At 42.5% G+C, this 1153433-nt stretch overlaps 1 protein-coding gene across 6 annotated transcripts; it reads left to right on the top strand.

Moving 5' to 3' along the window:
• The first annotated feature begins 278664 nt into the window (after nt 1–278664).
• CHRM3 (cholinergic receptor muscarinic 3) lies at nt 278665–1097767 on the top strand. Of its 6 annotated transcripts, XM_030196387.1 has the most exons (10): nt 278665–279151; nt 399036–399097; nt 478497–478662; nt 573824–573929; nt 664831–665013; nt 755035–755140; nt 842484–842574; nt 920817–920890; nt 941253–941314; nt 1095707–1097767. In XM_030196387.1, the coding sequence occupies exons 9-10, from the start codon at nt 941292–941294 to the stop codon at nt 1097517–1097519; spliced, it is 1836 nt and encodes a 611-aa protein (XP_030052247.1). In that variant the 5' UTR covers nt 278665–279151; nt 399036–399097; nt 478497–478662; nt 573824–573929; nt 664831–665013; nt 755035–755140; nt 842484–842574; nt 920817–920890; nt 941253–941291; the 3' UTR covers nt 1097520–1097767. The 6 variants fall into 6 exon arrangements, with proteins under 6 accessions (XP_030052247.1, XP_030052248.1, XP_030052250.1 ...); XM_030196388.1 differs by lacking the exon at nt 478497–478662; XM_030196390.1 differs by lacking the exons at nt 278665–279151; nt 399036–399097; nt 478497–478662; ... (3 more) ...; nt 842484–842574; nt 920817–920890 and adding an exon at nt 1062458–1062772 and having other exon boundaries at nt 941249–941314.
• Nucleotides 1097768–1153433: the final 55666 nt, after the last annotated feature.

Here is a 1153433-nt window from a genome sequence, read left to right as displayed (position 1 = left end):
GTTCCTTTTACATACAAATTATCTACTGTTTTTGAAACTAAGCAGTATCACTACCAGCTGACTGCTGTCAAAGCCACCTAAGCACAAACAATTATGTCACTGAGGTAAGGATGTTGGTCCCTGACAGTAGTTAGAAAAATAGTATTCTCTAGCTCTAGATCAAAAAGTGTGGATCTGCTGAGTAAAATTAAATCAAGTTTCTATGGAAAGAAATAGCTGAGGGGGCCTGGGTCAGTAGATAAATTAGGTCTTGGATGGAGCAGAAAGAAATCAGAGGCTGGAACCATTAGCTCCTAGGAGTAGCTGACAGCTAAAGGGTAAAAGATCATGGATTTGATATACTGCCAAAGTGGTTTATATATATTATATACAGGTACTTATTTTATTCCTAGTGGGCTCACAATCTAAGTTTTGTACCTGGGGCAATGGAGGGTTAAGTGATTTGTCCAGGGTCATAAGGAGCTGTAGTGGGAATCCAAAAGGTTCACAGCCAACTGCAAAAACCATTAGGCTACTCCTCCACTAAACCTGTAACTGCATGTGTCTCATGGCTACTCAGACACACAATATTTATCCATAATAAAATGTATCCACAGAGCTTTAGAGATGTGGGGAAATACATATAGTGAAGGTAATTTTATTATGTTTTATATGTGTGAAAGAAAAAGGTACCTATGGAGGAAGGAAGGTGGGTACAGGAGAAAGAGCGAGAGAAAGAGAGACAGATACTGGCCCTGGATTTGAAGGTGCAGGAGGAGGGGATAAACTAGCAGGGACACAGAGAAAAAATGTCAGGCACGGAGGGGCAGGGACACAGAGAAATGAAGCAGGACACAGGGGAAAGGATAGGGACTTTGAAAGGGCAAATGCTGAACATGGGGGGGGGGGATAAAGAGAGGGACATACTAGGGGAGATGCTGAACAGATGAATAAGGGACACAGAGAGAAGATGGATAGTGGACATAGACAGAGAAGAAACATCAAATAGACAGGAGACTGTGGCAAGAAATTAAGGAAAAATAGAGAAAAGCAGAAAAAAAGACATTGGGACTAAAGCAAATGGAAAAATAAAATGCTCAGACAAGATAGGAAAAATATTTTATTCTGAATTTGTTAATTAGAATATGTCAGCTTTTGCAAATGTGCAGAAAGAGGAAGACAGTCAACAATATCTGGAAAAGCTAAGAGAAGTCAGGAAAGTAGTCAGGAAAGCAAAGTTACAAATGGAAGAAAAAAACTAGATAATATGATAAAATGGGGGAGGGGAAGACAATTTTTAGATATGTTAGTAATACGAGGAAGTACAAAAGTGGCAATGTGAGACACAAAGGTGAAAGAGAGGAATATGTAGAAGCTGATAAGGATAAAGTGAAATTGCTTAATAAATATTTCTGTTCTGTTCTGTGTTCACAGATGAAGGGCCAGAATTAAAACTACAGAAGACCAATACAAATAGGAATGGATGTGTGGTAGACTCTGAATGATTTGTGAGGAGTCATCTAATCTAAAGGTAGCCAAAGTGATGGGGCCAGATGTCATACATCCAAGGGTAATAAAGAAATTTAGAGAAGTTCTAGCAGCTCCACTGTCTAACCTTTTCAATGCAATAAAGGAAGTACTGCCAGGCTACCGCAGCAGCCCAACAGTGGTTCCCACCCCCAGCACACCATCATATCTGGCGTTACAAAAATATTTTGTAGCGCTAGTGTGTACCCAGGGGTAATTGGGCAATGCTGCGCGCTGCCCAGTTTCTGCTGAGATAGTGTGGGATCCCTTACCGCCACCTTAATGGGCGGCAGTAAGGGCTCCCCCCCTGAAATGGCTACGTGGCAAGTGCTTCACTTGCCAGACAGACAATTCCTGAAGAAAAAAAAGACCTATATTTTACATGCTGCGGTAAAGGGGGGCCTCAATACGCATCAAAAATATGTGCCAACGCCAGCACAGGCCCCATTTTGCTGTAGCTTGATAAAATGGTCCCTTAGTTTCTTATTAAGCTGGGTGCAGGCTGGAGCTGGGCTTGATCTTGGTAGTCTGTAGGTTTTAAGCCACAATTTATCTTTGAACCTGTGCATTGTCTTGCTTTGAACCTGTGCATTGTCTTGCTTTGAACCTGTGCATTGTTAAATCTGCTGATTCTGATATACTGATATAGGATTATTTACCTGTGCACTGCTTTCTACTGTTAAGCCTCTTGATAATTGAGGATTAGCACTAATCTTGATTAAAAAAATAGATATTATCTGTAGTTATTCCTGCTTAATTTTATCCCTTAAGTATTTGCAAGAGAGTAATCCAGGTACAGGCAAAGTCAATAGGCAGACAACAGGCAAGAGAGTAATCCAGGCACAGGTAAGGTCAATAGGCAGGCAGCAGGCAAGAGAGTAAACCAGGTACAGGCAATGTCAATTGGCAGGCAGCAAGCAAGAGAGTAATCCAGGTATAGGCAAAGTCAGCAATGAGGAACAAAGTAGAGAAGAAGCAAACTACAGAGCAAGTAACACCTACCACAGTAGAAGCCAAAGCATTGAGGCAGGGAAGGGTTCCACAGAAATAGTGCTGGCATCAGGCATTCACTGGGAACATCTGAGAAGGAAAGTAAGGGAAGCAACCAGGCATCCAATAGGGAAAGAGCAGAGGAGGCAAGGGAGAGACCATAGGTTAAGGGCTGAGAGATGGACATCTAAGAGAATGATATTAGTTTTCCCTCACCTTTTTTTTAAGAAAATCAGGTTCCTCTAGGCTTCGCTTTTACCCTCACTTTAAGAAGGGATAAGGGAACAAGTAATACTCTTTTGTTATTTAGTGAGGAGACTGTCCACTTTTTTATAGAAGTGTGGAGGAAAGAACATAGAGGACATATAAGGATATAATTTATCTTGGGAGGTAGTACCATTTTTATGGCTTTTGTTCTATTCCACCAATTAAGGAAGAAGGGCGACCATGTCTCAAGTTTTCCTTTGACCATAGTAAGGATATAATCTGAACTGAGTATAATGGTCTACTCTGTACCAAAGTTTTTCAGATTCTCATTGAAATGGGAAATTAGCGAAATGATGTTTCATGGTAAATTTGGAATGAGCAGATTTTGTCCAATTAATCTTGTATCCAGATATAGTAGAAAAGGAGTTTATGCATGTGAGAACTAATGGAAGGGATTGTACAAAGGTATACATTAAGATATCATCTGCGTATGTAGAGAGTTTAAAGGTGTCATCGCAGATTTTTATTCCTTCTGTCAATGGATTGGCTCTTATGGTCAGGGCTAGTCTGTAAAGGATTGGACACTCAACAAGATGTTCCAGAGTAGTCTGAAGTTGTCATTCGGTAGATGACCAGGTATACAGCTGTTTTTATCTTTGTGTATCAAGTTCAGCAAAATTTTATTGAAGCATGTAGCCAACATTTTAGCATATATTTTATTATCGATGTTGATCAATGGTCTCTACTTTGTTTTTAAAGGGCAGTGATTGTAGATTCTAGGAAGGAGCCTTTATTTTGTGGAGATGACAAGAACAAACTAAATGCAGCAAGAAATTTTGGCACTGGGATGTTAGAGGATCAGATAAAATTCAATACTAAGGCCATCATTTCCATGGGCCTTTCCCTTTCAGAGGAATTTCATAGCTAAGAGTATTTCTTTATCTGACAGTTCCTTTTCTAATTCAGAGTTTTGAGTAGGAGATACAGTTGAGTGAGAGAAATGGGCTGTAAATTCATCGAATTTAGACTCAGAGAAAACTATTTCAGAGCTGTATAATTATTTATAGTATACCATAAATAACCTCCACTGCACTGTAAAAAGCAATCTGTGTATTGGTCCAAAATCGTGCTCCCTCTTTTATCAATTGTGACAATCAAGGAGGAAAAAGCCTCAAAGTGCCTGGGTCTATTACGATCCCACTGGCCACTAGTCAATCCCATTGACCAATTTCTTAGTCTTTATCATAGGCAAAAAAACCTCCCTTGTGTCACAAGTGCATGCAGAACAGAACTGCTATTCTGGGCATCTTTCTCTTTGATCCTGCCTCTCCAAAGGTTGCTGCACTGCTTCAGCTAACTCATAGTCTGCATACACCACGTCATGACTGTTAATCAAGCAAAAAAGAACTTAGCTTGTGTTGGATTATCAGTTGAAATCCACTGTTGCCTCATTCCAGTTTTCCCCGACTGATGGTGTCCAGCGTTTCGCTGTGCTATTTGACAGCCTGTAGCTGCTTCAGGGTCCGCGTAGGGATCAGATTTAACAAAAGCTTCTCCAGCTTAGTCAACCGACAATAGTATAGTATCAGGTGCATTGCTGAGCAATGATGCTTTCAGCTTTAAATTGCTGATGATTTGAGTCAAAGATAAGGATAATTCTAGAATTTTGTTGGTTAGGTTTTAAGAACTGTGCAAGTAAATGACAGGCTTTATTGCTCTCAAAATAAAATTTAGATTTTTGCATGAAGGTGTGAATTATGGCTTCTTTTGACAATTTAGTGTTGTGTTTATATTTTAGGGTTTGCAGTTTTGAGAAAACAGAGGGGTCTTGTGAGGATATGTAGTCAGTCTCTAATTGTTTAATATTGGACTCCAAGTCAGATGCCTCTTTTTTACATTTTTTGTTGGCACCAGCAGTATAGTTAATTATCATGCCTCGGATGTTTGCTTTATAGGCATCTCACCAAGTATTTGTGGAATAATTTGCCATGGGATTATCGGTGAAGAATTCCTCCGATTGGGATCTTAACAATGCAATGAACTTCTCATCCTGCAATAGGGATAGGTTAAATCTCCAAGTATGTTGTGGGGGCGGAGTCCTTATATTGCTGAGAGATAAGGAGATGGCTGAAAAGAAACAGAAGGAGAAGCTCAGGAGAGAGGAAGTCCACATTACCAATGGATATCATGGCCATACTGCAATTGGATCATGGAGGCCGAATAGATGTATTTATTTATTTATTTGTTGCATTTGTATCCCACATTTTCCCACCTATTTGCAGGCTCAATGTGGCTTACATAGCACTGTGCTGGCAATCGCCAGTTCCGGTATGACAAGTACATAGTGATATTATGGTAGAGATCATGTGTGACAGACACTTTATGGAATAGGAAAGGAGAAGAGTTATGTTATGTCCATTTCGAGTGCTAGATTCGTTGTGTTGCAGGGTTTAGGCATTTAAGTTGGATCATTCGGATATGGACTTTTCCTCTAGGAATTTGACCAAACCTTTTTTTTTTTTTAAACACAGCTACATAAATAATAAAAATGAATTTATTAAAAAAAAAAATGTAGTCTTTGATAGCCTGTTCTAGGCAGGTAACAATAAAATATACATGATTTAAATATCAAAAACCAACAAACCAGTGGTGTAGCCAGACCTCTCATTTTGGGCAGGCCCATAGTTAAGATGAGTGGGCCTTCCAAAACACCCCCTTTTTTTGTCCTGCATCTATCTCCCTCTTCTCCGCTCCCGGTTCCAGCATTTGCCCCCTCCCCCACCCCTGTCCCAGCGACTCCTCCCTCAGTATATCTCAGCATTTTTGCCAGCGGTGGCAGCGACACACAAGATCTTGTCACAAGTAAAGGAAAAATCACATGAGTGCTTTTGTGGCGGAATCGCTATTCACCAGAGGAGAGGTGAGCAGATATGGAGAATTAGCTGAAGATTTGAGGTGTTGTAGGCATTTATTCAAAGTGAATCCAGGTTGCACATGGTATTACAGACTGTGACAAGCATAAGCGCCGGGTAGAGCAGGCCATACTGGGCACCCAAAGACTTCAATTTGCCACGAAGAGCCAAGAATCTTTTCCTCTTTTGTACGGTGGCTTTACTTAGGTCTGGGAAGATCATGATTTTCATTCCACCCATCAAGAGTGAAGATTTGAGCTTCACCTTTTGAAGAATTTACCATGTTTGTGAGCAATGGAGGAACTTAGCGACGAAGGGCCTCAGAAATTGCTGGTGCTACAGATGTGAGAAGGAGATGCGGTGTGCATACTCAGTCTCCAGGGGATGGTCAAATCTAATGTCTAATAGCTTCAGGAGTAGTTGGTCTAGGTATTTTATGGGGTCTGATCCTTCAAAGCCCTCTCTAATACCCAGGATAGGCAAATTGTTTCTTCTGGAATGGTTAGTCCTCCAGATCTGTTCGGAGAGATGTAAACTCCTTATTTCTGTGTTGTAAGATGACAATGGCCTCTGTATGAGCTGTACAAATGGATTCCAGTGAAGCAGTATGGGTTTGCATTTGCGTGAGTTGGTTGTTTATTTCTCCAATTTCATCTTTAAGTGTTCGTGGTTATCCTGCATAATTTCTTTGAGAGATACAATCTCATCCATGATCGACTGCATGATTGAATGCCAAGAGGGATCATAATTTTTCTACGATGGTAAGTTGTCAGAGACTCTCTCATGTTTGGTCCGTTTTGAGGCTGGTTGGGCCTCATTTTTTTGATTTTTAGAAGCCAAATTTATAAAGTTGTGTAGAAGCAGGAATGGAGACATATTTGATTCATGAAATATAAAACAAATTAATTTGTTTCTGCCCTTTACTGTCTGGTCATTTTATTTTTCAAATCAGGTTGGTCCCAGTCTCTGGTTTGTGCTTCCCTCTGTCTTCTCTTAACTCATTGCCAGGGTCTTCTATTCATTTGACGTTTCTTCTCTCTCCATGTCCACCATCCATCTCCCATCTCTGTGTCCCTATCTTCCCCCATGTTCAACAACTCCCTTCTCTGTGTCCCTATATTTCCTTGTCCAGTGTCTCTGCTGTGTTCATATCCCCATATCCATCATTACTCTTTTATCCTCTATCTCTGTGTCCAGCATCACCCCTTGTGTCTCTATGCCCGCTCATGTCCAGCATCTCCCTTCTGAGTTACTATTCTTCCCCATGCTGTTATGTTATGTTATACCGGGGATTTTATTCCACCTTTACCTCTACAGTTTGAGGACAGATTACATCCAAAAGAAACCAGTTCAGCATATCCAGGAATTACAGTGCAAATTAATAACTACAAAAACCCTTATCAATTAGAGTCTAAAGATGCAAGGCTAACATCATGGAACAAAAAAGCGTTCAGCTTTTTTTCTAAATAATAGATAATGGCAGCACGTTCTTAATGATACAGGTAGGGAATCCCACAGTGTGGCCATCTGATAATGTAATGAGGAAGAAATATATTTGGTTTTAATTGTATCTGGAAACCTCAGGAAGAATTGGTTTCGGGTATTATGCTTAGACCTAACCCTCTGTAAAGGTATGACCATATTTACCATATAAGAAGGTACTTCACTGGACAGAATCTTAAAACTGTGACATTCAATTTAAAATTAATATGAGCTATAATCGGTAACCAATGTAGCTTCGAGTAGTAACTCCGAACCGAGTCATATTTTGATAAACCATAGATCAGACTGATAGCTGTGTTCTGCATTTATTGTAACTGATTAATTAACATTTTAGAGCAACAAATGAGCACAAGATTACAATAATCCAGTTGAGATAATAAAAACGACTGGACCAGAACTCTAAAATGTATCCTAATTAAAAAAAACTTTCTTATAGTTCTCAACTTCCTAAGAATATGAAAAGACATCTTCATTATAGAGGACACATTTTGCTGCATTGATAGGAAATTGTATAGCTCCCGCTCCCCCCCCCCCCCCCCCCCCCCCCCCGTGTCCAGCATTGTCTCTCTATTCCCAAATCTGCACCCCCACACCCCCGTTGTCAGGCATTGCCGAGCTGTGTTCATATGCCTTCCCCTTATAGCACCTCAGCATCTCCACTTTGTTTCACTGCCCAATGCCTATCATCTCCTCTCTGTTTCTGTATGTCTCCCTGTGTCCAGCTTCTCCTCTATCCTCTATTACCCCACCCATTCAGCTTCTCTCCCTACCTCTCTCTCTTCTCTCCCTTCCAGCATCTGGCTCTTCTCCCACTGTGAGTTAAACATTTGTCTCCTTCTTCCTTCATCTCCTTGTCCAGCATATCTCTCCCTTCCTTCTAACCCCTCCCCTAAGTACAGTACCTCTCTACCTTCCCTCCAGCTCCCCCCCACTGGTCCAGCACCTCTCTCTCTTCCCTCCAGCCCCAGCCCCCCCCCCCTTGCAAGTCCAGCTCCTCTCTTCCTTCTCTCTGGCCTCCAACCCCCCCTGCAGGTACAGCCACTCTCTCCAAGTCCAGCATTTCTCTCCCTTCCTTCCAGCCCCCCCCCCCTTGAAGGTCCAGCACCGCTCTCCCTTTCCTCTATCCTCCAGGCCCCCTCAAGGTCCAGCATCTCTCTCCCTTACTTCCAGCCTCAGCCCCCTCTCTTGTAGGCTCAGTGCTCAGGCATCCTGTGGTAATTTTGGCATCTGCGCACACTACCTACATGGTAAAAATAGATATCTTTTACTGTGGAGGTATGTTTGAAGGCAGAAAATAGGTGTGCCCTGCACTAATTGGTTAGCATGTGGGCATTGGTAAGAATAAGGGTCCTGTGCTGATGGTCACACGCTAATTGGGGAATTAGTACATGGCCATTAATGGAAGAAAAGAAATTGCAGTCATTTTACAGCCACACTAAAAGTGGCCTCAGTGCAATGTACAAAACCACACCTTAGTGTCTAAAACAAAAGAAATCCTGGAGGATAATAAGGGATAGAAATGATCTCAGTTTGTTTGCTTATATCAGTGTCATTAAAAAACTCTTTACAAAGTCTAAATGGTGATCTGCATTCTGCTTGCTTCAGCTGCACAAATAACACTTCTAGAGAGCCTAATGGATTTTAAATATAATCTCTGAAGCAATTTCATCCATCTCTTTCTGCTATTAAATCTGGTGTCTCAGAATACTAGTTAACCATGTTACAATGGCATCTGTGTCCCATTCAAATAAAGCTGTGCAGTGTGTGTGTGTGTGCATGGCTTGATATTTCAAAAGCACAGCCCAGGAAGCCATAATACCAATGTTGCAATAATAAATCACTGATTTAAAATCAGTGATTTATTAGTGCCCTGGAACCAGTCATGTTCGAGCAGTATCACAAATTGACTCACATGGAATGGAGTTTTGATTGATTCGTGTTCTATAGCCACTATAGGCCATTCAGATTCAGTGAATCTGAAATAATTCATGACTCTTTTGCTAACATGAAAGTCCTCATGGTTTTAACATGAATTATTGGAGAGCAGTAAAAGAATTTAAGTAATCTTGGATTAGAAAATTTTACAAATGATATCAATTATTTTTTTTATTTCTGCTCCAAAGCAGCTGTTAAGTGTACATATGTGTATTTAGCAGCAATTGTGACAGACTTTATGAATATATTGCATAAAGACACATGGGGCTCCACAAAGAAAATCTACTGTAGCTACATTTAATTTTTGAAAGGGCGATTATAATAAAATGAGGACAATGGTTTAAAAAAAGCTAAAAGGATTGCCTGCTAAGGTTAGGACACTACGGGGGGTCTTTTACTAAAGCTTAGTTTTAGTTATCTGCAGCAGGGCCCATGGGAATAAAAAGGGCCCTGCTGCAGATAACTCAAGCCAAGCTTTAGTAAAAGACCCCCTAAATCAGCAGTGGACGTTATTCAAAAATACCATCTTGGAAGCCCAGACCAGATGCATTCCACATATTTGCAAAGGTGGAAAGAAGAGAAAATGACAGCCAGCATGGTTAAAAGGTGAAGTAAAAGAGGCTATTACAGCCAAAACATTGTCCTTCAAAGATGGAAAATGGACCCAAATGAAGAAAATAAGAAGCAACATAAGCACTGGCAAGTCAGATGCAAAGCATTAATAAGGCTAAAAGAGAATATGAAGAGAAACTTGCCACAGAGGCTAAAACTCATAGTGACAACTTTTTTAGGTACATCAGAAGCAGAAAGCATGTGAGGAAATCAGTGGAACCGTTAGATCATGAAGGAGCAAAAGGGGCACTCTGGGAGGAAAAGACCATAACGGAGAAATGGAATGAATTCTTTGCTTCACTCTTTACGGAAGAAGATGTAAGACATCTGCATGTACCAGAAATGGTTTTCAAGGCTGATGATGTGGAAAAACTGAAAGAAATCTTGGTGAACCTGGAAGATGTACTGGCCAAATTTACATATTAAAGAGTAGTAAATCACCCGGACTGGATGGTATACATCCAAAGGTACTCAAAGAGCTTAAGCATGAAATTGCTGATCTGCTGATAGTAATATGTGACCTATCATTAAAATTGTCCATAGTACCTGAAGATTGGAGGGTGACCAAAGGGTTCCAGGGGTGATCCAGGAAATTATAGACCGGTAAGCCTGACATCAGTGCAGGGCAAAATAGTGGAAACTATTATAAAGAATAAACTTACAGAACACATAGACAAACATTGTTTAATGGGACAGAGTCAGCATGGGTTCAGCCGAGGGAAGTCTTGCCTCACCAATTTGCTTCATTTCTTTGAAGGCATAAATTAATATGTGGATAAAGATGAGCTGGTTGATGCAGTATATCTAGATTTTCAGAAAGCTTTTGATAAAGTTCCTCATGAGAGACTCCAGAAAAAAATTAAATAGTCATGGGATAAGAGGCAAGGTTCTGGAGTGGATTAGGAATTGGTTAAATGCTCATTTCTCTCAATGGAGAAGGGTGAACAGTAGAGTGCCGCAGGGATCTGTATTGGGACCGATGTTATTTAACATATTTATAAATGAAATGTGAAGTGATTAAATTTGCAGATGACACAAAACTATTCAAGGCTGTTAAAACATATGCAGACTGTGAAATATTGCAGGAAGACCTTAGGAAATTGGAAGACTGGGCATCCAAATGGCAGATGAAATTTAATGTGGACAAATGCAAGGTGATGCACATTGGAAAGAATAATCCAAATCATATTTACCTAATGCTAGTGTCCACCTTGGGGTCAGCACTCAAGAAAAAGATATAGGTGTCGTTCTAGATACTACACTGAAATCTTGTGCTCTGTGTTTGGCGATGGCCAAAAAAAACCAAACAGGCTGCTAGAAATTATTAGGAAAGGGATGGTGGATAAGACCGAAAATACTATAATGCCTCTGTATTACTCCATGGAGTATTGTGCTCAGTTCTGGTTGTAATATCTCAAAAAAGATATAGCGGAATTAGAAAAGGTGCAAAGAAGAGCAACCAAAATGATAAAGAGGCTGGAACTCCTCTCATGTGAGGAAAAGCTTAAGAGGTTAGGCTCTTCGGTGTGGAAAAGAGACGGCTGAGAGGAGATATGCTTGAGGTCTACAAAATCCTGAGTGGTATAGAGCGAGTAGAAGTATATCTATTTTTTACTCATTTCAAAAGTACAAAGACTAGGGTAAACTCAAGGAAGTTACACGGAAATACTTTTAAAACAAATAGGAGGAAATATTTTTTCACTCAGGGGCCCTTTTACTAAGCCGGGCAGGCGCCTACGTGAACCCAACGCATGTCAATTTTGAGTTATTGCCTGGCTACCACATGGCCCTTGCGATAATTTCATTTTTGACGTGCATTCTCTGTGCGACCCAGAATATATTTTTATTTTCTGGCACGCGGACAATAATTGGATGGTAATTGGAATTTTACGCACTTAGACCATTACCGCCTGGTTACCGCATGAGACCTTACCGCTAGGTCAATGGCTGGCAGTAAGGTCTTTGACCCAAAATGGACGCGTGGCAATTTTCATTTTGCCGCACGTCCATTTTCAGCAAAAATTTAAAAAGGCATTTTTTACAGGCACGCTGAAAAATGCTTCTGGGTGCCCAAAATATGTGTCTACACTACCACAGGCCATTTTTCAGTGTGCCTTTGTAAAAGGACCCCTCAATGAATAGTTAATCGCTGGAACCTTTTGCTGGAGGATGTGGTAACGACAGTTAGCGTTTCTGGGTTTATAAAAGGTTTGGACCTGTGCCTGGAGGAAAAGTCCATAGTCTGCTATTGAGACAGACATGGGGAAGCAACTGCTTGCATTGGGATTTGTAGCTTGGAATGTTGCCACAATTTGGATTTCTGCCAGGTACTTGTGACCTGGCTTGGCCACTGTTGGAAACAGGATACTGGGCTAGATGGACCATTGGTCTGACCCAGTACGACTACAAGTTTACTAATAGATAGTGACACACCACACCTTAAGAGCAAAACTAAAGGTGCAGTAAGTGCAAAACTTGTGAGGTAAATGCAGGGATCATGGCCAGCATCTGTTGTACATCTAAAAGTCTTTTTACAATATCACTGTAGAGCTACAGCGGTGTTGTCATGCACCAAATCGGGACTACCACAGAAGCCTGGAGGTAGATCCCACCCCCAGCATGAGCTATTTCTGGTGCGACAAAAATATTTTTATAGCACCTGGGCTTACTCGGCAGTAATTGGGCAGTGCTGTGTGCTACCCAGTTACCACCAGGTTATTTCAGGAGCCCTTACTATCACCTAATTAGGTGGTGGTAAGGGCTCCCCGCAGAAATGGCCACGTGCCAGTCCCTGTGATAAGTGCAGGGCCATTTCTTTTTTTTTTTTGGCCCAAAACAACCTTTTACCCACTGTGCTAAAAGGGGGACTCGGCGCCCAGCAAATCCACACTCCGACACATCGCAGGCCCCCTTTTACCGCAGCTTAGTAAAAGGGGCCCTTAGTGCTCAGAACAGACACTTACCACATGAACTTGTATTATATGCCTCAGCATAAACCACGGGTATAACCATACTATCTGACAGGGCATTTAAAGCGGTCCCTTATACAAATAAATAAAAATAAATAAAATTATGCTGCTATGGTGACACAACCTAAACCCCTCCAAACAATACCTCCCCAACAACATCTTCAGGATATCTCTTCACATAGTATAGCCCCTGAAGAGATGACCTACAACCAAAACCAAACAGCCAAAGTAGAAACCTCTTCCCTCCCCCCCCCCCCCCCACCATCCCAGTCCCCAGAGGCTTACCTAAGAGTCTCCCTGGTAATCTAATGCAAAATGATAGCAATTGCCATTAGTAGTAGCCTCATATAACTAACTCTAGGGGGTCAACCTGCCATACAAGGGCATCTTTTGGTGAGCCCTTATTTAGCAGCTTGTCCCAAAGCAGTAGTAGTACTGTGGGGACTACTGCAAGGGGTCAACTGGTGCCATTTTGAATCTGGTGACAGAGAGGCATGAGTGACTGGGCATCACTCTTATCCCATAACCCTGGACCATCAGGAATTTACAAGGAAGACCTGGGGGAAGTCTGTGGGTGTTAGGCACTGCTGGGGAGAGCTAGGGTTGCTTTTGAGTGGAAACATGATGCTTTTGGGGAAGGGGTTAAGTGAGGCCTTTTAGAGGACGGTGGCTTGATGGAGGGATCCACGAAAAAATATCTTGACATTGGCCCCTTTAATATTGCTCTCCACCAATACTCTGAGGAGAAAAAAAATGCCAGTCCTAAGTTGGACGTTATTATTTTCAAGAATAACATATCTTGTGAAGTTCAATAGAAGCTACATTATCCAATTTCCATAATAAAGGCAAATTGCATGCATTTGTATACTTTTCATCCTATTATTATCCATCCCACATAGCTTTATTCTAACATGCATTACGATAAAATTATGCACAATTTTGCTATTTAATACATGTTGTGAGGCAAATATTGGGCTCCTTTACTAAGGTGCGCTAATAGATTTAGCATGTTCTAAAGGCTAAGAAGCCCATTTTATTCCTATGGGTTTCTTAGCATTCAGCGCATGCTAAATCTGCCCATTATGTGATATTCCTTTAACACATTTTAGTAACTACCTGATTGAGTCACATTTGTTTAAGCAGTATTTGAGTGAAATTTTGAAGGTTCTGGAACAATCTTTTCCTCCAGTCTCCAGGTCATATTATATTCCTTGTTTTAAAAAGGAGGATGACGTTTTATTTGAATTAAACTTCTTTAGACTTTTCTAATTTGACTCAGGTCCTGGAATCTTGGGAACAAAAACCTTTGTTAACAGCAGTGGTTGTAAATTTTGTATTGGAGCCAGATAGAGATGGGATTCTCAGACTGTTTTTAAAGAGACAGAAGAGAGGGTTCAGGCATACAGAAACACAAGGAGCAAAAGAAAAAAAAGCACAACTGGGCCTTCAAATGGGAGTCCTTTATTCTTCAAGACCCGACGGGCCGTGTTTCAGCGCAACAGCACCTGCCTCAGGGGTCCAAAAATAAAAGAAATTCTTGAAGATAAATACTAAACAGACAAAATATCCTTGCGCAGTATTGCAAAACTTTAACTGCACATCAAACCAGAGTGGTGAACACTGTTGGTTAGTATAAAACTGCCAAAAGAAAAGTACATGCACAATAGATAGCTTTTAAGATTAGAATCCATCTATTATGCATGCTCTCCTGTGCTTTTTTTCTTTTGCTCAGACTACTTTTTAAACATCATTTTAGTTATTATGATCTCTGGTATTGTACTTGTGTGGTCTTTTTTCAGCAACAAAGCCATCAGGCCTTTGGATTCCTCTTTGCCATCACAAGGGTCCTTTTACTAAGGTGTGCTGAAAAATGGACTGTGCTAGTGTAGGCATATGTTTTGGGCGTGCTCAGATAGATTTTTCAGCGTGCCTGTAAAAAAGACCTTTTTAAAAAATTTTGCTGAAAATGGACATGGGGCAAAATTAAAATTGACGTGCATCCATTTTGGGTCTGAGACCTTACCACCAGCCATTGACTTAGCAGTAAGGTCTTGCGCGGTAATTGTGCGGTAATCGTCTTAACACGTAGAATGACGATTGCCACCCTGCTTCTGCTGTGCGCCAGATAATAAACATTATTTTACAGCATGCATAGCGAACGCGCATCAAAAATGAAATTACCGCAAGGGCCACGCAGTAGCCGGGCAGTAACGCTAAATTGATGCATGTTGGGCATGCGTAGGCGCCTACTTGGCTTAGTAAAAGGGCCCCACAATGTTTGATTTTGTTCTCTGTTGTTATTGCACCAGTTCAGCACATATCTCTTGTTTTCCTTTGGTAACCATACTAGTCATATCCTGATTCTGCCATTCACACTCCCAAATTTTGATGAACTGATTTTGAGGTTGGAGTATCTTTTTATTTCCTGTATTGATACCAGAGATAGTAATTATTGTACATCACTAGTAATTGACCCATCTCTCAATTTCTGTACAAGAAGTTATCTTGGATATATTCTAAAAAGTTTAATAATGATGAAATTAAAAAATAAAACAAAAAAAAACTATGAGTGAAACATACAAGATAAGCCAGGGAAGAAGTGACAGAGTAATAAAAGAAATGGTGTCTTCCCAGAATTTATCCACCGGACACTTATTTTACTTCTTTATTTATTTATTTGTTGCATTGGAGTTGTTTTATAGATGTTTATATTTATTTAACAATTTGCTATATTGTTCTTCCAGTATCCAAATTACAGTGGTTTACATAGAAGAAAAAAAAAATCTAAGTTACTGAACTATTTTCCCAGACCATCCAATACATCCATCCACTTTTGAGGTTGAAACCTTAAATCAGAAACTCTACTTTTATAAATAACGCGACAGTCATAATTTCATAGCCAAAACATTTCCATACAGCTTAAAGAGTTACAGTAATTTAATATCCAACACACTTATGGTACGAACTGATGAATTTAAATAAAAGTGAACACTAGAATTTAAAAATCAGAATACAAAACATTCTGATAAAGGCTAGAAGATTCATTTTATTTTCACCTAACCTATTAATAAACTGATCAAGACACAACGCTGAAAAACTGCACTTGAAAAGAATGAGGTGATAAAAATGAAAATGACTCATATTTGCTTAATTGTTTCCTGCTAGAGGCCCGAACAATGACACGGGGTCAGTCAGTGACATTTTGGATTTTACTGCCAGCAGGTTGAAAGGGCTTATGACTTCCTTCTCCCCCTCTCCCTTCACCATGGATAACATGTCATACTAAGCAGAGTTGCTAAGAGGAGCAGGGAGTGAGGGTGGGAATGTGTTTATATGGGTGACCCAGTTTGGGGGTGGCCTCTGTCAGGGGCAGAATTACTTTGCTAAGGTCAAGACAAATTCTTGTCAGGGCTGGTGAAAGGGAGCTCCAAGAAAGCCATTAAAATCCTGGGTTTAATGACCTTTACTAATTCAGACATTTGGAAGGTAATTTCAGAAAGGGGTCCTTTTACCAAACTGCGGTAAAAGGGTCCTGCAAGAGCGACGGGGGCTCTTTTTGTTTCACGACAGGGCCCTTTTTGCCACATTGGGTAGAAAGCCCCTAAAAAAGACATGGCCATGCGATAAGATTATTCTTATCGTGTGGCCATGATAGGGGGAGCACTTACCGCACCCATTGAGATGGTGGTAAGGGCTCCTGGCGGTAACCTGGCAGCGCCTGGTTAGCACAATGGTAGAAATTACAGAATAAATTTCCATTGCACCACAAATGGTGTGCAATTGAGGTATAGCTACCGCTGGTGGCCACATTAGGCCGGCGGTGGTTCTGGGTTGCCAGACGGCAACCCTTTAGTGAAAGGGCCCCAAAGAGTTTTTCCACATGTAAAGCCCATTTTACATGCTGATAGAGCTTTTATAAAACTGTGCCATCTAATACGCATGTAAAAAGTATAAGCATGGAAATAAGCTAATTCTCTAAAGAGGATGCTGCCATTTTGGTGCCAAGTATGCGCATAAATGTTCACAATATCAGTATATATGCACATGTGTTGCAAACCAGTATTCTGGTTGCATGCTAATCTATGAAAAGGTACCTAAATTCAATGGTGCTTTGTTTCAAGGTGTGGGGAGGGATATGTGGGCAGAGTCTGGGTGGAGCTCTATAGCTGTTGTAAGTGGTTATTCCTAAATTATGTGCAAAAAGAGAGCAGATCCAAATCTAAATGCTGTTAGAGCAGAGACTAGTATGTGTACTGCTGCAGTTGTGGAAAAAAAAACAACAGCCTGTGCTTAGTTGTGCTTCAAGCTGGAACTGTGTGAGCAGTGGTAGAGCAGAAACTAGTAAGTGTACTGCTGCAGCTGTGAAGGAAATGGCTTGTGCTTTGTTTATTTGACTTATTTATTTATTTATTTATTTATTTATTTATTTATGCATCCCTGTATCCCACTGAGTACTAACACTTCTCTGAGGTAGGAAAATGAATAATTTACCAAGGGACCTGTTTACTAAGGTGTTAGTGTTTTTAACATGCCTATTATTTATTTATTTAGATTTTGCTCATACCTTTTTCAGTAGTAGCTCAAGGTGAGTTACATTCATGTACACTGGATATTTCTCTGTCCCAGGAGGGTGCACAATCTAAGTTTGTACCTGAGGCAATGGAGAGTTAAGTGACTTGCCCAAGATCACAAGGTGCAGCTTTGGGATTTAAACCAGCCACCGCTGCATTGCAAGACTGGTGCTCTAACCACTAGGCCACTCCTCCACTACAACTAGAGCCCATGCTAACCATGTAGGCATCTATAGGGGACATTGTAAGTGTGTACATGGTTAACATGTGTACTGGTTAATGCGCAATAAAAACACAAATGCGCCTATAATGCAGCTTAGTAAACAGGGCACCTGTTTTTTGGGGTTTTTTGCACTAAAAGAGAAATGAGGAAATGAAGAACTATGACGATTGAGTCCATGATTTTGACAGAATGACAGATTACATTGGTGTTACTGGAGAAAGTGAATGAAATGAATGAAAGACACTGGATATGATATGAAGAGGTTCAGTTAAGTTAAGTGCTTTTCATTCCCGGAACGTTTGCTCTGTTATATATAATTTTTTTTCACTTCTTATCTGTCTATTTTAATTGAAGAATTTTTGTTAGATTTTGGGTTTTTTTGCACTAAAAATAAAAGATTTTGTATTCCCTACCGACCTTTCACCACAGACTTTTCTCTCATCGTGTTATGAGAGTTTTTCTCTGTGGGTTGTTTGGCTGGTGGTGGGGCTAATGATGATAGCCGTTTAAGGGGTGTCCTATTATTGATTGGTACCCTTGGTTTATGAGGCCATTTATTAAATATTAAAAATTGATAATTTTTAATTTTATATATTGAATTTGGATCTGATCTTTTTTTTTTGCATCTGCTCTATTGTGGTTCCGTGTGGCCTCTTTGTGGATCCCCATACCTAAATTAGATGTACATATTTGTGCTGTTACACTAGTATTCTGTAAAGGAAAGTATGTGCCTACTTTCCTTTACAGAATAGATTTCAAATCGATGCCTTCTCAGAGTGTAAATATAGGTGCCTCTATATAGAATTACCCTCCAAATGACCATCTTTCAAGGGATGCATTGTTTTTATTAGGTCTATGCTCTTGAAAGCAAATAAAAAAGTTATAAAGTTAGTGCAAGAGAAAGGAATCAACTACAGCTTGAAAGTAGTTTTCATGCCAATCATTATGAACATGTTGAAAACATTCACATCTATTGTATGTTGTAGACAGCTATGGAAAGATAGAATTGGTGTACAGACATGGGTTCTTTCATTAATACTTGAGAACCATAGGTCAATTTTAGCAGGCAAAAGAAAATGTACTGGTATTTGGTAGCCCCGAGTACCCCCTGAAAAAGCACTGTCTTTCCTGATTGAAAATCACCTCAAGGCAAGGTACAAAAATAACATAAAACAAAATATGACATAGAATTTGTAAATGGACCATAAATAAAAGAGAAAATCTGTAAATTCTAAAAGCAATAAGGCGTAAAAACAAAAAGGATTCAACAAATGACTCCAGTGAAAGTTTCAGAATTCAGTTCATGTTCATTATTCAAACTGTATGCCAGCCTTGTTATGGAAAACAAAACTTCAGAGTATGATGTGTTACATGCTCAAGAGCATTTTCCTTGAAAATGTCATTCAAATTCAGAGTGAGAGGGAAATCAATATGTCTAAAAGAGCTATAGAACAAAAGCACTTTGTTAATATTTGCCCCAAATGTTCATTTAAAAAAAAAATGAAATCCAAAATATCATGCTTGCTACCAGTCTGGAAAACAACTTCTTTTCTCAGAGTATTATGAAAAATATTTAACCCATTAAAGACCTATTTCATAAAAGCTACAGAATTTGTAATGCTAACCAGAACAAAATATAGATATACCCGTATGATCATTTTCTTTGCCTTTTTTTCATTACTTCCTGTAACTAAGGTCTACATTACAATTTCTGCCTACACAAGCATTAATAATGCAATTGCACAGGAAAATATGTTAGACATGTAGCATGCTTATTGCCAGTTCTATGAGCACTTAGGAAGCATCAGATTCAAAGAGAATTAAATACTAAACCATTTCTGCTTCTGAAAAATGTGGTTAGTCAATGGAATCTATTTATTAAGAGCTTTATCCCATTTTTCTACATAAAAGAAAATATTTTAAAATACAATGGGGGGTCTTTCAGTAAAGCTTAGCTCGAGTTACCTGCAGCAGGGTCCATAGGAATAAAATGAGCCCTGCTGCAGATAACTCGAGCTAAGCTTTAGTAAAAGGCCCCCAATGACATTAAGCACACGCCGAGCAATATTCTACAATATAATTAAGTACATAAGTATATAAATACTTAAGTATTGCCATACTGGGACAGACCAAAGGTCCATCAAGCCCAGCATCCTGTTTCCAACAGTGGCCAATCCAGGTCACAAGTACCTGGCAAGATCCCAAAACAGTACAATACATTTTATGCTGCTTGTTCTAGAAATAAGCAGTGGATTTTCCCCAAGTCCATTTTAATAATGGTCTATGGACTTTTCCTTTAGGAAGCCATCCAAACCTTTTTTAAACCCTGCTATGCTAACCGTGTTTACTATATTCTCTGGCAACGAATTCCAGAGTTTAATTACACGTTGAGTGAAGAAATATTTTCTCCAATTCGTTTTAAATGTACTACTTTCTAGCTTCATTGCTATCTGGACTGTTAAAAGATACCCTATTATAAGAAAATAGTGTTTGAATATTAATTCACAGGTCAAAAAAAACTTACCCCCTGATATTCAAAACCATTTAACCGGCCAGGAATGGCACCTGGCCGGTTAAATGGCACTTAACCGGCTATCCAATGATATTCAGCTAGTTAGTCTCTCTCTCTCTCTCTCTCACACACACACACACACACACACACACACACACACACACACACACACGAGTGGCATCGGCTGCACATACCGTAGCAGGACATGCTTATCCACTCCTACCCTAGCTGAGCTGAATAAGCACCTTAACGACTTCATGTGCAACTTTCTTTAAATTAGTCCTCTTCTAACTCCTCTTACTCTCTTACATATCTATATGCTATTAAAATGTTTTATTGCATAATGTATTGACATTATAAGTAGTATACAATCCTGCTTATAATCAAAAGAGAAAAACGCCTATATTGTGACCCAAATCGGGAGATGGGCGTCTTTCTCCCGTGGGCGCCCAAATCGGTATAATCGAAAGCCGATTTTGGGCGTTTCCAACTGCAATCCATCGCGGAAACGGGTAAAGTTGATGGGGCGTGTCGGAGGCGTGGTGAAGGCGGAACTGGGGCGTGGTTATCGGCCGAGGAGAGATGGGCGTCTTTAGCTGATAATTGAAAAAAAAAAGGCGTTTTTACCGCAATTTTGGGTCACTTTTTTTGGACCTTGTTTTTTCACGTACAAGTCCCAAAAAAGTGCCCCAACTGCCCAGATGACCACTGGAGGGAATCGGGGATGACCTCCCCGGATTCCCCCAGTGGTCACTAACCCCCTCCCACCAAAAAAAACCACTTTACAAACTTTTTTTCCAGCCTCTATACCAGCCTCAAATGCCGTACCCACCTCCATGACAGCAGAATGTGTTCTATCCTGTGACAGCCTTTCCCTGGTTCTGATGTGGCTCTCGGGTGAGTGTGACACCTTTTCTGTTATGTGGGTGTAGGGTATTGGGCTCCGTGATTCCACTAGCTTGTGGCAAATGCTCACGATGTTGGTAGTTGGTAGGCTGTACTCCCATGGTGCTTTTCCCCCTGCTTACTGGGTCAGAGTGTGCCCTGTTTTGTTTCCGGTAGTCCATGAGGTAGTGGCCATTTTTGTAAGCCAGTTTTAGATCCCTTTCACGTGTTGGCCACATTACAGAACTTAGTTCTTCCCTTGAATGTGGCTGAAAGAGGGCATTGTACAGCATTCTGCCAGCTCTGACCTACTGCTAATCTCAGTACCAGGGCACAACCTCTGATCTGCAGTTAACTGTGAGTAAGCGTGCTTATTCCAATAAAGGACGTTTTCGGAGAGATTAGTCTTTAGGTGTCAACTGGTGTGCCAATGTTATATAGCAGCAACAAGTCCTAGAGGCCTGCATATATGCAGGTCCCTGGAGCACCTTTAGAGGGTACCGCAGTGCACTTCAGGCATGTGGACCCAGGCCCATCCCCCTCTACCTGTAACACTTGTACTGGTAAATGGGAGGTCTCCACAACCCACGTGTAGGTGCCCCCTTCACCCCTAAGAGCTATGGTAGTGCTGTACATTTGTGGGTAGTGGGTTTGGGGGAAGGGGGTTGGGTGCTCAGCACCCATGGTAAGGGAGCTATGCATGTGGGAGCTTTTTCTGAAGTCCACCGCACTGACCTCTAGGGTGCCCAGTTGGTGTCCTGGCATATCAGGGGGGCCAGTGTACTACGAATCCTGGCCCCTCCCATGACCAAATGGCTCGGATTAGGACGTTTTTGAGCTGGGCATTTTTAGTTTCCATTATCGCTAAAAACAACAAATGCCCAGCTGAAAAACGTCCATTTTTTTGAAAATACGGTCTGTCCCACCTCTTCATGTACCTGTTTTCGGACATAGATGCCCATGGAGATAGGCATTCGCGTTCAATTATGCCCCTCCACGCCATACTTTGTATTGTTATTTGAATATTATTACTGCTGTAATTGTCTATTGCTTATTTTTGAATTATTCTTGCTATACACCATTTTGAGTGAATTCCTTCAAAAAGGTGGTAAATAAATCCTAATAAATAAATAAATAAATATATATATATATATAGCTTTTCACATGGAGGAATGTCCATTACTATATAAGGGTATCTCTCAGGTGAGAGCCAAATTATTCCCCCGAGGAGACCCAGCTCCTGGCCCTCCTGTACCAAAGACACAGGTGGCATCTTTTCAAAAGACACCACCACCAGCCCCCTAGAAATGTCTCCATAAGAACATCAGAGACACCCTGGCAAGTAAGTGTCCAGCACTGCACCCCAGATTACAGCACTATTCATGTACAAGCATTACACATGGGCAGGATACAAACACTGAGGTCCCTTTCCTGTTGCAGTACATGTAATAGCTCCCTCACCGATCCAATGACCTACTATAGTTCCTCATTCAAGAGTAATCATGGTAGTAAGTGTGCACATCCATAAACATAGAATAGAAGAAAAATAAAGCATCTATTGCTGAAATCGGAATGTACACTATATTCAATGCCCAGAAAGTATAGGGGCCACCCCCCTCTACCACCCATGCAGAGTTATAATGAGGGATCACAAAGACCTTCCCTCCTTCCCTGGCCCTGCCTACATAGTGATGAGAACATCAGTAGCAGCTCACTAATGTACATGCAGATGCCCAATGGAACAACAGTTTTACCACTCTGCCCATCCCCCTGTCCCTGCAATACTGCACATGCTGCACAGAAAGGCCACCATGCCATTCTCTGTCCCCATGTCCACCTCAGCTCACAATTCTCTGTCCCCATGTCCACCTCAGTTCACAAATCACCTCTGCCTGTGTAAGGCATCCATCCCCCTCCCTTCTGCCTTTTGCCATCTGTCACAGCTTGGCTTCAAAAATAATGTACAATTAAAGCAAAAATGTGAAGGTAAATCCCTCCAAATACTTCTGTTCAAACAACAACATAAATTGATGGAAAGGAACAGTCAAAAATCAACTGACGTTTCAACTGACCGTATTTCAATTTATAAGTACAAGAGGTGACGCAGACCATGTGACCCTGAGGCAGGCAACGAAACGCTGGCCACCGTTGGTCATGGTCATATACAGCGTCCTGGGAATCCAGTTGGAATTAAAGCTAAGTGCTATGTATAATAAATTTTCTAAGTAGAGAAAAATAATAAGATAAGAATTTGTAGAGGTGGTTGCCGATGATGAAGCAGCCCAGCCCCTGTGAGCTTTCAAATTGTGTAGCCGGGGGCTTCGTGAGGCGTCACCTCTTGTACTTATAAATTGAAATACGGTCAGTTGAAACGTCAGTTGATTTTTGACTGTTCCTTTCCATCAATTTATGTTGTTGTTCAAAAATAATGTAACATCCCTGTACTGGGCGTTCCTGGATTCAGAGTCCGAGCTAGCTGGAGCCTCCTGAAGGCAGTCTCCATTGGTCCCTTACTCATTTGGTATTCAGGGCCTCTACTTGGGGAAAGAAGTGTTATTGGGTGGGATTCCCCTCTTCTCCCCCAGGAAACCCCCCCAAAAATACAAATCCAAAGGGAAATTGCTGTGAACAAGGCAGGCCATCGAATCCCACAGGTCGGGCTGAGAATAGTGTTCCAAAGGCTGTGCTCCTCTCAGTTTCACATATCCTGTCCCCCTGTGACCTGATCTCCCTCCAGCGCTGACCGCATTTTGGATCCACCATGATCTTGGGATGGGCACTCCCTGGTTCCTGGGCTGTGTCTCTCCTCTGCCCATCTATAGCCCCACTCCTCTTCAGTTGCCGCTATGCTGAGCCACAACTCACCTTTACAGCTAATGATCACACTTCTGCCAGTTGGTATTCCCCTTTCTCTGCTCCAGGTCAGTGGCAGGGGACCATCAGGCAACCAAATAATCCCTTAAAGGGCATAACCTTAGCTTTATTTCCATACAGACTCCTCCCCCTGTCACTCTTCAGTACCAGGGTACTATTTCTCTGCATTCTATTTCAAAACTACTCCTCTTGGGCTGGAAACTTAAATTTACTGAACTTTCTGCAAACGGCAGGCAAATAAGATTAAAACTCCATCTGTACAGTAGAACTCCTCCTGTCCATTCAAGATTGTAACCTCAAACCCTTTTTTCTAAACTTGATTTTCTTGATAATTTCACTATTTACACTTTTACAAAATCCCCTGTCCTATACCCATCCCAGAAGCTGGTAATAATCCAAAGGCTGTTCCTTAATCACAATCCACTTCCCTCAGGCACAGAACCTTTAGCTGACTTCCTTCCAGTGATGCATTTCTGGAACTGCACCCTGGCTTTAACAGGCTTCCCCTGTCCTGGTTCCTGCTTCGGTGTGGTTTCCCCTTACCCATCCTCAGCTCTCGTACCTTCACAGTTGCCGCTTAGTGGGGCAGCAGCTATTCCTTAATCAGCCTGAGGTTATATAGCGACTATGGAATCCCACTCTCCTTCAAGGGTCTTGGAGGAGGTACAGGCAACCACTTCTCCCCCCAAACAGAAGCCTTTATCACCTTTAGCTCCACCTCCCTCATCAATCAACTACTAAGCCCACTTTCTTTCTGCAGTTTATTTCACCACCATTCTCCTTCGGCTGGGCCTCCTCCCACCCAGGAACATCCCATCTCTTCTCCTAGTGACTCCAGAGAGCTGACACCACTCAATAATCTCCATATAATGGGGGATTACAGCAAGAAGGCCAATCACCTGAACCCTGGTCTACAAACTTGTATTTGCAGGTGGTATGGCATATACAGGGAGCTGGAGTCCCTGAGGCGCCAGTACTGGCGTGTCTGGAGGGACAACCCAGCGCTAATCCAGCGTGTGTGGCAGCGCCTCCAGGTCCCATGTATTACAACCCCCATATGTGTTGGCCCCAACTCCTAACCTATGAGATGACATGAAAAGGAACAGGGAAGGGGGGAACCCCTTTCTTACCCTCTACCAGCCACCATAACCAAATGGCTCTGTGTGGTACTCGTACCTACTTAGCTCCTTGCAGCCTCTAAACAGGCAAAATAAAAAAAAGTTACCAACAGCAGGTCATGAAGTAGCAGATGAGGGCACAGCGGCAGATCCTGCTCCTGCTGGTCGAGCTGCTCCAGCTGCTCACTGAGGAGCGGAGTCACCCTCAATCAGGGGAAACATCCTCCCCACCTCCAAATTTTGTACATAGTTTTTTTCATTGCAATATCTGATATAATAAAACGCACCCTCAACGTTCTGAGGACAACGTTCTGAAGCCATCTGACGTCACTCCCAGGCTGAAGGGTTCGTGGATTCATGGTGTGAAGCCTTCAAGCCAGCCAGCCGTCTCTGCCCCGCCCTCGCGTCAAACGTCATGACGTCGAGGGCGGAAAAAAACCCAAACAATTCCGGCAGCGCAGCATCAGGGAAGGAGGCGGCGCTCCCGACGTCTCTAGCCTTCCCTTCGCTGTGTTCCGCCTTCCTCTGACATCAAGGATGACGTCAGAAGAAGAAGGCGGAACACAGCGAAGGGAAGGCTAGACGTCGGGAGCGCCGCCTCCTTCCCTGACGCTTCGCTGCCGGAACCGCCACGGAGGTAAATTTAAAAAGAAGAAAAAAAAAAAAAAAGGATGTTGGGGGGAGAGAAGAGGGTGGCCAGTAAAGTTGAACAATGGGAGCGGGAGGGCAGGAGAGAAACGACAGCATGGATGCGAAGGGGGGGCATGGATGCGAAGGGGGGGGGGGGGGAGAAGAGGGTGGGCCAGGCTGGGACATGGGAGAGAGAGGAGCATGGATGTGAGGGGGGTCATGGAAGGGAGAGAGGGGACTTGCTGGAAAAGGATGAATGGAGGCGGCAGGGGACAGAGGAGCATGGATGGGCATGGATTGGGAGGGCAGGGCTCAGGGAGAGAGGGGAATTGCTGGAAAGGGATGAATGGAGGGGGCAGGGGACAGAGGTGCATGGATGGGCATGGATTGGGAGGGCAGGGCTCAGGGAGAGAGGGGAATTGCTGGATAGGGATGAATGGAGGGGACAGATGGGCATGGATGGATATGGATTGCAGGACAGGGCTCAGGGAGAGAGGGGAATTGCTGGATAGGGATGAATGGAGGGGGCAGGTGACAGAGGAGCATGGATGGGCATGGATTGGGAGGGCAGGGCTCAGGGAGAGGGGAATTGCTGGATAGGGATGAATGGAGGGGACAGATGGGCATGGATGGATATGGATTGCAGGGCAGGGCTCAGGGAGAGAGGGGAATTGCTGGATAGGGATGAATGGAGGGGACAGGTGACAGAGGAGCATGGATGGGCATGGATTGGGAGGGCAGGGCTCAGGGAGAGAGGGGAATTGCTGGAAAAGGATGAATGGAGGGGGCAGGGGACAGATGGGCATGGATTGGGAGGGCAGGGCTCACACTCTCTCTTTCATATACAATGTCTTTCTGACTCTCACTCTCACACACTCTGTCTCACACTGTATCACATTCACTCTCTATGTGCCACACAGTCACTCACACACTCGCTTGGTCTCATACACTCACTCTCACAGAGAATCTGTGTCTCACACACACTCTCTCTCTCGCCCACACACACACACTCTCTCTCACACTGTGTCTCACATACACACTTGCACACACTCTCATTCTCACACACACACTCTCTCTCTCACAAACACACTCACACCCAGACTCACTCTCTCTCACACACACACACACTCACACTTTCACTCTGACTCTCAAACAGTCACTCTCACATACACTCTCCCAAACATACACACTCCGAGGAAAACCTTGCTAGCGCCCGTTTCATTTGTGTCAGAAACGGGCCTTTTTTACTAGTATTTTATATGTTTCATACAAAGATCTGTGTCTCTACTTTGTGCACAACGTGTTGATATCTTGACATGGCAATACATGTTTTATATGTTTCTTAGAGGGGACACTGCAAAAGCGGAGGACTGTATGTCACTACATAGTAGAAACCAGCAAAAGGAGTAGTGAAATCAGCAAGACTCTCCCACAAAGGAACAGAAGGACTAGGAATGTAACCAATAAAACCTTTATTTTCGAGACCTGACACAGCACTGTGTTTCGGCATAAAGTCTACATCAGGGGTCTAAAACCAATGGATATACATTAAAAACTTAAATATGTATGTATATAAAGAAATATAAGATGGTTAGTTCGGAGATAGAAGGCTGTTAGGAAGAACATGTAATAGTTATAACTCACTAAACGCAAAATCTGAGAGGGGTGCGGAAAGGTGAACTGGAGTGGTAGCTGTGCTTCCTAGGTCAGCTGGCTGATCCTGGGGGAAGAGCATGTAAACAAAAAGAGTCAGGTATGGAAAGTTCAGAGCAGATGAAAAGCCACCTTGGAACCATTATAATATGGTGAAGATCATCATGTTACATCATTGAACCTCAATCACCTCCAAATGTCTAAACATGTGAGCCATAATCAAATCCCCCACATCTATATCACTATCTTCTGGAGAAATCTTTAGGTGTGGCTCATAACAAAAAAAAACAAACTTGTCTATCTCCCAAAGGTCTAGACTGCCGCAGCTGGGACATCTCCTGTGGCCTATATAAATATTCATCTAGGGATTTTCTAATTTCCTTATGCCATTGTGACCATGGCTCCTAAAACCTAAGACAGCTGTTCCATCTGGCCAACAGGCTCCTGGCTCACAATGTGCAGCTTGTGGACTATTAGCACCAGAAGCTGCAACTGCTCCATGAAGGGGTGGAGGCACAGCAGTAATGTGTTCAGCTGCTCTGGGGCTTGCAGGTAGCGGTGGCTGGGAAAGGCCACAAAATAGAAGGCCAGTGAAGAATTGCATGTGTGCCCAGCAGCCACCACATCCACTGAGAAAACACAGAAGGTACCTGTAGCTCCATCTGGCAGCACAGGTGACACCAGGCCTCCTCCACCACCATTGACCCGATCAGCAAGTGGAGTCTCTGATGGAGGCCAACAGCTAGCACCTAAGCGGTCAAGGGTGGGAACCACTAAACCCCAGGCCAGTGGGCCATCAAGGAATAAGGCTACAGGCAGGCAAGGCCAGACGTCCATCCTGGGTTCTGTGCCCAGGGCACTGCAGGATACTCAGCCCATTCATTGGCCGGATTTCCGGGGAGCAGCCAAGGCAGCAAGCATAAATATGGACACAGAGGGGACTGAGAGCACAACCAGAGAAAAATCTTTGGGTTTGCTACAGTGAGGCCCAGGCTGCCACCAGCTGCTCAGCCACAGGGTGGGAGGGATGCAGCCCCAAAGGAAAGGGGGAGGGGTAGAGGGTAGGGAAAGGGGAAGTAGGACTTGTCTGCACAGTGGTGCCTTACTGTGGTGTGTCTGTTGGGGGAGGGGGAGATATGTGATTGGGGGGGTGCTGGGGAGGGGGAGGGGTGTGTGATTGGAGGTGTGCTTGTGGGAGATAGTGGGGGGGATGTGGTGATGGTATGTTAACAGAAATAAATGCTCATTACCTTCACTCAAAAATTGGTCTGGATGAGTCCTTCCCTGGCTCAGACTCCCAACTGGTGTGCAGTCTGCTCTGTTGTGTGGGTGTGGGGTGGAGGGGGACTTTCATCATCTTGGTCTTGGACATACTGCTGTGGTTGCTGTGGCTCCTCTAAAAGGGCCTCTCTTCTGTGCTGGGCCAGGTTATGAAGCATGTAGCAGGCCATGAAGATCTTGGTGACTTTTTCTGGGCTATAGAGGAGCTCTCCTCTGGACCGATTGAGACATTGGAACCTATTCTTTAGCTGGCCAAAGGTGTGCTCTATAATACCACGTTTAGTCCAGTGTCTTTTGTTGTAGTCCTGCTCCACTGCCGTTTGGGGGGGGGGGTGCATGAGTGGGTCATGAGCCATGTATGCTGTGGGTATCCTCTGTCACTTGTTGGGGGAAGCAGAATGAGAGACATGGGTGTGTATTGGCTGGACTAAATACCTTGTGGAGGTGGGGTAGGGATTGTGGGTTGTGGAAACACCTGGAGGTAGGGAGTGCTGATGATTTGTGGAAGGAGGGGGTATGGGGGTTGGTGGATTCCTGTTGCGCTTCCTAGGAGCCAGCTGCCAATGATCTCCCCTCGGATGAACCTGTGATAGATTCCAGAATCCTGTACTATGTAGGCATCATGGGTGGAACCTGGTTATCGGGCACACACATCCAAAATCTCCCCCTGGGAGTCACACACAACCTGCATGTTCCTAGAGTAGAAGGCTTTTCTCTTCATATAGGTGCCCTCTTATGCCCGGGGGGGGGGGGGGGGGAGGTCTGAATGTGATGGGTGTGCAATCGATGATGCCTATGACTGACGGGAAGTGAGCTATGCCATAGAACTGAACCATGTTCTGCAGGGCCTGGGGGTAGTGGAGAAGGTGATGTAGTCTGCGGTGTGGGTAAGGAAGGCATCAAGGAACTAGGTGAGGCAGTTTTAAATGGTGGGCTGGGTCAGGCCCATGTTCACAGCTAGGTCAGACTGGAAGCTAACAGTAGCCAGAAAAGAGAGGGAGGTGGTGACCTTCAGGTAGATAGGGTTAGGATTGTTCCTACAAGTTCTAGGCTGCAGGAGGGGTTGGAGCTGATCACACAGGTGTTGAATAGCAGCCCTGTCAAAGTGGTACCTCTTGAGACATTGCTGGTCAGTAAGGTCCAGGAAATGGGCATGTGGCCATAAAACTCTGAGATGCGGGTATTTTCTGTGGGGCCTCCCCTCTAAACTCTCCTCCTCCTCTAATATGTGAGCCACCAGTGCATTCAGTGAATTCTGTGGATCCATATCCCACCACCACAGACACATCACTGTGCACACCTCTTCCTACTTACCTAGTGAGAACTATCACCACCAAACCCCACCTGGTACTCACTCTCCCACCACCAACACACAGTATCACCATAGCACACACAGCAGCAGAAATCACTCACTCTTCCACCACTGACACAATGTAGTCCACACAGCAGCAACATACAGCAATCACTCTCAGCAACAGCAAACACTCATACTACACCCTTTAACTACTCACTCTCCCAGCAGCAACAACCATTGGTCCTCACACACACACACATAGCAGCAGCACACAGGACAAACAGTGAGTGTTTTGGGGGGGAGGAAGGAGATATAGAGGAAGGGGTATTGTGGCTAGGGGGACTAGAAGGGATGAGGAAGGAGCTGAGGCGGTGAGACACAGTGGAGGCAAGTCAAGGAATGTAAGGGTGACAAACTTCAGACTACAGCAAACAGACAAATGGTAACATAGCACTCAACAGCTCTCAACTGTCCCTCAAACTAGCACTTCCTCCACTCTCTAACTCTATAAATTAGCAAATGGGTCTAAAGACAGCTTTCCTCTTACCCTAGATGCTTTTATATCAGGTCTAATTCTGTATGTTTTTCTTCCCGCCACTAGGAAATCAATTTGCTATCCATTATGGGCTGGAGATGCTCATTCGGTAACACCACCCATGTTACACCTCTAAAACATCCCCTCTGGAGATGCCCTGTTCTAAATGTATTAGTGAATTAAACCGTTCTTTTCTTTGATTATATGCTTTTATTGTTTTTCTGCGAGAAATACTTCCATCCACCTTTTGAGCCATTTGTTGGACATTTTTCTCTTTCAAAAATGATCCCCAAAGTACCATAGATTACTATAGTACTTTGTATGTCTAAGTCTTTGAAAATGTGTGATGCAGTTTCTGTACATTATCTATTACCTTAACACGGTAACCATACTCCATGTCACTTACAAGGCGTATTTTCTGCCCATTCTATGTCCCCTTCCACCTTAGCTGTTTAGTAGGGACTTACTGTATGCCAACTGTTAATGCACTATGAGAATTCTTAGCACAGTGGGAACTTATAGTGCATGCTCATGCTGTTAGACTGTGATAATTCAAGCATTAAACAGCTTGACACAGTTGATAAGCTGTATTAAGCTGTTTAAATAAGGATCTGATTGATTTACAACCATCTAAACAAAAGGCAAAATTATTATACTTAGAAACCTAGATTTATACAGCCAGAAAAGGAATAAAATTTTCTCAAGATATCTTATATAAGTGTCTAAAAAAGAAAGGTACAGCTAGGACATTATAATTAACAGCAATGGAAGGAGACTCCTTAAACTATGCAAAATTCTAGCATTATTCAGCTTAAATTGCTTGTTAGCTATAAAACTAAGAATAAAAGAAATGCTATACTGGGTCAGTCTAAGAGTCCATCGAGTCCATAATTTTGCCTATGAGTTCTTGGAAGCATCCCAAAGAATAGATCCAGTCTTCCTTGCTCATACCCAGGCAAAAGCAGCAGTTTTCTCAAGTCTACATGGAAATTTCATCTGCCCAGTCCAACAAAGTCCTGCAATTCCTCACAGCTGGCTTGTGATACAACTACTTTGAATAAGTATCTGATGTCAGCTAATATGATCTCTTCACTTGCTGCTCCCTTTTCTAGATCATTTAGGGGTCTATTGAAAGAAACTGCAGTAAGTTATATGGTTACTATATGGTAATTGCCAAAACTAACACAGAGTATCTATAAAACTTCTGTTTTCTGGTGTGGTCATTCCCAGCATTTTACTATATAGTAAACACAGAGAAAGGTTCTTTACTCTGCATTTACGTCACTCAAGGCAGTGTACAGTAAGAATAGATCAAACATGAACAATAGACAATTACAGCAGTAAAACTATTCAAAAATAATACAAAGTATGGCATGGTATACCATTTACAATGTCAACTCAATACATAATAGAACATTATAATTCATAGTGAAAGGTAAAGCAAAGATGTAACATATACATAGGTAAGAAAGTAGGAAGAGTTAGAAAGTAAGGTGATTGATTTAAAGAAAGTTGCACATGAGGTCAGAGAAATGGTTAAATATTATCTCAGCTAGGGTAGGAGTAGATAAACATGTCCTGCTGCAGTATATGCAGCCCGAGTCACTCCTTGTGTGTGTGAGTGAGACTAAGGAGTTAGTTACTTCTTCCATTAAAGGCCTGGTTGAAGAGCCAAGCTTTCACCTGCTTCCTGAAGTAGAGATAGTCTTGTGTTAAGCGGAGCCTTTCAGGCAGTGCATTACAAAGTTTGGGGATAACACTGTGTAATGTCAGATTTTAAATGACAATGAAGAAATTACTCCAATCTGCCCATCCCACAACAACTAATGTCCAAGGTAAATATTGGACCATTAGAGCTGTTAGCCTAAGCAAGTGTCTATGGGCAAACTGCACTTTAAATCTTCAGTTTTTTTATATATTTATTTTTATGTAAAAATGTTTTCATATAACTTTTTCATTAAACATTTCTTCAATAAACATAATTTATCTGTTCAAAGCCATAGCGAGTTAAACTCCTCAAAACAGGAGATGAACACTGACATGAATTCATATTTCTCTTGCTGTTTCAAGGCTCAGTCTCATGGAAAATAAAATTCAAAGTTACATATAAAATCATCTCCCCATTCTTCTAAATTACCTCTGATTGATATATCTTTTGTATAACACATTATTTCTTCCTTGCCTGATACACAATGGCTGTGGCATTTTTTCAACAAATTCTATTGAAGTCACATGTTAAACACACAGCCAATTGCAAAGGTGGGTCAAATCAACATCATCTACTCTTCTTCCTTGTTTAAGCCACTAGGCATAAGAGTGTTTAATAAATATATCCAATGTTGCTTCTTGTAATTCAAATAAGCATCATCATTGCCTCCCTCCCACCCATTTTCCACCATATCAATGATTTGACTTCGGATATCAGTTATTGCATGTTGCTGTAACTGCCAGTGTTGCAACAAAGAAGCTGATAAATTTCTGATCATTATCCTCGACTTATGTTTGTTCAAACAGGGTCATACAGGATGACTGCTCCTGCCTACATAAGTTAAATTGGACAGACAAAGAATGACATAAATCACCATAGATGAAAGACAGTTTGCATTCTTTCTAGAGCATATATGTCATCCTGTCTGAGGGTCCTTCCATTCAGGTTCTGTAAGAGAATATGGGCACCACTGACATTTACCACACTGTTCATAATGAAACACTTCATTGGCACACTTCAATCCAGATTTTTATATGAAAGATGCTCTTCTATTGTTTTGGACCTCTGAAAAGCTATTATCGGAGGTTCAATAAAAGTCTGATATAATTGTACAAAGAAAGAATTGATCGTGTTATAAAACTGAGAAGGTTGAATAGGAAAGGACCCATACTAATGACTTATCTTGTTCGGGTTCTCAATATCATAGCAATAGTTCTCACTGTGCAAATTGTGCTCTCAGATATGCTTTTCTAATAGCTGGATACCCTTGAAGCAAAAGGCACTGTGTCAAAATTGTTACTTGCCTCATAAATTTCATATCTGTAGAATATATATTGATGTGCCCTTAAAAATTGACTGATTGGAAAACTACATCAACGTCTATAAAGGTGAACACTGTGAAATTGTAGGTATTTATTGTGCTCCACCTTCTTTCTATACAAAGTAGTTGCCACTCAATTTCCAATTTTAAATACATGAAAATCTAAGAAATGTATTTCTCCATGATGATAGGACATCTCAAATTGCAAATTAGAATCCAGTGTATGCCCTATCATCATGGAGAAATACATTTCTTAGATTTTCATGTATTTAAAATTGGAAATTGAGTGGCAACTACTTTGTATAGAAAGAAGGTGGAGCACAATAAATACCTACAATTTCACAGTTTCACCTTTGTAGATTTTCATGTAGTTTACCAATTAAACAGTATTTAAGGGCACATTGTATATGTTCTACAGATATGAAATTTAGGAGGAAAGCAGACTTTTGACACAATGTTACTACTACTACTACTACTATTTATCATTTCTATAGCGCTACAAGGCATAAGCAGCGCTGTACACCAAACAGAAAAAGTCAGTCCCTGCTCAAAGAGCTTACAATCTAGATAAAACAGGTAAACAGACAGAACAATTAAGGGTAAAGGAATAATAGGTGAGGTTAAGGACAGGGCAAGTGAGAAGTGGTTAGGAGCCAAAAGCAGTGGTAAAGAGGTGGGCTTTAAGTTTGGACTTGAAAATGGCCAAAAGATGGGGCCAGACGCACAGACTCGGGAAGTCTATTCCAGGCGTGGGGTACAGCAAGACAAATGGAACAGAGTCTAGAATTAGCAGTAGAGGAGAAGGGGACAGATAAGAGAGATTTATCTACAGAACGGAGTACACGATGGGGGGCGTAGAGAGAGACGAGAGTGGAGAGGTACTGGGGAGCAACAAAGTGAATACACTTATAGGTCAATAAAAGAAGCTTGAACTGAATATGGAAACGGATAGGGAGCCAGCGAAGTGACTTAAGGAGGGGGCTAACGTGAGCATAGCGACTTTGGCGGAAAATGAGTTGCGCAGCAGAGTTTTGGACTGATTGAAGAGGAGAGAGATGGCTAAGAGGGAGGCCGGTGAGAAGCAGGTTACAATAATCAAGATGAGAGGTGATAAAAGTGTGGATAAGGGTTCTGGTAGAGTGCTCAGAGATGAAGGGATGGATTTTGCTAATGTTATAGAGAAAGAAATGACAGGTTTTGGCAATCTGTTGAGTATGAGCAGAAAAGGAGAGAGAGGAGTCAAAGATGACCCTAAGGTTACGAGCTGATGAGACAGGGAGAATGAGAGTGCCATCCACAGGAATAGAGAAAGGGGGAGAGGGGAGGTAGGCTTAGGGGGATAGATGAGAAGCTCAGATTTGGCCACTAATAAATTTACCATTTCATTTTTAAGTTCTTTTAGAACTCTAGGGTGTGCCATCCAGTCTGTGCTAATTGTGATCCACTCAAATTTTGAGGGCAATTCTATGACAGGGCACCTAGTGAAAGTGGGTGTCTACATACTTGACATTTAGGCATGGTCTCTTATGCCCACCATAGAGCTGGCAAAAGTGAAAGAGTCTAAGTATGGCAGCAATCCAAGTAACTTAAAGTATTCTGTAAGTTGCACACAGAAGTGGGAGCCCTGCCTTAGTCACGCCCATGCTGTACCCATGCGCCACCCCTGTTTATGCTAGGGAGGGCAGCCAAAAAAAATTTCATGTGATATTTTTTTATTTTTTTACTTTTTTTAAATTCCAGAAATACATAGAAATGGCAATTCTATAAAGTGCACCTAAAGTTAGGAGAACATATTTATGTGCATAATTGGTGCCAATAATTGGCAGTTATGCACTTAGATGGCAATTCTATAAATGGTGCTCAAAAGTCAGCATGGAAAAAAAAAATCAGCGCTGAATGGTAGTCTATAAAGGGCAATCTAGAATCAGCACCCTTTATAAAATAGCATGTAGTGTCAGGATTCCCGCTCAACTTTTGGGATGAGGACTTACACCAACTGAAACCGGTGCACAAGTTGGGCGTGGATCCCCTGAATTCTATAGCAATGCATGCAATTTAAGGAACTGCCCCTGGCCTAACCATGCCCCTTCCTTGACCACACCCACTTTGCAGATCCATGTGGAACACTTATACTGTTCTATAAATGGGCATGTAAGTGTGTTTTCAGACAGAAGTGCCATTGCTGCCCTGTTTTGGTGCCTTGCATCCATTAAAATGCTCTTTTGTGCTAAACAAAATTCAGCGCAGAAGTGGCACTTAATATTTGGTGCCATATGTAGAATTTCACTGTTAAGCAACTAGATACTATTCTATAAAATGTGTGCTTAAATTCCTTGGTACACAACTGCTTGAGTGTGTTAAAATGAGCAGAGCATGGACATGTCATGGGCATTTCACCAAGCAATCTGCTCAAATTATAGAATAATATAAATTGTGCAAGTGGCATGGCACACTTAGGTACAGGTTCACCCACTTACGCCTGCCATTGAGTTGACATAAATGACCATATGTAATGTTTTGGTGCATCAAAACAAAGCAGAGGGAGTCCAGAGAAGAAGAAGAAAGTTCAAGAGTAACCGCAAGTAGATTTATTGGAAATTGACCCGACTCAGCCATGTTTCAGCATGCAAACCTTCATCAGGGGTCAAAACTAAAAAACTTACTTTGCACCCAAATAAATGGCATGAATATGTCTACATCCAAAATCGATACAAAATAAAATACTCGCTGTGCTATCGGTGTATCAACTGTAGAAGTCTCTCCAGCACCAATGCCACCTTATGCCTGTATTTGATAAAAGCTTAGGTGTGCCTAAGCACCATTATTGAATAAGTGCTAAGCACTAGTGGTGCTTAATTTATGGTGCTAATTTATAAGAATTGTCACCATGGTGTGCATTCTTTAAAAAAAAATTGTGCCCTTTTTACACATATCCCTGGATTCTATATATGGTGCCCAAAATTGCATGCACAATTTAATTAATTGTGACTGGACAGATGCAGCATCAGTAAGTGGAGAACAAGGCCAATTCTAGGCAGACTTCTATGGTCTGTGCCATGATTGTGGCTGAATAGATTTGGATGGGCTGGAGTGTAGCTTTTCAGGAGCTTCAACATTAATTTCAGAAATTTTAGAACAAGGACAGTGCTGGGCAGACTTCTTCAGTCTGTGCCCTGAAAACAGCAAGGACAAATCAAGGTCAGGTATACATATGAAGTATCACATACCATGTGTAATTAATTTATCTTTTTGGGCAGACTGGATGGATTCTACAGGTCTTTTTCTGCCATCATCTACTATGTAACTATCGTTAATTGAGTAACGACCCAATAACTAGCTTTTAATTTGGTGCTAACAGCCAATTATGCCAGTTAATTGGCTCCAATTAGGATTTGCGTCTGCATCTTGCTAAGTATACATTTTTAGCACCAACTGAAAAGGGAGGTGTGGCCATGGAAGGGTTAGGGTAGGTAAAGGATGTTCACTAAAGATGTGTGCAGTACTATAGAATTTGGGGGATCCGCACCTAACTTACATACAAGGATTCATTCCAGGTTTCAGTTGGCGCAAATCCTCACGCCCAAAGTTTGGCGTTGATCCCAGAGCTAGATTCTATTCTATAAACAGCTCCCAACTCAGAGTACCATTTATAGAATAGCACTGAACAGGCATTTTTTTGGCACGCATATATGGCTATTTAGTGATTGACGCATATATGGGCGCCATTTACTGAATCTAGTCCATGGTGCTCATTCTTTATGAACAGAGTGCACTATTATTGGTAAATGACATTTCATCACAAAAAAACAGCCCACCCTAGTGAATGCCCACTGGCAAATATACACGATATAAGTTAAGTGTGTATCTGCACAAAAACACCAAGACAGCATGCTAGCATTTATGCCCATAGGTGCACATTTATGCATGTAAATACTAGAATTTTAAACATTTATGAGTATAACATGTGTGTAAATGTTAGTATCCAAGTTATAGAATTTCCCTGCATATGTCTAGATGGGTACTATGTAAATGGAATGAAAATCAAACCAATGTTACTTTTTAGTTTGTTAGAATGTTCAATTACATGTTCTCTATCATAATTGTTTTCAGTTCTTTCGAGTCATCAGTCTTGAAGGATGTTTTTGGTATAGATATGACCCTGACACCCTCCTTAGGAAAAGCCAAAGCAAATAATTAGTTTCGGTTTTCTGCTTTGGCTTTATCTTTCCTAAGCATACCTTTTACTCCTCAGGTACCTAGTGGTCCAACCAATTCCCTCACAGTCTTCTTGCTTTGAATATATTTGTAACAGTGCTTATTTTGAGTTCTTAACTATTCCACAAGATTCATTTCAAAATCTCTTTTGCACTGCCCTATTGAAGCTCTATACCTTACCTTTTCTGCTTTTACCTTGAAATTCAATATAATATGAGCTGCCAAACTAAGCTGCACCAAAGGTCCATCAAGCAAAATATTCTGTTTCCAACAACCAATTCAGGTCAAAAGTGCCTAGCAGAATCACAAAAAGTAGCCGGATCCCACGCTGTTTATCCCCAGGGATAAGTAGTGGCTTTCTTAAGTTCCTTTAATAAAGATTTTTGGACTTTTTCTCTAGGAATTTGTTCAAACTTTAGGCTGCATCATCCTGACTAGTGGGATGTAACCAGGAAGAAACTCAGCAAGTGTGGGAAGACAAGGCCCCCTTATAATATTTCTGCCAAATTCCAACTGGGCACTGGCTAGCACATCAAGTCTGTAATGCTTCACAAAAGAATGGAGCAACAACCAAGTCACCACCTTCCAGATACCCTAATGAGAAACCATTCTGGCCTCCACTTAAGATGTCACCTGAGAACAAGTTGAATGTGCTCTAAGACCAGAAGGCAGTTGTTCCTGTAAATATAAGTTATCTTGATAGCCTCTTTTATCCAGCACACATTGGAAACATTGTTGCTCCCTAACCCTTTTGGGATCCATAGAAAAGGACAGATGACCAGAGATCCAAAAGGTGTTCATCTCCTGCAAGTACCAAAGCAGGAGATGAACACCTTCTGGCTCTTGAGTCTGAACCTTTATGCACAAAGGAGGGCAAGTAGACCTTCTGGTTCATATGGAAGGGATAGATCACCTTAGGAAGGAAAGAAGGAGGGAACCATGCAGATAGACACAGAGTCCTCTCTGACACTCTCCTGGTAGAACACAATCACCATTAAACAGACCAAATTCAAAGTGAGATCTTTGATCAAGATTGACCTCAGAGCTCAAAAAGGGCTCCTAAGAGAATGTTCAGCACTAAATCCAAATTCCAGAAGGAAAGAGACAACCAAACCACTATAAGTGACCCCCCCCCTCAAAAACTGTGTAATATTCCCATGGGCCACCAGGGAAAACCCCAGAATCTTAACCCAGTAACAGGAGAGGACCACTAGTTGAGCCTTAAGAGATTTCAGTTCTAACCTCTGGTCAAATCCCTGCTGCACAATGCCGAGGATCTCAGGGTTCTCAGCCTTCCATGGAGAGAGGGAGCATGTTTGCACCATTCCTCAAAAACCTTCCAGACCCAGATATAAGCCAATGAGCTGAACTTGAAATTTTTTAAGTAAGGTGGGAGGAGAATCCAAGATGGGGTTAAGAGGACAGTTGTTGACTGAGACCCATGATTCAATCTTCAAGGATGGGGAAGAAAAGAAAGGGACAAGTGAAGGTGACCACCTACCCACCTGGGTCTAGCCTTACCCTGATGTTGGTCCAATCCTTGATTCTGAGCTTTGCCTCGGCAGGTGTTGGTTTGTTGCAATCTGGAAACTTTAGGATGGTGTTTGGATAAAATGCCCTGGAGATGCTGGAAACTTCGCTAAGTCCTGAATAACCCAAGACTCCTCCAAGAACGACTTCCAGGAGCCTTGGATGAGTGATTTTGCATTTGGATAAATCTGGGGAAGGTTTACTCTCCTTTCACAGGCAAGTGGGTCAGCATTGAGAACTCTTGGAAAAACATGCTGAGAGTGACAGCAGGAACTACTTAAAGATAAGAACTGGGTCCACCAAAGAATGAAATATATGGAGAACTTTAATAGGAGATTAAATGTAAGATTTTTGAATCTCCCTAATTCTCCTTTAATTTCACCTATGGACACGGAGAAGAAGTATTTTGGGAGAAATCCTAAAGACACCTAAAGATTTTTAGGTCCCCTCTTACAAGAACTTTCTATGTTACCGTGGGCAATGGTGGTAGAGAAGAAGGTGAAAGAAGGAATGACGCAGTGAGTTTAGATCTTACAGATTCCCTGGAAAACTCTCAGTCCTTTCTAATATCTGCTAAGGCAACATTGATTGTCACTTTCATCTTAGAATCTGATAGGAACTGAATTCTTTGTATTTTCACTATAAAGAGACTAACCACCTTATAATCGAAAAAGAAAAACGCCTAGATTTCGACCCAAATCGGGAGATAGACGTTTATCTCACAAAAACGAATAAATCGGTATAATCGAAAGCCGATTTTGGACGTTTTCAACTGCACTCCGTCGCGGATGCGGACAAAGTTGTTGGGGGGGGGTGTCAGAGGTGTGGCAAAGGTGGAACTGGGGCGTGGTTATCGGCCGAGGAGAGATGTACGCGTTAGGGCGATAATCGAAAAAATAAAGGCGTTTTTAGCGAACATTTAGGACACTTTTGTTGGACCCTTTTTTCACACAAACAGGTCCCAAAAAAGTGCTCTAAATGACCAGATGACCATCGGAGGGAATCGGAGATGACCTCCCCTGACTCCCCCAGTGGTCACTAACCCCCTCCCACCACAAAAAATGATGTTTCACAACTTTTTATTTTCACCATCAAATGTCATACCCACCTCCCTGGCAGCAGTATGCAGGTCCCTGGGGCAGTTGTTAGGGGGTGCAGTGGACTTCAGGCAGGTGGACCCAGGCCCATCCCCCCCTACCTGTTACAATTGTGCTGCTTAATGCTTATTAGTCGTCCAACCCCCCCAAACCCACTGTACCCACATGTAGGTGCCCCCCTTCACCCCTTAGGGCTATAATAATGGTGTAGACTTGTGGGCAGTGGGTTTGAGGGGGATTTGGGGGGCTCAACACACAAGGGAAGGGTGCTATGCACCTGGGAGCTCTTTTACCTTTTTTTTTTGTTTTTGTAAAAGTGCCCCCTAGGGTGCCCGGTTGGTGTCCTGGCATGTGAGGGGGACCAGTGCACTACGAATCCTGGCCCCTCCCACGAACAAATGCCTTGGATTTATTTGTTTTTGAGCTGGGCGCTTTCATTTTCCATTATCGCTGAAAAACAAAAACGCCCAGCTCACAAATTGTCGAATAAAACATGGACGTCTATTTTTTGCGAAAATACGGTTCGGTCCGCCCCTTCACGGACCCGTTCTTGGAGATAAACGCCCATGGAGATAGACGTTTTCGTTCGATTATGCCCCTCTAAGGGGTCTTTTACTAAGGTGCGCTCATCTTTTTGGCGTGTGCTAAAATTGGGTACACCCTAAATGTTAGAGACGCCCATAGGAATGCATTGGCATCACTAACGTTTAGCACGCACCCAATTTTAGCGCTTGCCAAAAACGTGAGCGCGCCTTAGTAAAAGGGGGTCTAAGCTTCATAGTTCAAGTGTGTTGGTTTTTCCCGATTTATGCAGAGCAAAACAGAGTAGACACAAAGCCTTTTTGGCAATGCATCAGCAAGTGTTAGCTTTGGAAGCACCTTATTTCCTTCAATTTCCCTGTAATGCCTATGTTTTTGTTGAACTGTAGCATTTGAAAACATTTTTAAAAACTAAGATGGTTCTAATTCCAATTGCTATTCCCTCTCCCTTAGTACCTGCTTAGTTTGATATGTAAATCTTGCTTTAGAATTAAAACACCATAATAATTCTCCCTTTTCCTTATATTTCTCCTGTACCAAGAAGAGTTATTCTCAATTATTCTTCTTTGTTTATTCCATTCTTGGGTTCTCCAATTGCGGTCTCAAACTTACATTGTGAATGTTTTCCTAATTATGGTTGAAATTTGAAATGCATTATATATGATAGTGTCAGTGTAATAGGTTTTTTTCTATTTCAGGCATTTAGCCTGTCTTTTTTTTCTTTTGGAAAATTTCAAAATTTAATTTAAAAAAAAAGCAAGCAAGTTGGCAACAACTGAAGGAGAAACACCCACCTTGTTAGGTGTTGCCTCTCATGTGCCAAACCATAAGCCAGAAGGGATCCAGATCCACCATCTTCACTGGAGCCCCTAGGAAGATAAAATGGGGTATTCACTAGCAGCTGAACCAGATACGCATACCACAGCCTTCAAGGCCAATCTATAGCACCACAAGGACCAAAAAGGGATTACTCTGTAAAGTACTTGGGTGATCAGGGGCCACGTGGAAAAATATAAGGGGCTTCTCCTTTACTGCTGTTGGACCGGAGCATCTAAGTCCATTGAGGCCCTCTCCTGAGCACACCAGAACCTGAGAGGATGTGCCTGAAACAACGGATTGACTTGCTGATGTGAATTTCCACACAGGTATGGTGGAGTTTTCTTCTGATCCTTTTTCTTTAGGAGACTTAGGAGACCACACTTGGGCCACTGGAATTCTAGCACAGCAGTACACACCCACTGGGGTTGTTATAGTGTGTCACAGATCATAGTTAGAACCAGAGAATGACATGGGAATGGGGAGCCACAGTAAACCATGGTAATCAATGGTAAATCTGTGGTAAAAGAAAACAAATTGGACCATTTACCATGGGTGTGAGAGCAAAATGTTTTATTGCCCCATAAGAACGGTAAAAAGCTTTGCTCCCGAGTAATAAAAAAAAAAGAAAAAAGAAAAGCTGTAGTTAATGCTTCTTTGGGTCCAGTATCTCCATGCCTGCCTTCTTCCCTCTCTGTCTCTCTTCTGCAGTAGCTCTACCTTATACAGCAGCTGGCTGAGCTGACAGTAGTCTCCACAGGCCTGCTCCAGTGCCTTTTTTCTGCCAGGTCCTGCTTTCTGATGCAACTTCCTGTTTAGCAAAAATAGGAAGTTCCATCAGAAGGCGGGATCCAGCACAGAGAAGGCCCTGGAGTAGGGCTTTGGGGATTTCTATCGGCTCAGCTGGCTGGCGTATAAGAGAACTACCACGGTGGGAAGGGGGGAGGAAAACAAAAATGCTAGACCCACGGAGGGAGGGGAAGCTCTGGATGTGTGGGAGGGGTCTTCTGAACCCACAAAGAGAGAAGGGGCAATGAAAATGCAGGAGGGGGCTGCTGGACCCACGCAGAGGGAGTGGGCCTGCTAGACCCGAAGGAGCATGGAGAGAAGGGAGGAAGGCCCTGGACCATTGGTAGGAGGGAGGGCTGGATGGAGGGAAGGGAGAGAGAGGAGCTATACCCAAAGGGGTCTGGGGGCAGGTAGAGAGGTACTGGACCCATGGGGGGGGGGGCAGGGAGAGAGGTACTGGACCCATGGGAGAGGGCTGCTGGAGAGAAGGAACAGAGGTGCTGGACCCTTGACTGCCTGCTGGAGGGAAAGGAGAGAGAGGTGCTGGACCTGCAAGGTGGAAGGAGAAGGGAGTGGGAGGGGCACAGAGGGGCAATGCAAGACATGGGAGGGGGTATAATGACACAGAGGGAAGATGCAAGACATGGGGGAGAATAGGAATGCAGACAGGAGATGCTGTACTTGGGGGGATAGGGATACAGAAGAGTGATGATGGACATAGGTTGAGGGGATAGGGACACAGAGTGGTGGTGATGAATGCAGGGGAGATGGCTACAGAGAAGATGCTGGACAGGGAAGTATAGGAGACACAGAGAAGAAGGATGCAAAACATGGGGAAAGATAGGTAAACAGAGATGGAAGATGGATGGTGAGCATGGACAAAGAAGAAATGTCAAATGGGCGGGAGACCTTGGTAAGTGAGTTGAGAAGACAGAGGGAAACAGAAACAAGAGCCTGGGACCAACATGATTTGAAAAATAAAATGACCGGACAACAAAAGGTAGGAAAAAATGTATTTTCTATTTTGTGATTAGAATATGTCAGATTTGAAATGTGTATCCCGCCAGAGCTGGTGTTAGACATAGCTAGGGCCCAGGGCAGAAATTTGGGAGGGGTCTCCAAAGTCCACTACCAGGCCATGCTTTCTTCAGCTTCCAGCAGGCTTGGGGCTCTCTCTGGCCAGGGGATAGTTATCTTAGTTGCACCCACCCTAATATCATCCCTGACATTTATATTTTGAACTGTATAGGAGAAAATGCATATCTTTCTATTTCTGTAGTGTGACTTGTTATGGTTTTAGGTTAATATATGTTTATCATTTTTGGTGTGCTATTATGTATTTGGCGTTTCTGTTGTGTGTGTGTGTGTTAGCATAAATTTTCTATGTAGCATTCTGTAGCAACTTGGCTTGTTCAGTTTTCCCAATAGTGGAGGGGATATTTATGAGGGGAGACTGAGATTTTGTTGATCCTTGTTCTGTATTTATTTATTTAAAATATTTATAGCCCACCTATTAACTAGGCAGGTTACAAAAAAACAAACACAGTAATATGACAAAATCGCATACAAAAAGCATAATCAGCATATAACTCTCATCTTCATAAAATACAAAAACACTGAGTTAAAATTCTAAATATGCCTGTGCAAACAAGAATGCCTTAAACTGTTTCTTAAAAATGTCAAACTTCTGCAGCAGATGAAGTCTGAGCACTAAATCATTCCACCCACTGGGGCCAGCATAAGATAAAGCTGTCTTAGCTACAACAGAGGAGCACAGACACTTAAATGATGAAACAATCAAGCACTGTGTATTTGCAGAGCATAATACTCGTGTAGGTTTGTAATACTGCAATACCATCCTAAAAGTCAGGAACTGAATCATGCAAAGTCTTAAAAACCAGTAATAACAATTTAAAACAAACTGTATAAGAAATTTGCGACCAGTGAAGAGCTTTCATTGCACCAGTAACTACTACTACTACTTGACATTTCTATAGCGCTACTAGGGTTACGCAGCGCTGTACAATTTAACAAAAAAGGGGGGCAGTCCCTGCTCAAAGGAGCTTACAATCTAAAGGACGAAATGACAAGTTGGGGTAGTCTAGATTTCTTGAATAGTGGTTAGGTGCCGAAGGCGACATTGAAGAGATGGGCTTTTAGCAAGGATTTGAAGATGGGCAGGGAAGGGGCCTGGCGTATGGGCTTAGGGAGATTATTCCAAGCATGGGGTGAGGCGAGGCAGAAAGGGCGGAGCCTGGAGTTGGCGGTAACAGACTCAAAACATCCTAAACCAAAAAATCACGCATACAGCAGCATGTTGAACCACCCAAAGTGCATGAATTCTGGCCCCTGTAACGTACTGTTTGCGATTTATAAAACAACAGTTGTACAGAATATTATTTCTATTTATACTTTAATAAAATGATTTAAATATAAAATCATAACTATTCAAGTCTTGTGCAAATGGGATCCAACAGAGCTCCAGGACGAGGACAGAGTTCGCAGGGACGGGATGGGGACAGAGCTTGCGGGGATGGGGACAAACTTTGTCCCCATGTCATTCTCTAGTTAGGACAGCTATTGGGGCAGTCCTACCTAGCTGGATATTCATCTGTGCTCTAGCACTGAATATTAGTGGTGACGAGATCATCATCATTTATTAGTTTGATATACCACAAGGGACCAAAAACAATGGAAGCTAAAAGCAGAAGCAAAAAAACTGAAGATGTATGGGAAAAAGTGGCAATAGGAAAACAAATTTGAATAAGAGGGTCTTGAGTGCTGTTTTATAGATAGTGAATGAGGATTCAGAGCGGATCTGAGAAGAGAGTGAGTTCCAGAACATAGGCCCAATATAACTGAGAGCAGAAGTCTTCTGCTTCTGGGTCTGCCTCGACTCCACCTCCAAAACATCCCTTAGCAGAGAACATGGTGGCTGTTTGTGCTGATATTCTGCAGCACTCTCCAGTTAAGTGCTGCTGAATATCAGTGACTGGGATGAGTGAAGCAATGTAACTGGGCAATAGTCTTTTCTGCCCAGTTAAATCACTATGAATACCAGCCTGTAAGATGCCCAAGCAGGTTTGAGTGAGGCTAGGTAACATAGGCGCCCGGTATAAGAGGCTTGGGGAGGCTAAGCCTCCCCAGCCACAAGTGCAGGAGAAGGGGAAAGAGAAGGCCGGGTTGCAGGTCTCTAGCGAGTGACGAGAGTCTCTGCTCTGCTGCAGACAGACGGGGTTATTCCTGGCAACCACTTCCCAGAACATGAGTTGCACGGCGCGCAGAGAGAGTGAGCCCGGCCCATGACGTCATCGGATCCCCCAGCGCGTCCTGGGAAGGGGGCAGGGCCGGCCCGCAGCGCCATTCCTAGGCACGGGAGATCTCGCATGAGCCCCTCCCCTTTCCCACGCCAGTCAGTCACTCTCTCCCAAGCACGCGGAGCAGCCCCAGGGAACTCCCAGGAGTGCCGGCCCGAGCCTGTCATGCAAGACTCATGCATGTCTCCCAGCTTGAGAATTTCCTTGAAGGATGTGGGATCCTCCTTCCTTCCTTCCTGTCTTTAATCTTTCACCTGCCCTGCAATGCTCCTCCTCCTCTCCTGTCTCTGTTTTTCTTTTTTTTTTTTTTTTACGTGTTTACGTTCGCTTACCGGCTTAGGGTCAGGTTACATGAAAAACAGAAAAATTACAGCTTTTCTTCGTGGTTTGTTTTGCTCCCCCCTCCCTCCCCCTGGTTTAAACATTGTGTGCTGTAGCTGAAGCGTTTTCTCTAAAAGTGAACTTGAAGTCTAGAAATTTATGTTGCTTTAATGCTTTTCATGACTTGGGGAACGCTTATGCTCTGTCAAGAGGTGTCAGCTGCTTTTTTTGCTTTTTTTTTAATTCACAAAATGTGCAAGCATTTCTGAAGAATTTGTGGGTGTAGTATTTTATAATAGGGTAAAGTTCCTTTTCACATTTGGGATGGGACACCCTCCGCTCCCGTAGATATTAACCCTGAGCAGATCATTGACACCTATAATGCGAAGTCTAGTCGCCAGATGTTACTACACTAATGTGACCATTTCATTTTGGGATTTTCCATGGATGGAAATAGCAGTGTTTAATAATTGATAACATTTTTGAATAGTATACATTGGTTAGTATATGCTTTGAGCAACCACTTTATTTTTTGACATATGATACATATCTAATATCTACATTTAATAAAAGGTATTAATTGTGACTATTTTATTTTTACTTATTTTTTTCTGTGTGTTGTCAGACAATTATGGATGTAAGCCCCACCCCTGGCCCCACCCCCTTTAGCCTCCCCAAACAGTTGGGCCACCGACCGCCTATGCTAGGTAAATAATACAGCCAGACAGAAGGTATAACTTCAACATAAAAGTATTTATTTACAATATCAAAGTTCCCGGTCCTGTTAACTCACAGGGCTCAGTCATGGCAAGGTTCTTCTCTGCACACATCCAAGTCCTCAATAGTTGAAGAACCTAATTATTAGTTTCATATTCAAGTTTTATATTCATGTCTCTCACTTCTACTCCACAGGTCGGGTCTCACCCAAGTGTGGCCTCCAGCACAGTTATGCAGTTCAGTAAACAGCCCAAGTCACAAACAACTGAAAGACACCACTGGCTTACCTCTGCCAGATTTCATCACTTCAGTCATCTAAATTCAGTCATTTCTTTCCCTCAGGTTGTCTCTCTCTCTCTCTCTCTTTCCAAAGTCTCTGTATCGGGACCCTGCTCCTCATCGGGCCTCTCTCTTCTGCTCTGTCTCAGAACTATTGACTTCTGGATCCTGCACTAAGTGCCGCACACAGCCAGTATTTATCAATGCTGATGATATCCAGCAACTCATACCCATTTAGCCAGATCTACTCACAGCTTTGAATAAACAGACTATGTATCTGACAGTAACTTGGGAATGGGCAAAAAAAAAGCAAACTTTGCCTGAACTGAAGTAAAACATAAATGTTGTGGGTTCAGGTGCCTGACTTCATAATCTTATTTGGGAAGTATAAATTCCCCCTAAAATCACAGGTCAGGAATCCTGGGATACTTCTAGGAATCTTAGGCATGCATATGTAAATTACAAAAGATCTTTTGGGAACCTATACTCTAACTATTCTTCAATATGTATACTATCTTCACCACAAAAGAATAGATTACTACAAACTTTTTTATTTCAGACTTACTTACTTCAGCATTACAAGTAATGCTATCCTAAATTAAAAACATATATATATTCAATATTCTCCAAAGATGTTATAAGTCCTCTCACTATACATATACTTCCTCAAATCTTATGTATTCAACTCAAATACTTATGTATAAATATCAATATTTCAAGAGGAAGATATTAAACACTTTAAATAAGCAACACGTGTGGAGAAAAATCACAATCCTCCTGTGTTAATGAGTCCATTTATCATCACAGGCAACACCATATTCATCACGGATCCTTAATAATAAATATCCACAAGGCAGTTGCAGCCCATAATGCAGCTATTAAAATGAGCTCCTTTCTTCAAAAGGTTTAAAAATTCAGTCACAGATGAAAGGAAACTTGGAGATAGCTCTACATAAGATTGTGTTTCACCATTAGGCGTCTTCAGGAACCATTGATATTGCCACTGCATAGCAATGGCTACTATTCATCCATGTACTAACATTTCTAGCGCATCCTGATTGGGCTAGAACAGGCAGTTCTCAACTGTTATGAGAATCAGGAGCTCAACATTCAGAGTTTTTATTTTAAACTACAAAGGTTTAAAAAAAAAAACCTTACTTAGCGTTAAACCTGGGAGCATTAAAAAAATGTTTCTGTGCCTGGATCAAAAGAGAAAGATGTTATGTTGGAACATGCTTCTTTTGGTTTGTGGAATGCAGTGGTATATTATAAAAATGCACTTGATATTTTTTATTACTACTATTTAAAAAAAGAGGTATTGAATAATGAGGGCAGAGCTACCTTTGTGCAGAAGTCCAGAGTCAGTCTAAATGTGCCAGTTATGTTGTATATATTTATTTCTACTTAAAGTCTGGATGTAAATGCAAGCATCACACTATTAGCCACCAAGTTCATACAAAGTTAATTATTTTCAGTGGAAAATAAATCTGTTGGCTGCCTGCTATGTGAATATTCCATCACTGTCTCATTATTGCTACCAAATATTACATATTTGGGGCATTTGCTTAAAACTTTGATGGTTTTAATTCATTCATTTATCCAGACCTTACATGCACATGGTAAACCCAAAGATGAAACCTAAGGATGGTTGAACAATTAGGTATTAACTGTGTTGTTTCTCACTTTATTTGGTTTGGACTGCTTTGGGTCCTACTGATCTATACATCAGCTGGCTGGAATTTTGGAAGATGAAAAAAAGGAAATAAAAAATAAATTTTGGATGTACTCTGTAGAAATTGTTGGTTACTTTTTGTTTGAATAACTGCCTATGCTTATGGCTATGATTTCTGAACATATGGCATCATTAAAGGACAGACTTTTAAATGTCCAGCTGGGTATAGTCTCAACTTTGCTAAATGTTTCAGACACATCCATCTACTTCCTCCCATGATATTATTGAATTCTATTATTCTGTTTCACTCCGTTTTCGAATGTAAGCCACACTGAACTCAGGTTTGCTTGGGATAATGTGGGGTATATATGTTTAAAAAAATGTACATGGATGAGAGGGGAGGGCAGGGGAGAGAGATTCTCTGGACAGGAATGGCAGGGGAGGACAGGTGGTAGAGGAGAATCGCTGGATATGGATGAGAGGGGAGGGCAGGGGAGAGAGGAGACATGCTGGACATGCTGGACATGGATGGAGGGGGAGGGCAGGGAAGAGAGAATTGCTGGACATGGAGGAGAGGGCAGGGGAGAAGAGAATTGCTGGACATGGATGGCATGGGAGGACAGGGAGCAGAGGAGAATCACTGGACATGGATGATAGGGGAGGGCAGGGGAGAGAGGGGACATGCTGGACATGGATGGGAAGGGAGGGGAGGGCAGGAAATAGAGAATTGCTGGACATGGATGGGATGGGAGGGCAGGGGAGAGGAGAATCACTGGACATGGATGGCAGGGGAGGACGGGGCAGAGGAGAATCACTGCACATGGATGAGGGGGAGGGCAGGGGAGAGAGGAGACATGCTGGATATGGATGTGAGGGTAGGTCAGCGAAGAGAGATTCGCTGGACATGGATGGAAGAGGAGGGCAGGGGAGAGAGGAGAATCGTTGGACATGGATGAGAGGGGAGGTAAGGGGAGAGAGGAGAATTGCTGGACATGGGAGGGGAGGGCAGGGGAGAGAAGAGACATGCTGGACATGGATGGAGGGGAGGGAAGACAGGAAGGAGATGCACATGGATGGGAGGGCAGGGGAGAGAGGAGAAATGCTGGAAATGGATGGAGAGGAGAGCAGGAGATAGAGAATTGCTGGACATGGATGGATGGAGGAGTTGGCGGGGAGAGAGGATAAATGTTGGTCTTGGATGGAGGAGAGGGGAGAGAGAATTATTGCTTTACTAGTAAAAAAATGCCCGTTTCAAAAGGGAAGGAAACAGGTGCTAGCAAGGCCATCCCCCACCCTCCCTCACTGTTCCAGACTCTGCTGTCCCTCCGTTTTCACCCCCCTTCCGCGATCCAGTCGACCCCCCTTCTAGGTGAAAAACATCCCCCGTGCTGACGGGGGACCCCAACCCCCATCAGCCGAAGTCCTGTGCTGGCCTTCGCGGCGTTGCTTCTTCAATGATTTTGTGTTCAAGTTCCTCTGCGTGCGTCTGACTTCTGACGTCTGCGTGTTTCCCTACTTCTCCCCTTGCTTTGGTGTCAGCTGTCACTGATGTCACTGAGGAGAAAAACTGTACATGGATGGAGAAAATAGGCAAAAGCTGGATCCACGTTATACCTCCTCCAGTCAATTCCATGGAGGAGGACACAGCTTTTACTTACAGATGTAGGGAAAGAAATGAAGAAGAAAGGAGGAAAGTAAAGAAATAAATGGAAAGGAAGCCCTGGAAACGGAGTTAAGAGAACAGATAGAGAGCAGCAGAATCAGAGACTCGGACCAATATGGAAAGAAAAACAAAGTCACCAGACAACAAAGGTAGAAAAATCATTTTATTTTCATGTTAGCGTTTGGAATATGTCCAATTTGAGAATTTACATCTGCTGTCTTATTTTGCACTGAGTATACTGGAGCTGTAACAGCTTACAGAAATTATTTATAATGAAAAAAAAATCACGTTATTTTTTTCTCCTATACTAGTATAATATTTTCAAGGATGTCTGTTTATATGCACCATGGCTGGTATAAGGGGTGTGGCTGATGTGGGTGTGGCTATAAAAGGGGTGGGGGCATATGTGGTGGCCCCACCCATAATGAGTACCGGCACCTTTTTTTCTAAAAAAAAAAGCACTGTTCCAAATTATCATACAGTGTGCATTCGGTTAGTTAACATTCACATTCACATTCTCTTCTTCTTTAGAAGGCAAAAACTCTTCTAATTGCTTAAGATCAAATAATTTAAACTGCTTGGTTTGAAATAACACTTGGCATATGCAAAGAAATTTAAGTAAGAAATTGGCCCCTAAAGCCAAAGTCCTCTGGCGCATAGCCAAAAAGGCCTTGCGCCTCTTCTGCGTTTCTCTAGATAAATCTGGATATATATTCTTATTTGGGATCCTAAGAACAGTCTAAGTGTCTAAAGGAAAGTCTTAGAACAGCATCTTGATCCATTTCCAAGGCAAAAAACACCACTGCTGTAGATCTTTGAGTAGCAACTTCCAATGATGATTCCAAAAATGATGTCAAGTTCATACCATCTCCGATATTTGGCTAAGAAATAGCGGCAGTGAGTCTCTCAGCATCCCCAAAACCTCTACCAAATATTTTTTCACCATATCCACAGGTGATATCAATGGAGACCTTGGAAAATTGGTTAGTATCAAATTAAGATTCCTAGTTTGGTTTTCCAAATATTCTAATCGACATAAGGTAAAATTCCTTTCCTTAATTGAGATTTGACCCAAATTCTCCAATTTTTGCAATTTTTCCCCTTGTTGTTTTACTTCAGACTTGTAACCACTCGCCTCCACCTACCCTCCTCTCTTCCTTCCCGTTCACATTAATTGATTTGATTTGCTTACTTTATTTTTATTTTTTGTCTATTAGATTGTAAGCTCTTTGAGCAGGGACTGTCTTTCTTCTATGTTTGTGCAGCGCTGCGTACGCCTTGTAGCGCTATAGAAATGCTAAATAGTAGTAGTAGTAGTAGTGTTGGGTATTAATTTGTGCTTGGATAAGGACTGCCTCAGCCAACACCTTAATTTCCACAGTATTTTTTGAAAATAAAGATTGCAAAGAGGAATGCAAAGTGTATGTCAAATCCCAGAGTGACTCCATTGTTACTACGGCTGGTTTAACTAATGTCCCCAATGATAAAATGGTAGGGGGGAGCATTGAGTATCTGATTCAGATTGGTAACTATCTGTAAAGGCAAAACATGCGTAGAAAACTGTTCTCCTACCAGACCACTCTCGACCACGACACTCAGCATGGGCAAGTTCCCTCCCTGCACGTTCCGCCCCTCTTCTCCTTGAGAAGGAGCTGTGGGACTTGCTTCCATACCTCCTCCTCCTCCTGGCTGTGGGAGAGCCGCACGCATGACGGGGCTCAAGGAAACCCCGTCTACACTGCTGGCTGACACGGACACGTCGGTACCAATAGCAGAGGAAGAAGATTGTCTAGGTCCCGTCATCACCCCGAAGCGCTCCAACATCGATTACTGGGAAGAGTGAGTCCCGGTAGGGGTTGAGGGACATTCCCATTCTTTCCCTCTCTTTTCCCCATCTTATGAAGGGCTTAAGGGTCCTTCTTTGCTCTAACTCGGAGCGTGTCTGGGAGTGTCTGGTGCTGCAACTTGCTACTCCGCCATCTTGGATCTCAACATCAGTCTTTAAGGGCATAGACATCGACTTATGTCACTTTTTGGACATTTTTCTCTTTTGAAAATGAGCCTAAATGGCTGGCCAGACAAGAGATAACAGCACCAAAGCTGTCAGGGCAATGGATGCATGTATGTAATAAAATGTCATCTGTATTGTATAAAAAGAATCATTTTCTGTTTGTCGGTCCATCTACGTGTACATCCATGTCCATCTGTCTGCAAAATAAATTTGCAACAAAGAGATAGAAGTCTACCAGTTTGTTTTCATGCAGTAAAAAATGTGAATACCTCAAGCAAGGATGAAAACTAAAAACATCAGTTTGCTTTCTCCAATTTGACCCATCTTCACACTATTTTGTAATGAGGAGAGTAACAATAACATGATTTAAGAAATCAATCATCTCTGAACACTAATATGGCACTAGCATTTTTTTTACAGGGTTTAGTTGCTATGTTTCCTACAAATGCATGTTCTTTTGCCCTGGAGTATTAGCACAGAGTGAAAACTGTAATAGCGTAGGACTCTGAAAACAGAATTCTAAATGTCAGAGTATATTTTTATTATCTGCAGAGCAAAATAACACAAAGGGTTCTATGCCCAATCTCCATGTCAGAAAGAATTATGATACCTGACACGGAATCATGACAGATGCATGAATAATTTCATAATATCTTTCTGGAAAGCCAATTGTTTTTCTAAGCCACAGTACTATGGAGATATGTGTGCTGAACCTTGTAAGGTTTAGACCTTTGCACCCACTGGGAACACATACATTTTCAATTGAGAACATGTCAAATTTAAACCTAAAAAGAGCAGGAAGCCAGAAGACAGCAAACTTGTATAAAAATAAATTGATATATGAAGATTGAACTGAAAGCAGTTGGATATATTGTAACCCCACTTAGAGATTAAATATTTTTTATTTTTATCTGGGGAAAGTTTTGAGGGTCTTCTGAGGCACTCCAGTGGTCCATGGCGGCCGTTTTTATTTTTCTGGCCATTACTGATCTTGTTCTTGGCCCTGGGTGGCCAGTGGTCACATTGGTGGCCAGAGATACTGTTTCTGGGGTCCAGAGGTGCTCCCAGGGTGCTTGTGACATCTGGGCATCTTATGGGCAATTTTGTGCCCAATTCCAGCTGGCATTGGTGGCCAGTGGCCAGTGGAATGCTTCTGAAGCATGCAAAAATGCGACCAGACGCGAAGGCACGCTGGTTGCGAAGGCAGCAGCCAGGCAGGAAAATGGTTGGCTTTGGTCCTGGTCTGCTGGTGGGAGATGACTGAGTGTATGCAAGAGTTTGCAAACACTCAGTGTGTCTTCAGAGCTCCGACTAGGCCCAAACCAAAGCCGCTGTCTCAGTTTTTGAGCTGCCTAGCCGGAGTTCCAGAGAGTTTTGTGGGGTTTTTTGCAGGTTTTTTTAAATTTAGGACTCCAAAATCACTAGGGGTACATTAGGACCCGAACCAATGGTGGTCACCAGGTGAAGGGACCCCAGGGACCAAGTTAAGGGGTCTGGTGACCCAAGGTTTTCTTTTCTTTAATTTGTTGATTTTGGTTAGAGAGGTTCTGGGAAGCTAGGGGTTAATTTAATTTTAATTATTTTTATTGTTATGGGTTTTTGAGAACAAGGACTACCAGGGGGGTTAAATTTCAGAGAAATTTGCTTAAATTGGAGAGCTCACATGGTGGTTTATATGGGAAATGTGTGGGTTATTATTTATTTTAATTTTGCTTACACTTTTTCTGTAGTAGCTATAGGTGAGTTATAGTCAAGTACACTGGGTATTTCTCTGTCCCTGGAAGGCTCACAATCTAAGTTTGTACCTGAGGCAATGGAGAGTTAAGTGACCTGCCCAAGATCACAAGGAGCAGCAGTGGGATTTGAACCGGGCACCTTTGTATGGCAAGACTAGTGCTCTAACCACTAGGTCATTCCTCCACTCCATTCTATGTGACAAAACTTCAATAGAGGAGACATAGGAGAGGTTAAATATATTATTTGGAGGTACGTCAAGTATTCTGAGTAGTTTTATTTTAGGAAAAGATGGGGCATCTTTTAAAAATGACTACTTTTGAAATGTAAAACCATTAAACTGTTGGTACAGTAGTGCTTATTTAATCTGGTGTTTTGGGTGAATATTAATCTGGTGTTTTGGGTGAAAATTGGTATTTATTTTCCCATGAAAATGTGTTAAAATGTAAATTTCTTATTATTTTCTATGGGAAAACTTTAAAACAAAATGGAGATTCAATTTGAGTAGAAAGGGTTCTAAGAGAAAGAGAGAGAGAAAAAAATAAATGTTCTAAATTGACATTTTGATTGGCTGGGAAACATCAGCTGATCAGGCTAAGTCTGTGTTTCCTTAGAAAACAGATCTTTTGACTGTTGCTCAGAAGAGCAGTGACAGCTGAAGTGTATGGATGTGTTGTGCTGGTTGAGTGTTGCTAATGATTAAATTTCAAGACTGAAAGCTGGTAAAACAAGTTTTTTTTTAACTTAGAGAGTGAGACTGAGGCAGAGTACTGAGTGTGTTTTAATGGTGTGACTGAATTTTGGGTGTCATTGGTGAGAAAAAAAGCACAATGCTGTTGTGGCTCAGAGGTACTAGCCTAATTTTAAAAAATGCAATTATGAGTGACTGAATAAAAAAAAACATTTTGTTAAAAAGTTATGAATGTTTGGTTAATGGACCTGAGAAAATTTTAGGTCCTGTTTCTTGAAGGTGTGTTTGGAATGAGAAGAAATGTGAGTGAAATAAATCTCTACTATAATAAAAAAGCACCTGCAACGTTGTGAAGCTGACTCCATGGCTTCACTGAAGTGAAGGGTTCGTAAGGGTCGTCAGATTCGTCAGTCTGTCACCATCTCTCTCGGCCCCGCCCTCGCGTCAAAATGTGATGACGTCGAGGGCGGCGCTGAGAGAGATGTTGACAGACTGATGAATCTGACGAACCTTACAAACCCTTCACTTCAGTGAAGCCACGGAGTCAGCGTCACAACATTGCAGGTGTGTTTTATTACACTACACAGCTCCCTAATTTTGCAGTTAAACATCACAGGGTGGCTGGAGGGGGGAGAGAGAGGGGGGCAACGACCCTGAAACTGGGAGGCAGAGAGAGAGGGGGGCAATGACCCTGGAACTGGGAGGGGGCGGACCCTGGAACTTGGAGGGCGGGCGGACCCACGAACTGGGAGGGAGAGATCCAGAAACTGGAAGGGAGAGGGCCGACCCTGTAACTGGGAGGGAGGGGGCAAAACCCTGGAACTGGGAGGGAGGGAGGGGCAGGGCCACCCTGAACTGGGAGGGAGGAGGGGCCCCTGGCATACACTCTCATTCTCACACACACACACTCTCGCACCCAGTCTCACTCTCTCTGTCACACACACTCACACATTCACTCTCTCTCTATCACACACTCACTCTCACACACACTCTGTAAAACACACACACTCCGAGGAAAACGTTGCTAGCGCCCATTTCATTTGTGTCAGAAACGGGCCTCTTTTCCTAGTTTATTATAATTGTTGTTTGTTTTAGAACCTGTTTTAAAGTGATTCTGTATGAAATTGTGAAGTTGCTGTGATTGACACCGAAGGCTCTTCTTAATATTAGGAAAGTAAAGTAAAGAGCAAGGCACATTGTCTTTGTTTATTTTTACAGTTAGCAAGGCCACAGTTTTTGACTAAATGCCACAGATTGTTGCAAAATAACTCTCCTCTCGTGTGTCTGGGCAAAAAAACTCTTTATTTGGGAGTCAATCCCCTTCTTATATACTCTATGAATATTCATGGATATTACATGTATTATCATTACTATTGGTTACATTTTGCTTACACAACCATGATCATGCATTGCTTACAAGAACAACTCTACATGAACAGCTCGTGAACCTGCTCAGGAATGTACAAACATCACCTGCTATTCTGCTACTTTCTCAGGAAAGAACAAAAACATCACATGCTAGATTCTCAGGAATATACAAAACATCATCTGCTGCCTGTATCCAAATACATTCTATCTACATCTCCACCTTTTTTTTTTTTTTTTTTTTTTTTAATGAAATCTCCGTGGTGTGCCAGCTGGAGATGGAGGTGGAGATGTTTGTAATAGCTTATAAACATATTGAGCAGAGTGACGTGTTGGAGCGAATGGACGAGGAAAACATAAAGAAAAAAGGTTAGGAATGCATTGTATACAACAGCAAAAAATAGTGAAAACAAAAATACCAATGACTAAATACTGGATAATAGGGCGGAGCCAGGTCCAAGGGATCCATTGCCACAATTGATCCCATACATCAGAGAGTAGGTTATTATGAATAGTAATATGAGTAGTTAAATTCCGTAGGAAAGCTAATTGTTTGTCAATGGCCTTTGAATTGTCAGATAAATTAAAACAGCACATGTCCTGAAACTCTTCGCAACCATGATGGTTAAGTAATAAAAGATAATCAATGGCTGCTCGATTTTGTAAAACTCCATGACGTAATTGCTGTTGCTCAGCATTAAGTAAACTAATAGCAGTGGAGGTTGCATTGATTGATTTAATTGCCCAACAGGCTAATTCACGAATATTTTTTGCATTTGCCGCTGCCAATGCAGGGACACCTATTAATGAAAATGCAAGTGCCAGATATTCAGTTTGACTCAGAAATTTAACATTATCATTGCAATTGGCAGCAAGGGTCATACGCTTGGATCGCATATGTGAGGAGTTAGAAAATAAAATATGTTTACTGGGAAGTACCATAGTGAGTCGACTTAGACAGCATGTAGTACCATCAGATATATTAGCTGGAATATAATTAAAGGTATACATTCCACATGACCAAAACCAGCCAGGGGGTAAATGAGTAAATTTATAAATATATGAAACATTTTCGTAGGAGCTACAATTTAACAAAGTTGGTCCAAAATTAACACAATTTGATCGGGTACAATTAACCATACGAGCACATGTCATATTGATACTAGCTATTTGATTGGTTCTCACATGCATTGCCAAAGTAGGCGGCAACAGGGTTTGTGTTCCCCAATTATGGTATTCATAAGAAGCATTTCGATAGGATGAATTAACAGGAAGCTGTGAATAAAACCAAGTATCATTTTGCATATCTTTAGGATCATGACATACTGGAATCAGGCAAGTTGCCAAAACTTCTCCAACTGCCTTTTGATGAGAAAGACAGAAATCAGTTTGGTTCAGTGAAATTGCAAACGCTTCCCAAATATTTTTTGTGGGAAGTAATTGTGACTGTCCACAAGGTATGTACAAACAACAACACAGTAGAAGCAATGTAATGGAATTAGCATTAAGCGCTGCAATAATAGCCACTACGAAGTTATCATCAGTCTTTTCAATATGAGCTTTTTCTAAAGTCTCTGTAGCTTGTTGACTCAAGGCTTTAATTTGTCCCCAAGTAACAGGAGCATTAGGTTGACGAGTCACTGACCGTTTGCGTGTTTGCATCTGCGGTCCTTGAAGGGTGAGTGTGAAATTGGGAATTGGGTTGTGAAGACCTTGATGCCACGACATGAGGTTTCACCCACTTTGCTGGAATCCACACCGGGCCAGAATCTGTTTGAACAGCAGCGTAACCACGACCCCAGGTAAGGAGAGGCACAGGGGAACTCCACTGATCAGAAGGTAGTTGTCGGTATATGACCAAAGGACGAGATAAAGGTGGGGCAGGAGTACGAAAATGTTGTTCAAATCTGGAAGAAAAAGTTTTTGTAGCAGGATTATTGATGAGATTGAGATGATTCAGTGTGTAAAGGATTTGTGCTAAGCATTCATCAATGCTTACTCTATGACGGAGAATACCGTCTTTTTTTGTAGTCAGATTACTTAAAGCAGTTTTCAGTGTGCGATTAGCACGTTCAACAATAGCTTGACCAGTGGAGTTATAGGGGATACCAAAAAGGTGCTCAATATGCCAGAGGGTCAGGAACTCCTGTAAGGAGGTGGAAGTATAAGCAGGGGCATTGTCTGTCTTGAGAGTTTTAGGAACACCCATGACCGCAAAAGCTTGGAGAAGATGAGAGCGGACATGAGATGTAGTTTCCCCTTTTTGTGCAGTGACCCACAAAAATCCAGAATGAGTATCAACAACCACATGAAGCTTAGACCATTGACCAAAAGGGGGAAAGTGAGTAACGTCCATTTGCCAGAGGCTATTAACTTCCAGACCACGAGGATTAACTCCAGGAAAAAAGGTAGTAGGAGCTGAAAAGGAACATTGTGGACAATTTTTGATAATAGCTCTAGCTTCTTCTAAAGAAATTTGAAACTGGCGAGCTAGGCTAGGTGCATTTTGATGATGAAGTTCATGACTGCAGTGTGCTGTGGAGAAAAAATGAAGATGGCGATCCGCTCGAGCATTCCCTTCAGACAGACCACCAGGAAAAGGTTGATGACTGCGGATATGACCTATAAAGAGAGAAGAAAGGCGATTCTCCAAGTAACCTTGGAGGGTTAACAGTAAAGCATAAAAAGAGGCATCCATTTTGAATGATACATAACTGTCGGGCATGCGACGGACAAGATTAGCACAATATTGACTGTCAACAATAAGATTCAGTGGTTGATCTGAAAATAAAGAAAGAGCCAGGATGATGGCAGCAAGCTCTGAACGTTGAGCAGAGGTTTGTGGAGAGGTAAATTTGACGTGCCATTTGTTCAGATTGTACCAAGTAACCACCCCACGAGTGGGACTACCATCTGTAAAGACGGTGAGAGCAGTAGGGAGTGGACGTAAAGAAATGGGATCATGAAGAGTGATTGGCAAAATGGATGTGCCCTGTATGCGAGGGTCTTTAGGATAGTGGCAATCTATAATACCAACATAAGTGGCTAAAATAAATTGCAAGTCGTCGGAGAACTGAATCATTTTTTCCCACTGCCACAAAGAATGAGGAATGATGAGTTTAAGAATGTCGAAACCAGTCATGAATGTTGCTCGCTCTCGAGCTTTAGTAATCAGCAAGGCTAGTTGCTGGGGCCATTGTGTAATAGTAGAATGGAGAGTATTCTGTAAATAGACCCATTCTATCAATTTCGGAGGAGTTGTATCTTGATATAAGACACCAAACGGTTGTCGGTGGGTGGGGTCTTTGAGAACGCAAAAACAAAAAAGGGCAAATGCATCTCGTCTATCTGTCCATTTTGTTTGTAAGATTTGATCCAATTGTGACAGAATTGTTTGTTGCGATGCAGTGAGTGTAATTAATTCAGCAGGTGTTTTATGACCTTTTAATGCGAGAAACAGGGGTTGTAAAAATTCTGTAGGAAGTTTCAAGTAGGGACGTAACCAATTGAGATTTCCTAAAATCTCTTGTAATTGATGTAATGTCGTGGGAGACTGTAAATTGAGATGAGGAGCGACAGGTTGGGCTGCAGCTTTAGTCATACGGAAACCTAGATATAAATAGGGTTCCTTTTCTTGAACCTTCTCTGAGGCAATTGTTAATCCTGAGGAGGCCAAGATAGAAATTAAAGTAGATTTCCAAGAAGGGGGAAGAGTTATCCCTGCAATTAGTATATCATCCATATAATGATATACCAAAAGTTGAGGGAAATAGGCACGAAATGGTTGCAAGGCTTGATGAACATAGTATTGACAAATAGTGGGTGAATTTAACATTCCCTGGGGCAAAACTTTCCAACAATACCTAGTAGTAGGGTGTGCATTATTGTAAACAGGTACAGTAAAAGCAAAGTATTTATAATCTTTTTCCTGGAGAGGAATTGAAAAAAAACAATCCTTCAGATCTATAATAGCTAATTGATAATCATAAGGAATCAAATTAGGATTTGGAATACCACATTGTAACGGGCCCATTGGTTCTAAAATCGCATTAATAGCTCGTAGGTCATGTAAAAATCTCCATTTTCCGGATTTTTTCTTGATCACAAATACCGGAGTATTATATGGAGAATTGGTAGGCTCAATGTGATTTAATTGTAATTGTTCTTCCACAATTGATGTAAAATCAACAGTTTTTCTCTGGTAATCGGCCACTGCTCTACCCAAACAGGTTTGTCAGTTTTCCATTCCAAAGGAAGAGAAAAAGACATATTTATGAACTGTTAATCAGGTAGGATCAATGATGCATCTAATTGTTCCAAAAGGTCACGACCCCATAAATTAAAGGGTACTTGTAAAATACAGGGCTTAATATGTCCTAGAACCTTGGTATCGTTAGGATATGTAATAGATAACCATTGAGAACTTTGGGAGGCTGACTGAGTTCCCCCTATTCCTGTCACATGTGAAGTATCTTCAATGGGCCATTCCACAGGCCATTGTTTATAAGCTATGACAGAAACATCCGCCCCGGTATCTAATATACCAACAAAGGGCTTTTGTTGCAATAAAAATTGAGCAGTGGGTCGTGCATTAGAAACCGGTTTTAAAACTGCACTTACCTGTCGCGTAGATCCAAAGCCCCCTGTACGAGAGACAGTAGAAGGAATAGGTGCTGTAAAATATGGTAAAATAATTAATTGTGCCCACGAGTCCCCGGGAGAAATTGTTAAAGGTGATGAGGACCATACTTGAATTTTAACAATGCCTGTGTAATCAGCATCAATAACTCCAGGGATAACATGAATACCTGCCTTCGATGCAGAGGAGCGAGGTAATACTAAACCTACAGTAGCCGCTGGAATGGGTCCTTTAAAGGTAGTATTATATACCAAAACTTCATGAGGTAAGATGGCAGTTTTACATTCCGCTGCAATAAGGTCAATTCCTGCACTACCTTGTGTAGCAGTAGTACTATGAGCAAAAGACCCTTGCACTCCCTTTGGACCGAGGTTAGGAGTTAACCCGGAGCAAAGTTTTTTGGGGGTGGCGGTGTGGAATTAATTGGATTAGAGCGACATTGATTGGCCCAATGATATCCTTTTTGACATCGAGGACATTTTCGAGAAGGTCGAGAAGGTCCTTTTGCAAAGTTGGCACCCCCTCCTGGGGCTCTACACTGAGCTCGAAAATGTCCTGGTTTCTTACAATTAAAACACGTCCCCTGTGGCTTATTACCTTTTTGTATAGCTCCTGCTAACAAATTCATAGAATAACCATGAGTCCCCACATCTGCACATGCGCTCAATAAATCTGCTAAAGTAATTCCTGGGCGATGAGCTACAGTCTGCAATGCCTTTTTGCAATCTGAATTTGCATTTTCTTGGGCTAATTTAATCAATAACTCTGTTTGCGCATCAAGATTATCAATTTGCCTAGTTACAGCTTCCTGCAATCGATTAACAAATTGAAGGTAAGATTCGGTTGCACCCTGTTTAATTGATGCAAAAGATTTTGTTGGTTTATTCCCTTCTGGTGTTCTTTTAAATGCTCGCAAGATACAAGTGCCTATGGCTTGAAAACAGGTATCGTTTTGTTGAATTTGCATATCAAGGGTTGAAAATGGTCCCGATCCATAAATTTGATCAGGCACCAAATTAGTCCCAGTGATAAGTTGTGCTGCTTGCTTATATTCATTATCCCACACTACATATTGCGCAGGAGTTAACAGCATACGGAAAAGGTCTTTCCAATCTTTTGGAGTCATTAAGTAACCGTTACTAATCCCTTCTATCATGCCTTGAACAAATGAACTTTTTAAACCTGATTCTACGATAGCTCTACGTAATTCTCTCAAAACTTGATAAGGTAGAGCAGTCCATTCTGCATGATGTGTTTCGTTCCCTGCCTCTATTGTTGTAGTTCTAGTAACTGGGTATAAATTAGGATTAGGTTCCGAATTATCCCATAGATCATCGTTCCAAATGAATTCACCATTTTTTCGTGCTTGCTGTATACCTAATTGAATTAAACTAGGTCGTTCTACGCTCTTTGGTGTTTTGGTAATAATAACGCTATCATTAGCGTTGTTGTTTTGGATATTTTCAATTGGTTTATTAGGGGTAGTAGTAGTAAAGTCAGGAGTTTTGTTTTGCTCTTCCCTTCCCATATCGGTGGCCAGCCGACAAGAAGGAGGAGAAGGTGTAGGTCCAAGAGTCGCGGGAGGTAAAAGAGACCAGGTCTTGCCTGGCAATTTGTTGGATATATTTTCGTTAGTAATGCCTGTCAATCCAGAAGAGAGAATTACTATAGTAGAATATATCTCTCTCCAAGTCAATAATATAGGAGTCGAAACTCTAGGCTCTAAACGAAACTGCTGCCCTATCTTTTCCCATGTTTGAGGATCGAATGATCCCTTCTCTGGATACCAGGGACATTGACAAACTATTTCCTCAATTAAACGCTCTATATCTTTAAGAGTTATTGGATTTCGGGAGGAACCATATCTTTGCGTTATAGTATATAGCTCCTGTGCATGTTGTTTATGTGATGATGTTAAATTTCCCCCCATACTTACAGTGTTCCGTAGAAGGAATGGCGCGCTGACTGTTCCAGTCGTAGTAAGTACGTCACGTTTTCACCGATCACGTCGGGGATCACCAGATGTTGCAAAATAACTCTCCTCTCGTGTGTCTGGGCAAAAAAAACTCTTTATTTGGGAGTCAATCCCCTTCTTATATACTCTATGAATATTCATGGATATTACATGTATTATCATTACTATTGGTTACATTTTGCTTACACAACCATGATCATGCATTGCTTACAAGAACAACTCTACATGAACAGCTCGTGAACCTGCTCAGGAATGTACAAACATCACCTGCTATTCTGCTACTTTCTCAGGAAAGAACAAAAACATCACATGCTAGATTCTCAGGAATATACAAAACATCATCTGCTGCCTGTATCCAAATACATTCTATCTACAACAGATTATAAATTAATTATATTTGTGTAAGGAGACAGGGTGTTGCCTCCCATTTTATTTAAGTTTAGCCAGGTTTAGGTGACAGAAAAAGAGAGAGAAAAGAAAATCAGCAGAAGACATCTCAGAAGATCACCTGGAAAAATCAAGGGCCCCCAGTGCCCCCATGCAAGACAGAATAAAGAGTTCCTGGCACAAGAGAGAAATCTACAGCTAAGTAATTTTGCATCTAAACACTGTATGAAAGGAGACTGTCAGGGAAAGTTAATAAATATACTTACCTGGGCTGGGTCTGAGCTGAATTTCATTGGGAAAATCCTGAAAATACAAAACAACAAGAATCAAATTCTTTATTGAATGTAAAGTGTTTAAGTCAATTTAAAGGAAAATTTACACTAAAAGTGTTATTAAACATCAATTCTTTTCTGATGGTTCCTGTGTTTCTTGATAATAGGAATATTTCTGTTAAAAATGGGAGATGGCTCATAAAATACTCAATGGTTTATATTGTATTTTATACCTGTTATTAAGTTAATTAAAAATGCATCTGATGTGAGTTTACACTGTGAAAAGCAGTGATTAAACTGAAATCCTAAAGTATGCTATGACTGGGCTAATACTTGAAGCAGCTGGAGACTGCAACCGAACATTCAATGTAGTTAAAGTTCCTTTGACTAGATTCAAATCATCCATTGGTACTTAATTAAAAGCCAGCCTTGATCCAGTGCAAATATGACAGATTTATTTTCATTATTAAGCAATTCTAAGTTGCATAAGGAGTGGGGAGATTGTTATATCAGAGATGAGTAGTAATATGTAACCTCAAAATAATTTTGATTCTTGCTCTTCTAAATCCCCAAGCAAAACTGAAATCCAGGTGTCATGACATGTAAACTCTCTTATAATCTGTGACAAGTGAACCTTATTATAGGAAGGAGCCTGTAATTAAGGTAGTAAAATGCTTCCTCTGCTCTGTGTATTCCTTCCTTTCTGATTTGTGTAAAGAGAACTCCGGGGGTTGAAAAACATTGGTTACTGCATCTTTTTTTGGAACCCTGTTACTGTAAGCTTCTGGCATTACCAATGGGTTCTTCTTAATTTTAAAATTCCTTTTAAATTCTTTTTGTCCTTTTAGGAACTAAAAGGACAAAAATGTGTATAAATGAATAATGTGCAGAGAGTGAAATCATACACTATCACCCCTCTAGTCTGACTTTTATAAAGCACATAGCATTTGAGAAAGAAAAAGGGCTACAACTGTGGCAGACTCATAGCTCTAGCTACAATATTTAAGCATCTAAATCAGAGCTGCTTCTGCATAGATTAAGGACAATAGATTTCATGACAATACACTGCCTCAGTTTAGAACATACAGGGCAGACAACAGCAAGGGGGATAGATGGGATAAGGTCAGGCCAAGGACACATAACCATAGGAGCTCCATAGGGATCTATTCTTGGTCCTCTACTCATTATTCTTTTTTTTTTATCAAACAGCAGCTCATCAATAGAGAGAATAAGTGCACTTATATGAGCAGGTGGTGAGGTAAATTTCAGAACAAGACCTGCCCTAGTTTCCTGGTCAATTTGCAATCTGAATTTAGTAAAACAGAATGCTAGTAAGCTGTAGCAGAACACCATGAAAATAGAAGTAACATTCTTTGGTAATAGAAACACACTGGATGAACTCTCAAAATGCTACCATCAAAATGAAAACTGAGGGGGGGGGGGGGGAGGAGTTATCAATGTGGGCTACTGTTAAGATGGGGTAGTTTATCACTAGTTTTGCTATTTTAGCACAGGGTCCCATTTTATGTAATGAATCCACAAAAGAATATTGCCTCCTATCCCTTGAGTTTTCAATTTTTTCAGGAGTCTCTCTTGAGGAATTTTGTCAAAAGCTTTCTGAAAATCTAGATACACTATTTTGATCGGCTCACCTTTATCGACACGTTTGTTCACATCTTCAAAGAAATGAAGCAAATCGGTGAGGCAAGACTTCCTTTGGTTGAATTCATGCTGACTTTGTCCCATTAAACCATGTTTATTTATGTGTTCTATAACTTTATTATTTATAATAATTTCCACTCTTTTGCCCAGCACTCATGTCAGACTTTATGGTCTATAATTTCTCAGATCACCCCTGCAACCCTTTTTAAAAAATCCAAGTTACATTTGTCACCCTCCAATCTTCAAGTATTACAGCAGATCAGCAATTTCATGTTTGAGTTCTTTCATTATCCTAGGGTGCATGCCTTGTCGCATTGTTTTGTCACTTTGAGATCCTCAGACACCATCACCCCAAGGTCCCTCTCTTGAGCTGTGCTTATCAATCTCTCTCCTCCTATTTTGTACATCTCCTTTGGATTTCTTCACCTCAAGCCATCACTCTGCAAATCTTCCCATTAAATTTTAACTGCCAGACCTTTGACCTTTGACCAATCTTTCAAAACTGAATTAAAAACCTGGCATTTTTCTGAAACCTACGGCAAAGGTATTTGATCAGGGTCCCCAGTGACTGTTAGTCTCTAAAAAAAAAAAAACATTGTCGATATTCCTCTGCCCTTCAGTCTGTCACAACTTATTTTTTGTATGAATGGTTTTCCTGTCCTATCAAAAATTGTAGTTCTTTTTCTTCCTCCTTTTTTTTTACTGTATTTTTAATTAGCTTGTACACCGCTCTGCTCTACTCACCAGTTAGAGTACAGTAAAGTTAATAAAAATATAAACTATAAACTATTCACTCTCCTTCACTGAGAAATGGCCATTTAACCCTACCCTCTGTTTTCTATTCATTAACCAGTTCCTAATCCTCAGCAGAACATTGACTCCTATCCCATGACTTTAATTTTCTCAGGCGTCTTTCATGAGGGACTTCATCAAAAGCTTTCTGAAAATTATTCACGTTTATTCATGCCTTCAAAGAAATGATGCAGATTGATGAAGCAAGACTTCCCTTGGCTGTCCCATTACACCATGTTTGTCTATGTGTTCAGTAATTTTATTCTTTTTAATAGTTTCCACTATTTTGTCCAGCACCATCAAGCTTACCAGTGGTAATTTCCTGGATCACCCCTGGAACTCTATTTAAAAATCGGTATTACAATGGCCACCTTCCAATCTTCAGGTTCTATGGATGATTTTTTTAATTATTTTATTTTTTATCAATTCACAAATTAAATCAAGAATATTCTTGATACAGAAAAGATAGGTAATATTAAAACTCATATTACACAAATATATGATAGGCAATATATGTTCTATCCGATCTCTAGTCCACAATTAGAGAGAACAAAGTACAATTCCATGAAATATTTATATCACTACTTAAAGTTAAACAATAGAAGAGAACTACTCGGACAATTATATTAATTACAGAGTAGACAAAGATATTACTATTGGCTGCAAAGTTGGAGTTACAACAGTCTTCAAGTCCAAAAAGGAAATTAAATGCGTAGGATCATAAAAAACATTATTTTACTCAATTTACTTTCAATACACATTTACTTTCAATACACATTTGTAGGGGAAATTCAACCAAAACAAACCACCAATTTGTATGACCCCAGGGACGAAGTTTAAGAAAAAGTTGGTGCCTCTTTTGGGTTACTCTAGCAATATCTGGAAATACTCTAATCTTATTGTTCATAAAGAATTCTTCTCTATGCCGAAAAAATTATCTTAGTATCCAGTCTTGATCAGGTGGTATTAAAGTTGCAGGTTTAGAGCCCAAATCGCATTTGTGTAAGATTCAAAGTGTCAAAAAGAAACATCAGCTCCTTCAGCAATAGGTTGATTAGTGTTCTTCTTTTTGTATGGTGATGAATAATATATCTTAGAGACCGGAGGGTAAGCTTGCTCAGGAATCTTCAATATCTCCGATAAGTATTTTTTAAAAGTTATAAGAGGAGGAGCAATAGAAGGCATTTTAGGAAAATGTATCAAACGCAATGATTTGGCCCTCTGTTGGTTCTCCAAATTTTCAATCTTATATTGTAACATCATGTTTTCTTTAATCAAATTTACATGAGTTTGTTGACGAGAATATATATTACTAGTATTAGATTCAATGTTTTTCTCCATTGATGAAGATTTTGTTTCCAACATAGAGATTTTTTCTGAAGGAATCTGAGTATACAGGATCACAGATATTAATTTTTTGGATTAGGTTTCCAAACCCAAAAGATCTTCCCATATAGTGTCTAAGGTGATAGTTAGTGGTTTTGCAGGCAGAAAAGACTTATTAAGAGAAGTAATTTCAGTCGGAATTTCACCCGAAGGCTGTCTCTCCTCTGCAGCTTCAGAGTCCAGTCCCGAGGAATGTCCGAGTGCAGTAAAACAGTCCATTGGTCCCAGCACAGGTATCGCTGGTGTAGCGCGGCCAACATGCTGCTTACCCCTCTTTATAGGCATGAAGGAGCAGGAAAATATGTCTCGATTCTAATGAGCGAAGGTAGGGAGCAGAACTGCTTGGCTGTGTTCTCTTTGCGCCACCATCTTGTTCCCCATGCTCCCTCTATGGATGATTTTAACCACAAGTTATAGATCACTAACAGCAGATCAGCAATTTCATGTTTGAGTTCTTTCAGTAATCTAGGGTGTATACCATCTTGTCCAAGTGATTTACTACTCTTTAATTTGTTGATTTAGCTCAGTACAACTTCCAGGTTCACAGAGATATCCTTCTACTCCTCCACTTCATCACCCTTGAAAACCATTTCTGGCATAGGTAAATGTCTTATATCTTCTTCAGTAACGACTGAAGCAAAGAATGTATTCAGTCTGTCTGCTATGGTATTGGCATTTCAATGGATACATTGCCACTGCTATTGAATACTGATCCTACTATCTGCTAATATTTGATATTTCTTAAAACTCAACATTATTGATACTAATGCATTATGAAACCCCTGAAACCATACCCCTTGATACTTAGCGCACAGCCGTCAGCATGTTTTTAAATGCTGACAGCCACATGCTGATTTATCATTGGATATTGAATGCTGGGCTATTTCCAGGTACTGACATTAAATGTCTGGGGATATGTGGGCATGCATCAGCTGCTGGCACTTATCCAAGTTCCTGCCAGTAGTCAGCTGATCTGTAGAGAAATACTAACAGACATAGATTATTTTGGCATTCATGTTCCTACTATTTTGCTAGACACACCGTAATGCTCACTGCATTATAATTTCATGAATCTTCCCAGAGACCTTTTTAAAATCATGGGGTTCATTTATATGCTAATTACATCATGGGGTACACTTATGTGCTAATTACATATGTAAATAATTAGAATAATAGCATATATGCACATATGTGTATATGGTAAACCAAAAATATAAACAAAAAAAATCCCCTTCCTCACTGGTAAACTGATATACAATGCCAAACCATAACCAGGAGAATGTACCCAAGTAAACCATAGAGGAGGAGCGTGCTCAGAAACTTAAGCACCCATGTGGTAGTCTTTCAAGACCACTAATGGGTGAAATATTGCACTTCATTCATTGGGTTGCTCACTCCTTATTGTGGTACTTTTGTGCTCAGTGTGCTGCTGCGGCTTGGAAAGCAAATAGAATTATTAGGAAAGGTATGGAAAACAGGTGTGAGGATGTTATAATGCCGTTATATCGCTCCATGGTGCGACCGCACCTTGAGTATTGTGTTCAATTCTGGTCGCCACATCTCAAGAAAGATATAGTGGAATTGGAAAAAGGTGCAGCGAAGGGGGACTAAAATGATAGCGGGGATGGGATGACTTCCCTATGAAGAAAGACTAAGGAGGCTAGGGCTTTTCAGCTTGGAGAATAGACGGCTGAGGGGAGACATGATAGAGGTATATAAAATAATGAGTGGAGTGGAACAGGTGAATGTGAAGCATCTGTTCACGCTTTCCAAAAATACTAGGACTAGGGGGCATGCGATGAAACTACAGTGTAGTAAATTTAAAACAAATCGGAGAAAATGTTTCTTCACCCAACGCGTAATTAAACTCTGGAATTCGTTGCCGGAGAACATGGTGAAGGTGGTTAGTTTGGCAGAGTTTAAAAAGGGGTTAGACGGTTTCCTAAAGGACAAGTCCATAAACAGCTACTAAATGGACTTGGGAAAAATCCACAATTCCAGGAACAACATGTATAGAATGTTTGTACGTTTGGGAAGCTTGCCAGGTGCCCTTGGTCTGGATTGGCCGCTGTCATGGATAGGATGCTGGGCTCGATGGACCCTTGGTCTTTTCGCAGTGTGGCATTACTTATGTACTTACTTTTTTTGTGTGCTTAGTGCAGTTCTGTGCCCCTTAAATACTAATCGAACAAATGCACTGCCATTAACTAACTCAGTCAGCATAAATCTCCAATCAAAGCAAAGGTATAATAATAATAATTAATATTTTCACTTCTCATGAGCCCTGCGCTGGTAAAGCCAAACGCTAAGAACTCCTATCTCCAGATCGCTTTCAAGTTATAAAGAAAAGACTGCTGTCCTCTGATACGCCCAACACTGTGAGTTTCAGATTAACTTACCTCAGGGACTTGGGTTAGGACTGTCCTCCCTTGACTTTGCCGCCAGCCTGGTTGACAATCCATGCCGTGGTACCGTTATAGGCTCCTGTGGAGGCGGAGTAACTCAGGATGCTGATGCATACGTGATGTACACATGCACACAAAAGGCCAGATTCAGTAAATGTCGCTCAAAGTTAGGCACTGGGAAAAAACCAGCGCTAAGCAATATTCTATAGATGGCACTCCGGGCTAATTCCCCTTTATAGAACAGCGGTTAGTGTGGAATCCTGTGCCCAAGCTTGGACACATAGACTTATGCCTGCTGAAATCTGGTATAAAACCTGATGCACAAGTTGGACTTGTAACCCTAGTATTCTATAACACTGCATCAAAATGTTTAGAATGTCCCTGATCTGCCCATACCCCTCCCATGGCCATGCCCCCTTTTGGGTTGCATGCAAGACACTTTGAGCATGCAGCGTTATAGAATAACAAGTAGGCAGATCTGAACGCAAGTCCAAATTAGTGCTAATTAACTTCAATAATTGATTGTTAACAACTCATTAACTAATTACTTTGCATGTGGATTACTTTGCTTGGATTTCTCCAAATCCAAGCAACCTTCAAGAGCTGCTTCTACTATTTGCGACAGCTACGCTGCCTCTCTCCTTACATCGAGAAGGTAAATCTTATCCCAGTTGTGCATGCCATAGTAACATCAAGACTGGATTACTGCAATACACTATACAATGGTCTGACTACAAAGGGCCTCCTGCACCAGTTCCAGGTGATTCAGAATGCAGCAGCAAGACTCATAGAAGGTTGCAAGTGACGTGACCACATCACACCATTTTTGCAACAACTTCATTGGCTACCAGTACAATACAGGGCTAAATTTAAAACTCCATGTCTGATCTTCAAGGCCCTGAAAGGAAATGGCCCAGAGTATCTGAAGAATAGGATGATCCTCCACACACCGCCAAGGACAATAAGGTCCTCCCAAGGACTTTCACTAACTACACCCTCTCCAAAAGACATTACATGATGTGATACCCGCAAGCAGGCCTTCTCCTGAGCACACTCTGGAATGCGTTGCCTGAAAGGCTCCACTTAACACAAGACTACCTCTACTTCAGGAAGCAGGTGAAAGCTTGGATCTTCAACCAAGCCTTTAATGGAAGAAGTAACTAACTTGTTAGTCTCACTCACACACACAACTCGGGCTGCACATACTGCAGCGGGACATGTTTGTCCACTCCTACCCTAGCTGAGATAATATTTAATCCTCTCTCTGACCTCACGTGCAGCTTTCTTCAAATCAATCACCTTACTTTCTAATTCTTCCTACTTTCTTACTCATCTATATGTTACAACTTTGCCTTACCCCTCACTACCAATTATAATGTTCTATTACATATTGTGTTGCCACTGCAAGTAGTATACCATGCCATACTTTGTATTCTTGTTTGGATATTTTTACTGCTCTAATTGCCTCCTGCTCATGTTTGATCTATTCTTACTGTACACCGCCTTGAGTGATTTCCTTCAAAAAGGCAGTAAATAAATTCTAATAAATAAAATGTGGATCTTGCATCCATTCCCAAATTTGGAAAACCTTTATAGAATCCAGTGAAAAATGCCCAAATTCCACTTAAGCTCTAGTCTATAAAAATGTGCCCATATCTTACATATAGGGACAAATTGTATAAATGGTGCCTAAAGAATTGGCACAAAACCTCCCCACTTAAGCAGTATTCTATAAGCCACGCATAAAGTTCATTGTGGTTTATAGAATAACTCTTAAGCAGAGAGGTGACACATAAATTTAGGCACCACTATTTGCATCAATGAAAATGTGGTTCAAATGCCCATGTCTAAATTTACATGCGGAGCACCCATATTCTATAATTACGCATGTAACTCAAAACCACACCACTGATCCTCCCCAAAATGCCCATGACCCTCGCCACCTTTTTCAGGTCCTGTGTACATTTTTAAGTGCAGATCCCACGCCTAAATTTACACGTGTAAGTCCCAATTAAATCTAATGAGTGCCAATAATTGCTTGTTAGAAAGCCAGTTATTGGCACTAATTGTCTCATTTTTCTATGAAATTGTGCATGCAAATCAGACACGCACCTACATTCGTGTGCACAATTTTTGGTGACTTTTATAGAATCAGGGGGATAGCAAATATTCTACAGAAAGGCCAGAGTCTGGGTGGAGCAGGTGCGGGACTCACACTTATGCACGTATCTTATAGAATACTATGAGTTACACACATCTCCAGCATTTAAGTGCTCAACACTTACACCAACTAGCATAAGCACTCATACCTAAAATATAGGCACACGTTTTACCTGCAATGCTAGTATTCTATAAATGAAAGTAGACACCTACTTTCCTTTGTAGAATAGGTGCTACATAGGAGCACTTTAAGCACCTAAATATAGGCACATTCTTATAGAATTACAACCCCTTCCCTGGGGGGGGGGGGGGGGGGGGGTGGAAGGGTGGTGGTAGTTTGCTCTTAAGGGAATGGCTGTGTATTGAAAAAGCTCCATGAACAGACAGTATTAATAAATAAAGGACCAAATTCTATAAATTGCACCTAGACAAACAATGCTTAGCGCTATTTTATAAACCTCGCTTAAAGTTAGGTGCAGTTTATAGAATACGGATAGTGCCTGTCCCCATGACTAAAATTTAGGTGCAACCATTTACAGCAATGAAAAGCTGGTGTAAATGCCCGTGTCTAATTTAGGCAAGGATCAGGAGTATTCCATAACAGCGTGTGTAATTTATAAGGAATGCCCATGACCCGCCCATGCCCCTTCCATGGTCACACCTCTTTTGTGATCTGCGCATTAGAATTTATGCACACCACTTTAAAGAATAGGCTTAGAAAGTTGAGAGCATAAATTCTAATTAGTACCGATATTTGCTTGTTACTGGGCAATTATCGATGCTGATTGGCTTGCTAAGCAATTAAGTTGTATGCGTAAATCGGTGACATGCACTGATTTACACACGTGACTTTAGTCACCATTTATAGAATCTGGGGGAAATGCACATTTCATATTGTTCTATTTTTAATGAGTCCCACTTTAGATGACTTCTGTAACACATATGGCAAGTAAATCCAAGAAAATAAACATAGCTTCAAGGCCTCAGCAAAATGATAAAGTCTCACCTGTCATCTCCAGTGAAAACAGCCACAGGTAAAACCAGGGATTCCTCTTTTGTTAACATTGTGAAGGAGATGAAAGAGACAAATAGTATGCTACTGGTTAACATCTCAGCAGTGAATGAAATCAAAATTGAGTGCAATATATGAAACAAACTGACAGAGGGTACAGTTTAAACACCTGGAAGCAAACATTAGCTGTGTGGAAGATGATATACTTGCAGCCCTAAGCAGACTTGAATGGTGGATATGTTGGAAAGAAAAAAAAAAGGAAATTGAAGAGAATAACAGATGTTGGTTGAAAAATGTGTGGATAATAGATTCACTGGAGGGACTGGAAGCAACAGATCCTGCAGGTTTGACGTTAGTAACAGTTTCCTTCTCACAACAATTTGAGATACAGGGTCATAGCAAGGTTATTGAATGTCTTAGGTTAACCTTCAGCTTTTTGTGCCCCCTCCAAACTCAATTAATTTTCAGGCCCCATATTCTGCCCGTCACCAAGTCATTATGCTTTAAGGGGGTCTTTTACTAAAGCTTAGCTTGAGTTAGCAGCAGCAGGGCCCACAGGAATAAAATGAGCTCTGCTGCAGATAACTTGAGCTAAGCTTTAATGAAAGACCCCTTAATATTAAACTTTGGTGTCTATATATGTTTTTATGTCACACACAGAAATAATGAGGGCAATTTCCAATGGGCTATTTGAAAATATAAATACCAGTAATAGGCTTTTGGCCAAATGATTTTGGCACTATTTTGGCAATATTCACATATAAAATAGGTGATTTTTAGTACCTGTACTACATAAGTACATATGAACATAGGTATTGCCAACCCAGGTCACAATATACCTGGCAAGATCCCAAAAAAGTACAAATCATTTTATACTTCTTATCCCAGGAATAGTGGATTTCCCCCAAGTCCATTCAATAACGGTCTATGGACTTTTCCTTTAGGAAGCCGTCCAAACCTTTTTTAAACTCTGCTAAGCTAACCACCTTTACCACATTCTCTGGCAATGAATTCAAGAGTTTAATTACACATTGAGTGAAGAAACATTTTCTCCAATTTGATTTAAATTTACTACATTGTAGTTTCTTCGCATGCCCCCTAGTCCTAGTATTTTTGGAAAGCATAAACAGACGCTTCACATCTACCCGTTCAACTTCACTCATTATTTTATAGACCTCTATCATATCTCCCTTCAGCTGCCTTTTCTCCAAGCTGAAGAGCCCTAGCCGCTTTAGCCTTTCCTCATAGAGAAGTCGTCCCATCCCTTTTATCATTTTCGTTGCCCTTCTCTGCACCTTTTCTAATTCCACTATATCTTTTTTCAGATGCGGAGACCAGAATTGAACACAATATTCGAGGTGCGGTCTCACCATAGAGCGATACAAAGGCATTATAACATCCTCATTTTTGTTTTCCATTCCTTTCCTAATAATACCTAACATTCTATTTGCTTTCTTAGCCGCAATAGCACACTGAGCAGAAGGTTTCAATGTATCATCAACGACGACACCTAGATCCCTTTCTTGGTCCGTGACTCCTAACGAGGTACCTTGCATGACATAGCTATAATTCGGGTTCCTCTTTCCCACATGCATCACTTTGCACTTGTTCGCATTAAACGTCATCTGCCATGTAGACTGCAGTCTCCCAGTCTCGTAAGGTCCTCTTGTAATTTTTCACAATCGTCCCATGATTTAACGACTTTGAATAACTTTGTGTCATCAGCAAATTTAATTACCTCACCAGTTACTCCCATTTCTAGGTCATTTATAAATATGTTAAAAATCAGCAGTCCCAGCACAGACCCCTGGGGAACCCCACTAATTACCCTTCTCCATCTTTTAAACAGTTTTTAATCCACTATAGAACACTACCTCCTATCCCATGACTCTCCAATTTCCTCTGGAGTATTTCATGAGGTACTTTGTCAAAAGCCTACTGAAAATCCAGATACACAATATCAACCGGCTCACCTTTATCCACATGTTTGTTCACCCCTTCAAAGAAATGTAGTAGATTGGTGAGGCAAGATTTGCCTTCACTAAATCCATGTTGACCAGCAGGCTTATTTTCGAAAGAGAAGGGTGCCCATCTTTCGACACAAATCGGGAGATGGGCGTCCTTCTCCCAGGGTCGCCCAAATCGGCATAATCAAAAGCCAATTTTGGGCGCCCTCAACTGCTTTCTGTCGCGGGGATGACCAAAGTTCATGGGGGCGTGTCGTCAGCGTAGTGAAGGCGGGACTGGGGCATGCTTTCGAGATGGGCGTCCTTGGCCGATAATGGAAAAAATAAGGGCGTCCCTGACAAGCACTTGACCAACTTTACTTGGTCCATTTTTTCTTGCAACCAATCCTCAAAAAGGTGCCCAAACTGACCAGATGACCACCGGAGGGAATCAAGGATGACCTCCCTTTACTTCCCCAGTGGTCACTAACCCCCTCCCACCCTAAAAAAAAACTTTAAAAATATTTTTTGCCAGCCTCTATACCAGCCTCAAATGTCATACCCAGCTCCCTGACAGCAGTATGCAGGTCCCTGGAGCAGTTTTAGAGGGTGCAGTGCACTTCAGGGAGGTAGACCCAGGCCGATCCCCCCCCCCCACCTGTTACACTTGTGGTGGTAAATGTGAGCCCTTCAAAACCCACCACAAACCCACTGTACCCACATGTAGGTGCCCCCCTTCACCCCCTAGGGCTATGGTAGTGTTGTACAGTTGTGGGGAGTGAGTTTTGGGGGGCTCAGCACCCAAGGTAAGGGAGTTATGCACATGGGAGCAATTTCTGAAGTTCACTGCAGTGCCCCCTAGGGTGTCCAGTTGGTGTCCTGGCATGTCAGGGGGACCAATGCACTACGAATGCTGGCTCCTCCCACAACCAAATGGCTATGATTTTGTCGTTTCTGAGATGGGCATCCTCGGTTTCCATTATCGCTGAAAACCGGGGACGACCATCTCTAAGGACGACCATCTCTAAGGTTGACCTAAATGTTGAGATTTGGGCGTCCCCGAACTAATTATCAAAACGAAAGATGGCCGCCCATCTTGTTTCGGTAATACTGGTTTCCCCACCCCTTCGCCAGGACTTCCTGCGAGGACGTCCTCATGAAACCTTCGGCGCCCCATTCGATTATGCCCCTCATAGTAACATAGTAAATGACGGCAGATAAAGACCTGTATGGTCCATCCAGTCTGCCCAACAAGATAAACTCATTTTACATGGTATGTGATACTTTATACCAGAGTTTGATTTATCCCTGTCAACTACATCTCAGGATTTTTTTGATAAAAATATTTTTATTGAATTAGAATCCATTTTTGATTATTGATTATTTGGAGGTGATATACCTATTTGAATATATCCCACCCTTGCTGAAGATAAAAAAAAATGATGATTTGTGTGGCTGTCAATACCTATTGTTTAGCTTTGACTGCAACTGGGTCTTTGCTGTTCTTCAGAAGCTACTGCCTTAGGCAACCTAATGGTTGGGCCAACTCTGTAGAGACAGAGTATACACACGGGGTTCCAGTCAGGAAAGGGACTGGGGAATCATTCTTCCATCACTACTGCACCTACTGAGTATTGCTGAGGTTTTCTAAGCTGCTGGATAGAGGAAAATAACCCCAGGAGAGCAGCAAGCTACATTTGTGACTGACCTCTCCAACCAATGGCGGACATTTGGAAGAAGATTTGAGAGTTCTGGCTGTGGAGGAAAGATACAGGTCATTGTACACTGCCATTTGAAAGGTGAAAATTGATAATAAAAGAAGATGCTTTAGGACCTGAAGGGTCCCACTATGGTTACTTGCTGAATCAAACTAACAACTCATAAAAACATAGAGATAAATATTCAGCTGGCATCAGTAAACAATTTTTTATCCACCACCTGCTTTATATGCCAATATTCAAGTTTATTAGATTTTTCTATCCTGCTTACCAGATGAACCATTTAGATGTTTCACAATCTAAAAGAGGGAGTAAGGAAGGTGCAACGTAACAGAACAAGATTATGTAGGGTAGAGGGTAGAACTTCAATATCAATAGGAAAGATTAGGGCGGAAAGCACGAAAGGTCAACATAGTGTGTCCAAGAATTTGCATCTGGGCAGCATGGTTAGCAACGATATAGTAAGAGAGAGAGAGAGAGAGAGAGAAAATGTATTTTAATTTGAATGGTAAGGCATCTTTTGAAAAGTCTTATGATCACTTTTGAATCAATCAAGAGAAGGTTGGGTCCTCAAGTGGAGAGATAATGAATGCCACAATTCTGGGCTTTGAACTAAGAAAATGGAATGTCACTAAGCTTGTGAACTATTTCTCTATAGTTAGGCACAACCAAACAGTTCTGTTAAACTGATCTAAGTAGGGTACCAGTAATGAATATCTAGGTATATGTGGATGGATGGCACTTATCCGGTTAAGGCCAATATTTATCTGTTAACCAGATAGGTGAAACTAGATAAAGATAGGACTGTGTTTTATGTGGTCCTGATTTGTTAGGTTTCCTAATCAGATTAAGTACTAAATTACAACACTTAACCACATATGTGCCAACTCCACCCTAGCTTTGCCCTTTGATTGCCCACAACAAGCTAGCTTTAGCTTAGGCGGTTAGAGGAGATATTCATCAGCACTATTTGGTTACGTGCCACTGATTATCACAGGATAGCCCCACAGAGGTGATTTAACCGAGCAGGAGCCTATTCTTCCCAGTTAAATCACTTTGAATATCAACCCCTTAGAAAATGAAAGTAGATAAAGATCATATGGCCTATCCAGTCTGCCTGTCTATACCATCTACTACCCTCTCCTCTTCCTTAGAAATCATATATACCTATCTCTAGCTTTCTTGAATTCAGATACAGTCTTTATCTCCTCCACCTCCTCTAAGAGGCCATTCACAAATTTATCACCCTTTCTCTGAATAAGTATTTCCTTACATTACTCCTGAATCTGTCCCCTTTCAACTTCAACCTATGACTCTTCATTCCAAAGCTTCTTTTCAATTGAAAGAGACTTGCCTTCCGTGCATTTATGTCACGGAGGTATTTAAATGCCTATCACATCTCCCCTTTCCCATCTTTCTTCCAAAGTATACATATTAAGATCTTCGTCTGTCCCCATATGCTTTATGATGAAGACTACTGACCATTTTAGTAGCTGCCCTCTGAATCGACTCCATCTTGTTCATATTTTTTTTGAAGGTGCAGGCTCCAGAATTGTACACAGTACTCCAGTGGTGTTCCTAGGCTGCCTGACACCCGGGGCGGATCGCCGATGCGACCCCCCCCCCCCCCCCCGGCGAAATTACACCCCCCCCCCCGGGGGCAAATTACCCCCCCCCCCCCCCCCCCCGGGTGCATTTTACCTGCTGGGGGGGGGGGTGCCATGCGCCTGTTGGCCGAGTCCACTTGTTCCCTCCCTGCTGCTCCCTCTGCCCCGGAACAGGAAGTAGCCTGTTCTGCGCAGAGGGAGCAGCAGGGAGGGAACGAGCGGACTCGGCCAACAGGCGCGCAGCACCCCCCCCCCAGCGGCATGCACCCGGGGTGGACCGCACCCCCCCCCCCCCCCTTGGTACGCCACTGCAGTACTCTAAATGAGGTCTCACCAGAGACTTATATAGAGACATTATCACCTCCTTTTTTCCTGCTGGCCATTCCTCTCCCTGTACAGCCCATATCCTTCTAGCTTTTGCTGTTTGCCTTTTATACCTATTTGATCACCTTATGATTATTACATACAGTCACTCCCAAATCCTGCTCCTCTTTAATGCACAGAAATACCTTGCTCTCGTACTGTACCACTCCCTTGGGATTCTGCATCCCAAATGCATGACCTTTCATTTTTTAGCATTAAATGGGGTGCCAAATACTGGAGCATTCTTCAAGCTTTGCTAGGTTTCTCCTTATGTTACCCATACTATCATGGGTGTCTACCCATAGGCGGTCGGTGGCCCAACTGTTTGGGGAGGCTAAAGGGGGCGGGGTTAGGGGTGGAGCCAGGGGTGGAGCTTAAATCCATAATTGTCTGATAACACACAGAAAAAATAAATAAAAATAAAAGTCACAATTAATACCTTTTATTAAATTTAGATATTAGATATGTATCATATGCCAAAGAATAAAGTGGTTGCTCAAAGCATATACTAACCACAATCGCTCAACTGTAAAACACTATGCACAAATTTGTGCAAAAACACACTCAGAACCTTACTGTACCATAACACTAGGCAGACCCTAATACACCAATATACCACCCATATGGAAAATGCAGACCGTCAACAATATGAAACAAGGGATCATAATATCACAATTCTCATGTAGAGCCACAAAACACCCTTTTAGGGTGGATAGTGTTCACAATGAGCTCCTTTTATTAACGACTATATGTAAATCCTTCAAGAGGTAGTGTGTCATGATTTAGGCTCTAAAACCCTTTCTGATGTTTTGGTGCTACCTCAGTAAGGCCAATACACAATCTCTCCACTGCAAAACACTATACACAAACTTGTGCAAAAACACACTCAAAACCTTAGCAAACCATAACAGCACTAATTCCAAGGACAGGATGAGCTACAACCTTATGCGTGGAAAGGCAGCACTGTAATTACACTGAGCTCTAAAACCTAGTGAAACAAAAAAAAACCCAAAAAGGGCTGTAAATACTACACACTAGTAGAATACTGCACCTTGATTACACATGAAAAACCACATGACACAACAGATATGAAGGCAAAACTGGAAAGTTACATCAAGAAGTCAGACTCAGCATGCAGCAATACTAGACAAATTGAAACTTAAATGCAAAATATCACAGATGCACATTTCCAAAAGCTGACATATTCCAGTTAATAAATTCTGAATAAAATACTTTTTTTTACCTTTGTTGTCTGATCATTTAGTTTTTCTATTCGCTTTGGTCCCAGTGTCTTCTTTCCATTTGATATTTTTTCTCTCACCATGTCCACCATCCTCCTGTGTCCTTATGCATCCTTGTGTGTCCTTATGCGTCCTCTCTATCATCTGTAGCCCTGTCCCTATCCTTTCTCCAGTTTCAGCATCTGCCCTCAAAGTGTTCCGATCCAGCCCTTAAATTCAGCAATTTTCCCTCCATCCTTGTCCAACATTTCTCCTCTGTTCCCTGCCCTCCACTCCATCCATGTCCAGATTTCTCCTCTCTTCCCTCCCCTCCATCCATCCATCCATGTCCAGCACCTTCCCTCTTTCTCTCCTACCCTTCCATCCAGTGTCATCCCTCTTTCTCTCTCCATCCTTCCACCCATTACCTTCTCCCAATCCTTCCGTCTATTGTCTCCCTCTCCTTCCATCCATTGTCTCCCTCTATATCTCCTTCCTTCTAAACAGTTCTCTCTCTTGACCCTTTTCCATTCAGCTTGTCCTCTCTATCCCCATCCTTCCAGTGTCTTTCCTCTTTCCCTCCCTACCCTTACGTCCAGTGTCTTCCCTCTTTCTGCCCCCTCCTTCCAGCTTTTCCCTCTTTCTCCCTCCTTTCATTCAGCATTTCTCCGTTTGACAGCTAGGGTCTCCCCCAGTTTCTCCCCAGCAGCTTCTCTCTCCTGCCCATGTCCCCTCTTTCTCCCGCCAACTTTCCACTAATCTCGCTCTCTCTCTGTACCCCTCTTCCATCCAGCATCTTCTCTCTGGCTCTCCCCTGCTCTTTTCCATGGTCCCTCTTTCTCTCCCCATCTCTCTCTGGCTCTTCCCTGCTCTTTTCCATGTCCCTGGCTTTCCCCTGCTCTCTTCCATGTCCTCTTTTTCTCTCCCCATCTCTCTCTGGCTCTCCCCTGCTCTCTTCCATGTCCCCTCTTTCTCTCCCCATCTCTCTCTGGCTCTCCCCTGCACTTTTCCACTTTCTCTCTCCTCCAGCGTCCTCATGCATCTCTCCTATCCCTCATGCATCCCGCCTTTCTCTTCCCTCCCCTTCTTGCTTCCATCACTCTTACTCCTTTCTTCATCCCCCCCCTTTTCCCATTCCCATGCCCTGCCATTGCTTTCCTTCATCCCTCTTCCCCTTACATGTGGCATCTCACATCCTCCTATCTCCACCCCCCTTTCCCTTTGGTCAGTCTGTCTGTCTGGCATCGCTTCCCCTCCCCCCCCCCGGACTAGTGCGGTACCGTATCGCTCTCCCCCTCCGCTCCTGTCACGTCGTCTTTCAACGAGGCTTCCTTCCTGTAGCATCAGCAATGATGTAAGCGCCATTGCTTTCAGCCTGCCCTGGAAGCACTCTCTGAACAGCTTCCCGCGTAGGAGGGACGCTGTTCAGAGAAAGCTTCCGGGGCAGGCTGAAAGCAGCGATGCTTACATCATTGCTGATGCTACAGGAAGGAAGCCTTGTTGAAAGACGACATAACAGGAGCGGAGGGGGAGAGCGGCACCGCACTAGTCGGGAGGACCGGGGGGGGGAGGGGGTAAAGATCGGGACCATCGCGCACCAGTTGGGGGGGGAGGGAGATATTCACGAGCTGCACCCGCCCCGCCCTGCCCTTGCTGCACTTCTGGCTGGGGAGGCTTAGCCTCCCCAAGGCTCTTATACCGGGCGCCTATGTGTCTACCCTATTGCAGATTTTGGTTTCATCTACAAAGAGGTAAACTGTACCAGGAAGGCCTTCCACAATATCATTTACAACGTTAAAAAGAAGTAGACTGAGAACTGATTCTTTTGACACACCACTTGTAACATCCCTTTCCTCATTGTGAGCTCCATTTACCTCTACCCTTTGTCACCTTCCATTTAACCAGTTCTTAACCCAGTCAGTCACCAAAAGAACTCATTTTATTTATAAGTTGTCTATGTGGAAATGTGTAAAAGGATTTTCTAAAATCGAGGTTCATCACTAGCGCTGTCCTCAATCCAACTCTTTGGTCACCCTTTTCCCTTTATAGAAATAGGATAGAATCAAATTAAAGACACAATTTAAATGCCCTCATAGCTGGAGTGAACTTTGATGGCAGCTCCAGAGGTTGTCAAGTCCAATGTCAGGCAGACATCTATGGTCTGGGTCATGTATCTGGAAAAGCTGGAGCAAGATCAAGGCTGGAGTGGTCTTTAACGGGAACTCCAATAGTTGGGAAATAGAACTGGTGCGGGGAAGACCTGCATGATCTGTGCCTCAAAATTGATAGGGAAAGCTAGGAATTAAGTATGTGCATATCATATGATATTCAAAGCATAGGCTATGGCTGCAGGTGCTGTGTATCTCTATGGGGGGAGGGTAGAATTATAAAGTTAATATTAGTGAATAAATTATGCTAGTCAGTTGTAGGGGAGGGAAAGACATTCTTAAGATTGAAAGCAACAGTACTGTTATGCTCCAAGACTGCATCATATAACTGTATATATGAGGTTGGTATGGCCAACTGCCAACTATGTTGTTTATGATGCCAGTGTTTAAACAGGAAGAAATGGAACCTGTGCAGAGTGCCAGATACAAATTTGGACACCTTGTCAGACGCTCTGGATGAACCGACCATAAAGGTCTTTATCTGCCAACATTTACAATTTTAATATGTTACCCAATCAGAGAAATTAATCAAATTGTCTAACAAAACCTGCCTCTGGTGTATGGGTGAGGGGGTCACCGGAGTATCATCACACAGCACTTCATCACTGACAGTTTATCACCATGTCACTTCATCACCAAGCCAGTTCATCATGTGACACTTCATCACATATTCAAGCTAAATATATTCAAATTATATATAGAGAAAACTTGTGAAAAATGGGTGGGGGGGGGGGGGCAGCTGTAGGGGTATAAGCCCCTGCCACAACATAACTAGTGTATTAAAGAGCTTGATTATAACAGACCTGCGGTACAGCTTATACAGGTCACAGAATATACAGTGCTCTATGCTATAATAGAGGAAATGCATTTGCTAAAATTTCCTAGCACACTTTTCTAAAGTAAGGAGCCTGTGACTCTGTCAGAATTGTTGAGATGGCAATCTGGCTCATGCAAAACAAATGAATGTAGCCAACCATGACAAGGACCCATGGTTATATTGACCCTATCTGCCTGGAGCCCAGAATTTGGGGGAAAACCTCCAGAATAATGTGAAAGGACATTCTTGTGGTTTCTTTAGTCACATAACATAATGGCACATGCCAATCACCTACCACAAAGAGGGACTTTGAAAAAAAGATTGCGTTGGAGGCAAAATACGTGGAGGGGCATAATCAAATCCAAACGCCCATGTGTAAGAACGTCCATCTCTGAGAATAGGTCATGAAGGAGTGGGCCGAATCGTATTTTCGAAAAAGATGGACGTTTATCTTTAGTCTCGAAAATACGGTTTATGCCAGGCAAATGCATTGGATGTGGGCGTTTTTGAGATGTGGGCGTTTGTTTGAGCTGAGCATTTTCGTTTTTCAGCGATAATCGAAACCGAAGCATCCCAGCTCAAAAACGACCAAATCCAAGGCTTTGGGTCATGGGAGGGGCCAAGATTCATAGTGCACTGGTCCCCCTCACATGCCAGGACACCAACTGGGCATCCTAGGGGGCACTTTTAAAAAAATAGGAAAAAACATTAAATTACCTCCCAGGTGCATAGCTCCTTTACCTTGAGTGCTGAGACCCCCAAATCCCCCCAAAACCCACTCCCCACAACTCAACACCATTACCATAGCACTTAATGGTGAAGGGGGGCACCTACATGTGGGTACAGTGGGTTTGGGGGGGTTAGAGGGCTCCCATTTACCACCACAAGTGGTACAGGTAGGGGGGGATGGGCCTGGGTCCACCTGCCTGAAGTGCACTGCATTACCCACTAAAACTGCTCCAGGGACATGACTTGTTGCTGCTGTATAACCTTGGCACAGCAGTTCACACCGTAAGACTAAACTCGCTGAAAACGTCCTTTATTTCAATAACCGCGTTTACTCACAGTTAACTGCAGAACAGAGGTTGTGCCCTACTGGCAACGAGTCTCCCTGGTACTAAGATTAGCAGTAGGTCAGAGCTGGCAGAATGGTGTACAATGCCTTCTTTCAGCAACATTAAAGGTAAGAACTAAGTTCTGTAACGTGGCTAACACATGAAAGGGATCTAAAACGGACTTACAAAAATGGCCACTACCTCGTGGACTACTGGAAACAAAACAGGGCACACTCTGACCCAGTAAGCAGAGGGAAAAGCACCATGGGAGAAAAGCCTACCAACTACCAAAATCGTGAGACTGTAACACAAGCTAGTGAAATCACGGAGCCCAATACCCTACACCCACCACAATGCAATGTTGATGTGACCCTGCAGTGCACCCGAGAGCCACATCTGACCCAGGGAAAGGCTGTGAGAGGATCGAACACATTCTGCTGTCATGGAGGTGGGTACGGAATTTGAGGGTGGCATAGAGGCTGGGAAATAAGGTTTTTGCAAGTGGGTTTTTTTGGTGGGAGGGGTTAGCAACCACTGGGGGAGTTAGGGGAGGTGATTCCTGATTCCCTCCGGTGGTCATCTGGTCATTTAGGGCACTTTTTTGGGACCTGTTCATGAGAAAAAAGGGTCCAAAAAAAGTGTAATAAATTCTCGCTAAAAACGCCTTTCGTTTTTCCAATATCGGCAAAGCGCGCCCATCTCTGCTCAGCCGATAACCACGCAACAGTCCTGCCTTCACCACACCTCCGACATGCCCCCATCAACTTTTTTCGTTCCCGCAACAGAGTGCAGTTAAAGATGACCAAAATCGGCTTTCGATTATACCGATTTGGCCGCCCATGGGAAACGGACGCCCATCTCCCGAACATGGGCGTTTTTCTCCTTTCGAAAATAAGCAGGATAGTAAAAAAAAATTTAGCTCCGCTCCCACTGCTCCCGACCCAAAGACCGCTGGCACCGCAGTCCCCAGTCCTCACCTGCATCCCCTAAACTCCCTCCTCTCTGCCACCTGCCCCTTGCATTTTAAAAACCTCAGAATCTGCGGTGCAATGCCTCGCATCTGCCTGCCTGTGAAAGAAGCAAATCACCTTGTCGTTGGGCCTTCCCTCACTGTGTCCCACCCTCCTCTGATGTAACTTCCTATTTCCACGAGGATGGGACACAGTGAGGGAAGGCCAGACGACAAGGCGATCTGCTTCTTTCACAGGCAGGCAGACACGAGGCGCTGCACCGCCGATTCCGAGGTTTTAAAAATGCAGGGGGTGGGTGGCAAAGAGGAGTCTTCAGGCAGCTTTTGAGTGGGGGTTTGGGGTCTTCAGGAGCATATTTATTTATTTAACACATTTATATCACACATTTTCCCACTTAGTTGCAGACTCAATGTGGCTTACACAATACCGTAGAGGTAGGCTCCGGTTCAATAATACAAATACATAGTACAAAGCATATAAGAAACATAAGTAAAAACAACAAAGAAATAAAGGGGGGTGGTGATAGAAGTCCAGTACAGTCCATATTTTGTTGTGTCGCAGGAAGTAGGAAGTTAATTTGAGTCAGGGGGGTAGGCCTTCTTAAACAAGTTGGTTTTCAGTAGTTTTCTGAAGTTAAGATGGTTATGAATAGATCTCCCAGTTTTGGGCAAAGCGTTCCACAGTTATGTACTTATGTAAGAAAAGCTGGATGCATACGTCGATTTGTATCTAAGTCCATTGCAGTCTGGATAATGCAGATGTAAATAAGTTCGGGATAGGCTGGTACTGTTTCTGGATGGTTGTTTTATGAGATCCAACATATATCCAGGAACTTCACCATAAATAATCCTGTGGACAAGAGTGTAAACCTTGAAGGCAGAGAGCTTATGATCAGGGGGTTGGGATCATCTAGAGAGACTTATGATCAGGGGTTTGAGGTCTTCTGTGAGGGGAGGGGGAGGTACAGGTGTGAACAATTAACTGCATGATAACTTCTCCCTTGAGTGTCATCACTATATGAACAGCAGCTCTGAATATCTGACTAATTTAAAGGCTGTAGGTACCACTTAAAACAAACACTGGCCTTGGTGTTTAAATATTGACTGGCAGGTACTTAGTACCTGTATTAACCTGCATTGGAAACAGAATGTGAGCTTTTTAGACCTTTGGTTTGACCCAGTACTGCAGTTCTTATGTTATGGTCTTAAAAAAAAAAATTGCAAGCATCTTGAAATGACTTGGCAATGCAACAGGGATAGAGAAAATAGAATCTTAAGGGTTATTGGATTTAAGGAATACAAACAAGAGGTCTTTCCTGCCAAGAAGGCACATTACATCAATTTGAGAACTAAGAGAAAAATAGCACTAGAGAGTTCTTTCTTATCTCCAACAGCCTTCTTAAAGGTTCCAGCGTGATGCCAGTTACTTTTTCTATAAATCCTGACTATGCAGAGTTTTAGCAGTTAACTCGTTGATCATCTGGTGTTACAGTCAGCTTGGAATGTTATTTGTAATGCAGGTAGTCAGTTTCATATTTCGGTCTGTTGTAAAGGTAAATATCTGTTAAAATAACATGTTCGCTTATGAATATGACTGTATTAAAGCATCCTTGTATTAGTTTGTTGTATGTTATCTATTGAAATAACTCTCACAAAACTAAAAAAAAAAAAACGACATTGTATCGACCACCCTCCAGTTATCAAGCACAGAGGCTGATTTAAATAATAGAGTAAAGCTTGCTTCTAAAATGTTTGCAGTTTCATATCTGTGCTCTCAGGGGCGGCCTGACCATTAGGCCACCTGAGGCAGGGGCCTCAGGCGGCATGCTTTAGGAGCGGCATCTCGGGGAGGGCGGCTTCACTGTGTTTTACCTGGTCACAGCGACTTTCCAAGCTTGGCAGTGGCAGTGATTCCCATATGCTGCCCTGCTGCTGCCGGTACCCGCCTCTTCCATTTACTGCGGCCGCCTGAAGTAACTTCCTGTTTCGCTCAGGCAGTCACAGTAAAGGGGAGAGAAGCAGGTGCCGGTAGCAACAGGGCAGCATATGGGAATCGCTGCTCATGCTGGGCTTGGAAATTTGCCGTGACCCGGTAAAACGCCAGGGGGGATGGCATCTCGGTCGGGGGGGGGGGGGGGCAGCATGCAAGCTCTGCTTCAGGTGACATCTTGCCTTGGGCTCACCCTTTGTGTTCTTATACACCTCAGTCCAGATAATTTGTTCATCTTTAGGGCCCTGTTTACTAAGGTGTGCCAGTGTTATTAGAGTGCACTAAATGCGAGCTAAAAATGCTAGCACACCTTTGTAAAAGGACCCCAGTTTGTTAAAGTTTTCAGTTACTTCTTCCATTTCATTTTCACATGTTTACCTGTTGAAGCACAGTTTGGGGTGGAAGGAGGTATATGTCCAACTTCTTTTCTTAGTAAACACCATAGAAAAGACCTCACATAGGGGTCCTTTTCCTAATCTGCATTAGGTACTAATGAATGCATAATGCAGCAAAAAAAGAAGCCAAATACGAGATGTGCAAATACATCCTGCATTAATTTTGGGGTGAGCACATGCTAACCATACAATAATTATATTTTAAAAATTTTTGAGGAAGATGTGTCAGAGGCAGAGCGTAGGCATTCCTACACTAACCAGTTAGCACATCTACATTACCCTGTGCTACCTGGTTAATGCACTGACAATGCTGGAGCCCTTACCACCTTCAAAATAAGTGGCGGTATGTGCTCCCAAGGTAATTTTTAAAAATGGCTGAATGCTAGTGGAAACATTAGTGCATGGTCATTAATTAAATACATAGAAAATTGAGGTTTGGATAATTTCCTAAAAGAAAAGTCCATAAGCCATTATTAAAATGGACTTGGGGAAAATCCACTGCATATTCTAGGATAAGCAGTATAAAATCTGATTCGCTGTTCTGGGATCTTGCCATCTACTTGTGACCTGGATTGGCCACGGTTAGAAACAGAATACTGGGCTTGATGGACTTTCGGTCAGTCCTAGTTTGGCAATGCTTATGTTCTTATGAGACATTTCAGAGTGCTTGTTTTGCAATTGCATAAAAATAGGGTTACCATATGGCTCCAGAAAAAGGAGGACGGATTGAGCCAGCCGGGTTTTACTTCCATTGCTTTCCATTGAAAGCAATGGAAGTAAAACCCGGCTGGCGCAATTGCTTTCCATTGAAAGCAATGGAAGTAAAACCCGGCTGGCTCAATCCGTCCTCCTTTTTCTGGAGCCATATGGTAACCCTACATAAAAAGAAAAGTGATTTCATAGTTAAATGAAAGAGAATTCTGAATGAAGATAGAGAATAGTATTTTGTAGAGGGGTGCAGGCAAAAATAAAATCAGTTTTGTGTCCTGTTCCATTTTCATTTTTCTTGTTATACTTTCATTTTGTTTTTACAAATGTTCATTTGTTTCCTTTTTGTTTTTATAAAATTTTATTTCAAGGAAATTTTGTCAAGAGATGGACGCAGCTCCAGCTACAACACCTACCCCCACCATCACGCCAGCCCCAGCATTAAGCAGTTTGTCATCCCTTTACCCATCAACAAATGGGCACTTACCAGGAATACTGGTGGCTTAGTGTCAGGGCAGGAACAATCCCCCTTCACGCCCAGCCCATTGCACTAAAGCAAATGTAACTGTAGCCCCTGGACAGGAATAAGAGGAATTGAAATCTTGGAAGCAGGAAACATAAAAGCAAAATCTGGTATAACCTTAGAAGCAGGTGGCTTTGAAATGCAGTTTAAAGCCATATATTTAGGAATCTTTAGTTCAGGTGAGGGCATCCCAAACCTGAGGGTTACAGCAGCTTTGTCTTTCAGATTGTACAGAAGAGTGTTGTTTTCATCCAACAGGGAAGTAACCTAAAAATACAATTTTTCATTTGAGGAGCAGGTGAAGTCTCCTATGGATGTGGTACTAACTCAGTGATTCCCAAACTTGTCCTGGGGGAACCCCAGCCAGTCAGGTTATCAGGATATTCATAATAAATTTGCATGAGATTGATTTGCATACCAAGGAGACAGTATATGCAAAACACACATGAATATTCATTGTGGATATCCTGAAAACCTGACTGGCTTGGGAATCACTGCATTACCCATTGGAAACACTTCATATGGACCTCTCTAATGCAGAGCTGCCAAATTATCCATTCCAGGAAGAGTCTATTAGGCCAATCTTGGTTTTGAATTTATACCCTAAATTAGTGTGGGATTTATTGCCCCTGATTCTTCCCACTGAAATCTTTGCTGCAGGTCCCATAATACACCTGATATGTTTGTCAGAAAGCCAGGAATGGTCTTAAAATCTGACTCTTTTAACTGGGTAACTTGGCAGCTCTGCTAATGCTTTTTTAGTTCCATCAATAAAATAAGTACCTGTATATAATATGTAAACTGCTTTGATTGATGATATATCAAGTCCCATCCCCTTTCCCTGTATTAAACTTTTCATGAAAAGGCTCAGAAGGTTCCTAGTGGTTTCCAGCCTTTAATTTAGAGATGGTAAAAGTCTCTGATAGAGTCATAGTAATGGTGAATTTCACACAAGGATTAAGGATTGCAAGTTCAAGAATTCAACAAGGAAAAAATATTAACAAGTGTTCCAGAATACTTTTCCTAGAACTTACAGTGCTAGGAACAAGGCACAAGAAAAGTATTTGGGGTAAGTCTCTAGAGCAGTTTCAGGATGGAGACTGTAGGCCAGTCCCAGATTTCTGACAACCTCATCTTAGTGCATTATGGGACCTGCAGCACTGATTTCAACTACAAATCCCACACTGCTTTAGAATGTAATTTTAAAATCAGGAGTGGCCAAAAAGTCACCCTCCAAGAAATAGGTAACTTGGCAGCTCAGTTTAAGCTGTTATGAATGCTAAAATTTAGCAACGTTTTTCAATCAGCTTTTTTATTTAGTGATTGAGCTAATCTATCAGTACCTTTACTTTGACTGGTTCATTCTGTCATAGCCTTCTTACCAAGGATGTGGGCAGCTACTAGACAGCAAAGAAAGAAACACTGATTTTATTTAAATATATTATATTCGTTTGAAGGCATTCTACTAAATGAATAAAGCATGCTAAATACTGTTGAATTTCTTGACTTACAAGTTTCCCCCATGTAGGTATGCCTCCCTGTAATTTGATATCCTTTATCCAATTAGGATAATCATATCTGATCTGAAATCTAATTGCAGAAGATTAGCTAATAAGACAATTATATAAGAATGTTATTTGCACATAATTTTTCTGTCATTCTACAGTTTATTTTATGTGTTCACAGTACAAAGTACTTTTTAGCAATCTGATTGCTTCTAATTTAAGAAAAAGTGTCAGATGAAATACTAATATACTTTCCATTGTGCTTGACTCAGAAAAACTAAGCTGTAGATATTCAACCTGCAGTAGTCAGTGGTTTTTAAGATACTTACAGTTGTGGGCTGAATTGTGGGTATTCAAAGTTGAGCCGTGTCTGGCCTGCAGCATTGAATATTTGAGTACGTACAATTACCTGGAAACTAAACTTGTGCTATTTTTGTCTTTGTACTTGATTGTTCTCCTGCTCTCTGTCTTCCAGGCTTGCCCAGCACAGAATTCACCATCTCAGCAGTCCAAGACCCACCCTTCTAGAGGTGACATAGTTGGTACCAGTCCTCTTAACCCAGAATGTTAGTGGCACACCTAACTATGCCCATGAAACCCTCAAAATTAATATTTCCTTAGCTAATAGCCCTGCTTCCTCCACTAATTTTCACCATGTGTTTCTCTTTTAATATTCCAGTTTGCTGAGGGCACCACCCTCCTCCCTCTCGCATAACTTCCTCCAGAGTGCAGGTGAGACAACTAATTTATTTATTTACTTATTGCATTTGTACCCCACATTTTCCCACCTATTTGCAGGCTCAATGTGGCTTACATAGTACCGTCAAAGGTGTTTGCCCAGTCGGTGGATAACAAATACAAAGTTGTATAGTGATCGTATGCGGTATAAGTTACTATTACTATTCTTATCTCCAACCCCTCTCACGCTCTATGCTTACACACCAGATCTTCCCCTATATCAATGGGCTTTCTTAATTGCCGCTCTCTTTGAGGAAAATATTTCCTTGGACATGATCTCTATTATATCACTGGAAAGTCCTCTGTTTAACTGAGACATGGCTATCAGACTCTGATGCCTCTTATCTGAACCAGGCTACCCCACCGGGGTACCGTTACCATTTTCATAACCATCCCCTTCACAGAGAGAGAGGTATAGCACTTATCTATGCAGATAAATTCTGTTTCTCACGTACCTCGGGTGATCCAATAACCAACATAGACTGTCTTTCCTTCCGCCTTCATACTTCCTCTCCTATAGATCTTCTCTTTCTATACCACCCTCCTCCTCCTCCTACTGTCACATCATATCATCACCTGCAAACTCTAATAAGTTACCACTGTCTATCCTTTCCAAACCCTATTGTCCTGGGCAATTTCAACATATAGTAACATAGTAAATGACGGTAGATAAAGACCTGCATGGTCCATCCAGTCTGCCCAACAAGATAAACTCAGTTTACATGGTATGTGATACTTTATATGTGTACCTGAGTTTGATTTGTCCTTGCCTTTCTCAGGGCACAGACCGTAGAACTCTGCCCAGTACTGTTCTTGTACTAAGTTCTGAAGCTAACATCGAAGCCCCTTAAATTTATACTCCAGCCCATCCCTTATCTATTCAGTCACGAACAGAGCGTAGACAATAGGTCTGCCCAGCTTCTGTTTTATTTCCAATTACCGGCGCCACCACCCAATCTCCGCTAAGATTCCACTGAACCATTCAAATATGCGTGGGATAAACACAAAGGAATCCTGTTTAGAAGGGTTTGTACACTGAAGCTCTGAATGGATTCCTCCCCCCCCCCCCCAGTCCCCCTACTTTGAGAGAAATGGTATTATAGGGCCCATTCAGTGCTGGCTACGCCACTGGCTGGGGAGGTGCTGTCCCCTGTCTATAAGATGTTTTTACCAAATCAAAGATCCAACCTAACATTATTACATCTGAACCATGTTTGAATAAACTGTAAGAATTGAATCTAACCCTGTGAAAGTAGGATTTAAGGATTGTACCAAACCTTTGATCTCTCTATAGTCACTTCTCAGCAATCATTTCTCAGCCTTCTTCTCCCCTTCAACATCCATCTTTCCTTACTGCTATCCTTGTTATCAGTCCCATTACCCATCACCATTTCCCTTCTTTTTTGTAGCCAGAGATGGGAAGTTTCAAAGTACTTGTACTTCATTACAGTACTTTTACTTAATTACAAATAAGCAGTACTTTTGTATTTTGTAACAAAGTACAATTCTAGGAAGTATTTTTTAAAGTATTTTTAATATCTCTTGCAGTGATTGGGCTCAAACCTCTGGTCCCAAAAAAACAGCTGAGCTGCGACTGGAAGTTAGGGCCTAATCATCTGTAAGCCTGCGACTGACATCACCATTCCCCTCCCTTCATCGAGGCAGGTTCTACCCCCTATCCCCCCCAAACTAGAAACTCCCACTCAAAAACTCCCTCTGTTTTAAAGAGGAAACCCTCCCTCCCTGAGCCATTCTAGGCCCCTCCCCGGGTCTACCTTACAGCTCTAGTGGTCCAGTGGTGAACTGGGGCAGGAGCGACCCTCCTACACTCCTGTCCATGCATCTCTATATTGAAAATGGCTGCCATGAGTTCCTGCAGCAATCTTGCAAAACTGCTGCGAGTTCCTACAGCAGTCTCGCAAGACTAGCACTGAAATTTGTAGCAGCCATTTTCAGTATGGAGATTGCAGCATAGAAGGATCCCTTCTGCCCCAGGTCACCACTGAACCACCAGAATTGGGTGTCCAGGTGGGTACCCTTTCCAGCATATCATTCCTAGCTAGGAGGAAAGTATCAGGTTTTCTCTATTATATTATGACACTTTTCCTTCTCATGCACACACACACACACACACACTTCTCTCTGTTTTTGTATTCACAGCACAGGTAAGCAAGTGATGCTGTTTGTTTTCATTTTGGTAGTCATTCTTCTGTGGTCTTCCTTTACAATTGAGTCTCATTAATTATTTATGCGAAGTAGTGTTGTCACTCATTTTGGTGCATTTTTTTTTATTTTAAAATGCCGGTTTGTGTCCATATCGATCTCTTTTATTTTGTGCCATGGAAGGTGCTCATTGTTGCTGATTCGACGTTAGAAGTACTCTCGTTCGCATTTATCATATTTAAAATTGTCTTTGCTGAATATTTTCACTTTACATAGCACTTTTTTTCACTTAGGGCCCTGTTTACTAAGCCGTGCTACAGGTGCGTCAGCGTTTTTAGCGGACACAAAGCATTAGCATACGCTAACCGTGCAGATGCCCATAATATTCCTATGGGCATCTACACAGTTAGCACATGGTAAAAACAATAGCACACCTTAGTAAACGGGGCCCTTAGTCTCAGACACTTTAAGCAGCACTGTTTTTTTGGACATACAATATTTTGTTGGCACACTCTATAGTGGCTCTTTTTCCACCTTGCTTGTGATGTTTTTTTTCAATATTTTAACTGTTCCTTTAATATTTTTACATATACACTAATTTGTGTCACTCCAAATATGACTTCTACTCTCAATTTGGAGATGACCAAAACCAAATTGAGAGTAAAAGTCTTATTTGGAGTGACACAAATTAGTGTATGTGTCACTCCATGCCTTCCCGTCTTCCTGCATTTTTGGTTTTTTTTTCTTTCCTGTGCATCCCATTCTTTCTAGCCCTTTGACATCCTGTTCCCTTTTCTATTTCACCTGTTTCCTGTACCGCTTTTTTCTCCCGTTCTTTTTTCCCCATTTCTATTTTTCTATTTCTTTTTCTTCCCTCCTCCTTCATTCCTTTCCCCTTTTGCCCTTAACCTTTCTCTTCGCCCCCTTTTTCACCTTCCTTTACATTCTTTTTTTTTTCCTTTTCTTCTTTTCTCTCTCTCTCTCTCTTTGTTTTTTGTAGTTTCTTTTTGTTCTGATGGGCTTTTTTTATTTTTAAGTTTGATTTATATTCATACTAATTTTCTAAAATGACAGACATCAGATCCCACAGTGGACTGAGGATTTTTGACCAGTGCTCACTCTTGCAAGCAACTTGCAGTAATTCTATTGTGAGATAGGCTGTAAGACCTATTATTGTACTCTCTACGTTTTGAGTACTGTGGCGGGGGTGGGGGGTTGTGCATAATCTTAGTTATAAGTTCAAGTGTTTAATTCTTAATAGTTTTATGCCTTTTATATGTTTAAGTTACTTTATTTTCTTTGGTACCAAATTTGATTACAGCAGGTTTATAAGTACATTATTATTTTAATATGACTCACATTTACAGTTCATTTAGTATTTTGTATATTCATGAATTTTATGTGTTTTGGTGGTTATTAAAATGTATTGGATTATTTATTAATTTACTTATTAATAATCCCTTTCTCTCTCTCTCTCTCTCTCTCTCTCTCTTAATATTCATTAAATAATTATGTGGTCAACAGTAGATTTCAAAGTCAGTTTGAAATGTAGATTCCTCTACCCTTTCCTCCTTCTTTCATCCAATACTAGAAGATTTCCCTTTTTATCCCTTAGAAGATCAGATCTGTCTTTGGAACACAGCTCTTCATTCTGCCTTAGATGCATTGGCATCCTTGAGGAAAATCTCTGGTCACCTTTGTCCAAGTGTGACTTGGTTTCATGGAAGTTTATTAGACTTTAAGTGGCAAATTCATCATTCTGAATGACAATGGCAGTGAGACAAATTCCCAAGCAAAGAACAAGAAGCTAGTTATAAATACTCCCCCCGGTATTCAGCTGGAAGTGACACTAAATATTGAGGACTAATTTCTGTGTGGCTAGCCACTGGAAATTATGCAGGTCCCGGCCAATATTCAGCCAGGGCATGCACTGAACAGTTATGCAGCCCCAGATAAATATCGGCTGGGACCTGCATAACTTTTGTTTTTAAATCCCCCCACCCCCGAACTACTTGTGAAGTGCTACAAGCAACAGCTTTGCCATTTGCAAAAGCCAGCCGTAAGGGGCAGGAGAAAATTGGCTTTGCTTCTGTAACCCATGAGGGGTTAAATTATTTTAGTACCTGAGGCTCTCCAAGGGTGTTCGCCATCGCGTTGGAGGGTTGTGGAGCTCGGGTTGTTTTTGGCGCGTCGGCGCTATAACAATTGTGGCGAAGTCGCGCCAGAGAGAGAGTGAGGCGCTCCGGCAGCGTGAGTCAGCTGTTCGGCGATGGGCGGGGCGAAGGCGAAGAAGGGGAAGCCCGGGGAAAGCTTGGGAAGTGTTCTGGGCTCTGATTGGCCCTGCGTCGGCGTCTGACGTCGACGTAATGACGTCAGACGCACGTTTTTGACGCAGGGCCCGGGATTCTTTAAGCTTAAAGGGAACCGGCTCTTTTAAAAGTGCAGAGCCGGTTCCGAAGAGAAGATAAGGTCGGCGTGGGACCGGAGGAAGAGTGAGGGAGTGCTCCGGTGCACTCTCCCAGCATTTATTTTTATTTTAATGAAGTGGCCGGTCGCGTGGTGGCACGCGCTGGGAAGGAGGAGGAGGAAGAGAACAGCTGATTGCACGAGCCAGATGCTGGCTCGTGACTGAGCTGCGGCAGGCTCGTGTTCGGGACGGAAAATGAAGATTTTTACGGACATTAAGGAAAAAGGTACTGAATTTATGCTATTGTAAAAAAAAAAAAAAAGCAAATGTGTGTTAATATTAAGAAATGTGTAATTTAGTTTAAAAAGTCTGTTTGGGGGGTTTTGTGGCATGGTGTTGGGGCTTGAGCTCGTGCTTAGAGCTCGAGCTCTGGCAGGGGTGTCATGGGATTCTAAACGGGGCAGTTGGCAGTTGGGAGGGTTGTTGGACAGCGAGCTGACCTGTGCTAATGTCCGGTGCTCAGCTGTCACAGAGAAAGATCCGTTTAGACGGATTTTGAGAGGTTTGAGAGGTATCAGAGTGTGTGTAGTGAGTGCTAAGTTTAATGACTTAGTTTGAACAGCCTTCCGCGTTTTTTTAAGGCTTTGGTAGGTGAGACAGGCGGCTGTTGAGTTTACTGTGAGTGTATGAGGCAAGTAGTATGTTGAACAGAATAAAAAAAAACTGATGTCTTATTAAAAAAAATTCTGTTAATTAATTTACACTTCCAGTGTTTTTAATGAAGACACTGGCAGGGGTGTCTCTAAAGTACTATTAAACAGCCTGGATATCTGAGTTCTAAAGAAAAAAAACAAGAGAACTGCTCTACAGAGTTATTAATCACAGAATTAATTATAACTATATTTAAACTGTTTGTTGGATCTCAACATAAGATTTATTACTGAGAGCTATTGTAATTCTTGAAGATGGTTACATTCTCAGTAGGTTAAAGTATAAATGAATTTTACACACTCTCTTTGGAAAATAATTAAAAGTGGGAGGGAAATAGAACAGGGTTCAAGAATTATCCGTTTTTTTATTGGGTGAGTTAGAACAGGCATTCATTAAATTGTACAGTTTTTTTACTCAAGTTATTTATTAGATAGATTCTAGGGTTATTGAGTTTATTTTAGCCCAGTGTAGTAGGGTTCCTGGTTCCAGAGGTTTGGTTTCCTGACTCCTGATTTCTGAGTTCAACTAATTGCCTAATGTTTAATGGTACCCAACGTTAAAGAAAGAAGAAGAGCAGAAGATATACAAGAAAGCAGGAAAACAAAAGCTAAGTTCATTGGCGTCCACATACAGAACAGCACAAAAACTGATTTACAAAAGACCAACAAAAGAGATAGAGAGAAAAAACACAAACTATACTTACCTGATTGATAAAGGAGGAATCTGAAAAAGAAATAATAGCAAAGAATCAATTCTTATAGAAGAGAGGAATGTTTAGTCAAAATCTTAAGATGAAATACATATTTAGTTAATAAGTTTTGCTAAAATTAAATTATACTTATCTGATAAAATGTTGAAGTTGATCTGTTGAGTTGATATTGTACTGAAAAAAAAATATATTGAATTTGTTAAACGGATAGGAACTTGACATATATCCATAACCTAAATAAAAAGTATAATTTATTGAATTATCTATGTAAAAGTCATTTGTTTTCCTGAGTTATAACAAAAATATAATAACAAATTTAGTTTTTATTCCTCTCCCCGTTTTAGAAACAGGGAGACGTGGCTAGTTTTAATGTCTGTACCTTAACCCTGTCCGATACACGATATTTTGCCCGAGGTATTCTAAGGGTATTGTAGGGTGAACCAACGTGCCCAGGGTGAGGTCACAGGTACATTTATGGCGTCACGGACAGGATTTATTGTTTATTAAAAATTTTGGTGCGGGGAATAGAATTGTTTAAGTGAGAGATAAGAATTTGAATACAATTTTTGAGGTGACTACTGTTTTGAAATTTTATCTGCAAAAATTTGAAGCCTTGTTTTTTAGCCACAACCCAGTCTCCAGTGAATATGGAGGATTTGAGAAGTGAGTTGGAGGAACTGAAACAGACGGTAAAAGCTCTGAGAGATGCACGCCAAGCGCCTGTAGTGACGAACACCATTGTTCTGAGGAAGGACAAAGAGATCCCGGATTTCTTTGGATTTCCTAGGAATGCTGGGGACCTGTCGGTGGAGGAATGGGTAGAAAGTACCAAGTCGGCGGTGAAGATTTTGAGAATTCCTCCAGAGGATCAATTGGAGACCATTAAGGATCACATCAAGGGTCAAGCAAGGGAGACGGTTAAATATTCCGCTCCAAGAAGACACTGCACTGTAGATATGATTTTTGAACTACTTCTGCATGTCTACGGAGATAAAGTTCCGTTAGGTATCCGTGTAAAAGAATTCTACGACCAAAGACAGAAGGTGGGAGAGACCATAAGGGAGTTCTCTTATAAACTGCAGGAGAAGTTGGAGGCAATCCGAATAAGAGATGCCTATCGAGTGGGTAACCCGGAAGTCGTCCTTAAGGAACAGCTGATTCTGGGATTGCGTGATGATGTGCTCAGGAGAGAAATGAGCCGAAGACTGGAATTGAATCCGGAGCTGACTTTCGAGGATTTGATGCAGGCAGCCATAAATTGGGCAGAAGAAGAACGTAGACCCATTCGGTATTCTGACATGCCGGTTAAAATACTGCAGCGAGAACCAGTGGAACTGCCTAGAGGTGGATCAGGAGCAGCAGTGTTAGGGTCTGGCCTGGAAAGGGATCCTATGTCGGATGTCATCAGGAGGCTTGAGAGAATGGAGAAGAGGCAAGAAGAGTTCATGTACCAACAAAGAAGGAAAGAATTATCTCTAGCCGCGCGAGGGGAGTCAGCACCCCGCCCAAGAGATTTCTCCAACATTACTTGCTACAACTGTGGAGAACCAGGACATCTGGCTAGGTATTGTCACAGTGAGAAAATAGTCAAGAGACCGCAGAGATGTGAGGAAGAACAACCGAGTACTAGCATGCAAGGAAAAGTAGCAGAAAAAGGTCAAGGTGATGTTACTGTACCCAGAGCAAAATTACAAAGTCTAGAGTCTGAAATACTTCAGCAAGATTGGGGTGTTCTTCAAGAAAAGGCTATGGGAACGAGCCCGGTCCTTGTTTTGCGGATTGGAGATGTGGAGACCAAGTGCACAGTGGACACAGGATCCAATGTATCCACCATCCTCGCTAGTTATTTCTACAAACATTTTAATCATTGTGAGGATCTCCAGGATGCAAGCTGGATAAATGTGTCCGTGGCTAATGGGACGGCTCTCCCGGTTATTGGCTGTATTGCGGCGGAGGTGCAATGCTTGGGTCAAAAGATCCCGGAACGGTGCATTTTTGTGGTTCGGGACACCAAAGCGATGTCAGAGGATGAAGAGAAAATTCCAGGCATAGTGGGAATGAACGTCCTAAAATACCTGGATGGCTTATTTAAGGATCTGACTATTTTGACTAAAGATCTGAATAACAAAGAATTGAGAATGATTTCGGCAGCCATAGAAAGGAAGAAAACGTTTGACAGAACGGATGTGGAACACCTGGGTTTTGTGAAAACGGTGGGGAGAGACCCGTTCGTGATTCCACCCAGATCGGAGAAGATTCTGCAGGGAAAGTGTCAAAAAGTTCAAGGGATGAGGGCATGTTCAATGATGGTGACTGCCACCAAGAATGGACACTCTCCGGGTAATCTCCTAGTAGCAAATACCTTAGTAACACCTGAGCAAGGTAATATTTTTGTGAGAGTTATGAACGTGGGCGATAAAGAACTGATGATTCCTCCAAGAGCCCGAGTTGCGGAAGTGGTGAAACCAGATGCCATCTTGTGTCCGGAAGAGGTTGCAAATTTTAATCAAACTGTTGAGGGAGATCTGGATAATAGTATGGAGGAGATTCCGAAGATAAAAGTTGATTGGGAATCACTTACGGAAGAGCAGGCCCTGAAATTGAAACAGCTTCTGCTTAAACACAAGAAAGTATTTTCAGTGAATAACCAGGATATCGGTTTTACTTCCCTGGTAACTCATGCAGTGGAAACCGGAGATACAAGTCCTATAAAGCAGCCTTATAGACGAGTGTCCCCCCACTTATACAATGATTTCAAGCAGCATGTGTTCGAGCTTGTCAACCAAGGGATTTTGAAAAGGAGCAATAGCCCTTGGTCCTCTCCGGCCGTAGTTATTAGAAAAAAAGATGGCTCGTTAAGATTTTGCTGCGACTACCGGAGATTAAACGCGGTGACCATTAAGGACGCATATCCATTACCCAGAATAGACGAGTCACTGGATGCACTGGGTAATGCGGTTTGGTTTTCGTCCTTGGATCTTACCTCGGGGTATTTTCAAATGGGAATGGAACCTAAATCTATACAGAAAACAGCAGTAACTACCCCATTTGGTCTATTTGAATGGACTAGAATGCCTTTTGGGTTGTGCAATGCTCCGGCGAGCTTTCAACGACTAATGGAGCTGGTGTTGCAAGATTATGTTTTTCAGATACTGTTACTGTATTTGGATGACATCCTGGTGTATGCATCCAGTTTCCAGGAGCACCTGCAAAGGCTAGATTTGGTGTTCACCCGATTACATCAATGTGGTCTAAAACTAAAGCCAGCAAAATGCAAGCTATTGTGCCGTAAAGTAAAGTTCTTAGGATATATTGTTTCAGAGAGAGGAGTAGCTACAGACTCCGAGAAGACCAGTGCATTGAAGAACTGGGTTCCACCAAGAACTAAAACCGAATTAAGAAGCTTCTTGGGGTTCGCCAGCTTCTATAGAAGATTTGTTGAGAATTTTGCACAAGTGGCGGCTCCATTACATCGATTAACGGGAAAAACAAAGAAACACCAGAAAGAAGTACCGTTTGTCTGGGATGAGGGGTGTCAGGTAGCGTTCGAAAACCTGAAAGAGAAGCTTGTCTCCGCTCCAATATTGACATTCCCAGTGTTCGATCTTCCTTTTATATTGACCACCGATGCCAGTTTTAAGGGACTAGGCGCTGTCCTGAGCCAAGTACAGAATGGAGTGGAGAGAGTAATCGCATACGCCAGTAGGGGACTTAGAAAGTCGGAGAGAAATGACAAAAACTACTCCGCTTTCAAACTTGAGTTGTTGGCATTGAAGTGGGCTGCCACAGATAAGTTTAGGGAATACCTGCTGTATAAGAAGTTCATTGTCAGATCAGATCATAACCCGTTAAAATACCTAAGTACAGCAAAAGTGCAAGCAGTGGAACAAAGGTGGCTAGCTCAACTGGCCGAGCTAGATTTCGAGGTGGAGTATAAACCGGGTAAAATTAATCAAAACGTGGATGCCTTGTCACGCTTACCTCAAGGTGAGGAAAAGGAAAATTTAGAAGAAGACCATGGAAAGGATTTTTGGGTTTTCCCAGTAAAGAGTTTGCTGACTATAGCAAAACAACAAAAAAATAAACGGGTCACGAAATTGGCAGCAGTGCGCATTATGTACACTGAATTGGAGATTATTGAAATACAACGAAGAGAAAAAGTTCTGAAAGATGTAATTGATGTTCTAGAACAGAGAACTACCCCTAATTTGTCTAAAAGATCGCCAGAGTTTAAGAAGTTGTGGGCTCAAAGGAAACGCTTAATTTTGAGAGAGAAAATTTTGTATAGACAGATAGAAGACCCTAGGACTAGGGAGCAGATTTTTCAATTAGTGGTCCCGGTTGAACACCAACAAGAATTATTGCAATTCCATCATGATCGCTCCGGACATTTCAGTACGGACAGTATGCTGAGAGCTTTAAGGAAAAAGTATTTTTGGGTAAAAATGGCATCAGATGTGGAAAACTGGGTCAAGAATTGTACCAAGTGCATCCTTGCCAGAGAAGTGTGTCCAAGAGAGAATGCGCCCATGACTTGTTTTACCATCACGCAACCTTTGGAAGTGGTAGCTGTGGATTACACTCTCCTAGATCGTGATTCAAAAGGGTTTGAAAACGTCCTGGTGATGTGTGATATGTTTTCACGTTTTACTATAGCGGTCCCCACCAGGAATCAATCCGCTAAAACCACAGCGAAGATGCTGATCAAATACTGGATCACAGTTTACGGAATACCCAAACGAATTCATTCAGACCAGGGAAGAAATTTCGAGGCATTGGTCATAAAAGAACTTTGTTCCTGGTACAACATAAAGAAATCTAGGACTACGCCGTATCACCCTAGAGGAAATGCTAGGTGCGAACGTTTCAATAGGACGTTGTGTCATCTAATCAAAACTTTGGCAGAAGAGAAGAGGAAGACTTGGTCTGATTATTTGTGTGAGGTAAATCAGATCTACAATAGTAGAATACACAGTTCTACCGGCTACAGTCCAGCATATTTATTTTTAGGAAGAGATTCTTTAATGCCTTTACATAGCTCTTCGACAGAAGTAAATGAAGGAAACCAATTGAGTGTGGATGAATGGATCCTTGAAAGGCAAGAAAAACTGGAAGAGGCTAGAAGAATAGCAAATTTTGTCTCAGAGAAATCTGGACTTAAAAATAAGGAACAATACGATCATAAATGTAGAGGAGAAACACTGGAAACAGGAGACTGGGTGGTGGTAAGAAATCAGGGATTCAAAAGAAGGCATAAATTGGAGAACATTTGGAACTCCACACCATTTCAAGTAGTCACTGTCTTGGGGCCTAATGTGTATAAAATACAAAATAGGGGGGGTATCGAGAGAGTTCTACATAGAGATCAACTTCGGAAAATTTCAGAGTCGCAAGTTAAAAATATTGATGAGTTTCAAGAACCGGAGATAATTCAGGAAACAAATGATCATTTGGAAAGTCCACTAAATGATGTACCAGTCAAAAACAATGAGTGGTACATTATCCAAACTGTTACGAATGTACAATCAGATATTGATTTATTAAATGATTTGGTAAATGATTCAGGTGATGATGTAACTGTTCCCCTTAGTTGCTCAGAGGGAGTCAGAACTTCCACTAGAGTAACTAAGGGAAAGAGACCTCCGTTCCTTACGGAACATTACTGTATTTAATGACATGATTTCAGTACAGATGAAAGTAAAATGTTAACGTGTGGAAAAAGGGGAAATGTTAACGTGTGAAAAAAAAAGGGGGGAAGGATGTGATGTTAAAATAGTAAATGGAAAATTTAATAGTAAATTTTACAGAAAAAAAATTTGTTATAGTTAACAATTTTTATTTTTGGTCCGCACGAATGTAACCCATGAGGGGTTAAATTATTTTAGTACCTGAGGCTCTCCAAGGGTGTTCGCCATCGCGTTGGAGGGTTGTGGAGCTCGGGTTGTTTTTGGCGCGTCGGCGCTATAACAATTGTGGCGAAGTCGCGCCAGAGAGAGAGTGAGGCGCTCCGGCAGCGTGAGTCAGCTGTTCGGCGATGGGCGGGGCGAAGGCGAAGAAGGGGAAGCCCGGGGAAAGCTTGGGAAGTGTTCTGGGCTCTGATTGGCCCTGCGTCGGCGTCTGACGTCGACGTAATGACGTCAGACGCACGTTTTTGACGCAGGGCCCGGGATTCTTTAAGCTTAAAGGGAACCGGCTCTTTTAAAAGTGCAGAGCCGGTTCCGAAGAGAAGATAAGGTCGGCGTGGGACCGGAGGAAGAGTGAGGGAGTGCTCCGGTGCACTCTCCCAGCATTTATTTTTATTTTAATGAAGTGGCCGGTCGCGTGGTGGCACGCGCTGGGAAGGAGGAGGAGGAAGAGAACAGCTGATTGCACGAGCCAGATGCTGGCTCGTGACTGAGCTGCGGCAGGCTCGTGTTCGGGACGGAAAATGAAGATTTTTACGGACATTAAGGAAAAAGGTACTGAATTTATGCTATTGTAAAAAAAAAAAAAAGCAAATGTGTGTTAAATATTAAGAAATGTGTAATTTAGTTTAAAAAGTCTGTTTGGGGGGTTTTGTGGCATGGTGTTGGGGCTTGAGCTCGTGCTTAGAGCTCGAGCTCTGGCAGGGGTGTCATGGGATTCTAAACGGGGCAGTTGGCAGTTGGGAGGGTTGTTGGACAGCGAGCTGACCTGTGCTAATGTCCGGTGCTCAGCTGTCACAGAGAAAGATCCGTTTAGACGGATTTTGAGAGGTTTGAGAGGTATCAGAGTGTGTGTAGTGAGTGCTAAGTTTAATGACTTAGTTTGAACAGCCTTCCGCGTTTTTTTAAGGCTTTGGTAGGTGAGACAGGCGGCTGTTGAGTTTACTGTGAGTGTATGAGGCAAGTAGTATGTTGAACAGAATAAAAAAAAACTGATGTCTTATTAAAAAAAATTCTGTTAATTAATTTACACTTCCAGTGTTTTTAATGAAGACACTGGCAGGGGTGTCTCTAAAGTACTATTAAACAGCCTGGATATCTGAGTTCTAAAGAAAAAAAAACAAGAGAACTGCTCTACAGAGTTATTAATCACAGAATTAATTATAACTATATTTAAACTGTTTGTTGGATCTCAACATAAGATTTATTACTGAGAGCTATTGTAATTCTTGAAGATGGTTACATTCTCAGTAGGTTAAAGTATAAATGAATTTTACACACTCTCTTTGGAAAATAATTAAAAGTGGGAGGGAAATAGAACAGGGTTCAAGAATTATCCGTTTTTTTATTGGGTGAGTTAGAACAGGCATTCATTAAATTGTACAGTTTTTTTACTCAAGTTATTTATTAGATAGATTCTAGGGTTATTGAGTTTATTTTAGCCCAGTGTAGTAGGGTTCCTGGTTCCAGAGGTTTGGTTTCCTGACTCCTGATTTCTGAGTTCAACTAATTGCCTAATGTTTAATGGTACCCAACGTTAAAGAAAGAAGAAGAGCAGAAGATATACAAGAAAGCAGGAAAACAAAAGCTAAGTTCATTGGCGTCCACATACAGAACAGCACAAAAACTGATTTACAAAAGACCAACAAAAGAGATAGAGAGAAAAAACACAAACTATACTTACCTGATTGATAAAGGAGGAATCTGAAAAAGAAATAATAGCAAAGAATCAATTCTTATAGAAGAGAGGAATGTTTAGTCAAAATCTTAAGATGAAATACATATTTAGTTAATAAGTTTTGCTAAAATTAAATTATACTTATCTGATAAAATGTTGAAGTTGATCTGTTGAGTTGATATTGTACTGAAAAAAAAATATATTGAATTTGTTAAACGGATAGGAACTTGACATATATCCATAACCTAAATAAAAAGTATAATTTATTGAATTATCTATGTAAAAGTCATTTGTTTTCCTGAGTTATAACAAAAATATAATAACAAATTTAGTTTTTATTCCTCTCCCCGTTTTAGAAACAGGGAGACGTGGCTAGTTTTAATGTCTGTACCTTAACCCTGTCCGATACACGATATTTTGCCCGAGGTATTCTAAGGGTATTGTAGGGTGAAGTATCGTGCCCAGGGTGAGGTCACAGTTACACTTCTACCCCCATCGCTTCCCCCACTGGACCACCAGGGATACCGGTAGGCCAGGGGCCTACCTAGACCTGAGGGGGTTGGGAATGGTGGTATGTTTGGGGGAGTTGGGGGCATCGTGGGCAGATTCAAGGGGTTTGGGGGGAATTAAAAAACAAAAGTTATGCTGGTCCTGGCTGATAGTTTGTACCAGGACCCGTTCAGCTATGCATGTTCCGGCACTGAATATTGCCATCACCCACATAACCCCCCCCCCCCCTAATGCTGCCCACACATACCGCCCCTGACCTGTCCATCATTTCTAGGGGCGGTCAAAGGCAATATTCAGTGGCACTGCCTGCTTTAGTGCAATTGAATATCAGGGATTATGTGATGGCAAGTCGGCAGGGGAGGCTCCTGACCACATAAATCACTTTGAAAATTGGCTGGTTTGTCTTTCTTATTTATTTATTAACTGCTATATCCACAGTTCTGGGTGAGTACATAAAAACAACACACAAAGGGCCCTGTTTACTAAGCTGTGTTATAAGCACGTTAGCGTCTTTAACATGCATTAAGCATGTACGTTCGTTAACCATGTAGGCACCTACAATATCCCTATAGGCGTCTACATGGTTAATGTGTGAACTAATTGTAGGTGCATTAAAAACGCTAACGCACCTTAGTAAACAGAGCCTAAAATCTTTAACAAACAGTAAAATCATATAAAATATAAATACAATTGGACAAGTAAGCCAGTCGTCAAATATTCTGTATATTCAGCAATATGCTCTCTAAAATATTGTGTTTTTCACCTGCAATAATCTGACACATTTATGAATTTATTTGTATTTACTTGCTAGATTGCTGTAGTCACCAAGATTGAACAGAGCAGTGTACAGGCTAAAATAACAGCAGGAAAAGGAACTACAAATCAATAACAGAAAAGTGATACAATCACACAAAGAGAGGAAAAAGAGGGAGAGTTTAATCAGACTATCCCCCAAAGGTTTGCCTAAAAATCCATGTTTTTAAGTTGGTTTTAAAGCCTTTAAAAGACAGATCACTTTGAAAAGTGAGGAGGAGATTATTCTAAACAAAAGGAATAAGATAGGAAAAAAGCACAGTGTTTGATAGATTCTAAAGATGCACACTTAGGACTGGGAAGAACTAATCGGTAGTCATTGAGAATATCCTAACTGGTAAGTAGGGAATAGTAAGACTGGCTAGAAAGTTAGGAGAACCTTTCCTGAATGCCTTGAAATTTAATAGTGCAATTTTGTAAGTAACGAGGGGCTTGATGGGAAGTCTGTGATGTATTAGCAACTGTATAGAGTGGTCAGTATGGTGGGACCTACACAGCAGTTTGACGGCTGCATTTTGAAGAGTTTGTAATCTTTTCAAAGTAGTGCATGGTAGACCTGCATAGATGATATTGCACTAATCTAGACAGGAAGTGAAAAAGGAGAGAATAAGTGAGTGGAAATTATTGTGATCAAAGAGGTGGTGAATGGCCCTCAACTAACGAAAAGCATCAAAAAGCAAAAAAAAGGAAAGTATAGATAAATGTTCAATCTGGGGTAGAAATGATAGGAAGGAGTCAAGGACAACTCCTAGACAACAAAATTTAGGGACGGGATGATAGGGAGATAGGAGAGGGGTGGGGAATAGAGGAACCAGAAAACCAATAGGCAACAGTTTTGTAAGCACTGAGCACAAGCTGGTGTTCACTTCAAACAACCACTTGGCAACTGAATCCAGACATATTTGAAGTCAGGAAATTGTGGGAGAGGAAGGATAAGTCAGATACATGAGAAGAATATCATCTGCATAGAAATAAGCAGAGATACCAAAAGACTGAATAAGAGTTGCCAGAGGACTTAGGAACAGATTAAATAGCAGCAGAGATAGAATGGATCGCTAGGGGACACCACAATAAAGTGTTATTTTTTGAGCAACAGAAGTGGGGGTGATAACCTGAAAAGAATGATTAGAAAGAAAGGAAATGAACCTGGAGAGAATGTCACCAGAGATGCCCAGGGTTGACAGCTGAGAAAGTAGAAAAGAGACTGCCAAAACAATTTTGTGCTGGTCAAAGTCAGAGTGAAGTTCACTAAGCAGCAATGCTAAGACAGTTTCTGTGCTAGAATGAGGGCTAAAGCCGAATTGACATAGATGAAGAGCTAGCACTTTCTCAGAGAAGTCAATCAAATAGAAATAAAACAAAATAAAACATGAAAAAGAAAATAAGATGATACCTTTTTTATTGGACATAACTTAGTACATTTCTTGATTAGCTTTCAAAGGTTGCCCTTCTTTGTCAGATTGGAAATAAGCAAATCTTGGTAGATGACAGTATATATAAGTGAGACATCAAAGCATTTCAGTGACAATCTAACAGGGTGGGGATGGAGGTGGATGGGTGAGACAGGGGGATACGCATGGAGACAGGAGAGTGACAAACAAAGCAGTACAATTTACAATTTTATGGCTTATAATGAGCTAGAAAGCCCAGATCTCTGTTAAGTCATGTCTGGTGGGTGTCAAAATATTTAATCATTCTGACTTGAAAGGTCTTACATTCCTGTATTGTTTTAAAGTTACCTTTCAGGATTCTTACTATGAAATCACTAGTACAGTGTTCTGTTTTTGTAAAGTGTTGCCCCACAGGCGTGGCATCCTGGCTGGCAATGGCACCCTGTTAGATTGTCACTGAAATGCTTTGATGTCTCACTTATATATACTGTCATCTACCAAGATTTGCTTATTTCCGATCTGATGAAAAAGGGCAACCTTCGAAAGCTAATCAAGAAATGTACTAAGTTATGTCCAATAAAAAAGGTATCATCTTATTTTCTTTTTCATGTTTTAATTTGTTTTATTTCTATTTGATTACCTTTAAAAGTGGACTAACACGGCTACCATACCTCTCTACTCAGAGAAGTCAGAGTGCTGGTAGAACACTAATTTTTCAAATATTTTTGACATATATGAGAGGTTAAAGACAGGGCGATAATGATTGGGTGAAGAAGGATCTAAGGGCCCTGTTTACTAAGCCACATTAGCATTTTTAGTGCACGCTAAAAATTAGGAATATATGGGTGTCCCTAGTGTTAGCACACACTAATTTTTAGTGCACGCTAAAAACGCTAGCGCACCTTAGTAAACAGGGCCCAAAGTTTCTTTTTTTCAGCAAGGGATGGACAATAGCAGACTTCCACGAATTCAAAAAGTGGCCAGTAGTTAAACTGAGATTTATTACTGCTAGGAGAGTGTGAAGCATACCCAACTCAGGTAGTTTTAATCAAAGATGTGGTATAGAATCACTCGGACAATAGGTGGACTTTATTGAGGATATGAACTTTCTCACTGAAGTGACTGGGTATGGAATGAAGGCCAATCAAATAAACCCAGGGAGGGTGAGGAGGAAACACTGTTCTAGAGGGGAACTGAAATAGGAAAAAGGATTGCCCAGTGAGAGAAGGAAATGGCTGTAATAGAGTGTCAATTTTATGTTTGAAATATTGGGATAATGCCTCAGCTGAGGGGGCATCAATGGTCAGGTTGATCTTTGATGGTTTGAGTGGCTGTTAATAAATTGAGTAAAGATTTTTAGAGGGATTAGGGGATTTAAGAGCATGTTTGTGATGTGTGCCTTTTTGGCCTTCTTCAAGTGGGAATTGTACTTGCAGTGGAGAGCTTTACATTTACGTAAATCGATTAAGGTTCATGATTTTTTCCAGAGTCTTTCTGCTCGATGGTATTGATGCCTAAGCAGGCAGAGATCTGAGGAAAACCAAGGGTTACTATTGGAAGAGTTAGATTAAATGAGCTTTTTAGCAGCAATTTTATCCAGACCACGAGTCAGAAAACTTAGTCATCAAAGGAGTTAGATGAAAAATCCAGGGGAAGAGCAAATAGAGTTGGGGAAATGTCATTGGTGTTTACATGAGAGAGACAGGTCTAATCCAGCATCCAGTAGTACCTGATAGCAATAGTGGGGTAGTGAAAATGGAGAATTCAAAAAGACTAAGGAAATGATTGGTCCAGGAAAGAGGGGTTGAAGTGATGCTGGAGGGAGAAAGAGACGAATCCTGCAGAGTGATAAGTCTAAAGTATGACCAGTGACATGGGTCAGGAAGGAAATCCATTGTCACGAAGAAAGATCAGCCAGAAGATCTAATAAATCATCAGTTGGTTCCATTCAATAGGCCCAGTGATACAGTATGATCTGTTGCGGGTCTCAATCAATCTGAAAGAATTTGAAGCAGGAGGTTGTCCAGAACGTAGTGACCCTGTCAGATGATAAAGTTTCAAAGTATTAGTGGCCTTTTTACCAAGCTGCGGTAATCACTAACACTTTCTCACCCCAGTTTAAAATGGCATACCGCAAGGCACACTAAAAGGTCCCATGGTAAGCTGCAAATGTGCATGCACTAAAAATTTATATTTTTAGCTGAGGGGGCATGTCTGGGGGCAGAAAGTGGGCATTTCTGCACTAATCAGTTAGCACAGCTACATTACTGCGCACTAACTGATTGGCACAGGTTTAGCATGTGAGCCTGAACTACCTGGTAAAGGACTCATGCAGTAATTTTTTTAATAGCTGCACACTAATGGTAACATTAGCTCATGGCCATTAAATCGGAAAATGGAAAATTGGCCATTTTCCTGTCACAGCAAAAAAAATGGCCTTAAAAATGGCCTTAGGACATGGGAAAGACCTGAGTAAGAGTGCTCTAAGGACACTTTTTACTGAAGCATTATAAAAGGGCCTCTTGGAAAATTAACAAAGGGCATCACCATTTTATGCTCTATAAAATTAAATATATCACCTTAAATTTCATATGCCAAAAGACTGGCAGCCAATGTAAACAGAGGCAAATCAAGCAGCATAGAATTACAATTATCTAACCAAACAAGTACTAGGGCCTGTAAAACAGTCTGAAAATCAGTAACTGACAAAAATCAATTGTCTCTATCAAAAATAAGAACTAGAGATGAACTGGCTGATATTTAGCTGGTGTGTTTTTTAAAATACCTACCATCACCAATTAGCCAGATTAGCCCCCAATATTCAGTGTTGGGCCATGTCCATATTTGGTGGGGATAGTCGCTGGAGCCTTTGTGGGTCCTGGACAATATTCAACTGGGGCCCGCTTATGACAGTTATGCAGGCCACAGCTGAATATCACCTGGGTCCCACGTAACTATGAATTTACCTTTACAGGAGCCCCAATCCCCCTCACAGCCTCCAAAAAAGCCCCCCTTCTTTCCTCCCCCTCCCCCAAACCTTGAGATTCAAAGTGCTCCCCCTGGAATGAGCACCCCCACCTTCAACCCACCCTGAGGTCTAGGTAGGCCCTCCAGACCTACCTATAGCCCTGGTGGTCCTAGGGGGATGTCAGGAGGTTGGGGTGAGGGGCTCGTTTTGAAGAAGAAGGCTTTGATTCTCATGGACTGGGGGGAGAGGGATAGGAAGGAGTAGGGACTTTGTTGGAAGCTGGTAAGGGAATTCTGGCTTCTTAAAAAGTAAAATACAGTTATGCAGGTGCTGGCCGACATTCATTGTCGGCACTCACTAAGAGGGGCATAATCAAACGCGAACACCTATGTGTAAGAACGTCCATCTCTGAGAACGGGTCTGTGAAGGGGCGGGCCGAACTGTATTTTCGAAAAAAATGGACATCCATCACAGCTTGTTTAGCTGACATCGGTGTCAGCTAAACAGCTGTGATTGGCTGACAGAAACTTGGAGGGACTTAATGGAAAGGGAAGGACGTCTAAACAACTGAATAATGTGGTGCATTGGCTAGAGCACTGAGCTTTTAATCAGAAGGGTGCTGGTTCAAATCCCCCTTTTACTATCGTGGTAATTTAGACGTCCCTGACTGCACTTGCTTGTTTTTTTTTTTTTCTTCCAATTTTTCCTCTCTGCATGGGTCCCACGCAGCACCAACTAAACTAAAATTACTTCAGGGACCTGCATACTGCTGTCACGGAGCTGGGGATGACATTTGAGGCTGGCTTACAAGTTGGAAAAAAAGTGTTTAACGTTTGTTTTTTTTGGTGGGAGGGGGTTAGTGACCACTGGGGGAGTCAGGGGAGGTCATCCCCGGTTCCCTCCGGTGGTCATCTGGTCATTTATGGCACTTTTTTGGGACCTGTTCGTGAAAAAAACGGGTACAATAAAAGTGACCTAAATTCTTTGTAAAAACGCCTTTCTTTTTTCCATTATCGGCCGAGCACGCACATCTCTGCTCAGCCGATAACCACGCCTCAGTCCCGCCTTCACCACGCCTCCGACATGCCCCCATCAACTTTATTCGTTCCCGCAACGGAGTGCAATTGGAAACGCACAAAATCGGCTTTCGATTATACCGATTTGGGCACACGCGTGAGAAAGACGTCCATGTCCCGATTTAGGTCGGAATATAGGCGTTTTTCTCTTTCGATTACAAGCAGGTAAGTGGACAGAATTAGGACAACTTTTTATATGTCCTAAATATGCCTGCTTAGCTATGCAAGTACCAGCATTGAATATCGCTGGCACCTGCATAACTGCTGGCTCCTTCCAAACGCTGTCCCCTGTACCACCCCTGACCTGCCCATTTTTTTAAATGTGTGGTCAGAGGCAATATTCAGTGGCACTGCCTGGTTGAGTGCCACTGAATATCAAAGGATAGGCAGCCAGGGGTGGATTAAGTGAATTAAGCTCCTACCCACTTAAATTATTTCAATATTGGCCAGTAAATATCTAAACTAAGGTTTCATAGGGAGAGCTGAATCTAGGATATAAAAACATAGTAACATAGTAGATAACGGCAGAAAAAGACCTGCACGGTCCATCCGGTCTGCCCAACAAGATAAACTCATATGTGCTACTTTTTGTGTATACCTTACCTTGATTTGTATCTGTCATTTTCAGGTCACAGACTGTATAAGTCTGCCCAGTACTATCCCTGCCTCCCAACCACCGGCTCTGGCACAGACCGTATAAGTCTGCCCAGCACTATCCTCGCCTCCGAACCACCAGCCCCGCCTCCCACCATCGGCTCTGCCACCCAATCTCAGCTAAGCTTCTGAGGATCCATTCCCTCAGAACAGGATTCCTTTATGTTTATCCCACGCATGTTTGAATTCCGTTACCGTTTTCCTCTCCACCACCTCCCGTGGGAGAGCATTCCAAGCATCCACCACTCTCTCTGTGAAAAAAATACTTCCTGACATTTTTCTTGAGTCTGGCCCCCTTCAATCTCATATCATGCCCTCTAGTTCTACTGCCTTCCCATCTCTGGAAAAGGTTTGTTTGCGGATTAATACCTTTCAGATATTTGAACATCTGTATCATATCACCCCTGTTTCTCCTTTCCTCCAGGGTATACATGTTCAGGTCAGCAAGTCTCTTCTCATACGTCTCGTAATGCAAATCCCATACCATTCTCATAGCTTTTCTTTGCACCGCTTCAATTCTGTTTACATCCTTAGCAAGATACGGCCTCCAGAACTGAACACAATACTCCAGGTGGGGCCTCACCAATGACTTATACAGGGGCATTAAAACCTCTTTTCTTCTGCTGGTCACTCCCCTCTCTATACAGCCTAGCAACCTTCTACTTACGGCCACTGCCTTGTCACACTGTTTCGTCGCCTTCAGATCCTCAGATACTATCACCCCAAGATCCCTCTCCCTGTCGGTACCTATCAGACTCTCACCGCCTAACACATAGGTCTCCCGTGGATTTCTACTCCCGAAGTGCATCACTTTGGATTTCTTTGCATTGAATTTTAATTGCCAAACCTTAGACCATTATTCTAGCTTCCGCAGATCCTTTTTCATGTTTTCCACTCCCTCCCGGGTGTCCACTCTGTTACAAATCTTAGTATCATCCGCAAAAAAGACAAACTTTACCTTCTAACCCTTCGGCAAAGTCACTCACAAATATATTGAACAGAATCGGTCCCATCACCGATCCCTGAGGCACTCCACATAGATGTAAATGCATGAAATTACATAAAACGTATGCGTACATAAATACAAAAGTATAAAATATAAGATGATATATATAAAATCAGTACAAACATAGATAAAGTAGCACAGAACCATCCAGAATAGCTTATTGAGCTGTGGCATGTTGAATACAAACATACTATTATAAGCAGATATCACATGATGCTGATGCTGACCTGTATGTGATGATCACTTGCAGGTGAAATTAAAGAGCGAGCAAACCAAATCAAGCCTAGAATGAGTAGGGATGCATCATTTATGTATAAAGAGATAAACTTGAACATATAAATAAATAAAAATAAGAAAATAATGATTAGAAAGTATAAAGAGGGGGAATGTAAAGAAATATGTTCTCAGTCAGAGGGAGTTGTAAGAATGATTTATTGAGAGAGAAAAAAATCCAAAAGGTGTACAAGATAGACTGCAAAAAGTACATACCTTTAAAAAGACTGATGATTGATTGGCAAGCATATAGGATTTGACTGCAAGAGCAGAAAGCTGCGAAGACAAGGATATGGAGGTCGGGGAAAGCTGAGAAAAGACATGTCATAATGATTATGAAAAACGGAAATGGAGTGAGGAAGATGGGTGCATGTGTATAAATAGTGCACTCGACTTTACACAGGTTTCCTATCACATAAACCAGGATGACCAGACTTCTAAGCTCAGAACAAAGAGGAATCAAAAACTGATCTAATTCCAGTATAGCAGGGCAGTCTGATAATGGTGTTCTAGAACAGACTAAAATCTCAGTTTCCACCCAATTGATTGCTAAATGATTGGCAGTCATCCATTCGCAAATCTGCAGGAGACACACCTTAGTTCTCAATAGCACAGCATGCAAATGGTTCCAAAATTTTCTTCCCAGTCTACTAGATGCCAGATTCAAGATGCATGATTCAAAGTATCAAGTGCTGCATTAATATCTAATGTCACCAAAATAAACTGATTACCTTTATCAAAACCAAGGTGAATAGCATCAATTGTAGACAATAAGGAAGTGGATTTTCTAAACCCATGTTGATGAGAACTCAACACATCGTTAAAAGTCCAACCATTGATGAAACACCACCTTTTCTAAGATTTTAGACAAGAATAGCATATAAAAAATTGGTTGATAATTTATAGAGTTACCTGGATTAACATTACCTTTTGGGGGGACTGGACAAACAAGAAAAACTAAAGTTAAAAAAAGTCTATTATTCTTGGCTATTACAAAGTCATTGAGATCAACCAAAGCAGCTGTTTGCACTGGTTAACTAGCTTTCTGCCACATGTGCAAAGCCAGAGGAAAGCAGTGACATTTCCTTAACAGCTGATTTGTTTAGCTCATATTTTAGACAAAAGTACAGGATATTCATAGCACCCCACTTAACCTTAATGATCCCATGTCCTTCCTTCCTCATGTTATAGCTGTAGCTGAGGAAACTTTGTCTATTCAATCTCTTTCTTATTAGGTGGTAACAGCATGTGCCCTATATTGTTTAATACCACCTCTGTATTTGACCATCCTATCCCAGTTTTTTTCTTTTCTTATTTTTCAAATAAAGGGCCCTGAAATGGGCTTATCTAATATATCTGGCCCATGAACAGTCCTAGCCTGTCTCAAGCCTATGTTCCTCTTTGTTGGAAAGAGGCCTAAATGAAACCTAACCTGAAAAAACTAGCCTGGATCTTTATGGTGTTTCAAACCATAGGCCAAGTAAAAAAAAATTACTTAGTAATATATAAATATAATGAATGATAAGGGCTCAGATATACTGTTGTCACTTACAAACTAGCATTGTTTAGATGACATACACATTCCTTACCAAACTGTTCACATTAATAATGCAGCTAATGGAATCAAAATTTGTTCAATATGCAATAACAAAAAAAGGTCTGAAATATATATCATTAGAAAGAGGCTCCATATAGACAACCCCCTTTGTCCACTCTCATATGTGCACTCCCAGCATATAAAATATTAGCATTTTTATATGTGGATTAAGAAGTGTGTGAATTTGACACATTTTTACTTGATGGACACTGGATCATCAAAGTCACTTGGGGCCCAGTTTACGAAGATGTGCTAGCGTTTTTAGCACACACTAAACGCTAGAGACACTGATATATTCCTATGGATGTCTCTAGCATTAGTGCAAGCTAATTTTTAGCGTGCGCTAAAAACGCTAGCGTGCCTATAGCACGGCTTAGTAAACAGGATCCTCAGTTTTTTCATCGCTCTTGATGGACAATTTCTTTGCCTATATGGAGCCTCTTTTCTAAAGATAAGTATTTCAGACCTCTTCTTGTTATTGCATGTTGAACAAACTTTGGTTCCATTAGCTGCATTATTAGGGGCATGTTTACTAAGACATACTAGTGTTTTTAGCACACTCTTAAAGTTAGCGTGCGCTAAACGCTAGAGACACCCATATATTCCTATGAGTGCCTTTAAAGTTTAGCAAATACTAACGTTTAGCACACACTAAAAATTCTAGCGTGCCCTTAGCGCTGCTTAGTAAACAGGGCCCTTAATGTGATAAGTGCGGTAAGGAATGTAAATGTCATCTAAACAATTCTAGTTTGCGAGTGATAACATTATATCTACTTACCAATCATTATATGTATACTAGTAAAAAAGGCCCGTTTCTTAACGCAATGAAACGGGCGCTAGCAATATAATGAGTTCCTGCCATTAATGTTTCCATGGTTGTATTATGAATATAATTGTTGTTTACATGTGTAAGATTTCTTTATATACAATATTTTTTGTGTAAACTGTGTTACAATGTGGTAAAAGTTTTCCTTGTTCAGGTAGTTTAACAATCACATCAGAAGAGCTCCTTACTCGTGAGAATGCAACATACAGTTGCCCATGTGAGAGACTGAGAGTGACAGTGTGTTTTACAGACAGTGTAAGAGAGAGATACACAGAGTGATTGAGTGTGTGTGTGTGTGTGTGTGTGATGTCTGTGTGTGTGTGATGTATGTGAGTGACAAAGTGATTAAATGTTTGTCTTCCCTTCCGTTCTGTGCACTTGCCTCCACTGATGTCCGTACCTCCCTGTATATGATTGTTTGTTAGAGATTCAATCCACGCCACTTCCCTCCTCTAAGTTCCGTTCTGTCTGATTGGTTCTTTGTTGACAGTGAGAGCCAATAAAACGCTGAACTACAGACTTACGAACCCTACACTGCCACAGTGCCACAGAGTCAGCTTCAGAATGTTGGAGGTGCTTTTTATTATATAAGATATTAATAAGTAAGCAACTAACTTTATTTTACTTGATTATAATTTTAGCTAGTTGTTTTTCAATAATAATTTTTTCTACTTTATATTTTTTGTATTTGATTCAAACTATAGACCGACATCCCACCTTCCAATGATTTCTATACTAACAGAAGTAATGCTAACACAATTAATAGACTACCTAGATAAAATTTATTCTTTACATACTTAGAAATCCAGATTCCATTCTGTTCTAGTGCAGAAACTGTTTTAGCAGAAATACTTAATGAAATTGCTGTTAAGATGGATGACAATGCTGCTATTCTTTTCACACTGGATATGTCGGCAACATTTGGCCTAGTAGACCATTTGTTACTATTATCCACAATGCAAGAACTAGGAATGGAGGGGGATAGCTCTTGCCTGGTTTAGCTCTTTTTTTAGTGATCATAATTTCACTATAGATAAAGGTATTCTCTGAGTCCAAAACTTAATTTGTAGTGTTCCTCAAGGATCACTGTTAAGCCCCATGCTTTTTAATCTTTTTTTTTTGTCCTTTTAGCTACTGTTGCAGAGACCTATGGACTTAGGGCTCCTTAGCCTCCTTTTACAAAGCTGTGGTACTAAGTTTTGTGCGGCAAATGCGATGAACCCATAGGAATTGAATGGGCTTCATCACATTTACTGCACCAGGACTTAGTACCGTGGCTTTTTAAAAGAAGCCCTTAACAGACCTACATCCTACCACTCTGATGGAAAGAACCCCAACTTTGGCAGGAATACATACATAGCATCTCACTCAATATTTAGCCATCATTTCATTTAAACGCCATCTGCCACAGGGTTTTTTATACCCAGACAGTGGCATATTTATTTAAGGCGTGTGTGTTGCGTACAGGCCCAGGGAAGGAACTAAAGCCCAAGTCTATGTCTTTACAGAATACATTTAGTTGCTGTAACCTGGCTGAGAGTTTACTGTTTGACCCCTGATGTAGACGCTTGCGTCGAAACACGGCCCATGTCGGGTCCTTTATTAATTACAATAAAGACTGTTGGATTCATATCTCCAGTGGTGATTCGTCTTTGGTCAGCCTCTACTTTTGCCTGCTGTGTACGCACCCCCTGTCAGACCTGGCCCCCGACCCCCCTCACCCATACCTTAAAATCATCTCTGTTCCAGTCTTGGCCTGGCCAGCAACAGCAGCACTGGCACTCATAGCCTGCCTGCAGCCTACATCCCTTCTGATGCAACTTCTTGTTTTGTGAAGGATGGGATGGTTCATAGAGGAAGTCCCAGTGCAGGCTGCAGGCAGCCTATGAGTGCCACTGCTGCTGCCTGGGCGAAGACTGGAACAGGGAGTATTTTAAGATACCAGGGGTGCGGGGGCACACAGGAGATGGGGGGCATGTGGAGACGCACCCCTTATAAAAATATTCCTGGCTATGCCACTGTACCCAGTGTCGGTATCCAGGTATCAGCCAGCATTGAATACCCCGGTAAAGCCTTTTTACCAAGCTGTGGGAAAAAGGGCCCTACACTAGTGGCAGGGGATGTTTTTCCTGCATGCCAGGGCTTCTTTACTGCAGCAGGTAAAAAATCCCCCAGCACACATGGCCATGCGGTAAAAAATCCCCCAGCACACATGGCCATGCGGTGATGCCCAATTAAGTTTCACTTAGCATAAATGCCCACGTCTAAATTTAGTTGCATGCATTACCGCTCGGCGTATTCTACAAACCGCACCAAAATGTAGGCATATTCTATAAAGTACATCTACATCTAGGTGTACTTTATAGAATACATCTAGGAATATGTTTTTGCTGTGCAAATGTTTTAGGCATAATATATAGAATCTAGCCCTATATGCCTGTATTTTTTAATGATAACAATAAAGATATTTCTACATAAAAACAATAGTAGACACTTATGACTGCCTATTTTGAAAGAGAAGGGCACCCATCTTTCGACACAAATCGGGAGATGGGCATCCTTCTCCCAGGGTCGCCCAAATCGGCATAATCAAAACACAATTTTGGGCGCCCTCAACTGCTTTCCATCGCAGGGACCACCAAAGTTCCCGGGGGCGTGTCAGAAGCATAGCAAAGGCGGGAAAGGGGTGTGTTTAACACATGGGCGTCCTCATCCGATAATGGAAAAAAGCAGGGCTTCTCTGAAGAACACAGCTGACTTTACTTGGTCCTTTTTTTTTTACGACCAAGCCACAGAAATGTGCCCTAAATGACCAAATGACCACCGGAGGGAATCGGGGATGATCTCCCCATACTCCCCCAATGGTCACTAACCCCCTCCCACCCTCAAAAAAAATGTTAAAATATTTTTTCCAGCCTCAAATATCATACCCAGCTCCATGACAGCAGTATGCAGGTCCCTGGAGCAGTTTTAGTGGGTACTGCAGTGCACTTCAGGCAGGTGGACCCAGACCCATCCCCCCTACCTGTTAAACCTGTGGTGGTAAATGTGAGCCCTCCAAAACCCACCATAAACCCACTGTACCCACATCTAGGTGCCCCCCTTCATCCCTATGGTCTATGGTAGTGGTGTACAGTTGTGGGGAGTGGGTTTTGGGAGAGGTTTTGGGGGCTTAGCACAAAATGTAAGGGAGCTATTTCTGAAGTGCCCCCTAGGGTGACCGGTTGGTGTCTTGGCATGTCAGGGGGACCAGTATACTACGAATGCTGGCTCCTCCCATGACCAAAGGGCTTGGATTTGGTCGTTTCTGAGATGGTTGTCCTCGGGTTCCATTATCGCCGAAAATGAGTGACGACTATCTCTAGTGCGACCATCTCTAAGGTCATCCTAAATGTGGAGATTTGGGCATCCCCGATTGTATTATCGAAACAAAAGATGGCCGCCCATCTTGTTTCGATAATAGGGGTTTCCCCGCCCCTACGCAGGGACATCCTGCAAGGACGCCCTCAGGAAAATTTGGGCGCTCCGTTTGATTTTGGCCCTCCATGTGTGTTTTTAATTTTTTTTTATTTAACAGTATTTATATTCATTTGCTAGCTTCCTATCCAGCTTATAATCGAAAGACAAAAACGCCTATATTGCGACCTAAATCGGGAGATAGGCGTTTATCTCCCAAAAACGAATAACGCAGTATAATCGAAAGCCGAACTTGGACGTTTTCAACTGCACTCCATCGCGGAAGCGTAAAAAAGTTGACGGGGCGTATCAGAGGCGTGGTGAAGGCGGGACTGGGGCATGGTTATCACCCGAACAGAGATGGGCGCCTTTCGCCGATAATGGAAAAAAAGTATGCGTTTGTAGCTAGAATTTAGGGCACTTTTCCTGGACCCTGTTTTTTCACGAATAAGGCCCCAAAAAGTGCCCTAAATGACCAGATTACCACCAGAGGGAATCAGGGATGACCTCCCCTGACTCCCCAGTGGTCACTAACCCCCTCCCACCACAAAAAATGATGTTTCACAACTTTTTATTTTCACCCTCAAATGTCATACCCACTTCCCTGGCAGCAGTATGCAGGTCCCTGGAGCAGTTGTTAGGGGTGCAGTGGACTTCAGGCAGGTGGACCCAGGCCCATCCCCCCTACCTGTTACAATTGTGCTGCTTAATGCTTAGTCATCCAACCCCCCCAAACCCACTGTACCCACATGTAGGTGCCCCCCTTCACCCCTTAGGGCTGTAGTAATGGTGTAGACTTATGGGCAGTGGGTTTTGAGGGGGATTTGGGGGGTTCAACACACAAGGGAAGGGTGCTATGCACCTGGGAGCTCTTTTACCTTTTTTTTGGTTTTTGTAAAAGTGCCCCCTAGGGTTGGTGTCCTGGCATGTGAGGAGGACCAGTGCACTATGACTCCTGGCCCCTCCCACGAACAAATGCCTTGGATTTATTCATTTTTGAGCTGGGCGCTTTCATTTTCCATTATCACTGAAAAACAAAAACGCCCAGCTCACAAATTGTCGAATAAAACATGGAAGTCTATTTTTTTCGAAAATACGGTTTGGTCCGCCCCTTCACGGACCCGTTCTCGGAGATAAACGCCCATGGAGATAGACGTTTTCATTCGATTATGCCCCTCCACATGTAGTTATATATCATGCAATAAAAAAATTTTAAATACTAAAACTGCTTACAAAGTTATTGTAGCTGGTAGAAACTGCAGTAATGTAGTCTCTGTATTTTGTGCTCATTTTTCTACACTGGTCTATAGAATACAGTAATGCATGGCCAAATCTCACTGAGGATATCCTGTTTCCTGATGGGTTCATCTTAACTGTTGTTGTAACCTGCCTTTGGAAGCCTGGTGTTATTAAGATGGAATATATTGAAATTAAATGGAAGTAAAATTAAACTCTCTTTCCATTAGGGCACATGGAATCACATCTTCACTTTCTCTTTTGTAGAAGTTTACAAGTTAGATACACAAAGGGATTATTCTGTTCTGAGCATGTGTCAGGGACAAATGATTTTATAAGTCAAAATAATAAAACAAATATTTGCCTTCATGCAGATCTCTAATTTGTTTAAACTTAACTAAGGGCCTCTTTTAAAAAACTGTGGTAGCAATTCCTGGTGTGGGGAGCAGTAGGTTTTGGGAGGGTTTCAGAGAGCTTCGGGGACAAAATAAGGGAGCAAAGGTAGGATGTGTACCTGGGAATATTTTTATGAAGGGCACAGAAGTGCCCTCTAGAGTGCCCCATTGATTTTCTGGGATGTCTGGGGGATCAGTCTGCTAAAAATGCAGGTGTTGATGCCCCCGTATAAGTCGTTGGTGAGGCCCCACCTAGAGTATTGTGTTCAGTTTTGGAGGCCGTACCTTGCGAAGGATGTAAAAGAATTGAAGCGGTGCAAAGAAAAGCTACAAGAATGGTAAGGGATTTGCGTTACAAGACGTATGAGCAGAGGCTTGATGACCTGAACATGTATACTCTGGAAGAAAGGAGAAACAGGGGTGATATGATACAGACATTCAAATATTTGAAAAGTATTAATCCGCAAACGAACCTTTTCCGGAGGTGCGAAGGTGGTAGAACGAGAGGACATGAAATGAGATTGAAGGGGGGCAGACTCAAGAAAAATGTCAGGAAGTATTTTTTCACGGAGAGAGTAGTGGATGCTTGGAATGCCCTCCCGCGAGAGGTGGTGGAAATGAAAACGGTAACAGAATTCAAACACGCGTGGGATAAACATAAAGGAATCCTGTTCAGAAGGAATGGATCCTAAGGAGCTTAGCCGAGATTGGGTGGCAGAGCCAGTGGCGGGAGGCGTGGATAGTGCTGGGCAGACTTATACGGTCTGTGCCAAAGCCGGTGGTGGGAGGCGGGGCTGGTGGTTGGGAGGTGGGGATAGTGCTGGGCAGACTTACACAGTCTGTGCCCTGAAAAGGACAGGAACAAATCAAGGTAAGGTATACACAAAAAGTAGCACATATGAGTTTATCTTGTAGGGCAGACTGAATGAACCATGCAGGTCTTTTTCTGCCGTCATTTACTATGCTACTATGTTACATCCCACTTATTCGTTTTTGTTTTTTTTTAATAGACCAAAAAACAAAACGTCCAAAACAAAAAACCTTCTTCAAAAACAGTATTTAAAAAAAAAAAAAAAATAGATGTTTTTCTTTTTTTGAAAATGTCCTTCTTTTCTATTCAGATTTTGGACATTTTTTTGCAAAACATCCAAAGTCGGACTGTGTCTATTAATAGAATTGTTAAGGACTGATGCTGAAGGTGTTACTTTGGCAATGTAATTGTTTGATACATTTAAAATGGGTACAGTTTCCAGAGGCAGACAATTACCTCAGAAAATATCTTGCAAATCATTATACACAAGCATTTTTCTATAAGCTACAACGAACTGCCTAGCTGATGGGTTGTTGTTACAGCCCCCGAGATGCTGAATTTTTGCCAAAAAATAACTCCAAATGATCTTGGCTTAATTTCAAGGCACACAGAAATCTCATTTGATATTCAGGTTTATCAATCAGGACGTCATAAAGCATCAGCAAACTGTCAATGCAAACTATAAATCCCTGAAATCCAGTTTTCCGAACTGAGTCTAGATAGACAAGCCGTGTCTGGACTCCTTCAAAGATGTTATATAAGACCATACAGTGTGTAAAATGGACATCCTATCAGATATGTTTACTGCTTGCAATGGGGTCCTTATAACCTTGACATATCAAATTTTGTGATGTCAGCACATCAAAAAGGCAATTAAAAATGCAAATAAAATTGACAGTCACTTCACAGCCCACAAAATCCAATAGCTTCTCATTATTACAAAACTGAAAAGAAGCAACAGATTCACTGGGGAGTTGTGCTGCCAATCTGACATTCATTTTATTTCTGTACCACAATATATGCCTAGCTCGCAATTTATTACCGAAGTTTAACCCTTTATTTTGTTGCAGTTTGTGAATCTTTTCAAAGTAATCCTACTTGACTAATCCATCTTCTCCATCAACCAATGATTTCTTGTTTCCTAGTGTATTCCTAGCAATCTTGAGTATATGACAGGGATCCAAAAATATGAAAACATTCTCATCTGTTACAGTGTGCTTAAAATATGACTTATAATCACAACTTTCTATATCTAAAGAAGCTCCTAGGCATTTTGCCATAGCACCATCGAAAGTTAAAGACACAACAGATACACCTGTGGTATGCAACTTCTGCAAACATTTATTCATCAAAATTGCCTGCTCTATTTCACCAGGGTTCATAAATGTCAAAGCTTCCTTAGCCAGTGATCTGCTACCATTGTCCAAATCTGGTCCCAAATCAATATGGCCAATATATTTCTCACCATCCCAATCCACTTGTTGTCTGATGGCAACTTTGTCCATCAAAATCGCACAGGCAACTTGTCTTCCACTGCTTGACACGGCATCAACTCTCGCCTTCAGTGCTAAAAAAACTTGTTCAGCAAATCCTGGTTTTCCATCCACTTCTCAATAGTCCTTGGATGAGGCAGGCAGGTGTCAAACAGTTTGCGGACATAAAGATAGGCATTTGGAGAGTAGAAATGTAATTCTGGGGCATAGGAGACAGGAAGTGCCTGGCATGATTTCTTGCCAATGTCTTTCTTCTATAACTGATGTTTGACTTGTAGCAGTAATTTAATTTTCTTCCGTGATGATGAAAGTTTACTTTGTGTGTTCATGTTCCTTTTTTAGAGCTTGCTTTCATGGTGTATCTGGAGTTTTTAATGGACCTGTCTCTGTAGTGGCATATTCAGGAAGTGCAAGTGTATTTTGTTATTAGGATTTTGTAGATGATCAGAGCTTTGGAGGTTTTTGGTTCTTTTTGACTGTTTGAAGATAAGATGGAAAAGCATTGGACGTGCTTGGCACAGCACTTTCTCACAAATGAACAACTGACAAGCTGGTTCTGTCAGAGTCCTCTTCCATGAAGTGCTTTGAGCACAAAACTGCAGGTTTTGAGGAACAAAATATTTACATTGAACTGCAGTAATCCAACGCTGTCGAAGAACGGGGTCTGATGGAAACCTAAGCAAAGAACATGTGACAATTACCAAATTGTAAACTGATATTATTGTATGAATGGGTTAGCTTAACAACCATCAGAGTTAGATATAATTAACATTATAATTGTGTTTTGATTTGCGTAATTACTGAGTAAATGCTGTAATTGCATGCATATTTATCTCATGCATATTCATTGTGCATATTCTAAAAACTCACTGATTTTGGGGTACTTGAAGGCAAGGTTGAGAACTGTTCAGCTAGCTGACCTCTTGAGGTCCCCCACACAGCCCTGTTATAAGTCAATGCTAACTTTGCATCTTTTCTTTGCAGGCTGAGCAGAAAAAAACAGAAGTAAATAAGCAGTTGTGTGCAGTGTATAAAATCATAACCCTGTCATCAGAATGTTTAATATAAACTGATTAGGGGATGATTCAATGCATAACACACAACTACATTTAGCTATATTTCTTGCCTTCCTGTTGCTTTTGTCCAGAAGTGGACAGATGTGTTCCAGGAAACCTCATTTCACTTTAACTACTTAATTTTATATGAAATAGATATGAAATGCAGATACTTTCTCTTAGTTATGTGTACAGCTGGGCAGCTAAAGTACAAATGAAGTTCCCTGCGGCATCTGCTCGTCTTGACATAAACAGACCAAGAGTTTGAAATGAGACCACAATTCAGCATCTGATTCTCATATCATGATCTCTGTTCGGTGGCCCTTTACTAGGTGGAAAAATCTCAGCACCCATACAACCCCTGTTAGGGTGCTAGGGTGTCTCTATAACCAGCCCATCCAAATGACACAATGTTTACGATATAACACTAATTACTTATATTTGTTTTAGTATAGCTAAAATCTAGAACAGGCTGTATGGTTTAACCTGCCAAAGTTCTCCCTGTGGGAAGAATCAGTTTATGCTTAGCAAATCTTCGTCACATTTATTGTACATATGTGTCTTTTTAATTTTTCTGTGAGGTGCTTTGGATAAAAGCACCATTCAAATAAAATATAATGATAACAATGATAAATTACTACTCTAACCGATGAAGGGTTTTTCCGTTCTGACAGTTCTTCTGTGTATATCTGTAGGCTGCACATGTCGGTGTGTTTCTATAACTGAGATTGAATAAAAATGTGGTGAAAACTGTGAGAGGATGCAAGAAAAGAGCAGGAAAGATGCAGCTGGTACTTTGTGTTGGGTCCACCAAAATGGCGGCTGTATGGGAGGAGTCGGCTTCACCCTTTTGACATCATGCCGAATCCTGTCATAAAACCTCCTTGATCTGGACACTGAGAATCAATATCTGTGGCATTTAACCAGATAATGGCAGCATTTATCTAGATAAATGCTGCTGAATATTAACCCAATTATTGCCACACATAACTAAAATAAACACGACATACAAACATCATATTATTAAAAAAAAAAAACCTATTCCCTCTGAAATCAACTTCCTGTTCCGGAACAAGGGACCAGCAGAGCCAACAGACGAACTCAGCATATTCCCATTGCTTGGAGGAGAAAGGGCAGGGGGAATGTGTCTGGAGGAGGGAGTGCTCCACCCCGGGTGGCAACCAAGGTAGGTACGCCACTGCTAGCCCTTAAACTCACCAAATTAACTTCATTAAAAGGAAGAATCAATAGCAAATTCTTGTCTGCTGACAGAAAAAAATGCCAGGGAACATACAATTACACAGAATCCATCAGACATACGGGACTAAATTCAATAAATGATGCCTGAATTTGGGTGCTGAAAAAATGCACATTAAGTTCTATTCTATAAATGGTGTTCCAAGTTGGACACTGGTTATAGAACAGCACATAGCACCAGGATCCACTTCAGGCTTTGGATGCAAGGATTTATACCAACTGAACCCTGGCCTAAATTTAAGTGCAGATTCTATAATAGTGCATGCATCTTTAGTGAATTCCCCTGACCCGCCTATGCCCCTCTCATGGCCATGCCCCTTTTCAGTTGTACACTAAGGGGCCCTTTTACTAAGGCACATAGGCATCTATGTGCATCCAAAGTGTGTCAATTTAGAACTACTGCCCTGCTACCACGTGCCCTGGGCAGTGATTCCATTTTCTATGCACTTCCGATGGTGCTAACCGGGTGGTAATTGGCAGTGTATGCACACTGATGATTACCACCTGGTTAACACGTGAGACCTTACCGCTAAGTCAATGGGTGGCGGTAAAGTCTCTGGCCCAAAAGAGATGCATGCCAATTTCTATTTTGCCGCACGTCCATTTTTGGCCAAAAAAAAAGGCCTTTTTTTGCAGACGCATTGAAAAACATAGGATTTGAAGCTCTGTCTTAGCACATGAATGATATATCAAACATGAATCAAACTCTAATATAGTGTCAAAATTGCATTACTTAAAAACTATATTATTGAATACCATAATATGTTTAAAATGAGTTGAAAACCAAAACCATGTTACATTAATCAAAGCTTTGAGCAAAACACTTTATAAAAACTGAGAGCAGACTCTATATAAGAAATGCATCATTTCTATTTCCTGATTCAATCCCAATGGACTTACAGTACATAATTCATAAATTAATCTATGTTCTAATCTCAAAAGTGCACTGTCCACATTACCACCTTCCAATTATTTTTTACTATCTGTAGAATGAACATTTAAAATCATCAATGGAATGTTTTTCAACCCAATGTTTAATCAAAGAAGCCGAGAACACCTGCCTATTAATACAGCTGTGGTGTTCCACTATTCGAGTGTGGATCATTCTTTTTGTTTTGCCTATGTGTAAGAGTCTAAAGGGACATTTGATGAAACAAACAATGTTAATTATGTTACAATTACTAGAAAATTTTAACATAGACTTTCCCTGGGTGGGGTAGTACTTATGTACAGGGATGCAGGCTCATTTTGGTTCTTACCATGTCCATGACCGATATAGTGGATTCCTTTGTATTTTTTTGTTTTTGGAGATTATTAGCATATGTCCCATTGACATTTTCAGGTTAATGTAGTTCTCCCTGTCAATCGTGGTCCTTCTCCAGGATTTTTTTCTGTGAACCCAGAGTAGAAGTATTTGTTTAACAAATTTGCTTTTTCCTCATCATTATCCACATAGCAGTTCACAGCATCTTTCAGTCTCACAATTCCATTTTTAGTCTTCCTCCTTTCACTAATATACCTGAAAAAATTATTGTCGCCCCTCCTTACATTTCTAGCCATTTGTTCTTCCACTTGTGTTTTTGCCAGACGTATATTTCTCTTGGCTTCTTTCAGTTACATCCTGTATCCTTCTCTGTGTTCCTCTTTTTGAGTTTTTCTGTATTTCATGAACGCCAAGTCTTTAGCCTTTCTTCTGTCAGCCACTTGCATGGAGAACCATATTGGTTTCTTTTTTCTCTTGCTTTTGTTTACTCTCCTTACATAAAAGTTAGTAGCCATATTTTTTATTTATTTATTTATATTTATAGCTCCTTTCAGCCTAGACCACTGCCTGTCCACCTCTCATATGTCTTTCCAGCCCATCAGCTCTTTCTTCAGGTAATCCCCCATTTTACTAAAGTCAGAATGTTTGAAATCCAGAACTTTGAGTTTTCAATGGCTGCCCTCCACTTTAGGTGTTATATCAAACCAAGCTGCTTGATGATCACTGCTGCCCAGGTGGGCATCCACTCGGACATTGGACACACTTTCCCCATTTGTGAGCACCAGATCCAGCATCGCTCCTTCCCTCATGCATTCTGTTGCCCTATGTCCAATCCACATTTGGAAGGTTGAAATCTCCCAGCAACAGCACCTCTCTTTTCTTTCCCAATTTTTGCATAGCTGTAACTAAATCTTTACCTAGCTCCTCTGATTGTGTCAGAGGTGTGTAGACAACACCCATGTGGACAAAGGTTCCATCATCTCTTTTCAAGTTGATCCATATCGCTTCTTCCTTTCCTCGGCCCCTGACATTTCATTCGCTGTGATATCATTTCTCACATACAGAGCTACTCCTCCACCTTTATGATCATCTCTATCCTTCCTAAATAGATTGTAGCCTGGTATGTTCGCATCCCATTCATGGGAATCATTGAACGAGGTCTCCATGATAGCAACAATGTCTAAGTCTGCCTCTAACATCAGGGCTTACAGATCATGAACTTTGTTGCTCAGACTGAGCATTTGTGGTCATCGCTTTCCAGCTACATTTCAGCAGCAGTCTCATCTTCTGTTTAGTTTTTTTGTTTAGTCTTACTTCCTGCTGTGTTGGTAAGAAGTGATTTGCTAAGATTGTTGTTTTCATTGTTTTCTTTACTACTGTCACATCTTGTCTTTAGCTGGGGGTGACCACTGGAAGTGACCTACCTCCATATGCCACCCCCGCCTTCTAGTTTAAATGCCTAGAACATATTGAGGCATATTTTCAAAGCACTTAGCCTTCCAAAGTTCCATAGGTTTCTATGGAACTTTGGAAGGCTTTGAAAATATGCCTCATTGTCTGAATTTCTCACCAATGATTTTTTTTCCTGCCACAGTGAGGTGCAGCCCATCGTTACAATATAGTCTTTTGTTTTTCCATGTATTGCCCCATTCTCCTACGTACCTAAAACCTGAAATTTGTGCGTGCAATTTAATTGAACAACAAACTAATTAGTGTCAATAATTGTTTTTTTAACAAGCAATTATTGGCAGTAATTAGATTAAATTGGAACTTATGTGCCTAAGTTTTACCCACGAGTAACAAAAAAGGGGATGGAAATGCAAGTCTCATGGGAGGAACGGGGGCATTCCTAGCATTTGTTTTCATTGTTATAGAATACAGAGGATATACACCCAATTTAGGTGCGTACATTTGCAGCACATTTCAGTTAGTGCAAATGGCCACACCTAAAGTTATGTGCGAGTCCTGTGCATAAGCGCTATTCTATAAACCACTTAAATTTAAGCACGGCTTATAGAATAGTGCTTTTTTCAGCACAGATTTTTTTTCGGTGCCATATATAGAATTAATCTCTTAGCACACATCATCTCAGCGTCTAAATTTTGGTGCTCTTTCTTAATTCTACCCCTGTATCTTTAAAGTTAACCCGCCCAATATTTAAAGGGAAATGACTGTTGAAACAACACCTTACCAGGTATCCGGCAATATTCAGCGCCGGATAGCCAGTTTTCCGGCACTGAGTATCACCAGTTAGCAGCTTAAAGTGTTAATAGTGTTAAAGTGTAATTCTATATACAAAAGATAGCTGATTATATCACTTGATATAACCGGCTGACCCGTGATTTTCATCGTGGAGAAGGCTAAGTTTGGTGGCATATTTATCTGCCACAACAGGTGGAATAACTTTGGCCGACTCCAGCTTAATCAGCCTGTGCTGAAAATCAGCTTGACCAGTCAAGGTGAAACCATCCAAAGTTAAATTGATTATTCAATGCCGGTCACCGGAAATGGCCTGGCATTGAACAGCCAGGTTCAGCATGGATCGCAGGAGACAGCCCGGTTATCAGTCACGGTCTGAATATTGGACCAACATGTATATTCAGCAAGCCAGTTTGTAGGTTAGGGCTTTCTGGATGTATGTAGAACTTACATATTTTAAATAATGGCTATCATGATGATTTCTCTTAACTACTTAATTAGCTGCTGCAAAAAACAAGTACTGTACTAATGGTGTTTGCAAAGTCTACCACCACCCCCCAAAAAATATCCCCTCCCAATATTCAGCCAGTGGCAGACAGTGCAATTAGCTGCCTCAGCTGGCACTGACCCTAGATAATCAATGCCAGGTCATTTCCGGTGACCAGATTGGAATATCCAGGGTTTTTTTTTTTTTTGGCCAGTTCTAACTTAAGGAACTATTTGAATATTCAGCACTGGCTGGTTAAGTTAATAGCGGGCAAAGAAAGGACTGCTATTTATGTGGTCCCAATCACCCAGTAAACTTACCCAGCCAACGCTTGAATATTCAGATAGCTGGCTATCAGGCTTATTTTTGAAAGAAAAGGACGCCCATCTTTCGACACAAATCGGGAGATGGGCGTCCTTCTCGCAAGGTCATCCAAATCGGCATAGTCGAAAGCCAATTTTTTGACACCCTCGACTGCTTTCCGTCGCAGGGATGACCAAAGTTCACAGGGGCGTGTCGGCAGGGTAGCGAAGACGGGACTGGGGCATGATTAAGAGATGGTCATCCTCGGATGATAATAGAAAAAAGAAGGGCGTCCCTGATGAGCACTTGGCCGACTTTACTTGGTCCATGTTTTTTCACGACCAAGCCTCAAAAAGGTGCCCGAACTGACCAGATGACCACCGGAGGGAATCGGGATGACCTTCCCTTACTCCCCCAGTGGTCACTAAACCCCTCCCACCATAAAAAAAACAAGTTTAAAAATACTTTGCCAGCCTCAAATGCCATACTCAGGTCCATCGCAGCAGTATACAGGTCCCTGGAGCAGTTGTAGTGGGTGCAGTGTACTTCAGGCAGGCGGACCTGGGGGGGGGGGGGTTGGGGGGCTCAGCACCCGATGTAAGGGAGCTATGCACCTGGGAGCAATTTGTGAAGTCCACTGCAGTACCCTCTAGGGTGCCCGGTTGGTGTCCTGGCATGTGAGGGGGACCAGTGCACTACAAATGCTGGCTTCTCCCACGACCAAAGGGCTTGGATTTGGACATTTTTAAGATAGACGTCTTTGGTTTCCATTATCGACGAAAACCAAGGACGACCATCTCTAAGGTCGACCTAAATGTCAAGATTTGGGCATCCCCCACCGTATTATCGAAACGAAAGATGGACGTCCATCTTGTTTCAAGTCGAGGAGTGGCCTAGTGGTTAGGGTGGTGGACTTTGGTCCTGGGGAACTGAGGAACTGATTCGATTCCCGGCACAGGCAGCTCCTTGTGACTCAGGGCAAGTCACTTAACCCTCCATTGCCCGCCGCATTGAGCCTGCCATGAGTGGGAAAGCGCGGGGTACAAATGTAACAAAAAAAAAATATATGCATTGCCCTGCCCCTTCGCGGCACCGTCCTTAGAGTTGGGCGCCCTTAGAGATGGTCATTGCCATTCGAAAATGCCCATCCACATCACACAATGTAACCCGTTAGCCACTATCCCACGGATTCTATATAGCATGTCTAAAGATCAGCGCCAAAATCATGTCTTCATGTCTCCATGAATTTAAGTCTGCCTCTAACATCAGGGCTTGCAGATTATGAACTTTGTTGCTGATAATAGCACTTAAAAAGCAATAATGAGCATTAATTGGCACGGATTAGAATTTAGGCACACAGCTCGCTAAGTGCGCCAAGCTTCTAATGCATGCAGGCAAAAAGGGGAGTGGTTATAGGTAGGGAAATGGGCATTTCATGGGTGTTCCAACATTTAGGTGCCTAGTTATAGAATATGGCAAGAATGGCCTAAATCTATGCACCAAGATTTACGCCATGTTTTCATTTATGTAAATGGATGCGCTTAGATTTAGGTGCTGAAATATCAACTAAGCATCTTCTATAATCAGCACCTAAACCTAGGCACCGATTATAGAATATGCTTACTTGGCACTGATTTCAGCGCCAAAGTTTTAGGCGCTGTATATACAATCTCCCCCAATGCGTTAAATGCTAATATTCGGCAGAGATAACCGGCTATCTCACACTGAATATTAGCACTAGGTCGACTAAGCGCTATTTAACTGGCCAGGAGCAATTCCTTGCCAGTTAAATAGCTCTGAATATCAGGGAGTTGCAGAAATATTTTGGGCTCATCATACACAGGCAACATTAACCAGTGAGTAGTATTTATGCTTTTTCCTCTGTCATCCTGCAAGCAAGTGCATATGTTAGCCCCCATTTAACCAATATTAAATCAGACAGCTTTTGAAAATCACCACATCCAACTAAGTACTTTGAAAACCTATCACTGTACTTCAAGAGAATGTGCTAATCAGTGCTGCCGAAAATCACATGCAGCTTTCCGGGGCACCATCTCAGAGAAATTAATTGGTAAAGTTATTTGAAAGATCTCAAATTAGTTTGACCTCTGGAAATGAAAGTCAAAATTAAGTGGCTCTCTTCCAGTTTCTCTGTGTTCCAGTAATAAAAGCCTTAAGATACAACAATAGGCCACTAAAATTTCTGAAGGTTATGCCCTGCTCACATAAGAAAATCAATCCGGTTGAAGATCATAATACATTCAGTGGAACTTCCTGTGAGTTCTCAGCAACCACAGAATGAATCATAACTGGAAGATGCTGTTTAAGAAAGTATTTATACTGTAATCTGATCCAACCCACAGGACTCTTCACAGCAGACTGTATACAGGGTTTAATATGTGCATGTTTACTGTAATAGTTAGTAAATAGTTGTTTTATTAGCTCATGCATGATACAGAAAAGAAATAATTATGGAAGTAATTTTATTACGTTGTACACAGGAGTCTTGGCCTTCCCTACCACGGTCTTATTTGTCCTGTTTGTCTGTCCTAATTAGATTGTAAGCTCTGTCGAGCAGGGACTGTCTCTTCATGTTCAAGTGTACAGCGCTGCGTACGTCTAGTAGCGCTATAGAAATGGTAAGTAGTAGTAGTAAAAGGTGTGTATGCATTTGTCTAATGTGTAGACTTTGCAACAGTAAGTGCATGCTACCACTTTGAAATCATCCCTGGAAAAGTATGCCTTTGCATTGACATCTGCTATGCAATTTTCCTAGGTTAAAGTATGCCTATACATTATGAGTTTTTAAAAATATGTATATATGTGCAAACCTGTCCATGTCTGCCAGAAAAAGTTCTTGAAACAGCAGGTGCATTTACACATATTCAGGCTGGCTGCTTTGTAACAGGTCATTTCCATGGGGAAAGCTTTGCCTGAGGCAAGGAAGCAATACCACCTACCACCTCGCCCCCCGCCCGGCCTGGCATCTCCCTCCTTCCCTCCTCAACCCTCATCCCCACACTTACCTTATTTTTTTCTTTTCCAAAAGGTGGCAGCGGAAGCGATTCTCATAGGCTGCAATGCCACAGCCTCTTCACGCTACTGGTTCCACCTCTGAGGAAACAGGAAGTTACGGCAAGAGGCATGCTGCAGTAGGGAGAAGAAGCCGGTGCCGGCAGCTGGGCAGTCTATGGGAATCACTGCCACTGCCACTTTTTGGAAATGAAAATGTGTGGAAGAGGATTGAGAAGGGAAGGGGAGAGTGCTGCTCCTGGAGAGTGCCACCTGAGGCCCCTGCCTCAGTTGGCCTAATGGTAGGGCCGCCACTGCTAATGTAGTGCCAGTTAGTGCTGATAATTGCTTGTTATTGGCCAATTATCAGCACTGATTGCCTTGTTAAAACAATTAAGTTGCACATGCAATTTGGCCGTGTGGCTAAATTACATGGACAACTTTGGTCTTCATCTGCATATGGCAGTCTATCATATACAGAATCCGGGGTTAGTGTCATTTCTATAACAGCTTAAGGGCGAGCTTAAGCAATTGTAGAATCTTAGCACAAACCTGTGTTGGTGCACAAAATGTTTGGCACACCTACTTACGGAAGGTCTTTGGCTGGCATAAGTGGGTGTGACTAAGCAAACCATGCAATGTGCGCAACTGATAGTAATCTGTAAGTTGTGTGTGTTGCTTGGTGACAATCCCATGATACGCTCATGCTCTGCCCATGTCTGTACCTTCCTGACAATAGAATATGCTAAATATGGGGTTTGCTAGTGTGATAGTGTGGAAGTTTGCACTCTTTGGAGATACTGAGTTGCTGTGGGCAGTGTGACTGCAGTGTGCAAAGAAGAATGCCCTTGTTTACTAGGGTATACAGTGAAAAGTATAGAATAACTATTTAGGGTTTCAAAATTAACATTTATTTTCTCAGCTAGAAAGCCCCAGTAATCCCTGTGCACTAGCTAGGGTGGTTCATGATTGTTAGGTGGGAAGAAAGTCTTTTTCTATTGATTTAGAACGTGTGAGACAGTAGGTTCCAAAGCTGGAAGAAAAGTACCTGAGCTCCAACGAGGTTTTTGACATTCTTATAGAAGTGACTTGGGTATATGGTAGAGACTGTAGGTCCCATATTCACTACACACGGTGGATCTACCCCATCAATCTTGACGTTTAGCTTAGGACTTTCTCCAATTGCTTGTTCTTGGAGTTGCGCCCAATTTTCCGCCTCCAGCTTTTTGCAAGGCCCAAGATTATGACCTCTAATCAGTGTTTTTGCCAATTTCACCACACCCAGAGGCACTAACCATATCAGACATACTTTTGCATGACACATTGGCATTTTTTGAGAGATTGCTTATGCCAGCAGAGGATTGAGAAAGTCAGAAAGGAATGATAACAATTGCATAAAGAAGGAGCATGTGGCCAAGAGATACATTTCATCAAAGTCTTGAAAAACTATCATGAGCAGAGTAGGTGATTAGTAGAGGCATATAGCCCAAGAAATGTTTATTTCATAATGTTTCCTGTGTTATTTATGGGAATTTTCTTTTTTTTTTTTTGGGGGGGTGGGGATACATTTTTGTTTCTGTTTTTGTTTTGTTATAGGAGCAATATTGTTGAATGGGCACTCTCAGAAAGAGACTGCACTCTTCCAAAGGAGCTCACAAAGATCATGAAATATTTGTGAATAGTAGAGTAGAGGTGTAAAGGGTCATGGATTTGATATACTGCCTTTCTGTGATACAACCAAAGTGGTTTACATTTATTTATATGCAGGTACTTTTCTCTGTTCTTAGTGAACTTCTAATCTAAAGTTTTGTACCTGGTGCAATGGAGGGTTAAGAGGTCCATTTTCTAATGCTTAGCATGTGCTAATGGAATTTGCACAGACTAACCCCCAAATTCTGTATATAGCACCTAAAGATATGTGTGCAAATCTGTGTGCTGTGCTGGGTGCACCATACAGCCTATTCACTTGCATTCTGCCCTTGCTCCTCCACCATACTCTCTTCTGGCTTCTTCCTGCCCCACCTGTGTCCAACATCCACCAGGAGGTTGTCCTGGTCCTGCTCAAGGTGGCCTGGATGTAACTGGAGCTTATCCTCCTCCCCCAAGCTCATCCTCCTCTTCCTTTTTCATGTGGCCACCCACATCCTCCTCAATCTCATCCCAGTCATCCTGTTAGCCTGCTCCAGGTCCTCCTCAACTTCCTCTGGTGCTGCAGCATTGTTGGAGGAGCTGCAGCAGATAGTTCTGCTTTTGCTCCTTACTGCTCTTCCTCCTCATCCTTATCCTCTTCTGCAGTGACTAGTCAAGCCCACCCTCGGGCAGCCGGCACACCTGCATGAAGGAACAACATGTGATATTAGCATGGGCAGACATGTCCACCCCATAGGTATGTGGGCATATAGCAGGAACCTGACCAAAAGAGGACTGTAATGGGCACATTTGACATATGCTGGATAAATATTACTGCATAAGTCACTGTCGGGTAAGGGATCTGCTGTAGTTGACATAGCTGCTTCCTGACAGGAAACCTGTTTTGTTTTTTTTATGATCTATTGATGTGCATGTTAGTCATGGATCACAGAACCTTCAATGCAAATATCGCTATTAGTCTCTGCATAAATCCCACCAAATGTCCATCTAGAAGAAAGTTAATGGTTATATGGGACATATGGTGACAAGTCTTACTTCTACGCTGGTGGGCCATGCCCCAACCTTCCACTCCAGTGAGTTTCAGGGCCAACTGTATTCAGTACCTCCCTCTCCAGGGCAGTCAAGAGTAATCATGCTGCAAGGTTCCTCTGTCCCTCTCTGGTGATATTTATCATGACTTGCTACTCATATGCCGCCATTGTTTCTTTAGATCCTCCACCTCAGCATTCTGGTGGATAGATGGCATTAAGCTTCTGGCAGATGCCCCACCAGACAGCAAGCTGAGCATTGGCACTCATTCTATCAGCTGCATCCCCATGCAGGACATTGTAATTGGCTTTCACCTCCCTAACTAGGAGCCTCTGCTCTCCAGGCAAAACGTTGACCTTTCTCCTACTAGCCATGGGGAGTTATTTCTTTCTGCACTTTTCCTTAAATGAACATGCAAGGATTTTCAGTGTAGAACTTGACAGCCAGAGCTCCACATATTCACCACATGCTGCACAATCAAGTTATATCCCTGCATATACCCGAACCAGAACAGGCCAGAGCAGAGAGTGAGGATGAAGATGAGGAACTCGAGGTCCCCCTAGAAGATCTGCCACCTCACTAGGCACGACAGAGAGGCCAGGAGGTCCGGGATCATATAATCCATTCATATTATTTGTGACAATGGTGAGATATTGGGACGACGTATGGAAAGAACTTGGCGAAAAGGCAAATCTGATCAGGCACGGGAGGCCTGGAAAAATAGTCACCGCAAATATAAATACGCCATCCGATGTGCAAAGCGCACCTACTTTTCAACTAAGATGCAGGTGGCTGGCCGGGACATCCGACAGATATATCAACTACTAAACACCTTTCTAGATACTCGCAAGCTAGAACGCTCCAGTGTTCATCCTCCCTCAGCTACACAACTTGGATCTTACTTCAAGGAGAAAATTCTTACCCTGCGGTCTTCAACAGTCAGCTGCCTCTCTGATGTGGATGACTTTCTGGCATCCTTGGACGTGCCTTCGGGTGCTTGCCCTGCTGACCGCTTTTGGATCAAATTCAATCGCCTGATACCCGACAAAGTAACTGCTGCTCTACGTAAATTCACAAATAAAAGTTGCAGATTAGATGTATGTCCGACTCATCTCCTAAAAGTCGCACCAAAATGTTACATTGAGGAACTGACTTGTTACCTTAACTATATGTTAAGCGCAGGATTTTTCCCGTCAGGTCATGGAAACATCCTTCTCACCCCAATCCCAAAAAATTTAAAGATCAAGCCAGATGTCATCTCTAACTATCGCCCAGTGGCTTCGATACCTCTAGTTATCAAGCTGATGGAGAGTCTGGTCAATGTTCAGCTCAATGACTTTTTGACTAATTTTGATATCCTCCATCATTCGCAATCAGGTTTTCGAGTTCATTACAGCACGGAGACTGTCCTGGTTACCCTCTTATCCAACTTTCGACAAGAATTATCTGTAGGACGGAAGATTCTCCTGCTACAATTTGACATGTCTAGTGCTTTTGACATGGTGGATCATGAACTCCTGCTCCATCTACTGGATTCTTTTGGTATAGGAGGGCCAGTTTTGCATTGGTTCAAGGGTTTCTTGACATCAAGGTCTTACCAGGTCATGGTGAATTCCCACACTTCTGAACCGTGGAATGCTTCCTGTGGGGTCCCTCAGGGCTCTCCCCTCTCACCTACCCTATTCAACATAATGATGATGCCTCTAGCCACAGCACTTGCAAATCTGGACCTCAACCCTTTCATCTACGCGGATGATATTACAGTCTACATCCCTTTTCAATCCACAGTATCAGAAGTTGCCAACCTCATAGATGCCTGTTTCTCCACTTTAGAACAATGGGCCAGGGTGTTCCGCTTCAGGCTGAACAGGGAAAAAACACATTGTCTCATCCTCTCGTCCACGCACGCTCACGTAACTGATACAATGCTTCCAGTCCTGGGCTCTGCCCTCCCAATTGCAAACAGCCTGAGACTTTTAGGAGTGCATCTGGATTCACATCTCCAGCTGGTTGATCATGTACACTTGGTCTCCAAAAAAATGTTCCAGGCCATGTGGAGGATTCGACGCATCAGATACCTCCTTCCCAGAGACTTGTTTCGTACCCTTGTCCATTGGCTCGTCCTATCCCACCTGGATTATTGTAGTGGTATTTATGTGGGCTGCCAGGCCTCCTTATTGAAAACTTTCCAAACGGCTCAGAACACTGCGGCGAGGCTCATCCTAAACGAAAGGAGATTCGCACACGCCGACCCCCTGCGATTTAAACTTCATTGGCTGCCTGTACAGGAGCGCATTGCTTTTAAGATCTGCTCCCTAACACATAAAATCGTCTATGGGGCTGCTCCGGAATACATGCTTCCCTTGATCGATCTTCCGCCTAGAAATGCCAACCCTGCTGCTCGGTCCTATCTCCACCTCCATTTTCCGAATTGTAAGGGAGTTAAGTATAAGAAAATCTTCGCCTCGTCTTTCCGTTATTGGAGTCCCAAATACTGGAACACGTTACCTCGTCACCTTAAAACTCAAGTGGACCATGCCCTTTTTAAGAAGTTGTTAAAGACATTCCTCTTTGCTAAGACTTACCCCTCAATTTACCATGTTGATTAAAGCATCCCTTGTTCCTTACCCTATCTAGTTCACTTTGTTAGTTTCTTCCCTCCTACTCACTTCTTTATGCTTGCCTAAACTGTTAAGTTTGTACTCTTATTTAATTCTCTGTAAGCCACATTGCGCCTGCATGTGTGGGAAAATGTGGGATATAAGTCACAAATAAATAAATAAATAAATAAATAAATATTTATTAGTGACGAGCGTATAACTGTCCTTCTCCACCACCATTCCCACCCTTCCCTCTCCCATCCCACCCCCATTGTGCAGTACAGTCAAATCAGTTATACTAATTAACATAAAGCATGACCCTATGTTTCCCCCTCCCCTCCCTCTCATGTCCTCCCTTACTGCTGCTATCTCCTGCCACACCCCAGCCTGCTCTTGACGGATGCTCCTAAGATCCTCCCGCATGCCAGTGACTTCTTCCCTGAGCAGGACCTGCTGTTCAATGATCCCTTTTCCCGATGTTCTAATATTCTCTCCCTCTTCTCCTTCTTGTTCCTGCTCAAGGTTGTCTCAAGAACTTCATTATTGATGTGCAGGGTCATCACTGTCACACAATTCTTCCTCCCCTGGTGGTGGCTCCTGCTCAAGATCATCTTCTTGCTCACATGGCTCCATGCCTGTGTCCCCAATATCTGCCTCTAGCAACAGAATGTTGGCATCCTCTGTTGGGCTGGGGTGGGGGACAGCTGCTGCCTGGGTTTCCTCCTCTCCCTCCTCTTCTTCTATTTCTTCCTCCTCTCCCCCTTCTTCCTCCTCCTCCTCCTCTCCTCCTTCTTCTTTCTCCTCCTCCTCCTCTCCTCCTCCTCACTCCCAGGCATCTTCTCCACCCTCTCCCCAGGGCCGGCTTGTGTCAGCCCTGTGGCAGCCAGTTCAAGAGGTGATATGGCTGATAGATGAACTACAAAGGCAGGGAATATGTACATAGGTTACAGTCATGCTGTTCCTCAGCTATATTCTGGACCATTATTACCACAAAGTGGAGAAGGAGTCAATAGAGTTTGCATGTAACACTGCAATATTGCTCATCTAGCTCCACCTGCATTTGGCATCATGGGGAATAAGGCTGTTGGTGTGGTTTCAGTGATCTCATACATGAACAGGCAGTCCTCCAATAGATTCAGTACAGATGACCAAGTCAGAGGGTTATGTAGAATATGATGTAGTCTAGTGATTAAAAAGATTGACATATCATTCTGAGCCATTCACATCATCTCCCATTGCTTAAGTTAGAGAAGTGACATGCAAAATAGTGCATTAGTGTACAGGGGTCACAGCTGACTAATGCTCTCATGAAACTCATGGGCCAGTGCACAAAGCTTACAGTACTTGCAACAGTTGCTTTAGACTGGCTAAAACAAATGTTATTTAGCATCTAATGCACAAAGGGATTCTGCATCTTTTTTACCATTCCCCATAGCAATTACTGATAACCCTATGCAAATCTATTACAACAAGCTGATCATTATTAAAATGAGCACTCTGGTCAATGCACAGTCATTTCCATGCACTAAGCACCTACCTTTAGCATGCAAAACTTATCAGCAGGTCTGGAGTTGTCGTGAAGTTTTGTACAGTATCCCTGGTGGTCCAGTGGACCCCCTCCACCTCCACTCCCTCTCCCCAGGACCACAAAAATCCCAGGTGGTCCAGCAGACCCCCTCTTGAGCCCCTTTTCCCACACACAGCTCAAGATCCATGGTGGTCTACTAACCATGACACCCTCCCCTTTCCTCCACATACCTTGTAAGTGTTGGAGGCAGGAGGGCAGCACTGGGATGCACTGGGAGGGACTAAGTACCATATAAGTAGCTTATATGCACCAGGAATGCTCAGACCATTTTACCAATCAATGCTCAAAACTTACAGCGTGCATATCATTTCCATGCTGTTAGTATTGAGCATTGGTTGGTAATTCTGACTCGTTAATGAGACAGTGTTTCTTCAGCGCTGTTCCTTATAGCGCCAGAGTTCCGTGCATCACGCCCTTAGTCTGATTGCTTGCACTTACCTCTGTGATGTAGGAGGCTTGCTCATTGTAGGTGTCAGTGAGATGTAGCCAGGCCCTCCTGTAGGAGTTGTAGCTCCTTTTTCTGTGGCCAGGTATAATAAAGAACCTGGACAGCTTTCTCAAGAAGAGCTTGGCCAACAGCAGTGTCTCATCTTTAGAAAGGTTTGTCTGTCTCCTCATGGAGGCCATTTTTCACACTGTATCCATATGGATGGCATCATCACATTTTGCACGCTGACATCGATGCTCAATTTCAGCACAGATCAAAAATTTCACACTAAAAGGAGTGCACCATATATAGAATCACACTTAGCATGAAAGTTGGTGAGATTACTTAGCTGCTCAAGTCATTAACCATGCCTGCTTTCGTGTTAAGTGCGATTATATATATGGTGCACTCCCTTTGTCGAATCACATGGATTTCTAGGTGCCACTTACAGAATTTATCCCTAAATGCTAGGAAAATGGGCTTCTTGGCATTTACCGCACACTAATTCCATTAGCGCATGCTAAGCATTGTAAAAGAGCCCCTAAATGACTTGCCCAAGATCACAAGGAGCCACAATGGGAATTGAACCCAATTCCCCAGGTTTGCAGTCCACTGCACAAACCATTAGTTATAGCCTAGTGGTTAGAGCAGTGGTCTGAGAATCAGGCTAACCTGGTTCAAATTCCACTGCAGTTCCTTGTGATTAAACATAGTAACATAGTAGATGACGGCAGATAAAGACCTGTATGATCCATCTAGTCTGCTCAACAAGATAAACTCAGGTATGATGTGATACTACATATGTATACCTGATCTTGGATTTGTCTGTGTCATTTTCAGGGCAAAGGCAAATCTTGGGAAAATCACTTAACTACCTTCTAGGACAAAGATATACCTACTGTACCTGACTGTGCAACACTTTACAAAGAGGGCACAATCATTTGGAAAGATTGCACACATGTGTATGTGCAATGGTTTGTGCATACACCAGAGCTTCCAATTTACCAATTCTAGGAGGAAGACTTTTTGGCTGGTCCTGGTTTTAAACTTACATCCCAAAGCAGTGTAGTATTTGTGGTCCATGATTCTATCCATTGAAATCAGTACTGCAGGTCCCATAATGCATCAAGATAAGGTTGGCAGAAATCCTGGACTGTCCAAAAAGTCTCTCTCCTGGAGTGGGTAACTTGACAGCTCTGATATACACTACTGGAAAAGAGTGCACCCTCTCCCAACCTAGGACACCTAATTAGCATAAGTGGTTGGTGGTGAGGGATTGGCTTGGGTCAAAAGACACCTTGCTCACCCATCCTATATTTTCCTGTCTGTCAAGCTGGGCAGATTCCGTTTGTCTCACACTAATGTACAAACTACCTGTATTACATTCTTAGCCACCTCTGTTAACCATCTGAGATGACTAAATTTGGATAAATCTGTCAGACTGGATGAAAAGGGAAAGGGAAATGGGATTTGATATACTGCCCTTCTGAGGTTTTTGCTACTACATTCAAAGTGGTTTACATATATTCAGGTACTTATTTTGTACCAGGAGGAATGGCGGGTTAAGTGACTTGCCCAGAGTCACAAGGAGTTGCAGTGGGAATTGAACTCAGTTTCTCACGTTCAAAGTCCACTGCACTAACCACTAGGCTAGCTCAGGAAATGCTCAGAAAAAATGTCAGTTTATCATACTTAACTCTAGCTACAGCCCAAAAAATCCCATTGGTCTTTCTAGAGAGAAGTGAAGAATTACTGCCTTATCCAATACCTCATCTGTCTTTTGTGTCAACTGTTCCAGCCTCATTTGATGGAAGAAGGGGGCAATTTCCAATTTCATTATAAATATGTTTCATTTTTATAGTGATAAAATGAACCAAGGCACAAAGACTCTTGGCTATGATTTGAGCATAATCCAAGCAATTGGATGCAATTATTATATGCTGCTCTTTGACCTTGAATGATCTTGGACACTAAGTAGACTTGGTTATTCATTTTTATGTGAGCCCTACAAAAGACAATCATATTACAGGAAGCGGTTATGCTGTTTCAGTGAAAGGACGGTCTTCCCTATAAATCAGCACCAGTCCTTTAGTCTTTCATTTTCTAATGGAGCATGGTGATGCTAGCAGCACATCTATCTTATGAACACCAAAGTATCTACTACATGTTTCATAGCAGGAATACTAATACTGTTGTCTCACAGAAATTTCTTTACTTTTCACCTATTATCATGTAGAACTGCTGCACAGTACCTACACCTGCTAATAGCTACATCTACACATATTTTGCAAACACCTGTTGTAATAATGATGAAGTGTTAAATATTAACTTTTTGTATTGTACGATCCTGATTTTGTTTTGCTGCTGATTGGCTTCTTATATATGCTACCTCGTTCTGGACCATTTTTGGGATACAGCTACTTCAGAATAAGAAAAAAATTGACCGTCACCTCTCTTTTTTCAATTTGAACCTTGGCTACCAGTAACTTTTCATATCATTTCTTAATTTTCTATTATCAAGTGTTGCACTCAGGAAATCCCTCATTCTTAGCTGATCTAATCATACCAAATACCCCCCTATGTGTACCTTATGGTCTTCTAACCAAAAACTTCTCACAATCCCATCACACTGTCATATCTGGCTTGATACTGTTTGTAAATCTTGCTTTAGTATTCTGGCTCCTTCCACTTGGAATAGCCTTTCTCTCTCCTTTCACATGGAATCATTTAAGAAGGCACTCAAAACATTTAATTTCAACCAAACCCTTAACCAGGACACAGTTAGGCATTTACCTGTTGTTTCTAACCTCTGCCCCTTTTCTCCTTAAACCGTTATCACTACGAAGGATTGTAAATTCGGCTCTGCACTTGTCTTGTCATCTCCTAATTAACCTGTGACATTTTATTATTATTATTATTATTATTATTTGTAGCATTTGTATCCCACATTTTCCCACCTATTTGCAGGCTCAATGTGGCTTACATTTGCCGTAATGGCGGTTGCCATTTCCGGGTAACAGAATTACAATTGGTATTGCATTAAGGAGCATACATATATGGTAACATTCATGGTGTATACATGCATGGTAACATATATGGGACATAGTATATATGGAGCAAATCGTGATATATATAATATATACATATATATATATATATATATACATATATGGTAAAGAATAGATTGTGGTAGTGCAAGAAGGTTCCTGAATAATACATAATTGGTAGAAATACATTATGGTAGTGCAAGAAGATTCCTGAGTAATAGGTTACATTATAACAGATGTTACTCCATCGTCTGTTGAGAAATTCTATTCAGCATAAGGATAAAGAGGTAGTGTTTGATCATTAACAGCAAAGAGATCGAACAGTCAAGTGATAGAAGTTCGCATTTGTATATATCATGTATCATGTTAATGTTTAGTATTTAAGCTGGATGTTTGTGGTAGGCCTTCTTGAAGAGATCTGTTTTCAGAAACCTTCGGAAGATGGTTAGGTCCGGCATTGTTTTTACTGCCTTCGGTAGTGCGTTCCATAGCTGCGTGCAGATGTATGAGAAGTTGGATGCGTATATAGATTTGTATTTCATCCCTTTACAGTTAGGGTAGAGGAGATTGAGGAATGCGCGTGATGATCTTTTTGCGTTCCTAGTAGGCAAGTCTATAAGGTCTGACATGTAGTTTGGGGCTTCTCCATAGATGATATTGTGTACCAGGGTACAGACTTTGAACGCAATTCGTTCTTTTAGTGGGAGCCAGTGTAGTTTTTCTCTTAGGGGTTTGGCGCTTTCATATTTCATTTTCCCGAATATGAGTCTGGCTGCTGTGTTTTGGGCAGTTTGCAGCTTCTTGATGATGTGTTCTTTGCATCTGGCATAAATGGCATTGCAGTAGTCTAGATGACTTAGTACCATTGATTGTACTAGGCTGCGGAATACTTCTCTAGGGAAGAAAGGTTTGATTCTTTTAAGTTTCCACATTGAGTAGAACATCTTCTTTACTGTGTTTTTCGCTTGATCTTCAAGTGTTAGATTTCGGTCAATAATGACTCCCAGAATTTTCAAGCTGTCTGTGATTGGGAGAGTGTAGTCTGGGGTGTTTATGGTCTTGGGTTTGTTTGTGTTGTATTGTGAGGACAGGATGAGACACTGTGTTTTTTCTGCGTTTAGCTTAAGTTGGAATGCGTCTGCCCATGAGTTCATTATTTGGAGGCTATGTGTAATTTCATTTGTGATTTCGGTTATGTCTTGTTTGAACGGGATGTATATCATAACATCATCAGCATAGATGTACGGGTTAAGACCTTCGGAGGGACAATAATTTTATGAAACCTTGTCTTAATTGTATTTTATTTGAAATTATTGTTATGTTATATGTAACTGTAAATCATCTAGATGTTATATTTATGATTCACGGTGTATCAAGAAATAAATAAACTGTAAAATTGTAAACTGCTGTAAAAGTCAAAGATAAGACATATAAATGGCATACAGATTTTACAGTTCTACAATTTACATATACAAATGCTGTGGGACATGTGGAGGGGCATTTTCAAACGGGACGAACATCTCTAAGGGAGTCCATCTCTGAGGATGTCCCCGCAAAGGGGCGGGGCATCCCATATTATCGAAACAAGATGGGCGTCCATTTTTCATTTCGATAATACGATCAGGTATGCCCAAATCTCAGCATTTAGGTTGACCTAAGAGATGGTCAACCTTAGAGATGGTCGTCCCAGGCTTTTGGCCATAATGGAAACCGAGGACGTCCATCTCAAAAACGACCAAATCCAAGCCCTTTGATCATGGGAGGAGCCAGCATTCATAGTGCACTGGTCCCCCTCACATGCCAGGACCAGTGCATTGGTCCCCCTCACATGCCCTAGGGGGCACTGCAGTGGACTTCATAAATTGCTCCCATGGTCCATAGCTCCCTTACCTTGGGTGCTGAGCCCCCCAACCCCCCCCAAAACCCACAACTGTACAACACTACCATAGCCCTTAAAGGGTAAAGGGGGGCACCTAGATGTGGGTACAGTGGGTTTCAGGTGGGTTTTGGAGGGCTCCTATTTACCAGCACAAGTGTAACAGGTAGGGGGATGGGCCTGGGTCCGCCTGCCTGAAGTGCACTGCAGTACCTACTAAAAACTGTTCCAGGGACCTGCATACTGCTGTCATGGAGCTGGGTATGACATTTGAAGCTAGCATAGAGGTTGGCAAAAAAATTTTTTTAATTTTTTTAGGGTGGGAGGGGGTTGGTGACCACTGGGGGAGTAAGGGGAGGTGATCCCTGATTCCCTCCGGTGGTCATCTGGTCAATTCGGGCACCTTTTTGAGGCTTGGTCGTGAAAAAAATTGGACCAAGTAAAGTCGGCCAAATGCTCATCAGGGACGCCCTTCTTTTTTCCATTATCGACCGAGGATGCCCATCTCTTAACCACGCCCCCGTCCCACCTTCGGTATACAGCCGACATGCCCCCGTGAACTTTGGTCGTCCCCACGACAGAAAGCAGTTGAGGATGCCCAAAATCGGCTTTCGATTATGCCGATTTGGGCAACCTTAAGAGAAGAACGCCCATCTCCCGATTTGTGTCGGAAGATGAACGTCCTTCTCTTTCGATTATGCTGCTGATAGGGGTGAATATTTAAAGCTAGTTATTCAGTTAGCAAAACCAAGCAATGATTTTCAGTGGCATTATACAAATAATGCCAAGGAATGTCAGGTATGACTACCTCAGCACTGTTCAGGTGGTGCCAGGGTCACTGTTCCCTCTAAGCTGAGCAGGAGGCCATATATTGCTAAGGATGTAAAAAGACTTGAAGCTGTTCAAAGAATAGTGATTAAAATTGTATGGGGTTTGTGTAGCAAGATGAATGAGGAGAGACTTGAGGACTTGAACATGTATACCCTGGAGGAAAAGAGAAACAGGGGTAATATGATCCAGACGTTCAAATATTTGAAAGGTATTAATCCACAAACAAACCTTTTCCAGAGACAAGAAGAAGTAGAGGGTATGAATTGAAGTTGAAGAGGGGCTGACTCAGGAATAATGTCAGGAAGTATTTTTCCACCGAGAGGGTGGTAGATACCTGGAATGCCCTCCCAGGGGAGGTGGTGGAGATGAAAACCGTAATGGAATTCAAAAATGCCTGAGATAAACACAAAGGAATCCTGTTTAGACAGTAAAATATATAGTTACAGTGGTTTAACACAGAAATACACTGTGTGGTAGCTACAAATTTTAAGTGGCACCCACTGGGGGTGGAAGCAGAATTTTCTAAAGCTGGTCCCACACTAAAATGGCAATTACCATGTGGAATCTGGCCACATTTAACACAGGAGCACTTACTGTTTCATATTTAGGAGTTGTTAAGTACACCCATGTTAACTCTGTGTTAGCCAGTCAGTAAATGTAATGCGCTAGCTGACTAATGCTTCCAAGCCCACTGTTTGCCCATGTCAGTTTAATGCACGGAAACAGGCAAACTACTATAAAAATTCTCAATGTGGTCACGTGGTAACTTGTTTCCACACATTTACCGCATATTTACTGTAGGTGGAATTCCATATATGGTGACTAAATTTGTATGTGCAAATTTGTCCATGTAGCCAAATTACATGCACCACTTAATTGATTAACAAGCCATTCGGTTCTGATAATTGGCTGATAACCAGCAATTATCAGCACTAATTGGCGCCAATTAGAATTTACACATGCAACATTCTAATTCTGTAAAAATGGTGTGCATACATTCTAAGGCGTGGATGTCAAAAGGAGGTGTGGCCATATGAGTGGCATGGACAGGACATGGACATTCCTAAAAATTATGCGTACTGTTATAAAATATACCCAATCTGCATCTAAGTTAGTGCGAGCATTTACACCAGGTTTTATCTGGCATAAATGGCTGCTCCTAAATTTTAGTCATGGGAATAGGAGCTACGCATATTCTATAAACTGCACCTAACTGTAGGCGAAGTTTATAGAATACTGCTAAGCACAGTTTTTTCGGTGCCGATTTTCCTGTGCCATATATAGAATTTCCCCCTTATCACTTAAAGTACTTTAGCAAAATAGGTTGAAATATCAAGAATATAGAATTTTACAATAGCAATACATTTATTTTGAAACATTGCCCCATCTGCATTTACACCTGTATTTCAGCTTTCTGCTCATTTAGACCTGAGTTCTTCACCAGTATTTGAGGGGGGAAATTGTGGTTACGAGTTATTTCTCTCAGCTCCTTAACTGGCTCCTTCTATACAATAATCTGGTATTGTGACTTTTATTTTTTTTTCTGTGTTATCAGACAATTGTGGATTTAAGCCCCACCCCTAACCCCGCCCCCTTTAGCCTCCCCAAACAGTTGGACCACCGACCGCCTATGCCTTACACCTTCCCTCAGGTCTCCATTTTCCCTATCCCTCCAGAATAAACTAGCCACCATGAGATTAACCACACATTATTCCCCTTCCACCATTCATTCCTACTATCCGGCAGCAGGAGACGTGTTTAATACAGCATCATCTCCTGCTGCTGCGAGACCAAATCTTACAGCTCGTGTTATGAGATTTGACCAAGGCAGTAGGAAATAATGTCAGATTAAACATGGCTCCTGCTGCTGACCTGTAGGGTTGCACAGTGGGAAGGAGGTTGAACATTGTGTGCAATTCTGGTCGCCATATCTCAAAAAAAGATATAGTGAAAATAGATTCAAAGAAGGGCTACCGAAATGATTAAGAGGATGGAACTCCTCTCATACAAGGAAAGGATTAAGAGGTTAGGACTTTTCAGCTTGGAAAAGAGACAGTTGAGGGGAGGATATGATGGAGGTCTACAAAATCCTGAGTGGTGTAGAACAGGTAAAAAAGTGAATTGATTGTTTATACTTTCAAAAAGTACTAAGGCTAAGAGACACTTAATGAAGTTACATGGTAATACTTTTAAAACAAATAGGAGGAAATATTTTTTCATTCAACAGATAGCTAAGCTCTGGAACTCCTTACCAGAGAATGTGGTAACAGTGGTTAAAATATCTGGGTTTAAAAAAGGTTTGGACAAGTTCCTGGAGGAAAAGTGCATAGTCTGTTATTGAGATGTTTATGTTCATTAAAACTTTTGATATACTGTGATTTCCAGCTAGAGGATCAAGTGGTTTACAATACATAAAATAGCAATCAAGCAAATAGAGGAAAGGAACACCATCATAAAAATAGGACAGAAGAAAAGGTAAAAATCCATTGCTGTCCCTGGGACTGGTAGCATGGAATCTTTCACGCTCTTCCTGTATATGTGCACACATATGCACGAATATGACAGTATTCAAATCATTTATGCAAGTAATCGGTGAATAATTTTAGCACCCACATCATAGAATTAACCCCAAATAGGGTCTGTTATTGAGATGGACATGGGGAAAGACACTTGTTGCCCTGGGATTGGTAGCATGGAATGCTGCTACTAATTGGGTTTCTGCCAGGTACTTATGACCTGCATTAGCCACTGCTTGAAGCAGGATACTGGGCTACATGGACCATTGACCTGTCCCAGTATGGTCATTCTTATGTTTTTATGAATATGGGTAACCTGTGGTGACCCATTCAGTCTGGGGGGATGAGAAGAAGTGAAAAAGGAAGGATTTAGGGAGAAGTGTTGCTGATGCCCCTTACTTCATTATACCTGGAGCAGCCACCCAGTTCACCAGCCTCTAGGCCTATATCTGCCTATTCCACCCTGTCACCTGCTCAGCTCATACCACTTATCCCTGGAGTCTAGTGGATGTAAGGGGGGACTTTGGTCGCTCTTGTCCTGGCAGTTTTCTCATCTAACATGGCACCACCACAGCCCCTAGTGGTAGTTTTGAGGTACAGCTGATAGAGGTCAAGCCATCAAATAAGGGACTATGGGGTCCTTTTACAAAGGCGCGTAAGGACCTATGTGCATGCAGCACACGTCAAATGGGCATTCCTCCTGGCTAGCACGTGTGCCTTGTGGTAATTCCGAGTTTGGCGCATGCAAAAAACCTGCGGTAAAAAATAATTTTCTATTTTCTACCACAGGGACGTTCCCAGCTGTAATCGGCAGTTGGTGTGCGCTGGACAATTATCGCTTGGGTAATGCGTGAGCCCTTACTGCTAAGTCAATGGGTGGTGTTAAGGGTTCAGGCCGTAAATAGATGCATGCTGGTTTTCATTTTGCCGCACATCCATTTCCCCCCCCCCCCCAAAAAAAAAACCAAAACCTTTTTTCCAGATGCGGTGGAGAAATGGTCCAACGTACGTCCAATACACGTGCCCACACTACCGCAATCCACATTTTGGTACACCTTTGTAAAACAGCCCCTTAATGACATTTGCCATCTTTATCTGAAATCATAATCTGTGTCTTGCATGCTTTGTGCCCGCTGTGTAATTTTATTAGTGTTCTCATAAACCGTACACCTAGATAAAGGTGCGAGAGAGTTCCTTTTTAACTTTCTCGCATGCTGTGCCTTTCTCTTCTCTAAATATAGTGTGTGGCTCATAAATTCATGCTTCAACCTTGACAGTTCAAAATCTCTGTTTCTCCTCATTTCCTTTTAGAGAGGTGACTAGTCTGTCCTAAAAGGAAAATCCTTGGCAGATTCAGTTTTGTGTTGTTCATTTAAAATAAATAAATAAACCTGTATCTCACTAACTAGCAGGTAGGTAATAGTGAGAATTACAGCTGAAATATACTCTCTCAATACTCCATGTCAGAGCAGGTCTTCAGTCTGCTTTGTCTCTTCTAATATAAATACAGTAAGCATGCCTAAACATTAGAGTACTGGCACAGGCATTAGCATTTGTATAGGAACAGCAAAGAGCCCCATATTTATAAACTAAAGCTTTCAGGCTGAGCAGAATAATGATGTGTAGAATCTGTAAAATAAAACATATCAAATGAGAAGCTCTTACATTCTCACTTGCTAAGCAGCCCAAAATTGGAGAAAAAAAGAATGGCACGTTTGAAGAATCTGAAATTGGATCACTCTAGTCCTTTAATGTACTTCCTATACAAAATAAGTTTGAATTATTCAGACTTGTTTTTCTATATTCTATTGTCCATAAGTAGAAACTGTTTGGAATAAGCTCCTCCTCCTGCCACCTTCACCCCAATAAAATAGAAAATCCACAGAAAAGGAAAAGGAAAAGTGCAGAGGGGCTGCCAGCCAGTGTCAGTGCTGAAAGAAATCCATTCACCTATCCAGAGTGGAAGAAGTGGTATCTTCTCTTCAGCCTCATTGCACAGAACATGTATTTATTTATTTATTTTCATATAGAATACCTGCTTGCTGATGGCCCAGTCATCCCTGATTTGAATTCCTGCTATAAACCTTATCATGTAGCAGCATACTATTTATGGGGTCCTTGAATAAAGGCAGAAACATCTTCAGTAATCACAGGAAAATATTCACTTTTGCTTAATATTATTTTCTCTAGCATTACTAGTTAGCTTTCCAGCTTTCTTTTTTCTAGCAAAATCTCTGCCAGTTATTGTAGATTATTTCTATCAGCTGCAACAGCAGTGGTACCAGCCAGAAAAATGATAGTCCTAAAGCTCATATATGATTGGATAATTATCTTTTTTCCAGTGTCCACAAATATAGTATTTCTGTCTTTCATTTCCAGATGCATGTATACCCTGCATTCTGAGGTGTGTATTCCTTCTGTGTTTTTTATTCTTTCCAATCAAACAAAATGTTGGAAAGAAATTGAATATAAGCAAAAATATTGTTAGGGGAAATTGCATGTTTCAGCCAGAGTATTAAATGGGATAAAGGTTTCCTCATCAAAAAATTGACCCCAGGTCTCCAATCCCACCGAAAACCAATTCTAGAAGGGCCGAGATTCAAGCCCAGGTGGGAAAAGAGGATTGTTTGTTAATGGAGTAAGCTTAGACAAAATCAAATCAGGCTTGGCAAATAAACTATCCCAATAGTAAAAAGTTGTCAAAATAGAAGGACAAACCTCCGGTCCCAACACACGATAACGCCTGGACAACCACACTAATGAACGCAATGGACATACGCCTACTGAGACCTGCTCCAACCCAATCCACCTCTTCTGTGGACTCGCATGAAACCATTCAATGGCAGCACGGGCCTGGGTGGCTTTGTAATACCAGTACACATTTGGAACACCCAGACCCCCCTTTTTCTGATCCCGATAAAACAATGTTCGAGAAAGACTCAGCCTTTTATTAGACCAGACAAAGCGAAGAAGGCGGTCTTGGAGACCTGAGAGAACGTTACGGGACAGACAAGAGGGAGCACCTGAAAGAGATACATCAAACGTGGCAACACATTCATTTTCAAAGTAGCAATCCGACCAAACCAGGATAACTCAATAGAGCCCCAGGCCTCCAGATCTTTGTATAATTCCCGCAAGAGGGGAGGGTAATTAACCGAAAATAAATCCAAAAGGTTAATGGTGAGAAGTGTTGGAATTTATTGTATTTTACATGCATTGCCTGTCACCTATTATTTCTCTGTGATTACTCTGTGACCTCTGATGTGAATTACTTAGAGAGGTCACACAGCTATGCAACTTCCTGTGGGGGATAGATGCAGCAGATGCAGCACATGGAGCACATGGAGCTCATGTTCTCTCCTAACCTGAGAGGATCTATGGTGGTGTGAGCATCCATTACCATCTAAGCACATGGAAGGAGCTGATAATACAAATGTATAGTAATATGTATATATAAGCCTGTCTGATTATAATCTAACTACAAACTGTGAGTAAACAGATGTTTTGTTACTTCAACTTTAAAGTGACTCAGCAGTGAATTATTCAGGGGTGTATGAGAGAGAGATGAAGAAAGAAATTAACATTTCTAAAGCTGAAGCTGTGTGTACTAAAATCTGCTAATTATTTACTACAAATAATCCAACAAAAGGGTTATGGGCCCAGGGTCCAGGAATTGAAAAAGAAGAGAAATATTACCAGGCAGAAAAAAAGGCCACATTTTTCTCTTAAGTTTTAAAGGAAAGATTCAGTCTGTCTCTCTCTCCCCCCACACAGCAGACAGAAGGCTAAGAAAATGGCTGAGGGAAGAAATTCACCATTGTTCTATTCTCTCAAGGTGCCTAAATTAAATGAGTTTAATTATCAGCAGTGGGAACTAAGATTCATATGTCTCCTTCGAGCAAAAAGATTAGATATATGCTTAGACCAAGACAGAACAGCTGAAAATATGGCTGAATGGGACAATGCAAACTATTATGTGAAGTGCATGCTTTTGGAAGCTCTCTCAGAGAAACAAGCCATATTAGTGGAGGGAAAAGATACACCAAAGGACATTTTATATAAACTGAGAACTATGTATGCAACTACATATGCAAAGCAGCAACCAATTTGGCTGGCAGAGTTGAATGAAACCAAATTAAGGGATAAAAGTAAATGTAATGATCACATTATGTATCTTATGTCTTCATTTCAAAAGTTAGAACTTTCAGGAATTCCCATGTGTGATGCATTGAAAAGAGCATTTCTTTTTACCTCACTATCAAAGAAGTTTGATGTTTTTAGGTCTGTAAATGAGGCCATTGAAGGGCAATCTTTTGAACAGGCAACATCAAAACTAAGGCAGGAATGCATAATAAATGATTCTGAGGAGATGTGTTCTCAAAGTCAGTCAGAGAGAAATGAAACAAATTTCTTGGCAAAGAACAGAGGAAGGCGGAGCTATGGGAAAACTCCACCCAAGGGCAAGCTGATTTGCTACTCATGTGGAAAGGAGGGACATGTATCTAAATGGTGTAAGGAAACACAAAACACTCCCTCTAGCTCACCTAAGCCAATGGAACTAAAGAATTTTCAAACCAGGAAATGTATGAAGGACAAAGATAAACACAAGGGCTTTCTAATGGCAGAAAAATCTTTGACTATGGTAAATAATAATTCAAATGAAAGTACTTGGATTTTGGATTCAGGGAGCACATGCCATTTAACCAATTGTAAGAATTTCTTTCAGGAAATGTGTCCAGAGGAAGGTATTCTTAAAACTGCAAACGCAGGGACTGCTAAGATCCAAGCAAAAGGTATTGGATTCTTAAAATGCAAAGTGTCTAATGAAGTTAAAGAAATTCCTGTAAGTGATGTCTTGTATATTCCCCAAGCAGTTTGCAATATGCTTAGTGTATCTACATTAGATAAGAAGGGATTTGTGATTCATTTTGAAAATAGTAAGTGCACAATCTCTAAAAATGATGAAGTGTATGCTGAAGCTTTTATGCATAATGATGTTTATAAGCTGAACATTTCAGGTGAAGCCTCACATATGGCGCAAGTAAGGAAGAATGATGGTAAATGTAGTCTGGAAATCTGGCATCGCCGCCTGGGACATCGTGATTCTAAGGTGATCCAGGATCTTTACAGTAAGCAACTGGCCACCGGCATTCAGATAAGTGCAGATGCTGGTAAAATGGAGAAATGCATAGACTGTGTTACTCAAAAAGGTGTGAGACCCTCATTTCCTGCATACACAGGAAATAGGAGTAATAAAGTGCTGGACTTAATACACAGTGACTTATGTGGACCGTTTAATATCCCATCATTGGGAAATAACAGATTTGTGCTAATATTCTTGGATGATTTCTCTAGATATTGTGTGGCCTATTTGCTGAAAGAGAAAAGTCAAGTCACAGACATGCTGAAGAAATACGTAGCCATGGTGAGCAATAATTTTGAAAGAAAACCAAAGGTTCTTCAGACCGACAATGGTGGTGAGTTCACTTCACAAAGCATGCGCACATTTCTAGAACAAGAAGGCATTCAACATATCACAACAGTAGCTTATACACCAGAACAAAATTCTGTTGCAGAGAGAAAATTTAGGTCACTTGTGGAAATGACCAGATGTATGCTGTCAGATAGCAATCTCCCTAAAAGAATATGGGGGGAAGCCATTCTCACAGCAGTGTACCTACAAAACAGAATGCCAACTAAAGGCGCTGAGCGCACACCACATGAGACATGGCATGGTAGGAAGCCAAACCTGTCACACATAAGAACATTTGGAAGTACAGCATATGCTCATATACCAAAGCAAAGAAGGCATAAGCTGGATTCCACAACAGAAAGGGGCATTTTAGTTGGCTATGCTCCAGGACACAAAGGATATAGAATTTTGAATCTGAAAACTGGCATTGTTGGCATAAGACATGTTACATATTTTGATGAAAACAAAAGGGTTGATAAAGGCTGGATTATCCCAGATGAGCCTTATCATCCAGAATATGAAACTAGAACCATAATAGACATGCCAGTGTATATAAATGCCATACCAAGGCAGATGTCTGAAAGCAACTCATCTGTATCTAACGAGGAACAGGCAGAGGAAACAGACACAGAAAGGATCATTGAAGAAGACAGTACAGTTGGAGAAGGGGAATCAATTGGAGAAGAACTCTCAGATTTTGAGGATGCGGAAAGGTCAGATCAACCTGTTGTCAGACGCTCATCCAGGGAAAACAAAGGTGTTCCACCCCCAAGACTGTCTTACCTAACAAAGTCAGCAGAAGCTCAAGAGCCCTTAACATGGGATGAGATTGAGAAAATGCCAGCAGAAGAAGCTGCTGAATGGCATAAAGCTGCACAAGAAGAAATTGATGCATTGGATAAAAATAATACTTGGATTCTTACAAAATTACCTCCTGGCAAGAAAGCTATAGGATGCAAATGGGTATTCAAGTTAAAAAGGAATGCACAAGGAAAAGTGGAAAGGTATAAAGCCAGACTAGTGGCAAACGGATATCTTCAAAAATATGGAGAAAATTTTGATGAAGTGTTTGCACCTGTAGTGAAACACACGACAATAAGAACACTTCTGAGCATTGCAGTCTCAAAAGGCATGCAAGTCAAACACATTGATGTGAAAACAGCGTTTCTTCACGGAGATATAACTGAAGACTTGTACATGGAACAACCAACAGGTTTCATAAATACAAAACAAAGAAAGCTAGTGTGTAAATTAAACAAAGGTCTTTATGGATTAAAGCAAAGTGCAAAATGTTGGAATGATAAATTGCATGAAATATTGACAAATTTAGGATTTAAGCAAGGTGAAGCAGATAAATGCTTGTACACTAGGTGCACAAATGGACAATATGCATACATTTTAGCTTTTGTTGATGATCTGCTCATTGCAAGCAAAAGTGAGCAAGAGTACAAGGACATTGTAAAGTGTTTAAACCACAATGTTGAGATAAAAGAACTTGGAAATGTGTCATACTATCTTGGTATAGAAATTGAGAAACAAAATGATGGTTCTTATCTTCTAAGCCAGAAGCAGAAAATAAATGAGCTTATTGAAAGTTTAGGTATGCAAGATGCCCAAGTTGTAAGCACTCCCATGATCACTGATTTTCTGAAGGATGAAACAGTAAGAGAACCTTTACCAGATAACATCCAATATAGATCAGCCATAGGTAAGCTTTTATATCTAGCTACCACATACAGGGCTGATATAGCAAATGCAGTAGGAATTTTGAGCAGAAGGGTCAGCTCACCTACCAAATCAGATTGGACTGCAGTTAAAAGGATGGTAAGGTATTTAAAGGGTACCATTGATTGTAAATTAAAGATTTCAGCCAATAGTAATCCAAAACTAATATGTTACTGTGATTCAGATTGGGCAGGGGATCATTCTGATTATAAATCCACAAGTGGATATGTGTTTATGTATGGAAATGTACAAATTTCATGGGCCAGTCATAAACAAAGTATTGTGAGTCTGTCTTCTACAGAAGCTGAATATGTGGCTGTATCGGAAGCGTGCAGAGAACTGATGTGGATTGAAAAACTTATGCTGGATTTTGGTATAGCTGAACAGAGACCAATCCAGATAATGGAAGATAATCAGAGCTGCATCCGACTGTCACAGAATGACAAGGTTCAGTCACGCACCAAGCACATCGCAACGAAATACCACAACGTGCGAGAGTTGGCAAAAGAAGGGGTCATCAGTCTACACTATTGTCACACCAGTGAGATGACAGCTGACATCATGACCAAACCGTTACCCAGAGAACATTTTGTGAATCTGCGTATAAAGCTTGGACTTTGTATGAATAAATAATTGCATGACAGTTATGCATGAGAAGGGGTTTGTTGGAATTTATTGTATTTTACATGCATTGCCTGTCACCTATTATTTCTCTGTGATTACTCTGTGACCTCTGATGTGAATTACTTAGAGAGGTCACACAGCTATGCAACTTCCTGTGGGGGATAGATGCAGCAGATGCAGCACATGGAGCACATGGAGCTCATGTTCTCTCCTAACCTGAGAGGATCTATGGTGGTGTGAGCATCCATTACCATCTAAGCACATGGAAGGAGCTGATAATACAAATGTATAGTAATATGTATATATAAGCCTGTCTGATTATAATCTAACTACAAACTGTGAGTAAACAGATGTTTTGTTACTTCAACTTTAAAGTGACTCAGCAGTGAATTATTCAGGGGTGTATGAGAGAGAGATGAAGAAAGAAATTAACATTTCTAAAGCTGAAGCTGTGTGTACTAAAATCTGCTAATTATTTACTACAAATAATCCAACAAGAAGAATCCCCAGGTACTTAATACCCCGGTTTACCCACCGAAAAGAGAAGGCTTGTTGTACAGATTGCAATGACGGACTAGAAATACCAATGGCCATAACCTCCGATTTGGTCATATTAAGCTTGAATCCTGAGATGGAGGAGTAATCCGCTAGACGCTTAAGTAAATTAGGCATGGAAAGTAACGGTTTAGTTAAGGAAAGCAAGATGTCATTAGCAAACATTGCCAAGTTAAATTCCTGACCACCTACTATAAGGCCTGAGATATTAGGATTAGAGCGAATAGCAATTGCAAGGGGTTCCATAACCAAGGCAAATAGCATTGACGAGAGAGGACATCCTTGACGTGTCCCCCTAGACAAAGGAAACAAGGGGGAATTACCCCCATTAATTCGCCTACACGTTCTGGGAGAATTATAAAGAGCTCGAGTCCAATCCCGAAATCCAGACCCAAATCCCAATTGCTCCATAACACTAATCATGAAAGGCCAAATGTACCCTATCAAATGCCTTTTCGGCATCCAATCCCAGGAGACACAAGGGGGTTTTTGACATTGTGGCGATATGCAGCAAATTAACCATTCGACGAACATTATCTTTTGCTTGTCTTTGGGGAACAAACCCAACCTGATCTGGATGGATCACAACAGGAAGAACTTTAGCTAGTCGATTCGCTAGGACCTTAGCTATGATTTTAACATCAGGATTAAGAATGGAAATTGGACGATAGGAGGCACATTCCGACTTGTCTTTACCAGGCTTCGGAATAACAGCTATCCAGGCTTCCATCATAGAGGGAGGCAAAGCCTCCCCCTCCCAAACTCCATTAAGAACCTCGACCAAGCGGAGAGCAAGCTCCCCCATAAAGGTCCTATAGAAATCATTTGGTAAGCCATCCAAGCCAGGTGCCTTCCCCGTAGGCAAATCCTTAATAACTTTAACAACTTCATCAACTTGAATAATGCCATCCAACATACATCTTTGTTGGTCTGTCAAGGAAGGAAGGTTCTGAGGTGATAGAAAGGCCTCAATCGCATCCTGATGAATCGAAGAATCGGCCGATTATAAAGACTGATAGAAGGACTGGAACTGCTGCCGAATTAAAGAAGATAATCAGGGACATTTTCGAAAGAGAAGGGCGCCCATCTTCCGACACAAATTGGGAGATGGGTGTCCTTCTCTCAGGGTCACCCAAATCAGCATAATCAAAAGTCGATTTTGGGCGCCCTCAACTGCAGTCTGTCGCGGGGGCAACCAAAGTCACGGGGGCGTGTTGGAAGTGTAGCAAAGGCGGGACTGGGGTGTGCTTAAGAGATGGGCATCCTCGGCCGATAATGGAAAAAAGAAGGGCATCCCTGACAAGTATTTGGTCGACTTTACTTGGTCCATTTCTTTTCACGACCAAACCTCAAAAAGGTGCCCAAACTGACCAGATGACCACCGGAGGGAATCAGAGACGACCTCCCCTTACTTTCCCAGTGGTCAGCAACCCCCTCCCACCCTAAAAAAAATAATAATTTTTTGCCAGCCTCTATGCCACCCTCAAATGTCATACCCAGCTCTATGACAGCAGTATGCAGGTCCCTGGAGCAGTTTTAATGGGTGCAGTGCACTTCAGGCAGGCGGACCCAGGCCCATCCCCCCCTACCTGTTACACTTGTGCTGGTAAATGTGAGCCCTTCAAAACCCACCCAAAACCCATTGTACCCACATGTAGGTGCCCCCCTTCACCCCTTAGGGCTATGGTAGTGGTGTAGGGTTGTGGGGAGTGGGTTTTGGGGGGGGTTAGGGGGCTCAGCACCCAAGGTAAGGGAGCTATGCACCTGGGAGCAATTTCTGAAGTCCACTGCAGTACCCCCTAGGGTGCCCAGTTGGGGTCCTGGCATGTGAGGAGGACCAGTGCCCTACGAATGCTGACTCTTCCCACGACCAAATGCTTTATATTCAGTCATTTTTGAGATGGGCGTCCTCAGTTTCCATTATCGCCGACAACCGGGAACGACCATCTCTAAGGTCGACCTAAATGTTAGGTGTCCCCGACTGTATTATTGAAACGAAAGATGGGCGCCCATCTTGTTTCGATAATAGCAGTTTCCCCGCCCCTTCACAGGACCGTCCTAAGGGGATGCCCTCAGGAAAACTTGGGTGCCCTGTTCAATTATGCCCCTCTCAGTTAACATCGTATTATTACCCCCTCCAATCCGAAGAATAGTACGCTCAAATCTACGTTGCCTCAATTTCAGGGCCAGTGAACGACCAGGTTTATTATTGTTAAAGTAATGAAACTGCTGTTGCTGACCGCGGATAAACTGCAATTGGTTCGAATAGATATTATCCAACCTTAACCGTAGAGCTTGGATCTGCCTCAAGACAGAAATCAAATGGGAAGACTTATGAAGATCCTCCAAATGAGACAATTGCGAAATACAATCTGCAACTTCCTTTCGCCTAGCCCGAGCCTGAATACTTGCCTTTTTTTTTAAGAAAACCCCCCTTGTGACAGCCTTTTAAGGCATTCCAAACAATTCCCAAGGAAGGGCCCAAATGCAAATTAATGTCAGGATACTCCATCAGATGTGTTCGATAGTTAGCCAAAAGCTTATCATCCTTCAGCAAGGAGACATTTAATGTCCAGCTACTATCCTTATCTTCCTCAGAAAAGGATGAAAGTTGCACCCACACCCGGGCATGATCCGATATAGTAATGGGGCCAATACCTGAATCAAAGAAATATCTAATAGTAAATTATCAATACGAGAGTATGAATCGTGAGAATGAGAGTAAAAGGAATAGTCCCTATCCCTAGGATGATGCAACCGCCACACATCGCACACAACTAAAGAGTGAGCTAATTCAACCAGAGTCTTGGAGTTTTTGACATCCATTCCCAACACCACCCCAGACTTATTCACAGCTGGGTCAAAAGACACATTATAGTCTCCCCCCAACACCAATTTACCATAGGGATCAGATTGAACAACCTTGCCAAGCCTGACAAAAAAAGTCCCCCTGAGATTCATTGGGCGCGTAAACCGCCACCAGAGAGAAAGGTAAGTTATTCAATAAAACATGGAGAAGCAGGAACATACCAGCAGGATTGCACCTAGATTTCAACACCTGAATCTGCAAGGAGGAATGTAGCAAAATTGCAACCCCCCTTTTTTTCGAAGCATCTGCAGCAGAGGCACAAAAGACATGTGGGTAATGATGATGAGTCAAATACTTTTCATGTTCCCTCTTTAAATGAGTCTCTTGGAGAAATATAACATGGGGTTTATGAAACAACAATTCTTTAAATAACTTTTGATGCTTTTGAGGAGAGTTCAGGCCTTTGACATTATATGACAAGAACTTTAGATCTGCACTCATTTAACCTTGAATATACAAGCTATGAACTCTAAAGGTCCCCCCTAAAGGTCCTATAGAAATCATTTGAGGAGTAGCCTAATGGTTAGAGTGGTGGACTTTGGTCCTGGGGAACTGGGTTTGATTCCCACTGCAGGCATAGGCAGCTCCTTGTGACTCTGGGCAAGTCACTTAACCCTCCATTGCCCCAAGTACAGATAAGTACCTGTATATAATATGTAAGCTGCATTGAACCTGCTATGAGTGGGAAAGCGCGGGGTAGAAATGTAATAAAATAAAGTAAATAATAGAACATAGAAGCCAACACCGACCAGAGCCTGGTGGAAAGGGAACCCCCACCCACAACAACACCCCCAACACCCCCTCCCCATCCGATCCACTTCACCCCCCACCACATATACCACCAGGCAGTAATAACCTAGTACCACTGACTGGGAACACTGGAAGAAGAATCCCACCGTAACCAGAACCCCACCCAACCCCCCCCCCCCCCGGACGCCCCACACACAAACCTACTCATCCCCTCCATCTCCCCTGCTCCTCCAATCATACACCCCATTGTTCTTAATCCCAACAACATTGCATTACAGGAACATAGCCTATAAGAATCAGGGTAACGCTAACAGATCCTAAGCAAAGAAAAAGAATACAGCCAGTCCAAACAAGTAAATCAGCATAGGTGTAGACTGGGGGGGGGGGCGAGGGGGGGCAATGCCCCCCCAAAGATGACGCCGCGCCGCCGCGCCATTAGTTTAAAAAAAAAACACATGCACGCACGCGCTCCTCTCCATCCGCTTGGCTTCCCTGCTCTCTCTGTCTGCATCCCGCCTTCCTCTGACGTCAGAGGAAGGCGGGACGCAGACAGAGAGGGCAGGGAAGCCAAGCGGAGTAGCGGACGGAGAGGAGCGTGTCCGTCTACCCCTCTCTCTTCCTCCCTCCTTCCCTCCGCCGCAGGCGGCAGTCTTTTCCAGCGTTCCTGGCAGCGGTAGCGTTGTACACGCTGCCTTCGGCTCTGCCCTGAAGCCTTCTCTTCAAGTTCCTGTTCCCGCATATGATATGCTAATATGCTCTGCCCAGTCTTTGCCCCCCCAAATGAAACAGTCAAACTACGCCTATGTAAATCGGATATCTTCCTGAGCGTTCTTATTCTGACAGGAAACTCGCTTCCATTTTTGAAGCTTGGCTCTAGCAGTGGAAACCACGTCAACCTGTGGAACATCCTTGATCATCAATCCAGCACCATGCAATATCTTCCAAACATCAGGTAGCAAACGAATCCGATGCAACTTACCCTCCACAGTAAAATAAAGTGCAAAGGGGAACGCCCAGCGATATGAGATTTTATTCTTTACCAGCACTTCCAGCGCAGGCTTCATGGCACGTCTCTGAGACAGAGTAAACTGAGACAAGTCCTGAAAGACCATAACTTTGGCTTCATTATATTCCACAAAAGGCACCTGGTGCGCCCGTTGCAACACTTGCTCTTTAACCAGAAAGGAGGCAAAGCAAACAATAATATCACGGGGACGGTTGTCCACTGGTCTCCCCAGGGCCCTATGCGCTCTTTTGATCACCATGTCCTCTGACCCCAGCAATTTTCCAACACACCACTCGCACAATGGTAGCTACATCCTCTTTGTCTCCTGATTCAGGAACCCCGCGGAGGCGGAGATTGTTCCGACGCCCATGATTTTCTAAGTCGTCTTTTTTATGTTGCAAATACTCATAAGAAGCCAGGAGCTTTGTTAAGTGAGCATCGGCCCCACTCAGCTGCTCGTCGTGGCCATCCACCCAAGCCTCCAGGTCCTCCAAGAGGCCCCCCAACTCCCGTAAGTCCACGTGTAGGACGTCCATTCACTCCAATATTTCCTCCTTGGAGGACTATATTTCATCCCGAATTTCTGTAAGGCACTTTGTTAATTCCTTAGATAGACCCCGGGCAGGAGGCATTGAACAAGCATCCGTTAAGGACATAGCCGAATCGGAGTCCGAGTGCAAGAGGCGCGCAGATGCCACGTGGCGCCTCGGGGTCTTACCAGCTGGCTTAGCAGACTGCTGCTCAACATCTTTCCGAGCCACCGACATAGCCACCTGCAGACAGGCTAAATCTACTCTCTACACTGGCTGCTTATACCTAAGGAGGAAAGAACATGGAATCAGGGCGGATGATCGTTGATGCAGCTTAATAGTTAGTGAGGATGTTCCGGAGTAATGAGATCAAGCAGCCATCGAGGTCCGTGACGTCACTTCCTCCCTATGTATCTCATGTTCTACTTTGAAACCATGCCACTGAACTATTTCTTAATGTTTCTTATGTACAATCACACTTAGGGGCCGATATTCATACTGCAGAAGTTAGGCCGGCTAACTCCCGCAGTTGGCGCTAAGCCCGGATATTCAATTCCAGGCCATTTCCAGTCACCAGCATTGAATATCTAGTTTATTTCTGGCCAAGTTAAAGATAACCGGCTAAACCAATATTAAGCACTAGCTGGTTACCTTTAAACCAGCCAAAAATATCCCACATTTTCACGCGGCCAAATATGGCTAATAAACCAGCTTTAAAAATTGGGTGATATAACTGGCTATATGTTAGCTGCTAACCAGCAATAATCAGTGGGAGATAGATGGTTATCCCCACTGAATATCGCCAGATAGCCGGCTATGTATCATTTAACCAGCCAGGTGTCGTTTCTGGCCATTTAAATGGTTTTGAATATCAGGAGGGGGCAAGTGCTTGCTAATGGACAGTGCATGCTAAATGCTGTGTATCCTATTTTATATATATGGGCCATGTGACACTTAATGCATGCTAAACTTTAGTAAATGGGCCTATTAGTTTGCTACTGGTTTCTATGTATACTGCCTCCTTGTGATAGAAAAGCACAACAATACCTTTTGCCATGGGGATGGTGGCACTCTGTGGTTAAACTGTAAAATTTATTATTTGTATCTGTACTGCTCCATGGTGCGACCTCTCCTTGAGTATTGCTTTCAGTTCTGGTTGCCGTATATCAAAAAAGATATAGCAGAATTAGAAAAGGTTCAAAGAAGTGTGACCAAAATGATAAAGGGGATGGAACTCCTCTCATATGAGGTTAGGGCTCTCCAGCTTGGAAAAGAGATGGCTGAGGGGAAATACGATTGAGGTCTATAAAATCCTGAGTGGTGTAGAACGAGTAGAAGTGAATTGATTTTTTACTTTTTCAAAAAGTACAAAGACTAGGGGACACTCAATGAAGTTACATGAAAATACTTTTATTTATTTATTTGTTACATTTGTATCCCACATTTTCCCACCTTTTGCAGGCTCAATGTGTCTTACATATAACTGTTAACGGTGTTAACCGATTACGGTTTGAACAAATACATAGTATGAATGAATACTAGGTGATATTGTGGTATAATGAGGTATATGTATGGTAGGAAACAGTTGGGGGGGACCTAGAGAGGGAAAAGGGGAAGAAGAGTCAGGTAATGTCCGTTGCAGTCTTTGGTTATGTTGTGTCACATGTTGTGTCAATATTCCCTCCTAAAACAAATAGGAGGGAATATTGTTTCACTCAACAAATAGTTAAGCTCTGGACTCATTGCCAGATGATGTGGTAATAGCAGTTAGTATATCTGGGTTTAAAAAAGGTTTGGACAAGTTTCTCGAGTAAAGTCTATAGTTTGTTATTGAGATAGGCATGGGGAAGCCTGTGCTTGCCCTGGGATTGGTAGCATAGAAAGTTCCTACTATTTGGATTTTTACCAGGTACTTGTGACCTGGATTGTCCACTACTGGAAACAGGATACCGGGCTAGGTGGACCTTTGATCTGACCTGGTATGACTATTCTAATGTTCTTATGTTAAATCTGTTGGCAGTGGCATGTAATGGTTAGATACATTGAGGGGCATAATGGAACAGAAACGCCTATCTCCATGGGCGTTTATCTCCGAGAACGGGTCCGTGAAGGGGCGGGGCGGATCGTATTTTTTAAAAGAAAAAGACGCCCATGTTTTATTCGTCAAGGTGTGAGCTGGGCGTTTTTGCTTTTCAGCGATAATGGAATATGAAATCGCCCAGCTCAAAAACGAATAAATCCAAGGCATTTGTTCGTGGGAGGGGCCAGGATTCATAGTGCACTGGTCCCCCTCACATGCCAGGACATCAACCGGGCACCCTAGGGGGCACTTTTACAAAAACCAAATAAAAGGTAAAAGCTCCCAGGTGCATAGCACCCTTCCCTTGGGTGTTGAGCCCCCCAAATCCCCCTCAAAACCCACTGCCCACAAGTCTACATCATTACTATAGCCCTAAGAGGTGAAGGGGGGCACCTACATGTGGGTACAGTGGGTTTGGGGGGGTTGGACGACTAGTAGCATTAAGCAGCACAATTGTAACAGGTAGGGGGGGGATGGGCCTGGGTCCACCTGCCTGACGTCCACTGCACCCCCTAACAACTGTTCCAGGGACCTGCATACTGCTGCTTGGGAGGAGGGTATGACATTTGAGGGTGAAAGTAAAAAGTTGTGAAACATCATTTGTTGTGGTGGGAGGGGGTTAGTGACCACTGGGGGAGTCAGGGGAGGTCATCCCCGACTCCCTCTGGGGGTCATCTGGTCATTTAGGGCACTTTTGGGGGCCTTATTCGTCAAAAAACAGGGTCCAGGAAAAGTGTCCTAAATTCTAGCTCAAAACTGTTCCATTATCGGCGAAGGGCGCCCATCTCTGTTCGCCCGATAACCACGCCCCAGTTCCGCCTTCGACACGCCTTCGATACGCCCCAGTCAACTTTGTCCGCATCCGCGACGGAGTGCAGTTGAAAGCGTCCAAAGTTCGGCTTTCGATTATACCGCTTTATTTGTTTTTGTGAGAAGAACGCCCATCTCCCGATTTAGGTCGGAACTTGGGCGTTATTCTCGTTCGATTATAAGCTGGATAATCATACTTGGCTTCATCTTACTATTGTATTTCAGATAGCCTAAAAATACTCGGAGTAACTATCGACCGCAACCTCACTCTCGAGAGCCAAGTAAAAACCATAATAAAGAAAATGTTTTACTCAATGTGGAAACTCAAATGAATAAAACCTTTCTTCCCGAGGGATACCTTTCGTAAACTAATACAATCAATGGTCCTAAGCCATGTAGATTACTGCAACGGAATCTATGTGGGATGCAAAGAACAACTCACAAAAAAACTCCAGACCGCCCAAAATACAGCAGCCAGACTGATATATGGTAAAACATGATTCGAAAGCGCCAAACCCCATCGAGAAAAGTTGCACTGGCTCCCAATCAAAGAACGGATCATCTTCAAAATCTGCACTTTAGTCCACAAAATTATTACGGCATAGTCCCAGGATATATGACAGACCTCATTGATCTACCAACTAGAAACAGACTCAGATCAGCACGATCATACCTAAACCTACATTACCCAAACTATAAAGGGCTAAAATACAAAATAACTCACACATCTAGCTTCTCCTACATAAGCGCACAACTATGGAATGTACTCCCGTTTGTAGTGAAAACAATACATGACTACCTAAACTTAAGGAAATCATTGAAAACCCACCTGTTCAAAAAAGCTTATCCTACTGATCCAACATAAATCCCCACACCCAGCAACACAATATAATCAAAGATCGTACTGGACAATTTACTTCCACTTCTCCCTCGACCCCATGATGCCTGATATACTTCTACCTCATGTGACCACAACATAATCTTGTATTTGTTACCAACCGTAATGGCAAACGCCTTTACGGTACTTTGTAAGCTACATTGAGCCTGCAAATAGGTGAGAAAATGTGGGGTATAAATGTAACAAATAAATAAATAAATAAATAAATAAATAAATATATTCTTTCTAAACCAACAGAATGTTAGGGTACCACTCCTTCAAACTGCTCCATTCCCTTCCAGTTCGAAGAAACACACAGAAAAAACAGATATATACATAGATACAAAGATCAGCAAAGTTATAAACATATACCTCCCCCCCCCCCCCATTGGAGCCGACTCTGTGGGTGCTTGAGCACCCCCAATATTGAGAAAATTCCTTGTATGTGTCCAGGGAGGGGTAATTTCCATTGGGTTTAGCACCCCCAATAATTTTGAAAAGTTGGCTCCTATGCCCCCCCCCCACACACACACATGCATACACACACACACACACACACATGTTGGAAAGAATTCCATAGGTATGCTGCACATACTTCCCCTGCTTGTAGCCTATGGAACTGGGTGTTTTCATGATCCTGATGCTATGCTGAATACTTTTTTTCAGATCTGCCAAGTTGCTCAATTCCAAGAGGGACATTTTGGGCTAATCCTGAAGTTGACTACCCCATCCTAATGCATTATGGAACATGTTCCACTTATATCAATAAATTGAACTAGGAATTACAAATACCTGACAAATACATTTGGGATATAAATTTAAACCAGGACTGGCCAGCTCTCTCCTGGAACTGTATAACTTGCCACTCTGTCTTTATCTTTTTACAGTGGTTCCAGCTAGACAGTTTTAATGTTCACTGTAATTTATGAAGTTTAGCAGATGATATGATTATCATATGACTCCAGCAGGCTTATTTTCGAAAGAGAAGGGTGCACATCTTTCGACACAAATCGGAAGATGGGCATCCTTCTCCCAGAGTCGCCCAAATCAGCATAATTGAAAACCGATTTTGGGCGTCCTCAACTGCTTTCTGTCGCGGGGACGACCAAAGTTCATGGGGGTGTGTCAGAAGCATAGCGAAGGCGGGACTGGGGTGTGCTTAATACTTGGGCGTCTTCGGCCGATAATGGAAAAAAGAAGGGCATCCCTGACGAGCACTTGTCTGACTTTACTTGGTCCATCTTTTCTTGCAGCCAAGCCTCGAAAAGGTGCCTGAACTGACCAGATGACCTCCTCTTACTCCCCCAGTGGTCACTAACCCCCTCCCACCCTAAAAAAAACTTTAAAAATATTTTTGCCAGCCTCAAATGTCATACCCAGCTCCCTGACAGCAGTATGCAGGTCCCTGGAGCAGTTTTAGTGGGTGCCGTGCACTTCAGGCAGGCGGACCCAGGCCCATCCCCCCCTACCTGTTACACTTGTGGTGGTTGGGGGGCTCAGCACCGAAGGTAAGGGAGCTATGCACCTGGGAGCAATTTGTGAAGTCCACTGCAGTGCCCCCTAGGGTGTCCGGTTGGTGTCCTGTCATTTCAGGGGGACCAGTGCACTACGAATGCTGGCTCCTCCCATGACCAAAGGGCTTGGATTTGGTTGTTTCCGAGATGGACGTCCTCGGTTTCCATTATCGCCGAAAATTAGGGACGACCATCTCTAAGGCTAAATTTCGCAATTTTGGCGTCCCCGACCGTATTATCGAAACGAAAGATGGATGCCCATCTTGTTTCAATAGTACGGGTTTCCCCTCCCCTTCGCGAGGACGTCCTGTGAGGACGCTCTCAGGAAAACTTGGGTGCCCCATTCAATTATGCCCCTCCAGGTCATCTAGCCAAATTTAGGCTCTTAGGTAGAAAGCTCAAATCCAGATCCTCTAGGGTAGCGTTTTCTGAAATGCTACCTGTTCCACGTGCAGGGCCCAAGAGACAGGCAGAGCTCCAGAGTCTCAATGCGTGGATGAGACGATGGTGCAGGGAGGAGGGTTTTAGATTTGTTAGGAACTGGGCAACATTCTGGGGAAGGGGGAGCCTATTCCGAAAGGATGGGCTCCACCTTAACCAGGGTGGGACCAGGCTGCTGGCGTCGGCATTTAAAAAGGAGATAGAGCAGCTTTTAAACTAGAAATGGGGGGAAGGCCGACAGTCGCTCAAAAGCGCATGGTTCGGGAAAAGGTATCTTGCAAAGATACCTCACAAACAGGGAAGATAGGGTTTCTGGATAGTGAAGTTGCACAACAGACCATGGTAGATCAGGTGCCCTTAAATACAACTAAAGATCAGACAAAAGATGTCAAATCAATAGTGTCAGGTACTAAGCATCATGCAAATAAGAACAACAAACATACTCTGAAATGTCTATCTGCAAATGCTAGGAGTCTAAGAAATAAGATGGGAGAGTTGGAATATATTGCACTAAATGAAAAATTGGATATAATAGGCATTACTGAGACCTGGTGGAAGGAGGATAACCAGTGGGACACTGTCATACCGGGGTACAAAGTATATCGTAGTGATAGGGTGGACCGGACTGGTGGAGGGGTAGCATTGTATATTAATGAGAGCCTTGACTCAGATAGATTACAAATTCAGCAGGACACAAATCACACCTTTGAATCATTGTGGGTTGAAATTCCATGTATAAAAGGGAAAAAAACGGTGATAGGAGTGTACTACCGTCCGCCTCGCCAGGATGAGCAGGTAGACACAGAAATGATAAAAGAAATCAGAGACGCGAACAAAATGGGCAATGTGATAATAATGGGTGACTTCAATTATCCAAATATAGACTGGGTAAATGTAACATCGGGACACGCTACAGAGATACAATTCCTTGATGAAATCAAGGACAGCTTTATGGAACAACTGGTGCAGGAGCCGACGAGAGAAGGAAAAATTCTAGACTTGGTCCTTAGTGGAGCGCATGATCTGGTGAGGGACGTTATGGTACTGGGACCGCTTGATAACAGTGACCATAATATGATCAGTTTTGATATCGACCTTGAAGTAACTGTACACAGAAAGTCAAATACGTTAGCGTTTAACTTTAAAAAAGGAGACTATGATAAAATGAGAAGAACGGTAAAAAAAAAACTTAGGGGGGCAACTGAGAGAGTAAAAACTGTACAACAGGCGTGGACGCTGTTCAAAAATACCATCCTGGAGGCCCAGGCCATACATATTCCGCGAATTAGAAAAGAAAGACGGAACTCCAAAAGACAGCCGGCCTGGTTGAAAAGTGAGGTGAAGGAAGCTATTAGGGCTAAAAGAAACGCCTTCACAAAATGGAAGAAGGAACCGTCTGAAAATAACAAGAAGCAGCATAAAGAGTGTCAAAGCAAATGCAAGGTGCAGATAAAGAAGGCCAAGAGGGATTATGAAAAAAAGATAGCATTAGAGGCAAAAAAACATAGTAAAAATTTTTTTCAGTATATTAAAAGCAGGAAGCCGATAAAAGAATCGGTTGGGCCGCTGGATGACCGAGGGGTAAAAGGGGCGATCAAGGAAGACAAAGGCGTAGCGGAGAGACTGAATGAATTCTTTGCTTCGGTCTTCACCGAGGAAGATTTGGGTGGGATACCGGTGTCGGAAATGGTATTTCAAGCGGACGAGTCAGAGAAACTTACTGACTTCACGGTAAACCTGGAGGACGTAATGGGGCAGTTCGGCAAACTTAAGAGTATCAAATCTCCTGGACCGGATGGTATTCATCCTAGAGTACTGATAGAACTGAAAAATAAGCTTGCGGAGCTACTGCTAGTGATATGCAACTTATCCTTAAAATCGAGCGTGGTACCGGAAGACTGGAGGGTGGCCAATGTAACGCCCATTTTTAAAAAAGGCTCCAGGGGAGATCCGGGAAATTATAGACCGGTGAGTCTGACATCGGTGCCGGGGAAAATGGTAGAGGCTATTATTAAAAACAAAATTACAGAGCACATCCGAGGACATGGATTAATGAGACCGAGTCAGCACGGCTTTTGTGTGGGGAAATCTTGCCTGACCAATTTACTTAAATTCTTTGAAGGAGTAAACAAACATGTGGACAAAGGGGAGCCGGTTGATATTGTGTATCTGGATGTTCAAAAGGCGTTTGACAAGGTACCTCATGAAAGGCTACAGAGGAAATTGGAGGGTCATGGGATAGGAGGAAATGTCCTATTGTGGATTAAAAACTGGTTGAAGGATAGGAAACAGAGAGTGGGGTTAAATGGGCAATATTCACAATGGAAAAGGGTAGTTAGTGGGGTTCCTCAGGGGTCTGTGCTAGGACCACTGCTTTTTAATATATTTATAAATGATTTAGAGATGGGAGTAACTAGCGAGGTAATTAAATTTGCTGATGACACAAAGTTATTCAAAGTCGTTAACTCGCGACAGGATTGTGAAAAATTACAAGAGGACCTTACGAGACTGGGAGACTGGGCAGCTAAATGGCAGATGACGTTTAATGTGAGCAAGTGCAAGGTGATGTATGTGGGAAAAAAGAACCCGAATTATAGCTACGTCATGCAAGGTTCCACGTTAGGAGTTACGGACCAAGAAAGGGATCTGGGTGTCGTCGTCGATAACACGCTGAAACCTTCTGCTCAGTGTGCTGCTGCGGCTAGGAAAACGAATAGAATGTTGGGTATTATTAGGAAAGGTATGGAAAACAGGTGTGAGGATGTTATAATGCCGTTGTATCGCTCCATGGTGCGACCGCACCTTGAGTATTGTGTTCAATTCTGGTCGCTGCATCTCAAGAAAGATATAGTAGAATTGGAAAAGGTGCAGCGAAGGGCGACTAAAATGATAGTGGGAATGGGACGACTTCCCTATGAAGAAAGACTAAGGAGGCTAGGGCTATTCAGCTTGGAGAAGAGACGGCTGAGGGGAGACATGATAGAGGTATATAAAATAATGAGTGGAGTGGAACAGGTGGATGTGAAGCGTCTGTTCACGCTTTCCAAAAATACTAGGACTAGGGGGCATGCGATTAAACTACAGTGTAGTAAATTTAAAACAAATCGGAGAAAATGTTTCTTCACCCAACGTGTAATTAAACTCTGGAATTCATTGCCGGAAAATGTGGTGAAGGCGGTTAGCTTAGCAGAGTTTAAAAAGGGGTTGGACGGTTTCCTAAAGGACAAGTCCATAAACCGCTACTAAACGGACTTGGAAAAATCCAAAATCCCAGGAATAACATGTATAGAATGTTTGTACGTTTGGGAAGCTTGCCAGGTGCCCTTGGCCTGGACTGGCCGCTGTCGTGGACAAGATGCTGGGCTCGATGGACCCTTGGTCTTTTCCCAGTATGGCATTACTTATGTACTTATGTACTTATCTAAGGCAGGCTGAGCAAGTCCTGCTTTTAGGCCTTGCATACATGGAAAAGTAGTCCTACTTTTCGTAGGAAAATCTGAGCTTCTTCTCCAGGAATGCATGGGGGCAAAATCAGGACTAGATCAACCAGTGGTGTAAATTCATATTAAAGGCTTCCATGTGGCAATTTTGCAAAGAGCCCTGAGAGTGAAGGGCCCACCTCAGAAGAGCAACCACAAGTAGGTCTTCTTTCTTGGGCCCCCTGCAGTGCCATTGGACTCGGCCTGTCCCAGATTACATATTTGAGTCAGATTATAAACTGTATCAGGAAACCAAAAAATACCTTAACTACTTCTATGAAATATTATTTTATTTTTACTAGAAAGAGAAAAGCATTTAACTTAATACCAAAGTAACAAGAAAATAAGGGGTAGTAGTTTTGCTACTGTTTTGTGAGTTCTGAGTTCTTAGGACTTCAAGGCCAAAATGTTTGCTCTCTGTTTGCAACCAATTAATCCTACTGTGTCCTGACACACGAACCTCTAATTAGTGCAGCACAGAATAGATGACAGTTATCACCTACACAATCCTAAAAATGATTGTACTTGTGTTTAAAAATCTTGCACAAGTTAAACCTATCAAAACTATTGCAAAGGTGCTTTAATCTTTCATCTATTCTAGAGTGGAGAAAGTTTGTATCCTCCCTCACTTCTGCTCTGGGGCTTTAGTAACAACAGTCACAGCATGTGCTGGCCAATATCTGTGTGCTTTTTAAAGGAATCATTCATGCATGATAGAAAGCCACTCAGGAGGTAAAACTGTTTACACTGCACAAGTACAAATCATACTAATGTCTAGAAGTAAGGAATAAGTGGTGTGTATGTGCATGTGCATTCGCTTTTGTGAAACTTCTATTGTATACAGTGTTTGATGACTTTTAATAAAAAGTCTGAAGCCATTGTGGTTAGCAAAACCAAAGTAAAAGCTTTTGAACTCTTGTAACCTACTGTAATTCCAGTAAGGAACACAGAGCTTGAATCTTCCTTTAATACAGTCCAGGCCATTTGACTACTCAATACATTTGTTTGGGTTTTGCAACTCTTGCTTAAGGCATGAGGTTTAAAAATGACTAAAAGTCATAAAGAAGCACTCCAAGTAAGTCTCGGTTGATAGCATAAGGATTTTTAAGTACGCTGTTCATTATTTACCTGGTTAATGGTTACTGCATTCAACAATATTCAGTTCTGCTTTGTTAGCCTGAGAGGAAAAAAAATGTCATGGAAGTGATAAGCCTACGTAGGTCATGTTTCAGGGAGATGGATTTAGTGATCGTTCATGCTACTGAATCATGATGAATCATAACACGGTTTTCAAGTTCACAATACAATCATGGCTAAAATGTCCCTGTTCAGGAGTTTAGCTTTTTGTTTGAAGACAGCAATGCTGTCCCGATGTGGTAACACTAACACACACTTCTTTCATGTTTCCATACTAGTACATAAAAATCTATCTCCACAGAATGAGATATACACTCCAATTTTGAATGATCTCCACAGGATGAAATATGCACCCTAATGAGTCTTCTAAGTTGGAAAAAGGATCTCAGATCAGAAAAGGGACATCCAAGTGGCTATTTATTTTATTTATTTATTTTCACTATTTATATACCGCCTAGACTTAAGCAGTTTACCATTTTTTTCTTTTTTTCTGTCCCTAATGAGCTCACAATCTAGTATTATATTGTACCTGAGGCAATGGAGGGCTAAGTGACATGCCTAGGGTCACACAGAGCTTCAGAGAAAATTGAACCTGGTTCCCCAGGATCTTTTATAATATAGGGGTCAATATTCAAAGCTATTTAAGTGGGCAGGAGAGACTCCTGAAGGTTTAAATCACATGGGGCTGGCAATCTGCGCAAACCTCTTTTTAGATTATGCCTAAAAAGAATCACGCATAAATTCTAATTATTTATTTATTTATTACATTTGTATCCCACATTTTCCCACCTATTTGTAGGCTCAATGTGGCTTACATAGTACCGGAGAGGTGTTTGCAGACTCTGGTGTAAACAAATACAAAGTGATGTTGTGGTAAGATAAAGTTCATGTGGCACAGTCATATTAGGGAATCGTACAACTGAAGAGTTGTGTTATGTCCATTGCGTACTTTAGTTTTGCTGTGTTGCAGAGATCAGGCATCTATGTTGGATCGGTAGGGTATCCAGCTTATTTTTGAAAGAGAAATACGCCCATATTTCGACCCAAATCGAGAGATGGGCGTCTTTCTCCTGTGGGCGAACAAATCGGTATAATCGAAAGCTGATTTTGGTCGTCTTCAACTGCACTCTGTCGCAGGAACGAACAAAGTGGATGGGGGCGTGTCGTAGGCTTGGTGAAGGCGGGACTGGGGTGTGGTTATCGGCTGAGGAGAGATGGGCATCTTTAGCTGATAAAACAAGAAGGGCATTTTTGACGACAATTTGGTCCGCTTTATTTGGACCCTTTTTTTTCCAGGTCCAAGTCCCAAAAAAGTGCCCAACTGACCAGATGACCACCAGAGGGAATCGGGGAGCACCTCCCCTGACTCCCCCAGTGGTCACTAACCCCCTCCCACCAAACAAAACCCACTTTACAAACTTTTTTTGCCAGCTTCTTTGCCAGCCTCAAATGCTGTACCCACCTCCACGACAGCAGAATGTGTTCTATCCTCTGACAGCCTTTCCCTGGTTCTGATGTGGCTCTCGGGTGAGTGTGACACCTTTTCTGTTATGCGCACTGCAGAGTCACATCAGCAATGCATTGTGGTGGGTGTAGGGTATTAGGCTCCGTGATTCCACTAGCTTGTGTTAAATCCTCAAGATGTTGGTAGTTGGTAGGCGTAGATCGTAGGCGTAGGCGTAGGCGTAGATCCCATGGTGCTTTTCCCTCTACTTACTGGGTCAGAGTGTGCCCTGTTTTGTTTCTGGTAGTCCATGAGGTAGTGGCCATTTCTGTAAGCCAGTTTTAGCTCCCTTTCATGTGTTACCCACGTTACTGAAAGTGGGCATTGTACAGCATTCTGCCAGCTCTGACCTACTGCTAATCTCAGTACCAGGGAGACTCTTTGCCAGTGGGGCACAACCTCTGATCTGCAGTTAACTGTGAGTAAATGTGCTTATTCCATTAAAGGACATTTTCGGAGACATTAGTCTTTCAGGTGTCAACTGGTGTGCCAAGGTTCTACAGCAGCAACAAGTCCTAGAGGCCTGGAGCACTTTTAGTGGGTACTGCAGTGCACTTCAGGCAGGCGGACCCAGACCCATCCCCCTACCTATAACACTTGTGCTGGTAAATGGGAGGCCTCCAAAACCCACTGTACCCACATGTAGGTGCCCCCTTCACCCCTAAGAGCTATTACTACTACTACTACTATTTAGCATTTCTATAGCGCTACAAGGCATACGCAGCGCTGCACAAACATAGAAGAAAGACAGTCCCTGCATTTGTGGGTAGTAGGTTTTGGGGGAGGGGGTTGGGGGCTCAGCAACCGTGGTAAGGGAGCTATGCATGTGGGAGCTGTTTCTGAAGTCCACCGCACTGACCTCTAGGGTGCCCATTTGGTGTCCTGGCATGTCAGGGGGGCCAGTGTGCTACAAATCCTGGCCCCTCCCACGACCAAATAGCTCGGATTAGGACATTTTTGAGCTGGCTGGTTTTAGTTTCCATTATCACAAAAAAAAAAAAAAAAAACGCCCAGCTCAGAAACGAACAAATCCATGGCATTTGGTCCGTACAAACCGTATTTTCGAAACAAAACAAAGACGTCCATTTTTTTTAAAAATGCGGTCTGTCCCTCCTCTTCACGTACCCGTTTTCGGACATAGACGCCCATGGAGATAGGCGTTCGCGTTCGATTATGCCCCTCTATGCCTTTTTAAACAGGTTAGTTTTTAGTGTTTTCCAGAAGTTTAGGTGGTCGTTCGTAGTTTTCAAGGCTTTTGGTAATGTGTTCCACAGTTGTGTGCATACCCCCCCTCTTATAAACAATATAATTACATGCCGACTGATCTAGGACTATAGCCTGATCTTGGAGGCTATAGTCCTAGATCAATCAGCATGCTATTATACTGTTTATAAGAGGGGGGTAAGCACACAACTGTGGAACACATTACCAAAAGCCTTGAAAACTACGAACGACCACCTAAACTTCCGGAAAACACTAAAAATACGAGTCTATCTCTTCTCTTTATTTAGCACTCCATTGGCTTCCGATTGAAACAAGAGTATAATTTAAGTCATGCATTTTAATTTATAATTATTTTTTCATGGGGATTTACTAATGATTCTGACTCGATTTTTCAACCTTTGAATAGCAATTGGTCATATATTACTAGAAACCAAATGTTACTTATCTTTCCTTAGTTTATCAGGCTGCTTCAGTATGGAATTCATTACGTACAACAATGAGGCTAACAAATGATTATCTCCTCTTTAGGAAATTATTGAAAACATTTTTATTTTGTAAGTATGTAGATTTCTAAGTCTTTACGATTTGTTGTTGTCCTATTTAGGGGCCCTTTTACTAAGCCACATAGGCGCCTATGCACGCCAAATGTGTGCCAATTTGGAACCAACGCTCGGCTACTGCATGGCCTGGGCAGTAATGTCAGTTCTTATGCTTGTCCACTACGCATGCCAGAAAATATATTTTATTTTCTGGCATGCGGCACTCACTGGGCGGTAATCGGCATTGTACGTGTGCTGACAATTACCACCCGGTTAACGTGTGAGACCTTACCACTAAGTGAATGGATGGCGGTAAGGTCTCGGGCCCAAAATGGATGCGGGCCAATTTTCATTTTGCCGCACGTCCATTTTCGGCCCCAAAAAAAGGCGTTTTTTGCGGGTGCTCTGAAAAATGGACCTGCGCGCATCCATTACACGCATCTACACCAGCACAGGTCGCTTTTTGGGGCACCTTAGTAAAATGACCCCTTAATGTATTTCCCAGAGTATACTCTAGTTTCATTTTGTATCCTGCATTGAACATTTGGTATATGCTGATAATAAGTCACAAAGTAATGTGTGGCATTGGGGTGCCAAAATGAAGGCACCAACTTATAGATCCAAATTCAGATATGTCCTTGAGTCAAACTGACAACTGGCAACCACACAAGGGACCCTACCTCATGATTTTCTTGGCAAGATACAGGAGTGGTTTGCCATTACCTTCTTCCAAGGCATGGAGAGATAAGTGACTTGCCCAAGGCCACAAGGAGCTTTTCCAGTTTCCAGCCTACTGTTCAGCCCACTTATAGAATTGCCCTTTTCATAACTTATACAGGTAAAAAAAATACTGTCTGGATCTTTGAGAATCTGAGGCAGGTCCTCTACAACTGTGTTCTTCTGCCCATCTTGAGAACACAAACCAGTCTATTGCATTTAAATGGGCACATTACATTCTTACATTAATCCCATAGTTTATGTATTAGCCATTTAGGTAGGACCAGTGGAGGTAGTATTAGTCACCTAGGTGAACCCCCAGCTTTGTACTCCCTTGAATGAACCTCCCCCACCAACCCCATCCCCCAATTCAAAAATAGAACGATCTAAATCACCCCAGTGCTATCCCTCCCATAATGAACTTGTACAATTGCTTAATTGAACATGAATACCAGCTTTTTTTTTTTTTTTTAGTTTTTTCACTCTTTTTTCTTTTAGAGCACAAAACATCCAAGTAGAAATGAGATAGTGGCAGAACAATTGGTCAGACTAGAGAGCAGCTACAGTGTTTGAACAGGGTAGCAGAACAGAACAGAAACAAGTGGCATGAATATCCCAAGACATGAATTCTAGAGAAATTTTACATTTTTTAAAATATATTTTATTCTTTTTTGTGGGGGAAGGGAGTGAATAAAACATCTCAGTGAAATCAAGTGCGTCACAGGGCAAAAGATCTGGCCAGGCAATGGAAGCTGGAATGGCATTAACAGGTCCAAGTCCCAAAAAAGTGCCCAACTGACTAGATGACCACCAGAGGGAATCGGGGAGCACCTCCCCTGACTCCCCCAGTGGTCACTAACCCCCTCCCACCAAACAAAACCCACTTTACAAACTTTTTTTGCCAGCTTCTTTGCCAGCCTCAAATGCTGTACCCACCTCCACGACAGCAGAATGTGTTCTATCCTCTGACAGCCTTTCCCTGGTTCTGATGTGGCTCTCGGGTGAGTGTGACACCTTTTCTGTTATGCGCACTGCAGAGTCACATCAGCAATGCATTGTGGTGGGTGTAGGGTATTAGGCTCCGTGATTCCACTAGCTTGTGTTAAATCCTCAAGATGTTGGTAGTTGGTAGGCGTAGATCGTAGGCGTAGGCTTAGGCGTAGATCCCATGGTGCTTTTCCCTCTACTTACTGGGTCAGAGTGTGCCCTGTTTTGTTTCTGGTAGTCCATGAGGTAGTGGCCATTTCTGTAAGCCAGTTTTAGCTCCCTTTCATGTGTTACCCACGTTACTGAAAGTGGGCATTGTACAGCATTCTGCCAGCTCTGACCTACTGCTAATCTCAGTACCAGGGAGACTCTTTGCCAGTGGGGCACAACCTCTGATCTGCAGTTAACTGTGAGTAAATGTGCTTATTCCATTAAAGGACATTTTCGGAGACATTAGTCTTTCAGGTGTCAACTGGTGTGCCAAGGTTCTACAGCAGCAACAAGTCCTAGAGGCCTGGAGCACTTTTAGTGGGTACTGCAGTGCACTTCAGGCAGGCGGACCCAGACCCATCCCCCTACCTATAACACTTGTGCTGGTAAATGGGAGGCCTCCAAAACCCACTGTATCCACATGTAGGTGCCCCCTTCACCCCTAAGAGCTATTACTACTACTACTACTATTTAGCATTTCTATAGCGCTACAAGGCATACGCAGTGCTGCACAAACATAGAAGAAAGACAGTCCCTGCATTTGTGGGTAGTAGGTTTTGGGGGAGGGGGTTGGGGGCTCAGCACCCGTGGTAAGGGAGCTATGCATGTGGGAGCTGTTTCTGAAGTCCACCGCACTGACCTCTAGGGTGCCCAGTTGGTGTCCTGGCATGTCAGGGGGGCCAGTGTGCTACAAATCCTGGCCCCTCCCACGACCAAATAGCTCGGATTAGGACATTTTTGAGCTGGCTGGTTTTAGTTTCCATTATCACAAAAAAAAAAAAAAAAAAAACGCCCAGCTCAGAAACGAACAAATCCATGGCATTTGGTCCGTACAAACCGTATTTTCGAAACAAAACAAAGACGTCCATTTTTTTTTTAAATGCGGTCTGTCCCTCCTCTTCACGTACCCGTTTTCGGACATAGACGCCCATGGAGATAGGCGTTCGCGTTCGATTATGCCCCTCTATGCCTTTTTAAACAGGTTAGTTTTTAGTGTTTTCCAGAAGTTTAGGTGGTCGTTCGTAGTTTTCAAGGCTTTTGGTAATGTGTTCCACAGTTGTGTGCATACCCCCCCTCTTATAAACAATATAATTACATGCCGACTGATCTAGGACTATAGCCTGATCTTGGAGGCTATAGTCCTAGATCAATCAGCATGCTATTATACTGTTTATAAGAGGGGGGTAAGCACACAACTGTGGAACACATTACCAAAAGCCTTGAAAACTACGAACGACCACCTAAACTTCCGGAAAACACTAAAAATACGAGTCTATCTCTTCTCTTTATTTAGCACTCCATTGGCTTCCGATTGAAACAAGAGTATAATTTAAGTCATGCATTTTAATTTATAATTATTTTTTCATGGGGATTTACTAATGATTCTGACTCGATTTTTCAACCTTTGAATAGCAATTGGTCATATATTACTAGAAACCAAATGTTACTTATCTTTCCTTAGTTTATCAGGCTGCTTCAGTATGGAATTCATTACGTACAACAATGAGGCTAACAAATGATTATCTCCTCTTTAGGAAATTATTGAAAACATTTTTATTTTGTAAGTATGTAGATTTCTAAGTCTTTACGATTTGTTGTTGTCCTATTTAGGGGCCCTTTTACTAAGCCACATAGGCGCCTATGCACGCCAAATGTGTGCCAATTTGGAACCAACGCTCGGCTACTGCATGGCCTGGGCAGTAATGTCAGTTCTTATGCTTGTCCACTACGCATGCCAGAAAATATATTTTATTTTCTGGCATGCGGCACTCACTGGGCGGTAATCGGCATTGTACGTGTGCTGACAATTACCACCCGGTTAACGTGTGAGACCTTACCACTAAGTGAATGGATGGCGGTAAGGTCTCGGGCCCAAAATGGATGCGGGCCAATTTTCATTTTGCCGCACGTCCATTTTCGGCCCCAAAAAAAGGCGTTTTTTGCGGGTGCTCTGAAAAATGGACCTGCGCGCATCCATTACACGCATCTACACCAGCACAGGTCGCTTTTGGGGCACCTTAGTAAAATGACCCCTTAATGTATTTCCCAGAGTATACTCTAGTTTCATTTTGTATCCTGCATTGAACATTGGTATATGCTGATAATAAGTCACAAAGTAATGTGTGGCATTGGGGTGCCAAAATGAAGGCACCAACTTATAGATCCAAATTCAGATATGTCCTTGAGTCAAACTGACAACTGGCAACCACACAAGGGACCCTACCTCATGATTTTCTTGGCAAGATACAGGAGTGGTTTGCCATTACCTTCTTCCAAGGCATGGAGAGATAAGTGACTTGCCCAAGGCCACAAGGAGCTTTTCCAGTTTCCAGCCTACTGTTCAGCCCACTTATAGAATTGCCCTTTTCATAACTTATACAGGTAAAAAAAATACTGTCTGGATCTTTGAGAATCTGAGGCAGGTCCTCTACAACTGTGTTCTTCTGCCCATCTTGAGAACACAAACCAGTCTATTGCATTTAAATGGGCACATTACATTCTTACATTAATCCCATAGTTTATGTATTAGCCATTTAGGTAGGACCAGTGGAGGTAGTATTAGTCACCTAGGTGAACCCCCAGCTTTGTACTCCCTTGAATGAACCTCCCCCACCAACCCCATCCCCCAATTCAAAAATAGAACGATCTAAATCACCCCAGTGCTATCCCTCCCATAATGAACTTGTACAATTGCTTAATTGAACATGAATACCAGCTTTTTTTTTTTTTTTTAGTTTTTTCACTCTTTTTTCTTTTAGAGCACAAAACATCCAAGTAGAAATGAGATAGTGGCAGAACAATTGGTCAGACTAGAGAGCAGCTACAGTGTTTGAACAGGGTAGCAGAACAGAACAGAAACAAGTGGCATGAATATCCCAAGACATGAATTCTAGAGAAATTTTACATTTTTTAAAATATATTTTATTCTTTTTTGTGGGGGAAGGGAGTGAATAAAACATCTCAGTGAAATCAAGTGCGTCACAGGGCAAAAGATCTGGCCAGGCAATGGAAGCTGGAATGGCATTAACAATACAGTAGCACAGGGAAGCAACAGAGCCTGAAACAAGCTGGGCTGGTAGAGGCACAGGCGGCAGCAGCAGAAACCAAGAGTGGCATAGAAGGAGGAAGATTCTCTTTTTATATTTTTGAATGTGGGGCTAAATAAACTGCAGCAATTAAGGAAATATTTCAGGCAGCAGCAGAGCCTGGGCAAGCATTGACTCAGGTGGATGCAATAGAAGCAGAGAAGGCAGGGGAGGAAGAAATTTCTTTTCATATGATTTTGTATGTGGGGGCTACGGACTGAAAATACCAGCATGTATTGCATTTTACCATTTGATTTGAATCAAATGCACAGCTTTAAGAAATAAGTGGACAGATTTTGGGATACAAAAGTGAGTGATGCCTGTTGCATTTTCTTCTGGAAGCAACCAGTAAACAGAAGAATGCACAGCTGTCATCCTTTCAGAGAGCCCAAATATCCATGTGACTTTTCATACAGCTGGAAGAGAAGTTATATTAAGCTACGTTTTGGAAAGACTGTATAAAAATATAAATAAATAAAAATACTCAAATCAGCCTACGTACATGCTAACATTTTTTCTTGGTTCCTCGTATATTGTTATTAGAACGGTTGAATCAGATAGGAATAACAGGAACTGTTTTTAAATGGTTCAGTGAATTCCTGTCAAATAGAAAGTTATTCTGTAAAACAAAATAAACAATTTTCTAACTACTGGCTTCCAAAATGTGGGGTCCCTCGGGGATCCCTGCTTTCCCCACTTTTGTTTCTTTATGTTTCCTCTTGGTTCAATTCAGTTGGGGTTACGTGAACTTACATTATCTTATACTGATGATATTATACTTCTACCAATATCTTCTCCGCATCAAGATCTGATTCAGCTTGTAACACCTGGGACGAACGCTGTTCAGAATTGGGCATTGATAAATAAATTAAAACAGAGGGGCCCTTTACTAAGGCATGACCATACCATGAGCTGGTGTAGGCTCATGTTTTGGTCCATTTCCTCATCGTGCCTGGAAAAAAGGCGCTTTTTTGTGCTGGAAAATGGACATGCAGCAAAATTAAAACCAGCGCACGCCCATTTTCAGCCTGAGACCTTACCACCACCCATTGACTTAATGGTAAGGTCTCACGCACTAACCAGGCAGTAAGCGGCCAGCACACGTCAACTGCTGATTACCGCCGGGTAAGCGCCACGCAGTAGAAATAGAAAATATTTTCTACCACGTGTTTTTGGCATGCGTCAAAAATGGAATTACTGCCCAGGGTATGCGGTAGCCAGGCGGTAGTGTCAATTTGACTCAAGTTGGACACACGTAGGCACCTACGCGCCTTTGTAAAAGGGTCCCTGAATATGCAAAAAAACAAAATTCTATGGTTTAGCAATCAGAGGGTTGAAGTTCCATCTTTTTTTAACTTTGTTTAATGATTTTAAAATAACCTCTATAGTAGAATCAGAATCCTGAGTACTTGAGATATTTCTTGATTCTTCCGTCACATTTTCCTCTCATATTTATCAATTATGGAAGAAAACCTTGTTTAAAATGAGTCAGTTACATTTAGTTAGACCAGTTTTTGACCAGAAAACATCTAGATTACTGTAATGTTTTACAATACCACAAAAAACTGCAGTTAATACAGAACACAGCAGCAAGATTAATTTTCAAATTGAAGACATATAGTAGTGTTTCATTAAGTCTTGTTAAATTGCATTGGCTTCCTATAGCCGAAAAAAATCAGGTTTAAAGCTGCTTGTTTAGATTTTCAAATTCTATATGGTTTCACATCTGATTTGTTGATTAATGTAGCCTCATTAACTATGGTTTGATCTGATAGACTGTGAGAGCAATTGATCTTATCCTCTTGGGAATTTGGTTTCAGAACTCTCTATTCCCTGTATGGAATTTTTTACCTCTTGCTATCAGGTCAGATAATAGTTATTTCAGTTTTAGGAAGAGGTTAAAAACTTTCTAAGGTGTGCTAGTATTTTTAGTGCACCTACCCTTAGCGCGTGCACTAACCATGTAGGCACCTATAGGGATATTGTAGGCATGTACATGGTTAACGCGCATATATGGTCAACATGCGTTAAAAACGTTAACGCGCCTATAACGTTGCTTAGTAAACAGGGCCCTTAAAGTCTATTACATGATGAATTATTTTTTTTTTAATGTTCTTCATTTCCTTAATTGTTTATTGATGTTTTGTTTTGTTTAATTACTTATGATGTAAACCACACTGAACCCTGAAGAGGGGAATTTAGCGGTATATAAGATTTGTTTTGATTTGATTTGATCTTAATCTGAGCTGGATGGAAAGATGTTGCCACTTGAGTTTATACCTCTTTTACAATACTTGTGGTACAGCAGGTACACTCTTAAAGATATAAAGATGCATTTCATAAATGAATTTAAGAAACCACGACCCTCTTCCCTGCCCCTTTTATAAAGATTAATAGTAACAATGAAGAAACAGAATAGATCATTCAACTCTGCCAGTGAGCAGGAACAGATACGGTCCATTTAACTGTTTCTGATGCACCATTCTTTCCATATTGTCACAGACTGGAAACTGCAGGCATTATGTGCCACTGCCCATTGCCTGACTGTGAGTAAAAATAACAACAGCTGGCCCTCTTAAACAAACAGCAGAATCTATCTGAGCACCTCTGAGAGGTTTACTTGCCAGCTTCAATATCAGTATTATTTTCTTATATCTCACAAATTGTGAATGGGTCCACTTGTATTAAGAAGGTGAAAGAAAGCAGTAATATTATATTTGTTTTCTGTGGCCTTATTTAGGCCATGAGTATTTTATTTTCTGTTTCTCGGAATGACCTGGATTTTGCTAACATCCTTTTGTTGATACATGGGCCAGAACAGGTTATCCCCTCCCCCTTCTAATTGCTAAGGGAGGAAATTTTATGCTAGTTGCTAATAGAAAGTCAAGAAGATATGAAGGACAAGAAGGCCTAGTGTGATGTATGTTGAATGGCAAAGCTATGAGTATTTTCTTTTCCTATGTGTGCAACATAGCAGCTGTATTTAGAAATAACACTTTCTGCAAAGTGTTGGAATTACAAAAAACATATACAAACTTGGATTGGGACCCATGATTATAATAAGGGAATGTGATTTTATGAGTCAGTTTCCTGCTTTTACATGATGTGCTCTGAGATTAAAAAAAACATAATTGTGTTCTTTCTGCAGGAAATATATTATGTGGCTACTTTCTTTGGTAACTCCAGACTTTTGCAGCTCACTACTTCTTTGAGCTCTATTTTTCTGTGTCTCTTATTTAAAACACAATTTTTGTATCGGTCTGCCCACTGGCTCATAAGCAATTCTGCACAGTGGCATGAAGATCAGCCAATGTCCGTAGCCAAAATTCAAGATTCAGTAATACAAAGCAAGTCAGGACCATGGTCAACAAGTAAATAATACAATAATACAAAAGAGGGATCTCATTTTGAGCTGAACATGCATTTATCATCATAATAGTAAGTGTCACCCAAGAGGGGACAGAGGGCCATTAGAGGGACTAACATAATCTAATCAGAGGACAGATGGCAAACACACTGGAAATTTATGAATAGGATTACAAAAGCTATAATGGCTATAACCTGTCGCAACTGAAATGCACATATACATGCATCAATGAAAACAAAATGTAGAAAAAACCCAGAGCCTTACAAGTCCAAGGGTTAATCATTGGCCAGGCTACAGAAAATGCTACGGACAGCATTACAGATCCCATGCAGATCCACACAAAGGGCCCTTTAATGTGGTCCTTCAGCAAGGACCTGCCAGCAGGAAAGCTCACCTAGGGTACGGTCCAGATGAAGAGAGCTTGTGCTGTCACTCAAAGATGATGTCACAAAATAGGTGTGGATTTGGAACACTGTAGCAATCTCAGTAGGGAAAGCAGGTTGCAGACAGGCACAGGACACTCAGGTAAGGCAGCCCACACAGGAACTATCAAATGCAGTAGAGCTCTCACCTTCAGCACACCTGAAATAGTCCAACAAATGCTATTCCACCTAGAGTCCAGAACAGATGGATGGATGAAGAGAGCTTGTGCTGTCACTCAAAGATGACATCATAGGCATGGCTTCAGAATACTGTAGTAGTCCCAGAGGAGAAAGCAGGATGCAGACAGGCATGGGACACACAGGTGAGGCAGCCCATACAGGAACTTGCAAGTGCATTAGAACTCTCACCTTCCAGCAGATATTGCCATACATTCTGATATGAACCCCATGGCTTTAGCAGTCTCTTAAAGATCCTCAAGTGACTTCTGCTATGGGTTTTTTTTATAGCAATATGGGGCCCATGAAAGTTTGAGTGGTGTTGTTGAAATTGACTTGTAGAATTGTAGGGCAGAAAATTCCATATCGGGCTTCCATGCTTCTAATTTAAATACCATTTGTTTCTTGTGCACTGCAGTGTCCTTAGCAAGATCTGGAAGAGTCAAGAGTACTTTTCCACATATGTGGGGCCATCATTCTTGCCTTCCTCAGTATCTATGTTAATTGAGAGTACTGTAGAGTTTTAAATGTAAATGTACTTGGCATCGTCTTGGTATTGCCCAGGCAACTCAATATTCTGTAAGTGCATTCTATTCATGGGGTTCATTGAAATTCAAGCCCTATGAATTTTTGTTTTTCAGGATATTTCCTGGGTATCCCAAGAGAGCTGTAAGTCTTTCTTGATTTGAGGCAATGTGTCATTTCCTGTGGAGCCTCCTTTGTGCTCTTCTTTCCATGTATATTTGTGGTTAACTATGCAAATGTTAAATGTATCTTTTATGACCCCATTCAATTGAAATATTTCCTGGATAATAAGCTTCCTCTTTGTTCTACTCCTGGGGTGGTGAGCGGAGGAAAAGGACAAATTGTTATAGTTTCCACCTGTTAGTCTCAGCCTGTGTTTTCGTTGATCAATTTTTTTTTTCTTTTGTTTGAAGATATTGCTCTATTTCTGTGGAATACCTCCCATTTATTGGTCTTTCTAGTAGATATTTTTCTCTTTGTTGTGCTTTACATTTGTTTATTTTATTTCCTTGGGGTTAGTGTTATAGAAAAGGTTTGTGTATTTCCTTAATCAAGAGCACTATTTTGAAATTTCCTATAAATAAAAAAGAAATTCAGGCCCAAAAACATGGAAATAAATTTGTCAATAAACTTTAGTGGTGATAAGTCTTCTATACCTTTAGACAATACAAAGATGAAAAAGATTATTTTCCGTAAGTTTTGTCATCTCAGAGAGACACCTGTATTTTCTTTCCATTTGTAGTGTACTGCACCATTTTCCAAGACTATGACCTGGTGCTCCAGCCTGAGCATCTGCTCTAATAAGTTGTCATTTCCTTAGCAATGTTAGCTCCAGACTTTTATAAGCAGGGACCAGCAGGGAGAAGGAGCACAGCCATAGGACAAGAGCAGGGGAAGGGGGAACCAGAAGACCAATAGGAGAGAAGCAAGGGAAGCCAGGCAGAGAGAGAGAGAGAGCAGAACCAGGTGCATGAAAGCAAATCAATCAAGGGGACTGCAGCCAGAGAAGAACTACACACACATGGCTCGGGACTGTGCCAGTCAAGTGTGTGTGTCACCGGGACCCCGCGTAGCCCGAGGACGCCACTTGTGTTGAGGTAAGGGACATGACACTTTTCCTCTCTTACTGAAAAGGCCAAGATCAGTGGCGTAGCCAAAAGACAATTTTTGGGTAGGCCAACAGCATGGATGGATGGGAACCATGCTCTGCTCTTCCCTTCCCTGCCTCTCTCTCTCCACCACCTCTGCCAAAAAAACAAAATGAAAAATGTGCATGGGGCTTTAACCCTGCATGCTACCTTCGGTCCCTGCAGCATTCTTTTCTTCACCTGTCGCCGGCAGCACTGCCATTCATTCACACAGGCAGCTCCGCTCCCCTTTGCCGCGTCCATCTGGCCCTTTCTGACGCACTTCCTGCTTACGTAGGGCCAGATGGTCACGGCAGAGGGGAGCGGAGCTGCCTGTGTGAATGAATGGCAGCGATGCCGGTGACGGGCAAAGAAAAGAATAATGCAGGGACCGAGGCAGCGCCGGCAGGGAGGACATGTGAGGGGGTGTTGGGTGGGCGGGCCTGGAGGGAAAGTGGCTGGGACTGGGCCCGTCCAGGCCCACCCGTGGCTACGCCCCTGGCCAAGATACAGAAATCCTGGAGAGACTCTCCACTTAGTTCTGAGAAATCTGTCAGAAACCTGGGAGGGTCCCCAAAATTCTCTCCTGGGATAGTTGAGGTGAGGTAGGGTTACCATACATCTTCTTTTAAGAGGGCATGTCCTCCTTTTGGAGTTCTTCAGATGTGTCCTCCAGTTTTTTTTTTTAAATTGAGGAAAATATCCTCTTTTTCTTTTATGTGCCTATGACCAACACACCTACCCACATAATGAGAGAAACCAATTATGGCCTATTAGTCAGTCTGGACACATGGGGGCGCTAAAGAGAGAGAAATGCATTGCTGATCTCTCTGTTTCCCTGCTGGTTGAATCTGTCAAAGGAATTTTGTTTGTGCAGCACAATTTTAAGCATATGTCATGCAAAGACTTTCATATGTATCTTTTAAACCAGCCAGCGTTGTTGAGGGATATCTACAAAGTACATTTAGGCTCAGACTTAGTTCATCTCAAATTCAGAAGTTTTGAAAAGTAGATTATTGTCTACTGCTGTACTGTAAGTACGATGTGTGTTGATTAACTAAAAGGTATCTCCTACCTTGGCAGTCTTCCTTACTTGTATAATTAACTCCTGGAGGCTGAGTTGAACACACAATTTCCCACCGCAGAGAAACATTCCTCTTCCCTGGCACTTCCCTCAGGTACTGTAGCCTTCTCTCTGCATATGCTAGGAGGTTCTTGCTCAAGACTACTCCCTTGAAGGCTTCTTGACTCAGGGCATCAAAATTTGAAAAGATGGGGGAAGGAAGGCAATAAATTCTGGCTACCACAGGCGAGGGGGGAAATACTGAAGAAGTGATAGGTGAGAAGAAGAAAGAGAGAAATGGTGAACATTGGGGGGGGGGGGGGGGGAAAGAAAGGCTGAAGAGGTGGGGGAAGGAAAGAAGACAAGATATGCTGGATACCATGGGGGGGGGGAAGAATTGCTAAAGAAGTGGTAGGGGAGGGGAGGTGAAGAGAGAAATGCTGGAACCACAAGAAGGGGGAAGAGAGAGATGCTGAAGAGCTTGAGGGAAAGGAGAGAAATGCTGAATACCATGGGAGGGAAGCTAAAAGATAGGGAAGGAGAGAAATGTTGGATAGCATGGGGTAGGGGGTTGAGAGGTAGGGAAGGAGAGACATGATGAATACTATGGGATTGGAAAGAGGTTTGAGAGGCAGGGAAGGTGATAAATGATGGACACTATGGTGGGTGGAGGGGGTTTGAAAGGCAGAGAAGGGGAGAAATGATGGACACTATGGCGGTGGAGGGGTTTTGAGAGGTAGAGAAGGAGAGAAATGATGGACACTATGGGGAGAGAGGGGTATTTGAGAGTGAGGGATAGAGATGCTGGATGCCAATGGAGGGAGTTGGGCTATGGGATAATAGATATGGGAAGGGGAGATGCTAGGGGTAGGGGCGGGATTGAGGACATAGCTTGGGCACCCCCAAACAAAAAAGCATTCCACTGCACCTGTAAAATCCATATGATGTGCCTACCTCCATGTCCTGCCCAATACACCCCATTGCCTCCCATAACATGCCCCTTCTGTAGTTATGTACTTTCTGTATGATGGACCTGTGTGCATCCATATTACTTCTTTAATAAAAGAGTGCTGAATGCACAACCCTCCACATACATATCATATGGTAGATAGCTTTTATTAAATTATGCACTTAAATTACATATTGTATTACAATGATAGTATTATGATAACTGTTTCTTCATATCCAGGAGTGCTAACATGACAACCACACTACTTTGGACAAGTTGAAAACCAACACATGAAAATCACTAAACACTGGAATTAATACAATAAAAAGCAGAAGAAAAGCTCAACAAACAAGCTGCAGGTGATCTCTTTTCACTGCACTATGTACAATGTAAAATAAATGCAGTTAATCCAATAGAAAGGTGTCACCAGCAATGAGTTTGTTGACTTTTATTTCTCTGTTTTGAAGTCAACTAGCTTAGCAACCACATTGATTATCTGATGTCAAAGAAGGTGTGTGTGTGTGTGTGTGTGTGTGTGTGTGTGTGTGTGTGTGTGTGTTAAAAGCCCAGATTATAGGAGAAGTAATATAAACTTCAATACTAATCTGAAATGCATTGATCACTGACAAACGACCCTATAATCAATTTGCTCCTAACACTATTGCAATCAATCAAAATGAAGCATGGGAGGATCATATTTATCCAAGGGGCAAAATTTCAAACTGTCCACACTGGGGGGAAAGTCTGTGGATACTTTTGAGCAGCAGAGCAGGCACTGGTTTTCAAAGAGTGCATACTTTCACTTTGAAATTTGCTGTGCATACAAAGGAGTCAGACATTTTCCATCATCTATCCAGCCACCTCCCAAAATGTCTTCACCATCAAAACTACCCTTGCCTCTGCCCTCATCCCACAATTTGTCCCACCCCTAAAACTAACCCTCCCAACTGCCCCATTCCCCAAAACTGTACTCCACAACCAACCCACCATCCCCCAAACTCACTCTCCAAACTACCCCTCAAAATTACCCTTCGTCCCACACAAACACACCTTCATACACACGGAAAACAAACACACACGCACAGGGAGTGTAAATAATTCCCTATCTCTGATGGACTGCAGTTTTAGCTGTTCTGGTATATTTTTAATTTTCTCTGTTGTGAATTCTGCTATGAAAATTACTGTTTCATACAGTGTCCTTATCGATTGCTATGAGGACATTTCTATAAATAGGTGCCTATTTTTTTGGTACCAAGTAGACATCTATCTGGAGACTATTTTATTAAGGAAAGTAGGTGCCTAATTTCCTGTATCATATACCAATGCAAACATGCATATAATTTAGGCACAACTACTTGTACCAGCAATAGAGCTAAAACAAAATTCACATAATATAGTATTCTATAATTTTCGTGCGTAACTGTGCACCCCACTACCCTCCACTCAGATTCCATTCATGTGTTAGCCCAACTTCAAACTATCCACTATTTAATTTCAGCACTATTTTATAGAATAATGTCTAGTCAGAATATTGGCAATTATATACAAATCTGCACAAATAAATGCATATATGCTGGTATTCTTATCCTATTTATGCATTTTTACATCCAAATGTTGGTACCCTTTTTATAGAATTACTCTGAATGTGTACTGCCAACTAATATCTGTTGATCTGTTGCTGATGGCAGGGCAAGTATAAGGCATTAGCAAACTATAATTTGGGTCAATATGTTTAGGGAGCCTTGTAAGATGCTCTCACAACTCAGGAGGCTAGGACTGATAACTGGCTTTTTCCAGAATTCATATTTTTCCACTAATATCCAGAAGCTATAAAGATGGCTAATGTGTGTGTCTGGACATTTTTCAGATGTTAAACCTTGCAGTTCTGTAATCTAGCCATTGACCTCCGTCCCCTCATCCCCCCACCCCCCATCCCCATCCCCCCATCCCCCCACTTCCAGTACAACTAGCAGCAGAGACTGTGTCCCAAATTCTATATATGACACCTTAAATTGTGTGCATTAATTTGGTCATGCGGTCAAATTGCGCACAGAACTTAATTGATTAACAAGCCAATCAGCACTGACAATTGGTACTTAATAACCAATTAGCGGCACTAATTAGCTTTAATTAGAATTTACACACACAACTTTCTAGAAGTATTCTATAATGCGGTGCACCTAAATTCTAATGCAGACAGCTGAAAAGGGGGCATGGCCATGGGCGTAGAATGCACGGGTCATGGGCGTTCTAGTAAACAATGTGCACTATTATGGAATACACCCGATGTGCGCCTAAGTTAGTTGTGGGTATTTAGGCCTGGATTTAGGTGGCCTAAATGTGAGCACCTACATTTTAGATGCAAGAACAGCACATGCACATATTCTATAAAGTATGCCTAACTTAGGCATAGTTTATAAAACAGTGCTAAGCGCGTGGTTTTTTGGCACTGATTTTTCAGGTGTCGTGTTTAGAATTTGTCCCAGTGTGTATGATTCAGCTAATGGCGAGGCACTGGGTATAGAGCACTGGAATGCACCTCTAGTCAGGGGAAGGTAGAAGGCAAGTTGGGGAAAATTCTTGTGGTGTACAAGTGAAATTTCTGTATGTAGTGGGGGGTGAAAGAAAAAATGCACAAATACATTTCAAAGGGATAAGCACTTCCACCATCTGTAGCATACATGCAATGATTTACTGTAGTGGTGAAGAAAATGCATCTTTTAAACTTTCCTCCCGTCTTCTCTCCTGATCAGACATATAGAAAGCTAACATAGATATAAATATCCACACACACATACACTGCATGCTTTTCCCACTTATCTGAGATGCAAAAAACATTTGCTTTGAGTAGAAATTCTCTGTACATAAGTACATAAGTACATAAGTAATGCCATACTGGGAAAAGACCAAGGGTCCATCGAGCCCAGCATCCTGTCCACGACAGCGGCCAATCCAGGCCAAGGGCACCTGGCAAGCTTCCCAAACGTACAAACATTCTATACATGTTATTCCTGGAATTTTGGATTTTTCCAAGTCCGTTTAGTAGCGGTTTATGGACTTGTCCTTTAGGAAACCGTCCAACCCCTTTTTAAACTCTGCTAAGCTAACCGCCTTCACCACTTTCTCCGGCAACGAATTCCAGAGTTTAATTACATGTTGAGTGAAGAAAAAGTTTCTCCGATTTGTTTTAAATTTACTACACTGTAGTTTCATCGCATGCCCCCTAGTCCTAGTATTTTTGGAAAGCATGAACAGACGCTTCACATCCACCTGTTCCACTCCACTCATTATTTTATATACCTCTATCATGTCTCCCCTCAGCCGTCTCTTCTCCAACCTGTATAGCCCTAGCCTCCTTAGTCTTTCTTCATAAGGAAGTCGTCCCATCCCCACTATCATTTTAGTCGCCCTTCGCTGCACCTTTTCCAATTCTACTATATCTTTCTTGAGATGCGGCGACCAGAATTGAACACAATACTCAAGGTGCGGTCGCAAACATGGAGCGATACAACGGCATTATAACATCCTCACACCTGTTTTCCATACCTTTCCTAATAATACCCAACATTCTATTCGCTTTCTTAGCCGCAGCAGCACACTGAGCAGAAGGTTTCAGTGTGTTATCGACGACGACAACCAGATCCCTTTCTTGGTCCATAACTCCTAACGTGGAACCTTGCATGACGTAGCTATAATTCGGGTTCTTTTTTCCCACATGCATCACCTTGCACTTGCTCACATTAAACATCATCTGCCATTTAGCCGCCCAGTCTCCCAGTCTCGTAAGGTCCTTTTGTACTTTTTCACAATCCTGTCGCGATTTAACGACTTTGAATAACTTTGTGTCATCAACAAATTTAATTACCTCGCTAGTTACTCCCATCTCTAAATCATTTATAAATATATTAAAAAGCAGCGGTCCTAGCACGGACCCCTGAGGAACCCCACTAACTACCCTTCTCCATTGTGAATACTGCCCATTTAACCCCACTCTCTGTTTCCTATCCTTCAACCAGTTTTTAATCCACAATAGGACATTTCCTCCTATTCCATAAACCTCCAATTTCCTCTGTAGCCTTTCATGAGGTACCTTGTCAAACGCCTTTTGAAAATCCAGATACACAATATCAACTGACTCCCCTTTGTCCACATGTTTGTTCACTCCTTCAAAGAATTGAAGTAAATTGGTCAGGCAAGATTTCCCCACACAAAAGCCATGCTGACTTGGTCTTAGTAATCCATGTCCTCGGATGTGCTCTGTAATTTTGTTTTTAATAATAGCTTCTACCATTTTCCCCGGCACCGACGTCAGATTCACCGGTCTATAATTTCCCGGATCTCCCCTGGAGCCTTTTTAAAAAATGGGCGTTACATTGGCCACCCTCCAATCTTCCGGTACCATGCTCGATTTTAAGGATAAGTTGCATATCACTAGCAGTAGCTCCGCAAGCTCATTTTTCAGTTCTATCAGTACTCTAGGATGAATACCATCCGGTCCAGGAGATTTGCTACTCTTCAGTTTACCGAACTGCCCCATTACGTCCTCCAGGTTTACCGTGAAGTCAGTAAGTTTCTCCGACTCGTCCGCTTGAAATACCATTTCCAACACCGGTATCCCACTTGGGTTCCATCTTCCTGCCCTTAAAGTATTCTCTATGTTTATCCCATCTTTACTATAGGTGCTGGGGCAGTTCAAGAGAAGAGCAAAGATGGAGCCAAAAGTTAAATTCAGCTGCAGCGCTCAGATAACTAGCTTATCCAGACAGTTATCCAGCTACTGGTGCTGAATATCTTTAGCACCTAGATAACTTCCAGCATCTGCTTTATATCCAGGTATACAGAACCAATATGCTGACCATGGAGAGGATAATATTGAACCCACAGCAGTCAGGGACTTTTTAAACACTGGCCACCGTAGATAAAAAGTATCCAGCTATTCAGTGACAGTATTCAGATAATGACTTCCCACCAGCTCAAAGGTTGATGTAAACACTTGCACCTAACTGCTGTCAGGCACGTAATAACGTGAACATAGTAGATGCCAGCAGAAAAAGACCTGCACGGTCCATCCAGTCTGCCCAACAAGATAAACTCATATGTGCTACTTTTTGTGTATACCTTACCTTGATTTGTATCTGTCATTTTCAGGTCACAGACCATAGAAGTCTGCCCAGCACTAGCCCCGCCTCCCACCACCGGCTCCGCCACCCAATCTTGGCTGAGCTTCTGAGGATCCCTTCCTTCTAAACAGGATTCCTTTATGTTTATCCACACATGTTTGAATTCCGTTACTGTTTTCATCTCCACCACCTCCCGCGGGAGGGCATTCCAAACATCCAACACTCTCTCCGTGAAAAAATACTTCCTGACATTTTTCTTGAGTCTGCCCCCCTTCAATCTCATTTCATGTCCTCTAGTTCTACCGCCTTCCCATCTTCGGAAAAGGTTCGTTTGCGGACTAATACCTTTCAAATATTTGAACGTCTGTATCATATTACCCCTGTTTCTCCTTTCCTCCAGGGTATACACGTTCAGGTCAGCAAGTCTCTCCTCATACGTCTTGTAACACAAATCCCATACCATTCTCGTAGCTTTTCTTTGCACCGCTTCAATTCTTTTTACATCCTTAGCAATTTAGTATTCTATATCGTGGGCACATAAGTGCTAGGCATGCCCCTCACCCACCCCTCGGTTGCAAACCATAGAGTTCTTTTACTAAGCAGCGGTAAGCCCACCACAGTCTTACCACACAACAATCCAGAACTACCACTGGCTCAACATGGGTGCTGGCAGTAGTTGCACCCCCAGCGCACGGCATTTCCAACACTAGCAGAAATATTTGAAAACTATTTCTGCAGGGAGATACCTGGCGGCAATCAGGCAGCACTGCGTGTTGGCCAGTTACCGCTGAGTTAGCGTGGGAGCCCTTACCACCACCTCAGTGGGTGATGGTAAGTGCTCCCCCCCATAACTATGTGGTAAGTGCAGTTTTATGCATGGCCATTTCTTTTTTTGCCCTTTTTACCTGCTGCAGTAAAAAAGGCCTCAGCGTGTGGCAAAATGGCTGCCGCCGCTAACGCACAGCCCCTTTTACCTCAGCTTAGTAAAAGGACCCCTATAGATTTTGTGCACTCAGTTTGTAGAATACCAGTGAAGAACACTTGCATGTGTAACTACAAATTAGTGCCAGTTAATACCAATTATCAGTTAACGCCAATTAGCAGCTACTGTAACAATTAAGTTATGCTTATAACTGGCATTATTTTATAACTTGCACACAGAATTGCATGCATTAAACCCCTGATTCTATAAGGTCGACAAATATAGGCATGCTCTCGATTTGCGCATGCAATTTAATAGAAAAATTATCCAATTAGTGCCAATAATTGGCTTTTTAACAAGCAATTATTGGCATTAATTAGATTTAATTGAGAATTATATGCCTAAAGTTAGGCGCGGGATCTGCATCTAAGAATTACGAGCAGCCTGAAAAAGGGGGTATGGAAATGGAAGGGTCATGGGTGTTTCAGGGCTGATCGAGGGCGTAGTTTTGAGTTACATATATAATTATAGAATAAGGGTGCCCTACGTGTAAATTTAGGTGTGGGCATTCGCACCACATTTTTGGCCTAAATTTACACATGCCCTCTCCGCTTAATTTTTATTCTATAAAACGCAGCGACCTTTAGGCATGGCTTATAGGCATCGTTTATAGAATCTAGCGCTATCCATCAAATTGTGCACACAAGTTTATAGAATTAGAGGATAGAACTGTAGTGGTCAGTGAAATATTCTACAGCACCATCCAGATCTGCCTTATTGTACATCAGCCCCAGAGTTTAAATATCAGGGGTATATTTTTTGGTTATGTAACACAGAAATGTAGGATTATTTTAGCTTTTTGTAAATATTCCAGGCACATTATGACGTCTTTTTCATTACATTAGGTTCTTTTCTGCTCTGGTGGACTTTTTATTTCTGGATGAAAGAACGTGGATTTTACCTGTAAACAAATGGCAAATTAGTTCATTCATTCTCTACATAAAAGAATAAAGATAAGTTTCAACATATAAAGCTTCGTATCATTTGCATTGATAATAATTCTTTCTGAACCATCACACATTAATCCCACTAAAGAAAAATAAGAGTGTGTACCATGCAATATTCAGTAATTGCTGACAAAAGCATGACAATTGCCTGATAAGAAATATGATTTTGCTGATAACAAGCCTATTCATTCTTTGAATAATTTTCATGGAAGGGTGGGTTTTTTTTTTTTAATTTTGATATGCACCATTGGCTAGGGATAACAATAACACTAAAGCATAAAGTAAACACTATTTTCACTATCCGCTTTCAAAATGCCTTAATCTAACAGGACACAGCTTAATTTAATCTTGTGTTGACTCTGCAAAAGAGAATACAGTCCATGTGACAATACAGTGGGTGTGCACTGCTAAGGAGGGTGGTAAAACTGAGCAACCTACGATCTTGAGGATAAGTTATTCATTGAGGAAACAAAGCTCAATGAATGGAAAGTGTGCTTAACAAAAATAATCTTTGCAAAAATTCTCAGTTCATAGATTAATTGGAAAAAGAATGCCACAAATGGAGAATGATATTCACATTTTGCCATGTTTTTAAAAATGAATTAAATATAATGCTTACTGTACCTGCATGACTATAGAAAGTAGACAGAGAGCTCAACATAGGAATATAATACATTTGTAACTGCTGTCATACATACAAAGTGATGCATGTGGGTAAGAGGAACCCGAATTATAGCTACGTCTTGCAAGGTTCCGCGTTAGGAGTTACGGATCAAGAAAGGGATCTGGGTGTCGTCGTCGATGATACGCTGAAACCTTCTGCTCAGTGTGCTGCTGCGGCTAGGAAAGCGAATAGAATGTTGGGTGTTATTAAGAAGGGTATGGAGTCCAGGTGTGCGGATGTTATAATGCCGTTGTATCGCTCCATGGTGCGACCGCACCTGGAGTATTGTGTTCAGTACTGGTCTCCGTATCTCAAAAAAGATATAGTAGAATTGGAAAAGGTACAGCGAAGGGCGACGAAAATGATAGTGGGGATGGGACGACTTTCCTATGAAGAGAGGCTGAGAAGGCTAGGGCTTTTCAGCTTGGAGAAGAGACGGCTGAGGGGAGATATGATAGAAGTGTATAAAATAATGAGTGGAATGGATCGGGTGGATGTGAAGCGACTGTTCACGCTATCCAAAAATACTAGGACTAGAGGGCATGAGTTGAAGCTACAGTGTGGTAAATTTAAAACGAATCGGAGAAAATTTTTCTTCACCCAACGTGTAATTAGACTCTGGAATTCATTGCCGGAGAACGTGGTACGGGCGGTTAGCTTGACGGAGTTTAAAAAGGGGTTAGATAGATTCCTAAAGGACAAGTCCATAGACCGCTATTAAATGGACTGGAAAAATTCCTCATTTTTAGGTATAACTTGTCTGGAATGTTTTTACGTTTGGGGAGCGTGCCAGGTGCCCTTGACCTGGATTGGCCACTGTCGGTGACAGGATGCTGGGCTAGATGGACCTTTGGTCTTTCCCAGTATGGCACTACTTATGTACTTATGTAGGTACAGCAGGTAAAGGAGATTAAAATCTAAGGAACCTTCTACTAAACTGCATTAAGCAGCTGATATGGGGTTCTCAGTGTGTAGAGAGTAGCACAGGCCCATGTCACTGTCAAATAAAAAGGCAGACACTATGATAAAAATCCCCATGTTAGCTGCCTATCACAGGAGTGGGTGGGATCTGGGTGTGACATAGGTGGGTAAAGGAGTGGGTGGCATGACAGCTAGTGCATGGTTCATTACCACTGCAGCTCCTTGTGACTCTGGGCAAGTCACTTAACCCTCCATTGCCCCTGGTACAAAATAAGTACCTGAATACTTCAATACTTATTTTATTATCTTCACTTTAATATTCCCTTATCTCTTGTTTGTCCTGTTTGTCTGTCCTAATTAGATTGTAAGCTCTGTCGAGCAGGGACTGTCTCTTCATGTTCATGTGTACAGTGCTGCATAGGTCTAGTAGCACTATAGAAATGATAAGTAGTAGTAGTAGTAGTAGTAATATATGTAAACCGATTTGAATGTAGTTGCAAAAACCTCAGAAAGGCGGTATATCAAGTTCCATTTCCCTTTCCCTTTCCCCATGTGCTAGCTGTCAGGAATGTAGACAGCACAGCCGAACTTAACTCCACCTCAAGAGGGGGCAGTAACTGCAGCTGTGTGCAGCATGCTGTCACAGCAGATCTTGCAGATCAGACCTCAATCCCCTCTTCCCTGATCACACCCAACACCCACTGTTACAACCCCAGCCTCCGATAACCCATCCAATCACATCCCACACCCATTGACACAACTCTGAGCCCCCCCCCCCTCCCAGTCAACAACCAAACCCAGGCTCCAACTCCCCCCAAATTAACAGCCCCGACCTCCAATGAAAAGCCCTGCCCCTGACAGCAAATCTATCCTACCAAACTCCCCTTCCCCCCACCCATCACCCCCCCCCCCCCCAGAAGGATTAGAGGCTGTGGATTGCCTCAGTGGGTACAGGGTATGATGGATGGGAGATCAGAGGCTGGGGGTCATCTTTGTCGCTGCAGGGTGTGATTAGGGGGATCAGAGGCTGGGGGTTGTTTTAGTAGTCATGGGGGTGTGACCACAGAAGGAATTGGAGGCTGGGGGGTCGCATCAGAGGGTGTGTGCAGGGGAGGGTGGACCGCAAACCAGTTGCACCACTCCAGCCAGATGTCAGTGTCAGAGCTAGCACTGGGGTTGCACTACATGCCTGGGCCAATAGTGTAGAGGGACCGCATTATCAGCCCTGCCATGAAACAATGTACCCCTGCGAAGTCTTCCTTGTGTGGCAAATGCGGGCACGCCCCTTTCAATTACCGTACAGGCTTTGCACTTACTGCACATTAATTATTGTGGTAAACATGCGGTAAGTGAAAATATTACTATGGTTTAGTAAGAAGGACATCTAAGTGACATGTAAGGCGTATAATAGAGGAAGCAGCATTAGGAATGTAAAGGTGATAGAACAACACAAAGGGGTCAATATCCAGCCAATGGTGATGAGCATTTTTTTATACACTGACCACCTCCAGCTAAATTAGACCTGGATATTCACTGGCCGGCACTGTATAGCTAGATCTCTGGAGGTGTTCGGAAGTTATGCGAATATGGCTGATATTCAGCGTCCACTTCATACATAAACTGTTGCACAGATACATAAGAATATTTCCAACTCAAAACTGTGCTCAATTATTTTCATACTCTTGTAGTGCATCCACAATGGACTTAATTTTTTTTTTTGAGAAAAAGACCTCAAAGCCCTCAGTGCTCAGTGTAAAAGCACAGACAATTCTAGCACTCAGTGAGCAGCTTCTTTAATCACAGGTCAGAAAAACCTCCATATTTCTATTATCTTGCTTGAATTTAACTGAAATTTTTCAATTTCTTAAATTAAATTTTGCAATTAATTTTTCTGGGGTTTATCATTTTAAATGCAAATTTAGTTGCAAAGGACTAAAATATAAATTAACATATGCATCCAGCTTCTCCTACATAAGCACACAGCTATGGAATGCATTACCACTCGCCGTGAAAAAAATGCGCGACCTAACTAACTTTCGGAGATCATTGAAAACCAACCTATTCAACAAGGCATACCAAAATCACCCCCCCCCCCCCTTACCTCTCATGCCTGAATTGATCTGTCTACCCAACGTACTTTATAATTCACTTCAACATTTATATGTTAAACTGTTTTGAGTTTCTCATGCCGGAAATGGTGATCATCATTACGGCACAATGTAAGCCACATTGAGCCTGCAAAGAGGTGGGAAAAATGTGGGATACAAATGTAATAAATAAAATGATCCATCCTAATACCAGACAACGAAACTCAAGCCAGAACTGGATAAGGCCTAACTCTGTATACTTGACTACCAAGATCTACTCTACCACGAATGAACTCTAACACAATACCACTTTATTCCTCATTCCGAATCTGAACTCTTTATACCCAACTGCTTAATCTACTATCCGCCTTATAATCTAAAGTGATGGGCACCCACATTTCGAACCAAATCGGGAGATGGGCGTCTTTCTCCCGTGGGCGCCCAAATCGGTATAATCAAAACCCGATTTTTGGCGTCTTCAACTGCACTCCGTCGCGGAAACGGACAAAGTTGACGGGGGCATCAGAGGCATGGTGAAGGCGGGACTGGGGCGTGGTTATCGGCTGAGGAGAGATGGGCATCCTTAGCTGATAATCGAAACAAGAAGGGCGTTTTTGACGAGAATTTGGTCCGCTTTATTTGGACCCTTTTTTTTCTGGTCCAAGTCCCAAAACAGTGCCCCAACTGACCAGATGACCACCGGAGGGAATCGGGGTTGACCTCCCCTGACTCCCCCAGTGGTCATTAACCCCCTCCCACCAAAAAAACCCACTTTACAAACTTTTTTTGCCAGCCTGTATGCCAACCTCAAATGCCGTACCCACCTCCATGACAGCAGAATGTGTTCTATACTCTGACAGCCTTTCCCTGGTTCTGATGTGGGTCTCGGGTGAGTATGACACCTTTTCTGTTAAGGGCACTGCAGAGTCACATCAGCAATGCATTGTGGTGGGTGTAGGGTATTGGGCTCCGTGATTCCACTAGCTTATGTTAAATGCTCACGATGTTGGTAGTTGGTAGGCTCTACTCCCATGGTGCTTTTCCCTCTGTTTACTGGGTCAGAGTGTGCCCTGTTTTGTTTCTGGTAGTCCATGAGGTAGTGGCCATTTGTGTAAGACACTTTTAGATCCCTTTCATGTGTTAGCCATGTTACAGCACTTAGTTCTTACCTTGAATGTTGCTGAAAGAGGGCATTGTACAGCATTCTGCCAGCTCGGACCTACTGCTAATCTCAGTACCAGCGAGACTCGTTGCCAGTGGGGCACAACCTCTGATCTGCAGTTAACTGTGAGTAAAGGTGCTTATTCAAATAAAGGACGTTTTCAGCGAGATTAGTCTTCAGGTGTGAACTGCTGTGCCAAGGTTATACACCAGCAACAAGTCCTGTCCCTGGAGCACTTTTAGTGGGTACTGCAGTGCACTTCAGGCAGGCAGACCCAGGCCCATCCCCCCCCCCCACCCGTAACACTTGTGGTGGTAAATGGGAGGCCTCTAAAACCCACTGTACCCACATGTAGTTGCCCCCTTCACCCCTAAGAGCTATGGTAGTGTTGTACATTTGTCCCTCCCACGACCAAATGGCTTGGATTGGGATGTTTCTGAGCTGGGCGTTTTTAATTTGGTCCGTCCAAACCGTATTTTTGAAACGAAAGATGGACGCCCATCTTTTTCGATAATACAGTCTGTCCCTCCTCTTCACATACCAGTTTTCGGACATAGACGCCCATGGAGATGGGCGTTCGCGTTCGATTATGCCCCTCCATGTCAATCATGGTCCTTAATGCAATACCACTTGTATCTCTCACTCCGGAAATGGCGATCACCATGATGGAACAATGTAAACCACATTGAGCCTGCAAATAGGTGGGAAAATGTGGGATACAAATGCAACAAATAAATAAATAAACTATGTACTCTGCCTAGGTATAGGCAGTATATAAATTAATACACTTAAACTAAACTCCCAGCAATGAATATCATTGGTGCCCACATAACTCCTGGTTCTGCACAGACTCTACCCAGAATGCTCCAGTATAAACTGGTAAGTTCCACAGTGCAGAGGTGAAGCAATAAGTCCAATTTTGAGGAGGCTGGACAGATTTGCTGGCCAAGCCCCCGCCTGTGCTGCCTGAGCAGTGACAAAGCTGGCGGGGTGATTCTTCCACAGAGGCAGGCGCTTCTGTGCGTGCTCAGAGCTGAGGTCAGTAGAATGACACAACAGAGGAAAGAGCATAAATGGGGTAGACCAGAGAAAGGCCAGTGCTGAGCTAACACGTAGAAGTGTATGGAATGAAAAATGAGATTGACAAGCTGAGGAGCAGAAATGTGAGGTGAACATAACTTGTGCCTTGTTTTTGTGGAATGGCTATACAACATGTGAGTGCAGCTGCACTGTAAGTATTACCATCACCACTTGGAAGTTTTTTTGTATTTTCTAAAATTGTGAGCAGAATATGAAATCAAATAAACTTATATGGAGATAAAGGGGCCCTTTTACTAGGCCGCATAAGCGTCTATTCACGCCCAACATGCACCAAAATGGGGTTACCACCCAGCTGCTGCTTACCACTTGCAGTAATTTAATTTTTGGCGTGCGGCCGAAAAATAATTTTTATTTTCGGACATGCGTATCAGACACACGCCAAGTGGCATTTGACACGCGTAGGTCATTACCGCCTGGTTACCGCACGAGACTTTATCGCTAGGTCAATGACTGGCGGTAAGGTTGCAGACGCAAAATGGACATGTGGCAAGTTTGATTTTGCCGCATGTCCATTTTTGGCAAAAAGTTTTAAAAAAGGCCTTTTTTTACAGGCGCGCTGAAAAATGGATCGGCGCGCCCAAAACCCCTGCCTACACTACCGCAAGCCATTTTTCAGCGCACCTTAATAAAAGGACCCCAAAGTGAGATGGAGCTATGTGGAGCTTGGATAGTACTGTAGGACTTGCTGGAAGCTAGCTGGGTTATACTTTGAATAAAACATATCTGTTGGAAGTACTGGCACCAAGTTTGTTTCTGCTGCTGGACCAATCAGATCTCGAACAAATAATGGCACCGCAGTGGTTGTTGAATGAGCGGTGATCCCAAATTTGCCTTCTGGCTTTCCTGTCTAATGCTGAGTAAGTGACAGATCTGCCAAGTTTCCTGGTTCTGAGAGGGAGATTTTAGGCCAGTCCTGGATTTCCAACAATCCCAGACTGATCAGCACCATTCATTGGATGTAAATTCAAAACCAGGAACAGTTAGAAAATTTCCCTCCTGAAATTATGTAAATCGGCAATAGATGTTACTTTATGTACTTTTTATTGGAAACTGCTTAGTTTCAGGTGGGGTATAAGTTTTAAAATAAAGAAAGTACATGATTAGGTTTTCAGGTCTGAACAATTTATGTTGGTCAGAAATATTTCAGGGCACTTCTGTTCTTGCTAGGCAGAGATTTCCTTGCTTTAGTGACACACCTGCAGGCTCCTGCATCGCTAGCAGATCTTTTCCCAGCAGGTTACCTTTTAGCATTCAAGGCCAGTTCAGTTCATACCAGAGTTTGACCATGGGGATCAAGGCCTGAACCTCTACATTGGGTCAAGGTATACAGCAGGAACTATTCCACTAGCCTGACAGGTATTAGCACCCTTCTTGGGATGGAGGGTATCTATTGAAGAAAATGTAATTCCAGCCGAAGGGGTCCTTTTACTAAACCACATAAGGCTCTACGCGCGCCCAACGTAAGTCAAAATGGAGTTACCACCCGCCTACCACGTGGCTCTTGTGGTAATTTCATTTTTGGCGTGCCTCCAATACGCACAGTCGAAAAATAATTTTTATTTTCAGACGCATGTATTGGACGTGCGCAAAGTGGCATTCACTGCCTGGTTACCACGTGAGACTTTACCACTAGGTCAATGGCTGGCAGTAAGGTCACAGACCCAAAATGGATGCACAGCAATTTTCATTTTGTTGCACGTCCATTTTCGGCAAAAATTTTAAAAAGACCTTTTTTACAGACACGCTGAACAATGGATCGGCGCGTACCCAAAACCCGCGCCTAAATTATCGCAAGCCATTTTTTAGCACGCCTTTGTAAATGGACCCCCAAGCGAGAAGCTGTTTGCCTCAAATTGTGGCTGCGGTAGGCATGGAAGGGTAACTGCATTAACATTTCCTCAGACCTCCAGTCTTGCAAGTCATAATGATGGGCTTAGGATGAGCAGGACACAGCACTGCAGGTGTACCACAGCTAGAACAGTCACCCTCAACTTTGGAACTAAAACTTTCAGGAGAGGTATGTGGCTTGTGAATCATCTTCTATGTTGCCATGTGACTATGAGATTGTAAACGAGTCTCCACAACAAGGAAGAGTTTTGCAATAGACTCAGAATAGGAGAAAAACAAAATAGAGCCTATGATGGGGGGGGGGGGGGGGGGGGGGGTTCAGCTCATACTTTATGCATGACAGTTTTCTTTTGACAGTTTCCAATTAGCTCTGAGACCTTTCATCTTTGCAGTGAAAAAAAAAATAAACAATGCCCTACCACAGAGGAAACGCTGAAGGTAAGCATGACATCAGCCAGAGCACATCAAGTTTGCTTATAAATGACCCCATGCACTAACTGCAATGCTTTTTTGGTTCTTGAGACAGCAGGGGCAGCAGTGTTAGAATCAAATGGTCACAGTCTGGTCAGCGGCAGTCCTTTATGCTTAATATTTAATTAGTATAAATCAGGGAATGACTAGTTCTAAAATGATGTAGCGCTCCAACATTTTCATCACAATGAGGAAATTGAAAATGCTTTGACTAGAAAATACTACTGGGTAGAAAACTTTAAGGCTGCACCCTGAACCAAACAATCTCAAAGGTGTTTTGACCCAGGGCTGCCAAGGGGGGGGGGGGGGAGGCAGAGGGGCAAGATTCCCCTGGACCTGGAGTCCAAGGGGGACCCGGCCATAAGCGATGCTAATGCAAACCAGCATTAAATTCTCCCCCCGCCCATGACCAGATCAGTATCACTCTCGTCTTTCCCTCCTCCCCTCGGCAGTGTTCCTGCAGGTTACTGTCAGCATCAAAATAAGAAAGCAATCTGCCTCCCACTGGCATCAGAAGTGTTCCTTCTGATTGTGTCCTGCCTCCTCTGACACAACTTCCTGTGTCCACACAGGCAGGACACACAGCAGAGGAAATGCTTTGGAGGCCAGCCAGGGGTAAGTTGCTTCTTTTTTTATGCTGCTGGCATCCCACAGAAACACTGCTTAGGGGAGGAGGGAAAGATGAGAGATATTGAACTGAGTGAGGGGGTGGCGCCAGTAGTGGACAGGTGGAGGTGATGTGGCAGCGGCAGTGAGCAGGTGGGGAGGCCGGTGGCAGCGGGTAGGCGCATCGTTTGCCCAAGGCCCAGCTTTGTCTCTCAGCAGCCCTGTTTTGACCATCTAAACATATTTGTCTCCAAGAGGAAAGAAACTGCTGGGCAAGCAACATGCTTTACTTCCAGCTGTTATAGTTAATAACATTTATCTTTTAATATTTTCATAGTACAGGTTTGCTTGGTTGTTGCATCAATGATTGGTAAACAGAAATATTTTATAACTAGTTCCAAGTATAGTGAGAAACAGTGAAACACAGACTTCGTTAAATTATAGTCATATTTTTCAGTTTTAATTTTACTATTGGTTTACTCCATTGATTTAATTCTTTCTGTTGTGTGTTGCTTTACTGAGGGGATAATATTATAAGAGCACACATGGGTAAAAAAATATTCAGGCCTCAGCAGTCATGGTTTTTTAAACACTACAGACTTTTTGCACCTGGATATTCACAGGGGGATGATCAGAAGCAAAAGCTGGCACTAGAGGCTGTTAGCGCCATACTAGCGCTGGTGTTTGCTACCGTCCCATGATCAGAGCCCTCGAGCGCGTGAAACAATGTGCTCGAGGGCTCTGAATGCAAGTAGCATGCAAATGCATGCTAAACAAGGCATTAGGTATTCCTCCCCAATGATCAGTGGCCAGCACCAAAGATTGTGTCGCTGGCTGCGGCAAACCCTACGCCAGCTCCGACCTGGCATTAGGGTTTGCAGATCATTGGGGAGGAATGGTGAGCCCTATCCAGCATGCATTTGCATGCTGGCAGGCCCCCATTCCCCCCAACAAGCAAACCTGCCACCGCCGATCCCCCCTCCCCCACCGATCCCTCCCCCAGGTTCAGGGAGGGCTAGAGATCCGGTGGGTCTCCAGCCCTCCAAATCCCCAGCAAATGGTCCCTGGTGATCCAGTGGGCGCCGACCAAACCCCTCCCCCCAGCGACAGGGGGATGGAGGCTGGAGGTCCGCTGGACCACCGGTCCCCCCCCCCCAACATTTCCCACCCCAGGTTCAGGGAGGGCTAGAGATCCCTTATATGGTGTGTTGCCCCACCCAGCACATCCCTGGATGCACTGGGCAGGGCTGGGTGCCGCCATTTTGCGGCGTCGAAGGAAGAGGAGGGAGGCAGGCTACCTCCCTCCTCCAACCCAAGGTAGGAAGGGGGGCGGATTGACACTGGACCACCAGGGACCCTAGCCAATGCCCTTGCGGAAACAGGAAATGAGGGCAGGACCACAGCTGACAGACAGAGACGGGCTGAGCCTGCATGCCATTTACCGCTGCTGCTGCTGCTGCCGCCGTCTGCTGTAACCCCAACTGGGTAAGTGAGATTTCTAAAATTTGGAAGGGGGGGCTGGCACTGGACAAGAGGGAGGGAGGAGGAGGGCGGAAGGAAGGGAGGGACCCCGATTGGGTAAGTGAGACTTCTAAAATTCAGAAGAAGGGGGGCTGGCACTGGACAGGAGGGAGGGAGGAAGGGAGGGACAATGACCCTGGAACTGGGAGCGAGGGGGGATCCTGGAACTGGGAGGGAGGGAGGGATCCTGGAACTGGCAGGGAGACCTTGAAACTCGGGAAACTGGGAGGAAGGGAGGGGGACCCTAACACTCGGAGGGAGGGGGACCCTGACACTCGGAGGGAGGGAGATACTGGGTTGTGTGAAATATGCACAAGGCAGTTGGGGGGGGGGCAGTGGATCAGCTGTGAGGTTTCCCCCCCCCCCCCTCCCCGGGTTCTGTGAAAGATGGCGTCAGCCTGGCTTCGGAGCCTAGCAGACCAACTCAGCCATGAACCCAGGCAGCAAGATTAGAACGTTGGAGGTGAGAATTATTATATAGGATAGCAGATGAGACACCATTCAATATCCAACTTATCCTTCTTCAATAACGGGTGAACTTCCGCCCAGTTCAGTACACCCAGCACCAATCTTTGAGATAAGGATGTGTTCAGCAATTCAGTCAGTTTACCAAGGAGTCTGCCCCTCTGCCTTTATTATCAAGGATCCAAGGGGCAAATAAGGAGCCTAACTGCCTGCAGAATCTGACCCATTTTCTCTTCCATTACTATGTCAAATATTTTCCAATTAGACACTCCCTCTTCTATCCTTCCCAGTGTCCAGGCCACATCTATCTCCGCTATGTCTCCTATTATATCTCCACAAACCTATTTTATTCTCAAACTATGTCATAAAGTCTTCAACCCCTACATCTACTATTCCCAACACTAATCATACAGAGAATTGGCAAAGCCCAGGCACTGTGTTCCATAGGTTCCACATCCCTATACTTTACCATTTGATCAATCTAGTTATCTGCAGCCTGCCAAAGATATAAGGCAAAGGCTGATTTTAACCAACCTAGGTATCTTCCCTTCCTTAATATCCACAATATATTATCCCTTTATGAAACATTCTCTGCTCAGCACTAAATGCTTCCCAAGATTTACCTTCTCCCGTTGACTTTCCTTTTGAAAATGCCCTTCAAAACCAACAGGTATCAAATACATGCAGACTTGCAAGCAATACAGGAATTTTAAAAACTTCTCCCTTCTGGTTATTACTGTGCTAGCAGCCAACTGAACACTGAGGAAGCGGCATGTCCTACCACTGTTAATGTGTGTTACTTTATACAGTGGTTAATGTTAGTACAAGCTATTAAAAATGACTATATTATTGCCTTATTACAACATTAATATATACATAGGGAGCATATATAGTACCTCTATGAATTGTAAGAAAAGGAAAAATAAAATTGTCGCTCAAAATACAAAGATCTAACTTTGATGCTGGCAATATAAATAATGTTGGTACTTGTCGCAGCCCTACAGATTAGAGATTAGAGGAAAAATAAATATTTTCCCACAGATGTCTAAAATGAAAGGACATTTACAAGTCTATCCCCAGTGAACAGTTTTATGTGGCATGAATTATAAAGCATGAAACCTGTTTTCAAAGCAGAAGACCTTTTGCTACTCCATTTACTTCTGAATGTCCCAAACAGTATTCTCAATGGAGAAGGTTAGTTAGTGGGGTTCCCCAGGGGTCTGTGCTGGGACCGCTGCTTTTTAAATATATTTATAAATGACCTAGTGATGGGAGTAACTAGTGAGGTAATTAAATTTGCTGATGACACAAAGTTATTCAAAGGCGTTAAATCGCGGAAGGATTGTGAAGAGACTGGGCATCTAAATGGCAGATGACATTTAATGTGTGCATGTGCAAAGTGATGCATGTGGGAAAGAGGACCCCGAATTGTAGCTACGTCATACAAGGTTCCACGTTAGGAGTTACGGACCAAGAAAGGGATCTAGGTGTCGTCGTTGATGATACGTTGAAACCTTCTGCTCAGTGTGCTGCTGCGGCTAAGAAAGCAAATAGAATGTTAGGTATTATTAGGAAAGGAATGGAAAACAAAAATGAAGATGTTATAATGCCTTTGTATCACTCCATGGTGCGACCGCACCTCGAATATTGTGTTCAATTCTGGTCGCCGCATCTCAAAAAAGATATGAAGGAATTGGAGAAGGTGCAGAGAAGGGCGACGAAAATGATGGGATGACTTCCCTATGAGGAAAGGCTAAAGAGGCAATGGCTCTTCAGCTTGGAGAAAAGGCGGCTGAGGGGAGATATGATAGAGGTCTATAAAATAATGAGTGGAGTGTGAAGCGTATGTTTATGCTTTCCAAAAATACTAAGACTAGGGGGCATGCGATGAAGCTACAATGTAGTAAATTTGAAATGAATTGAAGAAAATGTTTCTTCACTCAACGTGTAATTAAACTCTGGAATCCGTTGCCAGAGAATTTGGTAAAGGCGGTTAGTTTAGCGGAGTTTAAAAAAGGTTTGGCCGGCTTCCTAAAGAAAAAGTCCATAGACCATTATTAAATGGACTTGAGGAAAATCCACTATTTCTGGAATAAGCAGTATAGAATGTTTTTGTTCTTTTTGGGGATCTTGCCAGGTATTTGTGACCTGGATTGGCCACTGTTGGAAACAGGATGCTGAGCTTGATGGACCTTTGGTCTTTCCCAGTATGGCAGTTCTTATGCACTTATGTATAAAGAGGATTTGGCCAGTACAATTTTCTTACTAGGTCTTTGTGAGAGAAATAAAGTGAGAAAAAGAGGCAGGCAAGCCAAGAAGGAAGGAAGAGTACCAGGCTTTGGTGTGTTCAGGGGGCAGATGCCATGTATCACTCATTAGGGGGTGTGTCACACTCATCTGAAGGCTCATTCACTCTTACACTCTTTGAACACCTCTCTCTCATTAGATCAGGGGTTCTTAACCAATGGTGCCAGCACCCCCAAGGGGGTATGGACAGGGGTCAAATGGAGTGTAGACAATGGTCCTGAAATTTGAAGCAATTTCTAAACAGAGTGAAGGTAGTTATGAGGACAGTTATTGATAGTACAACTGTTGCCTCAGATTTTTGACAAACTAGGTGTTATGGGAAATGTATTGAAATGATTTTGGGGGTTTCCATCAAATAGATCATATTGAGTTCAATTTCAGGAATCAAAATCAGAATTATAGAAGCCAGAATGCAGTGTTCTGCAAGGATCCCTGCTGTCGTCTACTTTATGTGATGTACTTTGTAATTTGTTTGGTTATGTCTAAGGCTGGTTTTAATTGCTTCACCTATGCAGAGGATATCACTGTTTTTCTTCCAATCTTTTCTTTTGATGGTGATGTTTCTATTAGAATAATGAGTTGTATTAAACTTCTGAAGTATGGATTAAATCTTCTCTTTTAAATTAAGATCAAATTCCCTATAATTGGACAGACAACAGATACTTGGAATGACAACATACTTAGGTTAGGTAATCCTGATTTCAGATTTGAATCTAGTTTGTGACTATTGGGAGTTATATTAATAAGCACAGTAAGCCCTGTACAGCAGATAAATGCTTTAGTGAAAAAGACTTTCTTTATGATGAGAAAATTGAGAAGAATTGGAAATTATGTAGATCGAATGGCTTTCAAAATAGTTAGTGCAGAGTCTCATCTTTAACGAGAATTGAATTTCAAATGAAGAAAATTCAAAGTATACAGAATACAGCTGCTCGGTTAATTTTCAAGGCTCATAAGACTGAGAGAATAACACCTATTTTAAGAACATTACATTGACTTCCCAGAGAAGCACACATTCAATTCAAATTATGTACCATGATTATCAGTATATTATATGGAGATGTCCCATCTTATACGTCAGAGCTGATTGGTTTTTTTATCTTTAAATAGATCAGTTATGACTAGAAACCCACTATTGCTACAGTTTACAAGTCCAAAGGGTCTTGCTTCTAGGCTTACTTTTTCATCCAGTTTCGCTTACCTTGCTGCACATGTCTGGAATGCTTTTCCTATTCAAGTAAGAACATTTACAAAATAGGATTTATTCAGCTCAAGGCTTTCTTTTTCTAGAAAGTTTTTAATACAGACTTAATAGAAATATATTAACTTGTTCTTCTCCAGTGACTGGATCTCTCAGAGTGGAGGAGTAGCCTAGTGTTTAATACAGCCGCCTGTCAACCTGGGTTCAATTCCCAGTGCAGCTCCTTGTGACTGTGGGCAAGTCACTTAACTTCCCCTTTCCCTAATGTTATCTGCATATAGAAACATGATGGCAGATAAAGGCCATATGACCCATCCAATCTGCCCATCCTCTTTAACCCCTAATTCGTCCTGTTCCTAAGAGATCCCACATGCTTATCCCATGCCTTTTTAAATTCTGAAACAGTCCTTGACTCCACCACCTCCACCGGGAGGCCATTCCACGCCTCCACCACCCTTTCTGTGAAATAATCAGGGCTTTTTTTGAGGGGGTATTTGGGGGTACTGAGTACCGGCACCTTTTCCATTGTGTGCTGAAATTGACCCATGGTCCCCAAGTTTTAATGAAAGAGCTCAGGCTCTACACACGAATTCTGCCTTGTCATAGATTCTGTGACTGGTTGCAGGGGGCCTGGCTATTGTGGGGTGAGTCCCTCAGTGATTACCTCATCCCTGAAGGACAGCCTGACATTTGAGTACCGGCACCTTTTTTGCTAGAAGAAACACACTTGAAATAATACTACCTTAGGTTACTCCTAAGCCTATTCCCTCTTAACTTTGTCATATGCCCCCTCATTCCAGAGGTCTCCTTCATTTGAAAAGGCTCTCTTCCTGTACATAAATGCCCTTGAGATATTTAAACGTTTCTATCATGTCTCCTCTCTCCCTCCTCTCTTCCAGCGTATACATGTTGAGGTTCATAAGCCTGTCCCTATAATTTTTGCATTCAAGACTGCTTACTAATTTCATAGCCGGCCTCTGGACCAACTCCATCCTGTTTATATCTTTCCGTAGGTGCGGTCTCCAGAACTGCACGCACTACTCCAAATGAGGCCTCACCAGAGACTTATACAATGGCGCTATCACCTCCTTTTTCCTGCTGGTTATGCCTCTCTTTATGGACCCAAGCATCCTGGCTTTGGCCGTCACTTTAATTTAAATGATTTGCAGAATATAAGAGCAAATTGGTATTGGTATGTTAGCAATTAGCACTGTTAGATAACATAGGTATTGGAATCACTAGTGGACACGTGGTTTAGGAAGGGGGTGTGAGGGTTTCATTGATCAATTTAAAGGGTGAAGGAACCAAATAAGGTTAAGAACTTCTGAATTAGACCGTCAGTGCTAATTCACTGATCCCGGTCACTGCTTTCATGAGAGGAAAGCCTAAGAAAACCAACATGACCTAAGCAATAGGAAGAAATCTGAGCACATTTTCCTGTGCATTTTGCCTCCCTCTGTCATATCCCTTTTCCCTGTTCCTACAAGTACATATGTTCTGAAACCTATGGTGCCCTTTTATTAAGTCGTGCCGAAAATGGCCTGCACTGGTGTAGGCACATGTTTTAGATGCGTGCAGGTCCATTTTTCAGTGTGCCTGCAAAAAAGGCCTTTTTTGGGTGGGCCGAAAATGGATATGTGGCAAAATTAAACCAGTGCATGTCCATTTTGGGCCTGAGACCTTACCACCACCCATTGACTTAGCGGTAAGGTCTCATGTGTTAATCGTGTGGTAATTGTCAGCACGTGTACACTAACGATTACTGACAGGTAAGCGCCATGCAGTAGAAAATTTCTTCCGTGTGTTTTGAGCGTGCTTCAAAAATGGAATTACTGCCCGGTTCATGCTGTAGCTGGGCAGTAGTTTCAATTTTTAATAGTGGAGTGGAGAAGTGGCCTAGTGGTTAGAGCACTGGTCTTACAATCCAGAGGTGGCCAGTTCAAATCCCAATGCTGTGCCATGTGATCTTGGGCAAATCACTTAACTGTCTATTGCCTCAGATACAAACTTAGATTGTGAGCCCTTCTAGAACAGAAAAATATCCAGAGTACCTAAATGTAATTCACCTTGAGCTACTACTGAAAAAGGTGTGAACAAAGTCTAAATAAATAAATTTGATGTGCATTGGACATGCCTTAGTAAAAGGGCCCCTATGTCTGCTTTTAGCCACTTTTCAGTCTGCAAAATGTGTACAAGTAACTGCTTAGTTAGCTGAAAAAATCCCTTGAAAATTGTCTCATATTGCCTTCTCTCTGTCCATAGCCTTTCAGAGGCACCAAAGAAAAGCAAGTATCCTGTTAAGCTGTTTTTTGTTTCATGTGCAAAGCAATGTGACACTTAAAACTTTCTAGAATTATAACCTGAACACAGCATCTGCAAAACTCCCACTATTTGGCCTTCAATTTCACACTCTGGAGAGGTAAATCTCACTGGAGGGTCCACCCTTGACAGCTCTGAAGAGGCGAGGAGTGGTTGAGATATATGGGGTGAGGTGGGGGGGGGGGGGGGCAGACGAGAATGAAGACTCAAAGCTTGGGGGGGGGGGCAGTACTGTAGGTTTAATCTACTGGAAATCATGTACAAGCAAAACAAATAGCATGTTTTAACTCTCGCTATGATGAAGTTTACAAGATGCTGAAAAAGACATTGTCTGCTTCTGCTTTGACAGAGGATTAGTTTGAAGAATGCAATAAATTCAGCATGCAAGACAGCCTCTTTGTGTACTGGAAGGAGTAAAGGACCATCTGGTTAGTCTTACATATAACAGGTAGCTATCCACTACTTATGTTATCCACAGTAGTGTCTGTTCAGACCGAATATTGTTTACCGCTACCGGCCAACAATGTCAGTGAGTGCTTCAGGCACCCGCTAACCAACCAAGTGTAAAGGCTTCTGTCCAGTGTATCCGAAAGCAAGCTATGCCATGTTTACTGGTTGTTCTGAGACAGTTTGGAAAGCTTGCTCACAGTCTTGTTGGAGTGATGATGGCGTGAATAGCAGGAGCAGCAGTGAAGATCTCAATATTCACAGAACTAGTTAAGCTGTATTAATAACCAGGAAATGGCACTGTCTTCGTTCTTGGCTCGAATCTCCTTTCTGTGATGTTTGTGTCAATGACTGCCTTCAATTCTAAAATCACTCCTTTTCTATGAAGTGTATTTGGTTCCGATTTGTCAACGAGTTACTCATAATGAAAGAGAGAAAATTCTTGATAAATCAGGTCTATTGTTTAAGAAAAGGTGGACTTTTGGGGGGAGCTGAGTTGTGGAGAAACGCCAGCATCAACTTCTGCAAGGAAATCGTCAATTTTGCCATAATCAATTTGGACTTTTCTCAAAGTCTGGATGAAGGTTTTCCAATTTGCCTATTTTCATTCACCCCACTTGAACAAATTTTCTTAAACGCAAATATTCTGTTAGTTGTCTTTTTCTGGTAAAGAAGGGGGTTAGCTCATGTATTTTGATACAAGAATACTCCTCAATGTGATCTGTAAACCACCAGCAATAGTTTAGATAGAACAGCAATACAGTACAGTCTTGATTAACCGACCATAGTTAATCTGACCATATGGCATATCAGACAGACCCCCCCCCCCCCCCAGTGATGTCTTCACATTTATTTTTATTAAAAATCTTGGTTTTAAGAAAATTTTTGAAAATCAGGAATTCCGTATTATCTGACTTTTCACTTATCTAACAACTGGTCAGTCCCATTTACGTCAGATAGTCGAGACTGTACTGTAGTTGAAATTCATTGCACATCCTTTGGATGATGAATAATTTAAAAAGTCATTTGCCTAGGTGCATAAGATTTAACCAAGTTTATATGTCTATTTATGCCCTTCGGAGGGACAAAATAGAATGTGCACAGGTCACAATCCCCCTAATTCTATAAAAAGCATGCACTGTTGCGTACATAAATGCATGAGCATGTTATAAAATACCTCACATGCGCAAGTTAATTGTCTGATTGAACCTAAATTGACACTTAAGTGTCACTAATTGTCTATAATTGGCACTAAGTAGAACTAATTGCACTAATTAGCAGTTGCATGTGTTAGGGCTCTGTTTAGAAAGAAGCGTTAGAGTACTTAGCGCATGATAAAAATTAGCATACGCCAACCATGTAGATGCCCATAATATTCCTATGGGCATCTACATGGTTAGCGCATGCTAATTTTTAGCATGCGCTAAAAATGCTAGCGTGCCTTTGAAAACAGAGCTCTGAGGGGTCCAGTTTCAAAGCTGCGGGAAACAAATTCCCCTACGGTAGCAGTGGAACTGTTTTTCCCATGCACCAGGGCCCCTTTTTATCACAGTGGGTAAAAAGCCCCTAAAAAATGGCCACGCGATAAGATTACTCTTACCGCTTAGCCGTGCGGGGGGAGGGGGACACATGCCATCCATTGAGGTGGTGGTAAGGGCTCCCGTGGTAACCCAGCAGCAACCGGGCAGCCAGTGGTGATGCCCAATTACTGCTGGGTTTGCACCGCACTATTAAAAAAAACAGTTTTTTTTCTGGAGTGCTGGAATTGCACACACTCGACGCAGAACTTTGCACTAGTGGTAATTCCAGGTTAGAGTGCGATAAGCCCGCTTTGGGTTTACTGATGCTTTGTAAAAAGGGCCCTCAACTAGCACCAGAGGCCTTTATTCCCACGCACCAGGGCCCTTTTAACTGCAGCGGGTAAAAAAAGCCCCAGACAAACATGGCCATTGCAGTACGAGAACTTTTACCGTGTGGCCATGCAATGGGGAGCCTTTAGCATAATCCATTGAGGTGATGATAAAGGCTCCCATGGTAACCCGGCGGTAACTGGACAGTGCATGGCGACGCCTGATTACCACCGGGTTACTGCCGCGCAAGCCATTTCCAGGGGTTTTCTTTTTCCCCCAGAAATGGCGTGCGCTCAGGGCAGAACTACCGCTGACAGCCGCATTGGGCCAGCGGTAGTCCCAATTTAGCATTCAGTAAGCCCAAGTTGGGCTTATCGACGCTTTGTAAAAGACCCCTTTAGTAAGGTATGCCCCTTTTCTATAAAGTTGGCATTTAAATCCTGAGGCACATGACTGCAATGTGGTTTCTATGTGCCTGTTTTTATAGTGTTTGTTTCTACCGTGTAGAAATTAGTTACATTGGTGTCTGTTTAGGCAAAGTGCAATATTGTTCTATTAAGTATTGTGTTGTCCTTGCAAGTAGTATACCATAAAGTATAATAAATTCCACTATATAAGTTTAGAGTAGGGTAATATCATCGATCCCAGTGAGGAGAAAAAGAGAAAAAAAGAATCATGTATAAAAAAATCATAAATACATGAAAAAAACGGATGATTAAAAAAAAAAAAAAAAACTCAATTTCTCCAACACTAATATTAAAACTTAGATAAGTGAGGCACCTAACACCAAAACGACCTATACACGAATCAACCTATACAATCTATAACCTTTCTCTCCCTTCCCTTCTATATTCAACATGCAGACAAAGCCCTCCATTCAATCCCGGACTCTCTAACTCACAGCCGGACATTTAATCTATTGATGAATAAGTAAAGTGAAGTGATTAAGATGAATTCATTAAAAATGTAATAAATCTACTAGTCCAGCAATATTTTGCTTCAGTGTAGAAAAATGTAGTAAATCTATTAGTCCAGCAATATTGCTGGACTAATAGATTTACTACATTTTTCTACACAGTAGCAAAATATTGCTGGACTAGTAGATTTATTACATTTTTAATGAATTCATCTTAATCACTTCACTTTACTTATTCATCCATCCATAGATTAAGTGCCTGGCTATGAGTTAGAGAGTTCGGGATTGAACGGAAGGCTTTGTCTGCATGTTGAATATAGAAGGGAAGGGAGAGAAAGGTTATAGATTGTGTAGGTTGATTCGTGTATAGGTCGTTTTGGTGTTAGGTGCCTCACTTATCTAAGCTTTAATATTAGTGTTGGAGAAATTGAGGTTTTTTTTTTTTTTTTTAAATCATCCGTTTCTCTCATGTATTTATGAGGTTTTTTTTTACACATGATTCTTTTTTTCTCTTTTTCTCCTCACTGGGACCGATGATATTACCCTACTCCAAACTTATATAGTGGAGTTTATTATACTTTATGTATGTTCCCTATATGGAGCTTTGAGGTCCCCACTTGGTAATTTGAGTACAAGGATCTTTGTGTTTGATCTTCTGCTTGGATAAGACAGACACCTGCAAAACATTTGTTTCAAACTCTATAATATATATCATTTATATTGAATTAGTTTGAAATTCCGTTTAAATTTAGAGTTTCTCTAAGTAGTATACCATGCCATACTTTGTACTGTTACTTGAATATTTTTACTGCTGTAATTGCCTATTGCTCATGTTTGATCTATTTTTACTGTACATCGCCTTGAGAGAATTCCTTCAAAAAAGTGGTAAATAAATCCTAATAAATAAATAAATAAATGTTACATGCAATATTAATACTAATTGTCTATTTAAAAACTGTGATGAATATTTGTGTTAAAGTGAGACTAACTTGATCCTTGTAATGTTATGAATGCTATGGCATATTTTAGACCTTTATACTGATCCTCTGTAGGAATGCTCTAGGTTTGTTTGAAGACCTTAGAAGGCAACTATGTATAAATGTGAACTTTAACAGTATTGGTTTGTAGGTTCTTTAATTTATTATAGAATTACAAATTGCAATTTTTTTAAAAATAAGATGACAATATTTATAAATTATTATACTATTTTACTTTCTTAATATTCTTTGTATTATTGTTTTTTAATTACATTGCCCAATTTTGTTTATTTACAGGATGATGTATCTTTTTTTGAACCCTTTAGGATTTGTTTGAAGGAATCTGGTGTAATCTGTTTTTATGTTTGACATGTTTTTTTGTGTTTATATAATTTTGGGAATATTTGTTACATTTTTTTTACTATTGTGATTTCACTTTTAATTGTTTTTATTAATATATGTTTGTAGACACCTGACAAAGGCAAAGCTGAAACATGGCCAAGTTGGGTCCTTCTTCAATAAAAAAAACTTTTTTTAGTGAATCCTCATCTGTTCTTCATTCTCTGGATCACCTTTGGCTGTCTGTGCTGCTGGGGTATGGGTGGGTCAGGGGCATGCTGATTATTTTAGCATGTTCTTCATAGAATACTAGTAAAAAAAAGGCCCATTTCCGAAACCAATGAAACAGGCGCTAGCATGTGGCTTTTTTTTGTGTGTGTATGTGTCACAGAGTTATTGTGTGTGTGTGTGTGTGTGTGTGTTTGTGTGCGTGTGAGTGTGTGAGGGTGGGGTGTGTGTGCAGGTTGTTGATGTGTGTCTTTTTTTTTGTTTGTTTTTTTTGGGTGGGGGGTTGGGGATGTGCTGTGCTGTGCTGGCAAAGTGGGATGGATTGGTGTGTGGCTTTGAGGGTGTGTTTCTGTTGTATTGTGTGTGTGTGGTTTTGTCTGTCAAGTAGGTTTTTTGAGGGGGGTATTTCTGTTGGTGAAATGTGAATGTGGTTGTAGGGGGGTCAGCCTTTGCTGAGTGGTGGATTTTTTTTTTCCGGGGGGGGGGTTGTGTTTTGCTGAGGCAGCAGTGTTGTTTTAGATGGGCGGAAGGTAGAGGAGGACGTTCTTGGTCTGTCAGTATTTTTTGGCCGTTTCAGGGCTGGGGAACGCTGGAAGAGAAATGTGCTGTGGGAAGCAGCGCCGTCTTTTTCCATTGGGCTGGGGTTCTGGGCATCCTGGAGGTGGGAGACGGCTGGCCTGAGGACTGGGATGGTTGTTTTAAGCTGGCGGGAGAGGAGCACGGTCTTGGGCCGTCGGGGGGTGATCCGGTATGTTTGGTCCATTTCAGGCCGGCTGCAGGGGAATGCTGGTACATTTATGCGCTGCGGGGAGCAGCGCCGTCTTTTTCCGGGTGCTCTGGGAATCTCCGAGGTGGGAGACGGCTTGCCTGATGCTGCGGATGGTTGGGCACGTCCTTGGCCGCTTCGGCAAAGGGGGAAGAGGAAGGGGGTGGGGAGTTACCTGCAGCCATGTGATAAACCGGGTATTCTTTGTTTGTTTTTTATTATTAGTTTGCATTTCTGTTGAAGTAAGAGTGGATGCCTTTCGAATGATGGAGGTGGTGCGTCGGTGTGCGGTTGTTTTGTTAGTTTGGCAGCCAGTCTCCAGCGATTCCTAGGCAGGGAAGTAGTAGGGAAACACGCTTCCTTGGTTGCTGTTTGCTGCTGGCTGGGTCGCGGGTAATCCTTCCAGCTGGGCCGCAGCTTCTCCTGTTCGCCCATGTCCCAGATGGTGAGGGGCACGCTGTTCTCTGGCTCCACTGACTCCATGTCAAGCGATCCCAAATATAGTCTGTGCTATAGGCCCTCCGGCACTCTTCAGTACCGGCATTAGGCATTTAAATTTTTCTCCCCCCCCCCCCCGGTCTATTTTTGCACATACCCACAGCAGGAATTTTCTTCTCTCGTTCCAGCGGTGGTTCTGTGCTCTCTGTGCTGCACAGATAATGAGCCGTTCTGCTGGTGAATGCTCCTCCCTTATTGCCACGTAGTTTCCTCTGATAGGTCCGTCTTACATCGTCTAGCGTTGCCTGGGAACGGTTTTGTGATGGTCCTTTGTGTTTCAGAATGTTGAGGGTGTTTTTTCTGATTGGTCCGTCATGCGAGGGTGGGGCAGAGAGACATGGTCAGTGTTGTGGCTTCACCACCATGAACTGACGAACCCTTCAGGGAGTGACTGAGTGACTTCAGAATGTTGTCTTCAGAACGTTGAGGGTGAGTTTTATTATAGTAGATTGACAGTTATGTACATAATTGTGTCATTTACGCACAAGCAGTTATGCCTGCCGCAGGCGTAAATGGTCACAAATATACTTAGGCACATCTTTGTCAACTTCAGCTAGAATTCTAGGGTGTCACAGTTTGGCCGTTATAAAATACTTGGAGGGACATTTTTGATATGACATCTAAATCTGAATTTCCAAACAGAAAATAAGGTCATTTTCAAAAAAGAAAAACGTCTGTCTTTTTTTTCAAAACTACTATGGACGTTTTGTTTTTTGGACTTTTTGTGATTTGGACGGGTTTTTTGGGGGGCCATTTTTGAAAATGTCCAAGTGCAAAACACACAAACTCAAGCCATTGGGATAGAGGAGGAGCCAGCATTTTTAGTAGATTGGTCCCCCTGACATCCCAAGACAGCAATAGAGCACCCTAGGGGGCACTGCAATGGACTTTATAAACTGTTTCCAGATAAACATCTGTCATTGCTCTTTTACCTTGTGTGCTGAGCCCCCCGAAAACCTCCCCAAAACCCACTACCCCCAACTGCACACCACTACCATAGCCCTTAATGGTGAATGGGGCACCTATATGGGTACAGTGGGTTTCTGGTGAGTTTGGGAGGACTCACAGTTTCCTCCAAAAGTGTAACAGGTAGGGAGAGGTAAGTGCCTGGGTCCACCTGTCTGCAGTGCACTGCACCCAACACTAGACTACTCCAGGGACCTGCATGCTGTTCTAATGGACCTGGGTATAACATCTGAGGCTGGCAAGTAATGTTCTTAATCACAATTTTGGGGGGTGGGAGGGGGTTACTGACTACTGGGGGAGTAAGGGGGTCATCCCTGATTCCCTCCAGTGGTCATCTAGTCATTTGGGACACCTTTTTGTGCCTTATTCGTATTAAAAACAGGTTTAGCTCAAAACATCTAAGTTTTAGTCCTGGATGTTTTTGTTTGTTCCATTATGGCTGAAAAACATCTAAGTCTTTTGAAAATGGGCCTGTGAGTCACTTTTTGGGTGTCAGAATTATGGCCCCCTATGTAGAATTGCCCCCATGAGTGACTATACCAGACATAGGCATTTCTCTGAGCGTGTTTAAGTTGGGGGGGGGGGGGTGTTTAACAGCATGCATGCTTCTCATTTTCAAAAGTAATCATGCTATTTTACCACCAACCCCTAATTCCCACCACTCAGTATAGTGCTCACTACATTGCAAATAACATAGCTTGCTTAAATGTACCCCATATTGGTTTGCAGATCATGTATTTTTTTTATCTGTTCAAATCTAACAATGGTTGTGTTATTTTTAAGAAAGAAATCACAAGGTGGAGATTAAAGCAGCAGTCCAGAAAACTAAGCACAATAGTAGTCCGGTCTTGTAGAAATTGGAGCAGTTTCCACAGGAGTGGACTACTATTCTATTGAGCCACAATATCTATAATTTGAGCAACAACTCATGCACCTAGTGTTGCTTGAATTGAACCCCTGAAGCAGGCGTTAGTCATGCCGAAACACAGCCCATGTCGAGTCATTATTAAAACATACTTATTCTATTCTTGAGAGCCCCTTGTGCTTATTTTTCTGGATTGCTTGTGCAGTGTACTTTGACCTTCTCTGCTGCATGTTGCTGAGATTAAAGCGGCAGCATTCAGAACAATCAATGGTATATTTAGCTTTTTCCTCTTTGCTGCTCAGATGCTGTGCAGGAAAAGATAATATCATGATGCCAATTACAATTGTTTAAATCCCCCCCCCCCCCCCCCACAGGAAAAAATATTGCATTTCAATGTCATTATTTCATTCTGAATGATCAATTGCTTTCAGTCTTTTACAGTGCATTTTAGCCTAAGCAATATTTGTTATCCTTAATTCCAGGTATTGCAAGCACAGGAGTTCCACAGGTCTCTTTGTATTGTTGTACCTTCAAATCACAATAAAATTCTTTAGAACCTGACAATTCTTCTAGTGTTTGTCTGACTAAAGTAGTCTTTTCTTTTGTATAACAAAAAATAAAAATAAAAAAGAAGAACATCTATGTATCATTCTTTATTGTACTTTATTGACAACAGCGGACTTACAAAAAAGCAGTTTTGTTGGGTTGAAGCTATATTTTGCTGTGATACCTGGATAATTCCTATGCCTCTCGGTGAAGCTTGAATTCTCTAGTCATGCCAGACAAATCTTTGTGTTCTGCGCCATGTATAACAATAATAATTTAGTAATTTATCAAACACCCTTCAGGAAAACACCTACCAAGCCAATTGTACAATCAAATCTATAAAACAATAAAAATCCATGTGTTAATAAAATAATCTCACTTGATAAGAGCCATGTCAAAGCAAGTCCACCCCCCCCCCCCCCATACACACACACATTTGTTTTCCCATCCTAATTCAATATCACTCTGGTTTCAGAGGAGTGGCCTAGTGGTTAGGGTGGTGGACTCTGGTGCTGAGGAACTGAGTTCATTTCCCACTTCAGGCACAGCTCCTTGTGACTCTGGGCAAGTCACTTAACCCTCCATTGCCCCAGGTACAAATAAGTACCTGTATATGTAAGCCGCATTGAGCCTGCCATGAGTGGGAAAGCACGGGGTACAAATGTAACTTAAAAAAAATAATAGTACAAAAAATGTCTACCCATGATTCTAGTTTATTTGCAAACATACCTGGAAGAAGGTTTAGATTCTGGTTTTGATGGACTAGATCTAAGCACTGCTTTTGACGCTGTTAATCAATACTTATTGCATGCCTTTTGGATATCAGTATAGGGGGTGAGCATTGCATTAGCTTTGCTTTTTTTCTCTCTGAAAGCTATCAAAGGCTGAGCATCAATGGAAAGGTTTCATGCCTTTGCCTATTGATGTATGGCATACTGCAAGGCCCATTGATCTCTCCAATGTTGTTCAATATGTATTTGAGGCCACGGGCAGCTGTGATTATAGAATATGACATTACGTTCCAGTACTTTGTAGATGGTACCCAACTATATATATTTTTTAGCACTGGATAGGGAAAACGCTGTGAGGAAGTTGCTTTTATATCATGATAAGAACAATTGTGTCTATTAATATCTTAAAGCTTAATCCTACAAAGTGTGAAGCTTTGTGAGTGAGGAGAGGCAGCATGATAGAATGGAAACCTGTCCTTTCTTTAACTATTACTGTGCCAACAAAACATTAGACCTGTAGTCTCAGAGTAGCCATTTATTCAGGGTTGACATTATTCAGGGTTGACATTAGAGGTACAACAGATTTGGTGAAATGAGGCTACCATCTTAGGGGCCCTTTTACTAAGCTGTGTTGGCACCTACATGTGCCCAGTTCAGAACTACTGCCCAGCTAGCATATGACCCAGGCAGTAATTTTATGTTTTGCATGTGCCCACTATGCGCATGGCACTAACCGGGCGGTAATCGGCATTGTACGTGTGCTGATGATTACCGCCCGGTTAACGTGTGAGACCTTACCGCTAAGTCAATGGGTGGCAGTAAGGACTCAGGCCCAAAATGGATGCACGCCAATTTTCATTTTGCCGCACGTCCATTTTCAGCCAAAAAATGCCTTTTTTTTTGCAGGTGTGCTGAAAAATGAACCTGCACATGTCCAATACATGCGTCTACACCAGCACAGGCCACTTTTCAGCGCACCTTAGTAAAAGGACCCCTTAATTTTTTAAAGTCAACTTTGCTGCAGTTATCTATAGAGCTCTTACAGCAAATTTGTATTATTGTAACTTATTGTTCTGTTGTTCCTTAATAATAAGAGGCTGATATTCAATGGGTTTATGCTCCTAACTGAAGTTTTGAGCATACAATATTCAGAATTATTTAACTGGCCTAGCACTTTAGCTCCTAACTGCAGATAATCAACAGGAGATAATCGGTTATCTCCTGCTGAATATTCACAGTTCGTCACAACACACAGGAGTGGAAGAACGCCAGATCCAAAAAGACCAGGCCAGAAGACACGGAAGTAAGAGCACCAAAACAAAGTTTATTGGGTCCCAATAAACTTTGTTTTGGTGCTCTTACTTCTGTGTCTTCTGGACTGGTCTTTTTGAATCTGGCGTTCTTCCACTCTGTGTTTTGACGTTCTTGGTTTGTTTGTGGAAGTATTGGACCTCCTTCTTCTTTTTTTTCTGAATATTCGCAGTTAGCAGCTAACCGCTAACCAGCTGTATCATGTGACATAGCTGGTTAGGCACAGATATTCAGCACCAAACCGGTTATGTTTAATGGTTAAAATAGGCCACATAGATAGCAGGCCTATCTTTAACCACTAAGCATCTAACCGGTTAGTGTTGAATATCAGCTTAACCCGCTGAGTTGCCATGACATTGAATATCCAGGTTGAACGCCAGTGCCAGCTGAATATTGGGGATATTCTCCTAAACTGGGCCCTCTGAAAATTCACTAGGGCTGAGTGCCTAAATGTATGCTCAAAACTTCACGAAAGACCCAATTCTCAATGGATTTATACTCCTAACGTTGTGAGTTATGTTCTTAAATTGACCTCTTTGAACATTTACTAGGGCTGACTGCCTATATTAATGGTCAAAATTTCACTAACGTTTTAAATTTATAGAATAAAAAGTGGGCAAAAAGGGCAGATTTAGAGTATAAAAAAAGTTAGGAGCTAAACAATGATTGTCAGCACTTTGCTGATTGATTAATGTCATAAATCTAGTCAAATTAATGTAAGTTCTAAATTTATGAGCATAATTTTTCTCCAAAATTAAGATGAATTTTCAGATGAAAATTTAAGCTCCTAAATTGGACTAAAATAGGGCGCAGGGATTTTGTAGCCTAAATTTAGGTGCTCACCCCCCCCCCCCCCCCCCCCAATATTCAGCCAGTGGTGGGCAGCGCTTTTGCTGTCCGCTGTTGGCATTAAACCCAGATATTCAATGCCGGGCCATTTCCAGCAACTAGCATTGAATATCCGGTTGCATTTTTGACTGCTGCAACTTACTAGTTAAGTCGATATTCAGTGCTAACCAGTGCTTACTACTGGATTCTATATAGCCCGCCTAGAGATCCATGCTGAAATTCAAGCGTGTTCTGTAGCAACATGTGTAACTTGATTCGCTTAACAACCTAATCAGCGTGGTTAACAGCACTTAACAAGCAATAATGAGCACTAATTGACAATAATTAGAATTTATGCGCATAATTCCCTAAGCATATTCTGTAACCTTCTGTGTCAAAATCGGAAAATATGTAGGCAAAAAGGGGTGTGGTTATGGCCAGGGTTATGGATGTTTTGTGGACATTTCAATTTACATATGTTGTTATAGAATATGGCTCTGCGCCTAAATCTATGCGCTGGGATTTATGCCACATTTCATTGGTGTAAATGGAGGTGCATAATTTTAGATGCTAGGATATTGACTAAGCCTATTCTATATACCGTGCCTAAATCTAGGCATCGCTTATAGAATACACTTAGGCGGAGATGAACATTTGTATTTTGGTGACTTACACCTTTTGTTTGTCTCTTGACTTTTTGTGGAAGATTTTTGCTTTCCTTCCTTTTTTTTGTTTCAAAGGTGAGAAACATAGACATTGGTTACAATGATATTCTCCATCAGGTGCACATTTGACCAATGTGAGAGAGAGGTGGAGAGAGAGCCAATAATGTGCATTTGACGCTGCAGCAGCATTACTCACCTGATTCAGCCTCCAGTTGACATCTCACCCCCCAGGAGATAGTCAGGCTTGAGCTACCACAGGTTGCGGCCCCTCTTGTGCAGATCTTCAGTATCTATGGAGACAAGAGGTTGGAAGGGAGAGAGAGGTTGCGTGGCAGGTATACCTCCACCTCCACATACCGCAGTGTAGATTGCCATGCTGAGGTCTGTATATTTGTTTCATAGCATGGAGAAAGAGGCTGTTGTGGTGGCTTCAGTGATGTCATTTCTAGGTCAGGTCATATCTGCCCTGCAATGACAAAAGGAAGCAAGTAGCAAAAACACTTTTTTTTTTGAGAAAACCAAGGAAAACATATTTTGAACTGTTTCCACAGCAATGCAATTACTTTATGCTGTCATGGGATTTTCTAAATATTGGTCCTACCAACTTCAAGCAGGATTACATGCATGTTTAGCACTTGCTTCCGAAAAGTCAGATATGCTATTAACCCAATTTTGACACAAACAGGGTAGATGGCACGCCCCTTTCATCCTCACAACTCATCTGAAAAGAAAAGTGGATTTATTAAGGCTGCAGCATTCTGCTAATGGGTCATATCTTAATAAATTTTACAGTATCATGTAATTACATTCATGCATGCAACTTACAGGCAATTAAATACATGAATCCTTGTCGATCATCTATCTAGAGGATTTCAGGGCAGGTGGCCTAGCCTTTGATTCATACAACTCCAACTTTACTGACGAAGCATATTATCTGCTCCATGTGGGCATAGACCATAGAAGTGCCAGGGAACTACCATCACTTCCTTCATCAGGGGTTGCTTAAAAGCACATTCCCCTCCTTAATTGTTAACTTGATGCCTTCAATCCCCCCCCCCCCCAATTCCATCCAATCTGGGGTAAGCACCACCGTCCTTCTGTTATTTTGGCACTGGCTCCCCTCTATATAAGGGAGGCCTGCCCCTGGTCTTTGACATCATCCATGTCACTACTACCATGTGACAAAACAACTTCACATTTGACCACTGTTTAAGCTTGATTTGGTCTAAACATACTGCTGTGTGCTGTATCAGGCTAGGACCCATCACCATAGACCCAGTCAGTGGCCCCTTGCTTGTAGCGGTTTCCCCACCTGACTTAATATTAGCTGTGGCCAAATCCTTTTTAGCAATACGTAAGCCACATTGAACCTGCCATACAGTGGGAAAATATGGGCTACAAATGCAATAAATAAATAAAGCTTGTAGATAGGCAGATGTATTCTACATATAGAGCAGCTGTTCAGAATGTTAACCAATTTTTTTAACTCCGTCATGCAGCCATGATCAAGTCATCCATAGAATGTGATCAAACACTGCCTCCAGTGGCAGCAACCACAATTTATATCCCTTCTGTAGCTTAAGACTCCTTCTAGGAGCCAAGCATAGTTATCTTGTTTAACCCTATTTGAATGCTACTCATTATGTGGAATCCTTAGGGAAGTTTGGGTGCACGGTTGTTAGAAGTTGTTTCATGCAGACTCAATAAGAACATGACAGAGGAGAAATAAACTGCTATGCTCTCAAGAAAGAAATTAGCTCTTCTATATGGCCCGTCAAACCAAGTGTGGCCCTGAGCTAAACAAAGGCTTCAGTATCCTATAGGTCTGCAGCATCTCTAACTGCAGTCTGTAACCGGTCTTGAGGGCTGAATCCTCCCATTGTCAATGGATGTCACAGAAAATGGGCAGCTTCTCTATCATAAGTATCTCAGTCTTCTGGGCTGCATCATTACATTGTAGATATGAAAGGTTAAGCTAGCCCCTTGCTGGCCTCTTTGGATCATGCAGTTAGACCTGTTGGCGTAAAGCCCAGAAGAGTAGCCAGACCTCATTTATTGTATGGTCCAGGGAGTGAACCGAGTGGGCATGACCCAAATTTTCCCTCTGCCTGCTACTCCCCCTCACTCACCCTCGCAGCATTAAAAATAAATACCTTGGCTGGAGGGGATTCCCGGGCCCTGCCAGCTGAAGAATCCGAAGCAGTCTCATCCTCACAGCTGTTAGCAGCACATTTGCAGCCACCAACACCAGAAATGTCCCACTCCAGGTTCCCGCGCATGCTCAGTTCAACCAGCATGTCCCATACATGTGCAGGGATGCCAAATGAACTAAGCATGCATGAAGCGGGGGAGTGTAGGTGTTGGAAGCTGAAAATGCTCTGCTGACTGCTCTGGGGATTAGACTGACAGGGGAGGAAACTCTAGAAAGGACTCGTCAGCTGGCGGGGCTCATGGATCCCCGCCAGCTACATTAATGATGTGTGCTGCCAATGGGTGGACCTGAAGCAAAACTGGGTAGCCCCTGCCCACCTGAGCCCACCTATGGAAAGTCACCCTTTTCCTAACCTTTGGGCAAGCTGAGGAGTGGTTGGTAGACTATGCCTTCCTACATTCAAATCTATTTAGCCTATTGCACCAGATGGCCTGCTTAATAGTGGCACCAGCACTCCAGCAATGCTCTTTGAAAGTTGGCTACTATTCACAACTTTCCTGTGAGGACATGGGTGTGTGTGTGGGGGGGGGGGGGGGGGGCAATAGAATGGCAGCCTGTTGGAAGTATTAATACAGGCCTTAGAAGTGTAGTTTCTATGATCGTGCATATGACGTTGTGGAGAAGGCAACGCTGAGCATATCTATTATGTTTTACCAAGAATATATTTGTATATATTTATACTATAGTCTTACCCAACTGACAACTCATTATGCAGAATGTACCTGCTGTACACCAGCTTGGGTGAATGTCCTCATAAAGGTGGTTAATAAATTCCAATACATAAATAAAATGTAATCTATATGGTGTCATTTCACACAGGTTCTATAAGACTTCAGTAATGGAACATACCTAGCCTGGCAACGAACCAATGAATAGACACTATCAGGCATATTTTCAAAGCACTTTGGGAGGCTAAGTTCCATAGGTTTCTATGGAACTTTGGGAGGCTAAGTGCTTTGAAAATGAGCTTGATTGTCTTCATCTTCTCTGCAGTTCATCTGCTCTACCACCACCATTAACCGTGGCTCATCTACAGTTATGCAGGGCAACTAGGTTCCAGATGATCTGATTGCTCCCTTCAACAAAACATTTGCAACACTGTCAATCGAGGGCATGATGGGTGTGTAAGCTTGATAAAGACCCTTGTCACCCCTTTATTTATGTATTTATTCATTTATTACTTAACCATGATGTAAGGCCTATTGTTTTAACGCATAGGACGACTCCCAAACCATCAGGTCAGCCTTCTGCCTACTGAGGAATGGTTTGTATACCTTGATTATACTCTATCTTAATGGTAATGCAAGCCAGTTCAGCACTCACTCTTCATTTAGAGGAAGCCTAAGACTTGGCTACTATTTGCTGCTTGCAATTCAAGGACCTAAGGGGCATGAGCATGACAGCCTCATGGAAAGTGTGAATAAGGCTGATACATATGCAGTTTCAAACCAGCTTGGATGATCTTGCAGCTATGGCTGTGGAAACTCAATGCTGTGAGTACCCAATGAAAGAGCATAGAACAATGAAATTTGTTAACTGTACATCATCTACTTCCATTTATTTGCACTTGCCATAAAATCCACCTATGTCAAGAGTCATGTGCCATGTATCAGGTGCTCTCTGAAATATCCATGTTGAAAACCATTTACCATATAACTTCTTATGTGTAGAACCGCATGACATGTAACATCAAATTATGTGAAGAGCAAATCTCACAGCCAACTTAGCAGGCTCATGGTTAATATGGGTATAGCTGGACAATATTTTTCATGTTTATTCTACACTTGATAGATTACCTTTCTATAGATACAGTCTAGAATTTTATATATACTATTTTACCATAGGTTAATATCTAAAATACATTTTAGAGTGTAGAGGAGTAATAGGTTAATATCTAGCATAATGTTCTCATCATGGCCTAACCGTTTTTCCCTAGTTGTGAGCAGAATATCTACAATGTTCATGCCAAACTGAGAGACATATTTTGCCAATACCCTGACTAAGAACCTGAGTGAGTGCCATGGTAACTTCAATGTGCCCTCCTTCGTTACATATAATGTACTGAAACTGGGCACTGGTATGCTGATGGGAATGCACTACCCAATTCAGTGTATATAATATGGTGGTGGAGAACTCTGTCCTGATATAAATGCATTCACTCTTTTGAACACAGAAAGCAGCACATGGAAATGAAACCTGATGTACTGAAAGTGCCAGGGCTGGCTCAAGGGACCATGGCACCCTGAGTTGACTTTTACTTTGGTGCCCTCCCAATGACATGCCTTCCATTGGCATGCCATCCAAGGTCATCCCCCCCCCCCCCCCCCCGGCCTACCTTTTAAAGCAGTTTCTCCCTCCTGAATACCGACAGCATTTCACCTAATGCTATCTGCATTTGTCCCTGCATCTTCCCTCTCCTGAACCCCTGTGGAAACAGGAAGTTATGTGAAAGGAGGGGCCGGGATGCAGCAGAAGGAAGACACTGGGGCACTGATGTGGGTAGAGTTAGGTGAAATCTGAAACAATGTCCGTTTTTGAAGGGGGAAAACTGCCTTTAAAGGTAGATGTGGGGAGGTGGCCTGAGACAAAAAGAGGAAAAGGACTGTCGGCTCTTCATTGTTCCCTGCATACACAATGCCGCCAGGTAAGCTCTGAGCTAGCTTAACCTATAGGGCCAGTGACATCAGAGGTTCAGGCATTTGGCGCCCTTTATCTCCAGCGCCCTGGGCCAGAGCCTCACCTGGTCCATAGGTTAAGCCAGCCCTGGAAAGTGCAAAAATACATACATGTGTAGCTCACCACCAAATAAACACAACTGAAAGCTTGTCTGCAGAAATACCCTGATAGAGAAGTCCATCCTGACATGACCTCAGCCCACAATTAGATTTTCCAAGGCCTTAGTTGCCAAGTCTGCCATATCTTGTGGTAGCTACATGTGCGGTAGGACAGCCTCTAGCAGGGAATGAAAACAGACTAGTAGGAAATATGCTAGTCATGCAAATATGATCGGTATTTTTTGTAAATACGTATAAATATATATGTAAATATTTTTGCATATATGATTGGTATTTTTGTCGGCCTTGACACCATAACCACATATGCTAGTCATGCTGATTGACGCTGCATAAACCACAAGCTCTCAGCCATTAGGGATAGGGGATAATTAAAGCATTTCACTTAATAGATGGAGTATGTGGATCATGCACATCTGCATCTGCCAAGATGTACAGTGTAAACTGTTACTGTGGTGCCTGGGGGCATATAAGGTAAAAATATCATCAAATTAAACAGTTGCTATGAGTTCCTAAGACGCACACAAAGGCTTTAGACTATATAAGATAAATCTAAGAGAGATTCAAATCAATTCAGTAATAACCTAAACTATAGTTTTATGATTTTGTTTCTAATAGCCATGTCTGTCTATGGACTTGTAAGAAATTACAAAATGTGTAATATAACCACCTAAAAAACAACCTCATACAGTGGGGGAAATAAGTATTTGATCCCTTGCTGATTTTGTAAGTTTGCCCACTGACAAAGACATGAGCAGCCCATAATTGAAGGGTAGGTTATTGGTAACAGTGAGAGATAGCACATCACAAATTAAATCCGGAAAATCACATTGTGGAAAGTATATGAATTTATTTGCATTCTGCAGAGGGAAATAAGTATTTAATCCCTCTGGCAAACAAGACCTAATACTTGGTGGCAAAACCCTTGTTGGCAAGCACAGCGGTCAGACGTCTTCTGTAGTTGATGATGAGGTTTGCACACATGTCAGGAGGAATTTTGGTCCACTCCTCTTTGAAGATCATCTCTAAATCATTAAGAGTTCTGGGCTGTCGCTTGGCAACTCGCAGCTTCAGCTCCCTCCATAAGTTTTCAATGGGATTAAGGTCTGGTGACTGGCTAGGCCACTCCATGACCCTAATGTGCTTCTTCCTGAGCCACTCCTTTGTTGCCTTGGCTGTACGTTTTGGGTCATTGTCGTGCTGGAAGACCCAGCCACGACCCATTTTTAAGGCCCTGGCGGAGGGAAGGAGGTTGTCACTCAGAATTGTACGGTACATGGCCCCATCCATTCTCCCATTGATGCGGTGAAGTAGTCCTGTGCCCTTAGCAGAGAAACACCCCCAAAACATAACATTTCCACCTCCATGCTTGACAGTGGGGACGGTGTTCTTTGGGTCATAGGCAGCATTTCTCTTCCTCCAAACACGGCGAGTTGAGTTCATGCCAAAGAGCTCAATTTTTGTCTCATCTGACCACAGCACCTTCTCCCAATCACTCTCGGCATCATCCAGGTGTTCACTGGCAAACTTCAGACGGGCCGTCACATGTGCCTTCCGGAGCAGGGGGACCTTGCGGGCACTGCAGGATTGCAATCCGTTATGTCGTAATGTGTTACCAATGGTTTTCGTGGTGACAGTGGTCCCAGCTGCCTTGAGATCATTGACAAGTTCCCCCCTTGTAGTTGTAGGCTGATTTCTAACCTTCCTCATGATCAAGGATACCCCACGAGGTGAGATTTTGCGTGGAGCCCCAGATCTTTGTCGATTGACAGTCATTTTGTACTTCTTCCATTTTCTTACTATGGCACCAACAGTTGTCTCCTTCTCGCCCAGCGTCTTACTGATGGTTTTGTAGCCCATTCCAGCCTTGTGCAGGTGTATGATCTTGTCCCTGACATCCTTAGACAGCTCCTTGCTCTTGGCCATTTTGTAGAGGTTAGAGTCTGACTGATTCACTGAGTCTGTGGACAGGTGTCTTTCATACAGGTGACCATTGCCGACAGCTGTCTGTCATGCAGGTAACGAGTTGATTTGGAGCATCTACCTGGTCTGTAGGGGCCAGATCTCTTACTGGTTGGTGGGGGATCAAATACTTATTTCCCTCTGCAGAATGCAAATAAATTCATATACTTTCCACAATGTGATTTTCCGGATTTAATTTGTGATGTGCTATCTCTCACTGTTACCAATAACCTACCCTTCAATTATGGGCTGCTCATGTCTTTGTCAGTGGGCAAACTTACAAAATCAGCAAGGGATCAAATACTTATTTCCCCCACTGTATATCATTTTGTTTCCAAACAAAATGCCATTTCCCTCAACTACTGCCTCACTCTTTTGAAAAAATGATAAAGCAGTACCGTAGGTAGCCCAGGGCATTTCGTCCTTCTAATAGGATGACTGAGCCCAGTAATATTCCTCGGAATTACATTTATTCAGAGCCATTCTCGATCAAATTCAAATCTAAGTCACTGCCTTGCTGAATCATTAACATGCTTTTAAGAGAGCTGAAATAGCTACAGCAAATCGCAGGTCCAAGAGTGGAAGCAGCCACACAAACCAACCAGCGGTGAGGGATATATGTACCATTGTTAGAAGAGCCAGTCCGATGTCAGTGGTCAATCTACAATTATAGTGTGGATTAATGTTGGCCTACTTAGAACTTCACATCACTTTCAAAAATGAAGCAAAATGAAAAGCTGACTAAACTGTAGCATGGTATGTTAATGGAACTAAGTTCCACAATTGCCAATATTATGCACATGTCAGCTCTAAACCTGTGGCCTTAAGGTAGGATATAAGGTAGGATAATCATCACCTTCCAGAAGGAGCTATTCCTGCCTCTAAGCATCTGCTGAAAATCTATTTGAAGCTTATTAGCGTGCATTAAAATGCTGAGTGGCTTAAGCTTAGCATAGTGGATTCTCCTTCTGGCTAACAAACTAATGCAAGATGTGCCTGAGAGAGGTGTGTTAATGGCTTGCAGTAAAATAACTGAATAATCCCTTTCAGACATCTTTTCACTTTAAAATTAGTTCAGTTTCAAATCAGAAAGTGGCTTAGGGATTTCTAGAATGTCTAAATTGGTTAAATTGTCTAAAGCCAGCTAAGAAGAGTTTCATTGCCTTTAGTACCTTATAAGCTGGCATTCAGCAGAAATGCGAATCTATAGCAATGCTGCCAATCCCTGTAGCAAGATGCGGAATAATGCAATAGAGTACAAAATAATCCCCACCTCTATAGCCAAATGATATACAGCAATCACAAACACCTTTAAATATTCACACAAGTAACTGACTAGGCGAAGGCCAGTGCCCAAAACAAAGATGGCTGCTGTCATCAGAACCACATGGTTGCTCTTGGTACCATCACTGGATGTGAACCCTTCGGCCCTGAGGGGGCCTAATTTGATTTTTGTTGAAATGCAGCTCGCGTCGGACCATATGGCCCCTGAGGGGCCTTGATTTCCTTTGGCAGAAATGCAGCTCACCCCACACTTTTCAACCATGCCCCATTCAGTTGCCTTTGCACCATGACTCCCATGCACTTCCAACAGCTCCCCTTATGCTGCCAAAAATGCCATGCCTATTACTGCCAATGTGCATTGCCTACTGCCACCAAAGAGCATTGCCTTGAAGCCACCAGTAATAACTAGCCTGTCTGCATGGTGCTGAACCTACGTCTGCACTGCACACCTCTCCTTAAATACCACCCAAGTTCTGGTCCAACTACCGCCAAGGTGCTGTGCCTAGGACCACAAACTATGTACATATTGGGTCTTGAGGCCGCCCAGTAACCTCTGGCACGTGCAACTGGCCCTGAATCTGCCTCCACACTGCACTCCCCTCACAGCCTGCAACATAAGGCCTAGTGAGGATGCAACCTATTTACTATCAGGAGGATACCACTCCACTCAGATTACTATTCACTGCGGCTTCATCACTGTAGCTTCACTCTTGGCGTTACACTCAATCTCCAGAACAAAAACAAAAAAAAAACCACACTCACTGGATCTCCTCACCCCTGCCTAGACACATTGTTACTTCTGCTGTACCAATAGGCCGCCCCTCCTCAGGAAGTCTGGTGCACCCCCACCGAACTGCACTGCCTCCTCGTGGCTTCCTGACAGAAGCCCCTGATCGGTACTTACCCTGCCCCAGAAGAAGGGTAAGTGCACAGAACTGTTCTCTGTGCGCCTGTAAGCACCAGGGATTGTGCAGACATGCAGATGAGTTTTGGCCAGAGAACAAACTGCCAGCAAAGCAGTGCAGCAGCTGAGTCAGAGAGAAGGCCGAGGAGTGGGACCAGAGAATAAAAACACACTGCGAGCAAAACAGCATAGCAACCGAGTCAGACAGGACTGAATAATCTAGGAGGTAACCTAAACCCTGGTTTGTATGTACTATACTGCGGCTATGGAACCAGAGCACTACAGAGACGATAACAGCTGAAATAAAATTGAGAGGGGGGAACAGGAGCAAAACTGGAGAGGATAAAAAGAAGCAAAACCAGAGAAAATAAAAAGGGGGAATGAGTCATAAAAAGCAGCAAAACCAGAGAAGATAAAAAGGGGGCATAAGCCATTGAGCTGATGGAGCAGCAGGCAAAAAATGGTGATTGCGCTCTTGCAAATACCCCTTTTTATGCTACTGGTGGTCACCCTCTTTAACCTGCCTCTTTGACTTCCCTGTATCTACCCCTCCCCTTCTATGATCTCGCCTACCTCCTATTTTCCTATTCTCATTTCTGCTTACTTAGACCCTCTTATTTTTCCTTCCAAGCCTCCAGCCCTTCCTTTCTAACCTGCCTCCTTACTTATTGCCCTCCCCCCCCCCCCACAGACTCCTTTCCTTACCCATGCTGGGCCTGTTTGTGCGCCTAACACCCCCAAACTGGTTACATGAGCTCCTAAAATGTCACTTGCTTTCTTTTGCCATTGGAGGGCAGATACAGTATATGGCAGTGGCAATCATACATTCTGACATGAACATTGGTCCCTCCTAATGGATCAGTACAGATGTATGAGATGTTACACTGTGTAGCTGATGATGTAGCCAACACACTAGACTTATCATTGGAGGGTGGTAGGTTTGGATCCCAACAGTGCTACTTGTCAGCTTCACCTATTTACTTCATCTGGCATTGCCAAACATACAGAGTAGCATGCAAGCAGTGCTTTCTTGTACTACAGTCACAACAGACTGATGCTATCAAGACCCCTTACTGGACTTGCACTTACCTCTCTAACTATGGAGGCACCTGCATTGTAGCTGATGATGAGTCTGACCCAGGCCCTCTGGTTGCAACAACTCCTGTGTCCAGGCTCAAAGAAATATTTATGTGCTTTTCCCATGAAGAGCCTGGCTAGGAGAAGGGTTTCAGCATCCAAAACACTGGGCATTCTTCTAACTCTGGTAGCCATTTTTTTTGCGTGTGTGTGAAACAGTCCCTTATGCATAATGTCATCACACTATCCAGCTTATTTTCGAAAGAGAAAAAGGCCTATAGTGCGACCTAAATTGGGAGATAGACGTTTGTCTCGCAAAGGCGCCCAAATCGGTGTGTCGGAGGCGTGGTGGAGGCGGAACTGGGGCGTGGTTGTCAGCCGAGGAGAGATGGGCGTCTTTAGCTGATAATTTAAAAAAAAGGCGTTTTTACCGTGATTTTGGGTCACTTTTTTTGGACCCTTTTTTTTCACGAACAAGTCCCAAAAAAGTGCTCCAACTGCCCAAATGACCACTGGAGGGAATCGGGGATGACCTCCCCGGACTCCCCCAGTGGTCACTAACCCCCTCCCACCAAAAAAACCCCACTTTAAAAACTTTTTTCCAGCCTGTATGCCAGCCTCAAATGCCGTACCCACCTCCATGACAGCAGAATGTGCTTGATCCTGTCACAGCCTTTCCCTGGGTCAGATGTGGCTCTCGGGTGCAGTACAGGGTCACATCAGCATTGCATTGTGGTGGGTGTAGGGTATTGGGCTCCGTGATTTCATTAGCTTGTGTTACAGTCTCACGATGTTGGTAGTTGGTAGGCTCTTCTCCCATGGTGCTTTTCCCCCTTCCTACTGGATCAGAGTGTGCCCTGTTGTGTTTCCTGTTGTATTCCATGTGGTAGTGGCCATTTTTGTAAGCCAGTTTCAGTTCCCTTTCCTGTGTTAGCCACGTTAGACAACTTAGTTCTTACCTTGAATGTGGCTGAAAGAGGGCATTGCCAGCTCTGACCTACTGCTCATCTCAGCACCAGGAAGACTCGTTGCCAGTGGGGTACAACCTCTGATCTGCAGTTAACTGTGAGTAAACGCGGTTATTCCAATAAAGGACGTTTTCGGAGAGATTAGTCTTCAGGTGTCAAATGGTGTGCCAATGTTATATAGCAGCAACCAGTCCTAGAGGCCTGCGTGTATGCAAGTCCCTGGAGCACTTTTAGTGGGTACCGCAGTGCACTTCAGCCAGGTGGCCCCAGGCCCACCCCCCCCCCCCCCCACCTGTAATACTTGTGCTGGTAAATGGGAGGCCTCCAAAACCCACTGTACCCACATGCAGGTGCCCCCTTCACCCCTAAGAGCTATGGTAGTGTTGTACATTTGTGGGTGGTGGGTTTTGGGGGAGGGGGATTGAGAGCTCACCACCAGTGGTAAGGGAGCTATGCATGTGGGAGCTTTTTCTGAAGTCCACCGCACTGACCTAGGGTGCCCAATTGGTGTCCTGGCATATCAGGGGGGCCAGTGTACTACCAATCCTGGCCCCTCCCATGACCTAATGGCTCGGATTAGGACGTTTTTGAGCTGGGCGTTTTTAGTTTCCATTATCGCTAAAAAAAACAAACGCCCAGCTCAAAAACGTCCATTTTTTTTCGAAAATACGGTTCGGCCCGCCCCTTCACGGACCCGTTCTCGAAGATAAACGCCCATGGAGATAGGCGTTTCTGTTCGATTATGCCCCTCCACGTGTGCTGATGTCAATGCGCAAGAACCACATGGAACGGACAGCATGAAACTTCCACATGGAACTATGGAAAGATGTGGAAATTCAACATGATGTCCTATTTAGACGCGGATACATGCTGGGCACATGCTGAATTTTTTCACGTGATATATAGAATTCATACTTTAGTGTTTGTTTTAGTAGCACTGACAGCAAGCATATGGTTGGTTTTAGAGAGAGTAGCTGCAATTGCTAACAGGCCTCAGCACCATAGGCGGTCGGTGGCCCAACTGTTTGGGGAGGCTAAAGGGGGTGGGGTCAAGGGTGGTGCCAGGGGTGGGGCTTACATCCATAATTATCTGACAACACAGAAAAAAAATAAGTAAAAGTAAAATAGTAACAAGTAATACCTTTTATTAAATTTAGATATTAGATATGTATCATATGTCAAAGAATAAAGTGGTTGCTCAAACTGTCTGAGAGCTTGATGGCTGAACAGTATAGTTGGAAGGAAAGTGCATTTCTATAGAATAGGCAGTCAGAACTTTTGATGACACAAAAGCAACAGAGCTAAGGTTCAATTTCCAGAGTGCAGAGATACAAAAGGTGTCTTGTTTATGCCTGAATTTAACTATATTTTTGTATTTTCAATTATACTCAAAATAGTTAAAAAAAAAAAAAAAGAAAGAAAAACAACAAAGCAAGCAAACCTAAAAAAAAAAATGCTTAAAACAAGTTAAGATTTACATAAAATATATTGTATCAGTTTTACTTCTTGGTTTATTATTACAGCACAGAAATAAACAGGTTAGTCTATGTCTACTTTCCTACCATTATCCTATTTATTCTTAGCATTTTTTATTTCAATTTCTTGGCATCACATGTCAAGTTTCCATTAATGAAATTTATTTTGCCTTTACAAGGGAATTCACCCAAGACGAGATACAAGTATAGACGACAAAGTTATAAAAAAAAAAAAAACACTATAACTACAAAAAAAAGTTCTATAAAACTCTTGACAGTTGGGTGTAAACTTACTTGACTAGGAAACCCAGTTTCTAAACTGGCAACCCTACTACAACGTGCTACTCAAGGCTCAGGAGGCCGTGCACTGCACGCCACTTCCATGTTTACAATCCTCGCCTCTTCCCTCCAATTCCATCGCATTGTAATCCCCCGACATCAACCAATCACCAGTTAGCTCAACACTTCCTGCTTCCCAAGCAATGAGTAAAGCACAGAACACCCCTCAGCAGAGCAAAGCATGCGAGCCACGAACAGCCGCGAAAAACCGCAGCCGTCGGTGCCTCTCACACAAATGTAAAACAGGAAGATCTCTTCCAACACCGTGCAGGTTGCTAACCAAAGGTGATCACTTCCTGCTTTGCCCTCCATTACGAGCACCCCCAAAATCACAGCATGCATAGATGCCGCCAGTCAAGCTGGCAGTACGGCATGCACCCGCCTCCCCCGTGCACAACTTCCTGAGAATCTTTACCGGTTTGGATGAGCAGATCGAGCTTGTTGGTGGGCCCCTTGTGCAGCGACGTCGCATCCTCTCTGTTTCCTCCTATTTCCTGCTTCCAGCATTGTGTTCTCTCTCTTTTTCTTCCCCCTAGCCGCAAAAAGAGAAAGAAGCTGGAACTTCCCTTCCATGCTGCCCTGCCGCTAAACCCGCTGCCTCTCCGATTCAGTGGCCATCCATCGGCAAACAAACACTGTGCACGGAGCCATAGAGCTCCACATGGCAGTGCTGACAGCTCTTCCGGTCCCACAACATCTATGATGCATTGCATTGCATCTTAGAGGGTGGGACCGGAAGAGCTGTCAGCGCTGCCATGTGGAGCTCTATGGCTCCGTGCACAGTGTTTGTTTGCCGATGGATGGCCACTGAATCGGAGAGGCAGCGGGTTTAGCGGCAGGGCAGCATGGAAGGGAAGTTCCAGCTTCTTTTGGGCAGGAAACTGCAATCTGCCAGCGACGTTCGCTCCAAAAGAGGCTGCATTTGGGCTCGGGAGGCTTAGCCTCCCCAAGCCTCTTATACGGGGTGCCTATGCTCAGCACCCAACAAGGGCTAGATGTGTCATTTTGTGATATAGAAATCTATTTTGTAGTTCTGATTAACGTAAGCTCCTTGAGCAGGGACTGTCCTTCTTTGTTAAATTATACAGCGCTGCGTAACCCTAGTAGCACTCTAGAAATGTTAAGTAGTAATAGTAGTAGGATTCATCAAGTTTGTTCTAATCATCTCCATAGCTCCACATTGTCAAATATCAGAAAACCACTGAGCATATCCTGATCTGAGGGCTTCTCTGGCTATCCCTTCTGACAAGAGATTTATCACTGCCCTGTATCCAGTTAGAACTTCACCAGATTGTCTCCAAACTGTAAGCGTGTATATAACTTCTTCAGGTTTTTGTTTTTACCTCTTCTTTTAATTATTATTATTATTATTGTTGTTTATAATTTTGAAAATACAATTATAAGCATACACTTGTTAAAAGTAACACAAATTGTAACTGATCATTAAGAAATTGTGAAAAAAAATCACATAACAAAAGAAACATAATATTCTCCTTAGACCACAAAATCAATTCAGGGACAGTACTCATATCAAGGAAAAAGAAAGAAACTACACTATATATAAAGTAAAGCTTAACATGAAATTAAGGAACCTCTCATTCTTTAACACCTGAAGTCCCAGTACTGATCTTCTTTAGATCTAGGAAAGTCTGCATGTGCTACTGCAAAATGAAAACATATTTCCCAGCAGCAACACAAACTAAATATTTAAAGGGATAAGCTATGAGAGAAGTAGCCCCAAGGTCCTAGGTGTCTTTTCTCAATGTCAAAAAAAGCTTTCCTTCTCTCCTGCATACTCTTATGTACATCAGGATTGACCCAAATACATTGCACACAAAACAAAGCTGAATTTCTAAAATAAAGCCTAAGGACAGTGTTTAAGTCTTGTTTGATTACAAATGATGCCAGTAAGGTAGCTCTTTCAGATACATCAGACATGGAATATTCCAAAATAGCCGAGGTGTTGTTAAGATCAATCTTCTCCACTTCTGACTGAGCCCCCCTGTGGCTCGCCAGATGGTATTTTAGAAGCATAGAAAGTAAGCTATATTTAAAGGAGGAATAGATTCAGAGGACAATTTTAAAAGTCCTACAGTGTACTTTCAAAACACATCAATGAGGTTCATCCCTTTAGTTGGACTTAACATAAACTGTAAGATAAATAAACATAAGACTATCAGAAAAGATAATGGGGCCAAAATTCAGACCGTGGGAGTTAGACTGGCTAGCTCCTGTGGTCAGTGCTAAGCCTGGAAATTCAATTCTCAGGATGTTTCTGTGACCAGCATTGAATATTTGTTTTATTTTTGGGTGGTTTAAAGTTAACTTGCTAAGTCGATATTAAGACTTATTCAGTTATCTTTAAACCGGCCAAAGATATCCCACATTTTCATGTGGCCAAATATGGCTGCTGAAGAGGATTTAAAAATGAAGGGATAGACGGTTATATTGGGTGATATAACTGGCTATCTGCTAGCCGCTAACTGTGGATATTCAGCAGGGGATAGCCGGTTATCCTCTGCTGAATATAGGTAGATAGCCAGTTAAGTGCTATTAAACCGATCAGCAGCTGTTAAATAGCACTGAATATTGGGAGGAATATAACTGAAAGCAGTTTAAAACATATGGACCACAAAATAATAAACAACTACCTGATAAGCTGTTTAAAAAAAAAACTACAGCAGCTCTATATCTTCACATCAGCAATTAAATATAAAATGAACAGTGTTACATACCTAGGCAAGAGTTATTCAATGGTTTCCCTGTCTGGTGAAAATTAAAAACATAGGGGGAGATTCTATATATGGCACTTTAAAAATCAGCACTGAAATCAGTGCTAAGAGTATTCTATAATCAGTGCCTTGATTTAGGCGCCTATTGTAGAATACGCTTAATTGATATTTCAGGGCCAAATCTATGCGCATCCATTTACACTAACGAAAACATGGCATAAATCCCAGCCATGTTCTAAAACTAGGCACATAAATTTTGGAATGACCACATCATTATAGAATACGCTTCGCGAGTTGTGCAACTAGATTCTAATCTGTGCCAATGAGTGCTCATTATTGCTTTTTAAGTGCTGTTGTCAGTGCTCATTATCTTGTTAAGCTTGTTAAGTTACATACATTGTTATAGAAATTGGTGCAGATCTCTAGGCGCTCTATATAGAATATAGGGGATAATGAATAAATAATTAAATAAATCCTCTTCTATTACATGAAATGTTCATAAAAACTAAAAGAGTCACCAGAACCAAATAAGTAAATGAAAGATGATTACTCACCAAAACAGTATTCAGGTTAAAACTCAAAAGCAGTGATCTATTTCTCTCAAAACAGCTACAGCCTGTCATGCAGGCTGTACTCATATGCAAATATCTATGTATACATTAGGGGTCAGAGTTACCTTATATCACTACCTCTCCCCACTTTAAATGGTTTGAAAATATATTCTTCCATAAAAACTGTCACAGTTTGTGCCAGGACTCACTTTGTCTCCTATTGGTTGGGTTCTGAGGCTTCTTCATGTCATTGGCATCCACTCCTGTCATGTCAGGCTAATGGCATGGCGGTCTCCGCTTTTGAGGTCTGCTGCTCCTTCTTCCACGTAGCGCCAGCTACCTCCGGCTTTCCGCAAGTGTGCATGCATGCATGCACAGGACATTCTTTTAAAGGAGCATAAATCAGGAAGCCCGTGACACTGCACTGGTGCCTTTGCAACAGGTTGCGTAGCTGTATCCTGTGCTTGTTTTTAATCCTTGCTGTCTTGCCTTGCCTGTTTGCCTTGCCCTGCCTGTCTGCCTTGCCTTTGGTCCTGCCTTCCCTGACCTCCTGTCTTGCTTTCCAGTCCACACCTAGCATCTTGGCCCTGCTTTGCCTCCTAGCCATATCATGCTTTTTAGCCCTGCCGCCAGCTCCAGCCTTGCCTGCCTTGTCTCCAGTTCCAGCCTTGCCTCCAGCTCCAGCCTTGCCTGTCTTGTCTCCAGTTCCAGCCTTGCTTGCCTTGCCTCCAGCTTAGCCTTGCCTACCTTGCCTCCAGCCCCAGCCGTGCCTCCAGCTCCAGCCTTGCCTCCAGTTCCAGCCTTGCCTCCAGCTCCAGCTTTGCCTGCCTTGCCTATAGTTTCAGCCTTGCTTCCAGCCCCAGCCGTGCCTTCAGCTTCAGCCTTACCTCTAGTTCCAACCTTGCCTCCAGCTCCTGCCTTGACTGCCTTCTCTCCAGTTCCAGCTGTGCATGTCTTCCCTCCAGTTCCATCCTTGCCTGTCTTGTATCCAGTTCCAGCCTTGCCTGCCTTGCCTCCAGCCTCTGCAATGCCTCCAGCTCCAGCCTTGCCTCCGGTTCCAGCCTTGCATCAAGCTCCAACCATGAGTGCCTTGTCTCCAGCTCTAACCATACCTGCCTTGTCTCCAGCTCTACCCTTGCCTGCCTTGTCTCCAGATCCAGCTGTGCCTGTCTTCCCTCCAGGTCCAGTCTTGCCTGCCTTGCCTCCAGCTCCAGCCTTGCCTCCAGTTCTAGTCCTGCTTGTCTTGCCTCCAGCTCCAGCCTTGCCTGCCTTGTTTCCAGTTCCAGTCTTGCCTGTCTAATCTCCAGCCAGCCCTGTCTGTCTTGTGGCCTACTCCAGCCTGATCTTCAGCTCCTGCCGAGCCTGTACTTAGCCTGGGTGACTTTTCTGCCATCAGTCAGGGCCTGGTTAACCCTCAGGATGACTTGGAAGCTCCAACCCGGCTACGGTCCACAGGCTCACCTTCCTTGATTCGTGACAAAAACATAAAAGATAGACATCTTCCCCCAAATTCTTTTTTTATGTTCAAATATCTTTAAGATTTTTCAAGTTACAGTACAATAGAACAAAACTGTTGGCAATGATATTATACAGATAATGAAATAGTCTGATCTTAGCTAGTAAGATAAACAATGAAGATCATTACAGCTTATGCAAGCAAAATTGATCAATATGCTTCCAAACTTTAAGACAATTAGCAACATTATTGGATTTTTCAGCAATCTTAGCTTCATATTTATAGATGGTACTTACAGTATTCCTAATAATGAGCTGAAAAGTACTTAACTATTGCAGTCTTATTCAAAATATACGATATCAGGAAATAAACTACACTTTTTTCTTATTTAAAATGGAGAAAACAACCTCAGTAGTCAAGGCTTGGCAGCAGTGTAACATTGACTCCGTTCTTATCACCGGTCTGAAAACACTTGCGTGTAAGTAAGGGCTCTAAATGGGGGTTATATTTATCCCATTAGAGAATAATATATTTATTTATTACATTTGTACCCCCGCACTTTCCCACTCATGGCAGGCTCAATGTGGCTTACATATTATATACAGGCACTTATTTGTACCTGGGGCAATGGAGGGTTAAGTGACTTGCCCAGAGTCACAAGGAGCTGCCTGTGCCTATAGTGGGACTCAAACCCAGTTCCCCAGGACCAAAGTCCACCACTCTAACCACTAGGCCACTCCTCCATGTGATGTTAGGTAATTGCTTGAATGATAGTGTTACTTAGCTTTAACACTTTTGCCCAACGGGGCTCACCGTTTCACTATTTCGATTAGCTTCCTCAGGGGGCCAAGTAACTATCGGCAAGTCACACTGCCTTATACATTGACGTCCATGGCTTCCATAATACCGGAAATATATTGAAGTATATTGAATAGTTAGAATTTAATGCCAAGAAGTGCAGAGTGATGCACTTGGGGTGCAGAAACCCAAAAGAGAGATACCAGATTGGAGGGGAGAGATTAGTAAGCTCAACTCAGGAGAGAGACCTTACTGTAATGGTGTCTGAGGATCTGAACATGAATAAACAATGCGACAAGGCAGCGGCCGTAGCCAGAAGGATGCTAGGCTGCATAGAGAGGGATATAACCAGCAGAAGAAAGGAAGTGTTGATGCCCCTCTACAAGTCATTAGTGAGGCCCCACTTGGAGTATTGTGTTCAGTTTTGGAGGTCATATCTTGTTAAAGATGTAAAAAGACTGGAAGCGATGCAAACGAAAGCTACAAAAATGGTATGGGATTTGTGTTACAAACCGTATGAGGAGAGACTTGCTGACCTGAACATGTATACCTTGGAGGAAAGGAGAAACAGAGGTGGCATGATACAGACGTTCAAATATTTGAAAGGTATTAATCCGCAAACAAACCTTTTCCGGGGACAGGAAGGCAGTAGAACTAGAGGACATGAATTGAAGTTGAAGGGGAGCAGACTCAGGAGTAATGTCAGGAAGTATATTTTTCACAGAAATGGTGGTGGATACATGGAATGCCCTCCCATGGGAGCTGGTGGAGATAAAAACGGTAATGGAATTCAAACATACGTGGGATAAACACAAAGGAATCCTGTTTAGAAGGAATGGATCCACGAAATCTTACCGGAGATTGGGTGGCAACACCGGTAATTGGGAAGCAAAACCAGTACTGGGCAGACTTCTACGGTCTATGCCCCGATCATGACTGAATAGATGTGGATGGGCTAGAGTGTAACTTTTAAGGGGCTTTGACGTTAGCTTGAGAAATTTTAGTACAAGAACAGTGCTGGGCAGACTTCTACAGTCTGTGCCCTGTGAATGGCAAGGACAAATCAAACAGGTATACATATAAGGTATCGCATACCATGTATAATGAGTTTATCTTGTTGGGCAGACTGGATGGAACATACAGGGCAGTATACCAAAGCTGAAAGAAACATGGAAACTTGGAAAGTAACTTCTGTTAGATATATGTCAAAAGATTCATTTGTTTCCTAGAGCCCGTTATTCATGACATATCTTTCATAAGTCACATTTGTTTCTCTGATGCAGTAACTTATGAAAGTGTTAATACTTCTCAATAATGCAGACTACTGTCTCATGTGAAAGAAGACATTTTGAGAATCAGCTCATGGTTTCTGATAGATCCTTGTATGTCTGACGACTTGTGCTTGGCTGCTATTGTATACGGTGGTATCTGTTGACCCCTGATGCAGTCTGTTTAGGTGAAACATAACCACGTTGGGCATTCAGTACTTAAACTTCTGTTTTTATCCTAGACCTTTGTGTTTGGTGGTGCTAGTCCTTCATCTTTTTTTGAATTCTATAGTGCTGGCCTTTTTGCTTGTCTTTATCTCTTTCGCCCCTGTGTCCTACAGGGCCCCATCTCTCTCTGTCTCTTCCCCCTCCCCCCATCTAGAATAACCCTGTCTCTTTCCTGTCTCTCTCCCTCCCCCATCCAGCATGACCTCCCCTCTCTCTTCCCCCATTTGGCATCATCCTCTCTCTTTTTCTCCATTTCTATTCTCCCCCCATTCAGCATCTCTCTCTTTCTCTCTTCCCTCCCCATTACATTCAGCATTACACCATCTCTTTCTCTCCACCCTCACAACATTGGCCCATTTCTCTTTCTCTCTCTTCCCCCACCCCATCCAGTAGTACCATCTTTCTCTCTTTCCTCCCCTTGCATCTAACACATGGCACCATCTTTCTCCATCCCCCAACCAGCATGGCTTTGTCTCGCCCCCCACCACCACATCCCCCTTTCTCTCTCTTTCCATTTCTCTTCTCCCCCATTCACCATCTCTCTCTCTCTCTCTCTCTTCCTTCTCCATTTAGCATTACACCATCTCTCTCTCAACTCTCTCTCAACTCTCACAACATTGGCCCCTTTTTCTCTCTCTCTCTCTCTGCCCCCCCCCCCCCCCATCCAGTAGTGCCATCTTTCTCTCTCTTTCTTCCATCTAGCATGGCTCCATATTTCTCCATCCCCCAACCAGCATAGCTCTGTCTCTCTCCCCCAAAAACATTCCTCTCTCTCTCTTCCCCTCTTAGGTTGGCAATGGCAGCAGTGGAAGCGCCAAAAACAATAGGAATATGTGCAAAACCTTTTCCCTGCATGTGCTGCTGCTAGCTCTGCTGGTCCTGTCCCCTCTGATGTAAACTTCCTACATTGGAGTGGCAGGACCACAAAAGCTAGCAGCAGCATACACATGGAAATGGTCACATGTCTTCCTGTTTATACCATAGCCATCACTGCTGCAGACAAGTGAGTCCCACAGCATTGGCAGAGGGAGAGAGGGGGAACATTGGGGTTGGGAAGCCTTCCCAAACCACTTATATAGGGCACCAATGCTGTAGCTGCAGAGAGCAGTATGCCTTTAGACCACATAAGCAGTCCCTCTAATGTTTGGGGAGAGGCAGCAATGCTACCCTTGCCCTCGCAAATAATGCCCATAAGACTAAATCTGATGAATTGTACACAAGTTCTTGACATTTAGCTACATTTGTTCCAGGTTTCTTAGCAGCAATAAGAGGAAATGGCAACTCATCATCAAAATTAAGTGCCAACAATGGTGCACTTGTTTCTCTGCGCTCAGCTTTCCTCTTTGTTTGCCAATCTTCGCTATTTTAATGTTATCACCCCAGACCGCTCTCTGCATTCCCCTGGCTTTTTGCCCTGCATCCAGAGCAAGATTAACCCTTGGTATGGCCTTAGGCAAGTAAGTGTGTGTGCTGTCTCTTTCCCCCATAGTCATGGAAAAACATTGTACATCTCACACAAATGAGGCCACACGTGATCCTGACTGTTGAGGAAAACTGCTAGAGAATGAAAAGGTAAGAAGCACTGCTCATCAACTCCTACTGTATGGAAGGCAATGTACTAGGTATGTGGAAGGATATAAAGACCTCTGTGAGCAATAAAAGCTCTGGTTTCAACCTCCCCCCCCCCCCCAAACACACACACACCACCACCACATGCACACATATGGCACACTTTTCTTTCTGCCAATGGTTGCTTACTAGAGCAGAAATCTGTCATGGCAGCCATTGAATTAGCACATCTAAGAGGGTCCTTCCTAAACATTTGGGCCTGAGGCACATGCCTAGTTTGCCTGTGCCTTAAGCTTGCCCTTCTTGTCCAGGGTAGGATTAAGGCTTAGGCAAACTATGAGATCCTATACTACTACTATTACTACTTATCATTTCTATAGTGCTACTGGATGTACACAACACTGCACTTGAACATGAAGAAACAGTCCCTGCTTGAAAGAGCTTACAATCCATTCAGGACAGACAAACAGGACAATTAAGGGATAAAGGAATTGACGAGGTGGGAAAGATAAAACATACAAGGGTACTGTACAAGTGAATAGGGGTTAGGAGTTAAAAGTGGGTGTCAGATGTGGCAAGTCAGTGGCTGTCAAAGAAGATGCTTGCTATGCTAACATATGGCTTGAAGCTCCCAGATGAAATCTTCAAAGGGCTGTAGACATCCAGATGTGATGTGTGGACTCCCCTCCTCTATCCACCCTCCCTCATCAAAGTCCCACCCCAAACAGACCCCTCACCCCAAAGACACTGAGAAAAGGCATTCCAAACTCCTCCCCTGAAGACCCTCCACTTCCCTTAAACCTTCACACAATTTCCTGAAGTATGTAACATACTCATTTTAACAAAGAGAGTTGATTAATACGTGAACTATAATTTAATCTTCACAGGTGGTGACTATGATACTGGTGCCAGCATGAGCAGGAGGGAAACCACAGGAGCAAGGGGCCACCTGACCAAGGTGATTGATGAAAACCCAAATTATTCCTTTGATTACTAATGTGGCAAAACAAGCATATGCAATGGGCAGCACACAACCACCTTTAGTCAAATAAAAGACTCCATAAAAGAAAATCAATTCTATACTCAACAATTTCATTAAAAAAAAAAACAACTCTATACTTAACAACTTCATTTTTTTAAATATGCAAAGAACTAACATGCTCAATCCACAATGCAAATACATTACTGGTCCCATTAGATTTCTCCGGGACTTTATAACGTGGGGTCCTTTTACCAAGCTGTGGTAAAAAGAGCCCTGCGGTAGCAGCAGTGGCTGTTTTTCCCACACGCCAGGGCCCTTTATACTGCAGTGGGTAAAAAGCCTGAAAAAAACATGGCCATGCAGTAAACTTGCATTTACCATGTGGCCCTGCGGGGAGGGGGAGCACTTATCACCACCCATTCAGGTTGCAGTAAGGGCTCCTGCGCTGCGCCAGCAGTATTTTTTTTTAAATCCAACCGTACCGGAAATGGCGTGCGCTGGAGGTAGAATTACCACCGGAGGCCGCATTGGGCCAGCGGTAGTTCTGGGTTGCCACACAACAACCCTTTAGTAAAAGGGCCCCATAATCACTAGAAGAGTGATTTAATTATATTGCATCCAGAATGACACTATTTTTCAATCTAACACCTTACTAGAAATGTTTTGCTGTAAGAATTAAGAGAGAAGACCCACATAAATCTAATTATAAATCGTTATTAAGAAATAAATAAGCCTAAACTGCCCAGGAAAAGTCATTGACTTTTACTCTTAGAAACCCCAATAGGCAGTGGTGTGCTGGAGCAGGCTCTCACAGGCTCACAAGAGCCGGTTGTTACGTTTTTAAGAATTTTGGGAGCCGGTTGTTAAAGTAGGGCCCTCCATGTCTGCTTTAACAACTGGCTCCCAAAATGTGGGCTTGGGACCCCTGCTGAATTCTCTTTTACTTTACTGGTGGAGATGCTGAGCCCTGCCAGCCAAGTAAATAGACTGCTGCTGCTCCCCGCTCCTTGTTTCCAGCTCTGAGCAGCAGGCTGGGACTTCTCCAGCATGTGTGAGAAATTTCAGCATGCTGCTCAGAGCAAGATGTTGGGAGTGGTGGCAGTCCATTTATTGGCTGCCAGCAAAGGTATGCCTAGCGTGCCCACACAAAGGGAGGGAGGAGAGAGAGGCAAGTCTTGCTCCCCCCCCCCTCCGGCCACCTCTAGCCCTTCCAACTGCAGAGCTGGCTACGTCCTGAGAAAGATCCTGTTGTTAAAAATTTACCAGCACACCCCTGCCAATAGGGCTAACTCCTGTTGGCTCCCACTGGAAAACAACTCCTCCATAAGGAGAAAATACCACTACTGAATAAGCAGCCACACACAGTATACAAATGACTACCAATTTATGGTGTCTTCTCAACTCAGTTTTCTAGATGATAAAAAAATCAGTTCCAAGTTGTTCACTGCTGCACTCTGACTGTATATCAGAAACGCTGCACTCTGACTGTATATCAGAAACTAACAAAATATCAGCTAGATTATTGTTGCAAGGAAAAAATACCATACATTGGGATCGTTGAAAAACTTCATGCACTGATAACACTTCCCAATGTCGTTTTACTACATTGGCCACTTTAGGTGAAACGTCTGTGTATTTTAACATGCACACAATGTTGTTATCTTCAAAAGTGTGATTTCTCAGTTATTAAAAATTCTTTCTTATTAAAAAGCACTTATTTAAAGGCATTTTTCACAATTTTCTTAGGATACACTCTAGTAATAAATTTGTCCTTTAAATCTTCTACCTTCTGTTTGTAAGTGAACTCAGAATCACAAATGCATCGGTATTTCAAAAACTGAGAAATAGGTAAACTATTTTTGATGTGAATTGGATGCATACTATCAAATGTAAAGAGGGAATTCCAGTCCAGGGGTTTAGAGTAAAGTGCCAGACATAAAAACTAGAATAGAGAAATCCAAACCATTTATAAGTGTATCAACTGCAATAGACTTGTATATGCCAATTCCATGAAAAATGCAGCTTCTTCAGTTAACAAAACAAGACCAGCACCACAGACATCCCAGCACAGAAGAGGAGCACCCTATGGGATGCTCCAGTGGACTTCACATAAAAGGTCCATTTCACTGTTACCCCTTTATATTTATTTATTTGGATTTTGCTCTCACCTTTTTCAGTAGAAGCTCAAAGTGAGTTACATTCAGCTATACTGGGTATTTCTCTGTTCCTGGAAGCCTCACAATCTAATTTTGTACCTGAAGTAATAGAGGGTTATATGACTTGCCCAAGATCACAAAGAACAGCAGTGGGATTTGAACCAACCACCTCTGGATATCAAGAGTGGTGCTCTAACCATTAGGCTATTCCTCCACTCCAGTTTATATTGTATGGTGAGCCCTCCCAACCAACAAAAAACCTACTATACCCAACGGTACACCACTATAATAGCCCTTATGTCTGCAGGTGTCACCTATATGTGGGTATAGTAGATTTTTGGTGGGCTGTGGAGGGCTAAACATTTTCCACCACAACTCTAACAGATAAGTTGGATATGGGTCTGGGTCTGCTTCTCTACAGTGGACTGCATCGACCACTAGGCTACTCCAGGGACCTGCTTGCTGTTCTAATAGAACTGGCCATAATATCTGAAGCTGTCATAGAGGCTGGTATGTCCTGTTTCATTCACATTTTGGGGGGTGGAGTGGGAAGGGATCAGTGACCACTGGGTGAGTAAGGGGGTCATGCCTTAATCCCTCTAGTGGTCATATGGTTATTTAGGGTACCTTTTTATGACATGGAGGGACATTTTTGAAAGGGACATCCAAGTTGCGATTTGGATGTCCTTGCAAAATGGCAAAATCTAGGGACTGGGAATCCAGCATTTTCGAAACAAGATGGACGTCCATCTTTCCATTTCGAAAATACTGTCAGGGATCGTCCAAATCCTTAAATTTTGCTGTCCCTAGATTTGGACATCCCTAGACATGGTCATTTCTGATTTTCGGCGATTTTCAAAACCAAAGATGTCCATGTCAGAAACAACCAAATGCAAGCCATTTGGGCATGGGAGGAGCCAGTATTTGTAGTGCACTGGTCCCCCTGACATCCCAGGACACCAACCAGGCACCCTAGGGGGCACTGCAGTGGACTTCATAAATTAACATAGCTCCCTTACCTTGTGTGCTGAGCCCCCCCAAAACCCACTACCCACAACTGTACACCACTACCATAGCCCTTACGGGTAAAGGGGGCACCTATATATGTGTACAGTGGGTTTGTGTTGGGTTTTGGAGAGCTTGCTGTTTCCTCCACAAATGTAACAGGTAGGAGGGGTATGGGCCTGGGTCCGCATGTCTGAAGTGCACTGCAGTACCCACTAAAACTGCTCCAGGGACCTGCATGCGCTGTCATGAATCTGAGTATGACATCTGAGGCTGGCATAGAGGCTGGCACGACATATTTTTAAAGATGTTTTTTGAAGGTGGGAGGGGGTTAGTGACCACTGGGGGAGTAACGGGAGGTCATGCCTGATTCTCTCCGGTGGTCATCTGGTCATTTTGGGCACCTTTTTGTGCCTTAGTTGTAAAAAAAACCAGGTCCGGGTGAAAACGTCCGTTAGGGACATCCTTTTTTTTCGATTATGGGTCAAGGACGTCCAAGTGTTAGGCACGCCCAAGTCCTGCCTTTGCTATGCCTCCGATATGCCCCCTTGAACTTTGGCCGTCCTTGCGATGGAGTGCAGTTGGGGACATCCTAAATCGGGTTTCGATTATACCGATTTGGACGTCCCTGGGAGAAGGACGTCCATCTTCCGATTTATGTCGAAACATCAACGTCCTTCTCTTTCGAAAATAGCCCAATAGTAATGCTTGAAACAGGTCTAGACCAAAATGTATAACTTTTTGCCCTGGACGTTTTTGCTTTGTTTCATTTTAGCAGGAAAAAAAAATCAAGTTCTGGGAATGCCGAAATCCTACCCCCAACACACCCCTGACATTCCCCTTTGTGATTTGGATGCACCAGAGATGAACTGCGTAGAAAAACATATCTTTAAAATGGGTTTCAAAAATAGCAATTTGGACTTTTGGGCATAAAACACATCCATCTGCCACTTTGTGCTGCTTTTTGGATGTTTTTCTGTTTTGAAAATGAATCCCTACATACCTTTTTTAATCTGCTGCAACAAACACCACAAGTATCAGTGTCTTTACTGGCCTGAACTACCAAAAAATGCCATGAATGCACATTGCTCAATATAAAAATTATCAAGCCTAACACGTCATGATTCAGTTTTTGAGGAATGTTTTTTTAATCTTTTATTGACTCATTACTGATTGGATTGGATTGCAATTTATATATGCACATATAAGAGTAGCAACATTATGCGTGCCTAATACCTCATTATTTAAAAGTACCTTTTGGTGCGATTAAAATAAAAATAGCTTATGGCTATACAGAAAGAAGGTTTAAAAGGTTTAAAAAGAGGGTACACAAAAACACAAGCGAAAGTAAACCTCTCATAAAACTACTCCTTGAAAAGACAGACTTTAATCAAGTGTCCAAAAAGCAACAAAGAGGGATAAAAATAAATAAATAGTAAACAAACAGACGCTTCCATCTGCTGTTTGCATTCCTCTTATCTACAGTGACTGCCGCCGCAAACATAAATATTATTACAAAACAAAAACAATCAAAGTGCCACATAGGCCTCTTTCATCAGTTGCAGTCAATTTGAAATAAAAAGCTAAAAACAACCTATTTCTCTTTTTATGTTGTATGCATAATGAACTCTACTTTTATCAAAAAGATTTTTTATATGCATTTAATAAATAGCAGGATCATAAACATCTTAAACAACACAACAAGAAATACCCACATAAATCAAATTCAGAAAGAATCCTAGGGATCCTTTTACTAAGGTGTGCTGAAAATGGCTGTGTGTATTGGATGCAAGCAGGTCCATTTTTCAGTGCACCTGCAAAAAGGCCTAGGTTTGCCAAAAATGGATATGCGGCAAAATAAAAATCAGCGCGAGTCCATTTTGGGCTTGAGAGCTTACTGCCACCCACTGACTTAGCAGTAAGGTCTCACGCTGGGCGGTAATCATCACAGAAACAACTTTTTCAGGTACATCAGAAGCAGAAAGCCTGTAAAGGAATCCATGGGACCGTTAGAAATGAAGGAGCAAAAAGGGACACTCATGGGGGACAAGGCCATAGATTGAGACCGAATGAATTCTTTGCTTCAGTCTTTATGGAAAAAGATGTAAGAGATCTACCTGTACCAGAAGTGGTTTTCAAGGGTGATGATGTGGAGGAACTGAAAGAAATCTTAGTGAACCTGGAAGACATACTGAGTCAAAATGACAAATTAAAGAGTAGTAAATCACCTGGACTGGACGACATGAATCCAAGGATACTGAAAGAACTCAAACATGAAATTGCTGTTAGTAATCTGAAGCTTGTCATTAAAATCATCTGTTGTACCTGAAGATTGGAGGGTGGCCAATGTATCACCAATTTTTAAAAAGGGTTCCAGGGGTGATCCAGGAAATTAACCAGTAAGACTGACATCAGTGCCGGGTACAATTGATAGCACAGAATCTTGCTACTATTTGGGTTTCTGCCAAGTACTTGTGACCTGGATTGACCATTGTTGGAAACAGGATACTGGGTTAGATTAATCATTGGTCTGACCCAGTATGGCTATTCTTATGTTCTTATGATTACCATGTCAAAAAGACTTTTAACCTAGAGCATGGATTGTTATATACCATAAACCATGGATTGTTTTGTTATATACACCTCAATAATTATGCAGTTCACATTCGACAATACACTTCATTAAACAACATACTTGCTAATATAAAATATCAACATGAACACAAAATAAATTATTTTAAAAACCCTGTAGATCAAACTCACAAATTTAAACCTGCAAGAACAACTGTATTTGATTCATAAATGAAATGTTGCTCTTCCTTTATAAGTAAATCATCGGCAACCTTCCTCCTCCATGTACTGTTCACTGCTTTAATCACACAATATTTCAGCTCTTCGAATTTGTGGTCATATTAAACAAATTTTCCACCAAAGGAGCAGTTAAAATCTTTCTTTTTAAGTAACTGTTATGCTCCAGAAGTCTTGTTTTGAATTTTCTTTTACCTGTGAACAGCAACAACATTGCATTTATCATGGAGCTAGGTGAAATAGCACTGACACAAAACTATTTGGCTAATTTGTACATTGGTAATTTTGACATTGTCCATCTCAGTAGTCATCCTTTTGTCCATAATATTTAACTTTGTTATCAATATATAGACGGTGTGTTGTTGTTCTGGAAAGGTAGTAAGGAAGATCTCCTAGAATTTCATCAATGCCTAAATATGAGAGATAAAAATTCTTTGATTTAAAATGCAATTTGATTACCATCAAATCTCTTACTTGGATATCCTCATTCAGAAGATGAGATATGGTTTCTCAACCACTGTTTTCACTAAACATGCTGATAGAAATAAGTACCTTTTTAGCAATTTTCATAATAGAAGTCTAAAACAAAATTTGCCATAATGTCAATTTTTCAGACTACACAGATTATGTTCAGATTTCCAGGAATATGAAACAAAAGTTGAAAGATTTATAGTTTGGTTTAAAGAATGTGGTTATCCAAGTAAGAGTATACATGAAGGTTATTTAAAGTCTAACCCTCTAGTTCCATACTAGTCACCTAAAATTACACACACATATCTGGGCATGTACCCAATTTGCATGTGCAATTTAACTGAATGAGTCAATTAGTGCCAATAATTGTTTTTTTAACAAACAATTACTGGCACTATTTGAAATGAATTAACATGTGCGTGCATAAACGTAGGCACATGATCCACACCTAAATTTTACATGTGTCCTAGAAAAGGGGTTGTGGAAATGAGAGGGTCATGGGCATTTTGGGTCAGAGTATGGGTGTGGATTCCAGTTATGCATGCAATTATAACATAAGAGGGTTCCGTGCATAAATTTAGGTGGGGACAATTGTACCACATTTTCATCTAGATGTATGCATGACCCCTGTGCTTAAGTGCTATTCTAGAAACCATGCCTCTTTAGGCATGACTTATAGAATAGAGCTTAGGCATTTTTCCCCACACAGATATTTTAAGTGTGATTTACAGAATTCACCCCAAGTGTTAAATAGAGAGAAATTCAGTGTAAGAAAAAAAAAAGAGAGAGATCCTAGGATAGTTTGTATTTTGCATTTTTCATTCACAAACTACAAAGGATTAGTAGGAATAACTGGCATATATTGAAAAATTAAAGTTGTTTTAGAGATAAAAACCTATAGTAGCCTATTGAAGAGGAAGATACTTGGTACCCTTGGTTTTAGCTGAATGTCAACAGCAACAAGGGCAACAGGGACATTTTCCCTGCGGCTGTTGTTCAGTGTATCAGATGTCTCTAGCAATAACAGTTTTTGAGCATCTGAGAACTAAAGAAAAATATTGATAAATATTATTCAAATTGTAACACAGTGAATGTGATTTATATTATTCAATGTCCATGTTCACTACTTTATGTAGAAAAAAATAAAAGAAACATCAAAACAAGACTTCTAGAGCATGAGTTGCTTAAAAAGAAGGAGTTTAACTGTTCCTTTGAAAGAACATTTTACTGAATATGACCACAAATTTGAAGAGCTGAAATATTGTGTGATTAAAGCAGTGAACAGTGTGTGGAGGAGGAGGATTGTGGATGTACTTATAAAGGAAGAGTACAGTTTCATTTATGAATTGAATACAGCTGTTCCTGCAGGTTTAAATTGAGAGACTAATTTACGGGGGGGGGGGGGGGGGAGGTTTAAATTGGGGCGCTTCATTTACAGGGGGGTGTTAAATTATTTTGAATTCATGTTGATATTTAATTTTAGGAAGTATGTTGTTTAATGAAGTGTACTGTGGAATGTGAACTGCATAATTATTGAGGCGTATATAACAATCCATGGTTTTGCTGTAGGCTATAAGCCTTTGTGACATGGCAGTCTGTATTATATGGGTAGCAATTATATAATAATCTTGAAATAAATGAAATAGTGGATTGTAATTCCTATAAAGTGGAATGTGAATTGTATGGTTATTGAGGAGAGCATAACAACTTATGTTTATTTTAGGGTATAAGCCTTGTGATGTGGCAACTACTGTGACCTGGGCAGCATTCATTTAATATTTTTTAATATTGCATTATAATTTTGTAAGTTTGGATTATGTTTCTCTTTTTTATTAAAAGAAAAAAATTATTAGAGCTTTCTATTAATTTAAGTATATAAGGTAAATAGATGGTGAAAATGTTTTTATAGAGTAGGATATTTGAGATATATATTTTCTTGTGTGGAGAGATTAGTGAAATAGGTTTCTTACTGAAATTAATCAGAGCCCAAGAGAGATAAAAGAGGGATCGCTCAAATAGGGGAGGGCAACAGTAGAGGAGAGAAGGCTACGGGATAGGGCACAAAGGTAAAGGAGTGGGAGGGAAGTGGGGTCAAGGTAGGGGAGGCTGGGGAAAGGGCAGGGAGGGGAGCCAGGGGGCGTTAGAGAGAAGTTTTAAATAGTGAGGTATTAGGCATGCACGATGTTGCTACTCTTATATGTGCATATATTTATTTATTTATTTATTTATTTGTAGCATTTATACCCCGCTCGGTAGCAGGTTCAGTGTGGCTTACAATGTAGAGTACAAAGTATCACAGAGATAACACAATTGCATAGAGTAGGACAAGAGGAAGAGATGTGGGGGTAGGGTTGAGGTATATGTAGTGTTCATGGTGTGGATAAGGTTCGTAAATTATGTTGGTTCGTGCATATATGAATTACAATTCAATCCAATGAGTAATGAGTGATAAAAGATTTTTTTTAAAAACATGCCTCAAAATTTGAATCGAGTGTGTCTTGTATGTAGGAGCACGATATATTCATGATGTGGTAGGTTTGATATTTTTTATACTGAGCAATGCATATGTGTGGAATTTTTTGGCAATTTAGCCCGGCAAAGACACTGATACTTGTGGTGTTTGTTGCAGTGGATTTAAAAAAGTATCTAATGTTTTGTTGCCTTATGAAGGTTGGCAATTATTGTTTTGTTGATTGAAGAAGCTGCATTTTTCCTGAAATTGGCATATAGGAGTCTATTATACTTGGAGAACATATAAATGGTTTTTAAAGTGCTCCCCATGTGTTTGGATTTTTCTCTTCTAGTTTTTATGTCTTGCATTGAAAAATAGTGCAATTCTATAAGCAATATAATTAAATCACTGTTCTAGTGATTATTCTGTAAAGTCCTGGAGAAATCTAATAGTTCCAGTAATACATTTGCATCGTGGAATGAGCATGTAAACAGTTTTTATTGAACATATGAACAAACAGGCAACCATGAAACAGAGATGGAGTTCAATTTTACATAGGAAAATTCCCATCCCCTACACCCCTTCCCCCATCTATCCACCAAACAAAATCTTTTTTGCAGTACAATGTCAACACTAATAATAACAACCCTGCCCGCCAACTCCCATCCCCCCTACCTTCCCCTGCTCACCCACCACTTGACTACACCATTGTGAGGTTGTAATCTTATACCCAGTGCAGAATTATACCCCGATACTCACAACAGATGTAAGGTATTCAACACCAATCTTCATGGCTTGTGATGCAGCATTTGAATAGAATCATTCCAAACAGAGAGAAACAGTTTTCATCTTTTGATGGAGTGGTTAGCATTTCTTGACTCCAGTAACATCAAATGATGCAATTGAAGTCACCATTGCCAAAAGGATGGAGGGTCTTGACCAATCCATCATTGCAAAGTATTTTTCCCCAGAATACATGCCTTATGTGTAAATAAACATTGACCTTTCCCTTGAAGGAAGAATGCTGCTCCCTGATCTAAAATGACACCCAAAGGGAAACATGTGACAGGCCAGCCAGCCACTCTCATGAGATAACTGAAAAATCACTTCCAGAAAACCAATATAGGAGGACATTTCCAAACACATGAAAAAGGGTAACCTGGCTGCCCTGACATTTACGACAGGTAGAGGAAGACAACACTCCCTTATGGCAAGCATGTCTCTGAGTGATGTGAAGGGGCATTTTCGAAAGGAACTTTCATGTTGCGATTTGGATGTCCTTGCAAAACAGCGAAATCCAGGGGCGAGGAAACCCGTATTTTCAAAACAAGATGGACATCCATCTTTCGTTCAAAAATACCGTCAGAGACGTCCAAATCCTTAAATTTGGACGTCCCTAGACAAGGACATTTTTGACTTTCGGCGATTTTCGAAACTAAAGACGTCCATGTCAAAAACGTCCAAATGCAAGCCATTTGGGCATGGGAGGAGCCAGCATTTGTACTGCACTGGTCCCCCTGACATGCCAGGACACCAACCGGGCACCCTATGGGGCACTGCAGTGGACTTCATAAAATGCTCCCAGGAACATAGCTCCTTTACCTTGTGTGCTGAGCCCCCCAACCCCCCCCCCCCCCCCCAAAAAAAAACACTACCCACAACTGTACACCACTATCATAGCCCTTACGGGTGAAGGGGGATACCTATATATGGGTGCAGTGGGTTTGTGGTGGGTTTTGGAGAGCTCACTGTTTCCTCCACAAATGTAACAGGTAGGGGGGGGTGGGTCTGGGTCTGCCTGCCTGAATTGCACTGCACCCACTAAAACTGCTCTAGGTACCTGCATACTGCTGTGATGGAGCTGAATATGACATCTGAGGCTGGCACGACATATTTTTAAATATGTTTTTTGAGGGTGGAAGGGGGTTAGTGACCACTGGGGGAGTAATGGGAGGTCATGCCCGATTTTCTCTGGTGGTCATGTGGTCATTTTGGGCACCTTTTTGTGCCTTACTCGTAAGAAAAACACATCCAGGTGAAAGCATCCAAGTGTTCGTCGTGGACGTCCTTGTTTTTTTCAATTATGGGTCAAAGATGTCCAAGTGTTAGGCACGCCCAAGTCCTGCTTTTGCTATGCCTCCAACACGCCCCCTTGAACTTTCAATGTCCTTGCAATGGACTGCAGTTGGAGACGTCCAAAATTGGCTTTCGATTATACCGATTTGGACGTCCCTGGGAGAAGAATGTCCATCTTCCGATTTATGTCGAAGGATGGACATCCTTCTCTTTCAAAAATTAGCCCAATAGCCACAAAGAAGTGCCCAATATTTACATTCTCGCAAATCAGCTTTAAAGATAGTGGATGGAATGTGAGCGATCGCATATCTCAGATCTACTTTCACCTCAGTTCCCCAATCCTCGCTTCATTTACAAAAAACAGCCCAATAATCCACCTGCCACTCCCATTGAATCAGTCTACTATGAAGTTCCAAGACGGACAATCTGTCCCTCGAAGGGGATTCCAACCAAGTGCATAGGGTTTAGCTATAATGCAAAATAAGTCTACCTTTGGGAAGAGAGGTAATATAATGGAGTAATTGGTGATAAGCAAAAATATCCATGGGTCTGGCAAAGGTGGTCTGAAGTAGACAAGTAAATCTCAGTAAAGTGCCATTTGTCACCAGCCTATGAGCTAAACATTGTGCCCCACTTCTTCCCAAGAAAGAAAAACTGCTGAGTCCAATCCTAGAAGAAAATCCAAATTATCCCTAATAGGGAGAATGTCAGAAATATGAGGATCCTGGTTCCATATCTGTGCCACATCCCTCCAAACCTCATGGAGCAGGGCCAAGAGCAGACTCCATTTCATATGTTTGGGAAGAGGCTGAGTAGCGGCAAGTAAAAGAGTAGCGGCATGTTTTACTCATTATGTATTTTTATTTTGTAGGGGGGTTTTTTACCCCTGACGCAACCTGAGGGCGAAACGTGGCCACGTCGGGTAACTTGTAATAAACTATTTTTTTTTGTCTTTTTTGATCTGCTTTTTTTTGTTTCTATTTGATCTTCAATTGTGCCAGTTCTCTGAAGATGAGCGTCAAGCTGTAGACTTATGCTATCAATTCTGTCATGAGCCTTTTCAGCCCAGTTATACATGTGCTGAAGCTTTTTATCTAATGTGACCTCTACTGCAGCAGTCACGTCAGCAGTGACCTAAGAGAGCCATGTGGAGCACACCGATGGGCTGAATGGAGAATGAGCAGCTGCCATCTTTGCATCTGGCAGGTGCTGCTTGTCTCTGTTTGTAATTATTTGCAAGCCATTGCAGAGTCTCAGCCTCGGGAAACCTTCCCCCAGAGTCGCTAGAAGTGACCATGTGGGAAAACCAGACAACGATGAAGCAAATTGGTGAGCAAAATCCAGTATTTTTAGCAGGATGGAGAAAAGTACAGATGAGACATGCTAATCAGCGTCTAGTCCTGCCCATCACATCTTGTGATCTCCTGGAATGAGCATGTTAGTTCTTTGCATATTTTAAAAATGAAGTTGTTAACTATAGAATTGTTTCTTTTAAAAATGAAATGTTGAGTATAGAATTGATTTTCTTTTAAATAAGAGACTCATGGCAGTTTCTCTTTTAATTTGATTCATTATATAGTAGATACATGTTTGGAGGCTAATTTAATAATTTCTGTTTTATCCCTAGGAATTCCTGATCACTGTAAGACCATTGTGTCTCAAGAATTTATGAGAAGTTGATGGTAAATTCATTTATATGGGTTTTTAATATATTTGTTCAATTTTTGTAATTAATTTTATATCTATGTGTTTTGTATATGTAATATTTGATTGTGTTATTTATTTTCACAGACCCCTAATGCAAGCTTCAGCCGAAACATGGCCAAGTCCCGTCTTTTCACAATAAATTTGGGTTTTCATTAGTCACCTTGGTCTAGTGGCTCCTTGCTCATTTTGTTTCCCTCTTGCTCATGCTGACACTGGAAGATATTGTGGAGGAGTTCTTCTTCCTTTTGCTGACTGTGATATTATACAAATTATTTTTTCTACTGATTTCCTATATAACATCATATACAGTTATCCCTCTTATTTCACTACTGTCAATTCTAAAAATTCAGTACTTTCCTAATGACGCCATTTTTTAATTATGATTTTGAAATATATATTCAAGAATAAATGATCAAAAGAACATAATCAAATGAATCAATTTGCCATCCGTCCACATCATTGTGAGAGAGTGGAGAAAAGACAAGACTCCATCTAAACTGGCTTCACCACCCACCATTACTTCTTTTTCTGTGCAAGAAACTGCCAATTGAACAGGATCAACAAATAAATAATCATTACCCTCAAACGAGAACAGGCACTTGCATGGAATTTTTTTAAAGTATCTCCTAATACAAGTGTCCATGGCTTGAGGGCCAGAAAAGATTTTCACTACAACTGTGTTGCTCTCACAACACCTAAGGACATGCCATTTTAAATTCCAAATTCAGGTTTAAAGCATTGAGCCAATTGATGAATATTCCCAACTTCTAACTTGTGAAGGTCCAAATAAGAAAGATACTAAAAAAAACTTCTCCATAATTTTATTTTAGAAAACCAGTGTGAGATATATAAAAATACCTCCACTTACAATGTGGCCAATGAAGGTACCAAGGCAGTTGTCATCATAATTCCATGTATTTGGAGATATAAAGACCCTTCAAACCAGAAAACAAATGTTTATACTTTTTTTTACAAGTCCTGTTACTTAATCTATTTGATATGCAAACACTTGTTTGTGCCACCTCCACTGCTTCCCCTTGAGGGATGTTGATGTATAACAAAACTACATCCAATACTACCAACTACATTTGCAGAGTAATAGGTCTCTGAACTTTCAGTGTTGTTCAAAGTACTAGATCAAAGTACTTAAGTAAAAGTAAAAAATCAATGTATATTTTAATGTTTAAGTAAAAGTACAGTGAAGAACACATTAAAAAACGTACTTAAGTGAAAATAAAAAAGTAATTGCCTAATATTATACTTTTTGAGTAAAAAGCAAAAGTACCACAACTACAATGAATGCAACTACTGTTAACATTTTTATCCCAACAACTTTATTGCTCTACAATTCAATCCACTTTGCTTTTATTAAAATGATTGTCACTCATGTGAGTGTGAGTCATTAATCCGGCATAGCTAAAAAGATTCACAACTGCACTAGCAGAAAGTGGATTGTTCAGCTTGATAAAAAGTTCTTTCAAATCAGGTCAGGTTGCAATATTACTGATGTCTTCTGACTGGATCTGCAGATTATGATAAAGGGCATCTCTGAAACACTTGACTTCTACATAGCAAAGAGTATTTTATCACCATTATTGTCATTATTAGCGGCATTAGAAGTGGTGCTGTCTAATTCATCATTTGCATCTTCATCTCAAGCAAACTTCCTCTCTAAAGACTCTTAACAATCCAGTAGACAGTCACCCTAAAGTAAAATTCCTCATGGGATGACCAGCAGTCTGTTGTGGTAGAGACATATGTCTGTTCACCAAGAATTGCTACTAGCTTCAGCTTCATCTCCAGTTTAAAAGAACCCAGAACAGTAATGAGTTGGAGACCAGTAACCAGTTCAACAAACACAGGCACTGTTCTTATAGGCTGTATTCACTGAACAACAAAATTTAAGATGAGATGATCCACTGTTTGTGTGATGAGGTCTGCAATAACAAAATCCTGTTCCCAGTTTTGCTGTTTCATTTGGTTTACTGAGCAATTGTCATTTACATTGTCTTTCTGCGTTTAGTTTTAACTGTAAGCATTAGATGTAACTGAGCAAAAGTAGTAAAACTTGGTGAAATTAAGACTTCAGTAACTATAAATATGGCAACTGATCTTTATGCAAGGAAGGTAAACAAAAACAAGAGAAGCAGGAAGCCTATATGGTTCTCCAAACAAGTAACTGAAAAAATAAGAGCAAAAGAGGCTTTGTTCAAGAAATACAAAAGAATGCAATGAGAGGATCACAGAAAAGATTATCGGATTAAACTCAAAGAAGTGAAGAGGGAAATACAACTAGTGAAAGCACGAGAAGAAGAAAAAATGGCTAAAGAGAGGTGACAAGACCTTTTTCAGATTTATTGGAGAAAGGAGAAAAGATAGGAATGGAATTGCGAGACTGAAAGATGATGAGAATGGCTATGTGGAGAGTGATGAAGATAAAGGAAACATGCTAAACAATTACTTTCTCTTCAGTGTTCATGGAGGAAAATCCTTATGAAGGACCGTGGTCGGCTGCTGAGGGAACATCTGGGAATGGAGTGGATACTGCGCCGTTTACAGAAGAAAGAGTTTATAAACAGCTGGAGAATCTGAAAGTGGACAAGGCTATGGGGCAGGATGGGATACATCCCAGAATACTGAAGGAGCTCAAAGAGGTACTGGCGGGACCTCTTAAAGATTTATTTAATAGATCTTTAGAGACACGAGAGGTTCCACGGGATTGGAGATGAGCGGATGTGGTACCTCTTCACAAAAGTGGAGACGGGGAAGAAGTGGGAAACTACAGACCCGTAAGTCTCATGTCGGTTGTAAAAAAAATAATGGAGTCACTGCCGAAAGAAAGGATAGTTAACTTTCTAGAAACCAATGAGTTACAGGAACCGAGGCAACATGGCTTTACCAAAGGAAAATCCTGCCAAACGAATCTTATTGAGTTCTTTGACTGGGTGACCAAAGAACTGGATGAAGGACATGCGCTAGATGTAATCTACTTGGATTTTAGCAAAGCCTTTGATATGGTCCCCCACAGAAGACTCGTGAATAAGCTGAAAGACCTGAACTTAGGACCGAAAGTGGTGAACTGGATAGGATACTGGTTGACCGACAGGTGGCAGAGGGTGGCGACGCTGGTAATTGGGAAGCAAAACCGGTGTTGGGCAGACTTCTACAGACTACACCCTGATCATGACTGAATAGAAAGGGATGGGCTTGAGTGTAAATTTTAAGGGGCTTTGACTTTAGCTTCAGAACTTTTAGTACAAGAAGAGTGCTGGGCAGACTTATAAGGTCTGTGCCCTGAGAATGGCAAGGACAAATGAAACTCGGGTATATGTATAAAGTATCACATATAAAGTTCTCTATGTAATACCAATTGAAAGTTTTCTCTTTTTACCTGTTTAATTTTATTATGTCATCCATGCTCTCCATGTAATACCGATTGTATCTTTTTCTCTGTTATGGCGAAAGCCATGACCAAAATTGTAAGCCACATTGAGCTGCAAATAGGTGGGAAAATATGGGATACAAATGCAACAAATAAATAAATAAATATCAAGTAAAATAAGTTTATCTTGTTGGACAGACTGGATGGACCGTACAGGTCTTTATCTGCCATGACTTACTATGTTATGTTACTACTAGTAAAAAAGGCCCATTTCGGTATGAAATGAAACAGGCGCTAGCAAGGTTATCCCTCCCTCCCTCCCTCCCTCTGTCACCTCCAAGTCCCATGGCCCCCTTTCTTCCCTTCCGATTTCCAGGCCCTCCCTCTCTCTCCCTCCCTCTCTCTCCTTCCCTCTGTCCCTCCCCCGAGTTCCAGGCCCCCCTCCTCTCTGTATTACAGACTCGTCCTTGCAATGCCTCCACCTGCAGCCCTCCCCTCCCTGACACTGGCCCCGCCCATCCCCCTATGTGCACGTCGCCCCTCCTCCAAAATCACCAACCCCCCTCTGCTACCCTCCCCTCCCCCCTCTTACCAGGGTCTCGGCGGCAGCAGTGAAGAGCCTCACGAGTCTGCTGCCTTCCCTTCTCTTCGCTCTCAGCTCTGACTCTGATCCCGTCCTAATTTCCTGTTTCCGCAAGGGCGGGACCAGAGTCAGAGCTGAGAGCGAAGAGAAGGGAAGGCAGCAGACTCGCGAGGCTCTTCACTGCTGCCACCGGGACCCCAGTAAGAGGGGGGGAGGGGAGGGTAGCAGAGGGGGGTTGGCGATTTTGGAGGGGGTGACGTGCACATAGGGACGTCTCTGCCCGCTCTCACTGTTCTTCAACGCGCGTCTCTCAGTGGGATCGTAACCCCCTGCTGACATCAGTAAAGCAGGGTTCTACTGCTGGCCAGTGACGTCAGCAGGTGGTTACGATCCCAGTGAGAAACTTTAGAACGTTCACATAGCAAATTATTATATTAGATGTAATAGTAAAAGTAACAAATGTTTGCTGTACTTCTTTACAAGTAAAAGTAACAAAACTTTTACTTAAGTACAGTAACTAGTAGCATGTACTTAACCCCCCCCCACCCCCTTTTACAAAGCCATGCTAGCAGCTACTACATGGCAATGCCAACACTGTGTCAGCATTACCGCTTCGGCAGCTGATAGCGCAGCTTTGCAAAAAGGTGGTGGTGGTGGTGGGGGGGGGGGGGGTTCAATTACTATCCAATACTGCAAACTTCCTTCAACAAATTAATCATATGCATCATATCATGAGCAAAAGAAAGTGCTCCCATCATTGCTGTTTAAAAAAAAATCCAAAATCTAGATAACAGCTCCAAGAGTGACCCCTTTGCTGACCCTGTTGGTCTTCCTAGGGGATATTGCAGAGTCCTGTAAATTTGAGGGACCATAAAGGGCTTGTGGTGAAGATGGCTGCCTGAACTGGTCGCGAGCCTCCACGCTCTAATCTAGTGCCTGATATGCCTAAACGACGAGGAAAATCGGCAGCCGCGGCTCCCTTAGACCGACGTACCTCGTCGTTAGCAGGTTCGATAGATCCTTTTTTGCGGAGACTCGGAGATGTGCCTGGAGGGTCGGCGAGTGGTGGATTGGCGGCGTCAACGGCGAGTGGAGGGCCGGAAACGCTTCCCCTACTTGAAGTGACTCTTGGCCCCGACCAACGAGCTCCTCCCCAGCAGCCCCAGAGTGTTATCTCTCCTGTAATGGCGTCGTCCCCGAAACAGTTAGAAAATAGTGCTGTTAGTGGGGCGACGGGAGCTGAGGAAAACCTGTCAGAGAGAAGAGGAGTTGAGGGCGGTATTAACCCTCAAACTAACCTGGAAAATGTTACCCAAACTGCGGGAGGGCTGATGACGGCGACTGAAATTTCAACAATGGAGACTACACAGACCGCAGGACTACAAAAACAAGGTACTGTTTCTTTATCCTTTTTGGAAGAAAAACCAACAGAAATTACCCTGGAAAGTCTTTGGGCTTTAGTAGCTAACTTGGGGAAAGTTTTGTGCCCCCAAATCCAAGAACTAGAGTCTCGGGTTAAAAAACTGGAGCAAAGTGTCGATGCAGTGGAGTCTAATAGGAAAGAGACATTGGTAAAAATAAAATCCTTGACAGTTCAGGAAGAAAAAACACATGAACTACAGATGATAACAATGAAAGATGTTTCTATTATAAAAAGGAAGATTGAAAACCTGGAGAACGCCCAAAGATCAAATAATTTGAGATTTTTGAATTTCCCACGGGTGATTACTGTTACTCCAAGAGAGATGATAAATAGATATATGAAGGAAATTCTAGGATTCACCGACAAAATTTTACCTCCCTTGACTCAAATCTATTATTTACCTAAAATGAAGGCTGATGAACCAAGGGAACAATCCTTGGCTGTTTCCGCAATTTTAGAAACTTCTACAGAAGACTTAACGATACCGGCAACACTGCTAATAACTTTAGCTCTATCAATGGATAAAACATTAATCATGAAGAAATTCTTCAAAAATAGAGAAAAAGAATTCCTGGGACTTAAAGTTCGCATATTTCCTGACGTATCTAAAGATACTCAAAAAAAAACGAAGACAATTTCTTCTATTAAAACTAGGGGTGCTTCAGTTGGGAGAAACTTTTTATTTACGATATCCCTGTAAATGTATAATATACTATCAGGCGGTAAAATATGTTTTCTTTGACTCTATACAACTTTCTGAATTTATAACAGCCAGAACCCCTTAGAGGTGAAAGCTCTAAAAAGAAAATAGACACAGACAAATGACCAGTTTAATTTCTTTGAAATTTAATTTAATGTTATAAATCTCCAAATTGTTAATCTTGGATCTAAACTGTGGACTTGAGTGTACTTAATCAAATATTTATGTTTCTTTCTTACTTATTTTCTAAAAAAAATTGTATTGATGAATGTTTGTTTTAATATTTGAAATTAATAAATATATTTAAACTGTAAAAAAAAAAAAAAAAGGGCTTGTGGTATCAGATTTTCCATTTCATTGTTAACATGCACCTTGATAATTCATTTGAAAATATTACATGTTACAAAGAAAGAATGAGATGACATCTATAAAATAATGAGTGGAGTTGAACGGGTAGAACGGGTAGGTGTGAAGCATCTGTTTACGCTTTCCAAAAATACTAGGACTAGGGGGCATGCGATGAATCTACAATGTAGTAAATTTAAAACGAATCAGAGAAATTTTTCTTCACTCAATGTGTAATTAAACTCTGGAATTCGTTGCCAGAGAATGTGGTAAAGGCGGTTAGCTTAGAAGAGTTTAAAAAAGGTTTGGATGGCTTCCTAAAGGAAAAGTCCATAGACCATTATTAAATGGACTTGGGGAAAATCCACTATTTCTGGGGTAAGCAGTATAAAATGTTTTGTACTTTTTTTGGATCTTGCCAGGTATTTGTGACCTGGATTGGCCACTGTTGGAAACAGGATGCTGGGCTTGATGGACCTTTGGTCTTTCCCAGTATGGCAATACTTATGTACTTATGTACTTATATGTACTCTTTGGTGAACTATCATGTAGAGAAATTATATCTATTCTCTGACTTGTGATGGAATGTTATGTGAATAGGTGTTAAACTGAAGGAAACAATTTTGGATTTTTCATTTAAAAACTATAAGGATGTACTAGTAGCCTGATAGTTAGAGCAACAGACTAGAACTAAGGAAGACTAGTTCAAATTCCACTGTAGCTGTTTGTAATCTTGGGCAGGTCACTTAACAGTCCTTTTACTAAGCTGCAGGAAAAAGTGGCCTTAGTATACCCTTATGCAGGTCTTCCCCATGCACTGAGGCCATTTTTACCACAACCATAAAAATGTTTTTCTATTTCTTTTTTTTTTTTTTTTGCATTAATGGTCATGCGTTAATGTTGCCATTAGTGCTCAGCCATTTTTAAAAATTATTGCATGAGCAGTTACAGGCATCTATTTTGTAGCGGGTAAGGGCTCATATGGTATCCATTCGATAACCAGTTAATGCATAGTAATATAGATACGCTCACTGGTTAGCATAGAAATGCAGACTTGCTGCCCCAACAGGTCCTCTCAAAAAAAGTTTGAAAAAAATTTTGACCCAGCTAGCGTGTGCAGATTTCAAAGTTACTATAGGACACCTGAGCACATCCCATAGTACTCAAATTTTTTGCTGCATTAGGGCATGCATTAGTGTCTAATGCAGCATAGTACAAAGGTCCCTTAATACTCCAATGCCTCGGGTATAAACTTAGGAGTCCTTTTACTAAGGTGTGTTAACAGATTTAGCACACACTAATGATTAGTACATGCTAAATGCTAAGAAGCCATTTTTATTTCTGTAGTCTATATACAGAAATATATACTCAATAGCTAGCATAAATGTTTGGACCTAACCATAGGCTGCTAGGTGCGTACATGCTAATAGTCTATGACCCATGTGCGTAACTGCTTGACATGCCCCCGACTTGCACATGCCATTCCCAGGCTGCAAGTTTTGAGCTCTGGAATTTGAGCGTGCAACTAGAATATCGACCAAGGGTAGTCAGGCGCGTAACTGCTAACTGGTGCCAACTGCACCAATTATAGATAATTATAGTCTGTTTTTGCTCGTTAACACCAATTATCAGCTCATTATGACATTTATATATGCAACTGACCTTATTCTATAACTTGGGTGTGCAAATTTGTGCACTGGTTGCAGATTTGGGCAGAGAACTTTCTAGAATTAGGGGAGTGGTGCCAGAGTGGCTAAATGAATTTTTAAGTGATGAGAGCCCCTTTTTTTGTTCTACTGCTTGGTTCCCCTTAGATGCCAGAGTTCTCTACAAACTTTACTGTCTGATATTTAAGATCTTTTATGGCAAAGTGCCAAAGTATATGCTTCAACTTATCTGTAGGCCAGCAGCTAATGATATCACCTAATACACATTTCTATGATTTATCCTTTCCAAGCCCTAGAGGTATTTCATCTGTGAAAGTGATTTTCTCAATATTTTCTCATCAATTTGCTAGTGCTTGATCGGCTTTACCTAGTGAGAAGATTCTTATCTAGCTATGCTATTTTTAACAAAGCAAGCAAAACGTTTCTGTTTCAAAATATCTTCTACTAAGACATTAGGTTTATTAGTATATATATTTTATCTTGTATTAATCATATCTAAAATTATTTGTACCTTAAGTTGCTTTATGTAATTCTTTATGAGTGGAGTTATTTTTCTAATGGAGGAAAAAGGCGTCAGATGCTCGATTTGCTGCTGGATAGTTACTTGTAAAAGTAATCTATGTCGAGTGAACTTCCTCACTAGCCTTATGGAAACCTCCTACATAAAGTAACTTAAGGTACAAATAATTTTAGATACAATTCAATTTAAAGTTGCAGCCTTATGGAAACCTCCTACATAAAGCAACTTAAGGTACAAATAAGGAGTGGAGGAGTGGCCTAGTGGTTAGGGTGGTGGACTTTGGTCCTGGGGAACTGAGGAACTGAGTTCAATTTCCACTTCAGGCACAGGCAGCTCCTTGTGATTCTGGACAAGTCACTCAACCCTCCATTGCCCCATGTAAGCCGCATTGAGCCTGCCATGAGTGGGAAAGCGCGGGGTACAAATGTAACAAAAAAAAAAGTTGCAGCCATTCTTGTATTAATCAGTAAGTTCCAGGATATATAATCTAGTCTTCTTGTTTGTAGTCTGCCAAGAACCATTTACAAGTAGCGGAATATAAAAGACATAACTAGGCAATCCAAGATGGCTGCTGCAGGCAGGCATTAGGCTGGCTGCTCCCATGTTCTTGTTCTTCTGAGGTGTTTTGATACTGTTACTATGCCAAAGAGAAGGGGGGAAAGTGAGGGCTGCCTTACCTATTACCCTCTCTTTAATTCAGACCTCCATGCTTCGATATGAGGGTCATTCAGCAAAAGTCCCTGCTGCTACGATGGGACAGAGGGATCAGTTGTGGCTTGAGGAGAGTGTTTCACTCAGCCCACCAGCCTGCACATCTCCACAGCCACTAGATCTCCAACGAGGCAGACAGTTGCTCAGGGAAACGGAGGTGTAGCACAATTGGGCGTGGAAGTCTGTGCAGAGTTGGCTGGAGTTTGTTGTCTGGAGCAGTCCCTCCCTGTTTGGGGAACACTGAGAATGAAATAGGAGCAGCATGCTTAGAACCTCCACTAGCTTCAAGGATTTCCCCTGGAGGTTTGAACGTGCGAGAGCAAGAACTGAAAGATTTTTGTGGAGATGGAAGTTCTAGCAGAAATCACATTGACCTCTATCTGGCAAGCCATCACTAACCTTACTAAAACTGTAAGTAATTGAGTGACTGCAGTGGAGAGAACAGAGGATGGAGTTACCCAATGGGTAACACAGTGTTAGGGTCCTGGATGTCTGTCCCAATAGTGAGCCCTTGGGTCATTGTTGGGTCCGAACCCTGGAGGTAGGGGAGCTCCAAGAATGGCAGACAAGGTCACCTCCAGACTGGACTGGATACTGAATATCTGCCAGGAGAACCACAGAGATAAAGGCACTAGAATTCGGAATGGTGCTCTGGAACTCAGGAACGGAGCTGCGCACTGGAACTCAGGAACGGAGCTGAGGACTGGAACTCAGGAACAGAGCTGTGCACTGGAACTCAGGAACAGTTGAACTGCAACTCAGGAACAGAGCTGTGTACTGGAACTCATGAACAACTGAACTGGAATTCAGGAACAGCGCCGGAGCCAAGCAACTCACAGCAGAAGAGTGAGTGTTGCAAAGGGAATGCATGTGTGTCCCATGGTTCCTTATAAGGGCCCTCACTGATGATATCATGGTCTCTGGTGCCCGGGAATGAGGCTTGGACCACACTGAAGGAGGCAGCAAGGCACCAGGAAGAGGCTAGATGCTGAAACACCAGAGTGAGACTTGAATAGTCTCTGGAATGAGGCTAGAATGCTGGGGCACCAGAGTGAGGATTGGAACATAGTGGAACTGGCAGCAGAGGAATCAGTGCAGAGAGGAGGCAGTCCAGAGAGCCATGGAGCCTGATCACTGGAAGGAAAGCTGGGTCTGGACACAGGGACCCGGCCATGGCCCATGACAGTATCTTACCCTCAAGGCTCCTGTGCACCCTACGGGAGGTCTGGGCTTCCAAGCGTATCTTTGGTTGAAATGGCAAACCAGGACTGGTACGTGGACCTGGTCAGCTGGCTTCCACAAATTCTCTTCTGGTCCAAAGCCCTTCCAGACAATGAGATATTAAGTGCCCACATGCCTTCCAGGAATCCAGGATGTCCTGGACCTCATAATCCTCTCCCTGGTCTGCAGCAACTGGCACAGGTGTAGGAGGAGTCTTGGTGGTCTTCCGCAGGACCAACGTCTTCAGGAACGATACATGAAAAGTACTGTGGTCCCATAGAGAGGGTGGAAGTTTCAACTGGTATGTGACTGGCCCCACCTACAAGATCACCAGGTACGGTTCTATAAACTGGGAAGCAAATTGGACAGAAAGTGTCTTGAGGTGCATGTTCTGTGTAGATAGCCAAACCAGGTCTCAGACTCAGAGACGAGGGCCAGGGCACCTTAATTTGTCTGCTTGCTGCTTATATCTCTCGGTGGCTTGGATCAGGAGTCTCTGAGTGGTTTTCAAAATCTCAGAAAGGGAGTTGACTGTCTTTTCGACTGCAGGAACTTCAGGAGCTAGAGGCACAGGCATGGGTCGAGGGTGTTGACCATGCACAATCCAAAAGGGGGATGCCTTAGTGGATTCACTTACATGGTTATTATAGTGGAATTCTGCCCAGGGGAGTAGTCGAGCCTAGTCATCATGGAATACACCGTCTTCCACTCATCGCCTTCTTGGATACAAATTAAATTATAAGCCCCTCGGAGATCCAGTTTGGTAAAGATCCGGGCCCCTTGCAGGCTATCAAATAATTCCAACATGAAAGGAAGGGGATATTTGTTCTTGATGGTAATCACGTTCAAACTCCTGTAATCAATGCATGGACAGAGTCCCCCATCCTTCTTGCACACAAAGAAGAACCCCGCTCCAGCGGGAGGCGGGGCTGGTGGTTGGGAGGCGGGGATAGTGCTGGGCAGACTTATATGGTCTGTGCCAGAGCCGGTGGTGGGAAGCGGGACTGGTGGTTGGGAGGCGGGGATAGTGCTGGACAGACTTGAACGGTCTGTGCTAGAGCCGGTGGTTGGGAGGAGGGGCTGGTAGTTGGGAGGCGGGGATAGTGCTGGGCAGACTTATACGGTCTGTGCCCTGAAGAGCACAGGTACAAATCAAAGTAGGGTATACACAAAAAGCAGCAAATATGAGTTATCTTGTTGGGCAGACTGGATGGACCGTGCAGATCTTTTTCTGCCGTCATCTACTATGTTACTATGTAGATGTGGATGTACAAATGAACCCCCTCTCCAGATTATCATTAATGTAAACCAACATAGCTTCAGTCTCAGGGTGAGAGAGGATAGATCCTTCTGCACTTAGCTAAGTGCAGATGTATTTATATTTACACAGTTTGCCGCTGACAGGGTTTACCTTTAATGTAGAAGTTGATTTGAATATCTACTAAGAGTTAAAATCATTCTCAACCATACTTTGGAGTTTTTACGCCTGATGATAGAAATCCAGCGTTTGTTATGCATAATAAATACATAGCATAGCAACGCCCAAAACCTTAGGCTGACAGCCTCTGGTTTCTGAGGGCTTTTCTCCAAAGCGTGGGATAAGCACAATATGTTAAACTGATTTGCTAGAGTTTTTGCATGAGTTAGTACCAGTCTGCTTTAACAACTCTAGCATACACTGCAGTTTCAATTTTGTTGTTTCTTTGACGAGGGTAGATCCTTCCCCTATGGTGTGTTTTCCTGGGAAGGAGGGAGAGTTTCTGCCTGTTGTTTGGAGAATACGTTAGTGAATTCTTGGTAGGCCCGGGGAATGTTCTCCTTGGGTTCCAAAGTACTGGTGGCTATCGGCAAGACGGGAGTGATAGATCCCCCACAGTGGTGAAAACAAGATTGACCCCCAGGCCACAAACTCGCCCTGCTCCCAATTAATATGGGGGTTATGTTTTTGCAGACAAGAAAGACCCAGGATGATAGGATTCACTGATGAATGGAGAACAAAGAGAGAAACAGCCTCTGTATGGAGAACCCTGATTCATAGAGAAAGGGGAACTGTTTTGACCCTTATAGTCCCTTCAATGTTCCCATATGCAGAGGATACAGAACTGGGTTGTGGAAGCACCTGAGTGGGAATGCGATAATGGCGGACTAGGGCCTCATCGATGAAGCTGCCTTTGGCCCCTAAGTCAATGAATGCTTCCATAAAAAAAACTCTGGGTCCAGGTCAAGAGTAACGGGAACCAGCAATTGGGTGTGGGGAAGACATCTAGATGAGCCTAATTCTACTTCCCTGGCCAGGGCTAGGCTTGCAGTCTTTGGGCACTGGCAGGCATGATGACCCTTTCCCCTGCAGTATAAGCACAAGTCCAGGGTCCATCTCTGCTGTTCCTCTTGGTCCGATAGGCCCAGTCAGTCGATTTGCATGGACTCCTCCATCCTGGCCACCGCAGAGCTCTTCACAGAGGAAGGTGAGGCCCTGCACTGGAAAGTAGGGCCTGGGAGAGGGAAGCTCCAGCTGGTTTGGTGTTCCTGGGATCACTCTTGAAAACATATATCCACACAAGTTCACAAAGATATCAGGTCATCAAGATTCGCAGGGAGGTCCTGCCCTGCCAGCTCATCCTTAATCCGTGAGGCTAGCCTCTGCCAGAACATGGCAACCAGGCTCTCGTTATTTCACTGTACTTCAGATGCTAAAGTCCGAAAATGGATAGCATAATCACTCAAGGTTTGTAGTCCTTGTCGTAAGTTCAATAATTTTGTGGACGCAGAAGAGGCTTTCACAGGTTCTTCAAAAATTCCTTGGAATTGACCCAGAAACTCTGCCAGACTGTTCAACATAGGGTCATTCCACTTCCAGATAGATGAAGCCCAAGCGAGGGCCGGGCCCGTGATCAGCGAGATGAGATAGACCATAACAAAGTCTCTAGCTTGTAGTTTAAATGTGATTTGGCATTGATAAAAAAATTCCTGACAAGACTCAGGTTTGCCATCAAATCGAGAAGGTGGAGTGAGGCAAATTCCAGTGCCACTGGGGGTGGTGGCCGGGGCTCCAACGATTGGTGCTGTCGCTGCTTGAGAAGCTCCCAGATTCTAGATAATGACCACACACTGGGTCAGGGTTTGTACTGCCCCTGACAGCTGTTGGAGTTAGAGGGCAAGTTGCTGCATCAGCTGCAGGGCTGGTGATTCCGCAGAGCTCATGGCTTTCACAGTCTGTTAGGGTTCTGGGTGTCTGTCCCAATAGTGAGTCCTTGGTCCATCATTGGCTCCAAACCCTGGAGGTAGGGGAACTCCAAGGACAGCAGACAGACTAGGCTGGATACTGGATATCCGGCAGGAGAACCACAGAGATAAAGGCTGGAAATCAGGAACAGAGTGGCGCACTGGAACTCAAGGACAGAGCTGTGCACTGGAACTCAGGAACGGAGCAACAGACTGGAACTCAGAAACACAGCAGCAGACTGGAAGTTGGTAACATTTAAACTGAAACTCAGGAACAGAGCTGAGGACTGGAACTGAGGAACAGAACTACTGGAACTGAGGAACAGCTGAACTGGAACTCAGGAACAGAGCTGTGCACTGGAAAGAAAACACAGAGGTGTGTACTGGAACTCAGGAACAGAGAGCTGTGTACTGAAACTCAGGAACAGTGCAGAGTACTGGAACTCAGGAACTGCACCGGGGCAAAGCAACTCACAGCAGAAGACTGAACTTTGTGAAGGCAATGCATGAGTGTCCCATGGTTCCATGTAAGGGCCCTCACTGATGATATCACTGTCTCTGTTGCCTGGGAATGATGCTCGGACCCAAGGAGGTTTAATAGGAGATGAAGTGACGTCAGAATGATGAAATCAATTAGGTCAGTCTAAGTTTCCCTTTCCCAGCACAGCCATCATCCCTGTTCACTCAAAACAAAGAAAGCAAACCTATGAGCTGCTGCATCCAACTTGTCGTTCTTTATTGTTGGTAGCATTTTTATTTAATCTCACGTATATTTTCAAACATGCCAGCTTATGCAGCATACGGATGTACACAGAGGAAGTATAATAACGGAACAACTTTTCATAGGTAGAGTAGTAATTTGTTATAAATCTTAATCAGTGGTCAGTTGGAGGGGCTTGTTACAGGGTCATCCTAGCACGTTATATTCGTGCAGAGATTTTTTTTCTCCTGGTAATGGGCCACTAAAACAGACATCATGTTATTAGAATCAGGTGCTCAACATTCAGAGTTTCTATCTATTTATTTATGACATTCATATCCCACATTTAACATGTATTAGGTTGAAACCAGGGAGCATTTGAAAGCTTTTTTTTTTGTCCCCCTAGGCCTAGATCAAAAGAGAAAGATGGTTTGTGGGAACTTGCTCCTTCTGTTTTGAAGAATGCAGTGGTATATTATAAAAATGCACTTAATATTGTTTATTACTGTTATTTACTACTGGTTGATATACAGCAGAAGTTAAACATGCTTTGTAATATAATTTTTAATAGCATTTTCTCAGTTATTACCCAAATACAAATAATTATACAACTATGTCTGCCTCTTACGGTAGTTAAGATAACCTGGTCCTGGAGTTACCCGAGACAGTCAGGTTTGTCAGGATATTGACAATGAATATTCATGAGAGAGATTTGCATACAGTAGAGGCAGTGCTTGTTATGAAATGCTTTGAATTCGATCTGTACATCTGTTGTGTTATTTTGGCAGGTGGAAACAGTCAGATGGGCTTATAGGGAGAGAGGGGAGTATGGGAGGGGAAGGGTTCTTGGGGTATACTCTTTGTAAAAGTTTTTATTGTGCCATTTTGGATGTTTTACTGTTTTTTCTTGGTCTGTATGAAGCTTATCAACCATCATGTTTTGCTTTTAATAAAGATGATTAAAACATAAAAAATACATTTTGTATGTTACTGAATTCTATTATTCTGTCTCACTGTATTTCCAGTTTTGGCAAAGTATAAGCCATCACAAGAACAAAACATAAGAAAACCAATGGACTGCTTTACGGGGTTATAGCTCATTTAGTTATGTTTCAACAAATGAGAGATCTGTTTGACAGAACATATTTTTATTATTTTGACTTATAAACCACTTGTCCCTGAAACATGCTCAAACAACAGAATAATCCATTTGTGTATCTAAAAGGTAAACTTCTACAAAACAGATGGAGTGATTCCATGTGCCCCAATGAAAGGAGAGTTTAATTCTACTTCCATTCAATTTCAATATATTCCCATTATCTTTATAACACCAGGCTTCCCAATGTAGATTACAACAACATTTAAGATGAATCCATCAGGAAACAGGATATTCTCACTGAAACTTGGCCATCTGTATTGTATACAGTGTATTTATTTAGTTTTTAGTGTAGAAAAATGAGCACAAAATACAGAGTTTAAAATTGCTGTTTCTACCAGCTATAATAATTTTTAAGTTGTTTTAGTGATACTCAATTGTTATTTCATGATATTTATATCTACATATGGGAAGCTTTCAAATGAATTAAAAAGCTGTCCAATAAGTAAACAAAAAAAAAACTTTTGTCCTCCACCTTTTAAGGCACTGCCTATCCAATTGAAACAGCTTTAGACTTGTTACAGATGGGCCGACAATAAAAACGACAATATGGATGCAGTAGCTCATAGGTTTGCTTGCTTTGTTTTGAATGAACGGGGATGGTGGCTATGTTGGAAAAGGGAAACAGACTGTCCTAATTGGTTTCCTTGCTTACAGTGGACTAGATAGGCTCACTTCCACTCCTGTTTAATAAACCTGTAAAGCCCGGCTGGCTCAATCCGTCCTCCTTTTTCTGGAGCCATATGGTAACCCTACTCAGATCACACTGAAGAAGGCAGTAGGGCACCAGGAAGACGATTGACAGCTGAAACACTAGAGTGAAGCTTGAATAGTCCTGGAATGAGGCTAGAATGCTGGAGCCCCAGAGTGAGGATTAGAACACACAGAAACTGGCAGCAGAGGCATCAGTGCAGGGAGGAGGCAGTCCAGAGAAGCCACAGAACCTGACCACTGGAAAGAAAGGTGGGTCTGGACGTGGGGCCATGGCCACAGCCATGACACACAGCTGAAATCTGGTGCTGTGGAAAACTGTGGAACCTTGTCTGGTTTGAGAGCAGCAATTAAGGAATTAAGGGCTCCTTTTACAAAGAAGTGCTATCGATTAGCATGTGCTGAATGCGAAGAAGCCCATAGGAATTGGCAGCAGCATACCAAGGGCGGGGCGGTAGACCACCCCAGGTGCACGCTACAGGAGGGATGCAGGGAGCAGCTGCATGGCTGTCGACTCTGCCGGTTCCCTGATCCCTCTGTTGTTACTTCCTGTTCCGGGATAGAAGGAACAGGAAACGACCGCTCCCAGCACTCCAGCAGGTAAGAAAAATGCACCCGGGGGGGGGGGGGGGGGGGCTTGGAGGTGATGTGTCAGGGGGGACGCTGCACCCAGGGGGGGGGGGGTGTCATGCTGCACCCAGGCGGGGACAACAGTGCACCCAGTAGGGTGCGCAGCTGCAATCCGCCCTGGGTGCCTGGGTGGCAGGTGACCAAGGAACACCACTGAGAATTGGGCTTCTTAACATTCAGTGTGCTGTTAAGCAGTAGCGCTGCTTTGTAAAAGGAACTCAAAGAGAAGGGCAAGTGTGACTGTCATCTTGGACGTTTGGCCAGGATGGAAACAGCACTGAGGTCCCAGTCTCTCCGGATAGGTTGAATATCTCGGAGGTCTTGGAAACATTGCAAGATACTATGGGGCTCATTTCTAAAAGAGAAAAACATCTAAAAAATGGCATAAAGTGCCATTTGGATGTTTTTCTTGCCAAAAAATCCAAATCATAAGGGGGTGTGTTGTGTGGGATGTGGGCGTTCCTAACACTTGGACATTTTTCTGCCATAATGGAACAAAACAAAAACGCCTAGGGTTAAAAGTTGGACAGTTGGTCTAGACCTGCTTTAATAATGACGAAACCACAAAAAAGTGCCATAAAGGACCAAGTGACAACTGGGGGAATAAAAGGAATGACTCTCCCTTACTCCCGCAGTGGTTATTGCCCCCCTCCCACCTCCCAGAGTTGTGAATGAAACAGTGCATACCAGCCTCTATGACAGCTTCAGATGTTGTGGCCAGTCCTATTAGAGTAGCAAGCAGGTCCCTGGTGTAGCCCAGTTGTCAGTGCACTGCCCTGTGGAGAAGGGGACCCAGGCCCATAATACACTCTAATTGTTACACTTGTGGTGGAAAGTGTCAGCCCCCCAAACACCTACAGTACCCACATATAGGTGACACCTGCAGCCATAAGGGCTATTGCAGTGGTATATAGTTGGGTACAGTAGATTTTTGGTGGGTTTTTGGAGGGCTCACTGTACCATATTAGGGAGCAATGGTGAGATGCGTACCTGGGAGCTTTTATGTGAAGTCTACTGCAATGCATCCTAGGGTGCCCCACTGCTCTGCTGGGATGTCTGTGTGGCCAGTGTACTAAGAATGCTGGCTCCTCCTACATCCCAATGGCTTGATTGTGTGTGCTTTTCACTTGGATGTTTGTTTTTTTTTTTTTTCAAGAATGGTCCAAAACGATAGACACACTAAGCTCAAAACGTTTAGTAAACATTTAGGAAATGGCCATTTTCAAATCAAAAAGATAGATTTTTTTCAGGTTCAAAAATGGTCATGTTCACCACTTTATTTCTGGAGGTTTTCAGCATAACATGCAAAGTCTGATTTAGACGTCAAAAATGCCCCTCTTTGGGATTTATCTATAGCATTTTATTCTCAAAATAGAGAAAAGTATATGGAGGGGGGGGGGGGGGAGCAAGAAATTCAAAATCTGGCCGGATCTCTAAGGACCAGTACTAGAGAGGCATTGGCATTTCAATTATTTAGAGCTGATTTTTATAAAGTGAAGGCTCAGTTTGTTGTGTTCTATAAACAGTGAATCTCAAGGTTATGGGCCTGATTTATTAAGGCTTTCCTCCTATTCTAGGCTCATGGGAAAAGACCTAGATAAACCAGGATTTCTATGAAAAATATGCTGTTCCACTTGCCAACAAATCAAAAAGCCTCAACACTTCTATGGATGATACAAACGCACTCTTGAACTTTGTAGAAAAAGAAATTAAACACTTAGGCAGAAATTACTTTATAAGGTGAATAAATGGAAACTTTAGCGAAAGCTAAGGGCAATATGATGTGCTTTTCTAAAGCTTTCCTGGTGGTTTCACTTTAAATCTTAGCTAGAAGCGTACAGGAAGGCAATAATTTGCTCGGCATGACAACGAGAATGCTGAAATTGGCAGCAATAAGATACAAAATGTCCTCTCCAAGTTTCAAATCTTTGTGCTCTGACTGGATAGAATGTAATATTTCAATGATCAGCTATTTATTTATATGTCACTTTCATGCAAACCTCCCCAAGGGAACGTTATTAATGATGCATAAGGGCAGACCCGGCAGTTGCATAAAAATCACAGGATCAAAAGTGACAATTTTTTTTAAGTTAACAAATTGTTAAGTTTTTCTCTTTGCACAGTTACAGAAGGGAGCTTGCACACATCGCAAAACCAAAAGCAGAAAGGGAGGGGAGAATGTTTGGAACAATTAAGGCAGGATTTCTCAGCACGTAACCCCTGTGGAGCATATGCTGTGGGAGAGGGGGGGGGGGGGCAGGAGAAATCCTGATAGAAAAAAAAGCAGATCCGTATGAGGCGGCACAAGGAAGGAAAAAAAAAAGGAGTCGTGGATCACAGACAGTCAAGTGTCAAACTGATGCAAAGACTGCGATGAGGAAAAGGATTGCATGTCCTTGAAAAAATGACATAGATCCATGTCAGTTGAGGACACCTGAGACGAAACCAAAGAGCTGTGCGGAAGGCGTTTTTGATCAGGAGCTCGGTGAGATAAGAGTGTCAGATCGAAGAACGCATAGAAGCGGACCATTTAGGATTTGAAGTTGTTTTTAGCTACGAACCGACAGTAGAAATGTTTTTATTTTTCACAAGTTCGCAAACCCCGAGTCCCCAGGCCGTCCTCCTGAGTTCTGGATTTTAAGTGGGATCATTTGGGGTTGTGGGAGGAGCTAGAGAGCAGGGGAGTGCTGCTGGGATGGTTAAGGCGGGAAAGGCGGCACGAGCCACCCCAGCCTTTCGCCCTGTTGTGCAGGTGGCATTGTCAGAGCCGAAATTTCCCTGCAGCGCGAGGACAGTTGCCTGGCAGCAGCAGCTGGGCTCGTAAGTTTTGCTGGCTCTTGTGCCTTTCGGACACCTCTTGCCACTCGCTCGTTGCAACCTTTAAGTTCTACTCCAGTCCAACTCATCCCTCATCACCAAGGAACAATAATACAGGGGGGAAAAAACAGCAGTCCGTTGCCTGGCAAGCGCTGTGTGTATGTGTGAATTCGCAGTAGCCGGCAGCAGGCTCCACCTCCTCCTCCCCTAGGTGCACTCAACTCTCACACACAATCCCAGGCGAACGCTCCACCTGGAAGCCCGAGCCTCGCTTGTTGCCTAGCCGCGCGCGCGCACCTAGCAGTTTTGTTTCAGAATGAAAACCCCAAAGGCGAGTGGGCGGGGAGGAGGAGGGATCTCTAGGAACGGGCGTGGTCTCGCAGGCCCGAATGACCAATCAGGGGTCGTTGGCTGTCTCAGTGTGTATGCGTGCGGTGGCACCTAAAGAGTATTCCCGCCTGAGGGCGGGGAAAAGAGAGAGGTGGGCGGTCCCCGTGAGCGGCGCACTGCACCAGGGGGGAGTGCTCCGGCTACTGTGGAGCATTCCGGCACTTGGTAGACCTGGAGCGGGGGAAGCCGGTGAAGGATCGAGGGATCCTGGAGGGCTCCCATCTACTTGGCTACTGAGAATAACAAACGATCCAGTGGAGTGGAGGGAGGAGAACCCCCCCACCCCTCACACGCTCCCGAGGGAAGGAGCCTTGGAGAAAGTGAGTTGCAAGAGGGGAAACCGCAAGCATGGGTAAAAGAAGACAGTCCTTGGAATAAGCGATTCTCACCAAAGGGTAACAGCTTGGACAGCGCTTTGGCGGTACAACCTGGGACACCGTGAGGATATCTTTTGGGGTGGAGGAAGGGAAGCAGAGAAGGGGGAATTGTTGCCAGGGTTTTCATTTTGGTCCAGTAGTCGGTGGCCATCTGACAGCTCAGACCGATAAGGAAAAAGAAGAATCGGAGATAGGGAAGAAGCTGGCACTGGTGGTATAGGAGAGTTGGAGGAGTCTGGACTGGGATCGCCGAGGGAAAAGAAGTGTTCGATGCAGGTAAGAGAAGAGAAAAAGCTGAGGAGAGGCTGTGACCAACACACTAGGAGGCAGGGGTAAAACACAGTGACTTTAGAGTTTATCGACTGGTAAAACTAATAATATGTCCTCAACTTTTTTCTGTCTGAGGTCTGCTCAAAGTAACTATATTATCCTACCCTCATCAGAAAAATGTAACCACGCTGACTTCCCAACTGTTGACATTTCTTTCAGTTGCCACTTAATATAAACTCGGATTTTCAGTCTATAATGCTCTGAAGCTGGCGGATCCCTTTTTGCATTTGAACAACTAGGAAAACCGGCATTTAGGCTGTCCTGTCCTATCGTTGATTTTCATTCTTGATGCTTCATTTTGTGACCGTTCTTTAAGTCACTAGTGAAACATTTATCTGTCCTCCCTCCCCATAACAATACTTAAATATAAACGCAAAATCTACCTTCATGCATATGTGTCACTTGAAAAACTATTGTCCCCCCCCATGGAGGTTGCAATCTTTGACTGATTTTCCGATTTCCCTTTTGCTGAGTGTGTTGTGTCAGAGTTTGTGAGTAAAGACCTTAAAAACCATAACATGAGAGGTAGTAAGTTTGACTAGTATTGGATCTAAAATAATTGTTAATAAATGCATGTGGCGGGGATTTGAGGGGGGGAAAAGATCTACAAATTTGATTTCAAATAGTTAATTTTCCTTAATGCCCTGGTATGGTGTCCATTTGAATAATTGCAAAAGCCTCCATTGCTAATGTAAGTGATTAGTTCTAGAAAATGCAATAAGTCTTAGCCTGGAAATGATTTGTGTTATGCAAATACATTATCTTTTGCAAACACTAGCTGAACTGTATCCACATTCAGCCTAGCAGTTAACCTACACTAAAATCAACGGCGAAATGCATCGAAGCGAGTGGTTGTAGTTTATTTCGAGTATTACAAATTCCTGAAAATTCCGGGCTCTAACCTTGCTGTCTTTTGCACGATCTGGCTATCGCTTGAGCGTAGGATAAGGCAGAATCTTCAGTTTCCTTTAATGTCAATTTTCGGAAATGTCTTGCTCCTGAACTTGACTTGAATTGACCGAGTGTACGATTCTGGTTCTCGGATCTTAAAAATGAGATGACAGTTTGAGCTATTGACGTGATCAAGCTGTCATAGCTGCAGGAGGGCGATTGCATTTCAGTGCCATGTTTTCGGATTTTGCACCATGCCTTGTATTTCGGCGTATAAAAGCAATTCGGTTTCGTTTGTGTATTCTGAGAGCATGAAAACTTTTAAGCAGAACCTTTTCTCTCTCACGCACAAACACATATATCCTATGTGCCTGTCCATTTGTCTGTCTAGATGGACACACACATACTACTTGAGCTGTCTGGGGAATTTTCCACCTCTCTTCGTGTGCCAAGCCTATTGTTTGTGTGTGTGTGTATGTTTAATGAGAATTAAGCTTGGGAGGGTCCACAGAGGAGGATCGCCGCCTATCCTAAACCTACTGTAAGTGCTTTAAGTGAATCCAAGTAATTCCTTCAAATAATATGGCAAGAAATTTGTTGAGGCTATCCAGTTTAGGCGTGAAAAGCCAAGGGCACCGAAACTCAGATCCATTCTTGACCGTAGATTCATTGGGAGGGGGGGGGGGGGTGTTACTCTCCTTGAACTAGGGCTGGTGTACATTATAGTAAAATGGGCTCCGTGTCAGCCCCCCACCCCACCCCATGCCTCCTTTGCCCAGCCCAGCAGGTTGCGGGCACCGAGGACACAGGTAACCTGTTTTCCTCTTGAGCCCCTATGCTTGAGCAGTTGTTTGGTGATGACCTTTTATTGCCACGGGGCTGGAATTTAATTCAGACCATGCTGGCTCAGGCGATTGTTTTGAACATCGTTCTTACTGATTGCTTATAATCTAAGGCTTCCGGGGTCTGGTTTCTTTGGCTGGAATGGTTGCGTAGGAGCCAGCTGTGTGGGTGCTGGTGGGTGCTGAGCACCCATAAGAATGAGCAAGATTTTTCATTGTTTTATTGTGTCTAAGGGAGAGGTAATTTGTATTGTGCCACTCACAATCATTCTAAAATGTTGTACGTTTATGTATAGCCACGCTAGAAATGGGGTGTGTGTGTGTGTGTGTGTGGGGGGGGGGGGGAGGGGGTAGGCAAGAGGGTGCAATCAGAAGCGAATCGGGTTTTCAAGGGGGGGGGGGGTTCCTTGAATCATTAATTTTTCTTCACCAAGGGAGACGACTACGAGAAACTAATAAGGAATGTTACTATGCTTTATAACTACTAATTGTTATCTTGTTATCGGATTATCTGTTTTTGGTACTCTCCGTTGGAAGATTTATTTTAAACGGTTGCATGTACTGATAACACTGTGCGTTCAAAGTTCTTTCTTCGTATTCGGAGTTAAGTACTTCTTTTTTTCACCTGCTGTGGTCGACATCCGAGAAGCTTGGGTGTTTTGTGGTAGACCTCAGGCTTCCGTGAAACGACCTGGAAAACAACTCACTACAAAGTAGTTTAGACTTAAGAGAGTCGTTGGAGTACACAAAACCCTGCTTGAACTGTAGAAGGTCAAACCGCGTAATTTATTAGCGCGCTAATAAAGTGTCCGGTCGGCTTGTGGTCGACATTGGGGCATCTTGATGTTTACACTGTCCAAACTTTTCATATTTTTTGCTCAGCTTCTCAACTTTTGAAGAGTTTCCGGTACTTAAAGATAGGATCACCTGTTACATCTTTGTGATTGTACTTGTTATAACTTCTGAAGTGTTTGTTTGTTTTTTGTTTTTTTTTGCTCCTGTAAGTTTTAAGAAAAGTCTAGATCTGTTTGTAGCGCTGACCAGTTTATAAACCCCGCGAATGCTTTCTGGTGAGGAAGTGATCAGTTATGAGAGTGGCATAATCATTTATGTTGGCGGATAACTGAAGTACTACACTTTAGTGTTCTTGCAGAATATCACCAGTGTAATAAATAACATAAACGATACAAATTTACATGTGTGAGAGAATTGTCAATAAACCTTTGAGCAACATTTTTTTTTAAAATACAGATAAGGTTGCAATGTATTTTAGGTACCAAATTCAAGTGCCCCCAGATATAAAACTGAATACGAAATCCTTTGGGGGGTAGGGGAACTTTTTTCAATGTAAAAATTGTTATGTAATCGAAATATATTGTATATACCAATGTTTAATTCTCATACTCGCTCTCTCTTGGAGCTGTTGAAATGAGAACAGCTTTGATCCTCTTTTTTTTACTAAATACTTTTTGGAAGGAGACAGGTTTAGTATGTTGGAACTGTGCAGCTGAGCTCTAGGATAAAAAAAGGTCCAATTGGATTTATTACAACACTGATCTCTAGGTGAGTTACAATCAGGAATAAAAGTTATTCCCATCCCTGCCAAGTGTGTTTACAGAAATTTAAGGTAGGAGAGAAAACAGACTGTTCCATAACCTTTTCTGTTTTGGCTAGGTAGAGATGTAATTACCTATAGTGTTAAGATTGAAAAGCAGTGGATCCTTTCCCCATTGTTTCTCTGCTGCATATTTAAGGTTCTGGGTGATCTTGTTCAAAGGTTAACTCTCCCTCCTGCTGTTTCATGGTCTTGCAATCCAGAGGTGGCTGGTTCAAATCCCACTGCTGCTCCATGTGATCTTAAGCAAGTCACTTAACTCTCCATTGCCTCAGGTACAAAGTTAGATTATGAGCCCTCCTGGGACAGAAAAATATCCAGTGTACCTGAATGTAACTCACCTTGAGCTACTACAGAAAAAGGTGTGAGCAAAATCTAAATAAATATATGATTTTCTTGATATTTGTGTGTGTGTGTGTGTGCTCTGATCCTGTTGGTACTGTAAACCACTGTATTATCAAGTTCAAGTGGCAGTATATTAAATACCCAAATAAATAAATTATACCTGGAGCAGTGGAGGGTGAAATTACTTACCCAAGGTCACAAAGGATGTAAGTGGGTGAAGCAGGATTTAAGCTCTGGTTTCCCTGATGTTTAGCCTGCTGTGGTTAACTGCTAGGCTGTTCCTCCAGCTTTTAAACTGGCCCTATTGAATGTGCCAAATTTAAATGGTATAGAATAAAGATAGGTTAAAGCAAATGGACTAGGGGGAAAGGCAGAGAGAAGGAAAGGTAGCCTAAATCTTATATAATGAAGGCAGTTTAAGGAGTGATAGCAGGCACTGTGTGGAAAAAGCTTAATTGAGGTTTATTTTGAGAAAAAAAATCATTAATTACAAAGTTAACAAATAGTTCACTTCCTTTTGCCCCACCAGGGGAAAACCAGGACAAATAAGCAATGGCTGTCTTGGCTGGGTTAGACAATAGATTGACATTCCCTATACAGCAGTTAATTAACAGTGATGAAATTGATTGCCATTATCTACTGGGTAAATTGTTCCAGACAAAAAGCAATACCAAAGCTTAAATGTGATAATTAATATAATTACAGTTGGAGTAATCTGTAGTTGGATTTGTTCAGTGCAGTGTCTGTTTCAGTAGCACAAAGGTCACACGCGTTTTAAGTAACCGGGACTGGACAGATAATTCATCCCTACCAGGACTCTTATTATTGGCTTCTAACTCAGAGGCAGATGCAGCAACCAAACGTAAAAAAATCAAAATTGTTAAAGTCCCTAACGATTTTAAAAAAACGAAGAATGCACCAAAAAAAAAAGTCACACATGCTCAGATCGGTATTCAAACGTACAATGTATCAAAGAATCACAATACACATCGGTAATCGGCCCCTAAATCATGCGCAGAGCAGCCAAGCGTTTTGCTGGCTGCTCTGCGCATGCTGCAAACGTAAAAACAAACAAAAAAAAAAGCCACAACACATACACGTGGCTACCCGGTCAGCAAAATCCAAAAACAAAGGATCGGGAGGGGGCAAGGGCGCTCATCAGGAGCGTCCTGTATGGACGGCCTTGCCCCCCCCCCCACTTTCCACCGCTCCCCCCCCCCCCCGAAAAAGCAAAATGCTAGCTGGCTGCCCCGGTCCCCCCTCCCTTCCTGTTCCTGTGTTCTGCAGAGCTAACTCCGCCTCCCGTCATTCTTTCGCCCCTGCCCCGCCCCCGCTGCCCCCCTGAGGTCGACTACGCCGCTCCCCCCCTCCACCGAGACCCCCCTCCCTATTAACGACCCGAGCAGCGCCTCTCACCTCTTTCAGAAGCGCTGCATGGGCAGGAAGATCTATTGTGTTGGTTGTAGAGTCTCCATGACGTCTCTTCTTCCCTGGCCCAGGCCCCGCCTCCTTCTGACGTAGGGGAGCAGCGGGGGGGGGGGGGGCAAGGCCGTCCATACAGGATGCTCCTGATGAGCGCCCTTGCCCCCCTCCCGATCCTTTTTTAATTTTTTTTATTTGATGTGTTTTCTGACGTCCTTTGGACCAATCACAGCGCTTTTAGCTGTGCTAATGCGCTGGGATTGGCTCAAAGTTTGTTTATTTTTTCACTTAATGATTTTTCCTGGCACAGAGCTGTCCTAACGAGAGGTCCAGACCTCTCGTTAGATTTCCTGCCTTTTTCCTGCGTAAAGGCAATCGGAAAAGGTTAGTGCATGTCGTTTCAATGGAGTTTTCACACTAATTGCTCATCTCCATTCCGTTTTCGTTAGCTGCTGGCTTCCTCGGTAAAAGCCCTTTGATGCATGCAACGGATCAAATTTTCCTCGTTGGAGGGTCATTAAAGGCTCATTTAGCTTTAGTGCATCTGCCTCTCAGTCGGCTAATTTATTATTCATAATACCTAGTTACATAATTCCCAGCAGTACATAATTCTTTAAGTATAATATTCATGGTAAAAGGTAGATCAAGACATTTGACCACATTGCAGGTGCTTATTACATTTTATGGGATCTACAGAGTAATATGTAATTTTTAAAAAATCCCAGATCCAACCTTTGATTGCATTAGAAGTGATCCTGTGTTGTATAAAGCTGCGCTATGAGGTGTACAGCAAATATATAGTTATATTTATCATGTTTATGGTTGTTAGAGGCAATGCATTTCTTTCTCGCTGAAAGTGAATCACCTGCCCCTCCATTTTCTTGACGTGTGGTGCAGCATTGAGCGAAGTCTGCAGTTCATCCAGGACTCGTTCATTATGCTGTAAGTAAGGAGCAGAGCCATTGTTCATGTGTACTCTAGTTGTTACTGGCAAGACTGCTGATGGTTTATTTTATTTTTAAACGATGGCAGTAGACTGTAACAGGAGGCTTAGGTGCAGTTGTGTCTCTGATCAGGGAGAAACATGCTTATATTACATTGCTGTGTCACGTACTGGTTACCATCTTTTCCACAGGAAAAATATGCTCTTTTAATTCATTTGATTTGGTTTATCTTATTTGTTGAAAGTAGAGTTCTTTGTTGGACTAAAAGAGAGAATAAGGTTATGGAGGATATGGAAGTAAAAATTTAAGTCCAGTTTTCTACCCACTTTTGAAAGAGATCTTGGAAGTGCTGAACTAATACAAAACAGAACAGTACTTTTAGCTTTTGTTCAGTACAAACAGTCTTATCGGATCACATAGAAGTCTCTCTGTGTTTCAGAGTTTGTCTTTGTGTGTTTCTACCTCATAACTTTGGAGTGGTTCAGCTTAGCTCAACCAAATTTGGTGTGGCTCTGGATCATTGGGGGAGGGGAGAGGGAATAGAGAGGGGTATAAAATAAAGTTGGGAATTTTGCCATGAAAAATTCACTGCACACAAACCAAGGCTAGATAGAATTGTACTCATACTTATGTCTAATTGATGCATTGTCAGTTTTTGAAACTGGCTTTGATATCTCTTGGTGTGTGCATCTCGATATTCATGAGAGCCCTGTGTTATTTCATGAACATGAATAACATCTTACTAGGTGGAGCAGATCTGGTGAGGGCCCCATGATAGGAAAACCGGTAGCTTATCTCTGCTTAGAGGATTTATCTAGAAATGCCATGGCATAGTAGGAGCTATCAAGATCACCTATCTCTTCTGCTACAACCATATTTGAAGAAGGGTTCTTTGTGTTTTCTAAGTCTCATTTAGCTCTTGTTTTGTTTTACTGAGAAGTATCAAATCGTGCAAACAAGCCAGCCTTCTCCAGGATCAGTACAGCTGCTAAACTGTAACATAGGCATAATGTTCTCATAATCAGGCATGATTCTGCTGACTTTCAGCCATCTTCTTATTGCTCTGAGTGATCAGAATCCACTTTCTCCTTCCTTTTTGTCCTACCATCAGTGATTTGTATCAGTATGGCCTTGGTATGCTTATATTGCTTTGACCTAATGAAGGGAATTGGTCAAGAAATGATTTGTCAGTCCAGCAAAAAGGTGTCTTCTTATATTAATTGTGATAGTTATCCACTATTTCCATATGTTCATGTGCACTATTACTATAGCTAGACTAATTCAAACCTTCATAGAAAAAGGCACGTGATATATCGAAGAAAGTTACCAAACCAGTGGTTTCAGTACCGGTGGATCATGATCCCCAAATAGGGTTAGAATTATGTCTACAGGGGGGAAAAAATGGACCATGATGTCATTGGCCCATGTAGGCTGGCAGGATAATGTAACTCAGCCTGTACAGGCTCATTAGGAAACAATGACTGGAATGGAACAGAAGTATATGACAGTAAGGAAGCCCAGTGCCAAATCTGAGGTAGGGCCTGGGGTTGCATACATTTTTTTTAATGCTAAAATGACTTTAGGCTGGGGAAAAAAACTTTTGGAAGCACTGTGCAAAATTGTCACTTTTTTATTTTTAAATTGTATTCCACTGCATTTTAGAGGGAAAAAGTTTTTAATTATGATAGAAGTACCTATTTCTAGCTAACTAGAATTGTTACCTTCTGTTTTATCCACAATCCATGAATATAACCCCCCCAAGTCCAAACCTTTGCGACTGATCCTTTTAGCTCGTCTTTAATTCTCAGCGTTTTTGTGTTTCCCGCAGTCATCTTAAGAAGTGTCCATGGAACAAGGGCTCTGATTATTCCAGCATAGAACAATTAATTTTCATGTTTCAGTTTAGTGACTTTCTTGGTTTGTGGACCCTTTCCCCTGAAGCAGCTGATATAGCGAAACGGGGAACCCCTGTTGAGATTTTGATTGAAATTTAAAGATAAGTACTGTTTAGATTACACAGACTGGATATTCACGTTTGGTTACACAGGCTGGATATTTACATGTTTGATGTTTTTTCTTCTATAACACTTATATTCTGTATGGTTTGGACATTGGTTGTATAATTATGATTGCGGGACTTTGACCACACTATATGCATGTAGAATCTTTTTTTTTAATGACCAGTGATTAAATGTGAGCCATCTTGGTGTGTCTCCTATTTTCTAATGATTCTTTGTTTTCTGCACATTTCTAGGGGTACTAACAGGTCCAATGATAAAGATTATTAAGTAGAATATTATATACTAGTAAAAAAGGCCCGTTTCTGACACAAATGAAACGGGCGCTAGCAAGGTTTTCCACGGAGTGTGTATGTTTGAGAGAGTGTTGTGAGAGTGACTGTGTGTGAGAGAGTGAGTGTGTGTGTGTGTGTGTGTGTGTGTGACAGAGAGAGAGTGAGACTGGGTACGAGTATGTCTGAGAGAGAGAGAGTGTGTGATTCTCCTCTCTCCCCTGCCCCCTTCCAGCCACCCTGTGATTCTCCTCTCTCCCCTGCCCCCCTCTAGCCACCCAGCGATTCTCCTTTCTCCCCCTGCTCCCCCTCCAGCCACCCAGCGATTCTCCTGTCTTCCCTGCCCCTCCTCCAGCCACCCAGCGATTCTCCTCTCTCCTCTGCCCCACCCTCCAGCCACCCAGCGATTCTCCTCTCTACCCTGCCCCCTCCAGCCACCCAGTGATTCACCTCTGTTCCCTGCCCCCCTTCCAGCCACCCAGCGATTCTCCTCACTCCCCTGATTACCTCCGTCGAAGCGGCTGCGTTATTGAAAGCCCTGCCCATCTATAGCCTTCCCTTTGAGTTCATTCCCTCAGAGTCCTGCCCTCGCGGAAAGAGGAAATGACGTCAGAAGGTGGGACTCTGAGGGAACGAACTTGAAGGGAAGGCTGGAGACAGGCAGGGCTTTCAATGATGCGGCCACTTCGATGGAGGTAATCAAGAAAGTGAGATGAATCACTGGGTGGCTGGAGGGGGGCAGGCGAGCATGGAGAATCGCTGGGTGGCTTGAGGGTGGGGCAGGGGATCAGGGCTGTTCGGGACAGAGTAACGTTTGTTTGCGGGTTGCTATGCAGTCTTCCCTTCCTTCCGAGGGTGGGGCAGTGAGAGCGAGTGCGATTGCCTGCGGTTGGTCCCTTCTCCTTCTAACGTCGCGAGGGCAGGGCGATTACGAACCCCAGCAACACTACATGTCTTCACTGCCACCCTGCCACGGAGTCAGCTTCAGAACGTTGAAGGTGCAAATTATTATATTAGATAGGTTTTTGATTTCAGTTAACCAAATATTGACTGGATAAATGTTACATCAGGGAGTGCTAGGGAGGTAAAATTCCTAGATGTACTAAATGACTGCTTCTTGGAGCAACTGGTCCAAGATGTATTCCATGTGTTAATAAAGGTGGAAAGAAGAGCAAACGACAGCCAGCATGGTTAAAAGGTGAAGTGAAAGAAGCTATTAGAGCCAAAAGAACATCCTTCAAAGAATGGAAAAAGGATCTGAATGAAGAAAATAAGAAACAACAAAAGCACTGTTGAGCAAGATGCAAAACATTGATAAGGCTAAAAGAGAATATGAAGAAAAAATTGAGGCATAGACAAAAACTCATCGTAACATCTTTTTTAGGTATATCAGAAGCAGAAAGCTTGCGAGGGAATCCGTGGGATTGTTAGACTTTATAGAAGAAAATGTAAGAGATCTACCTGCACTGGAAATGGTTTTCAAGGGTGAAGATGCGGAAGATCTGAAAGAAATCTTGGTGAAACTGGAAGACATATTGAGCCAAATCGACAAGTTAAAAGTGATAAATCACCTGGACCAGATGGCATACACCCCAGGGTACTAAAAGAAATCAAACATAACATTGCTGATCTGCTTTTAGTGATCTGTAGTTAAAATTGTCTGTAGTACCTGAAGATTGGTGGGTGGCCAACGTGATCTAGGAAATTACAGACCAGTAAGCCTGCTGTCAGTGCTGGGCAAAATAGTGGAAACTATTATAAAGAATAAAATTATGGAACACATAGACAAATATGGTTTAATGGGAAGTCTTGCCTCACCAATTTGCTTCATTTCTTTGAAGGTATGTATAAACATGTGCTTAAAGGTGAGTCGGTTAATGTAGTCATGACAAGTTCCTCATGAGAGAAAATTTAAAAAGTCACTTGGATAGGAGGCACTGTCCTGTGGATTAGGACTTCGTTATTGGACAGAAATTAGAGAGTAGTGTTAAATGGCCATTTTTCTCAATGGAGGATGGTGAATAGTAAAGTTAAACAGGGATCTGTACTGGGACCTATTTAACATATTTATAAATGATCTGGAAATCAAAACATACATGGATTGTGGAAAATTGCAGGAAGACCATAGGAAACTGGAAGACTGGGCATCCAAATGGCAGATGAAATTTGATATGGATAAATGAAAAGTGATTCACATTGGGAAGAATAATCCAAATCATAGTTACTTGATGCTGGCTTTTGATATTCTTGGTTTGGTTGACACTGTGCAGCAGAATGTCTCTCTCTGACATCTTGTATTCTGTTTCCATGCTACTCTTTTGCTATTTTTCTTTTAATTATTATGGGGCCCTTTTACAATGGTGTTCTAGCGTTTTAGTGTGCGCTAAAAATAAGCACGCACTATACATTAGAGATGTCCATATATTTATATGGGTATCTTTAGCGTTTAGTGCGTGCTAATCATTAACGTTCACTAAAAACCCTAGTGCACCTGTGTAAAATGACTCTGTTTTAATCTTTCTATTTATGCAATTAATTTATTAGGTATATATGTTGCTCAGAATTGTAGATGATATAAGTTATAAACACTTTAAATAAATAAATGCACAAGGATGAAAGCATGGATACCTAAAAGTGTAGAAAAAAATTATGAGAAGTGGATTCTGGAGCACAAGCAGATTAGGTGCCGAACACAGTTGCTTTGCTTGAATATCCTGTGCTGACACATAATTGGGTGCAACTATTCCATTGCATTCCATTTCCATCTCTTATATCCCGCTTAAATCCAAAGTGGAATCAAAGCAGGTTACACAATTTGCAGATCTACTTTGTCATTGGCTTCCATGTGATGTTTCCCATTGAATATATGGCTTCTTCCTGACTGACCTCTCTTCCTTTCTTCTGGTTCTTGATTTGCTGATCCACATAACAAGTGTCTCCCAGGAGCACCAGGAGGAGGAGAGGAAAGGGCACTTTGCAGAGTTTTTTTCCTGAGCATGTTTTGGAGAGTCAAGGAGTATGTGCAAGGGTCATCTCACTTCATTCCTAGGCAGTCAGGTTTTCAGGGTGAATATGAATGAGAGATATTTGCAGCACTGCCTCCATTGTATGCAAATATGTTTCATGCATATTCATTGAGCATATCCTGAAAATCTGACTAGCTGGTTGTATCCTGAGGACTGGGTTGAGATTACTACTAGAAGTCATGGCTGCTGTTTTAAAACCCATGCAGGCACATACAGCAGTGAATGGGGATTGCTGCTGTCCACCCTACCCTAGAACTGTTGGGCATCCTTCAAGTGGGCCCGGGGGGTCTATGGGGCTTGGCAGGTCCTCAGAAGGGGATGGATGCACTTCAAGATAAGGGGGTCTTTGGGAGGGAGAGGGATGGGTGTCTTCTGGGGCAGCTTTGAGTGTAGATGTTCATCCGAGGTGGTGTTTAAAAAAAAATATGCTGACCTCTGTGGGCTTTGCACATTAATGTGTTAATTATTTTTCCACTAGCATTTTTGCATTAATCACACACATTAATGGTGATTAATCAACAACACTAATATCTATATGCATATTTACGTCTCTTTCTATACCTTTATTTATTTATATATGTGGGTAGAGATATCTGTGTATATCAGTGATTCCCAAACTTTTTTTTTTCTGTGGTAGAACTACTAAATATTTTTCATATGCCAAGGAACCCCCCTAGGATTACACATTAGACTCTAAACCCACTTTCCCACCAATTTCATCAGTCTTGATATCCGGCTTCATGGCTGGTCGCAAAATTCAATCAGTGCATAGTTAGTAGATGCGGATGCCTTACACACACTGACCCATGCATTTGTAGGATCTTGTTTGGATTATTGTAGTGCTATTTATGCTGGCATTTCAAAAACTGAACTCAAATAGATGCAAACATTGTAGAATACTGTGGCCAGGGGGAGGAGTAGCCTAGTGGTTAGTGCAGTGGACTTTTGAATTTCCACTGCAGCTCCTTGTGACCTTGGGCAAATCACCTAACTCTCAATTGCCCCAGGCACCAAAACTTAGATTGTGAGCCCTCTAGGGACAGAGAAAGTACCCGAATATAATTTGTACAGCTCTGTATACATCTAGTAGCACTATAGAAATGATTAGTAGTAGTAGTACTGTGCCATGCTGAACAAAGAGACCATGTGACCACCTTATTACTGAAATTTATACTGTACCTGTTGACTTACATTTTAAAAAAGGTGGTCTTAGCACATTTTAATAAATGATAAACTCATACTACTACTGCTTCTACTACTAGTTATCATTTCTATAGTGCTACTAGACATATACAGCTCTGTTCACTGAACATGTAAGAGACAGTCCCTGCTTGATAGAGCTTACAATCTAATCAAGACAGACAAACAGGACACATAAGGGGTAAGGGAATTACTTAAGGTCGGAATGATAAAACAGACATGGGTACTGAACAAGTGAATAGGAGTTATGAGTTAAAAGCATCCTCAAATAAGGTGGGTTCTTAGCCTTAGACTTGAATTTAGATTTGAAGACAACCAGAGCTGGAGCTTGATGTACTGATTCAGGAAGTCTATTCCAGGTGTGTGGTGCAGTATCTTATCTATCTGAAAAGCCATGCTAAGTCAGACCAAGAATCTATCAAGCCCAACATCCTGTCTCCAACAGTGGTCAGTCTGGCTCATAAGTACCTGGCACATCCCAAAAGGTAGATCTGTTTCCCATTGTTCATTTCAAAGGATGAGCAATGGCTCTCACAATTCTACCTGGCTAACAATTTTTTATTGATTTTTTTCCTCCAGGAACTTGTCCAATCCTCCTTTTAATCCTGCTATGTTGGTCGCCTTGATCCTCCGGCAACAGAGAGAGAGAGAGAGAGAGAGAGAGAGAGAGAGAGAGAGAAGTCTATTTATATATATGCAGATTAGGGCTGGCTTTAGGGGGTGCATCAGGGTAGGTGCCCTGGATCCCCATGTCACACAGGGCTGTAAGTCCACCAGAGTTTATGAAGGCAGAGCCAGTTTGATCTCTTCCACATTTCTGCCTGGGCCCCAGCGTGTCTAGTAATGGCCGTGAAAGAGAGAGAGAGAAACATATTTTAGCAATATTTCAATGTAAAGCTATATTGATCTACTGTAGTATAACAAACATAAACATGACTGTTAATGAGTGGCTCTGTAGATTGGTTATGCTTTTGTAGCCCATGTCAATACAGTCTCGGCGGTTCTAAGAGTAATACTCAGGTAGCTTGCTGCTGGTTGGATAGTGTGTTGATCCCCAGGAGACTGGTTGCTACAAGTGGTTTGCAGTTTCTTCAGCCTCATGAGATGTTCCATGCACCTGATCACTCTGCTGGAAATATACAGCTAGACTCAGCTTTTCTTTTACTGCTTAGCCCTAAGAGTGCATGCAGCAGGTTCCTCATCCCGTTCACTGTTAGAGATTAAATGATTATTGTTACTATACTGGCTCCTAGGCTTCTCCTTTTAGGATGTCCTGGCTAGTGTAGTCAGGTACCTTCTATAAGTGCTGGGCTTAGACAGAGATGTGGATTCTCTAATACCAGTCTCCTTACCTGCACAGGGGACATTACTACTTTCTAGAATCTGTTCAGGGCTCGGCTGGAAAATTCAACAGTGCAATGCCCAGTAAAGTCTAATTAATACTGCTTCTAGAAAGCCTTTGGAATTCTCCGCAGGCATCCACATTGCAGGATGTGATAATGTGAATGAGAGCGAAAATGGAGCCATACAGCGGGTTAATTAAGGTGAACAAAAATAATATTTATTAAAGGTGTCAGCTAGGGGGCCCTGTTCAGTTTAGAGATGAGGGAGAAAGTAAACAGAAAACTAATCTTTAGAAGTAAGACTGTCCTCCTGTGGCCCGCTCCTGCAGGGCTGTGGTGTGTACTACTGTCTCTCAGCAAGACAGCACACTCTGCTTGATTCTGGTCTGGGTGCCCAGAGTTACCAGTACAATCCTTAGCACTTAACATAGGCTGGCCTGCATCTGGTTGAGTCAAAACATACAAGTCTGCAAGGTTCCAAGTTGAACTTGGCCTACCTGACTGTTGCTGTTGCAGTTCACACATACGTGATGGAGGCATATGCAGTCAGGCATTGCTGCTTCCCTCTAGGCCTCCTTAACCTAGCTGTGCCCTGAGCTTTTATACTTTCTGGACCATGCCATCCTGGCTCTGCCTGTCCCATGTCACTTCCTCCCTGGGTGGCACTGTGAGTTTTAAAGTGATTCTGACACTGTGAGGGAATGTGACACTGTGAGGGAATGTTATTAAGGGGAAGTGGCAGAATCCTATAGGCTCCCTCACACAGAATTCTTAGGTCTGTACACTACTAAGAATCTGGCATATAACAAACTGTACATTGGGATGGAAGGTACTACTACTACTACTATTTAGCATTTTTATAGCGCTACAAGGCGTATGCAGCACTGCACAAACATAGAAGAAAGACAGTCCCTGCTCAAAGAGCTTAGAATCTAATAGAAAAAAAAATAAAGTAAGCAAATCAAATCAATTAATGTGTACAGGAAGGAGGAGAGGAGGGTAGGTGGAGGCGAGTGGTTACAAGTGGTTATCAGTCAAAAGCAATGCCAAAGAGGTGGGCTTTCAGTCTAGATTTAAAGGTGTCCAAGGATGGGGCAAGACATAGGGGCTCAGGAAGTTTATTCCAGGCATAGGGTGCAGCGAGACAGAAGGCGCGAAGTCTGGAGTTGGCAGTAGTGGAGAAGGGAACAGGTAAGAAGGATTTATCCATGGAGCGGAGTGAATGGGAAGGGGTGTAGGGAAAGACGAGTGTGGAGAGATACTGGGGAGCAGCAGAGTGAGTACATTTATAGGTTAGAAGAAGTTTGAACAGGATGTGAAAACGATAGGGAGCCAGTGAAGCGACTTGAGGAGAGGGGTAGTATGAGTAAAGCGACCCTGGCTGATTCCCTCTCCGGACTTTCCTCCACCCCTCCCTGGCCCGCCCTCACCCGACGCAAGTAACTTGCGTCAGACAAGGGCGGGCCAGGGAGGAAAGGAGGGAGTACGGAGAGGCGATCAGCTGTTGTTGCCGGTGCAGCGCCTTCACACAGAGGTGAGAGGCGCTGTGAGGGCCCGGTGGCAGAAGGAGGGGGCGGGTGGAGGGGGGAGTGGCGGCGTCGACGACCTCAGGGGGGCGGGGCCACGGGGGCGGAGGATGGCGGGGAAGCTGTCATTTCAAGGGAGGGAGGGGGGGCAATACTTATGCACTCTAATGCAGTTCCCAAACTGAGTTCTCAAAGCCTGAACCAGATCTGGGTTTTACAGAAATAAACACATTGAAATGAACTTTTGGCTCAGAGTTGATATCTTAGGTAAAGGTCTAAAGAGTTTCTCATGGGGGTTCATGTTGCACATAGCATGACAGCAGTGAACCCCACTCCTAAGCAAGGTTATATCAAGTGGAGGAGTGGCCTAGTGGTTAGGGTGATGGACTTTGGTCCTGAGGAACTGAGTTTGATTCCCACTTCAGACACAAGCAGCTCCTTGTGGTTCTGGGCAAGTCACTTAACCCTCCATTGCCACATTGAGCCTGCCATGAGTAGGAAAGCACAGGGTACAAATGTAACAACAACAAAAAAGTATGATCTCAGTCTCTCAAATTTACTGCAAACACTCATTATAGTAGTTGCATCTGCCAAAGGTAGCTTTTTTTTTTTCCTGGAGTTCATAAGATATAACATATATAGGCAACTTATCCAGGTGTTCTTGAAAATTTTTTAAATCAAATCTGTAGCTTTCGGTACAGTGGAAAATATTTCTCCTTATAAATGTGGGTTCAATGGTGACAGTAATATAGATTCAAGTTAGATACAGATTGCTTTTTTTTTACATGAAAATGTGCAGTTAAAATTCCAGATGAATATTAATTTCAGAGCAGAAGACCAGTATAAGTTAACGCTTATGACTCTGAGGTCATCAGGCAGGCCATGCAGCATTTAAATAAATTAATAAAGATAGGTGGACAGGCTGGAGTGTTCTTGTCCAATGCACTAATAAAATGTCTTAGTATGATGTGTCAATTTACTTAGGGTGAGGTTTAAACTAGTGTTTTTTTCCCCCTTTGAAATAACATATTCCTTATTTCTAATCAGATGTCTATTATAATGCAGATTGGGTCACTTTGTAATCATAATTACACATCTGTATTGGAGTTACAAAAATAATTGTTGTTATATTGTTGCAGCAGGATGTGAAAAAATGGCAACCCCCTGTGAGTATGGGTGTTGTTTGCTGATAGTAGTATTTCCAAGAAAATGTGTGAATTATATTCATTTAAAAAAATAAAACCATAGAAATTTCTGTGTATGTTTTATAAGTAGCTGACACCCAGTGAAATTTACTGGAGAATGGTGTCATTCCTTAATCCACTGCCACCTAACCCTAGGGACATTCCACACCTCTTTATACCCATGCCAACATGCTGTCTTGTGCCAGATCTGCCCAATCACCAGTCTCACTGATTGTGCCATTCTGCTACCCAGAGTGATGGAGCTGTCACAGATGCTGACTTCATTTGCAAGTGAATGTGTTTCTACTCTTGCCTATGATACAAAGCTGCAGCTGCCACAATTCCTAGAATTTCATGACTGGAAGTACATGCATGCACATTGCATTGACTGCCAGTACTTGCCACATTTTAAGCCAATTGCATTGTGGCCTGTATTTACTAAAATGCACTCTTTTACACCTTCCACATGCTAACTGCAAAAGCGCATTAAGTGCAAAACCTCTATGGTAACAGTTGAGAATATTCTTAGCAGTTTTGGGAAGACTGCTGTTCGGTTAACACACAGTAACATTTGCTATTTCCTGTTTACTCTATGGGAGATAATGCAGAATTCCTTATTGTCCAACCAGACCAGTCCAGACACTTGGGTTTATGCTGTCCTGCCAGCAGGTGGAGCCTGAGAACTACTGAATTATGATGTCATCACTTAAGTATCTTGTGCAGCCCCCCTGGTCAGTCAAATTTCTCAGTCTCCAGCAGGTGGTAGGCCTCCCATGCAACCTCTGGTGGTCTGCTAGGACTTTTATTCCATTTCCTTTACCACACACACACACACAACAAGCTGCGCTGGAAAGGATTTTGTTTTTGAGTCAGTGGTGTTGTTTTTTTTGTCAGACTGGTCTCCATGCAAGATTGTTGGTGTGTTTTCATTGTGGCAATACTGCAGGATAAAATCAAGGGCTGTTCCATTTTTGGGTGCAATTGTTGGTTAACAGGACAGTGGGAAAATGCTGATTGTGTGAGGAGAAAGCTGTGGTTTCCTTTATTCTCTGGGCTGAAAGACTGACAGATAAGTAATGCTCTGGTTCCTCCATCCGTGAACAGCCAGAAGTTTGGCAGGAACAGCTACCATTTTTGCACAGCCCATGGTGGTTGCTGCCAGAGACAAGCCTCTTGTGGGTAGATCTCAGGACTTAGGTTTTGCTCAAACCTTCTCACCTGAATTTATTCTTTTGTTGCACATAGCTTTTGTATGGACAGAGATTTCCTCTCTACTTCTTTTGCTTTACCCATGTCCTTGCTCCTCCTCTTAATGGGATCAGTTCAGCAGCCCAGGATAGAAAGAGCAGAAGTTCTGGATGATGGACTTTCTGTATTTTCTGCAGAAAAGAGGAGCTAGATTTCAGTTTAGCAGAGCAGCAGTTTGGGCTAAATGGATTGAAGTTCCACTGGGAAAGGATCCGTCTGGCTACTTTAATTTCCCAGGCTTTGTCCATATTGGCGGATGAGCCCAATTCTAGTCTTGGTTTCCAGAACCCTCTTTTGGTTGGTATCAGAAAGCCTTCTAAGGAATTCCCTATACATCAGATGATAGATGGTATTTGAGTAGAATGTTATGTAGAATGAATATGTTAGTGATAGGAGGACGTGCAAAAGGGACATTGTGAAACTCAAGGGTGAAGGGAAGGAATTTGTAGAAGTTGATAAGGATAAGGCAGGATTGTTTAACAATTATTTCTGTTCTGTGCTCACAGCTGAAGGATGAGAGTAGGACCACAGATGACTAACGCAAATAGGAATGGATGTGTAGTAGACCCTGAATGATTGTTTGTAAGGAGTTAGCTAAACTAAAGGTGGACAAAATGATGGGACTGGATGGCATACATCTGTGGGTCCTGAAGAAACTTAGGGAAATTCTGGCGGCTCTGCTGTCTGACTTTCTCAGTGTTACTCTAAAGTTGGAGGTGGTCTTGGAGGACTGTAGAAAGGCAGATTTGGTCACTTTCCACAAAAGTGTAAGTAAAAAGGAGGTTGAGAATTACAGCCAGCTTGTGGTGAGTAAATTAAATTAATTAAAATGCTTCTAAAATAGGAAATAGTGAGATTTCAGGAATTCAATGGATTGCAGGACCTGAGGCAGCATGGTTTCACTAGAGGCAAGTCTTGTCAGGCAAATAATTTCCTTGACTAGAGAGTTGGATTGAGGAAGAGCACTAGATATGGTGTATATAGATTTTAGGAAAGCCTTTGACACAGTTCCACATAGGTAACTTATAAATAACCGAGTGCCCTCAGTATGGAGCCTAACGTGACTAATTACGTTAGGAACTGGTTGAGGGAAAGGAGACAGAGGGTAGTGGTAAATGGAGCGCACACTGAGGAAAAGGATGTTGCTAGTGGTGTGCTGCAAGGTTCAGTTCTTGGACAGATTATAACATTTTTCTGAGTAATATTGCTGAAGGGTGTGTGGTAAGGTTTGCCTCTTTATGGAAGATATAAAAATCTGCAGTAGGGTAGGCAACCCTGATGATGTGGATAACATGAGGTGGGACCTAGAAAAGCTTGAAGAATGGTTCAGGTCATTCATTTGGGCTACATGATACAGTGTAGGGGTTGAAGTACTTTTGCGCATAGAAGAGGAGCGGGATTTGAGAGTGATCATATGTGATGGTTTTTAAGGTGGCCAAACAGGCGATGGTAAAAGCTAGAAGGATGCTTGGGTGCATAGGGAGAGGAATGGTCAGCAAAAAAAAGGAGGTGATAAGGCCTCTGTATAAGTCTCCGGTGAGATCACATTTAGAGTATTGTGTGCAATTCTGGAGACCACACCTTTAAAAAGATATAAACAGGATGGAGTCTGTCCATAGGGCAGCTACTAAAATGGTCAGTGGTCTTCATCATAAAGTGTATGAGGACAGACTTAAAGGTCTCAATACGTACACTTTGGGGAAAAAAAGGTGGGAGAGGTTAGACATGATAGAGAGGTTTAAATACTTCTTTGGCATAAATGTACAAGTCTATTTCAATTGAAAGGAAATTCTGGAATGAAAGGGCATAGGATAAAGATGAAAGGGGACAGACTCAGGAGTAACAGAAGGAAATACTTCTTCACAGAAAGGGTGGTGAATTAGTGGAATGGTCTCCTGATGGATGTGGTGGAGACAAAGACTGTATTGTATTTCAAGAAAGCTTGGCACAAGTACATAGGATTTCTAAGGGAGAAGAAGGGATAGAACTGCCCTTACAATATTTGCTTGCCAAACCACTATCATGTTTTTTTTTCACTATTACTAAATGCACATTTTCTATATAATTCTTATACAATTCTTAAATATTTCTTACTATGATTGCTTGCTAAAATACTATCATGTTTTACCATTATCATGTTACCCAAAATCCTTCTGTTATACTAAATGCATACTTTCTCATGTATTCTCACTATTCATGATGTATTGTAAGCCACATTGAGCCTGCAAAGAGGTGGGAAAATGTGGGATACAAATGCAACAAATAAATAAATAGTAGATGGCACAGATGGGCAGACTTGATAGGCCCCATGGTTTTTATCTGCCTTCATTTTTAAAAAATGTTTTATGGGAGTTCCAAATGCCAGATTTCGGCTAGGCTTTACCTGGCAGAATCTCAGCAATCTGAATCATTCAATCTGCTTAAGGTAGATGGAGTGATTTTGACTATGTTGAAGTTTAAGTTGTTCATTTATTTCTTAATATACCACAGATTGCATAACCTCCTCAGTGATTTACAATACCATTAAATCCTAGGCTAGAAAAAGCAAGAAAACTTAAGTTACAGTACATTGGTACCAATAGTGAGAAATACTAAAGAGATAAGTACAGTATCCAGCACTCACATTGATTCAGGGCCTCCTACTCTGTCTTCATGGTCAAAGCGGGCCTGTATTCTGGTAATATCTAAAATTGGTGATGAAAATTTAGTCAGGAAATAAACCACCCTAAATGCTCTAAACCCCATGTAATAAAAAATGTTTTTAAACTATCCTAAAGTTGGTCAAGGAGGGGCAGTTTGTCTAGTCTAAGATACAAAGGGAGGGTGTTCCACAGTTTTTGTCCAGCCATGCTGAAGATGGCATGTTGGATAGTGTCTAAGTTAATTATTCTGTAAGATGTAGTTACCAGTAAGTTCTATTGAAATATTGAAGAGTCCTAGAAGGAGTGTAGGGGATTATTAAACATGCTAGAAAACAGGGCAAGCCCGGAGTTTAGATCATATGAACTAAACTAAGAGTTTAAATTAGGGCTGCAAGTTAATTGCAGTTAACTCTGGGATTAATGCATTAATTATTAATTGTGAGTAAAAAAAAATAATCACGTTGCAGTATCTCCTGTCTCCTCTAAACATCTCTTCTCTCTTCCACTCCCAACCCCTGTCTCGGCACAATCCAGCATGTTTCCCCCCACAAGCCCCTGTTGGTCTACCTTAAAGATGGTCTTCTGTTGTTCCCCAGCAGTGGTAGCATTGCACATACGCTTCCTGTGGCCTGGTCCAAACCTTTCTCTCAGACCTTTCCTGCCTATGCAAAAACAGGAAGTGATGTCAGAGGAGGTGGGATGGACCAGAGGGAAAGCAGGTGCTGAGCCGTGCGGGGGGGAGGGAGTGGTATGAGTTGTCTGTCAGGGTATCAGTGTTCCTGTGGACTGAAAATTCCCTCCCTGTCCAGGCTGAACAAGACCCCTCTGGAGTGGCTAATTCACTTACCTCCCATCTTCTGGATGGAACATCAGGACCCCCCTGAGCTGTTCTAAGGTCCCACTTCATATTTCTCTTCCCTTCTGAATGAGACCCCCTGCTTACCCCTTCAGTAGAACTGAAGCACAGCTCTGTACTAACCTCTAGACTGACCTTGTACAATATATTTACTTAAATGAATCATTGTTATCCTGTACCTTCCTTCCCACACCCACATTGTGTCAAACACTTGGGATTTGTTTTCAAAATGTTTTGTTCATACCTGTGTCAATAGCAAAATATTTTTGAAAACAGGACTTTGAGTGTACACTACACTTAAAGCAGCGGTATTATCCAGAAATGTCAAAATGCCAGCTTGTCTGTTTCTTGGCTTTCTTTCCTGTTGTATTCTTTCCCCCAGTGTTCCTTTCCAATATTTACTAATAATTTAATTTGTTGTTCAAAGTGGAACCTTTGTACGTTGTGTCACCTTTTAAAGGAACAACTAAAATTTACTGTATACCGTCTTGCATGAATTCCTTCATAAAGGCAGTGCATAAATCCTAATAAATAAATAACAGATACCATTGTATATGAACTTTCAAGGCCTCTGAGGATTTTCTTTTTGGGGCAGCCTGTGAAGTCTCCACAACTCTTGTACTATAATATCTTTATTGCTAGTTCTTTAAATTGGATTGCAGCCTATAGAAAATCTAGTATCAATGGTTACTAGATCTTGAAGCTGTCTGTTGACCAAGAAAGTCACATTAGGTCAGATGTTTTGTTTCCGGTTGGAATCTTGATGCTGAAAGAAATAGACTTACCCAATGTTGCATGCATTCACACGGGTAGTTAGTAGCAAAGAATCATGGGCCTGATCTTCCAAGGATTTGTGCTCTTTACTTTGAGAGATATGTTCCTAAAATATCCTCTTTGAAAATGTACTATGGCTACATGCATATGCTAAGATTATTAGTTTGCAAAATCGTATTTATTTGAAACCAAAATAAAACTCCAGTGCCAAAGTAGCAGATAAAACATGAAACCAGAAGTAAAGAGTCAAAAAGACTAACAAGCACAGAAAGAAGTGAACATGTCAGTGTCAAAAAAACATTTTGTCAAATACCCCTTCACCCCCCTCACCCAACCCCCTTCCCTGATATAACAATAGTACTGTAGTATTATGCATTCAGAATACATTTGTGAGCCACAGGAGTCAAAGTGTCCCTGAAGAGTATCCAAATCCAAAGAAAAAGCTCTCCCTTTGAAGATGCAAGGTCAGGAATCCCCTTATGCTCCAAAGCACAGAGATGAATCATGGCTGACTGCCAATAAGAGACAGTGAGAGTGTCCGTGGATAGTCAAAATTTCAAAATCGCCTTTTTTGCCATCAAAACTGCATGCCTCAAAAAGGCATGCATGCCCAATGGTAGGCTCTCCCACAATCAGAAGATATCAAACAGCTGACAAGATGGAGACCAACGAAGCTTCCAAAACAGTGAAACGTGTGGTTAGCTGAGTCTAGAAGTGTTGTATGCCCAGACAGGTCCAAAACATATGGCCGAGGTGGGCCCCGCTCTGCACACACTTAGGACAGGTGTCATCTGCCCACATTGTAGCACGAAACATGTGATGCAGAGATATATGTAACTGCAAGACAGTGCAATTCCCACAAAGTGACATTGAGGAGCATTTTCGAAAGAAACGTCTCTCGGAATTTGGACGTTTTACAAAGACATCCAAATTTGGAGGCGGGGAGAAGGTCATTTTTGAAAAAAGATGGATGTCCATCTTTCGTTTCGAAAATACCAAAGACGTCCTTGGATTTGGTCATCCTTAGATTTGGACGTCTTTGATTTTTGGCGATTTTCGAAACCAAAGATGGCCAAGTCTAAAACGTCCAAATACAAGCCATTTGGACGTGGGAAGAGCCAGCATTTGTAGTACACTGGTCCCCCTGACATGCCAGGACAGCAATGGGGCACCCTAGGGGGCACTGCAGTAGACTTCATAAAATGCTCCCAGGTATATAGCTCCTTTACCTTGTGTGCTGAGCCCCCACAACCCCCCCCCCCCAAACCCCACTATCCTCCAACTGTACACCACTAGCATAGCCCTTACGGGTGAAGGGGGTCACCTACCTATATGCGGGTACAAAGGGTTTCTGGTGGGTTTTGGAGGGCTTGCTGTTTCCTCCACAAATGTAACAGGTGGGGGGGTATGGGTCTGGGTCTGGGTCCACCTGTCTGAAGTGCACTGCACCCACTAAAACTGCTCTAAGGACCTGCATGCACTGTCATGGACCTGTGTATGACATCTGAGGCTGGCATAGAGGCTGGCAATCAATATTTTTAATAATGTTTTTTGAGGATGGGAGGGGGTTAGGGACCACTGGGGGAGTAAGGGGAGGTCATCCCCGATTCCCTCCAGTGGTCATCTGGTCATTTCGTGCACCTTTTTGTGTCTTATTCGCAATAAAAACAGGTCCAGATGAAAACGTCCAAGTTTTAGTCTTGGTCGTCTCTGCTTTTTTCCATTATTGCTCAAAAACGTCCAAGTCTTAGGAACGCCCAAGTCCCGCCTTCACCATGCCTCCAATATGTCCCCCTCAGATTTGGATGTCCCTACGACGGACTCTCGCTAGAGACGTCCAAAATCTGGTTTCGATTATACCGATTTGGACATCTCTGAGAGATGGACGTCCAAGTGCCAATTTATGTCGGAAGATGGACGTCCATCTCTTTCGAAAATGAGCCTGATTGTCAGTACAATATACCTTCAAAAGACAAGTTTTTAGTTGATGGGAGCTTAGGTAAATTCCCCGCTCACTTTACAGTGAGATCAGCATAGTCATACTCGTGGATCTGCTCCCAGAGTTAACCATGATAATATTTCAGGGGGAAAGAAAACTGCATCCAAGCCGTACATAGTATTCAAATGCTCCCAGACAGTAGACATCAGGTGGATGGCAGGTAAGGAGTGCACATAATGTTGGAGTTAAAGGTAAGCAAACAGATCCCTGACGCCAAAGCCATGTTCGAGGCCAATATTGTTAAAAGAGCAGAGGTGACTCTCTTCATCTAGCACATGATAAAGGTACTTAATTTCCCGCCCCCCCCCCCCCCCCACACCACCCACTGAAAATGCTGCATTCTCCTCAAAAGACAAGAGAGGGGAAACTTTGGAGGATAAGCCATGAAATTTATAAAGCCAGCACCAGGCTCTTCAGAGCGGCCCAAAGATAAGGGCATAGCCCTGAGGAGCCTGAGCCCCCCCCCCCCCCCCCCCACACACACACACTGGGGCATGCAACTAGAGAATGACATGGGGACGGGGACCCGCAATAACCGAGGGGATGGAGATGGGAACAGAGCCCGCGGGGATGGGGCGAGGACAGATCCTATGGGGACAGGGCGGGGATGGGGACAGAGCCCATGAAGATGGGGACAAACTTTGTCCTCGTGTCACTTTCTATTTTGAAGCCTGTTAATGAATTGGACTGTTATTTATGTTTGATTGATGCAGACAACAGTATTTTTATTCTTTGGAAAAACAAGCAAACATGCTGGCCACAGCTAGCAAAATTTGTATGGGGGATCCTGTACATCCTGCTACTAGTACATCTTCTAAGAAGACATCTTCTATTGCAGGAGGGTCTGTGGAAGACAGGAGAGCTAGACTGAATTCTGAGATTGGTGATGATTTCTTATTCATCCACAGATTTAAAAATCATAATAGTTTTTAATAGGGCATATTTCTCCCCTCTAGGGCATACAGAATGGGTTGTATTTTGTACCCCTGGACAATTTAACAGGGTGGATTAGGATTCCTTGGGGTAGTAGAAGTCAGCTATTGTTGGGGTTTGAAGGGTAGAGGGTAATGCTGTCCGATTCAGTGAAAAACTGTTTTATTCGGTACGATTCGATTCTTTCAAAAAAAAATTTTTTCGATTCAATTTGATTCGATTTAGCTTGTTTGAAATAGTGAGCCCCACACACAAGGTAAAAAAAACAAACCAGGCAGCAGCAGTTGAACAAAGGCAATCTTTAGTGTGAGCACGCCATGCAGTGTTACATCATGTGAACAGTGAAGTTTGGTCAAGTCCTACATCTTCCAGTTTTTATTAAGAAAAATCATTTTGTCCACTTTGGCTGGCTTCAGACAACTGCGTCTTGCAGCTATAATTTGTCCAGAAGCAGAAAAAATTCTTTCTGAAGGCACAGAGGTGGCTGGCGTACAAAGAAACATACTGTTCTCCAGATGCAATTGTTGTGGCTTCCTTAAAAGCCTCAAAACATAAACAAGTTTTTGGGCAAGATCATAGTCACGTTCGGCAGGTGCACCTTTCTTTGTGATTTTATTGCTGCTGCTCAAAGCTAAACCAATGGGTTGCTTACCCTTGAAACATGTTCAAAACAGAATAATCCATTCGTGTATCTAAAAGGTAAACTTCTATAAAACAGGAAGATGTGATTCCATGTGCCCCAATGAAAGGAGAGTTTAATTCTACTTCTATTTAATTTAAATATATGTTTCCATCATCTTTATAACACCAGGCTTCCCAAGGCAGATTACAACAACAGTTAAGATGAACCCATCTGGAAACAGGATATCCTCACTGAAACCTGGCCATCTGTAATATATAGAAGAACAGTGAAGAAAAATGGGCACAAACTATAGAGTTTATAATTGCTGTTTCTACGAGCTACAATAATTTGTGAAGTTGTTTTAGTGATATTCAACTTCTCCTCCACCTTTTAAGGCACTGTCTATCCAACAGCTTTAGACTTGTTACAGATGTGGCCCAACAATAAAGAATGACAATGTGGAAGCAGCAGCAGCTTATAAGTTTGCTTGCTTTGTTTTGAGTGTATGGCAATGACGGCTGCATGGGGGAGTGGACACACAGATTAACCAAATTGGCTTACTTGCTTACAGTGGACTAGATAGGCTCACTTCCACTCCTGTCTATTAAACCTCCTTGCTTGACTCGGCTGCCAGTCCCACCCCCTGATATCAGTTCCTGTTCCGGCTGTGCGCCAATAGAGAGACTTTCTTGCCTGTGCCAACAATAGAGAGACCTTGGGCCCTGCTATGGTAAGTTTATCTTCTTGTCACTGATGCTGCTTCTTTCAGCAGCTGCAGTGGCTTAGGTGACAGCGTGAGGGAAAAAGGGAGGGAAGCAGCGACAGCGGCTTGGGTGAGAGCGGGAGGGAGGAAAGCAGCGGCTTGGGTGACAGCGGGTGGGAGGGAGGGAGGTGGGGAAATCCCGAATCAGGAATCTTGGTGTTTTTCCAAAACGAATCGACGAATCAATTCGAATCATGAATTGTACAGCACTAGTAGAGGGTGATGGTGGTGGTGGTGACGGAAGGGTTATTATAGCTGCTAGTTGATATTATTGTTTTCTGTTTGTAATTTATACACAACAGTTGCACAGCATATTGTTCCTTTTTATACTTTAATAAAAAGATTTAAATATAAAATCATGTGTTCAAGGCTTCTGCAGATGATAACAGAGGGGATGGGGTGGGGACGGAGACGGGAATGGAGACGGGGCCTGCGGGGACGAGGTGGGGATGGAGATAGAACCCACGGAGATAATGGGGAAGGGGGCAAATTTTGTCCCCGTGTCATTCTCTACATGCAACCAATGCCCAAAATGATATGGCAGAACAGTTCTATCTCAGTGGTGGTGCAAGTAAAATAATGGGTGCCTCTATACCAGTCTGTCAAGTGTCTTATGTAACTGGCCACTGAAAAAAGTTTGATGTTCAAAACGCCAAGTCTTTGTGGTGAGTCATGCACGTCGACCCTGCCAAAGATAGGAAGTTAAAGTCCTTAGCAAAAATTGCTCGTCTTTATAGAGTATGAATAAGGAGAGTGTTTGAAATACATATATCCATTTGGGAAGGAGAATCATGTAGAGAGCTATCTACCCCAATAAGGAAATGGTGAGAGTGTGCCAGCCCTGTAGGGTACGGGTCGTAGATGTGTGGAGGAAGCAAATATTTAGGGCATACAACTGAGTCAGATCTGTCGGGATATACACCCCTAGGTATTTTAAAGAGCCCAAAGCCCATTGTAAAGTAAAGTGCCCCACCAATCCTCCCTCGTTGATTGATGAATCAGTAAGGCCATGGATTTCTGAAGGTTAAGGCGAAACCCAGAGTGAAAACTAAACTCATCAATAATGCTAAGCAGATGAGAGAGAGCTCATTGAGGTTCAGTAAGTGTGAACATCAGATCATCCGCAAACACCAGAACTTAACGCCAGAAGTTTAACTTCAGTGGATGGGAAAGACATGCTTAGAACCTCAGGGTTGAGCTGAATCAAATGCAGCAAAGGTTCCAAATATTGCAAAAACAGAAGTGGAGATAAGGGACAGCCATGCCTGGTGCCTCTGTGGATAGCAAGGTATCATTGCGTATTCCATTCACAAGCAGGGACACCCTAGGATACGTGTACAAGGTCTTAACAGCACTGAAAACCTAATCATCTATACCTACATACTGAAGGACCTGAAGAAGGTAGTCCCACTTGAGGATCACCCACCAGAGAAGTAAGATGGTCAGCCAACTGGTCAGCCAGGATGTGTGCAGGGATCTTTATATCCACTTTTAACAAGAAGATACATCGAAAAGGTTCAGGCCTGTCATTGGACTTAACCAGTTTCAGCAGTAATGTGATCAACACTTCATTGGAGTTGTTAATTAGTTTATAGCAGGGGTGTGCATATCTGTCCCAGGGGTCCACAGGCCAATGGGGTTTTCAGAATGGCCCTAATAAATATGCATAATGCCTCACTGAGTTATCTATTTGTAACGGAATACAGCTATCTATACAGTACTCCAAGTAACAGTGTTCTTTTTCCAAACTTATTAATATACATTCACTTTATTATGTTTGCTTTATATTCCTTACATTCATATCATTATCATATTTTGTATATAAACACTTCCTGCATATCCTGTGTAATTCTTTTGATTCGCTATTAATCCTTAATCCATTCAATCATCCTTACATACTATCTTTCATGCCGCATTCAACAGAGCCCTAGTGTGCCCTTTCCGCTCATTTGTTTTCCCACATAATCTGGAATACAATCTTAAGCACAATATATACATCCATGTATACCAATATTGTCTATTCACAGTTGTTATAACTCAAAATTTGACTGTTTTTCACTCAGACTCTCACGAGCCTCTTGTTTAAACCACGCTACTCAGTCATATTTGTCCATGGTAATTGTTATAAGTGGTGCTTGAGCGGCACATAAGTTTCTCTGTCTTATACTTATATCTCTCAGAACCGGATCTTTACAAGCGTATTAAGTCCACGCTCTCCAGGACAGAGTAACTTACGTGCAGAGAGGTAGGCCAAGTGGGGCCTACATGGGGTGGGGTATGGGAGAATTGCCGTTGGAGGGCCTGATTCTTTTTTTTTGGGGGGGGGGATAGGGATGGAGGGGAGATGAGGTATGGGATGCTCACAATGTTCTTTCAGGAGGGGGTAGGAGAGGGTGGCCATGCTCTTTGGGGGGAGGGGTTCAGGTGAGAGGGAAGAGCACAGGACGAGAGGCTGATACCTGGAAGTTATCCAGGCGTCAACCAACCAACTGCATTTTATGTGGTCCTATCCAGCTAGCTGAGTCCCAGCACTGAATATCACTGCCATCCCAATAACTGCTGGCTCCTCCCCAACTCCGTCCCTATAACACCCCTCAACAGCCCGTTTAAGGGCCACTGAATATTGACAGATGGCCAGTTGAGCACGATTTAAGCAGACAGGATCCTCTCCTGCCTGCTTAGATCACTTTTAAAATTGCCCCCATAACTTTTAAACTCTTAAGATGAATTTTCAACAGAAAACTTAGGCACCTAAGTGTGGCTAAAAATAGAACACAAATGTGGGACCAAACTTAGGTGCATAAATGTAGGAACTTGGCTTTTTTGAATATCAGGCCCCTTGAATTCACGTGCCAGGAATTTGTTTGCAGTCCAGTGCTCTAAACCCACCAGATCATTCTTCTCTAGTGTCTCATTTCTTTTAGTTTAACAATAGTTTCTCTTATATAATGCAGAGCTTTTTATTAATGTTATACTTTTTTTTAAGGATTCTTTATCCAGGCTTTGCATGCACAATGTGTGATGTTGACGTAGGGCTCTGAGAAGGATATGCAGAGCAGTATCCTGATTCTTTTTAGTTTCATAATGGTGTGAGTAGGAGGAGTTTTTGCAAAATAACTTTGCATCAAAGACAAGGGGGAATCTTCATATATGTACTGCAACTGCAAACTGAATTGTTTAATTACAAATGTATTGCTGCTGCTGCTTGAACTTGAAAAAGTGCTTGCAATATAGTTTAAACCATTTCTAATGTTCCTTAGAAATATGCAGCGACTGGTAGAATTGAGGGCCTTGAAGAGTTATTCAGTTTTTGTTGTAATATATGGCTATGTCTGCTGTAGACATGTGAAACAAAGTGAACTTGAAAGCATCCACTTAGAAAAAGTATATCACATTTAGACAGTTGTATTAAAAACAAGTATAAAGCATATCAGCCTTCTAAAACAATTTATTTAAAACCAGCACAGGGTTACGTTAACTTTGAGTGAGCCCTCCTGGTATAATTTACCAGAGAGTAAAACTTGTGTGTGTGTTTTTTTTTTCTAAAGGGAAGCTGCCAACATTAGGTTTGGAGAGCAGTCAAAAATATTTTGAAATCGCTACTGCAGGAAGTACATGGAAGCTCAAAACTTTGCAATGTTATCAAAATGCAAAAAGAATAATAAAAAATAGATATTCTGTGCCAATCTCCACAGAACAAAAGCTAACTTTAAATATGGAGTTTCAGGATAAAGAAACAATTAAGACATGGTGAACAATGTAATGGAAGGCTCATCTTACTTTCATTCCTGGTTCAGTGCCGTAGACCCCAGTTGATTTCTGACTTGGATTTACTGGTCATTTGGAACCGTCCCCTACTAGGGTCATGACTCCAGGAGCTTTGATTAAGAATACTCAGGATATATTCAGTTTTTAATTCATGTCCATTGTAGATGTTATCCAAACATGGCAGCGTCAAGCTTGTTTTCCTAAAAGCCATCTATCTTTGCTCTCTCTGGATCAAGAGTCTGCAGTGTGTTGCAGAAGTCGCCACACCCTTGTAGATTTTTCATATTCTTCTATTTTAAAAATATAATTGATGGTGCATTAAAGGAAACATTTGTTCTACTGATATACATAACATATACCATACTTTCAATGTGAAGGAACAATCATTGAAATATTCAATACTTAGCAATAAGCAACCAAAAAAGTCTTAATTGCATGAATCATTGCACCCTTTGCCTACCTGTATCTTACAACAGCAATCAAGCTGAAGAGGAAGGATAGCCTATGTGGAGTAGCCTAATGATTAGTGCAGTAGGCTGAGGAACTGGGTTTGATTCCCACTGCTGCGCCTTGTGACTCTGGGCAAGTCACTTAGGGGCCCTTTTACTAAATGCACCTAAAAGTGGCCTGTGCTGGTGTAGGCAGGTGTTTTGGATGCGCGCTGGTCCGTTTCCTTAGCATGTACCAGAAAAAGGACGTGCGGGAAAATGAAAACCAGCGTGCATCCATTTTTGGCGTGAGACCTTATCCCCCACTCATTGACTTAGCGGTAAGGACTCACGCGCTAACCAGACGGTAAGCATCCAACGTGCATCAACTGCCAATTACCACCGGGTAAGCGCCACACGGTAGAAAATATTTTCTACCACGTGTTTTAGGCGCATGCTAAAAATTGAATTACTATTTCCTCTATTATTACTTTAAAAGGAGTGAAGCCTGTGAAAACTGGGATTACTTTAATCAGTGGGATTTGAATTAGAGACTTAAGTATATGTATTGTTAAATAACTTCTGGTTTTTAAAAGAGAAAGAATGTGATCAGATGTATTATTTCTTACTAATATTGGACAATAAGTATGTTTTCAATGAAATGATTTGACTATACACCGTATTGGCCTTGAAGAAGCCAACCAGATGATCAATGTGGAATAATGAATTAGACAAGTAATATCTGGGGATAATCAGGTTAATACCACGTTTTTTTTCTGTTTACTGTTTAATTGATCTTCTTGGCTTGTTTCACTCTCCCTATTTAGTGGTCTAAGAAAGAGAATAGAATTACCTGACTGAAATAATTCCTATATATTACTTTCTCTGTATTTCCAGCAAGTTGTTTTATCGCTTGTAAAAATTTAAATGGTTATAAATAAAAAATAAAAAAAATAAAAAATATATAAAAAAATTGAATTACTACCCGGGGCACATGGCAGCTGGGCAGTAGTACCAATTTGACGTGTGTTGGATGCACGTAGGCACCGACGCGCCTTTGTAAAAGGGTCTCTTAATTTTCCATTGTTCCATGTACTAAAAACAAAACTTAGATTGTGAGCTCACCAGGCCAGCGAAAGTATCTGCATATAATATGTAAACTGCTTTAGTTGTACCACTGAAAGGTGGTATTCTCTTACCATGATTCAGATATTCAAGCTGTTTCTTTTATATGACATAAATTTGAAGAAACGGTCTAACCATGCTGAACATGAAGCTGCCAAAAGAACTGTGGGTGGAAGCTATTCAAACATACAGATTTGAGTAAGGCTATAAAAATGTCAATATGTTTGAATATCCCTCAGAGCACTGTCAGATCCATCATTGCAAGATGGGAAAAGTTTATTACCAGGTTAAGGAAACTGCTGAGGAATGTCACTTTAAAAGATCTATTTAGGTCTATGATGGAGACTAGGAAAACCATTGACTGTTAATTGATTTCAAGATAATTCACAAACATGGGGAGTATGGCAGCGTGGCAAGAAGGAATTCACTGTTGAAGAAAAGTCACGTGATATGCCACATTGCATTTACAAGAAATGCTTAAAGGACACTACACATAGGAGACATTTTTGTGGTCTGATGAGACCAAACTAGAATCCTTTTGGTCTTAGATCTAAGTGATATATATGTTGTAAAAAGCAAATAATGCACATCACCATTCATATAGTAAAGCACGGTGGTAGTGTATACTTATATGTACACCAGGGGTGTAGCTACGTGGGGCCACGGGGACATGGCCTCCCCAGATTTGACCCTGGCCCCCCTGCCGCCGACCCTTTCAACCCGCCACCGCCAACCCTCCCCCGCCGCCATCAGGTACCTGTGCTGGCAGGGGTCCCCCAACCCCCGTCAGCCGAAGTCCTCTTCAGTGCCGGTCTCCGGGCCAATGCGTTGCTACAGCTGATCTGTAAGGATTCTGTTCTGAGTGAGTCAGGATGACTCACTCAGAACAGAATCCTTCCAGATCAGCTGCAGTAACGTGCCAACCCGGAGACCGGCGCTGAAGAGGACTTCGGCTGGCGGGAGTTGGGGACCCCCGCCAGCACTGGTACCTGATGGCGGTGGTGGGGAAGGGAGGTCGAATGGGGAGGATCGGCAGTGCCGGGGGAGGGTCAAAAGTGGCGGCGGCACCGGGGGGGGGGGGGGGTCAAAAGTGGCGGGGGGGGGGGGGTTAAAATGTGCCCCCTCACCTAGGGCTCTGGACCCCCCTCCCGCCGAAGTCTGGCTACGCCCCTGATGTACACTGAGAGGGGAATTCTATATACAGCACCTGTTTCTATCAGGCTTAAGTCCGGAGCCCAAAGTTAGGCACTACCTATGTGCAGGTAAGGTCAGGCACCCTTTATAGAATAGGGGCTCAGCAGTGCCTAACTTTTGGTGCTGTATATTCAATGCCACTCACCAGAAATGGCCTGGCATTGAATATCTGGGCTGAGCGCTGACCGCTGGGCTAACTCCTGTGGTCTGAATATCGGGCCCATTGTACTTCTGCTTTGTTTGTCTATCTGATCAATACCGTCACATAGTATTATTTACCTTCCTGTATGTTTAATGTTAGCAATTGCTTAGTAGGAAAAAGATTTTAAAATTTCACATAGTTTTCCTCAGGAATGTTGCACAGCATAATAATACTTGTATTTGTTCTAACTGCTAATTGAATTATGAACTATATTATAACTTATATTGTTGCATTTAGCCCCCTACCGTCCAGTCATATATCTCCCAGTCAAACAGAGGGATTATTTGTCAGGTCCTCTGAATGTGTAATTTGCTGGGCACCTCTACAATCCCTTTTTTTCATCTCCGCCCGCATTACAAATAGATGAATCAGCTCCTAAGTGATTATTAAGAGATGTGCATTCGTTAGTGTGTTCAGTTCATTAAGGTACCTTAAAAAAATTACTGTGAGGAAAATAGATTAAATGTGCATTAACTTATGAATTATTACACATATACCCCCAGATTCTAAATAGCATCCCTAGAAATCGGCACCAAAATCGGTGCTAATGCGTGTAATTTAACAAGCATAAGAAGCTAATGAATGCTGATAACAGCACTTAACAAGCAATAATGAGCATTAATTGGCACTGATTAGAATTTAGGCACACAACTTGTTAAGCATATTCTGTAACGATGTGCACAGAACTTATAATGCATGTAGGCAAAAAGGGGCATGGTTATGGATGGGAAAATGGGCATTTCGTGGGCATTCTGAAACTAGTTATAGAATATAGCCTAGTGTGCCTAAATCTGCGTGCAGGGATTTCCACCAAGTTTTCATTGGTGTAAATGGATGCGCGTAGATGTAGGCGCTGAAATATGAACTAATTGTATTTTATTATCGGTACCTAAATCTAGGCACCGATTATAGAATGTGCTTAGTCGGTACTGATTAAAGCGCCAATTTTTTTTTTTGCATCACGTAAAGAATCTCCCTCATGGCAAACAGAAAGGATGTCCCCTAGTGATAGTAATGTAAGACCACTGCTAGGGATCATTGATGCCATTTTGAAACTTGGAGCCAGAAGGGGTGGGAGCTAAGGGGGACTGTTTTTATCCTGCTCCACTAGGCTATCAGGAAACCCCCTGGTGAGTTCTGAAGGGGAAACAAGGGGGGAAGAGTCTGGTCCTGCTTGCATTGGCAGTTGGTCTGTTGGGGTGCTAGGGTTTGTTGGGGGTATTTAATGTTGGGTTGGAGAGGGTTTGACATGGGTGAGTAAAGAGGGGTGGATGATTGGATGGGGTGGTTGATGTGTTGAGGATTGGGAGGGGACACTTTGGGGCCCTTTTACAGAACACACTAATCTGGTGCTACCACTGGCCCAACACAGGCGCCATAGGTAGTTCCAGCCATGGCGCATGCCATTTGCCGTGCTAAAGAAAATACCTGGCTGTTTTCTAGCACAGTGCTAACCCAGTGGTAATCGGGCAGCGCCATGCACTTCCTGGTTACTGCCAAGTTAGTGCGGGAGCCCTTAACGCCACCTCAGTGGGTGGCGTTAAGTGCTCCTCCCGCTTGGCCACATGAAATCTTACCACATGGTGATAGCCATTTTTTGGCCTTTTTATCTACTGTGATAAAAAGGGCAAGAAAAAAATCCACCACAAGACGGAGAACTCAAGACACCCCACAGAAGACAATAATATAAAATAAAAGTGGGAGGACGACCAAGGATACCAAAGACTGAGAAGATGTATAATAATAGAAAAGTTTGTTGAAGTAAACTTTTCTATTATTATACATCTTCTCAGTCTTTGGTATCCTTGGTTGTCCTCCCACTTTTATTTTATAGTGATAAAAAGGGCCACAACATACAGCAAAAATTGCCCCCACTGCCTTTTTTTTACTGCAGTTTAGCAAAAGAACCCCTTTATGTGCCAAGGGGAGAGATTGGGAGGGAGAATCACTACCATTATGGCTTCCATTTTTTTAAAGAATTTATATACATCGGTAGGTAGTACAGGTTTGCTTGAACTATTTGCAGGTGAATGTAATGCAGTACCCATGTGGTAAGTATCTGCCCCCCTACATTTATCACAAGAGTTTTGCACTTACCACACTCCTTAACCTTTACTACTACTACAACTACTTATCATTTCTATAGCACTACTAGATGTACGCAGCGCTGTACATGTGAACATGAAGAGACAGTCCCTGCTCGACAGAGCTTACAATCTAATTAGGACAGACAAACAAGAGATAAGGGAATATTAAAGTGAGGATGATAAAATAAGGGTTCTGAACAAGTGAATAAGGGTTAGGAGTTAAGCAGCATCAAAAAGGTGAGCTTTTAGCTTAGATTTGTAGACGGCCAGAGATGGAGAATGATGTATCGGCTCAGGAAGTCTATTCCAGGCATATGGCGCAGCACGATAAAAGGAACGGAGTCTGGAGTTAGCGGTGGAGGAGAAGGGTGCAGATAAGAGAGATTTACCCAGTGAATGGAGTTCCCGGGGAGGAGTGTAGGGAGAGATGAGAGTGGAGAGGTACTGAGGAGCTGCAGAGTGAATGCACTTATAAGTCAAAAAGAGGAGTTTGAACTGTATGCGGAAATGGATAGGAAGCCAGTGAAGTGACTTGAGGAGAGGGCTAATATGAGCATAACGACACTGGCGGAATATTAGTCGTGCAGCAGAATTTTGAACAGATTGAAGAGGAGAGAGATGGCTAAGTGGGAGACCTGTGAGAAGCAAGTTGCAATAGTCCAAGCGAGAGGTGATAAGAGTGTGGATGAGGGTTCTGGTAGTGTGCTCAGAAAGGAAAGGGTGAATTTTGGTGATATTATAGAGAAAGAAATGACAGGTTTTAGCAGTCTGCTGTATATGCGCAGAGAAGGAGAGGGAGGAGTTGAAGATGACCCCAAGGTTACGAGATGATGAGACAGGAAGGATGAGAGTGTTATCCACAGAAATGGTAAGTTGTTACACTTACTGCACCTTAACTTTTGCAGTTAAAGTACAGTAAGTGCAACTTACCACACTTTTTTGAAATGCCCTGTTCTGTATGTACTTACATCTGTTGTTTGATGAAGTATTTTAAATAATTAAAAATACTAGGACTAGGGGGCATGCGATGAAGCTACAATGTAGTAAATTTAAAACGAATCGGAGAAAATGTTTCTTCACTCAACATGTAATTAAACTCTGGAATTTGTTGCCAGAGAATGTGGTAAAGGCAGTTAGCTTCGTGGAGTTTAAAAAAGATTTGGACGGCTTCCTAAAGGAAAAGTCCATAGACCGTTATTAAATGGACTTGGGGAAAATCCACTATTTCTGGGATAAGCAGTATAAAATGTTTTGTACATTTTGGGGATCTTGCCGGGTATTTGTGACCTGGATTGGCCACTATTGGAAACAGGATGCTGGGCTTGATGGAACTTTGGTCTTTCCCAGTATGGCAATACTTATGTACTTATATGTACTTAGAATTCAGAATAATTTAGTTTTTATACTCCACTTCCCTCTTAAGATTCAAGTGGGTCACAAAAAATTGATCTGTTCCATATTGGTTGCAGTCTAAGGAAGCACAAATCTTTCCTAAAATGGGTAACAATCTAAAAATAACTTACAGCTCAGAGTAAATACAGAGCTAATTAATTAATATGACTCTCATTTTGGATGTAAATATTCAGATTATTTTTGCTATCTCTACAGTTGTATGTGCATGTTCTCAATTGTTTTTATATTTCTAGTTCTAACCTGTTCAGTTCTGGTTTAACTTCCTGATTGTCCTTGTATTCTGCATTCTGATAGGTCAACCTCTGCATGTGACCCTTTCCCTCCAGTGACTGACGTTCTGGCAGATGCTTGCTTCAGTGAGTTTAGTAACAAAAACTGTGGCATAATCTCAGCATGCCCTCTAGCCTTGTGGGTTTTCTTCTTGATTTCTCTCCATGGGCGTAGTTTGACTGTTTCATTTGGGGGGGGCAAAGGATGGGGTGGAGCATATTAGCATATTCATTTGCATATGTATATATTCAAATGAATATGCTAATATGGAGGAAGGAAGGGAAAAACCTGGCTTTTTTGGGGGGGGAATAACCATAATGAATATGTATGAGATATCAAGCCAGCTCTTTCTCCCTTCCTTCCTTCTTTCCTCCTTACCCAGCACTCCCTCTTCCTCTCCAGTAGTATTTCCCCACCCCCTTTCCCATACCATGCCAGTGTTGACCTTAGAAATGCATAGGCTCTATATGTAGATCCTTCAAGAGGTAGTGTGTCATGATTTAAGCTCTACACCCTTTCTGATGTTTTGGTGCCACCTCAGTAAGGCCAACACACAATCTCTCCACTGCAAAACGCTATACACAAACTTGTGGAAAAACACACTCACATCTTTACTTATTTAAATTTTATTTTATTGAACTTTTTAACAAACATAAATCGCTACTATGCATGATAATACACAAATCTGAAATTATTACAATAAATGTAAATTTCTTAAATCAAGTTACAACTTAAATATCGACCACAAGTTAAGGAAATTAATCCAAGATGTAAGATTACATACTAATAATCTAATGGAAATATTTAAACAATAAACTTTTCATAACGATGCACCCTTCCCTGGTGTTTCCTCCTAGTTCGAAAAACAGTGAACATACATTTCAGATTGGCTTGATATCTCATACCTTACATTTACCTCCTCTCTACTTACTAAAAATCCCTCCAGTTGTTTGGGGTCAAAGAATTGAAACTTTTAGACTGAAATACAATTCGACATACACAAGGAAATTTCAACAGGAAGCTAGCTCCTATTGCCAAAGTTCTTGTACGCAAAGCTAAAAAAGCCTTGCGTCTCTTCTGGGTTTCTCTCGATAGGTCAGGATAAATTCTTATTTTAGACCCCAAAAAACTTGAATCCAAATGTCTCAGGGAAAGTCTCAATACTGCATCCCTATCTAATTCCAAAGCAAATGAGACCAGTAAAGTTGCCCGCTTGGTCACATCCTCCAGGGATGATTCCAAAAAGGTCGTCAAATTCATCTCCCTGCAAACCTGAGGAAATTCTCCTGATACTCTAGGTGTATCCGTTTGCAAATAAAAAGCTCGAGTTATAGGTGGCAGAGAGGTATCTGACATACCCAATGTTTCAACAAGGTATTTCTTTACCATTTGTATAGGTGTGACCAAGGGTGAACTGGGAAAATTTATCAGATTTAAATTTAACCTTCTAGACTGATTTTCAAGATGTTCCAACCTTCTAGAAGTAAAATTCTTATCTTTAACCATTGCCTGAACCACAAGTTCCATTTTAGAAGTTCTTTTGGTAAGAACTTTTACTTCCAAGGTTTCAGAATCAGTCTTTTCCAATATTGAGAGTGCAGTTTCAGATAAAGTCTTTATTGTTGCCGTATTCTTGACTACTAGAGACTGTAGGGACGAGTATGTTGTAAAAGTTAAGTCCCATAGTGACTCTAAAGTCACTACGGCTGGTTTTTCCATATTTCCCATTTGCAACTCAGGAAGCGGTGCTTTAGCAGCCTGCTCCAAAATACTCACTGTCTGTAACAACAGCACAGGAGATGATGTTACCTTTGTAGTTTCAAAGCTGACAGCTCCCTGGTCTTGACTTGTCTCCCACAGGCTCCCTCCCTGAGCTCTCCATTGTCCATTCCGGGCTGGAGGTCAAGGGCTCTGAAGAAGATTTTGACTTCCTGGTTGCGGGGGAGCCGCACGTTCGACGGGGCTCAAGGAAACCCCGTCTGCACTGTTGGAGAGCGCCGAAGCGCTAACTTCCTCGAGCAGAGGCACAACTCTCCCGGGACCCAGTGCGACTCCAAAGTCCTCCAATTTCGTCTGCCGAAGCTGGTTTATCCCGTCAGGGAGAGAGGGAATCTCCCTGACTTTGCCTCGCCATTTCCCCATACCGTGGAGCGGGTAAGGAACCTGCTTTTGCAGCGTTAAGAGGAAGAACTGAGACGCAACTGGCTGTGCGTCTCAGACCGTCGCCATCTTGGATGATCACATCCTTACTTAACCATAAACAGCACTAATTCCAAGGACAGGATGAGCTACAACCTTATGCTTGAAAAGGCAGAACTATAATTACACCAGGCTCTAAAACACCAACACACTACCTCGTGAAAAAAAGCAAATCAAAAAGGGCTGCAAATACTACACGCTAGCAGACTACTGCACCTTGATCACATATGAAAAACACATGACACAACAGACATGACACAAGGAACTAGAAATAAAAAAAATATGAAGGCAAAATACTGAACTGGAAAGTTACCTCAAGAAGTCAGACTCAGCATGCAGCAATACCAGAAAAATTGAAACTTACATGCAAAATATCACAGATGCACATTTCAAAAAGCTGACATATTCCAATTAATAAATTCTGAATAAAATACTTTTTTCTACCTTTGTTGTCTGATCATTTAGTTTTTCTATTCGCTTTGGTCCCAGTGTCTTCTTTTTTTTATGTAGTGTCTTCTTTCCCTTTGATATTTTTTCTCTCACCATGTCCACCATCCTCCTGTGTCCTTATGCGTCCTGTCTACCATCTGTAGACCTCATGCTGTAATACTGGTGAAGAGGATGATCTAGCTGGACAGTCCAGCTACATCATCCTCTTCACCAGTATTACAGCATGAGGTAATCTTTTATTCTGTAAGAAACAAGGACCCCATTTTAGTAGTAGGGCTGCATACAGTTTCATTCTTTCATGCACATGAGGTCTATAATAAGTAGCATGAAGACAACATATAGAGACCAACGTGTAAACCGGTGGTGGGAGGCGGGACTGGTGGTTGGAAGGCGGGGATAATGCTGGGCAGACTTATACAGTCTGTGCCAGAACCAGTGGTGGGAGGCGTGGATAGTGGTTGGGAGGCGGGGATAGTGCTGGGCAGACTTATACGGTCTGTGCCCTGAAAAGGACAGGTACAAATCAAGGTAAGGTATACACAAAAAGTAATACATATGAGTTTATCTTGTTGGGCAGACTGGATGGACCATGCAGGTCTTTTTCTGCTGTCATCTACTATGTTACAATGTTACTAATCAGCAAACATATTAGCAAAAAAATAAAAGTGTAAAGGTCCAGCAACTCTCTCCATTCTCTCCTGCCTTCAACTCCATCCATCCATCCAGAAAATTTCCTCTCTCCCCTGTCCCCTCCATCAATCCCTGTTGTCCAACAATTCTCCTCTCTCCTCTGCCCATCCTGTTTCTTTCCATCCCATTCTATCCAGCGTCTCCCTCCCCCTCTCTCCCCCTTCGCAGCATCTACCAAGAACGACAACGTGGATGCAGCAGCTCACAGGTTTGCTTGCTGTGTTTTGAGTGAACGGCGATGGCTGCGCGGGGGAGTGGAAATCGAGATTAACCAAATGGCTTCCTTACTTACAGTGGACTATATAGGCTGGCTCACTCCACTCCCGAAGTTGCAGCGGCGAACGGGCAGGCGTAAAAGCAGCAGCAAGCAGCCAGGCTCGACTCCGTCCTTCGCTTCCTGCCCTCTCTGCGTCCCGCCTTCCTCTGATGTCATTTCCTTTCGGGCAGGCAGGATGCTGAGAGAGGGCAGGAAGCGAAGGACGGAGTTGAGCCTGACTGCTTGCTGCTGCCTTTATGCCCGCCCGTTCGCCGCTGCGGGCAAGAAGATTAAGTCGTCATCATTGTCTTTTGGGGGGGCATTGCCCCCCCTCGCCCCTCAGTCTACGCCCATGTCTCTCTCCCTGCAAGACAGAATATCCATTTCGGCACAGCATGCAATTTTGCTCTTCCCTTCTCCTCCAGGAAAGTGGACTCTCCTTTTCCTTTTGCCAACTCCTTTACACCCAACTTCCCAGCTTCTTCACTTTTATTGCTGCATCATTCCACTTCTAAAATAAATTAACCATTCTCCAGATACTTCATATTCACATCTCTACAATATTATCACCCTGTCAGCAGCTGTTAATATTATACAACAATACAACACCCCTCAGTTCACTGAGGATTACATCAAGAAAACTAGTCAGCACTAGGAATTACAAAAATGTGAATCATTGATTTAAAATCAATATCATCAAGAAAGGTTGAAAGCTTTCCGAAATAAAAACATTTCTAACTGATGCCGAAAGGACATATAATTCTCACATAATTTTAAATGAGGCGGAAGAGCATTCAGTTCAAAGACACTTGCCCTGGGGGCAGAAAAGTATGCCGTAAGTAAATTGATTATACTTATTTTGTAATAAAGAGTTGAAATTCAAGAAATCAGAGTCTTCCTCATGGATGTTGAGCTGCTGGATAACTGGCTGAATAGTGAAGCATGTGCATGCATTTTGAGATTAGCAAACCATTTATATTCAAGCAGTTATAATTTCAAATACATCTAAACTAAGTACATACTGTAAGTACATAAGTAATGCCACACTGGGAAAAGACCAAGGGTCCATCGAGCCCAGCATCCTGTCCACGACAGCGACCAATCTAGGCCAAGGGCACCTGGTGAGCTTTCCAAACGTACAAACATTCTATACATGTTATTCCTGGAATTGTGGATTTTTCCCAAGTCCATTTAGTAGTGGTTTATGGACTTGTTCTTTAGGAAACCATCTAACCCCTTTTTAAACTCTGCTAAGCTAACCGCCTTCACCACGTTCGCCGGCAATGAATTCCAGAGTTTAATTATGCATCGGGTGAAGAAAAATTTTCTCCGATTTGTTTTAAATGTACTACACTGTAGTTTCATCGCATGCTTCCTAGTCCTAGTATTTTTGGAAAGCGTGAACAGACGCTTCACATCCACCTGTTCCACTCCACTCATTATTTTATATACCTCTATCATGTCTCCCCTCAGCCATCTCTTCTCCAAGCTGAAAAGCCCTAGCCTCCTTAGTCTTTCTTCATAGGGAAGTCGTCCCATCCCTACTATCATTTTAGTCACCCTTCGCTGCACCTTTTCCAATTCTACTATATCTTTCTTGAGATGCGGCGACCAGAATTGAACACAATACTCAAGGTGCGGTCGCACCATGGAGCGATACAACGGCATTATAACATTCTCATACCTGTTTTCCATACCTTTCCTAATAATACCCAACATTCTATTCGCTTTCCTAGCCGCAGCAGCACACTGAGCAGAAGATTTCAGTGTATTATCGACAACGACATCCAGATCCCTTTCTTGGTCCGTAACTTCTAACATGGAACCTTGCATGACATAGCTATAATTCGGGTTCTAATCAGAGTATAATGTGACAACAACAATTAGGGGTCCTTTTACTAAAGGGCGTTAGGGTTACAGCTGGCTTGGTGTGTGGCAAATCAGCCCTACTTCCAAGCTTGCCCAGGAGCCCAGCAGTAGTTCCAGTTTTCCCACAAGCCATTTCCTGCACTAAAAAACACCTTTGCATTTTCTAGTGCTGGGTGTGTGTGTGTGCTCTGTGGTAAATGCCCGATTAACACTAGGTTATCGCCGGAGCCCTCACCGCCTCCTAAATAGGAGGTGGTAAGGGCTCCAGCAGTGAAAGGCTACGCAGCAATTTTTTAATTACTGCATGGCCATTTACTGGCCCTTTTTAAAATAGGCCTTTTTACTGGCGGCGGTAAAAGGTAGCCTCAGTGCATGGGAATCCCACTCACTGACACTACTAGTGGGAAAGGGAAATGGGACTTGATATACAGCCTTTCTGAGGTTTTTGCAACTACATTCAAAGTGGTTTACATATATGCAGGTACTTATTTTTGTACCAAGGTCAATGGAGGATTAAGTGACTTGCCCAGAGTCACAAGGAGCTGTGGTGGGAATTGAACTCAGTTCCCCAGGATCAAAGTCTACTGCACTAACCACTAGGCTACTCTTCCACTTGGAGGTGGCTACTTTTCACCGCTGTTTAGTAAAAGGGCCCCTTAGATCTTAATAAAAACTTTAAAAGGGGTAGTTGCATTAGTCTAATGACACCTTGTAGACTAAATAATTTATTGAGGCACGTTAAGGTGTACTCCGCTTAGTTGAGGGAATTCAAACCAAGGAATCATATATATGAGCCTGGATTCTAACCATGTAAGAAGAGATTCATGTACCCCTACTGTAATTACAGGTTGTGTAAAGGTACCAATCGGTGTTAGAACACTAGGTTTTACTGGGGCAACCCTGAGCCATGTGTAGCATGTTTGCTGCTCCTCCTCCCAGGAAGATAAATGGTACAAACAAATGCACTGACCATGTTGTTGACTGGATAATAAAAAGATGCAGCTTTTAATTACATTCCAAACAAAGGAATCTAATCGGGATGCTTGAGCCCATATGTGGCTAGACCTGGCCTCCCCACTCACCTGGGCCTAAATGTGTCACTCTTACTCCTAAGGGTCATCTTTGATTGGCAGGACTTCACTACTGTCAAGGTCCTCAAAACTCCATGCTGGGAAGACCACCCCCACAGCAAGAATTTCAGCTCACATATTCTCTAATTAATCCTTTGGGCATCTCCTTACACTCTGTTTGGGAGGAGGAAAAGTCCCTCATGCAAGCATGAGCAGCAAACAACAAAGTGAGATGGACATAAAAAACTGCGTTTCGGTATAAAATGCCTGCCTCAGGGGTCAAATGGATCTTTATAATTGTTGACGACAAAAACTTAAAAAAAGAAGAAATGAAAGTCCAAGCTGTCGAACCTCTTTATAATCCTTAGTAGGAAAACATTTTGCATGTATGACGTTGCCAACGGTTGTCGATTTGATGGTGGTTGCATCACAGCGATTTCTTACTAAGGATTATAAAGAGTTTCGACAGCCTGGACCTTAAGTACATAAGTATTGCCACACTGGGACAGACCAAAAGTCCATCAAGCTCAGCATACTGTTTTTAACAGTGGCCAATCCAGGTCACAAATACCTGGCAAGATCCACAAAAAGTTTGATACATTTTATGCTACTTATCCCAGAAATAAGCAGTGGATTTTCCCCAAGTCAATTTAATAACGGTTTGTGGACTTTTCCTTTAGGAAGCCGTCCAGAACTTTTTAAAACCCCGCTAAACTAACTGCCTTTACCACATTCTCTGGCAACGAATTCCAGAGTTTAATTACACGTTGAGTGAAGAAACACTTTCTCCAATTCGTATTACATTTACTACTTTGTAGCTTCATCGAATGCCCCCTAGTCCTCATATTTTTTGAAAGAGTAAACATGTGATTCATGTTTACCCATTCCACTCTCTCTCATTATTTTATAGATCTCTATCATATCTTCCCTCAGTTGTCTTTTCTCCAAGCTGAAAAGCCCTAGCCGCTTCAGCCTTTCGTCATAGGGAATTCGTCCCGTTCCCTTTATCATTTTTGTCGCCCTTCTCTGTACCTTCTTTTTTATGTTTTTGTCATCAACAATTACAAATATCCATTTGACCCCCGAGGCAGGCATTTTGTGCCGAAACACGGCTGTGTTGGGTCATTTTTATGTTTCTTAGGATTAAACATTTTTTGACATCCTCCTTGAGTCCATCTCACTTTGTTGATACTCTGTTTGGGCCCATTTGCTGTTGTATAGCCAAGACTGGAACCCCAATCAAGCCTTTCTTATGTGATCCTTTCTGACCCTTATCCTTAACCCTCCTCCTCAACAGCTGTATGACGCAGCTAACATTTATAGCTCAAGTACGAAAGAGACATATGCAATGGATTCCTAACATTACACTGGCATACATTATGGCCCATGTTCTTTGCTAAAACTCCCTCCTCCCTCTTAGTAATTAACAGGACTGAGCAAGCAGATTGGGTTTAAATTGACATAACCCACAATAGTGCAGTGGCAAAAAAGGAGGGCAAATGCTTTCCTTCCACTTTTAAATTTCCATGTGGTTCTGGCTCTTTCCAGGCATGTCTGTCCTGTGACAAGCTAGTCAGGCTCATGCTGCTGTATGCAACCCTTCAAAATTGTGCACCATATTATCACAGTGCAAGCATGATAGACTGAGGGCCAACAGACCAGAAACACTGCCCCCTATGCGAAGTAGCTGGCCTCCATCTCTGCATCATGAGGTGGAGGGGGGAGAGGAGAGAGCAGCAGAGAATGACAGGAGCCTGTTAAATGTCTCCAGAAGGGAAAGGGAAATGGGACTTGACATATCGCTTTTCTGAGGTTTTTGCAACGACATTCAAAGCGGTTTACATATATTCAGGTACTTATTTTGTACCAGGAGCAACGGAGGGTTAAGTGACCCCAGAGTCACAAGGAGCTACAGTGGGAATTGAACTCAGTTCCCCAGGATCAAAGTCCACTGCACTAACCACTAGGCTACTCCTCCAAGAAAAAAGAACTCATACCATGGAGTACCAGTCCGGGCCGGGGACACAGATGCCCATTGCATGTGGCATAGGACCATCTATATACTCATGAGAGAAGCTGAAATTCTGTCTTCTGCTAAGTCTTTTTATTTTGCATATTTGACAGTATAGTTAATTACAGAATTAATAAATATGCAAGGGGAAAGGCAAAACATAAAAAATTGGACCAATAGGAGGGCGAGAAAGGAGGTGGGATTCACGGGATGATCATCCGGTGACCGGTGCCATTTTCCAGTGCTGCTGCCTGCTGGTCAGGTCTCTCTCTGTTCTCACCCAGCCCTGGACCGCAGCTCTGCTCCTCTATGTGGCCTGCCGGCTGGAGGAAACTAAGGACAGGGCAACAGACGGTGTTGGCTCTGGTGGCAGCTCCCTTCTTGATCTGCTCTCGGAGTCAGAGCAGATTATCAGGAAAAGGGGATTCGCAGCCACCGCCAGAGAGAAGGACAGAGCCAGAGGAGGCAGAAGAAAGCGCTTGAGTCACTCACTGAGTCCGGGATGGAGGAAGGCAAGGTGAGGGGGATGGAGCAGAGCCGGAGCAGAGCTATGAGCTGCTATAACCACTTTGTTGTGCTTTATTGTTGGTAGCATTTTTATTTAATTTCACTTGTATTTTCAAACATTCTGGCTTGTGCAGCATATGGATGTACACAGAGGAAGTATAACTTTTCATAGGTAGAATAGTAATTTGTTATAAATCGTAATAAGTGTGTCATTTGGAGGGGATGGTTATAGTGACACCCTAACATGTGTTGTATCTTGAAAAGATTTTTTTCTCCTGGTAACGGGCCACTAAAACTGACATTATGGTATGAGAATCAGGTGCTCAACGTTCAGAGTTTCTATTTATTTACTTATTTACAACATTTATATCCCACACTAAACATGATTTAGATTGAAACCTGGGAGAAATAAAAAAAAAATGTTCCTGTGCCTAGATCAAAAGAGGTAGATGGTTTGTGGTAGGAACTTGCTCCTTTTGTTTTGTGGGTGGATGGATTGATTATGAATTTGTGTTAATTATAATTATGATGATGCTGCAGATTGGTGCTGATTGTGCTAATTATGCTGATTAAGATTATGCTGCAACTGATTCTGTTTATGATTATTATGGTTGCATTATTAATATTGATATCGACCTCATTAATATTTATATTGACCTCATCAATATTCACATTGACATCATTAATATTTGTATTGGCTTTATTAATATTTGTATTGATATTGTGCTATATTTGGGCTACATTTGGACTGCTTTTGGGCTGGAAACATTTTCACCATCTGGTAACACTGCGAAAGTAGAGAGCAGGTTTGTGGATTAGCTTAGTGAACTGTAAACCAAGACACCTGCAAGCCTAAAGGCTATTGAAGTAGTGTACATTCAGGTAAAATATTTATCTTTCTGTTCCCGGAGGGTTCACATTTACAACATCAAAGAGCTAAGGATTTGAAGCTGGGTCCCTTGCTTTACAGGCCACTGCACTCATCACTAGGCTGACCTTCTGCTCTGCATGGATGTCTGTGTGGCCATTTTTCTAAGAATGCAGCTAAATCCACAGGAGGTTATTATCCTCCAGTCCCTTGTTTTGCCCCGTTCAAAACAGGATGTTTCGGTTTGTAAAATGGATATTCTTGCTGATCGTTTCCAGTGCATGGACATCCAATTCACATATTTTCAAATAGGCTGCATCCTGTTCAAAAATACATGTGAGATGGATGTCTGTTTGGGATGTTCTGACCTGGACGTCCTTTCAAAAATGCTCCTCCATGCTTCCAGCAACATTTTTCCAACATTGTTAAATTCTGGGTTCTTTTTTCAAGCTTAGGATAATTTATTCTGTAAGAAATCTTTTTACTTCATATTCTCATACATTCTCTCATTATCAATAAACTTTACTACTGTAACACCTTGCTGAATGGTTTGTGAATTAGTGATATTAGGCGATTACAAATGGTTCAATATATGACTGTTAAACTGATAACAGGGTCAAAAAATATGATCACATAACTCTATTACTACAGGCAGAACATTGGGTACCTTTAGCACATCAAACTGCATTTAAGGTTCTAACACTTGTACATAAGATTCAGTACTTTGGAGTACCTTTGTTTCTCTCATGTTAATTACTCCCTATGTTGTGTCCTGGACTCTTAGGTCCAGTAGCATAGCTAGGGTAGTTGACACCTGGGGCTGGTCATTTTTTAACACCCCCCTCCAAAATCCAGTACTAGGCATGCTGAGAATATAAAACACTCAGGACCTATAGAGCAATTCTACCATACCATAAGCAGTAATTTGTACGAGTTACACAAGGAAAAGGAAAGCATCTTAAACACTACAGTGAGCACTAGAACATCAATTCACCTGTTGTAAAACAAAACCAGTCAGAATAGTACAGATCATCGATCCTGCACAGTCAATGCCAACTGAAAGCCACTATAGAATAAGTAATAATACACTTTCTATTTAGACAAAAATTAAACTGAACCCCCAAGATGCCAGACTCTGCATACAATTCAACACCACAGAAACAGAAAATGTCCCCTAGTACTGTACAAAATATAAAGACAGCAAATATAAATTTGAAAACACTAACAAGTACCAATCACCACTTTAAAACTTAACAAATAGAAATAAAACAAATATAGAAAATAAAATAATACCATTTTATTGGACTAATACATTTAGCTTTCAGAGGCCAAAACATCCTTCCTCAGGTCAATACAGTATAGTGCTATTACAGTATCCTATCCTGACCTGAGGAAGGGGGTTTTGTTCTCCGAAAGTTAGTCAAAATGTATTAAAATTAGTCCAATAAAAGATTACCTTGTTTACATGTTCTATTATAAACATTTATTAGCACAGCTACAATACTACTTTATCCTAAAGAAAAACAATAAAAATATATATTTTATTTACAGTTTGTTGTCTCTGATTTCTGCTTTCCTCATCTTCTTTTCACCGTCTTCCTTCCATCCAGCATCTGTCTTCGTTCTCTCTCTGCCATCCAGTGTCTGCCCTCTCTGCTGTCCCCTCCATCCAATGTCTGCCCTCTCTCCCTGTCCCTTCCATCCACTGTGCCCTCTCTCTCCCTTCCATCCAAATCTGCCCTCTATCTCTGCCCCTTCCATCCACTGTCTGCCCTTTCTCTCTGCCTCTTCAATCCACCATTTGCCCTCCCTCTCGCTCTCCCATCCATCCAGGAACTGTCCCCTCTCTCTGCCCCTTTTTTTTAGCCCCCAGTTCCAGCCCCACTATCCCACCAGTCTCCAGTTTCAGCCCCAGCCCTTTTCTCCCACCAGTCCCGAGCTTCAGCTCCCTGCCACTTCTCCCTGTCCCCTTTTCAGCCCCCAGTTTCAACCCCAGCCCTTTTCTCTCACCAGTCCCAAGCTTCAGCCCCAGCCACTTCTCCCTGTCCCCTTTTCAGCCCCCAGTTTCAACCCCAGCCCTTTTCTCTCACCAGTCCCGAGCTTCAGCCTCAGCCACTTCTCCCTGTCTCCTTTTCAGCCCCCAGTCTCCACAGTTTCAGCCCCTATCCCTTTTCAGCCCCCAATCCCAATACTAGCCCCCTTATCCCACCTACCCTCCTTTTCAGCCCCCAGTTCCATCCCCCTTCATCCACATGCCTTGCATTAGGGCCCCCCTTTTCAGATCCATTCTCCCACCTGACCCAGGCATGCCCCATTTTCTCACCCCCCCCAGGCATGGCCCCCATTCTCCCTCATGACCCCTTCTCAGACCCCAGTTCCAGCCCCCTTCTCCCATCTGAGAACCCCCTCCCCACCCCCTTCTCCAATCTGAGAACCCCCTCCCCTCCCCACCCCTTTCTCCCATCTGAGAACCCCAACCCGACCTGACCTGCCTACCAGCTCCGTCAACAGATGACAGCACTCTTCTCCTGCCACCACCCTGCCTTTAAAAAAAAATCTGTGAAGCGGCGTGACAGGCAGCGCCTCGCGTCTGCCCTGCTTGTAAAAGAAGCAAATCTCCTCCTCATCGTCGTCGGGCCTTCCCTCACTGTGTCCTGCCCTCCTCTGAGGTAACTTCCTATTTCTGCGAGGGCAGAACACAGTGAGGGAAGGACTGATGAGGAGGAGGAGATTTGCTTCTTTTACAAGCAGGGCAGATGCAAGGCGCTGCCTGCCATGCCGCTTCACAGATTTTTATTTAAAGGAAGGTTGGTGGCAGGAGAAGAGGGCTGTCGTCTGTCAACGGAGCTGGTAGGCAGGTGGGGACTGCAACGCCAGAGGCCCTTTGGGTGGGAGCAGCGGGAGTGGAGCACCCCCCCCCCCACACCCGCTGACACCCGGTGTAGACCGCCTCCACCGCCCCGCCCTTGCTACGCCACTGCTTAGGGCTTCTCAACAGAAGCATCCTTAGTACTATCATTCAGAAATATTTACCTGAATACTATTAGGAGGAGTGGCCTAGTGGTTAGGGTGGTGGACTTTGGTTAGGAGGAGTGGCCTAGTGGTTAGGGTGGTGGACTTTGGTCCTGGGGAACTGAGGAACTGAGTTTAATTCCCACTTCAGGCACAGGTAGCTCCTTGTGACTCTGGGCAAGTCACTTAACCCTCCATTGCCCCAGGTACAAATAAGTACTTGTATACAATATGTAAGCCACATTGAGCCTGCCATGAGTTGGAAAGCATGGGGTACAAATGTAACAAAAAAATGTATTTAGAGGTCCTTTAACAAGCTGTGGTAAGCACTAACATGCTTTGATAGTTTCCTTTATCTATTGAGATTTTCATTGGCTCATGATAAGTAAATGGATTGACTTTAAGATTCTGTGTTTGATTTTTAAGTCGATCTTCAGTTCAAACACTGAGTTTCTACCTTTCCAATCTACAGAAATGACCTTGAGCTTTTTACATAAGTACGTAAGTATTGCCATACTGGGAAAGACCAGAGGTCCATCAAGCCCAGCATCCTGTTTCCAACAGTGGCCAATCCAGATCACAAATACCTGGCAAGATCCCAAAAAGTACAAAACATTTTATACTGCTTATCCCAGAAATAGTGGATTTTTCCCCAAGTCCACTTAATAATGGTCTATGGACTTTTCCTTTAGGAAGCCGTCCATACCTTTTTAAAATTCCGCTAAGCTAAACGCCTTTACCACATTCTCTGGCAACAAATTCCAGAGTTTAATTACACATTGAGTGAAGAAATATTTTCTCTGATCCATTGTAAATTTACTACATTGTAGCTTCATCGCATGCCCCCTAGTCCTAGTATTTTTGGAAAGCGTGAACAGACACTTCACATCTACCCGTTCAACTCCACTCATTATTTTATAGACCTCTATCATATTTCCCCTCAGCCGCCTTTTCTCCAAGCTGAAGAGCCCTAGCCGCTTTAGCCTTTCCTCATAGGGTAGTCGACCCATCCCATTTATCATTTTTGTCGCCCTTCACTGCACCTTTTCTAATTCCACTATATCTTTTTTGAGATATGGCAACCAGAATTGAACACAATATTCGAGGTGCGGTCGCACCATGGAGCGATACAAAGGCATTATAACATCCTCATTTTTGTTTTCCATTCCTTTCCTAATAATACCTAACATTCTATTTGCTTTCTTAGCCGCAGCAGCACACTGAGCAAAAGTTTTCAACGTATCATCAACGACAACACCTAGATCCCTTTCTTGGTACGTGACTCCTAACGTGGAACCTTGCATGACGTAGCTATAATTCGGATTTCTCTTTCCCACGTGCATCACTTTGCACTTGCTGACATTAAACGTCATCTGCCATTTAGACGCCCAGTCTCCCAGTCTCGTAAGGTCCTCTTGTAATTTTTCACAATCCTCCCACGCTTTAACGACTTTGAATAACTTTGTGTCATCAGCAAATTTAATTACCTCACTAGTTACTCCCATCTCTAGGTCATTTATAAATATGTTAAAAAGTAGTGGTCCCAGCACAGACCCCTGGAGAACCCCACTAACTACCCTTCTCCATTAAGAATATTGACCATTTAACCCTACTCTCTGTTTTCTATCTTTTAACCAGTTTTTAATCCACAATAGAACACTACCTCCTATCCCATGACTCTCCAATTTCCTCTGGAGTCTTTCATGAAGTACTTTGTCAAACGCCTTCTGAAAATCCAAATACACAATATCAACTGGCTCACCTTTATCCACATGTTTGTTCACCCCTTCAAAGAAATGTAGTAGATTGGTGAGGCAAGATTTCCCTTCACTAAATCCATGTTGACTTTGTCTCATTAATCCATGCTTTTGAATATGCTCTGTAATTTTGTTCTTAATAATAGTCTCTACCATTTTGCCCGGCACCGACGTCAGACTCACCGGTCTATAATTTCCCGGATCTCCTCTGGAACCTTTTTAAAAAATCGGTGTTACATTGGCCACCCTCCAGTCTTCCGGTACCGCACTCGATTTTATGGATAAATTACATATTTCTAACAATAGTTCTGCAAGCTCATTTTTGAGTTCTATCATTACTCTGGGATGAATACCATCCAGTCCAGGAGATTTGCTACTCTTCAGTTTGTAGAACTGCCCCATTACATCCTCCAGGTTTACAGAGAATTCATTAAGTTTCTCCGACTCGTCAGCTTCGAATGCCAATTCTGGCACCGGTATCAATCCCAAATCTTCCTCGGTGAAGACCAAAGCAATGAATACATTTAATCTCTCCGCTACGGCTTTGTCTTCCCTGATCGCCCCTTTTACTCCTCGGTCATCTAGCGGTCCAACTGATTCTTTTGCTGGCTTCCTGCTTTTAATTTGGGCCAATTTCGGCACTGAAACTGAAATTCATTTGTCCTCTAATTCAGTGACATTTAATTGGAAAGTTCTGCTAAATATGTGCTCTGATTGATATGGCACACTCTGGTTAATGAATGGGTCATCCAGGGACAGAGCTGGGAGTTATCCAGGCAACACCCCATATTCAGTGGCAGTACCCAGATATCTACCCAGTTAACTCAGTAAAAAGGCCGTCCTAAGTTAACTGGGTAGATATCTGGGTTAACTCTTGAATATCGACAGTACCCGGATAATTCCCGGCAGCTACCCCAGACTGGGGTATTCAGTGCCGATTCCTAGATGGGGGCTGACCTTGAATATTTGGGTTAATTTCAGCTGGTGGCGGCTAGTGTTAAAAAACAAACCCACTGACCACCACTGACTGAATATTGTTTCCCCCCCTCTCCCATATTCTTTATGTTAGTCAAGCAATATATACAGTAATAGTTGCTGGAATTCCAATTTCTATGATATAGTTGAAGGAATTAAGTACTTTTTGCTTGGGTTACTCTATGAGCAGAATCATGTCTGAGAAAAGCTGGAGGAGGCTGATAATATACATCATTTTTAAAGACAGGAATATAATTGTTTCATGTAGACAGAGACTAGTTCCATTTTCTTCCTACATATTATGTTCTATTCTGTTTTTTTTTTTTCTTAGTTCCATCATTTTATTGGTTTTGTATAGAAATAAACAAACTGAACAAAGCAAAGAGGCCTATAACAAGGCACAATGTATCAAGACATAAACCCAAATTACAGTATTGGGTACAAATTGTTATATTAAAGTTTCAACATTCATAGGGGTCTTTTTTTTTACCAAACTGTAGTAAAAGGTGGCCTTAACATGTCCTTTCGCAGGTCAATCCCAGAGCAGGGGTAAAATGGCCAATGTTTCTATTTTTTCTATTAATGGCCATGTGCCAATTTTCCCATTAGCATGTGAGCCCTTACTGCCACCTAATTTGTAGGCGGTAAGGGCTGACACGCTAACCACGCGCTAATCAGTTAGCACATGGCAATGTAGCTGCACTAATTGATTAGCACAGAGAACTCTCGCTGTCTACCCCCAGACTCGTCCTGAGCATGCTCCATGGTAAGGCAGTTTTAGCTGCAGTAAACACGCATTAGTGCTTCCGCAGTGTAGTAAAAGGACACCATTATTTTTTTTCTTTGATGCCACAGGTATTTTAGATTAGGTTTCGCTCACACCTTTCTCAGTAGTTCAAGGAAAGTTGGATTCTGGTACCAATGCATTAGGGCATTGTTTATTAAGGTGCACTAGCATTTTTAGCTGCAAGCTAAAAATGAATAGGCACTAATGCTTGAGACGCCCATATATAAGAACATAAGAGTAACCTTACTGGGTCAGACCAATTGTCCATCTAGCCCAGTATCCTGTTTTCTAAACAGTGGCCAAGCCAGGTCACAAGTACCTGGCAGAAATCCAATTATTAGCAACATTCCATGTTACCAATCCCGGGGCAAGCAGTTGCTTCCCCATGTCTGTCTCAATAGCAGACTATGGACTTTTCCTCCAGGAATTTGTCCAAACCTTTTTTAAAACCAGATATGCTAACCGCTGTTACTACATCCTCCGACAATGAGTTCCAGAGCTTAACTATACATTGAGTGAAAAAATATTTCCTCCAATTTGTTTTAAAAATATTTCCATGTAACTTCCTCAAGTGTCCCCTAGTCTTTGTAACGAGTAAAAATTTGATTTATTTCTACTTGTTCTGCACCACTCAGGATTTTGTAGACCTCAATCATATCTCCCCTCATCCGTCTTTTTTTTCAAGCTGAAGAGCCCTAACCTCTTTAGCCTCTCTTCATATGAGAGGAGTTCCATCCCCTTTATCATTTTGGTCACTCTTCTTTGAACCTTTTCTAATTCCACTTTATCTTTCTTAAGATACGGCAACTAGAAGTGAATGCAATTCTGAAGGTTCAGTCGCAGCATGGATCGATACAAAGACATTATAGTATTTTTGGTCTTATTCACCATCCCTTTCCTAATAATTCCTTGCAATCCTGTTTGCTTTTTTGGCCCATATTCCTATGGGTGTCTCTAGCATTAATCCGTCCTAAAATGCTAGCATGCCTATAGTGCGGCTTAGTATACAAGGCCCTAGGTATTTTCTTGTCCCCGGAGGGCTCTCAGTCTAAATTGATACTAGAGACAATGCAGTAAGGTTAAGTGACTTGCCCAGGATTACAAGGAGCCACGGTGAGATTCGAACCTTGCCTGCATGGTTCTCAGCCACTACTCTAACCATTAGGGCATCCTTGGAATATTTTTACAAGAGCAGTTGCTGTGCATCATCCAGCAGCAGTTTTGACACTTTCAGTATTTCAGCTTCTTGTGATCATTTATCGTTTATTCAAGCTTACTATTGGGCTCATTTTCAAAACAGTAAAACGTCTAAAAAGTGGCATAAAGCAGCATTTAGACGTTTTTACATAGTAACATAGTAAATGACGGCAGATAAAGACATGAACGGTCCATCCAGTCTGCCCAAGAAGATAAACTCATTTTACATGGTATGTAGTACTTTATATGTATATCTGAGTTTGATTTGTTCCTTCCTTTCTCAGGGCACAGACCGTAGAAGTCCGCCCTGTACCGGTTTTATTCGCCAAATACCGGCGTTGCCACCCAATGTCTGCTAAGATTCCATAGATCCATTCCTTGTAAACAGGATTTCTTTGTGTTTATCCCACGCATGTTTGAATTCCATTACCGTTTTTATCTCCACCGCCTCCCACGGGAGGGCATTCCACGTATCCACCACCCTCTCCGTGAAAAAATACTTCCTGACATTACTCCTGAGTCTGCCCTCCTGCAACCTCAATTCATGTCTTCTAGTTCTACCACCTTCCCGTCTCTGGAAAAGGTTTGTATGTGGATTAACACCTTTCAAATATTTGAACGTCTGTATCATGTCACCCCTGTTTCTCCTTTCCTCCAAGGTATACATGTTCAGGTCGGCAAGTCTCCCCTTGTACGGTATGCAACACAAATCCCATACCATTTTTGTTGGAACTTTTCTTTGCACCGCTTCAAGTCTTTTTACATCTTTAGCCAGATACAGCCTCCAAAACTGAACACAATACTTCAAGTGGGGCCTCACCAACAACTTGTAGAGGGGCATCAACACCTCCTTTCTTCTGCTGGTTATACTCCTCTCTATGCAGCCTAGCAACCTTCTAGCCATGGCCGTCGCTGTGTCACATTGTTTCTTCACCATCATATCATCCGACACCAACACCCCAAGGTCTCTCTCCTGAGTCGATCTTGCTAATCTCTCCTCTCCTATTTGGTATCTCTCTTTTGGGTTTCTACACCCCAAATGCCTCACTCTGCACTTCTTGGCATTAAATTTTTAACTCCATTCATTTAAAGTACTCCTTGAGACATTAATATGTTCATAACATTTATTTAACAACATGTGCCCATAGCATAATGAATTACTTGGAACTCACTTACACTCGCCCATCATCACTCATACCCTTTCATTCCCTATCCAATTATGTGATAACATCCACAATGCTTAATCTGTTCAAAAAAACAGTTCGCTTGCTTAATACAATTGGAGTTAAAATCTCCCACAGAAAGGTTTCAATCAGTTCTTTACTGCTACCGGTTGTACCGTACAGGTACTGTTTCTGTTTGATCAAATGTCACAAATACTGTTTTCCAGTCCAAGTTCATATATCAGCTGATTGCCCTTAAGTCATCCGATGACTTAAGGGCAATCAGCTGAATTGAACTAATATGAACAAGTTTCTTCGGTAGCCTTCCTCTGGCCGCACTGCTCCTTCCCACAGAAGTTCCCTATGACCCAAAAGAGAGGCATTTGTATGATATATGAACTTGGCTGGAAAACGGTATTTGTGACATTTGATCCAACAGAAACAGTACCTGTACGGTACAACCGGTAGCGGTAAAGAACTGATTGAAACCTTTCTGTGGAGATTTTGTCTCCAATTGTATTAAGCAAGCAAACTGTTTTTTGAACAGATTAAGCACTATGGATGTTATCACATGATTGGATGGGGAATGAAAGGGTATGAGTGATGATGGGCGAGTGAAAGTGAGTTCCGAGTAATTCATTATGTTATGGGCACATGTTGTTAAATAAATGTTATTTTGAACATATTAATGTCTCAAGTAGTACTTTAAATGAATGGAATTGCTGAGCCTGTACTCTGATTACAGACTTTAAGCTCTATATTTATATAATTAAATTTTAACTGCCAGACCCTCGACCATTCTTCTAACTTTCGGAGATCCCTTCTCATCGTTTCTACTCCCTCCAGGGTATCCACTCTATTGGATATCTTCGTGTCATCCGCAAAAAGGCAAACCTTTCCTACCAACCTTTCAGCAATATCTCTCACAAATATATTAAACAAAATGGGTCCCAGCACTGACCCCTAAGGAACCCCACTGCTCACCATCCTTTCCTCTGAGCGGATTCCATTTACCACCACCCTCTGCCACCTGTCGGTAAACCAGTTTTCTATCCAGTTCACCACTTTCGGTCCTAAGTTCAGCCCTTTCAGCTTATTCACGAGTCTTCTGTGGGGGACTGTATCAAAGGCTTTTCTGAAATCCAAGTAAATTACATCTAGCGCACAGCCTTTATCCATTTCTTTTGTCATTTCATAGGCATTATAAAATTCATGCACATAGTTATAGAATGTGGCCCAGTGTGCCTAAATCTATGTGTTGAGATTTACACCATGCTTTCGTTGGTGTAAATGGATGCGTGTAGTTTTAGGTGCTATGTTATCGACTAAGCGTATTCTATATACTGTGCCTAAATCTAGGTGCGGAAATATTTTCCATGCTGATTTTTTAAGCACCATATATAGAATCTAGCCCTATACACTGAATAGTTCCAACATTGTTGTTCCACACATCCAATAGAGACTCCTGATGGAGGTCTTTGGCCAAAACACAGGCCCATGTTGAGTCAGTGGATGCAATAAAGATTTGGACTTTACAGTGTCTTACTTTTGAAGGACATTTTTGGTCTTGCAGAATTATATTTTTCTATTTTTTCTAAAACTGAAGGAATGATTTTGCATTTGATGTAGGTAGTTGGGGGGGGGTGGTGTTACATGTAATTGCAACTTTTGGTGGCAGATCATGTGGCAAACTTGTAAATTATGTAGCAATTATGTGGTCCATTTGTCTATATTTACTGTACATCTTTGGCATACATGACAATTCAGTTCTTCTCTTTCAAGGTCAGAAAACATTGGGTGCTTTCCATGCAGGTTTCTGTGTTTCATAATTCAGTCCTCATTCAGCATGCTGTCTGAGATCCAGAAAAAGGGAATAATTGTTTTACCTAAGTCAAAAGTATTTTCTCAATGCTTCTGAAAGGCAAAATAACATATTATTTAGAAAATAAAAGTTTTTCAATAACCAGCCTCTTTTTTTTTTTTTTTGCTTTGATGTTGGTATGGAGCCTAGATTTACAGCTTTACATGGTTCTAAGCCAGAAGTATTTTTTTTATTTTATTATTAAGTATGAATAGAGCCCTTCATACATGTTAACTCACAGGTATCAGGAAGTGGAAAGTTACAAAACTGCAATAACACCTTTGACTCAGAAAGATACTTGTTTATCTAGACAAGACAAGATATGGATGACCAGAATGTGTGATGACAACAGTTGCACTAGAAATTTTAAAATGTGTCCAAAATGCAGATGGATAGGCAAATCTTGTGGTTCAAGGCATAGCTGTAACCGTGCTGTATGCATCATAAAAAAATTCAAATTCTCTGCCTATCAAGGATGGTGAAGGCTATAGTGAAGGCTAGGCATGACAACAAGATGGTGCGCTGAGGTCCAGAGAGGAAGGGAAGATTGCTGCTTTTGTGGTGACCCTTTTGCAGGTGCCTAGGTGGAGAAGATGCCCTTTCAGCTCTTAGGCCGATGAAAATCACATTGAGAAACACATCCATGCTGTTTGGGGTAAAGGAGCAGCAGAAATTCCTGAAGAGAAATCAAGAAAATAAAATGGAGATGGATGGGCTGTTTGGTGGGAGAACAATAAACTGAAAATCAAGGAAAGAGGAAGTTGGGAAAAGGAAGTCATGACCTTCATATATTACAATATTTATTATACTGCCTTTCATGAGAAATATCAACACAGTTTCCAAAAATCGAGCAATGTAATAAAACAAACAGAGGGGTGGATGCTTTAATTAGAGCCATGCAATAACACTTAGAGGGGCATTTTCGACAGAATGTCTAAATCAGAATTTGGACGTTTTACAAAAACATCCAAATTCTGAACAGGAAAGAAGGTCATTTTCAAAAAGATAGACGTCTATCTTTTGTGTTCGAAAATGCTATGGATGTCTTGTGATTTGGACGTCCAAAATCAGAACAGGAAAGGTAATTTTCTACAAAAAAAGTCTCTCTTTTCCTTTTGAAAATGCTGGTTGGAAAAATGTTTTGTGATTTGGGGGAGGAATGGGAGGTGATCCCCGATTCCCTTCAGTGGTCATCTGGTCATTTGGGGCCCTTCTTGTGTGGAGTAGGGGAATAGCCTAGTGGTTAGTGCAGCAGACTTTGATCCTGGGGAAGTGGGTTCAGTTCTCACTGCAGCTATGCATTATAAAAACAGGTCTAGCTCAAAACATCTAAGTTTTAGTCTTGGACATTTTTGTTTTGTTCCATTATGGCTGAAAGACGTCTAAGTCTTAGGAATGCCAAAGTCCCGCCTTGAACACGCCCCTGGCACGCCCTCTTGAGATTTACATGTCCTTCTGATGGACTTCAGAGAAAGATATCTAAAAACAGGTTTCAAAAATACTGATTTGGTGTCTTTGTGAGATAAACGTCCAAATGCAGACTTATGTCACTTTTTGGACTTTTTTCTCTTTTGAAAATGAGCCTGTTTGCGTGTGGCTTTCCAATGCACACAAAATTATAGCTTCCCAGTACAATAATCAAATATCTGGCTTTGTATATGAAAAAACTTTTTAAAATTGCCTCCTAACATATTAGCAAATGATGCCCTTAGATTGGCCCAGTGAGGGAAGCATTTCCGTTCTCTTGATTGTTTTAGAACTGTATTACATTATATTGTTTTGGCAAAGCTGGTCTTTTGTAACTCAGCATAGATAGATGCCCCAGTTTTTTAGTTCAAGTTCCAAATGGTTCAAACTGCTGCGTGAGCCCTGATTTATCTAAGTATATCACCCTTCTTTGAATGGCTTCACTAAGCTGACTATTTTGTGGCATATTCATTTTGATCTTTGAGGACCAAAGATGGCCCAATACTTTTCAGAGAAAATAGTATTTTGTGAATTGTGTAAGACTACTAAGATCTACTGGAACTGGTCTTTTATAATTTCTTTTTAGTAGTGGTCGACAGTTGTGGCTGGAGATCAGTCCTTTTCAGTAGGCGGTCCTCGACTGTGGAACTTGCTTTCTGTTGCTATTCAGATTAGATTGGATTCTGTGGAGATAATTTTCTGAAGTCATTGGGTCCGATATTCAGCCGGCGGTGGGTAATGCTTTTGCTGTCTGCTGCCGGCATTAAACCCAGACATTCAATGCTGGGCCATATGCAGCAGCCATCATTGAATAGGGTGTTTTTGGCTGCTAAAAAGTTAACTGTTTAAATCGATATTCAGTGCTAACCAGTTAAGTTGTTAGCAGTCAAAGATAGGACTGCTATTTATGCGGTCAGACTTAAGCACTAAACTTATCTGGTTAGGCGCTGAATATCCACCCCTAACCGAATAAGTTGCGCAACATAGCTGGTTTAACAGTAGACGCTAACTGGACATAGGGGCCCTTTTACTAAGCCATGTAAGCACCTACACGCGTCAATTCTGAGATACCGCCCGGCCACCGCATGGCCCGGGCAGTAATTTCATTTTTGACGTGCGGCTGATATGTGCATTAGAAAATATTTTTATTTTCTGGCGTGCAGGCGGTAATTGTCATTTGAACGCATGGCGACCATTACCACCCTTTTCACACGTGAGACCTTTCCACTAAGTCATTGGCTGGCGGTAAGGTCTCAGACCCAAAATGGATGAATGCCAATTTTCATTTTGCCGCATATCCATCCCCCCCCCCCTTTTTTTACAGGTATGCTGAAAAATGATTCTGCACGTGGCCAAAACACATGCCTACACTACTGCAGGCTATTTTTCAGTGCACCTTAATAAAAGGACCCCATAACTGATGATCTCCAGCTGAATATTCACGGTTAGTCACAAAAATGTTATTTAACCGATGACGGCCATTTGTTACTGGTTAAATAGTGCTGAATATGGGGGGAGGGGATAGTATTTATTTATTAGAATTTTTAAACTACTTTTATGAAGAGAATTACTCATGTATTGCATGTATAACTTGATATAAAACAACATAAGACCTGATATTCAAAATGATTTTGCTAGACAGGAGAAGCTTCTGTCTGGTTAAATCATGTTGAGAAGGTCAGGAAAGAATATTCAGTGACACGTAACCAGGCAGTGCCAATGAATATCTCCTTTGAGTTTTTGGGTAGTACTGGCATATTTCAGTAGCGGAGTCTGGGCAGAGGCTAGGAGTTACGCAGGTACCACTGAAATTCAGTGCCGGTGTCTGCTTAAAAAGCAGTCCTTATTTTGCCCGGTTAGCTATGTGTGTGGCAATGACTGTCAGCTGGACCCGCATAACTTCTGGGTTCCGCTCATGACCTGGATATGGCCTGGCACTGAATATCTGGGTTTAAATTAGCTGGTAATAGTATTTTTGAAAACAACACCACCAGCTCATTATTGACCCAATACCTTTTTTTAAGAGCTTAATAATAGTAAAGTGACCAAATGTCAGCATAAAATGCAATTAATGAGGTAAACGTGGAGATAGGCAAATTAATCCTAGTAATAGCAATAATATGATATACTCCCGAATTCTATAAAAGTCGCTAAAAACTGTATGCACAAATCTAAGCATGTTCCCAATTTGTGCGCACAAGTTAATTGAATAACAAGCCAATTAGTATCCTAACAATTGATTATCATTGCTAATTGACTTCAAGTAAAAATTATGCATGTAAATTTAGGTGCCAAAATCCACACGTAAAAAAATAAAAAAGGGGTGTGTGGTCCCGGGAGGGTCATGGGTGTTTCTTTAATTTAAGTGTATTGTTATAGAATAAAGGGATTAGGCGTGGGGATTTACACCAAGGTTTCATTGATGTAAATGGTTGCGCCTAAATATTGTTGCAGTTCCCTGCGCAAAGCGCTATTCTATAAATGGCACCTAACTTTAAGTGTCATTTATAGAATAGTGCTAAGCACTATTTTTTGGCGCCAATTTTGTAGGCACCGCTTATAGAATTTAGTCCATAATGTCATAAATATACACATTAAAACAGTACAGTAGAACATTCATATAAGAGAACTATGATAACTTTTTGCATTTATTTGGCCATATATGGGAACCCTATTACTAAGCCACACTAAAAAGTGGCCTATGCTATGAATACTGCATGGGTTTAACGCGTGCTAAGGCCAATTTAAGTGCGGCCGTGAAATGGCCGCATTTCCTATTTCCTCCATTAATGGCCATGTACTAATTTTCCTATTTTCTAGGCTGTAAGGGCTCCCACACTAACCACACCCTAATCGGTTAGCGTGCTACAATGTAGCTGTGCTGATTAGCACTGGGCACGCCTACTGTCTGCCCCTATACACACCCCCAGCACTAAAGGATAAAAAGTGTTTTTTAGCATGTGAGAAGCGCGTACCATGATAGTGGATTTTAACCTGTGGTAAGCACATAAGAACATAAGGCAAGCCATACTGGGTCATACCAATGGTCCATCTAGCCCAGTATCCAACAACGGCAAATCTAGGTTACAAGTACCTGACAGAAACCCAAATAGTGACAACATTCTAACATCTTTGCTGTTTTGTTTCTTGTTGATTTCCTTGCGAAGACTGGTTTCTTCTGTTTTTTGTACTCTGTACAATGTTTTTCATTGCTGACTATTATGTTTTCTGTGCATTTTTTTAGGGGATTACTATTGTTTTCAGTATTATCTGACTTTTCACTTATTCAATAATGTGTCAGTCCCGTTTACGTTGGATAATCAAGATTGTATTGTATATGAATCTATCTAAGCAGATGTTCTATGAAGTTGCAAATAAAGTAGGTAAAACTCTGACATGGCAATTGCAACAGGCTAAACTTAAACATTGTATTGAAGGTATTAAAATTAATCTAGAAATGTTAGTTAACACTTCAAAGGATAATGCACAAAGCTTTATGGATTATTTCCAGGCTTATTTCTCACCTTGCAGCCTCTGATCAATATATTAAGACCTGGTTGACTGCTTTTGTCATACCCAGACTGGAAGATGAAATCTGAGATTCAATTAAAAGACCATTTACAACTACTGAGGTTCTTGCATTCTTTGAAGAATAATAAGGCAGTGGGACCAAATAGATCATTTGCCTCCTAAATGATAAAACCATATGGCTGATTAACTCACACCAATGTTTGTAAGAAGTTTTAATGAAATCACTGCAGCAAAGCGTTCAACTCTGCTGTTGCCACTGTTATTCCTAAGGAGAGTAAAAATGTGACTTCTTGTGTGAATTATAGACCTATTTTACTTTTAAATACAAATTAAATTTTTTTTACTATGATTCTGTGTAAGTGAATCAATCTGGACGTATCTGATTTTATATATACTGTGGATAACAGCAGGCATTTAGGGGTCAATATTCAAAGTGATTTAACTGGCCAGAAATGGCTCCTGGCCAGTTAAATCACCTGTTCTGGGCTAACCATTAATTTTCAGAGACACTTAACTGGTTAGTGCTGCTGAAAATAGCTGGTTATGGCCGAACTGAAAATGGACTATTTGGGGGGTGCTCCAGGGATGGAGTCGGCACTTCATTAGTTAAATGCCGATATTCATCACTTAACCGGCCAGGTTAATTGCATAAATAGTACCGCATAAAAGTCAGTCCTATCATTCTGTGGTAACCCTTAGCCAGTTAAGTGGTAAATATCACACTTAAGCAGCTATGCATTAGCCAGCTCTGGAAACCTAGAAATTCAATACCAGTGCCCAGACATGGCCCGGCATTGAATTTTACAGGTTTAATTCTGGTGGCGGTCACCAAAACGCTGATCGCAGCCAGTTGACTATTGAACTAATTGACTTACCAATTGGAAACACAATTGAATCAGCCAAAATGTACTTAACTCTTCCCAAGTTGTAAAAACCTGAAGTATAAATCAACATACACGTCACGTTTCTCTTACATATGCACACAGTTCTGGAATTCTCTACCAAAACACCTGAAATCTACGAATAATCATCTAGAATTCCGAAAAAACCTAAAAACTCACCTGTTCAAGAAGGCATACCCCAATCTGACATAAACACCGAATAATGAAATAATTAACATGACTTACTATGTAAGCCGCATTGAACCTGCTAGTGAGTGGGAAAGTGCGGGGTATAAATGTTACAAACAAACAACATGGCATTTTAATCAGGAAACGGACAGTTTTCAACCCCGACACATGATCACACCCTAACATTTTGTCTGAATCACCCCAACCTATTTACCAATACTTCTTTACTGTACTTGTCACTGTAATAGTACCCCTATACTGTATTTGTTCACACTGGAATCTGTAACCACCTCTCTGGAACTATGTAAGCCACTTTGAGCCTACTAATAAGTGGGAAAAAGTGGGATACAAATGTAACAAATAAATAAATAAACCCTTAATTAATAATATTTATTAGGCCAGCAAGAGGCAGGATGGTTTGGGAGTAATTTCTTTAGATGCTGAAAAGGCCTTTGATAAAGTAGAAGGCCTTATCTATATTATGGATTAAATAATTTTTTACTTTGGGTCATATTTTATCAGGCAATTTACTTGGGAGTCCTTTTACCGTGCTAATGGATTTAACACACACCAGTGGCGTAGCTACGGGGGGGGGGGGGGGGGGCACAGGGGCTTGGGCCCACCAAAATTTGTTCTGAGCCCCTGGTTTGACTGGTAGGGGTCTCCAACCCCCACCAGCTGAAGCCTTTGTCCAGTGCTGGCCTCCGGCGCCACTGCATTGCCTGCCTTGCTGTCTCTTCCCTTCACGGTCCGGCGCGCTCGTTTAAGTGAAACTGAGTACGCAAGCATGTTCAATTTCATTAACAATGAGTGTGCCAGATGTGAGGGGAAGAGAGAGCAGGGCAGGCAATATGGTGGTGCTGGAGACCAGTGCTGGGTGAACACTTCAGCTGGTGGGGGTTGGGGACCCCTGCCAGCCAAGGTATGTACGGCGGTGTTGCTTCAGCTGGCAGGGGTTGGGGACCCCCACCAGCCAAGATGTACAGCGGCGGCAGTGCGTGTGGAGCGGCAGGGCGGTGGACCAAAATGTGCCCCTCATCTTGGGCTCTGGCCCCTCCCACCTCAAGGTCTGGCTAAGCCCTTGGCACACGCTAACTGCTAAGACACCCATCATATTCCTGTGGTTGTCATATAATTTAGTGCGCACTAATCATTAGCATGCACTAAATCCATTAGTGCACCTTAGTAAAAGGACCCCTGAGTTTCAGTGATAATGGTTAAAATCAGTGGTTGGCGTTCTTCACTTCATTTAGAGTATGGCACTCTGTAAGGCTGGTTGTTGGTGGGGGAGGGGGGTTCATTATATTTAGTGGCTTTTAATGTGGTGAACAGCCTCTCAGTTGAGGTTCAGGAGATGAGACAACATCAAGAAAGCCAGAATGAGTACGAAAGACCTCTAAGGGAAGAGGAATGGCATGTAAAGCTGAGCATAGTGAGGCTGGGCAGACTGGGTTGTCCTTATCTGCCTTCATGTTTCATGTTGCTATAGAGAAAAGATTAAAATATGCCTGTTCACCACATTAAACTAAAAACTAACTTGTTTAAAAAGGCATCCTCACCGATCTAACTTAAATGCCTGATCTCGGCAACACAACAAAACTAAAGTACGTAATGGACATAACACAACTCTTTTGCTGTTCGATTCCCTAATGTGGCTGTGCCACATGAACTTTATCTTACTACAACATCACTTTGTAAGCCACATTGAGACTACAAAAATGTGGGATACAAATCTAACAAATAAATAAATAAATTAATTAATTAAAAGCCACTGATGTTTTAATGGAAAAAAAAGTGACCCATGTGATATGTTAGCCTTGTTGTAAATCTTTAGCTGCACCAGAAGGGGTTCAGTACATCATCATCAAGTCGACTACCTTCAGTTTGGGCAGTAACCAGCTGTTTGGATTTACTCTGGACTTTTTGATACCCCTCCCCACATTTTCATCATAAACACAGTACTCTGTGCATAGGGAGATGAGGTAGAATAAAACATCCCCCACCCGTTTTACGTTATCTGAGAAGGATGCATTTTTGTCTTATACTCCCCATGAAAGAAGGAATAGCTGATGACTGTGCTGCTCAACGGAAAAAATGAGTGATGTCTCATTTCTTTAGGCAAACTGCCAGCTGCAATAAATATTCAAATGTACTGTTTGACAACATGCCATCTACAAATGCAGTAGAAATTAAATTTACTTAATAGTTTAAAATGTAAGCCATGATTTGGGAAATATACTGTGGGAGGTTATACTATTATTTTTTTTTCATGACCACCTAAATGGAAAAAAAATATGGTTATTTAAAGAGGTCTGTTTACTAACCCATAGTGAAACAGAGAATTGTGCACTGTTTTACTGCAGGAAAATTTACCACCGAATTCACTAAGCTGTAGCAACAGGCTAATGAATCCTATGATACATTTACATTTGCAGTCCTGTATCTGGGAATATTGTGTGTTCCTGGCTGCATCAGTGTAGGAATATTGAGCCCCGAGTCAGGCCCCCTATCTTAGAAGAGACCAGTACTGTGAAACTGCTGTTGGGGGGGGGGGGGGGCTGAGAGTGCTGTCAGGGACCTTCTCACAATAGACTACTTCCATTTCTTTGCCGTCAATGGCTCTTCAACTGTATAATGTGGAAAATAACCAAGCAGATCAATAGGAAATGCAAAGGAATCTGCATAGTAACATAGTAGATGACGGCAGATAAAGACCTGTACGGTCCATCCAGTCTGCCCAATAAGTTAAACTCATTACATATGGTATGATGTGATACTTCATATATATACCTGAGCTTGATTCGTCCTTGCCATTTTCAGGGCACAGATTGTAGGATTCTGTCCGACACTGTCCTTGTTCTAAATTTCTGAAGTGGTCAAAGCCCCTGAAAAGCTTTATTGCAGCACATCCAAATCTATTGAGCCACCAAGGGCACAGACCATAGACGTCTTGCTTAGCACTGGCTTTGCTTACCAATTAGAGGTGTTGCTACCTAATCTCCACTAAGATTCTTTGGATCCATTCCTTCCAAATGCATCTTTCAATTCCATTACTGTTTGCATCTCCACCACCTCCCGCAGAAGGGCATTCCAGGGACCTACCACCTTCTCAGTGAAAAAATACTTCCTGACATTCCTGAGACAGTCCCCTTTCAACCTCAATTCATGTCCTCTAGTTCTACCACCTTCCCGTCTCTGAAAAATGTCTGTGGATTTATACCTTTCAAATATTTGAACATCTGTATCATATCAGCCTGGTTTCTCCTTTTCTCCAGGGTATATATGTTGAGGTCAGCAAGTCTCTCCTCGTACATCTTGCTGTGCAAACCCCATATCATTTTTTTGTTGCTTTTATCTGAACCACTTCAAGTCTTTTTACATCCTTAGCAAGATACAGCCTCCAAAACTGAGCACAATACTCCAAGTGTGGCCTCAACAATGACTTGTATGGGGGCATCAACACCTCCTTTCTTCTGTTGTTTATACCCTTCTTTATGCAGTGTAGCATCCTTCTGGTCACAGCCCTCTAATCTTTTCATCTAATCTGTTACTAGAACAGAGGGAATTAACAACACAGCAATCAAAACACATCAAAGGAAGCACAATAGGCCACAAAAAGGGGTGTAGGAAGAAAACATTATTGATGATCTGACACAGGCTGTGTTTCGGCATTGTGCCTGCAACAGGGGTCATCAAGCACTAGAAACCAAGCCTTCTGGGAGTTGCAGGTACAGCCAGTTTGGATAAATTCTCAAAAAGCTGCTGAAATTTAAGCATTTGGATGATGCACGCTAAGCGTGAATTCTGTAGTATCAGTTGTACATGCAATTGCTCTTATAGAATACCAGCATGTCTGCATTTACACACTTAACTTTAGGCATAAGTACTTATGCCAGCTCAATGTCAGGCCTAACTGTAGTCAGGCATGTCAGGCCTAACTGTAGACTATTAAGTGCGTAAATGATAGTATTCTGTAACCCATGCATGTAATTGCCTGACACACCCTTAACCCACCCATGCCCCTCCCAGGTCACACACACCCCCTTCAAGTTACATGCTCTGGAATTTGAGCACACAACTTTTAGAATAGCGAATAAGTGCAGTTACGCACTCAACTGCCAATTAGCAGCAATTAAGGCTAATTATAGCCAATAAATTGGCTGTTAACTCCAATTAACAGGCAGTTATTGAATTAAATTATGTGCACAACGGACTTTATTTTATAACATGTTTGCACAAATTTGTACGCTTGTCGTGAATTTGAACATGCAAGCTTATACAATTAGGGGGTTTACATGCAGGAAGACAGTGAGGGGCATAATCGAACGGAAACGCCTATCTCCATGGGCGTTTATCTCTGAGAACGGGTTCGTGAAGGGGCGGGCTGAACCGTATTTTCGAAAAAGTGGACGTTTTTGAGCTGGGTGTTTGTTTTTTTTTAGCGATAATGGAAACTAAAAATGCTCAGCTCAAAAACGTCCTAATCCGAGCCATTTGGTCATGGGAGGGGCCAGGATTGGTAGTACACTGGCCCCCCTGATATGCCAGGACACCAACTGGGCACCCTAGGTCAGTGCGGTGGACTTCAGAAAAAGCTCCCACATGCATAGCTCCCTTACCACGGGTGCTGAGCACCCAACCCCCTCCCCCAAAACGCACTACCCACAAATGTACAACCCTACCATAGCTCTTAGGGGTGAAGGGGGCACCTACATGTGAGTACAGTGGGTTTTGGAGGCCTCCCATTTACCAGCACAAGTGTTACAGGTGGGGGGGATGGGCCTGGGGCCACCTGGCTGAAGTGCACTGCAGTACCCACTAAAAGTGCTCCAGGGACCTGCATACACGCAGGCCTCTAGGACTTGTTGCTGCTGTATAACATTGGCACACCAGTTGACAGCTGAAGACTAATCTCTCCGAAAACGTCCTTTATTGGAATAACCGTGTTTACTCACAGTTAACTGCAGATCAGAGGTTGTGACCCACTGGCAACGAGTCTCCCTGGTACTGAGATGAGCAGTAGATCAGAGCTGGCAGAATGCTGAACAGTGCTCTCTTTCAGCCACATTCAAGGTAAGAACTAAGTTCTGTAAAGTGGCTAACACAGGAAAGGGAACTAAAACTGGCTTACAAAAATGGCCACTACCGCATGGACTACAACAGGAAACACAACAGGGCACACTCTGACCCAGTAGGCAGGGGGAAAAGCACCATGGGAGAAGAGCCTACCAACTACCAACATCGTGAGACTGTAACACAAGCTAATGAAATCACGGAGCCCAATACCCTACACCCACCACAATGCAATGCTGATGTGACCCTGTACTGCACCCGAGAGCCACATCTGACCCAGGGAAAGGCTGTGAGAGGATCGAACACATTCTGCTGTCATGGAGGTGGGTATGGCATTTGAGGCTGGCATACAGGCTGGGAAAAAAAGTTTTTAAAGTGGGGTTTTTTTTTGGTGGGAGGGGGTTAGTGACCACTGGGGGAGTCCGGGGAGGTCATCTCCGATTCCCTCCAGTGGTCATCTGGGCAGTTGGAGCACTTTTTTGGGACTTGTTCGTGAAAAAAAAGGGTCCAAAAAAAGTGACCCAAAATCGCGGTTAAAATGCCTTTTTTTTCGATTATCAGCTAAAGATGCCCATCTCTGCTCGGCTGATAACCATGCCCCAGTTCCACCTCCACCACGCCTCTGACACGCTCCCTTCAACTTTATTCGTTTCCGCGATGGAGTGCAGTTGGAAACGCCCGGCTTTCGATTATACCGATTTGGGCGCCTTTGCAAGATAAATGTCTATCTCCCGATTTAGGTCGCACTATAGGTGTTTTTCTTTTTCGAAAATAAGCAGGAGTGTGTCCCATTAGCAACCCTTCCAAGCTGCAGAGAGGGGATGGAGCTGAAAGATCATATACTGTAGATAATAGAAAATAGGGGATGCAGATTACTTTATTGAACTGAGAGAATGAAAAAAAATCCAGTGTTTTATTTGACTACTTTAGTTCAATTTATGATATATTTTTGGCTCTATCAATTGCTTTCAAACATTGAGTATTACAAATTGATATAGTCCTAGGTAGAGTGGCTTCTCTTCTGACCCTCTGCTTGTCTTCTCCAGAATCCTTGTACTGTAGAGGTGCCTCTATTAAAAATAACATCTTAGTGTGCATGGGGAAGAGGAAAAGGCCTGCCCACAAATGTGATACCTCTCTATTTTCTCCTGAAATCATGATGACTTCAGTCCAGTTTCCCTCCAGCATCCAATGATACAACATATGACCTCTGGGTCATTATCTCCTGCTCTGATGTGACAGAACTGCACTAATATTCTTCCCCCTTGTAGAATTTGTACTACTAATCATTTCTATAGCACTACTAGATGTACACAGCACTGTACACATTATATGCAGGTACTTTTGCTGTCCATAGAGGGCTCGCAATCTAAGTTTTTGTACCTGCGGCAATGGAGAGTTAAGTGACTTGCCCAAGGTCACAAGGAGCTGCAGTGGGAATTGAACCCAGGTTGCCTTGATCAAAGCCTGCTGCACTAGCCATTAAGCTACTTCATTCTTTTAGGTTCTGGCTATATTTATTTGTTGCATTTATTTATTTGTTGCATTTGTATCCTACATTTTTCCACCTATTTGCAGACTCAATGTGGCTTAATATGGAGTGAAGGAGTAGCCTAATGGTTATCTCATTGGACTGAGAACCCGGGAAACCAAGTTCATTTCCTTCTGCAGCTTAATGTGAACCTGGGCATGTCACTTAACCCTCCATTGGCCCAGATACAAAACTTAGGAAGGCAGTATATCAAATGCATGACCCTTTATATATTTAATTTTCCTGTCTTTCCTTTCTGTTGTCTTCCTGCCTCCACAAAGTTTGTGTTTCTTCTATGTCCAGCTAAAGGTAACCAGCAAGGTTCTGAAAGCTTCCTTACAACAAGCCCCCTCCTAGTCTATCACTGCTATCGAGTACTCACCTCAGCCTCAGCTGATGAACTACTCTGTATTTCCAAAGAGGAGAAAATATTATTCTCACAAAATTTTGCCAAGTCCCTTCACATAGTGACCTTGCTTTGCACAACATCTAGACCAAATCTCAGTCAAAGTTTGTGATGCAAGTTTAGCTATTGAATCATGAATGTCTTTTCATTCTCTCTATTGAAGTATAAAGGGAAGGAGAGCGAGAGATTCATACTGACATAATGTTACCCAGGTTAAAAAGATGCCCACCCTTAGCCTCAGCAATAAAGATAGTATAAAAACTTCAGGTGAACATAATATCCCTGGTCCAGCTATAGGACATGGTACCCCTGTTTGTGGACCCACAGCCAAACTGTGGACTGAAAACTGGAAAGGAATAGCTTTATCATTTAGTGTTAGACTGTTTGATGGTACAGGATTTACCTTCCCACCTTGCCAAAGTAAAGCCGGATTTTAATGCCTAATAAAACTTGATATACCGCCTTATCTGATGAGTAGGCGGCCAAAGCAGCTTACAATCAAAATAAACAAGGCATTTAAATGAGTACAAAAGAATGCCAGAAAAGATAGGACAGTCACAAGCAACAAGAGATCTCTGCCCAGAAATCACCACCCCAAGAAACTATGTATAATAGGCAAAGTTTAAAAATATGAATCTTCAGCATAGATTTAAACCTCTTTAAGGGAAGGGAAAGGGACTTATATACTGCCTTTCTGTGGTTTTTCCAACTACATTCAAAGTGGTTTACATATTATATACATGTACTTACTTGTACCTGGGATAATGGAGGGTTAAGGCTCAGAGTCACAAGGAGCTGCAGTGGGAATTGAACCCAGTTCCCCAGGATCAGAGTCTGCAGCACTAACCACGAGGCTACTCAGATAATTCCTTATACAAAGGTGCAGGTAAAGAGTTCAACAAAAAAAGGGAAAGGTGATGGGATTTGCTACACTGCCTTTCTGTGGTTACATTCAAAGCGATTTACATATAAACTGTGCAATTAAATAATGAGCTAATTAGCACCAATAATTAGCTTTTTAACAATCAGTTATTGCCGCTAATTAGACTTAATTGGAATTGATTTGCGTAAATTTAGGAGTGGATTCCACACCTAAATTTTACACATGAGTAATAAAAGGGGGCACAAAAATGGGAGGGACATGGATGTTCCTACCATTTATGCGCATTGTTATAGAATAATGGGGGATATGTAACTAATTTAGGTGCATATATTTGTACCACATTTCAGTTGATACAAATGGCCATTCTTAAAGTTAGGCATGATTCCTGGACATAAGCGCTATTCTATAAACTGTACCTAATGTAACCCTAAGGGGTTAAAATAATCTTAACTGGGCTCCTCCAGAGGGAAAGAAATAAGGGTTCTATAGTGACATCACCATGGAACAACAGCTGAGCAAGCTGAGACCTGGTTGCCTTGGCGACAGCTTGCTGGTCAGTTGAAAAGTTGGGCAGAAACAGATGAAGAGGATATATGTATGTTTGAGTGTGAGAGTGGCCAGAAGGAGAAGAAAAAAAGCACTGAGAGTGAAAGGACATGCTGATGGTGAGCTGTGAGAAAGAGAAGGGAAAGTTAGAAATTGTATTTAGAGGAAGTGCAAATGCTGAGGAGGACAGCTGAGACAGGTTGTGAGTAACTGGTGAGAGTGGGAGAGACTGTGTTTTCTGCTAGTAATTATATTGAATGAGAAGAGCTTTAAGGATGACAGGAAAATAATGTGACAGGATTTAGAGTATGATTGAGGGGAGTCTGAAGGGGAGTTTGATATTTGAGGGGGGGAAATCTGGAAGTTGTGTCTGTGTGAGAAGGGTGATGTGTGTTAGGGAACTCATCATCTGATTATGGGATGTGTTACTGTGTGAGTCCCCTAGGTGCAGTGCTGGAGCCTGCTTTAGCATTATAGAATAGGGAATCTACAATGAGAAGTAGGCTTTGAAGAGAGTAATCCTCAAATTTATTTGGTCTTTATTAGAGAGTGTGGCCCAGTATTGAGAACCAATTAATGTCATTAGAGAGGAATCAGTTCCTGGTTGAGCACAGGGAGGTTAGGGTCTTGCCTCCATTTATTTTCTTTATAAGAAAGGTTTAGGAAGAAGAACCCTGTGAAACATCCTGCATCAAAAACTTCTTCAAGGCCCCCCCCCCCCCCCCCCCCCCCACGCAAGAGAGAATTTGCTCCAATTGGTTAAGGTTACAGCTAAGTGCTCAGATCTGAGAAAAGATTTACCTATTTGAAGTAGTACAGAGGGGAAAGGAAAATACTCACCTGTGGATTCAGCTGGGTAATTCAGATGACTGAAGGAGATGGTCCTGTAAAATAAAAATTGAAACCTAAAGAATCAAAATCTTTAAGCATTTGCATAAGAGAAACAATTACAGAGTTCCCAGGAAGTAAATGTAAAATGTTGTAAAAGGGAGAAACACTTATCTGATGTTTGGGTTTTCTGTCTGAGAAGTTCAATTGACCTGTTGACATACAGAACAAACAAAAGTTGAATGTGAAATGACATTTATAAGGAAACAGTTTGTTAAGTAAAGAAAAATTGTTCTATACGTTATATAGTTAAATACTTACCTCAATTTGAAAACACAAAAATAAAAAAAAACAGTTTATAACATGTTGTTCAGTTCTTTGGTTATTCAAAGTTTTGGGTTAAATTGGGAAAAATTGAGTTTAATTTCCTTCCTCGCCTTCTTAAGGTGAGCAAGGAGATAATTTTTTTTTAATCCCTCGCCCTGCTGCAGCGGAGGATTCAGAGCTACTGCAGGACTACTGATACAGAGTACTCTGATTCTTCTGATCCATACTGCCTGAGAGGGGGCGGGCTTACACTAACTTTAAGCGCAGCTTATAGAATAGAGCCTTTCCAGTGCCATATATAGAAAATCCACTTCATTATATACAGGTACTTATTTTGTATCTGGGGCAATGGAGGAAGAAAAATGCCAAGCTCCATGTTGATTTTCTGTATTTAACTTGAGAGAATGAGTAAGCATCCATGCTGAAATATATCTAAAGCAAATGATCATGAACTCAAGGGATAGTGTGAGAGAAAAGATACTGGAAAATCAATTTGAACATCGTCTTTGTAAATTTAATAGGACAAACCCATGGAAAAGAAGAAATATAACACATTCTCTTGAAAAGAGCATATGTCGGAAAAAATAAAATCACTGTGGCTGATATTCAGTCTGCGGCCGTCAGTGTTTTTTTAAACGCTTACCATTGCCGGCTGAATTACACACCAATATTCAGTGCCGGGCCATGTCCGGGCACCAGCACTGAATATTGGGGGCTAAATGTGGGTGGGCAGGCTGCCAGAGCTTATGCAGGCCCGGTCAATATTCAGCTGGAGCCCGCATAAGACAGTTATGCAGTCTCTGGCTGAATATCGGCCACTGGTGAAGTTTTTTTTTTTAGAGACCCTGATCCCCTTACAAAGCCCCCTCCTTCCCTCCCCCAGCCTGCCACAATGAGTACAACCTCTTTCCCTCCCTTCCACCCCCCTGTGAGGTCCAATCCTCACCCTACTTGCGCTATAGGCAGGTCCCCTAGGCCTACCTTATGTCTCTCGTGGTCTGTGGAGTCACTGGGGGCAGTAGTGAAGGCCACTCGCTTATGCCCCTTGCAGCTACTAAAAGAAAATGGCTGCTGTGATCTCTCACAGTTGCTGTGAGAGGTCGCAGCAGATAATTTCTTTTAGCGGCCTCAAGTGAGTAGCTTTTGCTGCTGCCCACAATGACCCCGTGGACTGCAAAGGACTTAAGGTACCTCCAGGGGGCTTAACTTTACGGTAGGGAGGGGGGTGGTAGAGAGGGAGAAAGGTTGTATTCATTGCTGCAGGCTGGGGGGAGGAAAGGATAGGGCTTTGTAAGGAGTCCAGGAGGCTTTAAAAAAAGTTATGCAGGTGCCAGCTGATATTCAGTGCCAGCCCCCCACATAGCTACGCGGCCTAATTTAGGACAACTGAAAACTTTTAGGACAGCGCATAACATTTTTTTTAATGTAGGTGCCGGCACTGAATATTGCTGGCATTCGCTTAACCCTGGGTTCCTCCCTAATGCTGCCCCTGACCTCCCATATTTTCTTGCGGCAGTCAGAGATGATATTCAGCGGCACTGCCCGGTTTAGAGCTGCTGAACATTGAGGGGTAGGCAGTCCCAGGGGATTTAAGCAGACAAGTGCCTGCTCTTCCCACTTAAATCCCTTTGAATATCGGGCACACTCTGCACATAAGTGTTGCTGATAGATGAGAATGTCAAACAGATTGAGGATTATAAAAATAATTAGAAAGATCCAAAATGTCAAGTATGAAGTACTAACAGAAAAAGGTGCAGCGGCGTACCAAGGGCAGGGCGGTCCGCTTCGAGTGCACGCCGCTGGAGGGGTACAGAGAGCAGCCGCGCATCTGTCGGCTCCACTGGTTCCCTGCTCTCTCTGCCCCGGAACAGGTTACTTCCTGTTCCGGGGCAGAGGGAACAGGGAGCCAGCGGAGCTGAAAGCTGCGCGGCTGCTCCCAGCAGCTAAGAATGCACCCGGGGGGGGGGGGGGATGTCATTGTGCCGGGGGGGTGTTGTGCTGCACCCGGGGGGGGGGGGGGGGGGGCATCGGTGATCCGCCTCGGGTGGCAGCCGACCCAGGATCGTCACTGAAAAGATGTTAAATTCATGTGTACCAATATCGAACTGAGGTGTCATTTTATCAAGCCGCGGCAAAAAGTGGCCTGTGGTAGTGTGGGTGCGTGTTTTTGGTGCGCACTGGTCCAGTTTTTACCGCATCTGGGGAAAAGGACTTGTTTTTTACGACCTGAGCCCTTAATGCCACCCATTGATCTAGCAGTAAGGGCTCGCATGCTACATTCATGGTGACCGATCAGCATGTGCCAACTGCTGATTAACGCCAGAAACTCTGCATGCAGTAGGAAATAAAAAAAAATAATTTGTCTCGGCAGTATGAGTGCGCCAAATCCAAAATTACCACTAGGGGGTGCGCTACCTGGTGGTAGTCTCATTTTGACGTGTGCTGTATGTGCATAGAGCCTACCATGCCTTTGTATAAGGGACCCTAAAAGTTTTAAAGGATTACCTAAAATTAGGAGGACCCTTCAAGGAAATACTTACAACTAGCCGGCCGATATTCATCCAGTGGTGGTCAGTATATTTTGGCAGCTGCCAGCTTTATTCCCGGATATTCAGTGCTGAGCCATGTCTGGGCATAAGTGGCCGGATAACACAGCTTTTTATGTGATAATCTTATGTGGTTAAGTGCTGAATATTGCACTTAACCACATAAGTGCCGACTCTGCCCACAAATTAGCCAGTTTGAGCTTAGGCGCAAACTGTGGGTATTCAACCACACAATCAATTAAGTGCCGCTGAATACTCATGGTTAGCCCCGGACAAGCGATTAAAACAACCTGGAGCCTCACCTGGCTATTTAAATCGCTTTGATTATCAGGCAGTAGATTTAAATCAAGAAAGCTTATGTAGTTAGTCTGTGTAAAACTGGAAAAAGAAGGAATATTATTTTTAAAAAGCCCTATTTTTGAGCCATGTTAGAAAAGGGCTTGGTACGTGAGAAAGTCCCATGTTAAAATGCGCTAAACCCACTTCTTAACATTTTTTAGCAAAAGGGCCCTTACGTTATATGTGGTGTGAACATGTAACTTAAGACAGTGTGTTAAATTTAAAATCCTGCTATGACTTTTAAAGTTTTGAACAATCTTGTTTCTGTGGTGGTCTCAATAAATCTCTGACTGTATCAATCTGCAAGAGTACTTAGATCTGCTATTAAAATGTTACTTGATGTACCAACTTTTCCTACTGTGATGTTGGAAGAGTATCGATCTTCAGTCGTTTATAATTGTGGTCCTAAACTGTAGAACTCTTTACCATATCAGATTAGATCAGTACAGAACTTAAGGCAGTTCAAAAAAGAATTAAAAACTGTTTCAACAAGCTTATGGAGGAAATTGAAGAGAGATAGGTTGAAGCTGATATATATAATTAGGCTTGATATACTTATGATGTACTGAAGGGTAAATAGTTTTAGGTTAACTTTATGATTAGAGCTATTAGTCTATTTGTTTTACATGTATATTGAGTGTTGCATTTTCATTGTGTATGTTTTATTCTTCTCCGCCAAGAATTCCAAGATTGTGCGAATTATAAGTAAGTAAATAAAAATATAAATAAAAAGTGTGCTAAACCAGTTTAGCTTGCATGCTGTTATTAACCTTTAGGAAGTTTTCCTTTAAATTTCAGATTGTTATTTTTATTTATGTCAGAATTTGATATTTACATATGATTTATATTTGCCTTGGTAATTATCCTTACAGCTGTCAAGGAAATTGTATCAAATAAATCTTCCTAGTGTGAAGAACTACCTGCTCTTAATTAGGTGTACCGGTACACAAATATACCCAATTTCCTATCTCCTGGCAATTCAATGCTTCCACACTGTGGATATTTTGAAAGCGAAGTGCTTCTTCACGTGGAACCAAGCCAGTCTACTCACCTACATACAGTAAAGCACTTTTCAAGAATAAGAGATATTCAAGCTGCACTGAATTTAAAATGTATCCTGGAAAAACAAAATTATTTTATAGCACTTTTATTTGTTTAAGGAGGGGATGATGTTTATTTTATAGAATTTTGTGGAGGAGTGAAAACTGAGGTCATCTCTATGTTTAACTTTTAAAAGCTATTAAAATACCACTGCTGCAGCCTTTCCTTACCCTGTTCCTTCCTATGCCATCTGAGGTATTTGTCTGAAACAGTGCAGAGAATGATAGAACTGAAAAATTTCCTTTGAAAATTATTTCATATAAATTTTAAAGCAGTGGCATAGCCAGACCTCAATGCTTGGAGGGGGGTCCAGAACCCAAAGTGTTGGGGGGCATAGTTTGGCCTGCCTGCTGCAATCCCTACCCCGCCGTAACCCCACATACCTTGGTACTAAAACCGAGCATGCAAGTGACGTGAGAGGAAGCAGGGCAGGCAATGTGCAGAGAACAGCGCTGGAGAAAGGCACTGGATCCAACTTGGGGGGGCCCAGGCCCCAAAGCCCCCCATAGCTACATCACTGCTTTAAAGAGAAGATTTCAATGTTAGCAGTGAGCAACTGAATATGTCTTTGAAATTGTATTAAATGTAGAATTTAAAGTGACAAAACTCCAAGAACCCCGCCCCCCCCAGCAGAGTACCAAATTGGAAGCCAGGACATAAATACCCCCTAATTCTATAAACTGGTGTGCTCAAAATTCTGACTAGTGTGCAAATTTGCACATGGAAGTTATAGAATAAAGTCAGTTGCACATGAAGCTTAATTCAATAACTGGCTGTTACTTGGAGTTAACAGCCAATTATTGGTTATAATTGGCTTAATTGGTACCAATTAGCAATTACACTTGTAACTGTCTTAGTCCGTATTCTATAAGGGGCCCTTTTACTAAGCGGCGGTAAGCCCACCACGGTAGTCCCCCCCCCCCCCCCCCATCATTCGGCATTTCTGGCAATAGTGCAAATATTCAAAAAATATTTCCACATGGGTTTACCTGGCGGTAATCAGTCAGTGCTGCGTGCTACCCAGTTACCATTGGGTTAGCGCGGGAGCTCTCACCGCCACCTCAGTGGGTGGCGGTAAGTGCTCCCCCCCTGCATGGCCACGTGGTAAGAGCAATCTTATGGCATGACCATGTCTTTTTTTTGGCCTTTTACCTGCTGTGGGAAAAAGGGCCTCAGTGCGCTGTAAAAACAGCCCCTTGCACTAGTGCAGGGCCCTTTTTACCGCAGCGTAGCAAAAGGACCCCCAAATTTGTGTGCTCAAATTCCAGACCATGCAAATTCAAGGGGGGGGCGTGGACCTGGGAGGAGCAGCCATTTATGTGCTTGGATTATAGAATACTATCATTTATGTGTCTAAAGTTAAGCACGTAAACGTGGACTTACACTAGTATTCTATATGGCAGTTGCATACACAATTGCCATTAAAGAATTTACACTTGGATTACATTCTATATATGGTGCCTAAAAAGTTGGCACTGAAAAAAAAGCACTATTCTATAAACCATGCTTATAGTTGGGAGCGGTTTACAGAATAGCACTCATGCCTGGGAATCGTGCCTAACTTTAGGCGCTGACATTTGCTCCAGCTGAAATGTGCAAATCCTCATGCTTAAATTATTCTATAATTATGCACATAAGTTCTAGGAATGCCCTTGATCTGCTCATGACCTTCCCATTTCCATGTCGCCCTTTTTGGACTCGCAGGTGAAACATTTTGGCATGGATCCGGCGCCTAAATTTATACACATACATTTCGATTAAATTGAATTTGTGCTAATAATTGTTAACAAGCTCTGAAAACACACCTCTTTAACAAAGCTTACAATAACCAACCTCAATGATACAATTCATCACCCAAATCACCCAAACACACCTAAAACATTTCTCATACAACCTACCCAACATCAGCCCATCACCTCTCTTACCTCAGCTTATGATCAACTGTATTTAAATCATGTACTGACTTTATCATAACCTTACTCTGTAAGCCACATTGAGCCTGCAAAAAGGTGGGATAATGTGGGGTACAAATGCAATAAATAAATAAATAAATAAACAAGCTAATTTTCAGAACTAATGAGCTCATTATTCAATTACATGTGCACATTGGGCCTGCTCCCAAATTTGCACGCACAAGTTGTAGTGCTTTTATTAGAAATTGGGGTTAGTGTTCATCATCCTGGTGCTTAAATTTTGGTGACCTTTTGAGAATTTACCCCATAGTGTGCAGTCCATTCCCCCCCCCCCCCCCCCCAAATTCTATATATCATGCAAAAAATTGTGTGCTGAAATTTGAGAGTGGATTCAAGATAGGTGCACAATGTAATTGATTAACAAGCCCTGAATTAGCATCAATTGGGTGCTAACAACCAATTATTGTAGTTAATTGGCTTTGATTGGAAGTTGTGTGCGCATCTTGCTGTGCGCTATTCTATAAAGATCAGTTCCCAACTTTTCTAGCACATAACTGAAATAGGGACATGGTCAAGGGTGTGTTGGGGCATTCCAAAAAGTTACTATGGAATTATAGAATTAGGCCTATATGCGCCTACATTGGATGCTGACATTTACACCTGCGCTCAGCCAGCGAAAGTCTGGCACCTAAAAGATTGTTCTAGTACGATTATATAAAGCACATGCATCCTTTATAGACTCCATTGTGCACTGATTTTTTTGGGTGTGGAATTTTGAGCGCTTATTACTGAAGTGAGCTCTAACCCTTGGATTCTATATAGTGTGCCTAAAGATCCTTGCTGAAATCTAAGCGTATTCTGCAATAATGCGCGTAAGTTAATTGGCTTAACATGGCAATTAGCATTGTTAATAGCACTCAATAAGCAATAATGAGCACTAATCGACAAGCATATTCTATAACGCACTATGCCTATATTTTAATGTGCATAAGCAAAAAGGGGCTTAGTTATGGGCGGGGAAATGGGTATATCATGGGTGTTTCAAAATTTATGCACGATGCTATAGAATATGACCCTCTGTGCCTAAATATACATGCTGAGATTTACGCTACGTTTTTGTTGGTGGAAATGGAGGTGCATAATTTTAGGCGCTGTGATATCAACTAAGCTTATTCTATATACTGCGCCTGAATCTAGGCGCTGCTTATAGAATACACTTAAGCGGAAATGTTTTCCGCGCCATATATAGAATCTGACCCCAAATATATAATTTCTATGGAAAGAGTTATCAAAATTGGTGTGTCTTGCCAATGCTGTCTTCACTGACTGATAAACCCCACACTCCACACTCGTCATAAGCTTCCCTCCTTCAAGTGTGAAAACTGCAGTGTGTTGTGCTCACAAATAAATCACGGAAAACAACTTGTAAAGATCACTTATCTTACAAAGCTTCACCACGACAAAAACTGAACAGCAACAAGTACATCAGCAGCATCAGAACTTACCATATCTTGAATCCAGAGCAACCCTCAGTGCTCAAGAACCCTGTGGCTTCTTTTAAGATTTATGCTCTTGTCTGACATAGACTTGTGGAGTAAATAATCACTGTCCTGTTCTTACAAACCACATTGCTCATTTTTGCCAAAAGGGTTTGTGCCAACAGCTTCGCTTTGATTAATACTCATCAAAAAATTACCCGCAGAGATCTGTACCTGCTTTCTCTGCAGGTAAGTTTTTGATTGAAAATAATGCATGTACGTTTGTTCCTCTCTCTGCCCTCCAGGTTTCGGGAATAAGGTTTTGAAATGTTGAGCACAACACAAGAAACCAACGTACAGTCTAAATTCTCAAATAATAGATGTTTGCAGGGGGTCTGCTACCACTGAAGAATATTTATATGATTTGTAAACATTTTCCATAGCTTCCATTTGTTCACTTTTATATTCCTTAATTGCCAGTCATCAGTTTGTAGTGGATAATTGTCTATAACGATGTTAAGCAGCTAGAAAGAAATCTGGGGCAATATATACAGTTGTTTTGATAGTAACCCAATTGATAACATGGGTTAAATGTCTGCATTACTTATTATTAATGCATGTCTGTAGCTTAATTAGGTTAACACAAAACCTCTGCTAATTTGATAATGAGATTTTAGTGCATATAAACATTCTGCACCTTAAAATCCTCAAAACTCCAAAGGCTATGAGAGAACTAAAATTTTTGTACTGCTCACCCATTAACATATGTATTTTCACATTCATAGTGTACCATTTGTGATAATGCATGCATAAGTTGCATTTCATCAATATCTTCTTTTAATGCATATGCAAAGCACCATGGGTTCAATATTCAAAGCGATTTAAGTGGGCAGGAGCCTCTTCTGCCCGCTTAAATCGCTTCCCACCACCTAAGTGGGAATATTCAGCATCACTTAACTGGAAAGTGCCGCTAAATATTCCCACAGACCACTTAACTAAAAAGTGGGCAGGACAGGGGCATCACTGGGGAGGAGCCTGAGGTTATGCAGGTGTCAGCGATATTCAATGCTGGTCGCCTACTACGGCCCTGGCATTGGAATTCCAGGTTCATCTCTGACTGCCGGATTTAGCTGGGCTCCCTCCCGCGGTCTGAATATCAGCTCCAGCATCTTTATATAGTTCATCTTAGCCGGTTAAGTGCTAAATATCACACTTAACTGGATAAGAGATAGCTGATTGCATAAACCCATATATGCACTGGCCCAGCGTTGAACATCCAGGGATAACACTGAATATCTACCCAGCTGAATATCTACCCCTGTGATTCTTCGGCAATTACCATGCAGTATGTGCAAATATTTATCTTATCTTAGTAAGAGATCCCCATAGTTCTGACTCTATCTGTCCCAATATGAAAGATCAGCACTCTTTGAAGACTCCCCCTCACAGACATAACCCTCCCCTGGGATGGCCCTGCCCTACAGCATAGTTGTCTCCCTAGGAAACTCCTCATCCCATGATTTCTCCCCCTTCCCAAACAAATAACCACACAGTTCTCTGCCTTTGAGTAAATTTCTCTCATAGGCTCCTCTTCTGGAGCCGACCTCTCAAAGTGGACCACCTCATGGAGAAGATCTTTAGAGTAGACATCTACCCCACATCCTCTCTATAATAGATCACTGTTGATCTTCTGAGAATATATTCCCCCCAAATTACCTCCCTCAAGTACCCCCCTGAAAGAGACTCTCCTCTTTGAGAAGATGTATCATAGAACCTTCTACATGCTTGTAAGGATAAGATATCCCAATCTTCCCAAACACTGTTAACTTAAATAATAAATTAATAGTGTCCCAGTGCTTCAACTCAACACAATTTTTTCATATATTTCATTATTTTCCAGAACGGGGGTCTTCAGATTAAAACTTTCCCGCCATTCGGAACAATTAGTTCCTTATATCGGCGTCACATACATCTTCATTAGTCCACCCGTGATGGAATTTTTCCTTTTATTTAGTGCTTTACTTATATTTGTATAGATATATATGCTTCCTAGCAGTTTTATATTCAAAATTTTAAAACTTAGCTTTCTAATCGCCATTCAACAGCATTTTTCTCCCGAAGCCAACCTCTGCTTCGGGAGAAAAATGCTGTTGAATGGCGATTAGAAAGCTAAGTTTTAAAATTTTGAATATAAAACTGCTAGGAAGCATATATATCTATACAAATATAAGTAAAGCACTAAATAAAAGGAAAAATTCCATCACGGGTGGACTAATGAAGATGTATGTGACGCCGATATAAGGAACTAATTGTTCCGAATGGCGGGAAAGTTTTAATCTGAAGACCCCCGTTCTGGAAAATAATGAAATATATGAAAAAATTGTGTTGAGTTGAAGCACTGGGACACTATTAATTTATTATTTAAGTTAACAGTGTTTGGGAAGATTGGGATATTTTTGAATTAAGTCCCCACACTTGGAATAGCATAGGTCTACTTAATTGTAAGGATAAGATGGCAGGAGGAGAGTTTCATACTTCCTAACTACTCTGATTTTTGTAGTGATACGGTGCTGCCTGGCTGTGCCTCAGACTTTGAATCTTGCATATTGGGTGAATACCCCAAGGGTGGCTGTGAGTGCTGTGGATGAGGGAGGAGATATCTATTCAAGAATGAGAAGATAGCTGAATTAGGGCCAAAATTATTAGAAGAAGGCCCAGGATATGTCCTACCCCCATTTTTTTAAAATGTTGGCATGCTGAATGAGAATCAGAGGAAGTGCACAGCAGAAAGGAGATCCTTGCAAAGTATATGAATTGAGCAGGATGTCACATAACATAAAACAGGAGAGCATATTCTTTGAAAGGAAAATATTCTCAAGCATACCATGAAGAGCAATATCAGATGTTGCCAAGAGGAATGAAGGATTATAGTAGAGCAAATGTAAGCAGGTTTAATTGAATTAAAAGAAACAAAAAGTAGAGTGGGATAGAAGATGCTTTCATTGACATGGTTTTGCCTGAAACACAGATTTAAATAGAACAAGAAGCAGAAAGAAACATAGGTAAGCTCAGATAAAACAGCACTTTAAAGCCAACAGCATAAGGGGTAGAATCAACATGGCAGCAACAGTTTGATAGTGTGCTCTCCCGTGCTGATTCCCTGTGACTAAGAAGGGAAAAGTGAGGGGTTTTCCTTCAGAGCTTTCATAGTCTTCCTCCTCATCACAAGCTGTAGGTCTGATGGATTAGTTTGTGTTGCGAGGCAGTACTGTATCTCCACTTTCCGAGGGTCAGCCAGCTGTTTCCGTGTTGACTCCAGGAGAGAGCTTCCCTGGAGTTTGGCTCTGTAATATCATTGACCCCAGATATGCGCTCACCTCCACCTCAGCCTAAACAAGATGCTGCCAGAGACCACCATCTGGTGTGGAAGGGGGGATTAGCCAGCCCCCACCAGAACATCTTAGCAGCTCGTCTGTTGAAGGATGGCGGATTTGACGAAAAAGAGCGACAAAGCTGAAAGACAAAGACAGTCTGAGTTGGTTCCAGTTTTGCTGTTTTTGGTAATTACTTTACAGAACCCCTTCCATTTCCACTTTAGAAACTTTGTGGACTGCAATTTCATAGTTGAGAAAAACCATATCATCGCAGTTGGTTGGCATGTCTGAGGCTCTTCAAGGTAATGCTTCAAAGACTACTCTTTGTCAACAACAATTATTACAGGTTAATTCAACCTTGATAGATCATACTATACAAATTAATAACTTACAAACATTGAGTTCTGCCTAACGAATGGATAAATAAATAAATAAAACCACCAAGCGTGAAAAGGAATCAGATATCAGCTTTTCAGGGTGTAGGTGAGAGGAAGGAGCTGAGGAAAAAGGAACAACAGACCAGGATATCCCCTTTATTAAATGCACGCAAATATTGTAAAAATATGAAACTAACCAGTGTACTAATCATTTGATGCAAATTTTACATAGACACCCTGTTTTGAAGTAATGCCCACAGATCAGAGTGCGTATTCTAATCGCTAAGAGATGCTCATTTGTAAAAGGGTTTGCCTGAATGTAGAAATTGTATTATCACAAAAATAAGTGCAAACTGGTGAGTTTTGACTCTTTATTGTATTATGATGACAGATCTTTTTTTAATTATAAACTGTCTTGATTGATATTTATCAGAAGAGACATAACCCTAGGAATTTGCAGCACCATCAGGCTTACTCATACTCGGGCAACAGCCACAAAATGAAATAACAATACAATACACATTTTGTTAAATTGGCCATAACTTGGTGACAGTTTTACTACATAACAAACAACAGAAACATTAACATTCCATTAAATTACAACCCACTTTCCAGAGTGTCCTTGTTATACAAAAGGTGCCATCAAGTCCTCGCCCCACTCATGGTGGTTTCACACATGAACCCATCATCCATCTCATGTCCTTTTCATTTAACCTTTCTCCCACAATATTGGCTGCCTGTAATGCCTCCCCACTTAACTGCCACTGTAACTGCCTCCCCCACCCCTGCAAATAATCAAAACCCACAAACGAACGGAGCAGGAGGGAGGGAGGGAGGGAAAAATGTCTCAAACCTACTCTTCATCAAAAATTCCTTCCCTCACCTGCTCCCACCACTTAACAACCAAAACAAAATCTCCACATACTTCACCTCGCCCCCTTTCCCTACCTACCTTCCCAGCTTCAAACAGTAAAAATACCCCTCAGTTAGGTGCACTGAGGCCATATTCTGTAACTACGTGCAACGTTTTGGAATGCTTCTGACATGCCCTGGCCATTCCCCTTTTGAGTTATGTGCTAGAAGACATAGGTGCTATGCCTTATAGAATACCATGCAGCAAGCTGTGCATTCAAATTTTAATGAGTGCCAATTAACTTCAATAATTGGTTGTTAGCACCCAATTATTGACAGTTAAGGGCTCATTACTCAGTTTGCACATGCATTTTGGGTGTGCACAAATTTGAGTGTGCAAATCTGGGAACCACATATAGAATTTGGGGATAAATGTTTATTTTCTAGATATCACCTTGGTGACTCACAGCTTATCTAGAAGCTACACAACTGGTTGAAAATGTGGAACTTGTTTGGTTTTACCTTTAAACCATCTTTTATTGACTATTTAACCTATAATTTTGGCATACTGTTTTGTGAGACACAATTACTTCTGTCATACATTCCACACTTTTTCAGAGTCCTGATGCAGGCCTAGTAGCCGAAACATGGTTTGTGTCAATTCTTATTTTATCGACAGAGTTTTGTTTGATTGAGAGTAAAGACTTTTCCCAGCACATAAAGTGCTGTCTAGTGTTTTTTGCATTACCTTCGCTGAGTGTTTGGTGTCTTTTGAGACTTGCAAAGGCTTGTTGTTCCCATCTTATCTTCTAGGATGACCCAGTCCCAACCAAAATATGTCCAGACCACACACTCTTGTCATGTGCATGTTCCATCATTTTGTAAAATGGGAACTTAGACAATTGTGCTGGGTTTTGAACATCTGAAATACAAATAGCCCTTTTAACGTGACCACCATGCCTATTTGAAATGTCTAGATGCTTCAAATTATTCTCCATGGGTTTTTCTCAAAATTGACCTAAAAATGTGTTTTCGATAAATATTCTAATCATCAATGAGGATTGATGTTTTTTTTTTTCAAAGGCAAGCACCTCCGTTTCTGGCTTGATAACAACTCTTCACAAATGTCTTATACAGGGGCAACAGCAGTCAGTTTAAAATAGAATAAATGAAAAAGGGTTGTTGCAGCTGACTTCCCTGTTTTTCCCCACCATTATATGACCATGATAAAATACAGGTTGCAGCACCATAACACTGTGTTTCCTTTCAATAGGAGCTATCTCATGAAATGTAAAAACTTGTAAAAATAGTTTGCAAGCAACTGGAATATTGACCATAATATTATGTCAATGCAACCTGTGTTTTGTGTTAAATACTTGGCAGTATAGCTTGCAGACCATAAAGTTGTGATTTACTGAAACGGAAAGAATTCATGTTGCTGAACCTCGTAACTTGCATCTTTGTTGTGGTTGAAAGGCTTAGCAAATTTTACTTATCTCATATGAATGTATATGGTTTTAGGGCAGCTTGACAGATGTCCAGAGATTTCCTTTGGTTGTCTTATCACATAGATCATAGGATTTATATTAAGCAGATCAAAAGGAGTGTGTTTTACTTTGGCAAAGAATTTGGTTCATTGGTGAGGTAAAGTGTACAGAGCTTTTCAGGTGTGTTTCACCCAAGCGATTAGCACCTAATGGGGAGGCTTCATCTGTTTGTCTGTACATGTAGGCACAATGACACATGAGCGTACATGCACACATACACACAGATACACAGACACACATATACATGCATATTTATTATTTATTTATTTATTACATTTGTACCCCGCGCTTTCCCACATACAGCAGGTTCAATGCGGCTTATATAGTAAATAGAATTATAAAGTGTTATATGGAGAATATTACAACCTGATATAAACATAGTAGTAGTAAGGTTTAAGAAAATGTGAACATGGAAAGGTAAATAAGACAAGATAGACAAAGGAAAGAGATTGGGAAGGGTATGGTGTGGGAAGAAGGAGGATCAGGATTCAGGAACAGACTTAACTAGGATTCAGGAACAGATTTGAATAAGCAGGAACAGGATTCAGGAACTGACTTGGCTTTACAACAGGAACAGAATTCCTCATTCATGCCTGTCACCCTAATGAGACACCCTAATGAGACACATTTACCATGTCTTTTCACACCCAGTCCCTGAACAGATTTACATCAGTTTGCATATGGAAGATGGGGATTTTATCATACCACAAGGGCACACTTTTCAACTTGATTCTGTTGTAAATCTCTTTGTTGTATACTATGAGAAGCAATATATCAAGCTGAAATTAAACATAAACAAATATAAACATATGTGGCTATCATTCCTGAATCTTAATCTTATGAGAATTTATGAAAAGTATGAATCCATGTTTTCACTAGCTAAGTTTCTTTTTAAAAAATGTATCATTTATCAAATGTTCAACAATTATACAAGACAAAAACTCTTGTACAGAAAATAATCGGATAGCTCCAGAACATAATTTACATACTCCAATACAATAAAATAAAATAAAGAGGGTCTTTTACTATGCTGGCTTTACTGTATAGTAGACAGTCACATGGGCCCATGATGTGGAGGGGTATAATCGAAAGGGGTGCCCACGTTTTCCTGAGGACGTCCTCACAGGACGTCCCAGCAAAGGGGCGGGGAAACCCGTATTATTGAAACAAGATGGACGTCAATCTTTCGTTTCAATAATACGGTTGGGGACGCCCAAATCTTGACATTTAGGTCGTCCCTAGAGATGGATGTCCTTAGACTTGGTCGTATCTGAATTTCGGCGATAATGGAAACTAAGGACGCCCATCTCAGAAACGCAGAAATGTAAGACCTTTGGTCATGGGAGGAGCCAACATTCCTAGTGCACTGGTCCCCCTGACATTCCAGGACACCAACCGGGCACCCTAGGGGGCACTGCAGTGGATGTCAGAAAAAGCACCCAGGTACATACTGTAGCTCCCTTACCTTGTGTGCTGAGCCTCCCAAAACCCACTACCCACAACTGTACACCAGTAACATAGCCCTTGCAGGTGAAGGGAGGCACCTAGATGTGGGTACAGTGGGTTTCGGGTGGGTTTTGGAGCGCTCACATTTACCACCACAAGTGTAACAAGTAGGGGGGATGGGCCTGGGTCCGCCTGCCTGAAGTGCGCTGCACCCACTAAAACTGCTCCAGGGACCTGCATACTGCTGCGATGGACCTGAGTATGACATTTGAGGCTGGCATAGAGGCTGGCACAAAATATTTTTAAACTTCTTTTTTGAGGGTGGGAGGGGGTTAGTGACCACTGGGGGAGTAAGGGGAGGTCATCCCCGATTCCCTCCGGTGGTCATCTGGTCAGTTCGGGCACTTTTTTGTGCCTTAGTCATAAGAAAAACTGGACCAGGTAAAGTTGTCCAAATGCTCGTCAGGGACGCCCTTTTTCCATTATGGTTCGAGGACGCCCATGTGTTAGGCACGCCCAAGTCCCGCCTTCGCTACGCCTCCGACACACCCCCGGGAAATTTGGTCGTTCCCGTGATGGAAAGCAGATGGGGACACCCAAAATCGGCTTTCGATTATGCCGATTTGGACGACCTTGTGAGAAGGACACCCATCTTACAGTTTGTGTCGAAAGATGGGCGTCCTTCCCTTTCGAAAATAAGCCTGAAAGTCTACCACATTAAAACAGCCCATTCAGTAAAAATCCAGCACTAGCTAGGGGTGGGAACTGGGCAGACTTGGGAAGGTAGGAGGCATTGTCAGCTGTGATAACTAGTGTGTGTGAGTCTATACTACACAAGAGCTGTTATAATTGGCAATAGCATGGTTGCACTTAACACTGCCTTAAGGCATACAAGGGAGGGATGTTACAATGCCTCATCCTCTTCTTAGCAACACTGTGTTCTGGGTGTACTGTAGGCTGCTAGATTAATTCAGTTGTAGCCACTTCTGGTTACTGAGTCCTCCCCATCCCCATTGATGCCTCCACTCGTTCTTGCTGAATCCATTCCATGATCAATCGGATGTCCTTGAACCATCTCCCAGATACTCCAGCTGTAACTCCATTGTTGAGGTTCAGTGGGGCTGCTGAATGCTGTTCCACTATATGGCTTTCCTGGTGGGTCCTCAGTCACCCCTAACACTCCACTAGAGTAGGGAGTTGATCCTTCCAGATCGATACCAAGATCTTAACTAACCATCCCTCTCTATTTGTGGAGCTTGTTGCGAGGGCAAGAGAAGAAGTTTGGGTGTCCAGGATTAGCAATACTTCATCCAAGGAGTAAGTTCTCAGAATTGTAAGAAATCTCTGCAGTCACTGTATACTGAATAATGGAGACTTAGACCTGAAGTAAGGGAGCCAAGGGATAAACCCAAACTTTGCTTTTCTATTAGCCCATACTATAGCAGAAAGAAAGCCCTAGGAAGAGCTTTAAGTTCAGAACATTTAAACTTAGTGACCTGGGAACAGCCTGATTACACATCTGTGCTCAGCGCCATCTTGGAATTTCAGCCAAGATTTTGTGCTTCCTGTTGTGATTCCTTAAGACATTTCATTACATTACCCGGATCATAAATTCTGCCATTACCTCAACAGTTCTGGGTGGATCACATAAACAAGAAACCAGGCCATAACATCCAGGAATTATATAAAAAAATTAAAACTAAAAATAGGATTTCAATTTAAACTGCCACAAACATATTTACTACAGTTTGTTCTTGTTCTTCACGCCTTTGACATTTGTTATTTTGCTTTTCTGTGGAGGTGCAAATGGAGGCAGCCATTCACCATTTGCAGTACTGTGTTCCTGTATTTGTGGATATGTGCCTTTCACTTTTGCTTTTTTGGCATTTGTTTGTTTGCTTCTTGAAACTTAACACCAAGCATTGTAGAGTAGCCCAGAGAGATAAAGTAAATGGCTTTTAACTTTTCCTCCAAAAACTGCTTGCAAAATGGAATAAATGTGATGACCAGATTCAGACAAGAACTGTTTCCATCTGAATGATACAGAGGCACAACAGTGGCGTAGCCAAGGGTGGGCTGGGGTGAGCCCAGGCCCACCCACTTTAGGTTCAGGCCCACCAAGTAGCAGCACACCTATAATGTGGCTGGCAGGGACCCCAAGCCAGTGAAAATCTGCTATTTAAAAGGTATACAGGGGAGAGGGGATGTTTCAAAGACCATATGGCATGCAGGCGAGAGAGGGAGAAACCAAATCACTTGTAGGACAAGGCAGAGTTCTGCCCACCCACCTTGGGTCCAGGCCCACCCAAACTTGGGTGTCTGGCTACGCCCCTGAGGCACAGTGAGAAAAAGAGACTTGTAAGCAGATCTGTAGTTTTCAAACACTGTTTTCATGATGTTGGTGGTTTAATGTTGACTAAACCAGTACAGTACAACACTTCATTACAGTACTGCTGTGTAAAACTGTTTTCTTTCCAAGCAATTTTTTCATATGGTACAGTACAGTACCACATCTGTAGCCTTCTGGTTATACAGCAATGTTTACCAAGCACTTTTTTCTTAAAGTGTTGCCAACTGCAAGGACTGTAAAATATGGTGGCAAACCCATGGTACAGGATTTATTTTCCAGCACTGTTCTGTGCAATTTCTTTAATTTAAGAATGTTACTAAAGTACTATAAGTGGTTCAGCAAATAACATATTTTTTGCAGCCACGTTTCTCTGGTTTCTGTTATGTGCTGTCCAATGGACGAACCAAATCTTGCATTTCCTAAAGGAATATGTATTTAGTTTTCACAGTTCTGAGGAAAAATTGGTATAACTGGAACCTAACCCTTATTTCCCATAAGTACATTTTTCAGTATTTGTGAATTCGCGGTCTGCAATGTTTTTGAGGAGCCATACCATCACAAATACCAAGAATGGACTGTAAATAGAAATGGTTTTAATCCTTTCCTAAACATAGGTATTGTCTACAGGCTAAAATGTAATAGGGTAGAGAGTTCCAGATAGCTGCAGCTTGATATGCAAAAGAAAGAGAGAACTGTTTCCTATATGTTGTCTTCTTTCGAACTGGAAAACTTAACAAGAAAACATTGCAAGTATTATGTATAGAATTATCCTGATGTAAAAGCGATACTTATTCATTCATATATGAAACAATATCGCCTGCCAAAAACTTGAAAACTGTAATACATAACTTAAATTTCACCCGAGCCGCCAGTGTAATTGCAGATAAAAATGTTTAACAGAATCCACCATATATAAGCCAAAGATCAAACAGGCTGCTGTATTTTGGATGATTTGTAGTTGTTTAAGCTAATTCACGAACAGCTGGAAAAGGCCATATTGCAATGGATAAAATCAGCATTTGCACAAAAAAGTCAAAAAAGTTTCTTTAGCAAATAAACTGATTTTCTCACTACTGACTGGACATTAACCTTAATCGAAAAAAATTATCAACGTCTAACCCTAATATTTTTGAGACACAGAGGCGTATTTTCAAAGCACTTACACTTACAAAATTACGTGGGGGGGGGGGGGGGGCATTTTTGATATGACATCTAAGTTGGACTTTGGACGTTTTGTCCTAAACATCCCAAATCCGAATAGCAAATATAACCATTTTTGAAAAAAGAGAATGTATATCTTTTTTTTCAAAAATTCCATTTCGAACAAAGTTTTGTGCTTTGTGTGTTTATCTTTTTTGGCCATTTTGGAAAAAAACCCGCACAAGTTAAAAAATGCAGAAAAACAAGCAATTGGGATGTAGGAGCTCTAGCATACCAAGGGTGGGGCAGTGAGGGCGATCCACCCCAAGTGCAGGCAGCATGGGGGTGCATGGCACAGTTGCATGGCTATCGACACCATCGGTTCCCTGCTCCATTATGGTGTTACTTCCTGTTCTAAGGCAGGGGACCAGCAGAGCTAGCAGTTGCGTGACTGCTCCATGCATCCCTAGGTGGTGAGAATGATGCACATTCGAGGGAGGTGGGTGATGCACTTTGTGAGGGAGTGAGCACAATGTGCTGGGGGAGTCATAGAAGCAACCCATCCTGGGTCTCAGTCAACCTAGGTATGCCACAGGGCAGCATTTTTAGAAGACTGGTCCCCCAGACATCCCAGGAAAGCAATGGGGCACCCTAGGGGCCACTGCTGTTGTCTTCATATAAATGCTCCCAGGTACATATCTCACTGTTGCTCCCTTATCTTGTCTGCTGAGCCATCCAAAACCCACCCAAAACCCACCCAAAACCCTCTACTTCCAACTGTACACCACTACAATAGCCCTTATGAGTAAAGAGGGCACCTATATGTGGGTACAGTGGGTTTCAGCTCAGTTTTGGAGGGCTCACAGCTTCCACCACAAGTGTAAAAGGTAGGGGTATGTATGGGCCTGAGACCATCTGTCTACAGTGCACTGCACCCACCACTAGACCACTCCGGGGACCTGCATGCTGCTCTAATTGAACTAGCTATAACATCTGAGGCTGTCATAGAGGCTGGTGAGTACTATTTTTATTCAAATTTTGGGGTGGTGGGAGGGGGTCAGTGACCACTGGGGGAAGTAGGGGGGTCATCCCTGAATCCCTACAGTGGAATCTGGTCATTTAGGGCATCCTTTGTGTCTTATTCGTTAGAAAAACAGGTCTAGCTCAAAACAGTAAAATTTTCGCCCTAGACATTTTGGTTTTCTTCCATTATGGCTGTAAAATGGCCAAGTGTTGGCCATTTTACAGCCATAATGGAACAAAACCAAAATGCCTAAGGCGAAAATTAGGTATGCCCTAATTCCACCTTCAAAATACTTCCGACATGCCCCCTTGTGATTTGGATGCACTGCAATAAATTGCATAGATAAATGTCTGCAAAGTAGGTTTAGAAAATACTGGACATTTTGAGAAGAAATTTGTCCAAATGGTGCTTATGACACTTTTGAATTTTTTTCTCTTTTGAAAATGAGCCTCATTGTAACCTATGGAATTTTGTAAGTCTAAGTGCTTTGAAAATGAGCCCCTATGTCAAGTGAGTTGCAATATATATGAAGAGAAAGGAAAAGGAGTTAAGAATCATTCATTCTTCCTAAGACTCTTGTGTTGCGCCTTTATTTGCATTACTTTCATGAAGCATTGAGATCAGTGTGTATTGAGTTTAAAATGGAATGCCAAATCTGATTTAACACAGCATATACAAAGTGAGCTAATGACTCTGGTAAAAACTTTACAGTTTAGATCTATGTCTAGCTGGTATGTGCATAAGGTTCAATAAACAAAATTCAGAAATACACGCATTCACCTGGTCAATACTAGATTGAACATATTGGGCCTGATATTCAAAGCCATTTATCCAGATAATTGAAGCCATTACCCATATAAATGGCTTATCCATAGATAGTCAGTGGCACTCTCCAGATATTGCCAGTAAATATCCTTATAGACTGCTTTAGCACTTTTTAGGATCTTGCCAGGGCTATGTGTGTGTGAAGCGAGAGCAGAGTGGGAATTTATTTGGAGAGTAGCAATATTTTGGCCTGCTCTCTGGATAACTCTCCTGAGAAAGTTAGGTCAGAAAAAAAAGCTACCCTAACTTTAGATGGATAGCTGTTCAAACAACCAGCTCTATATTTTCGAAGTCTGGACAATGATGGTGCTCGCTGCTCTATCTGGGTATTCAGCACTGGCTGTAGTCCAGATACTAGTGCTAAATCTTCATGTTTTTAACAACCATGGCCAGCATCTTAAAAAATCGCCAGCCACAGCGGATGAATATCAGGCTGATCGTCTTGATCTTTTAGTGATATTTTAATCATAATCAAGATAGAGCTCTAAAAATAGAGAGGCAGCTGTTCAGATGGCAGTGCTCAGTGTTTTGCTGACCTCCAATGGCTTTATGCCCAGATATTAAGTGCCGGGCCATGTCCGGGCTCCAGTGTTCAATATCTGGGGATATGCAACCAGACCAAATATAGGGGCCCTTTTACTAAGATGCATAGGCGTCTAGAACTACCGCCCGGCTACCGCGTGCCCCGGGTGGTAATTCTAAGGCAGAAAATAATTTCTGTTTTCTACCGCGTGGCGCTTACTGGGCGGTAATCGACAGTGTATGCACTCTGACGATTACCACCCGGTTAACGCATGAGACTTTACCACTAAGTCAATGCGTGGCGGTAAGGTCTTAGGCCCAAAATAGATGCACGCTGATTTTTATTTTGCCGCACATCCATTTTCGGCAAAAAAAAGGCTTTTTTAGCAGGCATGCTGAAAAATGGACCTGCACACATCCAATACACATGTTTATACCAGCACAGGTCCATTTTTCAGTGCACCTTAATAAAAGGGCCCCATAGTCGGTCAGTGCGATATTCAACACTTAAGCGGCTATGGTGAACCACTTAAAGATAGGACTGTGTTTTTCACAGCCCTATACATGCATTTACCTTAGCAGGTTGAGTGCTGAATATCGGCTCTTAACTGGCTAAGAGCTGACTCCACCCCAGGAACGCCCACAAAATAATTGGTTTCAGCTTAGTCGCTAACCGGACATTCTCAGTGGCACTATACAGTTAAGTGCCACTGATTGTGCCCGGTTAGCACTGAACAGGCGAGTTAAATGGTCAGAAGCTATTTCTGGCCATTTAAATCACTTTGAATATCTACCTCTGAGATTTCTGTTTTAGGCCTCCTCTTTTGGTTTCCATCTTAGTCAGTGCTGGGGCTGGGATCTGGCACCTGGCACCATGAACCTTCCTTGGCAAATAACTGAGCATGTGTCCTCTCCTTTATACTCGCTCTTACTTTACCAAACCCCAATTACTGCAACTACAATTCATTGACTGCAAGCCATGAGCATAAGAATATAAGAATAGCCATACTGGGTCAGACCAATGGTCCATCTAGCCTAGTATCCTGTTTCCAACAGTGGCCAATCTAGGTCACAAGTACCTGGCAGAAACCCAAATAGTGGCAACATTCCATGCTACCAACCCCAGGGCAAGCAGTAGCTTCCCCATGTCTGTCTCAATACTAGACAATGGACATCCTCCTGCAAAGAGTTCCAGAGCTTAACTACTGAGTAAAAAAATATTTCCCTCTATTTCTTTTAAAAGTATTTCAATGTAACTTCCTTGAGTGTCCCCTAGTCTTTGTACGTTTGGAATGAGTAAAAATTGATTCATTTCTACTCTTTCTACACCTCTCTGGATTTTGTAGACCTCAATCAAATTTCCCCTCATCTGTCTCTTGTCCACTAGGGGGGGGGGAGGGGGGGATTACTGTTCCATTTTGGTTGGGCATCATTCCCTTAGAGGGTATAAACAAGATTTTTTATATTGATAATAAAAATGAGTGTCTGAATATACTGTATCTTATTGATAATCTATATCTATCCATATGTGTCCTTGAGTCAAACTGTCTCCTGATGACTACACAATTAGGGATCCTATCTTGTGGCCAACTATTGACTTAGCAGTAACCATGCGGTAATTGTCTACACACGTAGAATGATGATTACCACCCAGTTTTTACTGCGCGCCAGAAAATAAAAATTATTTTCCGGCACACGTAGCGGACGCACATCAAAAACAATTACCGCAAGGGCCATGCGGTAGCCGGGCGGTAACTCCAAATTGATGTGTGTTGGGTGCGCGTTGGCGCCAACGCAGCTTAGTAAAATGGCCCCTAAGAGACTAAAGAGGAAGAAATGGATCCAAGACTCCAGCAAGTTAATTTGCTGAGGAATCTTGCTAGTCCATAAGGTTCCATATAAATCTGGATCAACTTCTTCAAAATATTTTGAATAAGATCAGCGTAGCTGGCTGGCATTGTTTTCAGATTTTCTTTTTCCTCCTGCAACTAAAATCACATTCTTCTGCCCTTTAATGAGACATTAATTTAAGATGCTAGCTACTGTCTAGTGTGCGTAATGGAGGCAATTCTATAAACTGGCATCTCCATTGAGGCGCATTAATGCTAAGCACTGAGTACCAATTCTATAACAGCATCTGTGCACCAAGATGCCATTATAGAATACTAGCATAAATTACTGTGGGCGCACCTAAGCGATCATTTACACCTGCCATGTTAATGGCAGGTGGAAATGGGCATGCCTACAAGCACCAAGTTACACGCATAACTGATAGTGTTCTATAAGTCGCGTGCCTAAGGCTTTCCCATGTTCTGTTCAAATCAATATTCAGACACTATTTCAGGAAAATCTAGATGTCAATGACAAAACAATAAGCTGAAAATTCCACCGTATTCATGTACCTCTTATTGTGAAATCCAATACAGTATTATATTCTCATACTTTTGAACTTTTAAATAGCATAACTAATTGAAGGAAAAAGACCTCAGACATCCGGGCTTGGCAGCAAGTATGATATCTTAGTACCAGCTTATACTGAACTCCAGTCTTATCATTGGTCTAAAAAATCTCCAAATGTTAAAATTTTTGTTATTTTGTATGTATATTGTGCACTATAACTTCTCCAAGTGACTTTAAATCCTTAAATCACATTACTTTTCCAATTCTTCATAGATTATTACCGCTTTAAACAAAAAAAAAAAAAAGCACTTAGCTACGTGTACCTTCTAATTACTGGATCTTATGACACTGATAATTAGCATGTACATCTTCACCGCAATTTATAGAATTACTTCCAATGTGGGCTACTGATTGCAGATTGTTGACATGATATTTTGAAACTCAGTTTGAGAGAGATTTATTGTAGTTGGTTTATCTTTCTTTATTTTGTCTGATTATGCGTTTCTGGTATGGTATGCTGCCAAGAAGGGCAGATTGTGTGGCCTACAAATTTTTATGTAAATACTTTTTTGAGTTTGTTAAATAAGGGGTCTCTTTACCACATTATATTAATGTGCCAGGACATTTGGAATAGTGAATTTGGTGCTTAACACACATAAAAAATGCATTAACGCATGTGTAATAATGCCCCTGAACTGGGCGCTCCTGGATTCAGGGTCCGAGCCGGTTGGAGCCTCCCGAAGTCAGTGTCTGTTGGACCCTCTTGCTTGGTGCTCTGTGCCTCCACCTGGGGAAAGAAGCGTTAACTGGTGGGATCACCCTCTTCTCCCCCAGGAAACCCAAAAAATGCAAACTCCAAATAAACTGTAGGAAATAAAACTGACTGTTAGCTTGGCAGACACTTATATTCTCTAAAGTCCAATGAACACACTGAAGTCAGCAGCTCATGCAAACTCAAAATAGTTTATTCTTCAACTCTTCAACAGCAGGAACATCAATCCATTTCAACTCTCCAGCATTGAATGCAAAGGTTTTAAAATTCCAATCCTTCTGATGTTCCACAAGGGAACTCCTGTATTCTCCTCCCCTGGATATATTTCAGGTGCTTTTCAGCAGGACTATATACACTTTTTACAGACTCCTGTCCATGCCTATCCCACAGAATAGTGTCTAAAAGAATGAGGTCCTCTCATATTCTCAGGTCCAGAACCCATGTGGTCTGACCTCCCTCCAAGGTGACCTTTGCTTTGAATCCACCCTGACTTTGGGATGGGCACTCTCTGGCTCCAATCTCACAATCTCCTCTGCTTACCTGTAGCTCTCCTCCTTCACAGCTGTCACTTTGCTGACCCACAACTCTCCTTTACAACCAGTGATTTTAATTCTCCTATTTGGGATTTACCTTTCCTCCTCCTGGTGAGTGGAAGGGGATTATCAAGCAAACACTAAAGGGCAAACACTTCCCTTTATCTCTTTCCGATCTCTTCCCCCCATGTCACTCTTTAGTCTCAGGGCACTATTTCTCCGCATTTTACTTCAAACTACTCCCCATGGGCCGGGCTTCTTCCCACCCAGGGACCTCCTAGTCACCCCCCCCCCCCCCCCCCAGTGACTCTCCACAGGGTTTACTCTCCTAGTAATCCATAACCTAACAGGGGATTACACGTGTTATCAGTAATGTTTGCTTGAGTATTATTTTGTTATTTTTTTAAATACTCTTTATTAGTGAACAGAATGCAACATTAACAGAAACAACAAAAATGTCAAAAGTATACCACTCTAACATGGGAGAACTCCAGAGTTCCATCCTATTCAGTTTCAATTTTTTACTCCCCCATTCCTGTGCCCTCGCGTCCCCAACCTCACCCATTTCATTGGCGTTCCAGAAGGCAAGTCCTTGAACCTCTGCCAGAGATTACAGTAGTTCTTATTCTTTTCTCTCTCTGATTTGTGATTCTCATGTTATTTTTGATTATTCTAAGCTTGTAAACCACCTAAACAGTTTCTGTTTTTATTTTATTGACACACCTTCTATTTCTTTTATGATTGTCATATTATTTGGTTTATTTGCTTTTATGATATACAAAGCAGTGACATTACATTTGATTAGCGGTAGATCAAATAAACTTAAAACTTGACATTTGAAACTTGAAAGGTTAATTACATCTCAGGTTTATTTATCTTTCCTCGAGCCAAGGTGGTTACCAGTGCTCTCAACCAACCTTGTGACCCATGTTCTTCAAAGGGCCGCATAAAAGTGGTGGTGCCAGCAAGAAAATAGCCACCCTCCTTCATAAGCAGATAATCTCCCCCCTCTCCACTGCAGTTTCAACATATCAGAAACCCTACTCCCTCTGTCATTAAACCATATCCTATTCAAGAACTCAAAATGCTCCTCCCCCATAATGGAAGAATAAGGATCCCCAAGGGCAGAAGGGATAACTTGTGCTCCACGAGTATCAAAATTCAAAATGGTGTCAATCATGGTACCTTATATGCAAAGCAAAGGAGGAGCTCAGGTCAACCATTCCCATTTGGAGTTTTGGTGTCAGCAGGGCAGAAGTGACTGGGCATCATGGCTACCATTGGGACATCCATTCTTTCATTTGTGGAAAGGGGAGACCACAGGGAGTGGGAAGAGAAGACCAGGGGGGGAGCTAAACTATTGAAGGGGCATATAAATTCTTAAGGAGGGGTTGAGTTTTTCTTTGCAAGGAGAGGACATTTTCTGGTTTCAGGAAGGGGAGAGTGACTATAAGGGGGGGGGGGGGGGTCATATACCCATTTTGGATTGTTGATTTTGGGGCTGGTAAGTTGGTAACCCATATTCTTGTGGGTAGTAATACATTTATGTTACTACTGCTGGATATGTATGCCTGTAGATGATAAGCTTCATACAGCAGGCAGTCTTTCTATTTATATGTTTATACAGCACTGTCAGTGAGAACATACAATACCTGCACAAACATGGGGCTTTCTAAGAGCTTGACACTCTATACAAATCACATGTTCATTGTGGAACATTAACACACTTTTGGGCTCATTTTCGAAAGAGAAGGACGCCCATCTTTCGACATAAATCGGAAGATGGACATCCTTCTCTCAGAAACATCCAAATTGATATAATCAAAAAGCCGATTTTGGATGTCCCCAACTGCACTCCGTCGCTGGGACAGCCAAAGTTCAAGGGGGCATGTTGGAGGCGTAGCAAAGGCGGGACTTGGGCTTGCCTAACACTTGAACGTCCTTGACCCATAATGGAAAAAAAGAAGGATGTCCCTGATGAACACTTGGACGTTTTCACCCGGACCTGTTTTTATTACGACTAAGGCACAAAAAGGTGCCCGAACTGACCAGATGACCACCGGAGAGAATCGGGGATGATCTCCCATTACTCCCCCAGTGGTCACTAACCCCCTCCCACCCTAAAAAAAAATCTTTAAAAATATGTCGTGCCAGCCTCTTTGCCAGCCTCAGATGTCATACTGAGGTCCATGACAGCAGTATGTAGGTCCCTGGAGCAGTTTTATTGGGTGAGTGCACTTCAGACAGGCGGACCCAGGCCCATCCCCCCCTACCTGTTACATTTGTGGAGGAAAAACCCACCAGAAACCCACTGTACCCATATCTGGGTGCCCCCTTCACCTGTAAGGGCTATGGTAGTGGTGTACAGTTGTGGATAGTGGGTTTGGGGGGGGGAGGTTGGGGGGCTCTGCACACAAGGTAAGGGAACTATGTACCTGGGAGCAATTTATGAAGTCCAGTGCAGTGCCCCCTAGGGTGCCCGGTTGGTGTCCTGGCATGTCAGGGGGACCAGTGCACTACAAATGCTGGCTCCTCCCACGACCAAATGGCTTGCATTTGGTTGTTTCTGACATGGATGTCTTTGGTTTCGAAAATTGCTGAAATTCAGAAACGTCCATCTCTAAGGATGACCAAATTTAAGGATTTGGACGTCCCTGACGGTATTTTCAAAAAGAAAGATGGACGTCCATCTTGTTTTGAAAATACAGGTTTCCCCGCCCCTGGATCGGAACGTTTTGCAAGGACGTCCAAATCAAAACGTGGACGTCCCTTTCGAAAATGCCCCTCATTGTCTTAATGTTTTCTTAAAAATAGACTTCCAATTATGGACCCTGTTTACAAAGCCATGCTGGAGGCACGTTAGCGCTTTTAGTGCATGCTAAGCATTAGCGTGAGCTAACCGTGTAGATGCCCATAATATTCCTATGGGCGTATATAGGGTTAACTCATGCTAATTCTTGCCACACGCTAAAAACACTACGCACCTTAGCAAACAGGGTGGAATGGAGGCGTAACCTAGTGGTTAGTGCAGTAGACTTTGATCCCGGGAAACTGGGTTCAAGTCCCACTGCAGCTCCTTGTGACTCTGGGCAAGACACTTAACCCTCCATTGCCCCAGGTACAAATAAGTACCTGTATATATTATGTAAGCCACTTTGAATGTAGTTGCAAAAACCACAGAACGGCGGTGTATCAAGTCCCTTTCCCTATGTGTTTTATAGCATTTATATTGTGGACCAATATGATAGCTCACTGATGTTCAGTATTCTGTAATGAGGGAGATCGGGGTTCAGGTCCCATACTTTACTTTTTTTCTTAAATCCCCTTTAGTAGGGAGTAGAGAATGACATGGGGGTAAAGTTTGTCCATATCCTCGTCCCGTCCCCATGGGTTCTGTGTCTGTCCTCATCCCATCCCTGAAGGTTCTGTCTCCATCTCATCCCTGTGGGCTCTGTCCTTATCTGTAGAAGCCTCACTTATTACCCCCCCCCCCCACCCACACACACATCACCACCCTCTACCCTTCGAACTCCAACAATAGCTGACTTCTACTACCCCAAGGAATCATAATCCATCCTGTTAAAATGTCCAGTGGTACAAAATACAACCCATTGTGTATGTCTCAGTAGGGGAGAAATATGCCCTATGAAGCACTGTTATGATTTTTTAAATCTGTGGATGAATAATTCCATCAGCAATCTCAGGATTCAGATTAGCTCTCCTGTCCTCCACAGTCCTTCCTGCAATAGAAAATATCTTCTTAGAAGATGTGCTGATAGCAGGATTGTACAGGATCCACCATGCAGATTTTGCTAGTTGTGGCCAGCAGGGGCGTAGCCCAAGCCCAGCCACTTTCCCTCCAGGCCCGCCTATCCAACATCCCTCACTTGCTATTGCTGCCTTTTCTCCCGCGGCTCCGAGTACAGCCGTCCGGGAGGCAGCGTTCAGCATTGCCTGCGTGCCTGCCTGCTCTGAAATTCTTCTTCTCCCCAGGCTCCACTGCCTCGGTCCCTGCATTCCTTTTTTCGCCCATCGCACAGCAGTGCCATTCACACAGGCAGCTCCGCTCCCCGCTGCTGTGTCCATCTGGCCCTACGTAAACAGGAAGTGCATTAGAGAGGGCCAGATGGACGCAGCAAAGGGGGAGCGGAGCTGCCTGTGTGAATGGCAGCGCTTTGCGGCGGGCGAAAAAAGAATGCAGGGACTGAGGCAGTGGAGCCTGAGGAGAAGAAGAATTTCAGGGCAGGCAGGCAGGCAATGCTGAATGCTGCCTCCCGGACGGCTGTACCTGGAGCTGCGGGAGAAAAGGCAGCGACAGCGAGAGAGAGGAATGTTGGGTTGGGGCAGTATCAGGAGAGCAGAACTAAAGTAAGTGCTGGACTTTGGGGGGGGGGGGGGCTGGAGGGAAGGGATAGTTTTGCCGGAGTCAGATTTGTGGGAGGAAGGGGAGTGGAGGGAAGGGGGAGAGCTACTGGATGTGGGAGGAAGAGGAGGAGGGGATCTGAATGGAAGGAACAGAGTTGCTGGAGGTGGAAGGAAAAGAAGGAGGGGATCTGGATGGAAGGAAGAGAGCTGCTGGACATGGGAGGGAGAGGAGGGAAGAGGCTGGAGAGCTGCTGGACAAGGGAGGAAGAGGAAGAAGGGACTGGAGGAAGGGAGAGGCTGGAGGTGGGAGGAAAAGGAGGAGGGGATCTGGATAGAAGGAAGAGAGCTGCTGGACATGGGAGGGAGAGGAGGAAGGGGCTGGAGAGCTGCTGGACAAGGGAGGAAGAGGAAGAAGGGACTGGAGGGAAGGGAGAGAGTTGCTGGAGGTGGGAGGAAAGGGAGGAGGGGATCTGCATGGAAGGGAGAGAGCTGCTGGACATGGGAGGAAGAGGAGGAAGGGGTTGGAGAGCAGCTGGACTGGGGAGGAAGAGGAAGAAGGGACTGGAGAGAAGGGAGAGAGTTGCTGGAGGTGGGAGGAAAAGGAGGAGGGGATCTGCATGGAAGGGAGAGAGCTGCTGGACATGGGAGGAAGAGGAGGAAGGGGCTGGAGAGCTGCTGGACAAGGGTGGAAGAGGAAGAAGGGGCTGGAGGGAAGGGAGAGAGCTGCTGGGCGTGGGAGGAAGAGGAGAAGGAGGAGACTGGATGGAAGGGAGAGAGCTGCTGGAGGAAGAGGAGGAGGGGATCTGAATGGGAGAGAGCTGCTGGATGTGGGAGGAGGGGGCTGGAGAGAAAGAGCTGCTGGATGTGGGAGGAAGAGGAGGAGGGATCTGGATGGAAGGGAGAGAGCTGCTGGACGTGGGAGGAAGAGGGGGAGGAGAACTGGAGGGAAGGGAGAGAACTGCTGGTACAGTACAAGGAGGGAGAGAAGGGAAACAGAGATACCAGACCCAGGAGATGAAGGAAAAGGGAACAAATACTAAACCTACAGCGTGAGGGAGGAAGGGAAGGTGGGGTGGGTGGGCAGGCAGGGAATCAAGCAACCAAACCAGATGCTGGAAAGTGGAAGGAGTGAGAGGGAGAGAAGTTGGATGGGGTAGGGTCAGAGAGGGTAGAGATATAATGGCACTGGGGACAAAGAGAGGGGAGAAGCTGGACAGAGAAATATAGGGACACAGAGAAAAGGAGATACAAAACATGGAGAAAGATAGAGGTACAGAGATGGAAGAAGATGGATAGTGGACATGGAGAGAGAGAGAGTAGAAATATCAAATGGACATGACAACTTGGTGAGTGAGTTAAGAGAAGACAAAAAGATATTGAAACCAGAGCATGGGACCAACATGACTTGGAAAAATAAAATGACCAGACAACAAAAGGTAGAAAAAAAGAATTGTATTTTTCTAGTTTGTGATTAGAATATGTCAGATTTAAAATGTACATCCTGCCAGAGCTGGTGTTAGAATATGGCTGGGGCCCAAGGCAGATATTTAGGAGGGGACCCCAAAGCTTACTAATAGACTCTACCTTCTTCAGCTTGCAGCTGGCCTGGGGTTCTCTCTTGCTAGGGGGCCAAATGCAGTTGCCCTAGTTGTACCTCCCCTAACACTGTCTCTTGCATGTGCTATCATATTTTGCACAGTATAGGAGAAATGCATATCTTTGTATTTCTCTGTGCTGTGCTAAATGCAAGGTCTGGCTTGGGATTTTGATTTAATTTGTTTATGGTTTGTGGTCACTTATTCTGTATTTGGCATTTGTGTTCTGTGTGTGTAACCAAAGTATTCTGCTCGCATCAATATTTTATGTAGTATTCTATAGTACTTTGGCTTGATCAGTTTTCTTGATGTATTGATATTTTAGGGCTCCACTGTAATATTTAGGGCATATTTGGGGGAAGCATATGTGTGTTGGCAGACCGTGGCTCAGTGGAGGATGAAGAGTGCACCCTCTTATATTTCCCCTAGCTCTCAATGTGGCCTGCAGCCACTGAGGCCAGCACTGCTACTCCCATTGAAGTTATTGGGAGTGGGGCAGGTGTGCAGTAGGAGTAGGGGTGTGGGCAGGGCATATCAGGTGGCAGGTGTTTCTGTAGTGCCTATCCATCCAACCTGTTGGCCCACCCAAAAATTGCCTTCTGGCTACGCCACTGGTGGCCAGCATGTTTGCTTGTTTTTCCAAAAAATCATCATCTGTATCACTGAAACATAAACAACAATGCAGCTCATTAACAGGCTTCAAAGTAGAAAATGGCATGGGAACAAAATTTGTTCCCTTCCCCATGGGATCTGTCCACATCCCCACCCTGTCCCCGTGGGATCTGTCCCCATCCCCTCAGTCTGTCCCCGCCCCATCCCCGTGGGCTCTGTCCCCGAACCCATCCCTGTGGGTCCCTGTTCCCTTGTCATTCTCTAGTAGGGAGGAGCAAGAATCCTAGTCTCTTACAATGGTGACATCTAGAGGCCATACAATGGAATAGTTGTGCACAGAGTTCCATAGAGAGCTGCAATCTTGGCCCTGGCTGATTCAAACTGAACTTAAAAGTAACAGGAGGACATTTCTAGTCCCCTAGAAAAAAAATAGACCCTAAAATCGCAGAAGGGAAGATAAGAAAATAAGGGACAAAAAGAAGTTAAAAACAAATCAACCCCCCCCCCCCCCAAAAAAAAAAAAAAGCAGAAAAAACTATGGACATGAATACAGCAAGCACTATAACATAATTGCACAAATTAGCCATTGTCATTTACATCAGGAGTTGCTGTGATTATAGTCGGCTTTTTAGCATCCAAGAAGAAACACAATTGTTCTAGTACATAGAAAATATATGGGTTAATATTCAGTGTGAGTTAACCAGATAGTAGCAGCTCCTACCTGGTTATCTCATGCTGACTGGAACCAGAGCAGATATTCAGTAGAACATGAGAAGAGTGTCACCTAATATCTGCACAGACCTCCCTCCCCCAGCACTATCTGCAGAATGTCAGGGTCATCTGGGGGCGGAGCACATGCAGAGTTAGAAGTTATCCAGGCTCTGCCCATATTCAATGCCAGTGACTGGATAACTATCCAGGCAAAATGGATCCCATAAATAGCACTCCTAGCCCATCCAGGTAACTCTGGGTGGGTTAGGAAAACCAGATAAATTTTGGTGGATGCTGAAGACCTGCATGTTCAACACAGATAACCAGATAGGGCCTAGTGCTAATATCTGGGTCTAAATCAGCCTGTGACTGCCAGTATTACAAAAAAAAAAAGAAGAAGAAGCTGATTGCCATGGGCTGACAGACAAGTTCCTGCCCAGCTGTTTCAACAAACATTTACAAAGGGATATCAGAGATGCCAAGGTACCCAGATCCAGGGGAGAGACATTCTGGCCAGTGTGGGATTTGTAGAGCCTGATCCTCTCCATTCAAATCAGTGCTGCAAGTCCCATAATGCATTGGGTAAGATGATCAGAAATCCAGAACTGTCCCAAAATCTCTAGCCTGGAGCTGGGCAGCTTGGCATCTTTGGCATATTAAGAAAAAAAGAGACCCTCAAATCACAGGCCTCTTGATGCACAGAAGAAAACAATTGGCATGTAACATTTTAATGTAAACATTAGGCAATGCGCTTTTGTTCGTGCTTTCATTCCCAGCTTACTGGTGTCTTGATAGGTATGGGATTAACCTCCTTGCCATTTTCAAGAGAGATTTTAGTATTGGCACTATCAACGTCAGCCCCTAGTCAGGGGATCAGAATCTGCTGATTTAGATTGGACCGCTCTCCTAGGGCACTGTTTATATTAACAGTCTGTAACCAAAGAAATATAAACTGAAAGGTAGCAATGATGGGTTAATGTAATATTTTACATTAAACTAAACTTGTCCTGTTAGCACTGCATGGAAGGCTCTGTTTACATTACAGTAAGCTGTTTTCTGCTGCATTTACACTTCTGCTGTACAAATAAATTAAGGGACCTTATGACAGCATCATTTATCGTCTCTCTGCAAACTAAAAGGCATTACTTTTTTGTTGCATGTTTGTCTGCAGTTAGGTGTTCCTAAAGGGTGTTAGATGGGCCACCATTGGCCAGATAATAAACAGGAAGAAAACCAGAAGGTATGCATTGTTTCCTGGTTCTTCTCTTGCTAGATGAAGGCAAATGTTAACAGCTAGAATCTAAACAAACAGAATGAGAAACACTAAATACACTGATTTATAATTGCTATTGCTATTATCAAGGCTAATCTCCCTCTCTTCATACACAGCAAAGTAAATATCCGCAGAATCAAAAGCCTCTATTCTTTGAAACTCCTCAACCATGGAAATGGCCAAATATTTGGAGACATTCAACCTCTGGCAGTTTTTTTTCCATGCTCTAAAAGAGATATTTCATCCAGCTCAGGGAAGGCACTTGGCTGGCTCATGAGGAAATGTAATCCTGTGAAGAAACAAAATGCACCCCTTCAATCTTTTTTTTGAAGTATAACGAAAGATATAGATGTTAGAAACAGGGTTTGAAGGCCTTGCTTCATAACACTACTGTATTTATTTGGTTTTGATTTTCTGCCTATGATTTTATTCACGCTCCGTGGTGAGTTACAATTAAGGGGCCCTTTTACTAAGCTGTGCTAGTAAATGGGCTTAGGGTCCCTTTTACTAAGGCACGTAGGTATTTATGTGTGTCCAACACGTGTCAAATTGGAACTACCGCCCAGCCCTGGGCAGTAATTCAATTTTTGACGCGCGTCTAAAACACGTGGTAGAAATTTTCTACTGTGTGGTGCTTACCTGGTGGTAATTGGCAGTGTATGTGCACTGATGATTACTGCCTGGTAAACATGGAAGACCTTACCACTAAGTCAATGGGTGGCGGTCCCAGGCCGAAAATGGACAAACGCTGGTTTTAATTTTGCCACATGTCCATTTTCAGCCACAAAAAATGCCTTTTTTGCAGGCGCACTGAAAAATGGACATGCGTGCGTCCAAAACACATGCCAATACCAGCGCAGGCCATTTTTCATCGCACCTTAGTACAAGGCGTGATAGACTGGGGAGGCATGATGAAGAGTAGGGGGAACAAATGAGGTGGTCAATCCAGCAAGACACTTCATAGGGATTTAGCTATAATTCATGCCTTTCTTAGTGGCTTGAGACAAGTAATGAGTACAGTAGGTATTTTTCCTTACCCCAGAGAGCTTAAGATGTAAGTTTGTACCTGAGGCAACAGAGGTCTAAGCGATATGCCCCAGATCACATGGAGTGGTAGTAGAATTTGAACCTGGCTGGCCTGGTTCTCAGCCCACTGCTCTAACCATTAGGCTGTTTTTCTGTTCGTAGAAAGTTGGTGGCTTAGCAATTCAGCTTTGCCTCCAAAGTGGGTGGGATGCTTCGGTATCTACCTCGGTACCTTAGAAGACAGGAGAAGTGTTGGGAACTTTATTGTTATGGATGGGTGGGGTGGGGAAATTCAGAGCAATCTATGGGGTGATTCTGGGGGTATTGACTGGGCGGAACAGATATGAAATTGTGAAGTATGCACATACTTTCTAAAATATGTTGGTGTAGACTACACACATACATTTATACCAACTTCAGAACACATTTGTGGGCTATTATATCTATGTTGCCTTTATTAAATAAATCCAAAAAGCCGCTAAGGGAAACTTGTAGCAACAAGTAAGGCAAAAAAGAAAGTAACCCAGTGAATTTTGCTGAGATTCAATGTGGCAACTAACTATACAATCACTAAAAATAATAAATTATAATAATAACTAGTGATTTTTGGAGGCCTCAGTGTCCCTTCCTCCACCCCCTAAACTAGAAAGGATAGGATAAATGGTCTAAACCTGCCAGTAAGTGGTTCTTATAAATGCGACCATTAACACAAAGCAGGTAAACCAATGTGTACATTCACACTATCACTAGTGCTCCCAAAGTGTGCAAAATGTACCCAAATAATAAGTGAAACCTTAGACCTAACTCACTTGCACGCTATAAATCTCATCAAAGTTCAAAAGATTTGGAAGTGGTGTCTCTGAAAGATTTTTTTGTAAATAGAATACAAATCTCAGTGTGCTTCTGTCTGCAAACAAATGACATTACAGTTCTCAGTCCACATGCTGCATCTTTTACAGAGCTCTACAAAGCTTTGTTTCGAAAATCCTTCCTCAAGAACTTCCCTTTGGCATTATGTGTTGTAGAAACTGTTCTTAAGTCCCATCACTCTGCTTTAAAAATGGCAAACGCTCATGGAGGGTGCTGTCCCCTGTTAAACTCCAGTTAATGACATCATCTACCTAACTTTATTAACAACCAAATCATACAATTGTGTTCCATTCAATGAAGTCATTTAATTCCCTAGGTTTAACAGCCATACACTGATATGCATCCCAAATTTGTTTAATGACTAGCCACTTGAGATCTGTAAATTGATGGTTGTAACTCACACAATGTGATACCATGGGAGATGTTAAAGAAACTGTGTTCAGTCTACTCTGATGTTCCTGAAATCATACTTTGATCTTGCATGTTTTGCGCCCCACGTAATTATCATCGCATGGCCACACTATGACATATACCACATAGGTAGATTCATAAGAAGTCCTAGAACAAAATCTATAAATCTTGCCTGTATTAGGGTTCGTCCATTGTTGACAACAAAATGACATATCACACATGCTGCACAATTCACATGGTCTATGAAACCCTTTTTTCTTATGCCCATTCAAAACTTCACTCACCACATCTGAGTGTACTACATGGTTAGCCAAATTCCTTGGGCATTTAAATGCTATACAAGGTCTTAAAAAAAAATATGACTGCCCAACATATTCCAGTGTTTTTGTATACTCACATTTAACATGTGGGCACAATTTGAATATGTGACCACACATAGTTGCTTTTCTAATGGCTCTGCTGGTTGTTCCTGTAATAACAGTTATGAATTAGCAAATTTTGCTCTTAAATAGGCCTTCTTCAAAACAGAATAAGGATAGCCCCTCCGTAGAAAGCACTGAAATAAAATATTAGCCTGACGTTTAAATTCCAAATCCAAGGAGCAGATGCATCTAGTCTGCAAAAAACTGACTGATTGGTAAAGATTGTGTTACAACTCGTATTCTGTAAATAAATGTTCTCTTCAACCATTTTACGGTACATCATAGTAAAGAGTTTGTCCCTGTTTTAATGAACCTAATGTCCAAAAAGACAATTTCACTGACATCTTGAATACTTGAAAATGTAAGGTGACAATCCAAAGAATTCAGCCATTTCAAAAATTCTTCCAACAGCACAGGTCCACCAGTCCATATCAAAAAGATATCATCTTAATATCAGGTCTTAATATGTCCATACCACTGAGAAGTGTACAAATGTCTGTTTTAAAAATCCATGACATACAAGTTGACAACACTAGAGGCCATAGTGATGCCCATAGCCATCCCATGAATTTCTTGGAAAATCTTTAAATTAAATTTGAAATAGTTCCTACCCAATACTAATTTATTTAATGTCATCAAAAATCGAGGTGGTACCCTATTGGATGAATAATGATTCTGAATCTTGCTACGTACTATATTCAAGCTTTCTCCTGCAGAATGTTAGAATAAAGGGCCTCCAAATCCGTCATGATCAACAAATCCCCAGGAGGTAAATCGTTTAAATGTGTATTGAGCGTGAACCAATGAGCTCTCCAGCTTTCAGCGCAATGAGCATGCAAATGCATGCTGAGGTCATTCCCTATTCCTTCCTGGTGCTAAGAGGTCAGCATGCCAGACAAAGGTGCTCTTTCTGCTCTAAATCCCATGCCAGCTCAGAGCTGGTGTTAGGGTGTCTGGGGTACGTGATCCTGTAATCCGGGGTGAAAACAGATTGGTCCCGCTTGCTAGTGGTTTCCCACAGAATACAGTCCCTGCACTCGCTGTGGGCTTCTTCCACCAGGTGAGCCAACTGATGGAGCAGCCAGCCCCCCACATTCTACAGCAGTCAAGTGGCTTCCTTTTCAATACAAATTTTTTTTTCAATGAGGATTTTTCTTATGCGGGAGCTGCTGCCAAAGTCTGGAGCTGGGTAACTGGCACCTCTTCCTCCTACTTCCCCCTTCACCCCTGTTAACGCACAACTCTTGAGCGCATGTGCCAGGCACTATCCTTCCACAAACTCCTAAATGCTCAACGCTATGACTGCACCTATATTTGCATCTCATTAGTGTTGAACATTAGGGAGTTGTGCTGACATGCCGTTCCTGCGCTGTTTCTCTGGCACTGTTCAGTACAGCAAGAGCAAAACACGTTGTTGCTACAGTGAAGGCTGAGCCAGTGAGTGTTGGTGCCAGTGCTTCTCCTGGCTCATACGTAGAGCCGACCCTGGGTATTTATTTGCTGGTCCCAGAACTGCCCATTTTCCGTGCAGGTAAAAGCATGTATGCTTTTGGAAGCACAATTGCCTTCTCCTGCATAGAGCGTGAGACAGTTTTCAAGGGGAATTTAGCTACTGAAATTGCTTTGGAAAATTGTTTTTTAATGATATTTATACTTCATATTCTGTCTTCTGTACAATTTAACATCAAAGCAGTTATAATCATCAATACCATAATAAAATGCATAAAAATAGCCTCAATTATAAAATAAGAAACTACAAAGCCTGTGCTTCCCGCTCCTGCACAAGATCAGCAGCAAGTCCCCACTGCTTAATCCCTCTTTCATCTCCCTTCTGACTCCCTGAAATAATTAACAAAAAGCCCTGTTTTTCAGCATTTACATAAAATGTGATAACTAGTCACACTTCTTATTTTCTGGGGTAATGAATTCCATAAATACAGTCCTCCTTGTCCAATTTATAGAATAAGATCATTTGCGCACAGAACTTAATTCAGTAATTGGAGTTAACAACCAATCATTGCCTATAATTGGCTTTAATTGGTGCTCATTGGCATCAGTTAGAAGTTACACACATAATTGCCCTTAGTCGCTATTGTATAAGTTATGTGCTCAGACTCTAGAGTGTGAGATTTTAAAGGGGCCGTGAACATAGGAAGGGCATGGGTGGATTAAGGGCACATCAGACAGGCATGCAGGTTATAGAATACCTACAGTTAGGCGTGTTCAATTACACCAGCCTTTGAGCTGGCCTAAGTACTCGCTCCTAATGATAGTTACCTAGATGTGGACTTAAGCTGCGTGGAAACTGCCTTTTTAGAAGTGCGCATCATCCCTGTGCTTAAATTTCAGCACCATTTCTTGAATTTCCCCTCTACGCTCAAATGCTCAATTTACTTATCCTTTACCCCATTATTATTGCATTTACAATAATTCGTATAATCTCCTTTAAGACTTTGTAATTCTATTTACTTTTTTTACTATGTAAGCCGCATTGAGCCTGCTATATGTGGGAAAGCGCGGGGTACAAATGTAATAAATAAATAAATTTACCCTTATGTCCTTACTTTGTAGACTGCTAACAAAATACAGGTTGTGTTTACTATAAAAGCAGAGATCAATCATAACTTTTCATGTGTTGTTGATAGGCTCCCTTCCGATCAGAGACTTTAGGCAGAGCTAACACTGACAAAACTATCAAACTAGGTGCTTTCTTTATGGAAAAGCAGAATATGGTTTAATACTTTTGAATGAGGTATTAATAAAGGTTTAGCTTACCTGCAGTAATGGTCTGTTACGAAATTGCACAGCTGATATGCGGCTACGCTTATGTGTATACAACCTGTGCATATGCAAATGTATCTGAGGAGGTGTTCCTGAGAGTAGAGTTGGAGAGGGGTTTGTATTTATATTTGAATTTTCACAAGTCTAAAAATGTGTATCTGCTTAAATTAACTCTGAAAATGTGTGTGTCCCTAAGGGGCTCTTTGTACGTGCAGCAAGTGCCAAAATGAGACTTCCACCAGGCTAGCATGCTCCCCTGGCAGTAATTTCAGATTTGGCGTGCGCCCATAATGCCAGGACATATTTTTTTATTTCCTAATGCACGTGGCGTTTCCAGCGTTAATCGGCAGTTGGTGCATGCCGACCGGTCACCGCACGTGTAGCAGGTGAGCCTTTACTGCTAGGTCAATGGGTGGCGGTAAGGTCTCATGCCGAAAATGGACACACAATGGTTTCAATTTTAGCTCACGTCCATTTTTCGGCCCCTTGAAAAAGGCCCTTTAACCTAGATACAGTAAAAAAAAAAAAAAAGGCCCAGTGTGTACCCAAAACACGCGTTCACACTACCACAGACCACTTTTTATCATGGCTTAGTAAAAGTACCCCTAGTAGCAGTACATGTCTATTTTCACTTTGAAAATCTGGCAAAATCGATACAGAACAAAATATGTTCCTACATTATTTCCATATATGCAGTTGTATAATTACCCACAGGCACAGCATTCAGAACCCTCCATCAATAAGTCTGTACTGAAGAAACAAAATCTTCATGTTGTAAGCACAGATAAATACAAAACTAAAAACTGATTATGGAATCTACTTATTAAGATGCATTCATGCACATCAACACATGCTAAATTGAGTTAGGTAAACAGTTAGTAAATAGACCCCCACTCAAGGTAATGTGATTTAACGCATGGCAAATAGCTGAAGCCCTATTAACACACATTAACAGAGCCTAGTAAATAGAATGCTATGTTTTTTTAGAATTGAGTGTGTCGAGCAACTAGAGCTTGTCATACCGAGATTCAAGTGTGTGGAGCTTTGTCCAAAAACATTTGTGTAAGCTAAATGAAGAGGCTTCTTCTCTGCTTCCTCGGAGTGCTAATCTCCTTGACTAATAGTCACTTGTTGTTAGTTTGAAGTCTGGTGTTTTGTCAAGAGTCATATTAAGTGACATTTTGCAGTGATTGAAGTCAACTGCTGCTTAGTCAAATTATTGTTATTCACTTTATGGACTTCCCTTCCTGAATGGCTTATTGCCACCTTACTGTGAATAATTTGCAAGCAGTTCTTGGTACAGTCGTTCTAGCTGTTCAATTATTGTTTTTTGCTCTGGACAGTAGTGTTGATAAAAAATGTTTTTACCAATGTCCAGCTTCAATCTACTTTGCAGACTAAAATATTCTTTACACTGGATACGTATAAAATAGATTTCATGATGCTTGTTTTGCAATTTTTCAGATTGTGCCAGAAGGTATAATTAGAGTACATTAGCAGAATATAAAAAACAAACATTGCATCCCAAAGAAATGTTCACTATAACTTCACTTTTGAACTTGATTAATAAGGTCAAGTTGTGTATTTATTCAAATTTAATAAAATGCAACCTCAACTCGCTAAGCCACATACGGACACCTAGTAAAAGGCAATAGAAACCTTTTTCTGGCAGGTAAACCCTGTTGTACCTGTGGGCAGTGGATTGTTTAAAATTAACCCAGTGGTTACATGCATACAATAGAGACAGAGGACAATGTTCATGCCTACGTTTACATGGCCTGAGTGTATGTCTAGGAGAGAGGTTGGGTGGAGCATGCATGGAGTTGCGAAGTAGGCACATGTGTAAATTTAGACCAACTCCTGAGCAGGTATAAATAAACACAGGCACATTCACCCATGATTGTTGCAGGTTCTGTGAGACTATTTTATAAAAACATATAAAATAACCCCAAATAGTCACCTACTGGACTTCCTACCTAGGTGACCTGTGTTAAAATTACCCTGTACATTTTCAAAATTAATGAAAATCAAAGAAAGAAAAACTTCTTAGGGGACAGTAGTGAGAAATGTTGGAACTATGGTAGTTCAATCTGAGATAGGAACAAAAAGTGATCCCTTGTAGTGGTTGCCTTTTTTTAAAAATCTGGCCACTGCTGGCAACAATCCAGATATTCAGCAGTAATATTCTGGATAGTAGATGCTGCTGAACATCTGGATAAAAAGCTGAGGTTCCGGCACTATCTGGAGAGCAGGAATATTCAGCTACTATTGGAAGGGCCGATGCTCATAACTCCTACATTATGGGGAACAGCTCCCGATCCATACTGTGGGAACATCGCCAAAACTTAGCTCCCCAATGCAAATGGTATACAAATAGTATGCATGCAGTGAGACTGAAAGTAAGTGGGAGGAATGTGCCTGGTGCATGTGCAGAAAGGTTTTGCTGTAAGCACAGTTCTTGTATGCATGCCCAAGCAAACCAGAAAGTGAAGCACACACTGGTCTCGTTCTTCTGTTCCTTTAAAGATAAGCTTTTCAAATACATAAAACAGGAGCCAATGTGTGCTTTCACTTTCGGGTTTGCTGAGACCCGCACACATTTTTTTTTTCACTCCCAGCACTTACAGGCTTGCACAGTCTTCCTACCGCTTCTGAAATAAATCAAAATGGGCAGATTTTAAACAGAAAAAAACTGAGAAATCCTATTTTCAAACACCCCAAGGCCAGCTCTGAGCTGGCATTAGGTTTCCAATGGTAAGGGTGACTTTGTTTTGAGCGCTGTTCTTTGATCATTGGGAGGGAATAGCAAATGACCTCATTTACATCTATTTGACTACATTTAAATCAGGGGCGTATCTGAGGTTCGGCAGTAGGGGGGACAGGGGCTAGAGTGAGGGGGCACATTATAACCCCCCCCGGCCGCCGCCCCCCTTCCCGCCGTCCCCCCCACCGCCGTCAATCCTCCCCCCTACCGCCGTTAACCCTCCCCTGCCTACCGCCAACCCTTTCCCTGCCTACCGCCATCACCTACTCCCAAGGTCCGCTCCTGCCGTTTTTTTTAAATATTACTTCAGCTGGAGGGGGACCCCAATCCCCGCCAGCCCAGCCGAGGTCTTCTTTAACTTCTTCATCCTCGTGCTGTTAAAGCTGCATGATGCATCCTTCCAGTTGGACGGAGTTTGACGTTGCAGCACGTTGACATCCTGCACGTACAACGTGCTGTGAGGTCAAACTCCGTCCAACTGGAAGGATGCATCATGCAGCTTTAACAGCACGAGGATGAAGAAGTTGAAGAAGACCTCGGCTGGGCTGGCGGGGGTTGGGGTCCCCCGCCAGCTGAAGTAATATTTTAAAAAACCGGCAGGAGCGGACCTCGGGGGTAGGGTGACAGCGGTAGGCGGGGAAAGGGTTGGCGGTAGGCGGGGGAGGGTTAACGGCGGTAGGGGGTCCAGGGCGAAATCTGCGGGGGCCCAGGCCCCTGTGGCCCCACGCAGATACGCCCCTGATTTAAATACAATTTGTGGTAATCTTTGGCTTGCACGTTGTTTCTTACACTGCAGCCCTCTGAACATTCTGTGTAGATTGATACTGGCGCTAGTCCAGTGCTAATCAGCTCTAGTGCTGGCGTTAGATTCTGAGCATCGGCCCACCAGATAGATTTAGGCTGTTACTTGAATAACTTTGGTCTCTGCTCTGGCTTTGCCCACAGTAGTCTGTAAAGATCTTCAGCAACATTGTCTGGATGGTGCTGCTGAATATCTGTCTCAGCATTACCTGGTGAAGTCCTTCTAAGTATGAACCCCTATCAATTAAGTAGCATATATTCTTTTTCTTTATATAGGTAACGTATATTGTTGAAATTCATGAAAGGTGGGCTACAGGGGTGCTGTTAAATTTATTGTGCTGTAGGAGACTTTGGGGCTCATTTTCGAAAGAGAAACACATCCAAAAAAATGTCATAAAGCACAATTTGGACAGATTTCTACTCAAAATATTGCGCAGACGTTTAGCTATGCATTTAATCTGCAGTACATCCAAATCACAAGGGGGCTTTTGGGGGGTGTTTCAAAGGTAGGATTAGGGTGTGCCGAACATTTGGACGTTTAACAGCCGTGATGGAACAAAACAAAAAAGTCTAGGGTGAAACTGCAACGTTTTGGTCTAGACCTGAATTTATAATGAATAAGGCATAAAAAGGTGCCCTACATGACCAGGAGACCACTGGAGGAATTCAGGGATGGACCACCCTCACTCCCCCAGTGGTTACTGACCACCTTCCATCACCAAAAAATGTAAATAAAAATAGTACTCACCAGTCTCTGTGACAGCCTCAGATGTTATACTCAGGTCCATTAGAGCAGCAATATAGGTCCCTGAAGTAATCAAGTGGTAGGTGCAGTGCACTGTAGACAGGTAGACCCAGGCCCATTCATCCCCCTACATGTTACACTTGTGGTGGAAACTGCAAGTCCTCAAAAACTCACCAGAAACTCACTGTGCCGTCATATAGGTGCCCCCTTCACCTATAAGGGCTATTGCATTGGTGTACAGTTGGGGGTAGTGGGTTTTGGGAGGGTTTTGAAGGGCTCAACAGACAAGATAAGGGAGCAAAGGTGAGATGTGTGCCTGGGATAATTTATATAAAGTCCACAGCAGTGTTCTCTAGTGTGCCCCGTTGCTCTCCTAGGATGCCTGGGGGACCAGTCTGCTAAAAATGCTGGCCACCCCTACATCCCCATTAGCTTGATTTTCTCTGTTTTTCACTTGTGCGTTTTGTTTTTCAAAAATGGCCTGAAAAGATAAATGCACAGAGCACAAAACCTTGTTACAAATGGTCAGCAGTGTACCTAGTTTGTTTGCCACCCAGAGTGGGTCACCGCTTTGTCCCCGGCACGTCACCCCCTGGCCTGCCACCCTCCCCGAAGTGTGTCATACCCCCCCCGAAGTGCATTACACCCCCCCCCCAAAAGTGCATCAACCACCTTTCCTCCTAGCAAGGGATGTATGAAGCAGGCGCTCAGCTATTGGCTCTGCTGGTCCCCTGCCCTGGAACAGGAAGTAAGGTCAGATGGGGCAGGAAACCAGCAGAGCCAACAGTTGCGTACCCCCTTGCTGCCTGCACCCAGGGCGGTCCGCCTCCACCATCCCGCCCTTGGTACACTACTGTAAATGTTATTTTTCAAATTGTCATATTCCTATTCGGATGTGAGACATTTAGTGCAAAACGTCCAAAGTCTGACTTAGACATCATATCAAAAATGCCCCTCCATGGGATCGTCTTCAAAGCACTGTGTAACTTTGTAAGTCTAATTGCTTTGAAAATACACCTCTTTATGTAATGGGACAATTTTAAAAAAATATGCTCAGTCTATAAATTAGGTACCTGAATTTTAGGGGGTCAATTTTCAAACTACTCAAATTGTTGCAAATTATGTGAGCCCCTTTTTGCCTGCACTCTTTGCTCAGTTTTCAAAGAGAGACCCTGCACATACTTTCATTTTGGACATTGCCTAGAATAAAAAAAAATAGCTTATAGTTTATTCAGATTTACTATACTTCTTACTTTGGCAAACAGCACATTATTTGCCTCCTTAACGCGCATTAAATGGCATTAATGTGCATTAGCTCACTGAAACACACATTAGGTTAGATTACAATGGGCTACCTAATATTGAAATCCAAAGCATGCAAATGCATGCAAAGTATCTCATTAATACGTAAAGATACAGGTTGAGATGAGTACCGCCATCTGTGTTAGTTCTGGGAAAACAACACCAGCTACAGCATCGTAGAAAAACTAGTTCACATTCAAAGGAGCGATCAAAGGAACCATAACTGAGCCATTTGCGGTTTCACTATACCGGCTGCATGTACTTGCATGTGCATGGCTTAATCTTTGAGACAAGCATATGCTACTGGCAGGATCAAGTAGGTGTCTTTGGCTGCCGCCCAGACTGGGTTGGTGATGCGAAGGGTGCGGGTGGGTGCGCCGGAAGCGAGAGGAGTCGGTGAGCCATGAGGACACTGAACAGAGCAGCTAAATACATGGCTTCCCTTGCTGGAACAGCGGGGAAAGATGGGGGGCCTGACTTCCGCTCTGCGGTGGAAGGAGATGGACTTGTCGCGGCTGGGGTGGGGAAGAAAACTATTGAGGTTCACCCCATGAGATGGAAGGCAGAAACCCTTTTCGCGGCCGCAAGCTCGGTCATCTGTGGACTGCAGGATACCTCGGCGTCACCGTGCCGATAACATAGTCCTGTCAGCGGGGCGCCTTGCCTCTACCAAATGCAGAAGACCTCGGGAAAGGACCCGAAGGAACCGCTTTGCCTGAAGGGCAAGGGCGCTCCCCGTTCAGGTCTGATGTGCCAAATCGATTGATCATTGAAAAAAGCTTTTTAGGTCTTTCATAAATTTAGAGAAAGAGGATTGCTGAGGTAGATAGAGTGGAAGGATATTCCATAGAGAAGAGGCTAAGGAAGTCAAAGCTTAATGACAAGTAATGTCTAGCCAGCAAAAAGCAGAAGAGGAATTATAAGTCTTGAAATCTGGCGCCTTCTAAGATGTCAGCTGAGATAATAAAAAAATGTGGCTACTCTGTATGCAACACTTGAAATGTTAAGGCCAAAATTTTAACCTTGATATGCCACCTGTAACTAGTGCTGTGCTGCCAATAAAGGTGACACAAGATCAAATTTGTGATCACCAGTGAGGAGCTTGACTGAAATACTATGAACAAGTTGCAGCTGATGGAATAAAATACCCGACAGCCCATTATATTAGGTGTTGAAATTATTTTTTTGTGATAACAAGTATCAAAATGAAGATTTTAAGATCCTCAATCAATAGAAAGGCTTTCAGTGTTCTAATCCTGTGCAAAGTAAAGAATGTTGATCCTGTTACTGCTAGAATTTGAGGCTTATATGAAATGTAGGAAGCAATCTCTCCGCAAAACAACCCTATTTCCTTAGTCGATGGACATACACACATCTACATTCACCAGTATGAAATAAATGGATAATTGTTTCTCTTAGTAGGAAACTCCAAAAATGAGGGGTGAGCTCTTGAAATCAACTTTAATTGCATTTCTTTAAGAGACATTGTACAGAGTAACAGATTATTTTCATTGTTAAGTATCCTGTAGGCCGATGCTCAGAACTCCCGTGGTAAATCCAGCAATGCAGAACCCATACTGCCAGAACAGTGCAGAAAAATAGCTCACCAATGTTCAAAAGAAATGGTATTCTCAGCTCTTTTGCACATGCACCAGGCAAACCTGAAAGCGAAGTACACATGAGCACCTATTTTCTGCACCTTTAAAAATGAGGTTTTCAATTTTTTTTTCTTCTTCTTTACTTGGAAGGCTTATGTTTAAGTGCAGGAAACAGGCACCAATGTGTGCTTTCACTTTTGGGTTTGCTCGGACTTGTGCACATTTATTTCTTAGCACCGGTGCTTACAGGCTTTCTACAACTTACAAAAGAAATCAAAACCGGCGGATTTTAAAGAAAGAATCATGAGAAATCCTCTGTTCAAATATCCTAATGCCTGTTCCGAGCTGACATTAGGTTTTCAGTTGTAAGGGCGGCTTTATTTTGTGCACTGTTCTCGGAGCATTGGGAGGAAATAGCAAATGACCTCATTAACATCCATTTGACTACATTTGCATGCTATTTGCACTAATCTTTGGTGCACACATTGTCTCCCATGCTAGAGCCTTTGAGCATTCTGCACTCACTAATGATGGCGCTAGTCTGGTGCTAATCGCTTTTAGCGCCAGCATTACATTTTGAGCATCGGCCCACTGGACATGTTTTGTAAAGTATACTGGTCCACTCACAAGTTTAAGGTTTGCTCTGAACTGGACAAAAAGCCATTGTAGATATTTTAAAATTGATGAAATTCTGTGATCTATTGATGTCTCAATACCCTTGTGTTGCAGAGTGTCTCACGGCTGGCTGCAGGACCTCACACAAATGTGGCAGACTCACACACAGATTGCAGGTAAAAGTCAAAAGTACTTTATTTATGTACACAAAAGGGGTTGTAGTTAGTTCTGTTGCTTCACAAGCTTAGTCCATACAGTCCCAGTTCAGGGGCGGACTGAGGTGGTCTGGCCCCCGGGCACTGGGGTTGGCCTGAAGGGTCCTGGTAGTCTTGTGGCCTCTCCCATTGTGCTGCCGCTATTCCCCTACCTGCTGACAACACCGTGATTTCAAAATGGTGGCCGAGACTTCCCGCGGTAGTCTCACGGATCTTGACAGTCTCACAAGACTTCTGCAGGGAGTCTCAGCCACCACTTTTAAAATAAAGTGGTGTCGGGTGGAGAGGAATAGTGGTAGCCCAGCGGGCCGGGCAGGATAGAACATGCCCCCCCCCCCCCTGCTGAGGCTACTAGATCTCCAGCAGCATGCCGGGCATCCAGGCAGAGCATCTGGGGCCCCCTAGAGCCTCTGGGCCCTCAGGCAATGTCCGGTTGCCTGAATGGCCAGTCTGCCCCTGTCCCAGTCAATACTGTTCAGAAAAGCAGTAATGGCTGCACCGGATTCTGAATCAGATTGTACCATAGAGGTCTGATTCTGTAGTTCTTAAATTTGCCTGCCCTCATCATTTTATCATTTAATGTTTGATCTGAACTGGACAAAAAGCCAGTGTAAATCTTTTAAATTGATCTATTGATGTTTCGTAATACCCTTGCTGCCACTTGGAGGATTTTGAGATATACTGTGAAGACTGATACTTAATGAGGCGGAAGTAACATTATAGGATTTACTGGTTTCTGCTAAGTAATCCATAGACGAGTGCATGTAAAAAATGTATGCATTGCAAGAATGCACCTACTTTTTTTATGTGATCTGTGCATATGTGTTCCAGGAATATAATTTGGGTGACGTTGTAGGTGGAGCTGCGATATACAGTTAAAAAAAAAGCTAAAGTGTATATGAATATTTACAGCTTCAGAGCAGGGGTAAATTTGCGTGGGAGTATTGTGCTTCTTGAAAGCAAAAGTGTCAGATGTGTGCTTGATGTGAAACAGAGAAAATGAGAAGAGAAGAATAAGGTACTTATTATAATAATATATCTAATTTTTATTTTTTAACAGTAACATAGTAAAATATCAAAACAACACAACTATTAAAGTGACGGCCATACAATATTCCTGGGTGCAATTTATCCAAATGAGTTCATTTTGCACGTGCAGGGGAGATACGCGCATGACCCCTAATTGGGTTCAATTAAGCGCCTTTTAACAGCACTAGTTGATTATTTTTTTTTCCAATTGTAAGTTTTATTCAACATTTCAAAAAATTTTACAATACAAATAATCTCGTAGCCTAATGGCTACCAAATCTCAAATGTAACAAAACATATCCACAACAAATAACCAGATTGATTTTATTATCCCCCCTCCCTCCAATCCCCCCTTCCCCCCACCCCTCCCCCGCCCTGCCCCTTTTGTCATGACTTTCTCCCCTGAGTATCATTAACATTGTTCCAGAGTCCTTCTAAATGAGTCCATTCTGTCGCATCGGCCTTATATCTCCCAATCCTCCGATCTGTCAGCTTTTCCAGTTCAGCTAAAACCCGGGTCCTTATTTGCCAGTCCTGGATAGTAGGCTCCACTCGTTGCTTCCAGTGTGCAGCAATCTCCAGCTTCGCTACGGCTAGGCAGATTCTATTCAGTCTCCTCTGCCATTTCTGGCCTCTTTTATTTCCCCAACCTAATAGGCACCATTTCGGTTCCATCGGTAACTGGGATTCTAAAAGTTGTGACAATTGCTCAACTACTGCTCTCCAGAATGGTTGCAAGAGTGGACAAGTCCACCATATATGTAAGAAACTGCCCATTTCCGTTGCGTATCTCCAACATCGATCAGATGCACTCGGAAACATGCGCTTCAATCTAACCGGTGTATAGTACCACCTACTTAAAACTTTATAGGCAATCTCTTTTACTAATACACACACTGAGGCTTTTTCACCTCTAAACATACCCGCTCCCTTTCCTTCTCACTTAGTTCACTGTTCAGATCACATTCCCATGCTTTCATGTATGGTGATTTGGTCAACTTATCACCTCTTATGTACCAATATATTTTAGAAATCCCTCTTTTCCCACCCTCCAAAGTTACCCATATGTTTTCCATCTTTTCCCACTCCCTCGGGTCAGTCTGTAGCCACCCTTCACTAGTTGATTATTATCGCCTATTGAACCAATTTACATGCAGATCTAGGATCCGTGTGCAGATTCCAATGCCCTCTCCTGCTCATACCATAATAAAAAAATGTATCCTGTAATACACTTGTCAAGGGTTACATGGTTAATCTGAATAGAAGAGGAAAGGCTAAAGTGGCTAGGGCTGTTCAGCTTGGAGAAAAGACGGCTGAGGTAAGATATGATAGAGGTCTATAAAATAATGAGTGGAGTGGAACGGGTAGATGTGAATCGCTTGCTTACTCTTTCCAAAAATACCAAGGCTAGGGTGCAGGCAATGAAGCTACAAAGTAGTAATTTTAAAACAAATCAGAGAAAATATTTCTTCACACAATGAGTAATTAAACTCTGAAATTTGTTGCCAAAGAATATTGTAAAAGTAGTTAGCTTAGTGAGGTTTAAAAAAGATTTGGATAGCTTCCTAAAAGAAAAGTCCATAAGCTATTATTAACATGATCTTGGGGAAAATCCACTGCTCATTTCTAGGATAAGCAGCATAAGATGTATTCTACTCATTTGGGATCTTGCCAGTTACTTGTGACCTGGATTGGCCACTGTTGGAAACAGGATACTGGGCTTGATGGACCTTCAGTCTTTCCCAGTATGGCAAATGCTTATGTTCTTATGTTGTTATAAAGGACAACATTAGACACACGCAAAGGAGTGGAAATGACTTGGAGAGGGACAAAAGACTCCAGAGTTCACTGTTTGTGCAAAGGTTTATTCCGGTGTCCAAAGGCAATGCAATGTAACTTTGAATACCAGAATAAACCTTTGCAACAATGGTACATTCTGGAGTCTTTTGTCTCTCTCCTGGTCATCACCACAACTCGGGCATTCGGCACACACTCAGACATTCCTTTCTGTGTGCCTGTTGCTGGCCAGTTCATTTGTCCCCAGGTGGATTACAGTATAGATGTTAGAATCCTTACTCTCTTCTCAGAATACAGTATTCCTTCTGGCAGAGGATCCTGGAAGGCATTTAACTTTGTTAGGATCTATGAACTGTGTCCACAAGTTAATGCCTCTGACAATGAATTCCCCTTATAAATTACAAATTTGCTCCAGACTGTTGAAATACAAAACTCTTTATTGAACACATGCGCTTCAAAACCTGCTCATGTGCATTTTAAAATCTGTAACTACACACACAACTCTCTTCTGTCTTTCATACCCATTCACTCCTGTAGCGTGTCTGCTTAGTGACTCTATAAGCGTTTAAAGTTTTATACAACTTGTTGTTTTGAATATTATTGCACTGCACATTATATTTCACATTTTACATTCCTCAAATAAATATCACAGTGTTACACAAAATTAAAGGCAAACATTCTTTGTAATTCTGCTGTCTTTGATCTTCCAGTTTCCCTTTCTTACAATGTCTATTTTGAGGGTTTGCAAAAAGTCTCCAGTGCTTTCCTCAATAAGTAAATGAGTCTGCTTTCAATACTCTTCAGGCACTACGTTGGAGGAATGAGTTACTCATGGTAAAATTTGCTGTGGTCCTTAACCAAACGTCGGTTCCTCTATGCAGGACCGCATTTCGTTTTCTTCCTCAGGAGGAACCACCATATCATCTACAATAATACAATTGCATTATCACTCTCTCAATTCTAGTTTCCAAATCTACTTATTATGCTTTAACTATTATATATTATACATAAATCTTCACTTACTTAAGCTGATCTGCTTGGCAGCCTGCCAGCATGAACCCTTCTCAGGTCAGAAATCAACTGCCGTGGCTCTGAATGTGTTGTGAGAAGTAAAAACGCCCTGACTTATATTCTCCCAGAATGCCTAGCCTCACCTCCTTAGCTTAAAGAGACAGGCCCTTATATCCACTCTACTTCCTGATTTAACCCCTTAGGAGTCACTGTTTGCCACATGTAAATATATCTCTGTTCTATAGTTAACAATCGGGAACTGATATTTCCTTCCCCCCTGAATCGGTCAGGGGGAATGTGTATCAGTATCACACATCTTAGTTGTTCAATAGTGTGATTATGATCATACCAATGGGCAACTAAAGGACACATTATTTTTTTCAATCGGATATATTACTTATGTGCTCTGCTAACCTATGTTTTAGAGGGCGTTTGGTGTGACCTATATAATATAATCCACAAGGGCACATGATACAGTATACAACTTGGGAGCTATTACAGTTAGTGTTGTGTTTTAATATGAAATCCTTATTACAGTGAGGTATAGCTATCTTTCCAGTATTTAAAGAATACCGGCAATACACACATCTTCCACACGGGGAATGTTTACCTTGCTCCTCTCTCTTTCTTGATCTTTTTAATAATTCTCCCACATTAGCTTGTCGCCTATAAGCTATTTTCGGGCGCTCCCTGAACTCTGGGTGTATTGACAGAACATGCCAATGTTTGTATATAATACTGCTGATTGTGGGTGCTTTCTGAGAAAACGGAATGACACATGCCAGCACTTTTGAAGGAGATTTTGATTTTAATTTTGGTAACATTAACCAGGGGCGGTGAGCATAAAGTGCTCTCTTATAAGCACTTTTAAGAATCTTCATAGGATAACCTCGAGTTCTAAATCTTTCTATCATTTCTCCCGCTTGTATTTTGAATTCTGAGGTGGTAGAACATAACCGTCTTAAGCGCAATAGTTGGCCCACCGGTATCCCTTTTTTTAAACCCTGATGATGAAAGCTCTGATAATGTAACAGAGCATTACAATCCGTGGGTTTGCGAAAGATAGTAGTCGCAAACCCTCCTTCCAAGGTTCTGCTTATTTTAATATCAAGAAATTCTATTTCATTCTGGGCTATGCGAGAAGTAAATTTTATATTGGGATCCACATTATTTAAGTATTCCAGAAATAGTTTCAAATCTGCCATGGGGCCATACCAAAGCATTATGACGTCGTCTATATATCGTTTCCAAGAAGCAATATTTCTAAACCATCTAGACTCATACACATATTTTTTCTCGAATTGAGTCATATAAAGACATGCCAATGAGGGAGCCACACTTGCCCCCATAGCGACCCCCTTCACTTGTTTATAAAATTGTCCTTCAAATCTGAAATAATTGCAACACACCACCCATTTTAATAGTTGTGTCAATACTTCAATTTTAGAACTCGGGATATGAAGAGCTTCAAAGTGCTCACAAGCTATCTGTATAGCCCTGTTTTGGGGAATATTTGTATAAAGTGCTATTACATCTAAACCTACCATATACAAATCTTGTTCTCTCAATGCAGGTTCCAGCTGTTCAAGTATTTGGATGTAATGCATAGAATCTTTTACATATGAATCTGTTTTAGAAACCATGGGGTTTAATATCATATCAATGTATTTAGATAATGGTTCTAATACTGAGTTCTTAGTAGATACTATTGGACGACCTGGGGGATCGGTGGTGGACTTATGGACTTTAGGGACAAAATAAATATACGGAATGTTAGGACTAGGATGACACAAAAATTGTTTTTCTTTTTTTGTAAGAATATCCTTCATAACCGCTTCATTTATATATGTTTCTATCTCAGATTGTAATTGTTTCGTGGGATCATTATCCAGTAATGTGTAATACTGGCTCTGACCCAACTGTCCATTTGCTTCCTGTTTGTACTTGTCCCTGTCCATAATCACCACGGATCCCCCTTTATCTGCCCTTTGAATTACGATATTATCATTATTAGCTAACTCTTGAATGCTTCGGCGTTGTAAGCCTGATATATTACTCCAATCTTTACCTCTACTTTCCTCTATTTTTGCTAGATCATATAAAACCAATTTCTGAAAAGCTTGGATCATAGGATCTATTGTTCCCGGGGGGACCCATCTAGAAATATGACCCGTGCGTGGAAGTATGGGGTCTTGGTTAGCATTTTCTGTGTTGCCAAAATGTAATCGTAATCTTAATTCTCTGAAAAATCGATATAAGCCCCGCCTGGTATCAAAAGCATCATATCTATTAGATGGAACAAAAGATAATCCCTTAGTCAAAACCTCCTTCTGTGTTGGAGACAATGTGTCATTCGAGATGTTAATAACTGTATTTATTTCTTGGGTGCCTTTTTGATTTTGGGTCCTTTGATACCTCCCTTTAATTCGCCTGTTGTATTGATCCCCTGATCTCCTATTCTTAAAAAAGATTCTGGTAAGTTATCAGATTGTTCTAAATTTTTACATACATTTATATCTTCTATTTTTCTACGTGTATAACCTCTTTCATCATCACCTGATGATTCACTAGAAGATAATTTAAATTGTACTTTTCTACCACCGAATTTATTTTTCCGAGTATGACGTTTTTTGTCCATCCAACTATAGACATAACCCTTTGTGTAGTCATGCTCATCTCTTCGAAATTTCGCAATCTTCATAGCTCTTTGGTTATCGGTGTATTCTTCTATTTTTAAGTTATGTTCTTTCAAATTTTTCTCAAATGTCCCCTTGTCTTGAACACCTCTGATAACATTTTGTTTTTGAAATAATTCATCTCTATGTCCCTGTATTTCTTCCTGTAACGCATCTATTGTAAGTAGCATGAGATCAAGGGAACACTGCGTAATTACGGTATTCCATCTGGCAACATATTTATCATTGCCTAAAAATCTAGGCTCTTTTGTAATTCTAAGTCCTCGATGAATTCCCCTAGCAGCAAGACATTTCTCTTTTGAACAGAGATTAAGTATACAAGTGTTTAACCATGAGGAAGTGAAACCTGTGCAGAATGTCAGACTCAACTCTGGCCAGCTTGTTGGGCAGACTGGATGGCAGGGGTGTAGCCAGACCTCGATGGGAGGGGGGACCTGATCCCAAGTTGAAGGGGCACATTTTGGCCCACCTCCCCACCGCCACTCTCTCGCCGCCGCTTCCCCTTCCCCCTACAGCCACTATGAAGGTCTTTTGGTTGGTGCGGGTCCCCAGCCCCCCGCCAGCTGAAGCATTTGTCCCATGCTGGTCTCACATTGCCTGTCACCCTGTTCTGTTTTCAGTTGCTCTCCACGCTCATTTTCATTAAAACGAGCATGCACAGCGACTGAAAACAGGACAGGGCGCTGGGCAATGTGAGACCAGTGCAGGACAAGCGCTTTAGCTGGTGGGGGTTGGGGACCCCCACCAGACAAACTAGGGGCCCCAGATCCAATTTGGGGGGCTCAGGCCCCCATGGCCCCACATAGCTATACAACTGCTGGATGAACCATGCAGGTCTTTAATTGCCCACATTTACTGTGTTACTATGGTGTTCATTTTCAAAGCAGATGGATGTCTTAAAATACCTAAAAAAAAAAAAAGTCCTGCTAAAAAAGTCCAAATTCTGATTCTGGAAAGTCAGAATTTGGACATTTCACACTGCAGTTTGTCCAAATAGCAAGGCGTTGTTTTGTGGGTGTGTTTTGGGTGGGACTAGGGAGGGCCCAAAAGTAGAATATTTTCACAGGGATTTTTGAATGTGAAGAAGCGTCCATGTCAAAAAAGGACGTTTTATTTAGACCTCTTTCAGTCATGACCGAGTTACAAAAAGTTGCTCTAATTGAGCAGCTGACTACTGGATGGATTTAGGCATGTCACCTCCTTAATCCCCCAGTGATTGCTGTCCCCTTTCCTCTCCCCTGAAAGTGAAACTAGAAGAAAAAACAGGCTCTATGTCAGCTGCAGATATGGACTTAAAGATATGGAAAGATCTTTACTTCGAATTAAATAGGTAACCTCAGGGACTGTATTTTAAGTTACTCCGCTTACTTAGGGGCCCTTTTACTAAGCCGCATAGGTGCGTCAATTTTGAGTTATCACCGGTTACCGTGTGGCCCTTGTGGTAATTTAATTTTTGACACGTGTCTGCTATGCACGCCGAAAAATAATTTTTATTTTCTGGCGCATGGCAAAACCCGGCGGTAATCGTCATTGTACGCGCGTAGACGATTACCGCATGGTTACCATGTGGGACCTTACCGCTAAGTCAATGGCTGGAGGTAAGGTCTCAAACCAAAAATGACACGTGACAATTTTTATTTTGCCGCACGTCCATTTTCGGCAAAAATAAAAAAAGGCCTTTTTTACAGACATGCTGAAAAATGGATCTGCACGCACCCAAAACACATGCCTACACTAGCGCAGCCCATTTTTCTGCGCACCTTAGTAAAAGGGCCCCTTAGCAAAAGAGTTTAAGGAATAGTTTTTCTTAGCATATAAAGTCTTTGTTACAGTTCCATAGGCTAGCATTTAAGAGGCTATTTTACAGTTAATATAGTATCAGTATAAAGCTCAGCTAATAGGCACAGGAAACCTCAGTTTAGACTTTAATTTCTACCTGCCCACCCCTGGTCTAATCTCTGATTTACTAGCCGTTGAGCCCGTAAAAACGGGCTAGTATAGGAAGGGGAGGGGTTGAAAGGCGTCCCCCCCGCCGCCGCTGAGTTCACCGCTTCCGCTCCCCCTCCAAGTTCGCCCCCTCACCCGGAGCTGTCGCCACCTACCTTCCACCCGGTCGGGCCCTCGCTCCGCTATTGAAACAGCGAGGGCACGCAGCACACAGCTCTACTGCTGAGCTGCCGTGGCCTTCCTTCTTCTTCTCTGACTGTGTCCCACCCTCGTGTGATGTAACGTCGTCGAGGGCGGGACACAGGCAGAGAAGAAGAAGGAAGGCTGACGGCAGCTCAGCAGAGCTGTGTGCTGCGTGCCCTCGCTGTTTCAATAGCGGAGCGAGGGCCCGACCGGGTGGAAGGTGGGTGGTGGCGGCGAGTCCGGGTGGGAGGAGCGTTAGCGACGGCGGTGTCCCTCGCAAATGCGCAGTAGAGACCCTCTCTGTTCCACCCCCGTCATCACGTATTGACGTGGGGGCGGGGCAGAGAGGGTCTCTACTGCGCATTTGCGAGTGAGTACGACACTCGCCATTTATATATATATTGATAGAACCTTAAACCGATTAGGAGGCTTCAAATTTAATTAGGGCATCTCTATCAGCCAATAATTAGCTCTTGGAAATACAGTCTACTTAGATCCATAGAGGGGAACCTACTAATACCATAATAACAAAAGGGGTTATGGTTAGTTTTGTTGCTTCACAGGCTTCAATACAGTCCCAGTCAGTATTGTTCACAACAGCAGCAGTTTAAAAGCAGTAGTCCCAGCTAGTAAAGTAATTAAATTTGCTGATACAAAATTCAAAGTTGTTACATCGCAAGAGGATTGTGATAGTTTGCAAGGGGACCTTATGAGACTTGGTATCCAAATGGCAGATGGCATTTAATGTGAGCAAGTGCAAAGTGATGCATGTGAAAAGAAGAACCTAAACTATAGCTACATGATGTAAGGTTCCATATTAGGGGTCACTGCCCAGGAAAGGGATCTAGTTATCGTCCTTGATGATACGTAGAAACCTTCTGCTCAGTGTGCAGCGTCAGCTAAGAAAGCAATAGAATGTTAGGAATTATTAGGAAAGGAATGGAAACAAAAATAAGAATGTCGTAATGCCTTTGTATCGCTCCATGGTGCAACTGCACCTTGAATACTGTGTGCAATTCTGGTCACTGGATCTCAAAAAGGATACAGCAGAATTAGAAAAGGTACATAGAAGGGTGACAAAAATGATAAAGGGGATGGGACAACTTCCTTATGAGGAAATGCTAAAGCATCTAGGGTTCTTCAGCTTGGAGAAGAGACAGCTGAGGGGAGATATGATAGAGATCTATAAAATACTGAGTGGATTGGAACGGGTAGATGCGAATCGCTTGTTTATTCTTTTCAAAAATACCAGGACTAGGGGGCACGCAATGAAGCTACTAAGTACTGAACTAAATTTAAAACAAACTGGAGAAAAGAAAGAGGCCGGCCCGTTTTAGGGAGAGGCCGATCACAACTGAGCTGATGGCTAGCGAGAGTTAAGTTAGAAGGGAAGGGGTTTTGAGGCTGGAGAGCAAGGAAAGGGTTAAGGTAAGGAAGGGTGGGAGGGGAAGCAGGGGGATATAAACTAGGGTTGCTGACGTAGGGATTCGTCAGCAGCTTGAAGGAGAGGTGGTGAAAGGAGCTGACCCGGCCCACCCTCCCACTAGAGGAGGTTGTCGCAGCTGGCGCGGGGCGTGGCAGTGATTATTCGGGGACTCTGGTGGTACACAGCAAGTGAGCGCAGAACACTGTTATGTTATTGGTGAATAATTGCCCAAATGTTAAGTGCAATACGAAGTACAATGTTATGCCTGAAGGTGGGGCAGGTTTACAGTTAATCCTGTGGGGATATGGCTTGTCTCCTGGCTTGGACGGCCAGGAGGCCAAGAACTTATCCGGGGCGTATCCTTAAACGGGATACACCATAGTCATCGGGTGCTATAAGAAAGCACAGGTCGGCGGTGGGTGTGCTCAGACGGCACCACCGGTAGCGGATTGGGGCGCATCATGAAGTAAAGCTGTGTACCCCAGGGCTTGAATTTGCCAAGTTATAAGAAGTTATGTATTATGGTAACATGTTAAGTTGCATTATGTGTAATAGACTTTTGAAGTGCCTGGCTGCGGCCTTAATAAATTCCAAATTTAGTCGAAAAGTGGCTTCTGAGTATTATTGGGGATTATTGGGGTGATGAGAGTGTATGCCGAATGCTTCAGTTGATATTTCTTCACTCAATGTGTAATTAAACTCTGGAATTCTTTGCAAGAGAATGAGGTAAAAGCAGTTAGCCTAGCAGGGTTTTTAAAAGGTTTGGATAATTTCCTAAAAGAAAAGTCCATAAGCCATTATTAAGATGGACTTGTGAAAATCCACTGCTTATTTCTAAGATAAGCAGTATAACATCTGTTTTACTGTTTTGAGATCTTGCTAGGCACTTGTGATCTGGATTTGTCACTGCTGGAAGCAGGATACTGGGCTTGATGGACCTTCGGTCTGTCCTAGTATGCAACGCTTATGTTCTTATGTTTTTATTATGGCCATTCTGATAGTAAGTGTGTCAGAGGAGTAGCCTACTGGTTAGTGCAGTAGCTTGTGGCCCAATGGCCGTAGGTTCAAGTCTCATTTCAACTCTTTTGGGTTCTTTTTTTTTAAACAATTCTGATCCTTCCAGAAACAGAAATATACCTCCTGTACCCAGTGGCGTTCCTAGGAGGGGCAGTGGGTGCGGTCCACCCCGGGTGCACGCCACTGGGAGGGTGCCGCGAGCGCCTGTCCTCCGTTCGTTCCATGCTTCTTCTCTGCCCCCGGAACAGGAAGTAACCTGTTCCGGGGCAGAGAAGAAGCATGGAACGAACGGAGGACAGGTGCACGCGGCACCCCCCCAGCGGCGTACACCCAGAGGGGGGGGTTCCTTCGCAGGGGGTGTCCTTTTGCCGGGGGGGTGTCACGCTGCATCCGGGGGGGGGGGCACTGCACCCGGGGGGCGGGACACATCGGCGATCCACCCCAGGTGTCAGCCCCCCTAAGAACACCACTGCCTGTACCTAAATATATAAGACACCTGCAAGCCTGAAGTCTATTTGAAATGGTGTAGATTCAGGTACAGGAGGTATTTTTCAGGCCCTAGAGGGATCACATTTATAAAAAAAGAGTTATAGTGGGGCTTGAGCCTATGTCCCTTGGTTACAGTTTACTGCACTAGCTACTAGACTACTAGACTCCTCTGTTTTATAGGAATACCTGTGTGACCGTAGTTTTAAAAATGATGCAAGACAGATGTTCATATCTTTGTTTATGTTGTTCAAAAGTTGGATGGTTCACCTTGGAAAGTGGTTTTTCATTTTGAACGTTTTAGTGCAAAAATGTCATCTCACAGCCATAATCGAACAGGAAATCTAGATGTTTTTTTCTGTTTGATTATAGTTGTGAAATGGCTGGGGTTTTTTTTAGAAAATTATGAGCAGGACGGGGTTTTTTTCTGGACAGACATTTTTTTTGAAAATGTCCCTCCACGTAACTATGTCAGTATGGAATAGACTCCCTGAGACAGTACGTCAGGCTCAGTCTCTGGCTGTCTTCAAGTCTAGGCTTAAAGCCCACCTCTTTGCTACTGCTTTCGACTCCTAACCATGACTCTCTTACTCAACACCCTCACTTATCACCCCTACCACTGCAATTTCCCCACCCCTAGCTGTCTGTTTGTCTGTCCAATTTAGATTGTAAGCTCTGTTGAGCAGGGACTGTCTTTTTCATGTTAATTTGTACAGCACTGCATAAGTCTAGTAGCGCTATAGAAATGTTTAATAGTAGTAGTAGCAGTTATGGTCACTATGCAGGTGAAAATTGGGTCTATTGTTTTCATAATATTTGCCACTCTGTGATCACCAACTTGTTACTCTGTTATCACCAAGTGATGACAGTCTACTTTAAAAATCAGTCTGCAGAAGAAGAGTTTTTATGAGTAGGGAGATTGGAAAAAGAAGTTTCTAGTGGGAGCCCTCAAGATAAAGGTGTGAAGTTGACCATTTGTACCAAGGTTTGTCATCTTGGAGTGATAATTGTTTCTGCTGTTTCAGTGGAGGATCAGGTCTCTCAGTTTCTTAAAGTGCTAGATTGTGCTTGCACAGGCAGAATCAAGTGTTTTGTACCCTTCCTTCCTACGTCAAGTCATGCAGGTGGTTATCCTTTCCCGGTCAAATACTGGAATGCTGAGTATTTAGGCTTGCAAAAAAAAAAAAATGTTCTGGCAAGTATGCAGTTAATATAAAACACAGCTGGCAGGATTATTGCAGGGTGAACAGAGGTGAAGGATTTACACTGCTGCTTGTAGTGGTCACTAGCTAAACTGAGGATTTTGTTTAAAATTCTTCACCATCATTGTTGAGGCTTTAAATGGGCCTGGATGATTTTATCCATTCCAATATTTTCAGCATTATGTTCCTACTTGGACATCGTGCTCTTAGCAGAATGCTCATTCGGCATTTCCCTCAGTTAACCATTGAGATTATCTTCAACACATAAATGAACTCTTTAGGGTAACACTCTTTTGGTATGGAATTCATTGCTGTTGGATTATATTGGAAACATACACATTATTTAACTTTTCACAAGTTGAAGACACAGTTAATCAAACAAATTTAGGGCTAGATTTACTAATGTTCATTACAAGTATTAATGTAATGTAGTACATGTTATTTTAATTAAAGTTCCATTGCCAATGGAACCTGTATACTAATTAAGCACATAGTTCATACTAATACATGTTAACGTATTAATGCAGGTTAGTAAATCAGGCTCCTTCAGAGTTTATTTGTATTGTCGCTTCTTGTATGTATGTTGATCTCTCTCTTTTAATTTATATTGTTAAGTTCAATTTCATATATAATTATTTGTATTGTAAAATTCTGGCAGATACTGATATTTGATTATATTAGACTGATTGTTTTATATTTCATTTATTTTTTTACAGTTATTTTATAACTGTATAAAATATATGAAATATAAAATAATCAAAATAATTATTGAAATATTTGAATAATACAAAATAATTCAAAATGATTTAACTGAACAGAAATGGCCGCTGACCGGTTAAATTGCTTGTTCTGGGCTATCCGCTAATTTTCAGCAGCAGTTAACCGGTTAATGCTGCTGAAAACATCTGGTTAGCACCAAACTGAAAAGTGGCTATTTTGGGGGCATTCTGGGGGTGGAGTCTATAACATCAGCAAAATCCGTCCCTTCATCTCTGAGCACTCTACCAGAACCCTTATCCACACCCTTATCACCTCTTGTCTAGATTACTGCAACCTGCTTCTCACTGGCCTCCCACTTAGCCATCTCTCTCCTCTTCAGTCAGTCCAAAACTCTGCTGCATGACTCATTTTCCGCCAAAGTCACTATGTCCACATTATCCCTCTCTTCAAGTCACTTCACTGGCTCCCTATCTGTTTCTGCATTCAGTTCAAACTTCTCTTACTGACCTATAAGTGCATTCACTCTGCCGCTCCCCAGTACCTCTCCACTCTTGTCTCTCCCTATGCCCCCCATCGGGTACTCCGTTCTGTTCATAAGTACATAAGTAATGCCATACTGGGAAAAGACCAAGGGTCCATCAAGCCCAGCATCTTGTCCACGACAGCGGCCAATCCAGGCCAAGGGCACCTGGCAAGCTTCCCAAACGTACAAACATTCTATACATGTTATTCCTGGAATTTTGGATTTTTCCAAGTCCGTTTAGTAGCGGTTTATGGACTTGTCCTTTAGGAAACCGTCCAACCCCTTTTTAAACTCTGCTAAGCTAACCGCCTTCACCACATTTTCCGGCAATGAATTCCAGAGTTTAATTACACGTTGGGTGAAGAAACATTTTCTCCGATTTGTTTTAAATTTACTACACTGTAGTTTAATCGCATGCCCCCTAGTCCTAGTATTTTTGGAAAGCATGAACAGACGCTTCACATCCACCTGTTCCACTCCACTCATTATTTTATATACCTCTATCATGTCTCCCCTCAGCCGTCTCTTCTCCAAGCTGAATAGCCCTAGCCTCCTTAGTCTTTCTTCATAGGGAAGTCGTCCCATCCCCGCTATCATTTTAGTAGCCCTTCGCTGCACCTTTTCCAATTCTACTATATCTTTCTTGAGATGCGGCGACCAGAATTGAACACAATACTCAAGGTGCGGTCGCACCATGGAGCGATACAACGGCATTATAACATCCTCACACCTGTTTTCCATACCTTTCCTAATAATACCCAACATTCTATTCGCTTTCCTAGCCGCAGCAGCACACTGAGCAGAAGGTTTCAGTGTGTTATCGACGACGACACCAAGATCCCTTTCTTGGTCCGTAACTCCTAACGTGGAACCTTGCATGACATAGCTATAATTCGGGTTCTTTTTTCCCACATGCATCACCTTGCACTTGCTCACATTAAATCTCTCTTATCTGTACCCTTCTCCTCTACTGCTAATTCCAGACTCCATTCCTTTTATCTTGCTGCACCTCACGCCTGGAATAGACTTCCCGAGCCTGTACGTCTAGCCCCCTCCTTGGCCGTTTTCAAGTCCAAACTTAAAGCCCACCTCTTTACCACTGTTTTTGATTCCTAATCACTGCTCACTTGCCCTGTCCTTTTATCCTCACCTTTTTATTCCCTGACCCTTAATTGTTCTGTCTGTCTGCCTGTCTTATCTGGATTGTAAGCTCTTTGAGCAGGGACTGTCTTTTTGTGTTTGATGTACAGCGCTGCGTATGCCTTGTAGCGCTATAGAAATGATAAGTAGTAGTAGTAGTAGGAGTCAGAACTTATCCGGATAAGTGCCGATATTCAGCACTTAACTGGCTAGGAGAATCACATAAGTGGGACTACATAATAGTCTTATCTTTATGTCCTAACACACAGCCGGTTAAGTGCTGAATATTGGACTTAACTGACTATCCAGCTTATTTTCAAAAGAGAAAAATGCCTATAGTGCCACCTAAATCGGGAGATAGACGTTTGTCTCGCAAAGGCGCCCAAATCGGTATAATCAAAAGCCAATTTTGGACGTTTCCAACTGCACTCCGTCGCGGAAACGAATAAAGTTGACGGGGGCATGTCGGAGGCGTGGTGGAGGCGGAACTGGGACGTGGTTATCAGCCGAGGAGAGATGGGCGTCTTTAGCTGATAATCGAAAAAAAAGGCGTTTTTACCACGATTTGGGGTCACTTTTTTTGGATCCTTGTTTTTCACGAACAAGTCCTAAAAAAGTGCCCCAACTGCCCAGATGACCACTGGAGGGAATCGGGGATGACCTCCCTGGACTCTCCCAGTGGTCACTAACCCCCTCCCACCAAAAAAAAAACCACTTTAAAAACTTTTTTCCCAGCCTGTATGCCAGCCTCAAATGCCGTACCCACCTCCATGACAGCAGAATGTGTTTGATCCTCTCACAGCCTTTCCCTGGGTCAGATGTGGCTCTCGGGTGCAGTACAGGGTCACATCAGCATTGCATTGTGGTGGGTGTAGGGTATTGGGCTTCGTGATTTCATTAGCTTGTGTTACAGTCTCACAATGTTGGTAGTTGGTAGGCTCTTGTTGATAGCATCACATATTTAAATATATCCATCTAGTTGACATTTTCTCAACACATAAAACATTTTTCCAGTCTATACATTGATCTAATTTTAGACGTCAAAAATGAAATTGTCATAGATCATATATATATATATATATATATATATATATATATATATATATAAAATCACTTTGTAATGTTACAAAGAGTCTTGCCTCTTTTACATATAGACAGTATTATAACAAACTGCAATAAACATATTTTTATGCAAACAATGTGACTTATTAAAACATCATCTCAATGAAACATCTTGTCATTGATTACGAATTTTAATTATGTTATTATCTATCTATCTATCTATCTATCTATCTATCTATCTATATATATATATATATATATATTGTATGCATTATGTCTTTATTTCTTATGGGTTTACCTTTCATAAGATAAATCTTAATTACACCATTTTAACAAAACGTAGTAGATGGTTTTCCTATTCAAATGAATTGTAATAGACGGTTTTCCTATGCAAGTATTTAAATATTTTCATCTCATTGAAATAATCTGTATTAAAAATTTTTTTTTGCTTTTACTTAATGTTCAATTAAATATTTTATATATTTTTGTAAAAAATAGTTTTATGTTACACAATGTTGATATATGAATTATGGCTTTTATTGAGACATTATTTGGTTTTGTACTCAATATTTTATATTTTTATGTTTTTGAACCCTCATATTAATATAATTTGTTACTTATTGTCTTTTTATGTTGTTTTTATATGTTGTTGTACAAATAGACTCCTGATGCAGGCCTTGTGGGCTGAAACATAGCTGTGTTGAGTCCTGTTCAACCATCAATAAACATTTTTATTTGGATTTTCATCTGAAGCGTCGTCATTATTATATATTTTGTCTTCTTCGTTGTTTTGTTTTTCACTATATCTTTTGCGAAGACTTGTTTCTTATGTTTTTTTGCATTGTTGATTCTGGAATAATCACAACATTTGGAACAGATTAAACTAACAAATTACTTTTCTATAGAATTTCATAGATGGAATATTAAAATGCAGACACCAGCAACTACACTAGTATTGCAGTGAATCCTAAAGCAAATATAATTTGATAGTCAATGATCTTAGTAGATCTATCAAATGCATAATATAAGACAAGGAATATATCAAGTTCCTGTCATACGCGCGTTTGCATGAAGTCTACAAGCAGAAATGCCAAAACAGTTAAGTACTGCATCTGTTTACTGAGGTGAAATATTTTTAATGTCATATGCAAATCTGGGTATTTAAGACAATGCAAGGACAGATTTAGAGACAACATCACAGGAGAAAAGCATGATCTGTTGCTTTACTCAACTCATACAGATAATGATACTTCATAAAAATAATCATCTTTTATCTTACAAAGGAAAATATGAGTGTTGATACTGGGTACACTGTAGCAGAAAGAAAAGGGTTGAATTAGCACCACTTTGACAGTGTTGTATCTGTTTCCTTGCAAGGAGTTTTCTGGTCATCAAACTTTGCAATGTGCTCTAATTTTGATGATATCTTTGTTGTCGATCTTCTCCACTCATTTCTCTGCCTTCTCTCAGTTCATTATCCTTGGATTGTTTTTCGTTTGTTTTATTGAGGATAATGGGTCTGGCCATAATCTGGCAATACTGAAAAACTATTTGTGCAGTCAATTGATTCTGATGGTGCACAAAGCCAATACTACACCAGCATATACACCATTTCCAACTCACTTGTTAAGATTATCTGCTTCATCAAGATTAGGTGAATTTGCAAGGTGCAAAAGCTCAAGGTGAAACAGTGGGTTAAGTACTTATGTGAATGAAAGAGGAGCAGGACTTGAGTGTGATCATATCTGATGGTCTTAAGGTGGTCAAACAGGTACAGTAGAAAAGGCAACAGTGAAAGCCAGAAGGATGCTTGAGTGTATAAGGAGAGGATTAACCAGTAGGGGAAAAAAGAAGTGGTATTGTTGCTCTATAAGTCTCTGATGAGACCCCATTTAGAGTACTGTGTACAATTCTGGAGACCACACCTTCCAAAGGATAGTAACAAGTTGGAGCTGGTCCAGAGAGTGACTACAAAAAATAGTCAGTGATCTTAAGAACATAAGCAGACATAACATAAGTGTTGCCATAGGTCCATCAAGCCTAATATCTTGTTTACAACAGTGGCCAATCCAGGTCACAAGTACCTGGCAAGATCCCAGAACAGTAAAACAGATTTTATGCTGATTATCCTAGAAATAAGCAGTGAATTTTCCCAAGTCCACCTTAATAATGGCTTATGGATATTTAGGAAATTATGCAAACTGTTTTTTTCTTTGTGAATGTCTTATTGATGACAAGTTGCATGTGAACAAAAAGTACAAAAAAGTACTAACAACAGATATCTATCTTTCTTCAGTACTATTAAAGAGAATATCAATTCAAAGAGCTGTAGTCTGTCATCTTACTTTTATAATTTTTCACCCCAACTCTCCCTCTTCTTCTTATAACATTGCCTTGCACATGAGTTAGATCTTCAAACAAACAACTTTTAACAATGTAAACAACTGTCATTCACCAAATGTAAATTCTGATCCTCTCCATGCTCCAATTTACAGCAAATCTCCTGTTTATGTTCCCTCCCCCCCAAACAACACCCCCCTCCTCCCCCCACCTCCCTTCTACTAACAAAAGTGCCTCATAAGGCTAGTTAGCCATTAAGTACCCTGCTACGAGCCAGTGGAGTCAAAGAGGGGCATAATCGAATGGGGCACCCAAGTTTTCCTGAGGGCGTCCTCACAGGACATCCCTGCGAAGGGACGGGGAAACCCGTATTATCGAAACAAGATGGGCGTCCATCTTTCGTTTCGATAATATGGTCGGGAATGCTCAAATCTCAACATTTAGGTCGACCTTAGAGATGGTCAACAAATGTTGAGATGGTTGACCTTAGAGATGGTCGTCCCAGGTTTTTGGCGATAATGGAAAGCGAGGACGCCCATCTCAAAAATGACCAAATCTAACTTATTTGGTTGTGGGAGGAGCCAGCATTCGTAGTGCACTGGTCCCCCTGACATGTCAGGACAACAACCGGGCACCATAGAGGCACTGCAGTGGACTAACTGATGCACTAACTGAACGGAAAAAGCCCTTCCCTTACCGATCCCTTAGCAATTCGGAAAGGAACAGGCATGCATGAAGGAAATTGCATGCAAATGAGCTGCTCGCTGTTAGCTCATTTGCACATGATTTCCTTCCTAAGGAGGGGAAGCCAGTGCCGAGCAACCAAGCGTTATGTGTGGCTGATCTGCGCATGCCAAAGACGGCTTCATACATGCAGACAAGCTGCGTGTTTAATAGCCGTCTACAACCTTAAATAAATTGCCATCTACAACCTTAGAAAAATACAAGTCCAGGTGAAAACGTCCAAGTGCTCTTCAGGGATGTCTTTTTTTTTTTTTAGAGTATGGGTGAAGGACGTCGGCGTCCAAAATGTGGATGTTTCTGTGAGAAGGATGTCTATGCCTAGATGCTTTTGGGAGAAGGACATCCATGCCTGCTATGCCTCCAACACCCATTTTATTTGGATTTTGGATCACCCGTAGCAGCAGTGGGATTTGAACCAGCCACCTCTGGATTGTAAGACCAGTGCTGTAACTACTAGGCCACAACTCCACTCTCTTGAAATTTGGCCATCCCTGTGGGTGGGGGCAGTTCAAGACATCCAAAATGTTTGAAAGAAGGATGTCCATGCCTTTGCTATGCTTCCGCTGACACACACATACCCCCCCCCCCCCTCCCAGGGACCTGCATACTGCTGCGATGGACCTGAGTATGACATTTCAGGCAGGCCAAAAAAAGTTTCTAAAGTTGTTTTTTTCAGGGCGGGAGGGGGTTAGTCACCACTGATGGAGTCAGGAGAGGTCATCCACAATTCCCTCCGGTGGTCATCTGGTCAGTTCATGCACCTTTTTGAGGCTTGGTCGTAAGAAAAAATGGACCAAGTAAAGTCACCCAAGTGCTCATCAGGGAAACCCTTCTTTTTTCCATTATCGCTCGAGGACTCCCATCTGTAGGCACGCCCAGTCCCACCTTCGCTACACCTCCGACATGCCCCCGGGAACTTTGGTCGTCCCCGTGACTGGAAGCAGTTGGGGACGCCCAAAATCGGCTTTCGATTATGCCGATTTGGGCGACCCTGAGAGAAGGACACCCATCTCTCAATTTGTGTCGAAAGATGGGCACCCTTCTCTTTCAAAAATAAGCCTGAAAGTGTCACAAAAGGGGGACCAGCACTGCAAAAATTTGTCTCCCTTACATGAGGCGAGATCTAGTACTGTCTTACTCTCTGAGGTGCTGAATGTGATCATGTATGACCTCCAGAGTTGGATAGAGGGACTGTCTGGTTGCATCCATGTCTTAAATATCATTTTTTCCCCATCATAACTGCACATTTTAGAAAATCTTTCAGACCTGCTCTAGTTGGCCCTTGAAGGATAAATACATCAAACAACAGTGTGGGGGTCCGTCTCCATGGGATGTTCCACATCCGGGAGACTTGTGAACATACCAGAGTCCAAAAGGTTAGTACTGTAGGGCAGTGCTGAAACATATGCCCCAGGTGAGCCCCCACCCCAGAACACTTTGGACAATTGTCACTGGGTGGCTCTAAATGCTCTATGCAGAGATATATAAAGACGCATAATGAATTTGTATTGAAGTTCCCACAAGTCTGCACTCCCAAAAGGTTTGTAGCATCTCAATAGACATGTTTGCAAGTGCGCGTCTCTAACCTGGCACCCCAGCTCTAAGGACCATCTCTGCGCCAGAGGCCCATATGCCACTGCTGGTGCGTCTTCTCTTAGTTTAGTATGATAATATTTTAGGGGCACTATTAACTGAGCCTCCAGATCGAAGACCTCCACAAGTCTTTCCCATATACATAAATTGATAGAGTCTCTCAGCAGAGACCTTACATAATGTCTTAACTGGAAGTAGGCCAGGAAATCCTTTGCGGAGGGGCCTTGACTGATCTGCAAATCCACAAGGGATTTCAAAGAGCCCTCCTCAGTCAATACTTGGAACAAGAAAACAGTCCTTCTATTTCTCAGCCTCTCAAAAGCGGCCGAAGAGCTCCCCACTGGAAAATCTGCATTACCAGAAAGTGGCAGTAGTGGAGTGGAGTGCTGATTAACCTTATAATATTTGCAGATCTAACTCCATGCCTTCCTCAAAGAAGAAAAGAGGAAAGTCAAGTGTGACGATGTTTGTGCTTGGCCTGGCTTCGCATGTAGCCAATAACTAAAGTGTGTTACTCCTAACATCAAACATTCTGTGTCAGGAAAAGAAAAATATGATGTGCCTCTGAACCAGTCTGACAAGTGCCTCATACATCCAGCCACCGATATTAATTTATTATTGAGAGCCCTCAACCCGCCCTTGTTTCTAGGGAGGTATGCCTGTGCCACCGATGTACGAGCCCTACGACCATTCCAAAGGAAATGCTTTAATAGGCGTTGGAGACACATTTCATCCTTATAGGTAAGAAAGAGGGACAATACCGAAACTACATAAATCCATTTGGGTACTATTATCATATTATATAAGGTGACTCTACCCCAAAGATATCTAGGGAGGTTTTGCCACATCAATAACGATGTCTTTGTGGAAGCCCATAGTGGCCTAAGATTGATTCTGTATATCTGACTCATCTTAACTGGAATATGGACTCCTAAATATTTAATTTGGTCTGTCCCCCACTAGATAGGGAACTCTCCCTCCCACTGATCGTGGATAGAGGACTGTGCAGGTAGTGCTACAGATGTTTGCAAGTTAAGACAAAATCCCGATCATTTCTAGCAGATTAGGAAGTGAGTGTTGTGGATTTGTAAGTGTGAGAAGAATTTCGTCAGCGTAGGCCAATATCTTGACCGAAAGCCCTGGCATGGCCACGCCCAAAATCTCAGGGTCTTTCGTTAAAGTGCATAGGAAGGGCTCGAGGTACAACAGAAGTAGTAATGGGGATAGCGGACAGTCCTGCCTAGTGCCCCTACCAATTGGGAAAGCTGCAGGCAATAGACCATTCACTGTTATTCGAGCTGATAAGTCTGCATATAGTGAGGAAACCGCTTGCAGAAACCATCCCTCCAGACCAATATATCTCAATACCTTAAAAAGCTAGTCCCATTGTACCCAATCAAAGGCTTTCTCTGCGTCCAGGCTTATCAACAGCAAGGGGGGTATGAGATGCTTGGCTCTGCACCATCACTAGAAGGGCTCTACGTACGTTCAGCCCCGGATGCCTACCCTTAACAAAACCTACCTGGTGATCCCTCACCACACTTGGCAGATGTTTAGCCAGCTTGTTTGCTAAGATCTTCGCTAGTATTTCTACATCTACATTAAGTAGTGATATTGGCCGGAATACCTCTGGAGAGTCTTGAGATTTGCCTGGCTTAGGTACAAGGGTGATAAGAGCCTCATTTGCTCGGGGTGGGAAGGCCTCCCTCTCTACTGCTTCCTCATAAAACATGGTTAGTGGAACACATACCTGTTGATTAAGCATCTTATAATATTCAGAGGAGAATCCATCGGGACCTCGGCTACTGCCCACGGGGCGGGAACAGATCACTTGTTGGACTTCCTGGGCCCGAAGAGGGGCACTAAGCTGGGCACGTGCCTCTAATGAGATCTGGAGAATCCCAGAATCTTCCAAATAGTCTACCACCGCTGGCCCTATCCATGTATGACCCGCCCTTAACATTTGGAAGAAATGATCATGAAAGAGTTGCAAAATGTCATTTGGACTAGTTCTCCGCTTCCCATCCGAATCTATTAAAGTTGGTATAAAAGTTCATGGAGACCATGTTCTTGCCACCCTAGCTAGTAACTTCCCCGCTCGATTACCAAACTTAAAATACTGGAAGTGTCGGTAAGAAAGATATTTTTTTGTACGCTCATAGATTAACGAGTTCAGGGCTACCAATGTTGTTATCATTTGTTCATAGGTGGTCTTAGATGGGTGGTTTTGATGTGCTTGCTTGGCTTGTTTATAACAACGTTCTAGCAGCATGATGCCTTGAGCTAGCCTTTTTGCCCGGGTGCTCATGTAGCTAATTATTTCTCCATGCATCACCACTTTAGACGTTTCCCAAAACAGATGTGTCTTGGTGATCGTGATTCGTTTCTAGGAAATTTGCCCATTTCTGAGCCACAAAACTTTTAAAGGCAGAGTTCTCTGTCATATAAGCAGGGAATGTCTAACGACCGGAATCACGAGCACCAGTCCCCAGTGCTAAGTCTATCCAAATTAGGGTGTGGTCCGAGACCACCATGGGGCCCACTTGTGCCGAGTTCACTCGTGAGAACAGGGAGGTGGTGGTGAGAATATAATCTATGCGGGACCATGACTGGTGGACTCTAGATAGATGACTGTAGTCTCGCTGTGTAGGGTGCAAGAGACACTAGGGGTCTACTAAGTCAAGCATTTTACATAGATATGAAGGGCTCTTCCCCCTCCCCAAAGCTCCACTAACCATAGATGATGACCTGTCTAGTGACGGGTCTAAGACTTGATTGAAGTCTCCCAACACTTTCCATGATGCTGTATCATATTTTAGACCCAGCATAACTAGGGAATGAAAAAAAATTGGCATTGTAGATATTGGGACCATAAATTTCACAGATGTAGCACTCCTGACCCATATAATTCAGATGGATTAATACATATCTACCTTCTGAGTCCCTCTCTACCAGGCGAGATGCACATGGGAGGCCACGCTTCAGAAGGATGGCCACTCCTCCTCTGCACCCTGGCAAGGACAAAAAGTAACATTCTCCCACCCATTGCTGTCTTAGTTTTTGATGTTCCGCGTCTGATAGGTTCGTCTCTTGCAAGTACGCAATTGATACCTTATGATGCTTAAGTATTGTGAGAATCTTAGTTCGGTTGATAGGGGAAGTTATTCCCGATACATTCCAAGATATTAATCTGAGTGCTGATTGATTAGCCATTGTTTCTAACAGAGCTTGAGAGGCTGTCTAGATCTGGAATATCAATTGCCCTGGGCCTCCCAGCCTCGACCCATGGGACTAAGGTTAACACATACATACTGACAGGGGCCATCCGCTGGTTTAAAAGCTGTGGTCTTTCCACCCTATCCAAACAGGTGTCATTGCATTCATTCACTCCACCTTTCGCTTCCATATAGACTCTCAATGGCTGTATGATAGGCTCAACAATTCCCTCCCACTGCCCCCCCCCCAATCACCCTACCTCTCCTCTTCCCACCCATTCATCCCCCTTCTTCTCCCTCCTCCCACCCTCTACTCCCCCCAACCTCCCCCCCATTCCCCTGTCCCTAACAAACATACTTTGTCGAGCCAGCCTACACCGGCCAACAAAGCAGGGCTCTATAATGCAGAGGAGCCCCATCTCCAACTTCCAAGCACTACTTAACAGTTCTTTACCTTCCTTATAGTATTACAATGTCCAATTTAGGATGTGTAGGCCCCTGGGATTTGCCCACTCTAAAAGGCCACTCTGACCAGGCTATCCAGTATCCTCTTCAGGAGCACCACAGGTCCAAATATCCACCAGTTGATTCTTATACCACAAAGTTATTAATTAATTCTGTAGTTGAGCTTCTGTTACCCAAAATGCAACAGAGAGTTGCCTGATAATGGCAGTTTCCTCTTCACCCATGTTTCTGAGATTTATTTGTCCATTCGATAGCTGCTTCTGGGGTGGAAAACGATTTCCAGCCAGTATTTGTGAGTAGCTGGATATTGCAGAATAAATCGCTGTTGCTTCTCCACTAATCGGGTGCATGCTGAAGAAAACGCCCGTCGACGAGCTGTTTGTACCGCTGAGTAGTCTTGAAATATTTTGATCAGTCCACCTTCAAATTTTATATCTTCCTTGCCACCCTTGTACAAACGTAGCACTGTCGCCTATGCAACTTTGCGATGACTACCCGCGGCCTTGTCTTCCGCGGTTGTTTTTACCGATGTGCTCTGTCCAAGCAGATCACTCCTCCTTCGCCTGCCTCTGAAAATCTCGCCAATAGCCAAGTTTCCAATGTTTGTTTGATCTGTCCCTCTGCAATAGACTCTGGAAATCCCACAAAACGCAAATTCTCACGGCGGAAACGATTTTCTAAATCATCCAATTTTTGTTGATATTCTACAATCAGTTGTCTCAATCTTTCAATATTGCCTGACTGCGCTTGCTGGGTATCTTACACTTCAGACACCCGAGCCTCCAGTTCTCCTGTACGGCGGGTAAGTTCCGAAGCTAATGCCGTAAGTCCTGCTAATTGATCAGAAAGTTGCGTGAAACGGGGGTCCAAAGCTCGTACCACCGAGTCTGTAAGTTCCACAATCATGGAATCGGCAGAGAGATGAGGCGAGGAAGCTGCTGGGGATGTGGGCGCCATTTTGTTTTCCATCGCTCTCAGACGGTCGTCCTTATGTTTTGAGGTTTTTGCTGTCATCGCCATCCCCAACTATGCAAGAAATTTGTCCATTAGGGTCTATGAGTCTCAAGAAGCAAAACTGCTCATTTATATCCACGGACGTTGGTAAACCACTCGAGGTTGGAGATGGGTTCTGAGCAGCAGGCAAGAATACGTCTACCACCGCTCACTGCATCACATGACCCCCTCATGCAAACTGTTTTTTAAACAGTTTTACCACATTCTCTGGCAACGAATTCCAGAGTTTAATTACATGTTTTTGTGAAGAAATATTTTCTCTGGTTTATTTAAATTACTACTTAGTAGCTTCATTGCATGCCCCATAGTCCTAGTATTTTTGGCAATGAAGAATATGGGGACAGACTTAAAGATCTCAATACGTGTACTTTGGAAGAAAATGGCAGAGGAGCGATATGGTAGAGATATTTAAATACCTCCATGGCATAAATGCACGGGAGGCAAGTCTCTTTTAACTGAAAGGGATCTTGGGAATGAAAGGGCATAGGACGAAGACAAAAGGGGATAGATACAGAACTAATCAAAGGAAATACTTCTTTATGGAAAGGGTGGTGGATGCATGAATGTCCTCCTGGTAGAGATGTTGGAAACCTAGACGGTATCTGAAATTCTTGATCTGAATTCAAGAAAGAATGGGACAAACACATGGGGTCTGAAAGGGTTTTAAGATAAGTGCTAACTCGATATTAACTGACTAGGAGCCATTTCTGGCCAGTTAAATCGCTTTGAATATTGACCCGAAGGTTTTGTTCACTTCTGTAACATTTTTGCCCAAGATTCTATTCCATCTGTTTTTTGGTTTTTGTTTTTATTTTTCTGTTGAAGCTAGGATTACACTCCTACCTATTCTTAGTTTAGTACAAAGTATATTCTCAAGGGCCTGGATGGAGACTTTAATAAGACCTGCTGTTAAGAAACAGAATCTGAACTCGGAAAAGGTAGTGAACTATCATATTATCTCAAATATCTCTCTCTTCAGTTCATATATTATTTAGAAAACAATGAATGTTTCCATCTATATCAGTCAGGGTTTTTAACTATATATGAATGCGGACAAATCATGGGAAGAATAGACTTTTCCTACTACTTGATATCTCTACCACATTTGACATTGATCATTCAGTTTTACTGCAGTGTCATTCTACACACAAAAGACCTATAAAATTACTCTCTAAATCAAGAAGGTATATTTGTTGTTGATGGTTTGGCACTGCAATGGTTCTGTTGTGTCTTGACAGATAGAACCTTTAGGGAAATCTCAGAGACAGGCATTAGCTTTGTTTCTAGGCTCCTCAGTGTGTATTTAAAGCCATTATTAGACTTGATAGAGAGTGTAAATATCCAGTGCTATTCATTTCACACATAGCAAGCAGAAAGTTAAATTGTGTTGGGTTTCATGGGTCAAAGCACTTTCATTCCTTTTTTAGCATTATTTCCTAACTGGACTCGCTCAGACTTATGCAAGCATGGAGTGTGATCAGATTCAAAATGATCTGAGATTTATAGGGTGATTTTGTATTGAAACCTAGAAATCACTTTGCTTACAAATGAAAATGGAGTGTTAGGCGGTATACTATGGGCCCCTTTTACTAAGCCGCGTTAGGCTCTACGCGCACTCAACGGGCGCCAAAAATGAACTTACCACCCGACTACCGCGTGCCTCTTACAGTAATTTCATTTTTGGCGCGTCTGTAAAATAGTTTTTATTTTTGGATGCGCGTAGGTCTTTACCGCGTTGATTCCTTATCACTAGGTCTATGGCTGGCAGTAAGGTCAGACACCCAAAATGGATGCATGTCAATTTTGATTTTGCCGTACATCCATTTTTGGCAAAAATTTTAAAAAGGCATTTTTGGCATGTGCGCTGAAAAAATATTTCTGTGCCCCCAAAACCCACACCTACACTATCACAAGCCACTTTTTACAGTGGCTTAGTAAAAAGGACCCCTATATTACTTTCTCTACAGTTAGACTATTCTTCTGAAAGTATACTTACCAAATGGAATAAGTAGGGAAAAATCAACTTCATCCATGTAAGTCTTCATTTTATCACCTTGCTACCCTGCAAGCATTAAACAAGGTAAATTCCCTTTCAAATATGCTTCCAGGAAGCTTATTAAAAGGGCCAGGCAGAAGTATTGGTGCCTCTAAATGCCCCTCCCCAATGGTCCCCAAATCAGACCTGCCCATGAATACCATCTCCATTCCCCCCAGGCCTACCTATCAGATCCTGGGGGTGTCTTGGGCTCAGGGCAGGAGTGATCCTTGGTCCTTCCTGCCTCTTCTGGCAGCAGGGTCAAAATGGCGCTGCCAGACCTCTAACAGTAGTCTTGCAGTATAACTGCTAGGGGTTAAGCTGCCATATTCCCATTTTCTTTGTGAGAGCATAATCTGGTGAATTTCTATTCCTTTTTTGAAGAGATATTTTGCTCTTAGATGAACAAAAAGAGATCCCTATTGCATAATTCTTCCCAATAAACTGTAAGACTTCAGGGAAACACAAAGATAGACATTGGGAATGCTTTTCAACCTTGATTTGTGGGAGGAGTTTATGAGGATTTTATATGACGTCCTGTTCTTTCACCTTCTTTGACTTTCACTTAAGAAATCCAATTTCTACTAGTTAATTTTCACAGTTACTCTGTTATTTGATGAAGAAATCTTGACTGCATCATACCATATAAAGAGATGGCAGTTCAGGAACGTATTTCCTAGATAGTGAGTTTGTACTATCTGTAATAAATGTGATTTTTTTAAGGACCACCTTGGCTTACTTTAAGATGCAGTAGGTGTCTTTACTTACGGTTTAATCTTACCCATGTTGTATAGTTGGCATGGACAGAAAATTATATAAATAATATTGGTTGATTGACAGTTAGGTAAATAAGTAGGGAGATTTTCTTTTAATTCCCATGTATGGAAGCAAATATGTGCCTTCTTACTAAACCATATTAAGGTTTTGCTATTGAAAATTCCTGTTCCTGTTTGATTGGGTACTGTTTATCCAAATGCTTTTCCAACTATTGTTCTCTGTGGTTTTATTCTGTAGGATCACTAGATAATTATTGATGGTATCTGGCATCAATTTTCTTTTAACCTCATTGATCTAATCAAATCTGGACACAATCGCAACATCATACCATGCCCTCCTTATATGTAGTTTTTACAAATATATGTCTAATCATGTCCCATTCTTGAAATGGTACATGTTGCCATTTCCATTTTTGGCTTTTTTTTCTAAGTTGTATACTTGCCAAAATATTAAATGTTGAAATGTTTGTATTGTGGAATCAGTAGGGCCAGACAGCAGCCAGTTTAACTTCTTCCAATAGCTTGGTCTATAATTTCCCAACCATATTTGGAAAAATGTATTTTTAAACAATGTTTTGTTTTTGATATGTATATTGCCAATTGAGTAATAAAGAGATTGTCTGCTCAATATTCAAAGGAAGTTTTCGAGTCAGTATTCAGCCACATAAAAGGCTGTCCTAACTTGGCCTGCGGGTGCTGGCACTGAATATTTGGTTGAACCCATATAATGTCTGGGTTGTGGCTGATATGTCCTGGGCCCTTCCCTCCCCTGAACATGAGTAGCTTCTCTCCTTCCAACTGAATAGGATTGCCCCTCCCCCCCCCAAGCGTACCTCATCCACATACCTCTCCCCTCCTGAATCAACCCCACTCATCTACAGGTCCCTGGGCCTATCTTCCTATTCCTGATGGATTAGAGTGGTTGTTGGGGCAGGAGCAATCCCCAGTCTATGCCAGCTCTGCTCTCAATATGGCTAGCATGACCTCTAGCAATAGAGAGTGGAGCTGGCATGGGCAGTAACAACTGGGAAATTCTCTTGCCCCCCAAAATCCCCCCTAGTCCAACAAACGTAGGAAGGTAGGCCAGGGGACCTATAGGTAGGTAGGGGGGAGGCATATATGGGGAGCATTCCAGGAGGGAGATTACTTATGTTTGGAGGGTTCCAGGAGGTTGCTTTTCATGTTTGGAGGATCCTGGAGGGACATCAGCTATTGGGCGAAGGAGCTACAGACCTTTGGGGGGAGGGGGTTGGGACCTGAAAGGAGAGGCCTGACACATAGAGACCTAACATGCTTTATGTGGGTCCCAACTGAATATTAACCAGTACCCGCATATGTGCCAGGAGCCAGAACATGTCCAGTCATACCTGGATATTTTGATGTCAGTGCCTGAATATGGCCCAGCTTGGAATATCTGTGTCCAATTTAGCTGCTGACGGTCAGTGCTTAAAAAGCGAGACTGCCACTAGAGGTCATAGCAGACATTTTGATAACAGAGCCGGCATAGGCAGGAGCAACTGGGGATTGCTCCTGCCTTGATGACACACCTACACAACCAGGGATAGGATGGTAGACCTGGGGGACCTGTGGGTGGGGGTGATTCGGAAGGGAGAAGGCACATGGAGGGGGTGATCCTGGAGGGGGGCTACTCATGTTTTGGGGGGGAGGGAAGGGAGGGCACAGGACATATCAGCTGTAACCTGGATATTATGCAGGTGCTGGCAAATATTCAATATCAGCACCTGCATAGCTAAGCAGCTAAGTTACGGCAACCTTTTGGGTGGACCTTCCTGCCTGCTTAGCTATGTGGACACCAGCACTGAATATTATTATTATTATTATTATTATTATTATTATATCACTGGTACCATGCTGGTTCTTCCCTGACTTTGCCCCGGACTGCTCTTGAACTACTCGGATTTAACATGGCTGGTTAGTGTTGATACTCAGAGGCACTGCTTGGTTAAGTGCCACTAAATATTGGTGCCCAATGCGCTGAGCATGATTTACGCAGGCAGGTTAACTGTATGAGGGGTTGTCAGCTTTTTAAGCTCTTTGAGCTGCTTCAGCTGAGACCACCACTGGACACTGAGCACCAAAATTTCATATTACTTTTTGATATTTGGAGTTTTATATGATATTTAGGTCATGTTTTATATTATATATTTTTCTTTTGATGATTTATTATACACACATTCTCTTCATAAGTTATAATCAGTATTTCTAACACGAAACATAAAAATGTCATCAGTACGCTTCATAGAGGATAGAAATGTGATCAGCTAGTCCATTTAGAGAGAGACTTGGAGGGGCATAATCGAACGCGAATGCCCATCTCCATGGGTGTCTATGTCCGAGAACGGGTACGAGAAGGGGTGGAACAGACCGTATTTTTGAAAAAAATGGGCGTCCATCTTCTGTTTCGAAAATATGGTTTGTATGGACCAAAATGCCATGGATTTAGTTGTTTCCGAGTTGGGCGTTTGTTTTTTTTTTTTAGCGATAATGGAAACTAAAAACGCCCAGCTCAAAAACATCCCAATCCAAGCCATTTGGTCATGGGAGGGGTCAGGATACCAACTGGACACCCTAGAGGTCAGTGCGGTGGATTTCAGACAATGCTCCCACATGCATAGGTCCATACCACGGGTGCTGAGCCCCCAAACCCCTCCCCCAAAACCACTACCCACAAATGTACAACACTACCATAGCTCTTAGGGGTGAAGGGGGCACCTACATGTGGGTACAGTGGGTTTTGGAGGCCTCCCATTTACCAGCCCAAGTGTTACAGGTAGGGGGGATGGGCCTGGGTCCGCCTGCCTGAAGTGCACTGCGGTACCCACTAAAAGTGCTCCAGGGACCTGCATACACACAGGCCTCTAGGACTTGTTGCTGCTGTATAATCTTGGCACAGCAGTTGACACCTGAATACTAATGTCTCCGAAAACGTCCTTTATTGGAATAAGCACGCTTATTCACAGTTAACTGCAGATCAGAGGTTGTGCCCCACTGGCAAAGAGTCTCCCTGGTACTGAGATGAGCAGTAGGTCAGAGCTGGCAGAATGGTGTATAATGCCCTCTTTCAGCAACATTCAAGGTAATAACTAAGTTCTGTAACGTGGCTAACACGTGAAAGGGATCTAAAACTGCCTTACAAAAATGGCCACTACCTCATGGACTACTGGAAACATAACAGGGCACACTCTGACCCAGTCAGCAGAGGGAAAAGCACCATGGGAGTAGAGCCTACCAACTACCAACATCGTGACCATGTAACACAAGCTAGTGGAATCATGGAGCCCAATAACCTACACCCACCACAATGCATTGCTGATGTGACTCTGCAGTGCCCTTAACAGAAAAGGTGTCACACTCACCCGAGACCCGCATCAGAACCAGGGAAAGGCTGTCAGAGGATAGAACACATTCTGCTGTCATGGAGGTGGGTACGGCATTTGAGGCTGGCATACAGGCTGGGGAAAAAAGTTTATAAAGTGTTTTTTTTTTTGGTGGGAGGGGGTTAGTGACCACTGGGGGAGTCATGGGAGGTGATCCCCGATTCCCTCTGGTGGTCATCTGGTCAGTTGGGGCACTTTTTTGGGACTTGGATCTGAAAAAAAAGGGTCCAAATAAAACGGACCAAATTCTCGTCCAAAACGCCCTTCTTGTTTCGATTATCAGCTAAAGACGGCCATCTCTCCTCTGCCGATAACCACACCCCAGTCCCGCCTTCGCCACACCTCCGACATGCCCCCATCAACTTTGTTCGTTCCTGCGACGGAGTGCAGTTGAAGATGACCAAAATCGGCTTTCGATTATACCGATTTGTTTGCCCATGGGAGAAAGATGCCCATCTCCCAATTTGGGTCAAAATATGGGCGTCTTTCTCTTTCGAAAATAAGCTGGATAGTACCATTATTATCAAGACCCAACAAGCTAACCTTCAAATTCCCAATGATGGAATTAAACATAGCAAAATGACAGGTGTTGATCCAAAAACATCAAAAGATAAAGCCCAGTATGTACAAAAGAATACAAATAATTGAGTTACTTTCGTATCAGCAGAGACCTGTATGTTTTATGGTTGTCAATTGCCTTTATAATTTCAGAAAAAAAAACCTCAACAGCTTCAGTTCAAACAAGTTAAATGTGTGTGAACAAGAAAAAGGGCCATATTTTCAGCAGTATGATAATTCAGACATTCTTTAGACCTCTGTTATTTACCATGTTTGAACCATACTCTCAGTCGTCAAAAGGGATTTGGCTGCAGTGTGATCAAGTGAAAAAAAATAATGTCATTCTAGTCTACAAAGTAACATCTGTCATAGCAAGGCTTGTAGCGAAGGTAGATTTATGTTTATATTACTTAACAGAAAAATTTAGATGGGTAAAGATGAATGGAACTATCAAGAATGTGAAAGTGCCCTAGTAGAAATTACAAAATGTCTTGCATTTTAGATTAGAAAAGCAGAAAAAACCATGTGATCAAGTACTTGGGATTCTTCCCTAAAACATAACAATAAATCTTGAGTATTGAGAAAACTTTAGTTTGTTCTGGTTATTTGAAAAGTACCATTCTGTGCTTTGGTTGGGAGTCAAGGAGATAACAGTAGAAATATAATTTTATATAGAAGCACTGCATTGAATTTTGAAACAATTTTTATTGACAAAATCTCTTTGTGTCTCCTCAGTAGAAGGTTTGTAAACTCAATTACTTTTCTGTTATAATTTATGCAAAGCATACTTAGAAAGTAGCATAATAAAGTTTCATAGGTATTTGTTGTCAATTTAATGGGTCCCATTTTGAATGAATTTACATATTCTGGCCGATATTCAAATTGATTTAAGGGGGCAGGAGAGACTCCTGACTTACATTGCCTAGGGCCGCCTAACAGCTGATATTCAGCAACATTTAGGGATCCTTTTACTAAGGTGCCTTAAAAATGGGCTGCGCTAGTGTAGGCGTGTGTTTTGGGTGATGCAGATTCATTTTTCAGTGCGCCTATAATAAAGGCCTTTTTAAAATTTTTGCCCAAAATGGACGGGCGGCAAAATAAAAATTGGCGCGCATCCATTTTGGGTCTGAGACCTTACCGCCAACCATTGACTTAGCGGTAAGGTCTCATGCGTTAACTGTGTGGTAATCTACACACGTAGAATGATGATTACCGCCCAATTTCTGCTGCGGAGCAGAAAACAGAAATGATTTTCCGGCGCACATAGTGGATGCACGTCAAAAATGAAATTACTGCAAGGGTCACGCGGTAGCCGGGCAGTAACTCTGAATTGACATGTGTTGGGTGTGCGTAGGCACCTACACGGCTTAGTAAAAGGGCCCCTTATCTGGTTAGCACCACTGAATATTCAAAGTTTGCGCCTGCACTGAAATCGGCTAGCTGGTGGGCGTTCAGGGGATGGAGTTGGTACTTATGCGGTTAAGTGCCAATATTCAGCCCTTGACCACATAAGATAACTGCTTAAATTGGGCCACATAAATTGCAGCCCTATCTTTAAGCGGTTCAGCTTATGCAGTCAGGGGCTGAATATTGCTCTTAACCGCATAAACTTTAGTGGACAACCTAGAACCAGATATTCAAAGCCAATGACTGAACATGATCCGGCATTAAAAAACCATGAATACAGCCTGTGGTGGATATAAAAATGCTGTACGTTACTGGCTGAATATTGGCTGGAAAGAATCTAATTACTGTCTGATCAATTAAAGTGGAGAGCTCCTGCCTGATGAAATTGCTTGTGCCTGCCTAACCACAGATATTCAGCAGCACTTAACCGAACAGTACCAGTATCAGCACTAATTTCCCCTGTACTGTCTGGATAGTGCTGGGATGGAGCTTGGGCAGAGCAAGTACTTACCTGGTTAATGGTGATATTTAGACCGCTAACTGGTTAAATAAGCAGCTACAATTAAGGGAGCCAAAGGCTGGCTTTACTTTAATCACCAAGCTAACTGGGCACAGGTCTAAATATTGGCCGGAGCTTGGTTGACTTCCGATTTAGCATCATGGTTTCTGATTCCCCTTCCTTCCCTCATGATCCAGGTTTCCCTTCCCTTCCACCAAAGACTACAGGAAGGCCCCGACTGAGCCACCCAAAGCTTCCCAACCCCTTAGGCCTCTTGAGCCTAACTTGTATATCTCTGGTGGTCTAGTACCACAAGGCTGATGCTAGAGGTTGTGGCGGCCATGTTGTGACTGGAACCATAATGGGCAGGGGCGACTGGGCATTGCTCTTGCCCGGGACCTTCCTAGACCACCAGGGATATACAAGGAAGGCCCAGGGAGGACTTTGGGGGTGAGGGAGGCTCAATTGGGGACTTTCTGCCTTCAGGGGTGGGAGGGAGGGGGTCTAAATCATAAGGGAGGAAAGGGGGAACTGAATGAGGTGAATGCACCTGCTTCTCTTTTGCAGGTCCTGGCCAATATTCAGCCGGGCCCCTTATAAGTGGTTGAATATCCATAACATAAGAACAAAAGTGTTGCCATATTGGGACAGACTGAAGGTCCGTCAAGTCTAGTATCCTGTTTCCAACAGTGACCAATCCAGGTCACAAGAACCTGGCAAGATCTCAAAACACTACAATACATTTTATGCTGTTCATCCTAGAAATAAGCAGTGAACTGCCCATTCTTCTTGGAAGAACAGCTCAAGCTTTTTCAAGTTGGCTGGAGATCATCTGTGGACTGCAGTCTTGAAGACTTGCCACAGATTTTCTATTGTATTGAGCTTTCGTCTTTGTCTGGGCCACTCAAGGACATTCACTTAGCTTTATTGTTAAATCGAAAGGTGAATCTATTCTTTAGTCCCAAGCCTGTGAGATCCTGGTATCTGTCCAGTATCTGTCGGTACTTTGCATCATGCTTCTTTAACCAAGTCTTCACAAGCCTCCCTGACACTACTGCTGCAAATCAGCTCCTCAACATAATGCTGCCATCACCATGCATTTCTATAGAGATGTTTATTAGCAGGATAATGTGCAGTCATAAGAAAATAAGAACATAAGTATTGCCATACTAGGACAGACCAACAGTCTATCAAGCCCAGTATCCCATTTCCAATAGTGGCCAATCCAGGTCACAAGTACCTGGCAAGATCCTAAATGAGTAAAAGAGATTTTATGCTGCATATCCCAGAAAAAAAAGAAAATGAATTTTCCCCAAGTCTGCCTTAATAATGGCTAATGGGCTTTTCTTTTAGGAACTTGTCTAAACCTTTTTTAAACCCTACTAATTTAACTGCTTTTACCTCAAATGCCAGAGTTTAATTATATGTTGAGTGAAGAAATATTTTTTACAATTATCTGAATGGAGGAATAGCTTAGCAGTTAGAGCGGCAGAACTGACTTTCAGGAGTGTCTGGTTCAAATCCTACTGCTGTTCCTTGTGATCTTGTGCAAGTCACTTAACCCTCTATTACCTCAGGTACAAAATTAGATTATAAACTCTCCAGGGGCAAATAAATATCTACTGCCCCTGAATGAAATTCACCTTGAGCTACTACTGAAAAATGTGGGAGCAAAATTCAAATAAAAATTTAAAAAATTGCTACTTGACTTCCGGTTTGAGATGGCTAAATGAGATTGCTGCCTGATCAGCGCCCCACTTAATCTCCACAATTCTCATCATATTTGCTCACCTAACCTGAGGCACTACTATTAAATACTCCTTATTTTAATATATAATTGCATTTCTCTTCATCTCTTATGAACAAATCTAAATCAGAGACGCGTTACAACATTTCTTTCAAGTTGAAGTGGCTGAAATCAGACAAATCCAGCGGGCCTGACTACGACCTTGTTGGTGATGAGCCCGACCTTGTCGAACTTCACAACCTTAAAGAGATGATGCAAAACCACGTGGCCATATTGAGAGAGATGCAACAAGAGCTGGAAACCATATATGTTCAAATTGCTTCTTCACAACATCCGATAGAGGATCTTTCCTCTCCCACCATGCAGCTAAAATTGGTGCTACCGCAAGTACAGTATAATTCATCTACTGTCAAAAAGCTTCAGAATGACCTTGAAGATCTAGCAAACCGGAGTCGGTGTAATAACATTTGCATTTTAGGCTTACCTGGGGGAGCAGAAGGCTCTGATGTCACCACTTTCCTGAAGAATTGGCTCCTGAAATTATATTGACTTCACTGTTCCATTGGAGTTTAAGGGGGGCCCACCACACTCCATCCAGGCCTCAATCTGGCACCAAACATCCTAGGCCTTTAGATGCAAAATTAATGTGCTGTCCACACACACTTCATATTTTACAAGCAGCTAAAAACAAAACTTCATTTCTGTATCAAGGGACATGAATTTTGATTGTTCCTGACCTGACTGCATCCACTGCTGCCAAATGGAAGGTTTTTCTGCTAAGATTTAAGAGATATTGGTGAACAGTTTGGCCTACTATACCCTGCTAAAATGAAGGTCACATACCATAACTGCACGGAATCCTTCACCAAGCTGGATCTTTTTGTGCTTGGGTGAATGCAATTAAAAAAGTCTGATTCTTCTTAAATTTGATTAATCCAGCTTTGTAGCATTGGTCTACACTATTTGCAATGTGTCATGGCCATGGCCGTGCCCCTGCGTCTTGATTCACCTTTCCTTCCAGTGGTTGGGCTCCGTGGCTTTTCCGGACTGCCTCACTGGAACTGCACCCCTCTTGCACTGATGTCTTTGCTGCCAGTTTCCCTGTTTGACTATGCTCCAAGCCTCATTCCATAGTTTATCCAAGCCTTATTCTGATGTTCCAGTATTCTAGCCTCATTCGGGTACTTCTACTGCCTCTTAGTGTGTTACAAGCCTCATTTCTGGGCACCAGAGACAACATTAGTGAGGGCCCTTATAAGAAACCATGGGACCCTCATGTTTTGTCTTTGAAATACAGGTAGTGGCATCTAACATGTATGTTGCACTCCAGTTTTGACTCAGCCTGTTTTTGCCTTGTGTCCAGTCCCACTCCTGCCCTGCTTCTTGTCTTCCAGTTCCAGCTCTGCCACCAAGTTCCAGCCCTGTCTTCTGTTTCTGTTACTCTAGACTCTGGTTGCCTACTATACCCTGTCTTGAGCCTTGTCTGGGTGACTTGTCTGCTGATAGTGGGGGCCTGGCTAACTTTTGGGTTGACCTGGTAGCGCCAACTCAGCTGTGGCCCAAGGGGCTCACCTTTCCTGAACTGTGACACAATCTCAGTTTATTCTGCTAATTATATAGAGAGTGTTTTGTTTTCACAATATCCTGAGCGATATGCTCTTTAGTATACATCCTGGTTCATTGTTTCATTTGAATATGCTCCTTTTGAGTTTTTTAAATTTATGTTTCTTATATTCTGATTCTAGGTCATTGTATTAATCCAAATTACTCCCTTCACTGTTTATTTTTATTCTCTCCTATTCCCCCTCCCCTTTCCAATCCCCCCTTTTTAAAAATCTTTCTCTTCTGTTTACCTGAGCACCGATTTTTGAGCACCAATTCTTTGGTTTCTCAAATTTTAAAATATATTTCATTGTGGTATAAAATTGCTTAACAACAAGCTTTAAGTGGATCCACTGTGTTTTGGGGCTGCTACATGTTTTGGTTACTGGTTAGTACCTTACGTTTCTCTGATGTCCAGTGGAAGAATGTTTTATGTTAATTGATATTTGCCTTTCACACTATTTTTTCATGCTTCGTAAGCTCTTTCTATTATGGACCCCTATTGCTCTATTTGCTTCAATAATATCTAGTTCCTCTTCCTAAGTGATTATTTACATGACTCCTCTGCAATTTGCTTCCTGGAACATAAATGGTATTAATCACTTTATAAAGTCAGCATGGATTTACATATAAAAAACTACAAAAAAACTTCAAAAAGCACAAAAATAATTGAAAGAAAAAAGAAATACATGAGTATTTTTCCACCTTCATAATCTTTACTCTATATCCTTCTCTCCATGAAGGGATTGCAATCATAGCACATCAGCCACATACTTTTCTTTACATACACCAAGCACTGCTGGCATGGTTTTTCAATCTTGCAACCTCTTTTCACAGGGCAGTAAGCTTTTGTATATTGGCCACTGAATCCTCATCTGCCAAATTCACGAGACATGTTATTGCATCACCTATCCTGTATTCTAAGCAATCATGTGATAAAAGGAAACTTTCTCTTGCTATCCATTCTGCACACACCCATGACTCAGAGCCTTCTAGGAAAGGATATCCTGAATATCTAATGTTACCACTGCTTAGAACAAGAATGCATGTCAGTGCTCTAGGAAGTAATCAGGTCTTGCACAGACATGGTTGTAGCCATGCCATCTTTTTGTACCTTCTCTGGCATGCTGAAATGTAGATTCAATAGAAAATAGAATGCTTATCAGAAGTACCTAGGCAGCACAGACATGAGTCCTTCAAATGCCAGTAGTGCAGAACCTAGAAGTGGCACTGGACACAGAATAAAAATACATACATCAAGTAATCAAGGTCACCACAGCTTTGACTGGGTTCTCCATCAGCCTCAGCCAATACCTGCCTGCCTTCTTGCAGATCGTCTACTAATAGTACCACAATGAAGAGCATTAGTGCCCTGGGTCATAGGGGCCAGCTCTGTGGACACATGAGCACCCTCAACATTGAGCAAACTCCTCAACTGTGTCCACAGAAGGGTAAATTCCTGTTAGGCTTAGCACCCACAATCATTTTGAAATGTTGGCTCCTATGCCCTTGGTTAGTCTTTTGCCCAATTCCAGTAAGTATGGTATGTCTTCTTGTCATCTATTACTGCGTGAGATTATGGTCTGCACACATTTTTGATGGGTCCAAGGTATGCTGCTGAAGTGTTTTGCATTTTGTCGAGACTAACACCTTGTTGAATGAAGATCAGGAATGAGTATCTCCTTTTTGTGGATCTTCTTCAAAGTATAGCATGCAGTCAGAGTACTTTTTCAGAGTATAGCATGCTGTCTTTGAGGTACTGGATAGCAGAAGCAGGGAGGGCAAAGGTGTCCTGATTGTACTGGTAATCAGACAGCTTGAGTTCGGGGGATAGAAAAAGTTTGGGTGCTATTAAGAAATGTACACCTATATTCAGAAACTGCAGGAGAAAGACTAAACTAGGTGTTAAAGAATGTTTCATTTTTTTTCTATTGCTTCTCATTTTCAAAGCTCAGGGCTCAATATTCAAATCGATTTAAGCAAGGAGCCTCTCCTGCCCGTTTAAATCACCTGTTGCTGCCGAACCGCTGTTATTCAGCAGCACTAAAACGGGGAGTGATGCTGAATATCACCTCTGTCCAGCCCAAAAAAAGTGGGCCGGTGAGGGGTGGGCCACGGGGTGGCACTGGGGCTTATGCAGGCACTGGCAATATTCAGCCAAAACCCACCTAAGTTAAGCAAGTGAATTTAGGATAGCTCAAAAGCTGTCCTAAATTCACCCACTTATCTTATACAGGTCCCAGCTGAATATCATGCAGAGACCCGCATAAAAAACAAATTTCTTGTCCCACTTGATTCCCCCTTCCCACCCCTCCCCTACGAGGTCTGTACGTCCACCGCATGGCCCCCCTCCAATGTGCAGCAGTACCCCCCAACAAACCCCCAGTCAGCATTCCCCTCCCGCCCGACTCCCACATCATGGTCAAGATAGAACCCCCCCCCCCCGGGGTCTACATGACCCACCCTGGTGGTCCAGCAAGGCGTTGGGGGCAGGAGTGAAGCCCCTCACTCCTGCCCCTAGTGTCAGCTTCCTCAAAATGGCTACCACAACCACTCACGGTACTTTCAGTACTGTGAGACTGCTGTGAGAGGTCACGACAGCCAATTTGAAGAAACTACTACTAGGGGCAGGAGCAAGGGGGATTTGCTCCTGCCCCTGACGCCTTAGACTACCAGGGAGGTCAGGGGGCCCGGGAGGGAGGTCCTATTCTGACCAGGATGTGAGGGGTGGGAATGGGAAGGGGATCCTGACCGGGGGAGGCTTTTGTTGGGGGGGGGGGGGGAGCTGTCGTACATTGAGGGGGGCTAGGAGGGGAGTGGGAAGAAAACTTATTTTTAATGCTGAATATCGACCAGGTCAGTAAGATCCAGCTTGCCCTCATTTTGCCCCTGATATTCAGTGCCGGTGCCGGTGCACTGAATACTGGGGCCTAAACTAGACAGCGATGGTAGGCATTTAAAAAAACAAATGTTCACTACTGCTGACTAAATATTTGGAGGTCAGACTTCAGATTTTTCTCTCTCTTTCTTTCTCTTTTTGACAGTTTGCAAAACAGCTGACAGACATGTCTTTGTAATCATAAGATGGTCTGTAGCTATCAGTGAAATTGACCTATTATTGAACCTTGAGTACAGTAATTTATTTTTATTACCCTGCACTTTCCCACTCATGGCAGACTCTTTGCGGTGGGCAATGGAGGGTGAAGTGACTTGCCCAGCGTCACAAGGAGCTGCCTGTGCCAGGAATTGAACTCAGTTCCTCACGACCAAAGTCCACCACCCTAACCACTAGGCCACTCCTCCACTTGGACAATCAACTTGGACAACATGGAAAGTCCCATACACCAAGACTTGCTGATCAGCTGAGAAGAGCAGCTCATCATTCTGGTCTGAGGAATACAAACTGCGCATGTGAGAGTGACATCACAAACACAGCATCTTCTTAAGTCAGTGCAACCAGACGTGTCCACCAATGAGTACTACCAATCAGCTTTAAGTGGAACTATCCTACCCTGAACTGTAAAAAGCAGATACCAGAAGCTGTGCATAGAATAGATTGCACCAGAACAACACAGAGAGCATGAGGAGTCCAAGAGTGACCTATGACTGACCACAGACCACATGGTCAGCACAGGATCAATAGCCAAATTTAGGAATATTTCACTAAAGTACATTAAACATTTATCCCCAGATTCTATACATGGCACCTAGATTTGTGCACCCAAATTGGTGCATGCACCCAAGATGCACATGCAAATTAAGTGAGTAACAAGCCCTTAACTATCAGTAGCTGGGTGTTAACAATCAATTATTGATGCAAATTAACACCATTAATTTTAGCGCATGCATCTGCCTGTGTGCTATTCTATAAGGCATGGCGCCTAACTCTACTAGCATGAAACTCAAAAGGAGGCATGACCATGGGCATGTCAGGGGCATTCTGAAAAGTTGCGCTTGTAATTTTATAATACAGCCTCAGCAGGTCTAACTTGGGTGTCAGCGTTTACACCAAGTTTCAGCAGATGTAAGTCTGGCACCCAAACTTAGGCGCAGGAACCAGCACCAAGTGAAATTCTATAGAGGGCATGCACCCTTTTTAGGATCGTACTTAGTGACAATTTTTTTCTAGCACCAAATTTTAAGTGCCATTTACTGAATCCAGCCCTACATGCACAGTTAGCAAGCGGTAACAGACTACACAAAAATGTGTTTAAGGGTTTTTGCGGTAGTTTACCCGTTATTGTACATTAAACTGAATGTTATTGTATTTATCTGAATATTACTCTGAGGAGGGGCGGGGTGTGGCATGGACAAAGAGTGGGCATGAAAACGTTAGGTAATTGTATAATTAGCATGTGCCAACTGGTTAATGCAGAGTTAACGCAGGAGCACTTAGCTAAGAGGTAGTAAGTAGTCTCACATTAATGTCCTGAAGGTACTGCATGCCAATAGTTACATTAACAAATGACCTGCAATAAAAAATAGAGGAATGGCCCCCAAAGGTGCCATATTAAATCTGGGCTTAGTGTGTGGTAAAATCCTGAGTTGCAACATGTTATGCCCAGATATTAACGCACTTTGGTAAAGGAACCTTTTAGTGAGATAACACATTAGGGAGGTAATTCTACAACTAGGCACCTGATAGAAGCCTATGCTATAAAGCAACAGGCCCCTAATTTCCTTTATAAAATAGTAGTGCAACAGCGAAAATATAAGCTTAAAAGTTAGGCACAAGCACAAGCATGCCTTATGGGAGCCAGGATATACAGTATTCTGTAAGTTATGCGCATAAGTAGAAGTCCCACTCCTACTACTTAACATTTCTAAAGCGCTACTAGGGTCATGCAGCGCTGTACAATTTAAAATAGAAGGACAGTCCCTGCTCAAAGAGCTTACAATCTAGAAGACAAGTGAACGGTCAGTCCGATAGGGGCAGTCAAATTGGGGCAGTCTGGATTTACTGAACGGTAAGAGTTAGGTGCCGAACGCAGCATTGAAGAGGTGGGCTTTAAGCAAAGACTTGAAGATGGGCAGGGAGAGGGCTTGGCGTAAGGGCTCGGGAAGGTTGTTCCAAGCATAGGGTGAGGCGAGGCAGAATGAGCGGAGCCTGGAGTTGGCGGTGGTGGAAAAGGGTAATGAGAGGAGGGATTTGTCCTGTGAACGGAGGTTTCGGGCGGGAACGTAAGGGGAGGTGAGGGTAGAGAGGTAGTGAGGGGCAGCAGACTGAGTGCATTTGTAGGTAAGGAGGAGAAGCTTGAACTGAATGCGGTATCTGATTGGAAGCCAGTGAAGTGACCTGAGGAGAGGGATAATATGAGTATATCGGTTCTGGTGGAATATAAGACGTGCAGCAGAGTTCTGAACAGAATGAAGGGGGGATAGGTGGCTAAGTGGGAGGCCGGTGAGGAGTAAGTTTCAGTAGTCAAGGCAAGAGGTAATTAGAGCATGGACGAGAGTTCGGATGGTGTGTTCAGAGAGGAAAGGGCGAATTTTGCTGATGTTATAGAGGAAGAAGCGACAGGTCTTGGCTATCTGCTGGATATGCGCAGAGAAGGAGAGGGAGGAGTCAAAGATGACTCCGAGGTTGCGGGCAGATGAGACGGTGCCTGTTTCACTCGACGTGGCATTCTCAAGGGAACAAACTGCACTTTGGTCCACTGAACAGCCTGCCCACATGAGGAACCAGTGGACCAGAGTGCAGTTTGTTCCCTTGAGAAATCCACGTCGAGTGAAACAGGCACCTGTTGGGGCAATATGAGCACCTGGAGATTTAAGCTAAATAAAGACTTAACACTGTACATAAGTGCGGCCTAGCCGTAAATGCTCAGCACAAGAGTTCACAATATGTACGCTGGGATGTTGAAATGATTAAGTTGACACCTCCAAAATAACACAGTATATAGATAATATAGAAAAAAAGAATAAAAGAAACGAAATATCTAAAACAAAATTGAGGTTGGAGGAAGGGACTGTCGCTGATTATAATTGTCATAAAAAAAGGGGGTTACCGAGAGAGGTGATACAAATAACCCTGGCGACTGTGTGAGACTTTCCCTACAACACAGCAGCGGTACGCATCGTTTGTCTATTAGGTGATATTTTGGCATTTACGTGAGTATGTTCAAACATATGCCCATATATGCCATTATTCAAATGATTTATAGACACAATCAATATGTAACTTTTAGTGTATACTTTATAGAATTACCCTCTAGATAGTTTGCTTTTGGGAGTAATGGAACCATCTTCATATGGGCAATATTAGCACAAGAGAACTGATAACTTTCTGTCTTAACACGTTCTCTTAACAATTCTATTTGTCTCTGTGCTACTGGGTAACACATGAGGGATGGGGACATTTCCGTAAGAGAGCTACTGTGTGTCAGGCATCCTAATGTGGCATCTACTCATCATGTCTTGTATGTGTCTACATCATGTTCTGTCCTTGCCTGTTGTGCCTGTCTGTGCTTGCACTGCTGCATTGTTTTCTTTATGTGCTTTGGCCTTGCTCCTCTGTTGAACCTAATGGAAGGGTATATACTGTTCTGTATTCCCTGTGTGGTTTTTGTCACATTGTTTGCCTTTGTCTTTCATGATCTGCTCTAGACAAATTATTCCATGGGGTGGGGCTATCAGGAGGCTCTTGGAGTTTCTATCACTGAGTCTTGAACTATGAAGAAACTGAGCATAAAGATTGGTTAATTTGTCATTGTGTTGCAAGAATTGAGAAACGATTTTGTTTGAAACACTTGAAAGAGGGAACTGCGTAACATTTTTCACCTGCTGGATGAAAGCCAGAAAGTAAGGAAATCAGGCTCTGTTCCCTGAACCCTTGATTTGCATATTTGAGACTGGCTGAACCTGTACTTTTGGATTGTGATTTTGTAATCCGGCTCCTAAAGACCCCAACCCAGAACAAAACCTTAACTTTGGACTTACCCATTAATGAAGAGTGGCTTTGTTGTTACTTAGTTTTCAACTTATTTTTACTTCATCCTGAATGTACTAGTAAATGACCTCTGCAAGCAATGATATATTTCCCTATGGATTCCTCCACATTTTCTTGTTAGTGATATCTTTTTCTCCCTTACTGCAGTAACCAGAGAATGCAGCAGACTCTATGAAGTGTTTGTGTCCTGTAGACTAGGTATGCTATTAGAGGAAGATTGGATCCAAGGCAGTTTTTTAAAAATCTGGACATTTAGTGCCAGTATATGGATTGCAGCCAGATAGTGCAGCAAGCAGTTGTACTATCCAGATAAAGTTAGGAGAGCAACTTTTTGTATCCTAACTTTATCTAATTAGTGTTCTGAATATCGCTGCTAACCAGTTAACTGCCAGGATCACCCATGCTCCACCCATCCACTGCACCAATGCTAACAGTGCTGAGGCAGTCATTAAGGATATTCAGCAGCTATCTAGGTATTTCCCTTTGACCATTGACTTGAAAATTTCTAAATTCAGTGAACAGACCCATTCATAAAAATTAGAAACTCAGGGGCCTTTTTACTAAAGAATTGAACACTAACACGGGCAAAATGCGCTAAAGGGTTTTGGGCTAGATTCTATAAATGGCGCCAAAAATGTTGGTGCTGAAAAAGTGCTATTCTATAAACTGTGCTTAAAGTTAGACGCAATTTATAGAATAGTGCTTATGCCCGGGGGTCGAGTGTAAATTTAGGTGCTGCCAATTACACCAACAAAAACATGGTACAAATACCTGCACCTAAATTTATATGTGGAGCCCCCATATTCTATAATTCCATGTGTAACTCAAACTCATGCCCATGACTCTTCCATTTCTGTGTTCCTTTTTATGGGCTTTGTGTAAAAGTTAGGCACATACGTTCTAATTAAATCTAATTAGTTCCAATAATTTCTTGTTAAAAAGCCAATTATTAGCATTAATTGGCTTGTTATGTAATTAAATTGTGTGCAAATTGGGCACATGTCCAAATTTGCACATGCAATTTTTATAGAATTTGGAGGTTTGTGGTAATTTGCTTGGTAATGCATGCTAATCATGCACAATTTATTTATTCATATTTGTAACTTTTTTCAGGATGGGGTGTATCATGAGTATTGAAGTGTTATGCAGCTAGTACATTTGCAAACAACATTCTTGCAGGTCTTGTGCACTAATGGAACACTTAGCACAGGACCTGCAAAAGAAAAAAAGCCCTATTTTTGGGCCATGTTAGAATTGGGCTTAGCGCGGAAAAGTTCTGCATTAAAATGTGCTAAGCCCATTTCTTAGCGTATCTTTGTAAAAGGGTCCCTCAGTTTCCCAAAGAAGCAGCATCAAAAAGGATGTCTGTGACAGTTTCAAGAGACTTTTTCTCTAATTCTGTTCCAGTGGAATCAGATAGCATAAAAGGAAAGAGCGCGACATGGAACAGTTCCTGTGATTTTTCTATGTGAGGTGAAAAATATAAGACATCACTTTTGTTCTGATAGGAAATATTTGGAGGTATGTGGACAAAAGGGAGGCCATCCAAATTTACTCCTTCTCTGAACTGAAATAAATCTACTCTGGGTAGATGCTGTTAGGAGCCAAATAACAACATATGACAGGGAGAACAATTTTAATTGGCATTTCTGTGAGACAGAACTGTGTTAACATGCAAAACTATGCTTTTATAAAATTGCTCTCTGAATAAGTTGATAAATTTATACACAGATAGCCTGTATGCACTCAGGGGGTAATTCTATAACCGGGTGTCACACGTCAGGTGTCACAATGGGGGGTACTGAGCGCCAGTTCTATAAAAACATCTCTACACACAGGTGCGGTTATACAGTACTGGCTAGAGACCCAAAGATGTGCAAACTTTGAATTGTCTGTATCAGCATTACTGTGCAGCTTAGGGGAGGGGGTTAATTTAGTAAAGATTGCACATGCTTTAGATACTAGTAGCTTAGGCTACTCTATTTTGATTTCACAGGGACTGACTAAAGTCAGTTTGAAGACACTTTAATTGGTACAAAATACTGTGACATGTCTGATAGCAGGGACAAATAAGTTCAACCACATTTCTCCCATTTTGGATGAATCTCATTGGCTACCCATTACCTATTATTTTCGAGCTACTGTGCCTGATCTATAAAGCTTTCTGCATGGTTATCCCCAAATATCTTTCTGACAATTTACATAGACAATTCTCTTAGTGTTCACTGCACTCTTCTCAGCATTTTCTGCTTTAAATTCCTCTTTTGAGTTTAGCCAAAATTGACCTCTACTAGAAAAGAGAGCTTTTTGCTGTATTAGATCCTTTTTATGGAACTTCTTACCAGCTTAAATCAGTAGTATTGCCACCTATATTGGATTTCACAAAGTTTTATAGACCTGGTTCATTGGAAGCTTCCTATTTAGGAAGCACTATCTGGTCCCAATTAGACTGTGTTATTTGCAGCCCACTATTCACAAAATGTCTTTCATACCCATTCTCCACCCATGATATGCCCCTAATACAAAAAGCATGTGGTATATGCAAAAATACCATAAAGCCTTTTAATCCAGTTTTATTTATGCTAGCAGTTATCACACAGTAAACTGTATGTTAAGTGCTTAATGTGGTTTAGAATAAGGGCCCCTATGTATTGCAGTTGGGCCAATCACTACCATAGAAGTGTAGCTCCGGTTCTGATTATAGTTGGGAGTCAAGATAAATACTTCTTAAAATCTGTTTAAAAGTTTCCTATGTTAAATGTATGTTCTTGGTCCTTGTTTTATACGTGTGGTATTTTATATTTATGAAACTTCCTATTTATTCAAAATGTTCATTTCAAAAACCAACATTACAACTAACAATTAACACACTGATCATCAATAGAGGAACTGTGCTCTACCTCCAGAATAGGAATTGCAATCCAGACAGGGAGCTATGCCCAGCACACAGAGATGGAGACTTGACTCACATTTTTCTCACTTGAGAGCTGGAGCTATGCGCAACACTCATAGATGGAACTGAGCTCAACAACCATAGAGGTTGCTGTTCCACATGAAGAATGGATCTGCATTCAACCCTCAGAGACAGAGCTGTGCTCAATATGTAGTGATGAATCTGCACTCAACACTTAGAGATGGGGCTGCTCTCAACATTCAGAGATAGAGCCGCTCTCACCCTTTAGAGATGGAGCTACACTCAGTGGCGTACCTAGCATATTTGACACCCGGGGCCAATCATTTTTAACACCCCCTCCTCTATATGAAAATATTATTTTTAGTAATAATCCACGAGTCACACAACAAGGGTGTACCTAGGAAAGGCAGCATCTTAAACACTGCAGTGAGCACTAGAACATCAATACACCCATTGTAAAACTAACCAAGACATTAGTAAAAATGATCCTGCCAACAGAAAACCATGTCTTTTTCACAAATATAGAACAGATACATCCTCATTAAGTATAGAATAAGTAACCACAAACTAAAATTAAACTGAACCCACAAGAGGCCAGAACCTGCATACAATGCAACACCATAGAAACAGAGATGCATGTCCCCTAGTACTGTGCAAAATATAAAGATAGCAGACATAAATTTGAAAAAAACTGACAAATAACAATCACCACTTTACAAATTAACAAATGGAAATAAAACAAAAAATAGAAAATAAGATAATACCATTTTATTGGACTAATACATTTTTGAATTAGCTTTCAGAGGCCAAAACCTCCTTCCTCAGGTCAGTACAGTATACTGCTGTTACGGTCCTGTCCTGACCTAAGGATGGAGGTTTTGGTCTCTGAAAGTTAGTCAAAAATGTATTAAAATTAGTCTAACAAAAAGATCACCTTCTTTTCATTTTCTGTTTATCACTACAGCCACAATACTACTTTATTCTAAAGCAAATACATCAATCAATCTTTTTTTCTACCTTTCTCATCTCTGGTTTCTGCCTTCCTAGTCTTCTCTTCACTCTCTCCCTTCCATCCAGCATCTGCTCTCTTTCTCTCTCCCTTTCATCCATTGTCTGCCAGCTTTCTCTGCCCCTTCTATCCAATGCCTGCCTTTTCTTTCCCTTCTATCCAGCATGTGCCTCCCTCTCTCCTTTTTATATGATGCATTCCAGCACTCCCCTTCTCGCCATCTTTCTCTCTCCACTCTCTGTTCCCCATCCATATCCATCTTCTGCTTATCTCCCGTCTATTTGACTTTTTTCTCTCCATGTTCACTGTCATTCCCTCTTACTCCTTCTCTCTCCTATCCTTAACCTCTCCTCTGTGTCTCTGTCCCTATTCCCTCATGTTCAGCATTTGCTCTGTGTCCCCATCCCTTCCCATGTTCTTCACTCTTCTTTCTCCCTCTCTCCTGTACTCCAAACCCAGGGCCAGTAGCTCTCTCTCCCCCCTGCTTCATAGTACTGCATCTTGTTCTCCCCCTCCCCTGATCCAGCTTTTTCCCAGTCTCCTCTCCCTCATGCATACCACCTTTCTCTTCCCTCTCCTTCTTGCTTCTCTAAGATCTAGACTAACATCATTCTTACGCCTTTCTCCAACCCCCCCCCCCTTTTTCCCATTCCCCTGCCATTGCTTTCCTTCCTCTCTCCACCACCCTTTCCCATTAGGTCTGGCATTGCAGTCTCCACCCCCTCTTCCCCTTAGATGTGGCATCACATCCTTCTCTCTCCACCCCCCTTTCCCTGGCTGGCTGGCTGACATCGCTTCCCCCCTCCCCCCAGACTAGTGTAGTATCACTCTCCCCCTCCTCACCTCATGCACGCTCCGTTCCTGCATGTCTTTAAACTTCAAGGCTTCTGGCAGCAGCATCAGCAGCAATATAAGCACTGCCTTCTGCCTGCCCCGGAAGCACCCTCTATACAGGTGGGTGGCTAGGCATTTTGTGACAGAAGGAAACTGTGATACTGCTACATAGTGTAACCCAGAAGGCTGCTTTCCCAAATAGCCCCAAAGAGAGTAAAGCAGTGTAATCTTGAGGCATACAGGGAGGAAAGATTTGCCCAAAAGGGCATGAGCGAAGATGCTGTGTATAATATAGAGCACAATGGTCTGCCCGGGTAGAACAGCCTGAGAGACAGGCACTACCCTGGGCCATAAGAAATTACAATAGTGCAGTATACAGGCACGAAGGAAGGAAAGAAGCTTCTCCAGGGCAGATGAGAAGCTGCCACTGAAGAATAGACTGAGAGGACACTAATGTCATGCCACCCACTCAGTGACCACAGAAGAAGAGAAACTCAAGGATGGTAACCTCAGGTGGTGAGAAGAGAGAGTGGAAACCAACAGGCACAAAAGGACTGCCTCAGCACAAGATCATGAGAGTCGACCTTCGCCACACAGCCAGAGAAAATGCCAGAACAAGCAGCTTAAGTGGCTATGACTGCAGCACCCATGAAAATGGCCAGTGGTCACACCATCACCCTAAAAGAACAGGGACAAATTAAGCACACCCACAGAACTGCAAGAGCAATGAGAGCGTTCAGTGCCAAATTGCACTCCAGTGAAGGAAAAGGTAGAATTACCTGAAGAGCAAAAAGAAAACCATTTCCTGTGATTTTTTAAACTAATGAGCTTCCAAAGAAAACAAAAGGCCGCTTACCTCAGAGACAGAAAGAAAGTAGCATATACTTGTCCAACAAGCAGCACCTAAGAAGCCTTGCTCCATGTAACTCCTTACTGTCACCATGCCTCAGAGGTATATAGGCAAGGGAGGGGAAAGGAAGGACCTTGCATCACCAGGTGTCACATAAGCTGGTGGATGAGGGACTCAGCACCACTGGTTGTCATCCTGGTTCAGATAATTGCGTTGGTAACCAGCAGAACCCCTTGCTCAACTGATAGCCAGAACTAGCTGACACAGGAGCTAGCAGAAGAACACAAAGAGGAGCTGCACGATCCATCCACAATCCGATAGTTGACAAACTACTGAACATTCCAGGCTGCATGATACCCTTAAGGGGCAAATTATTTTGAACTATTTTCTCTGTCTTCTTTTGCTGGTGGATGGACACAACCCATTAGTCTGCACTGGTCTCCAATAGATGACAAGGAATGTACACTTAATACGAGAAAAAAAGCTTACTGTGATACTTTGCCTGTCAGCACACGCTAATTGCTATTTATTTTTTTCAGGAGAGGGCATGTCATAGTCAGGGAACGGATAGAAGTGTTAACCAGCCAGCGCTATCACACTAGTGCACGCTGACTGGCCACTGAACTAATTTTTTTTGCTAATTCCATACACTAATGAAAAATTAGCAAGGGACCTCCAAAAAGAAAATAAAAGCTCTATTTTAGGGACACACAGAAATGAGCTTAGCATCCAAGAAAGTCCCATGTTAGGATGTGCTAAGCCCATTTGTTAACGTATCTTAGTACAAGGGCCCCTAAATTTGTTTTAAATCTGCCAATAGTTATTTCTCTGAGGTGTACCCCAGTTCTACTATTATTTGAAAGAATATCAGTGTCTTATTAGCTTTTTCTCTACATAGAATGTTAGGGACCGAATTGAGATGCTCAGTTCTGGTGATATTTTACAAAAGGGTTTGATGACACAGAGTCTTTTCAAAAATACTTGCTAGAATGCAAATGTATTTGGGGGGCACATGGAGCAGCAAACCCACAGTCAGAACTAGGGGGCACATGGAGCAGGTACAACCTTTTTACAAATGGCACAAATATGGTGGCTTCCATCTGGAGGTTCCAGTACTTATATTTAGAAGTGATATTTTTGCCATTTCCATGTGTTGCTGGCCCATTTTGTAAGCCTACAGTTATGCCAATTATGTAGTGAGGCCACAATTTTAATGTGGTTTCATTTTTGAGGTGGGATATATTACTTGGGATTAAGAAGGCCGACTCCCTTAATCCCGGGCTGAAATAAGCACTTTTTTTTTAAACCTATGCATATTGTTGAGTAGGAGTAAAAGCTGATGCAGATATGTTTGCCTATATATGTGTATTATCTTTGTGAAATGGGAAATACACCTGTAGCTTTTAATCCAGCCCACACTATACCAATACTTCTCTGTCTTGTGAATCTCCACATCTAAATAGCCTTCCAAAATCATTTTTTACACATGCGATACACATTTGTAAAATATCAGAATGCACACTAAAAATTCCCTATTAAAATGAATTTGTGAAACTAACCAAAAAATAAAATAAAAACAACTGAAAATTGTGAAAAAAAAATGAAAACTAACTGAATTTTTCTTGGCTGTGCACACCCATAGCTGAAGGTACAGACAAGAAAGCATCAAACAGTAGTATCTCAAATTTCAAGACTTCCAAAACAGCACAAATATTTATTCTATTTTTCTCTCAATTATTCATTATCTTCCCATAAAAAAGTGATTCACAGATCTCTTAGTCTAACTACCAGTGGACCTCATAAACAGTCAACTGCAAAACAACTCATTCAAAAAGAACACATGATTCTTGGCATCCAGTTACACAGCAATTAGAGAAAACTACAACTTTTTATGATAATGTAAGATTTATGCCCTTTATCTACTCTGATAACTCTTAACTAACTGCAACCCATCAATAACCTGTTGAGTCCGTCCTAGTTTTTCAATTCTCCATGCCAGCCATTCAGGTATTTGTAGTTTTCTTCCAAACCAAATACTACAAGCACACACAATTGACAAAAGAAGCAGTAGAATATGATCTTGCCCATAATAGGATTATGACGCAAACTTCAAGCATAACAGGACACTAGCATTGGACACTAATAATTAAATTCACTGCGACTGATTGATTCTGGCTTGATCTGAGTCACAATAAGTCACAAACAAGCAGTTTTTAATAGCAATATTGAATTTTAAAATGGTTTTTAAGAAAAGATCTCTATATATAAAAGGCACCGCCAACGTTCTATGAAGCCTCCAGCCGGAAGTGTGAAGGGGGAGAGATATCCGGTTTCCCCATGAGTGTCTGCCCCGCCCTCGCTCTCTCTGTAACACAAACAGTGAAGGAAAACACAGCAAAGCACGAAATCAAATCGCTCTCTCTGTAACAGTGAAGGACTCAGAGGGGGGAGGGGAGAGAGGGCAGGGACACACACACTCCCACATGCACACAGAAGAAAACCTTGCTAGCCCCCGTTTCATTTGCATCAGAAACGGGGCTTTTTTACTAGTTTGTAAGAAAATGCAAGCTCAGAATTTTTCTCTTAGGAACAGACTTCACTAGGCTAACTGGCAACGGGGTCCTCTGGACAGGTTTGGAAAGTCTTGACCTAGATACTGTATTCTTGAGGAGGTGCAACTTCTTAATGTTCCTTTGTGGAAGGCCCTGATGGAGAATTGATGGGTGATACCAGCTTGAACAATAGTTGCACAGTCTTTTATTTCCAAAAATGAGTTTAACTGTCTGTTCTAGTGCAGGCCCTTAAACGATTGTTTTAAAACTGCTACAGTCTGAATCTCTAGTGAAAATGAAGACTTCAACTTAATACCCAAATTGTGAACACACATGATTTGCCCCATAATCACTCTCATCTCTGTTCTTTTAATTTCTTCCTGTACTTGATCCAATACTTTTAACAACAGCATTATTTTAAAGCTATTTTAATCCATTGGTCTTAATTTACTGCCTGAGATTTGTAGTATCTTGTCAACAGGTTTCTTGTTGATCTTGTTTACAAAGAAAAAAAATCCTTCAGACTGCTTAAGTATCTGCATTTTTATGTATCAAATTATCAGTGCATTCTTTCTAGCAAAAAAGGTGAAGGTACTCAAATGCTAAGTCACTCTTCAGGGGTGGGGTAGAGCCTGAGCTCTTTCATTAAAACTTGAGGACAATGGGTCAATTTTAGCAGATAATGGAAAAGGTACCTGCAAATTATTATGTTCTATGATTCATAATCAGAGATATGAGAACATCTTTGCCTTTGTACATATACAGACCCATTTTAGACAGGCCGTAGAAGTAAGACTTGAGATGTGCAGATCTGTGCATCTCATGTTTCACAAGTATTTTAGAACAGATCCTGCCAAGGAAAAGCCTGTTCTAAAATACAGGAGTACAGTGTTATGGTAGCTGTGTTAGTCCACTTTTAAAAGTAATAAATAGAAATAAAACAAAACACAGAAGAGAAAAAAATAAGATGATACATTTTTTTATTGGACTGACACAATACATGTTTTGATTAGCTTTCGAAGGTAACCCTTCTTCTTCAGATCAGAAGATCTGATCAGAAGAAGAAGGGTTATCTTTGAAAGCTAATAAAAAATGTATTTTGTCAGTACAATAAAAAAGGTATCTTCTTTTCCATGTTTTGTTTTATTTCTATTTATTACCTTTAAAATACAGGAGAAATGGTGTTTATGTGCTGGATGCATGCAGCATAAACATCCATTTTTGAAAAATAAGTGTATATAAGATCAATGGGTTCAAAGTCAGCACATAAATTATTCTCGTGTACTGGGAAACATAACCAGTTGTTATCCCAACACTATTTTCTTGCCAGTTTGGCATTTGGAAGGGACAGAAACCACAGGAGGATTAACTGGGCAACCTCCCTTATCCCTCCAGTGAAGTGCTGCTCAACAGCAGCTATTTACCAAATCCTAAATGTACTTGGTGATAGGTGTAGCTCTAGATTTCAATCTCTAAGGACACATATGTTTAGTCCCCTTCTGAAATAGGGAATACACATCTATGAACTTGTCACATTACATTACATTTTATGCTTCTATACCACAGTATTCCCCGAAGAGTTCACTGCAGTGCACAAAGTAAAATACAGATCAGTTACCCTGGAAGTACAGTTATTTAAAATCAGTAGCCTAAAAACCATCCACTTTAAAACAGGTTATAAAAATATGTTTTAAGAGTTTTCTTAAAACAGGATATCAAATATTTGCCGGATATTTAAAGGTAATACATTTCACCAGTGTGAGGCCTGATAAGAGAGCATGTCATTAAATAAAGTTTTGTATATATATAGCACCCTTTAGGCTAGGAAACTGTCCCCCCAAAATATGCCCAGGCCAAGCCCCCTTACCATCTGCACACTCTTGGGTTTAATACCTACATTTACTAGCTTTATAAAATGGGGACTTAGGGGTCCTTTTACTAAGGTGCACTGAAAAATGGGCTGCATTAGTGTAGGCGCGTGTTTTGGGCGTGCACAGATCCATTTTCAGCGTGCCTATAAAAAAGGCCTTTTTAAAATTTTTGCCGAAAATGGACGTGCAGTAAAATAAAAATTGGTGCGTGTCCATTTTGGGTCTGAGACCTTACCACCAGCCATTGACCTGTGGTAAGGTCTCACGCAATGACCTGGCTGTAATGGTCTTTGCGTGTAAAATGCCGATTACTGCCTGCACGCCAGAAAATAAAAATATTTTCTGGTGCACGTAGTGGACGCACATCAAAAATGAAATTACTGCAAGCAGGGCCGCCGAGAGGGGGGGAAAGGGGGGGGGACAACATTCCTCGGGCCTGGGCCTCCGGGGGGGGGCCGCCGCCGCCGCCGCAGTCTGGCCCGCCCGCCCTCCGTTGCTCCCTGGCATTGAATTTAAGCGCCTCACCTTCGAAGGCGCAGCAAGCAGCGGCAGACCACTCATTCCTTCCGTGTCAGGGTGGGACACGGAAGGAAGGAGTGGTCTGCCACTGCTTGCTGCGCCTTTGAAGGTGAGGCGCTTAAGGTATGTGCAGAGGGCCCGGGGATGGAGAGAGGGCCCGGTGACCTCGGGTGGGGGCCCCGTGGGAGGACTTGTCCCGGGCCTGGCCCAGTCTCTCGGTGGCCCTGACTGCAAGGGTTGTGCATTAGCCAGGCAGTAGCTCAAATTGACGTGTGTAGGGTGCACGTAGGCACCTATGCGGCTTAGTAAAAGGGCCCCCAAGACTTTTATACAAGATTCATGTTTAAGTGCCAGTATATGCATATATCAAATGTAAGTGGATCTTGTAAATTAAGGGCCACTGAGTGACTGAGAGAAAGACCACCCATACTATAATTTGGATTAACAGAGAGTGTATAAAGATGTATACCTCCATTTTGTAATCTCTCCCATAGGTTGGTACTAGAAAGATCTAAAAATAGCTGCATATTTTGTATCACCTCCCATAAATTAGATGGTTTATGTTCTCCCATCAGTTCTTAAAAATAGCTGTTAGTTATTATCACTTCCTATGGTTGATCATGTCATAGCAACAAGCTCCAACTGAAGGCTATGTCCCAGAAATAGATCTTACAATTACTTTCAAAACAGTTAATAAAACTCCTTCTCAGAAAATGACCTATAGTATCATAAGAAAAATCATACTTTGAACTATTGATAACCTCTGTGTTCTCCCAAAAAAACTTCAACATTTCCTATCTGATTTAAAGGACTTCTATTACTCTGGAAATCTTCTGAGTTGTATTCATGATGTTGATTTCAACAGATTTTTTGCTAGTAATAATTACACACCAGTCAAAATTCTTCCAGCAATGGTCAGCATTTTCTAAAGTGCTGACCGGCATAGGCAGAACTAGGTTCAGATATTCAATGTTGGGCCATGTTTAGGCATTGCATTGACTATTCGGGGCCATGCCAACAAGTGCTACTCACCAGGTCATAAGCAGGTCCTAAAAGAAACTTCCATAAGCCATTATTAGAATGGACTTGGGAAAAACTGCAGTAAGTTGGTATACACTTATTCTAAATAACTCATGGCTGTTATTACTGCAGAAGGAGATTCTATCACGTACTGAGTGTAGAGACTTATACAATAAATACTTTTTGATTTCCTGTTATTAGTTACATTTTAAATATTTTTATAATTGGTTCCTCGCATTCACTTATAAAAAAATTACAAAGACCAGGGGACACTCAATGAAATTGCATGGAAATACTTTTAAAATAAAAAGGAGGAAATATTATCCATCAAATAGTTAAGCTCCGGAACTCATCGGAGGATGTTGTAATGGCGGTAATGGTGTTTAAAAAAGGTTTGGACATGTTCCTGGAGGAAAAGTCCATAGTCTGTTATTGAGATGAACACGGGGGAGGCCACTGCTTGTCCTGGGATTGGTAGCATGGAATGGTGCTTTTAATTGGGTTTCTGCCAGGTATTTGTGACCTAGATTTGCCACTGTTGGAAGCATTATACTGGGCTAGATGGACCATTGGTCTGACCCAGTATGTTGTGCAAATCAGTGAAAACCTCCTACTTTAATGCATTTTGAATTGTGTTTTTCAAGAGCAGAATGTGAAAAATGTACAAAGTTTTGAACATTTTAGAAGGCATTGGGTTTTCTCTAAGATCTGTTTAAACTAACTTTCTATATCCTTGTTTAAAGACAACATATGCTGTTGAAAGAAAATTTCTTTCCCAATATTCAGCATTTGACGGTTATCATTTTTTAAAACACTGGCTGCCACAGTTTTTTTTAATGGCCAGATATTCAGCACTAGGCCATACCCAGATACCTGTACTGAATATCTGGGTTAAACATAGTAGCATAGTAAATGACAGCAGATAAAGACCTGTACAGTCCATCCAGTCTGCCCAACAAGTTTGATTTGTCCTTGCCATCTTCAGGGCACAGACTGTAGAAGTCTGCTCAGCACTGTTCTTGTACTAAAAGTTCTGAAGCTAACGTCGAACCCTTTAAAATTTATACTCTAGCCCATCCATAGCTGTTTAGTCACGATCAGGGAGATTCTATATATGGTGCCTAAAAAAATCAGTGCTGAAATCAGTGCCAACTAAGAATATTCTATAATGGTTGCCTAGATTTAGGTGCCGATTAAAGAATATGTGTAGATGATATTTCAGCACCTGAATCTACGTGCATCCATTTACACCAACAAAAACCTGATGTAAATCCGTGCACATAGTTTTAGGCGTATTGGGCCATATTCTATAACTAGGCATATAAATTTTGGAACGCCCACAAAATACCCATTCCACCGCCCATAACCACTCCCCTTTCTACCTGTGCACATCATTACAGAATACGCTTAGCGAGTTGTGGAGCCCTTTACTAAGCCGTGTAAGGCTCTACCCATGCCCAACATGTGCCAGAAAGGAGTTACCGCCCGGCTACCACGTTGCTCTTGCAGTAATTTCATTTTTGGCGCACGTCTGATACGTGTGGCCGAAAAAATTATTTTAAATTTTGGACGCGCGTATCAGATGTGCGCCAAGTGGCATTTGGTGTGCGTAGGTCATTACTGCCCAGTTACCGTGTGAGACATTATCGCTAGGTCAATGACTGGCGGTAAGGTCACAGGCCCAAAATGAACGCACAGCAATTTTGATTTTGCCACATGTCCATTTTCAGCAAAAATTTTAAAAAGGCATTTTTTTACAGGTGCACTGAAAAATGATTCTGCTTGCGCCCAAAACCTGCGCCTAAACTACTGCAAGCCACTTTTCAGCGCAGCTTAGTAAAAGGACCTCTATGTGCCTGAATTCTATTCAGTGCCAAATAGTCCTCATTAGTGCTTGTTAAGTGCTGTTATTGCTGATTAACTTGCTAAGCTTCTTAAATTGTGCTCATTGTTATAGAATCAGAGCCGATTTCAGCACGGATCTCTAGGTGCGCTATATAGAATCCAGGGGAAAGTGGCTGCCTGCCTTTATCAGGCTTCTGGCAATGTTCAGACCATTGCCTGAATAACTACCTGGATAAAGTTAGTACATCCTGCATGCTCTCCTGACTTCTTACTTTTTTCTGTATAAATATTTTTATTAAGTTCAAATATTCAAGCTAAAATATTCAAACAAAAATATAGGCTATAGAAATGAGAAATTTTCATCGAACCTGCTCAGACTATTAATGGAAGAACCTCATAGCTTTTAGTGTTATCATTCACCTAAAGCAAGTAGCCTCAAGTGCTAAGTTTAATAGAATTGTGCATTAGTCTTTCTTTGATGTCACATTAAAATTCAGAAGCCGGTGAAAGTTGTGGATCATCCCTTGAACTGGAGCACTCAGCAGCTCAGCTTCCCTCAGAATTATGAAAGTTTTATAATATGCATTAAATATATCATAAATAATGTGTATACTTTGACCATCACGAGAAAACAGGGAATTGCCTAGATTTATTCATCGGTGTTGAGCAAATGCTAATATGATAGTTAAGTATAACAGCCTTGCCTTAAATGGCTTAAATCAGATCTAATGAACACAGCGTTTGTCAGGTAAAATGGTCTTTGAAACAGGCATTAGGTTTCAGTAGTATCTGAAGGTGAATTACATTCAGGAACAGTAGATAGGCAAGATACTTCTTTTGGTGCATAAAGCTTTCTATCACTGTTTACTCTATCTTTCTAGAATGCTTATTCTTTATCTCCCATGTACAACATTGCAATTGCAAAATCAAACTGATTAGTAATTCGCCCCTTAGCCCAAGCCAGGCTAGATTCTATTCTTTCTAGCCCTGTTATTATGGAATTTGTTATCTCAGAAATTAAGATCAGAACTTAGACTAGAGACTTTTAAAAAGGTTTGAAGATATTTATTTAAATTAGCATTTCAGGGATCGTAGGTTGGATCACTTGTACAATTTCATCTACAGACTTATGAAAATGTGATTGTGTGTTCAGTATTGTTTTGGATTATTCTCTTTTTGAAGGTCTTTTTTTTAGTTTATTATGTATGAGGTTTCATAGATGTTTATATTTAATTGATATATAAAGAGGGGCATTTTTGAAAGGGACGTCCAACTTTTGATGAGGACATCCTTGCAAAACGTCCCCATCCAGGGGTGGGGAAACCAGTATTTTTGAAACAAGATGGACGCCCATCTTTTGTTTCGATAATACGGTCAGGGACGTCCAAATCCTGAAATTTGGTCATCCCTAGATTTGATCGTCTCTAGACTTGGTCGTTTCTGATTTTCAGCGATAATCGAAACCAAGGACATCCATGTCAGAAACGACCAAATGCAAGCCATTTGGTCGTGGGAGGAGCCAGCATTTGTAGTGCACTGGTCCCCCTGACATGCCAGGACACCAACCGGACACCCTAGGGGGCATTGCAGTGAACTTCAGAAATTACTCCCAGGTACACAGCTCCCTTACCTTGTGTGCTGAGCCCCCCAAAACCCACTACCCCCAACTGTACACCACTGCCATAGCTCTTACGGGTGAAGGGGAGCACCTAGATGTGGGTACAGTGGGTTTGTGGTGGGTTTTGGAGAGCTCGCTGTTTCCTCCAAAAATGTAACAGGTAGGGGGGAGATGGGCCTGGGCCCGCCTGCCTGAAGTGCACTGCACCCACTAAAACTGCTCTAGGTACCTGCATACTGCTGTGATGGAGCTGAGTATGACATCTGAGGCTGGCAATCAATATTTTGAAATATATTTTTTGAGGGTGGGAGGGGGTTACTGACCATTGGGGGAGTAAGGGGAGGTCATCCCCGATTCTCTCCAGTATTCATCTGGTCATTTCGGGCACCTGTTTGTGCCTTGGTTGTAAGAAAAACACAATCAGGTAAATTTATTTTGGTTACATTTGTACCCCCCGCTTTCCCACTCATGGCAGGCTCAATGCTGCAGGCAATGGAGGGTTAAGTGACTTGCCCAGAGTCACAAGGAGCTGCCTGTGCTGGGAATTGAACTCAGTTCCTCAGGACCAAAGTCCACCACCCTAACCACTAGGCCACTCCTCCACTAAAGTTATCCAACTGTTCATCAGGGATGTCCTTGTTTCTTTTGATTATGGGTCGAGGATGTCCAAGTGTTAGGCATGCCCAAGTCCCACCTTCACTATGCCTCCAATACACCCCCTTGAACTTTGGCCATCCCTGCAACAGGAAGCAGTTGGGGATGTCCAAAATCGGCTTTCGATTATACGGATTTGGACAACCCTGGGAGAAGGACGCCCATCTTCCGATTTATGTCAAAAGATGGGCGTCCTTATCTTTCGAAAATAAGCCCAAAAGTGAACCATTATTGTATATCTCTTTGCTTTACTTTTTGATGTAGAAAAGTATTAAATAAATTTTTTTTATTACATTTGTACGCTGTGCTTTCCCACTCATGGCAGGCTCAATGTGGCTTACATATTGTATATAGGTATTTATTTATACCTGGGGCAATGGAGGGTTAAGTGACTTGCCCAGAGTCACAAGGAGCTGTCTGTGCCTGAAGTGGGAATTGAACTCAGTTCTCCAGGACCAAAGTCTACCACCCTAACCACTAGGCCACTCCTCCTAACAAGGTGGCTGTTCCAACAAATATGCATTGGTGCTAATTAAATGGATACTCCCATGGGTGGGGAACCAAAATGGCTGCCGGGTCATGATGTTTTGGCTGGCACTGATAGCTCTGTCTCACTCCAGTGATTTTCCTTGATAATTTTACCTGTTATCTTCCTGCTGGGGAAAAGGAGAGGGATAGTGAAGGGAACTTTGCCAGGCCCATTGCCGACTTCCCAGAAGGTGATTACACATGCATCCTGGAGTGAATTTGGAAGCTCCTTTGCTGGGGAGAAAGGAGGAGGTCTTTCTTCCATAGAGAAAGTGGTAGCCCACCAGCTCACATACCACTGCAGCTGCAGCAACAAGCTCACCAGTGAAGTTTGGTTCTTCCACGTATGGTCTGGGAGCTGATGAAAGTGCTATAAATCGTCCCCAATAGCAGTCAAGACCAGCAGACAGCCAATGTGGGTCAGAAGCTGAATGGGGTTCCTATTGAAGGAGGAGTGGAATTGACATCAAGTCAGGCACATGTGGGAGGAAATGCAGCCGCCAGCTTCTTGGACCTGAGCACAGCGCAAACCTTACCAACTATGTTGTGAGCGCAAAACAGAGTTACAACCAATTTTTTTTGCTCACAACTTAGGTCACACTATATAGAATTTGGGGGTATATGTACAAAATATCATTTATAAAATTACCCCCAAGAAGGGTAAGTAAGCACAGTTGTCCCTATATATATATATATATATATATATATATATATATATATATATATATATATATAATCCGGCAGATATTTTTTAAATTGTCCAAACCGTGCACAGAACATGACTTTGAAATCCATGCATTCTGCTTTTCTAATCTCATGACTTAAAATGCAATGCATAGATGAAATTCTAAGGGGGGGAACTTATCAATGTGGGCTACTGTTAAGTTGGGTTATTTTAGCACAGAGCCCCATGTTATGCAATGAAACCATGACTTAACGGTAGCCCACGTTGATAACTTTCCCCCTTATTGTCTCATGAGTTACATAGTTTTTTAGGCTTCAAGAAAACCAGCTGCAGCTCATTTCTGTGCTATGTCTGTATTGAGACTTTGCCACGTGTGTTCTGAAATGGATATTATCTTCTTGCAGTATTATTTTCTCTTTGTCCTTGAGATATAAATGAATCGTTTTCATAATCCTGGCACAATTATCAATTAAAGATATTCCTTTCCAAGTTTCTATGCTTTTCTCTAACTAGATTTATACATCTTGCAAAATCTGCCAGATGTAGTGTGCTTGATGGCGATAGGATAGCAGTGAGAGTGTTAGCACTTAACTATTGCTTTCTACATCACAGTGTTGGCTCACTAATTATGTTGATATTAAAATGAAGTAGCATGGTGACTGATTTGTGGAACTGCATTGTTTTCCGCTTCTTGATCTTTCTGGTGAACACCAACGTGCCTGTGCTGCTTGTGTGGCCTCTGCCCAGTTCTAGATGTTAGTGTTGACAGAAGAGTTATTTGGCATGTCAAGAAAAGGAAGTGGTCAGTTATTGTAATGAGGCCAATCATATACTAAGCATTTCCAAGTGGAACTGTCTAAAAATGCACATAACTAGTATTTGCACCACTCTTCAGACATACACAAGCCTGCTGTTCTGCATTTTTAACATACCGTTTGTACCAGCCACATTAATAACTAACTTCTGGCTGTAAATTCTAAAGCCATGACTATGGGTGAGCCAGGCCTCTGGTGATTTATGGGGCCCTGTGCTGTCTTTTCACAAGCAGGGTTGCATCCCAGAACACTAACAAATGTGGCTTTTAAAACCAAGTTACATTATGGTGTTCCTGATGGAGTAGAATCAGTTAAAAATTATTTTTTAAAAATGGGATCTCCAGAGACAAAACATTTTTAATTTGTTTTTTTTTTTTTTTCTGATTATTCCCTGATTTTCATGCATTTTTTCCTGTTTCTTTCACACATCAGTTTTAATATAAAAAAATACATATTAACTCACATTAGAACTTTCTGTGTATATAAATCAATCTTACGAGGTGAATTCATAGGTTAATACACATTAGCCCAGAACAAGAACAGATGGAGCAGAAGGACTGGTTGCCAGTGTGACTATGTTTTTTATAGCACACTTTGTGCTACTGTCATGTTACACCAATATAGGTGAAGGAGCATTTTTGTGCTCAGTGCATCTATCTTTTAGGTCAGTTTTTGAAAAAAAAATAAAATCCTCTGTCCAAAGGAAAAACAGACAAAAACAAGCCATTGGGATGTTTGAGGGTGATGGGGGGGGGGGGGGCACACAGATATCCCAGCAGAGCAATGGAGCACCCTAGTGCGCACTGCATTGCACTTCGCATAAAAGTTATGTACACATCTCACCAATACCCACTTATATCGTATAGTGAGCCTCCAAATCCCAGCAATAACTTGCGGCACCCAATTATACACCACTACAATAGCACTTATGGCTGCAAGTGTCACCTATATATAGGTACATTAGGTTTTTGGTGGGTTTTGGAAGACTCACAGTTTTTACTACAAGTGTATAGATAGAGTTGGACATGGGCTTTGGTCCCCTTCTCTACAGTACAATGCACCAACCACTAGGCTACTTCAAGACCTGCTTGCTCTTCTGACAAGACTGGCCTTAACATCTGACGCTGTCAAAGAGGCTGGTATGTACTGTTTTTTCAACATCTTTGAAGGGTGGGAGTGAGTCAGTGACAACTGAGGAATTAAGGGGGGGGGGGTCATGCCTTAATCCTTCCAGTGGTCATCTCTTCATTTTTTGTACTTTTTTTTAACTTAGTTGATATTGAGGGGCACTTTTACTAAGCTGCGTAGGTGCCTACGTGTGCCCAACACGTGCCAATTCAGAACTACTGCCTAGCTACCGTATGGCCTGGGTGGTAATTTCATTTTTTTTACACGCGCCCACTACACGGCCCGGAAAATTTCCAGCACACGGCGCTAACCGGGTGGTAATCGGCATTGTACACGTGCTGACAATTAATACCCGGTTAATGCGTGAGACCTTACTGCTAAGTCAGCGGGTGGCGGTAAGGTCTCAGGCCCAAAATGGACACGCACCAATTTTCATTTTGCCACACGTCCATTTTTGAGCCTAAAGAAAAGGACTTTTTTGCAGGCGCGCTGAAAAATGGATCTGCGTGCATCCAATATATGCGTTTACAACAGCACAGGCCATTTTTTCGATGCAGCTTAGTAAAAGGACCCCTGAAACATGTCAAGACCAAAATATCAAACTTTTAGTCCTGGACATTTTTACTTTGTCCCCTTACTGCAGAAAAACGTCCACATTTTGGGAATGCCCAAATACTACCCCCAACATGCCCCCTTTTGATTTGGATGCACTGTCGAGAAAAACATCTCAAATTGTGATTTTGATGTTTTTTCAGAGAAAAATGTCCAAATGCCGTTTTTGAGACATTTATCTTTTTTTGAAAATGAGCCCCTTAGTTCTTGAGCAGTGTTTGCTTAAGTTTTTCCTTTATTTTGCTCTGTACCATATATATTTCTGAATGAGTATGTTTTGCATGATATTGTAATTTTAAAAATCATAAGAAAAAAAACACGTTTCTGGTTTTTTCTTTTATAATCTGTTGGCATCTACTCCAAGCCCAGGGGAAGGCAGGAAGACAAGTATTAGCGGTGGTAGCAGAAAGGAAAGAAGTAGTTTGTGGCCATGTTCTGATGAAACCAAAAAGCACAGGGAGGCTTCAAGAGTGGGGTTCGTTAACTCAGTGCTTATTGAACAGACCTGACACGGTCCGTGTTTCGACAAGATCGCCTGCATTAGGGGTATAAATAAAAAGTATATATATATATAAGTCAATATATACTTTTTTTTTTAGATCCCTGACTCAGGCAGTTTCACTGAAACACGGATCATGTAGATCTGTTCAATAAGCACTGAGTATGTATGTGTATATATAAACCAACAGATAATGCATAAGACAATAAATAAAAATAAAAACATTAAAAACATGTTACAAATACATCACATAAATAGTCATAAAAGTACAAGTAATGAAAAACAAAACGTAGGACATAGAAAATAAATGGATACTGCATGCTCCTTATACCTATTAATGTTGTTGATATTCAAGTATGTCAAACAATCAAAAAGGAAGAAAAATCCTCTGCATTAGAGGAAGTGGTCTGAAAAAGACAATTGGAAATGTCAAGAAATGAATGTGTGAATACAATGAAAGATGAATGGCTGCAAATGTTCAATGGAATGATTCTAGCTAAGGTGCTCTACTGCTTAATATTGAAACCCAAGGGATAAAAATATTAGCGCAGGTGAAGTAGAATAATAGTGAACACGCTGACATTTAATTTATATTCTATGGCAGTGCTAAACATGTGAAAAAATGGAGATGACTGTGCTAATTGCATTGACAACTGCTAGTACATTGTGAATAGGAAAGTGTCTTTCAAACAAACAGATGAACTAGAACCAAGTGAAAAACAAGCGAGATAAATGGCAGCTGCAAACCTCAGTTCAATGGAAGGATGCCAGAAAAAGCGCTGGTGCTGAAAAAGTGACAAGATAAACACACTTTAGAAAACATATTCATAAAAAAAACTGGTAACAGTGGGCTAAAATGACCATGGGGCTCATTTTCAAAAGAGAAAAACATCTAAAAAAAGTGGCATAAAGCAGCATTTGGACGTTTTTCTCGCAAAAGCATCCAAATCAGTATTTTTGAAACCGATTTTTAGATATTTTTCTATGAAGTCCATCAGAAGTGCGCTCAAATCACAAGGTGGCGTGTTCTGGGTGTTTTGAAGGCGGGATTAGGGCATGCCTAACACTTGGACATTTTACAGCCATAATGGAACAAAACAAAAATGTCCAGGACTAAAATCAAGACTTTTTGGTCTAGACCTGTTTTCAGAATGAATGAGGCACAAAAGGTGCCCTAAATGACTAGATGACCACTGGAGGGAATCAGGGGTGACCCCCAATAACTCTCTAGTGATCATTGACCCCATCCCACCCCCCAAAAATGTGAATAAAAAATATGATGTACCACCCTCTATGACAGCTGCAGATGTTACAGTCAGGTCTATTAGAGCAGCATACAGATCCCTTGAGTAGTGTAGTCGTCGGTGCAGGTCCCTATCTCCCTCTTCCTGTCACACTTGTGGTGGAAACTGTGCCCCCTTGATCCATAAGGGCTATTGTAGTGGGGGGGGGGGGCAGTGGATTTTGGTGAGTTTCGGAGGGCTCAGGGGACAATATAAGGGAACAAAGGTGAGATGTGTACCTGGGAGCATTTTTATGAAGTGCACAGAAGTGCCCTCTAGGGTGGTGGCGTAGCTAGGTGGGGTGCAGGGGGAGCAGTCACTCCCCTAAACACTCTTTCAAATAAAACGGCGCCTATTCACCAAAGGCTCCTGCCGCCTCATGCTGGATTAACTTTTCCTCGCAGCCGCTGCATTTTGATCTGTGGCAGCCTGCCCCTCCCTGACCGACTTGGAACTTAACTAAGCTAGCTGTTCGTTGATAGCCCTATGCACGCCGACTGCGATCCTGTACCGCCTCTCTGCCAGTTTTTTTCCTCAACCCCCGCAAGATGTAACTTCCTGTTTGGGTTGGGAGGAGGGAGCGGAGGAAGGAAACCAGCAGAAGCAAGGCACCAGTGGCTTGCATAGGACTATGGTCCCGCATGTGGCTTCATTTTTGTTGCAGCGGCGCAGCCAAGTTGGGGAGGCAAGGCAACGACGCGAACAAGGAGGTCAACTGAAAACATTGAAACTTAAGGCAAGCCACTGCTGGATCTGTCTTTTATCTTTTGCTTCTGTAGTCTCTCTCCTTTTCCTCCACTCTGCGCAGCCGTTACACTCGAAGCAAGCAAATCTAGGAGGAGCTGCTCTATTCACGTTGTTGATTTTAATCATTGGCAGCAATTTTATTTGATCATTGTTTCATTATTGCTACTAAGTATTACATATTAAGGGCATTTGCTTTAAACTTTTGTTTGAATTCGTTTATTTAGTCCTTATATGCACGTGGTTTTGCTTTTTAAATCCAAAGGTGAATGAATCCTAATGGTGGTTGAACAATTAGGTATAAACTGTTGTTTCTGACTGCTTTGGGTCTGCTGATCTGTACATCTGCTGTCTAAAATTTTGGAAGATAGAAATAAGAAAATTAAAAGTTTGGGATATACTCTGTAGAAGTTGTTTTGCAGTGTGTGTGTGTGGATGCTTGTTCTGGTGTGTGCATGTGATATTTGAATAACTGGCTATACGTATGGCTATGATTTCTGAACAAGCAGCATCACTAAAGTACAGACTTTTAAATCCCAGTTGGTATATATGCTAATCTCAACTTTGTCAAATGTTTCAGACATGTCTATGTATTTGCTCCCATGATATAACTGAATTCTGTGGTGATGGACACAAGGAAAGCAAGTTTGGTTCAGTGAAGACTAACCTGTTCCTTAGTTGGGCTCTAGTATTACCATAGTGAAAATGCGACCATACCATGCCTCTGTGGTAAATGTTCCACTAATAAGTTAAACGATTAACTGACTTTCTTGAAAGGACTATGTAAACTTTGGATACATGACTAGGGATACAGTATACTTATTTATTCAATATCACAATTCCTCATGTACAGCAACAAAACAACCTTTTAAGGTTGATAGTGTTTGCAATGAGCTCCTTTTATTACTGACCAGACAGAGAGAAGGGTTTTCATTTTTGGCACGATGGAGTTTTTAGCGCGCACTAAGCATTAGCATGCACTAACTGTGTAAATGCCCATATTCCTATGGGCATCTACACGGTTAGTATACACTAACTTTTAGTACCTGCTAAAAACGCTAGCACACCTTAGTAAACAGGTCCCTTAGCACAGATTAACCTTGTAGATGCCCATAAGATTCCTATGGGCATCTACACTGTTAGCGCGTGCTAATTTTTAACACACGCTAAAAATGCTAGTGCACCTTAGTAAACAGGGCCCATAATTTCTATTGCCAAAGGATAAATGATAGATAATAAATAGTTAAATAATGGATTAAAAAAAAACTATCTGAATGTATGTAGGATATTGTATAAAAATTACTGAAACAGTGTTATGAATCTACACGTATCCAAATAAACAATAAATATGCATGAATGCATAAATCAAACATATAAATGACAAGTGACTGACTCACCCGCAAATGCGCAGTAGAGACTTCCCTCTCTGTCCAGCCCTTGCGTCAAGACATGATGACGTCAGAGGGTGGATCAGAGAGGGAAATGGACGCTGCCGCTGGAGCCTGGAGACGAAGGAACATCGCCGGCACACCAACCTTCACCCCCATCCCTGACGTCGTTGCTGCCGCTCCCACCCCCCTCCGTATCGGGCCCCCTGCACTGACATAACAGCGCCTCTCACCTCCGTGTGGAAGCGCTGCAGGCAGCAGCAGAGCGATCTGCTGCTGCCTGCAGCACTTTCACATGAAGGTGAGAGGCGCTCTCATGTCAGTGCAGGGGGCCCGGCACGGAGGAGGGAGCGGCGGCGAGGAGGGTTGCTGGACATGGGGAGAGAGCAGGGCAGAGAGGAGGGTTGCGGGATATGGGGGGAGGGCAGGGGAGAGAGCAGGGTTGGTAGATGAGGGGAGGCCAAGGAAAAGAGGAGGGTTGCTGGACATGGGCGGAGGGCATGGGAGAGAGCAGGGTTGGTGGACAGGGGGGGAGGCCAAGGGAAAGAGGAGGTTTGCTGGACATGGGCGGAGGGCAGGGGAGAGAGGATGATTGGTGGACGAGGGAGGCCAGGGGATACATGAGGGCTGCTGGACATGGGGGGAGGGCAGGGGAGAGAGGAGGTTTGCTGGACATGGATGGAGGTGAGAATTATTACATTTTGCAAAACACAAATCTTGCCCATTTTAATGGGCTTAACGGCTAGTATAAAAATAAATGAATAATAAACAGTGGTAAAAATATGCAGTTGAAAATACATGTCCTACGGAAATAAAATGGTGGGAAAAAAACACCTAAAACACATTTAGCAGTAAAAACTCCATACCTCTCCAAACACGTCCATAATATAGAATGCAAATATGCAATTGAATAATGAGAAAAAGAAAATGCTTAAAAGATTTAACAAAACGTCACCAATACTGAAATATTTTTACACTTTGGGTGTCAATATTAAGCAGTAGAGCACCTTAGCTAGAATCGTTGCTTTGCACATCTGCAGACATTGATCTTTCACTATATTCACACATTCACTTCATTTCTGATAGTTTGGCATACTTGAACACCAACAACATGCAAATGCAGCTTCCATTTATTATTTTCTATGTCCTATATTTTATTTTTCATTACTTGTACTTTTATGACTATTTATGTGATGGATTTATAACATGTTTTTAATGTTTTTATTTTTACTTATTTCCTTATGTATTATCTGTTGGTTTATGTATATTCATATATGTGCATATGTACTTTTTATTTAGACCCTGCCCTGACGCAGGCAGTTTAACTGAAACACGGACCATGTCGGGTCTGTTCAATGCGCATTGAGTTGACGCCCCCACTCTTGAAGGTTCCTTGTGCTTATTCGGTTCTGCTCTTTTTTGAGTATACTTTGGACTCCCTCTCTTGCTTTCCCTCTGAGGCCTGTTCTGTTGCCATACTTTTCAGATTTAAAATAGTAAGCTGTAACAGCTTTGATGGATATTATATACATGTTTTTCTGGAATGTACTGTGCCGATATTGGAGGATTTAACTATACATTGTCTGCTCTGACAGTGTTTTCCATTGTACTTTCCTTTTTATTATTTAAGGGTCCATTTTACCAAAGTGTGTTAGGCTGTTGACACATGATTTGGCATGTTAACAGCTTATGCAGAAATGTGTTAACAGCCAACAAGGTATACTTACAGTTATCATGTGGTAAGTTGTGCATTAAGGCCAATTTGTGGAAGGAGGTGGAACTGGGTGGAGCATTGGGTGTGGAAAGTGGTTGGCACCGAGAATACGCTACACTTAGCGCATGCTAACATGCAGTTAGCACAGGGCCACTTAGAGCCTCCTGTTTAGAAGTCTATAAGTGCTTCCATATGAATGCCAAGCACTAATGGGGATTTTTATATGATATCTGCAGATTTTATGATGGTCACGCCTCCCACTCAGTACCTCATTAGTTTTGCACTCGGTGCATGTTACATTAGGGCCCCTTTTACTAAGTGGCGGTAAACCCAACGTGGGTTTACTGTTTGCTATTCCGAAACTACTGCCGAGCTACTGCAGGAGCCTGGCGGTAGTTCCCACCTGCAGCATGTGCCATTTCCAGCGCTACAATTTTTAAAACATTTTTGTAGTGCCGTTTTTTACCCAGCAGTAATCAGGCAGTGCTGCATGCTGCCCGGTTACTGCTGGGTTAGCATGGGAACCCTTATTGCCACCTCAATGGGTGATGGTAAGTGCTCTCCCCTGAAAGGGCCGGGTGATAAGTAGTTTACGTGCCGCAAGGCCATTTCTTTTTTTTTTTTTTTTTTTTTATACGAGCTTTTTACCCGCTGTGCTAAAAGTGGGCCTCAGCACACATCAAAAACATGCGCTGATGCTAGCACAGGCCCCCCTTTTTTTTGCAGCTTAGGACAGTGACCCAGACTTGTAGGCGGTCACAAGCACAAACGGGCGGTGTCCCAGCACAGCCAGAGGAAGGGGATGGGGGAGGGGAAGGGGAGGTAGGTAAGGGCTGACAGGTTTAAGCAAGATAGGAAAGGGGAAGGTAGCAAGGGTAGAAGGACTGGGAGGCAATTAGCCAGAGAGGAAGTCCAGGAGGCGGAGAAAGGAGGTGGCAACTGGAAGCAGTAAGAGGCAGCGTTTCCAAAGGACAATTTGCCTGCTGGTCCGATGGCTCACCCACTTCACCTACTTCATTTGCAAGGAGGTAGGGCTATCATCACAGTATTCCACAGGCAGTGGGTCCTAGCCTGATTGAGGACACAGAAGTATGTTGCAGACCAAAGCAAGGTCAAAAGTCAAGTGGTGGTTGTCCCATTCTAGCAGTGGCATGGATGATGTCTAAAGCTAAGGGCGTTTCCCTTCTTAGATGGAGGGGTGCCAGTGCCAGAGTAAATGATGATCAGCAGTGCCTACCCCAGTCATGGACAGAATGGAGAGGCTGAAGGCTTCAAGAAAGAGAGTCAACAGTTGCGAGGGATTCTTTTATAGCGATCCCCTAAGTAAAGTTGGGATGTTGGTGCCTAGGCATGTCAGCGGTGGGTCTGCGTGACTCAAAAGGCTAGGCCACCCTGCCCCAAATGCTGTAGATAGAAATTGAATCATATATCTGATTGCTTATAATCACAACATGTATGCATGTATGAAATTGCTTAATAATGTGAATGTATTTACATATAGAAGTTGTAGAGTGCTGCGGCAATAATGAATTCCACTCTTTTGTCGGATAAATTGTCAAGTGTGGATATATGTGGTGTATGATGTGGCATGAAAGGAGAGTGCTGAAGTGCCGCCTGCCCAGTTTGAGTAAAAGGGGCCCTTACTGGATGCAAAATCTAGCACACTTTAGTAAAAGATCCACTAACTCTTTAATTTTATGTATTTATTTTTGCTTGCAAAATATCATATATGTTTCTTCACATTTTTGCCTTTAATGTTATTTATTGTGGTTTAATTCATTTTGATTTTAATTTATGTAATCCACTTTGCTTTGTTGAATAATCAAATAATGGAATGTAAATACCATCATTCCCTCTTGTGTAACAAGTTTTGTAGCATATAAATACTGGACATTGTTTATTCCCTGTTAATCTGCCAAGTTACCCCATTCTAGGATTGTGACTTTTTGGTCCGTTCTTGTTTTGAACTTTCTACCTAAAGTATTTGTGGTTCCTAATGCTAAATATTTAAATAAGTATGGCAGGTCACATAGGTGATTACTCAATAATCATTTACTCCAAACTTGCCAGATGAAAATCACCCAGTATAAACTAAAATGCAAGTTGTTATTCAGTTCCTAAGTCACAATTTTTAATAAAGATATTAAAAAGGAGGAAAAAGATGTCCTTAAAGGTTTTTTTTTTTTTACCAGACATGTAACTGAGCAGTTTCCTCACCAGTCTTCAAAAAACCCTCCTTGCGTTGCATATTTTTGTATAATTTTTGTTGTTGAGCGAATCCATTTTGAACATCAGATAAGTGCTCAGCTCCAGTAAAAATATTATAGAAGTTTTGAGATAATTGATATATCAATATGCGTAAGAAAGAAAACAAATTGTACAAAGATATGCAAAACAAGGAGGTTTTTTTTTTTGTAGACTAGTGAGGAAGCTGCTCAGCTGCATGTCTGGTAAAAAAAAACAAAGAAACTTTAAGGGCATTATCCTGAGCTTCTGAAGTCTTTTTCCTCCTTTTAATATCTTTATTAATAATTGTTTCTTAGGAGTTGAACAACAACTTGCATTGAGGTCACAAAGGTGGCAATTCTGTAAGACGGCACCTCAATAACACAGCATACATATTCAATAAGGACACTAGCGTGCCCAAGCATCCATATACAACACTAACATACCCGCATTGGCACACCTAAAACTAGCATTGGGCATTTACACTAGGTCTATGTTAGGCATAAATGGGAATGCCTGTGGTAAGCATTTTGCACAACTTATAATACTCTGTAAATTGTCTCCTATAGGTTCTCATTGTAGACCTTGTTGAAGAAGAATGTTTTCAGAGATTTTTGAAAGATAGTTGTTTCGTTGATTGCTTTCAAGTTTGTAGGTAATGCATTCCATAACTGCGTGCTCATGTAAGAGAAGGTAGTGGCACGCATCAGCTTGTATTTAAGTCCTTTGCAGCTGGGGTAGTGCAGGTTGAGAAATTTGCGGGATGATCTTGTGGTGTTTCTGGGAGGTAGGTCCACGAGGTTTAGCATGTAGATTGGGGCGTCTGCGTGAATGATTTTGTGTACAATTGTGCAGATCTTGAACGCAATGCGTTCCTTAAGTGGGAGCCAGTGAAGTTTCTCTCTTAGGGGTTTTGCGCTTTCATATTTAGTTTTTCCAAATATGAGTCTGGCGGCCGTATTCTGGGCAGTTTGGAGTTTTTTGATTGTCTGTTCTTTGCACCCGGCGTACAGTGCATTGCAGTAGTCCAGATGAATTACCATTGACTGTACCAGGGTACGGAAGATGTATCTTGGGAAGAAAGGTTTTACTCTTTTAAGTTTCCACATGGTGCAGAACATCTTTTTCGTCATGTTTTTCACGTATCAAGAGTGAGGTTTCGATCAATGGTGACTCCAAGAATTTTCAAGTTTTGTGAGACAGGAAGGGAACAGTATGGTGTGATTATGGTGGTGAAGTTTGTGTTATGTTGTGAGGTGAGTACAAGACATTGTGTTTTTTCTGCGTTAAGTTTTAAATTTTTAAATTGTTAAGGTTCCAGAGGAGATCCGGGAAATTATAGACCGGTGAGTCTGACATTGGTGCCGGGCAAAATGGTAGAGACTATTAAGAACAAAATTACAGAGCATATTCAAAAGCATGGATTAATGAGACAAACAGGCATTTTCAAAAGAGAAAGGCGCCCATCTTCCGACACAAATCGGGAGATGAGCGTCCTTCTCTCAGGGTCGCCCAAATCGGCATAATCGAAAGCCGATTTTGGTCGTCCTCAACTGCTTTCTGTCACGGGGACGACCAAAGATCCCGGGGGCGTGTCGGCAGCTTACTGAAGGCGGGACGAGGGCGTGTTTAAGAGATGGGCATTCTCAGCAGATAGTGGGAAAAAAGAAGGGCGTCCCTGATGAGCATTTGACCAACTTGGTCCATTTTTTTTCACGACCAAGCCTCAAAAAGGTGCACAATTTGACCAGATGACCACCGGAGGGAATTGGGGATGACCTCCCCTGACTCCCCCAGTGGTGACTAACCCCCTCCCACCCTGAAAAAAACAACTTTAAAAACTTTTTTTGCCAGCCTGAAATGTCATACTCAGGTCCATCGAAGCAGTATGCAGGTCCCTGGTCCCTGGGAGGGGAGGTATGTGTGTGTCAGCGGAGGCATAGCGAAGGCGTGGATGTCCTTCTTTCAAACATTTTAGAAGTCTTGAACTGCCCCCCCCCCTACATAAACCAAAAACATTTGGAAAACCTAAAACAACTTATATATTATTTAAACTTGGCATATATAGCTGTAGAATAGCTGTTAAACATAATCCAAAATTAACTAATATATTGTTCTTAGAAATATATTGTTCTTAGAAACAGAATTGCTTCTGCCAGATCCTCCTTCATAGAAGCCCTTAAATCTGATTTGATTATTTTCAGTGCTGAAAAAAGTCTTTCAACACTGACTTGGGTGGGTGGCATTGCTGTTACGGTTCTAGCTGTATTACTGACAATCTCTGGATAAACAATGATGGCTTCTTCTATAGTCAGTTTTGATGAGCGGTCAAACTTTTCCACTTCTTTTAATCCTTTAAAAAACTCTTGCATGAATTTCTTTCTATGGACATTGACAGGTTGCTTTTCCATGCTTAACCGACATCGCTTTGCTTTTGAAGCTTCCATTTTGTCCAAATAGGCTTGAAAATTCTCTTCTTCTTTTGAAGAGGATGAACCTGAGTTACCATTACCACCAGTATTTATAGCTTTAGCTTCATCCAGTGGTTTATGAGTTTCAGGTAGCAACCCTTTCATGCGAACTGCTATGTCATAGAGTGCCTGTTTTCCTGTAGCAATTTGGTCACTGCTCAACAAAATTCGGATCATTGGATCAACATAAATAGCAGCTAAGAGAATTTGATTATCCAGCAAGAGCTCCTCTCTTTTCCTCATTGAAGATACAATGCCATCAGCAATTAACCCCCCACTTTTGTTAAGGTTATATATCAAGCCCTTCCATTCCAAGAAGAATTTACCTGGTGTTAAATCTTCATAATGCAGCTTCTTGGTAACAGCAAAAGGGTAAGTAGCCTTTCTAATTCTGTAACTTGAGCCCACTGGTTTTCTTTTAATGAAACATTTACATTGTCCAGTTCTTCAAGAAAGTCTTTTAGTTCAAGTAAACTCTTTATCATCAAGTAAGTGCTTCCCCAGCGCGTTGCTTGATCCAAAATGGCTCCTTTTCCAGCACGTCTCTTTAGAATAGCATCTGTTTTAGGGATCCTGGCTGCAACAGCTACTTGCCTCAACTTGCTAATTAGTGTAGCCGCATGACGATCCTTCAATCCATCTCTTATTGCTAGTTGCAGAGTATGAACAGCATAACGCATATGTTGAATGGTAATAAGCTTAGATGCTTCTTCAGCAAACTTTCACAGCTTTCTTGAATTGCAGAACTGTCATCTTCTGATATTTGTATGCTGCTTTCTTCATCAACTTCCTTCATTTTTTCAATTGTGCTTAACATATTTGAAGCATTATCAGTTACAATACATAGGATGTGTTCCTTTTTAATTTCAAAATCTTCTAAAACACCTTCCACTAACTTCTGCAGATACTCACTGGTATGATGTGCCTGAGTGTCCTTTACTCCTAAAGTCCGGGTTATTGTTTTTTTGTTTTCATCAGCAAATCTAACATTAATTGCAAAATAATTGACTCTGTGACGTGTGCATGCATCCATTTTAATAAAGACAAAACGTCCCTTCAGACTTTCTTAGTTCTTCCTTCTTACATTTGGCCTCTTCAAGTATAAGTTTCCTTATACAGTGGGGGAAATAAGTATTTGATCCCTTGCTGATTTTGTAAGTTTGCCCACTGACAAAGACATGAGCAGCCCATAATTGAAGGGTAGGTTATTGGTAACAGTGAGAGATAGCACATCACAAATTAAATCCGGAAAATCACATTGTGGAAAGTATATGAATTTATTTGCATTCTGCAGAGGGAAATAAGTATTTAATCCCTCTGGCAAACAAGACCTAATACTTGGTGGCAAAACCCTTGTTGGCAAGCACAGCGGTCAGACGTCTTCTGTAGTTAATGATGAGGTTTGCACACATGTCAGGAGGAATTTTGGTCCACTCCTCTTTGCAGATCATCTCTAAATCATTAAGAGTTCTGGGCTGTCGCTTGGCAACTCGCAGCTTCAGCTCCCTCCATAAGTTTTCAATGGGATTAAGGTCTGGTGACTGGCTAGGCCACTCCATGACCCTAATGTGCTTCTTCCTGAGCCACTCCTTTGTTGCCTTGGCTGTATGTTTTGGGTCATTGTCGTGCTGGAAGACCCAGCCACGACCCATTTTTAAGGCCCTGGCGGAGGGAAGGAGGTTGTCACTCAGAATTGTACGGTACATGGCCCCATCCATTCTCCCATTGATGCGGTGAAGTAGTCCTGTGCCCTTAGCAGAGAAACACCCCCAAAACATAACATTTCCACCTCCATGCTTGACAGTGGGGACGGTGTTCTTTGGGTCATAGGCAGCATTTCTCTTCCTCCAAACACGGCGAGTTGAGTTCATGCCAAAGAGCTCAATTTTTGTCTCATCTGACCACAGCACCTTCTCCCAATCACTCTCGGCATCATCCAGGTGTTCACTGGCAAACTTCAGACGGGCCGTCACATGTGCCTTCCGGAGCAGGGGGACCTTGCGGGCACTGCAGGATTGCAATCCGTTATGTCGTAATGTGTTACCAATGGTTTTCGTGGTGACAGTGGTCCCAGCTGCCTTGAGATCATTGACAAGTTCCCCCCTTGTAGTTGTAGGCTGATTTCTAACCTTCCTCATGATCAAGGATACCCCACGAGGTGAGATTTTGCGTGGAGCCCCAGATCTTTGTCGATTGACAGTCATTTTGTACTTCTTCCATTTTCTTACTATGGCACCAACAGTTGTCTCCTTCTCGCCCAGCGTCTTACTGATGGTTTTGTAGCCCATTCCAGCCTTGTGCAGGTGTATGATCTTGTCCCTGACATCCTTAGACAGCTCCTTGCTCTTGGCCATTTTGTAGAGGTTAGAGTCTGACTGATTCACTGAGTCTGTGGACAGGTGTCTTTCATACAGGTGACCATTGCCGACAGCTGTCTGTCATGCAGGTAACGAGTTGATTTGGAGCATCTACCTGGTCTGTAGGGGCCAGATCTCTTACTGGTTGGTGGGGGATCAAATACTTATTTCCCTCTGCAGAATGCAAATAAATTCATATACTTTCCACAATGTGATTTTCCGGATTTAATTTGTGATGTGCTATCTCTCACTGTTACCAATAACCTACCCTTCAATTATGGGCTGCTCATGTCTTTGTCAGTGGGCAAACTTACAAAATCAGCAAGGGATCAAATACTTATTTCCCCCACTGTACTTTCTCGTTCCAGAGAAACTCCAAGCTTTTTAGCCATTTCTCCATTTAAGCCTAAAAAGGCTGGTTGTGAAAAAAAAGATAGTGGTATAATATTCTTTACTGCCATTTCAATGATGTGGTTTTTGAATTTTTCTGGTGTCATTGTTATAGTAACTTTGTCAGCTGTAAAAAATCTTGATAGTTGTGTCTGGCCTCCAGTAGATTTCTGATCTTTTATTGACCCTGAAGTAGATGGAATGTTTTCATTGCCATCTTTCTCATTCACAGCTTCTAACACTTTAGGATGGAAACGCTGCAAGTGTCTTTTTTAATTTGATGCTCTTGTAGGTGCATTTTTTTCATAACCACTGAAACTGCTAATTTTTGCATCACATGCTTTTTCACCATCATCATCTTCTATAATACATTGACATACATAATGTTTCCCATCTGTTGATATTGTAAAGTGTTCATAAACAGCAGACTTTGTCATGTTTCCTGACATTCTTTTTGCCATTGTGAATGGTGTGCCACTTCCACTAAAATATAAAGCTCTTCTTGCAGAGAGAGAGGAAGTTGGGTGGAGTCTCATTGCTGCCTTATCTGTGTGTGCTGAATGATCTTCTCTTGGAGCTTAAGTTCACTGTGGGGTCAGAGAGGAGGTGCTCTACAGCAGGTCAGTAAATGCAAAGGGAGACTGAGCAGAGGGAAGCTCTCCAGGAAAATAGTTCAGCTGGACTTCACACTAGTGAAACAACTAGGTACTAAGCTTTATTCACAGCAGAGAAGTACTTTATTCAAATGTATGAGGAGTCGGAGTCAGTACATTTTTGCCGACTCCAACTCCGACTCAATGTACCCAAAATTGCTGCCGACTCCGACTCCACGACTCAACTCCACAGACCTGGTTATAATGCCTTTGTATCGCTCCATGGTGCAACCGCACCTCAAATATTGTGTTCAATTCTGGTCGCCGCATCTGAAAAAAAGATATAGTGGAATTAGAAAAGGTACAGAGAAGGGTGACGAAAATGGTAAAGGGGATGGGACAATTTCCCTATAAGGAAAGGCTAAAGCACCTAGGGCTCTTCAGCTTGGAGAAAAGGCGGCTGAGGGGAGATATGATAGAGGTCTATAAAATAATGAGTGGAGTTGAACGGGTAGATGTGAAGCGTCTGTTTACGCTTTCCAAAAATACTAGGACTAGGGGGCATGCGATGAAGCTACAATGTAGTAAATTAAAAACGAATCAGAGAAAATGTTTCTTCACTCAACATGTAATTAAACTCTGGAATTTGTTGCCAAAGAATATGGTAAACGCGGTTAGCTTAGCGGAGTTTTAAAAAATGTTTGGACGGCTTTCTAAAGGAAAAGTCCATAAACTTATTAAATGGACTTGGGGAAAATCCACTATTTCTGGGATAAGCAGTATAAAATGTTTTGTACGTTTTGGGGATTTTGCCAGGTATTTGTGACCTGGATTGGCCACTGTTGGAAACAGGATGCTGGGCTTGATGGACCTTTGGTCTTTCCCAGTATGGCAATAGTTATGTACTTATGGTTGCAAGGCAAGTGCGAACTTACTGCACGGCCATTTTTTCCACCGTTTTACCCGCTGTGGTAAAAGGGGACTCTAAGCGGCACAAGCTTGCACTGCCACCAGCACAGGGCCTCTTTTACTGCAGCTTTGGCAATTTTGTGGGTATTTACATGCTCCTGGAGTGCATAAATGCAGGCACATATTTATAGAATTGCCCTTATAATGCATCAAGAGGTTGTGGTCTAATATCTCATTCCTAGAGCTGAAACATGACAGCACCTTCCTTTGTTATAAAGCAAAACCACAGTACAAACCATGATATAAGAGAATGCATTCTTTGCCTATGGAGGTTTTTTTTTTTTTTGCCTGGTGTGTTTCACAGTATGATGAGATAATTGCTCTAGTAACTAGACATTTGTCCTATTGAACAGCTGACTAATACACAGGTAAATTATTTCCCCCCCTTCCCTACATTTTTTTTCTTTTGTTTCATGAATAGAAACACCTGTAAATAATTGAACCAGCTCTCATTTTCTTGACAGCCCATTGCTTTCAGAGCTGTTCACCTCATTATCTCTTTATCATGTAAATAGAAGGCACAAGATTGAACTGTGAAGAAAGGTGGTTTCAAAATAATCCTAGACATGCAAAATTACTAGAAAACTGTTGCAGTGTTGGGGAGCAGATTTTACGGCTGAGACTGGCAAATATCGTGTTTGTTCAACAGACAATCAGTAGCAGTAGCTAATATATCAATGTTTATTTGTAGGTAAAACAAAAAGTGAGACTATCCATTGGAAAAATGTGACATCGGCTTATCCACTAAATGTGCAACCATAGCAACTTTTGATGTGAGGGACAATAGTTGGGAGAAAAGCTTCCTGAATTGCAAAACTTCTGCTGCTACAAGTGGAAATCAGTATTCCTCCTCAGTGGTGAGTACTTACTACTACTACTTATCACCTCTATAGCGATATAAGCAGGGCTTTTTTTGAGGGGGTACTGAGTACCGGCACCTTTTCCATTGTCTGCTAAAATTGACCCATGGACCCCAAGTTTTAAATGAAAGAGCTTAGGCCCTGCATGCCAATTCTGCCTTGTCATAGATTCTGTGACTGGTTGCAGAAGGCCTGGCTATTGTGGAGTGGGTCCTTCAGTGATCACCCCAGCCCTGAAGGATGACCTAGCATTTGAGTACCGGCACCTTTTTTGCTAGAAAAAACGCACTGGCTATAAGGCATACGCAGCACTGAACACCATACACGAAAAGACAGTCCCTGCTCAAAGAGCTCACAATCTAAATAAGACAGGTAAACAGACAGAACAACTATGGTAAGGGAATAAAGAGGTGGGGATAAAAGGACAGGGCAAGGGAGTAGTGGTTAGGAGTTAAAAGCAGCGTCAAAGAGGAGGGCTTTTAGTCTGGACTTGAAAATGGCCAAAGACGGGGCTAGACGTACAGGCTCGGGAAGTCCATTCCAGGCGTGAGGTGCAGCGAGATAAAAGGAACGGAGCCTGGAATTAGCAGTAGAGGAGAAGGGGACAGAAGAGAGATTTATGTACAGAACGGAGTACCCGAGGGGGGGCGTAGGGAGAAACAAGAGTGGAGAGGTACTGGGAAGTGGCAGAGTGAATGCACTTATAGGTCAATAAGAGAAGTTTGAATTGAATGCGGAAACGGATAGGGAGCTAGTGAAGTGACTTAAGGAGAAGGCTAATGTGAGTACTTCTAGATGTGTTTGTAATTGTGTTAGGCCAGATGTGTCAAGTATTATAGATCCAAAGTAGGAGAAATCCCAAAGTCCGTAGACCACTTTTGACAAGGTTGTATGCATTGAAAACATTGGGCCCCTTTTACAAAGAGGCAGTAAGCCCAATGAAGGCTTACTGCTTGCTAAAAAGGAAGCACCACTGGGCCACCGCAGCAGTCTGGTGGTAGTTCCCACCCCCAGTGAGCTTCATATCTTTGTAGCGCCAATGTGTACCCGGTGGTGATTGGTCAGTGCCGCACGCTGCGAGGTTACTGCCAGGTTAACATGGAAGCCCTTACCGCAACTTCAATGGGTGGCGGTAAATGCTCCCTCCCGAAATGGCTGCGTGGCAAGTGAGTCACTTGCCTCACGGCCATTTCCTGAAAATAAGAAAAACCTGCCTTTTACCCTGTGCAGTAAAGGGGGGCTTTGGCGCACATCAAAAACATGTGCGGAAACCAGCGCAGGCCCCCTTTTGTCTCAGATTTGTAAAAGGGGCCCATTATTTTTTATATAAATTCTGCAATGCATTGTTATTTTGTTTTCAGTTATGGAGTAGAAGAAGGATACAATGATTTCCATATCTGAAATTAATTTTGTGCTTGAGAAAGAACGGGGGGTTATTACCTGCTCCTTGTTCATATTCAGGTCTGCCTGTTAGAAAGGAGAGCACTGTCATTTATTTTAAACTTAATGTGATAAGAGGAATAATTAGTTCAAAATGTCCAGGAAATAATTTGAAATGTCTCTCTAGCATTTCAAATTATCCCTATATTATAGAATCCCTGTTTGTGATTTCCATGTGTAAATAGTGCTATTTTACATATATATATATACCATACACACGTGTAAGTACTGACTTCAGAAAGCTGCTATTTACATATGGTAATCTGTACCGCATATAGGGTTCCTTTTACAAAGCTGCACTACCATTAGTGGTGCACTGATTGTGAAGAAGCCCATGGGAATAGAATGGACTTCTTTGCATTTAGCATGCTGCTAATCAGTAGGACAGCTTTGTAAAAGGAGCTCATAGATTGCAATGAGGTGTGACTTGGTTGGGGTTTGAGCAGGATGGATATCTACAGCTTTATGCCCCTTTTCACAAAGAGTGCACATATATGGGGATAATATTACAACAGTTTTTCAGATGCTCAGTGACACCTTCAAAAGTGGCCATTTTGGCCAGGACTTTACACAAGAGATTAACAGAAACAATATCCCTTATCCCATGTAGTTTTTGACCACCACCAGAATGAATCCATGTTAGAATAGTAGCCTCACAACTTAATTGTCATCACTTACTCATGTAGATTTCTGAAATGGGGAACCTACACCTCATGTAAGTTGCAGAATTGCTAATTACATATGTAAGATACCAGGTTGATTCCATTTTTTTTCAATGTGCATTTATGTAAATCGAAAGACAGAACACAAAGGAGGGGGAGCTAAATACGCAAAATCACAAGCAAATAGCCAAAAAACCACAAGGAGCCTTCAAAAGTAGGGGCATCTCAACTTGGCTTTATTAATCAGACCCGACACGGTCCATGTTTTGGCTCTAAATGCCTGCGTTGGTGGTCTGATGATAGTATCTACATCCAAAAGGATCAATCATCCATTAATAGAAAATACCCTTGTCTTGAAAAAGACAAATCTGTTAGTGACTTAAATGGATGGCACCAAACAAACACAGCAAGAACAAGACCAATGCTATAGAGTTCTCCCGCACTCAATAAAACCACCATGTGCCTTCAAACAAATGCCCCTACTTTTGAGGGACCATTTTCGGAAATTGGCCATTCCTGCTGCATGCGCATATGCTGGCAAATGCACATGCACTCCCGCAGGTATAATAGAAAAGGCTCTATTTCAGCAGATCCTTTTCGAAAATACCATCGGAACTGCATATGTCCCGACCTCTACATTCTTTTAAAATGGATCAAAGCATATTTTGCTAGTGCCACTGAAAATACAAGTAATATACGTAATTACATGTTATTCTCCAAATTCTATAAATGTCACTAAAAATCACATGTGCAAATTTGGGTGCACACCCAATTTGTACATGCAATTTAATTAAATAGCGAGCTAAGTAGAGCCAATAATTGGCTTGTTAACCAATTAATGGTACTAATTAGATTTAATTGAAATATATGTGCGTGAAATCTTATGTGCAAGTTGAAAAAGGGGGTGCGGAAATCAGGGGTGGAACGGGGCATTTCTAATATTTATGCGTGTTATAGAATGAGGGGGATATGCACCTAATGTAGGCACATACATTTACATTGCACCATGTTTTGGTCAGTGCAAATGGCCGATTTCCAGGAGTAAGCGCTATTCTAGAAAGCATGCCTAAATTTAAGCACAGCTTATAGCTTTATTCAATATACAGTGGGGGAAATAAGTATTTGATCCCTTGCTGATTTTGTAAGTTTGCCCACTGACAAAGACATGAGCAGCCCATAATTGAAGGGTAGGTTATTGGTAACAGTGAGAGATAGCACATCACAAATTAAATCCGGAAAATCACATTGTGGAAAGTATATGAATTTATTTGCATTCTGCAGAGGGAAATAAGTATTTAATCCCTCTGGCAAACAAGACCTAATACTTGGTGGCAAAACCCTTGTTGGCAAGCACAGCGGTCAGACGTCTTCTGTAGTTGATGATGAGGTTTGCACACATGTCAGGAGGAATTTTGGTCCACTCCTCTTTGCAGATCATCTCTAAATCATTAAGAGTTCTGGGCTGTCGCTTGGCAACTCGCAGCTTCAGCTCCCTCCATAAGTTTTCAATGGGATTAAGGTCTGGTGACTGGCTAGGCCACTCCATGACCCTAATGTGCTTCTTCCTGAGCCACTCCTTTGTTGCCTTGGCTGTATGTTTTGGGTCATTGTCGTGCTGGAAGACCCAGCCACGACCCATTTTTAAGGCCCTGGCGGAGGGAAGGAGGTTGTCACTCAGAATTGTACGGTACATGGCCCCATCCATTCTCCCATTGATGCGGTGAAGTAGTCCTGTGCCCTTAGCAGAGAAACACCCCCAAAACATAACATTTCCACCTCCATGCTTGACAGTGGGGACGGTGTTCTTTGGGTCATAGGCAGCATTTCTCTTCCTCCAAACACGGCGAGTTGAGTTCATGCCAAAGAGCTCAATTTTTGTCTCATCTGACCACAGCACCTTCTCCCAATCACTCTCGGCATCATCCAGGTGTTCACTGGCAAACTTCAGACGGGCCGTCACATGTGCCTTCCGGAGCAGGGGGACCTTGCGGGCACTGCAGGATTGCAATCCGTTATGTCGTAATGTGTTACCAATGGTTTTCGTGGTGACAGTGGTCCCAGCTGCCTTGAGATCATTGACAAGTTCCCCCCTTGTAGTTGTAGGCTGATTTCTAACCTTCCTCATGATCAAGGATACCCCACGAGGTGAGATTTTGCGTGGAGCCCCAGATCTTTGTCGATTGACAGTCATTTTGTACTTCTTCCATTTTCTTACTATGGCACCAACAGTTGTCTCCTTCTCGCCCAGCGTCTTACTGATGGTTTTGTAGCCCATTCCAGCCTTGTGCAGGTGTATGATCTTGTCCCTGACATCCTTAGACAGCTCCTTGCTCTTGGCCATTTTGTAGAGGTTAGAGTCTGACTGATTCACTGAGTCTGTGGACAGGTGTCTTTCATACAGGTGACCATTGCCGACAGCTGTCTGTCATGCAGGTAACGAGTTGATTTGGAGCATCTACCTGGTCTGTAGGGGCCAGATCTCTTACTGGTTGGTGGGGGATCAAATACTTATTTCCCTCTGCAGAATGCAAATAAATTCATATACTTTCCACAATGTGATTTTCCGGATTTAATTTGTGATGTGCTATCTCTCACTGTTACCAATAACCTACCCTTCAATTATGGGCTGCTCATGTCTTTGTCAGTGGGCAAACTTACAAAATCAGCAAGGGATCAAATACTTATTTCCCCCACTGTATATAGAATTTACCCCATATGTATACATAGAAACATCAAATGCTGTATAAGCCATTCATAAATGCCTCCAAATATCAGTGCTATAGGTATAAGTTATATCTATGGCTCAGACGCCCCAGGTTATACCTGTTTTTTCCATGTCCAGATCAAACATATAATCCACAGATATTTGCCTTGCTCACAGATCACCCTAACCTTGTCTCTGTGCTAGAGAGTAACACGGTAATGGGGGAATTTTTTTAAAAAAATATGCGGTACTACAGCAGTAATGGTAAGATGTTATGGGGTATTGCCACGGGAGTGGGGACCGCTGTTACTTTATCCCCACAGTAATGGGGATAAATATCTGGCTGCCCAGCTCCGCCCCCGAACCTACCTTAACTTGCCCTGGTGGTCTAGTGGCTTATTTGGGGAAGTAAAGGAGCCCACTCTTTCCTGCCCACAGGTGCTGCTCTGCCTCATAAGGGCCACCTCTTCAAAATGGCCACCGAGACTTCAAGCAGAAGTCTTGCAAGGCCACCGTTTGAAGTCTTGGCAGCCATTTCAAAGGAATGGCAGTAACATGCAGGAAGGAGTGGACTTCTTTCCTGCCCTGAAGAAGCCACTAGACTACCAGGGTGAGTTAAGGTAGTCTCATGGGATGGGGCAGCCAGGCTACTCAAGGAGGTTAGATTGAGACGGTATATGGCATGAGCCTAAAGCTGTTCCAGTTGGATAGGCAGTGCCTTAAAAGGTGGAGGATAAAAGTTATTTTTTAAACTTATTTGACAGCATTTTTATTTATCTGAAAGCTTCCCATATCTAGATATGTATCCTAAATACAATTCAATATCACTAGAACAGCTTTAAAAATTATTGTAGCTAGTAGAAACAGCAGTAATAAACTCTCTATATTTTGTGCTAATTTTTCCACACTGTTCAGTAGAATACAGTAATACATGACCAAATTAAAGTGAGGATATCCTGTTTCCTGATAGGTTCATCTTAACTGTTCATTACAACTGTTGTAATCAGCCTTCGGAAACCTGGTGTTATAAAGATGGAATATATTGTAATTAAATGGAAATAAAATTAAGCTCTCCTTTCATTGGGGCACATGGAAATACATCTTGACCTCATCTGTTTTATAGAAATTTATATTTTAGATACACAAATAGATTATTCTGTTTTGAACCTGTTTCAGGAACAAGTGGTTTTAAAAGTCAAAATAATAAAAATATTTTGTTTCAGGCAGCTCTGTCATTTGTATTGTGTTTTGCACCCAACGCGCACCAAAATGGAGTTACTGCACAGCTACCACATGGCCCTTGCGGTAATTTCATTTTTGGTGCATGGGTCATTATTGCCTGGTTACCGCTGAGAATTTACCACTAGGTCAATGGCTGGCTGTAAGGTCTCAGACCCAAAATGGACATGCAGCAATTTTGATGTTGACGCACGTCCATCTTCGGCAAACGTTTTAAAGGGTTTTTTATAGGTGTGCTGAAAATGGATTGGCATGCGCCTAAAACCCATGCCTACAATACCGCAAGCCATTTTTCAGCGCACCTTGGTAAAAGGACCCCTCAGTGCTTGATGTTCCTCTACCCCTTTCCCCCCCAAACTGGCAAGGGATACTGGGCTCTGTTTCAGCCTCAGGAAAAATATACTTTTGTGTATGTAAAATAACACAAACTTTTATGTTCAGGCACATGTTGTGTGACCATTTTGATCTATTGATATTTTAGACGCTTATATTTCTAGAATGGATATTCATGCTGCAATGAATCAGTGCATAAATGTCCAGTTCTCCATGTATTTTAGAAGAAGCTGTACATGTGACAAATCCTGACTTCCCAGCTTGGACGTTTCAATTGTGGTCTGAATGTCCCTTTCTAATGCCACTTAACCCCTAAATCCTATAAAAACTGCCAAAAATTGTATGCACAAATTTGGACCCACATCCAGTTTGCATGTGCAATTTAATTGAGTAACAACCCAATTTGTGCCAATAATTGGCTTTTTAAAAGGAATTATTGGCACTAATTAAATTTAATTGGACTTTACGCACATAAATATAGGCACAGGATGCATGCCTAAATTTTATGTGTGATCGGAGAAAGGGGGCATGGAAATGGGAGGGGCACTGGCGGAACTGAGGTATTCCTAGCATTTATCATGTTTTTATAGAATAATGGGGATATGCAACTAATTTACCCTCTTGTTTACAAAGCCACACTAGCGGTTGCCACACGGCATTGCTGACACAGTCCATTCAAAGTGAATGGGCTGTATCGGCAGTACCGCACTGCCAGCTACTAGCGCAGCTTTATAAACAGGGGCTTAAGGCACATACATTTGCATCACATGTCAGTTGGTAAAAATGGCTGTGCCTATAGTTAGGTGTGAATCCTGGGCACAAGCTCTGTTCTGTAAACTGTGCCTAACTTTAAGCGTAGCTTATAGAATAGCGCTTTTATCGTCGCCAATTTGTTTTGGCACTATACATAAAAATCTAGCCCATAACATAATATATGTATAGTGCTGTTCCTATATTGCCACTGAACTGAATCCATTCAGGATCAGATTCAATAAATGGTGCCAACATTTGGGCGCTGAAAAAAATGAATGCTGAGCACTATTCTATTAACAGCGCTCTGATTTGGGTACTATTTATGGAATAGTGTGTAGGGTCAGAATCCGCGCCCAGCTTTGGGTGTGAGGATTTATACCAATTGAAACCTGATGTAAATCCTCAGGCGTATATTAGGCACAGATCCCCTAAATTCTATAATAGAATGCACATCTTTAGTGAATGCCCCTGACCTGCCCATGCCCTTCCCATATCCACACCCCTTTTCAGTTGCACGCTAAAAGATTTACGCATCTATATAAAATAGCGCCTAGCTAGATGCACATGTAAATCCAAATTGTTGCCAATTAGTGCCAACAATTCATAGCACCTAATTATTGGTGATAAATGACTCATTATTCAATTAAATTGCATGCGCAACTTGGGTGCACATTCAACTTTGAGTGCCATATACGGAATCCAGGGGTCAGGACCACTGTTCTCTCTAAGCTGAGCGGGAATCCTCCAACTGCATTCCTGCCTGTGGGGGGGGGGGGGGTGCTTCAATATTGTGTTTTCAGTCACCAAGGATAGGCAGGTTTCCTGGAGTCCTACAGAGCTTACCTGTCTCTCATTATTGAAAGTGTGCTATTAAAACAGCACCCCCTACTGGCAGGACTATACATGGACAACTCCCGCTCAGCTTAGAGGGAACAGTGGTCAGCACAGTATCAAATGTTAAAGTACTTTTTGATTATTAACCTAAATCTGTTTATGTTTAATGATGTGTAGTGAGAACATGATTTTCAAACTTTTTTTAATTTCTTCATCATTTATTTATTTGTCAAACTTTTATATTGCCAATCTGAGCTTGCAGCATGGGTTGGTGTAATGAAAATGTATATTTCATATCTCTTTGTAAGGAAATGTTATGACCTATATAAAAACAAGCTTTCAAGAGTGCAGGGAGGTTTCAGGCCTTTCATGCTGCATGTTGATTTTTGAAAGGGAAGTCTCCTTGGGTTTTCCTTTAAAGAATTGTGGCTGTCTGTGCAAGTGAGAAGTATTTACTCTGCACACTTTGCAAATGTGAGATAAAGCAGTTAAAAGCAGTTATGGAGGGTTTCAAATTAAATCCTTGCACGTACTTTCTCTGACCTGCGATGTTCCTGTCCCCAGCACTACCTCGTTGCCCAACAGGGAAAATTATGTACATTGTCAGTAATGCACAAACCTTTGCCCACCGAGGTTCAAAGGCAATTTTCAAAGGGGCCTTTTTACCTGGTAAATGCTCTTACCTGCACAGAAGCCATTTGAAAAATTCCCTCTAAAGAACATAAGCTTAAGGATTGTTTAATGATGCCAAAGTAAAAATACAAAATATACTGTAGACTATTTTATGTGAGCTATCATGGCAGGGTTAACAAGCTCAGGATTTATTGCATTTCTCTGTGAGAACTTTCCTAGTCAAGCAAAGTCTACATACTGTTCAAGTTTATGGGGGTCATTTTGTAAAGCATGTTGTTCTAACTTTAATGAAGAATCCAAGACCACATCTAGGACCCTGTTTACTAAGCTGCGCTGTAAGCACATTAACTTTTTAGTGCGTGCTAATGATAGAGAGACATTATATTCCTGTTGGTGTGTGCTAATTTATAGCATGCTCTAAAAAGTTTGCGTGCCTACAGTGCAGCTTAGTAAACAGGGCCCCTAGGCTTTTAACATGGGATTTAAAAAGGAAAACTCTTTAATCTGTAACTCTACAGTAGAATCCATCGTTAGAACAACATGTGGAACCTCTATCTTTGTGGGATTCAAATATAACTTATTAACCTTCAACCAATTCGTAATAACAGACAGATGCTCATCAATAGCTACTACTGATGCTCTAAGATATTTTCCAACATTTCAAGGCATTTCAAGTTGTCTGCATTGTAGACTGAATCCAGACCCAGAGATTGATATAGATGTTGAGAAACACTAACAATAGTATTGTTCATTGTGAATTGCCCCACTGCAAGCCCTCTGGAGCAGATATCCTTCCATTCTATGCAAAATATTTGGAGCTGCTTCCAGGAAGGAATGAAGCAGCTAGGCTAATCTGCTTCTGACACCAATGGTTTGTAATCTAGATAAGAAATTAATGGTTGATAGTGTTGAAAACAGCAGTCAAATCCCAGCAGAATTCTCACAACAGAAGTTTTTCCTTACGTTCTTAACTAGTCCACCAGAAACATTATGATAAAAACTGGTTGGTGGAAATTCAAGCAATTATTACTCATCAAAAATTCATGGTGTTATCTAAGCAACACCCACTATGTTTAGAGAGAAAGGGAAAATGTGAATGGGGTCTATATTTCTCACAGATTAGCTGTTAAATAGAACTTTGGTAATAATGGCTTGACCACTCCATGTATGAATGTGGATGGAAAAACAGATTCTTTTAGGGACATATTAATCAGAGCAGCTAAATGAATCACTAGCATAATGTCTGAAACCTTGTTTAAACTTGAAGAACAGAGGTCAGAGCTACAAGTCAGGAGTCAGGTCTGACCCAAGTAGTCTAATTGTCTCTTCTACCGCAAAAGGTTGAAACATCAATCTGAGGAGAGCAAGGTCTTTGAGCTACAGCAATGCCTGAACCAGATCAGCTCTGGTTTGAGTCTTAGCCTCTAAAGAAGAACAGAAAAGCCTTACTTTTACCAACAAAATACATACTAAAAATACATAGAAAAATCTGAGTCTATTGGCAGGTTTATCAGTCTGTTGACCAGTAAATAAATAAATACGTTTAATTGCTGATTTACACAGTTGTACTCAAGTCAGAAGATTAAATTCATATGTCTTATCTTTGTTTTTCTTCAGACTTTTTTTCCAGATATCTATTAAAGACATTTACATTTCCTTACTTCAGGAGTATACCAAGGGTAATATGTAGCTTTCCCAGAAAGCCTTTTTTTTTCTGCAACCAAGGTATTATAAAACTAGTTTAAATTACTGTTTCAATTATGATCCAATTCATGTAATGAATATCTTTAAATAGGGAGTCCCTCCAACTTCTTTTGCAAAAAAGAGTGGGTTTCGCTCTGTTTCTGAATTTAATAAGACAGTTGCCCCTTCAGCATAAAATGAATCTGGAAATGGTCTGACAAGCTGGTGGGGGAGCAGACACCTTGAGAATAGGCAAATTAACATCACTATCTGAAACCTTTAAGACTAAAGATATCTCTAGCTGAATGAGTAGAGTTGATAATGACCTGGACAAAGCCCAATGCAGTCAGACTTGAAAGAAAAAATACTTTCAAAAACATTTTTAGAACTCATATCTTCTATGTGGTTACAATGAAATTATGTTTATGTCCTATGATTTTCAGACCATTAACTCGAGGAAACAGCATCAAAGAGGGAAAAAGCCTCTGTATGTTAGCGGTCTGGATATTATTGTATTAACAGACTCATAACAGTCCTTCATTGGCTAAAAACCCTCTGTCACATTCTATTTTTCCTTTTAAATATTTTCATTTCAATAACATACATAGTTGGCATTTAAAATATTAGGTTTTGTCTTTAAACACATTGAGTATAGCATATATCATCAAAGTATTGATAACATTGAAAAAAAAGACACATCTTAAAAAATGTGTCTACTCATGACATTTAAGAGGAAAAAAGAATGTAAGAGGGGTTTTTAGCCAATGAAAGATTGTTATGCAAGTCTGTTAATGCAATAATATCCAAACCATTAACATACAGAGGCATTTTCCCTCTTTGATACTCAGTTTCCTTGAGTTAATGGTCTAAAAATCATATACTACTACTAAACATTTCTAGAGCGCTACTAGGGTTACACAGCGCTGTACAGTTTAAAGAAGGACAGTCCCTGCTCAAAGGAGCTTACAATCTAAAGGACAAAATGTCAAGTTGGGGCAGTCTAGATTTCCTGAACATTGTAACCACAATGTTGTACAACCACATAGAAGTTTTGAAGACTTGAAAGAAAAACAGGCTTTTCATAAGCTAGGATCATCTTTATAAACAGTTCAACAGCCAAACTGTGCTAACTTCCAAAACAATAAGGCATTATTACTTAGTTCTACTAGTTTTCTCTAGTTTAAGCAGCATAGCATTTACACCTTTGGCTGAAAAACAGGTCTTTTATAGACTGGCAATTTCTCACTAAAAACAGGACAACACCCCCACCTCATTTTCCAGTACATAATTGATGGCTGCAAGCATAGGCAGGGGAACTGGCTAGGGTCAGTGATCCTTCCTTAAACTCGTTTAAACAAGTTTCTGTCAGAATCAAAGAGGTCAATAGACTCCTCTTTAATCGTCACAAAATAAGAGAACTTTTTATGAATAGAACCAGTTTTATTCAGGGTTATTTGTAAATCAAGAACCAGACTCTTAAAATGAGCATCAGGAGTGAGGATACCAAGGCTGCTTTCTTTTTTGCCAGATGGTTGAAAGTATCCATTTCTTTGCCTAATAACTTTTATAGGAAATTAAGGGATCCTTTTACAAAAGTACATTAAGCACATAGGGCCAGGCTCTATAGATGGTGCTGAAAAAAAAACCTGTTTAGGTTTATTCTATAAACCTCACCTAAACTTACCTCAACCTACATTACCCCAATTGCAAAGGACTCAAGTACAAAACCTATTATGGATCCAACTTCTCCTTCTTAGGCAGCCAACTCTGGAATGCCCTCCCAGGTCTATCCGATCAATCAGTGACTATCTACACTTCCGGAAATCACTAAAAACCCATCTGTTCAAGCAAGCCTACCCTAATAACCAAGACTAATCCTATGAACCAATCTACCCATCACCTATCCAGGAGACAATGACAACGACCTAGACCACTTGTCCCACCTAATTTCCCTATGTTTATCCCATGTTCCATCCCCCTTCCACCTCCTCTACCCCTCCTCCAATGCTCACACCTCTCCTAATCCCTTCACTCTTGCCCATCTCTACCTACTTATTTCTTTTATTATTCTGATATACTTATTTTTTATCTTCATCAATACTCTGTAATCTCTGTTACTATGTACATCGCATTCTGAGTGGGAAAGTGCAGGATACAAATGCAATAAATAAATAAATAAAGTTAGGTGTGGTTTATCGAATATGAGTAGCACCCATCCCTGTGACTAAAATTTAGGCGTGACCATTTATGCCAGCTAAAACCTGCTATAAATGCCCATGCCTATCTTAAGCGCATATCAGGCATATTCTAGAACAGCACATGTAATTTTTAGGAATGCCTATGCCCCTCACTTGGCCACACCCCTTTTGAGATCTGCACATTAGAATTTACACACACCACTTTACAGAATATGATTAGAAAGTGGCATGCATAAATTCTAATTAGTGCTGATAATGGTTTGCTATTGGCCAATTATTGGCACTGATTGGCTTGTTAATTAAATTGCGTGCCCAATTCGGCCATAGTGTCAAATATGCATGCACAATTTTAGTTGCTGTATGTAGAATCTAGGACTTAATGGACAAATTAGTGGGTGCTTTTACTGTGGTAGTATGCCAGTACACACTACTAATTCACACATTAACTTCATGCTGTGAGAATTAGGTGGGTTATAGGCAGAGAATGAGCGTGGCATGGGCTGCACACTAACTGCACACATTATCCAGCTAGCGTGTTATGATTAGTGTGTGCTGACTGGATAATGCAGAATTAATATGAGAGCACTTAATGCCTCCTAAACAGGAGGATGTAAGTGATCCTGCATTAATTCTATTCAGACACCACAAGCTAATGACATTAGTGTATGACCTGTGATTATTTTTTTTAAGTGCTATATTAAATCTGGGCTTAGCATGTGGTAAAACCAATGTTACCATGCATTAAGCCCAAATTCTAGTGTATTTTAGTAAAAGAGCTCCTTCATTTGATATACTGCCTAATTTTCATCTCAGGATCATGGAATTTTATTTCCCTCTCTGATTTTATCGCTTTATCCCCACTAGAAAGCTGCATGGGAACAGAGTTAGTGGGAATCCTGTGGTTCCCATGGAGATCCTCGCTATGTCCACAGGACTCTCGCATGGATCCCCTTGAGTTCTGCGGGGATCCTGCGGGGATGAGTGCATGTCCTAGGGGATTCTCAGAAGTGTAATGCCATAGCTTGGTATTGTTGAACACATAAATTCTAATTCTCTAAGGACACTGTAGAACAGCAGTTCTCAACCTTTTTCAGTCAGCACACACTTGATGGCTGATGCATCTGTGACACATTGCATACATAATCCTCACAGACCTTTGGTCTGACATAGTATGTCAGTTCTTAGATATTAAATGTAAACATGCTCTGTATTCACTAAAAACCTATCTCCCCCTCCCTCCCAACAACAGGTGCAGATCATGAGTAGCACATTTTTTCTATGGAAGTTAACCATGAAAACATTTTTAAAATTTCTAATTCTCATGTTCTCAGTAATAGCTAAATACATCTCTACACTGCCAGGCACATTGTGAAATAACACAAAACCTGTAAAACTCCTAACTCAACATACATATAACAAATCTACCATAGAATAGTAGCCCTGATTCTTATGATTTATACAACAAGAACCCTACATGGAGCCTTAGAATACCATTACACCTACTACAGTGCTAGTAAAACAGAATAAGTGGGACTGCTACAGAGTTCTATGCAGAAACTACTTGCCAACAGAGTGGCACACCTTGGTCATATACCAAATATAGAAATATAAAGACAAAAACTGAACTGGGAAACCCAAGTCAAACTAGGCATGTACCACAACACAGGAGAAATAAAAACAAATGCATTCTCTCTTGTACTGAAAAAAAAAATATCAAAAGATATCCATGATGCACATTACCCAAAGCTAACATATTTCACCAAATAAGCTCAAAATAAAACACTTTTTTCTACCTTTGTTGTCTGGGTACTTAATTTTTCCAAGCATGTTGCTCCCAGTTTCTTCTTTTCTGTTTGCCTGTCTTCTGCTCTCTTTCTAGTGAGTGCAGTCCATTTGACCTGTCTCCTCTTTCCTCATATCTTTTTCTATTCCCTCATTATATCTGTCTTTGATATGTTTCCTCTTTTGCTCTTTTCTGTCTCTCCCCTCATATTTCACCTTCTCACTCTTCAATCCTCCACCTATATTTCACTTGCCATTACCTATCAATTTCCATCTCCTCCTCTCACCCCTACATCTCCTGTCTCACCCCTTCCCTGGCCTCCTAGCCCCTTCTCTTTCACCCACTCCGAATTGGTACAAATTTACCCTCTGTACTTACCATCCTCTTCTTATCTCCTTGAGAAGCCCCATACTCTCTCCCACATGGTTCCTCCAAGTATCTCCCCTCCCTCTCCCTTATACCATTGTAGCCCAGCATCTCAATGCCCCCCCCCCCCAACAACTCACTCCTTTCTCTTCTCCACCACTTTGGCCCAGCATTTCCCTGTCCCCTCTCCCTTCCCTTCCACCTCTATGATACAGCATTTCCCTGTCCCCTCTCCCTTCCACCCCTATGGTCCAACATTTCCCTATCCCCTTTCCCATTCCAGCAACTTCTTATCCCCTTTCTCCCCTTCACCTTTATGATCCAGCAACTCCCTGCCTCCTTTCTCTCTCCCCTTCCTTATAAAAATCCAGCAATTCCCTGTCCCCTCTTTCTCCCATTCCCCCTTATAGTCCAGCAGCTTACTGTCTGTCAAAAACATACAGCTTCAGTGTTCAGCAGTGCAGCAGCTCATAAAGTTTAGCCTTTTCAGGAAACCAGCCTGGTGCCAGGAGAAGTGGTTACACATATCCCAATGCCATGCGCCTTCCCAGGTTGTGTATGCAGCAAACTGCACACCATCTACACAACCTGAGAAGGATCATGGCATCTCTTATGGGTCCAACGTCCCTTCTCATCTCATCTCTTCTCTTACTCCCTCCCTCCCTCCCTATAAGGTCTGCCATCTCCCCCTTTGCTTAACACCCCAACAGCGCTCTGTCATCTTCCTCCTCTCTCCCTAGTTCCATTACCCATAGCCTGGCATCTCTCTTATCCCCCTATCCTTGCAGGTCCAGAGCCTGTCCCCTTCCCTCCCTCTTCCTGCCCCATGGGTTCAGCACATCTCCCTTATCCTCCACCAGTTCAGAACCTCTCCTTCTTTTCTCGCCCCCCCTCCCCATGAGTCCAACAATTCTCCCTCTTTATTCTTCAGCCACTCCCCCATGAGTCCAGTACCACTTTCGCTTTATCCCTTAACCACCTCCTGAACATAATGTTTATGCTAAAAAGTAGAGCTACGAGAACCTGCTCTTTCTTTACATTTTCATCTTTAAAAAATGTAAAGAGAACTAGGCTATTAGATAATCTCTTATCATATCGGGCAGCCCGTTTAGAGAGAGAAATTCAAACCATGTTAATATCAGTGACAAGTTATGCTCAATTCTGTAGGCAGATTAAAACTTATCTATTTAAAAAAATTATCGTGAATTATAGTGACTAAGACTGATAGATTAGTTTCTTTTTTCTTATTTTAAAGATTGTAATTCCAGGTAATATCCTGCTTCTTTAATCATGTAATCCATATTGAAATGCAAGGTATACGGCAGAATATAAATTTATTGTTAATGTAAATGTTAATGAATCTAGCACCACTCCCACTTTTCCCTCAGTCCCCACTGTGAGTCCAGTACCAATTTCTCTTTTTCCCTCAGCCCCTCTCCACGTGAATCCAGCACTACTTGTTTTTCCCAGCCCTCCGTTGAGTCCAGCACTGACCCCTCTTTTTCCCTCAGCCACTGTCATGAGTCCAGCTCCTCTTTCTTCCCTCAACCGCCTCCCCTCCACCTTACCCCACAGGCATCCTCAAGACCAGAATCACTTTCTCTTCTCCATCCCCCTCCTCTCGGTCATCAAACCTGCTTGCTTTATTGGCCCCTACAGCAATAACAGGCTGCCTGAGCTGGCACTAGATCCTTCCCTCTGCCATGTCCCATGTACACAGGAAGTTGTGTCAGAGAGGTGGGGCATAGCACAGAAAAGGATCACTGCAGGGGTCCCTGATGCAAGTAGGTTTGATGGACTAAGGAAAGGGGGAGGGAGAAAAGAAAGCAGTGCTGGACTTGGGGGGGGGGGGGGGTTAGGGGTTTTGAGGAATGAACAGGGAGCAGTGCTGGTTCCAAGGGAGGAGGGGAGAGATGATAGAGTCAGTCATGCTGCAGAGTTTTTAAAAAAATGCTCACTGCTGTGTGCCAGACCTGCGACACATGTCCTGGGTGCTCACGACATACCAGTTGATAACCATTGCTCTAGAATAGGGGTAGGCAACTCCGGTCCTCGAGAGCCGCAGGCAGGTCAGGTTTTCAGGATATCCATAATGAATATGCAGGAGATAGATTTGCATACCATGGAGTCAGTGCTTGCAAATCTATCTCCTGCATATTCATTGTGGATATCCTGAAAACCTGACCTGCGGCTCTCGAGGACCAGAGTTGCCTACCCCTGCTCTAGAAGGATATTTTCTCCAATCATGTTCCTTATGTCTAACTTATTTTTTAAGATTCTCTCAAATAATCATCAAATCAAATCTAGTGTGTTTTTCAGTAAAATATGCCAACTATCAACATCTTCAGAAACTGATAATGAAGGTAAATCAGATAATTTCAGACACCAAACTGACTGGTGTTTCTATGGTGTAATTATTATTTCTCCAGCATGTGCTTCTCTATACTTTCTGAAGTCTAATATGTTTACATGTCATGTAAAATGATATCAACTAGTGATCTGCCCAAGGAACTGGCACAATAGTAATGGTAGCATCACCAAAATCTCTCATGCAGTCACCCAGAAAGCTGCAGTAAAAACTGGCCTTAGCACACCTTTACTTGGTCTTTCCTGCACGCTAAGGCCATTTCTACTGCAGCTGGAAATGGCTGATTTTCCATTTTCCAAATTAATGGCCATACACAATCAGCCATTAAAGAACATTAATTCATGAGCCCTTACTGCTACCTATTTTTGTATGTGGTAAGAGCTCATGCAGTAATCCTGCACTACTCAAGTAGCACATGGCAATGCCAACACAGTATTGTGCAAGCCACATTGAGCCTGCAACTAAGTGGGATAATGTGGGATATAAAAGTGTTAAATAAATAAATAAATAAAACACACTAACTGATTAGTGCAGAAATGGCCACTCTCTGCCCTCAAACACACCCCTTTGGCTAAAAAATAAATTATTTTTTAGCATGTGGGTAGCACGCACATATTTGCAGGAGATTTAAACAACCATGAGCTTCTCCTGGTCATTTAGTTTCTTTTGTATATTGGACCCATGGTAAACAAAAACTAAAGGACAATAGCATGACTTCACCATAATGGCCTTGCTTCATGATTACATCAATACAATTTACAGCCATTAACACACTTGAAAAACAAAGGTTTCAAAACTGAAAGTGCAGCTAACTAACAAACCTCATGAAGTCCAGTCAAGATCCTCAGATTTACTCGAAGCCCTCCCGATGAGCACTCAAAGGGGTGCTCCTTTGTCACACTCCTTCATTGGCATGATGAGCAGGTGCTTGTTGCCTTGTAACAGGGAGGCAGGTTTAGCAATGGTCCTTGCCAGGTAGCAGCGTGATGGTCCTTGGAGGAAAGTGGTAGTGGAAAGTGCCTTATTCTGGCCCAGGCTAGGACTGGAACTGAAGAGGGAGTGGCTGATGGGTCTGCTGGTTTCCACAAGAATCCAGAAGAGGTTGTGCTTAAACGCATGGGTTCTGGGATACCGGAATAGAAGGAGAGGAGCCTCAGGATGGCCTGTGGCTGCTGAGGGCTTCCAAGGGCATGCAGCTGCAAGAGTGCAGTCTGCCAGATTGAGCATGCACAGGTGCATGCATATTGTCAATGTGCATGTGTGTTGTGGAATCAGTGCACATGCATATGTGTGCGACTAGTGCCTGCTTGTTATGATCTGGCGAATGTGAGCCCTTGTGCCCCGACTGAGCATGGAAGAGATGTAGTGACACTGCACTCGGTCAGGCAGCCAGACAACCCCTAGCTTCACCTGGGAAGCGACCACCATTCTCCGGGAGTTGAGCTCCCAGCTGCAGGTGGCCACCAGGACTTCTGGAACCAGCGGGGTTGCACAGCCGCTGACCAGGCTGGCCGGGAACAGACACAGTCCAGAACCAGTACTCCAGCAGGCAAAGAATAGTCAAAGACAGTCCAGGGTCAAGGCAGGCAGCAAACAAGCAAAATCCAAGAAACTAGCCAAAGTTCAGTACACAGGCAATCAGGAACCGCCGCTAGCTGGCGAACAGCACTCCAACAGCAATTCCTCAGAACAATTGAGGCCAAAGCAATGAAGGCCTGGAGGCAGTACTTTAAATAGTGAAGGAATCAGGCCAAAGCATGTGCAGCTGAAACAAGATGGCTGCCCCCATCAGCAGAGAAACCTAACACCCAAATATGGAGTTCTTTCCTATTCTCGTTATACAAGATGGCTGCCCCCTCCTGAGCTAGTCAAGATGGCTGCTGCCCTTGCTCCAAGCCGGATAACGGCTGCCGGACTAGGAAACCGAAACATGGCTGATTCCCCTGAGTCAACCAAGATGGCCGTGGTCTTGATCCAAGCTAGATGACAGCTGCCAGACTTAGGAAACTGAAACTGAATCAGATCTTCCGTCGGGAGGAGGGCCGAACAGGTGAGGAACGTGACACTGCTTATGCTATGAGCACCAGGACTGATGTTGAGGCTGTATTGGCATGAATTAAGTGGCAGATGTTTGGGTAAGGTGGGAAGAGCCTGGAGAGGCCTCCTGGAGTGCTGATGGGCTAGCTGAAAGCTCAGAACCTAGGAGCTCAGATGAGCCTTATTGAGTGAAAAAGAATCAATGCAGTGTTAGGAGGGCTCTTGAATGACTGATAAGGGTTAGAGAGCATTGACAGAAATAAGGGAAAAATACATTTAATATTGAAAATTGATGTTTCTCTGTGAGAGGGAATTGACTAGGTGTATATTCCTATCAAGGCATCTACCCTTAAACAATTGTGCATAAACTATAAAGACCAGAATAAAATGGTCGTCTGTTTTAAATAGAAGGCACATTTTCTTGACAGTTTTTTGGACTTGGGAGAGGCTGGCAGTGAAGCATATTCCAGTGGCCGATGGTGACTGGGACAGTAGGAAGACGCTGTCATTACATGCTTGTTAATATATTTTATGTTTAAAAACCTAAAACTTAGAAAGTTCTCACACAGTACTCATAAGCTGGTTTGAACGGACTAAAATGGTTTCCTAAAAGTTAAACTGCTAAAGGGTGGTGGGAAGTAAGGAAAAGGTGTTCCAGAAAACTGAAGTGTGTTATTTGTTTTGGTAAAATTCTTGGAGGGATCCTAGAAGGGAAATCAAATTATCCATTCTTTTCCATAGTTAGGGACAGTTTTACAGGGAAGAAGGCATTCCACACCCATACACACAACTTGCATGGGAGAACTAAAATTTAATCTTTTTTTTTTTTAAATTTTTTATTTATGAATTTTATTCATGTAATAACATAACATAAAGGAATTCAGAAAAATCAAAACTAATTCTATCATAAGAAAAACCTTGTTAATTTTTGTCCACAATTAGATCCAAGCTCTAAGTAAATTAATTTCAAATACATTTGAAGAAAGGAAAAAGAAAAAAGAAACGGAAGGATTTCCTCAAAGATGCAGCCGATACATAGTACTTCATAACAGAAAGTCTTATTCTACTCCTTAGACAAGATAAGTTCTAATAGTTTACTAGCTTCAAAAAACATATAATTAGAGGAATTTAACGAAACGACACATCTACAGGGATACATGAGAAGAAAGGTTCCACCTATATTTAGCAGTCTTAATTTCAATTGTAAAAATTCCTTCCTTCTCTTTTGTGTATCCCTAGAAAGGTCTGGAAACATTTGAATTCTTGCTCCTAGAAAGCTATCTTTGATATGGCTGAAAAACAATTTGAGTATATTATTTCGGTCCAGTTCAAGTGCAAACGTCACTATCATAGTGGTCCTTTCTGTAATAGTTTCCAGTGACGTCTCAAGGAATTCAGTTAAATTTAAATTTGGTAAAACTGAGTTTTCTACATTTCTTATGCCAGAAATATACTGAATCCTAGTAATAAGCGGAATATTCTCCAGAGGAATATGCAAAACATCCTTAAGATATCTTTTAAACATTTCTAACGCAGGTATCAATGGGGATTTGGGAAAGTTCAAAAGTCTTGTTTCTCCTTATCTGATTTTCAAGGTATTCAATCTTCCGGGTTTGAGTATTTTTATCTTTAGAGACAGAGGAAGAGAAATTTTTAAAGGTTTGGATATCATTTTCAAGTACCTCTATTTTAGTTGTATGAGTCTCGAGCTGGGCAGAAAAAGAATCCTGAATTTGCTTGATTTCAGCCATTTCTGCGCGAGTGGCGTTGGATATCTGCTGAAGAGTAGCATTCAGACCCTGTATTGCGTCCCATAAAATATCAAGGGTCACTACAGCCGGTCTTTGTCCACCGAGAACTCCAGAGAGATTCTCCTATGCCTGAGAGGAAAGGGGATGTACATCCTGTCCTCGCGCTGTTCCCATAGGTGAAGAAGTCGCTACGGGGCCTCCTCTTGCAGCAGCAGGGAGTCCTCCACTCTCGGGTGTACCAAACTGTTGCTCCACCGAAGCAAGCTCTTCTCTGGGTATCGGGGAGGCTGTAATCGAGGGTATCTGCTTCTAAAATTTAATCTTTAAAAGCAGATACCAATTTTTATATGCTGTGTTGGTATGGCCAGGATAGTAGGTCCCAGTAGACAGAGAGGAATAGGACAGAAGACCTGAAGAGCCGTGCTTACCAGTGAGATTACTGAGGATCATCAGGAATGTCTTCATTTTCTAATGTGTACGTCAGCAACCGCAGTAGCTGAAATAAATGATCACATACTTTTGTGTGCACACAAAAAAAGAACAGAAAAGACAAACATTTTAACAGCACTTAGGGCTCTGGTTTACTAAGGCGCACGAGTGATTTTAGCACACGCTAAATGCTAGAAGGGCTCATTTTCAAAGCGCTTAGACACATAAAGTACCATGGACTACAAAAGGCCCCTTTTACCAAATTGTAGCAAAAGGGGGCCTGTGCTGTCATCGGCGCATTTTTTTATACACGTCAAGGCCCTTTTTACTGCAGTGGGTAAAAGGGTAGGTCTTTCTTTTCTGCAGAAAATGGTCATGCAGCAAGTAAAGCACTTGTTGTGCTACCACTTCGGGGGGGGGGGGGGAGGGGAACCCTTACCGCCACCCATTGAGACGGTGGTAAGGGATCTCACGCTAACCCAGCAGTAACTGGGCAGCACGTAGCAATGCCTGATTACCGCCGGGTACACACTGCCGGCACGTTGGGGGTGGGAAGTACTGCCAGGCTGCTGCAGTAGCCCTAAGGTATTTGCTTTTTAGCTAGCAGTAAGCCCGCGTTGGGTTTACCGCTGCTTTGTAAAAGGGGCCCCAAGTGCTTTGATAATGAGTCCCAGAGACACTCATATGTTCCTATGGGTATCTTTAGTGTTTAGCGCACGCTAAAAATGCTAGCATGCCCTTAGCGCAGCTTAGTAAACAGGGCCCTTAATTTGTTTCATACTTACCTGAATGTGCCGAGAGAACTCTGTCAGGAGCTGCACTGGGTAGATTTCTAAAAAACATAATTAAAAAAAATTCCTCTAAAGAATCATATTTGCAAGAAAGAAAATCAAAGTAAAAGTATATTGTAAGAGAGCTTCAAAATTGCATGCCTACTTGTCTGATGGTCTTCACTTTAAGCTGAGCAACTGGTAGAGTACTTAGAAAGAAAACTCCTTTAACAAACGGAATTAAAGTTAAGCATTGTTGTTACCCAATGAAACTACAAGTTTACTGATCTCCTTTAAAAGTTGTTTTTTGTTGTTGTTGTTATTTTTTAATTGACCTGAGCATAATTGCAAACTCTGGAAAAATAAAATTCAAAACTCCTTTGCTATTAGGAAAGATTTTCCGTATATAATTGCATGTTTGGATAAAGCAATAGTTGAGTTTTAAACTGAGCATGCATATTCATATCCATCACTGCCAAGCTATCTCATCCACTTGACCAGACTGTGACGCATCAAGGTAGTTCAGAGGAGGTGCTTGGATACCGGTACTGATGTGTTACACAACACAAGATCTGTTGATCAAAAGAGCAGTTAACAGCCCAGATGGTAATATAGGCTACTAGTAAAAAAGGCCCGTTTCTGAAACCAATGAAACGGGCGCTAGCATGTGGGTTTTTTTTTGTGTGTATGTGTCACAGAGTTATTATGTGTGCGTGTGTGTGTGTGTGTGTGTGTGTGTGTGTGTGTGTGTGTGTGAGTGAGTGTGTGAGGGTGCGGTGTGTGTGCAGGTTGTTGATGTGTGTCTTTTTTTGTTTTGTTTTGTTTTTTGCTTGGGGGTTGGGGGGATGTGCTGTGCTGGCAAAGTGGGTTGGATTGGTGTGTGGCTTTGAGGGTGTGTTTCTGTTGTATTGTGTGTGTGTGGTTTTGTCTGTCAAGGAGGTTTGTGGAGGGGGGTCTTTCTGTTGGTGAAATGTAAATGTGGTTGTAGGGGGGGGGGTCAGCCTTTGTTGAGTGTTGTTTTTTTTTCCATGTTTTTTTTTTTTGTGTTGTGCTGAGGCAACAGTGTTGTTTTAGATGGGCGGAAGGTAGAGGAGCACGTTCTTTTTCTGTTGGTATTTTTTGGCCGTTTTAGGGCTGCTGTAGGGGAATGCTGGAAGAGAAATGTGCTGTTGGAAGCAGCGCCATCTTTTTCCATTGGGCTGGGGTTCTGGGAATCCTGGAGGTGGGTGACGGCTTGCCTGAGGACGGGGATGGTTGTTTTAAGTTGGCGGAAGGGAGAAGTGCACGGTCTCGGGCCGTCGGGGGGTGATCTGGTATGTTTGGTCCATTTCAGGCCAGCTGCAGGGGAATGCTGGAACATTTATGCGCTGCAGGAATCAGCGCCGTCTTTTTCTGGGTGCTCGGGGAATCCCCGAGGTGGGAGACAGCTTGCCTGAGGCTGGGGATGGTTGGGCACGTCCTTGGCCGCTTCGGCAAAAGGGGAAGAGGAAGGGGGTGGGGAGTTACCTGCAGCCGCCTGAGAAACCATGTATTCTTTGTTTGTTTTGTATTATTAGTTTGCATTTCTGTTGAAGAAAGAGTGGATGCCTTTCGAATGATGGAGGTGGTGCGTCGGTGTGCGGTTGTTTCGTTAGTTTGGCAGCCAGTCTCCAGCGATTCCTAGGCAGGGAAGGAGTACTCCTCCCCCTTCCTTGGTTGCTGTTTGCTGCTGGCTGGGTCGCGGGTAATCCTTCCAGCTGGGCCGCAGCTTGTCCTGTTCGCCCACGTCCCAGATGGTAATGGGCACGTTGTTTTCCGGCTCCTCTGACTCCATGTCAAGCGATCCCAAATACAGTCTGTGCTATAGGCCCTCTGGCACTCTTCAGTACTGGCATTAGGCATTTAAAAATTCCCCCCCCCCCCCCCCCCCCCCCCCGGTCTATTTTTGCACATACCCACTGCAGGAATATTCTTCTCTCCTTCCAGCGGTGTTTCTGTGCTCTCCGTGCTGCACAGATAAAGAGTAGTTACTTACCTGTAACAGGTGTTCTCCGAAGACAGCAGGCTGCATATTCTCACAAGTGGGTGACGCCACGTCGGCCCCGGAGGATTTTAAAGCAAAATCTCAAAATCTCTTCTACGGCGTTCCGTCGCGCGAGCGAACGCACTGCGCATGTGCGCACACCTCTTCCCGCTCGCCGTGCGGACACGCCCCTCAGTTAAATCCAAAAGATGGAGGAGACAACTCCAAAAGGGGAAGGTGGGAGGGTTTGTGAGAATATGCAGCCTGCTGTCTTCGGAGAACACCTGTTACAGGTAAGTAACTACTCTTTCTCCAAAGACAAGCAGGCTGATATTCTCACAAGTGGGGTATCCCTAGCTTCCAGGCTTACACAACACAACAAACAGTGGTCAATTGAGTCTCGCAACGGCGAGGCCAGAATAAAATTGACCTGAAAAGAAGAAATATCTAAATGAGTGTAGCCTGGAACAGAACAAAAATGGGCTTAGGAGGGTTGGAGTTGGATTCTAAACCCCAAAGAAGTTCTGCAGCCCCGACTGCCCAAACCGACTGACGAGTCGGCTATTGCTGAAGGCAGTAGTAAGATGAAAATGTGTGGACTGATGACCACGCCGCAGCTTTGCAGATCTCTTCAATAGTGACTGATCTTAGATGAGCCACCGACTCAGCCATGGCTCTAATTTTGTGAGCCGTGACATGGCCTTCTAGAGTCAGTCCAGCTTGGACAAAAATGAAGGAGATGCACTCTGCTAGCCAAGAAGAAATTATGCAGTTTCCGACAGCAACTGGCATTAAAAGAAATAAACAACTGGGCGGACCGTCCGAGGGAGCTCGTCTGCTCCACGCAAAAAGTGCGGAGCTTGCTTTCGCCAGGGCTTGTAAGATGAGGGAGAAAGAATGTTGGCAAGACAACTGACTGGATCAGCTGGTACTCTGATACCAGCTCCAGTAAGAACTTTGTCTGCATGCAGAGAACTACTCTGTTAAGATGAGAAGTAAGGTAAGGCGCTTGAGCTACTAGAGACCGAAGCTCACCGACCTTACGAGTTGAAGGAACAGCCACTAAGGAAAACGACCTTCCAGGTCCAATACTTCAGATGGCAGGAATCCAGTGGCCCGAATTGAGCTTGCAGCAGCTGGATGAAAACGACATTGGGACCCCAAGATACTGGATAAGGAGTGATAGGAACTCTGATCGAAGCATAAGAGCCAACTGTCACAATTATTGTGGGTGCTAAGCCCAACAGAAATAATCTCCCCTAGACACATACAAGGAATTCTCTCAATATTGGGGGAGAGATAAACCTCTCGTGAAGTGGACAGCTAAAGGCTGACGTTTCACACGTTGATGATAAGCTCTATTGCACAAAGATGAATACTGACAGAGTTGGTCTTGAGACCAGACTCAGACAGGTGTAGAAAGAACTCAAGCAAGGTCTGTATAAGACAAGATGCAGGATCTAGGGCCTTGCTGTCACACTAGACGGCAAACCTCTTCCATGAAAAAGAATAACACCTCTTTGTGAAATCTTTTCTGAAAGCAAGCAAGAGTCGGGAGACACTCTGGAAAACTCAACGAAACCCCACTCTCAACATCCAGACCGTGTGAGCCAGAGATTGGAGGTTGGGATGTAGATGTGCCCCCTCGTTCTGCGTAATGAGAGCTGGAAAACATTCCAACTCCAGAAGAAGAGGGAATCCTATCTGACGCAGCTAGAAAAGAGCAATCAGAATCATGGCTCCACAATCTTGCTTGAGAAACAGCAAAGTCTTTTCCACCAGATGTATGGGAGGATAAGCATACGGAAAACCTGTCTCCCAAAGAAGGAGAAAGGCATCCGATGGTAGCCTGCCGTGAACCTGCAGCCTGGAACAGAACTGAGGGACTTTGCGATTGGACTAAGTAGCAAAAGATCCACTGAGGGGTCTTTCGAACTATAGGCATGCTCAACTGTAGCATTATCCTGCTCAGCCTGTCGGCCAGACTGCTGTTTACGCCAATTAGATAAGTGGCTTGGAGAAAACATGCCGCATTGCGGGCCCACCGCTACATCTGCATGGCATCCTAACTCAGAGGGCAAGATCCAGTACTCCTTTGTTATCGAGTACATCACAACCCGATTGTTTGTTGAATTAAAATAATTTGGTTGGATAGCCAGGAGGGATGCAACCTTCGTCAGCAGCTTTTGACTGAGTAAGATGCCTCAGAATCAAAATAGAGAGAATTAACCACCTCTGAGGGGAATACCGAAGACTGGCGAACAGTCGGGTTACATCCTCTAGATACCCTAAACTTGATACCACTGGGAAGCTAGGATGCACTGAGCGGATGTCATGTGCAAAAGTGCCATGGGAGTTACATGAACTGCGGAAGCCATGTGTCTAGAAGTCTCAATATGTACTGTGCTGTAATCTGTTGAGACGGGCAATCATCGTGTTAAGGGAACACATGCACTCCCAGTCCATGAAGATACGCTGCAACAACAGCCAGGCACTAGGAAAAAAACATACTCTGGATGCAAAGAGAGTATAAGTATCCTGTAAATCCAGAGAGCATAACCAATCGTTTTCCTGAAGTATGGGAAGAAGGATGCCCAGGGAAAGCATCCTGAACCAAATCTGTTTAGGCCCCTTATGTCTATGATGGGACGCAACCCACAAAGAAAGACCTGGAATAGAATCTCAACCCTTCTTGCCCTGGTGGAATGGGCTCGACTGCATTGGCGCTGAGAAAAGCAGAGAGTTCCTCTGCAAGTACTCACTTTTGATGGAAGCTAAAGGATTAAGCTTCCAATGAACAATGTGGAGGGTTTGATTCCAGATTGAGAATGTATCCTAACCGGACTAGTTGAAAAACCCCACCGGTTGGAGGATAAAAGAAGTCACCTTTGGTGGAGAAAATGTAAACTTCCCCCCCGACAGGCAGAATGGCCGGTACGGACATTTTTTTTTTTTAGTGGCTATACTGAATTGGAGCCAGTCAAAAACCCCTCTGTTTCCTGGGGAATAGCTGCAGGGGCCTGATTAGGTGCACGCCGCTGACTAGAACGAGCGTGCTGAGGCATAGCCCGAACCGGCTGTCGAGAAGTAGGAGTATAGGTACGACCCCTTAAGGCACAAGGAGAACTACTCCTCTCTCTAAAGAACTTCCAAGATGAGGAAGTGTATGTACAGCATATCTACAGTTTTCTGCTGAGTCTCCTCCTCCAGGAGAGAGGCACACAGTCATGAGAGTCTGCGCATCACTGTACCTAGAGCAGAAATCTAGGTGTTACATTACAAGTGTCGAAAATGCCCTTGGACAGGAACCTGCGACACACCGTGTGCTACCTGACCACTTGGTGAAAAGGTCTAGCCTACTCCGGTGGGAATGCTCGTAAAGATCTGACAAGACTTGATTTGGGATGCGATCATGCCAGCCTGGTACGCCATTCTCCAAAAGAGGCTAAGGATGTATGCTCTGGCCCCGGGGGCGCCGAAGTAAGTTCTTAGAACTCCTATCTGTTCTGAGTGCAGAAGACTCAGGTGAAGATAGTAGTCCAGGACCTCTAGCATCTGGGCATTGGGATTCACAATCTCCACTGCAATGTCAGATGACCATCATTGAACTGAACTAACTACTCAAACAGAGCAGCTCAGATCCAAACACGTCCGATATGGAGGCTACTATGGGTCGAGAAGTTGCCCCAGTAGGGTGCGAACACCCATACCAGAGGCAGCATCGGTGAAGGAGACCAGGTGAAAAGCCAGATGCCGCAGGAGGCGGTAGCACCCATGGCATCCAATGGTACCTATGGTCCTGAAGCCAAGGACAAAGTCTGGAAATGCAAGGGAATCGAAACCAGACTGCTAGACCATGGCACCGACGGTACCGATGATACACATGGTACCGATGATACACATGGTACCGATGGTACCCATGGTACTTGGTACCGATGATAGTCATGGTATCTGGTATCGATGGTACCCATGATACCTGGTACCGATGGTAGCCATGACATGTGGTACCAATGGTACCCATGATATCCGGCACCAACAGCACCGACGGTACCGATGGTACACATGGCACCGACGGTGCTCATGACACCTGGTACCAATGGCACCCATGGCACCGATGGTACCTGGTCATGATATCTGGTATCGATGGTACTCATGTGCCGACGGCATCCATGATACCTGATACCCATGTATCCACGGTACCGACGATACCTGATACTATGGTACCGATGGCAGTCATGATACTCGGTACCGATGGGCGATGATACCTGGTACCGATAGTCGATGGTGCCCATGATACCTGGTGCCGATGGTGCCCATGATTCCCGGTACCGACAGCACCCATGGCACCGATGACACTCGGCATCAACGGCACCCATGGTACCGATGATACCCGGTGCCGACGGGACCCATGGTACCGATGATACCCGGTACCGACGGGACCCATGACACCGACCAGGGTACCAATGTAGTTGGTATCGATACTCCTAGGTACCGACGCACCGATGATATTCGGTACCGACAGTACCCATGGCACCGATGATACTCGGTACCGACGGCACTCATGGCACCGATGATACCCGGTACCGACAGCACCCATGGCACCGATGACACTCGGCATCGACGGCACCCATGGTACCGATGATACCCGGTGCCGACGGGACCCATGGTACCGATGATACCTGGTACCGACGTACCGGTGCATCGACGTCCAATGCCAGGATACCTCCATAACAGAGGGAGCAACGCTCTCGGCACCGACTGATGTCTGAAGCCCGGATACCTCCATAACCGAGGGAGCAAAGCTCTGGGCATCTCCTTTGGGCATCCCTGGCAGAGTAGAATACGTCTCGTTTCTTTGAGACACTACTTGCGCTTCACAGGGAGATGATCCGGCCCAAGACACATCCGCCGATGCGCCCGAATGACCTGCCAAGCAGGAGGCGCCGAGGCAGGTGGAGACCTATTCGATGCATAACTATACCCAGCGTGCATCGGTCTCTGTCGGACTCCAGAATGATCTCCTTTGGGCATCCCTGGCAGAGTAGAATACGTCTCGTTTCTTTGAGACACTACTTGCGCTTCACAGGGAGATGATCCGGCCCAAGACACATCCTCCGATGCGCCCGAATGACCTGCAGAGCAGGAGGCGCCGAGGCGGGTGGAGACTCACTTCAAAGGTTACACAACTGATATTGTGTCACCAGGTTGCCCATTCAGTGGCTGACCAGGGATGCACCTGCTTAGGTTCCTGGTTTCTCCTGTGACATACACCTTTACCACTTGTTGGGGCTTAAAGACAGTGGTGTGCTGGAGCAGGCTGTCACAGCTCTGGAGAGCCATTTGTAAAGTTTTAATAAATGGATCCTAAAAATGTGGGCTTGTTTAGTTTGCTGGCTAGAGAGAGCCCACAGATAACAATATACCAGCACTTTCAAGAAAAAAGAAAAGAGAAGCTTATATGCTTTGTTCAGGCACAGCCCCTTGTGACTCTGGCAATTACTTAAATTTTTTCTTGCCTCAGGTACAAAAAATACCTGTATGTATAAGCCACAATGAGCCTGCCATGAAAAGTACAAATGAAAAAATAAAAAAAGAGATTTAACTCCGAAGACCTGAAGAAAACACGAAGCCCTAACGAACTCCGTGTCTCCTCAGACGCGGAAAAAGAAAAACTGAGGGGCGTGTCCGCACGGCGAGCGGGAAGAGGTGTGCGCACATGCGCAGTGCGTTCGCTCGCGCGATGGAACGCCGTAGAAGAGATTTTGAGATTTTGCTTTAAAATCCTCCGGGGCCGACGTGGCGTCACCCACTTGTGAGAATATCAGCCTGCTTGTCTTTGGAGAATTAGCCATTCTGCTGGGGAATGCTCCTCCCTTATTGTCACGTAGTTTCCTCTGATTGGTCCGTCTTACGTTGCCTAGTGTTGCCTGGGAACGGTGTTGTGATGGTCCTTTGTGTTTCAGAATGTTGAGGGTGTTTTTTCTGATTGGTCCGTCATGCGAGGGCGGGGCAGAGAGACATGGTCAGTGTTGTGGCTTTATCACCATGAATCCATGAACCCTTCAGTGAGTGACTGAGTGACTTCAGAATGTTGTCTTCAGAACGTTGAGGGTGAGTTTTATTATAGTAGATACATGAAGGCTTCTTTTCATCTCTTGCTGAGCCTGAATTTTAAAAGGCATTGAGCACTCTCCTGATATCACAGGGAGGAGAGGTTAACAATGGTCCTTGCTGGGTAGCAGCATGATGGTCCTCTGAGACACACAAGCACTGATGGTCAAAAGAGTAATTAACAGCCCAGATAGTAACAGCCGAGATGGTATACTGGGATCAGGTAGTAGTGGTCCCATTCCTGCTTTATATGACTCCTGGTTCAAAATGGCAGCACTGATCTCTGGTAGAGGTCCTGTGGAACTACTGCTAGGGGGGTGGTCTTCCATATTTGGTGGAGGTATGGTGGATCAGAATCATGAGGGGGGGTTATGGGGAGGAATTAGAATCATTGGGTGATATGAGGGATCATACGTATGGGAGGAGAGCTATGGATGGGGGATTGGAACCATGCCGGGGGTTTGGGGAGGATATTTATTTATTTATTTATTTATTTGTATCCCACAAATGATTTGGATATGACTTGGATATGATTTGGGATTGACGATTGGAGACTTGATGATTGGAGCAGGGTACCCTGTTGGAATTTCTTGATATCACTGTCTATTTGCTGAAAGTCTTATTTTGTCTTTGCAATACATAGCACAGGCACGTTTTTGCATTTCCAGATAAGCACCATACACAGAGTATTGAAGATTTGGAGTGTTTTGTGACCCCAGAGGTAAGTAGGTTTGTCTGCCAAAACACAATCCCGCGTCAAGTCTCCTCTTGATGCTTCAATAAAAGAATATTTTATTTATTACTCCTCGTATGGAAGTCATTGGGTCATCCCCTATTCTGCTTGATATCCATGGGGTTGCTTCCTGTTTTGCTTTCTGTGTGTAGGTAGATGTCTAACATATACAACAGTTTTACTTAACTTTCTGTTTCTGTAGCAGTCCTGATGAGAATTTAGTTATCAGACTGCATTATTTCTGGATTTATCTGCACGTATCATACGGCACACTCTAGAAAATACCTGACACATGAATAAATAACAGAGCCAACTTTTTGTTAATAGGGAGTATATGTTCAGGCATGGTGCCAGTGATATGAGGGACTTCCGCAGTTCCCTAGATTAATGTGCTGGTAGAAGAAGATATTCTGAAGGTGAGAGTGGAAAATACACAGTTTATACAGAAATAATGTTTAATCTTCATGCAACATTAGACTGCAGTGCTTTCAATGTCAACAGTAGCTACTTTGAGTTCTCTAATGTAGTCAGAGGAGAACAGAGCAAGAGCTGGAGAATGAAATGTGATCTATTTATTTATTTTAATGTTATTTAGATTCCGTGAGTGAAACTGAAGTTGTTCAAGGCAGATTACAAAGTCAACACAGACAAGTGAAGACAAACTTGACAAGTAATGTATAGCATGTAAAGCATAAAACATTCAGTGAAAACAACTCAAAGAGCAACAATAAACAAATTAGTGTGATCTTTTTTTCTGGAAGGACACATAGTTTCTGTCAATCCAGATCTCCTCAGGGAGCTCCTTAATCTTGGAATAGCAGTGAAAAGCAGCCAAGTGAGCATAGTTTACGGCAGGCCCTTTTGAAAATGGTAAAGATAGATCAGGATCAAGTATGCATATTTTATATCACATTTATATCACCTGGTGTTGTTTCTCTATGGTCTTGGTGGTGTGATGTTGCAGTATCATATAGGCATGATCACAAATTGAAAACTGCCTGGTTGTGATGCCAGTGTTCAATCATGAAGGAGTGTAACCTGCATAGAGTGGTGGGTGTGGCTCTGGATGCTTTGTTGGGCAGACTGGATGGACCAGAACAGTCATTATCTGCTGTCATAGGACTAGGTTTACTAAGTGGCGCGTTAGTGTTTTTCACGCGCGTAAATGGTTTACGCACATTAAACACTAATGCGCCCATAGAAATGTATACTACTAACACGGGTAAAATATCTTAATTATCGGTCAAACCAATCATCTATCCCTCTACAATGACCTAATCTTCTTTTGTCAAAATCAATACAAGATTTTAATTCATTACAAACATATTACTTTATTCATTTTATACATAATTACTAAGAATTTTTTACCAGTCTACTTATATAAAGACTATATTCTGTATTAACGCCTATGATACTCTATATACTGTTTTTAAACTTTCATGCCACAGAAACATGTATCATCAATAAAGTCAGATGACTTATCTTGTCTTCATTTCAAGCGACGAAATGTTACATATAGTGTTCATGAAAGAGTATCCTTAATTAGTCCGTTGAAAAACAGAAATCCAAAATCCAAAGCAAAGTAAAATATATAATATCCACGGAGTGGGTCAGTATTCTCTGAAGTAAATGACTCCACTCAAACCCGATCCTTCTATCGGGTTTTTCTTCACAGCGATGTTTAATTTCATATTCATACATATACATCCACAGATGAATATGAAATTAAACATCGCTGTGAAGAAAAACCCGATAGAAGGATCGGGTTTGAGTGGAGTCATTTACTTCAGAGAATACTGACCCACTCCGTGGATATTATATATTTCACTTTGCTTTGGATTTTGGATTTCTGTTTTTCAACGGACTAATTAAGGATACTCTTTCATGAACACTATATGTAACATTTCGTCGCTTGAAATGAAGACAAGATAAGTCATCTGACTTTATTGATGATACATGTTTCTGTGGCATGAAAGTTTAAAAACAGTATATAGAGTATCATAGGCGTTAATACAGAATATAGTCTTTATATAAGTAGACTGGTAAAAAATTCTTAGTAATTATGTATAAACTGAATAAAGTAATATGTTTGTAATGAATTAAAATCTTGTATTGATTTTGACAAAAGAAGATTAGGTCATTGTAGAGGCATAGAAATGTATAGGCGCGTTAGCGTTTAACACACCTTAAATTTACAGGCATGTTAAAAACGCTAATGCACCTTAGTAAACATACCCCTAACTATGTTACTGTGTAAAAAGTTCACAATCTGAGGATTAAAGATAGTGGATCATAACTAGGGAGTTCAATAGAGCCTTCAAATATGAAGGGCCCTCTGTTTCAAAGGTTTAAAAGTCATTCTATGATAATAATAAAATAAATTTGGCAAATGATGGCTAACCAATCTATCTCCCACCTTACCTTCCTCTCTCTATCACCTGTCTCTACCTACCTAGCCATCATATTACTACCCATCCATCCTATTATTATGCTATACTTAATTTCCTACTTTACATAACAAAATTCTGTGTTAACTATTACTATGTAAGCCGCATTGAGCCTGCTTTTAGTGGGAAAGTGCGGGATACAAATATAATAAATAAATGCTTTTCGAATGTGGACTAATTTGATAAAAACAAGCACTAACAGTCTGGCAGCAGCATTTTGCATTAACTTTAAAGCATATAGTGGACATTGAGGCACACTAATGTAAACTGAATTATAGTATTCTAAATTCTGCAAAATAAGCCACTGAAACACTGCCCTAAAATCATCCAGTGGTAGAATGAATCTCATACTCATCCCTACTTAAGCTTATAAACGGATGATCTGGCCACCATCTTACTGAGGGGTTTTAATATCAGACCAGGAGAAACATTAATCCTTCTGTTGAAATTAAATATGGGGCTCTAAAGACATTAAGACAAATTCTACCTACTGGAGCAAGAAAACAGCTCATCCAGAGGACCTCTGCTTTTTTACAGACATCAAAATGGCAAACTTACATTAGAAGTTAACATGAGAACATAAGAATGGCCATACTGGGTCAGACAAATGGTCCATCTATCCCAGTATCCTGTTTCCAACAGTGGCGAATCCAGGTTATAAGTACCTGGCAGAAACCAAAATAGTAGCAACATTCTATGCTACCAATCCCAGGGCAAACAGTGGCTTCTCCATGTGCGTCTTAATAGCAGACTATGGACGTTTCCTCTAGGAACTTGTCCAAATCTTTTTTTAAACTGAGGTATGCTAATTGCTATTAATACATCTTCCAGCAAAGAGTTTGAGCTTAACTATTTGTTCAGTGAAAAACTGTTACCTCCTATTTGTTTTAAAAGTATTTCCATGTAACTTCATTGAGTGTCCCCTGGTCTTTGTATTTTTTGAAAGAGCATAAAATAGATTTACTTCTACTTGTTCTATACCACTCAGGATTTTGTAGACCCCAATCATATCTCCTCTTAGCCATCTCTTTTCAAAGCTGAAGAGCCCTAACCTCTTTAGCCTTTCCTCATGTCAGAGGAGTTTCTTCCCCTTTATCATTTTGGTCGCTCTTCTTTAAACCTTCTCTAATTCCATTATCTTTTTTGACATACGGTGACCAGAACTGAACGCAGTACTCAAGGTGAGGTTGCACCATAGACTGATACAGAGGCATTGGTCTTATATACCATCTCTTTCCTAATAATTCCATCACCCTGTTTGCTTTTTGTCCACCACCGCACACTGAGCAGAAGATTTCAGAGTATTGTCTACGACACCTAGATCTTTTTCTTGATTGCTGACCCCCAAGGTGGACCCTAGCATCAGGTAACTATGATTCGGATTATTCTTTCCAATGTGTATCATTTTCCATTTGTCCACATTAAGGAGTCATTTTACTAAGGTGTGCCGAAAAATGGCCTGTGATGATGTAGATATGTGTATTGGATGCGTGTAGGTCCATTTTTCGGTGCACCTGCAAAAAAGGCCTTTTTGGGGGGCCAAAAAGGGACATGCAGCAAAATAAAAATTGGCATGTGTCCATTTTGGGCCTGAGACCACCTATTTGCAGGCTCAATGTGGCTTACATAGTACCGTAAAGGCTTTCTCCAAGTCCAGTAGAGGAACAAATTCAATGTGATGTTAGGGTCGAATAAGGTAGGTATGTTTCAGGCACATTAGGGGTCGAAGATAGGAAAGGTTATGTGGTGTCCATACGATCTTTAGTTATGCTGTGTTGCAGAGTTGAGGCATTTATGTTGGGTTGGTAGGGTACACCTTTCTGAACAAGAAGGTTTTTAGGGATTTCCTGAAATTTAGATGGTCGTAGATTGTTTTCACAGCTTTTGGTAGAGTGTTCCATAGTTGTGTGCTTATATAGGAGAAGTTGGATGCATAGGTTGCTTTGTATTTGAGTCCTTTGCAGTTTGGGTAGTGGAGATTCAGGTATGTTCGTGGTGATCCAGTTCTGTTCCTAGTTATAGAATAGTACTTAGTGTGCTGTTTCCATTTACATGTGTAAGAGTGCAATTACGTGCATGGATGGCTGTATTCTATGTTGCTGATATTGAGACTGTAGGAGGCATCCCGGCTAACTCCCATGGTTGCCTGTGAACCCAGAAGTTCAATGCTGGGCTGTATGCAGCGACCGACATTGAATTTCCAGGGTTTGGTGGGGGGGGGGGGGGGGGGGGGAGTTTGGCCGCTATGCACATTGCCGGTTAAGCTAATGTTTTTCGTCTGACTGGCTAAGTTACAGCGGCCAAAGATAGACCTATTATTTATGTGGGTCAATCTGGCCGCTAAGCTTAGACAGTCAGCCGATGAATACTGGTGCTAACCAGCTATATCATGTGAAATAGCTGATGTCCAGGCAAGCCGCTAAGGGAGAGATTCTATTTATGGCGCCTAAAAAATCAGCGCTGAAATCAGTGCTGACTAAGCATATGCTATAATTGGTGCCTAGATTTAGGCGCCAATTATATAATACACTTAGTTGATATTTCAGCGCCTAGTTCTACGCGCATCCATTTATACCAACAAAAACATGGCATAAATCCAAGCATGTAGATTTAGGTGCACCGAGCCATATTCTATAACTAGGTACATAAATTTCTGAACACCCACAAAATGTCCTGTAACCACACCCCTTTTTTCCCTGCATGCATTAGTTTGGTGCACATCATCACAGAATATGCTGAGTGACTTGTGTGCCTAAATTCTAATCAGTGCCAACCAGTGCTCATCATTGCTTGTTAAGTGCTGTTATCAGCGCTCATTAGCTTGTTGAGTTTGGTAAGTTACCTGCATGATTATAGAATCTATGCTGATTTTGGTACGGATCTCTAGGTGCGTTATATAGACTCTAGGGTAAGCGCTAATATTCAGCTGATATAACTGACAATTTCATGCTGAATATTAGCGCTTAGTCGGCTTAAGGCTATTTATCCAGCCAGAAGCAGTTCCTGGTTGGTTAAATACTGCTGAATATCAGGCAGTATAAATTTAGGCAACCTGTTATATAATGAGGGTGATATCATATAAAAGTAGTTTTATATGAGAAGTAGTTCTCATTTTTTTCAGAATGATGACTCTTATGTATGTATGAAGGCACACGGGGCTCCTTGTGCTAAGTGGCAGTAAGCCCAACGCAGGCTTACCGCTCACTATACAGGAAGTACCACCGGGCTACCATAGCAGCCCGGCGGTACTTCCCACCTCTAGTGCGCCAACATTTCCGGTGCTACAAGTTTATTTATTTTTGTAGTGGCAGAGTGTATCTGGCAGTGTCGTGCTCTGCCCACTTACTACCAGGTTAATGCAGGAGCCCTTATCGCCACCTCAATGGGTGGCGGTAAGGGCTCCCTTCCGAAATGGCCACCCGGCAAGTGCTTTACTTGCCACGTAGCCATTTCCTGTAGGAAAGCGTGACTTCCCCTTTACCAGCTGTAGTAAAAGGGGACCTCGGCGTGCATGTAAAACACATGCCAACTCCATCGCCAGCCCCTTTTTGCCACAGCTTGGAAGAAAGGGGTCCACAGTTTTATAATCGCTTGCTTCACCATGTAAAACACAGTTCTGCTTGCTCAAGTCACTTATAAAATTATCCGCTTAAATGTGTCTAAAAGTCAACCTTAAAATTTCTTGAAATATAAGAAAGCATGAAATTCTTTCCACGTGAGCAGCAATCTTTTGTTTGATAGTATTCTCTAACTCGATACACTGAAAATTCATTTTCTAAACAGCAGGTATTAAATGGTGTTTAATGTTAGCAAAGATTTCATCTTATAGAGAGCGCGTCAGCAATGTGTTCAGCATAAAGAGAGTAAAGTTATCTGTTTTGATAGTTTTAAAGGCAACAAGATGGTGTCCAAAACTAGGTTTTTTAAAACAGGTCAGAAATGATTCTGTTTGTTTGAGTTTTAAAAAGTTCTTCAGTTTATGACTTAGAGGAAAGCATGAATTGTTTGGAGAAAACTGCAGAGCTCGTAATCCCAATTTCACTATAGTAAAATTTACCAGGTCCTTCTTACTATGCTGTACTAGATTAATTGCTACATAAAAGCTGGCTAATGTCTGAGCTTTGCATTTCAAGGGCCTAGAACATGCCCAATAAAGGGCAGAGGTTAAAACTTATTTATACAGCTTTGTAATATGTTTAGTAATGTGGCTATTTTTATGTTTAAAAAAAAGCTGTACTAGTGTGGATGCACCAATATTTCTGCTTTAAAAGGACAATTTTTAAAACTACTTACTCAGGTAAATAACTATTTACTCACACAAACTGCCAGTCTGAAAATTGCCCTTTTTTAAAACAAATAAAATTCAACATATTCTCTCTTGGATATGCTTACTGGTAGCTGCATTTAGGAAAGGGTATTATCAGGGATGTGTTTTAGGCAGTGTTAGAAAACAGTGCGTGTAGATTGTATTTTCAAGTCCATGGGAGTTATTTTAGGATCATCTCCATTTGTAAATAGAGGTGTACACATGTGAAGATTGGCTATATAAGAAAATAGTGAATTTTAGAAATCCATTATTTACACATGGACTTCCATATCACATACTGATTTCAAGGGGATATGGTTAGGGTATAGAGGGGGTATTAATTATATCCCGAGAGCCCTCCAAAAAAGCAGTTAAATCCACCTCAGCTATAGCTAATTGGTCAACCCCTTGTTGAACATTTTGAATCTTCTTTTTATCAGGTAAATAATAGCAGTTGGCAATATCTTTTGTATCAGCTGTAGATAATTCAAGGATTTCCTTGAGGTACTTCTTCAAGCGAATCTCAGGAGATGACAAGTAAATACAAGGGAATTTTTAAAAAACTGCAGGTTTCCAACCCTATTAGTATTATCCATCATTTCTAACTTCAAATGTATATTATAGGAATATTTAATTACAGAGACAGAAGAAGCTTGTGTAAAGGGGTTAAAAAATTAATACAATTTAAAATGTGGCCCTTTCCAAGGTTTGCCTGGGCTCCGGGGTGGTCCCGGTGGTCTTTTAGCCATTCTGGGGCTACTCCGGACTCCATTGGCTCTCTGAGGCTCTATTTGCTGTGCCCCATCTTTTTTGGTGACCCCTTTTGGGTCCTGATGGTCTTTGGGCCCTTTTTGGCCCATCCAGGGGCTTTTACATTGGTGGCCAGTGTTTTCCGGCTGGTCTGGGCTTGCTCCGTTGTTTTTGGGTCCCGTTTTGGGACTGGAGCAAGCCCTGGGGCTGAAGAGAGTTGCAGCAGCTGAAAAAGCAGCAGACATGAGTGATGCGCCGCCGCAAAACTGGAGGAGTAGGGCAGTGAGGAAAGCGGCCGGTTCCGGGCCTGGTCCGCACATGCGTGCTGGATCCGCCGGATCTGGCGTATGTGTGGATTAGGCCCAGGAGCTCCGGTAGGCCACAAAGTGAAGCCAAGGCCTCGATTTTTGAGGTTCCCCGGCAGGCTTCCATAGCCCACCACGCTGAAAAAAGTTGGTGGCGCTGGGGGTCTACCGAGACCCCGAAGATGTTAGTGGACCCCAGGGTGGATGTCAGTAGGACAAGGTAAGAGGTCCTTGGGCCTTACTTTGATTTAATTTAGTTTAATTTTTGAGCTTTTTGTAATGTTATTTTTCTGGCCTTCCCTAAATATTTTAAAATTTTGATTTTTATGGTTGGGGGGTCCAGAGGGTCCCTTAAGGTGGGCTAGACCCTTAACAAAATGTAATATGTATTATTAGTAGCTTTTATGGGAATTTTGGGTGCGGAGCGCCTTATGCTGCTCCAGTTGCATACTGTGATGTAGCAGGTTGTGTACTGTGGCAGCTGTGATGCTTGAGAGAGAGAATGGCTAAATTATTCTGAAATTTGGGTGAATAGGGACCATTAGTGAGTTGATATTAAAAAGTAAGTACATGTGAAAGCATCCGTTTTAATTTAATTTAGAATAAATTTGCTTTAATCGTCATGAAAGGATACTGAGTGGATGTTGAGAGTGTGAAGACTGATGTGGGATTGTGAATAAAGGAAATACATTTAGTTCACTCACAGCAGAGCCTGTACTGGAATGCTGGAAAAGTTAAGTTTGTGAGCAAGAGCTGAGTCCGGGTGTGTGTGCAGTGACTAAGGCCTAGTGCCTTTAAAACAGGATACAGTTAAAGAATAGGGGACCACCAGGGAATAATTAATTATTTATCTCTAGTTAATTGGCCACAGTGAAATCCCTGACCCAGATAAGAAATATTTGGTAAAATAGTCAAGGGAGATAGGGTATTTTTCCTATTTAGTTTTATTAAAGACAGGAAACCAGCCATAAAGACATGCTCTGAACTAAGTCCAGAAGGTTAACTTTGGGCCTCCACGCAAGCAAGCTTTGAAGAAATAGATGCAGATAAGTGACTATAGCATCATCTGCACACCAAAAAAAACTATACATATGATCAGAACTCTGATAGTATTGAAAGAATAAGTATGTACTTACCTGAATTGGTTAAAGACCTTGGAAATTAATTACCTGAAAGATATAAAAGTAAACAAAAAGGATCAATTCTTTTGAAAAGGGAGAAAAAGAATAATTAAAATTTGACAACTTAAAAAAGGTTGTTTAGAGAATAGACACTTATCTGATTAGCATACGTGTTTCTGAGTAAGTAGTGTTGAAGAGTCAGATTGTCTTGAAGAGAGAATTGTTTGGTTCTGTTAGATAAGTAAAAATAAACTTCAGTTATTATATTAGAAAGCATTATATTTCTAGTTCATTGCACTTCAACTATAGCACTGTTCACTATTTATTGAATTGATTGGTGCAATAAAGTTATTTACTGAAACTTTGTGTTTTGCATATTAATTGAAGATGTAAAGGGTCCAGGAAAATTGTTCACAACATTAAACATTTTTTTTCTATGTCACCCCTCAGTGGTTGGATAAACAGGGAACAAACAGTGATTTGAAAAAAAAAAATCATTTTTATTTATTTATTTATTTATTTATTGCATTTGTATCTCACATTTTCCCACCTTTTTGCAGGCTCAATGTGGCTTACAATGTATTGTTCTTGGTGGTAATAGATTAGAACATAATCACTTGTTGTTACATAGAGATTTTGAATAACATAGTAGAGGTTTAAAACAAGCAGATATTATAAAGAAAATCACTTATTGTTACATAGAGATTTTGAGTAACATAGTAGAAGTTTAAAACAGCAGATAATATAAAAATAGTTCTGAGTAAAGGTATAGGAGATGCATGCATTTATATTTGTTGTTCTATGTGGTGTGCCTTATTAAAAAAATGGGTCTTCAATGATATTCAAAAGTTTGTTAGTTCGTAGATCGTTCTCAGGTTGTGCGGCAGTGCTTTCCATAGCTTGGCACTCAAGTAGGTAAAGTTTGATGCACGCATGTTTGTATTTTAGACCTTTGCAGCTTGGGAGATGAAGATTAAGGAATGTGTGGGCTGATCTTTTGGCATTCCTAGTCGGTAAGTCTATCAGATCTGACATATAGGCTGGGGCATCTCCATGGATGATTTTATGAACTAGGGTACAAATTTTGAATGTGATGCGTTCTTTGAGTGGGAGCCAGTGTAACGTTTCTCGTAGTGGTTTAGCGCTTTCATATTTTGCTTTTCCAAATATAAGTCTGGCGCGGTGTTCTGGGCTATCTGAAGTTTCCTGATTATCTGATCCTTACATCCAGCGTAGAGTGCATTACAGTAGTCTAGGTGACTGAGTACCAGGTTACGGAAGACTGTCATTGGGAAGAAATGTCTTACTCTTTTTAATTTACACATTGAGTGGAACATCTTCTTGGTTGTGTTTTTCGTATGACTCTCAAGTGTTAGATGAGGATCGATAGTCACTCCAAGAATTTTTAGGGTGTCCAAGATAGGGAGTGTCAAATTTGGTGTGTTTATGGTGGTGAATTTGCTCTTATTGTGTTGAGAGGTGAGTATTAGGCATTGGGTTTTTCAGCATTGAGTTTCAACTTGAATGCATCCGCCCATGAGTGCATGATGTGAAGACTTAGGTTGATATCACTGGAGATTTCCTGTAGATCTTGTTTGAATGGGATGTAGATTGTTACATCGTCTGCATATATGTATGGGTTGAGGTGTTGGTTGGATAGTTGTTTAGCCAAGGGTATCATCATTAAGTTGAATAGAGTCGGCGAGAGGGGGGATTCCTGTGGAACTCCATGTGGCTGATGTAGTCGAGTTAGATGTCACTTGGTAAGATCTTGTGGTTAGGAATCCCTTGAACCAATTAAGAACGTTGCCTCCAATTCCAAAGTAGGAGGAGTGGCCTAGTGGTTAGAGTGGTGGACTTTGGTCCTGGGGAACTGGGTTCGATTTCCACTGCAGGAACAGGCAGCTCCTTGTGACTCTGGGCAAGTCACTTAACCCTCCATTGCCCCATGTAAGCCACATTGAGCCTGCCATGAGTGGTAACGCGCAGGGTACAAATGTAACAAAAAAAAAAGTATTCAAGGAGATGTAGTAGAATGCTGTGATCTACCATATCAAAAGCACTGGATAAGTCAAATTGTAGAAGTAGTATGTTTTTGCCAGTTGTGATCAGTTGTCTAAATTTGGACATGAGAGTGACTAGTACTGTTTCAGTGCTGTGATTAGAACGAAATCCTGATTGGGAGTCATGGAGTATTGAGAACTTATTTAAATATTCGGTAAGTTGTTTGGTTACTATTCCCTCCGTTAGTTTGGTTATTAGGGGAATAGATGCTACTGGTCTGTAGTTAGTTCACTAGCATTTTTCTTTGTGTCTTTGGGTATGGGGGTGAGTAGAATATTTCCTTTCTCCTTTGGGAAGAGACCATTTTGTAGCATATAGTTCAGATGTTCCGTGAGGTCTGTTATAAATTGTTGAGGGGTAAATGTTATAAGGTTGTTGGGACATATGTCTAATTTACAGTGAGATTTAGCAAATTTTTTAAGCGTTTGGGAGATGATGCCTTCTGATAGTGTCTCGAAGTTTGTCCAGGTTCTGTCCGCTGGCTATACACCAGGGTCTGAATCTAGACAGTCAAGGATTGTAGCGTAGTCGGGGGTGCTGCTAGGTATCTGAAGTCGTAGTTTTACGATTTTCTCATTGAAGTATTTCGCGAAGTTGTCTGCTGTTGGTGCCTCTGTACTGTTAGAAGTGATTGGTGTGGTGTCTAGTAATTTGTTCACTAGTTGGAAGAGTTTATGTGTGTCCTTGTAATTTGGTCCAATTATGGTTTTGTAATATGTTCTTTTAGTTTGTCTTATGGTGAATTTGTATTTTCATAGTAATTACATCTTACTGCCACTGGGGGCACTACACTTGTAGTGAAGAAACCTGAGTCTCTACAGCCAAAAATGTTTATCCAAAACCTGAATATTTGAGTCCATATTACATAATTTCTCCAACACCTCTTGAGAAAAAGTGACAATTTGAGTTATAAGCACCTTGAGCATTCCTTCCATATGATAATTAGTGTCCCACAAATCTCTGAAAGTTATATTCTGTTTGTCTCCCGATGGCTGGGACTGCTGGCTGACTTCCGCAGCTTAAAGAGGAGTAGATAATTTTGTATAGGAAGTTAATTTGAAAGTCTTGTCAGTCTGCCTAGTTCCAGCTGGAGCCGGAGTAACTACTTGAGATCCCCCCACCTTGCAGGAAGATAAAGGAGTGGGAGGAGGAGTAAGTTCAGGGGAACTTAAAGAAGCTCCTTGGAGGGGACAAGACCTGTGACGATAATTGTTCATTCAATACCGAAGAAACCACATTTATCTATCAGGCCCAACAATTTTGGTGTGGTGACCTTGAGTTTAACCTTCTGCTTTCCCATTTAACAACCAAGTATATCAAGAAATAATAATGACAAACATACAAAGTACTCCTCTTCATTCCTTGGTTCTCCAAAGGGCACGCCTCTTTGGCCACGCCATGCGACTTTACGTCACAGAGAGTGCCAGCTTCTTCTAGGAAAAACCTCAGAACCTCAGACATCAGCAGGTGTCTTGCTGGAGCCAGATCAAATCGTCACGGATGTTCCTCACCGGGAGCTTCCTCCAATCCTGCAGGCTGGAACCACAGGGAAGCAAGCACTCCTGCTCAGTAGCACCAACCAGGTAACACCTCCCCACAGGTCCGACCTTGTTCAATTTCCACTTGACAGATTCATATGAATAAGTTTGAATTGCCTAAATGTTGGTGCATAAATGCAGATTTATACTCTATTGTATAATGGAATCTGGATGCCCAGATGCTGTTACAGAATTTGTGCTCGGTGCACTGCATTTTGTCACTCAAATTTGGGTGACCTTTATAGAACTGCCCCTATGTGTGCTTTGCAGGAGATGCAAAAACACTGCCCCCCTCACAGTTACACAGACCAAGGTTTCCTTTATACACTGTCTCCTACACATGCTTTCTGTAACACGTTGAATAAAACACTAATTTATAGTATTTGCTCAATATGCAATTATTTTAAAGCTGTCTGTGGCTTGCTAGGCAATTTTTGTATTCAAAAACTGACACTTAAACAGCTCAATTGTCTCTGATACTACTTATTGCAAGGTTCTTCTGATGACTGATGATGGAAGGGACATTGCTGTTGAAATCAGATCCTTCAAGTTGAATAGGACACCTCAAATATTCTGTTTAAATGTTCAGAGCTCAAGCTCATGTGCTGTCATGTCTGAGGGCAGAAACCCCTTGTTCTCATGTGGCCTGACACCATCCTCTGCTATGGGTCCTCTTACTAAGCTCAGGCGGCTTGTGGAAATTTCCTGATCTGCGCATACAAACTGCACACTAAACAATGTTTTAATGGAAACAGGACCCAACTTGGCCAAGTCTCGGGAAAACCTTCATCAGGGGTCAAATAGGTTTCCACAATACATTCACAGATTCAAAGCAAATTGGACCAGAGCTTTTTCTATGCAGATGCTGTTGGCTGCATTCTTTTACTTTTGACATTGGACCTCATTTTCCTATTAAACACAGGAATTCAAATATATGCTTTGAATCTGTGAATGTATTGTGGAAATCTGTGTGACCCCTGATGAAGGTTTTTCCGAAACTTGGCCAGGTTGGGTCCTGTTTCCATTAAAGTTGACATTTGGATAAACTCTGTGATTGTTCTTCCTTGGATCGCTGCTGCTGTGTGGTTTTCCAAAAGGTTAATATGGCAGAAGTCAAAGCTACTGAAACCGATGTGTCCATAAGGAAAGGTAGTCTGTTCCAAAAAAGGTCTAAGTTCTAGGTGTTATGAATAGAATATGCTTAAAGGCTGGATGCACACCGTTCTGGGAGATGCAGCCATTTACGCTAAGGAGAACTTGGTGTAAATACCTGCATCCAAATTTCCCTCTTTCAGATGTGCACAGTCCGATATGCATGGTACGATTTACGCGGACTACGCTTTAGAATACACTTGGTGGGTACTGTGCATAAATGTCAATTAATGCCAATTAATCTCACTAATTGCTTATTAACCTCCAATTAGTGGTGCTAATTGGCTTGTAAATAAATTATGTTATGCACATTATATGGAGTTCTTCTGGATCTCCGCGTGAAATTTTTCGGCACGCTGTATAGAATCTGGGGATTGTGTTTGTTCAGAGGTTTGGAACCCCTGACATTCTAGAAAAAAGAAACTATTATTATTTTGTGACACTGTGAAGTAAACTGTCTGCCGTTGATTTTAGTGGCAACTTTCTGCAATTCACTGAATAACCTTACTGTGACACATAGCTGGTGTTGTATCTTCATAAAGTTTGCTAATTTGTGGCAAGCCACAAATTAGTGGAGTGTAGGAGAAGCCTAGTGGTTAGTGCAGTAGACTTTGATCCTGGGGAGCTGAGTTCAATTCCCACTGCAGCTCCTTGTGACTCTGGGCAAGTCACTTAACCCTCCATTGCCTCTGGTACAAAATAAGTACCTGAATATACATAAACCACTTTAAATGTAGTTGCAAAAACCTCAGAAAGGTGGTATATCAAGTCCCCTTTCCCACAAAGTATATTTTGGATGCGTAAAGTTTATAAAAAGGTTGAAAATCACCTGACAGAGCTGGAAAACTAAACAGGACATTCTAGTTGGAAAGAATATTGAATATCCTGCCTCTACATTTATTTATTTATTTGCTGCATTTATATCCCACATTTTCCCACATATTTGCAGGTTCAATGTGGCTCAATGCAAGCCATTTGGTCATGGGAGGAGCCAGCATTTCTAGTGCACTGGTCCCCCTGACATGCTAGGACACCAACCAGGCACCCTAGGGGGCACTGCAGTGGACTTCAGAAATCGTTCCCAGGTGCATAGCTCCCTTACCTTGTGTGCTGAGACCCCCAACCCCCCCCCCCCCCCCCCACAAAACCCACTACCCACAACTGTACGCCACTACCATAGCCCTTACAGGTGAAGGGGGCACCTAGATGTGGGTACAGTGGGTTTCTGGTGGGTTTTGAAGGGCTCACATTTACCACCACAAGTGTAACAGGTAGGAGGGGGGATGGGCCTGGGTCCGCCTGCCTGAAGTGCACTGCACCCACTAAAACTGCTCCAGGGACCTGCATACTGCTGTCATGGAGCTGGGTATGATATTTGACGGTGGCAAAAAAAAAAAAAAAAATTAGAGTGGGAGGGGGTTAGTGACCACTGGGGGAGTAAGGGGAGGCCATCCCCAATTCCCTCTGGTGGTCATCTGGTCAGTTCAGGCACCTTTTTGTGGCTTGGTCGTAAGAAAAACAGGACCAAGTAAAGTCGTTGAAGTGTTCATCAGGGACGCCCTCTTTTTTCCATTATGGGTCGAGGACGCCCATGTGTTAGGCACGCCCAAGTCCCGCCTTCGCTATGCCTCCAACATGCCCCTGGGAACTTTGGTTGTCCCCGCAACAGAAAGCAGTTGGGGATGCCCAAAATCGTCTTTCCATTATACCAATTTGGGCGACCCTGTGAGGACGTTCATCTTGCAATTTGTGTTGAAAGATGGGCATCCTTCTCTTTTGAAAATAAGCCTGATAGTCTGCTCTTAACCATATTTGCCTTTTTGTATTCTGGTGGCTAATTGGTATAACACCATTGATTCAGTGGCATTCAACATAGTCAACACCCAACTAGGGCTTGTTCAACCTGCCATATTGTCTATGGTTCTGTTGTCACTGGTGGGAGCGTTTTTTTTCTTTGAATGAATATTTCCTTATTTTTTTACAGTCATATCATAATTTATTGCTCTGATAAGGTCTCAGTGTTCCCATTGAAATGTAGAGTATATATCAAATAAGCAGGAGAACCATGTAAACAGTCACTTTATAACATTCTTATCCTTTACAGTGTGAATCTTGTTCTGCATATTCATTAACAATCAATATTCAATGCCATGTGGCTCAAAATAAATACCAGAACAAAATAATACTCTGCAGTGCTTATCATCAATCAAATAATTCTCTGTAGTGCCTATCAAGTTAAATAAAAGTCTGCTGTAAACGTCAGCAATGTGCATTGGGAGTTTTAGTTGATCTTCATGAGCATCTGTATGTATTCTGCTAGTACTCTCCAATGACCCACTAGCATATGAAATTAAAAAGTAATCAATGTGTAACCATCAGAAAAATAAGAGACAGGGAAACTGTGGATGACAATTTTTCTTAGGCAACCAGAACACAAAATATATAACCATAGATTAACATAGTAGAAATCCAATTTTGTACAGGCCGTCTAGATTAGAAAAGGAAAGTCCAAGTTGGGATGTATTTTACAAAAGGTTTACTAAATACAGAGCCTTTTGTAAAATATATATAAGGCTGTAGGGAAAATATGAGTGTTTTGGCAGCTCATAGAGAGGAAACAGTCATTTTACAAAGAAGCACATCCAAAAAGAGTATCTTCCCACAGCGCTTTCTGAGGGTAAGCAGCAGAGTTTCAAAAGGGAGCCAATTTAAGGCTGAAATCCAAAGCTTAGTATTTTTTTCTTTTTGAGGTAGTTTTTGAACACTTGAGAGAAAAGCATGATTCTCGGCCTCAATCACTCATCCAAATCCCAGAACCAAACTGAGTTACCTGCAAGCTAGGCATGCCACAAAGCAGGCATACATGCCAAAAAGGAAATGTTTTAAAGTATATGTGTTATTTGTACTGAAAAACAGGATACACATGTATAATTTTAAGGTCCCCCTCAAACTATGCCCAGAACGTGCCACCCCTTTACATCTTTGCATGTTAAATATACACATGTGTAAATAGCACCTCTTCTAAAATCACGGCTTATACGTATATATCAATTTACATATGCAAATGGAACTTTTACATATGTAAACTCAGATGATGTTTAATGTGAGCAAGTGCAAAGTGATGCATGTGGGAAAGAGGAACCCAAAACTATAGCTACATAATGTAAGGTTCCACCTTAGGAGTCACCGACCAAGAAAAGGATCTCGGCGTCATTGTTCATGATATGTTGAAATCTTCTGCTCAGTGTACTGCGGTTGCTAAGAAAGCAAATAGAATGTTAGATATTATTAGGAAAGGAATGGAAAACAAAAGTGAGGATGTTATAATGCCTTTGTATTGCTACATGGTGCAACCGCACCTCGAATATTGTGTTCAATTCTGGTCACTGCATCTCAAAAAAGTTATAGTGGAATTAAAAAAAGGTACAGAGAAGGGTGACAAAAATGATAAAGGGAATGGGTTGACTTCCCTATGAGGAAAGGCTGAAGCATCTAGGGCTCTTCAGCTTGGAGAAGATATGGCTGAGGGGATATATGATAGAGGTCTATAAAATAATGAGTGGAGTGAAGCGGGTAGATGTGAATCGTTTGTTTACTCTTTCGAAAAATACTAGGGCTAGGGGGCACATGATGAATCTACAAAGTAGTAAATTTAATACGAATCAGAGAAAATATTTCTTCACTCAACATGTAATTAAACTCTGGAATTCGTTGTCAGAGAATGTGGTAAAGGTGGTTAGCTTAGCGGGGTTTAAAAACGGTCTGGACAGCTTCCTAAAGGAAAAGTCCATAGACCATTATTAAATTGACTTGGGGAAAATCCACTGCTTATTTCTAGATCCCTTCAATAGATTATGGCACAACCTGAGTCTTTTCGCTGCTAAATAGGCAAATGAATGATGAAGAATAGACAATACTAGTCCACACGTGTCTCAAACTGGATTTGATAAGAGGGGGAGAAAAAGCCTCATAGTTTCACAAAAAGAAGCATGTGACAATCGCAGTCAGTGCTCAATGGCTGGGTAACTACCCTTTTGTGATTGTTGTAATCATGGGCAAAACCCCCTTCTCCAAATGCAATAATATTTTTTTCAATGGTATGTTTTGGTATTTTTTGTTATGATTCTTAACATTTTTTAAGTATCTTTAGTGAGTCATAAAGAGACACAGAATTCAAAACATGCCCCAATGTCTCCTCAATGACCGCCAGAGATTCCCTCCAGACCCCCGCCAATTGTGGGCATTCTAGAAACGAATGAATAAGTGTACCACCGTTGACTTGCACTTAACACAAACGTCGGACTCCCAGGGGCCCATCCTTTTCCCCATCTGTCTAGTAATATATACCCTATGTAGTATTTTATATTGTATTAGCTGAAGTGCTGATTCGTTGTGATCCTGAATATTGTCTCAAAGACTCTCTGTAACATGTCTCTAGAAACCAGCTCACCCAGATCCACACTCCAACACTCAGCAATCCCTCCAAATAATTTGCTTCCCTATACTCCCTCACCAAACACCCCCACTGAGAGATACTATTAGAGGAAGCTGGCACACCCTATTCTTAACGGTTTTTGTCCTCTCAATATACTCTATCCAAATTTAAAGGCAGTAAATAAACAGCAAAATATGATCACTTAGCTTTACGTTCTAATATTTCAGCTGATAACAAATAAGTTGCAGTGGAAGTTGAACCCAGTTCTCCATGTTCTCAGGTTGCTGTACTAACCATTATGCTACTGCTAAAGGCATCTCCCCTGCTATTCAGTGCTATTTAACTGGTCAGAAAGGTCTCTGGCTGGTTAATGTTTTTGTGACTAACTGCAAATATTCAGCAGGCAATAACTGTTATCTGCCGCTGAATATTCACGATTAGCGCCTAGCACTAAATCAGTTATGTCACGCAACTTATCCAGGGGCCCTTTTACTAAGATGCTTAGGCGCCTACTTGTGTCCAATGCACATCAAATTGGAACTGCCGCCCGGCTACCGCGTTCTCCAGGTGGTAATTCCATTTTTGATGCATGTCCAAAACACGCGGTAGAAATTTTCTACTGTGTGGCGCTTACCCGGCAGTAATCAGCGGTGTACACGTGCTGACAATTACCGCCCAGTTAATGCGTGAGACCTTACCACTAACTCAATAGGTGGCCGTAAGGTTTCAGGCTGAAAATGGACACACACTGGTTTTAATTGTGCCACACGTCCATTTTCGCCCCTCCCCCCAAAAAGGCCATTGTTGCAGACATGCTGAAAAATGGACCTACCTGCATGTGTCCAAAACACGCGCCTCCACCAGCACAGGCCATTTTTTGGTGTGCCTTAGTAAAAGTGCCCCTCAGGTGCAGATATTCAGCGCCTACCTGGCTACGTTTAAGTCTGTCCGCATAAATAGCATTCCAATCTTTAAACTTCTAACAACTTAACTGGTCAGCACTGAATATTGGCTTAACTAGTTAACTTTTCAGCAGCCAAAAAACTCCCAGATACTCAATGCTGGCAGCTGGATATGGCCCGGGCATTGAATATCTGGGTTTAATGCCAGTGCCGGACAGCAAAAGCGCTGCCTGCTGACAGCTGAATATTGGGGCCATAGTTTCTCGTAGGCTTGGAATTCGGGCACACACTAAAAATTGTGAAATGCAAATCACAAGGCAATTATTTAATTACTTTTTTGAAATCAGAGCAGAGTTCTAAATAGCCAAATGTGTTGTTACAGCCATCTGTGATCAATAGCAGAATCAGTCGCATAACATTGAGAACAAGATATAAAACTATACTTGTTGGTAGTATCATGCCACCAGAGTGAAGCCTGATTTTCCTGATTGCTGGTCCTATAAATGCTCCAACCTATGATGCAGCACCCCCTAAGGCTTTTACATTTGTCATTACAGGAATGAATTTGTGGTCATAAAATTAAGCCATCAGCGCCTTCTCTCGTAGGCTAAGGAGGGTGGTCACTTATGTTTATGTTCATGTTTATACAGCACGTTCTATACCACCTTTCACTAAAACATCAGAGCGGTTTACGATGATAACTAAAAATAGAAGCAGTCAGAACAAGAAATAGCAAGGAAAACAGAAGAAAGAGCTCAGAAATCAGAAGTGGTCTGCTGTGGTCTGTCTGGAAGGGCACTTATCCCTAAACAGCAAGGTAAAATATAAGACCATTAGACTTCATTTAAACCTAGCAATAAAATCTTCACTGTAAAAATATTTTGGAAACAAGTTCCAAAGTAGTACCAGGATATAAAAAAGCAGAATTTTGGGGGGCTTCATGATGGGTGAGGAGCAAACAAAAAGTGACCATTATTCTCCGATTTCTATATATGGTGTCCAAACCCCTCCATTAGATTGCACCTTTAGGGACAGAAAAAAGTACCTGCATATAACGTGTACAGTGCTGCGTACATCTAGTAGTGCAATAGAAATGATTAGTAGTAGTAGTATTTTATATGGCACAAGTAGAGGCAACTTCTGTGAAATAATTTGGGTACAGTTGTGAATTATATTCTTAATTTATAAAATATGCATCTACCCCCTAATTCTATAAAAGTTGCCAAAAATTGCGCACCAATTTGGGCATGTGCAATTTAATTGAATAATGAACTAATTAGTGACAATAATTTGCTTTTTAATACGTAATTATTGGCCCTAATTAGATCTGATTGGTACTTACATGAAATCTGAAAAAGGGGGCATGGAAAAGGGGGGGGGGGGGTCTTGGGCATAACAGGAACATTCCTAAAATTAACTCGCACTGTCATAGAATAACGGGGATACACGCTTAATGTAGATGCATACATTTGCACCATGTTTCAGTTGGTGCAAAAGGCCATTCCTAAAGTTAGGCGCGATTCCCGGGCATAAGTGCTATTCTGTAAACCACACCTATCTTTTAAGATCGGCTTATAGAATAGCACTTTTTTGGCGCTGTATATAGAAGATAGCTCCATATGCATACATTTACATCTGCTCCCGAGCAGGGGCAAATCTAAACTACCTGTATATGCAAGGGAGCAGGGATTTGATGGGACTACGGCAGCATAAGGAGTGTAATGGGGTGGGCCATTGATACCATAGCTCCAACAATATTTTTCCCCAATATATCATCAGCAACTAGAGGGCTTGGAGGTAGGGCCGGAGTTTGGTTTGTTTGGTCCTGCTATTATCCCTCAATATCCCCAGGGGCAACCTGACCATTAGGCCACCTGAGGCGGCGGCCTCAAGACGACACTCTTTCGGGAGCAGCATCTCCCCCCCCCCTTCCTTCCTCCACCACGTTTCCTGATTTTACCTTCTTTTTAATGTTTTTTAAAAGCCAGCAGCAGCAGCGATTTTCATGCTCTGCCCTGCCACATTTCCTCCTATTTGTTTTTAAAGTATTTTCTGGTAATTTCATTGAGTGTCCCCCTGGTCTTTGTACTTTTTGAAGGAGCCATGAAACGCTAGCAGCGTCAGAAGTGCAGAATGACTGCATGATTGAGTTGCTGGAATCATAAGTGTACACTCTCAAAATGGGTGGTGGTAAGAGCCCATGCGCTAATGGCCATGTACTAATAGCAACATTAGCGCATGATCATTAATGCCAAAAATAGAAACTCAGCCATTTTCTGGCTGTGGAAAAGGTGGCCTTAACCAGTGGGAAGGACCTACATAAGGGCGTTCAAACATGCTAATTCCAAACACTTAATAGTAAGCACAAACCATAAAGTGAAATGTGCTTAGTATTCAATGTAAATATACAACAAAAAAGAACTCTCTCATGTAATGGCAAAAATAGTAATTTCAAAAATAGACTATGGATTCTGTAGAGTGCATCTATTTTTAAAGGGAGTTAAGGGAAAAGCCTCTGAATTTAACCCAACCTCCAACCCAAGTAGTCATTACCTCTCTTCCTCGAGTTGTGAATACCCTCTCTTCCTCTAGTTGTCATATATAACTCTTAGTATTCAATGTTAGACCACCTTTGCAGTTTGTGGATCCAAATCGCCTTTCCTGTGTTGACACCTAAGATTACCCCAGCAATCTCCGTATACCCCCAGATTCTATATTTTTTGTGCACCAAAATCAGGGCACGCTCCTGATATGTGCATGCAAATTAATTGGCTAATGAGTCAATTAAAGCCAATAATTAGGTGCAAACAACCAATTATTGATGTTAATTGGCACCTATTAAAATTTGCTGTGCACCTGGCTACACACTATTCTATAAGGCGTGGTGCCTAATTCACTAGAGTGTAACTCAAAATGGTGCTTGACCATGGACGTGTCAGGGGTGTTCATGAAAGTTACGCACCTAGTTATAGAATTCTGCCTTGGTGCGCCTAACTTGGTTCAGCATTTATACCAGGATTTAGCTAACGTAAGTCTGGTGTCCAAAGTTATGTGCGGGAATTGGCACTAAGTACAATTCCATAAAAGGTGCACATGCTTTATAGAATTGCAAGTAGCGCTGATTATTTTTGAGTACCATTTATAGAATTCCCCCCACGATGAGTGATAGAAGGATTTCTATCTGGAGAGAGAGCTGATAAAAATCCACAGATAGGAATTGTATGATTAGCAGGAATTTGTATGTTTAGTGGATGTTGCCACCAAAAATGCTTTGATCCTGCCAACCTGGGTTTGATTCCCACTGCAGCTGCTTGTGACTTTGGGCAAGTCACTTAACCCTCCATTGCCCTAGGTACAATAACTTAGATTGTGAGCCTTCTAGGGACAGAGGAAGTACTTGCATGTAATGTGTACAGCACTGTGTATGTCTAGTAGCGCTAAATAAATGATTATTAGTAGGGTGGAGCCAGCAATGTATTCATTCCAGGTACGTGTGTGGCATTTGCACCCTCTGTCAGTCCCTCCCTTCTCCCTCCTGCCACATCTCTCCCTTCCCTTCCAAGCCCTGAAAGATCTCAAAATTCCCTTCCTCCCCCACTCCCCCTCAATACCTTAAAATCACCTCCAGCCTTTGCCAAATTTGGGCACGGATCCCAGATCAGAGCAAAAATAATTAGTGAATGGGTTCCAATGATTTAATTATTAAATCTAGCAGGCACTTCATTGGCATTAATTATTATTTGAGCACCAATTTGGCTATGTTCTATTCTGTAAGAGTGGATGCCTGAATTATTGTGCACAACTCAAAAGGGGGTGTGGCCATGGGAGGGGCATAGGCAGGTCAGGGACATTCACAAAAGATGTGTGCATTGTTACAGAATATCAGTAATTTGTGTCCAATTTGCATGCCAGGATTTATACCAGATTTCATTTGGCATAAGTCCTCATGCCCAAAAGTTGAATGCTAAATTCGGCACCCAAAGTTAAGAACATAAGTGTTGCCATACCGGGAAAGACCAAAGGTCCATCAATCCCAGTATCCTGTTTGCAACAGTGGCCGGTCCAGGTCACAAGTACCTGGCAAGATCCGAGAACAGTAAAACAGATTTTAGGCTGCTTATCCTAGGAATAAGCAGTGGATTTTCCCAAGTCCATTTTAATAATGGCTTATGGACTTTTCTTTTAAGGAAATTATCCATTTTTAAACCCTGCTAAGCTAACTGCTTTTTACCACGTTCTCTGGCAACGAATTCCAGAGTTTAATTACTTGTTGAGTGAAGAAATATGTTCTCCAATTTGTTTAAAATTTAATACTTAGTAGCTTCATTGTGTGCCCCCTAGTCCTAGTACTGTATTTTTGAAAGAGTAGACAAGCGATTCATATCTACGCGCTCCATTCCACTCAGTGTTTTGTAGACCTCTATCATATTTCCCCTCAGTTGTCTCTTCTCCAAGCTGAAGAGCCCTAGCTGCTTTTGCTTTTACTGTTGAGCACCATATTTTGTGCTCAACACTATTCTATAGAGTGCTCATCCCAAAGCACCCTTTATAGAATTTTATTAGTGCCAAATTCTCAGCGCCATTTATAGACTCTGGTCCTATGTGAACATGTGAAATTTTTTCCCAAGTCTACCGTCTTGGAACAGGTTATGGAAGGCATGTACACTCATGACCATTTCCAGCAGAAAGCATATGATTTCATAGTTGCAGTCAAGCACTTCTATACACTCAGTGCAACAAGTGATACAACAGAAAGACATGTAATTGCCACTATACTAAATATGATACACCAGTGTTGGTTCTCTAGAGTGATGTAGCCTCCTGGAGCAACCAGGTCAGTTTGCAGTCCTGGCAATCCTGGGCCCACTATCTGGAAGACCCAGACCTCTTATTGCTCCCTCAAACTGGCAATAGAAGCCTGGTCTCTCTAGCATCAGTGTAAAAAAACAAAACAAGAAAAACAGCACCAGCTTCAGAAAGACGGGAAACTTTGCCCCCTCTTTACATAATGATTATCTTCAATTTCTCATCTGTGTGTGTTAAGGGTGTGGCATGAGCTCCTCATGTATTATCACAGGAGCGGTACTAAACATTCATACACAATTCACACAGCTCATAGAAATTAAAGTACAAAGTATTTTCAGCAAGGGCCATCTCTGGAAGAAACCAGGAGATATGGAGATATGTAGGATTTTTTTTATTTGTTTTGTTGTCACATATGTGGTGTCTCATTCACCATGTAAGAGAAATGGAACTTTGTGTTGTATTTCCCATGGTAGAACAGTATGTTGTGTGGGGCTGCATAGTTTGCGGTCCCTTAAAGAGGGTGAGAGCGGAAATGGCCACCATCAGGGAATACTCATTGTCCAGATGTGTACATTCCTTTGTGATAAAAACAAAATGCACTGCCACTCTAGAGTGCTTTCTTCTGCCTTTACCATATGGCTTGCATATTTTTGTTTCCTTTTTTATGCCACGCCTGCTTATATTCCCACAGTATCTGCACTGTTTCTAACAAAGTAGGCAATTGTAGAATGTTTACACACACAGATCAGCATGCACATATACTGTGAGTAGTGATTTTAGAAGTGCTGCTTACATGGGTATGCAGGTGGCATGTACATAGTTAAAGGAATTGTGTTCTGGGAATAGGTGGCATCAGAAGCGTAGCCAGGTTTTGATGTCAGGAAGAGCAGACCTTTTGTAAAACAGTCATCAGTGTGAAGCCGAAAGGTTGATCTGCATAGGTGCTGATGTATTCGAAATTCGTTTGGGGGTGCAGCCGCTTCCCTTGCACCCCACCTAGCTATGCCTCTGGGTAGCAGCTTTATGGGTGCTGTAGATGCTGGACACCCCCAGCATTTAGCAAGTTCCTTCACTGTGCACAGGGAGGGGAATTTTATGTCTTGTTTTAGCACCTTCAAGCATTTTGAATAGTTGGCTTCTATAGTTCTGGACATAGTTTGGGCAGACACAATAGCAATTCTTTAAATGTCCATGTGTAGACAATGGCATGTGCATGTGTATATCGCATGCAAGTGTAAATACTGATTTCAGAAAGCTGCTGTTTATATGTGGAGATCCACAATATGCAGAGATTTCAAGGGGGCATGGTTTGGGCATAATTTGAATGTGGCTTGGGTGGAACTAAAATCTATATACATTTGGCTTTTCCCAGCTGCTATATTGGCCATCCTTGAACTTAGGTTCTATGCTTAACCTTTTTACCTTTTCTACTTTACTCATTCCAACTTCCATTGCCTTAACCTGCCTTAGCATCTGAAGGGCACTCTTCATTATACAACTTAACAGTGGTCCCAGACCAATTCATAAACCTCTTTCAAAAATACCTATCCTTCATGCTGAGAAATGATATCTTTCCTGAGGAAAAAGGCAATATCATGCTCACCCCCATTCCCAAGAATCCTATAGCTAAGAAATTTGATGTATCAAATTATAGACCTGATGCATCAATCCCTCTATTTGTAAAAGTTATGGAAGGTCTAGTATCCAAGCAACTAATAAAATACTCCTCTCACTTCTCTGTGTTACATAAATCACAGTCAGGTTTCAGGCCAAGTTATAGTACAGAAACAGTATTCACAACCCTTGTATCCAAGTTTAAAAGAGAAATAAGAGCAAGGAAAAAATTATTGTTCTCTAATTTGACATGTCCAGTGCCTTTGATTTCATTGATCATAGCATCTTATTAAAATTACTGGACAATATAGGAATCTGTGAAGAAGTTCTCACATGGTTCGAGAGGTTCTAAAAACTAGATTGTATTAGGTTAAAATGTCAAGCTCCACTTCTCCACCCTGGTCCTCCAAATGTTGAGTACCCCAAGGCTCACCTATCTCTCCAATCCTCTTCAGCATTAGGTAGATTTCTGGAAGCTAAGGGTTTCAGCTTATTCATCTATGCTGATGAAGTCACCATTTATATATAAGTTGAAAATCAGATTCAGGACATCTTAAATATTATCCAACAGGGCTTGGGTCTGATGGAAGAATGGGCATCCATGTTTCACCGTAAACTAAACAGAGACAAAACCAAATTCTTAATTATAACCAACCGTCATGACTCCTCAGTTTACAAAAGCCTCACGATCAATTAAATCGATTACCCTCTAGAATCCAAGTTAAAACTACCAGGAGCCATATCGATCAATCCCTAACCTTCGAAGATCAAGTCACCTCATAAATAAGGTATTTAAAACCCTTTGGAAATTAAAAAGAATCTAGTTCAAGTACTAGTCCTCTCACAAATAGACTATTGCAAAACCATCTAGTTTGATAATAAAGAGTGGCTACTAAAGAAATTACAAACAATGTTAAATATAGCGGCGAGATTGATCTAGAAAGTCTCCAGATTTGAGAGGGTGTCTCCACTCCTCATTAGACTACGCTGGCTTCCCATAGGTTAGTCTTCAAATTCTGTACCTTCATTTACAAAATACTATATGGGATGATATAATAGACCTCCTAACTCGTAATGCTATACCTGGTGCCAGGGACTATCTCATCCTCCACTTTCCAACTTGCAAAAATATAAGATATACATCAATACTGAACAAAGGATTTTCTAATCTTGGCTCTAAATGGTGGACCTCCATCCCAAAGGAAATAAAACTTATCAACAATTATCTGACTTTCCTCGTATTCCTGAAAATTTTCCTTTTTACAAAGTTTCTATTGCAAGATGTCTAATCCTATAACTTTTTCATTTGCCTGTCATACCTAATTACTCTTGTAATCCATGTTCATTAATACTCTTTTCATTGTAATACTTTAATTGTATGTTAGCCAAATTGAACTGATAATCTTATTTCAGATAATGTGGAATATGAATACCAATAAATAAATCAGACCAGTTTCTAAAAGCCCTACTCCCTTCTTGCAACTGTGCATTTTGTATTTCCAGCACATGCTGGACCTCACCTGTTTTAACTGAGTTTGGGTTACAGACCTCTTTTTTTCTTCCTCTCTTCCTTGACACATACTTTCTCATTCAATTTCTCCCCCTTTCTGCTTTGAAGTATCCCTTTCTCCGGCTTGCCACTGACAGCCTCTCTTATATCAAGGCTTTTAGGGTCTGGCACTTCTGAGATAATTCCTTCAGCAATACTGCCAATTCATGTTGCAAGTGGTCCTTGTATATTGAAGAATATTTGAACAAGTAGAGAATATGTATTAGAATCTGCAACAATAAACAACTGAATTTTCTACTGATATTATCATGTTAGTTGGAATTGAATTGAAATTAGTTTTGGAACCTAAAGAATAACAAAGAGCAAACAATTATCTATCTAGACTGTGGCACTGAGTGTACAGATTTAGTTAACCTCCAGGACTGACATTCAGGGGCCCTTTTACTAAGCTGTGTAAGTGTCTATCTGCCTTATTATCGAAAGAAAAAGATGCCCATATTTCGACCCAAATCGGGAGATGGGCGTCTTTCTCCCGTGGGTGCCCAAATTGGTATATTCGAAAGCCGATTTTGGGCATCTTCAACTGCACTCTGTTACGGAAACGGGCAAAGTTGACGGGGGGGGGGGGGGGTGTCGGAGGCATGGTGAAGGCGGGACTGGGGCGTGTTTATCGGCCGAGGAGAGATGGGCGTCCTCGGCTGATAATCGAAAAAAGAAAGGCGTTTTTTGCGCAAATTTGGGTCACTTTTTTTGGACCCTGTTTTTTCATGAACAAGTCCCAAAAAAGTGCCCTAAATGACCAGATGACCACCGGAGGGAATCGGGGATGACCACCCCTGACTCCCCCAGTGGTCACTAACCCCCTCCCACCCAAAAAAAAACAACTTTTTTTTCCAGCCTGTATGCCAGCCTCAAATGTCATACCCAGCTCCATCACAGCAGTATGCAGGTCCCTGGAGCAGTTGTTAGTGGGTGCAGTGGACTTCAGGCAGGTGGACCCAGGCCCATCCCCCCCTACCTGTTACACTTGTGGTGGTAAATGGGAGCCCTCAAAACCCACCAGAAACCCACTGTACCCACATCTAGGTGCCCCTCTTCAGCCATAAGTGCTATGGTAATGGTGTAGAGTTGTGGGGAGTGGGTTTTGGGGGGGGGGGATTTGGGGGACTCAGCACCCAAGGGAAGGGAGCTATGGACTTGGGAGGTAGTTAACTTTTTTTTTTTAATTGTTACAAGTGCCCCCTAGGGTGCCCGGTTGGTGTCCTGGCATGTGAGGGGGACCAGTGCACTACGAATCCTGGCCCCTCCCATTACCCAATGCCTTGGATTTGGTTGTTTTTGAGCTGGGCGCCTTTGGTTTCCATTATCGTTAAAAAACAATACCGCCCAGCTCAAATCCGCACAAATCCAATGCATTTGGCTGGCACAAACCGTATTATCGGAACAAAGATGGACGCCCATTGTTTTTGAAAATACGGTTTGTCCCGCCCCTTCACGTACCCATTCTTGGAGATAGATGCCCATAGAGATGGGCATTCACGTTCAATTATGCCCCTCTATGCGTGCCAAACGTGCGCCAAAATGGAGTTACCTCCCGACTACCGCATGGCTCTTTCATTTTTGGCATGCGTCCGATATGCACATCTGAAAAATAATTTTTATTTTCAGATAAGCATATCGGATGCGCGTCAAGTGGCATTTGAAGTGCTTAAGTCATTACTGCCTGGCCACTGCATGAGACTTTACCACTAGGTCAATGGCTGGCGGTAAGGTCTCAGACCCAAAATGGACTCGTGGCAATTTTCATTTTGCCACCCGTCCATTTTCAGCAAAAATTTTAAAAAGGCATTTTTTACAGGTGCGCTGAAAAATGATTCTGCTTGCACCCAAAACACGCATCTACACTACCGCAGACCATTTTTCAGAGCACCATTGTGAAAAGGCCCCTCAGTGTATGCCAGTGACCACACTAGATGAAAATTAACCTTATCATTTTAAAATTTGTACCATGTAGAATTTGTTTCAATACAGTTTGATTAGGGGTGTCTACGCTTTTGCACACAAATCGGTACTGTAGATATGATTGAACAGTTTTGACTTCTTGAATATACCAGCTAACAATGTCATTTGTGGATGTCTAGTAGTACTTAGACACTTGTGAAATTTAAATGTACAATATAGAATCCTTTCTCCTCCCGGTAATTGTTTTCGTAGGGAACCTTTGACCGTTCATACTTTATTAACTTTTATTGACACTCTAATATTACTTTTGGCTTTGCTCCTGCATTCTTCAGCCTTTTTTCTGATGCTAAGACTAGAATTCCCCCTCCCAGTTTATAAATAGTTTATTTTTTTATTGCTTAGGTTGCCTTAAACATTAATGAAAACCAATAGGAACACACCCAGGGATACAAGAACACTCTGGGGTCCTTTACTAAGCCATGGTAAAAAGTGACCTGCTGTAGTGTGGGTGCATGTTTTGGGTGTGTGCTGGGCCATTTTTTACTGCTGCTGGGAAAAAGGGCTTTTTAATGGGCCGGGAAATGAGCGTGCACTGAAATTAAAATTAGTGCGTGCCTATTTATGGCCTGAGCCTTTACTGCCACCCATTGACTTAGCGGTAAGGGCTCATGCGCTACTCACACAGTAACCATGCAGCACGTACCAAGGGCTGATTACCACTGGAAACAACCCTCATGTTAGAAAATAAAAAAATAATTTTTTAACGCTGGATTCAGTGAACGCCAAACTCAGAATTACCGCCGGGTGCATGCACTAGCCTGGCGGTAGTGCTGATTTGATGCGCGCTAACCGTGAGTTAGTCTTCCCGCACTTTAGTAAAAGGACCCCTCTAATAATACAACACTCAGGGGCCCTTTTGCAGAGCGGCGGTAAGCTCAATGTGGGCTTACCACTCACTATTCCAAGACTACCGCCGACCCAATGCGGCCGCCGGCAGTAGTTCCAGGTCGAGCACACGCCATTTCTGGGAGAAAAGAAAACACAGAAATGGTTATCATGGTTGAAACCCGGTGGTAATTGGGCATCGCCACTTCTCAGTGGGTAGCAGTAAGGGCTGTCCGCTGCATGGCCACACGGTAAGAGTTTTCTTACTGCATGGCCATTTCGTTTTGGGGGCGTTTTACCCACTGCAGTAAAAAGGGCCCTGGTTCAAGGGAAAAACAGCTTCCCACAGCTTGGTAAAACGACCCCTCAATAGGGAAAGGGGATGGGATTTGATATACTCCCTTTCGTTTACATGTTATATACAGGTACTTGTTTTGTACCTTGGGCAATGGAGGGTTAAGTGACTTGCCCAGAGTCACAAAGAGCTGCAGTGGGAATTGAATCTGGATCCCAGGCCACTACACAAACCATTAGACTACTCCTCCAGTCCACTCAACCAATAAAATGTTCTGTGTGTGTGAACACCATTAATGCTGTAACCACATAATAATGTGATACGAGGGACCATTAGAAATGTACAGTGGAAGCAAATCATCAAAGCTGTTTTCCAAATAGGAAGAGGGCGCGTTGGCGGCTTGTTTTGGGCAGACCGAGGAGGGCCTAAAATTAGGACATATTTCAGCGATAATGGAACGGGAAGAAATGTCCGAGGCAAAAAAGAAGGACATTTGTACCTAGACCTGTTTCAGTCATGTCCAGGGTACAAAAAGGTGCCCTGATTGAGCAGCTAACCACTGGTGGGATGAAGGCATGACCCCTCCTTAATCTCCCAGTAGTTACTGACCCCCTCCTACCCCCGTAAGAAGTGAAAGTGACAGTAGATACCAGGTTCTATGACAGCTTCAGGTATTGTGGCCATTCCTAATAGAGCAGCAAGCAAGTGTAAGCAATAGCCTAGTGGTCATTGCAGTGGACTTTGAACAACAGAACCCAGCTGTACAAATATGTGAGCCCTCCTGGAACACAGAAATACCTAATGTACCTGAATTTATAAGTTACCTGCAGGCGTGATAGCTATTGTAGTGGTGGACCTTTAGGTACAGTCAATTTTTATCTGTTCATGGAGGGATCACAATAACATAAAAATGAATGAAGGTGGGATTTGTACCTGGGTTCCAATGTTTAAAGTCCATTGCACTGACTACTGGGCTGCCCCTCTGATCTGCAGGGATGTCTGCAGGGCCATTTTTTGTACAAATGATGCCAAACAGATGTTTTGGTGCCTTTTTTTGTGTTCATATTTTCGATGTTTCATTTTGGGAAAATGGCTGTTCATTTTGGACATTTTCAACCAAGAGCACCCTTCTCACGTATTTTCAAACAGGAAATTTCAATGTTTTTCCTGTTTGAAAATGGCTGTGTGATTACTTTTTGGGGGGATGTTATGAGCAGAATGTCCAAATCCTGACTTGGAGGATAAAATCAAAAGGCAGACATAATAAAAAGATGAACAGTCTTTATTTAAAATCCAAAGCTCCCAGAGATTTACATATCTGTGCCCGGCATGGCCGTGTTTCATCTTGAAATGGCTGCATCAGGGGCAGTTACCAACTGGTAGAAAATTACAAACTTCACCACGTCTGGGTTTTCTCAATTATACAAATGCACCCAGAGGAAGGATTATTGCTTTTAACCTTGTTATCTGTTGGACCAGACGTGGTGAAGTTTGTAATTTTCCACCAGTTGGTAACTTAGCCCCTAATGAAGCCGTTGCAAGGCGAAACATGGATATGTTGGGCACAGATGTGTAAATCTCTGGGAGTCTTTGGATTTTAAAAATAAAGACTGTTTTTCTTCTTATTACATCTGCTTTTTTCTTTTATCCTCCACGTTGGATTTGTGGAATTCTTGCCCTGTTATTCTGACTTGGATGTTCTTTCAAAAATGCACCTCCACGAGCCAAAGAGGATAATTTTAGATTGGGACACCTATGTGAGAATTCCAGAAAGGTGCTTGTTTTATAAAGGGAATAAAGACACTTACGTGCCTTTATAAAATAGGATACCAGATCCTGCTCCAGTAAGGTGGAGATGCTGTTGCACAAATTTACTCCTGCTCCGAAGGTGCAGATTTGCACGTGTATTCTATCTGCAGACATGCCTATTTGATTAAAGTATCCACATACAGCTCAACTGTGCTTCTGCTGTGTCCAAACTATGCCCATGGGAATACCTGTATGCAGATTACTGTTGCTGCGACCTCCTCTTACATTGCTCCTAGTCACAGGCAGAGGCGTAGCTACATGGGCATGGGCCCCTGTATTTTTGGCCCTAGCCCCCCCCATCGCCAACCCCTTCGACCTTCCCCTCCCGTCACCAACCCTCCCCTGCCGCTGCCGTCGTCGGGTACCTTTGCTGGCAGGGGTCCCCAACCCCCGTCAGCTGAGGTCCTCTTCTCCAGCGTGTCCGCGTTGCTGATCTGAAAGGGCAGGCTTCTGTTTCTGTGTCCGACGTCCTACACGTACACATGCAGGACATGAGACTCACAGAAACAGAAGCCTGCCCTTGCAGATCAGCAACGCGGCTGTGCTGGAGAAGAGGACTCCGGCTGGCGGGGGTTGGGAACCCCCACCAGCAAAAGGTACCTGATGGCGGCGGCGGGGAAGGGTTGGCGGCAGCGGGAAGAGGGGGTCGAAAGGGTTGGCGCCGGGGGGGGGGGGTCAAAGGTGGTGGTGGCGGTGAAAGGGTTCAAAAATGGCGGGCAGGGGGGTTAAAAATGGCGGGGGAGTCTGTGGCACCGGGGGCAGGGGCTAAAATGTGCCCCCTCACCTCGGGCTCTGGACCCCCCTCCCGCCGAAGTCTGTCTACGCCCCTGGCACAGGATGCACTCTGGCTTGATTGGTTTTTAGGAATGCATTTTCTCTGATTGGCTCCCTACACATATTGAAACCCTTGAGTTCTCACTCCACCTCACCCTCAGATAGGTCTCACTTGCAGTCTCCTGAGTGCTATATTTCTTCTGCTGATCTTTGGTATCCGACCATTGCCTCCATATGAATTTGCTCTTTCTGCCTTAACCATAGTCTGTTTCCTGACCACTCTTCTGACTGCTGTTTTGGTGGTGTTTCCGTTTTGCAAGACTGACCTGTTGGGTTTGACTAAAATGTTCCTGTACTCTGGCCCATCTTCTTATTCCTTCCATCTGGCAAATAGAGTTTACTCTGCCTCTGCGGAAAACACCTCAGACTTTTGCTTCAAGTTCTTTCAGCTCAGCTTGAAAGAAAAGGGGACTAGTACAGGTGAAACAGGTGAAAATGTATGACTTAGGCCCAAGGTCCCTGGTGTTCCTTGTAATGGTTGACAGAGCGGTGGCAATCATGTAAATCTAGCACATACTTTCCATCTGTGTACTTTTTATGCTCTCATTTGGTTGCGAAATTTTATGAAAGCTATTTTCTGCATATAAAGCAGGCTTTACAAATGAAAAAAAGCTTTATAAAATTACCTTAAAGATGTGTTTGTGAAAGATAAAGAAGTAATTTTATACTTTACCCTCAATGATTTTCATTGATTTCACTGTTCAATATTTTAAACTTCCAATAATGAGAACTTTCCTGACTCCAGAATCTGAATGGAAGACTTTTATATTGTATATCACAACAAAGAGGATACTACATTCAGAGCTTTCCACCCACTATGGTACATTACAGTATGTTTATGCTTTATTTTGATATACCATCTCTCTCTCTCTCTCTCTCTCTCTCTTTCTCTCTCTCACTCTTTCTCTCTTTTTAGATAGATACATACATCTCTAGAGAGAAAATGCTAGAAAAACTAAGAGCCGTCAATATTATTTGCATATCTAAAATGTTTGTTAAATGGAACTCTATAGCCTTAATGAAAGAATAAGGGGCAAGTATCCCAGATTTTGTCATTAAAGATGATCGCTATTCTCCAGCTTTACTTGAAGGCAGAAGATGAAATCTATTGAAGTATATACTTCCTTTTTAATTTTACCAAGATGGAATTTTTCCTTCCTCCGAGACCCACAAAAAACCATATAACGTAATCATCAGCCCATTTAAATTGAGTTTCTTTTGCCATTTTATTTCTAGAATTAATATATATTATATTACTTTGCTAACTTTACCAATTTATGAAGATACAGCATCTGGTTGTAGGATAAAAGAAAAATCAATTTCTTTTGATTTTCTGTTCATCTTTGTTTAAAGGAGAGTGGAGAGAGAATAGTATGAATATAAATAGACTGTGTTATTTGATTTGTGATATGATGTCTGATTTTTCTAGGTAGGAACCATTTCCCATGTATTTTGTACAAGGCTCGTTAACTATTGAGCCCCTTGTAAAATACTTAACAGGACACAGGAAATGCACATGTAGTTTGCAGCATGTTCAGCAGGAACAGCCATTTTATAAAGGGACACATTCAAACAAAGAATGGCATCTCTCTTTGGGCCCTTTTTACAAAGATGTGGTAACATTTTTAGTGTGCGCTAACTGTATAGATAGCCATAGGAATATTATGGGTGTCTACATAGTTAGCATGTGCTAAAAATGCTAGCACACTTTTGTAAAAGACCTCCATAGTTTTGAACATGCAGGTACCAGTACCTACATGTGCAGGTGGTGATTTTCCAAACCATTCATATAAATGCTGCTATTTACACACACAAATGCTGAATTTTACAAAAACTGGGTATCCAAAATGATGCAATAATGGAGCCACAATTGAAAACTCTAAATGTTGATTTTTGAAGAGATTTTAAACATCATAGAAGTGGGCACAATTGACTCCTCAGTTGACTCCTGCAAACCCCAGGTACAGATGAGCAGTTAGGTGATACTTAGAGCAGATGTAGAATGCTAATGTCTAGATTTTGTAAAATATGCATGTATCGCCATGGCAAAATCAGAAATATATGCAAACAGCCACCCAGGGCAATTTTGAGATCATGTGACCATCTCTGGGAACAGGTGACTAAAGTCTCTCGCAGGAAAAAAGTACAGAGCTTAGCTGTGGGTGTGGTAGCAGTAATAGCAATTGATGAAAACTTTTTGCTTAGCTAATTGGGTAATCCCATGACCTTTTTCAAGGCAATAGGCTTACTTGAAAAAGGCCTTATGATTATTACAATTTTCGCAGAGTGAAAATTACTAGTATAGTGTTATTGGCGGTGTCACTGTTCCTATATTGGTTGTTCACTCTCTCATAGGCTAGAGATTCATGTGCAGGCATAACATAGCTTGAGCTCAGTCCTTTACTTTCTTTAAGAAAAATAAAATTGTTTGGGGAGAAAAAAAGATATAGCAGAATTAGAAAACGTTCAGAGAAGGACAACCAAAATGATTAAGAGGATGGAACTCCTCTCATATCAGGAAAGACTTAAGAGGTTAGGACTCTTCAGATTGGAAAAGAGATGGCTAAAGGGGGGGGGGGGGATTTGATAAGTGGTCTACTACATACTTGATGGTGTAGAACGGGTAAACGTAAATCGATTTTTTTACTTTTTCAAAATGTACAAAGACTGAGAGACACACAAGGAAGTTACATGGTACCACTTTTTAAAACGAACAGGAGGAAATATTTTTTCACTCAACAAATAGTTAAGCTCTGGAACTCATTACCAGAGGATGTGGTATCAGCGGTTAGTGTTTCTGGGTTTAAAAATGTGTGGAGGGAAAAGTCCATAGTCTGCTATTGAGATAGACATGGGGAAAGCCACTGCTTGTCCTTGGGATCAATAGTATGAATCTCGCTACTATTTGGGATTCTTTAAGGTACTTGTGACCTGAATTGGCCACTGCTGGAAGCAGGATACTGGGCTAGATGGACCATTTGGTCTGACCCAGTATGGTTATTCTTATGTTCTTAATAGGAAGTAGGTAAGCACATGCTTCAAATGGAGAGGCTTAATGGATAGAGCTGGAGAACTGCCAAGTTACCCAGTCCTAGGAAATTGATTTTAGGCCAGCCCTGGATTTCTGACAACCCTATCCTGGGGATTTTTAGCACTGCATTTAATGCATATTTTATTAAATATAAATGTGCTTCACAACTTGTCTTTCCCTCTGCCCAAATTGTGCCCTCAGGAATGCCAGTACGTAGATCGCATAAAAATGTGTATTCTCTTTCTATGCACCTTTTTTTCACATGGATGCAGCCATCCAGTTTTATAAAAGGCCTCTTTTATTCATTCCAATCCAGTGAAAGTTGGAATGAATTATACAAAAGGGGCTGAGGATGTCTGTCTGTCTGTCTGTCTGTCTGTCCATCTGCCTGACTGAGGGTAAAATAACTCTTCACAAATTTAATGGAATTGGAATGATAATTGGTATGAGGAAAAAACTGTAAAAAGACACAACCGGACCAAAGAATTGGGTGTTCCAGAAGTATAAACCCCCAAAGACCCAATGCATTTCTATGGGAAAAGGAGTTCCAGCTTCTGTAGCATAGAAAAATGAACGGAATGGGGATAAAAACAGTAAAAAGGCACACTGAGTTCAAAATGGGAAAAATTTAACCATGGGGTTCCAGAGAAATGAGCCCCCCAAGATAAAACCTAATGTATTTCACTGGGAAAAGGAGTTCCAGTTTCTGTAGCATAGAAACTTAGAGTGAAATGTATAAGTTAGAGAACAAGGCAAGGCAGTTTAAAAGATTTAAATTCCCTACTCTTCATAACCCCCAAACTTGCCCACCCTGCAAAAAACTTACTCCCGTACAAATGCCTTACCCCCAAGTTGTCTCCACAGCTCAAGAACTACCCCTTCACACATCCATCTCACCACCTTGCAAACTGTTCCATCTCCAAAAAAAATACCCTCTGGAAATGCCACAATATCCAACATACCACCCAAACCCCCAAAATGTCCCCTGTAATTGTCACAACACCTGCTAAATTACCTACTGTAAACTGCTTCACTCAAAAAAAAACTATCCCAACTGCTCTACTATTCTGTAAAATGCCTCACCCCAAAAACTATCTCCCTGCAACTACACTACCACCCTGCAATCTGCCCTCTTTCCCAAAATAACCCCCTACAAACTACCCCACACTCAAAACCTACTGAACCCAAAAATGGAAGGGCAGCTTCCAATGACACTAAAAAGGGCTATGGTGTGCCCCATTGACCAGGATAATCTCAAAAATTATAGACAAATTTCTAACAATCCTTCCCTGGCAAAAATTTATAGAAACAACTGTCTACATTGAACTCATTGACTGATTAAAAGAAAGAATCTGGCTAGACCTGTGTCAATTTGACTTCAGTTTTATCCCTGCTTGATCATCCTAACAGAAATTATGATGGGAATTGCCTTGATACTAGAGTTGCTGGATTTCTCAGCAGCCTTCAACACTGTGCATTGTAATATCATGCTTACATGCCTGGCAGAAACAAGTATTGGTGGTGCAGTTTACTTGGTTCAGATTCTCTTTGTTAAACAGAAAACAATCAGTTCTGTTTAGCAACAGCACACCAGCACCTTGGACACTGAAATGCAGATACCACAGAGATCCGTATTGTCATTTTAGTTAATATGAACCTCAAGCCTTTAGCTGAGCTGCTTCAGTTGATAAACACATGATTCCATATCTATGCCAATTATGTGCAGCTATTCATATCCATTGAACCAGATTTACCCACAGTTTAGTGAATTGACTGCAGTAGGGGTATTTTCCTCTGTCTCATCGTTGCTGGTGTGAGGCCTATACAAGCCAGAACCATCTTTTTTTTATAACTAACTAGTAAAAAAAGGCCCGTTTCCGAAACCAATGAAACGGGCGCTAGCATGTGGCTTTTTTTTGTGTGTGTGTGTGTGAGGGTGCGGTGTGTGTGCAGGTTGTTGATGTGTGTCTTTTTTTGTTTTGTTTTGTTTTTTGCTTGGGGTTGGGGGATGTGCTGTGCTGTCCTTGGTCGCTGTTTGCTGCTGGCTGGGTCACGGGTAATCCTTCCAGCTGGGCCGCAGCTTGTCCTGTTCGCCCACATCCCAGATGGTGACGGGCACGTTGTTTTCCGGCTCCTCTGACTCCATGTCAAGCGATCCCAAACATAGTCTGTGCTATAGGCCCTCTGGCACTCTTCAGTACTGGCATTAGGCAGTACTGGCATTAGGCATTTAAAAATTTCTCCCCCCCCCCCCCCCCCGGTCTATTTTTGCATATACCCACAGCAGGAATATTCTTTTCTTGTTCCAGCGGTGGTTCTGTGCTCTCCGTGCTGCACAGATAATGAGCCATTATGCTGGGGAATGCTCCTCCCTTATTGTCACGTAGTTTCCTCTGATTGGTCTGTCTTACGCTGCCTAGTGTTGCCTGGGAACGGTGTTGTGATGGTCCTTTGTGTTTCAGAATGTTGAGGGTGTTTTTTCTGATTGGTCCGTCATGCGAGGGCGGGGCAGAGAGACATGATCAGTGTTCTGGCTTCACCACCATGAATCCATGAACCCTTCAGGGAGTGACTGAGTGACTTCAGAACGTTGTCTTCAGAACGTTGAGGGTGAGTTTTATTATAGTAGATATGGATTCTATACTGCCTGTGCCCTGAATGCATCTGAAACTATCAGAAACCATCTTTTCACAAAGGAAATTACTGCTTGGCATACCCATGATGACTTCATCCAAGGGCACATTGTTTACTGCAGACTAGCCTCCAGTTATCTTCTGGGAAGAGCAGAGGAACTTACTTCACAGAAGACAGATGTCTCCAGGAGTATATGAATCAAGAGGGAGGTTGCTACCATCTGCCTTGACTGATAAGAGTTTCTCTGCTAATAACAAGGCCTCTCTTCATGACCATGAATTCTGCTGGACACAATTACACCATTTGAGTTTAGAGGTATCCCAAGATTCCTGACCTGTGATTTTAGGGGTGAGTCCATACTTCTCAAATGGAATTTTGACATCAATTACCTGTTCACCTGTAGCTCCAAACAACCTCATCCTTTTTCTACCACATCTAGGACTCGGAGCCCCACACGTCCCAAACCTACTCCAAGTGTAGAAGAACGGTGTAGAAAACGTATACGGAGTGAATCAGATGATTTCTTCATCTCACCTCCGAGCAGCCCACGGAGGGGACACGCGTCAAAAATGAAATTGTCACCTGGACCAGGCAGTAACTCAGAATTCACATGCACTGGACGCGCATAAGCGCTTACTTGGCTTAGTAAAAGGACCCCTAATTTTGTAATAAGCATTGAGGATAATGATTATATATTTATTGATGGAAAATATTCTTGAAGGGAAAAGGAAGTAAAGGATGGAATGTGAAGACAATATAGGAATGATGGGGGTCATTAGATAGAAAGGATTGCTTTCTTAATTAAAAATGGGTTGTATTTCTTTTCCTTCTTTCTTTACTCCACTCTCACCCATGATGTGAGCATGGTGGGAATCCACATGTTCTAGTGCTTTTGCCTGGTTAGCCCCTTTATTGTGGAGTAACTTGCCTCAATTTACTGAAGCTGAAATGTCTCTAAGAAAATTTAAAATTGTAATAAAAACTTAGAGGCCCTTTTACTAAGCTTTAGAAAAAATGACCTGCTCTATGATTAGTGCATGGGCTTCCCACACACTGAGGCCATTTTAAGCATGGCTGTAAAATGGCCACATTTTCTGTTTCCTCATTTACTGGCCACATGCTAATAGCAATAGCCATTACCAGTACCTATTTTCTAGGCAGTAAGGGCTCCCACGCTAACCGATTACCACTGGGCATGCCTACTCTCTGCCCCCAAACATGCCCCCAACACTAAAAATAAAAAGTATTTTTTAGTGTATGGGAAGTGCGTATATATGCCAAAACTACCATGTGCCACCTGAGCAGAGCTCACGGTTGCAGGAGCGGACTGAGAATGATCTGGGCTCCTGGGCACTAAGAGTCAAGGGCCTCTAACCACCTATCAAAAATGATTCATCTAGATGGAAACTAGGGGAGAGAGGGCCCCCTACTGTTAAGGGCCCCCGGCACTTCTCTATTGTCCCGGTGGTTAGACCACCCCTGTGCGGTAATGTTTTTTAACCTGCAGTAAAGCATGCATTAGTGCTTACTGCAGCTTAGTAAAAGGGGCCCTTTTTTACCTTGGCATTTGGGGTTCAGGCTGTTGAGGAATGGAAGATCTATTAGCACTTTAGGGAAACACATTCTCTTTTGAGTGAATGAGATAGGAATTCCATAAAATAGAAAGGACAGGCCTTTCTTAAATGTTTATAAACTGTTTAAAATGTTTATAATCCCAAATCAAAAACAATAAGCTATTTGCAATACCACCATTAGAGTCAAAACAAGATCATTTCTTGGCATAAAATCCAGAAGGCCTTGCCCATTCTGAAAGGAAATCTGCCACACATAATTATAACTCAACCTTGATCTGAACTATTGTCTTCTAAATTATAAACATCATTGACAATTTTTATATTAAGAAAATATTCTAATTTATATATTATTTAGAAAAAGGTAATATTTTTATCAGGTTTTGCAATCAGTAGTGTTAAAAGTATGTAAATTTAACATTCTTTCACACGTTTTCTTAAAATAAACTATTCAGTCAGAACAGAAGCTTCCACCTGTTCAGAAGTTGTTCTATTTACCCGTAAAACAAGATACTCAACAGGATCAGGAAGTTCAAATTCAAGCAAAAGAAAATATAGAAGGTTTGGATTTATCTGCTTTTCTAGAGTAATCTAGAGAAGAAATTAAAAAGAGATCAACACTTCTTGTGACTTTTGTTTTTCTTCAAGATAAAGAAGCATTGTTAAAAGTTTATTTTCAAAAACTCAAGGTGGACTTTTTAGGAGAAAATTTTTCTATTTTTCCAGATATATCTAAATGGACACAACAGCGGAGGAAAAAAATATTAGAACTAAAACAAGAAGTACTCTCTTTGCAGGCTCGTTTTCAATTACGATTTCCATATAAATGGTTAGTAATATTTAAAGATAGGAAATATATTTTTATGATGTTAAACAATTGAGTGATTTCCTTAAGACCAGGAAGGATATAGGGCAGGACTAAAACCTTAATAGAGCTAAAGTAAAATGAGTAAGGCTATGGTGGAGGAGTGGCCTAGTGGTTAGGGTGGTGGACTTTGGTTTTGAGGAACTGAGTTCAATTCCCACTTCAGGCACAGGCTGCTCCTTGTGACTCTCAGCAAGTCACTTAACTCTCCATTGCCCCATGTAAGCCGCATTGAGCCTGCCATGAGTGGGAAAGCACAGGGTACAAATGTAATAACAAAAAAATATTATGTGATATTGAACTATTTTCTTTGAGACACCAACTCCCATTGTTTTTTTTCTTTTTAGGACACCTTGGATATCTTTAATGTGGACTAATGAATAGAGTTTTGTAATTCTTCTTTAAAACTTTCCTTATTTGTAGTGTGTTATTTCCTCAAAGATTTATGTATCTTTGTTATATATAATAAAATATAAATAAATAAATAAATATACTATTCAGGATTTAGATTTAACGTTTGTTGTTGTTTTCAATTCTTCTCCATCTTTCAGAGCAGTCATCATAATCCTTGCATTCCTCTGAAAGCATTCTCTAGCAATATGTCATCACAAGTGGCAATATACAATTTTATTTTCAGAGCCTTTCATATTAGCCCTCATCTTTCCACTCTACAAAGGTGATAAAATATCCAGCTGGCCACTTACAGGCTTGGAAAGGAGACCAAGCCACTCAGTCTTTAATTCCTCTGTGATCCTGAAGCCAATATCATGACTGTTCCCTGGCCTGGTAGAGAAAACAGCCTCATACTTTACTTAGTCCAATTGGTGTCTTTCCCCTGATCAGCAAAGCATGATGCTTCTTTGGTGTCTGCAGCTCTTAATGACCCATGGCTTAAATCCTTCTATCCTGTTGGCAATACCATGCATTAAACAATTATCTTTCTTACCTTTGTTCTGTTTGGATAAGGATGTGAGTATATGTAATTGGATGATTATTACAGTTAAATGTATGAATTAACGAGAGTAATAGGACCAGATGTTGTATTGCTTTCTTAAAGATATTAACCAATATGAATAGAATAATGAGATCTATATTCAACAGTCTGGCATAAAATATGTGAATAATGAGTGTAATTTATTCAAATTTTGAGCCAATCTATCCATTTACATGTGGCCAGTGAATATGCCAGCATAATTATATGGTTAATTACCTGTATGAAATTAGGCCTTCTATTTCTGCAGTCACATTTAAATACATATGTTATCTGCAGAACGACTGTATAGCTTTAGGCCATAGCTCCAGGGCATAATGTTTGGCCATGTAGGGGCCTATTTACTAAAGTGAGAGGTCTGGCAATGGAGTCAATTCTATAACTGGGAGTCAAAGTTAGGTGTCTAGATGCAGCATGTTCAGTGTAAAATCTATAATGGCTTCTGATTGCCCAGATTCCTGGTCCTGGATGGTCCACTCTTAGAAACAATCTCTTCCAGTATAGCAATTCATATGTACTTGTTGTCAAGTGGCCCCAGAACTGTTACCTCTTGCATCAGATCGTGTGGTTGCTCCTCCTCTTGTTGGTTCCTGAACCAGATACTCCATAAAGCAGTCCTTGATGCCCTAGCATGCCCTGATGTTAAAGTTATCCAGTCAATATAGGGGTAATTGAAATCACCCATTATTATTGTGTTACTTCATTTTGTTAGCTTCCCTAATTTCTGCTAACATTTCTGCATCTGACTATTCATTCTGACCAGGTGGATGGTAGTATACTCTTATCACTCCTTTTTCTCTTTTATACATGGAATTTCTGCCCATAGAGATAACAAAAGTATATATTTGTGTCCTGCAGAACTTTTAGTCTAATTGATTCAAAGCCCTTTTTAACATATAACACTACCCCTCCACCAATTTGATCCACCCTATCACTGTCATATAATTTGAACCCTAGTATGACAGTGTTCCACTGGTTATCTTCCTTCCACCAGGACTCAGAGATGTCTATTATATCTACCTTTTCATTTAGTAATATATATATTCTAATTCTTCCATCTTATTTTTTTCAGGCTTCTAACATTTTTATACAGGCACTTATGTTTTTTGTTTCTGTTAACAACTTGCTCAGCAACTGACAGTGATAATTTCTATTAACAACTTGCTCAGCAACAGACAGTGATAATCTGCAGTCTGTCTGCTCTTTATTTATGACCTTTATTTCAATCTCACTATTGGGATGCCCTAATTCCCCTGTTTTGATGATATCCTTCAAAGATACATTGTTCCAAACCATGCACTTTTGATTGACTGTCGGCCTTCCCTCAGGTTTTAGTTTAAAAGCTATTCTATCTTCTTTTTAAATGTTGATGCCAGCGGCCCGATTTCACACTGGTTAAAGAGGAGCCCATCTTTCCATAATAGCCTCCCCCTTCCCCAGAATGTTGCCTAGTTCTTAACAAATATAAATCCCCCCTCCCTGTACCATCTTCTCATCCATGCATTAAAACTCCAGAGCTCTGCCTATCCCTTGTGTTCTGTATGTGGAATGGGCAGCATTTCTGAGAAAGCTGCTCTGGGGGTTCTAGATTTTAACTTTCTACATAAAAGCCTAAATTTGGCTTCCAGAAAATTTCTCCCACATTTTCCTATGTCATTGGTACTCCACAACAGTCGCTAAAATCTTATCTAGGTGACTTGCAACCAATGATCTTCACTTCCACCAGCCACCCTGCTATCTACATGCCTAGTGATCGAATCACCAACTATAACTGCTATCTTAACCCTTCCCTCCTGGGCACATGCCTTTGGAGACTCATCCTTAGTGTGAGAGGATATTATATCACTTGCAGGGCTGTCATGAGAGTATTACCTTTCAGCATCTCTTGCATGGCAGCACAATTGCTACCAAACTGGAGAGGGGACCTAAAGGTCTCCAGTATATACCTCTCTGTCTGCCTCTGTTCCTCCAAGTCTGCTACTCTAGCCTTCAGGGATCAGGCTCATTCCCTGAGTACTAGAACACATATGACCTCTTACCAACTGGGAGATAATCGTACATGTGACACTCAATGCATAAGTGGTAGTATTTTATAAATGTAGCGTGCAAATGTTACATCTAGGCACTAATCTTATAGAATGAGGTGGTATGGGAATAATTGTATAATGTGGGCACCAGCATTTAGACACCAGTTCTGCACAAAAGTGCAGATTTAACCACCTTCCTACTCTGTTAAATCCTTTCAAATATACATGTCCTCTTATTTTCAGCTTAACAAATCCACTACCTTTGATTTATTTCCATTTTGTTTATTTAAAAAATGTACAATCTGTATGGAAGACTGGCCCCTAGCGGTAATACTGTTACTGTGATATTACTGCTAGAAGTCTCAAAGCCAGATTTGATGGCTCGAGATACAAGATGAAACACTAGGGACCCCCCAATATGTCCGAGGAATGGGTCAGAATGTGTGTGTGTGGGGGGGGGGGGGGGAGACAGCACATTTCTGGAGGTTGTGGGTTGAGGGGAGAGAGTTTGAAACTTTTTGGAGGCTATCACAAATCAGGCTGTTGTCCACACATGGGGACCTTTGGTGCTTGGTGTGTGTGTGGGTGGGGGGGGGGGGGCGTTGTGTGTCATAGGGAGGAATGAAATAAAGGGACATTGTATATCATGGGGAACAAAGAACTCTGGTGGATTTTATGGGTGGTGTTGATCTGGGGGAGAGGGTTTTAGGGGATATAGATCGAGGTAAAGGTGTGCCATGGTGGGGGGGGGGGGACTTAAATGAGGGAGAGAAAAAGCTGGTATTGGGGAGGGGGCTCCAGATGATAAAATGGGCTTCTTAGCATTTAGCGTGTGATGATCATTAGCATGCACTAAATCCATTAGCGCACCTTAGTAAAAGGAGTCCTTATACATCCAAAACCGGTATTTAGATATCCATATTGCATGGACATCCAAATCCTGATTTTATAAAGCTGGGACACAGATATCTAAAACAGATGTACACCTGGGACCTTTTATGTGACGTCCACTGCAGTGCCCCCTAGGGTGCCCCACTGCTCTGCTGAGATGTCTGTGTGGCTGGCTCCTCCTACATCCCAATGGCTTTGTTTTGTGCATTTTTCACTTGAACTCCCCCCCCCCCCCCCCCGAAAATAGTCCAAAAGGATAGACACACTAAGCACAAAACGTGTAGAAAATGTCTAGGAAATGGCCATTTTTGAAACAAAAAGATGTTTTTCAGGTTCGAAAATGGCCATGTGCACCACTTGATTGTTGGACGTTTTCAGGAAAATGTCCAAATTCAGATTTAGACATATTGAAAATGTCCCTCCACATGTTTTAAAAATAAGCAGTTGGACCCCCAAACCTAGGTGACCTGTTATAAAAATACCCTCCCCATCAATAACTTTATTTGTTTAGTAGGTTCCACACAAATAGCAGTGCTAAATTAACCAAGAATAGTTATCCATTTATGTTTAGGATCATATATTCAGTGGTACTACTTAAATGGACAGGCCACTAAAAATATGGTATAAAGATAAATGCTCAAGCCATTTACTTATCTTTATGAAGTGGCAAGGCATTTGAATATTTCCTCTGAGGAATTTGGTTTCCAGTACAGAGGATTTCCACAGCAGAATGCTAACCAATATATGTTTCTAGTTTATACAGCATGTCAAAGGCTTAGACCAAGTCCCTCCCTCCTCACCCCAGTCTACAAGTCTATAACAAAAATAATAATTACAGAATTTGTTGATCACTAGTACCTATTCAGTTCTAAGCAGGTTACAGTAAAAGATAACCAGACCAAATCTGGGAATTACATAATTTGATAAAACAAATATAAAATACATTTTAAATTAGGTAATCATTATAATAAATGGCTGCATCCTAATTGTTTTACTCCCTATAGATCTTACCCAGGCCTACTTGATGCAATCACCAGTGGTCTAGTGGAACAGACATTTCTACCCTTTGCAGCTCCGGGTTCATAATAGTGTCTCTCGACCCCTAGTGCTCATGGTCAAAGTGCCATGTATTAGCATGATTACAACTCTATAAGCACTGAGGACGTTCTTTTCCATCGTTTATCTAAGAAAATAATCTTAGCTGCAGTATTCTGAATAAATAGGCTGAATTATAGTAGCCTCCATGTGAGATCACAGCTTGAGGTAGAGTCCGGAGATCTGATTTTCATAGATAAGGATGCAATTACCTAAATAAATGCATATCACAAAACATTTTCATAGACACTGCAGCTACTTGTTTACTCATTGTCTGCTTTAGGTAATGTTTGTAAATTATCAAAATATAAAGAAAAAGGTCAAGGGAAGGATTAATCTTTTCATCTCAGAGTAGATCTGTTGTTTTTCCAGGGTTAAGTCTCAGCTGCGAGGCTACCATCTAATTAATATTGTCACCAAAATGAATATCTTGACAAATGTTAAAGTATCTGTATGTGATATGTACACTGCTTTGGTTGTACCAGAGAAAGTCTGTATATCAAGAATATAACAATAACAATGATAATTAATAATAATAATAATAATAATAATAATAATAATAACAGCAATAATCAGCTTCTTTGAAGGCTCTTCAGGTTGTTCAAAATGCTGCTGCCCATCTAATTGTCTCCGGATCTAAGATGGATCATATCTTTCTCATTCTCTTGGAATTTCACTCATTGCCTGTTGGGTGGCTTGCTCAGTTTAAAGTTTTAGAGGCCATTTTACAATGCTGCGGTAAGTACCAACGCATGCTTACCGCAGCAAAAAATGGCTTACTGTGGGGATGTGTGCACACTATCCCTGTGCTAAAGAACAAAATGTATTATTTGGCACTGGAAACGGGTCTGGGGCAGAGAGTGGGCATCTGCGCTAATCGGCTAGCACAGCTACATTGCCGTGTATGAACCTTACTGTATACATAATAGGTGGTGATAGAGGTCATGCACTAATGGTCATGCACTAATGGCAAAAAATAGCATGTGACCCTTAATAAGGAAAATAGAAATTCTGCCATTTTACCCCACTTTTTACCATTTTGGTAAAAGGTCCCTTAGTCTTATTTTTTAAAGCATTACATAAGAACACCCTGGTGAGTCTAGTAATATCTTTACACAAGTACCGTCCTACTAGATCTTTGTGATCACAGATAAGTGTTTGCTTGAAGTCCCTTCATTTCACCAGGACTGTCTTAAAGAAAGTCATGCTTGTATATTTTCGGGGGTGGGGGGAGGGGGGTCCAGCTATGTGGAATGCCTTTCATCTAGAGTTAATGTGGATGGATTCCCTGTTGTCTTTTAGGAAACATCTTAAAGCTTTTTTTTTTTTAAACAAATCTAAGACCACTTGATACCACAGCTCAGTAAAAGAACCCCTAAATCTCAAATCATCCTACCCCAACGCCTCAAAAACAAATTAAACAAGATAGGGTATAATCTAGATAAGATGATCTTTCTGCAGAATTATTAAGGAGTCTACAAATATAGCACAGAATGCAGCAGTACAATTGATGGTGGACTTGAGGAAATGGAAGTGTTTAACAGATGGCCTTCCCGATGGGTGGAGTAGTAAATTATAAATAAACTTGAATCTTGAAACAGTATATGATGGACTTGCATTGGTTTCCCATTGAGCAACAATTGCACTTTAAGGTTTGGGTCCTGCTTATTAAGTTGCTTCAAGAAGGCCAGCCTTTCAATCTGAGAGAGAAAATCCGATGGTAGGAACAGCCTGGCCTTTGAAGTCTAGCCAAGGGAAACTAATAGAGGTCCCTTATGTGTTCTGTGGTTGGCAGCAACATGTTATTTCAGTGACTTTACTGCAGAGGTGAAATGAGTTGCCTCTTTTTCTGAAATCTGAACACAGCCTTTCTTTCTCTTTCAGAAAAAAATTGAAGTGTTATCTTTTTCCCAAAGATGTGAGTGAGCTGCTCAATTTACTGTGTCATTTGTGTCCTTGGTCTTTGTTGTATGTTTCTGTAGTTTTAAGCTGAAGTTGCTTAGCTGTATATGGAGTATGTTTACTAAGGTGTAGTAAGTAGTTATAATGGGTTCTCTAGTGAACACAAACCATTATCAGTAGCCTGCACTAACACTTAATATGTCTTAAAACATCCTGTACATTCAATGCCTGGCACTAACTGTTGCGGCGGGGACTGAGCAGAGTATGTGTAGAGATCAGGCGTGGATTGCATATTGCAGTCAGTGTATTGTTAACACAAATTCATCTAATAATACCTCAATAGGTGGTCTTGGGTGCAATTGCACTCATAATGCCTGAAATAGTGCATTAGAGAACATGTCTGGGTGGAAACTGCAGGGATATGCAGGACATGCCCTGAACAGTTACTGCAGGACCTTTGCCTTTAAAGCATGTTGCTTTTGGCTGTTAACATGTGTTAAATTCAAGAACCCAATGTTGTTTAGCAAACATGTCCCTATATTTTACAGTATTGCATATTTTATTGTTTTATTTGTAAATCATATATGTGTGTACGTGTGGGAGGTGGGAGTTATCAACTTGGGCTACCATTAAAATGACTCAATGGTTGCTGAAGACTACAACCTCATATTGTTCCCCCAGCCCTCAATGTGACCTTCAGGCATTGAATCCTGTATGCTATCCTAGATGCATTTAGTTTTTTATGGGGGAGGGGCAAGGGGGGGCAAGGGGCAGAGTTTGGGTGCAGCAGATGGTGGGTTTGTCTTTCAAAAAATTAGCAATCCAAAGCAACTCATCCCTCAGAAGCAACAGGAGGGAGCATTTCTTTTACAGCCTTCCTTCTACCCAGTTTCACCCTCTCTCCATACCCACAGCTGCAACATTTACACAGGTCATTGAGGAGAAGGGTCCTGCCTTTTTTTGACCTGGTCAGATCTAATGCATAGAGACGGGAGTTTAGGGAGCAAGAGGGGGAAGAGAAAAGGGGGCAGTGGGATACAAAGAGCTGAATGCAGGGTGGGGTTGGGTCTTGGAATAAAAAGAGAAAGAATGGGGGAAAACGGGGTATAAAGAGGAGTTTATGCTGATAAGAGGGGAAGAGAGATGGGGCCAGGGTCAGGGCAGGATGGGAAGAAAAAGGGGTGTGTGAGGTAAAGGAGGGAATAAGGTGTGTTTGGCAGAGTGAGGGAAATTCAAGGCACAAGGAGGGAAGAGTAAATGAATAAGGACAGGGAGGGGAGGGGAGGGGAGGGTGGGGTTAGGATAGGAAGAGAAAGGGTGTGGCAACAGGAGGGGAAGAAAAGTTGGTGAGGGTAAGAGGGTGGAGGAGAAGAGAGTGAAGGTAAGTAGACAGCACGATAAGGGACAGGGGAGTGTGAGTGAAGGGACAGGAGACAAGAGTGAGGGAAAGTGCAAGGGATAAGAGAGAGAGAGAGAGAGAGAGAGAGAGAGAGAGACTGTTGGGTATAGCTTAGATGGGGAAAGAGGATTGAGAAGTGGTGTTTTTTGGGGGTCACTATTTCCACTGGGGGTAGGGACTGTTGGAGCCAGCAAGCCCCTCTTGTTCTTGGTTGGATTGGGGGGTATCAAGTTGAGCTTACCAAGCATTCTTTGTGGGCGGTATGGTGAGATATGGAGTGGGAGGTATAGTGTTAGGGCTGCTGAGCTCCTGTTGTTTTTGTTGAGGGTGAGAGATGCTATGTTGGTGCCGTTTAACCCCTCTTGTTGTTTGGCACATTTACTAGATCCCCTGTGAGTGACTCAACGGAGAAATAGATGACTGATCTATATTAATGATTGCTTTAATGATTATTTGTCATTCCCTGATTAACTGATAGGAAACACTGAGTGGTATTAAAATTTCAGACAGCTTAAGCTATTGCTTATGGTTCATTAAAATCATGAAAATGCAAACCCTGCAGTTTTCCAGTCTATATTTACAAAACTCAGCTGTGCTTCTGTGGAATTAGTTACTAACAGATATAGCCTGGTGCCGCCTGGTGAAAATATAGTAAAAGGCACAATAAATGAATGACTTCAATTACATTAACAGCACATTTGATTGGAATTGCTCTGATCATATATATTACTTTAAAACATTGACAGAACTGCTGCTGTGCTCAAAAACACACTGGTCAATATTCTGAAGAACATAACAGTTGCCATACTAAGTCAGACCAAAGGCCGATCTAGCCCAGTATCCTGTTTTTAATAGTGGCCAATCCAGGTCATAAACATGTGGAAGAATCCTCAACAATAGCAATATTTCATGCTTCTTACACCCAGGGCCGTTTACTAAGCCATGCTATAGGCCCGCTAATGTTTTTAGCGCATGCTAATGCTAGAGACACTAATAGGAGTATTTGGGTGTCTCTAGCATTAGCATGCATTAAAAACGCTAGCACACCTTAGTAAAGAGGGTTCCCAGTGCTTTCAACCATTATAATGGTTTATAGACTTTACCTACAGGAATTTGTCCAAACCTTTTTTTTAATACAGCTACATTAACTGCTTTTACCATATCTCATCTCTATTATACATTGAGCAAAAAAAATATTTTTTTCCTATTTAAGGGGTTCCCTTTACTAACCTGCAGTAAGCACTAATGCATGCTTACCGCAGTATAAAATGTACTACCATGGGGCACGCTCACGAAACCTGTGGTAGATGTGGAATCAGAATTAAAAAATAGAATTCATTTTTTTTTAGCGCTGGGGGCGTGTTTTGGGGCAGACAGTGGATGCAGCTATGCTACTCAGTGAGCATGCGGACATTGCCACAATATAACTGATTAGTGCAGAATTAGCATCTGAGCCCTTACCACTTACACAACAGGTGGCAGAAAGGGCTCACGCACTAATGTCCACATGCTACTGGGAAAATTAGCACGTGGCCTTTATTGGGAAAATAGATCAATTTGCCTTTTACCGACAGCACTAAACGTGGCCTCACCATGCGGGAAAGACACGTGTTGGGGCTACCGCAGACCTCTTTTTAGCACTGCTTGGTAAAAAGGCCCCTAAGTGTATTACTATGCAGCTTCATGGAGTATCGCCTAGTCTTTGTACTTTTTGAAAAAGTAAACAATTTGCTGTTCCACTTTACACAGGATTTTGCAGACCTCTATCATATCTTCCTTCAGCTTTCTCTTCTCAAAGCTGAAGAGCCCTAACCCTGTAGCCATCCCTTAAAAAAGGAAAAACAAAATAAAGGTGGTCTTTATTGAACATCGGTAGACAATCAAATTGAACAAGAGTTAATAATGCCAAAAGAAAAGCAGATTAGTTGAACAAATCAAACAGTAAAAAGCTCAAGGGTCCTTTTACAAAGGCGCGCTGAAAAATGGTTTGCGGTAGTGTAGGCACGGGGTTTGGGCATGCGCCAATCCATCTTTCAGTGCGCCTGTGAAAAGGCCTTTTTTAAAAATTTTGACGAAAATGGACGTGCGACAACATGACAAGGTTAACAAAATAAACTGTGAATCCTCCACTAGGACACTGCCTCATCCCCCACTTCATTTGTAGGTGATTCTGTGCTAACCAGTTTGTGCATCTATATTACTGCGCACTAGTCGGTTAGTACAATGAATACTGGGTGAGCCCTTACCACCTACAAAATAGGTGGCGGTAAGTGCTCAAACGGTAATCTTAAAAAATGATTGAACCCTAATGACAACATTAGCACATGTAATGCTGCAAAAATTAGAGTACAGCAAGATGCACACAGGTGTCCTGTGGTAACTTCAAAATGTGTGCATGCTAACTACACCCTTTTTTTTTTGGTGGGCTGTGTTAAGGGTGGAGATTGGGTGATCCTATGCTAACTAGTTTAGCTGGTTAGTACAACAGATACTGGGTGAGCCCTTACCACCTACAAAATAGGTGACAGTGAATGTTCACACGGTAATCTTAAAAAATGATCAAGCCCTAATGGCAACATTAGCACATGTCTATCATCACCTTGAGACTCAATCAAACTTCATTATATTGTATCTTATATGAGCTCAACACCTCTTTTACAGACCTCAGCGGTGCCACTTAGCACTCAAACTTCTCATAGCCCTAAGATTTACGCCCCAACTTCTGATATCAGACCGATGAAAAAGTTGGGGTGTAAATCTTAGGGCTATGAGAAGCTTGAACCCTAAGTGGCACCGCTGAGGTCTGTAAAAGAGGTATGGAGCTGATATAAGATACAATAGAATAAAGTTTGATTAAGTCTCAAGGTGATGATAGATGTGATGAATCGGACATCTTGAGAGTGAGATTATCGCCATATTAGAGGATTGCAGAACATTAGCACATTGCCATTAATAAAAAAAAAGAAAATAGGTCATTTGGGCTTGATTCAGTAAATGGTGCCCAAAGTTAAGTGCCAAAGAGATCTAAAGTAGTATTCTGTGTGTGCCTTTTGCAGAATACCAGCTTAGCATGGATCTTGTGACTAACACGGGGTGCTGGATTTACACCTGCTGAAACCTGGTTTAATGTCGGTGCACAACTTAGGTGTAGAAATGACATTATTCTGTAGCATTGCACCTAACTTTTGGGAATGCCTCCTGATCTACCCATACTCCTCCCATAGCTACGCCCCTTTTGAACTGCATGCTATGAAATTTAGGCATGGATATTATAGAATATTGACTAGGGCAGACGCACACGCAAATCCTAATTGTTGCTAATTAACGCCAATTATTAATTGTTGATGCCTCATCAACTGATTCATTTGTGCCCATCTGCCCTGGGTACCCAAATGACAGAGGCTTATATAGAATCCGGGGGTTTCTGATAAAAAATACCCTTAGCATTCGAGAAAGACCCAAGTAAGTGCATTCTAATACCATTTTTTACTGCACCTTTGTAAAAGGACCCCTATGTAACCTTACTTAGTCACCTCTCCCCTTCGCAATCGGTTCAAAAATCTGCTGCCCGTCTAGTCTTCCGCCAGGGTCGCTTTACTCATACTACCCCTCTCCTCAAGTCACTTCACTGGCTCCCTATCTGTTTTCGCATCCTGTTCAAACATCTTCTACTAACCTATAAATGTACTCACTCTGCTGCTCCCCAGTATCTCTCCACACTCGTCCTTCCCTACACCCCTTCCCGTGCACTCCGCTCCATGGATAAATCCTTCTTATCTGTTCCTTTCTCCACTACTGCCAACTCCAGACTTTGCGCCTTCTGTCTCGCTGCACCCTACGCCTTGAATAAACTTCCTGAGCCCCTACGTCTTGCCCCATCCTTGGCCACCTTTAAATCTAGACTGAAAGCCCACCTCTTTAACATTGCTTTTGACTCGTAACCACTTGTAACCACTCGCCTCCACCTACCCTTCTCTCCTCCTTCCTGTACACATTAATTGATTTGATTTGCTTACTTTATTTTTTGTCTATTAGATTGTAAGCTCTTTGAGCAGGGACTGTCTTTCTTCTATGTTTGTGCAGCGCTGTGTACGCCTTGTAGCGCTATAGAAATGCAAAATAGTAGTAGTAGTAGTAACTTAAGAACTTTGTAAGGTCATGAAAACTATGCAGTTTTGAGATAAAATGGTGTCAGGCATCTTTTTGTTCCAGGAGTAAACAGCCACAAAAAAAGGGATCATTGAAATGTCATTCCATTTATCGATTTATATTCTGCCTCCTTAGTCAGAAAACTGATGGAAAACAATATGACTCGTCTACTGCAACCTACCATTTTGTCTCATTGTAAACCCAGAAAGAGATGGAACTGTAAGAGGATGAAATGAAAAACACAGGGCAAAGTGAATGGTACCTCAGGTTCTGTTTCCTTGGTGACAGATACTTGACAATATAAAAAAATACTTTACTCCAAATATTATACTTTATGACAGCATTTATCAAAAAACATGTATCCCAGAGTTTTATGCCTCCTTGCCTGTAGTTTCTGTGGATAAAATCATTTGAGGCCTGATATTCAAAGCAAGTTAGACATTCATCCCAGATTCTATATATGGGGGGGGGGGGGGGAATTCTATATACGGCACCTGAAAAATCCATACGGAACAAAAAATGCCTAGGGGTATTCAGTAAAATATGCCTACATTTTATAGAATATGCATTCTGTGTGGTATATAGAATAATGTCAAGTGCCTCTCCACGTGACCAATGTAGTCGTGCCATTTACGCCAAGTAAAACTTGGTGTAAATACTGGCGCCTAAATTATGCTCAGAGCATAACCATACACATAATTTTTGGAACGCCCATGACACGCCTATTTCCTCGCCCATATACACGTCCCTTTTTGGATGCACACATTACAATTTGGGCGCAGTACATTACAGAATACGCTTAGTGAATTATGCATGTAAATTCTAATTATTGCCAATTAGTGCTCATAATTGCTTGTTAAGCACTATTATCCACTCTGATTGACTTGTTAAACCAATTAAGTTGTGCACATTCTTATAGAATACGCTTGGATTTTGGCATGAAATGCTAGGCGCAATATCTAGGATGGTGTCAAAAATTGGGCGCCTGACCCAAGATGTGTGCCCAACTAAATTAGCTAAATAGTCAACTAGTGCCAATAAATTGGGTGCTAATTGGCACCATTTTGGAATTTGTGCGTACATGTTGCTACATGCTGTTCTACAACAATGTTCATGCAATAGAGGGCATGACCATGGGAGGTATATGGGCGGGTCAGGGGCATTCCTAAATTTTGTGAGCAGTGTAATAAAATGCTGGGGATGTATGCCTAATTTGGGTGCCAGGAATTACACTTGGCTTCAGCAGGCATAAGTCCTGGCAACCAAATTTGAGTGCCAAAATCAGCACTCAGTGCTATTCTATAATGGGTGCTCATCTTTGAGTGTCCTTTGTAGAATACCGTTGAGTACGGATTTTTTTTCAGCGCTGTTTTTTGAGCGCCATTTACTGAATCTCGCTTTCATTGGTAGGTGCTGAATGCATAACTCACTTAGGGCTTCTTGTACAAAGCCATAGGAACTGAATGGGCTTCGTAACATTTGCCATGCCGAAATTGCTAGTGCAGCTTTATAAAAGGATCCTTAGCCATTGATTCTTTGGCAAGTTATGTGGATAAAACCAGACCATTTAACTTGCTAAACAACCAAATGTTAAGAAAAGTAAAAGAGGCTGGCATTGAGGTGGGGTGAAGATAAAGCCACATTTATTTATTTAGCAGTGAGTTGTGACTGCAAAATGTAAAGTTATGCACTCAAAATTAGGTCACCACTTAGATATACAAAGGTTAAATGAAAACTAATGCCTCCAGATCCACAATTTTGTTTAAATGAAGATATTGTAATAAATATAATTCTTGAAACTTACTCTTTTATTTATCTACTTTATATTCTGCCTGAAAACTAAGGTGCTCTTTTACTAGATTGTAAGCTCTGTCGAGCAGGGACCATCTTTTCATGTTCAAGTGTACAGCACTGCATACATCTAGTAGCACTATAGAAATGATAAGTGGTAGTAGTAGCAAAGGGTGGTAGGGTTACTGCCACATTGGTGCACAGCAGATTGGTCCTGCCTCCGGGCTACCTCAAGAGCGCAACAGTAGTCCTAGCCTCTGCCATGTGCCAACTCCGGTGCTGAAAAATGCATTTTTATTTTCTAGTGCTGGCGGCGTGCCCGGCAGTAATCCGGCAGCAATGTGCGCTGCCCAATTACCAAAAAAGCCCTTACCAGGTAAGGACTCCCTTAGTAAATGGCCTCATGCCAATGCCTTGGCTTAGTGCATAGTCATTTGCTACCTTAAAAAAAAAACAACTTTACCGGGTGGTGGTAAAAGGGGGCCTCAAGCATGCAGCAAACCCACATGCTGATGCCAATGCATGTCCTTTTTTACCGTCGCTTCATAAAAAGGGCCCTAAGTAAATCACAGGAGAGAGACCTTGGGGTGTTGGTGTCGGAGGATATGAAGGTGAATAAACAATGTGACACATCAACGGCTGTGTCCAGAAGGGTGCTAGGCTGCATAGAGAAGGGTATAACCAGCAGAAGAAATGAAGTGTTGATGCCCCTCTACAAGTCGTTGGTGAGGCCCCACTTGCAGTATTGTATTCACTTTTGGAGGCTGTATCTTGCGAAAGATGTAAAAAGACTGGAAGCGGTGCAAAGAAAAGCTACAAAAATGGTATGGGAGAGACTTGCCGACTTGAACATGTATACCTTGGAGGAAAGGAAAAACAGGGGTGACATGATACAGATGTTCAAATATTTGAAAGTAATTAATCCGCAAACAAACCTTTTCCAGAGACGGGAAGGTGGTAGAACTAGAGGACATGAATTGAGGTTGAAGGGGGGCAGACTCAGGAGTAATGTCAGGAAGTATTTTTTCACGGAAAGGGTGGTAGATATGTGGAATGCCCTCCCGCGTTAGGTGGTGGAGATGAAAATGATAATGGAATTCAGATATGCGTGGGATAAACACAAAGGAATCCTGTTTAGAAGGAATGGATCTATGGAATCTTAGCGGAGATTGGGTGGCGACGCTGGTAATTGGGAACCAAACCAGTGCTGGGTAGACTTCTATGGTTTACGCCCTGATCGTAAATGAATAGATATGGAAATTTCAGGAACAGTGCTGGGCAGCCTTTTACGGTCTGTGCCCTGAGAAAGGCAGGGACATATCAAACTAGGGTATACATATAAAGTATCACATACCATGTAAAATCAGTTTATCTTATTGGGCAGACTAGATGGATCATAGAGGTCTTTATCTGCCATCATTTACTATGTTACTATCAGGCTCATTTTTGAAAGAGATGGACATCCAAAAAGTGACATAAATCAGATCTTGGACGTCCATCTCACAGAGACGTCCAAATCGGTATAATTAAAACCCAATTTTGGACGTCTTTGTCAGACGTCCGTCACAAGGACATCCAAATCTCAAGGGGGCATATCAGAGGTGTGTTCGAGGTGGGACTTGGCCGTTCCTAAGACTTGGACGTCTTTGAGCCATAATGGAACAAAGCAAAGTCGTCCAGCACTAAAACTTGGACGTTTTCTCGCAGACCTGTTTTTATCATGAATAAGACAGAAAAAGGTGCCCTAAATGACCAGATGACCACTGGAAGGAATCAGGGATGACCTCCCATTACTCTCCCAGTGGTCACTAACCCCCTCCCATCCCCCCAAAATCATGATTAAAAATATTACTTGCCAGCCTCAGATGTCATACTCAGGTCCATGACAGCGCATGCAGGTCCCTGGAGTAGTCTAGTAGTAGGTGCAGTGCACTTCAGACAGGTGGACCCAGGCCCATACCCCCCCACACACCTGTTACATTTGTGGAAGAAACAGCAAGCCCTCCAAAACCCACCAGAAACACTCTGTACCCACATATAGGTGCCCCCCTTCACCCGTAAGGGCTATGGTAGTGTGTACAGTTGAGGTTAGTGGGTTTTGGGGGGCTCAGCACACAAGGCAAGGGAGCTGTGTACCTGGGATCATTTTATGAAGTCCACTGCTGTGCCCCCTAGGGTGCCCGACTGCTGTCCTGACATGTCAGGGGGACCAGTGTACTACAAATGCTGACTCCTCCCACATCCAAATGGCTTGAATTTGGACGTTTTAGACTTGGACGTTTTTGGTTTCGAAAATGGCCGAAAATCAAAGACGTCCAAATCCAAGGACATCCATGATATTTTCGAACATAAAGATGTAAGTCCATCTTTTTTCGAAAATGACCTTTTCCCCACCTCCAAATTTGGACGTTTTACAAAGACATCCAAATTCCAACTTAGATGCTTCTTTCGAAAATGTCCCTCTATGTTACTATGTTAAATGCAAAACCACATATCAAAAACAATATACATGAAAACAAAGTGTCACATCACTGTGCCTACAGAGTACACAAAAAAAGGGTTTGTAAAAGTTCTTGAACTGTACTAAATTTATACATAAACTTACATATTTGGGCACATGGATCCACAAGAGTGGACGTGCAATGGAAAAAGCAGCCACCCTTGTCTTACAAGTATTTACTTTTCTACATAGTCACCACTATTCACCATACATTTATTGCCAACAATGCACAAGTTTCTGAAAGCCATCACAGTCCTTTGCAACTCTTCATTTAGGTCAACCAGACGTCCCCAAAGGTAGTCCTTCAATTTTGGAAAAAAGATGAAAATCGCATGATGCTAAGTCTAAGCTGTATGGCTGTTGAAATAAGACTGTGAGACTCACCTTGCAATTGTCTCTGTGGTGTGTCATGGGCAATTTCTTCAGATGGGTTACTTTTGTGCATGACATGACAGCAATGAACCTCACCCTTAAACCAGGTTATTTGGAATATGTTCTCAGTTTCTTGAATGTATGCTCTCCAGATATACAGCAACATTTTCTTCATGTGCTTCTGAACTCTTTTCAATCATTCTTTCAAGTTTTCAGGGTTGCAATATAATGCTTTGAGTGATTGACCAGTTGTCCTTTACAAGTTTGTCAACCTTTCTTGTGTGAGACTCATCTGTTGCTGTCACGGGTCATCCACTTCATTTTTGATCACAGAAATCAACCCTTCTCTGTCTGCAACCTGTATATTATTTTGGCCCAGTGAGGGAGACTCACATTACAGATCACCATAAACAACCTGCACGCAGAGGTGAATTTCAATTGGAGGGACACCTTCAATAGTCAGAAATTCTATCACTACACATTGCTTAAATTATCGATGCGTGTTCACTGCATGCTTCCATTTCAGAAGCAATAGCAAAACAGTCTCTCATACAGACACTTCTAACTAACTGAGGTGAAAGAAGAGATTTACAAATGCACTTGTTCTGCAGCCCCTCCTTACCTCTCTACCCTCATCTCCCCTTATGTTCCTACCCGCAACCTCCGCTCTCAAGACAAATCCCTCCTTTCAGTACCCTTCTCCACCACTGCCAACTCCAGGCTCCGCCCTTTCTGCCTCGCCTCACCCCATGCTTGGAATAAACTCCCTGAGCCCATACGCCAGGCCCCCTCCCTGCCCATCTTCAAATCCTTACTCAAAGCCCACCTCTTCAATGTCGCCTTCGGCACCTAACCACTATACCTCTACGCAGGAAATCTAGACTGCCCCAACTTGACATTTCGTCCTTTAGATTGTAAGCTCTTTTGAGCAGGGTCTGTCCTTCTTTGTTAAACTGTACAGCGCTGCGTAACCCTAGTAGCGCTCTAGAAATGTTAAGTAGTAGTAGTAGTAGTAGATTTCAAGGAAAAAGTGAACCCATGTAGCACATCAGTGCTGCCATCTATTGATGAATTATAGAGGTGGTGGCATTACTTTTTATTTAATCCTCAAATATTCAGTGATGCTAGTTAAATGGATAGCACATTTGAATATGTGATACACTGGTGCATAACTGTAGTGCTGACTGTCATCATTGAATAATCAGAGGTTGAAGAAACATCTAAAGCAATGAATGTATTTGCAATGTGCTGACGGATATGTTGAGAACAAGCTGCCAACAGAAGTAGCTGACAGCTTTTTGGCACAGAAAGCAACCACACCACTGCAGTGTTCACATTAAAGCTTGGGATAATCCAGCGCAAAATAAATCACACATTAATAATTCTGAGATTTGAAAAACTTATTCTCCATATCAAAAATTCTAGTTCACATTCTCTAATGTTGGATTAAAACAAAGAAAGTAAAAATATGTGCTATTTTTAACCCTCCCAGGCTCAGCCTTTTAGAAAGTCTACTTTAAATCAATACTAATGGTATTCCTTAAATTATCCATAGAACTCATAAACTGTGACCAAGTCAGGGCTGGAATTATGCATATTCCCTCAGATTCTATATAGTGCACCCAGCGTTCCGTGCCAAAATCCAAGCGTATTCTATAAGAATATGTGTAACTTAATTGGCTTAACAAGTCAATCAGCATTGATAAGTGCTTAATAAGCAATTATGAGCACCAATTGGCAATAATTAGAATTTACATGCATAATTCGCTAAGCATATTCTGTAACTCATTACACCTAAATTCTAACATGCACATCCAAAAAGGGGCATGGCCATAGGAGGGGAAATAGGTATATTGTGGGCATTCCCAAAAACTACATGCATGGTTATAGAATATACTACTACTACTTATCACTTCTAAAGCGCTACAAGGCATACACAGCGCTGTATACCATACACAAAAAAGACAGTCCCTGCTGAAAGAGCTCACAATCTAAATACAGGCACACACACACAGAACAACTTATAGGTAAGGGAATTAAAGAGGTGGGAATGTACCTGCTTGGTATGTAATTTACTTGGCATAAATGGCCATGACTAAGGGCCCTGTTTACTAAGGTGCGTTAGTGTTTATAGCGCATGCTAAAAATTAGCACGCACTAACGCTTATGTTTACTAAGCGGCGCTATGGGTGCGTTAGCATTTTTAATGCACGTATATGTGCGTTAAACACTAACACGTCCATAGAAATGTATAGGCATGTTAGCATTAACGTGCCTTAAATTTACAGGTGCGTTAAAAACACTAATGCACCTTAGTAAACCTACCGCTAACTCTGTAGACGCCCATAGGGATATTATGGGTATCTACATGGTTAGCACATGCTAATGCTTAGTGCGTGCTAAAAATGATAACATCTCTAGCATGTCTTAGTAAACAGGGCCCAAACCTTGGTCACGTGGAGAGGCGCACAGCATGTTCTATATACCATGTGGAAATTTAAGCCTATTCTATAAAATGTAGGCACACTTTAGAGAATATGTCTAGGTGTCATTTTATTCCACATGGATTTATTAGGCACCATATATAGAATCTTCCCCATTGTGGCCCCTAAAATAACATTTAAGAGGCTCCCCTCAAGTAGGAAGTACATTTTAGGTTTAATAGTCTTCCATGCTTCTGAAAGACTATGCATAAAATGCTACATTGCATAAAAACACAGTGATAAGGTCCCTTGTAATGCAAGGCCCTAAGCCCCTGATGGCGAACCTATGACACGCGTGTCAGTACTGACACGCGTAGCCATTTTCGATGACACGCGGCCGCATGTGGCCGCATACAGAGAAGCAGCGGCGTTCCTTGCTGACACCCGGGCGGATTGCCGATGCGCCCCCCCCCCCCCAAGGTGCAGCGCGACCTCCCCCCCCCCCCGGCGAAATCACCCCCCCCCCCCCGGTGCATGTTTACCCGTGTGCGCTCCTATTGGCTCCCTCCGAGTCCTCCGCTCATTCCCTCCCTGCTGCTCCCTCTGCCCCGGCTCCTGCACGGCCGTTTGACCTCACTTCCGGCCGGCGGAGCAGAGAGCAGTGGAATGCCGTGGGGGACGCATCTCTGAGGGCCCTGTGATCGCCATTACCAGCAACCACATAACCACAGCAACCATCATCCAATCTACTGTTCTGGGGTGTCGTGGATTTCTAATTGACCATCATTACTGAGATAGGTGAGGGGGAGGCTGGGAGAGGCAAGGGCATGTGCTATGGGTGCCGTTTCCCGCCATTAGAAATAGCGGCAGCCATCTTAATTTACATAAGGTGGTCAGTTAGGCTAGTTAACCCCTAATTGCCTGCAGGGCTAACAGGCTATCTATAATTCTATCTTCTGTCACTGCCCCCCTGATGGAGAACCCAAAAAATAAAAAACCAAGGTTAAGTAAAGGAAGTGGTAGTAGCAGTAGCCGACCCTTTCAAGAGACATGGACCGAGATGTATGGCATTATAGAAAAAAATGGCAGATCATTTTGCGTTCTATGTACTGAAACGGTAGTAAGCAGAACGTGGAATATAAATAGACATTTTGAAACTAATCTTTCCCAGCTCTTGAAAAAAAGTGAGGATGAAAGGAAGGAATAAATTTCCAGGCAGCTACACTTTTATAAGAGCCAATCTAATTCCATCCTTACATTTGTAAAAGGTTCTACAAATTTAACATCTGCAAGTTTGAGCATTGCTCACTTCATAGCTCAGCATGGAAAAGCACTCAGTGAGGGAGGATTTATTAAAGAAACTCTCCTAAGATGTGCACCAGTTCTATTTCACGATATGCAGAATAAAGATGCAATTATTAAGATAATATCTGAGTTACCAGGAAATTTGGAGTGCCTGGATCCGATTACCAGACACTTTTAGCACCCTGAAAAATATAGCAATGGCTTTACTCACAATTTTTCCCTCTACATACTTTTGTGAAACCTTATTCTCAGCGTTAAATAATATCAAAACCAACAAAAGAAACAGATTGAAAGATGAAGTTAGTAGCGCTTGCTTGGGCTTGAAGTGTACAAAATACCAACCTTCAATTGAAGATTTAGCCAATGAAATTCAGCAACAAAAAAGTCACTAATAGGCAGATTAGTTAAAGAATTCCCCCTCCCCCTCACTTATCTTAGTTCACGGCACCCCACACAAGTTAAATAATACCAAGACCAACAAAAGAAACCGATTGACAGATGAACAAAGAAGTCACTAAGCAGGTAAGTTAAATAATTAGTTTTTGGTTTATTAAATACAGTTATATATTACAATTATACATTTTTGTTATTTAAACTATAAGTATCGTGAAATTATGGTTTTTTTTCTCGAAGTGACACACCACCCGAGTTATGCTCGGTTTTTTGGCGAATTTTGACACACCAAGCTCAAAAGGTTGCCCATCACTGCCCTAAGCTGTAGCTTGCTTAGTGTATATGCAAATTCAGCTCAGGATCAAATAATTATAATTAGGACATCATTTTAGACTTCTTATGTGACTTATACATGTGCAAATGGTGGCATTTACCAGTGTAAATTTGGTAAATATGTAAATGACAATCTTTGAACGCCACCTTTCCCACAAGTGTATTGGGAATGCACAGATTGACGGTGGTGGTGGTGGGGGGGGGGGTATTATAGATGGTTTGGGAAGGTCAAAATATTATCTAGGGAATTCTCTATATGGTACCTAGTGTTATGTATTATGGACTAGATTCTATATATCACGACTAAAAAAATTGGTGCCGAAACGAAATATGACTAGGCGTATTCTATAAATTACACCTAAATTTAGTTGTACTTTATAGAACAAGCCTAAATTTCTGCACAGTTTATAGAACATGCTGAGTGCTTGTCTGTGCGACTAAATTTAGTCACAGGCAGTTATGCCAAGTAAAACTTGGTGTAATGCTCATATTATGAGCAGAATGGGTGTATTCTATAACCACACGCATATATTTTAGAAAAGCCCACAACCTGCCCGTTCCATGCCCATGGCCAGGCCCCCTTTTCAACTATGCCACTTCATGTTATAGAATACACTTATACAGTTGTAAATTCTAATTAATACCAATTAGTGTCAGTAATTGCTTGTTAAGTAGCATTTATCAGTGCTGATTGGCTTGTTAACTAATGAAGTTGTGCACGCAAATCCAGAATATGACTGGATTTGCGCACAGAACTTTAGTCGCTCTATATAGAATCCAAGGAGTAGTGCAGTGAATATCATAATTTTGGGTGAGGAGATTTTTGGTTTCAGCACATTCACTTTAATATTATTTTAAATAATTTAATGTGTAGAATTGTAAATTATATATAGGTGCTTTAATATTTTGTAATGAATTTGTTTACCATTGTATTTAAATATATGACTTCCTATTTTTGAGTAATTCCCAGTTATGCCTAAGCTCTGACCCTGACACTACTTAAATAGGGATGAGGTGGTATGATGTCATATTCAGCGACATTATCCGGATAATGCCAATGAAAACCCTGGTACGGAATACTGATCCCCAAATGTTTCACACACCTTTCATTCTTGCATCTTATAGTTTGCAGTTATTGCTCGTTAGTTGTATACATTAAGGCACAGTAACTAAAAGATCTGTGCAGTAACATAAGATAGAGTGATAAGTATACAGCTCAATTACCTGATCCCTGCCCATTCAGCATCCTTAAAAAACCCACAAACTGCAATTACCATCCATTAGCACTGTTCGTTCCAAATCCCCATCTTTGAGGTGCTTCCCTTCGCCACTCAATCAAGAGCACCACTCATTCCCTACCCTCTAACAATCTCCTTGGACACTTATCAGGAGTGTCAAATAAACACATCATGGAGGGAATTCTATAAATGGAGCTAAAAATCCGGCACAGAAAAAAATCGACCCTAAGCACATTTGTATAAAGGGCACACACCCTTTATAGAATCATACTTAGTGTCGATTCCTATGCCTAACTTTAGGTGCCAGACTTATGCCTGCTGAAACCTGGTGTACATGCTGGTGCCCAAGTTAGGCATGCTTACCTGGTATTCTATAACGATGCTTTTCGGAACACCTCTATCACGCCCATGCCTTTCCCATGGCCACACCCCCTTTTGAGATATATGCTTTGGGAGTTAAGTGCGCTGCCTTATAGATGCACGTACAAATTGTAATGAGTGCCAATTAATATCTATAATTGGTTGTTGGCACCCAGTTATTGATGGTTAAGAGTTCATTAACCAATTGATTTGCATGCACATATTGATCAGAAATATGTTTACATATGGCTCATGAGGTTTTTTTGTCATAATTGCTAAGTATTGTGAGCACTTTAATATATTGCTTTTATTTCTTTTATTTAGGGGTCGTGGTAATGGCATGCATTGTAGGTGTGACTGGTATAAGGAGCTACTGGTTAAATGAACTACAGTCAACTGCAATGTGATATACGAGTTTTCATTCTGAGTGGTAAGTTCCAATTTTTAATATCCGCTGTATTAGTAATGGTATTTTGCATGGAAATATACTCTAGGAACTTTGCAAAACTAATTGCTCTGTACTTACAGTATCATTTTGGGGGTAATTTTCTAAGCCAGTTTTGGACATAAATGGCTGATTTACTTGAGTAAATGGGTTCTTATAAAATTAAGTCATGTTTAAAGTGACGCACGGTGCAAGCTGGCACATACTTGTACAGTAGGCATGCTCTCAAGGGAGAGGTTTTGTCGAATGTGGACAAAGCTGCAATTTAGCACATACTGTTTCAAATGTGCCCAATGGCATGTTTTCCAGGTGCATACATTTACATCTGTTCTTGAGCAGACATAGGAGGTACATACATCGATGGCAATATTCTATTCGGCTGATATTCACTCCGCGGGAGGCAGGCCAGCTAAATGCTGTGATTTGCATTGAGCCCAGATATTCAATGTTAGGTAGTTTCCAGTGACCGGCATTGAATATTAATTTTTAACATTCAGCGCTGGCCAGTTAAGTTTATGGCAGCCAAAGATAGGACTGCTATTTAGGCGGTCCGATTTGGCCACTAAACTTAGCCGGCAAATTGCTGAATATTCTGGCTAGCCAGTTATATTATACAGTATAGCTGTTTAGCCAATATGAGGGAGATACTATATATGGCACCTAAAAATCCACGTGGAAAACATTTACGCCTAAGTGTATTCTATAAATGCCACCTAGATTTAGGCATAGTATATAAAATATGCTTAATTAATATCCCGTGCCTAAAAGTACGCATATCCATTTACGCCAACAAAAACTTGATGTAAATTCCGGCACATAAATTGAGGCATACTGAACCTTATTCTATAAGTACAAGTGTAAATTTTAGAATGACCATGAAATGCCCATTTCCCTGCCCATAATCACACCCCTTTTTGCCTGCATGCATTAAAATTTAGGCGATCTGCATTACAGAATACGCTTAGTGATTTGTCCACATAAATTCTAATTATTGTCAATTAGTGTCATTATTGCTTGTTAAGTGCTGTTAACAAGGCTGATTGGCTTGTTAAGTCAATTAAGTTATGCATGCTGTTATAGAATCCACTTGGATTTTGTCGTGGAACGCTAGGCGCACTATATAGAATACAGGGATATGGCCTAAGTGCTAATATTCAATGGAGATAACTGGCTATTTCTTGCTGAATATTAGCGCTTATCTGGCTAAGTGCTATTTAACCAGTCAGGAGCCATTCCTGGGCGGTTAAAATTTACTGAGTATCAGCTGGTATAAATTTAAGCACACAAATAGCGCTTAAACTTAGGCACTCTGTTATTGAATGAAGGGGGTAATGTCCATACTTTCAGTGTAGATTCAACTTCTGTAGGATTCGTGCTAGTATTTTATAAAGGTGAATAGGTACCTATGTCTCTTTGTAAAATAAACTAAAAATAGGTCCTTTTCTGTCCTATTAATCTAGACATCCAGTTTAAAAATTACCCCTTTCTTCCTAATTCTATAATCTTGTGTGCCCAGTTTTACGCTTAGTGAGCAAAGTTGCGTGGGCAAGTTATAGAATTGTTTCAGTTATACATGTGTAACTTAATTGTTTAATTAGCTACTAATTGGCATTAACTAATAGGATAAAATTGGTGTTAATTGGTGCAAATTTTCTGTTAAGCATGTAACTGCCCTTAGTGAGTATTCTACCAACTGTGCAGGAAAAATCTAAAATGCCCAATTGCAAAAATACATCCCCCCCCCCCCCCCGATATTCAAAGGTGTTTAATAGGCCAGGATCGCCACATAGCTAGCTGCTGATATTCAGTGGGATGTGGCCTGCCGTGTCCCACTGAATATTGACTGATATAACCAGCTATCTGCCGATTTTCAGAGCATCACCTCTTAGCTTTAGCAGCCATATTTGGCCGCGTACATGGCAGTCCCTTTGGCTGGTTTGACTTTGACTGGCCAGTGCCGAATATCAGTAAGTAAACCGGATATTCAAAGCTGGTCACCGGAAACAGTCAGGCATTCAATATCCAGTTTTAGTGCGGTAGTTAGGCCGGCTAGCTCCTGAAGTCTAAGTATCAGCCTCATTGATCTTGGAGGCGCATGTGCGGGTCAGGAGCATGCCTACCACTTACAAGTGCCCAAGATATAGAATACTAACAGTTAGGCATGAGCATTTACACCAGCTTTTCATCTGGTATTTGTGCTCGAAGCTAAAAATAATACCACAAAAATATTAGAGAGAACAATAAGAACTTTCCACCCTTAGAGGAAACAATGGCATCAGAAAAATCCAAAATCCCTTAGAAAAGTTCATCCTTCACACTTTCTAATCATTGCACACTGTTTTAAACCCTATTTTAAATACTAATGTCCACTCTTTCCATATCTATCTGTATAGATAGATAGATAGATAGATAGATAGATAGATAGATAGATAGATAGATAGATAGATAATTCTTCAAACTTTCAAGTGACTTATCTTTAAAGAGTTTTTCTGGGTTCCGACATGAACCATGTTTCGCATGCCAGCTGTTTCAAGGCACTCAATGCCTTCGTCTGTGACAGTCACTACAAACAAACCATAATGCAATTAGAAAATCTATCCAACTCCTTGCAAATCATTATTTGAGCTCTTTTAACTCGACTGGTTATAACGTCTTTCATAGACAACTGAGGACTGAAAAAGGAAGAAAGACCTATTGTAGGTTGGTGTTTGTCTCTCAAACTTTGAGCACACATAAAAATATATATTTTTATATTCAACTAAGACACACAGGGGCCGTTTTACAAAGATGCGTTAGGCTCTATGCTTGTGCAGCGCACGCCAAAATGAGACTACCACCAGTCTACCATGACTTCTGGTGGTAATTTCAGATTTGCTGCACACCCATAATGCTTGGATGATTTATTTCCTCCCACGCACGGCCTTTCCAGCAGTAATTAGCAGTTGGTGCACGCCGTCTGGTCACCGTGCTTGTAGTGCATGAGCCCTTTCCACTAGATCAATGGATGGTGTTATGGGCTCAGGCTGGTTTTAGGCTCAGTTTTACTGCGTGCTTGCTTTTCGTCCCATTAAAAAAACCTCTTTTTTGCAGATGCAGTAAAAACTGGTCCTGTGTGCACCCAAAACACGTACCTACACTACCGCAGGCCTCTTTTTACCTTGGCTTAGTAAAAGGACCCCACAGTGTGAAGGATTATCTTTCCTAGAGTATTTTTGTTTTTTCCGACCCTAAAGTTAGGCATATAACTACGGACGTTTCTACTATTCTATAATGTCAATTACATGTGTAATTGTCGATTTAGAATTCACTTAGGGGTTCTTTTACTAAGCCCCAGTACTGCACTGATTTAAAGTAAGAAGCATTGCAGTCTGGCTTGCCTCTTCTTCCTGATAAGGACAGTCAGTGCCCTATTGCACACCTCAAAAATGTTTTGCAACTTTCCCCACTCTAATGTTTACCAAGATAAAGTTGTTTTTAAAATGTTAGGCTTACTGTAATGGACTTTTACATATAGCTTTGATATACCTTAACAGTTACATTCTTATCTACAACGTGCACACATCTGTTCTTTTTCTAAATGTGCTTTTCCTTGCATCCATCTATCTGCTCCTCTGTCAGACACTTCATGGCTCACGCACTATCCAGTTCCTGGGCTCGGTCCTGGATGTACCTATCTAGCTAGCCTTTCAGGCTGAAATATAGAAACCAAGCAAGCAGAACAGCCTATGTTATTCTGGGACATAGAATAACATAGGCTCAAATGAAGAAATGGAACAAGCAGCAGAGCTTGGAGGTCAGAGTGCAGGAACAGCGTGAACTGAAGTACAGAAGCTTGGAAAAGCAAAAGTGCTACTTATGCAGGAATGGCATAAAACCAGATTGCAGGCAGTGCTGACTAAGCAGACTAATTAACCTTGGCCGGTTAAGCGCTGAATGTCGGCACTTAACTGACCAAGTGCCGACTCTGCCCACGGAATGCCCCCAAAGTAGACAGTTTTGCTTTAAGTACTATTGGGTCATTTTCAGTGACACTAAGCAGTTAAGTGCCCTTGAAAATGACTAGTTAGCCCCAAACAGGAGATTTAACCAGCCAGGAGCCATTTCTGGCTGGTTAAATTGCCTTGAATAATGACCCCTAAATTAAGAAATAGGTGAATAAACTCATAAAAAGACTCTGGGGATGATATTCAGCCAGCAGTGGGCAGCACAGTTAAAGCCCACTGAACCCAGAAATCAGAGGCGTAGCTACGGGTGGGCCTGGAGCAAAGCAGGGGCAGTGATGTAAGAGATGGGAGGAGCCTGCAGAGCCAGCAGCCAATGCTTCAAGGCTGCCTGCGGTGCCACGTTTTTTTAAAAAACATTTTTTCTCGTCGAGTCGTCGTTAGCGTTGGTGCTCAGCTCAGTCAGCTGAGCGCTTCTTCTTTTTGTAGCGCCGGCCCTGCTGCTCATCAGGAAAAGCAGCAGTGGCCGGCAATGGGAGCTGGGGCTGGTGGGCCTGAATCGGGAGAGGGAAAATGGATGGCAGGATGGGGAGAAAGAGGGAAAATGGAAGGATGGGGAGAGAAAGAGGGAAAACAGATGGGAGGATGGCAGAGAAAGAGGGAAAACGGAAGGATGGGGAGAAAAAGAGGGAAAACAGATGGGAGGATGGCAGAGAAAGAGGGAAAACGGAAGGATGGGGAGAGAAAGAGGGAAAACAGATAGGAGGATGGCAGAGAAAGAGGGAAAACGGAAGGATGGGGAGAGAAAGAGGGAAAACAGATGGGAGGATGGCAGAGAAAGAGGGAAAATGGAAGGATGGGGAGAGAAAGAGGGAAACAGATGGGAGGATGGCAGAGAAAGAGGGAAAACGGAAGGATGGGGAGAGAAAGAGGGAAAACAGATGGGAGGACGGCAAAGAAAGAGGGAACATGGAAGGATGGGGAGAGAAAGAGGGAAAACAGATGGGAGGATGGCAGAGAAAGAGGGAGATGGATGAAAGGATGCAGAGAAAAAGGGGAGAGACTGGAAGGATATGGAGAGAGAAGGGACACTGAACAGAAAAGGATAGAGAGATAGACACTGGTTAGAAGGAGGGAGAGAGGCATTAGATGGAAGGATCAGGAGAGAGGGTAGATGGGTGGAAGGATGGGGAGAGAAAGAGGGAAGACGCTGGATGGAAGGGTAGGAGAAAGAGGTGACACGATGGAAGGATGCAGAAAGAAATAGGGGAGACTATTGGAAGGATGGGGAGACAGAGGGGAGAGACTGGAAGGATGGGAAGAGAAAGAGGAGAGCTGCTGCATGGAAAGGGGGAGTAGTGAAAGATTGGAGAATAAGAGGAAGGGGCATGGGGAGAACAAGGGTGAGAAAAAGATGAAAAGCCATAAGTAGATGAAGGAAATTAAAGAATGGATAGTAAGAATGAATTAAATCTGGACACAGAGAGAGGCAGAAAAATATTGAAGAAAGCAAAGAAAAAGGAGAGAAAAATGACAAATGGCCAGGAAACCCTGGCAGAAGAGTTAAGCGAAAACGAAGGAAAGCAGAATCTAGAGACTGGGAGCAACACAATGAGAAAAAGTAAATGGCCATACAACAAAGGTAAAGAAAATAATTTTATTTTTAATTTAGGATAAAGTAATATGGTGTTAATAAAGTTTCAGAGACCAATACTTCCTTCCTTAGGTCAGGAGAGGATACCGTAACAGCATTATACTGACCTGAGGCAGGAGGTTTTGGCCTCTGAAAGCTCACTGAAAAGGATTAGGCTATTAAATAAATTGTCTGAAATCGGATGCACTGAAAAGCAGCACTTTACCCTGTGTGACAAATGCATCTGAGTGTGACTAAATTTTGCTGGGGGGGGGGGGGGGTAGAGAGAAAATTTTGTGCCCACCCACTTTGGGTTCAGGCCCACCCAAAATTGGCAGTCTGGCTACGCCACTGCCAGAAATTGAATGCTTCTCTCTATCGGGCGATTGGCACTGAATTTCTGGTTTCATTTTAGACTGCTGGAACTTAACCAGTTAAGCCGATATTCAGCGCTAACCGGTTTAGTTCTTAGCGGTTAAAGATAGAACTGCTATTTATGTGATCCTATTTAACCGTTAAACCCAGTGCTAACCGGCTATATAGTGTGATATAGCCGGTTTGCCATTATCCCCGGAATCTATATAACATGCCTACAGATGTACACCAAAATCCAATCATATTATGTAACATAGTAGATGACGGCAGAAAAAGACCTGCATGGTCCATCCAATCTGCCCAACAAGATAAACTCATATGTGTATAGCTTACCTTAATTTGTACCTGTATTTTTCAGGGTACAGACCGTATAAGTCTGCCCAGCACTATCCCCTCCTCCCACCCACCAGCCCCGCCTCCCACCACCGGCTCTGGCACAGGCCATATAAGTCTGCCCAGCACTATTCCCCGCCTCCCAACCACCACTCCCGCCTCCCACCACTGGCTCTGGCACAGACCGTATAAGTCTGCCCACCACTATCCTCGCCTCCCAACCACCAACCCCTCTTCCCCCCACCGGCTCCGCCACACAATTTCAGCTAAGCTCCTGAGGATCCATTCCTTCTGCACAGGATTCCTTTATGTATATCCCACGCATGTTTGAATTCCGTTACTGTTTTCATCTCCACCACCTCCTGCGGGAGGGCATTCCAAGCATCCACCATTCTCTCTGTGAAAAAATACTTCCTGACATCTTTTTTGAGTCTGCCCCCCTTCAATCTCATTTCATGTCCTCTCGTTGTACCGCCTTCCCATCTCTGGAAAAGATTTGTTTGCGGATTAATACCTTTCAAATATTTTAACGTCTGTATCATATCACCCCTGTTCCTCCTTTCCTCCAGGGTATACGTGTTCAGGTCAGCAAGTCTCTCCTCATACGTCTTGGAACGCAAATCCCATACCAATCGCTTTTCTTTGCACCACTTCAATTTTTTTTACATCCTTAGCAAGGTACGGCCTCCAAAACTGAACACAATACTCCAGGTGGGGCCTCACCAATGACTTGTACAAGGGCATCAACACTTCCTCTCTTCTGCTGATCACACCTCTCTCTATATAGCCTAGCAAACTTCTCGCTATGGCCACCGCCTTGTCACACTGTTTCGTCGCCTTCAGATCCTCAGATACTATCACCCCAAGATCCCTCTCCCCCTCAGTACATATCAGACTCTCACCGCCTAACACATAAGTCTCTCGTGGGTTTCTACTCCCTAAGTGCATCACTTTGCATTTCTTCGCATTGAATTTTAATTGCCAAACCTTAGACCATTCTTCTAGCTTCCGCAGATCCTTTTTCATGTTTTCCACTCCCTCCCGGGTGTCCACTCTGTTACAAATCTTAGTATCATCCGCAAATAGGCAAACTTTACCTTCTAACCCTTTGGCAATGTCACTTACAAATATATTGAACAGAATCGGCCCCAGCACCGATCCCTGAGGCACTCCACTACTCACCTTTCCCTCCTCCGAGCGAACTCCATTTACCACCACCCTCTGTCGTCTGTCCATCAACCAGTTCCTAATCTAGTTCACCACTTCAGGACCTATCTTCAGCCCATCCAGTTTATTTAAAAGCCTCCTGTGGGGAACAGCATGCATAAGTTAATTAGCTTAACAAGCTAATCAGCGTTGTTCACAGCACTTAACAAGCAATAATGAGCACTAATTGGCAGTAATTAGAATTTACACACACACACACACAACTCCCTAATCATATTCTATTTTGCACTGTGCCTAAATTGTAATGCACACAGGTAAAAAAAAAGGAGCATGGTGATAGGCAGGGAAATGGACATTCCAAAATTTACGCATATAGATATAGAATATGGCCCAGTGCGTCTAAAAAAAGTCTGAATCAAAGTGGCCAGAGGTGCCAAATAAATGTTAAATAGAGTAGGCGCCCAAAACAGCCCTGTGGGACCCTACACATCAATGTGTCGGAAAGACAGACCAATGTATCCCAGTGCACCCACCATGCTCTTGCTGATAAATGAGAGTGAAACCACTTTTATACTGCTTCTCTTATACCTATATCATACAAACAAGATAATAAAATGTGATCTACTGGTTCAAAAGCTGCATTTAAATCCTACATAACAATCTGTGCTAGTCTGCTATCAAAAAGATTCATTACCATCTCATTATTAACAGCAGGTAAAGCAAGGTCAGTACTATAATTTTTCCTAAAGTCTGACTGTCTAGCATAGAATTCATGTATTTGTTCATACCGGAATTGGCAAACGCCTTTACGGTACTATGTAAGCCACATTGAGCCTGCAAATAGGTGGGAAAATGTGGGATATAAATGAATAAATAAAATAAAAATAAAAATCTATGTGCCGGGATTTACAACACGTTTTCATTGATTTTAGGGGTTGGGATATCAACTAAGCATATTCTATATACCACACCTAAATCTAGGCACCGCTGATAGAATATGCTTAGTCAGACATGTTTTCTGTGTGGATTTTTTAGGTGCCATATATAGAATCTCCCCATGCGCTAAACGCAGATGTTCAGCAGAGATAACCATTTATTCCCTGCTGAATATTTGTGATTAGCTGGTTAAATGCTATTTTTCCTTTTCAATTAATGTCATTGGGATTTCAAACGTGCATTTATGCTGACAATGTGACTATTACCTTTCCATTTGCTAATGCTATTTTGTCTCTCTCGCAGCAAATAGAGGAGAGATTTGACATCCTCACTAACTGGGCAACAACTTTCAAATTGAAATTGAATAATGATAAAGCCAAATTCTTAAGTTTAGGAAATTCATATAAACCATGTTTGGAAACAACTTTGATGATAAAAGGAAGATTAGTTCAATTAGAAAAACAGTTGAAGATTCTTGGTGTCACATTTGGTGAACATCTCACATTTCAGCCTCACATTATATTATTGACAGCTAAGGTTTGCTACATCATGATGTAAATTGAGAAGGATTAGATCCTGCTTTAATTTCACAGTTTTTAGATTAGTAGCTTGGTCTCTCATTTTGGGGTCCTTTTACTAAGGCATGTAGGTGCCTATGGGCGTGCAACGTGCATCAAATTGGCACTACTGCCCAGCTACCGTATGCTCCGAGCGGTAATTCCGTTTTTGTCGTGGTAAAAAATATTTTTTTTATTTTCTACTGCAGGGCACTTACCTGGTGGTAATCGGCAGTTGGCACATGCTGGACACTTACCACCCAGTTAGCGCGTGAGACCTTACCGCTAAGTCAATGGGTAGCATTAAGGTCTAAGGCCAAAAATGGATGCACACCAGTTTTCATTTTGCTGCACGCCCATTTTCCAGCACAATAAAAAAATCCCTTTTTTCCAGGCATGCTCAGGAAATGGACCAGCGCGCATCCACAACATGTGCCTACACCAGCGCAGGCCACTTTTGGGCGTACCTTAGTAAAAGGACCCCTCTATCCCATATTGATTATTATAATGCTATTGATGTGGGGTTGAATGAAGGATTGATCAAATAAACTTCAAACGCTGCAGAATATGGCTGCACATTTGATTTATAGTTTATCTAGTTAAGAACCTGCCTCCTTACTACTGGTGAAACTTCACTGGCTCCCAGTCATGGCTCAAATCATTTTTAAATTGTGCACTATGACTTTTCTTATTCTTTCTGGCCTTTCATCATTGCATCTGACACAATTAATTTAACACATAGAAACTGGGCTTTAAACAACAGATTGCCACTGCTTTTACAGTTTCCAAACCCAAAGAGAAAGATTTATAAAACCATATTTAATGTATGTATTTTTATAAGTCTTCCCATTAGTGGAACTCGCTTCCTTTAAGCATTCGGCCGATTCCTCATTATTTTTTGTTTAGAAGGGCACTCAAAACTCAAAATTTGAACAAATACCAACATAAGGAAACAATCCTGCTTATAATCGAAAGAGAAAAACGCCTATATTGTGACCCAAATCGGGAGATAGACGTTTATCTCCCAAAACGAATAAAGCGGTATAATCAAAAGCCGAATTTGGACGTTTTCAACTGCACTCCGTCGCGGATGCGGACAACGTTGATGGGGGCGTGTCAAAGGCGTGGTGAAGGCGGAACTGGGGCGTGGTTATCTGCCGATCAGAGATGGGCGCCTTTCGCCGATAATGGAAAAAAAAATATGCGTTTTTAGCGAGAATTTAGGGCACTTTTCCTGGACCCTGTTTTTCCACGAATAAGGCCCCAAAAAGTGCCCTAAATGACCAGATGACCACTGGAGGGAATCGGGGATGACCTCCCCTGACTCCCCCAGTGGTCACGAACCCCCTCCCACCACAAAATATGCCGTTTCACAACTTTTTATTTTCACCCTCAAATGTCATACCCACCTCCCTGGCAGCAGTATGCAGGTCACTGGAGCAGTGGACTTCAGGCAGGTGGACCCAGGCTCATCCCCCCCCCCCCTACATGTTACACTTGTGCTGGTAAATGGGAGCCCTTCAAACCGCCCCCCAAACCCACTGTACCCACGTGTAGGTGCCCCCCTGCACCCCTTAGGGCTATAGTAATGGTGTAGACTTGTGGGCAGTGGGTTTTGAGGGGGATTTTGGGGGCTCAACACCCAAGGGAAGGGTGCTATGCACCTGGGAGCTGTTTTACCTTTTTTTTTTTTTTTTGTAAACGTGCCCCCTAGGGTGCCCGGTTGGTGTCCTGGCATGTGAGGTGGACTGGTGCAGTACGAATCCTGGCCCCTCCCACGAATAAATGTCTTGGAGTTATTCGTTTTTGAGCTGGGCGTTTTCGGTTTCCATTATCGCTGAAAAACAAAAACGCCCAGCTCAAAAAAAGATAAACGTCCATGTTTTTTCGAAAATACGATTCGGTCCGCCCCTTCACGGACCCGTTCTCGGAGATAAACGCCCATGGAGATAGGCGTTTCTGTTCGATTATGCCCCTCAATATAGCCCACATCATAGGAATAAAAGAGAGAAATAATATAACAACATAAAGGAAATCAAATTTAAACCCTTACACTATAAACCATAAATCAAAATTTCATGAGTTTTTTAAATAAATTGCTCTAATGCTTTTTAATTTTGTTATTATTTGTATTTATAACAGTTATAACATTATTATTATTGTTCTTTTCCTGGGGTTTGCGCAGCCTCTTGAAACCTGTAAAACGCATAGAACTCAAGTGGAGTAGAAGCACATGTTGCGTTGTATTGTATTGTATTTAAGAGATCATCAGCTGTTGCTGACTGGTTAAATAACACTGAATATCGAGGGGTCTGTCTATTAGAATCATTTCAAATACCTGAAAATAAATAATAATGAATATAAGCAAGGTTTGATTTAAAATTCCTCATAATAATGAATTTTATTTAAAAATTAAAAAATTAAGAGGACCTTTTACTAAAGAGCCTTAACATACAGGAAAATGCTTACCACAAAATGCATTAAAATGTTTTGCAATAATTTTGACTTTCCCATGTTTTAAGTGTAAGTCTATGAATTTTTTAAAATATTTTTTGGAACGGGATGTGTCATGAGTGTGTTTGCGTTAACCAGCTAGTCTGTTCCAATTACACACGTTAAGTGGTTAAAGCAGAGCTAACATGGAAGGGCGATCCTGAGATTCGTGCATGACTAAATTAGGTAATGAGCCAATTAACATCTATAATTTGGTGCTAACAATCAGTTACTGAGCTCTTTCTATTTGTTTACTTTATTAACGTTATTACTGTTGAATCTTCTACTTTTACCCTTGATCTTTAATGTCTGAATTGAACTGTAAATCTACTCCTTATACTTGTACTTTAAGTATAATAATATTCTGTATATCTCATTCTGGAATGGCGATTGCCATTACGGCATAATGTAAGCCATATTGAGCCTGCAAATAGGTGGGAAAATGTGGGATACAAGTGCTACAAATAAATAAATAAATTTGGATTTGCTCGTGCATCTTGCTATGTACTATTCTATACCACTATGTGCCTGAATCCCACAGTGCACAGCCCAAAAGGGGATGTGGCCATGGGAAAGGCCTGAGCGGGTCAGGGACGTGCCGGAAATTTTCACGCAGTGTTACAGAATAACATGGATGTGTGCCTAAATTGGATGCCAGGAATTATACCTAGTTTCAGTAGGTATAAGTCCTAGCACCCAAATTTGGGCATGAGAATCAGCACTACGCCTTATTCTCTGTGCCTTTATAAAATAATGCAGGGCACCATTTACTGTCTCTGGTACTTAGTGTGTCTTAAATAGGAGATGGTAAATGCTGCCACATTATTTTTTTCCTGCAGATCTTATGCACTAATGAAAAAATGATCCGAGGAGCTGTAAAAAGAAACAAGCCATATTTTAGGGCAGTGCTAAAAATGGGCTTAGCACGCAGGAAAGTCCTGTGTTAAAACACGCTATCCCCCTAATTCTATTAAAGTTGCCAAAAAATTGTGTGCACAAATTTGAGAGCGCACCCAATTTGCACTTGCAAAAATTAAATAACAATTTAATTAGTGCCGCTAATTGGCTTTTTAACAAGCAATTATTGGTTCTAATTAGATTAAATTGACATTTACGTGTGTAAATTTAGGAGCGAGATGCACACCTAAAAGTTATGTGTAATCAGAAAAAGGGGTTACAGAGATGGGAGGCTCATGGGCAGAATGGGAGCATTCCTAAAATTAATATATTTTGTTATAGAATAATGGGGATACTCACCAAACGTAGGTGCGTATATTTGCATCATGTTTCAGGTGGCATGATTCCCAGCATAAGCTCTATTCTATAAATTGTACCTCTTTAAGCATGGCTTATATAATAGCATTTTTTGTGTGCCAGGTTTTTTTTGTTGCATATATAAAATTAAGCCAATTTTCCAACGTATTTAGGGGTCCTTTTACTAACCTGCAGGGAAAAGGGCCCTGCAGTAGCAGCGAGGGCTGTTTTTCCCTTGTGTCAGGGTTCTTTTTACAGCAGCCAGTAAAATTACCCCCTACCCCCCAAAATGGTCACACAGTAAGATAACTCTTACTGCATAGCCATTCAGCGGAGAGCTCTTACCTACGGTAAGGGCTCCCACAGTAACCTGGCGGTAACCAGGCAGTGTGTGGTGATGTCTAATTACCGCTAGGTTAGCACTGCACTAGGGAAACAATTTCCTAGAGCGCCAGAAATGGCGCCCGCTCCAGCTGGAATTATCACCAGTGGCCGCATTAGGCTTGCAGTAGTTCCATTTTAGCATGTGGTAAGCCTATGTTGGGCCTTTGTAAAAGACTCCCTTAGTGAAAGGGCCTCTAAGTCTATAGACTCTCATTAACCACTTCATAAAATCATCAAATAGCTAAATTATAAAATCACAAATCAATACTAATATGGCATCATATCATTGCCTAATAGGTACACAAAGGGCATCACATTCATCCAATTATCAGGTACTCGTTATAATCATTAGAATACGTAGAAATCATTAGATCAAAACAAAAAAAAACCCATACATCTATTTCCTGATTCCATCTGTATAGAACTACAGTGTTGAAATAAAAAATGAACTGCTCTTCCATTCTGAATAATTTGTGATCCATATTATGACCTCTCCAGGAGCGGCATGGTATATAAAGAACAAAAAAGTAAAAATCATAAAAATTGTTACCATTTTGTAGGGAAAGAATCAGGAAGGGTTTATCTCATATATTTCTTTTAAAGTGACTTGTGATCACTGACTCATTTTTGATTTCCTTTATGTCTTCCAGAAGTTAAAGTAAATTATAGACAAACGGCTACATAAGCCACATTTTCAGTATACACTTCTAGAAATGTCTTAGAGTATTTTTTTGTCCGGTGTGTAAAGCCTTTTAATTTAACAAAACCTTACATGCCCCCTAATTCTATATATGGCACTAAAAATTGCACGTGGCACTTGAAAATTCCTCATGGAAAAAAAATTACACCTATGTGTGTTCTCTAAGGTACACCTAAATTATGTTGAATAGACTTAAATTTCCACGCAGTATATAGAATACGCCGATCGTCTCACCATATGACCAAATGTGGCCACATCCATTTAGGCAATGTTTTACTTGGTGTAAATCCTGATGTCTAAATTAGGCGCAGATTGGATGTATTGTATAATAATGTGTCTAGATTTTAGAAATGCCCATGCCCCGCCCATGGCCATGGCCCCTTTTCAACAATGTAACTTAGAATTTAGGCACATCTCGTTATAGAATACACTTAGCGAGTTGTATTCATAAAGCTCAATTAATGCCCATTAGTGCTGATAATTGCTTGTTAGCATCCAATTAACAGCTTGGATAGGTAATTAACCAATTAAGTTATGCACATTGTTATAGGATACACTTCGATATCCATGTAGATTTTCAGGTGCCATATATAGAATTTGAGGGTTAGTGCCTTTTTTTTGTCGCCCATTTATAGAGTTGAGTCCATACTGAATATACTCTGCATTTGAAATGTCTAACCAGTTTTCTCATTGTCTACAAAGAGCACCAGAATATATTTAATTTTCCTTCCTCTTTCATATGCTCTCAGAGAGACATTCAAGACCCTGTATGACATGCCATTTTCTCTTAAGGAGCTTAGTAATATCTTTTGAGCGATGTGTGAATTTAAAGGCAGAAACGAATTGATCTTCATTCTTCTTTTTATTATTCTGTAATAGGTCATCCCTTTCTGATTCCTTCACTCTGTTATCGCTTTTGACAATACATAATTTTGGATACCCTCTCTCAGTAAATTGTTTTCTCATAGCAATGGATTGCTTCTGAAAATCACCTTTCTCTGAACATAGTCTCCACAAATGAAGAAACTGGCTGAAAGGTAGATTTGCTTTTAGTGCGCAATTATAGAAAATCTCAAAAAGCAGTATTTTATTAGTCAGTTGGGGGATCTTTTACTAAGGTGCACTGAAATATGGCTTGCGGTAGTATAGGCGTGGGTTTTGGGTGCGCGCCAATCCTTTTTTATTTTTGTAAAAAATGGACGTGCGGTAAAATTGCCACGTGTCCATTTTGGGTCTGAGACCTTACCATCAACCATTGACCTATTGGTAAATTCTTACACGTTAATCATGCAGTAATGATCTACGCACACCAAATGCCACTTGGTGCGCGTAGCTGACGTGAGCCAGAAAATAAAAATATTTTTCAGGCATGTGTAGCAAACATGCACAAAAAATGAAATTACCACAAGGGTAACTCCATTTTGGCGCATGCAAATTGGATGTGTGCACAGTTTTTGGTGACTTTTATAGAATTAGGGGGTAACTGATTAGCACAGGATTAGCATGTGAGCCCTTATCACTTTATTACCTATACCTATGATTTGCTAGGTATAGTTTAAAAAGAATGAATCATCATTTTCCCCTGTACTGTCGGTAAGTGCTCACAGCATAAGAGCCCTGTTTACTAAGCTGCGCTAAAGGCATGCTAACTTTTTAGCATGTGTTAAAAATTAGCGTGCGTACACGCTAAAAAATTAGTGCACCTATGGTGCGGCTTAGTAAACAGGACCCTAATATTTTTAATGGCAACGCATGCTAATCACAACATTAGAGCATGACCATTAATAGGAAAAATGGAAGATTGACCATTTTCTGGCTGCAGTAAGAATGGTTTTAACATTCAGGAAAAATCCATGTAAGGGCGCTCTAAGGCCACTTTCTACCACAGCATTTGAAAAGGGCCCCTAAGACTTTCAATTGTAACTGCTTGCCTTGAATATATCCAACTTTGTTCCTTTTGTAATATGTATTGTATAATAGAATTTATCATAGTGTTCTGTGCCTTTGTGAGGAAGTGTGGAGGAAAACATGGTCATGTCAGGGGCCACAAACAGCGATTATTGAGTTAAGTACTAATGAAACTATTTGGGGGTTATTTTCAAATAATTTGGATATATCTTTTTGAAATGGTGTGGAGATTAGACATCAGACAGAAATTTGTCTATGTGATTCAACTTCTCAGACTACTCAGACAAATCCCAGTCTTTTATGAGAACTGTACATGGGAAGGGAAGGAAGTGTTTAGACTTATAATCTAAGCTCAGTCAGCACACTATCATAATGTTGGTGTATTTATTCCCAGCGCCAATGAAAATTAGAACTTACATATTAACAATTTTAGCATTTGCGCACCTTATAGAATTGTCCATCCCAAGGAGTGCTATAATTCTTCTACCAAGTCTAACTGGAAGCCTAGCACATAAACAGGAAATTGGTTCCTATTGGATATATACAAGGATTATGAATTGAATTTCAGTTCATCGTTAGTTATTTATATTTTGATAAATCTCTTTTTTTCATGTTCTACTTGTAATTTGTTTCTATAAACGAAAGATTTTAGAATGACAAACTAAAATTTGCTAGGTATAGTTTAAAAAGAATGAATCATCATTTTCCCCTGTACTGACTTTCATTTTGTTGAGTAATGACCCTGTCTCAGCACAGCTTTTGCAATGCTAGACAAAGTTCCAACTTTGTTAAGAACCTTGAACCCAAGAGGAAAAAAAGGGCTGGCGTTAAGAGCTATTCTGTCTAAAGAATGAAATAAACTCATTTTCAACTTTCTATCTTTTTCCTGCGTCTAGTTTAACAAAATGTTCTCCTAAACACAGAATGGAGAGAACCTGTAATAATCAAACCCATTATTGCTTCAAGAGAGGTATGAAATTGAAAACTTAAACAAGCTTCATTAGGAACAGTGAGAAAATACATGCACTGATCAATTACATTTCAAAATAAACAGAATAAAAGTATGTTAGTTGTGTGACTGATTATAGAAAATTGAATGCCAAAGATAAACACTGCATTTTATTCACTAGGCAAATATAAAATAAATTTGAATTGATGAAGTTTGTAGAAATGAGAAATAATTGAAATATGAATTTGTTGTTAAATGATTTTTTTAAGTGATATTGACTAGATTTGTTTTTTTTTAGTCTTAATATTTTATTGATTTTTTAATAAAGAGAAAGCATTAATAACAACAATTGTACTACAATATGATATTTTTAAAAAAAGACACCTTAAAGAATGTAAGCAGTATAAAATTCATGCATGTGACACAGATGGTAATAATATACATGAAGAAAAAAGAAAAAGTACAATATACACCTCTCATTTCACATCTTCAAAATAGGATATCAATGGAGCCCATTTTTCTTTATACAGAGCATATCGAGATTTTTTTTTAGCAAAATATTTCATATTTATATGTTTGAAACAGTAAATTCCACCATTCTTGATAAGTAGCTTGTTATAAAGCTTTCCAGTGTGTAAAGACTACTTTTAAAGCTAGATTCAACATGGTATTAACAAGCAAACATTCATTAGTCTTTAAAATTGTCCTAAAACATTGATCTTTAAGTATCACGTATTTATATACTACTGGACCAGAAAGATGGAATATATCTCCTAAATCAGACCATATACCCTTCCAAAACTTTTGAAGACATATACAATCAAATGTAATATGCTTAAGAGTACCTTGTTGGGATTGACAAGACCAACATAAGTTGGAAATAGAAAAGTTAATCATATGTGACTTGAGAGGTGTCCATAAGGATCTATGAGTGAAGAAATATAGAGATTGTGTTATTGAGGAGGATCTGGAGCATTTAAATAAAGAACTCCATACATGCTCCCAAGATTTGTCACTGATATATTGCTGAATATCCTCTTCCCAGCATTTGCATAAGCCCACACATTTAGTAGGAAAGTTGTTTAAGATGAATTTGTATATATGGGATGCAAAATGTCCAGAGAATTGAAATTGCTTGGAAATATTAATAATCTCAGGAGTATGGGACAACTTTTGTATTTGTAATTTACTCTTCCTCAACATTGTATTAAGCTGTAACCATTGATAAAAGTAAGTATCTAACAAAGAGAATTCAGCTTTCATAACTGAGAATGATTTGCAAGTGCGATTATTAACATCAATGAAATCATTGAGATCCCATATACCTATGCGTTGCCATTGTGACTAAGAGATTTGCTTTTTATTAATTACAAATTTGGGATTATTCCATATAGGTATACATGTGGTGCTGGCCCAGGATACAATCATCTGCATATCAAAAGAGGATATTAATTTATGAGTAATGTTAATGATGGGATTCAAGGCAATGCTTTTGAGATGGTGCATGCCAATTAAATAAGAATCTACCAGCGGATCTATAATACATTGTTCGAAAAGTAACCACCAAGGTAAAGAGGTAGCAGTGGAAGGAGAGATCTACTCAAGGCCCTGACGAATAATGAAGGCTTTATGATATGTTAAGAGATCAGGAAACCTTACCCCACCCTGCAATTTAGGAAGCTTTAGCTTACCTAAGGAGATTCTGGTGCCCTAAGATCCCATAAAAAACGAGAGAGCAGTTTTTCTAGGTTTTATAAAAAGAGCTAGGAAAGATGAGAGGAATCATGCTTAAAGTATATGTAATTTTAGGTACTATCATCATCTTAATAGTGTCAAGCCTACCCCACCATGATAAACTGAGCGGAGACCAAGCATTATATCATCAGCATATGCTGAAAGCTTAACCTCATCCTAACCCATATGGGCTCCAGTAATATCATTTGAGCTTCGAATAGCAGCCAAAAGATGTTCTAAAGCCAGATTAAACAGTATAGGAGATATAGGGCAACCTTGCCTGGTTCCTCTATGCACTAAGAATGGAGCGGAGAGTTCACCATTAGCTGCAATGCGAGCAGATGGTAGTGAATACAGTAAATGCAGCATATGTATGAAATAGTCAGGAAAACCAAAATGTCTAAGAACATTAAACAAATACTTCCACTCCACCCGGTCAAAGGATTTTATAGCATCTAGGGAGACAGATAATATAGGACAATCTTTAGACCGAGCAAAGTGGATGAGATGACAAAATAATCTAGTGTTATCAGCACCATATCTGAGCTTTACAAAACCAGCTTGATCTCTGTGTATAAGTGATTGAATATAAAATCTATACAAAGTTATTATGCAGTAGAATGGAAAACATTAATCAGTATTTAGTAATGAGATTGGCATGTAATTGTGTACAAGAATACTGTCTCTATTAGGTTTTGGCAGTACTACAATATTTGCATCCAAAAAATGACCTGTAGATGAGGAGTCCAATAAAGTTTGATAATAGGACAGCAAGTAAGTTGAAATTGAAGTGAAGAATGATTTATAAAATTCCACTGGAAGACCATCTGGACCTGGTGCTTTTGCAGAAGATAGCTTTTTGATTGCAGAAACTATCTCATCCTGGGAAATGGGTTGATTAAGCTGATCAAAATAACACGTACATGCATGAAGAGAGATTTTAGATATTTATTAGCTGTAAAAACCTCAAAAAATAAAGGCAATGAATGGAGCAAGAGGAAAATAGCAATCTTAACAAGAATAAAACATAAGTTCCATATGAAAAAGAGACAAAAATCGCTTATGGGGCACATACGCCCAGTATAGACAAAAAAAGAGTTTAAACCAGCATACGAAAATATGATACTGTATATAGCAACAAATACGTATATATCCATTGGAACAACAGCACATTAAAGTGATCCAAATATCACATACTAGTCAGAGAATCTTTATCAAGAAATTTTTGAAGGTCAGCAGGATCAGTATAATATTTAGTATTATTCTGAAAGGTTATCTTCATGGCTGCAGGATATAAAAGGCAATATTGAGCACCTATGGCTTTTAGCTTAGGGTGCATTTCTAAAAACAACTTCCTTGTTTTTGCAGTGGATTTAGAAAAATCTGGTACCAAAAGAACTCTGACTCCGGAATACATTAGAAATTTTGAACGAGTAGCATTAAGTATCAACATAAGCTGGTCATGTCGGAGGAATTTAACAATTACAGGACGTGGGTAATTTTTCCCCTGAGTAGGCCGTAGCGCAATACGGTGAGCACGTTCTATATCTATGAAAGTGCCAGTAGGCAGGTCAGCGATCTTTATGAAAAACGGATTTAAGAACTGAAACATACCCGTACCCTCAGTTTGCTCAGGTACTCCCAGTATGCTCATATTATTTCTTCTTAATCTATTAGATAGGTCCTCAATGTCACGCTGCATGGATTCAAATTTAGTCAGCCTCTGTTCCATTTTCAAGTGAAGTGCATCATGAGCTGACATACGGTCTTCAAGATACTCAATTCTGGCATTGAATGGAGTAAGTTGTGTAGAGATTGTAACTAATTCTGATTTTATTTCAGAAGTAATGCTGAGATTCTGCTGCATTAAGATATGTAAAGCCAGCGGCGTACCAAGGGCGGGGTGGTGGGAGCGGTCCGCCCCGGGTGCACGCCACTGGAGGGGTGCAGAGAGCAGCCGCGCCCCTGTTGGCTCCGCTGGTTCCCTGCTCCCTCTGCCCTGGAACAGGTTAATTCCTGTTCCGGGGCAGAGGGAGCATGGCGCCAGCGGAGCCGAGAGCCGTGCGGCTGCTCCCAGCAGCTAAGTATGCACCCGGGGGGGGGGGGGGGGAAGTTGATGCACCGGGGGGGGGGGGGGGTGTCATTGCGCCACGGGAGGTGTTGTGCTGCACCCCGGGGGGGTGCATCGGCAATATGCCCCGGGTGGCAGTCGACCTAGGATCGTCACTGTGTAGAGCCTTTATATCATCCGCAAGAGATTCAGCATTGTCACGTGATAACGGTAACGGTGACTGCAGGGCCTTGACAGTCATAGAGAGGTCCGTTTTATTATGTTTAGAGGCTGAATGAAAAGAGTGTGAACCTTCGTTCCGGTTGGATTTAGAAGACATCTTATTCATATAAGTTGAGAGCAGAACCCTGCACAGTAAAGTAAGATATTTAGCTGCTATATTGCAATGTTAGAGAAAAAGCTGGCGGGGGAGTAAACTCTAACCGTCCATACTGGATGACGTCACAGCTTCTCCCCCTGATTAGATTTGTTTAATTTCATGAGAAACTTTTTTCTCAACAGAAGAATACCCCCCCCCCCCCGTTTACTAAGCCATGCGCCAATGCCAACATAGACAATTCAAAGTGAATGGTATATGTTGGCATTAGCGCACAGCAGTGCTAGCACCGCTTAGTAAATGGGGAGGGGGGAATTGTTGCCACACAAATCCTCTCAGCAAGCATAAAATAATAGCACTGTATGGAAACATATAAAGAAAGAGATCTATATTCAGTGGTATCTTAGCAAGATGGATTTAAACAGATACATTATCTGGTAGTTATAAACGTAATAAGGGAATAACACACAATTTGTGCCACATAACATGGCATTAAATGAAAAAATCATGTGTTATTATTCCATAATCCACTTTAATTTACATTAATACATGTTAATAATTAGATCAGGAGTTCTCAACCCAGTCCTCGGGACACACCTAGCCAGTCATGTTTTCAGGATACCCACAGTGAGTATACATAATGTAGATTTGCATACCAATGAGGCAGTGTGTGCAGATTTATCTCATGCACATTCATTATGGATATCCTGAAAACTTAACTGGCTAGCTGTGCCCCGAGGACTGGGTCGAGAACCCCTGAATTAGATCCAAAGCATGCAAATGCATTCAAATTACCAGATGTCTCCCTGGTGTTTCGTGAATAGGGTGTGAGTAATCTCCTGCCGGCCCTGCCCTATTGGTTGCTTGGTTTCAGAATGTACTGATCAACCCTCTGCAGTAATCTTGCAGTGCAACTGCTATGGAGTCAAGCTGCCAAACACAACTATCCACTCTCTCTTCCTCCTCCAGCTATATGGACCTGCATTCCCTCCTTTTTCCCATCATTCCCAATCTTTTCACTAAGGTCCCTATTCTTTTTATACACTTGCCTCTTCTTCTGCCACCATTCCACAAAGAACTCTATCCCTTCCCCCCTCCATCCCCTCTGTCTTCCCTCATTCCTCCCATCTGAGATTTTCCTCCTAGCCTTTCCTCTAACCTACTTGGACCTTTCCACATTTTTTCCAACTCCAGTGCACATACAATTCTTCTCTTTCCCTTCCACTCCATGTGATATTCCCTTGGTTTTATTTCCCACTCCATCCTAACTGCATCTCCTCTCCTTCCTCCTCCCTTACTCATTCTTTGGCATCTCACACGAATGTCCTTCCTACTTCCCATCATGAGCGCTGTATTCACAGAGTGCCTGCTGCTGTGACCAACAGCTGAGTTTTCTTTCTTTCCCATTTTCAGCTTCCAAATGAAAGAAGAGCTAAAGTGGGCAAAGGAAGAAGATATGCTGTGGGGTCAACATATGAGCTCCCATATCTTCACACCTGACTTCCTTTCTTCTATCACCAGTGATATAGGACCATCTTTTTTGAGATATTGTAGTATGACAATAAAGCTTCAGGTTCTGTTGTGGTAAAATGTGTTCTATCAACTTAAAGAAGACCCTATCCTTAAGCTAGAAAGCCACAAGGAACTGGGTTCAAGGTTTTGTTTTACACATGAACAAGGAGTATATTCATGTGTAAACCACTGAACTATGTCAAAAATCCTGGCCTATCTGTTTTTCCTCAACATAACTATAATGTCCATTAATGAAATTTATAGAAATAAAAAAAAATTCATTTGATCCAATAAATATGGTGAATGATTTCTAAAAATATAAATATGATTTCAATAAATATGGTGAATGATTTCTATAACTTACAGAATTTAGCATAATAAGTGAACTGAATATATAGCAGTATACAGTAAACCGTGTGTAGAAAGCCAGATTTATGGGCACAAACCAGCAAACTCCGATGGGGGATATCAATCTAAAAGTACTCAAGATAATGTTAGAGGCATTTGTCTTTCTACACATACAGCTATATTTTTCAATAATGGGAAGTGGTTGTTTATCATGGTCTCCATTTTGAAAACATCCTGGCTGAAAAACTGGAGATATGTATTCCTTTAGCCGTATAATAATAATAATAATAATTATTATTATTATTATTATTATTATTACAGATAATGGGCCCTGTTTACTAAGCTGCGCTAGCATTTTTAGCACATGCTAAAATTAGTGCACACTAGACGCTAGAGTTGCTCATGTGTTCCTATGGGCGACATAGCGCTTAGCGCATGCTAATCATTAGTGTGCACTAAGAATGCTAGCGTGCTGTTAGCGTAGCTTAGTAAACAGGGCTCAATACATTGAAATAGTTGTAACCCCTAGCCATCTGTGGTACTTTATGGCAATTCCTCCCTTACCTGGAAAAACCCAGGTTCTTGGAACCTGTGATTGTGGAGCCTTAATGTCTGATATAATAAGAAACAGTGGGCACTCATCTGCTTATCAAAAAATTACCCAAAGAGGCAAGTGGATAACAACAGATAACTTTACGGGTGTAAAGGTTTTACCTCTATTGTACTAGATTGCATAGATAACTATGTACAAGACAATATGGCAATTGTACACATATAAGCAGATATTAAGTAAACAGAGGGATGGGATTTGATAAACTGGTTACAATCAAAATGGTTTTACATTTTATTTACAGGTACTTATTTTGTACCTTGGACAATGGAGGGTTAAGGGGGTCTTTTACTAAAGCTTAGCTCTAGTTATCTGCAGCAGGGCACTAAGAGTCACAAGGGGATGCAGTGGAAATCAAACCCAGTTCCCCAGGTTCTCAGGTTGCTATTTCTAGAAATGTGAGTTGTCAGTTAGTTGTTTGCCAAAGGGTGTGACAGAAACATCATCCCTATTTTTTTTCTTTTTGCTGGAACCTAAGTAAATGTTGGAGATCTTTAACCTATGTAGGTAGTCTCCCAAAGAGTAGATAACTCAGTTAGGGGTCCTTTTATAAAGTTACAATAAAATGGTAGCCAGCTGTAGTATGGGCACATCTTTTAGGCAGCTGGGAAAAGGCTATTTTTTTACGGGCCTGCGCTAATATTAAAACTATTGTGTGTCTATTTACCGCCACCCATTAACCTAGCTGTAAGGGCTCACATGCTACCCATGTGGTAACCATGCAGTGTGAGCCAATGTGGGTGGGCTGCTGGTTGCTGCTGGGAATGGCCCCCACGGTAGAAAATAGAAAATTGTTTTCTACTGCGGGATTCAGTGCACACCAAACTCAGAATTACTGCCGGATGCACTTGCTACCCCAGAGGTAGTGCTGACTGGTTGTGTGCTACCTGTACGTTAGCCCCCGTGCGCCTTTGTAGAAAGTGCCCCGTAAAGCTTTAATGTGTTGCAGGTTAAATGTTAAGATAGTGTATTGCTTTGGTACTGCAGCCTGCTCACTTGATCACCACAGACTGTTCACAGAATAAAATACTACAGATTCTTTTGGATTCGTATTGGGTAAATGAAACTCTTTATTTGTGCTTTAAATGGAGAATGTACTGCATTACAATGATTAAGAAACACACTAATCAAGTACATTACTAAAGGAAGGCTATAGAAAAGTAAAATAAGATATATATATTATTTATTTATTTTATTGCATTTGTAGCCCACATTTTCCCACCTATTTGCGGGCTCAGTGTGGCCTACAATACATACATATACATACAATATATACATATATCATCACTGGTCAGGAATTACATAATTCAGGGTCTTATCTCATCAGCTGGGGGGCCCGTTGCAGCGAAAGCCCGAAGTCTCCATATGACCAGGAACAAATCTTTTCTGCACAATGCGTCCATCCACAGAATAAGCCCCAAGGCTCTGCTGCAAAAGCCCCCTTTTTATTAAGCTAAAACTTATCCAGAAATGTACATGAGGTTTCAGTCATATGCTCTCAGTTCAGGTAAACAAACCACTGGCCAGATGGCTTATCTCCCGAACCTCAAGCATACCCTGCCTCTCTCCTGCACAAGCTGGCTTCAGAGGCATTCCAACCTGTTCTTGAGATGTGCCTTATCTCATATATTGCTCTTAAGATGTGCTTTATGTTATTCATTGTTCTTGAGTGTGCCTTATCTCATACATTGTTCTTGAGATGTGCCTTACATTCCAGCCTGTTCTTTGAGATATACCAGGAAAGTCACTTTTGGTCAAAGAAGGGGATTTTAAAAATGTATTATTGATAAAAGCAATACTGAAAAGCAATTTTTAATATTTTCCATCACAGACAGTTTGTCTCCAAGTAGTGTTTTCTTCTAGAGTGTGTCTCTGCATTTCTTGTATTTCTCCCCAATTTATCTTGGTCAGAAGTGGTAGTAAATACTTTTCCTTCAGGAAATGCCTCTGGTTGGTCCCAAAAGTCAGTCTCCCCTTCTCACTACATATAATCTGATTATATGTAGAGTGTTTTATTTTATTTATTAGTTAAACTTGATATACTGCCGTGGCCTATACAAGTAGGCATAACACGGTTTACAAAATAGAAAAAGAACAATGTACTACATACAATTTAAAAATATACATACATAAAATCTACACATTAAAAATCCTTAAATAAAAAAAAAAAGGTGAAAGAAAGTCATACAGTGAGAGAAAGGACCTAGACCTGGGTAAATAAAAAAGTTTTCAGTGCTTGTTTGAAAGTCTGGAGAGAAGGTTGGTTACGAATGGTAGCAGGCAGGTTATTCCATAATTTGGGGCCAAGATAGCTAAAGGCAGTTTCACGGGTGCTTGTTAGATGCAGTTGCATAGGGGAGGAGAGAGTGAGAAGGTATTGGTCAGCTGAACAAAGGAAAATGGCACCATTTTGTTTGAAGCACAGAAATTTGAAAACAGAATGGAATGCTAAATGAGCAACACTGGTCCCTGAGGAAGCCACACAGAGGTGAAACGGTGGCACCATCAGGCAAAAGCTAAGTGTTGCTTTATACATTATCAGCGCTTTCCTTTAAGCCTGTATGTTTGGATTTGGATATAAGCAGTGCTTTTTTTGTAGAAAAAAAGGTGCCGGTACTCATTATGAGCGGGGTCACCACATATGGCTCCACCCCTATGATAGCCACACCCACATTAACCACACACCCCTATACCAGCCATGGCGCATATAAACAGACATCATTGAAAATATTACAGTACTATAGGAGAAAAAAATAACGTGATTTGCTAAGTAGTAGTAGTAGTATACCCAGTGCAAAATAAGACAGCCAATGTAAATTCTCAAATTGGACATATTACAAACACTAAAATGAAAATAAAATGATTTTTTTCTACCTTTGTTGTCTGGTGACTGTTTTTCTTTCCATATTGGTCCCAGTCTGTGATTCTCCTTTCCTTTGTTTTCGCTTATCTCTTCTGTGCCATTTGTCATTTTTGTCTCCTTTTTCTTTGCTTTCTTCAATATTTTTCAGGCTCTCTCTCTGTCCAGATTTAATTCATTCTTACTATCCATTCTTTAATTTCCTTCATCTACCTGTGGCTTTTCATCTTTTCCTCACCCTTGTTCTCCCCATGCCCCTTCCTCTTATTCTCCAGTCTTTCTCTATTCCCCTTTTTCATCCAACAGCTCTGCTTTCTCTCCCCATCCTTCCAGTGTCTCCCCTATTTCTTTCTGCATTCTTCCATCCAGCGTCTTCCTCTTTCTTTCTGCATTCTTCCATCCAGCGTCTTCCCTCTTTCTCTCCCTATCCTTCCGTTTTCCCTCTCTCTCCCCATCCTTCCATCTGTTTTTCCCTCTCTCTCTCCCCATCCTTCCATCTGTTTTCCCTCTCTCGCCAATCCTTCCATCTGTGTTTTTCCCTCTCTCTCCCCATCCTTCCATCTGTTTTCCCTCTCTCTCCCCAATCCTTCCCTCTGTTGTTTTCCCTCTTTCTCTCTCTCCCCAATCCTTCCCTCTGTTGGTTTCCCTCTTTCTCTCTCTCCCCAATCCTTCCCTCTGTTGTTTTCCCTCTTTCTCTCTCCCCCCAATCCTTCCCTCTGTTGTTTTCCCTCTTTCTCTCTCCCCAATCCTTCCCTCTGTTGGTTTCCCTCTTCCTCTCTCTCCCCAATCCTTCCCTCTGTTGGTTTCCCTCTTTCTCTCTCTCCCCCTCCCAATCCTTCCCTCTGTTGGTTTCCCTCTTTCTCTCTCTCCCCCCAATCCTTCCCTCTGTTGGTTTCCCTCTTTCTCTCCACCCCCCCAATCCTTCCCTCTGTTGTTTTCCCTCTTTCTCTCTCGCTCCAATCCTTCCCTCTGTTGGTTTTCCCTCTTTCTCTCTCCCCAATCCTTCCCTCTGTTGGTTTCCCTCTTTTTCTCTCTCCCCAATCCTTCCCTCTGTTGGTTTTCCTCTTTCCTCTCTCCCCCCCCCCCCCAATCCTTCCCTCTGTTGTTTTCCCTCTTTCTCTCTCGCCCCAATCCTTCCCTCTGTTGGTTTCCCTCTTTCTCTCTCCCCAATCCTTCCCTCTGTTGGTTTCCCTCTTTCTCTCCCCCCCCAATCCTTCCCTCTGTTGTTTTCCCTCTCTCGCCCCAATCCTTCCCTCTGTTGGTTTCCCTCTTTTTTCTCTCTCTCCCCCCAATCCTTCCCTCTGTTGGTTTCCCTCTTTCTCTCTCCCCCCAATCTTTCCCTCTGTTGTTTTCCCTCTTTCTCTCTCTCCCCAATCCTTCCCTCTTTCTCTCTCTCCCCAATCCTTCCCTCTGTTGGTTTCCCTCTTTTTCTCTCTCCCCAATCCTTCCCTCTGTTGGTTTCCCTCTTTTTCTCTCTCCCCAATCCTTCCCTCTATTGTTTTCCCTCTCCCTGCCAAGTTTCCCGCGAACGGCGCGAAGTCGCGATGCACACGGCACCAGCCCCTATTTCCGGCCGCTGCTGCTTCTCCTGTTGAGCAGCAGCGGCCGCTACACAAAGAAAAAGAAGATTTACAAAAAAAACTTCAAACCTGGCTGAAACGCGGCACCCCGGCACTGTAGACAGCCATTAGGCATTGGCTGTTGCCCCGCAGCCGCTCCTCCTCTTGCCTCTACGTCACTGCCCCTGGAGGAAGACCCCGGAGGAGCGCAGTGACGTAAGGCAAGAGGAGGAGCGGCTGCGGGGCAACAGCCAATGCCTAATGGCTGTCTGCAGTGCCGGGGTGCCGCGTTTCAGCCAGGTTTGAAGTTTTTTTTAATCTTTTTCTTTGTGTAGCGGCCGCTGCTGCTCAACAGGAGAAGCAGCAGCGGCCGGAAATTGCGGCTGGCACTGCGTCCGTCACGGGGCGGGGGGAGCAAATAAAAAAGGTGCCGGTACGCCGTACCGTTGCGTACCGGCACAAAAAAAGCACTGGATATAAGTCAAATACCAATATTTACAATTTTTGAATCTGAGTACAATATATATTTTTGAAGTTTAGCATTGAGCACTTAAAAAAATTTAAAATCCCTATGATAGAAACTCATCAACGATTCTTTACACTAGCTGTTGTAAACCTAGGACTTGTGTCCGATAAATTTCTGAGGGATTATCTCCTTCTTAAATACTTGAGTTTGATAAGCTATATCATCTAGTGTTAATTATTGGTTTGTATAGGAAACTACACATCTTATTTCCTCCTTGAAACTAACTACCTGTTCCTCTGATCCTATTCCCACCCATCTACTTAACACTATCTCTCTTACTGTCATCCCTTTTATCTGTCATATCCTCAATCTTTCACTGTCCACTGCAACTGTTCCTGATGCCTTCAAACATGCCGTAGTCACACCACTCCTTAAAAAAATCTTCATTGGACCCTACCTGTCCTTCTAACTATCACCCCATCTCCCTCCTCCCTTTCCTATCCAAGATACTTGAACGTGCTGTTCACCACCATTGCCTTGACTTTCTTTCATCTCAAGCTATTCTTGATCCACTTCAATCTGGCTTTCGCCCCCTTTATTCAACTGAAACAGCGCTTGCTAAAGTCTCCAATGATCTGTTCCTGGCCAGATCCAAAGGTCTCTATTCTACCCTCATCCTTCTCGATCTGCTGCTTTTGACAATGTTGATCACAGCCTACTCCTTGATACACTGTCCTCACTTGGATTTCAGGGCTCTGTTCTTTCCTGGTTTTCTTCTTATCTCTCCCGGCGTACCTTTAGTGTATACTCTAGTGGATCCTCCTCTACTTCTCTCCCACTGTCAGTTGGTGTACCTCAGGGATCTGTCCTGGGACCTCTTCTTTTCTCCATCTATACTTCTTCCCTTGGTACTCTGAACTCATCCCATGGTTTTCAGTATCATCTTTACGCTGATGATTCCCAGATCTACCTTTCCACACCAGAAATCTCAGCCGAAATCCAGGCCAAAGTATCAGTATATTAATAGCAGCTGAGTAAAAACAATAATAATCTTGAAAACCTTCTTTGTTTCCATTTAACTCTAAAGTTAGCACTATGGTTAACTTGGAGGAGCATAATGGAACTGCGTCGGCCATCTTCGGGGCCGGCTCCGCAAAGGGGCGGTGCCAACTGTATTATCGTAAAAGATGGCCGGCCATCTTTTCTTTCGATAATACGGTTGGGGCCAGCTAAATCTCAACATTTAGGTCAAATGTTGAGATCGCCGGGTTTACAGATGGCCGGCTTCAAAAAAAGTGGAAAAAAATCTAAGTGCTTGGGATGGCTTTTTCAGTAGTACCAGTGGGATTTGAACTGGCCACCTCTGGATTATAAGACCAGTGCTCTAACCACTAGGCCACAGCTCCACTTACTGGGAGGTCCCTCCCTCTTGATTATGCCCCTTCAGGTCTCTCTCAGCCAATCACAGACAGAGGTCTCTCTCAGCCACTCACAGACAGCTAAATGCGCTGTGATTGACTGAGAGAGCCCCCTGTCTGTGATTGGCTGAGAGAGACCTGAAGGGGCATAATCAAAAGGGAGGGCCCTTGACATAAGTGAAGCTGTGGCCAAGTGGTTAGAGCACTGGACTTATAATCCAGAGGTGGCAGGCATGTTCAAAGCCCACTGCTACTACTGAAAAAGCCAAGCAAATATACTTTTCGTTTAGGACATCTCTGACGGAGCACTTGGATTTTTTTTTCTTTTGGGGGGGGGGGGGTGAGAGGGAATTGGTGACCACTGGAGAAGTAAGGGGAGGTCATCCCCGATTCCCTCCGGTGGTCATTTGGTTAGTTGGGGCTCCTTTTTGAAGTTTGGTCGTGAAAAAAAAGGGACCAAGTAAAGCCGGCAAAATACTAGTCAAGCCTGGCTATTTTTTCCATTATCGGGCGAAGCCGGCCATCTCGTGAGCATGCCCCCATCCCGCTCCCGTCCCGCCTTCACTACCCTACCGACACGCCACCTTGAAATTTTGCCGGCTCCGCAACAGAAAGCAGTTGAAGTCGGCCAAAATCGGCTTTCGATTATACTAATTTGGCCGGTTTCAGGAGATCGCCAGCCATCTTCCGATTTGTGTCGGAAGATGGCCGGCGGTCTCTTTCGAAAATGAGCTGGTTGGTTACTGTTAACAGAGCTTAACTTTGACAGTAGAGACTGAACAAAAAATATGCTTTGTAGATATTTTATGATGTGGAGCACATTAATGAAGAAAATTACTGTTAGCTTGACCTTATTCCCTTTTTTTCTCCCTTCGCTGCTATTCTTTTGAGCTCCTGAAAGCTCAAAATAACACTGAGATTTAAAAAAAAAAATACTGTGTGGAGTGCATCTAATTACACTCTCATTAATTCCTGAAACACAATATATTTTGTCTCATGCTTGAAAAGACTTGTATAGGTCTGACAGCAAGTTGAAGCTTAATAGCAGAATGTGTGAATAAGAGAGTGGACTTAGCAATTTCAAAACAGAAATACTGTTCTTTTGCAGGAGAAAATTAAAATATAGCATCTCAATGATGCTTTAGAAAAGGTTTTAGCCTACTTTAACACCTATACAAATGACTTTCTATGAAAGATCTTTTAACTACTGCACCCCAATACTGAGGAATTTGATTCCTATTGTACTGTGCCAAGAATTAAGGGGTCTTTTTACTAAGCTGAGGTAAGCGTTAGTACTCACTTACCACAACTTAAAATGGCTTACCGCAGAACATGCTCAGGCAGTCTGCAGTCATTTCCTGATCTGCATGTGCAAAACTGGTAATAAAAAAATATTTTTATCATGGAGGGGGCATGTCTGGGGGGTGGAGAGTGGGCGTTTATGCACTAATCAGTTTGCACAGCTACATTTCTGTGCACTGTTTAGTGCAGGATTAGCATGTGAGCCCTTACCACGTACAAAACAGGTGAATTAAGTGCTCGTGTGCTAACATTTTTTAATGGCCGCACACTAGTGGCAACATTAATGCATGCTACAAAATAAATAGGGAAAAAGAATCCAAAAAAATGTCTAACCATATAAATAAAAAAGATTCTTTAAATACTTGTTTGTAAGCAATGAGATTAATTATAGACAGGGAGGAAAAAGCCTCAAGAAGCTCTCAGCTAGTAGCTGAAAGAGCAGGGCTTCTTCGTCACTGACAAAAAAAAAAAAAACCCTGGTAAATCTAGTTGCAAACTGTGACATTGTGAAATTCAAACAGACAAAAACTTGTCAAAAATACAGCTTTACATACTTAGCTATCAAGTCTCTTTCTTCCAGCTTTATCATAAATCAGACCGTGACCAGCAGTGACCAGCGTTTCATTAAGTTGCATCAGGGTCAGCTGGTTAGAAAATGTAAACTCCGTTCAAAAAACTGACGGAACTTGCACAGACGCGTGTCACTTGCAGAGACTCGTGGTCACAGTCTGATTTATGATTAAGCTGGAAGAAAGAGACTTGATAACTAAGTATTTAAAGTTTGAATTTCACAATTTCACAATTTGCAACTAGATTTACCAGGAAGGTTTTTTGTCAATGATGAAGAAGCCCTACTCTTTCAGCTATTAGCTGGGAGCTTCTTGAGGCTTTTTCCTCCCTGACTATAACTAATGTCATTGCTTACAAACAAGTGTTTAAATAATTTTTTTTATTCATATGGGTAAACATTAATGCATGGCCATTAATGCAAAAAAGGAAAAAAAATGGCACTTTCCACATATATCATTTCTCTTAGAATATAAGAGCATAAGAGATGGCATGCTGTGTCAGAACAAAGCTACACTCTGCCTGGAAACTACAGGCCGGTAAGCCTCACTTCGGTTATCTGGAAACTACAGGCCGGTAAGCCTCACTTCGGTTATTGGAAAAGTAATGGAAACGATGCTGAAGGAAAGGATAGTGAATTTCCTGGAAGCCAATAAGTTGCAAGATCCGAGACAACATGGTTTCACCAAAGGGAAATCGTGCCAAACGAATCTCATTGAATTCTTTGACTGGGTGACAGGAGAATTAAATCAAGGACGTGCTATGGACGTAATCTACTTAGATTTCAGCAAGGCTTTTGACACGGTTCCCCACAGGAGGCTCTTGAATAAACTAGATGGGCTGAAGATAGGACCCGAAGTGGTAAACTGGATTAGGAACTGGTTGACGGGCAGACGCCAGAGGGTGGTGGTGAATGGAGTTCGCTCGGAGGAGGGAAAGGTGAGTAGTGGAGTGCCTCAGGGATCGGTGCTGGGGCCGATTCTGTTCAATATATTTGTGAGTGACATTACCGAAGGGTTACAAGGTAACGTTTGCCTTTTTGCAGATGACACCAAGATTTGCAACAGAGTGGACACCCCGGAGGGAGTGGAAAACATGAAAAAAGATCTGATGAAGCTGGAAGAATGGTCTAACGTTTGGCAATTAAAATTAAATGCGAAGAAATGCAAAGTGATGCACTTAGGGAGTAGAAATCCAAGGGAGACGTATGTGTTAGGCGGGGAGAGTCTGATAGGCACGGACGGGGAGAGGGATCTTGGGGTGATAGTATCTGAGGACCTGAAGGCGACGAAACAGTGCGACAAGGCGGTGGCCGTAGCTAGAAGATTGCTAGGTTGTATAGAGAGAGGTGTGACCAGCAGAAAAAAGGAGGTTTTAATGCCCCTGTATAAGACATTGGTGAGGCCCCACCTGGAGTATTGTGTTCAGTTTTGGAGGCCGTATCTTGCGAAGGATGTTAAAAAAATGGAAGCGGTGCAAAGAAAAGCTACGAGAATGGTATGGGATTTGCGTTCCAAGATGTATGAAGAGAGACTTGCTGACCTGAACATGTATACCCTGGAGGAAAGGAGGAACAGGGGTGATATGATACAGACGTTCAAATATTTGAAAGGTATTAATCCGCAAATGAATCTTTTCCGGAGATGGGAAGGCGGTAAAATGCGAGGACATGAAATGAGATTGAAGGGGGGCAGACTCAGGAAAGATGTCAGGAAGTATTTTTTCACGGAGAGGGTGGTGGATGCTTGGAATGCCCTCCCGCGGGAGGTGGTGGAGATGAAAACGGTAACGGAATTCAAACATGTGTGGGATATGCATAAAGGAATCCTGTGCAGAAGGAATGGATCCTCAGAACCTTAGCTAAAATTGGGTGGCAGAGCAGGTGGGGGGAAGAGGGGTTGGTGGTTGGGAGGTGTGGATAGTGGAGGGCAGACTTATACGGTCTGTGCCAGAGCCGGTGATGGGAGACGGGACTGGTGGTTGGGAGGCGGGGAATACTGCTGGGCAGACTTGTACGGTCTGTGCCCTGAGGGGGACAGGTGCAAATCAAGGTAAGGTATACACATATGAGTTTATCTTGGGCAACCTGGATGGACCGTGTAGGTCTTTTTCTGCCGTCATCTACTATGATATACAGTGCTATTTAACTGGCTAGAAACAGCTCCTGGCTGATTAAATAGCACTTAACCGGCTATCCGCGAATATTCAGTGGGGGGATAGCTGGCTATCTCCTGCTGAATGTGCATGGTCAGCACATAGGAGGAGATTCTATATATGGCGCCTAAAAAATTTGGCCCTCAAATCCATTGCCGACTAAGCGTATTCTGTAATCGGCACCTAGATTTAGGCGCCGATTATAGAATATGCTTAGTTGATATTTCAGCACCAATATCTGTGCGCATCCATTTACACGAACAAAAACCTGATGTAAATCTCAGCATGTAAATTTAGGTGCATTGGGCCATATTCTATAACTGTGTGCCTAAATTTTGGAACACCCATGAAATACCCATTTCCCTGCCCATAACCATGCTCCCTTTTTGCCTTTGCACATTAGAAGTTTGGCGCACATTGTTACAGAATATGCTTAGTGAGCTGTGCACCTAAATTCTAATCAGTGCCAATTAGTGCTCATTATTGCTTGTTAAATGCTGTTATCAGGGCTCATTAGCTTGTTAAGTCAATTAAGTTACTTGCGGTGTTACAGAATCTGCGCCGATTTTGGTACCTAAATCTAAGCACACTATATAGAATCTGGGGGATAGTGGCTAACCTGCTATATTGCACGATAATACATGGCTACTCACCGATATTCAGCATATCGACGGCTAAGTTTGCCGGCCAAATCAGGCTGCCCAAATAGCGTTCCTATCTTTGGCCGATATGAACATAACTGGCCAGAGCTGAATATTACATAGCTGGTTAAGGTTAAGCTGGTCAAAATCCCCCCACAAGATATTCAATGCCGGTCAGTGGAAACAGCCTGGCATTAAATATCCAGGTTTTGAGCTGGTGCCAGGCAGACAGTGCGCTCCCCGGCACTGGTTCAATATTGGCCGGACTGAGTCCAGCATCTTTTCTATGAGAGCAGCTAATCCAGTATTATCTTTTCAACATAAATTGCTTATACAGAAATTATTTGACTAGAAGCTGCAAAGCTACTACTACTACTACTACTTAACATTTCTAAAGCACTACTAGGGTTACGCAGCGCTGTACAATTTAAGATATAAAGCGCCTGATATTTTAAATGATTTATCTGATGTGTTGGCACAGCACTGTCCACTTACGGCAGTCAGGGGCAGAATTAGGAACCCTGGGATTTACATGGTTTGTGGAGATATTCAGTCTTTTATCTATGGAAGTGCCTGGATAAAATTAGGACAAGAAAAAGGGCTACCTTACCAATTAGGTACTATCTTACCTGGGTACCAGTCTGAATATCACCAGGACCCAGATAGGTTTTGGTGGCTGTCAAGACCTGATATTCAATGCTGGTTTCTAGATTAGACCTGGCATTCAATATCCGGGTAAGATTCATCCGGAGATGGCACCTATGAAAATGCTGACCACTGCTGGTTATATATCAATGGGGGGGGGGGGGGGGAGGAGAATAATTATGAACTTGCTCTCTCTTTGTTGATATTACTTCCTGATTTAAATCTTAACCTTAGTGACCATTTTCATTTTTGGTTTGATTATCAGGCTCATTTTTGAAAGAGAAGGACGCCCATCTTTTGACACAAATTGGAAGATGGGCGTCCTTCTCACAGGGTCATCCATATCGGTATTATCAAAAGCCGATTTTGGGCGTCCCCAACTGCTTTCCATCGCAAGGACAGCCAAAGTTCAAGGGGGCATATCGGAGGCGTAGCGAAGGTGGGACTTGGGTGTGCCTAACACATGGACGTCCTCGACCCATAATAGAAAAAAAAGGACATCCCTGACGAGCACTTGGACGACTTACCTGGTCCTATTTTTCTTACGAACAAGCCACAAAAAGGTGCCCGAACTGACCAGATGACCATCGGAGAGAATTGGGATGACCTCCCCTTACTCCCCCAGTGGTCACTAACCCCCTCCCACCCTCAAAAAATATCTTTCAAAATATTTTTTGCCACCTTCTATGCCAGCCTCAGATGTCATACTCAGGTCCGTGACAGCAGTATGCAGGTCCCTGGAGCAGTTTAAGTGGGTGCAGTGCACTCAGGCAGGTGGACCCAGGCCCATCCACCCCTACCTGTTACGTTTGTGGAGGAAACAGCGAGCCCTCCAAAACCCACTGTACTCACATCTAGGTGCTCCCCTTCACCCGTAAGGGCTATGGTAGTGGTGTACAGTTGTGGATGGTGGGTTTTGGAGGGCTCAGCACACAAGGTAAGGGAGCTATGCTCCTGGGGGCAATTTATGAAGTTCACTGCAGTGCCCCCTAGGGTGCCCGATTGGTGTACTGGCATGTCAGAGGGACCAGTGCACAAGAAATGTTGGCTCCTCACATGACCAAAGGGCTTTCATTTGGTTGTTTCTGAGATGCGCGTCCTTGGTTTCCATTATTGCCGAAAATCAGAAACGACCAAGTCTAGGGATGACCATCTCTAAGGATGACCAAAATTTCAAGATTTGGGCGTCCATCTTGTTTCGATAATACAGGTTTCCACGCCCCTCCATCGGGACGTTTTGTGAGGACGTCCTCAACAAAACTTGGGCGGCCTTTTCGATTATGCCCCTCCACAGGTCCCTTTTATTAAGTTGTGCTATTAAATGGGCGATGGCAGCACCCCAGGAAAAGCACAAGGTTTTGACTGGACAAGAGCTTTCATTGGAGGTGCTTGGGGCCCCTGACATCTCCAGTATGTGGGTTGGGGGGGTGAGGCATGACAAAATTTTATGACCCTCTCCACTTTGAACACAAGCCCCCCCCAAAAAAAAATCTGAGGTCTGGCTTTGCCCCTGTCTGTTATTCAATTAGCGTGCTACCTGAATAGCGTTTCCACAACCATTCTCTGCCCTTGACATACCCCCTCCCAAAAATTAAATAAATAATTTCCACACCATTAGTGCACTCAGATGGCAAAACTAACGCAGAATGGTTTAGTGTGCCCCGCATTAGGCCATTTTTGCTGCATTAGGTGCACATTAGCACCTAATCCAGCTTGGCAAAAGAGCCTCTATGGGGTCTTTTTACAAAGGCGCACTGAAAAATTGCTTGCGGTACTGTAGGCGTGGGTTTGGGGCACGCGCCGACCCATTTTTCAGCGCACCTGTAAAAAAGACCTTTTTAAATTTTGTTCCGAAAATGGACGTGTGGGGAAATCAAAATTGCTGCGCGTCCATTTTGGGGCTGAGACCTTACCGCCAGCCATCGACCTAGTGGTAAAGTCTCATGCGGTAACCAGGTGGTAATGACCTGCGCACGTCAAACGCCACTTGGTGCGTAGCCAAAAATAAAAAATATTTTTCAGATGTGTGTGTCAGATGCATGCCAAAAGTGAAATTATCGCAATAGCCATGTGGTAGCTGGGCGGTAACTCCATTTTGGCACGCGTTGGGTGCGTGTAGACGCTTACATGGCTTAGTAAAAGGACCTCTATGTTTCTTATATTTTTTTGCATTCTCTTTGTTACTGCATCCCCCATTTCTTAAGGAAACCCTAGGCCTTTTATGTTATGTCTTTTGTTGGACGCAGCTGTATGGTGCCTGCAAGAGCTATGATAAGGACAACATGCTGGTTTTCTTTTACGTTGTGCTTTAAGGCAGAAAGGTGGGGAGTAGACAGGACATGCTTCAAAGCTATAACTCTAACCTTGCCACTAGGAAGGCATACAACTGGCACATTTCTCTGAATTTGTTTTTATCGGAAAGGAAATGTTATTTTAAAACAGTTTGATAATAGTGCTGTCCTTATATTTGTGAGAAATAGCATTTTGCCTTTTATTAACAGTCCAGAGAGGCGAGGATCTGCCTGGTGAAACCTCGCTGAGCAACCCGGCACATGATATTCATTTATTTTAAAACATATACCCTGCGTAATAAACTAACAAGAAAAACACACATATAATAAAACATTGCAGTAATCACAAAGATCATGGCGAACCACAATTTTTTTCCCCATCAAATTATTACTTTTAAGAGCATTCCATAACCAGTTAGTGCCACTGAATATTGCCACTAACCAGTCATCTCCTAATCGATTAGGTTAGGGAAGGGCCATGGGCGGAGCACCTACTTAGGCAGCCAGCGGTGATTTTCAGTCCGCTAACCAGCTAAGTAACTACCAGTGGCGTAGCTACGTGGGGCCTGGGGGGCCTGGGCCCCTGTAGATTTGGCCCTGGACCCCCCCTGCTGATGACACTCTCGACCCCCCTCCCGCCGCCAACCCGCGATCGCCATCGCAAAGGCAGGCGATGGCGGGTTGGTGGCGGGAGGGGGGTCGAGAGGGTCATCGGCAGAGGGGGGGCAAAGTTGGTGGTGGCGGGGTCAGCAATGGCTGGCGGGCGGGGGGTGTCGGCGGCAATGGTGGGGGTGTTGTCGGCGCCAGGGGGGCTAAAATGTGCCCCTCACCTCTGGACCCCCCTCCCGCCAAAGTCTGGCTACGCCCCTGGTAACTACCCAAAGGACAGCAAAAAGGCTGTCCTAATTTATGCAGTGAAGTTAACCAGGCACCAGTCTGAATATTGGCCGGCACGTGGTTAACTTACGGATGACTGCTGAGACCAGAGAGTCAGCGTCGGAAGCCGCACATGCCCCTTGCATTGAATATCCTGTGTCAGTTGAGCTGGCGGCTGTGAGCAGCTCAGACACCGCTTACCACCATTAGCTAAATATCAGGTGAAGTGTTTCTTGTGACAGCATTTGTAGCTCCATGATTTGCTTCTGAGTCCAACAGCAATGATAATTCAAATCTGTCACAGGGCAGTGGAGCAGCAGCTTAATTTCGATTACTCCCCTGGAGTGTCCAGATGGTCATCAGTGGTGATTCTGTGGCTTGTCTACCTGGCAAGATGATAGCAAAATAAACAAGTGAATGCTTTTATCAACTTTATGCCATTGTGCATACACCAGATGGCTCCACATCACCAGGGACATCGGAAGCCAGACCCTACTTATTTGATTTTAATTTTATCTCATTGCATGGAGGATCTTGTTGTCCTGGTTTGCTTAATGTCATTAGGAGCACAAATCTCAGATTACAGTGGAATAAATATGGCTGGTTCATTTTCCAAAAGGCCTAGTGATGTCTGCTATCCTTATCTTTTGTCTCCAAACTTCTGAGCAGAAGCATTAGGCTGCACAATCAGCATATGCGAGTTTGCAGCATCCATTAACCCTTCAAGTGTCTCAGGTCTACCCATTGCTGCTTCTGTTGTTTCATTTCACTAAGAATAAGTCCCATGCCACTGGATTTCTTGGTCATCTGATCCCCTGGACCTAAATGCTCTTGCAAGTTCATGTACAACATCTTTAGTCAGTAAGGGGGCAGTTCTATAAATGGGGTCTCTATTTAGATGCAATGATGCCACGTGGTGACAGCCTTTTGTATATTATAGATGTAAACTAAAAATATCAGTAGGGAACTGGTTCGCTCAAATAAGTAAATCTTCCCATATAAGTACAGAACTCAGTTATTAAATGTAAGCATACATCTTTCAGAAAAGGAGGAAAAAATGCCTCAAGAAAAAGCTTCTCCCACAACTGTAGGTGGGATAAAAGCTATCATTACATCATCATGGGCGATACAAAAAACCTCCTGTATTTAATTATTTTTTATTTTATTTTTACTTTTACTATTCCTTTTACCACAAAAGAAAAATTTCACCCTGCCATCCAAATTGAAAAATTTTTACTTAGCTTGGGCGGATTATAAACTCTCTCCTTTCGTGACCGAAATAAAACTGTGGTCAACGGGTCCCGTTTCACATTACGCTGCTTCAGGACCACAGCTATTCAATTATATATTTCAACGGTCATCTTTCCTAAACAAAGGAGAAAGAAAAAGAATAATAAACATAAAAGGTTTTATCTTAACTTATTCATCCTTTTAAAGTATGACTATCCTTACAGCCCGTTCAGTATGCCGACGGTCGCATGGCTGGCAATTTAAATTAAACATGGCGGCAGGGTGAAATTTTTCTTTTGTGGTAAAAGGAATAGTAAAAGTAAAAATAAAATAAAAAATAAAAAATAATTAAATACAGGAGGTTTTTTGTATCGCCCATGATGATGAAATGATAGCTTTTATCCCACCTACAGTTGTGGGAGAAGCTTTTTCTTGAGGCGTTTTTTCCTCCTTTTCTGAAAGATGTATGCTTACATTTAATAACTGAGTTCTGTACTTATATGGGAAGCCTTTTGTATATTGGCATCAGGCTCCCCATATTGGGGGAAATTCTATATATGGTGCCTTAAAAATCGGTGCTGAAATCAATGCCGACTAAACGTATTCTATAATCGGCGCCAATTATAGAATACGCTTAGTTCATATTTCAGCTCCTAAAACTATGTGCATTTCCATTTATTAACTTATACCACCTTTGCTGACTCGCAGACCAAAGTGATTTACAATCTAAAAATTACAACATTAACACAGAAAGATAAAGGAGCTACAATAACAGATAGGAAAGAAAGATACAATTAAAGTAAGTAAAAGAGAGAATAAATAAATTCCCACAGAATTTAGAACAAAAACACTCAATCTGCCGTGAAAGCATGGTGAAAAAGCCAAGTCTGAAGGTCAATTGACACCAACAGAAACCTGGTGTAAATCCCTGCGCATAGATTTATGTGCACTGGGCCGTATTCTATAACTACACATGTAAATTTTGGAACGCCCATGAAACACCAGTTTCCCTGCCCATAACCACGCCCCTTTTTGCCTGTGAGCATTAGAAGTTTAGCACATTTTGTTACAGAATACGCTTTGTGAGTTGTGTGTGTAACTTTTATTCAGTGCCAATTAGTGCTCATTATTTCTTTTTAAGTGCAGTCATCAGTGCTCATTAGCATGTTAAGCTTGTTAAGTTATGCATATTGTTCTAGAATCTGCTTGAATTTTACCGCAGACCTCTAGGCTTGCTATATAGAATCTGGGGGATTTTGTTATAGAATTGGTGTGCTTAACGTTTACATACCTTCAGTTACACCAGCCATAGACCTGGTGTAAGTATAGTTACCTAAATGAGGCAGGTATGCTCCAAATTTTGGGACATACACACATAACGTATAGTGTTCTACCTGCACAGAGGCATCAGGACCCATGGATTTCAGTGGGAACAGTGGCTATTTTGTCTCCTGCAGATTTTTCTCCTGCTACAGTTTTCTGTACCAGGAGCGTTCTCGGCCCTCATTGGGGCTCATAGGAATGGGGGCATTTCTGTCCTACTTACCCCAGTTCCGTAACTGAGGAGGTTCCAGTGGGGCCCCCAGACTCCTTTTGGTGACACGGCTTAGCCCAAATGTTTAAGCAAACTCTGCGAGCAGAGACTGGTCCCTAAACCAATGGTGAGGCCCCTATGGTCCTCGAGGTCACAACCAGGGCCCATGGGGACCGAGCCATCTCCAAGCCCTTGAATGGAGCTGGATAGTCCCCAGATGATCCGGAGTAACCTTCGGATCTACAGAACCCCTTTGAATCAAATCTGCAAAAGCTCCTCCTCAGAGAGAGGAACAATCACATGTGATTCAGCTCCTTAGGTGAGAGTAGCTGTCTCAACTTATTGATGTGGTCTCAGAGGACCTTTGGCTCCCTAGAGTACCTGCAGCTGGCTCATCAGAAGGGGTCCCTCTGTTGGAAGTGCTGGTGGGGCCACCACAGCATATTCCACTTTCTAAAGCTTTCTCCTGCTTGATGTTGGCAGAATGGGAATCCTTGGATGGGACCCTCAGAGGGACTAAGGTCCTTGAGCATTTTTATACTTTTGCCCCTGATGAAGTGGAAAAGTATTGGAAGTATCCAAATCTTGAGCGTTCATCTCAGTGGTCACATGAAATTAAAAACTGCTGTGCTGGGTTCGGGAGTTCAACCCGAAGGGAGCAGCTTGAGATGAAAATGGAACAGCAGCTTAATTTTGATTACTCCCCATGACCAGATGGTCATCAGTGGTGATTCTGTGGCTAGGGTATGCTGCATTTGGTTGCAGTAGCTACCAGGGTTTCCAGAAGTTTCTTGCCTGGAGTAGGGCATGGCCCTTTTGGCTGTTATATATAGGTTTGGTGTGTCTGGCATCCTGGTCAGTAGCAGCCTTGGTGGTGGCTTGCTGTTGGTTGTGGCAGTGTCACTGGACTGCGGTTGCAGCAATCTAGATGCCTCTTAATCAATTTCTCTTCTAGGGCAATTGCTGTTTAGGGAGGCCTAGAAAGGTTAGTGGAGGACATAGGTGAGGTTCAACCTCTCTGGCTTTCTGAATTCAGGCAGAACTTTTCTCAGAAGCTTTTGATGACTAGGGGTCATCACAGGAGGATGGGCCACTTTCGAACAGACAGATATTCAGTGGCTCTAGCCTCTGCTGCAGTCAGGCCCTTCAGCTGAGACCTTTCATCGTTCCAAGAGATCTGGAGTCTCCAGCACTGCCAGTGGTGCTGGAGCTTCCAGCCTGTCCCCTGGATACTGGGCCCCTCAGTGGTTCAAGTGGGTGGCAGATTGTCTCTCGTCAGCCACGAGTGGACCTGCATCACCTCCTATCAGTGAGTCTTGGAGGTCATTGAGGGGTTTCTCTCTTGAGCTGGCCTGTCCCATCCCGGACGCCTTCTGAGGTCTCCCTGTGACTTGGAGCTAAAGCAGCAGGCTGTTGCTCTTACTTTATAGCACTTTCTAATGCTGGGGGTGGTAGAACCCATTCTGGAAGCAGAATAAGGTCTGGGCCGTTATTCCATTTATTTTGTGGTCCTAAAGAAGGAACGCTTTCTTTGTCCTATTCTGGATTTCAAGGGAGTCAATGTCTGTCTTCAGTTATGACATTTTCACATAGGGACCCTGTAGTCTGTGTTCACCTTGGTGCGTTCAGGCAGCTTCTTCACATTCTTGGTCCTCACAGAGGCCTATCTACATATTCCATTTCTGGAGCATCATGTGACTCCTCTTATGGTTTTTGGGGTGCCTTTTTCAATTTTGGGCCCTTCCCTTTAGTCTGTCCACAGCATCCCAAACCTTTTCCATGGTAATGGTGTTGGAGGTCAGCGCATCTAAGGCACCTAGGCATGCCGTTTCTTGGATGACTGGTTGGTTCTAGCCAGCTCAGAGTCAGAGACTCATGTCCCCTTCTTTCTTCTCAAATCTTGGAGTGCCTGCTGGTCTGCTTCAATACAGCATGGGTTCTAGTTTCCCACCTGAAGGTCCAGTCAGCCAAACTGCAGGCCTAGCATCAGTTTGTGTGAGCTGTCAGTTCCCAGGGTTTGGGACTATTTACAGCTCTTGGGCACTGACATTGGAGGTGGTGTCATGGGCATGACCACACATATGGCATCTTCAGTCAGCTCTTCAGTCTCACTGGAGCCCAATCTCTCAGGACTTTTAAGTTCCAATTGCTGCTTTCAGTCAAGGTGAGAGTCAGTCTGGACTGGTGTGCCAGCTCTTTTCACCTCCAGCGGGGGTAGTGGGGTTTATATTGGATTCCCCGGAATGGATCTTTGTGCCCCTATGCAAGTCTCCTCAGCTGAGGAAGAGAAAACCTAGATAACATGGTCTATGCAAGAAACCTCTTGGTCCATTAACTGCCTGAGACTCGAGTGGGACGCCTGTCCCTGAAAGAGTTCCTCCCTGTGATTCGGAGGAAGGGAGTGGAAACCTATATCAACAAGCAGGGTGACACCATAAGCTAGGTGGGTGCATTGGAGTTGGAAATCTTCTGCCAGGGGAGACAGAAAAACTTTTGCAAACTCTCTTGGTGGTCCACATTGCAAGCAAGGACAGTGTCCAGGTGGACTTTCTCAGCCAGTCTCTTCTGAATTCAAGGGAGTAGGAACTGGATACGGTGGCCTTCCAGTCCATTCAGGACCAGTGGGCCCACCAGTATTTGACCTAATGGTGACTAACTCCAAGGCAAGATGGAGCGCTGTTTCAGCTACAAGTGGGAAGTGGCCTTGTAAGAGATAGATGCTGTTGTTTAGCCATGGCCAGCTGAGGAGTCCCTTTAGGTCTTTTTCCAGGTCTTTGATAGGCAGGATTACATTGCATTCTCTTCTCATTGTGCTCGTGGTATGTTGGGGGGCTTGCAGATCTGGTGCATCTGTTGGAACCAGAAGCACTTCCACTGACAAGGTGCCACAGTCTTCTCAGGCAAGGGCTGGTGGCAATAGAAGATCTGGTTCCCTTTTGGGATTACGGTTGACCCTTGAGAGGCAGCAATTAGAGAGGCATGGGTTCTCTCTACTTTGCTCAAATAGACTTCTCTGGCTTATATTAGGGTTTGGAAGATGTTCGGGAAGGTGCAGTCCATCTGGAAGGCACAGGTCCCCATCCTCCTTGCTTCCTGCAACAGGGCCTAGCACTGAATTCTTTGACAGTGCAGGTGGCTGCCTTTTCCAGTTTTGGGGGTAAGATCCTGGGTGCCTCCCTGAATACACATAGGGTGGTAGCCCGGTTTGGGGTCGTGCTTTTCTGTCCTCAATTCAACCTTCTTTGCTATTGTGGCACTCTGTGGTGTTATGCTCACTTGATAATCATTGCAGCTGCAAATGGACCTTCTGCTACTTTGGCAGATGCATTCTGAGGTTTTCCTCTCAACATTAGACCCTATACCAGTGAGGTCACTGGAAACAGATCAGATTACTGTTGGAAGCAGGATACTGGGCTAGATGGACCCAGTATGGCTATTCTTAAGTCTAACAGCTGATGAGCTCTTTCCTCCTGACAAGCTTCTCGGACATTCCTGTCTAAAGACTGCCTTCTGCACTGCCCTGCCTCCGCATGTTTTGCATGCTGGACAACCTGGAGTGTGGTCCCTGGCCCTGATGGGAATATCTTCATCCTTATCTTTTGTGATTCGGCGAGTCAAGATCTGATTTTACTACTACTTAACATTTCTAAAGCGCTACTACGGTTACGCAGCGCTGTACAGTTTAACATAGAAGGACAGTCCCTGCTTAAGGAGCTTACAATCTAAAGGACAAATGTACAGTCAGTCAAATAGGGGCAGTCAGATTTGGGCAGTCTAGAGTTCCAGAATAGGTATAAAGGTTAGGTGCCACATGTTGCTAGTCAAAGGCCTCTAGGAAATTCTCAACAGTCAGCTTTTTTTGGTCTCTGATCTTGTCCCAAACTCTGGGAGGTGCCATTTGTTTCAGGTGGTCACTTAGGGAAAATTTAATTAGAAAATGGTCTGACCATGCTAGGGGTGCTATTTCAATACTGTTATCCCAGGTTTTTATATTACACGTATTGAGCATTTTTGTCCTATTTCCCTTTCCTTTCTTCTCTCTTTCTGTTCTTTTCCCTACCTGCTGCTTATCTGCTTCATTTTGCACCTATTCTCCCTTCCCTTTGCCTTTAACTGTCATTGTAATTCTTTTCTTTAGTTCATTGTAAGCCGCTTTGGGGCTGCGTTCCGTGGCAAAAAGCGGGGTATAAATGATCTAAATAATAATAAATAAATGTACATTATCTATAATTTTATTTTTCTACTTAACCCACTCTCTATGTATCAAAATTTATTCTCTGTTGAGCAAAGAAAATGATCAAGGAGGATTACAACCGAACATTCATAAAACAGCATTAATTCCAAGCTAATATCAAACTGCTCATAGTATATCAACTAGTCAAGGCAAAGAATAATATTAATATTCTTCACTTAAAAATTACAGATGTAGAGTGCAACAAAGTGAGGTTTATTTCAGCTACAGAAGGTATTTCCCTGCCTCTTCCTTACTAAAGTGCGGTAAGATTTGCAGTTACTGAACAATTAATGTGCAGTAAGTGCAAAGCCTTTGCAGTAAAGGCAGAGGGTGTGGTCAGCATCTGTCCTGCATTTACTGCACAGAGCAGATGCTTACCACATCACATGGCACAGCGGAAGTTGAAGTGCAGATGGTGCGGGGACAGTTGTTCTACTTGTGCCATCATGTAGCATGTTGCAGGGGCAGCTGAAAATAAATAAATAACTACATCTGTTTTACCTTTGTTGTCTGCCATTTTAGTTTTCTAATTGTGCTGTACCAGACTCTCGCTCTCTGTTAACTCTTTCTACGGTCTCCTTGTCCATTTTGACATTTCTTTTCTCTCTGTGACCACCATCCATCTTCTCTCTCTGTTTGTAACCATTCTATCCAACATCTCCCCTGTTCCTGTCCCTAGCCCTCCCACTATGTTCACCATCTCCACTCTCTGTCCCTATTCTTCTCCTGTCCAGTACTGCTGTTCTGTGTCCCTGTCCTCCTCATTTGGCCAGCACACTTGTCTGTATACCCCCTATCCCCATGTTGAGCATTACCCTTCTGTCCCCTTTGTCCCTCCCATATCAAATATTGCCTCTCTGTGTCACTTATCCCTCCCCATGTTGCACATCACCCCTCACATTTCCCAAATTCTCCTGCACCATTACCCCGCATTTTCTTCCTCCCCTCCACTGCGGCAGCACTGCCTCTCCTTCTCTTCCTCCCCTCTTCTTTTCCTCCCCTCTTCTCTCCTGAATCAGCATGTCTCCTCTTTTCTTTTCCTCTCCCTGGGGCCAGTATGTCTCCCTCTCTTTTCCTTCCATTCTTCCCTCCACTGCCCAACCCTGGATGAAGCATGTCTCCCACTCCCACCCTCCAATCCTGAGACTAACATATTTTCTTCTCTCTTCCCTCCTTCCAGACCCCTCTCTATGTTCAATATCTCTCTCCCCTGCCTTCTTCCCTACCTTCCCGTGAATCCAACCACTTCTCATTCTCTCTCCTCTTCCCATCTCCCCATCCTCTGCGGATCTAGTATCATGTCCCCTGCAGATTCTGGCACCGTTCCCCTCCCCCTGGGTCTGGCCATCTGTTACTCCATCTGATCTCCAAGCTTGCGTTAAATCTCCAGTGGTAGCAGCACTCTGTCTGAGCTGTTTCAAGCCGGCCTGCAGGGCTTTTCCTCTGCCAGTCCCGCCTTTCTGATGCAACTTCCTGTTTTTGGAGGACGGGATCAGATAGAGGAGAGGTCCCACAGGCTGGCCAGTTGGAGACAGTGTGGGTGGAGTGCTGCCATCGCCAGTGATCTAACACAAGCTTGGAGATTAGAGAGAGTGATACATGGCTGGATCAGGGCAGAGCGGAGAGAGTGAGAGATGCCGGACAGCAGAAAGAGGGAAAATGGAGAAAGGGAAACACAGATGTCTTCCTGTCTTGAGGCTGCTGAGTGGGAGTTTGTCTCTCTCCAGCGGGAGTGTGGGAGATGACCTGCGAAAGCAGGAATCTCCCACTGAATGCGGGAGACTTGGCAGGTCTGCTGATTCGACGGCACTTTTCCTCCTTTCCATATCCCCCCAACCCCCTGGCACACTTCAGAACCTCCCCTATAGAATCCAATCCCTACCCATTACCCCCATCTGATAAAAAAACAACAAGCTCTCTGCCCCTGATCCAAGGATCTGATCCCTCTTCAACCACTGATGAAAAGATCTGATCCCCCCAAAATACATACCCCACCCCCCTGCTAAGAAACATCCTTATACCACTATCCATTTAGTTCAAGCCTGCTTATCCGGATAAGAGTTGCAACTTACCACTATCTGGATAACTTTCGCAGCACACACTTACTTCGCTGCAGACATGGCTCCTCACTTCACAGAGGGTATCTGGATGGAGAGAAGGATTTTTAGGCCAATACAATCTGTATAGTGGCTGAAAATCCATTGATAAGGAAGTTTTATGTTCACTTCCAGTCAATGAACATGTAGGAAGGCATCTCTACTATGAAAACTGCAGCATTTGTATATGTGGATGGCATAGAATTGCACAGTTAGCATGTGGAAATGCCCTAGAATGCATAGATTTAAAAGGCCTCTGGAGTTTGGTCATGGTTATGGCAGGTCAAAAAGTTATATGTGTGTTTCTTACTTTAAAATGAGAATATTATTTAACCACAAATTGCTCAACTAGAATCTACTAGACACTGTGCATTCTTTTTCTGTGGCTCCAGCCATCTGGAATAATCTCCCATTCAATATTAACAGTGAGTTGTCATTTAAGCAGTGGAAGAGTGGCCTAATAGCTACTGCAGTGGGCTAAGAGCCAGGGGAACTGGGTGCAATTCCTACTGCAGCTCCTTAACTTAACCCACCATTACTCTAGGTACAAAATAAGTACCTGAATATAATATGTAAACCACTTTGATTATAACCTGTTACAGTTGGTGTTTTAAAGCTGCAATAAAAACCTGTTTTTTTTTTCCAACAGGCCTGTGGAACTTGAAGCAACTGATATATCTCTGGATATGCTAGTCCGCTTTTAGGCCTATTTGCTTTTTTCCTTTTATATTTTGTTTCCATTTATAAGAGAGTTTCTTTCCCTCTATTCATCTTGCACACTGCTTTGATCTACCTGTCAGATAAGATATAGAAAGAGAGAATAAACTATAATTCTGCCTTTCCAGGACAGGCTTTTCGTGCTTTGTCTTACTAGTCTGTCATCATGGGTACATGAACCTATAAAATCCCCTATTTCACACTCAGCACTCTTCTCTTCCCTTGTCAAATCGTAAGGCTGCTGCCCAAATGTCCAGTCTCGATGGAATTCTGTGTAGCCTGCCAATTTGATATTTGCTTTAGAATCTAAAATCCTTTCAAGCCGCTATTTATAATTACTGGTGATACTGAAAAGTGAATTAGCAGATGAAAAATGAAATTCACTTTACAGCAGAATTTCAAGTCATCATAATTTGTTGCTGAAAGACCTGCTTATTAAATCTACACAAAGGGTGAATTAGCAAAAAGTCACAGACACTTTGACTAACACATTTTGTGCAAAAACACCTCTGCTTTTTTCACCTGTCTGACGATCTGACAAAGAAGATCTGACAAAGAAGGGCAACCTTCAAAAGCTAATCAAGAAATGTATTAAGTTATGTCCAATAAAAAAGGTATCATCTTATTTTCTTTTCCATGTTTTATTTTGTTTGATTTCTATTGATAACCCTTAAGAGTGGACTAACACGGCTACCACACCTCTCTTCACCTGTCTTATAAAGTACTGTTATAAAGATCTTATCCTGGTTATATTAAAAAAAAAAAAACTTGAGTGGCTAGAACAGTGGCTTCCAATCTGTGCTTTGTGACCCATATAGGTCTGCGAGACCACTATAGGGACTTGACAGGACACAGAGAAGAGCAAAATGTATTTTCTTGAAGATATAATTCATGTGAGCAGCATGTAAAGGTTGCTTTGGTAGTGGGATCAGCAGTGGTTGTTCACAGGGTGATGTCAGCAATAGTAGCCTTGGGGGATGGAAGAAGTAGCAGCTGTGGGGGTGGGATTAGAGGCAGCTTCACAGAAAGGAAGTATAAGTGGTGGTGAGGGTGGATCTAGTTATTGTAGCACTGCAGGGTGTGATCGGAGCCTGGAAGCAGAAGCGCAGTGACCAGCACCAGCCTGCTGGGCCTGAGAAGAGCAGCACAACATCAGTAGGTGAGGACTAGATGCAGAGATGCCAGGTTACCCAGACCCGGGGTAGAGATTTGGGACAGTCCTGGATTTCTGACCACCCCATCCTGGTACACTATTGGATTTGCACACTGATTTCAGTGGCAGGAACAAGAACTAAAAAGCCCACACTGCTTTGGGATGTAAGTTCAAAACCAGGACAATCCCAAAATCTCCAGCCTTGAACTGGTTAATTTTGCATCTCTGTAGATGAGGGAAAGAGGGTGATTGACTGATTGGTGAGGACTGACAAGAGAAAGGAAAAGAAAATGGGACTTGATATACTGCCTTTCTGTGCAACTACATTCAAAGTGGTTTACGTGGAGGGGCATAAGTCCCGGCGAAGAGGCGGGGAAACCTGTATTATCGAAACAAGATGGGCGTCCATCTTTCGTTTTGATAATACGGTCAGGGATGCCCAAATCTTGACATTTAGGTCGTCCCTAGAGATGGTCATCCCTAGACTTGGTCGTTTCTGATTTTGGTGATAATGGAAACTAAGGACGCCCATCTCAGAAATGACCAAATGCAAGCCCTTTGGTTGTGGGAGGAGCCAGCATTCATAGTGCACTGGTCCCCCTGACATGCCAGAACACCAACCAGGAACCCTAGGGGGCACTGCAGTGGACTTCATAAATTGCTCCCAGGTACATAGCACCCTTACCGTGTGTGCTGAGCCCCCCAACCCCCCCCCCCAACCCACTACCCACAACTGTTCACCACTACCATAGCCTTTACGGGTGAAGAGGGCACCTAGATGTGGGTACAGTGGGTTTCTGGTGGGTTTTGGAAGGCTCACATTTACCACCACAAGTGTAACAGGTGGGGGGGATGGGCCTGGGTCCGCCTGCCTGAAGTGCACTGCTCCCACTACAACTGCTCCAGGGACCTGCATACTGCTGCGATGGACCTGAGTATGACATTTGAGGCTGGCATAGAGGCTGGCACGACATATTTTTAAAGTTGTTTTTGAGGGTGGGAGGGGGTTAGTGACCACTGGGGGAGTAAGGGGAGGTGATCCCTGATTCTCTCTGGTGATCATCTGGTCTGTTCGGGCACCTTTTGTGCCTTGGTCGTAAGAAAAAATGGACCAGGTAAAGTCATCCAAATGCTCATCAGGGACGCCCTTTTTTTTCTACTATGGTTCGAGGACACCCATGTGTTAGGCACGCCCAAGTCCCGCCTTCGCTATGCCTCCGACACGCCCCTGTGAACTTTGGTCGTCCCCACGATGGAAAGCAGTTGGGGACGCCCAAAATCAGCTTTCGATTATGCCGATTTGGGCAACTCTGTGAGAAGAACGCCCATCTTCCATTTTGTGTCAAAAGATGGGCGTCCTTATCTTTCGAAAATAAGCCTGATAGTGTATACAGGTACTTATTTGTACCTGGGGCTATGGAAGGTTAAGTGACTTGCCCAGAGCCCCACAAGGTGCAGATAGGTCAGGTGGAAAGAAAGGCTGGTGGGATTGCTGGGAGTGGGGTTAGGGATACACTGTTTGAGACTTGCTAGGGGAAGAGATTGATAGAAAGATATTGGTGGGGATTGTCTAGAAGGAGGGAGAGGGAGAGAGGAACAGCAACTCAGGTATGGAGACACACACACACATACACACACATATTCTGTGGGTTCGTTGCACAAGTAGATGTGTACCTGATTTCAAAAATACAATTTGACAAATATGGATTCCTCCCAGTAGCGATCCTTGGTCGAATGCCACCCGGGGTGGATCGCCGCTGTTCCCTCCCCCCCCCCCCCCCACCGGGTGCAGCGGCGTCCATCCTCCCTGGGTGCAGCACGACACCCCCCAGCGCATCAACCCCCCTGGCGTATTACACCCCCCCCCCCCGGGTGCATTCTTACCTACTGTGAGCAGCCACGTGGCTGTTGGTTCCACTTGTTCTCTGCTCCCTCTGCCCCGGAACAGGAAGTAACCTGTTCCGGGGCAGAGGAAGCAGGGAACCAGCGGAGCCGACAGGCACATGGCTGCTCTCTGCACCCCTCCAGCAGCGTGCACCCGGGGCGGACCGCCCCCACCAGCCCGCTCTCAGTACGCCACTGATTCCTCCTAAATCACAAGTCAGGAATCTTGGAATATTGATAGATCCATCAGTTGCTTTCCAAATTCAAACAACCTTTAAAAACGGTTTCTATCACCTGCAGCAACTTTGAAATCTCTTTCCATTTACTGTTGAAGACAACTCTAACCATTGTGGTGCATCATGTGATAATGTCACAACTAGACTACTTTAACATCATATATGTTGGTCAAACCAAAACGAGTTTGTACCAGCTCCAATGAATTCAGAATGCAACAGTACAACTGATACAGGGTTGCAAGCAGTGTGACCACATCACACCATTTGTGCAAAAATGATCAGTACCATACAGAGCCAAATTTAAAGTTCTGTCTTTGATTTTCAAGGGCCAGAATACCTAAAGAATAAGTTAACTCTTTGCAAATCTTTAAGATCTCTAAGATGCTCTCAAGGAGCATCGCTATCTATACTCTCTTAAAAGAAATTGCCAGCGAACCTTCTCAGAAATATCTACCACACTTTAGAACTCAGTCCCAGAGGGGCTATACCAAACTCAAGACTGCCTCTACTTCAGAAAACCTGGTTCTTCTCCCAAGTCTGTATTACATGTGGTGGCCGACTACCCACTCACTTCGCCCCTAGGCTAGCTTGCTGCACACCTATAACATAAACTAGTGTCTCATACCTTATTCAGTCTGCCATCAGTGTAGCCGCACATCTATTTATCCCAATGAATTTGTTCTAGCCATCTTGTCTGTCCATATATTCTTCTCAGCTACCTATTAAAGACACTATTATTTTGTACGAATGGCATTAGCATCATATCTGTGTTGTTTGAATTCCCTAATGCATGGCTGCTAAGCTGTCTTATATGTATGTATGGTGGCATCATGAGTATCATATCTATAGTATCTGAATGTTCCTCCATGCTCCCTATCATAGTATGATTCACATTCTGTTGACATCATATTTCTGTTATAAGATTGTTTTACAGTGCTGTTAAATGTGTATATTTCTGATACTGTATCATGCTAGTCCTGTCACTAGGACTCATTTTGCCATTTCCAAATTTCAGTCTGGCCAGTAAACAAAATGATTTAATTGGCTGGAAATGGCTGCCAAATGGGTAAATCATTTGTTTGCAGCTATCTGGCTATTTTCAGAGTCATTTAACAGGTTTTCACTGCTGAAAATGACCAGATAGAGCCAAATTCAAAAGTGGCTAATTCACGGGCATTCCAGGGGCTTTTAAAAAAATGCAATATAAAGTTTTTAAGGGAGAGACGTTGAAAGAGAACCTCTTCAAAGAATGATAATGAACAAGTAATACATTCAATAGGAACAGTAGTGGAAATGAAATGGCGAATTTGGAAGTACTGAAAGAGTGAGAGTTTCACTCGGAATGTATGGAAAATATCAGATCTAGACCACTGATTACCATGCAGGAATAATTTAGCCAAGGGAAAGTTAACTAAATCAGTAGGTAAGCCCAGAGTCCTTATGTGAGAGCCAGGAGAGGCGTGAGGGGAGTGAAGATAGGTGAAATAGATTTCAAAATGTAATCGTTTCTCCAGCTAAGAAGAACAGGAGGAATAAAGGGGTGATGGTATAATAATAGAGGTCAATTATGTGTGTTGGTAAAAAAAAACTTGTTAAAAGGATATAAGGGGAGATTAGGAACTCCTCCAATCGGACTCAAGGCAATTGAGTAAAAGGGTTTATCAAACAATTAAGCACTTTTAAACAGGCAGATCAATAATACCATTGCAAATTTGGTATTCCCAGACCGCCTAGTTGTCTGGGTGTAAAAAGTAAATGAGATTTGACAAGGGGTCATTTCTTATACCAAACATAATGTATTATACTTGATCTTAATTTCACAAAGGAATTCCTAGGGATAGAAATTGGCAAGCTCATAAATAAAATTTTAAAAAACTAATTTTAGGAAATATGAAGATTCTAAAAATATTAATTCTCCCCAGCCACGAAAAGAAGTAGTCAGGGTTTTGAGTGGAGAGATCTTTCAATTGTAAGGAGTACAACAGCAACAGATAATTAAGATCATATAAATGATCTAGGCGATTTGAAACAGTTATGCCTAGGTATTGAAAGTTGGAGGTCCATTTCAAACCATAAGGTAAAGGACAAGTATGATACAATCTGGAATCCAGGTTACAAAGCATAATGACAGATTTATTGAAGTTGATAGCAAAACCAGACATAGGTCCAAATTCAGATATAATAGAAAAAAATTAGGAATAGAGTTTGGAAGGTCACTCAGGTAAAGCAGCATGTGATCAGCGTATAAAGATATTTTGTGTGTATCACCATTAATAGAAATACCCTGAATCATTTGAGTCGATCGTATGAGGATAGCTAAAAGTTCCAGTGCTAAAGCAAATAGAAGTGGCAAAAGAGGGCAGCCTTGACGAGTCCCTTTGTGTGAACAAAAAGACTGGGAAAGGGCGCATTAACAGTAACAGATGCAAGGGTTTTAGGTATATCACTTGTACCCAGGACAAAAAGGGGGACTGAAACCACAGCTCTGGAGGACACAAAATAAATAAGACCATTCTACATTATCAAATGCATTTTCGGCATCTAAAGTGAGGATCGCCACTTCAATATTCTTAGTGGTATGATAAATTGTATTAATGAGGTGCCTAATATTATCTGAGCTGTATCAATTTTGGATAAATCCTGTTTGATCAGAATGAATACACTCAGAGATGGCATACTTCAGTCTTTGGCTGAGGATTTTAGTATTTTGTAGTCAGTATTCAATAAGGAAATGGGTCTATAATTAGAACAGAGAGTGGGGTCTTTCTGATCTTTAGGGATAACTGTTATAGTCACAGAGTAGAAGGACTCGGGTAAACAATGGGCCCCCGTTATCTTGTTCCATTCAAATGGAACAAAATGAGGAGCTAGAGATTGATACAATTCTGCTGGAAGTTTATCAAGGACGGTTGCCTTGTTCTTTTCAATTTTGCAATCGCTGAGCGTACTTCCATCTGTGTAAAAGGTCTGTCAATATTAGATTGAAAGACAGTTTTCAGTTTAGGCATTTCTAATTTATCTAGCCAAGATTCAATAGTTTCTATCGTGGAGGGAGAGTGAGAAGTGTTTTAGCTCCTTGAAAAAAAAGGAAAAGGTATTCAGAATGTTTTGAGTACAGTGCTATCAGAGAATTTAATTTTCTCAACACATCTGTTAAGTTTAACATGGTGTAGCTGTCAGGAAAGTAGTTTTGGGAATTTATTAGCACCCTCAAAGAAGGAGCTTTTAGTCATATTCATATAATATATTATTTGTTCGGTCTCAAGAGCTACTATCTGTTGTTTGACCCGTAACATTTTCTGAAAAGTACATTTATTCTTAGTACATTTATAATCAGAATCAAGAGTAGCCAGTGAGGCGTGAAGGTCATCGAATTGTGCTTTTGCTTGTCTTTTAATGTCCAATGATAATTTAGATATATGGCTTTGAAGGACTGCCTTCCAAGCATTCCAGAAAGTAAACAAATGTATCTCATCAGCATAATTAAAATGAATGTATTCCTCCCAGGCTGAGATTAACTTTTGTACACTGTATTTTGATGACGTTGCCTATTAAAGTACTATTGTCGAGACAAAGAATTATCTCATAGATTGCCAGCGACCCTTTGAACAGGCGTAGCGGAAGAGGGAAGACTTCAGTGTCAGCCAGCAGCAGCGATTCATACATGCTGCCGGCGACCCTTTAAATGGGAGCTCCGGCATTGACAAGGGTGCACTGCTGCTAGGTGGGTCTGAGCCACCCAGGCCGACCCATGGCTACGCCCCTGGTGTGGAAACATTAATTTAACGTAAATTCCCTATAGCCTATAGGATCAAAACTACCCCAAAACTAACCATAATAATGTCATATCCATATGGACAGATTTAATGTCCCCTAAAAGTTCCAAGAAATCCGCTTTGGTAATGAAAATGGAGATTGTGAATTAGGAGGATCCTGTGGTGGGGGATCCAAGGAGCAGAATCTGCCAATTTTTGGCTGTGAGAAAGCTTAATAATAGCAGCAGCATATGAGGACTTGTGAGCCATGATGATAGAGGATGAAAGAGAATTTAAAAGTATCTGTATTTGCAAAAATATGAAGCAGTTGCCACATCTAGAATTCAAATTGTAATGTAATCACACCCTCGAGTCAATCTGTGCAGCTCACCAGAACAGTTCCTGCCGTCTAACCTTGAGAAAAGAAAACGACGTATAGGTAGAGCTGATATAGAGCACTGTCACTTGGTGTTATTACCAAAGCAAGTAAATAAACTGATATAAGATCTTAGCACATCAGAATAGTAACTGAAGCGTACTGGTCCACATTGTTCAAAAGTAATTTAGGCACAGTTGCTGTATCAGGTATAAGGAACAACCAAATGAATGTAGCAGTTCAGGAATCAAACATAAACATAGGGTCAGCCATGAATCACAATAACAAATTGTACAGGAACGATAATACTATATGGGATGTAAGTCCCTGTTCATAAATATTACATCCTTCTGTAGATGTCTCAGTTAGGCTAGGAAGTTATTAAAGACTTCAGAATTATAGTTAAAGGTTTGCCAGATGTATGAAATCAAATGAGAGCTGTGAGTTTTGAAGCTATATTATATAGTCCCGGTAATATGCAACATTGCAAGAAAAAGCTGCAGTTCTTTAGGATCTCAAACAATTTATGTGAATTATATAGCAGCAGAAAGAAATTCCAAGCTCACAGTGATTATACAGAAGGAGGCACAGCGATATGCGGCTAAAATGTAAGAAGTAGCAGCTAACTCACATCATAATGTCAGTAGTCAAACGATTGCCCTAAAATAACAGTTAAGGCAGCAAAATTGAAAACTCAGGAGTAGAAATGTGACTGATGACAAAAAAAGTAGCTAGCACATAATATAATATCTGCAGCAATAAGAAAAATTGTTTTTATTTGTGAGAAGGAACCCCTACAGTGCAACCGGAGTTATACTGAAGAGCGTATAGAAAGAAAATATGTGTATCCCAACTGTATCAGCTACTATCACCCACATACACATCCATACATAGAAATATACACACACGTTCACATGTACCTGCAAACTCGCTCACCCACATCTGTACACACCCCTCACATGTACCTACACAGAAAAATAACATTAAAGTTGTCTGTAAAAGAAAATGTGATTAGCAAATGGGGGAACTTATAATATGCAAAACATCCCAAGTACATACCGTGTTTCCCCGAAAATAAGACACTGTCTTATATTAATTTTTGCCCCCCAAAATGCGCTAGGTCTTATTTTCAGGGTCTGTCTTATTTTTCGGGGAAACATCGGGGTTGGATCGGGGTTGGCCCGCCCGCCCTCCGTTGCTCCCGGAACTAACCTTAAACGCCTCCTTTCACCTTCACAGCAAGCAGCAGCAGGGCAGGCCACTCCTTCCTTCCGTGTCCCGCCCTCGCCTGACGTAACGTCCCCGAGGGCGGGGCACGGAAGGAAGGAGAGGTCTGCCCTGCTTGCTGCGAAGGTGAAAGGAGGCGTTTAAGGTTAGTTCCGGGAGCGACGAAGGGTGGGTGGAGGGGGGGGCCCGGCGACCTCGGGTGGGGGGGGCGGCCTTGTCTGGCTCTCGGCGGCCCTGCTTTCAAACAAAAATTTGCTAGGTCTTACTTTCGGGGGAGGCCTTATATCTACCAATTCAGGAAAACCTCTACTAGGTCTTATTTTTGGGGGATGTCTTACTTTCGGGGAAACAGGGTATATATATATATAATCTTTTTTTTCTGTTAAAAATGAATGAAGTGCAATTAAGGAATAATTCAAGTATGCTTAAAGTCTATTTTGCAGGGAACATTTGGTAGTATGAATCAATATTCATTTTTAACTGAAGAAAACTCAAACCTTAGAGGCGGATTGGGGTTCGTGCCAATAAGGAAAACTAATCAAAGGTGAGGTCTGAAATGGTGAAAAGTTCAAAAGAGTAGCACTGCAAAAGTGTAGGTCAGAATTAGCTTAGCTTGGTTTGTTGGTCCAATCTCTCAAGCAAATTGTTTGTTACTAGCTGAGACAAAAGAAGCATGTCATGCTGCAATTGCATTTAAATTAAAACACAATGTTCACAGTATAACTTGAAGGCTCCCGATCTGATATGTGGTAAAAGCTTCGTGAACCACAGCCATCCTGAGCAGCGTTATGTAAACTGACAGTCTTCCTTTAGAAAAGATATAAAAGTACTGTAGATGATAACTTCATAAGTACTCACAGCGGGGTAGGATAGTACTTAAAAAAGAGAAGCAATAGTAGCTTCAGCTCCAAGGAAATATCAGCCCTCCCAAGCTGCCATTCTTCAATAGGTGGTTGTACAGCTGTAAGCAGGCCACATTATACTTATGCCATGGGGTACTTAATTTTATCCCCTAGAGATACTACTACTACTACTACTTGACATTTCTAAAGCGCTACTAGGGTTACGCAGCGCTGTACAATTTAACATAGAAGGACAGTCCCTGCTCAAAGGAGCTTACAATCTAAAGGACAAATGAGATCCATCTGGAGTGAGCAGCAGTGACAATATAAGAGCTTTGAATTTACCCTCATCTGCAAAAAGGGTATAGTTCTCACCAAGCTGGCTTTTAGAGAAATTTGTGGCCAACTGTTGGAAAAAGCTGCATTGTGGGTGTAATCAACATCCGTCTACAGTGCTACTGGCCCAAGGATTGCCATGTGGAGAAAATTGCACGAGTCTCTAAAGATGTTAATTCTGGTGCAAAAAGGAGAAGCCTCACTTCGACACAGTGAGCAAACATTGCCAAGCCATAGAAGGTGAAAAGAATCCAAAAACGTGGGTAGGAAGGGGTGGTCAGTGATCACTGGGGGGTATTGGGGGTCACCCCTGATTCCCTTCAGTGATCATCTGGTCATTTAGGGCACCTTTTTGTGCCTTATTTGTTATAAAAACAGGTCTAGCTCAAAACACCTTAGTTTTAGTCCTGGACAGTTTGTTTTGTTCCATTATGGCTGAAAAATATCTACATCTTAGGAACACCCACATCCTGCCATTAACACACCCCAAACATGCCCCCTTGAAATTTGGACACACTGCAGAAGAACAACATAGAAAAACGTCTGAAAAATAGGTTTCACAAACGTCCAAATGCTGCTTTACGCCACTTTTAGACGTTTTTTCTCTTAAAAAATGAGCTCCCTTGTAACAACCCGTTATCCAAGTGAACACAAATATTAGAAATTAATTCCATAATATCATTTCCTGCATCATTTCAATTGCCTTGCTGGGCAAATCATCCCTAATATCACAAGCAACAAATTCTAATTGTGGATAAATTAACTCAGAGACAGGTTTAAGCTTGAAGAAGAATTTATAAAGAATTGCTAAGCCACCACCCCTTTTCTTGACTCTAGTAAGATGGCTTATCTTATAACTATGAGGGCATAAGTCATTAATGATAGGACCATCCCTACAATGTATCCACATTTCAGTAATCAAGACAAAGCCAAATTGTTCCATCTACAATCCAGTCATGTATTACTTCAGATTTGTTTACCAATATAAATTATTGGTATATGTAAATAAGGATCAGATGCAGTTTGAGAGGGTGAGATGTTAATTAGATGATGTTCAGGTTGAATTGCTTTTAACTTATGGCTATTTTTGTAACAGGTTGAATTGTGAAAATTGGAATAAGGATAAGTAGAACAACAATTAAAGGTCAATGAAAGTGTTGCCTAGATGTATAAATCACTGGGATATAATAGTATTCCTCAAGTGCAGGTAATTGGAGACTCACCAAGCATGATAGGAGAAATAAGAATGGGAGCCACCTAACTAAAAGAAATTCCATTATGGACTAGTTAGAATTGGATAAGAAGAGAAGTTTGATGGATTAAGACCTAAAGGACACTATCCAGCTCATTTTTAAAAGAGAAGGGCGCCCATCTTCCGACACAAATCAGGAGATGGGCGTCCTTCTCTCAGAGTCGCCCAAATCGGCATAATCGAAAGCCAATTTTGGGCGCCCTCAACTGCTTTCCATCATGGGGACGACCGAAGTTCAAGGGGACGTGTCGGTGTGTACCGAAGGCGGGATAGGGGGCTTGGTTAAGAGATGGGTGTCCTCGGCCGATAATGGAAAAAAGAAGGGCGTCCCTGACGAGCATTTGACCGACTTTACTTGGTCCCTTTTTTTTCACAACCAAGCCTCGAAAAGGTGCCCGAACTGACCAGATGACCACCGGAGGGAATCGGGGATCACCTCCCCTTACTCCCCCAGTGGTCACCAATCCCCTCTCACCCCCCCCCCAAAAAAAAACAAAAATTAAAAAGCATTTTTCCAGCCTCTATGCCAGCCTCAAATGTCATACCCAGCTCCATCACAGCAGTATGCAAATCCCTGGAGCAGTTTTTAGTGGGTACTACAGTGCACTTCAGCCAGGCAGACCCAGGCCCATCCCCCACCCACCTGTTACACTTGTGGTGATAAATGGGAGCCCTCCAAAACCCACCCAAAACCCACTGTAACCACATCTAGGTGCCCCCCGTTACCCTTTAAGGGCTATGGTAGTGTTGTACACTTGTGGGTAGTGGGGTTTTTTTTGGGGGGGGGGGGTTGGGGGGGCTCAGCACCCAAGGTAAGGGAGCTATGCATCTGGGAGCAATTTGTGAAGTCCACTGCAGTGCCCCCTAGGGTGCCCGGTTGGTGTCCTGGCATATGAGAGGGAAGCAGTGCAGTACGAATGCTGGCTCCTCCCATGACCAAATGGCTTGGATTTTGGTCATTTTTGAGATAGGCGTCCTCGGTTTCCATTATTGGCGAAAACCGAGGTCGCCCATCTCTAAGGCCAGCCTAAATGTCAAGATGATCGACCTAAATGTCAAGATTTGGGCGTCCCCGACCGTATTATCGAAACAAAAAATGGACACCCATCTTGTTTCGATAATACGGGATGCCCTGCCCCTTCGCCGGGGCGTCCTTAGAGATAGGCGTCCTTAAAGATGGGCGCCCAGTTCGATTATGCTCCTCCACGATAACAGAATTAAATTAGTTGAGGAAATAGTACGAAGACAAAGAAAAAAGTTACTGACTTAAGTATTAAGCTAACCAGACTAGAATATTCTATAATAATGCAAGGTTGAAGGATACATAATGAATATATAAAGGTTACACTATTAAATGAGAGCCAAAAGTTCCATGAGAAAGCAGCAGAGAGCAAGTTAGCTAATAACAAAAAGAATTTAACTGACATGAAACATAACATTAAGTAGACTGCATTAAGTATTGAACAAGAGAAGCTTAATTAGGTGGAAAAATTAAGACGAACAACATATTATCCTACCAATTAGGCAGAATGTCCATACGCTGCCCAGGAGATGCACAAAGACAGCACACAATTGTTAAAGTCCTGCGCTTGATAATAAAGAATGCTGATAAAGCTGTCCAGCACTGATCAGGCAGGCAGGTCCTCTGGTGCTGGCTTCCTGTTCAAATTCTCCATGACTGCCACTAAATCCAAGTTATCCTCTTTCATTACAGCCTCTAGATCCAGAACCTTATTTCCCATACTATAGGCGTTAGTAGTTTTCCAGATATTATCCTGTTTTCTCATTTCTATAGGGGTATTTAATTTTTTACTTATCTGAGGTGTTTTAATCACCTGAGGGCTTTATAGCTTAAAGCCCTCTTCAGTAGGTTAACCAGTCTGCTGCGGAAGACACTTCTCTTCCTTGATAGACGCACACCATTTCTGTTCAGTAGCTAAAATTATCCCCTGGTCCAGGAAGCCAAAATGCTCTCAATGGCATCATTCATGCAGCCATGCATTCATCTCCAGGATGTAAGCTTCTCTGCTTTGGCATTTATCCTCAACAAGGAGACTGATGAGAACACCACCTTTAAACCTGTCTGGTTCAACCTCACTCCCTTTATCCGGTTAGCTATCGAGACAGCAGGCTGACTACCACTGCTATCTGGATATTCAGCACCAGCCACAATCTGGATACCAATGCTGAATATCCAGATTTAATTCAGTCATAGCAACCAGCATTTGAGGGGGGGGGGGGGGGACCCTCTGACCACCTCACCTAAGTATTAACCTATTTGCAGTGAAGAGACACAATATTTAAAGATTGGTCTGGTTAACTTTGATAAAATATTTAGGGGTCCTTTTACTAAGGTGCGCTGAAAAATGGCTTGCGGCAGTGTAGACGTGGGCGCGCTGAGAATTATTTTTTAGAGCACCAACAAAAAATGCCTTTTTTGCCGAAAACAGACGTGCGGCAAAATTAAAATTGCCATGCATCCATTTTGGGTCTGAGACCTTACCACAAGCCATTGACCTAGCGGTAAGGTCTCACGTGGTAACCAGATGGTAATGGTCTGCCACATGCCAGAAAATAAAAAATATTTTTCAGATGTGTGTAGTGGACGCATGCCAAAATTGAAATTACCACAAGGGCCACATGGTAACCGGGCAATAACTCCAATTTGATGCGCATTGGGCGTGTGTAGGCACCTACGCGGCTTATTAAAAGGGCCCATCAGCCTTGGCAGTCACTTATTTTTTTCTCCAGACATAATCAGTGTTTAGACAAAAGATAACCAGTTGGAGAGAGGAGGGATTGAAGACATACTGGGAGGATAGTAATAATTTAGCTGTATAGCTATCAGTTATGGATAAATAGTTGTCTGGTTGGAATAATCCTTGACATAAAGAGACATATTTTCAAAGCACTTAAACTTACAAAGAGGGGCATAATCGAACGGGGCGCCCAAGTTTTCCTGAGGGCATTCTCGCAGGATGTTCCCCCCGAAATAAGATGGGCACCTTTTCGAGACTTGGTCGTGAAAAAAAATGGACCAAGTAAAGTCGGCCAAGTGCTTGTCAGGGACGCCCTTCTTTTTTCCATTATCGGCCGAGGATGGCCATCTCTTAAGCATGCCCCGTCCCGCCTTCGGTACGCTGCCGACACGCCCTGGGAACTTTGGTCGTCCCCTTGATGGAAAGCAGTTGAGGATGCCCAAAATCGGCTTTCAATTATGCCGATTTGGGCAACCCTGAGAGAAGGACGCCCATCTCCCGATTTGTGTCGAAAGATGGGCGCCCTTCTCGTTCGAAAATGCCCCTGATTGTGTTGTCATTGCAAGTAGTATACCATGCCATACTTTGTATTGTTGTTTGAATATTTTTACTGCTCTAATTGCCTATTGCTCATGTTTGATCTATTCTTACTGTACACCACCTTGAGTGAATTCCTTCAAAAAGGCGGTAAATAAATCCTAATAATAATCAAACATATAAACGGCAAGTGACTGACTCATCTGCAAATGCGCAGTACAGACTTCCTTCTCTGTCCCGCCCTCGTGTCAAGACGTCATGACGTCAGAGGGCAGAACAGAGAGGGAAACGGAGTCGGACTGTCGGACACCGCTGCTGCCGCCTGCAAATGAACATCGCGCGAACCAACCTCCACCTTCTCCCATCTCCGCCCCCTCCGTATCGGGAGCGGTGGCGAGGAGGGTAGATGGACATGGGGGAGGGCAGGGGGGAGAGGGCATGTTTGCTGGACATGGGGTGAGAGCAGGGCAGAGAGGAGGGTTGCTGGACATGGGGGGAGGGGGAGGCCAGGGGAAAGAGGAGGGTTGCTGGATATGGTGGGGGGAGGATCGGTGGACGGGGTGAGGCCAGGGGAGAGAGGAGGGCTGCAATACTCGCCCGTTTTTACGGGCTTAACGGCTAGTAAATAAATAAATAAATAAGGTGAGGGCAGTCGTGGAGGGGAGATTAAAAGAAGACCAAGCTGATACCATTTATCAGATTTCATAACAGAAGGGACCAAATTAATAGCATCAACATCTTGAACAGGAGGCAGTGACTATATCTGGTTTTACCTTACCCAATGATTTTTAGCTGCAGAATGTTAACCATTTAAGAGAGGTATAGACTAAGCTGCAATAAAATAATGCATTGTACATTAGTGGTATTTACCATAGGATTCACTGACCTTTGGTAGCTCAGTACCACTGGAAAGCGACTCCTGTTGTAAACATAAGTTTGCATTGCTGCAGCCTGAATCTTCACTCATTCCTCATTGCAATAATGCAAATAGCAGGCCCCAACCTATGGCCATTCCCCCCCTCCCCAATAAAGACCACTTCTGTTCAGAGGCCTCAATGAACCATTCACTTCCCTGAAGCAGATGCTCTGGACTTTTTGGACCTCCTAAGGTGACCTCCCAAAGGAGACACCATGGATCCCCAATGGTCCACTTTCCTCCCCTAGAAGAAAGCTCCCTCCATCTCTTGATACCGCCCCTAGAAGTACCAGAGCTATTCCTGTTATCTATCAACTAGTAAAAAAGGCCCGTTTCCGAAACCAATGAAACGGGCGCTAGCATGTGGTTTTTTTTGTGTGTGTGTGTGTGTGTATGTGTCACAGAGTTATTTTGTGTGTGTGTGTGTGAGTGTGTGAGGGTGCAGTGTGTGTGCAGGTTATTGATGTGTGTCTTTTTTTGTTTTGTTTTGCTTGGGGGTTGGGGGATGTGCTGTGCTGTGCTGGCAAAGTGGGTTGGATTGGTGTGTGGCTTTGAGGGTGTGTTTCTGTTGTATTGTGTGTGTGTGTGTGTGTGGTTTTGTCTGTCAAGGAGTTTTGTGGAGGGGGATCTTTCTGTTGGTGAAATGTAAATGTGAAATGTGAATGTAAATTTTTGCACATACCCACAGCAGGAATATTCTTCTCTCGTTCCAGCGGTGGTTCTGTGCTCTCCGTGCTGCACAGATAATGAGCCATTCTCCTGGGGAATGCTCCTCCCTTATTGTCACGTAGTTTCCTCTGATTGGTCCGTCTTACGTTGCCTAATGTTGCCTGGGAACGGTGTTGTGATGGTCCTTTGTGTTTCAGAATGTTGAGGGTGTTTTTTCTGATTGGTCCGTCATGCGAGGGCGGGGCAGAGAGACATGGTCAGTGTTGAGGCTTCACCACCATGAATCCATGAACCCTTCAGTGACTGACTGAGTGACTTCAGAACGTTGTCTTCAGAACATTGAGGGTGAGTTTTATTATAGTAGATGGGAGACCGGAGTGATCGCCCGCTGCTCATCTCCTATAGACTGATGGCAACAAAATGACATCTCTGATCATTAGCCGGTGGCAGCTAGAAGTGAGTTTGAGATTTTAAGTGTAACTTTTAAATTTTTGTATGAATGTAGTCCTGCGTATTTATCATCATTAGTTTCTTTGCTGACTGGTCATTGTTCTACCAGGTCCATTTATAGGAATAAGCTTTCTTTTCCTGCTCCTTATACTCTGTATCTTATTTTCTGAAGTATCTGATCTCTGTTTCCCCATAGGTGAAGAGAAAACCTATTTCCATTTAATTCAATCAGCACTTCACCTGTCTATTGGTTTCATTCCAATAAGACTCTCAGAATTATTCATTGTTAAGGATTGAGAAATTGCTTCAAGACCAAGTCACACTCACTCAGGAAATTCTGCTTCTTTACTCTTTACAGAATTAATCTTTTATAAGAAAAGCCTTGCCCTTTTCCAGATTCCAATTTTTTTTTAGTTCAAATATCTGCAAGGAAATTACTTTTATAACAGGAACTCAGTGTTTATTTGGTAAAAACAGAAGGTACTCAAGCTATTGTTGACAGATTCTTCTTTTTTGCTGTAAAAATAAACCGTGTTATAAAATAGAATATATAGGAAGAAGTTTATTTTGCAAGGATGAGGTGGAAGCAAAAATGTCCTTGTGTGTGGCTCTTACTTCTACATGTTCCTGGAAAGAAAACACTTCATCTAAAGTTAACTTGTTTTATGAAATTTTAAACCTTATTTTGTATAGACTGTCTAGGTCAGAAAAAGAGTCCAAGTCTGAATATGAATAGTTCCTTACATATTTTATGAAAGTCTCACTGAACGCAGAGTCGTTTGTAATATATGTGTAAGGAAATAGGAAATATACGAATAGGGCTCGATATTCAGCCAGTGGCGATCCGCATGTTGCTGACCACTGCCCGTTTTATCCCCAGAAATTCAATGCCAAGCCATGTCCAGGCTGCAGTATTGAATTTTCAAGTCTGTGGAGCTGGCAAAAACATAGGGCCCTGTTTGCGAAGACGTGCTAGCGTTTTTAGTGCGTGCTAACCATGTAGTCGCTCATACGAATATTTTGGGCACCTAACGTGCACAGGAGGAGCAAGAAGAAAGAAGAGCAGGGGGCAGGCAGTGAACACGGCTGTGCCAGAGACTGCGGTGAAGAAGGCTTCGGCTGGCGGGGGTTGGGGACCCCTGTCAGCAAAGGTATTTGTTTGTGAGGGGGCGAGGCGATAAGGGGGTCGAGGAGGCGAGGCGAGGCATGGCAGTGGGGGGGCGGGGGGGGCGGCACTCAAAATGTGCCCCCAACCTCGGGCTCCGGCCCCCTCCCACTGTGAGGTCGGGCTATGCCCCTGCTTATGATATTCAGCACTTAACTGGCTAGGGTGAATAGTATAACATTTTTTGAATCACATGTATGTTAATAACATCATTAATATTTTAAATATATTCGTGATTCACTTTCTGTTTAGTTCACCAGAATTGAGTAGCCCTGACTTACCCTCCCCCCCCTCCACACACACACACACACACACAAACACACACACACACACACATAGCTGGTGTAAATATCTGTACCTAGAAGCTAGCACATACACATATAAATGATAGAGCTTTATAATTTAAATTTGTAGGGTGGGTTGGTTCTTCCAAAGGAGACAAGGGAGATGCATCAGGCGGTATTTCCAAGTTTGGCCCTTATTGCTAAGTCAATGGGTGGCGTTAAAGGTGCAGGCCGTAAATATATGCAAGCTGATTTTAATTTTGCCATACATCCATTTCCCGGCCCAACCCCCCCCCCCCCCTTTTTTTCCAGACGCGGTAGAGAAATGGTCCGGTGTGCACCCAATGCACCTTTGAAAAAAGACCTCTGAACGCTTTACTGCATGGTTGTGCTCTTTCCTGTTGTTTTAATTGAGTTTTTTTCTGTTTTATTTTTAATTTTGTACATCGCCTTGATTTATTGTGTAGCTTGCTATTCAATTAAATTTGCGTGGACAATTTTTGATGACTTTTATAGAATTAGGGGGTTAGTGCGCACCCTGCAATCAAATCACCTCTAAGTGTTAAACTGGTGCCTGCGTTTTGGTTCACATTAATTGCCATATTAACAAGTAACATAACTTAGTAATTAGGTTCCAAAATAACCTCACAATCAAAGCATTGCATCAGATTTTAAAAGTGTGGAATGTGTTTTATTGTCTGTTAATTAGCCTTGTTACTGATGTCCAGTATCTTCTTTTGCAATCAAAAACAGAACAAAGGTTTGCTCTTTGAATATAATTCAGACAGCAAATTTGTGGATGGCACAGCATGCTTCAAGTAATTGTCAGGCGCCCTGTGTTTCTTAATTTTTCAGCAATTTGTTTTCTCTGTTTGGTGTGACATTATAAACTGAAGTAAAGATAGTGTATGTGATAAGTTTGAAAGGCAAAAGAGATGATGGAAGTGACAGCTGAGAGCAGGATCCTTTTCAATAACATGGGTCTCTGCAACTATTACATCACTCCCATGGATCTGCTGGTTCCCCACTGCACATTTTAATGAAATGCACTGTAGAGGGGCTCTGCAGTCTGTAAACTGCCATTCCTGGGGTTAATAATTTCTTAGTACGGGTGTCAGAGTGCAGCTGTTCTGCAAGTACAAAAGAGCTAGATGGAGCTTTGTGAAGGTGGGTCAAAGCAGCGTTAGCCTTTGCTGAAAGCTGATTGTGTTATATTTTAAATAAACATGTCTGTTTGAGGAACTTGCTTTGAGTTTGTGTCACCTTCTGTAGTGTGAAAATGTGAATAAACATATGCCACAACTTTGTTTTTGTAAGCAAATATATAACATAACCCCAGCTAGTCAAACATTAACCAGAAACCTTCACCCCTCAATACCACTGTGCAGCATTCTGCAATGTTCCAATGATTGACTACCTTCAGGAATTATCTGGTACTGCACAACCACAAACCTTCCTCCTTCCATTTCCCATCTGGATGTGGTTTGTGTGTGTGTGTGTGTAGTGTGTGTGTGTGTGTGTTTTGTTTATATGTGTATGTTTATGTGTGCATAAATATATGTGTGGTTTCTGTTTGGGTATGTTGGCTTGTCTGTTTTGTTTGTGTGTATGTGTTTTTATGTAGTCATGTGAGTATGACTATCCTTCGGATTCTATATAGGTCACCCAAAATTTGGTGCAGAAATGTGGGTGCAGAGGGCAGATGCACATGCAAATTAATGAGTTCATGAGATGTGAACAATCAATAATTGGAATTAATTTGTATCAATTTGGATTTGCACACATATGGAGTGGAGGGGTGGCCTAGTGGTTAGAGCACTGGTCTTGTAATCCAGAGGTGGCAAGTTCAAATCCCACTGCTGCTCCTTGTGATCTTGGGCAAGTCACTTAACCCTCCATTGCCTCAGGTACAAACCTAGATTGTGAGCCCTCCTAGGACAGAGAAATATCCAGTCTACCTGAATGTAACTCACCTTGAGCTACTACTGAAAAAGGTGTGAGCAAAATCTAAATAAATAAATATCTGGCCTAGTCACTATTCCAGGGGTTTGCAACCCAGTTCTTGAAGACACACCCATTCAGTCAAGCTTTTCAGGAATCCCTTTGACTAAGTCGTAGTAGGGCTAACACACGGGTACCACATACCAAATCGGCAGCATGGCCACATTGTCACGTGCTGCCTGATTACCACACGAATAGCACGTGAGCCCCTTCCGCCAAGTAAATAGGTGGCGTTAAGGGCTAAGACAGTAGCCACTCGCTACTTTTCATATTTGCGCACGACCGTTTTGCTGCCCCATTTTAAAAAATGGGCAAGCACGTGCCGATTTCACGCTTCCAAACTAGTGCAGGCCACTTTTTACCACAGCTTAGTAAAAGGACCCCTAAGTTTTCAGTTAGCATGTGGCCATTAGCACATGAGTTCTTACCGACATTTATTTAGTAGGTGGAAAGGGCTCACATGCTAACCATGCGGTATTCAGTTGGCATGCAGCAGTGTAGCTGCACTAACCAATTAGCATTGGGCACGCTTACTCTCTGCCCCCCCAACACACCCCTGGCGCTAAAAAATAGAAGGTATTTTTTAGTTACAGGAAAGTGTGCACAGATGCTTGAACTACTACAGGGCACACCCCACGGTGGTGCATTTTGGTACATGGGAAGCATGCGCTAGCACTTACTATCACTTAGGAAAGGATCCCAGTGTTTCCGAGTCAAATAACACTGATTAACCTGGCTGAATATCTTTTTCCCCTTTTCAGTTTGCTTCCTCTTTTCATATGACTAAAAAAGTAGTCCATCCTGCTTGCTGTCATAGAAATTAACCTTTTCTTTTACTGATGTTGTCAACATCAATTTTTGATATTGTAGACTATACCGAGAATTAGTTCTCATTTGCAGTGTAATTCTCAGGGTGGATGATACCTCATTTTCTGTAGCTGGGAAGACCAAATTAGGTGCATGCACTTCTAATCAATTATAAAGTAAATGGTTATAAATAGATTGTATCATCTATCTGTCAATTAAACCAAATTTTTCCTGGACACTCAGTTTACACCACTCTAATTAATATTTTGTACAGTTTTAGAATGGTTATTAAAGATGCTTCTGACAATGACTTAAATTATGAGGGTAATTTTATAACAGAGCACCCAAGTTAATAGAGCAGGAAGGCACATATTTTGTATTTCAGAACGATCATTCAGATCATATGTGTTGCCATACTGGGACAGATCAAAGGTCCATCAAGCCCAGCATCCTGTTTCCAACAGTGGCCAATCTAGGTTACAAGTACGTTGCAAGATCCCAAAACAGTACAATACATTTTATGCTGCTTATGCTAGAAATAAGCAGTGGGTTTTCCCAAGTCCATCCTAATAATGGCTTATGGACTTTCCTTTTAGGAAGCTAGCCAATCCTTTTTTAAACCACGCTAATCTAACTGCTTTTACCACATTCTCTGGCAACGAATTCCAGAGTTTAATTACATGTTGAGTGAAGAAATATTTTCTCTGATTTGTTTTAAATTTACTACTTTGTAGCTTCATTGCATGCCCCCTAGTCCTAGTATTCTTGGAAAGAGTAAACAAGTGATTCACATCTACCCATTCCACTCCACTCAAGATGTCTGAAGTTCTGCTAGTATTTTAGAACAGGATCTGCAACATAGTGCCTGTTCTGAAATACATGGAAAATGGATGTTCATGTGCTGGTTACATTCGGTATGAACATCCATTTTAGTAAAACAGATGTCTGAAATATCAATGGGGGAAAAAGGTACATGGATGTCTATGTGGGAGCACATAAATGTCTATAGCAACATTGATGTCCATGTGCAGGAACATAAATGTCTGTAATATGATCCATTTTTTCAAAATCTGTCAAAGTCTGGTATCCCTTGCCAGTTTCACCTTTGGGTTGACATCTACCACTGGAGAATTAAGGAAGTGACCACCCTTAATCCCTTTAGTGGGGATCTGATCATTCAGAGCACTTTTCTGACACCTAGACATCTCAGATAATAGGTCTAAATCTAGACATAGATGTCCATTCCCCTCCAGAAATGGGGAATAGTTATCTATAATTTGGGTCCATCCTAGTCCCATCCAACACACGTTTGGACCATCCCCCCTTGCTGTGTGGACGTTCTTCGGTTTTAGACATCCATATCCTGGCTTTGTAAAATCAGGATGTAGACGTCTGTGCAATATGGATGGCTAAATGACAGTTTATAGACATCTAAAACCCTAACAGTGTTTGTAAAATAGGCTCCAATGTGTCTTAATAAAATATTAACACAAATCCTAAAGAAATTGTGTCTAGATTGAAGCTGTGGATTATGCCAGTTTGAGAACAGGTATAAATATATGCGTGTACATTATATGCACTTATAACCTATTAAATAAATACATATGTAAATCCAAACTCTGCCAAATACTGCCATTATTTGATAGCTTGATAATCACTAGAGGGTCAACTGGCACCATTTGTAACTCGGAGCCTGATGTGCCAGGTGGAACTGGGAACCTTTCCTGTCTCAGCTGCTAGATCTGGAGGTGGGTGGGGCTTGAGGGGGTGAAGGCTTTGTTGAGGTGGTCTTTGAGGGGCCCTGGGGATCTATTCAAGGTGAAGGTCAGAATGATTTAGGAAATGGTCCTGGTTTCTCTTTTGGGGGGTGTCTTTGGGAAGGGGGGTAATCTTTCCAGGGAGAAGGAGAAGGAAGTTTTCTAAACTTGCCCTATAGTGAAACATGAGAAATTCTTCCATGAACAGAATTCTGATAGTTACAGAATAGTTGATTGATATGCTCTGGGATTAACTCAAAACTATACTTATTCAGTTTTATTCATGTATAAATATACATAAATAGGTATAGATATAGTTTGTAGGGCTGCATTTTGATTAAAAGTTTTAATTGTGCTTAATCATATGATTAAAAATGTTTAATCACAATTAATCACGCCAACATCTTATTTCTGCCTTGTGACCATCTCTGCCCCCAATCCAACAACTCTCCCTCCCTTCTCTCTGTCCCCGAGTTCAGCATCTCTCCCTCTCTCTTCCCCCACCCCTGGGTGCAACATCACTCTCTCTCTCTCGCTCTCTTTTTGTTCCCCCCCCCCCCAACTCTCTCTCTCTCTCTTTGCTCCCCTGATCCCCTGGGTCTAACATAACTGTTTCTCTGCTCCGCCATTCACAGGTCCCAACATCATGCTCTCTCTGTTCCCTCACCCCCACAGGTCTCAAAATCACTCTCCCTATACTCCCCCACAACCCCCGTACCTTGAAAGTTCCTTAGTCAGCAGCAGCAACACAGCAATGTATAGACACTGCCTGCTGCCTCTTTTAGAGGCTCCCTCTAACCTATTCTACCTTCTGATGCAATTTCCTGTTTCCTCAGGGGTGGGACGGTTCAGAGGGAACCTCCGGAGCAGGTAGCGTATAGATGTTGATATGCTGCCGCTGCTGTCTAAGAAACTTTTAATTGGCGGGGGAGCCAATGAGGGAGGGAAGTGAAAAGTGGAGCTGATTATTTATTTATTTCATTTATATCCCACATTATCCCAATAGATCAGGTTCAATGTGGCTAACAACTTACTGTAATTAACAGTACAAAAAGTGATGCGGGATAGTATACATAAAGTAATAATAACAAAGTAAATAAAAATTGAGCATGACAATTAAAAGAAAAAGATGAGTATGATAATTTAAAGTTTTTATTACTTTGTTATTATTAGGTAATATGGAAACGAATGCTAGATGCAAAAAGGCAACAATTTATAGTCATCCATGTATAATAACAATTAGAATGGAACTGAAAAATTGGAATAATTGTACAATTAGGGATGTACAATTGGAATAATTGTACATTTATTATGATCATCTGAGAGAAATTGCTTAAACAGAGAGGCTTTAAGGTATTTCTGGAATATCAAATAATTAGGTCCCCATCTGATGAATTTCAGGAGGGAATTACACCATTTGGTACAGAGGTAAGAGAATTCTGACATTTAGATTGACTTGTAGATCACATTTTTGCATCTTGTATAGTGGAGGGTTAGATAATCTCTTGAACCAGGCAGAGCATTGCGAAGGAGGAGAGGAATTAAAGGTTGCATATAATAAGGGGTTAAGCCATAGAGAGTTTTGAAAACAAATGTACATAGTTTTAATGTTATTCTGGCTTTGATTGGGAGCCAGTGTAACTTTATAAGCAAAGGGGCTATACTTTTGAATCTCGTAGCCTTGTAGACTAATTTGTCTGCTGTATTTTGTGCTGTCTGCAGTTTTTTTTTAAGGAAGGTTCCTTACAGCCAGCATAAATGGCATTATAATAATTGAAGTATGACAATACTAATGTTTGTACTAAGGTTCTAAACATATCATTAGGGAAGAGATGCCTGATTCTTTTTAGTTTCTACATTGCTTTATAGGTTTTTGTGACGACTGCTTGGACTTGGATTGTCAAATAACATATAGGAATCAATTAGTATACCAAAAGGGGCATAATCAAAAGGGGCGCCCAAGTTTTCCTGAGGACGTCCTTGCAGGACGTCCCAGCGAAGGGGCGGGGAAACCCGTATTATCGAAACAAGATGGGCGTCCATCTTTCGTTTCGATAATACGGTCGGGGACGCCCAAATCTCCACATTTAGGCCAACCTTTAGTGATCGGTGTTAATGGACTCTGCCTTCTGAGAACACATTCTTTCAGGGGCAACCATGTTATGATCTGTGTCACAGAGACTAAAAATTTGTATTTAATATATAATGCTCAGTGCTGCAAAAACTGAAGTGTACTATTGTCTAGTTAATACTATCTAGCTATATCCCTGGAAACAACATTCCTCCTCAGCAAAAGTGTAAAGTCTCTCAAAATAAATAATCATGCAAATGGTCTTCTGATTTGACGGTGCAACCAAGCTACAGTTAGAAGAGGGCAGCTATTGCAGTGCTTCTCCATGCAAGCAGGAAACAAGCTATGGACTGGCAGTATCTATAATACCACTGGAATTTTGACAGCGTGATGCCTACATTCAGTATAATCCTAAAAGCACCAAAAAGGCAATATACAGCTTCGCTAAAGCCAAACTTACTACCCTGTTTACTAAGCCGTGTTATAGGCGCGTTAGCATCTTTCATGTGCATTAATCATGTACGCGCATTAGCCATGTACACACCTACAATATCCCTATATGCGCCTACACAGCACGCACGCTAATTAAAGGCGCATTAAAAATTCTAAAGCGCCTTAGTAAACAAGGCCCTTACTTATTTACTTAATTACTTAGGTGCATTTTTACTAAGCCGCACTAAAAAGTGGATGGTGGTATTTTTAGTGCCTGGGTTTCGCGTGAGCTCCGGGCATTTTTTAGCACGGCTCTAAAATGGCCGAATTTCAATTTCTTCCATTATTGGCCATGTGATAATTTCCAAATTATTAAGCAGCCATTACCACTTGAGCCCCTACTGTCTTCTAATTAGAAGGTGGTAAGGGTTCACGCACTACTTGTGCAGTAACAGGCAGCGGGCAACACTGATTATTACCGGGAACACCTATTCCCCGCCCCCCTGTGCTAGAAAATAAAAATAGTCATTTAAATGTGGCAGTTACACATAAGTAGTTACCTAAAAGTGGCAGTTATATGCATAACTGACAGTATTCTAAAAGCTTGGAATGTAACTGCTTGGCATACCCATGCCCCTCCTACATCCATAATATTGTTAACATATTGCAGTTTCTCTAAATTTAAGAATGTGGAAGATCTGCATATTTAAGAGAATGCAAACAAACCACTTAGACTAGGTCCGAGTCATTTTAATAACTTGCCTAGGAGAAGAGAAGATATTTTCAAGTGGAATTTGCAAGAAATGATCAAGCAATCTTTATAATTTTTAGCTAATCCATGACACGGCTGTTTACTAGATATTTTAGCATTATCCCTTCTATCATCTCTTTATGAAGGCCTTGGAAATTACACTCATCAGATGTCTTGATTATGCTTCATGTGTAAACAGTGCCCCAGTATATATTCTTTTTCTCTGATAGGCCATATGACATTGATTACAAGTTGAATGGTATTCTTTAGAGAAAAGAACTAGGAGGGAGTATCAACCTAACAGTTTTGTTTCCCAAATCTTTACTTAAATCAATTATCCTAACTGTTCACAATCACTTCATAAATGTGGTCACAGTGTTAGCCTGAGGAGCAGAATCAGAAATGCATCTGTATCCAATTAATCTTCACAGATCGTACTGTTTTTCTTAGAGTAATAACCACATTTTTTTGTCTGTTTATTCCTTTTTTCTGCTTTGTTCTGGGTAGAGAGAACATATTAAGGGCAGACTCAGGGGCCGACGCTCAAAGGCTGGCGATAGAGTAAAGGCTCTACTGTGAAATTAGCCTCAAAATATCGCCATAGCATGCTCAAACTAATGAGCATGCAAACTATTGCTGCATTAAAACTGAGGCAGTAATCTGCAGCTCTGCGCTAAATGTCAACTTTCTGCTTGCTGTTTCCAAGTTTACCTCATTGATTATATTTATGCTTTTATTTGGTCATTTTACTATTGTTATGCTCTTAACAATGGAGTGGAGGAGTAGCCTAATGGTCACTGCAGTGGACTGAGAACCTGGATTCAGCTCCCACTGCAGCTCCTTGTGACCCTGGGCACGTCACTTAACTCTCAATTACCCCAGGTACAAAATTTACATTGTGAGCTCTCTAGGGACACAGAGTATATAATATGTAAACTACTTTGGTTGTACTACACAAAGATAGTACATCAAGAATCTAATAGTTCTTGTGGATCTGACTGCCCAGGATATAGTCCGTGGTCTGTGGAGCTCAAGGTCAAGTCCTTTGGATGATGCTAGCTCCTAGGGATCAGTTCATAGAACTTCTCCTAGTTGTATTCAGAGGGTCTGACCCTCCATGCCTATAAGTCATAGCCCATGGGCTCTTACTAGGTTGGACTAGCTGGCAGTGATCCCTGTGGTGACTCTGTCATCAGGGTAAATTATTTCTATTTTTCTTTTATTTCCAGCTCCCTTCCTTCCCCTCTCCAGTGCAGGACCTCTGTAGAAAAAAAATCAGAGGAAGGGAGCCCCTTGGGACCTGGAGGCTAGGCACTGATCCAAGACAATAAAGCTGTTAAAAAAAAAAGGATTGTGAAAGTAAACAAAAACAAGAGAAGCAGGAAGCCTAGATGGTTCTCCAAACAAGTAGCTGAAAAAATAAGAGCAAAAGACACTTTGTTCAAGAAATACAAAAGAACGCAATGAAAGGATCACGGAAAAGATTATTGGATTAAACTCAAAGAAGCGGAGAGGGAAATACGGCTAGTGAAAGCACGAGCAGAAGAAAAAATGGCTAAAGATGTAAAGAGAGGTGACAAGACCTTTTTCAGATATGAGAAAAGATATGAATGGAATTGCGAGACTGAAAGATAATGAGATTGGCTATGTGGAGAGTGATGAAGATAAAGTGAATGTGCTAAACAATTATTTCTCTTCGGTGTTCACGGAGGAAAATCCTGGAGAAGGACCGCGGTTGGCTGCCGAGGGAACGTCTGGGAATGGAGTGGATACTGCGCCATTTACGGAAGAAAGAGTTTATAAACAGCTGGAGAATCTGAAGGAGCTCAGAGAGGTCATGGCGGGACCTCTTAAAGATTTATGTAATAGATCTTTAGAGTTGGGAGAGGTTCTACGAGATTGGAGACAAGCGGATGTGGTCCCTCTTCACAAAAGTGAAGACAGGGAAGAAGTGGGAAACCACAGACCGGTAAGTCTCATGTTGGTGGTAGGAAAAATAATGGAGTTGCTGCTGAAAGAAAGGATAGTTAACTTTCTAGAAGCCGACGAGTTACAGGACCCGAGGCAACATGGCTTTACCAAAGGAAAATCCTGCAAAACGAATCTTATTGACTTTTTTGACTGGGTGAGGGACGTGCACCAGATGTAATCTACTTGGACTTCAGCAAAGCCTTTGATACAGTCCCCTACAGAAGACTCATGAATAAGCTGAAAGGGTTGAACTTAGGACCAAAAATGATGAACTGGATAAGAAACTCGTTGACCGACAGGTGGCAGAGGGTGGTGGTAAATGGAATCCGCTCAGAGGAAAGGAAGGTGAGTAGTGGAGATCCTCAGGGGTTGGTGCTGGGGCCTATTCTGTTTAATATATTTGTGGGAGATATTGCTGAAGGGTTGGAAGGAAAGGTGTGCCTTTTTGCGGATGACACGAAAATAGCCAATACACCCTGGAGGGAGTAGAAACGATGAGAAAGGATCTCCAAACGTTAGAAGAATGGTTGAGGGTCTGGCAGTTAAAATTTGATCAAACATATAAAGAGGAATCCAATAAAATTTATATGGAAATATGATGTTTGATTTTAACAAAATATTTCTAAAAAGCAAGGAAAAGACCTCAAAACGCCCGACCGCTTACTTTCAGTTTTCGGCGGCTTTAACTGGGGGGCGTGGTGTTCATCACTGGTCATAAAAACCTTGCTTGGAAAGAATTATTTTAACTTTTAATTTATTTCCAAAAAAAATCTAAGAATTTTGCTCTTTTTTACAAAAATGTTTTTTTAAATATATTGACAATATCAATGCTAACTTCAAAATTTATTTAGTTCATAAAAACCTTCACTGATTCTCATGAAGTGCTATCTTTATATCACTTCATGAGAATCAGTGAAGGTAGGGGCTCGAACAATGAGTGACCCTTATTCTCACCTGCATCTTCTAGGGAGGAGGGTTGGGTGGGAGCAAAGATGAGGATGATGAGAGCTCTCTATAGAAGGGCACCTCCTTGTCATGGAGGATTATTTAGAGATTTAAATAATATTTTGTCTTCTCTCCTTAGAACAAAGAGGCTGGTTCTATCACCAAGTTAAGAGGTATCACCCATATCAATGTAACCCTTTGGTTGTGAATATCTCCTATACCATTGTTGGTATCTGGACCAGCCTGCCTATTGTTGGCCTCTGTTATAGTGCTCCCTACTCTCCTGGTGTCCCCCTAGACTTGGCCAACCCTGCTCTTAGCCTGAGTGTGACTCATCTGCCACCAGTCTGGGCCTATCTAGCCTCCAGGTTAGTTAGGCAGCATAAACTCGGCTGCAGCCCAAGGGCTCGCCCTCCCTGGCCTGTGATTATGGTATTGAAAGGACTACTCAGGACCAAGAACTTGGTCTATTCTCTGTCACAAAATGCCTAATTACCCTCCTGGGGTTACACCGTGGCCACGTAGAAGGTCTATCCCTAGCACAGCTCAGGTCTGCCTGTACCTGCTGCTTGTGCTTTACACTAGCACCCTCCTCCCACTGACTGGGTCACAACTACCTCTGGATGAGTATCCCACTCTCAAATTATCCCCATTGATTTCTAGGTTACTGGAGCCACACTCCCAGTGGTCCCATAGTTCCCAGAAAGCACCAACACAAAAACCACCAGGATTCTTTATCAGTCCACATAGTCCACACAGGCAGGGCAAACAAACAAATATGTTTATTCTCAGAACTTGACCAGCGGACAGAATATGTGCAATCAGCAAACAATAACAGGTAACTGAAATATTGATCAATTATAAAACTATCTACACATTTGTATACTGTCTAAACAGTACCTTGGGAAGATCAGGACATACAACTCTTCACAGAGCCTCAGCAAAGAGATCTGGTTCTCTTTTCTCCCTGGCTAAGACTGGAGCAAAAGCCAGTAAAAGCCAGGCCAATCAGAACCCAGAGCAACAACCATAGGCGCCCCGTATAAGAGGCTTGGGGAGGCTAAGCCTCCCCAGCCCAGCTCTGACCTTCCCTGTGGCCCTGCCGAGACTCCTGACGAAATCTTCTGCTGCCACCGTTTCTATTGAGCAGCGCAGCAGCAGCCAGGAACAACATCTACACAGCTGATCCACTGCCACCGCTTCTCTCGGAGCCAGCATAAGAAAAAGAAGCGCGGAGCTGCAGCAGCGTTCAGACATGCGCTGTCGGCTCTGCCAGTCTCTGCCCCATGACGTCAATTTCCTGTTCCGGGGGCAGAGGACCGGCAGAGCCGACAGCGCATGTCTGAACGCTGCTGCGGCCCCGCGCTTCTTTTTCTTCTTCTGTCAGCTAAAGAGGCCCAGGCCGGAGGGAGAGAAGAGAACGTGGCCACTGGCTGGAAACGGTAGGAGGAGAGAGAAGGAGAGCAGGGGAGAGCCAGGGGACATGGCCAGCGCAGAGGAGAGCCAGAGAGCAATAGGGAGAGAAAGAGGGGACATGGAAAAAAGCAGGGGAGAGCCAGGGACATGGAAAAAAAGCAGGGGAGAGCCAGAAAGCGATGGGGAGAGAAAGAGGGGCCATGGAAAAGAGCAGGGGAGAGCCAGGGACATGGAAAAAAGCAAGGGAGAGCCAGAAAGAGATGGGGAGAGAAAGAGGGGCCATGGAAAAGAGCAGGGGAGAGCCAGGGACATGGAAAAAAGCAGGGGAGAGCCAGAAAGATATGGGGAGAGAAAGAGGGGCCATGGGCAGGAGAGATAGAGAAGCTTCTGGGGAGAAACTGGGGGAGACCCTAGCTGTCAGACTGAGAAATGCTGGCTGGATGAAAGGAGGGAGAAAGAGGAAAAATGCTGGAAGGAGGGAAGAAACTGGTAGGGAGGGAAAGAGGAAAGACACTGGAAGGATGGGGTGAGAGAGAACATGCTGAATGGAAAAGGGTCAAGAAAGAACTGTCTAGAAGGAAGGGGAGATAGAGGAAGACAATGGACGGAAGGATTGGGAGAGGATAATGGGTGGAAGGATGGAGAGAGAAAGAGGGATAACACTGGATGGCATGGTAGGAGAGAAAGAGGGAAGGTGCTGGACATGGATGGAGGGAAGGGAAGTATATGCACATGGATGGAGGGGAGTGAGGAGTAATGCTGGATATGGATGGAGGGAAAACTGTTGAATTTAAGAGCTGGATCGGGATACTGAAGGATAGGGACAGGGCTACAGATGGTAGACAGGACGCATAAGGACACAGGAGGATGGTGGACATGGTGAGAGAAAAAATATCAAATGGAAAGAAGACACTGCATAAAACAGAAGACACTGGGACCAAAGTGAATAGAAAAACTAAATGATCAGACAACAAATGTAGAAAAAAGTATTTTATTCAGAATTTATTAACTGGAATATGTCAGCTTTTGGAAATGTGCATCTGTGATGTTTTGCATGTAAATTTCAATTTTTCTAGTATTGCTGCATGCTGAGTCTGACTTCTTGAGGTAACTTTCCAGTTCAGTATTTTGCCTTCATATCTGTTGTGTCATGTGTTTTTCATGTGTGATCAAGGTGCAGTATTCTGCTAGCGTGTAGTATTTTCAGCCCTTGTTAGGATTTTTTTTTTGTTTCACTAGGTTGTGCACTGGAGTTTTAGAGCCCCGTGTAATTACAATGCTGCCTTTCCACGCATAAGGTTTAGCTCATCCTGTCCTTGGAATTAGTACTGTTATGGTTTGGTAAGGCTATATGAGTGTGTTTTTGCACAAGTTTGTGTATAGTGTTTTGCAGTGGAGAGATTGTGTATTGGCCTTACTGAGGTGGCATCAAATCATCAGAAAGGGTTTTATAGCCTAAATCATGACACACTACCTCTTGAAGGATCTACATATAGTCATTCATAAAAGGAGCTCATTGTGAACACTTTCCACCCTAAAAGGGTGTTTTGTGGCTCTACATGAGAATTGTGATATTATGATCCCTTGTTTCATATTGTTGACGGTCTGCATTTTCCGTATGGGTGGTATATTGGTTTATTAGGGTCTGCCCAGTGTTATGGTACAGTAAGGTTTATGAGTGTGTTTTTGCACAAATTTGTGCATAGTGTTTTGCAGTTGAGAAATTGTGGTTAGTATATGCTTTGAGCAACCACTTTATTATTTGACATATGATACATATTTAATATCTAAATTTAATAAAAGGTATTAATTGTGACTTATTTTTACTTATTTTTTTTCTGTTGTCAGACAATTATGTCAGACAATTATGGATGTAAGCCCCGCCTCTGGCCCCACCCCTAACCCCGCCCCCTTTAGCCTCCCCAAACAGTTGGGCCACCAACCGCCTATGGCAACAACATTCAAAAAAAGCTGGTTACATCACTATAGGCATTTCCTTTATCTGTGTTAACTAAAGAAGAGAAAGGTCAGCTCTTTGTAACAGCTTAAAACATAACATGCACCACCCGCTGGCCAAACTAGAGAAATGCATTTCAATAATCAATATAGGCAATTCTACAGGCTTAAAACACACTGTTCTGTCACATTCTCTATTTAGTTTTAATATGAATGTTTTGGTCCATAGTTCTAATCTCCTGTTTTATATCTGAAATGATATCTTGAATATTATTATTAAATGGGAGATATATATTAATATCATTAGTATAAATGTTAACCCTAAAGGTACCATCATCACATTAAATAATATCAGAGAGAGTGCAATTTTGGCAGGTTTTATACTGGTGTTTTTTGAAGACATATATGTGCCTAAGGAGTCCTTTTATTAAGGTGTGCTAATATATTTAGCACACTTTAAATGCCGTGCAGCCCATTGTTTACGTATGGACTGTATGGCAATTACTGCACAATAGCTTAATTCCATTAGTTTGCCTTAGCAAAAGGAGCCCCTAAGTGTATTAATAGAATTGGTTTAAAATATCATCTATTTGGCCTCCCAGCTTGGGCAACCTGCTATAACATCAACCAGAAAAATTGCCTCTTTAAGAATATATACAGTAGTATGATTATTTGAAAATGTTAAATGTTACTTCAGAGTTTATACAGCACGGAAGGTGGATATCCCCTTGTTGAATAAATCATAATAGTGTTTGAGTCTAGTTCTCTTATCTTGGAAAAGTATGGCAGGTGCAAATTTACAGTACTCTGTTTACAAAGTGATCGTATTGAAAAACTGAGATGTGAAGAACTGTTTTTACTTTCATGGGATTTCAAGCATGTATAGCTGTCGAGCACATTTTTTTTTTGTCCTTATATTTTTCAGTACTTATTCTTAGTGTTGGTGAAATTCAATTTCTTCCCAAAGTTCATGTTTAATATTTGCCATATATGTAAGAAAATTACAGATAATCATTTTTCTTGCTTGTAAAATAATAAATGACCAGAAAGATAAAAACTTGGCAGTATTATCATTTTGGGGTCTTTGACAAAAGTTCATTAGATACCTAACATGGGTTTTAATGTTTGGTAATGGTTAATGTGGGCCCACAGTAATAGCTACTTTTTAGTAAAATACTGTGTTAAGTGACCAGGGAGGGGGGGGTTGGGAATTTAGAGTGGATATAAAGCATCACTAGCAAATACAGCTATTGTGCAGTATATTGGTTTATTTATAGGGATTTATTAACTACCTGTATGAAGAGATTCACCAAGGTATTATACTGCAGGTATACATTGACATAATTTTATTAACAGCTGTGAAGGGGAGGACAAGGGGGTGGAGCAGATGGAAGTGGAAGGGGAAGAAGTGAGGAGGCTCAAGAGCAGAAGGAGACAGAACAGAGCCTTGCCTTCACTACTTCCCCAGAGAGAGAGAAGAGAAAGTGTAGTGCCCCCTGAAAAATGGAGGAGAGAAAAAAACTACACTACCCAGCAGCCTCGGCGCAAGCCCTGGTACAGAGATTACCTTCCCCAGCAGGCCACAGGGGAGAACTCTGACAAGGCAAGGGAGGGGCCCCTGGAGGGTAATCAAGTGAAAGAGGAACAGCTGAAAAGTGGGTGGGACGAAGAGTCTATGGAGTGGCAAGAAGCCGAGGAGAGAGAGAGAGAGAGAGGAGAGCCCGGAGGAACCAATGGACCTCACAGCCTGGGCTCATTCCTTAGGGAAAAAACTGAGGAAGCAGGTGAACTCATGGTATGGCAGCTGGGTTGCGAGGGGAAAGAGAAAGGGTCATGAGGGAGGAGGGTCAGTGAATTGAGAGAGTGACCCAAGAAAGGGTGGGACCTTTTTTCTCCCCAAAGCGAGTTCAGGCGGTTTTGAACTGTGTGTTAAAGAGTGCTGTTTGAAGAGGGATTATGGACTTCCCCTGTGTGAACTGTTCACAGCGGGAGGAAGCTGGTTGTGGGAAAGTGTTTGTCCAAGCCTGAAGAAGTTGTTTATTGGGAACTGTTTATTGGGAACTGTTTGCCAAAGCACCAGGAGGAAACCGGGAGCAGTTTCTTTCTTTTTCTTGTGTTTTTTTTTTTCGACTCCCCTTCACAGACACTCTCCCCCTTTTCAAAGGGGAGGGGGAGAAGGAGAGCACGGGGCTGTAGACTGCTTAAGGTGGAACAAACTGAGTTCTGGAGGCAGTGGAGAGAAGTTGGTTTTACCCCACTGTGCTGTGGCTCTGAAAGGAGAAACAGTGGGTTTGTGGGTTTTTTTGCCTGCTTTATTTCTGAACTGCTAGACTGTGAATCCCAAGAGAATAAAGATACTTACTGATTTTGCTTTTTGGAGTTGGATTTCTTTGAGCCCTGCCCTGTGGACTGCAGTGGGCTAGGAGGCTGAGACAGGTAGCCTGATTCTTAACCGGAGTGGCCAGGGCAGAGGCAAGATCCTGAGGACCCCCAGGAGGAGGGACGGATCTTTTACACAGCATACCAGTAGAAATCAATGCAGTAAACTTGGAGATGGCAAATTTGAATCCTAGTAATACTACTACTACTACTACTATTAAACATTTCTATAGCGCTACTAGACTTACGCAGCGCTGTACAAATTAACATGAAAAGACAGTCCCTGCTCAACAGAGCTTACAATCTAAATTGGACAGACGAACAGACAGCTAGGGGTGGGGAAATTGCAGTGGTAGGGGTGATAAGTGAGGGTGTTGAGTAAGAGAGTCATGGTTAGGAGTCGAATGCAGTAGCAAAGAGGTGGGCTTTAAGCCTAGACTTGAAGACAGCCAGAGACTGAGCCTGACGTACTGGCTCAGGGAGTCTATTCCAGGCATAGGGAGCAGTGAGATAGAAGGAACGGAGCCGGGAGTTAGCAGTGGGGGAGAAGGGGGACGACAGGAGACATTTACCCAGCGAACGGAGTTCACGGGGAGGAGTGTAGGGAGAGATGAGAGCGGAAAGGTACTGAGGAGCTGCGGAGTGGATGCACTTGTAGGTCAAAAGGAGAAGTTTGAACCGTATGCGGAAGCGGATAGGGAGCCAGTGAAGCGACTTGAGGAGAGGGCTAACGTGAGTATAGCGACTCTGGCGGAATATAAGATGCGCAGCAGAGTTTTGGACAGATTGAAGAGGAGATAGATGGCTGAGTGGGAGACCAGCGAGAAGCAAATTGCAGTAGTCTAGGCGAGAGGTGATAAGGGTGTGGGTAAGGGTTTTGGTAGCGTCCTCGGAGAGGAAAGGGCGAATTTTGTTAATATTATAGAGAAAGAAATGGCAGGTTTTGGCAATCTGCTGAATATGAGCAGAGAAGGAGAGAGCGGAGTCAAAGATGACTCCAAGGTTGCGCGCAGACGGGACAGGGAGGATGAGAGTGTTATCTACCGAAATAGAGAACGGGGGGAGAGGAGAGGCAGATTTAGGGGGAAAGAGGAGAAGCTCGGTTTTGGTCATGTTTAGTTTCAGGTGGCGGTGAGACATCCAGGCAGCGATGTCAGACAGGCAGGCCGATACTTTGGTCTGGATTTCAGCTGAGATATCCGGTGCGGAGAGGTAGATCTGGGTATCATCAGCGTAAAGGTGGTATTGAAAGCCATGGGATGAGATCAGAGCACCAAGAGAAGAGGTATAGATGTAGAAGAGGAGAGGTCCTAGGACAGATCCTTGGGGTACTAATAGGACTAACCTGATACAGCATCAGAAATCTAACATTTAACAGCACTGCAAGACAATTATATAACAGTAGAACACAAATGATACCATAATAGGCAGCATGGAAGCACATTCATACAATATTGATATCATTTTCAAGATGTCAGTATAAATACAAATAAAGCAGCTTAAACAGTCTGTTAGAACATTCATATAACAGAGATATGATGCTAATGCCATTCGTACACTATAATGATTAATGAAACATCTTAATAGGTCGCCAAGGGGGATATATAGATGGACAAGTAATTGTGATAAACAGATGGGTAGCTGAGGTTCCAAGATAGCGGATGTATGGTCTGACTCCACAGAATGTTTGCCTATATTTTGCAGCGTTGTGGCATTTTCCTAGCAGGATATGAAAGCAAAAGAATGGTTAGTGAGCCAAACCCTCCAGTGTCCCTGCTAAACCCCAGTCTCATCCATTGATACCTTTATCGTCTGCCAAGGAGAGCAGCAGCAGATTGGTCCAGAGTGGAGATGGACAAGAACTGGGCCCAGATAGAGATGGACAAGAATGCTGGAATGGTCCAAAGGGCCCTACATTTCACTGAGCTCAGACTTGAGGCCTCCACTCTTACAACCGCGAGCATCATCTCCCTAAACCTCTGAGTCCATAGTTTAACGGGAGAGAGTTCACAAGCTAACTAGGGATGTAGGACCTTATATAGGGCTAAATTCTATATATGGCACCAAAACAGCACTATTCTGTAAGCCGTGCTTAAAGTTAGATGCGGAATTGTGCCTAACTTTAGGCACAACCAGTTGCACCAACTGAAATGTGGTGCAAATGTACGCGCCTACATTAGGTGCATATCCCCGTTATTCTATAACAACATACATTAATTTTAGGAACACCTCCTTCCACCCATGACCCTCCTATTTCCATGCCCCCTTTTTCAAATTGCACATAAAATTTAGGTACGGATCCTGCACCTAAATTTATGACAGTAAAATTCAATTAAATTGAATTAGTGCCAATAATTTCTTGTTAAAAGGACAACCTTGGTGCTAATTAGCTTGTTAGTTAATTAAATTGTGTTCACAAATTGGGCACATCCCCAAATTTGCTCGCAATTGGTTGTGACTTTTACAGAATTAGGGGGATAGCGCTGTCCTAACTTTCCCTGTTTTGCTTTCCAGGTATGTCACTGAGTATCTATCGTCCATACTTGGATAACTTCTGAGCAGTGCCAGACACTCAGTTATTCAGTTCTGGTATCCAGATAGGTGCCATCACTAAATATCCAGTCCTATTTCAGCACGTGGTGGTCTACACTTATACAAAAGTTGACTACTGCAGGCTGAATATTTGCCCCATTATTTTAAATTGTTGTAAGATGATTCCTTGGAAAGATTGTGGTGATAAAGACTTCCAAAAAGTGATGGAGCAAGGGAAAAGAATGCCGACCGTCTGGCATATTCAAACCATGTATGGGTGACTGAAGGGAGATGAAGTTGGTTTTAATTCTAAGATCTCATAGGCCCAGAAGATGATAGAGAATAAGATAATAGGCCAAGTAAGAGCGAAGTTCAATAAAGTATGTCTTGTGTGTTAGAAAGAGAACTTTAACGTGCATCCTGTAGGCTATAGGTAGTCAATAATTAGAGATAAGATGAGTAACATGATCATATGTTTTTTGATGAGTGGATCACTTTAACTGCAGTATTCATGATATTCTCTAGACGCTTCAGACTAATAGGTTTAAGACCACAGTAAAGTAAATTAGCATAGCCTATATAACTAAGTATTAGAGAATGCACAAGGATCTTTAAAGCTCTTTAGTCTACATAGGGGCAAATGGAGCATAATTGATGTAAAGCTGCAAAGCTAGCTTTTACAACTGAGGTCATCAGTAATTCGAATGTAAGCCTAAAATAAAAAATGCAGCTTAAATGTTTAATATAAATCAACTAATAAGATTGGTGATCCCAAAAGACTTCGGGAAAGCCTAGGCCTGACAAAACTGCCTGTATTCCACATGGCTAGGGTTTTAGATGCTTTAGCTTATTTCTATTAATCCATTGGTCAATAGCTTCTAGGCAGTTATTAAGTAAGGGGATGTTAGGACAGCAAGAGTCTTTGTAGTAAATCTGTTAAAAGGTAGCTGTCCCATCTGCCAGTAGCATGGCTGAACTTAATTCCACCATACTCAGACCCTCCCTTCCCCCTCTCCTGGGATTCACATGTGGATCTCCATAGCGATCTTGTGGAAATGGGCAGGAGCTGCCCTCTCTGCTTCTTCCACCTCTGGCTGTGGTCTTCAGAATGGTGCATATGACCCAAAAGGGCCCATTAGTTGTTAGCACAGTCATTTTCTGTAATCTAGTATTAAACTAAAAATTACCATGGTTTTTTTTTGTTCTTTGATTGACTTGGTTTTGTATAAATCAGTTGCATTTTCAGCAGATCTTTTCAAGTTAGATTATTTGAACAATAAATAATACGCTCTTGACTTGTGTTTGACATATTTTGACCATTCAGTATCAAAAGTCTGAGAATATTTTGTCGTTCACTGATCTAACTTGAAAAATATGATAGCAGAAATAGTATTGTTGAAAGCAGTACTTAAAAACAGTTCTAAGAATCACAGAGATGAAAAGTCTAGGTCATGGATATCTAAAAGTTAATGTGACTTAATGTTTTATATGAGGTGCTATGAGTTTTATCTGCTTTGAATGCCCGGCTTCAGTAAAGGAAATATGCAGCCCAATTTTGTACAAAGCACCTAAACTGGAAAAGGGACATTCAAAATTTGCAGTGCATTATTCAAAAGACTCATTGAACATTTAGCCTTTAGTAAAACATCTAAGAGTGCAGAAAAAAATGCATTTCTAGCAACAGGTACAGTGTGAACAGCGATATTAAAAAAGAAAAACATTTTAAAAAGAGAAGTATCCTCCAGGACTTTGTACAAAGAACTAGTAGCATTTATATGTATAAGTGGCACCTCCATTCATACCTGAAAGTTGCAAATGGGGAGCCAAACTCCAAAACTCTTTTTGATTTATGTATTTATTTCTGCTGTTGCTTTTGAGGTTGTTTTGAACACAGGAAAAGTAAGAACACATTCCTCCGCACAATCTGTACTTCTAGGGCAAGTTGCTTAACCCTCTTTTGTCTCAGGTAAAAACATTGGCACCCTTTTATTAAACTGCATGAAGTAGCTAACACAGGGTTTTCAGCATGATAGACAGTAGCATAGGTCCACAATACAGTCTCATGCACTAAAAAGGGAGCCTTTATGTTAAAAATCCCACATTAGCTGCCTAACATGGGAGTGGGCGAACTCTGGGCATAACATGGGTGGCAAAAGTGCAGATACCTATGACAGCTAGCACTCATATAAGGAAGGATGACCACTAGTGGTAGTACTGTGAGACTGCCACTAAGGGCAGGTGCCATTTTGGAGGAGCTGCTGAACTGGGTGGCAGTGGAGTGGGACCGCTGCTACTGCCAGCTACAGTATTGGATTGCCAGACCTTCAGGTGTAGGTCCTGTGAAGCTCAGGTAGGGCTATAGAGGGGTAGTATTGTGCTGTTGGGGTGAGGATTCATGTCACAGGTAGGATCAAAGGGGAATAATGTAGGGGAAGGGGATTGGAGAGTGATGTTGATGTAGAGAGGGGGACTGGAGTTGATGTGGGGGAAGGGGATCAGTGATCTTGATATGGGGAGAGGAACTGGAAGGGAACTTGATGTGGGGGAGGTGGATCAGAGGGTGATCTTGATGTGGAAAGGGAGTTTTGAGTATGATCTTGATGTTGGAGGAGGTGTTGGGAACAGGAACCTGATGTCAGGGGGTTCAGACTGAGGGGAGGGATGCAGATGGAGAGGTGGGTGCCCCACGGTAAGTTTTCTCTCTTTTCAGTTTCCTGTACCATGTTGCATACAGTGCCTGTTAGTGTGATACCTGTATCATAGTGCCTGTGCACTAACTATGCCTGTATAGTAAATGGCACATTCTAGGCATGCTCTCTGCATTTACTGCAAAGACTGTGCTTACTGCGCAATCATTTTTACATTAAACATGCAGTGAGTGCAAAACGTACTGCACTTTAGTAAAAAGGCTCCTCAGTTTGTAAGCTCTTTGGGGACAGGAAAATACTTAGGGGTCCTTTTACTAAGGTGCACTAACAGATTTAGTGCACGCTAATCGTTAGCATGTGTTAAATGATGATGCCCATAGGAATATAATGGGTGTCTTATCCTTTAGCACATGCTAAATCCATTAGCACACCTTAGTAAAAGGACCCCTTACTATATCTGAATGTACCCAGCTACAGTTGAAAATGGCATGAGCTAAATCTAAAAATCTCTACCATTCTTCTTCCCCACTATTCCAAACTCCAGGTCTAAAGGAGCAGCTAGCTGGCAGTCAAGTGTGAGCCAGTACAATTTAGGAGGCCTAGGATATATATGTTCAAGTGGAGGCCCCTTTTCTGTGTGAGGCCTAGGCCAAGTGGGCCTGCTTGCCCCCTCTTTGATAGGCCCGTCACCTGGGTCATATAATTGTAAAGGCTCTCTCATCACCAAGTGTACTTTTTATGAGTAAGGTAATTTTATAAGAGGCCTTTTACATGTGTACAAGAAGGTTTATTTAAGATTAATTGTTTTATAAAATTACTTCCTGAAGGTCTGCCCAAATCATGCCCAAAACATACCTCCTTCAGATTTTTTTGAAGGAGTTGTCATTTGGCAAATCTTAAGGGAGTAATTTTTTAAAGGAGTTTTACTTGCAAAAACCCTGTTGTATGAATATAGAAATGTGTGCATATACATATGTGTCTTTAAAATGTGCCTTATTGAATCTGGGCTTAGTAAGCAGGAAAGTCCCATGTTAAAGCCATCTGAACTACATTACGCACAATGCATTGCTCACGTATCTTTGCAGTGGGAACTGCAGCAGTGAAAGTCCTTAGAAGTGAGAATAACAGTAAAAGCATTAAACACAATTTAGGGTCACATTATAAACTAGTGCAAGGCTGTTAGAGGACAGAACAACACTGGGGAGGAGCCTGCATAACTATCAGAATCAGTAACTGTTTGCACTTCTATGTGTTGACTGCAGAATATAACATGGAATACATGCAAAACCTTTATGGTACATGCAGAGATCATGCCTAGGATCTGCCATGCACATACTACACATTTCATCTAGAGTCTCGTAAACCCAAAGAGGCCTGGAGTGGTTTAGAATCTTGTTTGGTGGACTGGACTCAGGCTGTGGTTTGGGGAGAAGGAGTTGTCCAGGGTGGGAGAATTGACTTGTGGAGTACTGCAAGGGTCCTTACTTTCTCCTACTCTGTTTAATCTGTTTGTGTGACCCCTGTGTTGATGACATTCAGATGATTTGAATTGGTGAGAAGATTTGGGTGTGGTGGTTCAGTGGCTGGATAAAAATCAATTGCTGTTGAATGTCAGCAAATCAGAGGCATTGTGGTTAGTCTATGTTCTGGATCAGAGCTGTGGATTGGAAATGCTCTGATTCCATTTAAAGAGGTTACTTGGAATCTGGGGATATGACTGGATACTAGGTTGATGCTTGAAAGCAACCCAGCCGATATTCAAAACAATATAAGAAAGCAGGAGTCTCTGCTGCTCACTTAAATTGCTTACCACCGCATAAGTGGTGATGGTCAGCGGCATGTAACCGGACAGTGCCACTGAATATCACCACAGACCACCTAACAAAATAGTGGGCAGGCCAGGGGCAGTGCTGGGGGTAGCATTAGGGAGGAGCCAGGGTTATTCGGGTGCCAGAAGTATTCTGTGCTGAGACCCGCATAACTAAAAACGGGTTAATTGAGGACACCTCAACAGCTATTCTAAATTAACCCGCTTAGCTATGCAGGTCCTGGCACCGAATATTGGTCGGAACCTACATAATATCTTTTAACATTACCCCCCCCCCCCCGATTCCCTTTCCTACTTCCAAAATAGCCCCCTCCCTCCTCTCTCCTACACAAGCCCATGGGAATCAAAGACTCTCCCCTTCCCCAAGACGAGGAAAGGGATCGGTGGTGGTGGTTGGGGGGGCTTTAAAGTTAAAATATAATGTTAAAAGATAATTATGTGGGCCCCAGCTGAATATTGGTCAGGAATCTGCATAGGCTTCAGTGACCATCCCCACCAAATTTAGTCCCCAATATTCAGTGTCGTTATCCAGACATAGTCTGGCACTGAATATGGGGGACTAATCTAGCTGGTGACAGCGTTTTAAAAAAAAACCCTGGTTGCCACTGAATATTAGGAGGGGGGGATATTTCTAAGCTGTGCTTTGTCAATTATGGGTTATCTATTTTTGGAACTGGATAAGTTGTGTATGGTGGTGCATGCATTAGTTTTGTCCAGTTATGACTATGTTAATGAGCTACAAGATGGGCTGCCAAAGAAATTGTTGCAGATTTAGGGGTAGGGGAGCATATTACCCTGCTGGAACTGCATTGGTTACCTATGGAGCTACAAGGTCAGTTTAAGTGTTGTCTATGTGTTTTTAGGTGCTGTATGAGTTGGATAGGGTGGCTGTTTATTCTCCTGGCTGAAACTTTAGGTCAGCTCATGGGCTTTGTCAAAACTGCCAATTGTGTGGGAGGTTCGGTTACTAGGGTGGAGGTGGGGGGCAGTTTCAATGGCAACACAACTGTGGCAGAAGTTCATAAGGAGAGAGATTATTTAAAATCTCAGAAATTAGTTAAAGGCTGGCTGTGACAGAGGATTTTGGGGTGTGAGCAATAATGGGGCAGGTGTGTGTATTTGTTTGGGGGGAGAGGAGTAGTAGTGTGGGTTGCTTTAGGGGTTGGGTGCATTGGGGGAGGTTTTGTTTATTTGTTATTTTGTTTTATTGCTGTCATCCTTTTTCTATTATAAAGATTGTGCTTGTAATTTTTTTGTACGTTTTGTAACTCTTTCTGCATTTTGTAATAGAAGTGATTCATATATTGAACTAAATAATGTATCTAGGGTTTCATTTATAGTAGTGTGGAACACAAACAATATCTAATATTTAAAAAGCACATTTAAAATATATCCAATAATAGAAATAGAGAAAATGGTAGCAGATAAAGATCATCCGGCCTATCCAGTCTGCCTGTCCATAGCAGTTACTAAACTCTACAATCCCTTCCTCTCTCTCTCTCTCTGAGATCCTTTCTGTGTGTGAAAATTCAATATACAGCTTCTAGCCTGTGTGAATTTCATTGTGCAATAATAAATGGTTCAAAGATTATTTGAAGTTAAATAACAAATTACCTGAGTTTTGCCTAAGGCTTTCAATGTACTAACTTGCCATTACCTGGTCTTTAATAACAACAACAAAAAAAAAAGAAAACAGATTATTGCTTTTTTAAACAATATGGGTGGACTTTTTTTTTTAAGGTTTACACTCCAAAACAGAATTTCAGTGAACTGCTTAAACACGAAGAAGACTGTGCATGAGGACGTTGCACGTTTTCCTGGCTTCGCTGTCTGTTAGGATTGAAGCACAAGAATGGCATCGGCAAACGAACATGTATTTTACATCTGACATTGGATCTAGAGAGTGATGTATCTTGATATCAGGTCAGTTGCATTTTACTTTTCTCTGCAAAGCATATAAGATGCTCTCCAAGATGAGTTAAAAGAAAAAAAAAAAGATCATTTTGCTCTCTCACCCAAATTCAACTCACTTCTGGCATGGAAGATAAATGTAAGATGTTAATGTAATAGTTTTTATAGACCTTGCAGACTTCTGCTACATTCTGTCCCTTTAAAACATTAAAGAAGTGTAATATAACAGAGAGGAACTATCACTGGGAAAATTCTGTTTATGCTTTTGTTTATTCAGTAGACGAAATGGGTTGATACTGAGTGGCTCACAACATTTTTTATAGCTCAATTGAAAATTAAATAAATTGAGCTTAAGAACACATTTTTTTCAGATATCAGTATGTTAAGGAGTTTTTCATCATGCAAAGCTCAAGAGATACGCCTCTGGATTCTATAAAGTTTGCCGGGAGTTGCGTACCCAAAATTGGGTGCAATCCTGAGTTGTACATACAATTCAATCGATTCAACAAGCAATTATCTGTAAATAATTGCATGCTAACAATTTTTGGCATTAATTGGGATCAACTGAGAATTGCATGTACAACATTTTGTGCAATATTCTATAACACAGGTCACACAAATCCCATAGTGCACAACTCAAAAAGGGTGTGGCCATGGGAGGGGCATGGGCAGGTCAAGGAGCGTCCTGAAAGGTTGTGTGTTGTGTTATGCAATTCCACAGAAGTGTGCCCAACTTTTGTGACAGGATTTACACCAGGTTTCAGCTGGCATAAGTCTTTGTGACCAAAGTTAGGTATGGGAGTTGACGCTCTATGGTATTCTATAAAGAGCACTCATCCTTGAGCCTCCTTTGTAGAACACTGCTGAGCACTGAATTTTTGGCATCATTTACTGAAGCGAGCCCATGGAAGGACAAAAAGCTTCTATGTGTTGACAAATTTACTGGGGAAAACAACCAAATCAAAGGTCTGATCTCATCATTGCACATTATGGACTACATTCTATAAAAATACACCTAGGTGCGGTGTATAGAGTACACCTAAATCTAGGCATAGTTTATAGAATATGCTCAACACCTGTTTTCTGTGAGTAGATGGAGTCATGGCCATTTGCACCAATGAAAGCCTGGGGTAAATGCCCCTTCCAAGGCCACTCCCCTTTTTCAGATCCATGTTTTAGAATTTACGCGCATCACTTTATAGAATATGCTTAGACAGTTGTGCGCGCAAATTCTAATTAATGCCAAGTAGTGTCAATAAATGCTTGTTACATTCAATTATTGGCACCGATTAGCTTATTAAGCTAATTAAGTTGTGTGCACAAATCCGGAATACGACCGGATTTGTGCATGCAACTTAAGTCACACTAAATAGAATCCAGGGTTATGGAGGCAGTTAGGAAACTGGGGTCCCCCAATTAGGTGCCTGAAGGGTTCACGGTACATGTGGCTATCAATGCACCTATATTGTAGACAATCAAACATAAGCACATAAGTATTGCCATACTGGGAAAGACCAAAGGTCCATCGAGCCCAGCATCCTGTTTCCAACAGTGGCCAATCCAGGTCACAAATACCTGGCAAGATCCCAAAAAATGTACAGAACATTTTATACTGCTTATCCCAGAAATAGTGGATTTTCCCCAAGTTCATTTAATAACAGTCTATAGACTTTTCCTTTAGGAAGCCGTCCAAACCTTTTTTTAAACTCCGCTAAGCTAACCACCTTTACCACATTCTCTGGCAACGAATTCCAGAGTTTAATTACACGTTGAGTGAAGAAAAAATTTTCTGGTTAAGTGCATATGCCTAAGTATTCTGTAAGCGGGAGCCCTTTCTATTCCCTGCCCATGCTCTGCCCCTTTTACGCTTCCCTTGCAAATATGCGCTATGTAACTTAAGTGGGTATTTTGGCAATTTCACTTAGGAGATATGCTGCCACATATGTGCATAAGGCCCCTTTTTTGCCTTGTTATGAGTATGATTTGTAATAACAGCTTATGCTGCACAAAATTGCTCAGAGATTTGGTCAGCAAAAATATTTGCACATGGGCTGAAAATGTTGTAGATGAGCCGTCAATCCATAGAGGTTACGTTGAAAGCAACATAGACACTTGGATTCAGATATATCTTGCAGTTGACCATTCGGAAGCACTTTTGTCAGGGGAAAGTTAGCTAAGCCTGCAAGTAAGTGTGGAGCAGTGGCGTAGCCAGACCTGACATTTTGGCTGGGCCCAGAGCTAATATGGGTGGGCACTACATTTTTTTTTTACCTAGGCACTGCACGTAACATCCCCACCCAAAAACCCACCAAAATGAGAGACAACTTTTTAAAAAAATTAAGCTAGCTGGGCACTATTAAAATTTATTGTTGGGGAATTTCTGGGTAGGGGTGGGCTCTTCACTGCCTAGGGCAAAAAAAGGTATATTTTAATCATTAAATAAATATATTTTTTGCCCTAGGCAGTGAAGTTCTTAGTACCCCACCCAGAAATCCCCCAACAATAAATTTTAATAGTGCCCACCAGCTAGCTTAATTTAAAAAAATAACACAATGTTAAATTATGTTTAAAAAAATAAGTATTTAAAATTCTATTACCTGCAGTGCACTGCCGGGGGCTAAGCTGGCAGCTGCTTGCAATTGCAGTAAAGCACGTTTGTTTCTCGCAGAAGAACCTTTTCTTGTTGCACTAATTCAATGCAGTTCAACCCCTGAGGCCTGGCAGTAAGCGTGCGTGCGTGCGAGACGAGCGGAGCCAAAGCAAGAACGAGGCTGAGGCTGAGCACACTGCGCGTAGGATGGAACATCATCGCAGACGTCAGCAGCAGCACGCAGGGGTCTCCCACTCCCAGCGCAGAAAGACGTCACAGGTGACAGGTCAAGAGCACTGCGACCGGCTGCTGCATTGACATTCAGTCACAATGACTGTGACTGCGTGCTGCAGAGTCAGTCCTGCTGTGCCTAGGCTCAAGCCCGAAAGCCGGTAAGCAGTGGGACGGGAGGAGTAGACCAGCTGAGCGGGCGCTGGGCGGTACGTGATACTATACAAACGCATGCTGCAGGCAGTCAATGTGCGCTAATTTCAACCGAACCGCACTTGGGTGGGTGGGCGGGCCTGGGCCCATCCAGGCCCACCCGTAGCTACACCCCTGGTGTGGAGGGGCATAATCGAACGCCCATCTCCATGGGCGTCTATGTCCGCGAATGGGTATGTGAAGGGGCGGGACTGACTGTATTTTTGAAAAAATGGGCGCCCATCTTTTTTTTCGATAATATGGTTTGTGCAGGGCAAATGCATCGGATTTGTGCGGATTTGAGCTGGGCAGTTTTGTTTTTCAGCGATAATGGAAACCGAAAGTGCCCAGCTGAAAAACGAAAAAATCCAAGGCATTGGGTCATGAGAGTGGCCAGGATTCATAGTGCACTGGTCCCCCTCACATGCCAGGACACCAACCGGGCGCCCTAGGAGGGGGGGCACTTGTAACAATTAGAAAAAAAATAGCTCCCAAGTCCATAGCTCCCATCCCTTGAGTGCTGAGCCTCTCAAATCCCCCCCAAAATCCACTGCCCACAACTCTACACCATTACCATAGCACTTATGGCTGAAGGGGGGTCACCTACATGTGGGTACAGTGGGTTTTGGGGGCTGTTTGGAGGGCTCCCATTTACCACCACATGTGTAACAGATAGGGGGGGATGGGCCTGGGTCCACCTGGCTGAAGTCCACTGCACCCACTAACAACTGCTCCAGGGACCTGCATACTGCTGTCATGGAGCTGGGTATGGCATTTGAGGCTGGCATACAGTCTGGAAAAAAAGTTGTTAAAGTTTTTTTTTATGCTGGGAGGGGGTTAGTGACCACTGGGGGAGTCAGGGGTGATCATCCCCGATTCCCTTCGGTGGTCATGTGGTCATTTAGGGCACTTTTTGGGACTTGTTCGTGAAAAAAAGGGTCCAATAAAAATGATCCAAATTCGTGCTAAAAACGCCTTTGTGTTTTCCATTATCGGCCGAAGGCGCCCATCTCTCCTCAGCCGATAAACATGCCCCAGTCCCACCTTCACCACACCTCCAAACCCCCCCCCCCCCATCAACTTTGCCCGTTTCCGCAACAGATTGCAGTTGAAGACGCCCAAAATCGGCTTTCGATTATACCGATTTGGGCGCCTTTGCGAGATGGGCACCTATCTCCCGATTTGGGTCGAAATCTGGGCACCCATCACTTTCGAAAATAAGGCGGATAGTGTTCTAATATGAGAATTAGCTAAAAGAGGCCGGACCGGTTGAAATGTAGGAGATACTAAGGAGAACTAAAGGTATAATGGGGTGAGTATGCAACACAGAGGACCGATTGTGTGTATCAGCAAAAACATAAGCGAGAAGAGTATAGGGGAAAGTGAGAGATTCTTCTAATTGAACCCAGTGCAATTGGGTAAATTGGTTTATCCAACAGTGAAGAGCCTTTAAGCAGGCTGACCAATAGAACCAGTGTAAGTTTGGTAAGCCTAGGCTACCTGATTCTTAGGCATGAAGAGCAATTGAGACTTGACAAGCGATCTTTTGTTATACCAGATATAATGAATTATGTAAGATCTTAATTTGATCAAAAAATGTTCCTGGGAATAGCAATCGGCAGGAAACTCTGTCTGGGATTTATATCTACACTGGTTCATTTTTTTCTTGATAGTCTCATTGCTGATTCCTTAAATGTGACAATGTTTGTTTTTAATATTGCAGTCTTACTGCTTGACTTGTGTGTATGACTTACAAGGCTATTCAGTTCCTGTATTAATATTCTGCTGTACTGTTCATTTCTTTGTTATGTTTCTAATAACAATAAAAGTTATTTGAAATTAGACACATGGACTCCACTCCCGGATCCCACCTCAGTAGCACCCAACTGCTAACACACTTAGAGGCCCTTTTACTAAGCTTGCAGCAGTGTAGGTGCATGTATGAGGTGCGTTCTGGGCCAGTTTTTACCATGTCACAAAAAAGGTTTTTTTTTTAATGTAATGGGAAAAGGGCATGCGGTAAAATTGAAACCAGTGCACGTCTAAAACCGGCCTAAGCCCTTAATGCCACCCATTGATCTAGTGGTAAGGGCTCATATGCTGCATGCACAGTGGCCGGTCGGCGAGCGCCAATTGCTGATTACTGCCGGAAACGGCACACGTGGGAGGAAATAAATAAATAAATCATCCAGGCGTTATGGGAGTGTGCCAAATCTGAAATTACCGCTCGGGAGGGTGCACTGGCCTGGCAGTAGTCTCATTTGGGCACACTGCACGTGCGTAGAGCCTTCCACGGTTTAGTAAAAGGGCCCCTTAGTGTTTTGGGATGATTTATGCCCTGAAAGTGGATCTTAGTTGGTGAATGTGTTGAAATCAAGGACGGCTTCTAGAAAATGCAATTATTTATTACTAGCTTTTCCTTCAGCTAAAAATATATGGTTTAAGGCCATTTGTGCTCAATCATTTTTTTCCCTGGCTATTCGTTATTGGAATAATCTCCAGTGTGAACTACGTATAATAAGGAATTATTTTTTGTTTCATAAAGCTTTGAAAATCTTTCTATTTACTAGATTCGAGGGGGGGGGGGGGTAATTTTCTTACTGCATGTAATGAGTTTTCTCTGCACTTGTGTAATTCCTGATGTTCTGTTGTCAGTCTCTTATTTATATTGGTTGTAACTCGCCTTGAATGTAAATTTAGAGAGTTGGCAAGAGATAAATCCCTGATAATATAACATAAAATAAAATGGTGAGTTTGCACATGCCTCAGAGCACAGAGAAATGTGTTTGTGTATTTCCTAACAGAGCCATTTTAGAAGGGAAAGTACAGACATTTTTTCCTTTTTAAAATTGATGTGACTGTTGCACATACATGCTGCATTAGTTATTCTTATCTTAGTAGGGTGAAAGAACTTTCTGAAAATCCCACCCACATGAATATTGTTCCACAATACCCATCCCTTTAGCTACACTGATCAGAGTGATCCTTAGGGGTGAGGTTATGAGGGTAATGCAACTAGACAAGTAGTTTAGCATTTTCAAAAATGAAGGTGCCCTTTTACTGCATGCAATAGAATTAGCATGTGCTTAATGCTAAGAAGCCTACGGGTATAAAATTGGTCTTCTTAACATTAATGTCTGCTAATTCTGTTAGTGCATGCCAATCTTTAGTACAAGGGCCCCTAAATGTTTTCAAGAGATGAAGTACCCACAGAAAATCAGGTACAAATCTCTGCGTGTACTTTTTTTCCTTGACAGTTTTGAAAGGAAAAACATGAACATATTTTCCTTTTGAGAGTCAATGTTTTGTGGGGAAAAGTGCTCACAAGCTTTGCAGGTACCAACATACATTTGAGAATTCTCCCATATCAATGTAAAATGTATCAAGGACAATTTCTCTATAATGACATTATGCTCAGAAACGTTTGTGAGGCATTGCTATATATTTAGGGCAAAGTCCATCAGTAGTTTTTACCTTTAAACCTTGCACAAGTTTTCAAGATAAAAATACATGCATACTTTACTTTAAGGATTGCCTAATTCTTCACACATATACAACTCTTTTTCATATTTGGACTTAAACATTCCTTATACTCTTGAAAATACAAAAGTCCATGTGTTTGATTTTTAAAATCATTTAAGGGAACAGGAACAGCTTCTGGCCGATGAAATGGCACATAATTGGCTATCCCACAATATTCAGCAGGAGATAGCCGGCTATTTCCCACTGAATATTGCCAGTAAGTGCTTAGCAGATAGTCGGTTATATCACGTGAATATAACCAACTCTCTGCTGATATTCAGCTCGTTGCTAAGTTTGGCAGCCAAACTAGGCCGCCGTAATAACTGGAATATCTTTGGCAGGGTTAAATTTTACCAGCCGGCGCTGAATACCAGTTTGGCTGGTTAAATTTAAACCAACCAAAAACCATCTGCACTGACATTGAATATGTGGGTCTTCAGCGGACATGGAAGTTATGTGGCTACCAGCCAATGTTAATTTCTGGTACCCAAATACCTAACTGAGCGTGCATATGGGACCAAATTCTATAAATTGTGCTTTAAAATGGGTAAGATTGGCACTAAGCACAATTCTATAAAGGGCACACAGAGCTTAGTGCCAGTTCCTATGCCCTAACTTTAAGGGGTCCTTTTACAAAGCCATGGCAAAAGGGGGCCTGCGCTGGCATCGACAAATGTTTTTGATTCGTGCTGAGGCCCCTTTTTACTGCAGTGAGTAAAAGGCAGCTTTCCCTTTTTCTTAAAGAAATGGCCATGCGGCAAGTGAAGCACTTGCCGTACAGCCATTTCGGGAGGATACACCTCCACCCATTGAGGTGGTGGTAAGGGCTCCCTCGCTAACCCAGAGGTAACCGGGCAACACATGGCACTGCCCGATTACCGCCAGGTACACACCAGCGCTACAAAAATTACAATATTTTTGCAGTGCTGGAAACAGCACAAGCTGGAGGAAGGAACTACCACCGGGCTGCTATGGCAGCCCAGTGTTATTTCCCTTTTAGCGAGTGGTAAGCCCGCTGCTTCATAAAAGGGCTCCTAAGTGCCATAGTTATGCCTTCTGAAAACTGGTGTAAACGCTAATGCCCGAGTTAACAATCTTCCACTATGGCACTGAAATATAATAATCAAGTCCACCAATGCAGCAATATATGAAGTATCTTGAGCAATAATTCACAAACTTTATGTTCTTTAACCTGTTACCACAAACCTCAGCAGTGCCACTTAGGGATCAAAACCTTTTATTGCCCTAAGGTTTACGCCCCCACCTCCTCATCAGTCTGCATCTTTGGGATTAAAGGAAAGAAAATGATCAGGTAATTAACTAATTTTTCCTTCCATTACATCCCAAGGATCAATCCAGACAAATGAGATGTACAAAAGCAATCCTTAAGAGGGGAGGGACTGTGATATCCCTGCAGCAAGAACCATTGTCCCAAAGGAAGCATATGTTCGAGCAGACACATCCAAAGGAATGAGACGAAGACCACGTCACTGACGGACAGATCTCTGCCAGTTAAATTGCCCTAGAATCTGCCAAAGAAGTTACCAAAGACCTGGTAGAATGAGCCTTGACGTGCTTGAAGTCATCCTGCAAAGTTTCCAAAAACTTAGTTAAATCTAATTCAGAAACATCTTCAAGCACATCCATATTCCCACCCTCAGGGTTATCAACAAATAATATATATTAGATATTAATAAAGCGTCAGCATTTCTGAGAGACAACACTTCTTTGAAGTATTTCCTGAACAAAATCTCAGGAGATAACAAAGGAGTAAAAGGAAAATTCAAAATCCGCAATTCTTGACTCTGTGAAGATTTTCCTACTGTTCATTTTTATAATAAAATATTAAAGTATCTTTTATATGTGAGGTACATTTTTCTCCTGAAGTATCAAAATCTTAGGCTCCAAATGATTCAAACATTTATCATAATCCAACAACTTTTTGTCCATAGAAGCCAACGCCTGACAAGTTTGTTCGGTGTACTCACATAATTGTGAAACAGAGCCCTTAAGCATGATTTCCACACCCTTAATAAGCATCCAAATGACAACCAAAGTAACATCATGAGGTGTCTGCTCCAGCATTCCCAGATCAAATTCTGGGAATGCTGGAGCAGGTGTTTAACAGGAGCAGGTATCAAAACAGAAGAACCTATAGGGAAAAGAGACCCACTTGCTCAAGCCCCGGGAACCTTAGGAGGAGACCCTCCTTCAGGGGAAAACTAAAGAATAGATAGGCAGGGGTGGGGTTAAGGGACCCCAGAAGTGAAAGTGGAGGTGTATATCAGTGCTCCGATTGGATTAGGCACCTTTTGCGCATGTCTGTCCATTGCACCGATCATATTTGTCTGCTTGGAAGAAGCACCTTTCTTGATTTTCTGCTTCTGAGAGAAGATGGCATTTCTCTGGGTAAGTGAACATTTTTTGTATTCTGCGCTTTGATGATTTAAAGGTTGCAGTTTAAAAGAGGTAAGGTAGGTTTATTGATAAACACATATTGGTACCCACAGAATTTTAAAAAGCAAACTTTATTAACTAGTCTACCTACCCTTTTCCCCATAGTTTCTAAAACATGAACAACAGCATGCAACATTAACAGATAGCCTCTAGAAGGCACAGCAGGGTCTAGTTCAGTCATTAATCCCACCTACCCTCCCCAACTCACGCCCAGCCCTAGCACATCTGTTTATTTATAGTCTTAACTAGTAGTCAATTATTGTAATTGGGATAACAATAGGGGAGTTTTCATTAGAGTTTTAATTACATTTAATTACTTTCTGAGATGCAGACACTAAATAAATCACACAATATACCATATAATCTTAAGTATATTAATCTAATATCCCTAGTGCCTTTAAAAGTATGAATGACACAGTAGTAGTAGTAAGACGCAGACAGCAGTCCAACAGCAATTAAGCTCTTTGAGCAGGGACTGTCTTTCTTCTATGTTTGTGCAGCGCTGCGTATGCCTTGTAGCGCTATAGAAATGCTAAATAGTAGTAGTAGTAGTGCTATACAGTCTTTTGTATTGTCAAATGTATGGTTATCTCCCAGTTGGTGAGATATGTGTGTGTGTGCTCAATGCAAAGAGCTCCTAGCTCTTAAACAATGAGTCCATTATCTTGAGGCTAGAGTAGCAGACTTGGAGGAGCTGAGGGAGATAGAGGGACATTATAGAGAAGTCCCACTTCCAGTCTGGCAACCCCTGCACTGCCTTAGAAGAGGGAGGTCTTCCTAGAAGGAGAGCATCACATTGGTGAATTAAGATGTAATCCAGTAGCCAGGACCATCCCACTAGGAGATTCAATATCATCTCGCACTGAGCATGCGTCTCCAGGAACTTTTGCCCATGAGGTAAAGGTTAGTACAGCTGTTGTAGTTGGTGATTTGATCATTAGGCATGTTGATAGCTAGGTGGCTGGTGTGTGTGAGGATTGCCTGGTCACTTGCCTGCCTGATGCGAAGATGACGGACCTCATGTATCATCTAGTGAGGACCCTGCTGTCTTGGTATATGTGGGTACCAATGACATAGGAACATGTGGGAGGGAGGTTCTGCAAGCCTTCTTAGGTTGAAAGCTGAAATCCAGATCCTCTAGGGCAGCATTTTCGTAAATGCTCCCTGTTCCACGCACAGGACCCAAGAGGCATGCAGAGCTCTTCAGTCTCAATGAGTGGTTCAGACGATGATTCAAGGATGAGTGATTTACATGTGTTAGGAACTGGACAAAATTCTGGGGAAAGGGGGGGCTGTTCCAAAAGGATGGGCTTCACCTTAACTGGGATGGAACCAGGCTGCTAATGATAACTTTTAAAAATGAGATAGAGTAGCTTTTAAACTAGAATGGGGGGGGGGGGGGGGGGCGACAGTCGCCCAGGAGCACTTGATTCAGTGTGAAGTATCATCCATGAAGGATACTATTGAATGAGGATCTTTAGAGAGTCCCGATAGAGAGGTTTTCATAATGGTGAAAGAAAGTCAGGAGTGTTTAATGGGAGAGCAGAGTAAAGGATGCAAATTATGCTCTTCAAAGCAGCTTGTAGATGCTAGGAAAAAACACAGTTTGAAGTATTTATATATAAATGCTAGAAGACTAAAAAATAAGATGGGAGATTTGGAGTATATAGCACTAAATGAAGAGGAAGATGTAATAGACATCTCAGAGACCTGGTGGAAGGAGGACAATCAACAGGACACTGTGTTATCAGGGTACAAATTATATCACAATGATAGAGTGGATCACATTGATAGGGGGGTTGTGCTGTATGTTAAAGAGGGAATTGAGTCAAACAAAAAGATTCTACATAAAACAGCAGCGTGGAATCTTTGTGAATACAAATTCCATGTATGAAGGGAAAGAATATACTGGTGGGGCTGTACTACCATCCGCCATGACAGAACAAACAGACAGATGAACAAATGTTTACAGAAATTAGGAAATCTGGTAAATTGGGCAACATTATAATAATGAGTGATTCAAAATACCCCAATATTGACTTGATGAATGCCACATCAGGGAGAACTAGGGAGGTAAAATTCTTAGATGTACTAAATGACTGCTTCTTGGAGCAACTGGTCCAAGAACCAACAAGAGGGGGAGCTATTTTAGATCTAGTCCTTAGTGGAATGCAGGGCATGGTACAAGAGGCAACGGTGTTTCATCCACTGGGAAACAGTGGTCATAACATGATCAAATTTGAGCTGATATCTGGAGTGAAGTCACTAAAGAAATCTACTGTAGCAGCATTCAGTTTTCAAAAGTGTGACTATGACAAAATGAGGAAAATGGTTAAAAAGAATCTGAAAAGGGTTGGCTGCAAAGATTAGGATTTTATATCAGTCATGGATGTTGTTTAAAGATGCCATCATTGAAGCCCAGACCAGATGTATTCCACATGTTAACAAACGTGAAAAGAAGAGCAAGTTACATTGTGGTTAAATGGTGACGTGAAAGAGGATATTAGAGCCAAAATAGTATCCTTTAAAGAATGGAAAAAAGATCTGAATGAAGAAAATAAGAAGCAACATAAGCATTGACAAGCTAGATGCAAAGCACTGATAAAGAAGGCTAAAAGAGAATATGGAGACAAAAACTCATAGTAACAGCTTTTTCAGCTACATCAGAAGCAGAAAGCCTGTGAGGGAATCCATTGGACCATTAGATTATGAGGGAGAAAAAGGGGCACTCATGGAGGACAAGGCCATAGTAGAGAGATTGAATGAGTTATTTGCTTCGTTTTTATGACAGAAGATGTAAGAGATCTACCTGTACTGGAAATGGTTTTCAAGGGTGACGATGCATAGGAACTGAAAGAAATCTTGATTGACAAGTTAAAGAATGATAAATCACCTGGACTGGATGGCATACACCCTAGGGTACTGAAAGAATTCAAGCATGAAATTGCTGATCTATTGTTAGTGATCTGTAACCCGTCATTAAAATCATTTGTAGTACCTGAAGATTGGAGGATGTCCAATGTAACACTGATTTTTAAAAAGGGTTCCAGGGGTGATTCATGAAATTACAGACAGGTAAGCCTGACTTCAGTGCTGGGCAAGATAGTGGAAACTTTTATACAAAATAAAATTATGGAACACCTAGTCAAACATGGTTTAATGGGACAGAATCAGCATGGGTTCAGCCAAGGGAAGTCTTACCTCATCAATTTGCTTAATTTCTTTGAAGGCGTAAGTAAACATGTGGCTAAAGGTGAGCCAGTTGAAGTAGCGTATCTAGAGTTTCAGAAAACTTTCATAAAGTATCTCATGAGAGACTCCTGAGAAAAAAAGTAATGGGAGAGGAGGCAATGCCAATCTGTGGATTAGGAACTGGTTATTGGACAGAAAACAGAGGGTAGGGTTAAATGGCCATTTTTCTCAGTGGAGGAGGATGAATAGTGGAGTGCCATAGAGATCTGTAATGGGAGCGGTACTATTTAAAATATTTATAAATGACCTGGAAAATCGAACGACCAGTGGGGTGATTAAGTTTGCAGATGTCAAACCTATAAATTATTAAAACACGTGGATTGTAAAATATTGTAGGAAGACCTTAGGAAACTGGAATACTGGGCATCCAAATGGCAGATGAAATTTAATGTGGACAAATGCAAAGTGATGCACATTAGAAAGAATAATCCGAATCATATTTGCCTGATGCTAGGGTCCACCTTAGGAGTCAGTACTCATGAAAAAGGTCTAGGTATCAATGTAGACAATACGTTGAAATGTTCTGCCCTGTGTGTGACACCGGCCAAAACAGCAAAGAAGGATGCTAGGAATTATTAGGAAAGGGATGGTAAATAATGTAACCCATAAGGGGTTAAAATAAAAGTAAAGTACCTGGGGGCGCTTGTAGAAGGCGATCCGGCAGCCGCCTGTGCGCTTGAAGTGCGGCGATATCGAGGCCGTTGCAGGGGAAAGGAGTGCAAGGAGAGAGCGGCGATCAGCTGTTCAGCTGATCGGCGTTTTTGGCGGGATCGGGTGGCAGCAAGGAAAGAGCGGCAATCAGCTGCTCAGCTGATTGGGGATGTTAGGGGCGTTCGGTTCATTTCCGGGTTCGGGTCTGCTGGGGGTCGGTGGCGGCGTGTGGAGCGGCGATTCATTTTTGGGAGGCCTGGCGTCGCTGGGGGTTTTCGGGCCCGGCAGGAAAGAAGAGGAAGGAGGAGTCCGAGTGCTGATTGGTCCTGCGTCGGTGTCTGACGTTGACGTCTGACGTCAGACGCACGTTGCCGACGCAGGGCCAGGGAATCCCTTTCATTTAAAGGAACCGGCTGAAATTAAAGTGCAGAGCCGGTTCCGGATCGGGAGAGAGGCCAGCGTGGGACTAAGAAGGAAGGGGGAAGTGCTCCGGTGCACTTCTCCGGCGTTTTTATTTTTATTTAAGCCGGGGAGAGATGGCAGAGACGCTCGTGCTAGAGAGGAGGCACGTGAGGACTGGAACAGAAGACAGCAGCACGAGCTGGGTGCTAGTTCGTGACAGAACAGCGGGAGGCGCGTGGAGAATGAAAAAGGGACGTTTTTAGACTTCAAAGGACATGCAGGTACATAAATTATATTGTTTTAAAGTGCTGGTTGTTTGTATATGTTTAGAAGGTGTTCATTTTAATTTGGAAATGCTGTGTTTATGTACTGAGGGGTTTGGAATGCAGAGCTCGTGCTAGCAGCGTGAGCCAGGGTAAGGATTCCAAGTTTGACGGTTTGTCAGTTGAGAGGTGAGTGCTGAGCAGGGCAGAGCTGTGTTTAGGAGCTGTGCTCAGCTGAGGGGAAACTTTGGGTTAAAATTAAGTACAAGTGTGTACAAATGTGTTATCTGAGTGTGTTGTGAGAGGGTAAAAGTAGTTCAGTTAATTTGAATGCCCGCCGCGTTTTAAAGGGCTATAAGAAAAACATGGATGGCTGACTGTGAATTGGGATTACAAGTGAATTAAATTACTAACACTTGTTCCTAGATTATTGTGTTTTGGGCTCTCTGAAAAAAAGGGGTCCTGAGCTGGTGGTAGCTGAATAGCACTTTAGAACTCCATAGAGCATAAATGGTGAAAAAGGAGTTAAAAAGTGAAAAGCTAACCTGAAAGTTTAAGTTTCCAATTGATTAGAAAAAAAGGGTTTTTCTTTTAACTTTCAACCCTGTATTTGTAAAGAATTACTTATCACACACAGATGTTATTAAATTCTGATGGGGGGAGGTGAATAGAGTGGGGATAAATAATTATATGTTTGTTTAAAGCTAGATAGGAAACGTGTGCAGTAGGCACCTGTATTGTGGGGATCAGTTAGATTTTAGGGTTATTGATTTATTTATAGTTTAGAGTAGTAGGTGTCTTCAGTTCCTGATTCCTGTACCCTGGCCAGGGTTCAACTCTGCAGAAATCTTATGGTACCCAACGATTGAAAGAAAAGGGAAGATACAAAGCCAGCTGAGGGGTAGCAAACAAAAGTATCCTTTTGAACTTTATTAATTGAATAAAAAGAAGAATAATATACTTACCTTGAAGTCTCTGGAGGAAAACCAACACCTGAAAAAGAAGAAAAGAAACAAAGAATCAATTCTAGATAAGGGACTCTTGTTAGTATATGATAATTTGCATGCATGTTTAACTTTTAATTTAGGAAATTGAACAGCAACTTATCTGATGTGCAGTCATTCTCAAGTTGAGCATTATAGAGGATACAGGAACCTATAGAAAATAAAGAAATGTAATGTTAAGATTACTGGGGAGAATTTATTGTGTTCATTTAAGTTTATATTAAAATAAAGTAAATTTTTACTAAACAATTGTGATTTATAAGTTTTCTTTGTGCCCTTCTTCTGCTCTGGGTGAAACACTCGGCTCAGACTATATTTTATTTGAACCCAGGAGTGGGGGAGGGGTCACAAAAATGGCGTAGTCGGCAGGATAGTGCCTTCACTGTATCAATAAAGTGAATTTGGGGGGGGCAGATTTATAAATGTACATGTATAGTTGTTTTTTAAACTCTCTTCTTTTGTAAAGGCAATCGTTCCTCTCTGATTGAAGTAAGTACGAGTGATTCTGTCTGTTAGCCCAAGTGCTGTGTGGGGGAATTTTGTTTGCTTGTTGGGGCCCACACATCAGGTGACAGAGGAAGACATGGAAGACTTGCAGAGGCAGATAGACGAACTGAGAAATTCTATGGGGGGACGAGATCGTGGTGAACCAAGTCAGCAATCCACTACCACAGTGGTGATACAAAAAGAGAAGAACATACCTGATTTTTACGGGTTCCCTGCACGTACAGGTGATATCACCGTGGAGGAGTGGATTGAGACAGTCAGGTCAGCTCTGAAAATTCTAAGGGTGGCACCAGAAGATCAACTGGAGGTCCTAAAAGATCACATCAAGGGGCAAGCCAAAGATACTGTGAAGTACATGGCCCGAGAGAGAGAGCAAACAGTGGAAGATGTTTTTGAATTGTTAACACAAGTTTATGGAGACAAAGTCCCGTTGGGAATACGGGTTAAGGAGTTTTATGACAGGAGACAAGGTGATAGAGAAACCATCCGGGCGTATGCGTACCAGTTGCAGGAGAGATTGGAGATGATCAGAGCTCGTGATAATTCCCGAATAAGTCGCCCGGAGAGTGTACTAAAGGAACAATTTTTGCTGGGTCTGAAGGATGTCATGCTGAGAAGAGAAATGACCCGAAGATGGGAAGAAAATCCCGACATGAGGTTTGCCGACCTGATGCAGGCCGCTATTCGTTGGTCGGAGGAAGAGCGACTGCCGGAGATGGGAGCATCAAGTGTGCGGATTCTGCAACGCAGTCGGGATCCACTTGAACGCACTGTGTCTGCTGACACAGAGATGCTGGCATCTGCACTGTCAGGAATCACTAAACTGCTGGATCAGATGGGAAAGAAACAGGATGCGATATTAGACTGGCAGAGAAGAGAGAAAATAAATCGTCCTGATGATTTGAGAAGGGAAAGAACCACACTATACAGAGGGAGTGATCGGAAAGCACCTTTACGTGATGACAGAGGTCTCTTAGTCTGTTACAGATGCCAGGAACCTGGACACATCGCCAGATTCTGCCAAAGCGAAAAGAGAATGATGGCTGAAACATCAAGAATGGAGAATGTAAGAAGGGATAATGGAGTACAACCCAGTACAAGTGGTACACAAGGGGAAAAGAAGGGAAAGGCTTTGAGCAAGACAGGGACAGTAGAGGGGGAGGGGCATCAGTCTATAGTGAATGTGCAGACAATCCAGAAGGGAGATGCCAAAGAGAGCGTTGAAGCCTTCAGAGAAAAGGCAATTGGAAAGAGTCCTGTATTAACCGTGTCATTTGGGAAAATTCCAATTAAATGTATCGTGGACACTGGGTCCGATGTAACAACTATTGTGGCAAGTCAATACTACAAGCATTTTAATGATATGGAGCAATTGCAGGATGCCAGCTGGATTACACTAACAGCGGCTAATGGAACTGACTTGCCCGTGCTAGGCTGTATAGAAACAGATGTAAAGTGCCTAGGACAGATTGTACCCTCTTGCTGCATCTTCATTGTACGGGACAATCTGCAAGCAAATAAGGGGGGGGATCAGGAGATAATGGGAATATTAGGTATGAACGTACTACAATCGCTAGAGGGGCTCTTCAGAGATCTGTCACAGCTAACTCCTGAATCCAGTCATACTGGTGTGGCACGGATTTGGCATGAAATTCAGCAACAGAAAAAGTTTGATGAACATGACACTACTAAAAGACTGGGATTCATAAAAATAGTGGGGAACCAAAAGCATGTAATTCCACCCCTTTCGGAGAAGATTTTAGCTGGGAAGTGCCACAATGTAAGGGGAATGACCGCATGTACCATGGTAGTTCGAGCTACCGCGATGTTAAATTTACCGGGTAACTTAATGGTGGCTAACGCTCTAGTGCGACCTAAAAAGGGAAATGTTCCTGTCAGGGTATTAAATTACGGAGAGACTGAGGCTAAGTTGGCACCGAGAATAAGAGTGGCTGAAATTTTCAAAGCCGACCCTGTGGTGACTGCTACAGACCTGCTGATAGAGAGAAAGGGTCAAAGCTGTGAAGTGAGAAGAGTTGGTTCCTGCACAGAAGTAATAAGGGATCAAATTTTGTTAGAACATCTAACCAAGATAAAGATTGATTGGGAGTCACTGAAAAAGGAACAAGCTGATAAATTAAGGCAATTATTGAACCAATATCAGGATGTATTTTCCAAAACGGAACAGGATATTGGTTTCTCCTCGATTATCACTCATGAAATAAATACAGGGAATGTTCCACCTATCAAGCAACCCTACCGCCGTGTATCACCACATATCTTCGAGGAATTCAAAAAACATGTACAGGAATTGGTGAACCAAGGTATCTTAAGGAAGAGCAAAAGTCTATGGGCCTCACCAGCCGTGGTGTTAAGAAAAAAAGACGGCTCTTTACGATTTTGCTGTGACTATCGCCATCTAAATGCAGTTACCATAAAAGATGCTTACCCGCTTCCCCGGATTGATGAGGCGTTGGATGCTCTGGGGGGTGCCAAATGGTTTTCATCATTGGACCTAACTTCCGGGTATTTCCAGTTGGGGATGGCCCCTGCACACATGGAGAAAACAGCTGTAACAACCCCATTCGGCCTCTTCGAATGGTCAAGAATGCCTTTCGGTCTGTGCAACGCTCCCGCCAGCTTTCAGCGCTTAATGGAGTGTGTGCTAGGGGACTATGTTTTCAACACGCTGCTACTATACTTGGATGATATATTAATTTATGCGAAGAGTTTTGATCAACATTTGGAGAGATTAGAGCAAGTGTTCCAACGGTTGAGAGATACTGGGTTAAAATTAAAACCGTCCAAATGCAAGTTGCTGTGTCCAAAAGTTCGTTTCCTTGGATACATAGTTTCAGCACAGGGTGTATCTGCGGATCCAGACAAAACTGAGGCTCTCCAACGCTGGGAGGTACCCACAAATGCAAAAGGAGTACGAAGTTTTATCGGCTTTGCAAGTTTTTATAGACGATTTATTCCTAATTTTGCCGCGGAGGCTGCTCCACTGCATAGATTGATGGGAAAACCCAAAAAGAATCAGAAGGAAATTCCATTTATTTGGATACAGGAGTGTCAGAAGAGCTTTGAAACTCTTAAGCAGAAATTGATGTCAGCGCCCATTTTGACCTTTCCTCGGTTTGAGCTCCCTTTTATATTAACAACAGATGCAAGTAGTAAAGGATTGGGGGCAGTGCTAAGTCAAATTCAAGATGGAGCAGAGAAGGTTATAGCTTACGCCAGTCGTGGACTAAGAAAGGCTGAAACTAACGATAATAAGTACAGTGCGTTTAAGCTGGAGTTGCTAGCACTAAAATGGGCAGCAGCAGACAAATTTCGAGAATACTTGCTATACAGGAAATTTACTGTCAGGACGGATCATAATCCGCTCAAGTATTTAGAAACTGCCAATATACCAGCCACTGAGCAACGATGGCTTGCGCAGTTGGCCGAGTTAGATTTTGACATCGTGTATAAAGCGGGAAGATTAAATAGAGTTGCAGATGCTCTCTCTAGATTACCAGAAGGGAGAATGGAGGAAGAAGTTGAGGCGGAGGATGGGAAAGATTTTTTAACCCTGAATCAAGTGGAGGTATCAACCTGTTTAAAGAAAGTAACAAAGAAGTGCAGAGCAAAAGTGTGGGTTCAAACTCAATCCACATGTCTTTTCCAGAATGATATAGGTTCAGATGCTGATTTGGCTGCGTGGCAGAGAGAAGATCCCACTATTGGGCCCATATTGACGGCACTAGAGACAACTCAGATTGGGGATTACGAGAGCTGGTTACCAGACACGAAAAGTTTGTGGAAGTTTCATCAGAAATTGCAGATAAAGAATGGGATTTTATGTCGTCAGGTGGAGGACTACAGGGACGGGAGTGAAATAAATCAAATAATAGTACCAATATCAAAGAGAGAGTCAATTTTGGAATTATACCATGATAGAAAAGGACATTTCGCAGCTGAAATCACTAGTAAACAAATTAGAAGAAAATATTTTTGGCCTCACCTGTGGAAGGACATTCAGGGATGGATCAATCACTGCAAAGTATGTGCTTATGCTAAAGAGTCAGTGCCGATCAGAAAAGCTACAATGCACCCTTTTAATGTGACTCAGCCTCAAGAAGTAGTAGCGTTAGACTACACGGTACTAGAGAAAGATGCGAGAGGATACGAGAATGTATTAATAATAACAGATATGTTCACAAGATTTACCACAGCTGTTGCCACTAGAAATCAGACAGCACGTACTACAGCCCGAACGCTGATTGAAAGCTGGGTCGCTGTTTACGGTTGCCCTGTCAGAATTCATACTGATCAGGGACGAAATTTTGAGTCTGAAATAATCAAGGAACTGTGTGTGAAGTACCACATGGAGAAATCAAGAACTACCCCATACCATCCGCAGGGGAACAGCCGCTGCGAGAGATTTAACCGTACTATGCATCATTTGCTAAGGACAATGGGGGAAGGAAAGAAGAAGAGGTGGTCCGAGTATCTGCCGGAGATGTGCCAAATATATAACAGTACGGTACACGGATCAACGGGGTACACTCCAGCGCACCTGTTCCTGGGAAGGGAGTCACTGTTGCCATACAAGGAATGGGATGTGAGAACAGACGTAGCTCCAGCTGAGGTCTCAGTTGATGAATGGCTGCAGACCCATGAGAGAAAGCTGAGTGAGATGAGAGACGTGGCGAGGAAAACATCTGAGAAGAGTGGTATGAAGGTCAAGAAAGCTTATGACTTACACGCCTGCGAACAAGTCCTGGAGCCTGGTGTGTGGGTCCTAATAAGGAAACAAGGGTTCTCTGGGCGCCATAAACTAGAGAATCTATGGGAGGAGAAACCCTATCAAATAATAGCAAGACTGGGTTCCGGGAATAATGTATATAGGCTTTGTACCAAAGAGGGGGTAGAGAAAATTTTACACAGGAACCAATTAAAACGAATTAATTGGGATGTGGTTGATGAAAGTGTAACAGAAAAAGAAACGATCATGAAAGAGATGGAGCCTAGGAAATTCACAGAGAATGAACGATTGTCTAATACTCCTATCACATCCTGGTTTATTATTACCACGGGTAATAGTTGCCCGCAAGAGGTTGAATCAGATGTAGATGGGAGTATTATAGAGAGGAATGTTCCAGAAGTAAGATGTTCTGAAAGAATAACTAAGGGGAAAATACCCAACTTTTTGAAGGAGCATTTCCTTATGTAGAGCTTGTGAGAACCGGGTGAAAGGTTATGTGATTGGTTTGAAAGTTATGTTGGTATATATAGATGCAGAGAATAAAATGTTTTAATATATAGGGTGGGGAAGAGGTGTAAGATATAAAAAAAAAATGTTATTACATACATTTTTTTTAACTTGGCTAGGGTGAATGTAACCCATAAGGGGTTAAAATAAAAGTAAAGTACCTGGGGGCGCTTGTAGAAGGCGATCCGGCAGCCGCCTGTGCGCTTGAAGTGCGGCGATATCGAGGCCGTTGCAGGGGAAAGGAGTGCAAGGAGAGAGCGGCGATCAGCTGTTCAGCTGATCGGCGTTTTTGGCGGGATCGGGTGGCAGCAAGGAAAGAGCGGCAATCAGCTGCTCAGCTGATTGGGGATGTTAGGGGCGTTCGGTTCATTTCCGGGTTCGGGTCTGCTGGGGGTCGGTGGCGGCGTGTGGAGCGGCGATTCATTTTTGGGAGGCCTGGCGTCGCTGGGGGTTTTCGGGCCCGGCAGGAAAGAAGAGGAAGGAGGAGTCCGAGTGCTGATTGGTCCTGCGTCGGTGTCTGACGTTGACGTCTGACGTCAGACGCACGTTGCCGACGCAGGGCCAGGGAATCCCTTTCATTTAAAGGAACCGGCTGAAATTAAAGTGCAGAGCCGGTTCCGGATCGGGAGAGAGGCCAGCGTGGGACTAAGAAGGAAGGGGGAAGTGCTCCGGTGCACTTCTCCGGCGTTTTTATTTTTATTTAAGCCGGGGAGAGATGGCAGAGACGCTCGTGCTAGAGAGGAGGCACGTGAGGACTGGAACAGAAGACAGCAGCACGAGCTGGGTGCTAGTTCGTGACAGAACAGCGGGAGGCGCGTGGAGAATGAAAAAGGGACGTTTTTAGACTTCAAAGGACATGCAGGTACATAAATTATATTGTTTTAAAGTGCTGGTTGTTTGTATATGTTTAGAAGGTGTTCATTTTAATTTGGAAATGCTGTGTTTATGTACTGAGGGGTTTGGAATGCAGAGCTCGTGCTAGCAGCGTGAGCCAGGGTAAGGATTCCAAGTTTGACGGTTTGTCAGTTGAGAGGTGAGTGCTGAGCAGGGCAGAGCTGTGTTTAGGAGCTGTGCTCAGCTGAGGGGAAACTTTGGGTTAAAATTAAGTACAAGTGTGTACAAATGTGTTATCTGAGTGTGTTGTGAGAGGGTAAAAGTAGTTCAGTTAATTTGAATGCCCGCCGCGTTTTAAAGGGCTATAAGAAAAACATGGATGGCTGACTGTGAATTGGGATTACAAGTGAATTAAATTACTAACACTTGTTCCTAGATTATTGTGTTTTGGGCTCTCTGAAAAAAAGGGGTCCTGAGCTGGTGGTAGCTGAATAGCACTTTAGAACTCCATAGAGCATAAATGGTGAAAAAGGAGTTAAAAAGTGAAAAGCTAACCTGAAAGTTTAAGTTTCCAATTGATTAGAAAAAAAGGGTTTTTCTTTTAACTTTCAACCCTGTATTTGTAAAGAATTACTTATCACACACAGATGTTATTAAATTCTGATGGGGGGAGGTGAATAGAGTGGGGATAAATAATTATATGTTTGTTTAAAGCTAGATAGGAAACGTGTGCAGTAGGCACCTGTATTGTGGGGATCAGTTAGATTTTAGGGTTATTGATTTATTTATAGTTTAGAGTAGTAGGTGTCTTCAGTTCCTGATTCCTGTACCCTGGCCAGGGTTCAACTCTGCAGAAATCTTATGGTACCCAACGATTGAAAGAAAAGGGAAGATACAAAGCCAGCTGAGGGGTAGCAAACAAAAGTATCCTTTTGAACTTTATTAATTGAATAAAAAGAAGAATAATATACTTACCTTGAAGTCTCTGGAGGAAAACCAACACCTGAAAAAGAAGAAAAGAAACAAAGAATCAATTCTAGATAAGGGACTCTTGTTAGTATATGATAATTTGCATGCATGTTTAACTTTTAATTTAGGAAATTGAACAGCAACTTATCTGATGTGCAGTCATTCTCAAGTTGAGCATTATAGAGGATACAGGAACCTATAGAAAATAAAGAAATGTAATGTTAAGATTACTGGGGAGAATTTATTGTGTTCATTTAAGTTTATATTAAAATAAAGTAAATTTTTACTAAACAATTGTGATTTATAAGTTTTCTTTGTGCCCTTCTTCTGCTCTGGGTGAAACACTCGGCTCAGACTATATTTTATTTGAACCCAGGAGTGGGGGAGGGGTCACAATAAGACCAAGAATATTATAATGCCTCTGTATTGTTCCATGGTGCGACTTCTTGAGTATTGTGTTTACTTCTGTTTGCCGTATCTTAAAAAAAGAAATAGCAGAAATAGAAAATGTTCATGGAACAGCAACCAAAATGATAAAGGGGATGGAACTCCTCCCATATGAGAAAAGGCTAGAGGCTAGGGGTCTTCAGCTTGGACAAGACACAGCTGAGGGGGGATATGATTAGGGTCTATTAAATTCTGAGTGGTATAGAACGGGTAGAAGTGAATCAATTTTTCACTCTTTCAAAAAGTACAAAGACCAGGGGACAGGCAAAGAAAATACATGAAAATACTTATAAGACAAATAGGATGAAATATATTTCCCTCAAAGAATAGTTAAGCTGTGTAACTCTTTGCTGGAAGATGTGGTAACAGTGATTACCGTATCTGGGTTTAAAAATGTTTGGGCAAGTTCCTGGAGGAAAAGTCTATAGTCTGTTATTGAGATGGACATGGGGGAAGCCACTGCTTGCCTCAGGATTGGTAGTATGGAATGTTGTTACTAATTGGGTTTCTGCCAGCTACTTATGACCTGGAATTGCCATTGTTGGAAGCAGGATACTGGGCTAGATAGACCATTGTTCTGATCCAGTATGGCTATTCTTATGTTCTTATAGTACTCACAGTTCAGAAGGAAAAGAAAGTGCCAGAGTTCCTGACCTCTCGGCCTCTCTCGGGGTCCAGAGTGGCCCCAAAGGGGCATGGCCCTTAGGTCACACTCCTTCAGGCCATGCCCCTGCTCTTATGGACTTCCCAAAGGCCCTCTTTGACATCAAGGCAGCCTTCGCATAGGTGCCTAAGGCAATGCTCGGAACTCTTACACCCCTCCATGTTGGGTCAGCAGCCACCATCCAAGAACTCCCTAACTGCTAATTTTCAGCAGTGATAAGTAGTTTAGGGGCCCTTTTACAGAGTGGCGATAAGTCCAATGTGGGCCAGAACTACCGCTGGCCCAATGCTGCTGCCCTGAGCATGCATCATTTCTAGGGGAAAAAGAAACCCCCCAGAAATGTCTTGTGTGGCAGTAACCTGGTGGTAACCGGGCAACGCCGTGTGCTGCCCGGTTACCACCGAGTTAGCTTGGGAATCCTTATTGCCACCTCAATGGCTTCCTATTGCATGGCCACGTGGTATGAGTTCTCTTACCACATGGCCATGTGTGTCTGTGGACTTTTTACCTGCTGCAGTAAAAAGGGCCCTGGCACACGGGAAAAATGGCCCTCATTGCTAGCGCAGAGTCCTATTTCCCGCAGCTTGGTAAAAGGACCCCTGAGTGCTGCTGAAACTTAGCGGAAAGCCCTGAACAAGTGATTTAACCGGTCAGCAGACATTTCTGGCCACTTAAGTCATTTTGAATATCAACCGAGTAACTCCTTTCTTGCAAAATAAAAAAATAAACAAACAAAAAATGACTGTACTAAAAAGAATAATACCAATTAAGTGTGAATGGCAAGTGGGCCCCCTGAAAAGGATTATGATGACAATTGGCAAGCAGACAAAATTACTACACACATGCCCACTCTCACACCACTTTCACTTTCTCAGTAAAGGGTTAAGTATTACATAAAGGACTCAAATGGATTCAGACAACCTGTACTTCCTTCAAGGTTTGCTTTATATGATGAAACCCTTCTCTCACTCATCAGAAGCAGGTCGCACTCATTTTATGGCTTTCTCACTTTCACAGTCTTTGAGCTCCTTCTTGTCACTAGTTAGAGGCTCAATGCCAGTGCCAGTGCACTGATCCTGATCGCTGCTTTCATGAGAGGTGAGCCTAAGAAGAAGAAAACCAGCAACCTCAACAAAAGGAAGAAATTCCAGAACACCTTCTTCTGTGCTTTGCAGAGCTGGTGCAAAAGCCACATGTGCCCTAGGTGAACTTTCAGCTTTATACTCCCCCCTCCCATTGAATTTCACATCCCTAGCTTGCAGCCTCCCCCCCCCCCTAAGATTTTGATAATTATACAGAACAATCATGATCATCACCCAAAATTCCTATAAAAATGCAAGATAAATTATAGGCCGATGACTCTTTCGATTTGTGTAGTTGTCAGGACCTCTTTCTTTATGTAAAGTTTTATTGACTTTTCAGCTGAATGTAACAAATCCAGTCTTCCCAATAACATTTCCCCCCTCCCCCAGACCATTACAAATTAGGATCATTGTCTTAATATACCCTTGATTGAACATTTTGCTTAGACTGCAGTTGCATTTTGCTAGTCGTGCCTCAAGGTTGGCGTACCTTTTGCATTCCTTTCCCTTTGCCTCTACAAGTACATGTGTTGTGAAACCTATGCACATAATTTTAGACACCGAGCGAAGGGCAATTTTCAGTCCAGACAATTCATTGTGCATCCTTTATGAGGCTGCAAAGAAAAGCTAGCTTAATTTCATTCTCTGTGATCAAGACTGAGTACGGACAAGAAAAGGAAGCTGTGTCCACCTGATCCCTCAGATTCTATACTTTCCACTCTGAGGATCTGGCACAACTCTGGTATCTGGATTGCATAGGATCCAGCTGTTTACCAGACCTGGTAAATCTCATGATTTCTCATGGTTCACCCTTTGCAGCTCTGCACCTACCCTCTTAGAAAATACCACCAGGTTACTAGGTAGGCACTGGTGTGTTGGCAGGCTGAGCACTGGGTGCCAGGCAGGATCTTTGCTCCCTCCACATGATTCACAGAATAATCACTTGGGTCTGACTGACACATGTCTGATCACTGCTGTTCTGTTGTTTTTCTCTTCACACCACTGCAATAGGAGGAGGCTCTATTTCTGCATGTGTGGAGAGCACGCATGGTGAATGCAAAGAGAGTACGTAATCTTTTTAGGACAGCGCATATTAGTTAGATATCCACATGCATGCCCTTTGAAAAAAAAAAAGTGTGTGCCATATCCCAAAAAGAATGGGCAGTCAATGACATTGCCCTTGAAAATGGAAAGGAAAACTAGTCAAATGGAACAGAACAAACAATGCTGCAAATGACCCAGGAAATGAAATTAAGAGAACCATTTTCAGCTACCCATCCCTAGAGAGTTGTGATGCAACTTGTCAATATTAATGTCAGTTTTCAGAGTCTCTAGGTATGTTCTAGCTGTGGTCCATGCACTGGTTTGCAAAGTGAAAGTACAAATGTACTTTGAAAATTACATACAGATCCAGATTTTGTGACTATGGGACTCATTTTCAAAAGAGAAAAATGTCCAAAAAGTGTTATAAAGCACCTTTTCTTCTCAAAACATCCAAATCGGAATTTTCAACACCTAATTTGCATACATATATCTATACATATAGCCGAGTATGGGTGGGTTCAGCTCCTTAAGAAGCATCTGCGAAACAGGAGCTCGCTGTCGGGCGTTCCCTACAATCCCGTGGCTATATTAAAGCTAAGTACTAGTTACTCTACATTACAAACTTTATCCTGTGGAATATAAATTGAGTAATATAAAGTTAAGATGTTTTCCAGACTTATGAAGATACTCACCAGTAGGTTTACTAAAAGGATTAATATTAGTCCAGAGTACACGCTGAGCATCTCGGTTTAAGGGCTTAAACAGTTTGGCCTTAACCGGGTATTGGAAGTCTTTTCCTCAACTCATATGAACATTAGAGATTATTATCTGAGAGATCAACTTGCTAATTGTGGTCCTATATATGATTATATTGTTTCAAGCAAGTTCCAGTATTTGATTGAATATACATATATCTATGCAATTTGTGTGCAGTGTGTCCAAATCACAAGGGGTGTGTTGGGGGCATTTTGAAGGCAGGATTAGGATGTGCCTAACACTTGGATGTTTTACAGCCATAATAGACCTGTTTTCAGAACAATTAAGGCACAAAAAGGTGACCTAGATCACCAGACGACCACTGGAGGGAATCAGGGTTGACCCCTTCCCAATACCCCCCCAGTAGTCACTGACCCCCTCTCACCCCCAAAAAATCTGTGTTTTGGGTGGGGTTTGGAGGGCTCAAGGGACAAGATAAGGGAGCAGAAGTGAGATGTGCACCTGGGAGCATTTTCATGAAGTGAACAGAAATGACCTCTAGGGTGCCCCATTGCTGTCCTGGGATGTCTGGGGGACCAGTCTACTAAAAATGCTGGCTCCTCCTACATCCCAATGACATGAATCTCTATGTTTTGCACTTATTTGGTTTTGTTTTTTTGAAAATGTACCAAAAAAATTAAAACATCCAAAGCACAAAACGTATTTTTGAAAAAAAAAAGTTTTTCTTTTTTTGAAAATGACATTCTTTCCTATTCGGATTTTGGATGTTTTGTACAAAATGACGTGGGCTAGGTTGTTTTCTTGTGAGTTTATGTTGTAGTCATTTAAATTTTCAATTAAAAAAAAAAGAAAAATACTTATGGGAAGTACCTGCAGAGACTTGCACCTATTTATTTTCTGGCTAAAGATGCATAGTTTTGAAATCATCTGCTCAGCATTAGGCTGCCTTTTTCATAATTCTCAAACATGTCCTGGGGGAACCCTAGCCAGTCAGGTTTTCAAGATATCCACAAAGATTATTCATGATATCGATTTGCACACACTACCTCCTTGGTATGCAGATCCATCTCATGTATATTCATTGCGGATATCCTGAAAACCTGTCTGGCTGGGGTTCCCCCAGGACAGGTTTGGGAATCAGTGTCACAGTAGTTTTCTGGCCTCCTTACTACTCAGTGGATAACCATGACGTGATTATAGGAAAATCCTTTCATTCAGTGTGACAGGTTTGTTTCATGTGATATAATTAAAGTTATTTTTGCCATCTGATGTCACTTTCCTCTCTAATTCAGTTTTTATAATGTACTTTGCAAATTAGTCATGTTCAACATGCTTTACATCATTTTCAGAACTAACTTTATTAGAGATTCCAAATAACATACTGAAATCAATTACTGCTCATAACACAGATTTTGACTTTCTTTAATGCAAGAAGCACCAAGAGAGGCAATCCAGCAAAAGAGGCAATGTAGATGAAATGGGTGATAATAAGGGGAAACCAAGACTAGTAGGGAAAACACGCAGTAGCATGACATCAATAATGTTTTTCAACATAGAATCATGGAAGGGGTTGGTCTGAGATGTTGTGGTAGAGTTGCCATTGGAGCTGGAAGTTAGTGATGTGCATTTGTTAATAAACTCAGCTCTTTAGTGTGCTTTAAAAATATACTGCATGCAAAATCAAATCAATGTGCATCAACCCTGTACATATTTCTCTTTCTTGGTATATGCTGTTATAGTATGTAAATGTCTCCTTACTTCTTGAGATGATTGAGATCTTTCCTGTCATTAATGAATTCCTTTCCTTTGATTATTTAATTTATGAAGTCTGCGTGTATGTAGGTGCGTGTGAGGCTTGGGTTTGTATGGATAAATATGATTGGGTGTTGGGTGTGGAGTTGTAGAAATGATTGGCATCTGTGTAGCACAGTGTGTGGCAGGTATAGTAGTGAGTAGAGCATGGGGTTTGTACGGTGGGGTGAGAGAATAGGGACCCAGTAGGTGGAAGCTGGGGCAGCAGACCATCTTTTTCATGGGGGGGGGGGGGGGACAAATAAACTAACCTCCATCCCTACCCCCAAGCTCCCTAGTTATTGATGTCGTGGGGGGCAAAAGGATTTTTGGGCTATGGCTATGGTGGTCCATACTATTCCACTGCCTATCAGGGGGAAGTGTATGTTCGAGCAAGTGTTGTGATATATATGGGGTTATGTGGATGACAGCTGACTGGAAATGTATGGGGAGTTTTACGAGTGTACATGAGGGATTGAGTGTTTGAAGGCATGCGTGTGGGAGTATAGAAGTATGTTGGGATATATGTGTGTACGTCTAGTAGCATTATAGAAATGATAATGTGTAATATGGACGGAACATTTAGAAGAAGAGATCATCCAGGCAAACAACAGAGCTTATTAGCCATGTTATTATGTGTCAAACCGAAGAGCGTAGCTGAAGCTGCCAACCCAAGTGCCTGGGGAGCATGTCAGAACCAGATGCTAGAAAAGGCCTCATATAGCTTACCATCTGGCTTCTCTGCCATCCAAGAAGAAGAACAGGAGATAGTCTGTGACATGGTGTTATGACTGTTATCTCACCATAGCCTTTTTTTATCCATCATTTATAAGTAGTGGTTAACTGGACTATTTTATAAGTAAAAGAAAAAAAAAATGCTATTTCTAAAAAGGATAACCGATACTGTGCATTAAACAAAAGTTTAATCAACACTCCCTGCATTTCCAATGTTCCCTTTTATTCTCATCCTCTCTTAAATCTTTAGTAGTTGTGTTTCATCAAATGAAGACATCACATCAAGCTGAACAAATTAGTGCTTTTTGCCATTCATGGTCACTTGTACATCCTATGGTCATCAACCTTTCTCAGAAGCTCCTGCACAACATTTTCTTAACAAACTCAAACAGGAGATCCAAACTATGGGCATAGTTACATAGAATGCTTTCTTGAAACCCCACAAAACACATAAGCATTTAGCCAATTACCTGAATGATGTTAAATGGATCTAGGTGCCAAATGGCTTATTTTACAAAGCCGTGCAACCCAATGAAAGGAAGCCCATAGAAACTGAATGGGCTTCTTTTCGTTCGACATACCAGGAATCGGTAGCACGGCTTTGTAAAGAGGCCCAAAATGCATTAAGATCAGCTATTATTGTGGGTTAAAGGCATAGAATACATAGTAACATAGTAACTACTACTACTACTACTATTTAGCATTTCTATAGCGCTACAAGGCATACGCAGCGCTGCACAAACATAGAAGAAAGACAGTCCCTGCTCAAAGAGTTTACAATCTAATAGACAAAAAATAAATAAAGTAAGCAAATGAAATCAATTAATGTGAACAGGAAGGAAGAGAGGAGGGTAGGTGGAGGCGAGTGGTTACAAGTGGTTACGAGTCAAAAGCAATGTTAAAGAGGTGGGCTTTCAGTCTAGATTTAAAGGTGGCCAAGGATGGGGCAAGACGTAGGGGCTCAGGAAGTTTATTCCAGGCGTAGGGTGCAGCGAGACATAGTAGATGTGGCAGAAAAAGACCTTTTAATTATTTTAATTGAAACTATTTTAGATTCCAGTGTGACTTCTAAAATGGACATGATGGAGCAGAACACATTTTGGCAGAATTCGCTCAGATGGAGCTGATCTATGAGCTCAGGGACTGTGCTGTGCTATGCTGTTCCCTGCTCCATCTTTCATGTAGAAGGTCCCTGGATCAATTTGTGTTCTGTACCCTGGACCAGCCAAGGCAGACACTGGAGATGTTGCACAGGCTGTAGCATCTGTGGAAGAATCTGATTGTTACTGAGGATGACATCTAGCTACATTAAGACACAGTGATACGGGATTCCAGAAGAAGTCCTGGTGCATGGCTCCTAGCCTTAGGATTTTTGCTGCAATATTGTAGACAAGAAATATAGTAGGAGGACAGACCAATTAAAATAGGGTAAAATTCCCAGGTAGTTTTGCATGAAGATTCATGTCATTAGCAGAGCTGATACTACCTGTTTTGCTACCCTGTACAAATGGTTCTTATGTTTCTCAATCCTCCCTGGTGGAATCTTTCATAGATTCCCTTCCATTTTTTTCAACAATTACTTAATGATAGCTTGAGCAACATGTTTAAATGGTGGTTCCCTATGTACCAGGGCATCTGTTGCGCTCTGATAGCGCATTGCAGCTAACCATCCCTGCTCTGTGGCAGGTATGGTTGGCCAGTACAAGAAAAGGAGTGTAGAACCATCCTGTAGAACTTGTTGCCACAGTGGTTATGGGAGAAAAGTTCTTTAAAGGTGCTTCAGACGATTGTAAAAGGGGAAATTTGTTTGTTCAGGCATTCACCCCTAATTCTGTAAAAAGCATTAAAAATATGCATGCAAAGTTGTGTGCACATTTTAGTTGAATAACAAGTTATTTAGTGACATTGGGAATGTAGCCCTAGTTATATATATATATAGTGATATTTATTTTTAGGATTTATTTACCACCTTTTTTGAAAAAAATTACCTAAGGCATTTTTACACAAGTTCATTCTGAACATAGGCAATAAATATCAACAAAGAAAAGTATTCAAACAACTACATACTATGGCATAGCATGCTACTTACAATGTAAGTAGAATACACAGTAAAACATCTTAATAGACAGCATAGGCTGGAAGACAGAGACAAATAAGATAGAGTTACAGGAGTTAGAAAATGAAGGGACTAACTAAAAGAAAGTTACATGTGGAGTCAGAAATGTGCATGAAAATGATCTCAACTATTATGGAGGAGTGGCCTAGTGGTTAGGGTGGCGGACTTTGGTCCTGGGGAACTGAGGAACTGAGTTCGATTCCCACTTCAGGCACAAGCAGCTCCTTGTGACTCTGGGCAAGTCACTTAACCCTCCATTGCCCCATGTAAGCCGCGGGGTACAAATGTAACAACAAATAACAACAACTAGGGTAAAATGGAAAATCAAGTCCTGCTACAGTAGTGTATTTGCAACCACCAGCAGTCCTTGTCTGCATGAGACTAGCAAGTTAGTTACTTCTTCTATTAAAGGCTTGGGAGAAGATCCAAGCTTTCACCTGCATTCTGAAGTAGAGATAGTTTTGTACCGAGCAAAGCCTTTGAGGGAGTGCATTCCAGAGTGTGGAAGCTACTCCGGAGAAGGCGGCTTGCTGGTGGCTAATACACCGTGTTGTGTTCTTTGGAGAGGGTATGTTGAGAAATACTTCTTGGGAGGACCTTAGTAATGTTAGAGAGAGGTGTGTCTTAAAATACTCTAGGCCATTTCCATTATGTCTGTTAACCTGATAAGTGCCTGCATACAGTTAGAAGAGCAAAAAGGCTGTCCTAACTTTAACTGGGCACTTTTCGGGGTACCCGCCTGAATATCGCCAGTATCTAGATAAATTCCAATGACTAGCTTATGCTGCCACCCAGATTAAGACTGCCATTAAATACATGGGTCTAATGTGTGGAAAGAAAGAAAGAAAGGTCACTAGCAGAAGCCATCATTTAAGGAAGCACTGATCACTGTGGCTCAATATTGACCCATAGCTGTCTATATTTTATTTATGCATTTATTTATTTATTTGGAACTTTCTTTATCACACAGATCTGACTAGCAGGGTTAGGTTAGTGTGCCTGCAGTGTGGCTCAGTAAACAGGGCCCTAAGTGGCTTATAATAAAATCATAATTAAAGAAGGACAAGGACAAACAAACATAAAAGGCATGGTATATATATAGCTATCTATACATAGATAAGATATAAATATTAATCTATAGTATATATACATAAAAACTAGCCAGAGTCAGAGAAACACATATGATTCCTAATGTGTAATGGTAAACTTTCCAAAGCTTGGAGCCAACTCGAAGTTGAGATGGAGTGGGTAATAGCAGTAGATCATGGTCAGCAGAGTGGAGATACCAAAGTGGAGTGTATGGGTTCAATGGGGGCAGATGGGAGCCTGGATTTATATACTGGGTGGAGAATCTTGAATGTGATGCATGCAGAAACTGTCAGCCAATGTTCAGAACAGAGGAGAGGTGTGACAAGATCGAAGCGAAGTGCATTATGGACTAACTTTACTGCTGTGGACTGGACATTTAAGTGAGGAAAGAGGAAGACCAGTGTAAAGTGAGTTACAGTAGTGTAAGTTAGAGACGAGTGCTAGAGGAAGAGGCAAAAGAACAGCAGCAGGAAGAAGTGGATGGATGGAGCAGACTTGATGAAGGGCATAGAAAGAATAACGTAGTACAGAATTTATGTGGGGCTTGAAGTAAGGTGAGAATCAAAACTGATACCAAGGATCTTGACAGTGTTTTTAAAAGGAAGAGGCGTGATACTAAGTGAGCGAGCAAGGGAAGTAGCATTACTAGAGCAGATAGAGCAACATATCTTCCAATAATTGGGACTCAAAATCTCAGATCCATGCATAATGTAGACAGCCTCTCCCAGCAATGGCCAGGACAGCAATGTGCAGGTGGGCCAACTCCCCTTTTATATACAGCACCCATGATTGGGACCTGCAACATGTGCGTGTAGGGTGTAGGCCAGGAGGGAGCACAATTTCTCCTGGCATTCTTTGTGATCCATAATGAGGTGTAACTCTTTTGAGAAGGCAGGCGACGCCCCCCCCCCCCCCAAGTATCAGTACCCCTACACTGATCACACCTATGTGAGACTATGGCAAACCACACAGTTACCAAGCTGTTCACTGCATATGTAGATAAGCAGCAGGCATCTGAGGTCAAAACTCAGTTGTAGGTTAGCCAGTACACAATCACATTACACACATGCTGCTTAGTGCAGCTCCCATGTGCACTAACACAACCATAGACACCAAGAGGTCACCCACACCTGATGATCGCATATATCTGGGCCAGCCCAGGCAGGACTGCCCACAATGTGCATGCCACCCTGCCACATTCCCATCATTCTCCCACACCCAAACAACTACAGTGTTGTGACAGCAGATGACACAAGATGGAAACTGTAAGTTTAACTGAATAAATGTTTTTCTGAGCTCCTGGGGACCACCTACAATTTGAGCTGCCAAACTCTTGATCCATATTTAAAATATGTGTTTTTCATAGTGCTAGCCACATAATGAGCGGCCAGATCTCTTTAAAAATAGAGGCCTCTGAGCCCTATGTGCTAGAATGATTTAATGCATGCATTAGCTAATATGGATATGCTAAGGCTCCTAACAGGGTCTTTATAACCTGTGCATGGCTGTGTTAAAAATAGCACAATTGTGACTGTTAAATCTGAATGTGGCTATGTATTTCAAATATGAAAATAATACAGCAATGACCTTATTAGCCAATGGCCATGGTATGTGCAAAGGTATCCTCTTTGCTAATCTAATTGTAACTGTACCTCTAGAGATGAGCAATCGCTGTCTTCCTTCTCCTCCATCTCCATGGTATCCCCAGTTCTCCCCTTGGGCAGCCAAAGCCAGGCTGAGAAACTGAATGTTCAGTATTGATGAGGAAAATACGTGTATCTTCTAGTCTTTTTTGCTTGCTTTTTTTTTTAATTAGCAGCATTTCTCACTGAGACATTTCAGCATAACCATATTTTTAACTTCAAATATGAAGACTGAAGACAGTTGACGGCAGGATTTATGCTGTGAGTCTGCCATTGATATTCAGCTATTATAGAACAGTCTACCTAAAGCTGATCCTGAAGTCTTCCCTTACCATTCTGGTTTTCAGAATATCCATAATGAATTTGTATGTGAATAGAACACCCTGAAAAAGTGCTGTAGAAGTGATATATTGGAAATGCATGCTTACAGTATTTATGCTGTGATGTATCATGGCAATTCTATAAGTCAGGTCAGTGGTTCCCAAGCCTGTCTTGGGGGAACCCGAGCCAGTCAAGTTTTCAGGATATCTGCAATGAATATTCATGAGTTAGATTTGCATGCATTGTCTCCATCAGCAAATCTAACTCATGAGTAGTCATTCCCCCAAATGCTATATAACGTGCCTTAATTTCTGTGCAGAAATCAAATAATAATCTATAACAATGCATGTAACTTAATTGGTTAACTAGCTAATCAGCACTGTTCATTGAATGTTGACAATTAGCACTAATTGGCATTAAGATTTACACGTACAACTCGCTAAGCATATTCTGTAGCATGCTGCGTCTAAATTCTAAGTTGCATAGTTGAAAAGGGGGGGGGGGGGGGGTGGCCATGGGCGTGGTGTGGGTGTTTCTAAAATCTATGCACGTTATTATAGAATACACCCGCTCTGCACCTAATTTAGGCATCGGGATTTACACCAAGTAAAATTTGGTTGCATGGAGAGGTGCTCAGCGTATTCTATATACTGTGTGGAAATTAAGTGTATTCTATAAAATGTAGGCATACATTAGAAAATACACCTAAGCATATTGTTTTTACCTCATGGACTTTTCTGGTGCCATATATAGAATCTAGCCCATTGTGGATATCCTGAAAACCTGACTGACTAGGTTTTCCCCAGGACAGGTTTTTGGAAACTGCTGGTTTAGATGCCCCAATGCCATGCATCCAACGCCAGTTCTATAATGGCATCTAGACATTGAGATTCTGTTATAGAATACTAACATAATGTTGGCATTGGTGTGCCCATATTTAGACGCGCCCTCTTATGCCATGTCAATCATAGGTGTAAGTTGGCATGCCTGTGCACTGCTGCATGTAATTTATAACTACACGTGTAACGGGGAGACACATCCACGGTCCATCCATGTGGATGCCCCCTTGCAATTAAGTCCTACAAAACTTAGGTGCTACCTAATAGAATTGTGCCTAGTGCATAGGCACCTAATTATTTATTCATGGCACCTTTAGGACTAAATTCAGTAAATAGCACCCAAAATTGTACTCCAAAAAACATAAGCGCTCAGCACTATTCTGTTAACAGCACTCCAAGTTGGGCCCTGTTTATAGAATAGAGCTTGGTGCCTGGATCTGCACCCAGTTTTGGGCGTGAGGATTTACACCAAATGAAACCTGGCATAAATCCTTGTTCCTAAATTAGTTGCAGATCTCCCATTTTTTTTATAATACTGGGCATATCGAACATTCCTTTTCTTTCCATAATCTCCCCGGCAATACCCCCTTTTCAGTTGCACACTGAAAAGTTATGCATACACTTTTTAGAACAGCACCTAGCATGTTGACAATTAGCTCTAATAATTGATTTTTAGTGCCCAATTATCGGCACTAATTGGTTCATTATTCAATTTTCTTGCACATTTTTAAGTGTCTTTTATAGACTTTGCAGTTTAATATGCATAATCTGAAGTTGCCTAATGATTAGTGCAGCGGGCTTTCATCCTGGCAACCTGTGTTCAATTCCCACTGCAGCTCCTTGTGACCTTGGGCAAATCACTTAACCCTCCATTTCCCTAGGTACAAAAACTTAGATTGTGAGACCTGCATATAGGGGTTCTATAACCAAGCTGGGCCCTGCAGTAGCAGCAAGGCTTTTTTGCCATGCAACAGGGCCCTTTGTACCGCAGCGGGTAAAAAGCCCCTAAAAAATGCATAGATATGCAGTAAGATTATTCTTGCCATGTGACCATGGGGGGAGCACATACTGCCACCCATTTAGGTGGTGGTAAGGGCTCCTGCGGTAACCCAGCAGTAACCGGGCAGCGCTTCGATTACCGCCAGGTTAGCATCACACAAGAAATTATGGAATTATTTTCCGTAGTGCCGGAATTGGTGCACGCTCAAGGCGGAACTACCAACGGTTGCTGCTCGGCCCGTTGTTACACGGCAATCCTTTAGTAAAAGGGCCCCATAATGTATACAGCACTGCATACGTCTAGTAGCGCTATAGAAATGATTATTATTAGTAGTACTACTAAGCAGCATGTACTTCTAGGTACCAGCTTATAGAATTGCCCCATATGTATTTTTATGTGTGTGAGAAAACAAATCAACCATAATTCTTTGAATTCAACCATATTTTACCCTACTTTACTCACATAGAAAAATCCATAATTAATTTAGAATTGTGAGTCACGTATATGCTATGACGAAATAGTAACCTGCTACCTTTCTATAGCACTATGAGATTTATGTACTCTCATACAGATAAACAGAGTTCCTGCTCCCTGATGCTTTCAATGTAGTAAAGCGCATTGTACCATAGGAAAGGAACATCCATGAATATCCTATAGTACATTGTTGGCCTTTTACAAGTTCTGGCAGTCTGTCAGTAGCCCATGAATGTTTACAGCAGACCGAGCACAACTGCACTAACATGAATGCAAGCCAGAAATATCCACTGCTTGTCACAAATTGTTGGAACTCATTGCCAGCCAACATTCTACTTTTATCTATCATGATTAAACCAAAACATTTCAGGAAAAGAAATGCAACCCTACAGATAATTTACAAGATTTTCCTTGAAAGAGACCTACAGATAATTTACAAGATTTTCCTTGAAAGAGATTTTGAAAATATGTTCATAAAAGTGTTTATCTTTCATTTCCTGATATATTTATAACCATGTACTTCCTCAGAAGGACATAATAACTCATCTAAGCTAATAAGCAGTGTTTAATATGAAAGATCATATAGTTGAAGAAATGTTGGGTTTGAAAAAAATCTGGGCGTCTGTTATTTCTACCCACAAAAAGTGTGACTCTTCAATTAGCTGCATGCATAAGAGGTCGGTAAAGATCAAAGCCAGGTATTCAGGCCTGGCTCAAGAGACTGTGTTGCCCTGAGCCAACTTTTAGTTTGGCTCCCTCCCACTGGCGCACCCCCCCCCCCTCAGGATATTCTCCCACCAGCCTACCTTAAATGGCAGTTTTTCCCTATAGAATGCCAACAGCATTTCACCTGATGCTACCTGCATCGACCCCTGTGTCTTTCCTCTGCCACGCCCCTGTGGAAACAGGAAGTTATGCCAAAGGGGGGCTGGGATGCGGCAGAAGGAATATGCTGGGGCCAATGCAGGTAGGGTTAAGTGGAACGCTGTCTGTGTTTGGGAGGGGGGAAAAAGCATTTAAAGTTAGAGAGGGGAAGGTGACCTGAGACAGGGAGAGGAAGGGGATTGTCAGCTCTTCTATTTTCCCTGCATTTGCAATGCTGCCAGGTAAGCTCAGACTCAGGCTTTGGTGCCCTTTTTTTCCGGTGCCCTGGGCCAGTGCCTCACCTGGTCCATAGGTTAAGCCAGGGGCGTAGCCACGGGTGGGCCTGGACGGGCCCAGGCCCACCCTTTTTCCCTCTAGGCCCGCCCATCCTTCGCACGCTGTCGCTGCCCTTTTGTCCCGCGGAGGCAGCGTTCAGCGTTTCCTTCCTTTAGATTGTAAGCTCTCTTGAGCAGGGACTGTCCTTCCCCATGTTTAAACTTGTACAGCGCTGCGTAACCCTGGCAGCGCTATAGAAATGCTAAGTAGTAGTAGTAGTAGTAGCATACTTTTCCATTATTGGCGAAAGGCGCCCATCTCTCCTCGGCCGATAACCACGCCCCAGTTCCACCTTCGCCACGCCTCCGACATGCCCCCGTCAACTTTGTACGCTTCCGCGATGGAGTGCAGTTGAAAACGTCCAAAATCGGCTTTCCATTATACCGATTTATTCGTTTTTGTGAGATAAACGTCTATCTCCCGATTTGGGTCGAAATCTAGGCGTTTTTCTCTTTCAATTATAAGGTGGATAGTCATATCTACAGGCATGACAAAGAATCTTTATTGCAGTATGATGTACTGTCTGAAGCCATGTGATAATAGCCTGAGGTATCCCTGCTAATGCAGTAATACTGTAATCTAGTCTTGACAAGACGAGTGCACATAAAGTCGTGTATTGGACTGAAAGCTATGCTTGTTCAAGGAAAGCAAAAGAGGCAAGGAGAGCTTTAGAATTGGAGGCAGTTTTACACTACATAGATAGTAAATGCCCAATAAATCATTGCTACTTAATGGTTAAATAAGATGAGGATAGAAAAACCTTAAACTGTGCAATTTCATCTAGCAACAAATATATGCAACACAACTCCATATATAGCAAAAATGAAGATTTGGGTATTTGTTCCTGCTTTTAGCACTGTGGCTATAATCATTGATGCAATGTGATAATTGATGGAGAGAATCTGTAAATTTTTCTGAAACTACGGCCAGTTGAAAGAGTCACAGTTGAATTCCTGGCTCTTTGTGCAATTATAATCCTAAGTAGTATTTGATGTCTTCTGAAATGTCTAGGACTATTGTTCTGTTTGAACCAAATATGAGCTCACACTGCAAATTCAACTTTGTATGTTGGCAGCACAAGCAAAATCCAATAGATAACATATACAGACTATTTTTCTTTCAATTCAACAATTATTTTTTTTTCCATTTTTAGTTATTTCTACACTTCTATGAAATTTATGATCTAATCATGACACTTACCCCCCAAATTCTATATATGGCACCTTAAATTGCACGTGCTAATTTGCTCACACAGCCAAATTACGTGCACAACTTTCTTAATTAAGAAGCTAATCAGTGCCAATTAGTGGCACTAATTGGCTTTAATTAGGATTTACACGCACATCTTTCTAGGCATATTCTATAACGTAGTGCACATAAATTCTAATGTGCACAGTCAAAAATGGGGTGAGGTGGTGGGCAGGTCATGGGGGCTTAAGAAAACTATACACACTATTAAGGAATACGCCCAATCTGCTCCTAAATTAGGCGCACGTATTTAGGCCTGGTTTTAGATGACCTAAATGGGTGCCCCAGAATTTTAGGTGCAAGAATGGCTCGTGAGTCTCTTCTATAAACTACACCTAATTTTAGGTATAGTTTATGGATTTGTGCTAACCATGTGGTTTTATGTGCCGATTTTTAAGGCTCCATATATAGAATTTCCCCCATAGTGCACAAGTCTATGTTGATGCAACCAGTAGGTAGTTTTAGCTTATACGCTTTTTACCAAAATAATCTACTTAGATAGCGTTGTTTTGATTATTGCCATGAGAAATAATACCCACAGGGATTTAGGTCTGTTTTTCATATCAAATCAATGTGTATAGTTTGAAAACTGATCTATGTGAGTTCTTGTCTCCCTTGACGTAACTCCATCTATAGGTGTGTTATCTAAAATCTATGGGTAAAATTATGCATGTTGTTGAACAATACACATAATTTTATTCCATTAATTCATGCCCACCCCACCCCTTGCCCACTTATCCTAAGGTCCATTTTATAGTTCCTGTTATACAGTTGTCCTACCTGCGTATTTCTTTTAACGTATGTCATGATGTTATACCATCATTTACCTTCTCCTTCATTTTGGTGGCTCCAGTATACTTCCTCTTTGTATTGTTTACCCTTCCCAATCTTCTTCCCCACTGCAAATTCTTACAATCTTCAAATCCACTGACATCATTTTATAGTTCAACATTCTATCTTCTACCCTGTCTACTTTTCTTGACCTCCAAAATATTCTGTCATTCATCCTTTGCCTCATTCCCTGAGGGTATATATTTTAACATATGTAAATCACTTTGATTGCATTGCCCTAGGCGATCAATCAAATAAATGCAACCTCATGTCCATCACCATCATTACCTCTCCTCTTGCTTCTCCTCTTTAGCTGGAGATATCAGTCTTAATCCTGTTCCTGCCAAGCAGGGGCGTAGCTACGGGTGGGCCTGGATGGGCCCAGGCCCGCCCGCCCGCCCACCCACCCAGAGTCCGAGTCCATCCCCGTCCGTCCGTATCTTCGAATCCTCGCCCGCAGCGGTGAACTGGCGGGCAGGCGCTATGCTCAAGTAGTAAAAGCAGCAAGCCGGCAGGTTTGAGTTTGTCCTTCGCTTCCCTGCCTTCTCTGCGTCCAGCCCGCCTGAAAGGAAATGACATCACACGAAGGCGGGACGCAGAGAAGGCAGGGAAGCGAAGGACGAACTCAAACCTGCCGGCCTGCTGCTTTTACTACTTGAGCATAGCGCCTGCCCGCCAGTTCACCGCTGCAACCTCAGGAGTGGAGTACAAGTGAGCCAGCCCACGGAAGCCATTTGGTAAATTTCTGTTTCCACTCTCCCGCGCAGCCGTCGCGTCGCCGTTCATTCAAAACACAGCAAGCAAACCTGTGAGCTGCTGCATCCACATTGTTGTTCTTTGCCAAGAGATGAGAGATGCTGCGAAGGGGGAGAGAGGGGGGTGGAAAGAAACAGGATGGATGGGGGAAATTCTGGCCACAGGAGAGGGGGGCAAGACAAAAGAGAGAAGTGACAGGAAGATGTTGGAAGAGGGTGAAGGGTGGGGAGAAGAGAGGGAGCAGATGCTGGGCTAGAAGGGTGGAGGGAGAGAGACATTGGGAAATGTGGAACCATGTGGGAGAGGCCAAGGGGGTGGCAAGGAAATGAACGCGTGGAGGATGGTGATTACAGGGGAAAGAAATATGGTAAGGGGGAATAGATTGAAGATGGAAGGGAATGGATGGCTGGGGAAGTAGAGAGATGGGGAATAGGAGAACTAGTGGGTGAAAAGGAATCTGAGAGGTAACTGAAAAGTAAAACAAAGGAAAAGGGGTTAGACAGGATAAAATTTGGGTGGACAGAACAGAAAAGAAAAAAAAAAAAGAGAGGAAAGAGCTAAAATGGAAAGGTCAATATGTCAGAGGCAAGTGAAATGAGGGAATGGAACAAGAGAGGAGAAAAAGACAAATGGACAGCAGCTGCTTGAAGGAGAAATAGCAGAAAGATTGGAAAGTTCAAAAGAGAAACTGGATTAACATGATGGAAAAAGAAAATGACCAGACAACAAAGGTAGAAAAGGCATTTTATTTTGAATCTTAAATGAAATATGATAGCTTGAGAAATGTGCATAGTGGATGTCACTTTCCTCATGAGCTAAAGTGTTTCTGTTTCTATTGTGAGTTGGGAGGTGCTGGGGGAGAGGTGGAGAATAGGGGGAGGAAGGGGGTGGGGCAGAGAAAATTTTGTGCCCACCCACTTAGGGCTCTGGCCCACCCAAAATTGGCTGTCTGTCTGCCAAGTAGATATTGCTCCATTTGTATACCACAATTTATCTACTCTCAAACTCTATCTCTAGCCTCTCTTTTGTTCCTCTTCTGTCCTATTCTCTGTGGAATGCCCATTCTATTTCCAGCAAGATTGTCTACATTTATAATCTCAATGTCATTCCTTCCATCTCCTTGCTTTTTACTCAAAATCTGACTTTCATCTGAACACTCTGCTCCTGTTGCTAGTCTCTCATGGAGGCTTTCATTTCTTCCACGCACTACTGTCATTCGCGCATGGTTACGGTGTTAGGCATCTATGTTCCTCCTCTTTTAAGTTTTAACCTCTTCTTCTACTACCTCGATCCCACTCAATCTGTTCATTTGAGGTCCACTGCATCCATCGTTTCACCCATGTCCTTTATTGTCCCCCCCCCCCCCCCCGAAAAGTCCTCCCTCTTCCTTCCTTGTTGATTTTGATTCACAGTTTTCCTCTATTTTTACCATTTTCTCCTTCCCTTATTCTTGAAGATTTTGTTGTTCCCAATGATTACTCCTCCAGCTCTCTAGTCTGTTTTGTTTTTAACTTCCTCATTTGAATTGCAACATTGATTTTCTGCTCCTACGTAGCCCTTTCTTCTAAATATTTTTATCATAGACCCAACCACCTCTGTTTTCCTTCCCTTTGACTATGATCTGATTGAATACCCTGCCTAGGAGTCTTGCCCAGTCATCTCCAGCAAAGTTAGGAATCTCCAGGCTAATGAAACTTGCATTTTCTCCAAAGCTATCGCTTCTCTACAACCTTGTCAGAATCATTTGATAAAGTGGTTTTTTCCTATAATATTGTAGTGTCTTCTGCTTTAGGCACATTTGCCCAACTTCTTCTCCATTATGTAAGCTGTGTCAAACCCCAATATTGGCATACCTCTACAGTTTGCTTTCTACACCCTATCACATATTCTACAGAGTGTCTCTGGCTGAAATCATACCATCCAAACTGAGTTTATACATTTCAAATTCACGTTCACCTCCTTGTGATCTGCTATTACACTCACCAAACAAAACTATTAATTTTGTCTGTCAGTCTCCAACCCATGTTCAACTCTTACTCAATTTCTTCTCTCTGCCTTCCATTCCCCTTCATTGCCCAGAGCCTGGCTGACATTTTCCATGAGAAGATTCACAAGATTTATCATTCATTTTCCACCAGGCTGTCATTTCCTCTATATCACAAAATTATAATAGTGACAAGAGATGCTTCAGCAGGCTACTTTGACTTCTATATTTCTACTGTGGAAGGAATCACTACAGGAAGCTTTGTACTTCTGAGACTACCATATGACCCCCCCCCCCCCCCAACCAATGTTCCGTCTACGGAGCGACCTGCTGCGAGCAATATTTTTGTTTGAGTGAGCAATGAAGATAGCTCAACAATCAAAAAAGAGCAGGGCGAGGATCCCCCTCCGAGCTATCTGTGGAGTGGGGAAAGGGCCTCCTGAGCTGGGTAAGGAGCAAATTTAGGGTTAATTATTTAAAAAAGCACACATTAGTACTTAATGCAGGATAGTAAAAAGGCCCCTAAATCTTTTAAGGCACATTAATGAACCAAATGGACACTAAAGATAGCACATCCCTTCTTTTTTTTTTTTTACCCAGCTAAACAAAGCCACCCATACTTTTATTCAGACAAAGGACAATTTTCAGACAGAACAACTTTGAACACTAGTTTTTCTTTTTCTTTCATGAAGGGGAAAACATGAAATGACTACTTTTACAATCTATTTGCTGTCCCACGTCTGAAGTTCTATTCATCCTCTAGGTATCCCCCCTCCCCACAAGGATCCTGCTGTGCTCTCATCCTTGCCAAGGGCTCAGACAGCCTTTAAGGGAGGAATGTTTTTATTCAAACAGAACTTTTTCCCATTCTGTGCCTACAGTAGAAATCATGAGTGCAGATTAGACAGGGGTATTATATTTGCTATGAACAAACATGTGCATCAGTATAATATCGTTTGATTATTATATATAATACATCTGACTAGGAGTGAATGTACTACATATCTGGTGTGAGGTTCTCTTTTTCATAATACTGTAGGGGAAGTTAACAGCTTGTTTTATCACAGGGCATAAAATGGCATTTTGCATTGTACATTCAAGAAAGCTTTGTTGAAATTCCAACTTAAAATTTTAAAGTACTGCTGTCCTTCCCAAGAGGCTTCTAACCTACGCAAAATGATCCACGGGGGTTGGGGGATATGCCTGATGTTCTGTGTAGGCTGCAGTCACACTAGACCCAGGTTGGCACTTACATGTGTCCGCAGCGAGTCCTGATGGTTTGCAGGCACATGGCATAGTCAGAGGAGAGTTTAGGCTGCGGGACCTGGCTCTTGCCACTCAGCACCAACCACATGCTTCCTGTTCACCCAAGGCTGCTTCATTTTGGCAACTAGGAGAGGCCTGTGGTCCAGCAGAGTCAGTAATGACCAAGCTGCTCAATAGAAGAGGAAGGGAAAATGGGGAGGAACAGACAATCAGCGAACATTGGCCTGAAGTGAGTGATTCTCCCAGTTTGTATGAGCGATTGTTCATGCGCTCACCTTAAAGGGAACACTTCCGCGGACACAGGACTATGCTGAAACATGGACTGTGTTGGATCCCTTAATAAAATTTGCTTCCTTTACATTTGGTCTCTGCTTCAGTTCCATCTGTGGGCCACTGCACTGGTTTCTTATGTTTAGTCATTACCAGATGCATTCACATTGTGTATTGCTGTTATTCCTGTAACCTGGGTCAGCCGCGACCAGCTCAGTTTCTCTCTCACCGACTCAGGTCACAGGGACAAATTCTTCTGTATCATGGCACATTCCTGCTCTCTCCACACTCACCATTCAGCAGAGTCCTTCTAGTTCGAGCATGGGAGTGGGTCAACAGTCCAGAATAGAGATCCGGGGGGATTGGGAAATTAAGTGGGGCTTCTCAGTGAGGCTTTACCAGTTCAGGGAGCAAGCATGCTCACTCTCACTTCAAAAAATCACACTGTACTCCAGGAATATTATTTAATGCAAATGCAATTTTACTGAACTTCCTGCAACTGGCAGGCAAACAATTAGCATAACTCCATTTGTACAATGAACTCCTGTCCATTCAAGATCATGTACTACAACCTCAATCCCTTTATTCAAAATTGATCTGCTCTGTCCTTTTCCTTATTTACACAATTTACAAGACCTCCTTTCCATTACCTATCCCAGAGGCTGGTAATAATCCAAGGCTGTTCCTTATACCTCTGATCTCAATTCTTATCTCCTCAGGCACAGACCCTTTAGGCTGTCATTCTTCCAGTGATGCACTTCTTGAGCTGAAACCTGGCCTTAGGCTTCTCCTGGCGGCCTAGATCCTGCTTTCGGGCTGGGTTCCCCTTACCCATCCTAAGCTCTCACACCTTCACAGTTCCCACTGTTAGAGGCAGCAGCTCCTCCTTAATTCAGACTGTTTGTTTAGCCAGTTTGGGATCCCCATCTCCACAAAGGGTCCCGGCAAGGGTGCAGGCAACCAAAGACCACTTTGCCCCCCAAGTAGAAGCCTTTATCACATCCCACTCCTCCTCCCCTGTCAATCAATCAATAAACCCACTTTCTTTCTGCACTTTATTCCAGCAACATACCCTTTGGGCTGGACCTCTTTCCCACCCACAGATATCCTACACTCTACCCCCAGTGACTCCAGAGAAAGATGTCATCGCTTAGTAATTCTTATATAACGGGGGATTACATTCCTATTTCTCTCTCACTCTTGCAATAAAAGTAAGTTATGTCATACGAGTCATCTGTTTTTCTTTAGTACCATAAGGCTACTGTTTCTTGAATAATAATTCCAGGAATTGCATTCTAGTAGTCAGAAGGAGATATAGATTTATGGCACAAGACATTCATTGGTGAATGATGAAATTGTAAACCCTGTGTCCCTGCCACCATTTATGGAATAAACAGCTCTGTCTAGGAACAGTACAGATTCAGTATAGTAACATGACTTCTACACAATCAGTATATCCCTTACATCTAATTACTTCCTGAGCAAATAGAACAAAGATTCATAACCAGACATTGCCCAGTGTGCTAACGAGTGTTCATCATTTCTTTAAACAGGGGCAGACAGTGTTTTTCACTGTCTCCCATTTTACCACATTCCTTCCCATTTAGAGGGCAATGACACAAATCTTTTGGGTCGATATTCAAAGGATTTAGGCTCCTAACCTTGAGAATTGTGCTCATAAATCGGCCTCTTTGGAAATTTACTAGGAATGAGTGCATAAGTTTATATTCAAAATTTCATTAACCCCTTCATTCTTTAACTTGGCACCTAAAGTTACTCTTCCATAGGTTATGATTTTGGTGCGATTTGGAAGCAATTTGTTATAGCTATGCTTCGGAGCTGCAACTTTCTGTCTGAGTTTGAAAGTAGCTTTAACTCAAATTCAAGCAGAGATCACTTTGGATAGGTTTTATTTTGATCCCTGACACAGGTGTAGATGCTGAAACACGACCCGTGTTGGGTCACACAATAAAGATTTATCTGCTATTCCAGTTCTGGAGGCACCCAGTGCTTGTTTTTGTTTGCCTAAATTTACTTGCCAAGTACACGGACAAATTATAGAATACTAGCAATTATGTGTGTAACTGTTACAGTTACATGTGCAAATGCTAGTTCAGCTCTAGTGATATTCTATAACTTTAACACACAGTTTGCACACAAAGGGGTGGGGCATGGGTGGAGCATGGGCATGTCAAAGATTTACCTACGTAACTCACAAAATACTACCTATGATGATTATAGTGTTTGAGTCTCCTTGTTGAAAGTTTTGTACTCGGAGCTGCACCACTGAGGTCCTTAAATTCTAAAGAAATATGGTAGTGTATTAATGGGAATATGTGTTAATGTGATTCTTATACTACCCTTGATACTGAAGTTTTTAAGTATGTGCTTGTTATAGTGTTTCATTGTTAATTTACAGAATACTGTATACTCACTCAGAGGGGCATAATTAAAAGGGATGCCCAAGTTTTGCTGAGGACGTCTTCGCAAAACGTACCGGTGGAGGGGCGGGGAAACCCGTATTATCGAAACAAGATGGACGTCCATCTTTCACTTCGATAATACGGTCGAGGACACCCAAATCCTGAAATTTAGGTCTTCCTTAGAGACGGTCGTCCCTAGACTTGGTCTTTTTTGATTTTCGGCGATAATGGAAACCAAGGACACCCATCTCAGAAACGACCAAATCCAAGCCCTTTGGTCGTGGGAGGATCCAGCATTCGTAGTGCACTGGTCCCCCTGACATGCCAGGACACCAACTGGGCACCATAGGGGGCACTGCAGTGGACTTCATAAATTGCTTCCAGGTACATAGCTCCCTTACCTTGTGTGCTGTGCCCCCAAATCCCCCCCAAAACTCACTACCCACAACTGTATACCACTACCATAGCCCTTACGGGTGAAGGGGGCACCTAGATGTGGGTACAGTGGGTTTGTGGTGGGTTATGGAGGGCTCACATTTACCACCACAAGTGTAACAGGTAGGGGGATGGGCCTGGGTTCGCCTGGCTGAAGTGCACTGCACCCACTAAAACTATTCCAGGGACCTGCATACTGCTGTGATGGACCTGAGTATGACATTTGAGGCTGGCAAAAAATATTTTTAAAGATGATTGATTTTTATGGTGGGAGGGGGTTAGTGACCACAGGGGGAGTACGGAGAGGTCATCCCCGATTCTCTTCGGCGGTCATCTGGTCAGTTCGGGCACCTTTTTGTGCCCTGGTTGTAAAAAAACAGTACCAGGTAAAGTCGTCCAAGTGCTCATCAGGGACGCCCTTTCACCCCCCCCCCCCCCAAACTCCTAAATTTAGGAGTATAAAAAGTAGGTAGCAACAGGTACAAATTTAGGGCAGGGGGAAAAAAGGGAGATTTTTCAGCACTTGGATATTAAATTAGCCTCATCAGTTTAATCAAATGAATGGCAGGCCTAAATGTTTAAGCATAACTTTAAACTACTAAATTAAGATGGATTTTCAGCTGAAAACATATGTTCATAAGTTTGGATGAAAATAGGATACAAATGTAAGTGCACAGCTTAGGAGCTCAGCTTTTTTTGGACTATCAGACCTTTTGAGTTGGATGGTTTTCAGGAAATGTCTTATTATACTTTTCATAAATTTGACTGTTCCAGCAATATCACAAATATATGATGAACTAATTGTATGGTACTACTGAGTTATAACCTTGATTTTTTTTTTTTGGAATGTATTTATTTTCTTTTTGTAAGTATTTTTTATTTTATTGTAAACCGCTTAGGCACTGATGTATTTAGTGGAATATCAATTTATTAAATCCAGTCCAATCCAGGAAGTAATTGAAAACCTAGCTGTTTTTGAAGGCTTTCTGAGAAAGGCATTAATTTCAGTATGGACCTGGTAGGTTTATGATGATTGTATTTTGTTTTATTGATTGTATTAGGCTTTGTAATGCAATTCATAAACATAATAAAATGAAATATTTGATTTTTAAAACCATTTGGAGGCAGTTCTACAAATTGGTGCCTCCATTTAAGCGTGCTAACTCCACGCACCAACTATACCAGCATCTGTGCATGAAGATGCTCATAAAAATACTAATGTAAGTCGGCAGGGATGTGCCTCAGTTTAGGCATGACCATGGCAGGTGTAAACGGGAACTTCTATATACTCCAAGTGATGCACATAACAGAGAGCATTCTGTAGGTTAGGTGTGTCACTTAGAGACAAGCCCATGATCCACATAAGCTCTGCGGAGGAGACAGTGAGTTTTTGACGCCTTTTGCCGTGCACACTGGTGTATTGTTTCTGTGCATCTTAGTCAATTCTGACTGTGAACATTCATGTTTCACATCTATTATTGGTTCACCATTCACAAATGCTATAGAACGCTCAGAAATTGAAATACTTGCAGATTACAGGGATTCCTTAAGCAGGCCTCTACAGCCGAAACATGATTCCTGTCGAGTCCAGTACTTTTTGTGAAATAAAGTTCTGATGTGAACTCTTTTAAGTCCGTTTGATGTTCTCATCATCTTCATTGTCTCCTCCGCTGTGTTTGCCTGCCTGTTTCGACCTGCGCAAGGGTTTTGTGTTCTTTGCTTGTCGATTCCATACATGCTCTGCCCACGTATACACCCCCTGCAGTTATGCATTATAGCACTACTTTCTAGAATAGTGCCCATTCACACTTAACAACTGATTATTGGTACCTATGATGTGTATAAGTGGCGTGTTCATCTAAGTGCCAGTTTATAGAATTACGTTTCACATTTCAAGTTTATTAACAAGCTTGATATACCGCCTAAGAGAGAAACTCTCAAAGCGATTCACAATACAAAGTCAATAAATAATGAAAGATGAAAAAGAAACTACAATACAGGAAGGAGAGAGTAAAGGCAGGAAAGAGTCCCATAGTATTCACAAACAAAAACAGGGAGAGACGCTATTACATGGCCACAATTGAGAAAGCAGACAGCGAAGTGCGGCAGGGGTCAAAGGTCTTGACGAAAAGGTAGACTTAAATTCAGCCTTAAAAGTGGGCAGGGAAATTTCTAGCCAGAATTCCAAAGAAGAGGACCCGTTACACTAAATATACAAGTACGCACAGTGGAGAGATGGATATGTCGAAGTGGAGGGGCTTGATGTAAGAGTTCATGTGAGGAACAAAGCGTCCTCGGACAATAAGGTGTTAACTATTGAGATAGGTAATGAGGTTGACCAGAGTGAAGTACTTGCCGTGCAACCATTTTTGGGGGGAGCACTTACCACTACCCATTGAGGTGGCGGTAAGGGCTCCCGCGCTAACCCAGAAGTAACCAGGCAGTGCGTAATGCCTGATTACGCTGGGTACACACGCCGGATTTGATGCATGCTGGGGGTGGGAACTACCACCAGGCTGCTGCGGTAGCCTGGCGGTACTTCCTTTTTTGCGAGCAGTAAGCGTGCATTGGGTTTACCGCTGCTTTGTAAAAGGACCCCCAATGCACTAAAATGTATACCCTATCTGCAATTGTCTAAGCATAAGATGCCTCTGTGCAAAACACAGCTGGTCCATTTGGCAATTATTACTAATATAAGTAGAGATCCACAACATTTTAGTGCAGGATAGTCATGTGTAACTTATGCTCACAAATGGGAACCTAACTTCTGTTTCACCCATGCATGTACTCTCCCCTTGCAAATGTGCACTATGCATGGCACTTAAGCAGCATACTGGCATATATGTGCACATATATATGTATAGGTTAGTATGCCAAAAAAGTGCCATTCTGTAAGCTGCGCTTAAAGCTAAGCATAATTTATAGAATAGCACCTAACTTTTGGCGTGACCATTTGCACCAACTGAACCGTGGGGTAAACTGTGAAGATGAGGCTTCAGCTCCCACTCTCCAGCAGACCTCACTGGCCTGTGGCCTCTGAACAGGCCTCCAAAAATCTCTTCTCTGCATCCTGAGCAATCCAACCTCAAGCTCCTGGGCCCCATTCTCACTCAGGGTGAGCTGGTTCTCAGTATGCAAATTGTATGCAGATTAGTATGTTATCCTTTCACACTCAGGGTGATCTGGTTCTCCCGAGGCAAAATTAAACAGGTCTTAACAACAGCATATTCAGGCAATTCTTTATTCCAGCCCCTGGGCACAGTTCTTCTAGCTTAAATACTTTATACATTCACATATCTTTACACTGAGCCTCCCCACACAGATTCCTGGGCTCAGCATTAACCTCAATACTTTGGGGACTTCTAACCCCAGGCTTTGTAGCCTGCTTCTCAGTACTGGGACACACAGCCCTACTTCTTCTTTGGACACCCAGTCCTTCCTTTCATTGAACACACCGTTCCTCTAAGTACTGAGGCTACACAGTCCAACATATGCTTTAGGGACTTCTTACCCCAGCCTGTTTTTCTTCCTTGAGCACACAGTCCACCACAAGTCCATAGGGTTTAGCCAGTTCTTTCCAGGGGGATTCTCCTGCTGCTAGCTCACTTCTCTTCCTTGCCCCTCAGGTGGGGTATAAAGTGGTTAATAGCTACACAGGACCCAGCCCATAACCTCCTACACCTGTGGACTTCTCAGGGCTCTCCCCGGTCCTAGCAACCTCCACCTATTCTCCTAGCGCCCTCTAGTGGCCTAGCCCAGCTAGGACACCCTCTTACTTATCACAAAATGTACACACCTATGTTAGATGTATATCACCATTATTCAATAGCAATGCACATTGGGCCCCTTTTACCAAGCTACAACAAAAGGGGGCCTGCGCTGGCGTCAGCATATGTTTTTCACGTGCGCCGAGGTCTCCTTTTACTGCAGCGGGTAAAAGAGAAGTTTCTTTTTCCTGCAGGAAATGATCATGCAGCAAGTAAAGCACTTACCGCATGGCCATTTCAGGGGGGAAGCCCTTACCACCACCCATTGAGGGCTCCCATGCCAACCCAGCGGTAACCAGGCAGCACATGGCACTACCCGATTACCGCTGGGTACACTCTGGCGCTAGAAAAATAAATATATTTTTGTAGCGCCCGATATGATGGTATGCTAGGGGTGGGAAGTACCGCTGGGCTGCTGTGCTAGCCCGGCAGTACATCCTGTTTAGCGAGTGGTAAGCCAGTATTGGGCTTACCACCGCTTAGTAAAAAGGAGCCCATTAATTTAGAAATGCTCCAGTTCTCCACATTACCCTCCTATTTCCACGCCCCCTTTTCAAATTGTGCATAAAATTGAATTAAAATTATTGCCAATAATTGCTTGTTAAAAAGCCAATTATTGATGCTAATTATCTTGCTATTTATTAAAATTATGTGTGCAAATTAGGGTGCATCTTATGAAACACATTCATAAGCACCAATTCTTAACTGCACGTAGCTCTTTGCAGCAGCATTCCAGTGGGCTAGTTTTATAAAATAGATTAAATATATATGCCTATTAAGATTACCCTTCCTGTCATCAGAGTGCACTTCATTGATCACTTTTATCTCCGAGTTCTCACTGCCTTATCTATTCTTTAAGTACTTTTAAATACTTTCTCCCCTGTATATGGATTTGTGATCATTTCAAAGAGTCATCTTTGCTTCTGTATCATATATTAGGCCAGTAATCCTCCCCGTCTCTATGGAGCCAAACATTTTCTCTCTCCTCAATAACCACACTTTTAGCATTATTATTTGTCTCTCTCACCTATCTATAAGTTTTATCAATTCCTATTATTTATTTTGTTTCTTTTTGAGTCAACAATTCCCCCCCCCCTCTGTAATGCATTCCTTCCCTTGCTGTTTTCCTAAGTTAGCCTTTCCTCATCTCTTTATTTTCAAATCGTGTGAACATCAGTCATTTTGCTTTTTCCCTTTCTGCTGTCATGTTAGAGATCCGTATTAGTCTTTTATTCTTCTTGCCCTTACTGCTTTCTCCTATTCAGTGATTGGTCTTACTCCCTGTACTGTCTTTCATGGCTAACCCTATTTTCTTGTTTACCTTTATCACCAGGACTCCCCACCTTGTTTGCTCAATCAGAACCTCCAAGCTAGCATAGTGCATTTGCTCGCTGTCAGGCTTGATGTTATATGGTTGTGGTTCTCAGGCTGTGATGATAAAACCATTTGATAAATTGAAAATTGGACTTCCTCTCTTATGCTGTGGCTTCCCTATTATTACGGCCCGGTTTTGTCTCAGTTTCATTCGGTTTTCAATCACTGGGTCCCACTGGACAGCAGCAAGCTTTCTGAACATGGTTTTGCTTATTGCTGTTTCATTTGCTTCACCCTGCTGTCTTGAATGAATCCAGTCCTGACATGCATATATAAGATCTTTCAAATGATTCAGAGCAGTGGATTTTTTTTCACTCATTAGGGGGAGTCGGCAGGAATCTAAGCAGAGATTTGCCAACTGAGAGATGAGAATCAAGCAGTGATACTTGAAAGGCAAGGATAAAGGAGGTTTTTAAAATTCCAAAGCAGTAAACAGTATGCAGAGCAAGGGCATTTGTCCTCTAGTTTTAAACTGAACAGAAAGTCTGTTGCATTAACAATAAATATTACTTTTATGAACTCCTTAATGATATTGCACTAACTAAAAATATATGTATAGAGAATAATTTGGAATTTGTTGTGCAGAAAGTAGATATTAAATACACTAACTAAAGAGCTATATTTATGTTTCCTCAGAGCATGATATAGAAAGGAGCACTTTGGGTTTAGATGTAGATGTGGTTTGTGTCATTTTGATACCTTTCATTTAATCAGGAGAAAAACTGATGGAAGGGTTAGCTGGAAAATTGGTTAAACCGGGAGAGAAGGGCATGATAGCAAGTGAGACTGCTAAGGAAGAGCACAAAGCACAAAAATAAACTTACCTTAAATACAGTTCATCAAAATCCAACAGCAAAGCAGAGGTATTGTACAAATACAGGTACCCGAGGTACTCCTGACACAAGCCAACAGCTTTGTAGAGGGAGGAGGAGGAATAATTGGCCAGCTGAGCTGCCAACCCAGGAGAGCAGACCAGGTCAGGTGACACCTACCAGAGGGAAAAGCTATGGAAAAGAACCAGGTCTTCAGATCTGTTTGAAATTTCAAGTAGGAAATCTGCAACTTCAGTATCAGAGGACAGGAGCTACATATGGATGTCTTATGAGTTGTTTCCAAGCACACAGGTGAGGAAAGGGGTGATCAGGAGATTACTGTGCAAGGAACTGAGGGACTGTGTGAGAGAGTAAAGGGTGGGAAGCCTTGATAAATGTAGGGACCCCCAGGTGTACAGGTTAAAGGGAGATCTGTGTGGCTACATGAACAATAAGATGATGGGTCCTGGAAGTGATAAGGGAGGTTTTGATATACTGTCTTCAACGGAAATGTTAAATATGACAGGTTTATTAGAAACTGCTTTACAGGACAATAACTACTTTCACTAATTATAATGCAGGTGATACAGATAAGAATACAGGCTTATTTTCAAAGTTTACATAGGCTAATTTTCATGGGCGTAAAATAAATGCTTTTCTGGTAATGCTAATAATAATAATAATAATCCTTAAAAATGAAGATGGACATTTTTGATATGGAAAACTAGAATATTGGCATCTGGGTTTCTGTTTGAAATTTCCATGCAAATGTAAAGATTATGCAAGGTCATATTATCCCTCTCTCAACAGGAATCTTTTTTTTTTTATACAAAATAGACTAAAGATTGGTAATAATACTGAATTAATTCACTGTCACCTTGCTTTTAGGTTGAATTATGTAGGGATTTAATTAAAAATTTGAGTCAGATAACTTTTGATCTAGTTTTCTTAAATTATTTTGTGTATTCGCTTCTAATTCTCTCAAGTAGTGGACTGAATTAGACTGTTTTAGGATACTGTATTTTTTTCCTTTTATTTTATATGTTGAATTTACTGAATCCTAGAAGTCTTTGTTTTTCTCGGGTCTTTCTTCTGTTGTATTTGAAATATCTTAATATTATTAGTATTAGTATTATGTGTTACATTTGTACCCACATTTTCCCACCTATTTGCTGGCTCAATATAAAAAAAATGGGTCTTCAATCTACATTTTGTGCCTCTTTTCTCACATTGCCTTGGAGATTTCATGCCACTTCCGTGGGGGTCTTCATGATACTCTTGAAGTGTTTGAATGCTGTTGCATCTGTGGTGCCATGAAGTTCTAAGCAATTTTGATTAAAATGGGTGGAAAATCATACTTTTAGGATGCAAAAATGGGTTCCCCGTTGACTTTAGTGGAGTTCAATCACACAAATAATTCATAGCCTGAAGGCAAACCAAATGAATAATTGACCTGAAGACAAACCAAAAGCAAAACTCTTAGCTGGGCACATCTGTTTCAACTAGTACTCAGTCCTGTTAATTGGTCAGAGTCCATGACCTCCTATATACCATGTTCCATAATCATGCCCACAGTCTCTAGAAAACTGTGGTGTCTGGGACCACATGCAAATCACTACTTATAGTCACATCTGGAGCCTCCGAGCTCTGAAGGGGTCTATATCTGGGGATCAGAGAGCCTCTGAATCTGGAGAGAATTATTGTCTCTGCCCATTCTGAATCACCATGTCAGGATTCTGCTGCACAAATAAAATGTACTCATTCATCAGATCTTGAATCAACATGAACATCTTAGAGGTGTAGGTTCTTAGATTTATACTTCCTCGTCTTCTCAACACTGTCTGAAGATCTTGAAACAGTACTTTTGTTGGCATACTACTCTCATCAAGCAAGAACACATGGTTTCAGAATCTATATATTGTGGCTCGCTTTTCTCACCCCTCATACTGTTGAAGAGGATAACTTTGTATAGATTGTGGAAATGGGAAAAAGGATATCTACGGAAATATTTAATAAAGGACTCAGCTAGCATTGAGCCTTTTGTAAAATACATATACCCCTGGATTCTATAAAGGGCACCGAATTATCCTTGCCCGAATTTGGGCACAATCCTGAGATGCATGCACAACCTAATTGTTTAATGAGCCAATTAACATCAATAGTTAGACGCTAACAATCAATAATTGACCTTAATTGGCAGAAATTAGGGATTGCGGACATATCTGGGCACCCAAATCCCATAGTGTGCAACCCAAAAGGAGATATGGGCATGGGTGGGTCGGGGATATTCTCAAAAGATGAATGCAATCTCTGGGCATCTGTGCTCACTTGCGTGCCAGGATTTGCACCAGGTTTTAGCTGGTGTAAGTCCTCACGCCCAAAGTTGGGTGCAGGAATCCCTGCTAGGTGCTATTCTATACAGGGCGCTCATCCCATGGTGCCCTCTGTAGAACAGTCCCAGCGCCTATTTTTCAGCGCCATTTACTGAATCCAGCCTATAATGCCACCAAAAATACTTGTATATTTAGTATTATGTACAAAAGAAAGTGCTCTTTTTATAAATGTACATGTATATATAAAGGGGGACCTCACAGTGAGATTGCACACCTAAGAGTGGTACTACATACCCATATATGCCATGGCATATGCACCTTCGCTGTGTTTGTTACTTTTGTGCCTTGCAAGGAACTTTTTTCTTCTGTTTCTTGTTGATGACGTATGCATATACATTATGTGGTGCTACTTATATGTATATATGGTACATTTTATACACTTGCTTATGCAAAGTGAAAGGTAATTAGGGAGCCTACCTGAGAAAAGCACAGTTTAGCCTTAGTATATTTGGTGCTTAGGGATCTTTTACTAACCCATGGTAAAATGTGGCCTGCGGTGGTGTGGACGCATGGTTTTGGCAAGTGCTAGACCATTTTTTACCACAGATGGGGAAAAAGCATTTTTTAATGAGGCAGCAAATGGCCGTGTGCTAAAATTAAAAGTATGGCGATTATTTACTGCCTGATTCCTTACCGCCACCCACTGACCTATCAGTAAGGGCTCATGCGCTACTCATGCAGCATTCAGACAGCGCATGCCAATGTGTACATACTGCCAATTACCGCCAGGAATGGCCCCAACAGTAGAAAGTAGAGAACTATTTTCTACCACAGGAAACAGTGCATACTAACTTTGAAACTACCGCAGGGCGCCCGCGCTACCTCTGCGGTAGTGATGATTTTGCACATGCTACCTGCGAGATAGCCCTACCACTGCTTAGTAAAAGGCCCCTTAGGTATGAAAATCCCCCCTTCAAGTATTCTTCTAAGCCTTAGGTCCTGAGGTTGAGTTAGTTGAAGAATATGTATGACACTGAGCAGTTGTAAATTCTGAAGGGTAAAAGTGCCGTAGTATTTGTGTATTGACCTTATAATATATAGAACACAAGTATATTGAGAAGTACTTCCCAACATGCCTCCATTCTCTACAGGTGTGCCTCAGGGATCTCCCCTGTCACTAGTACTGTTTAATATACGTATGTCTTCTTTGGGTAGACATTTGGGAAAGAAAGGTTATTTTATTTATGTATATGCAGATGACATAACTAAAATCTTTCCTGTTCTCACCAACTTAAAGAATATTCATGATACTATTTCCCATTGTTTTTCAATTATTACAAATTGGATGGCCTCTCATTATCTTTTTTTTTTTTTTAATCAGTAAAACAGAGATGATTGTACATTAAAACAATATTAGAAGAAAACAATCTCAACAAGATAAATGGATTTTATACAATCTTTCTCTTTCTTAGACCACAAAATAAATAGGGAGAGTGAAACAAGACAAGGAGATCAATTTAAACAACAGCAAACAAAGAAAATGTGATATTAACCCGATTATCCCCAGTTATTATTTATCTAAATCATTATTCCACATTGATCATCTGGTTGGTTTCTTCAAGACCATAACGGTGCATAGTCCATCAATTTCATTGGAAACATACTTATTGTCCAATATTAGTGAAAGTAATATACCTGATTTCATTTTTTTCCCTTTTAAAACCAGAAATTGTTTAACAATACAAACACTTGAATCTCCAATCCAATTCCCGCTGATTAAAGTAATCCCAGTTTCACAGGCTTCACTCCTTTTGAATTAATATATTAAGAGGAATCATTTCAGAGGAAAAAAAACATTAGGAGTCATACCCGGAACTCTGGGAAAACAACAATCTCGATATTAATCATCTGTAACAATATTCATTTTGTTCAAATTTTTCTGGTCTTTTATCATTTTCAAATCTTAACCATTTCCTACTTCAGTAGAACTTCATTTGCTGTATATTCTCAAAGGATTCGATTAGATTATCCATGTGGCTCATTAACAAGACTATATCTGAAGCAAAGTCATTCTCTACCACCGTCAGGTCCTGGAGCACCCTCCAGATGACATTCAATGCAACCTCCACGGGAGCCAAAAACTCCAAGCTGATAACTCTTAAGGGTTTAGGAGTAGCACCGCCGACACGGGTTCAGCTGTAAACGACTTACGTTTCAGCATACACTCCTGACTCACTCCTCCACTCCTTTGGGCATGGTGGTTAAATGATTTTTGAGCGATGAAGTTGTTTCCAGGTCCAAGAGCATCGACGCTCCTTCGTTGGCGCTAATCAAAGGACTCATCAACCCAGTCATCTACGGGCAGCTCGTCACACAGCAGTCCCACATTTGCTGCACAGGGGACAAAACGCTGATCATCGGCGGCTGACCCCCCATTGTCCCCTTCCTCTGTTAAGGCAACTGCAATGCAGAGAGGAAATTTCAAGTGAACAAAAACTGAACTTCAGAGGACAGCTGGGCCGTTGAGTGTACGAGGTTCAGGTCACCATCTTTCCCCTCTCCCTAATTTGGGACACTCTTTGTCTGGTTTCTCCTCAGAGGCCTGTCTGATATGGGTAACCCTTCAGCATAGCCCTCTGAGTCATTGAAACATGGAAGCCCCTCCACCACTTACAAGGTGGTGTCCCTTCGGAGGGGGGCCTCTCATTATCTTAATGAAACTGAGAGAAAATTCTTGTTGCTGGGTGCCAAGCAGAATCAAAGTATGGATCCAAATTTTATCATTGATGGTGAATCTTATTCATTAGATCACTCGATTAAAATCTTGGATGCTGTGTTGGATGATAAATTATCTATGGTATATCAGGTTAATTCACTTGTAAGAAGTTCTTTTTATGTTATGTGAAAGCTGAAATATTTACTGGAAGATCTGTTTAGATTAGTGGTACAATCATTGATTTGTAGTAAATTAGATTATTGCAATATTGTATATTTGGGTTTAGCGAAACAATTACATAGAAAAATTCAAACTACTGTATTCAAAATGTGTCTGTATGTCTGATTTTTTCCTCTTAAGAAATCAGAAAGAATTACACCATTTTTATTAGCTTCCTGTACAAGCCAGGGTGCTGTTTAAATTAGGATGTCTACTATTCAAGATTGGATATGGTTTGATTCCTCAATATATGATTTCCCTTGTATACTATTCAATATCAGGACAACACCATAATACTTGAAGTTCATTTTTATTTTATTTTCCCAGGCCCTGGGGGTTACCTCAAAGAAATTGTTTACTTGCTTATTTGCACATTAGGCAGTTAGCTTATGGACCTCCCTCCCATTTAAATCAAGACATATTCCTAGTTATGATAGTTTTAAAAAGGGAGTAAAGAAATTGTTGTTTTATAAATATGTGATAAAGAAGTAATATGTGGTAGTTTATTATTTTAGTTACATTTGTACCCTGCGCTTTCCCACTCATGGCAGGCTCAATGCGGCTTACATATACAGGTACTTATTTGTATCTGGGGCAATGGAGGGTTAAGTGACTTGCCCAGAGTCACAAGGAGCCGTGCCTAAAGTGTGAATTGAACTCAGTTCCTCAGGACCAGAGTCCACCACCCTAACCACTAGGCCACTCCTCCACTGTTACTTTGTGAAGATGTGAAGATGTTTTTTTGTAAGGTTATTGACGGCTGTGATTTTTATATCTGCGGTAACTTTGGATTAATTTTGTTACATCCTAGATTCATTTTGATCTAGTATCTTAGTTGTAATCCACTATGAACTATGTCACTGGTATTAGCAGGCTATAAATAAACTAAGTGTAACTGTAAACACTTCATTCTATCATCTGTACTAGGAGTTCTCAACCCTTTTTCTGTTATGACACACCTAATGGGTAATTGTTTTGTCACACTGAAATTATTGAGATTACTGTTTAGATCAGTGAAATAAACTCCTACTTTAATGCATTCTAAATTGTATTTTTGACCACACAATGTGAAAAAAAAGTGCAAGGGACTGTAGTTGGGTCATTTAGACTTTTATTTAAGATATTTTCTTCTTCAGAATAAGAAATACATGCTTAGCTCTATCGAGGGAGTACTGGGTTTTCCATGGAAACCATCCTTCTTGTACAGCTGTGTAGAGGAAACAACATAAGGGCCTCAGTGAGGGTAAATATTTTGAATGAAAATCTTATGAGATTAACTGATATCAGATTTTGTGCTGAAAGCTGCATAGGTGTAGGTGAAATCTGTCATGTTAGAGAATTTGATCAGAATCTGGCTCTGATAAAAACATTTGGATAAATAAAAACATGACCAATTATAGACTTAGAAGCAGTGTAGAGGCAAAAGCCTAAAAAAGGAAGACAGTAAACTTTAGGTATGTATATTATGAAATGTTTTTATCTAACTGTAATACAAATATAATATCTTCTCATTCAGCAAAAGCATATTTTTACACTGTATTCTACACTGTGGCTGCTCTTGAATTCTCACATGAGTGCAAGCTCTAAATCTAGTAGGGATGTACATGGCAAACATTTTCAGGTTGGTTTAGTCACCCTTTCAGTTTGTCTTTGAAGTAATTGGATCACTTGGTCCATTAAAGCCAGTGAGGCAAACAATTTTGGATTTGGATTTTGCTCACACCTTTTTTCAGTAGTAGCTGAAGGTGAGTTACATTCAGGTACACTGGGTATTTCTCTGTCCCAGGAGGACTCACAATCTAATTTTGTAACTGAGGCAATGGAGGGTTAAGTGACTTGCCCAAGATCACAAGGAGCATTGGGATTTGAACTAGGCACCTCTGGATGTCAAAACTGGTGCTCTAAGTGCTAGGCTACTTCTCTGTTTGGCACTAGCATTGCTAGTTTTCTAGCATCAAGTCACCAAGTGTGGCATGAAGCTCTCACACACCAAAGGAGAGGCAAAGGGCACTAACAATGGAATGAAGACTTGAAACACCACGAGAGGGGCAAAGCAGCACAAATATTGACAGTAAAACCACAATACACCAAGAGAGGTCAAGGCAGCATTAACATTGAACAGAAGATAGTTTATAGTTTATTAAGAAACTTTCTATATCGCCTTTTCAAGACAGGTCAAAGTGGTATACAGACTAAAAAAAAGTTGGAAAAGGAAAGGAACACCATCATTAAAAGGAAAGAAGCAAAGACAAAAGAGCATTCATCCAAGAGATAGGCAAGTTAAAAATGTAAATTAAAACATAAAACACACTCGAAGGAAGCAAACTGATTAACTCAGAGCAACAGACCATTGTCCCAGATAATGTCAGCCCTGTGTTGGTGAAAAAGCTTGCTCAAAGAAAAACAGCTTCAAGGCAGCCTTAAAATATTTAAAAACAGACAGCCCACATACCATTTCAGGAATAGAATTCCAAAGACAGGGGGCAAAAAAAAAAAAAAAGAAGGCGGAATGCCTAGTAGATTTGTAATGAACTGTTTTGGGTGAAGGGAGCACCAACCGGTGGGTATTCAAGGAGTGAAGCTGTCTAGTAGGTGTGTAGGCAGAAATCAGGTTGGAGAGGTAAGATGAGACACATAGGTAAAGTGCTTTAAAAATCAAACATAAGATCTTGACTTGAATACGCCAACAAACGGGAAGCCGATGAACAGATTTCAACAGATGTGTGCATTGGTCAAATCAGATAGCATTACAGAGGAATCTGGCTGCTGTTTATGAAAACTTGTTTGGAGGCGCTTTAATTCTAGCTGGGAAATACCCTTATATAGTCAGTTGCAGTAGTCGATATGTGAAATTACAAAGACATAAATTAATGTGTGTTATGTGGAGGATTTAAGAGCTAAGAATCTCGTCTCTGAAAAAAAGGTCCATGATATAATGATTGCCTACCTCTTGCATCAGCCAAACTGGGTCACAGGCACCTTCTTGCTTATGTGCAGGACTTCGCAAATACTGAGACTAACGTTCATGCTGTATTGAAGCATTATTCAGGCACATTTGTAGTGTGGAATAGAGGAGGCTGTTAAGCCTCTGTATTGTAGCTATATAGACAGGGGTGTAGGCTTTACAATGAACATGCTGGGCAGCAGCATCCAGATTGGCATGAATAGTCCAAAGCATCAAAAGTGGGGAAGAGTACAACAAACTGTGGCATGATTCAGTGGTGTTCCATAAGGATTGACCCTTGGCCCCATTCTTTTCAACATTTCTGTAAGCAACATGGAGAAGGACCATCAAGAAACATTCCCTTTCTATAGAAAATATCAATATCTACAACAGTGTAAACATCAGAAAGGTGTGGGAGACATGAAGAGGGAACAAGGAAAGCTTGAAGAATGGTCTACAGATGGATAACTATCAGGCATATTTTCAAAAGAGAAGGACGCCCATCTTTCGACACAAATCGCAAGATGGGCATCCTTATCACAGGGTCACCCAAATTGGCATAATCTAAAGCCGCTTTTGGGCGTCCTCAACTGCTTTCTGTCACGGGGATGACTAAAGTTCATGGAGGCGTGTTGGAGGTGTAGCAAAGACAGGACTGGGGCGGGCTTAACACATGGGCGTCCTCGGCTGATAATGGAAAAAAGAAGGGCGTTCCTGACGAACATTTGGATGACTTTACCTGGTCCTTTTTTTCTTACGACCAAGCCACACAAATGTGCCCTAAATGACCAGATGACCACCGGAAGGAATCGGGAATGACCTCTCCTTATTCCCCCAGTGGTCACTAACGCTCTCCCACCCTCAACATTTTTTTAAAAAATATTTTTCCAGCCTTTATGCCACCCTCAAATATCGTACCCAGCTCCATGACAGCAGTATGCAGGTCCCTGGAGCACTTCTGACAGGCGTAACCAGGCCCATCCCCCCTACCTGTTACACTTGTGGTGGTAAATGTGAGCCCTTCAAAACCCACCAGAAACCCACTGTACTCACATGTAGGTGCCCCCCTTCACCCCTAAGGGCTATTGTATTGGTGTACAGTTGTGGGTAGTGGGCTTGGGGGGGCTTGGGGGGGCTCAGCACACAAGGTAAGGGAGCTATGCACCTGGGAGCAATTTCTGAAGTCCACTGCAGTGGCCCCTAGGGTACCCGGTTGGTGTCTTGGCATGTCAGGGGGACCAGTGCACTACGAATGCTGGCTCCTCCTACGACCAAATGGCTTGGATTTGGTCGTCTCTGAGATGGGTGTCCTCGGTTTCCATTATCGCTGAAAATTGGGGACGACCATCTCTAAGGACGACCATCTCTAAGGTCGACCTAAATTTCATGATTTGGGCGTCCCTGACCGTATTATCGAAACGAAAGATGGACGCTCATCTTGTTTCGATAATACAGGTTTCCCCGCCCGTTCGCCAGGACGTCCTCAGGAAAACTTGGGCACCCCTTTCGATTATGCCCCTCCACGGGCACAAACCAACCAGGGGGGTGTTTTAGGGTTGGAGTCAGAGAGAAGCCAGGAGTTATGCAGTGCTCACAGAGATAAGTGACCAAAACGGGCCACATTAAAGACTGCCCTAACTTTGGTGGCTTAGTTATATGGATGCAAGGAACCAAAACAGGGCTGAAATGGCAAATTGGTGTAGAAAGACACTTACACGCTCAGTTATAGGATAGCGCCTAAGTGTATCTGTGCTGAAGTCCAAAGGAGGTGTTTCTATTGGAGGGGCATGGGCGGGTTGGATGCATTCCAGAAAATTGTGTACGGTATTACAGAATATTGCAGATACTTGCCCAACTTGTGTGCCAGGATTTATACCTGGTGTCAGTTGGTGTTAATCCTCATACCCAAAGTTGGGTATGGAATTTGGAGACTAACACTATTCAAAAAAGAGTGCCCTTTATAGAAAAGCATGGGGCACCATTTCCTGAATCCAGTCCGTAGTATTCTGAGTTACAGACTTCGCTGGCCAGCGTATTTCTAAGAAAAAGTTTTCAAAGCACAAAGATGGCACATTAGCTAATGACCTTCTGACTGTACATGTATTCTTCATTATATAGATCTTCAAGCAATTTAAAATACTTGTACAGCTCCGATGTTTTAAAACAATTCCTGCTTCTTTGAGAGCTGCTGGTGCTTTTACTACTTTAGCTGATTCCAGGGGCAGAGCAAAAGAAAGGTCAGTTCATTCACTACCTGTTGTAGCTGTGGAGCGTACTTGACCCTTGCAGCATCACTTCCTACTTCTTCACCACTTTGCATGCTAACAGCTAGATTTTCAAGATCCTCCTCAACAATGAAGCTTTTCATGTCTGATTCTGCAAATCCCTGACATAAGGAATCATCAGATTCCATAAATGCCAAAATCCACTTCATATACAACTAAGCAAAGAACAGTCAAGTTAATTTTTCACTAAAATGTCTAGGGAATTTTTTGAAATGTTAATCTACACATTTCAAATTATTCCTATATTCAGTGGTGCTCTACATATATCTAATACTGTTGAATATACAGTATTACTATAAGCATATTTTCAATGCACTTAGACTTACAAAGTTATATATACGTTTTAGATATAACTATATGTATTCACAGAAGTGCCAAATATCTGGCATAGAAAGCTATGAATATCATTGGTATTTGTACAAATTAGTTTCTTTTATTTATTAAAACTTTAGGAAAACCACCAATCTCAACATTCTCAGTGGTTTACAAAATGAACAGTGACAAATTGCAACATAAACGTCAAATGCCAATGGCATCTTGCCTCAATACCACAGCCCCATCTATTCCACTGCATAGGAAAGAGGAACCTTTCTTTAGTTTCTTTCTGTTTATTGTCCCTTTCCGGACATATATCTGATGCCAGTGTGTTCCATAATCTCAGGCCAAAAATTGAGATTGCATATTTTCTGGTAACATTTTTCTTAGCTACTGAAGGTTAGGGAATGTATCGGCTCTAAGATCGAAAAGGCTTTCAGAATTGTTTATTGTTTGTGTTTTATTTAGGGAGTCTTTTACAAAGGCGCGCTAGTGTTTTTAGCGCACGCTAAACACTAGAGATACCCATATATTCCTATGGGTGTCTCTAGTGTTTAGTGCATGCTTAATTTTAGCGCATGCTATAAATGCCAGCACACCTTTGTAAAAGGGCCCCTTAGTCATTTAGATTTTGCCTAAAACCAAGACAGCTCATAAAAATCATATCCATAATATCGGTACTACCACTAGAAGTCAGTGTTTTATTTAAGGGCAAATTAGGGTGGATCAGTGGAAGTAGAAAGAGAATCAGGAAGGGGGGAGGGTGTACTGGCATGGAGATCAGTGGCTTAGATAGAGTAGCAAGGAAGGGGAATTGAAACTTGAAACTGGGAAGTTTAGGGGAATGGAGTGGGGGGGGGGGGGATTAGGGGAAGCCAAAAAGTTGGTATGTGGGAGATTGAAGTCGGTGGTGGTTTGGGGGATAAGTGTGAGGGAATCGAGGAGACGGAAGGGATTGGGGGGAATTGGAGCAGGAGTGGGACAGGTAGTGGAGTCAGGTATGGAATTCAGGCCCATGTCGTGGGGGTCAGCCCCATATTTTAAATGCAGGGCAGATGCTGGGTATGCCCTCTGCATTTACCACACAATCTTTGCACTTAGCACACCTTAAGATGTATGCTTGAGGTGATGTAAATGCAAAAAACCTACCACATTTCAGTAAAAGTATCCTTTATAATATTAGTTTAAAGTATAGCACAAATGACATTTATCTTAACCAGGGATACTAAATATGAAATTAGATTTCTAATATTTTGAATGATTTTTGGATATTGTTTACTTGTTTCTAGTTCTACAGTATTAAAGCATTTTTGTCAGTAAGAGTCTGTTTTAATAATGATAAATGAATTATATTCGACTACTAGAATTCCACAATGATTAGGATATCTATTAAAATCGTAGTCTTGATTTTGAAACCATAACACAGACAGCAGTACGATAATTGAGTTGATCATAGCAAGAAAACACATCAGAGTCTTGGTGGGAACTGAATGATTTCTGTGGTCATAGGTCTAGCAAATCAATTTCTCGCAATAAGTCATTTAAATGCAGGCCACTTTGTGTTCACACTATGATTGCCAGTCAATCATTTGACTGTTAAAAGATTTTCTTTATCCTTCGGCCATTATCTACAACAGTGGGATGAATTCAAATTAGCATAGAGCCCTGAAAAAATATCCCATGACTTTTTTTTCATTATCAGATGGAAAAAGACTTTTCTAGTGAGCGAATTCTCCTTTTATGATCATGGTGCAAATGCTAAAAGAGACAGCTAATTCAAACTTTGTATATGAATGCTTAGAAATCAATATTCAGTGCTTTAGTCGCTTGTCTAATCTTAATGATGACTAAAGTTGCATGCAAATTTGGCAGTGGGGCCAAATTAAGTGCACAACTTAATTGATCGATATTTGGCCAATAACAAGCAATTATTGGCACTAATTGGTGCTAATTAGAATTTGCATGCGCAACTTTCTAAGCATATTCTGTAAAGTAATGTGCATAAATTCTAATATGCAGATCTTATAAGGGGGCATGGTCATGGGAGTGGCATGGGCAGTCATAGGTATTCCTAAAAATCACTTGCACGGTTATAGAATATGCCCAATCTGTGCCTAAGTTAGGTACACCAAGTTTTAGTTGGTGTAAGTGGTATATAGAATCTGGCCCTATATGTTGAATGTTTTCAGAGCTATTATTCATACAGTTGTGGCTTTGAAATCTATATATAACTTTGTTAAATGGCTAAAGTTAGACTTGCTATTTATGCATGATCGCCTAGCTATATAAATTTATATAGCCAGGCGGTCTTTTTTATAACAGCATTCTGGGTGCCTGGATTACGGAATATTAGAGTAACCTGGTATTGGCATGTCTACAATTAATCAAATACACTTACAGCAGCCATAGAGCTGGCATTACTGTACACCACCTTAAGTGAATTCCTTCAAAAAGGGGGTGAATCATTCAATCAATCAATCAATAAATAAATAAATAAATAACCATAGTCAGCAGTGGTGTATTTAAACAAAGTGTGTCAGTAGTATATGCACCCCCTGTCAGACCTGGCCCCGCCTCCACCATAATATCCTGTCTGCAGTGCTGCAGTCTTCACCTGAGCAGATAGGATTTTAAGGTAGATGTGGGTGGGGTTGGCGGCAGTGGTACCCTGGGGAGGCGACATGACATAGCATTGGTGGGGAGGAAGAGACATACCCTCTGTAAAAATTTTCTGCCTATGCCCTTGGCAGTCAGCTAAATGTGCAAAGGCTTGCAGGACTGACAGTATTCAGTAAGTGACATGCATATGTGACAGCCCCGCCTTGCCCCTCCCATGCCCCATCCATGTAGAGTCTAGTGCATTTATGGGCACCCTTAAAAAATAGGCCTTAGTAGCTCTGCTGCTTCTTATGGATGTATGTGTACACTTAGCATCAAAATGCTAGTATTCTGTGCACTTGAGTGACATGTAGATGTGGGCACCCAGTCATAGAACTGCCCCCTAATTTTTGGGTGCTAAACTTTATTGCTGAACTTATAGGGGTCAGTATACATACCCCACCCCCACCCCCATATTCAGCACTATTTAACTAGCCAGGAATGGCTCCTGGACAGCAAAATAGCATTTTACTGGCTATAGGCAAATATTCAGCAGGATATAGCCGGTTATCTCACCCTGAATATTCGCGTCAGCACTTACTTCCAGATTCTATATAGTGCATAGATTTAGGTGCCAAAATCAGTGTGGATTCTATAACACCACGCATAACTTAATTGGCTTAACAAGCTAATGAGTGCTGATATCAGCATTTAACAAGCAATAATGAGCACTAATTGGCACTGATTAGAATTTAGGTGCCCAGCTCATTAAGCGTATTCTGTAATGATGTGCCCTGAACTTCTAACTTGTGCAGGCAAAAAGGGGTGTGGTTATGGGCAGGGAAATGGGCGTTCCGTGGAAGTTCCGAAATTGAGGCGCCTAGTTATAGAATATGGCCTTGTGCACCTAAATCTATGCGTCAGGATTTACGCCATGTTTTACTTGGTGTAAATGGTTGCACACAGATTTAGGTGCTGAAATAAGGGCTATGGTAGTGGTGTACAGTTGTGGGGAGTGGGTTTTGTGGGTTTTTGGGTGGTTCAGCATACAAGGGAAGGGAGCTATGGACTTGGGAGCAATTTAGGAAGTCCACTGCAGTGCCCCCAAGGGTGCCCGGTTGGTGTCCTGCCATGTCAGGGGAACCAGTGCAGTACGAATGCTGGCTCCTCCCATGACCAAATGCCTTGGATTTGGTCGATTTTGAGATGGGCGTCCTCGGTTTCCATTATCGGTGAAAAAAAAGGTCGCCCATCTTTAAGGTCGGCGATCTCAACATTTAGGTCGACCATCTCTAAGGTCGACCTAAATGTTGAGATTTGGGCGGCCCTGACCGTATTATCGAAACGAAAGATGGACGCCCACCTTGTTTTGATAATACGGGTTTCCCTGACCCTTCACTGCGCCGTCCTTAGAGATGGGCGCCCTTAGATATGGTCGTCCCCATTCGATTATGCCCTTCTATGTGTGTAATGGGTACTTAAATGTTAGTGCTCAGGGTAAAGAATTGCCCTTTGCATGCCTAGATACTACCTAGATAAGAAGGGGCAAAGATAGGGGAGCAGCAGAGGAAGCGTCAGAATTTATCTGGATAATTGTAGATTTAGGCCTGCTCAATATCAGGTAATATAGAAATCAAGAAGAGAAATGACTACCAAAATAATAGGAAAAAAACACACACAAATAGAGATCAAAATGTCATAATACTAAAAAGTACACTAACAGAAAATGTTTCAGACTTGTTTCCTCCACAAACACAATCCACCAAAGAGTCATTCCAAGAATAGTAAAGAAAAGGAAAGAAAGAAAAATTAATAGCAGTAACATGTTTAAACACCCCGTAGAAAAAAGCCTGAAAAAGTGGTAAAAGGAACTTCAATATGGTCTTGCTCTTTCCTTCATGCATGTACAGTTCATTTAGCATACACATAATCTAGTGGGTTATCTATTAAGGCCTCAGTGTGCATGATCTCTAAATGATCTTGGTGGGAACACACTGAAATGAATGTATATTTGCTTTTAAATGAATAGTTATTTAATGCTATTTAGCCTTTCACAGATATACAGAAATAATCTTAACAACATTTAACACAGGGTTGCCAAAGTCTTAAGCTTAACACCATCTTCCTTCTTGGTGTTCCTAACTTTTAATCTTCTGGGCTTTTGAGCCTGATCCCTTTACCCAAACTTCATTCAAAATTAAGATGAGGGGGACTCTGAGCCCCAAGCTAACCCCTTCCAAGACTGGTTTTGCACCTAGCTATTTAAATCACAACTATCCAAACATTGTGCCTTGTACTAAACATCATACTAAAAACAGCTCCAAAACCTTTTGTAATAAATGCCACTTGATTAAAGTCCCACTGTTGAGCAAATTTACTTGTTCTTATTTTTCTCTGTCTGTAGGTTATGTCAATGCTTGATTGGTTGTTAACAAAGCTGCAATTATTAAAGATTGGATAATTAATGCTCAATTTGATTTTGCTATAATCTCTGAAACTTGGCTACACATAAAGGATGATCCTATTATTCTAGATGTATGTCCACCCAGATATTCCATTCTTCATTTCCCTAGAACTAAAAAAAAGGAGAGGTGGTTTAGCTATTATCTCTAAATCTTTATTTGAGGTAATCTGGGAATGGTTACTTGTTTTGTATCGTGCGATTCTTTATTTAAACCTATCTACCTTCTAATATTATAAGGTCCTCCTAATTGTTGGAACTTAGTTGAGGCTGATCTTACCGAATTCATCTCCAATACATGTATTAGTAATAATAATATCTGTCACAAAATGCCTAGCCATCCGCCTGGGGTTACCCTTCGGCCATTTAGAGGGTCTATCCCCAGCACAGCTCAGGTCCGCTTGCATATGCTACTTATGCTCTAAACTAGAACCTTACTCCCTCCAACTGGGTCATAACTGCCTCTGGGTGTCTCCTGCTCTCAAATTATCCCCAGTAATTTCTAGGTTACTAAAGCCACACTCCCAGTGGTCCCTCAGTTCCCAGAAAGCACTCACAGACCCAACACAGAAACCACCAGGATTCTTTATCAGTCCAGACATCAGAGTCCAACAAAATTGTTTATTGTCTTAAAATTGAACAATGAACAAAAAAATGTACAATCAGCAAACAATAACAGGAAACTGAAATATGGATCAATTATAACACTAACTAAACATTTGCTTACATCCTAGAAAGTACCTGGGAAGATCAGGATATATAACTGTTCACAGAGCCTTAGCAAAGAGATCTGTCTCTCTCTTCTCCAGGGCTAAGACTAAAGTAACAGCCAGTTCTACTGGGTAGTCTCAAACTCTAGGCCAATCATCGCTCAGTCAACAAGTTTTAAAAGTATACTGCTCACAGTACTGTAGATTCACTTCTTTACTGAGTGTAACTAAAAGAGTGCATTCACTTTTCTATAACAGCTTTAACATAAACATGCACCACCTGTTGAACAAACTAGAGAAATGCATTTCAGAATTAATAAAGGCACTTTTACAGGATTAAAACACACTGTTCTATCACAATATCATTACGGTTGGAGATTTAATTTACATCTTGAAAACATTACCAACTAATACACCAAGAATTTCCTAGAATTCCTTAATGTTTGGGAATTCTTGCTTTTCAACTGAATGTCATCTGATGTTAAAGGTCATCGATTAGATATATTAGCAATGAAATATACAGACCCAACTACTTTTTTCATCTCAGATTTTCATTGGACCCCAATACCTTGGTCACACCACAGTAGCCTCTTTTTTTAAATTGCACTGGAAGGAAATTAATTGTCATTCCAAATCCCAAAATTTGTTAGATTCCTTTAAAACTAGAGGTAAAATTGACCTTTGAAAATTCTGGTCCAATTAATCATTCAGTACATTACTTACTTCAACCTCTTCCCTGAATTTTATTCAGCAATGGAATGATACTTGTAAAGCAGTCCTTCATGTTATTACACCTGTGACTGTCAAATCCTGTCCAAAAATATTATCTCTTTGGTTCAATGATGATCTTTTACAAATGAAACGTAAATGCAGGAGACAGGGGAGAATTTGGGCTAAGGACAAATAGCTCAAATTCTCTCCTGTCTCCACTGGACAATGGATCGCAAAAACCACCTACTATTCCAAATTCATTGGTGATACAGTAGTCAACCCAAGGCAGTGGCGTACCTGGGGTATTTGACACCCGGGGCCGATCATTTTTTAACTCCCCCTCCAAAATCCAGTATTATACATACTGAGAATACAAAACACAACAAATGTCATCCAGGACCTACAGAGCAATTCTACCATATCTTAAGCAGTAACTTATACAGTCACACAAGAGTGTACCTAGGAAAAGGCAGCATCTTAAACATTGCAGTGAGCAGTAGAACATCAAACATCTATTGTAAAACTAAACCAGCAAGAATAGCACAGATCGCCGATCCTGCATAGTCAATGCCAACAGAAAACCATGTCTTTTTCACAGACACAGATACACCCTAATCCACTATAAAATAAGTAACCACAAACTGGTTTTAATCATTGTGAACGCTAAGACCTGCTAGTGAGCATTAGCAGTATAGCAAATTTTAAATAAAATATAAACTAACAATATAAATATTTAGACAAAAATTAAACTGAACCCCAAGAAGGCAGAGTCTGCATACAATGCAATACCACAGAAACAGTGATAGTGATGTATGTCCCCTAGTACTGTGCAAAATATAAAGATAACAGATGTAAATTTGAAAAAACTAGCAAATACCAATCCCCATTTTACAAATTAACAAATAGAAATAAAACAAATAAGGAAAACATGACAATACCATTTTATTGGACTAATACATTTAGCATTCAGAGGCCAAAACCTCCTTCCTCAGGTCAATACAGTATACTGCTATTACAGTATCCTGTCCTGACCTGAGGAAGGGGATTTTGGTCTCTGAACGTTAGTCAAAATGTATTAAAATTAGTCCAATAAAAAATTACCTTTATTTCAATTTTCTATTTATAAACATGTATTAACACAGCTACAATAATACTTTAACCTAAAGCAGAAAAAATAAAAAAAAATCTTTTATTTACCTTTGCTGTCACTGGTTTTTGCTCTCCTCATCTTCTCTTCACTCTCTCCCTTCTATCCACCATCTGCCCCTTCCATCCAGTGTCTGCCTTCTCTCTCTCCTTGCCCCTGCAATCCAGTGTCTGGCTTCTCTCTCTCTCTCTGCCCCTCCATCCAGCATGTGCCCTCTTTCCCTTCCATCCAGTGTGTGCTCTCTCTGTCTCTGCCCATTCCATCCACCGTATGCCCCTGTCTGTCCTCTCTCCCTGCCTTCCAACCATTGTATGCCCTCTCTCTTGCTTCCTTTCTGGATCTGCCCTCTTTGTCTCTGCCCTTCCATCCTCTGCCATTTCTCTGTCTTCCATCCAGGGTCTGCTCTTTCTCTCTCTGCCCAATCCATCCACTATCTGCCCTTTCTCTCTCTCATCCATCCATGGTCTGCCATCCCACCCTCTCCCTTCCATCCAGGATCTCTCCTCTCTCTGTTTCTGCCCCTTCCGTCTGCCCTTCCTATCCCTTCCATCCAGAATGTGACCTTTCTCTCTCTGCCCCTTCCATCTACCATGTGCCCTTTCTCTCCCATCCATCCAGGGTCTGCTCTCCCTCTTTCTCCCTTCCATCCAGGATATGTCCTCCCCCTCTTCTATCCACCATCTGTCCTTTCTGTCCGTTCCATCCAGGGTCTTCCCTCTCTACCTCTCTTTCTCTCTCTGCCCCTTTCATCCACCATCTGCCCTTTCTCTCCCTTCCATCCAGGGTCTGCCCACTTCCCTCTCTCACCCTCTCTCTGCCCCATGTTCCATCCACCATCTGCCCTCTCTATCTCTGCCCTTTCTTCAATTCACTGTCACAGTCTGCCCTCTCCCCTCTTCCTTGTCTGCCCTCTCTATCCTTTTTACCGGATCCATTCGCCCCCCCCCCCCCCCCCGATGCTGCTGCTCCTCCCGCTTCAAACTATCATCAGAAAAAAATAATAAACCAAGATCGCGGGGCCTTACCTACTCGTGGCTGCCGACTGTGCTCCAGAACTGGAAGTAACATCAAAGGGGTGGGATCGGCAGCCACGGGTAGTTTAGACCCTTCAATCTTCCTGATTTTTCTTACCGCTATGCTACCACTGCTAGTCTGCTGGGTGAGAAGCAGCAGCAGTGGCGGTGGTGACACACAGGGCTAGAGGCTGCTGGAGGAAGGCGCGGGACCGTCTGGCCAGAGAAGATGGAGTGGCAATAGCGGCAGCAATTTGGCAGGGGTGGAGCAGAAGAAAGGCGTGCCACATGGAACCAGCCAGAAGAGAGGCAGGGTCGACGGCCCAAATGGAGGGACTGGAGCAGCGAGAGCAGAGCACCACCTGTTGATTTGCACCCGGGGCGGACCGCCCCCACCGCCCCCCCCTTGGTACGCCACTGACCCAAGGAAACTTTACTCATTAGTTAATAGTTTATTGGACACTCAGGGAGGTCTTTTACTTAGGCGCGTTGGTATTTGATCTATCCAGTTGTTTTGATACTGTTGATCATAATATTCTTTTAAATATGCTTGACTATTATGAAATCTGTGGAGTTCTCCTGAAATGGTTTTCTGGCATCTTAAGATCTAGGTTGTATCAAGTCAAACAATCAGGTGTACTTTCTTCCACTTGGTCTCCTGGCTGTGGGGCCCCTCAGTGTTCCCCTCTTTCCCCCATCTTGTTTAACATTATGCTGATACCTCTTGGTCATCTTTTAGAAAAACATGGTCTTTCGATATACATATATGCTGATGATGTCACCATTCATATCCCATTCTCTAAGGATTTACTTGACATAACTCACATTATTAGTCTAGGGATAAAGCTTATAGAATCATGGGCTTCTGATTTCAAACTAAAACAATACAGTTAAAACTAAGTTTCTAATTATAACTAACCCTCACCATTCTACGAATATTAGTAACTTTACTATTAAGAACAAAACCTAGTCCCTCGAGTCATCAATGAAAATCTTGTGAATCACAATAGATCATTTCTTCACCCTTGAAAAAGTTGACCTCAAGTGTAATTCATTCACTTTGGAAGCTAAAGAGATTGAGGCCATTTTTCTCTAAATCTGTCTTTCGTACTTTAGTTCAATCCCTTGTCCTCACCAAATTTGACTATTTCAATTCCATCTATGCTGGACTTAAAGGTGGTCTTCTGAAAAAATTACAAACAGCTCAAAATACAGACCTCCTTGCTTTGCCAAAGCCACTCCTTTTTTATATGAGCTACATTGGTTACCAATAAGAGATATAATAGCTTTCAAATTAATTATTTTCATTCACCAAATCCTGTTTGGTCAAGCCCCATCATATATGAATAATCTTATTGAATTACCCCCTTGATAGTCTTCCCTTGATCTGGTCCCTTACCAGCAGGACCACTGTATCCCCTAACAGACTCCTGGCCCTGATGCCAGCTGCTTTCTTTAACTTTTCTAAAAGACCTCTATGCTCGAACCATAGAACATCTCTTTCACCATCTTGGAACTGTATTACTCAGCAATTTCCTGACCATGGTGATATCACTTCCTATCTCCATTTCATTTCCCCTTTCCAGTACTTTCAAAGTGAATGGGCTGTGTTAGCATTAGCGCACGGCAGCCTTTAGCATGGCTTAGTAAACTAATTTGGATTTGCACGCACATCTGCCTGTGTACTTTTGTATAAAGCTTTGTGCCCAGATGTCTCATGTGCCACCCAAAAGGAGGTATGGACATAGGAGGGGCATGGGCAAGTCAGCAGCATTCCAAATATTTAGATGCAATGTTATAGAAAACCAGAGATAAGCGCCCAACTTGTGCACCAGGATTTATACCAGATTTCAGCTGGCGTACGTCCTCGTGCCCAAAGTTAGATGCAGGAATCTGCTCATAGAGCTATTATTGATGTTCATTGACAACAATTTGGATTTATGCATGCATCTTGCTATGCAATATTTCATAAAGATTTGTATACATTTTGTAGCATGCAACTGAAATGGATTTGTGGTCACGGGAGGGGTATAGGCAGGTCATGGGCATTCACTAAAGATGCATGCAGTATTATAGAATATGAGGGATCCATGCCTAATTTACATATGATGATTTACACCAGGTTTCAGTTGGTGTAAATCTTTGCGTCCGAAGTTGGGCATGAATCCCGCCGCTATGTGCTATTTTATAAATGGCACCCATCTTGGAGCACCATTTATAGAACAGCGCTTAGCACTCATTTTTTTGGTGCCCAAATTTGGCCATCATTTACTGAATCTAGTCCAAAGCGCTTACCCCCGGATTCTATATATATGCCTAGAGTTCCATGCCGTTCCGTGTGTAAATCTAGGTGTGTTCTATAACTACACATGTAGATTAATTGTTTTAACAAGCTGTTAAGCATTGCTAACAGCTCTTAACAAGCAATAACAAGCACTAATTGGCAAAAATTTGAATTTATGCATGTTCAATGCTAAGCGTATTCTGTAATATACTGCGCCTAAATTCTAATGCGTGCAGGCAAAAAAGGGCATGCTTAGGGGCATGGAAATGGGATTTCGTGGGTGTTACAAAATCTACATATGTTGTTATAAAATATGGGCCAGTGTGCATAAATCTACGCACAGGGATTTACACCAGCTTTTCGTTGGTGTAAATGGACATGCATAGATGTAGTTGCATGAACTATGCCTAAGCATATTCTAAATACTGCGTGTAGATTTACGCATGATATTTAGAATATGCTTAGGCGTAATTGCCTAACGTGTGTTAATTTTAGGCGCCATATATAGAATCGGTCTCTTAGCGCAGTTTAGTAAAAGGGCCTCAGAGTACTTTTTACTTTGGTTTTCATTAAGGTGTCAAATGTTGTCACTGCAGCTTGATCTTGGATATAAATAGATGTATTAATTGAATGTATTGAAGTGGTAGTAATAATTATACATGGGTTATATTGAGTAGTGTCACCCTCCGCGGTGCGTCTGGGTAGTCAGCCAACTTGCCAATCCAAGGACACGACTCCTCCCCGGCTATATGCAGGAATGTTTTTAATAACTTGAAACCACAGTAGTTAATGAATGCAAAACTCTCTTCTTTCCAAGATAAGCCTTTCCTCAGGCGTCATAGCATTTAACTCAGTTTATGTAGGGCCCCAGTGTAGAGCCTCCACTCTATAAAGGGTGCCAGACAAAACCCTCTTACCACCCGCACCTCAATCCTTAGGCGCTTTTCTCCTACAGAGTTTAATACAGTCCTTTAAGGAAACCTCCTGTGCTTGGATAAAGTTCATTCAGGAGCCCAGTACAGCCTCATGGGCCCAAATAAAGTTCATTCACTTAGCACAGTCTTTTAAGGAAAACTCCTTCACTTGAATAAAGTTCAGTTATTTAGTACAGTCTTTTAACTCATGCTTTCTATGCCCTCACCTCAGCAAATGTCCTGAAGTTACGGGGACCCCCACCCTTTCACATACCACCCTTGAATGCATGGTATCCACCCACATGGGTTGGCTTGAGTACAAAGTCCAGCTTCTATTATCTTTCCAAACAAATTCAAATACTTGCAGCAAACCCCAGGCTGGTTCAAGCATCCAAACTTCCAAGGTTCCTTCCCTTTAGGGTGCCCTCCTCCACCCTTGACTTAAACTATCCAGCAAAGATGTTATGATGCCCTTATGCTTCTCTACTTTTACCTTTGTCAGGGCAGAAATGTCTATGGATTCCTCCCCAGCCTCTGCATCCACCCTTTGAATTTCTCCCTCTCCCTCCGCTGGCAACCACTCCATGTACTCTGCTCCTTCTTCTAAACTGTTAATCCCAGGCAGCTGCTAATCCTTAGCATTAGCCTGCCTGACAAGGTCGTGGCCATTCCCCTGGGAACTCTGCGACCAAAAGTCTCGCTTGCCCTCCTTGAATGGGTCAGGTGACTCCCTGATAGAATCCTGGGACTTGTAGTGCGATCTAGCCCCTCCCCAGGCATCAGGTGATCTACTCCGGGAAAACTGGGAGTTGTAGTCCCTCCACTGTTCCTGTAGATGTTTGCCTTTCTGACGTCTTGATTCTGTGTCCCTCACTCTAGGTCTGCTGGGTCCTTTACAGTAGTTATATAACTTTAAATAGTAATCAAGTTTTTTCAAGTCTACTTTGAGATCATTTGCTATTCATTTTTGTTGAACTTCCTTCTCTGTACAGATGTATGTTTGAAGACGGGACCCTCGTCCAAATCTATGCGTCCCATAACTGCCAAAGTTTCCCAGTTCATTTGCATACATTGGCGATCCCGCATGTGCAAATCTATCTCATGTTTATTCATTAAAGTGAAAACCTGACCAGCTAGATTTACTATCAGTAAATAATTTAGTAAGAACTAGAATAAGTTAAGAAAAGAGTTTCAACTAAAAGCAGAAGATTTCTCATATGTACAATTTCTGGTGAGAAGTCATAATGTGCTGCCAATCAGTGTTCATTCTAAGGAGTGACCTCCTGCGTTCAAATTTTATCTGTGTGGTCCATCTGTAAAAAGTCAAAAGCTGTTCTAGTTGGATAGGCAGTGCCTTAAAAGGTGGAGGACAAAATATTTTTTTAACTTTTTAATTTATTTGAAAACTTCCCATATGTAGATATAAATATCATGAAATAAAAACTAAATATCACTAAAACAGCTTCAAATGGCAATACATGGCCAAATTTCAGTGAGGATATCCTGTTTACTGATGGATTCATCTTAACTGTTGTTGTAATCTGCCTTGGGAAGCCTGGTGTTTATAAAGATTGGAAGTAAAATTAAACTCTCCTTTCACCGGGGCACATGGAATCACATCTTCACCTCATCTCTTTTGTACAAATGGATTATTCTGTTTTGAGCATGTTTCAGGGACAAGTGGTTTTCATAAGTCAAAATAATAAAAATGTTCTTTCATGCACATCTCTCATTTGTGTAAATATAACTGAATAGGCTATAAGTCCCTAATGTAGTCCACTGGTTTTCTTATATTTTGTGATGACTTATACTGTGCCAAAACAGGAAATACAGTGAGACAGAATAATAGAATTCAGTAACATCCACAACTTAATAATTAACATTATAATTGTGTTCACATTTGGGTAATAGTTGAGAAAATGCTGTTAACAAATTATGGGCCCTTTTACTAAGCCATGTTATAGGCACGTTGGTGTTTTAAACACGCGTTAACCATGTATACGCGTTAACCGTGTTCATGTCTACAATATCCCTATGGGCCCTGTTTACTAAGATGTGTTATAGGCGTGCTAGTATTTTTAATGTGCGTTAACCATGTACGTGCGTTAACCATGTACACACCTACAATATCCCTATAGGCATCTACACGATTAGCATGCGCACTAATTGTAGGTGTGTTAAAAATGCTAATGCGCCTTAGCAAAGAGGGCCCTTTGTGCTCCTAAATGGTTAGTATGCGCATTATTTGTAGGCACGTTAAAAATGCTAACGTGCCTTAGTTAACAGGGTCCTATATTAGAAACCTGAAGTCAACACGGTTAACTTCTGCTGTATATCAACCAGTAGTAAATAGTAGTAATAAACAATATTAAGTGCGTTTTTATAACATACCACTGCATTCCACAGAACAAAAGGAGAAAGTTCGCACAAACCATCTTTCTGTTTTGATCTAGGCACAGGAAAAAAAAGATTTCAAATGCTCTCAGGTTTCAGCCTAATTCATGTCCCTATAACCAGCCCCTCCAAATGACACACTGATTATGATGTATAACAATTGACTATTTTGACGCTAAACAGGAAGATGCAATAGAGGATGGGATGCAGCAGGAGGAAGGCCACGGAGACAGTCTGTTATTGTGAATCGCTGCCGGCTGCAGGATCTTGTAAGTGAGACCTGTAGGGAGGAAAATAAGAAGGGAGGAAAGGATTTCTTTACTGCGAGAATAAAAAAATTTTTCCCGTTCCCGCAGGGCAGCAAAAAGTTTTGTTTGCGCATCCCTCTGAAGTGAGCACACATTGATCTTTAGTGAGCGATGCTCCAGATTTGTATGAGCGATCGCTCACACGCTCACCTTAGAGAGAACACTGCTGCCATTATTATATCAAGAGGCTGTAACCAGTTATTTTTCACTGCTTTAGACTCTATTTTCATGAATAAAATTTCACAAGGAACTTCCAAGTGTCTCCTTCAACAGACCACCGGTGGAAAGTCTAGTGAATCGAATATGTACAACACTATGGGGCCCTTTTGCAAAGGCACACCTAAAAGTGGCCTGCAGTAGCAGTGGCGTAGCTACGTGTGGCCGGGGGGCCTGGGCCCCCATAGATTTGGCCCTGGACCCCCTGCCAACAACTTTCTCAACCCCCCATCACGTCATCGCCGTCGCCTGCCTTTGCTGGCAGGGGACCCCAACCCCCGCCAGCCGAGGTCCTCTTCTTCCCGCAAAAGGCTTCCTTCTGTTTCTGATGTCTGATCTGCAAGGCTTCATTCTGTGAGTCTGACGTCCTGCTCGTACAACGTGCAGGACATCAGAAACAGAAGGAAGCCTTTTGCGGGAAGAAGAGGACCTTGGCTGGTGGGGGTTGGGGTCCCCCACCAGCAAAGGTAGGTGATGGCGGGTTGGCAGCAGGAGGGGGGTCGAGATGGTTGTCGGCAGAGGGGGGGGGGCAAAGTTGGTGGTGGCGGTGGCGGCGGGGTCAGTAATGGCAGGGGGAGGTCGGCAGCGCCGGGGGGGGATAAAATGTGCCCCCTCACCTCGGGATCTGGACCCCCCTCCCGCTGAAGTCTGGTTACGCCCCTGTGCAATAGTATGGGTGCATGTATTGGATGCACGCTGGACCATTTCTCCACCGCATCTGGAGAAAAGGGGGGGGTTTGGGCCGTGAAACGGATGCGCCATAAAATTAAAACCACCACACATCAATTTACGACCTGAGCCCTGAATGCCACCCACTGACTTAGTGGTAAGGACGCATGCATTACCTGTGCTATAAACACCCAGTGCGTACCAACTGCCGATTACTGCCAGGAATGCCCCTGCTTTAGAAAATAGAAAATTATTTTCTACCATGTGTTTTCAGCATGTGCCAAGCTCGGAATTACTGCCAGGCACATGCGCTAGACAAGCAGTAAAGCTGATTTTATGCGCACTGCATTTCCGTAGGCCCTTACTCGCTTTTGTAAAAGGGGCCCCTATGATAGGCTGTTAGAAGGGCTTAACTCAGATCCAAGCCAAGTGGAGAAACAGTGACTAAAAGTGGACAGCATAAACGTTTTGACAGAACAGCCCATATTTAAACTTTCCCTGAAATGCAGTCGTTTTGAAATGTAAACACATTTTTGAAGCAGGGATGAAATGCCTTTCAATAAATGAGAACTTTATGGTTCCTGTAAATGCTGGTTCTGTGTGTATAAATATGTCTTGGTCATCCCTGCTATCAGCAATATAGTAGGTTTTTCCAGCACAGCTGATTCATGGAGTCAGTAAATTTCATTGCTGCATGATGACTGCCCCCTCCCCTCACACTCTGTGGGGAAAACCTGACCCAGGATCAAGCCCAGCTCCTTTTCTTGGTGACACACAAGGAGTGAAGGAGTAGCCAAATGGTTAATGCAGTGGCCTGTGAGCCAGGAGAACCAGCTTCAATTCCCACTGCAACTTCTTTGAGTGGAGGAGTAGCCTAGTGGTTAGTGCAGTGGACTTTGATCTTGGGCAACTGGGTTCAAGTCCCACTACAGCACCTCATGACTCTGGGCAAGTCACTTAATCAAGTCATCTAATCCTCTATTTCCCCAGGTATAAATAAGTGCCTGTATATACTATATAAACTGCTTTGAATGCAGTTACAAAAACCACAGAAAGGTGGTATATCAAGTCCCTTTCTCTTTCTTGTGACTCTAGGGAAGTCACCTAAGCCTCCAGTACCCCAAGTACAGAATAAGGATCTGTATATAATATGTAAGCCACTTTGATTGTAACTAAAGAAAAGCAATATATCAAATCCCACTGAGACAGCAACTTAACCAAACATGTTTTAAAGGAATACACTACTAAAGGGTATCTTCTTATAGAACTAATACATCTTATCCTTCTTTGCTTACCTCTTAATGTTCAATTTGCATATTCTCTAAACCTTACTATTACTATGTTTACTACAGTTTGTAATATTCTCCTTACTAGACTTTGTAACTCTACTTACTATGTAAGCCGCATTGAACCTGCTATGTGTGGGAAAGCGCAGGGTACAAATGTAATAAAATAAATAAAAATAACCATACTACACAGTTAAAATAAATAAAAATAACCATACTGCTACTCATTTCTATCGTGCTACTATAGAAGACTCGGCGAGAGCTGAGGCAAGGCTGAACTGGAACTGGAGACAGGCAGGGAAAGCTGGACTGCAGGCAGGCAGGGAAAGCTGGACTGCAGGCAGGCAGGGCAAGCTGGATTGAAGACAGGCAGGCATGTTAGACAGGAGACAGGCAGGCCCAGTCTGCAACTGAAGACCAAGTGACCAGTTGTAAAGGCAAGGGAAGAAGATGCATGCATTGCAAATGTTACAGAATGCTTCTGCCAGGTTATTGGTGGGTATGTCTTGATATGATCATGTATAGCCTATTGTCTGTTCATTGCAATGGTTACCCATGTATTCCAGAGTGCAGTACAAAGTTATATGTTTAATTCATCAGGCATTGTACTCAAACTGTATTCCACAATATTTAGAACATGTGATTCAGGAGTATCAGCCATCCAGATCTTTGTGATCTAAGAGCGTGAAATTGTTTGGCATGTATGAGCATTCTTGGCAATATGGCAATGCATGAAGTCAGCTTTTTCAATAGCAGGGCCTCAAATTTGGAACACATTGCCAGGTTACTTGAGACTATGGAAATGGGAGGGTCATGGCTGGAACAGGTGCAGTCCTAAAATCAGTGCGCATTGTTATAGAATAACTGGGATATGCACCTAATGTAGGCACATACATTTGCATCACGTTTCAATTGATGCAAGTAGCTGTACCTAAAGTTAGACGTGATTCCCAGGTATAAACGCTATTTTATAAATCATGCCTAACTTAAAGTGAGGCTTATAGAATAGCATTTTGGGCGCTGATTTTTTTGGTGCCATATACAGAATTCACCCCTATACAAATTGGGCGTGCTGGTTATAGTATAGGGACATGTGTAACTACTAATGACTGACAATTAGTGCTTTTTAAGGCCAATTACTGATAGTACTATTCAGCCATTTACATGTGTAACTGATAACTGTGCATAAACCTGAGCACCTAATTTTGGGCGACCTTTACAGAATTATGGGGTTTATTAATGATGGACACAGAACACACCGTTTCTAGAAATCTTGTTTCACCAATTGTGCCTGAACTTGAAATTCCTGTGGAGATGTACATAATCACCGCCATACTGGGAAAAGACCAAGGGTCCATCAAGCCCAGCATCCTGTCTCCGACAGTGGCCAATCCAGGCCTCAAGAACCCGGCAAAAACCCAAAAACAAAACAAAAATTTAAATTAATAATGTTCAATGGACTTTTCCTTCAGGAATCTGTCCAAACCCCCTTTAAACTCAGCAAGGCCAACTGCTGTCACTACATTCTCCAGCAACAAGTTCCAGAGTCGAACTATGCGCTGAGTAAAGAAAAACTTTCTCCTATTTGTTTTAAATCTACCACATTCTAGCTTCATCTTATGTCCCCTGGTTCTATTATTGTTAGAAAGTGTAAACAAACTCTTCACATCTGTCCGCTCCATTCCACTCATTATCTTGTAGACTTCTATCATATCACCCCTCAGCCGCCTCTTCTCCAAGCTGAAGAGCCCTAACCATCTTAGCCTTTCCTCAAAGGGAAGTCCTCCCATCCCCTTTACCATTTTCGTCGCCCTTCTCCAATTCCTTTATATCTTTTTGGAGGTGTGGCGACCAGAACTGAACACAATACTCGAGGTGCGGTCTCACCAAGGAGCGATACAATGGCATGATAACATCCTCGTGTTTATTTTCCATCCCTTTCCTAATAATACTCAACATTCTGTGGGCTTTCTTAGCTGCCGCAGCACACTGAGCAGAAGTTTGTGTGTTTAATCACTAAAATTTGCCTTACTGGGATATTATCTCCAACAATTCAATAAATATTGTGGTCCCACTTGGCTTTCTAAAAATAGTAGTTAAAGATTTTTAAATTAAAAAAAGAAATAGAATACTTTAAAATTAGTGCTGTAAATTGTGACTGCCTACCTTATCCACTCTATAAAGGTTTTAGACACACTTCAGTATCACCACAGACTGAAAAAAAATATCTATAAAATATGTCCAAAAATTATTAGCAGGCCAAAAATCAGCAATATAGATATATTGTTCTTCAAAATGAGATACATGCAAAAGACTACAGAGGGGACCTTGGATTTGTTGACAATACTGAGTTGAAAAAGAAAACTAGTGTGTTAATACTACAGTTAATAAATTCACTAGTAAAGCTGACTTCAGCTGAGAGTGGCCCGCTTGTAAAAGTTTATGATGAATTAACTGAATGACATTCTTCTGAGGAACATCTCTATATAAAGAGGTGATATTCAGAGTTATAAGAGCCCAATTTTGCTGCACATCAGAAGTGGTAGATAACAGTTTAATGTCAGATCTTCCTTCTATAACTGATGGTCATAACAATTGATTGATATAAACTGGTGTGAGGTTCCAAGATGGATCTAAACCCATCCACTATGGGATGTCCCGGAGGATTTGTACTAAATTTATGTGCCTTTGGCACCACATAAAAGATGAGGTAATGGATACTCCTCATACAGGGACTTGAAATCTCTCTCCAAAACTAATCCCTGTTTAACACCATAATCCAGCAACATGCAAATATGTTTTTGAATCTCTAAAATAGATTCTGCTGTTAACTCATAATAGATAATATCTTGTAATTGACTTCTAACCTCTTTTTCATATAACTTGCTACCCCAAACCACAATTCCACCCCCTTTATCTGCAGGCTCTATAAGTATAGAAGAATCTTTCCTCAGAAGCTTTAATGCCAAATGTAACTGATTAGACAAATTATTGTAACATAATTTAAATGAATGCATTTTTTGTACATTTCTTTTTGGACCAAAGCTTTCAAAGCTCTAGTCTTCAGAATATTGAGGCATCTATGATGATTTATATGGGAAAATAGAGCCCCATCTCTCCACATCAGAAAAGAACACAGCAATCTTCAGGCATCAAAAACATTTAAGTGTCCTTTTACGAAGCTGCAGCAAAAGTGGGCCTGCTCTGGCATCAACTCGTGTTTTTTACGCACACCAAGGCCCCCTTTTACTGCAGCGGGTAAAAGGCAGGGTTGTTTTTTAAGAAATGGATATGCAGTAAGTAAATCACTTGCTATGTGCCCGTTACGGGTGGGAGCACATATCATCACTCATTGAGGTGGCAGTAAGGGCTCCCGTACTACCCCAGCGATAACCGGGCAGCACGTGGCACTGCCCAATTTCCACCGGGTACATACCAGCACTACAAAAATAAACATATTTTTGTAGCATCGGAAATGGCGTGCGTTGGGAGTAGGAGCTACCACCATGCTGCTGCAGTAGTCCGGCAGTACTTCCCTTGTAACAAACAGTAAGCCCGCATTTGACTTACCGTTGCTTTGTAAACGGGCCCCTTAAGTAGCATGTGGGAATGAAAAAAAATCAAAAGGTTTGGTTGGGACACACAATAGTCTTTTCTCTAATAAATCTGTCTCTACTGCTGACAAAACATGGTTTGAGAAATTAAAAAACTGCAGATTTCACTGTTGAGGACCATTGTTGCAGAGAAGTGGACACATTTGGAAGGTAATGGAGTCGGTGTTTTGCTGAGACTGTTTTACTCTTTTTATGGGTCAGCATGTTTCCATTATACAGAAACGAAACAGCAATGAGCTAGAAGAGATTAATGCTTGATATTTTTGCATCTTATATTTAAGCCGTTATTTCCCATTTATAGATATATATATATATAGAGAGAGAGAGAGAGAGAGAGATTTTTATAGCTTTTTAATTGTTGCCATTGAGGGTTATATTTATATATACATTTAGGCAGTCTTTTACTAAAGAGTGGTTCATGTTATCTGTAGTAGAGCTCATAGGAATTAAATGGGTCTTATGGAAGATAACATCAGCCCCCTTAAATTGTTGTTGAATTTGGGATGATTTTAATGCTTATAATTATATTTCTAATAGGAGGGCCATGTACATACAACCAAATAAAATGTTGGGACTTGGTTTAAGCACACAAAAATTGGTATACTAGGTCAAACCAAAGGGGTCATCTTGCCCAGTACCCTGCTTCTAATAGTGGTCAATCCAGGTGGCAAATGCCTGACAGAATCCTCTAAAGTAGTAAGATTCCATGCTACTGACATCAAGAATAAGCAGAGACTTTCCTCAGGTCTTCCATTATTAATGTTTATGGACTTTTCCTCTGGAACGTATCCCTACCTTTGACATGTTTAAATTAAATTAGCTTTCTAGAATAGGCCTTCTCAACCCAGTCCTCAGGGCACACCAAGTCCCATCGAGTTTTCTGGATGCATGAGATAGATTTGCCTATCAAGGAGGAAGTGTATGTCAATCTGTCTCATGCATATTCATTGTAGATGTCCTGAAAAACCGATGGGATTTGGTGTGGCCTGAGGACTAGGTTAAGAAGCCCTGTTCCAGAATATCTATTTCAAGAAATATAAATCACATGAATTATTCCTTTTTTGCAGAGACAAAGCAGATGATCTGGAGTCAGTAGTGGCATTTCATCCCTGAGTCTTTCATCGTAGCTAGAAGATGCTTTCTCTGAAGATAGTAATGCATGCCCTTGAGTTACCAGAAAATACATTCTGCTTTAGACAATGGAAACACTTGATTCTTTTTGTTTTCAAGTGAAACAAAACACCTTCATTTTTTTCCCTTCTATTTGTGGAAGCAAAATAAAAGGTCTCCTACTGACAGGGGAAGTTATCAATGTGAGCTAACAAGAAAGTTTATTTTACCACAAGCCATGCTATTTTACCACAGGCTCTCGTTGCATAAAATGGGACGCTGTGCTAAAACAGCATGCCTTATGGTAAAATAATACATCTTTATGGTAGCCCACATTGATAACTTTCCCCTGAGTGCTGAACCCCCCTCCCCTCAGTTTTCCTGATATCTCCTAACTTTCCGAACCCCCATTAACCCATTCATTGATAGCTGCGTTGGATTTTATTTTCCATGTTTGAAATTCCCCCCCCCCCCCTAACTCAGCCCAGCTGACTCAGGGGCCCTTTTACTAAGCTACGTAGGCGCCTACGCGCACCCAATGCATGTCAATTTTGAGTTACCACCTGGCTACCATGTGGCCCTTGCGTTAATTTCATTTCTGACGTGTACACTATGCGCAGCGGAAAATATTTTTATTTTCTGGAGCATGGGTGGTAATCTGCATTCTACCCACCTGGTTACCGCATGAGACTTTACTGCTAGGTCAATGGCTGGCGGTAAGGTCTCAGACCCAGAATGGATGCGTGACATTTTTCATTTTGCCGCACATCCATTTTTGGCAAAAGGCATTTTTTACAGGTGCACTCAAAACACACACCAACATTACCGCAGGCTATTTTTCAGCATGCCTTTGTTAAAGGGTCCCTCAATCAAAGTCTTCAACCCAGGGCCACAAACTATAATCGTCTCTAAAACCTTATTATGGAATGCTCCCTTCAGAGGTTACACATGATGACCTTGAAGGCAAACCTAAGCTCTCCACATCACAGCACACAGCATCTGCCAGTTAACCATAGGGCCAGCCCCTGAAAGCTTTGTTAAAATTTGCTTCCTACATGTATTATAGTTGGGGTATTATTTCATGCTCATACCAAACGAAAATGCAATTTACTGAAATGCGCTAAAATTTGTAATTACCGTAGATTAACATGGGATTTTACAGTACAATAGCTTCAAATTTGTGAGCATTCCCGCTATTTTTATTGCAGGCTGTATGTTAATGTTACTTATTTAGGAGGCGGCAAGTGGCCTCACATTAGCTGTGTTAGCCAGTTAGGAGGGGATTGAGTACATGGCACTCAAAATTCTGCACTACGTGTGATTCTATAAAAGGCATGCACACTTTATGAACTGTGCGCCTAACTGTTGGGCATGGAACTTAGGCCTGATAAATGCAGGTGTAAATAAAACTTAGGGTCCCTTTTACTAAGGTGTGCCGAAAAATGGACTGCGGTAGTGTAGGTGCGTATTTTAGACGCGCCTATATAAAAGGCCTTTTTAAAATTTTTGCCAAAAATGGACGTGCGGCAAAATAAAAATTTGGCGCAACCAATTTGAGTCTGAGACCTTACCGCCAGTCATTGACTTAGCGGTAAGGTCTCACGCGTTAACCATGTGGTAATCGTCTGCACGTGTAGAATGACTACTGCCTGGGTTCTACCGCGCGCCAGAAAATAAAAATTCTTTTCTGGCTGCACATAGTGGACAAGCGTCAAAAATGAAATTGCCATAAGGGCCACACGGTAACCGAGCGGTAACTCCAATTTGGCATGCATTGGACGCGCATAGAGGGGCATAATCGAAAAGGGGTGCCCATGTTTTCCTGAGAATGTCCTCGCAGGATATTCCGGCAAAGGGGCAGGGAAACCCGTATTATCAAAACAAGATGGGCGTCCATCTTTTGTTTCGATAATATGGTCAGAGACAGCCAAATCACGAAATTTAGGTTGACCTTAAAGATGGTCATCCTTAGAGATGGTCATCCCCAATTTTTGGCGATAATGAAAACCAAGGACGCCCATCTCAGAAACAACCAAATCCAAGCCATTTGGTCATGGGAGGAGCAAGCATTCGTAGTGCACTGGTCCCCCTGACATGCCAAGACACCAACAGGGCATCCGAGGGGGCACTGTAGTGGACTTCAGAAATTGCTCCCAGGTGCATAGCTCCCTTACCTTGTGTGCTGAGCCCCCCAACCCCCACCAAAACCCACTCCCCACAACTGTACACCACTACCATAGCCCTTAGAAGTGAAGGGGGGCACCTACATGTGGGTTTCTGGTGGGTTTTGAAGGGCTCACATTTACCACCACAAGTGTAACAGGTAGGGGGGGTGGGCCTGGGTCCGCCTGCCTAAAGTGCACTGCACACACTAAAACTGCTCCAGGTACCTGCATACTGCTGTGATGGACCTGAGTATGACATTTGAGGATGGCAATCAATATTTTTAAAGATATTTTTTTAGGGTGGGAGGGGGTTAGTGACCACTGGGGGAGTAAGGGGAGGTCATCCCCGATTCCTTCCCGTGGTCATCTGGTCATTAGGGCACATTTTTGTGGCTCGGTCATAAGAAAAAAAGGACTAGGTAAAGTTGTCCAAGTGTTCATCAGGGACGCCCTTCTTTTTTCCATTATCGATCTAGGACGCCCATGTTTTAGGCACGCCCCAGTCCCGCCTTTGCTAAGCATCCGACACGTCCCCGAGATGGAAAGCAGTTGAGGACACCCAAAATAGGGCTTTTGATTATGCCGCTTTGGGCGACCCTGTGAGGGCGCGCATCTTGCGATTTGTGGCGAAAGATGGGCATCCTCTTTCAAAAATAAGCCTGATAGGTGCCTACGTGGTTTAATAGGCACCTCTGAGACCTGGTGGAAGGAGGATAACCAGTGGGACACTATCATACCGGGGTACAAATTATATCTTAGTGATAGAGTGGATCGAATTGGTGTAATTAAACTCTGGAATTCATTGCCAGGGAATGTGGTAAAGGCGGTTAGCTTAGTGTAGTTTAAAAAAGGTTTGGACGGCTTCCTAAAGGAAAAGTCCATAGACCATTATTAAATGGATTAGGGTAAATTTACTATTTCTGGGATAAGCAGTATAAAATATTTTGTACTTTTTTGGGATCTTGCCAGGTATTTGTGACCTGGATGGGCCACTGTTGAAAATAGGATGCTGGGCTTGATGGACCTTTGGTCTTTCCCAGTATGGCAATACTTATGTACTTATGTAAAGGACCACTTAGGCATTGGTTAACCTAATTCTGTAATTCCACCTGCAACTTTTGGGAATGCCTCTGACATGCCCCTGGCCATATCCACTTTTCAGATATGCACTTAGAAGTTGTGTGGATCTTTATGGAATAACGCGCAGCAATATGCACATGCAACGGCCAATTAAATCCAGTTAACTGCAATAATTGTTATTAATGCCCAATTATTGCTGTTAAGAGCTCGTTAATATCTTGGACACACACCCAAAATTTGGCAAGCAACTTTAGGCACAATATATAGAATCTAGGGTTTAATACATGGTAAGTGAATATGCATGAGAAAGATTTGCATGGCCACTAAATCCATTGTATGCAGATCTCTCTCATTTGTATTCATTACTTCCCCCAAAAAGTAACTACATAAGCTATTTTCTTATTCAACTTTATTCACTTACAAAATATTTTTGAAAAATCCTCTAAGTGATAGATCAAATTATACTTCCCCTTGCTAATTATTCCATATAAACTCATACACACTCACACTAACCATTCACGCACCATACTAATATTAAAATATCTCACTCGTTCTCCTGAAGTGATGACGTATACATGTAACTAAAGTGAAATCAATTTACTCATTAAGAAAGAAAGGTGTATTGGTATTCATTAGTGATATCCTACAAATCTGGTCTGCTTGCAGCCCTTGAGGGCTGTACCTAGACAAGCCTGCTATAAAACAATACAGATACCTCTGTGTTTTCAAAAGCATGACAGAAAAAGGTGTTTGGAAAAGTGAAAGAAGGTGATAGATGATAAAAGGTGAGCATGGGGTAGATAAAGGATGCATGATCTGATATCACCATAGACCACAGGGAAGATGAACTGGAACTGCTGCTACTGAAACTGGTGTACTCCCACCTCTCAGCTCCCCAGATATCTCTCAGGTCAATGCTGGCAGATTAGTGATGGCTCAGTGCTTGCTAACTGGGTTACTTATCTAGGAGTTAATTATCCTTAGACAGATATCCTTGGGGTAATAATCATTTGAAATTACATCCTGAATAAATTGTCCCTGGCTAATGACCCTAGAATGGTGGGCGTTTGCTTGAAGATATGAGTAGGGTACAGTTAATTGTCACTTGCTGATTTTAAGAACATAGGAACATAAACGTTTCCATCTAGCCCAGTGGTCAATCCCAAAACAGTAAAACAGATTTTATGCTGCTTATCTTAGAAACACATCCAAGAAAGTAGAGTTCTATGGGAGAATTACTGCGGTGGAGTTTGCAGGCACTGTACTCCAATAGCAGCACCACTAATTTCCTTGTGTCACGAATGAATCCTGTAATGTTAATGCCATAACAAGACTCCCTAAGCCACATTGAGCCTGCAAATAGGTGGGAAAATGTGGGATACAAATGCAATGCAATAAAATAAATAAATAAAATGAAGAATAGACAAGCTAACATCTGACAGCCTGTGACAACACGTTAAGGTTCCCCTTGAAAAAGCCAGGAGGGCAAAACAGGCTCCTGTTGGGGTGTGTCTGTCAAATGGCATGCAGATAAGTGAAGAGTTTGTTACATTAATACAGAGGCTAGCAGCATATTTGATGAAAACATAAAATAAAAAAAAAAGATAAAAAGTGACACAAGGAAATTAGTGGTGCTGCTAGTGGAGTACAGTGGTAGGAGGGTGGGCATGTATCTATGATTAAAAACGCCAGCAGTAAACGAGTTTAACATAGCTACGACTGAAATATGAGACCATGCCTGCAAACTCCACCGCAGTAATTCTCCCATAGCACTCTACTTTCTTGGATATATTTGGTTGTTATTGACAATACAAGTAGAGTTTAGCTGCGTGGTTTGGCAGTATCTTAGAAATAAGCAGTGGATTTTGATGTTAAACGATATAAAACACCACTGGTTATTTTCATTCCTTCTCACATGAAGAATTTATATGAACATGCCACAGTTCACCAAAGAAGTTTGTTTTTCCAGTTCACCAAAGAAGGCTTCTGATTGTGATGCCTTCATTCTTATCTTTCCTATCTTGATTGTGTTCTGTTAATGCCTGATTGTAATATTTGTTTTGTTGTGTTTTCTCTTTGCAGGCTACATTCTGAGAAAGCACCAGTAATTTCTTTTTTCCAAATGAAGAGTTCATGAAACTACGGCGTGCAGAATCCTACCAACCAGATTTATGTCCTGCTGGACTATGTATGTAAAATACCAAGAGCTAAGTCATTCATTTTTGAGGCTTACTAAAGAAAACCAATAATATTACCTTTATCTGCTTTTCCTTTTCTAAAAGTAGTGAATTTTATGGACATTATAGAGTATGCAATGCAGTTTATATGGCTTTTTATTCTAGTACATGTTTTGCAAGACAAGAAGAGCTGTGGAGCTAGAAACAATGCTCCCAGAAAGTTTAATTCTAAATTCAAGGTCTTTTGAAAGCAAGAAGATCTTAGGACTGGTCTTCTAGTTAAAGAAAATGCCTGTGAGGATTTACAACCCAGTTTTCTGATCCTCAGGAGGGTTCAATATGTTGCAAAGACACTGTTCATCAGTGGCAGTAAAAAGAGTTTCCAGCATTGCAAAAGAGCAGCAACAACTGAGCAGGAGGTTATCAATGTGGACTACTGTTAAGACATGGAGGAGACAGCTATAAGTTAAAAAAGTAGAACACAGGATTAGAGGGGAACATATATCTTACATTTGGAGCCCCATTTTACATAGAACATAGAGATCGTAATTGAGATATGCATGTGTAAATGGTGATTTTCGAAAAGACTCAATTTGCACATGGATGTCCATAATGGGCTAAATTTTATATATGCTGCCTAAAAAAAATCAGCGTTGAAAAAACCCCACCTGAGCGACATTCTATAAGCTGTGCCTAAAGTTAGGTGCAGTTTATAGAATTAATGTTTAAGCAGAGAGGTCAGGCATAAATTTAGGTGCCGTCATTTGCACAAACCAAAATGTGGTGCAAATATCTGTGCCTAAATTTACATGTATGTTATTCTAGAATTATGCATGTAAATCAAAACCATGTCCCCAATCCATCCCGAAATACTTGTGGCCCTCCCACTTCCACACCCCCTTTTTCAGGCCATGCTTAAATGTTAGGCATGGATCCCATGCCTAACTTTACACACTAAGTCCCAATTAAATATAATTAGTTCCAATAATTGCTTGTTAAAAAGCCAATTATTGGCACTAATTTGCTCATTACTGTATTAAATTGTGCGTGCAAAGTGGGAAAACCCTAAATTTGCACGTACAATTTTTGGCGACATTTATAGAATCAGAGGGAATATGTACACATGGTTTGGGCATGGCCTGGGTGGGTCAAAAATCTGTCAGGAGAATTATTTATCTGGGCACGTGCAGTTACATGAGTCTTGCTTGTGTAAGTAGCAGTTTTATTAGCATTTAATTGTGCAAATACAGTACATAGTATTCTGTAAATTAGTTGCGTAAATGCTACAGTGTGTAATTGCTAAAGGGCTTACACGTGGGTGGATCATGGCCGGGCCGTGGGTATGTTGCCATGTAACGTGTGTAACTTAGAGAATACTATCCTGCTTATAATCGAACGAGAAAAACGCCCAAGTTCCGACCTAAATCGGGAGATGGACGTTAATCTCACAAAAACGAGTAAATCCATATAATCGAAAGCAATGTTTCAGTGCGTCCGTGTCGCTCGTATGTGGACGTAAAAACGCCCAAATAAGAGGCGTGTCGGGGGCGTGTTAGGGGCGGTGATACGACGTGGACGGGTACAACGTATAACGAATAGCGAAATGGCTCTGGTTGAGCGGGAAGATGGGCGTAATATGATGGACCCGAAATAAAAGCGACCAGAGCAAGGGGGAAAGCGTCTTTAGACCCATTAGCGATTGTGTGTAGTTGGAGAGTGGCGATATTGTTGGTGGAAGAGCTGAAGTGGTGGTTGCAGAGAGAAAGCCGAGCGTGTTGAGTACCTGTGACGGTCGTCTGTGTGCCCTGCCTCTTTTTGTGTCATACCCTTTCACCGTTCCTTACTCCTACTCCTTTGCTCCATCGCCCCCTTCCCCTCCCCCTATCCCTCCCCATTCACTCTTCCCACGTGTATACTCTATTCCCTGACCTCCGTTTGTCTCTGTGTGCCTGTACTGTTTGGCGAGTGAGTGGCCAGAGGGCGTGGTGGCTGGAAGTGACAGATCTGTGTGTGTTGCTGTTTGACTACTAGTCCTAATACTTGCACTGGTGGTGGGGATATGGATGCACTTAATGCACTTGTGGCATACATGCTACACGAAGAGGCCACCCACCGCAGGAGGTATTCACGGCCCCGAGTGTTTAGGCCCCGCACCACCTTCCTACAACTCACTGACCAGCAGTGTCTAACAAGGTTCAGGTTTGATAGGGCCACTATTCGTCAGCTGTGTGAGCAGCTGACACCCCTCCTTCAGCCCCAGACACGTAGGAATAACCCCATCCCTGCCCACCTCAAAATCACTTCCGCTCTCTCTGTCCTGGCCACTGGCAGTTTTCAATCCGTATTAGCTGCTAACACAGGCCTCACCCAGGCTTCTATTTCACACTGTCTCACCCAGTTCCTGGATGCCTTCATAACTCACACCTCACACTACATCACTTTCCCCACCACCCCCCAGGCCCTGCACAACAACATGGCCGCCTTCTATGCTGTTGCTAGATTCCCCTCGGTCATCGGTGTGATAGACTGCACACACGTAGCCCTCAGACCCCCCCGGGCACACGAAGCCACCTACAGAAATAGGAAGGCATTTCATTCTATGAACATGCAAGTTGTATGTGATGCCCAGGGGGAGATATTAGACGTGTGTGCCAGGTACCCCGGCTCCAGCCACGATGCCTACATCCTACAGCACTCGGGCATCTTCCGCAGGTTCCAGCGAGGGGAGTTCATTGGTGGATGGCTACTAGGTAAGTGCAACATGCATGTACCACCCATACTAGACCTCCTCCACTGGGCAACCCTCCGCCCTGGCTTCCTCCACCACAACCCACTATCCAAATCCCCCCGCCCGCCCTGTACCTGCTCCAAGCGATACACACTCATCTATCTCATTCTGCTTTTCTGCAAAGGTGACCGAGGCTACCCGCAGAGGACATGGCTTATGACCCCCCTGATCCACCCACAACCAGGGCCAGAAGAAACCTACAACAGGAAACATCGCAGCACCCGGGGGATCATTGAGCGCACCTTTGGTTTATTGAAAAACCGCTTCCGCTGTCTGGACCGGTCTGGAGGAGAGCTGCTCTACAGTCCAGAAAAGGTGGCCAAGATCTTTGTGGCGTGCTGTATGTTACACAATTTGGCCCAGCGCAGAGGACAGCCTCTCCCAGAGGAGCCACAGCCACCACCAGAAGAGGCCCCAGATGAGCTGGAAGAGGAGCCCCCTCCACCCCCAGCCCACAGAGCAGAGCTCAATGCCTACCAGCTTGGCGTAAGAGCAAGACAAAGACTCATTGAAACAAGTTTTAGGTGAATGTAAGTGAACATTTATTTTTTACATACAGTGCATATGTGTTTGTTCAAGCCCACCACCACCACCCCCACCACCCCCCTCCCACACCCACCCCCCTCCCACCAACCCTCACCCTACAGCATGTCCCATCATTTTCCCCTTCCCTTCCCCCGTCCCCTCCTACCCCTCCCACGCCCTTCCTTTGCAGCTGGTGCTGCATGGGAAGTCTCTTCTGAGCTGCTGCTCCCAGTGTCCTCTTCCCTATCCCCACGGCAGCCTGCGGCTTCGGCTGCACCGTGGAAATCGGGCCACCTTCTTGGTTCTAGTGGTCTGGCCACAGGACCCAGAATGGGAGCAGCAGATTTGGCGGGTGCTGCAGGAGTGGGTGCAGAGGCTGAGGATCGCAATGCCCACCTCTTAGCTGGTGGTTGCTGGTGGTCAGTGGAGGAGGAGGATGTTGATGGCAGGGGCTGCTCCAGCAGCATGGGGGCTGGAGTAGGCACGGTGCCCTGAGGGCGCAGGTGTTGGATGCTCTGCTCCAGCCGTCTCAGTTGCTGGAGCACCTCCTGGTGGCCTTCACGTTGCGCCTGGAGGAGTTCCTGGTGTGCTCGCTGCTGTGCCTCCAGTGCTTGGCGCTGCAGCTCCAGTTTCTGCTGGCGGTACTCCTCCAAGCGCACGTTGTGGCGGAGTAGTTCCGTGGCGAGCCGCAGGAGTTGCCTCCTTTGGCCGGATGGCCTCTGGCGGGGAGCTGGGCCCTCCTCCTCCTCACCAAAGTCCTCCGGTGCTGGAGGTGCAGCCTCTGCTGGTGCAGGTGGTGGTGGTGGTGGTGGTGGTGGCAGAGGCTGTGCAGCTGGTGGTGGTGGTGGCAGAGGCTGGACAGCTGGTGCAGGTGGTGGTGGTGGTGGCAGAGGCTGGACAGCTGGTGCAGGTGGTGGTGGTGGTGGTGGTGGCAGAGGCTGGACAGCTGGTGGTGGTAGAGGCTGGACAGCTGGTGCAGGTGGTGGTGGACGCGGAGGATGCACAGCTGGTGCAGGTGGTGGAGGCTGGACTGCTGGTGCTGCAGGCTGTGGAGGTTGAGGCTGGACAGATGGTGTAGGGCGTTGGCCTTGCAGGCCACTAGGGCCAGCCTCCTCTGAGTCTTCACCTGTATAGCACAAGAGTGAGGAATAGTGTTGGTGCAAATAACCCACTTTTGTCTTTCAGCATTCATATACATTGGTATGTCCCCCAACCTGATGACCCAGCAAAGAGATGGTGAGGAGGAATGGAATTGACACGGGTACGAAAGAGAGAGGCCCGCAGGCAGCTGGGTAGAGGTGGTGGATGAGCAGCCAAGAGAAGGACACCACTCACAGCGTTGTGCTCAAGCTGTTAGTTGTATAATTGTTAAAATGAACAACATTGCAGCATGTGTTGTGTTACTACTGACTTGCTAAACTGCATAGAACTGCTTTATGACCCCCATTACAGGCTCCTTCAGTTGAATGCATGTGGCCCACACTCAGTAGAGCACAGAGGTCACAGGAGGAACTAGGCACAGTTTGGTAATGGGAAAATAGGAGGGAGTAGTAGGGAAGGACGGCCCCCAGAGTTCTGCCACAGTAGTAACCTACACACACCCATAGGAGCCAACTGGAAAGTAGTATTGGGGGTGCTAAGCCCAGTGACCAACACTCCTCCCTGCACAGCTACATGATCTTTCCTCAATATTGGGGGTGCTCACACACACACACAGCACCCACCCTGTCTGCTTGCTCCTATAACACACATGACCACTACCACTACTCAAATAGAGCTTACAATTAATTCTATAAATATGGGCACACAGGACAAGTAAGAGGAAACCCAATGACAACGGTAGGGATAGGGAGTAAGGGTAGAGAGCTAGTGAGTAGGGGTTACCAGGTCACAACAGCATCATAAAGGTGGCCTGTTAATATACATAAAGACAGCCAGAGATACTCCCCCCCCCCCCCACCTACCTCCCTCCTCCTGCCCCCCACTCCTCACCTCCCTCACCCTGACCCCAACTTCTATAACACAAGTGTACTGCAGCACAACAGATACCCCAACTGCATAATGAAACACCTACCTGAGTCCTCAGCCTGGCCCGAGGTGTCCAGGGAGCCAATCCCGTGGATGCCCTCCTGGGGTAGGAGGGAGTACACCATCAGCTCCATGGGTGTAAGGTTGGCAGTGTCATTGCCTGGGGGATTGGCCCCCGCCTTCCTCCGAACATCCCTCCTCAGCTTCCGCCACTTCCTCTTGCAGTCCTCCACGTCTCTCCCAGCATGGAAGACAGCATTCAGGCTGTCCCGTACTGCCTCCCATTCGCGCTGCTTTACTGTTGCTGCCAGCCTCTGCCCTGTGGGAGCAAACAGACTCCGGTGCCGCTGTACAATTTCATGCACCAGGAGCTCCACCTCTGCATCGACAAAATTACCCTTCCGGGTCGGCGGCATGCGTGGTGGCATTGTACCAATGGGGTTTTCGAAAATACGGAGTGGGCGTTTATATAGGCGCCAAGAACGCCCATTGAGACGGGGGAATAGGCGATTCTGATATGGGCGTTTGTTTTTCAATTATACACATAATTCCTAAGCGTGCCCAGCTCAGATAGCGATTAGGAACACATGGTTTCGATTATGAGTAGATAAGTATGGGCGTCTCCACCTGCCTTCCCTTTCTTCATTGCCATTTTACCTGCCATTCCCTGCACTTAGACCTTGCCAGTTGTTCGTAATAATCATTTACAGGGTTTTACCCTCACTTATATGAAGGTATGTGTTTAGCAATGTATGCTTGGGTACACCTGTGTATTTAGGGGGGGGGGGATTATTGTTGGCCCTCAGCCACCACGCCTTCCGTTTCCTCTCTTCCACATCCCCTGATGCTCCCTTCCTTTCTCCCATTCTCTCTGCCTGGTTGTAGCAGGCAGTGTGTGGGGGCCACGAATTTGCTACACTCACCCCAAATCAAGCACCCCTCGGTAAGGGTCATTTCAATCAGGGAGATGTGCAGCTAATGTTCCCGAAGATAAAAGGCGCACTACACAGTCTTGAAACAGACGTTCATGGTAAGCTCTCGTTTGTCTGCCACCTCTTCTCTTTGTGCTCATAGTCAAGGAGTGTGCATTCACTGTATGTATGTAGTCTGGAGTCAGATGTTAGGTAGCTCTCTTTTCACCAGGTTCCTGTGCACTGTACTGTGGGGTTGGCAGGTCCTCAGTGGTGTGGGCCAGCTGTTGGAGGTGCTGTATTGGTTCCCGGTAGCTTCCATCTTCCTTGTTTATGTGGTGTACCCCAGTCCCCATTTATGAAGTGGCCACCCATTCTCAAGGTCCATAGGCGGGGGAGGGGAGAATGATTAATGCAATGGATGTGTATAGCACATTATGGAACACCTTCCTAAATTGCTCCATAGGTAGTAGGGTAGGGAACATGCACATTACATTGTTTTTAATCGGTAGCCTGGACAAAATGATCGAGGTGGCTACAGGTAGTGCCACTGAGGCCTATGACGTGGTGGTGAGGGAGAGGGGTGTGTGTACAGGTACCAACCCAAAGTAACTGGTGGTGGCTAAAACCTGGTGGCTGCTGTGGCCTAGTGGTTAGAGCACCAGCCTTATAATCATAAGGTTGCTGGTTCAAATCCCACCTAAGGCAAGTCACTTCAGAGACAAAGTTTGACACAAACCCAGAATACTTGAATGTAACACACCTTGATCGACTACTGGAGAAAGTGTCATCACAGCTGCAAATAATGAGCACCATTTTTATTTGTGCCCTTCCCTAACACAAGTATTACATTGCAACTGTGATGAAGTAACCATCCATCTATTGGGTTTCCCATTGTTTCCCTTTTGCTCCTCAGCATTATATACCATAGCTGATGTATTCAATGTGAAAATATGAGCCAGCTGTTTGTAGGTCCTTCTTGGCCCCCCCCCCCCCCCACCAATGTGGCTTGTGGGTAAGGATATGTGTCCATCAGACAGCAAACACTGTGTATGTGGTACCTGGAGTTATGTGGAAGTGTGTACCTGGCAGATCACACGTGGTACACTATTAATCTCTTATTGATGGCACTCTGTATTGTGGGTCAGTATGGTGGAGGGGAGGGAGGAAGGGAGAGAGAGATGCTGGCTGGCCATTTTTATTCATGAACACAAATATCCATCCAGCCTCCCCGGCCCAACCCCCCTGCACATATGGCCATGCAGGTTGGAATGAACAGGTGGCGTTCTGTATGGCCAACATTCTCAGACATACATCACCTTCTCATTCACACAGCACATTTAATGCTATGCATATTGCTGCCTCCTTCCTCTCAACTCAACAGCACCATTTGGTGATATGTAATGCACAAGGGAGACAAACACACACACACACACACTGATAGTTATATTGTAACAAAACATTTATTTCCCCCCACCCCCACCCCTACAAAATAAACCCCAACAATGCCCTCCTCCCCCCCACAACTCCCCACACAACCCCAACAATTCCCTCCCCCACCCCCCACAGAACCCCCAACATTTCCCTCCCCCCACACACACAACCCCAACAATTCCCTCCCCCACCCCCCACAGAACCCCCAACATTTCCCTCCCCCCACACACACAACCCCAACATTTCCCTCCCCCACACACACAACCCCAACATTTCCCTCCCCCACCCACTCCCCACACCCCCAACAGGCCCCCCCTATTTAAATTAAGGGCGGCCACGCCCTCTTAGTAAGGCCCTCTGTAGCAGGGCAATGAGCAGCCCCAGCAGTACCCTTAGTGGGCCCTGGAGCTGCTCATTGCCCTGCCGTAGGGCTGTCACCTCCTGCAGCAGCTGTTGCTGGCCAACTATAAGCTGGTGCTGGCCATCTACCAGCTGCTGCAGGAGGCGCACTACAGTAGCCGGGCCAAAGGCTGGAGGTGGGCCAGGGGACACGGAAGATGGCCCAGGGGATGGAGGTGGGCCAGGGGACACAGAAGCTGGCCCAGGGGATGGAGGTAGGCCAGGGGACACAGAAGCTGGCCCAGGGGATGGAGGTGGGCCAGGCGATGGCGCTGCATGTGGGGAGGGAGAGGCCTGATACGGAGCTGCAGGTGGGGAGGGGTCCTCATGAATGTCCAGATCCTCATCTATGATGAGGACTCCCTCCTCCGAGTCCTCCTCCTCCTCTTCTTCCTGGTGGCCCGCCTCCTGGCCTGGCTGCTGCTCCTCCTCCTCCTCCTCCATGTGCCCCTTCTCCTGCTCCTCCTGCTCCTCCTCCTCCTCCTGCTCCTCCTCCTCCTCCTCCTCCTCCTGGAGGTGGTGGCCCTCCTCATCCTGCCGCTCAGCTTCCTGCTGGTGGAGCCCTGTGTATGTAAAAGGAGTGTGATTGAGATCAGTGCATACACCATGGCTTGCATAGTGCAGTAGCTGGGTGGCGTGAGGCAGGGGATGGGGCAGGGTGTGGTAAGGCGTAGCCTATGCCCATGGGGAATGAGCTGCATCAGATGACATGAAACAGAACCCTGGACCCTCCTCTGACACACACCACACAGGACATGTGGCCATACCAAATTCATTGCTGACCAGCATGTTTGCATTGTGAGATGCAACGAGGGGTTGATGGGCAGTTGTTGTAGGAGTTATTGGGGGGGGGGGCAGTGGGAAGGGTGTTGAGCACAATTCTTTTATGTGATTTAGGCCATAACATGCAGTAAAAGTAGGGCCTCAGGCAGCTGTACCAGGACACAGTAATCAGCCACCACAATAAGGGGAATAGTAAAGTGTGGCATATCATCTCATTCATCTCGGGGGGATGGTCGGACGTTGCAAGCACGCTCATGGGAGAACCCCTGCAACCTGCATCCTTGATCTGGGACAGATATGGTATTACTAGGTGGCTATTAGGCACATGGGAAGTGATATTGTACAACACATTTGCTTTATTCATGAAATGTATGTAGTAATGTGTACAGGTGTCCTGTTTTTGAATACTTACGGCGAGCCCTGAGGTGCCTTCGCACCGCCCGGATGAGGTCGGGCCTCTCCCGCCTCACCCGGCGGAACTGCCTCCTTAGGGACTCGAGGTCCCGGTGGACTCCAAAGCGTCTGTAAGATATAAGTTTGTAGAGCAGGGGTCAGGGGTGTTGGTCCTTTTTGTCCTCTGCACACATTCATTTGCTATTCACATACCAGAGAGAGAGGGTCTACAGTGTTGGGGGGGGGGGGGCACCTCCATTGGTAGTGAATCATAGGAGCCACCTTTTTACCATTTTGGGGGGTGGAACCCCCAGTGGAGATGACCCCTCCCTCCATACATATTTGATATTGGGGGTGGGGTGGTCAAGCACCCACAGCAGCCACCGAGTTGGTTCCTATGCAGATGATGCCAGAGAGGTGGGCATGAGGCCAGACAGTACCGTTTGTATACATTATAATGTATGCTTGTTAAACTACTTTATATGTGTTATCATGACCATGTTATAAAGTATGGTATAGGTTTCATTGGTCTCATGCTTCCACTATTCGGAGGCGTTGTAACCCACTGGCTGCAAAGAGGGGTTGGAAAATGTGGCCTTCACATAACTAACGAAATTTTCACATAACACTAATAGCATAGTCACGATACTAACCTAACGAAATACATTCTTGTAGGGATGTGGGAATGGTGGTCGTTTAAATAACATACAAATTATTAGTGATTGTGCATGTTCCTATATTACTCATGATCCTTGCATGGACACTCCAGTTACTGCTGGTAACATTGATGACGGAGCTGTTATATGTGTAGGTACAGGAGGGGAGGGGGGTTGGGCCATAACCTTACCTTTGTAACCTTTCCCGGATGCGGGACCAGGCTCGCATGGCCTGCAGCCTGGGGGGCAGGTGGTGGTGCTGTATGAAGAGGGTGTGCCGGTGCCTTAGGCACAGCCTGACGAGCAGCAAACTCTCCTCCTGTCCAAAATTCGGCTCTCGCCGTTGTGCCATTTTTCCACGTGTTGGAAAAGAAGTGCCTTATATAGACGACCTTGCGTGAGGGACGTCGTTTCATGCACAGCTCCATATATGGATGACCATTCCATATATGGCCCCTATCAGCACGTGGACGCCCTCGTAAGCATAGACCTCTTTGACGTGCACATGCCTGCAGGAGTGTGAAACGTGCCTTATATAGATGAGTATGACGCACCCCACCTGACCCTTTTCACATATACACAATATGCATTTACTGCATGTTCAGTAGGTGTACAGTGCATGCAGATCCGGACATTCAGATGGGCACATATGATGAAAGTATGGGTGGAGCAGCATGATATGTCTGTAGTTGACACATATATGCGTTCCTCATATATTTCCGTACCCGGATGGCATGAACAACATGTACTGTACTTGCGATACACCTTTGTACATTATTTTACACACCACGTGATTTGGTCGTTTGCACCTGCAATAATCGACCATCTTAGGGCGCCCAATTTAGTCATGCTTATGCGCTCGTCATTTGATTGTTTTCTTACAGGGATAATCGATTATCGAAAAACGCCCACACTATTTTTCCATTATACAGGTCTATTTTTGGTCGTTTTCGTAAGAACGTCCTAATTCGTACTTGGACGATCTTTCCATTATGCCCCTCTATGAGTTACATATGTTGCATGGTGCACTTAGGCATACCAGCTTACATCAGCCGTTGACCTGGTGTAAGTGACTGCACCTAAAGTTTGGCATGTTAAAGCAGCTTTACATGAGTATTCTGTAATAACGTAGGCATGCTCAGAGTGCATCCTAAATTAAAGCACCAAGTTATAGAATTGTCCCCACTCCCCAGATTCTATATGTGGCATCAAATTTGGGCATGGTTCCAAGATGTGCGCACAACTTAATTAGCTAACGAGCTGTTAAGCATCAATAATTAGATGCTAACAACCAATTATTAATGTCAATTGGCATCAATTAGGATTTGCATGCGCATCTGGCTACACATTTTTCTTTGATGTTGGGCACCTAAATTCCATATTGCACAGCCCAAAGGGGGGTAGCCATGGGAGGGGCATGGGTGGGTCAAGAGGTTCCAAAACGTTGCCCACAGTGCATCCAGCTTGGGCACCAAGTTTCAGAAGGCGTAAGTCTGGTGCCCACTCTTTATAGAATAGTGCTTAGCACTGATTTTTTTTTCTGGCACCCATTTTTGAATGCCATTCATAGAATTTCCCATCTCCTGGATTCTATATAGCACTCCTAGAAATCCGTGCCAAAATCCAAACATACTCTTTAACAATGCACGTAACTTAATTGGCTTAACAAGCTAATCAGTGTTGATAACAGCTCTTAACGAGCAATAGGGAGCACAAATTAGCAATAATTAGACTTTATGTACAACTCTCTAAGTGCATTTTGTAATGTAGTATGCCTAAATTCTAATGTGCGCAGGTAAAAAGATTTGCGGTTATGGGTGGGGAAATGGGTGTTTCGTGGGAGTTCTGAAATTAATGCATATAGTTAAAGAATATGACCCAGTGCGCCTAAATCTATGTGCTGGGATTTACGCCACGTTTTTGTTGGTGTCAATGGAGGCATGTAGTTATAGGCGCTGAGATATCAACTAAGTGTATTCTATATACCACACCTAAATCTAGGTGCAACTTACAGAATTCGCTTAGTCAGCAGAGATTTCTGCACAGATGTTTTAGGCGCCATATATAGAATCTCCTCCCATGTGCATTCAGTGTTTCAGAAAAGGATTGCACGTGTAGATCATAATATTTCCAAATGGGGATATATAGCTTCTCCCTGGCACATAAATTTAAAAAATAAACAACTAATTGTGCAAGAGGCTTTAAAGGAGGTATGCTCCTTCCTTCCCCATTATTTCTCCCTCCAAACTGAAAATAAAAATTGTGGTCTCCGTATTTAATTAGCAGCCTCACATGTTACTATTTGCACAATGGCTGAAATGCATGTGTAAGTGCTGCAATACCTATTGTACTTTGTAGGGATGGAATGCCAGAAGATTTCCATGCTGTGTCTTTTCTCATTCCATTTATGGGAATGTTCATTTTATTTGTTTTATTCTGGGGTGTGTGTAGAGGGGGGGGGGGGGGTCATTCTTGGAAGAATGCATCAAGAGTGTGCACTCTTTTCCTGACAGTGTAGGCATATGCAAGCCATCCTGTATGCAAATGTATGCGTGCACTATGAAGAAAAGAGTGTGCATTCTTTAAGAAGCCCTTACTGTGTTTACAAAAAGTGCATACTATTTTTGGCGAAAGAAAAACCACAAATTTTAGTGTTTGTTAACAAGATGCAATGTCATGAGATATATTATTGACATTTCTTATGTTGTTGCAAATGGCAGACCATCCCTAGTCATTTGCCAAGCTTCCTCCATTGATTTTTTCTAATTGATTTGCAAACTGTTTGCTTCCACTGCACATGCCAGCAAATACAGATGCACTCTGACAGGTATTTTAGAGAAGACTCTTTTCCCCAGATTCTGTATAGGTCATCCAAATTTGGGTGTCCAGATCAGTGTGCAAACTTATTAGTTAATGAGATTTTACAATCAATAAGTGGTGTTAGTTGACACTCATTTGAGTTTATGTGCGGATCTGCCACAAGTCCCTATTCTATAAAACGCATGCCTAAATTTTATAGCACATAATTCATAAGGGAGCATATCCATGGGGGGGGGGGGGGGGGGGGGGCTGGTCAGGGGCATTCCCAGAAATTAGGTGCCCAACTGTCATTAGATGTATGCCAGCATTTACTCCAGGTTTCAACAGGTGTAAGTGCCATGCTCAAAGTTAGACACAAGATCCGTGCAAAACCAATATTCTATAATGAGCAGATCTCTAGAAATACTGTGCTGTAAATTAACTGACTCTAATTTAGCAGATAGTGATGGTTTAATATTAATTTATCATCCTCCTGGTAGTTACAAATGTATCCATGACCAGTTATTGGAATTTTTGCTTTGTCAATCTTCTTGTTTCCCTGCATTATTGTTTTTAGGTGATATTGATTTGCACCTTGAGGATAGATCTGACCCTGATGTAGTCTCATTTTCAGCTATTTTAGCTACTGTAGGTTTAGTACTTAATCATCTTCAGCCTGCTTATGAGAAGGGTCACTATCTAGACTTCTTAGTCTCATCCTTTGATTCTGCAATTTTTTTTATATTTCTGATGTTAATTGATCCCTGATTCCCAGGTCAGATCATTTTATTTCTGATTTTACACTTTCACTTAGAACTTATGTCGATCATGTCCTCTTTGTGTACTGACAAGAAGAAAGATTGAGTCTGATAAGTCTTGGCAACTTGCATTTCCTCAATTAGAATTTGATTTTTGTGATCCACTGCAATCTTATGCCAGTTGGCATAACACGCTCTATTCAACCAGGGATGAGTTAGCTCCCCTAGTAAAGAAGAAGATTCCATCAAATCATAAGACCAAATGTTACACATATGACCTGGCGAAATGAAAACAGCTTGTCGGTGCTTAAAACATCACTGGTGCTCTTCTCAAGATCTGTCATGCCAAAAAGACTGAAAAAGAGCTATGAAAATATATAAAGTAGTCATATATAAGGCGAAAAAAACCCCATGTTATTCTTCTCTTGTAGAGGGTGCATCTTCCTCTTCTAGGTAACTCGTTGGTCTTTTTAGAAATCTAGTTCCAAGTACTATGACAAATGTTAATGATGAAAGTCTAAGCAAGCAGGAGTAGAGGCTGACCAAAAGACGAATCCAATACTGGAGATGGTGTGCAGTACTACAAGGGAAATATCGAGACAAAACTCTCTTAGGTCTCCTCTCTTCTAAAAAATGTATATAAAATATGCTAAAAAGCAAAGCGAACTTGTAATACTCCTCACCGAAGAGATATCTACAATTGTGAGATATATTGAAATATATCTCACAATTGTAGATATCTCTTCGGCGAGGAGTTTTGTCTTGATATTTCCCTTGGAGCATACATTCCGAGGTATATCTTCTGAGGTTGCAAAGACCCCTGAGGCAGGCCTTAGGGCCGAAACACGGCCGTGTCGGGTCCATTTTGTGTATAATTTGTTATTTTTTTTTTAAAAAATTTTTTCATGTGAATAAATACATATTTTTTGGTATCCTCATCCATTCTCCTCACTTTTTGTTTTGTATCTCACGGTTTCGTGAGGGTTTTTACCTCCTTTTTTGTTTTTGCAAGTCACTTAACCCTCCATTTCCCCACGTATGCCGCATTGAGCCTGCCATGAGTGGGAAAGCGCAGGGTACAAATGTAACAAAAAAAATATATGAATGAAAATGAATAAATATAATAAAAGCAAAGACTATTGAAATATAAGAATATCATAATGTAAAAAGCATAGTAGCATATATATAAAAAAAAGCATTCCATCTTCCTCCTATTTGGCTTCATATTTTTGGATAAATTTGTAAAAATCAGGGACTTAGTACACCGTGATTTGCAGTCAGTTGTTGACCTTTCTGTTTCTGTGACTTATTCAGTTGTTCCAGCTGATATATTTTGGAATACTTTTTAATTGGTTAGTAATGATAGAGTTAAGCATCTTTTGCATAAGCTTTCTGCTTCATCTTACTTACTGGGCAGTTGCCCCTCCTACCTAATGAAATCTTCACCACCTCTAATTATTAACTGGCTCACATCTTTCGTGAATTCTTTACTACAATGGGGTCATTATCCTTCCAGACTGGGTGGAATTATTCTTACTCCTATGCTTAAAACATTTAAGTTTGATCTTTCTTGTCCAGCTAATTTTAGACCGGTAGTCAGTATTCCTCTTTTATCTAAACTTTCAGTGTACTGTTGCTTCCTAGTTGACTTCTTATCTAGATAAGCATGGTCGTTTAAGCTCATTATAATTTGGGTTTTGATCCTTCCATATCACACAATTGGCCCTGCTGGTGCTTGTTTCAAGTGCCAGGTCTTTTTGTGGCTAAGAGTATAGTAGTTATTTTTCTTCAATTTGATCTCACTGCTGCATTTGTCACAGTGGATCATAATATTCTGATTTTTAAATTGAATTTCATTGACATTGCAGACATTTTGCAATGGTTTAAAGAATTTTTAAGTAACAGACATTATAAGGTTAAAATGAAAGAGATGTTTTCGAAGTCCTGGTGCCTACCCTGTGGAGTTCCACAGGGGTCTCCATTGTCATTTATTTTATTTAATGTCTATATGACACAGATGGGTTTGGGGTTTTCATCACCACTCCACCCCACCCCAACCACAAGCCTATCTCCAAAAGCCCCCCACACCAATTCAAGCCCCCCCAACCTGAAGCCACCTATTTGGAAAGTTCCCCCATCAAGAATATCCCCCATCCAGAAGGCCCCCCCCCCACCCTCTTGTAGCCACACACCCTGTATACCCCCCTATGCCTGTCTTGCTACATCCCTGGTCTCTAATAGGGTTGAGCAGGAATGATCCCCACTCCCTCCTGCCCTTACTGGCAGCAGGTTCAAAAATGGCATCACCAGTGTTAGCTCTGCGTTACTACAACTAGGGGTCAAGTTTCTGTGTAAGGGCAAAGTTGAAGCTTGTCTCCTAGCAGTACCCTACTGGAGACCCTACTGGAGACCAGGGATATGGCAAGGGAGACCTGAAGGATCCTAAATAGGGTGGAGAAGCCTTGCAGGTGGGGGGATCTGGACTACTTAGAGAATCTTCTGGTCTGGGGGGAATCTTCTGGTATGGTGGGAGCCTCATCTGGAGGAGGGGCTTTGAGAGGAGGCTCAGGTATGGGGGGGGGCTTCAGGAGGTGAAACTATGATTGGAGAGTCTGGGAGTCACTGTTTGTCTTTCACATGACCTTTTAAAATGTAGCCCAGAAGCATCAGGCCACAGCATTGTGGCCGAATACTCCCAAATGGTAACATACTGCTGTTTACAAGGTTGAGCAACCTCTGATACTGAGCTACTGCAGGTTAGTCGCTCCTGTGATATATATTTATCCCCCACCCCTTCCAAATCTGGTGTATAATGGCAGAAATTAATATTACTCTATTACAGTATTACAAAAGAAAATGAATATAGTTGCCTTTTTTTGTGCAGTAAGTGACACTTCAAGCATGAACTGATTTTAAATTGGCTTGTTTAATCTAAAATTTTAAATGGCGTGGTTCCTGTAGAGTTTGTCTGTGTAGTAAGCTTTTCATGTGGCAGCAAAACTGCTACTCTGAAAGAAAATTGTGCTTTGGTATTCTTATCTTTCAAAACTGTTTGCTTTAAGAGATTTTGGAAAAAATATTCGCCTGCAAAGTGGTTTAAAGTGCTCTACCTATTTCTTTATAGAAAATGTTTTCATTCTCATTATTTTGTAGACATTTGAAAATTGTTTTATTTTAAAAGTGTTTAACTAATGGGTCCTTTTATTAAGTTGTTCTAATGGATTTAGCACATGCTAATGATTAGCAATCGCTAAATGATAAAGATGTCCAGTGTGTTCCTATGGGAGTCTTATTTAGCGCACGCTAAACCAGTTAAGCGCACCTTAGAAAAAGGACCCCTAAGTCTTGATCTGGCTTGTCATATTGAAGTGATATTTCATTGATTATTTTTTGTAAACCACTTTTGGACCAACTTTGTTGGAAAAGGTGGTATAGAAATGTCAATATTAATTAGATTAACAAAAAGTAGAAGGACCCTGTTTATTAAGCTGCGCTGTAGGTGCGCTAACTTTTTAGTGTGTGATAAAAATTAGCACATGCTAACGCTAGACACCAATAGGAATATATGGGGTTGTCTAGTATTAGTGCACGTTAAAAAGTTAGTGCGTCTACAGCGCAGCTTAGTGAACAGGGCCCAAAATGCTTTACTGGCAGAATGGAAAAATAACCTATATGATATCTCAGAAGGAGGGAGGGAGGGAGGGGAGGGAAAGGGAAGAGAGGAGATGGTTGCCATGGAGGGGAGAAGAGAAGAGAAAAGATGGTGCCCATGAATGGGAGGGGCAGGGCCGGTCAAACCCAGTGAGCGGGGTAAGCACCGCAGGGGGGCGCCTGCCTTCAAGGGCGCCGCTGCGGCGCCGCCCTTGGTGCTTTAAATCTTTAATTTACCTCAGTTCCAGCAGCCGCGTCATTTGAAAGCCCTGCCCCATCTCTAGCCTTTCCTCCTTTTGTGAGTTTGTTCCACAGTCCCGCCTTCTGACATCATTTCCTGGAGGGCGGGACTGTGAGGGAACAAACTCACGAAGGAAGGGAAGGCTAGAGACGAGGCAGGGCTTTCAAATGACGCGGCTGCTGGAATGGAGGTAAATTAAAGATTTAAAGCACCAAGGGCTGCTTGGTATGGCGGGGGATGGGGCGAAGGAGAATCGCTGGACAGGGGCAGGGTGGGAGAAGAGAGAAAGGAGGTGCTGGGGAGGGCACGGGGCGCCAACTCATAGTCTGCAGGGGGGCACCAGAGACCCTAGGACCGGCCCTGGGGAGGGGAAGGGAAGAGAGAACAGAGGAGATGGTGTCCATGGGAGCAGAGTAGGGGAGAAGGGAACAGAGGAGATAGTGTCCATGGAAGCAGAGGAGGAGATGGTGTCTGGAGAGGAGGGGAAGGGAATTGAGAAGAGATATTTGAGGAAATAGAAAATTGCAAGGAAATTGAATGTGAAAGATGGATATAGGACAGGAAGTGAATAAGAAAGGAGAAAAGAAATAGTGACTAGAGAGGAGGCCTTGGAAACAGAGTTCAGAGCAGGGGTGGACTGACCAGTGGGATATAGGGCAGTGGCCCAGGGCTTACAGCTGTAGGGGACCCACTCTTCCCTAGCTTTTATTTAGTTTAATCACTTTTTGATAGGTGGTTAGGAACCCATAACCCTTATTGCCTGGGGGCCCAGACCACTGTCAGTCCACCCTTGGTTCAAAGCACAGACACAGGGATCCAGAACCAGAGGCAGGCAACAAGATAATTAAAAAAACAAAATCACCAGACAAAAAAGTTAAGAAAAATTAATTTTATTTTCAGCTTCTTAATGCCAGTTTTGGAATTTACATCTGCCATCTATGTGTCGCGTCATAAAGGAGGAAATGTGAGAGGGATGCATTATGCACTTAATCATGCAATTACAAATTTGAATGTGTGCAACCCTAATTTTAGTAGATGGGCACCAGTAACTGCAAAATCTCTGTGTTAACTGTTGAGGGTGTTCTGAACAGTTTCCTCCCAAGTTAACATAGAGGAAATGCCATTACCAACTTCATTGCACATAACACTGTGCAGTTAGCACACCTATTCAGGTGTTGTTACCTGTACTGCATTATCTGCCATGTTAAAGTATGGTAGCTACTTCTGCATTAACTGTAACCCATAGTCCCCACCCATTGTCTATCCATTCACTGCTCCCTTCTGCATTAACTGCTGCAGTTAACACACGTTAACAGTTAACACAGCAGCCATGCTATTATCATAAGCTTACTGCTGTGTGAACAGCTAATGCAACTTAGTAAATAGGTCACTTTGGGGGGGGGGGGGGGGGGGGTCTTTTATTAAGGTGCGCTAGCGGTTTTAGCTCTTGCTAAAAAGCAGCTGGCTCTAAACGCTGAGACACCCATTATATTCCAATGGGCGTTTCAGTGTTTAGTGCCAGCTGATTTGTAGCATGAGCTAAAAACGCTAGCACACCTTACTAACCCCCACCCCTTTGTGAGCTGCTTCATTGCTAATTGTAAACATCCCTTTGGATGTTCTTTTTAGAGCTGCCAAGAGACAAAGCCAGGCCTGGGGCAAATAATGATAAGGGGCCTGCTGCCGCCACGACACGCCCCCAAACCTCCTCCCGTTCCTCTACTTGCCTGAAGTCATTGACTGGCAGGCAGTAGTGATCGAGAGAGACTGCTTTACCAACCACAGGCCCTTCTTCCCGCTGCCTCCTGTGAAGTAACTTCCTGTTTCTGCATAGGTGGGGTGTGGCAGGAAGAAGGACCCATGTCCGGCAGAGCAGTGTCTCTCAATTACTGCTGGCTGCCATTCAGTGTCTCCAGGCAAGTATAAAAGTGGGGGTAGGGGTTGGAAGGGAGGTAAAGATGCTAGATCTCACCTGGGCTGCCGGTGCTGGGCCTCTCTTGGTGGCTGGGCCCCGGGCAATGTGCCCCCCCCCCCCCCGCCCCACCCCCCTTGATGGCCCTGGTTCTTTTGTCTATCTATGCATAATTTATTAAGACCAATTTTGCATAGGTAGAAAAAGAGACATCCAATTCAGGACACTTATAACTAACAAGGTACTGTATTTTAGGAAAGGCCTACTGAATATGTGGGTTTTTTAAATAAATTATCTACATGGCAATGGGAAATACAAAGCACCTGCAATGGGAGCCAGGTTATCTACATGTGTAAGTGGCAAATTTCATGAAACTGGGCTTTCAGGAAGATCCAAGGATAAGTGTTGAAAGCTCCTTTTTTGTTCAAATCTTTATTAATAGTTTCCAAACATTACAATACAACAAGTAAAGGGAAAGGGAAATGGGACTTGATATACCACCTTTTTGAGGTTTTTGCAACTACATTCAAAGCGGTTTACATATATTCAGGTACTTATTTTGTACCAGGGGAAATGGAAAGTTAAGTGACAAAAGAGGGCCTGACCTGGCGTCAGCTTATGTTTTTGATGCTTGCCGAGGCCCCCTTTTACCGCAGCGGGTAAAAAGCAGGTCTTTGGGTTTTTTTCAGGCAATGGCCGTGCAGCAAGTGAAGCACTTACTGCGCGGCCATTTCAGGGGGGAGCACTTACCACCACCCATTGAGGTGACAATAAGGGCTCCCACACTATCCCGGAGGAAAGTGGGTAGCACGCGGCACTGCCTAATTACTGCCGGGTACACACCAGCGCTACAAAAATAAAAATATTTTTGTCAAGCCAAATATGACACGTGCTGGGAATGGGATGCAGCAGCCCGGCGGTACTTCCCTTTTAACGAGCATTAAGCCCACGTTGGGCTTACCTGCTCCTTTGTAAAAGGACCCCAAGTGTTTTATTAAGTGCCTCTATCTGGATACGAATTAGTGCAGAATATCTGGGTAGCGTGGCAAATGCTGCCGCTACCAAATACTGGCAATATTCAAACCATAATCCAACAAGCTATTCAGATAAAGTTAGGACATCAATTTGTCTGACCTAATTTTATGTACATAGTTATCCAGATAGCAGGTTGACTATAGACACTTTCCGGAATACTTCTTTCCCTACCCATGCCCTGTTCCTGTACTGCTCCAGCACTATCTGGATAATGTTGAGGTGGTCTGGAAGGATATTCCGTAATTGTTAACTATGTATTTGCTTTGGAATATCTAGTCCTAAGGTTTTGTTTTGGGTTTTTTTTCTTTCTTGTTCTCATAAAATTTTATTTTTCTCATACTAACAATGGTAGAAAAGCCATAGGGAATCGGGCCCTATCATTACAGGTTATTCTGTTAAAGTTACTATGAAACCTTTTGGTCTTCTTTCTGGCTTTAGGGTACTATTACTGTCTTACTCTATTCTTTGAAAAAAAAAACCAGAGTGAAGTTGAACAAACAAAAGCAAAAACATTTACGCCAACGCTGGCCTATTATTTATGCCCCAATCAATCAGACAGACCTTGATTAAGCTAGTCAGGTGGTTTCGATACTGCCAAAATCCTTCAAAGCACACCAGGCATGAGAATAAAAGATTGCAAAGAGAAGCAATCAGGAAAATCATTCAAAAGGACATTCTGAACTAAAAACTGAACGTTGCTCCAACTACATATCAAAAGAAAATAGATTTCAAGTTGCCTGTACTGACAGCTACATCTGGGAAAAAACATTCTGATATTTCATTCTTCTATATACTTAATATCAAAACAGACTTCTGGAGATATTAAAGTCCAAAAATCATGCGGGGATCATAAATATGCATGACAATCAGCTCCTAATGCAATTGATGTAAATAATGTTAGACTGAGGAGATTTCTGGACATTTACATGGGATGTCAGGGAATACAGGGTCTAACATTCAAAAGTAATTAGGCCATCAACAGCTGGTGTCAATTGCATGTGGGGATTTTTTTTTTTTTGTATTTGCCAGCACTTGTATGGGTATAAGCCACTATCAGGCTTATTTTCGAAAGAGAAGGGCGCCCATCTTCCGATACAAATTGGGTGTCCTTCTCTCAGGGTCGCCTAAATCGGCATAATCGAAAGCCGATTTTGGGCGTCCTCAACTGCTTCCCATCATGGGGACGACCAAGGTTCATGGGGGCGTGTCGACACCGTAGCAAAGGCGGGACTGGGGCGTGATTAAAAGATAGACATCCTTGGCCGATAATGGAAAAAAGAAGGGCGTCCCTGATGAGCACTTGGCCGACTTTATTTGGTCCATTTTTTCTTGCGACCAAGAGGGTATCGGGGATGACCTCCCCTTACTCCCCCATTGGTCACCAACCCCCCTCCCACCCTAAAAAATAAACTTAAATTTTTTTTTTTGCCAGCCTCAAATGTCATACCCAGCTCCATGACAGTAGTATGCAGGTCCCTGGACCAGCTTTAGTGGGTGCAGTGCACTTCAGGCAAGCGGACCCAGGCCTATCCCCCCCACCTGTTACACTTGTGGTGGTAAATGTGAGCCCTCCAAAACCCACCCGAAACCCAGTGTACCCACATGTAGGTGCCCCCCTTCACCCCTTAGGGCTATGGTAGTGGTGTACAGTTGTGGGGAATGGGTTTTGGGGGGGGGGTTGAGGGACTCAGCACCCAAGGTAAGGGAGCTATGCACCTAGGAGCAATTTCTGAAGTGCACTGCAGTGCCCCCTAAGGTGCCCGGTTGGTGTCCTGGCATGTCAGGGGGACCAGTACACTATGAATTCTGGCTCCTCCCATGACCAAAGGGCTTGCATATGGCTGAAAACCGGGGACGACCATCTCTAAGGTTAACCATCTCAACATTTAGGTCGACCATCTCTAAGGTCGACCTAAATGTTGAGATTTGGGCGTCCCCAACCGTATGATCGAAATGAAAGATGGACACCCATCTTGTTTCGATAATACGAGTTTCCCCGCCCCTTCGCAGGGCCGTCCTGCGAGGACGCCCTCATGAAACCTTGGGCGCCCCATTCGATTATGCCCCTCTATGGGGCCCTTTTATAAAGCGTTGGTAAGCCTAACGCGGGCTTACTGCACGCTAACTCGAATCTACTGCCTGCCCAACACAGCCGCAGTGGTATTTTTGCCTCAAGTGTGTGCCATTTCAAGTGCACTGGAAAAAAAGTTTATAGTGTGTTGCTAATCCAGCGGTAATTGGGCATCGACGCACACTGCCCGATTACCACTGGGTTACCATGGAAGCCCTTACCGCCACTTCAATGGGTGGCAGTAAGTGCTCCCCCCATATGGCTGTGCGGTAAGACTAGTCTTACCACATGGCCTTTTTTTAGGGGCTTTATATCCTCTGCGGTAAAAAGGGCATGACATGCTGGAAAAATGGCCCCCACCGCTACCACAGGGCCATTTTTCCTGTAGCTTAGTAGAAGGACCCCTATGGAAGTAATTTTATGAGGGGGGCACCTAGTTTAAGAGGCAGGTAGGCACTTCTTAGGCACTATTTTATACATACACATAGGAGCCTATCCTGCTTATTTTCGAACGAGAAGTCCGGCCATCTTTCGACACAAATCAGGAGATGGCCGACCAGTGGGCTTTGGGGGGTTTTGGGGGGCTCGGGAGCTATGCACCTGGGATCCATTTGTGAAGTCCACTACAGTGCCCCCTAGGGTGCCCGGTTGGTGTCCTGGCATGTGAGGGGGACCAGTGCACTATAAATGCTGGCTCCTCCCACGACCAAATGGCTTGGATTTGGCCAGGTTTGAGATGGCCGCCATTAGTTTCCATTATCGGTGGGAAACCAATGGCAGCAATCTCTAACGCCGGCGATCTCTAACGCCGGCCCAAATGTTGATATTTGGCTGGCCCTGACTGTATTATCAAAATGAAAGATGGCCGGCCATCTTGTTTCGATAATACGGTCAGGTATGCCGCTTTCCGGGGCCAGCTTTAGAGATCGCCGCCCATATAGATGGCCGGCCCCGTTCAATTATGCCCCTCCACGGCACTCATTTTCAAAGCACATGCATGTCTCAAAATACCAAAAAAGGTTCATTTGCCAAAAATCATGATTTTCAAAAGGCAGAATTTGGGCATCCTACACTGCAGTTCGTTCAAATAGCAAAGGGGTGTGTTGTGGGCATAGTTAGGGTGGGACTTGGGAGGTCCCAAATTTAGGTGTACATAGCCACATGTATGATACCTGCAGATGTGTCTACTTCAAATATATGAATGTAAAATCATGACTCCATCAACATTCGGCCCAGACACCACTCTGGAACATGGAGGGTCATTTTTTAAAAGGATGCCTAGTTTTAGGAGCCAAGAATACACATGTTTGGAGCCTATTCTATAAAGAAAAGTAGACACCTATTGAGTAAAGGGTTGAAAACATGCCTTGAGTGAAGATACGATCACTTACACCAGCCAAAGAGCTGATATAAATGTTCACCCCTAGATTGCAAAAGAGCATGCATAGATTATAACATTTTGTAATCAAAGGGCCTGATATTCAGACTGCAGGAGGGAGCCTGGCTAACTCCTGCGGTTGGTGCTGAGCCTGGATATTCAATGTCATGCAGTTTCTGGTAACCAGCATTGAATATCCGGTTTATTTTTGACTGGTTGAAACTTAACTGGCCAAGCCAATATTCAGCACTGGCTGGTTAAGTTTGAACAAGCCAAATATGGCTGCCAAGCTTGCACTGAAAATCGGCAGATAGCCGGTTATATTGTGCCATATAACTGGCTTACCGCAAATTTTCAGCGGGTCATGGCTGGCCTGTGCTCGATTAACTTCCGGTGACTGCTAAGACCTGGCTATTAAATGTCGGGAGCTACACGTGGCCCGGCATTGAATATCCAGGCTCAATTCAGCCTGTGACTGTGAGCTGCTCAGATGCTGCTTACCATCACAAACTGAATATTGAGCAGACCTGCAGCTTATTTATTGACCTTTATTTCTATGCATGACATCCAAATTAGTTCATTATATATAATTAGAGCTTCTATTTTCAGTGTGTTTATGCTAGGTATTTATTTCATACATAATTAAGGTGTTTATTTTCTATCTAATTAAATAATATTAAGAAACATCTAATGTTGCTGAACGCAACTTGCTTTGGTGTACACCTGAAAAAGGTGCGAGTTAAATCCAAAATTCCTTCCCTTACCTGAAAGCTAAAAAAAAGAAATCTGTATTTTTCAATGTTTTTGCACCATTGCACCATTTGTACTATTTGTTGGGTACTTTTTCTAGTGAAATCAAATATCTACACTTGTGGCACAAGTGAGGAAGTTATTAACATGGGCAACTGTCAAGTTGGGTTATTTTAGCACAAGCTCTCATTGTGGTAAAAACCTCACTTAACAGTGGCCCACATTGATATCGTGGAGGACCATAATCGAATGGCACCGGCCATCTATATGGGCAGCCATCTATATGGCCGGCGCCGCAAACAGCGGTCCCGAACCGTACTATCGAAAAAGATGGCTGGCCATCTTTCGTTTTGATAATACGGTTGAGGCCGGCCAAATGTCAGAGATGGCCGGGTTTGAGATGGCCGGCATCGGTTTTTGCCGATAATGGAAACCGATGCCGGCCATCTCAAACTCGTCCAAATCCAAGGCATTTGGTCGTGGGAGGAGCCAGCATTTGTAGTGCACTGGTCCCCCTCATATGCCAGGACACCAACCAGGCACCCTAGGGGGCACTGCAGTGGACTTCAAAAATAGCTCCCAGGTGCATACCTCCCTTACCTTGTGTGCTGAGCCCCCCAAATCCCCCCAAAACCCACTCCCCACAACTGTACAACACTACCATAGCTCTAAGGGATGAAGGGGGGCACCTACATGTGGGTACAATGGGTTTTGGGGGGGGGGGGGTTGGAGGGCTCCCATTTACCACCACAAGTGTAACAGGTAGGCGGGGGTGGGCCTGGGTCCACCTGCCTGAAGTGCACTGCACCCACTAAAAACTGCTCCAGAGACCTGCATACTGCTGTCATGGAACTGGGTATGACATTTGAGGCTGGCATAGAGGCTGGGAAAAAAAAATATTTTTTTATTTTTTTTTTTGGGTGGGAGGGGGTTGGTGACCACTGGGGGAGTAAGTGGAGGTCATCCCCGATTCCCTCCGGTGGTCATCTGCTCAGTTGGGGCACTTTTTTGAGGCTTGGTCCTAAAAATAAATGGACCAAGTGAAGCCGGCGAAGTGCTCGTCAGAGTCGGTCTTCTTTTTTCCATTATCGGCCGAAGCCGGCCATCTCATAACCATGCCCCCGACCCGCCTTCCATACCCTGCGGAAACACCCCCTTTAACTTTGGCCGGCTCTGCGATGGAAAGCAGTTGGAGCCGGCCAAAATCGGCTTTCGATTATACCGATTTGGCCGGCTTCAGGAGATGGCCGGCCATCTCCGATTTGTGTCGGAAGATGGCCGGTGATCTCCTTCGAAAATAAGCAGGTTCCTCTCTTAGGAGTCATTAGTGCAAACAATGCATTAAAAACTGAGCCAAGGGAGGGGTGAAAGAGTACCTGGCGGGGCGGAATTTTCCCAGTGTTTATCCAATAAACCAGTCTTTTTAAAATGTATGTATTTAGCATCAGGGGTGGTTTATTGGTTAAAACCTAGAATCAGAAGCCCTATAGATAATGAAATGACTTTCCACAAAATTAAGTATGTCTCCCATACCAACTTTAAAGAAGTGAGATATTCTGGGTCCATGAGCACCTGCTAAAGTTTGTATCTTGGGTCAATATTGTAAGCATCCTTCTGATTCTAGGTGTCACTAAGGGGCCCTTTTACTAAAGGGTTGGCATGCGGCAATACTCTTGCCGTTCACCAATCCAGAACTACCACAGGAGCCCAGTGGAAGTTTCCACCCCCAACGCAAGCCATTTCTGATGCTACTAAAATTTTTCTATTTTTGTAGCGCCGGTGCTTAACCGGCGGTAATCAGGCATCGCCACACATTGCCTGGTTACTACCAGGTTAGCCCGGGAGCCCTTTCTGCCACCTCAACGACTGGCGGTAAGTGCTCCTCCTCAAAATGGCCGCCCAGTAAGTGGTTCACTTACCGCACCACCATTTCTTTTCCAGAAAAAAAAGACAGCCTTTTACTGCTGCAGTAAAAGGGGACCTCAGCAAGGGTCAAAAACATGCGCTGATGCTAGTGCAGGCCCTCTTTTACCACAGCTTATCAAAAGGACCCCTAAGTGCCTTTGCTAGAATCTGTGCCTAGTTAAGTTTGCATGCTTTTGAGTTTGTTTGTTTGTTTGTTTGTTTTTTCTTTCATTTCAGTAGAAATATCCACTTTTTGCTGCTAAGTGCATAATTTCTTTAGGCATTTGCAGTTCAGTGCACAAAAAAATTGTAATTGTTCTTAAGGCACTAATTGACTCATCCATGTGAGGGAACTGTGCCTGCCACCTTTCCAGTTTGCTGCTTCCTGGCCAGCAATATTCACTGTCCTTTTCAGTATCCACTTGTAGAAGACACTCAGGGAGTTTCAAACAACCCCCTTCTATCTTATTGGTAGTCTGCCAGTTTCTGGTTTACTATGGCAATCTTGAAAGAAATATTTCCTTTCAGAAAGTTGTAAAGCAAGTTGCTAGTGTAAAACATTCTATCTATCCCCCTTTTTCAAAAACAAAAGGAATTCTTGAGGATAAAAGCAAATTTTTAAAAAATTCTTTTCAGATGATGCTTTGACTATGACTTCAGTAGCTAGAACCAGATGTAGTTCAGTTAGGGAGAATGCACGATTTTTTTTTCTGAAAAGAGACTTAGCTTTCCAGCCGCCCAGTCGTATGCTGAAATTCTGACAGCTAGCCAGGGCCGTGGCTAGCTGTCAGAATTTCAGCATAGGACTGGGCGGCTGGAAAGTTAAGTCTCTTTTCAGATTTTTGACATTGAGCAACATTAGAGCTATAATAAAGATAGGAGGTTTTTTAGCCTGTGATGAGTATGTGAGCCTCCCTAAAGTTAATATATATTGACAAAGGAGCGTCCCATCATCTATTTGAGGCTTTTCCTCTGACCAGACAGTAAACCACACGGACAGTGATAGATATCCTATATTTGATTGGTTGTTTGAACGGAAGAGATTTTCTATTAGCTTCACTGTGATATTGAGGTTCACACCTAAATGTAGTCAGGGTTCCCAGTGCTAGGCTCTATTCTATAAACCACTCCTAACTTTAAAGACAGTTTATAGAATAGCATTAAGCATTATTTTTGTCATTGCCTATTTTTAGGCACCATTTATAGAATGTAGTCCTATCTGTATAAAAGACATGTGCTAGAAATTTTAGGCATCACTCAAGAGACAGAGCCTTCAATATAGGGAGAAACACCTTTGAAAAAGGATACTTTGGATATGTCAGCTATTTTAGGGCCCTGTTTACTAAGCCGCGTTGTAGGTAGGTTAGCATATTTAACGCACATTAACCATGTACATGCGTTAACAGTGTACGTGACTACATTATCCCTATAGGCGCCTACACGGTTAGCGTTCATGCTAATTGTAGACGCATTAAAAATGCTAACGCATCTTAGTAAACAGGGCCCTTAGAGTTCTCTGGTTCAGAAAATGCTGCTCCAGCCACTGTGTTGGTTATTAGCACTATCATCTTATAAAGACTGATTACTTAAGATGTTTTTCAGGCATTACAATAAATTGTTTTTGAATTTTAAAGTTGCCGTGTTTCCAGATGTTTCTAAGACAACTCAAAAGAGACGGAAACAGTTTCTTTTGAGACCACGAGTATTGTAGGTGGGCGCATTGTTATAAAATTTCTTTGTAAATATGTAATTAAATATTAAATATCATCTGTGCATTATATATATATACATATATATGTATGTATAATTTTTCCCAATCTAGCTGGTTGGCCAACTTTATGGCTTCCAAAAGATCCTTAGGAGCCCTTTTACTGCAGAGTTGCTATGTGGCAACCCGGAACCACTGCTGGCCAAATGCAGCTGCCCAGTTAGCCCCGGGTTAGAGCAAGAGCCCTTACCACCACCTCAATGGGTGGCAGTAAGTTTTCCCCCCTGAAATGGCTATGTGGCAAGTGCATACTTACTGAACAGCCATTTAATTTTTGTTTATATTCACCCACTGCGGTAAAAAGGGCCCTGTCATACAGGAAAAATGACTACCGCTGCTAGCACAGGGCCCCTTTTGCCACAGCTTAGTAAAAGGGCCCTTAGTGTCTGATTTGTTTCCTGTGGTTGCTGTAGGTGATGGTAAATTATGTTTCATATATTGTGATTTAGAATTTTAGTTGATGCAGCTTTATGTGTTTCCCCCCTTTTTTTTTTTTATTAATTTGGTTTCTATTTAACTTAGACTTACTCCTCCCATCATATTAGGGACTTCAGCTGAATCTGTTGTATGTTGTTCCCTATTATTATTTAAGATTTGCATTATTTGAATTGTTTACTTGCAGAATCAGAGGATGTATCTTGATTGTGTATATGAAATTGTTTATAAAGAAAGAGAAAGAACAGGACAAAAAACTGGAAGAAAAACCCCATACATGGGCATTATCCAAACAGCATAGTTGAAAGTGTAAACAAAAAAGAAACATGGCAATGGCTACAAAATGGATCATTAAAATTAGAAACAAAGGAGTCCTTTTACTAAGATGACCTAATGGATTTAGCATGTGCTAAATGATAAGACACACATTATATTCCAGCAAGATATATCAACACAGATAATTAAACATCCAAAAAGTTATGTTCCTCAAAAAGAAAAGCTTTCAGATCTCTCCAAAATTGTTAATAAGAGAAATGGGGATTTCAACTGCCCAACATCCTACTTTATCAAGATTGCTTTAAGTAGGCCCAAGGTGGTCTGCTGGGAGAGGATTTGTTGTGGGTCTAGAGGCAAATGGGGGAAGGGGCAAGGCTTGAATTCTGATTACCTAATCTGTCTTTGGGGTGAGTGAGGGATTTGGGATGTTGGGGGTATGTTTGGGGGAGATTCTTTGTTGGAGGAAGAAAGGAAGAAGGGTGACCTGGGAACCCTGAACTAGGCTTCTAGTTTACTATGCTGAACCCTTTAACATGCATTAAAGGCTTGATGCTCCTGGGAAGGGAAAAATAATGCTAGCTTTGAAATATAGATAGATAGATCTCATTTTAAATCATACATGCTATTTTCAAAAAAGTACCCACACAAGAAAGCAGGTTCAAATTCTCTCCAGGTGCTTTGTATTCTCAATAAGTTTCAAAGCAAAAGTACACGTGTGACATTTATGCCATTCAGAGTGTGTGGGAGTATAAGGGGGAGGAAAAAAAAACTTAAGTGTGTGGAAATCTGAGAAACTTTCATTACTGTTGTTGCTCATGGCCCTGTTCTTTTATGGCACACCATGGCTCACCCAAGAAGGAATATAGATAAATGGAGAAAATACAGGTTGAGAACAAGGACAAGACAGCAATAAAAGAGGACACAAAAAATTTAAAACAGACATTAAAAGGTTCTCTGGAAAAATTGGGCATAAAGGTTCATGGGCCATTATTGATTTTTCCAATGCTATTTCTATCCATGATGATAGTTATGATCCAACTAATTGGCAAGAAAAGCTTGACAGAATGACAATAAATATCGTGGAAAGAAGGCCCATAAAAATATCTGATAGAGGTTATATTGTTTTCATATAATCAAGATAATTTACAATTATCAGAAGATTTATATGTGTGGATATTGCCTAATGGAGAGTGGGTTGAAAAAATTGGGTAGAGTACTAAAATAATGATAATGAAGACCTTTGCTTCTTCTGCAAACTGTATGGCATAAATATGGCGCATAATTTAATAAAAGGAGGATGTAATGACTAGATGAATCTTAAAAGAGATTGCAATCTCACAAGTGAGCCAATGATTGCATATTAAACTCAATAGAATACATTGGGGCCCTTTTAGAAAGGTGTGGGAGGGCTAATGCGCAGGTAGTGTGCACCCAATCAGCACTACTGCCAGGGTAGCTTGTGCACCCAGTGGTAATTCTGATTTTGGTGCACGCCAAATCCTACAGTAGAAAATAGTTTTCTATTTTCTATCTCAGGGGGCCTTCCCTGCGGTAATCGGCAGTGCAGCCATGTTGGCTCATGTTGCATGGTTCTCGCACGGGTAGCACGTGAGCCCTTACAAATAAGTCAAAGGCTGGTGGTAAGGACTCGGGCTGTAAATAGGCGCACGCTAGTTTTAATTTTTTTGTGTGCATGCCCATTTCCCAGCCCATTAAAAAATTATCTTTTTCCCCGCAGCGGTAAAAAGTGGCCAGCACATGCCCAAAAGATGTGCACACACTACCGCAGGCCACTTTTTACCACAGCTTTCTAAAAGGACCCCTGAATCTAAGAGAACATTTTCTTCAGTGGAAATGGTTGACAAGCCTGCTTATTTTCGAAGGAGAAGGCCGGCCATCTTCTGACACAAATCGAGAGATGGCCAGCCTTCTCCTAAACCCGGCCAAATCGGTATAATCGTAAGCCAATTTTGGCAGGCTTCAACTGCTTTCCGTCGCAGGGCCAGCCAAAGTTAAAAGGGGCGTATCGGCAGGGTATGGAAGGCGGGGCGGGGGCATGGTTACAAGATGGTCGGCTTTGGCCAATAATGAAAAAAAGGCCGGCTCTGATGAGCACTTTGCCGGTTTCACCTGGTCCATTTAGTTTTAGGACCAAGCCTCCAAAAAGTGCCCCAACTGACCAGAGGACCACCGGAGGGAATCGTGGATGACCTCCCCTGACTCCCTCAGTGGTCACCAACCCCCTTCCACCCCCCCCCCCCAAAAAAAAATTAAAAATCATTTTTTGCAGCCTCTATGCCAGCCTGAAATGTCATAACTAGCTCCATGACAGCAGTATGCAGGTTCCTGGAGCAGTTTTTAGTGGGTGCAGTGCACTTCAGGCAGGTGGGCCCAGGCCCATCCCCCCCACCCGTTACACTTGTGGTGGTAAATGGGAGCCCTCCAAACCCCCTGTACCCACATGTAGGTGCCTCCCATTCATCCCTAAGGGCTATGGTAGTGGTGTACAGTTGTGGGGAGTGGGTTTTGGGGGGGATTTGGGAGGCGCAGCACACAAGGTAAGGGAGGTATGCACCTGGGAGCCCAGTTGGTGCCCTGGCACGTGTGGGGAACCAGTGTACTACAAATGCTGGCTCCTCCCAGGACCAAATGCCTTGGATTTGGCCGGGTTTGAGATCGCCGCCATTAGTTTCCATTATCGCTGAAAACCAATGCCGGCCATCTCTAAAGCCGGCCCAAATGTTGAGATTTGGCCACCTCCGACCGTATTATCAAAACGAAAGATAGCCGGCCATCTTGGTTCGATAATACAGTCGGGTACACCACTTGACGGAGCTGGAGTTAGAGATGTCCGGCCCCGTTCAATTATGCCCCTCAGGTACACACAGTGAGGAAAAAACATGGAGACAAAATCTTTGACTGTCAGTGTTGGCATGCGATTGCAGTTGTGCAGTATGTAGCTGTGTATTACTGTGAATTTCATGGAACAAATGCCAATCATTATGAACATGATAATGTTAAATTTCTAGGATTAACTGAGATGATAGACAAGTCTAATTCTATGATAGTGCATGAAGCAATCCATGTACATTATCTTGGAACTCACCATTACAGGTGAAAAAATAATATTGAAAAGCTGACTTCAAAATGCTATATTCTGGTTTGGAATGCAGCCCAGATCTGAGTCATTCACCAAGAGCAGGTGAACTTAGTCGACGTGACATTTGAGGAATTGAAGGTAATGGAAAATTTTAATAACTTCATTCCTGTTGAAGACAAAAGTGGGAAAAACTTATTGCTGTGCTGGATGGACTTGGCTTCCATGTTAGTGATTGTAAGGAACAGTGATTTGGATATACTGTAGCTCACACCTTTCTCATTTGTTCAAGACAAGTTACTTTCAGGTACAGTAGTTATTTTTTTATCTCCAGAGGACTTACAATCTATGAGGGCAATTCTAGAACCACGCACCGTGTGTTAGTTGCAGTGATAGGCAGCATTCATTGCCAATTTTATAGAGACATCTATGCACAGAGATGTCATTTTAGAATACTGGCTTAAGCCCAAAAATGTGCATATAATGTTAGGTACAGTCACTTATGCCAGGTCAGTGGCAGGCATGAGTGTGCCTAAGCACTGCAGAACATGCATGTAACATATTCTGTATTCTATAGGTAACATATGTGGGAGACATGCCCATGCACCTGTCCCTCATGCAGTCATACACTAATGCATTTATACACTATTTTACAGAATAGCATGTAGTGTGCATACCTGTGTAAGTGGTAATTATCTCGGTATTTATGCACATCTGGTGCGCATGACTACCCCCTGGATTCTATATAGCACGCCTAGAGATACGTGCCGAAATCTAAGCATATTCTGTAACAACGCATGTAACTTAATTGGCTTAATAAGCCAATCAGCATTGTTAACAGCACTTAACAAGCAATAATGAGCACTAATTGGCAATAATTACCTAATAATATATGCCCCCCCCTGTTAATAAACCCACCAACATATCGTGGCTTTTGAAGTACACTTTGTGATACCAAATTTAAGATGTGGAGCTTACATGAAATGATAAAATCTCAGTAGTTGGTCTGGAGGATTCTTGTGTGTATGCCTTGACTCTGATCCTTCATGTCTGGCCCACTGTCATATGCAACTAAAGGAGGAGAAGCCTAATGATTAGAGCATCAGGCTGAGAACCAGGAAAGCTAGGTTCAAATCCCACTGTCAGTAACTTGTGATCTTGGGGAAATCGCTTAATCTTCCACCACTTCAGGTAAAAATGTAAAGGAAAATTCTATAACTATGCACATATAGGGCCAGATTCTATATATGGCACCTAGAAAATCCACACAGAACACTTTTCCACCTAAGCGTATTTATAAGTGGCACCTAGATTTAGGTGCAGTATGCCAAAAGATCTGCCCACACCTATCTGAATCTACACTTCCCCAGCGTCCAGCTTCTCCTACATGAGCACGCAGTTGTGGAATGCACTACCAAACCACTTGAAGACAATCAACGAAATAACTAACTTTCGCAAATCGCTGAAAACCTATCTCTTCACCAAAGCCTACCACGAGAACCCATAATTAACTACAACACATCACCACTCCTCCCTTATTATGACTGTCTTCTTTTTATAATTGCTTGATTAGATCGACTTGTTATTCTTACTATCCTTAATATCTCTGTAACACCAATTGTATTTTTTGTACCCTGAAATGGTGATGCCATAACAGGTCTTTGTAAGCCACATTGAGCCTGCAAATAGGTGGGAAAATGTGGGATACAAGCAGGGGCGTAGCCAGACCTCGCCAGGAGCGGGGGCCACAACCCTAGATGGGGGGCACTGTTTAGCTCCCCCTCCCGCCACCGCCCCCAGCCGACGCTGATGCCACATTGCACCCCCCTCCCGCCGACCCCCCCGACGATCCCCTTGAACCCCCCTCCCACCACCAACCCTCCCCCGCCGTCGCCGCCCGCCCCGCCACTTCAAATACCTTGTTGTTTGCTGGCCCCGCCAAATAGAATCTAGTTCTTCGGCGCCGTTCTTCAGCTGTTTCTGACGCCGTACGTCACGTACAGTGTCAGAAACAGCTGATCGCCAGGAACTGCATTGAATGAAGGCGCTACTCCGGCGCTGAAGAACTAGATTCTCGGCTGGCAGGGCCAGCAAACAACAAGGTATTTGAAGCGGCGGGGCGGGTGGCGACGGCGGGGGAGGGTTGATGGCGGGAGGGGTGTTCAAGGGGATCGCCAGGAGGGGGCCACTGCGCCTAAATTCTAATATGTGCAGTTCAAAAGGGGCATGGTTATGGGAAGGGAAATGAGCATTCTGAAATTTGTGTGTGTAGTTATAGAATATGGCCCAGTGTATGTAAATCTACACTCGGAGATTTATGCAGATTTCCTTGGTGCAAATGGACGTGCATAGTTTTAAGTGCTAGGATATCAACTAAGATTATTCTATAAACTGTGCCTAAATACAGTGGTGGAAATAAGTATTTGATCCCTTGCTGATTTTGTAAGTTTGCCCACTGACAAAGACATGAGCAGCCCATAATTGAAGGGTAGGTTATTGGTAACAGTGAGAGATAGCACATCACAAAGTAAATCCGGAAAATCACATTGTGGAAAGTATATGAATTTATTTGCATTCTGCAGAGGGAAATAAGTATTTAATCCCTCTGGCAAACAAGACCTAATACTTGGTGGCAAAACCCTTGTTGGCAAGCACAGCGGTCAGACGTCTTCTGTAGTTGATGATGAGGTTTGCACACATGTCAGGAGGAATTTTGGTCCACTCCTCTTTGCAGATCATCTCTAAATCATTAAGAGTTCTGGGCTGTCGCTTGGCAACTCGCAGCTTCAGCTCCCTCCATAAGTTTTCAATGGGATTAAGGTCTGGTGACTGGCTGGGCCACTCCATGACCCTAATGTGCTTCTTCCTGAGCCACTCCTTTGTTGCCTTGGCTGTATGTTTTGGGTCATTGTCGTGCTGGAAGACCCAGCCACGACCCATTTTTAAGGCCCTGGCGGAGGGAAGGAGGTTGTCACTCAGAATTGTACGGTACATGGCCCCATCCATTCTCCCATTGATGCGGTGAAGTAGTCCTGTGCCCTTAGCAGAGAAACACCCCCAAAACATAACATTTCCACCTCCATGCTTGACAGTGGGGACGGTGTTCTTTGGGTCATAGGCAGCATTTCTCTTCCTCCAAACACGGCGAGTTGAGTTCATGCCAAAGAGCTCAATTTTTGTCTCATCTGACCACAGCACCTTCTCCCAATCACTCTCGGCATCATCCAGGTGTTCACTGGCAAACTTCAGACGGGCCGTCACATGTGCCTTCCGGAGCAGGGGGACCTTGCGGGCACTGCAGGATTGCAATCCGTTATGTCGTAATGTGTTACCAATGGTTTTCGTGGTGACAGTGGTCCCAGCTGCCTTGAGATCATTGACAAGTTCCCCCCTTGTAGTTGTAGGCTGATTTCTAACCTTCCTCATGATCAAGGATACCCCACGAGGTGAGATTTTGCGTGGAGCCCCAGATCTTTGTCGATTGACAGTCATTTTGTACTTCTTCCATTTTCTTACTATGGCACCAACAGTTGTCTCCTTCTCGCCCAGCGTCTTACTGATGGTTTTGTAGCCCATTCCAGCCTTGTGCAGGTGTATGATCTTGTCCCTGACATCCTTAGACAGCTCCTTGCTCTTGGCCATTTTGTAGAGGTTAGAGTCTGACTGATTCACTGAGTCTGTGGACAGGTGTCTTTCATACAGGTGACCATTGCCGACAGCTGTCTGTCATGCAGGTAACGAGTTGATTTGGAGCATCTACCTGGTCTGTAGGGGCCAGATCTCTTACTGGTTGGTGGGGGATCAAATACTTATTTCCCTCTGCAGAATGCAAATAAATTCATATACTTTCCACAATGTGATTTTCCGGATTTAATTTGTGATGTGCTATCTCTCACTGTTACCAATAACCTACCCTTCAATTATGGGCTGCTCATGTCTTTGTCAGTGGGCAAACTTACAAAATCAGCAAGGGATCAAATACTTATTTCCACCACTGTATATGCACCTAATTTACCACTGTAAGCCAAACTGAAACAATGCTAATTGGAAAATGTGGAATATAAATGCCTAAATTTAAAAAAAAAGGTGATTTGATGTTTCAATATATGCAGGTGCCCATGATGCCAATGAATAAGAAAGAATGCTTCCAAGTAATCTGCTTTTAGATCAGAATTATAGGGATGTTGCTAAAGAATTTAAGAGATTGCCTTCAATACTGCACACCAATTACACATTTTGCCCTGTATATTAATCCAACTAACCATGTTCTTACAAACCCTTAGGTAATTTATATGTGGGTAATTTTTTATGATTATTTCCCAGTGCAAATTATAACTAGAATATTTTAGCAAAAAGGAAATATTTCATATGTTTTTTTTTCTTTAAAGAGGAGACTTGTCTTCAGTAGGTTCAAATATATAGGGGAGAAATTTCAAACTCTCTATGTGGGCGTAAAGTCTGTGTGTACTCTGCATCAATTTTCACAGCCAGGGCTGACCTTGGGGGTCTCTGGGGCCTAGGGAGAATCCCCTCTCTTGATACTGACTTATCATTTATGTTGCAACTGCTTACTGATAAAAGGGAGGTTTTGGGATATTTCACTTTTAAGAAGCATAACTTGAAATGAAAATCAAGAAATTATAATGTAAGAATTAAATTTATCATGAATAAAAATTTTAAACTGTATCACAAATATACAAGTCTTCAACCTCACAACTTTAATAGAGAATACTGTAGCCCTGGGAGGAGAGTCCCCTGAATATTTTTGTATAATTAACAAGAAGTTCAAAGTATTAAACAAATTACTGATGGCAATCAGTATTAAGCTGCCTATGGTCTGAAATCCATCTTCTTTGGCTTCCTTTCAGCAGTATTACTCTCAGATCATGGCAATCTAAATTTAACATAACTTCATTCTTCAGGAGAGAGAATGGCCAATCCATTCAGCTTTTCTTGAGACATAGAGGGGCATAATCGAACGGGGCGCCCCCGTATTATCGAAACAAGATGGGCATCCATCTTTCATTTCGATAATACGGTCGGGGACACCCAAATCTCGACATTTAGGTTGACCTTAGAGATGGTCGTCCCCGATTTTTGGCGATAATGGAAACCGAGGGCGCCCATCTCAGAAATGACTAAATCCAAGCCATTTGACATCAACCGGACACCATAGGGGGCACTGCAATGGACTTCAGAAAAAGCCCCCAGGTGCATAGTTCCCTTACCTTGTGTGCTGTGCCCCCCAAACCCACTCCCCACAACTGTACACCACTACAATAGCCCTTAGGGATGAAGGGGGCACCTTCATGTGGGTACAGTGGGTACAGTGGGTTTCAGGTGGGTTTTGGAGGGCTCACATTTACCACCACAAGTGTGACAGGTGGGGGGGATGGGCCTGGGTCCACTTGCCTGAGGTGCACTGCAGTGCCCCCTAAAACTGCCCCTGGGATCTGCATACTGCTGTCATGAGCTGGATATGATATTTGAGGCTGGCATAGAGGCTGGAAAATATTTTAAATTTTTTTAGGGTGGGAGGGGGGTTAGTGACCACTGGGGGAGTAAGGGGAGGTCATCCCCAATTCCCTCCGGTGGTCATCTGGTCAGTTCAGGCACCTTTTTGAGGCTTGGTTGTAAGAAAAAATGGACCAAGTCGCCCAAGTGCTCGTCAGGGACGCCCTTCTTTTTTCCCTTATTGGTCAAAGACGCCCATGTGTTAGGCACACCCCAGTCCCGCCTTCGCTACGCTTCTGACACGCCCCCGTGAACTTTGGTCATCCCCGCGACGGAAAGCAGTTGAGGACGCCCAAAATTGGCTTTCGATTATGCCGATTTGGGCGACCCTGGGAGAAGGACGCCCATCTCCCGATTTGTGTCGAAAGATGGGCACCCTTCTCTTTCGAAAATAAGCCTGATAGTTAGTCTTTGGTAGTTCTATGTTATTAAACTCCATTGCCATGAAGCCACCACTGACTGGGATCGGCAATGGAATCCAATATGCTATTGCTGCATTTGGGAAAGAATCATCATCATTATTGAATGATTTAAGAAACTGAAGGTATTGACATGTTGAAAGTTATGAAGTCCAAGTCCAACTGTAGACATTTTGCTGAAAACATCTAAAATTCTCATCATGAACATAGCAAGTTTTGAACCGGAAAAACATCTACTTTTTGTTCCAAAAAATTGCTATTTTCTAGATGTTTTTGTGCTCAGTACGTATTTCTATAGCTACCTTTTAAAAAAGACTTCCTAGAGAAAAGTGCAGAAAAACAAGCTATAAGGATGGCTATGTGGTACCATAAAAATTAGTGCACACTAACACAAGAGACACCTGAGTGTCTCTAGAGTTAGTGCACACTAATTTTTAGGTTGCACTAAAAACGTTAGTGCACCTATAGCGTGGCTTAGTAAACAGGGCACCTAGTAAGCTAACCACAAAGACATCCCAGCAGAGCAGAGGGGTTGCCTAGTGGTTAGTGCACTGGACTTCACATAAAGGGACTCAGGTACAAATCCCACTTTTTTCCAACTTTATATTTATTGCAATTTCAAACTAAACATATCACCATCCACCGCAAGCCATTTTTCAAAGTGCCTTTGTAAAAGGACCCCTAAGTGTATTAACTGGAAACTCCACTAAATATCATTGCCTGGGTCCAGTGAGTGCTCTTTATGCAGGTAGCAGGTGCTTCTACCTCAGTTATTAATATTAAACATAGCATAGCATTTATAAAGAAACCTTAATGAAAACAGCACCTCAAGCTGTTACTTGAAAAACTACCTGTACAAGAAAGAAGTGCAAACTTACTCAACTGCTTTTTATTTAATTACTGTGGTAAACCACTCTGTAAAAAAATACCTGCAGGGTTTGTCAAATTGCTGGTAATTTGATTCTCCATTCCTTAATGTTCCAAGTGAGTTGAGAAATGCATCTGAGGTTGTTATTGACTAAATTAGTGCATAGGAAAGAGAAACAGTAGCTGAATTTTATTGTAAGCCAATTTTTTTGGTGTTTTGCTTAAAGCCCATTCACTTCTATTTTCGTAGCACAGAAACAGACAGATATGTAGCAGTGTGGATTGTTGAAGCAGTACCATAAATAGCTCTTAAACATTGTGTCTCTGAAATAGTGATGAGCTGTATAATGAATATCTATGGGACATAGTTCATCCATTTGAACATTTAACCACTAATTCCATTATGAAGCAGTTTGAACAAGCCTTGTTAATAGACTGGTAGTACTGCCCTGATATATGAAGCTAACAGCATTCTATCTTTGTTTTAGATCACTCATCCCTAAGCCAAGTTGACTACACAACTTTAAATATTTTTTGACAATCATCAGTAACATTTATATTTAGATTTCTGAAAGTGCACTTGCAAACCAAAGATTAATAACAGGGATGATTAGAAGCAGTTTTCTAGAAAATGGATACTTGATTAACCAAAAAGAATTTTTTTTTCTCTGAACATAAGAACATAAGTGTTGCCATACTGGGATAGAAGGAAGGTCCATCAAGCCCAGTATGCTGTTTCCAGCAGTGGCCAATCCAGGTTACAAGTACCTGGCAAGATCCTAAAACAGGGTCGGCAATGAGGGTGGGGTTCAGTGAGTGAATATTGACAGGATGTGAGCGGTGCTCCCTATTTATATAAGCGATTTGCTCACACTCATCTTAGATGGAACACTAGTCGCTACCATTTTGCCTGGCACTGACATCAGGCTCATTGGTCTATAATTTGCCGGATCACCTCTGGAACCCTTTTTAAAAATTGACGTTACATTGACCACCCTCCAATCTTCTGAAAAAATTAGAACTGATGTGCATTCATTAGAAACCAGATTACCTGATTATTGGCTAAATGGATTTGCACCTGTTTTGATTGAAATATAGATGGCTGTTGAAAACATCAGCAGCTTCAAGAAGCAATGGCTTGTGTAAGGGTGTTCAACAACAGGCATGCTTGCGTTCACATAGGCCCTAGTGCTCAAAAGTAAACGCAAGCACTAGAGGCCATTAGTGCCGGACTAGCACCTGTGTTTACTGGCACAAGTTGTTCAGAGGCCTGGAACGCGGGAAGGAATAGCGCAATGAGCATGAAAATTCATATTGACAAGCTCATTCACCATTCCTCCCCAATGCTCAGCGGGAGCACGCCAAAGAAGGGCACTCCTCTCACTGCAAACCCTACTTGTAAGAGGCTCGTTTTCCCATCACTGGTGCGCATATACCAGACATAGGTATGGCAATATATTGTGCTCAATTATTCTGCTGGTGCTGCTATTTCAACTCCGAACTAATAAGTTACTAATAGTTTACAAAGGAGTTTATGTGCTACACAATTAATGGATGAAAAGCGAAGTAAGCTTCCCTTTGTGAAGATCCCGTTATTACACTCTGCTGGGTGCTGCATTACTTATGTGTTGAATCGTTTTTTTGTTTTTTTTTGCAGTGTCTTAAGCTTTCGGCAGAGAGCATGTATGGATCCTCTCAGGAAAGACTTGCCTTCACAATTGTGTAGCTCAGAGCGGGGTGACTGATACCTCTTCCTCCTGCTTCCATCTTCCCCCCTCTACCATTCCAGGACATGTGCTCAAGAGCTGTGCTTAACGCAGAACTCTTGAGCGCATGTGCCTGGGACAATACTCCCCCTGAACTCCCTAAATCTCAATACTAACAACATGCCTATATTTGCGTGTCAATAGCATTGAGTATTAGGGAGCTGTGTTGCCACTCTGTTATGGCAGTATTTTTCCAGTGCTGTTCAGTACAGCGCAGGGTTTTGAGCAGCTGACTAATAGAGCTCAATTCAGTAACGGGTACTAAGGCACCACAAATTTAGGTGCTAAGCACTAATTCTATAATGTCAATATTATGCACAGCTGCTGTTATAGAATACTAGCATAAGTCCACATGTGTGTCACCTAACTCTAGGCACAAGCACTTACGCCATGTCAAAGATTCAAACTCAAATATTAGCAGTTAGGCAGTATTTGGTGGTTTGATTGTTGTATAATTCATCACCTAACTGCTTGGCACAGTGGCGTAGCCAGGAATATTTTTAACATGGGGTGCTTCTCCCCTGCCCACCCCCCTGTACTTTAAAGACCATCAAGGTGGCTTACAATCTAATTATACAGAAAGTAGTACATATAACATAATAGTCAAGGTCTCACTCTGAGCTTTCAAGTCCTGGTTTAGCTTTCCCGGGCTTCTGATCAGCTCTGCAGCTTGCTGTAGTTTCACGGATAACTGATCTACCACTTGTTCGTGTACTTGGGTCATGTTGCCTACCTGGGCTGCATAATCCTGATTGGCCTTCCTCAGACTTTCCAGGTCCTCTTCTGGGCTCGCTTCAACTTTTCTATCTGAACTAAACCCTGCTCCTGCTCCCATTTTAGAGCCTCCCCCAATTGGGTTGCCTCCGTTTCTTTTATCAACCTGAACTTCTGCTCTTCCTTTATGGTTCTTTCCACTGGGTTACCTTGGTTTCTAGCTTCTGCCTAAGCCTCTGCTCTTTATTTAGATCCTTACCCAGTTGTAATACCTCAGCTTCTTTTTGCTGTCTAAACTCCTTTTCCTTCTTTAGCACACCCTCCAAATGAGTTATCTTAGTCTCCTTTTCCTGCAAAGCCTCAAGCTTCTTCCTAAGAATTTCCTCCAACCCAGCTAGTACAGCTTCATTACATTGTCTACACTGCTGTTCTTCTGCTAGTTGGTTCCTCAAAGTGGCCAGTAATTCATCACTATCCTCCTAGCATTGAGCCTTCCCCTGAATGGCTTCTCTTTCCTGTGCAGCCACCTCTTGTTTCTTCTGCCTTCTTTCCTATAACACTAACCAAACTTGAGGGGAGGTCTGAAGCTGTGCATTCAAGCTTATCATATTCACCTGGGCCATCCCTAAGGCTTCAACATTTCCTTTAAGTTGTTGCAATAAATTGCAGCTTCTTCCTAGAGCTGCTTGTAGCCTAAGCTCTGCCTGGCTTAGCTTCCTCTCTGGTCTTTTCAGATCCTGGAGTTCAGCTTCCACTTGTGCTATGTTGCTTGGCAGCAAAACCTGCATCAAAGCCTGCTGTAAATGCTAGAGGGATTCTTCTGAATTTTTATGGCCACAGTTATTAGCCAATAATACAACCTCCTGTTGCAGGGGCTCTGGCAGATCCTTCACACCTTTTGGACCTTTTCCCCCTTCTGATAGTGACCCTAGAACACTTTGTCTGGGCTCTTCTTTATTAGGGTCCAGGCCTATCCACCCTACAGGGCTTTCTGCCCCTACCTCAGGGTTCCATGACCTATCTCTAGTAGATGGGACACCTGAGGGGTCTTTGCCTCATTCCCTTTCCCAGCAAGCTCAACCCCCGGAACTTTCCCAGTCTTCCATCCCTCTGAAGTTACCTTTCCTGAAGAGAATACTACTGGTTTCTCCCACTTTCTTGCTCCTTCAGGGCTTTTATGACATTTACCTTGGTCCTCAGTAAAACTTCCTTTAGGCACACTATTTGAGCTGCCCTGCGAATGGTTTCCTTCTACCATAAGGGACACAGTGTTCTGAGAGGGTCCATCAAACCTTTTCCACCATTCTCAGGCTTCCTCAAAAGGACAGTCTTCTTCCTTGTGACCACTATACCCACAAACAATACAGAGATTGGGAATCCCTTTTTCCTCTAGACTTTCAATGTCTCCTGGAGATGACAGACACTAACGCTTAACATGGCCTACCTGCCCACCCCATTTATAAACTGGAGTATTGTTACCCTTTTTTCTTGAGGATTTGCTTTCCCCATACCTTTCAACATTAGCATCTGTCCTACCCCTCCCCCTTTACAGACCATCCTCTGACCTGCCACTTTACCAAGACCCTCCTCCAACCCATATCTCCCACAACACGCTCATGGTACCCCATGTTTCCAAGTCCCCTATGTCCATTCTTGTGGTTACTTCTCAGGATGAGGCTTCTGGACTTCAGGCTCTTGGATTTCTCCAGCCTTTCTTGCCTTCCCTGCCCCATGGCTTCAGTATCCAGTGGTGTCTAGGCTGTAGAGCCAGATTGTAAAATAGAAGGGAACTCCAAGTACAGACTGTATGTATTCCCCAAACCTTGCACTTCCCTTCAACCTCCGTTTCTAGGTGTTCTTACCAGATGTAGGCTTCAAAAAAAGGCTTGGTTTATTCTTTTGGCCAGCGGCCTCCAGCCTCTAGCCTCCAGGTCCCTCGTGGTCACTCTTTCCTTTGCCTGCTCAACTCCTGACACTTTGAGGTCACTCTGTCCTTTGATTCATGGGCTCCCATCACACAGTGGTCACTCCATCCTCCAGCCACTGGAACTAGAGACAAGTCAAAAACAGGGACCCAAGTGTGATCCTTTTAACCAGGCAGCTGCCTGCTCCAAGCTCACATGAGCTGATCCAGTACTTTTCCCCCCGCCTGCACCCAGGTGCCCTTTACCTAATGGTCACGCAAATCTGCGCATTACTGGCCGGTGGAGCTTCCCAGCTGTTGCAGCTCACAGGAGTTTAGGAATCCTCTCCTGCCCCTCTAGCTCGTCAGACATGATGCTCGTTGGATCCCACCACTGCCACAATATGTCACCATTAGGGGCATCCTAGTGAGTGTTTGTCATAGTTCTAACTCTTCCAATGGTGCTAGGAATGGCTTGAGTGGAGCCTACTTCCTTTAATGGAGAGGACTGGCCTGGAGAGACTCCCATTTCCACTAGGGCTGAGCTACCCTTCCCACTTAAACCCTTCAGGTAACAGTCTCCCTCCCTGGCCTAGGCAACTGCCTAACAAATAACCAAGGCGTCAAAAGATTTTAAAATTAACAAAGCATTTATTCTGGATGTCACAAATCTCATTCAGCTAAACAATGCTGCTCTCTTCCCCTTTCAGAGAGCAAGAATGTAACAAAGTATACTTTGGCTTTCAAGCCCAATTATATAATAGACAATTAATGAAACCATAGGCGCCCCGTATAAGAGGCTTGGGGAGGCTAAGCCTCCCCAGCCCAATCGTGGACTTCCGCTTGTGATGTAGCCCACCCTCCCGCCCCGCGCATTTTGATCTTTTATTTCCGTGGCAGCGACGTCAATGAAGAAAAAGACTACAGGCTTGCCGCCAGCTTCTCCCTTCTCTCTGCACACAGTGTCCCGCCTTCTGCGGTGATGCATTTCCTGTTTCCGTGAGAGCGGGACACTGTGTGCAGAGAGAAGGGAGAAGCTGGCGGCGAGCCTGTAGTCTTTTCCTTCATTGACGTCGCTGCCACGGAGCGTATGGAGGTAAGCTCCGCCCCCTTTAGCCTCCCCAAACAGTTGGGCTACCGACCGTCTATGAATGAAACCTTTACTCCTTATTACAAGCTTGCCAGGCATACGTTACCTCACACATCAGTTTCCCTTTAAACACATTCCCCTTTTCCCTCTACAACCCAGGGCAATTCTAATCCCCTTTCTTTTACTCCAAGGCAATTTCACATCCTCTTTATAACCAAGGGTAACTCTAACCCCCTTTCACACAACCAGGGTAACTTTAACCCCTAACCAGGCTACTAGGTAGAAGCTTTCTATGTTCTTTCTTCCAGACCATCTCCTACCTAGTCTGTTGAGCTTTTACTTGCCTCTGGCATTTTTCCTTTAGGGACCCAATAAGTAGCCCATGGAGCTTTAGCCTATCCTCACTCCATATGGGAGTGTCTGTAACCCAGGGGTTCTCAGCCTGTTCCCTCCTTCTTGGACTATTTTTAACCCAGGGAATGTCAGCCCATCCTGTCCTCCTCTTGAGACTACTTGTCACTCCCTTCTTATAGTGGCTGTTAAACCTGCTAGAGAGTTTCCACCACACCTTTTTTTGGGGACTAGTGTGCTAATTAAGGTAGTGCTTCTCCCACCTGGGAAGCAACAGGCTTTCGCACTACAGTTCCCAGCAGACACAGCTTCCTCCTCAGGCTGCCTGCTGAACCTCTCCTTCAGGTCTGGTCCCCAGCTACCCCTCCCCCAAGGCTCCTTTTGCTTGGTCAAAGGGATTTTTGCTGAAAGCAGAGGGCACATGTCACAGTAAAGGATTTATTTTAACCTTTGTTTCTGCTTTTCTTCTATACCTTTGTGTTTTAACTGAGTATAGCAGCTAGTTACTAACTACCCTCTGTGACTCCTGGGGTTCTGACACAGCTGCTCTGTCACAGTATGTATGGAAGACCATCAGCCCTAAACTGTGGCTGCACATGATATGAGGAGTCAACAAAGGGGATTAGGACATGGGAGAAATGGAGAAGTCTATATATGATTGTCTTTCCAGGAGAAAGTGATAGGGAGGGGGTGCAGGTGGGCTTGTGTAGTGATTGGAAGAAGGTTGTGTGCTAGGAATGGATTGGGTGTTTAAGAAATAGTGGCATTCCTAGCCTATTTGCCACCCAGGGTGGGTCGTTGCTTCACCCCCCCAAAGTGCATCACTCCCCTCCGAAGCATGTTGCATTCACACACCCCCAAAGCATCAGATGTTTCCTCCCAGCAAAGGAGTATGTGGAGCAGGAATGCGGTTGTTGGCCCTACTGGTCCCCCCTGCCCCAGAACAGGAAGAAATGTTAGAAGGGGCAGAAGACCAGCAGAGCTGACAGCCACATACCTGCTCAATGCACCCCTTTGCTGCCTGCACCGGGGGTGGACTGCCTCCACCGCCCCACCCTTGGTACACTACTGATAAGGAATATGTGTTTTGGCAGGCTGTAGGCATTCTATGTTGAAGGGGCAGTTTGGGGGAATGAACGTTGAGGACTGTGTGTGAGGAATTTTCTTGCCCCCTCCTTCCATGGTTATTCTGACAGCCAGTTCAAGTTTGTATGGCAGGGTGTCAAACATAGGTGTTTTAGGGCAGTTGAGGGTTGGGATACTGAGGGATAGGCAGGTGGGCACAGCTTGTGAAAAAGAGCGTTTCTGAATCAGATGACGCCAGGTAGAAGGAAAAATGGGGAAAAGGGAGTGCATGATTAGTTGCTTATGTGTGACACCACTATGATGGAGATGTGGTCATGCATTACCACAGGTCACGCTGATGGGTAGGTTATTGATAGTGCTATGATTTTGCAGAGAGAGCTAGTTTGTCACCGACTAGCTGTCTAGGAGTGGGAAAGGCTGCACTGGAGGATGGATATGTTTGGGGAAGTTTTGATTGGATTCAGTGTTCTGTAGTTAAGGATATGTTATTATAAAATAAAGCTGCAGCCAATTGTTTTGCCACTTGAATTAATATCTGCTGCATAATTGTTTCAGTTTAGTGTAGTGGAGCTTAGTGATGCCTAAGACAGAGTATATTCACTTTTCTGTTGCTGGAATACACTACTCCTGCACTGCACATTCTATTTTTACGGATATGCATGATTTTGTTTCACCACCTCAGAGGTATGAACATAGATTTTGAGGCAGTGTATCTTTTAATTTAATTTTCATTAAACATAATAATAGCATTTAGATTCTTCTCATATTTATATTATGCGAGTTCTGAGGTGGGTTATAACAAAAATCATTAAACATATAGCATAATATGATACAATTAATAAAAATTCAATACAATTTATAACAAATCATTAATTAAATATCTGTGACAATTCATGGGTTCTCTCTTGCCATTCAGCAAGCGTTGGGTAAACCAAGGTTAATTTTGCTCTAGGCAGAATAAGCCTTTTCTTCAGTTTATTGAATTAGCTTTTCCAACTCCTGTCCTTCTTATGGGCAAGCTCTGTTTTTTGGCATGAAATTTGCACATGGAGGCCTCACGGGAGAAAGGAGCAGAGGAGGTGCAAAAGCAGGAGCAAAGAGCCATGTAATTTTCTGCTTTAGCCACTGTTTCAATTTTAAGTAGATATATTTATTAAAAGCACATTTGCTCTTTTTACATGAGCTGTAAGATAGACCCTATCCTAAATATCATTTTCTTTTTAATTCAGTTTTAATAAGGCATGCAGGTACAGTTTTAGATTGAACTGAACCAACAGCATCCCATGGATAAACAGGTCAAACTTCCATTGGTTCCAATAAATTCAGTGTTGCCACTGCATGTTGCAAATCTGCAGAATGAGTACACATTACCTGGAGTGTTATGCTACTGGCAACATATCTACATTTTATTATTATTATTATTATTATTATTATTATTAAAACACTACTTAGCTTTATCAGCAATATTGGTCAAATGCTGACAGACTCACATTGACATGGTCCATGTTTCAGGAGCCTACTTCAGGGTTTGGTCCTAAAAAATATATAACTTAAATTAACTTCTATGTCTATTATTAACCACAAATTGTCCTAAACAATCCCCGCTAAACTAATTTGTACCTGTTGAACCTCAGCTTTTTCACATTCAACATTGCTTTCAAAATGGCGGCCGGGATAAAAAACACCCACTATATAACAGACATGGCTAACAGCTGGCCCAAAAACCAGCCTATCAAACGGCATACTGATTAATCAGATACAGCCTGTAAGAAACAAGATATGCAGCCCAATTTTAGAAAGGATGTAGAAGTTGGAATTGAGATGTCCAGGTCATTCCATCTCAATTTTCACTAGTATTTTAGAACATATTTTAGAAAAATAAACATCAAAAATGTCAGTGGGTTTTAAACCAGTACATAAATGTTATGGGCCAGCAGATACACAGTTATTTGTAGAGTACATAAACATACATACATAAACATGTATGTGCCAGCACTTTTCCCTAATGCTGTCACAGAGACTGGCATCCCTTGCCAGTTTGGCTTTTGGGGGGGAAACAAAACTCACTGGGTGGGGGGGGGGGGATTAAGGGGTGAGACTCCCTTAATTCCTCCAGTGGAATGCAGCTCTTAGAGTGAAATATAATCAGATGGATATATATTGACACTCTGTAATTATATCATATTAACTTGTTTGTACAAGTCTAGTGGCATTATTATATATGCTTGGCTGTAACCTGATATGACCATGGGCTATACATTTTAATACAAAGGAGCGAGCAAAATTCAACAAGTGATTAACACCACTTAAAAAAGAAGTTAAGGGGAAAAGACATAAGAAAAAGCACCTGTCACTGCAAGCCCATTTTATACTGCTTATCCCAGAAATAGTGGGTTTCAGTGGTTTTTCGGGAGAACTGCACGCGTGAAGCTCAGACAACCAAGCTAAGCTGAATTTTGATTCATTCTTTCTGAACTGTGCATGTTGGACAGTACACTACATATAAATGTATTGTTTTTAAGTGCATAAAGAAAAAAATATTTAAAAAAAATAATATAAAGATGTGAGCATTTTTCCCAACCTTTGTGGTTGGCTGGGGGGGGTTTTGACCAATGATTACAACAAACTGGCACCAGACAAACATTGTCTAATGGTCATGGGCTTGCAGTGACAGGTCCTTTTTCTTATGAGGTCTTTTTCCCTTAACTTCTTTTTTAAGTGGTGTTAATCACTTGTTGAAATTTGCTCGCTCCTTTGTGTGTGACCATTGAGGTTGAATTTGAGTGGGTTTTTCCCTATACTGCTGTGCTATATACATTTTAATAACCATAAACATAAAACCTAAATGTGGGTAGCAGGTGTAAATATTGACATTAATCTGTTAGGACATCAACATTTATTCCCCTATCTTCTAGTCACACCCAAAACATGCCCAACTCTCAACACCTTGCCATGTGCACACACACTTGGGTTTTTGACATACATATATCTGCTTTGTAAAGTGGGAACTTAGGGGTCCTTTTACTACAGTGATATGGATTTAGCGTGTGTTAATGGATATTTTATGTCCTAACAGATTTAGCATGTGCTAACAGATTTAGCGTGCGCTAACAATTAGCGCACGCTAAGGGGGGATTCTATATATAGTGCCTAAAAAATCCGTGCTGAAAACATTTTTGCCTAAGCATATTCTATAAGCAGTGCCTAGATTTAGGTGTGATATATAAAATACACTTAATTGATATCCCAATGCCTAAAACTACACACGTCTATTTACACCAATGAAAACATGGCATAAATACCAACACATAGATTTAGGCACAGAGGGCCATGTTCTATAATTACATGCATCAATTTCGGAATGCCTATGAAACTCCCATTTCCCTGCCCATAACCATGCCCATTTTTATCTGTGCGCATTAGAAGTTAGGGGAGGTGTGCATGTAAATTCTAATTATTGCAAATTAGTGTTCATTATTGCTTGTTAAGTGCTGTTGTTATAGACTCCGCCTGGATTTCAGTGTGGATCTCTAGATGTGCTATTGTGGGGAACTATAGAATCCAGGTTTAACTGCTAAGAAGCCCATTTTATACCTACAGGCTTCCTAACATTTAGCGCGTGCTAAATCTGTTAGCGCACCTTAGTAAAAGGACCCCTTAGATGTTTATGCAAGATAAATATTTTAAGTACCGGTTTACGCACATCTCAAATACCATTCTATATAAGATGCCATAGAGGAGGAACTGATTAAAGATATTTCAGCAGTTGTGGCTATTTATTTTTGTCCACCCTCTTTGCAGAAAAAAACATCCACACAATTCGGCAACATGTGTATTTTTATCTGCATATTACCCTGGGGGTAAGAAAAGTTCAGAAAATAGAAAAACCTGTTTCGTTTTGATTATGGTATACTAGCACAGGTTTGCTTTGATTATTAGCGCTAATCCCACAGGTAAAAGTATCTTAGAAGTTTATCTGGTGTAAGCAGTTTTGACTACTGCCTTTGTAGTACATATTGCAGATCTTCAGGTACTTGTAAATAAAGCCTTAATGGGGAAACATTATGTTTTGAAGTATGTGCCTGTCCTGAATTTCAAGTAATGCCAGCAAGTGGATTACCTATGTTTCAGGCAGTGTTTTATCCTTTCCAAATAAGGTAATAATTCTTATTACAGTGTAACTTTAGAAAATTACTCCTAAATATACTTTACAGTGTCAGATTCTAGATCTAATGTGCCCTAGGCAAAGTACTCTTGAAACCGTCAAAGACTTTCTGTCTGTAAAAATCAAGAATAAAAGAATAAAAGCAAGAACAGAGTTAGCACAAGACCTTGCAACCGTGACCTAAATTAAATTCATAATGCCAAGCTTCACAAAGCTTTAGAGAAGATTTATTTTGTGCATGTGAACGTTCAGAAATACTGTGGATGAGGTTTCAGAAATGCTGTGGATTTAAGCATCCTATATAATAATTTGCACCTCCAACGTTCTACATCTGGATGCCTGGGTTCGTAACACAATTCCCATTGGTCAGCCCTCTGATGATATCAAAGGGCGGATCAGTAAGAGGGAAGGGAAGCCAGCACCAGCCAGCCACAGAACGTTGGAGGTGAGGACAGAATCGCAACAGAAACTCCCCCCTCCCTCCCTCCCTCTACTCCGAGTTCTGGACCCCCTCCCTCCCTCCATCACTCCCTCTCCTCCCCTTCCCTCCCCTCCCCTCCGAGTTCCATGCCCCAATCTCCTCCGAGTTCCAGACCCCCGCGCCTCCCTCCCTCTCTCTCTGTCCCCTCTGAGTGGCAGTCCAACCTGCGTTGCCCGCCCTCTTCTCCCAGTCCTATGCCTGCCCCTCGCCTTCCTGCGTGACGCCCAGAATTTAAAACTTCTTACCTCGGGGTCCGGCGGCAGCAGTGAAAGGTGAGCAGGCACGGCGCTTCAGCCTGCCTTCCCTTCTGTCTCAGCTCTGCCTCTGGTCCCGCCCTCATTTCCTGTTTCTGGAAGGGCAGGACCAGAGGCAGAGCTGAGACAGAAGGGAAGGCAGGCTGAAGCACCGTGCCTGCTCGCCTTTGACTGCTGCCGCCGGACCCAGAGGTAAGAACTTTTAAATTCGGGGCACCATGCAGGAAGGAGAGGGGCAGGCGGATGACTGGGAGAAGAGGGCGGGCAACACAGGTCGGGCTGCCACTCAGAGGGGAAAAAGAGAGAGAGAGGGAGGGAGGCGTGGAGGTCTGGAACTCGGAGCACAGGGGGGCATGGAACTCGGAGGGGAGGGGAGAGTAGGAGAGGGAGGGAGGAAGGGGGGTCTGGAAATCAGAGGGGAGGGGGCCTGGAATTCGGAGGGGAGGAGAGGGAGGGAGGGGGCATGGAACTCGGAGCATGTACGCGTTAATGAGAAACTCAGAATGGCCTCAAGGCAGGAACTCGCGCCACAACTGGCCGTTGACGTGGAGACTCCTGTGCTGGTAGAACTACATCGTAACCAGCAGGGTGGCATCGTACTCTCTCTCACACACACAACTGTCTCTCTCACACATACACACTCTCTCTCACAAACACACTGTCTCTCACACACACACACTCGCTCACACACACACTCTGCTACTACTACTTAACATTTCTAAAGAGCTACTAGGGTTACGCAGCGCTGTACAATTTAACATGGAAGGACAGTCCCTGCTCGAAGAGCTTACAATCTCTCTCTCACACACACACACACACACACTCTCTCACACACATACACACACTTTCTCTCACACACACTCTCTCAAAAAAAGACACTGTACACACACACACTCTCTCTCTAACACACACTGTCTCTCACATACACTCTCACACACACAGTGTCACAGACACACTCTGTCACACACACTCACTGTCTTTCTCTCACACACACTCTCTCTCACACACACTCTCTCACACACACTCTCTCTCACACTCTCTGTCACTCACACACACACACTCTCTCTAACACACACTGTCTCTCTCACACATACACTCTCTGTCACAAACACACTCTCACACACACTCTCTCACACACACACAAACAAACAGTTTCACTCACACACACACACTCTCTTAAAAAACACACTCTACACACACTCTCTAACACACACACACACTCTCTCTCACACACACTCGCACACAGTCTCTCTCTCTCACACACACACTCAGAAATGCCCCCTCCCTCCCCCCGTCCTCTGAGTCCCAGGCCCCCACACCTCCCTCCCTCCCTCTCCTCCAAATTCCAGACCCCCACACCTCCCTCCCTCCCTCTCTCTCTCTCTCTGCATGGAACTCGGAGGAGACAGAGGGGGGCCTGGAACTCGGAGGAGAGAGAGGGAGGGAGGGAGGCCTGGAACTCGGAGGAGAGGGGAGCCTGGAACTCAGAGGAGAGGGGAGCCTAGAACTCAGATGAGAGGGGGGAGGGAGGGGGCCAAGCTGGAACTTGGAGGATAACCTTGCTAGCGCCCGTTTCATTTGTGTGAGAAATGGGCCTGTTTTACTAGTGTTGCATAAACGTCAGTAAAAAACAAAACAAAACATCTCACCCTTGCAAGAGTAATACCTCTAAAAAGGAAACAGAGATGTAATATAAATAGTATTTCAAGAAAGGATCTTAATAATGGGTCTGTTTACTAAATTGCAGTAAGGTTTTGGAGTTACTGGAAAGTAATTGCCAAAATTAATACACAATAACTGCAAAATGCCAGTGTTACCTGTTGGAGGCATTCCCAGCATCTTCTAATACAGTAGTGGGATAATTCTATAACTGGGTGCCTAGAAATGGTTGTCTGATAGGATCCTATTCTATAAAAGAACATACAGTAGGTGCTTACTTTCCTTAATAGAATATTAGTATAGCAGTGAAAATATCAATCAACATCCTTTCACATCAGAGATGCGACCATCACCCCACTCCTACTCCGTAACCATTGTCTACCTGTTTTCTACTGTATCCAATTCAAAATTCATACATTAACATGCATGGTTCTCCACACTGGTTCACCGGCTTATCTGATATCTTCTGTTGCTTTCTGTACTCACTCCAGAACACTACACTTTCTTTATGACGGGCACTTATGCATACACCCTGTCCATCCTGCCCACCTGGTTGTAACCCACCATTGTGCTTTCTTTGCCATCCCATTACTATGGAACTCTTTGCCTCTGGCCCTGAGAATCGAGCCATCATTTTCAAATTTTAGATCATTTTTGTAAATATATCTCTAGTCAACCAACTTTTGATATCTGAGGCACTAGCTTGTGGGCTTATCCAGTTATGACACATAACTGTTAGCACATAGTTTACAGTTCAATCCTCTTAATGGGGAGACAAGTTCTTTACTGTGCATTAACTGCACTGCAGATAATGCAATGTAGATTGCCACATTTTTTGAGGTGGCATTAACTGCACCACATTAACAGTTAATGCGCAATAAGTACATCCATGTTGACTGTAAGGTTCGATCACTGCCTGTTTTCCTACTAGATCATCTGTGTGGTACTGGAGTTAACTGTTACCACACGTTGACCGCCATGTTAACATCTAACAGAGCTTATTAAATAGGCCTCAAAGATTTTAAATCTACTTCTGAGGATAATCTAAAATGAAGGTCTGTAATGGAGCTTCTGGGAAGGACTAACCATGACAGTCAATTTTTAAGTAAAGCTGTGGCTGATTCAGTTAAAATGAAACCAGATATGTAGCACCAGTACATGAATACCAGAAGGCACTGAATATCTGGTTTCACTGCAGACCCGGACACGCTATCAGGTTAGCAGATGTATCTAGACTGCTGACCGGATTATGTTAGGACAACTATTTTGCCTTCATAATTTCTATTAACATTTCATTGTTTCTTCATCATGGCCAGAACAATCCTGTAAAATCATAATTGGAAACCATGCATTTAAATATTTTTTTGAACTAAAATATACCTATTGAGGGCATCTTCCAAGGGCCATTGATCTGGTTAAATGGGCTATTTTGGAAATTCACACTCTCCCTATGCATAAAAGAATAAAACTACAGTCTGATAGCTCTTTGTGTGACTGTCTTATTGCTTTCCTTTGCTGTCCCCTTGAAAGCTGCTACCCAAGGAGAGTGCCTAGTGTTGACTAATGGTTGATCTGGCCTGTGTTGATCTCATCTTTAATCAAAATCATCTGGGCTAATTCAGACTTTATCACTACCTTTTATAAGGGTATTCTAACTTTTCTGTTTTCCCAGTAGTCTTTGAAGGTACTGCATTCTGAACTGTGCTCCTGAACAACTGTCACCTTCTCCCCTTGATCTAGTTTCAAAGCTGTGCTATCTCCTTTTTAAAAGTTTTTCACCATTTGAAATGTTCCATTCATTCTTTGCATTGTTCCCTTTGTAGAACATTTTGTCACAAATTATGGTAACCCAGTAGGTTAAAGATCTTTTAGAGATGGGAAGAACATAATTTAGTTCCATCCTGGTGAAAGTGGAGCCCATTCGATTGGACTAGCCTCTATCTTGCCCAGAATGTTACCCGAATATTTTGGACTCAAAGAGGGGCATTTTCGATATGACGTCTAAGTCCGACTTAGGACGTTTTGCATAAAACATCCAAAATCCGAATAGGAAAGTTCAATTTCAAAAAAGAAAGACATCTATTTTTTTAATACTGTTTCGAACAAGGTTTTGCACTTTGGATGTTTTGTATTTTGGTCCATTAAAAAAAAAAAGAGTAAGTGCAAAAATGTAGAGATTCATGCCATTGGGATGTAGGAGGACCAGCATTTTTAGTAGATTTGTCCCCCAGACATCCCAGGTGAGCAATGGGGCGCCCTAGAGGGCACTTCTGTGCACTTCATAGAAATGCTTCCAGGTGCACATCTCACCTTTGCTCCCTTATCTTGTCCCATGAGCCCTCCAAAACCCACTGTCCCCCACTGTACACTACTACAATAGCCCTTATGGCTGAAGGGGGCACTTATATGTGGGTACAGTAGGGTTTTGGTGAGTTTTGGAGGGGTCACAGTTTCCACCATAAGTGTGACAGGTAGAGAGAGATAGAGACCTGGGCCTCCCACTCCATAGTACACTGCACCGACCACTACACTACTCCAGGGACCTGAATACTGTTCTAATAGACCTGACTAACATCTGAGGCTGTCATAGAGGCTGGTAAGTTATATTTTTATTCACATTTTGGGGGGATGGGAGGGGAGTCAGTGACCATTGAGGGGTATTGGGCAGTCACCCCTGATTCTCTCCAGTGGTCATCTGGTCATTTAGGGCACCTTTTTGTGCCTTATTTGTTCTGAAAACAGGTCAAGACCAAAACATCTTAGTTTTAGTCCTGAACATTTTTGTTTTGTTCCATTATGGCTGTAAAATGTTCAAGTGTTAGGCACACCCTAATCGCCCCTTTGAAATGCCGCTATGTCCTCTTGCGATTTGGATGCACTGCAGCTGAGCTGCATAGATAAACGTCTTCAAAATAGGTTTTGAAAATACCTATTTGGATGTTTTGAGAAGAAAAACACTCAAATGGTGCTTTATGACACTTTTTAAATGTTTTTCTCTTTCAAAAATGAGCCCAAAATGCATATACATTATGGGGGTAATCTTGTAAATCTTTTTTTGCATGTAAAACAGATTTATGTGTAAAAGGCCTCATAAAATTAGGTCACACAGCAATGTATTCAAACACTCTCAGGGCAGCTAAACAGTCTCAACTACATGCTTTATTATTACTCACAACATCAACAGGAAGTGATGTATGTATTCTATCCAGGCGCATCCTCCACTTACTAGAGGGATCATAGAGACATACACAACAGCCAGCATGACCCATCACATCTCCCTTTCTTTAACAGTTTTCTATGTATTGGGCCAGTTTTCTTATGATTCATTTTCAAAGTATTTGCTCAAGTGGTCCAATACTAAAAGGTACTCAACTTCCTTGACATGAAATATGGTGATTCCCACTTTTTGCCACAAAATAGTAGGTGCCAGGTGAGAGTGTAGGAGCTCTTGGGCAGTGTCCAACTGTTTCTTGGCACATATATAGCACCTCTGGACAAAGTTCTAATTTTCACAATTCATGGATGGCCAGAAAAGCACTTCTCTAACATGTCAAATTCAACCTTTGATACCCATATGACTTGCATAAATTCTTTCCAGCATCTTTTGCTTGACTCCAACTGGAACATAAGTCATTGTTCTTTGTTAATCAAGCCCTTTTTGACAATCAATTCATCACAGAAGTTGTGAAAATGTCTAATCTCTGGTGGCAACATTTCATCATTAGTGAGCAATCTTCTATGGATCTATTGTTTTACAGCCTGGTAGACCTCATCACTTTCTCCAGCTTGCCAAACAGTACATATTATTTCAGGCACTGTGACAAGCATTATCTCCAGGTGAGACACCACATCAATCAATAAGGCCAACTCTTACGTAAAAATCTCTGACTGTAATCTACATTGGGCGGCCAGTGGAAAGGATCTGCTTACTGTGTCAGCAATGACGATTTCATTTCCCAGTACATATTGTAGTTCATGGAAACATAGAAATATGACAGCAGATAAAGGCCCATCCAGTCTGCCCATCCACAACATCCACTATCTTCTCCTCTCCCTAAGAGATTCCACATGCCTGACTCACTGTTTCTTGAATTCAGCCTTTGTTTCTAAGACAACTGGGAGGCTGTTCCATGCATCCACCACCCTTTCCATAAACATGTATTTCCTTAGATTATTCCTGAGCCTATAACCTCTTAACTTCAACATATGTCCTCTCACTCTGGAATTTTCCTTCATTTGAAAAAGACTCACATCCTGTACATTAATGCCATGTAGATATTTAAACATCTCTACTATATCCCCTTTCTCTCACCTTTCTTCCAGAGTATGCATATTGAGGTCTGTAAGTCTGTCCCACACTTTATGACAGAGACCACTCACCAATTTTGTAGTCACCCTCTGGACTGACTCCATCCTTTTTATATCTCTTTGAAGGTGCAGTCTCCAGAATTGCACACAGTATTCTAAATGGGGCCTCTCCATATGAGAGCACTATCACCTCTTTTTTCCTACTGGCCATTCCTCTCCCTATTCACCCAAGCATTCTTCTAGCTTTGATTTGCCACCTTGAGATCATCAGATATGATCACCCCCAAGTTCTGCTCTTCTTTATTGCACAGATGTACTTCACCCCTTATACTATACCATTCCCATGGATTTTTGTAGCCCAAGTGCAAGACCCTGCATTTTTTAGCATTAAATCTTAGTTGCCAGTTTCTGGACCATTCTTCAAGCTTTGCTAGTTTCTAGATCCCTCCTCATGCTATCCACACACTCTGGGGTGTCCACCCTATTACAGAGTTTGGTATCATCCACAAAGCGACAAACCTTATCAGACAGTCCTTCTGCAATATAATTCACAAAGTTGTTAAAAAGAGCTGACCCAAGGACAGATCCCTGCAGCAAACCACTGATAACATCCTTTTCCTTAGAGCAGACTCCATTTACCACTTTTACCTTCTGTCTCCTTCCATTCAATTAGTTTATAACCCAGTCAGTCACTTTAGGGCCCATACCAAAGGCACTTGAGGCCAGATGCACAAAGCTTACCTTGCTATTAACATTTGCTTTATTCTGGTTCTAGCCAGTCTAAAGCAAACATTTACGTAGCTAGGAATGCACAAAGGGGTTTTCCGTGGCTCTGTGTGCCATTAGCAGCCACCAAGAGCCCCATGCAAATGTATTACAATGAGCTCATTTGTATTCTAATGATCTCATTCATAATCTAATGTGTATTCCAGGCGATGCACAGCTCCTGAGCAGCCCTAATTTAACAGGTTGCCTGCTTGTGCTTCCTACCTCTCGCCTCCTGGCATCCCCCCCCCCCCCCCACACACAATTTTTGTTTTAATTACCCTGGTGTTCCAGTGGACCACAACACCCCTCCCCCACATCTTGTTTTATTTCCCTGGTGGTCAAGTGGACCTTGACCCCCCAATCTTTTTTTAAACTTTCCCTGGTGGTCCAGTGGACCATGACCCCCCTCCCCCATGACCCTGGATCCTTTTCTAAAAACTTTCCCTGGTGGTCCAGTGGATCAAACCCCTTCCCCTATGCAGGCACAAACCCCTTCCTATGCACAGTCACACACCCCTCCCTCCCTCCCACACCCAACCCACACCACTCCCTGTACCTTTACAACAAGATGGAGGTAGAAGGGCAGGAGCAATGGCTCCTCCCTCCTGCCTTAGGCCTGCCTGGAACAAAATTGCTGTGCCCAGGCCCTGCCCAGTGCACTCTGGGATGCACTGGGCAGGGCTAAACACCATATAAGGGAAATACCTCCTTATATGGTGTTTAACCCTGCCATTTTGTTCCGGGCAGGCCCGAGGCAGGAGGGAGGAGCCTTTGCTCCTGCTCTCCTTCCTCCATCTTGTTGTAAAGGTACAGGGAGGGGCGGGAGTGTGGGTCAGGTGTGGGAAGGAGGGGTGTGTGCCTGCACAGTGGAAGGGGTTTGGTCCACTGGACTACCAGGGAAAGTTTAAAAAAACAGATTGGGGGGGTCAGGGTCCACTGGACCACCAGGGTAAATTTAAAAAAACAAACAGTGGAGGTCCAGTGCATCAAAGCTGTCAAATGGATTTGACAGCAGTGTCAAATCCATTTGACTGCTCAAACTCACAAACAGCGAGAATGCAGCTCATTTACATGTGATCCCCTTTGTGTAGGAGTTCTAATTATGATATCAAATATTAATTAACTAAGGAAACATCCAGGTATGCAGGCAGAGTACTTTAAAATTCCATCATTACTGTAACCCACCAATCTAGAGAGGCTACACGGGAGATCACCTAGTAGCCAAAAAGATAACAAGTGCATAGGTTCCCAAAAAGAAATATTTCAGTAAAGACAAATCACAACACATTTACAGGTAGCAAAATTTATAGCAAGTCAAAGAGTATGTAGGGAAACCTCAGCAGGTCTTATGGAGATTAATATCCCTGAAACTTTCCAGATAACCTGTCTTAAATCTAGTCCTAGTACTGTTCCTGAGTGTGCTGCTTCCAAATCAGGGGTCTCCTAGATGTTGTCTCTCAATGAGTTTCCAGCTCCACCTGCTGACGAGAAGCTTCCATGAAGAAGGAAGAATTGGCTTTAGTGCTTCCATTTCCTTGACCATGTAAATTGACCAACATCTGAAGGAAAAATGATCACCGTGGATGGTTCTCAGTTGCTTTCAAACTCTGTCCCTTGCCCTATGAGCTCTATGAAAAACCTGACTCAGGAAAACAACAAACTCCTTCCCTGACCATCCGAACCAAAACTGCCCCCAGGCTTAGGATGAGACTGAAGTCCAGCCCCTCTTGCCCAACCACAAAAGGCCAGCAACCAAGATCTGATTCTACTTAGCCAAGACCATTTCAGAGCAAGCCTTGTTGAGTAGAAAGTAGGAGTAGCCTAATGGTTTGTACAATGGCCTGAGAATCAGGGAAACTGGGTTCAATTCCCACTGCAGCTCCTTGTGATTCTGGGCAAGTTACTTAACCCTCCATTGCTCCAGGTACAAAATAAGTGCCTGTAAATAATCTGTAAACTGTTTTGATTGTAACCACAGAAAGGCACTATATCAAATTCCACCCCCTTTCCCTTTAAAAAAACCTAAATGGCTTGCATTGCCCTCTAAGTACAGGTCCATTTCTGTTGCTTCTTCCAGCACCACTTCTACTATCTTCAGCTGAGAAATGATCTGAGTAATTAGAGCAGGCAACTCCTCACAGTGGAAGAAATAGAAGACAGGGGAATCATTACCCTCTTCAGTAGAGAGCTCCTCAGCTCTGGGCAGAGAACATCCATGGAAGTTTGCCCCTTTGCCCTCTTCCCCATATTCCCAGTTGTATTTCAGTGTGGTGGCTGAGATTGGCTACTGATCCACATCTACAACCTTGCTGGAAACCCTGCTTCTCTCCTTGGAGTGGCCCCCAAAGCTCCTCACCTGCCACCCATAGGGCTGTAACCTGTATCTCCGCTAGAGCACTTTCCAGGCACTCCTGCAGTTGAGCCCTTCCACCAGCTGTTAGCGTGAAGCAATGTAGTTTGCGCTAACCAATTAGTGCAGAACACACACCTACTCTCCGTCCTTAACCCGGCCCCAGCGCTATAAAATAAAATCTATTTTTTTTAGCGCATGAGAAGTGCACACCGATCACAAAATTACCACAGGACGCCTGACCATGCCCCATAGTAAGGCCTTTTTTTGCTACGATAAGCACGGGTTAGTGCTTACTGCAGCTTAGTGAAAGGATCCCTAAGTTTTTAAAAAGTGCTCGTTTCAACCTGTCCATTGTAGCAGAGATTAAGGGAACTATTTTAAATATCCCATTGTTAAAAAAGATTACAGACTCTTTAGAAAATTAGCTGTAGACACGTGTAGGTTTGCAAAATGGCTGACGTACACGTGCAAGTCAGTATTTCACAACTGCCACATGTATGAATATTGTATTGATTAGCTTTACAATATGAAAGCAAAAGAATGTTAACTGCCTACAGTTACCATTGCTACAGAATCACAAGACTTGAAAAACTGTAGAACTGACTTGCTAACAAAATGCAAGTGTTTAAACAGCAAGGGACCCTTTTACTAAGCTGCAGTGAAAAGGGCCCTGTGCTACCAGTGGGGGCCATTTTTGCCGCTCACCGACCAGGAAAGGGATCTAGGCGTCATCGTTTATGATACGTTGGAACCCTCTGCTCAGTGTGTGGTGGCAGCTAAGAAAGCAAATAGAATGTTAGGTATTATTAGGAAAGGAATGGAAAACAAAAATGAGGACGTTATAATGCCTTTGTATCGCTCCATGGTTCGACCGCACCTCAAATATTGTGTTCAATTCTGGTCACCGCATCTCAAAAAAGATATAGTGGAATTAGAAAAGATACAGAGAAGAGCGATGAAAATGATAAAGGGGATGGGACGACTTCCCTATGAGGAAAGGCTAAAGGGGTTAGGACTCTTCAGCTTGGAGAAAAGACGGCTGAGGGGAGTTATGATAAAGGTCTATAAAATACAGTAATGAGTGGAATGGAAAGGGTAGATGTGAATCGCTTGTTTACCTTTTCCAAAAATACTAGGGGGCATGCAATGAAGCTACAAAGTAGTAAATTTAAAATGAATTGGAGAAAATATTTCTTCACTCAACATGTAATTAAACTCTGGAATTCATTGCCAGAGAATGTAATAAAAGCAATTAGCTTAGCGGAGTTTTAAAAAGGTTTGGATAGCTTCCTAAAGGAAAGGTCCATAGACCATTATTAAAATGGACTTGGGGAAAATCCACTGCTTATTTCTAAGATAAGCAGCATAAAATGTATTATACTGTTTTGGGATCTTGCCAGGTATTTGTAACCTGGTTTGACCAGTGTTGGAAACAGGATGCTTGGCTTGATGGACTTCGGTCTGTTCCAGTATGGCAATACTTATGAACTTATTAAGGCTGAAAAAAACATGGCCATGCGGTAAGATTGCTCTTACTGTGTGGCCATACGAAGGGGAGAACTTATTGCCACCCATTGGTGGTAAGGGCTCCCGCGCTAACCTGGCGGTAACCGGGTAGTGCACAATGCTGCCTAATTACCGCCGGGTTAGCGCCGCCCTAAAAAATTGGGCCCGATTTTCCCTAGTGTAGGAAATGGGACATGCTAGGGCTGGAACTACCACCGGTGCCCGTGTTGGGCTGGTGGTAGCTCCAAATTGGCGCACGGTAAGGCCACATTTGGCTTACCGCTGCCTAGTAAAAGGGGCCCCTAGTGTTATTATACAATGCAAGTGTTTTAAGGTTTTTGTTCAGGCTTTCAAAGACAACAGAATGAGAATGCTCACTGGCAGCATAGCAGATTTTATGCTTGGATTTAGTTAATTGAGAATAAATCACTAGGGGGTGTGCAGCTGGAAAGTGTTTGTTTTGTGTTGTTTCCCATTATGAAGGAGTTTCTTTGGCCATTTTGTCTTTACAGGAGCAATGTTACAGCTGGTTTTTGTTTTGAAATGTTGATTGTGGGGTTTAAACATTGAACCATTTGTATTTTTTCATATATGTATTGGGTTCACTGTAGAATTCACTCCATATATATATATATATATATATATATATATATATATATATATATATATATATATATATATATATATATATATATATATATATATATATATATAAGACAGTGCAACTTTTTCTTGAGTGTTCCCATGAGCACAAAGTTTGTGCATGTGTGATGGTTCATGCATTCCCACACCATCAGGAAAGACTGTACACTCCTTCAAAGAGTGTGCTGTATTAGCAAATGAAACTACACAAAATGTGTTTTTTTTTTCCTCTCATTTTCTTCTAATGACAGGCCAAAAGAAAAAAGCAACACTGGGCCTTCAGAACTAGGACAACAGGAGTACTTTATTAATCAATGACCCGACACGGGCCGTGTTTCGGCGCTAACAAAGGCGCCTGCTTCAGGGGTCGATGTACTGATGCAATGACGTGCAGATGACAAAACACGATTGCCTTAAGGCACTGAGAGGTTATCTACGATCTTCGCTATGGCGAAAAAAAAACGCTAATAGCGCTAGCTTCAACAGAAACACTTTCTCCTGTGTTGTAATCGATTATGTGTTGTTGCGCCAGAAAGCGCTGAAAAGCGCTGACTCCGATGGAAAGTTTATTCTCTTCCTAGACTTTTGCCGTCCTCAGGCTTCAGTCAGTCCGGGTCCCTCCATCTCCTCCTCCAGGCACTCTCCTCCAGCAGGCCTCAGCACCTTCTCTGCGAAAGCGGCAGATTGCCTTGGGTGGGCCTTCCCTCACTGTGCCTCGCCCTCACGGAAATAGGAAGTTACATCAGAGAAGGAGCAGAGACGATGCTGCACTGCTGCTTTCGCAGAGAAGGTGCTGCACTGCTGCTTTAGAGATTTTTTTTAAATGCAGTGGGTCAGACGACAGACAGAAGGGAGCTGAGGGTAGGCAGGTGGAGACGGGACTGTGGCACCAGCGGCATGGGAGGAGGAGAGGGATGAAAGACTCCGGCCCCGGGCCCTCCCTAGTGACCCAAGTCCTGGGAAATTCCCCCCCCCCCGCCCCCTCTCTCTCGGCGGCCCTGACCGCGGGGCACCCTCCAGGTCAGTGCATGCACATCACTCACTAAAACATATTTTTTTTTAATTTTTACCACTGAGGGGGGTGTTTGGGGGGGGCAGAGAGTGGGGTTTTATACGGTAATCAGCACAGCTATATTGCTGTGTACTAACTGATTTGCTGATGATTACCACATGAGCCCTTACCACCTACAGAATAAGTGATGGTAACAGCTCACACACTAACCTTTTTGAATGGCCATGCGCTAACGGCAACATTAGCGCATGACCATTAATACCCAAAATTTGAAAATCAGCCATTTTCTGTTGTGCTAAAAATGTCCTTAGTGTATGGGAAAGACCCATGTAAGGGCACCTTAAGACCGCTTTTTGCGTTGCTATGTAAAAAGGACCCCTATATGTGGTAGGGATGGGCATAGCATATAGTATTCTGTAAATTATGCATGTAAATGGGAGCCTCCTCCTATTTATTGCCCATGCTTTGCCTTGTAAATATGCCCTCCTTGCAAATATACTCTATGTAAGATAATTGCACATTTATCTAATAGCATTTAGGCAGCATTCTAGCATATGTGCACATACAGATATATATGCTAGTATTCTAAGCATCAGTGTGCATTACATGCATGTAAATGTTGCTACCTAGTTTATATACTTGGCCTTCACTTGCATTGATTACCAAGGAATAAATTTTGCATCCAACAACAAGCCATACTGGCCATTACTTAGAGCTCCTTTTACTACAGTGTTCTAACGGATTTAGTCATGCTAATGATTAGCATGCACCAACCCCTGAATTCTGCTAAAATTGTGCATGCAAATTTTGTTGTGCACCCAATTTACGTGAGCAATTTAATTACATAATGAGCCAGTTAATGCCAAGTCTATTTGGTTTTTTTGTACAGTCCTTTTTTTTGCTCCATAGTTGTGCAACAAGGTACCTCTGGAAATTCATTTTGAGTCTAATTACTAAGGGGCCCTTTTACCTAGGTGTGCCAAAAAGTGGTTTGCGGTAGTGTGGGAGCGTGTATAGGATGCTCACTGGACCATTTCTCCACCACATCTGTAAAAAAAGGGGTTTTTTTGGCGGGGGGGGGGGCTGGGAAATGGACGTATGACAAAATTAAAATCAGGGTGTGTCTATTTATGGCCTGAGCCCTTAACGCCATCCATTGACTTAGTGGTAAGGATGCACCGGACAGGGTGCCGCCATTTTGAAGGCAGCACCCCAGGAGGAGGGAATGCTACTCTCTTTTGAAGGTATAGGGGGTTGGGGCACTCAGCCACCAGGGCAGGTGGGGATTGGGGGTAGGGTAGCCCGCTGGGCCACCAGGGATAGTTTTTGTTTTGGTGCCAGGGGTTAGGGGGCTAGAGCTGGGGGGGTAAGGCCACTGGGCCACCAGAGAAGCTTGTCCAGGGGGGGTGAGAGGGGCTGGAGATCCACCAGACCTCCAGCCCCTGTATTCGGGGCAGGGTAGAGGGCCTGTAAGCATGCATGTATAGGGCTCACCATGCTTTCCCAATGCGCCAATGTTTGGCGTGATGCCCATTGAGCATTTAGGAGGAATAGGTAATGCCCTGTTTTGCATGCATTTGCATGCTGCTTACGGTCAGAACCAGTAAGCTCATTGTTTCACACACTCGCCAGCTGATCATTGGGTGGGAGCAAATGTGAGCGCTAGTATGGCACTAATAGTCTCTAGCGCTCGCGTTTGCTTCTGATCATCGGAGCCTTGGAGTTTGGCCAGTTGGTATTGCCATTAGCAATGGGTCTTTTAATATGTGTCTAACTTGACCTTTAGAGCAAAAGCACAATATTTTTATATCCAGAAAGTGTCTTACACCATCATATCTCTCAGGAAGCTTAAAAGTCAAACAGGTCTTATGAGGAGCTTTTAAGCTTCAGTCTGTTGCATTTTAAGAAGACTTTCAGGTTATCTTTTCAGCTGAGGTCACAAAATAATTGTTAACCTTATATGTCTATTTAAATGGGAGACATTTTATACTGGAACAAATTCTTTTATAGCTTATGGCAATACAATCTGTTTTTTTTAAATACTGAATTCATAAGAAAAAGCAAACAGTGTTATGCGTATGAGAAATTTCTTGTGAGATTAGAGTTTATTGCTTCAGCTTTGTATTTTAGAATAAAGTTTTCAATCATATGGGTATGGAGCAAGTTAATAGAAATGTGAAAATATGATAAACATTGTGATAACCCTGGGTCGTAGACTCTTTCAGCCCTCAGGGCGGTTGCTCCACTCTCCTAGTCCTATATTTTCCACACGCGCAGGTCAGAGCCATAAAGTGATCCAGACCAGGGTTTCCCTCTTTATTTTAACCAAATAGAGTTCCAATACTTCCAGCAAACAAAATGCACAGTCCAATAAACCAAAATTAATCTCAGTGTCTTTGGTGCCCTGTGTGGACCCCCCCCCCCCCCCCCCCCCCCCACCTTCAAGGGGTATTCAGTTCAAAAGTCCCAAAGTCCAAACAGTTCACTCTCAGCAGTCTGCCCTTTCACTATAGAAGGGCTGGCAGCTCACTTCTCTCTCCACATCACTAATCTGGCTATGTCCTGCCATAGCTTCCTTTTCAGGATCAGAAATTGTCCTTCAGCAGGCTTCCCATTTCATCTCACCTCCTTCATCCCACTCAATAGGATTTGGAGTGCCCTCTTCTGTGTAATCTGTGAGTTCCAAATTGACACATGTTGGATGCATGTAGGCACCTTAGTAAAAGGGCCCCTTAGTGACTTATATAGAATTTCCACCATGCGCCGAAAAACAAAAATTATTCTCCAGCGTGAGTAGCGGACATGCATAAAAATTGAAATTACTGCCTAAACCATGTAGTAGCTGGGTGGTAACTCCAAATTGATGCACGTTAGGCACCTACATGGCGTAGTAAAAGGTCCTTAAGCCTTCTTCAACAAAATATCTTCAGACCCAATTTCTTTGTGTTGTGAGTCACTATCCTGGATTATGTGTATCAGTGAAACAAGTGTTTAGCTGCATTCATAATGGGGACATTAGAAAAACACTTTCTGCTAATATACCATTATAGGAGGCATTAGGCAATGTCATTTGTACAACTATAATTAGGGAATTTATCAACAGTAGGAGACTGATGCCAGTCTTAGTAAGACATTTATATCTGTGGGAGCTATTTTTCTGTACTGTTCAAATTAAAATAACATGGTTTCACATGCTGCTGTTTTAATTCTACAGCACATAAACATTTTTAAGTTACTTCAACATGCAAAAGCCAATTTTTTCATATTTATAATATTAATACCAAACCAGGCGCAATTGATGCCATTAAGCAGTGAATAAATATGGCATATAAGGTGGTTGACATTAGGGGGGACAAAAGTGGGCACCTTTATTCAGGCATCCCAGTGCCCTGCAGTGAGAACTTAGGGGGAAGTTATCAATTTGGGCTACCATTAAGACCGGGTGTTGTACTACAAGTCGTGCAATTTTGCACAGGGTTTAATTACATTAGATGGAACCCTGTGCTAAAATACCTTTTGGGAAGTATGGACCCCCCACTATAATCACAGGTCAGGAATCTTACTGCTAGACTCATCACTTTCTCTGTTCCCACAAATTCAAACAACCTTCAAAAATTGTCTCTATCATCTACGGCAGCTACGAAATCTATATATATTGAAAAGATGAGTCTGACCACAGTGGTCCATGGCATGATAAAATATCATGACTACACTACTATAATGCCCCTGTGCACTGGACAAACCAAAAAGAGTTTGTATCAGCTCCAACTAATTTAGCATGCTGCAGCACGACTGATAGAAGGCTGCGAGTGGTGTGACCACATCACACCCTTCCTGCAAAAACTACACTCGTACCAGTACTTTACAGGGCTAAATTTAAAACTCTATGGCCCTCATGATCAAAAGCAAACTCTGGCGCTAGAGGCTGTTAACGCCATACTAGCGCCAGAGTTTGCAGCCGACCCATGATCAGAGCCCTCGAGCACCTGAAACAGCGCACTCGACGGCTCTCAGCACAAGTAGCATGCAAATGCATGCTAAACTGGGCTTCTAGCGCAATTAGCTTGCAAATGCATGCTAATTGGCGTTTAACGCCTTCATCCCCAATGATCAGAGACCAGCGCGCCAAAGATTGGGTCGCTGGCCGCAGCAAAATCAACGCCATCTCCGAGCTGGCGTTAGATTTTGCGGATCATTGGGGAGGAATGGTGAGCCCTGTCCAGCATGCACTTGCATGCTGGCAGGCCCCCCTTCCCCCCCAAGGCAAACGCGAACGGGGGGCTGGAGGTCCGGAGGACCTCCGGTCCCCCTCCCCCATGTTCACGGAGGGCTGGAGATCCGGTGGGTCTCCAGCACCCCCGAATCCACGCCGCCTCCCGAAAAACGCTATCCTACCTTCCCACCCACCGACGGGGGGGGGGGGGGCTGGAGGATCGGTGGGTCTCCAGCCCCCGAAACCCCCAGAAATCGTTGATTGGCCGCCTCCGGCCAAAGGATCTCCCACTGTGATCCATCGATGGGGGTGGGGGGTGGGGGGGTGGGGCTGGAGGTGCGGTGGACCTCCAGCCCACCCCAAATCCTCCCCCCAGCATTGTCCTTAGATTCCCTGGTGGTCCGTGGTGTGCTGTGGTGTCGTGAAACCCCCCCCTCCTTGCCCCTCTACCTTTTGTTGGAGGAGGGACGCAGCCTGCCTGCCTGCCTCCCTCCTCTTCCAGTCAGTCGACGCCCAAAATGGCGGCGCCCAGCCCCGCCCATTGCATCCTGGGATGTGCTGGGCGGGGCTACAGACCATGTAAGGGAATCCTAAAGAATAAGTTAGCCCTTTACACACCTTTAAGACCTCTAACGTCCTCTCAGGGATGGATCATCACTATCTGTACCTTCGTCAAAAGAAATTCTACGATGTGATACCCGTCAGTGAGCCTTCTCAGGAGTAGCCCCACGCTCTGGAATTTACTCCCAGAGGGGCTACGTATAATTTGAGATTACCTCTACTTCAGGAAGCAGGTGAAAGCCTGGCTCTTCTCCCAAACCTTTAATACATAAACTCATTCTGCACCTGGACTAGCTTGCTACACACACTGTAACTTAGATCAGTTCCTTATCGCTTGTTTAATTATACAACAAACTTGCCTTAATTAACCATCAAATTATCCCAACTGACTCTGTGCCATGCATCTTGTTCCCATTATTTATCTGCTCTTGGTCACTCAGCTATATGGTAAGCCATATTTTAGAAAATCTTTTGCATTATATCTATATTTTAATGCATGCTTATTAGTTGTATCATTAGTATTATGCTAACATTGTATTATATCTCTGGTATTTGAATTCCAGTGCTGTAAAATGTGTACATTTTTTATATTGCTTCACAGTAGTTCTATTAGATTTCAATTACTGTTTTCTAGTTTACCTCATTTATTATATTTATTCTTGGTTATTTTACTATTGTTATACTGTTAACAAAATTATAAGTTTTATGCTAAACTGTACCTACTGTACACCGCCTTGGGTGAATCTCTTCATAAAGGCGGTCAATAAATAAACAAACAAACGCATCGTAATGGTAGCCTATCCTACTTATTTTCGAAAGGAGAAAAACGTCCATGTTCGGGAGATGGGCGTCCGTTTCCCGTGGGCGGCCAAATCGGTATAACTGAAAGCCGATTTAGTTCATCTTCAACTGCACTCCGTTGCGGGAATGAATAAAGTTGATAGGGGGCATGTCGGAGGCGTGGTGAAGGCGGGACGGGGGCGTGATTATCGGCCGAGCAGAGATGGGCGCGCTCGGCCGATAATGGAAAAAAGAAAGGCGTTGTTAGCGAGAATTTAGGACACTTTTTGGACCCTTTTTTCTCACAAACAGGTCCCAAAAAAGTGCCCTAAATGACCAGATGACCACCGGAGGGGATCGGGAATCACCTCCCCTGACTCCCCCAGTGGTCACTAACCCCCTCCCACCAAAAAAAACCCCACTTGCAAAAACCTTATTTCCCAGCCTCTATGCCACCCTCTAATTCCGTACCCACCTCCGTGACAGCAGAATGTGTTTGATCCTCTCACAGCCTTTCCCTGGGTCAGATGTGGCTCTCGGGTGCACTGCAGGGTCACATCAGCATTGCATTGTGGTGGGTGTAGGGTATTGGGCTGCATGATTTCACTATCTTGTGTTACAGTCTCACGATGTTGGTAGTTGGTAGGCTCTTCTCCCATGGTGCTTTTCCCTCTGCTTATTGGGTCAGAGTGTGCCCTGTTTTGTTTCCGGTAGTCCACAAGGTAGTGGCCATTTTTGTAAGTCCATTTTAGATCCCTTTCGTGTGTTAGCCACATTACAGAACTTAGTTCTTACCTTGAATGTTGCTGAAAGAGGACATTGTACACCATTCTGCCAGCTCTGAGCTACTGCTAATCTTAGTACCAGGGAGACTCGTTTCCAGTGGGGCACAACCTCTGATCTGCAGTTAACTGTGAGAAAATGTGGTTATTGAAATAAAGGACGTTTTCAGCGAGATTAGTCTTACGGTGTGAACTGCTGTGCCAAGGTTATACAGCAGCAACAAGTCCTGTCCCTGGAGCACTTTTAGTGGGTAATGCAGTGCACTTCAGGCAGACAGACCCAGGCCCATCCCCCCCTACCTGTACCATTTGTGGTGGTAAATGGGAGCCCTCTAACCCCCCCCAAAACCCACTGTACCCACATGTAGGTGCCCCTCTTCACCATTAAGTGCTATGGTAATAGTGTAGAGTTGTGGGGAGTGGGTTTTGGGTGGGATTTGGGGGTCTCAGCACCCAAGGTAAAGAAGCTATGCACCTGGGAGGTAATTTAATGTTTTTTCCTATTTTTTAAAAGTGCCCCCTAGGGTGCCCGGTTGGTGTCCTGGCATGTGAGGGGGACCAGTGCACTACGAATCCTGGCCCCTCCCACGACCCAAAGCCTTGGTCATTTTTGAGCTGGGATGCTTCGGTTTCGATTATCACTGAAAAACAAAAACGCCCACATCTCAAAAATGCCCACATCCAATGCATTTGCCTGGCACAAACCGTATTTGCGAAACTAAAGATAAACGTCCATCTTTTTCGAAAATATGATTCGGCCCACCCCTTCACGGACCCGTTCTCGGAGATGGACGTTCTTACACATGGGCGTTTGCGTTTGATTATGCCCCTCCATGTAGATAACTCTCCCCCCGCCCCCACCATTCTATATCTGTATTTCTATATCGGCATCTGGGTACCTGTACTCTGTGATTAGTGTAAGCTGCAAGGCATGCCTTATTGTTATGCGACTTCAGTTAAACCAGTCATAGACGTAGTATAACTGCAGTCACATAATTTGGCAAGGGTATGCATAATTTACAGTGTTCTGCACATTGTGTGCATAAGTGACAGCTTCGCCATGACCCTCCACCCATATGAATGCCCTCCCCCCCCTTGCATTTTCACTCTATGCTGCAGATGATCAAAAGCAAACGCAGGCACTAGAGGCCATTAGTGTCGGACTAGCACCCCAGGATCAGAGCTGGAGAGCGTGTGTGTAACAACACGCTCGCCGGCTCTGAATGCTAATATCATGCAAATTCATGCTAAACAGGGACATTAGTATTCCTCCCTAATGCTCAGCAGGCAACGCGCCATACAAGGGTCTGCTACCACTGTAAACCCTATGCCAGCTCAGAGCTGGTGTTAGGGTTTACAGAGCATTGGGGAGGAATAGGGAGCTCTGTCCAGCATGCATCTGCATGCTACCAGGACCCCCTTCCCCCTGGAACCCCCTGACAGAAGAGCCCCTGACCCAACCTGACCCCCCCCCCCCCCCCAATGGAAGATGACCCACCCCCACCCCCTGACAGTGCCTTGCTGTTTGTTGGAAGCCATTATTGTGTATGGATGTCTCGTTACTATTACTCAGTGCAATTTTGAAGGACCTTTTTGGATCTTTTTTTTTCTATTGCTAAGAGTATTAGGAGCCCTTTTACTAAGTTTCGCGAAAAAGGGCCCAGCGCTGGCGGCGGGTATAAAGACCCCAGGCATACATGGCCATGGTGGTGATATGGGCTCCCATGCTAACCCGGCGGTAACCAGGCAGCGATGCCCAATTACCGCTGGGTTATCACTGCACAAGCCATTTCCCTCTGTTTTGCTACTTACTCCACTATTTGTTGCCTTCACTTTGAAGATTTATCGACCAATGCAGACATTGAGATCCCAGGGTAAATATTTTCTAGATATCCCCTCTTTCCACCATGTTGATTTGCAGGATGATAGGGCCTGTTTAATGTTTTATAGCAGGGCCAACACTATGGAATAATCTTCTATTACAACTAAGACAAAGAACACCTCTGCTTTCATTTAGAAAATTCTTGAAGTCTTTTTAAAATGTATTTTCACAAACATTTGATCAAACTTAAGTTGGTCTTGTGGATGCATTTTGAGTCTAATTAATATTATAACTTTGGTTTTTTTTTTAATGTTGTTCTTCTATGTTTTTGCACATTTTTAGTGATTTTAATTTTATGTATGTTTATTTGAAACCTGCTTAGCATGCCTAGATAATGCAGGATATAAATGGTCTAAATAAATATTGAGCCCATATTGAGCCCATATTCCAGAAAATACAGTGGGGGAAATAAGTATTTGATCCCTTGCTGATTTTGTAAGTTTGCCCACTGACAAAGACATGAGCAGCCCATAATTGAAGGGTAGGTTATTGGTAACAGTGAGAGATAGCACATCACAAATTAAATCCGGAAAATCACATTGTGGAAAGTATATGAATTTATTTGCATTCTGCAGAGGGAAATAAGTATTTGATCCCCCACCAACCAGTAAGAGATCTGGCCCCTACAGACCAGGTAGATGCTCCAAATCAACTCGTTACCTGCATGACAGACAGCTGTCGGCAATGGTCACCTGTATGAAAGACACCTGTCCACAGACTCAGTGAATCAGTCAGACTCTAACCTCTACAAAATGGCCAAGAGCAAGGAGCTGTCTAAGGATGTCAGGGACAAGATCATACACCTGCACAAGGCTGGAATGGGCTACAAAACCATCAGTAAGACGCTGGGCGAGAAGGAGACAACTGTTGGTGCCATAGTAAGAAAATGGAAGAAGTACAAAATGACTGTCAATCGACAAAGATCTGGGGCTCCACGCAAAATCTCACCTCGTGGGGTATCCTTGATCATGAGGAAGGTTAGAAATCAGCCTACAACTACAAGGGGGGAACTTGTCAATGATCTCAAGGCAGCTGGGACCACTGTCACCACGAAAACCATTGGTAACACATTACGACATAACGGATTGCAATCCTGCAGTGCCCGCAAGGTCCCCCTGCTCCGGAAGGCACATGTGACGGCCCGTCTGAAGTTTGCCAGTGAACACCTGGATGATGCCGAGAGTGATTGGGAGAAGGTGCTGTGGTCAGATGAGACAAAAATTGAGCTCTTTGGCATGAACTCAACTCGCCGTGTTTGGAGGAAGAGAAATGCTGCCTATGACCCAAAGAACACCGTCCCCACTGTCAAGCATGGAGGTGGAAATGTTATGTTTTGGGGGTGTTTCTCTGCTAAGGGACAGGACTACTTCACCGCATCAATGGGAGAATGGATGGGGCCATGTACCGTACAATTCTGAGTGACAACCTCCTTCCCTCCGCCAGGGCCTTAAAAATGGGTCGTGGCTGGGTCTTCCAGCACGACAATGACCCAAAACATACAGCCAAGGCAACAAAGGAGTGGCTCAGGAAGAAGCACATTAGGGTCATGGAGTGGCCTAGCCAGTCACCAGACCTTAATCCCATTGAAAACTTATGGAGGGAGCTGAAGCTGCGAGTTGCCAAGCGACAGCCCAGAACTCTTAATGATTTAGAGATGATCTGCAAAGAGGAGTGGACCAAAATTCCTCCTGACATGTGTGCAAACCTCATCATCAACTACAGAAGACGTCTGACCGCTGTGCTTGCCAACAAGGGTTTTGCCACCAAGTATTAGGTCTTGTTTGCCAGAGGGATTAAATACTTATTTCCCTCTGCAGAATGCAAATAAATTCATATACTTTCCACAATGTGATTTTCCGGATTTAATTTGTGATGTGCTATCTCTCACTGTTACCAATAACCTACCCTTCAATTATGGGCTGCTCATGTCTTTGTCAGTGGGCAAACTTACAAAATCAGCAAGGGATCAAATACTTATTTCCCCCACTGTATGGGCTCAATTAAGGGAAATATCCAGATAATTCTGGCAGTTATTCTTATATTTCCCTTAGGAGTAGCTGTCTGCTGAGATTCAGTGGCACTCTCTGAATAGTGCCACTAAAAATCATTTCAGACAGAATGGCACATTCATCATGCGAAAATAACTCAGGCCTTTAATTTAACTTGCAAAGATAACATTTACTCACTACTGTTTCAGACAAATTTCATGAAAATAGTTCTTTTTTTTAAATTATATTCATTCATTCATTTGAAACAGAAATATGCAAAAATACAAATTTGAATTAAAAAAATCATATATGCCAATTGATATTCAGCCTGTGGTGGTTGGCCTTTTTTAAAATGCTGATCGCCACGGGCAGAATTAGCCACGATTACTCAATCCCAAACCATGTCCAAGCATCAACGCTGGATATCTGGGACCAATTCAGCATTTGCTGGCACCAGAGATTATGCAGGTCTAAGCCAATATTTAACAAGAACCCTCATAAGACACATATGTGGGTCCCAGCTGAATATCAGAAGAGACCTGCATTAGTACTAGCAGGTTTTCTAATTTCACCTGGTTCCCCCACCCCCAGTCCTGAACACCCCTCTACCTGAAGAAAAAATCAACCCCTCTCCAAGCCCTCAACCCCCCCCCCCCCCTCCTCCCAAAAGGACAACTTCAAGCCCTTTCTGAGTCCCCGAACCCCTCATCCCTGGTCCTGATTCCGCTGATGACAACTTGAAGCCATGTCCAAACCTTCAACCTCCCCCATCCCTGTAGACCACCCACAGTACATCTGAAATGTCCATGATAGTCTAGAGGGTTGTATGAGCAGGAATGATTCCCACTTGCTCCTGCCCTTTGCGGGTCCAGCCCTGAAATGACCACCACATCCCCTTACAGCAATCTTGTGGTACTCATAGGCCTTGAGGGCTTGGACGTGGCTTGAAGTTGCCGAGAGGGGAGGAAGGGGAGAATAGGACTGTGGGTAGGGATTGGAGGCTTGGTCAGGGCTTGAAGTTGCTTTCGGGAGGAAGGAAGGAGGGCGATCAGACTGGGGGTAGGTTTTTCATCCATTTGCACTAGTATTGTATAAAGAAAAGTTAGTCTCTACCTTTCTTTATAAGATAGGCTTAAAATAGACACCATCCTGTTATACAATTACACTCAAAATGTGTATATGAGATTGACAAAGTATGCTGTTTACTATTCATTTAAGAGTCTAGATACTTACATTGTCTTCTCTTCAGGCTTGGTCAAATTAACTTTAAAAAAATCCTTGCTGAAGAAATTACAAGCACTAACACAGTGCATCTTGGTATAAGTTTAAGCTCAGAGGTTACTGATGCTTTTATTGCCTAAAAGCATGATAAACTCTGAAGGAAATTAAACTTGATCATGCAGTATATAGAACAACTGCACTCAACAAGAGTGCTAAGTGATCAAGACATTATTGAAATGTTAAAAAGCTTCAGCCTGTTATTAAAGAGACCGAGAGATACTAAAGATACACTCATCCATAAAAGCACAAATTACACACTTTCTTGTCCAGTGCAGTTCTGGCAGCCAGGAAAACTCATTTTGTGCATAGGTCATTGAGACTTCCAGATCAGAACATGCTCTATAATCTGTCAATATTTTACAAAAGGTTCTCCTAAAAGCAAAGTATAAGAATGAAAACCAGCAGGCACATGTGTGTATATTTATGGCTGCTGCAATGGAGGCATAAATATTCTGATGTGATTACCACTATTAAATGCACACGTAGGCAGCAATTTTAGAAGAAAACTATACATGTGCTTTCTTTTTCTATGGCTCCCTTTGACAAAGCTGTGGCAAACAGTGACCTTAGCGTGCACTTACGTGAATTAAGGCAATTTGTACCACAACTGGAAAATGGATGATTTTCCATTTTCTGAATTAATGGCCAAGTGGTAATGTTGCCATTAGCACATGGTTATTACCAAAAATTAGCATGTGAGCCCTTACTGCCACCTATTTTGTAGGTGCCAAGGGCTCACACACTAATCCCACACAAATCAGTTTGCACTTAGAAAATGATTGGTATGATCACATCGTTTTTCTTCTCCACCAAATCTAAATTTTCTTTTTCTTCCACATACAAACGGATTCCTTTAATTTATTAAACTCACATGCTTATACCTAACCAACCTGAACAAAACCCAAAAATCCACCCCCCCCCCCAAAAAAAAAAAAAATCATGAAACAAAGCACAATGAAAGAAAAGATGGCTGGTAAGCACACTCCTACAATTACTTAAAAGGCTGACAGTGAGGAAAGCCTGAGGGAAGAACAGGATCCCTATTAAACCTTAGTTTTACTTGCATAAAATGGTTGGGTCTTCAGTCCTTTCCTTTTAGGGTTTGGTAACATGTTGTGTATGTATATTTAAGAGAGTTTGGATGCTTGTCATGTCAGTAATGAAACTGAACTCATACATTTCTATTTGGTCAACATAGGGTTGCCAAGAGGCTCATTTTAGGTCAACCTCTCCAGGTTTTCTTTGGTCAGGCCAGCTGCTGGCTTTTCCTGCAGCCACTTTTAAGCTGGGTCCCATATCAGAGATGAGTGGATTAATGCAAAAAACAGTGGCACAGCAACAGCAGTATAGCTGATGTGCTGACCCATAGTCAATGGAAGGAGGCAGTAGCTGAGTTGAAGGGAGCTGATGATATCATCTCAGGCTTATGGAGAGGGCTCTTGGGAGGGGATCTTATGTGGTGAGGGGCTGTGGGATTGGGGGAGGTATATAGAAGGGCTTTTGTTTTTACTCTTTCAAAAAGTATAAAGGCTAGGGGAAGTTATAAGGATAAGGAAGTTACGTAGTACTACTTTTAAACCAAACAGGAGTCGATTTTTTTCACTGCTTGAATAGTTAAGCTCTGGAACTCATTGCTAGAGGATATGTTATCAGCAGTTAGTGTATCTGAGTTTAAAAAGGTTTGCAAAACAAACACAGGGTGGAAGAGAACCAAGTCCAAGTGACCAGCCCAAACACAGAAGTAAGAGCTCCAAACAGAGTTTATTGGGAACCTACATGGTCCGTGTTTCAGCAGAAAATGCCTTCTTCAGGGGTCTAAAAACATAAGATTTAAAAACAATGTACAATTAAAAATAAAAACAATAATGAATATGCAACAAATAAAAGTATGAAAGTAAAAAATAAAAGTAATAACACTATCAATACAAACCACACACAGTTATAAATCAAAAGAACCATGTAAAAATTTAAATAAAGATACAAATATATAATATAATTTGAATCATACACACTTAGAATCAAAAAACATATACAAAAATAAATATAAAAATGCAATGTTATATTTAAAATGTCAAATATAATAGTGATATTGATGATACACACAGTTTCAATTTAAAAAAAAATAAAGAATTAAAAAATATATATATGTCTGATGGGTGACAGTTTACATTTCACACCAGTCATAGAAACATCTCTAAAAATATAGTAAAACAAAATAGTATCTTGTTGGTTTAGTTAAATAAAATGAGTTATAAAGGGACGGAAGTTGTCCCTATTAGCATAATGGGTCAGTAACATTTTGTTATAGTCATGGCATAATCAAATATTAATAGACCATTGTATTTTAAGTACATAAATGTGTAAATGTATGAACCTTATGTCATGGTGTTGTAAGTGTAGAATAATGTTATGGATGTGACATCAAAAACTCTAAAAATAATCATAGTAACTGCGTGTTGCAAAAAAAGAACCAAAAGTAATGGCCGAAGACATCAGGATAAACATACCGATAAACGAGTCCTCTGCTGAATTTGGAGTGCTAGCAAAGCACAAGTATCAGGACGCTAAAAATAAAAGAAATAGTGAGGGCGCTAAAAGATAATAAATAGAATGCAAAAAAACAAGGGGTACATGTAGGGGTACTGCATGTTGATATGGAGAGAAGAAGCCAAAATAGAGAGAGAAAAAAATAAAAATATATATAGTGGAGCAACAGAGAACTAAAAAAAGGAGAAAACCACAGGTGCTAAAGCCACCATAGAACAGGGAACGATCCGCCGTAGGAAAACACATTCAGCTAGATGCAGCCAAAATGTACAAGTGAAAAAAACGCGAGAAAAGAAGGGCGAAAGATATATGGTAACTGACAGTGACGTGGGCTGACGTAATGAAAATGCTAACGCAACAGTAATGGACAGGCAGTGTATCCAATAGACAAGAGCCCCATAAAAATGAGTCAAACAGAAATCAAAAATGTGGAGATAAAATGAAAATAAAGATATAAAATAAAAATGAAAACACTAAATAAATATAAATATAAGCGGTGATATCAAACGTGGGGTCAAAGTAAGCTGTTAGTGATATGACTTTTAGCATAATGATAGCAATGGCACTAGGATGATATATGTAATGTAATTTACATATATAACCAATAATAAAAGATTGAAAATACAAATAATTCCTTAGATAAGAATAATGATAACCATTTAACAACAATAATTGAAAAAAATATGTAATATAATAATAAATAGAAATAAAAATGAAAAAATTAAAAATAAAAATAAAAATATAATGAAATGAAATAAAAACATATATCAATGGCTTCTATAATATACAGAGATGCAGCTTTAATAGTTTGTGTTTTAAAAGCGGCTCATAAGAAATGTATAAATTCAATTTCTTTATTCAGACCCTTTGGATACACGCATTCTAACTGATAGATAGCATATTGTTCTGATCTCAATAAAGTTAAGTCAATATCACCACCTCAAATGTTACTTTTGATAACTTGAAATACAAAGAATTTTATGTCATCAATGTTATGCTTCAGAGATATTACCCCTACTTTTGCCCTCTCTCGGAATCCTAATTTAAGGAATCATCTGGTTCCTTCCACCCTTCCAATACTACAAAGTTATATGGTCCAGCAGTATGGTGGTCACAGACCTTGCAATTCTTGCTCGGTCTGTGCCCACTCACTCCAACTTGACCTCTTCATACATCCCAGTTCGGGTAAACATTACAAACTCAAGTTTGATAGTGATTGAAATTCCAAAAATGTTGTATACATCCTTATGTGCCCTTGTAATATGCTATACATTGGTAAGACAAATAGGAAAATTAAAGTTAGGATTATTGAACACCGTAGTTCTATCAAGAGACAAATTAAAGCTGCCCCATTGGTAAAACATTGGATCCATGTAAAACATAACATTGATGACATAAAACTTTTTGTATTTCAAGTTATCAAAAGTACCATTCGAGGTGGTGATATTGACTTAACTTTATTGAGAACAGAACAATGTGCTATCAGTCAGTTAGAATGCGTGTTTCCGAATGGCCTGAATACAGCTGGCAACAATGCCTGTACATTGATGGTTCCATTTTGTGGAAAAAAAAGTACAGTGAACCCGTCATGGTTGCCCAGAGTGCAATTTTTTTTAATTGAAAATATTTATGGTCAATATTCAAAAGGGTTTAATCAGGCAACCAGTGAGCAAGTTGGCAGTCAATATTCAGCAGCACTTCACAAATGTGGGGACAGAGTGTGAACTCAGCCAGATAGCAGTGATATTCAGTCCACTAACTGACGTGGAGGGGCATAATCAAATAGGGCACCCAAGTTTTCCTCAGGACGTCCTTGCAGGATGTCCTGGTGAAGGGGCGGTGAAACCCATATTATTGAAACAAGATGGGCGGCCATCTTTCATTTCGATAATACGGTCAGGGACACCCAAATCTCAACATTTAGGTCGACCTTAGAGATGGTGGTCCTTAGAGATGGTAGTCCCTGGTTTTCAGCGATATTGGAAACCAAGGACGCCCATCTCAGAAACGACCAAATGCAAGCCCTTTGGTCATGGGAGGAGCCAGCATTCGTAGTGCACTGGTCCACCTGACATGCCAGGACACCAACCGGGCACCCTAGGGGACACTGCAGTGGACTTCAGAAATTGCTCCCAGGTGCATAGCTCCCTTACCTTGGGTGCTGAGCCCCCAACCCCCCCCAACCCCACTCCCTACAACTGTACAACACTACCATAGCCCTAAGGGGTGAAAGGGGGCACCTACATGTGGGTACAGTGGGTTTTGAAGGGCTCACATTTGCTACCACAACTGTAATAGGTAATGTGGGATGGGCCTAGATCCGCCTGCCTGAAGTGCACTGCACCCACTAAAACTGCTCCAAGGACCTGCATACTGCTGTCAGGGAGCTGGGTATGACATTTGAGGCTGGCATGGAGGGCCATAATCGAACAGGGCCTGCCATCTCTAAGGCCGGCCATCTCCGGGGACGGCCCCGTAATGTGGCGTCTCCAACCGTATTATCGAAAAAGATGGCCGGCCATCTTTCATTTCGATATACATTTGGGTCGGCCTTAGAGATCGCCGACGTTAGAGATGGCCGCCATTGGTTTTCCCCGATAATGGAAACTTATGGCAGCCATCTCAAACCCGGCCAAATCCAAGGCATTTGGTCATGGGAGGAGCCAGCATTTGTAGTGCACTGGTCCCCCTCACATGCCAGGACACCAACCGGGCACCCTAGGGGGCACTGCAGTGGACTTCACAAATTGCTCCCAGGTACATAGCTCCCTTACCTTGGGTGCTGAGCCCCCCAAAACCCACTGCCTACAACTGTACACCACTACCATAGCCCTTAGGGATGAAGGGGGGCACCTACATGTGGGTACAGTGGGTTTTGGGTGGGGGGTGTTGGAGGGCTCCCATTGACCACCACAAGTGTAACAGGTGGGGGGGTGGGCTGGCAAAAAAATATTTTTTAATTTTTTGTTTTGGGTGGTAGGGGGTTGGTGACCACTGGGGGAGTAAGGGGAGGTGATCCTTGATTTCATTGGTGGTCATCTGGTCAGTTGGGACACTTTTTTGAGGCTTGGCCCTAAAAATAAATGGACCAAGTAAAGCCAGCCAAGTGCTCGTCAGAGCTGGCCTTCTTTTTTCCATTATCGGCCAAAGCCGGCCATTTCGTAACCATGCCGCCGTCCCGCCCTCGGTACCCTGCCAACACGCCCCCTTGAACTTTGACCGGCCCTGCGACGGAAAGCAGTTGAAGCCGACCAAAATCGGCTTTCGATTATACCGATTTGGCCGGGTTTAGTAGATGGCCGGCCATCTCCCGATTTGTGTCGGAAGATGGCCGGCCTTCTTCGAAAATAAGCAGGATAGAGGCTGGCAAAAAATATTTTTAATGTTTTTTTTAGGGTGGGAGGGGGTTAGTGGCCACTGAGGGCTTAAGAGGAGGTCATCCCCGATTCCCTCCGGTGGTCATCTGGTAAGTTCGGGCACCTTTTTGAGGCTTGATCGCAAGAAAAAATGGACCAAGTAAAGTCGGCCAAATGCTCGTCAGGGACGCCCTTCTTTTTTCCATTATCGGCCGAGGACGCCCATGTGTTAAGCACACCCCAGTCCCGCCTTCACTATACTTCCAACACGCCCCCATGAACTTTGGTCATCCCCACGACAGAAAGCAATTGAGGACGGCCAAAATCGGCTTTCGATTATGCCAATTTGGGCAACCCTGTGAGAAGGATGCCCATCTTCCGATTTGTGTCGAAAGATGGGCGTCCTTCTCTTTCGAAAATAAGCCCTTTTACAAATCTCTGGTTTTCCTGCATGCTAAAGCAGTAAAATGGCCAATTTTCAGATTTTTCCATTAATGACCACGCACTAAATTTCATACACATGGACAGATGGAGCAGATGTAAATGCGTGTGAGAAAATGTGTATGCACATGACTACTGGGTTTTATAAGCACCATTTTGTGTTAGGTGAAACTCTATCTGTGCTCAGGAGGGGAAAATTGCCTTTAAAGGGGGAAAGGTTGCCTGAGACAGAGAGAGGAAGGGAGTTGCTGGCTCTTCTATTTTCCCTGCATGTATTCGCAATGCTGCCAGACAAGCTCTAAGCCAGATTAACCTATAGGCCAGTGACATTACAGGCTCATGCTTCGGTACCCTATATCTCTGTTTCCCTGGGTCAGAGTCTCACCTGGTCCACAGGTTAAGCTGGCTACTTTTCCCCCAAACTGTTTCAGTGACACTGGTTTTAATTTCATTCGAAATAATTCACATGGAGTAAAAGGAAACAGGGTGGCTCAGGCCAATTCTTAATGCAGAGTAGGAATTTTTAAAAAATGCATTTTTCTGATAGTGATGCTGCCCTACAGTATGTCAAAATATCAAGTAATCAATTATTGCTATGCAGTTCTTTCTCATTCAATTCAGGCAAAAATTTATATCATAATGCTATAAATGATGATTCAATTTGATCAGTGTTTTATGTGCATCAGTACATAAGTACATAAGTATTGCCATACTGGAAAAGACCAAAGGTCCATCAAGCCCAGTATCCTGTTTCCAACAGTGGCCAATCCAGGTCACAAATACCTGGCAAGATCCCAAAAAAGTACAAAACATTTTATACTGCTTATCCCAGAAATAGTGGATTTTGCCCTAGTCCATTTAATAATGGTCTATGGACTTTTCCTTTAGGAAGCCGTCCAAACCTTTTTTTAAACTCCACTAAGCTAATCGCCTTTACCATATTTTCTGGCAATGAATTCCAGAGTTTAATTACGTTGAGTGAAGAAAAAGTTTCTCCAATTCATTTTAAATTTACTACATTGTAGCTTCATCGCATGCCCCCTAGTCCTAGTAATTTTGGAAAGCGTAAACAGATATTGGCTGGAGTGTCATTAAGAAATTCAGGCTAGAAATACTAATAAATAAAGAAGTGTCACTAACAAGATAGTTGGGTGTCCCTTTGGTGAGATCTTTTATTTAGTTTATATTTATTAACAACGTGGATATGCTGCATTTCTGATTTATGCTTAATTTTTTCTTTGTAAGGACAGGTTTTAATTAGTAAATGAAACTAAGTCAATCATATTTTCATAGCTTTTACTCGAGTAGAATTTCTCTTAAAATGTACATGCAGAGATTTGATAGTTGATTCTCCTGATTAAAATGGCTTTTGTCAGTACAAAGTTTCTACAATTATAGATTGTGACCTGACTTTTAGAGGTCAGTTATCCTTTTAGACTTTGGTGGTGGCTGTGTGGTTTTGTTTACATCTCCAGAAAGTATTCCAAACCAGTTGTGTGATTAGTATCAGGTGCCAACCACATAAATGGTTTTCTTTAAACTTGCTGGTTTGAAAGGGGTAAGTAGAAGGAAGGAAATAGTAGGAATGATAAGATAATAAGCTGTGGAGAAACTGCCTAAAGCACCAAATCACAGCTGTGACACTTGCTGGACTGCCAGGGCTCAGAGTAAACAGGTGGTGGAGAATAGATAAATTTTGGCTGCTGTGATTTGTTAACCCAGAGGCTGATGCAGAAAGCTGGCGTGGATGAATGCTCGCAGTTAGTGCGATTTCTGTGTTCAAAGGTTTTGCACAAAAACAAAACCTTATATTAGACACCAGCACACAACATATTAAAATGAATGCTATCAGCTATTCTACCCAGATACAGAAAACTACTACAGAAAACTTTAAGGCGATTACAATGTGAGAACCTGAATGCCAAGTCTGAGGAGGCGTAGAAGGGTTAGCTTGTTCTTCTGAAGCAGTTGCATCGGAGCAGAATAGCTAATAGAACACCTTCCCCCTAAGCCACCAATCTGCTGATCCCTCTTCCCAGAAAGCCCTCCCATGCCTGATTCCCCCAACCCTTAACCTGAAGTAGGGACCCATCTCTCAGAAATGGCCCCCATTCCCCCCCCTCCACCAGACACTACTCAAAAAATCCCTGGCAGTCTTATGAACCCTCCACTCTTCACACCCCAAATAAATATCCATGGCAATCTAGTGAACCCCTGACCCTCTGATATCCCCAACACCCCAAAAATATCCTTGGTATCGTACAGGACCCCTTTGATCCCCAAACATACCAAAAAATAAATATCTGGTAATTTAGTTGACCCCTTCCAGAAACACCCCTAGAGCTCTGGCCTTCCCCATATATTCCATTTGTCAATTTATAGCTTATGCCAAGCACTTGCAGAACTTCTGACCGGAACTAAAAGATCTGATCATATAACTTTGGTGCTTAAAGAGTTTCACTGGCTTCCCATAACATTCTGTATACAGCACAAAATCCTCTACCTGATTTGTAAGGCGCTTAGGGAGTCTTTTACAAAGATGCAGCAGCATTTTTAGCACGGGCTAAACGCTAGAGACACCCATAGGAATATTTATTTATTTATTTATCTCATTTGTACCCCACAGTTTCTCAACAGTGTCAGGCTCAATCTGGCTTACAACGGACCACAGCGGCAGATGCCAATGCAGTAAAATGAAGCTAATACAGCAGAAAAACCTACAAGAGATATTGGGGAAGAGTAGGAATGGACAGAAGAATTAGGGAAACCTGGAGGGAAGAGGGAAGGGGAATTTGTCCAAAATGTCTCTAGATCGATACGCTTCCAACAGTGGAGACACATGCAGAGGCAGTGGGATAAGCACTTCCAAATAACATGGTGTTTAGAAATTTCCTGGCTGCCAGCTTTGTAAAAGGCCCACTTAATACAGATATATCTCTCTCTCTGTCTTTCTAGTATACTTTCTCCAGTTTTCTCGTCACAATCGATATAATCTCCCTATATGAATCAATTCAACCAGACCTTTAATGGAAGAAGTCAATGACACCAGCTACACATATTATAACAGGACATGTTTGTCCACTCCTACCCTAGCCAGGATAATGTTCAAGCACCTTTCTGACCTCATTTGCAACTCTCTTTATCTAGTCTCTTAGGGGCACTTTTACCAAGGCATGTAAAGGCCTATGAGCATCTAGCGTGCACCAAATTGGCATTACCGCCTGGCTACCATGTGCCCCGGGCGGTAATTCTGAATTTGGCTTGCGCCAAAAACACACAGTAGAAAATATTTTCTATTTTCTACCGCGTGGCACTTACCAGGCGGTAAGCAGCAGTGGGCGCGTACCGCCCAGGTAGTGCATGAGACCTTACTGGTAAGTCAATGGATGGCGGTAAGGTCTCAGGCTAAAAACGGACATGCGCTGGTTTTTATTGTGCTGCACGTCCATTTTCCAGCCCCTTAAAATAAAAGCTCTTTGTTTCCCCAGGATGCGGTAAAAAATGGCCTGGCGCGTGCCCAAAAGATGCACTTGCATTGCCGCAGGCCACTTTTTGCCATTGCTTAGTAAAAGGGACCCTTATTTTATGTCTATCTAAGTGTTCCATCTTTGCTTATACCCTAGGCTGTCTATGAAAATGTTTTATTATGTATTGTATTGACAATGTTGTGTAGCATACTGTGCCATACTTTGCATTGTTTGCTGTAATTGTATATTGCTTATGTTTGATTTATTCTTGTTGTACACTGTCTTGAGTGAATGCCTTCAAAATGGCGGTAAATAAATCCCAATAAATAAATAAATAAATAAATAATAAATTAGCTCTTCCCTGTTCTAAACACCATTTGGAGAATTCTAGATAATCCTGCTTCTCTTATCCATGCTCCCCTACAGTAACGTTCAAGGCCTATTTGTACCTCGAAGCCTACAGTGAATCAAATCAATAGGAGGTTGTCTGGGCCCAGCGTGAGACATGCCACTCTCTTTGTTGCTTCTAGACCTTATTAGCTTATTTCTGCTCTTAATATCATACCTCTTTTCTCTTTATTCTTTAACAACATTGTATTTCTATTTTCACTTTCATTTTACTGTAAACTGCTTTGATATACCTACCTGTCTAAAAGACGGTATAGATCAGTAGAAAATGAAAATAAACTTTATTAATAAAATAGCATCTAGAGTATATTGCCCGACACCCGACACAGTCTGTGTCAGGCAATATACTCTAAATGCTATTTTATTAATAAAGTTTATTTTCATTTTCTACTGATTTGCTTCGTTGTTTTCCATCTTGAAGTTTGCGGATCGTTTGCCTTGCTGTTTTCTTAAAAGATGGTATGTACAGTAGCAATAACCTACTGCTACTTGTATTGTTAAGTGGTTAATGCCACTATTTTAGAAACCTATTAACATGTTAATAGTTTTTTTTTGCACAAAGTTTTGCACAATTTTGTTTTTGGCCAGTGATTGAGTTTTAGGGGCCCTTTTACTAAGCCGCATAGGTGCCTATGCACACCCAACGCGTGCCAATTCAGAACTACCACCCGGCTACCGCGTGGCCCGTGCGGTAATTTCATTTTTTACGTGCGTCCACTACATGTGCCTGAAAATATATTTTATTTTCCAGCGCAGTTCTAACCGGGCAGTAATCGGCATTGTATGCGTGCTGACGATTACCGTCCGGTTTACGCACGAGACCTTACCGCTAAGTGAATGGGTGGCGGTAAGGTCTCAGGCCCAAAATGGATGTGCACCAATTTTCATTTTGCCACACATCCATTTTCAGCCATAAAAAAGGCCTTTTTTGCAGGCGCGCTGTAAACTGTACCTGCAAGCGTCCAATACACACATCTACACCAGCACAGGCCACTTTTCGGAGCACCCTAGTAAAAGGACCCCTTAGTCTGTTGGCAGCAACAGGTAAATCTGGTGAATTACTGGAAGCTAAGTTCTTGAACCAAAGACTAAGTTCTTTTCCTCCATGTTTTTTCTTGTTCTTTTTTCTCCATTTGACATGTAAAAGCTGTTTATAGAGTCTACAGTAATTCCACTATTGTTGACATGTATTGAAATATATGATTTTGTAGATGATTCCCTGTTTTTTTTAAATATAATGTATCACATAATGTATACACTCCAGTTTCAGAAAGCCACTATTCATTCATACATGGAGATCCACAGCACACAGATTTCAAGGGGGCATTGTTTGGGCGTGACTTGAATGGAACTAAAATCTACATGTGTATCCCTCATTTTACATATGTTTTCGGAAAATATCTCCAAGTCAGGCTGTACACCAGTTCAAAGGCACAGAAAGATTTTTTGAAAAAGTGCTAATTTTTGCCAGGCATTACACAACAAATTAAGGGGTCATTTTACCAAGCTGCAGGAAAAAAGGCCCTGCGCTAGCAGCGGTGGCTATTCCGTGTGGCAGGACTCTTTTTACCACAACAGGTAAAAAGCCCCCAGACACACATGGCCAGGCGATAAAAGAACTCTTACCGCGTGGCCATGCGGCAGGGAGCCCTTACCGCCACTCATTCCATTTCTGGTGGGGGGGGGGAGAAAACCCCTGGAAAAGTCTTGCACGGCATTAACCTAGTGATAACTGTGCATCGCCATGCACTGCCCGGTTACCACTGGGTTAGCACGGGAACCCTTATCACCACTTCAAAGGGCCCTGGTGCACGGGAAAAACAGCTCCTGCCACTAGCGCAGGGTCCCTTTTCCCACATCTTGTTAAAAGGACCATTAAGTGCTTGTCAACACCAATTATTGACTGTTATTTAATTGACTAATTATTTTACTTGCAAATCTGGGATCTGCACCCAAATTTAAGCAACATTTAACGTGAAATTATATGTGTATTCCACAGTTTTTAATGGCAATACATAGATATCTTTAAAAATTCCTCATCGCCATTTACGGCTACTTCCTGTTGCAGGTCTCTGTGGACTAGCTTCTCATTTTGGTGGGGGTGGGGGGGATTATTGTGTATTCCTATAGTGGTTTCCCTTACTCCTTGAGTGCTGTGTAGCCTTCTGTATTCCTTTAGGTGGCTTCCCTTTTCCCTTGGGTGCTGTGTGGCACAGCCTAGTGTATTTGTGTGCTGTATGGTACAGCATAGAGTGTTCCTGTGGAGCTTTGCTCTTATAGAGTCTGTGTCCCATTCTGTCCTTGGCTTTCTCTTCCCCTGGTCATAGCCTGTACCTGCTAGCTTCTTGTTTGTCACCCTTCCCTTGTGTCACTATCTAGCGCTGTATGCGTTGCATGTGCTCCAGTCCCTTTTGGGACCCCTCGTTGTTCTTTTTCCCTTCCCCAGTGTGTGACTCAGTTCCCGTTAGGCCGTGAGGCCCGCCTGAGTGGACTATTTCCATTTTCTGGTGGTGCTAGTTGTTTGCCCTGAGTGTGTGGGGGGCTATGTGGCCTTGGTATTACTTAGCGCCTGTTTGGTCCATCCTAGGCCTTGGCCAAGGTCCTTCCTAAGCCTCAGCCTGGGCACAAGGGCTCATGTTTGTCTGTCCTAATTAGATTGTAAGCTCTGTCGAGCAGGGACTGTCTCTTCATGTTCAAGTGTACAGTGCTGTGTACGCCTAGTAGTGCTATAGAAATGATAAGTAGTAGTAGTAGTACTTGTATAACACCCTGAGTTATGCTGCTCTTTATTTTACAGGTATGTGTTTGATGTAAACTGGCTGTTTCTGCTGTATGTGCCTCCAAATAGTGAAATTACTTCCAAGAAGCTGTCAGTGATCTTTTTGACAGTAAGTGCTAATGTCCTTTTTTTTTTTCTTTCCTTTTGAGCTGTGAACTTGCGCCTCTTTTATAAATGAATTGTAATTGCCAATATTGTTTAACCTCTTTGAGGAGGCTGACAGCCTTTATTTTAACAGTAAGCATTATGTTAGAGTGGGTTTAATATATGCTTTTATTTTTAAATTCTGGGGGCCATGTTTAATAAGCTGTGCTATAGGCACCCTAGCGTTTTTAATGCGCAGTAAAAATTAGCACGTGCTAATGCTAGAGACACCTATATGGGTGTCTCTAGCATTAGCGCATGCTAATTTTTAGAGCACGCTAAAAATGGTAGCACACCTTAATAAACAGGGCCCTTTGTTTAAATCATACTATCTCCCATCTATGTTTTTAGAATTACTTTGTAAGATTAGGGAGTTTTATATAGAGAGGAATGTGGATTAGATCCTTACAGGTAATCCCTGAAATTCTATATATGGTGCCTTAATTTTTGCACAGAAATCAAAGCGTGTTCTATAAAAATTCACATAACTTAACTGGTTAATTAGCTAATCAGTGCAGTTAATTGATTGTTAACAAGCAATTATAAGCACTAATTGACATTAATTAGGTTCTACATACACAACTCGCTAAGTGTATTCTGCGATGTGGTGTGTGTAAATTCTAAGTCGCATAGTTGAAAGGAAGGTTTGGCCATCGGCAGGGCATGGGAATTTCTACAATCTTTATGCATTGTTATAGAATACACCTGCTCTGCACCTAATTGAGGCATCAGGATTTACACCAAGTAAAACAAGGTCTAAATGGATGCCACTAAATTTGGTCGCATGGAGAGGTATTCTATATACCATGCGGAAATGTAAGCCTATTCTATAAAACATAGACGTACTATAAATGTAGACATAATATAAAGAATATGCCTAGGTGTATTTTTTTACCATGCGGATTTTTCAGGCGCCATAAATAGGATCTACCCAATGTTAATAATTACTTCTTTAAGCAGAATGAAGTGACAGTTTTCAGTGTTTTTGTTTCTACTATGTCACACCCAGACAGAATGATTGATAATAAAAATATCCCTTTTTTGTTTACAAGAATGTTGGTAAAGATGTAAGTTGACTATTTTATTTATTTATTTACCCCACATTTTCCAAACTGATTGTTGGTTCAATGTGGCTTACAGATAACTTAGATTAAGACATGTAACATGTTCCAGATTGGGTTAGGGTCGGTACGAGCCTTGATCAGTTTTATAGTGTTCAGGTTTTTTGGTGTGTTTGTCTGATGGTTTGTTGATGATGAGGGTTCGACGAGATAGGATTGTCTGAAGAAGTAGGTTTTGAGGTGTTTTCGGAATGTGAGGTTGTTATTCTTGCGTTTGATGTCTTTTGATAGTGTGTTCCATAATTTGGTGTTCATGTATGAGAAGCAGATTTTGTATCTTGATTTGTATTTTAGTCTTAGACATCTGGGGAGGTATAGGGTTCATGATTGTGTTGCATATTGGAAGATCTATTAGGTTAGTCATATATTCCCATGCGATGCCGTAGATTATCCTGTAGATCAGGGAGCATATGTTGAAGGATATACATGCATTGATTGGTTTATAATGGATGGTGGGAGACTTGAAAGTTCTGGGATTAGATATTAACTACTATTACAATTTTATGTTCTAAATGTATGCATCACTATTACTAATGCTTGTATGTATGATTGATTTATTATTTCCTCCATTCCTGTCCTTTACTCTTATGATTCGTTCTTGTGACCCTTCCTGAATGAGATTGATAGTTATATTCCTGCATTAGTTTTGCACCTAGAACTGTATTTAATTTTAGTTTAGAATTTTATCTGTATATATTTATGCCTGTTTTCTGCCAGGCCATAAGCCCAGTTTTCTATAGATCATCCAGATCTGGCTAAAAAATAGACATGAAGATACACAAGTAAATTCTCATAGGGGCCCTTTTACTAAACCGTGTTAATCACTGATGCATGCTTAATGCAGGGAAAAAAGGCCTTCCACAAAATGCATTAAAGTGTTTTGAAGTAGTTTGCCTGTCAGCGCATGCTAACTTGCACGTTAGCTGGGCGGAGAATTGGCATGGAAGCATTAACCAGCTTCCATGTTCACATTCGTGTGTTAACTGATTAATACAGAGTTAAGGCGGGAGCACTTAGGACTTCATTCTATAAATGGCACTCAAATTTGGGCACCAATAAAAATTAGCGTTGAGAAGAATTCTGTAAACAATGCTCAGAGTTGGGCACCATTTGGTGCCAGGATCCGTGCCCAATTTTGGGCAGGAGGATTTATACCATGAAAACCTTATTCTATAAAACTACACATAAATTCAAGGAACGCCCCTGATCCACCCATGCCCCTTCTATGGCCGCACCCACTTTTCAGATCTCTTTGTGAAATTTACATGTGGATCCCGATGCTGCAAATTTCAATTAGTGTCAATTAGTGTAGATAATTGATTGTTAGTACCCAATTATTGACAGTAAGGGCCTTATTCTATAAAGGTTATGCTCCTAAATTTACTCTCCTAAAATTTATGCTCCTAAATTTACGTTCCTATTTATGCTTCTAAATTTACATTCCTAAAATTTATGCTCCTAAATTACAAGTGTGCTCCTAAATTTATGCTCCTAATTTAAGACCCCTTTTACAAAGGTGTGCTAGTGTTTTTGGTGCATGCTAAAAATGAGCGCACACTAAATGCTGAGATGCCCATTATAATCCTACATTTAGAAGCCTAAATTTAGGAGCATAACCAAATCACCCCTCATTAATTAAATTGCATGTGCAGTTTTGAGCGCCATATATTGAATTAGGGCATTAGTGCCTCCTAAATAGGAGGCAGTAAGTGCTCTCCTCCGTTAACTTTTTTTTTCAGGTAGTGCACACTAATGCAAACATTAGTGCCTGACCTGAAAAAAAAATGGCTGCAATACTGCTGCGATAGAAATGGACTTAGTGCTTATGAAAGTCTCACATTAAAAGTAGCGAAGCTCATATTCTAACAAAGCTTAGTAAAAGTGCTCCCTTATAGCTTTATGTGGTTATCGGATTGCTGAATATGGACTTCTTTGTTTACAGAACTAAAGTTAAATATATTCCTAGGTGCAAAAATAATGCAAGAATATGACTGGCAATCTCATTCTAGTAATGAGTACAAATGAGATTCTAGTAAATGAGTACAAATTTAGAAAATGTAAGTGGAAATGTGTTTGCAGTAAAACGAAAAAAGCTTCAGGGTGGTTTGAGCAACTTTAACTTTGTTCTTCTCTGGAGAGGGAGTGCAGAGGAGAGAATTCTATATAATCTTGTTGAAATTCAATTAATATGTCAGTTTCCAATTTTAGTTAAATACGAGTCCGCAGCAGGTGTCAGGAAAGAAGCACTTTTATCCCCCTGGTTATAATTGTCATGACTAAGAGGGGCTTCAAGGAACTCTTTTATGTTGTAGGCTTCCACCGCGTGATCTATTTTGACAGAATTCATGTTTCTTTTTACTCATTTCATGCTTAGAAAATCAGAGTAAATTATAAAATCCTAGGCCCGAAACCCAATCCAGTAACAGACATTACAGCAGTTTTATCAGCAGGCCACCTGTATTAATTTAACAGATGTTAAACTGAAGACGCCACATGCGGAGAAAGACTCAGTTGTTTCAAAACAGGATGTCATGGTGTGTAAGTCATAAAAATATTCCCCTTTTTTTCAGCCTGGGATTCCTACAATTCAAATGTAATACTGGAAATCACAGTAGATTTTCACAGGGTTATAAAGCCTAACACCTGCAGGTCACTGGTGCAAATCTAACGCAGATCAGCAATAGCTAAAAAGCCACTAACGTCTGAAAATCATTTGGTTGACTGTAGTGGACTCAATCCAGTGTTAATTCAATAACATCTATCACAGTTTGGCACTGTCCATGCTTGTTGGCTGATTCATCAGAGGGTCCAAAATATAGCACAGACTTGGACACTTTATTAGTCTCTCACAGTCATAGATAGATTGGCGCATGTCTATTTTGGGTCTGAGACCGTAACGCCAGCCATCGACCTAGCAGTAAAGACTCACGCAGTAATTGGATGGCAATGACCTACACGCACCAAATGCCACTGGGCGCATGTCCATTACGCGCGCCCAAAAATAAAAACTATTTTTCAGATTCGTGTATCGGACGCACATGCCAAAAATGAAATTACCGCAAGAGCCACGCGATAGTCGGGTGGTAACTCCATTTTGGCGTGCGCTGGGTGCGCATAGACGCTTACTCAGCTTAGTAAAAGGGCTCCTTAGTTTCCAATGCTGTCAGGCTGGTATGTTTCATATTTGCTATCTGCCAAATTCTGTATAGGTTGCCCACAGTTAGGCATAGAACACATATCCATATCCAAAGTAATTAGCTAATTAGGTGCTAAAAAATCTCATTTCAACTGAAACTAAACAAAGAAAAAGCACACTGCCTCATCCTTTCATCCCAATACAATAATTATAAACCCACAACTTTAATCACCCCAGATCACACCCTCCCTATTTCAGATAGCCTTAAAATACTAGGTGTCACAATTGATCGCAATCTCACACTCGAGAGCCAAGTAAACTCCATTAAATATTCCGCAAACTGATACAAACAATGGTTCTTAGCCACACAGATTACTGCAATGGATTATATATGGGATGTAAAGAACAGCTTACAAAGAAACTCCAAACAGCTCAAAACACAGCAGCCAGACTAATATTCGGCAAAACACGATTCGAAAGTTCCAAACCACTCCGTAAAAATCTGCATTGGCTCCCTATCAAGGAACGTATCACCTTCAAAATCTGTACTTTGGTCCACAACATTATCTACGGCGAAGCCCCAGGATATATGGTTGACCTGATAGACCTCCCAACTAGAAACAGAACCAGAGCATCACGTACTTATTTGAATCTCCACTATCCAAACTGCATTGGACTCAGATACAAAACAACTTATGCATCCAACTTTTCTTATTTAAACACACAACTGTGGAATGTTCTGCAAAAGACTGTGAAAACAATCTATGACCATCTAAACTTCAGGAGATCATTAAAGACTTACCTATTCAATAAGGCATACCTCACCGACCTATTTGCCTAAACTCTGCAACACAGCAAAACCATACATCATATTAGACACTATATATTCCTCCCTATCTTCGACCCCTTTTGTACTTGACTATATTATTACCCGACCCTAATTTCTAATTGTATCTGTTTCCCCTACCGGACTTGGCAATCGCCTTTACGGTACTGTGTAAGCCACAGTGGAGTGGAGGAGTGGCCTAGTGGTTAGGGTGGTGGACTTTGGTCCTGGGGAACTGAGGAGTTGAGTTCAATTCCCAATTCAGGCGCAGGCAGCTCCTTGTGACTCTGGGCAAGTCACTTAACCCTCCATTGCCCCATGTAAGCCGCATTGAGCCTGCCGTGAGTGGGAAAGCGCAGGGTACAAATGTAATAAAAACAATAACAAAAACAAAACATTGAGCCAGCAAATAGTTGGGAAAATGTGGGATATAAATGTTACAAATAAATAAATAATTTATTGGCATTAAAAAGCACTTAATTGGCAGTAATTAGGAGTTAGATATGGATCTGCCCTACTCCATATTATATAACTTAAGAATGTAACAACAGCCATACTGGGTCATACCAATGGTCCATCTAGCCCAGTATCCTGTTTCCAAAAGTGGCCAATTCAGGCAGAAGCCCAATTAGTAACATTCCATGCTACCAATCCTGGGGCAAGCAGTGGTATCCCCCATGTTCATCTTAATAACAGACTATATACTTTTCCTCTAAGAACATGTTCAAACATTTTTAAAAACCCAGATACACTAACGGCTGTTACCACATCCTCCAGCAGCGAGTTCCAGAGCTTAATTATTCTTTGAGTAAAAAAATATTTCCTCCTATTTGTTTTACAAGTATTTCCATGTAATTTTATTGAGGGTACCCTGGTCTTTGTACTTTTTGAAACAGTGAAAAATTGATTCACTTTTACCTATTCTACACCACTCAGGATTTTATAGACCTCAATAATATCCCCCCTTAGCCATCTCTTTTCCAAGCTGAAGAGCCCTAACCTCTTTAGCCTTTCCTAATACGGGATAAGTTCCATCCCCTTTATCATTTTGGTTGCTCTTCTTTGAACCTTTTCTAATTTGGCTATATCTTTTTTGAGATATGGAGACCAGAATTGAATTCAATACTCAAGGTGAGGTTGCACAATGGAGCAATACAGAGGATTTATAATATTCATCTTTTTTTTTTTGCATCCCTTTCCTAATAATTCCTAGCTTCCTGTTTGCTTTTTTTGCTGCCACCTTATACTGGGCAGAAGATTTCAGTGTACTATCTACAATGACACCTAGATCTTTTTCTTGAGTGCTGACTCCAAAAGTAAACCCTAGCATCAGGTAACTTTGATTCAGACGATTCTTCCTAATGTGCATCACATTGCATTTGTCCACATTAAATTTCATCTGCCAAATGGCCACTGGACCTCAGTCAGGGTCTTCCTGTTGTCAGGAGTGGAGGAATGGGAGATCCAGATCAGGAGGGAGAGAGGGGACACCACAAACCCTGATGCTGCTACCCAGAAGTTAACCGAGCACCATCCGATATTCAAACTGGTTCCAGAGTGAGAGGGAGGGACTTGATATGAGTTGGAATATCCCTCTACATATTTCTGCATTGGATATTTTATACTTCATCTGAGAAGAAAATTAATATGATCTCTGTATGTTGAATGCTGTTTCCATGCGAATAAGTGCAAGGTCCTGTGATATGACCTGATAGTTTGCATGCAGGGTTCTGTGTCATTATCATCTTTTTAACTTTCTGTTTGATGCTCATCTCTCACTCATTTTGCTTCCGACTAGATGGTTGCTGACAATCTTGAACAGGAGGGGTGGTGATTCATTCTCCAGTTGTAGATGTTTTAATGATTTTTTTTGTTTAGGTTTTACTATATAGGGCATTTTTCTCTTTGCTGATTCTCCAGCTTACTCAGTTTTCCTAGTCACTAGCTGTTGTATGTCTAACTGCACATATTCGCCTCCCCATTATAGAATTCTGCCATCCAATAATAGAGACACATTCAGCCCAGGAGAGAGCTTTTCCTCCTTCCCTTCTCCAGTGTCTGTTAGTAGACTGGATTAAATCACTGAGCAATCCTTGTCCATTGGCTTGTAAACACTCCAAGAGCCTTCCTCAGGGTATGAAATGAGCTTCCCTTTTCTCTTTCTTATCAAATTAAAGAAATAGCACAGAAACAATGCAGAAAGGTAAACCTTGCTCCTGCCTTACACAGCATTGTTTACTTCTCAATCCTGATAAATCGCAGGCAGTCCTCTTTTCATCCAAACCATTTTGCCGGTTCTGCCAGTCCTTCTGGGTACGGTTCCAATACCACTCACAGATAAAATAAAGGTTTTAGGGATCACTCTTGATAGCTTCCTTACTTTCATTCCCCAGATTGCTTCTGTAGTACATCACACTTTTTTTCAACTTAAATGTATCCATTTGATTAAGTCATTCCTTTTCCCTAACTGCCATAAACACCCTTGTTCACTTGTTCATTATCTCACAACTCAATTACTGCAATTCTCTATATGTAGGGTTTCCCCAATGCAACCTACACCATCTCCTGCTCAACCAAAATACTGCCATTAAACATATTACTGGACATGCCAAATTTGATCATGTTGCACCACTGTTAAAAGACGCCCAGTTCAATTGAGAGTACAATATAAATTATAACATTTAATTTTCAAGTCTCATGCTGTTCGAGAACCTTCTTTTCTCTCTGCTCTCCTGATGCCCTTCACACCATCCTGCTGTTTACGCTCCTCCCAACTAGATCGCCTAACTATTCTGTCCCTTTGGGATATTCCCTTCCCATCTACACAGGGTTTTATTATCTTCATACAAGGCCCTCACTTATGGAATTCTCTTCTTGAGAATCTTAAGGCATCTCCCACCATTGCTTAATTTAAAAAGTATTCTAAAGACTCATCTCTTTCTGGAGGCATTTGGTCATTAGCTGGCTGAGTAGCTTGTTTCTCCCATACCTCTCACCCACCCACTGATGTTCTTACCCATCCTCTCTCTTTCCTATCAATTTATGTAGTTCTGCCTCAGCCCCTTGTTTTCCCTCCTGCTGTTGTCATATATTTACATAAGTACATAAGTAATGCCACACTGGGAAAAGACCAAGGGTCCATTGAGCCCAGCATCCTGTCCATGACAGCGGCCAATCCAAGTCAAGGGCACCTGGCAAGCTTCCCAAACGTACAAACATTCTATACATGTTATTCCTGGAATTGTGGATGTATGATTGCAGTATCTTTAATTTTCTGTTTTAGATTGTAAGTCGCTCAGACACTCAGTTTGATGGGCGGGATAGAAAGTCCTTAATAAACTTGAAACATGAGGAAAGAATTCAAATGAGGAGCACTTGAAGTTAGTGTCTATCCTTGGTAACCATCTTATTTCATCTTTTACAACTTCCTCTCCTTCTCCCACCCCTCTACCACACACACTATCACCCTCCATTCACCAAAGTTCTTTGGGCATTTTTCCTGGTAATAATTTTAGGCTTACAGCTTCCCTTCATCAGGTCAGTATAGCCAAGTTATCAAAATCTAGCTAGTCATATACAAAGATGCCATCTTCAACTTGTGCTTTGACCTTCATTTCTATGTATCTAATAGGGGCTCATTTTCAAAGCACTTAGACTTACAAAGTTCCATAGCTTACTATGGAACTTTGTAAGTCTAAGTGCTTTGAAAATATGCCTCCAAGTGGACTAAAATGGCAAGCAATCTACTTTAGCCTGCTTTACTAAGAAGTCAGTTTTGAAAATATTCACATTTATGGTGGCAATCCTATTGTTTAGGGTAGAGTATTTCTTATCAATCATTATGAACACCAAAGTTTGTCTTGTGCTCGGCTCCTCCAAGTGGCCACAAGGCATTGGTAAATGACTCCCCCACTGACAATTTTTTGCAGTAATATTCTGTAGTTGTACAAGAACTCTAGTACATGTTTTCAATAAAGTATACTCTGTACAGAATTTTGCAGCTCAAAGCAAAGCACATTATCTCAACACTGCTGTTCTATTATGAGCCAGTATTATGCGCTTGCTCACTGTCTAAGGGGAAATAAAAAGATAAGCTGTGTACTATGCTTCAGGAAGACAGCTAAAGACCCAGATACAGTGGAATCAGGTAGCACAATAACTGAATGGTTCAATTCAGGTGCTAGTGTTATGTTTGGCTGAGAGCGAAGGTTCAGAACAAACAAGGATATGCTAGGATTAGAAGAGACGGCTGAGGGGAGATATGATAGAGGTCTATAAGATACTGAATCACTTGTTTACCCTTTCCAAAAATATAAGGACTAGGGGACACACAATGAAGCTACCAACTAGTGTATTTAAAATAAACCGGAGAAAATATTTCTTCAGTCAATGTATAAATAAACTCTGGAATTCGTTGCCACAGAATGTGGCAAAAGCAGTTAGCCTAGCAGAGTTTTAAAAATTAGGATAATTTTCTAAAAGAAAAGTCCATAAGCCATTATTAAAATGGACTTGGGAAAAGCCACTGCTTATTTCTAGTATAAGCAGCATACAATCTATTTTACTGTTCTTGGATCTTGCCAGGTACTTTTGACCTAGATTGGCCACTGTTGGGGAAACAGGATACTGGGCTTGATGGACCTTTAATAATAATAATAATAATAATAATGCTTGACACTTGTATCCCACATGTACCACAAAAATTCGGTGTGGCTCATAAAAGAGTAAACTGGACTAACTCCAGGAATATTACACATGATGGTCAATTAGCCATCAAGAAAAATAACACAGTCACATTAGAAGGTTTTCAGATTGCCTTCTTGGATCAATAGTTAATTCATTCCAGTGGCTAGATGCCAAATAAGCAAATGTGCCAGGAAAAACCTGTTTATAAACCACCAGTTTTGGGTCTGGATATTGTAAAAGTAGAAAACATTTAGATCCAGGCGTAATATTTCTATATGATAATCGTATCAGACTTGCCATATACTCTGGTACTTCACCATGCAGAATTCGAAAAACAAGGCAACAAAGCTTAAAGACAACTCACGCTTGCATTGGAATCAATGCAGCTGTTTCAATATTGGGGAAACTCTGTTAAATCTAGAAACGCTTAATATTAATTGTGCAGTGGTATTAAAGTTTGAAGTTTTTTTTAACACTACATCATTACATCCTAGGTAAATGATGTTACAATAATTGATATGCGACAGCACAATTGCTTGTGCAATTGATCTAAACACTTCTGATGTAAAATTTGATCTTATATGACGTAGCTTCCGCAGCGCAATAAGGGGCCCTTTTACTAAGGTGCGCTGGAAAATGGGCTGCGCTAGTGTAGGCATGTGTTTTGGGCGCGCACAGATCCATTTTTCAGCGTACCTGTAAAAATGGCCTTTTTTTATTTTTGCCGAAAATGGACATGCGGCAAAATAAAAATTGGTGTGCATCCGTTTGGGGTCTGAGACCTTAACACCAGCCATTGACTTAGCAGTAAGGTCTCACGCGTTAACCGTGCAGTAATCGTCTAAGTGCGTAGAATAACGATTACCGCCTGGTTTCTGCCACATGCCAGAAAATAAAAATTATTTTCTGATGTGCATAGTGGACACGCCAACTCACACAGAAGGTGTTCTCTCCACAGAAGAGCAACGAGGGGACTAAGAGTTATGAAAGAACCTAGGCTCTTTACTGACGATGAGGACTTCCTCAATCAGTGGTGTTCCATCTTGAACAAGTGTTCTCTGGATTTGATGATTCTTATTATAGAAACATCTAAGAAAAGGAACGATACCTTGCGTCCTAACGTGACTGAGAAATTAGAAGTTTTGAAAAATATTGATCCTAAATTTGATGAGGTTATTATTGATGTAAATAGGAGGATGGAGAATTTCAGGAGTGAAATTAAGAGGAGTAAGATTAATAAATTACATAGAGATACGGAAGACTATAAGAGGGGTTCAATATACCCTTGGTCTAGGCCAAAGAAAGATCCGAGACCTAATCAGTCAAGATCTAGGTCTCGATTTCAGAATTACTCGGCCTATAGACAGACTACAGGCTATATACACCAAAAGAATAAATGGGTCGTTGTTTTAACTGTTTTCCAATAAAGAACTTGTTTAAGAAGACACCACTTGAGAGAAGATTTTTTTGTATCCACTGTTTCCTTTGCTTCTTTGCGCATAGTGGACACACATCAAAATGAAATTACCGCAAGGGTCACATGGTAAGGGGGCGGTAAGAGCAAATTGATGCGTGTTGGGTACATGTAGGCGCCTGAGTTATGACCAGCAGAAGAAAAGAGTTTTTAATGCTCCTGTATAAGTCATTGGTGAGGCCCCACCTGGAGTATTGTGTTCAGTTTTGGAGGCCGTATCTTGCTAAAGATGTAAAAAGAATTGAAGTGGTGCAAAGAAAAGCGTTACAAGACGTATGAGGAGAGACTTGTTGACCTGAACATGTATACCCTGGAGGAAAGGAGAAACAGGGGTGATATGATACAGACGTTCAATAATTTGAAAGGTATTAATCCGCAAATGAACCTTTTCCGTAGATGGGAAGGCGGTAGAACGAGAGGACATGAAACGAGATTGAAGGGGAGCAGATTCAAGAAAAATGTCAGGAAGTATTTTCTCATGGAGAGAGTGGTGGATACTTGGAATGCTCTCTTGCGGGAGGTGGTGGAGATGAAAACGGTAACGGAATTCAAACATGCTTGGGATAAACATAAAAATAAAGGAATCCTGTCCAGAAGGAATGGATCCTCAGAAGCTTAGCCGAGATTTGGTGGCAGAGCAGATGGGGGGAGGCGGGGCTGGTGGTTGGGAGGCAGGGCTAGTGCTGGGCAAGACTTCTACGGTCTGTGCCCTGAAAATGGCAGATACAAATCAAGGTAAGGTATACACAAAAAGTAGCACATATGAGTTTATCTTGTTGGGCAGACTGGATGGATGATGCAGGTCTTTTTCTGCCGTCATCTACTATGTTACTATCCTGCTTATTTTCGAACGAGAAGGCCGGCCATCTTCTGACACAAATCGGGAGATGGCCGGCCTTCTCCTAAAGCCGGCCAAATCTGTATAATTGAAAGCCGATTTTGGCCGGCTTCAACTGCTTTCCGTCGCAGGGCCGGCCAAACTTCAAGGGGGCATGTCGGCAGGGTAACGAAGGCGGGATGGGGGCATGGTTAAGAGATGGCTGGCTTCGGCCGATAATGGAAAAAAGAAAGCCGGCCCTGACGAGCATTTGGCTGACTTTACTTGGTCCCTTTTTGTTCACAACCAAGCCTTAAAAAGGTGCCCCAACTGACCAGATGACAACCGGAGGGAATAGGGGATGACCTCCCCTTACTCCCCCAGTGGTCACCAACCCCCTCCCACCCAAAAAAAATATATAAAAAACATTTTTTTGCCAGCCTCTATGCCAGCCTCAAATGTCATACCCAGCTCCATGACAGCAGTATGCAGATCACTGGGGCAGTTTTAATGGGTGCAGTGCACCTCAGGCAGGCAGACCCAGGCCCATCCCCCCTACCTGTTACACTTGTGGTGGTAAACGGGAGCCCTCCAAACCCCACCCCCAAAACCTACTGTACCCACATGTAGGTGCCTCCCTTCATCCCTAAGGGCTATGGTAGTGGTGTTCAGTTGTGGGGAGTGGGTTTTGGGGGGGATTTGGGGGGCTCAGCACACAAGGTAAAGGAGCTATGCACCTGGGATCATTTTTTGAAGTCCACTGCAGTGCCCGCTAAGGTGCCCGGTTGGTGTCCTGGCATGTGAGGGGGACCAGTGCACTACAAATGCTGGCTCCTCCCATGACCAAATGCCTTGGATTTGGCCGGGTTTGAGATGGCCGCCATTAGTTTCCATTATCTGTGAAAACCAATGGCGGCCATCTCTAACGCCGGCGATCTTGAGATTTGGCCGACCCCGACCGTATTATCGAAACGAAGGTTGGCCGGCCATCTTGTTTCCATAATACAGTCGGGTACGCCGCTTGATGGGGCCGGCATTAGAGATGGCCGCCCTTATAAATGGCCGGCCCTGTTCGATTATGGCCCTCTATGTTACTATCCTGCTTATTTTCGAACGAGAAGGCCGGCCATCTTCAGACACAAATCGGGAGATGGCCGGCCTTCTCCTAAAGCTGGCCAAATCGGTATAATTGAAAGCCAATTTTGGCCGGGTTTAACTGCTTTCTGTCGCAAGGCCGGCCAAAGTTCAAGGGGGCGTGTCGGCAGGGTACCAAAGGCAGGATGGGTGTGGTTAAAAGATGGCCGACTTCAGCTGATAATGGAAAAAAGAAGGTCGGCTCTGACGAGCACTTGGCTGGCTTTACTTGGCCCATTTATTTTTAGGACCAAACCTCAAAAAAGTGCCACAACTGACCAGATGACCACCGGAGGAAATCGGGGATCACCTCTCCTTACTCCCCCAGTGGTCACCAACACCCTCCCCCCCCCCCAAAAAAAAAAATTATAAACATTTTTGTGCCAGCCTCTATGCCAGCCTCAAATGTCATACTCAGCTCCATCACAGCACTATGCAGGTCCCTGGATCAGTTTTTAATGGGTACTGCAGTGGACATCAGGCAGGCGGACCCAGGCCCACCCCCTCCTACCTGTTACACTTGTGGTGGTAAATGGGAGCCCTCCAAAACCCACCCAAAACCCACTGTACCCACATGTAGGTGCCCCCCTTCACCCATAAGAGCTATGGTAGTGTTGTACAGTTGTGGGTAGTGGGATTGGGGGTTTTGGGGAGGCTCAGCACACAAGGTAAGGGAGCTATGCACCTGGGAGCAATTTGTGAAGTCCACTGCAGTGCCCACTAGGGTGCCCGGTTGGTATCCTGGCATGTGAGGGGGACCACTGCACTATAAATGCTGGCTCTTCCCATAACCAAATGGCTTGGTTTTGTCCGGGTTTGAGATGTCCGCCATTAGTTTCCATTATCGGCAGAAACCAATGGCGGTGATCTCTAATGCCAGCCATCTCTAACGCTGGTCCAAATGTTCAGATTTGGTCAGCCCCAACCATATTATCGAAACGAAATGTTGGCTGGCCATCTTGTTTTGATAATATGGTCGGGTATGCCGCTTTATGGGGCCGGCCTTAGAGATGGCCGCCCATATAGATGGCCGGCCCCATTCGATTATGCTCCTCTATGTTACTTGGCTTAGTAAAAGGGCCCCTTAACACCTTATGGGCTGCTGCCTTCACCTGCTCTTCAAACGAGAGATATTTATCAAAAATTACTCCTAAAAGTTTAAGGAAAGACTCCAGAAGAAAATCAATATTATCAATACATAAGTTTTTTTCTCACTTTCTATATTGAATCTGCTACCAAACACTATAAACTTTGTTTTATCCTTATTCATTTTAAGTCTAAAGGTAGTTGCCAATCCTTCTATTACATTAATCACCTTAGGTGCAGTAGGGACTACATTCGACAGGTGGCCTTCAAAAGGAATAAAATATCTTATCTTATCTGATCTTATCTTAGCAATGTCTGCAAGATTAAGCTTGACTAATGGTGATTCTTTGTTGGAGTAAAAAAAAACAAGTAAATTGCATTTATAATCGCACGTTGCTTTGTTAGAGATTGCTATGCGGAAATGATTCTAACTATACAAACAGGCTGACAGTACATCAATTAATCAAAAGTATACAACTGGAGTGAAGGCAAACTTTTTTTTGTTGTTGATTATAACATTAGCTAGTAACAGCTAGTATTTCAAGCAGCAGTACATTTCACACCTACAGCTGCTAAAGCCTGAGGGATCAGAGTGGCTTTTAACCAACATCAGAGTTTTCGTAGAAAAAGAATTTCAATCTAATTTACTTCAGTTTACATGTACTCACAGGTCTCATTTGAATCTATGTTTCAGAAAAAAAAGAAAATGACAGGGTTAACAATCAATTTCCTAATAAGTTTGCAACCATATCCATTACTGTACCCAGGGGGCCTTTTACTACAGCTTAACTCGAGTTATCTGCAGCAGGGCCCATTTTATTCCTATGGGCCCTGCTGCAGATAACTCAAGCTAAGCTTTAGTAAAAGAACCCCCCCACCCCCCCCCCCCCAGTGTACCTCAGAGTGAAACATGCAAATTAAAAGAATGTCATTGTAGCCATACCTGTTGGCTAATATCACTAAACGGAGATGCGATTTGAAATATTTTATTTGCCTTGTTCAGTATTAATTTAAAAGCCATTAAATATTTGGACATATTTTAGGAAACAAACAGATAAAACCACAATTAAATGGATATATTTAGGCAACCTAGAACAAAAAAAGATATTCATTACAGACCTGTGATTTAGAAAAATGAGCAGTTGAACAATATTTCCCAGGTTTGGTGAATAAAATAAAATTAGCACATAAAATGTGGTTTTCATGAGGCAAGTACCTCACATAGCCAGAAATATTCTAGAAAAGAGGAACATGTAATTAAGACACAGAGAATGCTGTAAAGAAATCATAGATGAGAGACAAAGAAAAGCCATAAGGTTTCTTTGAAATAGAGAAAGGTCAATGAATAGGAAACTGTGAGGAGAGGAATTGATGAAGTGATGGCAGAGTAATGTGATATTAAGGGTGTGTGAGGGATTCAGCGGTATAGTGGTAGGTGTCCCTAAGCACACTCCCTCACTGAGGTTGCAGTTTAGCCACATTACAGGAGGTGGTGCTGACCTGCCATGTCAGTGGCTGAGTCAGAGGGATGGGGGCTCAGGTCAGGATGTTGTTAAATGCCCTGGAGCAGAGTAGATCAGAGAGACCCTGAGGGATGAGTTCTCCAAGAGGAGCCTAAGCAAGGATCCTCCCAAGGAACTATGGCTTGGCTGCAGTGCCTGAGGAGACTTCCTGGGAAGAGGAGTGGCCCTAGCTCAGACCATTTCATCCCTGTGTAACAAGAAGTTTTAAGTCAATGCCTCCAAGAGATTCCAGGGTTGTGTGATCATAAGTTGGGTAACTGAAGCCTGCCAAGGTAGGGTAATTATCTCTTGGCTATTGGAACTGTGGTTATGATAAAGGAAGTTATTACATATCGACGAGAGTAGCCAAGCCAGGAAAGGCTACTGGAATTGAAACTGTGGTTGAGAGACTTTAATTGGAAGTACCAATCCTGTCAGGAAACAGGGCTGATTATTTTCCTTTTATGTAAATAAATGAAAATATTTTGAATTTTACTTACAATCTGCGTGTGAGTCTGCCACATTTGCGCAAGGTTCTGCAGCCAGCCGCTAGCCACAGTATCACAGGGGGGGAGTTATCAATGTTGGTTATTTTACCACAACTCATGCTATTTTAGTACAAGTCCTATTTTATAACTGGGGCTAACAGTAAAATAACAGTAGCCCACATTGATAACTTTCCCCCTAATTTGGGAATTCATGCAGGCTAATTGAGGATTTGCTTAAAAAGAACAAAATCTTATTAATACACTTATTTCAGCTGATTGCCATATCAGATGCTTTGGCCATTGTGGCCTAGATGTGTGTTCCCCTGGTCTGAAAAATTGACATGAGCAGTTGTTACAGACCATGGTTTTCACACTGCTAGGAAGGGAGAAAGCAACACTTGAAGCAAGACAGAGGTGAAATAGATAAAAGTCTTGTCATTCTAACCATATGGATGAGAAGATCCCTATAAGGAGATTAGACAATAACCCCCTGTGGGCGTAAATTTGGGCACATGCCTAATTTGTGTATGTGCAATTTAATTGAATAATGAGCCAATTAGCGACTATAATTAGCTTAATTATCCAGAGATACACCAGGCGGGGCTTAACCCATATATGGAAGGTGCCTGAAGAGGAGGGAGGGAGTGCTAGTCCCTCCCTTCTCCCACTACCACGACCACAAGATAGGCTGCTGGGGGAAGGGGTCGGATAGATAGCAGTCCCACTGGACCACCAGGGTGTTTTTGTTCAGTGGGGGGGGGGGGGGGGGGGGGGGTGAAAGGGTGGGAAGTTAGCGGTCCCACTGGACCACAGGGCGTTTTTGTTTGGTGGGAGGGGGGAAGCTAGCGGTCCCACTGGACCACCAGGGTTTTTGTGCTTTGGGGTGGGGGGCCTGGAGGTTCACCAGACCTCTAGATCTTGTGTTTAGGGGGGGTGGGCTTAGGTTTGACTGATCTGGGCTTTTAACAGCCCGGACCTGTCAAACAACTTCTGCAGGAGGATTGTGCCTTGGGCGCATGCCCAGGTACAATCCTCCCACAGAAGTACCCCTATGATCAGAGCTAATAGCGCAAATAAATTTGCATGCTATTAGCTTTGATCATAGGGGCGTTATAGCCCCGCGCTATTCCGGTGCTATTTTTAGAGTGCTGTTTGGAACAGCGTGAGGCTTCTGATCATCGGCCCATTAGAGATGTGTTTTCATTGACATGGGTAGTACATCCCTGGATACCAGTTAAGTGCTGACTCCACTGCTGAACTGCCTACTGAATGGCGATTAGTGGCAATATCCTGTTAACTGACACTGAATATCAGCTGATATTCCCTAACAGGCAATTTAACTGGGCAGGAGCCTCTCCTGTCCGGTTAAATTGCTTTAAATATTAGCCCCTTAATTCCTCCAACATTATCCCTCTCTTGTACCACTACTCACAATCATTCGCTTTCTTTTCATCTTCCCAAATATCCCTCCCCTCTTATACCACCATCCATCTTTCACCCTACCAGCATTCATTCCTTGTTCATCTCATTTTTCTCTTAGCATTTAGCTGCTTTCCTTCCTCCAAAATCATTTACAGCTCCAGGGCATCTCCTTCCTCCTCCTCAGTGCTGCCTTTGACTGAGTCATGCGTTCCTGGATTAGAAGATTTAGCTGTGTCTGTCTCTGCTACAGTCCCTTTCATCCTGTTCTATCCCACTTACTATTTTTTGAAACAAAGGGACAGAAGGAGAGAAGGTGATGCTGCAGAAAACTATGCAGAGAAAACAGTTGTTCTGCTCCCTTTTTCAGTCCCTTTCCCCATTCCCTGTAGGCACCTGATTATACAGAACAGCTCATTCAGCTAAGTGAAACTCGGGCATTGATTTGAGGCATTGTCCCCATGTCCATATCTAGTGACACTCCTGTTATATACAAAAGTATGATAAAAATCATTCTGTTAATGTAAGTCTGTAAATCCCAAATGTCCACAGCAAATCTTATCAGTATAACCCTATTTACCCAGCTAATAGCACTGAGAAATCTCAGCCAATGGTGTTTCTTCAAACTTGAGTCCTGAAGCAAATTAAAGTTTTCCCAAGACTTATTAATAGATGATGATATCTCAAGAATGTTAAGCTTTGATTCTGTCCCCAGGGAAGTAGAGATATTACAATCATTTGAGAGGGGCACGGACCTCCAGTCTATTCACTTGTGTAATCTGACAGAGATCTCTTACCATTTTGGTCACTTTCCCTGTACCAACTCCAGTCTCTGTGTTACATAAGTGAAGTACTGCATTCAAACCCAAGTACAATACTATTTTTATTATTATTATTATTATTATTTGTTACATTTGTATCCTACAATAATCAGTAAGCGAATCTATTATAACAAGATGTAGGATATCAAAAAATAAATGGAAGGTGGGGGGGGAAGGACCTCAGACAGGTGATAATCAGCCAGATTGCTAAAATTACTCATAGAGAATGACCATACTTTTAATCATCAGTCAGAAATAGCAATTAGTGATGTCTGCTTGACAGTCTGGCTGGCAGCTCAAAATGAGCAGACATCACTAATTGCTATTTGAGCAGTGATCAAATTGGGTGTCCTTCCCCTGAGGAAGCTCCACCGGCAGGCTCAATGTGGCTTACATATTATCGGAAAGGCGATTGCCGATTCTGGTAAGAAAACAAATACAAAGTAGTGTCCGGTAAGAAAGACAAATCCGGTGAGAAAAACAAATACAAAGTAATGTTGGATAGTATAGATTGGAGTGGAACAAACACAGTTATGGTATCTTTGAGTGGAAGAGTTATGTTATGTCCATTTCGTGCTTTGGGTTCATTGTGTTACAGAGTCCAGGCTTTGGGTTCGTTGTGTTGCAGAGTCCGGGCAATTAGGTTGGGTTGGTAGGGTAGGCCTTTTTGAACAGGTTGGTTGTTAGTGATTTCCGGAAATTTAAGTGGCCATACGTATGGGCTAAGTACATAAGTAATGCCACACTGGGAAAAGACCAAGGGTCCATCGAGCCCAGCAGCCTGTCCATGACAGCGGCCAATCCAGGCCAAGGGCACCTGGCAAGCTTCCGAAACGTACATTCTATTCATGTTATTCCCGGAATTGTGGATTTTTCCCAAGTCCATTTAGTAGCGGTTTATGGACTTGTCCTTTAGGAAACCATCTAACCCCCTTTTAAACTCTGCCAAGCTAACCACCTTCACCACGTTCTCCGGCAATGAATTCCAGAGTTTAATTACGCGTTGGGTGAAGAAAAAGTTTCTCCGATTTGTTTTAAATTTACTACACTATAGTTTCATCGCATGCCCCCTAGTCCTAGTGTTTTTGGAAAGCGTGAACAGACGCTTCACATCCACCTGTTCCACTTCACTCATTATTTTATATACCTCTATCATGTCTCCCCTCAGCCGTCTCTTCTCCAAGCTGAAAAGCCCTAGCCTCCTTAGTCTTTCTTCATAGGGAAGTCGTCCCATCCCCGCTATCATTTTAGTCCCCCTTCGCTGCACCTTTTTCCAATTCCACTATATCTTTCTTGAGATGTGGCGACCAGAATTGAACACAATACTCAAGGTGCGGTCGCACCATGGAGCGATACAACGGCATTATAACATCCTCACACCTGTTTTCCATACCTTTCCTAATAATACCCAACATTTTATTCGCTTTCTGAGCTGCAGCAGCACACTGAGCAGAATGTTTCAGTGTATTATCGACGGCGACACCCAGATCCCTTTCTTGGTCCGTAACTCCTAACGTGGAACCTTGCATGACGTAGCTATAATTCGGGTTCTTTTTTCCCACATGCATCACCTTGCACTTGTTTACATTAAACGTCATCTGCCATTTAGCAGCCCAGTCTCCCAGTCTCGTAAGATCCTTCTGTAATTTTTCACAATCCTGTCGTGAGTTAACGACTTTGAATAACTTTGTGTCATCAGCAAATTTAATTACCTCGCTAGTTACTCCCATCTCTAAATCATTTATAAATATATTAAAAAGCAGCGGTCCTAGCACAGACCCCTGAGGAACCCCACTAACTACCCTTCTCCATTGTGAATACTGCCCATTTAACCCCACTCTGTTTCCTATCCTTCAACCAGTTTTTAATCCACAATAGGACTTTTCCTCCTATCCCATGACCCTCCAATTTCCTCTGTAGACTTTCATGAGGTACCTTGTCAAACGCCTTTTGAAAATCCAGATACACAATATCACACCTAAAAAACTCACCCTCAACATTCTGAAGACAACGTTCTGAAGTCACTCAGTCACTCCCTGAAGGGTTCGTCAGTTCATGGTGGTGAAGCCACAACACTGACAATGTCTCTCAGCCCCGCCCTCGCATGACGGACCATTCAGAAAAAACACATTCAACTTTCTGAAACACAAAGGACCATCACAAAACCGTTCCCAGGCAATGCTAGGTGACGTAAGACGGACCTATCAGAGGAAACTACGTGGCAATAAGGGAGGAGCATTCACTAGCAGAATGGCTCATTATCTGTGCAGCACGGATAGCACAGAACCACTGCTGGAACGAAAGAAGAATATTCCTGCTGTGGGTATGTGCAAAAATAGACCCCGGGGGGGGGGGGGGGGAAGAAATTTTTAAATGCCTAATGCCGGTACTGAAGAGTGCCGGAGGGCCTATAGCACAGACTGTATTTGGGTTCGCTTGACGTGGAGTCGGTGGAGCCGGAGAACAGTATGCACCTCACCATCTGGGACGTGGGCGAACAGGACAAGCTGTGGCCCAGTTGGAAGGATTACCCGCGACCCAGCCAGCAGCAAACAGTGAGCAAGGAAGGGGGAGGAGTAGGGAAACACACGAAGTGTGTTTCCCTACTCCTTCCCTGCTTAGGAATCGCTGGAGACTGGCTGCCAAACTAACGAAACAACCACACACCGACGCACCACCTCCATCATTCGAAAGGCATCCACTCTTTCTACAACAGAAATGCAAACTAATAATCAGTGCTTTTTTTGTAGAAAAAAAGGTGCCGGTACTCATTATGGGCGGGGTCATCACATATGGCTCCACCCCTATGGTAGCCACACCCACATTAACCACACCCCCTATACCAGCCATGGCGCATATAAACAGACATCATTGAAAATATTATAGTACTATAGGAGAAAAAAATAACGTGATTTTTTTTCATGATAAATAATCTCTGTAAGCTCTTACAGCTCCAGTATACCCAGTGCAAATTAAGACAGCCAATGTAAATTCTCAAATTGGACATATTACAAACACTAAAATGAAAATAAAATGATTTTTTTCTACCTTTGTTGTCTGGTGACTGTTTTTTTTCCATATTGGTCCCAATCTGTGATTCTGCTTTCCTTTGTTTTCGCTTAACTCTTCTGTGCCATTTGTCATTTTTGTCTCCTTTTTCTTTGCTTTCTTCAATATTTTTCAGGCTCTCTCTCTGTCCAGATTTAATTCATTCTTACTATCCATTCTTTAATTTTCTTCATCTACCTGTGGCTTTTCATCTTTTCCTCACCCTTGTTCTCCCCATGCCCCTTCCTCTTATTCTCCAGTCTTTCTCTATTCCCCTTTTCCATCCAGCAGCTCTGCTTTCTCTCCCCATCCTTCCAGTGTCTCCCCTATTTCTTTCTGCATTCTTCCCTCTTTCTCTCCCCATCCTTCCGTTTTCCCTCTCTCTCTCCCCATCCTTCCATCTGTTTTCCCTCTCTCTCCCCATCCTTCCATCTGTTTTTCCCTCTCTCCCCAATCCTTCCATCTGTGTTTTCCCTCTCTCTCCCCATCCTTCCATCTGTTTTTCCCCTCTCTCCCCATCCTTCCATCTGTTTTTCCCCTCTCCCCAATCCTTCCATCTGTTTTTCCCCTCTCTCCCCAATCCTTCCATCTGTTTTTCCCTCTCTCTCCCCATCCTTCCCTCTGTTGGTTTCCCTCTCTCCCCAATCCTTCCCTCTGTTGGTTTCCCTCTTTCCCTCTCTCCCCAATCCTTCCCTCTGTTGGTTTCCCTCTTTCCCTCTCTCCCCAATCCTTCCCTCTGTTGGTTTCCCTCTCTTCCCAATCCTTCCCTCTGTTGGTTTCCCTCTTTCTCTCTCTCCCCAATCCTTCCCTCTGTTGGTTTCCCTCTCTCCCCAATCCTTCCCTCTGTTGGTTTCCCTCTTTTCCTCTCTCCCCAATCCTTCCCTCTGTTGGTTTCCCTCTTTCCCTCTCTCCCCAATCCTTCCCTCTGTTGGTTTCCCTCTTTCCCTCTCTCCCCAATCCTTCCCTCTGTTGGTTTCCCTCTTTCCCCAATCCTTCCCTCGGTTGGTTTCCCTCTTTCCCTCTCTCCCCAATCCTTGCCTCGGTTGGTTTCCCTCTTTCCCTCTCTCCCCAATCCTTGCCTCTGTTGGTTTCCCTCTTTCTCTCTCTCCCCAATCCTTCCCTCTGTTGGTTTCCCTCTTTCCCTCTCTCCCCAATCCTTCCCTCTGTTGGTTTCCCTCTTTCCCCAATCCTTCCCTCTGTTGGTTTCCCTCTCTCCCCAATCCTTCCCTCTGTTGGTTTCCCTCTTTCTCTCTCTCCCCAATCCTTCCCTCTGTTGGTTTCCCTCTTTCCCTCTCTCCCCAATCCTTCCCTCTGTTGGTTTCCCTCTTTCCCCCAATCCTTCCCTCTGTTGGTTTCCCTCTCTCCCCAATCCTTCCCTCTGTTGGTTTCCCTCTTTCTCTCTCTCCCCAATCCTTCCCTCTGTTGGTTCCCTCTTTCCCTCTCTCCCCAATCCTTCCCTCTGTTGGTTTCCCTCTTTCCCTCTCTCCCCAATCCTTCCCTCTGTTGGTTTCCCTCTTTCCCTCTCTCCCCAATCCTTCCCTCTGTTGGTTTCCCTCTTTCTCTCTCTCCCCAATCCTTCCCTCTGTTGGTTTCCCTCTTTCCCTCTCTCCCCAATCCTTCCCTCTGTTGGTTTCCCTCTTTCCCTCTCTCCCCAATCCTTCCCTCTGTTGGTTTCCCTCTTTCTCTCTCTCCCCAATCCTTCCCTCTGTTGGTTTCCCTCTCTCCCCAATCCTTCCCTCTGTTGGTTTCCCTCTTTCTCTCTCTCCCCCAATCCTTCCCTCTGTTGGTTTCCCTCTCTCCCCAATCCTTCCCTCTGTTGGTTTCCCTCTTTCCCTCTCTCCCCAATCCTTCCCTCTGTTGGTTTCCCTCTCTCCCCAATCCTTCCCTCTGTTGGTTTCCCTCTTTCTCTCCCCAATCCTCCCCCCCCCCCCCGCAACACTCCGGGCGAGTCCTGCACTTAGTTTTTTTTTTAAAGACTCAGAACGTGCGAACGATGCAGCCGGCAGCGATTGAAAGAGGCTGTCTGGGCTGGCGTCTGCGTCAGAGCTTCCCTCATCCTCTGCGAGTCCCGCCTTCGTTGTTACAACTTCCTGTTTCGCGGGACTCGCAGAGGGTGAGGGAAGCTCCGACGCAGACGCCAGCCCAGACAGCCTCTTTCAATCGCTGCCTGCTGCATCGTTCGCGCGTTCTGAGTCTTAAAAAAAAAAACAACTAAGTGCAGGACTCGCCCGGAGTGTCACGGGGGGGCGGGGCGGGCAAAAAAAGGTGCCGGTACGCCGTACCGTTGCGTACCGGCACAAAAAAAGCATTGCTAATAATACAAAACAAACAAAGAATACCCGGTTTCTCACGCGGCTGCAGGTAACTCCCCACCCCCTTCCTCTTCCCCTTTTGCTGAAGCGGCCAAGGACGTGCCCAACCATCCCCAGCCTCAGGCAAGCCGTGTCCCACCTCGGGGATTCCCCAAGCACCCGGAAAAAGACGGCGCTGCTTCCCGCAGCGCATAAATGTTTCAGCATTCCCCTGCAGCAGGCCTGAAATGGACCGAACATACCGGATCACCCCCCGACTGCCCGAGACCGTGCTCCTCTCCCTTCCGCCAACTTAAAACAACCTTCCCCATCCTCAGGCAAGCCGTCTCCCACCTCCAGGATGCCCAGAACCCCAGCCCAACGGAAAAAGACGGCGCTGCTTCCCACAGCACATTTCACTTCCAGTGTTTCCCTACAGCAGCCTTGAAATGGCCAAAAAATACCGACAGACCAAGAACGTGCTCCTCTACCTTCCGCCCATCTAAAACAACTTTCAAAAAACCCTACCTTCAAGGCTTCGTCATCAGTCCATGTAAATGTTGTCAAAATATATTCTTCGTTGTCTAACAAACTCATCAACTCTAACCTTATTGAAAATCTCTTATAGAACGGTTAAAGTGATTAACTTATCTGGAGCGATATGGAGAACCTATTGCTGACACAGCTATGTTTCAGAACCTGCCTCAGGGCAAACAGTCTCCTGCAAAGATAAAAAATCATTTAATTTCAAGGTATAGTCATAACGGCCCAACAGCAGCTGCATCAATACATAAATAACATAGGCTCAAACCACATGACTATATCAAGCCAATAGCAAAGCAGCACATCACTATAAATAGCTGCTGTGGCCTAGTAGTTAGTGCAGTAGACTTTCATCCTGGGGAACGGAGTTCAATTCCCACTGCAGCTCCTTGTGACTCTGGGCAAGTCACTTAATTCTCCATTGCCCCTGGTACAAGTATGTGAATATACTATGTAAACTGCTTTGAATATAATTGGAAAAACCACAGAAAGGCAGTATATCAAGTCCCATTTCCCTTTCCCTTTATTAAGGCCAAATGAATCATGGCATTTAATGAAAAAAAAATCCATCGTTCTTTATATGCCAGAAGTGATTCAAGGTTACCACCCTTCCTCCTCATCACTGTGCTGTCAGTGACTCGCCAAGGGAGGTCCTGAATCTCATGATTTTTCTCAAACCAATGTCGGGTTAATGGAGCTGAAATCGCATGGTTAAGGATCCTGTATTTATGCTCATTAAGACATATCTTCATGGGCCACACCGTGCGACCCACATATACCAAGTTACAAGGGCATATAATATAGTAGATGACAAACATGGAATTACAGGTAGTATTGGCTTATGCTGTAATTTGAATGGAGGTTTCAGGATCAACCCATTAAATACCTTCAATAATAGGCTGATGATACCATTGAAAGACACCACATTGTGAATTACCTGAAATCATTATATCATCCAAGACATAATCAATGCATTTGTATGTGTATATTTTTAACTCTCTGAAGAGCAAATGTAGGATGTTCTTTCAAATAAGTATATCAAGATAACCCCCCCTCCAATATTTCAAAATAATGCCCTTGATTATACAACTGTATGCAGAATATGGAAATAGTACCATCAGCTTGGTATTGTCTATTTTTGTTCTGTAAGTCAGTATTAACCAGTGCTTTTTTTGTAGAAAAAAGGTGCCGGTACTCATTATGGGCGGGGTCACCACATATGGCCCCACCCTATGATATCCACACCCATATTGGCCACACCCCTTTTACCAGCCATGGCGCATATAAATAGACAGTATAGGAGAATAAAATAGCGTGATTTTTTTCATTGTAAATAATTTCTGTAAGCTGTTGTTATGATTGGGGATGTGAGCCGTTGTGCCCCGACTGAGCACGGCGAAGATGGAGTGCCACCGCTCTTGGTCAGGCAACCAGACAACCCCAAGTTTCACCTGCACTTAGCCACTGTTCCCCAAGAGTTGAGCCCCTGGGTTCAAGTGGCCGGCAGGACTTCCGGAACCAGCGGGGTTGCGCGACCACTGACCAGACAAGCGGGAGCGCAGACACAGTCCTGTAGCAAGGAGTCAGCGAAGTAGCAAAAACAGAGAACAGTCCGAAGTCTGGGCCGGCAGCAACACAGCGTGAAGTCAAGAATCAGTCCGAAGGTCTGGGCAGGCAGCAACACAGCGTGAAGCCAGTAAACAATCCGAGGTCAGGAACACAGGAAAACACTGGAACAGATGAAGACCACAACTTCTATGTGAATAGAAGCTGAAGCAAGGAAGGCCTGGAAACAGAGCTTTAAATAGTGCAGGGATTAGGCTCAACCATTTGCAGCTATTCCAAGATGGCTGCCCCCATCAGAGGAGATGCTCTACGCCCAAATATGGGCTTCCTTCCTGAAGCTGCTCAACTCTAAGATGGCTGCCACAAGCTGAGATGCCAACTCCAAGATGGCTGTCCTATCCTGGAGATACCACATCGAAGATGGCCGCCGCATCCTCGAAAGCGCATACCCTGCGTGAGCAGGCTGCACCTCTGGAGGAGTGTAGCAGAGTGAAACAGCTGTTACAGCTCCAGTATACCCAGTGCAAAATAAGACAGCAGATGTAAATTCTCAAATTGGACATATTCCAAACATTAAAATAAAAATAAAATGATTTTTTTCTACCTTTGTTGTCTGGTGACTTTGTTTTTCTATCCATATTGGTCCCAGTCTCTGATTCTGCTGCTCTCTATCTGTTCCCTTAACTCCATTTCCAGGGCTTCCTTTCCATTTATTTCTTTACTTTCCTCCTTTCTTCTACATTTCTTGCCCTACATCCATAAGTAAAAGCTGGGTCCTCCTCCGTGGAATTGATTGGAGGAGGTATAACGTGGATCCAGCTTTTGCATATTTTCTCCATCCATGTGCAGTTTTTCTCCTCTCTTCCCTTTCCCTCATCTCCATCCATGTGCATCTTCTTTTTTCTTTCCTGCCCTCCATCCATGTCCAGCACTTTTCCTCTCCTACCCTCCATCTATGTCCAGCATTTCTCCTTTCTTCCCTCCCCTGTATCCATATAAAGCAATAATTCTCTCTCCCCTCTCCTCCATTCAAGTCCAGCATTTCTCCTCTCTCCCTGCCAACCCCTCCATCCATCCATGTCCAGCAATTCTCCTCTATCTCCTGCTCTCTTCTCCAGCCATTTCCAGCATTTCTCCTCTCTTCCCTGCCCTCCCATCCATGTGCATCTCCTTCTTCTCTTCTCTTCCCTCCCCTCCATCCATGTCCAGCATGTCTCCTCTCTCCCCTGCCCTCCTCTCCCATGTCCGATTCTCCTCTGTCCCATCCTCCCCTGCCATCCATGTCCAGTGATTCTCCTCTCTCCCCTTCCCTTCCCTCCCCTCTCATCCATGTCCAACGATTCTTCTCTCTCCCCTGCCTTCACCCTCCATCCATGTGAGCGAATCTCTCTTCCCTGCCCTCACCTCCCATCCATGTCCAGCAATTCTCCTCTCTCCCCTGCCCTCCCCTCCCATCCATGTCCAGCGATTCTTCTCTCTCCCCTGCCCTCCCCTCCCATCCATGTCCAGCAATTCTCTCTTCCCTGCCCTCCCCTCCCATTCATGTCCAGCAATTCTCCTCTCTTCCCTGTCCTCCCCTCTCATCAATGTTCAGCAATTATCCTCTCTCCCCTGCCCTCCACTCCCATCCATGTCCAGCAATTGTCTCTCCCCAGCCCTCCCCTCCCATCCATGTCCAGCGATTCTCCTCTCTCCCCTCCGTGTCCAGCAATTCTCTCATCCCTGCCCTGCTCTCCCATTCATGTCCAGCAAGTCTCCTGTCTCCCCTCCATGTCCAGCAATTCTCTCATCCCTGCCCTCCCCTCCCATCAATGTCCAGCAATTCTCTCTTCCCTGCCCTCCCCTCCCATCCATGTCCAGCAATTCTGTCTTCACTGCCCTCTCCTCTCCTCCCATCCATATCCAGTGATTCTCCTCTCTCCCCTCCATGTCCAGCAATTCTCTCATCTCTGCCCTCCCCTCTCATCGATGTCCAGCAATTCTCTTTTCTCTGCCCTCCCCTTCCCTCCCATCCCATCCTATTGATGTCCAGCAATTCTCTCTTCCCTGCCTTCCCCTCCCATGATGTCCAGTGATTCTCCTTTCTCCCCTACCCTCCCTCCCATCAATGTCCAGCGATTCTCCTCTCTCCCCTGCCCTCCCCTCTCCCATGTCCAGTGATTCTTCTTCACCCAGCCCATCGTCCTTCTCCCAGCCTGTCCTCCTTCTCCACTGCCTGCCAGCATCGGACTCAGCAGAGTGAACGGTGCAGGCAGCGATTGAGAGAGACTGGCAGCGTCAGAGCTTCCCTCTGCGAGTCGCGCCTACGCGGAAACAGGAAGTTGAAACACTGTAGGTGGAACTCGCAGAGGGAAGCTCCAATGCTGCCAGCCTCTCTCAATCGCTGCCTGCATCATTCGCGTTGCCGAGTCCAACGTAGTAGTAAGTAGGGTAGTGAGAGGAAGGGTGTAGGACTCGCCGGGGGGAGGGGAAGGTGCTGGTACGCTGTACCGGTGCGTACCGGCACAAAAAAGCCCTGGTATTAACTCCCACTGCGCAAACCTAACCATTAAGTATGCTTTGCGAATAACATAAGAACAGCCATTCTGGGTCAGGTCAATGGTCCATCCAGCCCAGTATCCTGCTTCCAGCTGTGACCAATTCAGGTCACAAGTACCTGGCAGAAACACAGTTAGTAGCACCATTCCACACTACCAATCCCAAGGCAAGCAGTGGTTTTCCCCATGTCCATCTTTATAGCAGGCTGTGGACCTTTCCTTCAGGAACGTGCCCAAGTCTTTTTAAAACCCAGATACACTAAATGCCATTACCACATCCTCTGGCAACGAGTTCTAGACCTTAACTATTCTTTAAGTGAAAAAATACTTCCTCCTATTTGTTTTAAAAGTATTTCCATGCAATTTCATTGAGTGTTTCCTGGTCTTTGTACTTTTTGAATGACAGAAAAAACAATTCACCTCCACCTGTTCCACTCCACTCAGGATTTTGTAGACCTCAATCATATCCACTCTCAGCTGTCTCTTTTCCAAGCTGAACAGCCCTAACCTCTTTAGCCTTTCCTCATGTTAGAGTAGTTCCATCCCCGCTATCATTTTGGTTGCTCTTCTTTGAACCTTTTCTAATTCCTCTATGTCTTTTTTGAGATACGGCGACCAGAATTGAACACAATACTCAAGGTGAGATCGCACCATGGAACAATACAGAGGCATTATAATATCTTTGGTCTTATTTTGCATCCCTTTCCTAATAATTCCTAGCATCCTGTTTGCTTTTTTGGCCACTGCTGCACAATGGGTAGAAGGAGGGTAGCCCCGATCCAAAAATTCTCAAAAATTGTCCAACTGCTACACTTGTTTTCAAGGCATAAGGATGAAAACTATGGAAATATAAAAAGCATTTCTTTCCCCAGGTTTATGATACAAAGATATTCTAAAGTAGTACCAGTTTTTAAAATATGAACATCTAAAAAATCAATAAAAGTACAAGGGCACTGCATAGTAAATTGTAGATGAGGATCCAGAGTGTTAATCCATTAGAATCCATTTTTCCCACTTGCCAGGGCCCTTTTTACCGCAGTCGGTAAAAAAAAAAAGTTCCCAGCACATATGGTCATGCAGTAAGAGAACTCTTATTGCATGACCATGCAGCAGGGAGCCCTTACCACCACCCATCGAGATGGTGATAACGGCTCCCGCACTAACCCAGCGATAACAGGGCAGTGTGTGGTGATGCCCAATTACCGCTGGGTTATTGCTGCACAAGCCATTTCTGGAAGTTTTCTTTTTCCCCATGGAAATGGCATACATTCGGGGTCAGGACTACTGCCAGTGGCCACATTGGGCCGGCAGTAGTCCCGGAAGAGCAACTGGTAAGCCCGAGTTGGGCTTACCACCACTCTGTAAAAGAGCCCCTTAATTTGGTTTCTGATTCATTCCAAATACATATAACATCATCAAGAAATCTCTTCCAAGACTGACGTGCGGGAACCATTCTGAAGGATAAATATGTTGTTCTTCAAATTGTGCAACATACAATATGGCTATTGAAGCACCGTTGGCCACTCCTTGGGTTTGCAAAATTTGGGTGCACGAGGGAAGTGTGCACCAAATTAATGGCAACAAGGTGTCGACAATGAATTATTGACGTTCATTGGCACTAATTTGGATTTGCATGCACGTCTTCCTGTCTGCTATTCTATAAAGGGCATAAGATCTTGCATTTATCTTTGGGCATGGGAATCTATACTAAGCACTATTCTATAAAGGGTGCGTAACCCAGAGCACCCTTTATAGAATAGCCTTAATATGGATTTTTTTTCTGACACCTAAGTTTAAGCCCCATTTACTGAATCAGGCTCTAAATATGTATATACAAACCATCAAAGTGGAGGAGTGGCCTCGTGGTTAGAGCGCCGGTCATGCAATCCAGAGGTGGCCGGTTCAAATCCCAACTGCTGCTCCTTGTGGTCTTGGGCAAGTCACTTAACCCTCCATTGAGCCTGCCATGAGTGGGAAAGCGCTGGGTACAAATGTAATAAAAATAAAAAAATAAAAAATAAAATTGCCTCTGGTACAAACTTAGATTGTGAGCCCTCCTGGGACAGAGAAATATCCAGTGTACCTGAATGTTGAGCTACTACTGAAAAAGGTGTGAGCAAAATCTAAATAAATCTAAATAGAAGTTTCTGTATGATGCCATTAAAGCAGTAGTCCCACAACTGAGCCATTTATCCAAGGGGTTTCCTCCATACTCCATCCTCGGCCCTCATCCATAAAAGTATGGAAAATTTGTACAACTTTGTTGAGAGTGGATTAGCCTCTAAATAAATGGCAATTCACACTCATTGTGACTGGAATTGTACCTGCTGCTCTGTACAGCCTATACCCCTCTATTCCCCATTCAAAGAAGGGTTAAGAAATTATAAGAGAGCTCAGGTTCCGGGGAAACTACATAGAGTGGGATATACATATCCTCCTGATAAAAGAGGGCAAAAAATATATTTGCATTTTGGTATTAACACTGTAATTCCAGAAACTTGTAGAACCGTCCAAGATACTAGTTCATGCTGTGCAATGCATATATGTATAGAGTGGTAAAGGCGTATTCAATAACGACGCGCATAACTTAATTGGCTTAACAAGCCAATCAGCATATTTAACAGCACTTAAGAAGCAATAATGAGCACTAATTGGAAATTATTAGAATTTACACGTACAACTTGCTAAGCGGATTCTGTCATGAGCTGTGCCTAGATTCCACAGTACACAGTTCAAAAGAGGCATCACTATGGGCAGTGAAATGGTCATTCCAAAATTTTTATACCACATTTTTATTGATGTAGATGGATGCATATAGTTAAGCGCTGGGATATCAACTAAGCATATTCTATATACCTCACCTAAATATAGGCGTCACATATAGAATATGCTTAGGCAGAAATGTTTACTGCGTGGATTATTTAGGTATCATAGATAGAAACTGGCCCATTATAAGCAAAGACCCTATTTGCATGCACACTTCAAAAAAATACATGTGTATTTTATATGCTAACATTTACACCTGCTCCCAAGCAGGCATACATTTTCACAGCTTCGATCACGATTTCTACTAGTTTATGCCTAGTATTTTATAAAGATAATAGACACCTGTTTGTCTTTATGAAACAGGCTGAAAATAGGCACCCACAAGGCCATCACACATATGTGACCTGTTATAAAAGCACTTCTCATATCCTGTCTTTCATTTTAACTGATGATGCCCTGTAGCAGCTTTGTAAAGTTGTCAGCTCTTGTAAATTGGCTGCCTTAGGCTTTCCCAGTGCATGCAGCCATGGCTCATGGCTCGGTTGGATTTCAAGTTTGAGCTTGTTAAGAGTTTGCCTAGGTTCATTGGACAAATTCATCAAACCAGATGCAATGGATATTCCCACAAACATGACAGATTTGAACTGAATTCTTTATATGCTGGATATCAAACCATGAAGCTGATGCAATAAACTGCTTATAAGTGCAGTGTTTAACACACATATATTAATAACAAATGGTACTGACATTCCAATGAGGCAATGTTAAAAGTACATATATAATTATGTTTTTGTATTAATGTATCTGTGAAACAGTTTGTGCTAATACATAATGACTTATGAGAATGGGCACCTAAGCATACCTGTTGCATTGAAACTTTTGCTGATTAGTTTATATAGATTATGTTATCTATGCTATATATATGTTATATATGTTAACCATCTCTCATGTGCAACTTTCTTTAAGGAGTATGTTTACTAAGGTGCGTTAGTGTTTTAATTTTTTTTATAAGAATTTAATTTTACAAGCACTAAAATAACTTGCCAGAAATAGACAAAATAATACAAGAATTATTTCAATCAGGTAATTATAAACTCTTCCTTAGACCACAAAACAGGGAGAGTGAAACAAGACAAGGATATCAATTAAACAACAGTAAACAAAGAAAATGTGGTATTAACCTGATTATCCCCAGTTATTTATTATCTGAATCATTATTCCACATTGATCGTCTGGTTGGCTTCTTCAAACCCAAAATGGTATATAGTCAATTTATTTCATTGGAAACATACTTATTGTCCAATATTAGTGGAAATAATACAACTGATTTCATTTTTTCTCTTTTAAAACCAGAAATTATTTAACAATACAAACACTTGAGTCTCTAATCCAATTCCCACTGATTAAGGTAATCCCAGTTTCACAGGCTTCACTCGTTTTGAATAAATATACTAAGAGGAATCATTTCAGAGGAAAAAACTTTAGGAGTCATACCCGGAACTCTGGGAAAACAACAATCTCGATATTAATCATCTGTAATAATATTCATTTTGTTCAAATTTTTCTGGTCTATTATCATCTTCAAAATCTTAACCATTTCCTATTCCTGTAGAACTTAATTTGCCGTATCAATTTTTCATTCTCAAAGGATTCAATTAGATTATCCATGTGGCTCACTAATAAGATTATATCGCAAGCAAACTTATTTACTACCACCGTTAGGTCCTGGAGCGCCTTCCAAATAATATTCAATGTAACCTCCATGGGAGCCAAAAACTCCAAGCTGATAGCTCTTGCGGGTTTAGGAGTGGCGTTAGTGTTTTTAATGTGCCTGTAAATTTAAGGCACGTTCAACGCTAACCCGCCTATACATTTCTATGGGCGTGTTAGCGTTTAACCCACGTAAACCATTTACACGCGTTAAAAATGCTAACATGCCCATAGCGCCACTGAGTAAACACAGCCCCAAATTAGTCACTGTACTTTCTAACTCTTCTAACTCTCTTACCTGTCTATATATTCCATCTTTGCTTATACCCTACACTGTCAATTAAAATGTTCTATTACGTATTGTGTGGCATTGTAAGTAGTATACTAAGCCATAGTTTGTATTTGCCTATTGTTTATGTTTGATCTACCCACACTAGCCCACTCCTCAAGTCACTTCACTGGCTCCCTGTCCGCTTCTGTATACAGTTCAAACTTCTCTTACTGACCTTTAAATGCATCCATTCTGCAGCCCCCCATTACCTCTCCTCTCTCATCTCTCCCTACATTCCTCCCCGTGTCCTCTGCTCACTGGACAAATCTCTCTTGTTGTCCCCCTTCTCCTCCACTGCTAACTCCAGGCTTCGTTCCTTTTCTCTCGTGGCACCTTATGCCTGGAATAAGCTTTCTGAGCCTGTACATCTAGCTCCATCTCTACCTGTTTTCAAATCTATGCTGAAAACCCACCTTTTCACTGCTTCTTTTGGCTCCTAGCCACTACTCATTTGCCTCCCCCCCCCCTTGTTCCTTCTCAACCAGTACTTCCCTCGCCCTTAATTGTCTTGTCTGTCTGTGTTATTTTAGATTCTAAGCTCTATTGAACAGGGACTGTCTCTCTGTGTCAGATGTTCAGCGCTGCGTGCGTCTGGTAGCGCTATGCAAATGCTATTAATAATTCTTACTGTACACCACCTTGAGTGAATTCCTTCCAATAGGCGGTAAATAAATCCTAATAAATAAAAAAAATAATAATAATAAAAATGCTGTTAGCCCACAGTATGTGTGAGACCTCAGAGTTATAAGGTGCCCTAGTCCTCCAGTATGTTCCCTGTTTGTGATATACATATGCAGAAAGTGGCATGAATGGGTTCCTATGGCCCCAGCAGCAGTCTAAAATTATGCCGGCAGATATTTAGCTGGTTGTGGTCTGCATTTTTATGTCCGCTGCAAGCTGTATTCATGGATATTCGGCGCCGGGTTATGTCCAGGCAGTGGCATTGAATATCTGGTTGCATGTTGCCCGCTAAAACTTATGTGGTTAAGCGCAATATTCAGCCCTATAAAAATAGTACCACTTTTTATGCAGCCCAGTTTATGCAGTTATCAGCAGTTAACCACATAAGTGCCGACTCTACCCCTGGAATGTCTACAAGCTAGACAGTTTCAGCTTAGGCGCTGGGATATTCTGTATATGGTGCCTTAAAAATTAGTGCCGAAAAACAACATGGTTAGCTTGATTCTATAAACTACGCCTAAAGTTACACATAGTTTTTATAGAAAACACACATGCTGTTCTTGCAACTAAAATTTAGGCGCACCAATTTAGGCCACTTAAAACCAGGCCTAAATACCTGCGCCTAAGTTAGGAGCAGATCGGGTATATTCTACAATAGTGCACAGTGGGGCTGTTTTACTAAGCTGCGTAAGCGTCTACACGTGCCCAACGTGTGCCAAAATGGAGTTGCTGCCCGACTACCATGTGGCTCTTGTGGTAATTTCATTTTTGGCACGTGTCCGATACACGCGCCTGAAAAAATATTTTGGTATTTGGTGCACGTAGGTCATTACTGCCCAATTACCGAAAGGTACAAATCCGCAAATGAACCTTATTCAGAGACGGGAAGAGGACATGAATTGAGGTTGAAGGGGGGCAGACTCAGGACTAATGTCAGGAAGTATTTTTTCACAGAGAGGGTGGTGGATACATGGAATGCCCTCCCACGGGAGGTGGTGGAGATAAAAACGGTAATGGAATTCAAACATGTGTGGGATAAACATAAAGGAATCCTGTTTAGAAGGAATGGATCCACGGAGATCTCAATTACCGGAGATTGGGTGGCGATGCCGGTAATTGAGAAACAAAACAGGAGCTGGGCAGACTTCTACGGTTTATGCCCTGATCGTGACTGAATAGATAGGGATGGGCTGGAGTGTAAATTTTAAGGGGCTTCGACGTTAGCTTCAGAACTTAGTACAAGAACTGTGCTGGGCAGACTTCTACGGTCTGTGCCCTGAGAAAGGCAAGGAAAAATCAAACTTGGGTACACATATAAAGTATCTTGTTGGGCAGACTGGATGGACCATACAGGTCTTTATCTGCTGTCATTTACTATATGTTACTATATGAGTCTTTACTGCTAGGTCAATGGCTGGCGGTAAGGTTTCAGACCCAAAATGGACGCACGGCAGTTTTCATTTTGTTGCACATTCATTTTCGGCAAAAATTTTAAAAAAGGCCTTTTTTACAGGTGCACTAAAAAATGGATCGGTGCGTGCCCAAAACCCGCACCTACACTACCACAAGCCATTTTCAGCGTGCCTTTGTAAAAGGACTCCATAGCTTTTTGAAATGCTCACAACCAGCCCATTCCATGTCTATGGCTCTGCCCTCTTTTTGTATGCATGCATTAGAATTTACGTACACCACGTTATAGAATATGCCTAGAAAGTTGTGCGCTCTAATTCTAATTACAACCAATTAGTGCCACTAATTGGTTGTTAAATACCAATTATCTGCACCGATTGGCTTGTTAATCAATGTGGCCAAATTAGCACACACAACTTAAGGTGCCATATATAGAATCTAGGGGTAGACGTGGGTATTCAGCGGCACTAGTCGGTTAAGTACCGTTGAATATTCAGCAGAAAAAATTACTTAAACTGCCAGGAGCCTCTCCAAGCTGTTTAAATCGCTTTGAATATCATGCGGCTGATTTGGAGGCCTTTTTGTTTTAACTGCATTCCCATATGGACAAACACCAAAAGGGAAAAAAAGTCCCCTACAAAAAAATAGAAAATAAAAGGGAGAACCAACAAAAGGTAGAAAAAGAAACATTGGAGTCAAAGACTAGTGAATATAAAGTTCATTGTAATGAAAAATTAAGTCAACAGATTTACGTAAAACAAATCCCCCAACAATAAGTGTTCAAAAGAAGGACTCGACACAGTGCTGTGTTTCAGTGCAAATGCTGCATCAGGAGTCGCAACAAGCTAGAGACACATATAAAAGCAAACAAAACATTAAAAACTTACAAAACTGTAAATGTATGACACACGATAAACTCTACAATTTCCAGTGGATATAGACATCATATTGAAAGCAACAAAAAGATTTAAACCTAAACATACTGAATGACTGTGTTCTTATACAGCAAGCTGATTAATAAACCAGACATTAGACCATATGTCTGTTTTAATAAAAATATGTAAAAGTATATATATATATATATATATATATATATATATATATATATATATATATATATATATATATATATATATATATATATATATCAGTTGTTCATATTAGGTAAACAAAAAATATATGCTCATATCAATTTTACTAAAAGATTAAAAGATAGTAAAAAATAAAATTATTAATAATAATAAATTGCATGATGTATAAATCATTATTGCACATACCTGAATGGTTCTAAACACAAATGTCTGTGGTTAGGGGTTAAATAATCCTCAAAAAGAAATTATCTAAAAGGGATTGCTGTGACTTCTGATGCAGGCAGTTGTGCCGAAACACGGCACTTTTTTCGAGTACTTCTGAGCCCCTATTGTTTTGGGGGATTTGTTTTATGTAAATCTGTTGGCTTTTTTCTTTTCATTATAACAAATTTTGTATTTGCTGTTCTTTGATTCCAAGTTTTCCTTTTCCCCCAGATGGACAACCAGGGGTCAAGTGCAGTGCTACTAGCATTATAAGTAGAATGAAATTTGACTTTCTCTCAGTTTCTTTCTGCAAACGTGATTGGATGAGATGCTGAGCTTCCAAGTCAGTGGTGTTGCAGGTGTTTGATGAGGCCCAAGATAAGAGAAGAGAGGGTTTTTCTTTTTTTCAAAAATGTAGTTTGCCTACTTACTTTAAGAAGAGAAGAATATGGAAATCATATTGGCAGTGAGGGCAAGTGGACCAATCCGGCATTAGCATCTCCACCCCTATGCCCACTCCAAGCTACACCAAAGTATTTTTCCAAGGTTTTCTCTTTCCTGCTTCCCAGAATTAGACTGGGGTTAAGCAGTTAAACCTCAGGGTCTAAGGAGATTGAATCCTCACCATGCCATTCCAGCAAAAGTGCAAAAAGAAAAGAGAAGTGCCAGTGTAAGAAAGAAAGATTTATCTATGGTAAAGAAGGCTTGAACAGATTATCCATCTTTTTACTTGGGAGAGAAATTCTGTGAGCAAGATATTGCATGGGTCAGAGAAGCCTGTGAACACTAAGTCAAATATAGGGGAAGAGGGTTATGGATTTGATATATGGTCTTTCTGTGGTACACTTCAAAATACAATTGAATTTCCATCATATAATGTTAAGTAGAGGAGTGTGGTAGCCGTGTTAGTCCACTCTTAAGGTTATCAATAGAAATCAAACAAAATAAAACATGGAAAAGAAAATAAGATGATACCTTTTTTATTGGACATAACTTAATACATTTCTTGATTAGCTTTCGAAGGTTGCCCTTCTTCGTCAGATCGGAAATATGTGGGGTACAAATATAATAAATAAATATAATCTGAAATTTTTCACCAAACTGGAACATGGAATTAAACATACAGTGCTTCACACCCCATCATTTTTTTTTTCAAATTCCAATATCCAAGATATATAGATGTAGAGATATAGAAATAGATAGATATCTGTATATATGATTTCTCTTCAAAGGAGGAAAAGACCTCAATAAAACAGCATGGCATTTTCACCATAGGGACTTGTCATCATCGGTCAAAAACCTCCAGTCCTTTTGACAGTTCTTTCAATATTTAATTCTTCCAGTATATAAAGTGCAATTTTTTCAATTTCTTCAATTTTTGCAATATATGTAGCCCAGTTCTTTCAATGTAAAAATCATCAACAATCTTCAATTTCCGCACTGAATATAACAGGAGCATGAAAAAACTAAAGGCACACTTATCTTCTCAATCCCAGTGGGGTCCCGTTTCACACACGGTGTTTATATATCAGCAAAGTTCTGTGAAAATGCCATGGGGTTTTATTGAGGTCTTTTTCTCCGCTGAAGAGAAATCATATATATACATAGATATAAAGTTGATGGAATGTGAAGAACTTTCTGTGGTACAACCAATGTGGTTAACGTATAAAGGATGGGGGGGGGGTATGGAAAGCGATTTGATATACTGCCTTTCTGTGGATCTAATCAAAGCAGTTTCATAGTATACACAGGTACTTATTTTGTAGCTAGGGCAACGGAGGGTTAAGTGACTTGCCTAGGGTCACAAGGCACTGCAGTGTGAGTCAAACCCTGTTCCCCAGGTTCTCAGCCCACTGCACTAAGCATTAGGCTGCTCCTCTTTTCCACATGCATAAAGATTGTGCCTGGTAATTTTGTTCATATGCAATCATTGTGGCCTAGTGGTCATCGAGACCAGTTATTACAGAGATCTTCAGCCTGTATCTACAGCCAACCTGCTTTCGTTATTCAAATAATGACCATTTAACCTCAGAGCCTCCTGTTTACTTTTATTTCTATGCCTTATCTGTCTTGGCTCGATTTTGAGTTTCAAAGAGGAGGAACTCCCTCATCTGTAGTTGTATTATATTGTAAGCCACATTGAGCCTGCAAATAGGTGGGAAAATGTGGGATATAAATGCAACAAAAATAAAAAATAAAATAAAAATCTGTGTCTCTACAAAGCACTGTGTATACCTTGTAGCACTATAGAAATGGCTGTAATAATAATATAAGCACACTCAGTTAGGGGTCCTTTTACTAAGCCGCGTAAGTATCTACGCATGCCCAACATGCGCTAAAATGAAGTTACCGCCCGACTACCACGTGGCTCTTGCGGTAATTTCATTTTTAGCATGCGTCCGATACGCGCATCTGAAAAATCTTTTTTTATTTTCGGACGCGCACCAGGTGACATCTGACATGCATAGGTCATTACTGCCCAAATTCTTTACAACTGGGTCTATGGCTGGCGGTAAGGTCTCAGACCCAAAATGGACATGCGGCAATTTTGATTTTGCCTCACGTCCATTTTCGGCAAAAAAAGGGCCTTTTTACAGGTGCACTGAAAAATGTTTCTGCGCGTGCCCAAAACCCGTGCCATTTTTCAGCAAGCCTTTGTAAAAGGACCCCTTAATTTCTCAGGAAAATGTCTTTGAATGAGAAAAGAGTTTATATAGACATAGGAAAACACTGACAAAGAGTGTGTGCCACTGTGATTGTGGGAGTGTCTCTGCTATATTTTTGGCACACAGCAACATAACTGGCCTGCCGCTTAGCTCATGGCTGCCAAGTGTCCAGTATGCAAGCTGTCACTTTGGTTTGTAATTTTCCACTCCACTGACTTATACTACAGTAATGTGGATTAGAAACAGCAGGGGCCCTGGGACAATTGAGTGCAGACCACAGGGGATGGCATGGTGAGTCAGTATTGGATAACTGTTGCAGCAGCTACTTGTAAAACAGTAACAGATTGTGTGTAGTGTCATGGACACCATCAGGAAAGAGGTTACAGCTGTATGGTGACATTTTTCAAATCACCCTGCATGCTTTCACTCAGGTATTATGCACCTGCTCCTTTTGTACTTAAAATTGGATGCACTGTGCCGCATTTTCAAAGGGAAAGTCAACAATGAGTCTGTCTGCGTGACTCACTGAATGGCCAGGCATTATTTGTATAAAAAGGAGTGATGGTGAAAACTATTTATTTATATTATAATGCACCTATTCATTACGCTGTAATGTCCTAAGAAGCGCAGAATATTCAGTCACTGAGAGCTGGATTCAGTCAATGGTGCCCAGCGCTATTCTATCAAATCGGGCAGGTGGCACTTCAGCACTCTCCTTTCAGTCCAGACCATACACAGTATATATTCACACTTGACCAGTTATCCGATAAAGAGTGGAATTTATTGTGGCCGCAGCATTCTATAATTTATATCTATGAATTATTCACAATAGCAAGCAATTTCTAATCATGTATACATTTTACAGTAATAAACAATCAAATATATGACTCGATTTCTATCTAGAGCATTTGAGGCAAGTGGCCTAGCCTTTTTGAGTCACACAGTTCTCTCTCTTTCTGCCATAATTACGCTGTAGCTTTTTGCTCCACCTGGGGCATATACCGCCGACATGCTCAGGGAAGATGCTTTTACGGCAATCCCTTCAGCAGGTGCTAACATCACAGCTTTGCTCAAGGGATTACCATAAAAGCATCTTCCCTCTCATACCCGTTGACTCTCTTTCTTGAAGCCTTCAGCCTCCTCATTCCGTCCAAGTCTGAGGTAGGCTCCGCTGAACATCTGCTAATCTGGCACTGGCCCCCCTCCGTACAAGAGGGGAATTGCCCTTGATCTTAGACATCATCCATGTCACTGCTAGCATGGGACAACAACCACATGACCTTTGACCTTGCTTTGGTCTGAAACATATTGCTATGTACTCTTTCAGGCTAGGACCCACCGCCACAGACCGGGACAGCGAAACCTTGCTTGTCGCGGTCCCCCACCATAATCCATCCTATCTGCGGCCACATTCATTCTGGCTTGTCTGCAAATAATTCCCTGGTAGAGCCTCGCTAGATCTTGCGCTGATCTGTCCAAACTATGAGCACTACTGCATCCAACTCACTCCTTGCCCCCTGTTAGGCTGCCGCCGTGTGAGTCTCTTGCAGCTCGTCTTGACTGCCAACACAGGTAATATTACAACTGACAAATAACTGGCACCACACCTCACCAGTGGGCCTTTCTGTGCCCCAAACCAACCAGTGGTAATAATTGGTGTGCATTTCTGTGGCCCAAACCAAACAGTTTTAATTCACACTTGCCTCCGTCCCCATGTCTCTCTCCCGCTCGTGACATTGTATGTTCTACTGAGGCTCGTCAGAACCTTCTGGCATAAGGAGCGCATTCCGTCTAGTAGGAACTTATGAATGGACCAGCATCCGGTATGTACGCATGTATGTGCACCTGTCATCTTGTGACCTGTATATATGTGTTATAGCCAAAGCTGGCACCTATAATTCCAGACATTAAGCCATTTCAAATATGTGAAGAGTATCTGACAATTGTAGTTGATTATATCTTAAACGTAAGCAGTGCTTGATTTGTATCTTAAACATGAGCAGCGTTTGATTTGACATCTGTAATGCATCTTAAACCTGAGCAGTGCTGTCCTGTGATGCAGAGCGCTTCCGCATTCCATAAAGTCAAAGGGTCATGCTCATCTGATACGGGCACCTCGTCTCATACCGGCATAGTGAGCAGTTAAATCTGTAATGGTGGCCCGACAATACATTAGGATGCCATTGGGACCCAACTTGCACTGTCCAGAACAATAGGATAGTAGTTTTGCTACCTGTGTCTTGTTCTATACTCACCCAACCAAGAATACGTGGACGAAATTACTATACCCACTATTGCCTGGAGAAGAAATTCTGTGTGTAATCCCTCCACATGTGCCCTAAACATGCCCCACTGATAGCCTATGATAAAAGGCAGGTGCAATGCAAACAAACGCTATAGCCTGATGGGACCATAAACTGAGCTGTCATATTGGCTCATGAGAAACAGGAAAAGGGGTCACACCACTACCTTTCCTATGACCTTCGACTGACACACCGAAGTGCATCTAAGTAAGTGGCTTGGGCTGTATGGAGAGTGCAATATCAACTACACATGCAAGCAACCCTTTTGTCTTAACACTATTTGGTGCATAGTGAAACGTTGTGAGTCAACTGTGATAGATTACTTGAATGTGAAGTCCTTCAATAATTAACCAGCCTGATCGTAGGTTATGTGTAATCTGCTGTGTTGGTATAATAACCTTATCTAGCATCAATTATGTGCCTAATGATGACCTCCTGTGCTGGTGACAGTACTTGGTGTAGCAGCAATATATATTTTTAGAATAAGGAACCAAACTGAAAAGTGAGAACTATTGCCATGACTTATGTTCATAAAGCCCTTTGTCTACTCCAAGCGAAATGCGAGCAAAATGCAAATAACCAGTGTGTTAATCATTCTTGCCATGAATACCCCATAAAGAATACTGGTGACGTAAATGCAAGAAAACACTCTTATGTATAGGTAGGTGCTGAAAAGAAGATGTGCTGTAGAGAAGATGGATGTGTCACCCTTCGATAGTTAACAAGCCTGAGAGCCTGTAGATGTAAAACTAATGTATGCTGTTACTATACATTTATCTCGCCGCACCTTATTTCCTGAGCCATTACATCAAGCTCCATCCCTGGCCGCCTTCAAATCCGGGCTAAAGGCCTACCTGTTTGATGCTGCTTTTAATTCCTAACTTGTCACCTGCTTGTAACCTTATCTTGTCTTCCTCTCTTCAATAGTCCCTTTTCCTTATGTGTCCTATCTGTCTGTCCTACCCTTATCCCTTATTTGTCCTGTCTGTCTGTCCTGATTTAGATTGTAAGCTCTTTTTCAGCAGGGACTGCCTTTTCTTCATGTTCAATTGTGAAGCGCTGTGTACGACTGGTAGTGCTATAGAAATGATTTATAGTAGTAGTAGTACACTGCAACCTCCAGTGTTTATGTAATTACCTTACCCAGCCTCAATTATATGCTGGTTTTACCATTGTAAGTGCTAGCATTCAAGGTAAATCCATTATGCCTGAGACCACCTACACTGTAGATGTAGGTACCCTATCTAGCAGTCAGGTATGTTCTTAGCTGGGGAACCTAAAGTGACACAAAGTTCAACATCAAAGCCAATGGAGACTCTGTACTGATAGAAAGGTAAGAATTGTTGTCATGAATTATGTTCCCGAAGCCCTTTTTCAATAGCCTCATGCTCATCGCTAAGCATTGTCAACCTTAGCCCTAAATACCACGTACTGAATGCTGGTTAACTACTGATTTCTTGATGTACATTCCAGTTAACCGCAGCAGGTTCCAAGTGCGAAGCTAGTTATGCTAGTTATATGCGCACCGCAGCGTATCAATTGAGGTGTATCACCAAGGATCTGAACTGGGGCCCAGAGTTACATGTGAGTGTGTGCATGTCAAAACTGAATTGTGAAGATGTAGTATGATCTGAGTGCTATTCAGTGGCTAGTTGTTGGTGTGCGTGTATAGAGTGCCATCTGTCATGATCCAAGCCGTGGATACTCTTTAGTCAGATTCAGCGCCCTCCTGCAAGCACCATTCGGAAAAGGCTTTATATGTTGGTATGTACAATATGTGTAGATGTACCGTACCCCATGAGTCCGAATGCTAGTAACATAGCATAGTAACATAGTGAGTGCCAGGAGATAAAGTTCTGAACGATCCGTCCTGTCTACCCAGCAGTCACATTCATTATCTATTCAAGTTTAAGTCAACAATAAGCATGAGATAATATACTTGCTGATTATGAGTAGGAAAGCTAGGAATAACCATATGGTGTGCTACGTGTCTTCCAAACAGTAGACTGAATGTGTGCAGGCACGGCAGTACCTGCTGACAAATTCTACATACCTATACTAAGGCAGATGTAGTGTGCCCTGGAAGGCCAGGAAAAATTCACATCCATGCCAAGCTGGTGCAGTCTTTCTGTCTGCTGCTTCAGAGTATTCCGTGAGTGGAGGCATACCTGCAAAACCATATTGAAGAGGATGTAAATTAGTGAGTGTAATACTCTCAATCATGTTAACAGGTAGCCTCTACCCTCAACACCAACACAGATATTCTAAAAGTTCTAAAGCAGAGGAACTAAGTGGGTCCAAGTGGTCATAAGTTCAGTGCCAGGAGGGCAAATTTAGTGAAGAAGGGAATGGATACTGTGCTTTAACCCTATCTGGTATCCTGTTTATTGCTATACGCATGTCCTTGGGATTACCTCTTCACCAAGCAATACGTCCCAGGAAGTGTAGCACAGGTACTGGATAACTTTAAACTTACCATAGGGTTACTAATCACACTGTGAGATGCACCTGAATGGACATAACGCACATAAAATTGCATTGAACAAACTTGGAGCTAACAGTTACCCCTTAATAATGAAACAACAGGGAGCAGTATGATATATCCATTGAACAGCACAAACATTCCATAGGCATAGATATCGTATGATGTCAGCTTAACCTTAATGTGCCTTCTAATGAGCAGTCCTTTGTAACCTTACAATAATATAGTTCCTTGGCAGTGTTTTGCTTGGGTGCTGTAGCTTGGCCACCTGTATGCTCCCTGTATTCGTTTGGAATGCGTATCTCATTGCAGCCCTGGTTTTGTCCTATAGTATGTCTTTCAATTTGTAGTAATGGAATAAGGCTTTTATAAAGTTGCTGGATGTTCTAAAGCCTATGTATAGACAGAGAGAGTACTATATATATGGGAAACATTTATCCAATGTATCTTTCATAGCATACGACGTAAGAACCTAAGAGTAGCCATACTGGGTCAGAACAATGGTCCATCTAGCCCAGTATCCTGTTTTCCAAACAGTGGCCAAGACATGTCACAAGTACCTGGCAGAAACCCAGATCGTGGAATCATTCCATACTACAGATCCCAGGGCAAGCAGTTGCTTCCCATGTCTGTCTTAATACCAGACTATGGACTTTTCCTCCAGGAATTTGTCCAAACCTTTTTTAAACCCAGATACGCTAACTACTGTTACCACCTCCTCCTGCAAAGAGTTCCAGAGCTTAACTATTTGTTGAGTGAAAAAATACTTCCTCTTATTTGTTTTAAAAGTATTTCATGTAACTTCCTCAAATGTCCCCTAGTTTTTGTACTTTTGGATGAGTAACATTTAATTTACTTCTACTCATTCTACACTACTCAGGATTTTGTAGAATTCAATCATATCTCCCCTGTCTCTTTTCAAAGCTGAAGAGCCTTAACCTCTTTAGCCTTTCTTCATACAAGAGGAGGAATTTTTTTTTTTTATAAATCCAAAAACATTAATTATTGATCTGTAACCCTTTTAAGTACAACCACCTTGCTGGCGGATATATTTGAAAAGGAATTCTTTCCTGTTATGCTATAGGTGGAATGAGTATTTGGGGGGGGGGGCATAGAGGGGACATAAAATAGCCACCTGCGCACTGAGTGTCCTAAGACCTCACCAGTATGGCTGCCACAATAACTGAATTGCGCAGTATTATAACCCCTCCTAAGATGACTGCCAGGTGCTGTAGTGATTCACCTGGAACCCCCTCTCTGCCGTCAGGCTTGCACAGAATGGCTCTATACGCAGCGACTCACAATCAACCCACAGACTGATCGGGGGCACTATGAGCTGACACATGTACCCCCACATTGACACTGCGATTTGTGCATCAAAGGGGTACTTTCATAGAGTCACGTGCATGCAAGGGAAAAACACACCTGCCTATTCAGGAGGACCACGGCAAAACTCAAAGGCCTAAAAATAGTCCATGTTCCCAGATGCGACCATGCGCAACGCACGCCCTTTCATGGTCACCAACCCACGAGCTGATGGTTCACAGAGAAGGGGGCATCCCTTATGCAGATGCTGCTTGACGCCCTGGGGCCATACTGAACCCTAAATTATATAGTAAACCCAGGCCACTGGAACAAACACATTTTTAAATTGAAACTTGCCTGCAATCCGCCCTCAAACAATGCCTGGTACCAGAACAGCTGACGTTAATTGTGCCCCCAGAGTGCACCGCTGATGGCTCATCATGATTTCTCAGACACCACCCATCACAGCAGCACAGTCATTTTACCCGCAACCATGGTTTGCTTCACACATGCAGGAGCGGAATCGCGTCTGCCAGATCCACAGATGCATACCAATTCCCAACCAATCCAGCAGCACCATTCTATAAAATGTAACCATGCTGTTCTCACCACGGTCGCTGGCACGCTCACCATCACTCCGCCTCTCTGTGGGCACATTACATCCTATCCAGAAGACACAGGTCCTGAAAAGAAGGGCAAGCCAAGTGGTGAGGACCCCCATACTAGCACTGTAAATAGTCAAACGACCGACCTGCGCCTGAGCAGCCCACTACACTTCAGCCCTCTGCTGCGAGCCAAACCCCTGTGTTCCCTTCCTGGCCACAACCAACGGCCCACAGAGAAGGCACCCTGTACCAAACAACACAAAAGGCAAGAAGAGAAAGAGATTAAACAAATTAAACAGAATTTACCAAATGTTTCAGTGAAATGGAGCAGAGCTGTGGGAACAGCAGGCTAAAATGGTGAATGCACAATGCAGGCACTACCCTTCTTGCTCCCAGAGGCCACTTCTTTCCCCGAATCCCCACCTCCCAGACTTCCTGTCTTGTTACCTGCCTCCCTATAGGTCCTCTATTCTTTAGTGCCTCCTTCTTACTTATCCCTTTCCTAACTTGCCTGTGCTTGCTGGACGCATAAGTGTATTCCCGTATTAATCTGCTGTTTCATTGCTATTTCAGCACCTTGCATCCATTGCAATGCATTTCCATGCTGAAATTTGGGCACAGAATTATCCCCTAACTATAGGCACCATTTATGGAATTCCCTCATAAAATGACTAATTTAGCTGATTATCAGGCTTATTTTCTAAAGAGACTTATGCATCCACACTCGTCCTTCCCTACACCCCTTCCCGTGCACTCCGCTCCATGGATATATCCTTCTTATCTGTTCCCTTCTCCACTACTGCCAACTCCAGACTTCGCGCCTTCTGTCTCGCTGCACCCTACGCCTGGAATAAACTTCCTGAGCCCCTACATCTTGCCCCATCCTTGGCCACCTTTAAATCTAGACTGAAAGCCCACCTCTTTAACATTGCTTTTGACTCGTAACCACTTGTAACCACTCGCCTCCACCTACCCTCCTCTCTTCCTTCCCGTTCACATTAATTGATTTGATTTGCTTACTTTATTTATTTTTTGTCTATTAGATTGTAAGCTCTTTGAGCAGGGACTGTCTTTCTTCTATGTTTGTGTAGCGCTGCGTACGCCTTGTAGCGCTATAGAAATGCTAAATAGTAGTAGTAGATCGCCGGTGATCTTCCGACACAAATCGGGAGATGGCCGGCCATCTCCTAAATCCGGCAAAATCGGTATAATCGAAAGCCAATTTTTGGACACACTCGCCGGCATTCCGTCGCGGAGGCGGCCAAACTTCAAGGGGGCATGTCGGCAGGGTACCGAAGGCAGGACGTGGATGTGCTTATGAGATGGCTGGCTTCAGCTGATAATGGAAAATAGAAAAACGGCGATAACGAGCATTTGGACGATTTTACTTGCTCTATTTATTTTCACGACCAAGTTTCAAAAAGGTGCCCAAACTGACCAGATGACCACTGGAAAGAATCGGGGATGACCTCCCCATACTCCCCCAGTGGTCACCAACCCCCTCCCACCCAAAATAAAATCTTTAAAACATTTTTTTGCCAGCCTCTATGCCAGCCAGCTCCATGACAGCAGTATGCAGGTCCCTGGAGCAGATTTAAAGCCAGGTGCACTAAACTGCAAGGAAGAGTCCTTCCCTTACCGATCCTTTAGCGAATCGGTAAGGGAAGAGCATGCATGAAGGAAATCGCATGCAAATGAGCTGCTCATTTGCACGCAAATTTCCTTCCCTAGGAGGGGAAGCCAGTCGGCCAGCTCGTAAAAAAAAAATGGATCTTGCTGATCAGTTATGTTATGACTTACTTGTTCTGGAGTGCTGTATTTTCTGATACTGTTTTGAGAAATGTTCAATAAAGACTTCATACAAATTAAAGAAGTCCCTGACGCGCACTTCCCTTAATGGCCGTCTTTCTCCCCAAACGTGGCTGTTCTCCCCAAATGGGGAAATCAAAACTGTTTTTGCTCATAGCTTTTTTAGTAGTAACAGTGGGATTTGAACTGGCCACCTCTGCATTTTGGCCACAGCTCCACTTACTTGGATGTCCCTCCCTTTTGATTATACCCCTTCAGGTCTCTCTCAGCCAATCACAGCGTATTTAGCTGTCTATGAGTGGCTGAGAGAGACCTAAAGGGGCATAATCAAAAGGGAGGGACATCCAAGTAAGTGGAGTTGTGGCCAAGTGGTTACATCACTGGTCTTATAATGCAGAGGTACCAGAACAGCTGACGTTAATTGTGCCCCCAGAGTGCACCGCTGATGGCTCATCATGATTTCTCAGACACCACCCATCACAGTGGGTTTAAATCCCACTGTTATTACTAAAAAAGCTGTGAGCAAAAACATTTTTGATTTTCCCGTTTGGGGAGAAAGACGGCCATCAAGAGAACGACGGCCATTAAGGGAAGTGCACGTCAGGGACGGCCATCAAGGGAAAATGCACGGCAGGGACTTTTTAAATTTGTATGGTCTTTATTGAACATGTCTCAAAACAGTATCACAAAATACAGCACTCCAGAACAAGTAAGTCATAACATAACTGATCAGCAAGATCTAAATATCCAGAAGTACTAGTGCACTACGAATGCTGGCCCCTCCCACGGCCAAATGCCTTGGATTTGTCCGGGTTTGAGATGGTCGGTTCCAGTTTCCATTATCGCTGAAAAACAAAGTTGGCCATCTCAAACCCGGCGATCTATGGCATTTTGCCAGCCCCAACCGTATTATCGAAACAAAAGATGGCCGGCCATCTTTTTCGATAATACAGTTCCGGACAGCTCTTTGCGGCACTGCCAAAATAGATGGCCAGTCATCTATTTGGCTGGCGCCGTTCGATTATGCCCCTCGTGTTGCAAAAACGACTCATGTTGCTAGTGCAGGGCCCTTTCTACCGCATTTTAGTAGAAGGACCACGAAATGTAAGGATCACAGGCAGTCATAAGAAGTTATCCAGATTCTGGCCAATATTCAGACCTGGAGAGCCTTTTTGCTGTTCTAACTTTGTCCAGACACTTACCCAGTTAAAGGACTGAAAATCACTACTAACCAAGTAAATTCTGGCTCCGACCCTGAAACCACCCCTCCACCCCCCCCCCCCCCCCCCAGCACTAAGTGCTGCAGTGGTCAGAGCACATATTCAGCAGCACTAGCCAGTTATGTTCTGTTAAAAATGTACTTTGGGCCGGCCATCGGGATTTAACCTGGAAGGAGCTTTCCTACCCAATAAATCCTTTTGAATATCTACCCCATAAATCAATGCTAATGTGTTTTAGAAAGCTTTTCCTTTCTAGATAGATTGTGCAGGTGATGATAAGTGTTGTATTTGGAAAAGTAAGTCAAAATTACTAGCGTTCAAACATCTCAGAAGAGGAACACCAGAACATGTTTAGAAAAATAGACATGAAAGCAAAGGAATGAGTAGAAGAAAATAGCGCAAAGATTGGGAGAAGTAAAAGAGGAAAAAAGTAGAATTCAAAGACTGAGGGGAGACAAAGAGAAATGTGCAGAAGGGGAAACATTGAAAGGAGGTGCTAAACAAATACTGGTGTTTACTAATAAAGGGGTCCTTTTACTAAGGTGCACTGAAAAATGGCTTGTGGTAGTGTAGGAGTGGGTTTTGGGTGTGCGCCAATCCATTTTTCAGCGCGCCTGTAAAAAAGCCCTTTTTAAAATTTTTGCCAAAAATGGATGTGCGGCAAAATGAAAATTGGTGCACATCCATTTTGGGTTTGAGACCTTACCGCCAGCCATTGACCTAGCGGTAACGTCTCATGCGGTAACCAGCTGGTAATGACCTACACGCACCAAATGCCACTTGGCACGCATAGCTGACGCGTGCCAGAAAATAAAAAATATTTTTCGGGTGTGCGTATCGGATGTACACCATAAATGAAATTACCGCAAGGGCCACGCAGTAGCCGTGCAGTAACTATTTTGGCGCATGTTGGGCACTTGTAGATGCTTACGCAGCTTAGTAACAGGCCCCAAAGTATTTTGTTCTTAAATCACTTCATGGCTCAAACTCTAAAGATGCGGTAGATTTATTAGTAATTTCTGTTTCTGGGCATGGTATCTGTTTTTTCGCATTTGCTAATTGGGTACCGTACTTTACAAAATATATGCTTGAAATCTATCCCTGAGAATTTGTTCCTATTTCAAGCTGCTAAAATTTGGAATGAACTCCCTCAGGAAATTAGGATTCTACCATCAAATCGAGTTTTGAAAACATTTCTGTTTGAATAATGATAAATAGGAAATATGTTGAGATGTATGAAAGTGCTTAATGGATATGGCTTATTTTATAGTTAAATATCCCTCAAAGGAGTAGGTTACCTCTTTTGTGAACTGCTTTGAATCCTTTGGGAGAGTTAGCAGTATATAAAACACGGATAAAATTGAATAGAATAAATTAGAAGGAGCATCGATTGTTGGCAAGGATACATATAGTTTCAGTTTATTAGGACTTGATATACTGCCCTTCAGTACATATCAGAGTGGTGTGCAATTACAAAAGAATAAATCATTCGGTAGGAAAAAGAACTCCAACAATCATAGGAAAGCAGAGAGCGAAGGAAAAAAATAACACGCAGCAGGGCAGAGGCCAGGCTTATTGTGCTGAGACCAGGGAAGGAAAGGCCTGAGAAAACAAGTGGGTTTTGAGTAGGGCATGAAAACAGGTAAAGAACTACTCTGCGCAGAGGTCAGGAAGAAAAGCATTCCAAAGCGAGGGGGCAATGCAGAAAAAGACAGAGTGGCAAAAGTAGCTTTGAGACATGAACAATGGACAGAAGAGAGTCAAGAGAAATGTCAGGGCTGAGTGAAGAGCTCATGTAGGAATATAGGGGGAAATCAGGGCACAGAGGTAAGATGGGATTCTGGTGTAAAGTACTTTGTGGACCAGTGAAATAATGGCCATGCTATCTATGAAAGATACTGTTTGGAACTAGAAAAATTGAAAGTGTCAAAACAATGGGACCAGATGGAGTACAAATTAGTATTCACCTTAAATTAGCTAGAATCATTGAAAGACGCCCCCTCCCCGGATTACTCTCCCTCTTTTAAGTCTAGAGGAAGGATTGAAGTTGATTACTTCTGGTCAAACATACAAGATACTGAACTCTTGTCCATGTCTAATTCATTAACATTCATATAAGATCCTATGCATCAAACGAAAATGTAGGCCGCATGAAAAAATGGCAAAAATCTAAAACTGAAGAAAATAAATTACATTGGAGATCAGCTCTAAGACTATAAATCAGGGGCTTAGCTATGGGTGGGCCTGGGTGGGCCCAGGCCCACCCAATTCCAGCCCAGGCCCGCCCAGCGCCAGCGCCAGCTCCCATTGCCGGCCACTGCTGCTTTTCCTGATGAGAAAAAGAAGTGACTGAGCTGAGCGCAAACGCATCGCTAAGGACAAGAAAAAATGTTTTTAAAAAAATGCGGCACCGCAGGCAGCCTCGAAGCATTGGCTGCTGGCTCTGTGCAGGCTCCTCCCGTCTCTTACATCACTGCCCCTGTAGCGAAGCAGGGGCAGTGACGTAAGAGACGGAAGGAGCCTGCAGAGCCAGCAGCCAATGCTTCGAGGCTGCGTGCAGTGCCGCGTTTTTTTTTAAACATTTTTTTTTAATCAGGTTAGCGACGCGTTGGCGCTCAGCTCAGTCAGCTGAGCGCTTCTTCTTTTTGTAGCGCCAGCCCTGCTGCTCATCAGGAAAAGCAGCAGTGGCCGGCAATGGGAGCTGGGGCTGGTGGGCCTGAATGTGGGAGAGGGAAAATGGATGGCAGGATGGGGAGAAAGAGGGAAAATGGAAGGATGGGGAGAGAAAGAGGGAAAACAGATGGCAGGATGGGGAGAAAGAGGGAAAACAGAAGGATGGGGAGAGAAAGAGGGAAAACAGATGGGAGGATGGCAGAGAAAGAGGGAAAACGGAAGGATGGGGAGAGAAAGAGGGAAAACAGATGGCAGGATGGGGAGAAAGAGGGAAAATGGAAGGATGGGGAGAGAAAGAGGGAAAACAGATGGCAGGATGGGGAGAAAGAGGGAAAACAGAAGGATGGGGAGAGAAAGAGGGAAAACAGATGGGAGGATGGGGAGAGAAAGAGGGAAAACAGAAGGATGGGCAGAGAAAGAGGGAAAACAGATGGGAGGATGTCAGAGAGAGGGAAAACGGAAGGATGGGGAGAGAAAGAGGGAAAACAGATGGGAGGATGGCAGAGAAAGAGGGAAAATGGAAGGATGGGGAGAGAAAGAGGGAAAACAGATGGCAGGATGGGGAGAAAGAGGGAAAATGGAAGGATGGGGAGAGAAAGAGGGAAAATGGAAGGATGGGGAGAGAAAGAGGGAAAACAGATGGGAGGATGGCAGAGAAAGAGGGAAAATGGAAGGATGGGGAGAGAAAGAGGGAAAATGGAAGGATGGGGAGAGAAAGAGGGAAAACAGATGGGAGGATGGCAGAGAAAGAGGGAAAATGGAAGGATGTGGAGAGAAAGAGGGAAAACAGATGGGAGGATGGCAGAGAAAGAGGGGAGATGGATGAAAGGATGCAGAGAAAAAGGGGAGAGTGGAAGGATGTGGAGAGAGAAGGGACACTGAACAGAAAAGGGTAGAGAGATAGACACTGGTTAGAAGGAGGGAGAGAGACATTAGATTGAAGGATCAGGAGAGAGGGTAGATGGGTGGAAGGATGGGGAGAGAAAGAGGGAAGACGCTGGATGGAAGGGTAGGGAGAAAGAGGTGACACTGGATGGAAGGATGCAGAAAGAAAGAGGGGAGACTATTGGAAGGATGGGGAGAGAGAGGGGAGACACTGGAAGGATGGGGAGAGAAAGAGGAGAGCTGCTGCATGGAAAGGGGGAGTAGTGAAAGATTGGAGAATAAGAGGAAGGGGCATGGGGAGAACAAGGGTGAGAAAAAGATGAAAAGCCATAAGTAGATGAAGGAAATTAAAGAATGGATAGTAAGAATGAATTAAATCTGGACACAGAGAGAGGCAGAAAAATATTGAAGAAAGCAAAGAAAAAGGAGAGAAAAATGACAAATGGCCAGGAAACCCTGGCAGAAGAGTCAAGCGAAAACGAAGGAAAGCAGAATCTAGAGACTGGGAGCAACACAATGAGAAAAAGTAAATGGCCATACAACAAAGGTAAAGAAAATAATTTTATTTTTAATTTAGGATAAAGTAATATGGTGTTAATAAAGTTTCAGAGACCAATACTTCCTTCCTTAGGTCAGGAGAAGATACCGTAACAGCATTATACTGACCTGAGGCAGGAGGTTTTGGCCTCTGAAAGCTCACTGAAAAGGATTAGGCTATTAAATAAATTGTCTGAAATCTGATGCACTGAAAAGCAGCACTTTACCCTGTGTGACAAATGCATCTGAGTGTGACTACATTTTGCTGGGGGGGGGGGGGGGGGTAGAGAGAAAATTTTGTGCCCACCCACTTTGGGTTCAGGCCCACCCAAAATTGGCAGTCTGGCTACGCCACTGCTATAAATATTCAAAAAAAAAAAGACTAACATAAACTACTATGGACATCTAATATCAACTGATCCTTTCGATACCAAACATATTTTCAATATAGTCAACACCCTCTTAGGTACCCAGCTATTACTACCTCCAACGAATCTGCTCCATCTGCTACCCAATTAGCTACATATTTTGAGCAGAAAATCATAAAAAATTAGAGATAACGTTATAATGTTTAAAGGAGACCCTATGATATTCATGACTGAACTGACACACAACCTCACTGATATCAAAACTGATAGATATCGGTCATCATTCTCTCCCCCCTTCATTCTCCGTGGTGAAATATTTTGTATTGAAATATTCATCTTCTGTGTACTGGATTCCAGCCCTAGTTTTCTAGTGAAAGCTGCACCTGACCTGTTTATAGAATCCCTAAGATCACATATCTCTCTTTTGCTCTCCTTAGGTCATTTCCCTGCAGAAAAAGGGTCCATAGTTAACACCCATCCCTAAAAAATCCCCTGGCAAAAATAAATGATGTAACAAATTACAGACCAGTGGCCTCTATCCTTTTACTAGTAAACATGATTGAGGGCATACTTACTCACCAACTTATGTATTATCTCTCCTCCTTTACCCATCTTCACCATATGCAATCTGGCTTCAGACCCAATTTTAACACGGAAACAGTCCTAACCACATTAATTGCAAACTTAAGGAAAGAAATTAGCCTAGGCAGGAAGATCATCCTTATGCAATTTGATATGTCAAGTACATTCAATGTGGTAGACCATAATTTGCTACTTGCACTAATGGACAACTTAGGTATAGGAGGGTGTGTCCTAAATTGGTTCCAAGAATTTTAAAAATCTAGATCCTATCAAGTCAAATCTCCTAATTCCATCTCCCCCCAGTTGGCTCCAGACTGCGGACTCCTACATGGACCCCAACCTTTCACCCATTTTATTCAATATTATGATGTCCCCCTTAGGAAAGGTGCTCGATGCCCATAGTTATAATAATTTTATTTATGCGTATGATGTAACCATCTACATCTCTTTCAAAGATTCTATTAAAGAAGTGCTAGCTAGGTACAGAGAATGGTGACAAAAATGATAAGGGGGATGGGATGACTTCCGTATGAGGAAAGGTTAAAGTGGCTAGGGATCTTCAGCTTGGAGAAAAGATGGCTGAGGAGAGATATGATAGAGATCTATAAAATAATGAGTGGAGTGACATGGGTAGACATAAATCGCTTGTTTACTCTTTCAAAAGATACAAGGACTAGGGGACACGCAATGAAGCTTCAAAGTAGTAAATCTAAAATGAAGCAGAGAAACGTTTTCTTCACTCAACATGTAATTAGACTCAGGAATTTGTTGCAGTCATCAATGTGGAAACTAAAAAGAATCAGGTATGTCTACCTTAATGATATGTTTAGAACCTTAGTACAAAGATTAATATTATCGCACTTCGATTATTGTAATACCATTTATGCTGGCTGTAAGGAATCTTCCTTGAAAAAACTGCAGACAGCTCAAAATACAGCAGCCAGATTAGTCTACAAGGCTACGAGATTTGAAAGTGCAGTTCCTTTGCTCATAAAGTTACACTGGCTCCCAATCAAAGCCAGAATAACATTCAAACTAATTTGTTTTCAAAACTCTATATGGCTTAACCCCTGATTATATGCAACCTTTAATTCATCTCCTCCTTTGCAATGCTCTGCCTGGTTCAAGAGATTATCAAACCCTCCACTATACCACTTGCAAAAATGTGATCTACAAGTCAATCTAAATGTCAGAACTCTCTTACCTCTGTACCAAATGGTGGAATTCCTTCTCAAAATTCATCAGTTGGGAACCTAGTTATTTGATATTATGGAAATACGTTAAAGCCTCTCTGTTTAAGCAATTTTTCACAGATCATATTTAATTTAAACCCCTAATTGTACAATTATTCAATTTCTCAGTTCCATTCTAATTGTTATTATACATGGATGACAATAAATTGTTACCTTTTTGCGTCAAGCATTCGTTTCCATATTACATATTGTAATTACTCAATCCTCATTTATTTTGTTATTACTGCTTACTGTATACTATCCCGCATCACTTTATGTACTGTTAATCACATTAAGTTGTTAGCCACATTGAACATGATCTATTGGGATAATGTGGGATATAAATGAAATAAAATATAAATAAATGAAATAAATACACCCCAGGACAGCACTTTCCAATCCCGTCATGAACATACATCTACCATACAAGTCTTCAGGTTACATTTCTGTATACTACCTATCCAATGTGTGCAAATCTTTCTAATGCATATTAAATGAGCAGAGGAGTGGCCTAGTGGTTAGGGTGGTGGACTTTGGTCCTGAGGAACTGAGTTCAATTCCCAGCACAGGCAGCTCCTTGTGACTCTGGGCAAGTCACTTAACTCTCCATTGCCTGCTGCATTGAGCCTGCCATGAGTGGGAAAGCATGGGGTACAAATGTAACAAAAATACAATAAATGCAGCAATCCTGAAAACCAGACTGGCTAGGTATGTATGCAGCACACTGCTAAGAAACATTGCATTAGAATGGTAAAGAAACTCAGAGTGTTAGTGGAATAGGGAATGAAATTGAAATAGTGGAGATCAGACATTTACTCAGTAGATATTGGTTGATTTGATTGTGCTGAATTATTTATTGCATATAGTAAATGGGACAGGTCAAAGACAACTCTCGTATTAATTTCTGTGAACAAACATGGAAGACTACCAAGAGCTGACTGCTGCAAAAGAGCAAAAAGAAAATATATTTCCTGAAACTTCTTAGAACTCTCTTCAACAGGCTTGTCCAAGTTCAGTCCTCAAGAGCTGCAAACCGGCCAAGTTTTCAGGATATCCCTAGTAAAAATGCATGAGAAAGATTCGCAAGCCCACTACATCCACTGTCTGCATATTCATTAATCACAAAAAAACTAACCTGGTTCACAATCTAAAGTAAAGTGGTGATTATGCATTAACTTCTCATATAAAACCACCTACAACACAAAGTTCATTAATTACAATTTAACATTATTTTTATTATATTCCCATTAAAAAACATACAATAGAAAAATGATGCATACTAAATTCCATCTACTTTCTGCTATAATAAAACTATATATTTTCCCATACCCTATCTACTTATGAATTCAACTAATACTACAGTTACTTTGTTGTCTGTGCAAATTATTCTCAAGAAGGAAAATATGTAGCCTAACAGGATTCAGCTGTCATTTAATCCTTCGCAACTGTTGGATCTTTAAACAAATCTCCTTGAATTCACACTATCCCCAACTTTTCCTTGGAACTTTCAAAATGTTACTTCTCATTCAGTGGATCAGTTGCTCCAATGTTGTATCAGTTGTGGTGCAAGGTTGTTAATGGCAAATGATTTCATACAGATTACTGCCATGATGTATGTCTGAGTTCTACATGGTGCCATGTTTCGCCATAACGGTGTCTTCAGGAGCCGAGACTGAAATTTAAATTTGAAATAACCAATTCCACAAACATTTCCCATAATATACATAAAAACAAATCTTAAATTCAATAATCATTCCTACCTAATACAGACTTTTTCCAACCGCCAAGCCAAAGAAAAACTAGTTCGCCAAACTTCTGGGCTGCCACCGGATGTGACATGTGTTAAATGTTTGTTAATCTACAGTTGTGACCAATCAACTTACTTGTTTAAACCTATTGGTTCTACTGTGTTCCAGGTGTAAATTATTCTCTGCTCCCTTTGTATGAAAAGTCAGGCAACGTCTCCACCCCCTCTGTATGTTACCTGCAACAATACTACAAACCGTAATTCTGAAGGTGGATAACCTTGCTGATTCCAATGAGATACAAAGGATGCTTCCAAGTGATTGAACCGTAGGTTGCTTAAATGTTGAGCAAACCAACATTCTTCCATTATGAGGGGTCTGTACCCTATCTGTTTCAATACAGTAGCAACAGTACATGCACCGCTGGCATTTAAAATGACCTGCCCTATCAGGGAATGATACCTGGCCATATGTACTCTGGCTAAGCAATTCGCTTAAACTGTGACTTCTTGTAAATGCAAATCTCGAATATTCAGCAAACTGAGAATGTAAAGATAGAATTGACTAATGTTTGCATATGATTTTTTTAATCCACAGTGCCTGATCAAAATGTGTAAGAACACAAGTTACGAGTTAGTTAAACCTCTAGATGGAGTGAATAACCATTCCCTTTTGGGATTTACAGCTTGTTTGAATGCTTTATTTACCACTCTTTTTGGGTACCCTCTCTGGTGGAGAACCTTTTGTAAAACGCAGGGGGAATTGTGGTTGCCCTGACTTAGACGTCTCAATTCTCATCTCAATATTCAATGTAAAATGAGTCTTTATATATTTTATCATTTAGCAAAGAATTTGTAAAACAACAGTCCAAATCCCATACTTTTATGTGAAAATATTTTTAAAAATTTACAGAAGTTCAAACATCTAACTTTTACAGACTGGTTGTAGAAAAAAATCAGTCATCCTCAAATATTGAATCTGCAATTTTAGTCACCTTTTCCCAGAGGTCACATATTATTAGTAGTAAAAAATAATAATACGCACCATCACTTTAAATTCCTACTATGTTAGATTTACAAAGTACTATAAAAATATTTCAAAGACTCAAAACATTGCATTGAATGTATAATTAAAGCCATGTGAATTGCCATTAAAAAAAAAATGCTTCCTGCAAAGTTTTTCAACAGGGGTGATATATTTCTCTCACTGAAGATTGTGAAGAACTGTATTTTGTTTTAATTTTTCTGTCATCCATACAGCATGAGTTGTGTGTGTTGTGAGCTCTTTACAATAGTTATGACAGGAATTGAATAAAGAAAAGAGCTTTGATCAGATAGGGAAAACCAAAACCTATGAAAAATGAATTCACTCTGAGCACTGGATGAAAAAGAATATGAAAAAGTACAACCCCACAGAAGATACTAAAAAGGAGGACAGGGAGAGATAGCATGGACCTCTCTTAAAGAAACTGTGGGACCCTTTTACTAAGCTGCGGTAAGCACTAATGCATGATTACTGTAGGTTAAAAATCAGTACCTTAGGCCATGCTGAGGTGTCCCGTGGTAGTTTTGACATCTGTGCATGCTTCCCACATACTAAAAAATACTTTATGTTTTTTAGCGGTGGGGGGCATGTTTGGGGATGGAGAGTAGGCATGTCCAGCGCTAATCATCACTGTGTGCAAAACGATTAGCTCGTGGTTAGCCTGGGAGCCCTAGCTGCCTAGAAAATAAGTGTCGGTAAGGGCTCCCGAGCGAATAGCCACACACTAATTGGGAAATTAGCATATAGCCATTAACAGGGGAAGTAGAAAATGTGGTCATTTTGCAGCCATGCTAAAAGTGGCCTTAGCACATGGGAAACCCACAGGCTAATCAGAGGTGAGTGGAGGAGTGGCCTAGTGGTTAGGGTGGTGGACTTTGGTCCTGAGGAGCTGAGCTTGATTCCCACTTCAGGCACAGACAGCTCCTTGTGACTCTGGGCAAGTCACTTAACCCTCCATTGCCCCAGGTACAAATAAGTACCTGTATACAATATGTAAGCTGCATTGAGCCTGCCATGAGTGGGAAAGCGCAGGGTACAAAAGTAACAAAAAAAAAAGCACAGGCTACTTTTTAGCTTAGAAAGGGAAAGGAGTTTGGATTTAGCTCATGTTTTTTTCAGCTGAAGTGAGTTACATTCAGATAAAGTAGGTACAGTATTTCCTTTTCTCAGAGAGCTTACAATCAGAAGTGTATACCTGAGGCAATAGAGGGTTAAATAACTTGCCCAAGATGGAGCCATAATTTATTTATTTATTTAGCAAACTTTATAGCCCGCTCATCAAAATATCTGAGTGCAGTACAACAAAACACTCATAAAATCAATAACAATCGTCTTAAAATATACACATACAAAACATAACACAGAAAAGCCAAATACAACTTCCCCAACTAATCTCCCTTCAAAAGAAAGGCTTCACAAAATAAGTGCATCTTTAAATGCTTCTTAAACAAGGGCAAGGAAGAAATTTGATGCAATTCAAGAGGAAGAGCATTCCACAACCTAGGACCCATCACAATAAAGGCACGAGAATGAACCTCCTCTAAACAAATCTGATAAAACTTTCAACAAACACTGAGCCCAAGACCAAGAGTCTGCAAACTCCAAACAAGAGCCATTTGACCTTTTACTTCCTGGTTCTCAGCCTGTTGCTCTAATCCTTAAGCTACTCCTCCAATGCTATTGAGGATGTATATTGACCTGCCAAATTTTCTCAGGATACTGATTAATCAAGATGAAATTTTGCCACAGCTGCAATTGACCTCATGACTCATTTGAATCTGGTCCAAATTGTTGTGAGAAATTCAATTCGAATTGTCATGGCTGGGAAATTTGTGCATTCCTGGTCATAGATACATAATATCGATTTTTAAGACGCTTCATCTAGGAAGGCCCAGTGCCGGCGATGAAAAGAGACTGCTTTGCTGGCCACAGGTCCTTCTTCGTGCCATGTCCTGCCTACGCGGAAACAGGAAGTTACTTCACAGGAAGTGGGACACAGCAGGAAGAAAGACCAAAACTCTCTGAATTCTCTTGAAATGACAATGCAGATTTGCTAGTTCATATTAACACAGATTGGATTTTTTGCATAGTTTGAATATATTTGGTGAACCTATGACAATGTTTTTGCACTTTGAAATACTATGCAACTTTTTATTTTCTTTTATTTCACATATTTCTATAAATAAGAACCAAAGATGAACCATATAAAACAAGCATGTTGAAATTTTGAGAAACCAACACAGAAAAAAAAAAGCAGACATTCACTTTGCATTATGGGCAGGAAGATGTTGGAACACGCATTTTCTTCTCAGTTAGGAATCTTAAATGCCAGTCTGGGAATTCAGTAAGGAATTAGTTTCCATTGCATTAAAGATAAAAATATGTACATAGCTTGACAAGTTGTGGAAAGAGTTTATGCTCCCTGCCATGGTTGTCATTAAATCCTTGTTATGGCTAATAGACTGGCGGGGACGTGTGGCAGTGAGAATTACTTTATTGATGATAGAATAGAGGTTGTGGGACAGAAACCAAACAGAGAGTCACAGTCATTGACACACGGTATATATTTGTTTTTCACAACATTGTATTTTGGGAAAATTGAGTATTTTTCTGAGAAGTACCAAGTGCTCAGAGTGTTTATAATCTAAATAGGATTCTGTCATTGGTAGTGTTGAGAATATTTGGGAGGTGATTTTAGAAAAGTTATACATATAAAATAAAAAGGTCATTTATACATGTAGATCAGTTTACCCTTATAAATACTGATTGTAAAAGAGGTACTTCTTTTGGCTTTACAGCCCAGTCCTTGAACAATACAGATATGCCTAGAAAAATGTTCCCATCAGCACTTAAACGTAATCTAAGTCATACATAACTGTCAGCTAACTTCTCATTTGTACTTTGGTTTTGGAGGAGAGCTTGAGGAGGGAATTGTGCTTAGCTCTCTAGGGAAAATGTTGATTTCTTGTCAGCTTTATTCTATAATTGGTTCCCTTTTGGATATCCCGTCTTGTAAAGCCTGTAACTTTCATGTGTAAGTGTCAGCCCATACAAGTGTAAGTGGCAAAAATAGCCACTTCTTTGTGTACATGCTGCTACTTGCATAACAAGCTTTGATGGCAGGGCCAATGGTAGATGTGCTGGGGGAGAATCTAGCAAGGGGCCCCCAAAGCCCACCAGCTGACTGTGTCTTCCTCAGATGCAGGGAGGCTTGGGGTCCCCTATCAGAGCAATTAATGACCATTTACCTTTTAGGAAAATGTTGAAAACCCATCTCTTTAAGCTAGCTTATCCAAATGACCCGACATAGACCTACACATTTCTCATTATAACGATGTCTATATATTAACCATGTCCCCCCAGATACTCATACTATCCTAGTCTTCCCTTCCCCGTTCCTTTCTTCATCATAACCATCCCCATTTCCTTATCTATCTTCATTATTCCTTCCCATGTTAATTAATACTTAAAGCATTCTATTATTATGTTACATTATAGTTCTTAATATTCTTCTTAATGAATCTAATAATTGTAATTCTGTTAACTATATAAGCCGCATTGTACCTGCTTCTGTGGGAAAGTGCGGGGTACAAATGTAATAATAATAATAATAATATTGCATAGGGACTCGTAGCAGATGCCCTGGTTACATTCCTCTAACACCAGCTCTGCCTAATAAACACTTCTTTTCTTTTTTTTGGGAGGGGGAAATTCTGTTCCCACTTGCATGCTGCAACATATCTATATATATAAAACTCACCCTCAACGTTCTATTGGCTTCTGACATCACTGAAGCCAAGGTTCGTATGTTCGAAGCTCTGAAGCCTCGAAAAACACAGTCTCTGGGCCCCGCCCTCGCGTCAAACGTTATGACGTTGAGGGCTGAGGCGGAGCAATTCACCGCCCTCGCACCAAACGTTATGATGTTGAGGGCGGAGGCGGAGCAATTCACCAACATCAACGATGGGTGGGGGGGGGGGGGGGGCGGGGGCCACAGAAAAGCCTTTCTAGCGCCCGTTTCATTGGCTTCAGAAACGGGCCTTTTTTTACTAGTTCCTATATATTGTAACAGATAGAGGTCCTCCGCTTCAATTAGGGTCTACGCACTTGCAAGGTCCATGCAGTAATCCAATAAGAGGTCCCAATGCTCCACCAAGAAAAATCAACATTCTTCCTTCAGAACAGGTCCAAAACCCTGGATTTCCTAAGAGGTTCAGTGTCTACTATAAGCTGTTGGCTACTGCTAGGGTCCTGGATCTGGGCGTCCTTCCCACTCAGGGCGAATACATCAGTTTAGATTCAAACATCAACAAAAAACTGTATATACCAGAGGTCAGTTTGTAGAAGTCCAAAAGGCAAGTTCCAGCCCTGGCTTCCTCTCCCAACAACATGTAATCCAGGAATTATAACAGTCCACAAGTAATATGCGAATAAGAGTCCAGAAGGCTCCAGTACCTTCCTTTCAGTGTTTTCCTTGGTTTGGAATCTCCCAGCTTTAATAATTGGGGGATCCATGTCAGCTCCTCCCTATGGGATACTTTTACACACAAGGCACTATCACCTACCCCATAGCTATCAACTAGAAGGTTATAGGTGATTCTCTCCTGAATAGATGAATTCCCTTTATCTCTTTCATATTTCCATCTGTTGTGGTTCTGTGAAATTGTCTGCATCAGAACAGTCCATAAATTCATCATCAGACATTTAGTCCTCTTCACGTATCTCAGGGACCTCCACCTCCATACAGGTGGGTTCTTCAAACCCCTTATGTCTCGCAAAAACTCCCCCTCCATAGGTCTACTGGGAGCCTTTAGATATTGCCTTCAAACCCAGGGAGGCCCATCTTTCCCATGGCTCTTCCACTTGCTAGCTCTTTCCTTGCAATGCATCCAATGCACATGTGACCTCTCCTCCTTTCCCCTCCTAGCCCAGCCCTGGAATTCCTCATCCCTGATGTATTATATGTTTACTGACCCACTGCTTTGTGTGGGAACAGAATTTTGGGGTCAGGTCAAGGGGCTGGAGCATGGGCATCCTCCTGAACATGACATTATCACAGTAGAAATGAAAGATATGAAGGTTCAGGGGCAGAAGAATATGTATAATCGACTGTTAACAGTTGTTGGGACCAATTTGCAATGGTAGATGATGTGAGAATTATATACATTATTCATAACTTGAGACCTACAAAGTCAGTGATGGATCCGTGTTCATCTGTTGTTATTAGACAATTAACAGAACCAATAGCTCCTCTTTGACTTTTATTGTTACTGCATCTGTGATAGCATGGCTAGCGAACAGGCATGGAACTCTCTTAGACACAGGCTGAATGTAGTGTAAAGTCAAAAGAAAAGCTTTATTGGTGAACAACTAATCAAAGCAATACAGTCTGTGCTGTCACAGACTCAGTTCAAAGCTGGGCAACACCCACATTAAAATTTACTTCCTTCTCTGTTAACAGTTCTGTCTTGTTAGGCTCCTTCAGTACAGTTTCGTTTACTCACACATCAATCCAAGCCTCGCTCCAGCTGGAACACTCAAGACGGGGGTCTTCACAGACAAATAAAGGCACTCTTTTACTTTTGCAGTCTTCTGTTTGTTCTCATGCTATCTCTAGCATTTACTTAACACATGGTGTAACCCTCTGAGCTAGGGCCACTCCTCACTTCCCTGGGACTCTCCCATGGGTACTGAAGCCCAGCTAACACTTTGGGAGGGTTCTTTCACTTGAAGCCTCCCTCCAGGAGATCTCTGCACTCAGAATCTCTCTCCTGGAGACCTCTTGCCTCGGGCCTCCCTCCAGGAGACCTCTTGCCTTGGGGCCTCCCTGATCTACTCTGTTCCAGGGCATTTAACCACCTCCAGGTCTCAACCTCACCCCTCTGACTCAGTCTCTGACATGGCAGGTTAGTGCCATGTGGCGTAAGGTGGTTAAACTGCAACTTCAGTGAGGGAGTGTTCTTGGGGATACCTGTCGCTATGCTACACGCTCCCTCACAGTATCTTTGAATTCTGCTGCATTTCCTACTGGTTTAAAGGTAGCAACAGTAAACCCTTTGTTGAAAAATACTTATGCAGATGCTACACAAGCTTGTAACTACAGATTAATTTCGATATTGCCAATGGTATAAAAAGTGATAGAAAAAAATAGTTTTACAGCAGCTGGAAGATTTTCTGGATACTGTGTAAGGACTTATTCCATTTCAGTATGGGTTCAGAAAGGCACACAGGATTTAAACTCTATTAATTTCAACTGTAGATGAGTTGTGAAGAGGAATGGATGACAAGAAAACATTGTCTTGAGTCTTGATGTCTCCTCTGTGTTTGACACTGTTAATATTGAAGTGCTTTGGACAAAGTTGTCTCAATTAGGTATATGGGGGGTGGGGTGGGGTGGGGGGGAAATGATTGGTTTTGTTTGTATTTAAGTGAGAGAATGATGCGGGTTCAGGTGACAGATTCTGTTTCTTCTGTGTATTCAATTTCAATGGGAAGGCCACAAAGTTCGGCATTGTCAGCTTTATTTAACTTGTACATATCATTAGGGGATATGGTCAGAGAATTGACCGTGGATTATAGAATGTATGCTGATAATGTGCAATTTTTTATTCCCAATAACATCTGAGGAAGATGTGTCTGTGATGAGACATTAACTCCCGGATTCTATATAGTGCGACTAAAGTTGTGTATGAAAATTAGGTCGTATTCTGATTTGCACACACAACTTAATTATCTTAACAAGCCAGTCAGCGCCAATAATTGCCACTTCACAGGCAATTATTGACACTAATTGGCATTAATTAGAATTTACATGCAGAACTTGCTAAATGTATTCTGTAAAGTTCTGCCCGTAAATTCTAAGACACAGAACCAAAAGGGGGGCGTGTTCATGGGTGGGTTATGGGTGTTTCTAAAATCTATGCGCACTGATATACAATACACCTGCTCCACGTCTAACTTAGTTGCTGGCATTTACACCAAGTTTTACTTGGCATAAATACCTGAGACTAAATTTAGTTACACGGACGGATGCTAAGCATATTCTATAAACCAGTGGTGTAGCCAGTATGGGGCTAAGGGGGCCTGGGCCCCTGTAGATTTCCCCCAGGACCCCTCTGCCGATGACCATCTCGACCCCCCTCCCGCCGCCAACCCACCGTCGCCAACTCGCCGTCGCCTATCTTTGCTGGCGGGGGACCCCAACCCCCCCAGCCGAGTCGAGGTCCTTTTCTTCCCAATCCCGCGCAAGGCTTCATTCTAGTCTGACGTCCTGCACGTTGTACGTGCAAGCTTTTGTGCAAGCTTTTGTGGATATCTTATGGTCGATGTTTGGTATAATGCAGGTTGTTTAATCTGACTTTACATGTTATTGTTTTTGAAGTTCTTACACAGTGGCATTTAATTGAAAAAATTGGTTTCATGAGATATGGATTTTTAGTTTAGATTTTTGTGTTAATGTTTTAATTATGTTTCATTTTATGTATGTTATTATTGTAAGCCGCTTAGTGTTAGGCGGGATATGGGTTTTTTTAATAAATAAATATACTGAATACTAACTGCAAGTATTCTGGTTTAAATGTGAACTGTGGCAAACCTGAAGTTTTGGCTCATAATGGAGGAGGAGAAGCTCAATGGCTGAAGGATATTCCCATTCACATTCCTGTATCTTAGGGCATTTGTCTAACATACGGTATCTTCAAGAAAGTATTTTGGATATTGTACTGATCTGCTGGTTTGTTCTTCACGTTGGATTTTGCAGATCGTTTGCCTTGTTGCTTTCTAAGTCCACTGCAGTGCCAGCTAGGGTGCTCCACAGCTCTACTAGGATGTCTGTGTGGCCAGTCTGCTAAGAATGCTGGCTCCTCCTGCATCCCAATGTTTGATTTTATGTGTTTTGCACTTGAACTTTTTTTTAATGGTCTAAAAAGACACATTAAGTACAAGAAATCCTGCAAATGGCCATTTTCAAAACAAAAAGATAAATCTTTTTCTTGAATTTGAGACGTTGTAAGCAAAACGTCCAAAGTCGAAATAAAACGTCCTATTGAAAATGCCCTCCACATCTTCTCCAAACTTTGCCAATTGGATAAAATATAAGAATGAGCTAGTGTTGTGTTCTATATTGACTAAGTTTATTTGGAAATCTAAAGCTGCTAGAATTGATTATAATTAATTTTGGATAGGTTCAAAGGGGGTCTCAATTTGCCAGATCTATTCTTACAATGTAGCAGCATTGATGTGATGGATACAAGAGATGGTTGGAACACTGAGATCTCATAGGGAAACAACAGCAGAAACAAAAAAGTGGAAAATAGACCAGGCAATCCAGAGACAAACAAGGAGACTTCAGTCGATTTTGAACAGTTTATTGGTGAAGACGTCAATTCAATATTTCTGCATAGAGCATACCTTATGAATGCGGGGGGGGGGGGGGGAGCTTATACAGGGCTTTGGGAGGGAGAAGGCCTTAAATGTAAGATTCAGAAGGGGTTGTCAGTGCACTCATTCCTAGAATGCCCTAAATTGACGATTTGGAGGGATGCCTTGCAGTTAATATCAAAACAAAAAAAACAGCAATTTCACATTATCCAAATGGATACAGAAAGTGAAAGTGCCTTGGTGCATTGTAGCTTTTACTATATGAGACGTGGGGTAAGGAATAATATATTGTAGAGGAATATATTCGAGTTATTCCCCAAGTTTTCCACGTCATCACTGAGACTCCTGACGCAGGTGCCGGTCACCGAAACACGGCCCGTGTCGGGTCTTTTTGTCAAGGCTCATTCATTAAAGAACTGTGTTCCATTTTTAAAGGCCCATGGTGCTGTTTTTTTTGTTTGGACTTTAGTTTGTACTTCATTCCCTCTCTTTTGTTATATTGCAGTTAATATCAACTATTATGCAATGCTCAGTGGACTGGGATTGCAGGGGGCTGTATTTGGGAGACAAAAGAACTCTTTTAGAGCAAAATGTGACAAAGCCACAATGCTAGTTTATATATATCTCCACATTGTTGCTCAAAAAGACAATTTTGAAATATTGGGTTGTGGAAGACGCCCCACCTTGGCAATACCAGATCCAGAAAATGCAGGAAGTTGCACATCATGAAATTTGATCAATTGCAGGTAACTACAAGAAAGAGATACAGTATTATATATAAAGCTCTGGCAAATGTTTTTAGAAACCACTGGTAGAGTAATATCTTATGTTTGTATCATAGATGAAAAGCTACTTCATGTGCTTAGAGTACTGACCTAGTTCCAGGAGAAGAGTGGGTTTGTATGGAGAGACAGTGGTGAGAGCAGGGTGTATAAGAGAATGGTTGCTTACGGGGATGGTTGCCTGGTGAAAAATATGTTCTTTGTACAGCAACCGGGCTAGGTAGTTCAATTACACTTGCATTTGGTTGTATCAGACAATTTATTTTTTCTGAAATTACTATGATGATATAAATGTGTCTTTGTTGCATGTGCAAAAAATAAAAATACAAAAATACATACATAAGGTGACCCTATCAGCTCCTTTCATAAAAGGCCGTCACATGACAAAAATATTTGAATTAATTACGTCTTACTAAAGACTCTTTTAGTAAATTCGAAGAAAATAGACAGATCAGCATGCATTCTCCTTCATAGCACTGTGACAACTAGATTAACTAAAAAAAACCAGTTATTTTCAGTTCTGCGAAATTCTATTCAGAGACTTCCATTAATGGACCAACCTCATATGGATTGGAATTGATACTGAGAAACTGAATAATTAGTGTACCTTGCATTTAGCTGACTGTTAAATGAGTTTCTGATTATTTCCTTCAGAGGACTCACATTAAAGTGTAGCAAAAGAGAAAGCTTAAGAAATTGATTGTCTCTTCTCCTTATTAGGGTGAAGTCATTAAGGGGGCAATTCAATATTTAGTTGCCAGAGGATGCATGGTAGGAGTAGGACAGTAGCCAACTACTTTCCTCTGTAGAATACAAGTGTAACTGAGTATAGACACACCTAATATGCGAGCCAAAGAGCTATAACTGCCAGTGTTGTATAGTAACTAAGGGGTCCTTTTACTAAGATGTGCTGAAAAATGGCTTGTGGTAGTGTAGGCACAGCAGGTTTTGGACACACACTGATCCATTTTTCAGCGGGCCTGTAAAAAAGGCCTTTTTTTAATTTTTTACCAAAAATGGACGTACGGCAAAATCAAAATTGCTTTGCGTCCATTTAGCCATTGACCTAGCTGTAAAGTCTCACGCAATAACCGGGTGGTAATGACCTATGCGCATCAAATGCCCTTAGCGTGCGTCCGAAAATAAAAATTATTTTTCGGACGCTCGCCAAAAATGAAATTACCACAAGAGTCACGTGGTAGCCGGGCGGTAACTCCATTTTGGCACGCATTGGGAGCGCATAGACACTTACACAGCTTAGTAAAAGGGCCCCTTAGTAAACGTAACTAGTTACTATACTTAAGTTACAGTTTTGTTACTTTTACATGTAAAGAAGTACAGGATAATATTGTTACTTTTACTTTTACTTTTACGGAAGTAGTAATTTCACCAATTTTTACTACTTTTGCTCAGTTACATCTGAAGCTTCCAGTTAAAAGTAAAAAGAAAAAGCGGAAGGAAAGATGTAAATGACAGTTCCTCATGTAATCCCCTATTAGTTTGGGGATTGCTAAGAGATAGAATCCCTGCTGAGAGTCACTAGGGGGAGTGACTGGGAGGTCCCTGGGTTGGAAGAAGCCCAGCCTAAGGGGAGTAGCTTTGGAATAAAATGCAGAGAGATATTGCTAAGAGAGGAAGAGTGACAAGGGGGGAGCAGACTAGGAGGAGGTAAAGTTAAGTGTTTGCTCTTTAGAGGGGGTCTTTTTCTTTTGGGTTTTTTTTTTGTTTGTTTTCTGTTTGTAGCTGTGTATCTTTGACTGCCTGCAAGCCCCTGCCAAGTGACCTGAAGAAGGTAAAGGGGGATCCCATTAAAAAGAAGTGAATTCATTGGCTAAGGACAAGGAGAGTTGCTGCTAGGAAAAAGAGTAACTGTGAAGGAGAGTTCTAGGAAGGCATTGGAAAGACCCAGCCCAGGAGCATGGGATCAAAGCTAGGGAGTGCCCATCACATAGTCCGGGTAAGCCAATGCAAATGGTAACCCTGGGTGGAGGTAAGGCCACGAGGGTCTGGACCTACTACTACTACTACTACTTAACATTTCTAGAGCGCTACTAGGGTTACGCAGCGCTGTACAAATTAACAATTAAGGACGGTCCCTGCTCGGAAGAGCTTACAATCTAAAGGACGAAATGTCAAGTTGGGGTGGATAAGTTTTCCTGAGAAGAGGTGAAGTGGTTAGTGCCGAAGGCGATATTGAAGAGGTGGGCTTTGAGCATTGATTTGAAGATGGGTAGGGAGGGGGCACGGCGTATGGGCTCAGGGAGTTTGTTCCAGGCGTGGGGTGAGGCGAGACAGAAGGGGCGGAGCCTGGAGTTGGAGGTGGTGGAGAAGGGTACTGAAAGGAGGGATTTGTCTTGAGAGCGGAGGTTACGGGTAGGGACGTAAGGGGAGATGAGGGTAGAGAGGTACGGAGGGGCCGCAGATCGAGTGCATTTGTAGGTGAGTAAGAGAAGCTTGAACTGTATGCGGTATCCGATTGGGAGCCAGTGAAGTGACTTGAGGAGAGGGGTGACATGAGTATATCGGTTAAGGCGGAAGATAAGACGTGCGGCAGAGTTCTGGATGGACTGAAGGGGAGATAGATGGCTACGTGGGAGGCCGGTCAGGAGTAGGTTGCAGTAGTCAAGGCGAGAGGTAATGAGAGAGTGGATGAGAGTTCGGGTGGTGTGCTCGGAGAGGAAGGGGCGAATTTTGCTAATGTTGTAGAGGAAGAAGCGACAGGCTTGGCTATCTGCTGGATGTGCGCAGAAAAGGAGAGGGAGGAGTCGAAGATGACACCAAGGTTGCGGGCAGATGAGACGGGGACGATGAGGGTGTTATCAACTGAGATAGAGAGTGAAGGGAGAGGGGAAGTGGGTTTGGGTGGGAAAACAATAAGTTCAGTCTTAGACATATTCAGTTTCAGGTGGCGGTTGGACATCCAGGCAGCAATGTCGGATAAGCAGGCCGAGACTTTGGCCTGGGTATCCGCAGTGATTTGTGGTGTGGAGAGATAAAGCTGGGTGTCGTCGGCATAAAGATGATAGTGGAAACCATGAGAAGAAATCAGGGAGCCTAGGGAAGAGGTGTAGATTGAGAAAAGAAGGGGCCCAAGGACAGATCCCTGAGGAACTCCAACAGAAAGCGGGATAGGGGAGGAGGACGCACCATGAGAGTGTACTCTGAAGGTACGATGGGAGAGATAAGAGGAGAACCAGGAGAGGATAGAGCCCTGGAACCCAAGGGAGGACAGTGTGTCAAGAAGTAGGTTGTGATTGACAGTGTCAAAGGCGGCGGAGAGGTCGAGGAGGATGAGGATGGAGTAGTGACCTTTGGATTTGGCGAGGAATAGGTCATTGCAGACTTTAGATAGTGCTGTTTCTGTTGAGTGTAGGGGGCAAAAGCCGGATTGAAGCGGATCAAGGATGGCATGAGAGGAGAGAAAATCAATACAGCGGCTGTAAACGGCGCGTTCAAGTATCTTGGAGAGGAAGGGTAGGAGGGAAATGGGGCGGTAGTTGGAGGGACAGGTAGGGTCAAGTGATGGTGTTTTGAGGAGTGGAGTGACCACAGCATGCTTGAAGGTGTCCGGGACCGATGCAGTGGAGAGAGAGAGGTTAAGGATATGACAGATGGTGGGGGTGATGGTAGGAGTGATGGTGTTGAGTAGGTTGGTGGGGATGGGGTCAGAGGAACAAGTGGTGGCTTTCGAGGAGGAGAGGAGATGGGTGATTTCCTCTTCGGTGATAGCAGGAAAGGAGGAGAAGGAGGCCTGGGTAGGTTGGATGACAGAGTGAGATATAGGCTGAAGAGGAGGAGAGGGAGTAGTGGAGAATTCGAGGTTGATCTTCTGGACCTTGTCACGGAAGTAGTGGGCTAGAGATTGAGGAGAGAGTGAAGGGGGGGTGGGAGCAGAGGGCACTTTGAGGAGGGAGTTGAGGGTGGCGAATAGACGACGAGGGTTAGAGCTGAGGGAATTGGTCAATTGGATATAGTAGTCCTGCTTAGCGAGGAATAGGGAGGATTGGAAGGAGGATAGCATGAATTTGAAGTGAATGAAGTCAGTAAGGGTGCGAGATTTCCTCCAGAGGCGTTCAGCCGAACGGGCGCAGGAGCGGAGGTATCGGGTGCAAGGGGTCAGCCAGGGCTGGGGATTGGTACGTCTTGTGGGCCGGGAGGTGGACGGTGCAAGGGTGTCAAGAGCAGAGGAAAGAGTGGCATTGTAAGTGGAGACAGCTTTGTCAACGGATATGGAGGACAAGATGGAAGGGAGGAGATCAGAGATAGTAGAGGATAAGGTGGGGGGGTCGACAGCCTGGAGATTTCTGGACGTAGTAGTTAGTGTTGGGCGAGATTGAGGGGGAGGGTGCTGAAGTGTGAATGTGATAAGGTGGTGGTCGGAGAGGGGAAGAGGTGAAACGCAGAAAGTGGAGGGTGAGCAAGTAGAAGAGAGGACGAGATCAAGACAGTGGCCAGATTTGTGAGTAGGGGTGGTGGGGCTCAGTTGGAGGTTGAAGGAGGAGGTAAGAGTGAGGAACTGAGAAACATACGAATCGGAAGGGTTGTCAGTGTGGATGTTTAAGTCACCGAGAATGAGGGATGGGGATGAGGGCTCAAGAAAGACGGAGAGCCAGGCATCGAAGTCGGTAAGGAAGGAAGGAAGGGATTTCTCAGGGGGGCGGTAAATGACTGCAACTCTGAGTGGCAGTGGGTGGAATAGACGGATGGAGTGAACTTCAAAGGATGAGAAGCTGTGAGACTGAGGTAGGTGGAGAGGTTGGAAGCTGCAGGCGGGCGAAAGTAGTAGTCCGACGCCGCCACCGCGGCCGACTGGGCGGGGCGAATGGGAGAAAAGATAACCTCCGTGGCATAGGGCTGCGATTGAGGTAGAGTTGTCCGGGGTGAGCCAGGTTTCAGTTAGGGCGAGCAGGTGAAGGGAATGGGAGATGAAGAGATCGTGGGTGAAGGGAAGTTTGTTGCAGATTGAGTGGGCGTTCCATAGGGCACACGAGAAAGGGAGGGAGGAGGGGGGGAGGAGGGGAATAGGGATGAGATTGGAGATACCGCGGGATCGTTTGCATAAATGAGATGAGGATGAGGATGAGGACAGGTGTGGGGGACCTGGGTTGGGATTGATGTCACCCGCGGATAGCAGGAGAAGGAGCAAGAGAGTGCGGAGAAGGGTGGGTGATGAAGGGTGACGAAGGCGGCGAAGACGGGATGCGCTTAGGAGGAAAGGGGAAGGGTTCATGGCAGGAAGGAGGTGTTGAAGGTTGAGAGCTAGGAAGGAGGAGGAGGACAGTAGGGATGGTGAGGTGGTGGGGGACAGGGGTAGGTAGAGGAGGGCAGAAGAGGATAGGGATGGGTAGTGAGATCGTGTGGAAGACAACGGTGAGAGGAGGAAAAGATTAGGGAGGGACAGGGCAAGGAATAGGATGTGAATGGGGGCCATGGGTAGTGACAGGTGTTCAAAGGGAAGGTAGGTGGGCTGGGAAACAGGCAGGTGAGGGTAAGCAGTCGGGCAGGAGAGTGATGAGCTGATAGGAAGATGGGCTGGGAAGCATGGGGGTGGTAGACAGTCAGGTGATTGGTGGAAAGTCAATGATTGGCTAGTAGTCAGGTTGAGAGACAGGCTGGAGTGGTTTGAAGCAGGATCTGGCGGACTAGGACAAGCTGATGCAGACAGACTGGAGTAGGCTGGGACAGGCTGAAGCAGGCGGACTGGAACAGGCTGTATCAGGCAGACTGGAGTAAGCTGGCTGGAGCAGAGGGCCTGGATTAGGCGGGCTGGAACAGCAGGAGCAGAAGGCTGGAGAGCTGGATCAGGCTGACTGGAGCAAGCTGGATTAGGCTGGATTAGGCGGGCTGGAACAGCCGGAGCAAGTGGCAGGAACAAGCAGGAAGCGCTGGATCCGACGGAGGCTGGAGTAGATGGACTGGGATGAGTAAGAAGAGCTGGATCCGACGGAGCAGGGACGAGCAGGGGGAGCTGGATCAGGCGGGCTGGAGCGAGCTGGATTAGGCGGGCTGGAACGCGCAGGGGGAAGCTGGATTAGGCTGGAGCAAGCTGGGTTAGGCGGGCTGGAACAGCTGGAGCAGGTGGCTGGAACAAGGAGGAAGAGGCTGGATCCGACGGACTGGGACGAGCAGGGCTGGATCAGGCGGAGTGGAACAAGGTGGCGAGCTGGATTAGGCGGGCTGGATCAAGCAGTAGCATGCGGGAAGAAGCTGGAATCGATGGAGCTGGATTAGGCGGGCTGGATCAAGCTGTAGCATGGAGGAAGAAGCTGGAATCGATGGATCAAGCTGTAGCATGGAGGAAGAAGCTGGAATCGATGGACTGGTACAGGGTGGTGGAGATGGGCTGGAGCGAGCAGGGAGAAGCTGGAGTGGTACAGGCTGGACGAGCTGGGTCAAGCTGGAGCAGATGGCTGTGATAAGCAGGCAGGTGGACTGGAACAACAAGCATGGAAGCAGGAAGAAGCTGGATCGTGCGCATGCAGGCAGATGGAGCAGATGAGGCAGGGCAAGCAGGCAGATGGAGCAGATGAGGCAGATGGAGCGGATGAGGCAGAGCAGGCAGGAGGGAAGCTGGGCCTACAGACTGGTCAGGGACGAGGTGTGGCTGATGGATTGTTTCCCACGGTCTCTGTCCCTGCTCCGGTCGGCCCGTACGCTGGATCGCCTTGAAGCCTCTGCAGATGTTGGATCGGCCGGCTGGAACGGGCTGGTGGACTCTCCTGTCGGCGCTGTGAAGCCCCGGGCGTCTCGGTCCCATGGTCCGCACTGCAAGTACGCACCCAGGCCGTTCCGACCGGGGAGTGCGGTGGCAGTGCCCAGGACCACGGTCGACCAGTGCGGCAGGCTACGGTCCGCCCGATCCCTCTGCGCAGGGGCCCGAACACTCCGGGCACCCCCGGACTGTGCTGGCCGAGGCAGAGAGACCGCGGGAGCTCTGAGCAGCCGAGCGACGGTGGGGGCAGGCCGCAGCCACGTGGCAGGCAGGCAACAGGGAGCCACCGCCGACCCGGACCGTCCGCCCGCGCCGGAGACCAACGACGCCGTTACAAATGGACCCGCGATGTTCCCTGTTCCCGGTAGTTCCCTGCCCGCAGTCAGCGGTCTCTCCTTCCCGCCCGCCGCAGCCACGTCCACCTGAGATACAGAAAGGAGCCAAGCCTTTGGTACACAATCTTTTGGGATAGGCATGGACTGGAGCTGTACAAAGTGTAATGTGCTTTTTAACATATACCCCATTAGGAGGAGAACACAGAAGTTCCACTGGGGGAATATCAGAGGAAGATTTGCTTAAAGTTTGTGCTATTTAATGAAGAGTTCATGCAGTTGGATGTTCCTGTGGTTTGAAGAATAAACTGTTTTAAATTGCTGCCTATGGAGTGGTCATTTTGGACTAGACAGTGTATTGCTGTCCCCTCAAGATAGCCTGTGTTTAATTGGCAGCCTTGTTTCCCACAGTTTGGACCTTGACTTTGAGTTTCCTGGGGGAGAAGAGGAAACACTTCTTTGCTAACACTTTGGTGGAGGTACTGTGCATCAAGGAGTGAGTGAGTGAAGGTCCAATGGAGTCTGCCCTTCACGGGGGCTCCAGCCCACTCAGACCCCGGACCCAGAAGCACCCAGGCAAAGGGTCATTTCACTCAGTAAACCAAATGAAAAGGTAAAACTGGGAACAGGATTTTCTTATTGCAAACCTCATCACGCAAACAGTGGATCATCTCATCTTAAATTTTGCTATTCAGTGAATATAGCCTATAAGAACAGTGGAGTCACCTGTGTTTCTTGAACTGGTTACTGGTCTCCAGCCAAACAGAACAGTAATGAGTTGGGTCTTTTTAAACTGGAGATGAAGCTGAAGCTAGTAGTAATTCTTGGTGAACAGACATATGTCTCTACCACAACAGACTGCTGGTCACCCCATGGGAAATTTTACATTGGGGTGACTGTCTACTGGATTGAAAAGGGTCTTTAGAGAGGAAATGTGCTTGTCTGTGGCCTTAAGACTGAAAGGTTCCCACACATTTGATGTTTTTGCATCAATTCTTGAAGATACTCAAACAAAGTTTGCCATCAGATGAAAAATTGATAGAACAACACAATTATTCCAACTTTGGAAAAGCCTTCTCTGTAACTGGACAGCATGATGATAACAAAGATAAAGATGAAGATGCAAGTGATGAAATAGACAGCACCACATCTAATGCAGATAATAATGACAATAATGATGATAAAATACTCTATTCTATATAGAAGTCAAGTGTTTCAGAGTCTTTTGATCATAACCTTCAGAGACATTCAGAAGACATCAGTAATATTGTAACCTTACCTGATTTGAAGGAACTTTTTATCAGACTGAATAATCCACCTTTTTAATTGTGCCAGAGTAATGAATCACACTCACATGAGTGAAAATCATTTTCAAAAATTTAGTTTTACTAAAAGCAAAGTGGATTGAGTTGCACAGTAATGTTGTTGGGATAAAAATGTTAACATTCATTGTAGTTCTGGTACATTTACATTTTACTCAAAAAGTATTATATTAGGCAATTACTTTTTTTACTTTCACTTAAGTACATTTTTAATATGTTCTTCACTGTATTTTTATTTTTATTTAACTATTAAAATATACATGTATTTTTACTTTTACTTAAGTACTTTGACCTAGTACTTTGAACAACACAGATAACTGCAAGCACCTGGGTGCAGCAGGTACCCACATAACTTACTATATTCCATAAGTTACAGTTGTAAGTGAGAACCCCAACTATTTCATGCCCCTGTTCCACTCCATGTACTGCCCCTCCCCCCTTTGCAAATATGTGCCATGTAAGCTAAGTGAGTATTTGCAGAATAGTGCTTAGGTGGTGTTCTGATGTATACATGAGTAATGTAGAAAATGTTTCTTCACCCAACGTGTAATTAAACTCTGGAATTCGTTGCCGGAGAAAGTGGTGAAGGCGGTTAGCTTAGCAGAGTTTAAAAAGGGGTTGGACGGTTTCCTAAAGGACAAGTCCATAAACCGCTACTAAACGGACTTGGAAAAATCCAAAATTCCAGGAATAACATGTATAGAATGTTTGTACGTTTGGGAAGCTTGCCAGGTGCCCTTGGCCTGGATTGGCCGCTGTCGTGGACAGGATGCTGGGCTCGATGGACCCTTGGTCTTTTCCCAGTATGGCATTACTTATGTACTTATGTACTAGTATACTTAATGTTTATGCACATAGGGCCAGATTCTAAAAATGGCACTCAAAAATGGGCACCAGAAAATATTGGCACTAAGCGCTGTTCTATAAAGAGCATGTGCCAATCCCCACACCCTAACTTTGGGCACCAGACTTATACCTTCCGGATCCTGGCACCTAAGTTGAACACACTGACCCACTATTGTATAACACTGTGCCTAACTTTTAGGAATGCCCCTGATATGCCCGTTCCACTCCCATGTCCACATCCCCTTTTGAGAGACATGCGATGGGAGTTGGACACTCAGCGTTATAGAATAGCACATAGCCATATGTGTGCACAAATCCTAATTTTTGCCAATAAACATCAATAATTGGTTGTTAGTGTCCAGTTATTGACGTTGATTGGCGCATGCAACTCAGGAGTGTACCAAACTTCGGTCTGAACAAGAATGATCCCCAGGTTTTCTTGCCTTGCCAGCATCTTCTTGATGCCCTTATATGGAAACACGACCCCTAGCACTAGTACCTTGAGACTACTGCTAGGGGACACTGGCACCATTTTTAAACCCCGCTAAGCCAACTGCTTTTACCACATTCTCTGGCAACTAATTCCAGAGTTTAATTACATGTTGAGTGAATAAATATTTTCCCCAATTTGTTTTAAATGTACTACTTTGTAGCTTCATTGTGTGCCTCCTAGTCCTAGTATTTTTGGAAAGAGTAAACAATCAATTCATGTCTACCTGTTCCACTACACTCATTATTTTGTAGACCTCTATCATATCTCCCCTCAGCCATTTTTTCTCCAAGCTGAAGAGCCCTAGCCACTTTAGTCTTTTCTCATAGAGAAGTCATCCCATCCTCTTTATCATATTCATCGCCCTTCTCTGCACCTTTTCTAATTCCACTATCTTTTTTGAGATGCAGTGACCAGAATTGTACACAGTATTTGAGGTTCCCTACTGGGTCAGAACATAGGTCCATCTATCCCTTTTGTTTTGTTTTTTTTCCAACAGTGGCCAGTCCAGGTCACAAGCACCTTGCAGAATCCCATAAAGTAGCAAGATCCCATGCTACTTACCCCCAGGGATAAGTAGTGGCTTTCCCTAAGTCTACCTTAATAACAGTTTTGGACTACCTCCAGGAATGTGTCCAACCCTTTTTTATACACAGCTACATTAACTGCTTTTACCATTTGCTTTGGCAATGAGTTTCAGATCTTAGCTATATGTTGAGTGAAAAAATGTTTTCTATTTGTTTTAAATATGCTATGTTAAATTGCATGGAGTGCTCCCTAGTCTTTGTACTTTTTGAAAAAGAAACAATTTATTTGTGTTTACCTTTTCCACTCCACTCAGGATTATACTGACCTCTGTCATATTTCCCATTCAGCTATCTCTTCTCCAAGCTTAAGAAACCTAAGTTCTTTAGCCTTTCCTCATATGAGAGTCATTCCACTCTTTTAATTATTTTAGTCACCTTTTTGTACCTCTTCCAATGCCACTATATCTTTTTTATATTAATTTTTAATTCCTCTATATATTTTATACCAATGTCATATATTTTTAAATATCTTTAGTTTAAAAGTTCAGATTTTTAAACTAAAGATTGTAGATCATTATTTTTTAAACTAATGTATTACTAGCAGTCATAGACCAATGCAGATCCATAGACTAAACTGTTTTGTACACTCATTTTTATAACATTTTCTTCACAGAAAACAAACTCGAAGGAGTTGGAAGATAGCACTTGATTCTCTTCAATGCAGGACTAAAGACCAGGAAATATCAGGTAAGCATGGGAGCAAATGGGATTTAATAATTTAACATGTATATTTTATATGTTTGTTCTGGAGATTTAACTATCTCGTAAAAATATTTTAAACATAATTGGTTCTCTATAAAAAGAGTAGTTGTCAATCTACAAGATGTCATTTAAGAGTTGTTATAAGGAAAAACCATCTGCAATCTCATGTATGTGTGACAGATTGTGTACTGTGGTTGATGCAATAAGAACAAAAAATAAAGCTTGAACCATTATTTTGATTAACCAATCAACTACTACAGATGTTTAACCCATTGTATATGGCTTAAAATAAGGTAAGAGGTCACATATACTGCCTTTCTATGGTACAGCCAAAGTAGTTTGCATTTATTATATGCAGGTTCTTTCTCTGCCCCCGATGGGCTCACAGTTTAAGATTTTGTACCTGAGGCAATGGAGGGTTAAGTGACTTGCCCATGGCCACAAAGAGCCACAGTGGGAATTGAACCCGGTTCTAGCCTATTGCTCTAACCATTAAGCTATTCCTCCACAGATACCTAATAAAATAGGCTTTATATTCAAAAAAGCCAATGAGCAGATTATGAGGGGCATATGAGGGGCATAATCGAAAGGGGCGCCCAAGTTTTCCTGAGGACGTCCTCGCAGGATTTATTCATGTGTAGGGCATGTCTATCCTGGCTTGAAAGGTCAGGACATAATTGATAACAGGCTACAGACGTAACATAGCATACAGTTGTACCACAACTTATGAGGGATAAGCAGGAAGCATGCTCATATTGTGAACCTTTATGCTTACTCACGCCTTGATACAGCGTTACTAACGAAACTTTGGCCAAAGTTGGTGTGTTTGACCAATGACCCACTTGTTGCTTTGTACCTGCACTTGAAAGCTAAGTTACTCTTTTGACTTTCACATGCTGTATGGATCCCGAGCTGATTCTGTTGATCTTTTAGCATCTTTTCATTTTGAAACTAAAGGATTTCCCAGCAGAAGTTTTCTCAACCCTTGTTATTACTAAATGACTACTTGGGTTGGATGTTGGGTTAAATTCAGAGGCTTTTCCCTTAATCCCCTTTAAAATAGATGCCCTCTACAGGGTTACTTCATCTGGTTTTTCAGTCAAAAAAAGAAGGAAATTGTGGAAAAGATACCTGCTGAACCAAAGAAGAAATCCCCTGCTCACCAACTGCAGCCAAAGATTTACCTGCAGGACAAGATGGACTCACAGCAGCCGACTGGGAGTCCAGAGAAGCCAGGACTCGTGAGTCCATCGCTGGATGTATAGCTGCCTCAGGTTGATCCAACACCACAACACTCCCTGGTAGTGGAAGAGGAGATGCCATCAGTGCCAAATTGGCGCTTTGTGCCTGTGGTGGAGATTTTCTGTGGTCAGGGCTCAAGGTGATATCATGTCTTAGCGAGGAACCGGGGTCTCCACTCACCATGGTCACTGCAAGCGGGCAGCTCTCTGAACCCAATGACACTCCAGCTCTCTGCAAAAAGGAGTCAAGCATTCCAGCCATCCACCTGGCAGGCTGGTGAGAGGCTACGACAGCTGGGCGACCTCTATGATTCAGAAGAGAAAGGAAAACTTCCACAAGCACAAGTGGAGACTGCACATACGTCGGGTCAAAACACCATCTTGGATCCTTTTTCTTTTTTTAATCTTAAAGCCAGCACAATCTCCATTGATCCTTTTTTGCCATTTATAGTTCTGCTGTGTCTAGTTCTTTTTGATATTCACTAGAATAAGCTCTCTACTTGGAGGGAAACCTTTTAAAGTCTGTGTGCAATCAGTTAAAGTTGAGAGAGGAGGAGAGTAAATTGGGCCATAGGCACTATAAATTGATTATGTACCCACCCCAGGGATAAACCAACTAGAGGTATGTATCAAATAGGTACTTTCAGTCACAGACTATATAAAAGCGTAAACTCCATTTCCTTCTCATAATTCAGCAGCTTATTGTATTTGGTGAAGATAAAGAGGAAATGTTAGTTCCCAACAGATTTAAATATATTTCTGCCATGAAATAAATCTGTAAAACGTAGCACAGTTCATTATCTTTCTCAACAAAATCCCATTTTGTAACAGCAACATCATCGGTCTTTTTTGAGCCCAGTAAGAAATGTAAAGCAGTAAAACTTTGATTCAAAAGACTTTAATATTGCTACTAGTCCACAGTGATGTAATAAACAGCCACAGTGTGGGGGATATTTTGCTGAAATGAATACTTGTTGAATTTAAGTCATTCCCTTTTTTAAAATAAAAATTCTGGTTGAAAGCCAATGATAAACCTAAAGAAATGTTTTGATGGAAATCCAGCAATTTTTATAGCTGAATGTTTAAGGAAAGATGGCAGTAGTATTAAAGGAATTTCAAAAACAAGGGATCTTTTGATGAAGTTAGATGGAGGAAGGTTTTAGAGAATGAAATAACCTACCACCAGAAGTGGTGGTAACTAGTACCATGGTATAATTCAAACATGCTTGGGACAGTATAGAAGACAGCAATAGGAAAAGGGTTGGAGGCTGTAGTGCAAACAACCCACCCTTCATCCGCTCAAGAGCAAAACGGCAATGGGAAATAAGGAGAAAACAGAGTAGATACAGGCCAGAGGGCCCCCTAGTGGTTTGGAGCTATTCCCAGAGGCAGGAGAAGGAAGGAGCAGGTGTCACTCTCAGAGGCAGGGTAGTAGAACAAAGACAGAACCGGATGCTTACTTCAGCATTGTAAAAGGGAAGTTCTATAAAGTACACACTAACATTTGCATGTACAAACGTGCAGGACGTCAGACTCACAAAAACAGAATGAAGCCTTTCGCCGGAAGAAGAGGACCTCGGCTGGCAGGGGTTGGGGTCCCCCACCAGCAAAGGTAGCCAACGGTGGCGGCGGGGGAGGAGGGGTCAAAAATGGCAGGGGGGGTTGGCGGCGCCGGGGGAGGGGGCTAAAATGTGCCCTCTCATCTCAGGCTCTGGACCCCCCTCCCGCCGAAGTCTGGCTACGCCCCTGTCCCTAACACAAGCATCATGCCAAAACACGGCTTTATCAAGTCAGTCATGAATAAAGGATTTGCACCTGATTCTGTATCTATGCTTCCGTTTTTGGCTGCCATCACCACTGTTATAATTGATTAGGATACATATCTTCCTGACTGCCCCATAGCTTAATTTTTCTTCTTGCTCCTGTACTGTCCCTTATGCCAAAATCATTATTGCTTTAACCAACCAAATTATGATCTTGATGGTCAGCACCCAAGAAAAAGATCTAGGTGTCGTTGTAGATAATATGCTGAAATCTTCTGCTCAGTGTGCAGCAGTGGCCAAAAAAGCAAACAGGACACTAGGAATTATTAGGAAAGGGATGGTGAATAAAACCAAAAATACTATAATGCCTCTTTCTCACTTCATGGTGCAACCTAACCTTGAGTATTGCGTTCAGTTCTGGTCACCGTATTTCAAAAAAGATACAGCGGAATTTGAAAATTTTCAAAGAAGAACAACCAAAATGATAAAGGGAATGGAACTCCTCTCATATGAGGAAAGGCTAAAGAGGTTAGGGACCTTCAGCTTGGAAAAGAGACAGATGAGGGGAGATATGATCGAGGTCTACAAAATCCCAAGAGGTGTAGAATGGGAAGAAGTGAATTAATTTTTTACTCATTCTAAAAGTAGAAAAACTAGGGGACACTCAAGGAAGTTAAATGGAAATACTTTTAAAACAAATCAGAGGAAATATTTTTTCACTCAACAAATAGATACTACTACTACTTACTACTTATCATTTCTAAAGGGTTTGGACAAGTTTCTGGAGGAAATGTCCATAGTCTGCTATTAAGATAGATATGGAATGTTGCCACTGTTTGGCTTTCTGCCTGGTACTTGTGACCTGGATTGGCCACTGTTGGAAATAGGATACTGGGCTAGATGGACCATTGGTCTGACCCAGTATGTCTATTCGTATGTTATGTTCTAGATAGAGGGGAGTGCTGGTCTGATGTACCTTCAAAGTTTATAGGAGGAGTTTGTAGGAGATACAGCAGGATATAGGAAGCTAGTGCTCCTCTCATGGGAGGGGGGAGGGGAGATTAGCATGCATAACAGTAATGCAAGGACTTTTACCCAGGTGGAATTCCTGGGATACAGTTAGGCTGAGAGAGGTAAATGTGTGTTCACTTTGAATAATCAATATTATGAGTGCCCTTTTTCCTATAATATCCATCCAAAAAGCAAGCATAAATTTCTGCGGATACTTTGTGGGAGGACAAATAAGAATATAAAATTAAGCGTGTATTGTTTCTTTGATTAATGTGACAAATTCTGCAGCTGACAAACCAACAACAGCGCAGAGAATACCATAGTATGTATTATAAATGGAGGTTACTAAATAAGGCTGGATTTTACCATTTTGATGCTAGGCTTAGATTCAGAAACAATTAAACATTTGTGTGTTTTCAGCCACCTTCCAATACCAAGCTATTAAGTGGTGGAATCAATTGCCAGTCAAAATAGGACAATGGTTAATTACAATCCCCCTAATGTTCAGCCGGTGGCAGGGAGTGTGATCAGGTGCAGCCACTGGCGCTGACCCCTGATATTCAATGGACTGGGATTGAATATCCGATTTTAGTTTTGGCCTTGGCAACTTAACTGGCTAACCGAATATTCAGTGTTGGCCAGTTAAACTAATAGCGGTTAAAGATAGGCCTGCTATTTAATCAACTTGTCTTAACCACTCAACATAGCCAGATTAGAGAGTCTTTTACAAAGCGGTGGTAAGCCCAATGCAGGCTTACTGCACACTAAGGGCCAGCTGCACTAACTCCTCGGAAAAAGCCCTTCCCTTACCGATCCCTTAGCGATTCGGAAAAAAATGGGCATTCATGAAGGAAATCGCATGCAAATGATCTGCTCGCTGTTAGCTCATTTGCATGTGATTTCCTTCCTAGGGCGAAAGCCAGTCGGCCTGCTGAGCATGCGCAGAGCAGCCAAGCTTTATGTGTGGCTGTTCTGCGTATGCCAAAGATGGCTTCATCAACGCAGACAAGCTGCGTGTATAATAGCCGTCTACAACCTCCAATAAATTGCCGTCTTTGGCATTGTGCAGCAAAGGGAGAGAGCGGGACCCTGGAAAGAGAGAGAACTAAACGATCCGATGGAGACCCAGGTCTCTCTCTCAGCCAATCACAGCACGTTTAGCTGACACCGGTGACAGCTAAACGTGCTGTGATTGGCAGGCACTTCTGCTTTTTTTTTTAATACAAGAAGCATAACGCTAAAAAGAAGTGCCTGCCAATCACAGCGCGTTTAGCTGTCACTGCTGTTAAGTAAATACGCTGTGATTGGCTGAGAGAAACCTGGGTCTCCTTCAGATCTTTGCAGTTCTCTCTCTTTCCAGAGTCCCGCTGTCTCTCCCACTGCTGCACACCAAAGACGGCTTCATACATGCAGACAAGATGTGTGTAATGTCTACAGCCTCCAATAAATTGCCACAGAAGTGCCTGTTATGCTTCTTGCACCAGCAACAGCTCACAGCAGTCCCAGCCAGTTATTAATGAGAGGTGCAGACCTCCCGTTAGGTTTTCCATGGTAAAGGTAGGAACTGCTTTTGTGCATGGGGTCAGAAAACGGCTGTGCATCTGCCTTGCATGCACATTATAATACTAATTAGCTCATTATAATTTGCTTTTAGATCATTTGCATTCCATTTTCGCTAGCTGCTACCGTGACAGGAAAATGGCTCGGAGAACTCTTTTGTGCATGTCTTGTTTTACTACTTGCTTGCTAGACTGGCTAGAACTGGTTTAAAAACCATGTTCCTGGCTTGTTAGGTTTAGTGCATCTGGCCCTAAATCTGAACTACCGCCTGCCCAATGTGGCCACCGGTGGTTGTTCCGGATGGAGCACATGCCATTTCTGGCGCTCCAGAGAGAATTTTTTTCTGTAGCGCCATTCCAACCAGGCAGTAATCGGCAATTGCCGCATGCTGCTGGGTTACTGGGAGTCTTACCGCCACCTCAATGAGTGGCAGTGAGTAATCCCTGCTGCATGGCCACACAGTAAGGGTTATCTTACTTCATGGCCATTTTGGGGGGCTTTTTACCTGCTGTGGTAAAAAAGGGCCCTGGTGCAGGGGAAAAACGGCCCCTGCCGCTACCTCAGGGTCCTTTTTCCCATAGCTTAGTAAAAGGACTCCTCAGTGCTGAATATTCAGGCTTAGCTGGCTAAGTTGTGCAACATAGCCAGGTAGCGCCTAGCCACTAAGCGCTGATATTCAGTGGAGATAACAGGCTATCTTGTCCTGAATATTAGTGTATTTAACCAGCAAAGAGCTGTTCCTGGCTGGTTAAATAGCTCTGAATATCAGCTGGGTTGTATTTTGTAAAATTCTTAAAGCTTTTATATTCTCAAAATACGAATTAGATAAAAATGGATTATTCTTATTGTAATTATCCTCCCTAATTATCTAGCCACACTATTGACTGCCGTACACTAATGCCGACACAGCCCATTCACTTTGAATTGGCTGTGTTGGCATTGTCCAGCAGCTTAGTAAACGGGGGGGGGGGGGGGGGGTGTAAATTTGTAGTTCCTGGGAATGCCCAGTTTATTTCCTGTAAACCGCATACAACTCTGGGGAAATTGTGGGTAGAAGAAATTGAATTGAATTGAATTCATCTTATTTATTAACTCCTCTTATAAAAGCCAGGCTATTTTCACACGCTCTGTGTATTTGGTGTAAGAGGACATTTCTCTCATATACAGAGCACATTTACATGCTAGCTTAACTGCATTCATAATACATCCCTTTTGGATGATTCTATCATGCATATCTGACACTTGTTCCTTGCAGTCTCAAAAATGTATGACAGGTTACCCTATAGAATGGTAACTGTCAAAAGCTCCCATATATCAGTATCATGGGCTTTTGAAGAGATTTACTTATATTCAATTGATTTTTTTCTTTTTTTTGTTTGTCAGATGATAAATATTTGAAGACAGCTTACTGAAGACATATTTTGTGTATGGAGGGGTTAGAGAACAGGAACTTTTGACATTTTCTATAAGGATAAATGGGATTAATTCTAATCTGAGGTTTACAGGTCACTTTAAGTAGATTTGAGATTTCTTTTCTAGATAGACAGCCCTTTAGTTCAGGGAGAAAACATACCCAAGGATTTGTCATAAACTAATGAACGGAAAATTTTGGCTTCTGTTTGACAGGTTCCATTCTGTTGCACATATAGATAGAGTCAACGATAATAGACTGATTTGCAGTGTAAAGTATGCTCCATTCGCTAATCTAATTAAGAATACTATTTTAAGATTCTGGCAGTTCCTTCCAAAGCAAGATGTATTTCAAGACAACTCATTTCTTTTTCAAGGAAATGTTTTTCCAAAAGAATCAAATATATTCATGCTTGAATGATGAAAAAGTGGATCTGATATTGAAGGGCAGTTATGCCGCCCACTGTGTACTGACTGCATAAGTTGTTGTTGTTTTTCCCCCCAAAATGCTTTGCTGATTCACTACAGGTAACCTCTGGCCATATACATTGCCAAAGTTGTTTCTTTTCAAATGGGGCAGGATTTGGAGCATTGCAGGGATGGCTAAAAGTTTCATTTAAAGACACATTGACATTATCAGCAACCAGGCCTAAATGTATAGCCTGGCTAAAAATCCTCATAAAATTAACTTTATATGTTGACTGTCCTACTAAATATCAACCGTAGTGTGGATAAGAGTGTAATACAAGGTTGTTACACATGTAATTAACACAAGACCTATATAATCTTAGGTTCACTAGTTTCATTGTCATTTCCATTTACCTGGTGTACATTTTCTGTGTGAAAAATAGATGCCTATAAACAATGATTTATAGTCTAGTAAGCTCATTTTCAAAGCACTTAGACTTACAAAGTTCCATAGGTTACTATGGAACTTTGTAAGTCTAAGGGCCCCTTTTACCAAGCTGTGGCAAAAGGGGACCTGCGCTGGCATTTCTTTCCTGCAGAAAATGGCCATGCGGCAAGTAAAGCACTCACTGTGTGGCCATTTTGGGGGGGGGGGGGAGAAGCCCTTAACCACCAGCCATTGAGGTGGCGGTAAGGGCTCTTGCGCTAACCCAGCAGTAACTGAACATCGTGCGGCACTGCCCAATTACCGCTGGGTACATTCCGGTGCTACAAAAGTAAATATATTTTTGTAGCTCAGGATATGACGGCACGCTAGGAGTGGGAAGTACTGCCGAGCTGCTGCAATAGCCCGGTGGTACTTGCTGTTTAACGAGTGGTAAACCCGCGTTGGGCTTACCGCAACTTAGTAAAAGGGGCCCTAAATGCTTTGAAAATACACATATACTAAAGCTGTATTTAGAGTTGATTTCAAGTGGTTTCTTTGGTTTCTCTCTCAGAACAACTTTAAAATATGGTGATGTGGGTAAACAGACCTATATCTGCATAAAACTGATCTGTGAAAATTGTACCCCCACCCCCTCATTTTTTTTATTTACACCTGAGGATTCTGCTCAGCTCCAAACACAAATGACACACACAGACAAAACAATATGATATAAATCTTATATAAAAGCATTCATAACACAAAAGTATAACATTCCACATAAATATGCTGTGAACCCAACAAACATCATTGGCCTGATTAAATAAAAATGTCTTAACCTGCTTCCAAAAAGGCATAGATCAACAACAGATCTTAGTTTATTTATGTATTTATTTATTTATTTATTCATTCATTTATTATCTCATTTATACCCCACATTTTCCCAACTGTGTCAGGCCCAATGTGGCTTACATCACACTGCAAAGGCGGATGCCAATGCAGTAAATTAAGCTAATACATCATGAAACCTACATAAGAAATAAAGGAGAGGATGGGGAAGAAACGAAAGGAACAGGGAAATCAGGGGAGAGAAGGGAAGGATGGATGTGTCCAAAATTGTCATTATATTGTTATGAATCAAGTAGTGGAGACACATGTTGAGTCCTTGGGGTAAGCTTTTCCAAATAACAAAGTCATTAGAGATTTTCTGAAATTTAGATGGTTGTGAATGGTTTTTATAGCTTTTGGCAAGGAATTCCATAATTGTTTGCTGATGAAGGAGAAGGATGAAGCATATGTGGACTTATACTTAAGCCCGTTGCAGGTTGGATAATGAAGGTTAAGATATGAACGGGATAGTCTTAATGCATTCCTCGGTGGCAGGCTGATTAGGTCAATCATGTAGTCAGGGACTTCACCATAGAGAATTTTGTGTACTAGGGAGCAGATTTTAAATGTGATGTGATCCTTGACAGGAAACCAATGCAATTATCCGGCAGTGATGCAATACTGAAAAAACTATCCCCAGATTCTATATAGCATGACTTAAGTTCTGCACACAACCACACCCTCTCCAAAAGATATTATACGATGTGATACCCATAAGCGAGCCTTCTCGAATAGTCCCCACACTCTGGAATGCACTGCCTGAAAGGCTCCACTTAACACAAGACTATCTCTACTTCAGGAAGCAGGTGAAAGCTTGGCTTTTCAACCAGACCTTTAATGGAAGAAGTAACTAACTTCTTAGTCTCACTCACACACACATACAAGGAGTGACTCAGGGTGCATATACTGTAGCAGGACATGTTTATCCACTCCTACCCTAACTGAGATAATATTTAATCATCTCTCTGACCTCATGTGCAACTTTCTTTACTTTACTTTCTAAATCTTCTTACTCTTTTCCCTATCTATACGTTACATCTTTGCTTTACCCTTCACTATCAATCACGTTTTGTGTTGACATTATAAGTAGTATACTATCCAGCTCATTTTCGACAGTGATCACCGGCCATTTCCTGACATAAATCGGGAGATGGCCGGCGATCTCAGAAAAGCGGCCATATCGGTATAATCAAAAGCCGCTTTTTTGGCAACATCACCGCTTTCCCGTCGTGTCGCCGGCCAAAGTTCAAAGGGGCGTGTCGGTGGCGAAGCGAAGGCGGGGCATGGGTGGGCATGGGCGGGCATGGGCGTGGCTACCAGATGGCCGGCTTTTGGCGATAATGGAAAAAAAACGGCGATAAGCAGTATATCGCCGGGTTTACTTGGTCCTTTTTATTTTCATGACCAAGCCTCAAAAAGGTACACCAAATGACCAGATGACCACTAGAGGGAATGAGGGATGACCTCCCCATACTCCCCCAGTGGTCACCAACCCCCTCCCATACTAAAAAAATAAAACTAAAAACCTTTTTTGCCAGCCTGTATGCCAGCCTCAAATGCCGTACCTACCTCCATGACAGCAGAATGTGTTGTATCCTCCGACAGCCTTTCCCTGGTTGCGATGTGGCTCTCTGGTGAGTGTGACACCTTTTCTGTTAGGTGCCCTGCAGAGTCACATCAGCAATGCATTGTGGTGGGTGTAGATTACTGGCCTGTACTCCCATGGTGCTTTTCCCCCCTGCTAACTGGGTCAGAGTGTGCCCTGTTTTGTTTCTGGTAGTCCATGAGGTAGTGGCCATTTTTGTAAGCCAGTTTTACCCACATTAGAGAACGTTATTACCTTGAATGTGGCTGAAAGAGGGCATTGTACACCATTCTGCCAGCTCGGACCTACTGCTGATCTCAGTACCAGGGAGACTCTGCCAGTGGGGCACAACCTCTGATCCGCAGTTAACTGTGAGTAAACGTGCTTATTCAAAATAAAGGACTTTTTCAAAGAGATTAGTCTTCAGGTGTCAACTGGTGTGCCAAGGTTATACAACAGCAACAAGTCCTAGAGGCCTGCATGTATGCAGATCCCTGGAGCACGTTTAGTGGGTACCGCAGTACACTTAAGGCAGGCGGACCCAGGCTCATCCCCCCCTACCTGTAACACTTGTGCTGGTAATGGAAGCCCTCCAAAACCCACTGTACCCACATGTAGTTGCCCCCTTCACCCCTAAGAGCTTTGGTAGTGTTGTACATTTGTGGGTAGTGGGTTTTGGGGAAGGGGGTTGGGGGGGCTCAGCACCCAAAGTAAGGGAGCTATGCATGTGGAAGGTTTTTCTGAAGTCCAACGCACTGACCCCTAGGGTGCCCAGCTGGTGTCCTGGCATGTCAGGGGGACCAGTGCGCTACAAATGCTGGCTCCTCCCACGACCAAATGCCTTGGATTTCGCCAGGTTGGAGATGGCCAGCATTTTTTTCCTTTATCACTGAAAAACAAACCCGGCCATCTCAAACCCGGCGAACTCCAAGGCATTTGGCCGGGCTAAACCGTATTATCGAAAAAAAAAAGATGGCCGGCCATCTTTTTCGATAATACGGTTCCGGCCAGCTGTAGCGCCGCCGCCAACATAGATCGCCGGCGATCTATTTGGTCGGCGATGTTCTATTATGCCCCTCTATAACCATCACTTGACCCCACCTGTCCCTCCAACTACCGCCCCATCTCTCTTCTACCCTTCCTCTCCAAATTACTTGAACATGCTGTCCACAGCCGCTGCCTTGACTTTCTCTCCTCTCAGGCCATCCTCGACCCGCTTCAATCCGGCTTTCGCCCACTACACTCAACAGAAACAGCACTCTCTAAAGTCTGCAATGACCTGTTCCTTGCCAAATCCAAAGGTCACTATTCCATCCTCATCCTCCTCGACCTATCTGCCGCCTTTGACACCGTCAATCATAATCTACTTCTTGACACACTGTCCTCATTTGTTTTCCAGGGCTCTGTCCTCTCCTGGTTCTCCTCATATCTTTCCCAATGCACCTTCAGAGTATTTTCTAATGGCTCTTCTTCCACCCCTGTCCCGCTCTCTGTTGGGGTCCCTCAAGGATCTGTCCTTGGACCGCTTCTTTTCGCGATATACACCTCTTCCCTGGGCTCGTTGATCTCATCACATGGTTTCCAGTACCATCTCTATGCTGATGACACCCAGCTTTACCTCTCCACTCCCAACATCACAGTTGAAACCCAGGCCAAAGTTTCGGCCTGCCTTTCAGACATCGCTGCCTGGATGTCCAACCGGCATCTGAAACTGAACATGGCAAAGACTGAGCTCCTTGTCTTTCCACCCAAACCCTCTTCTCCTCTTCCACCACTTTCTGTCTCTGTTGACAACGCCCTCATCCTCCCCGTCTCTTCAGCCCGCAATCTCGGAGTCATTTTTTACTCCTCCCTCTCCTTCTCTGCCCATATCCAGCAGACAGCTAAGACCTGTCGCTTCTTCCTCTATAATAATAGCAAAATTCGCCCATTCCTCTCTGAACAGACCACTCGAACCCTCGTCCACTCGCTCGTTACCTCTCGTCTTGACTATTGCAACCTTCTCCTCGCTGGCCTCCCGCTTACCCACCTATCCCCCCTTCAATCTGTCCAAAATTCCGCCGCACGTCTTATCTACCGCGTGAACCGATACTCTCATATCACCCCTCTCCTCAAGTCGCTTCACTGGCTCCTGATCCGCTACCGTATACAGTTCAAGCTTCTCCTATTGACCTTCAAGTGCACTCAATCTGCAGCCCCCCATTACCTCTCTACCCTCCTCTCCCCGTATGTTCCCACCTGTAACCTCCGCTCTCAGGACAAATCACTCCTTTCTGTACCCTTCTCCACCACCGCTAACTCCAGACTCCGCCCCTTCTGCCTCGCATCACCTTATGCCTGGAACAGACTTCCTGAGCCCATACGCCATGCGCCCTCCCTGCCCATTTTCAAGTCCTTACTCAAGGCCCATCTCTTCTCCCTTGCTTTTGGCGCCTAACCACCTTCCCATTCCTGATACCTACACTGACTACATAGTTTTTACCTTTAGATTGTAAGCTCTCTTGAGCAGGGACTGTCCTTCTCCATGTTTAAACTTGTACAGCGCTGCGTAACCCTGGCAGCGCTATAGGAATGCTAAGTAGTAGTAGTAGTAGTCTATAGTATCAGAAACACTGGAAGCCTACTGACAAAACAACTAGTACAGTCCAAGCAAAACAAGTGGGAAAAGAAATTGACTGTGGCTAACACTATAAACACATATAATATTATATAAAGTTGGGAAAAAGACCTCAGATGCCTGTGCTTTTTTTAAAGCTGTTATGTGGTGCAGCAATTACAACACAGTACTGGCTTCGATTATAGGTCCAAAAATACCCAACAGCCCCAATGTTTTATAATTATATAGTGATGCATGAAAAATCATTTCGCATTTAGACAACAATGTGGGGGAAAAACAAAATTCAAGTTATCTTTTGAGCAACAGTGCACGGCAGTAGCGAAACGTCCCAACGGGGACCTGTTTCACTAAAAGGCTTCTTCAGGGGACTCTGTGCAGCCTTTGATGTTCAAATGCTGTTGAAAAACAAAAGAAGAAATGAAAAATAGCCATCCCAGTCTTACATAGAAAATCAAGGCAGAGGAGCAGAATTCATTATACCTCAATATCTTCGGCTGTGCGTTATGGCCACCGAGGAACTAAACATGCCGGCTGCTTATAAAGAAACGCCGACACATGCGCACACCCATATGGAATGTCAACTTCAAAAGATTACTCGTGGACTGAACAAGGGGTCCCTGTTGGGACGTTTCGCTACTGCCGTGCACTGTTGCTCAAAAGATAAGTTAAATTTTGTTTTTCCCCCACATTGTCTAAATGTGAAATGATTTTTCATGCATCACTATATAATTATAAAAAAATGGGGCTGTTGGGTATTTTTGGACCTATCATCAAAGCCAGTACTGTGTTGTAATTGCTGCACCACATAGCAGCTTTAAAAAAAAGCACAGGCGTCTGAGGTCTTTTCCCCAACTTTAAGTAGTATACTATGCCATACTTTGTATTGTTATTTGAATATTTTTGCTGCTGTAATTGCCTATTGCTCATGTTTGATCTACTCTTACTGTACACCACCTTGAATGAATTCCTTCAAAAAGGCGGTAAATAAATCCTAATAAATACATAAATAAACACCCTATAAATATTCCAGTCAGTATTCAGCTGGCAGCAGTGAGCATTTTTTAAAAAGTGACATTGAATATCTGGGCACAGCTGATTGTCAGTGCCAAACCAATATACCTAAATCAAGCAAAGTTAGGACTTCTGTTTAAGTGGTCCTACTTGCTCAGTTAGTTATACAGCACCGACATTGAATATCACTGGACTCTGCCCCCAGACTTCCCTGGCATTGCCCAAACAGTGCCATGGTGGTCATAGAAAATATTCAATGGCACTGCCCACTTCAGTGCTACTAAAGATCCCATCCTAGACCTCTCAGCATGGTTTAACCAAGCAGGAGCCCCTCCTGCCTGAATAACCTCTTTTGAATTGTGGGCCCATATTTTCTCCTGTTCAAACTTATCTGGGAGTGACGTCAGCATTCCTACAGAGGCAGGGGTCTCCAACCCAGTCCTCAGGACACACTCAGCCAGTAGGGTGTTTAGGCTATCCATAATGAATATGCATGAGATAACTTTGCATGCATATCTCCAATCTAGCAAATCTGTCTCCTTCATATTCATTGTGGATATCCTATAAACCTGAGTGACTGAAAACCCCCTGCTACACAAATGAGAGATCAAGCTAACTTTATAATATTATAGATAGAAACTATCAGGTCATTTATCACATTTATGTTTTAAGGAACATCCACCTCCACTCACTTAGTGATGAATAGAAACCAATAAAGTTTACAACTAAGGTGTAAACAATCAACAGAGTGCTTACAGAGAAAATGTAAACAGTCCAATGCAGTGTCAGTCAAGACCAGGCTTTAAACTCTTGTTTCATATATATCTGTAATCCTCAATTTATTGAGTTGGTTTCTTTTTTGTTAAGCCACTTTCAACCCAAGAGGATTGGGTGAGTTAAAAATAATTGCAATGGAATAAAAATATGTCCATGGAGCAGCAGGCAAGAAAGAGTCAGTACCATAGGAAAGACTGTCCAAGCAAGGGCACAGACAATCAGGAACAAGTATGGAATTCAGAGCACAGACTACAGAAAAGAGACAGTAGCAGCTGAATAGACTCTTCAGAAATGAAAGTATAGGCAGGAAGCTATGTAGTAAGGATTTGCATAAACAAAAATTGTTGGTACATTTTTCACTTGATTTGCCTTCCGCTCCCCCCACCCCTCCAATTTTGAGTATTTCTTCAGTATGCTTCATATTTATTGTAGTCACTTTTTATCGGTGCTTTTTTTTGTAGAAAAAAAGGTGCAGGTACTCATTGTGGGTGGAGTCACAGGTGACTCCACCCCTATTATAGCCACACCCACATTAGCCACACCCCTTATACCAGCCATAGCGCGTATAAACAGACATCATTGAAAATATTATACTAGTATAGGAGAAAAAATAACGTGATTTTTTTTCATTATAAATAATTTCTGTAAGCTGTTACAGCTCCAGTATACCCAGTGCAAAATACGACAGCAGATGTAAATTCTCAAACTGGACATATTCCAGACACTAAAATGAAAATAAAATGATTTTTTCTACCTTTGTTGTCTGGTGACTTTGTTTTTCTGATCATGCTGGCTGAGTATCTGATTCTGCTGCTATCTGTCCTCTTAACTCCGTTTCCAGGGCTTCCTTTCAATTTATTTCTTTACTTTCCGCCTTTCTTCTTCATTTCTTCATCCACCCATGTCCAGCAACCCTCCTCTGCCCCCTGCCCTCCTCTCCCCTCCATCCACCCATGTCCAGCAACACTCCTCTCCCCCTGCCCTCCCATCCATCCACCCATGTCCAGCATTTCTTCTCTCTCCGTTCCCTCTCCTCCATCCACCTATGTCCAGCAACCCTCCTCTGCCCCCCCACTATCCACCCATGACCAGCAACCCCCCTGCCCCCCTGGCATCCACCCATGTCCAGCAACCCCCCTGTCCCCCTTGCCATCCACCCATGTCCAGCGATTCTCTCTTCCCCCTGCCATCCACCCATGTCCAGCGACCCTCCTGTCCCCCTGCCCTCCCCTGCCATCCACCCATGTCCAGCAACCCCCTGTCCCCCTGCCATCCACCCATGTCCAGCAACCCCCCGTCCCCCTTCCTTCCACCCATGTCCAGCAACTCCCCTGCCCCCCCTGCCATCCACCCATGTCCAGCAACCCCCTGTCCCCCCTGCCATCCACCCATGTCCAGCGATACTCTCTTCCCCCTGCCATCCACCCATGTCCAGTGACCCTCCTGCCCCCCTGCTCTCCCCTGCCATCCACCCATCTCCAGCAACCTCCTTGTCCCCCCTGCCATCCACCCATGTCCAGCAATTCTCTCTTCCCCCTGCCATCCACCCATGTCCAGCGACCCTCCTGCCCCCCTGCTCTCCCCTGCCATCCACCCATGTCCAGCAACCTCCTTGTCCCCCCTGCCATCCACCCATGTCCAGCGATTCTCTCTTCCCCCTGCCATCCACCCATGTCCAGCAACCCTCCTGTCACCCCTGCCCTCCCCTGCCATTCACCCATGTCCAGCAACCCCCTCTGTCCCCCCTGCCATCCACCCATGTCCAGCAACCCCCTCTGTCACCCCTGCCATTCACCCATGTCCAGTGATTCTCTCTTCTCCCTGCCATCTACCCATCTCCAGTGACCCTCCTGTCCCCCTCCCCTGCCCTCCACCCATGTCCAGCGACTCTCCTCATTCCCCTGCTCCCCTCCCTCCAGCCACCAATACCCATCTTAGCCCCCCTCCCCGACCCAGTCCCCACCTGCCTACCAGCTCTGTACCGCCAGACGACCCTCTTCTCCTCTGCCCGGCACCTGACCCAGCCTTTAAAAAAATGTATGAAGCGGTGGAGCGGTGCCTCGCGTCTGCGACCGTGTAAAAGAAGAAAAATCGCCTCTCATCGGACGGACGGCCTTCCCTCACTCATGGTGTCCCGCCCTCTGATGTAACTTCCTATTGCCGCAAGGGCGGGACACAGTGAGTGAGGGAAGGTCAGCCGTCCGATGAGAGGCAATTTTTCTTCTTTTACACGGTCGCAGACGCGAGGCACCGCTCTGCCGCTTCATAAATTTTTTTAAAGGCTGGGTCAGGTGCCGGGCGGAGGAGAAGAGGGTTGTCTGGTGGTATGGAGCTGGTAGGGGCAGGTGGGGACTGGGTCGGGGAGGGAACCTAAAAAAAAGGTGCCGGTATGCCGTACTGGCGTGTACCGGCACAAGAAAAGCACTGCTTTTTATGCACATTAGAGCATTTCACATGTGCACAGTGATTGTATGCAACTGGATTCGGTATCAGGCGAGTTCACACCTGGACAGTTCTCACCGGACAGTTCCCACTAGGGGCGTAGCTAGGTGGAGCCATGGGGGCATGGGCCCTCACAGATTTAGCCCTGGCCCCCTCTACTTTCGATCCTCCCCCGCCACTTTCGACCCCCCCCTTGCCTCCGCCAACCCTCCCCCGCTGCTGCCAGGTACCTTTGCTGGCGGGGGGTCCCCAAGCCCCGCCAGCCGAAGTCCTCTTCAGCGCCGGTCTCCGGCACATTCGCTGATCTGTTTCTGTGAGTCCTGACGTCCTGCATGCATGCCCTGCACATTACGTGCATGCAGGACGTCAGTCGGGACTCAGGACTCACAGAAACAGATCAGCGAATGAGCCGGGGACTGGCGCTGAAGAAGACTTCAGCTGGTGGGGGTTGAGGACCCCCGCCAGCAAAGATACCTTGCGGCAGCAGGGGAGGGTTCATGGGGAGGGTTGAAGTTAGCGGGGGAGGGTTGTCATTGGCGGTGGGGGTCGAAAGTGGTGGTGGGGTTGGCGGCTGGGGGAGGCGGGCTAAAATGTGCCCACCCCACCTCGGGCTCTGGACCCCCTCCCGCCGAGGTCTGGCTACGCCCCTGGTTCCCACCCACCAATTCCCTCTGAGACAATTCCCACTGGGACAATTCCCACTTAAGGGAGACAATTCCCACCAAGGACTCTTCCCCCTCCCCCTCCCAGTCATTTCCCACCCTCCCTATCCTTTTTTTTTTTTACCAACCATATCTTCTTTCATCAGGTCCCATAAGTCCTGGTGGTGCTTTTTTTTTAACGGCATCTGGAACACAAATGCTAAAATGTGCCACACACCCCCACCTCAGGCTCTGGACCCCCTCCTGCTGAGGTCTGGCTACGCCCCTGGTTCCCACCCACCAATTCCCTCTGGGACAATTCCCACCAAGGACTATCCCCCCTCCCCCCCCCCCCCCCCCCCCCCCCCCCCCAGTCATTTCCCACCCTCCCTAGCCTTTTTTTTTACCAACCATATCTTCTTTCTTGTATCAGGTCCCATAAGTCCTGACGGTGCTTTTTTTTTTTTAACGGTGTCTGGAACACAGAGGTTAAAGCAGCATATAGATGTGCACAGAAGACATATAATAATGGAATAACTTTTCATAGGTAATTTGTTATAAATCATAATCAGTCTGTCATTTTGAGAGGCTGAATTAGGTTGAAACCTAGTTTGGGGGTGTGGGGGGGGGGGCATTGTCACCCCACATGAACTGCAGTTTGTACTTATCTATCTATTTATTTTTTTATTTATGACATTTAGATCCTGTGTTAAACATGAATTAGGTTGAAACCTAGTTTGGGGTGTGGGGAGCATTGCCTCCCCCCCATACACAAACTGCATGTCTGGAAGGGGAAAGAGATGTGTAAAAGATAATGTTGGGGGGTGTGATGGGGTAATGCCCCCCCCCCCCCAAAATGATCTGAAAGAGAAAAGGGAGGGAGATTAGTTGTCCTAGAGGGGCATAATCAAATGGCGCCGGCCATCTATATGGCATCTATATGGCCAGCCATCTTCGGGGCCGGCTCTGCAAAGGGGCAGTGCCAACCGTATTATCGAAAAAGATGGCCAGCCATCTTTTCTTTCGATAATACGGTTGGGACCGGCTAAATCTCAACATTTAGGTCAAATGTTGAGATCGCCGGGTTTACAGATGGCCGGCTTCAAAAAAGTTGGAAAAAAATCTGAGTGCTGGTCAGGGATGTCCTAAATCTAAACTTTTTTTGCTTGGCTTTTTCAGTAGTACCAGTGGGATTTGAACCAGCCACCACTGGATTACAAGACCAGTGCTCTAACCACTTGGCCACAGCTCCACTTGTGTGGGTGTTACTCCCTTTTGATTATGCCCCTTCAGGTCTCTCTCAGCCAATCACAGACAGGGGTCTCTCTCAGTCACTCACAGACAGCTAAATGTGCTGTGATTGGGTGAGAGAGACCCCTGTCTGTGATTGGCTGAGAGAGACCTGAAGGGGCATAATCAAAAGGGAGGGATATTCAGGTAAGTGTAGTTGTGGCCAAGTGGTTAGAGTACCGGTTTTGTAATTCAGAGGTGGCCAATTCCAACCCCACTGGTGCTACTGAAAAAAACAAGCAAAAGTAGTTTTGATTTAGGACATCCCTGACAAGCACTTGGAGTTTGTTTGTTTTTTTGAGTGGGAGGGGATTGGTGACCACTGGGGGGAGTAAGGGGAGGTCATCCCTGATTCCCTCCAATGGTCAATTGGTCAGTTGGGGCTCCTTTTTGAAGTTTGGTCAAGAAAAAAAAGGGAGCAAGTAAAGCCTGCGAAATGCTCGTCAAGCCTGGCTTTTTTTTTCCATTATCGTGCGAAGCCGTCCATCTCATGACCACGCCCCCGCTCTGCCCCTGTCCCGCCTTCACTACCCTACCAACACGCCCCCTTGAAATTTTGCCGGCTCCGCGACGGAAAGCAGTTGAAGCCGGCCAAAATTGGCTTTCGATTATACCGTTTTGGCCGGTTTCAGGAGATCGCCGGCCATCTTCCGATTTGTGTCGGAAGATGGCCGGCGATCACTTTCGAAAATGAGCTGGCTAGTGTGTTTTGTATTTTTTGGGCTATGGGTGGGAATTGTCCTCCCTGGTATGGTGGGAATTGGTTCAGTGGGAACTGTCCGGTGGGAACTGAGCTAGACCCCTTGTTTCATAGTTTAATGCACATACAATTGATTTTGCTGCACTAACATTTTTAAGGCACCCAAATGAACTGAATGGGTACCAAAGAGTGCATATCCCTACTATATAGGCTAGTGATTTCTGACTCAGTCAGGAAGCTTCCATGGCTGTAAATACACAATTTTCTTGTTCAAGACTTGTCAAACCTTAAAATTGGTCAATACTATTTTAGGATTCATGACCTGAATGCTACCAACACTGTGGATTTATGTAGTGTAGTGTATGACATATAGTTTAATTGATTCAGAGACCTTTTGAGGAGTGGCTGCATTGTTATGTGAATCTACTCTCAGTTGATTTTTTTTGCATCCCAGGCAACCGGTATTTCAGGGTTTGGCAGACAAATGATTTTCGAGCTTTGACAAGTCCTGTCTACCAATAAGATTAAAACTTTATATATTCTTTGTTTCATTTCTTTTTATTTTCTCTGCTTTCTCAGCTACAGAAGCTGTAAGTATGCTTTGATGACATCTATCCCATGGCTCTGCAGCATTTGAGCAGGTAAGCTGTGCCAGCATTTCGTGTCATCATCTACATACCTATGAAATTTGTGTTGTGGTCAGGAATGTCAAGCGTTATGCATCCTAAATGAAAAGGGCAATTGTTTGGCTTATAGTTCAACAATTTGAGTTATGTATCCTGAACTTATTTCCTAAAGGAAAGCTTTAAAAACGTATCTATTCTCTGTCATAAATTAGTGCTATAACCTTTGGAAGTTTTTAAAATAAAATTTTATATGTTTTTGATTCATTTTTATTTCTAGTGTTCTGTAGAAGTTTGTTATGGACTGTAATTCTCCAACTAAAGGCTCTTTTGTGATGTAATCCACATTGAATCTAATTGAAATAACGCAGAATATAAAATGTGTTGTATAGTATAGTATAGTATAGTTTGCCATAATAAGGGGACTGTTTACTAAGGTGCTCTGAACAATGGCCTGCACTAGTGTAAGCATGTGTTTTGGATGCGCGCAGATTCATTTTTCAGTGCACCTGTAAAAAATGCCTTTTTAAAATTTTGGCCGAAAATGGACTTGCGGCAAAATGAAAATTGGTGCGTGTCCATTTTTGGTCTGAGACCTCACTGCCACCCATTGACTTAGCGGTAAGGTCTCACGCATTAACCGGGCGGTAATGGTCTACGTGCCCAGTTAGCGCCGCACGCCAGAAAATAAAATTATATTCTGGCGCACATAGTGGGCGCGCATAAAAAATGAAATTACCACCCCTGGCCACGTGGTAGCTGGGCGGTAATTCCAAATTGATGCATGTTGGGCATATGTAGACGCCTACGCGGTTTAGTAAAAGGGCCCCTAAAATTTTCAGCAAATGTTGTAGGTAGCCTCTGCTAATTATTATGTTCATTATGTTGTTATGCCTATTAGGTTACTGGCAGGTCATGATATGCTTATTTAACTGTATGCCAGTTGCTAGAAACCAGGAATTTGAATTTTAATACTTTTACTGAAATTGCCTCAATAAAATACAGTAAGCTTGTCAAAGCTCTGTCACATACAGATATGTAATTATAGGCTGGCTTTATTTATGGCTATGCATTAGTATCGCTAACACGGTCTAATAATAAGGTGCTTATTTGAGAAGCACTATACGGGTTTTAGACATGCATAAACATCTAAATCCTAATTGTAGAAAGTCAAGAAATACACATCTATAACTCTGAGTGGGAAAGTTGTAATCTTCGCTATTTGCCTCTTAATGCGACTTAAAGGGCAACAAACCCTAACACAGTCCTCGACGTTCTCAACCCAGCCTGGTTGATATTTAAATCACCGCGGGGTTACATATTAATGAAATGCAAAACATGAAAATGCACGTAAAGCAGCTCTTTACTATTTAAATACTATACTGCGGCTTGTGATATATATACTATACCATGGCTTTCCAATCCCCTAATATCCCCCCCCCCCCTCGGTCAAGCTCTGGTGGTACAGCGGGCATTTGAGCAATAGCAAGACCCAATGGTACCTAGTACTACCACTAGGGGTCATGTTTCCTTATATGGAGTGCTATTCTTTATATAGCATGGTTCCATCAAAACTGAAAGGAGCCGATATTCAGACCGCGGGAGTTAGCTAGGCTGACTCCCACGGTCGTTCCTATGCCTAGATACTCAATGCCGGGGCGTTTCCAGTGACCAGTATTGAATATCTGGTAGTTTCAAGGTAACCGGCCAAGTCTATATTCAGTTCTGGCCAGTTAAGTTGAAACTGGTCAAAGAGGCCTGCGCCGCCAAACTTAGTTGGTGATTTGCTGAATATTAGCAGATGGCTGGCTATATCTTGCGATGTAGATGGTTATCCTCTAAGAGCTGACCGTGAATATTCAGTGGGAGATAACCGGCTATCTCCCGCTGAATATTCGCAAATAGCCCTTTAAGCACTATTTAACTGGCCAGGACCCATTCCTGGCCAGTTAAATAGCACTCAATATTGGTCATAAAGTGGATAAGAAAATAACAGTTGGAAACTGCAAAGCTGCCTGGCAACTATTGTGGGTTTGGCCATCATCTGCCTTGCAGTTACCACATAGGGCAGACATTTAATCTATAATCTACTCTATAATTTATGAACTTTAATGCAAAGCTACTTTTGTAATTTACCTTATAATTTATGAACTGTAATGCAATATCACTTTGTATTTCTCAACCCGGAAACGGCGATCGCCACTCCTGCACAATGTAAGCCACATTGAGCCTGCAAATAGGTGGGAAAATGTGGGATACAAATGCAACAAATAAATAAATAAATTTACCACTTGGTAAATGCATTGACAGATTGCTTAAGGAAGTGGTAAGTGCTCCGCTGCTATGTGCAGTGGTGACAGTGCATCATAATTTACTGCCCATGCTCACAACCCACCCATTCTCCATGTCTTTCGCATCCCCTGCCAATGCTAGCAGTTACTGTGTGAATTAGTACGGGGGGGGGGGGGGTGTCATGGCAATTTGTTCTACATAAATCACTGCTTAACTTCTTTAAATTGTTTTGAATATTGTCAACTAAAGTGAGAGTAGGAAGTAGGTTGGTAAGTACAGGTCCATTAGTTTGACCTCATTGCTGGAGAAAAGGATCATTAATCATCTTGAATCCAGCAGATTACAGGATCAGGATCAACATAGTTCTATCATAAATATGTCAGATACCTCTGACCAATAGTGCTGAAAGAATAATGAGAGAATGAGAGCAATGTGAATACAGGATTTGCCTTTTGACATTCTTCCACAAAAGAAGCGCTATAGAGATTAAGGGAGGGTAGTTATCAAGCTGTTTTAGAGCATTGAAACTCATTATTTGCCTCTTAAAGTTTGTTAAAGGGTCCTAAAGTTGCATGCAGTGCCCTAACACAAGATTAATTAGGTTACCTCATGGTACATAGTAATGAGATGCAAAACATGCAATTGCATATAAAACAGCTCATTTGTATATAAATTCTATAAGGCAGCTTGCAGTGAATACCGAGAGCCCACCAGAAGCCACTGTATTGCAGATTGGAAGCATCAGGCCTCATGCTCCCAGGCATATCTTAAAGGGGCTGGCAACCATACTAAATAGTTGAGGCTAGAGCACCCTCCCATGCAGAAACTCCCTATAGCGGTCCCCCCCCCAAAATCAAGCCTCCCTGACCAGAACTTCCCCAAATCTGAAAGCTCCTCCTATTGTTGAACCCCTCTTCTGTAAGTTCCCAAACACACTGGAAGGCCTCCCCCCTCCCCAGGCCATAAACCCACCCAAAGACCCTGCCCCCTATCTTCCTGAAGGCCCCCAGGCTTACCTGTATAAAATCCTTGGGCTCTAGTGGACAGGGCAGAAGTGATCCTCTGCCACTCCTACCCTTTCTAGTATTGTCATCTAAATGGGGCCAACAACCCCTAGTGGTAGTCTTTTGGTACTACTGCTAGGTTTCATGTTTCTGTATAAGGACTTCTTTTTAAGGGTTGTGAGAAATTCTTGCTTCCAAAAATTAATCAGTATGAAGGCAGTGTTTCTGCCTATTTAAAACACTACTGTTTTGTTCTTGGAAATTCTTTACATATTTGCGATCATTTGGATGTTATATGCAGTGAATGGTGTTTGCATCCTTTGATTAATGGTGAGGTTTGCTAATGCTGATTGTACTTGTATATTGATTTATTTTTGGATGCAAGACACTTTTTTTGGCTATGTGAATATTCAGCGCTGGCCAATTAAGTTAATAGTGGGATAAGATAGGACTGCTACTTATGTGGTCTGATTTGCCTTCTAAACTAAGCAGGCCAGTGCTTGAATATTTGCGGATAGCCGGCTGTATCACGCTGAATGTTAGCACTTAGCCAGCTAAGCGCTAATTAACTGACCAGGAGCTGTTCCTGGACAGTTAATTAGTACTAAATATTGGGCCCTCTGTATTTATGTATTTATTTATTTGTTTATGCTTTTAGCTCATGCCTTTTCCAAGGTGAGTCACAAAACACAACAAGCATCTTCAGTGGAAGGGGAAACTCTAGAAAAACGAACCGTAGTATGAGGCTCAAAAACTCAAGAGGATCACAAGGGAATATATCTTCACATAGTAACATAGTAGATGATGGCAGAAAAAGTCCTGCACGGTCCATCCAGTCTGCCCAACAAGACAACTCATGTGTGCTACTTTTTTTGTATACCCTACTTTGATTTGTACCTATGCTCTTCAGGGCACAGACTGTATAAGTCTGCCCAGCACTATCCCCGCCTCCCAACCACCAGCCCCGCCTCCCAACCACCGACTCTGGCACAGACCGTATAAGTCTGCCCAGTACTATCCCAACCTCCCACCACCGGCTCTGGCACAGACCGTATAAGTCTGCCCAGCACTATCCCCGTCTCCCACCACCGGCTCTGGCACAGAACGTATAAGTCTGCCCAGCACTATCCCCGCCTCCCACCACCGGCTCTGGCACAGACTGTATAAGTCTGCCCAGCACTATCCCTGCCTCCCAACCTCCAGTTCCGCCTCCCACCACTGGCTCTGGCACAGACCGTATAAGTCTGCCCCGCACTATCCCCACCTCACACCACCGGCTCTGGCACAGACCGTATAAGTCTGCCCAGCACTATCCCTGCCTCCCAACCTCCAGTCCCGCCTCCCACCACTGGCTCTGGCACAGACCGTATAAGTCTGCCCCGCACTATCCCCGCCTCACACCACCGGCTCTGGCACAGACCGTATAAGTCTGCCCAGCACTATCCCTGCCTCCCAACCTCCAGTCCCGCCTCCCACCACTGGCTCTGGCACAGACCGTATAAGTCTGCCCCGCACTATCCCCGCCTCCCACCACCGGCTCTGGCACAGACCGTATAAGTCTGCCCAGCACTATCCCTGTCTCCCACCACCGGCTCTGGCACAGACCGTATAAAAAGACCTATCAAGTAAAACATGAATGGAATACCTTCCCAGTGAAAGTCCTAGAGGCCACACATTTTATTGTAAAGCATAGAATGAGAAAGAGAATCTTTAATTGTGAAGAAGAAAACCCAAGGACAAAGGTCAAGTAGGATCTGCAGTATTCCAACATGAAGGGAAAAATGCAAAATCTAAATATGCCTTGCTCTATTTTTATCTTCCATTTTATTCTCTCTGAGGTTTTTTCTATAAAACACAGAATGAATTCAAAACTAGCAATTATTGTACTGTAATTATAACTAAGCGAGAGAGAGAGAAAGAGACTTTATTCCTTATTTAATGCAGTTGAAAAGATACTAACTCTATATTTTTGGTGACACTCGGCTAGTCTATATTGATAAACCTCAGCAAATATCCATATAGCCATATTTAACTAGCCTTGGATTTAGACAAAAAAATCAATTTCTCTTATATTTAAATTGATTTTATACTCAATTCAAAGCATTTTTTAATATGTGGCATTAGATTTTTGCAACCCAAAAAATGAACAAGAAGCGGTAATTCATAAACAATTATTTTGGCAGTCATATCTAAATTGAGCCATCCAAAAGTTATTTTTAAGTGGCATTACCTCCTGCTCCTACTAAAATTAAGCAGGCATTACCATTTACTCTTGAATAGGTTCATTTTTGTAAGCACTATGGTTATCTCTGAGCTAAGAAAAGAGCTGGCAAGCAGTGAGCTCAAATTTCCTCTTCTCTCTTTTATAACCTCTGCAAAAATGGGCACTTTAAAAATGGCATCCGGTTAGTGATCACAGATACATCAATATAGGGGACCCTTTTACCAAGTTGTGGTAAAAGGAATCCTTCATTAGCAACAGTGCACGTTTTCCCCACACGCTGAGGCACCTTTTACTGCAGAGAGTTAAAAAGCCAAAAAAGGAAACAACCATGCGGAACATTTGCTCTTTCCGCATGGCCATTCTGGGGGGGGAGCACATACCACCACCCATTGAGGGTAACTCCGGCGGTAAAAATACAGAAATAAATTGCATAGCGCCAAAAATGGTGCACACCGGAGGCAAAATTACCGCTGGGCTGCTGCAGTAGCCCAGCAATAGTTCCAGGTTGGCGCCTGGCAAGCCTATTGCTGCTCGCCAACCCTTTAGTAAAAGGGACCCTTAGAATGGAGAAAAAATAGGACCCTGGAGGTCAATCAGTTCTATTTGTATTCTGATGTCAGTATATTGAAACTCATATTGAAACAGTATATTGAAGTTCATTTTACCTTCTTACTTCCAGGACAAGGGCAGCACAACAAGTACATAGGTTGAATTCACCACAGATTGTAAACAAGTCAGTTACAAGCTTTCCTTGATTTCAGATTATTATTATTATTAGCATTTGTATAGCGCTACCAGACACACGCAGCGCTGAACACCTGATACAAAGAGACAGTCCCTGCTCAAAAGAGCTTACAATCTAAATAATATAGACAGACAAGACAGTTACAGGTGAGGGAATTAATGGGAGTTAAAAAGCAGCAGTGAAACGGTGGGTTTTCAGCATAGATTTGAAAACAGGTAGAGATGGAGCTAGACGTATTATTCACTATCTGGTCTAGGTACAGTACTCTGTTCTAGCCTGAGGTTATTCACATAATTTGTGTACTTACAGTGAAATCCAGTTCCAAAATCATCAGATCTATGTAGTCACATGGGGGTGAATTCTATATATGACACAGAAAAAAAAACGCTATTCTATAAGCCACGCTTACTTTTAGATACAGTTTATAGAATAGCCCTTATGCCCGGAACTCATGTCTAACTTTAGGGGAGGCCATTTATACCAACTGAAATGTGGTAGAAATGTATGTACCTAAATTGGGTGTGTATCCCCCCGTATTCTACAAGAATGTGTGCCCCCATTCAGCCCATGACCCTCCCATTTCCACACCCTTTTTTTTTTTACTCAAGCGTAATATTTAGGTGCGCATCCCATCCTAAATTTATGTGTGTAATTTCTTATTAAATCTAATCAGTGTCAATAATTGCTTGTTAAAAATCCAGCTATTGATACAAAGCTTGTTATTCAATTAAATTTTGTGTGCTATTTTTAGCAACTTTTATAGAATTGGATGAACTTTTATAGAATTGTGGATGGAGGGCAGTTCTATAGAGGGGCATCTATAAAGCACCTACTTGTAATATTTTCTATAAAGAAAAAGACATTCATATTTTTCTTTATGGAAGACCAGTGGAATATGTGACCATCTCTGGGAAAAGGTGACTAAGGGGCCCTTTTACTAAGCTGTGTAAGAGTCTATGCATGCCCAATGTGCACCAAAATGGAGTTGCTGCCCAGCTACCACATGGCTCTTGCAGTAATTTCATTTTTGGCGTACATCTGATACGTGCATCTGAAAAATAATTTTTATTTTTGGATGCGCATATTGGACGTGTGCCATGTGACATTTGATGCGTGTAGGTCATTACTGCCTGGTTACCATGTGAGACTTTACCGCTAGGTCAATGGCTGGTGGTAAGGTCTCAGATCCAAAATGGACACTCAACAATTTTCATTTTGCCACACGTCCATTTTCGGCAAAAATAAGAAAAGACATTTTTTTACAGGTGCGCTGAAAAATAATTCTGCGTGCGCCCAAAACATGTGTCTACACTACTGCAGGCCATTTTTCAGCGTGCCTTTGTAAAACGGCCCCTAAAGAATTAGATCAAAATGTTGAAAATGACTGATTTTTCATGTCATAGGTCCACAACAGTCTGCAAAAGTTACATGTATGAATTTATGTTACACTGCCTTTACGTCAACAGTTCATTGTCGGATTGCAATAGAAGAAGCTGGATTAGGAAAATCCATGAATCACAGTTTAGAAAATAGTAATAACAATAATTAATACAAATTATCCACAACTAAACTGTTTGATTACAACCAGGGAACGCAGAATCCATATCAGGAAATAAAAAAGATTTTAGTTTTTTCCTAAATATTAAATATTGTCGGGAAGTTCTCAAAGATAATGGTAAGGAATTCCACCTTGTTGCCATCTTGTATTTTAAAGAAGATGAGAAATGTCTAATTGATTTTATCCCACTTGTATTTGGGGAAACACAATAAAAATTTATTTTGAGTATTATACCTAGACTTTTCATTCCGCAAAAATGTGATCAAGTTCATCATATTGGATGGCACCTCACTAAACAAAATTGTGAAAACTATTACATTCAATTTAAAATAAATATGAGCCATAATTGGTAACCAATGTAACTTCAAATAACAATGTTTAACTGAACCGTATTTTGACAACCCATATATTAATCTCACAGCTGTGTTTTGTATTAACTGTAACAGATTACTGTTGTCAAGCTGGGATAGTAACAGAGATTGAACCAGGATCCTAAATGTACCCCAGCTAAAGAACTTTCTAATAGGTTTTGATTGTTGTATTTGGAATTGTTTGCATAATGGAATTTATTAAAACCTCATTTTTTGTTTCTGGTGACTTTAAATGGTCCTATATTTCAAATACATAACCAGAATTAAAAAATAACCATTTACACCAGTCAGAACACTGGTATAAATGATCACGCCTATATTGCAACAGGGCACCCATAGACTAGAGTAATCTAGAAACTAAGCATTCAACATTGTACCCTGCCCACACTTTGTCCAGATTCTGCCAATGTGACTGTCCACCCTCAAACTACATCTTATCGCATTTAGGCACCATCTCATGTATATTTCAACATACATACACATGTATATTTCAACATTCTGGTTACTGACACACATTTCTGTCACTTTCTTTTAGAATTGCCCCCAAAATGATTCATGGCCAATAGTCACAAATAAATCCAAGTGTGTAAGACATCACAATATGATTCATGGTGATCACAGCTAAGTTACCATTGAGTTCTAAAAACAACTCAATGTGCATATCAACTGTCACAGCCCTGCCCTGGGCCCCTGGATGCACTCCCACCTTGACCTCAGATGAGTGACTTCTCGACTTCTCCTGTCGTGTTCCTTTGGGCAGCAGCTACTCCTGTGCTGCAATGTTGGCCCCTCTAGGGCACGCACGTGCTCTAAAGATCTGCCCTTAAAGGTGCAGTACGCCGAAGTTCCGGGGATGCCTGCGGAGACCCGCTTCCAGCCTTGGGGGTATTTGAAGGCTGTACCTGCTGTCTTCCAGTACCTTTGCAATGGGTCTTTTTGGGTGTTGCTTCGAGGTCTTCTGCCTAATCTTGTGTTGCCTTGGATTTTTGTTCCTGCCCTGACTAGTCCTATCTTGCCTAGACCTTGCCTTGTTTTGCCTTCAGCGTCTAGTCCTAGTCTTACCTGTCTTGTACGTTGTCTTGTCCAGTCCTGTTCGGATCCAGTTCTTGCCTTGCCCTCATCTTGCCTGTCTGGACACAGCTTTAGCCTAGTTCCTTATCTTGCCTTGTCCTGTCTGAGTTCCAGTTCTAGCCCTGCTATCTAGCTTTTCGTTGCCTCGTCAGGATCCGGTTTCTGTCTCATCTGTCTTGCTTTGTCTTTCCTTGTCCAGCTATTTCTTGCCAAGCCTAGCCTTGCCTTGTCCAGTCGTCTAGTTCTAGCCTTGTCTAGTCCTGCCTTGCCCAGCCTAGCCTTGTCCTGTCTAGTCTTGCCCTGCCTTGCCCAGTCATACCTTGGTTCTTTCCTGGGATCACCTTGCCTTGTGCCAGCCCAGGGGACTTGTTTACTGCAGTCAGGGTCCAGCTACAACCCAAGGGCTCACCGTCCTGTATTCATGACATCAACTCTGTTCTCTGTAGCCTACAAATGAATTTGTGACCATATTGAATAATTTGGGGTTTATTCTATATAGAAATGATGATACACATAATGCAGAACATTTCCTCAGCTTAATGTGTAAAAATTATCCATTTCACTGCTGAGTATCGAGGATGTATGAACCCCACACTTATACTCCTATGATTATTTTACAGTACTTTTCTATTTATTTTTATTTATTTACTACATTATATCCCGCTTTTATTCAATGCGGGTATCCTACTTGTATTTTAAAGAAAGAGACTGCATTCCAGTGGCGTAGCCAAGGGTGGGCTTGGGTGGGCCCAGGCCCACCCACTTTGGGTTCAGGCCCACCCAGTAGCAGCATACCTATGATGTGGCTGGCAGGGATCCCCAAGCCCCACCAGCCGAAAACTCCCAACAAGTGTCCCTCCTGCATACCTTGTAAGTAGCAGATCTTCGCCTGCAGTGAGCAGTGACATACATACTGCCCACACCGGCACCACAGCCTTCCCTCTGATGTATTTCTGCCTAGGCGGAAACAGGAAGTTGCATCAGAGGGAAGGGTGTGGGGCCAACATGAACAGTGTGTATTTGTTGCTGCTCGCTGCTGGTGAAAATCTGCTATTTAAAAGATATGTGGGGGAGAGGGGGGATGTTTGAGAGACCATATGGCATGTAGACGAGAGAAGGAGAGACCAAATCACCTGTGGGACGGGGCGAGGTTCTTCTGCCCACCCATCTTCGGCCCAGGCCCACCCAAAATTGGGTGTCTGGCTACGCCCCTGCTGCATTCTGAAAATTTATGGGTCAGTATTCAATGGCACTTATCTGAACAGCTGCAATTACTATCTGGTTAAGGGCCTCTGAGCAGGATATTCAGAAACATTATCTAAATCAGCCATTCCCAACCCAGTCCTCGGGGCACACCTAATCCCATCAGGTTTTCAGGATATCCACAATGAATATGCATGAGATAGATTTGCATGCACTGCTTCAGTTGCATGCAAATCTAACTCATGTATATTCATTATGGATATCCTGAAAACCGATGGGACTAGGTGTACCCCAAGGACTGGATTGGGAAAAGCTGATCTAAATAGTGACGCCACTCTCCTTACATTCCACCTCAGTACTATCAAGATAGTGCCGGGGCAGCCTGTGGGCAGAGTTACCAGTTATCTGGTTAGCAATACTATTCAGTCCATTAAGCAGATAAATATCTAGATAAGGCATCAAAAATGCTGTCCTATCTATCCAGTTAGCTGTCTGGTTAGTCACAGAGAACTAAATATCACTGATGTCTAGCCAGTGGTGTGAGTCACTGCTATATCCAAATAATCAGCTCTGGTCACTCTCCGTATACAGGCACTGAACATCTGGATTTTATTAAAATTCCAAGACTGGTGTTTAGTAAGATCAACAGCCATGAAGTTTAAATATTGAGCAGTTAGTTGGGAGCTCATTTGAATCCAGTATGTCTGATAGCAGCTTTGGAAGACATATCCAAAGCTTGATGAATTATCTTTTAATTTTATGATGGACACCTGTAATAAAGAATTAGACAGATCAATCAATAATTTAGCTCCTTTTATTTATTCAGAAATATAAATCTGGTCTCAGTTACAGCATATAGGAACCTTTTTACTAAAATTCGTTAAAATCTGAGCTTAACGGTTTTCAACACAGGAGGAGTTTTCCACACACTAAGGGGGTCTTTTACTAAAGATTAGCTTGAGTTATCTACAGCAGGGCCCATTTTATTCCTTTGGGCCCTGCTGCAGATAACTCGAGCCATAGGAGCCAACTTTTCAAAATTATTGGGGGTGCTAAGCCCAATGGAAATAACCCCTCCCTGGACACATACAAGGAATTTTCTCAATATTGGGGGTGCTCAAGCACCCACAGCACCCACAGAGTCAGCTCCAATGACTCGAGCTAATCTTTAGTAAGAGGCCCCTTAAACCCAGGTTAATGCATCAATATTTAGGGCTTTCTAATTTTTATTTTATTGCAGGCCCTACATACTACTAGAAAATTAGTATGGGACCTGCAAAAGAATTAATGCCCTTGCACTTACCGGTGCTCCCGTGATAAGTCTGTTATTCAGTCAGTGTGCACTATTGAAAGCTGGATAAATCTTCCATGGCCACAACTCGGGCATTCGGCACACACTCAGACGTATCAACCCCCGCCCCCTTCAATACCACACTACAAGCCATATCTTCGATAGAATTGGATTTATTTTGGCCGCAGCCAGGAACATCAAAATTGTTACAACTTAAACAAATTACATTACATCTTCTACTAATCATTATGCCAGCATGCATTTCTACCCGGGTACACAGCTTCTACACGTAGTTGCATATTCTGGGCCACAGGCCAAGCCGTACCAAGCCCCTGTGGCCCCCTGTGCTGTTTTCCAAGCACCCGATGTCACTTGGTGTCTCCCGTTGAAGGAGGCACCTACCACATTTACAAAATGACGTTCTAGGCCTCCCGGCCGCCCAAGCCAGGAGACAAGCTGTATACACGTTGTTTCCCGTTGAAGGAGGCACCTACCACATTTACAAAATGACGTTCTAGGCCTCCCGGCCGCCCAAGCCAGGAGACAAGCTGTATACACGTTGTTTCCTTATAACAAGGCTGCTCACATGCAAGCCTACCATTTGCATCAACTTGATAATTTTCCACACAACTCTTTCTGCAGCAGTAGTTACCCCAAACTTGTAACTGTTATGTGTCAAGCTGCTGTGTACCCATTGCTGGCTGTGCGTAAACATTGTAGTCTAACGCCACAGGCCACGGCAACGACACCTCGTTTGCCGTGGTCCCCCACCCCTCCTGGCTGCGGTCATGCCCTAACGCTATGGCTTGTATCTATTCGCAAGTCATGTGGGATCGTATGACTTTTAATGCACACAAGAATGCCTGAAGCCTCCCTCCCTTACCTATACCCTGTTATGGCTACTCTATCGCCCTGGCTCCTCTATCGCTCTGACAACCCAGGCTCTCACTGTTCGGTCTCACTGCTGCCCTTCTATGCGCCCACCGCCTTTCCCTGTGCCCAATGTACATACAAGTGATGAGTGACCGCATATCCAAATCCGCTGCAGCTCATTCTGGATATGGATACCTGTAACAGAATATAATGGGAAGCAACATGTTAGCACAGTGCAAGCAACCATTATCACTTTGCTGTGGATGCCTTAATGGGTCCAATGTACCGCTTGTATACACTAGATGGGTCTGATGTAGCGCTTATATACATTAGGTCGCCATCGGCCCAGTCTTTTGATGGCCTCTATGGACACTCCTAGCGCTGCCACTGCCGTAGCTGCCCTAATCCTAAATGAGTGGGTACTGTACATAGTGTATGAATCAGCAGGCTGGTCTTTGGTCTTTGTTTTAAGTCGGCTTAAAGGTTCAGGACAGGGCATGTCCGTTCCGATCCATTTTGATTTGTGAATAAGTAGGTCAGTTGCCGCGGCTGTAATGGCCGCGTCACGTATTAAGAGGGACATGCCATGGTGGGCATGCTTGTACGTAGCCACCAACTCACTGACTCGCAGAGCACCATGCAAAGCTAATGAGAATGCGCATTTGACTCGACGGCCCTCAAACTCAGTGTCACTTATCTCCTCTAATGATGCAAAGAGACGGCCCATTTCCCTGCCGGTACTGGGTTTTCTTTTACTTGGGTAGGGTACTCCCGGCCTGCCCCATCCTTTCATCAGTCTCATGACAACAAATGACCTAGATGGATTTTGGACAGCCACCGCTTTGGCGAGAAAACTGATGGCTGCGAACATGATTGAGACCTGGTTTCTGCTAATTCCCTTCATACATGCTGGGGGCCGGGAATATATCAGTACCACCCTTCTCTTCTAAGTGTTGACTATATGTGCGGTTGTGTATCTTGTCCGCAAGATATCTGTTAACTATCGCAGCATCGGGTCCCATTTCCGGGTCTGTGCTCTAAAAACGAGAAAGAGCATCCACTATAACCATTCTCCCTGCCTGGTATATGTTTAGCTGTAATCACTGCGGAACTATCTGTCTGCACACATAACTTGTGGGAAGTGCATGGCGGACAACTACTGCCATATTGTCTGAGGGAATTACAATTAACTTGTGAGATATGCCAGGTCCCCCCAGGAAACATGATATCCTACGTGGTCCCTGCTGAAACCCGAGCTTGCTGCGCACCACGCTCCCTGGAAGTAAATCTGCCGCATCTGTAAAGAAAATGCAGGGTTTCCGTGAGAGTGGGTGAATCGTGCCAAAATGAAATCCCATGGGCCAAGAACCTGCTAAATCTCGCTTGATGTCCTGTGTACGTCTGAGATGAAAATGCGCTTTGTTTGTTCCCGATGTTGCTAAAGCTATTGGGAATCACCCTTATTGCGAAGCCTACTGGACCCAGGAGTTCCTGTACCTGCTTCAGCCTTGCTTTTTTACAGTGCCACCTCGTATTCGCCGCTCTGGCAAGCTTATCAATTTTGTCAGCCGGCAGTCTGGAACATCTAGTTCCAATTCAATACCTATAATGTAAGGATTCGCCGTGGGTCTACTGTTTTTTCAACGGCTAATGGGATGTCCAATTTCTGTGCCAAGTGGATAAAGACCTGTAACACATCCGTCCACTCTTGTGATTCCCGGTCTTTGAACAGGAAGTCCTCCAGATGAGGACCAGAGACCTAGCGGGGGCTAGTTGTTCCACTACCCCGTGCACAAACATGCTAAGCTCTTTGAAGTATGCGCACTAGATGTGGCCACACATGGGGACATATTTATCGCAATAAAACCTCTCCTGGAACCTGACACCTAACAAGGGAAAGGGCTGTGGGTGTAAAGGCAAGGTGCGAAAAGCCGAATCTCCGTCCACCTTAGCCCAATGTGCCTAGTTGCCTTGCCGCCGAATTATTTGAATGGCATTGTCTACAGATGCATATTGTACTGTACAGCTGCTATGGTCAATGTAGTCATTTACTGATGTTCCTATGTGGCGGGACAAATTACGACTGGGCCTACCTTTCCCCAGCTTCTTCCTTGGTATTATGCCTAGCAGAGACACTGTTGTTGCCTTGAAGGGCGGGTCCTCAAACAGCCCCGCTATGCAGCCTAGCAATAGTTCTTTGGTAATCTTGCCTGCAGCTATCTGTCGATGCATGTGAATCGAGGATGCATTGTTGGGGTAGTGTTGTCACTGTGGTGTTGTCCTCTAATATGGAATCATGCAACCTGATTGGAAACCTGTGGTGATGCACCCGTTCTGTCAGGGTAACGGGCTAACCTTGAAGCTTGATGGCTTCCGGACCCTGTCCTGAGTTAATAGGTTGCTTTCTCCTGTCTCATAAGCTTGATGGGGGGAGTGCTAGCTCCCTCAGTACCCTGTCCCGTGTTACTAGATTGCTGTTCCCTGTCTCTGGGGAGCCTGCCTTGCCCTGCAGCATGCCTGCCCGCACGGGCGTGTCGGGTGCTAGGTGCAATGTCCGCTGCCTCCATCCTGCCTTTGTCCTGACGGCATTGCCTGACAGGACTACCACTGGTGCTGACCCGATATGAATGGATTGTCTGCACTGCTTTCTTGTAAATTTAATATCTTAGTTAAGCCATGCCCGTCCCCTAAATATCTCATGCGCTTTTAAAATTATATTCCATATCCCACACCAAGTCCGGGCCCCTTTCCGTTTCCTTCACTATAGTGAGTGTCCTGAGTATGTCAACAGCTGAGTGTCCTAAGTATGTGAACAGCCTCCGACCAGCCCATGAAGGACCCGAATATCTTGGGCTTCTTATCTGTTACGCTATCCCTGCCTACGGTACCCTCCTCATGCAACTCCCACAGAAGAAGGGAGAAGATATCGATCCACCTGTATTGTGAGAACGGTACCTAATGCATCGCTCCTGTGATTAAGTACTCCCACATCCTGACTGGTCCCCTGTGCACCGACCGGTGCCACAACCGCATTCTGTCCTGCCATATTGGGCTCCGTTACCCGTTCTTATCGTCCCATACTGCATATCTAGTTATGTCATGCGTCTGCGCTGGAAGGAGTGTGCTGCTGTCATTAGACTTACCCCTTGCCGGTACTGGCGGTAGCCCCGCAACTATGGAGGTGGAGTCTGCGGTGCTGCTACCTCCCTTGCAGACCCCCGCACCATCTGTGCTTGTGGTGTAGGTCCACTGTGACTTCTAAGGTCTGGGGCCACAGCACTCCGCGTCTTAGCTGGCGGAGTTTTGGTGGGCCGCTTGGCTGGCCTTGCTGGTGCATATGTCTCCTTCGCACACTACAATGACATTACTGCAATGGAGAGACTAAAAGAATAGACAATTTAAAGCAAAATGACCTCATAATAACTGATTGTGGTGACGCCGGCTTCCCCAATCGCTGCGTGCATCTTGTGGTGCCTGTGTAAACTGTACCCTCCTTGCTCACAGCTACATATCCGACTGCGTGCTGTCTGCGCAGTGCGCCCTTCCTTAAATGGCTGGCCTAAAGCCCCACGGGCGATGGCTGTTACATTCAAATTTGGCCTGGTAGTCAAAACGGCTGCCGTATGCAAAATGGGCTGCTAAAATTAAAATGGCCAGGCCCCTGTAAATCCGGCAGATAAATCAGTAAGACTGGTGGTCCTTCTATCAAAATGGCCACCGTTTTCAAATTAGCTGCTTTAGTCCACGTGGCCGCTCTAGTCAAAATGGCCGCTAAGTGCACATGGCCCTCTAGGACTAACACTGTTGTACCAACCCTTCCCCCCGTGGACCTGGTCCTAACGGCAGCTGAGAGTAGCATACTGTAACCGATATGTTTGTCTGATGCCCCTAAGTACTGTGTCCCGCTATGCTGGCACCAAACGGTATGATATCAATTGTTCCAGCCTATGCCGTGTGTCAAAGACACAAATGCGTGCGGTATCCAAGGTGGCCGCTGCGGTTAAATTTGTATTTGGAATGTCCATTCTAGTGAATTTTAGCGCCATAAAACTGGCTGCCTTTTCCAAATTTTACTGCTAGTCAGAATGGGCGGTGTATTGAAAGTGGCCACCGTTTTTACAATCGGCACTCATGCAAATGGCCACCCTATCGAAATTCACCACTGCCGTACGTGCCTCTGTAGGTTAATGGCCGACTGTATGGGCGGGCAATTACAACGCGTAGCGAATAAGTGGCCCGCAAGAGAAGACCCTGACTAGCGAGGATCGCAATGTGGACGTTTCTGCAAAAACCCGCATCTCAAATATCGCATGGCAGACCAATCATACAGACATGGCGCCGGTAAGTCACGTTTAGGATAAAGCGTAGTTGACCGAGTAGAAAACACAGCATGGCCGTAGTGCTGTGTGACATGGGCAGCTTATACAACATGGGCAACTTATACCGCACTAAATTTTACCGAATTAGATAACACGGCGTGGCAGACCACAATGGGGCTTGTATAGCTCTGCGTGGCCTGGGCGGCTTATACAGCATGAGCGATTTATACTGCACTCATTTTTGCCGCATTACATCGAAAATCTGGTGTGGCCGGCCATAACGGGGCTTAAGGTCCGTCGCCGTAATGGCATGGACGGCTTATACCGCATTTATTTTTCAAATTAGATAACACGGCGTGGCTAGCCACAACGGGGCTCGAAGGTCCGTTGCTGTATAGTGCGTAACTGTTGGCCAATTATTAGTGGCCGGCCATCACCGCATCTTAACGTGCGGTGTGCCGCTGAGGCAGGAGAAGAGCAAAAATGACGTACCATTAAAGGTGTTTTCGTCTCCCTGAGATAGTTTGTGCCTCGGTTCAGTACTGTGCACAAGGTCTTCCTAGTCGTGCCTCAGTGCCGTGCTATGCACTGCAGATTGTGAGCACTGCATGGCCGGCCAAAAATGGCAACCGCTCTGTGGCAAACCTATCTGCCATGCGCCATGGGCAGCGTATGTGGGACTCTAGCCTAGTGCACGTAATGCCGTGAGATAGGCAGCTAACCCGAGATGGCCGGCCATCCTGGAAAAACTAAATGGGGGTCGGCAGGAGAAAGCTAAAATGCCTTGCACAAAGTTTTAAATGTCTACATACCATAAAATTTGTTCTCAATTTGCTGGAATATCGTGCTCTGCTGTAAGAGCTTCTTTGGCTGTACTCTGCACAAGCTCTGCCCAGGGCAGACACAAAACATGTGCCTGTAAAAATTTCAGGAGCTGCTGCCCAGGGTTGCTCTTCTCCTGCTTCCAAATTCAAAAGGACTTCCTGTGCAGTTCAAATTCCTCTCTCCTCCTCCCTTGCTCCTCCCCTTTTTTCCTGCCCCCTCCCCTTGCTACCCCTTGTTTCCCTCCCACTACTACCTCTGCTCTCTAGCTAGGCCCTCCCTGTACCCTCCCCCACACTTCTGTCTTTGCTGGCCTTCAGCCCGGTTGTGGTCGGCCCCCCTTTAATGGGTGTGCCTGGTTCTTTCTCTGCCCATGACACAACCCCTTCCCAAAAATAATAAAAAAAAAATAATAAATATTGTGCAAATAGTGCATGCAAATTGGCAAATTATTGCAAAATACTTTAAGATGTTTTGCAGTAAGCCTTATTTTATACCTTAATTCCCTTTAGTAAAGGCCCCTTACTCTAGGTACAATGTTTTGCCATTCCACAAATTATTTTGATGGTTAAAGACACAGTACTTCATTTCTTTTGTTTCAGAACTTCAATATCTAGGAACATGTTCAGGTCAGCAAGTCTCTCCTCGTACAGTTTGCAATGCAAATCCCATACCATTTTCCTAGCTTTTCTTTGCTCTTTGATGTAAATAAGTACAGTGCTTCGCTGCTGTTGTTTCTGGACTATATATTGTGCAGGATTCTTTGCCTCTCTTCAGCGGCCTTTTACAAAGCTATGCTAGTGTTTTTAACTCACAGTAAATGCTGAGAAGCCCATAAGAATCTAATGGGCATCTCAGCGTTTACCGCCAGCTGATTTTCACTGCGAGCTAAAAACACTAACGCAGCTTTGCAAAAGACCCCCTTTGTTCTGTGATTTATACACCAGCCTACTTCCATTAGATATTTGAAGTGGATCGAGTTCTCTCTCTTTTCACAAAAAAGTTAAGAGCCTAGCTTTTCTTTTCTTACCAGTGTAATTGGGTATATAACAGCTGAACCTTGATATTTGTATATGTCTTATGACAGGAAGTAAAAATAGCAATCCCGAAGGGGGTCTTTTACTTAGTGGCGGTAAGCCCAATGTGAGCTTACTGCTCGTTTAAACGGAAATACTGCCGGCCTACTGCAGCCTGGTGGTAGTTCCCACCCCCAGTGCGTGCCATTTCTGGTGCTATAAAAATATTTTTATTTTTGTAGCGCTGTATTTACCCAGCGGTAATCAGGTAGTGCCAGATTAGCGCGGGAGCCCTTACTGCAACTTCAATGGGTAGCGGTAAGTACTCACCCCTGAAATGGCCGTGCGGCAAGTGAAGCACTTGCTGCACGGCCATTTATTTGGAAAAAACAGCCTTTTACCCACTGCAGTAAAAGGGGGCCTCAGCGCGCATCAAAAACATGCAGGCCCCCTTTTGCTGTAGCTTAGGGGTCCTTTTACTAAGGTGTGCCAAAAAATGGCCTGCGCTGTTGTAGACGCAAGTATTGGATGCACGCAGGTCTATTTTTGCAGTGCATCTGCAAAAAAGGCCTTTTTCTGGCTGAAAATGGATGTGTGGCAAAATGAAAATTGGTGCACGTCCATTTTGGGCCTGAGACATTACTGCCGCCCATTCACTTAGCGGTAAGGTCTCACGCATTAACCGGGCAGTAATCGTCAGCGTGCGTACAATGCCGATTGCCACCCGGTTAGCTTTGCGTGCCGGAAAATAAAATATATATTCCGGCAGGCATAGTGGACGTGCATAAAACATAAAATTACCGTCTGGGCCTCATGGTAGCTTGGCGGTAGTTCCAAATTGGCGCATGTTGGGTGTGCATAGGCACCTACGTGGCTTAGTAAAAGGGCCCTTTATTAAAAGGACCCCTTAGTTAATTAGAACATTGAGCAAGTAAGAATGTAAGGCTAGAAATAATTGTTTTCAGTAATTTAAGAGGTTGAAGTGAGTCAAACAGCAGAGAAAGGTAAAAATGGATGAAAAAGAAGGTGAATCTCTTTCTGTAGTTATTATGTACTGTGTCTTGGTTTTTAATATGTGTTATTATATACCTTACTATTTTATTATGCAACTTTTAATGTTTTTGCAATTCTCTTTGTGGTTTATAACAGTAAAGGTGGGATATTTACTATTTCAGTTTAATATACTGTTCCACATTCAAGCAGCAACATGGTCTAAATTTAGGAAACATAACACATATATCTATAAAAACAGATTAACTTATTTATCAACTGAAAAATCAAATAATTATTTTGAATACAATTTTGCATGCAGAAAACTATCTATGCAGTTGTACTCTGTGCAAAAGAGCTAAACTTTGCGAATGGTGTTTCATGCATTCCAAAGACAGAGGGGGGAATGCTATAAACAGTACTCAAAATTCAGCAAGAGAAAACAAAATCGATGCTAAACGTAATTCTGTAGAAGGTGCATGCCCTATACAGAGCTGCATAAATAGACCATGTTGCTGTTCAATATATTTGTGAGTGACATTGCCGAAGGGTTAGAAGGTAAAGTTTGCCTATCTGTGGATGATACTAAGATTTGCAACAGAGTGGACACCCGGGAGGGAGTGGAAAGCATGAAAAAGGATCTGAGGAAGCTAGAAGAATGGTCTAAGGTTTGGCAATTAAAATTCAATGCAAAGAAATGCAAAGTGATGCACTTAGGGAGTAGAAACCCACGAGAGACTTATGTGTTAGGCGGTGAAAGTCTGATAGGTACTGAGGGGGAGAGGGATCTTGGGGTGATAGTATCTGAGGATCTGAAGGCGACGAAACAGTGTGACAAGGTGGTGGCCGTAGCGAGAAGGTTGCTAGGCTGTATAGAGAGAGGTGTGATCAGCAGAAGAAAGGAAGTGTTGATGCCTGTACAAGTCGTTGGTGAGGCCCCACCTGGAGTATTGTGTTCAGTTTTGGAGGCCGTACCTTGCTAAGGATGTAAAAGAAAATGGAAGCGGTGCAAAGAAAAGCTACGAGAATGGTATGGGAATTGCGTTCCAAGACGTATGAAGAGAGACTTGCTGACCTCAACATGTATACCCTGGAGGAAAGGAGGAACAGGGGTGATATGATGCAGACGTTAAAATATTTGAAAGGTATTAATCCGCAAACAAATCTTTTCCGGAGATGGGAAGGCGGTAGAACGAGAGGACATGAAATGAGATTGAAGGGGGGCAGACTCAGGAAAGATGTCAGGAAGTATTTTTTCATAGAGAGGGTGGTGGATGCTTGGAATGCCCTCCCGCGGGAGGTGGTGGAGATGAAAATGGTAACGGAATTCAAACATGCATGGGATATACATAAAGGAATCCTGTGCAGAAGGAATGTTTCCTCAGAAGCTTAGCCGAAATTGGGTGGCAGAGCAGGTGGGGGGAAGAGGGGTTGGTGGTTGGGAGGTGAGGATAGTGGAGGGCAGACTTCTACGGTCGGTGCCAGAGCCAGTGATGGGAGGCGGGACTGGTGGTTGGAAGGTGGGGAATCCTGCTGGGCAGACTTATACGGTCTGTGCCCTGAAAAGACAGGTACAAATCAAGGTAAGGTATACACATATGAATTTATCTTGTTGGGCAGACTGGATGGACCATGCAGGTCTTTTTTCTGCCGTCATCTACTATGTTACCACGTTTTTTTAAGCAGCTCAGCTTATGCATTCAAGGGCTGAATATTACACTTAACTGCATAAGCTTTAGCAAACAACCTAAAACTGGTGCCCAGATGTAATGTAACATTGAATATCTGGGAATACAGCCAAGCAACGGATATAAAAACGCTGACCGCCGCCAGCTGAATATTGGCCGGAAAGTTTTAGACAACCCACAGTTCTTGCAGGCCTGTAGGCAGGTTGCACATGCAAGCCTGCAAGTATATTTTCAAAGCCGACTTTAGTCAATGTTTCCCCTTGAAAATCCGACTGGCAGGAGGAAAATATCCAATTGGCCTGCATACATTTGCAATACATTAAGGCAGAAGCAAATTTATCAAAATGGGGCATCCACAAAATGAAAGCCCTCTCCAGACTTGCCCTCTCCCAACTTTTTCTATTTCTCCCGCCCTTCCCAATTTTGGATATGGGTCTAAGCACGCTGTACTATGAACATACAAGGCTATTCCTGTGGATAAACAGCTGTGTGCCTGTGATAAAATGTATGAAAATTGCCCTCCCCATGATTAGTTTTGCTACGGATTGTTCTCTCACTTTATGCTGTGGACTCTTCGCTCACTTTATATGTGTCGGCAATCCATTCTCACTAACTATCCATGCTCAATAAACTTTTACAGGATTATTTATAGTGTTCATCTTTGTCTTGGCATTTCTAATTATATTCACTTTACATTTTGCAATTAGCTGACCTGCTGAGTTGGCATTAGCACAATTACCTTTTGGCTAGCGATGTTAAACCTATTTTTAGATGATCCACTTGCATTTGACTGTGCTGAAAGGGCACAGGCAGGAGAAACAGACTCTAGACAGTCAAGTATTGCTCTCTTCAAAACCAGCATCTTTTTGAATTAGACTCTATAAGTAAGATTTAAAGATGTCAGTCAGCATAGGTTACAAATCAGTTTTCAAGTGGTAGAAATAAAATGTGAGAGCAGTTTTGAAAGCCTGCATAATCTAACTGCCTGAAAATCATTTTCACTTGATCTTGATAAATAGTTACTACTACTACTACTATTTAGTATTTCTATAGCGCTACAAAGCGTACGCAGCGCTGCACAAACATAGAAGAAAGACAGTCCCTGCTCAAAGAGCTTACAATCTAATAGACAAAAATAAAGCAAGCAAATCAATTAATGTGAAGAGGAAAGAGGAAAGGAGGGTAAGTGGGGCGAGTGATTACAAGTCAAAAGCAATGTTAAAGAGGTTGATATGTTTCCATTGCCTAGTAAGGAGTCCTTTTACCAAGCTGCAGGAAAAAGGGCCCTGCCCCAGCGGCGGGGGCCGTTTTTTCCCACGTGCCAGGGCCCTTTTTACTGCAGTGGGTAAAAAGACCCCAGGCACACATGGCCATGCAGTAAGATAACTCTTACTGTATGGCCGTGCAACGGGGAGCCCTTACTGCCACCCATGAGGTGGCGATTAGGGCTGCTGCGCTAACCTGGCAGTAACTGGGCAGCGCGCAGTGGTGCACGATTACTGCCGGGTTACCGCCATGTAAGCCATTTCCAGGGGGTGTTTCCCCCGGAAATGGTGTGTACTTGGGGCGGGACTACCACCAGCGGCCATGTTTTGCTGGCGGTAGTCCCGGAAGAGTGAGTGGTAAGCCCGTGTTGGGCTTACTGCCGCTCTGTGAAAGGGCCCCTAACCTTTTATTGGCTGGAGGGAAGGTGTTCCCTGAGCATGTTTTGGGTGGGCTCAAGAGACAACATGCCTAGACTGCATTTTCATGGCTTTGCACATACATCCAGAATTGTCTTATAATATCTGCTTGTTATACTACTATCATGTTTTATCATTATAATGTTACCCAAGATCCTTCTGTAATACTAAATATCTATTTTCTTATATATTTCCACCATTCATGATGTATTGTAAGCCACATTGAGCTTGCAAAGAGGTTGGAAAATGTGGGATACAAATGCAATAAATAAAATAAATACATAAAATAAACGTTTACCCACAGAAACAGTAGATGCAAAAATCTATTGGTATTTTTCACCCAGGGCAATGGTCAAAGGAAAAGTGCACACATAATTTCCCTTTGAAAATTAATGATGAGGCCAGGGGCAAATAGGCATATCTGCACATCTCTGGTGAAGTTAACATCCATTAAATGATACATTCACAGTTGATTTATCCCGTAATTATTCTGCTGATACTTTATAGAAATGTTGGCGAAGTACATTTTTATGTGTTCTCAGGGAGAAAATGTCAAGAGATCCTTCTCTCCAATTACTTAGTACATGGATAAGTCTAGAGTTGGCAGTCAAGGAATGATGGAAAAGGACTGACTACCTAGTTAAGTCCAGGTATTTGTTTTCAAGACTACCAGCAGAGTCCAACATAACAACATAAGTGTTGCCATACTGGGACAGACTGAAGGTCCATCAAGCCCAGTATCCTGTTTCTAACAGTAGTCAATCTAGGTCACAATTTCCTGGCAAGATCCCAGCACAATAAAATCGATTTTTTGCTGCTTATCCTAGAAATAAACAGTGGATTTTCCCAAGTCCATCTTAATAATGGCTCATGGACTTTTCTTTTGGGAAATTAGCCAAACCTTTTTTAAACCCTGCTAATCTAACTGCTTTTACCATATTTTCTAGCAACGAATTTCAGAGTTTAATTACACAATAAGTGAAGAAATCTTTCACCAGTTTGTTTTAAATTTACTACTTAGTAGATTCATTGTGTGCCCCCTTGCATTTTTTTAGAGAGCAAACAAGTGATTCATGTCTACCCATTCCACTCCACTGAGTATTTTATAGACCTCTGTCATATCTGCCCTCAGTCATCTCCTCTAAGCTGAAGGGCCCTAGCCTCTTTAGCCTTTCCTCATAGGGAAGTCGTCCTGTCCGTTTTATCATTTTCATTGCCCTTCTCTGTACCTTTTCTAATTCTGCTATACCTTTGTTGAGATGCGGTGACCAGAATTGTACACAGTTTTTAAGGTATAACGCCGGCGATGGTCAGCAAAACGCTGAGCACCACCGGCTGAATATCAACCTTATTTGGGTATCTTTGATGACTTCAAAGAGCTGTCTACCTTTACAAACTTGCTGGAAATATCCCAGAGTCTATTTTTCCTAAGCATCACTTGTTCCACAACAGACTCCATATTCCCAGTTATATGCTTGAAGTCTCAGACTGTATGGACCAAAGTCAGGTAGACCCTCACAAATTAAAGAACATCCCTAGTCTGCAAAGAAGGAACTGTGAAGTTTTTACCAAGCTTTGGGGGTCTTTTATTAAGCTACGGTAGCATTTTTAGTCCGCACTAATGATTAGCACATACTAAATGCTAGAGACACCCATAGGAATATATGAGTATCTGTAGTGTTTAGTGCGTCCTAAAAATGCTATTGTAGCTTAATAAAAGACCCCCTTTGCGTACCAAGCTTTTCCTGTGCAAAGGACCAGACAGCCTGGTCATGTTTAGCTTTGAGGCAGGCTGGCTTATCCTGACTGTTTGAAGGAGTTGAGAAAGTTTAGAGTAGCTGGCTGAGAATGAGGCAAGCCAGGGTTCAAATCTCACTTCTCCCAGTGATACTGCTTATGACATTGAGCAAGTCACATCACTCTCCTTTATAGAACTAAACTGTAGACTTTCTGGGGCAGGGGAATACCTGAAATAGAGCTTACCTTGAGCTCAGGTTTTTAAAATCTGGATTTCAATAAGGCCAGAGAGGGATCATGACATACTGATTTGGGCAGATTATTCCAGGAGTATGGCACAGCAGCTGTAAAGAACTGAGTCTGAAGCTGGTAGTAGAAGAGAAAAGCACAAATAGGAATGACTTCACCTACAAGGCCTCCATTTTATGAAGAATTGGCATCAGCTTGGGATTCATAAATCTCACCACCACAGTTCCTAAAGCAATCAGTGATCTGTTGTTGCTTGCACACACCACCCCTGCCATAGGGGTAAAGATCTGAATCTCATCTGCAAAAACATGGATTTTTAATTCTGTGCCTGTATGATAACAGAAAATGAGACCATGAAAATGTTAAACAAGTCGAACTAAAGGGATAATAATAAAATAATACTTTTAATAACCTGCATTATCATAAAAATGTAAGCGCGGAACAAAATTACATATATAATGAAATAATACATTGCAAGTAACACACCATGAGATATGACTTCATGTGAACCCCTCGAGTGCAGACCAAGAATTCCCCATTACTATGTGCTGCATTCTTCTTTGTAGGAATGATGTAAACCATTGAAACACAGGTCCTTCAATTCCTTTTGCTCTTAGCCGACCTGTTATCTTATTATTATACCCCATGCTCACCCTATCTGCCCTGTGGCTGCATGTGCCCTGCAGGAGACCGGCCTTGTACATGGAGTTTGTTCTTTGCCCACTCTAGTACCCGGATTCAGGGTTCTGAGACCATAGGAGCCGACTCTGTGGGCGCTGTGGGTGCTTGAGCACCCCCAATATTGAGAAAATTCCTTGTAAGTGTCCAGGGAGGGGTTATTTCCATTGGGCTTAGCACCCCTAATAATTTTGAAAAGTTGGCTCCTATGTCTGAGACGTGTGCCTGCAAAAGTGTGAATGACTAGTATAGGTGCTCCCCGAGCCCTGTTATAACCCCCCCCCCCCCCTTGCAGCCCAGAATTGACCAGAAAAACAGTGTTCAACAACAAATCTACTATACTAGCATGATGTGTTAACAGTATTTATTTATTTGTTACATTTGTACCCCACATTTTCCCACCTATTTACAGGCTCAATGTGGCTTACATGATACCGGAGAGGTGTTAATAGACTCCGGAGTAAAGCAAATACAGATAATGGTTAAGTTGGGGTAGGAAGGGTAGGGACCACATGAAGGAACATGTGGTGGGGATGTATAGAGGATAGCAAGAACAGATGAGATTGTTTAGTGATCAATACGAACTGTGCTGGTGCAGTGTCGCTGATTTCAGGCATTTAAGTTATACAAGATAGCATATAATGGTAAGAATCATGGTAAACATCAAGCAGAGATTAACATAAAGCATTCAAAGAATTGTCAAATACAAGGAATCTCTAGCCTTGCAGTGCTAGAATAGGTCTTCAATGTTGTCACTGGCCAAATTTACCTAACATCAGATGAACTGGTAGCCAAACAGGCTAAACTAGAAAAAAAAATCCAGGGCTTGTGAACAATCCAGTTGATGATGACTGTGAGATTGTGGAAATTTTAGTTTTCCTAGAGTGGCATAATTGAAAGGGGCGCCCAAGTTTTCCTGAGGACGTCCTCGCAGGACGTCCTGGCGAAGGGGCAGGGAAACCCGTATTATCGAAACAAGATGGGCGCCCATCTTTTGTTTCAATAATACGGTCGGGGATGCCCAAATCTTGACATTTAGGTCGTCCCTAGAGATGGTCATCCTTAGACTTGGTCATTTCTGATTTTCGGCCATAATGGAAACTAAGGACACCCATCTCAGAAATGACCAAATGCAAGCCCTTTGGTCGTGGGAGGAGCAAGCATTCATAATGCACTGGTCCCCCTGACATGCCAGGACACCAACTGGACACCCTAGGGGGCACTGCAGTGGACTTCAGAAAAAGCTCCCAGGTACATAGCTCCCTTACCTTGTGTGCTGAGCCCCACAAAACCCATTACCCACAACTGTACACCACTAGCATAGCCCTTACAGGTGAAGGGGGGCCCCTACATGTGGGTACAGTGGGTTTGTGGTGAGTTTTGGAGGGCTCATATTTACCACCACAAGTGTAACAGGTGGGGAGGATGGGCCTGGGTCCGCCTGCCTGGAATGCACTGCACCCACTAAAACTGCTCCAGGGACCTGCATACTGCAGCGATGGACTTGAGTATGACATTTGAGGCTGGCATAGAGGCTGGCACAAAATATTTTTAAACTATTTTTTGAGGGTGGGAGGGGGTTAGTGACCACTGGGGGAGTAAGGGGAGGTCATCCCCGATTCCCTCTGGTGGTCATCTGGTCAGTTCGGGCACCTTTTCGTGGCTTGGTCGTAACAAAAAAAGGACCAAGCAGTCATCCAAGTGCTCGTCAGGGATGCCCTTTTTTTCAATTATGGGTCGAGGACACCCATGTGTTAGGCACGCCCAAGTCCTGCCTTCGCAATGCCTCCGACACGCCCCCGGGAACTTTGGTCGTCCCCATGACGGAAAGCAGTTGGGGACGCCCAAAATCGGCTTTCGATTATACCAATTTGGGCGACCCTGGGAGAAGGACGCCCTTCTCTTTCAAAAATAAGCCAGCTAGTGTTTCCCAAGTCCAGTCCTTCAGTACCCCTTGCCATTCAGGTTTTCAGGATATCCTCAATGAATATGCATGAACTTGATTTGCATACACTGCCTCCATTATGTGCAAATCTCTTTCATGCATATTCATTGTGGATATCCCGAAAACCTGACAGGCAAGGGGTACGCCAGGACCGGACTTGGGAAACTCTAAGCAATTGCTTGAGTGCTCTTAAGGTGGATTAGTCTTTAATTTGGGGGTTAGGAACTCCTCTGCCACACAGTTTCTATGAGGGCAATTCTACATCTAGGCACTCCCATTTAGTTGCCCCTGGGCACCCTGGTTCCATCATAGAATATTAGCATAACCTAGTATCAGCATGCCTAACATTTAAGTGCCTGCAGTTACACCAGCCAGAGAGCTGGTATAAATATGGGTACCAAAGTGTAGAAAGGTGTGTTCATATCCTGCTCATGCCCCACCCATGCATATGCCCCCCTTGAAAATACACATATGTTAGTTAAGCAAGTATTTGCAGAATAGTGCTTAGGCACCCTACTAGTATTCTAGACATTTACATGAGCAAGGGACATATAAATGTGGGTGCCTAGATTATAGGCTTGCCCTTTGTATGCTCAGTGCAGGAAACAACCCTTTCAGAGCCCCGCTTGGACAGAATCCCTTCCTGGGCTGAATGGTTCACTCATTTCTCCCAGTCACTGTGTGAAATCTCTACAGGGTTCCTCTGGTTAAGGTTGGATATTTTTTTCCTTGAGAAATCTCTTTGTGTCTGTCCTGACTTCCAGGCAGGGCATAACTCAATCTGATCCCAGGGGAGACTTTTTTGCAGGGAAAACAAATACCTTTTATTTCCTTTTCATTGAAGCTCTGTGGCAGCCCACTCCTTTTTCATGGTGGAAATCCTCCTGCAGAAAAAAATCAGGGGCTCCTGCTGTGAATCGGTAAAGCCCAGCTTCCTCACACCCCCAGCCTGGTCTTTCTGAGGGCAAGAGTAGTGTTGCAACTGTTACCTATTATCTTTTTGCGTGTGTCATCTTCTGTTCGGCATTTTTACTGCTTTTTCCAGCAATGGCTCATCTTCCTTTTTAATTCATACATTCAGTGCAGTTTACCCCTTAATTAGTGAGTTTGCCATTGGGCCAAAATCACATAACTTGCTCATTAGTTTTAAAGAAGTGACTTATTCTTCAGTGTTCTCATTTTCCTTCTACTGTGGTAATCGAAGGATACATATATCATATAGCATATTTTTCTGTAGCACAAAGTAGGCATCAGATTTCTTTCAGTACTGCCTTCAAGCTTTTGTTTTCTCCCTCTACAAATGTGAAAGTATTGTACACATCTACAGAGACATCTTCTACTCCTAGATACAGAGCTATTTTTTTAAACATCTTCATTGTATTGTTCTAGAAAGAAGAGGAATTTTGCTGAAAGCCTTCTTAGAATCCTTTGGGATTTCCTGCAAAACTCAGCTTAAATGGTGGCTCTAGGGCTTCCATTTTGCTGCTATCATAACTCTTTTTTTTTTTTAATTTGTAGAGCCAAAGGGCTGCTCATTTCTGTCAAATAGTATTAGTACTATAGCTGCCACACTGAGTTCTACCTCTGTAATTTGACTCTTACGCTACAGAGACTGCTCCTCTATAACTTTTGTTTAAATACAGACATTATAATGAATAAAAAATGAAAATAATGCTCTATATTGTTCTTTTATTACTTAATCACCTGCCATCTGTCACACATTTCTGTCAATGATGGATACGTTTTTGAAAGCCATTGCAATAGAAATACATATCTTGTCTCGTCAACCAGTTGCTCAAGAGAGGCATTTTCGATTTGACGTCTAAGTCTGACTTTAGGCGTTTTGCACAAAATGTCCAAAATCCAAATAGGAAAGAAGGTCATTTTTTGAAAAAAAGGAAAACATCTATCTTTTTTTCAAAAATACTGTTTTGAACAAAGTTTTGTGCTTTGTATGTTTTTTGACCATTTTCAAAAAAGAAAAAAAATCCAAGTAAAAAACGTAGAAAATCAAGCCATTGGGATGTAGGAGGGGCCAGCATTTTTAATAGACTGGTCCCCTAGACATCCCAGGAAAGCAATGAGGCACTGCAGTGAACTACAAATAAATGTTCCCAGGTACACATCTCATCATTGTTCCATGATCTTATTTGCTGAGCCCCACAAAGCCCACCCAAAACCCACTTCCTCCAACTGTACACCACTATAATAGTCCTTACATGTAAAGGGGGCACATATATGTGGGTACAGTGGGTTTCTGGTGAGTTACAACTATAACAGGTAGGGGGAGATATGGGTCTGGGTCCACCTGTCTGCAGTGCACTGCACCCACCACTAGGCTACTCGAGGAACCTGTGTGCTGCTCTAATGGACCTGAGTATAACATCTGAGGCTGTCATAGAGGCAGGTGATTAATGTTTTTAATCACATTTTGAGGGGGTGGGCGGAAAGGAGTCAGTGTGCACTGGGGGAGTAAGGGGAGGTTTTTCCTGATTCCCTCCAGTGGTCATTTCAGGCAATTTTTTGTACCTTATTTGTTGTTATAAAAACAAGTCTAGCTCAAAACATCTTAGTTTTAGACCTAGACGGTTTTATTTTGTTCCATTATGGCTGAAAATACCCAAATCCCACCCTTAACATGCCCCTGACATGCCCCCTTGAGATTTGGATGCACTGCAGATGAACAGTATAGAAAAATGTCTGAAAAATAGGTTTTGAAAATACTGATTTTGTGAGAACATCCAAATGCTGCTATATGCTACTTTTTAGATGTTTTTCTCTTTTGAAAATAAGCTCCAGAGTCTTTTCCACCTCTTCATTTGAATTGAACAGATGCTCCCCAAAGGTATTCCTTCAATTTTGGACAAAGATAAAAATTCTATGGTGCTAAGTCTAGGTTGTATGGCAGGTCGGAGGGTAAGACTGTGAGACCCATCTTCACAATTGCTCCGTGTTGTTTTGTTCTTTGTTGCAACATTGTCATGTTGCAACAAAATTTCCTTCTTTTGCTGCCAAACTCTTCTCATTCATTCTTTCAAAGTTTTCAGGGTTGCGTTGTAACGCTTTGAGTAATCCTCCAATTGTCCTTTATGAGATCATCAATCCTTTTCGTTTGAGCAGTGGCGTAGGAAGGGGGGGCGGTCCGCCCTGGGTGCATGCCACTGGGGAGGGTCGGCTCCGCGCTGGTGCACTGCCCTCTCTGCCCCGGAACAGGTTACTTCCTGTTCCGGGACAGAGAGAGCAGTGAACCAGCGCGGAGCCAACACACCCCAGCAACGTGCAGTCGGGGCGGATCGGCCCTCCTGCCCATCCCTCGCCACAGGTATGCGCTCCGGGGAGGGGGGAAGGTATGCGCTCCGGGGGGGGGGGTGCGCTCCAGCGGGAGGAGGGTGCACCCTGCTGCACCCGGGGGGGGGGGGAGTGCGTAGCGGCAACCCGCCCCGGGTGTCAGCTCCCCTCGCTACGGCTCTGCGTTTGAGACCTCTCCTTTGCTGTCACAGGTCATTCACTTTATTTGAATCACACAATCTTTACTTTTTTTTGGCCCAGCGACACACAGTACTCACAACATACAGTCATAACCATAAACAACCGCCATACAGCAGTGAATTTCAATTGGAGGGACTCCTTCCACAGTTAGAAATTCTATCACGACATGTTGCTTAAACTATACTAATGAGCACTCACTTCTCCTTCACAAGCAATAGCATTTCTATAGCACTACTAGACATACGCAGCACTATACACTTGAGCATGAAGAGACAGTCCCTGCTCGACAGAGCTTACAATCTAATTAGGACAGACAAACAGGACAAACAAGAGATAAGGGAATATTAAAGTGAGCAAGATAAAATAAGGGTTCTGAACAAGTGAATAAGGGTTAGGAGTTAAAAGCAGCATCAAAAAAGTGGGCTTTTAGCTTAGATTTGACGGCCAGAGATGGAGCTTGATGTACCGGCTCAGGAAGTTTTAAGCTCCATCTCTGGCCGTCTTCAAATCTAAGCTAAAAGCCCACCTTTTTGTTGCAGCTTTTAACTCCTAACCCTTATTCAGTTGCTCAGAACCCTTATTTTATCATCCTCACTTTAATATTCCCTTATCTCTTGTTTGTCCTGTTTGTCTGTCCTAATTAGATTGTAAGCTCTGTCGAGCAGGGACTGTCTCTTCATGTTCAAGTGTACAGCACTGCATACGTCTAGTAGCGCTAAAGAAATGATAAGTAGTAGTAGGATAACGTGGGAGTCCTTACTGCAACCTCAGTGGGTGGCAGTAAGGGCTTCCCCCCAAAATGCCCGCACGGCAAGTGCTTTACTTGCCACCCGGCCATTTCCTGGCAGTAAACAGGCAGCGTGCAGAACTGCCTGATTACTGCCGGTTACACTCTGGTGCTGCAAAAATAAATACATCTTTGTAACATTGGAAATGACGACGCAGTAAGGGTGGGAAGTACCGCCGGGCTGCTACAGTAGCCCGACAGTACTTCCTGTATAGCAAGTGGTAAGCCTGCATTGGGCTTGCCGCCACTTAGTAAAAGGAGCCCTGAATGACCTAACATGTCTGTGTTTCAGTGTGTCCTAATAGAAATGAGCAACAGGCCCTTTTCTGTTTGTGGACATCTGTGGAGATTGGTCCTTCCTTATGTTGGTTGTGCATAGTTCAATACTAAGACACCTGTGGAGAGGTTTTATTCAAAAGTGAAAGTTCTAGACTTAAGAAATAAAATCTTTGTCAAGATGGAGGAATACTTCAAGGAGTTTTTAGTTGGATGGGAAAAATTGGGGAAAGTAGAAAAAAATGGACAACACTGAAAAGAGCTATTTCAGGGCAATAAGCCTTTTTGTTAGGACAGTAAATAAAATTAGGAAGAAAAGAAGGACACTTTGGTTCTCAAATCGGGAGTAATTACTGGGAAAAGAGGACATTTTTCAAAAATTTCAAGAAATCACAGAAAGATAAAGATGAGAAAGCTAAGAGAAGCTGGTAAAGTAGTCAGGAAAGCAAATATGCAAATGGAAGAAAAAATAACCAATAAAGTAAAATAGGGGGACAAGCTGTTTTTTTTAGATATGTTAGAGATAGGAGAAACTGCAAAAGTAACTTGTAAGACTCACGGGCAGAGGGGAGGAATATGTAAAGCTGATAAAGTAGAATTGCTTAACACATTTTTCTGAATATTAGTGGATAGCCAGTTATATCGTGCAATATAACCAGTTATGGCAATCTCCTGCTGAGTATTGCCAGATGGCAGCACTATGTCGATGATTATATAAGTTACATAGAGGGGCATAATCGAAAGGGACACCCAAGTTTTCCTGGGGCTGTCCTCGCAGAATGGCTCTGCGAAGGGGCAGGGAAACCCGTATTATCGAAACAAGATGGGTGTCCATCTTTCGTTTCGATAATACAGTCAGGGACGCCCAAATCAGCAAATTTAGGTCGACCTTAGAGATGGTCGTCCCCAGGTCTTGGTCGTTTCTGATTTTTGGCGATAATGGAAAGCGAGGACACCCATCTCAGAAATTACCAAATCCAAGCCATTTGGTCGTGGGAGGAGCCAACATTCGTAGTGCACTGGTCCCACTAACTGAACAGAGAAAGCTCTTCCCTTACCAATCCCTTAGCGTTTCGGAAAGGAAAGGGCATGCATGAAGGAAATCACATGCAAATGAGCTGCTCACTGTTAGCTCATTTGCACACAATTTCCTTCCTAAGGAGGAGAAGCCAGTGCAGAGCAGCCAAGCGTTATGCGTGGCTGCTCTGCACATGCCAAAGATGGCTTCATACATGCAGAAAGCTGCGTGTATAATAGCCGTCTACAACCTTAAATAAATTGCCATCTACAACCTTAGAAAAACACAAGTCCAGGTGAAAACGTCCAAGTACACATCAAGGATGTCTTTTTTTTTGAGTATGGGTGAAGGATGTCCTTCGAGGATGTCTTTTTTTTTTTTTTTTTTAGTATGGGTGAAGGATGTCCATCGCTATGCCTCTGTCCCTGTGATGGGCAGTTGAGGATGTCTGAAATGTGGATGTTTCTGTGAGAAGGATGTCCATGCCTTTGCTATGCCTCTGACACACTGTTTATTTATTTCGATTTTGGATCACAAGTAGCAGTATTGGGATTTGAACCAGCCACCTGTGGGTTGCAAGACCAGTGCCCTAAGCACTAGGCCACTCCTACACTCCACTCCAGGCTCTTGAAATTTGGCTTTCCTTGTGGGGGAGGGCAGTTCAGGACGTCCAAAATGTTTGAAAGAAGGACGTCCATGCCTTCGCTATGCCTCTGCTGACACACACTGCGATGGACCTGAGTATGACATTTCAGGCTGGCAAAAAAAGTTTTTAAAGTTCTTTTTTACAGGGTGGGAGTGGGTTAGTGACCACTAGGAGAGTCGGGGAGGTCATCACCGATTCCCTCCGGTGGTCATCTGGTCAGTTCAGGCACCTTTTTGAGGCTTGCTCATAAGAAAAAATGGACCAAGTAAAGTCGCCCAAGTGCTCATCAGGGACGCTCTTCTTTTTTCCATTATCGCTCGAGGACGCCCATCTGTTAGGCACGCCCCAGTCCCGCCTTCGTTACGCCTCTGACACACCCCCGGGAACTTTTGTCATCCCCGCTACGGGAAGTAGTTGGGGATGCCCAAAATCGGCTTTCGATTATGCCGATTTGGGCAATCCTGAGAGAAGAACGCCCACCTCCCAATTGTGTCGAAATATGGCCGCCCTTCTCTTTCGAAAATAAGCCTGATAGGGGCATCACTCGCATTTTGAGTGTTGACTGAGACACTGAATCATAAGTGAACTGCTCATCTACTTTTTTATATTAAGTTCATCACTTATTAGTAAGAAGACTTCAGTTGTGTGGTGTTGATTATTGCTGGATAGCAGGTTAAGTGCCATTTAATTGGTTCTTATTTTGTATCCAGTTTTGTAAAACCCAGTATTTCTGCATGTAAACACTGGCATTTACATGCATAGGTTGTGAAATCAGCAGTTATACATGTATGTACCAGCACTTATATATTCAAAACCCCAAGCGATGTCGCTCTTTTTCTGAGTGTGGGCCTTACAGAAATGACTGTACCTGCAGATATGGAGGAATCTGTAAATCTATATATGTGTTTCCTGGCACTCTTAAACTTAGGTTGTGAGCCCTTCAGAGACAGAAAAACGCCTACCATAAATGAATGTACACTGCTTCAATAGCTTTCAGGCTTGCAGGCAGTATATAAGAAATTGAGGTCCCTGTTTACTAAGTTGTGCTATAGGCATGCTAGCATTTTTAATGCATGCTAACGCTAGAGACACCCATAGGAATATACGGGTGTCTCTAGTGTTAGTGCGCCTTAGTAAACAGGGGGAAAGTGAATGGGACTTGATATACTGCCTTTCTGTGGTTTCTTGCAACTACATTCAAAGTGGTTTACATAGTATATACAGGCACTTATTTGTACCTGGGGCAATGGAGGGTTAAGTGACTTGCCCAGAGTCACAAGAAGCTGCAGTGGGAATTGAACCCAGTTCTCCAAGATCAAAGTCAGCTGCACTAACCACTAGGCCCTAAATATTTTTAAAAATGCATATTATAAAAGTTTCTATATTAAGCAAGTCTTTTTGTAAAATGCTCAGCAAATTGTGCAGATCACTACCCGGAAACCCCAATTCAAACTTTGATGCCCTGTGCAAAATCGGGCTTCAAATTTGTTACCATTCACCAGATACACTTTTATATATTTGATTTGTAGAGAATATAGGTGAATAGATCTAACTGATGCTGCTTTTCACTCCTATTTAACTCCTAACCCTTACTCACTTGTTCAGTACCCTTATTTTATCATGCCCACCTTAGTAATGGGCATGATAAAATAAGGGTACTGGAAACTACAGGCCGGTAAGCGTCACTTTGATTATTGGAAAAGTAATGGAAGCGATGCTGAAGGAAAGGATACTGAATTTCCTGGAAGAAAATGAGTTGCAAGATCTGAGACAACATGGTTTTACCAAAGGGAAATCATGCCAAACGAATCTCATTGAATTCTTTGATTGGGTGACTGGAGAATTGAACCGTGGACGTGCTATAGACGTAATCTACTTAGATTTCAGCAAGGCTTTTGACACGGTTCCCCACAGGAGGCTCTTAAATAAACTGGATGGGCTGAAGATAGGACCCAAAGTGGTGAACTGGATTAGGAACTGGTTGACGGACAGGCGCCAGAGGGTGGTGGTGAATGGTGTTCGCTCGGAGGAGGGAAAGGTGAGTAGTGGAGTGCCTCAGGGATCGGTGCTGGGGCCGATTCTGTTCAATATATTTGTGAGTGACATTGCTGAAGGGTTAGAAGGTAAAGTTTGCCTATTTGTGGATGATACTAAGATTTGTAACACAGTGGACACCCCGGAGGGAGTGGAAAACATGAAAAAGGATCTGAAAAAGCTAGAAGAATGGTCTAAGGTTTGGCAATTAAAATTCAATGCGAAGAAATGCAAAGTGATGCATTTAGGGAGTAGAAATCCAAGAGAGGCGTATGTGTTAGGCGGTGAGAGTCTGCTAGGTACGGATGGGGAGAGGGATCTTGGGGTGATAGTATCTGAGGATTTGAAGGCGATGAAACAGTGTGACAAGGCGGTGGCCGTAGCTAGAAGGTTACTAGGCTGTATAGAGAGAGGTGTGACCAGCAGGAGAAAAGAGGTGTTGATGCCCCTGTACAAGTCGTTGGTGAGGCCCCACCTGGAGTATTGTGTTCAGTTTTGGAGGCCATATCTTGCTAAGGATGTAAAAAGAATTGAAGCGGTGCAAAGAAAAGCTACGAGGATGGTATGGGATTTGCGTTACAAGACGTATGAGGAGAGACTTGCGGACCTGAACATGTATACCCTGGAGGAAAGGAGGAACAGGGGTGATATGATACAGACGTTCAAGTATTTGAAAGGTATTAATCCACAAACAAACCTTTTCCGGAGATGGGAAGGCGGTAGAACGAGAGGGCATGAATTGAGATTGAAGGGGAGCAGACTCAAGAAGAATGTCATGAAGTATTTTTTCACGGAGAGGGTGGTGGATGGTTGGAATGCCCTCCCGCGGGAGGTGGTGGAGATGAAAATGGTAACGGAATTCAAACATGCGTGGGATAAACATAAAGGAATCCTGTACAGAAGGAAGGGATCCTCAGGAGCTTAGCCTAGAATGGGTGGCAGAGCTGGTGGTTGGGAGGCGGGGCTAGTGCTGGGCAGACTTATATGGTCTGTGCCGGGGCTGGTGGTTGGGAGGCGGGACTAGTGCTGGGCAGACTTATACGGTCTGTGCCAGAGCTGGTGGTGGGAGGCGGGGTTGGGGGTTGGGAGGCGGGGGATAGGGCTGGCCAGACTTATACTGTCTGTGCCCTGAAGAGGACAGTACAAATAAAAAAGTAGCACATATGAATTTATCTTCTTGGGCAGACTGGATGAACCGTGCAGGTCTTTTTCTGCCGTCATCTACTATGTTACTATGTTCATTCCCTTATCTCTTATTTGTCCTGTTTGTCTGTCCTAATTAGATTGTCGAACAGGGACTGTTCAAGTGTACAGTGCTGCATACGTCAAGTAGCGCTATAGAAATGATAAGTAGTAGTAGTAGTAATTAGCAGCTACACTAAACTGTCATTTAACATTGCTTTTACGCCTTCTAGTCAATTTTATGTTCTTTTCTTCGAGGCACATATATTTCTTGTATGTTTTCCCAAGTCAGGTCTATTTTCTATGTAGTCAGAATACTGATAACCTCATCTAAATGCAGGTATCATAACATTGGCTTCTCAAAAGTGTCTTTCCAGCTCATTTCTCATCTCATTATACAGCAGCTCATCTCAGCCATGTGTTCTTTAGTACATTTTCAATTCAAAAGGGGGGGAAGGGGAGTATCCTCAAAGTGTACATTCCCTAATTTCAAAATCACCACTATTTTATTTCAATGCAAAAATTCTCCCTCAAGCTATCAGGTTCTTCCAAAGGCAAAACATTATGCCAGGTTTCACAGTAAACAACTGATTCCTTTGTCATTCCTTGAGTTTAACACAGCCAAAAACCTGTGAGACCTATTGTCCAAAAACGTTTTTTCCCTGGTGAGAGAGTGTGAGCTAAGTTTTCAAACACAGGGTCCTTTATAACAACAGCAATTTTCTGCATTTAGGGCCAGATGTTCTTAATGTTTTTTCTTTTGAATTTTATGTCTATGGGAAAAATGATTAGTATGTCTGGACCTTAATGGCTTACCATTTGTAACATGGCTGTTTTTTGTTTTGTTTTGTTTTTTTGTCTGCTGTGTCACAGCCATGCACAAACTATATTTTGCTTGACTTTTTTTTCTACATTTATCTGCATGTCCAGTGTATCATTTCCAATATTTATGTGCATCCCAAAAATGTATTTAAGGGGCACAGTTATCAATGTGGGCTACCATTACGACATGTTATTTTACCACTAATTCATGCTCTTTTATCACAAGTCCCATTTTACACAATAAAACATAATTACTAATAACTGGGGTTAACAGTAAAGTAACACATCTTAACAGTAATCCACATTGATAACTTCCTCCATAAGGGCTCTGTTTACTAAGGTGTGCTAGTGTTTTTAGCGTGTGCACAAAATTAGCCAACTGCTTTCCGTCACAGAGCCGGGCAAACTTCAAGGCATAGTACACAAGGCGGGGCAGGGGCGTGGTTATGAGATGGCCAGCTTCACCCCATAATGGAAAAAAGATGGCTGGCTCAGACGAGCATTTCGCCAGCTGCACTTAGTCCATTTATTTTTAGGACCAAGTGTCAAAAAAGAGCCCCAATTGACCAGATGACCACCGGAGGGAATCGGGGATGACCTCCCCTTACTCCCCCAGTGGTCACCAACCCCCTCCCAGCCAAAAAAATTAAAATAAAACATTTTTTTGCCAGCCTTTATGCCAGCCTCAAATGTCATACCCAGTTCCATGACAGCAGTATGCAGGTCCCTGGAGCAGTTTTAGTGGGTGCAGTGCACGTCAGGCAGGTGGACCCATGCCCATCCCCCTCCTACCTGTTACACTTGTGGTGTATATGTTGAGCCCTCCAAAAAAAACCAAAACCCACTGTACCCACATGTAGGTGCCCCCCTTCACCCTTTAGGGCTATGGTAGTGGTGTACAGTTGTGGGGAGTGGGTTTTGGGGGGGATTTGGGGGGAGACTCAGCACACAAGGAAAGGGAGGTATGCACCTGGGAGCAATTTTTGAAGTCCACTGCAGTGCCCCCTAGGGTGCCTGGTTGGTGTCCTGGCATGTCAGGGGGACCAGTGCACTACAAATGCTGGCTCCTCCCATGACCAAAAGGCTTGCATTTTGCCGGGTTTGAGATGGCCAGGCCCAGTTTCCATTATGGGCAAAAACCAAACCCGGCCATCTCTAAACCCGGCCATCTCAACATTTGACCTAAATGTTGAGATTTAGCCGGCGCCAACCGTATTATCGAAGGAAAAGATGGCCGGCCATCTTTTTTGATAATAAGATTGGCTCTGCCCCTTTACAGCGCCGGCCGCATAGATGGCCGGCGCTGTTCGATTATGCCCCTCCACGGCGCCTCTAATGAGGCTTAGTAAACAGGGTCCTAAATGTCACGCATCTTACTGAGGAACTAATCCTTAGATCCTTTCTATTTCTCCTTCTCATTTATGACCGGGAACATATATAATGATCACTGTTTTGTATAAGGAAGAGCTGTTACAGGGTAAGGCCAGCAAAACCAACTTGTAGAAGCCTGACAATGGTAATATAATTTCTGACTCCAAAAATATCCAATTCAGCTATTATAGAATAAAATTGTCCTCTGCTAGGAAAAACATTCCCTGATTAAGATGAATGGCATACTTTTCGAGAACAGCATTAAACTGCACAGGAGTCAGAGGAGCAAGGAGCTTTAAGATCTTAAGATTTGATCAGGCTGTCACATTTGTTAATTTGTTCTGTCGTTTCTGCTCAAACTGTCTGCAGGCTTTTGCGATCAATAAGCACAGCATAGTTATGATTTTGTTCTCCTGATTTTTAAAAAAATATATTGGGTTTTTTTTTTTTTTCATTTTATGACAGTATTGATTTATTACATTTGTACCCCACATTTTCCCACCTATTTGCAGGCTCAATGTGGCTTACGTGGATGGGCATAATCGAACGTCGCCGGCGAAATAGGTCACTGGAGATCTATTATGCCAGCAGCGCAACAGCTGGCCGGAACCATATTTTCGAAAAAAATGGCCAGCCATCTTTTTTTTCGATAATATGGTTTAGCCTGGCCAAATGCCAGAGTTCGCCGGGTTTGAAATCGCTGGTTTTGTTTTTCAGCGATAATGGAAAAAAATGCTGGCCATCTCAAACCCGGCGAAATCCAAGGCATTTGGTCGTGGGAGGAGCCAACATTTGTAGTGCACTGGTCCCCCTGACATGCCAGGACACCAACCGGGCACCCTAGGGGGCACTTCTAAAAAATTTTTTTAAATATACAAATACCTCCCAGGGGCATAGCTCCCTTCCCTTGGGTCTTGAGCCCCCCAAAACCCACTCCCCACAACTCTACACCATTACCATAGCCCTTATGGGTGAAGGGGAGCACCTACATGTGGGTACAGTGTTTTTTTTTTTGGGGGGGGGGTTGGAGGGCTCAACACATCACCACAAGTGTAACAGGTAGGGGGAGGTGGGCCTGAGTCCGCCTGCCTGAAGTCCACTGCAACCAACAAAAACTGTTCCAGGGACCTGCATACTGCTGTCAGGGAGCTGGATATGACATTTGAGGCTGGCATAGAGGCTGGCAAAAAAGTGTTTTTTTATTTTTTTAGTGTGGGAGGGGATTGGTGACCACTGGGGGAGTATGGGGAGGTCATCCCCCATTCCCTCCGGTGGTCATCTGGTCAATTGGGGCACCTTTTTGAGGCTTGGTCATGAAAATTAAAGGACCAAGTAAACCCGGCGAAATACTGCTTAACGCCGCTTTCTTTTTTTCCATTATCCGCGAAAGCCGGCCATCTGGTAGCCACGCCCATGCCCACCCATGTCCCACCTTCACTTCGCCGCCGACACACCCCTTGCACTTTCACCGGTGCGGCGACGGGAAAGCGGTGATGGTGTCAAAAATGCGGCTTTCGATTATACCTATTTTGACGCTTTTGCGAAATCACCGTCCATCTCCCGATTTATGTCGGGAGATGGCCGGCGATCACTTTTGAAAATAAGCGTGATAGTGCCAGAGAGTTGTTGCAGACTCTGGAGTAAACAAATACAAGGTTTTGTTGTGGTAAGATAAGGTTCATGTGATATGACCACATAAAGGCATCATACAAAGTAATAGTTGTTTAATGACCATTACGAACTTTAGTGTTGTGTCGCAGAGATTAGGCATTTATTTTGGATCGGAAGGGTATGCCTTTTTAAACAGATGAGTTTTTAGTGTTTTTCTCAAGTGTAAGTGGTCGTACGTAGTTTTCAAGGCTTTTGGTATGCGTTCCATAGTTGTGTGCTGATGTAGGAAACACTGGATGCGTAAGTTGATCTGTATTTTAGTCCTTTGCAGCTTGGGTAGTGCAGGTTTAGGTATGATCGTGTTGATTCGGATGTGTTTCTGGTTGGTAGGTCAATCAAGTCTGTTATTTATTTAGGGGCCCTTTTACTAAGATGCGTAGGCGCCAACGTGTGTGCAATGTGAGCCAAATTAGAACAACCGCCCGGCTACCGCATGCCTCGGGCGGCAATTCTAATTTTGACACACATCCAAAACATGCGGCAAAAAATAATTTCTATTTTCTACCATGTGGCACTAACTGGGTGATAATCGGCAGTGTACATGCGCTGACGATTACCACCCATTTAGTACGTGACACTTTACTGCTACGTGAATGGGTGGCGGTAAGGTCTCAGGTCCACAATTGACGCATGCTGATTTTCGGCAAAAAAGGCCTTTTTTAGCAGGTGCACTGAAAAATGGACCTGCGCGCATCCAATACATGTGCCTACACCAGCGCAGGCCATTTTTTGACACGCCTTAGTAAAAGGGACCCTTAACATCAGCCTTCACAGTGTATAGAATAATATTGATGAAAAAGCCTTGTAATAAACTGTAGAATGTTGAAATATCTATCAGATCATCCTGCACGGGTTCAAAAGGGTAAAACTCAACAGAGGAGTTTATTTTCTCTTCTTTTAGGATATTTTTGAACAGTCCCTAATCGGAATGAGATCTAAATGATGTATTCTGGAAGCACTTCAGTAGAATCAGTGGGGGGCTTTAGGCTGTGCAATAAACTGGAAGCCGACTGCTCATCTGAAATCAGAATTCCCAGCCTGCATGTCTGGTTACCCTTGAGGTCATATTTATACATAGTTTCCATGGTAGATGAGCAGAATGCCAATAATTGGATCTAGGACTTCATAGTGAAAATCTCATTTTAAAGGCATGATTTCAAACACAAAGAACAGGAGATTGATCATGTAGCAGGTTGCTGGCTTTGTTTATACTTTCTCTTGATAAAATCTGTCAGATCCTGAATGCAGTGTGCACTATGGTCACACAGAAATTTTTATTTATTTATTTATTATTAGGATTTATTTACCGCCTTTTTGAAGGAATTCACTCACGGCGGTGTACAGTAAGAATAAATCAAACATGAGCAATAGGTAATTACAGCAGTAAAAATATTCAAATAACAATACAAAGTATGGCATAGTATACTACTTACAATTTCAACAGAATACGTAATAGAACATTTTAATTGACAGTGAAGGGTATAAGCAAAGATGAAACATGTAGATAGGTAAGAGAGTAAGAGGAGTTAGAAAATATGGTGACTAATTTAAAGAACAGTGCACATGAGGTCAGAGAGATGGTTAAATATTATCACAGCTAGGGTAGGAGTGGATAAATATGTCCTGCTGCAGTATGTGCAACCCATGTCAATCCTTGTGGGTTTGAGTGAGACTAACAAGTTAGTTACTTCTTTCATTAAAGGCCTGGTTGAAGAGCCAAGCTTTCACCTGCTTCCTGAAGTACAGATAGTCTTGTGTTAAGAGGAGCCTTTCAGACAGTGCATTCCAGAGTATGGGGGCTACTCCGGAGAAGGCTTGCTTTGGGTATCACATCCTGTAATATCTGTTGGAGAGGGTGTGGTTAGTGATAGTCCTTGAGAGGACCTTAGTGTCCTTGGCAGTGCGTAGAGGATCATCCTATTCTTCAGGTACTCAGGATCTGAAATACATTTCCAGCACAAAGATATCCCCCAAGTCCAATGAGCCGAAGTACTTGGATCCCGTGTTTAAAGAAGGGGGGGGGGGGTGTTCATCAGCTCTTGTATTCTCAGGAAAACTTTTTATACTGGATTTTATAGAGAGGGTCCTTGCTCAGCACTATATAATATATTTGTAGGTTCATTACTGTATGAAAATACTTCATTTATGCTTTCTTTGTATGCAGCGGCGTTCTGTGGTTCACTGCCACCCGGGGCGGATCGCTGCTGCGCGTACCCCCTCCGCCGGCTGCAGGGCAACACGGCACACCCCCCCCCCCCCCGGCGTGACATGGCGGCACCCCCCCCCCCCCGACCCAGTCCTCACCTGCCTACCAACTCTGTCCACCCGGCGCCTCGCGCGAATCTGCGGTGCTGTAAAAGAAGAAAATTGCTTTGTCGGCCCTTCCCTCACTGTGTCCCGCCCTCTGATGTAATGTCCTATTTCCTCGAGGGTGGGACAGAGAGTGAGGGAAGGGCCGCCGAGGCGATTTTCTTCTCTTACAGCAGCGCAGACGCGAGGCGCCGCACCACACACTGGGTGGATGGAGCTGGTAGGGATTCACCAGCAGAGCCCCCCCCTACCTGTTGACACCTGGGCCAGACCGCCCCCACCGCCTCACCCTTGCTACACCACTGTTAGTATGCAAAATTGTTATGTTAACATCAAAATGTTTGGAATTAGGAATGAGAAGAGCTGTAAGAATATTCAGAATAAGAGTGCTTGCCCACACCCCATTCATCACGCTACCTCAAAGAGATCAATTTTTAAGGCAAATTATGCGGTTAGCAATAGGTGACAAACATATGCCTGCTAAAAACTGCTCAGCAGAGACTTCTAGTGCCTGTATCAGTGCTAGATATGTGAACTTTTGGCTTCGAAAGATCTCTCCTGCCTGACAGTAATAGGAGGAGTAAATCCTATGTGTTGATATAAATGTCCAATCCAATGGGAGGAGCCTTGTCTTTGGCTCCAGATCCCCCAGCCACTGTACCACTACTGCAAGGGCAGTGGCGTTCCTAGGGCGGCTGACACCCGGGGCGGATCGCCGATGCGCCCCCCCCCCCCAGTGCAGCGCCTCCCCCCCCTGGTGAAACGACCCCCCGGGTGTATTTTTACCTGCTTGGGGGGGGGGGGTGCCGCACACCTGTCTGCTTCGCTCGTTCCATGTTCCCTCTGCCCTGGAACAGAAAGTAACCTGTTCCGGGGTAGAGGGAGCGCAGAATGAGCGGCGCCAACAGGCGCGTGGCACCCCCCAAGCGGCGTGCACCTGGGGCGGACCGCACCCACCGCCCCCCCCCCTAGGAACGCCACTGTGCAAGGGAGGGGGGAAGAGATTTCTCAGGCCACTGATCCTAGAGAAAGTAGTAGGGAAGTACATTTAGCAGAGCCCACCAAGCTGCTGCAATTACACAAGGGTATCTGCCGCCTTCTCTGATATAAACTTCCGGGACTAGCACAGGAAGCACTAGCAATGCTGCAGAAAGCCCGTTCCCCCATGTCTCCCATGGTAGTTCATTAGACCGGGCCCGGCAAAGGTGCACAGGAGGAAGGGAGGGAGGGAGACAGTGCTGCAGGGCCGCAGTGGATGGGGGGGGGGGGGAGGGGGGAGAGAAAGAAATTAGGCAAGACTGGATGGATAGGGCTGGGGAGAGTTAGAGAAATTGGGAAAGACTGGATAGGTGGGGACACAGGAATCAACTTTTCAAAATGATTGGGGATGCTAAATCCAACCCCCCCCCCCCCCCCCCCCGATATTCAGCACTATTTAACCGGCTAGAATGGCTGCTGACCAGTTAAATAGTGCTTAACCGGCTATCCGCAGATATACAGCAGGGGATAAATGGCTATCCCCTGCTGAATATCCTCAGTTAGCAGCTAGTAGATAGCTGGTTATTTCGCCCGATTAAAACCGCCTGGCCTAACAGCCATATTTGGCCATGTGAAAACGTGGGATATCTTTGACCAGTTTAAAGATAATCAGCTAAGTCTTATCTTTAAACCAGCCCAAAATCAACCAGATATTCAATGCCAGTCACTGGAAATGGCTCTGCATTGAATATCTGTTCTCAGCATCGACTGCAGTAGTTAGCCAGTCTAACTCCCACAGTCTGACTGTTGCGCCCAATAGAAATTACCCATCCCTGGAAACATAGGGATTACTCAATATTTGGGTTACTTAAGCACCCACAGAGCCGGAAGAGATCTGTGTTGGAGTTGGTTATAGTAGAAGAGTTGAAGAGGACAGAAGAAGAGAAAAAAAATGACACATGGACAGGAGACCCTTGGAATGAATTAAAAGAAAACAGGAAAGCAGTAACCAGAGACTGGTTAAATCCCCACTTAAATCCCCTGGGGCCACCTAACCCTCCCCCTCCCCCAATATTCAGTGGCACTAAACCGGGCAGTGACGCTGAATATCGCCTCTATTCACTGCAAAAAAAAGTGGACAGATCAGGAGTGGTACAGGGGGTGGTGTTAGTGAGAAGCCCAGGTTTATTCAGGTGCTGGCAATATTCAGTGCCAGACCATGTCGCGGTGTTAATTTTGTAGTACCACGAGGCTGCTGCAAGAGGTTGCGGTGGAAATTTTCTTTTAGCAGCTGCAAGGGGAAGGAGTGAATGGCCTTCACTCCTGCCCCCAACGACCCCACGGACCACCAGGGGCATAACGTAGGCTCGAGGGGGCTGCCTATATCATGAGGGGGTGGGAGGTTGGATTAAATTAGCTGGAAGCTAGGGGAGAGTGGGTCCCCTACTGCTATGTGCCCTCAGGTGCTGCCGTATTGTCCCAAAGATCAGTCTACCCCTGTCTTTCCCTACAGTCTGAATATGCATTTAGGCAATACTTTAACAAATCATCCTGTGAAAAGCAAGAAAGCTCATTCATCTAGTTAGCATCACCCTCTGGAGATCTGAAAATAAATGTGCATTTTATAGCTCAGAAGGGAATATCTTTAGTTTTAAAAGTAGCTTGAAAACCTCTCTCTTAAATATAAATATAGCTGTCAGGATTAGCCAAGTGGAATATCCGCCCCCTGTTGAAGTTTCAAAGAACTATGTCAGATCTACTATCAAAGGACGGTTGCTCTTTTCCACTTGCTTTATTATATTGTTTTTTTTTAAATCATGATTTGTTTTTGTGTGCTGTAATCCTCCTTCCAACCAAGGAAATAGAGTAAAAGTAGAATGCAAATGCCAATTTAAATTGAATTAAATGCTCAGTGACCCACTGCACATTATTTATTTATTAGGATTTATTTACCGCCTTTTTGAAGGAATTCACTCAAGGCAGTGTACAGGAAGAATAGATCAAACATGAGCAGGAGGCAATTAGAGCAGTAAAAATATTCAAACAAGAATACAAAGTATGGCATGGTATACTACTTGCAATGACAACACAATATGTACTAGAACATTATAATTGGTAGTGAGGGGTAAGGCAAAGTTGTAACATATAGATGAGTAAGAAAGTAGGAAGAATTTGAAAGTAAGGTGATTGATTTGAAGGAAGTTGCATGTGAGGTCAGAGAGATGGTTAAATATTATCTCAGCTAGGGTAGGAGTGGATAAGCATGTCCCACTGCAGTATATGCAGCCCGAGTCAATCCGTGTGTGTGTGTGAGTGAGACTAACAAGTTAGTTACTTAATCAGTTAAAGTCTTGGTTAAAAATAAACGTAGTTAGAGGAGGGGGAAAAAACCACCTGCATAACCAGAGGCGTTGGTTCCTTGAGTATTTTGAGTATCTTGGGCAAATAATTCTTGAACATAATGAGATGAGACACATTCTTGGCTTGGGGGAAGTTAATCATGCTGATGTTATGCTGGTAGCATTCTCTAAAAATTTCACCCTTTTACAGTTTACAAGCTCTGATTTCAGAAAAGCCTTATTTCAATCATTTCTGGCCAAAAAGAAGTGAAAAAAATGTAAAAGATTATTTCTTCCCCAGAGGTCAATATGCAGGAGGAGCATAAAACATGGAGGAAAGAAAGACCGCAGTTGGCTGCAATGTTCTGAATAAAGTGTTTGCTATTCACACCATTGGACATAGCATACTTCTCACAGCTCACAAGATCTATCATTGGTCAAAAACCTCCATTTTCTTTAAGTTCAGTGCTCACTCGTGCATACAGGTATATTGACACGATCCACCTATATACTTTAGTAATTGTGTATCATATAATTTTTCTTGCATATAAAAAACAATTTAGCTTCAGCAGAAGGAACGTATACCCTGCTGATGCTTTTACATACTGCGGCACAGTTTCCAACCCCCTTTGGGGACATTTATACAGACACACAAAGCAGTGTCCTTTCTGTGTCCCCCCTCCCCAAGAACAGTGCCTTCTTTGGAAGCACTCACCCCAATAACAGCACCCCTCCTCCCAGAACCCCCCCCCCCCCCTACCAATAGCATCACCTCCTCTGGAAGTAACCATCAACCCCCCACCCTCTGTAGGCTTCTTCCCCTGTCCTACCATCAGTTTCCCTGGTTCTTTATCACATCTTCTTGGCAGGAGCCTTCCCTAGTCGCTCCTGCTCATGCTGGCTCTGGCCTCAAAATGGGTGCTGCAAACTCTAGTGCCTGGCTCACAACATTTTTGCCTAATGATGCCTCTGGTATAGCGTTACTCAGTGATTTTGGGACAAAATAAACAAGGCAGGTACGAAGGTAATGCTTCTAATCTTGGCTTTCCTTGTCCCACCCTGAAACTGCCTGATAAACAAAAACAAATTATGTCAAAAATGCCAGGCACCAGAGAGGGAGGAACCTAGAAACACGTGCTATCCTTTGGGATAGAACAAACAAGATACCAAGTGAAGCTTAAAAGAAAAACGATAGCAGTATGACTAAGAACACAAATTTATTTTTAAAAATCATAAAACTTGACATATCTTCATTTCAGGGGTGTTGAACATCTAAAAAGTCTGTATAAAACACATATGAGAGTGGAGGAGTGGCCTAGTGGTTAGAACACTGGTTTTGCAATCCAGAGGTGGCCGGTTCAAATCCTGCTGCTGCTCCATTGCCTCAGGTACAAACTGATTGTTAGCCCTCCTGGGACAGAGAAATATCCAACATACCTGAATGTAACTCACCTTGAGCTACTACTGAAAAAGATGTGAGCAAAATCTAAATACATATAGGACTAGATTCAGTAAATGGCACAAAAAAAATGTGTGGAACACTATTCTATGAACAATGCTCTGAGTTATGTGCCATTTATAGAACAGCACTTAGTGCCGAGATCCGCATCCAAAGTTGGGCATGAGGATTTACACCAGCTGAAAACTGGTGTAAATCCTGACGCACAAGTTAGGCACGGTTCCCCTGAATTCTATAATACTTCGCACATCAGTAGTGAATTCCCCTGATCTACCCATGGCCATGCCCCTTTTCGGTTGCAAGCTAAAAGATTTGTGTGCAGATCTTTATAGAATATAATTATAATAATGTCCCAAACACTTCCAAATGTCTTGACTTTATAGACCAATATATCTTTCACAGTCAAAGTACATCAGTAAATTTTTTCATAAACATTGATTAGTTTTTCAATGGGGATCATCAGAGTCTTTGACAGCAAACACCATCTGGGAACAACATCCCAATATAGTCATGGCGCTGCCCACATCGTCATTGATCTACCCGTATATTCTCTATTTTTTGTTTATATATCTTTATAGAATAGCACTTAGCAAGATGCATGCACAAATCCTAGTTGCAGCCAATAAACTGCTATAATTGGTTGTTAGCACCCAATTATTGCTAGTTTTTGGCTCGTTTCTCAAATAAAATGCACATGCTCAGATTTGGGTGTGCAATATAGAATTCAGTGGATACTGTGCATGTAGAAACACATACAACCCCCCCCCCCCCCCCTCAATAAGTAAATTAATAAATAACTAAAAAGAACAACTTTTACAATACTCAAAAACATCAAAAAATCGAATCCATACTGCATAAGATTTATGTATACTCACTATAACATGACACTACTTCGATTTAATGTGCTGGATTAGAAATCAACTATGCAAAACATGAGTTGCATAATCAAGAGCAACACTAATAAGAAATTGTTATAACTATACTACCATTTGGTATTAGGTGTTAGTGTGGATATAAGATTGACCAAAATTATTATCTTTCATAAAACATTGCCTAGTCAGATTAATACATTTCAAAAAATGTAATTAACCTGGACATCTATGTTGTATCATTCCCCCTCTCACTACCTGTCTTCCATGGTAAACATATTTGCCCCAGTATTTAAAACTATTTAACTGGCCAGGAATGACTTCTGGCCGGTTAAATAGTGTTTAAGCACCAAACTGTGGATATTCAGTGGGAGATACCCGTTTACTCAGCCTCAAACTGACTATGTTGAGCGGTCAAAATAGGCCGCTTAAATAATAGGCCTATCTTTGACCGCTAAAACGTTAACCAGTTAGCACTGAATATCGTCGTAGCCAGTTAACTTTTAGCCAACAAAATAAACCCGGATATTTAATACCAGTTGCCAGAAACAGCCCAGCATTGAATATCTGTGTTAAATTGCCCAGCTTTTGTCAGTCAAGGGCTAGCAAATGTAAACAAAACAACCCCCCCCCCCCCCCGCAAAAAAAACACTTCAAATAAGCAAACAATTCTCGAACAAAGCAACTTACCCCCCACACCCAAATTCTTAGGTTCTCTTAACTGTTTTGCAATACTTGGACATATGCGCCATAAGAGTGGAAAGTTGAACAGGGAAAAGTGCCTTGCACATGCACAGAACATCAGCACTTACCGAGAGACTGTTCTGCGCATGTGCTAGGCGCTTTCCGTATCGAACTGCTTACAGATTTTTCCGTGCATCTGATTTGTCTGCAATTTCCTGTGTGTATCGGGCACTGTTTCAAAATCGCTAAGTTCACCAGTAGATAGAAACGTGCAGTGTTTAACGATGACTTTGGTGCATCGGGGCCTTAGTTTTGAGCCCAGTAGGGTCAGAAAAAGTACCTGTATATGAAATGGAAACCACTTTGTAACCACAGAAATGCGGCATGTCAAATCCCTTCCCCTTTCCCTTAATATTGATGAGAAAGAACTGCATACAGTGGAGGCAGCTGGCATATAAACTAATATTCATTAAGGATATCCTGAAAACCTGTTTGGTTTGTGTTCCGCAGGGACCGAAGTTTGGCACTTCTGCTTTAGGATGTTTGTGGAAAGTTTTGTACAACCTAAATGGGAAGTCTAAACTGTGAGATCTGCTGGAAGCAATCAGAAGCAGAATAAGCAGCCCTTTGAAGACTGAGCTGCTGGCCTGTGCCTCCTGATACTTTTGTGTCAGCCTTGTAAATCAAAAGTAGTGCATATTGTTGACATTATTGAAGAATTAAAGCAGCATACAGATCAGTGGCTGAAAATTCTGTGGGAAACATATATTGTAGCAGAAGGGGGGGTGGTGGTGGGGAGAGGGGGTGTCAAAAAAACAGAGAAAAGAAGCCAAAAGCAGGAACGATTTGATAATGACATGAGGAATTGCATGCGACCTTCTCTGAAAATGATCCAGAATCTTTGTAAGGAATGTTTCTAATGCAATTTGTGACCATGTTATCTGTAACTTGGAATACAGATCCAAAGGAACTAATATCTTTTCTTTTACATGTCATTTAGTCCTAAATAAAGCATTTTTTTCAAAGGGATTTGCAGGTATATGAGTAAATGAGAGCATTTTCCATCTCACAGATAGGCTGCAGAGAATACCTTCTCCTGCTTTAGACTTAGCCTGGCCTCAGAATGACATCCTATAGTATATCTCCTATCAAACTGAGCTCTCTTTTTCATCAAGCACTGCCATTTCCTCCCCTCACCCTCCCCACTGACAGTTTGAACTTCGTGGGTGTGGCTTGGATCTCTTTCAGGGAGAGAAAACTAACAACTTATAGCAGCAGCTTCAGAGAGCATTTTCCATCTCACAGATAGGCTGCAGAGAATACCTTCTCCTGCTTTAGACTTAATCCTACCCACCCTACCCCTCTACCCACCCACCCCTAGAGTGACATGTCTTATATAACCTCCCTATCAACCCACTCATTACTTTACCTCACCCATTTCTATTCTTCTATCACCTTCTCCCACTACTCCAACCAGAGTTACACCTAATCACACTGACCACCCTTCAACATCTTCTGTCCTTCTGTGACTGTTCTCTTGTGCTTGACTGCTTAAATATTTTAAATTTAAATGCTTTACTTTTTGTCTATTAGATTGTAAGCTCTTTGAGCAGGGACTGTCTTTCTTCTGTGTTTGTACAGCGCTGCGTACACTTTGTAGCGCTCTAGAAAAATGTTAAATAGTAAATGTGGGTTAAAAGAAAAGCTGCAGCCCATGGAATTTTCAAACAGAGGCTGCCAAAAAGCTCCCTGTAAATACATGATACTAGAGGTTAAGAACTATAAGAAGCTTCTAAATCTTTACCTTACAAGTAGGAGGCTTTTGCTTGTGGAAAATTGCATTTGAAGGGGAAAAAAAAAGAAACAAAACAATTTTCAAACCTGTTTTTGTGAAAGAGCATGAAACTCCACTCCTATTTAATGAAATTTACAACAAAAAAACAACTGAAACTCCACACTAGGAGAGATTGCAGTTTTAGCATGCTTGTATTCATTAAAAAAAAACAACTACATATTCTACTATGGGACAGAATGGGTAAGACACACTGCAGTTTCATCTATCAGGAAGACTTGGATTGTACCATGGTGGCTCAGTGAGTACTGGACTCTTTTCCTTTTAAGTTACTGAAGACACTTCCCAAGAACATTCTTGAATACCAATTAAGGGCTGTGAATGTTTCACTTAGGGAAATCCATGTTCCTGCTTGCCTTAAACAGTCTATTATAATGCCAATACTGAAGAAAAAAAATTGTTGAATGTTTTGGCTTGTGCTAGCTGTAGCTTTCCTTTCTTGGCTAAGTTAATGAAAAGAACAGCAATAACTTAGCTTATTTCTTTTATTGGAGATCCTGACTGCCTGGACTGAATTCCGGCAGGTTTTAAATTTGGCAATAATAGGGATATATGCTGTATTTACTTGAAAAAAAAGTGATAAAATGCAATGAATGAGACCATTTTCAGTTTGTTCCCTCTTAATGAACAGATTGGGCGTATGTCCCAAATGACCTGAAAAGCCATTTCTTTTCTGGACAATTATAGTCTATGGAGCCAGCAAAACAGCACATTTTTTTTATTCCTGGACAATGTGAGGCTCATCAGCAATCAAAGCCATAAGGTTTGCAAGAGGAGGCTAGAGATTTACAGTTGAAGCCAAGCAGTAATCAGTGAATTGTTGTTTTACATTTGTACCCTGTGCTTTCCCACTCATGGCAGACTTAGTGCAGCTTACATATTGTATACAGGTACTTATTTGTACCTGGGGTAACGGAGTTAAGTGACTTGCCCAGAGTCACAAGGAGCTGTCTGTGCCTGAAGTGGGAATCAAACTCAGTTCCTGAGAATCAAAGTCCACCACCCTAACCACTAGGCCAGAACGAAAGACATACTTTGTTGAGGAGCCCATTGGACTAAAAGTTTGTCTCTAATAAAAGAGAACTATGTCCATAATTGTCTACTGGGCTCCTCCAGGGCTGTGTCTCTCTTTTGTTGCTAACAGAATAACTATTCACTGGATTCTATCTTGACAGTGCAGGACCATAGTTTTAGCTATAACTTCAGCCTCCCCTTGAGGGTCATGGGCTCAACCGCTAATAAATCTAACAGCTAGGTTATAGCCACCATGGAAAGGACCAATGAAGAAGTAGGTGTCATTTGTCAAAAAGTTCCATGTAAGATATTTTTTACAAGCAGTCAGACAAGCCTAGCCCTGCCCTGCCTTATTTTTTTCAAAGCCCATGAGTGATGATGCTATCAAAAATCTAAGACTATCTCCATTATTTTCCATTTTCTCTTGGATTTTAGAGGGAGAGAATCTTTGCTTGGAAAGTGTGGGCATCAAAGGGGGAACAGCTGAAAATTATCAGACTTAGAGAAAGAGAGAAAACAAAGGGCCTGGTATTCAGTGATCAGTGTTTTGTTGACAATTGCCAGCATTAAACCCTGAAATTTAATGCAGAGCTATGCCCGTGCACCAGCATTGAATTATTGAGTTTGTGGAGCCAACTAACATATAACTGGTTAAGGGGATCTTTTACTAAAGCTTAGCTTGAGTTATCTGCAGCTGGGCCTATTTTATACCTATGGGCCCTGCTGCAGATAACTCAAGCTAAACTTTAGTAAAAGACCCCCTTAACCAGTTATATCAGCAGCAAGTAGCATTCTAATGTAGTCAAAAGCATGCAAATATGGCCATCTCTTATTCCTACCTGATGCTGGAAGAACAGCGCACAGAAAAAAGGGTTCCCTCACCACTGCAAACCCAACACCAGCTCAGAGTCTAAGGGTGTCTGACTCGGGTCCTCCTGGTCTGGCCCAATGGGAAGCTTCTGGAGGTGTGCCTCGAAGAAGATTCCCAATCTTCTTTGTCGATCATCAGTCTTCCATAATTCTGCTACAGATCTCTATCCTCAGCTCCCAAGAATTGCTGCTGGTTCAATCTCTATCGACCCTAAAATATGTCTCAAATTCTGCCTATTAACCCTGCTTTATTTCCACCAGTGGTTTTTTGTGCCTTATCCTCTTGGCATGCTTACTATAGTATCTTTTTTTTTAACCCAGGAGCTTGCAGCAAACCATGGAGCTTATGGACAGGAAGAGGGAGGGTGGAAGTTGGGATTCTCATAACTGTTGGCATCCACTCCTCGACGCAGGCTCCTGCTTTTCGGTTAGGCTGGGCATGCGCACAAGAGCTGTGCTTGACGCACAACTCTAGAGTACATGTGCTAGGCACAATCATCCCCCTCAACTCCATAATGCTCAATGCTAACACTGCGCCTATATTTGCATACCATTAGCGTTGAGCACTAGGGAGTTGTATCGCCTCACTGTACCGGCACTATTTTTCTGGCACTGTTCTGTACAGCACCAAAGTTTTGAGCATTGGGGCCTTAGTACCCATATTTTGGTGCTGTGAGAGGTTCTTTGTGTCACCTAAGAGACCTAAGCATGATCAGGGCCGCCGGGGCCCCGCCGCCACCGCCCCTCCCGGAGGCTGCCGCCGGGTCCCCCCAATCGCTACTCAGACCGCCGGCACCGCAGTCCCAGTTTCACCCGCCCTCGGCTCCATCAACAGCCCCTTTCCGTCCGCTACCGGGCCCCCTGCATTCAAATCGATTTGGCAGAGCCTCACCTCCGTGTGAAAGTGCAGCGGCAGATCGCCTCCCTTCAGGCCTTCCCTCCCTGTGTCCCGCCCTCACAGAAACAGGAAATTACATCAGACGAGGGCGGGACACAGGGAGGGAAGGCCCAAAGGGAGGCGATCTGCCGCTGCGCTTTCACACGGAGGTGAGGCAATGCCAAATCGATTTGAATGCAGGGGGCCCGGTGGCAGACAGAGAGAGGCCGTTGACGGAGCCGACCTCTCAGCGGCCCTGAGCATGATCAGTGAAAGTGCATTGATGGAAAGTCAATTAGCTTAATCACAATACACTGAACATGCTCAGCTCTGTTTACTTCTCCTCTTGACACTTTGTTTGCTTCCAAAAGTATGCAGAGCCCATGCCTCATTTCTTTGGGGTCATTTCCATAACCACCAACCCATACAGATAAATTTTCTGTTTTAATTCTGAATTTACCTTCTACATTGATGATTGTACTTAGACAAACATTTTCAGTTCTCATGCATGATCAGTGTGAATATATTATTGGAGACTGTGACACCCCAAGTGAGGGTTGAGGTTGGGCCTGTGAAATAACACAGCTGAAGAAAGGGATATTGTCACAAAACACCTAGCTACCCACCAGGGGTTACCCTGTGGCCACTTAGAGGGTCTATCCCCTGCATAGCTCAGGTCCGCCTGCACCTGCCGCTTGTGCTCTACACTAGCACTTTCCTCCCATCGACTGGGTCCCAACTGTCTCAGCTCGAGTCTCCTGCTCTCAAATTATCTGCAGTAATTTCTAGGTTACTGGAGCTACACTCCCAGTGGTCCCTCAGTTCCCAGAAAGCACTCACAGACCCAACACACAAATCACCAGGATTCTTTATTAGTCTAGACAGGCAGAGGCAATAAACTAAATTGTTTATTGTCTTAAAATTTGAACAATGAGTAAAAAATGTGCAAGCAGCAAACAATAACAGATAACTGAAATATGGATCAATTATATAACTAAACATCTGTTTACTTTCTTTAAAAAAAAGTTCCTGGGACGATCAGGATATATAACTGTTAACCAAGCCTCAGCAAAGAGAGCTGTCTCTCTTTTAACAAGAAAATTTCAAAAATATATTGCTTCTTGCTTCTTCTTTGGGTTAAACTAAAGAGAGAATATTCTTTTTTTTTTTTTTTGCCCCATCCTTGGCCACCTTTAAATCTAGACTGAAAGCCCACCTCTTTAACATTGCTTTTGACTCGTAACCACTTGTAACCACTCGCCTCCACCTACCCTCCTCTCCTCCTTCCTGTACACATTAATTGATTTGATTTGCTTACTTTATTTTTGTCTATTAGATTGTAAGCTCTTTGAGCAGGGACTGTCTTTCTTCTATGTTTGTGCAGCGCTGCGTACGCCTTGTAGCGCTATAAAAATGCTTTAGTAGTAGTAGTAGTAGTTTTCTGTAACAGCTTACAACAAAGAAACACCACCTGCTGGCCAAATAGAAGAAATACACTTAAAGACATAATGCAGGAAAATATCCAATACATTTTACAGGCTTAAAACACAGTTTCTTCACAGATATAAATTAAAACAAGTATTCATTTAATTAAATCCTGAGGCCTGTTACATCACAGGACCAGGAACAAAAGATGGAATGCCTCTGTAGTTCATTAAGCCTTCTTAAGCTGGCCTCAGGCTGGCAAGGCCTGAACATAGTCTATGGCAGCCCTTCCCCAAACAAAGCCTGTGAGTCTTTCTTGGTTCGTCTGCGAGTACTAGGGTCTGGCTCCAGCTAGACCTCAGAGCAAGGCTTGTCAGGCTCAAACAAGAAGCAAAAGTGTCTTAACTCAGCCAGGTCACAATTCTTATCCATAGGTGGTGGTGGTGGCATACACTGAGGCTTCAATTTCTTCTCCTCTCTGCTTAACCTGAGTCAGGCCCAGTCTTTATGCTTCCTGGTTTAGGCTTCACCCCTCCCTGCTCACTTCCTCCTGGGTGGGACTAGTGCTCAGGTTGCCTAAGGGACTGCTCTTAAGGATGAGGGGCAGAGTTCTATAAAGCCCCTCACAGAGACATTTTGCAGCATGCCCTGTCAAATGTTTTTTGCAATACTTATTAAAGTGGCAGCTTTTTAATGTGGCAATTTTATAAGTGGACATCTCCTTTCAGGCACGCCAATGCAATGTAGATATCGCCTATTCTATAACAGTAACTGGACTTCCAGATGCAGATACAGAATACTAGCATAAGTTAGCATCGGCATGTCAAAAATTCATGTACCCACAGTTACACTGGCTATAGACCTTATTTAACTATGGGCATGTAAATATGGCAAGGGCATGCATAAATTACAGTATTCTGTATCTTACTAGCATGAGCGGGAGACACATCCATTTCCCACTCATGCTCCTCCCATGTGTACACCTCTTTGCAATTACACACAATAGTATTTACACTCAGCCTTATAGAATAGTATCTAGGGTGGTTACCCCTGTGATATTTTCCCTGCATTTATCTGTACAAAAGAGCACATAAATGCAGATGCAAATTTTTAGAATTGCCCTTAATGTGTCTTTTAACATGCACATTTATGGCTTCATTTTACAACAGGACAGAAGTGAAAAGTCCAAAAAAGGTACCTATGTATTTTCTAAAGACAGTGTAGGCACTTAAGTGTCCTTATAAAATAGGCTCCCAGGCCAGTTCCAATTGCTCGCAAATGCCAGTGCACAAATTTGTGCCTGCTTTGAAAAAAGGGTAAACTGTTACATGCATTCCACACATGTGCACATATATATTTTTTTAATGTTCACATACAAGTGTAGCAGACTTCTCAGATGTTGGAGCTGGGGCCAATGCACAAACAACTTCTTGAAGGTCTCTAGAATAAAAAGCACTCCTCCCAAAATGTCTCTCTCAGTGGTGTGCTGGTAAATTTTTAACTTTATGACTTACAGAACCACAAGTCTTCATCGGTTACAAAAACCTCCAGCGCTTGCATTGCTTTATTTCTCTTCTTAGTTGTGGTTATTGCTCTTTAATTTTATTATATTTTTTTTATTTAAAATGTATAGCACTTATCTTCTAAATCCAAATCTGAAGGAGTTCCGTTTCTCCCACCTAAATCTTTGGGCTTTATCAAGGAATGTCACTTAACCCTCTGTTGTCTTAGGTACAAAATTAGATTGTGAGCACTCCAGGAAGAGAAAATACCCAGCAGGCCTGAATGTAACTCACCTTGAGCTACTACTGAAAAAGGTGTGAGTAAAATCCAAATAAATATCTATCTTTTCCTGTGCTGTAACTAGTTTACTGAGCTAGCTATATCCTTCCTCCCAAGTGGTGAATTCTGGGAAGCTTTTTCAACTACACAGGCTTTTGTCCATGAAAACTATGGGCCCCCAAGTGGTTCAAATACTTTTTCAAACTATGAGCCATGCTGAAGGAAGAGAATCTCCAGCATGGTTTTCCTGCTGGAATGAGTTAGGCACCGGGTAAAAGGAAGAATGTCACACCTGGGAAATTTGAGAGTAATAACGTCATGGGCGATTAGAAAGAATGGAGGGCATGAGGAGGAATATCTGAAATTTGAGTTGGGGGAGTGTATCTAAGGGATGAGAGAATGGGTGAGACATGATGGGAATATACGGTAAGCAAGGATTTGGGTCATTAGACATTGAGAGTTTGGGAACTGGGGTGTGGGTGAGTAGAATGACTGGGGATTGGCAGGGGGACCAGCATCCTCTGAGATACTGGAGAGTGGGGACTGATATTGTATATAGGGGTATACAGGAACTGGAAAAATGGGTATGGGTAATAGGAGGAATACTAACTAGGATACTGGGGGTGAGCAAGGATTGGGAAGTGGGATGAAGGGCATTGGGGGAATGGGAACTAGGGCATGGGCAAGTGAAGGTGGGAGGAGTGAGTACTGGGAATTGAATACTGGGGATTGGAGGATGAGTTGAGGTTGGTGGGAACAAAGATGTGAGTTTGGAAGCTAGGAAACTATGAGCTAGAAGAATGACCACATCATCCCCAAAATGAAAATAAAAGACTAAACAAAACAAAATGATAATGCTGCGCACTACATGGGAAATGAAACAAAATGGAAAATTTTGGACTGTCCATCCCTAAAATCTAGTTATGAATGAATAGAGAGGCAGAGAAATGAAACAAAAGGGAATGATCAATGTTGGAGACAGGTGTAGGGGAGAACATGAAGTAATCAGGAGGAGAGAGAAGACACAGAAAATGGAAAGGAGACCCTAGAAAATAGTTTTGAGTGGAAAATAGGAAGGCACTGACAGCAAAATGAAAGATAAGGACCTCCCAGACAGCAAAGGTAAAACACATATTCTTTTCAGTTTAGTGACTGGAAAATGTCAGCTTTTGAAATATGCAACCCTGATAACTTTGTATTTTGCACAGTACATAAGGAAATGCATTTCTTTTTCTCTGGTAATGGTAAAACTTTCAAAGGGGTAGCTGTATTAGTCTAGTTTACCAAAAAGACAAAGGAAAGGGAATTCATATACTGCCGTTCTGTGGTTCCAGTCAAAGCAGTTTATATATTATATGTGGGTACATGTTTTGAATCTGGGGTAGTAGAGGGTTAGGTGACTTGCCCGGAGTCACAAGGAGCTGCAGTTGGAATTCAGCCTGGGTTCCCTGGTTCTCAAGCCATTGCACTAACCAGTAGGCTACTTCTCCACTCTGCTATAATATGGCCCCTTAAAGAATAACCACATTATTGAGATATGAGCTTTGAAGGGCTAGAGTCCAATTGACAGATGCAAATAGGTGTCTATTTTATAAAGACACATAAGTGCTTTTGAGGGTTATTTTAGAAGTATCTCCACTGGTAAACAGCAGCATGTACAGGTGTAAATCTCTACATGTGTACATAACAATTTTAGAAATCTACCTGTGGAGATCCACATCACACAGATATTTCAAGGGAGTGTGGTGGAGGCATAGATTGCTGAATTTCTTTGGATTTTCACGGAGCTTTAGCATTTACATTATTAAAGCTAGTTGACCAGTTTAAGACTAGTGATGTGAGAGTTTACTGACCCCTGATGGAGGCATCATTGTTGCCGACACATGGTCGTGTTGGGTCATCTCACTTGAGAGCTGTTTCATGCTGGTTGGAATAAAGACTGTTTGGTTCCAAAAGTTGATTGCATCTCCTCGCTACGTTTGTTAGAGGCATAGATTGGGCATGGTTTTGGCATGCTAAAAATATAAATGTGTATTCTTCATTTTCCAAGGGGAATGCATGTGTTGGCCAAAATTGTTCAGTATTTGCTTTTACATCTGCTCCAAGGTATGTACAAATGCCAACTTGAAGGGGCAGATTCAAATTCAATTGTACCCTCTCTGCCTCCTCCCCCCTAGGAGCAGATAACTACCACTAAACCCCCCCCCCCCCCCAAAGAAGGTAACTAACTCTCTGACTCCCTGACCAAGTAAAGCACCCCCAAACAGACAAAGCCCCCTCTCTGAATTCCACATTCTGAATCCTATCCCCAGCACTTAGTGGGAGCTCTCTTTGGTGGTCTAATTGGGAGCAGGAATCTTTGAAGACATATCTCTTCAACAAGGCGTACAAAAATAATCCTTGATGAAACAAATTACTCCGTATACCACCCAAACGCTTCAAAACACCTCTAACACGACCTTACCTAATACCTTCTAACTAATTCCTCTTCTACCTCCAGTTTATTACCGACTGTATCTAAGATTATGTAATGACTATACCATATTAACACCCTGTAAGCAACATTGAGCCTGCAAAAAGGTGGGATAATGTGGGGTACAAATGCAATAAATAAATAAATAAATCCCTAATATCTCCTGCTCTGCCCTGCACCCAGGTTCAGGATGACTCTTGCTGGTCACCTCACAGTAGACATTTCTACCAAGTTTTTAGTTGGTAGATATGCTGGAAAGCATCTGGTGAAAGCTAAGAAAACAACATAAGAGTATTACATAAGAGTAGCCATACTGGGTCAGACCAGTGGTCCATCTAGCCCAGTATCCTGTTTTCCAAACAGTGGCCAAGTCAGGTCACAAGTACCTGGCAGAAACCCAAATTGTGGCAACACTCCATACTACAAATCCCAGGGTAAGTAGTTACTTCCCATGTCTGTCTTAATACCAGACTATGGACTTTTCCTCCAGGAATTTGTCCAAACCTTTTTTAAACCCAGTTATGCTAACCGCTGTTACAACATCCTCTGGCAAAGAGTTCCAGAGCTTAACTATTCATTGAGTGAAAAAATATTTCCTCCTATTTGTTTTAAAATTATTTCCATGTAACTTCCTCAAGTGTCCCCTAGTCTTTGTACTTTTGGAAAGAGTAAAAAATCGATTTACTTCTACTCGTTCTACACCATTCAGGATTTTGCAGACCTCAATCATATCTCCCCTCATCCGTCTCTTTTCCAAGCTGAAGAGCCCTAACCTCTTTAGCCTTTTCTCATATGAGAGGAGTTCCATCCCCTCATCCTTTTGGTCGCTCTTCTTTGAACCTTTTCTAATTCCTCTATGTCTTTTTTGAGATAGGGCGTCCAGAACCAGACATCGCACACCAATTCAAGACTGACCAGCCATGCCACTTCCAGTATTACAGCTCAGCTTCCTTGTTCCACCCATAGCAGAAATGGATGCTATAACACTTTTAGCTATTTGCTCTTTAAGTGGCTTTCATGGACCACATACCAGGTCCATTAAAATCAATTCTTACCTGTTCTTGTAAGTTATAACTGATTGGTAAATGATTGCCTAGTAATAATGTATAGGTGACCATAAAACTGCTTGACTTGTCAATCCAGGCTTTAATTCAAGTGATTTACTTAATGCCATTGTGCATATCTTTGACTGATTACAGTTCAAGTGAAGTAACGTGAGCAAGAATGGAAGGTAAACACTGCTATTATAATAAAGTGCAACATAATATATATAATTAAAATGACTCTCTGCATGCTAGATGACTTATACTGTACATTCAAATTTTCAGAATTGAATAATAATGTTTTTATTTAAAAGTGATATGTTGCCATTCCTCAAGAAAGCTTACATTAAGAAAAAATAATAATCTACTATTTTCTAAATATAAATATACTAGTACCCGTTAGGAGTATGCTTGGTCCCAAAAAAAAGAATAGTCTGTTTTTTATATATAAGTTTTAGCATTTTCCGTTTTTTGAAATATTTTTCACACATTTGTGCCTTTTGCACATGTCTGCTCACAAGAAACTTTTTGTGCACATAAATCAGTTGTGTGCATCTTAATTTTATTTGTATGCACACACAAGCAATCTGTTCTTGCATTAAAATTTTAGGTGCTTATCCTGCTTATTTTTGAAGGAGATCGCCGGCCATCTTCCGACACAAATCGGGAGATGGCTGGCCATCTCCTGAACCTGGCCAAATCGGTATAAGCGAAAGCCAATTTTGGCTGACTCCAACTGCTTTCCGTCGCAGAGCCGGCGAAAGTTAAAGGGGGCGTTTCCACAGGGTATAGAAGGTGGGACAGGGGTGTGGTTATGAGATGGCCGGCTTCGACCGATAATGGAAAAAAGAAGGCCAGCTCTGACGAGCACTTCGCCAGCTTCACTTGGTCCATTTATTTTTAGGACCAAGCCTCAAAAAAGTGCCCCAACTGAGCAGATGACCACCGGAGAGAATCGGGGATCACCTCCCCTTACTCCCCCAGTGGTCATCAACCCCCTCCCACCATAAAAAAAATTAAAACACATTTTTTTGCCAGCCTCTATGCCAGCCTCAAATGTCATACCCAGCTCCATGACAGCAGTATGCAGGTCCCTGGAGCAGTTTTTAGTGGGTGCAGTGCACTTCAGGCAGGTGGACCCAGGCCCATCCTCCCTACCTGTTACACTTGTGGTGGTAAATGGGAGCCCTCCAACCCCCCCCAAAAACCCACTGTACCCACATGTAGGTGCCCCCTTTACCCCTTAGGGCTAAGGTAGTGTTGTACAGTTGTGGGTAGTGGGTTTTGGGGGGATTTAGGGGGCTCAGCACACAAGGTAAGGGAGGTATGCACCTGGGAGCAATTTTTGAAATCCACTGCAATGCACCTTAGGGTGCCCGGTTGGTGTCCTGGCATGTCAGGGGTACCAGTGCACTACAAATGCTGGCTCCTCCCTCGACCAAACGCCTTGGATTTGGCCGGGTTTGAGATGGCCGGCATCGTTTTCCATTATCAGCAAAAAACAATGCCGGCCATCTCAAACCCGGCCATCTCTGACATTTGGCTGGCCCCAACTGTATTATCGAAGCGAAAGATGGCCGGCCATCTTTTTTGATAATACGGTTCGGGACCACTGTTTGCGGCGCCGGCCATATAGATGGCCGCCCATATAGATGGCTGGCGCTGTTCAATTATGCCCCTCCATATGAACTGAATCAGCGGTCAACAATGTGCACTCACAAATTAGCCTCCCTATCCATAGATAAACCCTTTATATCTAATGAAACAATTCAGTTGATCGCAAATGCTTAAGTACATACCAGCCGATATTCAGCTGGTGGCGGGCAGTGTTTTTTTGTCCGCTGCTGGTGCTAAAACGTGAACTTCAGCACCAAGCCCTGTTCGAGCTTCGGCATTGAATTTCCATTTTTTTAAAGCCCGCTAACACTTGACCAATTAAGTCAGGGGGTCTTTTACTAAAGCTTAGCTCAAGTTATCTGCAGCAGGCCCTTAGGAATAAAATGGGCCCTGCTGAAGATAACTTGAGCTAAGCTTTAGTAAAAGGCCCCCTCAATAGTCAGACTTAACCAGCCATGGGCTAGCACAGCTATTTATGCACTCCTATTTATGCATTAAACATGGCTGGTTAGCTCTGAATATTGGGAGCTAACCGGACTCCGCCCCTCCAGCTTCCACTTTGGCACTAACTGGTCATTTTCAGTGCTGCTAACCAGTTAAGTGCTACTGAAAATGCCTGGATAGCAGAATACAAGCGAGTTAACCAGTTGGCAGCCAGTTCCCAGCTGGTTAACTCACTTTGAACACTAGCTGGATAATCTTTAGATCAAATCATTTTGACACTTTGGCAACAAAATGTAATGACCTTGGTAAAACCCCCACACAAAGAGAAATGCACTGTTGCCTCACGTACATACTTAGGAGCCCTTTTACTAAAGCATGCTAAAATCTGGGCTTAACATGTATATAATGCAGGATTTATTGTACACTAAGCGCAGATTTAACCTGGCACCTTTTTGAAGGCTTTCTCTCTATTTTTTATTGCATATCGTGCACTTATATAACCATTAGTGTCCAGTATCTGCAGGATGTTAACGCAATGCAGGACTGTTTAGGAGGTACTAAGCGCTATCACGTTAATTCCCTGATAATAAGCTAGCACACACTACAACACATGCATACACAGGGCCGGTCAAACCCGGTAAGCCGGGTAAGTGCCGCAGGGGGTGCCTGCCTTCAAGGGTGCCACTGCGGCACCATACCCCGCCGCCCTTGGTGCTTTAAATCTTTAATTTACCTCCATTCCAGTAGCCACGTTATTTGAAAGCCCTGCCCTGTCTCTAGCCTTCTCTCCCTTCGTGAGTTCGTTCTGCAGTCCCGCCCTCCCCTCTGGCACCTGCGTGCCCCACCCCCCCAGCATCTCCTTTTTCTCTTTTCCCACCCTGCCCCTGTCCAGTAGCCGCGTTATTTGAAAGCCCTCCTCGTCTCTAGCCTTCCCTCCCTTCATGAGTTCGTTCCGCAGTCCCGCCTTCTGACGTCATTTCCTCGAGGGCGGGACTGCAGAATGAACTCACGAAGGAAGGGAAGGCTAGAGATGGGGCAGGGCTTTCAAATAATGCGGCTGCTGGAATGGAGGTAAATTAAAGATTTAAAGCACCAAGGGCGGCGGGGGATGGGGCGAAGGAGAATCGCTGGACAGGGGCAGGGTGGGAGAAGAGAGAAAGGAGATGCTGGGGGGGCGGGGCGCGCAGGTGCCGGAGGGGGGGGGGCGTGCGGGCACCAACTCATAGTCTGCAGGGGGGCGCCAGAGACCCTAGGACCGGCCCTGTGCATACAACACATGATTTTATGCATGGTAACAGGCAAACTACCGCACTGTAGAGAATGACATCGGGACAAAGTTTATCCCTGTCCCCATGGGTTCTGTCTCCATCCCCATGCCTGTGAATTTTGTCTCTGTCCCCGCAGGTTCTGTCCCCATTCTCGTCCCATCCCTCATGGGCTCTGTCCTCATCTGCAGAAGTCTCAACCATTTATGATTTTATATTTAAATATTTTTATTAACGTATAAAAAAGAACAATATGCTGTGCAACTGTTGTTTGTAAATCACAAATAGAAAACAATAACATCCAGCAATTATACCCCACCACCACCACCCTCTACTCTTCCAACCTCAACAATAGCTGACTTCTACTACCCAAAGGAACCCTAATCCACCCTGTTAAAATGTCCAGGGGTACAAAATACAACCTGTTCTCTATGACCTAGAGGGGGAGAAATATGCCCTAAGAAGCACTGTTGTGATTTTTTAAATCTGTGGATGTATTAAGAAGTCATCAATAATCTCAGGATTCAGTCTAGCTCTCCTGTCTTCCACAGTCTTTCCCACAATAGAAAATGTCTTCTTAGAAGATGTGCTGGCAGCAGGAACGCACAGGATCCCCAATGCAAATTTTACTAGTTAGGACCACCATTTTTGTTTGTTTCCCCCCCCCCCCCCAAAAAAAAAAAAAAAAAAAAAAAAAATAACATCATCTGCATCACTCAAACATAAATTAACAGTCCAGTTCATTAACAGGCTTCAAAGTAGAAAATGGCATAGGGACAAAATTTGTCCCCGTCCCCACAGGCTCTGTCCCCATCCCCGCCCTGCCCATGTGGGATCTGTCCCCATCCCTATGGGCTCTGTCCCTGTCCCCATCCCTGCGGTTACCGCAGGTCCCTGTCCCCAGGTCATTCTCTACCACACAGCTCCTTAACATATTTGTATGGCAGCCTGTTACCGCTTGCTAACCACACATTAAGAGTTGGATTCTATAAATTGTGGTCTAAAATGGGTACCAGAAAAGATCAGCGCTAAGCATGATTCTATAAAGGGCATGTATCCTTTATAGAATCACACTTAGCACCAATTCCTGTGCCCAAACCTTAGGTGCCATGCTTACGTCTACTGAAACCTGGTGTAAATGCTGGTGCCCAAATTAGGCGTGCTGACGCCACTATTCTATAGCTATGCATGCAACTTTTTGGAATGCCCCTGATGCGCCTAGTCCCTTTCTATGACCACACCCCCTTTTGAGTTACGCACTATAGAAGTTAGGCGCATTGCTATATAGAATAGCGTGGACGCAAATGCGCATGCAAATTCTAATGGGTGCCAATTAGCTTCAATAAGTGGTTGTTAGCACTCAATTATTGATGGTTTTGAGCTCATTATTCAATTACTTTGCATGCGTATTCTGGGAGACCGTGCAAATTTAGGTGCACTTTAGAAAAAGGATCCCTTTCTTCCTCATTTACTAATGTGTTAATACAAATACAATGCACTAATTTGAATTAAATGTATGTAATGGCTCCAATTTAGGTAGAATCTAGAAATTGGAATTGAAATATCCAGGTTGAGACATGTACAGTTCCAGTAGTATTTTAGAACAGAATCTGCTGACATTGAGTTTGCTCTAAAATATGTGAAGGAATAGACATGTATGCACCAGTTATGTGTGGCCAGAGAATACATTTGGCAAAGATGAACATGGATAACATCAACGGAGGGAATATGGCAATGTAGACAGGGCTTAGATCACTGTTCCCATTATCTTATAGTCCTTGGATATCTCTGGGAATTCCAACATGCTAAAAACATTCCATATTTTTGCAATGCTTAGAAGCATTTGAACTGCCCTGCACAGTGTTTTCCTCTTAATCTCATCAATAGGTTCCAACAGGTCCGTTTGGATTCTTCCTGTTCTCTAAATAAAAAGATGCCGCAGGGTTCTGCATTGTCAGCCTTGTTTTTCAGTCTTTATCTGGTCCATCTGTGCCAAAAGTTCCAGGATTAAACACCCATTACTGACTATACACCAGTGACATGCCGTTTTTTTTTTCATTTGATTTTTCTTTTTATGTCGCTGCCCATAAACATTATGGATACCTGCAATCTATACCATCCTGAATGGCCATTGATCAGCATTGCTTAAATATTTCCAAATCTGAAGTCATTGAGATCATTGATTCAGAGCTAAGCAGGCATAGTTAGACCTGCTTTTTTATGAGGTCCTTCCCTGAATATTGCCAGTGCCTGTATAATTTCCCGTTCTGCCCCGACTCCATCCCTGGACTGAGTGCTATGGCACCAACAGGAGAGTGGCACAGCAGACAGAGAAGGTATTTAGTGGCACTATCTTGTTAAGTGTCCTTGAATATCAGCTCTTGGGCTGGCCAGCACGATTTAAATGGGCAGAAGAACCCCTTTATGTTTTGCCTTTGCAATCACAGCTATAGCTGATTGTGTAACCAATGATCTGAGAGCACCTCTTGGGAAGACTGACAGTCTGACTGAATTTGTGTATTTCATAAGCAAGTAATTTATTTTCTCTCTGTCAGCAGACAGTAAAATCTCAAAGGAATCTAAAGCATGTTAAAAGATTCAGTTTTACTGGGAGCTGTTCAGTTTAGGGGAGGATGAATGAGGTCAACTGAATTCTCTCCATGGCAGTTCTCTTGTATATAGATTTTGCATTTACTAAAAGGCCATTAGACAAATGTTTGGGTTGTGCATGACTTCAACTGGAAATAAGAAAATGAGCAAGTGAAAGTGCTGCCCACCACCGGCTGAATATCTGAGGGGATGTTAAGATTGGGGATAAAGTAAAACTCTCTGCATCACTACAAGCAAGAAAGTCATTACTGGCATTTGGTTATCCATTATGACCTTAAGGGACTGAGCAGAGAGGTAACTTTGAAAATATTTGAGTACTGTATCTCAGATTCCTACCCAGAAGAAATGAAAGGTCAATAATATCAAAGGCAGCACTTAGATCAAGTTGAATCAACCAACCATATTTACCCATCTAAAGATGTATGAACCTCATTCATCACTACCACCAAGTCTGACTTGGTATTATTCCCATTTCTAAAACCAGATTGTCTAGGATGGAACTGATTGGTTGCCTCTAGAAAAAGGGTCAGGTATTGAGTTAGTACTTTTTTAGAAGTCCATTAGATTAAATTTGCCCATCTTGTCAAGTGGGGAACAAGCAAATATATAGTGGTATATATTCAGTGCTATTTAACCGCACTTAACTGAATAATGCTGTTGCTATGGTACTATTTGGTTAGTACTAGGGAAGTCCATGGGTGGAGTCAGGATGAACCTGGAAGTTATCCAGACACTGCCAGTATAATAGAGGCTGATCAAATTTTGGGTTTGGCGCCAAAACTTGCCCAAAATTTGCTGAAAACCCCCTCCCCACAACTACAAGTGGAAGCCATTCTCTGCCCACCCCCTCCCAACCAAAACCACTCGGAATTGCTCCTCCCCATGCCAGTCTCAAAATGGCTGCCAGGACTTCCAGTAGCAGTCTGAATGTGGAGCTGGCATGGGCTGGAGATCGTTCCTGTCTCACCTAGGCCACTAGACCACCTGCATGGACTGAATATTGTCCACATAAATCTCAACAATATTGTTCCTGATATAAAATTCTGATTCTTAGCTGTGACATTTAGCAGCAATCATACCCACAGCAGTTTACCGATAGGAAGAGTAGGGACAACTGCCCTTCTTTATGAGTTACTTGTTTTAAATAATCAGCTGCAGAGAGAGGGATGGAGATAGCAGCAGATGACTGTCCATGTGCCTAAGGGCTCAAGGGCTATAAATCTGTCAGCGATCATAGAAGAATTTTATATCAGCTAAACATCAATTTTAAAGACTCTCAGTTTGATAAACCAGTAAAATAGCGGCTATCAAAGGCAACCTGGGTTCAGCTCAGAATTTGGCAGCCGAAAGGTCTACTGTACTAAATGGATTTGTGATTATGATGAAAATGTTTTGAAAACCTGGTCCTAAGTCTGACTGGCTTTAATTTGATCCAAGCTATGGTGGCAGTAAACCACCGATATCCCATCTACTCAGACTGGAAGTTGTTCAATTTAAATCCCAGTCAGCCTTCTGATCCCTAATCTCAGGTGTTCTACAGCACTCTCCAAAACAATTGAAAGCTACTGATAATGCATTTCCATGTCTGGTTTTACTGAAAGAGAAAATTCTTTATTGATTTGGCACGAACAGCCTGAAATCCAGTGCTTATGTCCAAGTTCAGATAATTAACATTGACCTGCTGACTCATGCACAGCACATTGGAGTTGTTCAGGCTGATTTGCACAGGCTGCAGTATGCATGAAACAATACCATAGGACAGACAGATTGGATTTTCCTTATTTTTCTCTAGTACTATAGACTTCAAAGGTCATTTATGTCATACCATTGCCAGGCCATTGTTAAAGATGCTGAATGCTAGTTATTAGTATGCCAAAAATATTTTTTTTTGTGCCTGTTCCAAAAAAACAAAAAAAAAAACCCTGAACTCATTTGCTGCTTGGAGTGGATGAGTAGCTTAGTACTTAGAAAGCGGTTTGTGAATCTGAAAATCCAGGGTTCAAATCTTGTATATCCCCCTGTCAGTCTTTGGAGGCAGTTCTATCTCTGTGAATCTCCACTTACCTAGTGCAAGGCTGTGTAGCAGGAGCTTATTCTATAATGAAACAAAGAAGCCTAGGGCAATACTATTGTAACCCAGTATCCATGTACCTTTCATTTATGTACCCAGCCATAGAGGGACGAATATGCTGCCAGCAGCGGGCGTTAAGCCCGGATATTCAATGCTGGGCCGTATCCGGTAACCAGCATTAAATATCTGGGTTTATTTTGGTCACTAAAAGATTAACTGGCTATGCCAATATTTAACACTAACCGGTTAACTTTTAGTGATCAAAAATAGGCCTGCTGTTTAAGCGACCTACTTTGATTGCTCAACATAGCCGTTTGACGCTGAATATCTGCACCTAATTGGCTATGTTGCCTGATATAGCCGGTTAGACAGCTGGAGATAACCAATTATCTCCCACAGAATGTCCATGGTTAGGCACTTAAACCCCATTTAACCAGTCAGGAACCATTCCTGGCCTGTTAAATAGTTTGGAATATTGGGGGGAGTTAGTGCCTGTTGCAGTGACATGTGTAGCATACGGTATTCTCACCTATGTGTACACCCCCTCCCAATTGTGCAGGTTGTAAGTTAAGTGGGGATTTGCATAATAGAACACTTAGGCAGACTATCGGTATGTGCCATTATTCTAAAACATTTTATGACACATTTTATGACCTTGGGCACTTCACTTCACTCTCCATTGCTTCAGGTACAACTGGATTGTAAGTCAGTGTGGGCAAGGAAGTAACTGGTGTATTGGCTTTTAATTCACTTTGAACTCAGATTTGGAAAAGGCAAGTAATAAAATCTAAAATTCAGATCCTAAGTGGGATTAAAAATAACAGCGAGAAATAAACTCTCACCGGTCAAACTGCCCAGTTAAATCGCTTGTTCCTGCCTAATCGCTGAAATTCTGCAGCACTTAACCAGACAGAGCCACAGAATATCAGGACTAACTGCCTTGTAATGTCTGGTTAGTGGTGGGACGGTCAGAGTGGTGCTTGTGAGGATCCAGTACTTAGTCATTTAGCGGTGATAATCTTACCACTAGCTGGTTAAGTATGTCTCTAAAGTTAGGACAGCAAAAACGCTTTACTAACTTTAGCCACAATGCTAACTGGGCACCAATCTGAATAGTGCCCAGTGTCCAGTTAACTTCTAGGTAGTGACATCAGGGTTTCTGGGCTCCTCCTTCCCAATTCCCCCTCCCTCCCCCCCCCCCCAAGACAATGAGAGCCCTGGTCTAAGTCCTCTCCCACCTCCATAGTTTCTCATCTCCTGGACCTACCTTAGACATCCGTGGTGGTCTAGGGTGTCATATGGGCAAGAGTGATTTCTGCCCATCACAGCTCCAGCCTCAAAATGGCCACCACAACCCCTAACTCAGGCTGGGGCTCTCGTCTTCGGGGAAGGGGGGAAGAAGAGAATCGGAGGACCTGAGAAAAGCTTTTCCTACTTGTGTGGGTCCCGGCCAATATTCAGCCAGGGCTCAATATTCAGCTGTGAAGTAAGTAAACTCCAGCAGAGCCAGCACATGCAAAATTAGCTCCAGATATTCAATGCCAATACCCAGATGTATCTAGGGCTAATTCTGCCCGTGACATTCAGCGTTTAAAAGCTAATTCTATCATAGCTTGTATTGGGTTAGGACATACCAATCAACTGGCAAGGCCACACTGCAGCTGTGACCAAGGCAGTATTAACCCTTTGAAGGCTCTAAAACAAAGATTCAAGTGTCCTCGAGGCCCCAACCCTTTGGTGCATAAACCCCACAAATGTCCCCTTTACCCTTGTGATTCTGCTGAGGAAAACCAGCAGAGGGAGAAGCAGCAGGTAAGAAACAATGCTTACCATCTCCTCTTGCCTCCTGCAGGACAATGCACTGTGGTATGGGAGAACAAGCAGACCTCCATGGGCAGTAGTAGCTCCTGTCTTCCACTTCAAACTCAATTTTCTTCCAGCAGCTGACTTATCCAGGCAAAAATCTACCCGACACCTAAATTACATGTGGACTAGGTATATTCTATAACAACATACATAGATTTTAGAAATGCCCATTCTACATTCATGGCCACCTCTCCGTTTCAACCATGTGACTTAGAATCTTCGCGCATCATGTTATAGAATACGCTTACACAGTCCTGCACATAAATTCTAATTAATGCCAATTAGTGTCAATAATTGCTTATTAAGTGGCAATTATTGGAGCTGATTGAGTTGTTAACTAATTAAGTTGTGCGCGCAAATCCATAATACAACTGGATTTGCATGTGCAACTTAAGTCGCGCTATATAGAATCCGGGGGACAATGAATAACTGGTTATATTGTGCAATATAGCCGGCTATCTGCAAATATCAGCGCATTGCTGGCTACATTTGATGGACAAATTGAGCCGCTAAAATAGCAAGCCTATTTTTGGCTGCCAGCGCTGAATATTGACTTGGCTGGTTAAGTTGAAGCCAACCAAAAAGAAAGCGAATATTCCAAGCGGCTTAGCACCAACTGTGGGAGTGAGCCCGGCTAAATCCCACAGACTGAATATCAGTTTCAGATGTCCAGTTTGGGACTTGTTAAGCTCCAGTGGTATTGTAGAAGCAGATCCTGCCAACTCAGAGCCTTCACTAAAATGCTGCAAGAATGCATGTGGATTTGCCAGCACATGCCGCTGGAGCAACTGTTATGCAAATATACCAACTGAAAAATGGATGGTACAAATCCGGCAGCTTCCACATAGAAATGTTGGTACTTACACATGGAAATGGTGATTTTGCAGCTTCCGCATGTAAGTAGCATCACTTCCATGTGCAACTGTCCCATATAACAATTCACACACATGTAATTTCTGCCAATTAAATAACGAGGCTGCAATTTTAACATGGTTTCATTTTTGAGAAGCAGATAAACTACTTGATGATTCCCTTAATCCTTTGTGTAAAGCTCTGATGAAAACAAGCACTTTGTAAACACCTATGCATGCTTTTGAACTTGTGTAAAACTTAATTTTTCCTCATATACATGTATTCCATTTGTCAAATAGGGGAATACATGTGTAGATTTTAGTCCCACCCAAATCACACCCTCTTGAAATCTCTGCATGGAGTGGATCTCCATGTGTAAACAGTGGCTGTTTATATGTGGATATGTTTCTAAAATAATGACCATAGTGTGGATGTGGGAAGGATAAAAATGGGACCTTCGTGTTAGAGAGGGAGAGATTCTGGATAGCAGACCTAAACCTATTGGATAGTGCCAACATGGTGATATTCACAAGTCCACATATAAATGTTTCATCAGGTGTGTGAGGTCATTATAGTATATAGGCAGCAGAATGAAGAAGGCCATAGGAACACTGGTCCAAGACAACTTTGATGCCATGTTTAATTTTTATTGAACCCCTCTCTGATTTTCTTTAGTGATAAAAGTGGCTTATTAGATTGTAATAAATGAAATGAAATAGGATATATCTGTAACTAGAAAGCCAAGGAGCAAGGCCAGATATTGGTTTATTTGTCTCCACCAACCAAAAAAGTGTTTCACTGCCCTGCAATATATTTAGGGTCATTTACGTTAGCACTGAATATGCATATTAATTTAAGCATTGATAAGCGCCATCACCAGTACTTAAATTAATGCAGTCACCACACAACCTGAATATTAATGCATTCACTTTTCTGCTAGTGCACTATAGCATCTCTTTTGTTCTGGCCACCACTTTTTGTCCTACTTAGTGGCATCAATATCTCGGCCCCTATCGTGTACGATTCCCTCGTTTTTCTATACCTCAAACGTTTAACTCTGCATCAGTGGCATAGCTAGAATTGAATAGTTCCCTTCAACAACCTGGAGGTAATTTTCGAAAGTTTACATATTAAAACATCATTTACACATGAAAATTGGCATACACCTATATACAATGATTTTAGAAGAGGCACTATTGTACATGTATAAATCTGAAATAAACATATTTGAAGGGGCATGTTCTGGGCATAGTTTGGGTAGACAGAAATATATGTATACTTCAAAAATATTCTGAAGGCACTGATGCCTGCTCCAAGGTTCATATTCAGGTAACTATTTGTTTGGACCTGGAGTTTGGAGGAGTGATTGAGAGAGAAATTGTGGTTATTTCTCTGATAATCAAAACCATCCCAAACTGCAACAAAAATTGAGTTTTGAAGCTTGCCTTCCCTTGGACATGCATTTTTACAAAATCTTGGACTTACATTTGTAAGCACCAGAACTTTGTGTAGGAATCAAAATGTGCTGCTTAGATAAGAACAAATAGCTATACTTGGTCAGATCAGTGGTCCACCTAGCCCAGTTTCCTGTTTCCAACAGTGGCCAATCCGGGTCACAAGTACCTGCCAGAAACCCAAATATTAGCGACATTCCATGCTACCAATCCCAAGGCAAGCAGTGGCTTCCCCATGTCTACCTCAATAGTAGACAGATGTTTGGAAGAGGAGTAGCATAATGGTTAGTGCAGTGGCCTCCAAACCTGGGGAACTGGGTTGAATCTCCATCGCAGCTCCTTGTGACTCTGGGTAAGTCACCTAACCCTCCATTGCCCCATGTACAAAACAAGTGCTTGTATAAAACCGCTTTGATTGTAACCACAGAAAGGTGGTATTTCAAATTCCATCCTCTTACCTGCTCCTATAGACACATACAAAGCTCCAACTGATACTGCTTTTTTTTTTAGAACATGCTTTTTGATAGAAATGCTGTTCCAATAGACACAAATGGTTTATGGCTTATGATTTAGTTTATATTGCCTATAAAATAAGATTACCTAAGCGGTGTACAGTAAAAGAAATTAAATATATTTATGGGGAGACATTTACAAGGGCAGGATATAAAAAGACACCTACGTTACAATAAAATAAAACTTAATGAAGACATAATTATGATAAGGTACAGTAGGAGGTAGGGAAGTGTGTGAAGACTATATATAATATAATGGATAATGTGTTTGAGTGCCACAAACACAGCAAGAAGCAGGGAAGAGTGGTAGGAAGGAAACTATCAGTCAGGTGGAAACGCCTGTATTTCCAGCAGCCTCATATATATAGTGTATTCTACAAAAAAAACTGCATTCGAGAAAATACACTGCATGTTGTGAATGTCCCAACTTCAATATCTCTTTTCTGACCTAGGCGGTCTTTACATTGGGTTTTATGCTGCCCAGCATAGTTAGGTCAGGGGACTTCCCCTCAGAGCTCCAAGCAAGGAGCTGGGGAGAAAATATAGTTTCTGGGGCAGGGTAGATATATATAGGTAAATACTGACAGCAGGATGATATGTGAGTAGGTGTCTAAGGCAGCAGTGTATGAAGGGGCTTATGATATGATATATAGAGCAGAGGGTATATGTGAGGTTTAAGATAGCAACCTTAACCTTTAAAGCACTTCGCTTTGGCCTTCTGGATTATCTTGCATGCCTCACCATCCCTTAGTCACCTGCTCGTACCTTTCAAACTCTCAATGACCATTGCCTTGTCCTTCCCAGCCCCAAGATTGCCACTATGAATATACTAGACATAGTGCTTTCTTCTTTCTGTTACCACATTTATGGAAACATCTCCTACTTCACCTTCGTAGTGAATCTTCCTTTAAAACCTTCAAGGCCAACCTGAAGGCCTGGCTTTTTAGGCAGGCTTTTGGAGGGTCAGACTGATTAGATGACATAAGCTTCACCAGCTAGAGATCTTCCTTTACTGTTCTCCTTGCTTGTCTGAATGCTATCCTTTACTATTTTTAATTGGAGTTCCTTAGCAGCTAGAGTGGTCTAGAAAATAAATAAATAAATAAATAAATAAATAAATAAAAACCTGTATCAAAATCAGTAGAGGTGTGAGGGTCTGTCTGAGGTGGAGAATTTGTGACTTGTGTTTATCAGATGCATATTAGGGATGTGGTATGTGGGAATATATATACATGGAGGGTATCTGGATAAGTGGTGCAGCATGGTTGTCTGAGGCAGGGTGAGTGTCTATCAAAGAAAGCAAGGATAGGTGTACAGGAAGGATGTGCTTGAGATAGTCTGGTTTGGGGAGTTTGCCTAGTACAGTGGCATGAGGCAGTGCAGGAGGATGTCATGGGTGCATTCTTTGGTTTAGGAAACACTATCCTCCTTTCTGTTCTTTTAACCTCCCTCCCCCCCCCCCCCCCCCCCCCCTATGTGCAGATGAATTCTTTATTCAGTCTGGGACACTGGGAAAGGTCTACTTGACAAGCATTGAACGTACCACCAATAGTGTTGCTACATAGCCTCCTGATTTCATTCTTCAGTCACCCAATGCGTCATGTAGATACTTATATTCTGATATTCAAAAGCATTTCACTTATTTGCAAAGGTGGGAAGAAGAGAAAATGACAGCCAGCATGGTTAAAAGGTGTAGTAAAAGAGGCTATTACAGACAAAAGATTGTCCTTTAAAGAATGGACAATGGATAAAAATGAAGAAAATAAGAAACAACATAAGTAATGGGACACTGGCAAGTCAGATGCAAAGCATTAATAAGAAAGCTGAAAGAGAATAAGAAGAGAAACTTGCCGCAGAGGTTAAAACTCACAGTAACAACTTTTTCAGGTACATCAGAAGCAGAAAGCCAGCGAGGGAATCCATGGGACCGTTAGATCATGAAGGAGGAAAAGGGGCGCTCAGGGAGGAAAAGGCCATAGCGGAGAAATTGAATTAATTCTTTGCTTCTTCCTTTCCGGAAGAAGATATAAGAGATCTGCCTGTACCAGAAATGGTTTTCAAGGGCGATGGTGCAGAGGAACTGAAAGAAATCTCAATGAACCTTGAAGATGTACTGACCCAAATTGACAAATTAAAGAGCAGTAAATCACCTGGACTGGATGGCATACATCCAAGGGTACACAAAGAACTCAAGCTTTAAATTGCTGATCTGCTCTTAGTAATATGTAACCTGTCATTAAAATTGTCCATAGTACCTGAAGCTTGAAGGTGACACCGATTTTTAAAAAGGTTTCTAGGGGTGATCCAGGAAATTATAGACCAGTAATCCTGACGTTGGTACCAGGCAAAATAGTGGAAACTATTATAAAGAATAAAATTACAGAATATATAGACAAAACAAAAAATACAGCACCACGGGCCTTTAAAAATGGAACACAGTTCTTTAATGAATGAGCCTTGACAAAAAGACCCATTGTAAATCTGAGATTAAGATCTAAGGAGTTGAGCCAGGTATAAAAGGTTTGCAGTCTTTCAAGATCCCCCTTCCAAAACATCAAAATATCATCAATATAGCGTTTCCACAGTTTAATTTCATCTTGAAATGGATTTGTTTTTTTTGTTTGGACTTTAGTTTGTACTTCGTTCCCTCTCTTTTGTTATATTCAAGTCACAAGTGAGGGATGGCCTTTAAAAATTGGGACAATGTACTCAGTTATTCTGAGGATCGACTAAATAATTTACTTCAGGAACCACCAATTTTTGATGAGAATGAGGATGAAACGTTATTTGATAAGTGGCATGATGTTATTAATCATAAACAAAATTTGGTAAGAAACGAATTACATTATGCAACCCTGATACAATATTGCAGGGTACAACACATACCACGTGGTTTAAGAATTAAGAAAGAACCACAGATGTTTAGAGACAATAAAATCTTCTTGGACAAGTGGTGTGCAATTTTGAATAAATGTTCGCTAGATCTGATGATTTTACTTATAGAAACATCCAAAGAAAGAGTTGAAGGAAATTCAAATTAGAACTGATGTGTTGTCTGTTGAAGATTCAAACTTTGATCAACATATGTCTTCTTTACAAAATAAGATTGACACTTTTCGAAAAGATATTAAACGTCACAAATATGACAATTTAAACGTGATGAGAACGATTATAAGAGTGGTAATATATACCCGTGGGCTGTTCCTAAATACACTAGTAAAGCCAATAGACGTAAACTGAGTCACAGGGTGGATCTGACATCACATCAAGATAACACACAAGCTGGTGAAGGGACCTCCAAGATGCCCCCAGAAAGATCAAGGAAAAGAATTAGAAATGACTCAGACGAACTATTCACATCTCCTTGTTCAACTCCAAGACAGAATTCAACTGTTATCAACAGAAGAATTGAGGAGAGTCAGCAAGATCGTTTTTTAGACAAGATTTGGGACATGAACCAACCTGTGAAGAACAACAGAGAGAACCGATATTCAACAACAAACAACAGAAAATATCAGTATCCGACTTATCCTTACCGTGGAAGGGGACGAGGCAGAGGGAGAGGAGGAATATGGGGGGGCTGAGGACAGAGAACGTCCAGCTTCAATCAGTAGGACCACAGACCACCGACATTCCGGTGATTAATTTATCAGACTATACTTTGACCACTGATCAATCACATGTTTTACAAAAAGGTCTTAAATTTGTACCAACGAATCATTATGACCCGTTTCAGACAAGAGTTGATTTATACCGGTTTGAAAGGAAATTAAAGATTATGCATTACTTTCAAGAACAATCGGTTGATTATCAAGACAACAGTGTCATCAAAAATAAATCACGATGGACTCCACCAGGTATCACTGATCCATTAATACAAGCCTTCCAGAGTTGTGTGATGCGTGATTTGACAGTATTAGAGAAGAAAAAGAAGACTTTTTTACAACCTAACAAAGAATGAGAAAGAGGCGTTACAATCTCTAAGATCCAACAGCGAAATTGTCATAAAGCCTGCAGACAAGGGAGGAGGTGTTGTTATTCAAAATTTGACAGACTATATAAAAGAAGTAATACGACAATTGTCTGACACTAATTTTTATCAACTTCTAGAAAATGATCCTACTATGGAATTAAAAGCAGAGATAGATTTCTGGATAAATTTTGGCTTTGAGTCTGGTTTTTTAACAAATAAGGAGAAAGATTTTTTAAGCTTGCCGTATCCGATTACACCAACAATTTACATGTTACCTAAGGTGCATAAAACACTTCTTAATCCTCCTGGGAGACCGATTGTTGCAGCTATTGGATCACTTTTAGAACCTTTGTCTAAATTTGTAGACGTTTTTTTGAGAACTTTTATTCCATATGTTAAATCATATATAAGAGATTCTGCACATGTGATTCAACTTCTGGACGAGTTTGAAGGTTATGATGAAAATATTATATTAGTGACCTTTGACATTGAAAGTCTATATACAAATATCCCTCAGGATAAGGCCCATAATATTTTAAAGGATATTCTTGATAATCGCACACACAACATGCGGATTCCAACATCCTTTATTATTGAATTAGCAACACTAGCATTAAAAGAAAATTTTTAATGCTTTCAAGGAAAATTCTACAAACAGATAAAGGGAACTGCAATGGGTGCAACTATGGCCCCAGACATCACTATTCTCTATGTAGCGCAATTTGAAAAAGAATTTTTGGAAACAAATCCATTTCAAGATGAAATTAAACTGTGGAAACGCTATATTGATGATATTTTGATGTTTTGGAAGGGGGATCTTGAAAGACTGCAAACCTTTTATACCTGGCTCAACTCCTTAGATCCTAATCTCAGATTTACAATGGGTCTTTTTGTCAAGGCTCATTCATTAAAGAACTGTGTTCCATTTTTAAAGGCCCGTGGTGCTGTTTTTTTTGTTTGGACTTTAGTTTGTACTTCGTTCCCTCTCTTTTGTTATATCCAAGAATATATAGACAAACATGGTTTAGTGGTACAGTCAGCATGGGTTTAGCCAAGGGAAGTCTTGCCTCACCAATTTGCTTCATTTCTTTGGAGGCATGAATAAACATGTGGATAAAGGTGAGCTTGTTGATGTAGTATATCTAGACTCTTGAGAAAATTAAAGAGTCATGAGATAGGAGGCAAGGTTCTGGTGTGGATTTGGAATTGATTATTGGACAGAAAACTGAGTGTAGGGTTAAATGATCATTTTTCTCAAAGGAGGAGGGTGAACAGTGGCATGCCACAGGGATCAGCACTGGGGCTGGTGCTATTTAACATATTTATAAATGATGTGGAAATTGGAACAATGAATGAGGTGATTAAATTTGCAGATGATACCAAACTATTCAAGGTTGCATGCAGACTGTGAAATATTGCAGGATGACATCAGGAAATTGGAAGACTGGGCATCCAAATAGCAGATGAAATTTAATGTGGACAAATGCAAGGTGATGCACATTGGAATGAGTAATCTGAATCATAGTTACCTGTTGGTAGGGCCCACCTTGGGGGTCAGCAATCAAGAAAAAGATCTAGGTGTCATAGATAAAATGCTGAAATCTTCTGCTCAGTGTGAGGCGGCAGCCAAAAAAGCAAACAGGATGCTAGAAATTATTAGGAAAGGGTTGGTGAATAAGACTGAAAATACTATAATGCCTTTGTATTGCTCCGTGGTGCAACTGCACCTTGAGTATTGCTTTCAGTTCTGGTCGCCGTATCTAAAAAAAGATATAGCGGAATTAGCAAAAGTTCAATGAAGAGTGACCAAAATGATAAAGGGGTTGGAACTCCTCCCCTATGAGGAAAGACTAAAGAGGAATATAATGGGTGTCTCTGTCAATAGCACACACTAAAAAGATAGCATGCCTATAGCACGGCTTAGTAAACAGTGCCCTAAATATTACATAAACTACTTAATATGTGATTATTTGGAAAATACATATGTAAATGGAAATAAAAAATGAATTACAAAAATCAAATGAATGAATATTAAAAAGCAGATAAATGAATGGAAGCTACATATTGCACATACCTTGTTCAGTGAATGTTCAAGAATATCAGTCAATCAAACGAAGGAAATAATGTGTGAAAACAAAGAAGTCTGATGGGGACAAAGATCAGAAGAGTGAGAAACTAAGGTTTTCTTTTGTTTTTTTTTTTACTAAGATGTACTAGCATTTTTAGCTCATGCTTTAAATCAGTTTGCGCTAAATGCTGAGATGCCCAATATATTCCCTAAATAAGAGGAAAAGGATAGAGTAATTAAATAAATGAGAGTACTGTGGTCAGAACAGTGCAAAGAAGGAGAGGGATCTTATCCAAAGTGATTGTGCTAAGTGCGTTTTAAAACATGCTGAGTGCAGAAAAAAAAGACATGAATAAACAAAAATTTCTAGTATAGAGTGGTGTGAAAACATAATGTATGGGTTGAGTAATGAAAGTCTAATGTGAAAAATCGTTAAACCCATGAGGGAAAAGGAGCAGTAAATAGCAAATGAGGAAGACAACGGGTTTGCCAACTTAAATGTGCATGTTAAAATGAAAGCAAAAATAAAACCTGGAAACGGAGATGAAAACAGGGATAAAGAACTGAAGAGACAGAGAAGAAATAGCAGTGGCATACCCTGGACTCTGAAGACGCCTGCAACTGACTAATAGTAAAAGCACTGTTTTAGAACCAGCAACGTGCAGAGTGAGAATGCAAATCAAATGAATATGATAAAACAATTGAATGTTGCCAAATGGAAAAAAAGTGACACCACAGATAATCACAATAAGCGCTCCTGTGCAGTTTAAACTTCCTTCATCCAAACTAACCGCCACAATGGTGAAAAGCGAAAGTCGGGATGCGCTGTGCTAATTATATAAAATGTGCCTTGAGCAGTAACATGCTAGAAAACATATTAAAAGGTATTATGTACATATCTTATACAGTTTGTTGAAAAGTTACAGCAACTGTGAGTAGAAAGCACAATTTGTGAAACAGAACCAAGTGAAGCTACAGAACACCTAAACAAAGATGATACTAAACTGTGACTTATAAGTGTGTCTGGTGCAATCCATAAGTGACCAATATATGTTCCTTAAAATACCCAGTTGTAAAATAAAACAGTGAAAGATATACTTTTGAAAGATGTTACCTTTGAATTCAATGATTCTGTTTTTGACCTTTCTGATTGTTTTTCCTATGTACATCAGAGAACAAAGACATGCAATAATATATATGACATTCTATGTACTACAATCAGATTTGTGTTTAATTTGGTAAATCTTTCCAGTGCGTAGGTGTTTGAATTCAGTTAAAGATAATAATAGCATGCAGACTGAACAATGCCCACATGGTGTGTGCTCTCTGTTTGTCTCATTCACTGCTTTATGTTCAGGAAGAGCTGATGTTTCTGCTTCTGGAGTGCGCAATGATGAGATTTTTGCAGTGATATTCCAATGTTTTCTTATAATCATTTTGATCTCTTTTGAAAGGTTAGAGAATATGAGTGAAAACAAAATGTGGACTAGGCCTGATGTTTCTGGGAATAAGTAGTTCTTCTCTGTGTGAATCTCTTACTTTGACCAGCCCCTTTTGGATACAATTTGCTGGTTAGCCTCTATTTGAGAATCTGGCAGCCATTATTACAGACTGTTCAAATTCATCAAATGTACTACGTGGAGGGGCATAATCGAAACAAGCCGCCCATCTCTAAGGACGCCCATCTCCGGGAAAATCTACGAGAAGGGGTGGTCCGAACTGAATTTTCGAAAAAAGATGAGCGTCCATCTTTTCTTTCGGAAATATGGTTGGATTTGAGATGGGCGCCCTCGGTTTTCAGCGATAATGGAAACCTAAGGCGTCCAGCTCAAAAACGAACAAACCCAAGGCATTTGGTCATGGGAGGGGCCAGGATTCATAGTGCACTGGTCCCTCTCACATGCCAGGACACCAACCGGGCTCCCTAGCAGGGGCGCTTGTAACATTTTTTTTTTAAGTAAAATACCTCCCAAGTCCATAGCTCTCTTCCCTTGGGTGCTCAGCCCCCCCCCCCCCAAATCCCACCCAAAACCCACTGCCCACAACTCTACACCATTACCATAGCACTTATGGCTGAAGGGGGGCACCTAGATGTGGGTACAGTGGGTTTTGGGGGCGGTTTGGAGCGCTCCCATTTACCAGCACAAGTGTAAGAGGTGGGGGGGGGGGGGCCTGGGTCCACCTGCCTGAAGTCCACTGCACCCAGTAAAAACTGCTCCAGGGACCTACATACTGCTGTGATGGAGCTGGGTATGACATTTGAGGCTGGCATACAAGCTGGAAAAAAAGGTTTTAAAAGTCTTTTTTGTGGTGAGAGTGGGTTAGTGACCACTGGGAGAGTCAGGGGAGGTCATCCCTGATTCCCTCTGGTGGTCATCTGGTCACTTAGGGCACTTTTTTGGGACTTGTTCGTGAAAAAAAAGGGTCCAAAAAAGTGACCCATCTCTCCTTGGCCGATAACCATGCCCCAGTCCCGCCTTCACCACGCCTCCGACACGCCCCCGTCAACTTTGACCGTTTCCACGACGGAGTGCAGTTGAAGGCGCCCAAATCGGTATAATTGAAAGTCAATTTTGGGAGCCTTTGCGAGATGGGCGTCCATCTCTCGATTTGGGTCGAAATATGGACACCCATCACTTTCGAAAATAAGGCGGATAGTCTTTTGAGTCTCAAAAATTGAGAAAAAGGTAGGTTTTCCTTCAGGCTTCGAATATGATAACTATCAAAGTACCGAAAATTGTTTTTATCTGTAGATTTCGTATCAATTGTTGTATCAAAGCCATATCTGCTTTTGGAGTTGGTAATGTCCAGAAGAGCAATCCTATTGGAGTCATATTACATAGAAAGTTTCAAATTACCATCCAAGGAGTTCAACCAAGCATGAGAGTCCTGTAGTTTGTTAATGCTCCCTTTCGCTAACATCAGGATGTCATAGATGTACCGGCACCAGAAGTGTACTTCTTCAGTGAAAGGATGCACGTTTAAAAACTTAGTTTCAAAGTTTGCCATATAAAGGATTGCAATTTCAAGTGCCATGGTAACATCCATTGCCAGTCCTTTGATCTGCTTGAAAAACCTTCCTTGGAAACATATGTAATTTTCTTTCAAAGTGAACCTTGCAAGTTCAATCGGGAATTCAGTGGGGACTCTCTGGTTGCCTGTTCTGCTGTTCAAATGTTGTAGGTAACAGTAAGGGACTCATCCTGGGGGATATTTTATGTATAAGGCCTCAATGTCAAATGTAACCAGAGTAATATTGGTGGTATGTGCGTCAAAATCATACAACATATTGATGATATGACTGGAATCATGAACAAAAGAATCTGAGGAACAAATGGTCTTAGGAAGGTGTCCACAAAAATAGGCAGAGGTTCCAAGACAGATCCAATAGCCATCACTATGGGTCTGCCTGGGGGATGAGTGATGGACTTATATACCTTTGGTGAAATGGATATTGGCAGCACAACAGGTTTTTTTAAGAGTTAGAAAATATTTCTCTTTCTGAGTTAGATAATCGGCTTCAAAAATGAATTGAATGAGAAAATCTGCCAAACATTTAAATTCTTTTGTAAGGTCAGATTCCAATGGTAAATAAAAATTGCTGTCTGATAACTAGTGGTCAATTTCTTGAATGTAATCAGTAGTGTTGAGGATAACAACCCCTCCACCTATATCGGCTAGCTTGATGGCTATGTTTGGATTGTTTCTTAGATCGTATAGTTTTGTGTTTTTGTTTTTTGATAAGTTGTAAAAAATACAGTTCTTTATTTCAAGTAATATCACGCATTTTGAGTAGGCAATTATTAAAGGGTCTACAGGGCTCGGAGGTACCTATCTCGATTTCTTTTTTGACTATTGACAAATCCACATGGTTGGGGTGGTCCTGAATCTGAATGCTGAAAAAGTGAGCAATTTGGATTTTTCTCTTAAAGCAATAGAGGTCAACACAAGTTTGGAAAGCATTATGCGGTTTGGTTGGTACAAATTTCAGCCCTTTCTGTAGTACAGAGATCTGTGACTCGGTGAGAACTGTATTAGACAGGTTGATTATTGGGATTTCAGATGTCATGGGGGGTAATCTCTGGAGTAAGTTTGTCTGCCTCATCCCCTTCCGCTCCCCCTGTAGTTCATGTAGTTGTCCATGTAGTGAAATATTTGTTGTGAGTGCTCCTGTTCGAAGTCTTCCTAATTGTTCTTCTTTCCTAGAGTTTGTCTAAAAAATATCATTCTCTTCGGTGTTTCTAACAGTAGTCAGCGATGTGTTTTAGGGGTCAAGCATGGGGAAATGAATAATTCATCAGAGTCATTCTGGATACACTTACAGTTTTTCTGATGTATCTAGTTCTCTGATGATTGGATCAGCCTTTTCATTAGGTCTGTCTGTGGTCTTGATTTTCTAAGTGGAGTGTCATCAGTGTAATAGCTAGATCTGTGAAGGTAAAAACATTCCTTCTTTGGTATTGCCCATGAGTACATGTTACCATGTTTATAAACAAGTTTGTCCCTCTTGAACTTTTCATATTTAGTTTTTTTGATCTCTCTACGAAATTCATCTTACTTGACATTCAAATCTTGAGTATATGTATCATAATTATTATCTTCATTCTTCAGTGTTTCTGCCTTACTGCTAACATTCTTTTTTAATAACATCTAATTTTTTTATAGAAGTTTCGATGAACGGTATCATAAGGTCAAGGGAACAGTTATTGAGTACTGCACACCATTTCTCAATAAAGGATCTACCATCTTAAAACATCTGTGGTTCTTTCTGAATCCACAACCTTCTGTGAATGCACTGAACTCTACTGTAACAAAGTGGCAACTTATATCTTACAGCATCTTTTTTTGAGGAAATAAAATCCTGCCCTACGCTATGGGATTCCTCCTCCATATCTTCAAATAGGGGAGTAAGTGTTGAAGTCTGTCTTCATTGTGGCTGAGGACGTTGTCCCAGTTCTTGAAGGCCATCCCTCAAAAAAATAGGAAAACGTAGAAGAGAGAATCCGAAGCACACCCAAACAAAGCTGAAGAACCAAAAAATTACAAGGAGCCTTCAAGAATTGGGGACGTCAATTCAATCCTTTATTAAAGAGACCCAACGCGGTCCATGTTTCGGTGAAAACATCTGCGTCAGGGGTCTAGACAGAAAAACATTCATAGATATATTTTAAAAAATGAATAAATATTAAAAAATCATAGATATAAAACTTCACAAACAACAATTAATATAATTTAAAAAAACAAGATAAAACACAATAAAAACACGATTGTATGTAGGTCACAATGACAGACTAAATATTACATAAATTTAATCATGTGGTCATTTGGAAAATACATATGGAAATAGAAATAAAACTAAAATGAACTGCAAGAATCAAATGAAAAACAAATGAATGAATATTAAACAACAAATAATAATGTAGTGAAACCACAGACAAATGGAAGCTACATATTGCACATAGCTTGTGCAGTGAATGTTCAAGAATGTCAGTCAATCGAACAAAGGAAACAATGTAACTGTGAAAACAAAGGAGTCTGATGGGGGGAAAAAGATCAGAAGAGTGAGAAACTAAGGGTTTGTTTTTTTTTTTACTAAGGTGCGCTAGCATTTGTAGCTCACGCTAAACATCAGCTGGTGCTAAATGCTGAGATGCCCATTATATTCCCTAAATAAGAGGAAAAAGATAGATTAATCATGTAAATGAGAGTACTGTGGTCAGAACAGTGCAAAGAAGGAGAGGGAAAGTATCCAAAGTATCCAAAGTGATTGTGCTAAATTAATAGAAACACTTCTAAAACAGAAGGTAGTGCAGTTTCTGGAATCCAATTGATCCCAGGCAGCATGGTTTTAATAGAGGTAGGTCTTGTCAGACAAATCTGATTAACTTCTTTGACTGGATGACCAGACACTTTGATCTGAGGCATATTTTCAAAGCACTTTGACTTACAAACTTTTATAGTAATCACTGGAACTTTTTTAAGTCTAAGTGCTTTGAAAATGAGCCCCACTATCTACTATGAGGTTTCATGAGGAAGTAAATAATGAGCAGGCAGGAGGAGATCGTGTTACTCCAAATTCTGGAACTGACTGCAACCTGACTGCAATGCTGAAATCTTCCAGTTTAGAACCTTATGCCAAAGCCACTTTACTGGGTACAATGGTCTTTGAACAAGATATTGCTATGATCGTGTATTTATATTTCTGGAATCTCCAGATTTTATTGTTAGAACATAAGACATGGATATACCAGAATATCTCCAAGATAACCCGAGAACGTTGCAAACATTTTCTTTCTCTGTGTCAGAGGGCCCAAGATTTTGGGGCATCTTTCTTGTCAAGATATCCCTGTAAATGTTTATTGAAATTTTGGGGAGTGAACTATATATCTTCTGTGTCCCAGAGCTATTTTATTTCTTTTTGGATGCTAAAAAATTGGATATGTACACTCCCATGCCAATGAATAATGATAGCAGTTGATTGGGTGCATTATAGTTGGTTGCTTACTGAGATAAAAATTATTGCCTATTCTGTTTGTTATTATTTTACCTCTTTGTTTTCTCCTTGAGTATTTCTGGTCTCCACCTCTAACTAAATTGTAGTCTAATGGGGGTTTCTTGTTTTATTTTGACCCATGTTGCTGAAACAAGTTAATGCTTGTGAATTCATTTGGAAAATTGATACAATTAAAAAAAATGCTAACCTCAGAATACTTGAAAATATTGCACAAATTTCTTTGAAAGCATTGCACAATACACAGAGAATACAGTTTTATTTAAAATAATGAATACAAGAAATGTTAAGTTAAACTGACATTTTCAGTTTCTGTAGCTTGAGGTTTACTGCTTAGCATGTGAACTTTTGAAATGCTGTACTACCCAGTCTAAGTGCAGGGTTCTCAAAGGGTTATAAGACACTCAACACAGATTATTTTATTCAAGGAAAGCTTTCTTAAATCTAAGAGTTGGTTGTAAAATATTTTTAACGTCAACTGACTCACAGCAAACAGGCTGCATCTTTGCCTGCTGAAAACAATTATTTGAAAGCGTCACACGGTCTTCAAAATAAGGCAATCACAAGTCCCATATACGAGGTCCTTTGATCCAGTTAAATGTAATTCTTTACTCACCATTCAGACTTGGCTTAGTGATAGGACTGGATTTCCTCGAATGTAATATCTGAACACATGCAATCTTGCTTTTCACCTTTATAAAGATCTACTGTGTACAAATGTAGCAATTACTTGAACTAAACCTGTACTATATACTTCGATATTTTCAAATCACCTCCCTCTTTTCAAGAAATAATGCACGCACAGCTAGCTTCTCTGGGATCCATTTCTATTTCCATTTGTGTGCCAGGAGTCTTGAAAAGGCTCACTTATCCTGCCTGATTGGTCTTTTGAGTCCTTTCCACTTCCTGAAGCTTGCTTGCTCTCTCTCTCTCTCTCTCTCTCTCTCTCTCTCTGCAGGAGGTTCATACAAACAGAAGTGGTTTGAATTGGCCTGTTTCTTTAGCTCTGCTTGTTTCACAATAGCACTTTGATTCTGATGGAATATGTTGTCACAGATGCCTTGTTTAGAACTGTTCTTTGTCGTGATTGTTACTAATTGTGACGAACCATTTTGTAACTAACTTATGTTATCTGAGAATTTCATGGTTAAAATTAAAATATTGCATTTCTCTGTCAGTTTAGTGCTTTATAAACTGGTTTTCCGTGTTTGTGTGCTTTTACGCCCACAGTATATATGACTTTCCAACTAGTGGGTTTACGATCCAGAAGCCAATTAAATACTATACTGATGAATTCACTGCCAGACCAGTGGAGCTCACATTCATAGGTTCAAGGTACAAATAAGCACAACAGACATGTTTGTGCTTAGTTGTTCTACTGGAATGGTCTGTTGATGTTTCTGTTTGAGTAAATAAGGCCAAAATGAGCTAAATATTTGCTGACTGATACTCAAAGCAAATTCACTGGTCGGGAGCAGCCACCAGCCAGTTAATTTGCTTGAATGTGGCTATCCAATCATTTTCAGCAACACATAACCAGTTAGTGGCACTGAAAATGACAAGTTAGCGTCGACGTGGAAGCTGGGTACATCAGGGGCATTTCAGGAACAGAGTCTAGTTAGCTCCCAGTATTCAGAGCTAACCAGCTATGATTAGCGTATAAATAGGACTGCGTAAATAGTTGTCCTATATGCACTAGCCCGTGGCTGGTTAGGTCTGAATACTGAAACAGAAATTCAGTGCCACAGCCTACTCAGGGCCCGGCATTGAATTTCCGATTGTAGCACCGTCAGCTGACAAATGCTGTCCGCCGCTTGCTGAATATCGGCCGGTTAATATTTAAAGCTAGTTCTGCATGTAAAACAATTGAAACGAATCCCAGCACGCACACACTTTAAAAAAAAAAATCTTTCACATATACACCATCATTACAACAGTCACGTTTCAAATTTGCGGTAAAATTTGCAGTTACCATGGCTTAATTCAGGATTTAATCACTTGTTAGTTGCAAGTTTAATGCAGCACTCACTGGGGGTGTTCCTGCTATTTTTTTTTATTGCAGGTTAATGCACATTACCTACTTCTGGTTAACAGGTCACAAAGGAAGCACCTGAAAAAATCCTGAAAGGCCTACAACCTGCCCTTTTGATCCCTGCCCAGCAAACAAGGTGCGAGTATAGGCCTCATTGAAGGTGCCACTAAAATCGTTAACACCTCTCTTGTGGAAGGGCAGCTGCCAACAACACTAAAAAGAGCTGTGCTGTGCCCCCCTACTGAAAAAGAGCTCACGTGGCCAGAACAAGCTCAAAAACTACGGACGAGTCTCTAACATTCCTTTCCTGGCAAAATTTGTAGAACAGACAGTCTGCATTCAACTCAACCACTGGCTAATTGAAAGAAATTGGCTACACCCTTGTCAATCTGGCTTCAGCCCTGGGTACGGAACAGAGACAGTTCTTGTGTCCCCCTTGATGATCTGCACAGAAATCATAACAGAGGATCTGTCTTGATACTAGTGTTGCAGCTTTCAACACTGTGGATCATAATATTGTGCCGACAAGACTGGCAGAAACAGGTATCAGTGGCACAGTATTTACTTGGTTCAAATCCTATTTGTCAGACAATCAGTTCTGTTCAACAACAGCACATCATTACCTTGTGCACTGAATTGTGGGGTGCCACAAGGATCCATACTGTCTTCCATTGTATTTCATATCTACCTCAAGCCTCTGGCTGAGCTGCTTCAGTCAATGGACAGAAAATTCTACATCTATGCTGATGATGTGCAACTACTATACCCATTGAACTAGATCTACCCACGGCTCTGATGCCCAGATGATGAAAGTAAAAATGGGTGCTAGAGGCCATTAGTTCCAGACTAGTGCCCTGCATTTGCCTGCACCCCAGGATCAGAGCTGATGAGCACGTGAAACAATGAGCGCGCTGTGATCACAAATTGCATGCAAAGGAGGGTCTCCCACATTCCGTCCTACTGATCAGCGGGCAGCAGCTAGGGTTTGCCGAGCAAGGGAAGAATGGAGGAGATCAGCCAACATAGCCCTGGTGGTCCAGTGGACCCCAGATCCCCCAGACCCCCAATACATGTAGGGGCCTGGAGGTCTGGTAGACCCCCAAACTTCTCACCCCCTCAACACATAACCACACTCCTGTCAAGCACAAGGCCTGGAGGTCCAGTAGATACAAACACCAAATGCCCTGATGTACCAATGGGACCCATGATGGGGGCCAGATGTGATCCAACCCCCCCTGAAGGCTAGCCCTGGTGATCTAGTGGTGGGGGATGTCCCCCAATTCAACCACCTCCTGTAGTACCTTACAGTTGGAGGAGGAGGAGGAACTACCACTCCCTTCTCCTCTGCAGGTTCCACCTCAAAATGGTGGCACCCTGCCCTGACTGGTGCATCCTGGGATGTACTGGGTGGGGCTTAAATTCCACATAAGGGAGGGGAGGGGGTTGAGGGGATCAGGTCATATTGGGCTTCCCTGTCACAGGTCCCACTGGACCACCAGGGCATTTGGTGTGTATGTGGAGGGAGGTATGTGCTTGGGGGGGTGAGGGGTCTGAGGGTCCACTTGACCACCAGGCACTTGTGTTTGGTAGGATTTGGGACATGGAGGTCCACTGGACCACCAGGGCAGTAGGTTTATAGGCACAATCATCCCGCAGAAGTTCTCTGATAATTAACGCTACTAACGCACATAAATTTGTATATTATTAGCGTTGATCATTGGGAATCTCATTCCCCGCGCTGTTCCAGTGGTTTTTTTTTTCCCTCGTTGTTCAGAACAGATTGGGAAACTTATCATCGGCTCCTGAGTAAACTGAATGCCTGCCTGCCTAACCACAACTCAGAAATGGGCAAACAACAATCTCTGCCTCAACCATAGGTGCCCGGTATAAGAGGCTTGGGGAGGCTAAGCCTCCCCAGCCGGGCGAGTGGCGCCATGAGTGTCCCCTTCCCTCCCTTTCCGCTAATTACTATCTGCCCCACGCCATCTTTAATTTACCTCCGCTCCATCCCCAGCGTTGGCCGCATCATTTTAAAGCCCGCCCTGCTGCCAGTCTCTATTCTCCCCTCTCTCCCTTCGCGATGTGATTCGTTCTGCAGAGTCCCGCCCTCGAGGAAATGATGTCAGAAGGCGGGACTCTGTCTGCGGCACAAATCACGTTGTGAAGGGAGCGAGGGGAGAATAGAGACGGGCAGCAGGGCGGGTTTTGAAATGATGCGGCCGAGTCGATGCTGGGGACGGAGCGGAGGTAAATTAAAGATGGCGCGGGGCAGATAGTAAGCAAGGGGAGGGAAAGGGAAGACCCAGGGAGCCGCTGGCCCAGATGGATGGAGGCAGGGGAGAGGAGAATCGGGCTGGGTATGGATGGAGGGTGGCAGGGGACAGAAGGGAATTGCTGGATGTGCATGGAGGGCAGGGGAGAGGAGGGTTGCTGGAATGGGTGGATAGAGGGGATGGCAGGGGAGAGAGGAGGGTTGCTGGACATGGGTGGGTGGCTAGAGGGGAGAGCAGGGTTGCTGGACATGGGTGGATGGAGGGCAGGGGAGAGAACACGGTTGCTGGACATGGATGGAGGGGAGGGCAGGGGAGAGAGGAGGGTTGCTGGAATGGGTGGATAGAGGGGATGGCAGGGGACAGAGGAGGGTTGCTGGACATGGGTGGAGGGGAGGTCAGGGGAGAGAAGATTTGCTGGACATGGGTGGGTGGCTAGAGGGGAGAGGAGGGTTGCTGGACATGAGTGGATGGAGGGAAGGCAGGGGAGAGAGAGGAGGGTTGCTGGACATGGGTGGCTAGAGGGGAGAAGAGGGTTGGTGGACTTGGATGGATGGAGGACAGGGGAGAGAGGAGGGTTGCTGGACATGGATGGAGGGAAGGGAAGACAGGAAGGAGATGCACATGAATGAAGGGGAGAAATTCTGGACATGCATGGAGAGGAGGGAAGACAGAGGAAGGAGATGCACATGGATGGAGGGGAAGGGAGAGAGAAAAAATGCTGGGCATGGATGGAGGGGAGGGAAGAGAGAGGAAGGAGATAAGATGAGGGAAAAGGGAGAAAACCTGCACATCGATGGAGAAAATAGGCAGAAGCTGGATCCACTGGACAGTCAAGTCTGCAGAGGACCCAGCTTTTACTTACGGATGTAAGGCAAGAAATGAAGAAGAAAGGCGGAAAGTAAAGAAATAAATGGAAAGGAAGCCCTGGAAACGGAGTTAAGAGGACAGATAGCAGCAGAATCGGATACTTGGCCAGCATGATCAGAAAAACAGTCACCAGACAACAAAGGTAGAAAAGATCATTTTATTTTCATTATAGTGTTTGGAATATGTCCACTTTGAGAATCAGGTGCTCAACATTAAAAGTTTATATTTTTTACTTATTTATGGCATTTTATCCCACATTAAACATGAATTAGGGTGTTTTGTGGCTCTACATGAGAATTGTGATATTATGATCCCTTGTTTCATATTGTTGACAGTCTGCATTTTCCGTATGGGTGGTATATTGGTGTATTAGGTTCTGCCCAGTGTAATATTTATGGTACAGTAAGGTTCTGAGCGATTGTGGTTAGTATATGCTTTGAGCAACCACTTTATTCTTTGACATATGATACATAGCTAATATCTAAATTTAATAAAGGTATTAATTGTGACTTTTATTTTTATTTATTTATTTTTTCTGTGTGTTATCAGACAATTATGGATTTAAGCTCCACCCATGGCCCCACCCCTAACCCCACCCCCTTTAGCCTCCCCAAACAGTTGGGCCACCGACCGCCTATGGCCTCAACCAAAGCAAAAACAGATTCTTTGGGTACATAATACAAGTGGTCAAATACCTGACTTCAATATATCTTTTGGGAAGTATGAACTCCCCCTACAATCACCGGTCAGGAATCTTGGGATACTGCTAAACTTATCATTCATTCTGATCCTGCAAATTCAAACAACCTTTAAAAATTGTCTCTATCACCTACGGCAGCTATGAAACCTCTCTTCATATATTGAAAAGATGAGTCTGGCCACAGTGGTCCATTCCATGTTAACATCACAACTAGACTACTGTAATACCTTGTACACTGGCTAAATCAAAAAGAGTTTTCATCAGCTCCAACTAATTCAGAATGCTGCAGCATGACTGATAGAAGGCTGCAAATGGCACCTTCCTGCAAAAACTACACTGGCTACAAGTACGTTACAGGGCTAAATTTAAACCTCTCTGTTTGATTTTCAAGGCCCTCAGACAAAATACTCCAGAGTACTTAAAGAATAAGCCCTTTATTTATTTATTTATTTATTTATGGCATTTGTATCCTGCATTTTCCCAAACAAGTTCAGGTTCAATGTGGCTAACATTAAACATTTGTAATAGTAATTTACGGTTAGTAAATAGTTGTATTAGATGTATGTGACAGAATAGTATATTTTAAGCTCTAGTTTGGCCAGCAGGTGGTGCTTAAAGCTGTTACAGATAAGTGAATGATTCCTTCTTTAGTTAACACAGATGATAGGAAGAGCCTTGCAGGGATATAACCAGCTTTTTTCAAATGTTCTTGTTCTGGGCTCTGATTGGCCTGGAGTTTGAAATTACCCAGCAGTTGCTGGCTGTTGCTTCATTTTCAGCTGGGGAGAAAGAAAGACAGCTCTTTGATTAAGCCCTATTAAAAAAAACAGTTATATTTGATAATTAGTGAGCAGCTATATGTCCTGATCGCCCCAGGTACTTTTTAGAAAGTAAAAAAAAGTTTAGAAAGTATTATAATTGATCCATATTTCAGTTACCTGTTATTGTTTGCTGATTGCACATTTCTTGTTCATTGTTCAGTATATTTTTAAGACAATGAACACTTGTTTATTGCCTCTGCCTGACTGGACTTAATAAAGAATCCTGGTGGTTTGTGTGTTGGGTCTGTGAGTGCTTTCTGGGAACTGTGGGACCATTGGGATTGTGGCCTCCAGTACCCTAGAAATCACTGGGGATGATTTGAGAGTGGGAGACTCACCCAGAGGCGGTTGTGACCCAGTCAGTATAGAGCACAAGTGACAGGTGCAGGCTGACCTGAGCTGTGCTGGGGATAGACCCTCTAAGTGGCAGCGGGGTAACACTAGGCGGGTAGCTAGGCATTTTGTGGCAATGTATAAATAATAATATGCATTAACATCAATAGTTGTAAATAACATGAGTAAGGTAACAAGTATACCATAGAGTTAAAAATTACTAGCATTGGTAAGGGATTTACTGACTAAAAATGCTTTCAACAGTTTACAAAATTTAAGGTAATCAGTAACATTTTAATGGTTTTGGTAAAGAATTCCATATGTAATGGAGCTTCTTGCATTTCGGGAGGTGAAGAATGAGATAATCTCTAGACACAGGAAAAGCATTTTGTAAAGGTAATTCCAACAGATTTTGCATGTAATAAGGTGATAAACCATACAAAATTTAATAAACAAATACACATAGTTTGAAGGAGATAAGTTCCTCCCAAGGATCATTACTATCTATCCCCTCATCTTAAGAAATTGTATGATATGATACCTACCAGTGAGCCTTCTCAAGAGTAGCCCCAACGCTTTGGAATTTACACCCAGAGGGGCTATGAATAACTCGAGACTACATCTACTTCAGGAAGCAGTTGAAAGCCTGGCTCTTCTCCCAAGCCTTTAATATATAGAGTGACTGACTATCCTGCTTATTTTCGAAGGAGAAGGCCGGCCATCTTCCGACGCAAATTGGGAGATGGCCGGCCATCTCCTAAACCCGGCCAAATCGGTATAATTGAAAGCCGATTTTGACCGCCTTCAACTACTTTCCGTCGCAGGGCCGGCCAAAGTTAAAGAGGGTGTTTCTGCAGGGTACAGAAGGCGGGATGGGGGCGTGGTTATGAGATGGCCGGCTTCGGCCGATAATGGAAAAAAGAAGGCCGGTTCTGACGAGCACTTGGCCAGCTTCACTTGGTCCATTTATTTTTAGGACCAAGCCTCAAAAAAGTGCCCCAATTGACCAGATGACCACCGGAGGGAATCAGGGATAACCTCCCCTTAGTCCTCCAGTGGTCAGCAACCCCCTCCCACCCAAAAAAAATATTTTTAAACATTTTTGTGCCAGCCTGTATGCCAGCCTCAAATGTCATACCCAGCTCCATGACAGCAGTATGCAGGTTTCTGGAGCAGTTTTAGTGGGTGCTGCAGTGGACATCAGGTAGGCGGACCCAGGCCCCCCCACCTGTTTCACTTGTGGTGGTAAATGGGAGCATTCCAAAACCCACCCAAAACCCACTGTACCCACATCTAGGTGCCCCCCTTCACCCATAAGAGCTATGGTAGTGTTGTACAGTTGTGGGTAGTGGGTGTTGGGGGTTTTGGGGGGCTCAGCACCCAAGGTAAGGGAGCTATGCACCTGGGAGCAATTTGTGAAGTCCACTGCAGTGCCCCCTAGGTTGCCCGGTTGGTGTCCTGGCATGTGAGGGGGACCACTGCACTATAAATGCTGGCTCCTCCCATGACCAAATGCATTGAATTTGGCCTGGTTTGAGATGGCCGCCATTAGTTTCCATTATTGGCAAAAACCAATGGCGGCGATCTCTAAAGCCAGCCCAAATGTTGAGATTTGGCCGGCCCCGACCGTATTATCGAAACGAAAGTTGGCCGACCATCTTGTTTCGATAATACAGTCGGGTATACCGCTTTCAGGGGCCGGCCTTAGAGATGGCCGCCCATATAGATGGCCGGCCCCGTTCGATTATGCCCCTCCACGCACTCATTCTGCAACTGGATTAGTTTGCTACACACACTGTAACTTAGATCAGTTCATTATATCTTGTTTAACTGTAAAAAGTACTTGCCTTGAGTTTAGCCAGCCATCTATTGATCCCAACTGACTCTTTACCATGCATCTAGTCACCATCTATATATCTGCTCTTGGCTCCTCAGCTATATGATAAACTGTATTATTGAAAATCATTAGTATCATAGCTATTTTATTTGCATGGTTTAATGTGTTCTTATTCAATGTTTCATGAGTATTAGTATAGTGCAGTAGTAGCCTAGGAGTTAGTACAGTTGACTTTGATCCTAGGGTACTGGGTTCAATTCCCACTGCAGCTCCTTGTGACTCTGGGCAAGTCACTCTATTGCCCCAGGTACAAAATAAGTACTTGTATATAATATGTAACCACTTTGTAACCACAGAAAGGTGGTATATCAAGTCCCATCCCCTTTCCCTTATTAGGGTGATATCACATTATATCTCTCTTATTTGAATTTCAGTGCTATTAAATGTGTATATTTTTGATCCTGTTTAATGGTTGTCATTTATTGCATTTATATTTATACTTGATCATTTTACTATTGTTATGCTGTTAACAAAAGTTTAACTTTTATGTTAAACTGTACCTGTTGTAACTGCTAAAGGCGGTTAATAAATCTGAAGAAATAAATAAATAAAGTTTATTTAGACCTGCTATACTGCTGATCAAATAAATGTCTCAACAGTTCACACTGATAACATAATATAAAGCCCTAAAAGAAAAGAAAAAAAGAGAAACAGAAGGAATAAAATTTAACAGTACAATAATTAAAGTATGAATACACAATGCATTATAATAAATTATTAACATTAACAGAGAATAGTAGAAAACTGCATGCTTAAGTCCTTGCAGCAGTGGTGTAGCCATGGGTGGGCACAGACCCACCCAGTTTGGGCTCAGGCCCACTTAAGAGTGGCACTTCTCTGATGTGGCTGGTAGGGATCTTCAAGCCCCGCTAGCTGAAGACTCCCTGCATCTCTTCCTTCCTGACCCTGCAGGCATTCCAGCATCTCAACTTCATTCCTCAACTCATAGACAAACATGGTTTAATGGGACAGAGTCAGCATGGGTTCAGCCGAGGAAAGTCTTGCCTCACCAATTTGCTTTATTTCTTTGACGGCGTGAATAAACATGTGGATAATGATGAGTCGGTTGATGTAGTATATCTAGATTTTCAGTAAGCTTTTGATAAAGTTCCACATGAGAGACTCCTTAGAAAATTAAAAAGTCATGGGATAGGAGGCATGGTTCTGGTGTGGAATTGGTTATTGGACAGATAACAGAGGGTAGGGTTAAATGGTTATTTCTCTCAATGGAGGAGGGTGAACAGTGGAGTGCCACAGGGATTTGTACTGGGACCGGTACTATTTAGCATATTTATAAAGGATATGGAAATTGGAATGACGAGTGAGGTGATCAAATTTGCAGATGATACAAAACTATTCAAGGTTGTTAAAACACATGTGGACCTTAGGAAATTGGAAGACTGGGCATCCAGATGGCAGATGAAATTTAATGTGGACAAATGCAAGGTGATGCACATTGGAAATAATAATCCGAATCATAGTTACTTGATGCTAGAGTCCTCCTTGGGGATCAGCGCTCAAGAAAAAGATCTGAGTGTTGTTGTAGATAATACGCTGAAATCTTCTGCTCACTGTGCGGTGGCTGCCTAAAACGCAAACAGGATGCTAGAAATTATTAGGAAAGGGATGGTGAATAAGACCGAAAATGCTATAATGCCTTTGTATCTCTCCATGGTGCATCTGAATCTTGAGTGTTGCGTTCAGTTCTTGTCGCCGTATCTCAAAAAGGATATAGCGGAATTAGAAAAGGTTCAAAGAAGAGCAACCAAAATTATAAAGGGAATGGAACTCCTCTCATGAGGAAAGGCTGATGAGGTTAGGGCTCTTCAGCTTGGAAAAAAGACGGATGAGGGGAGATATGATTGAGGTCTACAAAATCTTGAGTGATGTAGAATGAGTAAAATTAAATCGATTTTTTTACTCGTTCCAAAAGTACAAAGACTAGGGGACACTCGAGGAAGTTACATAGAAATACTTTTAAAACAAATACGAAGAAATATTTTTTTACTCAATGAATAATTAAGCTCTGGAACTCTTTGCCAGAGGATATCATAACAGCGGTTAGTGGATCTGGGTTTAAATAAGGTTTGGACAAATTCCTGGAAGAAAAGTCCATAGTCTGCTATTGAGACAAACATGGGAAGCAACTGCTTGCCCTGGGATTTGTACTATGGAATGTTCCCACAATTTGGGTTTCTGCCAGGTACTTGTGACCTGGCTTGGCCACTGTTTGAAAAACAGGATACTGGGCTAGATGGACCATTGGTCTGACCCAGTATGTTTATGTTCTTATACCTTCTAAAGCTGTTATTTCTTTGCTGGCACTGAGCAGCGATTATGCCTGCTGCTTGCGCCAGCCCTGAGTTTTCCCTCTGATGCAGCTTCCTGTTTTTCAAAGGTGGGACCAAGTCAGAGGGAAGGCTTGTGGCTGGCATGTGCAGTCTGTATGAGTTGCTACTCACTGCTGGCAAAGAAATGAAGGCTTTGAAAGGTACAGGGAGGTAGGGGAGTTGAGAGATGCTCAGTCTCCTGGAGGGGAAGGAAGAGAAGCTGAGGGGAGGTGATTCTCGTGCCCACTAACTTTGGACTCAGGCCCACCCCAAATTGGGTGTCTGGCTATGCTCCTGCCCCACAGGCCCTGATCCACCACACCACAGCGCAAAAAATGACAAGTTGATGAAGGAAAGGAATACAGCTAACTCAGTGGTTTAAACATCAAGCACGTCCACAAATAAGTTTTAAGTCCCTTTCTGAAAATCTGAAATGTTTATTAGGTAGCATGTTCCAAAGGAATAGACCAACCACTGTAAAGATGGTATCAAGCCTCGTCCATCTGAAAGAGAGAATTGTGGCACTGAGATGTGTGAAGCTATCTAGAAGATGAGTAAAGGATTCAGAGTCAGGTCAAAAATAATGACAAGCCTGTATAATATATTTTTTAAATTAATGTTAATATTTTTGGTGCAATAAGTAGCCAATGTTCTGCTTGCACTAATGGGGTCATTTGGGCATTTATTTTTGCTCCAGAAACAAATTTCACTGCTGTGTTGACATCATTCTGAGTGAAATAGGTAGCCAATGTTATACCGTGGAATAAGGAATTACAGTACTCTTGATTACTGATCACAAGAGAATGGACCAGTAAACATAATGCATCTTTATGAACCAGATGTGTTACGAAATATATCTGCTGTAATTTGAAAAAAAAAACGTTTTCATGGTTAAATGATAGATATGTAATTTATAGGATAGCCTGTTATCAAGAATTATACCCATGATCTTTAGGGCTGAATAAACCTCGGATATGCTGGAGCATGTCCAGCCTCTGTTACTGAATATTTGAGTTATTACAGCAGCTTAAAAGTTAACTGAGAACCGGCCAATATTGAGACAACTACTCGGTTAACGCGGCAAATAAAGTTAGGACAGTGTTTCAGCTGCCCTAACTTTACCTGCACACTTAACCAGTTAGTGAACTGAATATTGCCACTAACCATTTAAATGTTGGCTGTGCCCCTGCTCCTCCCCAAACCACCCCTAACTAAGGAGCCCTTTTACTAAGCGGTTGTAAGCCCACCGCAGGCTTACCGCGTGCCAAATTTGAGCTACCACCAGCCCAACATGGGCGCCAGTGGTAGTTCCACCCCACTGCAGAGCATTTCTGGTGCTAGCGCAGGGGGTTATCCGGTGGCAATTGGGCAGCACCACATGCAACCCGCTTACCACCAGGTTAGCACGGGAGCCCTGACCGCCACCTTAATGGGTGGCAATAAGTGCTCCCCCTACATGGCCACATGATCCTTCTGTAACACTAACTGTATATTTTCTAATATATGTCCACTATTAATGACTATTGGAAGCCACATTGAGCCTGCAAAGAGGTGGGAAAATGTGGGATACAAACACAATAAATAAATGATTAGCGCAATCTTATCTCATGGCCATGTCATTCTTCAGCCTTTTTGCTCATTGTTGTAAAAAGGGCTTCAGCGTGCTGAAAAAATGGCCCCTGCCACTAACGCAGGGCCCTTTTTATCGCAGCTTAGTAAAACGGCCCCTTAGCTGGTTAGTGCTGTGGCAGTGAGAGAGTATATTCAGTGGTACTAACAAGTTAAATGCCTGGGCATGGCCAGCTCAGCAGGGCTGAACCAGGCCGATGTCTCTTCGGCTTGGTTAAGCCCTTTTGAATATTCCTTCCATGAGAACAGCAGAGCTCTGGATTTGTTCAGATTTAATGTCATCTTCTCAACACTTACATTCTGCCAAAGAAAAGCTCCTGCTGAAATCCATAAAAGGTGTGATTGGAAATTCTTTTAATCAAGCTGAAGGCACTCCGGTACACCTGGGACAATTTCCACTTCTTTCTCTAAAATTTTCATGGTCTTTGATTGCATTTGTTGGTGCATGAGGATCTTCTTATTTTCCACACATAGTAATGATATCTGATTGCCTTTCTCCTTGCCATAGTATTCAGGGGAGGGAGGTTTTTTTTTTTTTTTTTTTTGTTATTATTGATTTAAGCTTTTTATTGCTGAGACTAGAAATATCTCTTGAAGTCTTTTGCACTGGTGTGTTTTTGAAATCTTTGAGAAGTTTTTGCTATTTGGGAAGGTTTCTGGCCTATGAGGTTTCATTTTTTGTTTTTTTATTTGCACCCCGCGCTTTCCCACTCATGGCAGGCTCAATGCGGCTTAGGTACTTATTTGTACCTGGGGCAGTGGAGGGTTAAGTGACTTGCCCAGAGTCACAAGGAGCTGCCTGTGCCTGCAGTGGGAATCGAACCCAGTTCCCCAGGACCAAAGTCCACCACTCTAACCATTGTCCCAGAAGGTCACAGAGTCACATTTTTCTTGTTAGTATTTCTTTTTCTTTCAGTTTTTCGAGGACTCTCTTTGTAAACCCTTTCAATGTAATAGTAGCATATGTAGCATACAAGTAGCTGTACATTATCTCCTTTTTATCTTCACGGATGTACTTAATCGTAGATAGTCCTTTTAATGTTTTGATTAGATTCTTTTGTTTACCTCTTTCTGCATTGGGTACAAGAATAGTGTAGCTATAGTTTTACCATAACCCAGTGGTTCCCAAACCTGGCCCTGGAAGCACCCCAGCCAGTCAGGTTTTCAGGCTACCCACGATGAATATTCATGAGAGAGATTTGCATGCACTGCCTCCACTATATGCAAATCTCTCTCATGAATATTTATTGTAGGTATCCTGAAAACCTGACTGGCTGGGGTGCCTCCAAGACCAGGTTTGGGAACCACTGCCATAACCTATAGCTACACTAGGGTGATCTGAAGTATCTGCACCAGGACACATTAGATGACTACCACCATGATTAGTCCTAGTGCTTAAGCTAATGGTTGGCGTTTGTTTTCCTGAGTGACCTACCTATCATACTTCATTTAAAGTTGTCAGTTTGCAGGCCCGAAGGGCAGTAACAATTCACAAAAGGAAACATTCTTCAGAGATCCTACACCTCTGCAATAAATGCCAGGCTGCAAAATGGGCAAATAGGTTTTATTACAGTTCTCTGATTAACTCAGACTCAGACCATCCCAAATAAATTTTCTCAGTGCTTTCCTGGTTACAAATTAAATGTCCATGTTCAGACCCTCACAAAACTGCCGCTGTGAAAGCACCTGCACATTTTTTTGACAACATGATCACTTCACTGAGGTTAACCTCATAATTAGGACCAGCTAAGTCAAGTCCTGCTTCAACTTTGCATAGTAACAGTATTGAAGACCAACAAGACTTTAACCGTATCTTCATTTATCCCAGTTACTCTTTTTTTTTCAATTAGTAAGACCACTGTATCTCATCATCAAGGACCAAAATGTGTTTTTTAGATCCTTTCTCCTCATCTTGGTATTTCACAAGTATCACAAGTACCCGCCAGAGGTCATGGCAGCCATTTTCTGAAGGCAGCCGCAAGGGGCAGGAGCAAGTGGGCTTCACTCCTGCCCCCATCACTCCCAATATTATCACAAGGGATATAGGTAGGCGCAGGGGACCCAGGGGGGGGTGGGGGAATGTTCCTGGAAGGGGGTGCTTACTGGTGTGGGAGGGGAGGGGGAAGGGAAGGAGGCAGACTGCTTTGGGGGGGGGGGGCTGGGGAGGGGACAATTTTTTAAAAAAGTTATGCAGGTCCTGGATGATATTCCTTGACGGGACCTGCATACCTATACCAGCCAACTTGGCCAGGTTAGCTATGTGGATGCTGGCACTGAATATTGCCGGCTCCTGTATAAGCACCAACTCCTCTCCAATACCGGCCCCTGACCAGCCCACATTTTTGGGGCCAGTTAGAGGTGACATTCAGCAGCACTACCCAGTTAAATGCCACTGAATATCGGTGGTTGGGCAGCCCCAAGCAATTGAAGCCATCTGGAGCCCCTCCTGCCTGCTTAAATTGCTTTGAAAATCAGCCAGATAAATGTTATAAACTTCTTCAGCTAATTTGATCGATGGCAGTTAAGCTTGTCCTCAATGCACAACATTTTGATCATGTCACCCCCGCCCTTCTGCAGTCTGAACACTGATAATAATCTTCTCACATTACCCCCACCATCTCTCATTTGCCTCGACAGCATGCATGACTCTGCCTTCAGTTGTTTGGTTCTCCTGGCTCTGGAATGAGCTCCCACTCCATATCCAAAGACCAACCCACTACCTCAGCCTTCAAACAAGCATTGAAAACTCACCTTTTCACTGCTGCATTCTCCTTAGGCCATTCATTCCCGGTGTACACCAGCTTTCCAGTTCCCTTTTCTCATCCCCCCTTCCCCTTTGCCCATCTCTGGCGATCTCTTCCCCCCCCCCCCCTTTTTAAATTACATTTGTAAACCACTTTGAAGCCTGTCAGGCCCTCTGCGGTATATCGAGCTTCTGGAATAAATGAATTATAGAAGGTCACCATGTGAAGATACTCTGAAAGAACTGTAGTAAGTAATTAATTCTTTCTCAATCAGAACTAAATTTTATGCTCTGCTCACTATAGGCCCCCTCCCAAGTACAGGTATTTCATTCTAGTTTCTAAGGCAGAGTTGCCTGCACTTTCTGTTTAGGAAAGAAACAGTTCTCTTTCTTCATTCACAAATTGATCCTATTGTTCTGTTGTTTGCCTCCCAAAAAATACCCTCACTGAAATGCACTATTTATTTATTTATTGTTCACTTACTGTATATCCCACATTTTTCCACTCATGCAGGCACAATGTGGCTTACAAAAAGTTAAATAAAATTACAAAATAGGAAAACTTAGAAAAGTATACAAGGAATATGCAGGGGAAAAGCATCTAACAGGGTGAACTAGCAGGGTAGGGGTCAGGGAGGGTGCATCAGTCAGTGGTATAAAGTGAGGAATAGGTCTTGGCAAAGATGTAACTCTTCTACAACTTCTTGAAGAGGGCATGGTCCGCTTGAGTTTTGAGGTGTTGCGGGAGAGCATTCCAGTGCTTAGGGCTCCAATAACAGAAGGACGAGGCAAAGATCTTCTTGTACTTGACACCCTTACAGTTTGGGAAGTGAAGGTGGAGGTAGGAACGAGCAGCAGGATTGGCATTCCTGGGCGGAAGGTCGATCAAGGGGTACATATACTCCGGGGCAAACCCATAGATAATTTTAATTTTTTGCTAGGAAAATTAAGACTGGAAATCCTGGAATATTTAGGGATGAATTGAAATAAGACATGTCCCACTCCTTAAAATGTCATCCTGCTACCCTACTGTAGCTAAGGTCCCAGCTCTTCACAGGCATTTAACAGTCTGACCCTCTATAATGAGGGGAAGACTTGCAAGTTCAATGAATAAATTCTTTATAAATGGTTTTTTTTTAAACTGGGTTAGTATGGCATGCTGGTGTGATGCAGTTTCTGTATGTGCTGAAATATTCATAAATCCATTTCATGGATGATTCTGATTCATTTCGGTATGTTCAAGTCAGATGAAAATTGAGCAGCACATCACTGTTTATAAGGTTTTCTGTTTTCGGTTGTTTCCTATTGTCTGATGTATTATGTGAACAAAAAAAACATTTGAAGACAATAGTTCGAGTCATGCCAGCCTGCATTATGTGGTTAATTAGCCTTGCCCAAACATGGAAAAAAACACTTAGCTCAAACTGTGCAGGTAAGAAACCATTATATGCCTAATTACAGCTTATAGTAAAAGCTATAATGGTTCAAATGAGTTTGAAATAAGAAACAAAGTAATTCATCTACTTGAGACATTTTGAACGGCACATTAGTCTTGTGAGGTTAACACCACGTGGTCCCCTGAGCAAGCCTGGGTTTCTACAAGCAATGCTGGCATTCAGCTAGTCATTTGTGGTGAGCATTTGTTTTAATGTTTCAATGCTAAGCTTTATCCCCCCGATATATAAACTCTGCTTTTGATATTGCCTTAAAATGCCAACTGCAGTGTTGTGCCAGCCAAATACTGATGAAGCTGAATATTCAGGTATATGCTGCCCATTGGAAGTTACCCGGGTATTGGCCATGAATATTGGAAGTTCCCGTATAACTTCCAGTTCTGCGCCAGACCTCCCTGGCATTACCTGATAGTCCTGCTCCATTCTGGTTCAGCAATTGAAAATGCTTGATCTCTAACTGAAGCCAGTTTCATACACTACATTGTCAGAAGAGCTGGAAAAACTGAGAAGAATCTTAACAGATCTACAGCCACTATTCCATGAGGTTGAATTACTGAAAGAGATATTCCCAGCTCCACATATGCTGGCCTTCTGACAACCACCTAATCTGAAACAAAAGCTAGTAAAAAGCAAACATCCAGTAGATACTGAAAAAGAGAATGGCACACGTCATTTCCTCTCAGACATAAGTGACATCGTTGTTTGTACTTGTAGAGTTTTTGTTCTGAGAGGTCAAGTTGCCTCCGAGTTGTGTACTGCAGTCTGCAGTGGTAAAGACAGGTTACTTGTTGGTCATGCAGATAAAGCTGGCAGAATTAGCTGTTTTCCCAAAGTAAGAAGAACAAGTCGACGCCGATGCAGCTTTCCGATTTCCCATTCTCGGTTGATGTTGAGCCAAATAATCAGCACGTTGGCAGCAGAATCGTCGATGATGATGTAGGACAGCACCATGGGCCAGCGTCTGTTCATATGCTTTGAGTATGTTGAGTAAAACACTTATTCTGTGAACTACCTGCTATTGTTACTGATAATTAGTAATCATAAGCATGTGTATGAGCATTTATTATGTTAGACACAAAGTTATTCAAAGTCATTAACTCGCAACAGGATAGTGAAAAATTACAGAAGGACCTTACGAGACTGGGAGACTGGGCGGCTAAATGGCAGATGACGTTTAATGTGAACAAGTGCAAGGTGATGCATGTGGGAAAAAAGAACCCGAATTATAGCTACGTCATGCAAGGTTCCACGTTAGGAGTTATGGACCAAGAAAGGGATCTGGGTGTCGTCGTCGATAATACACTGAAACCTTCTGCTCAATGTGCTGCTGCAGCTAGGAAATCGAATAGAATGTTGGGTATTATAAGGAAAGGTATGGAAAACAGGTGTGAAGATGTTATAATGCCGTTGTATCGCTTCATGGTGCAGCTGCACCTTGAGTATTGTGTTCAATTCTGGTCGCCACATCTCAAGAAAGATATAGTAGAATTGGAAAAGGTGCAGCGAAGGGCGACTAAAATGATAGCGGGGATGGGACGACTTCCATATGAAGAAAGACTAAGGAGGCTAGGGCTTTTCAGCTTGGAGAAGAGATGGCTGAGGGGAGACATGATAGAGGTATATAAAATAATGAGTGGAGTGGAACAGGTGGATGTGAAGCGTCTGTTCACGCTTTCCAAAAATACTAGGACTAGGGGGGCATACGATGAAACTACAGTGTAGTAAATTTAAAACAAATCGGAAAAAAAATTTTCTTCACCCAACGCATAATTAAACTCTGGAATTTGTTGCCGGAGAACGTGGTGAAGGCGGTTAGCTTAGCAGAGTTTAAAAAGGGGTTAGACGGTTTCCATAAGAACAAGTCCATAAACCACTACTAAATGGACTTGGGAAAAATCCACAATTCCAGAAATAACATGTATGGAATGTTTGTACATTTGGGAAGCTCGCCAGGTGCCCTTGGCCTGGATTGGCCGCTGTTGTGGACAGGATGCTGGGCTCAATGGACCCTTGGACTTCTCCCAGTGTGATATTACTTATGTACTTATGTAGAAGCATGCAAAATTGAGTTTTGAAAGCTGTTCATGCTCAAATTCTTTTATTTATTAAACTTGCAACAAAACAGGCAAAAAAATTACAGGTTACTCAAAAAAGTAGACAACACCACCAGGCCATTACAAAACTTGAGTACCACAGGATATAAATATAGGAACCCTCACTTCCTAAACCCACTGGCTGTGTGAGAGGACACTAACTAAAATTAGTTCAAAACGCAACTGCAGTTGCATACTGCAGGGTGGACCAAAAATGCTCCCAGCAACGCTGGAAGTACATTCCCTTAACCAAAGAAATGTTCTCAATGTCAAGGCACTCCAGAGAAAATAATGCTATGAGAACAATTTGACGAAGAAATCCCAGTAAGCCAGATGGTACAGCAGTGGACAAATTATAATCCTCAAACAGGAAATGTGGATCCAGGGAAAGAGGTCAAGACCATTGGGCTGCCGTAGCATGGATGACTTGATGCCAGAAGACTTGAATCACAGGGCAGCTCCAAAACATATGCCCATTTTTAGCAGGACTATGCTGACATTTAGGGCAAGCAGCCATGTCCACAAAGGCATGGTGAGGAGAAATATACAGTCTCAGAACAAATTTATATTGTAATTCCCAGAGCAGTGCTTTACAAAAGTACCATTGCATACCCAGCAGACAACCCTTAACCTGCTGCTCAGTAACAGCCACCACCAAGTCAGCTGACCACTGCCGTGCAAAGTCCAGGTCCTCTGTGAAATACTGGATATTTGTGATGATAAGCCAATGGTTCGTGGTTCTTGGAGCTTAAGATGAGCGCTTCATTAAGGGTATCATGCACATCCTCGCACAATTGCTCCCAAGGCAGGTCCCGCACATACTGGCACAGTTGCACGTCGGCAAAGCGTAGGAGGCAAATGAAAGCTGGTACAGAGGTTCTCAAAAGGTTTCAGATGGCCATCATCCGTTAACAGTTGCGACAGGTAATCTATACCCAACAACCCCCAATGAGCAAATGCTGCAGTGGAGGAGTGGCCTAGTGGTTAGGGTGGTGGACTTTGGTCCTGAGGAACTGAGTTCGATTCCCCGCACAGGCAGCTCCTTGTGACTCTCGGCAAGTCACTTAACCCTCCATTGCCCGCCGCATTGAGCCTGCCATGAGTGGGAAAGCGCGGGGTACAAATATAACAAAAAAAAAAAAAAGTTGCCCACTAATGAGGATCCTAGAAAAAAGGTTAGTTTCCAAACAAGTCACAGAGAAATCCCCATTACCCTGATACCAATCATTAATATGTCTCATAGCATAATCCACTGTTAAATACTGCATGTTCAATAGGCCCAGCCCCACATGAGACTGAGGTTTTTACAGAATAGAAATGGGCAATCTGGCACACCTTCCCTGCCACAAATAGGTCTGCAAGACTCTGTGGAGCACACGCTCAACCTGTACCCAGAAATAAAGGGGAAGCAGTTGAAAAATATATAACCACTGGGGGGCTATAATCATACTAAACAAAGCTATGCACCCTAAAGGGACAACGGATAAGCGCCCCAGATCCCAAGCGTCTGCAAAACCAAGGACAACAGCAGTTGAACATTATAGATATAGTTCAGACAGATTGACAGGAATGAGATCCCCCAAATATTTAAGTTGCCCCTCTGCCTCACTATTTCCTCAAAACTCCGCAACATACACAGATGCAGTTCCAAAGAAAGAAGAAAAAGCAAGGGGAACAGGGCTCCTGCTGCGTACTACAAAAAATTGGAAAAGAGGCCGTGCACACCCCATTAACAAGCAGGGCAGCCCTGGGCTCCGCATAAAGCGCAGCTACTGCCTGATAGTACCACCCGGAAAGTCCCACATGGGTCATGATTTCAAATAAAAAGTGTCAACGAACCCAGTCAAAGGCCCACTGAGCATCTAAACTGGTCACAAGGAGGGGAATCCCTTGCCACTGACTACACATTAAGGCCAGAAGCAACTTTCGAACATTAAGAACCTATTGACGCCCCTGCACAAAGCCTACCTAATCTCCATGAATAAGCTCTGAAAGATCCTCTGCCAGCCAGCTAGCCAAAACATGAGACAAAAGTTTGACATCTACATTTATAAGTGATATCGGGCGGTAAGCCCCAGGCTTGTCTGAGGGTCAACCTGGCAACAAGCTAATCAGGGAGGTATTTTCATGAGAAGGGAACTGTTGGGACTCCACCACAGCCTCAAAATATGCCTCCACCAGGCCAATAAATTTATGATGTAACATTTTTAAATACTCTTTGGTAAAAACCATCAGGGCCAGGGTCAGGATACAATTTAAGGGCCCGGATGGCCCGCTGCATCTCCTTGTCAGTAATTGGTCTATTAAGGGCATCCTGCAATTAAAGGGTGAAACTGGGCATACCTGGCTGTCTAAGATAAGCCCTATTATGATCCAGAGCCACCAGAGTGGACTTTCCCATGCATAAAGCCTGTGGAAATGGGAAACAAAGACTTCTGTGATCTCCTCCATCCTGGAAATCACATGATCTTCTGAGATCCTAATATACCAAGAGGCTGCCCCACTATGCACAAGTCACCTTGCCAATAATTTTCCCACTATGTTTCCAAACTTTAAAAAACTGGTATTTTCTATATATAATCAAACATATAAATGGCAAGTGACCGACTCATCTGCAAATGCGCAGTAGAGACTTCCCTCTCGTCATGACGTGATGACATCAGAGGGCGGAACAGAGAGGGAAACGTAATCGGACTGTCGGACGCTGCCGCTTGGAAATGAACATCGTGCGCACCAACCTCCCCCCCATCCCCGCCGCCGCCGCTCCCGCCCCCCTCCGTATTGGGCCCCCTGCACTGACCTGACAGCGCCTCTCACCTCCGTGTGGAAGCGTTGCAGGCTGCTGCCTGCAGCGCTTTCACACGGAGGTGAGAGGCGCTGTCAGGTCAGTGCAGGGGGCCCAGCACGGAGGGGGGAGGGAGCGACGGTGAGGAGGGTAGCTGGAAATCTCGCCCATTTTAATGGGCTTAACGGCTAGTCAGGCAGAAAGTGCACTCGTGAATGTAAGCATTCAGTGCCATCCTAGTGGCCATCAGGGTATCGTAAGAACAAGGGGTTGGGTGGACCACATAAGTCTGCTTAGCAGCCTTTATCTTGCACTCTAGATCAATATTCCCTTGCTCTAGGCACTTTTTATGGGCACACACAAAGACAATGATGGCCCCCCACATCACCGCCTTCCCGGCGGGCCAAAAAAGCTTTGGATCTGAAACATGCTGCTGGTTATTATGCTCAAAATCCTCTCATTGTTTATGTAAATAGGAGATAAACGCGTGGGATGAAAATAAGTAAGATGGAAATCTCCAACCAAGCCGCTTGGAAAAATATATGGATGTGCATCAAAATCAATCCATACGATGACATGGTCCGAGAATTCCTCTTGCCCAATGATGGCAGAGGCAACATGGAGAAAAAAAACAGTTCTCACAAAAATATAATCTAAATGAGAAAGAGTATGATGTACTCAGGACATATGAGTAATGTCCCGCTCCTCATGGTGAAAAAGTCACCAGGGTCTAATAAATCAAGGGCTCTACGGAAAGATTGTAGCTCACCATCATCCCCACCCCCACATAGCCTTTGGCTGTACCTGAGGAGTGGTCTAGAGAGGGATCCAAAACCAGATTCATATTACCCGTCGTAATCATGGGAAGGGCTGCATACTGTTGGCATTCCTGCAACAAATGAAGTAAAAAGGATTCCTCCCAGGGAACTGGACCATACACCCAACCAAGACCAGCTTTTTACCCTGTAAATTCAAGAGATCTCCCAAATAATGGCCGTTCGCATCCTGAAACAATTGTTGAGTGGTACATTGCGGGAACTTTCACACTAAAACTACTACCCCACCTTGGTTCCCCTCTGACGGAGAACAAAACACTCTGGCCACCCATTGGAACCTCAATTTCTGGTGCTCAGCCTGGGACAACCTAGTTTCCTGGAGGCAGGCAGTGTCTGCTTTATGGTGATTCGGGCCCCCAATATTTTGGTGTGCTTTATAGGGAAAGTAGTCCCACAGATATTCCAAGAAATGAGTCTGACTTTACTAGGGGCAGTACCACTCATACACACTTACCAACAGGATCAAAACCAGCACAATACAATCCTGTCTCCATTTGTGTTCACAGTAGAAGTCCTCAAGTGCTGCTGTCAGCAGAGCCCCGAATCTCCCACAGACACTCCTGTGCAGCCTGGGGAGAATCAAAACTACACCACTGTCCATGACGGTACACCTTGAGCAGTGCTGGGTAGAGGAGCATAAAGCGGTTCTGCAAGTCACGAAGCTCTGAGCACATAGGAGAAAACCAGCACCAGTGATTCTGCAACACCGCCAAATAATCTTGAAAGATCTTCACCAGGACACCCTCATATTGCAAGGAATCATGTTTCTGCCAAAACCCCCCACAGAATTTCCACTTTATGGACATAGTTGTGGCCTGTTCCTGTCATCTTGGAGGTGTCCCACGTGATGTGCCCACTAGAATCAGAGAGTGTGAATTCTGATGAAAGCCAACGCTCCAACAGGGTGGCCAAGGTTTGCTCCGGCAGGGTTTCAGGCAGGCCCACTATCTGGAGATTGTCCCTCTGGGACCAATTTTCCAATTTGTCTAACTTTTCGGACTGCTGTTGTACCAGCTTTTCCAGTTGAGTCCTTATTTGGATCCCCCCGTAATCCACCACTGACACCCACTCCTCCGGATCTCTCGTGTGGCAAGTGGTTTCCACTAGTATCCACTTCAGGTTAGCGAGCTGGTCCTATAGCTGCCCCAAATATGGCTCCAATGCCTTCCGCACCACCTCTGTGAGCTGCGCTAGTTGCAGAGATATAAACACCAGAGCGTTTGGAGCCTCTCAGATGCTATTTTGTTGTCTACACTGTGGGCTTCTCCTTGTCCTTTTTTATGCCTTTTCTGGACATCGATCCTGCTCTTTTCATCACAAATTTGTCTATGAACTACTAGCAAGGTAGAAGTAGGGAAGTCTGACCCAAAAGAAAGTCACAATCGGGTAGAAAAAATTCCGATTAAGTGTGGGAACCCCATAGAAGGACAAGCACATGTCTTCACATGGTTTCCTCTCATGTTCAATTTTAAATACTGGGTCTGTCGGACCCCAAGATAGTCAGTTATATAAGTTCCCCTACATCCCACTTAGTAGAAAATATTTGTGCAATAGTTTTTACTATTAGACTACAACAAGTAACAAAATCAGACGTAAAAAGGTGCTGCTAACTTGCGAATGTACGAGTTGAGGTCCATTAAACCCCAAGGTAATAGGACAACAATGTGAGCCACATGGGCCTGGACTGAGTCATCACCTGCTGATTCTGTCTGTGTGGGGTCAGGTGACTGGGTTACACGCCTGCACCTGAGCTCTCTTTCTTCACCTTGTGCCAGACAAAGCAAGCCATGGTAGAGCAGAGCACGACTCTAACCTCCTCCTCCCATACAGTATCATGCAGAATCAACTACCCTACATATGGAACATCCAATCTCTGCTGCTTTCACATGGCAATTGATCAGGTGACTGCTGATGCCACTGGCATGTGTTTGCAAGAAAGACCTCCCCCACCCAGCTGGAACTCTGTGGTACCACTGAAAACCCAGCTTAATTGCTGGTTAAAAGTTTGGGGTCTGCAGCTCAGTGGGAGAGTCACTGTATTTAGCAGGAGTGTGGGAGATACCCCCCAAGTCTTCTGCTCAATGTGGGAAACTTGGTAGGTGTGGCAAGGATGACCACACAAAAGCCCTTTGCAGAACCAAGGACATCCTTACCTTCTATAAAACAGAGATCATCAGTAACCTTTCAGATCTCATGGAGCATACATTTCTAAATAATTGGAGCTGGTTATGTAAAGGAATATATTCATGACACCAAAAATAATTGTCCAAAGAATAAATAGGGATATGTTCGAATATTCACTAAGTTAGCCTAAATATTGTTTGCAGCATGAGAAAAATGCCACACTGAAAATATTCAACACAACTATATTTTTGTAGTGAACATTATTTCTGTACATAATTCACTTGAGGGCCACAAATGCTGTCTGTCACTTTTGGGTAGATTATGAATGTGACTGATACAGTGGCCTGGATCCATTGCTGAAAAGCTGCAGGGGCTGGAGGAACTGACAGGCCAAGACACTGGGGAGCAGTTCAGCTGAGAGAGGAGCGGAGAAAAGAGAAAGAAAGGGCAGCAGTGAATAGTGGTGACAATGAAGGGAAAGGAGAGTGTGTGTGAGAGAGAGAGAGAGAGAGACTCTTGAGGGTCAAAGGGAAGAGACAGAGAGAGTTAGGGGGAGAATAGGGAAGAGTATCTTGGGGAGGGAAAACATAGGGAAATAGACTAGCTGATACTCAGTGTGAGTTAACCGGCTGGGAACAGCCGCTGACCGGTTAACTCGCATCTTGGCGGATAACTGGTGACTTTCAGTGGCATTTAACCGGTTATCGCCAATGAAAATGTCCTGATATTTGGAACTTAACCAGCCTGACTTAGCGAGCAAATAAGACCGCATAAAAAGCATTTCTATTTTTGCTCATTAAGCCATGGCTGGTTAAACCTGAATATTGACTTAACCGATTATGCACTAGCCAGCATTCCAAGAACCAGATAACCAGTGCCAGTCACCGGAAATGGCCCAGCATTGAACATCTGGGTTGAATGCCAGTGGTGGGCAGTCATAGCGCTATCTGCTGCCTGCTGAATATCAGGTAGAGGGTGCCAGAAGAGATATAGGAACAGAGCATGAAGAGGATTTTGAGGAGTGGGGAAAGGAATGGAAAGAAAGTGAGAGTCATGGCGTGGAAGAAAACACAGAAGGGGAGAGTGTGTCTTTGGAAAGGAAGGAAAGAGAGAGACAGTATATATAGCAGGGGAGTGATAGAATGTCTGGGTCAGGTTGAGGGGTGGGGCTGGCAGCTGGGGCCCCTGTTAATGCTTTGTGGATATCTGAAAGTGATGGCTATTATTTTAAGAACAATATAAAAATATAAAAAACAGATCGAAAATATTGAATCAAGGTACTAGTTTTATATTCACTTATAGAAAATAGCCGTTGATGTAATATTGCATGGAAGAGGTCAAAGGAACAGATAAGAAACAAAGCTAGAGAAGAAATGCATTTTTAGAAGGGTTTATAAAGGTTTCATATATGGGAAGATGAGGAAAGATCATAAAAATGTATTACAAAGCTACAGAGAATAATTGCTCTTACCAGAAACAGTTGAAGACTGAACAGACAGGAGATAAGAGATGAAGGAGTGGGAGTAAAGAGTATAACAATATTAGTGGCATAATGACATTAGTAAAATATGCAGAAATAGGTTATTCTCTGCAGGATCTTGCTTATAAGTAAAGCAATTTATAAACAGAATTGAAAGATATAGAGAATTATGTAAATTAACCCAGTAGGAAGTGAGCAGTCAGCAGAATGACACATGGGGAAGCACAGATTTATGCATTAGGTAAGAGCCCCAGAAATTATTGAGGATAAGGTACACTATAATGCTTACTGTACAGTTTAGTGTACTACTGTGATGATAACATTGTTCAGTTGATTTCCCCTACAACAAAGTGCTGCTCAGTTCTGTTAGTGATGGATGTCTAACTTGAGCATCTGAGCCTAAAGCTCGCTCTTTATACAGTGTTAATACTGCTAAAGTTCTACAGTCCCCGGGGAACTCAGTAGATAACTGCCACATTTAAGTTGATGCTTATGAAACAATCAATAGATACTGTTCTGTTGACCACAAGAGATTTCTATAAGGCTTGATGTACTCACTGAAAGACTGTTCTTTTAGTAGAAGTAGAAATAGAGGCTTTGTGAGGGGGGGGGGGGGGGGAAGTACTAAAAGAAATAGAAAAAAATTGGGTTGAAGAAAAATGCAAAAGTCCTTATAGTATATTAATATCTCCTTGTTTAATACAACTGATAAAACATGAAGACCCATGAAAGGCACATCAAGGATATTTGATCTTCTACAACTTTATACTGCAAAGTATTCTATGTGGTTATTTATTTATTGCACTTGTATCCCACATTTTCCCACCTATTTGCAGGCTCAATGTGGCTTACAAAGACCTGTAATGTCATTGCCATTACAGGATAAAAAGATACATTTGGTAATACAATGAGGTTGAGGATGATATAGAAGAGCTAGACAGACAGTTATAGAAGGGCGTGGAGTGGAGTGGTGAAGTGTTATAGTTACACTATTGATTCTCGTGATAGGCTTTGTTGAAGAGATAGGTTTTCAGAGATTTGCGAAAGTTAGTGATTTCATTAATTGTTTTCAGATTTGTTGGCAGTGCATTCCACATCTTCGTGCTCATGTATGAGAAGCTGGTAGCGTGTGTTTGTCTGTATTTTAATCCTTTGCAGCTTGGGAAGTGTAGGTTTAGGAGTGTGCGGGAAGATCTTTTAGCATTTCTGGGAGGCAAGTCCACGAGGTCGGACATGTAAGTTGGAGCATCTCCATAGATGATTTTACACACACACCCTCGTTTACAAACTGCACAGCAATTCTGACACAGCCCATTCACCTTTGAATGGGCTGTGTCAGTAATACCGCACTGGCAGCCACTAGCGCAGCTTTGTATAAGGAGGGGGATTGTTGGCAATAACTATTTAAATTATACTCATGATTTTCAAGATTCGACAAGGAATAGCTTCTGTCTATATGATTCATTTACTTGATTTTTATGTGTCTTCCACAAGCATTCTTTACGATCAACTATATTTTCCAGATCCTAAAGGGATAAGATCAAAGAGACTTTTTAATTCCCTCTTTTCTTAGGCAGCTAAAGCTTGAAATGTGCTATCAGAGAATTTAAGAACAGAGTATAATTTCATGCTATTTAGGAAAATGATAAAAACTACTCTGTTTTATGAATATTCAAGATGCCCGCTGTTTAGCGGATGCAGGAGCCGTTGGCTCCTGCTGCCATCGCCGCAACAGACCGTTTCCTGGCTGTGATCTGATCCGATCTTTTCGCCTTTTGCTCATGGGCTGCCGTGGAGCTCTGGTCATCTTTCGGCCAGTTCCCTGCGTCTCTGAGCATCCCTGAGGGTGGCCGATGCCAGGAGGGTTGGAGATCAGGCCCGCAGCACCGCGGGTCGTTTCCACAGTGGCGGACTCGAGCGTGGGAGAGATATTGGTGGTGGAGTCGGGCAGTGGACATTGTCAGCACGGGATCCCTGAGTCGCGCTTGGCGCTGGGGCGCTGCAGTCTCGTCACGGGACGGCCGGTTGTCCGTGTTGCAGGAGGTGCCCCGGCGGCTGTGGAGCCGCGATCCTGTCAGCGGAAGTGGAGCGCAGGGTGATGGTACAGGAGGCGGGCTGCGTGGTCCCAGAACAGGCCCATAGCGTGGCAGCAGTGCAGATCCAAGGGGTCCAATTTACTCGCATATCCAGCACTGAGTTTAAAGAGGCACCAGAAAAAGATTTAAAGCCAGAGGATGTTTTCACTGCCATTCTTGTGCATGTAGCCTCAATTATGAAAGCTTCCCAGGGCTCTGCGTCGTCTGGTAGCTGCATCCTTCGTCTGAGGAACTGGAGCGGTTGCTTGAGGAGCAGCCTTCAACTTCTTCTGCAACCTGCTTCTTCGCATTGGACTGCTAGGTCGCTCTCATCTCATCCTGTTGCCACTGTCCAATCCACTGTGTTCTCTACAGGCAGCGAAGGGGGGTTCAGCCTACACCTCAGCCTCCAAATATCATCTGAAGTCCTTCCTACCATCATATTTATGGCCCATTTTGGACTTTCTCACCTTTCCTTTTTGTTTCTTTTTATCTAATCAATTTCTGTTTTCATTGAACTTGTATCCCCTCTGATCTGGCCATGGCCTTTCAGTGCGTTTTCCCTTCCCTTCCCTTCTGATTCTTCTGCCCTCTTAGCTGTCATTGTACTTGATTTCACAGTTCATTGTAAGCCGCTTTGAGGCTGCTTTAAGTGGTATAAAGCGGGGTATAAATGGTCTGAAATAAATAAATAAATAAATATGTCACTTCTAAACTGATGTATTCTAGATTTTATTTGCAGGTTTTTTTTAACATTTTTTATATGGTCCTAGGTGTTTTATCAAATTTTTCATGTTTGTGATCCACTTTGAATTCATTGGGTATTAGCGGAATACATGAACAGAGTGTAATGTAATGTAACTACCCATATTGGTGCAAATCCCAGGAGTTGTTCATTTCTATGAGTTCTTTTTCAATAGCAATCAAATCAAAACTATACAAATTAATTTGATTGTTGCCTGTGGAAAAGGAAACCAGAAAGATGCGGACATGTTCTGGACAAAACTTTCTTTCTTACTTGGTGGTGGTGGGGGTTTAGCTCACACGTTTTCCAGTAGTAGTTCAAGGCAAGTTGAATTATATCGAAGGTATAGCAGGTAATTTCCTGTCCTCAGAGGGCTCACAATCTAAGACTGTACCTGAGGCAGTGGAGGATTAAGAGACTTGCCCAAGATCACAAGGAGTGGCAGTGGGATTTGAACCAGGCTTTTCTGCTTTGCAACTGACGCGCGCATCAGTAGGCTATTTTCCTACTCTAAAACTATAAGCATAGTTTGAGAATCTAAAGCAATAGATAGTAGTGCTTCCCCCATCTAGCCTCAACCCTAGGAGTGCCTCTGCAATATGAGGGCAATTCTATAAAGGGGCACCTATATTTATGCACCAAGAAGGCACTTATGTGGAGCTTATTCTATAAAAGAAAGTAGGCACCTTTATATGCACACATTTTGGTCTTCTGGTCTTTTATATGCATTCCTGACATCTAAATATCGGTGCCCACTTTACAGTTTTACCCATTACTCCCTTCATTCTGTAACATTAGTGCCTAAATGTAATCAACGTTTGTGCACATAATCAAGAAAAACTTGTCTAGAAAATAAGAAATATTCTAAAATGTATGAAATAGAATGCAAACTAAGGAAAATATCCCCTCTTAGTCCCTAATAGCTTGGATCCATTGGAAATATACAGGAGAAATAATATCAAGAACAAAATTTATAAAGCAAAGGCCTATAATGACAAAGATAGACTCTTCTCAGTGGCATGGCAATCAGCCTGTGGGAAATTTGTTATCCAGAAACACTTAAAGCTGATTAGGGTCATAGAAAACGATAGTGTACATTTTCAGATTTCACTAAACATTTAGTGGCCCTTTTACCAAGCAGCACTAAAACATGGCCTGTGGTAACCCCAACGCGGGCCTTTCTCGTGCACTGAGGCCACTTTTAGCGCTGCTGGTAAAAGGCAGATTTTTCTATTTTTCCGATAATGGCCATACGACAATTTTCCCATTGGCGCATGGCCATTAGAGTGTGGGCCCTTACTGTCATCTATTTTGTAGGCGGTAAGGACTCACATGCTAATCTTGCACTAATCAGTTAGCATGCAGCAATACCCATGCGCTAACTGATTAGCATAGTTGTACCCACTGGCTGCCCTCAAACACTCCCCTAGTGCTAAAAAAGATGTTTTATTTTCTAACACATGGTTAGCGCATTCTGATTCCAAAACTACTGCTGGAAACCTGAGCATGCCCCACGGTAGTGCATTTTAACCTGCAGTAAACATACATTAGCATTTACTACAGGTTAGCAAAAGGGTCCCTTAGATGGAAATTGTTACTTAACGCATTTCAAAAACAGTTTTAGCATGGAGTACTCTTTTAAGCTGGTTTATAATCCCCAGATAACGTTTTGACCAAATCAGACTTTGAGGACTAATATGGTCTTAGGTAGGAAAGCAACTACCAAGGTAGAGAAAATTAGAAATTAGTGAATTACAATGACTGAGTCTTCTTCTTGGCTGAAATCTTTGGAAGATACTACCTCACAGCATTCTGCAAGGTTGCGAACACTTGAGAAGTCATTGTCTGATATTAAAACAGTAGTATATCAGCTCTCTGGAGATAAGGTTTTGTTTCTACGTAAAATAGAGAATCTAGAAAATGCAGGCAGGAATTTGAACCTCCATTTATTTAACTTTCCGATTTCAATATTACTTTCATCGAAGGAATTGTTTAATAATTTTTTAAACATCTGTATTAAAATACCTAGATTCTAATATGCCTTCGTCACAAAAAATTTATTATATTGCTTCTTCATCAGGGGAAGTCTTTGAGAACTTGAATGTTTCAACTTTACTCAAATCGTCTCAAGTCGAAATATCAGGAAGAGATACTCTTCTGGTCTCGCTTATTTTTTTGAAGATAAAGAAGCTATCTTGAGATTTTTCTGTAGCTCTGGGAATGCTATGTTTTATGGTGGTAAAGTTTTAGTTTTTCCTGATGTATCCAGATGGACTCAACTGAGAAGGAACACCATTTCTGGCTATGCACCAATCAGTTCTTGCTGTGGGAGCATCTTTTCAACTTTATTTTCCCTGTAAATGTCTCAAATCGGGCACACGTCACTCACTCGGCACTGCTCAAAATCAGAGACCAACAAACTCTTTTTGAGATAATGTGGAAGTTTATTAGGCCGCAGCCAATTACAATTGCTTTATATATATCTTCACAAACAGCATGTACACTCTATAGAATTCTGTCTAAATCTTTCTAGGTACACAGTCTTTGCTCAGTGTGCACGTGCTCCTCCCCCCAGGTACTGCCTTACAAGCATCCTGTTGGCTCTTTATGTGCTGTCACAGGCACCCATTGTTCTCTGGCCTATCCCATCCAAGGAATGGCCGCTACTACTTTGCCATCCATGGCCCATGGCCTCCTGACCATGCAAGCCAGGAGACAACAATGCCCCAATACTAATAGATGTGTGAAGGTATTTTAATCCTATTACTACTGACTATCAGGTCCTTTTACTAAAGTGTGCTAATGATTAGCGCATGCTAAATGATAAGATGCCCATAGGAATATAATGGGCATATTATCATTTAGCGCACGCTAATTAGCATGCTAAATCCATTAGCACACCTTAGTAAAAGGACCTCTATATTTATTATTCTATAGTGCATGACACATATGCTAGGATAGATATGTTGCTGATAGAGAAGGGTCTGTTCTAGGACATACAGGGTGTGCATTTGATCGATTGCCTCAGGTATAAAATTAGATTGATACAAAGTGTACCTGAATGTAACTCACCTTGAGCTACTACTGAAAAAGTTGTAAGCAAATCTAAATGTGGAGTGGAGGAGTGGCCTAGTGGTTAGAGCATTGGTCTTGAAATCCAGAGGTGGTCAGTTCAAATCCCACTGCTGCTCCTTGTGATCTTGGGCAAGTCACTTAACCCTCCATTGCCTCAGGTACAAACTTAGATTGTGAGCCCTCCTGGGAAAGAGAAATATCCAGTGTACCTGAATGTAACTCACCTTGAGCTACTACTGAAAAAGGTGTGAGCAAAATCTAAATAAATAAAAAAAGTATAAAAGAAGATATACAATTTAATGAGAGGGCTGATACTGTTCCTAGTATTTTCTGGGAATGCTTAAAAGCAATAATAAGGGGAAAAATTATAGAGTTGGAGGCCCATCATAGACGTAGTTATCAGTGTAAGAAAGAGACAGTTCTGGCCCAGATCATACAATGTAAACAACGGATGGGCAATGGTAAGACTACCTCCAAATTGTCATGGTTTCCTTCACTATTATAAAACCCTGTATCAACCAGAAACACCATATAAGGAGGTAGAAATAGAGGAATATTTTGCATTAGTAGTCCTTCCAAAGTTCACAAGGGGTGAATCAGAGCAATTATCTATATCAATCACAGTAGAGGAAACTCTGTGGGGCTATTAAATCCCTCTCCCATGATAAAGTTTTGGGCCTAGATGGCTTTACCAGTAAGTTCTACCATCATTTAAAAAAATATCTGGCAAAGCCTCTGACAAATACTACTCCTGGAGGTTAACAGAGATGACATTACTCCATAAACCAGGTAAGGACCCCACACAGTGTGGGTCCTATCGGCCAAGTTCATTGGCAAACACAGACTATATTTACAAAACTTTTGGTGAACAGATTGCAAACAATGATGCCAAAGCTCATAAAAGGCAATCAGACAGGCTTTATAACTGGCCGTTAAATATTTGACAATAGTAGGAGGACCAGGTTCTTGTGGCCCTACATGTTTAACACATTGGAAAATGTTACGTAACCAACCTTTATGGGGTGGTTACAATCATTATACCAACCCCCCTTGCCTCTCTTCAAATAAACAAAATCTACACTGAGAGTTTTGAATTAGCAAAGGGAACCAGACCAGGATGTGTGCTGTCAACATTATTATTTGCCTTCACAATGGAACCATTCGCCCAGGTGGTGAGGGAATGGAGAGATATTAGAGGATTAACATGTGGAAGGGACACACTTTGTTTCCCTGTTTAAAACAGCTTAGGGTTGTAGTTTGGGCACTGGCACAAGGAAAGGGGCAGGGGATGGCATTTGGACACACATAAAGAGTCAAGTTACACCAAGTCAATGGCAATCGTACGTGTTGGTGCCCTGAAGTGCACATAGTGTATAATATTCTATAAGTTACACACACATCTTGAGACATGCCCATAGCCCAACCAAACTCTGCTTATGTTTACACCCCCTCGCATTTACATGTTAAACAATGTTGGTGTTTATTTTATACAATAGCTGTTAGCATGTAGGGCTCTTAGCAATAGGGCCCTCATAGGGCTGGATTCTGTATAAGTTGCCTTAAATGTAGACGCGTCGGAATAACAGGTGTAGCACTATTCTGTAACCTGTGTCTACAGTACACAGAACAGAATAGCGCATAAGCTGGGGGAATGCACGTACAATTAAGCACAGTCATTTATGCCACTGAAAACCTGGTGTAAATGCCCATTCCTAAACGTACGCATGTTCTGCCAAATTCAATAAAAGCGCATAAATATGATTGACATCCCAAACACTCCTACACTCTTCCCTTGGCTATGCCCCCTTTTTAGCTGTGCACATTGGCGTTCACCCATGCCTCTTTTTAGAATACACCTAAAAAGAAGCGAACATAAATTCCAATTATTGCCAGTTAGCAATGATACTTGATTGTTACCAGTCAATTATCATGACTAATTGGCTCATTATTCGAGTAACGTTCATAAATTGGCCACACACACAATGTAACGCACGCTACTCACAGTTCCTTGTATAGATTCCAAGTGGCTAAAGATGCACAGATGACAGTTATATGTTTACTGGCTGCCTGTAACTATTTCAAAATGGATCCCAAAATTCTTTATATATTGTGATAGTCCTGAGAAGGGATCACCTATAAAGTCTTGAATGTCCCTATACAAAAGGTATGACAACCTATTTTTAAAAAATCTACAGCTTGTAAAGACTGCTCTAAACGTACCTTGTAAATGTGACTACCAGTTGGTAGGAGGCATTAGTGCAGGTAACCCTGAATTTGAGTAGGTTTGATGCCAGGACACGCTGTTATGATGCATTTGCAAAAAAAGAAAACAAAAGGACTGGGGAGTGATAGATGAGGACGATGCTGCTGACAGCAATTTCAAATGACAGTTGAAAAGTAAGGAGAGTGCTGATTTCTGTGTAAGAGGTGATAATATGTAGAGGCATTTTACTGGCTCTCACTGCTTATACATCTACTGAAGTTATAATTGCAAAGTTACTTAGAGCCGAACATAACAAAGCTTTTATCTCAAAAGTACATTATGGCTATAGTTTCAGAGCTCTAGAGAGATTTTTTATTTCTGTCCTTTTTTTCAGAGAGGCTGCCTGGGAAATCAACATGACTGAAAACACATGGCCTGTTCAAGATTTCTAGGCTTCTATTAAGCATATAAAGCTGCTTGATGCACTGCTTTACTCCTTGCAGCATTACCACAAGCAAGTCTGAAATGAAATCCAGTGGACCTTTAAATACATGTATTTTGAGGCTGGAGATGCTGCAGAGACAACATATACAGGCCCTGGGGAACCGAGCTTAAGGGTGACACCTGCTGGCAACATACAGGTACCGCAATTGCAGAGTTCCAGATGAAGTCCTGATGCATGGACCATCTTCCAGGGCCATTGCTAAAGGTATACAGATACCAAAAAATGTGTTTATTTATATAAACACATTTTTTGGTATCCTCATTCGTTCTCCTCACTTTTTTGTCTCATATCTCATGGTTTCGTGAGAGTTTTTACCTCCTTTTTGTTGTGGTAAAGGTATACAGATACATGAATAATTATGTATTTTGACCCTGCTTTTGACTGGGGATATAATAGCTGCCAGAATAAAAAAATATTTAGAAAAAGTGAAATTGCATTGGATAGAGATACAGCATCTGTGTTCATCATTCATCATTCATCAATCATTAGATTGTAAGCTCTCTCGAACAGGGACTGTCTCTTCTTCATGTTCAGTTGTGAAGCGCTGCGTACAACTGGTAGCGCTATAGAAATGATTTGTAGTTAGTAGTAGTAGTAGTTGTTGTAGATTTATATAAAAGAAAAGTTGCTCGTCCCCCGTAATGTGTTTCAAATAACAATACCAAAGTATAACTTGGAGGGGCATAATCGAACATGAACGCCCATCTCCATGGGCGCCTATCTCCGAGGAAACCTATGGAACTTTGGAAGGCTAAGTGCTTTGAAAATATGCCTCAAAATGTTATCTCAGCTAGGGTAGAAGTGAATAAACATGTCATTTCTTTAAAATTGCTTATTCACATTTTGACAGAATATTGCTCTCTACTGATTTTCTAATCATACACATGTACAGCTCGATCTTGAAAAGCATGTACAAGGACAATTGTAGGCACATGGAGGGTGATTCGATAATAGGGTGCCCACTATAGGCTATGGAGTCTTTTTGAGCCTATTCTGAAAAGAAAAGTAGTTGCCTATTTTTCTTTATTGAATAGTAGTGCAAATGGCTGAAACTGCATGAACATTAAGGTGCCCATACCTAGACATTTGTACATACACCCATAAATGATAGAAGTATTTAATTTACATGTTTACTTGTGCACTTTGTCCAAACTCTGCCCGTGTGCGTGCCCACAGGCAAAGTACACACCATCTTCTAATGGCAAGTATTTTTCTGCAAAGCAGTATTCTGTAAGATGTGGCATCATAGTTTCTGTGACATCCAGATTTATCTTACAAGGTGCACAGTATTCTGGATAGTGGCCATATAATACTGGACATGTCTTTAGATATTACAGCTGCCATTGATTCAGTGGACCACTCACTGCTGCTGTCACAGCTAGAAGATATTGGTATCAGGAGCATGATTAAAAAATGGTTTCTGACATTCTTATCACGGCATTCTTTTACAGTTTCAACAAGCTTCTCTTTATCCCGCTTACATACTTTGTCCTGTGGTGTGCCACAAGGCTCTGCATTGTCTCCAATACTATTAAGGTATTCTTAAATCCACTTGCTCCTGCAATCCAGAGTGTTTTCATTAGTGTGTAGTTTGATGCTGATGGTGTTTTATTGCTAGCTAAAGTATCACCAGAAATGTTAAATCTTACACATTTACATGGATGCCTAGATGAGATCTCCAGCTGGCTTAAGGCCAGCAGGCTAGTGCTTGTGATCTCCTAAGACCACAGAATGTTGGACTACAGGTCAGTCAAACAATCCCGATATAGTTCCAGTTTTATTAGGGTAAGCCAAGGTTAAGATTTATTTCTTACCTTTAAAAAGTTGGAAAACCATAAAAACACACAGCTTGGAGAAAAGACGGCTGAGGGGAGATATGATAGAGGTCTATAAAATAATGAGTGGAGTGGAACGGGTAGACGTGAATCGTTTGTTTACTGTTTCCAAAAATACTAGGACTAGAGGACATGCGATGAAGCTACAAAGTAGTAAATTTAATACAAACCGGAGAAATGTTTTCTTCACTCAATGTGTAATTAAACTCTGGGATTTGTTGCCAGAGAATGTGGTAAAGGTGGTTAGCTTAGCGGAGTTTTAAAAACGTTGGGGTGGCTTCCTAAAGGAAAAGTTCATAGACCATTTTTAAAATGGACTTGGGGAAAATCCACTGCTTATTTCTTGGATAAGCCTCATAAAATGTATTGAGCCTTTTTGGGGATCTTGCCAGGTATTTGTGACCTGGATTGGCCACTGTTGGAAACAGGATGCTGGGCTTGATGGGCCTTTGGAGGGGCATAATTGTACGGGGCCGGCCATCTCTAAGGGCGGCCATCTCCGAGGATGGCGCCGCGAAGGGGCGGGGCCGACCGTATTTTCGAAATGAGATGGGCGGCCATCTTTCGTTTCGATAATACGGTCAGGGCCGGCCAAATCCCTTAGAGATCGCTGGTGTTAGAGATCTGGTTTTCTCCGATAATGGAAACTAATGCCAGCCATCTCAAACCCAGCCAAATCCAAGCCATTTGGTCATGGGAGGAGCCAGCATTCGTAGTGCACTGGTCCCACTAACTGAATGGAAAAAGCCCTTCCCTTACTAATCTGGAAAGGAACGGGCATGCATGAAGGAAATTGCATGCAAATGAGCTGCTCGCTGTTAGCTCATTTGCACACGATTTCCTTCCTAAGGAGGGTGCCCGAACTGCCCAGATGACTACCGGAGGGAATCAGGGATGACCTCCCCTGACTTCCCCAGTGGTGATTAACCACCTCCCACCCCGAAAAAAACAACTTTTCAAATTTTTTTTTTTTAGAGTATGTCTTTTGCTATGCCTCTGTCCCTTTGATGGCAGTTGAAGATGTCCTTCCCTGCAACAGCAGTTGAGAATGTCCAAAATGCCTCCAACACCCTCTTTATTTAGAGTGTGGATCACAAGTAGTAGCAGTGGGATTTGAACCAGCCACTTCTGGATTGCCAGACCAGTGCTCTAACCACTCCTCTGCCTTGAAATTTGGTTGTCCCTGTAGAGGGGCAGTTCAGGATGTCCAAAATGTTTGAAAGAAGGACATCCATGCTTTCGTTATGCCTCTGCTGATACACACATACCTCCCCCGCCCAGGGACCTACATACTGCCCCCCCTCCCCACAGTGATGGCCAAATTTCAAGGAAGTGGAATGGCTTGGTGGAGCTACAGACTGGCCTAGTGGTTAGAGCACTGGGCTAGCAATCCAGAGGTGGCTGGTTCAAATCCCACTGCTGCTACTTGTGATTCACAATCCAAATAAATAAAGAGGGTGTTGGAGGCATTTTGGACATTCTGAACTGCAGTTGCAGGGAACAACATCTTCAACTGCCGTTGCAGGGACAGAGGCATAGAGAAGGACATAATCTTAAAAAAAAATGTTTGTAAAGTTGTTTTTTTCGGAGTGGGAGGTGGTTAATCACCACTGAGGAAGTCAGGGGAGGTCATCCCCGATTCCCTCCAGTGGTCATCTGGGCAGTTCGGGCACTTTTTTGGGACTTGGACCTAAAAGAAAAGGGACCAAATAAAGTGGACCAAATTCTCGTCAGGGCCGGCTTTTTTTTTTTCCATTATCAGCTGAAACCGGCCATCTCGTAAGCATGCCCATGTCCCGCCTTCTGTACACTGCCGACACGCCCCCTTGACGTTTGGCCGCTTCCGCGACGGAACGCCAGCGAGGGTATCAAAAAATTGGCTTTCGATTATATGAATTTGGGCGGCTTTAGGAGATGGGCAGCCATCTCCTGATTTGTGTCAGAAGATGGCCGCCCTTCTCTTTCGAAAATGAGCTGGTTGGTCTGTCCCAGTGTGGCAATTCTTATGTTCTTATCTTCTTAGCATACATATAACAAATTCCTACTAATCATTTACATTTGTATTTTACATTTATTTACTACTACTACTTATCATTTCTATAGTGCTACTAGATGTATGCAGTGCCAAGCACTAGAGACATATGAGACAGTCCCTACTTGACAGAGCTTACAATCTATTCAAGACAGACAAAACAGGACAAATAAGGGATTAGGGGAGTTATTTATTGTGAGAATGATTAAAACAAGCATGGGTACTGAACAGGTGAATAGAAGTTAGGAGTTTAAAGCAGCCTCAAAGAGATGGGCTTTTGGCCTAGATTAGAATACAGCCAGAAACTGAGCTTGACTACTGACTCAGGAAGTCTCTTCCAGGCATATGGTGCAGCCAGATAAAATGAAGAGTACAGATAAGAAAGACTTACCTGATAAAATGAGTTCCTGGGGAGAGGTGTAGGGAGAGATCAGAGAGAGAGAGATACTGAGGAACTGTAGAACGAGTCATTGAAGTGACTGGAGGAGAGGGCTAATGTGAATCTTTCTATACTGCCTTAGCTGATGAGCAGGTCAATGCAGTGAACCAATTAAAATGGAAAAAAGGAAAGAATTACATAGTGAGGATAGGAAAGAACCATTCAATGAAGATAACCAAAGACACAGGTAGAGATTGGAAAAGGTGGTCAGTGACATATCAGATCCAATCAATTACCACAAGGCTGCTGAAACAGCCAAGTTCTAATTGCAGTTTTGAAACGTTTTAAAGACAATTCGCTATAAATATTCAATGGACAACTCGCAGTCCAAGCAGGACCAATCTGTGGATATTTATCAATCTCAAGACATGCATAGGAGTGTAATCAAATATATCTAAAATATAAAATATTTCAATGCAAAACACAAAGTAACAATACTATAGATTTCATCATGGCTGGATATGTTTAAGTACTCAGGTATCTTAGTGAATTCTGTAAGTTCAGCACAGTTTATAGAAAACATGCTTAAGCAGAGAGTTGCGCGTAAATGTAGGCTCGGCCGTTTGCACCAACAAAAACATGGTGCCTAAATTTACTCGCAGAGCACGCATTATTTTGCAATTACATGTGTAACTCAAAGACACACCCATGTGCTTACCCAAAATGCCCATGACCCTCCTATATCCATGTCCCCTTTTTTTGGACCATGCGTAAATTTTAGATGCAGGTCCTGCGCCTAACTTTATATTGGTCCTTATTAAATCTAATTAGTAGCAATAATTGCTTGTTAAAAAGCCAGTTATTGGCACTAAATGGCTTGTTAGTCAATTAAATTGTGCATGCAAATTGGAACGCACTTAAATCTGCGTGTGCAATTTTTGATGACCTTAATAAAATCAGGGGGATGATTTTATAAAAGGACACATGTGAGAAGTCCAAAAAGGTATCTGCCTATGTTATAAAAATTGTATGAAATAAGCTCCCAAAACCAGCCCCTGTAGCACATAAATGTTGATGCACTCATTCACACCTGCTCCAAAGCAAGACTATATGTGTGTGTGTGTGTGTGTACTCTATGTGTACTCATATATTGCACAAAATATGTGAGTGCATAGCAAGTCTAGCACTGCTTTGCCCGGTCTGTACCTTTGGGAAAGCCTACATGTGGTTTGTATATTAGAGGCCGACCAAAACTGAAATTGCCACCGAAATGTTCTGAAACCCAAACTGTGGCAGAAACCCATCATCTGTTTTTGTCCGAAACCTCAAGTTTGGTTGTCTGAATGTGAACCAGTGAGGTTTGCTAGGGATTATCAGAGCTTGCAGTCTGCATCTCTCTGCTAAATCCACAGTACACAAACCAGAATATAATAATTTAAATAATGAAAGACCTTATTGTACCTCCAAGCAAAATAGCCTCCATAACACATGGACCGCATCTAATGAAAACTGAAACTAAAAGCCATGGTGCTTTTACAGTGACTGCCTTTGTGCCACACTAGAACTGACTGTTGATGTCACAGAGAGGCTAATTCCTAATGAGTTTATCATCCCAAACTTAATTCCTGCTAAAATTATGTATTGTGAGAGGGTAGGTGAAAGGGGATCCAGGAAGGCACGCAGAAGGGGGGTGCAGGCAGCCGGGGAACCCCAACAGGGCAGACTTCATGTGCACAACACCCACATTCAGAAAGCTGCGCTACCGGAGGCAGAGCGGTTGGCCGGGTTAAGGAAGAAGAGGAGGAACTACCAGTCCCAGAATCCCTCTCTTCCCCACCCGGCTGTGCAAGAGTTAGGGGAGGAGATAGAAGATTGGGAAATGGTCTCTGAGGAAGGTGATGAGGGCCAGCTGGAGAGGTTGGGGGTGGGGGAAGTTGAAGAGGAGGATAAAATGGAGGTTACTGAAGGACTAGAGGGGGAACAGATGGAGATTGGAGCTCTGGCTCAAACCCGAAAAGCTGCTGTAAGAGGGTGGCTAGCTGTGCCTTGGAGAGACTGGTGGAAGACCAAAGGAGAGAGACTGAGGTGCTGGGGGAGATCTCTACTAAAGAGGAAACAGGTGCAGCCCCTGGGAGAGAAAGAGGGCTGGGCACAATTGAAACCCCAGTCTGAACCAGGTGGGACCAAAGCTGTGTAGCTGTGCTGTAAGAAAGAAACTGTTTCATACTGGAAAGGTCTGGGCCTGCAACCTACCAAGCTATTGTGTTTTCTTTCTGATAATGTACTGTTCCCTAAAAGAAGTAATTTTGGCTAAAATGAAGTTATATGGACTGTTTAAACCCTGAATGAGACTTTGGCAGCAAACCTTAACAACCTGGGAGTAAGGTGTTTTCCTTTTGTGTCTATGCTGAATGGAAGCAAGAAGTTTGTTTTTCTATAAACGTTTTGCCTTGATTGAGCCTCTGTGGAAACAATAGAGAGAGGAGGAAGTCCTGCAAGCTCTCAGGGGGTCTGGCGCTGAGCTCCCAGAACAGACCAAGGTGGTGTGGAGCGAGGCAACAGTCGGGTGAAGAAGGAAACTAAGCAGGGTCGAGCCCAGCTGGGTCCTGGACGGGGGACCCAGCTACAGTCTCAAAAGCATTTATTTGGAGTACTGTACCATATAAACTATTGTGCAAGATCATAGCTGCATTACTTGCAATTGCAGTACAAAAAAAAAAGAAAACAAAAAGTAGACCCCCCGCCCCCCCCCCCCCAGGTTATTTTACAATCCCTGGTGGTGTGATGGTGTAGTCAGGGCCGGAGCGATGCCTCAGTCACAGCAGCCATTTTGAGAGCAGAGCCGGAATGGACAGGAATAACTGGGAATCAGTCTTTTCCCAACTTGCACCCCTAGACCACCAGGGATTATAAAATAGGCCCAAGGGGTCCTATATGTTGGGAGGGGGGGCGGGAGGAGATAAATAGAACAAAACACAAATATTCAGCTTTCACCAAAAGCATATGCTCATTTCTAGCCATAACTGAAAACATCACCAAAAATTAAAATAACCTTTCAGCTGAAATCAAAACTAGGCCAAAAAAAAAAAGGATTTGGGGCTGGTTTTGGCACCATAACCAAAACCGAAATTCGGTCAGCCTCTAGTGTGTATGCACCATGATGTTGGTGTCTGTAATTATACACATGTATGCTGAAGGCAGTTTTCTAAAAGGCCTTTTCCATGTATAAAATCCAAGTGGAAAAAAAGCTTTATGAAATTACACCCATATGTAAATATTGAATGGATTTTATTCTCAGTTTTATGCACAGTGAGTGCCTGATTATGATCAAATTATCTCATTGAATGGAATTGATCACAGAGTTGATAATCATACAGTTATGTTTGGACATTTAAACTTGCATGAGCATCAATTTCTGAATATAGCAATTAAATGAATTGGTGACTTTCCGTTTTTGTTTACACGGAAAACTTTTTCATTATTGCCATCATAATAGCAGACATCTTGATTAACATAAATATGCTGGCATCAGCTCTCCTTTCATTGTGCTTGTCACTGTAAAAGTGTTCGCTGCATTCGAATAGGTGTAAATACGTCATTCTAAGATGCTGGCATCCTTGTTGCTATGGAAATACTCTTCTGCCCTCATTGAGATATACTGCGCATCATCATGCAATCTGCAACGAGCAGAGGCATTTAATATGTGTGTGTGAAGCCTGGAGTAATGTTTATCAACACATGGCACCTGTCAGCTGAAATATTTAGTCCATCATGGGAAAACAGACTGGTTTGCATGGATGCATAGTGGGAACAGACTTGGTAATATAAGACCTATTTGTTATCATACCACAAATAATAAGACATGTTCATTGATGCAATCAGGTTGCAGTGAGGACACAAGAAGGGCTTTGCTGCCAGCTCAGGCACATGATCATGCTGTTTACTATGGTTGCTGCACAGATCATGTGATCTTTACTGAAGTTGTGCAGTTGCTTGTCTGCAAATTTCCTTAGATAATGAGGAAAGGGATGAAGACTAGAGTACAAATGTATTATGTATAGGTGTGTGACAGGTTGTTGCTTGTACCCAGGGCCAGATTAACACTTCACTGGGCCCTAGGCAAACATACTTGTGGGTGCCCCCTACCGGAAACCCCTCCCCAGATTTAATTCTTTTTTTCTCACCACCGCCCTTGCCTCCTCCCCCCCCCTCGACCACCACAATCACCGCATCTACCTCTCCAGAAGCAGCAGGGAAAAGTGCAGAGCCTAGTTGTGAGTGTGATGGCAGTAATAGTTTGTGAGTGAGCATGGGAAATATGCAAGAACATGTTTCAAATGGAGAGGCTTAAACTAGAGAGCTGCCAAGTTACCCAGTTCCAGGATGGAAATTCCGAGCCAGTTCTGGATTTCTGACAATCCAGTCCTGGTACACTATTGGGCTCATTTTCGAAACAGAAGGACGCCCATCTTTCAAAACGAATTGGAAGATGGTCGTCCTTCTCCCAGGGTCATCCAAATCGGTATTATCGAAAGCTGATTTTGGACATCCCCAACTGCTTTCCGTCACAGGGACGGCCAAAGATCAAGGGGGCGCATCGGAGACGTAGCGAAGACGGGACTTGGGCGTGCCTAACAAATGGACGACCTCAACCCATAATGGAAAAAAAAGGGCATCCCTGACGAGCACTTGGACGACTTTACCTGGTCGTGTTTTTCTTATGACCAAGGCACAAAAAGGTGCCCGAAATGACCAGATGACCACCGGATAGAATTGGGGATGACCTCTCCTTACTCTCCCAGTGGTCACTAACCCCCTCTCACCCTCAAAAAAATCTTTAAACATATGTCGAGCCAGCCTCAGATGTCATACTCATGTCCATCACAGCACTATGCAGATACCTGGGGCAGTTTTAGTGGGTGCAGTGCACTTCAGGCAGGCGGACCCAGGCCCATCCCCTTCCCTACCTGTTACATTTGTGGAGGAAACAGCGAGCCCTCCAAAACCCACCAGAAACCCACTGTACCCATATGTAGGTGCCCCCCTTCACCCATAAGGGCTACGGTAGTGCTGTACAGTTGTGGATAGTGGGTTTTAGAGGGAGTTTGGGGGGCTCAGCAGACAAGGTAAGGGAGCTATGTTCCTGGGAGCATTTTATGAAGTCCACTGCAGTGCTCCCTTGGCTGCCCGGTTGGTGTCCTGACATATCAGGGGGACCAGTGCACTACAAATGGTGGCTCCCCCATGACCAAAGGGCTTGCATTTGGTCATTTCTGAGATGGGCGTCCTTGATTTCCATTATCGCCGAAAATCAGAAACAACCAAGTCTAAGGACGACCAAAATTTCAAGATTTGGGCGTTCCCCAACTATATTATCGAAATGAAAGATGGACATCCATCTTGTTTCGGTAATACGGGTTTCCTCGCCCCTCCATCGGGAAGTTTTGTGAGGACGTCCTCAACAAAACTTGGGTGTCCCTATGTTCAAAACCAGGATTGGCCAAAAACTCCCCTCCTGGAAATGAGTAACTGGGCAGCTCTACAGCAGTGGGCTGAAAACCCTAGAAGCTGGGCAAGTCATTTCACCTTCCTTTGCTTCTGGTACATATGAGATACCAAGGAGTGAGATTTATTAGCGATGTGTCTGAGATATAAATTACAAAGTTTTACAAATATTTAGATTTCTTTGGCACTTTTGAAAGGATCAGGGCTTTTTTTGAGGGGGTACTTGGAGGTACTGAGTACCGGCACCTTTTTTTATTGTCTGCTAAAATTGATCTCAGGCTCTATACACCAATTCTGCCTTGCCATAGATTCTGTGACTGGCTGCAGGGTGGCCTAGTATTTGAGTACGGCACCTTTTTTGCTAGAAAAAAACGCACTTGAAAGGATACAAACAGAGTGAAGGCAATATTAAGAAAGTGTTCAAAGGAATTTGCCCACATAATTTAATAATTATCAGGGTGAATTCCGTGGGCAGAAAACTTCCCTTCACTTAGTATGTGCCCAGGTACCAGTAGACGTCTCAATTCCAGCCCAGATTTTCAAAGGGAAACTCTACTTATATGAGACTGTCCCAAGAAACATACATAACTACATGCACTCTCTTGACACTTTCCCTCATACTTCTTAAATTTCTACTCATTTTTAAACAACCCCCCTCCCACAGAACATTTACTAGTCTACCAGTTCTCTCCAAAGCTCTTTGCTGAGCTCAGTTTCACCCCACAGTTCTTGTAGCTCATCCCCACCTCCCTGTCTCTAAAGCAGCCTTCCCATTGGTTGGATTCTACCACAGTCTCTGCACTGGAGGGGGGGGGGAAGGTGTTGGAGAGCAACAGAGGGATAAACTCTGAAAAATATTCAGACCCTTAGCCATCCTTCTGGCTTTGAGTCAGATAAGTTACAAAGTTAATACATTTTGTGGTAAGCCTTTTTCCCACATTAAGCACACATTAGCACTTATCGTGGTTTGGAAAAGGGGCCTCAATATACCTTCATAACATAAACAATCTAAATTTCAGAGCCTTGTCTATCTCAAACACGCCATCGCTAGGCTGTCATGGCATATTAATCAGTTATCACCAAAAGCCTGTTGAAACAGAAAGATCTTAAAACTTTTTTTTTGTTTCAGTTGTTCTCAGTGAAGATAGCAATAAATTCCATAATTTTGAGCTAGTAATATAAAAAAAATAGAGGACCTACAGTATATTCCTCCAGTTTAACAGTATGAAAAGATGGATGGAACATCTAATACTTTTTAGTGGGGGATCTTAATGCTCTCAGTGGTTGGTAAATACATAAAATTGTTGCAGTTACAACAGGTACATTGTTATTCAACACCTTAAAAATCAAAGCAATATCTTGAATCAAATTCTTCACTCTATGGGAAGCCAGTGAAGTTGAATCAACACTGAAGATATATGATTAAATCTAGAAATACCCTCAAGGATTCGAGCGATAGAATTTTGCACCATTTGCAATGATTTCAATATTCTCATGGGTAAACCAGGCAACAAGCCATGATAATAATCAAAATAGGGGCCAATTCACCTAAGTACAACGGTCCTAAAATTATACAGATTCAGGTAGTTTTTCAGAAGCCTAACTCTCTTCAATTTCTGAAAAAACACCTGAATAATTTTGCAAACATGAGATCACATTTTCAAAGAAGAATGAAGCAGCACACCCAGCAAGGTGTTTTTTTCTCTTCCCCTTTCAGTTCTGGTAGCCTTGTTTGCCAGAACACTGGATTTTAAAGGCCCTTTCAATGGTTTCAACTGTTGAAGAGAAGGATGTGGCATTCTGGTCCAGTGCTCCAGGGACCCTTCCAACTACTGAACAGTAGCCTAACAATTAGAGCAGTGGGCTGAGAACCAGGGGAGCCCAGTTTAAATTCTACTTCAGCTTCTTGTGATCTTGGGCAAGTCACTCAACCCTCCATTGCCTTGGGTACAAACTTAAATTGTGAGCCCTCCAGGAACAGAAAAATACCTACTGTACCTAAACGTATACCACTTTGATAGCTTTCAGGCTTGTAGGCAGTATATAAGAAGTTAAATAAATAAACTGAAGCTCTGTTATACTGTGTATTGTTCCTTGAGCTAGGCAGGTACACTCTTTGCAAGACCATCTATTTTGTTCAAGGCCATCTTTTCTATCTTTATACACTTCAACACAGTATACTATTACATATGTGTAGAAAAAGATTTTTTTTAATCTGTGATGGGGGTATTTTAACAGAATAATCTGAATTTCCAGCTGAAGTAAAGGACCTTTTACAATTATTCATATCTGACATATCCAGCTGTAGCGTGCTTGACATTGCTTTGCTGTAATGAGACTACTTCAGAATTATGCTGGGAAAACTAAAAGTGAGAAACTTGGTATGATGGGTTTTTGTATCATTCTTTTCACCTATTGCAACACAGGTTAATTCTGCCCTGAGGCACAGCTAAAAGCAATAGCCATTCCCAGCACACAGATACAAAGGAAATCAAGTCTGAGTTTCTCAGTATTGTTCGATCACAGTTTGTTAAAAAGTGCCCCAAGTGTCTGTCAAGATTCATAAACTTATCTATATGTTCAATTGTAAACTCTAGGGCTCCAATCTACATTTGACCTTGAGACTTTGAAAAAGTCTTTGCACAGAATGATCAACACTGATAAAAAGAAGACAGTGTTTCAGTTCCACAAAAGTCTTCAAAGTGTTACCTCGCATAAGGTCATCAGGGCACCCCACCACTCTGTGACAATGCATCCAAGCTCTCTATTTGCTGGAACTATGTTGGGCAAAATAGTGGTAGGGCCATGGTCCCAGTGGTCCATTTCATTTTGCTGCATATGACTGAATACAGCCTTTTCGAGACATGTCATCAGATTGATTAAAGTAAAAATCAGAGGGCCTAGATTCTTATGACCCACTGAAAATAAGCAGGTGTTCAAGAAAGAAAAAAGGGAAAAGGGGGAAAGGAAGTACACCAAGCTCCCAGCAAACAGTCACAATGAGTTCAACACTCCTTTGATTTAAAAGAATTGGTTGAATAGCATTCAGTTAAACTCAGCATGAGGATAAATCTCTTTATCTGTGGTTCATTTTAGAGTGCTAGTATGAATTTTGCTATGTATTGTTATAACTTTTTATTGTCAATTCCATAATATTATTGAATCTATTTTGTGCTCAATAGATGAAAATATGGATGTGACAAAACAGTGTATTTTAAGCCTGTAAATTGCCTAAATTAATTCTGAAGTGTACTACTCTAGTTTGGCCAGCAGGTGGTGCATGTTTATGTTAAAGCTCTTATAGAAAAGTGCATGCCCTCTTTTAGTTTCATTTAATGAAAAAGTGAATCTACAGTACTGTGAGAAGTATACACAAAAACCTCAAAAAGGCGGTATATCAAATTCCCTTTCCCTTTCCCCTTCCGAAGTCTGCTTTCCCTCCCACCCACCCCTAGGAAGCAACAAAAGACTCACCCTCTGGATCTTCCTGCATCCCCCCCACTCCCCAGAAATGCAAGCCCCTCCCCCCAATGTCAGTGATCTTACCTGCCATGACCTCTAGCAGATGTTCTGGAGTGGATATTCTGGGGGGGAGGGAGGGTACGCCAGGTTGGGAGGGTGGATGGTACAACATTGGGCAAGGATCTGGAAGTTAACCATGCACCAGCCAATATTCAGACCACTGCCCAATTGACTTTACCACATAAAGCTAGGACAACTGTTTTTCTGTTCTAACTTCTCAGCTAAGATACCACAGTAACCTTACTCCACCCCCACCCCTGAACGCCTATAAACTAGGCGGTTTCAGTATGGGCAGTTAGAAGGGATATGCAACAGCACTGTCCGGTTAAGTGCCGCTGAATATCCCTGGTTAACCCTGGCTGTTTAAGTCACTTTGAAAATTAAGAGAGTCATGGGATAGGAGGCAATGTTCTGTTGTGGATTAGGAGTTGGTTATTAAACAGAAAACAGAGGGTAGGGTTAAATTTATTTATTTATTTATTTACTTATTTGCATTTGTATCCCACATTTTCCCACCTATTTGCGGGCTCAGTGTGGCTTACAATACATTGTAAAAGATGGAAGTGCAATTGGTTGCAGTACAATTATGGGTTACATTGTGAAGATTTATATAAGACAGAGTAAATTCAGGATATTCTTAGGGGGATAGAACAGTGGAATATAACAGTGGTGAGTTGAGAGGGGGGCAAAACATTCCATTTCTCTCAATGGAGGAGGGTGAATAGTTGAGTGCCGCAGGGATCAGTACTGGGACCAGTGCTATGTAACATATTTATAAATGATCTGGAAATTGGAACAATGAGTGAGGTGATTAAATTTGCAGATGACACAAAACTATTCAAAGTTGTTAAAACATATACAGACTGTGAAAAATTGCAGAAGACCGTAGGAAATTAGAAGAGGAAATTAGAAGACTGGGCATCTAAATGACAGATGAAGTTTAATATGAATAAATGTAAAGTGATGCACATTGGGAAGAACAATCCAAATCATAGTTACCTGATGCTAGGGTCCACCTTGGGTGTTAGCACTCAAGAAAAAGATCTAGGTGCCATTGTAGACAGTATGCCGAAATCATCTGCCCAGTGTACAGCGGCAGCCAAAAAAGCAAACAGGATGCTAGAAATTATTAGGAAAGGGATGGTAAATAAGACAGAGAATACTATAATGCCTTGTATCGCTCCATGGTACAACCTCAACTTGAGTATTGCATTCAGTTCTGGTCGCTGCATCTCAATAAAGATATAGTGGAATTAGAAAAGGTTCAAAAAAGAGCAACCATAACTTGTCTCATTTGAGGAAAGACTAAAGAGGTTGGGGCTCTTCAGCTTGGAAAAGAAATGGCTAAGGGGGATATGATTGAGGTGTACCAAACCCTGACTGGTGTAGAACACCACTGGTCTGACCCAGTATGGCTATTCTTATGATCTTATGTTCTTAATATCGGGCCCCAAATAAATTCCTGTAAAAGAGACAGAAAACAAAAAGACATAACTTTTTGGGCTACACACTCTTAATAAAAACTAAATATCATAAAAAGATTATGGAATGGTTCAGTGGAGTTCACTTTTTTTCTCCTTTGCCAATGGCATACAGATCAGTTAGATATATCAACAGACTGGGAAAAGTGATGCTATCAGAGAATTATATAAGACCTGCTCAAAAAGTAGAATTCAAAGAGACTGATGGAATTTACTGTGATTTAGTGACCCATTTTCACATACCTTTGCTAGGTATACAAATGAATTCTATAGCAAACTGCCACACAAACCCTTGTGTGTTTCTATGGCTGAGAATTTCATCCATCCCAGTTATGGCAATAAAGGCTAAAATTCACTGTCTGTCTTGCATCTTAATGAACCACATTGAAGGAAAGGTGATCTCACACAGGATAATCTTCTCACAAAGATGAAAATGGAAAGGGGATTGTTGGACTAATGTTATTTTAAATTCACTTACTTAAAAAATATGTATTAATAAAAACCCAACATGGCAGTGTTCTGGCTCACACCTGTATCAGGCCTCGTTTCATCAATAATGACACAGAACAGCATATAACTGAAAATAAATCTGTAGCAAAAGTATTCAGCACATGATCAATTACTGCCACAAAGCCTTAAAGTTACAAACCTCGTATATAAACCACAAAAACCAAGGAAATAGGAACAAATAATTCATTTCACAGGGTGAATCTCAAAATTACTTGATAGAATTCAGTGCCCAACATAGTTTGAAAGGAGCTGCTTGGCCAGGGTTAGAGCTACTCCTATCCCACCCCTATCCCACTCTGATACAGCCCCACAATGTGTAAAAAGGTAACCCAAATGAAACCCCTTCCAGGATGAGGGGTCCTTTCACTAAGCAGCGGTAGGGCTAACGTGTGGGTAGCATGCACCAAATCGGTAATAGGGTTGTGGGCACCCTGCGTTAGTTTCAAAGTTGGCGTGTGCTGTTTCCCATGGTAGAAAATATTTTCTACAGCGGGGGTGTTCCCAATGATAATCGGCAGCATGGCCACATTGGCGCGCACTGCCTGATTACTGCACAAGTAACGCATGAGTCCTTACTGCTAGGTCAATTGCGAAATCACACTTACATCACTTATATCAGCCGGCAACATGGCTATTTTTTAACATTTTTTAAACGTTATCACAAAATAGAGGTCAAACATTTAATTGATTTACAGGCTCATTTTCGAAAGAGAAGGATGGCCATCTTTTGACACAAATCGGAAGATGGGCGTCCTTCTCCCAGGGTCGTCCAAATCGGTATAATCGAAAGCCAATTTTGGACTTACCCAACTGCTTTCCTTTGCAGGAACACCAAAGTTCAAGGGGGCGTATCAGAGGTATAGCGAAGGCGGGACTTGGGCGTGCCTAACACTAGGACGTCCTCGACCCATAATGGAAAAAAGGGCGTCCCTGATGAGCACTTGGACGACTTTAACTGGTCGTGTTTTTCTTACGACCAAGGCACAAAAAGGTGGCTGAAATGACCAGATGACCACCGTAGAGAATCGGGGATGACCTCCCCGTACTCCCCCAGTGGTCACTAACCCCCTCCCACCCTCAAAAAACATCTTTAAAAATATTGATTGTCAGCCTCAGATGTCATAGTCAGGTCCATGACAGCAGTATGCAGGTACCTGGAGCAGTTTTAGTGGGTGCAGTGCAGTGCACTTCAGGCAGGCGGACCCAGGCCCATCCCCAGGGTTGTGCTGGTAAATTTTTAACAACGGGCTCTCTCTCCGGGCATAGCCGGCCCTGAAATTTGGGGGGGGGGGATACATGCCTCTCTCTCCCCTCCCTTGTGCAGGCACGCTAGGCATACCTTTGCCAAGCCCCACCAGCCAATAAATGGACTGCCACCATTCTCTGCTGCTTGTTTCTGGCTCTGAGCAGCATTATAGAACCTTCTTGCGCTTGCATGAAAAGTCCCAGCCTGATGCTCAGAGTCAGAAACAAGGAGCAGGGAGCAGCAGCAGTCTATTTACTTGACTAGTGGGGCCAACATCACTGCCAGCAAAGTAAAAGAGAATTCAGAAGGGGGCCCAAGCCCACATTTTGGAAGTCAGTTGTTAAAGTAGCCATGGGGAGGCCTACTTTAACAACCGGCTCCCAAAATTCTTAAAAACTTAACAAACGTCTCTCATGAGCCAGTGAGAGCCAGCTCCAGCACACCACTGCCCATCCCCCTCCCTACTTGTTACGTTTGTGGAGGAAACAGCGAGCCCTCCAAAACCCACCACAAACCCACTGTACCCACATCTAGGTGCCCCCCTTCACCCATAAGGGCTATGGTAATGGTGTACAGTTGTGGGTAGTGGGGTTTGGGGGGGCTCAGCACACAAAGTAAAGGAGCTATGTACCTGTTGGTGTCTTGACATGTGAGGGGGACCAGTGCACTAGAAATGCTGGCTCCTCCCACGATCAAAGGGCTTGCATTTGGTAGTTTCTGAGATTGTCGTCCTTGGTTTCCATTATTGCCAAAAATCAGAAACGACCAAGTCTAGGGACAACCATCTGTAAGGACGACCTAAATTTCAAGATTTGGACGTCCCCGGCCATATTATCAAAACAAAAGATTGACGTCCATCTTGTTTCGATAATACGGGTTTCCCCGCCCCTCCATCAGGACATTTTGCGAGGACGTCCTCAACAAAACTTGGACGTCCCTTTCAATTATGCCCCTCTTAGTTTTTTTTAATTCAGTCTAAATACATAACTGTTTTTCTTTTTCATTACTTTATCAGCACTAGTCCCCAGTACTGATAGTGCTTCTTCATGCACGCTGATCAAAACCACTGTAAATTGTTTCTTATTTTCACCCATTTTGTGCATGTCCACGACATGTCCACCAGCAATTTTATGTACTAACAAGATAATGTGATGTAAGTTACACTATTTGTTATTTTTTATTAGTAACTCCATTTGTTTTTTACCTAATTGCAATAAAACAATAAACTATCCAGTCGATGTATCTTTTGCAAATTCTACTTTATTAAGTATCAGCACTGATAGTTTTGTTACATGCAGCAACACTGATTTTTGGGCACTTAAAAAAAAAAAGATGTAGCACAACCCTCAAATGTCTTTACATCATTCAAGTCTTACAAGCATTCTTTTTACATGCATATATACTGGTCCATTCACACAATTGTTTTGTCATCTCTAGGACTCACTGGAGCTTTTTTTGATCATGCATCCTTTTATTGCATATACATACATCCCCCCTCCTTTGTTATCCAATTCTGTTTACATTGCAGCTTAAACTCCAAACATTATTAATTTATTGGAATGTAAACACATTTTGCACATTTTGATATGCAAGTATATGCTACAATTCTTCATATTTCACTTAGGTATCCAAAGGAACGCCATATACGTAATAGCATTCACACGTCATATCACTTCATCAATATTCATCAGTTACATGTCACGTCCTTTCATCTTGTCTTTTTATCTGACACGTTTCCGACATCACAACTTTGCAACACTTGCATCACTCACATTAGCCGGCAACACGGCTATTGTTTTTCAGTGTACTTGCAAGACAGAGGGTAAGCATTTCGCTGTTTTAAACATGACTGAATATATAGCAGCCCGTCTCTTTTCTTTCAACAGCACGAATTACTAGCACCGACAGTCATATAGTAATTTGTCTTGCTTCCTCATTGGATTGTGTATTTGATACATATAGGCCTACCCTTACAATGCAAGCTATTTTTCAAAATTTCATTACAGAGTCACTGATCCTATTTACAAAACAGAGCGCACTGTTTCACTTTTGCTTCATCAGGAGCTGTTCCTGTTTTTTTCCGTTTTGAGTGCCCTTCCCGCTACGATGAACTTGGCCGCTGGAACAAGAAGTCTATCGTAGCACAATGGAGTCTGCATTTTTGGCTTTAAAGCCGGTCCTTTGAGCATCAGCCTCAAATATGCACATGCAGATACCAATATTTACACATGTAATTCATGAATACAGTTTTTAAAATAAAAGCCTTACCCCCAAATTCTATAAATAATGCCTAAAATTGGGTACACAATTACATAATAGGTTGGTTACGCACTTATTTGGCTAATTAGCACAAAATTGCTACTTAATTGGCAATAAGTATCAATATTTGGCCTTAACAAGCACAGTTTAAACAAGAATGTAAGCATAATACACATAACCACAATGGCTGAATTACTTTTGTTATATGCTGAATTAAATTGAACACAGCTTATAAACCTAACTGCTTCCGCTGAGTTTTCAAATTCCCGAAATAGATTATTTACACCTAAAGCTGACTTAAGCCTAATAACCTGAAGCATAACTCAGTAGTGAAGGACATAACCTAATACCCTAGAGGGAGTTTTATTTCAGTGCATATAATGAATTATATCAAATCCTTAATTGCTACCCAGGCAGTGCAGTAAATTGGAAAAAAGAATGAGAACCTCAGTATGTGAAATCTGACAAAATTGGCCTGCTGGAACTCAAAGCTGAAGAAAAAATGTTTTTTAAAGATAAATTGTTGATTTCAATTTTCAAAAGCGTCATTCCATTTGATAGGCTTTTCTGTGAAGTGTAAGAGTAGCCTAGTGGTTGAAACAGGAATTTGAGAACCAGAAAGCCACTGCTCAAATTTCATTTTTTATGACCTTCTATAAGTCACTTCACCCTCTATTGCCTTACTTAGATTGTAGGGGGAGGATGGGATTTGATATACTGCCTTTCTGTGGTTACAGTCAAAACAGTTTACACAGTGCTTTTTCGTGCTGGTACGCACCGGTACAGCTTACCGGCACCTTTTTTTCCTAGGACCAACTCACCTGCCCACCCTTAGCTCCCCGACAGCCCTGCTTTCTGTTCCTGCTGCCCTGTGATGCATTTGAATCTTTTATTTATTTTTTCTGAAGTTGCAGCGCTGGCGGTGACGTTAGTGAAAGAACAAGGCTTGCCTCCTCCAGCCTTCCCTTCCCTCTCAGTGTCCTGCCCCCTTGGAAACAGGAAACTTCGTCAGATGAAGGCGGGACACTGAGAGGGAAGGGGAGGCTGGAGGAGGTGAGTCTGGTGCTTTCACTAATGCCGCCGCCGGTGCTGCAACTTCAGGTAAAATAAATAAAAGATTTAAACGCATTGCGGGGCAGCAGGAACAGAAGGCAGGGCTGTCAGGGAGCTATGGGCAGGCAGGTGGGGCTGGAGTTGTTACTGGAACTCGACGAGGGCTGCAAAGGGGGGCAGATGGAGGCTGGGGCGAGTTACTGGATATGGAGGGGAGGGGAGGGCAGAGGAGATTCGATGGACATGGTTGGGAGGGGAGGATAGGGGCAAAGGAGAATCTGGATATAGATGGGAGGTGAGGGGAGAGGAGAATCGCTGGACATGGATGGGAAGAGAGGGCAGGGGAGAGCAGAGTTGCTGGAAATAGATGAATGGAGGGAAGGGCAGGAGAAATGCTGGACATGGATGGAGGAGAAGGAAGACAGGAAGGAGATGCACATGGATGGAGGGGAGGGGAGAGAGGAGAAATGCTGGACAATGATGGAGTGGAGGGCAGGAAAGAGAGGAGAAATGTTGGAGGGAAGGAAAGACAGAGGAAGGAGATGCACACGGTTAGAGGGGAAGGGAGAGAGGAGAAATACTGGACATGGATGTAGGGGAGGGAAGACAGAGGAAGTAGATGCACATGGATGGAGTGGAGAGGGAGAGGAGAAATGCTGGACATGGATGGAGGGGAGGGAAGAGAGTGGAAGTGAGATGAGGATGGATGGATGGATGGATGGATGGATGGATGGATGGATGGATGGATGGATGGAAGGGAGGAGAGAGGAGAAATGCTGGACATGGATGACGGGAGAGAGGAAAAATGCTGGGTGTGGATGGAAAGAGGAAGGAGATGCATACTGATAAGATGAGGGAAAGGGAAACTGCACATGGATGAATAAAATAGGCAAAAGCTGGATCCACTCTATACCTCCTCCAGTCAAGTCTGCAGAGGACCCAGCTTTTACCTATGGATGTAGGGCAAGAAATGAAGAAGAAAGGAGGAAAGTAAAGAAATACATGGAAAGGAAGCCCTGGAAACGGAGTTAAGAGAACAGATAGAGAGCAGCAGAATCAGAGACTGGGACCAATATGGATAGAACAACAAAGCCACCAGACAACAAAGGTATAAAAAATCATTTTATTTTCATTTTAGTGTTTGGAATATGTCCACTTTGAAAATTTACATCTGCTGTCTTACTTTGCACTGGGTATACTGGAGCTGTAACAGCTTATAGAAATTATTTATAATGAAAAAAATCACAAGTTATTTTTTTCTCGTATATTGGTATAGTATTTTCAGTGATACTGCTTATATGTGCCACGGCTGGTATAAGGGGTGTGGCTACTGTGGGTGTGGCTACCATAGGGGTGGGGCCATAGATGGTGACCCCACCCATAATGAGTACCTGTACCCTTTTTCCTACAAACAAAAACACTGAGTTTACCTATTATATACAGGGACTTATTGGAGGGTTAAACGACTTACCCAGAGTCACAAGGAGCTGCAGTGGGAATTGAAAGCTCTTGGAGCAGGGAAATACCTTCTGTACCTGAATATAACTCACCTTGAGCATAGATTTGGAAAGGCAAGGAATTAAATCTAAAATCTCAAACCATAATGACTGCCATCAAGCCCTATCCTTGCATAAATGATATTGATATCTGTTCACCTTTGAATTAGTGAAAGCCATACCACATCTCGTAGACCCCCCTTACCCTAGCAAGCAATGAGGCCTGATTTTAAGAAGGTGCAAACAACACATTAAGATAAGCTCCAGCACCAGAGGCTGATCTGGTCAGTGTTTAATTTGCTTTGTCCTTATTTACTTAGGTTGTGGAAGAGGGAGAGCATCATTACAAGTCCCTCTATACAATGGTATAAGCAACACTGATTCAAAAAGTCCTGCAATAGCACAGGCTATAGGAAAAGTAGCGGAATGGGGAGATGCTGGCCTAGCTGTCAGTGGCACTTGGCTATAAGCATTCAACCTACAGTACATAGCTATTGCTCAGCACTCCACCAGAAAAATGCCCTGGAACCTCACCGTTTACACACAAAGGGATAGATTCTCTTTGTGGTGCCTGAAAATTCTGTGCAGAAAAAATACGCCTAGGCATATTCTCTAAAATACACCTAAATTTTATAGATGACGCTTAAATTTCAACACGGTATATAGAATATGCCGAGCACCTCTCCACATGACCAAATGTAGTCATGGCCATTTATGCTGTGTTTTACTTGGCATAAATCCTGACATCTATATTAGGTGCAGAGTGGGTGCATTCTATAACAATGTGCATAGATTTTAGAAATGCCCACTCCCCACCCATGCCCACACCCTCTTTTCAGCTATTTCTTAGAATTTACAAGCACGACGTTACAGAATATGCTTAGCAAATTCTACGCATAAATCTTAATGAATGCCAACTAGTGCTGATAATTGCGTGTTAACATCCAATTGACAGCGCTGATTAGTTAGTTAACAAATTAAGTTACACACATTGTTATAGAATACGCTTCGATTTCCGTGCGGAAATTAAGGAGCAATATATAGAATCTGGCAGAAAGCTTTTCACAGATGTTCATTATTTATTTATTACATTTGTATCCCACATTTCCCACCTATTTGCAGGCTCAATCCATAAGGTTTCAATCTCTACTGTCCATTTAAATCATTTTGAATATTGGGCCCATTATTATTAAATTTATAAAATTTTCAATATACTGCCTTTGGTATATCCAAAGCAGTTTACATATTACATTCAGGTACTTTCTCTCCCCTCATTTCCTCACCATCTAAGTTTTTCTGTTCCCGGGGAAATGGCTAGATAAAGAAGGTCTCTGTCACTCACTCTACATTTGTGTTCTAAAGTGGTTCAGAGGCTTCCTGGAAAGTAGATCATATGGGGGGTCAAAGTGAACACAGACTTATCCCAAAACTGGAGCAACAGGTGTGGGGTCACACAGGGCTCTCCACTTTCTCCAGTACAATTCAATGTTTTTCTCTGATCCTTAAGCCTACATATTCCTATGGGTGTCTCTAGCGTTTAGCATGTGCTAATCATTAGCAAGCGCTAAAAACGCTAGCACAATTTGTAAAAGACCCCCTAAGTTAGGCATGGTGTATTCTATAACAGAACATATAATTTATAGAAATGCCCATGATCCGCCCATTCCACGCCCATGGCCATGCCCCCTTTTTGGCAGCGCACATTAGAATTTACGCACATCACTTTATAGAATATGCTTAGAATGCTGTGCGCATAAATTCTTATTAAAGACAAATTAGTGTCTATAGTTGCTTGTTAACTGGCAATTATCAGCGCTGATTGGCTTGTTAAGATAATTAATTTGTGCATGCAGTACAGAATATGACCTGAATTGCACACACAACTCAAGTTGCACTATAGAATCTGGAGGTTTGTCAATAAAACATTGTTATGCACCTTAGAAGTGTGGAAATGGACTGTAATGGATATTATTTCATAAGTTAAATTGTGTTAAATTGATTTTGCATGCACTTGTTTTAAGGTGTTTTAACAAACCAAATCCGTGCTAATGAATGAACATCCTTATGACTTTGTTTTGGACTTGGGGATGATGGAATGTATGTGAATCCTAAACTATTTTCAGGTCACATATTATACACTTCCATTAATTCTGCCATTTTATAACATTGCAGGGGAGGGAAAAGCTCATCTCTTTTCCCCTTTCTGTTGCACAGATATGTCTTGTGCCAAAACTATACATAGCAGCCTACATGCCTCGTGCTGTTCTGGTAACATATCAAACAAGGCAGTGTCAGAATCTACTTGAAATGACTAATCAAAGCTATTGCTAACCCATCTTATGATACCACAGTTCTGTTTCATTACATGAGGCTGAATTTGTTTTTGTAACTAATCTGATCGCATATATGAAAATCTGAGTAATAAGTATGTAATGGAAATTGTTTTCTGGAGACTAGCATCCTTCTCTAGAACAATTACTACTGTGCATTGTTTATCTGTCAGTGTAAAGGCTTCAGTTATACTAGTATCCTTCAGGGGATATCACTTAATTAGGTAAAAGCTCCATGCGTATATGGCATTAGGGATTTGTGGTCGCCCACACACAGCCTTTCTGAGAAATGAGTTCTGATGCAGGCTGTAATTTTTTTCCTGTGCATGCTGCACCACCTAGAGAATTGTTTTGCATTGCATGTGTTAACCCTTTGCACGTAAACTCTCTCTCTCTCTCTCTCTCTCTCTCTCTCTCTCTCTCTCTCTCTCTCTCTCTCTCTCTCTCTCTCTCATATCTAATTTTGGCCTTCAACTTGTCAAGTATTTCAGCTTTTGAATATTTTTAATACAGTGTGACTTGGCATTATTTTCTATTTGTGTTTGTCTATTTTCTATGTATCGGTTTTATTCACATTTATTTGTTTCCACTGTTCGTTAGAAAATATATTTTGACTTTTAGATTACTATAAACTCTATGCAAGCTTTTGCAAATGTGCCAGAAAATTGTAGCATTATTTTTTTAGCACTTGTACAGAATCTGTAGGTCTTGGCAATAATGAAGAATGTTATTGTCCTGACCATATCCAGCCCTCTTGTCCCATTCCAGTTATATAGAATCAGGCACAGTGAGTGACATTGTTGTTCAAGGTCATGTGAGAAGTCTGTGGAGAAAGTGATTTGAATTTGTATTCTTGAAACCTTCTCCATCCTCTTTCAGCACTGTTAGAGATTTGATCATACTCCCTTAGGTTTCATCCATTCCAATTTCCTTTATACACCAGAGCGTAGTAGAATATTTGATAGATATTTAGTTATATAGGAAGCATACTAAATTCCATAAAGACAATTCTATGAGCTTTATTCAACAGTGTAATGGATACATAAGGAAATGCAGAAATGGAATAATAAAAAAGAATAGAACATTCAGCTTCAGCTACCTACTTTGATTTGATTTTCATTGATGTTGGTCATGACCGAGTTCTTAAATGATCATTGTCTCCTAAGTCATTATATTATTCAAGCCTGGTTTAGATAATTTGTAAGCATATAATTGGAATTTGTTTTGTGCTTTGTTGTTTTGGATACCAAGGATAATGGTTGTACAAGTAAAAGACATTTCACCCTTTCAAGGAACTTTATGAAGATCCTAAAATACGCTAAGTGCTATTCTATAAACGGCCCTCCAAGTTGGGGGCTATTTATAGAATACCACCTAGCACCGGGATCCATGCCTAGCTTATAGGCGGAATGATTTATAACAACTGAAACATGGTGTAAATCCCTGTGCCTAAATTAGGCACAGATCAGGCATATTATGTAACAGTGTATGAAATTTCTTGGAACGCTCCTGACCTGCCCATGCTCCTCCCATTGCTACGCCTCCCTTTTCAGATCCATGCACATCTTTGTAGAATACGCCTAGCAATAGGCACACATAAATTCTAATTGTTGACAGTTAGTGCTGATAATTGATTATTAACACCCAATTATTAGCAGTAATTGGTTCGTTATTCAATTAAATTGTGCACAGGATTTTGGCGCACAACCAGATTTCTACATGCAATTATGAGTGCCATATATAGAATCCAGGAGTTACTGGAGGTATTCAATCCACTAGCCAGATAACTATCTGGATAATGTTAGGACATCAGAAAGGCTGTCCAAACTTTATCTGGTTAGATATCCAGTTGGTGGCTGGAATATCACCACTAACCAGATATTTCTATGGGTCAGCACTCAATCTGGATTTTCAGGGCCGCCCAGTTTCTGCATACCAACGCTGAATATCTGGATTATATTCAACCCAGATGGTCAGCATTTTTAAAAAAACACTGACTGCTGTGGTCAAAAACTGAGGGTATATCCCTCGGGACACTATCGGATCCATCACTGTAAAGTGGAAATAGTTTTGGCTTCACCAAAACCTGGCCTCAGTTAGGCTGCACCTTCGAAGTGAGCAACTAATGGATTTATGAAACTTCTAAGAGGGTCACTGAAAGGCCTAAAATTACTTTAAAAGACCTACAGAGATCTCTGGTTCAGACTGGGGGAAATGCTGACTGCTGGACAGCTCAAGATTACTCCACAAACCTTGTCTATATAGATGGGTGGCAAGAAATACATCTGCATTGCATTGGCATAAAAGCATTTAGGTGACGCTGCACAATGCTAAAGGGTTGCTGTGCAGCAACCCGGAACTACCGCTGGCCCAACGCAGGAGCTGGCGGTAGTTCCACCCCAAGCGTGCGCCATTTACGGTGCTAGTGGAAATATTGAAAAAATATTTCTGCAGGGGGTTACCCGGCAGTAATCGGGGAGCAGTAAGCGCTCGTCCACGAAATGGCCACGCAGCACACGGCCATTTCATTTTTGGCTATTTTCACCTGCCTGCGGTAGAAGGGGACCCTGGTGCATGACAAAAATGGCTGCTGCCACTAGCACAGGGCCCCTTTACCACAGCTTACTAAAAAAGGCCCAGTGTGAAGAAGGTTTTACAATCTGAGACCACAGTGGAACTTTTTTGTCTTAGTGCTATATGCTAATTTTCTGTACCATTTAAGGACTCAATCTTAGTTCTATCTATATGAAGTGGTTCATTTTAAAGGTGGATTATGATTATCCAACTCACAATAAAATTCGACATCTGCCCAGATGATGAAGGCACTGGAACACTGAAACACATTGGGCTGTTTTTATAATTGCTTTTGAAGTCTGCATATTTGCACCTGGAACCACCTTTTACCTGGATTGATTTTTAATAAAAAAATTCTTTGGAGACTATTGAGCTGCCCTGCTCTTCTTTTTGTTCTCTGCATTCGCTTTGTAGTTGGCTACTGCATCTTTCTCTTCGTGACACAAAACAAACATAGCACCTCATCCTGTGAAGACCATCGCCCAGATTCTATAAAGTTTGCCCAAATTTGGGCGTGACCCTGAGTTGCACGCCCAACTAAATTAGTTAATGAGACATTAACACTCAATAAATTGGCTGCTAACAATCAATTATTGGCATTGGCTCTAATTTGGAGTTGCGTGCACAACCCAAAAGGGGGTGTGGCCACGGGTGAGGCATGGGCGGGTCATGGGCTTCCCCAAAAGTTACATACAGTGTTACAGAATTGTGGGATGCACGCCAGGATTTATAGCTGCTTAAGCAGGCATAAGTCCTGGTACCTTATTGTTGCAGGAATTGGCACTGCATGCGTTATTCTATAAAGACAGCTCATCCCAGAGTGCCCTTTACAGAATAGCACTGAGCACTGATTTTTCCAGGCACTCAAATTGAGACTCAAAACTCAATATAGACTTAATTTCAACAAATCTCAATGCGTGTAACACTTAAACAAGCTAAGTACATAAGTAATGCCACACTGGGAAAAGACCAAGAGTCCATCGAGCCCAGCATCCTGTCCACGACAGCGGCCAATCCAGGCCAAGGGCACCTGGCAAGCTTCAAACATTCTATACATGTTATTCCTGGAATTGTGGATTTTTCCCAAGTCCATTTAGAAGCGGTTTATGGACTTGTCCTTTAGGAAACCATCTAACCCCTTTTTAAACTCTGCCAAGCTAACCGCCTTCACCACGTTCTCCGGCAACAAATTCCAGAGTTTAATTACGCGTTGGGTGAAGAAAATTTTTCTCTGATTTGTTTTAAATTTACTACACTGTAGTTTCATCGCATGCCCCCTAGTCCTAGTATTTTTGGAAAACGTGAACAAATGCTTCACATCCACCTGTTCCACTCCACTCATTATTTTATATACCTCTATCATGTCTCCCCTCAACTGTCTCTTCTCCAAGCTGAAAAGCCCTATCCTCCTTAGTCTTTCTTCATAGGGAAGTCGTCCCATCCCCGCTATCATTTTAGTCGCCCTTCGCTGCTCCTTTTCCAATACCACTATATCTTTCTTGAGATGCGGCGACCAGAATTGAACACAATACTCAAGGTGCGGTCGCACCATGGAGCGATACAATGGCATTATAACAGCCTCACACCTGTTTTCCATATTTTTCCTAATAATACCAAACATTCTATTTGCTTTCCGAGCCACAGCAGCACACTGAGCAGAAGGTTTCAGTGTATTATCGACGACGACACCCAGATTCCTTTCTTGGTCCGTAACTCCTAACGTGGAACCTTGCATGACGTAGCTATAATTCGGGTTCTTTTTTCCTACATGCATCACCTTGCACTTGCTCACATTAAACGTCATCTGCCATTTAGCCGCCTAGTCTCGTAAGGTCCTTCTGTAATTTTTCACAATCCTCTCGCGAGTTAACGACTTTGAATAACTTTGTGTTATCAGCAAATTTAATTACCTTGCTAGTTACTCACATCTCTAAATCATTTAGAAATATATTAAAAAGCAGCAGTCCTAGCACAGACCCCTGAGGAACCCCACTAACTACCCTTCTCCATTGTGAATACTGCCCATTTAACCCCACTCTCTGCTTCCTATCCTTCTACCAGTTTTTAATCCACAATAGGACTTTTCCTCCTATCCCATGACCCTCCAATTTCCTCTGTAGCCTTTCATGAGGTACCTTGTCAAACGCCTTTTGAAAATCCAGATACACAATATCAAATGGCTCCCCTTTGTCCACATGTTTGTTTACTCCTTCAAAGAATTGAAGTAAATTGGTCAGGCAAGATTTCCCCACACAAAAGCCGTGCTGACTCGGTCTCAGTAATCCATGTCCTCGGATGTGCTCTGTAATTTTGTTTTTAATAATAACCTCTACCATTTTCCACGGCACCGACATCAGACTCACCGGTCTATAATTTCCCGGATCTCCCCTGGAACCTTTTTTAAAAATGGGCGTTACATTGGCCACCCTCCAATCTTCCGGTACCATGCTTGAGTTTAAGGATAAATTGCATATCACTAGCAGTAGCTCCGCAAGCTCATTTTTCAGTTCTATCAGTACTCTAGGATGAATACCATCTGGAGATTTACTACTCTTCACTTTGCTGAACTGCCCCATTATGTCTTCCAGGTTTACCGTGACGTCAGTAAGTTTCTCTGACTCGTCCGCTTGAAATATCATTTCCGACACCGGTATCCCACCCAAATCTTCCTCGGTGAAGACCAAAGCAAAGAATTCATTCAATCTCTCCACTATGTCTTTGTCTTCCTTGATCGCCCCTTTCACTCCTCGGTCATCCAGCGGCCCAACCGATTCTTTTGCCAGCTTCCTGCTTTTAATATACTGAAAAAAAATTTTACTATGTTTTTTTGCCTCTAATGCTATCTTTTTTTCTAATCCCTCTTGACCTTCTTTATCTGCGCCTTGCATTTGCTTTGACATTCCTTAAGCTGCTTCTTGTTATTTTCAGATGGTTCCTTCTTCCATTTTCTGAAGGCATTTCTTTTAGTCCTAATAGCTTCCTTCACCTCACTTTTCAACCTGAAAGAATGTCATTAATTTCTTGTGTATTGATAATACCAATCTACTTTACTCATGGCTGTTATTACTGCAAAAGGGGTTTCCTTCAAGCAGTGGCGTAGGAAGGGGGCGGGAGGGGCGGTCCGCCCCTGGTGCACGCGCTTGGGGGGTGCAGGCCCCACTGGTTTCCTGCTCCCTCTGCCCCGGAACAGGTTACTTCCTGTTCCTGGGCAGAGAGAGCAGGGGAACCAGCGGGGCTGATGCAGCTCCGAGTGACATGCACTCGGGGCGGATCGAACCTCCCGCAGGTAAGAATGCGGTCCGGGGGGGGGGGTTTGCGCTCCAGGGGAGTTGCGCTCCGGGGGGGTTTCGCTCTGGAGGGGGGTGCGCCGCAGAGGAGGGGGTCACACCGTGCTGCACCGGGGGGGGGGGGGTGCGCAGCGGCGACCCGCCCTGGGTGTCATTAGCCCTCGCTACAGCACTGCCTTCAAGTAGTGAGTCAAGAGATGTGAAGACAAGTGCAATCAAAACTCTGTGGATTGCTATTGATTACTTAATATTTCTATAAATGTTGAAAATGTAGAATCTGTGGTGTAAATCTTTGAAAAAAAAACCCCTACTTTAATGCATTTTGAATTGTAATTTTAGACAACAAAAGGTTAAAAATGTACAAGGGTGGGAAGAATCAACTAGTGCATGATGATGATAAATATTTGCTGTTTATAAAAATGGTTCTGTTTGGTGTGGCTTTCTTGCAGAGCAGTGTTTAAAGATAGTAGCACTTCTGATTAGCAGTGAGACTTAAAGGAAAGTGATCAGTAGAGATATGCATTCATTTGGAACAGCATGGGAGATATCCACAACATGTTGTTTCATGTCTTGTGAATCTGAAATGATAGGAAAAATCCCAGAAATTGTTTTTTCCCCTCTGTTGTAAATAGTATATGAAGTTTTTCAAAAGTGCAGCAAATGACTCGACACAGCTGCCGTGTTTCGGGGCTTATGCGCCTGCTTCAGGAGTCTTGTGATGTTTCAAAACTCTAATAAGAAAGCAAACTGTTCTATCTAGGGTAATGTTAATGGATATCACAATCCAAATAACTCAGGAGTGATGCTTCCAAAGTCTGCACCACTCCTGAGTTATTTGGATTGTGACATCCATTAATATTACCCTAGAAAGAACAGTTTCTTATTAGAGTTTTGAAACATCACAAGACTCCTGAAGCAGGCACATAAGCGCCGAAACACGGCAGCTGTGTCGACTCATTTGATGTTCTTTAATAAAGACTTTTGATTGAGTATAAGTCTCCCCTGGTTTGTGAAAGTGCCAGATCATCCTACTCCTTTCTTTGCTGCACTACTTTGACGAAGGGATTGAGGGTTCCTCCACTTTCTGTGGCTGCTCCTCGTTTTGCAAAAGTGCCCACTCTTTATATCACTGGATTGTTTCCATTTCAGGGGCAAACAAAATGAAAAATCTTGAAAACAACATGTGACACTAGCAAAAATGAAAATGTATGGCCTGCACAGCCCTAGTGACCAGTGTTGTCCCTAAACATCATCCATAATTCTAATGTGCGCTGCCAAAAAGGGGGCATGCCCATGGGTGTGGGCATTCTGAAAATCTACATACACGGTTATAGAATACACCTGCTCTGCACCTGACTTATGCGCCGGTATCTGCTAGGTATCCTGGAGGAACAAGCCATAGAATGTTATTGAATGGACAAGGGAATACAGTATTTCTAGTATGGGCGGGACAAATTGCTTGTTCTTTTGTCCGCTGTCGGCGACAGGGTGCTCGGCTCGATGGACCCTTGGAGGGGCATTTTCGACCAGGGACGCCCATCTCAAAGGGCGGCCATCTCCGAGGACGGCGCCATGAAGGGGCGGGGCCAACCGTATTTTTGAACGAGATGGGCGCCCATCTTTCATTTCGATAATACGGTTGGGGCCGGCTAAATTTCAGAGATGGCCGGGTTTAAGATGGCCGGCCTCGGTTTTTGTCGATAATGGAAACCGACGCTGGCCATCTCAAACCCAGCCAAATCCAAGGCATTTGGTCGTGGGAGGAGCCAGCATTTGTAGTGCACTGATCCCCCTGACATGCCAGGACACCAACCGGACACCCTAGGGGGGCACTTCTAAAAATTAAAAAATTAAAATAGCTTCTAGGTGCATAGCTCCCTTACCTTGTGTGCTGAACCCCCCATATCCCCCCCAAAACCCACTCCCCACAACTCTATACCATTACCATAGCCCTTATGGGTGAAGGGGGGCACCTACATATGGGTATAGTGGGTTTGGGAGGGGGGGTTGGAGGGCTCCCATTTACCACCACAAGTGTAACAGGTAGGGCGGGGATGGGCCTGGGTCCGTCTGCCTAAAGTGCACTATTTCCACTAAAACTGCTCCAGGGATCTGTATACTGCTGCAATGGACCTGAGTATTACATTTGAGGCTGGCATAGAGGCTGGCAAAAAAAGTTTTTAAAGTTGTTTTTTTGAGGGTGGGAGGGAGTTGGGAGATGATCCCCGATTCCCTCCGGTGGTCATCTGGTCAGTTCGGGCACTTTTTTAGGACTTGGACCTGCAAAAAAAGGGACCAAATAAAGTGGACCAAATTCTCGCCAGGGACGCCCTTCTTTTTTCCATTATCGGGCAAAGCCGGCCATCTCAAAGCATGCCCCCGTCCCGCCCCTGTCCTGCCTTCGCTACCCTGCTGACACGCTCCTCTGAACTTCCGCCAGCCCTGCGACAGAAAGCAGTTGAAGCCGGCCAAAATTGGCTTTCGATTATACCGATTTGACCGGCTTTAGGAGAAGGCCAGCCATCTCCCGATTTCTTTCGGAAGATGTCCGGCCTTCTCGTTTGAAAATAAGCTGGTTGGTCTGTCCCAGCATGGCGATGCTTATGTACTTATAAATTGGCTAGGCGTATTGTATAAATCGTGTCTAAATCCAAGAGTGGATTTCAGAATATACCTAGGTGGAAATATTTTCATTGCCGATTTTTCAGGTGCCATATATAGAATTTAGTGCTAAGCTCTGTTCTATAAAGGGTCAGCATTTAGTGTGAATCCTGTGCCTAATGTTTGGGCGCAGGACTTATGCCTGCTAAAACCTGATATAAATGTTGGTGCCCAAGTTAGGCGTGGTAAGACAGTATTCTGCAATTCCGCATGCAACTTTTTGAAACACTCCTGGCCATGCCCTCTTTTCAGGTATGCACTACGGGGGCCCTTTTACTAAGTCGTGCTGAAAAAATGGCCTGCGATGGTGTAGGCACATGTTTTGGACGCGCGCAGGTCCATTTTTCAGTGCGCCTGCAAAAAAGGCCATTTTTTATGGCTGAAAATGGACTTGCGGCAAAATTAAAACCAGTGCTTGTCCGTTTTCAGCATGAGACCTTACCGCCACCCATTGACTTAGAGGTAAGATCTCACGCATTAACAGGGTGGTAATCACTGGCGCACGTATGCTGCTGATTACCGCTAGGTAAGAGCCAAGTGGTAGAAAATTTCTATTGTGTGTTTTGGACACGCATCAAAAATGGAATTACCGCCCAGGGTACATGGTAACCGAGCGGTAGTTCCAATTCGACGTGCGTTGTACGCATGTAGGCGCCTACATGCCTTAATAGAAGGGCCCCTAAGAGAGTTAGGTGCCGAGCATTAACACCCAATTATTAGTTGTGTGCAAATCTTTGGGCACCATATGTAGAATCGGGGGGTAAATTTGTTAGCACACTTTAATAAAAGGACCCCTAATTTCCTGGCTTCATATGGTGGGTTGTTTATCTTGTATGTTGGTAAATTAGCAAGTTCATGGGTGGTGGTATGGATTATGTGAACTAACCATGATTTTTCAGCAAACCTCTGCTCTTGGGTGTAATATCGTACATACTGAAATCATGCTTTTTGTCTTTTTCTCCCCACAGAATATGTCAGAGAGTCATAATGATCCTGCACGGTAACAGCACAAGCGCCCCCTTGTTTTCAAACAGTGATTCCCAAGTGACGGGTTTTCTAAATAGAACCGCTTTCCATATCGGCAGCTATGGTATTTCTGAAACCACTGAGGATTTTCTCTTCACCACTGTGGAAACCAACACCTCCTTGAATGGCAATACCACTACTAAAGACCCTCTTGGTGGTCATACTGTCTTTCAAGTCATTTTGATTGCCTTGTTCACAGGCATCCTTGCTTTGGTGACCATCGTGGGCAACATCCTTGTGATATTGTCTTTTAAAGTGAACAAGCAGCTGAAGACGGTCAATAACTATTTTCTACTGAGTCTTGCCTTTGCAGATCTCATAATTGGAGTAATTTCAATGAACCTCTCTACTACGTATATTATTATGGACCGGTGGGCTTTGGGAAATGTAGCTTGTGACCTCTGGCTGGCAATTGACTATGTAGCCAGCAATGCCTCGGTCATGAATCTCCTTGTGATTAGTTTTGACCGGTATTTTTCCATCACTAGGCCACTTACCTACAGAGCTAAACGAACAACAAAACGAGCTGGAGTAATGATTGGTCTGGCCTGGGCCATTTCATTTGTACTTTGGGCCCCTGCTATCTTGTTCTGGCAGTACATTGAGGGGGAACGAACTGTGCCACCTGATGAATGTTGTATCCAGTTCTTAAAACAACCCATCATTACTTTCGGCACTGCCATAGCTGCCTTTTATTTGCCAGTCACCATTATGACTATTTTATACTGGAGAATATATAAGGAAACAGAGAAACGCACCAAAGAGTTGGCAGGACTACAGGCGTCAGGTAGCAAAGGTGAATCGGAGAATTTTGTCCACCAGACAGGCAGCTCCAGGAGTTGCAGCAGTTATGAGCTGCAAGAGGAGAATATGAAACGCTCCTCCAGGAGAAAATATGGCAAATGTCATTTCTGGCAAAAGGCAAAAACTTGGAAACCCAGCCTAGAGCAGGTGGATCAAGACCACAGCAGCAGCGACAGCTGGAATAACAATGATGGAAATGCTTCACTAGAAAATTCAGCATCCTCCGGTGAAGAAGACATAGCTACAGAAACAAGAGCAATTTATTCCATTGTGCTGAAGCTTCCAGGGCACAGTTCCATCCTCAACTCCACAAAACTGCCCTCCACCGATGACTTAAACACATCAGGCGATGAGCTCCAGAAGTCAGACAAAGACACAAAAGAGAGAAAACCTAAAAAATTGCACTCTCAAAAGAGTCTGGAGGATGGGGGCAGCTTTCAGAAAAGTTACTCTAAGCTTCCTATTCAGCCAGGCTCTGCGGTACAGGGGGCTAAGAATTCCAATGCCATTCCATCGAATACAAAAGCCACTCCAGCTCTCCCATTATCCTTCAAGGAAGCCACCTTGGCTAAAAAGTTTGCTGCCAAAACTAGAAACCAGATCACAAAAAGGAAACGAATGTCACTTATCAAAGAAAAGAAAGCTGCACAGACACTCAGTGCAATTTTATTTGCCTTTATTATTACATGGACTCCATATAATATAATGGTTTTAGTCAACACCTTCTGCTATGACTGTATCCCCAAGACATATTGGAACCTGGGATACTGGCTGTGTTACATCAATAGCACAGTGAATCCCATGTGCTATGCATTGTGTAATAAAACTTTCAGAACCACTTTTAAGATGTTACTGCTGTGCCAGTGGGACCAACGGAAGAGGCGCAAGCAGCAGTATCAGCAAAAGCAGTCAGCTGCTTTTCACAAACGGATTCCTCGCGAGGCTTCCTAGTATAGTCATTTTCATAGGCACAGAAAGTACGCTCTGAGAACCTCAATACACATATTAAATTAAAAATATATATATTGCATCAGGAAAGCGTGAAACTAGCTGCCAGCCTATGTATTTTCTTAACAAAGCAATTAAACATGGAGTTAAACCTATTTTAGCAAAATAAAGAAATAAAACACAAAAGAGAAAAATAAGGTAAACGTGGGTCTTTGGTGGAAAACAAGACATATAAAAGAGTTTCCTTCAAATAAAAAGAAACGGTGGGAAACATGAAATCCATTTATGACCTACCCCAAATATTTGACCTTGTTCAATGTTGGGATCTCAGGTAAGCACATCCAGCTAACTCAGCTCGGAGAAACTACACAGCAAATGGGATCCAGCGAATGGTGCTGGCAGTCTACGACCGACAAGACACAAGTCCAACTGAAGCTTCCAGTAGAGCTTCCCATCTTCCTTTCCTTGGTGTAATGGCGAGCATGGACCTTGTACTTTTGATGCAGTTCATCAGTGCTGTATGCTAGGGGAACAAGTTCTGGGTAAGCTAGCGAATACATGCCAAACTGTATTTTTATTTAAATTATGCAGAATGGTTAGTCAATGTCTCATCTTCTCTTACAGAATATAGTACAACCTCTATGTGCAGTGCAGACAGACAGATGTAGAGCCCCTCAACATTCGTAATTGCTTCAGGTGGGATAGACAGACATTTTCTTTTCATTCTGCTTTAAAAATGGTTAGAGGTTTATGTCAATGGCATACTTTACTTATTACTCTGAGCTGTGTTTAATTAGCTGCAGTTTCACAAATATATGGGTAGACAACAGACATTTTAATGAAACATTTTCAATAAATGAAAAAGGGCTTTATTATTAATAACATACAGTGCTTCAGTGTTTTCTAGTATGTTCTGTGTTTGGCACGCTGCACCTAACATGATTTGATTTCTTAAGGGCAGGTGATTCCTAAAGAAAAATCTGTCCTAAGTATTAACTATTGCTTTGAAATCCGATTGGCTTTCCACTTTGGACACCAGTTTTCTACTGTTCTATTATGAACTAACCAAACTAATTTTGCCGACACGTTCTAATTTTATTTTGCTGAGACAACTTCCTTTGTGAGGGATCTCGGTGTCGTGACCACAGAACCAGCATACAAGCTGTTTTTGCATTCAGTGTGAGACGGTGTTTACAACATGATTCTGACAACAGTGGCAGTATATTAAATAGTGTCTGTGCATACGAGATGTTTAATTTTGTCTTATGTTTATATGAAGAAATATTTATATATACTTCACCAAATGTTTATTTAATGTTGATAAATATTACTCCTTGGTCTTCAAATGTAGCATGTCCTTTTAAAGTGATTCATAAAGGTCCACTTGAGCAATGAATATTGTATACTGTATCAAGCTCTCATGTTACTGAAATCTAGTCACTGTTAGCATTTAAAAAAAACTATTTTTGTTAAAACCATTGTATAAAATGTCTATTTAAAATAAAGTTTGTAGACAATAGTTTTGTGAATTATGATCTGAAGTGGAAAAAAAAAGTAAATGTATTTGGTTTTTCTAATGTAAGCTGTCACTGCATTGTTAACTTAGCTGCCCACAGACATCAAAAGAACTAGGAAGTGGCAGCTTGGTACTGCAAACTATGTAGAAACCATTGCACATACATGCAATTTTTATTACGAAACTTTTGAATAGTGGTTTTCAACACCCCTTCTACAGGGGTCCCCCCCCCCCCAATTAGTCTTATAAATTGTTCTAGCCTGAATGTATTTGCTGAATGGTGAATCATTCATAGTAGGCATCAAACAGTAGAGAAACAAAAAAGAAGAACCTCTCACAGATGGTGTCCAGGAAAGGTCTTTATTACAACAATCTTCAAAAACAATAAAGGGGACCCGACACGACTCGTGTTTCGGCCCTACACAGCGTTTTGAGAGCCAGTTTGTATCCGAGCTCTTTGTATATTGAGAGATTGCCAGCAGGAGACTTTGTTTCGTGACTTTTCTGGGAATATGTTTGACATGATAAATTCCTAGACCCCTGATGCAGGCCGGTAGGGCCGAAACACGAGTTGTGTCAGGTCCCCTTTATTGTTTTTGAAGATTGTTTTAATAAAGACCTTTCCTGTTTGTGTTTGAATCGTTCATACTGTCATTTTTATAGCAATATGAACTGCAAAATATTCAACAGCAGAGTGATGACATGGTCAAAGAAATAGATATGTGGAGCAGCCATGCTCTTTATACAACTGATCTGTCCCAGTGTGGCAATTCGTATGTACTCATGTACTTATGTAGATGTATATTGGCCTTCTATTTTTGGTATTGAAGGACCTGTTCTCTGGAGTGCATTACCTGAAGTTTTGCATAAATCTTGTTAGTACATAAGTATTACCATACTGGGAAAGACCAAAGGTCCATCAAGCCCAGTATCCTGTTACCAACAGTGTCCAATCCAGGTCACAAATACCTGGCAAGATCCCAAAAAAGTACAAAACATTTTATACTGCTTATCCCAGAAATAGTGGATTTTCCCCAAGTCCATTTAATAATGGTCTATGGACTTTTCCTTTAGGAAGCCATCCAAACCTTTTATTAAACTCCACTAAGCTAACCGCCTTTACCACATTCTCTGGCAACAAATTCCAGAGTTTAATTACATGTTGAGTGAAGAAACATTTTCCACGATTCGTTTTAAATTTACTACGTTGTAGCTTCATCACATGCCCCCTAGTCCTAGTATTTTTGGAAAGCGTAAACAGACGCTTCACACCTACCTGTTCAACTCCACTCATTATTTTATAGACCTCTATCATATCTCCCCCTCAGCCACCTTTTCTCCAAGCTGAAGAGCCCTAGCCGCTTGTTCTTTCATACAATTCTGAAAACGTTTGAAGGCTCAGATGTTTACACTAGCTTTTGTCAACAATTAAGGTCTGATGTTTTTTTCTGTATTTTTAGCTGGATTATATGTTGTAATTCTGTATAGTGTTTGAAGACCAGTGTGCCTTTTGTAATGATTTTATTATGTACGTGACTTGGAAACCGCCTAGATAGAACAGTTTAAATTTTTTTTAATAAATAAATACTGCACTCTATCTATCACAACTGCCAATAACATGGCAGCTCTTAGAGCCACTTAAAGAGGAACAATCACCCTAGCAATATTACCATCCAACTGCCACTAGAGATCCTAGCTGCTCTTTTGAACCCAGAGCAGCTACAGGGCAGCAGCAGCAGAGGAGGATTGCTTCTGCCCCATCTACTAGATTACCAGGGTAAGTCTTGGGGGGGGGGGGGTCATGGGGCCCAGGGGTAGAGGAGAATCGGGAATTGTTGGGAGGGGTTCTCTGCTTGGGGGTGGCTTATGTTAGAGTGCACCAGATCAGAGGTTGCTTGTGTTTGATGGTGCCAAATAGGACTGGGGGAATGATTCTAGGGGGAGATTAGATCACAATCAGGATTTTTTGGGGGGGTTAGTTGAGTTTTTGAGCTTGAGCTGCATATTATGTACATCAGCAGATAGCTCGGGAGTGCCTGCGTTAAGTGCCAATACATGTAATGTGAGGTCCATGCAGCGTGTGGAAAAAAAGAACGTATGGTCCTTTCTCACTATGAAACATTAGGCTGTGCAAGAAACTAGTATGAATTAAACATAAAAATAGATGAAAAAAAACTTTGCACTGTAGATGAACTGGGCACCACTTGGCAAACAGTCGTGTAATTCACCTGATATGTAAAGGAGGAGCAAAATGATTCAGAGGCCTACCAGCCAAGGATTCAGCTGTTTTTATAAAGAAAAAAACAGACAGGGTGCTTGATTCGCATTGAGGCTTCACCTCAGGCCTATTAAGGAACCAAGACCGTCCAGATGTTAATGGGATCCCCCCAGCAGTGTGGTGCAGCAATGTGCTGTGACTCATCTTGTATAGTACAGTATCTTTAACATGCCTGTGCATAATACAATTATACATTTTTGATCATTGTACTACTTCTATCTTTGGTTATTATGACAAGCGGTAAGCACCTGCCCTGTGCAGTAAAAACGGAGCAGTTACTGGGCACACTCACATTTACCGCACAGGCTTTGCATTTACCATACCTTAGCTTTTGCATTTAAAGGGGGAGATTCTATATATGGTGCCTAAAAAATCAGAGCGGAAATCAATGCTGACTAAGTGTATTCTATAAGCGGTGCCTAGATTTAGGCATGGTGTATAGAATACGCTTATTTCATATATCAGTGCCTAAATCTATGTGCCTCCATTTCAGTGGCGTAGCAACGTGGGCCTCAGGAGCCTGGGCCCCTGTAGATTTGGCCCTGGACCACCCTGCCGATGACCATCTAGAACCCCCTCCCGCCGCCAACACTCCCCCACCGTCAGCTACCTTTCAGCCTCTTCTTCCAGCTGACGTCAGACTCACAGAAACAGAACGAAGCCTTGCGCCAGAAGTAGGGGACCTTGGCTGGCGGGGGTTGGGGACCCCCGCCAGCAAAGGTAGCCGACAGCGATGGTGGGGGAGGGTTGTCAGAGGGAGGGAGGTTGAGAGGGTCATCGGCAGGGGTGGTCAAATTTGGTGGTGGTGGCAGCAGGAGGGGTAAAAAATGGCGGGGGGGTCAGCAGCGCCGGCGGGGGGGGGGGGGGAGGTCCAAAATGTGCCCCCTCACCTCGGGCTCTGGACCTGCCTCCCGCCGAAGTCTGGCTACGCCCCTGCTCCATTTACACCCATGAAAATGTGGCATAAATCCTGGCACGTAGATTTAGGCACACTAGGCCATATTCTATAACTATATATATAAATTTTGGAATGTTCATGAAATACCCATTTCCCCATGCATAACCACGTCCCTTTTTCCTGTGCACATTAGAATTTACGTGCACTGCATTACAGAACACGCTTAGCAAGTTGTGCACGTAAATTCTATTTATTGCCAATTAATGCTCATTATTGCTTGCTAAAAACTGTTATCAATGCTGATTAGCTTGTTAAGCCAATTAAGTTATTTACATTGTTATAGAATATGCTTGGATTTCAGCGTGGCTCTCTAGGTGCGCTATATGGAATCTGGGGGAAAGTGCGGTACGTATAAAAACTGACCACACTGTAGTAAACAGACCCCAACATTTTATTTTCATGCAAGATGTCTTCAACAGGATTATCCCTCAAAATGTATGCTGCTTTCCATTCAAATGGTACAGAAATTTATGGCCTGACCTTACACAAATTCTTGAGAGCAGAAATCTGAACTACTCCAGGAAACCAGCAGCATGCTGCTGACAGTCCAGGAATATCAAACAGAGACCTTTAGCATACTTTAAATGAAAAATAAGCAGAGTTTTGGAGATTATCTTTTAAAAAAATAATTTTTGGTTTATCTATGTTAAAATAATTTCAATCCAAAATGAAAATGTGAGATATGCCAGCACTGAAGCTACAAGATTCATGATTTTTGCATATCCACAGTTCCAGGTTTTCATTTTTATCAAAAGGTTATAATGTTCTTGTTTTGCAGACTCTAATAGTTACTTGTAAATGCATTCCAATAAAATCATGAAAGCAAAGGTTCAGCTCCAGCTCTTCCATGCAAGATGTCTAGGTCGCGTCCTGAATCCTGATCAAGGATTCAAGAGAGTGGAAATGCTTCAAATTATCATGTGACCACTAATCACTATCCATTTTGTAGACAGTAAGGGCTCGTGCAATATCCATGTGCTAACCAGTTAGCATGCAGTAATGTAGATGTACTAATGGTTAGCGCAAGAACACCTGATTCCAGGGGCATAGCTAGGTGGGGCCACAGGGGCATGGGCCCCCGCAGATTTAGCCCTGGCCCCCCTGCTTTCACCCCCCCCCCCCCCCCCCGCCACATTCGATCCCCCTCCCACCGCCGCCAACCCTCCCCCACCGCCACTGTCAGGTACCTTTGCTGGCGGGGGTCCCCAAACCCCACCAGCCGAAGTCCTCTTCAGCACCGGTCTTCGGCGCATTGCTGATCTGGATTCTGTTTCTGCGAGTTCTGACGTCCTGCACATACATCAGATCAGCGAACAGAATCCAGATCAGCGAACGCACCGGACACGGAGTCTGGCACTGAAGGGGACTTCAGCTGGCAGCAGTTGGAGACCCCCCACTAGCAAAGGTAACTGGCGGTGGCGGGGGAGAGTTGACAGCAGCGGGAGAGAGGGTCAAAAAGGACGGGGAGGGGGTGCCGGAGGGGGGGGGTAAAAAGTGGCGAGGGGTCGGCTGCGCTGGGGGGGGGTAAAATGTGCCCCCTCACCTCTGGTTCTGGACCCCCCTCCCACCAAAGTCTGGCTACGCCCCTGCTTGATTCTGCCCATGAGACACCCCTTCAAAAAATTAGAAACATTCTTTATCACGCTGTTAGCACACGCAAATTTCAGAGTTACTGCAGGATGCATGAGCACATCCCATATTACTCCATTTTTTGCAGCGTTAGGCATGTGCCAGCATCTACGGCAGCTTAGTAAAAAGGACCTTTTGTAAAATGTCTTCTTAAAATGCATATATGCTGTCAAGTGGCTCACTATTATTATTCTACTTGTTTGTTTACACTTTCAAAAAACTGTTAAGATTTACACTTTGAAAAAATTAAGATTTGCCTTTCCTTGCCGTTCCTGTTAAACCATGTTTAATTAAATGGGCATTCATTTTATTTTTTTTTTGAGTGCGGCCTCAACCATTTTGCCTGGCACTGACATAAGAATCCCTAATCTATAATTTCCCAGAGCTCTGCTGGAGACCTTTTTAAATATCGGAATTACATTGGCCACCTTACAATCTTCAGGTATCACAGCCAGTGCCAAATTTCAAGTTTCACATTTATTGACTATCCTGCTTATTTTCGAAGGAGAAGGGCAGCCATCTTCCGACCCAAATCGGGAGATGGCCGGCCTTCTCCTAAAGCCAGCCAAATTGGTATAATCACAGTTGTGAGTAGTGGGGGTTTTTTTTTTGGGGGGGGGGGGGGTTGGGGGGCTCAGCACCCAAGGTAAGGGAGCTATGCACCTGAGATCAATTTGTGAAGTCCACTGCAGTGCCTCCTAGGGTGCCCGGTTGGTGTCCTGGCATGTGAGGGGGACCAGTGCACTACAAATGCTGGCTACTTCCATGACCAAATGGCTTGGATTTGGCTGGGTTTGAGATGGCCGCCATTAGTTTCCATTATCGACGAAAACCAATGGCGGCCATCTCTAACGCTGGCAATCTCTAAGGGTGGCCCAAATGTTCAGATTTGGCCGGCCCAGATCGTATTATCGAAATGAAAGATGGCTGGCCATCTTGTTTCGATAATACAGTTGGGTACGCCGCTTTACGGGGCCGTCATTAGAGATAGCCTCCCTTAGAGATTGCCACCCCCATTCAATTATGCCCCTCTATATCATCTGTAATTCAAATAACTAAGCGGCCCTTTTACTAAGGCATGTAGGCGCCATTTGGAACTACTGCCCGGCTACCATGTGCCCCAGGCGGTAATTCCATTTTTTATGTGTGTCTGATACAAACGTCAAAAATATTTTTTTTATTTTCTGGCGCACGGCGCTAACCAGGTGGTAATCGGCAGTGTACGTGCACACTGATGATTACCGCCCAGTTAACACGTGAGACCTTACTGCTAAGTCAATGGGTGGCAGTAAGGTCTCGGGCCCAAAATGGACATACGCCAATTTTTATTTTGCTGCATGTCCATTTTCGGCCCAAAAAAATAAGGCTTTTTTACAGGCGCACTGAAAAATGGACCTGCGCATGTCCAAAACACATACCTACACTAGTGCAGACTAGAAATAAAATGGGCCCTGCTGCAGATAGCTCAAGCAGATTCTTTTCTAAAATACGACCATAATTGTACATGTCCCGACCTTGACATTTTGATTCTGATTTCTGTGTTCTGTCTAAACTGGGTCTTCACATTGGTTCAGGTGGAGGACACTGACCTACAGTCCTGCCAGTAGGGGGTGCTGTTTCATTATCACATTTTCAATAGTGAGGGTCAGGCAAGCTCTGCAGGACTCCAGGGAACCTGCCTTTCCCTAGTAATTGAAAACACGATATTGAAGCATCGCCCCCCCCCCCCCCCCACACACACACACACACTGGCAGCAATGCAGTTGGAGGACTCCTGTGGAATATACATTTTAAATAAATGAATTAATATACATATGCAACTAAATATAGCATACAGATATACATATATACATGTAGGTACATACTGTCATACAGACGATATACACATCCTGAAACCCCCAAACTCCGGTGAGTCTCACATCTGTGCCGGGCAAAATGGTAGACACTATTATAAAAAACAAAATTACACAGCATATTACTACAACTACTTATCATTTCTATAGCGCTACAAGGCATACGCAGCGCTGTACACCAAACAAGAAAAAGACAGTCCCTGCTCAAAGAGCTTACAATCTAAATAGGACTGCGGTAAAAAAAATGGCCCTGTTTGCGCCTAAAAGACGTGCCCACACTATATTCAAAAGCATAGATTAATGAGACAAAGCCAACACGGATTTAGTGAAGGGAACTCTTGCCTCACCAATCTATTACATTTCTTTGAAGGGGTGAACAAACATGTGGATAAAGGGGAGCCAGTTGATATTGTGTATCTGGATTTTCAGAAGGCTCTTGACAAAGTACCTCATGAAAGACTCCAGAGGAAATTGGAGAGTCATGGGATAGGAGGTAATGTTCTGTTGTGGATTAAAAATTGGTTAAAATATAGAAAACAGAGAGTAGGGTTAAATGGTCAGTATTCTCAATGGAGAAGGGTAGTTAGTGGGGTTCCCCATGGGTCTGTGCTGGGACCGCTGCTTTTTAACATATTTATAAATGACCCTCAAGATGGGAGTAACTAGTGTGGTAATTAAATTTGCTGATCACACAAAGTTATTGAAAGTAGTTAAATCGCGGGAGGATTGTGAAAAATTACAAGAGGACTTTATGAGACTGGGAGACTGGGCGTCTAAATGGCAGATGCTGTTTAATGTGAGCAAGTGCAAAGTGATGCATGTGGGAAAGAGGAACCCGAATTATAGCTATGTCATGCAAGGTTCCACGTTAGGAGTCACAGACCAAGGAAGGGATCTAGGTGTTGTCGTTGATGATACATTGAAACCTTCTGCTCAGTGTGCTGCTGCGGATAAGAAAACAAATAGAGTGTTAGGTATTATTAGGAAAGGAATGGAAAACAAAAATGAGGATGTTATAAAGCCTTTGTATCGCTCAATGGTGCGACCGCACCTTGAATATTGTGTTCAATTCTGGTCGCCACATCTCAAAAAAGATATAGTGGAATTAGAAAAGGTGCAGAGAAGGGCAATGAAAATGATAAAGGGGATGGGACGACTTCCCTATGAGGAAAGACTAAAGTGGCTAGGGCTTTTCAGCTTGGAGAAAAGGCGACTGAGGAGAGATATGATAGAGGTCTATAAAATAATGAGTTGAATAGGTAGATGTGAATCGTCTGTTTAATCTTTCCAAAAATAGTAGGACTAAGGGGCATGCGATGAAGCTACAAAGTAGTAAATTTAAAACGAATTGGAGAACATTTTTCTTCACTCGTGTAATTAAACTCTGGAATTCATTGCCAGAGAATGTGGTAAAGGCGGTTAGCTTAGCAGAATTTAAAAAAGGTTTGGACGCAGGGCTGGTCTTAGCAAGTGCGGGGCCCTGTGCAGACTAATTTGGTGGGGCCCCATCCTAGCCCCGCTCCCGCCCTAGCCCCACCCCCACCCTAGCTCCACCCCATTGATAAGAAGTTGTCACGGGGGTGGGCCGCATCATCAGTGGCAGACCAGGACTGTCCCAAGACCGACCCTGTCCCCAGCCACGGGCCATGTGCATTGAAGACCTTTTGCAAACTCCTTGAAAAGACTAGACGAGAAGGAAATTCTAAAACAGGGAGGAAAGGCCAAGGGTGAAAGAGTGTGAAGTCACAGCAACTTCTTCCTCTTTGGATCAAGCGCCCTCCTCTTATCTGACCATGAACGTCATCCTTTTCCTGTTCTCTCGTCAATTTGATCTCTCTCAACCCCCCCCCCCCCCCCCATCTCGCACTTTGGGACTTTTAATGATGGTACTTATGAAAAGGAAAGAGCAGGGGCCAAAGTACAGCCCTCCCACCCCTGTTCGGCAACACCCCGTATTCCCCTCTCCAATTTTTGTAATACACGCACAGCTGCCCCCTGACCTCTATTGCATATTTACCAGCTGTTTTCTAATTTCAGTTCCTCTTCCTCACACTGTTGACAGTTTCATCCAATCATGTTTAATTGGCACGACTTTCTAGTTTCCCTGATTCTAAACCACTCTTCCTTCTGTCTGGCACTGTGAAAGGCTGCTGAGCTAAGGCAACGCTGCACAGCCACGGCACCTGCGTTCTTCCACGCCCTACAGAACTCTCACAGCCAATCAGAGTAAACGGAACGCTCCCCAGCCAATAGGAATCCTGAGCGTCGCGAGCCTCTAGCGCTTCTGGCTCTGTCATTCAAAACTGCGGGATTTGCCGAGGCAGAAGAATCGATCTTTCTTTCGAACTCAGCATCCACAGGCTGCAGCCATTTGCCATTTACCTCGAAGGACGGAGGACTGTCGGGGAGCTGAGGGCGGGCTCAGTGGGGGTGTGAGCAGAGTGCCGCCGGAGCAGGATGGAGCAGAGGAGGAGGCCGAGGCAGAGTGAGGCGCACCGCGCGGGGCTCCCTTAAGCGCAAGGCCCTATGCGGCTGCTTCAGTCGCCTCGGCCTAAGACCGACCCTGTTTGGACGGCTTCCTAAAGGAAAAGTTCATAGATCATTATTAAATTGGACTTGAGGAAATCCACTATTTCTGAGATAAGCAGTATAAAATGTTTTTGTACTTTTTTGGGATCTTCCAAACAGGATGCTGGGCTTGATGGACCTTTGGTCTGTCCCAGTATGGCAATACTTATGTACTTATGACACAACCCAGACCCCCAAACTCCAAACCAGTTAGCCAAACGCCATCTGAAAATAGTGGGCCTTCAATAACACCTTGAATTTAGTCATGGATTCTTCAGCATGAAGGTCCTTTTGTAGTTGTTTCCCTAACAATGGGGCCAGAATAAAGAAGGCAGTCTGTCTAGTAGTATCAAATCGTGCAAGAGGTGGGGGGGGGGAGGGGGGAATTACAAGATGATTTTCTTGCAAAGTAGAAGAAAAAGTGGGATGTTTGACCACAGTACCCAAATGACTGGAAAAATGGATTCTTCAAGAAACAAACTTTTATTAGTTAAAAAGACACAAACGTTGTGTTTCGGCCACTAGGCCTGCATTAGGAATCTACAAAAAAAGCCGTATATATATATTTATGATTTAACAAACAATGACATTAATATATATAAAAAAATATAAAGAATATATATATTGATATTGATATGAAGATGGAACTGGGATAATAAAACATAACATAACTTAAAAACAAATATTTTCAAAAGGAGCGTACAAAATATGTATTAGAATTAATAGAAATATACATATATATACACACACATGTATGATTGTCTCTCATGGCAATATTTCTGTAAATGACTTAAAAATGTATATGCTTACAAAAACATCTTATGAAACAATAGTATACACACATTATACTATTTTTATATTATACTGTTTTTATATTAAAGATAAAGATAAAAAGTGTTTAAAAATTATATAACGATAAGGAGTAAGGTAAAACTGTATGCTTTATTCAAAACATCCTACACATACAAGACAAATAGCATACATGAAGATTGATAAGGGATAACAAGTGAAGATAAATAACCCAGAGTGTGTGAGTGTAGAGCACAACAGGTTAACAACAGAATTTCAAATTGATAACAATATATTATCAGTATCCAATGTAAGCGAGCTAACAAAGGGCTCAGTCAATCAAACCAGTGAACACGAAGCAGAAAACAAGCTTCTATAATGTTTGTAGGCGTTTGAGCCTATAGTTTGGAATTACTGCATAAATAATATTACAATAGTCTATCTTAGAAAATAATAAAGCATGAAGCAGCATATGTAAAGTCTCAAAAGAGAAATAATGCACAACACATAATTGACTTCAATGTAAAGAAGCCTGTCTGAATTACGTTTGGTATGTGTTGGACAAAAGTTAATTCAGAATCAATAATCACACTTAAAGATCTGAGGAGACTGGTGTTATATATATATGAATCAAATAAATATGGGATCAAAGAATTACGTTCTGGAGCACGTGTAAGCCAACATACAGTTGTCTTAAATTTAAGAATTTAAGACTTACTTGTTCAAAAAAGCGTACAAAATGGATCCCACATAACGATCTGATTCCTAAACTACACCAGACACAATTTTATATTGGAACTCTTTTATTTTGCCTATTTTATTTACACCCTAATTACTGATAATCATACCCTGTCCTGATATTATTATGTTATGTTGTTATCCACTTACCCACTTCTTAATCAACATAATTTTTGTATGAACCTTAATAGCAATAATTCTGAAATTCTTCTCCGTTAACATGATTGCCATAATATTCCTATGCACCTTATCTGTTATATATACTCTGATTCTCTATTCCATCAATGTGACTGAAGTTGTTTTATATTGTAAGCCACATTGAACCTGCAAGTAGGTGGGAAAATGTGGGATATAAATGCAGCAAAATAAAATAAATATGAGATCAAAGAATTACGTTCTGGAGCACCTGTAAGCCAACATACAGTTGTCTTAAATTTAAGAAAATGGCTCTGGAGCCAATCTGCAATCAAACTCAAACATGCAATGCAGTATCAGGGTTGAGCATAGGCTTAATTCACAGAGCATACATGGCTGCACATTGCTTTCAAATGAATGCGTATGATGCCTTTAAGTATGCCACAGTAATGCAGAAAGGGAAATTGTGGCCTCCAATGCGCAGTTACTGCAAGGATTTTTTGGCCAGTTCCAGGGCAGTGTAGTCTGACCTGGCACTCCTTCTTCAATAGCTTTCTGCACCCACCCCCCATCCATCCCTACTGGACCTAACCCGATCACCCACCCTCCCTCCCATGACTTTAAAAAATGTCCCTGGTGTCTAGTGTCACCCCCCCCCCCCCTCACACACACACACACACAAACACTCATACCGCCAAGGAACCCCCACCCCCCAGTCCTGAACGGACACCACACCCCCCTTTACTTAAAAAAGTCATTGTCATCTAGGGCCCCCCCCCACCTAACATTACCCCCTTACCTTCTCATGACAAAAAAACCCTCCCCTGGTATCTAGTGACACCCTCCACCACCTAAATCCTCTCCCAGGTCTCCCCTGACTTCCTCCAGGTCATTCTGTAATGATACAGGAGAGATGACCACTCACATATGCTTTTGGCACTGCCGTATTGGAAAATGATGGCACAGCCATACACAGTGCATCCTGGGATGCACCAGGTGGGGCTAGGCTGCCTTATAAGGGAATTACCAAATAAGAGAAACATTCCCTTATGTGGCAAAATGACCACACCCAGTGCATTCCAAGACAGACCGCACAGGGCTGGGTGCTGCTATTTTTCACTCGCGCTGAAAGGAAGCATGACATTTAGCAATGAACTGTGGATTACTGCCACAATTTTAATGCAGCAGTAATTTGCATTTTCATTGCTTACAGCATGCTGCGGTATTTTGGAATCACTAATTTTGCAGTAGAACCTCACACTGACCCAGCTCTACTTCAAGGCTTTCTGCATCAACCCCTCAGAATGGTACCTTTTTAAATATCAGAGCCATAATGTTTCAATAGTTTTGCCTATTAAATTAAGTTAGACTAATGGGTTTATAATTGCCTGCCTCTTCCATGTCCTCATGTGTATGTGGTGGGATTGTATCTGCACTTCCTCAGTCCAGGTGCTGCCTGCTCAGTGTCAGGGCATAGACAGAGAGTAGGTTTGCAGCAGAGATAAGAATCAATGTGAAGGCAGACTTTTATTTAAAGGAAAAGCTCCCAGAAGGATATCTTACATAGTTCACTTCTAAGTATACTGCAAATCCACTGCACTTATTTCAGATGCAGTTTGAAAAGTTCCAGTTCTTAGCTTCTCTTCAGAACTTGGCAGTCTTTATACTATTTCAAATTGATGGAATAAATTAATCCTGAAATCTGCCTACTGTTGCTACATAAGTACATAAGCACCGCCATACTGGGAAAGACCAAGGGTCCATCAAGCCCAGCATCCTGTCTCCGACAGCAGCCAATCCAGGCTTCAAAAACCCGGCAACCCCCCCCCCCCCCCCCAAAAAAAAAATGTAATGATGTTCAATGGACTTTTCCCTCAGGAATCTGTCCAAACCCCCTTTAAATTCCGTAAGGCCAGCTGCTGTCACTACATTCTCTGGCAAGCAGTTCCAGAGTCTAACTACACGCTGAGTCAAGAAAAACTTTCTCCTATTTGTTTTAAATCTGCTGAAGTTCTTTGGCTTTCTAGTCTCCGGTGTCCATGTTTCAGCTGCCGTCTTGACTCCTAGAAAGATCACAAATAAAAAAGGACTTTTCCTCATGGCTAAGTACATAGCTAGATCCGTATGCAGCCTTCACCTAGGTATTGTAGCACTATAGAAATGATAAATAGTAGTAGTAGTAGTATCCTGCTTCCTGTCTTCTCCAAATAGTCCATGCCTTGCATCTTGCTTTAGGTCGAAGGGGATCAAGTCCTTTCATCTGTCCTGGGAATTTGTAACAGCAGGATTTGACTCTTACACATTACTGTGGGACATTTTCTTCTATATGAGACTTGTGGGGCATGCAAGCATTGCTACACTGCCATAGAGATCGCTACAGAACATTACAGCTTCAGCAATTCCACTCACTAATTCATTAATATTGCGTTTACTCAAATTGTATATTCTTCTTACGACTTTGTAATTCTTTATATTGTTACTATGTAAGCCGCATTGAGCCTGCCATGTGTGGGAAAGCGCAGGGTACAAATGTAATAAATAAATAAATAAATTACCAAAACCTTTATAAAGAGAGGCTAACCATCATCCAGATAAATACTTAGTCATCGATGCTTAGCAGCACTGTCACAGAGGAGCATTTTCGAACGGGGACGACCATCTCTAAGGGCGCCCAACTATAAGGATGGTACCATGAAGGGGCGGGGCAACGCGTATTATCGAAACAAGATGGATGTCCATCTTTCGTTTCAATAATACGGTCGGGGACGCCCAAGTCTTGACATTTAGGTCGACCTTAGAGATGGTCGTCCTCAGTTTTCAGAGATAATGGAAACCAAAGACGTCTATCTCAAAAACATCCAAATCCAAGCCCTTTGGTTGTGGGAAGAGCCAGCATTTGTAGTGCACTGGTCCCCCTCACATGCCAGGACACCAACCGGGCACCCTAGGGGGCACTGCAGTGGACTTCAGAAATTGCTCCCAGGTGCATAGCTCCCTTACCTTGGGTGCTAAGCCCCCAACCCCCCCCCCCCAGGTCCGCCTGCCTGAAGTACACTGCACCCACTACAACTGCTCCAGGGACCTACATACTGCTGCGATGGACCTGAGTATGGCATTTGAGGCTGGCATAGAGGCTGGCAAAAAAGTATTTTTAAACTTGTTTTTTATGGTGGGAGGGAGTTAGTGACCACTGGGGGAGTAAGGAGAGGTCATCCCTGATTCCCTCCGGTGGTCATCTGGTCAGTTCGGGCACCTTTTTGAGGCTTGGTTGTGAAAAAAAATGAACCAAGTAAAGGCGGCCAAGTGCTCGTCAGGGATGCCCTTCTTTTTTCTATTATCGGCCGAGGACGATCATCTCCTAATCATGCCCCAGTCCCGCCTTCGCTACCCTGCTGACATGCCCCTGTGAACCTTGGTCGTCCCCGCAACAGAACGCAGTCGGTGTCAAAAAATCGGCTTCCGATTATGCCGATTTGGTCGACCTTGCGAGAAGGACGCCCATCTCCCGATTTGTGTAGAAAGATGGGCGTCCTTCTCTTTCGAAAATAAGCATGACAGTGTCACTGAATATTTCTCCAGACCACCAGGACGGTGCATAGGTTGAGTGAGAAGTTAGCCAGAGAATGGCAATCAAACTGCTATTCTGATACTATCCAGATAAAGTTAGGACAGAAAAACTGTTGTCCTAACTTTGGGGTCCTTTTACTAAGCCGTGTAGGTGCCTACGCATGCCCAACGCACGTCAATTCAGAACTACCACCCGGCTACCATGTGGCCCGGGCAGTAATTTAATTTTTTACGTGTGCTGGAAAATTTCCAGCGCGTGGACCTAATCAGGCAGTAATCAGCAGTGTATGCACACTGACGATTATCGCCCAGTTAACATGTAAGACCTTTCATGGTGGTGGTAAGGTCTGAGGCCCAAAATGGACACGCGCCAATTTTTATTTTGCCGCACACCCATTTTCATCCAAAAAAGAGGCCTTTTTAAAGGTGCGCTGAAAAATGAACTTGCGTGCGTCCAATACACACGTTTACACCAGTGCAGGCCACTTTTCCGCACACCTTAGTAAAAGGACCCCTTTATCTAGAAAGCGACCCAGAGAGCGGTTTAAATATCGCCACTATCTGATAGCAGTGGCATTTGCCACTCTCCAGATATTCAGCACTGTTCGTAATCCAGATAACAGGATTAAATATCCAAAATATTTTTGTATAATTTTGCAAAATTATAAACAAAGTATAATCAATCAAGTTAGTCCACTTGTACAGAAAACAATTTTTTAAAATCAACAACTATTATATTATGCACTCAAGTCCACAATATAAGAGGGAAAAAGTATCTAAATGCATACTATAAGGAAAAAGGAGGCGGAAAGAGAAGAACGCAATTATGAACATAAAACTTCCACATCATATCCTATTTGCATATTTCAGCCATCATTTCTAGCAAGTGAATAACACTTGCACCTGCTGCTCTATGAACAGATATAAATGATGGGCTGCCTGTCAATGTAGCTGCACTAACCGATTAGCACTGGGCATGCCTAATCTCCGGCCCTAGAACTGTCCCCAGTGCTAAAAATATTTTATCTTTTTTAGCTTATGGGTAACACAGTGGCATAACTATGGGGGCCACGGGGGCCTGGCCCCCCCCCCCCCCAAAATGGCTCTGGGCCCCCAAATTGGCTCTGGGCCCCCCGGTTATGCTGGCAGGGGTCCCCAACCCCCACCAGCTAAGGGGTTTGTCCCACACTGGTCTTACATTGCTTGGCGCCCTGTCCTGTTTTTCAGCGCCATGCATGCTCGTTTTAATGAAACTAAACATTCAAAAATGACTGCTTTGTGCTGATATTCTGTGGCACTGCCCGGGTTAATACTGCTGAATATCTGTGACTAGGCCGTAGAGTACAATTTAAGTTCCTGCCTTCTCAAATCGCTTTGAGTATTGGGCGGAGGGAAGATAATTATAACTCTTGTGCTTTCAGATGTAGTTCATTTCCTCTGATTAGCTTGGCTCGTGAGGTTTATCACCATACACATTACTCCTTGTAAATTTAGGATGGCGCTTTAATATTTGACTTACATAGGGTAAACATTTGGTTTAAGAAATTGGCAGCACTCATACAAGTGTTGCTAATAATACAGTTTAATGTATGAAAATGCTGACTTCAGCATTTACCCCTTATCCGCTCCCCCCCCCCCCCCCAATATTCAGCCAGCAGTGGTCAACATTTTCAAAGGCATTTAATATAAGTAGATAAGTGTTGCCATACTGCGTCAGACTGAAGGTCCTTCAAGTCCAGTATCCTGTTTCCAACAGTGACCAATCCAGGTCACAAGTACCTGGCAAGATACCAAAACAGTACAATACATTTTATGCTGCTTATCCCAAAAATAAGAAATGGATTTTCTCGTCCATTTTAATAATGGATTATGGACTTTTCTTTTAGGAAGATAGCCAAACCTTTTTAAACCCCGCTAAACTAACTGCTTTTACCACATTCTCTGGCATCAAATTCACAGTTCAATTACACATTGAGTAAGAAATATTTTCTCCAATTTGTTTTAAATTTACTACTTTATAACTTCATCGAGTGCCGCTTAATCCTAGTATTTTTGGAAAGAGAAAACAAATGATTCACATCTACCTGTTCCACTCCACTCAGTATTTTATATACCGTATTTTTCGGACCATAAGACACACCGGACCATAAAGACGCACCTAGGTTTTAGAGGAGGGAAATAGGAAAAAAAATTTTTTTCCTTTTTCCCTCCTCTAAAACCTAGGTGCTCCGGTGCGTCTTGTCCGAGTTCCGGATCGCCCTCCCCTACTCACGTCAGCGATGTTCCCTGGTGGTCTAGTGACGTCGGGGCAGGAAAGAGCCCCCTCTTTCCTGCCCAGTGCGCTGCTCTTCGTCCTCCTCCGTCCCCTGTATGCTGCCTGACGGTCTCGGCGAGATTCAAAATGGCCGCCAAGAGTCTCGGCGGCCATTTTGAATCTCGCCGAGACCGTCAGGCAGCATACAGGGGACGGAGGAGGACGGAGAGCAGCGCGCTGGGCAGGAAAGAGGGGGCTCTTTCCTGCCCCGACGTCACGACCACCAGGGAACATCGCTGACTTGAGTAGGGGAGGGCGATCTGGAACTCGGGGGGAGGGCGATCCGGAATCGCTACCTTCGGACTATAAGGCGCACCCCCCATTTTCCTCCCAAATTTTGGGAGAAAAAAGTGCGTCTTATAGTCCGAAAAATACGGTACCTCTATCATATCTCTCCTCAGCTATCTTTTTTGCAAGCTGAAGAGCCCAAGCTGTTTCAGCCTTTCCTCACAGGAAAGTAGTCTCATCCCCTTTATCATTTGTGTTGCCATTCTCTATACCTTTTCTAATTCCACTATATCTTTTTTGAGATGCGATGACCAAAATTGCACACAGTATTCAAGATGCAGTTGCACCATAGAGTGATACAAAGGCGTTATAACATCCTAACATTCTATTTGCTTTCTTTGCCGCCGCAGCACACTGTGCAGACGGTTTCAAAGTATTGTCAATGATGACTCCTAGATCATTTTCCTGGTAGGTGACTCTTAATGCAGATCCTTGCATCACGTAGCTATAGTTCGGGTTCCTCTTTCCCACATGCATCCCACTGATTGTTGTCAGCTGAAACTGACCTGGATGTACATCAGGCCTAATCCAAGCACTGGAGTTCAATATCTAGGTAAAAGGCAGCCACTTCAGGGATTTTGCCAGGTTTAAAGAAGCTTCAAACTCCACAATGCTGCCCTTCAGATAATGAGTAATATTGTCCGGTTTGATCATGTTACACATTTGTAGTTGCGCTATCATCGGTTGCCTATTTATTATTGGATTTGTTTTAAGAAAGGCTGCAAGTTAATCACAGGTAACTACGCGATTAATGCAGTGATCATTAACCGCAATTTAAAAAATTTAATCACGAGTAGAGAATTTAATAACACTGCAGCATCTCCTGTCTCATCCAAATGTCTCTCTTCCACTCCCGACCCCTGCACAATCCAGCATATTTCCCTGCAACCAGGATTCAACATCACCCCTTGCACGTCAGCCTACCTTAAAAATGGTCTTCTGTTGGTCCTCAACTATTTTCAGTGGAGCACATATATTGCCTGCGGTATGCTCCAAAGCTTTCCCTCTGGCCTGTTCTGCCTCCTTTGACATCACTTCCTGTTTTTGCATGGACGGAATGGGTCAGGGGAAAAGCTTTGGACCTGGCCACAGGCAGCCACCACTACCTGGGACCAATAGAATACCACCTTGAAGGAAGACTGGGGGGAGAGGAATCGAGAGGGGGCAGATACCAAACCCTGAGTGGGGGGGAATGGAGTGAGCTGCAGACCTGCAAGCAGAACTGGAGGGGTCAGCAGTGGAAGATATTGCCAAAGCAGCCAACTTTGTGTTGCTCACCTTGAAGTTTGTGTTCCTGCTTATGAGGGTGGAGGGGAGAAAGGGTGAGGGAGAGGGAAAGAGATAATGGACCTGGGGGAAGAGGAAAGGAAGAGAAAGGAGATAAGTTGGATCTGGGGGTTGGGAGGGAGAGAGGGAGAGTATCAGTCCTTTAGGGAAGGGAAGGGCGATGGAATTTGATATACCATCTTTCTGCTGTTACAATCAAAGCAGTTTACATATTATATACAGGTACTTATTTTGTACCTGGGACAGTGGAGATTTAAATGATTTGCCCAGAGTCACAAGGAACTACAGTGGGAAATAAATAAATAGATAAATAAGCAAACTTCAATCATGTGATTAATCGCAATAAACAGGTTTTAATCATGTGATTAATCACACTTAACTTGTTAATCAGAATGCAGCCCTAGTTTTAAGCTATTGGTTGTAACTCACAGAGCCTTTTATGAACAGACATTATCACCTTTGTCAGGGTTGATATCTAAATATGTTCCATCTCGGTCTTTAAGATCATAAGATTCATTATTGTTGACAGTTCCTACTGTGAGGGAGACTCGTCTCATGTCTACATAATGGAGGGCTTTTTTTTAATTTTGCACCTTTGTTGTGGAACTCCATTCCACAAATATTGAGGGGAGTTCATTCTTTGCCACATTTTAAGGGCCTACAGAAGGCACATTTTATTCATTTGGCATTTGATGTAGCCCTTATTTATTTATTTAAAACATTTATAACCCGCACAATCTGTAGAACTCTTGGCAGTTTACAATAAGTGCATTCACAGTGATGAAATGACAAATCATAACAAAAACATAGCCATCACGTACATACTACATCAAGGTCTCCACACACAGTAAGCAAACTAACGTCAACTACACATTACTCACTAGTTTATCAAAGCAGATATGACTCATACCTAAATAGAGGCACTGCTGTAGACTTCATATAAATGCTCCCAGGTACACATTTCACAACTGCTCCCTTATCTTGTCTACTGAGCCCTCCAAATCCCACCCAAAACCCACTACCCCTGATTGTACACCACTACAATAGCCCTTATGGGTTAAGAGGGCACCTATATGTGAATACAGTAGGTTTCTGGTAAGTTTTGGAGGGCTCACAGTTTCCACCACAAGTGTAACAGGTAGTAGGAGGCATGAGCCTGGGTCCACCTAGCTGTAGTACACTGCACCCACCACCACAGGGACCTGTATGCTGCTCTAATGGACCTGGCTATAACATCTGAGGCTGTCATAAGAGGCTGGTGAGTACTATTTTTATTCACATTTTTTTTTTTTGGGGGGGGGGGTGACAGGGATCAGTGACCACTGTGGCTCATCCCTCCATGGGCATCTGGTCATTTAGGGCACTTTATGTGTGTGTTATTCATTAGAAAAACAAGTCTAGACCAAAACATTGAAGTTTTCATCCTAGACGTTTTGGTTTTGTTCCATTATGGCTGTAAAACATCCAAGTGTTAGGCACATCCTAAACCTGTTCTAATCCCACCTTCAAAATGCCCCAACATACCCCATTGTGATTTGGATGCACTGCAGACAAAATACATAGATGTCTGCAAAACAGGTTTCAAAAATACCGATTTGGACATTTTAAGAAGAAATCCATCAAACAGTGCTTTGACACGTTTTGCAGATCATACTTTAATTAGTTTATATATTTTGTTCATCTTTCACAGTGTGAGCATCTGTGATTCATATTGTACTGTGTGCAAAACATCCCTGCCATGATTTTGCAGAAACATTTTATTTTAGGAACACACTAGCCATTATTTCAAACCCATCTGTGGTTTATCAGTCTCACTTCAGAATGCCAAATCTATCCACATTTCAGATTCAACATCTTCTAGCTTTACAGCAATTTATACTGCTTGCAAACAAAAACTGGTGGTTTATTTTTATTAAGATCACCGTTCTCTAGCTAAAAATGACATTTTTTATTTTGGAATGTTTACCCAAAATTGCATTTTAAAGGATATTCTCAGCACATGCACATACATACACACACACATATAGATAGAGAGATTCATTTTTGCATCAAATTTTATTATGAAAACTGTATATTGACTACGAACCTGTCATTGATACTTGTAGCGGTTAATGTTGATCTTCATTCAGTTTATCAAGACAAAAACATAGTGCAGACAAACTTTCAACTTCTGCTGTTAGGATAACTGTGAAGAACAGGGGGAATAAATTCTTCCAGATTAATGTCTCTTTTTCCAAGGACCGTCTAGGAATGTTACCCCCCCCCCCCCCAAATTCTATATGAGGTGCGGTACTAATTAGGCACCTAACCTTAGGCACTCAAACAGAAGTTAGGCACCGAAACTCGGAGGGATGGAGGGGTTATTTAAAAGCAGTTAGGTGCCTAACTGCACATAGGCATTATTGTATAAATTAGCGCCTTAGTGCTTTAGCACATAACTGCAAAGCGGGTGCGCATGTGGATGGGGCCTGTGTGGGTCACTCACTTAGGCGCCATACTTATAGAATATTATAAGTTGCGCGCCAAGATGTCAACATTTACACTTGTCTTTTACATGCTGTGATGCCTAAATTTAAAGTTACAGTTATTTCATATACAGCCTGCTAAAGCCAACAGACAGTTCTTAGTAGATAACAAATCCAAGGATACTAGATCAGAGATCTAGGATGTAACAGAAAAATCATATGCTAACCGACACTGAAAAATTCTTCTATCTAAGATGTATTTACGAAACAAAATTGTTTCGAGACCTTTTTTAAAGTTATTAATACTAGACTCCAATTTTAGATTAATTGGTAGAGCGGATCTTAGATTAGCTATTTGGTAAGAAAATGAGGATGTAAACATTTTATTTACTATAAAACATCTAGGACGAGTGTAACCCTAAGGGGTTAAAATAATCTTAACTAGGCTCCTCCAGAGGGAAAAGAAAAAAGGGTTCTGTAGTGACATCACTCTGGAACAACAGCTGAGCAAGCTGAGACCTGGTTGCCTTGGCGACAGCTTACTGGTCAGTTAAAAGTTGAGAAGAAGCAGATGAAGAGAATATATGTATTTTTGAGTGTGAGAGTGGCCAGAAGGAGAAGGGGAAAACACTGAGAGTGAGAGGACGTGTTGATGGTGGCTGTGAGAAAGAAAGAGAAAAGTTGGAAATTTTATGTAGGAGAAGTGTAAATGCTGAGGAGAGGACAGCTGAGATTGGTTGTGAGTGACTGGTAAGAGAGTGAGAGGCTGAGTTGTCTGCTAGTGATAATATTAAATGTGAAGAGTTATAAGGATGTCAGGAAAATAGTGTGACAGGATTGAGAGTGTGCAGTGTGTTAGGGTTCTGAGATAGAGAATTGGGATATGCCTGCAGGTTAAGGGGTATCCAGCACTGCCTATTTATGTGTATGCTATATTCCCAAGATTGATCTGCCAGTTAAAAAAGAGTGATGCTGTGTATTTCTATGAAATCTATGGGATGGAATGTTGGATTATGCACTGCATAGGGAGTGTGTTACTGTGTGAGACCTTGAATGCAGTGCTGGAGCCTGCTGCAGCATTAGAGAAGGGAATTAACAGTGAGAGATAGGCTTGGTAGTGAGAAATCCTGAAATTTATTTGGTTTTTAACTAGTGACTGTGGCCACAGTACTGAGACATTAATTGTCACCAGAGAGGGGTCAGTTCCTGAAGAAAAACAGGGAGTTTAGGGTTTTGCCTCTCAGTTTATTTTCTTTTAAGAGAGGTTTAGGGAGAAGAAAGCAGTGAAGTACTTCACACTCAAGACTTCTTCAAGGGCCCACACGCAAGAAAGAGTTCACTCCCATTGGTCACAGACTGAGCATCTACAGCTAAGTGCCAATATCAGAGGAAAAACTTTGTCAATTTGAAGTAGTATAAAGGAAAGAGAAAATACTTGCCTGAGAGTTTAGCTGAGTAATCCAGACGATTGAAAGAGATGGTCCTGTAAAATAAAATTGGAACCCAGAGAATCAAATTCTTCATGCACTTACATCAAAGAATAATTACAGAATTCACAGAAAATAAAGTTTCAAAATTTAGGATGTTGTAAAAAGGGGAAAAGTACTTATCTGACGTTTGTTGGTTTTTTTTTTTTGTCTGATGAGTGAACTCTACCTGTTGATAAGCGGAACAGACAAAGTTGAATGTAAAATTACATATTAAGGAAAAACAGTAGTTTTGTGAAGGAAAGAAGAATTGTTCTAAATCTATACAGTTAAATACTGACCTCAATTTGAAGTCACAAAATTAAAAAAAACAGTTTTTAACATGCAAAATTGAAGGTTTGGTTATTCAAAGAGTTAGGTTAAATTGGTGAAAAATTGAGTGTAATTTCCTTCCTTACCTTCTTAAAGTGAGCAAGGGGATACGTTTTTTTGTATCCCCTGCCCTGCTCCAGAGGAGGATTCAGAGTCACTGGCACGACTACTGATACAGAGTACTCTGATCCTTCTGATCCAAACTGCCTGAGAGGGCTTTTCCTCCTAGTAAAAAGAAGACAACACGCAATAGAATATATTAAGGGTTTGATCTGATTAGTTTATACAACAACAGTATCCTGAAGTTCGCTCAATTTTGAGATTTAGAGTAGCTACATTTAAGGTAAACCATATATTGAAGATTTAGACCATTTAAGATCTTAAAGATCAAACAACCTAGAGCCTGAAGTTAGGCACCCAAATGCCAGATTAGGCTCTATTCTATAACAGAATCTGGGTGCCCAGATGCCATTTTGGGCACCTAATTTTTAGCCCCTTTATAGAATTGCCCCTCTATGTATAAGTGCATCCCTGTGGAAAGTGCCAGAATAGTCTGTACTAAGAACAGTTGAGAAACCCCTCAGTATGTTCTAGAGAGCTCTAGTCAGTCAGAGATATTGGAAAACAGAGGAAGGAGACTTTCTCAGGGATGGTTTAATCATTAGCCCAACTAAAGAGTCGCCTAGGGCAGTAGCTTCTGGAAAGTACTAAAGATCAACTGCCATCAAAGTAAAAGAACAGCTCCTAAGTCAAAAAACAAAGAAACATCACCTGCTGGCGAAATAGGAGAAATACACTTCAAGACATAATTAATGCAGGAAAATATCCAATACATTTTACAGGCTTAAAACACACTGTTTTTCACATCAGTCCTATCTTTATGCGGTTCTTTATAGCCGGTTAATTGCTGAATATTGCATATAATTTACTATATTTTGCCCTGTTCCATATACCCGGAAATTCAAGGGTGAAGCCCAGACATGGCCAGTTATTGGGGGCTGAACAGGAGCTTCCCTCCAGAATGGTCCAGACATTGGAACCTGTTCTTAAGTTGTCCAAAGGTGCGCTCGATGATGCCACAGGTGGTCCGATGTAGTTCTCCTCTGACCCTGTTTGTGGGAGCACTATGGGGGTCATGAGCCAACTCCGCTTTGGGTATCCTCTGTGACCTTTGGGGAGAAGCAGGATGAGAAAGATAAGTGTGTATTGTTTGGAGCGGGTACCTTGTGGAGGTGGGGGGGAATAGTGAGTTGTGGAGTGAGCTGGAGGGAGACAGTGCTGAGGGTTTCCCGGTGGAGGAGGTATAGTTTGGGCAGATCCATGCTGCACTTACCTAGGAGCCATCCACCGGTGATCTCCCCTCGCTCAAACCTGCAGAAGATTCCTGAGTGCTGTAATATATAGGTGTCATAGGTGGAACCTGGGTATCGGGCACACATGTCTAGAATCTCCCCCTGGGCGTCACACACAACTTGCATATTGAGCAAGTGGAATGCTTTCCTGTTTCTATAAGTGGCCTCTCGTGCCCGGGGGGGGGGGGGGGGGGGGGGGGTCTGAGTGTGACATGTGTGCAGTCAATGGCACCTATGACCGAGGGGAAGCGAGCTACACCGTAAAAGTCAGCCATGTTGTTCTGCAGGGCCTCAGGAGTGGTGGGGAAGGTGATGTACTCAGAGGTGTGGGTAAGGAAGGCATCAAGGAACTGGGTGAGGCAGTTAGAAATGGAAGCCTGGGGGAGACCCGTGTTCACAGATAGAGCAGACTGGAAACTCCCAGTGGCCAGAAAAGATAGAGAAGCAGTGATCTTTAGGTGCATAGGGATGGGATTGTTCCTACGGGTTCTGGGCTGCAGGAGGGGTTGGAGCTGGTCACAAAGGTGCTGAATGGCAGCCCTATCAAAACGGTACCTAGTGAGACACTGCAGGTTAGTGAGGTCTAGGAAACTGCTATGGGGCCTGAAAACTCTGGGGTGTGAGTACCTCCTGCGGTGCCTTCCCTCTTCCTTCAACATGTAAGCCACCTGTGCATTTAGTGCCTCCATTTCCCCACACTACAGGTGCAATGCAGTGACACCAGTGCTCACCTCCCCCTACCAAGTTGGTGAAACACAGCAGCAACAAACAGAAGCTGACACTCACTCTCCCACAACTGACAAACAATGCGGCCACACACACAGCAGAGCCACACTGCAAGCACTCTCTGACCCACTACAAACTCTCCTGCCACACTATCTAGCCACTCACTCTCCAAGCAGCAAATGACAGTCTTCACAAACAAGCTGCAGCAGTACACAGGACAAAGAGATAAGCAGAGACTACAAACAGGTAAGGGAATGAAATATGAACTTAGGGACAGTGAATGGAAAGGGATAGGGGGAGGGGATGGGGGAGATAGAGGAAGTAGTAGTGGTGTTTGGAAAGCTGAAAAGGTAAAACACAAATGAGACAGGTGAGGGTGAAAACGTTCCAACTACAGCACACAAACAAAGGTAGCAGATACTCAACAAACTCTCAGCTTTCTCTCCAAACAATGATTCAGCTTTCTCTCCCAACGCTCTCTCCACTCTCCAACTGCACAAAATCGCTAATAATATGCCCATGCAAATTTTTATATGTTGGAAAAACAAATAGGAAAATTAGGACCAGGATCATTGAACATCGCAATTGTATTAAAAGACAGGTCAAAACATCACCATTGGTTGACCATTGGATTCATGCAGGACATAAAATTGAAGATATGAGATTTTTTTTTGTTTTTAAAGTGATCAAAAGTAGTTGGCGTGGAGGTGATATTGATTTGAAGTTACTGAGAGCAGAACAGCATGCTATTTACCAACTGGAAAGTCTGCCACCTAAGGGGCTCAATAAAGAGATCAAAATGGTACACTTTTTATGAGCCAAGATTGGCGACTCCATCTCAGCCTTTAAAGGCACTATCTGTACCTTTTCATGACCCTCTTACATCTGCATATAGATGAATCATTAGTCCAACTGCCTCTGTAATTTGTTTTTTTCAGCCCATTATTAGTACATTTATATGAGCCATGATTAGTTATTCTATTTCAGTCACCAAAGGGACAATATGAATCGTTTACTAATTTCTAGTATCCTTTATGATTTACTAGCCATTAAGCCCGTTAAAACGGGCGAGATTTCCAGCTACCCTCCTCGCCGCCGCTCCCTCCCCCCTCCGTGCCCCTGCCGCTCCCTCGCCCCTCTGCTGCTGCCTGCAGCGCTTCCACACGGAGGTGAGAGGCACTGTGAGGTCAGTGCGGGGGGCCTGATACGGAGGGGGGCGGGAGCGGCGGCGGGGATGGGGGGGGAGGGTGGAGGTTGGTGCGCGCAATGTTCGTTTCCAGGCTCCAGCAGCAGCAGCGGCCGACAGTCTGACTCTGTTTCCCTCTCTGTGCCACCCTCTGATGTCATCACGTCTTGACGCGAGGGCGGGACAGAGAGGGAAGTCTCTACTGCGCATTTGCAGGTGAGTCGGTCACTTGCCATTTATATGTTTGATTATTTATGAATATTTAATTCTTTGTAAAGAAGGGTCATCAAGTCCAACACATTATTTAATGGTTTCATTATCACCAATGTAGTTTTTATGAGTGAAAAATTGCACTACTATCTGTACATAATATACCTTTAAATGACCATTTTTACTACTGGTTCCTTTGACTCACAATTATATCCTTGCATGATATAGTTCCTTTGACTATCTTACATTTGTAAACTTCTCTGATATAGAGTTTTCAATTATTAATGTTACATTCTGAATGTTATACTTTAATTATAATAACGCCATTCTTGCATGGAATTCATTTGACAGGTTCTTGCTCCCATACCTTTTTCTCCTTTTTACTCTTTTTATTCTTCTTTTGTGCCAGTTTTATGTGTCTTTCCATTTCTGGATTATATTGCATACTTAGCATCTATTTTGGTTGTTATCTTCCTTTTTTTCCTCTATTTTTAGAGGTTTTTTTAAAGTATATTTCTTGTCTATTTCTTTTTAGGTTATTTACATTTTTTATGACATTGCCCTACGTCACTTTACCTTCCCCTTTTTATTTGGTGCGTTTTTTTAGCAGTCCGTTTGGCTGTTTCAGCGAGACAGAGTTTTTCCCGTGGAGACAGGTATGACAGTTTTACGCTTTTTTCCTTTTTTTCCCTTTTTGTTTCTTTCCCTCTACAGGGTTGTGCCTTTTAATACTCTTTCTGTGGCGGCATCCTTGCGCAATGCTGGCTTTCTGCCTTGACTGCTCCAACTTAGTTTTGCCCGCTTTTCCTCACGGACATCTTTGTGCCTCTGTCTTAGTGGTTTTTACTCTGTCGGCTTCTCTTTCCAATGTTGCCATGCTTTGTTTTTGTAAGCGGGTCTGTGCCTTTGATATTTATTCATCTTGACGGACCGCTTTTGTTTTTTCAGCGTCTGTATGTTTCTTTTTTAGCATCCCTTGTTTTTCAGCGTTATTTCTGTTTGTGCTTGATTCACCACCTCTACTTTGCGACTGAGTTGTACGGAAGTTTCATATTACCCGGTATGTTGACCAGTCATTTATTTACTATCAATATATTTTTAACGATGCCTAAACTTGCTTATTGATTCCTCCGGATGAGATAATCATATTATGGCATTATTATTTATCAAATTATGCCATGTTAATAAAAGACAGAGCATATCAGGCAGCTGTACCATCTTGTTTCACTAGAATTATCTAATTGTGTCTTCACTATATTTCGTTCTTACTACCACATGGTACCTGTATTTACAAATTCACATAACATTGACATTCATTAGGGCCGTGCCAACATGATAAGCAACGCAGGGGGTTTCCTGAAGTCAGCTCACTTGCAAAATGTTTTACCTGAAGCTGTGATTCTCCTCTCTCCCCTGCCCTCCCCTCTTTGACCACAGTGCTCACTGAGGCAGGCAGACTCTGCTGAAGTTGTTTGAAAGAATACAACCAGTGCTATTTATGTCTTTGGTGTGGGACGAACTCCTCATTCAGGGTGAGCTTGAGCAACATTCAAATTAAAGAGAAAAGCCAGGTTTGGAGGGAGGTGTGCAAGTGAGACTGGGGAGAAATAAAAACTAAATAGTGTAATTGTTAAAATCTGTAAGTGGTTCAAAGTTTTTTTTTTCTCTCTGAACTTGTACACCAGAGGAGGGCATGACTGCAATGATGTTTGCATAATTATAGGTAACCAGATAGCTACAGCTAAAAGCCATTTCATTGACCGATGGTTCCAACAGTAGTTTCAGTCAGAGAAAGGTTTTAGCTGGCGTGTAGTGTAGAAGAGCTGGTAAGTGAAACTCTGTTTTTTTTTTGGTGTTTGTTTTTATATAAAAGATTCTCCTTGGATAGGAAGAGTCTGTGATATGTGAAAATATATTTTGCTTTAATGAAATTGCTAAACTTTAGAGTCAGAGACTTATCAATGATCAGAAAAAGAAAGTCACCAGACAACAAAGGTAGAGAAAAATCATTTTATTTTCATTTTAGTGTTTGGAATATGTCCACTTTGAGAATTTACATCTGCTATCTTATTTTGCAATGTATAGCAATTTGTTTCTAAGAATATTGCTGACAATTCCTGTCAGTGTGGCAAGTGGTGAGCAATCATTTTCACGGTTAAAAATCATAAAAAACTAGTAAAAAATGCCCGTTTCAAAAGGGAAGGAAACGGGCGCTAGCAAGGCCATCCCCCACCCTCCTTCCCTCGCTGTTCCAGACTCTGCCATCCCTCCGTTTTCACCCCCCCTTTCTGCGACCCAGTTGACCCCCCTTCTCGGCGAAAACTGTCTCCCACCGCCGTCCAGTACCTGTGCTGACGGGGGACCCCAACCCCCATCAGCAGAAGTCCTGTGCTGGCATTCAAGGCATTGCTTCTTCAATGATTTTGTGTCCAAGTTACTCTGCGTGCATCTGACATCAGACGCACGCAGAGGAACTTGAACCGAAGATCATTGAAGAAGCAACGGCGCGAAGGCCAGCACAGGACTTCGGCTGACAGGGGTTGGGGTCCCCCGTCAGCACAGGTACTGGACGGCGGCGGAGGACGGTTTTCGCCGAGAAGGGGGGTCGACTGGATCGCGGAAGGGGGGTGCAGTGGGCTGTAACACAAGGGGAGGAGTAGGGAAACATGCTCCGTGTGTTTCCCTACTCCTCCCCTTGCTTTGGTATCAGCTGTCACTGACGTCACTGACGTCAGTGCGTGCCTGCCTAGCAGACCACCTCCGAGGGAAGCACGGTCCCAGGCACATCCTGTTGGAGGTGAGAATTATTATATAGGATTATTTGCAATCAAGTATTTCGCAAGAAAGGCTTGTAAGCCTTGCCATGATTGCTATTGAGAATGATATATGTGCCCAGTTAGATATCAAAGATTTAATTACTAATTTTGTGAACATGAAAGCACGAAAAGCTAAGTGGTTGTAAACCCTCTATTTGTTCAGCAATCCCACAAAGATGCACTCCATCTTTCAGCTCCTATTTCCTTTGCATCTTGTGCCACATGGGGGGGGGGGACGCCAACTGATAGTCTGCAGGGGGGCACCAGAGACCCTAAGCATGGCCCTGCAATTCATTAACTTCTTTCAGTAAATGTTGGCATCCCCAGAGCGGTTTTGAAAAATTCGGAGCCATTCGGTAACAAAACTAGCTCCGTACCTTACCCCAATTACCCCTCTTCAGTCCATGTGACTTCTTCCAGTAAAACGTTGGCATCCCCAGAGCAGTTTTGAACAATTCAGAGCCATTCGGTAAAGAAACTACCTCCGTACCTTATCCCCAATTACCCCCCTTCAGTCCATGTGACTCACGGTATCGTCAAGCCACAGTTCACTCGTGGTGGTTCCGCCCACGAGTTACTCTTTAATCAAACATCTTTTAACCAAACATTAACTTCACCACATCTGGAACCTCTTTCTCTGCTCAAATCCCGCTGACTACAAGCTGCGACCGACCCTCCCCCCACCCCCACCCCCACCCCCAAACCCTAGACAAGAAAATTCAACCTCAACAAAATACTAACCCACCTCAACCCAATACCACTCCTAACACCAGACAAAACATAACAAACCAAGACAACAGACGTATAAGACCAACCCAACCACCCACACCTGCTCCTGCCCACCTAAAGATTAACAAAAAAACTGCCAAAATCTTTCAGCTTTCCCCAAGCCATCTCCATAGCAACCACCAATCAACACCATTCATAATCCTCCAATCCGCTTCTTTTTAGTTGCTATCCTACTATAATGTACCATTAACCCTTTCAACCCTTCCTTCCCATTCCTCCTTTCTTACCCACCCCTCCCTCCCCACCTTTTCCATACCTATTATCCATCCATTCCTTCCTCTGACTCAGTCAATGTTATGCATCCTCACAGTCAAAACTGTGGGGTCCCCTTATTAAGAATGTTCCAATTCATGCAAAAACTTATTTTTTAACATTCTGTGTGTCATTATTAATATCATGTGCCTATATTATTTTCTCCATATGTTATTATTATCATTTTTATTATGATCATTATATAAATTTCTGTATTGTCATTTAATGATTTCATGTTTCAAATATTGTTTTATTGTGCTTTTAAATTATAAAACTTGCAAATCAATTTTATGTTTTTAGACCCCTGAAGAAGGCATTTTTTGCCAAAACACGGACCTTGTCGGGTCCTAATAAACCTTATTTTGAAGTTATAAGACCAACCCAACCACCCACACCTGCTCCTGCCCACCTAAAGATTAACAAAAAAACTGCCAAAATCTTTCAGCTTTCCCCAAGCCATCTCCATAGCAACCACCAATCAACACCATTCATAATCCTCCAATCCGCTTCTTTTTAGTTGCTATCCTACTATAATGTACCATTAACCCTTTCAACCCTTCCTTCCCATTCCTCCTTTCTTACCCACCCCTCCCTCCCCACCTTTTCCATACCTATTATCCATCCATTCCTTCCTCTGACTCAGTCAATGTTATGCATCCTCACAGTCAAAACTGTGGGGTCCCCTTATTAAGAATGTTCCAATTCATGCAAAAACTTATTTTTTAACATTCTGTGTGTCATTATTAATATCATGTGTCTATATTATTTTCTCCATATGTTATTATTATCATTTTTATTATGATCATTATATAAATTTCTGTATTGTCATTTAATGATTTCATGTTTCAAATATTGTTTTATTGTGCTTTTAAATTATAAAACTTGCAAATCAATTTTATGTTTTTAGACCCCTGAAGAAGGCATTTTTTGCCAAAACACGGACCTTGTCGGGTCCTAATAAACCTTATTTTGAAGTTCCTGCTCAACTGTTTGGTTAGTCATTTGGATTTGTCCTCTTCCACCCTTGTTTTGGTTTGCTTGTGTTTTGTGAAAGATGTGGACCCCCTTTTTTCTTGAAAACAAATCAGAGAAAATATTTCTTCACTCAATGTGTAATTAAACTCTGGAATTCATTGCCAGAGAATGTTGTAAAAGCAGTTAGCTTAGTGGGGTTTAAGAAAGGTCTGGATAACTTCCTAAAATAAAAGTTCATAAGCCATTATTAACATGGCCTTGGGGAAAATCCACTGCTTATTTCTAGGATAAGCAGAATAAAATGTATTGTACTGTTTTGGGATCTTGCCAGGTACTTGCGACCTGGGTTGGCCATTGTTGGAAACAGGATACTGGGCTTGATGGACCTTTGGTCTGTCCCAGTATGGCAAACGCTTATGTTATGGCACAGGGTGGGGACAACCTTTGTACCCATACCATTCTTTAATAACAGCATCTGTTTGCACAGATGTCTTTCTAGAACAGGCACTCAGTGCCTCCATTGGCTCCTAACATGTGACACCCAGTTATAGAATTACCTCCCAGCAAAAACAGTGACAAAAGCCAAAGGCAGAAAGAATCCCATTTTTGTTTGTTCACTTTGTGAGTCTTTTGATAAATTACAGAAGGAAATTCTCCATGGGAGCATATGACGGAAACACATTCACCTTCTGAATCATGGTAAAATCAAGGTAAAAAATATATTACTAAACGTGTCAGAGTATAGCTTCAGCAAGGGCTCCTTTTACTAAGCTAAAATAAGCCCAATGTGGTAGCCTGGTGGTACTTCCCATCCCTACTGCACTGTCATTTCCGGTGCTATGCAAATTTGTAGCACGGATACTACCCGGCTACCGCCGGGTTAGTGCGGGAGCCCTTATTGCAACCTCAATGGGTAGCACTAAGGGCTCCCCACCCCCCTGAAATGGCTGTGCTTTACTTGCCGCCCGGCCATTTCCTGAGGGAAAGCAAGACCGGCCCTTTTACCAGATGTGGTAAAAGGGGGCCTCGGCATGCATGTAAAACACGCACCGATGCCAATGCAGGCCCCCTTTTGCCACCGCTTGGTAGAAGGGGGCCCAAGTGTAGAAATCAATAAAAGTTGAAAAATTTTATAACACACAAGACTGGGGAAATTTTTCAATGATTTTATTCCAGCCCAAAGCCTTATGCTTTACAATGTAGTCCTAAGGAACAATGAAAGCTAGTTTCCTCTGGGTTTTTTGTTCCTGTTGTTGGGTTGTTGTTGTTGTTTGTTTTTCCTTTGTTCTTGTTGAAGTTTCTGATCATGGATCTAAAGAAGCAAGAGATGGGAGAGGGAAGATCAGGGTGAAAGACTTATTTCACACACAAGTACCTAAAATGCAATATTATCTGATGATTTGGCACCATCTGGTGGTAGAAAAGGGAACATTTCTTTCTTTTAAAGACCCTGAGGCCCTTTTACAAAGTGATGGTAAGCACTAAGGCATGCTTAATGAATGCTAAAAATGCACTACCACAGGATACACTCAAGCGTCCCCCGGTAGTTCTGGGATCGGCATGTGTCAATCCCGTGCAGCTTAGTAAAAGGGCCCCTTTAATTGTAATGAAAAGACCAAATAACTGGGACTCAAGCCATACAATATAGAAAGGCATAATATTTACACTCTGAGCAATAACAGGCAACCAATGGAAATATTTTTTTAAGGGATGATCCTATCAAATTTAGATTTACATAATATGAACTTTGCAGCTGTAATTTGAATTAACTGTAATCGAGATAATAGGGCTGATAGTCAGACTGCAAGAGATAGCCGGGCTGAGTCCCATGGTCTGCGCTGAGCATGGATATTCAATGCCAGGCCATTGAATATATGGTTTATTTTTGGCTGGTTTCAACTTAATTGGCCAAATCAGTATTCAGTGCTGGCTGGTTAAGTTAAAACTAGCCAAAAATATACCTGCTATTTCAGTAGCCCAATTTGGCTGCCAAACTTAGCCGGCAATCCACTGAATATTATCAGATAGCTGGATATATCATGCAGGACCTGCCATGCAGGACACAAAGAAATATATTAAAAGAATGGTAAAAATGGGAGTCTCTATGAACACCACATCCTGCAGACCACGATAAAGAAATGCATCTATTTCTTCTAACTCTAAAATAATGCTTTCTTTTTAAGAATGCTGTGAATCAAGACCGCTCAATACTAGTTAATCACAGATTCTCATCCGCCAGATGAAAAGGAAAAGACACACACTGAGGCGGGTTTACTAAGCTACATAAGTACATAAGTATTGCCATACTGGGAAAGACCAACGATCCATCAAGCCCAGCATCCTGTTTCCAACAGTGGCCAATCCAGGTCACAAATATCCGGCAAGATCCCAAAAATGTACAAAACGTTTTATACTGCTTATCCCAGAAATAGTGGATTTTCCCCAAGTCCATTTAATAATGATCTATGGACTTTTCCTTTAGGAAGCCGTCCAAACCTTTTTTAAACTCTGCTAAGCTAACCGCCTTTACCACATTCTCTGGCAACGAATTCCAGAGTTTAATTACACGTTGAGTGAAGAAAATTTTTCTCTGATTCGTTTTGAATTTACTACATTGTAGCTTCATCGCATGCCCCCTAGTCCTAGTATTTTTGGAAAGCGTGAACAAACGCTTCACATCTACCCGTTCAACTCCACTCATTATTTTATAGACCTCTATCATATCTCCCCTCAGCCACCTTTTCTCCAAGCTGAAGAGCCCTAGCCACTTTAGCCTTTCCTCATAGGGAAGTCGTCCCATCCCCTTTATCATTTTCGTCGCCCTTCTTCACCTTTTCTAATTCCACTATATCTTTTTTGAGATGCGGCGACCAGAATTGAACACAATATTCGAGGTGCGGTCGCACCATGGAGCGATACAAAGGCATTATAACATCTTCATTTTTGTTTTCCATTCCTTTCCTAATAATACCTAACATTCTATTTGCTTTCTTAGCCGCAGCAGCACACTGAGCAGAAGGTTTCAATGTATCATCAACGATGACACCTAGATCCCTTTCTTGGTCCTTGACTCCTAACGTGTAACCTTGCTGCAGTAAAATGTGGCCTTAGCATGCCCTTACTCGGGTTTTTCCCATACACTAAGGCGATTTTACTGCAGCTGTTTTTGTATTTTTTTGTATTAATGGCCATTCACTGTTGCCATTAGCATGCAGAGTCAGAAAGCAACAAGGCAGTCGGTCTGCCAAATCCATAATGGGCAATAGAACAATGAGGCAGACCTTGTATATAATGCTCGACATGGCCATGTTTTGCAAGTATAAAAATGGCTGCATCAGGGACAATAGGTCACTGTAAATGAAAATAAAATAAAATCATTCAGTATCTAAAAACAAAATATAAAAGACATGAAAATAAATAGTTTAATAAATAAAGAAACTAAAAACATCAAAGGAACATTCAGAGGAACCTCAAGCTGAGAATGCTTTAAGTACTTAGGTAATAAAACAATGCAAAACTGTTAATACATATTTTGAAAACATTATTTGAATAAATAAATAAGCTCTTAGAATATCTGAGAAACTTAAAAAATACCACCATGTTAAAAACACAATGTTAAAACTCTGGCTGTCCAGGTGCTAAAAACAGCGTACACTAATAAAACAGTAAGACAAAAATGGAGAGGCTTACCCAGCTGATATAAAACTTCAAAACAAACCAGGCTGGTGTGATTGTAAAAACATAGAAAGCTCTAAAACAGAAACAAAAACACCATAGATGATAAAAGTTGCCTAACAGGGCTAATGAATAAAATAAGTGTATAAAAAGTTCTAAATGTGCTTACATATTCTGGGAACAGTCTCTCAAAAAAATGCTGTGATTGCAGTGAAACCAAACTTGCTGTATCAACACTCTCTAGATATTTTTTAGTGAATTTGTATGATAGGCACATGATTTTGACCAATTTTTAAGCTAAGATGACTTATTTTGAACACATTTTTAAGATTATCTTTTACGCTAATTTTGTATGCATGACCTCTACGGATTGCAATGAAGATCAAGAGAAAGTAGAGAGATACACGACTTTGAAGTAGGAAGAATTCAAGTTGAAACTCTTTATAAGACACCAAAGCTGAAGACCCGACAAGGGCCAGTGTTTCGACAGAGAATCACTTGCCTCAAGGGATCACAGGACTTAAAAAGAAGTCAACTGTATGTGTATGGTACCTGTAGGTGGGTGTATTCCTTTTAATATGCCACATAGCCAAAGTCATGTGGAAAACTGCTAAAACAACTGAATTTTAAAAAAGCTGTCATCACAAAGACTTGTCTCCTTCTACTTTCTCTTGATCGCCATGAGAATGCAGCCATTTAAAAAAATTATTACAACACACTTACCACCAGCTGTTTTGTAAGTGATAAGGGTTCATGCAGTATCTGTGTGCCAACCAGCTAGCACATGCTAATATAGCTGCACCCAGTGGCGTTCTGTGGTTCACTGCCACCCGGGGCGGATCGTTGCTGCGCGCACCCACCCACCTGTCTACCAGCTCCGTCCTCGCGCGACTCTGCACTGCTGTAAAAGAAGAAAACCGCCTTGATGGCCCTTCCCTCACTCTGTCCCGCCCTCTGATGTAATGTCCTATTTCCTCAAGGGCGGGACAGAGTGAGGGAAGGGCCGACGAGGCGATTTTCTTCTTTTACAGCAGTGTAGAGTCGCGCAAGGCACTGCACCGCAGAGCTGCTGGGAGGATGGAGCTGGTAGGGACTTGCCAGCAGAGCACCCCCCCCCCCCACCCGTTGACACCCTGGGCGGACTGCCCCCACCGCCCCACCCTTGGTACGCCACTGGCTGCACCAACTGGTGAAGACAGGAATGCCAACTCTCTGCCCCCCATCTAAAAGTGTGTATATCTTTTATTAGATTTGGCTCACACCTTTGCAGTAGTACCAGCTCAAGGTACACCAGATATTTCTCTGTCCCTGAAGGGCTCACAATCTAAGCTTGTACCGGAGCCAATGGAGGGTTAAGTGACTTGTCCATGATGACAAGGAGCAGCAGTGGGATTTGAACCAGCCATCTCTGGATGGCAAGTCAGGTGCTCTAACCACTAGGCCACTCCTCCACTCCTAAATGTGACCTTCAATATACCATAAGCTGCATTAGGCACCCATTAGTGTCTAAAGCAACTTAGTAAAAGTACCCAATTGCCCTTTATTCAAGATCAATGTAACTTGTGATATAAGGGATATGAAGCAATTTTCATTACTATAAGTCTGTCTAAATCTCGATTGTTTAGGGTCAAGGATATTGAACTTCTCCAGATATTCCTGAAGTTGGGTAGCGGCTATTGCCTCAATCAATAAAACAAAAAACAGCCCTAACTGATTTTTGGATAATTTCTATCAGAGACACCTATTGAGCTAGGTAACACACTACATGTGACAGAAGTACAGGGAGAACCAACTAAACAAATAATAATTCCTCACATTCCCTAGCTGCAGAGGTTCCTACCACGGCCTTGAGCCCTTAAGTCATGGTGAGGGAGTGGGGTTCTGGTTACAGTTCCTATTCGAAATTACCTGCAGGTGGCTACAGCCTGGTATCTATATAATTCCCATAGCCTATGCCCTTCTGTACCTGATGTATTATATTGCAATTGTGATGAAGTAAACATTCGTCTAATGCTTTTACCCTTGTTTTCCCTTTTCTCCTCAGCACTATATACCATTGCTGATACCTTCAATGAGAAAAGATGACCCAGCTGTTTGTAGCTCCTTCTTGGCCCTCACCAGTGTGGTTTGGTTGTGGGTAAGGGTGTCTGGTGATCAGAGAGCAAACATCGTCTATGCACTACCTATGGTTATCTCCAAGTTTCTACTTGGCAGATCACTAGTGTTAGACAACATACTTATTATTTACACAACTCTGTGCTGTGGGGCTCTATGGTAAGGGGGGGAGAGGCTGGATGGGCATTTCTGTTCCTCAACAGAAATGCCCCCCCCACCATACAGCCATGCAGTTTGGAAGGAACAGGTGGCCTTCTGTACGGGCACACTTATCACACATATATACCAAAGTTTCACCTGTTCACCTGTCATGCAACCCAGATTGCTGCCTCCTCTCAAATCAACCCCAGCAGTTGATAATATGTAGTGCACAAAGTAGAGACACACACTCTGTTATATCAAAAATATGAAACTTATATTTAACAAAACCAAAACTAGAACTATGTACAATATATATTTTGGGGGAAACAGTTGTCACATCCCTCGTTCCCTCAGGCTGCTCCTCTGCGGGAAGCAAGGGCCGGGAGGAGGGTTCTGTAGCCCAGGAGGACTTACCCGACGATTCCCCGGATGGCCGGCTATCCCGAGTACAGGCGGGGCCGAGCTGGTATTCCTTGCGGCGATGGCCGGCCATTTTGAAACCGCGGCCAAAAACCCAGGACCCGGTCCGGCGATAGCCGCCTTGTCCGCAGCCGAGTCCGTAGGCCGGCGATCGCAGCTTCCAGGCTCTCAGTCGCCGGCTATGGAGTCCGCGCTTGCACTAGCAGGGAAGATGGCGCTGAGACGCGATGGCCGGCGTCTTCTTCATTTTCGGGCACGGGTGCCCAAAGCTCTGCCTCTACGGACCAGATTGGGATGCCAGTTCTGTAGCTCCGCCTGAGAGGCCGGACGGAACCAATCAGAGGGATCTCCTCGGGAGCCAGGTTCCGATTGGCCGGCCATGTCGGCTGGGGCTGGGCGGCTGAATGCTGACAGTATTTAAGGAGCGGGGCTGCAACAGAACATTGCTTCAGGTTCTGTTTCCCGAGGCCAATCTTCTTGTGCTCCTGTTCTCTGAGCATTCCTTTGTTTTCCTGGTGTGACCTTTGGACTGTTACTAGACTACTATTTCTTTACATTACTTTCAAATCATGCTATGACATCCACTAAGAGCAGGACACCAGGCAAGAATACCATGAAACCATATCCACCCCAAAAAGGGGGATAAAGAAGTGAGGCATGTCATCTCATTCATCTCAGAGGAGGTTAGTTGGAAGTTACAGCCACACTCATGGGAGGGTAGCTGCAACCTCAGGCCTTGATCTGGAACAGAGGTGTTATGACTTACTAGTTGCCTATTAGCCACATGGAAACTGATATTGTACATGACATTTGCATTATTAAATAAATACATTTACAAATGGGTACAGGTGCCCTATTTATAATACTTACGTAGAGCCCTGAGGCGACGTCTCACTGCCCTGATCAAGTCAGTGCTCTCCCGCTTGATTCTGCGGAACCTCTGCCGGAGGGACTCGAGGTCCCTCCAAATGCCAAATCTTCTGCAAGATATGTTTGTACACCAGGAGTCAGGGGATGGCCCTTCTTGCCTTCAGCACACAAATTCATTTGGAATTCAAATAGGAGAGACTCACAACACTGATTGGGGGGACATTACATTGGTACAGGTGATGTCATTGAGGTGGACATGAGGACAGAGAGTACCATTTGTGTGCAGTATTGTAGGGATGTGGGAATGTTTTTTCTTTCTAGTACATACATTCTATTAAGAATGTGCATGTACACATATCACTGATTACCCTTGAATGCAGACTACAGTTTGTGCTTACATTAATGAGGGAGATCTTATAAGTGTAGCTACAGGAGGGAGCTCTGATAGCCCAGGAGGGGGGGGGGGGGGGAGCAAACACTTACCTTTCCAATCTGTCCCTAATTTCACCCCAGTCTTGGATGGAGAAAGTCCTGGGGGGCAGGTGGTGGTAGTGCGTAAACAGGATTTGTCTGTGCTTGATGCACAGCTGTACCAAGCACAAAGTTTCAACTTCACTGAAATTTGGCTCTCTTCGCAGTGCCATGTTTCTCAGTAAATAACCATTGGAAAGCGTGCTTCACCTTATATGGACGCCTATGCATGATGGACATCCTTGCATGCACACTTCCATATATGGACGATCATCCCATTTATGGACGATGAGTCAACACATGGATGACCATGTCTTATGGACGTCAATGACATGCATGGACCGTTGTCATGCGTGCAGGGCCTTATTTGTATGAGTAAATGTCACACATGCGGAGTCTTTCTTATCTGAATCATTATCAAGTGTGCGAACCTCTTCATATATACACAATAAAATATGTATGTTCCTTATATTTCCCTTAGCTGCTGAAGGACGTGACCCTTGCAAGATGGACGTCCTTCAGCAGTTCTGTAAGAAACACGTCCTTGTTACTGTACTTTACATTTATGAATGTTCTTTATATTTTCCATATCTGGCTGTCCGCAACTACATGCACTGTACTTACGGAACAACCAGGTACATCAAAGAAGTCCAAAGTATAGTCATAAGGACGTCTTTCTCATAGAACCGCCGAAGGACGTCCCTGTTATAGGGCTGCTGTCCTTCGGTGGGCCTAGTAAGATGGATGTCCTTCAGCAGTTCTGTGAGAAACTTGTCCTTGTTACTGTACTAAGGACATCTTTGCAGCATTTTTCCTATACTTTGGGCAACCCTGATTTGGACGTTTTCAACTGCGATAATGGAACGTCTAAGGGCGTCCCTGATTTGGGCGTTTTCAACTACAATAATGGAATGTCTAAGGATGTACAGTACATGCTATTTTTTGATTATACCTACCTGATTTTGGCCGACTTTGTGAGGACGTCCAAGTTCAGATTTGGACGACCTTTCAAAAATGCCCCTCTAAGGGTCCCTTTTACTAATGTTTAGTGTGTGCTAAATGCTGCATGTCCTGTCTTATACCTATGGGTCCCCTTTCACTCAGCGCACGCTAAAGTCCATTAGCATACACTAAAGTTTTGTAAAAGGGCCCCTTAAACCTTTATTGGCCCAGGTACAAAAACCCTAGATTGTGATCCCACTAGGGACAAGTGCCTGTATATAATATGCAAACTGCTTTGGTTATTCCACAGGAAGTTGGTATGTCAAATGCATTACTCTTACTTATGCAAGCACATTATTGCAACTTAAGGTGAAATGAGCTGCAGTGCGAGGGACAGGAGCGCAGCCATCTCAGGATAGGTTTGTTCTAAAATGCCTTTCAAAGATATGAGAGGAACTGAATGAAAAAATGTCATCTTGGGCAAGAATTCAAGGGCAATTTTTCATATCAGCACAGGGACTACACTCCTGTAAATTAGAAGCAGGAAGCTTGTCAAGTTTCAGTCCTGTTTAAAATGCATGTTAAAGTGACATTACCTGCACAAAACTGGTAACTCATTGATCCATGTTTATATGCATTAATTTAGAACACTGGTCAAAAGTTCTAAAAATGATCAGAAAATGGACCAATTTTTGGTTTACATGCACAACCCTATTCTGCTCATCTATATGCTCAACTATGTACTTTATGCTCTTTCCACACACATTTACAATAAACTTAACATATATCATTTATGATTCATGAAAAAATAAGTCTGTTTTATATCTAAATTAAATCCTTACCATATCTAAATGCAAATGACTTTAAGCACCTGTCCTTTATTCACCTAATTGCTTTCCAGTATAATTCAACAATTCATTTAACATATAATTTGTATAGATTAGATTTTAATTCTATACCAGACAGTAAATTTATGTCCACTTTCTCTATTCCATTAAGTAGAACTCCAGCTAATTTCCAGGCAAGCCTGCTCACTCTTGATAAGGTCGTTCTCGGTGGTATTCCAGTTAGATCATGCTTCACCCAATCTAAAATTCTGTAAAAGTTGTATGCCAATGGTCAATTGAAGTGGATAGAAACAGAACCATGCATACAATATCACCAAAATGAGTCTCAGAGCCTTATGGGGAAAAAACACTTAAAAAAAAGAGGTTAAGCAATATTACACATCATGTTACACTAGCAGGCTCATTTTCAAAAGAGAAGGATGCCCATCTTTTGACACAAATCGGAAGATGGGCATCCTTCTCACAGGGTCACCCAAATCGGATTCTCATTGTGTCATCCTCTACTCCTGTTGTGGTTCATAAACAGTGCTTTTTTTGTAGAAAAAAGGTGCCGGTACTCATTATGGGTGGAGTCACTACATATGATTCCACCCCTATTATAGCCACACCCACATTAGGCACACCCCTTATACCAGCCATGGCGCATATAAACAGACATCATTGAAAATATTATACTAGAATAGGAGAAAAAAATGTGATTTTTTTTTCATTATAAATAATTTCTGTAAGCTGTTACAGCTCTAGTATACCCAGTACAAAATAAGACGCAGATGTAATTCTCAAATTGGACATATTCCAAACACTAAAATGAAAATAAAATGATTTTTTTTCTACCTTTGTTGTCTGGTGACTTTGTTTTTCTATCCATATTGGTCCCAGTCTCTGATTCTGCTGCTCTCTATCTGTTCTCTTAACTCCGTTTCCAGGGCTTCCTTTCCATGTATTTCTTTACTTTCCTCCTTTCTTCTTCATTTCTTGCCCTACATCCATAAGTAAAAGCTGTGTCCTGCTCCATGGAATTGACTGGAGGAGGTATAATGTAGATCCAGCTTTCGCCTATTTTCTCCATCCATGTGCAGTTTTTCTCCTCTTTTCTCTTTCCCTCATCTCCATCCATGTGCATCTTTTTCTTTTTTCTTTCCTTCCCTCCATCCATGTCCAGTATTTCTCCTATCTCCCCCCCCTCCATCCATGTCTAGCATTTCTCCTCTGTTCCCTCCCCTGTATCCATATAAAGCAATAATTCTCTCTCCCCTCTCCGCCATCCAAGTCCAGCATTTCTCCTCTCTTCCCGCCAACTCCTCCATCCATCTATGTCCAGCAATTCTCCTCTATCTCCTGCTCTCCTCTCCATCCATTTCCAGCATTTCTCCTCTCTCCCCTGCCCTCCCCTCCCATCCATGTGCATCTCCTTCTTGTCTTCCCTCCCCTCCATCCATGTCCAGCATGTCTCCTCTCTCCCCTGCCCTCCCCTCCCATGTCCAGCAATTCTCCACTATCCCCTGTCCTCCCCTGCCATCCATGTCCAGCGATTCTCCTCTTTCCCCTGCCCTCCCCTCTCATCCATGTCCAGTGATTCTCCTCTGCCCCCTGTCCTCCCCTGCCATCCATGTCCAGCAATTCTCTCTTCCCTCCCCTCCCATCCATGTCCAGCATGTCTCCTTTCTCCCCTGCCCTCCCCTCATCCATGTCCAGTGATTCTCCTCTGCCCCCTGTCCTCCCCTGCCATCCATGTCCAGCGAATCTCTGTCCCCTGACCTCCCCTCTCATCCATGTCCAGTGATTCTCCTCTCCCCCCTGCCCTCTCCTCCCATCCATGTCCAGCAATTCTCTCTTCCCTACCCTCCCCTCCCATCCATGTCCAGCATGTCTCCTTTCTCCCCTGCCCTCCCCTCATCCATGTCCAGTGATTCTCCTCTGCCCCCTGTCCTCCCCTGCCATCCATGTCCAGCGAATCTCTGTCCCCTGACCTCCCCTCTCATCCATGTCCAGTGATTCTCCTCTCCTCTCCCCTGCCCTCCCCTCCCCTCCCATCCATGTCCAGTGATTCTCCTCTCCCCCCTGCCCTCCCCTCCCATCCATGTCCAGCAATTCTCTCTTCCCTACCCTCCCCTCCCATCCATGTCCAGCATGTCTCCTTTCTCCCCTGCCCTCCACTCATCCATGTCCAGTGATTCTCCTCTGCCCCCTGTCCTCCCCTGCCATCCATGTCCAGCAAATCTCTGTCCCCTGACCTCCCCTCTCATCCATGTCCAGTGATTCTCCTCTGCCTCCTGTCCTCCCCTGCCACAGTGGCGTAGCCAGACAGCCAATTTTGGGTGGGCCTGAGCACAAAGTGGGTGGGCACAAAATTTTCTCCCCCCCCCCCCCAGCACTTCCGAATTCAAAATATAAATACTTTAGCAGATGAAGATCCCCAATCTCTGTCAGCTGAAGGCCTCCAGTAAAGATGGCCAGAACTCCTTTCCACCAAGCCCAGTAGGCAGCAGCAACTCCTCGAGCCACTGATGCCAGCACCCCATACATGCTTAGTTGTCAGTGGCTCCAGGATGCTGCCCCCATCTGCCAAGCTCAGTAGAAGGCATCTCTGGCCAGCTTCAGAAGAGACCCCAGCTAGTAGGGCTTGGGAATCCGCACTAGCTACAGCAAGGGTCAGGGCTGCCGTTAGCCATGCTGGTGACCAGGGCAGAAAATAAAGCCCCTCCCCCAATTCCCTCTCCTCATCTGCCCTTAAAGTCACACTGACAGACCGTCACAAATTACAGAACAAGGGATCACAAATTAGAAATAAAAATATATAGACAAAATTGAACTGGGAACCTCAGCATGTACTGCAACACTGGAGAAAAAAAACCCAAAACAAAACAAAAGCACATTTCCTTTTCTACTTAACACAATAAAAAGACATCCGCTATGCACATTTCCCAAAGTTAACATATTCCATTTAAAATATTCAAAGTAAAATGATTTTCCTACCTTTATTGTCTGGACATTTTATTTTTCCATCATGTTGGTTCCAATTTCTCTTTCCCGCTTTCCTGTCTGTCTTCTGCTAATTCTTCAAGCGGTTGTCCATTTGTCTTTTTTCTCCTGTCGTTTCATTTCCTCACTACACCTACCTCTGAAATAGTGATCCTTCCATTTTAGCTCTTTCCTTTTTTTTTTTTTCTTTTCTGCCTCTGTACACTCAAATTTCATCCTCTTTCTAAATCTTTTCCTTCTTTTTACTTTTCAGATATCACATTTCCATCTCCTTTCACCCACTAGCTCTCCCATTCCCCATCTCTCTCCTCAGCCTTCCATTCCCTTCCATCTTCGATCTACACGCTATTACCATATTTCTACCCCCTGTGATCACTATTCTCTCATTTTCCTTGCCATCTCCACTCCCTGGGCCTCTCCCCCATGCTTTCCACCATTCCCAGTGTCTCCCTCCCTCCACCCTTCCAGCCCAGCATCTGTTCCCTCTTTCTACCCTGTAGCCTGATATTTCCCTATCCCTTTTACCTCCCATCACCAGCATCTTCCTGTCCCATCTCTCTCCCCTCCCCCATTGTCCAGCATTTCCGTTTCTCTTCCCTACCATCCACTGTCTATCTTCTCTCCCTGGATCCATCTTCCCTCTTTCTCCCCTCCTTCACTTTTGCATCTCTCCTTTCCTCTCCTCTTCTCAACCTTCATGTCCAACTTTTCTCCCTCTCCCTGCCTTGAGCCCCTGGTTTGACATCTCTCTCTACCCCCTCCCCCCCACCTACCACCATCTCTCCATCCTTCCTTTCCCTCGCCTCAATGCCATGTTCAACATTTCCCCTCTCATCTCTCCCTTCCACTTCCATGTCCAACACGTTTTTTTTCTCTCATGCCCTTTCCCTCCCTCTCCCCATCCCACCCATATCCAACAATTCTCCCTCTCTTTCCCCTTGCAGCATCTCTCTGTCCCTCCCCCCACCTAGCTCTACCATGTCTCACTCCCTCATCCCAACAGTGCTCCTGTCTCTCCCCGACCCCCCATCCCACCCATATCCAACAATTCTCCCTCTCTTTCCCCTTGCAGCATCTCTCCGTCCCTCCCCCCACCTAGCTCTACCCTGTCTCACTCCCTCATCCCAACAGTGCTCCTGTCTCCCCCCCCCCCACACACACACACAAACAAACAAACAACAAACCAACCACCCTCCAGCATGTGCTGCACATTTTTCCCTCCCTTTCCCAAGCCACCACTGGCACGCTGGCTGCAGGCTTTCTTTCCCCTCCCTCCCCCCCCCTTCGGGCAGCGCAGTGTAACACTACAGCAAAGCTGCACCAGGTCCATCCTTCCTACCGCTACGCTGCTGCCGTCCGGCTCCATCTTTGTTCTTCTGCTGCTTATCTGCAGCGGATCCAGCGCGCTACCAGACTGTGGTTTGCTGCCTGCGACTGCTTCTCTGCGCTGGCCCTGCCTAAGGGGGCGGGGCCAGCGCAGAGGAAGCAGTCGCAGGCACCATACAGACAGCCTGGTAGCACGCAGATCCGCTGCAGATAAGCAGCAGAAGAACAAAGATGGAGCCGGACGGCAGCAGCGTAGCGGTAGGAAGGATGGACCTGGTGCAGCTTTGCTGTAGTGTTACACTGCGCTGCCCGAGGGGGGGGGGGAGGAGGTGGAGGAAAGAAGGCCTGCAGGGTGCCAGCAGCAGATCAATTATTTTGGCTGCGGCGTCTCTCTCTGCACTGTTGCTGGGTGGGCATGAGCCCAAAGTGGGTGGGCCCAGGCCCACCCTTGGCTACGCCCCTGCCCTGCCATCCATGTCCAGCGATTCTCCTCTCTCCCCTGCCCTCCCCTCCCATCATGTTCAGCAATTCTCTCTTCCCTGCCTTCCCCTCCTATCCATGTTCAGCAATTCTCCTCTCTCCCCTGCCATCTTTCCCCTCCATGTCCAGCGATTTGTTCAAACCTCAGCCCCTGCCCCCGCCCTCCCTCAGCTCCCCGACTTTTTTTGAAATCTTTAATTTACCCAAAGTCGCAGCGAACCAGCAGTAAAAACAGCTGGCAGGCAGGCTTGCCTCCTCGTTGCTTCCCTTCCCTGTAAGCACATCCCACCCTCGCGAAATGGAAATTACATCAGAGGAAGGCAGGACGTGCTGAGAGGGAAGGGAAGTGACGAGGAGGCAAGCCTGCCTGCCTGCCAGCTATTTTTACTGCCGGTTCACTGCGACTTTCGGTAAATTAAAGATTTCAAGGAAAGTCGGGGAGCTGAGGGAGGGGGGGGAGCTGAGGGGGAGGAAGGGGCGGGGGGAGCATGGGTGCACGAACGGAAGGGAGCGGGCAGGTGAGCTGGACCTCACAAAAAAGGTGGACAGCTATTCAAAACACACAATGCTGATCTATATTTACTAAACATAATAAACTATTGAATATTAATCACAACTCAACATCTGGGCGATACTTACAAAACAGATAATACAAAAGAGAAAATGCTCAGATCTATTTATAGATTTGCTTGTCTTATAATCATCTGGGCTTCATGATGCAAAGATACTTCAAAAAGGGGGAGCATTATGTAAGACGTAGTGTTTCTTTATAATATTTTTCTGGCTGTCAGTAGATGGCAGTACAGGATAAGCATTCACTGGAATTAAGGGGTCCTTTTACAAAGGCGCAATGAAAATGCCTTGCGGTAGTGTAGGTGCAGGTTTTGGGCGCGTGCCAATCCATTTTTCAGCGTGCTGTGCATCCATTTTGGGTCTGAGACCTTACCACCAGCCATTGACCTAGCGGTAAAGAATCCAGGCGAAAATGACCTACGCGCGTCAAATGCCACTTGGTGCACGTCCATTACATGCATCCGAAAATAAAATTACCACAAGAGCCATGCGGTAACTCCATTTTGGCGCACGTTGGGTGCGCATAAATGCTTGCATGGCTTAGTAAAAGGACCCCTAAGATTGGTAACATTTGCATAAAGGTGAAGTAGAAATCAGTGACCTTTGGCATACATAGAGGGGCATTTTTGATATGATGTCTAAGTTAACTTTGGATGTTTTGCTCAAAACGTCCAAAATTCAAGTGGGGAATATAGCCACTTTGAAACGGCAAAACGTCTATCGTTTTCTTTCTTTTTTTTCAAAAATGGCTATTTGATAGATGTCTTTGTGCTCTGTTTATCTTTTTAGGTCCATTTTGAAAAAAACAAAAAAAACGTCCAAGTGAAAAAACATACAAACAAGCCATTGGGATATAGGAAGAGCCAGCATTCTTAGTAGAATGGCCACACAGATATTGCAGTAGAGCACTAGGGGGCACTGCAGTTGGTGTCACATAAAAGCTCCCAGGTACACATCTCATCCTTACCCCTTATACTACATGGTGAGCCCTCCAAAACCTTACTGTACCCAACTATGCACTACTACAATAGTCTTATGTCTGTAAGTGTCACCTATATGTGGGTACAGAAGATTTTGGTGGGTTTTGGAGGGGCAGACATATTCCACCACAAGTGTAACAGAGTGGATTATGGGCCTGGGTTCCTGTCTCCACAGTGCACTGTACCAGCCCTAGGCAAATCCAGGGACCGCTTGCTGATCTAATAGAACTGGCCATAACGTCTGAGGCAGACATAGAGGCTGGTAGGTACTGTTTCTTTCACACCTTTAAGGGATGGGAGGAGGTCATTGACCATTGGGGGAGTAAGGGGGGTCATTCCTTTATTCCTCCAGTGGCCATCTGGTCATTTTGGGCACTTATTTTGTGGCTTTAGTTGTTATTAAAACAGGTCTACACCAAAATGTCTTAGTTTTAGTACTGGACATTTTGTTTTGTTTTCTTACGGCTGAAACATCTAAGTCTTAGAAATGCCTATCTCCCACTCTTAACATGCCCCTGACATGCCCCCTTGAGATTGGATGCATTGCAGATTGTTACATGAATAAAAATATAAACTTTATTTAGAAGCAAAGGGATTTCCAGATTTGCACTCATAGCATGGATGACAAAATGCCATTATTAAACTGGCTTAGTCATCCTATGCTATGCCAACTAAGCACACAGCATAGCCACTCTGGATTGCTGCCAGAAACCTCATTTAAACATTTAACTCTACCTCCGCTGTGTCTATTGTGTTGCTTGCTGTGTTAGGATAAACTGAAAATTCTAATGTGTTGACCTTTTTTTCAGATTGGATGCTGTAATGTAGGAAGAATTTATTTGGTTAAATTATTAACCTAAAAAGGATGCAAATATGTGATTGGGTTCAGAGCATTTTGGGCTGTTCTGAAAGTGACCACATCAAAGCTCATTGACATGTATTCAGATCACAAATGTTACATTATTCGCTAAAACAAATGATGTTTTAAATATTTTTATTGAAAAGTAACAAAAGGGCTCATTCACTGTCATCTTTCTTTCCTATTGCTACTCTACTTTCATTCAACCCTTATTTGTATGCGAACTGAGTACTGCACTGATCTCAGTTCATTCATCTTACTAATCACCACTAGGTTCAGCAATTCTGCAAATTGCAGTATGCAGGAAAACAGGAGCAGCAGAATGTCTTCCTGTCCCCAGCCCACCTCTTAAGTCCCACTTCGATTTATCACTTGCATTTCCACTTAGAAGGTTAATTTAGAAAGATTTTCCGTATGCAAACCTAGACTCGTTTGTGCGCATAAGTGTTGTAAAAAAAAACACACAGACACAGAATATGTGTACCCTACTTTTAAGCAGTTTGCACATTTTTAAACCTACATTTTTGTATGATAATCATAATGTTGACTATTACAACAAGTCAACCATAAATGTTTATTGAGGGTAATGTATTGGCAAAGGAGAGCTCAGGGTGTTCCGTACCCTTGCATGTGCTCTGCACACATCTATGTTGGAATGGACAGCAACTCCTCATCCACCCTCTACTCACCCTATCAATTATTTTGCATACATTCAGAGCCACATAAAGGCCCTATACACTGTGGAAGATGGAGCAGATTGAGCAAGGGAGGAGACAATGTTGCAGGCAGGTCGTATGGGCCATAGACAGATTAATACAGTCCACCAAGTGTCACATGTGACAACTTTCTCTAGAAAACTGTGCTAGGGATTCTGTGAGCCAACAAACCTTATAGTGGGAAGGTCTCCCTTTCTATCCACAGCAGGCCAAGCAAGGTAGCAGATTGGAAGCCCTGTATGGAAATACTCAGCTTCTTTTAACTTTTTCTACACAGATTAAAGAACTGACCGAGCAGGCTCAGTACCTGTGCCAGTGCTGGCCTACATCCCTTGAGGAGGTCTGAAGAAAGATGGTGAGAGACAAGATGGTCAGTAATAATTGACAGTATGTGCCACATATCCTACTCAGTGCAAAGCACACTGAAATCAGTGTCCATTTATGTTCCCAATGAAAATAACGAGCAAAATAAAGGGAAAAATTAGGCCAAGGGATCAAACTGCTGGAGTCCTGGGAAACTGCCTTCAAACTAAAACTGAACAAGGAAAAAACATAGTTCTAGTGCTTACCTCCCCATACTGAAAAGACACTTCTTCTAGTATTTGAAATAGAAGGAACCAACTACCCAATCCTAAACAAGCTAAAGATCCCAGGGGTCCACGTTTGATCACATTCGAAGATCAGGCTGCAACTCTGATGGCCAGGATATTCCAAATTCTCTGGAAACTGAGAAAGCTATGGAGCTACTTTCCCAGTGACATATTTCATGTGCTAGTACAGTCAATGGTCCTAACCCACCTGGGCTACTGCAACAGAATATAGGTGGGCTGCATGGAAGAAATCCTGAAAAACTTCAACTACACAGAACACAGCTGGCAAGACTATACTAAGAAAATTAAGTTACAATAAAGCAGGACCATTACGACAAGATCTACATGGGCTCCCAATAAGGGAATGTGTTGCATTCAAAATATGCATCCTGGTCTACCGAATAATCTTTGGAATGGCCCTGGCCTACATGAGAGATCTTATTGAACTGCCACTTAGGAATGCAAAAGCTGGAGTTCATACCTACCTAAATCTCTACTATCCAAAATACTAGAAATTAATTTACATAACTATACATCCAGCAGGCTTCTCATACCAATGCACAAACCTCTGGAATGCCCTACCCAAAAGCTTAAGGTGCAAAAGTCAATACATCAGCTTTTGGAAACACCTCAAAGCCTTTTTCTTCAGAAAATTCTACTATGAGGACCACCCATAATCTTATGATAGCCTAGAATAGTTGCCGTCTCTTAATTCCTCCATTGTATACGTTGCCACAAGATCTGTGATATCCTTGTCCCAATGTAAGTCACCTTCAATATCATTCATTATCCCATGTTGCAAATGCTCTGTATGTCCCGTTTCCTTCCCTGTTTCCAATGTAAGCCACATTGAACCAATGTAAGTTGGAATATTGTGGGGTATAAATGTTATTATAGATAAAAATAAATAAATAAGTTAACAGCTGCTGATCTTTTCCATCTTTATAGCTGAGGAACCCCTTTACAGTGCTGGTGCAGGCCCTGGCCATGATAAGGACATGTAGGAGGAGGAAAGAGAGGGTGAGGAGGGAGCGCCCATGGCTACGGAGACAGAAACAGCAGTTACTGAGGAGGATGAGGCCACTACAGTTCCTGTTCCAGTTCCACCCCCACCATCTCAATCATCCTTCCATGTACTCTCTAGCTCACTCTATGACCCTCTGTCCCACCCACCCCTGCTTGACCAACACCTCATGATCATGTTCTGCTTTTCCTGGGGTGGAGTAGCAGGTAGGACATCTCCAACACAGAGAATGAGCATGTCCACCCGCAGCAGCTCTCACTTCTTCACCACCCCCTTCCAATGCGGCATCTTCAGTGGTAGTGTAGCTCCAACTTGGCCTGCAGATGGTACAGTATTGGAGGAGACTAGCCTGCTGTGGGAGAACATGATCCACAGCCTTTGGAACATCGCAGAGCATGTCAAGCATGGTCTAGGGCAAATGTCTTATCCTCCCTTCCCCTTTGACCTGTCCCCCTTCAAATAAAAATTTTATTGTTATGGAAATAAAACTAGATTTTATTTATTATTAGTTAGTGGTTCCCCACTACCTTTTTCATGTTCAATGCACTCTCACCCCACATCAAATCATTAATGATGGAATACAACCCATGAGACTTGAGGCCACTCAGGTGTGATGTCAGTATGCCCTATCCAAAGTGCTCAATCAGACACCTTAATCCATTCCATGCTCAAATGACCCTGTTCATAGGGAGAGTGACAAGGAAGTAACGTCTGTATCCTCTATGATGCCTGCAGTGGCCTAACTGCGAGGACGGCCCCAGGAAAACTTGGGCACCCCATTCGATAATGCCCCTCTATGTATGAGTTGTATGTTCAGTTTCTGGTTTGATTAAATGTGTTCATGTAAATCAGATGTATTAGAGGATGTTGTTTGTTGGCAGAGAAGAAGATCCTCTGCTGGCACAAAAACAGATAGCGCTGCCAAAAAGATAAGAGGGAACCTGCCTCCTCCCACACTTTCTGCAACCTCTAGTCTACCCAACTCAAGAACCTGACAGGCATCTGAGAGTCAAGACTGTCTTGAGAAAGATGCCTTGCTAGATCCAGCTTAATATCTGGGTGAACCAGAACATGGAAGGCTCAGGCAGACTACGTCATGTGGCACAGAAGCATCCACCCTCACAAGTGTTGCCCCTACAGAATTCTTTTGCTCCATTAAAGCACTGTGATGTTCCTGAAAATAGAACTGAGGCGGAAGAAAAAGCAATGAAGGTGGAACAAAAAGATATGAAGTTACCCAAAGAGAAAAGACACCCCCAAATCACTAATGTTGAAACTCATACCAGGAAACTGTTGCTACTAGGGGATTCCATTATCAGAGGCATTAACCTTGAAACACAGTTCAAGGGGCCATGCAAAGTGAAATGCCTTCCAGACTCTTCAGCTACCAGGAATACCAAACAAATAATCTCTATAATCAGAGAAGAAACTAAGGAGTCAAACACTGATGTTGTTATCCACCTGGGTATATGTTCATAAGAATCCGCAGTGAAGCGGAGAACTCGAACGCCCCACGGGAGAACACAAGTGCAGGTGAGAGTGGGATGTTTGACCAAGGAAATACAAATCCTGGAGACAAAGATCTTAAAAAACTTATTTATTGATGAAAGAGTCTTTTCATCAATAAAGAAGTTTTTAAAGATCTTTGTCTCCAGGATTTGTATTTCCGTGGTCAAACATCCCACTCTCACCTGCACCTGTTATCCACCTGGGAACAAATGACTTGTCCAGTAATACTCCACTTGCCACGCAGAGAGCTTTTCAGGAGCTGGGAGAGAGGTTAAAACCTTTGATACAAACATTAGCTTTCTCTGAAGTATTACCTACCTTTGAAAAGGGAGAGAAAAGATTGCAAAGTAAGAGAATTTCAATAGCTGGCTCAAAGCCTGGTGTCACCAAGAAGGATTTAGGTACATAGGATTTAGGTACAAAAGTCTATACTGTAACGATGGGCTGCATCTCACTGTGGCAGGAAAATAATCCTTGGAGAGAAATTCAGACAATATATTTCTAGGCATTTAAACTAGAAGGCGGGGTGGCATATGGAGGCAGTTCACTTCAAATGGCCACCCCCAGCTAAAGCTAAAGACAAGATGCTTCGGTAGAAAAGAAAGCAATGAAAACAACAATCTTAGCAAATCACTTCTTACCAACACAGCAGGAAGTGAGACTAAACAAGAAGCTAAACAGAAGATAAAAATTCCACTGAAATGTAGATGGAAAGCAATGACCACAAATACTCGCAGTCTAAGCAATAAAGTTCATGACCTTTAAGAATTGATATGGTAGGCAGACTTAGACGTTGTTGCAATCACGGAGACATGGCTTAATGGTTCCCATGAATGGGATGCAAACATACCAGGCTATAATCTATTTAGGAAGGATAGAGATGGTCGTAAAGGTGGAGGAGTAACTCTGTATATGAGAAATGATATTGCAGCAACTGAAATGACAGGGACCTGGGGAAAGGAAGAAGCGATATGGATCACCTTAAAAAGAGATGATAAAATCTCTGTCCACATGGGTGTTGTCTACAGACCTCCGACACAATTGGAGGAACTAGATAAAGAGCTGATCACAGATATTCAAAAGTTGGGAAAGAAGAGAGTGGTGCTGTTGCTGGAAGATTTCAATCTGCCGGATGTAGATTGTAAGGTTCCATCTGTGGAATCGAAAAGAAGTAGAAAGATCGTGGATGCTTTTCAAAGTGCTCTGCTCAGACAAATGGTGATGGAACCCACGAGGGAGGGAGTGACGCTGGATCTGGTGCTCACAAATGGGGATAGTGTGTCAAATATCCGAGTGGGTGCCCACCTGGGCAGCAGTGACCATCAAACAGTTTGGTTTGATATGACAGCTGAAGTGGAGGGGCGGCCACTCAAAACTCAAGTCCTGGATTTCAAGCATGCTGACTTTAGTAAAATGGGGGAATACCTGAGGAAGGAGCTGATGGGCTGGGAGGACATACGAGAAGTGGAAGGACAGTGGTGCAGGCTGAAAGAAGCTATAATATGACCACAACCTTTATATAAGGAGAGTAAATAAAAGCAAGAGAAAAAAGAAACCGATATGGTTCTCCAAGCAAGTGGCTGAGAAAATAAAGGCTAAAGAGTTGGCGTTCCTGAAATACAGAAAAATTCAAGAAGAGGAACACGGAGAGGGAATACCGGATGAAACTAAAAGAAGCCAAGAGAGAGATACGACTGGCGAAAGTGCAAGTAGACAAATGGCTAGAAATGTAAGGAGGGGGTGACAAAAATTTCTTCAGGTATATTAGTGAAAGGAGGAAGACTAAAAAGGGAATTGCGAGACTGAAAGATGCTGCAACCCGCTATGTAGATAATGATGAAGAAAAAGCAAATTTGCTAAATAGATACTTTTTTTCTGTTTTCACAGAAAAAAATCCTGGAGAAGGACCACGATTAACTGGCAAAAGTACATATGAGAATGGAGTGGATATAGCACCATTCACGGAAGAGAATGTGTATGAACAACTTGAAAATCTAAAGGTGGACAAAGCCATGGGACCGACGGGATCCACCCCAGGATACAGAGGGAGCTCAGAGAGGTTCTGGCGGGTTCTCTTAAAGATTTGTTTAATAACTCCTTGGAGACGGGAGAGGTTCCGTGGGATTGGAGAACGGCGGATGTTGTCCCTCTTCACAAAAGTGGTGATAGGGAAGAAGCTGGAAACTATAGGCCGGTAAGCCTCACTTCAGTTATTGGAAAAGTAATGAAAGCGATGCTGATGGAAAGGATAGTGAATTTCCTGGAAGCCAATAAGTTACATGATCCGAGATAACATGGTTTTACCAAAGGTAAATCGTGCCAAACGAACCGAATTGAATTCTTTGACTGGGTGACCAGAGAATTGAATCATGGACGTGCTATAGACATAATCTACTTAGATTTCAGCAAAGCTTTGACACGGTTCCCCACAGGAGGCTCTTGAATAAACTTAGCAGGCTGAAGATAGGACCCGACGTGGTGAACTGGATTAGGAACTGGTTGACAGACAGACGCCAGAGGGTGGTGGTTAATGGAATTTGCTCAGATGAGGGAAAGGTGAGTAGTGGAGTACCTCAGGGATCGGTGCTGGGGCCGATTCTTTTCAATATATTTGTGAGCGACATTGCCGAAGGGTTAGAAGGTAAAGTTTGCCTATTTGCAGATGATACTAAGATTTGTAACCGAGTGGACACCCAGGAGGGAGTGGAAAACATGAAAAAGGTTCTGCAGAAGCTAAAAGAATGGTCTAAGGTTTGGCAATTAAAATTCAATGCAAAGAAATGCAAAGTGATGCACTTAGGGAGTATAAATCCACGGGAGACGTATGTATTAGGCAGTGAGAGTCTGATATGTACAGACGGGGAGAGGGATTTTGCGGTGATAGTAGGATCTGAAGGTGACGAAAC

Source organism: Microcaecilia unicolor, chromosome 3, assembly GCF_901765095.1.
Source record: "Microcaecilia unicolor chromosome 3, aMicUni1.1, whole genome shotgun sequence".
In the NCBI taxonomy this organism is placed as follows: domain Eukaryota; kingdom Metazoa; phylum Chordata; class Amphibia; order Gymnophiona; family Siphonopidae; genus Microcaecilia; species Microcaecilia unicolor.
The sequence above is the reverse complement of the archived record's forward strand: the minus strand, read 5'-3'. Positions and strand labels throughout refer to the sequence as shown.

What these genes read in the sequence shown, in the direction of transcription:
- CHRM3 (XM_030196388.1), top strand. Translation starts at nt 941,292, where the DNA reads ATGGCTCTGCAGCATTTGAGCAG. An exon ending in GCTCTGCAGCATTTGAGCAG is followed by an intron (nt 941,315 to 1,095,706) that starts GTAAGCTGTGCC and finishes TTCTCCCCACAG; the next exon opens with AATATGTCAGAGAGTCATAA.